At 38.7% G+C, this 1,153,433-nt stretch overlaps 51 protein-coding genes, 5 long non-coding RNA genes and 2 other non-coding genes across 139 annotated transcripts; 26 read left to right on the top strand and 32 right to left on the bottom strand.

Annotated features, from left to right (window-relative positions):
- Positions 1-5,416: 5,416 nt before the first annotated feature.
- Positions 5,417-11,576, bottom strand: LOC105387078. The gene is made up of 2 exons (XM_011557750.3): positions 11,416-11,576; positions 5,417-6,602 (listed from the first exon to the last, which is right to left on the bottom strand). The coding sequence occupies exons 1-2, from the start codon at positions 11,477-11,479 to the stop codon at positions 5,809-5,811; spliced, it is 858 nt and encodes a 285-aa protein (XP_011556052.3). The 5' UTR covers positions 11,480-11,576; the 3' UTR covers positions 5,417-5,808.
- Positions 11,577-43,138: 31,562 nt separating this feature from the next.
- Positions 43,139-44,082, top strand: LOC125490172. Its single transcript, XR_007267524.1, has 2 exons — positions 43,139-43,276; positions 43,796-44,082. It is a non-coding gene; the product is annotated as an uncharacterized LOC125490172 (long non-coding RNA).
- LOC125490173 lies at positions 43,214-44,572 on the bottom strand. Its single transcript, XR_007267525.1, has 2 exons — positions 44,433-44,572; positions 43,214-43,274 (listed from the first exon to the last, which is right to left on the bottom strand). It is a non-coding gene; the product is annotated as an uncharacterized LOC125490173 (long non-coding RNA).
- Positions 44,573-126,396: 81,824 nt separating this feature from the next.
- Positions 126,397-189,705, bottom strand: LOC105387072 (lachesin). Its single transcript, XM_048628614.1, has 11 exons — positions 189,281-189,705; positions 178,527-178,837; positions 160,004-160,173; positions 147,158-147,365; positions 144,404-144,574; positions 136,622-136,750; positions 132,999-133,137; positions 130,554-130,705; positions 128,675-128,782; positions 127,707-127,760; positions 126,397-127,275 (listed from the first exon to the last, which is right to left on the bottom strand). Exons 2-11 carry the CDS (start codon positions 178,633-178,635, stop codon positions 127,049-127,051), a joined length of 1,467 nt encoding a protein of 488 aa, XP_048484571.1. The 5' UTR covers positions 178,636-178,837; positions 189,281-189,705; the 3' UTR covers positions 126,397-127,048.
- Positions 189,706-201,187: 11,482 nt separating this feature from the next.
- LOC119690854 lies at positions 201,188-202,808 on the bottom strand. The gene is made up of 2 exons (XM_038106963.2): positions 201,686-202,808; positions 201,188-201,323 (listed from the first exon to the last, which is right to left on the bottom strand). Exons 1-2 carry the CDS (start codon positions 202,682-202,684, stop codon positions 201,315-201,317), a joined length of 1,008 nt encoding a protein of 335 aa, XP_037962891.1. The 5' UTR covers positions 202,685-202,808; the 3' UTR covers positions 201,188-201,314.
- A 46,752-nt stretch (positions 202,809-249,560) lies between these two features.
- On the bottom strand, positions 249,561-251,745 carry LOC105387071 (sucrose-6-phosphate hydrolase). Its single transcript, XM_048628721.1, has one exon. It carries the CDS (start codon positions 251,285-251,287, stop codon positions 249,749-249,751), a length of 1,539 nt encoding a protein of 512 aa, XP_048484678.1. The 5' UTR covers positions 251,288-251,745; the 3' UTR covers positions 249,561-249,748.
- Positions 251,746-251,910: 165 nt separating this feature from the next.
- Positions 251,911-253,648, bottom strand: LOC125488447 (sucrose-6-phosphate hydrolase-like). The gene is made up of 2 exons (XM_011557745.3): positions 252,260-253,648; positions 251,911-252,154 (listed from the first exon to the last, which is right to left on the bottom strand). Exons 1-2 carry the CDS (start codon positions 253,529-253,531, stop codon positions 251,960-251,962), a joined length of 1,467 nt encoding a protein of 488 aa, XP_011556047.3. The 5' UTR covers positions 253,532-253,648; the 3' UTR covers positions 251,911-251,959.
- A 19,702-nt stretch (positions 253,649-273,350) lies between these two features.
- LOC105387070 (geranylgeranyl transferase type-1 subunit beta) lies at positions 273,351-294,770 on the bottom strand. Of its 2 annotated transcripts, none has more exons than XM_038115752.2 (6): positions 294,696-294,770; positions 294,394-294,526; positions 293,836-293,963; positions 291,770-291,937; positions 290,742-290,905; positions 273,351-275,736 (listed from the first exon to the last, which is right to left on the bottom strand). In XM_038115752.2, the coding sequence occupies exons 2-6, from the start codon at positions 294,501-294,503 to the stop codon at positions 275,266-275,268; spliced, it is 1,041 nt and encodes a 346-aa protein (XP_037971680.2). In that variant the 5' UTR covers positions 294,504-294,526; positions 294,696-294,770; the 3' UTR covers positions 273,351-275,265. The 2 variants fall into 2 exon arrangements, with proteins under 2 accessions (XP_037971680.2, XP_048484679.1); XM_048628722.1 differs by having other exon boundaries at positions 294,667-294,765.
- Positions 294,771-295,408: 638 nt separating this feature from the next.
- On the top strand, positions 295,409-298,404 carry LOC105387069 (40S ribosomal protein S6). Its single transcript, XM_011557741.3, has 6 exons — positions 295,409-295,539; positions 295,868-296,072; positions 296,422-296,567; positions 296,841-297,011; positions 297,487-297,633; positions 298,294-298,404. The coding sequence occupies exons 1-6, from the start codon at positions 295,534-295,536 to the stop codon at positions 298,375-298,377; spliced, it is 759 nt and encodes a 252-aa protein (XP_011556043.1). The 5' UTR covers positions 295,409-295,533; the 3' UTR covers positions 298,378-298,404.
- Positions 298,405-299,627: 1,223 nt separating this feature from the next.
- Positions 299,628-304,860, bottom strand: LOC105387067. Of its 8 annotated transcripts, none has more exons than XM_048628704.1 (8): positions 304,735-304,860; positions 303,744-304,606; positions 303,204-303,643; positions 302,292-303,104; positions 300,807-302,200; positions 300,519-300,722; positions 300,190-300,261; positions 299,628-299,861 (listed from the first exon to the last, which is right to left on the bottom strand). In XM_048628704.1, the coding sequence occupies exons 2-8, from the start codon at positions 304,502-304,504 to the stop codon at positions 299,709-299,711; spliced, it is 3,837 nt and encodes a 1,278-aa protein (XP_048484661.1). In that variant the 5' UTR covers positions 304,505-304,606; positions 304,735-304,860; the 3' UTR covers positions 299,628-299,708. The 8 variants fall into 8 exon arrangements, with proteins under 8 accessions (XP_048484661.1, XP_048484664.1, XP_048484663.1 ...); XM_048628707.1 differs by having other exon boundaries at positions 302,295-303,104; XM_048628706.1 differs by having other exon boundaries at positions 303,744-304,553.
- A 360-nt stretch (positions 304,861-305,220) lies between these two features.
- On the top strand, positions 305,221-317,407 carry LOC105387083 (ubiquitin-like modifier-activating enzyme ATG7). Its single transcript, XM_038116081.2, has 11 exons — positions 305,221-305,497; positions 305,735-305,930; positions 308,303-308,755; positions 308,963-309,069; positions 309,422-309,566; positions 310,080-310,235; positions 312,767-312,955; positions 313,368-313,541; positions 313,941-314,056; positions 314,508-314,796; positions 316,954-317,407. Exons 1-11 carry the CDS (start codon positions 305,298-305,300, stop codon positions 316,993-316,995), a joined length of 2,067 nt encoding a protein of 688 aa, XP_037972009.2. The 5' UTR covers positions 305,221-305,297; the 3' UTR covers positions 316,996-317,407.
- Positions 317,398-319,570, bottom strand: LOC119693233 (39S ribosomal protein L2, mitochondrial). The gene is made up of 6 exons (XM_038116085.2): positions 319,276-319,570; positions 319,083-319,195; positions 318,698-318,833; positions 318,390-318,470; positions 318,011-318,142; positions 317,398-317,651 (listed from the first exon to the last, which is right to left on the bottom strand). Exons 1-6 carry the CDS (start codon positions 319,493-319,495, stop codon positions 317,446-317,448), a joined length of 888 nt encoding a protein of 295 aa, XP_037972013.2. The 5' UTR covers positions 319,496-319,570; the 3' UTR covers positions 317,398-317,445.
- Positions 319,571-319,706: 136 nt separating this feature from the next.
- On the top strand, positions 319,707-324,595 carry LOC119693231 (protein pygopus). 2 transcript variants are annotated; one of them, XM_038116082.2, is made up of 3 exons: positions 319,707-319,993; positions 320,271-321,760; positions 322,004-324,595. In XM_038116082.2, the coding sequence occupies exons 2-3, from the start codon at positions 320,421-320,423 to the stop codon at positions 322,122-322,124; spliced, it is 1,461 nt and encodes a 486-aa protein (XP_037972010.2). In that variant the 5' UTR covers positions 319,707-319,993; positions 320,271-320,420; the 3' UTR covers positions 322,125-324,595. The 2 variants fall into 2 exon arrangements, with proteins under 2 accessions (XP_037972010.2, XP_037972011.2); XM_038116083.2 differs by having other exon boundaries at positions 319,708-319,864.
- Positions 324,596-324,792: 197 nt separating this feature from the next.
- Positions 324,793-327,162, bottom strand: LOC119693232. Its single transcript, XM_038116084.2, has 2 exons — positions 326,147-327,162; positions 324,793-326,032 (listed from the first exon to the last, which is right to left on the bottom strand). The coding sequence occupies exons 1-2, from the start codon at positions 326,669-326,671 to the stop codon at positions 325,415-325,417; spliced, it is 1,143 nt and encodes a 380-aa protein (XP_037972012.2). The 5' UTR covers positions 326,672-327,162; the 3' UTR covers positions 324,793-325,414.
- Positions 327,163-328,919: 1,757 nt separating this feature from the next.
- Positions 328,920-333,094, top strand: LOC125488448 (ejaculatory bulb-specific protein 3-like). Its single transcript, XM_038115923.2, has 3 exons — positions 328,920-329,203; positions 329,431-329,611; positions 332,924-333,094. The coding sequence occupies exons 1-3, from the start codon at positions 329,198-329,200 to the stop codon at positions 333,058-333,060; spliced, it is 324 nt and encodes a 107-aa protein (XP_037971851.2). The 5' UTR covers positions 328,920-329,197; the 3' UTR covers positions 333,061-333,094.
- A 1,017-nt stretch (positions 333,095-334,111) lies between these two features.
- Positions 334,112-359,851, top strand: LOC119693184 (ejaculatory bulb-specific protein 3). The gene is made up of 3 exons (XM_048628726.1): positions 334,112-334,299; positions 358,780-358,969; positions 359,651-359,851. The coding sequence occupies exons 1-3, from the start codon at positions 334,294-334,296 to the stop codon at positions 359,788-359,790; spliced, it is 336 nt and encodes a 111-aa protein (XP_048484683.1). The 5' UTR covers positions 334,112-334,293; the 3' UTR covers positions 359,791-359,851.
- Positions 334,939-349,345, bottom strand: LOC125490214. The gene is made up of 2 exons (XM_048628703.1): positions 344,344-349,345; positions 334,939-336,365 (listed from the first exon to the last, which is right to left on the bottom strand). The coding sequence occupies exons 1-2, from the start codon at positions 348,936-348,938 to the stop codon at positions 335,720-335,722; spliced, it is 5,241 nt and encodes a 1,746-aa protein (XP_048484660.1). The 5' UTR covers positions 348,939-349,345; the 3' UTR covers positions 334,939-335,719.
- Positions 336,416-337,731, bottom strand: LOC125490215. The gene is made up of 2 exons (XR_007267540.1): positions 337,479-337,731; positions 336,416-337,014 (listed from the first exon to the last, which is right to left on the bottom strand). It is a non-coding gene; the product is annotated as an uncharacterized LOC125490215 (long non-coding RNA).
- Positions 359,852-361,365: 1,514 nt separating the features above from the next.
- Positions 361,366-383,571, top strand: LOC119693185 (titin). The gene is made up of 5 exons (XM_038115924.2): positions 361,366-361,811; positions 362,853-362,929; positions 375,761-375,946; positions 376,249-376,298; positions 376,653-383,571. Exons 1-5 carry the CDS (start codon positions 361,639-361,641, stop codon positions 382,503-382,505), a joined length of 6,339 nt encoding a protein of 2,112 aa, XP_037971852.2. The 5' UTR covers positions 361,366-361,638; the 3' UTR covers positions 382,506-383,571.
- A 118-nt stretch (positions 383,572-383,689) lies between these two features.
- Positions 383,690-411,580, bottom strand: LOC105391604 (synaptic vesicle glycoprotein 2B). Of its 3 annotated transcripts, none has more exons than XM_038115994.2 (11): positions 411,431-411,580; positions 392,180-392,304; positions 391,023-391,079; positions 390,186-390,281; positions 388,082-388,215; positions 387,411-387,601; positions 386,897-387,045; positions 386,377-386,782; positions 385,954-386,216; positions 385,405-385,564; positions 383,690-384,345 (listed from the first exon to the last, which is right to left on the bottom strand). In XM_038115994.2, the coding sequence occupies exons 2-11, from the start codon at positions 392,214-392,216 to the stop codon at positions 384,162-384,164; spliced, it is 1,677 nt and encodes a 558-aa protein (XP_037971922.2). In that variant the 5' UTR covers positions 392,217-392,304; positions 411,431-411,580; the 3' UTR covers positions 383,690-384,161. The 3 variants fall into 3 exon arrangements, with proteins under 3 accessions (XP_037971922.2, XP_048484675.1, XP_037971923.2); XM_048628718.1 differs by lacking the exon at positions 411,431-411,580 and adding an exon at positions 408,021-408,180; XM_038115995.2 differs by lacking the exon at positions 411,431-411,580 and adding an exon at positions 398,433-398,455.
- On the top strand, positions 400,955-405,059 carry LOC125490194. The gene is made up of 2 exons (XM_048628659.1): positions 400,955-404,524; positions 404,805-405,059. The coding sequence occupies exons 1-2, from the start codon at positions 400,955-400,957 to the stop codon at positions 405,057-405,059; spliced, it is 3,825 nt and encodes a 1,274-aa protein (XP_048484616.1).
- A 2,517-nt stretch (positions 411,581-414,097) lies between the features above and the next one.
- LOC105391614 (histone-lysine N-methyltransferase ash1) lies at positions 414,098-466,463 on the bottom strand. The gene is made up of 23 exons (XM_048628658.1): positions 466,333-466,463; positions 465,861-465,942; positions 465,532-465,602; positions 463,948-464,490; positions 436,207-436,383; positions 434,817-434,931; positions 427,662-433,362; positions 427,127-427,320; positions 426,606-426,744; positions 425,860-426,025; positions 425,254-425,410; positions 424,348-424,448; positions 423,856-424,200; positions 423,301-423,592; positions 422,737-423,078; positions 422,237-422,391; positions 421,085-421,339; positions 420,466-420,471; positions 419,596-419,765; positions 418,764-418,866; positions 418,199-418,366; positions 417,640-417,786; positions 414,098-417,230 (listed from the first exon to the last, which is right to left on the bottom strand). Exons 3-23 carry the CDS (start codon positions 465,598-465,600, stop codon positions 417,093-417,095), a joined length of 9,483 nt encoding a protein of 3,160 aa, XP_048484615.1. The 5' UTR covers positions 465,601-465,602; positions 465,861-465,942; positions 466,333-466,463; the 3' UTR covers positions 414,098-417,092.
- A 428-nt stretch (positions 466,464-466,891) lies between these two features.
- On the top strand, positions 466,892-467,973 carry LOC105391605 (tRNA-uridine aminocarboxypropyltransferase 2). Its single transcript, XM_011563107.3, has 2 exons — positions 466,892-467,165; positions 467,284-467,973. Exons 1-2 carry the CDS (start codon positions 467,080-467,082, stop codon positions 467,948-467,950), a joined length of 753 nt encoding a protein of 250 aa, XP_011561409.3. The 5' UTR covers positions 466,892-467,079; the 3' UTR covers positions 467,951-467,973.
- A 1,067-nt stretch (positions 467,974-469,040) lies between these two features.
- LOC105391607 (40S ribosomal protein S15) lies at positions 469,041-470,513 on the top strand (the record flags this gene model as incomplete). Its single annotated transcript, NM_001305539.1, is given in 4 exon segments — positions 469,041-469,123; positions 469,394-469,616; positions 470,324-470,413; positions 470,415-470,513. Coding segments are annotated over 4 exon segments (456 nt in total), but the record flags the coding sequence as incomplete, so codon positions are not given.
- A 5,615-nt stretch (positions 470,514-476,128) lies between these two features.
- On the top strand, positions 476,129-514,175 carry LOC105387563 (bumetanide-sensitive sodium-(potassium)-chloride cotransporter). Of its 2 annotated transcripts, XM_038115963.2 has the most exons (20): positions 476,129-476,420; positions 491,998-492,130; positions 492,484-492,757; positions 497,474-497,542; positions 497,863-498,043; positions 498,380-498,639; positions 501,570-501,678; positions 502,153-502,292; positions 504,513-504,734; positions 505,505-505,736; positions 505,959-506,080; positions 506,469-506,604; positions 507,635-507,846; positions 508,255-508,496; positions 508,794-509,017; positions 510,391-510,560; positions 511,071-511,228; positions 511,760-511,902; positions 512,317-512,450; positions 512,795-514,175. In XM_038115963.2, the coding sequence occupies exons 2-20, from the start codon at positions 492,102-492,104 to the stop codon at positions 512,906-512,908; spliced, it is 3,171 nt and encodes a 1,056-aa protein (XP_037971891.2). In that variant the 5' UTR covers positions 476,129-476,420; positions 491,998-492,101; the 3' UTR covers positions 512,909-514,175. The 2 variants fall into 2 exon arrangements, with proteins under 2 accessions (XP_037971891.2, XP_048484669.1); XM_048628712.1 differs by lacking the exons at positions 476,129-476,420; positions 491,998-492,130; positions 492,484-492,757 and adding an exon at positions 497,287-497,354.
- Positions 514,176-518,839: 4,664 nt separating this feature from the next.
- On the top strand, positions 518,840-518,911 carry Trnad-guc. The gene has a single exon. It is a non-coding gene; the product is annotated as a tRNA-Asp (tRNA).
- A 299-nt stretch (positions 518,912-519,210) lies between these two features.
- LOC105387564 (tyrosine-protein phosphatase non-receptor type 9) lies at positions 519,211-589,271 on the bottom strand. Of its 4 annotated transcripts, none has more exons than XM_048628715.1 (15): positions 589,165-589,271; positions 580,709-580,930; positions 578,882-578,971; positions 576,873-577,013; positions 534,301-534,509; positions 532,201-532,313; positions 530,715-530,811; positions 527,954-528,039; positions 525,739-525,925; positions 524,506-524,669; positions 523,904-524,127; positions 523,256-523,392; positions 522,403-522,479; positions 521,454-521,611; positions 519,211-520,986 (listed from the first exon to the last, which is right to left on the bottom strand). In XM_048628715.1, the coding sequence occupies exons 1-15, from the start codon at positions 589,195-589,197 to the stop codon at positions 520,909-520,911; spliced, it is 2,016 nt and encodes a 671-aa protein (XP_048484672.1). In that variant the 5' UTR covers positions 589,198-589,271; the 3' UTR covers positions 519,211-520,908. The 4 variants fall into 4 exon arrangements, with proteins under 4 accessions (XP_048484672.1, XP_048484671.1, XP_048484673.1 ...); XM_048628714.1 differs by lacking the exon at positions 589,165-589,271 and adding an exon at positions 582,474-582,684; XM_048628716.1 differs by lacking the exons at positions 519,211-520,986; positions 521,454-521,611; positions 589,165-589,271 and adding exons at positions 521,716-521,786; positions 582,474-582,708.
- Positions 589,272-589,602: 331 nt separating this feature from the next.
- LOC119693214 (probable 39S ribosomal protein L23, mitochondrial) lies at positions 589,603-590,580 on the top strand. Its single transcript, XM_038116022.2, has 3 exons — positions 589,603-589,768; positions 589,876-590,155; positions 590,353-590,580. Exons 1-3 carry the CDS (start codon positions 589,755-589,757, stop codon positions 590,512-590,514), a joined length of 456 nt encoding a protein of 151 aa, XP_037971950.1. The 5' UTR covers positions 589,603-589,754; the 3' UTR covers positions 590,515-590,580.
- An 87-nt stretch (positions 590,581-590,667) lies between these two features.
- LOC119693215 (uncharacterized protein CG13380) lies at positions 590,668-592,405 on the bottom strand. Its single transcript, XM_038116024.2, has 2 exons — positions 592,019-592,405; positions 590,668-591,534 (listed from the first exon to the last, which is right to left on the bottom strand). The coding sequence occupies exons 1-2, from the start codon at positions 592,223-592,225 to the stop codon at positions 591,463-591,465; spliced, it is 279 nt and encodes a 92-aa protein (XP_037971952.1). The 5' UTR covers positions 592,226-592,405; the 3' UTR covers positions 590,668-591,462.
- Positions 592,406-592,533: 128 nt separating this feature from the next.
- On the top strand, positions 592,534-594,691 carry LOC119693124. Its single transcript, XR_007267539.1, has 2 exons — positions 592,534-593,701; positions 594,299-594,691. It is a non-coding gene; the product is annotated as an uncharacterized LOC119693124 (transcript).
- A 284-nt stretch (positions 594,692-594,975) lies between these two features.
- LOC119693140 (mitochondrial import inner membrane translocase subunit Tim29) lies at positions 594,976-595,801 on the top strand. Its single transcript, XM_038115682.2, has one exon. It carries the CDS (start codon positions 595,158-595,160, stop codon positions 595,722-595,724), a length of 567 nt encoding a protein of 188 aa, XP_037971610.2. The 5' UTR covers positions 594,976-595,157; the 3' UTR covers positions 595,725-595,801.
- On the bottom strand, positions 595,788-609,230 carry LOC119693139. The gene is made up of 13 exons (XM_048628713.1): positions 608,957-609,230; positions 608,722-608,834; positions 608,495-608,640; positions 607,963-608,138; positions 607,049-607,119; positions 606,549-606,711; positions 605,522-605,712; positions 604,834-604,920; positions 604,153-604,663; positions 603,612-603,817; positions 602,718-602,858; positions 601,761-601,920; positions 595,788-598,689 (listed from the first exon to the last, which is right to left on the bottom strand). Exons 1-13 carry the CDS (start codon positions 609,024-609,026, stop codon positions 598,589-598,591), a joined length of 2,136 nt encoding a protein of 711 aa, XP_048484670.1. The 5' UTR covers positions 609,027-609,230; the 3' UTR covers positions 595,788-598,588.
- Positions 609,231-609,467: 237 nt separating this feature from the next.
- LOC119693157 (2-oxoglutarate and iron-dependent oxygenase domain-containing protein 3) lies at positions 609,468-610,829 on the top strand. Its single transcript, XM_038115767.2, has 4 exons — positions 609,468-609,693; positions 609,810-610,239; positions 610,319-610,471; positions 610,552-610,829. Exons 1-4 carry the CDS (start codon positions 609,608-609,610, stop codon positions 610,825-610,827), a joined length of 945 nt encoding a protein of 314 aa, XP_037971695.2. The 5' UTR covers positions 609,468-609,607; the 3' UTR covers positions 610,828-610,829.
- Positions 610,830-611,127: 298 nt separating this feature from the next.
- On the top strand, positions 611,128-614,944 carry LOC119693156. The gene is made up of 3 exons (XM_038115766.2): positions 611,128-611,363; positions 611,448-611,591; positions 612,385-614,944. The coding sequence occupies exons 2-3, from the start codon at positions 611,458-611,460 to the stop codon at positions 614,123-614,125; spliced, it is 1,875 nt and encodes a 624-aa protein (XP_037971694.2). The 5' UTR covers positions 611,128-611,363; positions 611,448-611,457; the 3' UTR covers positions 614,126-614,944.
- A 99-nt stretch (positions 614,945-615,043) lies between these two features.
- Positions 615,044-620,561, bottom strand: LOC119693223 (ubiquitin-like protein 7). 2 transcript variants are annotated; one of them, XM_038116053.2, is made up of 8 exons: positions 620,289-620,556; positions 619,940-620,154; positions 619,464-619,698; positions 619,095-619,219; positions 618,048-618,165; positions 616,944-617,072; positions 616,103-616,222; positions 615,044-615,202 (listed from the first exon to the last, which is right to left on the bottom strand). In XM_038116053.2, the coding sequence occupies exons 1-8, from the start codon at positions 620,437-620,439 to the stop codon at positions 615,147-615,149; spliced, it is 1,149 nt and encodes a 382-aa protein (XP_037971981.2). In that variant the 5' UTR covers positions 620,440-620,556; the 3' UTR covers positions 615,044-615,146. The 2 variants fall into 2 exon arrangements, with proteins under 2 accessions (XP_037971981.2, XP_037971982.2); XM_038116054.2 differs by lacking the exon at positions 616,944-617,072 and having other exon boundaries at positions 620,289-620,561.
- Positions 620,562-620,874: 313 nt separating this feature from the next.
- LOC119693238 (probable phosphomevalonate kinase) lies at positions 620,875-624,424 on the top strand. Of its 2 annotated transcripts, XM_048628725.1 has the most exons (4): positions 620,875-621,096; positions 621,339-621,535; positions 621,930-622,215; positions 623,655-624,424. In XM_048628725.1, the coding sequence occupies exons 1-3, from the start codon at positions 621,017-621,019 to the stop codon at positions 622,211-622,213; spliced, it is 561 nt and encodes a 186-aa protein (XP_048484682.1). In that variant the 5' UTR covers positions 620,875-621,016; the 3' UTR covers positions 622,214-622,215; positions 623,655-624,424. The 2 variants fall into 2 exon arrangements, with proteins under 2 accessions (XP_048484682.1, XP_037972019.2); XM_038116091.2 differs by lacking the exon at positions 623,655-624,424 and having other exon boundaries at positions 621,930-622,336.
- A 714-nt stretch (positions 624,425-625,138) lies between these two features.
- Positions 625,139-704,550, top strand: LOC105393902 (sodium channel protein para). Of its 50 annotated transcripts, none has more exons than XM_048628692.1 (37): positions 625,139-625,449; positions 677,354-677,480; positions 677,970-678,076; positions 679,816-679,922; positions 680,275-680,454; positions 680,694-680,726; positions 682,362-682,517; positions 682,967-683,172; positions 683,856-683,984; positions 684,319-684,410; positions 684,662-684,874; positions 685,111-685,168; positions 685,257-685,401; positions 685,595-685,759; positions 685,839-686,138; positions 688,140-688,208; positions 688,795-689,038; positions 689,120-689,331; positions 689,421-689,529; positions 689,605-689,670; positions 691,089-691,366; positions 691,443-691,616; positions 692,893-693,055; positions 694,011-694,198; positions 694,309-694,513; positions 695,683-695,844; positions 695,905-696,038; positions 696,123-696,264; positions 696,355-696,611; positions 696,698-696,871; positions 698,305-698,427; positions 699,305-699,427; positions 700,036-700,230; positions 700,588-700,833; positions 701,021-701,291; positions 701,382-701,686; positions 701,868-704,550. In XM_048628692.1, the coding sequence occupies exons 5-37, from the start codon at positions 680,308-680,310 to the stop codon at positions 702,612-702,614; spliced, it is 6,231 nt and encodes a 2,076-aa protein (XP_048484649.1). In that variant the 5' UTR covers positions 625,139-625,449; positions 677,354-677,480; positions 677,970-678,076; positions 679,816-679,922; positions 680,275-680,307; the 3' UTR covers positions 702,615-704,550. The 50 variants fall into 50 exon arrangements, with proteins under 50 accessions (XP_048484649.1, XP_048484648.1, XP_037971767.2 ...); XM_048628691.1 differs by lacking the exon at positions 625,139-625,449 and adding an exon at positions 625,612-625,722; XM_038115839.2 differs by lacking the exons at positions 625,139-625,449; positions 692,893-693,055 and adding exons at positions 639,199-639,533; positions 692,072-692,234 and having other exon boundaries at positions 691,113-691,366; positions 695,722-695,844.
- Positions 704,551-704,643: 93 nt separating this feature from the next.
- Positions 704,644-732,773, bottom strand: LOC119693166 (E3 ubiquitin-protein ligase ariadne-1). 2 transcript variants are annotated; one of them, XM_048628719.1, is made up of 13 exons: positions 732,432-732,773; positions 728,188-728,340; positions 727,856-727,924; positions 727,444-727,530; positions 717,456-717,584; positions 716,860-717,030; positions 716,453-716,536; positions 715,969-716,081; positions 710,009-710,198; positions 709,399-709,625; positions 708,926-709,003; positions 706,108-706,159; positions 704,644-704,830 (listed from the first exon to the last, which is right to left on the bottom strand). In XM_048628719.1, the coding sequence occupies exons 1-12, from the start codon at positions 732,636-732,638 to the stop codon at positions 706,117-706,119; spliced, it is 1,551 nt and encodes a 516-aa protein (XP_048484676.1). In that variant the 5' UTR covers positions 732,639-732,773; the 3' UTR covers positions 704,644-704,830; positions 706,108-706,116. The 2 variants fall into 2 exon arrangements, with proteins under 2 accessions (XP_048484676.1, XP_048484677.1); XM_048628720.1 differs by lacking the exons at positions 704,644-704,830; positions 706,108-706,159 and having other exon boundaries at positions 706,612-709,003.
- LOC119691431 lies at positions 719,918-721,009 on the bottom strand. Of its 2 annotated transcripts, XR_007267542.1 has the most exons (3): positions 720,556-721,004; positions 720,284-720,472; positions 719,918-720,095 (listed from the first exon to the last, which is right to left on the bottom strand). It is a non-coding gene; the product is annotated as an uncharacterized LOC119691431 (long non-coding RNA). The 2 variants fall into 2 exon arrangements; XR_007267541.1 differs by having other exon boundaries at positions 720,284-721,009.
- On the top strand, positions 722,099-723,248 carry LOC125490216. Its single transcript, XR_007267543.1, has 2 exons — positions 722,099-722,631; positions 722,877-723,248. It is a non-coding gene; the product is annotated as an uncharacterized LOC125490216 (long non-coding RNA).
- A 3,622-nt stretch (positions 732,774-736,395) lies between the features above and the next one.
- LOC119693235 (COMM domain-containing protein 10) lies at positions 736,396-737,312 on the bottom strand. The gene is made up of 2 exons (XM_038116087.2): positions 737,114-737,312; positions 736,396-737,005 (listed from the first exon to the last, which is right to left on the bottom strand). The coding sequence occupies exons 1-2, from the start codon at positions 737,143-737,145 to the stop codon at positions 736,453-736,455; spliced, it is 585 nt and encodes a 194-aa protein (XP_037972015.2). The 5' UTR covers positions 737,146-737,312; the 3' UTR covers positions 736,396-736,452.
- Positions 737,313-738,396: 1,084 nt separating this feature from the next.
- LOC119693204 (isoleucine--tRNA ligase, cytoplasmic) lies at positions 738,397-743,132 on the top strand. The gene is made up of 4 exons (XM_038115991.2): positions 738,397-738,599; positions 738,755-738,860; positions 739,245-739,446; positions 739,657-743,132. The coding sequence occupies exons 1-4, from the start codon at positions 738,472-738,474 to the stop codon at positions 742,860-742,862; spliced, it is 3,642 nt and encodes a 1,213-aa protein (XP_037971919.2). The 5' UTR covers positions 738,397-738,471; the 3' UTR covers positions 742,863-743,132.
- A 137-nt stretch (positions 743,133-743,269) lies between these two features.
- On the bottom strand, positions 743,270-816,595 carry LOC105388052 (dmX-like protein 1). The gene is made up of 66 exons (XM_048628727.1): positions 816,308-816,595; positions 815,540-815,740; positions 813,044-813,197; positions 812,137-812,213; positions 810,743-810,872; positions 809,513-809,630; positions 808,838-809,026; positions 808,181-808,308; positions 806,281-806,441; positions 805,896-805,977; positions 805,453-805,530; positions 804,833-805,019; positions 804,058-804,239; positions 803,426-803,554; positions 802,749-802,927; positions 802,316-802,430; positions 801,790-801,985; positions 800,831-800,978; positions 798,517-798,721; positions 797,840-798,022; positions 796,869-797,023; positions 795,954-796,099; positions 795,195-795,301; positions 794,392-794,604; positions 793,915-794,054; positions 793,291-793,575; positions 792,131-792,391; positions 791,073-791,219; positions 790,109-790,260; positions 788,996-789,059; positions 787,458-787,535; positions 786,963-787,085; positions 786,452-786,590; positions 785,546-785,725; positions 781,432-781,653; positions 780,880-781,058; positions 780,309-780,446; positions 779,621-779,736; positions 779,026-779,254; positions 778,465-778,702; positions 777,844-777,979; positions 777,363-777,556; positions 776,722-776,955; positions 775,838-776,070; positions 770,963-771,135; positions 770,275-770,375; positions 765,906-766,056; positions 765,466-765,559; positions 764,536-764,727; positions 762,907-763,031; positions 762,298-762,446; positions 755,235-755,394; positions 754,814-754,916; positions 754,224-754,403; positions 753,358-753,539; positions 752,654-752,762; positions 750,213-750,296; positions 749,581-749,641; positions 749,081-749,175; positions 748,415-748,549; positions 748,139-748,208; positions 747,984-748,058; positions 746,890-747,107; positions 746,504-746,609; positions 745,983-746,091; positions 743,270-745,648 (listed from the first exon to the last, which is right to left on the bottom strand). Exons 1-65 carry the CDS (start codon positions 816,392-816,394, stop codon positions 745,994-745,996), a joined length of 9,699 nt encoding a protein of 3,232 aa, XP_048484684.1. The 5' UTR covers positions 816,395-816,595; the 3' UTR covers positions 743,270-745,648; positions 745,983-745,993.
- Positions 755,455-762,291, bottom strand: LOC125490213. Its single transcript, XM_048628702.1, has one exon. It carries the CDS (start codon positions 761,468-761,470, stop codon positions 755,867-755,869), a length of 5,604 nt encoding a protein of 1,867 aa, XP_048484659.1. The 5' UTR covers positions 761,471-762,291; the 3' UTR covers positions 755,455-755,866.
- Positions 816,596-817,659: 1,064 nt separating the features above from the next.
- Positions 817,660-870,529, top strand: LOC105388053 (endophilin-A). 7 transcript variants are annotated; one of them, XM_038115679.2, is made up of 13 exons: positions 817,660-817,854; positions 846,941-847,018; positions 854,879-854,947; positions 856,529-856,745; positions 857,876-858,009; positions 858,355-858,421; positions 858,545-858,601; positions 859,158-859,258; positions 859,709-859,812; positions 860,189-860,280; positions 863,563-863,649; positions 865,876-866,003; positions 867,301-870,529. In XM_038115679.2, the coding sequence occupies exons 2-13, from the start codon at positions 846,974-846,976 to the stop codon at positions 867,424-867,426; spliced, it is 1,227 nt and encodes a 408-aa protein (XP_037971607.1). In that variant the 5' UTR covers positions 817,660-817,854; positions 846,941-846,973; the 3' UTR covers positions 867,427-870,529. The 7 variants fall into 7 exon arrangements, with proteins under 7 accessions (XP_037971607.1, XP_037971603.2, XP_037971608.1 ...); XM_038115675.2 differs by lacking the exon at positions 863,563-863,649 and having other exon boundaries at positions 859,173-859,258; positions 860,189-860,604; XM_038115680.2 differs by lacking the exon at positions 863,563-863,649.
- A 1,602-nt stretch (positions 870,530-872,131) lies between these two features.
- Positions 872,132-875,439, bottom strand: LOC105388041 (polyubiquitin-A). The gene is made up of 2 exons (XM_038115683.2): positions 875,280-875,439; positions 872,132-875,063 (listed from the first exon to the last, which is right to left on the bottom strand). Exon 2 carries the CDS (start codon positions 875,053-875,055, stop codon positions 872,314-872,316), a length of 2,742 nt encoding a protein of 913 aa, XP_037971611.2. The 5' UTR covers positions 875,056-875,063; positions 875,280-875,439; the 3' UTR covers positions 872,132-872,313.
- A 1,082-nt stretch (positions 875,440-876,521) lies between these two features.
- On the top strand, positions 876,522-908,252 carry LOC105388054 (ras GTPase-activating protein 1). 6 transcript variants are annotated; one of them, XM_048628445.1, is made up of 23 exons: positions 876,522-876,590; positions 876,790-877,030; positions 877,469-877,582; positions 878,531-878,603; positions 878,937-879,090; positions 880,046-880,170; positions 881,367-881,522; positions 882,185-882,325; positions 882,604-882,649; positions 882,831-883,124; positions 883,429-883,599; positions 885,724-885,826; positions 886,015-886,087; positions 886,318-886,390; positions 887,490-887,608; positions 888,308-888,438; positions 889,636-889,805; positions 891,100-891,228; positions 894,440-894,569; positions 901,094-901,248; positions 902,085-902,220; positions 902,859-903,032; positions 903,677-908,252. In XM_048628445.1, exons 2-22 carry the CDS (start codon positions 876,874-876,876, stop codon positions 903,008-903,010), a joined length of 2,802 nt encoding a protein of 933 aa, XP_048484402.1. In that variant the 5' UTR covers positions 876,522-876,590; positions 876,790-876,873; the 3' UTR covers positions 903,011-903,032; positions 903,677-908,252. The 6 variants fall into 6 exon arrangements, with proteins under 6 accessions (XP_048484402.1, XP_048484401.1, XP_048484399.1 ...); XM_048628444.1 differs by lacking the exon at positions 894,440-894,569 and adding an exon at positions 894,856-894,985 and having other exon boundaries at positions 876,548-876,682; XM_048628442.1 differs by having other exon boundaries at positions 876,548-876,682.
- A 146-nt stretch (positions 908,253-908,398) lies between these two features.
- LOC105382891 (protein kish-A) lies at positions 908,399-909,237 on the bottom strand. Its single transcript, XM_011552865.3, has 3 exons — positions 909,081-909,237; positions 908,876-908,985; positions 908,399-908,537 (listed from the first exon to the last, which is right to left on the bottom strand). Exons 1-3 carry the CDS (start codon positions 909,081-909,083, stop codon positions 908,432-908,434), a joined length of 219 nt encoding a protein of 72 aa, XP_011551167.1. The 5' UTR covers positions 909,084-909,237; the 3' UTR covers positions 908,399-908,431.
- Positions 909,238-909,590: 353 nt separating this feature from the next.
- On the top strand, positions 909,591-925,662 carry LOC105382890 (ubiquitin-conjugating enzyme E2 Q2). The gene is made up of 8 exons (XM_011552864.3): positions 909,591-909,864; positions 911,289-911,405; positions 912,120-912,220; positions 912,591-912,726; positions 913,124-913,295; positions 914,317-914,508; positions 924,184-924,411; positions 925,140-925,662. Exons 1-8 carry the CDS (start codon positions 909,703-909,705, stop codon positions 925,169-925,171), a joined length of 1,140 nt encoding a protein of 379 aa, XP_011551166.1. The 5' UTR covers positions 909,591-909,702; the 3' UTR covers positions 925,172-925,662.
- LOC105382889 (glutathione S-transferase 1) lies at positions 925,658-938,598 on the bottom strand. The gene is made up of 5 exons (XM_048628452.1): positions 938,441-938,598; positions 938,107-938,165; positions 937,743-937,887; positions 937,336-937,529; positions 925,658-925,916 (listed from the first exon to the last, which is right to left on the bottom strand). Exons 1-5 carry the CDS (start codon positions 938,579-938,581, stop codon positions 925,769-925,771), a joined length of 687 nt encoding a protein of 228 aa, XP_048484409.1. The 5' UTR covers positions 938,582-938,598; the 3' UTR covers positions 925,658-925,768.
- Positions 929,598-931,926, bottom strand: LOC125490149. Its single transcript, XM_048628451.1, has 2 exons — positions 929,929-931,926; positions 929,598-929,844 (listed from the first exon to the last, which is right to left on the bottom strand). Exon 1 carries the CDS (start codon positions 931,455-931,457, stop codon positions 930,162-930,164), a length of 1,296 nt encoding a protein of 431 aa, XP_048484408.1. The 5' UTR covers positions 931,458-931,926; the 3' UTR covers positions 929,598-929,844; positions 929,929-930,161.
- Positions 938,599-941,661: 3,063 nt separating the features above from the next.
- On the bottom strand, positions 941,662-942,954 carry LOC105382888 (ribose-phosphate pyrophosphokinase 2-like). Its single transcript, XM_011552862.3, has one exon. It carries the CDS (start codon positions 942,772-942,774, stop codon positions 941,740-941,742), a length of 1,035 nt encoding a protein of 344 aa, XP_011551164.3. The 5' UTR covers positions 942,775-942,954; the 3' UTR covers positions 941,662-941,739.
- Positions 942,955-943,476: 522 nt separating this feature from the next.
- LOC105382886 (glucoamylase 1-like) lies at positions 943,477-953,895 on the bottom strand. Its single transcript, XM_038115584.2, has 7 exons — positions 953,657-953,895; positions 951,103-951,890; positions 950,714-950,862; positions 948,515-948,719; positions 946,782-947,129; positions 945,844-946,608; positions 943,477-943,919 (listed from the first exon to the last, which is right to left on the bottom strand). The coding sequence occupies exons 1-7, from the start codon at positions 953,721-953,723 to the stop codon at positions 943,548-943,550; spliced, it is 2,694 nt and encodes an 897-aa protein (XP_037971512.2). The 5' UTR covers positions 953,724-953,895; the 3' UTR covers positions 943,477-943,547.
- A 3,169-nt stretch (positions 953,896-957,064) lies between these two features.
- Positions 957,065-1,034,861, top strand: LOC105395343 (adipokinetic hormone/corazonin-related peptide receptor variant I). Its single transcript, XM_038115707.2, has 8 exons — positions 957,065-957,623; positions 977,468-977,589; positions 1,006,080-1,006,185; positions 1,010,599-1,010,803; positions 1,024,631-1,024,784; positions 1,032,331-1,032,527; positions 1,034,206-1,034,267; positions 1,034,585-1,034,861. The coding sequence occupies exons 1-8, from the start codon at positions 957,288-957,290 to the stop codon at positions 1,034,813-1,034,815; spliced, it is 1,413 nt and encodes a 470-aa protein (XP_037971635.2). The 5' UTR covers positions 957,065-957,287; the 3' UTR covers positions 1,034,816-1,034,861.
- Positions 975,252-977,207, bottom strand: LOC125490153. The gene is made up of 2 exons (XM_048628498.1): positions 977,021-977,207; positions 975,252-975,502 (listed from the first exon to the last, which is right to left on the bottom strand). Exons 1-2 carry the CDS (start codon positions 977,123-977,125, stop codon positions 975,326-975,328), a joined length of 282 nt encoding a protein of 93 aa, XP_048484455.1. The 5' UTR covers positions 977,126-977,207; the 3' UTR covers positions 975,252-975,325.
- A 5,745-nt stretch (positions 1,034,862-1,040,606) lies between the features above and the next one.
- Positions 1,040,607-1,086,164, bottom strand: LOC105394773 (actin-binding Rho-activating protein). 2 transcript variants are annotated; one of them, XM_038115595.2, is made up of 6 exons: positions 1,085,964-1,086,164; positions 1,065,800-1,065,919; positions 1,064,627-1,064,763; positions 1,062,582-1,062,759; positions 1,050,531-1,050,623; positions 1,040,607-1,042,736 (listed from the first exon to the last, which is right to left on the bottom strand). In XM_038115595.2, the coding sequence occupies exons 1-6, from the start codon at positions 1,086,018-1,086,020 to the stop codon at positions 1,042,614-1,042,616; spliced, it is 708 nt and encodes a 235-aa protein (XP_037971523.2). In that variant the 5' UTR covers positions 1,086,021-1,086,164; the 3' UTR covers positions 1,040,607-1,042,613. The 2 variants fall into 2 exon arrangements, with proteins under 2 accessions (XP_037971523.2, XP_037971524.1); XM_038115596.2 differs by lacking the exon at positions 1,065,800-1,065,919 and having other exon boundaries at positions 1,085,964-1,086,163.
- On the top strand, positions 1,069,930-1,075,499 carry LOC105395334 (neuromedin-U receptor 1-like). 2 transcript variants are annotated; one of them, XM_038115593.2, is made up of 5 exons: positions 1,072,715-1,072,741; positions 1,073,065-1,074,493; positions 1,074,605-1,074,705; positions 1,074,912-1,075,019; positions 1,075,287-1,075,499. In XM_038115593.2, exons 2-5 carry the CDS (start codon positions 1,073,704-1,073,706, stop codon positions 1,075,407-1,075,409), a joined length of 1,122 nt encoding a protein of 373 aa, XP_037971521.2. In that variant the 5' UTR covers positions 1,072,715-1,072,741; positions 1,073,065-1,073,703; the 3' UTR covers positions 1,075,410-1,075,499. The 2 variants fall into 2 exon arrangements, with proteins under 2 accessions (XP_048484405.1, XP_037971521.2); XM_048628448.1 differs by lacking the exons at positions 1,072,715-1,072,741; positions 1,074,605-1,074,705; positions 1,074,912-1,075,019; positions 1,075,287-1,075,499 and adding exons at positions 1,069,930-1,071,069; positions 1,071,325-1,071,425; positions 1,071,565-1,071,672 and having other exon boundaries at positions 1,073,065-1,073,913.
- A 981-nt stretch (positions 1,086,165-1,087,145) lies between the features above and the next one.
- LOC105391455 (protein unc-13 homolog A) lies at positions 1,087,146-1,152,573 on the bottom strand. Its single transcript, XM_038115665.2, has 28 exons — positions 1,146,471-1,152,573; positions 1,144,091-1,144,134; positions 1,142,745-1,142,835; positions 1,133,903-1,133,911; positions 1,132,731-1,132,805; positions 1,131,252-1,131,471; positions 1,128,050-1,128,170; positions 1,127,551-1,127,657; positions 1,125,434-1,125,575; positions 1,124,439-1,124,565; positions 1,123,219-1,123,359; positions 1,103,338-1,103,516; positions 1,101,107-1,101,257; positions 1,099,950-1,100,108; positions 1,099,296-1,099,421; positions 1,098,780-1,098,947; positions 1,098,175-1,098,288; positions 1,096,674-1,096,841; positions 1,095,471-1,095,692; positions 1,094,993-1,095,159; positions 1,094,482-1,094,623; positions 1,093,964-1,094,095; positions 1,093,401-1,093,544; positions 1,092,791-1,093,010; positions 1,092,236-1,092,334; positions 1,091,556-1,091,718; positions 1,090,998-1,091,124; positions 1,087,146-1,090,656 (listed from the first exon to the last, which is right to left on the bottom strand). Exons 1-28 carry the CDS (start codon positions 1,150,995-1,150,997, stop codon positions 1,090,483-1,090,485), a joined length of 8,259 nt encoding a protein of 2,752 aa, XP_037971593.2. The 5' UTR covers positions 1,150,998-1,152,573; the 3' UTR covers positions 1,087,146-1,090,482.
- Between the last annotated feature and the right edge of the window lie 860 nt (positions 1,152,574-1,153,433).

The raw sequence follows: 1,153,433 nt of genomic DNA, 5'->3' as shown, positions 1-1,153,433 counted from the left end.
CCAACTATTACGCCCGTCGAGGTCAAATTCGTGTAGTTTACCCAACGGCATTTTCACTAAATTCACCAATTCGTCGCCACTGTAAAAGGACTTGACTGCATAGAAACACAGGTTAAGCGAGACTGGTTTATTCACACATACCGCACAATATATTCTCAAATAGTAATGACGAGTTACCCTACATATTAATACATCACAAGTTGAAGTTTTGAGTCCACTGAATTTCTTTACATTCTAATTAAATAAGATAAACTATTAATAATAAGAGAATTGCAATAATTTATATGCTTTACACAAAGAGGTGTTTCCAATCATTTGTATAAAGGCGGAATGTGGGTCACACGGCTTTCATTAACATTTTGAAGCATCTTAGGTAATTTTTTCTCTGGAGCGGTATTCGGCTCATATCGTTTCGATGGGTCTAGAGTGCGAGTTTTTTCCCCGTTCGAGAAGCGGCGAGTAAACATGAATTTGTATGGCGCGGGAGAGACGCCACCTAGTGGTAAGTAGCTGTACTAGCTCCACGCCATACAATCTTGCGTTAGGTTTCAATCTTCGATCGGTATTGAAAGTCTCACACTAAGCTCATGTTATGTTCTATACCTCGTGATTTGAGTAGACGTAGAAAGCTTTAGAGGTGGTACTTAGTAAGTGTAACAGTATTTCGATAACTCTCTGAGACCACAAACCTTTACCCTCGGCGAAGGGTTCGTCATTAACTTCAGCTCAGACATGTAAGTTGTAAATGCTACCTGAGAGCCTCCGAACAGAATGTAGAAGGGGAAGTGATGTACTAGGAGTTGTAGCAGGCGCTATGTTGTACCGATCTCTAAATAACACTTAATACGAAGGCGAACCTAGACTTACAATAATATTGTGCAATAAGTTTTTAATCCAAATGACGTTTACACAATCTTCAATATTAACCCTAGACGATGAATTATATTGCACAATTGTCAATATTTCGCAATAAAATTGATCGTTTAGGGGCCGCCTAAGTAACGTTTCCTGCAAGCTTTGCTATGTTTTAATCCAGGGTGTCAACTTACATGGTTTTACTATAAATTTCAGTTTTTACGGGAAAACCGTGAAAGAGTTACAAACATCCACCCATTCGTATCTCTTTCTCCTTTATAATTTGTGAAGATTAGATGTAGATCAACGCTTTGTTTATGAATGAATAAATTCCACCATACCTAGCCAGGAGTTACCTTGTATCACGGAATAAGCTGCGCCTACAGGGTCACTGGAGCGAGGCCAAAAGTACAGCCGAAGATAGGCGGAAGTGGCGGACGTTAGTGGAGACCCTCTGCACCTCTGGGGTGCCATAAGAACACAACAAAAACAGGGTCATCTAAGTTTTTAAGGGAGGAGTATTTCAATCTTATCAGTATCTATAGCACATCCCCCAAACGTGAGTGTTCCCGGGCCTCGCCTCCCGTTTGACGTTAATGACGGCAGCGAACGAGCGAACTTGTGCGTAACATCAATTTGTTTGCATAAACAAGGGGCAATTAGCCGCAGCTGAGTCGCAGGCCGTCTCGAGCACCTGCCGGCATCACCCTGTATGTGTGTGTGAGTACGGAATGCGCGGGACACTTTATACAGGGTGTTACAAAAAGGGTAAGTATAGTAAGCCGAAACCTACATGTGCTTTTGCAACACCCTGTATACTCACGAGCAATGAAAAAGTTCCAGTGACAAAAGCACCTAATTATTTGTAAACGGAAAGAGCTAAATTATCTACGCTGTCTGCAATATTGAAGTACATTTAACAGAGTATCAAAAAATTACCAACTAAAAACGTAAATATTTTGATGAAATTTGAAATTATTTTTTGAAAAATTGGGGTCATTTTGTGTCCACATTTTGTAAATGGAACTTTTTATTGCATGTGAGTGTAGTTAAGGCTTAACGCTATTTTAACGTCTGATAAAAATAGGAGGTTATAAGAATGATAATGAAAAAATAGTAGTGAAACTTGAGTTCGAGTTTGTGGAAATCTATGTACTCGTAGCTCCAAAATGGACGGCGTTTATTTTATGTTTCACAGGATTAAGTATTCGTAAGATATTCTGTATTCTTACCCACTTTTTTAACAAAATCATTAAAGTAAGTATGGTTTAAATTTTATAAATTATCGGTCCTGCATTGTACCTACCCACAGCATAAATAAAGTTATTTAATTAATATTGCCTCATTTTCATATTTTTTGTTATTTTATTAAAGTATTATGTTGTTCATACTGAGGCAAGTAATATTGTTAATTAATAAAATTCCAACTGAGCGAGAATGTAAGTTTTTTCTAGGATAATTTTCTCTATTACAGAGTGAAAGCTGTGAAATACCATTTACAAGGCAAAAAGGAATCCGTTGAAACGCCAATTTGCTGTTAACAACAACATCACCTATTTTTTTAGAAAACTAAGCTAAATAATATAAAAAGATTATGTTGAAACCAATAAATCTGCTAGACTTAGGTACATGTAGACACAGTAGAGTTCTTAAAAAATATACTTACATACTCGTACACATTATGCTCACGATTGTAATTCCCGAAGCGGTAGTCAGAGGTGACTCGCAAGCTCTAAAAAACTTACCTAATAATATAATACGCCATTCCATTTGTAGTGAATCCATGTTACAAATCACGCCAAACAGTATTCCAGCGTTTCACACGCTAAACTGACTCGGCCTTAAAAACCCTCGCGACGGCAAGACATGCACATTTTATCTGCATTTTGCGTACCTGCTACGTACTCTTTCCTATAGGAATTTGGCTCCCTTACCCTCATTGGCAGACTTTCCTCGTAATCCTTATGTCCAATAAATAGAGAACACTTTGCTTTAACTCTGCTGCCACGAATGAAAAGCAAAGTGAACGGTACCCGTAGGTGTTTTGTTGAGTGACGACGACTGACTTTGCATCGGTATAAAATCTTTGACCTGATTTTTGATCTGGAAAATGTGCTTTGTAAGGAAATTTCTAAGGGAGGAAGTGCCGTTTTGTGGCATCAGGCTCATTCAATAAGCTGTTTACCTACTGGTTTTGAAAACCGTGTTTGGTGAAAGCAAATCATTAATCTTAATAATTAGCTCCCATACCCAGTATACGGAAGGAGCCACCTGGAGTGACGTATCACCTGTTCCTTATATCTACGCGAGCAATGAAAAGGTTCCAGAAATATATGGAATGGCAATGGCAGATGGAACATTTTATTGCTCGCGTGGGATTATACGTCCAGGACACCGCTCTGCCCTTTAAAGTGAACTAAGGTCAAACGGATAAAAACATGGTAAAAACATTACTTTATTAATTGAAGTGAAACAAACTCTCACACACTAAGCCCACCAATCACGACGGCACAACAAAAGTAATTCAACAATCCAACATCAAATAAAGAAAGAAAGAAAGTAAGTAATCACAGCGAGATTACAGCAGGCTGTGTCGCTAAGCTAGTGGGACATCTGGCTAAGTTTCAGCAACATTAGTTGGCCAGTCGGAAATCTGTTGTATTAGTAAAGCAATTTGTCTGACTTCGCTTGCCGCCGCGCTAACTTTTCTAATCTAAACTGTTGGCCCCGCTTTCCGTCTTGGTGAAAACTCGGCCTTCCAACTCATATGTGTATTGGAAGCTTTTTATTGGTCGACGCCCCGCGACGCGATAACTAAAACCGCTGACAGCTTATTCAGACTTTACTGAAATGTTTTAGAGTTTAGATCTGATTTGGTCTGTTGCTATTTGTGTTTAGGTACGATTAGGAATAATCAATCACAGATAGTAAATAGTGTTAAATAGATAACGATGTTTGTAGTAAGACTGAACACGAGTATTCCGTCTAGGTACCTATCATCTATCTACTATAATGTGCATATAATAACTTACCTAATGTATTGAATTTTCAAATATGAGTTTTCCAGCACCCATTTTTTTTGGTTCATTTAATTATTATGTAGACAGGTACATTATATCATCCGTCCGTAGAAAAAAAATCACCTAAACAGTTTCACCACTTAAAAAACCTTTGTTGCAAAAACATCGCATAGTTTTCCCTCCCCATTATATCCCGGAAACAGAAACCCGATCAGCGAAACTGTCCCAAAACTGTAGCCCAAAGTTGCAATCCTATCGAAGGAATTAACTAAGAGTAGGGTACTCATTACACTGTGGACTAGTCGAGGATCACGTGAACACTCGCTCCAACGATATTTTAATCATAGAATAATGATATATGAACTAGATGGAGTGTCCGATTAAAATATGCTTCTTGAGATAAGTGACACCCCACTTCTACTACTAAGCTCTTATTTTGAATTAGTTCGGTTAGAAGATTTGTGACTTTATTGATTGGTCGGTGAACTTAAAACGGTTTGACAGTAAACAAAACTCGGACAGTTTTTTGCTTTATTTTGTATGTGACACGACGCCATCTTGTTCGTACATTGTTAATCTAAGACTAGCCCCATCTGCTCGCCGGGCGTCACGTAGATAGACTGTGAACTACTTCTTCTGAGCTCCAAATTGTTGCGTAAATTGGAACGCGAAAAAACGTTGTTGCGTTAATTCGTGATTCTGGATTAGCGTTTGTTGCTGGCGTTAATTAGTGTCATGTAGGTAGAAGGTTGTCTGACGTTGACTTTCTGACTTTTACTGCAACCATATTAATTCGAATGAGTAACAAAAGGAACAAAGAGAAGTAACCAAGTAACCACAAAGCAAAGTGGAAGTAACCACGTATCAAATCAAAAGTTAACCATGTTTCTTCGTCACGCTTTTATTTCATAACGTAGTTATAATATTTTTACAATCTGGTGTCATATCACCAGACATTATTCCAACTCCTGCCATACTACAGACACGACAAAAGCGACATGTCCTCTCACACAACATTGGTGAAACTCCGTTCATACCACACTCAAGACACACGCCACATGTCTCGCTGCCGCCGCCGCTGCCGTGTCTCAACTAGTCCCAACCCAAGTGCGGTCGAGAAGGCTTCGGCATCAGTGACCGCAACATGCAAACGACACTAGCGGAGATACGCGGTCATCGAGAATTACCTACTTTATGTTTATTAGGTAAAAGTAATCAATGTAAAATACTAACAGGGACATGTAAAAAAGAAAATAGTAAGTACCTAACTTAAAAAGGGGGATAATAATTTATTAAGAACAATAGAATCCATTGTATTTTTTTTCTCTTTAAATTAATTAAGTATGTCATGTTTCATCAGCATGTTCTGAAACCAATTCCTAATTTGGATTCATAGCATAAATTGTGTAAGCTGCATCGATATATGTTTTCCAGAGTAAACTTTATTCCAGCTGACATTGCATTTTAGGTATTAGATGGGAGGTAATCCTAATATTTTGTATAAAAAAATATTCATATTTATAATAATCAGGTACATTTATTAAAGATTTGAACTGTCTAGATTGAAACGGTAATATTTGAGCTAAGTATATAACTACGTATAGATAATCTCTTATCTTAATTATTTTTAAATTAACACTTAGACGTAGGTATCAATTTATTTGAAATAAATTAGAAACTAATCCCTATTCTATTCTCTCTATAGAAGCTAATCCCCATATCACTTTCTTTATCATTATTATTTTATCAATGACTGATTACCTACATATTAAAAACGCTTCTTTGGATATGTCTGTTAGTGTTTAGCGGTGCATTAGATCAGAGATTAGAGATAGCATGTATCATAGCTGATATGGATATTTCTGTTTATAATTTACGTGAATAGCTTCTTTATATTTTGTGTAACTAGGATTTTTACACGATAAACTTGTAACTAAGGAATACTACGATTATTGAAAATATTTTTCCTCACTAGTGATTTCCTTTCATAATAATTATTAAAAAAATTAACATCCGACTGACTATTGACGTCCGACTGACTATTAACGTCCCTCTTTCTTAAAATATTGGAAGTCTGCTTGTTTATCTTGTCTACCAGGTCTTGCAAAGCCTCGTATTGTAACCGCGGGTGCATTTTTTCCCCTGTCTGTTCACTTTTCAGGAAATATGGTCCATCGGCTGCTTGGCAATCGAAGGAATCCTTAACAACATAAACTCTACAAGTTTTGCCACCATATAAATCGGTCGGGTCATTAACCGCTTGTCGGTGTATTTCTTTGATTTTCAAGGCGACAACCCGACCGTTCTTCTTGTATTTAGTGACTGTGATGGCCTTACGAGACCTCGAGTTGCGGAGGCGTTCGCGGGCGTTGTCCAGTTTTATATTAAACCTTGAAGGCATATTCTTTGGGTCAATGAACCGCTTCGGCCGTCTCCAAGACTTGACATGTCTTCTTGGCCCTGCGAGCATGTCCTGGCGCAATGTTTCTTCAAATGGTTTCCTTGTGGTGTGTGGCGCCAAATGTGTAGTCTTGTTAATAGCTAGGACAGCTAAGTTAATACACTGGCTACATTGTTGGCAGTTGCTAGGACCGATTTCTTCTGACTCCAGAGGGAAGGTTTTGTGTATAAGAGCACCGCCGTTGGTATTCATGAGCATTGTCTTTTGTTTTTCTCTAGATTCTATGAGTTGGCGAGTGCTGTAAAAGTATCGGTTGCCTGAGTGACCTGAAAAGAAGAATTTATGAAATAGTTTTTTTAACTTAAAAATATGTAATAAAACATTGATCGCCGTAATGTCTAATTCTGTTAATGATGTCTAATAGTTTTGTCTGTCGAATAAATTGAGCGTCGAAGTTGTGCGTTGTCTAGTAATAGGGAATATGCAAGTGGTTCAAATAAAGGTCAAATATTATTTATAATAAACTTTGTTGTTTCATAACTACGACTCCATCATAATTTTTGATTATAATTTATTTTTGAGCAAGTAAATGAAGTTGAAAAGTACAAAAAAACTTCGGTAAATTCTAACTTCCGAGAAACGTCACCCATTTTCTTAGGGCGGATGTGACGTCATAATTCTTTATATATCAATCTCAGAATAATAACTTCTTTGCGTTTGCGTATAGTTAAATAAATGTCAAGTGTAAACAAAGAAATGTTAATGTCACCGAGTATTTGTAATGCTCGTTGTGATCAGATACGATGGATCACATAAAAATTCTTCCAATACGAGTAGATCCTAGCCTCCTATAACCTCTCCACTTCTTGTTTGATATGCTTGTTTGTTTGCAAAGTTTAGGACTTTTTATATTTTTTGTTGGTAGTGTATGGGCTGCCACTAGTTGTTCTATTGTAATGAGGCGTAAACAGCCATTCGCTAGTCAACGAGCCACTCAAATATGCTCCATATTGCAACACAATAAAATTAAATTTGTATTGTAAGTATTATGACACGAACATGACACAAGTTGCTCTTTCTACTTTTAGGTTATAATGGCAGTCGTTAGTATATTTCAAAAGTTGTTATTTTTTTCTAAATTAAGTTATGGAAGAATTCTCGTAATCAGAAGAACTGGACACATTAAATTTATTACGCAGTATGAAAGAGTAAACTGTGGCCAGCTGCGGAAAAGGACAGCAAAGACTATTGAAAAGTCGAGAGCCGTGTGCCCAATTATTAGGGAATATGCATATATTTTTATACTCTTATTCGATAGTTTAGATAAGGGGATTTAGACCTTTGAGATATGCACAATGGTTCCATTCAAGAGAGCCAGGTGCAGGTTCTTACACCCCCACAGATAATAGAATAGAATGACCCACTAACCCTAGTCTCTTTTACTGAGAACCAAAGTTACAGTAAGTACTTACATACAATACAAATATTACTTTATATTCATTACCTACCAGGCTAAGGAACTGTCTAGATCATGTTATCATAAAACTAAATAAAAGGAAAACAAATGCCAAGATCGCTGTCTTAAACACTACTATCACAGATCATAAAACAATATTAACCAGTATTTCGAAAACAAAACAAACGAATAAATGTCCTAAAACTAAAACCTATGTAAACTTTGATAAAGCGCTAGATAGCATAGCCAATAAAAATATATCCGACCTTCTCTTCTGTGAAGACCCGAATGCCCTGGTAGAGCTTCTTGTTTATAAAATTAATGAATCCCTACAGGAACATACTACTATAAAAACAATACCAAAATCTAGTCGCACTATTAAACCATGGATTACTCCTGGCATTCTGCGCTGCATAAGGAACAGGAACAAAATGCAAAAAAGAGCTAAAAACAACCCATTTGATCAAATACTTAATGTAACTTACAAAAGATACCGTAACTACTGTAATAATTTAATAAAAAAATTAAAACGTAAATATGATAAAACACAACTTACAAATTCAATAAAAAATACAAAACTATTATGGAACAATATAAAAAATATTACAAATTTAAAACGAAATAAAACAAGTAATACGGAATTACTTGAGATGACACAGTGCCCTAAGCAATCAGTAAATATGGTAAATGATTTTTTTGTAAATGTTGGCAGAGTTCTGGCAGAAAATATACAATCACATTACCCTGCCCTTGCCACTAACGCACCTCTTTCATTTGATGCGCACCTCACTACTTTTGTGCTCTCTGATACAGATGTCAACGAAGTTGAAAAAATTATTATGAGCCTAAAATCGGATAGTGCCCCAGGTAGTGATAATATCCCTACAAGATTTCTCAAGTTAGCTAAAAATCATATCATTCCGGTTATTTGCCACTTGGTCAATCTTTGCTTCTCTAAGGGCGTCTTCCCATCGGTACTTAAGCAATCCATAATAACACCAGTCTTTAAAAGTGGCAGCAAGAACGACGTGAACAATTTTAGGCCTATCTCTGTTCTGACAGCAATTTCAAAAGTTCTGGAAAAAATTATAAATAGCAGACTCATCGGATTTCTTGACAAGTATGATATACTGTCAAACTCCCAATATGGCTTTCGACAGGGCAGATCTACTCATGATGCAATAAAGGATCTAACGTCATTAATTATAGAACAATTAGACAAGGGGAAAAAGTGCCTTACAGTTTTCTTAGACTTAAAAAAGGCCTTCGATACTGTGTCTATACCTACTCTACTACGAAAATTAGAACGAATTGGTATCAGAAGCACACCTCTAGAGCTAATGAAGGATTATCTTTGTAATCGACGGCAAAAAACAAAAGTAGGAGATTATATTAGTGAAGATCAATATGTGACCTACGGAGTCCCGCAGGGAAGTGTCCTAGGACCTACACTATTCCTAATATATATAAATGACTTATGTAACTATCAAATCAAGCAAGGTCACATATTCTCATATGCTGATGACACAGCTGTGGTGTTTACGGGAGAGTCCTGGGATTATGTACATAAGGTAGCAGAGGCTGGCTTGTCAAAAGTTAATACCTGGCTAAAGCAGAACCTTTTAACATTAAACACCTCAAAAACTAATTACATTTGCTTCGGTATATATAATAGCTCACAACCTAAAATGTCTAACCTTAGAATACACGACTGTAATTGTTTGGGTAATAACTACTGTGACTGTCCATCTATCGAAAAAGTTGCCTTTACTAAATACCTCGGTGTTATAATAGATCAAAGACTATCCTGGCACCAACATCTTGAGTTAACAACCAGTAGAATAAGAAAACTTATTTACACGTTTAAAAACTTAAGACACGTCGCTGAACGAGATCTTCTAAATCAAATCTATTTAGCACTGGGGCAATCCATTTTAACTTACTGTATTTACATTTGGGGAGGCGCTACAAAGGTAAAATTCCTTGAATTAGAACGAGCTCAGAGATCCTTACTAAAAGTCATGTACTTTAAACCCTATAGATTTCCTACGCAAGACCTATACCATAATTCAAAATTACTGACTGTGAGAAAGATATACATACTAAACTTACTGATGCAAAAACATAAATCATTGACATACAATCCCACAAGCAAAAGAAGGAATGACATAGTTGCTTCCTGTAGTGTTAAAACAACATTTGCTATGCATCAATACAAAAAACAATCCGTTTTTATATACAACAAAGTAAACAAAGTACTTAACATCTACCCTATGCTATTATACGAAATGAAGAAGAAAGTCACCGAGTGGTTACTAACGTTAAATTATGAAGAAGTGGAGGAGCTGTTCAAAGTTATTGAATGAATTTTTAACAACTATTACCTTGTAGTAGTTGTAGGTAGGCGTTTGAATATTGATATAATCTATATATACATGTATGTGTTTATATATTAACGTTACTATATATAATATACTTATCTCCATTTATAATTTTTTCTATACATATATATATTTATATTTATATTATTATTTACATACCAAATATGAGTCTCGTAGCTGTAAAGCTGGCTAGTAGCTAAAGTTTTATTTAATTCAGTATAATCTAAAAATGTTAAATTAGGTTTTATAAATGAGTTCCTAGATTGCCTGTAACTTACCTGTAAACATGTAACCTGACCTAACCTTATAATAACCATATTTTAAACAGTTTCTAATTTATGAAAGTTTGTAAATTACTTTTTTTCTTTATTTTATATCTTCTTTATCTTTATAGTCTAAATTTGAATGTAAATAACTACATAGTTTAAAACTATCGTAAACTATTTAAAATGTACTTAGTATATGGAAGAGCGGGGTATCCTGGCACAGGTACTTTATACTTAAAAGGATGCCCCATCAACTATTGTAACTAGTATGTAAGTTTACGAAATAAAATATTTTGAATTTGAATTTTTGAATTCATATTGCCATAATAGCGTAATATTGTGTACAAAGGTCCTCTGGTTTGCGCGCTCCCATTTCAAAAGAGCTACTAGCAGCTATTTACGAGCTCCCATTACAAAACAGCCACTGGTCACACTTTATTACCATTACAAAACAGTTACTGATCACACTTTATACACTTCCTTTTTCGTTTGTTACCATGACAACATTGGTTTGTTGAAAATACAAAAGTACTCTGTGATTACTTGATTAGGTAAAAAATCTATGCCGACTGACGGGACTCATTATTCTGAGCCGTGAAATTAAACGATTATGACGTCACGACAGCCCGCCATCCTGACGGGAATTTCAAAGTGGTCGTGATGGTTGTAATTTTTTAACTTTCTTTAAAATACCTTAAATTACTTATTTTGGCGTTGAATTTTTTTTTACTATAATAAAGTGATGTAAAACTATCCAATAAAAGTATTAAAAAAAATTACGCATATTCCCTATTGACTGCCAAAGCAATGAATTGTTATTCGAGGTTTTATCGAAGTCAGCTATATGTCGAAGTATTTTACTGTCAAAATTCAGTCCGAAATTTCATAAAAATTGTACTTTAGAGAGACAGATTTGGTTGGATTTCAGAAAATGTGCACCACCTTCTTCTTCTTATTTTACCATCATACAATAAATAATTTTCACTTTAATAGATTCGAAAAACATCACAAACCAAAGCACAGTTAGTTCACTGACCTCTCAACGCCAAAGCTGACACCGCCAGCAGGACACCAAACAGGAGAGAACTCATTAGCTTCATTTGTGCGTCCTTGCAGACAATCTCCTTACAAAACTGCACTAACAAGCTCCGCCTCGCTTCCTTTAACAAAACACTCGCGCCTCAAAACTCTGTCATATCTCTCGTAATTAATTGTGCTAATACGGAGACGCGAATGCAGATGGATATCGCGAGTCTGTTATATAATACAGAGATCAGTGTTTACGGCAGCGTGTGTGGTGTTTATAATACGGAGCTAATCCTGAAGCTTGACAATCGATTGTTTAGTTTGTGTAGTGTTGGGTCCGTCGCTGTTGGATATCGATTTTTTCTTAATAGATATTTTAGAAAGAAGCATTTTAAAGTTACGATATTGACGACTGCTGGACTGGCGCGATGGCGTCACATTTGCGTCTCACTGATATTTGTTCTCATGTCTTGGTTCTACCCAAAATGTGGCAATATGCCTGTCCCATATTCTTGCCTACCATTCAAAGAAGTGGTACTATGCAAGATGATTGTGTGTGTGCTTGTTTGTGATTTATAAGATTATGAAGCTTATAAATAAATCATATATCAAACTAATCCTAATGACAAACTAACTTTGTGATATTTTAAGAGATGCCGAAATAAGTATTTTTTACGAAAATATCGATAATATTAGATTATCATATGAGTAGGTGTTTATCGATACGGTTTGTCAAAACGCTAGGAGTGATGGTCATCATTATCTAATTACTATTGTGCCCGTATTATGTTTGCACCAAGCACAATAATAGATACGTTTGTTATGATCTACATACACCTCCATATACGTCATATATTTTTAAAAGAAGTCTCGTTTCCCATATAATATGTTTATTGAAAACTAAGTGAATTATTTCCATAGTTTATGTCATAACTTCAGGGTGATAAACCCCATTTATCAACCTCATTCAGTTCATATGGAACAAATCTGAAGCTTCAAAAGAATCTGAAAGTGCCTTTTACATTAGTAAGTTTCCTCATAATTCAAAAATATTTTATGGCCGTAATGTGTCTCAATAAAAAACAGTGTGAGTAAAATTTATTCTGTAGATTATGACTATGATATTTTCAGTTTAGGAAATTCTCTTATTATCTAAAGGGTGTTGCAAAAGGGGTATACTAAGCCGAAACCTACATGTGCAGCATGTTATATCTAAGCCCGAAACTGAAATCAGAATTTGAAAATTCGCGAAAAAAAATTTTCATTTTCCAGAGAAACTTTGTTGGTCACGTGACTTTTACTATGGAAAAAAAATCAAATTCTGATTTCAGTTTCGGGCTTAGATATAACATGCTGCACATGTAGGTTTCGGCTTAGTATACCAATTTTGCAACACCCTGTATATTTCTACTTTAGAAAACTAGTTTTAAAATCAAAATATATATAACAACAACAAAATAATATATAATAGAAAACATAAAAATATAATCAACAAAAAATGCAGATAAAACCAACAACAGGTTGCTGTCCAGAGCGTCAAAAAGGCACCAGCTCAGCATGTGCTGTAGATCATCACAATCGCAGTCATCACGCTATACTGTGGTAATTACACCTACAAAGTGATCTTGCTGTTATTAGAAAGCATTATTTTGCCCAGAATAATGTTTGTCATTGTAATTAAAAGACATAATATCGAAGGTGACTTAACCGTAGACCGTACAGAGAGCCATTAAATTAAATGAATTTCCCGCAACCACACTAGCGCTCCCAGCGGCTTAAAAACTCATTTCGCTTATCGGCCGCCGGCTCCAGCCAGTTTTTGAAGGAAATATTAACAATATAATGCAATTTTATTGAAACGTAGCGGCCGCCGGAGCTCCATTATTCGCTTATCCCAATTATCCCGTGGCCGTCTTCAGTGGGATACGAAGAAACAGAGAGGAGAGGTGAAATAGCCATTATTTATGTTTTAAAGCTACACTAAACTCCTAAGAATGCAAGAGGAACACTGGTAATAAAATAAAATATGGGACCAAAACAGACCACAAAACCCAAAACAACGTTTTATGAGAATCAGCTTAAATTTAAGAACATACGTCATACAAAATACGCAAGTATGCTTTTATATAGAGTATAAGTAATTGCATTAACTCTATAAATATAAATGAAATGAGATCCGATTAAAAGAAATATTGGATTTCGGTCTCGGCAATTGTAAGGAGTAGATGACTTTCGGCATTGAGGTCGACTTATCTTTAGGACCATCGAGGAATCAACGAGCCAGGTAATTTTATCGATATTGCCCCCCCTCCCCCCCTCCGTCATTTCCAATTATTCTTAACACTCAATGTTCAACTTTGTGGAGACGGAAAGGGTTCTGTAGATACCTACCTAATGTTAAAAACTACGATGTGGACTAATGTTAGATGAAGAAGGATGATGATAGAAAAGATAAGGGTTTAAATAATGTTGCTATTACCTACTTAATAATTATTTAATTTTATATACTAATCTCTAATCTATTTTATTATATCGAATAAAATAGATTAGAGATAGATCGAATATCGAATATTCTGCCATTTTCATAAAATAATTAAAGTATTTACTCGTATTTTTTGGCTTAACCAAACCCGAAATCAGTGGGTATTGAAACTAAGCTAGAGTGTTCTAATTAGTTGTGAGATTTAAAAAATGCAGTCAGAGTGTAAAACATTGGTTCAAGATGTAGTAGATCACGATTAATGGCCGCACCGCTCTCCAATATAAGGGGAACAAATGAGACTATGGCGCGGCGCAAATGGGAAAATCTTTATTTTCACCCGACATCGGTAATTTAAAACGCCGGTGTTGGTATAAATAGGTGTTCTGAGTGAGATTAAACACATTGCAGCCTAACCGAGGGATATAAACCTAGCAAAATGCTATTGGTCCTGGCGTAAAAGAATATACACTCGAATTGAGAACGTCCTCCTTTTCTCCAAGTCGGTTAAAAACAGAAATTATTCATAAAGACTCCTTGAGTCAGCATCCCTTTTTTGGATTCATAATTTCATGGACATTCTGTTTCCAATTATCTGTATTCATGTAGACGTCATTAGGTACAGTTCGTTGAACTATTTACAACGTCCAAGAACGTTGGTACTTGGGTTCCTAATACGTACCTACATGTATTAGGTATATATTATGTACTAAGTATGATATTATATATTATTACAGTATACTCAACTGCACAGCATGCCCAATCAGTGCTCTCATTGAAAGAGAAGTCAATGGTATCGTAATAATATTGAAGGTTTTATTATTTTGCTAGACACAAAGAATACTGAGAAAGGTCTGGAGCAGTTCGTTATGCTCTTATTTTTAACCGACTTCGTAAAAAGGAGGAGGTTCTCAATTCGTCTGCATGCAGATGAGTCATTTAGGTTTGCAATGCAGCTGCGCGAAAACAATAACACGCACGACTTTCCAAGAGTTTACAACAAAGCCGAGTTTCTGACTGTTGAGGACAAGCCTACCGATCAATTGTTTGGTTTTAGGTAAGAGAAACGCATAAATAAAGTTGAAAATATAGCGTAGAATGTATGAAAAAAAATCCCGGGAATTCTAATCGTTTTCCCGATTTCGGGAATGACAAAATTTCCGGGAATTCCCGTATATTAGTAACAACTATACAGGGAGTATACAAAGTTTAAAAAGGGTAAGTACGATAAAAAAGGGTGATTCAGGAGGTCATTCTAAATAAAGTACTCTTAAAAAAGAATACTTATCAAACTTATACTCCTTTCAGCTTACCATAAAGCAATGTACTTAATGTACAATTGCAATACTTAATGTTCATTGTTTATTATATTCCCCCAGTATGGACTAAAACTAATTTATCACTTCTCTCCACTTTCACAGTCTTTATACAGGTATAATTTTATTTTACCTTATTGATGTCTTATGAGATAACAAACGCCGAGGGTGATTCCTGATGAATGGGTGCAATCTGGTACCGCCGCGGATGTCGCCGAGACGAGGGGGTCTTCTTGTGTGACTCTGTAAGGACCATTTTATTTACTAAGTACTTATATTTTCTCACATTATGTCTTATTATTTTCTCATATTCTGACTCCGCTGAACTTTGCTTCATAATAAAGGGGTATGCCTAAGTACTTTTCAAAATTGGTATGCGTTGAGTTATTTAATAAAGTACTAATACCTTCAAGCTATTTTTTATCAATATCTTAGTAGGTATATATGTATAGCTTGTGTAGGTATATTCTACCCAGTATTCCAGACTAGTAAAATATATTATTATGTGGGTATATGCTGTAAAAAGAGTAATCGACAAGCAAAGTTATTATAAACCGGCAAATCAAATTAATTAAATTCAAGTTACAATAATATTAAAATTATGGAATAAAATAAGATAACCTAACCGCCAATATAGCGCCAATCGATTTGGCATCTCTGCAAGGATTCCAAAACTGCCCAGGTCTCGATGGATTCGAAGACATAGTCAACAAAGGCTAGACACAGATACACAGATACTTTAAACTTAAAATACCCATTTTCTTCATAGGGCTTAAAAAAAATCTTGATTCAATCTTGCTTCGTAATCCGGCCCGACTCAAGAACATACCAATATCTCTACAGTCTTGCAGTGTGCATCGATCACACCCCGGAGTATTAACTTGTTATAATGTTGTGCAAAGGAACTTGTTATTAATATTGAAAGCGAAACAAGCGAGGCTTTGTTTACCTGGAGGGTTACTCTACAGGGTGCAAAAAGGGTACACTAAGCCGAAACCAGCATGTGCAGCATGGTATATCTAAGCCTGAAAATGAAATCAGAAATTGAAAATTCGCAAAAAAATACATTTTTCATAGTTCACATGACTTTTTAACCGACTTCGAAAAAAGGAGGAGGTTCTCAATTCTTCTGTATGTATGTTTTTTACTATGGAGAATTTCATTTTTTTTCGCGAATTCTGAAATTCGGATTTCATTTTCGTGCTTAGATATACCCTTTTTGCAACATCCTGTAGGTATAGTGACGAAAAACGAATGAACGAAAGCTGTCGTGCAATCGACACGTCTCGTTTAACACTACGAGATAGAGTCGTGGCTCGTGCAGCAACGTTCCGAAACTTCGTTTTCCGTCATATAGAGTGACCCCCTTGAGCCTAGCATGGCGTGCATGACAGCATGTGAATTTTTTTTTGTTTCGATCCCTCTTAAGACTCAGTGGTAAGTGCGAGCGAGACTCCGATATGTGAAATCACTTTTTGTCAAGAGCAGCAGCATGCTTGTTATTGAAATATTAAATATATCGCTCGCTCCTTCAACGGTTTTGATAAGAAAACTCTCAGTAATAATATATAATAAGCATAGATGATATTTGATGAGAGGTTGTTCCGTACTCGTAAATAAGGCATCTAAAGAGGGAGATCATATTTGGAGTCGATTCATACCCTATCTAAAAATTATTCTCTCGATTATAAAAACTTCTATGGCATCAAAATACACTAATCATTATACTAATCTACTTATCTCTTTCATCTACTTATATGTTGAGAACCAAGATTGCCCAAGCGAAAAACTAGGCCTATAAGAACCTACACTCTTCTGACATTGCATCAAGTTTGACACAGTAATTTTTAAAGGCACCTAAATAAAATTTCTAAAGCTCTGCGAACCAAGTTTTTCCTTAAACTCTTTTTTCCGTAAATTGCAAAGCCTACATCGTTTCAGAGACTAGTGGACTAGTGGTCGCAAGACGATGTGATCCGAATACAGCCGTCGGGTCGTTGGTCGCCTAACTGAATTTTACACCGTAACTTTATTCACGCGTCCACTCTAAACTTGTGTGCGGGTGGACTTAAATCGAATAAACGTCAAATGCGGCCGGCCGGCTGCGTAAAGTCAATTTCTATCGATTTCAAACGCAAAAGGGGCAGTAAGGGCGTACGGTTCGGCTGCATTCCTATAAGAAAGTATGGATAAAAGTAGTAAAGTTTTTTTTAAACTGAATTGACAACCCATGGTGGTTCAGACAATAATGTGAGCTACAGATGAGGTTTTGAAGAAAATCTAGACAGTTTTTAAAAGTAAAACTTTTCACTATGATTAGGTACGAAATCATAGTGAAAAGAAATAAGTATACAATATGTATTTACTTTTATTTTATTTTATTTATTTAAGTAGGCGTTCCTTATTATTAGTAGTTAACAAAACAGACATACTTAACAGAAAATTTTACATAAATTTAAATTTCGTTGTGAAAACCATTAAAGGCGATCACGGCATTATCAAATAATTTTAAATTTATTAGTCACCAATATAGCAAAACAGGTAACCGTAAATATAAAGAAATAAAAAGTATACTCCGTTTCAGTATTATAGTTCAATACCGATTACGCAATTACGCGGCGGGCGCGGGCGGGCGGCGCGGGGCGAGGGGCGCGGCCTGGGCGGAATTCCGCATTGGAAACCATTGGAAACACTAAATTTCACCAGAGCTATTTGTACTTCGGTTGACTAAAACAATTTAACTATACAAGTAACGCAGTGGAAAATTATATTCGGTTTGTAAGTGGAATTTAAGTAGAGCGGACTCCTAGCTATTTGCGGCGTTTGGGGAAACGAAATAGTGGCTGTTTTAGTTAGACGATAAACTTTGTGCAAATGATTATTTTACAAAACTACGCAAGACCAACACAAAGTGCTTACAATACTAGAGGTAGGTATAACCTCAGAGTTACGGTCAGCTTCATTAGTAGCTAGACAGTTTTGTACCTTGTCAGACTAAGAAGTTTGAATGAATGGATTGATAGGTGGATGGTTAGTTTGACAAGGCACAAAAGTGTAAACTTTTGAGCTGTCTGTACCGTTCTGATATCTGATACTCGTATAATTTTATTAATATAGGTACTTATATAATAATGTAAGTAATCACTTGAGAAAACATTGCTAATAAGTACTTATTAGGCTTTTATCTGTTAAGTTGTTAACGTTTCACTTTCAGTAATTTGCCTAACTAAAGCTATTTCTTTACAGCAATTTAATCGGGAAACTTTGTAAATAGGTGAAATTACATTAATATGAAAAGTTGAAACAATAATTAGCATGCAAAATTACGACGATTGTCCGTTTAATGTGGTCATTATGCTCGGGATATGATTGTGTTTAAACCGGATTTTCCACAGGTTTGTTTGTAGTTTTATGCAATTTCGTATTTTGTATATAAACTGTTTTGACAAAATATGAGAAGAATATAGCTTTGCAGCTATCTCACTAAAGAAGTCTGTTACAAAATCGTATAATTAAGTATAGTTGAATTAAGATGAAGAAGATGAATCCGATAACTATTTGTTTTTAATTCAAATACAACATATATATTCATCCGACTACGTTACAACACCCGTAATGATGTATTACACCAACAAGGAAGCCAGCCAAACAACAACAAACAGTCGCAAAACTTTACTCCCAACTGCTGCACCAAATCTGCCACAGTATGGCAATATTGTACACGGGGCTATTCTATCGAACTTTCAAATATCTGAATGGTTACTCTAGTTTGACAAAACAAAGACGAAACAAACGAAAGCTATCATGCATTCGGTTCGTTTAATACAACGAGATAGAGTCGAGGCTAGCTCAGCAATTAATAAACCTACGTCTACTATGAATGCAAACACCTAAAGATAAGGAAGACCAATGACAGAGTCCAATAAATGGTTACAGATATGCTCGAGCGTCTAGAATAATCTTCTCTAAGCAACAGAACTGCAGTGCAAAACTTTGTCTTCCTTTAACTCGTAATTTATTGACTTTAAATAACGCCCAACTGACTATCATGGGGAAAACCCGTTTTGCCTTGAAAAGGCTTGAAGTTACGGTCTATGCACTAACTTCTATTTATATATTGAAGTTAAATAAAACTTGTAATTGAAACGCGCGAGTTTGAAAGGAAAAAGGCTTTTAGAAAGCTGCTAGTTACGGATTCCAAACAAAGTTTTTTTTATTCAATGCGGAAATAACTAAAGAGTTTATAAGTTCAGAAACTGTTATGTAGGTATACATGTAACGTAGGGTTAGCTTGTTATAATGCGTCTGAAAAAAGTAAATTACCGACATTACTTTCAACGATCAATAGCAAAAGTGCTTGACAGTCTGCTTGCCGAGTACCTACGGAAACACTAGGTACAGATGAAAAATGCGACTTTACGCCATTTTAATATTTGTAATGGTGATTCATAGTTTGCTTACAGAGTGTTCAATTACAATGGTCTCAGTATCTGCACCAGCGTCCAAAATATAAATGGATAGAAAAGTTAAGTTATCATAGTCAAAGAATATTCGAACTATCAATAACCATAGCATTCGAAAAGCAGCCGTGATATATGAAGCACCATTTGAAAGAGCCGCTGAGTTATCCTACAAGTTGGATATACTTACTTGTATATTTATAGGTATACAGAGTGCAGCTGGGGCCACGATCCGTCACGTTGCAGGTATGAAAATGAAAACGTCAGACTATACATAGATGACAAATTCTCCCACCTATCTTGGATATTGGACTGTTGGTATTGGAAAGTGGGTTTTCAGATGGTAGGTACCTACGCCAGCGCCAGGGCTTCCACTTATCGGCATCGGATGTATCGGACCAAACGGATTTTCTTAATTATATGGAGAAACGGCGTCGGCCATGCCGATGAAGTGATCGCACTCATGTGAATTTATATACAAAAAAAATACTGAATGCGATGCGTCCGTTGCGTACGATACCAATAGATGGACACTTACTTTTACGTTACATTTCACTTAGTCTTCATTTGAAATTAAGAGGAAATAAGTACCCAGTCTTGTTAGAAGTGTATTTAAAAATATACACAAGGTACAAAAGCGTGTTTACCTAGTTACTAATGAAGCTGACTGTACAGGTACCTAGGTCTATGTATTAGTAGAAAAACAATTTTATGCGTTACCCAAAAACAACAAATCATTTCCGTCAAATATTCTCCGACTCCGCACTGAAATTTTATTCCCGTGAAACAAATCTCAGAGTCATTTCACAAACAATTTAGAGGACGATTACGCTACTTACAGCGCTCACATTTTAATTTAGAATTACGTCCACGTAAACGGCCTGAGGGGTTACTCTAGGTTGAACGAACGAAGGAGAGTCGTCATGCAATCGTAACGTTTACAATACAATATTATTATATAAAATACAATAAGAAACATACAAAAATTACATTAGAAAGTAAGATTAAGCACAATAGGAGGCCTTATAGTGATCTGTTCCAGACCACCCTTGGGTGAATGATATAAATCCTTACTATATTATAAATGCGAAAGTAACTGTGTCTGTCTGTCTGTTACTCTTTCACGCCAAAACTACTTAACGGATTTGAATGAAATTTTTTTTTTTTTTTTTTTTTTTTTAAAATAAATGATTATCACTCCACAGACTTTGTGTCCGTGCCTTTTGAAGAGTGGTAATTTTTATGAGATAGTTTTTAATTCTTTTATCTACTTTCTACTCGGTAAGGAAGTTTAGTTTATATATATTATCTTTTATATATATTTATTTTGTCCTTAGTTTATATATTCTTTCTTTTATATATATATTGTTCTTTTTCTCTTTTTTTTTTCACTGCTGGGGGAAAATCCACATGGACACCTGGGAAGAGGACCCAGGTAGTGTCGGGCGTTAACCGACTAAAAACCCCCAGCCGTGTATCTCATTATACAAGAAATGTCTTTTTTTTTTTTTCTTTTTTTTTTTCCTTTTTTTTTTTATTAATGGTTTTCAGAGTCACACTTACATTAGTAATGGCAACAAACTTAAGAAGGACAGGGCCAATGCCAGCTATCTTCGGAGAACTTAGTAGACACCTGGCAATGGCTCGGCCCCTCAGTCGTTATAGGTCATGTTTTGCCTGATGTTAGTGTGTGACTCTGTTCTTAAAGATAACTTATTTTAATTGTTAGTTTTTATAATAATTATATAATAATCAATTTGGCCTATATTTTGCGCTCTTAACGAAAATTATATTTTATGTTTTATTCCGCCCCGTTATGCCTTCTTAACATTTCCCCAGAAAGTGCAATGACCTCTTCGTCTCGATTCTTAACTGCCATTTTTAGATTGTACTCGAGGATGCGTTTCTTTGGCGCTGTTATTGCCGTTTTAGCGAGGTTGCCGATAGCGTCCTCGGTGTCATCCGCATAGTAGGTGCAGGTGGTGGTGTGCCTCGACAGCGCCACTACTGCGTGAGGTACGCTATCATGCAGCTTTATTTTATCTTTTGTTCTAATGATAATAACGGATTCGTACGTCAATCCCTGTGCTTCGTGTATGGTTAGGACGCGTGAGCCCATTCCTTCACCATACCCTTGGCTGGTCAAGGTCTCTTTTTCTTCCTGTGTATGCACCAGGAACAGAGTGTTGGTTTGGGATTTGGGAATTACTGCGTCTGTTAACCTTTTCAGCTGCAGGGATTGGATGCGCGCTGTGGCTGCGTATATGCCTGAGTATACTTCCTTTAGGGCGTATGCAACATCCATGGGGTTTCTGTATGAGCACAACAGCTCCTGGGTGATGTTTGCTACCAGTGTTGGGCGATTGTACCTAAGCTCGAATAGGTTCTCTCTGTCGATATATGGTAGCTGATTGATGTCTCCGATCAGAGCAATATCACAGGCACGAGACAGGTGGGCGGCCATTACGATTGCCCCGAAATGGTTCATCAGGGCTTCGTCAATTATCAGGCGTTGGCATCCGACATGTTCTCTAAAGCCGTTTACCAGGACTGATGCCATCGTACGCACCCTAGTTCTGACCATGTCACCAATACGATGCGCTAGCCTGTTTCTTATGTCGATGGCCGCCTCAGTTGTTGTTGTGATAATGGTGTCTTTGCTCACATCGAAGTTATTTATCACCCAGGTTGTCTTCCCACATCCAGGTACCCCGTTCACCCAAGTGATAGTGGGCATCGTCCAGTGATTCCAGTTGGCGTTGATGGTTTCCACTTTTGCTAGGATTTTATCCTCTAGCATAATCCTGGTGCACTGGGCGACGACCACTATTTGGTTGTTGTGTGGGACAGTAAATTTTGAGGAGTTGCATTCCCAGGGTACAAATCCGCTTTCCTCGCTGTAAGCCGCCATATACGCTCCAGTCATTTTGCCTCTGAGGACTTGGCAACTACTGTTATCGTATATGCAGGCTTCGGCCTCCTCGAGTAGAATTTTTAGCCGGCCTTCGTTTTCTTGCCTGTAGGTCTGCATGATGGTTTTGCAGGACAAGAGGTTTACCTGCTTTGTGGCGGTTGTTATTGCCACAAATTCTATGAAGGCATTTTCCAAATGCTCTTTAGGGGAGGTTGCTGTTTTTAGCTTCAACCTCCCCTAAAGAGCATTTGGAAAATGCCTGAATGAAATTTGGTATAGGTACATATGGTCTGGACCCTGAAAAAGAGCATAGGCTACTTTTTATCCCGAAATTCCCACGGGAAAACTTTTTAAGGCAAAGCAAAGCTCGCGGGAACAGCTAAATATCATTATAAATGTAAAAGTAGGCACCTAATTATTATTGTTCACGTCGAAAATAGGTGGACCCTGTTCTAAGATTTCCGACGCTCCTCCTCAGAACCAGTTTGCTAGGTAACAAAGGTAAAACAGAACAAAATGTACGAATTGTACGATAATTATCACGATAATTGTACGATAGAAGGTACCTTATAAATAAACCGATTTAAGCTAGAGTGACCACCCTGTAGTAACAGAGAGAATATGATACTTATTCCTGAACGTAAAGAAATACCTCCAGTGTCGACGCTCGGCCGCGTCCTACTAAATTATACTAATGGCTTATTTTACGTGATTTATGTTCAAACACCTTCGGGTAAATATTATAGGGCCGTTTCGCGTCAAATCGTGTTATAAGGACGAGCTCAATTTCGGTGAATTGTGTAGTTTTATGAGACGTGCGAAACCGTTTTACGAGTATAAGGCTATGATTTTGGAGGGCATTTTTGTTTGATGGGTAAAAATGTTGCCATCATGATGTACTTCATGTAATTGTAAAGAGTTATTTTGGTAACGGGATAAAAATCAGCCTGAAAAAAATGTCTGTAACAATAGATACTTATTGCCTGTTGGCGCTCTCTAACTGAAAAGTTGTAATTAACTCACTAAGCCCTCCTGTCACCACTTTTTATAAATTATTTTGAATTTTCCTAATTAGCCATTAATTGGCTTTTAACAAGAAGAGTGTAATTAAAAGCTCGTAGCCTCGTCGCACTGAAGCCACAGTTTCACCATTAAACCTAACTTTATATTCGACCCACTCCCAGCGCAAAAAGTATTATCTAAAATAGCTAAAAAAATATGTTGGTATAATTTATCCCCATCTAATACTAGGCCGAAAAAAAATATACCCCCACATCTTTATTCAGTCATCAGATTTGGTTCCCGGCAGGACATCACCTTTAAAAAAATATACCTTCACACCTGCAGTATCATCACGAATATATTCGACTTTAGTCGATAGTACCAAGATAGTACCCGATAGTCATTCGATAGGCGGGTCACTGGAGTTTGTATGCATTTTATTTTCTAACGTTACCGACAGGGGCGCTGATCAAGATGTCATACAAATAGCTATCGAATTACGCTATCGACTTAAGTCGACAATATTCGTGATATGCACACTGGTCTGTGGGAACCCGAGACTGCGCATCCAACTACTGCGCCATCCGGTCGTCGCTACGACGCAGCATTAGCGGTTATATTATTTACACAGATTAGTTTAACGGTAAACAAGTCGATATCTTCCTGACCAACCGACCAATGGCGGCTGTTACCAACAAAGCCCGTTCCAAATATAACACTGAGGGATAGATCATCATTTGAGTTAATCTACCTAAGGACTTAAGTCATGCTCAGTGACAATGCCACGAATCACAAGTTAAACTCAATTTTACAATAGTTGTGAAATCGACAAGAGAAGTCAAAAGTTAATGAAGTTATGGCGGACACAATCTTTTTTCAACGTGCTAAACCCCTTTCACCTGTAAGCGCCTATAACAACCATTTTCTTTCAGTCATAGCTTTAAATAAATTGCAAAAAGTATTTAGGAAAACATAAAATATAATTTTCAATCGCGTCAGCAAGTAGTGCGTTTCAGAACTCGCCTTTTTGTGTATTTGCATAAAGCGGAGCGTACAGCGTTTTGGCGTCGGTTCAGCTTGTTCTTCATTAGCATAACTGCTCAATTATTTTGTGCAGAATAGCCACTTTACAGAAAAAAAATGGTTAGCCCAAACTACTCCGGAAAACATTGTGAGCAGATTATGCTCAGGTGTGTTTCATGTTTTGAAAAAGGATGATGAGTTTTTATTTTTGCATTTGTTTTGTGTTGTATTTTAACCATCGTCCGCTGAAGCGGCGGCAGTACATGGCTGTAAACGAGTATCTTGCATTAATGATGATGGTGTCTCTCATTAGTGCGGCCACCAATTCTTCTTCAATCGTGTAAAAGCTAACTTCCTCCAGTATTTTGCTACTTTGCCACCACTAAAAGCGGCATTTAGAAAGTGGAAACGACATCGGCAATGCCAATAAAGTGGACGCACTTTTGGGAACATCTATATTATAAAGAATAATACGATGCGTCCGTTGCGTGCGATGCCCAAAGGTGGACGCTTACCTTTAATGAGAAACCTTCCAAATAAGTAAAAACAGACGTAGTAGTATAAAAGGAAATTTCAAAAATGTATTACAATTTTCCGTGCAACTAAACAATGTCATCTGTAAAAAATACCTACCCTTTTCAGCCTTATTGGAAAAGATCAATTACTGTGTTTTCCTCAACGGCCATTTACCGGAAACTACCTTTTATGTCCGTACATTATAGACGATGTGTTGTCTACAGTTGATGGCTTCAGTCATTCTTATTACTTTTTATAGGTAGTTCTTTCATAATAATCATATTGTTTTAACCTTTACATTCAGGAACTTATGTATTTGTTATTAGGCACGCCGAATGAGAAAAAATATATAAATATTATACAGAGGGTAGCAAAAGTGGTACCTTTACTAAGTCCAAAAGGGGTAAATCAGGGGGTCATTCAAAAAATAATTGCTTCTCCATAGAAAAATACCCGTGACTATCAAAGTTTTTATAGAGATTGCACAGACGTTCCATTCGATAGAGCCAATTGCAGGCTGCATCTCTGTATAGAATAGATTCTCCATTGTTTGAGCTGCATTTTACCCTACAAGCTCATCATTTACATAAATATGTATATAATTTTGATTTTGAATAGATTTTAGCAGACATAAATACAATACCTGATCCATGCCTGTTTGATATTCATTAACGATATCATTGCTATCCGATATGGGACTATAAATTCAAATTTAGGTTTCATAAATCAAATGGAATGAATCCATTGAGTAGGTTGGTAATCTTGCTTATTTGACTGCGCAAATAGATATGATATATGAGGTATGAGTGAGTGAAGACCATGAATAGATTATCTTACATCCAGTTTCTCATTTGTTCAAATCGACTTATACTACTTAAGTCCTACTCAATGACCATTCAATCACAATGCTGTGTGTTATACTTAAGTTCTGCTTTGAATGACATTACATAAGTGTCTGTTGTGCAACCGGTTCAATTTTTACGGCCTAGTAAAACTAAAGGAACATACAAAATTAATAATTATCCTTAATTTAATTAAATTGAGTTCGATATAGGATAGAAATTTTAATTTTATTAATAATCATAAAAAACCACGAGGAAAATGTGAAACGTATATAAAAAGGCTGCAGAAAAATAACTAGTCACATCAAATTGTGATCTGACCAATAGAAACTAAAAGAAAATGGAGAAAATATTTGTGTATTGTAAGTATTTTCTATGTCATTTATTTTAATTTTTGTACATCTATACATAATTATATACATAGATAATTGTTTATTACACATACCTACACATAAATTAACAAATATAAATATACAAAATAGACGGCCTTATTGCCGTTGAATAACGCTTATTGTTAAGATAGATACATAAGTACTCGTACATAATTTAGGTTTAGACAAGGCAAACTTCGCCGTCTTTTGTTCCGTTCTTTTTACGTTAAAGCCCTTAAATTCATATTTTCTCTTTTCTTTTCAAGTGCTACTGGCCAACCTTTTCGCTAGCTGCGTGGATTCTCAGAAGAATGCGTTCAAAGCGTGCGTGATGGAGCGCTGCGCTGACGCGGACGTGCAGCCCGTGTGTGCCGAGGGAAGACCCTTCATGAACCTCTGCCAGCTGCAGTGCGACAATGACGGCAGGATCTCGGACGGACGACCGACTCTCTCTGTCACCTGCAACATGTCTTGCCGGGAGTGCCAGAGCTCTTCTTCGTAGGATTCTGGGGCAAAAAGGTTGGCGCATCCTTGTTCTACGCATGAGGTGTATGGATTTTAGATGCTCTTTTAAAAAAATGATGCATGTTTTGTTCTAGTGTATAGCAATGAATAAAATGTTTGAAACTAGATACTTAATACACTTTCTGATCTATTTCATTGCCAATGTTGTGCGAGAATTAAGAAACGTAGTTTGTTAAAACCTATCTAATAGTTTTTTGAAAAGAATATCCCGGCATACCCAGCCATCAAACGAAACAATCCATACAAAAACGAATTTAACAAATAAAAGCTTTCATAACAAATTAACAGGCAGTCTGTAAAGGACATGAAATTCTATTAAATCCGCTCAATGGGCCGACGTAGTTTTTCAATTAATCTGTATTGGCTACGGACAAACATCGTGTAAACATGGGATTGGGGAGTTACTGCTGTATTCTGGATGGAAAACTCTTATTTTATTGCGACTGCGGGATCAAAATCTTATATTCCATTGAATTTTCTGACACCTTATTAAACTTTAACTTAGTAAACAATAAAATAAAAAAAACACGCACTCACGCCTTGTACTAATGTATTCCCTTGCGGGGTAGGCAGAGGTGCATTGCTGCACCCACTTTTCGCCAGAGTGTTATGTTAGTCCCAATGTACTAAGGGGCGGGCCTATCGCCATTTTACGGGCACATCCAAGACCCGAGAACAAATATCTGTGTTTGAACAAATATCTGCCCCAGCCGGGAATCGAACCCGGGACCATCGGCTCAGTAGTCAGGGTCACTAACCACAGCGCCATTCGGTCGTCTGAGAGATAAATGATACACGATTGTTAACTGAGAAATTTTGTGTAACTATCAATTTAAAAACAGCATTTAGACAAAATATAGATTTAACTTATTCTGCTTAGTGCTCGACTCTGATTAACTGAGTAACTCTGTTATGAATGTGACCATTTTTGGTAACTATCAAATATTTTCAAGACACGTCCTTTTTTAATAATAAAGTACTTAGCTACTCGAGCGGTAGCTTACGTCCATCCCTGAAAGTACGTAATGATGAAATGACATATTTTTATTGAGGATGGTATCGTAAACGCATCGCTTGCAATTTCAGAATTAGCTTACTGGCATGAGCATAAATTGGACCGGTATATAACTCAGTCTGCTACCGACCCGTGTTTGTAAAGGAAACAGCTTTTATTTCGCATACAATAACAATTTAGGTCGGGAAGAGGTACGGTATTTACATAATGTATGTGTTTGAGATGCGGTTGAAAAAAACCCGTGTTTTCAACGCGTGAAGTTGAGTGTTTCATTTGAATTGCATGGCGGTGAAATCAGAGTAATGCGAAGGTGGAACTGATGCCGTTTGAATCTGAAATAAGATTAAACATTTGCCCCCTTATTATTAAACGAAGACAAAAAATTGTTCTGGTTTAAACCAGCCGGGTTAGACTACTGATTTGTATGAAATCTCTGGAGTCTAGAGACCACTCTGGTTTAGATCCGGTTATAGTCCAGAGTAAAAATATTTTATAACAAGGTTGTTAATATTTGCTATTATTTTCTCAATACTATTGATAATTTTTACTAAATTATTCATAACGAGAAATGTCAGATTTCTTGCTGCGAATAAACTAGGTTTATTACAGTTGCACAAAGAAGTTTCTCCCAAAGAAAAGCCAAACAAACTTTGCTGGATTTTCTCTCAAAAAATGTCTGAGCTCGTCATTTGTGAGTCAACTGCTGAAATTGCGAGTTCTTCAGTCACCAAGTGAAGTTGCTGCAAATATTTCCCTACAAATCGTTATCTTGGTACCGGAACTCTTTCAACAGATGCAAGAGTTACGGACTATTGAGGGAAAGAGAAGAGGCGTTCCACTGCTGGACTATTGGACGTAGGTTTCTCCCAAGGAGCGTCACGATACCCTGTCTTCAGCCTTCCTCATCCAATTACTACCAACTTCTTGCCCTATGTGGTCGGTCTTTGGAGTTGGGGCTCATTTTACCAATATGAAAACCAGAAAAAACCGTATACCTACGATGTTATTTTTCATCTCGTAAGTAATTAAATAACATATCTTACCAATATTCAGCGCAAAAAAGACATTACATTCTATGCTAAGCATACGTAATCGAGTAACTTCTCTCTTCCCAAAACGTCCCGAATCAAGTCTCAAAGCTGAAGTAAGAGAATATTAAATCAGTAGCAAGCGGGTAAATTAGTGCAGATGTAGCCACGAGGACACCGCGGAGACGCGACGCAAATGATCCACAGGGATTGGAACACTCGCCGCTTCTGTTTTGTTTACTCTACATTTCTTAGTCGTAATGAAGCTGACGACTGGAAGGTTTGTTTAAGAATACTTCACTGTGCTTGACTGTTGAGCTTTAGTTTATTTACTTTACATTGGGTTTTTATAAAAGTGGGTAGTGGCTGGATGTAAAAGGTTGATGATAGAATATTTCGGCTCTCCTTGGTAGAGGTCTAGGGGACCACTGCAGACTGGTGGTGATGATGATGATGATGATCGCGAGGAATTCAGAACTAGATTGATATGGCTTGACTACTTTCTGCGTAACGGCGTCCAGCTAATACTCTAAGTACATACAATACTCTAGCACTGATACAGGTCTTACCTCTTCTTCACATGAACAAGTTCACCAATACCTAAAACCATAACTACGCTCACACATGAATATTTCAAATATTTACTTAAAAAAAATATGAGTAAGTATCTAGAGCTGCTAAGCCCGTGGAAAGCCGTATTAGAAGCGCCCGGCCGCGGGCCGCGTATTTACATAAAGCACTCGCTGCCAGCGAGCAGCCGAATTACCATAAGCGCTTAATTATTTTGTTTATCTGACCACTAAACTGCTCTGAGCACTGGACGTGGCGGTGGAGCGAGCCAGCTCCCGTACTTCTAGCTCTTTTTGTTGGGAGCGATTTAATTTTGTATCAAAAAATAAACAGTAAAATCTTTTTTAGTTGCGAAAATGTTTACAAATTTCAATGATAGGTATTAAGCCGCGTACCAGTAGACAAACTATAAGTCAGTTACCAGGAGCGCGTACAACTGAAAATTGCTTACAGTCCACCACCGCACCCTGTGCAGTTAGCGACTGCCAGATTATTTGAATATCATGTCACAACGCTGACAAACCCTAGTTTAGCTCTAGTGTTGGTGTCCGATACTCTAAGTAGGAGTGCTTAAATTAATGAATGAAATGTAAGACCCGCGAAGTCATCATCATCATCCTCATCAGCCTATAGCAGTCCACTGCTAGACATAGGCCTCTCCCTAAGCACGCCACTGGATGCGATCTATAGTTTTCCGCATCCAATCATTACCAGCTACGTTCCATGAAGTATCTAGCATCATTTAAACAGATGACGGTACGGGGGCAGCCGGCCGCTCGCGGCTGAGTTACTCGCATGCTTTTTATCTGATCTCGGAAGTGCTATCTACGCTTGCTGTATTGCGTTTTGGGCTCATTGCTGGAATGCTAATTGTCTGGGCTAAGCGATGGGAGCTCTAATGGACGGTATCTATGGAGTACCAGTTTATTTTGTATTGTGTATTATGCTCGTGACTGTAAAAGAAGCAGTCAGAGGTCACTCGCGTGCGAGCCCCCCACTTTTCGCAGTACATTTTGTTCTTACGTAATATACAGGGTGTTGCAAAATTAGTATACTAAGCCGAAACCTACATGTGCAGCATGGTATACCTAAGCCCGAAACTGAAATCAGAATTTGGAAATTCGCGAAAAAAAAATCCATACTAAAAAGTCACGTGACCAACAAAGTTTATATGGAAAATTAATTTTTTTTTCGCGAATTTTCAAATTCTCATTTCAGTTTAGGCTTAGATATACCATGCTGCACATGTAGGTTTCGGCTTAGTATACCCTTTTTGCAACACCCTGTATAGGGATGGAGCCGTAGCGTCTTTTTGAAAACTGTAGTATAATTTTATCGCTATTTTAAATTCTCAAATGCAAGAGTTAGTTTCCTCCCACTCAACATTTAACATTTTGGTAGTTTTCACTTTACAAACACAGCATTCCATCACCAAGAAACGTTAAGTTTGTAAAATCTATCCGTTTCCGCAAGCTTTACTTCACCTTAAAAAGTTTTCCAGTGGGAATTCCGCATAAAAAGTAGCCTATGTGTTAATCAAGGGGGTCACCTAACTCCATACCAGATTTCATTAAAATTGGTTCAGCCGTTTTGACGTGAAGACATAACAAACATAAACACACACACATTCACAAACTTTCACATTTATAATATTAGTTGGATAAGTAGAAGTAGAATGTGTCCGGAATTAACTTATTTTACTGCATTACTACAATATTCACAACACCCCGTATTAAACAGTATGTCACCACACTCATGGCAATTTCTGCTCCCCTTCCGTATCTCTGACGCTAAAGAAATTTGATGTGGGTGCGTTAATTAAGTTTACAGAGAGTTAACATACTGACACGATAAATTTACCTAAAATACCTATTTATTCAGCACCGTAACGTGAAAACTATTTCGATTTACACATTTAGAAGTGACTTATTCTAACCCGGAATAGGGTGGGTAGAAAACTTATTCCGGATATCCGGCTTGAGAATGTTTCGCAACGAGATTAATCGATGTAATGTACACATTAGGCATTTTAAACCTTGAGGAGATATTTGCAATGGTTAAATTCGAGAGAGCCAGGTGCAGACACTAAAAAACAGAGAATAGAATATAATGTAGGTACACCTTATAAAATCATACTATGTATCTGTATTTTAAATTACTAATATAAAATGGTTACTTTATTTTTATATGTATCGATATAAAATAAATAATGATCTACGCATCTTTCGCTTTTGAAAATATTTAATAATTAAAGTTAAATAAAGTTTCATACCTACATTTTAGTATTATAATCTTTAAACTTATTCACTTATTAATAATTTTACAGTTTAACTTAAAATATGTAAAGTACGTAATTATCTTTTCATAAAATTAATGTAAATGGAATTCGTTATTTTGGCTTTATGCAATGTAGAGTCAGCAAAAAAAATATATCTTATTATTACAATATACATTACATATTACAACATAAGTCTCATCTATATACTTATAAGCAATGATTTCAAAAGGAAGGATACGCCCGTCAGAACGTTTTGTCAAAAGAAAATGGCACCCGCGCGCTGGCCCTAAATTCATACAAATTATGACAGATTTATGAGGTTTTAGGGCCAACGCGATGGTGTCATTTTCTAGAGCGGTTGGGCCTGTCCTTACGCTAGTAATATATAAGTCAATGCTTATAAGCCTTTTTATCTGTGACATCACCACATGGCAAACAGCGTAACGGCTATAAATGACAGTTGTAAATATCTATAGTGCGACAAACTCATCTGTTCCGATAAGAACGAATTAAATTGGTCCATATATCGTTACTCACTAATAAATTATATATTGATATAGATTAATTTAAACCGCAAGGGTAAATTACCATTACGGAAGAACTTAACATCCTAGAGAATGAAGAAATATTAGAAATTTACGTAAACTCTCACCGGAACAGATAAGTTTGTGGCACTGTATCATTATAGATTTTAAGTCTAAAATGTTATTTTAAGTGTTTTATGTACAATAAAAATATACTACTACTATTACTACTTCTATCACGGCTCGGATGCAAATGGATGTAATGAAAGAAAGAAAGAAAGAAAGAAAATACATTTATGAACTTGACATTAACCAGCCGATTAGTCTTCTTCTTCTCTGACTTAAGACTAATCGGGGGGAGCTTATATAGGTAACTTTCCGTGTAACTCTTTAGTGTAGATACTGTTTGGAATGGCATTGGGTTTTGTTGATAGTACATATCCCATTTATTCATAATTTACTGGAATGAACAACATTGAAATCAATTTGTTTTGTGTGGTCCTTCCCCGAATTCATTAATTACTAGATACGTAGGTACCCTAAATAAAGGTAAAGAGGGACGACAAAGGGTTTTTATCGGGTAAAATTATGTGTGTTGGTGTAGGACCACCAAGTTTTCCTAATAATGATGGGCTTAGTTTCATATAAAACTATATTTATAATTACCCCGAGTCATATGAAATATCGCTTTACAGTTTTGTCACTTTGTGATCAAGATCTAACGACACACAGACCTAGGTATAATGCCGCACCATAAAGTCTATCTACAGGGTGTTGCAAAAAAGGTATACTAAGCCGAAACCTACATGTGCAGCATGGTATATCTAAGCCCGAAACTGAAATCAGAATTTGAAAATTTGCGAAAAAAATATATCATTTTCCATATATCCACTTAAAACCCTTAATTCATTGGAAAGAGACCCGAGCCCCAGCAGTGATGGGCTGTGATGATGATGATGATGATAAGTGTGCCCTCATTAAAAATGAACTGCAAGCGTCAACCGTCTCCGTATCACGTGTATATTTCAACACGTGTAAAGAGTTAGCATCTCGACTATATCCTTACTAATATTATAAATGCGAAAGTAACTGTGTCTGTCTGTCTGTCTGTCTGTCTGTCTGTCTGTTACTCTTTCACGCCAAAACTACTGAACGGATTTGAATGAAATTTGGTATACATATGGTCTAGACCCTGGGAAAGAACATAGGCTACTTTTTATCCCGGAATTCCCACGGGAAAACTTTTTAAGGCGAAGCGAAGCTCGCGGGCAACAGCTAGTTAATTTATATAACCTATAATACGTTCCAAGAATCGTAGGGTTTAGCAACTAATGCCAGCCACGCGAATAATTTATCTTTATGTAAGAAATGTACTCAAGTTAAATTTGTTTCTGCTATCAAAATATCACAAGAGGAAGCAAGGTAATTTTGTTTAGGGATCTGAAAAAAGATGTATGCGGCATGCATGGCATATTTAACATATCTGCGTAAAATTTATACACTAATATCAGGGGGGTCACTCTCAATCGACGATCGAACCAAATCAAATCTGCACCGCAAACTAAGACTGTGTCTCGTCGTATTAAGCGTGCCAAATCTCGTTCGCTTGTTCGTCGATTTACAGAGTAATAAATAAATTTATTTTATTCAGTACAAGAAACACAGTAAAAAAAACTAAAGTTACAAGAATAACAATGAAAATATGTTGTACAAGATAATAGTAAGCTTCTGAAACCTGCACTAGGGAGACCTGTGCGGCAGGTATCAGTGCCCTTACAGTTAGAGTGTTACAGTATAAAGTTAGATCTTTACAGTTCAAAATAAATGTTTATTTAAGTATTGGTAATATTTTATTTCAAGTGCGTGTGTGTTTGTGTGTGTGTGTGTGTGTGTGTGTGTGTGTGCGTTTGTGAGCGCGTGTACGTGTGTGTGTGTATGGTTGAGTCTTTTTGAAAACATTTTATTACACTTTTTATTGCATTTAATTTCGAATGTATACTTTTAATCATTTTTTTATCATTAATAATTCCTCGGTTTGTGTGAGAGTGACCTCACAGTTACCCTAATGTAAGTTACGCAGGCTCTTATATACATATACCCACCTCCCACCTATATAGTAAATGACAGGACCACCATAGCAGTAACCTCTTCAACAAGCTCTAAAAAGGCTTCTAGGCGGCATATTTGTTATTTTGGCTCCACAGATTTCCATATTACGCCTCCCCTCGTAAAGAACAGGAATTTTATCTATTCAAGGATAGTCCGTTACTAAAAACACGTCATGTCAGATTTGAAAAAATGCCGTATCTAGGCCAAAATAAAAATTTACTTCTAGATTCTAGGGGCTACATCCTTGCTAGTTTCTACGAAATAGGATAACGAAAAATCTATTAATAGTTAGCACTTTTCAAATCTCAAAACATTCAATTCATAACAAAACAAAGCTAAAAGGAACGGACTGTACGCATTGCTTCGTCCAGTTTGACGAAATTTCACCCTTCCATTAGCATATGAATAGGGCTTCATACAACGGCCTCATCTTAATTTTTTTGCAGAGCTTACGAAGCTTTGATTAAAATAAATAATAATGTTGAATTAAGTATCTGAAAACCCCAGACAAAAAATAAATAATTTATATAATGAACAGGATTTTTTTCAGATACCCTCATCCACTTGGAAAGGGATGATAATCTTCAAACGGCTGAACCGATTTTCATGAAACACGGGGTAACATTACCTACCACCCTATAGAAATAAAACGAAAATCGGTCAGCACTCACTGGGTGTGGACCTCTAAAATTTTGCACCTAATTATTTATTAATATTTACGCGAGTTTTGCACGTAAAACTTACTAATACATGGCGCGTACCTCCTGACGTCCACTCGGATGTTTAATTAAGTTGTTTCATTTGCATGAGCACTGCGGCCCGTCGCGCCGGGGCCATGGAACTAGCGGATACAAATACGAGATAATACCAGAATATACAGGGTGGCCCAAAGAGTGACGTCCAAAGGAAAAATGTTGATTCCTTAGGTCATGGGGTAGCCAAATCATCCCCATATAGGGCAAAACACCCAGTAACTGACCATGTGCCAGTAACTGACCACCTTCCTCTTCAACTCCAATAAATAAGAAATATAGCCAAGCAGGGCCATCTAGTGAACATCCAGTCTATTTTGTGGTTCATTGAGAGCATTACTGATACAAAAGATTTTGCCAGCCGCCAACAGATGGATAGTGAGCGATCGAAAAAGTTCAGTTGGCGCGCGAACCGAGTAAATTGCAGTTGTGACTAACGTATTTGTTAAGGTAAGTGAATTTTTTGATCGTAAAATTTACCATGAAAAAAATTGAAATCATTGAAAGAAAAAATTATACCATATAGATTTCATTATAAAGATTACGTTTTTGATAAGATTCAGCTTGTTATTTGCCGTTTGATTGTTTTTAATGGGGTGGACAGTTACTGGACGACAAAACAGCGATTTTCCAATAACTGACCACCTATGTCGGTTATTGGGATTTTTGGTTGAAGCTGAATTTAGGCAAAATAAGAACGTAATATTAAAGCTCATATGTGCCATTTTCTTGTGTCAAAATATGAGCATTCTATCTTCACTCCTTCCATTTACTGACATAGGTGGTCAGTTATTGGGTAAATTGGTGGTCAGTTACTGGTATTATTATATATGATATATTTTTACAGCTTTCAGCGAGATGAAGAAGCGCCAAGATAGAAAAAAAGTATAGAAAAGGCAATTCCACTTGTCTGAGACAAACTAGGATCAACAAGACATTCCAAAATAATTCAGGGTGACATGCAAGCACCTTTTAAAATATAGAGAATTCAAACACAAAGTCCAAGTTTGTTCCAGATTCGGTATTAGCTGATGAGGAAGATAAAAACGCTAGTGGAGCATACTATCAGCCTAGGATAAAGTGGATTCTCCAGGATAAAGACAGATGTCACCATTTTTCCTTTAAGATAATCCTTGGAGCAGTCTCTTCAACAATGCAAGACCAGGAGACAAATGGCTTTCACCATCTCACTCTATGAAAAGATAGTCAAATGCCTTCTTCAGAACAGCTGAAGGCGTACCTAACCAATGCCAGCGCTAGTGAACCAGATGAAATTGGTTCCCCGGGCACAAAAGCATTTGGCGAACAAGACCTCAATGACGCCATTAATGACCCAACCCGAATATACGTTACCGACGAAACGCGCCTCCACATTTTTCCAAAGACAGGCAAAGCCACTTCAGGAAAATAGGAAAAAGAAAGCATCACTACAATGCTGGCACCCTCAGCCGGTGCACCAACACGCCCTTCAATGGCATTATGAACGGCCAGCGGATTTCAAACAGAACGGTAAAATTGGCACACAAGAAATGGGGCATTCTTCTATAAGTTGTTACCACGACCAACACCCCAGCCATTTGGAACCGATACCACAACTATCCGGAATCCACTGGCAACGCTGTACTATCATTGGCAGACACATTAGTCCAGCAGCGGAAAATGCAGAAAGTACAGCGATGTTCTGCTTCAGTGACGCCTCTTCAACGAGGCAAAGATTCCCTGTCCCCCTTGCAGAAATGACTACTCCTGTCTTTGGCCAAAAACTTACCTACGAAAGCACGTTTCAACAGCATCCTAAATATTCCAGTTGAATCCTCAACAAAGTCATTGAAATCCCATTCGTCAAGGCTCCATCCCATTCGTCCAAGGATCCATCTTTGTATCCTGAAAAACGAACCCCCAATATCTGGTTCGGTCATAATTACAATGGCTAGCCTCAATGACTCTTTTAGCCGCACTGAAAGTCTCTGGGTGGGGTTTCAGCAATAATGAAAACCATCTATCTCTGGTCCTACATCCTTGAAAGGACCGGCGGGGAAAGGGCCTACTTCCCGGCGGGGAATTTATGTTTTCCCAGGCCGACAATACAATCCGCCACGATTACTCCTCCTCATCAGTTGATACCGAATATGGAAAAGACCGGCTTTAGCGCTTGGATTCGCTACTTTATATTTAAGATAATGCTCGTTTCTGGCACCATGAATGCTTCATGGGCCTGTCCCACTGATCCTGGCTTGTTCCGGACAAACAAAATCGCCCTTTCTGTGACTTATCTGAAGGTACCACATTGGAGCCTCTTAATCTCCCTGAAAGCTGTAAATTTAAAATGCGTGTTCACTATATGTGCATGTGTGTTTATTCCTTTGTTTTTAGTATTTAACAAAAATGCATAAACTTGTGTTTTTAATAAATAAATGGTTGATTATTAGGAAAAGATATCATTTAAATTATGCATTAATCTGATTAATTAATTTAATGCACTTTTCAGTTAACAAACCTTGAGCAAAAGTGATGTGTCACACATTAAAAGAGACCAGAGGATCGGTACTATTACATGAAGTAATCAAATAAATAAATAATAATAAGATTTAATCATAATTCCATTTTTAAACCATTTTAAATTGGTGGTCAGTTACTGGCATCGAGTGTGGTCAGTTACTAGATTTTAGTGGTCAGTTACTGGGAAAATCACTACTTTTTGTTTGCAAAAATATATAAAAAAATGAGTAACTTCTACATATTTGCTATTTACTCAGGAATGTAGCTCTGTTATTCTAGTTTCTAAAACAAAAATCGGATTCAATAAGCGATAAGAATTGAGCCCGCTGCAGATAATTTACTGGAACAACTCCCTTAAGGTGGTCAGTTACTGGGTGTTTTGCCCTACATATGTTCAACAATTTTTGGTAGTTTAGGAGTTATGATTTTTTTTAAATCTTGGGCCAGCCTCTTTGTATATTTGCCGATCCTCCTTTACGGATGTCATGTTTTTACTAAGGCTAATGACCAGAGTATTTATTTATTCTTACCTTATTTACAATCTCCATTGATAGAAGTTGGCGGTGAGTTCTGCATAGTCCTCTCTGTCCTTCGGCAAGCGCTTCAGCAGTCTCAATTCTCATTATATGACATATTTTTTCTATATTGCAATCACTTATGCAACGCCCCGCTCTGTCCCTGGCCCCACCTCATCTGCCCCAATGAGTGCTACAGGCTAGTTAAAATTTTCCGCTTAAATATTTCAACTATTTTTTTACTGACATGTCTCTCATCTCACGTAGTAAAAATAACTGCCTGAATTAAACGTATGCGCTGACTTTTACGATCCCGTAGAGACAGCAAAAAACTGAACAGCGAAGGCAGAGGTGACTGCTTTAATTTCAAAAGTAGACGTTGTACTCTGTACAATGGGACATGCCAGTAAATAACTGCATACAGGGTGGAATTTAAACAATAAACTTCCCGATGACACGTCAGTGAATCCTGCCTTGCGATTCTGTAAAATCAGACATCTCACTGCGATCTTCATTCTCCCTTCACCTTTCACTTTACGTTCGAACAGTTATCACATTATATGTCATCTCATACATTATTTGTCAAAATCTCGAAATTCGATGTGCCTACGGAAATTACAGAATACCAATTTGAAAAATCACTCCGGATTCAGAATCGAGTTTTGACAATTAGCTTTATAGAATCGCAATGCTGACATAGTGCGCAACTCCATGATAGCACCACAATTTGTGTCATAATTTATAAAGTAAAATATCCTTATATCCTTATGAAAAATCATATTATTGTTCAACCAGTACCAATTTTCTAAATAATGGGCATAAGGCACGCATAATATACCTAGTCCTAACCAACATGATAATCACGAAAGTATTTTCTTATTCCGACTTTTTAGAGCGCTATTTGGCAGTAGTCAGATTTTAGTTTTATAGCACTTATTTTTCATGGTTTTTTTTTTCAGATTTATCGCGTACTCACGAAATGAGCTATCCTTGTCCTTGGTGTACAAATAAAGGCTGTCTATCTAGATCTACGCGTAGTACTGTAGGCTCCCTTAAGCGCCATTAGTTTGCACATCACGCCCCCGACACGCTAATAAAAGCAGACTCAAATATCGCCCTGTGCGTAGTGATCTGGAGGGCTACTCTATACTGACGAAAAACAAACGAACGAGACCTGTCGTACGGCACGTTTAATATAGGCCTGGGTCTCCTATTTACGCCGTAGGTCGCGTCCAGCGTTACGCCGTAGGCCGCGTCACGATGCTCACTATAGAAATGTACTGATGCGGTCTCTCTCCCTCACACGCCGACGTTGGCGCGTAAACGTATCGACTCGTAGTGAGTATCGTGACGCGGCCTACGGCGGTGACACTTGACGCGACCTACGGAGTAAATAGGAGACCCGGGCCATAACGAGATAGGAGGCTTGCGCAACAGCGCTTCGAAACTTAGTTTTTCGTCATAAAGAGTGACCCCCGACACGGGGGTACACTGAGGTGTACCTACTTGTACACTTAATTTAGTTGTTTGTCCTAGTGTACTAATGGCGTGATTTATATGTATACAGAAACTAGCATTTCCAGCTGTCGCTACACGGATTCTTCGAAAAGGAACCGGTGTAGCGAAGAAGGCCTTAAAAAGTATTTCCGTGAGAGTTCCGCGATAAAAAAAATGTCATTGTCAATTCATGGTTTCAGCTTCATACCTACATGCCAAATTTAATCAAAATTGGTTCAACCAAGGCTCTACCTACCAATTCAGAGATTACAGAAGCATTGTGTGTATGCTGTTCTAGCAGAATTTAAAACTGCTGTAAATACTTAGGGCCCTAGCAGAAAAATTTTGACCGTTTTTAACAGACCAGTAGGTCCGGTACAGGTTTTATAGATTAACGCAAACTATAAAAGTTTCTGTTTTCTCGCATACAAACTATCATGAAACTTTTGACAGGTAATGTATGCAGATGACAGCAGAAAACCAAAACTTTTTTCGTTTACGTAAATTGCAAAACCCGTACCACGATAAAAAATATTTAAAGTTTTTGTGGTACTTAATAGAATCATTTTCTTTCTTGACATATTTTATCTTATCTGCGTGTATCTGGGCAATATTAGGGCGCCCTGATAATCCCATTAGTTCTGTTGTACCGAGTGACTTGATCTGAACACGTGTACCAATTAATTACCACTAATGTGTACTTGAGCCAGATCCAGTTACCTACAGAAACAAATATTAATCTACTAACTAGCTGTTCCTGCGAGCTTCGCTTCGCCTTAAAAAGTTTTCCCGTGGGAATTCCGGGATCAAAAGTAGCCTATGTTCTTTCCCAGGGTCTAGACCAGCTATACTCAAACTGCGGCCCGCGGGCCGCATGTGGCCCGCCGGGCCTTTATCAGTGGCCCGCGTGCCATGAGAGATAATAGGGAATATACATTTTGTGTAAAATGTATCGGGAGTATATCCATAAAACAAAAAATGATTGTTATTCATCCAAATTTATTATATCATCTTCATAATTTTCTCCTTCAGAAACGATACACAAACGCCAACGAATTATCCAATCATCACAATTTTTTTAACGCTGATTTCAGAGTTGAGTTTAGTAGTCGTGGCGATTTTTCCTTATTGTCTTCTATCGGTTGAAAACAGTGCCTCGAATTTGAGTTTAGGAAAAAAAAGCTAGAGCCGTAAGTTGCAGCCATATCTGGTTAATATGGTGGATGCTCGATGGTATTTCATGAGTGTTAGCTCAAAAATTCATTCACAATGATGATCCTTGTGCCAAAGACGTAGGTAATATCGTAGAGCAAAATCGTTTCTCGATTTTTTTTACAAATCTGGCCTTCTTTGAATTTTCTCTATTAAATTCTACATAACCCGTAAATAATATAATTTTTTACCGTTTGACCGTTTTTTTACCGTTTCTGGCAAGAATTCCGAGTGCACAACACCACGATAGTCAAAGAAAACAGTCAACATGACTTTAACTAACAATCAAATCGATAGAAGACAAAAAGGAAAATTCGCCGCTAGTACTAAACACAACTCTGGAAACAGCGTTTAATTTTTTTAGTGATGATTGGATAATTCGTTGGCGTATATTTATCGTTTCTAAAGGAGCTTACTTTGAAGGTGATAAAATAAATTTGGATGAATAACAATATTTTTTTTTTGTTTTATGGATATAATCCCGATACTTTTTACACAGAGAAGTATATGCACGTGTTTTTTTATATTATTATTCGATAGTTTAGATCGCTCTATAATAGTTGAAAAAAAAATTTGCTTGCGGCCCGCGACACCATGACTTAAACGTGTTTGTGGCCCTTATATAAAAAAGGTTGAGTACCAATGGTCTAGACCATATTATGTATACTGTATACCAAATTTAATTCAAATCTGTTCAGTAGTTTTGGCGTGAAAGAGTAACAGACAGACAGACACAGTTACTTTCACATTTATAATATTAGTAAGGATTATACAGAGCGGTGCAAAAGTGTTATAAGTAGTAAAGCCAAACCATATTCAGCAACTATGTTTCACTTTCGGAAATTTTAGAAAACATTGTACCTAATTCCCTTACTAAAAATCCACATGACCAAAACAAGTATTCCATATTTAATAATAATTTATTTTTTTATAATAAGTTATTTACCTAAAATTTAAAGAATTTTGTTCCTTTTATTTTATTTTTACACAACAGTGTACCACCTAGCGCATAACAAATTACTTTGGTTATATCTGCCTACCGAAGTCCACGACACAGGCTTAGCCTAGTGTGGACTTCACTGAAATTCCATGCGAAATACCTAATGTCATCATTTAGTATGGACGACTTGTACCTACCATCTTTTATGTAATGTTTCTCACTGTATAATATTTGTCTATGCTTACATGGTGTGTAAATAAATATTTTTTTTTGAATATTGTTTTGCAACAATACAATAGTTACATGTTTTCGTAGGATTTGGCTAAGTTTTACTTTGTTGGGGAAATACATGTGATCAGTTTGAGCATAAGTTTTTTTAAATTTATTTTTATCCTTATCATATTGTTTGAAATAGCCATAATCACCAACTAAACACGAATACTCAATAATTTTATTATTAACCCTGTAACCAAGTAATTTTAAAATCAATACACAGTTAAACTAATCACGTAGGTATCTTTGACCTCGACTCAACATACATAGAGCTGTCAGGTCTATGTATCAATGTTTGTTCAGCTTTCAGTTGTTAGCATAACCAACAATAGGCATTGTACTGAAGATAGGGCCCGGAGGTTTATTTTATTACCTTTGAACCAAATACCTCTATGTTTCAATTTCGATATGCATACATGGAAAATCAAAGGTGGTGATACAATAGCCTAACCAACGTTAAAAACCCCTGACATTCCACACTAAAAGTCTTGAAAGAAGATTTTAATAAAATATAACATTAGGTACCTATGACTATGATTTTAATAAAATATAACACAAAAAATCGATTCAGCCGTTTGGGAGATACGCTACCACAGATACGTTAATTTTATAACACCTCTTATAAAAAATGGGTGCTTTTGTGTTTCGAAAATAGCGTGTTACGTACTTGAAAGGTGCCGAGTGACGTGTTCCTGTGCGTCCGCACCGTGACCATCCAAGTGACTGATGCTAATCTTACTATGACTGGCTAATCCTTTGGTGGTGACTACCCTAGACCAGGAGGTCTAGTACAGGTTTGACAGATTGACGAAAACTATAAAAGTTTCAGTTTTCTCGCATACAAAGTGGCGCCTCTAGTGGAAACTATCATGAAACTTTTGACAGATAATGAATACAGGTGACAGAAGAAAACCAAAACTTTTTTCATTTACGTAAATTGCAAAACCCGTACTAAAGGCCCTGGCCTTTGATTATATACAACCCTAGATTCCCCTTAGAAGAAGCCATTGCTGCCATACATAAACTGGGGCAAACTGCCCCCGTTACAAATTTCGCTCTACAGTGTCTATTGTGTCATCGCCGGTGCTACACATATTTGACAGTTGGCATTAATTTCGATTTTGTCCTTTTAAAATGCGTGTATGTGCTTTAAACGTGTGCAGAAATTACAAAGGTCGACTAAAAACGACACACAAGGTCACCTACCATCTGTAAGTAATGTATTAATATAAATAATTTAAGAAAGTAAATATTGATATAATTTTCTTCGGTGTTGCCAGTTTTTTCTTGAAAATAAATATACCAAAAAGTGAGTATAATTTATATTAACCGCTTGAATGTCCTATCGACACCCGGTCGACATGACAAGTGTACCATAAATAGTTTCGTGATTGGATTCTCAAAATTGAAATTAGGCACATACCTACCTTGAATTCATTAATAATGGATGGAATTTGCAAAACCTACGCATGTATTAAAATCATTTTTTTTCTGCGTTTCTATGGTTGTTGGTTTTGCGATTTACGAAAACGAAAAAGTTTCGCTATTCTTTTGTCAACTGTATACCTAGATCATAATGTCTAAATATTCGTGATAGTTTCCGCTGAGGCGAAATGGTGTTCGACAAAACGTAAACTTTTACACAACTAAAGCTATCATAATTTTTATTATAGGTACAAAAGGTAATTTTATGACTTACAGTTTAAATTCTAATATACATGTATTATCAGGATACCGAATGATCCCATTATAAGAAGCAAATGGGTAGAAATAATTAGAAAAAGCCGTGGAGAGGACTACTGGAAACCAGCAAAATCCACAGTGATCTGCTCTGATCATTTCCACCACAAAGATCTACATATATTACACAAAAAATCAGACAGGACTCCGAAGACTGAAAAAGGGAGTGTTACCGAGCAAAGTAAGATTCCCAGGCATTATTCTTATCCTAGACATTCGAGAGGTCGTGTCAAACTGGTCAATGAATTCAAAATAAATAATAATGCAACAATGTATACCCTTTTTGCAACACCTTTTATTACCAGCTACCTACAATATTTAAATTCCACATTCCAGGCATTATTTGTATTACCAGCTAAGTCTGAAGAAAGCGCTAGAAATTTGAAAAACCATCTAGAGTGTTTATTTTGCCATTTCTTCCCCTCAGTGACCGAGCATTTGTGAAATAATATTTTGACAGTCGACAAATAATTGTAATAAATACGCTGTAAAAAGCGAGTGGTGCGGTGGTAACTCGGGTGAGTCGGATAAATCATACTATTAACGTATTTTAACTAATTTAAATTTCCCTAAAAATATCACCACATTATTATGAATTTTCTACCAACTTAGTAGAATTTTACTTACGTTGCCACACTTTTTCATGCACTCAATGACATGACAGAAGGGAATGACAGTACAGTCACGTAAAAAAGTAATAAAATATTGGCCTGTTTACTATGTAGGCGATGTATGAGATGAGTCCGTCTAGGGTTGTAAATGGTCGAAGGCCCTGGCTAATCCTTTGGTGGTGACTACCCTAGACCAGACACGCTAAGAAGATTCAACTGTGTGTTATTTCATCAGTAGCCTGTCATAGTGTCATGCTGAGCATCTTTCATCGATCGGATCGGATCGTTTCATGTCGAGGAGATATTTGCACAAGTACATTGACTTGCCCACAAGAGATTGTCGGTTGAAAATTCGACCCTGTACACATAGCTACATAAACATGTAAATTTTCTGGAATATATTTTTTATGTACTTTTACGCATAAAAGTTTACAGTTGATACTTTTATTTACGTCCCAATTAAACTTATGTACATTAATTTAGTCTAAAAGAAGATTCGGGGAGTAAACAGCTGTAGTCACCTAAATACTAACAAAATCTCCCCTTTTTAATATAAATGTGATGTGTAATATTATGTTTATGCATCGAACACACCTAGATTGAGCAGCACGAGTAGGTGTATAGTGTAATTGTCGAGGCGGCAACAGGAGCGCCTAGTTTACGCCGAACTGTCTGGAGCTCGAATTGCAAGTTGCATCACAATTAATCTAATATCCCTACCTACAGACGCAACACACTGCGTCAGTCTGATGCAACGGTTGTTGATCCAGCTGTTAGGTGCTGCCGAGCACAATAGCACTACAAATATTAACTAGATTGTATTCTAAATACAAATATTTATAAGTTACAAGTATAAGTTTATTTATTTATTAGGATTAAATCAACATAGTTCAAACTGTTATAACTGTACCTAGCTACATACAATACAATAAAATGTATTAAAATAAAATAATTTACGTTACAATACATTATTTAAATAATAATTAGGTAATATCCTTGTGTTTTTACTTTGGCTCGCGAGCTCTATATCTCATAAAGACAATGGAAAACAAAGGTGGCAAAAGTACGGTCTGCTTCATAAGTTGGTATAGCTATACACTTTTGTACTGTACCTTGTCAAAACAACAAACAGTCTGTACTATTTATGTATAGTAAAAATAATAATACGGAACCCTTTATACACGAGTCCGACTCGCACTTGGTCCCATTGTCAAATTCATTTCTTAAATTGTTTATGCAGTTTTTTACTTTAGTTTAGCTCAATTAATATAATTATATCGAACTAATAACCTCTGCATCCATAGTCAACAGATTGTCAATTAAACCAATCAAATAAAACTTTAATTAAAACATTAAAATTTCATGCTCTAGGGAAATTAAACGTAAAATTGCTAGCAATAAAAGGATTCTCACATCTTGTGATAAAAAGAATAATTATTAAAGAGTTTTTCCTTTTAAGATGCTAGGTATTTTACTTGGATGAAAACTACTATTACGGTTGAACCTTTCGATTGGTAGAGTAAAAACGTAACCATGTATATTCTCACTTTTATTTTGTCTGATTGAGCGGGTTCGATTCTCGCGACAAAACATTCTTTGGATGCAATGATGTGTATTTACCATCTTCATTATTTACGGTACTTCCCTTTCATTTGGAATCGCTGAGGTAAACTGGCACCCTGTATATAATCTGGTAGCTTCATGTAAGTACTTCACAGTGGCGACCACTGCACATAATTCCTAGTAATTTGCCGAGGCGTAGGTAAAACAAAGGCTTTAGATCACCATCGATACTTAGCGAGCCGTGCCTGATATTGTCCATTCGAGTAGTTCTCCTCCGGACTGCAACCCTACCACGAGTTTCTACCAGTAAATCCATGAATACAGGCAGTAAATAACATACCGAAAATACCATGAATTAGGAGCACGTCACCTGAAGTCTGAAAGTCACGTGAAGTTACTTTGTGCAACTCGGCATTGCCTACAAGCCCATGAAACGCCTATACACGCCTTTGAAGCGATTCAAGCGATAAAAACGCGCGTATAAAGGAGTGGCGTAGATGCTGAAGGTTACTCTATACTGACGAAAAACGAACTAACGAGAGCTGTCGTGCAATCGGCACGTTTAATACAACGAGATAGAGCCGTGGTTAGCAGAGCTTTCGAAGCTTCGGAAAAACAAAACTGTAGCGCTAACCACTCTATCTGGCGTGACAAATTCTAGTTCGTTCGTTCGTCGATTTAGAGAATAGCCCCCCTGCTCCTTCTCCACTCCTAGCAAAGGAGTTACTTATTCTGTAGACTCATGGTAGGGGTCCGATGTCCGTGACGACGCCGCACATTGCCCCGCGCCACTGGGCCGGCCAGGCACGTAATCTGTCTGTCCTGAAATGCTTGGCAGCACTTTGTGTCTGCTTACACGGTAACAATCAAACACGTATGTACGTATATAACCTGATTACATCTACCTAGTAGAGTGGCGAGACAGTAACCTCGGCCAAGCACTCGTTACTCGTTGCACTTACTTATACGTATATTTTACAGGGTTATTAAAATCTTGGGGTGTCTTTTTATTTAAATTAATTTAAAAACAAAGTTATGAAATGAAACATAATGACAAATATGACCTAGACCTAGGTACTTCCCAGCAAAAATTATTGATTTCGTAATGAAACCATTTATTTTGGCTAAAGTTTATTTGTTTAATAGTATTTTGATTAAAAAATCACAAAAAGATTGTTTCCGTTTTGTGGCAAAAAATAATTACTACAGTATAGGTAGGCAGTGATCACGGCAAGTCCCACGAATTTTCCTTTTTTTACTGCAAAGTTCTGTGACATGAGTTTACTCATACCGTGATGCTTGAACTTATGGACCTATGATATCTGTCAGTCGGTCATACCGTTACAAAGCTACTTAGGTATCTTTGTTAAGCATAAATTCATTAATACAAAAATAATTTGTATGATTTCTTTATTTATTAACACTTTATTGTATAAACAGTTACAAAAAATGGATTTAAAAGTAGTGTATACAAAGTCGGGCTTATTGCCAAGAAGCAATTTCTTCCAACCAACTTCATTTATTCGGCCATTTATTATTACACTTCAGAAAGGTATTCAACGAAGTGATCATTTTAGTTATCTTTACTAAGTATAAAACGCTATACGTAGTCGCATATCTATACTTATCTCGAGTATATCTGTTATTGCGGTGTTAATGCGATCAAGCGTGTGTTTGTAATATAATCTTATATGTTGTAGTACCATCCGTTTGCACGCTTCACATAACTACATACATATTATTAATCGTATTAACTAATTACTTATTGATTAATTGTTCATTTGTACACATACATAAAATAAATTTAACTACTTAACTTATACCTACTAAACTATCTATATATTTTACAAATAAAAAAGATAATAATATAAAATACTTATAATAATATCGTGGCCTGGAAATATTCTACCCTTAATAAACAGGAGTTTATCAAAGGTAGAATATTTCTTTTAGTTCGCTGCCGTCGCCTGGGATGGTTCCGAGGAGGCTGGCAGCGTTCCCTCTCTGTATAGCCAGGCTGATGCGCTGGCTGAGATAGCTGCCAGCCCTCTGGTCCCTTGATACCTCGACCAGGCGCGACGAAAGTTCTTTTACTAGTCGTCGCGCTTCGGGTCCCCAGGGCCCCAGGGTCTCAACCCCAAACGGCACAAATATGTAGCTGTCAGACAGACCGTTGTATTTGCGCCGTTTGAGGTTTTCTGCAGCAGCCGCCGCCGTGCCCGCCGCCGCGGCACTACCCTGGATGTGGGAGGGGGCCACTGTGTCGGTGCATGTGGCGTCCCAGACTAGGGATTTCCCGTACTTCCAGGGCATTACGGTCATACCGTCGGGCCTCTTCCCGTCGTCTCTCGCAAGGCCGGTTGGCTCCAGAATGGCGGGGATTCCAGCGCTCGCAAAGGCCCGACGTATGACGTCGTTAAGGGCCGCGTGGCGGGGTAATCGGCCGGCACTCCGCTGACAGGAGAGGCCGTGGTGGCCTAGCTGGTCGACGGGGTCCCCGCAACGGCAGCGATGTGGCTCGTTGGTCTTACAGCCTAGTCTCAAACAGACAGAAAGGTTAAAAGTGTTGCGGTCCAGCAGTGTGCCCACACTCGCAGATGGAAGGGCCCTCAACCAATGTCCCGACTCCGGTTCGGCAGAAGCCATGAGGCGGGCGCGGTCTGCAGGGCTGGTGGCAGTTTCTAAGAGATTTTCCTGAACCTGCCTGCAGATCGGCTCGTCCCACAGTCTCTGGGATTCCGGTAGTCGAGGGACATCTTGTTGTGGGCCGGCGATATCTGACCAGGCGCTCCTGGCCTCGGCCAAGTAGGTGACCTCTGCATCGCCAAGCGATGGGTAAATTATCTTTCCGTAGAGGCCAGCCGTACTGTGTGCCGAGGACAGGAACGCCGGGAGGGCCACACTGGACGCCGAGCGGATGCCCAGGCCGCCGAACCGTATCGGCAGCGATGCCTGGGCCCAGCTGCGGTTATCCAGTTGGCAATTTAGGATTTCGGTTAATATGTTTCTGATCATCGCATCCAAATTATTAAGTAAATTTTGGTGTCTCCAAATAGGTGAACATCGCAGTACATATGTAAATTTTGGAACGAAAAGACAGTATCTGATGATTACCAGGGCGATTTGCGGATTAATTTGTACCAGCCGATGCGATGATTCCTGGAATTTTGTGATTTCATCGTCAATATATTTGGGAATCGATTCGTCAAGAACTGGGGATCCGAGGAGACGAAGCGAGCTTTTATTTAAGATTTTGATACCGGGTGCCAGAGAGTTAAATTTGCTATGAATGTCTGTTTGTTTGCCTGTCGGTAGGTTGGGGTTGATAAAAAGTTCACATTTAGAGAAATTTAATTCTAGTCCGATGTTTTGGAATTCTTTGATCATGGAGTCAAGGTCTTGAAGAGCGGTGCTTGCTTCATCTCCTATGGATCCATCATCGAGATACCACACGTTAAATTTAGATTTAATTTTGGTTATCACCGGATGAATAGCCAGACTGAATATCGCCGGACCGAGTGGGTCTCCCTGCTGACACCCAGCCGCAGAGTAAAGGAGGTGGTTCCTGTATACTAATTTTGTTTTTTCTCCGTAACATTGCCACATGTAGTGGTATATTTCAGGAACCACCTCCTTGATCTGAGTCAGCAGAGCTTCCCTCTCAACCGAGTTGAAGGCGTTCCTTACATCCACTTTCAGCAGCACCTCGCCCGCGCCGCTTGTGAGGAACGCGCGCGCCGCGTGGACCGCCGCCTCGCACCCTCCTTTACTGCCGAAACCTAACTGGGTGGGCTGGAACTTATCCGACAGTATTGGAGCGATGTGTTACTTGATTAGCGATGTCTGGCTTTACACAGCCCATGTTGAAAGGTTTAAGAGATTAATCTGAAGATAAAGCGTATTAAAGATGTCACGATAAATAGAAAGCAAAATAGTGCTATCAAATAAGTGAAAACAATGTTGATGATTTGTTTATTATAGCTACGTTGGCCTGATATACTCGTAGAATATACAATAATTATTTATTTATTGTTAGTGACCCTGGCTACTGAGCCGAAGGTTCGATTCCCGGCTGGGGCAGATATATTTTTAAAGACAGATATTAAATTGTTCTCGGGTCTTGGATGTGCCCGTAAAATGGCAATAGGCCCGCCCCCTATTACATTAGGACTAACATAACACTCTGGCGAAAAGTGGGTGCAGCAATGCACCTCTGCCTACCCCGCAAGGGAGTACATTAGTACAAGGCGTGAGTGTGTGTTTGTGTGTGTATTTATTTATCAACTATTTTAAACCAAAATCTGATTCTACAGTTTTAGGTCGCAAATGTCGCTCTTGTACAGGTTGTTAAAAACTGCATTTTAAGCCGAAAGCACTTTCGACTTATTAGTTATATCTTTTTAAAGAGGTCATTACAAACCGCTTATTTTTATATATTTTTACTAATTTATTTATTTGAGGACCAAAAATGATACATGTTAAAAAAATACTTTTAACAACAACACACACACACACACTCACGCCTTGTACTAATGTACTCACTTGCGGGGTAGGCAGAGGTGCATTGCTGCTCCCACTTTTCGCCAGAGTGTTATGTTAGTCCCAATGTAATAGGGGGCGGGCCTATTGCCATTTACGGACACATCCAAGACCCGAGAACCCATCTGCCCCAGCCGGGAATCGAACCCGGGACCTTCGGCTCAGTAGTCAGTGTCACTAACCACTTCGCCATTCAGTCGTCTAACTTTTAACACTTTTGGAGATAATAACTATGCAAACAAAAGATTGCGTCTCCATACTTTCCAAACAAGCTGATCGTCACGTGACTTAACCTACGTCATTTAACCCCAAAGTCAAATTAAAAAGTAAAGTGCTTTAGAATAAGCTATCGAGTCACCCCGTCATACTATACCACTTTTGCAACACCCTATATTTGATGGAAATTGAAAAACTAAACACACAATGTCCAAACTGTAGGTTAGTCACGACCTTCGGCTAGTTTGGATGTTTCCAGCCTCATTCACCATAACACTACACAAGGCAAGGCTGTCTTCCGATAAACAGAACATACTTGTAGCTCTTATGTGGCGAAGAAACAGTCTGAATTCGATTGCTACCGCAAAGCAAGAAAGGACAACGTGTTTATGTTGAACAGAAGACGGTATAACTTCAGAGGGGCAGCATGTTAGCAACACATGGTGTATTTGCAAACTTGTACCAAGTTGCTCTTACTGTGTATTGGCTTGTAAACGATAGATAAAAAATAAGTATAGTTAGATACTTCGTGTTATCGTACTTACTATGGTCTCATCTAGAAATCCCATATTAAACCTTCATTATGAAAGCTGGTAGAAGACAAACAGAATGGTAAAATTTAATATAAAGTAAAATTAGTTTTGAAAGCGTGTAACTGAGTATGTTTAAAATAAAAAAAAAACGTTTTAAAAAAACGAGCTTACACGAGCCAATTATTAACTCTGAGTAAGCTTGTTGCAATTCGGTAAACACTTTAATATTTAGGTGATTTGTGATTTGGCTACATCACTTTTTGTTAGTCTTATTTAAATATTATCTTTATGTACGTACATCACTCGCCATTTTCTATTTTTCCACAAGCAGCCTTTGTAAAAGGATTCCTTTTGAATACTAATCTTCACTTGGTTTTTCTAGGAATACTAATAGCGTTGTATTTTTTAGTACCAAGGGTACTGATTAAAAATATATTGTAAGTATGAATTTATAAATTAGTTTATTGGTAGTCTGATAATAAAAATTGCTTCACTATAACAAAAAAATATAGGTACTAACTAAAATAATCATAACTAAGCAACTATTGTTAGCCTGAAAATGGCTGATCTTACTAAACTCCTTTATTGTATTTCCAAGAATTGACAATTATTAACTAGACAAATCTCATGTTAGTTATAATCCATCGTTAATTTTTAAAATCGACATTTAGATAAAAATAAATAGGTACGGCTCTGTTCTCAAACCATTCTGTTATCTTTTCATCGATAAACATAAAGTTATTCAAAGTATTAAGTATAATTCCTGCCAATCACCTTGACGGATAACTAAAAAGGCTCTGAATTAACCAGGAGCGGTTATTTTATGTACAGTCAACTCCATAATTGTCTATACTTACACACTTTGTACCTTGATAAACTCAAAATATAAACTTTACTAAGCACCCGTATTTTTTGGCGGTTTATGAAATATTTTTGGCGGTTTCGATAAGGTACGTTCAGCTTCATTAGTAGCTATACACAGTATACTCGTACCTTGTTAAACTCACAAACTCTCCATGTTGGAATGGATACTACGAGTATGGATAGGCGATATCGGTGAAGACCCTACTGCGCGCACTACGATTTTTTGTAGTCCGACTTTTTGCGACAGGTTTTTAAGTCGCACTGTTAATTAATTATAATTTCTCCGGTTTTTTTATCGCAATGCGCACATTGACATATAAATTAATATGTAATCATTATTTCTGCGACAGAAATATCGCGCTAGCTAACTTTTGTACTAATGAAGCTGACTGTATAAACGTATAGATAAACCTACAATAATGTAGCCGACTGTATCAAGGTACCCCTGGTGGCTGTCACTAAGATGCCTCGACTAGTCCGCAGGCGGGAAATTATCGGAAAATTATATCTGGCCGAATATTCTTCGTCATTTCGACGACAGAAACGATAAATAATTCATCATTGCCATCTTTTGGACAGGCGCTGGGCGGATGTGGATTGCATTTCCAGTTTTCATAATGACAAGGATTTTTTTGAGTTTTTACTGTGATTGTAATCACTTTTGATCTATTGGTAGTTACTACAACGATACGGCTAAAGTTAGTAATATAGTTGTGTTATGAGTAAGGAGGTGTGAAAAATTATGTGTTAATGACTTCGGGAAGTTAAAAAATGTAATATTTATACCTGTTTAAGATTGCTGTGACCACATTACAAACGTGCCGATTGCACGACAGATCTCGATCGTTTTTTTTTATGATATCAGACATTTATTTAGCTATTGGGTAGCTGAGGAATCGTTCAAATATTTTACTAGATTATTCTTTATTGTGTGTGTACACATAAAATAAATTTAACTACTTAACTTATACTAAACTATCTATATATTTTACAAATAAAAAAGATAATAATATAAAATACTTAAAATAACATCCTTTATTTTGCGTCAGTATAGAGTAACCCTCCTGGAAAAACCAATCCGTACTCGGCAGAAGGAACTATTTTTTCACCAGCGTGTAACCTTGGAATTTCCTCATCTCCTCACTTGATTGCTCTGATGTGTGCTTTACTTAGTCTAAGTAAACCATATTTCACATCCGTGGCCCTTCTACGGCTGCGACGTAAAATACAGCCGAGGTAATCCCATCTATCCATGATTTATTCGAAAGAAGGGTCAGTGTGGACAATTTCATAAGCAATATATCATCGTTTGTTTAAATTATACATCCTCGTCACTGATTTACGGGGTCCAATGAGGATTGAATGATACATAATAATGTAATTAATTTGTTGCGGAGATGTGATTATTTATTGTATTTTAATGTTATTAATTTGGTTGTGAAGGAAGGTAAAGTTATGCGTTTGATATGGGACGGCGTGATTTTTGTTTTTTGGCCTATCGCGTGAGTACTAATGAGCAAAAAGTCAGTAACTCGCTGGCCCCAGGTCTCTTTTACCGACCGACAGTGGCAGTGGCACCACAGTGGAACCCCACAAAGTATCGTGTATTTAACATTGACATATATATTACTGCGTAAGGACAGGCCAAACCACTCAAGAAAATGGCACCCGCGCGTTGGCCCTAAAATAGTCATTTTAAGGCCAACGGTCCTCAGTCGACAGTTGTCTGTGACGGAGAGATGAGTCTTTGTTTCTTGTGTAAATATGCCTATTTTTGTTGTGAAAGGCTACAAAAACTATGATACGAAGGTCAAAAAGGAATATGGAATATCGTATCATCCTTAATTAATAAATAAACACATTTTAAAGCGATAATTATTTTACTACCAAAGTCTACAATGGCCGCACGATGTAACCTTGTACGGACGTCCGCATGCAACTCACTCATATTATTATGTACCTACTGTCCGGTGACGGTAAAATATGAACGCACGTACAAGGTTGCGTCGTCAGGATAAGTAGCTCGGCTCTGACATAGTTCCAACAAATTATGACAGATGGCAGTTATTTTGCTTGTATGAAGAAGGTTTCAGTAAAATGTTCTGAAGGGCGTATCCTTCCTTTTGAAATCATTGGTATTTAAGGTTAAATTTCTTATACCAAAATGAGAAGAGATTCTCCAATAATTTAAAGTTTAATTAAACGTCAAGTGCAAGCCACTTTGGACTTTGATCCCGTTACCTTTGCGGCACACAATTATTTTACGGTTTAATGTTGTGGTAAAGAAATAAATCCTTTTCAACTGGTAAGTATTATGTTTTAAGTTCAATGTACTCTTAATTGCAAAATAAAAGCAAATTTGGAATTGTCTTGTTTCGTATAGTACTATTATTAATAAGCAATAATTATTTGAATATGAGGGTTACCAAAGCGCTTTTTTGTAAAGCCGATTTATTATCTCCCGGAGTGTGCGTGTCTATCTATGGGTGGCATCATGGCTCTCAAACTTATTAGGGATTACGATTTAACATTATAACTATAAAAAAAAGTTTTGTTTCAAAAAATCTAAGTGAAAAAAGTTAAAAAGCTTCCAAGAGAACATCGTTAAAAATTCCTCCACCGTTAAGTTACCTTTGAATAAGTGTCATGAAAATGTTTTTCAACTTTTGATTGTATTCGTTACTTTGTTAGCTTACTTTTTTTACTTAAACCGGAATTATGAGAAAAATTTTTCCGTTAAAGGCTCAAAAGATACATACAGGTAAAATGGGTTTAGGAACCCCCTAAATTGTTTTCAGCTTTAACTGCACACTAATAGGCTCCTTTCCCCCGAAAGGGCAGTTAGAGGTGAGTCGTAAGAGAGCTTTTTCGCATTTCAGACTTTAGCTGTAAATACTCACGTGTCGATATTGGTCGCAAGCCGTATCGCCCTTTTGTGGTCTACAATCTAGCTGTACAGGTTTCCTCACGATATTTTTCTTCAAAGCACGTGGTATCATTATATTATAAATAGGAATTTATTGGTAGGTGGGCAGTTCTTCTTTTTAACCTACATAATGGATAAAAAATTATCCCGAATTTGAAAAAAATAACTTTAGCTTTTTGGTGAACTTTAATAATTTTTATGATAGCTACATTTCTATTCTATCGAAAAAAGGTGGTTGGCCGCGAAGTTTAAGTATTTTTTCAAGATTTTCAGAACATAATACGTGGATAAGGCAAAGAAAATTACACCTTCGTCACAGAATCTTTTATTTTATTTTAACGAAATAGTCTTCGTCGATTAAAATGAAACTTTTTGATACGTTAATAAACAAAATACCATTTTAGAAAACATATGAAGGAATGGATTTTTAGTAATAACAAAATATTTATTAAGTAGTTATTACCACTCTGTCACAATTTCAGCTAAAATGAAGCTTGTTTTTGCTATAAATATTTTTTCGCTACTAATTACAGTCAAAAATTAACAGCATAGACGTTAACATCAATGACTAAATTTAATATGATTTTTCCAAAGTTGCACTATTTATAACAGAACATATAAACGACGAAAAATAAGTTGACTACCAGGAGACACCAATCGTTACAGAGTGGTAAACGATGTGACATAGTTGTTATTCTATTAAATATGCGGCAGCGTTTTGGAATAAAACAGTTTTATTTAAAAATAATAATTTAGTAACTTACTTATAAATCATTATGGTTTCAAGTTAGTCAAAAAAATTACTGGAGATATCTTTATTATTAGTATAACTAATGAAATCACACTTGAGAACCTCTGGAGAGTGAAATATCCGTATTTCAGGAACTTAAAGGACAAATTTGTTCCAACTACATAAAATAGTGTTTATCTGCACAAATAATATTTTCGGCAACCTAAAATTTAAGTAACATAATGGAAAATTACGTAATTTGTTAAAGTTTTAACCAGCCATATTTCGAAAATACAGCAGTGGCTCTTAGAACTTGAAAAAAAATACTCTTTCCTTTTTTAATTGCCTTAGAAGCTGGAAGGACTTTAATGTTATCATCAAACATCCGATAAATCATTCTCCACCATATTAAACAGTCTACCACATTCATCGTCTGTTCTTGAGAACAATAGCACGAAATTACCTTTTTCACAAACGAAACTTTGTATTAATGCAGCGCAAGTGTATTGGACGTTCCTTTCGCTTCTTACTTTAACCAAAACGTGTAGTTTCTCTTTAATTTTTCTTTGATGAATTTCCTCAGGTTGGAGTGTTTCGTAAGAATGTGTGACAGAGGGGTAAAATGTGTTGCAAAGTCGATTAGCATTTAAACAGTAACATAAAGTGTAATATTCACATGTTGATTGCAAAGTAATTGTTATTACCAATGAGTAAATAACAAAATAATAATTTAATTGTATTTTATTTTAACAATTACCTACGTGACGAAGCTGTCGCCGAATAAATACACGCACCTCCTGTCACACTTTGCGGGTGGCCGATACGCGGTGTCTGGATCTCAAAGGGGAAATTTTACCAAGGGGAAAATGAGACCTTAAACTCTGATCGATGGCAATAAGGACGAGTGGCTCAAACAAATATTTTAAATGGTAACCTACGTGACAGAATGTAACTACTAAAACATTAGGTAGTAAGAGACAAATTTTCAACATTTTTTTAAAATATTTCTGAAATCATTTAAAAATATATATTTTGTTTTACTAAATAGGTAATATCTTCTGGAGTATAAATAAATTTTTATATTTTATGTCGTCATATATATTTTTTGTAAGATTATCGAATATGCGCAGGATGAAGTGGCGGGAGACAGCCAAGATTCGTATGAAATACACCTCTGTCACGCGGATTTACCACTCTGTAACCTAATTTTAAATACAAAAATATAAATTTATATTTTTGTAAACGTGCACAGCCGTTGTGTTTTTAGTACAATGCACGCTGAAATATAAATAAATAAATAAATATTTGAAAAACTCATGATTTTTTCTTCACAACTGATGGAGACCAAGTTATGTAGGTTAAAAAGAAGAACTGCCCAGGTACGTATGCAATAATTTTAATCTACAGCCTCCCGAATGAGACGACAATATCACAAAGTTAAAAACCCTGTTTTTTGTCGGCGGCGACGGTTCTAAAACTATAATTTCACAATCTTCTTACAACATTAATTTACACATTAAACCGCTGGCTGTGACCCGCTATCATTTAAGGGTTATAGTGCCAGACACAATGAGACCTTTTCATGTTTACCTAATCTTCATAAATCCTTAGGCCCGTGTATAGTGGTACCCCCTTTAATTATGTCGTTTGTATGTAAACGGCATTTCTGGCTCACTTACTGTATTTATGAAATCAAAACATGTATACTCAGGAGCACACAATGTGGGGAAGAGTCATAAAAAATGTAAAGTGATAAAAAACGACACATTTTATATTGCAACTTAATTTTGGTAAGGTAAAAAAGGTGGTCTTATTGCTATCGATCTCGTCGAGACACACAACAATTTTATAGGAAATCAATACTTAGGTTGGTCCATATTTCGACACCAATCTGCCCGGCATTGTTAATAGGACAGATTATACTTTTATACTATTATTATTAAAAACTTACTTACAGCAAAATAAGAACAACAGACAGCGAATCAACAGTTTCCACATTCTTGGGCAAATAAAGGATATACCTACTAGGTATATATTTTTATCTTACATCTGTGTGTATTCAAAAGTTATTTATTTTTATTTTATTTATTTATTTATTTTACTTTATTAGGAAAACTTACAGCTAAATCAGTACAATTAGACAAAAATAAAAGACAACAAAAAGCCAATTAATAGTTTCCACAGATACACAAAAGGATACATAACAAAAGTCTGTAACATTAAACACTAAACACTAAAACACACGTACACTGGCTATACCTACTAGTTAAACTGGTTATAATAGTTTACATTTTAACTTAACACATACAATTGTAAATAAAGACATAAATTATTGACTAATGCCCAAATATCATGGCAAGTGAAATCACCCGCCACCTTCGCCGCTATGCCAACGATGCAACGAAATTTCGCACAAAAACTATCCTAATAGCCTCTATGCTTGTACAGAATAGGTCAACTTCATCAGACTCGCACAGCCGATTGACCACGGTGCTGGCTCGCACGAAAAATGAGTTCTGCTCGTAGTTGGTACTGCATTGGGGTACATTCAGCACCGCCTTTTTCCGCGTCATTACTTCGGGAACTCTAAGATTTACCAGCTGTAATAACTGGGGACAGTCTATGTCACCTCTTACTACTTTCACTAAGAAGATAGCGTCAGCCACAGTTCGTCTGAGTACGAGGGGCAAGAGATGGAAGCGTTCGCACCGGTGTTCGTAGTCAGAATAGGGCACCTTGAACTTAAAGCCTAGGTAGCGAGTAAATTTTTTCTGGATCCTCTCTATTCTGTTGATATAAACATTATATCGAGGATTCCAGATCTGGCTGGCATACTCAAGATGGCTACGCACATAAGCACAGTACAACAATTTCACTGTTTTCATACATTTGAAAGGTTTGGACGACCGCATAACAAAGCCAAGTGCCCTCGATGCTTTGCCCACGATGCTATCTATGTGCTGATCAAAAATGATCTTACTATCAAAGACGACACCTAGGTCGCGAGAGGAAAACATCCTTGCTAGGCACTGATCACGGATTAGGTAATCGGCTATGTGCGATGTCTTTTTCCTACTAAAAGAAACAATGAAGCACTTCGACACATTAAGGTCTAATTTGTTTTTAGCGCAATAAGAGTCCAGCCTAGATAGATCTTCCTGGAGGAGAGTAGCATTCAGTGCATTGTTAACAGTTCTGAAGATCTTCATGTCGTCTGCAAATAAAAGATGGGAGGAATTCACGAAGCAAGAGTCGATATCACCAATAAAAACGATGAAGAGCAGCGGCCCTAAAAGGGAACCCTGGGGCACCCCGGAAGGAATATCCTTCCAGGTTGAGGTAAACCCGTTGAGGACAACAGCCTGTGAACGATTAGTGAGATAACAAGTGAACCAATTTAACAGATTGTGCCGTACGCCTTGACTATGTAGTTTATTAAGTAGTAGGTAATGGTCAATACGGTCAAAGGCCTTGCTGTAATCTGTGTAAATTGCATCCACTTGATCCCCATCAGCCAGGTGCCTGGACAAGAAATCGTTAAAAAGCAGTAGGTTGGTTACTGTGGACCTACGCTTGAGAAAGCCGTGCTGTGCAGGACTAAATGTGTGTTTGAGAGCATTATACAACTGGTTGTACACTATTCGCTCCAGAACTTTAGATATTAAGCACAGCTTTGATGTTGGCCTGTAATGCTCGACACACTCCCTAGGGCCTTTTTTGTGGATTGGGGAGATGAACGCAGATTTCCAGATTGTCGGCACAACTCCCTCATCGACGCAGCGCTTGAAAATAATAGATAGCGGGATGCTAAGTTCCTCGGCACACTTTACCAGAAAGATAGCCGGTATGAAGTCGGGTCCCGCGGACTTACTGAGGTCTAGAGATTTAAGTAGTTTCTCAACAACATTTATATCTATTTCTATTGAGCCAATATCACAGTTCGATTGTTCGGAAACTAGGTTGCTTGGTAGATTTATATTTGAATTACTGTTGTTTAAGAAAGTTGACTGGAAATACTCAGAAAAAAGTTCGCTTATACCCTGACCTGTGTCAGATGAGTTACCAGCGTAGGACATTGCAGCGGGAAAGGTACCCCTTCCCTTACTGCCTTTAACGAAAGACCAAAAGGCTTTAGGGTTACTGACAATGCTATTTTCAATGTTATTTATATAAGTAGCGTAGCACTGGCGTTCGGCCTTACTAACTCGATCTCTCATCAGAATAAATGAAGACCTATCGGATAAATTACCATACAATTTAAATTTTTTAAAGTGTTTGTGTTTTTCTTTTATCATTCTAATAAGAGAAGAGTTATACCAGGGTGGGTACTTTAGTTTAGAAAGGCTATGAGTAGGTAGGTATATGACCAATAGACCGATAGAATGGTTATTTTTATGACACTAGTGCCACTGCTTATGACATCGACGTTATTTTGCTGTTCCCAGTTTTTCCTCAGCTATTGCTCGCTACGTTGCCAAATTTCCTTTTCGAATTTTCGCTGCAGGGCGTCGGTGGCAGCCGGCAAAATGCACGAAATTCAATTTGTGCCTGATAGCTAATTTATCTACCCTTCGCGGGGGAGTTCACTGGGTAAGTACTTAGAAATGCTCCTAATCTTTACGCGGGTTGGGGATTTGGATAGTAAAATATTATGGTTATTTTTTGGTACACCTGAAATGTTCAGGAGAATGTTAAAGTTGAAGGAGAATTTCATAAAATATTCTTCATGACTTTATACCCGATTTAGTACCTATGCATACAACTACTAAATACAATGACGGTCGAATAGCGTAGTGGTTAGTGACCCTGACTTCTATGCCGAAGGTCCCGGGTTCGATTCCCGGCTGGGGCAGATATTTGTTTTAAAGACAAATATTTGCACTCGGGACTTGGGTGTTGATATTTATATTTAATATGTATCTATCTATGTATTTGTGTAGATATATCAGTTGTCCGATACCCATAACTCAGGCTTTGCCTAGCTTGGGGTCGGATGGCCGTGTGTGAGATGTCTCCACATATTATTATTTTATTATTATTATAAGGATGCCGTGAAGACCATGTATGCAGTGCAGGATGTCCCCTTGTATTACAACTGATTCATAGTTCGGTTAGTCCGAAAATGTACAATACAATAAATAAAATTAAGACCATTACCAAAATGTTAACAGATAACGATGGTAAACAGGAAAGGAAAAACTGTATTTTCAGTGTTGAATCTGAATGTAAAATGAGAACGATATTACATTTTAATGGGTGCTCTTTAAATGAACATATGGGCCAATATCGTCCACGTCCGTTTGGAATGGGATATCACGAAATGCTCGTATTTCATTGGACAATCATTTAAATTGTATGAGAAGGCACGGATACGATTGGACACTAAAATCCTTGAACTCGTAAGCGGATTACGTTTGTACTTTGTTGCTCATTTTTCCGTTACCATTATTTTTAATGATGTATTTTATTAAAATTACCTATCCTTAATAATAATTGTGTTATTTAAGGTTTGCTGCAGTGATTTTCCCATGAATTAATAATATTAAATAAATTAGATTACTTACTCATCTTCAAACATTGATCAAACAGAGCCGCGACTGCGCGACGAGAGTAGGACACATAAATTGTGTATGTTTGAAGAAGTTTACGTTTTGGTTGCCATAAAAAATGTACCAACTTGCGAGAGTCACCTATTCTCGACACACGCGGGGCGCGACCTCACGAATCTTTCAATATGCAGAACACGAGTGAATAGCAATCGGGCTCCTATTGTTTGTGAGGCCGACCTCTGAATAGGTCCCCGGTATGAGGAAAAAGTGCGAGGCGCAATTCTCATACTATGCACGAGCGGTTTTGAGAAGAATGCTCGAAATTTAATTCAATATATCGCCGGAAGTAACTGTACTGTAAGCTGTAGATAGTTTACCTTTGCTATAGGCTATTTTTTTGAAAATTTAAATAATTTTTAACATGATTATGGAAAGCTCATGTAAACAAAAAACTGTGTTATGCATATTTTTATTTTTGATCCAAATATCGTACCTTCAAAATTAATGTAGCTTCTATGAAGATGAATAAGTAATTTAAAATCGATACAAAATTTACAAGGCGCGAACATAATAAAAATTCAAGACAAAGAAGCAATTTTCTTGTCACGAAATAGTTTGGAAACTAAATTATAAGTACCAGGGGTACATAAAAGACAAAAGATACTCGCAGACGGAGTTCAGTTTGCATAATGAGATGCTCAAGTGCATCGCTGTACGGCAAACTTTAGATAAGAAGGTAATTCGTATAGCGTTAAGTTTTCATTATCATACTAAGGCATTTTGTTATTAGTTTGAGTTACCGCGGCTAGCGACGGCGCAGAGTGGCGACTGAGTCGACAGTGTGCGAATCGTGAACTTTGTCGACTCTGGTTTGTAAACAAAATGGATTTTATGATCTGAATTGTATTAAATAAGTAATGATCTTTTCCATTGTAATGATCTTACTTTGTAATTTGGTCTTACATTATTATTCTGAGATCTGGGAATGACATCTGTTCTGTGATCGCCCATTGTCTATGGTTTGTCTGTGATTAAAATAGAGGAAGTTACTTCCGGGATCCGCCATCTTGATATGCGCGCTTGTTGTTGTTTTGCGGTCGAGCAAAACAATTATTATTATTTCTGATTAAGTGTGGAATGTTCAGGTGAAAATGTTGTAAAAGTAATAAATAAGTAAGTGGTAACAAGTGAGTTTAATATTGGTGCACCCTCCCTACCGGATTTGTCAACAGTCAGAAGTGGCACGAACGGTCCTGACTAGTGAAAAGGGAAAAGCTCCATAATTACTTCCATGGAAAATACCTATGGGGCATTCCACGGGTAGTGGGAAAATGAGATATTTTTTTATTAATCTAATCAAGATTATTTTATTGTTAATTCAATATTAGATATACATATTTACATGTTCTGTTATTTTTTTTTCTGAAAAAAGCAGGAAAGTATTTTTTTACATACGTTTCATACGTTGTTTTTTTGTTCTGAACATGTGGTACGATTTTTTGGGTCATGTTCATGTCCCACCAGTCACAATTTATTTGGTCTATATTTCTTGCAGAAACAAAGCTTGCTCATAGTTTATAGTTCACGTCTTAATATATTTAATCATTTAATAGCACATTCAAATACATTTTGCTATGTTAAGTATTTGGACTAAAATCTCGTTTGACGGAGCAGAGGTCGGGGCTGAGGTATTTTTGGCTGTCCCACCAGTCACACTCCTTAAACCGTTAATATTGTTATACATTATATAAAATGCATGCATTAATGAAGATAATTATTGTTTAAAGATTTTATAAATATTTCAAAACAACTACTGGTTATAGCTGTAAAACGATTTTTGGTAATCATTGTGAAGTAAACATAGTCAGTGACGATTATTCTTTATACTTTGAATTTCATTCTTCAATCATATTTATTCAAAATAATTACTTTAAAATTAATGTTTAAATATCTAAAGATTTATTATAAATTGTAAAAGCGATAATTTTATTGTTTTTGGAGGTTTTCACTCGTGGTCATCACATCCACCACGTGCCCTATAAATACGACCGCAGGCGTAAGGCCTCTCCCACCTTTTTGACAGCAGCCGACGAGTGAACACCTCATTAAGATAAGTACACCCGATTGTTATTTGTTAATTAAATTACTTATGCTTTGGTTAAAACGATAGCAAAACGTCTTATGTACTCTGTTTTCAAGTTCTTGTAAATTGGTGTATTTTGGTCATGTAATTTGTATGGTAACCACATATTTATAGAAACTTACATAAATAGCTAGATATAATGAATAATTGTGTGTTATTATTGTTTCACTGTTGTTGGTTATGTTTCCTACCCTTAATAAAGTTGCTAATACGTTATTCCCTGTTTCATTTTAAAATCAACATGTTCTTATAGGAATTATTTTTAACATTTTCAGAAGTGGGATCGTGATCCCCACGATGCCGAAGCGATCGCGAAAGACAAACAGAGACACTTTTCAAGTGGAAGAACTGCTTCCTGGCAAACGATGGAGACCGTGGCGTGCAGCTTCACCAGAGCCTGCTCCAACTGCAACAGTGGTCACAGAATCATCAGATCCCGCCCCGCAGCCTGCTCCAGTGCCTGTTGTTCCTGAGCCAAGTACATCGAATAGCCTACCCTCAAGTAAGGTCTACCCATATTCTTTTGAGAATTCAAATATGAAACCGGACATCATACCCATATTTGACCCTGAAAAGTCGGAAATTTTTTCACAACAGTGGCTTAATAAAATTGAACAATTGGCATCCATTCATAACTGGTCCGATAACATCAAAAGCTATTATATGCAGTCTCGTTTGAGTGGCATGGCCAAGCTGTGGCATTCTTCCCTAACTAGTTATGATTTAACTTGGGCACAATGGAAAGAGGAGTTGATTAGAGCGTTCCCTTGCTCAATCGACTACCCTGAGTATTTAAGAGACATGTTAGCCCGGAAGAAATCTTTTAACGAGTCTATGGCCCAATATTTCTACCAAAAGAATGCAATGCTAACTAAGCTGGAAATAACCGCGGAAAAGGCGGTGGCTTGTATAATTGACGGCTTACCAATGCATATGAAGGCCCCGGCTAGAGCAGGGAATTACAAAACTTCCTCGGAGCTTTACTCCAATTTTCTGGCGGTTATGGAAGAAAGCAAGTTCAAGCCCCAATCATTTCGTCCAAGAGTTAGTCCTGTCGTGAGGCCTAGGGATCCGAACGAAGTTCAGGCAAGAGATCCTAAGAAAACTGTAACGTGTTTTCTATGCAATGAGACGGGTCATACAGTAAGGCGTTGCCCTAAAAATTCAAATCGACCTTCTTGTACCCATTGTGGAAAGATTGGCCATAAATCTGAAGATTGCTGGTCTAGGCTGGTCAAACCTGACACTGGTGCAAACAACTCATCAACCAGCATCAATCTGATTTCTGCCGAGGTAAATGACACATACTTTACGGAAGTCAATGTCAATGGAATAAAACTTTTGGGATATCTTGACTCAGGTGCTAAGATAAATGTTGCTCGTCCAGAGATCAGTCACATGTTAGGTATCCCACTTTTACCAAGCACGTCACTCATACGCGGATTCACGGGTAATGTTACGCATGCCAAGGGTTATCATCGTGTACAGATGACTATTAATGATATCCCTATCGAAACCGATTTGGTCATAGCAGATTTTCCTCTTGAGAAGGCTCAAATCATTATAGGTCAACCAATAATCAATGATCCTCGGCTTCAGATCGTTATCCATGGCACAAACCTTTCTATACATAAAGCCAACCAAGAGATAGTGGAACCCGTGTTCAATATCTTAGCAATAGAAGACATACATTTCCCCGAAAAGCGTATCCCTATTCATTGTTCAAGCGATGTGGTAATACCTCCTCACTCTACTGCACCTGTGCGAGTGATTATGCCTAGTGCAGATCTTTCACAGGATATATTTGTAGAAGGCCGCACTCGTCATTGTACGGTGCGCAATTTCCAAATCTCATCGACTTTACTAAACGGTCAGTCAGGTGTATTATGCATTAGCAATGATTCTTCTGATGCATTACTTCTCAATCAAGGTGAATTATTAGCAAGAGGCGATATTGACTTTGAATATCCAGAAAGCTGTCCTTCATTGCAATATGATTTAAATATTTCTATGGAGGATGTTTTTGCAGTAGATGTTCAGAAAATTCAATGTAACTCTGATGACCCCACTATCAAGGAAAAACTAAATGACTTACTGATAGAATATTCGGGCTGTTTTTCTTCGAGTACCTCCGACTTAGGTTGTACGGACAAAATTGAAATGAAAATTAATTTAAACTCAGACAATCCGGTATGTTACCGGCCGTATCGCCTGTCTCTTCCAGAGAAGGCTATTGTCAGAGATAAAATTAACGATCTTTTGGAAAACAACATTATACAAGAGTCAAGTTCCCCTTATTGCAGTCCCATTATATTAGTTAAGAAGAAAAATGGTGATTACAGGCTTTGTGTAGATTATAGAAAACTTAACAGTATTACTGTCAAAGACAAGTACCCATTGCCAATAATCGAAGAGCAGATTGAGAAGTTGTGTGGAAAAAAATATTTCACTAGCTTAGACATGTCACAAGGGTTTTATCAGATTCCGCTGGAGGAACAATCAATCCCAAAAACTGGATTTATCACCCCCGAGGGCCACTACGAGTTTCTGAGGATGCCTTTCGGTCTCGCTAACTCTCCTAGCGTATACCAGCGTCTGATGGATAGGATCCTAGGTGACCTGCGATTTGATAAAGTCCTTCCGTATATGGACGATCTTTTGATTGCATCCACGACGGAAGAAGAGGGATTAAAAACACTCAAAATGGTACTCGACATTATCAAAGAATCAAAATTAACATTGAACTTAGACAAATGTAAATTTTTGCAAACTAACATTGAATATTTAGGCTATGAGATAACAAATGGCGGCATACGACCCGGAATGAAGAAAACCGAGGCAGTCAGTAACTTTAAAGAACCTCAAAATGTGCATGAGTTAAGGATGTTTCTAGGACTTACCAGCTATTTCAGAAAGTTTGTGCGAGGCTATGCCCTTATTGCAAGCGACCTTTACAAACTTTTGAAGAAAAATCAACCGTGGTTATGGAATAGCGAACAACAGAATGCCTTCCGAAAACTCAAAACCATTTTGACCACTAGACCACTGCTTGCATTGTATGACCACTCTGCTGAGACTGAAGTTCATACAGACGCTTCTAGCAAGGGTTTAGCAGGGATACTTTTACAACGGCATGGAAATGAATTGAGACCCGTCGCTTACTTTAGCCGTAAGACCTCTAAGGAAGAGTCCGTATATCACTCCTACGAACTCGAGACGCTAGCAGTGGTAGAATCACTTAAACGATTCAGGATTTATCTAGCGGGCATTGAGTTCAAGGTGGTGACTGACTGTTCTGCAGTCAGGGAAACTTTTGAAAAACGAGACCTTCTACCAAGAATCGCCAGATGGTGGCTCAGCATTCAAGAGTATAATTTTCATGTTGAGCATAAGCCGGGTACAGCTCATAAACATGTAGACGCTCTTAGTCGTGTTCCTCTGGACACGGATAGTAACACAAATATTACAGAGATTTTCGTGTTAGATCTCTTGGACTGGATCGTCTGCACACAAAATCAGGATTCGAAACTAAGGGTTATTCGTGATAAATTAGAAATCGACAAAGATGATAAAGAACTCCGGAATGACTACGTGATAAAAGACAACAGGCTCTACAAGAAGATAGCCAATAATCAGTTACGGCTAGCAGTGCCGAAGTCAGGAAGGTGGTACATAATGCGAAAGTATCACGATGACATTGGACATCCTGGTCTCAAACGGTGTGAGGCCATCATTAAAGAACAATTCTGGTTCCCGAAGATGACCAAATTTATCCGAAAATACGTGAATAGTTGCCTGGATTGCGCATATAAAAGGGGACAATATGGCAAATATGAAGGAAGGCTGCACCCTATCGAGAAGGTGGATGAACCTTTACATACCATCCATATCGATCATGTGGGACCCTTTTGCAAGAGTAGAAAAGGTAACTCATATCTGTTCGTGATAGTAGACTCTTTTACTAAATTTGTTTGGGCGGAGCCATGCAGGACTACTAAATCAGCTGAGGTCATATCGAATTTAGAAAAAATATTTAGTATGTTCGGATATCCCAAGCGAATAGTCTCTGATCGTGGAACCGCATTTACAAGTAAAACCTTTAGGGATTACTGCAACAACAAACAAATTCAGCATATCCAAAATTCGGTAGCTTCACCTAGATCTAATGGCCAAGTTGAGAGGTTCAACAGAACACTCATCGAAGCCATTAACAAGAGCACCGCAGAAGAAAAGGACTGGGATACCTGTATCATCAATGTTACATGGGGGATCAATAATACTATCAATTCCACCACAGGTTTTCCAGCCTAAAGGCTAATGTTCAAAGCCAAGCGCAGTCTTCTTCAAGGCATGGGCGAAAATGAGAAAGACTCAGAGGAGACAGCAGAAGCAGTTCAGAAAGAAGCTAAACGAAACATTGAAAAGACAGCAGAGAGAATGAAGAAAACTTTCGACAGTAAGAGGAAAAACCCAACCATATACAAAGTGAACGACCTAGTTCTGTGGAACAAATCAGAATGTGCGACCAAAGACGCTCGGAAAAAGCTGAAAGAGAAATTTAGCGGGCCCTACAAAATAAAAAAATGTTTGGGTAATGACAGATATGTAATCGCAGCACTAAAGGGTGTCAAGGGATATAAAAAGTTCACAGCCGTAGTTGCCTCAGATGTGTTGAGAAAATTTATGGATGTTACTGAGAAAGAAGACTCGTCTAGTGACTCCAGCATTGATAGTACAGAGGATTTGATAGATTTATTAGAAGGTTAATCAAATTATCAAATAAATGATGACTATTCCCCCACATTTTGTCAGATATGTGTTGTGGATTTAGTCTGTTAGTGGCAAATAAAAATACAAATATAATAAACAATGATTTTATTTTCAGAGGTAAAATACAACTGGTATCTGATCCGTGTGCGCTCTAAGGTATCCCATCTCCGGGCCGTCTGCATGACGACTGGTATACTCACTTGGTGATATATCATCTCTGGGCCACCTTCTTAGTGATTGATTGATCTCTGGGCCACCTGCTTGGTGATGTATCTTTGGGCCACCTATTTGGTGAGTGATTATTGGGCCACCTATTTGGTGATTGATCTCTGGGCCACCAATTTGGTGATTGACCTCTGGGCAACCCAAATTGGTGATTGATTTTTGAACTACCTAGGTATACTGATTGATTTATGGGCCACCTAATTGGTGATTGATCTCTGGACCATTATGTATAACACAGGACTTCATTCACAATAATTATATTAATGTGTAATGTATATATTATTATGAGGTATCATTTGAGTATGCTGTATTAAAATAGTGCATAAGTGTAGATTATAATTGAACTTATAACTATGTGTGAGATAAGATAAAGAAACAATATGAATTAACATTATTATAATATTATATGAAATTTAGCATAACTTCTGTGATTAATTATACATATCATTTGCAGGGACGCAAATAATAGTCAGGATGGACGAGTTGTTATACATTATATAAAATGCATGCATTAATGAAGATAATTATTGTTTAAAGATTTTATAAATATTTCAAAACAACTACTGGTTATAGCTGTAAAACGATTTTTGGTAATCATTGTGAAGTAAACATAGTCAGTGACGATTATTCTTTATACTTTGAATTTCATTCTTCAATCATATTTATTCAAAATAATTACTTTAAAATTAATGTTTAAATATCTAAAGATTTATTATAAATTGTAAAAGCGATAATTTTATTGTTTTTGGAGGTTTTCACTCGTGGTCATCACATCCACCACGTGCCCTATAAATACGACCGCAGGCGTAAGGCCTCTCCCACCTTTTTGACAGCAGCCGACGAGTGAACACCTCATTAAGATAAGTACACCCGATTGTTATTTGTTAATTAAATTACTTATGCTTTGGTTAAAACGATAGCAAAACGTCTTATGTACTCTGTTTTCAAGTTCTTGTAAATTGGTGTATTTTGGTCATGTAATTTGTATGGTAACCACATATTTATAGAAACTTACATAAATAGCTAGATATAATGAATAATTGTGTGTTATTATTGTTTCACTGTTGTTGGTTATGTTTCCTACCCTTAATAAAGTTGCTAATACGTTATTCCCTGTTTCATTTTAAAATCAACATGTTCTTATAGGAATTATTTTTAACAATATATCACCAATAAATGTACATGGGTTATTAATTTGGTAATCATTACATTACTTGGTTCATTATCTACTATACAGTATATATTTAATCATATTATTTGATTAAAATAAAAAGTTACAGGTCTAAACAATAGCAATTCTGGAGTAAACAGTCCCACCAGTCACTATGGAATGCCCCCTATCTGAACGTGAGACTAGAGGTCAGTGCGTTCCAATTTTTATTAATTCGTATATCCACAAGTGACGTGAAAGTTATGATGCCAATACCTACTAAGTGATCGCGAAACACTGGTACTTACTGGTTGTGTTCATAATCAAGGCTTATACATTTAATTTCGAAGCATACAGTCAACTATAAGTGAACTGAACAGATTGTAAGTTACTCGTATTTGGGATTCTGGCACATCCCCATACGCTTCTACTCGCGGGGTCGGTGACCGCTTGGAGTAGGTATGTTCACGGTGCGCAGCGGCGGCCGGCCGGGCCGGGCGGAGGCGCCGGCGGCGGCGCGGCGGTAGCCGTAGAGAGCACCAAGACGTGTGCGTTTAAAAAGTGTTTGTGTGTGTAAAATGTGATGTGGTTCACGGTTCATGAATCCTGAAAATTATTTAAGAAAAAAAATAGTTCATGACGTTACTTTGACATTTCCATTATTTAATCATTTGAGTTCATTTATAAGCTGTTCATCGTTACGTGTTAGGTACACTGCGTGTTGTTTTAGGTTCTTTGTGTGTCGTGATAACGTACCCATCTAGGTATTTATGGTTTAGGTTGCTAAGTATAAGCATGTAGGTATAAGTAAATATTCATTTTAAGTTGCTAATCAACCTCTCGATTAATACCTACTTATACTTACATTTTACACTGTTATCGTGTTTTAATATTCTAAATTGAGAGTTGAAAGAAAGTTGTTATAAAATATTAATTGCCTGAATTGAAGCTAGGTATGGGATCCAATAGGCGAAGCAGATCACGAGTAGGTATAACGACATGAATCAAAGCGACGCGACGTCGTAGTACCTACCTACAAGTAGCGATAGTTTACCCTCGTTTTTATTAAAATCATTGTCAGTCGTAAGTCGTAAGTGTCGTAACGTAAGCTACTTTGAAATCAATGAAATCGTGATCGTTATTCGCTAGTACCTATTTCGTGAATTTTTGAACAATTATTGTTTGTTAAGGCTGAATTAAATTGGGATAGATAAGGAATAACATGTGAAAGCAACAATATCTACATGTGATCTCGGATTTTATTAGTATAGTATGGTTGTGTAATTTTGATCTTTGTTGAATGATTAGTCGATGAGTAAGTATTTTGTAAGTTATTATATATTCTTATGTTAGTAATAGTCTTGGAAATTTAAAGAGAATTAACGAATTAAATAAATGTCGTACTTATCTGAGTTTGATCCTAGTGATGGCTCGCCAAATATTGAAACATGTACACTTGAAGTGAATGAGTGGGTAAAATAAATAATAATAATAAAATCGTGGAACGAAACGCAGATTGGCATGTTGCGTTAGCAAAGTTACACGGGATGATAACATAAAAAAAAAACACGGTAGGTACTTATTAGAACTAAAGAAAGAAAGAAACATTTATTTGACACACTGAACAATAAAATAGAAGAAGAAACATGTGTATGAAGTAAATGCGTAAAAGTGTGTCGTGTGTTACGGAATAAAAGTGTGATATGATACGAAAAGTTTACTGATTGAGGAGAGGAGAAAGAAATCAGCGATTAAAAGGGAATAATTTTGGGGTATTGATTTGTATTTGCTTGCAATTGTGCGCTACTAACGTTCAAGTGAATCAAAATGGTTTTCTGATTTATGAATATTATTGGTGTATTTATTATTCAGTGATTGCAGGTGATTGGTTTTCTCTAAAGTTGCCATGGATAGCGGCTCTTAAGGCCTTGCCCTTAAGTTGATGGATTTATGTCTGATGTTATTATTAAAGTTCTGGCTATGTGTGATTTACAGTTTGCTACAGCTGGGTGTGCAATAGTTGACTGAATCTTTTGTTGTAGAAATAATTGTAATTGTTGTTACAGCCCGAGTGCAGTGGCGTTACCAGCCCCTGTGGCGTTACCAGCCCCAGTGGCGTTACCAGCCCCAGTGGCGTTACCAGCCCCAGTGGCGTTACCAGCCCCTGTGGCGTTACCAGCCCCTGTGGCGTTACCAGCCCCTGTGGCGTGAATAGCCCCTGTGGCGTGATTATATAGCCCTAAGTGGCGTGATTAATATAGCCCCAAGTGGCGTGACTAGCCCTTGTGGCGTGACTAGCCCTTGTGGCGTGACTATATAGCCCTTAGTGGCGTGACTTAGCCCTTAGTGGCGTGACTAAGCCCCAGTGGCGTTATTATAATAGCCCTAAGTGGCGTGACTAGCCCCTGTGGCGTGACAATATAGCCCTAAGTGGCGTGACTAGCCCCTGTGGCGTGATTATTATAGCCCTAAGTGGCGTGACTAGCCCCTGTGGCGTGATTATTATAGCCCTAAGTGGCGTGACTAGCCCAAGTGGCGTGATTATATAGCCCTAAGTGGCGTAAATAGCCCCCTGTGGCGTGACCAGTTTTGAATGTATCACTAGAAAACTGTTGTGTGAATATAAGAATATGAATGTAAAGAAATTGGCTATGCAGATTATTCGTTAAGATGTTTATTACTTATTAAGTATTGTTGATTTGATACTATGAAACTATGAGAAACAAAATGATTTACTAAAATGCAAATATGTTAATTGAATTGACTATTACTTGTTGAGATTTATAAAAGTATTGGTGATTTTGATATTCAGAAAACATTGGGCATACAATAATTTAAATGTACTTAAACCAAATACTACAGATTATTATTTGAATGATTACTTGTTGAGGTATAATAAAGTAGATATCAATTTATTGGTGATTTGTTACTGTTGTAATTGATAAGTAATTCAGTTTTTATATATAATTATAATTGTTGATGGAAACAATTTGTATTATGTTATGTTAAACATAGTCGACAATATTTATGTAAATACATGAGAGCGCGGGAAGCTCTTACTGACGTGCGCGGAATGAGAGGCGCGCGGGAACCCTCACGCGCGGAGGAGACATCTGCGGAGGCGGGCCGTGTCGCGAATGCGGCTGCGGAGCTGCTCAGCGGAGGTGCGTGGAGGAGGCACTTGCGGTGCGCGCCGCGGCATGGTTGCGGTAGCCCGTGGTGGGCGGCGCGGCAACACGGCTGTGCGGAGGCTCGAGCCGGGCGGTGCGCGCGGCGTGACAGAAGCAGCAGCACCTGGCAGTTGCCAAGGGACTAAGTGGCTGAGCTGGTGCTGGCGCGGACAGCGCGTCGCCATCTGGCCATGGTAACAGGCAGCGTGTGCGGAAGAAGTCGCCTCTTCACGAGGGGCACTTGCTGGAAGGTTTGCCCAGGCCGAATACGGTGCTGGTTTTTGTTCAGAGGGGAGGAATGTTATGTTATGAAATGGACGCTTGTAAAACAAGAATTCTTTAATTATCATTAATCTAACAAATATGTTATGGTTATTAGCGTATTAATATTTTAGTAAAATAGTTTGTTTATTTTGTCTGTTCTTAGTTTTGTCAGAATTGCTCAGAATATAAATGGGTGAATGTTATTAAAAGTGAGGGTATAAATGCCTTATTTGTAAGCATCTTACTTAAGTAGTATACACACGAGGACGTGTGTTAGATCAGAATTGGCCGAATGTTAACATGATGATGAGGTAGTTATTATTATTTGTTTATTAACTGTTGAGATTAAAGAAAAATTTGTTAGTAATTTAAAAAACTTTAAAACGTAAGTAAATTATCTTTTAAACATTTGTATTAAATAAAAAATTTGGTTGCCAAGAATTAATTTTGTTATCTTTTGAGATATTAATAAAATTGTTATGTTTGGTAATGTGATATATTGGACTTACTTATACAAATTTCAGTATTATTGTGATGGTAATGTTTGATTGTAATTATTGACTTAGAATGAGATTTTAGTAAGTGTTGAGTACTTGATGTCACAATAGGTCATAAATGGCTAAATGTAAAATTAATGAAATTAACTGTATTTTATATTTTACTTATACACGCGAGGACGCGTGCGAGGTCAGAATTGGCCGAATGTAAACAAAATGGATTTTATGATCTGAATTGTATTAAATAAGTAATGATCTTTTCCATTGTAATGATCTTACTTTGTAATTTGGTCTTACATTATTATTCTGAGATCTGGGAATGACATCTGTTCTGTGATCGCCCATTGTCTATGGTTTGTCTGTGATTAAAATAGAGGAAGTTACTTCCGGGATCCGCCATCTTGATATGCGCGCTTGTTGTTGTTTTGCGGTCGAGCAAAACAATTATTATTATTTCTGATTAAGTGTGGAATGTTCAGGTGAAAATGTTGTAAAAGTAATAAATAAGTAAGTGGTAACAAGTGAGTTTAATATTGGTGCACCCTCCCTACCGGATTTGTCAACAGGTTGATAGATAATTTCATAGGATTTTAAAATCGATTATACCTATCGACTAGAGTCGAAAATATTCGTGATTGGCACAGGTAGAAACGATAGACTACTGAACGTCAACATGAATAATAATTACTTATAGTGTTTGTAACTGAGTTTTAGTTGTTTTCACGACTAACGTTGGTCTTGTCTTGACAGACAGACACACAGATGGACAGACAACAACGATCGTCTGAGTTTTTTTTTTTTTTAATTTTATTCATCAAAAACTTACGACTATTTTTAACAATTTGTTTCGCCAAACTGGTAACAGTTTGTTGGCGGTACGCTCTTATCATTAAATTATATAAACCTATAATATATGCATGCAAGTGTACTACTAACTAGCTACTACAACATAAGCAAGAAACTACATTACATTATTATGTCTGCAGATGTCGTACCGGTAATGCTATAGCACCACGCAATACGCATCCTCAATCATACTGCTTACAAAAAACAAACTAACTTAGCTACTTACAGAAATAATTACTTAATTGTACATTACCTAAGTGATAAAGACAAGACAAAAAGACACGCACTCACGCCTTGTACTAATGTACTCCCTTGCGGGGTAGGCAGAGGTGCATTGCTGCACCCACTTTTCGCCAGAGTGTTATGTTAGTCCCAATGTAATAGGGGGCGGGCCTATTGCCATTTTACGGGCACATCCAAGACCCGAGAACAAATATCTGTGTTTAAACAAATATCTGCCCCAGCCGGGAATCGAACCCGGGACCATCGGCTCAGCAGTCAGGGTCACTAACCACTACGCCATTCGGTCGTCTGAGTGATCTAGCACCAAAATTAATCTCAAATAGAAAAAACGCCACCTGCAATTGAAGTAAGTACATTTAACAGCGAATCAGAATATTTTCAACTAAAAACGTAAATATTGTGTTTATATTTTTACGTTTTCAGTTGGAAACATTTGAACTGTAATATAGTGTTGGCATTTTGTGAGTGGAACTTTTTCATTGCTTGAAAGTGTAGGTATGTAAAAATGTCTAGCACACGAGCAATCAGAAACTGTCGCAAATCTTACTGGTTGATTATTCCACCACGTATAAACCTCTACCGACAAGAAGAAACAAGTGTGAAATAAGAAGCATGATCACAAGATTCGATACTATTTTCGAATCTACACTGAAAAGGAAAAAGAACATTATCGTCAACTATCACTGTCAAAAATGTAAGGCAAATTTGTCAGTTCCAAAAGTGACATTTGTTTTTTCCATATGTTTGTGTAGATTCGAAAATAGTATCGAATCCTGTGATCGCTGCAAAGGTAATGAAAAAGAAATACGGTAATTTAGACTAGACATTAAATATAAAATATTTTTTCTCCACAGCAAATGTTTATTAGTAATAAACCCACACTTTGTCTCAACATTTACCGCTTAAAAGTGTGCTTAAAAGAAATCCTAGCTATCGTTTCCATCAGATTAATGCAAAAATATCTCCTCGGAGGGATAAGATAAAAACTTTGCTTGGTAACCGCAAAAATCTATTCCGGAGAATAACAGATCTTTTTATTCCTAACTCCTAGGGTTCCATAGATTAAAGTGTCAAACCCCATCAAATTATAAAAACCTTCCTTTAATCTTTAATTTAACCTCTTTCGTTGTTATTATTTATCTGGGATTCGGGGGTTTGAATCCAGCCATATAGGTACCAATTAATTATTAAGGACTTTAAGTACAATTATATAGAATATACTTTTATCAACATTAAAGCATTTAGCATTAAGTCCCTTTGTACACTTATTTATATATTTGTGCAATAAAGGATTAAATAATAATAATAATAAAGTTCTTACTTGCTTTGCATAACGAATGAACATTCGAATATTATCGAAAATACGATACCGGAGGGTGTACAAGTATCTAATGTCAAATATTATGTACTTAAGTAGGTATCTCGATATTTCATAAAATAATTCAGAACAAAATAAACTATCACACAAAGTATGGAACCAATGAGCTTTTATGAAAATCTCAATTCAAATATTTTTTGGTCATTGAATCTGGTAAAAACTTTTTTCTTATATTTTTTAGTTAATTATACCGTAAGATAATTTCAAAAGTTATCCTTTATTACAATTTATAAGATGGACATGAAAAAGGGGTTATGGACAAAATGAAAGAAAATGAAACTAAAATGTACCTGTCTATGATTCTTGTAACCTTAAATTTCACATAAATATACGTGTATACGGGTATAGGTACTATTGCATATTTAAATACGAACAACCTTAAACAATTCATACGAATATTGATTGAGGTATTATTCGAAAATAGCTAGAATGTGTCATTGACATAATAGTTAAAATAAAAACTTCATAAGAATGTGCAAGTTTTTACGATTATTCTACACAAAAGTACGCTTACATAGACATACATACTTAATAATAATCTCCTTAAAATATGCCGAATACTACAAGAATGTCATTAAAATCCTTAAGAGACATGTAAGTAAATCTTTAATAACTTAGTTCCCGTCTTACCATCCAAAGAATAGAAAAGGCTATTTCAGACCATTACCTACTAGCAGCTTTTACAAAGTTGGTCCGATTCAATGAAACATACGGTATCCACAAAGAGCGGGCATTCTTTACCTATCCTAGCAGAAACAATCTTCCAACCACCGTCTTACAAAGCAAAAAACCACTTAGCCTCTTGAAAACAACACTTTCCGATGCGAGGGACTCGCCAGACTTGCGCGTATTGGTTCGCGCTGGGAAAAAATATCATGTGTTTTTATGAAAGTAGGCACACACTAATACCCACATCAATTACACTTTGTCATAGTCACACGATACCTACTCGTACTATGTACTATATACAATATTTGTCCCGTTCGGATTCGAACCCGGGCGCTAGAGTCAGCGCTTTGACCAACTGGCCGGTTTTCTATCGTCACGTCAGTCCTCCATAGTACTACTAATACCGATCAGTTGTAGCTTCACAAAGTAAACTTTAAGAAAATAGCGTTTAATAAGTAGGTATCTAGAAAACATAGTGAGTGGCCTGAGAACCGATGTTCCGGGGGGATGAAAATATATTCTTAAATTATCATTGATGCCACTAAGATAATATCCATATTTTATACACGACCATCTGAACGAGTGTATAAACACCATCAACTCAGCAGCTTCGTTACTTTTCTATTAAATTAAAGCTGGGTCTGTTTATAATAGCCTTTTACTTGTACATAGCAGTTCCATTACAATATTCAGGCGTTCTCAAAGAAAAGTAAACGAGACAAAAAGGAACCTGTCTTATCCACACTGCTTTGGCCGCTAGAAATTGCTAGACATAACCCGGCAATGCATTTTCTTCCCCGTAATAGGGATAAAAGCGCTCTCTATCAAATATGAATAGATTGAGTCAGCGCAGGACTGATGCGAGCTCGTCTGTGGAAGGTATTAAATTGATAGTATTACTGAAATTGCTTTACCACGACGAATCTACTCTGCATTCGTATGTGGGGTTTTAAAAAGAGTATAATAAGCAGAAAGGGCATGATAGAGTCATACCCTTTGTCATAGATTCATTTTGAAATCTTTTGTAAGTACATCTACTCTTTGAAATTCGCGAAAAAATAGGAAAAAAAGGTTAGTCACGTGATTTTTTAAATAGGGACTTTTTTAAGAATTGACTTTGTCACAAAAGTTGTTCCAAATGACGCCCAAAATCACCGGCGTTCAGTTTCCTTAAGCAGTTCATGTGTCCACATGTGTTGAGGTACATTATAATGCTCAAATTATGCTATGTATGTTTGCGTATGTGTTTGTAGTAAACAATATGTTTGTTTTACCCACATGGGTAAGCCTGAGTAAACGACTGTGTAACATTAGCCTAATCTGTAATCCTAGACAACAGAGGTTGAATGGTATTTAAATAGACTAATACACAATTGAGGTAATGTAAACTGGTAGTTGAAGTATACCTTAATATACAGTGTTGTAGTTAGCGCACACATAAATGGTCTCAGTTTTGATTCTTCCAGTTTAATTAAGAGTAATTTGTACCTACAATAAAGTCAGATCAATCAGAGCGATCAAATTTCCCAAAGATTCCTAATCTCCACCAAATTATTACTGTTGTAACAAACTTTGTGTACGACAAGAATGAAAAAACGGCCAAATAAAAAATACACCTGTGATATATTTTTTCGGCATTGTCATTTCCCCGGTATAAGGTCAAAAGTTAACGTTCACGGCACGCTCAGGTTTAGACCCGTGTAGCTACAACGAACACGCGGCGTACAGACGAAGCGGGTTAACTTTACATAGAGATTCCATCACTCCTCGCCCCGTCACCTCAGTGTTATACCGTTAAAGTGCTTTTACTGAGCCAAAGTGATCTGACACGCTCTACGGCGAAAATGCATAAAAATATTAGTATCGTTTGGAATTTCAAATCTCAGTTGTTATTGGGTACATTTTGCATTACAGCAATAGCTTCGATGATCATAATAAATAATTTTAAAAATGATTCGTCGTAGTTAATGCAGTCCACTATGGAATTAAGTACTTATATCGGTTAGCTGTGAAACCTAGAGATAAACTTGTTAAATATCTGAGCGGAAATATCCTGATAGGTAGGGTAGACTGTGGGGTTACCGCCACCGAATATTAGCGTCGCAGCTTGTCAAATCTGACGTAACTTATATGGATCTTACAGATGTTTGACAGGCGGATGACGCTGCTTTAGCTTATTTTTAATTGCTAATGTATTGTCAGTTGCTTACTGCCCTTTATGTAAAAACTAAACCAATGGAAAACATACATTAGAGGTTGTTGGAAGCTAAAACGAGTTTAATCCAACCAATATGCTGGGGGTGCACGGTGGACCCAACAGTACTAAAACGTAAGGGTCTCCAATAAAGTTGTAACAATATTGACCATTTACTACCAAAGATATACTTTTTATTCCCGTCATAACTTAAATTTTATGTAGTGCGGATATAATAAAAATGAAAAGATTGCTCAATAAAATAAATGTGTTGTTCAGGATTTCAGATTGATAGTTTTCAGCAGACGGGCTTAAATTGAAAATGAATGGATATTATATTTTGTCTTATTATTATATTGTTGCGTTGATGGCTTGATGCTATTGACCATAGAACAACGCGGACTCAGCTGTACCTTCATTGACAAATATCTGTTTGTATCGTCTTCAACAAATGTTATTTTCAGGTCAATTTTGTGTATGGCTAACATTTCAAATAAAAAAAATAAATGAGAGCAGAGTTGTTGTGAGTGTGAAAATTAGGATAAATCAATATAAAAGCAAAAAAAACTACTTTATTTAATAGACCATGGCTCCAATTCTCATACGCACGCCTTTAGCGTGAGGCGAAATTAATTGCAAAGTAGTTTGAATGACCCTAAACATAAGTACCTACTGGTGGCCAGACACAGACCATGTGAGAGTATGTCACTAACGTGTCGCATAAAACTGAGCAGACTACATCAAACCCGCGAGTCCCATGACACTAAATCAGTGGAATATATGTAAATTGAAATGGAACTAACTTCCTCTAGATTATCATGACAAACGAGAGCTTACATTGGAGTATGGTGATACGTGTATGTCGCAGGCAAAGTGAATAATTTCAGTATCAACGCGTAATGCCTGGGGCGGTGACATCTGCTAATACGGTAATGAAACTGTTCCCGCGACTCGCTTTGTCTTCGTCGTTTTAGTTAGTGCACGATATTTGTTGCAGACAGAGGATGGTGTTAAAGGTCGTTGTAGGTATAATTATTTCGCATAGTTTTGAAAAATATGATTATTATTTAGCTATTCATAACTGTAACCTTACATCTCCTAATGAACTAATAATTAACTGAAATTCGTATTCATAATGTACGAAGAGGTAAGGTGCTAATCGCAACCCTACAAATATATCCGACATTTCAAATCTAGCCGTGATTATTCGTGGCATTCATTTACAAAATAGCTTCCTGTTATCAGACCGTGTAAAGCCGGGTTTTATCGAGAATGGCTGATTATTGCGAATGACTGCGACACCTACATTGGGATTGTGCTATTTGCATAATTTGTGCTAATTTATGATCACACTAATAGGCCCTGATCCAACGAATCACATTGGCCAGTTTTCAGAGGTACTTACTGGTGAACAAATTTGTCAGCGTTTTGTACATATTTTGACATGGTTGTACGTGTTAATTGACGCGTATGAAGTTGGAACCAATGTGCTGTTGCTGTGTTATTGTTAAAACTACAACCATTTATTGCTAAACTTTATTAGTGAGTGTTGCTGAATACACGTATGGTTGTTGTAATGCAACTTGAAATGATACAAACTATATTTTGTTCTCTCTTATATTGCCTTATCACAATATAAACAGGCGAGCTTTTGCCCATTCTAAACAATGACTCATTTTTTAAATAGGAATTAAATGTCAGTTCCAAATAAAATGTAAACAAAATAATATTTATGTACATACTTACCTACGAAACGCATTTTTTTTTTGGATCTGATTATAATTATCGTTGTTAAAATGAGTGAGATAGAGTGTTGTTCGCAATCTGACTGCGATACGAGTAAATAATAGAGCTACATGTTCACCGACGAACACACAGGTGAACTTATAACACCCCTTTTTTCGGTCATCTCATTTGAAAAAATCTAATTCAGAGACCGCAGCGGCCACGCAGGGGCATTCACTAAAATGGCGTGCCGTAGAAAGATATAACAAGATACATTTCCGGGATTGACAATTTCCCTGAGGAGAAATCCTGCTAAGCGACTATTTTGCAGGCTTCCCGGGATTATTTTGCATACTAGATGTTTTGCAGACACTACCGCAGTGCTCCTACGATGAAACTTGCTAGTCTTTGTTGTTTAAGGGCTGATTTTTCAATGGTCAGATAAGTGTTATCTGACGAATAAAATTGATGCTGTCACTGTCTAATACAAACATTCAGATTCGACAGCAACAATTTTATTCCTCAGATAACACTTATCTGACTATTGAAAAATCAGCCCTAAATGTACCCAATGTCTCTAATAGGTATGATACAATTTTACACTATAGGTGTATGGACAACATAATCTTATTATATCGTCGCTACGGCTTCGTTTCTGCATGAAAAACCGACCATTGGCGGATAGGTTGCCGGATTGTTCTATGTAGGATTTTATATTACGCACTTTTTCCTCTCAACTTAATGCTTATTGGCGTGTGTATGTACAGTTAAATTTATTTTAAGTACTACAAAATTGTTGATATTTTTTATTTTTTTATTTTGTGAATGCAGTGTTTACCTGTAGGTAATTGATTGTGCGTTTCGTTTGTATTTAGTTATAGAATTGTAAAAGTTTTGATGTAACAAAATGTTGGTGAACTATAATAAATAAATACAGCGTAGGTAATTAAGCATTTTATAGATTAACACCTTTAAGTAACATTAAATAAATAAAGAAGACATCGCTTTTAGCGATATTGAGTAATTATTTTCCTTTGTATAGAAATTTTATTTTGTGTTCTGTGAAATCAATAAAGCAGTACTCTATTCTATTCTAAACACACTCTACAAATACAACGTAATAGACCCGCGGTCGCCGCGGTGTTTTTGATACGCGACCGGCAAATATCACTCGGTTAACCTTTCTGAATCAATAATGAATCCAATTTCACCCTTTCCAGGGTTTGTATGCCCTCATTTGGACAAGGTAAAAACATCACGTAACATATATGAAAGGCCCGAGAGTCAAACAGATTTGTGCAGTGAAATAACAGGGGTGTGTTTGTTTTTGCACAGTCCCGATTTTGTAAAGGCTTGTCACAGATGCGGTGGCTTTTGTACGTTGAAATTGCATTCAGAGATATCATATTATGAGTTGTGTTGAGTGCCAGGAGCGCGCTAGTTTCTCTCCAAAAGGAACATCCTGTTTGTATTAGCTAAGTATAAAGCTAGAATAAATTCATAGGTTGGTACATAATAATATACATCAAGCAAGTTTGTGTGAGAAAAGATTTTGTTGTACCTACAACAATATTTTCTAAAAAAAATACAAAGTTTTTCATAGTATGGATTTGACACACACATAGCAACAAAATATAAAAAGTTGAAAGAAAGAAAAAATAGACTTTATTTGATTTTTTAAATGTTAATAATATTCCTAATTTTGGATGAACAACACACAATTTCTTTCCTGTTTTTATAGAATCTATCTTTGGCTTAAAACATAAGAGTTAATTCCAGGAACACAAGAAATAAGTTTCTCTACGAACAACATTTTTACGGCATATTTTAAGTTAACGGACCGTTAAAAGCGCATTCTTACATAGATAGATGGCGCTACCATTTCCGCTTCATGTTTCCAGCTTGTTGTGCGGAAGGAAGTAATCTTCATATTATTATTTTTAACAAATACCGAAATTATTATAGCTTCCGACTGATGCAGTCAATCAATCTTGTAATCATAACACCCCATCAGGTTCCCACTGCTGGAGCAGTGGGGCACGGATCTCCTTCCAGTGAAGGTTTCTATGCCTAGTCCACCACGTTGGCCTAGTGCGGGTTGGTGGACTCCAATACAAGCAAGCTTGAGCTGAGAGAGGTGACCGGTAAGTGGGCAACCCGAATGTCAGATGTTTTCAAGCTGCCCGAAGGTCTCTGACTCGGCTTCACGACTGCAGACGAAACAGCAAACGGGACTCATGGCTTAACGTGCCGTCCGAGGCACGGAGGCGGCCAGAAAACAACCACTTGAAATAGAGCCATGTGTTGCTTAACTTTATTCATCAGTTACGATCACTAAATGCCAATTTCTCCATAGTCGGTTATCTAACCGATCAGGGATTGTTCATCAATTATACGTCATCTCCATATAAAATTCTTGACAGATGTGTCAAAAGTCAAACACTAATACCTCGTTATGCTTTAACCGACTATGGAGAAATTGGCATTAAAGCTAGCTCGACTACGGACGCTTACCGTAGGGAACTAACGGCACTGCTGATAGGTATATGATGTGGATTTATCATAAATATTAATGTTTTAACTGTAGATCTTCAATCATTCTGTAATAAAGTTACCGGGAGTGCAACAACTGGTGCGAACTCGACGGCTTGTTGTTTTCAAACCAGCACACTTCACACCTGAGCGAGTGCTAAATAACTACGGCAAAATATTTTCATTTTTCACCACCTCTCGTAAAAGTTTATGAACTATTTATTTTGTGTGAAAGGTTCGGCATTTGAATAGAATTTAGTGGGATATTTTAGTACAACAAAAAAATATACAAGGTTTTGTAATACCTACTAAACCGAAAGAGGGGTTATTCAGGTGGTCATTCTGAACAACTTTTGCTCTAAGACTTTTGAGAATTAACGTTTTTTTTTCACGAATTTAACCTCTTGGAACAAAGGATGTTTGGAAGTTTTGAGTCACCCCCTTTCAGCCTTTTATAACACTTTTGCAACATCCTGTAATTACCTATAAATGAGAACCTAAAATTAGGTAGGTATATCGTAGCTGCTAGGCGTTTCTGTAAATTTATAAACCATCGTAATTATCGTTAAATAACGAAAACTTCCAAGTCAAAACAACATGAAAAGTCAAATGTACCTTTTTAAAAATTAATTTAAATACGAACTGTAAAATTACATAATCTTTTTGAAGTAAGCAGTAACAATTTACCAGCATAGATTTTTAGTATCTAACTTTGCACCGTGATCTTTTTTCTTGCCATTAGGTTTTTTGGCACAAAGACATGGATGTAAATTGACCAGAAGAAAGCAGTCTCATAACAGTAAAATAAAACTTCTACCACTAATATACGGTCACGATTCATAGATTTTTATGTTTTAACTGAAGAAAGAATCGTTTGTGTAAGTTCGACCCTTTACCGAGCTTACCACACAAACCTAAATACTTAGAATTTGTTTGAATAGGTTTGAATAATGAATTACATGTTTAGAATCCAAGAGCCTTATTTGCTTACTTAAATTTCAAAAGAAAAATTGGTTTCGATCATGATAAATGCACATTTTCAATTTAGAATAGAATAGAATGAATCTTTATTCAAGGAAAACCACTTATGATAAATACATACATCTCACAAAACCAAATGTTGAAATTAGTGATCCTCTCATATTCATAATATTAGATATTAAAAAATGATTCTGTCATATTCAAAATGTTAGCTATAGAACAATAAAATAACGCCCCACGATCTTACCTTTTAATTCGTAACCATCCTTTCATAGCGTACACACTTTATGATTATGACCCTTTTTCTCGGATTTTATTAACATGAACTCTGTTCAAAGGCGTTTTATGTATTCAAGCGGCATACTTAATTATTTTTCGGCCACCAACTCATGTTGCCGCGTTTTAATTTGAAACACGCTTAAGCTACTTGTGCAGTTGGAGCGAGTTTGTTCATTAGTAGTCGCGGGTAAGTCACCAACTTCTGCTAAGTTGATTACGTCGAGTCGAGAATTAGCGCCTCAAGACTCAGCGGCACAGTGTCCTGATTCTCGTGAAAAAAAGTTCAGCTGTATTGAAGTGACTAGTCGGCGGTCCGGTTGTTACATGAAATAATTTTGAATGTGATCGGAAAGTGAAAAAAGGACAGGGATCGGGATCGGGAAATCGTAAACTTGAAATACAGGATGTTGCAAAAAGGGTATACTAAGCCGAAATCTACATGTGTAGCATGGTACTACTCTGTGTAAAAAGTATCGAGACTGGATCAATAAAACACAAAATGTTTGTTATTCATCCAAATTTATTTTATTACCTTCAAAGTATGCTCTTTTAGAATCGATACATTATTATATGCCAACAAATTATCCAATCATGACCATTTTTTTTATTCCAGTTTCCAGAGTTGTTTTTAGTACTTAGTTGAATAACAAACATTTTGTGTTTTATTGATCCAGACCCGATACTTTTTACACAAAAATCTAAGCCCGAAACTGAAATCAGAATTTCAAAATTCGCGAATATAAATAGCGTTTGAAAGCAGATATCGCGGGACTTTCGGGCAACTCATGTCTCCGAAGGCAGCGGGCCATTTCACTCGACGACGTCGCCGTCGCGTCACCTACACATGTGGATGGATGGACGGACTCAGGAAAGTCAAGACTCGCTCGACTTTTCCCGTGGGTACCCGGCTTTATTCTGCTTGTCACTGAGACACGGTCGACGCTTAGTTTCGAGAATCGAGGCATTCTGTTAAATTACTTAGCTGGTAAGTATCGTTTCTGCCAAATTTTCAGATCAGCTTTAATGAAAAAGTTATATTGTCTCATTCTTGAAGCAGCACGGCTAGTATGGCCATAATAAGACAACATGTGAAGTGACTGATTAAATTTAGTCACTTTTTGATATCAGTCTTAAATGTTAGCATAGGGTGTACATGGGACTCATTTTATTTGTGTGATTCGGCATTAGTCCCAGTGACACTGTAACTTTTCTGCTCTGTGCAAATAAGTTTTTCAAATGTTATTTTTTTCCGAAAACCTCTCATTTGTGGTTGTTGTTTGTATTGTCTATGGTTTTTTGACAATTAAAATGTCACCAAACGTCAAACTTGAAGAAAATTTTGACTGTTTGGTGCTTTCGAGAGTTTCGAGTGTATTATTTTGGTAATATTACTTTGCTTTGCGCTACCCCATGGATTCATATTGGCTCATTAAACTACTTTATTGAGTTTCTTGGACATCGTCTCATCAAATGATATACGACCAAGCTTGCTCCCGACCAAGCACGCTCAGATTCCTTGGGAGCTCCTGCTATCGGCAGCCGTCGATGCATCGGATCCCTGAGACGAAGAACAAAAACAGCATGCCACCTGACTGATGACCCACCCACTGTCTACCCGGACCCAGGAGCTAGAAGGCCTTGAGAAAAAAGCCCGGGCAGGATCCTGACGGGCGCAGAATATCATCTTCGATGCTTGTCCCACGGCCTGACTGAATAATATTTATATAATCAATGGAAGGAAAAAAACAGTAGGTAAGTGCCAGTACCCGTGACATGTTATTATAATTGGGCATATGCACACAAAACAACTCAAAAAACTTTTTTCACATGGCACTACTTGGTCGGCTAGGCCTAAACCCTTCCTTCATTGGAAGGAAACCCCTACCCCAGCAGTGGGGACGTGATGGGTTATGATGATGATGAAGAGGACAATAGGAGTCATAATCTTAGTTCATAAGTATAACTAAAATCTAATGAAACATTTTTGTTTGTTACAGAACATAGAAATTGGCTTGTAGGCAAGACGGAAGATGGTCAAAACCGGTCAGAAATTGATGCCCTAGACACGGTTGGAGAGCTCTTGTTGGCAGGAACCACCTGAATGGTGAATGGTGGTGCTGAATGATGGTCAGATGACATTAGCAACCTTGTGGTGAAACAATGAACTGGAGCGGCACCGAACTGAAAAAGTTGAAAAACTTTTCATACATACTATGAGACCCATTTGATGACTGATATAAGCAAAGTTCAGACTGATTATTGTGATAGTTGATAACTAAGAATACCTAATATGCTTTTATGGTGTGTGAAATAGTATACTTTTTATAATTAATTAATTAAAAGTTTAATAAATGTTTTACTTACCTAAAGAAAATATTATATTTTTATAACCATTTAAAATAGTTGTAAGTACATGCTAGCATACCCACTTATTTTTTTATAGTTAGTTTGTAGTTGATAAATAATAAATCCTGACTAGGGTTTGTCACTGTAGTGAAAGGATTAGTCGCTGACTGCCCGGTGTGCCGGATGTATTCAATGTACAGTTTATATGATTTACACTTCATGAACTCCACATTTAGCATTCAAACTATTCAATTAGCCACTTCATCTCAGTTAGTGTGTTGTTCACGTGTTGTTGATAAATCATAAAGCCTGACTAGGGTTTGTCGCTGTGGTGGAGGATTAGAATGAGTCGCTGACTGCCCGGTGTGCCAGATGTATTCAATGTACAGTTTATATTATTTACATTTCGTGAACTCTATATTTAGCATTCAAACTATTCAATTAGCCACTTCATTACCTACATAATTTGACGTGAATAGGCAAACTTAAAGTATAAGTATGGGAGACAACTGAAAATCTGTGGTTTGTTCCTAAGGGCAAACATATGCGCTGAGTTGCTTCCCTTTTGGTCTGCTTCAACACACACATTTGGCCTCTTAATTTAACTGTACAAATGTTTAAGTGGAACAAATTAATGTCTATCTATCTAACTTATTAGCACATGTCAGCGACAGGATTTGAATCCACATCTCTTCCGTGAGGGGCGGGCGCTTACCCGTCTGAGCTAACACCGCTACATATAAGTAATATGATATATAATTTTAGTCAAATAAAAAGAGGATGTGTGTTTTGACAAATGTTGTTTTTAAAGCATTTTACGGGTTATTAGAGTCCCGGATCATCCTCCCTATAAGTATTATAGTAATTTTCCTTTCCTGCATCTCTTCTTGTAGAGCAAGGATGAAATTAACAAAAACTAAACAAATAATAATTTGTGTCACATGTTATCACCACCTTCGAATTTGAGTGATAAAATGCTACCTAAACAAATGTCAAACTGAGACAAGTGTGGACAAATTGGTACACCCATGTTAAGAAATAAGACAAATCTTCCAATCTCGCTGTCAAAATTGTAACTCACATCTTGTAGTGATTATTTCGTGTTGGCCATGTTAGCGTTTGTGAGGACAACTGGTATCACACAATTTGTTGCAACTAGCTGTCATTTATATCTTGTCGCAGCCATACTGTGCTACGCGTGCTGGAGTGATGTGATGTCTTTTCTTGCCGTGTGCGTCTTGTATGTTGTGCTACGTGGAAATTCTCAAAATGGCGGAGATATCGTTGAATACATAAAAAACTACACTACAATACAAACTTACAGACAAATTGAGCAACTCCTCTCCAAAAATTTACTCTAAACAGTCTAAACCATGCATCGCTCTTAAGAAAACTAGAGAAGCTGATACAACTTTCTATTTAAAATAATCATAGTTACATAATTTATATACGTACCTGTTTTTATTGGAAACTTATCTTACAGCAAGCTTACCTGACGCCTCCGACATTGTGAAACATGTTAATATTTATTACTTCATAATGTCTTCAAGTATTACGTATAAAACGGGTGCGTACTGCAGATGAGGCTGCGAGGGTATTATCTTATTTAAGGCGCAGACTCGGAAATAAGCGCATTTCCTGAAAGCGAGGTTTCAGCCACCTGCGAGGTAATATCATAAAATATGCCCCGGTTAACTAACAGAGTTTTAATGACATTATGGTAAGTGAAGGTACTCGTAGGTGCTAGTAATAGTAACTGACTACTAGTACAATAAGTTAGAATGTAGTTTAGTAATTGTTGGTATTCCACACGAATCCTGTCATGTACAGTCATGTGCAGAGAAACCTGACCCCCTCTCATAGTAACAATGCTTCTGAGAGGGGTCAGATTTATCTGCCTTATACTGTACTGTACCAATGAATTTTTTAGACCTAAGTCACTCGGGAGGTTTTCGATATTTCAATAGCAACCAACGTATAAGCAAGATTTCTGTAAATTGGTAAAATATTATACTGCAATAGTAAGTTGTGTGTTGCAGCTGACTCAAATAAATATTTGCTGGGATTCGAAACCGTAATACAATGTAGCGAAATCAGGTGAAAATATAAATAAATATTGTATCGTCACGGTTGAGCCAACATGCAAATTATTACCAAAAAAAACTAAGTAACTTTTTAATTACTTAATTAACTTTTATCTTATAGTTCAGTTTTCATAATTTTGTTTACAATTAGGTTAGGCTTCATTAGTTAAATGTTAATTTATATTATAACCTTGAATAAATGATCACTGAATGATATATTTTTTAGGCATATTTTTCACTTATTCTGTACCTAGATGAATTTAAAATTAAAATGATTTTAAAAGCTCTTTATTAGTACCAATTCATTTTAAATAATTTATGTCAAACTGGTTTGGGAATTGGCATCACTTCAATTTAGTTGTCTTTACATAAGAGTATAATTTTGAACTTCCGAGTACATAAGTACCAATTTAGAAAATGTTCGGGTGACCGATTTATTTACCCATAGTCAAAAATAGTAAACTCATCTGAAGGCCTTCCACGGGGCGTAAGACATGCACGTTAAGACGTGACAAAAGTTTTGCGTTGCGCTCACTCACATCGCACGGCTTCAAGGGCGAGTGTGACGGATTTTTTGTCACTTCTTGACGTGAGCGTCTTGCGCCCGTGCTAAGCCTTCTAGTCATAATAAATTCATGAAAAATTTAGGCCCGGGTCTCCTATTTACGCCGTAGGTCGCGTCCAGCGTCACGCCGTAGGCCGCGTCACGATGCTCACTATAGAAATGTACTGATGCGGTCTCCCTCACACGCCGACGTTGGCGTGTAGACGCCGTAGGTAGGCCGTAGGTCGTTGATCGAAACGTTTACGTCAAAGTCGGACGCCGCATATAGCATAAAATAGGAGACCCAGGCCTTAAAGTAACTCCACTAGAAGGTACCTTCTACTTTTCTATTTTTGTAGCGCATTACCAACCTACTAATACTTTACTTCCTGGTGCAGAGTGAACGCAATTTATTCCAGTGAATACCAGTTTTTTCTTGAAGCTATCAATTATCTCGTCTTACAAGAGACTAGGTTCTCAGGTTTACCATTTCTTCAACGTCAGCGTGTCTTCATTTACTGGATGCAAAGAGTCACAGGACCGTGAAAAATGCTGAACACTTTATGAAGAGGCCTTCGACCAGAGGTTGGAGACCATAGAAGCTTCATAAAATGAGGAAAATTAAAACATAATATAAGTAGTATAAACATTACCGCCAATCGAAGGTTAGTTAGAAGAAATTTGTTGTTCGCAGTAAACCTGCCTTTGTTTGCGAATAATTTAAATCTGTTTGTAAACCTGAGTGGTAATAAATAAAAAAAAAACATCAGTACTAGAAGAGCTACCTTGCTCAGTAATTAAAATACACTCTTAGCTTAACTCGTAAAGTAATCTAACTAGCGAAGTAATCGGATCTACTGATCACTACACGCACAATACGGTCCACTCGTATTGAAACTGAATAAGTAAAATACCTACTTACTATTATTCCAATAAAATAAAAAAACAGTGAAATTCTAACGGGAAAATCCACCCGTAACTTGATACATCATACAGCATTGAATATGTTGCAACAAAACAATTTAGTTTTAAAAATGTCGTTATCTGTAGAACAGTTCTTTTAGCGAGACACCACCAGTCTGGAAAGCCGAGAAGTGCAAACAAAGCGATCTTATCGAGCCAACACAAGCAACCCGATCAGGCAATCCCAAACCATTCAACCTGACCCCTGCGTTCTTTACCCTGCCTACGTGGACTTGCGTGTCCCACGGGTCAGGTATTCTGGGCTCATGCCACAGCAGCATTAGTAGTAGTGTACGTCTAAAATAAAGGAGTAACAATCAATAAAACGTATACATTGTTATTGGCTTCTCTAGTTCCCCAGGGATTGTTTCTGCCTCGACAATATACTGCCTAAGAGTAGCTTTCATTGGTAATAAAGGTGCGGTCGAGTGTAGAGACTAGGTATTTGTTAAAAATAGCTTGGTTTTATTAAATACAAGCACATTTGCTGGTAAAGTAAATAAATCAATGTACCTTTAATGAATGTGTCTGTGTTTGTGGGCTTTATCAAATGAGGTAGTGGACGATTACAGGCTGATGATGATGATAGTAGCGTTTTAAATTATTTTACGTGATCTAATGAAAGAGTATAGTGTGAAATATAGTGTCTTATGTATAGGCTGCAGATATGAAGGCCTGTTAATAGATCACTCATTGGCCTCTATGTAAGACAAAAATCCCCATTTTCTTTCTTTTTACCCGACTGCCGAAGGAGGAGGTAATGTTTTTCGATTGTATGTTTGTATGTATGTATGTCTGTTTCTTTGTTCCCTCCTGTAGCCTAAACGGTTTGATAGATTTTGATATATGAGGAATCGTTAGAAGCGCATTAATTGCGCAATGGTTATAGGCTATGTGATGTTACATTAAAATGTATATAGCGCCCTCTAGAGGACATAAAGTGATGATCGAAAAAATAATATTTTTCCAAATATGGCGTGATGGGTATTAAATGAAAGGGCTTGATTAGCACATTACAAAAATATGCATATTGTAGGTATTTAATTTACAACACCAAAATTATTGAATAAAACAATGTTCAAATACTAAAACCGGACTACTGACTGTAACGTAGCGTTACGAAACGCCTTAATCTTAGCACCTTATTATACCTATTCTAACTTATAATAAATAAAACCTAAAACCTAATTTTAATAAACCTAATAAATAAACATACTTTAATTAAGTGATCTAGTTCTATTACGATAAGTGATAATAAAAGTGTAGGTTCTAAAGTACGTTGTAACCGACAAACCGTTTCCAATTATAAGTAGCGAATAGTTTCGTCCACTCGTGACGTCACCCTTTGTTCACCTTAGATCTAGCGATAAGCGACCGGCCGACTACGGGAGGGGCGCATTGATTTGCACGGCGATCAGTCTCTGCTCACCGCTCTGGCAACTAGCCGCTCATAATAAATCTGATACGTACCTTGTCTGCGAGTACCTAACTCGTCAAATCTAGACGTTAATAATTATTACTGTTCTCAATAAGTGTTTATACGTTGTTCCCATCTGGGTAAGTTGTGCAAACCTTCTTATGTTAGTAATTAGCTGTGTATCATTGTGTTTAATGCTGTGCATTTTTAAATATAAAACCGTTGACCTTTTGTCATTGAAAATAACCGTTGGTTAAATTAGTGCCTTGCCTTTTGCTTATTACAGTGCTTGTTTTCTATATCTTGTATGAATGCATACCTAAGTATGCACTGGATCTAGTGATTTAATGAACTATGAGAATAGTCTTAATCTCGTAGTTGCATATATTGTAGTTACATTGTAAATTATCTTACCTAGCTTAATCATTCATCAATCATCATGTACTTTACATTACTGTTCATAACGCCACCTTTATTCCTTTTGCCTTTGGAAAAGCTAAGCAGTATTTCTAGACTTCCCGTACGAACCTAAGGCTAACTTGCCATCCGTATCGCTGCTGGAATCTAATCGCTTCCTTGCTCTGCGATTCCAGGAACAACTGCCGGACCGATTAAATCGGCCAGTTCCGGACCACGGAAGACTCACCCCGGGCGACTGTCCCGGGCTTCCCCTCCCGCTACCTGAGTAGCTGACCTCGTCGGATCCCTCGACCCCGACGTGGACCTGGACCTGGAGCTGCACCTGGACCTGGACCTGGACCTGCACTTCGACAGGAAGCCAAGGAGAGTGCGGTATTTCTGGACCGAACCAGTGCGCGTGTGACACCCTTGACCTTGGCCTAACCGACGACCTATCTACCTACTTATTTAAAATAAATCTTCTTTTTAAACTAAATTATGTTCGTCCTTTTTATTTCCTCACCTGTAGGATTTATTTAGGCGACAATGGCGCCCATAGACGTGGTTTTAAGGTCAAGAGGGTCATACCGTACTGCGTAGGTATACTCTTAGTTATTCATGGTGTTGGATTTCATTGGTGTGCTGTTATTTTATTTTGTTGTTTCCCAACTAGTGTACCCCTACGAAAACCCTAGTTTCATTTCCTTGGTTTAATCGTTTTTACGCGTTTTTTTTTAAAGTACCACAAAATTTACTTTTATTGTGGTATGTTTGTTCCGGCACACTAGTTGAGATATATGTTGTTTCGCCTGTCTTTGCCTGTCCATTATATTTTTTGTGATTTTTCCTTTTTTATTTTTTTTTTCCTTATTGCACTGTTACTACACTCGTCGTGGTGTACTATTATTGTTTTTTTTTTTCTCTTTAAAAAAAATTACAATAATAGCTGGTTTTTGTACATATACTTTTAAGTTTTTTTTTCTTCTTTATTATATTGTGTATTTTATAGGTACATATTTTGTAGAGCGGTTTGTACCGTAATTTTTTTTCCTGCTGTTTTCTGTTTTTTTTTTGGTGTTCTGTTTGTTTTCTTTTTGTGTTTTGATGGTGTTCTCATATATACTTTTTTGGTTCTCTTTTTTATATTGTGTATTATAAATATTTGTTCATTGGTTTTGCACAACATACCTACTAGTTACTGCTTATAATTTTTTTTTCTTGCGCTAGAACTAAAAGGTCCCTACTGGATAATATGGCTTATCCTATAAAATTTTTACTCTTACAAAAGTCGGAATTAATGTATGAGGTTGCTATACGTGGTGAAGATCCATCCGATAAAGTAGAGGGTTTACGCAAACAAGTTACCAAATTAACTCAATTATATCCACCTGATGATATTCTTGATTCGGTTTATAGTTTTGAGGATGACGTTAAGGGTTTACAAGAAACTCTTGCTAAAATAAAAACGAATATCGAGTCCTTGAACATAAATTATGTTGAATCGCTACTCAATAGAACTAGATCACTATTAAATCACGTGTTTTATAGATTACAGCGAATAGAGAAACCGAACTCATCTGAACAAAAGAATATAATAAGTAGTGTTCTTAAAACCTACGAGAAATGTTTTTCTGCCTTCTCACTTTTATCACAGAAAACTGTTAGTGAGCCAAACACTATGCAAGACACTGCCGCGTCAAATGAGGATATAGCTAGTAAACTTGATCAATCTGATCTTAAAATCTCCGTGACCTGTGATCGTGGAGTTTCTAATGACCTCAAACAATTGAAATATGATGGAAAAACCTGTGTCCGTTCTTTCATTCAAAGACTCGAAGAGTTCCGTGAGTCAAAAAACATCTCGGAGTCAAAAATGCTAGCCTCTGCGGTTGATATTTTAACTGGCGATGCATTACACTGGTATCGTAGTGTCAAAAGTAAAATACATGACTGGAACACTCTAGTTTCACGTCTCAAAGCTGATTTTGATATACTAGACTATGATTATCGTATGTCTTCTGAAATACGGGATCGAACCCAAGGGGATGGTGAATCTATCACTATCTATTTATCAATAATGGAAGGCATGTTTTCGCGTCTTAGCAATCCCTTGAGCGATGAAGATAAATTAGAAATAATTTTACACAACATTCGTCCATGTTACTCGACAATAATTGCTGCGAGCCCTTCTTTAAAGTCTGTGGATGACTTAAGGGTTATTTGTCGGAATTATGAACATATTAAGGTTCGCTCCGATAATTATAGGGAACCACCTTCTGTGAGCTCTAAAACGTTAGCGCCTGAGTTTGCCTATCAGTCTCAACATAAAAAATACAATAATACACAGAGCAAACAATATTTTAACAAATCTAAGCCTTTCCAATCTTTTAAACCTGAATCTAGTCCGGTTTTCGAGGTTCAAGCCGCTGAAACTGCTGCGGTGTCTAAGCCTGAGAAGTATTGCCAGCGTTGTCGCGTCAACACTCACTCAATGAAGGAATGTACGGCTGAACGTACAATCTTCTGCTTCAAATGTGGTATGAAGGACGTACGTCTACCTGAATGCCCTAAATGCAACGGGTCAAAAAACTAAATAATGAAAATTGTGGAAAACCAGCAGCTACTTATTTTGATATCTCGGAATGGAATAAATGGCTGTTGACCATTAAGAGTTTCTTTACAACTCATTCTATTTCCCCAATTTTCAATTCAAAACCGAGTGAAGACCCACGTCCCTATGTCAAAATACGAATCAACAATACTGATGATCTTGATATGTACGGTTTGCTTGATTCTGGCTCATCTGTTACAATCCTTGGTAGGGATTCTCACAAGCGTCTTCTTCAATATGATTTGACTATGTGTACTGATGACATAATCACAGTTACTGCTGCAGGTGGTCAGAAGATAACCTCACTAGGTTTTATGCTTCTGCCGGTTTCATTTGAGGAAAAGTTTTCTCTCATAAAAGCTCACATTGTTCCCGAGATCGATACTACTCTTATACTAGGTATAGATTTCTGGACTCAATTTGACTTGTGCCCGAAGTACCTCTCAAACTCTGAGAACTTGTTTCAGACTGATCCTGGCTTGTCAGAAATCTCTTCTGAAGTTCACCTTCATGCGTACGATAACCTCAATAGTGCCCAAAAACAGATAGCTGACGATGTTTTGGAGCAATTTAAAGATATATCCTTTGGTGAGAAAGGCTTAGGTAGAACTCAGTTGATCACTCACAAAATCAACACCGGTGATGCGGAGCCTATCAGACAGCGATACTATCGTATGTCTCCGGAGAAGCAACGCATCATTACGGAACAAGTTGATGAGATGCTTGCATTGGACGTGGTCGAACCTTGTGAAAGTCCTTGGTCTTCACCCGTCTTGGTTGTTGGCAAGAAGGATGGTAAACCTCGCTTTTGCCTCGATAGTCGGAAACTTAATGCTGTCACCAAGAAGGACGCTTATAATCTTCCTTATGTAAGTGAGATCTTGGACAACCTGAAAGATGCTAGATACCTCTCTAGCATTGATTTATCTAAATCGTTTTGGCAAATTTTGATAAATGAGCCAGATCGCGAAAAGACAGCATTTTACGTGCCTGGGCGTGGTAGCCTCATGTTCAAAGTAACAGCCTTTGGACTTACTAACGCTCCAGCTACACAGCAAAGACTTGTGGATATGTTGTTTGGTCCCGAGTTTGAACTAAAAGTCTTCGCTTATTTAGATGATTTTATCATCATAAGTAAAACCTTTGAAGAGCACGTATCTTTGCTTCAACGCGTGCTCGATAAACTGCGCTCAGCTAACCTTACTGTGAACCTTGATAAGTGTCAGTTTTTTCGTAGCAAACTTCGTTATCTTGGCTACATTGTCGATGCTCAGGGCCTTCGTACTGATCCAGAGAAAGTTGAGGCTATACTGAATTATCCTACTCCAACAACTAGGAAAGAGGTAAAACGCTTCCTCGGTACCGCGTCTTGGTACAGGCGTTTTATCCCGCATTTCAGTACGGTTGCTGGTCCACTTAACAGCCTGACATCGACGAAAAAGAACTCGCCTCCTTTTCAGTGGACTCCTGAAGCTGATAAAGCTTTCTTGGAGCTCAAATCCCGGCTGGTCCAAGCACCTGTCTTGGCCTGCCCTAACTTTGACTATCCTTTTGAGGTTCACACTGATGCCAGTAACTTTGGGATCGGCGCGATGCTGGCTCAGACCATTGATGGTGTCGAACACCCAGTTGCCTACATGAGTCGTAGTCTCAACAAAGCAGAAAGAAACTACAGCACAACAGAACGAGAGGCCCTTGCTGTGCTTACCGCTTTAGAACATTGGCGTTGCTACTTGGAAAATGGTAGTACCTTCAGTATTTTCACAGATCACGCGGCACTTAAGTGGTTTCTTTCTCTTTCGAATCCTACTGGGCGTCTCGCTAGGTGGGGTGTCCGTCTTTCCTCGTTTAACTTCGAGATCAAACACCGTCGTGGCAAAGACAACGTGGTCCCTGACGCTCTTTCAAGAGCCTTTCCTACAGATGCCATTACCAGCAGTAGTAATGATGTAGTTTCTTCTCCCCCTACTACAAAAGACCCCTGGTATCTTAAAATCTATAAAGGCTGTCAAGAATCTCCCATCAGTTTCCCTAACTATAGAGTGGAAAATAATACCTTGTACAGACATATGAAAAACAAAATTGTTTTAACCTCGGAATTTGACTGGAAGCAGGTTGTTCCTTTAGAACAGCGAGAGAATGTCCTTAACGAATGTCATTCAGAACCTATAGCTGGACATTTCGGCGTGTTTAAGACATATAAACGCTTAGCACTTCGTTTTTATTGGCCTGGCATGTATGCTGATGTGGTTGGTTTTATCTCTCGGTGTGACACCTGTCTTGCATACAAACTGCCTACTCATGGCACCTTAGGTAAAATGGGCAGGCCTAAGGATGTTTCTAGACCTTTTCAGGTACTCTCTATCGATCTGGTTGGACCCCTACCTAATACTCGGAAACAGAACAACTACATCTTTGTTGTGACTTGCTGTTTTTCCAAGTATTGTTTTATATTCCCACTCCGTAGAGCTACTGCGGATTTAGTGACCAAGCATTTGGAAAATGATGTTTTCCTAGTACATGGTATACCTCAAACTGTTGTCCTGGATAATGGCTGTCAGTTCATTAGCCATGAGCTTGACAGGCTGTTCAAAAAATATAAAGTGCCTAATGTACATTTTACCCCTAAATATACCCCACAAGTAAACACTGTGGAGAGATATAACAAAACTATTGTTACTGCTGTGTCTACTTTTGTAAACAATGATCACAGAACATGGGATTTGAATTTACCTCAAATTCAGTTTGCCATCAATAATTCGGTGAACGAAACTACCGGGTACTCTCCTGCATTCTTGGTGCATGGCCGTGAATTGGTAACCTGCGGGTCACATTATTTGGAGAATGATGACTCAAAGGACATGGTTTTTCTTCCAAGAGATGCTTACGCTGAGAACTTAGGTCACTTGGCTGGTATTTTTGGTGAAGTTCAAGCTGCTCTATGGCAAGCCCATGCTAAGAATAGTCAGCGATACAACTTACGTCGTAAAGATGCTGAATTTAACGTAGGGGATATCGTGTGGAAGCGCTGTTACTTCCAAAGTGACAAAGACGCTTATTTTGCTAAGAAGTTGGCCCCCAAGTATCAAAAATGTCGCGTAAAACATAAGCGCTCACCATTAGTTTATATCCTCGAGGATATGAATGGTCGGGATTTAGGTGTTTGGCATATTAAAGACCTAAAAATTGTAAATACTCGGCTAAGAGAATAATATTTTTAGATTAGCAGTTAGATTTTTTTCTTGTGTCATACTTGTTGTATTTATTGAAAGTATGACATAAATTGTATAGATTTTGCATATAAAAAAAAAAACTTAAGAATATTATTAGTAATCATTGTAAATAGTTGTAAATAGATCATTATTTTTATTTTAGTTTAGCTGTCTATTTATCGTATTTTACTGAGGTAAAATACTCTTGTAGGTGAGGGGGTAATGTAACGTAGCGTTACGAAACGCCTTAATCTTAGCACCTTATTATACCTATTCTAACTTATAATAAATAAAACCTAAAACCTAATTTTAATAAACCTAATAAATAAACATACTTTAATTAAGTGATCTAGTTCTATTACGATAAGTGATAATAAAAGTGTAGGTTCTAAAGTACGTTGTAACCGACAAACCGTTTCCAATTATAAGTAGCGAATAGTTTCGTCCACTCGTGACGTCACCCTTTGTTCACCTTAGATCTAGCGATAAGCGACCGGCCGACTACGGGAGGGGCGCATTGATTTGCACGGCGATCAGTCTCTGCTCACCGCTCTGGCAACTAGCCGCTCATAATAAATCTGATACGTACCTTGTCTGCGAGTACCTAACTCGTCAAATCTAGACGTTAATAATTATTACTGTTCTCAATAAGTGTTTATACGTTGTTCCCATCTGGGTAAGTTGTGCAAACCTTCTTATGTTAGTAATTAGCTGTGTATCATTGTGTTTAATGCTGTGCATTTTTAAATATAAAACCGTTGACCTTTTGTCATTGAAAATAACCGTTGGTTAAATTAGTGCCTTGCCTTTTGCTTATTACAGTGCTTGTTTTCTATATCTTGTATGAATGCATACCTAAGTATGCACTGGATCTAGTGATTTAATGAACTATGAGAATAGTCTTAATCTCGTAGTTGCATATATTGTAGTTACATTGTAAATTATCTTACCTAGCTTAATCATTCATCAATCATCATGTACTTTACATTACTGTTCATAACGCCACCTTTATTCCTTTTGCCTTTGGAAAAGCTAAGCAGTATTTCTAGACTTCCCGTACGAACCTAAGGCTAACTTGCCATCCGTATCGCTGCTGGAATCTAATCGCTTCCTTGCTCTGCGATTCCAGGAACAACTGCCGGACCGATTAAATCGGCCAGTTCCGGACCACGGAAGACTCACCCCGGGCGACTGTCCCGGGCTTCCCCTCCCGCTACCTGAGTAGCTGACCTCGTCGGATCCCTCGACCCCGACGTGGACCTGGACCTGGAGCTGCACCTGGACCTGGACCTGGACCTGCACTTCGACAGGAAGCCAAGGAGAGTGCGGTATTTCTGGACCGAACCAGTGCGCGTGTGACACCCTTGACCTTGGCCTAACCGACGACCTATCTACCTACTTATTTAAAATAAATCTTCTTTTTAAACTAAATTATGTTCGTCCTTTTTATTTCCTCACCTGTAGGATTTATTTAGGCGACATGACATAAAATTTCATAAAATAGAAACAACTAAAAAGTTACAAATATAAAAATATAATTATAAACAAACAAAAAACCCGACTGCACGCTAAAAAGATGAAAACAAGCCCCTATGTTAATGGAAAGTATCGCAGGCGGGGACCAACTTGACCGCCACACAAGGTACCAATCTACCTATCTGAGTAACATTCAGCTAAATGGTGAACCCTCTGCTGCCTGCGATACGTTCCATTAACACTGGGGCTTGTTTTCACCTTTTTAGCGTGCAGTCGGGTTTTTTGTTTGTTTATAATTATATTTTTTTATCAAATATATATATTTTTTAATCTCTATCTTTCATCTAGTAGTGTAGCGCATTTTGTACTGATTTTATTTTAAGTTTTTTTTTTCTATTTTTTCTATTTTGCTAATACAGCTTCATCTGTAATGACTGACTAATAACTGAGGGCCTCCTTACTGCTTCATACATTACCACGATTCCTCCTTGTACTTACGGTGGTGTTAATAATAGTTTTAAAAAGATTGCAATTATTTGTGAGGAGTATGTCCATTGCTCGCTCTTCTGGTATGGGTTTGCCGCGCTGGTGCGAGAGGCCTAGGCCGTGCAGCGTTGCATGCGCCACTTCAGTTGCAAGCGAGCATGTTGGCGTTATAAGGACTTTCTGGAAATAAACATTAAGAATTTAACAAGTCTTTTTTCAATTTGCGGCCTTAGTTGGCCTTACACTTGGATAAATGTTCCATTCTAGATAGCCAATTGCACTAGCATCCGCCATCCGCCTACAAAATAGAATAGAATAGGGAGAGAGAATGATTCTCCTCCAGGCCTAGTACAGGGCGCAAGAGGCACACATCAACACTGACAAAAGTTTTGCGTGCGTGCGAGCGAGAGCGCACTCACATGGCGCGGTTTCGAGAGCGAGTGTGATGGAAACCTTTTGTCACGTCATGACGGGCGTCATGCGCCCCGTGCTATGCCATTTTAAATCGCTTATACATAACTCACGCGCATGATAGCTCCAGCAATAGAAGCGTCGTAGAAGGATAAGCAGCAATCCGCCATAGCCGCTGAGTATGAGTAAAAGAGATAGGTATAGTTCCCTCGTGCTGGCAATTCTAATGGAGTCTTTTCAATAAAACGAAGGCACGTATTTGCCTCTAAATAGGCATGCCCGCTTCTCACGACTGTTACCAAGCGTTTTGTGTCTGGGAAAATATGATTACATAAAATATTAATAAGTACCTAAATGAGTTTTAGTACCTAATTAGAAATTCTAGGAAAATATCTTTTAGACCGAACATTAATGCTGTCAACATCATACTTGTAATAATATGTAGGTAATAAAAGAAGGAATAGCGAGAATTCATATCATTTACTTACAGTAAATCATTATTTTCTTACATGAAGCAATCATATGAGACACTAGCAGCTGTAAGCGAGCTTAAAAAGTTTTCCTTTGGGAATGCTCGCAAAAAAGTAGCTTACGTCTTAGTACATGATATCAGCTTACTACAAACAAAAACATATGATCTAAAATTTAATAATTCTTACTTTGCGTAAAAAAATCAAAGGCGTATGGAATTTCTCCGCCTCTCCAGTTGCTTGGCCAATCAGCAGGCAAAGATCCATACGAAAAATATACTTTACTGTCTGGAAAAAGATTTTATTTAATGCTGTGCTTCTATTTATAATAAAAAGGGAATTAAATTCAATATCACAAATTCATGTTTAAATAAAATAAATGAAAATAAAACTATAGTACGTTCTCTATAACGTTTTCAATAGCATGTTAGCCACTTACATCAGCCACTTACATCACGACAAATAAAAACAGGGCAATCGTTTTATTTTTGATAAATTCCATAACTTTGTTCCACTCTAGTAGTCTCAGGCAATGGGTCATATAGTTAGGTATCTTGTAGAGCTGCCTGAATTGGGTAATCGATTTTAATATTTAAAGGAATAACATCAGACTGTTACAGTATTCATTACATAATTATATATAATTAACATATACCTACTTATGTAAGACTTTCGAGAAATCCTATGTCTCTTAATTTTATTGAAGGAGCTACCTAAGTAGAATTTTACTACCTTGTTTTCTACAAACCAATCAGTCATTAAAACCGCACATAGCCCATAAAAAGTTTTTCCTCCTCATGTTGGTTACAAAGACGGAAAACATCGTGAGGTGACATAGTTACCTTAGTTAAGTACCTACTAGATGAACACAATTTTTTTTTAATTGCATTGTATTGTAGATACCTCTGATCATTACAATGCATATATTATAAAATTTGGAAAAACGGGTAGCTATAAAATCAGCTCCATAATTTACCCATCTTTCAAGTCACTATAGTAATGACTTAATAATAATAATAAATATGTGGGCACATCTCACACACGGCCATCCGACCCCAAGCTAAGCAGAACCTGTGTTATGGGTGTCGGACACCTGATATATCTACACAAATATATAGATAGATACATACTAAATTTAAATATCAACACCCAAGACCCGAGTACAAATATCTGTCTTTAAACAAATATTTGCCCCAGCCGGGAATCGAACCCGGAACCTTCGGCATAGCAATCAGGGTCACTAACCACTTAACTCTCGGCCGTCATGACTTATTAATAAAAGAAACGTAAAATCAAAAGAAATATTCTGTGCTGTGTTAGTTATTATCCAGAGTTAAAATTATGATCCTCTAAGATAAATCGTTAAACTTCAAGGACATAAACATAAGTTAACGATTCGTGTACCTAGAAAGGCTTTATGTTTCACATTAAAACAACGAAATGGGTGTACAATACAGATCTTTCAGTTACGGTCTAGTTTAACAAGTTGGGGCGAAGTTTCTTTTTAAATTCGATTAAAGGGTGCCCACAAAGCTTTTACGCCTTGAGAAAGAAAAGTATGGGATTTTGTAGTTCGTGCCAACTTGTCTCGCGACAGTAGGGTAAGGGCGCGACCACTTGCAACAAAAAAAAAAGGTAGTAGGTACATCAAATAATAGTACTTTAAAGGAAACATATTGTATTTTAAGTGCAGAACCCATAGGACAAGAGGGAATAATAATATATTGGTTCATCAACGGCAGATTAAAAAATAAGGGATGGATCTATCAAACAAAATATATGTGTGTCAATCGATTGTGGATGAACCGTTTTAGACCATAGACAAGTAAAACCAAATTGTTACTATAAATAAAATTGTAAGACCATTATTACTTATGATATTTACGTTTTTAGTTGGTAATAATAATATTATTATGCCCTGTTTTAAATGTATTTCGATATTGCAGACGGCTCATTAAGCTAGTATTTTCCATTTAGGAGTAATTTTGTGAGTATCTCACTGGAACTTTTTCATTGATCGTGAGTTTAAGTTGTGAGCCTTTACTGTGAACAAGCCTTATGTTCACTTTAATGGACATCTTTAGTGCCCGCCTTTTAATATAGTGAACGGGCGGGGCGGAGGCGGGGGCGGGGGCGATGTCGCGCCGTTCGTTTGACGATTATACGAGTACCTATTCTATTTTTTACTTGTCTTAGGATGCTTACATAGAGAAACGGGTTCCCTGTATCTACCTGTACCGGTAACCTGATTATGCGAAAGCGCTCATGACATTTAAAAATCCGGAAATGCTCCGTGAGTGAGCGCTTTCGCATAATTGATTACCGGTAAATTGAAAGGTTACCGGTACAGGTAGATACAGGGAACCCGATTCTCTATGTAAGCACCCTTAGTTGGTAGGTGGGCCATTCTGTACCTAATATTTTTTTATAGTGATAGATAGTTGTATTTATACACTCACGAGCAATGAAAAAGTGTGGTAATAGCACCAAATTACTTGTAAACGGAAAACGCTAGCTTAATGGCTCTGTCTGCAACAATATTGAAGTAAATTGTAATATTATAACAGCATTGCGCATCAGACTATAACTAACTAAAAAGTCAAAATTTTGATCAACTTCCAAATGAAATGTTTAAAAAAATCTGATTATTTGGTAAGTGGCTTCCATTGCTTGTGAGTGTAGTTTAGTTTTAGTACAGTAGTATTGCACAGTTTGTTAGAAAAGCGCTTATTTAGGTGCCTGGTTACCTACTGCGAATGCAGCCTTATGTTGAGCAGTTGACGTTGAAATTAAATCTGAATGTGTTTTTTTTACATGTAATCATTATATCAATAGGTAATTATGTGCTACATTAATACTACATACTATAACCTGTGTATGTGTTGTGTTAAGTAAATAAATACTTATCTATCTATCTATCTATTATTTCTCTGATATAAATGATTTTCATATATACCTGTTAAGTAGGAACACTTTATTTTTTCAACAGAAATACTAAATATTTCCAAGGAAACGTGTTTCGATAAATTGTTTCGATATCACATAAACATGATTTCTTTCAAAGCAATAAATAATATCGTTTTACGAAAATGTGAACTCAATAACATCTTGTTTTACATTTCTTTATCTGATATTGCTTTTGCAATATTTATAGAGTGAAATGTACCTATTGTGTTGAGTTTCAACTTCCTCATTCCAAATATTAATATACAATCATTGCTAAAATTATCCTCTTTATATTGAAAACTTTTTTCAAGTTTGGATAGATAGATCAGATGTGTACCCCAAGTACCTTATACCTACTTATTCAAAAACGGGGATACGGATTGCGACCTATTATGTCAGACTACTAGTCACCTCTGACTACCCGTGAAGTACTCTACTTCGGGGATTACATTCATGAAACTCAGAGCATATTAATATGTATGTATGAATGTAATAGATCGGAATAACCGGAAGAGGTGCGAATAGTAATTTATTTATCGGTTCTTTGGCAGCTGACTGCAGGTTCCGCACACAAACACAAACGTCTATGTTGTTAGGTTTAGAGCGATGTTTCTGCGTCGGTGGAGCTGTTTAAATTTCAGTCTGATTTGGAAGCTGCCGCCTCGCGACCACGGACATGAGTACAGTCAGCTGCACGAATACGTATGTAGGTATATAATTTTGTATGTACCTACTCAAAATCAAATTTCATAAAAATAAGGGTAATTTTGATTAAATGTTCCATTTCCAACGTAAAGGGATGAAAATCTGCTCTTTGAATTTATACAAAAGTGGGCTTGCAAACAACATTTAAACGTATTTAAATGTATTTCTGTCTTGCTCTGACACTATGCTGACAAAGCAAGCGAGCTATAGATTTAATTTCGACTAAATATTTAGTGCATGTGACCTTAACATGGGATTACTACTTATTTATTTATTTAATTCTTTATTGCACAAACATCAGAAATAAATGTACAAAAGGAGGGCTTAATGCTAAGAGCATTTTCTACCAGCCAACCTACAAGAGGTATAGGTACTTATCACAAACGACGAGTCCCAAATATAGCACTGGAGCGTCAGTAAATTCATTCTTATTATCTAGTGATTCCGCTTCAGTTGAACCATGATTTCTCTTATTAATACATCACCTATATACTACTCATGTAGAAATAGACGTTCTCTGCAGTAGGTAAATTGATTTAGATTGCAATTTCAGTAGTGATCGATCGCGGTGAAAACTATCTATCTATATATGTAGAGTTTTATACTTAAGCTCTCATTTCCAATTTAACGTCTACCAAATATGTACGTGAGGCATGTTAGTATCTGGTAAAACCTCTTACACTATAGAGCTTCCACTATGTTATTGTATTTTTGACGTTTCCTTATGTCTGGTAAGTAAAGTTGGTTTTCTTTTGCAGTCGTCAAATATGTATGTGATTTCGAATATCTACAAACCAATAATATAATGGACAGAGTATAACATGCCTCAAGTTGCACAAGGAACATAAAGCTAGTGTCAACCTCGAATGTATTGCCGCCTTGCTTTGACAGTATACGGACAGAAAGAGACAGATATAGATAATGATTAATGCCGAAATAAAGTCATAAAACAATCTGTTTTGATATCACAATTTGCGAACCACCTGTACCTACCAAGAGAGGGATTTATTTTATGCGAAAGTCAAAATGAACGTTGTTGCCGGTACCCATTTATCTTATTCACTTTACGGAGTGCGTGACTTGTCAGAGTTTACGTTTTAATTTGGGCAGCGGTTGGATACGAGAGCGCTAGCAGTCAGCCCCTTTACTCTTGATTAACCGACTTACAAAAAAAAAAGTTTTTTTGGGAGTTTTTTTAGGGTTCCGTACCTCGAAAAGGAAAAAAAGAACCCTTATAGGATCACTTTGTTGTCCGTCTGTCTGTCTGTCTGTCACCACCCTTTTTCTTAGAAAAGGGTAAAAATATCAAGCGGATATACAAATATATGGCGCCAACAAAGTAGTAAAATTTAATATTGAAAAAATAATAATTTTGGGGTACGCGTAAAGTAGGAATGTTTTTTTCCCTTGTTTTGATGGTGTGGGGTATAGTTGAATAGGTATTTTAAAAGTATTATAAGTCTGCTTAAACAGTTTTTTGATTCAGTGATTGCTTAAAAGAAATATTAGGCTTCAAATTATTATCTCTATCCTCCACGGGACAGGCATTGCCTAGTGTGGGGGTCAGTACATTCACCATCTCTTGTATATTTTTAAAGGAAATAAACATTTTTACTTTACTTTACTTACTTTAAAGTGCTAATTTTTAGCACTTGTTAGACTCAAGTGTCCCCCCTGCTGGCTAAATGGTTGGTCCAAAAAATATGAAAAAATTCACGGATGTAGGAAATATGACGAAATTAAAAGGAAAACTATCTCAGCTAAAAAGACTTGTACGGAACCGTCAGTGCGCGAATCTAACTCGCACTTAGCCGGTTTTTTTTTTTAATACTTAGAAGAGTATAAAATTTAAAAAAAAATAGTTACGCATCCACCGGTTTCATGCTTTGGCAAGGTCTCAGGGTTTTAATTTGGTTAACGAATCTAGGTGGTCAGTGGTCACCCCTATGACATGTCGATACTAACCGAGCATTGCATACGAGTTCTAGGAAACCCGCCGTACACCCTGGGGCGAGGCTACTGCGAGGTCTAATAGAACAGAACAGAACAGGAGCCAATATCCAATTCCAAACATATGGAAGTAATTAGAACTAAAGAACTGTCAAGTAAGTACTGTAAGTTTATTCCTAAATAATATTATTATACGTGCCTTCTTGCTTGAAACTTTAAACAAAGAACAATCAATTACGCCAACCGTTACTTTTTTCTCCGCGAATCCTTGCCGGCCAGTGCAATCTTTTTAGTATCAAAGTATGCTTTGGGGCAATACAGCGGCAATTTGGTTAGGTTAATTTTGCATTAAGCTAAAGCGGTGTGCTTTAGTACCGCGCCGGTTGCACAAGTTGTATTTATTGCCGGAACGGTCTAATGCTCTTTGGATTACCCGAAAGCATTGGCCAAGGCAAGGAGTTGCTGCTGTAATTAGTATACGCTTGTTTACAAAGTTGCTCGAAGAGGTCTTGAGCGGGGATCCAAGAGGTTACCGTTCTAAGATGCGGTTAACCAGGCAGTTCATATTGGGGTGTTATAGGTTTGATTTGTTTGTGTATAGTGTCTGTAGCATCGTAGCGTTACGACAACTATTAATTACACATCACAATCATAAATAAACCTGTAGCAAACATGTTTATATTTGTAAAAAACATTGCTATGTAAAGGAAGTATTGTGCATTGTAATAATCATTACTTAATTAATTATTAAGCATTTCCTTGGACCTGCAAGCCGCCGTGAAAAAACCGCCGTGAAACCGTGGCGGAAAGAAAATACTTCTACCTACATCTTTTTAATCTAAAGTAGGTACAAGAAGAAGGTTAAAGACTAGTGGTCTAGAATTGGGATCCTGGCCTTAAAAAGCATTTCCGTGAGAAATCCGAATTAAAAGTCATTCCTCAATACTCGAATCGGTATATATATTTTTTTTCGAATAAACCTTTCTTAAAAAGCGATTCACAGCACAATGAATACTTCTATTTTAAATATCTATTCTATACCTGAACGAAAAATAAACAACTAAGTTAGTAAAGTAAGAGAAGGTAATTTAAGATGCATGCATATAAAACCCTGTTCCCCTAATGAGCCATTGTAGATGACTGCGCGATGTCGGGAGAAAGCTCGCGTAACGATCTTTTCCTTGCCTCACCTTCTTACGATGTGCCACAGACACACGCGATCTAGGAAGCGGTGAAAGCAAAAAAAATAAGCATAAAAGAGGCATGTCAGTCATTAAAAAAATAGGTTCTAATAAATTTCGTAGCAACCCCGTAGGTATCACCTATCCTAACTAATATTAAACTAAACTAAATAACTAATATTATAAATGCGAAAGTAACTGTGTCTGTCTGTCTGTTACTCTTTACGCTAAAACTACTGAACGGATTGAATGAAATTTGGTATACATACGGTCTAGACCCTGGGAAAGAACATAGGCTACTTTTTATCCCGGAATTCCCACGGGAAAACTTTTTAAGGCGAAGCGAAGCGCGCGGAAACAGCTATTTATTTATAATATTATAAATGCGAAAGTAACTGTGTATGTCTGTCTGTCTGTTACTCTTTCACGCCATAACTACTGAACGGATTTGAATGAAATTTGGTATACATATAGTCTAGACTCTGAGAAAGAACATAGGCTACTTTTATCCCGGAGTTCCCGCGGGAAAACTTTTTAAAGCGAAGCGAAGCTCGCTGGGTCAGCTCGTTTATTATAAACTAGCTGTTCCCGCGCGCTTCGCTGACAGACAGACAGACATACAGACAGACAGACAGACACAGTTACTTTCGCATTTATAATATTAGTTAGGATTAGGATTAGTTAGTATTAGGATTAGTTAGGATTAGTGCATGACTATTTACGAATATATGTATTTGTATAATTAAAAACATAAATATGTAACCACTCACACCATGGCCATGGATGTTCATTTATGGGTTCGTAGTAACAGGAGAGTAAAAACCAGTCACAAAGGTTGGACAGTGTAGGCCTTGTGTAGGCTTTTGCGGCATGTTACATTGTTTTGTTTGTGTCGGAGCCAAAGAGAATATAATCACCTTGGCTGGCCAAGTCTGAACCTACACCATGTTCAGAAACATTCAGATTTTCAGCTGGAAAAATTGACTTCTTTTCTGTTTTTCTATAGAACTTATCCCTTCACTACAAGACTTTTTTTATCAATCTGTTTAAATGTTTGATGTTTTGAGAATTGTACTTTTGGTAACGATCATTATAATTACAATTTAACCAATATCTCTGGTACCGTAAAGTAAGATGGCTAGTTGGCACTACTGTGTGCTAAATAACTTAGTGGTAGTTAGTAGTATTCTAACTAAATTCATTGAATATTTTGTAATATACTCAACATTTCTTAAAAAACTTACTAAAGACATCTTACTGACAAAATCAAATGTATTAAAGGACAACTCGGTCCGCGTAGAAAGCACTCATTTCCAGTTGTTTCATTAAGTCTGCACCACTATTCTGATCTATTTTAAACAATATTAAGGCGGTAAAATAATTCATACAGTTAAAAAAAGTACTAACATTCGTTTTCTTTCAAAAAATTATATTGCTATGACAACTCAAGCACACTTTCTATTAAAATAAATGAGCCGCGCTTTGGAGGACTAAATTAAGTGTACCTAATCAAATAATAACTTTTCAGAACCAACTTTTAAAAATTACTGAAAAACAGGTACAAATAGTTGACTACTGAAATTTTATTTATTTATTTATTTAGCTCTAACTAGAAGGAAATATAGAAAGATTCTCCTGATTATCATCTTTTTTAAAGGATAGTCTGATTTTCCCTTCTGCTATAGAAATTCTCGGCATTCCAGAATACCGAACGTATAATTTCTTTACAAACGCTTCGATAAGAACAGTCTAAACATTTGTATGTAGATAGTCGACTTCGTTCTAAATACTTGTAAGGGCTGGAAATATATTAGTGATACTGACAACGTAACTATGTTCTATCACCTACATAATAATATTATACACATTTCTAGTCATGCACTTCTGATTATTATATACATATCAAAATTCTTACTGAACCTTGATAGGAAGGAGCGGACTCTTGCAATTCAGTTTTTACTAATTCAGGATTCCGTGCTCACTTTAAACCAAAGAAAAAGAAGAAGTACTTCTCTAACGAGAAGCTTAAAACATTTTAAGGGCCACTTGCAGAAACATACTAAATCTAGATTTAGTGTCAAATCTCGATTAAAGAAACGTTAGTCCATATAAAATTTTACACTAAATCTAGATTTCATATGTTGGTGCAAGTGGCCCTAAGAATATTTTGTCTAGTCTAGTCACTTTAAATACTTACTTGGGGTCGATCAATGATAAAAGTCAACCCAGTATAGTTTTGTTCATTAATGAACACGCTCAACCTTTCCGGCTCCCGCTATTTTTTCGTAGAAAATACTTTGAGGATAGGGAACTAATGTTTCGGTTTCTGTACTATGTTTCGTCTCGCAAATAGTTTGGGATATTCTTGGAAAAGTCACGCTCTACACTTATACACATACACTCACGAGCAATAAAAAAGTTCCCTTGACATTCATTGAAATTCAATGGTGTTCAATTTCAGTAGTTACGAGTACTTAGCTGTACCGGAAATAAGTTACGTGTAGATAGATAGAATATACTTTATTTGTACACAAGAACAGATTTTATAAAGCTTACTGGAATATAGGTGTGTGTGTGTTATGTGTTTATTTATGCATTACAGATCATGTTGTAAAGTTAGTACCATACAAGATCATTTCTGCTTCACCGCTATTGCAAAACGCCCTTTAGTTTTCTAAATTTCATTTATTTATGCAATTAAAGATTTCCCACTTTAATTAATTATCGGCTATAGATCTATTATGTTTATTCGTCTTGAAGTAGCACAATTACCTTGCTATACGATGCGTAAGAAACTTTACTAAGTAGGTACTATTTAAGTTTCCATAATATAATAACAGTGATCGGAGGCGATAGGGATTTAAATTAGACAATTTGCCCCCAGATGGGACCCGTTGCCCTTAGTTTTAGCGATGTCGGATATTGCGGTCAGCTCTTACATCGGTCCCTATGTAACTATATGTATACTATTCCATTATTATCAACCGCGTTGTAAATTGAAATACGACTTTGCGACGATGCTTTTTAAACAGCATAAACAACGACTTTCAAGGCATGAGTGTTTTGCCTTAACTATTCTCCCTCGTGTGAATGCGGTTTATGGTCCTAGTTATACTTTATATTATAATAGTATATTACTCAGCCAACAATAATTTTGATTCCATGAAAATAATATCTTATCTTTTCACAGTTTTCACGCAACGGACACAAAGGGTTTTTTTTCTTTTCAAGTAAAAGGCAGAAAGATTTACAAGAAATCTGCCTTTAATAATGATAGCTTAATTAAAATTGCCAGAAATTCAGGACCAATTATGTTTCATAAGTATTCGGTATTCAAATTGCTGAAATATAAAAAATAGTAATAATTAAACGTAGTTTTTGCTCGTTGGAAAAAAGGTATAAGTACCAACTTACTTTAGTAATAAGTACTTGCTTGCCTACTGCAAGGTAATTAATAAATAAAATTGCGAAATAATATTGATAACGATTGTGTAACAGTAATTATACAGCGATTTATTTCTGTGGGACATTCCTATTTCTTCTTCTTCTTTAATCCCGTTACTCCTCCGAGGAGTCTGGGGCTGACACCAGGCGCTTCCATGCTTCTCTGTCGTGTGCCAGCAAGTTGAGCTCCGGCCACGACTTCCCTTTCTCTTGGGCCTCGCTGTATATGGACCGCTTCCAAGTATGTGCTGGTCGACCGGGTCGCCTTGAACCGCCCTGGGGTTTCCATTGTAGGGCCACTTTTGGGATATGGTCATCAGGTCTTCGCAGTGTGTGGCCCAGCCATCGCCATTTCCGCTCTTGGATGTCTATGTCTATAGGCTTTTGGTTTGTAACCTTCCATAGCTCGACATTGGTGATGGTGTTCGGCCAGTGTCTACGTATGATGGTTCGTAGACAGTTGTTGACGAAGACCTGGAGTTTGTGTGATATGCCCTTAGTGACCTTCCACGTCTCGCATCCGTATAGGAGGACAGTCTTCACATTTGTGTTGAAGATGCGGATTTTCGTGGTACGAGATATTCACATTCAGAATACAGACATTCCTATTTCATTGTGTGTAATCGAAATCGCGAAAAACTATTTTTAAATTTTTAATGAATGAATATGAATGAACGATATACGTCGTAAAATATTGTTTTTGGGAGCCATTATTAGCTACATTTATTCGTTTTATCAAGAATTGAATGTCCGGGAGAAATATATGAGTATATTATCATGAGATGATAAAAAATAAACATGAGTAAACTAGTGGGTGTGTGTTGTTGTCGTCCTAAGGTACCCCAGTGGTACAGAGGGCCTTCACGAGAGTGCGCCACGCCGTCCTGTCCTCAGCAACCGCTCTGGCCTCCGTCCAGCTTAGGCCTTGCGCTCCTTGCGCCGTCCACTGTGCGCCGCCATGTGTGCACAGGGCGACCGCGTCTCCGATGGCCTCCTAGCGGTTTCCACTAGAGAGCGATGCTTGCCATGTTATCGGCTCCCCTTCTTATAGTGTGACCGATCCATTTCCATTTTCGCAATGCGATTTCTTGCTCTATGGGCGACTGTTTGCACACTTTCCACAGGTCAGCGTTGCGGGTTGTGTTCGGCCAGAAGATGCGGAGGATCGACCTCAGGGATTTGTTGACGAACACTTGTATTTGGTTCATCAATCCCTTAGTCACTCTCCACGTTTCACAACCGAACAGCAGGACCGACTTCACCACGGAGTTGAAGAGGGAGATTTTCACGCGACGCTTGAGTACGTTGGAGTCCCACACCGATCTTAATTGTGCAAAGCCAGCCTTCGCCTTATTTATTCTAGCTGCGACATCTTCGTGTGCCCCACCCTGGCTTGTGATCGTGCTGCCAAGGTACACAAAGCGAGGAACAGACTGCAGGTTATCCAGTACAAGTGGATCGGTCTCGGTCGAGTTTACGCGCATGTCCGCAGTTTTTTGTCGGTTGATTCGCAAGCCCATCTGGCCAGCAGCAGTTTGTAATTTCTCTACCTTTCCTTCCAACTGGGCTAGTGTTGGCGATATCAACACTATGTCATCCGCGTAATCGAGGTCCTCCAGAACACTTGCTTCCCAACTAAACTAGTGGGTACCTAATACATATTAAAAAATAAAAGGTATGGCCACAGCTCTATTTCGTGGGTTATTTAATAAACATTCATTAAATATTCTGCCGCGTTAGATTCCACAACACATTTAGAAATTCGAATTATAGGTAGATACCTATTGATCCACTCAAAATTTTAGCCTAACCCTGTAAATAGATACAATAAAATTTAAATTCAAATTCAAATGGTTTAATCGACGTAAAATTTTACAATTATTTGTCGATAGTCATCTACCACCATTTCACAAAGGCCCCGTCATTGAGAAGGAAAGAAATGGCGAAAGAAACTCCTCGAGCATCTTTTCAACTTTTTCCTTATAATCTATTACAATTTTTACTTATATCTAGTACCTACAATTTTACTTAAGTACCTATATCCATTTCATTTTTTCAATAGCCTTAGCTGAGGTGGACAAGACCACGCGTTTTTGTCGTTTAAATAATCATTTATACTATAGTAAGCTTTACTACATAATGTAGCTTTAACATAATTCTTAAATTTTTGCTCAGTAAGGTTTATTGCTTCATTTGATAATTTATTATAAAAACGTATACAGTTCCCCATGAATGATGTGTTTGTTTTCGAAAGTCTGAGTGTGGGCAACTTATTTTTGTTTCTGGTCTCAATACCGTGAGTGGCTCCTACTTTACTAAATGAATTTAAGTTTTTACGAACATACATAATATTTTCATAGATATATTGGCATGGAACAGTTAGTATACCTATTTCCTTAAACGTATCTCTTAATAAAATTCTAGACCCTAATACATATATGGCTCGAATTGCTCGTTTTTGCAGAACAAAGATTTGATTAATGTCAGCCGCTCGTCCCCACAATAGAATTCCGTAAGACATAACACTATGAAAATAACTAAAATACACAAGCCTGGCTGTATCTACATCTGTTAACTGTCTAATGGTTCTAACCGCATAAGCTGCAGAACTCAATCTACCGGCTATCCTCTCAATATGGGGTCCCCATTGCAACTTTGAGTCAATTGTAATACCCAGGAATACCGTTTCATTTACTAACTCTAGCTTATCGTTATTCAATGTCAAATATGTCTCTACTTTTCTTACATTAGGCAAAGTGAATTTAATACATTTTGTTTTCTTGGAGTTAAGAGCTAAATTATTTACAGTGAACCAATTAGCAACTATGGAAATAAATGCAAGAATAAAATCAGCACTCAAATAACAAACAAAACAAGACGTCGCGAAATAACTCAACACCAAAAGGAACTTTTCGCTTTAATCTATTAATGAGCGAGTCGATATAAGGATCAGCAGATAATCAGGACAGTGTACAGGACTGTGGAGAAGAGCTATTAAGAGCCATCCACGGCCATCCACGGCCATTCACATAAGTGCACTCTGAGTCCGGACGTCTTGCTTGTGCCCTTAACGACTCTTGACTCAGGCGCTTGGATTTTTACGCACTAGTGACTCTCTGTATGGACTTCTCGAGTGTAGGTACTCTACGGGTAGCCAATGTGTGGGTTGCGACGAAAGCCGGTGGCCAAGTTGGGAGTTGGTTTTAAGTTTTAACGATTATAATTTGGGTTTCAAACATAGACATACATAAATATAGGTAAATATTACATCAATGAATGATACATACAGGAAAACTTTAAATATGGGAAAGGGGTAGTCCTAAATAAACTATAAATACAATTCTAAAAGGGATAGGGATAGTTATAAAGTCGCCAAAAATAAAAAAAATAAATATTTCACAATAATATAAGTACAACAAATATTAAAAATAGAAACTAGTAGATTTTAAATCAATTTATTCAATAAATGCACGTATAGGTCTTATGCAGGTTGTTGCAATACCTTTTGCAGCCATACGTGTATTTACTAAGCAGTTACTTAGTTTATTAATAATAAGGCTAAGATATTTTTTTATCTCTGCACAATACAAACTAAAGATTAGAACAAACATTTTACTTCACTGCTGAATCAAGTTACGAAAGTTTCATCTTTTGTCGCACCAAGATTATCTCCGCTCAACTCATTCAGTGGAAACAAGACACAGATGCAAATAATAAAGCCACTGTTATACCTTACAAACTTTGCCAATTTACTCAAACCAAAATAGCTTTTACTTCGTCGCCATACGGGTCCGTAGGGTTGGCATGTTTCCATAGACATGGCCCCACGACACTGCTGGCTTGGTGCCCACTCCTTGCTTGAGTCGCAACCTGCAACGAGTTTCTAATCATCTTAATATTGTGGTGTCAGCATGAATGAAACGTAAAACGTTTGCAGCCAACTTTCTTGCAACGTTGGAGGTGACGCTTTTATTCTCATCGCTTCTTTATTCAGCTATTTGTTACTGTTGCATTGTGCGCTGTGTCGTGAAATGTGTTAACGGAGTGAAACTTCTTAGCTTCTCTTTGTGTCGTCCTGTAAAAGATTGCAGGATACAATCATGACAGTATACAAAACAAAATAAGGGTCAAAATGTCTAGGAAGAACAGTTTAACGACCTAGAAAAGCTGATGGTTATAAACAAATAATAGTAACTAAAACACATTGTCGAAAATTCTGTTTCATTTGTGTTACCAAGTAGGCAGTTGAGAAAAAATTGCATAGGTACCTATATTATAAGGTTTGATATGATAGAATGACAAAACATGTCATATCGTTGCACAAAGAACGGAGGCCGGTTTTTTTTACATAATAACAAAAAAACTCTTAACTTCGTAAAGCAACAACATACCAGGCGATCATAAACTCGCAACTGTAATTTGTACAGTTGACAAAAAAACTGGGCAATAGAACGCGAGTCTTTGCCGCTTGTCTTGGAAGTCGTTTATCACGTGCATCTGTCGTGGAGCAACTTCGTCTTAGCTTCTAAATGATATAACCATTTTCTCTGCCGCCTCCGCTGTTTTGGGACATTTCTGAAGAGGAAATTGTTTCACTGTGCGGTGTTTTTAATTGTAAATCAACTTTCTTCCTTTTATAAGCCTTTTTTGTGTATTTACCTGATCTATTTCTTCGAAAGTTAATATGAAGTTGTTTTCTCTAATACCGGGAAACAAATAACCACTTGTTTTACGAGTTTATTTTTAGACAAATAGGTGCAACGTATCCACCTCTCTGTCCGTGAATCGTACCCATCAGTAGTAGTCAGTGGAATAACCATTCATTTGATTGCTGTTTCGACCAACTTTTTATTAAAAATATTAAAATAGCAATTGGGAACGTTTACAGCGAAATAACTACATAATTAGTTACTATTCACAAGTAGAGACTAAATTCGAAAATCACAACACAAACCTCAGCAGTGTAAATGTATGCAGGGAACAATTTAGCATAAACACAACGGACGCTTAGTGACTCGGTCCTAACAACCTCCCCCACTGAGGCACGGAGCTTAGATTAACAATATACGAACAAGATGCTGTGTTACTTACCAAATCAGAGATAAAAACTGTCCGCATTTAGCTTATTACTGTCAAACTGTTTTAAATTCAAAACAATGAGAACCATTTGCCAATGAATAAAGTCACAAATCTTCTAACCGAACTAATTCAAAATAAGAATGCAGTGGCAAAAGTGGGGTGTTATTTGTCGAGACGTTTCTATTGCACTGACACTCCATCTTGTTTCTATATTTTTAATCTAAGCACCGAAGCCACAGCAAAATCTTAAAAACAAGCTCCTGCTCCTTCATGCATAAGTAAGCCAGTTCACTCCGTCCAAGAGTAACTATGACTAGAGATTTACCTCTCGCTTTATTAGAAGAAGGTATCTCAGCGAAGTAAAGATTAAGGCGCAGTCATACTGCCTCTTGATTAGGCAACAACAGAATATAGGTAAAACTTTTCTTTTATCCAATGATATGTGCTTTATACCCACTTCTTTGCTTTTATAAGTTTTTTATTGGTATTTTTACGTGTCTCTGTAGGGACATAGCTCAGGATAACTTTCAGAGAATATGCTATTATATTCCGATAATAACGTTTTTTAAATAATTTCATACTTTTTAAAGCGCCATATTGTAGCAGTCGCGTTTCCGTGTTAGAACATACGTATGCAAACAACTTACTCTCGCAAGCGAGTCACCCGCTTTTCACTGTAATTTTTCTACTCATATGATAAGTCGCGAGCCGTATGGTCATTTTTGAATGGCTACAGTGAACTTAGGTTACACATATAGAATCTAGAAGTGCAGGTTTCCTCACGTTGTTTTCCTTCTCCGTTTCGTACCATTTGAACCTTTATTTTATTTAAGTTCAGTGTGCCTCTACCTTAAGAAGGATAAATCTTAACCTAAATTAAAGTGGGGTAGATAGACGGTTCTACTGTAACAAAGTGTTTGTTCTTGTGAAACCTTCGTGTGTATTTTTATAACGGAGCTGTACCTACTTAAATGTAATTGTAAAAAAGCTAATTCCGTTTTTTGTCTTGAACATTTTCATGATAAAGGTCCCAATTAATACATACTTTATATTTTAAGATGCAATCATAACAGTAGGTAGTATAATATTGTTTGATATTAAAGTTCAAGTCGTACAAAATGAAAATGTTCCATACTTATTCATGTAGATATTAAGGTATAAAGTCATCAATACTAGCTCTATCGCTCTGTCTTAATATCGTACCATGAATTCATGAAAAAAACATAATAGATTTGTATAGAAATCATTATGTCTATAAATTTGTCCTCTTCTATTACCATCTTATCTTTAAACAAAGTACTGAATGTCAACATCGCAGTTAGAAAACATTATACTGAAAGATCAAACGAGAGAACAAAGTTAATATACTTGTATGTACTTATATACCTGGGAGTAAATATTGCGGAATTATTTCCCTTCTTTGTTCTTAGCTTCAGTAAAATTCGTTTATTAGAGTTTCATTTTATATTAAAATAGCTTCAAGCAATATAACCTAAATTATATTTTACTGTTTATTTTGATATAGGTACCTCCCTACATTTATTTGGATCGCTAAACATCAGGCCATAGGTCTTCTGACCTACGTGTATTTAGACTAGGTTTTAATCATTTATATTTTTCAGCCTGACATTGCAATGTGGAATCTAGAAAAACATGTATTCAGTTAGATTTTGTAAATCGATAATAGTTTAGGTACTTTTCCTTTCAGCAAAATCTTTCCGTCAACAGTTTCATGATAGAAACCACTAGAGGAAGCAATTTGTATAACTTACAAAAATAGTTTATAACTATGAAAATTTATGAAGATAAGTAAGTGTGATTATGTATTGAATGTTAAAACGTTCGCGTTTTAGAAAAACATTACCCTCCTCCTTCGGCAGTCGGGTAAAAACAGTCTTACTTACCTGCAAATTCCTAGATATATAATATATAAGTATATAATATATAATTGAATACCAGGAAACGAAAAGCCAAAGAAATTCCATTGCAGTATGTGTAGAATTGCAGCTTCGTTTTCAATCTAGGGAAAATGATTCCATGTTCCATATTCATGTAATATGCATAATCGTATCATACGAGCGCTTACGTATTCTAAGGTAAGATTACCTATGGAGAGAGGGAGCTTCTACCTCGAAATGACGCTTCGAAATACAACTTGCTCGGGATTGAATAGATGCATATTTTTTATATTTATTTTGTGATGTACTGAGAGGTTCTATTTATTGTGTAATGAGTATAAGCTTAACTTACGTTAACATCAAACCATGTTAAATTATTTAATTATTAATTAGAGAAATTTTATTTTCAAATTATTTAAAGATTTTGAGTTTCCTAAAGTACCTACTAAGTTACTAGGTTATTGTCATAATCTCCACGCTTGGCAGGCGGAAAACTTCAAATACTTATCCAAGATCTTCAAAATATCGGTCAATTAGAAAGTCAATGGCAGGTGGAACTTTTTCATTGCTCGCGAGGGTAAAAAAAGCATTGAAATGTTTCCACAAATCACTGCGTGGCCTCAAACAAATGGACGGCGGCGCGCACGTCACGCGTAAATACAAATCTAAATTCACAAAATATCTGTGACGGGTCCCAGGAGGGCTACTCTACACTAACAAAAAACAAACGAACGAGAGATATCTTGTAATTGGCACGTTTAATACAACGAGTTGTGGCTTCGTTTTTATATAGAGTGACCCCAAGACTCGCTCATTTAGATAATTATTATGCTTTTGCTCTGTAGGTATTTGCCGTTTTAGTTGATACAAACGAGATTAGATTCTAGTCATCGACATAAGTCTAAATTATTCAAAGCTAATTTCAACAAATCAAAAACAACTTCATTTTTATAACTATTGAGCCCGGGTTTTTTTTACGCAAATATTATACCTATTTTTTTCAAGCAAGAACGATGTTTCCTAATAATGCAAATAATTATCCACTTCGTCTCTTGACGTCTGTAGAGGTATTTATAGATTGACAGATTTTGACCCGGACGCCTACGCAGCGCGTGTCAGGCTGATGCGTGCGAATAAATAAATTAGCGGGGAAAGTGGCCATCGCTAGGTGGACCCCAAACAAATAGAACAATTATAGACCCCTCCACCCTACTTGCGGGCAGTGTTTATTTATTATTGACAGAAAAAGGTTGCGACCGTTTTTGTGCCTCAGAAACGGGTTAAAATTCAAACCTAATGGAGGATCTATTCTGGAGCTAATGACGTTTCTGTTGAAATATTTAACTTTACCTGACTGCATCGAAGATCCCTGCGTAAGATTATTCTAACTAAACCACGACGTTCTTAAAAGGCTTACAAAAAGATGGCTGATTAAAATCTTATTTGCAATATTTATACCCATATTATTTCTTTACTTACTTTTTTATTTATTTCAATAAGGAACACCAGCAGTTAAAACAACACAGCTTGATCAAGTTTTAACAACGATTATTACGAATACTTTCTAAGCCGTACCGTATCACTGAATGTAGCAAAACAATCGTTTCCGATGTTCAGAATAGACAGTGGCAGTCTGTCCAACCGGGTCGGCTGTCGCCCAATTACCAAAGTCATATATTTTGTATGGGGACTAAAAACTGGAGCTCTGATCAAACCAGGCTTTGCGTTTGACGCTCGCTTGCCGCATAGGCATCTATTTTTGTGTTTTTATGCTTTATTTAGGGTCCATTTCCGAGGGTATGTTTCCTGTTTTTTTAGAGAGCGTATGCTTTATATTATGTGTTATTTAGTTTTAGTATATAATACTGTTTGAATTAGTCAGTAGCATCTATTTTATTAGTACTCTTTTTCTATTAGCCTGTACAAACCACGGAATTAGTCTCTTTAGCTCAAATTTCTCCATAGTTGGTTAGATCGTAACCAGGGAAAGGTTGATCAATTATACGTCATCACCATATTACATTTTTGACAGATGTGTCAAAAGTCAAGCAATAATACCTGGTTATGATCTAACCCACTATGGCAAAATTGACACTTAGTGCCAATTTCTCCATAGTCGGTTATCTAACCGACAGGGATTGATTTATAAATTAAACGTCCATACAAAATTCATGACAGATGTGTTAAAAGTCAACCACTACTCCCTGGTTATACTCTAACCCACTATGGCGAAATTGGCACTTAGACTACCGAATGACGTAGTGGTTAGTGATCCTGCTATATAATGCTATGGTGAAGGTCATGGGTTCGACCCCGACTGGGGAAGAAATTTTTTTAAAGACAGATTTTGGTACTCAGGTACAAATATAATATGTATCTATCTATGTATTTGTGTAGATATACCAGCTGTCCAATAAGCACCCATATTACCGGGTCTGCCTTAGTCTAGTTATGTTAACCTTGAAATCTACCTTCGCTTCACTACCTACTGTGGCCGCTACACGGCTTCCCTATCTACGTCGATATACTCGTTTAATATACACACACACAATATAATTTATGTCGAATCACCATATAGTGACGTTTATCTACGTCGATAACAAACCTGTGCAGCAACAGCTGATATAATTCCACCGAGCCTCTGTGTCACTGCCGTACAGTTGATAAAATCGCAACTTTGTACTTGTCCCGCTAGACGCCTCCCGCGACGGTTTATAAATGGCCTCCGATCGTGATTCGCTCCCAAATGCAAATGACTTCATTTACACGTACCGTGAGAGTGTACGCGTCACAACACTATTTGTCTGGTTAATACCATGTTGGTAATGTTCCTGGAGCGATTAGATAGCGATAGTGGAGTTGGTAGAAGATAATGTTCGTTGGCTGTATGTATGAATTCGTGTTACATCGGCGCTTTTGCGTTGAGTCGTGAGTAGAGTTTAGTTTTGCGAGCGGCAATGCATTATATTTATGGGATCATAGTTTTTATACCTTGATACAAGACTGGACTGGCTGACTCTTATATCATCTAAGCAAGTTAGTTACGGTACTTACGAACCTTTTTTTTTAATTTACTCTCCAGTCTCTCTTCAACTCAAATAAATTTGTATTTTCCGCTGGCTTAATAATGTTCTTCATCATTTAAAATTAAATTTAAAAAAAATTCTAAGTCTAATTTAGTCTGCAACACAGCGATATCATGTTTTTTAGTGATGAGTAAGTCAATGGTGATGACTGACCTCTGGTATTCTGTCACTAAATTTGTGCCTATATCTGTGACTGTATCCATGTTTTTATGGTACCTTTTTACTAGTTTTTACTAAACATTTTAATTAAACATGCAAAAAAAATGAAATGAATATAAACAGTCCAGGAAACCGCAAAAATGAGTTTATTACTGCCAATATAAAGGCACTTTTACAAGAAAACCTCAATATTTTCGGTCTCAATGTAAAACAAGCGGGCCCTCCCATTGTTCGGAAAATTTCTATTCAACGACCTTTTCTTTCATAAATTTTAAACGCGCTCCTTCAGTTTCCGAAATTGTGCTTTTATATGGTCAGATAAATAGGAAGAGGCGCAATTTTATGCTGTGGTAAATAAATTAACATTTTAATTGCGTTTGTCCTTAGATTTGCATCACAAAGCATGAGACTAAGAAGAGAGGAGGTTACTGGGGCTAAAGCTCGAACAGACTAAATAAAGGGGACTTTCTTGATCATTATAAAATTTATAATGTAACAGACTAAATAGGGGAACCCGGGGTAAGACGGGGTCGCTAAGGGAAAATAAAAAAAACAACAGGTATTTATAACCACAACGTTATCAATTATTTATGGCTCATTAGGAACTTAATGACGAACACTTTGGCACAGCTTTTGCCAAAAAAGTAATCATTACAATTGACTTATTTTAAGAAATGTAAAAAATGGGAAATAAACCATCTTGCCCCGTGTACGGGGTAAGATGGGGTAAGAATACTATGTGGGGCACAAAACATACAAAAAACACTTTTTCTGTGTTTTTATCGTAAACACCAGCACCTGCAGTGTGAGCCCAACGCCTGCACCTTTGACATCCGACCCAATTTTTCTTAGATTTAAAGTAGGACTGTTGGTATCCTCACAGCAGAGGTAGTCACAGTTATCTTCGTTGTTATTCTTTTCGTAGGCAGTATCTGCTTTGTGTTTTTAGCCAACTTCCCTGTAGTCCTTTTAGAGCCCTTATCCAATGTCAAATATCGGGTTGGAGAGAAAAAAAAATTCACCAAGCTTGATCCATACACCATCTTGCCCCTCCAAAATTACCCCGTCTTGCCCCACGTTATATTTTTAATAAAAATAATTCATTAAAAAAAAACTTTCAATGTTAAAGTGATTTTGCACACATCTAAACAAAGCGTACCAAACCTTAAAAAAAACATGCAATTACCAAAAATGCCACTGTTTTACTTACTGAGTTGTGATGTTGTTTTTACCGGTCAAAAATAACATGGACACTACGGAAAAACAAACAATTGAGCTATCACAAAAAACGCACGCTATCACACCTGCAGTCACTGGCGCACTAAAGTTCAATCATTTAAGCCTTTCTATTGGCTAATTACTCAGATTCCTAAGATGTATAGTTTTGCATATATGTGGGTGGCCCCGTCTTACCTCGCGACCCCGTCTTACCCCGGGTTCCCCTAAAGGGGATATTCTTGATCATAGCTAGAGGTGGAAACTTGTGCAACATAAGCTACCCTGTTATTGTTATCTACTAAATAAATTAGTTAAGTTTTCCTAATATAGTAAAATAAAATAAAAATAAAATAAAATTATAAAGTTTATAATATACCTGTTTTGTCAACTATGTGTCAAGTACAGTGGAATATTATCAGCAAACTTTCTGAAGGGTATTTTAGGTAACATACCTATCCATCAACTTAGCAATTTACAATTTACATTATAGGACCAAAAAATAAAATAATTAAATGACAAATTACCTACATACCTAATTTAGTTTGTAGGTATATACTTAATTATAATTCTAATAATAATGCTGAATTACTTAGTGCAGTTGTGCATTTTTGAAAAATGCTTCCACCCAAAGGATGTCTTGAAAAAAATCGCTTTTATGTATCTATGTGTTAGTATATGTATATGTCGCAGGCATCTGGTTTAATCTCCTGTTTGATTGAACCACTAGCAAGTTCATTGAATGGCGCTACTCAATTGTATGACTAGGCTGAACGTTGATTGTACAAGCGTCTCAAAACATGCAACTAGTTAGCAGACTTAAAATCAGTCAGGTGGTGAACAAAACAAATATGGCGTCTAACAGCTAACAGCTGACACAAAAAGCACCTATATTGTTAGTTTTTTGAAAATAAATTAGCTTTTAAGTCCGTTATTTGTGTTAAAATAGTTTGACAACATGGATTTACCTATTATTACGCCGCGGGCGGATAGTTTCAAAGAAAAAAATGTGGCGTAACTGGATAATTATGAACAAGAATATGAAGGTACGTTTATTGTCATTGTTTATTTAATTTGTGAGATAAAAGCTTATAACATAGTATTTTTGTTGACTCTTGTCTGGTCATGTTCACCCTAACCTAACCTATTCTTTTGGAATTTTTAAGTTGCATGATGTGCTCTTTAAGCTTACCTGAAATACAAAGTACATAGCGTACCTTAGTTCAGGTTTGATTATACTATTTTAAGTTCTTTAAAACATATTTAGAATAGTTATACCTTATATGATTTTGTGGAATTTTAATAAAATTATCTTATCTATCTATCTTATCTTATCTAACCAGACATTACAAAGTTGCTATACTATATCCCATTCAACGACTTCACTGAATGACGTTCAGTCAAGACGTCGAACGTTACAATCAACGACTTGACGAGTTGTCCTTTACTCATATAACTGAATAGCGCCATCCAATGAACGGGCTAGTGGTTCAATCAAACAGGAGATTAAACCAGATGCCTGCGACATATAAGCTTCGTAACTCCTGTTCTTGTGTGTGTAGTGTAGATAAAGGTGTAAATAAAGAATATTCTATATATCTATTTACCATTCAAAACGGATGTTTCATGGTGCATGTACGAGTATTTACCTCTAACTTACATATCCCATTATGTATCTATGTCTTTGTCTAATGTTTGTCTCTGAACCTGCACAAGAAGTTATGAGGCGGCGGCGGTGTCGGGAATCAGCTCCCGACACCGCCGAAAAATGCTCGCTGCTGCATACAAAACATTTTACTTTGAACTACATTGTCCGAATCATAACCAGGTGCAACTGAGAAAAGCTCTGACACCGAACTATGGACTATAAGATACTTCGGCAGACTTTTTATACGATTTTAGGTACCTACCTCATAACTTCTTGTGCAGGTTCAGAGACAAACATTAGACAAAGACATAGACTAACATTTGACACCGTGGCGAAAGGTTTAGCTCCAATTTCTACTTAGTCGGTTAGATCGTAACCAGGATAATGTTGATCAATCATAAGTCATCTCCATATTAAATTCTTGACAGACGTGTCAAAAGTCAACCACTAATACCTGGTTATGCTCTAACCGACTATGGAGAAATTGGCAGTTAGCCAATCAGACTAGCTCCCAGCTGCTAACTGAAGAGGGTGTACCAGGAACGTGCATTTGGTACGTTACGCGGGGTTGTGCCTTTTGTGCACTTTCTCAGCTGCCACTACACGGGTTCTTTATCGACGTAGATAAACGTCACTAAGTATATCACTATCCACCATAAGTACGACGCTGTAATTGGTGGAACGCGCATCAAACGACTTTATCGACGTGGATAACGTACCCGTGTAGCGGCCGCTGGGACAGACATTTATGTAATTTTGCACTCATATGAAAATAGGAGAAAATAAATAAAACAATGAATTATAAATTATTCTCATTATATTTTATGTACAGTTGTTTTGGCGTATTTTACATATTATATTAATATGTACCTAAAGTATACGCGGTATTAAAACCCTTACGTAATATGTTTTTTTCAATATTTACATAACATTCTTCCTAAAACTAAATAACGCTTATATTGTAACATAAATGCATGTCTTTGCGGTATTGAATGCAATCTTACCATAATGCTATCAAAGCAAAATAGTTCTTAACGAAAACATACTCAAGGTTTAATATTGCGGAAGAGAAGTATAAGCTTTAACATGAAAGAGGATTACGGTAGCTCGGGCAGGGATCATTCTATACATATTCGATTTTCAAATATTACTACAAGATTGTCTTCGAAAAGTGGTACTTTCAGCTCTAGGGAGCTGTAACCATTTCATAGCACGAAGTGGTCACGATTACGGGTAACAACCGAATTCCCAATTGAAAGCAAGAATTCGATCGTATCGCTGGATATTGGTTACATTCGGCACTCAGATATCGATTCCATTTTATCAAACCGTTATAGGTTTATCTGATCTTTTCGTTGAGATTTTTATGTTATTTATCCCAGTGCAACGCTATTTATGGACGTAATGAGTTATTTTCGGAAAATTAATGCTGTAAGTAGGTATCTTTGCGTAAAATTTAGTTTTATACAATCCAATAGACTTTTCATACGCATTACATACCCCACGCGACTGCGACTTAGCAAAGTTATAATTAATTATGCTACGAAGTGGCGTAGCGCTGCGGCGTAGCATCGTAGCATTTTCATGCTACGACGCGGCGTAGCATCGTAGCATTTTAGTGTAACGACGCGGGGTATTAGGTACTATAAATATTTTCTTTTCAAAAACGGAGCAGCCGTACCTTAAATTAAATATAAATGAAAAAGCGTTACAAATTCTAAAAACAACTACTATAAGTATTTAGTTAGCAGTTATTTTTTTTGTCACTTATACCGATTAGTGTTTATTTGAGTACAGTACAAAATTAACTTTATGTACATAACCTTTATATTAGTTGATATGCTTAAATAGTTGCTTTGAGTAAGCGTTTTTAATCAAAGTGCTAAATCGGTGCTTTAAACCCCAGTTGAATCCGAGTCCCAGTTGAGTTGCAAATGATGCAATTATACTATCTTCAGATTCAGCTAAATTGCTTCAGGCCAGTTTCAGTTTCCAAATGTAAAATGGGCTTTGACGTCTTATCGTATTTTTTTTCATAAATAAGTGAATTGTTGGTTAAAAAATTTGTTGGATAATTAGCCAAGTGGACAATATTACAACGGTTGTACTTAGTTTAAATAAAATAACCTATAGCCGAAACAATTGAAATACCACAATGTTATTGTGCGTAACTCACCATTTTAAAATACATTATTAGGACATTTTATATGTATTTACTTATTATAACATTATTTCTCTAATTCGTTAAAGTAGTTTATTTATTTACATATTTTATTTTTTAGTTTACATAACTTTTTACAAACGACTTGATTGTAGTATGTAGGTAGGTACATAATTTAAACTATACCTCGTTTCAGCTAAGTGATTCTTGTGACATTATGTAGACATTTTGAGTATTACCGTTTTAGAGATATTGGATAATGAATTTCTATAGATTTTGTCTATTGAATTATTGTAAAGGTATGAGCTGTATACAATAAAATGTAATTGAAACAGACTTTGGAAAATTGAGAATTGTTACAGGAGTCGACTGATAAGAGGTATAGTGTTGTAATAAAATTCTTAGAATTTAGTTTAAAACTTTGGCGTCACTTTATACTTAGATTAAAATTTAATTTATTCTTAGTGCATGTCTTATCTTAAAACAACTTTCAGTTTCAGTTTATTGTTAGATACTTACAAATACGTAAAGAACAAAAAAATACCTATAAAATGTTGTTTTTGATATGTTCTTAAATAATATTTAAATCATTATAAAGAAAATAATCAACACACTGACTTAGTAAATAAACAGTATTTGAATACCTTACACTCGTCAAACGATTAAACCCAGATTATAAACCAAACCAACCTTTAACCAAAAACTATACGACATAAAATTGACTTCACTTTGTACAAAGTAAAACACAAAACTTATCATCTTACACAGAGTTCTAAATTACCCCTATTTGTCGTGGGCGAGTCCATTAACCACTGTAAGTTATGTGCAATTAGTGACAGAATGTTGTTGAGATGTGGCAACACTGTGACAATTATGAGCGATGCGAGCGGCGAAGGCTGGCTGGCGTGCGAGCCTGTTGATTCAGCAGTCGGCAGCCAGTGGTTGTCCAGGACGGATTGCTCGATGACATTCTGCATTGTGTCTATGGAAAAAAGAAAAAAAAATGAACACGTTTAGTTAAAACTTATTGAATGCTGTTGCACAAGTGTAGTGAGACTAGGCCTTAGACTCTGCAAAACAAATCTGTCATTTTATTGCAAGTAAAAATCATCGGTGAACAACAAACGGTTACCGAAAATATAAAAAAATACACAAAAAAGATAATGCGAATACCGGAAAAGGCGGATTGACAGCGCTAATGCGAGTACGAGGGAGCGCGGCGCGAAAATAATAGAGAAAAAAACAAAAGACAGTGTGTTACCGACAGCTTAGCGTTGAAACCTGTTTAGAGTGACTATTGTTTCATCAAGTCCTAGCAATTCATTGTGTTTATTTTACCATCGGTATTTCGATGTAATTTTTTATGAAGTAGGCATGTAGTAGATTTTTTATATGTATAAGTAATAAACTTACCAAATGTAGTAATATCTGGAGTGAAGTACTTTTGTTCCGCTGGTACGACGAAAGCTGATGACAAAATAAAATAATAATTAAAAAAATTAAAAAACCGACTTCAAAAAACCACTAAAATGTAAGAAATAATTTAAGGTTTACACAAATTCTACTCGTATGAGACAGTACAAATATACCTAAGCAGGAACTGTTCTTTTTTGATGTTGGTGCGGTGACAAAGTAATCTGAAGAAATATGGCACCAACTTCAAAAAAGATTATATTATTTTATTTAATAGTTTTTAGTTTATTTGTAATAATTTTCAATCAAAAGTAAGGTGCAAATGATACCAAAATGTCCTACTAATCAATACGAATCATTCAAGCCTAAACACGAAGTAGTTGCTATATATATACCGTTGAGGAGTTCCCCTGACTGCCTTCCGTTTCCATCATCAGATCAGCTCAAGGTCACCATCATATTTTTTTGTTATAAGAACTATATTTACGTTCTTAATTTCATTAGAATCGGTTAATATGTGCCCAAAATTGAAATTCATACCCTGTTTTTACCCCTTTACCCACCCTTGGGGGTGAGATAAAATTCTGAAAAAAAATGGGACCACCTGGAAGCTCGACTCAATACAACAAAAAAATAATTTTCAAAATCGGTTCATAAACGGCGGAGTAATCGGTGAACATACATAAAAAAATATATATAAAAAAAAAAGATCCCGACGAATTGAGAACCTCCTCCTTTTTTTGAAGTCGGTTAACAAATGATTAAGATCCGTTGTTTTTACTATAAAGGGTTTGAAAAAAAAAGTACTATACAGGGTTTGAAAAAGGGTGTTTTAATATAGTAATAATGACCCCCCGTGTCACCCCGAACGCTGACGATACCTTTTTTACACTTTTTTATACTTTGTTATACATTAAATGTTAATGTACATTTTCTTCTGTTGTACCAAAACAATAAGTTTAACTTACGCGGCGGCGGCGAGTACTCGACGGTGGTCGGCGCCGGCGTCGTCGTGGTCGTCGTCGTCGTCGTCGTGGTCGTCGTTGTTGTCGTTGTTGTCGTCGTTACTTTGATCTCTGTGAGAACAACATAATTGTTGTTTAATTTGTTTGCCCAGTGATAGACGTTGGAGTCGCGGAAGACCAGTTCTGTCTTAACCAGTGACATCAGTTAAAATAAAGTAATCTAAGAAATAATATAATCCTGTGGGTTTACCGCGAAGTCAAAACGAAGTAACATTTACGAAGTAATCAGCAGTGTCAAATTCAATATAATCCGCAAATCGTTGTCATAACAAGCCATATAACAACGCGGACTCGGGTGTACCTAAGAAGGACGCGATTATATACGCGTCAACCATTTTTTTTATAACTAGTCTCATTGAGCCCCATTCAGTGTATTTCTACGGCCTGAAAAACGCTGTGTAAGTTCTTATACTGTAACGCATACGGAAAAGCTTTCATCATCAATATATATATGTAATACTTTATTTTATATATGTATATATGTAATATTAACATTCACCAGCCGTAGGTATACTTACCGAAGGCTTAAGTCGAAAAATCTTTATCCGATTATAATAGGTACTTACTTCAAAAACAGCCTCAGATTTTTAACAAAGGCATCTTGGAATAATAAGTTTCCTTTTGAGGAAAGAACCCACGAGGCAAGCGTCAAAAGCATCAAACTTGTTTTTAGAACAAAAAAATATTTCAGCATCTGGCCTCGTTATTGGAAAGCTTTTCCATTACAAAAGCCAAACAGAATCTTTAAGTTGAACGGCCCTTGTTCTTGGGTTTTGTTTTTTTTTTGAGAACTAAAATTGGTCACGTTGGTAGCGGATATTTGCTTTTGTAAGGATTATTTTCGTAGTTTAATACAAATGATTTTGTAAAATAGTTATACATACTTGACATGGTTAAATAGAAAGAGACAGATATAAAAAAAAAGTTTAGTGTGTAGAAAACTGCAAAAGCAGAGTTATATTCTTTCATTTATAATATGAATAAATTTTATAACATAAAAAGCCAACTCGACGTTATAATATCATTATTATTATTATTTTATCGAAGTCCATCTGTATTTATAAAGGTCGAAAATGTCGGAAAACTGGCCACTTCCATTTAGGCACAAGAGTTGTTTATTTTACTTCAATCGACATTCAGGATTGTAAAGAGTCGGGGAAAGGTGATTGGCCTCTCGTGCTATTGAACGAGGAAGGATCGTGACTACTCAAACGAAAGGAAAAGGGTGTATTTTAGAAGGGCTTTAGTAAGGTAAGTATTTGAAAAATACGACAGTTCTCTGGTAAACACTGGTGTTTTTATTTTGTCGCTACAAAAGGTAACCGCCAGTGGGTGAATTACTCGTAGTTGGACTGAATACATTGGCTAAAGCACCCATCCATATGATGGTTTACAGTGGTAAATCCGGGATAAAAATATAATGTTACACACCTACTGATAGTAATCCCTTCATAGTTAATGTGTTATTCGAATCGGATCAGTAGTTCCAGAGCATACTCACGTCCGGCGTCTCGAAGTCGCTCACGACCAGCTGCGAGCACACCTGGTACAGTAGTAAGGGGCAGAGAAACCTGACCCCCCTCAGAAGCATTTTTGCTATGAGACCCCTCTCATAGTAACAATGCAGTTCCCGGTCAGGCTTCTATGCATCTGACCGTACGCTGAGGTGCGCTCCTCTAGCAACTCGTGCTTTAAGAAGTTCCACTCACAAAAAGCAGACACCAAACGACCCCAATGGTTAAAATATAAAATATTTAAAAAAAAAATCATAGCATATGAGTGTATTCACAAATACAACATACTGATATACAAAATATCTCACCATACAGCCGGATGGTGCCCTCGGCCTTGCCCAGCGAGTTGGCGGACACGCACGTGTAGGAGCCCGCGTCGAGGGTCTCGAAGTCGCTCACGACCAGCTGTGAGCGCACCTGGTACGCTGAGGTACGTTCTTCGAGGAGCTCGTGCTTGTCGCTGTGGGAAAGGTTATGTATCAAATACCTGTAACCGCGACATGGGTTCGTTATCACCGTAGATAAAAGTTAATACATCGCGATTCGCCATAAATGGTGATGTGCTTGTGGAACGCGCATTAAACGATTTTATCGACGCTGGTAATGGACCCGTGTATCAGCCGCTAGTATTTTAGTTGAGGGCTTATTCTAGCGACAATAAGCCCTCAACTAAAATACCTAAAATAAATACGTGATAAATACAGAACATAAATAGAAACTCATTTGGTTTAATTGCACATCAAACTACCTCTTAAATGAAGTTGGTATATTAAATTGTACTATTACTATCCCTTATTTCTAAAGAATTCATTGGTACATAGCAGGATTCGAACCCAGGCACAACCACGACTCTGATGTAATGAATAATATCTCGATTTTATCCATATTTTAGCTTGTATACCTGAATATACCTCAGCAAATATGGCATCAGCATAAAGTAATGCAAGAAGCTCAGCATTGTTTAATATAAGTAGTAATTCAAAAGAAACTAGGTAAGTATTCTATATAAAATATTACACAAATTTCTTACAGTTGAAGTCAACAATTTAAACCATTTTAACGCAACGTAAGTGGCGAATACCTCTCAGGAATTTTAGTGCCCTTACGTGTCAGTGAAAGGGTTAATTCGATACTTTACAAATTCTAATGTCCTTTTTGCACGAGTTGGCTTGAGTTTGGGGAATTCAAATTTAATTACAGCAAAAGAGAAAACTAGGTCTGACATTAAAATTGCCATGCGATCTTGGCTCTTATTTAAGTTACGGTAGGATCTGCCTCGTATAAAATTTAGAATATTACTTAAGTATTCGAAATTTCACTTAGTCTGGAATAGTGGAAATATTAAGAAACAAATTATAAGGTATCAATCAGTTAAACGTTGTCACATAAAAAGCCAAATTATTGTCCTGACTCGAATGAATCAATAAACACAACATACCATGTTTTTGAATAATTCGGAATCTAAATGCACTACAAAATAAAATCAATAATATTAATGGGCGTAGCATAACACGAAATTGCATCGTAAATAAAATATGGCGGGCAATTAAGTTTGCATTTTGCAACAACTAATACAATCGCGAATACAATGAGGCATAAATGTTTTAGTGACATGTTAAACAAACAATTTGGATATTGGTTCAGTAATTTAAATTATTTTATCATTTATGTGTGTCTATTGGAAATATTTCCTGCGTTTTATTTGTTGATTCATACACTGTATGATTTATTTATACGGATAGGTACTTATTTACATTAAACAAAGTTAGTACTGGTTTAGAACTGGTTTAAGACTACTTCTACCAATACCGTACCACCACCGACACATTAGCAGTAACAAACAAATCGTCGTATTTGACGTACATCGCGATACACTGACGTTTATCTACGTTGACAAAGATTTTGTGCATCAGACTCTGATACCTAATTTTGTTAATTATTGAAAACTCATCCAAATACCTAGGTACTGTGTAATACTTTGACAGTGTCAGTTTGCCTTTCGGACCATCAAGTTGATTCACTCCATAGAGACCAATATCTCTAACTTTGCTACGGATAAAATGAAGGAATTATATTTTTATTTAACTGGCAGTTAAACGATACTTCATCAATTAAGAAGAATAAATATGTCGGTGGCCCTATTTGTAGGAGGAAAATATAATGTACTGATTGTAATAGATTTATATATATAGTGTTTGTAACGCACACGTCCCACATAGGGTCGGTAAGAAATAGTATTTAAATCAAAAGAAAGAAAATGGACCCGAATGTCTGTCCTACAAAAAGTTGGTGGTGTGCTGGCACCCTAAAATGTACTACGGCAATTTTAAAAATTACAATGAATTGTCCTCATAAACAGTATTTTTTGTATGGACACTTGTTTCTGTTGCAAAGTTAGCGTTCTTCGCCTCTTATAGCTTTTTCCAGAATATGCGGTTCACAGAATTTATACTCACATGTTAATTATTGTGATTTTCAGATTTCCAGGGAATATTCATGGACATAATGTTGATCCCTATAAAGTTGAATTCACAAAATGACGATAATATTACAATATAGCCATACTACACAAAAAATAATAAGTAGTACTTAAGTGAAATTATCATAAATATCCGAAATTAAACATTCATTCGTTTATTTACCCTACTAGGCTACTTTATTTACGCTATTTTGCTACAGCCATGTAAAAAACAATTTCCTAAAACGTAACGAAATCCTCAATACAAAACAAGATACTCTAAAAAAACTCTTACCCGGCTAGTATCATCTCCTCGCCCCCCTTCAGCCAGTAGTTGATGGAGGGGGGGTGCGCCTGCACCAGGCACTCGAGCTGGACGGCGGAGCTGGTGGGCACCCCCATCACCTTCGTGGAGACCACCACTGATGGAGGGACTGGGAAGGAAAGGGGGTTATTAATCGATAAAGTCCGTCAATAGGAAAAGCACTTACTTACACGTATTCCAAACGAAATTCGGAAAAAAATACTCCCTTAAATATAAATATAAAAATAAATTAAAAGAGTTTTTCCTACAATCATTAGAAAATAATTAGCACCCTGTATATGTAGTCAATCTGATAAATTTTACAATGTCGGTAGTTTCTTTAGTGTGATCGCCCGTCCTGTAAGTGTAATTAAAAACCACTCTTACTACTATTCTATCAAGAGCTATGAAGAAATGAATAGTGTTATCTGCCGGCCAGCACGGTTTCGCTCGCTGTTTTTTTTGTGATCGTATGTTAAGGTGCTACAATACTTTTGCTTATATGGCTTGTACCTACTTATATTGTATGACTACGTTAATCATTACCAAAAAATAACTTGTATGGTAGAATAAAATCGCATCACACACAAACCTGTATATTGTTAATTATATGTACCAAAATGTGTTTGTTAATAAATAAATAAATAAAATAAAATAAACTTACATTTCAAGTAGAGTTTTAGAATTCATAAAAAAAATACTTGAGAATTGCCCCGATATTTCATTGACAAGTTTCATACCGAATCAGGCCTGAATCTGAACTCAGCTGCTCTCTTTGCATTGCTCTATCAGGCCCCACGGCACGGGTCTTTTATTGACGACAATAATGAAATCGTTTAACGCGCCTTCAATGAAGGCGCCATCGCGATATAGTGACGTTTATCTACGCCAATAACCCATGCAGCGGATACAGAAAGAGTGAGCGAGAGAAGTGAGCTACACGCTGTAAACAAAGCTTTTTGCCTCCTTTTTTGACAAGCAAACAAAACAATGGCCACAGCAGCGAATGCAATTTGCGGGGAATCCCCATGTGCCACCACACACACCAGTAATTGGAAACTTTTACAATGCTATTGCGATATTTTGACGTTAAAATATCTATCAAATGTCCAGATTCGTTTTTGGCGTGAGCCGTGCCGGAATTTTAGAAAGGGAAGTGTAGAATAGCCTTAATGGGGTCATCGTGTTTGTGTGAAGTAATAAACATGATGACCCAATTAAAACTCTAGGAAGTTAATAAAAAATCTTTCAGTTTTGGCCGTTTCCACCCTAATTGTTGTCACACTTTTCTTCTTTCATTTCATATCGGTCATACGCAAATTTGTCAGGAAGACATTACTTTTAGTGTCAAGGCCGCCGTACGGTATTATTTTTCCTATACACACTTCCATTTCATGAGCTGTTTTGGGTGTTCATTAATAATTACAAATTCACTTCATTGTATGAATTAGGTAAATCGTATTTGTAAAACAAATATCGTATTTCATAAACTATTATGCAAAATGCAACGTGTGTTCGCAATATCGTAAAGTTATATATTTTAGTATTTTATGTATTTGAGTGTCTGTCTATAATCCAATATTATAGTATACCTGATTGAAATTATTCTAGGGCGGAAAGTGAGAAGCAAAGCTACTAAAATGTTCAGTTTGTTATAAATAAAATATGTTTATTTCAGATAATAGAATCCATATAATAACTATTAAGGCACAAATATTTATAAAAGCGAAGTTTTTGTGTATTTACCAATGAGTTCATTGAATTTAAGTACGGTGGGAAATGGTCCAAGCTTAGGAACGCAGTTTAGACCTTGGGGATATGCACAACGGTTCCACTCGAGAGAGTCAGGTGCAGGTACCTACACCCCACAGAGAATAGAATAGAATAGTGTATTTACTTATGTGTCTTCTTACTCTTTCACGGGAAAAGGCGATTATCCCGAAACACACAAGATCACAGTAAAGTGAAGCTCGCGGGGAAAGCTAGTAATAAATAAAAACATTATATTATGCGAAACACGGAATCTTGAGCTCTATATCTACCTAGTTTAAGGTTATATCTCCAACGTGTTTTAGATTTATTTTCACTCCTCACGTATTTCTGAACTTAAATCCAATTAGTCTCAGTGAAATTTATCAGAAACGGCGCCGACGAAACTTTAGATCATTTTTCAATAGTGTTCATCTGGGGAAACTCAAAACTTTGAGACTTCACTTTCTTGGTAACATGAAAGGTTCCAGTTGATTTTTAATTTAGAATTTTAGATCAAGTTAATTTGAAGTTAGATAAAGAATAATAATTATCATTCCACTTCCAAAACAACAATCTGAAAGTACGATATTGTGAAACATTTACTAAGTATACGTAATCTATATTTATAACGCATCTAAATCTGTAGGAATAAGGATACGAAATAAGAATGATAAGCATTGCTCAGGCAAAATTACATAAATATTGCCTTCACCATATTCTGCAACAAAATCATTACTAATCCTATCACCACGATAGAAAACTCTAGACGACAACATGCTTAGACGATCAGTGAAGGCATGGAAGCGAAAATCCGGCACTCCTCAATTTTGCTCGATGTGAAGGAAAAATAGGCACCAATGAAAAAATGCTGAACAAAAGCAACACCGAAAGTGTAAACCGCCAAAGGGCATTGGAACTTGTAAAGGTTTTTTATTACATTTTTATATGTGTTTGCGGATTTTGTGTATTGTTGTTTGTGTGTTTTGTCGGCTATAATTTTGCCAAGATTATTTTTATCGCTTTCCCAGGCTTCCAGATATGTGTGTTATTGTGTAAGAAAGATTAGGCAATAAAATAAAAATGAAGGCAATAAGTGGTACTTAAAACGTTTTAAAAATACCTATTAAAGAAAAATCTTGGGAAAAGCCAGTCCCTGGAAAGTCCCTGGAAAGTGGAAAGCGCGGCGGCATGGCATCTATATCCATAGGGACAGGATGTGATTGGTGGGACGTGCATTAAACTAGTTTTCTCTTCGTTAAGACCATGCCATGCTACAGAGTCAGACTACGTCATGGAATCGATATGAGAAGTCACTTGTCAGACAGTCAGTATGTCATTATAATGTCGCTATCTACAGTAAAACTATAAAGTAAAGTCCTGAAAACGGAAGTGGAACCTAACTAATTGTTACAGACCGTATTTAATCGATGTATTTTATTTATTAAAGAACAAATCCATTATAAAGCCATTGCCAAACGGTATATTATTTTTTAAATGTATGTAAATGTAAGTAAATAACTGATAATGATAAAAAGTCTTTGCAAAATTGCACTCTTTAATGTCAAGACTTTATAGTTGGACTGTACGTCATTAAAATGGCTGCTACGACGACTTATGATCATTTTCGGGTCTTTCTGTGTTGGGGTCCACCAACCCGAACTAGGCCAGCGTGATCATCATCATCATCATTACGACCTATCACCTCCCTACTGCCGGGGCACGGGTCTCCTTCCAAGCTGGCCTAGTGCTGGTTGGTGTACGTCAACAGCAACAGCAAGCTTGTGCTGAGTTGTCGGGTAAATGGGCAACCCGACAGTCAGCTGTTTTCAATATTGTTATTATAATAATATTACAGTACTTACAGTTGACGCTAAGCATGATCCGCTTGCTGACGCTCGGCGGGACGTCGTTGGACGCGATGCACAGGTACGCTCCCATCTGCCGCCGCTCCACGCGCGTCAGGTTCAGCGTAGGACCCATGTACATGTCCACTGTGGAAGGAGATATATAGGTTAGAGAAAAGTTTATTATATTCTATTCTATTCGCAAGAGGGGCTAAGCTCCTGTTCGTGGCTCTCAGTCCTAGCCTAGGTTAGAGATAAGTCATTAAATTATACTACTTAAACGATACATTGAAAATGTACATCAGCGTTACTCCTTCACGAGGTTAAACGAATTAATCATTTTTTTTATTTCATGAAATTCGGCCTATAGTAAGCTCATACTCTGGCTAAATGGGGTTTCCTGGAATTTTCAGTTTTCCACGGTAAAAGCTAAGTACTTAGTTTATATATTTAACATATATTATGTCCTATTCTGAGGGGGAGTGATTCTCCTGTACGTGAATCTCTCGAGTGGAACCTTTGCACATGTCCAACTAATTTCAGGTCAGCCTAGCTCCCGTGCAAATTGGAACAGCAAGCCTGGATGTTGCAAAAGCTGAGATATCCGCTCTATAGGTCCAAGAATAGATAATCAGATACCCTTATACCATCATTGAATATCCGTAGCCATAGAGATACATTTCCAGAAAATCAAATATTTATCCGGTCCCGGTCCAGTTATGATGTCGTGTCCTTGAGATCTTCAATTTTGACATTCACTCCAACATTTTACCTCAAAATATCGTTATCATCGTGTTAATTATCTTACTTTCTACGAACTAAATAAAATAATTTCCATTTCGGAGAAAATTTAATGCCTCGGCCAAATAAGAAGGAGGAAAATCATAATACAGACTTCCGCAGTCGCGGACACAATGAGAGGAACTCCGAAATAATTCGACGCTTTACGAAAATAATTTAATAGTACTGCATCTTAATGTATCTAAGTTTTTTTTTTTATTTATTTAAATCCAACAGCGTTACAAGTTGTTATTTATAAATATATTTATAGCTAGTTATAATAATGCCACTAATAGGATTTACATTTTAAACAGTAGTATACATTTAGGTCAGATACAGCTGTTTCTTTTAACACAAGATAAAAAATACAAACAAAAAAAATAAGTGCAGACTCCAGCACCAGCATCAGCATACCATCAGCTTAGCACCCCGTCACAATTACATCACAACTTACGTCATAAACAGGAGCTGATTACTATAAATTAATAGGTGAATAGTTCACATTGTAACAAGGTAACACGCCACACCATAAGTTATTGCCAAAGACCGCACATAACTATTCAAACTGAAAATTTAAGTTAAATTAAGATTAAGATGAGCAAAGTAATCGAAAAGATTTATTATGCATGTAGGTAATTGTAAATAACTGTATGTTAAATTAATAAGCGACCCAATATCATGATATATATTAAACATAGGTAACTTAGATTTAATGTAAGAGTTATATATATTATATAATATAGAAAAATATATTATTATGTATGTTGTATAAGTACCATAAGTTATTTTAAACGTATACGCCATGTGTGTTTTTTTATAATATGGGCCAATTATGCTTGAAGTAAACGGATTTTAATTATTATAATAATGATGATGTCCATATTATGCACTTATTTTTCTTCCTTATTCCCCATGGAGTCTAGGGCTGACACGCCTGACACGAGCCGCTTTCATCCTCTTCTGTCAGTGGCGGTAAAACGATCATAGCCCGAAAAACACAAAGATATCCCACTATTTTCCTTTGCTACAATGTTGTATGACTAACACCTTTGCACTCGGTTACTCGCTGCCATTGGCGATAAAGTAAAAAAAAAGCTTAGCTTATTTTGCTGGTGGCAGCATGCGGCATGCAGCACTGCTTGCAATATATTTTATTATGAGACGAAGAGCCGACGTTGAGTTGACAAAGGGAACGTGATAGCTTCGCCGTACAAAAATACCGGTGGTTCCAACTACGTTCACTTTGACAACTTGTCCGGACGAACTTCCAAAGCAGCTGGAAGCTCAACTCTTATTAAGTACAAAATAGAGGTTTTTAACGCTTTTGAAACTACCCTACTAAGAGACAAGTTAAAGTGAATGCTTCGTACTTCACCGTAAATCGAAACTGTCATGACCATTTATTAAAACCTTCCGCTCCCCTAATTTTGTTGGAGCGATTGTATTTTAAAGAACATTTTTATAAATGCAAGGTGCAACGTTATGACGCTTTTTTCGTCGTTAAAATAAATATTATTTGAGATTTTAAAGTCTCCGGAAACTGTTTGTGAGTAAACAGCTGTTTCGAGAAATTGAAAATAACATTTTACGTCTGTTTAAAATGTTAGTGGTTTGATCGCGCGCCGGCGGAACCACAGACGGTGTTATCAAGATTATTTCTCGGGTTGTAAATTTTAATTACGTGACGCGAATGGTGATTTGAAAGCAATGTTCTTTAAAATGATTTATTTTTTAATTTCAGTTTGCATATTTTATGGACTTATTTATTTATTTATTATATATATTATTTATTATATATTAATCAAACATATTTTACAATAAAGACTTAAATACTAACAGTGTGACAAAAACCACTTTAGGTTTGACCGCACACTGGCACTCGCTCGACATTTCTCATTAATAAAACTATCTTAGGGTACTTACAGATAAGGCTTACATTCTAAATACACAGTGACATTATTGGTGTAGACACACTAGGTGGTTATTTTTATTGATTAGTTATTTATGAAATGGATTGTGAGAAGAAAAGAAAAGTGTAAGTTTATTTTTAATGTTGTTTTTTGTGATTTCACTTTTTATATTTAAGGGTAGGTGGTTTATTAATGTAGGTATTTGGTATTGTAGCATTTGTTTTCCATATAAGTTATTGTAATGGGGGACTTCTAGTTTGTTATTTAATGCACTTCGGGTCTGTTTTTGGCGATGGATTTTTTTCTGATAGGTAGTGTTAAAGAAATTTTCAATTAATAGGCTATATTGGACATGATAGTGTACTGGTATGACTTTACAGTGATAAAATAGTTCGTGGTAGTTATTTTTATACTTATTTTTAATTTTAGGTGGTACAATAGATTTAAGTATTCTAAGTTGCAGTGCATATATAGGATCCAAATGTGATTTACACGTCCGACCATACGAACTAAGCCCATAATGAATAGTGGTTTCACCCAAGGCTTTGTATAGTTGGAGCAATGTTAGATATGGGATTTTTTGTTTTACTATTTTGATTTTAGCCAAAATTGCCCTGAGTTTATCGCAAATGTGGTTAATGTGGTCCGTCCATTTGAGTCTATCATCAAATATCAGCCCTAAGTATCTTTGTTTGCTAACTACTTCGACGGCTGGGCAACAACAATTTTGGCTGTCCTTCGCGTGGAGACAGTTGTGATTGTGTACGATTAGTTTGGGATTGGCAGTTATTCTGTTTTGGCTTGAACTTATATACATACACGTTGTTTTTTTGGCATTGAGGACAAGACCCGCATCATGCGACCATTTGGTCAGTAATGTAAAATCACTTTGGAGATGTTTTAAAGCGGTGTTTATATCATTGCTTGCTGCAGTTAGGCATGTGTCATCGGCAAATTGATAAATCTCACAGTGTTTTATCAGACTGACCACATCATTCACATACGTTATATAGTGCAAGGGGCCCAAAACTGATCCCTGTGCTGTGCCTTCAGATACCTTGGTCTTTTTACTAAGGGAGTCACCAACTTTAACTGAAAAGGACCTTTCGTTGAGGTAGTCTTTGCACCATTCTCCTAGCGGTCCTCGAATGCCACAATCGTTTAGTTTTTCAATCAAGGTGTTGTGTTTTAAGGTATCGAATGCCTTACTTTAATCAATAAAAGCTACTAAGATATGCTCTTTATTATTCAAATGTCCGTAAATGTTATCTGTGAATTTTGTAAGTAGTTGAGTTGTATTTTTGCCTGCCTGAAATCCGTATTGTTTGTCTGTTATTATGTTATGTTTTGTGTAAAAAGAATGAATTTGTTTAGATAATGCTTTTTCAACAATTTTGTTAATGGTATTGAGAATGGTAATTTGTCGGTAATTGTCATAGTTTTTGTGGCACCCTTTTTTATGAATTGGTTTGACTAGTTATAATAATAATTGGTTAGACTTGATGATAATAGTAGTATGTACGGAATACTTACGGAAAAAACGAATAGGTAATTAAGATCAGTTTCATAAGTAGCTGTTCACTTTGATACTAAACTTTGTCAAAATAAGAATCAGTCAAATTTTGAAATATTAATAAGTAGGTATATGAAGCTACTTATGACGCTGACTGTGCAAAATATACAATATGCATTTTTTAAGTGTATACCTAATATATTTAATTTATTATCATCTCTGATGGATTAAGGACGATTCCTTTACGAAAATATCAAGAAATATTAGTGCGTAATCTTTTAAAAAAGGTAATTAATATGAACCGTTTAACATTGTCCGCAAATTCCCCGCCTCACCCCACTTCATAACACTTCAAATTTTAACCACCCGCCACGATAAAGCCCTTAAAAAGCCGAAACACTTAAGGGTTAGCATCATCAAAACGGTTGTATACGCCTTAAAAGAGCATAAAAGCGGAAACAATGTAGAGAGTTCTCATAAAACATAACGTCCTTTAACGTGACGTAAATGGTTTGTGCCGAGCAAGCCGCTTTAAAGAGAACATTATTCAGAAGACGTTTAAAAGGCTTACTTAGACCGTGGCTTAACTACGTAATAGCGGAGTTTTGGCTCCAAAGTTGATGAAAAATTGTGTGCCGTAGATTGCCTTATTAAAGTTCATGTAATACATTGGTAGCGTTTGCGACGACGGTTGCTGGTTGGTACGTTGTGGGACAAGACAAGACAACACATCACTGCTACTGCCCTTATAATAGGCAAAGTGTAACATTTTGATACCGATTGTAAACCCTAACTCATTACAAATAATGTGTTGTAAGGTTTTATAAATTTACTAGCTGTTCCCGCGAGCTTCGCTTCGCCTTAAAAAGTTTTCCCGTGGGAATTCCGGGATAAAAATAGCCTATGTTCTTTCTCAGAGTCTATATATATATACCAAATTTCATTCAAATCCGTTCAGTAGTTTTGGCGTGAAAGAGTAACAGATAGACAGACAGACAGACACAGTTACTTTCGCATTTATAATATTAGTTAGGATGTTTGGTAGACAAAAAACAATTCCCAGGATATTGATATGAATAAATATTAAAATTATAACATTATGTATAATGTACATAATACCTCTCCCTTAAAATTCACAAGAAAAGCTATATAATTTATCAAAGTAGCACATCTTAAGATTTAGCTTAACGTATTATAATATCCTTTGTAGTTTTAAATGAAACTCTTGGGATGATTAACTTTATACAGTGTCCCACCCTTTATACAATGTTTCCCAGTATTTTCAATAGGATACCTAAGATAACCAAGAGAAAGGCATTGTTATATAGTGTCAACCCACAATATCTTTGTAACCATCAATTCGTTCAACTTCAACTACCTACAACATTATTAATTTTTATGCTGAAACGTAAACTTACGCTTACATTAAGTAAACAAAAACAAGTCCCCGAACCATCTTAAATCCAACGAGAAAAATTTGCACAAACACTTGTGTTTCATCTAATTACGCACGGGAAATGTACAAACCTAGCGGCACCTAGCGGCACGGAGTTCAAACTAAATAATTATTTGGGAAATGTCGTGTAGTCTGGGCACGATCGACGTACGCACCCTGAATCCATACAACGGGGTTCTTTTTCTGACAACCACAGTGTAAACAACACAGCAACGACTTTTTGCAGTAACGGCAGGCATTTCTTACCTGAAGGGATATTCTTACTACATAAGTAATACTGTACTTAGGCTGATTTTCAGATAGGAACTTTATGTTAATGTCGACTTCGAATGTATTTGACAGTAGGTATACGGACAGAAAGAGACAGACATAGATTTAAATTTAAATGTCGAAATTAGATTAAAGTTCCTTTCAGTAACTCAACGATAGAGTCATAGTAAAATTATCGGTCAGTCATACACTGACAACATTTATGACTGGCTAAGACCCAGTTCAGATGACAAGCGCTCAACGCGCGTTTTGATAACGCGCGTTTACAACTACCTACATACATTTTATTCGGGCTGTACACATGCTAACGCACGTTGCGCGGAATAAAATGTATGTATTAGTAAACGCACGTTATCAAAACGCGCGTTGAGCGCTTGTCATCTGAACGTGGTCTTTTATCCTTTCACCAATGTCATAATGAAAGCTAGTGGGACAGTTAGCCGTGAGAAAAAATTGACGCGCGTGTCGTAACTCTAGAACTAACCCGTCGTTAGAGTTACTATCAGTAAAAACCAGTATCTCCACTGTAACTATAACATACTGTATTGAAGCTTTGGATATACCTAACCGAGATTTTCCGCTTTTCCGCTACATTTGGCTGTTAGGAAAAAAAACGTAGGTATAGGTACCAAAGTAGGATGTTCTACATTTTACCAGTTTTTTACGCAACTAATTCAAATTCTATAGTTTTGGACAATAAGAACTGTGATATGAGAAGAAAAAGTGTAAAATGAAAGAAGTTACTTGATGAAAGTGCTGTGGATTTGCTATAGGTAAACATTTAAATAAAGAAGACATTCATTTATACATAAATAAGTGAAGATATTGAATTTTTCGATCTCCCACATCAAAACACCTACTGAAAAATTTTCTACGAAAACACGAAAATAGTTTCATCATCATCATCATCATCATCATCAGCCTTCTATCGCCCACTGTTGTGTATAGGTGGGTAGATTATCTCCTTATTTTTACGCCAATTCTTCCGGTCCTGTGGCGCTCTGGTCCACTGCTTCCCTGCAACCTTGCAGATGTCATCGGACCATCTAGTAGGTGGTCTGCCAACCGCTCTTCGTCCGTCTCTAGGCCACCATTCTGTGACCGCCTTTGTCCACATTCCGTCCTCCCGACGAGCCAAGTGTCCCGCCCACTCCCATTTCAGTTCGAAAATAGTTTATTTCCCACGATATGTTTCTTGTGATCATTATATCACTTACATCCTGTACGTTCCTATAAAACCGTCACCTTTATGCAGCTCCCCGCCATATCTTTGTTCTGTATTACGTGTTCGTAGAATAATATTCTATTATTGATTGCTTGATTAATTATTAAAATATGAAAGTGTTGTATCAAAAGTGGCTAAATTGACCTACAGGTCGCCGCTCATACCCTCGTCTGCGTCTGGCAGTAGCAAAAGATAAATATTCTGCATCTTCGTGAGACGTGGCACTGCTGAAGAAGAAAGTAAACTATCTTCATCAAATCTTCACCTTTATGCAGCTCCCCGTCCTCGTTCCTCAGCTGTATGTTGGCCCCTCGCGAGCCCAGTGGTCTGAATCTGGCCACTATTGATGGAACACTTTCTACTCCACAGAGAGAGCTTCACAGGTTTGTTATCGAAGATACTTTCAACTCTACAGGCAGCGCTTCATGGGTTTTTTATCGACGTTGATAAGCGTCACTTTATCGCAATTAATATGGCGCTGTGATTGGTAGAACGGGCATCAAACGAGTTCATCGACGTCGATAACGAACCCCTGTAGCGGCAGCAGGTCATCGCTCATACCCTCTGAGCCTTGCCTGGTCGCCGCTGTTACCCTAGACTAGCATTGCCAAAAGAAAAACAAACTGTCTCTTCATCAAACCCTCACCTTTATGCAGCTCCCCGTCCTCGTTCCTCAGCTGTATGTTGGCGCCGTCCTCGCGCCGCCACAGGATGCGCGGGCGCGGGCGCCCCTCCGCGCGGCACGCCAGCCCCGCGTCCTGCCCCTCGCGCACCACCAGGTCGCCGCTGGTGCCCTCGTCTATGATGTTTGGGGGCACTGGGGAAGACAAAAAAATATTAGGCTAATATTATAAAGGCGAAGGTTTGGTGACTTGTGTGTATGTTTGTTACTTCTTCACATCAAAACGGCTAAACCAATTTGTGATGAAACTCTATATAGTTTGCCGACACCCTGGATAAGCTACTTTTTATCCCGGAATTCTTACGGGAAAACTTTTTAAGGCAAAGCGAAGTTACATGTGTTGTACACCTAATTACGTACTTATAAGAAATTTGTCTATGTGTACAAAATTTCTTACATTGATGTACCTATTTGTTGAAACTATAAAATATCTTTTGTTCATTTCATTCTATTCGTGATTCTTGTTTATTTCAACGTCCGAACTCTCGATGTCGACAAACAAAACAAAACAAAACTGAAATTCCGCATTCAGGCTGGCCGATTGCAAACAAACTTAATTTCAAAGATATTTATGAGAATGTAGCTCTAATCCATAGTCCCATAGATGATATTATTATTTTCACAGAAATAAGCTTGCATGATTCCCAAAAGTTAGCGTGCATAGATTTATTAATTTAAAGATAAGACAGAGTAAGTACCTCATATAGTACCTAAACAATATAATTGACTTGAATTAAATCTGTACTTACGTTTTTTTTTTCATACGGGTCCTCTATAGTTACTTTCTCAGGGACTACTTTTAAATAATGTAAGAAATGAGATTTGTTTACTGCCAACAAAAACCGTCCAACTAGTGCCTACCTAATGATTAGAGGAACTACGGTACACTCGAGAACAAAAGCGAAAACAATACTCCGGTGTCCTCTAAATAAAGCAGATTTTATTTCTTTCGCTGTATGAAATTGTGTTTGCGAATAAAAGAGCCGACAGAAATATTTAATTTGAGAACGCTCGACGAGTTTAGCGTACAACGAGAGGCGAAAAAAAATACAAATATATTTTTCAAAGGAAACAGAAAGGACAGGAGGTCGGATAATTTATGCACTACAAGGTAGTTTGCAGGAATCCAAAGGAATAAATTTAAGAAAAAAAGGCGGTAAGTAAATAAAGTTATCTGTGTCATTCTTCACGGTTTATCGGTATATTTGCATAATTCCCAGCCAGTGGAAGGGTTCGGTTCGCCGATCGTTAAATATGCAAAAAATATGGAAATCGAACTGTTTGCCTATCTGTAACTCGAACAGGGGACTGATTAATTAGCTTTTACCAGCTCTTGTTCTGCTCTAGGAAAGAATAATTACATTTATACCAGGATTTTTCTGTCTGCTTTTTAATTAAGGGCTGATTTCAATAATTATAATATTATTACTTATATTGTTACCAAAGACGAGACGACACAGTAACAACATCTCTAGTTATTTTTTTGTTAACTATTGGAAAATATGCTCTTTAATGAAAATATTCTATTCGGATTAGTTACTTCCCATTATATTATAACATCACTACGATCTTTACAACCAGAAACTTTCTTTCAGTATCAACTGTACCCAGCAATTCCTAATAAAGTCTGAAATCTCGGCGTCCACCTTAACAAGTAGGTAAACCCACATTGCTTCACCCAACAGAGCCTCGGCTACGTCTTTGGCTCTTTGCCCGGGGCCTTACTGTGCTTAACACGACTGAGAGTAAGCACTTATAAAGGTGCCAATTGGCCGCCAACGACATGAGGTCTGCTGCAAAGACGTGTCGCACTGGTTTCTATGTATAACTTTGGGATAGGTTTTGCGTCTAGCTAGATGGTACTCTACGACACATCCTAGTAATAGTGACGTTGCGACAGGTCGTCAGCTACTACCTCAGTTCAATCGCAGCCAATTTGTACCTTAAACGACCATGTGACGTCACTTGTGGCCTGCCGCTGGCGGCCTAAAACCAGACTGATAAATGTTTCAGTTTTACCGGCCATACGGATGCTACGAAACGACGCTACAACAATTCCATTCAATAAAGAATTTTTGGTTCGCGTCGTTTTGTTTTTCATATTTTCAGGCTTGCTATTGAATATTCTGTTCGTCTGTACTTAGCAGCAGCTTCAATTAATTTAATTACTGCGCCTATAATTTACTGCGGAGATGCTCAGACTTTTCAGGCTGCTCGTAAAATTGAATTTAAATGCTCCATATTTAAATTGTGATGATGAAGCCTTCAAGACCTTTACCAAGTTACAACGACTAAGTTTTAGCGAGGGACGTAAAAAGTATCCTTTTAACTGTTCTTAATGTACTGAACATTTTTAATGGAAATAACAGATATTTTGTATTATACACCACATTCAGTAAAACTTTAATACGGACTTATTAGATACAATCCCTACATCTGGAAGTTTGAGCGGTCTCATTTAATCCAGCACTTCAACATGTTGAAGACACCATTTCATGACACTGTAGTGTTCCATGAAATGGCCGAGCAAAATACCACTGTGGGTTAAAGGAAACCGTCCATTTACACTGGAAAGATCTAGAGGTAAATTTACCGTCTTCGTGTCTGAATAAAATAATATAATAATCATGCCATCATTTAAGAGAAAATGACTTAATTTATCCATAAGCTCTAATTCCAACAGGATTTATAATCAATCCGACTAAAAAGGCAACTCACCCAAAACATCAACACATCCGATTTGCTTCTTCATCGTGCTGGTGTTGATCTGGCACATGTAGCACCCTCGGTCTTCCACCTTCAGCGGTCGGATGTGGAGCTGCCAGGACCCTGGCGCGTCGTTGGTGACGGCATACCGAGAGCTGTGGGTGACCAGGCGGGTGTGGAGCGTCAGGATGGTCTGGTCATCCGCGCGGATCCACGCCACCTGGTGGGGGAAGATGGGGTTAGAGGGATGGTAATTTAGCGAGTATGATTCTTATTTCTAGATTGGCTCTTAGGGAAGACCTGCAAGCATAGCACAAAAGTTTTGCGTATCACATCACGCGCTGGTCGCGTTGGTGGGCTTTAGGTAGAATGGTTCTTATTGCTTCAGCAAAAAAGAATAGGTATTTTTAGTGAAACTATCGGCTTAAACATGATACTGAGTTAGAATGGTGGAAAATTGCGGAGTATTGCTTTACTAAAAAAGAATATTATGACTTTTTGACATCTTTCACAGCACCGAGTCTCAGTCTGAGTTGGTAAATTGCTGGAAATAAAATTTATATTATGAGCAATCATCAATATTTTATGGATAATAATATTTTAACTTCCGACTATAAAATTCAATTTTACCTTACAAAAATACTAGACTACTTCAAGTTATAAAAGTAGCTAAGTAATATCGCTTAAGTTAAGTTACTTTAGTCGGATGTTCAGTGTTTTAGACAATTAATTTGCAGTGCCATACCTATTTTAGGTTTAGGCGCTCTTTGGATCGCGCTAAAACAAGCAGTTTAAAATCACCATAAATCTATTAAACATGTCCTGATATAAGAAAAAAAATAACAGTAAAAAAGCCTGCTAACAATTTACGAATTAAATTATTATTGTCTATATCTTGTAAGTAGTACCTATGTTCAATAATACATGATGTACCGAACGAAAACTACTGCCAAGTCGAACTACGATTTTACTGGTACCTAAAAGTTTTATTACGATACTGAAAGTATTTTCATAGTTTCAATAAAACAAATAGCATCGTTTGGCTTTTCTTAACGAAATGTTCGCGACTGTACCTTATAGTTACTAGCAAAGTTGGTTGTGTTGACTCAAAATAAATCCACTCACTCTAATACGGTTAAAACGAGGGGTGTTATAGTTTGACATGACATAAGTATCTGTGTAAAGTGTCATACAAAGGTCCCACCCGAGAGAGCCACGTACAGGAGCTTCGCCCCCTCTCTGAATAGAATAGAATAGAATAGAAGTGTCATAGTATGTGTCTGTGGCCACGTAGCAAAGGGACGCGAGAAATTAAGTTGTGCAGGTTTTTCCTTTGCGATTTTTTTTAAACCGTAAAATAGTTATAAAAGCACGGAGTTATTACGATGCTACCACCGAATTTTTCAATTTTGATTTTTGGTTATTGGTATTGTAAATTAAAATTTAGGATAGCTACCATTGTGCACACAAATCCCAAATCTAGTCAATATACCAAGATCAAAGTTACGGTGTCTGGACTGAAACTCGCTAAGCGAACTAATTTAGAAATCTTACCGTTCTTATTGTATATCTCATAAGAGTTCAATTGTAACTGCAAGTGTTTCATTTAGAGTGCCTTCCAGCGAACAATGGACGTGTAAGATATTCCATTGTTACAGCACATTTCTTGATGAAACGAAATGCTGAGAGATAGTAAAATAAAGATCATGTAATGAGTGGATCATGATCCTTATGAATCGAGACCTCTCATGGATAACGGAAAAATCGACGTAAAATTTTTCCGGTTGTCGGTCACGGATCACGGTCTTTAAAATTCTTGCGAGTCTGTACGGGATTTTATCTGCAAATAATTTAGATAAGAATATACGGAGCTGGTTGAGCTTTTGAAAAATGCAGTGCATTTTTCTGAGGAATTTTAATTCAGTTGGATGGCTTCATACTCAAAATGCTTAGTATGATTTCGTTATTTGGCGTCGTCGTTGGTCGTTATCGTGAGAGAGTAAGAAAATTTTACTATACAGGATGTTATTATACATAACTTTTGAAATAATAAAGTAATATTTTTATACTACCAAAATAATTCTGAAGTAAGTTCACTACATAAACAGCTCTAGCGTTGCCGCCGCCACGCCATAAGAAGAAGACATTTATGATCGATTTATTTTAAATAGTAAGTAATTCCAGTTAAAATGGCGGAAGTCTCCAATTGAATGCCGTGACCCAGCATAATCCGATTACAAGACCACAAGATCAGTTATCGTCAAGATTATCCTGAAATAATTTCTCGGATTGGATAGCCGTCTGCTTCCGGAATACTGAATGAATTTATTTGTATTTTTTATACAAAATGCTCGGGGCTTCTGTTTCCTGATATTTTCAATACAGCCGATAAAGTAAATTCAACAGTGAAATGTTTGTGAAAACATGAGTAGTACAAGTTCAATTAAACAAGTTATTTTACAGATGAACACATCTTTTATGTGTATATTTTGGATAAAGGGATATCGACGCAATTAATTATGTGTGCATACATTTTCGCTTGCGTCCTCTCGTGGGATTTATTCCGTTGTCTTAACTTAACATTTCTACTTCTAACTTGCATTATAAGGATAAGTCTGTTTCAATTCTCAATAGCATGTAGTATAAAAATGAGGACAAATATTTGTAAACTGCGCTGAAGCAAAAATTTCTCAAAATACTTTCCCGACAAAGGCGGCGGCGAACAATGTTAAGTAAAAAGTTCCGTTCAATAAGTATAAAGGCGAAAATAATGAACAGAGTGTACTTGAATATGTATAAGCCGGGCTCGGGCCAATCTTTCAGCGCGTTTAACTCGGAATAACTTATGAATTTTTCCCCGAGTCATGATAAGCAGGAGGCGAAATCACCATATCGTAATGAGATAACGCTGAGTTGAAATGCAAATGAATTTCTCGCTTCGCTGAGTGCAAGGGACGCGGGTGAAGGGGGGGGGGGGGGTTACATTCGGGAATCGGCAACAAATTGGAGCAGACGTAAGAATTTACAAATTTGCAAGCTCATTTGGGAAATACCCGTTCCCTGATTTGTGGATATTAGATTTGTCTCTGTATGCAAACGCCTTTCTTGTTGTAGAAAACTTGAATATCTATGTTTCTTTCCAGGTACTACAAAAAAAACTAATAATTATTATAACGTTGACTAGACTTGTAAGATTATTTCATAATGTGTATTATAATTAATACCTTTTCAAGGTATATCAACGTATTATGTAACAAAATACAGAGACTCCAAATTTGCGAGAATTTAATTAATCCGTCTGTTAAATCTTACAGCGATGAGTTAATTATAATGCTTATCGAAATTCAAGATGGCGAATCCCTCGATACTTCCGTCCTAAATGTAATTTGCCAAATGGGTGTCTCATCAAGCTCGGTACAATTTGAAATTGACACCTAATTTATCAAAGGAAAACAGACATTACTGAAAAAGAAACAAGGTTTCCTTTACGGAATATTACTTTCTTGTCCCATTTCATTTTAAACCCATTGTTTGTCGTGCTAGAAAATGGGATCGTATTGGTTCTATTTGTATTGTACCTACCTACTTATGTACTTGTGTACAAATGTTGGTTTTCTTTGAAGCTAAGATAGAATTCGAATGGGAAGACATAACAAAGGTTCTTGGCTTGCATTTTAAGTGGTGTAGTGGTGATGTATGAAACGTGTACCATAATTACTCGGCTCCCTGTGTTGTGTGGAAGCGAAGCTTGAATAATTAGCAACTATGGACGCCTCGCTCGCAAGATAACTAATTGAAACTGTAAGATCGTGATAATTAATTGTAGTACCTTCTATGTATCAAATAACGGAACCATTTACAGTAGGTAACGAAAGAAATCCTGATGGTAATATTTTACCTTGTTATATTTCCTAACGCTAAGCTGCCTCTTCTTTTTATGTTATTTTTTCCAAGAAATCCGGAAAAGAACATATTTTTGTGAGATGAGGAGTAAATTCCTAGCAAATGTCCTCAAATCGAAGCCTTTTGAGATTACTTACGATTTAGACAAGTAGGTATAGCAAAACCATACACAATCGTGCTCTTTTTCATCCTCCTTTGATGGATCATCTTGCTTTTATTTTTCTTAAGGCATTTCTTTTTTTTCGGTGACAATATTTACTTGGAGGTTGAACAATGAGTTGAGATTCGTCTGAGACGGGCGTCGTCAATATTGATAATGGTTTTGTGTGTCGCCTGTAAAACCCGCCGGGAGTAATAAAAGAGGCCTTTACATTTTCTCTGTAATAGAGAGACTGTCGGTTGTGTTTTTTTATTATAATTATCAGTCACACTGGCAGCTTTGTGTACGGTGTTCTGATTTCAAATAGAAATGAGATGTTTTATTTACATTTCCGTTTGTTTATTAACTGCACAGTGAAAACGTTAGTTATGAAAGCACTATCGTGGATTGATTGCACACATTACTTTATAAGTCCATAATATGTTTTGTTTTTCCATATATTTACTATTTGTAATTCCACCACTGCTAGTGGAAACTACAAGTAAAGGAAAACATCGTGATGTTCCTACCCATGGCCAAAAGTTACGAAAAGATACATAAGGGGATATACACAAAGGTCCCAATCGCAGGATAGTTCCAGGAACTAGCATCCCCATAAAAAATATAGATCTACCTTTACCAACAGGACCTTTATCTACAGTCTGATGAAGCGAAAACTCCAATTTCAACTTGAATTTAGCCACGTAAGGACATTACAGGAAAGACGGCGACTCACGCGGCAAGGACAGGTAGCCCAGTGTTTAAATGTCATTAGCCAGTGATCGATGGTCACCCTGAGGCATACCCTGAAGAGAGAAAGAGACAGATAGCTCATTTGTCATGACAGGGGACACTAAATGGATTCTCTATAAAACGGGGGTTATTTACGTCCTCAAGCGATCCGCAAAAAGACTGGTTTCAACAGATAGATGTTTGGCGAATACCCGCGGATTGAAAGATCATTAATTTCGTATGTTTTCTTGTTTGCTCGGGATGGATGTTGCGGGCGGGGTGGAGTCCCATCTGAATTGCAGATCGGTAAGTACTTAGACGGGATTTTGTTTATATTTTGAAGATATCGGATGACTCGCTTTCGAGTCACCGTCAAAACAACTTCGAGGATTACTGTTGTGAGTTTGTGCATATATTGTGTGTTTATGTACAGAAAACAATACAGGGAACACCGGTAGTGGTTCTTATTGTATTTGTTGAAGTAAAAGATACTGTTCTTGATTTAAGCATATTTGTTATCCAGGCACTGATGACCGGGTCTACATCATGATTTTTAAGGTTATTACTTATGCTATTGAACATAGTTTTATCAAAAGCTCCTTCAATATCGATAAAAACTGCAAGGCAGGATTGTTGTAACAATATTGAATTTTCAATTTTGCTTACCACTGCGTGTAAGGCCGACTCTGTTGACTTACCCGGTTGGTATGCATGTTGGTTAGGATGGACAGGTTTCACGGAAAGTGCACCGTCACGTATATATCTGTCACACAGTCGTTCTAAAGTTTTAAGAAGAAATGATGACAGACTAATGGGTCTATAGGCTTTCGGAGAGGTGTAGTCATCTTTACCCGCTTTAGGCAAAAATACTACTTTCACCTCCCTCCATCCCTTAGGTATATACCCGAGGGCTATACAGGCTCTGAAGATACCTACTAGTCGTGCTGAGATAATATCTACCTCCCACTGTAGGAGAGCCGGCACTATACCGTCTGCTCCCGGCGATTTGAAGGGAAGGAAAGAGGTGATAGCCCATCTTACTTTTTCTTCATTTATTACGGCGGCCGCAATAGATTCAGCGTAACTAGAAGAATTAATTATTGGTGACAGCTGTTCTTGATCACACGACTCTTCTGCTAGCATTTCACAGCCAGGGAAGTGCGTGAGCAGCAGGAGGCTGTTCCTTTCGGTTTCGTTTTTTGTGTAGGTACCATCTGGTTTTTTTAATGAATCTAGCTGATTTTGAGAGTCATTTTACATGCATTTTTTTACCCTCGCAGCTTTAGTTTCACTTTGAATTGACCCGCAAAAATTCCTCCAGGATTCCCTAGTTTTTGCTCTAGTCTCTTTTTTGAATTTATTTCTTGCTAATTGAAACGCTTTCCAATCTTCCTCTTTTTTCATCCATCTTTCCTCTTTTTGTAGCAAAGGGATGTCCGCAGGGTGGAGTGTTATCTCCATTGCTGTGGGTTTTAGTTGTGAATGATCTACTTTGCGATCTAAATAATAAAGGTTTTACAACAATAGCCTACGCCGATGACGTTACGATTCTCATTGGCGGTCTGTTTGTAAATACCTTATGTGAAAGGATGCAACTTGCACTGAACATCATAGAGGAATGGTGTCACAAACATGAATTGTCAGTGAACCCAACCAAAACGGAAATGGTTCTATTTACCAAGAAGACTAAGATAGGTAATTTAAAGCTACCTAAACTTTTTAATACAACCTTAAAGTTAACAAATGAGGTAAAGTATCTCGGCATATGGCTAGACCACCGCCTAAGCTGGTCTAAACATGTGGAGAAAACCCTAAGTAAAGCAACAATATCCCTATACCAAACTAGGAAACTTGTTGGATCCAAATGGGGACTCAAGCCAAAGCTGTGTAAATGGTTGTACACAGCGGTGGTCAGACCTATAATAACATATGGAGCAGTGGTTTGGTGGCAAAGATCGAACCTCATCACTGTGAAAAACAAACTACGACAGTTTCAAAGGCTTGCATGCGTTTCAATCACTGGATGTATGAAGTCAACCCCAACAGCCGCCCTAGAAATAATTCTAGGACTTCCACCACTCGATATTATCATCAAGCAGGAAGCTAAAGCGGCGGCGATAAGGCTAAGTAACATGGGACTATGGTCAACGAATACTACTGCACAGGGACACAGTCGCATACTTGACATTGCCAAGTTGTCGGCTCCCGGGTCCACTGAATGCAGCGACACTACTATAAAGACGTTTATCTTCAACAGAAGCTACACTATCCAGCGAGATCAGTGTGGCACATCAGACGAAAACAATTACGACATCAATATCTACATTGACGGAGCCAAGAACAAGAAGGGCAGCGGTGGAGGTGTCTTCTGCCCGGAACTTAATTTACAATACTCTGTCAGCTTCGGGAACAAAGCTACTGTTTTTCAGGCAGAAGCTGCCAGCCTACTTGACGGAGCTACACAAATAAAAGACACAAATAATAGCAATATCTGCTTCTACACAGACAGTATGGCTATTTTAGGTGCCTTAGGCAGAACTGTAACAAAATCTAAATTAATTTTAGAATGTCACAGAACACTGGAAAACCTAAGCATTTCAAATAATGTAACAGTACAGTGGATTAAAAGTCATAACGACAACATAGGAAATTGCGAGGCTGACCGACTAGCAAGAATGGGATCAAATACCCTACCAATAGGGCCAGAACCATTTATTAGTTTGTCATCAAAGGCAATAAGGCAAGTTCTCACCGATAAAACACTATCTGAACACAATCAGGAGTGGAAAAATCGTGTAGATTGCAGACAAACTAAAGCGTTTATTGTATCACACAACCATAAACTTACACGCTACTTACTCAACCTGTCCCGTAGTAATATATCATTAATGGTAGGATTAATAACAGGACATTGTTGCGTGAATAAACACTTATATACCATAGGTAACTCAACTAGTCCCTTATGTAGGACATGTAAGGAAGTAGATGAGACGGTTGAACATATTCTGTTAGCTTGTCCACCTACTACAGAAACAAGATTATCTATTCTTGGACCAACAGAGCGCCTACCTCAGCTATTACAACACCCAGGCCTGCTACTCCAGTTTACTCGGGAGCTAGGCTGGCTGAGCTGAAATCAAGGGGATATGTACAAAGGTTCCACTCGAGAGAGCCACGTACAGGAACTTCACCCCCTATGAGAATAGAATAGAATAGAATAGAACCGGTAGTGGTTGAATAACGTCTGATTATCACGTCAATGTTGCAATAAACACGGAGCTAAGATCGTACTATCTTGTATCGGTCGTAAATCCGCACTTTAACTGCCATTTTATAGTCTTGCCGATGGTTTTCGGTTAGTAATTACAAATATCCTTATGATATAGGGTGGATTTATTGCTATTATGTACTTATTTATATTTGGGTTGTAAAACCCCGTTGAAAACCACATTAAACTAGTACCCATTATTACAACGGCGTACTTATGTGAACATACAAGCAAAGCAGACAAGAGTTTAAAGAAAAAAAATAACGAAATAAAATATAAATACATATTCATAATATATTAGCTAGCAAGCCGAAGTAATAAAAGCCCTTACAGCATGCAAATAAAAGGCAGCACTTTATATCATTCGCCGGCGCCCACCCCGCCTATCAGGTTTGCCAACGTGACTTATGGCTGTGATCAATCTCGGACGAATCCACCGTTTCATAACCATGAATAGAATACACATACATCATCATATTCAATGACTCTATCCACCGCAACGGTACCATTAATAGATACGGTAGCGAAGACGATAAATCGATTAATATTTGACGATGAGCTCTGAGTTGCATGCATCTATTTCGTATAGCCTAGGAGTATAGAAAGGAACTTGCTTGTGTATCATGACATCCAACTTATTATAGCTTACTAGCAGATGTCAGTAGGTATAAGTATACTGGAAAAGATTTATAAGTTTGGGAGTCGAGCTCGTCGCAATTTAACACTGATTATGTTTATGTATTTTTTCTATCTACTCATATGAGTTATGTCTCGAGTAGCAATATATAATTATTTTCAACCTGTTTCTAAGGTAAAACATATTCAGTCTACATTACATGAAAAGCAATAAGCTACATGCATATTTATGAGAGATGAGAGCGATTATAAGTGCCTATTTGATTTTGTGAGACTGGTAGGTACAGTCAGCGTCATAAATAGCTAGACACATAATATGAACCTTGTCAACTCACAAAACGCCTATTTATTCACTCCAATATAGACGGTTTGATAAAATACAAAAGTGTACAGCTATTTATAATAAAGCTGTCCGTTACTTGTGATAGTTCATCGCTCCCAAAGCTATATTGAATTCTTAATATACCTACGGCAATTTCACGAAATACATATCGTATTATATACTTAGTTGTATGTGTTTGTTAGGTAGGTATATAACATTGAGATTGTGATCAACAATATAGCGTAAATGACAATGGGCAGATTGGGACCACCCTCCAATAGCATTAAGACTAACATCGTTGGATAGGTCTTGTCAATAGGAATAACTTTTGCTATGACAGCTTTGTTGTCACAGTTGTCCGTTCAGAGATATTTGACTTATAAGTTCCGATACTCGTCAGTTCATCTTACTGCTATTGGAGGCTGGACCACCCTCCAATAGCAGTAAGACTAATGTCGTTGGATAGGTCTTGTCAATAGGAATAACTTTTGCTTTGACAGCTTTGTTGTCACAGTTGTCCGTTCAGAGATATTTGACTTATAAGTTCCGATAGGGAGTTAATTAAATATTTTCTTGGGAAATAATACACGGTGATTATTTCATTATTTATTATTATAATTACACTATCTTCACTATCAGACGACGTAACAGAAGTTACGGGCAGAATACACCTCCACCGCGGCCCTTTTTGTTTTTTATCGTCGGTTATTGTCATCCAATATGCCCAGATCTCGTCTCACCGTGTATTATTTCCCAAGAAAATATTTAATTAACCCCCTATCGGAACTTATATGTCATAATATATGTCATACATTTAAAACTAAAATTAAGCACCAAGACAACTACCACCAACTATTCCACCACTGCAAAATAATACCTATACATAACCAAGTTAAATATAGCCTTTTGATCGATAACTTCTTTAATCATAAATATCAAAACGTAATACATAATCCAAAAAATACCCGAAGCGGTCTAAATAATAAACTACAAGTCCCCCAGTATCGTAATTTATATGGAAAACAGCTACTGCAATACCAAATACCTACCTTAATAAACCAACTCCCGCTAAATATAAGACAACAAATAACAACCAGTAATATTAAAAACAAACTTACACTTTTCTTCTTACAATCATAAATATGTAAAATAATCACCTAGTGTGTCTACACAAACAACTACTCTTGCATGTTATTCATCATAGAACATCACGGACTCGATGTTATTTATAATGTGTTAGAATGTAAGCCTTATCTTTAAGTATTTTAAGACCAATGTACAATGTAATATAATGAGTGAAGCCGTGCGAATGTCGGTGTGCGGTCAAACCTAAACTGGTTTTTGTCACACTGTAACTGTCTTTTTATATAAAATGTAACTTTGTGTAATTTATAATAAATAAAAATAAAATAATAATATCTCTGAACGGACAACTGTGACAACAAAGCTGTCAAAGCAAAAGTTATTCCTATTGACAAGACCTATCCAACGACGTTAGTCTTACTGCTATTGGAGGGTGGTCCATCCTCCAATAGCAGTAAGATGAACTGACGAGTATCGGAACTTATAAGTCAAATATTTCTAAACGGACAACTGTAACAACAAAGCTGTCAAAGCAAAAGTTATTCCTATTGACAAGACCTATCCAACGACGTTAGTCTTACTGCTATTGGAGGGTGGTCCATCCTCCAATAGCAGTAAGATGAACTGACGAGTATCGGAACTTATAAGTCATATATCTCTGAACGGGCAACTGTTACAACAAAGCTGTCAAAGCAAAAGTTATTCCTATTGACAAGACCTATCCAACGACGCTAGTCTTACTGCTATTGGAGGGTGGTCCATCCTCCAATAGCAGTAAGATGAACTGACGAGTATCGGAACTTATAAGTCATATATCTCTGAACGGACAACTGTGACAACAAAGCTGTCAAAGCAAAAGTTATTCCTATTGACAATACCTATCCAACGACGTTAGTCTTACTGCTATTGGAGGGTGATCCATCCTCTAATAGCAGTAAGATGAACTGACGAGTATCGGAACTTATAAGTCATATATCTCTGAACGGACAACTGTGACAACAAAGCTGTCAAAGCAAAAGTTATTCCTATTGACAAGACTTATCCAACGACGTTAGTCTTACTGCTATTGGAGGGTGATCCATCCTCCAATACCAGTAAGATGAACTGACGAGTATCGGAACTTATAAGTCATATATCTCTGAACGGACAACTGTGACAACAAAGCTGTCAAAGCAAAAGTTATTCCTATTGACAAGACCTATCCAACGATGTTAGTCTTATTGCTATTGGAGGGTGGTCCCAGCTCCCATATATTTTTGCCCATCCTCTTTTAAAGGACTTCCTCACATGCCGATATGAAAGCAAACTATAAACAAAACACAAAGTTGCTACTTACAGCAGACGAGTTAAGCTATACCAAAACAGCTTTCGCCTTATTCATAAGAAGCCTGAAAAGTTAGTCTTAGTCTTCTTAAGTACACAACAATCGCATTATGTACCGCGTGAAAGTTTTCGAACAATATTTTATTTGCAGACTTGTTAAAGTTTCAAGTGGTTTTTGGGACAAATAGGGTAGGGGGTTTTAGAAGTAACAGTACGATAGTACTCGTGCTTAACTGAAATTTTACAACTACTAAAATTGTAGCCACGTATGTAAGACCATCAGTATAATAATATGGGTATGATGCTAATACCCCGCTACGTTTTGTATATTAGGTAGGTACATGAAAAGCAATTATCGTAATAGCATAATTCTTCAATCTCTTTAATTTCTGATACCTACTCCATCACCCAAGACCTAAAGCTGATAAGACAGCTTTTTGTATGCCTTGTCCGAGGCTCCAAGATCTCAAATTTAATTATTTCATCAATAGTATGTAGTGTGTAGACGGTCAGCTTCATAAGTAGCTTCACACTTTTATAAAACACGTCAATGGCAGGTGGAACTTTTTAATTGTTCGTGAGTGTATAATTACATTGTTTTGTTAGTAATATTCTGATGCACTGTTAAATGTACATCAATATTGCCTATGGCCTCATTAAGCTACCATTTTCCGTTTAGGATTCATTTGGTGCTTTTTTTACTGGATCTTTTTCATTGCTTGCGAATGTATTAAATTAACAACCTCACCTTAAAATCGCCACTTTCAATCACCTTGTGTTCACTAGAAGTACGTTTTTTGTTTTGCTAATATTCTGATGCGCTATTAAATGCACCAATATTGCAGATAGCATCATTAAGCTAGTATTAGTTGTGCTATTGTCACTGGATCTCTTCCATTACCCTACGAGTGTATTACCCGCTCACCTTATAGTCGTGCAGGTCGCTGACGGAGCAGGTGAGCACGGCCTCGCGGCCCAGCGGCGCGGTGACGTTGTCGATGGGCGCGGTGAAGTCGGGCTCCGGCTCCCGCAGCGACGCCGTGGGGCCCACTCGGCTCAGCGGCGCCGTGGTCTGGTGCCGGAGACACTCGACCAATGGGTGTCTCTAATGGATACGCAGCTCTAGCGAGCAGTGAAACAGTTCCACTTACTAAATGCCGACACTAAATTATACATTTTTTTTCTTACTTGGTGCTATTCAGATTCGCTCTTAAATGCTCTTCAATATTGCAGGCGGCGTCATTAAGCTAGCCATTTCCGTTTAGGAGTCATTTTGTGCTACTGTCACCATTTCATTGCCTGTGAGTGTATTAACGGCGCTTACCTAATAGTAAGTTAGTGACTTAAATATAGCAGATGGCGTCATCAAGCTAGCTTTTTCCGTTTAGCAGCAATTTGGTGCTTTTTTCACTGGACTATTACATTACCCTATGACTGCATTAACCAGCTCACCTTATAGTCGTGCAGGTCGCTGACGGAGCAGGTGAGCACGGCCTCGCGGCCCAGCGGCGCGGTGACGTTGTCGATGGGCGCGGTGAAGTCGGGCTCCGGCTCGCGCAGAGACGCCGTGGGGCCCACGCGGCTCAGCGGCGCCGTGGTCTGGTGCCGGATGGGCTTGGGTGCTGGAACAATGGGAGAGATTAGGTTAAAATAATATAAATATGTAGACATCAAATCTTACTGTAAGGAAACCCCAAAAAAATACGCACTACGGAAGTAAGCTAGGGAGTTACACGAAATATATTATGTCAATACTCTCAAAGAAAAGAGCTAAAGCTGGAGAACAGAGCTATACTTAGCTAGGTAAAGTAAAGGTGAACCCACCACACTAGCCACAGAATCGGTGTAACATGAGGCACACTCACAATAGCGGTTAAAAGCACCGCAAAAAGTTAGTAAAGACGCGTCCTTACATTACCCACTGCGTTCCACTTATTTTTTGTTCGTCTCTAGATATTGGAGTACCTTCCAGACATTTCTAAACTGTCACAAAGCCGCTACGCGAACTGTCGAGTAAGGGCGCCTTCAAATTAGTCGCTTAAGTGTCGCGCGACTGCAGCGCTGCTGCAGCGCTGCAGCCGCGCTGCTGTCAAAATCCATATAAATTTTGTAATTTAAAAGATGCGCGACTGCAGCGCGGCAGCAGCGCTGCAGTCGCGCGTTAATAATTTATATGGAATTTAGACAGCAGCGCGGCTGCAGCGCTGCAGCAGCGCTGCAGTCGCGCGACACTTAGCGACTAATTTGAAGGCGCCCTAACTGCGCAAAACACAGCGACAAGACAAAAGAACAGTCATATAAACTAATGCTTTCATTCCGTACGCTTGCTTACAAAACTTTTCACCGGGGCGAAGCTGGAGGAATACATAGTATACATAGTATATTATTATGTATTATCACACAATAACGAGTTTCGAGTTGTTTGTTGAGTTGATAGTGGCCTTCTATGTTGCAAACTTTTGGGCGTAAGGGGCGACAGGACGGCTTTTTAGTTATTCTTGAGCAAATGCGTTTTGGGTATCTTTCGGCCTTGTTATGGTAAATAAATGCTATCATATATTTATGGTAGTGAAATTTTTATTCAACACTGTTTGACAACTAAACACAATTTTACCTATACTTATCTTGATCCGCTTCGCCATAAAAGGTTTTCCCAATGGGATATTATTAGTAAAATATAAACCTTCCTTATAAGTGCAAAAAGACCGCATGAAAAAATGTTATGTAGTTTTAAAAATACAGCATAATTACATGGTGATACTAACTGGTGATTTTAATACTTCTTAGTAACAAGGCAATCTCCAAAGTATTTGAAAACAAAACTCCTTATTTTCTTTGAAAGAACGACTTAAAAAAATAGATCTAAATCTTATAACAAATCGCGTAGGGCCGCCAATGGCAACTGAGGGTTCCATATCGACAATCGTAAGGGGCCAAACTTTTAAACGACCGTTTAAACTTGGAGATCGATAAACCTCACACTTAGGAAACTCTTATCTCTGGGTCATCCGCAGAGAGAGATATATATAGGAAACGGATACATAAAATAGTAATATAGGAGACGTTTCGGCCTTCAGTCAAGTGAGAACGGAAAAGCCGACCTTTCACGTTTATTCAAATTAGACCCGACGATATATGCCCCATTCGGATTGCCCCACAGGGCATGGGGTGTTCCTATTTGTACCTTCAGCGTACTGATAAGGAAAATGTATATAGGCACCCTTCATGGCGACACCGTTTCAGCTTCATTCTTTATTATACTCAGGGCGCCTGTAAGCACTTAAGGGTGGCTTATTGAAACGTCGCTTTTATTTTCCAAGTTATAAGAACTACGAGGAAACCGAGTTTGTCGTATTCAAATTCGTTTCGGTATACAACGGAGACGGCGATCGCGGGACGATCTTGATTTACAACCGAGAGTCTGCGACAGACAGTAACCAGAGACAACTTGTGAAATATTGGGGACAAATCTGCCCAAAATATCGAAATACCATCGTTTTAATTGTGGAATAGAACGAAGAAATGCTACTGTAAAACGCGCGTTCGTATACAGACACCAATGCTATTTAACGTGAGTTTTATAAACTTTTAAGAATTTTAGTTTAGAACACTGTGTTACAACATAGTTTATATTATATGCCTAGGTATGTAAGAAGATGATAGAACCACCCCATAGGTATACGTTTTAGGGCCTGCAATTTTCACGACACGGTACATATTTCTGCGACAAAAATATCGCGCTACAAAAAATCTACGTCTTAACAGTTGCCCTCCGGCGGTCCCTTCGCCGGCGGCGGATGATTCGTTTTACCAAACAGCACGGCGGGATCACATTATGCGCCCGAAATACTTAGGGTCATCTCACAGCCAAATCCACTAGCCCGCTCCGTAGGCAATGCTTCTTATGTATGGCTCTAACCGAGGATTCTTACATACAACCTAACTTCAGTCGTATATTTATATTCACAAAGGTGCAAACCGTTGGCAGCCCTTGTCTGTTTCCAAGCGGATACGCATCCAGTGAAATTTTGCCCCTATTTCATAGCTGTGAATGCGGTTCCCACCGCTCGATTAAGCCGCAGATACATATAAAAAGGAAAGATTTCGCTCGTATTTCACTGAATAAAGGTCAACGAGACGGATGCGAGGGTTTTATAAAATTATTGGGGGCTAATACTTTTTATTAAATGTTCTGTTCATCTACCGTCTACCACACAAGGGAAGCAATAATCTCGTGACCTACTTATTTATCTGGGAAATATGCTGTCCTTTATAAATATAGTGGTTGCAAGTACATAAATTACATACATTGTACGCTAAAAACGGCTAAAACCCACATTGTATGCAGTCCATCATACCAACTAAAACACAAAGTAATTTAATTACAAAGATGTTAGTTGAAACAATGCAATTTATTTGAACCGCTGGCTGAATAACAACAAACATTCACTAGCAAGTGGATAGAAATAGTCGCATATGTTGAGCCTTTGAACGCGCAGTCTCAAAGAAATCTGAAAACTGCATTTGTTGCTGTAAGCATATCCGGGAAATAGGAAATAAAGCTTTGAAATGTAATGGGAATTTACGTAGTACAAAGAAGACTAAAGAACCCCGAAGACAAGGGATTGGAAAATCTAAGTGGATTAATACTTGAAATAGGTGCTTACTTTTGTCCAACCAGCAAACATCTCAGCAAAGTTTCAGGATGTTCTTGTTTGCATAAAACCTTGACAATGGAGTTAAGAGTGAACTTCTCCGAGTCTTACTTCGAATACCGATCAAAGTTTATCAATTTGATGACTCTCGAATAGCAATTTGTGATCGTCCCCATTCAAACTTTCCCCTCTTCTGATCATTCAAACACTTGCAAGACAATCGTTCTGATAGATTCTTCGTAGTTTATTTGATTAGGACGAGTTTTGTTTATCCAGAAATCCGATGTGTATGTATTACGCAAGCCGTCGCCATCTCACACTAATGCTTAGTGAAAGATAAATTCTATAGCGTCTCTGGGAGATTATTTTATACGTTTCTGTCGTCGCGTTGCGTAAAGTCATACCTTCTAAATCCCCCATTCACAATGACATTACAAATGTAATGGAAGGAAGGAATTTAACTCTCGGCTACTGTTCTTTCTTTTTATAAATTGTTGACCCTTTTTTATCGCCGCCCCGAAACTATTTCGGTAAAGGGCCCGAATGTGGGGCTGATGTTGGAGCGACCTAACCTCACCTCTGATTGGTCGACGTTTCTCACAATTTTTACGACGCCGTTACGTCTCTCTATGGGCTGCTACGTTAAATTGTTGCCCGAGAAAGGCCGAGACCAATTCATTAAGAAAGACACAGGCTTGCCTTATTTCGGGGATAAAACTGATTAAACCCGAGTTATCATTTGGTAGTTTAAAGATTGATACAAAAGTATAAGTATGCACGAAAACCTTAAATACGACAGAATATATTTATGGTGACAGAAATGATTACGAAATACGCTATCATTAATTAAAAATAAAGTTCCCTTCAGTATTCTTCTTAACCTATATACGGCACTTGCAGAATCTACTATCTTCTACGGCATAACTAGTTATGGCAGAACCTTCAAAACTTACTTAGAAAAAATTTATAACATACAACTGCGGCTCCTAAAGACCATTGTGCCAAAAAAAGTTAAATTCCAAAATCGAGAAAATATTCAAGAACTTTTCAAATATTGCAAAATTATGCCTGTCTATAACAAGTTAGAATATGCTCTGCTGGTAGAACAACACAACCGGACTGACTGGCAGCCGGTACAACATAAAATACAAACTAGACAAATTACTAATAAAAAATTACGTACTTTTCAAGCCAACAACTTCTACGGACGAAGAACAATAAGCTATATAATTCCTCGATTAGGTACTTAATAACCTACCAAATTCCTTAAAAGACAACATGAATAAAAATAATATAAAATATAAACTAAAAGAACATTATTTACACTTAGCAAACTAAAAAATAAATAAATAATTATAATAATAATAATAAAATAAAAAAAAAACAACACATATGGTATACATATCTATAAGAACATATATACATTTAATAACTCATTACTTATACATATTTATATTGTTTATATTATCACTGCTCATATCATACTACTGATCCTAGAACACCATGTACACCGGTAATTATCTGAGCGAGACGGAAGATCGCACCTCCCTGGTCACTGATAACGAAACTGGTTCGTCGCTTCTGCATGCGAGTCGTGCGAGCGGCCAAATACCTGAGCCGTGGATTGTAATTGTAATATGTGTGTTGGGTGCTTAGGCGAATTACCGTATAAGTAATAATATAGGATACAATAATCTACCTAACTGTACTTGTACTACGTAAATTAATGTATAAACTTAAGATATACTTAAATTAATTTCAATTACAGATTCAAGTGTCAAGACAAACCTATCTGGTTTAATGGCACTTTTATATAGCTAATCAATAAATGTATTTTATTATAAATAAATAAATAAATAAATAAAAAATAATTTTTCATAGCCAGTTATTTGTAAATACCAAAAAAATATACCTACTTATTCATGTTCACATAACGCAACAAGCGTGTCTTCTTTAACACACACATATTTAATACTATTACATAATACTGCCAATTCCGGCCCCACTACAATACAACCAGATTGCCGGACAATCATGATCCTATTTGGCAAATTCGTCTAGTCCCCGTTAAGTTGATGAGAGGAGTAAATAATTCGCAGTACGGCGGCCATTATTCTCGATGAGTCAGTCATCTATCAGGGCTGAAGCTTTCAGCGGGTCGTAATGAACCCGCGCGCCTGAAACCATCCGCCCGCGACTTATAGCGACAGAAATGGAGAGCTGAAGTTTGCGCTAGTTGTTTAGGTTTAAAAAATATTTGTAAACTACCGTCACGCGCTGTGATAAAGTTCCACGTTTACAGAAATTTTGGAATTAGATTATTTACGTTTTTAGTTGATAATATTCTTATGCGCTGTTAAATATAGGTACCTAAATATTGCAGCAGGCATCATTAAGCTAGCCTTTTCCATTTAGGAGTAAGTAATTTGGTATTTAGGAGTAAGTCATTGGAACTTCTTCATTGATCGTGAGTTTAATATCCATAAATTAGAAATGGTCTGAATATTAAAATAAACTTGGACTAATGTGTGTTATTTGATTTTTACCGCGGCACTTCTCACCTATAAATATAAATTTTGCTTATATTTGAACGTATTTCTGTCTATTGTATTAATACATTTTAATCATTACCTAACGTAATATCATAGCCTACTACCTAAATAGAAACATTATTAATAAAACATTCAGCCTATGGCCAGCAAATTGTATTATATTATAAACCACCCGAGGGACTTACATTTGTCTCTACCTGTAAATATTAAACACGCTTGGTGAAATATTTCCAATAATTAAACCGTGGGTTTGAGCAGCGATTTAAATTAAATAAATAAATTATGAGAGTAAAAAGCGCATTAATTGCTGTACAAAGCGAGTGGGTAATTTAATTATCATATTATATATCGGCGAACGCACACCGAATATTCTCTAGGGAGAGGAAACGCTGGGCTTGCCGACGTGAATTCAAAATGAATAAGTCGTATTTATATTTATGGTAAGTCGATAAAATTTTCCATAGGTTATACCAGCTTCCCAAGGGATGCCAATAGGTTTGACCTCATGGGACGTAGAGTCAGCAAAAGAGATATGTTGTATGACTTGTATGGCACCCTAAGGGATCATATCTCTTTCATCGTCTTTGCTGACTGTACATAACACTAATGACTGTAGACGTCGTGACATAATACTGCGCCGATGATTATTTATAATCACGAAACGAACAGTATAAATTTTCATCGGTAAATGATGAAATCTGATTTATTTAGCTACAATCAATCAAAAAGCAATTTACTTCACAATGATTTTACAGGACATTCATAACAATCGCTGTATTAATTATGCACCAAAAACATATTTATGTTGTATGTATTTATGGAAATGAATTGTCAATCAACAAAATGGATTACAGTCCCTGAGTTGTGATCCTACGATTATGATCATGAAAAAGGTAGGTATGTCATAATTTTTGTTTGTAGATCTCTAGATGAAGCCGAGTCAATAATTTCTGCCAAAATTCTATTATTTGTTACAGATTTCAATTCAAGTTTGGAATACCATTTTTAAAGTTGGAGGTTAAAAATGTTACCCTTAACGACTTCCTAACTATACTATTTAGTTATACCCTACAAAAGGTTGTTGTGGTAGAAACGTAACTATAACTCAACTAAGTCGAGTGGCTTAAACAACAATTAACGTACATTTGGTGTTTATACAGGATTTCAGAAAGGGTCTGCACAATTGTACAATAGAAATTAACCTTTTCCCTCTACGAGTACTTTAATATTTAGTTGTGTTGTGTATGAAAATTTTACCACCATGATCTAAACGTCCAGAGTGACGTATAAACATTTAAATAGAACTCGATAACATTAACTGTCAATTAAGTATTTACTCTTCATCTAAAGATAGAGAAACATTTATTTCACACACTGAAAACAACGACAAAAATACAGTAAAGCACTGCAGAGGTATATAGCTGCTCCCCATTTTTGGCAATGTCATAGTAAGTGCCAATGCATAACAGTGTAAGCCTAAGGAATAAAAATAAAGTTAATGTACGAATGGCCGGGCCTGTAATCTTTTTACATTTCTCAATTCCAGATAGAACTGCTGGGTTCGAATCTAACTTTCAGCTACACATATTATATAGAGCCAAATATTGTATAGCTCTCTCATACTGTACATTTCTAAGGGTCTTATATTTTAAGTAGGTACTATGAAGTTTTCAGTAGAGGGTTTATCTTACATTGTATGTCCCGGCAGGCAACGATGGTTGTATTGTATGTATTAGGTTAAACTTAAAACGGATTTACAGTAAAGAAAATGCGGGCAGTTTTCAGCTTCAGCGTTGTTTTTGTATGTAACACATAATCTTGTAAGTAGTATACCTTGCACCTCTACTCCCATTAATTATGTTAAAATTAACCCTTCCATCCAAAGGTTTCTGGCAGAGATTGCTTTAAGCAATAAGACCGCCTTTTTTGTAGTATTTTACATATAAGTTGTTAAATTGTAATGTATTCTTTAATACTGCAAAATAAAGAGTATTCTATTCTATTCTTGTTCGAATATCGTCAATCTAAACCAGCAGGTAACAAAAATTCACGGAAGCATTTAGTTAATAGTTATACGAGTATGTGGCGGGTACTTTATCTCGTAGGATCCATTTGGCCGCTCCGATGTAACGGACATTCGTGCTTATTTCCCGTTCCGGAGGGTCACTCCACCTTTACGAAAATCAAACGAACGTGAGCTGTGATGCTACCGGTACGTAGGAACGCGATAGCAAAATAATAATGCTAATATGTGGGGACCTCTCACACACGGCGGCCACCGGCCATCCAACCCGGAACTACTCTGGGCCTGTAATTTGGGTATCGGACAGCTGATATATCTACTCTGATACATACATAGATACATGTTAGCAACCAAGTACAAAGTATCTGGCCTGGCCTGGAATCAGAAACGGGACCATCGGCGTAGCACTCAATCACTAACCATTCGGCCGTCTAGACTTTTAGACCAACAGAAGCGCTCCAAAACTTTTTGCGTAAGCTAGAGTGACCAGGGCGGCCCGGGTCGCGCTTATCCGGAATTACCGGAATCCCAATAATTCCGGACCCTTTAATCCCTCTCGAGATTGCAGTGATAACTTGATTTGACGGGATTTTAAACTGATCCGTGGATTGCTCATGTGGAACGGAATGTCCACTGAATGTCTGGAAGTAATCCTAATCCTAACTAATATTATAAATGTGTGTGTGTAAACGAAAGTAACTCTGTCTGTTACGCTTTCACGCCAAAACTACAGAACGGTTTTGAATGAAATTTAGTATACAGATGGTCTAGAGTGTCTAGCTAGACCCTAGGTCTAGAGTGTCTAGACCCTGGGAAAGAACAAAGGCTACTTTTTATCCCGGAATTCCCAAGAGAAAACTTTTTAAGGCGAAGCGAAGCTCGCGGGAACAGCTAGTTAGGTATTTTTACAACCGAATATACGGATTATTACTATTTGTGCTAATGCGGGTTACGCACGGTTGCATCAATTTTTGGCAGTGTTATATCGTCCTAACAACACAGAGTCAAGACACAACGCTGACAACAAAACATCTGCCCATCATACATCAAATCAAATAAACAATGTTTGGATAAGGCAATATAAAGCAAAAGCATCGATAAAATTTAATCCTATTCAACTATCAAATGGAAAGCTTGCTTTAAAATTGGTAGTAGTATTGTGTCATCGATGTCACTAGAGATTAAAAGCTTGGGTGATATCCAGTAACTAGCCACTCGGGAAAAATATACAAAATAAAAAAACAAAAACTGAATTTATCCAATTTGAATTTAGAACTCAATCAAACAAACATCACATATCTGACAACAGGGACTAATCCAGGTGGATTAGAGAGGGACAGACTGATAGCCCGCACTGCTCTAATTGATGGAACTCATTTGATGGAACTAACATTTATCCATTTGGGTAACGAAGCGTTAGCGTAAACTCTCGTATGTTTCGCTGCTCCAGAATGGAGAAAATGATGTGTGAAATAAATACTATAAAATTAAGATAACTTTGACAAAATTAAATAGAATATATATATTTTTTTAATAGAATAATATTAAAGTCTTCAACCAATGCGTTCGCATTTTTATACAAAGTTGATAGAAATATTAGATATTTGAACGTGCGTTTTCGAAGCTGCTAATATTCAAATATACATAATAGGTATGGTATTACTCTCAAGAGTTTAAACTCAAGAGTAAGTCAATTTTGTACTTACATTGATGTCGATTCTGAAGGCAGAAATTCTAATTTTAGAGCTGTCAAAACCTAAATTTCATTAATTAAAATTCTACTCTAGGAGTGGTAGCGTAAATTACATTTTTAGGTTGCAAAATTTATAGTTTGTCAGCATTAAAATTAGAATTTCTGCCTTCAGAATAGCTGCCATTAATCTACTTAAATATTATTGTAGTTTATAAACTCGACGTAAGCCGAAATCTTGAATAATTTTGCAAGTACCCAAATTCTTAGTAATTGCTACAATAGCCTCTTGTGGACTATGGAGGATGAATTTATGAGTCAAGCTGGAATAGTTTCATAGTTTGTATTGTTTGGCTAAGAAATATTTTTGTCTTCATTATTATTACAGTAAAGACAGTGAAGTAAGATCTCTAAGCTATACACTATTGTTTTAAATTCATTATCAAAATCTCCCATTTATTCTCATAAGCATTGCATAAATTACAATCAACCTAATTAGGTATTATTTTCCTAACTGGAACTGTAACTAGAGGGTTACTCTAGGCTGACGAAAAACGAATTAACGAGAGCTGTCGTGCAATCGGCACGTTTAATACAACGAGATAGAGTCGTGGCTTGCGCAGCAGCGCTCCGAAACTTTGTTATTCTTCTTATACCCCATTTACATTCAGCCCCTGCCGCTGCCCCTCGCGCTGCCGGCAATAATTCCCTAAATATTGCTGCAGCAGGATCGAGAGGAGTGTGTGTTTACATACTGCCCTACCACTCACTTCACTTTCAAGTGTCGGCAATGGCAGACGTCGAAATAATTACATCGGCCGCGGTCTCATTTTATATAGGGAGAAAAAATGTATAGGCAGAAAAATGAAACGACCACTAAGGAGCGATACAACATTATCTGATGCATTAAAATCGGTTCAGTCGTTGCAATTACCTAAACGATCACGATCCGTAGTAGAAACAAAAGACACATGCGTTACGCGAATGTACCCATAGTACGTAAGAAATTAGCTCTCGATAAAAAATGTTAAAACCCCGAAATTTATTAGACAATCAACTTAAGTTCAAGTGAACCTCCTCCAGGCGCTCGGCGAGTACTGAGCGTTGGAGCTGAATGTAAACACGCACTGCCGCTCGCGCTGCCGGTCCTTTGACTTCCGCACAAAAAACCGCCATTTAGGGGAGCGCCGGGCAGCGCGAGTGGCAATGGCAGCGGCATGAGAAGTATCGCGTTTACACACTGCCCTGCCCACTTCCCTGCCGCCTTCCCTGCCCACTTCCCTGCTCACTTCGGCTGAATGTAAACGAGGTATTATACAGGTGGTTTCAAAAAGGGTATACTAAGCCGAAACCTACGAGTACATATCAAAGACCGAAAATGAAATCCCTTGATACCCTTTCTGCAACACCCTTTAGAGTGACCCCCATGGTCGGGTGTTACTTTATTATATTAGTGTACATCATTAGAATTTAGCGTGCGTAGGTTGTGTTTTCGTAAATTATCATTATTTCATAATAATATGGTTCGCGCAGTATTAGCAATACCAACCATTTGCCAACACGGTAGTTAGTTCGCTGTTTCTGTTGCAATTTCCGCTAAAATATGGATTAAATAAACATGTGGGTAATTAGGTTTTCAGTTTAACTCGTTTAGTGATTAAATATTAGTTTTTACTGTAGGTACACGTAAATATTTTCACTTTACGTTGCTCAATTAATTATGTTTTGTTTATAATTTTGAATGTACTGTAGATGATGATAATAATAGTGTGGGTAATTAGGTTTGTCACATAACACCAGTATTATAAAGTGTAAGAATGTGTATCTCTTTCAGGCATATACAATTATAGCAGATAAGTATGTATTGAAACTTAACCGTCACATTGTAAAAGCAGAACCGCATAGACTACCTACTTTTTGTCCCGGATATCTCACCGGTTTTTTATGAAATTAAGCTTGTGGGACGTAATGATTATTACTTACAGTATTATTTTTAAATATATAAGTATTTTCTGAAATAGAACAATCAAATATAAACAATGCACTGCTGATGAGACTAAATCCATAACCATAAATAATATTTTGTCTCCACCGTACTAGGGTGCCATGAAAAAGAAGCAAGTGCGTTATTTTATTCCTCGAGGGACGCCTGCATTATATTTTGCACACATGTTATATCTAGCTGCTAGGGGATGAATGACGCTTGCATAATTTATATGAAAAAGATTTAAAAGTTGTTCGCACTCTCAGTTTTTGTTTTTATCTCAACATACAGTTTCTTTTAGCTCGTGTAGCTTTGGAAATCATTTGTGATAAAACATATAAGTAGTACCTATGTTTTTTTTATTAAACAACAAAAAATGTGTCTTCGCTTTGCATTATAGGAGTATTGTAGGTATGTACTTAAATGATTTGTATTGACAGAAACAGATGTGTATGTTGTGAGCCTCACAAACAGCCACTTCCTGCAACTAACCCACCCTTTCACAACCTCAATATCACCCCAAGTGCACAAACACAATCTAACTAAATATTATTCTCTGCGCCTAATTACCAGGGACACAGGACTCTATCAGAGGTGTTTCCTCGGGGGTGACGTAAACCATGACACGTGCGCGAGCAACAACAGAGGGGGACAGATGTAGCGGGGGGAGCGGGACACATGCATTAACCCCGGAGACAATACGCACGGACACCCTCGGTAATAGTCACGATACTACGTCTGGATTGAAGGGTTTCCAATCCGACAACTCACCACAACTGCCTCACAATCATTTATAAACTCACTCTCTTCCATCCAAAGTTTGCCTGGTAGAGATTGCTATAAGCAATAAAGTACTGTTTTTGTTATGTATTTTTTGTTCTTGGTGCAAATAAAGTGTTATCTACTATTATGATATTTTTAGTAAAAAATACTTTTTTAAATTTAAATTAATCAGGTCCATATAATTTTTCATATAAAAGTAGACAAGTACGTTTATAAAATACGTTAACATATACATTATTATCACAAAATAATAACATTATTTGGCTACGCTTCACCGAAAGAAATGTGTTTGAGTAAATAAAAAATATTATTCCAATCGCCGCGCCTCATTGGGAAAGGTGCCCAAGTGGCTGGCGTAGCAATAAAGGTTAATATTGAAACAAAATTGACTTCGATACGAACCTAAACGAAAGCAGACAGATTCAAAACTTTATATCCAATGAGAAAGTTCCGCTATCTAAACACGGCTGATCGGACGGGAAGCGCCCGACACGAGTGGGTAGGGTGGAATCGTGTTAGGGTGATTTATAGCACCTTAAACGGATTGCCTTTGGACTGCAGATTCGCTGTATCGGTGCCCTAATAGTGGTCGAATGCAGGGGACAGGCCCGAGACTCGGGACCCTGTAAAAGAGGGCACAAATTGAGTTGTATCAAACTTTTTGCATGTCATCGCCATAAGTTGCTTATTTATTGAAATCTATTGTTGCTTTTTCTATTGTCTCTATGAGGGGCTGCGAATGTGATGTAATAATGTGTGAAGTCTACACAATGATAAATTATAGTTTAATTTAAATTAATTTATTTTAATGTAAAATATAGTGAGGGTTAAAGTTTCGCTGGTAATCCCTTTTAATGCAAATGTAGGAACTCGTTAATGGCACTTATAGTTTCTTTCCACTTTAACTAAACGTAACAAACGCTATAAAACAGAACTAAAAGCTAAAACTGCGCGGCTTTAAACAAATTAAAACCACCCTTTAACTGAGCTAAAACCTATTAAAACACGAAAATGCCCCAACAGTTTAACAAAAGCTTGCCACAGATTTGCACTAAGCTTTTAATTACAAAAAAACAGAGAGAAATTGTTACTGTTTTATTCTTCGTGAAAAAATTTCATCAAAATATAACGGTCTCTGCCATCAGCTGTTTATTGCAGTCAATAAGGGACGGGTTTACGGGAAAACGAGAGAAATAATGGGGTACGGAAAAAATGACTGTTGAAAACCAATTTTCTTATAGATTGACCAACCCTTTGTGTGGCTGATGATAAAGTGATGTCGGGATCGCCCCAGCCGACAATGCCCCGGTTCAGAAACACAAAGGGCTGGTGTTGATGTGACAGATACAAGTGCACTATCTTAATAGAAGAGGGCTGGAGAGAAATATTTATTTTACGTATGCCAGTGATTTCAACGGGGTGTACTCACCCCAGTTTTTTATGCTGCTATATTTTTTTTGCAAAAGTGTTATTTATATTAAACGAGCCACACATAAAAACACTTTGAATCGGGCAATGGTTGCTTTAATATGTTATTTGATACAATGTTCAAATAAATTACATTTGGCTTTTGCCGATAACAGTTTGTTTTATAGGTAAAATGTGTGTCGCTCCAAAATTCAGGCCATCAAAGCCAATCGTTTGTCAATAAACTCACTCCCAGCGCTGCTCACATTCGATTCGCTAAAACAGAAGTGGCTTGCATGTTTTAAGAGGCAGTTTCTGAAATGATTGAGTCATATCGAGCAAATCGTTTTGGTAATAAATATCGTGTGTTTCGAGGGTTGCGCTCGTGCGGGGCAACCCTGGGGGAGACGTGAAATGTGCAAACAATTAGAAGGAGCTCTTTTCGCCCTCATCTTTCGGCTGACAATGGCACTCCACGGCGCGTCGTCGGCACTCGCCCGCTATTTAAAACCCCTACCCCTCGTGAGCTCTCGACATCTGCTCGCTTCGCACGCTAATAGCATTCCTATCATACATAAAATTAGTTGCACAAAAGAATCAAAGAAAAGAAACACTCCTAAATCTGCAAAGGGGAAACACATCGACGTGCACCTAAATCGAAGGCGAGATCCTCCGATACCGCGCTCTTTTGTGAACGCTGAAGTACGATCTAAAGTCCCATTTTTCTCTTAAATACATAAGCACTGGCAATCGGAAAACTCGGCGCGGGATCCACTCTCTGCGTGAACCTATTCGATCTCATGCATTTAAATTCAGAATTAGTGGAACGTTTCGCCCGCAGACAGAATTTCGCCGAAAAGGTAAACGGGCGGTCACGGCGAATTTTGCGGCCACCGTGCTTTATTAAAATACGCTGTACTGATTTGTATTTTTTGGGTTGTTTTATTTGTGCCCACTCGGTGACAAACAACTGTTCTTCCGGTTGTGCCTACAAAAGGCAGCGCTGGGACATAAATAATCTATCTTTACAGAGTCAGTTTGCTGGCGGAAAAACGTCTTGGTAGACATAAAAGGATGGTGTCGGGGCGGTTCGTTACGTTTTGTGGCTCCCCGGGGCGCGCTGGCTGAATGTTTCAGGCGCCGGCGTCGCTCTGCTATTCTGATTTGTAAAGCTAGTTGTCTATTCCCACCGCTTGGGGGCGCTGTCGCCTATAAACAGGGAAGTTTATTGTTTCAATTCGGTCTTTAGTTCAAGGTTAATAGTCCTCTTGGTGTGTAGTTTTTCAGCGCAATGTGGGGTCTGAAGATGGGCGGTGTTTATGTTTAGGAGGTGCGCGGAGTTATAGCTGTTAGCTTCAGTTACAACGTAAACAGCCATTACTAGGGCCCCCGCTTGCGTGTGACAACATTAGGAAAGTTAGAATGTTTGCAACTAAGTAATTATATTTTAACGACCGGCGTTCTTGTGATGTGGGTGTGGAAGGAGAACCTATTAAATATGCTCATATAATTTTTAAAAATTAAACCTCTCAAATTAATTACGTTTAAAAATGCATTTATATAGAATAGATACTTCTCAGAGGGATTGCTTAAATCGGGTAATTCCTATTAGGTACTGTGGTGTGGAACCATTCGCCTAGATGGCAACTTAGTCTTCTCAAAAAGATGATCGTTTTGAACTGTATATTTATAAAATTTTGCATTGATGTACCTAAAAACAATACCGAAGAATTTAACTTAATCATTATGTCGTGGCTGTCCCGGGAATCGAATCCGCAAAATTTTAAGAAGAACTTTAAATACGGAGAACCGTTTTTCGTTCCATGACTTAAGACACCCTGTATATTTGGTTGACTACTACAAATTCCATACTCGTTGACCGTTACTCGAGATATCTGTAATCCAGTGGACCCAGACGCTGAATACCTACACACTATAAGTTCCTTTATCATCAGAAAAAGGCAAGTCAGTAAATGAAGTGTTTTCAATTCCATTTCTGCTGAACAGCCGGGTCCTACAGTTGGGGTCGACGACCTCTAGCGTACTGAAATACAAGACACTTACGTCGTTACATGAAAATTGGACCAATTCAGAAAACCTGCGGCCGAAATTCACTGTAAAACTAAAGCAGAGAGAGAGTATAGTGTAGAGCTTCATAAATGAAAGGGCAGGAATTACGATTGTTTACTGCAATATTTAAATAAAGACAGTGAACCAGCAGCGAGTTGCTCCTGTGTTTTGTAGTCATACATACATATTATAATCGATGGTTAATTGTGAAAGGTTCATTTCAGCACAGTTATCCAGGAAAAGCTTTTGTCAAACCACAAATAATGTAAAGCTAGAATACAATTGAAAATTAATTAAAATTAGTTAAAAAAAATATTTTTATAAAACTTAGATTTATTATAATTCTATACATTTCAGTACTATAAAACATAGATTACGAAGTAGGAGATAATTATGTTTAAATTTACATGCATTCGTAAGCTTAGCTTCTATACTACTTGTACGGAAACTTGGATAGGCCTAGGACATTCCAGCTTGTGCAATATAGAGAGGGTCTCATGGTACCATCGAGTCAGCGGACCGAATGACTTGTACAGAGGGACTACTTAATTTTAACACTTTGGACCTGGCAAAGATCTTTATTCCTGACCCGTAAGAGGTACATTTTAACTGAAATATTCGTAAGGTAAGGTAAATTTTACTTGGGCACTTGATACGAATAGCGTAAGGTGACAATACAAGGGTGGATAGTTTGAAAGCTGCGGTGGTAGCTGTAATTTAATTAGTTGTGAACTTTGTAGACCGTCGATTGAGCTTAAATGTAAGAAATTTTGCAAATTAACTTTTGTGAAATATGTACTTGTAATTATTAAAGATATAGGTATTTTTATATTAGTACAGTCCGTTAGATCTCGAAAATCAAATTGAGTTTCTAGTTGCCATCTTTTCGACGAGATTTTTCATCGACTAACATTACAGGGTGAGTCGATCATCCGGAAGTAGGTCACAGAGCTTTTCATTCTGAACAACTTTTGTTATGATGACCTTAGGATTTCCCCGAAAAAAAATGTCTACTCCCCATACACAGTGTCACGTAAACAACCGATTTTTGTATGGGGAAGCATATTTTTTTTTCGTTATATCCCAAGGTCATCAATAAAGAGCTCTTTAACATACTTCCGGATATGCAGCTACGAAAGACTCACCCTGTATAAGTAAGTACCTATAGGTGTGTATGTATCGTGATTTTCCAATTTGTAACTAATTACGACTCACACAAGATACTTTACAGGAGATAATACCGGATCCGTTACTAAGTAGGTGCTAATTACGTTGTTTAATCATTCAACAACTTCGATAACGCCATGTAAGTAAAGAAAATTCTTAGATCATTAACTCTTGGGTTACATTTGATACTGACAAACAACATTTTTACGTTTTAATAATAAAGTATCGATAGTTTTTTGAAACCATAATGATTTCGTTGTCAAAATGAAAATTACAGCAAAATATATACTTAATCATGAAAATTAAGAAGAAACTATTTAGAGAGAGTATTTTATGTAAGAGGTTGATCATGATATATTTGAATATACTTAGATATTATTATACATATAATGATGTCGATTCTGAAGGCAGAAATTCTAATTTTAACGCTGTCAAACTAAAAAATTTGCTAGCGTAAAATGACATCTACGGAAACAATCATAGAGTCGAATTTTAAACAAAGAAATTAAGGTTTTGACAGCTCTAAATTTAGAATTTCTGCCTTCAGAATCGACATCATTATGCGTATAATTGTATAATATGGGGTAGACGAGTTCTCGAGTGCAGACCACGAACAGGCAAACGCAGCGTGGGACGCCCTCCTGCCCGCTGGACTGACGACCTTAGGCGGGTGGCGGGTAGTGGTTGGATGAGGAAGGCCGAGGACCGAGTGTTGTGGCGCTCCTTGGGAGAGACCTATGTCCAGCAGTGGATGATTATTGGCTGATGATGATGTATAATATGTACATAACAAACCATCAATGTTTAAATTTGAGAGTTTGACAAGGTTCAAAAGTGTACAGCTACTTATGCAGCTGACTGTACAAATATACTGTACATGTAATACCTACTTACTGCTTAAGTTCTTACTTATATTATTGATTTTAACAGTAAGGCTCGGTAAATGTTCATTCTCCGCAACCACTATCTCCTGTGCGATAGAATTTAATCTTCATTTGTAAATTACACTAGATAATTAATTTTCCCTAATATTAGCTTCCGGTGCTTCCTAGCTATCAATTATTACCGAGAGCTAACAATCTGTATGAATAACTTGGTTTATCAATTAATAATTTAGTGGATACAATCAAATCTCGGGGTAGATTCAAAATAAGCTAATTGGATGATTGCCTCGTTTAAAATTAATATTGAATTCAATCATTTTAATGATTAACATGTTTTGTTTGGTGGAGATTCATACAAATTGACATACAGGATTAAAAACTGGTGGTATGGATAATCTGGAAACACATACTATTTCAAATATACCAATGGCAATTAAAATCTTATCGTCCTTAGACCGTAATAACATTGATACATTTAAATAAGCCAGTGGCAAACACTGTGTCTTCAAAACTCCATCAAATTAGAGTATTGGATAGAGTTCCATTGCCTGTATGTAAGAGATAGCTCTTCTATTGCCTATATATGTAAGAGAATGCCGCCCATTGTTCTATATTCTTATAACATGAGTAAACTTTGTCTGTTTTGTTAATAATATTTTGATGATTTTCTATTCCATTATATTTTTTTTAAAGCGATATCCCGACACATTTTATTAAACAACTTACACTTACAGAGTTATTTATTACGTCAAGGGCTTACCTTTAACATTATCCACGGCGCTACAGTCAAACCTCCAGAGAAGCAAGGCGGCGTACAAAGTCAGTAGCATCTTGTTGCCGAAAAAGTCACGTTTACGGCCCTCTCTCATCTTTACGGCGGCTCTCGCCCTTTATAGCCCTAGCCGAAAACGGCAACATCACAAACTGACACACTTTGTCACTGCAATGCAACATGCGAGGAAAAGAGACAGACAGACAGAAAGTCTTTCGTTTTACTCCCGTCCAATCACTTTAAAAATAACTACATCCTAGATAACGAAAGTTTACATTTCCCCCGGCTTGTCAGCGTACCTGAAACAAGGGAAATCGTGATAATTAGTTGTCGTCATAAAATCATACTTTTACGTTTCTGAAATGGTAATAAAAAATTTAAGGGTAGGCCTTTGCTGTTGTAGAATGAGCCTTATCATCGTGTTCGGGTCTCGTTGCGATTCGCGTTTGTTTTAGAGAGTTTGCGATAGTGCTGTAAGGTTGTGTTTTGCATGGACTGTAATTTTAAATTTTTGTGGAGTGCGGCGACATTGCGGGACCTCGCCGCGACACTCCGGCATCCCTGCCATAGCGGCGTTATTCAACCGAAATGCTATTATTATTCAGGAAACATTCTCAACTATTCATAAAATTATTAAATATACTTGCCACTTGTAAAAAAATCTGAAAATAATGTAAACGTTATACTTTTTAAGTTTATATTGAATAAATACATATCTGTTTTTAGTTTAATATTATTGAATTATCAAAATCGCCTCATAATATTGAACATGAAACCAAAATATTTCATGTGATTTCTATAAATCCCAACGTGAACGTTTCTTTTTAAACTAAATGTGGTAATGTGGTCAATACAGCACCCTGTTGAGATAAAAACTTGATCTGAACGTATGAAGAAAATTAAGTTACTTTCTAAAAGTTTTGTTTCACGCCAACCCCAACTCAATAACACTCCTCCTACATTCGCCAAAACAAGAAAAAAACCTTTCGACTAAACTAACACCACCTATTTTCATAACCTTACATAACCGCAGACATCATTCAGTATCAACTTTCAGACGCGTCAGAACGAATCCACAAAAAAAAGACTCCGATGAACGGAAAAAAATACAACAAAACTAATAGTTCCCTCGGGATCTATCCTGGAAGCTGGGGTGGTATTCTTAGAGAGATAATTAACTCTTTACGGGCTCAAGCTGAGCGGGACATCTGTTTACAGTGGCGCTAGGCGAAGACTGACTATTTATTACCAACAACTGTGATGCAGTATTCCTGTAATGAAGTCGTAAAAGTTAAGTCAGGAATTGGACGTGGGAAATGTATTCCTAGAAACGGATATCATTTTGGGACTTGAGTGGTTTGGTTTTTGTGCTGTTTCGTTGCTATTAGTTTGACGTAGCTATGGTGTTTTTCTGTCGGTCTGCCATAGGGTCACTTTAAGCAAACACTAAACGTATTTAAAATCTTTTTTTTAGAAACTTTGTACCCACAGAGGTTTGACAGTGGTGACTAAATACGTTTAGCGTTTGGTGAAATTCCACCTTAGTAGGTATGTGGTTTTAATTTAGATGAATTGGTTTTGTTTTTTTTTATGAACATCAGAGTATTTATTTCAGTCATCCAGTTGGTTTATTGTCCACATTTTGCTAATAATATCTTTGTCCAGAAAATTTGGTCTGGCGGTATTTTTAGAAAACAATTTATTTACTCAAGGACGTAGACAACAAAGCAGGATTTAAACCGTTTCAAAGGTTTCCAGTAAAACGTAAACCTTATTAAAGGACCCTCTTTGGTGGTCAGTCGTCCGCTATGAAAATGTATCTCTCCTTGCAAAATATATTATATAAAACCACATATTTATATTTATGTATAATTGTATTTTTGTAAATTCAGGAATCTTAGGTCAAATATTAATAACCAAGATCTAGTTATATGTTGATTATTGTCGATAGATTATGAGTAGTAGGACTTGCACAAAATTATATTGCATTTCTTCAATCAATATGGCATGGTGAAATAACGTTTTAGGTTAATTAATATTTTCCAGTGCTAAACGTATTTTAAATTGTATAATAGTCTGCTAGTAATATTTAAGTCAACGATTTAAATCTAATATTTTTTAACACATTAGAAAGACTTGCAACTTTTAAATCTATGTCTTGTTCTGACACTATACTGCCGTTTAAATGTTTAGTGCAAGAACTAACATTCGCTGAAAGTGTCCATCTCTCATGTTACTCCAATAAAAGTCAATAAGTATGTCTTTTCTGAAATAACAATAAATGAGTTTAAAAAGGCTATGTCACTGAGAAAAAACAACTCTGTTGTACTTATTAAAGTCGTTTGTAGTCAGCTTTGTGGAATAATAAATAATGGAACATAAGGTAGGTACTTGCATCAACCTCAAAATGGATATAACTCAATTCATGAACTCATCAATTCGAAATTGATAACCAAATATATTTATCGTCCTCCTAAATTTAATAACTAATCAGTAAGTATAAGCATGTGCACATGTACAAGTATTTATGAACTTACTACTACTCTGCTATATTGTACATATATACTATAATATGTTTTTTACATATTATACCAAAATATCAGATCATACCGGATCGATAGGTACTTAGTTGAAATAATAAATATTTAATTAGTATCAAAATCTAAAATATATCCCTACATGTGAAATTTCTTTAGCTGAAAATTAATTATATAGTATTATAGGTACTCATATGACATAGAAAAACATAATTCAATATTATACAAATAGCCTGACCCAGGACGCACGCGACCCAAAGGTTCCCATCACGCTGGCATTACCACGCTGCACTGCGAGAGAGATCCTCTGCATCAACTACCTACGCCCCAGAGCGATTGTCATGGCCTCGATCAAAACTACACTATAAAAAGAAATAACCCTGTCATATACCCAAGCTTTTTATGTATTCAATTACGCCAAAATAGGATTTAGGGCGTCTTGCACAACAAAGTTAAATAAAATTAAATCTATGACCTCTTCAATTAAATAGTTTGTCTCTTGCTCTGACAGTATAATGTCAGAGCAAGAGACAAACTATTTAATTTTATTTAACTTTGTTGTGCAAGACGCCCTTAGAGAAAAGAAAATAAATACTTTGGGGTCAAATGTACTTACTTACTTGTCAATAAATTTTGCCGTGACCATCATAAAAATGCTTATTAGTTTCATGTCGGCAATAAGCAATAAACCAATAACAGTGTTATTTACTCATAACTTATTGTTGTTATGTAGACACACACTTATGTAGGTACACTTATTACGTATACTCGTATATACATATATACTTACCTATATCATAATTATCATAACATATTCATAATATGTAGGTACATACTACAATATATTAAAAAGGAGCTATTTTTGTACAAAAAATACATTTCGGAATGAAAAATGTAGTAGTCTTGAATTAACGTTATTTTTACCATTATGATTATTTTTATCGGAACACTTATTTAAAAGATATTCTTAGTAATGATTGCTTCTCTATTTATAGATTCATGTCGAGATATAAATATTTTGTATTAAATAGATTTTACAGACAGTCAATGTACTTAAATTATTTTTTATCCACAGTGACAAACTCTTGTTACTGGCACGTTAATTAATAAGGAGAACAGCATTGTAACAGCACCATTAAAAACGTGATAAACTTGATAAATTTAGGCTTTTTTCAGTACCCATAAAGAATAGTAATACAATTAATCCGTGATACCTACAAGTCACGATCACAGTGTAACAGCAATAAATGGATTAGAGTGGCTCTCGAAGCAAAAGTAGGAAAATTAGTAAAAGTAATTAGTTACTAATGCGAGGGCATTCTGCTAATAAATATTGCAGATAGGACGCGTGCGTTTATAGAGGATTGTAGGATGGGGAGGGACGTAAGAGACACAGTATATTATGCATGATGCGAACTTTGATGGATCGCATCCAGGTAAAAGTGCGCGTTGATTCATTCTGTACCAACTGCCTTTTTAAAAGAGCAAAAGTGACAAAATTAGTTATTGTCTACTTATCTGACTATTGAAAAAGTAACACTCAGCTTAGGTAGAGTTTTAAAAAATATGATTAGGCTAGTAGATTAGAAATTGTGCCCTCATTTCTCGATACCTTCATCAACTGGCCAATCCGCTCAAATGATCACGTTAGCAGTAAAATTGTAGACAAAATGGTGCCTAATAGCAACTTAACAGGAAACAAACTTGTTTGTACAAAATTAAAGTCTATAGAACTGTTTGTCAACTCAAGCTGGTAATTTTGTAAACATAATTTTAGAGAGGCGGGAAAATTGCGTGCTAACGGACACTCGTTACGGTGTTTCCGCTGTTTCCACTGTTTCCGCGGAAACCCACGGTAACAAATGACAATGGACTGAAAATCAAGAAATGTATTCGTGGGCATGACGTCTATAAATAGTCGCTTTTAAAGGTTATTTGTGTCATGTTATTTTGGCTGGAGTAAACTCAATAAACACGTATTATGCTGTTGTTTTTTGTTAATCAATTATCCATGTTTTTTCATGTACCTATAAAAAAGGTGTCAAATCCAAAAACAACTAAGAATAGGTATAATTATGTTTCTTGAGAAAAGTATTTACGTTTAAACCATACTATTATACAAAAGTATGGTTATTTTTTTATGGCACATGTCATTTACACCTAGTACGTATACATGTACAAAATCGTCAAAAATTCGCAATCGCACCGAGTCAGGATTCAATTTAGAGGAAAAACGTAGCTAGCCATGAATAAAAATGGAGTGCAGATTATATTTTGCGTGGACGAGTCTAATCCGCGTATTCAAAGCCAGCTCTCTGTATTTCACACTCGGCGTTCTAGTTTCCACATTTCGGCTCCTTTCAGTTACAAACTGGCCGAACTGGGTTTTGCCTATTTCTGTACAAAGCCTTAGTTGTCTGCATGCCTGGTTTTGTTCGTCAACTCTTCTTTTTTTTTAAAACATATTTTGTATTATTATGATAAAGTCATACGAGAAATTGGCTTACATATACTTTCCATAATGATCGAATATACGTGCTTACCTGTAGTTACTTGATCAAGTGAAAGGCAAGGCGATGCCTTGCATTTAGTGCCAATTTCATAATTCTCGGTTATCTAACCGACAGGGATTGACTTATAAATTAAACGTCATCTCCATATAAAATTCATGACAGATGTGTCAAAAGTTAACCATTACTCCCTGCCCTGGTTATGCTCTAACAGAGAATGGTGAAATTGGCACTTAATGTTTTTATTTATTAATCGGTTAATGTATTCAAAGTAAACGTCATCATCTTTGGATTCTATTTTTACTTTCAGCTGCGTCTGTTACAAGCGACCATCAACATGAGAAAAACCATGGAAAAGCTAACGCTAAACCAGGTTTATATCCTAGGCCGTTCACCTCCACAATCCACAGCCGTCTTTCAATCTTATCTAATTTAATTAATCCACGGCAAAGCAATTTCTTTCTCCAATAAACTTTAGCTAAACAAAAATGGGCCGAAGAAACTAATTAAAGTCAATGGTTGCACCTCCACGCGCTACATACACGGGGAAGCTTCGCTCTAATTGCTATGAGTACAAAGGCGATAATTGCTAACCGCGGGTGGTGGTCTGCTCAGCTTCAATGGGGGACTCCAATCGGAAGGGACGTGATAGATTAGAAAACTGGAGGCGGCGGCGGCCATTGGAGTTGGTATCTGCTGGATCCACGGGGCGAAGTTAATCTCCATCAGAGCTACTTTGTGTAAAGGAAATACTGTGAATAGTATCTAGGTGCTAGTGCCAACAGTCAAATGTAGTTGAAAAAAACTGATGCTTATTCTGATGCTTACAGATACAGACGGGTCGGGAAAATACATATTAGCTTTTGATAATAATGTTATAATATGTGTAATAAATTATGTAACAATACGTAGGTACATATATTTGGGACATGGACACCCGACCCTAAACTATATTGTTAACAAGCAACTATTAGTACTAAGTATTTAAACTATGTTGTAAATAAGCAACAACTGTTTACAAAACAAACACATTTGTTCTAGTCACAGATAATTATGCGCCCCTGGGAGTATTTTACAAAAGTTTCGGTAAGTATCTTTAAGAATTTGTAAAGACAAACAATATTGAAACACATTCTGTGAAACGTGTTACGGGATAATAAATTACTCTCATATTTTCGCAACTTGTTAGAACTCATAAGCAAGTGGAGGCTTTCACGCAGTAAAGACTCAATCCAAAAGTTGGTTAATTACTTACACTCGCAAGCAATGAAAAAGTTTCACTTATAAAACTCCTACTCTATGTAATTAGCTTAATTTTATTATACAATGAAATTTAAAGAACACAATATTTTTGTTTCTTTTTGGCAATATTCGAATGCGCTGATACGCTGTTAAATGCGCTTCAATATTGCAGACGGCTTCATTACGCTAGCATTTTCTGTTTATCAGTAATTTAATGCTTTTCTCACTGTAATATTTTCTCTGGTACGTACGGTGGCCTGCGCCTAAAAGTATACAGGCGGAGTTTTTAAAATAGCAATCCCTGATGATGAAGGGACCAGCTACATCTGTTATAAATCCGGGGACGTGTTGTGTGTGATGTGTGTAGCAGTGGTGTTTATGTGGATGTGCTTGAGCAGCATATGAGCTTGAGATCGCTATTTTAAAAACTCCGCCTGTATACTTTTAGGCGCAGGCCACCGTACATACTAAAAAAATACGAGGTAGGTACTCGATGTAGTATTTATCGATTACGATAAATTTAACCAGGACCAACCCAAATGTTTGTAAAATCGTACTTTAATGTAATTTTCAACGTCAATACCTCAGAACTAGGTGTATTTGGTTGAGTCCTTTCTGCATACCAACATCCAAGTGTAACTCGAGAAAGGTACAACATCACCCATGATTCTTACCAGTGCTAGCTGCGAAGTTAATTGAAAAACTTCCCGACAGCCGCTAAACAGTTGACAACTAGGGGAGGCTCGAGGTGCCTCAATAGTTTAACAACTTTTGTAACTAGAAATAACATGTGTTAGGCACTTATTAATTAATATATGAGGTAGTGTTAATTTGGAAACTTGTTTACTTTAATTACAGGATGTTTCGCAATATGAATAAAAGTTGTGGTTTGTGTGATAACATCATGGTACTTATCACTTTTTATAGCATAATTTCATAGAGTGGCTGGGTAAAATGCCGGCTTTGGATGAAATATCCTGGAGATAAACTTTTGTTAAATCTTTCATACCTATTTCTTGTTTTAATTGTACTTATGTTTATTGAAATCTTTGAAATGAAACCTGGACATCTAGATTTTAGATGTGTACCCTAAGTGCATTGTACTCAAAAACGGCGATACGGCTCGCGACCTATCACGTTTTTCAAAATAAGAGTATTCTATTATATTATTCTATTCTGAAACCCATTCTTACTAAACCATTTACCAGTGTACCAGTTTGCGACACGCTATTAAGATTGACAAAAAATGCACACGCGAGAGCGCCGAAACTATAAACCATTTCGTCAAGGGAATAGACCAAGTTGTCTTGTTATAGTGAAAATGTTGACATTTCCAGCGCTGCTGCGGTTCTAGCGCTTCAAGTCAACTGCAGGTTGGAAACATAGAAAAATAAGCGCTTTTAGTCTTTTACACCTGTGTTGAGCTTGCTTTAACAAACTACTTCTATTACTTTACTAACGTTAGTATAAAATTTAAATACACTGACGGGCAAAGAAACAGTTCCATTTACAAAATGATGACACCAAACGGCCCCTATTTTTAAACATTTAAACAAGAGCAAATTGTTACGTTTTTTAGTTGGTAATATTCTGATGCGCCGTAAAATGCACATAAACTTTGCAGAAGATGTCATTATATAAGTAATTTAGTGATTTTCTCAATGGAACTTTTTCATTGCCCGTGAGTGTAGTATTAATAACAGGATATTTTAAATCTATATTATCTTAGTGTGGCATCATCAGCTTTCAAATGGGTTATGCGAAATTCGCTATAAATATGAATGAGAGAGCTGTTAGGTTATCTTTTTCACAATAATCATGAATTACGTTGACCAATAAATAGTTTGAGTGAGTCTACTGTTAACATTACCACTCTATCCACCATATCCATGTATCGGCTTGGAAGACATCATCATCATTATCATCCTATACCTACCATTTGAAAATTACAGCATACGTATTGGTACACAAGGTATATTGATGTTGATTCTGAAGGCAGAAATTCTAATTTTAACGCTGTCAAACTAAAAAAATTGCTAGCATAAAATGACATTTACGGAAACAATCATAGAGTCGAATTTTATACAAAGAAATTAAGGTTTTGACATCGCTAAATTTAAAATTTCTGCCTTCAGAATCGATATCATTATCGACTCAATAACTATTATAATATTACACACCATAAACTCTAAACGCCATGAAATACTGTTATCCATACGCGGCCGCGGTAGGGTAAAATAGGAATTAATAGATGCCGTAGTTTTGCTAGAAACTTAGATAAATTTTCATGATATGGCAAAGGCAATGATTACAGATCCATAGGAATCCGTCCCAATTCCCAATAAAATGATTTTCACAAAATCTGAAATTCATGGAAACTTGCAAGTCTTTCTCTCTCTCTGTAAGTAAGTAAACTTCATTTTTTCTAGTTACGTTAAAAATGATTATTATATAAGTTCAGATAATTTAATTTAATGGGTTTTATTAAAATGTCTTGACTATAATATTTAATAGAAAAACACTTACAAATTATTACACCATCAATTAACAATATTAACAGAAATAAAAAAAAAACATTTTCAATCCACAACAAGCTTCGTTATTCTGTGTAGAACATCGTCATCTTCAGCGTAACAAGCTTCGTCAAAGTAAAAAATAAAATTACCTAAATTAATCTAATAATCCACCACGAGTCATACCTGGCCCAAAAGTACCCATAATGCTGGTAGCGTTACCTCTTTGAATAGCAAGAGAGAGCCTTTGAGCCAAGTACGACCCGGAGCGACGATCATGTCCTCGCGAGGCAATACGGCGGCCTAGATCCCTTATGAGGGCTTTAGCTTCACTATCACTACCCCAAACTCCGCTCGTCTCCACTGCTACAGGGACAAACAAGTAACGGTTTTTTAAATCCGTATACTTTTGGTGCTTTAATCTAGCAGCATTCTCAGCCGCCGAGCCCGCTACTCTCACCGTTCCTGCTAAATGTGAAGCTGCAAACATGCTAACACATGTGGCATCCCACAAGAAGCTTCTGCCACGCTCCCAGGGGACCAGCATCAGTCCATCCGGACGCTTCCCATCAGTGCGACTCAAACCTGGTGGTTCCAGGACGCACGAGATATTCGCCATGACCATTGCCCTCTTAATCAAGTCATTTAGCGCATGATGTCTTGGAAATCTACCAGCGCACTTGGGACAACTTAGACCATGATGACCCCTTGAGTCTACCAGTGCACCGCAAATACAATGATGCTGCTCACATATGTCGCAGCCGAGCCTTAATGCTACTGCTATTCTCAAAGACTCATCGTCCAAGATAGTGCCCATTTGAGGAGACGGCAATGCGTGAAGCCACGAGCCCGATTAAGGTTTTGATGAAGCCCTCACTCTCGCCAAATCTACACCTAAACTACTCTCCATAATTTTGTCCAAAACAGATTTGCACACAACATCATCCCAGGCTTTCTGGACATCAAGGTGATCAGGCAATTTTTTACCAGGACATTGAGCTTCCCAGCCCTCTAAAGCCTCAGCCACAAACATTTAATTTAATTATAATTCTCATGAAATACTTTTTTCATACGAGACTGTTTTAAAGAGTCGAACACCCATCCCGGACAATATAAATTATTCATCAAATCAATAATTATCCTAAAATGTATAACAGTAGAGTAGACCTACAGTAGACAAATAAAATCTGGATTTAAAATGAAATTCAGACTAATGAAGACCTCCGAGGATAAATATTGAAAATAATTTCGCCACGTTAGAGGTAATTAGTTTTAAATAGTTTTATTTTTAATCAATTAAGTCAATCAGTAATAAAAAAAAATGAATTTAATGTATCCTGTGCCTGATCTAGGTCATAGGCTATCAGGTATGCAAAATTTCATTCAAAGCCAGTCAGCCGTTCAGTGTTATATCCGCTATGGACAATACCTTTCATAAATGCTCTATTAAATTTCAAAATAATATTTATGGTGTGTAATATCTGTAAACGCTCCGTTGAAAATTAACACATTTTGTTCCCTTTAACACGACATAAATATTTAACTTTTGAAGTCATTCAGATTTTATTTCTTCCGGTTACACATAAACTTCAATGGCAAAGAAAGATTTATGAATGAAATATATCAACCGTCTAAATATTTCTGTAAAAACAAAGGTACCTAATTGGGTGGATGAAATCGTAAATCAATATTATAGGTAACATCATTAACCTTCTTTCTGTTTGCTTTCCTATTTCTGTCGGGAAACTCGCCACTTTAGTTTTCTTTGGGAATTTACATCATTCCCACTCTTAAATCCCAAGTAAACTATGATCATGAAGAATATTGAAATGTGATTTATTTTATCAATATGTGATAAAAAAATATATTATTATATAGATACTTAATATTACTTCAATTTTCAAACATTGCTGAAAGTCTGAATGAAAAAGTTTACTTACAAGTTTGAAACAAAATCTCAACACCAAACTATTCCTAGTGGCTGCGGAAACGCTTACAAAACCAGCATTTAACTGCACCACAAACACACAACAATCGCGATATTTTTGTCACTGAAATTTCAGTCAAAAGACCCGACGTTGATTTCCGAACACGTAACAAACACCCAGCGGCGGGAGCGCGCGCGAGACGTCCCAATTTCGGAACGAAACGTTCTCATCTAAAAAACAAGACTGCGACCGAGCCGAGCACCAAACTTGCTTTCAGACTCCCGCAGGACACTGCAAAACTCACTCTGTACACCTGACAATAGAGGCCACAATCGTAGCCGGACTAATCCTGTGAGATAAGGGGTTCGGGCGCACAGATGCTGCGCGCATGCGTTGTCGGGCGTGAACTCACACATGTCCGATCAGAAACAGTCAGGGTTGCCGATGTGTTTGTTGGAGAGACAATGTTACATTGTTTGACGAGGGCCGGACACTATTGTGTGAACCCTAGCACGATAACCACTGGCCCACGATAGACGTGATTAATATGCTTAGAGAATACTCCACCTTTTATTGTGAAGATAAGACGGCTATGCTCGGATTTATATGCAAAGTGCATGCGGTTGCTATTGTTGCGCTTTGATTTACAACTTTGTTGTGTAGACGGTAAAGGTCATACTGCTGTTTGTGCTAAATTGGATCTCTCCTGTATACCAAGTATATAAAAGTTTAGTCAGACAACTAGATGTAATGGTTTTTCTACATATTTATATATTATGTTACCAAAGTTTTTAGAATAGTTTGCAACCCTGCGTATCGAAAAATTACGCGGCAGTAGACTGTCAGAAATAATAAAACTCCGGTTATTGCCCAAAAGTTCAAATATTGACCACTAAATCATCGTTTTGTGAGGCTATTATAGTGCTACTGCGTCAATGTTTTTACAAGTTTTGTGAAAATGGTGGGTTACCTTTGTACTGTCTTTTATTTCTTTTTACTACAATACAATAGATTTTAATAAAATGTTTTTTAGTTGGATAGTTGAAACAAAAACATTTTAATTAGTTATTCATTTTAAGTCGTTGAGGAAAGCTCTAGCGCCAATTAAAAAGAAACATTCCTTCTTTTTAATAACGGTTTCCATAAAGTGAACAAAATATTCGCCAAACTAATTTCCATTCTTAGAACCTAAATCTTAACGCAGACTACCTAAAATGTTGAAGTTAATTTTAACAAGGACAAAAATAGCTATTTTCTGACGGAAATGAAATAACTTCTAGATTCTAGGTAGATAACTAAGTACTATAGTTTTTTTAACTGGAATTAGCTAGCTAGACGAACATTTGGACGAAAGTCTTAAAGACGAAATACTTACCTAATTTTTACGAAGTAATTATTGTCAAATTTCAATTATTGTCAAAATAAGGTTGCAATAGGTAAGTACACAGTCAATGGGTATGCACCCCAACCCCAACTCATCATTCTGAACAACTGGAAATTTTGATCAGGTTACCGTAACAAACAAAAAATTTGTAGCACCGCTCATGTGAATTATCGGCCACAAAGACAAGTTACGAGTTCGATTCCCGACGGAGCCAAAAAACTTTCAACGATTTGTTCCGACTTAGCTCCTCTGCTAGTTTACGTTACGCCGTATTTGTTCCTCTGTGGAAGATAACTTGCACATACTTTATTAATAACTTGTGATGTTTTTGTTCACTCTCTGATTTATTCAGCATTTATTATTTCATAGTTCTACTTATATCTAAAACTATTTAAATCATAACTACATATTTTATAAATGAAGATTATTCAAAGCCTATGTAGATATGAATATACGGTTAATTTTTTTAAACTTAGCCACTATTTAACAGATTTATAGCGCTGTCAAACGCCTAATAAATCTGTCAAATTTTGTCTTAAATACTTGTTAAATAATGTTTAAACTTTGTTGTTGAAATACTGTATATCTCCACACTTTCGCGAGACATTTTTAATAAATAGTGTTTCTTTCCTACCTACTGCCGTTTTTCACCCAAAATAAAGCTTATGGTGTTTATGTGTGGGAGCCCTAAAATTGACAATCAACCGTTATGTTGTTCGTTTGATTACTTCGCCCCTCTCTCGCCTAAGCCGTGTGTTCTAAACACACGCAAACACCTTCTCAGCACTCAATACAAGATTGAATCTCGAATGTAAACTAGTATCCACAACGTAATAACGATGTCCTGTTAGGTGTAATCGATTGCTTTATACAGGATGTTAAAATGAATGCGTTTGAGCATCAAATGGTAGAAAAGAGCTAATGATACTGAACTTACTGAAATAGATAATCGCGTTTAGGCGATAAGTCCACCCTTGCATACCTACTTAGTTAAGACAATGTTCTCGTGTATGTATACAGTAAAAGTATTAAAATAAATAGGTAAGGTACCTTGTTGCCAATAAGACACAGTATTCATCTATAATTTCATAGTTTCTAGAACGTAAAGATGTTTGTAAGTCAATTCAAACAAATTCCGTATTTTTATTGACACAAAAAATTATTTAGGTATCCTACCGATTTAAAAACTCTTTGTAAGCTCTATGAATGCGGCGAATATCACGGTGTCCTTTGTCAAAAGTGTACTGAGTGCACCTCTGCCTTTTCCGCCCAGAATTAACAGGCGTGAGAAGTAACGATTTCCAAGAATCGCTGCAACCAGAAGCTGGCAAGTTTAACAAAAAAAATACGTTATTGTTTTTTTTAAATAGTTCTAAAGAGCTACTCTGTGCAAAATAATTGGTAAAAAGTATGGCATATCGGTAGCATTCACAATATGCTAGTTTTGCGCCTAGTTTTGTTACTGAGAACGCAGCCTTATGAATCTTATTCATACCCTGTCTTGACCTAGAGTTATTTCATAGGTAAATGTCATGCATCTTTCATTGTTCCGGCGACTGCTTTGCTCATAGATATTCCATAATCATGTATACATTTTAACGATGAATTGATTACGCGAAATGGACTAACGAACAACGGAGCGTAAACTGTATGCAAATATAAATACAATGCCTAAATGATTTATTGAGTTGACATCATTAGTGAGTGAAATAATTATTTATTTACACACTCTAGCGAACTTGTTAGTAGTAAATAGGGTAAATCCTATATAATAATATACTGTGTTTAAAATTGAGTGCAGTTTGGGGCCCACTGTACATTTATATCCATAAACTCCAACTTATCCAAAGATAAGTAAATACCTCCAAAATTTGGTAATAAATATCCCTCAAAATACAAGTTCGGAAACCGAAATCACAGTTCGAAAACGTATTCGAAAACTTCATAAAAATTCTATCAAACGCTCCAGCGATGCTTATCGGTTTCCTAAAAGTTGAAGTTTCTGAACTGATTCGGGTTCTATCAAGACCACGCCACATGGCACGCATTGTCAGCCTTCAGTTAGACCGTGAGGAAGAGGTTCCGTAGTTCCGTTCCTAAGTGATCCTTAATTTTTACTTACTTATTATTATTATAATTTTAGCACACTATGAAAACCTAAGCGTCATATACTATTCTATCCTACAGGCTGTTGGCTTACTACACTACTTTTTCCTTACCCTGTGTAGTTTTTGGTGAAATATTATTATTTAAAACAGAATATACCTAAATATTTTAGGCTTTAGGAAAACAAAATATCAACGTAGGTTGGGAGTGTTGCTGAAAGTTTTAAAAACGCATTTTTGACTTATATCCATATCGGAGTTACATGGCCATTGGCCAGTGGCCACAAACAGACACACATTCACACAGACCAAACGTATAACCTCCCGTATTTTCGTTAAAGGGCTTGATAGAACATTTCGTAAATACCAGGACGTCATGAAAGCAGCAGGGTGTGTCGGGAGCGCCTCGCCGCACCTTGTCAAGGTGGATTCAGCCTGATTATTCGTTTACAAAACTCCGAGCTCACCAAACTTGTTTAATTAAAGTTTTCGCACTCTTTTTCCCTTTGCCTCGGATTATTCTATAGTTGGAGATGAGAAATGACGTGGAGTAGTATTTTTTACGTTTTCAACCCCTAACGGGAAAGGCGGGTTCTTGTAAGTTTAACGTGTCTGCGTATGTCTGGGCAGTATAGCTCCCAAACGGCTGACCCTATTTTCGTTTTGATTCTTTAGGGTGATAGGCAATGTTACATAGATTGATCTTAGCTATATTTAATCAAAATCGGATCATTCGATCAAAAGTTGTGCGCCTTTTAGAGTTGAATGACTGGGGTTTTAATCGCTTGTTTACGTTTTTAATTTACCTAATGATTTCAAAGTTGTTTTTGGCAGTGGTATATTTTAACCATACAACGCCGCGCCGCCAAATAGCAAAACACAACTATAAATAGACCAAGTAAAGTCTGAAAGCGTGCGGTTATTCCGCGGTTCAATAACTGTCAATGATGTTGATAAACGAAGCGGGCGCGTCATCGCGGCGGTCGGCTAGCCGCAGTCGTGGTAATGAGCGCACATTTACAACCGAAGCACCGGCTAGTCGCATAATGTCGGTCATAATTGTCTAAATCAGTTGCGTTATTTTAATCAAAGTGTTATTGTAGCATGTGAAGCAGATCTGTGTTTTTGTAATGAAAGCTTCATAACGATTACGGAAAGAAAAACGTATTCAAACTTTTATTTGGTATTTCGTTTGTTGAGTTCATATGGCTATCTAGCTCCAAAAATAGATTCAGATAATATCGACAACAATGTACGACAAAGTAAAGATGAATCAAACGATCCCAAGGTCGATAGGTATTTGTCTATTATTTACTGAGGGCTTTGTACATTATTATTATTATTATTGAGTTCCTATATGGACATCCTTCAGCTCAAAAATCAGATTCTAGATACAATGTACTCGTCAAGAAGATTCAAACGAGCATAAGGGATTCTTTTGATGAATTACTAAGTTCTCATGGACATCGTCCAGCTCCATCTTTTTAAATGAGAAAAAAAACCAGTAAGTATGATTCTACGCATTTCCTTGTCCGACAAGTTTGTATTTGCTTTCGATCCGAGTTCGAACTTCCAATATGGCGGAATGTATTTTTGTATTTTTTATTTTTTTTATTTAGTTTTTATTGAAAATCCAACAGCGTTACATTGTAAAAATTAATGCTAAGTACAAACAAAACAGTAAGGCTAATAATAGGATTCACAGTAAGATTACTATAGTAAATTCTATATCGAGATCGGGACAGATCACAAAAAAGGCTTAAAAAACTTAGGTATATATAAGTAACATAACTATAATCTTATCAATTAGATAACTTAAATGTAACTAAATAGGTTTAACTAAATAGGTCCAACTAACTGCATAATGATGTGAGTATAGTACTTACGTAATTAAAGTTAAAATTAAAATCTTGTTTGTAAGGCAATAAAACCATCATTCATCAAGTAAAATTGATTAGCTTCTCAGAGTAGTGTTTGGGAAGAAGGATAGGGTAAGAAATAGGAATTAAGACTAATTATACTAATAAATATAAGTTGTATATATAAATTACTGTTATAAAAATATTAAATGGATAATACATAATTACAATACATACATAAGTACTTACGATAAGTAAAAATTTACTATCAAATACATACATATAAATATATAGATATAATTAATACATTAAATTAATTAATTAAATTAGAATTGGTAATGATAGGGGTAGGATAGATATTATCTGTTTGTGAGTATATCTATAATTTGTTTTTTAAAACACATTTTAGAACAGTTAAAAATATCAATATTTCCGAATCTCTTGTTGAAAGTCTGTGTTATTCGGTTGAGTACAGAATTAGCAGCATAATTAGTGGAGCAAGATGGAACGTGAAACAAAGGCGTATGACGGGTGCGACGGCCTGGTACTCGGTATCCCACGCTACCTACCAGCTCAGGACAGTCCAGTAATCCTCGCACGATGTCATACAGCAAGCACATATCAAGCACTGTTCTGCGTTCTTCTAGCGTTAACAGTCCATGCAATCTGCACCCATCTATGTACGCGTCCACGGGTTTTCTAGCACGATAGTTTAGGTGGTTGATAAATATTTTTTGTATACGCTCCAGTTGTGTTTTGTATATAACATATTGGGGTGACCAAATATGACAGGCGTATTCTAATATGCTGCGAACATATGCATAATAAACTATCTTTATTGTGTGCGGATCATTAAAAAGTTGACAGGTACGTAAAACAAAACCTAAATTTTTGTATGCTTTGTTAGTGACTGTGTCTATATGTTTATCAAAAAGTAGTTTTTCGTCTAGTAAAACACCTAAATCTCGAATAACTCTTACCCGGTTGACATTTATACCGTTCAAATGGTAATTGTAATAGATAGGGGATCTCTTGATAAAACTCGTGTAAAACTTATACATTCACATTTGTTCGCATTTACAGTAATATTGTTATTTTCGTAAAATTTACATAATCTGTTGAGATCAGCTTGAATTGCGGCACAGTTTTGTTCATTGGTTACCCTGTGGTTGTATGCACATGTTGTATGTGTACATCTGTGTATCGTGTGTACCCTTAAGTTTATTGTACACAACTGCCTCCGGTGGTCGCTAGTCGATTGGTAGAATTATCGTTTCAACGCCTGGTGGTCCCTTGTTCTTAGTACGAAGAGATCCATTAAGACTCCGCTACTGAATTTCGAAGTACGAAACTAAACTTAGATGTAGGGGTGCTGCAATTTTTAGTAAATTTAGAAAAATATATTAAATTAATGACACGGCGAGGCCAATAATGCGGTAGTGCTAGAAGTGCCTTATGACTGATTTGAAAATATCCTCCAAATTCATGATAAGCATTATTTTATAAAACGTACCGTAATCATAGCAGTAAAATACCCAATCTAATAAAAATATTCCCAAAATACGTAGGTTGCTCCTAGGTACAAAAGTTGCTCAATTAGAAGTAATTGAGCAACTTTTGTTAAAATGCCATTAAATAAACCTAAATTTCCAAATGGTACAACACATGATTTACATAAATTAATTTTTGAAATATTGCGCCGTAATGGTTGTGAAATTGCAAACTAACTATTAGTTATAACAAAGCCTATGTACACAAAATTCGTGTTACCATAATTAAGTTTTACTTAATACACTCACGGGCAATGAAAAAGTTACAGTAAGAAAAACACCAAATTACTCTAAATCGAAAAAAAGTAACTTAATGACTAATAATGACGCCTTCCGCACCAGAATATTACCAACTAAAAACGTAAACATTTTGTTAAAATTTCCTATTAAATGTTTAAAAAGTTAAGATCATTTAGTGACGGAATTTCGTAAGTGGAACTGTTTCTTTGCACGTGAGTGTAGTACTGACTTTTTTAAAAGCTTAAAAAGTGACCATTTCAGTCAGCCATAAAAGAACACGCACAGAGTTTGAATAAATCCTTTTGCAGCCCAGAACTTCATCGTCGAAATTGGCGGGCAATTTTCAAAATTAGAATAATTTAGTTTTAATTAACCGCCACATTGCCGCGTAGCTAGAGGACGTCCGGCGCTCTCGTCTAGACATTTATTCGAATTAGTGTCAGGCTAGGCCTAGGCCGCCTGGATATCATCGCAATTTCTATTTGCAACTAGTCGGAAACTCAGAGAGGCTCCCACTCTATATTGCAGTGTGATACTGCTATTTCGTAATCCCGTTTGAGCAAGTTTGCATCCGTCTCGGTAATGGTCGGAGCGCTAACACAATAAAGCCATTCTGAAAATTGAACTAATAGACGTGTTTAGTTGAAATAAAATAAAGCCTGCATGTTTTACTGTCAGAAGATTTTATATGTGTAATAAAACACGCGTGTGTGCTGTGGATCGTTTATTAAGCGACTAATGGCTTGACCAATGTTTCTCACATACCCTACGTATAGTACATATATTACACCTCCACCCTTAATCTAGAACAAGGAGATCTAAAGATAATAGCTTATATCCTAACTTTTATTACCATTCCTTACATAACATCCGCAAGACAATCATAACGAGATAACTGTAACTACTTATACCGACGACTCTGATACATGTACTTATACATTTCTTTCAAGTAGGTACCTTCGCGGTATCGAATACAAACTTCTAGGTTACGTAGGTACAAATGGTTTTTAAGGTGAGTAGGTACCTACCTATCAGTTTCACTGATGTATTCAAAGTCAAAGTCAAAGTCAAAATTTTTTATTCATCGTACAAATATAAAATTTTCTGATGAACGTCAATTTTTACAAATTACTCTCCGTTCGGATAAGGGGGGGCTCTTTCTGTCTAAGGAGAAGAACGGAGGCAAGAAACTCCTGAGCCATCTTTTCAAAAAAAAGACTTAAAACTAGTTGGTATACAATACATATAAGCTTAATAATAATTATTATAATAATATGAGCAGAGCTAACTACTTATCACAGCCATGCATTAACGTCCTCTAAGTAATCATCAATTTTATAATAAGCTTTTTTACTGAGTTTCTCTTTAATGTAACACTTAAACTTATTCTCTGGCATTTGAGCAACTTCTGTTGGAAGCTTATTATAAAATCTAATACAGTACCCTAAAAACGATTTATTAACTTTCGCCAGACGCATCGCTGGAAAAGCCAGCTTATGCTTGTTCCTAGTATTAATGTCATGATTACTGCCAATTGTATCAAAAGTGGAAATATTCTTTCGTACATACATTAAATTGGCAAAAATGAACTGACATGGAACTGTAAGGATGTTAATTTCTTTAAATAGTTCTCTCAATGAATCCCTGGAACCAAGTTTGTATATAGAGCGGATGGCTCTTTTCTGTAATACAAATATAGTTTCAATATCAGCGGCTCTACCCCAAAGCAAAATGCCATACGACAATAAGCTGTGGAAATAACTAAAGTAAACTAATCTGGCGGTTTCAACGTCGGTCAGTTGTCTAATTTTCCGTACAGCAAAAGCTGCGGAGCTCAACCTTCCAGCCAATTTGGCAATGTGAGGTCCCCACTGCAACTTTGAATCTATAGTCATACCAAGAAAGACAGTATCATTAACTAGGTCCAATTTATTCCCATCTAGAATAATGTTAGTATATTAAGTAAAGGCTAAACTATCAACAAGCAACATGTTACATGATATAGATGTTATATTGATGATTATGATATATAGAAAAGGTAAAGGTCCCTTGTAACTTAAGTAAGTACCTAAGTGCTAAGAATTTATTAAAAGAACTTATTTTAACAGGAATACTGACTTATCCAATAATACAATTTAATTAACATGAAACAGTTCATCTATTCCCCATCTAGTAGGTGGCCTACGGTCTCGTACTGGGCGGGGGTGCTGCACCGGCTGCGGCGGCGGTGCGGGCGGGGTGGCGCCCCGCTCCCCGTTCGTCCCCCCCGACGACGTCATCGCTCCCGCCACCGAGCCTCGGCCCTGATCAGCTGATGGTTCACTCGGATATAAGAAAGGATTAATTGCCCTGCCTGGTGACATTTCCTCGTATGCGGTTTCCGGTTCAATATTAAATTGCTTTTTTATTTGGTCAATGTGCCTATGTAATTGGTTTCCATCTGCTAATTCTACGACATAATCGGTATCCCCTGGCTTTTCGATAATCTTTCCTTTGACCCACTTATCGCCCGCGCGGTAGTTGCGGCACCAGACCCGGTCGCCGACGGCCAGCGCGCGCTCGCGGCCGCCCGCCGCCCCCACCTGGCGGCGCTGCGCGGCCCGCACATGATCCTCTCGCTCCGGCTTGAGTTTATCGAGGCGCGTGCGCAACGACCTACCCTGCAATATTTGTGCTGGCGACTCCCCTGTTGTGCAATGTTCTGTATTGCGATACATTAATAAAAATCGATTTAAAGTGGTTTCTATATCTAGTCCTTGAATAATTGCCTTTTTAATTACCCTTTTACACGTACGCACTGCATTTTCCGCCGCTCCGTTAGAGGCCGGATGGTATGGAGCTGAGAATGTCGATTCTATTCCGTTATCTGTTAAAAATTTTATAAATTCTGTGCTGGAGAAGGGCGGTCCGTTATCGCTTACCAATTGTTTAGGCAAACCAAATCTACTAAATATCTCCCTGAGTTTACTGATAACATTTTTAGCGGAAGTCGAACCCATCTTCACTATCTCGATCCATTTCGAGCAAGCGTCTACTAAAACCAAATACATACTACCGGCCAAAGGACCCAAAAAATCAACATGTACCCTGGTCCATGGGCGATCTGGCCACGGCCACGCGCGCGGCGCGTGCGCGGGCGGCGCGTCGGACACGGCGGCGCACACGCCACAGCTGCGACACAGCGCCTCCACGGCTTCGTCCACGCCCGGCCACCACACGTAACTTCGCGCTATTGACTTGGTCTTCACTACCCCCATGTGTGTGTCGTGTAACTCCCGCAGTACTCTGGCTCTGCACTCCTCTGGGATCACCACCCTATGGCCCCACATGACACATCCTAATTCAGTGTACAGCTCTTTTCTCCTATTCCAATATGGTCTTAACTCGCGGAGCTCCACTTCATCCGGCCAGCCATCTCGAATATAGCTCAATACGCGGCTCAATAATGGGTCTTTTTGAGTTGTCCGTTTTAAATTATTATTATCTAAAAGAAGAGCTTCCGCGGCAAAATGTAAGTAAGTTTGTTCCGGCATGTCATTGTTTTCATTTTTATCGCTGTCCGCCTTATGCTCCGCAATTAACCTAGACAAACAATCGGCCGTATTTTGATCCGTACTGACGTATTGAATATCAAAATCGTAAGCCGACAATGTTATAGCCCACCGTTGTAATCTACTGGCTGTCATATTAGGTATACCTGTGCCCGGCCCGAAAATACTGATAAGCGGTTTATGGTCCGTTTTTAAGAGAAATTTTCGACCATAAAGATATTGATGGAATTTATTTACCGCAAACACGATGGCTAAAGCCTCCTTATGGATTTGGCTATAATTACGTTCCGCGTCGGTGAGTGCCCGCGATGCGTAGGCGACGGGGCGCTCCCGTCCCGCCTTGTCTACCTGATTCAGAATCGCGCCTATCCCGTAGGCACTTGCATCGCAACTGAGGGTCACTGGCCGAGATAAGTCGTAATGACATAACACCTGCGCGTTACATAACAACTGCTTTACTGCGTCAAATGCCGCCATTTGTTCGGAGCCCCAGACCCAAACTCGGTCCTTTTTTAATAGCTCGTATAAGGGCGCGAGTGTGTGGCTTAATTTATCTATAAATTTCCCATAAAAGTTAACCATGCCTAAAAATGACCTAAGTTGTGAAGTGTCCTTTGGTGGTATCATTTTAAGAATGGGTTTAACCTTCTCGGGGTCTACTCTTATTCCGTCACTATCAATCACGTAACCTAAAAATTTTATTTGTTTGGTGAAGAATGTGCATTTTTCTCGTTTAATTTTTAATCCGTAGTTTCGTAAACGTTCTAAAACTTTACTTAACGTGGCATAATGATCTTCTAGTGTTGAGTTTGCACACATAATATCATCTAAGAAAATTATCACGTTTGGTATATCACTAAATAAATTACTCATAATTCTTTGGAATATTCCGGGGCTTGAAGATAACCCGTACACTAACCTATTGTACTTAAAAAGTCCACGATGGGTATTGATTACTGTAAATTGGCTAGTTTCATCCAACAAGACCTGATTGTACGCCTGGGAAAGATCAATTTTACTATATATGTTAGTGCCATTTAAATTTGTAAAAAGATCCTCTATCTTTGGAACGGGGTATTTATCGATAGCTAGGACGCGATTAAGTGTCACCTTATAATCCGCACATAACCGGAGTGAACCATCCGCTTTGTTGGCAATGACGAGGGGCGTGGCCCAGTCCGAGGTCTCGACGGGCTCGATGACGCCGTCGCGGAGCATGCGGTCCAGCTCGGCGTCCACCCGCGCCCGCAGCGCGTAGGGCAGCGGCCGCGCCCTGCAGAACACCGGCGCGGCGCCCTCGCGCACGTGTAGGCGCGCGCGCCCGCCGGTGAAGCACCCCAGCTCGCCGTTCCATACCTCACCATATCTGGAATATAATTCATTCACATATTGATTTTTGTCCTGAATGCTTACATTGTTAACCTGAATTTTTGGTATTGTTATGTTCAATTCTGACAGCCATTGACGGCCCAGTAGGGCAGTTGTACCTCCTTCTATCACATACAGGTCTAGCTTTTTAGTTAGACCGTTGTAGCTAACATCCACCTCTAAATAACCAACTGGTTTTATTTTAGAACCATCATAAAAAGATAAAGTCAACTCACACTGTTTAAGCACTACATGTTTAAAATGATTAAGATAGCTTTGCTTGCTGATACACGATAATGCTGAACCAGTGTCTACCTCCATTTTAAAAAATATATTTTCAACTTTAACTGTTAAGCTCACCGGTCTGTATTCTCTTAAGGACATCTGGTGTATAGGCTCCTCCTGGTTGTTACCGTCCTCCCCCGGCCCCATGTCTGCTTCCTCTTCCCGTAGCAGATGGGAGGTAGTGGCCCGCGCTCCGCCCTGCTGGCCCCCGCGCTGCCGCCACGTGGCTCCGCCGCGGCCGCCGCGCCGCCCGCCGCCGCCCTGTCCGCGGCGCGGGCCCCCGCTCCAGGCCTGCTGCTGCAGCGGCATGTCCGCCCTGCTGTGGTTGGCTTGCCCCGCCTGATCCGTGGCTGGACACATGCGCCGCAAGTGTCCCACTTTCCGGCACCGGCTGCACTCGAATAGCCGATATCGACAGTCCGCCCACCGATGTCGCGTGTCCCCGCAGGCGCTGCACTCCGCCGCCCGCGCATGATGCAGCGAGCTGGCCCCTGGCTCCCGGCTCCGCGCCTCGCGCGCCTCCGCCGCCGCCGCTGTTGCCACGCGCCCGGCCGAGCACGCCTCGACCGCGTGCGCGTCCCGCTCCGCCGCCTCTATTGTTGTCGCTATTTGCACCGCTTTTGCGAAATCAATTTTGGTCTCCGCGAACAATCTCTGGCGGGTACCGTCGCTCCTCAATCCGCAAACGAACTGATCCCGCATGCAATCGTCCAGGTGGCTACCGAACTCGCAAAATCTCGCCGCTTTTTTAAGTTCCGCGACAAACACTGCCACCGTTTGATCGTCCCGCTGCCGACACTGGCGAAACCGAAATCTTTCTGCTAGCTCTGACGGTTTCGGCTGTAAATGATCCCCCACTAGTTTGACCAGCTGTGAATACGTTTTGTCTTTAGGCTTATCCGGACTGCAAAGATTCACCATGAGTTCATAAGTAGCCTCCCCGACGCACGATATCAACGTAGGCACTTTGAATGTTTCTTTTATGTCATTCACGAGGAATAACATGTCCAGCCTTTCACAATAACACTCCCAGTTTCCGTTATTTATGTCGAATTCACTAATTTTACCGGCCATCTTTAATTTACCAGCCTCGTTCGCCACTGTAATAAAACACGCGTGTGTGCTGTGGATCGTTTATTAAGCGACTAATGGCTTGACCAATGTTTCTCACATACCCTACGTATAGTACATATATTACAATATGCTTTCAAATATCTAAAGCTGGAGCCGTTATTGTAGCATTAAAATTACTGTTAATTAATGAAATTACCTATTATTTTAAAAATTACATACAATCAAAAACAATTCTTTCCCTGAGGGGGCAGCAGTTACGTAATTTGATGACCAGGTTTATTTCACTATTAGTGACATCATATTTTTACTTCAGAACCTATTTATTATTTATATTATTTTCGTAATCAAACAACATTGTTAGATGATTCACAGTGGAACAGGCAACTGGATAAAGGAATTTCTCGGAACTCATAATGCAAATGGGCTTTATAAATAGAGGCGACGATATCTATTACGAGAGGTACCATCAATGTATGGTTATGGAAGTGATATAACAATTCAATTGCGAAAACGACATATCTCAACTATTAGCACGGCTATAACCCTAAAGCCATAACAATAAAGAACACATTCCTGTACCTTCGCCGACTATTAACGTGGATATATGGCTGTTTCTTCCTCCAAATTCTATTTTATACTCGTCATAACTTATATTTGGTCCCTTGCAGCTTGCAGACCACCTGAGCTAGGTTTAAGTCCACTAAGGAATGGCATTGTCGTTGAAGTGTCGTCAACGTCAATGAAATTTGGTATACACATGGTTTAGACCCTGAGAAAGAAGATAGGCTACTTTTTATCCCGGAATTCCCACGGGAAAACCTTTTAGTTATCTTGAAGTAAATTCAGATTCAGTAAGTAAACCTTACTGAACATTCTATACCATCCTCAATACGTGGCACTGATAAATCACTCTTATTCCTATAACTCGGTGAAGCAAATTTGCATCCATATGTTTGTCCGCGCGATTAAACCCGGCTATTATCCACCGTCTCCGCCTCAGACGGGCCACGTCTGCGCTTTCCTTTTGGTAGTCTTTGCTCGCGTATTCATAGTCAAGACCTCCATTTTCTGATATATAATAGACTTCAACACACTCTATTCATCCTAACTAATATTATAAATGCGAAAGTAACTGTGTCTGTCTGTCTGTCTGTCTGTCTGTTACTCTTTCACGCCAAAACTACAGCGTTCAGTAGTTTTCGCGTGATTTGAATGAAATTTGGTATACATACGGTATAGACTCTGGGAAGGAACATAGGCTACTTTTTATCCCGGAATTCCCACGGGAAAACTTTTTAAGGCGAAGCGAAGCGCGCGGGAACAGCTATATAATAGTATAAATGCTGTTACTCGTTCACGCCAAAACTACTGAACGGATTTGAATGAAATTTTGTATAAATATGGTCTAGACCCTGAGAAAGAACATAGGCTACTTTTTATCCCGGAATTCCTACGGGAAAACTTTTTAAGGCGAAGCGAAGCTCACGGGAACAGCTAGTATACAATATAATACAATAATCTTTATTTGCACACCATAAAAAAACTTAAATCTAACTTAAATAACAGTGATGCGAAAATGGCGGTCTTATTGCTAAAAGCGATCTCTTCCAGACAACCGTTGTAAGACATGTACCATACACACATATACATATACTATTTTGCTATTATTATTAACAATTTAGATTGGGCGAATGGCTTAAAACGTTTGAACGAAAATATTGTCATACCAGTAAACTATCAGTAAATAAAATAAAACTTTTCCGCATTACCTATTCCGTCAAGAAATGTAGCTGTTGCATATAGAGCCTTTATACCATTTTCCAGAACCAATGATATGGGTGACACTTTAAAATTTTCCATTTAACGCATGAATACTATTGCAAAATCTGTAATTTTATTGACAACGACCACAGATAATATATATTTCTTGAGTACACACTTTGGTAAAATGGAACGTACTAGAGACGGGACACATCAAAGTCGACGTTCTGAAATCGATAAAATATTAGAATTTTTTACATTGTATTATAGTAAGTAGGTATATAGTATTTCTTACTTACTTTCTCATCAACAGCTTTAAAACAAACTATGATGTTTTTAATCAGAGTGCATATCTCTCTCATGCTGCCTCTCAGAATAATAACAATTTTAATATATTTTATTAATAATCTACCTTCATGTAGTTCATCGATATCCTTCGTATAATTTGAGTAAAGTTTAATTTATGGTTTTATTATCCTATTGTTGTTGGAAAATTTCGGTCTGTTTTTTGTCATTTTGTTTGTTATTTTTGTCAAAATGCCGAGAAAGGCTGTTTTAAACTCGGAATGTCGTCAGTTTGTAATTCAATTGAGTTTGGTTGATAGAACAAAAAGAATTATATTACAGGACTGTGACTATTTGGCTCGGATAGATTGTTTGCAAGATGAACTGATCATCAATGTCGGTGTTTAATCTGACACATAAAAATTGACCCGTACAAATATCGATAGGTACAAGTCGATAGAATTTTACTCTCGGACATCTCTAAAACTGCCAAACTCAAAACGTCCCCCATATCATTGGTTCTGGAAAATGGTATAGGCCCTTAATACCAAATACCTAATACGAATTTTGACAGATGTCAACTGACAGTTGCCTGTTGACAGGAGCAATGTTGTTCTTACAGTTACAGTGCGACAAATTTATCTGTTCCGGTGAGAGCGAACTAAATTGATCCATATCTCATTACTTACTAATGAATTGTATATTGTTAAAGATTAGATGGGTTTATTGAAACCACAATAGCGAATTACCACTACTGGCAAACTTAAAATCTTATAGAATGAAGAAATATTACACATTTACGTGAGCTGTCACCGGAACAGATAAGTTTGTGGCACTGTAAGTGGCGGGAAATTATAAAAGTCACGGACTTATTGACCCGCCCTCGTACCATACAAAACATTTTTTACTTACCTGGTTGCTTTGGAAACGAATTTAGGTACTCTACCAGAATCTATGTAAGTATACCCTTAACTGTTGTCAGTTATTACGCAGATAAGACAAAGTTCCGACTACGAATAGTGTATTCAGAATAGAGAAGTCGATAAGTAGAATCAGCAGCGAGCAGCGCCGGCAGGCAAATTCTTTATTACACCCATTACTCTAAAACACTTTGTAAGTATTATCCAAAGATATTAAGTATCATTGGATGGAGGAGTGCAGAGGAAATGGTAATGATACTAGGGGTCGTGTTTGTAGAAATGAAAATGAAATATTAGTTAAAGCTACAGATAATTTTAAAATAAATAAAAAAATGTGGTCTTTAATAAAACCAGTAATCTTTATGATATTTTTATTACTATGAATTAATAAAATAATTATGAATGAGGGCGGAGCAAAGCGTCATATTTTTATATAGTACTTGCTGTACTTTTACATGCTTGAAGCGCGAGGCAAAATTATTACCGAAAGCATTATGCTGAGTAATATATGTAGCTCGTTATATCCTACATTACATAAATAAAATTATGATTTATTTTCCCGTTCATAAAATCAGCCAAACACAGCTGTAAAAAGTCTTTTACGAGACTCGGGCACGAATATATAGGCTGAGAAAGCGTGAAAAGTCTAATTAGCAGAACGGATAATAAACCATTTATATGTAGGCTGTTTCTCATTATCTTAATAGTTGACGACAAGTTTGCTGAATGATAGCAATAAAACTCAGGTTCACTGTAAGTCTAAATCGCAAAACATGTAGAGAGTACAGATCTACAATAAGATGGCAATCGACGTACACATGAGCTGTTTTAGTCGTAAGTAAAACAAAACTGTTACAGTCCTCAAAATCAAGGTAAAAATCGTATTAGAAGAACTAAAATAATTATATATAGTTCATAACACATAATAATGTGGTTTTTAAATACGAAACACATCCTGGATAATATCCAGTTCCATATTGTAAAAGATATCTAGCGATAAATAAGTGTTATAAGACCAAGAGAAAAGAATCGTACCTACGTGGCCCACGACGGTGCCAAAATGTTGTGAGTCGATGCAGCAATAAACAGTTTTACTGCAAAAAATAACCTAAGTACATACTTGTGTTCCTGAAAAAAACCTACAATAGAACAACTTTTTTGTTTGGAAATAATTATACATAACATAGAAAACTGCTTAGCATCTCCAAATCTACTATGTATATTTATACACGTGACTTTTTAGAACGCAGACATGTTTTGTTTTTTTTTTAAATCAAATCTCTTTCGTCAAAACCATGGCTATACTGAGCGAAACATTGAGCTAATCACTCCTCAGAGGCCATACATCAAACACAAATTCATTATCAATATGTAAACTTGTAGCTGAAATCTAACTCTTAAGACAAACGTATTAAGAACTCCGAAGAGTGACGCTTAGCGGGCACAGAACTGTACAAGCGATTATCGATCTTACGTGCCAAGAAACTGCATAGAAGCAGTATGTTAATTCATTTCCGAAGTTCACCGCGACCGAATCGCCTGGGGCCAAGGGCGCTTCCAAGTTGGTCTTAACAAATATGACATTGCTGCATTACAATATTTACCATTCCTATTTTGATGTAAAAGCATTTGTCACCATGCGTGATCAAAGAAGTTATATTTCGCTAACTGCCCAGTGCCCAGGGTGTGGATAGAAATGGTACAGTTTATATACGTCAGGCTAGGAACACAGATAAAAAAAAATGTTAAGTACCTCGGAGGCTCCTTTTGTGCCGATAACATTTGAATAGATTCAATTTATCAGAACCAATGCGACATAGACAGACATTAAACTAATAACATCACTCACTTGCTTTTCAAGTTATATGCAAGTTGCTAATTAGTAATTTAGTAGTGAGCTAACGAGACTTAATCCACAATCTGTATTAGTATAAGTATTTTAACATCTTACATTGGACATAAGACAGGTCAGTCTGTAATTATAAACACAGTTTGTGTACTTTACATAGGTACCTAATACGTACATACTCTACATACCTAATACGAGTTGACTCGGAGCTCAAAAAGGATTGAGATTGGTTATTAATTTCCGGTCTTACCGCGCGCGTCGAAGTATGCAACATATTCGATAATAACGCATGCAGAAAGTTGTAAAAGAAACTTTAACTCGTATCCATAAAGCTGCAACTTTCTTGCATGTTTTACTTCTATAACAGAGTTCTCTTGAAAGTTGGGCGTGTGTGAGCTACTGTAACTTTTCACTTGCATGTATACACGAAGGGTCTAAGAAGTGTTCACTACTATACCTACGGAATATTTTTATCTCAGAATTTTTGAAGTAAAATGTTTGTGTATCCTCTCTCTCATAAAAACACAGTAATACTCGTATACAGGGTGTTGCAAAAATGGTATACTAAGCCGAAACCTACATGTGCAGCATGGTATATCTAAGCCCGAAACTGAAATCAGAATTTCAAAATTCGCGTATATAAGTTCTTAAGAAATTCCTGGCAACTTCAGGGTATATTATTGAAACATTTGATGTATTCGTACTGGTAAAATTGAGTCATGGCATGTACTTCAGTCCAATGACCGCTGACCACAAGAATCAGCCAGTAGCGGATGAGGAAGGAGACGTATTGTGCTTCTTAAAAAGAGACTTATACCCAGCATTGGATGACAACGGGCCGATAATGATGATAACCAATATACCTCTGTTTTTACCAAGTTGGTATAATAAGTTCATCATGATCAGCCTTCTTTCGCCTGCTGTTAGGTATAGGCCTCCTATTTGTACGCCAATTCTTCCGGTCCTGTGCCGCTCTGGTCCACTGCCTCCCCGCAACTCTAAAGATATCATCGGACCATCTAGCATTTGGTCTGCCAACAGCTGCTCGTCCGTTAATAATTATAAATTAGGACAAGATATTTTGTTTAAAAAGTCGTCAAGCAAAAAGTTTTCCATACCATAAAGTAGCCAGTCACCCGACCACGCATCTATCTCTATTAGTCAGCGACGCAGTCTCATTGGCTCTACGCTTTATTGCACGTGGTTTTCATTTTTCAGCGTTGATTGCACGAGATACACTGGTGGGTCGTAAGGGAAGGCTGCCCGGGCGCGGGGCGCTAATTAGCAATGTAACGCTAATCGCTGGGTGCCCCCGCGCACGTTCCTGTCACCGACTTAATTGTAAATTATTTGCGAAGCTACCTGCGCTTCTCAAAGTTTTTTTTCGTTTAAATAATAATGTATGTTGATTGTTGATGTTGTAAAAGAACTGAAAATTTACAAGGTAATTATAGAATATTAAATATGTATACCTAGCATTTAAAAATATTTTCATTGTAGGTACTTAAGTGTAAATAAATATGCTTCAATTTATTTTATTGAAAAGTAACTACTGGAAAATTGGGTAAAAAACTCAAAATCTATAAATTCTTCCAGGTTATTAAATTCAATAATGTTTTTAATGACGGAAAAGCCAGCAAAGGTATGCATAGGCTTTGACCAACACAAGCTTTATGTAAATTAATGAAATTCCTACCTATCTAAGCCTATTTTGTACATGTATTCCCATAAACAGCATTTTATGTATGTAAAATACATAAATATTTTATAACACAACAAAAGGTGTCCAAACAAAAATAATAATCAGGCAAAGCAGTAAACAACTTTGATCATAAATATGTAAGTAAATTATTCCCGACAGCATACGACGCGCCGTGAGATGAAACATGGAGGTCGACTATTTTTCTCCTGACGACGAAGACGACGTAGGAATTTCGTAAAATAATCACCTTTGCCTGTTACCTGCTGCTGTCTGCTAAATTTAAGTAACAAACTCATATGCCAATGCTTCTAAAAGACACTGAGTACATGATAGTGACCGACACTTGAATGTCACCTACAGTATTTAAAATCTTTGGACAAGATGAAAAACTGTGGTAGGGGCTTTCATACTAGACTACACCTCTGCCGTAAATCTGTGAGTAACCAGATAGCATGTAACATTTAAATTAAGCGTCCACCTATCAATATCATACATATCGAAACAAACGGATTGTCCTAAATGTATGGAGAAACAGCGTCGACAACGCCGATGAAGTGGACTCACTTGTGTGAATTTCTAAAGATAATATGTATACTGCATGCGATGCGTCTGTTGCGTACGATGCTGGATGAGTTTAGCCTTTGGAGTACAGATGGCCGTTTTCAACATAATCACAATATCGTGACAACAGCGCACCGCATGGCGCAGTGATTAAACGAGCAGACTCGGCACCTCGAGCCGAGGGGGTTACACTATACGACGAAAAACTAAGTTTCAAAGCGCTGCTGCGCGAGCCACGACTCTACATCGTTGTATTAAACGTGCCGATGGCACGACAGCTCTCGTTCGTATATTTTTCGTCAATATAGGGTAAACCTCCTGGCGCCCCCAACCGGGACACAAGTTCCTGGACCACTGGCCCGGAAACCAGCGTGATGAATGAACTTTCCGCTCTTGCAGGCTATTATTTCACCAGACAAATATTTGAGTGAAACACGCGAGCTTAGAAGCGAAAGTTGAACCGGAAGTTTGGGAAGCGCTTGTGTTGCAAGGAGCTTTTGTTTTTCCATCATTGTAATTAAACGTTGACAAAGGGCGAGAAATTAAACAGTTAAGAATAATTACACAAGAGTTTTTAAAGGACCCCCTTTGTGTTGGAACTTTTTCGAACGTAAACGGAGGAGTTTTATGAGCCCGACGAAGAAACTAATTTCGTTTACAGTTAAAGTATAGGTATTAACCGAAGACAAAGGTGCAGTACTTCCGTAAGAGAAAATTTGGTAAACAATACACGTTAGCACCAAGCGTAGCGTGGGACGCCTCCGACCTGTAGTAGGGCATCTTATATAGGTAGCTGGTAGTTGCCGGATGAGGAAGGCCGAGGACAGAGTATCAGCATGTATTTTTATGACATAGCCCTGAAAATACATGGAAAACAATAACTCACGGTTGCAATTTGCGTAGAGCGAACTCAAAACCAGCCAACTATATTTAACTAAACTGTTTGCCTACTGGGAACGTAGCCTTAGATTATGAAAATCATCGTTTCAGCGTTATTCAGATACAAACCTACACAGGCACGACAAAGACAGTTCGACAATCCTAGCCGCACACAATGAGCTCTCAGAGTGGTCTCGTTTGGTCACTCTGCAGGGAGCTATGTAGATTCTAGGTTTTGCTCAGTCCATTTGGCGGCTAGCTTATGGATCCTGTTCTGCTAAATACATTTAAGAAACGGTGCTGAGTGAAATGTGTCTTGTTATTTTAATAGATTAGGTGGTAGAGCCGTTAATGGTCAGATAGAATAGAATCGTTGACTTACTTTACTACTATTATGTATTTAAAGTAAAAAGCACTCCTGATCTCTTCAAGTGCCTTGGGAGATTTATATTGTAAATCCAAATTCTTTTTGACATGCTATGAATATAGCATATTTAAGTACTAGAATGAGAGTCTCATACCATAGACTTTTTATTATACCTCTGATACTAAGTCCACGATAACCGTCGGCTTTTGTGTAACGAGTTGAATGTGTTGAATGGGTACCGGCATCTTCTGAGGCGATTCATAATTAAATTACTGAATGTTCGTTAAATATACACAGTTTAAGCGTTTTGAAGATTATCATCATGCTTTCCAACAATAGTTGTCGTATCCCTCTTTATTACAAAACATAGATTATTGATAGTTCTGGTTTAAACCCTGCTTAGACTACTAATTTGTAAGATAACTCTGAAGTACTCGTATAACCAGTTCTAAACCAGTAAGTACAATCTTTAATCTAAGTTTTATAATATGGGGCATTATGTTTAACGCGATGAAATAAACTAAACATCCGTTAAGCGTTTTATACTTGCGAGCAATTTTCTTCTAATGACATATGGAACGGCAACGGCAGGTGGAACTTTTTCATTGCTTGTGAGTGTGTATGATGGCGATACAGAGGATTTTTTATCTTTTGGGTACAAATGATAACGGTAGAACTTCAGACCACTCAGTTTGGTATTCTATTTTTGCTTTTATAGCTACACAGAAAATGGCACAACCTCCTTATGTCCCAGTAATAAGAACTGTATTCCTATGACAGAGCGTAACCACAGAAACAGTCGTCAAGGAAAAAGAGCTATAAGGCTATTTATCCCGATCCTTGAAATTGGCCACCGCAAAAACCTGTTAGCGAACAGAACGAAATTTAGGAAACATTCATACCTTTATTAAATTAATAATAATATTTAGCTTTTTATGGCAATGCAAAGTTTTGTAAAAAAGTATGTTTTAGAAAAACAAGCACCAAACAATAAAAAAAATCGTAGTAGGTATTATAAATAAGTAACAAATAATTTATCTGTAACTGTAGTGTGTGCATATAAAATAAAAAACACAAAAAATAACAATAAATTTTGAGTCAAATTCTATGTCATAAGATTATACATAAATGCCTACCTAAGCATATTATACTCATTAGTCTCTAACCAGAGTTTTCAACACTCAGCGTGCACATTACGAAATAAGACAGCACTTTCACATAATGTTTAAGTTTGAAAGAAGTGATGTCTTAAACATATACTAATAGGGTACAGTTGAGGCCTCCCGTAACATAAAATAACCAGTGACTGCCAAGCCGGTAGCTTAAATATAAGGTCACAAGAACTAAATTTGTGCAGCAAGTGTTATGTTTTTTGCTGACTGTAGTCTGGTACCGTAAAACTTTTCTCCCACACAAAAACTTTAGTTTTAAAGAAAGTTCTCGCGGTTTCGTTAATGGAAATTTAAGGCTGGACTGAGCTTTTTACGGTGGGTATAAATAATTTGTAGCATCGCGCTAACTAAAGACAGATACGACATGCTAAGGGTTCCACTCTTAAGAACTTTTGCGAAGCATAAATTCCGCACAAAAAATATTATAAACCATACCTATTACATTCACGAGTAATAAAACGTTCCAGTGACAAAAACACCAAATTACTTATAAACGGAAAACGCCAGTTTAATGATGCCGTCTGCAATTATGAAATACATAATTGCAATAATTAAAATATTGGGACCATCTGGTGTCAACATTTTATGAGTGGAACTTTTTCATTGCTCGTGAGTTTATAAACCGATTTCCGGAGATTATTCACTGCATCCGGAACCGACGCGATATTATAAAGTTAAGTGCACACTGGCGCTTATCCAACACTGACGATGACTGGGAATTCCCTAACAACATTACGGCTCGCCCCGGCTTTCACTAACTTCCTAGTAACAGCAACAGTGGGTGCCACTCCACCAGAGATGCGCTATGTAGCTATATAAATAAAATAAATAAATAAAAATTCTTTATTTCAGGCAATAAACCCATTGTTACATAATAAATAATATTTTTAATTTAAATTTAAAAACTAAAATTCAGTCATTATCTTACGATAGTAAGAACGTAAAGTTAAATTATTTCCGATTAGGGCACAGGTGCACAGAGATCCAATGCCTGTAGATTGGACTACATATATCTGCAGCCACTAGTTGCAAGATCGCATTGCCAGAGCTGCGCAGACGTTCCCAGAACGATGCGATACGAGATCGAAGAACCGCGAAGAAATCAGGGACCCCTGCCTCCGCGAACATGCTTGATGCACTACAGTACCGAGGGTGCTTCATGAGGATTCTATATGCATTACGCTATATATGTTACGCTACAAAAATACACTAGCTGGCAATGAAAAAGTTCCACCTGCCATTGCCGTTTCATATACCATTGCAACATTTTCATTGCTTGTGATCGTATGTGATCGCTTCCAATACAAATCCATGTAGCTGCAGGGTGTAGGAGGAAGACGGGGGCTGAACGAATTGCTCCTGATACCCAGTGGTACAAGTTGAACCACGGTATAAATTGAGACAATGTACCTACACAGATGTATTATAAACATTTTAGTAAATCGAAATTATTGCGCCGCCCACAGCTTCACCACTCTCACGACGGCCCATAGCGCGCATCCATAGAACACATACATAGCAAACCTTCTTCCATATAAAATACATATCTTTGTTGAATCCGTATACAACAGTTAGCTATATGAACCAATATTATAGCTCATGTCCGGTGGAATGTCACCCTTACTAGCCTATGTCACCGCGGCAACTTCCAACTGTGTGATATCGCCTTTATTATTATCAGCTTTAAACTTGGGGCTAGCAGTATGGAAATTCGATACACTGTGCGCAATACTGCTACGGACTTAAGTTTAACAATTAATTGAGAGAGAAAATACTACACACCTATAAATCTATAATATTATACTATACGGTATTGTGCGCCAAAGCATAGTCAGTTCAGTAAAATTCTGGAAATTCCTAGAAAAATATTTTGGCTACAAAACTTAGTACTGACTTTCGGAAAGTTGTTTTTTGAATAACGAAGCAATTTATGTATTTAATTACAAACAAGATATCAGTAAGAACTTAAATTTAAAACTAAGTATAACTGGCAAATCAATTTCGCCCTCTAGACGTTTAATTACTGTTATTACTTTATTTTGTGTAGCTGATGAAACATAATCTATTGAAAACTTGTTTTAAAATATTTAGATAAATATTTTATAAATATTTAGACAGTAATAATATGTCTGAAAACTTTTTTTAATGAGTATGTAAATGTTCACAATGTCTAGAAAAAACTTAATGAATATCAAATCCTAGCGTTAAAAGTTTTAATAGATATAAAGAGTGTTTCCAAAAGGGAAAGTATATAGTAAGCCGAAAGGGGATGACTTAGGGAGTCAGTCTAAACAACTTTTTCTGTACGACTTTAGAAAATTTGCCTTATTTTGTTTTCTTTATTTAACCTATGTTAGTCACGTGAATTTTAACTATGGGAAGTGTATGTCGTATAACGTAGGAAGCCTAACCCTGTGGTTTATTAACATTATTATTTACGTAAACAAACACCTACAGAATCAGGTCACCGCCACAGCTGATCCCGTTGTAAAACAAAAGCTGTTAGTAATTAAATAAGGCGAATCTCTAGTATAATTATGTAATTAGCAGTTTTATACATATGAACGCCAACTGTCATGCCGACTCGTGCCGTTAGGTGCAGGCGCGCCGGCCGTTACCCTATGTGGGTTACGGACTTGACCGGTTGGACTTTTAAACTGAACCTTTTTAACCTCCGACGCAAAAAGAGGGGCGTTAAAAGTTTCCCGTGGCTGTGTGATAGGTATAGCTCCCAAACGGTTGAATGGATTTTCTTTTAGTATGTCAGAGCAAGACAACAAGGTTAGAAGTAATTTGATGCTATTGTCACTGGATTTCATACAGCTACCGATACACTCGTCACTCGTCTCGCGACTTAAACCCGTTCAGCATTGCCCTAAATATCAGCACAACTCATCAATTATATGACAGCACATCTCTGCCTACCCTGTAAGGAATTACAGGCGGGTTTATTATTTAATTTTAATTACCAAATATTACAAGAATTTAGGATTTATTCCGAGAAAAAACATTAGCCATTATTTCGTATATCAATTTCAAGGTTCGCTGATTTACAAGGGCCCACACAAAAGGTCCCGGGGGCTGTCGGAACAGCATGTAACATGTTGTTTGTTACAAACAATTACTCCGTAACATAGAAAGTTTTCCGTTATAAAATGATACGACACATAGCAGGCTCTCGGCACAAAGTTTTAAACGGTGCGGTGCTACCTAATTGTATTTAAATTCGAGTTTAGTGACACATAAAATAAGAATTGTATTTAGAATTTTTGTTAATTAGATACTAAGTGCCACTTTTTTTTTGGTTTAAAACATATTTTTTAAGTTTATTAAAAGTATCTTTGTACATATTGCGCGGCATGCTTACGTTAGAAATATTCGACAATTTTTTTTGAGAGATATAGTTTGTTGCCCTGTTACAAATTCACTTTCATACCTAGGTAAGGGTGCCACACAACTGACAATCGGTGACCGGCTTTTTGTAGGAGGAAACACATTACACAGCAATCCTTCAATATGACTCCCGCTCTGTATGATTATCCGCGTCACACTTAGCAGCTCCCATCACCTGTCACATTAATTACCAGTCTCGATGGCTATCTGAGCTGTGATTTACTCGCCATTTGATTGCATGCTCCCACTGACAGCAAGACGGATGGCCTCTAATTTCAACTGTTATGGGATAACTAAATGCAATAATTGTTGATGCTTTGTGGCGCAACATGTGTTATGTTATCTGCCACACACCAGCCAATGTGGTGGCCGGATTATGACAAAAATCCTCCTGTATATTATTTTATCATCATCTCAACCTTCAACGTCATTACTGCTTGGGCACGGGTCTCCTCCAAAGAAGAAAAGGTTTTTAGTCCTTAGTCCACCAAGCTGGCCTAGTGCGGTTTGGTGGACCCCAACACACGCAAACTTGTGCTGAGAGAGTTGTCGGGTAAGACGGCATGGGCAACCCGACTGTCAGATGTTTACAAGCTGCCCGAAGGCCCTGACTAGGCTTCACGACTGCCGGAATATTTAAACCATCAAATAAAAATACACTTTATCGTAAACTTTAAATATTTTTTGAATTTCAAGCTAAGTTAGTAAGATGAATTAATAAAAAATAAAACGGTTTAAAACACAGTCTGCCACGTGAATATTTTCCTCATATTAAAATGTAATTTATTTCTTACTCCAACTGCTCTTCGACAGATTGGAAGAATATTTTCTTTCTGCCTTACAATAGCTGAGCATTATGGAACACCCAGTTCCGCTTTCTTCTATGATTGAAAATATCAATAATAAATAACAGAAAATTGATACCATTGTAGAGATAAAGTTATTTAACAATAAAAGTTAATGGTATATTTGTATGTAATTAGTCTGTATGAACATGCATAATATATCGTCAGACAAGAGTTTTTGTAATAATAAATGTAAATAAATTCACTTTAATTTTAAAAAACCAACATATACATTAATGTGAAAAAAATTGAGAAGTATTTTCATATACATATATCCTGCTCCTTATATGTGTATGGTTCAAAATGGATAATAACTACCCAACACATCAATCGAAAACGTCAAACAAAGCGCATACAAAACGTTAATACAACGACACACTGGTTACCAAAAACAATGGTAGCACTCGAATTTATTGTCCAAATAGGCTTAGCCCGTATTAACGGGTTACACCTTACCGGGGTAATATAGGCTTAATGCTGTTAGCAATAGGGATTGGGAACGGGTAGATTTAGGTGTTGTCCACTAGAGGCGATATTGGGGTACATTACGGGAGTCCGGGATGAATGGGCCGTCCGGGGAACAAAGACGGATGGTCGGCATTTGTTCCGGTTTGCTCCCATTAGGGTTTCTGATTTCTCGACCTGTTTTCGTTCTCGAGCTTCGAGAATTCTCGAGCCCAAATTCTCGAGTCTTCTCGAGTCTCGAGCCTTTCTAAGAAGACCTTTAGAAAAAAGCCAATTTTAATAAAAAAATACAAAATATCCTTTTTTTACTTGGTCTACTTAATCACAAAAAAGTACTCTACTAATACTCATAATTAGCTGTCTAGCTAGCTATTTATTACTAGTACAAGGTGGGCCAAAAGTAATCACCCTATTGGATGTTGGTCTCATTTGTGCAAATAGCCGCCAATTTCAAATCAGTTTTGATATTGGTGGAATAGACAAATGCAGAATACAAGTTCAGAAGCCGTGGAGTGATATACTCCCCAGGAACGCGGAATAATTGTGTTTATTAAGTTTTCGGGTCGCCATTTTTTCGTTTTATCTGTAATTTTTCCCTGCAATATCGCCCGATTTTACAGTTTTTCTGAGAAGTCCCGTATTTATGTGATTAAGCTCGTGTCTCTGGAAGCCCTTAAGGACAACATTCGACACGAGTGCGAGAATCTCTCGCCCGAAGTTTTCGCTGAAGTGATGAGAAATGCCATAAAACGAGCCCGTATGGCAATCAATTGTGACGGCACCCATTTGGCCGATATCATCTTCTCGTTTTTACCAATAAAATTTTAAAGGTACAAATAAACATAATCAAAAAACAGAAGCGAAATTTTACATTTAGAAAAAAAATGAGAGCCAAACAACATCGGATGACTTCTTTTGGTCAACCTGAACTAAGAAACAGTACGTAACTATTACTACGTTATCTTAATCATTCATTGCTATTATCAGTACAACACTAGCTAAAATGGAGATGAATCATAATACACGCGCATGGTATGCGTGTGTGTTGTTAAGCGGCGCAGGAAAATTCGAATTGAATATTCTTAATTTTTATCTCAAGGCTCGAGAAATTCTCGAGTCTTCAGATTTTTTTCTCGTCTCGAACCAAGCCGAATTTCTCGAATCTTCTCGAGCTCGAGAATTCTCGAGCAGAAACCCTAGCTCCCATTAACCTCGGCCTGAAGATATAGTTGGTCCCTTCGCGTCTATGCGAGCCTGGTATTCTCTGTGCGTAATCGCTGATTGTTTTCTGTAATCACGTTGGTATTCATTTTCTTTCAAGTGCTGTAATTGTTTGTGATACTACTCGTAAAAATATATAGCAGTTATTATTATGAGATTGAGCAGATTGCAATGGTTCACTTATATATGCCTCTTTTCTATATAGAGCCACCGTAATCGTCCTCACTTAAAATAAGGGTGTAAGTAGATAATAACGAATAAATTATGCTGTCCTATTTATACACAGTGATAGACTCCCACTGGTTTAATTTGCGACTCTACCAAATACTGACCGAACCAAACGTGTGTGTTCTCTGCGTTCCTCATTAAATGCTCTCTGAGATTTTAGTAGAAGTGTCCATCAAACGTCACGAAGCCTTGAGCCGCCGCGGCCCGGAGTGGCCCGGACGCGGGTGGACGCGGGCGGACACGTCCCGCCCCGCACTTTCACGGGCCACAAACGTTTATGACAGAATCACAAATGCATTTCTCGTGTCCGGGAAAATAAACCACAAAACCCAGGCGAAATTTCACCGCAAAAAACTGCCCCTAATTCCCTTGACTGGCAGCCAATAAAGGATTACCTGCTCCCTCGGAAGGGAGATGATAACTTCGCTTTTTATAAACTTGCAAAAGTTGCGCGAAAAAGTCGTCGAAATATAAATCGTGAAACTTCATTACTTACCGCCGCAAGTGGCTGGCTTGCGCGATACAGGCGCGCTATTCCACAACCGAAAGCATTTAGGAAGGTATCTTATTGTATTTGCAGTTTGTTCATAGCCGATAGTTGTCGTTTGAACAATCCGCACCTGTATGTTTGCGTATCTGATATTAGCTATTTCTGTGCGTTCGTTTTACATTATTTCGTGTCGTAGAATAGCGCACCCTGAATGAACTGCTAGCCGCATCGGGGCGGATGCTTACGATTTAAAAGGTTTCGCACATAAAATATTAATGTAACAGACACTTTTTAAGCTTCTGTGAGGAAAGTGGTGCAGAATAGGGACGCCCATTAAACAGAATGCCTACACCCATTACGTAGAAGCTACATACTACAAGGTACCTACAGCAAGTTTTGTTTTTGCTTGTATACAGAGTGGAATTTTATCCTTTCCTGGTTATTCTACGTCCTCAGCTTATTTCAAAATGGGACAAACACTACAATCATTACAAATAAAATTCCAACGTATATTTAAAACGTAATTTATTTTAATTCAATTCAATTATTCAGATACACCGAAACAAAATATTTGTATATTAACAGTACAAAAAAAACACATTTTATGTATAAAAAAGATAAACATAAACAAATGGACACGTAAAGGAATTTCATTACGAATTTTATTGCATTCTCAATTAGGTACAGTCCAATCATGAATAGCATTCTTGGAATCACTGCTCCGGTTGACTAGCTCTATACAGGGTGTTGCAAAAAGGGTATACTAAGCCGAAACCAGCATGTGCAGCATATTATATCTAAGCCCGAATCTGAAATCAGAATTTAAAAATTCGCGAAGAAAAATATTCATTTTCCATAGAAACTTAGTTGGTCACGTGACTTTTTACTATGGAGAATGAATATTTTTTTTCGCGAATTCTGAAGTTCTGATTTCAGTTTCAGGCTTAGATATACCATTCTGCACATGCTGGTTTCGGCTTAGTATACCCTTTTTGCAACACCTTGTATATACGTTAAGCTTTCATTTAATTGAAATAGTTCATATTCTTAGAATCGTGTCATAGTAATGTGCCTCTGGCTCTGTAATGTTGAACAGTTACTAAATTTTATTAGAGCTGTTTCAGACTAGCTATTTTTGCCGTATAAGTTCGTTTTTTGAAGTATATATACGAGCGTTGACGCGCTTTTAAACACGTGTGTAAGCGCGATTGATAGTGGGGTGCTCGTAAACAGTCTTTCCCAGGTACCTTTTAATACGTTTGGTGCATGCTGCAGCGATTGACGCTAATCTGACTGGAGTTTCTAATCCTTTCATCTAGCTTAGATGACAAACCGAAGTCGTCTAATGTTTGCCGCTGAAACGATAGTTTATTCATTATAATTTTCTAGTTCAAACGCACAAAAAAAATCAATAAGGGAAGATTGCAGTATGCTGACTAAATTGTTTTAAATGGATTGGTATTACTCCTATCTGACAAAAAAACGAACACCAAAGCAATACGTCCAATATTGTCGATGCACGGTACTTGCAACAAAAAAAAAATACTAATCCTTTAGCTGCAACTCAGCGTGATTGCAGTCGCAATCAGCGTCGCTCAAACTGCGTCTTTGAATTAAATTACTCCATCACAGTTTGGAGGTCTCGGGGCCGCAACTTAGTACCATTTGACACGGCCGCCCCTCTTAGGGGATTACCCTGGCTCGGACAGACCTTCGCACTGTGTCAACTGAGATAGCTAAGTCGGTTCCGCGTTTGGCCGAGGATTATTTACGGCACGATGCATCAAGTCCATAGAACGAGAATTGCATAAAACTTTAGACAGAAATAGGGCTGTTGGTAATCGACGGCTGAATGGTGTAGTGGTTAGTGACCCTGACTGCTATGCCGAAGGTCCCGGGTTCGATTACGGCTGGTGCAGATATTTGTACTCGGATCTTGGTTGTTGATATTTATATTTAGTATTTATCTATCTATGTATTTGTGTAGATATATCAGCAACTATAGTTCTGCCTAGCTTGAGAGCAGATGGCCGTGTGTGAGATGTCCCCACATATTTATTTATTTATTCATTTATTTGATGTCTCTATTCCTGTGTGTTATAGATTTGGTATGCTATATTTTTTTCGAGTAATTTTTTTAAGTCTACATTAGTTGGCGGTAGCAAGTAAAGCAAGAGTGGTCGTATCAGCATACAACAACATAGGCATATCGTTCAAAAGGAAATCAAAGGGTATGAATACCTATACACCTGTGATATATTCACCATATCGATACAAAAGCATGCGATACATTTCGTGCATCCATAGAATCAGATGCTATACAAGGCAATATATCGGGCATAGGTTATGTCGTAGTAAATCCTAAGACATAGCTTTATGTCCCCGTGTGAGACAGACCTATCGCCTAACAGCCGAAGTGATCACCCAATACCACTAATTGTGTTACAGATCACCATCCTCCAAGAACAAGACACTAGTCTAGGGAAATCTGTAGGATGCTTGATACCCGATATGTAGAGAGGATCTATAGTTGACGTAATTACCGTAGTAGCACACGGTTATCATAATCATATTATGTATAATAAAATAATAATTATAAGAATAGCCTATTATGAGTATCAGACAGACAGTGAAGCATTTTTTTATGAAATTATTTTAGGTAAAAGAAAATTTGGTTGATGATCGAAATCGAAAAGAAAAGACAAAAAAAGTCAATTCCTTACAGCACGAATAACAAATAGGGAGCCATTTCAGCTTGATGATTGTTAATAGCAAATGACTGGCTCCAACAATACATTTTCAGGCTTTACCTCGCCGAAAATCAATGGGTTCCGTCAGCGCCTTCGCCACGGGTAAAATTGCATGTGACTGATTAAATTTCGCACGTACGGATAGCAACATCGGTTTTTCGATGCAGGAAATGTGCTCGATATTACGTAGTAGCGACGCGTGTGTGCGTGTGTGTGCGTGTGTGTGTGTGTGTGTGTGTGTGTGTGTGTGTGACGCGTGGGGCGCGCCGGCAAACAATGTTACTAGTACCCAATTAGTGCGTCGGGTAAATTGTAAATCCGAGCAAACGCGACATCCGCATGTATCATATCCGCGGTCTTATTACGTACAGTCCAACTATAAAGTCGTGAAAACGGAAGTGGATCTCAACTAATTTATTAAGATCGTATTTAATCAATCTGTTATGTTTATTAAAGGACAAATCCATTAATAATCCATAGTCAATCGGTTGGTATTTTATTTTTAAAATGTAAAATTAAGTAAATAACTGATGATCATAAAAAACCTTTGATGTCAGGACTTTATAGTTTAAAGTACGTATAAATAATCATTCCCTTCTCACGCAAGTATTTTTTTTAAGTTATCGATATCTAGAACTTGACACATGTTAAGACTTTGGCAGGCCATAAAAATAGGTTCGTATTTTAGCTATACATTAACACGTCCCACGCTGCGCTTGCTAGTTCATGGTCCAATCAAGAACTCATTTACCCCACCGGTCATCGAATCTTCGGCATATACATGCATATAATAAATAAATAAATAAATAAATAGTCATTTATTTCGGGTGTATAAAGCCCATATCAGAACATTACATCAATATGACCGGCGACAAGCACTTCAACTTGCTGATTTTAAAAGCAATTTCACTGACACAAAGGCGCCTCGCCAACGTTTCCATGGATTGGTATACGTGGTCAGGCTGCTACTGTATCATATCCAATCGCGATGCATTTTCATGAATACGAGCCAACACTATATTGTGACGTCACTGCGTTGGTTTTTACGGTCTACTTTTATTTCATTTACGGATTTGCGGCCTGACATTGTTGTTGTTTATTGACTTTTAATAGATTTTATAGTATTGTTGTGTGCTAGTGCCGCTGCGGGCTACGAAAAAAAACATTAAGGTGCTAAAATAAAAATTAAATTAAACTTAACTTTTCCGGAGTATTAGCGATGCGGTAGAATATTTAAATAAACTAGAAAAGGAAAATACCTACCAGAAAAATACTATGAAATAATGACATCATTTTAATGGTTCTATGGTATTTTTAAATAAAAATCGCAGGACATCGTAAGATTATGGCTATTACTCGTATCTCGATTTTTTCATTACTATCTTATCACTATCGGCTCTAAAGATATTTCATAGAACTTAAAAAAACTTCAAAGTAAAGCTAGACTTAATTGTTTAATGTTCAACAAATATTACACACGGCATAACTGGCAAAAAAAACATATCGGTTATTGCTACGGTCTACGGCTACGAGGCTACGAGATGCTACGAGTATTCTTTCGTAGCGGCTACGAATGGGCGTAGCAAGATACAATGCTGCATGCTACACTATGTAGGATGCCCTGCAAGTAAGCGATAACTTGCCTGTTCGTGGAACGCCCCTGAATGCATTATCTGTTCGAAATACTATTGAATATTCTACGTTATTGCTACTTCTCAGTTTCAAGCTGTACTTTACTGTAACGCAGGTACAGTCTGCGTACAACCTTGTTCAAATTGCAAAATGATAGAACGACATAGACAGTAACTTTCTTTTAATCATGAGCAGTAATACATAAATAATAAATAAATAAATCAATCAAAAATCAAAATAAATCAGCAGTGAATTATAACTAAAACAAAGTATAATATTTTAGTCCCCTCAAAGATCTGTAAATGTGTTAAATTCAGTAAACGTGACTATCATCAGTTTATTCGTCAAATAAATCAAAAGTATATCTGTAAATGTATACTGTCTCCATTATAGTTCGATATTAAGTAGGGAGCATACATACATATAAACAAAGTATTAAAATGTACATTAAGGTCAACTAATAAACGCTTAAAACGGTCATATATATGAAGGTGTAGCAATACAAGTTTTAGTCACGTTTTGCAATGTCAGCTTTATAGTAAATTCCAGTAGCGAACACTGCGCAGACGCTAGTCGTCTCGCGCCCGTCACTTAGATAACACACTTAAGAAATGTAACTTGGTTATCATGTATAGAAAGTCAGTAAATAGTTTGGCCTCAAGAAGTACTGCAGGGCGATCACGAACAATATAGAATCGAATGCGAGTGCGACTAGTGTCAACTTGACAGCACTTTCGAACACTTTTTACCTATAAAATTGACAGTTGTCGCACTCGCATTCGATACTCTCTGCATACGTTAGCTCTGTTTTTCGTGATCGCTCTGCTGCATTCGTCATTTACCACAACCCCATGATCACCTCTTCATTCCCTACAACGGAAACGACCTCAGCTACCACATTCTAGGTACTGGGTATAGCGAGGTAGGTTTTCAAAATTAGATTTAGTATGAAGAGGGCGTGGCAGTTTAAGGAAAAAAACTTTCAAACAGTTTTTTTTTTCAATTGGCATCAGTTGGCCTTGGGTATACCTTCAACAAGTTTAGCCGGTAACCCACTCCTTGCTTCTGTGTTTCTCTCACAGGTTGCCTCAACAACTGCAGCTAGAGTACTGTTCCCGCTCCGCCGAGCTTGGAGCAAACATGAATAATGTAATAAGTTAGCCGTGCGCTGTTTGACAACGATACTTCCGTGTCATGTGTTGTTGGCGCGGACTTTGTAACAACACACCGTATTAAGTATGGTATGTGTGGTCCATGGCTTATGGTGATGATATATTAAGGTGTATTTAGAACAGAGCTTATTTTTCTTTTGTCGGCATAGATAAATAATTAATGAATCGGGTAATGAGTAAAATAGCACCACTGCTTTCTGAGCACCACTGAGTTACGAATCAACTGTACTTTATATACAATTATACATTGATTCGCGCGGCGCGGCTACGCAGAAAGATGTAGATAAATTTAATGGTGAAAGAGAAAAACGTGCCTACACTTACCAAAATCCGTTTCGATCAGTGGTGTGATTTAGGTATAAAACATATAGAATTTCATAATATTTGATTAGCCATAACAATACCTTGTAATTGTAGGTAGGTACTAGTATGTAAAAAATTCCATAAAATAAAAGTACATTTTTAATATTATTTCTTTACTTACGCGCGCTGTAACTGAATAGGTATACCTTAGTATACTGAAATGTATAATATGCCGAAACATAGTGCGTGTTTACGCTAAAACCTCCAACTTAACTTCTCAATGAGTTATAGGAACAATACAAATAGAGAAGTTACTTATAAAAATAAAATAAATAAAAATAAAAAAGCCTTTATTTCTACTACTTATTACTTTAAAGGTGCACATGCATAGAATATTATAATGTACTTAAAATTAATTAAGTAAAATATTTTCACAATTCACATGAGTTTTTAAAATAATGTTCATACTAATTAATTCACGTAAAAAAATTGCATGCATAATTCATAATATAAATAAAATTCTAAATAAAAACATTACTGGATTGATTTCATTAAACATTAATTAGTGGATTGATTTCATTCAAAATAATTACATTTTTAATTTATTATAATAATAATTCTACAACATTTGTAATTAAATGAAATCAATTTTAAATATTAACGTTCATAATAGTAATAAAATTCTAAATAAAAACATAACTAAATAATTGATTGATTTCATATAAATAAATTAATTTTTAATTTATTATAATAATAATTATGTTCAATTTTATTTAAAAACATTCTTGTGTAGTAGTCGCCTCCACGGCGTAGGCCTCCCCCAATGATCTCCACAAGCTTCTGTCTCTAGCTTTAGTCATCCAGTTCGGTCCACATGTTTGTAGGAAGTTACTTACATCATTACAAATTATATTGGATACAGAAAAATTCACGTGTGATAATGCAAGTGTAGGGTCTCAATAAGACTAAATAATACTTAGTTTCTCATCATATCAAATTGATCTAATTGATCATAGTTCCCAAGAGTATATACCCAAGAACACAGCTCTCCGTTCTCTCATAAACTAGTAAAACCCAATAGCCCATATTTAGTTCTCGTATTTTTACCACATATTATTATATATATTAGGTAGTACCTTATTAAATTTAAATTTAATTGATAAAATTGATTGTTATATTTCATTTCTCGTATTATTTGTTCCCATTCGCATCTAGGCTAGCCTGAGTTTGATAAATGAGGCGTCGAAAGTTTTAAGCAAGCGAGAGAAATATTGCCATTCCGAATAATACCTTACGCTAACATTTATTAGTCATAAACGTCGCGTAGACGTAAATAATAAAATTAATTTATGACTATTATCAGCCCGCAATTATCCACTATGGGACATACGCCTCTCACAAGGAGAGCAACAAAACTCTGTCCTCGGCCTTCCTCATCCAGCCACTACCGGCGACTTGTCTAAGGTCGTCGGTTGATCCAGCGGGCTCGAGCGAGTCCCATCATCTATGCCCATTTCGAAGTCATTATATTTTAAATGTATACATTAATTAGTTGTCGATGATGACGTTACCCTTATATCGATGATTATTAGCAACAAAAAATACCTAGAAACGTTAATTAAAGTTATTTGACCTTACAGATACCAACCAAAGTGGGGTTATCGTAGCAGTTGGTGGATTCCGTGGGCATTGGCAATAAGCCGCCAGTGCCATCAACCTGTCAAACCGCAACTAACTGTCCAGTTTGCTGGAACACACTCGGGCCAGCGATAGGGGCAGTGCTCTCACTCCAAACATGTAAGGATATTAAACGAAAAGGTTTTTTTTATTAACCTGTTTTTGTTTGTACTGTTCATCACATTTTGCGTCAACGATGTAGAGGTTAGTATTTTATCATTAATTAGTGCAGTAAATAATGGCATAATGCAATAGCCGCTAGAATATAATGTAAATAACCAAATCTGTAACATTAAAACATAAATATCTCTATCCTCTCGGGCCGAGCAATGAATACGGGACCATTAAAACATGAATATGGTTTACGTTAAAATAGTACTAGACCTAGATTATATTAGCAGTGAAGTATAGAGCAGTCCTAAAAACAAATACACATATTTATAAATACTCGAGCACTGCACAGCTTTCACATAACTGGCAAGAGATATCATAAGTCCGCTCAACTGTCAGAAAAAAGCTTATTGCAGTTCTAGAATTTACGATTGCACCGCGCTCGGTTGTGTGTGATACCGGAGTTATGGCTTAATTGTTTTTTTTGTCGAATCCGAAAGTAAGCTAGACGCATACAGTGAATGCAGTATTATTTTCTGTACATACAGTTTGACATACATATAATATCTGTTGAGTACAAAATTTAGACCAAAAAGTCGTTTACCAGAAAACTTGTTTGTACAACTTTCAGCGTAATAATGATTTTAAGCTTTAAAGAGATTTGTATAAGGTACTTGAAGATAAAAACACTTCATTAAAATTAGATCGACAGCCTGTTAAGGGGCATTTCCACTACCTTTGAAAATACCACCTATAAAATATATCTTATTATTTTTGCGACATGACAACACTTAATTCAATTTGTACGGCGTTTTTAAATTAATTAAAAAACCTTCTTTGATACTTAAAATTCAACGGAAAAGTGTAGCAAAAGGAAGCATCGTCGATAACAATACATAGTCTAAAATATAAATCCAAATAGTTAAATTCACATTTTATACGAAAATAAAGTAAACCTACCTACCTAGTAGAATGGAGCCTTATATCACGCGCTGGTTTAATCTCTGCCAAATTGAGATTGTCCCTTTCTGAGGACGATTGCCAATAGAGCCTGATTGCACCAGCTTTTCAAGATGGCTACCGTAAAGCCGGGCAAATTGTCGAGATATACGATCCGTCAAACGATGTGACAATGTGTGGCTTTAGATGTTAACCCATTGTAAACCAGGGTTTGAATCCGTGGGGTGTGATGCCAATGTTACGATATATCTGGTGTGTTGTTTGTTACCTATGCATTGATAGAATAGCTGTAACGGGGTTACAAAAGGAAATCAATTTGTGAAATATAATTCTTAAAACTACTATAAAATAATATTTAAATTTTACTCCATGTCAAATATTCAGACATTTAAAAATGGGAACAGTAAACAGCTGACAGTACAAAAGTAGAAAGTTCCAGAATGTAGGTAAGTTCAATATATGCTGAAGTAGAAGTTTGCGTCGGTAATAAATTGTGAACTTCTATAATACGTTCCCAATTCTGTTTACTTTGGAGTTTATCGATGACAGCCGCTATTTGGGGGACGGAGGGTTCGTTCAACTAGTGACCTACTCAAATAATCAAATATATGCTACTTACACCCAGTTTCATTATCATAGGTTCATGGCGAGATTTCCTATTGTATTCCTGAACAATGAAAAAGTTCCAGTAACATATAGCACCTTAGTCCTAAACGGACCAACACAGTCTGTCATATACAAGTGCATTTAATGTGGCAAAATAATATTACCAACTCAGAAATATTAATTTATCAGGATGGGACTTTGAATGTAATAGATATGTCGCAGCCATCTGGTTTAATCTCCTTTTTACGCGCTACTCAATTGTATGACAAGGCCGAACGTTGATTGTAGAAGCGTCACAAAACGTCCAACTAGTTAGCTGACTTAAAATCAGTCAGGTGGTGAACAAAACAAATATGGCGTCTAACAGCTAACAGCTGACACAAAAAGCACCTATATTGTTAGTTTTTTGCAAATAAATTAGCTTTAAAGTGCGTTATTTGAATTTGTGTTAAAATAGTGTGACAACATGGATTTACCTATTATTACGCCGCGCCGCGGGCGGATAGTTTCAGAGAAAAAATTGTGGCGAAACTGGATAATTATGAACAACAATATGAAGATACGTTTATTGTTATTGTTTAGTTAATTTGTGAGATAAGAGCTTTGTAACATAGTATTTTTGTTGACTCTTGTCTGGTCATGTTCACCCTAACCAGACATTACAAAGTTGCTATACTATATCCCATTCAACGACTTCGCTGAATGACGTTCAGTCAATACATAATATCTTTAGTAACTTTTTAACTGTTTTTAGACTAAATCTAGAGAGCCTGTATGTAAATTTTAAGGACTCATTCTGACTGCGTATAATGGATTCAAACCAGCTCTGTACATAAATAATATATAATGTTCATAACTGAAGTAAATTGAAGGATCATAAACTTGTTGTTCCCGCGCAGCCATGTAGACTCACCTGCTTTTAATCTAGCTACAAAACTAATTCCAAATTTAAACCACCCTGTAGTTACTAACAGCTAGATCACTGCATGCAAACTTCACTTGTAGCACAGTGGATGAAGAGCACAGTGAAGTTCACGAATATGTTTACTTCATCTTTCAACTTTTTCCTCATTTTCGAAATGATAAGAGTGTCATTGTTATCTACAGACATTAAATAAGGATAGCAATCTGATACATCGTACACATCAAAAAATTATTTTAAATTTAATCGTATTATTAACTCCTTGCCCATAACTAACCTAGTTTTTCGGTTGTGTAGGTAAATAGCGTACCCAATGAGGGACATAAATGACCAGAACGCGTAGCAAGGGGCCCAGGACGCACACTTCAAGACGTGACAAAACTCTACCATCGCACTCGCTCTCGAAGCGATGTAAGTGAAAGCGACGGTTTTTTTGTTGTCATGTCTTGGCGTGCCCATCTTGCGCCCTGTGCTAGGCCTTCAGAATTCAATAAGATGTCATTGCAAATTCGTCACTATCCGATTTGCACTGTGCCGTACCCCGTGAGCCCTGCTTACCTAGACCTGCGCATGTTTTACAGCTGCATGATAAAGTTGTTACGTGAAGTTACTTTAGGCTAACGCCACCTTAACTCAAGTTTAGAATATAATAAATATTCTATTAGTTACGGTGAGATTCGTTTGTTTTATTACAATAAATTTTCTTTAGAAAATAGATTATATAGATTAAATAGATTATATACCACAAAGATTAACTGGAAGAGAATGCTGTTAGCATTAAGTTCGCCTATGTACATATATTTATTATTGTGCAATAAAGAATTTTAATAATATTATTACCGTGGCAAGTGCTTTAACATAAATAAGATTTTGTAAGTTAAACCTATCAGTGTCAGCTCTCGTTCGTTAGTTTTTTGTAGACCTAGAGAACCTTTCAGGCCTGCTACAGAATAAAAAAATTTATAAAAGTTTGTTCTACCCGCTTATATCGTAATTCACACACATACATATAAATAGGATTATTGCCTAATCCTAGACTAATAGGATTAAATAATTAATCACATTCAACAATATTAGCTTGAACAGTGAACACATCATCATTAGAGGGATTCATTACACTATTGGTTATTGTCACGTAAATATGTACAGGGTGTGGCAAAACATGATTTACGAACGTATTAGTAGTATAACTTTATTGTACACAAAACACTTAAAATAACATTTAAGACTTAAAATATATAATACAATAAGGGCGGCCTTATCGCTAAAAGCGATTTCTTCCAGGCATTACAACATAGTACGAGCAATTAAAAAGTTCAAAATGTCGACACCAATTACACCATTTTTGTTAAACTTTTAATTCAGAATATTTGATTAGAAGTCATAAATGCTTCTATGTCACAGAAACTTTTTCTTAGCTTTTGAGCTTATAGCGGTTTCTGAACTTCTGAAACCAGTTTTGAACCCTGAATGACAGATATTTTTTTTGTAGAGCCTTTGATGCGTCTCAAAAATGAAAATAACTCTCGCCACGGATAACAAAACAATGTGGAAAAGATATTGCAACAATGCCCATGCAATCCAGTAAATTATTACGACGTATTATAAAAATACACGGTTTATTTTTACAACAAAAATGATTCGTACAAGATTGAAATCGACAAGGGAGCGTCACAATATAAAACATACGATAGTATCACGATACAAAATGTCGTCGCAGCATTATTGTAGGTTTATTTTATTTCCCCGAGCCCGGAGCGAGGAATTCTAGTTTCCGAACAGATATTGAGTTACCGGCCGTGTTTTGTCAAATAAAAGTGGCGTTTTTTGCCCGAGTGTGCTCCAGTGTAGGTAGCGGCGTATCACCTTACCCCAGGTATGTGTTCGATGTTACAGATATTATTTTCAACATAAATTGATATGAAAAGGGTCGTAGAGTCAGCGCCACCGCAGTTTTTCGACGAGAACTACGATAAAGGGTGTTCAAAAAAGGAGTAAGCCGAATGGAACTTTAAAAAAATCACGGAAAAAATATTATTATTTACTCCTCCGTAGAAACTTTGTTAGTCACGTGACGTTTTTACAGATCAAGAAAAGTTGATCAGAATCCTGAGCTGAGTCACTCCGTTTCAGCTTACTAAACCACTCTTGCAACATGTGGACAAGAGGAGTACTGGAGGTCACACCCGTAGATACACACACTGCTTATAGAAACACTCTGTACATTTATCAAATTGCTACAGCTTACATGATAAGTGGTTTAGAAGTAGGTGTTACAAGTACCAATTCAACTTGAAGTCAATTTTTACAAGACGTAAAACAACTCTTGTAAATCCTTCTTTCAGGATAAACCTTTGTAGTATAGGTGCACAACACAACCACATTCCTTCTACAGTGAAATATATCTCACTGTTGCAAACACACACACACAACACACAGAGTAGATTAATGCGACCTGTGAAGCGCGGCGACACAGCAAATAACTCTTTGTAATTTCTTATTTTGTTCGCTGACATGCCATCTCACTTCGCAACATTTGTATGTGCATAATAAAAGGCAACTATTCTTTTCACGACAAAAAAAACTCGGAAAACTAATGTTATCCGCCATTGTTACGTCTGCAAAGTCATCACGCCTCTATTCTTTGGCGAATGATTCGCGGGTGCTTTATTTAATTAACTAATGCTTTGTCACTGCGGACTTTGATCCTTATCTGTGGGGAATAAGTGCGATAATGGTCAGTAAAGCCCCGGCATTGTTGTGGTCCGTGACATGTACTAATGACACGCAGATGGACGCTGGCTAGATCGTGATCGTTATTGATGGCCATTCCTTCGCGAGCGCGACGGCCGATAACCAACATCTCGACAGATTGATAGGCTTGGATCGCAACTTAAACAAAAACTACATTAATGGGAGTGAGCTTTAGAACGCGCCCTAAACTAACAACACAGTGACACTGAGCAGTGAGAGTTGGGGACGAGTGATGGGTGACGTCACAGCAGGGTGACGTCACAACTGGGATGTTAGTTCAAGGGGGGTACTCTATACTGACGGAAAACGAACGAACAAGAGTTGTCGTGCAATCGGCACGTTTAAAACAACGAGATAGAGTCGTGGATCTTGCTTGCATGACCGAAACTTAATTTCTGGTCTTAGAGAGTGCCCCCCCACAGTGTTAAATCAATGGTCACGTTGCCCGCGGCTTGTCGCAAGACTTTTCAGTATTTAGTTCAGAGCGCTTTCTCCTCCAGGGAGGAGGTATCCAAAATAATCTCATAAATAAAGTAACACGTAAATGAGTCCCACAACTAAATTAATTACTTACTGATAGATAGATAGATAGATAGATAATTCTTTATTGCACACAAACACAGAAATTACAATAGAATATGCACAACATAGACGGTACAAATGGTAACTGATATATAATTTAAGTTAAGAAAGTACTAAGTAATTATACAGATTGATAAATAAAAATCCCTAATCCAACTAAAACTTCAATGGACTTTCGTGTAAAGAAGACGGGGTCATTCTTGCGGTGGACTCGTTCCCAAGAGATTTCGGGACAAGTATACTCACTCAAGCCGAGCATCTTTATGGAGGAATCAACACAAAACATGATAGATATACGTACAGTCTAACCCAAGACATATCTGACCCACATGATACAATGTTTGTATTAAGGAGGGGGTTAAAAATCAGACTGTACCAACCTTATGCTTCCTCTTTCTCTCTCAAACTCTTCATAAACGGTTCGCTCGTAAAAATCCTTTCGGAAAGTTAGAGTGGAATTTAATATTTCTCAGGCGCGCTGGGCGGCGGCGGCGGCGGCGGCGGCGGCGGCGGCGGTGGAGGCGTAAATTCACAAATGCAAATATAATAAAATACAGTGTCAAGCCAACCTCTTGTTGGCACCCGGCCGAATCGCATACGCTGTGTGTGCAGCACTGATGTGAGTTAAAAAATAGGTAGACTTATTTCATTTAGGTAGAATGTAATGTAGCCGAAGTAAGCAAGCCATTTTAAAAGAGTAATTTCTTTATGTACTATTCGACCTGGGTAGGTACATTTAAATTTATCTAAATAAAATATAATCGGAAATATAATTATATTTACGTCCTCTTTATATGAAAAGATAAATAAAATGGAATTATGTAGTGCTTTTATTATATATTAGGTATTATTGTATTAGGTATCTTTCATCAAAACAACTAATAGCTATTGATGATCATAATGACAAATATAATGATAATGAATGACGAAGCTAACGTTTCAACAGTACAACGCCGGTGCCAGCGCCACATATTTTTGTGTTTCGCCCGAGCTTTTTAATGAAATAAAACGTTGTGTACGTTTTCTTTAACTTTTCAATTTTCTCAAAGAGGACTTGAATTTTAAGGGTCTAATTTTACGCTTTTGCGGCGGCGCGTTTGAAAGCTTCTTCGTGGTTTTAAATTGAATAGACATCTGTGATGTGCTCACGAGCAGACGTAACGAAGGTTAATTGAATTTGCTGCATATTTCATACATAATTTTAAAAGCTACAAATTCTAGAAACTCTTATTCGTGTTCTGAGTTAAGTATTACAATTTTATTGTGAAAATGTCTACAAACAAGCACAACATAGGTGACGGGTGGATGTTTTTGTTATAATTGTAATTAGCTTAGAACGGGTACATTCATTCATAAATCGGTTTTCATCTATATTAAGAGGAGGGCACAAAAAAAACCTTCCATTTTGGTGCCTGCGACATTAATTTGTTCCTAATCTAACTATCATTATGTTCCAATTGTATAAACATAGATTAAAGGGGCTCTACATTTGTATATTGTAAGCTATTAGATGAACCTATACCTAATATTTTTCCAGTACCTATTATCATAATGGATATTTAAACACACATACCCAAGAACAAATATCTCTCTTTAAACAAATATCTGCCCGGCTGGCCTTTTAACCAATGTTCCATAATGCCACACGCTCGCATGGGTTGATATTTGCAAATATTTATGTATAAACATTATGAAGTAGCAATAAAATGTACTGTAAGTATATCTGTTGTTGCCACTGAGTGGCAATTAAACAACGTAGTTTATCATTAAGTATGGCTGAGTCGTGTGTATTTTGTGAAATGTTATATTATGATAATAACATTACTTATTCACTCTTTGCTACTTGATTTATACTAATGACATTTACACTATAGCTAATTTGATTTATTAGGTAAATTGAGTTATAATTAATTAGCACCGCATGATTTTAATATGATATAGTTGTTGATGTTGAGTGTTAAAAATATTATACCTAGCTTAAAAGAACTGACTCAGGGGGACATTCTGAATATTCATTTTATGTAGGAGTAGAATTTCGTAGTAGTAGTAATTTCGAAAAGTTAGAGATTAAAACGGTTCAGGATGACCCGCTCTGTCACCTTCTTTCGGTTTTTTTTTCAATAGGTAGTGATAAAAAAAACACGCACTCACGCCTTATACTAATGTACTCCCTTGCGGGGTAGGCAGAGGTGCATTGCTGCATCCACTTTTCGCCAGAGTGTTACGTTAGTCCCAATGTAATAGGGGGCGGGCCTATTGCCATTGTACGGGCACATCCAAGACCCGAGAACAAATATCTGTGTTTAAACAAATATCTGCCCCAGCCGGGAATCGAACCCGGGACCATCGGCTCAGTAGTCAGGGTCACTAACCACTAGGCTATTCGGTCGTCATAGATAGTGATATAATCATTTAATCAAACTTACAATATTCTTTACCTTAGAAGAAAAAACTGACTGAATCTTAAGGTGGCCGCCATCCGTATCCTGACCTTACATAGAGAAGAAGAGTTAAAATTATCATTCGTTCACCCTTTATTATAACTAAGAAACTACATAGTTTCAAAAATAAATCTCATTCACATTGCACTACAATGGAATACAGACTTTATCATGAGTGGCCTCTTGGATTTTACATTTTACTCATGACTTACGTAGAGTCAGCAATGAAGCTCGTAAAGACAAAGTGAAAATGCATATTATTTGTGAATGCGGTAGAATGTTATTTATATTTGTCTAAGCAACTATCATTCACTATCATATATTTTGAGTTTTAGATTCTACCTTATTTGTTTCTTGGTCACATTTTCGTAGTCTTTTTCTAATAAGTGTTCCATGTTGATTATTCAGGGTGTCCCGTAAATAGTAGACCAACGCAAAGAGGGGGACTTTTGAAAACTCGCGAAAAAAACATTCGCTACACAAGAGTAAAAATACAGTGGGGCTGGACATCATTTGGCAAACTTCGTCAAGTCTCCTCGTCACCCATACCACAAAGTCTCAAGACGAAAGTCTTTGATCAGTGTGTCCTACCGGTTATGACCTATGGGGCTGAAACGTGGACACTTACAGTGGGACTGGTTCTCAAACTGAAGGTCACTCAGCGAGCTATGGAAAGAGCTATGCTTGGAGTCTCTCTGAAAGATCGCATCCGGAACGAAGTAATCCGACAGAGAATTAAAGTCACCGATAGATCGGCACCGAGTTAGTAAGCTGAAGTGGCAGTGGGCTGGTCACATCTGTCGAAGAACCGATGACCGATGGGGTAAACGTGTTCTGGAGAGGAGGTCGCGACTAGGCAATCGTAGTGTGGGACGCCCTCCTGCTAGATGGGGTGACGACTTGCGAAAGGTCAGCAATTACAGACCAATTTCAGTGCTACCCGCTATCTCAAAAATTTTGGAAAAACTAATAAATACACGGCTTATGAAATACCTAGACAAATTCAAGATTTTATCAGACTCCCAATTCGGTTTCAGAAATGGAAAATCGACAGAAGATGCTGTGGCCGCGCTAAGTTCTGTAGTTGTTGACCAACTTGACCGTGGTAAAAAGTGCCTCGCTGTCTTTTTAGACCTAAAAAAGGCTTTTGATACCGTATCCGTACCCATTCTTATTCAAAAACTAGAAAAAATCGGCATTAGAGGAACACCTTTGGATTTATTTAAAGACTATCTTACGGACCGGAAACAAAGCGTCAAAATTGGGCAGTTCATCAGCAATGTAACAAGTGTTAGTTACGGTGTTCCGCAGGGGAGTGTCTTAGGACCGACTTTATTTTTAATTTACATAAATAATTTGTGTGAATTGAACTTGGCTAACGGAAACATTTTTGCATATGCTGATGATACTGCACTGGTTTTTTCGGGAGACTCATGGGAACATGCTAAAAGAGTAAGTGAATCTGGATTAGCTATCGTTTCTAAGTGGCTTAAAAACAACCTCCTTACACTTAATGCAGAGAAAACTAAGTACGTATGTTTTTCGATATATAATAACTCACAGCCAGACAATACTTTCAACCTAAAAATACACGACTGTATTAACTTCTGCAACTGCCCCACTCTAGACAAAGTGCACTCTATTAGATATCTGGGAGTTATTATAGATCAACGCTTGACGTGGCACTTACAAATAGATCTTGTAACAGGCAGGATTCGAAAGTTGATATGGATTTTTAAAATTCTAAGACATGTAGCGTCACCCGCACTTTTGACTAAAATATATATTGCACTAGCCCAACCTATCCTAATGTATTGTATACCAGTATGGGGTGGTTCGTCTAAAACCAAATTCATAGAAGTGGAAAGAGCACAACGATCTCTATTAAAGGTGATGTTTTTCAAGCATTACAGATACCCTACTACTCTGCTATATTCTAATAGCCATGTCCTAACTGTGAGAAAGCTATACATTTTGAATATAATTTTAAGGTTTCATAAACATTTTGCTTTTGATCAATCCCTTCTCAATAGAAGGAGAAAGGATCTTGCTATCCCTTCCATTTTTAAAAAAACGGCATTTGCAAGTAATCAATACGACAAACAAGCAGCTCACGTATACAAACAGGTAAACAAAGCTCTTAGCATATACCCTATGATTATTCGCGATTGTAAAAGGACTGTTACAGAATGGCTAGATAAACTTGATTACGGTGACGTAGAGAAACTCCTAAAATATTCATCGTAGATTATATATTTATGTAATTATTTATTTACAGCATAAATAAATTATTAAATGGTATGTAGCAGCAAACATACACACACACATACACACACACACACACACACACACACACATACACATACACATACACACACACACCCACACACACACATATATACACTCACCCACACACACATATACACACACACACACACATACACACATATATTTACACACATACACTAACCACATTACTTTAAATATAACCAATTTGTATACCTACTTAATTTAAAAATAATGTTTGTACTTACTTAACGTCCTAATTAGAAAACAGCCACTATATGCTATGAAAAGAGCGGGACCACCTGTCACAAGTATTTTTATGCTTACTAGGTGGTTCCAACCTTGTATGTAACTAGTTATAAGTTTGTTAAAGAAATAAAGAATATTTGAATTTGAATTTGAATTTGAAAGGTGGCTTAATATTATTGGATGCGGAAAGCTAAAGATCACATCCAGTGGCGTTCTTTGGGAGAGGCCTACGTCCAGCAGTGGACGGGCTGATGATGATGAACAGTAAAAATGTCACGTGACCATCAAAATTACCAACGTAGCTATGCCGCCCGGCATGGTCAGAGGACTCTGCCCTTTCAATGGCCGAATTTACACGTGCTTTTAAAATTGCACAATGTTCTTTACTTCTTTTGCTGACTCTACGCTCGCTGTCACTATTCCCTCGATGTCGCCGAGTGTGGATTTCACGGACGGAGGACTTGTTGAAATGGCGGACATCACAACACACGACACATCTCCACACACGACACAAGGACATCATAGAGAAAAAATAAACAATTCTGAAAAGAGTGGCATCTCGAGGAGTTTTTTGTCATACTCTATACGTCATACTGAACAGCGCCACGCCATCTCTTTATATTTCACAGCCTCATTGTACATACATACAGGGTGCCCTGTTGGGACACCCTGTATATATATATAGATATTGTTATCACAAGTTAATAGCCGGATCTCCACCAAACGATCCAATGCGATCCGATCGCCCGATCCAAGAAGTTTAGTATGTAAGAATTCTTGGATCGCGCGATCGGATCGCGTTGGATCGTCTGGTGGGGATCCGGCTATTAACTTCAATCTATAAAGATATAAGACATATTTGCCTTAACGTAGTTACACCACACAACAGTTATTACATTTACTAGCTAAATGTAAGTTCAATCTATTTATGTACCTACCTACATGCAACAATAAATAAAAAACAAATTATTATAATAATTCTTTATTACCTCGCATATAACAATAAAGATAAAAAAGATAAAATACTCTTTATTGCACACAAAAAGAAACAGTATTACAAACATGAACAGAAAATAAATAGCACAATCGGCGGCCTTATTACTAAAAGTAATCTCTTCCAGACAACCAAATTGAAAGGACATAGAAATAATGTAAAAGGGTAGCGTGTGAAAATAAGAGATATTTATAAACTACATTAATATAAAGTATAACGATATGTAAATACCTACATATAATAATATATAAAACCTACATAGTTAATAATAAATATATACCTATATATTCTATAATAATACATAAATATTATTAAAAATAAATAAATAATTGCTGGTGCATTCTAATCAGGATAAGATAAATTTAGGTAGTGCTGTCGGAGCTTGTTTTTGAAGGATGGTAGAGAGGGTGCGAGTCTGATTTCAATGGGCAGATCGTTCCATAATTTAACAGCCTGAAATGTGAATGAGCCCTCATAAAACACAGTTGTGCAAGATGGAACATGAAGGCGAAGGTTATGAGATGAACGTAGTGAGCGGCTATGTGTAGAGCATCTCAACTCAAAACGCTCCTTAAGGTATGTTGGGGAACAAGGATTGAACAGTACCGAATAAAGTAGTGAAAGTATGTGAGTATTCCGTCGAAGGCGAATTGGGAGCCACTTGAGTTTTTGTCGGAATACAGATACATGATCATATTTTCTTAAGCCAAATATGAATCGTATGCAGTAATTTTGAAGACGCTCAAGCTTATTAAGTTGCTCCTCAGTGAGATCAAGATAGCTGGCATCGGCGTAGTCAAGAACGGGAAGAAGGAGTGATTGAGCTAAAGCAATTTTGGTGGAGGTAGGAAGGAAATTGCGTAGTCTTCGAAGTGATCCCCCTGATGCAAACATCCTCCGGCTAACCGCCTCCAGCTGAGGACTCCATGTCATAAACTTGTCAAAAATTACGCCAAGATTTCTGACTGTATCACTATAAGGTACATGAACCCCGTCAAAATAAATTGGCGGCACCATCCGAAGAAAATTGTTATTCATTAACCTAGAACTTCCGATGAGGATAACTTGGGTTTTCTTCGGATTGACCATAAGGCCATGGTGTTTACTCCAGTCTACGATTTTAGTCAGGTCAGTGTTCATAAAATTAACTGCTTGAGCTATATCAGAAGGAGAAGCATGTGTATAAATCTGTAGATCGTCTGCATAAAGATGGTAGGAAGAAATAAGTTTGTTAGAAATGGAGTTAATAAAAATAGCAAAGAGCAGAGGTGATAGCACACCGCCTTGTGGGACACCGGCTGCAATATCACACCATTGGGAGTATGAGTCCTCAATGCGTATACGCTGCCGTCGCCCCTGCAGATAACTGCGAAACCAGTCAATTACCATTGGAGATATGTTAAGTGATCGAAGTATTCCCAGCAAGATTTCGAAGTTAACAGTATTGAAAGCATTACTAAAGTCTAACAAGGAGAGGATTGTGATTTGACCATTGTCCATGCCCTGGCGAATGTCATCAGAGATCTTTACGAGCGCTGTGACAGTGCTATGGCCAGGGCGAAAACCGGATTGGTAAGGATTCATAAGGTTATTGCGGGTAAGGAAATTGGATAGTTGGAAATGTACAAGGCGTTCTAGGACTTTTGAAAGGAAAGGAAGAATAGATATAGGGCGATAATCGGAAAATGAGGTTGGGTTGGATTTCTTAGGTAAAGGGACAACTTGAGCTTCTTTCCAGGCAGAGGGAAATATGCCAGAGGAGATGGAGGAATTGAGGATATGTGTGATAATGGGAAGGATAATATCTAGGATAGGGATTATCATGTTACGACTTAAACTGTCGCTTCCAATTGCATTGGAAGTAATGGAAATAATGACCTTCTTAACATCACAATTGGAAAATTGACTTAATTGGAAAGAAGGAAAGTCAGGGGTTGGTAAGGCCGATAGGCGACCGAGTGTGCTAGATTTCACGGCATCATTCATGGCCGAGGACGAAGAGAAATGTGAATTCAAGGATTCAATGTCTAAATCTTTACGGATAGGACTGTTGCGAGATTTACCAACTCCCAGTGACCTAAGGAACTTCCAAACTTTGGCTGGATCGCCATTTTCTACAGATTGATGGATATGGCGGCGTTGTGCATCCCTACACAACTTATTGCAGCGATTACGAATAGCAATATACTTCTCCTTGTTAGCTTCAGAGGCACGGAGTTTATATTTGGTCTTGGCTGAATTCTTTTCAAGGATGACCTTCTTAATATCATCAGTGAGCCAGGGAGCCGGAAGATGCTTTAACCGAATCGCTTTTACTGGTGCATGCACATCGTATAGATCGGTAAGGAGGGAGTTAAATTTAAAAACCTGTTCATCAACGCTGGCTGCGTTGAGAACAGGAGTCCAATCGGTACGATGAGCATCACGACGCAAACTGTCCAGATCCATACCACCAAAACTACGCAGCATGAGAGTTCTTGACTTCGCTTTAGGTGGGCGGACTTTATACGAAAGGTATATTAAGTCATGATAAGAGAAACCAGTGGATCCGCACTGGCCGTGCTTAGCAACATGATCAGTAGAGGATACGAGAATAATATCAAGAAGAGAGGGTTCGCAGTTAGGAAAATGATGAGTGGCACTAAGTGGGAGAATATTCATGTTGCTAGACTTGACTATAGATTGAAAGGTAGAAGACCGAGAATCATTTTTAAGGAGACAAGTGTTAAAATCACCCATAATAATGGTATGACTGTAATTTGGAATATTGTTGACCAGTAGCGTTTCAAAAGAGCTGAAGAAATTTACACGCAAAGAAGAGCTGTAATACACGCCAAGTAATATTTTGGCGTGTGACAACGTTACTTCAATAAGTAAATGTTCGCCCGCATTGCCTGGGGGTGGCTGAGGGGACAAGCTAAGTATGGAGTAGGGAATGTGCGAGCGGAGATAGATAGCTACGCCACCGCCACCACTGCCAGTGCGATCATTGCGTATGAGACTAAAACCAGGCAACGCGTACGAAGCAGACGGGAGACATGGCTTGAGCCATGACTCGGAAACTAAAATGGCGTGTAGGTTTTTGTTTTCAAAAGATGTCAGCATATCAGGAAAATGAGACGGAATACTCTGTGCGTTTATATGAATAACGTTGAAATTATCCTTCACATCCGTGAATACGGAGTCAAGGACATCAGGTAGATCAGGAAGGCTATGAAAACTACTTCCGGCACTGTTCAATTCATCTGACTCGGAACCATCGAAATATTCAGATGCTAGTGACTCTTCATCACTACTCACATCAAGAGCTACTTGCATTATACCTACCTACCAGCAAAAATAAATGTTTCAGTTCAGTTTTGTTCATGTCACTTGTAAAATAATATGCGAGTGGGTGTGTGTATTCCTTTTTTATTCCTTTCACCATGAAAACCACTTCATGTTTTGCTAGTTTAATGTTTCCCAAGAGAAGCAAATCTTGTCACTTGTGGTGATAAAGTCATTTCGTCCAATAGTGCATCATTTATCCTCGCGAGGCAAATCTTTGACGACATTAATTTATCAGTTTGGTACACATAGTATTTTAATCTTCAGCGGATATGAAGATGTCGATCGCTCTTTGCCAGTGCCGTGGAACCACATGGAACCTGGATCCATATGGAAACTGTCAGGTCACAAGAATTTCCTAAAAACACTTTTTGCGGATAAAGATGCTTTTTCTTAACACACCATGTTTATTTGTAGGTATATAAAATTTATAAATAACGATAAGTATACCGAGAGTATAGGCTTTTATTACAAAAATGTTATTTGCGAGACATTGTAAGACAACTGAACTGACACTGACACGCAATTTCTTCATAATAGCCATAGATCATGACAATGTTGACATTCAAATACTACTTATCTATGTGTCTTGTTATTGTTCTATGGTCTTGTTCATAACGCCATCTTACATCTTTTTTGGTAATAAGAGTAATATAAAGAGATGGCGCTACCTTCTACTAAAAGTTCAGCCATTAAGGCAGTGACCCGCCCCTGAAGGACATCTCCACCGCGGCCAACGGCTAAATTCATAAATTCAAAACATATTCTATTTTCTTGCTCCTTCGCTTGTGGATATTGCGGCCAGTTGCATGAGAATGTCGAGTGACTTCATTCTTCTGATATTATATTTTGTAATACACAAGAGGCCTTAGTAGGGAGATGTAGGCACTTATATATCCCACACTACACTTCTCCAACTGTGCCTTACAGTCATCATCCACCACAACAGTTATCGGTCTTCCAGCAGATCTATTAGGTATGTAACTGCCACGCTAAACCGCATTTCCGAATGAACGCAAGCCTAAGCAATTCGTCTAATAGTGAGTAATGAGCGTAAAATCCAGATATTTCCCGGAAGCGTCAGATTATGCAGATAGCTAATTAGCTCTCGCATGCGAGGTGATTCCCAATTACTGGCTAAAATCCTGCCGTCAGGGGTACTCTTGAAGCGTAACGCGTATCCTTCATATACCTGGAGGGTTTCTCTATACTGAGGAAAAATTTACGAACCAGCATTTGACACGTTTAGTGCCAAATTCTCCATAGTGGGTTAGAGCATAACCAGGGATTATTGCTTGACTTTTGGCACATCTGTCACGAATTTAATATGGAGATGACGTATAATTGATCTACCTTTCGCTGGTTACGAAATTGAAATTGGGGCTTAATACATGTAGATAGAACCGTGACTCGCGTAGCAGCGGTCCGAAACTTCGTTTGTCGTCATATTACGAGGTACAAAATCATAATTATTGATTATAATGCTCATAATCAAACCTGGATCAGAATACGACCATATTCGTGTCGGTATTTTTAAGTGGAACTTTTTCATTGCTTGTCTTATAGTTCCGTGTATAATGGGATATATATTATACTAGCTGTTCCCGCGCGCTTCGCTTCGCATTAAAAAGTTTTCCCGTGGGAATTCCGGGATAAAAAGTAGCCTATGTTCTTTCCCAGGGTCTAGACCTTACGTATACCAAATTTCATTCAAATCCGTTGAGTTGTTTTGGCGTGAAAGAGTAACAGACAGACAGACAGACACAGTTACTTTCGCATTTATAATATTAGTTAGGATGTGTGGGACAGTGCTGTTCATCGTAGTATACTTACTTTTAAACGCAAGTTTCCGTACCTTACAACATAGACTAATACACTAATATTAGTCTATGCTTACAATTATAATCGAAAATGTGAAATTAGTTTCACGATAACCCCTTCACACAGCAGCTAACAAGCGGATCGGCCATGTTTTAATTTACCAGCCGGATAATTTACCTCCATGCTCCTCGCGGGATATGTGTTAATATTAGCCTGTTCTGCGACACGAATAGAGATTACCTCCTGGCGTGATGGCCGCCAGAAGTGTTTCACACACCTCATGCCAATGTTAGTGCTATATACAAAATAAATCCACTTAGGTATATATATATATAGGTGGGTATATAAATAGCGATAAGGCCGCCTATAGTTCATTGATCCTAGTTTATAAGTTTTCTTTGTATGTTTAAATTGTTGTGACCAATAAATATACATTGTATTGTAAATAAGATTAAGGTGTGCTGCGCTGGTAGGTAGAGAGTAATATTTTTTTTGGACAATGATTAAGATTAAATAATAAACAGCGGGACAGGTGCAAAAATATAACAGTTGAGGTTACAATTATTGACTCTAAGCGTAGCTTGTAGGTAGGTATTTACCCTTGATATATATTTTTTAAATGAAGCAAACCGTTAGAATGCGTCTATGTGTATTATGCCTGAAATACAGGAAAAACTCAACAGTATAATGAACCCTAACTGTACCTTAGCCTGTTTGATAGGCGTGCTAAAGTTTGCTGAAGTACAACAAATACTTACGCTGAGCTTTTGACGATTTCAGCATAAACTGAAATACCTATTTGATGAGCAAACAGCGGTGCAGTAAAGTTGAACTGATCCTGCCAAGTTTAATGTTTTAGTTCATAGCCGGCAGAGTCCGACTTTTAATTAATTGTCTTTATTCTGCAATTCTCTTTCACACTGTTTCCTCCGCTTTTGTAATGTCTTAATTTTAATAAGTGGATTCGACTTTGTAATAAGTACAAATACATTTTCGTGTAATAACTACTTAAGTACTTCCGGGAACGTCCGAGTATTTGATAAATGAACATTATAAAATGTTATTTCGTCATAATAATAATTATGGTCCCCCATATTCCCATGTATTTTTTTTTACGTTTGTATCCAAATGAGAAATTATTGATTGTTAATATAATAAAATTACACTGAACAGGGTGTATAAAAAATATAAGTCGACTTTTTTAAGTTACTGCTTCTACATATTATATGAAAATCTTGCTAGTCTAAACCCCGCTTTAGGTGCGACTACTACAGCTTTTACCACAAAATTATAGCTAACATTAATACATACTAAGCTAACAAGGTTTCAACTGATAAATGGATCACTCCGCCGAAACTCAAAGTATGACATCGTCGAGATGCGACAACAAATGTCGTAATCGCCTAAATACATGACGGCGATAAGTCACCGTCGCCAAGATGGATCCGTGCATAATATCGCTTTCAAACACGCATTTATTAGGCGAGTGACTAAGGGGTCACTCTATAAAACGAAAAACTAAGTTTAGGAGAGCTGCTGCGCGAGCCACGACTTTATCTCGTTGTATTAAACGTGCCGATTGCACGACAGCTTTCGTTCGTTCGTTTTTCGTCGGTATAGAGTAACCCTCCGAGGGCTGGCGACATTTGTCTGAAGGAGCGGCTGTATACGTGCGTCAACGATGAAAGCTAACTGGGATTACGCCATAATCTCTTAAGTAGTCAAATCCATTAGGAAGTATCCGCTTAATACCTTTCACCTAGTGGAGCGGGGACGCGCCTTATAAAAATGCATTGGAGGCGTAATGGAAAGTAATGAAAATATGTAATTACAGTTACAGTAGGTAATTAGCAACTAATAATACAATCAACAAGATAATCATTAATCATTATACAGTATGTTGTAGAAGTGGTATACTAAGCCGAAAGAAGGTGATTCAGGGAGTCATTTTGGACAAATTTTGGGTAAGGCGGTTTCAGGCGTTAGCGATGCTATTAGGTTCACCATCCGCCGACACCTAGATGAAAAAAAAAATGATTGTAGTAATATTAAACAAATGAAAATAACCAAAAGAAAATCTGTTGAAATAAGCTGCTATTCGTAACCATTATCGTTACTACAAAACACATAGTCACGATCTCTCTGCGAGAATGACTCAGACTATTGTGTAATTCTGAGTGTCTCTTGACCCCTGTCTCCTTCAAGTGTCCAGGGGGTGAGCAGACCTATCTATATAACTTGACAATTGTCACAGAAACCCACTTTCATAAGCCAGACTATAAAAGTTACAACCAGTTGTAACTCCCAAGTACCTACGTGCTAGGCAGCTGATGAAATTGGACCCATTCGCTTTGGTTTAGCAACCGAGTGTGGAATGTACATGGAAATAGACTGAGTGACTTCATAGAGCAAAATAAATGTGGTCAATCCATATACTTACCTATTACTTATTGCTCGTATGTATCCTTGCTGAACCAAGGTGGGTCTATGTATACAAATAAAAAAATTATGTACCTATCCTAATACTTGTGATATGACGTTATGTTGTGTGTACCAACGTGTATTCTGTTTTCGAAAATGTAGTTGTAAAATGCCGCATTTTTTTTTTCAAATCGACAGTTGTAGATTTTATTCGAATAAAGAAACAAACTTAATATACTTAATACTGTATGTATTAGGTACATGCGACATGCAGTTTAATGAGCCCTTTCTTAATAATTATAGGGATATAAGTTCGTTTAAATTGCGCTCTGAGCGGAAAATATGGCGCTGGTATCAAACACATTACTCACAGCAACAAACTATATTTTTCCGCCTGCAAAATTGTTGCAACGCTAGAAATAGGGGCCTAATAAATTTGGAACGTATCTCTTGAGGGTGTTTTGTTTAAAGTACAGCGATTTCATTTTAATATTTTAGTTTACGAACATCGTCTACACGTGCTGGTTAAAGCTTGTTCTCATGTTTAATCTTCACTTCTAGAGTGGTTACTATTGTTTGTTACTTTAAAGATTTTTATTAGTTGACGCGGTTATTTTGATGGATAGAAAGGGAAGAATTCAATGGTAGATGGCAGGATTCGAACCCACGCGACGGCCACATAAATGAGAGCTGATAGACGTTATCCGTTACACCACCATGTCTTTTCTATAGCTGGTGATAAAGTGTGACTGTGTTAAAGACCAATTTAATTAAAAAAAACTGTTAAACGGAAACAGTCAAACTACAAATAAACGGTGCCACCGATGTTGCCTCCTGAAAAAAAAAGTATTCCATAAAAACTTTGTTAGTCAATGTGTAATTTTTACCATGGAAGGCATTGACTTATATAGGACAGTCTCAACCGCTCAAGAATATGGCACCCTTGCTGCGCTGGCCCTAAAATCTCATATATCTGTCATAATCTCATATATGTGTCATTTTATTTAGGCAACATGTTCTGACCCGCATCCTTCCATTTGAAGTCATTGATGGAGGCATTTTTTATCACGAGTTATTTATGATGACCTCCTGTGGTTTCGGCTTATTTTTGCAATATCCCCTGTATAGTAGAGAAATAACTACTCTAGATAGCTTATCTTACCTATCTTTTTGAGTGTTTATGAATAATGTTAAGATAATACTATCTTTCAAGATCATGAAATCATAATGTACAAGTGGTCATGTTCACTGTCACGGAAAGTACTTACTGGAAATCTGATTCATAATAAGAACGTCATCATCATCATCAGCCAATAATCATCCACTGCTGGACATAGTCCTCTCCCAAGGAGCGCCACAACACTCGGTCCTCGGCCTTCCTTATCCAACCACTACCCGCCACCCGCCTAAGGTCGTCAGTCCAGCGGGCAGGAGGGCGTCCCACGCTGCGTTTGCCTGTTCGTGGTCTCCACTCGAGGACTCGTCTACCCCAACGGTTATCGGTTCTTCGGCAGATATGACCAGCCCACTGCCACTTCAGCTTGCATATTTTGACGCTATTAGCTATGTCGGTAACCTTAGTCCTCTGACGGATAACCTCATTTCTGATACGATAAATCAGAGAAATAAGAACGTACCTACCTAAATTACATTTCATTACAAAAAGAATGATGCCGAACATAGAGGATACTATGACCTACACAATACCCCTTATAATATTTATTATAACTTCTAAATGATAAGTTTCGTTTCAGAAATGCGTACATTTTGGTGTATTAAGTTATTTTTGTTTAATTTTACTTACATAACAGTACGATAAATAAATATGTAATAGATGCCATCCATTTTAAACTAAACTAAAAATTCAAACTTACCTCTCCTACAACTTGCTTTGTAGGCAATTCTCTGTTAATTTTATTTTAAGTAATCTTTTTGTCTAACCTATGTATTGTGTTAAATAAATAAAGAATTTACCTATCTATTTGTCTAATTCCATTATTATTTTAAATATCTAATTTGTATCCTATTATAATTTAAGCGCTACACTATGGAAACTCATAAACAATTTTGGTCTGTTTAATTAGTCTAATTAAGGATTATTTAATAAGTACTCACACAAATATTCATCTATGTTATAACAAATTTCGCATCAATATTCGTATTCAAGGAATAATACTAAAATCTAATATAAAGCGCGGCTACGGCTTCCATACAAATGTTTCATACTAAAATGATTCGTCTCGTACGCAAAAATGAGATAGAGCAGCTGTGGTTAGCTTCTCTAACAAATCTGCAGTGCTAACCATAACCTACATCGTTGTATACGGTAGACAGTATACCGTGCTTGTGTGACATCTCGTAAGTTCGATTGTCGATTTAGAAAGTGACCCTCCTGGCCCTGATCCTGAAATCGCGAGGGCGTAGTATCAACTTATTACATGTAAGTATTTATAGAGAAATGTAGGTTTTTATGAAACTATCAATAAGTACTTAAGCAGTGCATTTGTGGTGGTGCAATAGATAACGTATCTTCCTCTTATGTCGAAGGTTGTAGTTTGAATAATGGCATCAATTTGTAACTAAATTCCAAATTCCAAGAGATATGAGGTATTTATTGGTACCTAGCAACGGTACTTGCGCCATGTAAGGTAGGAGATTAAGATAATGATGAAAAAACTCGTTATATAGATGTTAGATAGATGATAATGATGAAAAAACTCGTTATAGGCGTTTAGCTAAAGTTATTTCCAGAGATGAATCGCATCCAGGAAATTTCCAACTGTCAACAAAATTATTTACGGGCCGGAGAAACTTTCCGTAAAATTCCCAGACTTTGATCAATTGTTTCTTTGTTCCCGCCCACAAACACATTTCAGTTGAAAATAAAAACAAACTTTCGAACGACGACATTAAAGTTTTCAATTGCATATTCTAAACTTGCGACATTTGTCTACTGAATATAGGTGTATTGAATACTTTTCCGCTCAACGCCGGAACGATATTACGAAATATTTATTTACTTTCATATAAAATCGTCAATAAAAATACGTAAATAGGATTCCGTCGGTCATAAAAATGACATAATCGGGGCATAAAATGAAAGGGTGCCAATAAAAGAGCCTTTAACTAAAGTTATTATTTACTGTTGCAATATCAAGGACGTTCGTGACCCCTTTAAGCTGATTTTATTTCAACATTTGCACATTCTTTAGTAGACTTTACGAAAAGAAAAAAAACGTTGACCGGACGCTAGAAATAAATTGAATTATGTTTATTATTTAAACTAGTCGATAGCAGCATGCGTTTCCGAAATAAAGATCTTGAAAATGGACATTTTGACGAACAACAAGTAATATCATTACTTTAAGGATTCAGTTTTTATCTTTTTATTAATTACCTAGATATTTACTCCGTTAGGTCCGATGTAAAGCAGGTTACTTATATATCTACGAATATCCCCTAATCTGTTCCATTATTGCGTATTTCGATCATGATTACCATGAAAACTACAGAGTTCTTGCCAAAAGGCAATTCCATGCTCCCAGCGATCGTATGTTAAACAAGAAACGATTCCCGATTTGCGTCCAAATTGCACTTTCTGTTCACTCATAGCAAATAAATCGGTTTAACTGCCTACTTTGTTTTAATAAATGTAATGATAAAATTACCTAACCTTACCTAGGTATATTTTTTCAGATAATTATGAGGAATATAAAATCAAACACATGTATATCATTATTAAAATGTGTATTCTCAATTTAATTAAAAACCAATTTAATACTCGTAAGTAATTGTCAAATTCAGAATTTATAATAATTTTCAGAATTAAATTTGTACACCTATATCTATGTTTTTCAGAATTTAAAGTTACTTAGTCAAACAATAACATATTCATGTTACATATTCTTTAACATTAACTTAATACAGCGCGTAACCAAACAAAACTAAACACAAAACATTGAAAATCTTTAAATTGGAGCCCATGGCTGAGTTGTAGGACGGTACGCTCCGTTTGAGAGCGTAGGCGGTGGTGTTGACCGCCTGGGTGCCGAGGTTGCTGAGCTTCCACCCGCCGAGAGGGTACACCCTGGAGCTGAAGACCACCTCGCCGTCTCCACAAAACAGCTCCAGAGAGCTGGTGTCCAGGAACAGCCGCCACGCCTTGTTGGACCCCGGCGCCCACTCCACCTGGCGTATATCGTCTCCCTCCCTCTCCACCACCACTTTACCAACCGACGGGTCCCATTTCAACCAAGCCTTCCCTCCCCCGCTGCGACCCTCCAGAAGCAAGTTAATACTCTGAGTCAAATCAGCTTCAATCAGAACCTCTGATGCCGGCTCTAGCTCCAACACTTGATCGGCTTTCAAATTGCTCTGAAGCGATACCCTGTTTCTGAGACTGCTTTGAGCTGTGAGTGGTTTCATGAGGATATGGTTGTTACTGTCAAGTACCAGCTCTCTGGCGATGGTCATAGCTCCCGCCCAGCCATCTTTGGCTTCGGGGAACGCGGTCTCCCACATTCCGAACCATCCTATTAACACTCGCTTACCATCAGGGGATGCAATGGTTTGGGCAGCATAAAAGTCGTGTCCATAATCAAGTTCTTGAAAAGCTGTTTCTTGAGTGAACTTAAATGTTTCGTAGTCAAATTGTCCTACAATGTATCCAGTTTGGTACAAATTCTTGAACCTATCGCCCTGCGCTACCATGCCTTGGGGTGACATGAGTAGAATATGTTTGCCACCTAGCTCGAAGAAATCTGGACACTCCCACATGTAACCAAGGTCGCTAGTTGCCTGAGCGAGAATAGTCAGAAACTCCCAGTCGATCATATTCTTGGACCTGTACAGCAAAACTGTTCCAATTTCATCATCAGTCTTGCTTCCAATGATTACATACCAGTAGTCCCCGTGTTTCCACGCCTTAGGATCACGAAAATCTGGAGAATTGTTCGGGGATGCAGGAATAACTGGATTACCGGCAAACTTTTCGAAGTTAACACCATCGTCACTGAAGGCGAGGTACTGGCTCTGGTTGACTGGCATCCCCTCCTTCACAACATGGGCGGTGTACATCAAGACCATGGAGCCGTTGACTTCTACGGCACTTCCTGAGAAGCATTGTTCCTCGCCGGGCACTAGAGCGGTGGGACGATACTCCCAAGTCACGAGGTCTTTGCTGACGACGTGTCCCCAGTGCATGGGTCCCCACTTAGCTTCGTAAGGGTAGTACTGATAGAAGAGGTGGTACTGCTCCTTGTAGTAGCTGAAGCCATTGGGGTCATTGATCCAGCCCACGGGCGCGGCGACGTGGTACTGCAGTCTGTACCGCTGGTTCACTTTCTTGCTCTCAGCCATGATGTACTGCTCCAGGGTCGCATTCTGGCGCGCGAGGGATTCGCTGCCGTAGACTGTCACTAGCAGCAGCAGGAGCGAAGTAGCCACGAGTAGCTTCATGTTGCCTCGTCAATGGTAATTTCACAACTAGTGCTTAGACAATCAATACAAGCTATAATTAATGGTTAAGCTCCGTGTGAGCTGTACTCGTAAACAACCTATAAGTATTTATTATCTCAAGTGCTTTGTTTAGTATCCACTTAACAGTTATATTGATACACTACTGTAAAATTAAAATAGATTTTTAATCTAATATTACACGAATAACAGATAATATTTTTCAAATGAAAATCTTTTCATTTCATTTCATAACATTAATAATATAGTTCGCATTTCCAATAAAGTAACATAATTTAATAGTTTTTCAAAAGCATTCGAGGATGTCAATGATTAACTTCAACAGGAAGTTTTATTTATTATAGCAAACGTAGCGCTTTTAGGTAAGAGCTAAGTAATAGTCAGATTTACATATTAGCTGAGGAATAAAATTGTCTCGGTCACTGTCTAATTCAAACATGCAAACGCGACAGCGTCAGAATTACGAGTATTCCGCCAATAACTTTTATCAGGCTATTAAAAAATCCGCCCTAAATTGAATTAAAAGTTAAGTGCCGTGAGCGCAGTCTTATCATTGAAATATAAAGAGTTCCGCAAGGCTAAATGACAAATAAAACAAATCGAAATGTATTACGTAGTTGTGTATCAAACTATCTCAAAATATGTATCACATATTTACACTGGGACACCACGGTTCAATGCATATGCGGTGGTTTGCAGTGCTTCAGAGCCCAAGTTAGTCAGGTTCCACCCGCCGAGCGGGTACACCCGGGAGCTGAACACCGCCTCGCCGTCTCCACAGAACAGCTCCAGGGAGCTGGTGTCCAGAAATAGCCGCCACGCCTTGTTAGATACCGGTGCCCACTCTACCTAAAAAAATAAAAAAATCACTGTAGAATTTAAAAAAAAGTACTTTTTGATTTACGAAATCCAAGGACTTTATCTACTTAATAGTTAATATTATAATAGCCTTACCTGGCGTACGTCGTCGCCTTCCCTCTCCACCACCACTTTACCAACCGCCGGGTCCCATTTCAACCAAGCCTTCCCTCCTCCGCTGCGGCCTTCCAACAATAAATGTATCTCTTTACTCAAATCGATATCAATCAGCACCTCAGATGCTGATTCCAGCTCCAACACTTGATTTTCTTTCAAATCACCGTCAAAAGTTTTCTCTCCTCTAAGGCTGTTTTGCTGTGTGAGAGGTTTCATAAGAATGCGGTTGTTACTGTCGAGCTCCAGCTCTCTAGCGATGGTCATAGCTCCTGCCCAGCCGTCTTTAGCCTCGGGGAACGCGGTCTCCCACATACCGAACCACCCTATTAATATTCTCTTGCCGTCATTGGATTCAGTAGTTTGGGCAGCATAAAAGTCATGTCCATAATCTAACTCTTGGAATTCAGTTTCTGGAGTAAAATTAAATGTTTCATAATCGAACTGACCCACTATGTATCCTGTCTGATACAAATTCTTGAATCGATCGCCTTGCGGTTCTATCCCTTGAGGTGACATGAGAAGTATATGTTTTCCACCTAACTCGAAGAAATCTGGACACTCCCACATGTAACCAAGGTCGCTAGTAGCCTCAGCGAGAATAGTCAGAAACTCCCAGTCGATCATGTTCTTGGACCTGTACAGCAAAACTGTTCCAATCTCATCGTCTGTTTTGCTTCCAATAATCACATACCAGTAGTCCCCGTGTTTCCACGCTTTAGGGTCCCGGAAATCTGGTGAATGGTTTGGAGATGCAGGAATAACTGGATTGCCGACAAACTTTTCGAAGTTAACACCATCATCACTGAAGGCGAGGTACTGACTCTGATTAGTGGGTGACCCTTCTTTCTCGATGTGGGCGGTGTACATCAAAATCATTTTATCACCATCTACCACAGCACTTCCTGAAAAGCAGTATTCTTCATCAGGCAGCAGTGCGGTCGGGCGATGTTCCCACGTGACGAGGTCTTTGCTGACCACATGTCCCCAGTGCATGGGTCCCCACACGCTGTCGTATGGATAGTACTGGTAAAAGAGATGGTATTCCCCCTTGTAGTAGCTGAAGCCATTGGGGTCATTGATCCAGCCTACTGGTGCTGCGACATGGTACTGTAGTCTGTACTGCTGGTTGATCTTCTGGCTCGCTTCTTTGATGTATTCCTCCAGTTCCAACTTCGCATCCTGGCGCTGCAAGTCGCTGCCGTAGACCGTAGCGAACAAAAGAAATAAAGATGTCACCCACATAAAACCCATTGTTCTTTTACGAAGTTAAAAGTCAGACGAAAGATTTCGGGTATTATAAAACACTTTTTATACCGAAACGAAATATCATGTTTAGATAAGATCTATACCCCGATAGCTCTCAAGTGTTTGGTTTGATATCTGGCTTGCATCTGATCTGTATGGGGAAACACATCTGTGGTGTGATAATACGAACATGGGAGGTTTTTGCAAATGACAGGAAGATCATACTTACACAAATTGCTTCTCGTAGCTTGTGATAATAATAATGGGAAGTAAATTACTACGTCAAGTATAACCCAAGAGCAAAATGATGAGTTATTAAATGGTCAAGCATCAAGATTGTCACAATGTTTGTGTTAACTATCTGCGTCTAATGATAGTGTAATACATAACAATTAGGTACCTACTTACCTACATGGTTATATTTTATTTAAGTATGGACGGATTAGTTATAGTTCAATGTTTTTTTTTTGTATTTTTATAACTATCTCTTGTTATAATATAAATTAACATTTAACTAATGAAGCCTAACCTAATTGTAAATAAAATTATGAAAACTGAACTAAAAGATAAAATTTTACAAATTCAAAGTATTCGCCTCAAACTTAGTCTAACTACTCAAAGATGCCGCCTCGTATCGTTCCTGGCTCGAAAGTGCCCAACAAGCCAGCCGCTATCTCTTTGTAATGATTAAGATTTTGCTATGGTGAATTTAAGGCTATAAACTTTAAATACTACTCAAAGATACAACAAACAATAATAATTATTAATAAATTCGAACAAAACAAAACCTACGCTGCATGATTTCAATAGCTAACGAGAAATAATAATAACCACTCATAACCATCCATTTGCTGACCAAAAAAGGTATGATCCATAAAAACAACGTAACCAAAAGAATTACGGACAATTAAAGTGATCAAATAAAATTCAATGGCATGAGACATTTGTTGAAAATTGCAAAATCGTTATCCGGAAGGTCCCAATTTGCATTTTATTAGCATGGGTCCGGATAAAAATGTGTTTACTTTACTAAGGGGGGACGCATTCAGGCTTACAGGTGACCTGAATATTATGGCTTAGCTTTTCTGCTGACATAGGATAAAATAAGACACACATAAAACAAATAAATGATAATTCCTTTTATATTATTCTAATGTATTTTCTAAATACTCGTAAACTGAGACCCTTATTTTAGTTTCTGTTTCACTTTCATAAGTCTACTTCTTTTTAGGTCCATAAAGGGCAACTTACAAGCTTGTCGGACTCCATTAAAAATTTACTTTAACAACAGCACGCTTGTAGAGTCGACTGTCCATTTAAGTCAGCGCTATGGTGCCGCTACACCGTTTTAACTCTTAATTAGGCACAATGAATATGGATGTTGGATGTTGTATGGATGGACGAAAACCAATGAAAAGTAGTAGCGATGCCCTAAGGGTTAATCCTTAAATTCCACACTTTCAGTCGACATTTATAAAAGGCCCCTCCCTGAATACGTCCCTGCCCTCCGCTGGTCCTCCATAAAGAGATCGGGAGGCAATACGGGTGTAATGGCGATGCAATGCTCGTATCGAGGACGCATTCCTAATGGCTGTTTTGTGTTTTGTTCTCCCATTGTCATGGATCGGTGGAAAAGATCATTTTGGATTTAATAGGGTTTATTTGTTCGGCCGTTTTAGGTTTAGCCTAATCGTGTTTGGTGCTATCCGGCGTCCGCATTAATTGTCTATGGTGTTTTATGTGTAAAGGCTTCTGCGGTGGCAGCTAAGTGGTGAGTGGTAAAGCATGTGGCCTTTTAAACGACCTTTTGCGTTTTCTAGAGCCTTAAACAACGTACGCAACATATTTTTGGAACATAAAGGTTTTTCTGTATAGGAAATTCTAAAACAGTTAAGGAATCGCATGGCTACCGACCGCCTTTCCTTCAGTTCCCAAAATACGTTTACATTTTCGTAGAGCGATGTTGACGTGAATTAGAGTTGTCAAATAAATGAAACGTGCGAAACAAAATAATTCCAGCCGCTGAAAACTGGAATACATCATTATCCCCGCACGTGTCTACAACAAATTACGTCGAGGCGTGCGTTTTCCGCCATTTTCTATTTCATAAATCTCCATTTGAGACGCGGAGGTGGTGAATGGGCTCGTTAGTGCTAAATAACCGAACTATGGTCGTTATCTCTCATTCAGGCGACCATGGGCCCGGCCCAAGGGGGTCACTCCCTAAGACGAAAAACTAAGTTAACAGAGCGCGCTACGCGAGCCACAACTATATCTCGTTGTATTAAAAGTGCCGATTGCACGACAGCTCTCGTTTGTTTGTTTTTCGTCGGTATAGAGTAACCCTCCAGGCCCGGGGTTAGTTTTAAACATTTTCCCAAGCGCTGATCATTCACTCATGTGCTGCTAGTACAGTCAGCTTCATATGTACCTTTATTGCAGTTCTTTAACTTGTCAAACTTACATACCTGAATTACAGTATTATGTAAATAAAATTGTCGAACAAACGAAAACGTATTCAAATTATCTATTTGTTTCATACTTATAACGACTCATTTTTTTCAGTAAGTAAGTATTGCCTAAAAATATGAAGTTAAGTAAATTGAAAAACGTTCAGGAAGGTGTTATTAGATATTATTATGGGTATAATGGTACTCCGAAGCAGCGTGCTACAAAAAGAAAATGATTAACTCCATAATATGAAAACTTCCAAAGAAAGTCTCGAATATTTTTCGTATAAAGGGAATGCGCTTAAAAGCCGTAATGTTCATCTAAAATTACTTTTATTATTTACGGGCTGAAAGCTTTCCGCTGTAAATGTTCTTTATTACCTATAGCTGTTTTACGATTGATGTTTAGGACATTTTAAAGGATTATGACTATCGTAAACAGATACGTCCCTGTATGAGACACTTAACTTGTTTGTTTATTTCCGTTTCAAAAAACAAAAACAAAAACTCACACCTTGTACTAATGTACTCCCTTGCGGGGTAGGCAGAGGTGCATTGCTGCACCCACTTTTCGCCAGAGTGTTATGTTAGTCCCAATGTAATAGGGGCCTATTGTCATTTTTACGGGCACATCCAATACTCGAGAACAAATATCTGTGTTTAAACAAATATCTGCCCCAACCGGGAATCGAACCCGGGACCTTCGGCTCAGTAGTCAGGGTCACTAACCACTACGCCATTCGATCGCCGTTTCAAACAATATGAAAATAACTCTGATATGACCTATTTTTTTTTATTTATGTTCACCTTAAACCAATCATTCTCAATCTAACCACAGCAATTTTTAAGTTGAAATTAGAAAGAAAGAAAGAAAGAAAGATAAAACTTTATTTGACAATGACAGCAATCAAACTTAATTATATACACCATAATACAGAGCTTACGTATAAATTTGCTGTCCGCCAAAAAGGCGTCCACTCAGCTATTGCAGCGCCCTTGGACACTGTGTTTCAGTGGAGGCCTCTTTAGTAGTGACGCACAATAACATTAAGTAAACAAAAAAAAAACGAAAGACTTACAAACACAAGTGAAACAAAGTGATAAGTGCGCGAGCGACGACATTAATTATTAAATTAACCGCTCAAAACATTTCATTTCATCACATTGATTTTACTTGCATTTATATAGTATTAGTCAAAACATTGGTAAGTACATCATTTACCTAGAATCATCGCAATTTCTTGTCAATCGCAAAGACACGCGAGTTTTGGCTTTACCGAAAAATTATAATAAGCCCGCCCCCTTAGAATAATTACTTAATTATTCTAAATAGCGTTGGAAGTCCTAAGCACCGGAAGATCTTTTGTGTTAAAGTAAAGTTGTTGGTTAACTTTGTCAATTCCATCTTATTGCAATGAATTACATCTACAGTGGATACCAAATACAAATACCTACACATACGTTAGCAAGCAAGTCCCTCAGTACGAGTAGCATGGCACACAGCAAACGTCTTCTATCTATCCTGCTCGCTCACATCGCGTGGTCTTGAATACGTGTGAGACACAAACTTTTATCACAGTACAGTGTATCGTGCGCGCTATACTAGGGGCTCTTCTATACTAATGGGAGATTTTCAACCATAGACAACAACCATAGGCAAAAACCGATTATAGATGGCGCTAGTAAAACTTGATACTCAACAGCACTGCATTTTTTTTTTGCCGGCATGGATTCCAGTCCTTTCAGCCAATACAAAAACCTAATGGATGTGAATTCAACCATATGCGAAAACTACCTGTTATATTATGCATAATATTAATTGTTAACTAGTTTAAGACAGCTTTGTACCATTTATGACATCTTCCATTCCCTCAGAAAAATGCAGCTCATAAAAAACGACAGGGCGGATACCATCTATCGGACGATTTTGGAACTTTTAAACTGTCAAAGAAAATCTCCCATTCTCATGAAACGCGCGGTCGACTTTGATGTCGTAATTAGCTTCGACTAATTCTGTAATTTCGTTCAACTCTCCGGTGGCTTTCAGTGAGCGGACCAATTAGAAGGCTTTAATATTTAATGACGATCATCTTGTATCACTAATGTGCGTTCTGTTTAAGTGTACAGTTGTACACGCATTGTTTGGGGACGTAAAATAAAATAAAATTTGTATGTATACTTACGCGGTTTTTTGAATAGATACCTATGGCTTGTTGAAACTCAAACTATATAACCACAACAAATAATACACATGGATTTAATTTGATACTTTTTCTAACTGAATTAGTCCTTAGTAATGACATAACAGGAATCTTTCAACTTTCTGAAACAATTTACTAATTAGGTAATTTCCACCCAAGTACCTTTGAAGGCTGTTTTCTGCAAATAATACCCCATTAAGCAATAGTTTATTTTTATTTTTATGTTATTTTGTAACCTTGCGGAGTTTTTAAAATTAATAGGGGACCATGAGAATATCTATTTAAATTTTTAATTTCAAGTTGGAAATTCAGAGCAGTCTAGCTCGATGATATAATTTGAACTTGCGATATAAAAATAACTAACTTACATTACAGCTAGGAAGCTGAAACTTTTATGGTTAAAAGAACAACTTAAGAGGATGACACAAAAATAAAAAAAATATGTAAAAAAGTTATCCAAAAAAATAATAAAACATAATTGATCCACTGAGGTCGATTTGCGTAGAAAATTAGTAAAAAAAATCATAACTCCTAAACTACTAAAAATTGCTGAACATACATGGGGGTGATTTGGCTACCCCTTGACTTAAGGAATCAAACATTTTCCTTTGGACGTCACTCTTTGGGCCACCCTGTATAATCTCTACAAATGAAATGGTTTGCACGACTATCACCTACAGTTTAATTTATTAGTAAAATTACAAAGTCCTCTAAGATAAACCACAGATAGCCAAATTATTTATTTAAAAAACCGGCCAAGTGCGAGTCGGGCTCGCGCACAAAGGGTTCCGTAGCAGCAAATATAATAAACATTACAGTTAAATCAACCTATCTCAAAAACTATAAGAGATACTTTGATCAAACCAAAAATCGTTGAAAGAGTTAATTAGCATGCATCACCTCTATTTTTTTTAGAATTTTATACCCCGTAGTTATAAAAATAGAGGGGGGGGGACATACTTTTTACGACTTTGAGAGCTGATATCTCAAAAACCGTTCACTTTAAGAAAAATGTTTTTTAAAAAACTTTATATCATTTTAAAAGACCTTTCCATTGATACCCCACACGGGTATGTACATCGAAAAAAAAAATTTCATCCCTCAGTTACATGTATGGGGGGCCCCACCCCCAATTCTTTTTTTTACTATTTAGTGTCATATTTTTGTAGCGGTTCATACAACACATATTCCCATCAAATTTCATCACTGTAGTACTTATAGTTTCCGAGTAAATCGGCTGTGACAGACGGACAGACGGACAGACGGACAGACGGACATGACGAAACTATAAGGGTTCCGTTTTTGCCATTTTGGCTACGGAACCCTAAAAAAGAATATATTTCTTAAATATGTCCTAAGCATACCAACCACAACCGTCCGATATTAACCCTTAAAAGTAACCCGTGTGCCTATTTGCCAGCCACCGCGCCCGGCCAATTATACCCAACGAATGAAAATTCCACTCGTGTCGTATTAACCCTATTTGCTTTGCAGCTGATCTGGTGTTAGCTGCCCCGAGGCACTCTTTTATTAGGAGATCTGGTTACAGTTGAGCTAAATATGTACAATGTTATTTTATTTTAACAAGCCTCGTGTAATGTACCTACATATGTGGGGGATACTGTGGGATAAGGCACTATCAATAATTAAGTAGGAATTTCGTCTACAATCAAACAGTTTCTTAGTCTTTTATTCATGATTTTTCAATCTTTATAGTCTAAAATCATTTGTTTACGACACTTTTGCAATACCAAGCTCCTAAACTTCAGTAAAATAGTGTAGTTGGAATCCCAGGAGTCTTTAAAGAATAATCAATTTGAATTTATGCTCAGTAATGAATTGAAAATTGTTTTTACAATATCATCGAAAATATTCCATAATTAGGTAAATATTGATGTTGATTCTGAGTGCAGAAATTCTAATTTTAACGCTGTCAAACTAAAAAATTTGCTACCATAAAATTACATTTACGGAAACTATCATAGAGTCGAATTTTAAATAAAGAAATTAAGGTTTTGACATCGCTAAATTTAAAATTTCTGCCTTCAGAATCGATATCATTATCATGAGTTCATAACTATGGGATTCCTAATTTTCTCCTAACGAACTGTATCTTTTCATGTAAACTCAAATAAATTGACATACCGTACCCACCGTACCTTTACAACTAAGTACTCGTAATATAATTAAATCAAAACTACGTACAATTGAGTTTATCATACGACTGTCTCTGAGAGTTTCGCTAATCCTTGATCCACTCGGGACTTCGCAAGTGCAGTAGCTCACTGGAATTTGTATATTTTAGTGCGAGAACTACTAAGTACGGGGTATAAACCCCGTTATCACGGTTCGCAGCTACCATGGACCTAAGGTAGATTTAACTCGTTTTAATTTATAGGCTAGCCGTCATTTGTTTGAATTCTCGGCTGAGAGAAACAGGTGTGCGTGTTTTTTTGTTTGTAGTTTTTTTTAATTTAGGAATATCGTTACTTAATACTTGTCAAGTGTAAGGCCAAATATAGCCGCCAATTTTAAAAAAAACATAACTTCCGTTTGAAAGCGTTTTTTCCAAAACTGCCACTTCTGCTCCTGCCCTCTTCATGCTCATTCCAAAATTCTAAAAACGGCCATTTCTGGCGGAAACGGCAGTGTTTAAATAAATATCTCTTTTGTTAACTATACAAATGAGTCTACAACAGCGACGCGCAAAACAGTCATGTTTTAACCATCACAGAATACAAAGTGTCAGCGCTTGCTCCCGCAGAGTAATTGATATGCTTCTCTGTGTGTCGCGTTATGAAATCACAGGGTTCCGCAAGCAGGGTTCCGCAGCGCAACGCTTCACACATTGAGTATGAATGGCGACTCCATTTCACATTATTCGATGGACAGTACGGAGCACATTCAGTGGGAAACTGTAAATAAGCTTTTCATCACTCATGCTCTGAAAGTACTTAGGTGAAAATTGCCTGTAAAAAGGCATGAAAATACTTAGCTCTTTTCTTGCCCGGGTAAAATTGTTTTCTGGCTTCTAAAATGCGATGAATGATGATTAATTTCAAGTAAAAGCCTTCTTTATTTTATAATATCGACATGATCTTTATCATTTCGGGGATAAACCCTGATGTATGTAGACAAACGTATAGGTATCTCTATACACATACAATTAAGTAGATAGTTTTTGGGGGGGATGTAGTTAGCCCTCTCGTGTGAGCCTCACGCTTCGGCCTCTCAGTGCTCCGGCCCCTCCCGTGAGTAGCGGAACACCATTCATGGTTCCGTGAAACCGATAACTACACTCCAAGAGAACAGGGTTCAATATGGTTCAACCCGGTGGTGGCGACGCGGTTCGCAACCCGTCACGCCGTGTCTCTCGGAGGAGCGAAAAGTGGGCTGTGGAGACCCGCATAGCCACGATGAATATTTGTGGGGGTCTGGATGGAAAGATAGATGAAGTATGCGAGGTGTTTAACACAAGAGGAATGGATTTGCTATGTGTGAATGAGTCCAAGCGGAAAGGTAGGGGAATTACCACGCACGGAACCTTGACAGCCTATTGGTCAGGGGTTCCTGAATCTGAGCATGGCTGTCAAGGGGTTGGGATTGTCCTATCTGAACGCTGGAATAATTGTGTGAAAGAATACGAGTGCGTGAGCCCAAGACTTATCTGGATCCGGTTAAAAGTAGGTTTGACGAGATTGTTTGTTCTGGGGGTTTATGCCCCGGACACGTCAAAGTCTGCACAGGAGATAGATGAGTTTTGGAAAAGTATGAATGTAGTGTTGGATGAATGCGATGAGAATGAAAGGGTTATTATGCTCGGTGATTTTAATAGTTGGGTAGGTGTGCAGCGTGATGGGTATGAAAGTGTATTGGGTAAGTTTGGTGACGTAAGAGTGAATGAGAATGGCAGGTATCTCCTGGATGTTTGCTTAGAAAGAAACCTTATAGTTTCTAATTCTATGTTCAGGCACAAGGAGATACATATGAATACATGGCAACGACAGAATGAAAGGAGCATAATAGACTTTGTAATTGTGGATGAAAGGTTACGCGTAAACGTTGCTGATACTCGAGTCTATCGGGGTGTTAATGTTGGAACGGACCATTTTCTGGTTGAAAGCCGGATTCGTGGTCTGTTTAATTATTGGCGACACCGACCTCGAGTATCAACAACAAATTTAGAGCGTATCAAAGTAGAAAAATTGCAAGATGATGTAGTAAGTGAGGAGTATAGAAGAAGTTTGAAAGATAATTTAGAGAGCACTATTGTCTTAGATGAAAATGATTTAGAAGAAAATTGGAAGCGCTTGAAAGATAGTTTAGTAAATACGGCGGTGAAAGTATGTGGAGTGAATAAAATAAAGAAGAGTGGTAAGAGGGAGCTTACATGGTGGGATGATGAATGCAAAAACGTAGTGAATGAAAAGAAAATGGCATGGTTGGATTATTTGTCTAAAAAAGCCAACAACAGAATGCAAGGAAATCAGGGAATGGACGATGAAATGAAAGAGATTCGAGAAAAGTATGTTCTGCTAAAGAAAAAAGTAAAAGAAGTGATTGAAAGAAAGAAGAAGGCATTAAAAGATGAATATGACAGGAAATTCTCTGACAACTTTCGAGCGAACATTAAATTGTTCTGGAAGTTGGTAAGAAAGGCTCGAGGGAAGTCAGAGAATACAAATCTGGATGTGATAAGGGATGAAAATGGAGATGTTTTGAAAGATGAAAATAAAGTTCTTAAAAGATGGAAGGAATATTTTGAAAGTTTGTTTGAATGCACAGATTGTAGGACTAGTAGTGATGTAGAGGTAGAAAATGAAAGAATAGTAGATGAGGAAAACAAGATAAGTATGAAAGAAATTATGGAAGCATTAAAAAGAATGAAAGTTGGTAAATCGGCCGGGTATGATAGGGTATCTTTAGAGATGCTAAGAGCGGGAGGTGGAGTGGCTGCAAGTGAGCTTTACCAACTCTTCAATGAGTGCTGGCGTTGCGGTACGGTGCCACGCGACTGGTGCAGAGCGGTCATAGTTCCTTTGTATAAAGGAAAAGGCTCGCTCCAGACCTGCAACAGTTACCGCGGCATCAGCCTCTTAAGTATAGTTGGTAAATTGTATGCAAAAATATTGATTGAAAGGGTAGTGAAAGAGACGGAAGAAAAGATCTGGGATGTGCAAGGTGGTTTTCGAAAGGGGATGGGATGTACGGATCAAGTCTTTTCTCTACGAAGCGTCACAGAAAAGGTCCTTGCAAAGCAGCAAAAGGTTTTTTGTGCCTTCGTAGATTTGGAAAAGGCTTATGATAGAGTGAGGAGGAATGATTTATGGGAGACACTGTCCGTTTATGGAGTGGACAGTCACCTGACGCGGGCACTGGGGTCCCTTTATAGGGAGTCTAGCGCTTGTGTCAGGATAAACGGAGCCTACACGGACTGGTTTGATATCCACAGGGGTGTTAGACAGGGATGTGTGGCTTCGCCTCGCTGTTTAATCTGTTTATGGATAGTTGTCTCAAGGATATGAAAGATGATGAAAGAGGTTTACGAATAGGAGAGTTACTTCTTAAGTGCTTGCTGTATGCTGACGATCAAGTCATACTTGCATCGTCGGTAGAACAGCTGCAACAACAAGTAACTCTCATGCATGAAAGTTTTAAAAGGAAAGGAATGAAAGTGAATGTTAGTAAGACGAAAGTGATGGTGTTTGAAAGAGATGAAGAGGTAACTGAATGTGAGATCACGATCGAGAACGAAAGAGTGGAGCAAGTGAATGAGTTTGTATATTTGGGTAGTCTGTTTTCGAGGGATGGGAAATGTGAGGGGGATATTGAAAGAAGAGTGAAAGCGGGAAATAAAGTGAATGGGGCCTTGCACTCTTTCATGAGGAGTCAAAGCGTGTCTCAAAAGGCTCGTTTGGCTGTTCATGGGGGAGTGTTGGTCCCTACGCTAATGTATGGAAGTGAAAGCTGGGTCTGGCAGAAGAAGAATGAAAGTAGGGTAAATGCTGTTGAGATGCGCTCTCTAAGAAGTATGTGTGGACTAAAACTGAATGATAGGATAAGGAATAGTATTATAAGAGAGCGAGTTGGAGTAAAAGAAGACGTAGTGACCAAAATTGAAAAAGGAATGTTGAGATGGTTTGGTCACATTGAAAGGATGGATGAAAGAAGACTGACGAAAGAAATTTACTGTGCAGAGATGAATGGTTGTGTCGGTAGAGGACGTCCTAGGCGAAAGTATGTCGACCAAATAGGCGACATACTCAAGAAGAGCCAAATTAGGAGTTTCCGAAACCGACGTGCGTGTATGAAGAGACTATTGAATGTTGAGGAAGCGAAAGAAGTATGTCTGGATCGTGGCACGTGGAGATCCATAGTCTCTGCCTACCCCTGTGGGAGACAGGCGTGAGTATATGTATGTATGTGTATGTATGTATGTTAAGTAGATAATTTCACAAAACGTTGCTCTAGCCGTCCACCAAACGTCTAATTCCAAGGCCGATCGAGTTAACCAACTGAGCCACAATCTCATTAGCCAAACCGCATTAAAAACAGCACAGCAAAGTAATCCATAAAATTACCTGCTATTCGATTTAGCGCTAACGCGACAGGAATTGCCAATAAAAGTCCGTCGCTCTTCATAACGCCTCTGTAGAAACTAAAGATGTCAAGGACAGACATCGTGTCCAAAATTAAGAAATGATTTAAGTAATGTATAAATATTAGGTTAGTACCTAAGTTTATGCTTCTTTGGAATTTTCTCCTTTGCTTCTTTGGGTCTGGTATAAAAAAAGCTAAGGATCTTTTTCATTGTTATATTATAACTTGTTATATTATAATTCTGGTTGGATTTTCAAAAAAAAAAAGAGTTTGTTAAGCACACTATCACTTTTCTAGTGATGTCACTGATCCTACATTACATTAACAACCGTCCGTGCTGTTCATATGCGTCAACATCCTTCTATAGGGTATATATGTATATACCATCAGTAAATTTGAGATTTCCCCGCATGTTTTCCTCGTATTGCTTCCTCCATTTTCGTCACATCTCTAACAGTAAGGCGCGAATTGCTTAATTCCATTTTATTGCCAAATGCGCTGCGACCGACATCGGCCGCCTGCACACACATCCTGCTGGTGTTTTATAGTCTATGCACTTCAGGAACGCGCTCCTCTTAATTACTTACATAATACGTCGCGAGCCAAACATACGAACGACCTCCTTTGCCATGGACCTTCGAGTTCTTTTCTCTCCTAGTTCCAGGTCTTTTGAAAGAGAGTATTTTTTTAAGTATTTAGGGCTCCTTGCACCAACATATTAAATCTAGATTTAGTGTCAAATGTCGATTTAAGAAACGTCATTCCATAGAAAATTTGACACTAAATCGAGATTTAACACAAAATCTAGATTTAATATGTTGGTGCAAGTGGCCCTTAGAAATGTTATACTTAGTGTTGAATTGTATAGAGTGTTAAAAACTTAATAAACAAACTTAGAATGGCCGACGATCGGCATTTTACCACAATTCATCATTCATTCACCTCCAAGACCCGAGAACAAAGATCAGCCTAATTCGGGAAGTGGACCCGGTACCTACAGTCTAGTCATTATTCTGAGCTACAGAGGAACCTACAACGTAACCCACTAAACACCTGGATCCTAATCCACACACTGGAGTGTTGTTTTCCGGAAGCACTTGGATGAGTTCCGTAGAATAACGCTGGATTAAATGCAATATCAATGAAAGACAAAAGCTTTATGATGTTTAAAATACAACTTAAAGTGGCTTTTAAGGTTAGCGCAGCGAAATTCCATTCCATTTTGCTGGCAAATAACTGTTTTTTTTATAATCTCTTTGTAGCGCAAAGGACTCGGCGATAAAAACTGAAATTTAATTCAATTTTCTTTTTCACTAAGCGAAACATTCCGACGCGTTGAAAGTCGAATGACTTGAATACTTTTAATGTTACTGCTCTACTAATGATTTCTTTTTAGTTTCAATTCTTTCGTCTGTTATAATGTTTTATTATGAAAAGACTCGTTAGACTGTAATGGTGCTATTCAGGTCGAAAGATACTTGAAGAAAACTTTTGCTCAACTTTTATTTGAGGATTTCAGGTGCCCATTTTATGTCGCATGAACTCGCTAAAAGCTGCGAACGGAAATCCGTAAGTTTGCATTACTTTAAGAGAACTTCGGATCAAATATTAATTGGAACAAAAATAAAAACAATACTGCATTGTATACCATGTACCCATTTTTAAAATATTAAATATATCTGCTGTGACCTTAAATAACTACGAGATTGTTAGATACTTTCCCACAGTTTGGTATAAGAACTTATACTACCATCGCCGTTGAACTTGACTTGGGACAAGACACCATCGGTATTGACAGCTCGTGGTCGTAATACTCGTGGCAGCGCTGCATAAAGCTCAGCTCAGACAGAATCGCACATAATTGTATAAATCGTTTTTCGGTACTAGTGGCGCCATCTGTTAGTCGAGACTTGCAGCTGAGCTGAAGTGGACTGAACAATATAGCTACTTACTGTACGAGTACTGTAGGTACTTGCAGTTGCAGCTTGCAGCTGAATTGAGGTAATAATATGCAGCTGCATTTTCATGAGTGGATTCAGTTCGAGTGTGCTCACGTTTGTTTCACTTGTTTTGTTACTGTTTCCTAGAGTAACTGTTACACTGTAACGCATTAAGTTTGGTAGTATAGTCATGCAATCTCATGTTGGTAGATAATATCATACCTAATACATGATGTAATTGACTCAGGTTGGATACTATTGTGTATTAGGTAGGGTCAACAATAATGACAATGACCCACCGTCAAAAAATACAGTTGAATGTAATAGAATGTTATCGTTAGATACCTACTAGCAAGCTCTATTTATTGATTAACAACATAACAGTCGTATCACCAACATTAAAAAAATAAAAAGTTCAAATAAAATGTGTAAAACATAATTTTAATAAGCCATCTGTGAAGTTGAATGCAACATTGCTGCAACGATGGGCCAGCATCGTTCGGCGTTGGAAGCGGCAGTGCGCGCGCCAGATATGGCCTCCGAGGCTCTAATGCTGCAGTAAGTCCGCCTAAACCGGCGGTATCTGTGCAGCCAGCGTTATCTAGCGAAAGGCCCGACGTTTGCAATTCTAGCCAATTTTGGTAAGTACTTCGCGTATTGAAGTGCGGAATTGTAGAGTAAAAGTGTTAAGACTGTGGGATTATTTTGTAGATTTGGTATGGTTATTTACAGCAATTTTCTGTCCTACTTGGGTTTTAGGGTAATAGGGTCGTATCACCCATTGCTAGTATATCTGGCGCATGCTGGTCAGGCAGTCAGTAATCTGACTATCCAATATTTTAACACGGTGACAATGTCATGTTCAGCTCTTGTAGTTGTCACCGAAAAGAATAAAAAACAGGAGTTTATCCTGATAACCGGATAAAACCTTGACAAAAATCCCGCAAAAACCCAAAACTAACATTTTTTTCCAAATGTATATATAACTCCAGACACTAAGGAATTTCTAGATAATAGTGAGAACGTCTAAAGAATACCAGCTCAATCTAGGCTCCCTTGTGGGGGTGCTAAACTAGTTACCGCCAGGCGGCCAACGAACCGATTTTGGGGTTCCACAATCCAACTTACAAGTTAGGATTCTTTAACCTACACTACGTAATATTATACTTACGAGCAATGAAAAGGTTCCACCTACAAAATGTCGACACCAAATAACCCCAATTTTAATTTATAATTTTATCGAAATATTTTCGTTTTCAGTTGGTTATATTGATGCATTGTTAAATGTAGGTACTTAAATATTGTAGACAGCGTAATGAAGCTAGCCATTTCCGTTTAGGAGTAGGTAAAGTGGTGTTATTGTCACTGTATCTTCTTCATTTCTCGTATCTCGTGTGTGTATATAATTATTTATATTTATTTACAGCAGGTATACTTAACAAACATTTTATCGAAACCAATTATGAAGAACCCTCCAACCTCCAAGCTGACACTAGGTACTCGTACTTTCATACAGATTTTTCTTACAAGTTCGCTCTTGAATTTGAAAGGTTAAGTTAGATCCTCTGACTTTTATACCGTCTTAGCATGTGGTATGTGCGCCAGTCTACCGCAGGAATTGGATTTCACGTAGGAATGTGTTTAAAACAAGTATAAACTTAACTTACTCGAAGTTAGCCTACTTAGGTACAAGATTTTCCAGACACATTTCTTTCGGGATTTATAATACTAAAGTCCCCTAAAGCATGTAAATTTGTTTTTCAATGATGATTTAATGATGATGATGATTTAAATGACTTAATATAATGGTTTACCTCAGTTACAGCTGCGGAGCTTAAAATACGGTACTGACCCGAAACATCATTATGATTATACTCGCCTAAATTCATATATTCATCACTAATAATAAATTTAATAATTAAGTCAAATTATACAAGTGTTGCAAAAGTGGTAAAGACTTTGGTCACCTGTCTTTTAATCATTTGTATTTTTTTCTCCAATTTCCATAAAATGTAAAGTTCCAAAATGACGTTTACAATGAATCCCAGAGTCACCGCTTCGACTCAGTATACCACTTTTGCAACACTTACCTTACGATTGACTCTAATTAACAAAATTATAAACTGCCATCACAGCCCTAATATACGTAACCGACTAAACAGTCGGCACAATAGCAGCCGCTTTCATTACAAGAAAATAACACGGAAAATGGATGATTCGGGCGCGACAGATCTGTCGGCGTACACCACTACAACACGCACAAATAAGCAATTTACAATTGGAATCCCCGCTGAGCTCACCTATTCATCATTTAGATTTATAGCCCTTTATCTAGGCGATCTGTTTTCTTGTTTAATTAATGGAAGTAAGAAACTTTCGGCCGTTGGGAATTTAGAATCCGTAATGAAACTATTACGATAGGTTACGGGGTTATTATACGTCTGCGTCCTCGAAAGGGTTTCGAAATGGAATGGATTATAATGACAATCTCACAGCCCTTCTAATTTGTTGTTGCCCGGGTTAGAACATTATCTACCTCTAGATTTTATGGCTGACATCCATTAAGTAATTAAATACAATAATTTGTATAAGTACTTTTGAAATGTTTGTATGGCACATAAATATGTTATACATGTATACAACATACAAATATAATATTGTATCTCGCATTTGCTACCTTAATTCTATTATATTCTGATTTGATTTGAATCACCTGAATTAATAATCTCGACATTCTATAAAAAATATATATTTCCTCTAACTCTATAAGTATCTACATTACAATACATATTTATAAAGACACAAAAGAAACATTAAATGTGCTTCATTAATCCCAAAGCACAGTTTAAAGATTAACTTTTCGAATAAAAAGGGTAGCTACATTAGGTAGATGGTAATAAAAAAGTGGTGGCTACAGTCGTAATAGTAAATTTAAATTTTCAAGAAAATATCGCGGTGGAGCCCCGCTACAATTAAAAGTATGACTGCCTAAACAGTTTATAAAACTCAGTAATCCATAGTAAAAAGTCATGTAGGTAACCAACAAAGTTTCTACGGAAAACTCGTAGAACAAAAGTTGTTCAGAATGACCCCCTGAGTCACCACTTTTCGGCTTAGTATACCATTTCTGCAACACCCTGTATAAATAGATAAAATTTAGAGCGGTCTCTTTAATAAAATCATTTTATAGTGGTAGTTTGCTGACAATACATGCCGAAGAACTGATAGCCAGTGACGTAGACACAGACAAGTTCCCGAGTGGAAACCACGAACTGGCAAACGTAGCGTTGGACGCCCTCGAACCCTCTCGACAGACGATTGCAGGCTGATGATTACGATAATAACATAAACTTATAATTTATTTTCTTTCAACACATCATAAATAAAAAACAGCATAAATATAGTTCTGTTATACTAGTTAATGTAAAATACAACAGTAAGGTAACATAACATAAAAGCTTGGTCGAATAATTGTGGTGTGTATTGTGCCAACCACATGGCTTTGACTCAGCATGTGTTGTCTTATAAAGACATAAGAAGGCAGTAAGTGTAGAAATTACAGTTGCGTTTGTGTGCCGAATTTGTGCTTTTCAGCTTTGGCGGGCAGACTACGCAGCTACGCCGCTACGTCGTAGCGCGCTACGATAATGCTACGAGGCTACGAGCCACGGCTACGGTGACCCAACCAAATCTACTGAAACGTGACCACTGATGGCTGGACTGGTCTACCCACGGTCTACCGATTTAAAATATTTCATCGTGGTATAGTAAGAGCTAAGGGTATATCTTGTATTCGTCATCATCAGAGACATAACTTTACCAACATATAGCCCTTAAAAACTGCATTCTTATGTGGTAGTGAGAGTAAGTGAGTCTAGCCAAATATTCTGAACATCCGATGACTAGGATAAACAACTGGACACAAGACCAACTCAAGTGCTCATGAGTGAGATTCAAACGCGAGGCCCCGAGTTCCGGAAAGCTCGCTACTGCCTGGGCTACGGTGCCGGTGTTGACAAAGTACATTTTTATCAATGAAATCCTATTATTTTGATAAGAGCTATTAAATTTCCTGGCAGGTAAAATAATTGGCAAGTGACACCGAAATCAAGGGTTGAAGGACACCCAGCGAGGTCTTTACCAGCTAATTGCGTTACGGCAACTTATTAAAAAGTAATTAACAGTCAAATTTTGAAAGTGAAATTAATAATTGTTTCGACGAAGCCCTTTAAAGGGCGTTTTGGGGCTGGGACAAAGGGCGACAATGGGAATGTTGTCTTACCGATACATATAGGTTACAATACTTACGAGTAAGTACCGCCTTTTTTGTACTATTTTATATAAGTTGTGAAATTGTAATGTTTTCTTTAATGGTGCAAAATAAAGAGTATTCTATTCTATTCTATTTATATACCTAGATACCTTTTAGGTACATACTACATGGCGTAGGTCGCCCACGATTAACTCTCAAAAGAGGTCAGTAGGTACCTACTGGGATCGCGAGTCCCAAATAATGTTGGCACTTGTCGATATAGTAGAAGTTCCGCAGCCAGAACCCTAGATCTCCACTAGAGCTAAGCCCATCATCAAAGAATATGGTAGTTACCTGCTCTCAGAATAATAACTCCTTGGGAACAATAATTATTTCAACAGAACCAGAAAATAAGGAAGCCGTCAAGTGTCATACACAGTCTGCCAGAAATATCTTATGTTAATTTATATAGTCATCATATTTTGTAATATTCATACAAAGGCCGCAAGAATTTTATTAGTACTTCTGTAAATCAAATTCATAGTATAGTTGGATACCTTTACATAAATTGCCTGCTCCAAAAATCATGAAACCGGATGCAGCGAAGAAGGACGAACCTAAGGAAATAGAGGTTGGTAGAGAGTAGTAAATAAATAAATATGTGGGGACATTTCACACACGGCCATCCGACCCCAAGCTAGGCAGAACCTGTGTTATGGGTGTCGGACAGCTGATATATCTACACAAATATATAGATAGATACATACTAAATACAAATATCAACACCCTAGACCCGAGTACAAATATCTGTCTTTCAACAAATATCTGCCCCAGCCGGGCATCGAACCCGGGACCTTCGGCATAGCAGTCAGGGTCACTAACCACTACACCATTGGACCGTCCAGTAAGGTAAGTAGACTGAAAAACTGATAAATAATATGAGGCCTATGAGTAGCCTAAGGTTTTCGGAGTGGGGGGCCTCTACCTAGGAACCTGCACCTAAACACCCTATATATGTCATATGTAAAAATATGATTGTTTTAATTATAATTTAAATTACTTTAATACGTGTTAATGACACAAAGTAACTAACTGCAGAAACACAAAGTTGATTTTTTATAAAGATAAAACCAATATACTATCGTTTTATTTGATTCTATGTGGTAGATTTCTATTTCACTAAGTTCAATCAAGTAATATATTTATAACACATTTAATCTAGTATTATAACTATATCACTAAACTTGGTCCGTTTTATAACTATATTCCTAGTGAGATAGTAATGAATCGCTTTCGTATAGCTATGTTCCGGTATATAATCATATCCCTAGGGATATAACTATATTACGGTTATAACTATCTTACTGCGACATATACTTCATGCGACTATCGACAATCCCAATAAAGTAATACATTTTAAATGTTTTCAGCCAATCACCTTCAAAAGTAGGAAGAAGCGAATCAACCAAAGATGTCCCATATGCTTAGGAAAAATATTATGCGAACAAGTTGCTGCAACTGTTTGTGGTCACATATTCTGTCACGGATGCATACAAAAAGCTATGAGGTTAAAAAAAATATGCCCAGTGTGTAACAAGAACCTGCGACGCAGTATGATGTACCATCGATTGTACATGGATGACTGCTAATAAATAATTACCTTATTATTAGGTGACGGTTTAGAAAATCAGTAGTTTTTGCACATATAAAAATATGTATAGTTGTATACCTAATAAAACTGTTCAATTTGATTTAAGCCTACGTCAGGGTCCTCAGGGCCGATACATAGGCGCTTCGCCCACAGCAAGAGTCGAGGTGGTGGCGTCGCATCGGCTTTACGCGCGACCCACATCTTCCTGCCTTATTTACAATGTCAAGTCGTCGAACTGGGCTAGCTTATAGAAAATATGGAGGAGCCTCGACTCTCGTTTAATGAGCAGAGCGCCCTATACATATACTTATATGATATAATATTTAATCTATAGACAGTCTTGAGTTTGGGTCACAATGATGTTATTACGATGTATGTACTTGTTGTAATTTTGTTAAAAATTATCAAAAAGTTTACGTTAGTGTTGTAATCATATCTCTATTAGTTATTTTTTAATTGTTATCTCTATTTATTAAAATTAAATCTACCAATTGACTGTTTTCTTTTAAATTAATTTAGTTTTTTGAACTAGGCAACCTCTTCTGGATAGGACATTGTATAGTTACTTAATGTTATTAAGAGGTAAGTAAAGTAATACAATTCTGCCCTTGTTTTTTAACAGACTACATAATCGTAAAATGGGTAGGTACAGAAATGCTATTTACCTAGATACACAGATTAGTACCTCTAACCTACGAGTAAATGAGAAGATGAGAAATAAAAACATAATATTGGCTTATGTCCTTTTATTCAATAGACATAATAATTAACACGTTAAAATTGAATCAACAATCGGTATAACATGTAATAGCAAATCGTTACGAATAAATGCAAAAAAACAACCACATTATGATTCCCTGATTTAAAATATTTGTACAAAACTTGATTGTATAAAAAACACCATAGATACACATATTTACGGTGGCATTATAAAATATTGGAATAGGATTTTGGAAAACTGTAGACTGGGCCGACAATGATATCGATTCTAAAGGCGCAAATTAAAATAATTCAAAACCTTAAATTCTTTGTTTAACATTCGACTCATACTCGTTTCATAAATATATTTTTTCGCTGGCGATATGCATAGTTTGGCAACTCTAAAATTAAAATTTGTGCCTTCAGAATCGACATCAATAAGAGGTTTATATTTTATTCTATTTATGGTGTGTGTAATAAAAGGAATTTGGACTAAGTAGGCACCTATGTAAAAAGTTATACCAAAGATACCTAAATCCCTTATCGCTAAACAATTATTTGTGCTCATTTCTTACAAATGCCATACTTATGACGAGTAAAACAGACTCAAGTAAATGTTTCATTAAATTTGAACCTTATCACAATCAAGAGTGGTCCTGTGGGTCATGGTCCAAACTACAGGATGATTTGTTTGTAATGTAACGTGACTACATAGATGGTAGTCACGTTACATTACAAACAAAATCATTGATACCAAAGGATATTTTTCCCCCTTTTACAGTAAATTTAAAATGACAAGGTTCAAATACTAAGTACCTAACTAATCTATGGCACAATCAGCACTTATATTTTATTACTTTAAAAAACATAAACATATGTGCAAAAATATGTGTACCGTATGTGCTATGCACAGAAATTGCATCTTCAACATCATTGTGACGGATTTAAAAACATAAATTACCATACATAAAGCAACCCTAATGGTAAATAATACGAAAAGCGTAGCTGTTACGCTTTTTATCCGCCCATAAAGCCATGTATGTGGCCACAAGGTTCTACAAAACGCATAATTACGATAAAAATCATAATGCCGATATTTGTACACAGGTGATAGGGTTTTACAGCACAAAATTTCATACATCATGGGTCAGCTACATACGGCAATTCGTGTATATCCAGCTCAAAAAATGTAAATATTATTGCTTGCATGATTTGGTCCTTAAATGCCAATTAGGTACTACAAGTATGGTCAACGCAAAAGTATATAAATACTAAACGTAAAATTCGAATGAAATTGAAATTTTGAAATGATCACTAACTTTTGCAGTAAGACTGTGCATCAGATCCTATGTATTTTGAAAAATGTCGTTGTTTATTTCAGGTATTCCCGAAAAAAATGTTTAGCACCTATTTCAAGTAATGTGACATAATAACTTCATAAGCTTTCCATAGCTTACTAACTGAGTAAAATTTAATATTTCTAACTACGAGTGCGAGTTACTCAATAAAGAGCTTCTTAATCATAATATTTTTTTATAAAATGATTTAAAATTATGATAATACAGGGTGTTGCAAAAGTGATTTTGAACCGAAAGGGGGTCACATTTTTGCAACAATCTGTAGATATAGATTCTCAAATTTAATACTTTTCGAAACTAAAAAAAAACTTTACAATAAATACGCCTCCATTGAAATGCCGAATATAAGCACAATAATTACAAAATCTTGGTAAGTAATCTTATTTCTGTACCATAAAGTCGTGTGCGTATATTTATACTTGCCTTATAACAATGTAATCAATAGACATTCAACATCATAGCATAAGCACCCTGATTCTTTGATATTAGATGAAACTAAAAGAACTCATAAACAGATGTCTCATAAATACATACATACTATTAAACAAAAATGCACCTAAAGAAGCCTATCTACAGAATACATTTAACACTACCACGTCGCTTGTATCTTCTTCAAATGCTCAAACGCTCGTTTAGTTATATTCAACCGCGGTTCTATTTCTATCAATCCATTCTCACCTATAAGACTGAGCCCGCAGAGTCCTAAATACGTGTGCATTGGGTCCGTACAAGTCTCCGGCCATTTGGAAAACCCTCCTACAACCGTATCTTGGGTCTCAAATATATACTTCCTATTGCTGGCATAGTTGGTCATTTCTAGCATGTCTAGTATTTTCAGCGACGCCCCTACCCAGAAGCTATAGCACGTATCAACTGGCTTGTTAGGTCTGCCTTGGAAGCCGTCGGATTGTCTTAGAATCAGCCACCTCTTGAGGCCTTCTATCTGTGCTTCGGACAGTTTGTGCAGTTGGTCGGTGAGGCTGAGGGTTGCCAGCGCACAGAAGGTGGTCCCTCCGTGAGACTCCAACTCAGGACATTGCGCGATGCCGTAGTCGTAACCCTGCGAATGGAATTTGCTAACGTTAATTAAGAGATTCGTCGTTCTTGTAGCTGCTATTATTATGCATGGTTATTTCGCTGTGAACACATTTGAATGAGCCTTACAGTTCAGTAGATCATACTCTTTATGTCCTATCTATGTCTATTTATTTTCTATCATGTACCACAACAGCACTCTTCACAGAGTCAATTTGAGCCGTTGCTACGGCAATATAGCTCCAAACATATAATATACATAGTTGACAATTTCATGTATTTATTGCCTTAAATCACATGTTACAAAATATAGATAGACATTATATAATTTTATAAAAAAAGTTTCAATGCAATTTTACCCAATGGGTGTAGCAAAATTTATATAGTTAGTAAAATGTCATGCAAAATAAATTAAATTATTAAAATTTTGTTAGTTATTACATTTTATTAATAGTATAAGAACTTAATGAATTAGTTTTTAACATTTTAAAATTTAATTTCAATTCATGTCAAGCAGCAGGCTTGAAATCATAAAATTCATTGAGGCTATATGGACACATAACAATGAGGAACTCTTTTAATTTAGTAAAGAACTTAGTACCCGTCAGAGACTTAATTTCATCTGGAAGACTGTTGAATACTTTGATAGCTGCCATCTTCGTTGTGTGTGAGTATGTGACTGTCCTACTAGCAGGAACCTCCAGATCATACTTAAATTTCTCATTTAGACGGTTACTGGCACCCAGAGTCCTAAGGGGAAATTTATTTGGATAGCGTTTGACCAATTTGCAGAGTTCAATGACGTATAAGGCTGTAATAGTCAGTATTTTAAGTTTTTTAAAGGAATCTCGACATGATTCCCGGTTTGATTTTAAACCATCAAGAATGCGTATGCATCTTTTTTGAAGAATTAATATTTTGTCTATATCGACGCTACCACCCCATACGGCCAGTCCGTAGAGTATTCTTGATTGAAAGAACGCGTAGTAAGCAATGAGTGTGGCTCTTTTGGTAGCAAGATTTGATAAGGATCTGAGCGCGTAACAGAAGCTACTTAATTTATTCTGTAGAACTTCAATATGCTTTTTCCAATTTACATTTTCGTCTGTATGAATTCCCAAGAATTTAGCATGTTTAACGCAATCAATTTTTACACCATCTGCATTTACTTCGTCGTTAAATATTTTTGAATTATAATTTCTGAAGTAGAGTAGCTTTGTTTTATTAACATTTGTATTAAGGTTAAGGTGTTTGAACCAGTTTATTATAATTTGGATAGTTTCGGAAATTTCTAGGCCAAAATTACGTTCGTCATTTTTATTTATTTTAAAAAACACTGATACGTCATCTGCGAACATAACTACCTTTTCCTGGACAACTCTGGGTAGATTATTAACATACAGCAGAAACAGAATGGGTCCTAATATGCTACCCTGTGGGACGCCGTTTTCAATTAATGAAGTGTTTGACTGTATGTTAACCAAAGTTTTAGACTCGTCAAGAATGGGTAAAATTACACTTTGCTGTCTGTTCTTTAAGTACGACCTGAACCATTCATTTACGACTCCCCTTATTCCATATCGATCTAGTATTTCCAGTAAAACTTCATGGTTAACATTATCGAATGCCTTCGAAAGATCTAACAGTACAGTTGCAACATTATCTTTGCCATCCAAGGCTTCAGTTACAAAATCGGTCATTTCGAAGATAGCATCGACTGTAGATGCGCCCTTTTGAAAACCAAATTGTTCTCTCGCGAGAATTTTATTTGCTCCTATAAAACGTCTTAGTCTATTTGACATACATTTTTCAAATATCTTTGAAAGGGTCACTAGTAGCGAGATTGGGCGATAGTTATTTACGTCCAGTTTGTCTTCTTTCTTGTGAATAGGCTTAACATGAGCTTTTTTAAGCCTTGTTGGGAAAACACCCTGACTAAAAGATAAATTTATCAAATAATGCAAAGGTAGAGCAATAGTGTCAAACACGTACTTTATAACACTCGTCGGTATATCATCATATCCGCTGGATTTTTTATTTTTTAATGAATTTACTGTTTTGGACAGCTCATGCATCGATACTGGATGCAGAAACATATTATTGATGCCAGCTGGTGGTAAAAAGTTATTTTCAGCACAATTTCCATTTGCAGTAGGTTTTTCTGTGTTATGTGATCCAATGCTTGAAAAGAAGTCATTAAAGATATCAGGAGCGTCATAGTTAGTGGTAGCTTTCTTTTTACCATCGGATAGCCCAATGTAATTATTAGTTTCAACAATTTTTTTACCTTTCGTGTTTTCATTAATTAATTTCCACATTGATTTAATCTTATCGTCTGCGTTCACAATTTTCTTCTCATTATAATCCCTCTTAGCAAAAGCGATTACTTTGTTCAGGACACGGCAGAATGTGTTGTATTTCTTTTTAAGATCATCGTTTTTTGTCGTTTTTACCCGTATGAATAGTTCGCGCTTACTTTCACAGGACTTTTTTATACCAGGAGTAATCCAGCCGCGATCACATTTGGCGTGCCCAGCTTTAATTTTAATTTTTGGGCACAGGTCATCAAATGCTCGGGTAAGTATATCGTGAAAGATATTAAAACCTTTGTCGCAATCTGTGGATTTAAAAACTTCTTCCCACGATTGGGTTTTGGGTCGGTATATGCATAATATATGAGTACCGTTTATGTTTATTCCACACACTTCAAATAAATACGGGATTGACATAGCTGCGATTTTGTCGCAACTCTTGTATTGAATGTCATTTCGTATAAAAATGCAGACGCCACCCTTACTTTTCCTTTTAATACGACAATAGTGCGCTGCTAATTTGAAGCCCGATATATTGATGCGGGAAAGGTCTTCTTCCCTTCTGTGGTGTTCCGTGACACATAAAACTTCAACAGCTTTGCCTTCTTTGCCGTCTAACCAAATCTCAAGTTGTGGTATTTTAATGTGGTTTAAGCTTTGAATGTTGATGTGAGCTATTTTACTTGGGATATGGTCAATTACATTGGTTTTGGGCCTACTGTGGTATTTTGGAGAAAAACCTGCTTTTCATTTACGTTTTCTTGTGCTGGATTATGGTTGTTCTGGGTGATAACAGTGTTTCTTTCAGAGAGCTTGTTCCGTTTAGTGTTCTTGTTTTGTTGTTTTTGAAATAAATAAGGGATCGTACCTTTTTTATACAGATTGTTTGATGTTTTTGGGAGGCAAGTGTTTAGTTTAAGTCTGTTTAAGAATTGTCGTTCGTAGTCGATACTATCTATTTCTATGTTTAATTTAAAACACAGTGATCTGTGATTTGACGCATCAACCTCAATGAACTTTACGTTTTTAAAATGTTTACACAATAATTTAGTGTAATGGTTTTGCATGCCTGAATTTAGAGTAACATTATTTGGCACTTTTACTACAAAAACTCTGAGATTTTGCAATTTATATAGAGCGTTACACAATTCAAATACATATTTATAAGGTTCCTTATCATTGGATCCTAAGGTTAGAATAACAATATCATCTTTATTTGAATGTTCTATTATATTGTCACAACTACTCAAGATATCTACTGAAGTGGCTTCGGGTTTGCAGAACCCAGATATGGCATAATTGTTGTTCCAGTTAAGTTTCCTGCTGTCGATTAATTTCTGTGCCAGCCCTAAGCCCGTATGATCTCCCAGTATATGAATTTTTTTCAATGTGTTAGCCGCAGAGTCATCCTCAATGTTTGACCCTGTTTTTCCCTTTTCTCTATTTTGTTTTTGTGTCGGATCGCTTAGCGGCCCAGGTGACTCAATGGTATCTTCTTCATTAGTAATCTTATCCGTTCCCCTATGAGTGATGACGTCTCCGTTGTTGGTAGGTTTATCCTCGTTAGTTTCACATCTATTAAAAAAAAATTGTTCTTGTTCTTGTGTCGGACCGCCCACTGGCCCGGGTGGCTCAACGGCCCTTCTTTCATCATCTAATTTGTCCGTTCCCTGAATGATGACGTTGTGTTTGCCGGTTGTTTTTTCCTCGTCGAGTTCACGTCCTTTAGGAGCAACATTTCCATGGCCTTGTTGTTCCAATTCATGGTGATTGCATACATTTGCCAGTATATTTCTTTTTGAACGGATACTTCTGTTACTACTCAGAGGTGTTAAGAATTTATTTTTTGGGGTAGAGCTGTGACTCGATGGTTGAGTTGTTAATTTTATGAGAACATCAATCTTCTTGTCCATTTCCGTGATTTGCTGTCTCAATTGTAAATTTTCATTATTTAGATTGCCGATTTCTTCGTGAGCACTTTCTAGTTCTCTTTGAACTGCTATAAGTTGGTCTCTTAATTCATTCAATAATGAGGTATCAAGGCAACTTGTAGTCGGCAGACTTTTTATTGTAGCATCCAGGAGGGTGGAGCTCGCATCCATATTTAATTCCGAGAAATCATCCATAGAACTTGACTTCTGAGGCTTTCGGAATGTTATGTTTTCCATTGTTATTCAAATGTAAACAAGATTTGCTGCTGTAAGAGTGCCTATTTATTTTTACATGTGAGAATCTCAGAATATGGAGTCGCGCACTTTATGCCCGTGTGTGAATCGACTTTTCTTGACTGGCAACACTAAGAAATTTTTCTCATCTGTGATTCCGATTTGTTTGACAGGTGACGTTATTGTGACAGGTTACGTCACGTCACACACAGCTAGCGATGCGCGATTATCACTTATATCAATAATCGAATACACCACTACCGCTACTCTCCATAATCGAATATCAAAGTAGCGATATACTTATTGCAATAATCGAATAAGCACCACTACTTCGATTATCGATTCTAACTTGACCGCTACTTGTATTCGTAAATGCAAAAGTAGCGGTGGATGACCGATTCGATTATTTGCAACAATGTAATGATGAGTAAGACGTATGAAAGGGGCGCGGGCGCGGCGAGTTGAACACAGACGCGCCGGCGACGGTCAGCTATGGCGCCATCTACCAGGGCGCCGCTAAGACGGGGTGTCTAACGGACACTACTAGGGGTGGGAATATCGAATAACAACTAGTTTGGTTTTTAAACCATTATAAATCTGTGAAAGTACCTAGGTACCTAAGGGATGTTTTTAGCAGTGTTATATTATATATTAATTACCTAGTTTTTTTCTTTATAAATATAATATACCTATGTAAGTACCTACTTATAATATAATAAAATAAAATTAATAGGTAGTTTCAATTGATTTAGTTTTTTTAGGGCGGATTCGACCAACGTCGAGTAACTTTTTACTCACGAGTAAAGTACCAGTTACTCGCGAGTAAGCAGATTTTGCATTCTACCAAACCTGAAACCAAGATAAGTAGCTTATCCCAAGAATAAAATGTTATACCGCCAAAATTGACCGTGTAACGAGCTTATCCGAGAGTAATTTTGTAATGGCGGTAGCACATCAGCTGATTAGAAAACCGTCATAATGACATATAAACACATCTGTCAAAACATAAACAAAAGTACGTTAAAAGGCAAAGTCTCAGAATAACAACAGCGAATAAAATATTAAAACATAAACAATTTCATACTTTTATAATCCATTCAAACTAAGTTGGCATGTCATTTCTATTGCATGCTTTGAAACGCAGCTATTTTTATTTTAGTTGCATTACAGTTTCGTTCCTCGTTCATTCAATTTAATCATGGTATAACTTGGTAGAATGCAAATGTACTTATCCTAGATATTTACTCGCGTATAAATTTTATTCCGGTATAGTTATTCTCGTGTAACGTGATGTTTGGACGAATCCACCCTATCGGACTATTTACAAAATGTCAAAATAAGCAGGGTTTATACCGGTAAGTACTTAGTTAGTTCATTCATCTATTCCTAAAAACAACTTTCCTACCATAATTTGGGACAGTATACTGAATCAATGATGTTACATGTAAATAATTTTAAAAAATTTAAAACCGACTTCAAAAAACCACTAAAACGTAAGAAATAATTTAAGGTTTAGACCAATCCTAGGTCACAGTATAAATATACCTAAGCAGGTACTGTTCTTTTTTGATATTGGTGCGGTGACAAAGTAGTTAATCTGAAGAAATATGGCACCAACTTCAAAAAAGAACAGTACCTACTTAGGTATATTTATACTGTGACCTAGGATTGGTCTAAACCTTAAATTATTTCTTACGTTTTAAGTGGTTTTTTGAAGTAGGATTTTTTTTTTTAATTATTATGGAGGAGCGAAGGTGTTGCCACTCCTCCATTGAAAAGGGAGGATCCTCCGACCAAGCTGGGCGGTTTAGCTTGGTGGGCAACTGCCCGACGGTTACATGTCGGGATTCTGTATATATACTGAGTAGCTGTAATTCTTAGATACCGCGATGTAGGATTTGGTATTTTGCTTTCACTCTTCCATGCCATCTGTTGGTCGTTCTTGATATCTCTTTGCTGGATCTATATCTTGACTTCTATGCTTGCGCGTATTCATTATAGATGTCGCCACATCACTCCCCCCCGAGACCGTAGGTCGATATTCTTCAGTGCATCTTGCTTAGTCTTGTTCACCAGGCCAGATTGCCGCTAGTCCGCCGTTCAGGACTATGTGCGGTCTTTATTCGCCGTAACCCCACTTCGTCTTCAACCGGGAGAGTTGACGCTCGATCGTACCGGCTTGAAGAGTAGTGCACGGTTAGGCGCGTGGCGATGTCCCCAATCCAGCTCCAACCGGGAGAGTTGACGCTCGATCGTACCGGCTTGAAGTGGACTGCAAGGATCGCTCTGCTACGACTGTTCCGGTGCGTTGCCCCAATGCTTCTTCGACCAGGAGAGGTGGACCCTGGACTGACGCTGCTACGGCTGGCCGAAGTGCACTGCAAGGTCGCTGCAGTCTGTCTGCTCGAGGGTGTGACCAGGCTCGCGCATTTCCGCTGCAAGCTGGTGGTCACGGTGCCCATGGAATCTGCAAGCTGGTTGACTCGGGTGGCTGCTGAAGGATGCTGTGGGGGTGATGGTACTGCTGGACTTCATCTTGGAGCTGCTGGAAGGTCTGCTGATCGTCTGTGAGGTCATCGACATGGTGGAAGATGTTCTGCTGCTGTTGTTCTGCATGGTCATCATCAGGTCGTGTTCAGGTTGTAGGGGTCACCAATATGGAGGAGCGAAGGTGTTGCCACTCCTCCATTGAAAAGGGAGGATCCTCCGACCAAGCTGGGCGGTTTAGCTTGGTGGGCAACTGCCCGACGGTTACATGTCGGGATTCTGTATATATACTGAGTAGCTGTAATTCTTAGATACCGCGATGTAGGATTTGGTATTTTGCTTTCACTCTTCCATGCCATCTGTTGGTCGTTCTTGATATCTCTTTGCTGGATCTATATCTTGACTTCTATGCTTGCGCGTATTCATTATAGATGTCGCCACATTATTATTTTATTTTATTATTTTTAGTTTATTTGCTTCTTCTTCAAGAAGAAGAAGTTTATTTGCAATAATTATCAATCAAAAGTAAGATGCAAATGATACCAATATGTCCTACTCGTTAATACTTATCATTCAAGCCCAAACACGAGGTAGTTGCTATATACCGTTGAGGAGTTCCCTTGACTGCCTTCCGTTTCCATCATCAGATCAGCTCAAGGTCACCATCATATCTTTTTGTTATAATAACAATATTTACGTTATAAATTTCATAAGAATCGGTTGATAAGTGGCCAAAATGGAAATGTATACCCCTGTTTTTACCCTTTTACCCACCCTTGGGGGTGGAATAAAATTCTGAAACAAAATGGGACCAACCCTGAGCTCAACCCAATACATCAAAAAAAGATTTTATTGGCTGAGTAATCGATGAACATACATAAAAAAAAACATGAATGACGAATTGAGAACCTCCTCCTCTTTTGTCGGTTAAAAAGAGGGTCTTAATAATCTGGAATTTATAGTTATGTGTGTGTCGAAGCAATAAATCAATGCATAATGTTTAAGTATAGTTAAATTATGGTTAAATAGTCCCTGCAATATTTTTAGATTTACTAATGTAAAGATTTATGAATAAAGTTACCTACAGGGTGGAACTTTATCAGTAAACTTCCCGAAGGCAGGTGACTCTACCCGACAAACTAAGCAACTTTTAATGTTCCATACATTTTGGTTTAGTAGGTATTTAACTTTACTATGGAACAGCTGGATTTTTTTTGCCAGAGTTGGTCCCATAATGAAAGTTGCTTGGTATTTCGGTTAGTCACCTGCCTGCGGGAAGTTCACTGATAAAGTTCCACACTGTGTTTAATTTATTTATTTATTTATTTATTAATAAAGCATGGAAAACCAACAGCATGGAATTACAGAACTAGGAATAGTAAAAATTAATAGTAACAAACATGCCAGTTAAAGGTTTTCACATATAGAAACCTTATACTTTACTTAAAATTTACGATTAGCATCACAGTGAGCTAACAAATTTATTAATAATGTGGTCCTTAATTGAGTTATAACTACTATAAAATAGATCAACACCGGTATTGCTACATAGACGGTTGTATGTTTCGGCAGCTCTAATCACAAAAGTGTTATGTCTATAATTGCTATTTGAGCGAGGGATGGAAAGGAGGGGCCGAGAGCGGGTCCTCCTGGTTGGGATCCGCAAGCCGAGTTTGTTAAGTAAGTCTGGGCAGTCGACTTGGCCACGAAAGGTTTTCACCAGAAAAATTACATCATTTATGTCTCTACGTAATTTGAGAGGTAGAAGATGCAATTTGACACATCGTTTGTTGTAGTCCATACTTGGGAGTTTGAATTTGAAACCTAAGTATCTTACAAATTTTTTTTGGATACGTTCAAGCCTCCCAATGTATAAATCGTACTGCGGATTCCAAATTTGTGACGCATATTCAAGGTGGCTTCGGACGTAGGCACAATACAGTATTTTAATAGTTTTCATATTTCTAAAGGGCTTAGAAGATCGCATTATGAAGCCAAGGGATCGTGAAGCTTTATTGAGAATGCTATCTATGTGGAGATCAAATATTAATTTTTGGTCATGAATTACACCCAAATCCTTAGTAGCAGTAAGTTTAGATATTATCTTATCCTGTAGTGTGTAAGAACTTGGGAACACATTAACTCTCCGTGTATATGTTAATAGGAAACATTTTTCAACATTAATATCGAGCTTATTCATAACACAGTAAGCGTCAAACCTACGTAGATCCTCTTGGAGAAGCCTCTCGTCGTCCGCGTTATTCACAACTCCAAAAACCTTCATATCATCAGCAAATAGTAGGTGATTGGAATGGTGAAAACACGTACCAATATCGTTGATGAAAATAATGAACAGGAGTGGCCCTAAAAGGGATCCCTGCGGTACTCCAGATGGGATGCTCATCCAAGAAGATGTGAATCCATTGAGTACAACGGCCTGAGACCTCGCAGTGACGTATGACTTGAAAAACGATAACAAGCAGCCCCGAACACCTATGTCCTGTAGCTTGCATATAAGCAGTGAGTGGTCAATGCGGTCGAAGGCCTTGCTATAGTCCGTATATATAACATCAACCTGGTTACGAGTATCCATCTTCTCCGTAAGGTAGTCGTTGAACAGACAAAGGTTGGACACTGTGGAGCGGCCTTTCAGGAAGCCGTGCTGGGATGGGCTAAATGAGTATTTAAGGCTAGGGTATAGCTGATCGTGGATGAGACGCTCAAGGACTTTAGCTAAGAGACAGAGTTTGGAGATAGGCCTGTAATTTTCAACCTTATTTTTAGTGTTCTTTTTGTGAATAGGAGAGATAAATGCACGTTTCCAAATAAGTGGCATTACACCCTCTGTTAAAATTTTGCGAAAGAGTAATGTGACAGGCAAAGATAATTCAGAAGCACAAGATACAAGTAAGATAGCGGGCAATTCATCAGGACCTGCAGATTTGTATAGGTCCAGAGAGCGTAGAAGTTGTTCAACTGCATGGGAAGAAATTTCGATGCATGAGATGTCACCGATAATAGGCTTGTCTGCGTTGTCCGCGATTGGGCAATCGTTAATACTAGTGTTACAACTCAGGAAAGTTGAGTGGAAGAACGAGGCAAAAAGTTCGCTAATACCATGGCCAGAGTCACTAAACTTATCACCATATGTCATAGTAGAAGGGTATGTGCAATTGGATCTTATGCTTTTGACATATGACCAAAATGCCTTTGGGTTATTGTTAACTGACTCCTCTATTTTTGATATGTATCTGGAATAACATATTCTCTCAGTTTCGATAGCTCTGGCGCGAACTGTTTTAAATGACTGAAGGTCAGATATGTTACCGTAAACTTTATATTTCCTATGGTACTTTAGTTTTTCTTTTAAAATTTTGATTAGTGCAGGACTATACCACGGTGGGTACCTATCGAGTGAAGGATTACGGGTTGGTACATATTGGTCGCGAAATGAATAAATTTTCTGATAGAATATCTCAAGAGCAGTCTCAGCGTCCACCTTCAGAAACTCACTCTCCCAGTTTACACTACCAATGCATTGTCTTATCTGCGGGAAGTCGGCACGAGAGTAGGCGAAAACTTTACGAGCTTTAGTAGGTAGAAACGGACCAACTTCAATGGGGTAATTAACTAGGAGCGCTCGGTGGTACGGATCCTCGGGTACCAGTGGGTCAGAGCACTCCAGAACCACTGTGTGATCCTGAGCAAATATTAAATCTAGGATACGCCCAAAGTTGTTAGTTATGCTGTTATACTGACGAAGGTTATTGAAGTTCATTGAATCAATGAGAGTAAGTGCATTATCCCCGCACAAATCAGTTGCACGTAGCCCATCACTATCAGGAACCCACGTGATTGAGCTCATATTAAAATCACCCAATAGGAGAAACTTGTCTCGGGTAAATGTGTTCATTAACAACGTTAGTTCATCGGTGAAATTAGATAATTGAGTGGAAAAGCTGTTACCATGATTCTGATTGCAAAGATATAAAATACAAATATGGAGTTTGCAATGAGGAAAAGATACGGTTACCCAGAGATCCTCGGCAGAGGACCGCCAGGACAAGTTGGAGCTAGCGTGGAGTTCGCGTTTGACAGCTATCAACACTCCGCCACCGAGTGACTGGCCTGTGGCTGCGTAGTCACGGTCCCTGCGCCACACTAAATACCTACTGTCGAATAATTCAGCATCATTAATACTGTCTAAAAGCCATGTTTCTGATATTGTAATTACATCGTAATTATTAAGCAGTACATTACGTAAGAATATATTAGTCTTCGTCCGAAGCCCCCTAGCATTTTGGTGATATATATTAAGATATTTAGTCATTTAAGTGTAAGAGTACGTAGACTAATTAACAGCGTAACGTATGTTATTAACTTATTGCTATGAAACCCATCCAAGCTTAAATACACGTCCCATTCATACAGTGATAGCAATTTAGAAGCAACATAAATCATAGAAAAATAAAAATAATAACGATGATAACTAGTTAGCGACAGAAATGAATATGCTAGGTCACATAACTTAGTATGTAAGTTAAGTTTATATACGATTTTTACAAAATCCAGTAATAACAGTCCGCCAATAACGTTCAATACATTACTCAGCAATAGCGACAACAGAAAAATCCAACAGAAACAATGGTATGCGAACATATTAACGGCAAATATAAAACAACAAGATGTTCCATTTTTATCTAGTTTTGTGCGTTGAATAATTAAAAGCATAACATACCTAGTATAAAACTTATCTATGTTTAAATACAAGTACCATTCGTAATAACAATTCATTAGAAGCAATAAAATGCAACATAAAAAACAGTGAGACAATAAAATATAATTAGCATAGTGCTTAAGTGAACCTGGATTGATCCACATATTAGCGTAGCTAGGACTTAGACAAGTAAATTCATCAATAAACCATCCCATCGTCAACTGGAGCGACATCAGAAGTTGGCGGGTAATATTATAATATTCTAAATAATACAAATACATTTTAAACTCAAGTTTGAGCTTTATTACAAGAGCGTAGCGGGTCAATTTAGCGAGAAGCGTATGCAGTAAACAGGTAACAGTCAGTAGCAAGTAAAATAATAACTTGAATAGGCGAATAGATAAGGTCACAGTGGTTTTCAAGTGAGAATAATGAGGGGCCAAGGAATAGCATTTCGTTATGGATTTGCAGAAACATTTATGAGTGAATTTTATGTAGATCCTGTTCATTGCGGATTTTGATGACATTGGATGTAGAATTTTTTCGTACCAGAATTTTAGAGTGCTTGACCCAAACATGTTCGAATCCAAACTCTTTCGCTGCAACTTTAGCCTTGGACAATAATTGCTTGTTTTGGACAGTAAGATGATCATTAACAAAAATTTTATTAGATCCTTGTAAATTAATATCAGCCGCAGTAAGGTGGTTGGCAGCACGAGCCGCGGCCACGAAGTCCTCCTTGACGTACCGGTTGCTGAAGGCCACGATGATCGGCTTCGACCGCTCCGCGTCGCGGGAGGGCACTCGGGCCACGTAGTTGATGCTGGATTTAACAACCGTGTAGCCAATTTTGATGCCAATGGCAGATATTATTTCAAATAGGTTTTCCCCATGTTTTTGAGGAACCCCCTTTATTTCGGCATTGTTACTCCGTAACCATTGTTCTTTGTCATCTACATTTCGCTGAAGTCTAGATAATTGCTCCTTCAAACCATCGATACTTTCTTGTCTTTTCTCTACGTTAGTTAGACGATCATCAATTTTTTTGAACTGGGTTGACGTATCCGACGATGCCTTCTTCAGCTCCTTCACATCTGCTTTAATTCCGCGAATGTCATCAACCAGGGATACAAGGGGAGACAGCTTAGCGTTGAGTTTATGAAACTCTTCCATGACGTTCTCCAGACTCAGCCCCTTGGCAGAAGCGCGAGCAGTAGACGCCGCGGGTGCTGCAGATGGTCCGGCCGCGTCGTTCTTGCACGTGATGCAGACCCATGTAGCCTTGTTGCGTTCGCTCAGTTTGGAGTAGCTTTTCTCAGTCACTCCGCTGCATTGGTAGTGGTAGTCCATCATGCACTTACTGCACAGGGCACCAAACGTAACATCTTCACTGCATTTACCGCACGAAACCATAGTTGCAGAAGGGTTGGGAACCACTGCTTCGACACTCGAGTATATTGTAGAACAAGAAACGCGTGAGCTCACCGTGAGTGCGATGCGCAGACTGAAAGTAGATTCCAATATATACCAATGTTATTGGTTTTCTTTAAAAAAAACAATGGTTTTTTTAAACCACACACCCCATCTCTATCACCTGAGTAAAAAAATATGAATTAGCGTCCCGCGCAAATTTGAAAAATAACTCATTATTCGAAGTAGCGATACAAAAGTAGTGGTAAATGATTAGTAAATGCAAAAGTAGCGATGAATAAATAGTAAATGAAAAAGTAGCGACGAATAAGTAGCGATACAAAAGTAGTGGTAAATGATTAGTAATACTCTAAAATGATAATCGAATAATCGAATGATTGTAATAATCGAATAATTAATGTAGTATCATTTATAATCGCGCATCGCTACACACAGCTGATAGCCACCAATAGTTTTGATTTGAATGTTTTTGAAACACCTTCGTTTTTTTCGACCTCAAGAAAAGATTTTGAAAATTGTGGCTGTGTGCATGTATTTTGAATCCAAACTGCCAAAATTTGCTCACCTTGCTATGCTTTTTACTGAATTTCAGCTCGATTTGTGGAGAAACACTTTCACTTAAGGTACATCACAGGGTTCTACCTTTTTTGGCATAAGATTTATTTGCCTAATCTCGTATTGCATAGTAACGTTTCGTCAAAGTCTCGTTACGCCGAAAATCGTATGGCATAAATCTCGTTTAGTAAAAAGTTATTTCGCATAATATTGTTTAGCTTAATAATGGTATGGCCAAATCTTGAATAGCCTAATAATGCTATGGCATAGGTTTATACAAAGTAATAATATTCGTTTGGCTTTAACTTTGACGGAGCGTCTCCCTACATAGCGCAAACTGGTGCCTTGTATTGTTTCCGCTGTTTGGAAAACGCTCCGCTCCGCTTCGCTGCGCTCCGCTTTGGTTTTGATGAACATGTGCACCTAACACGCTCCTCCTCGCTTTGCTCGTCGTCGCACCTATTTTTAGGTTTCGATCCCATGGGGTTTGTAATAATTATATTGGTCGTTAACTTTCGATTTTTTGATCATACAATATCGTGATTTTCGGGATGTAGCAGAAAAATACCACAATTTGTACATTTACTACATACTTAATATATTATTTATTAAGATAACATTAGGAGAAGCAAGATTATACATAGGTATAGACGAACATAAATTTGAGCAAACGAAACTTAGGTGTTCAAAGATTGTGCCTAAAGAGTTTTAGACGAAACGAGCCTTATGCCACATAAGTCTTGGCAAAGTGATGGTTCGGCCAAAAAAGTTTAGACCATACGAGTTATGCGAAATGAGTTTTGGTCAATAAAGATTATGCGAGATGAGCGGAACCCACATCACAGGTTAGTTCTTGTTTTTATTCACACATAAGGTAAATTCTTCAGCGATTTATTGTGTTTTCTAATTTTAATTGGAGAGCTATGTAAACAAACAACTGTACCGAATGTTGGCTTACGCGGGTATATACAATAATCCATGGCTCGCTCCTAGTTGAATCCGGGCCAATCTTGCAGCATATAGCTGACACACACTGCAATATAGACACAACGACACTCACAACTCACGATAGAAAGAGCTAGTATAATTTAACTTTCTATAACATAAATGAGTGAGAGTGTGTGTGTGTGTTGTTTTTATAAATAAAAATAAAATAAATAAAACTATTTAATTTGTAATGGCACTTATGGCACTTACAATAGAGTTGACAATGTAGTTGGTGGCTCGCTCCACGTCGAAGCCGGTCCAGTCCTGCAGCATGTAACTCACGCACGCCGCGCAGTACACGAATCGCATGTCCGCCTCGCAGCCCGACAGAGTGGCTGCGAAGTTACACTCGCAATAACTACTCAAACACACTCACAATAGAGTTGACAATGTAGTCGGTGGCTCGCTCCACGTCGAAGCCGGTCCAGTCCTGCAGCATGTAGCTCACGCACGCCGCGCAGTACACGAAGCGCATGTCCGCCTCGCAGCCCGACAGCGTGGCCGCGAAGTTGCCGTCCGGAGTCTGGAGCGCGTGGATACCTGACGGGGACAGTGGGGAAGGGTTCACAAAGAAGCCGGTGAAAAATAAATGTACCTACTTAGTATCGAAGTAGAAAAAAAGGAGGAAGGAATCTCGCGAACTAAAAGATGAGGCACAACAATGGCAAAGAGTGGGTGGACTGACTTACTTTGAGTGTGAATGTGTGATGTGTGTGTGTCGGGCTCGTAGTAACAATGAAATTGACTTACTTAGGGTGCCTAAGTTTTTAGTTAGCGTGCTTCCTTCCGCCGTTATTTATGATAAATATTAAGATATCTGCTATCAAGCGTCTCAAACTTGAATGACATTTTTGCATACGTTTTCGAGTTTGTATACCGTTCGAGTAGTGAAAATGAAAATTAAACGCTAATAAACATCCTCTTCTCCGAGCGACGTTGCTAATATGACTACAAAAGCCAATTATATTTTAATTGTGTCGCGAATCCCAACAACATTCCAATCAATTGTAGGAGCTGATGTCAGAATTGAAATTACTGTACCAGATAATTACGTTTAAATACATTACATATAAGGGCGAATTTCGAATAACATTACGAGAATATGTTGTATGTTTATTGACTTAGTTATGGATACTATATTGTGTAGTCATTATAGCAGATTCTGATGCAACAAAACACTTTTTTTTAAGTGAGGTGAAAGTAATTTTTCAATGCCTATACCTCGTCGTTTAAGCTAAGATGATTCCTGTGGCGATATGGAAAACTTACGAGATTTGCGCTTATAGAGACATAGGCATAACATAGACTAGACTTATTGTGTGAGGTGTGTCCAATGAAATGTAATTGATTGACAAAGATTTCGCAGGTCTAGCGTTTATTACCGACACACTTAGAAGAACCTACCTTCAATAATAGCCTTCCTATTGACCCTGGAGAAGTCATCTCCAAGTACAAGAAGGATACACAGCCCGGTGTAGGTCATGGCGAGGTGCCCGCACCTGTAGTGACTGTTCGCTGGATCCATCTCTATATTGATGGATGACGAGCCCAGGAACCCACACATTGACATGTCTGAAAAAAAGTGGACAGGGTTTTACTTTGGGTGCATGGAAGGCTTCCTGAAGTTATGTATCATTTGTTGAATTTGAATGTTACTTTATACCTTGTTTCACGGGGAAAGACATGTGATACAAACAAAAACTACCCTTTTTTTAATGTAATAAGGGTCCTATAAGATGTCTTTCGTCGTGAAATAAGCTGGAAGTCTGATTTGCACTAAATAATTAAATAAAATTAAACCTATTGCTGTCCTGCTCACTCAGCATACTATCAAAGCAAGACAGCAGTAGATTTAATTTTGTTTAAATATTTGGTGAAAGTTTCACCCTAAGTTTTTTTTATGTAAGAACAATAAAGTTTTGTGTTAGTTAGGATTATGAATGGCGCTCTAGCTTGCTAAACCTGTGGAGCTAGCAGTAGTAAGTATCTAGATAATAATGTGCAAAGACTTGAATCCTTACTTGAGTCCAAGAGTTCTAAAATTACAACTCATTTCAGCTGCATTAAATAGTTACTGCCTTGAAAGTCCTGTCAACTATGTACATGAATACATGTATGTCGATTGCAGAGTGGAATATTCTATGTATTTGGCATGAAATTTGAAACATCGTTCTACTCATTTGCATAGCGATTGTAGTGTATAAATAATGCCACAGGACTCTATGCAATTAGTTCTAGTCAGTCCTGCCATTTAGGTACTTATACCAGACAGGAAAATTTTATAGAACACCCAAATTAGGTAATTATCCAAAAAAAATTATGTATGTATAGTTAATACTCTGGACCTTGGCATTAATAAAATCAGTAGTTATTGTATAAACCAACAATACCTGTGTTTGTTCAGGTACCATAAACAAATACCACTGTTGTATAAATAAGAAGATAAGAAAGCAATATATTTCAAGTCACCTAAAGTATGAATAGATAAGACAGTACATTGGAGGCTGAATAAATTAAATAGTAAACATATATTATATCTTTAATTACAGTATCAACATTGGCAGCCTTTTACAGTAGTGTTGCCACGAATAGTGAATTGGCCGAATACCGAATACCGAATATTCGGCGACGCTGCCGGCCGAAGCGCCGAATATTCGGCGGCCGAATATTCGGCGCTACAACCTGTTTTTTTTGTTCCTGGAACTGCTTTGAAGAAGTCGCTACAGATTATATGAGAAATGCTAATTATTAGGAGGCAGAATGCTGGGGCAAACGAGTTGAATTTTTATTGGCCATCCGATCTAGGCGAACTATTATCAAAATAGTTCGCCTAGATCGGATAGCCGATCCTTACAAGTGGTGGTCAGCAAACCAAAACCAATTACCGAACCTTTTGAAATTTGCAAAAACTTATCTTTCTTCACCTGGAAGTAGCGTTTATAGTGAGAGGTTATTTTCTGAGGATGGTTACAATGAAAATTAAGCGCAATCGTGGGCTACCAAAAAATGCTGAAATGCTCGTTTTTATCCGGCACAACTTACTACTGATTCATTTTAAGTACTAAAATGTTGTGATTTGGAAATAAATACACAATTTTGATTAAAATAACAAGTCATTTTTTACATGATTTACTATTCGGTATTCGGCCCGAATAGTACGCACTATTCGGCCGAATACCAAATACTGAAAAAACTGGCCGAATAGGCCGAATACCGAATAGTTGCCGAATATTCGTGGCATCTCTATTTTACAGTTTACTCCTAGTTGAAGGCCTTCCCCATAGCAAGCCATTGAGACTCATACAAACAGTCAATCATTCACCAAAAACATTTGCTGTTAGAGTAGGTAATTATATGAAAAACTACTTGGATCACTCTGTTCATATTTTGTACACATAAACATCCACATACCAAGTGGGTTGTTTTTTATGTTAGAACTTGATATTAAATTGTATAATTTATAATATTACCTTCATCTTTTGGTTGCACTTGAAGCCTGTATATCCATTCTATAATCCTTGACCTCAGGTCTAATGATAAATTTGATGTTGCACCGAGCACATCCAGGCCAGATATTGAGAAATATGCTATAGTCACTCTGAAATTGAATTAATTACACATGAAAATAGCCACAGGCCAAATATTTGTAAAGGTGTATTAGCAATAAAACTTAGTTTTATGTGATTACTGCTATGAAAGTTACTGGTGATCATTGATGTATTCTTTAATTATTAACTATAAATAACTAGAAGAAAATTATTATGATATCTTTAGAAGAGTGCAGTCTTTACACCATCATCTCATATTGCGATAAAATTCAGACAAGTACATAAGTACAGGTTTTGGTTTGATTAAAATAAAATATTTTTGTGTTTGAATAATAAAATTTTACAGCCCCTCAGATAAACTTAATAAACTTTGAGTTGCTCTATGAGATTATGGTTGTGAGCTTTCTTCATAGGAACCTTATCTTGAAACCCATGAGCTAAGCTTGGAACTTAAAACACTTCATGACTTTCATGACTCACCTGGTGGTATCATGTGTAGACAAGGATGAAGGCAGAATATTCAGGAACCTCATGAAATATTTCACATGTTGCCTGTGGGCAAGCTCCTTGTTTTCCTCGTTTGTTATCATACTGAAGATTTTTTGAAGAGAACCTAAAAATCCAAAACCAAATGTGAATGCCATTACAATTAATTAGGATTAAAAGTAATTCAATATAACTTTTTACTAAAAGCTTTATGAAACAAAGTAGAATTTGACATAAATATAATTTGATTTGAGTTTAATGACTTACTTTAAAAACTAAATACAAGTAAAACCAACCAGTCTTACAAAAGCACTGAAATTCTGAAATGAAAAACACAAAATTGACACTACATCGACATCGAAATTGACACATTGTCTGACAGCTGACTTTATAGACGTCAAATAAATTACAGATCACAGAGCAAATTATGGCCTTGTTCCAAGGTGAACTAGGTACTTCAGAATAATCGCGGCTGTCGTGAATATTTTAGGAAACCCCCAAGCATTTATGTTCCTTACCTTCAAACAAGGAACCTCCAAGAAACACTTCTGTACAAGTCACAACATTAAACCAAACCAACTTTCATAGTTAATACATCTTTGCTTTTGTTTATTGTTCATTTATTTATAATTGTGCTCTTAAACTTACCTTCGACCTCTTCTTCTTTCCCCGTCTTACTGCCAGTTTCAATAACTCTGTAATGTGTCAAAATAAAGTCCTTGGTAAAAATAGTATGAAAGTTACACGGAAGCAAGGACTTCTACTTAACTACGTGTTAAAGTACTTATTACTTCCATGGAAAGTAACTGATACAGACAGTGAGGTCGTTTTTAAAAATATTTTTTTTACCAGGTGCATAGTAAGCAAAAAGATTTTTCATTGTTATTGGTATATCGTGCAGAGATGGCGGCGTGATTCAATAACATGATTTAAAAATATTATCTTACAGAAAAGTTATAAATAAAAGAACAAAAACTCGAGCTATTATTATTCTGATCTTTCTACGCAATGATTTTTACAATCACAGATTAGCAACTAATCAAAAATATCAATGTGGTACATCCCTAGTTCGTCGGTTTATTTTTATCTGTGGTTCTTTTTCATGGCTGACGTTCGAAGGAACAAATCGCAGTCATGAAGGTGCTTTTAATTTATAAATTTTCATGTAATTTCTGTACAAATTCTAATAATATTATCGTACATTTACAAAATATATTCTCGCCTATTACTTTTTAACGTTTTGTGATGACCAAGTGCAATGATTCCTGTGAAAATCATAGATGAAATTTGGCCGAATTGTGAACAGTGTTATTTTCATGCTGTGTATTTTCGAATTAGTGAACTCAATAAACCAAAGAATAGCTCGTGTTGCTATCAAAATGAATCCATTTCACTTTAGAAGTCGTTTTAGATCAAATTCATTTGTTTATGTGTTGCGTTTTACTCATAACCTCACTTTGTTTTGTAGCTGAACGTTTCGTACCCGGCAACGGGATGTCAGAAGTTGTTCGAAGTGGTGGACGAGCACAAGCTCCGTATCTTCTACGAGAAGCGCATGGGCGCGGAGGTCGACGCCGATCTGCTAGGAGATGAGTGGAAGGGCTACGTCCTCCGTGTCGCCGGTGGAAACGACAAACAGGGTTTCCCCATGAAACAGGGTGTCCTGACCAACAGTACGTACCTCATTTGTTACCTATATTCACCTTAACATGTAAATGTGTTCATAATTATCATGTATCCAAACATAATTATAACCTAGACAAGTTTTATAAGCTTAGCTCCAGCATGGTACTTACCTAATTTTGTCCATTACATCTATAATCCCAGTTCTTACTGTTTTCCAAATCCTCAAATTTGGGTAATTATATGCGACTGGGTATACTAATGTGGTAATGCGTTGGACTCTACTTATGTAGTAGTTTCCTTTCTTTATACCACTACAAGTTCTAACCTATTAAACAATTTGTATTATCTAAATGTGTTCACCATGCCCTTAAATTAAAATTTTAAGTTATCTTCTAGGCCGTGTCCGTCTGCTCATGTCAAAGGGCCACTCTTGCTACAGACCACGTCGCGATGGTGAGAGGAAGCGCAAGTCAGTCCGTGGTTGCATTGTTGATGCTAACCTGTCTGTGTTGGCTCTGGTCATCGTCCGCAAGGGCGCCCAGGTAACAATAAGTTTTTTCATACTCTTTCTGCACATCCCTGTTCTTACTGTTTCCCAAATCCACAAATTTGGGTAATTATATGCGTCAGGGTATAGTAATGTGGTAATGCGTTGGACTCTGTTATTATGATGGTTTCCTTTCTTTATACCACTACATGCATTCTTATCATCATGTTAATTCAATACAATTGTCTTAACCATTTATTCATCATATCATCATTCATCTAGAAGAAAAAGATCAACATTATGAACAAACAGTCCTCTGTTTTTCCAGGAAATCCCCGGATTGACCGACGGCAATGTTCCCCGTCGTCTAGGACCCAAGAGGGCATCCAAGATCCGTAAATTGTTCAACCTGACCAAGGAAGATGATGTCCGCCGTTACGTTGTCAAGCGCCTGCTCCCTGCCAAGGAAGGCAAGGAGAATGCTAAGCCCAGATATAAGGTAATTATTTTACTGCTGTATGTACTATTTTACAAGGAGGACACACCTTTTGAATCAATCTAGTATATTCCATAAAATTTTGTGTAGAAAACAAACATATCTATTATCCCTGATTTTAATATTGTTTTTTAGACATTCAAGTCTTTAAAGCAGCAGCATCAGGGTAGAGCAAATAGCACCGAGCAGAAGATTCAGGCTTTTGTCTGTCTACTTTTACAGTGTGCAAGACATTTATTTTATATTACATATTGAATCTGCAAATACCTACCAGAGTCCTTATCTGATAGGTCAGCAGATAACAAGCCTGACGAATGGTCCAAATGAAGTGACATTCTCAACACTAATGGGTAAATGTTGTCTACTAGAAGCAATCAACAAAGCCCACCCATCTCCCAGTGTGGTTAATAATGAAGGTCAATAAACTTGTATTTAATTACCAATACCATACCACCTAAACAATTGTTTATTTCTCCAGGCCCCCAGAATCCAGAGGTTAGTGACCCCTGTTGTCCTGCAGCGCAGACGCCACCGTCTGGCACTGAAGAAGAAGCGCCTCAACAAGCGCAAGACAGCCGAGGCTGATTACGCTAAGCTGCTCGCTCAGAGGAAGAAGGAATCCAAGGTATGGAAATAACTTTATTGCAAAAAAACATGTGGGAATATGAATAATACTCCATATGCCACAAATTAGCTGTGTGGTAATAGTTCTAGAAACCATGAACAGCAACCTTTGAAAGGTTGTGGGTGGATGGAGAAGCCTGAGGGATAGTATTTTGGTGTCTTTTGTCAGAGACCTATGTCCAGCAGTGAACCATTACAGGCTCATTATCACTATTTGAGAATATGTAAGAAGATAATAGCTACAGCAGGTATCATATAGCCATGAGTTCAATTTGTGGTAATCATATCTGGCTGTTAGATTAAAGGCTGTGTCTTACCCCTCGACCATCAGTCAATATGGATCGAGGTATTAAATCAGCAACATTTTGAGAAAACAAATAACATATTAAACTAATTCATCAGTGTAGCTGCAGTACGTTATTTTATGGATATGCAAGATAAAGAAACAATATGAAATGGCAACTTGAAGCTGGAAGGAATATTGGCTAACCTACAAATACGCATAATATGTCGTATATTATACGACAGGGTGTATGAGTCCGTCCACCATTTTCACATTATTTCTATATCTACGTCACTTTGCACTTTTAAAAAACTGTGCAAATCTCAGGGCGTAATGTGTGATGAAAGTTTTCTAAACGATTGTTCCGTTTGCTCCCAGGTCCGCCGCCAAGAAGAGCTGAGGCGCCGGCGTTCGGCTTCCATGCGCGATTCCAAGAGCTCCGACAAGAGTGCGCAGAAGTGAAGTTCTCAATAAAAACTGTAAAAAATATCCTTTTGCTTTTCTTTGATAGCTAACCTATTACAGGGAGTATAGAACTATAGACCAATATAGTTATAGATCTCGTACAAAGTAAAAAAAATACAGGGTACTTTATGTGCGTCCTACTGAGGCTGCACGGGTTCGTTTTATCGACGTCGGTAGTTTAATGCGTGTTCAACCAATCGCAGTACAGTATTTATGGCGATTCGCGATATAGTGACTTATCTACGTCGATAACGAACCCATGCAGTGGCAGCTATTTAGACCGAAGTATCCGGGAAGGGATTTAAAAGGTTCTAACGTAGATAATTATAATGTTGAAAAGGGGGGTAGTAGTGAGTTAGGGCGAGGCGTCATTGTTTAACATGACCCTGAGAAAAATACATGCAAAACATCGGAGCGCGGTGACGCACCAAAGCAATGGGCGACCGAATGGCGTAGTGGTTAGTGACCCTGATTACTGAGCCGAAGGTCCCGGGTTCGATTCCCGGCTGGGGCAGATATTTGTTTAAAGACAGATATTTATACTTGGGCCTTGGGTGTTGATATTTATATCTATCTATCTATGTATTTGTGTAGATATATCAGCTGTCCGACACCCATAACACAGGTTCTGCCTAGCTTGGGGTCGGATGGCCGTGTGTGAGATGTCCCCACATATTTATATTTAATGGGGCCTCGCTCTAAAACACGGTACAAGTCATTAGGTAGGTGTACCTACTTATCAAGCTGAATTGAGGGTTCCAAGCCATAACCACTGCTGCTAATTAAGCTATAATAAGAACAACTTCCGTTGTTTCTTAGATATGATTTTATTTTATACGCGCGTGGATAAAGAAACAAGAAGATAATGGCAGACTGTCCCTCGTGTCATGCACTGCGCCGATTTCGTTTCGCCGTGTACCATCAGTACAATTTTCATGTCAATAGATGGCGTTGTCAGATGTAAAAAAGAACTGTCAAATTTCATCGCACACAGACCACACAAGTTTATGAGCTCCGAATACGGACTCTACGGGGCAATACCAAAAACCTATTTCATTGACGAATTTATTTGCACCAGTCACCAGTAGTCTAAAGTCTGGCACCATGGTATAATATGAATTATGGATGAAATCCGTCGCTGTTGTTGGATGGACGATAAATTAATTCCATATGTTCAATTTTAAAATGATTTTAACCTACCTCCGCTTCATTTGGCATGACCATAAAAGATTCAATAAAAGAAATCGTTTTTAAAACCATTGTATGCTATTTATTCAAGGTTAGGGACATGAGGGACATCAAAAATTTCAAAGAAAATGGTTTACATATTATACATTTTTGCGAGGTGATTTCAATAGCCCTAGACCGACGTACCGCGCCATCACTCGAAGATAAGAAGGATTTAGCTTCTTCCGTTTCGATAATAGTGATTTAAGTAGCTTTTCTGAATCTTCATTGAAAGGCCGTTTGTAATCTGATGCCTAAAATCAAAACATATTTTTTGAAGACTGACGACCAAAAATAGTCTATAATAGGTAGGCTGGCCTACCAGACTATTTTTGGTCGTAATGATTCAACTAAAAAAGTTATTATCATTTACCGAGATACTCCGAATGCTACCATAATATAAATTTTGGCCACACACTTCGATCATATTATAATTATGATCGAAGGCCACACATTAAAAATACGTAGGTACTTGATCCATCGATACAGGAGGAGGCAAATAGGTGAACTAGTGAATCTTCTCAAGATAAATATGCAAGAAAATAAAGGTAAGAACATTCATAATTAAAACTTAATGCTTACAGTAGTTTTTGCTATCCAAACCAGTTCATCCAACAGGAAATTCTGCTTATGTAGCACGACTGGGTTATCTTGCTGTTTGTAAGGATAAAATAATTAAAACAAAAAAAAAAGATTCTTTAGCGTAGTTATTGAGTCACTCAACTTGTTTCTTTGGTTTCATAAGTACAGTATAAGTAAGTAGATAATAGAATGGGGCAAAGAAACTTGACCCCTCTCTCGTAAAATTCTCAATATTGGCACTGATTCTTTGCCCCAGACAAAGTACTTTATTATGTTTGCGTACGTTGTACTGAATATATTTATTCTTTATTGTACGAATTCTCTCTTACCTGAATGACAATGGGGCAAATTTGTTCTTTCTCAATTACTTCTATTTCTATATCAAGTTCACTTGAACGCGTGATTCTATTGACTGCTATAGCTTGCAGAACGACCGGTCTCAATTTAACCAAGCTCGGCGTATCTTTCTTGTTTGACAACAGGAATACCAGCAATGCTTGCCTTGGACTTATCTCAGAAACCCATGATTTCATCTGAAATTGATATATTATTTATAAAAAAATATAAACAACCTACATTCACTTCTGCTTATCTATAAAATGTATAAAATATCTTACTTCAGATAAACATTCCAATATCTTCTTTTCTACAACTCCATCCATTACGTCTACCAGAGTTTGCTTTAGTCCAAGGATTTCAAAAAAGTCTTTGATCGTTATTTTATTTAAAGGTAAAGATACACTTTTCTTCTCTTGGATATCACTCATAGAGTTGCATTTTCTGTAAAGCCTCAGAAATCTTTTGTTTCTTATTGTACTATTCTTCAGCGAAGCTTTACTTGAGTTATTTTTTACGTTCATCTCTGAATTTGTTAACGATTCTTCTATTAACTTTGTGGTTTTTGCAGTTTTATGATAATCCAGAGATTTCATATTATTGCCAAAGCTTTTTACGTTTACTTTACTAAAATCTACTTCATCTAGATTAATTGTTATAATTTTCTGATAGTCTTGATGGTTTTTCATTTCGAACCTGATTGATATTTGTGTGTTCTCTAAGTATTCTCCATACCAAATATTTAATTGTGATATGTTGGTCGGCCAATTAAAGCAATAGTTTATTTGACTGTTGAAGTAATGCATCATTTTAAACATGATAGAGTTAACATCAAATCCCGAAGAACTAATGAGAGTCCGATTTCGAGCAATGTGAGAATGTATAGCACTTATTGGGACTGTATCAATATTATCTGCGCTATGTTGATTTAAAGTGTTCTTATTATTAGAATAAGCTAACATTACCCTGATATAGGAATTGTCTTGAGTTGACCATGGCCTCATGACTTTAGAAAGCAATTTCGAAACTTCTTGGAAACTGTCAGGATGCAGAGCTTTACCAGATGTCTTCTTGTCCTTAATCTTCCCGATAGCTGTTGTGCGCCCGAAGTGTCCTTTTTTAAATATTTTCCTTGCTAATGGCACCAAAGGAATAGTTTCGTTTACAGTAAGCTTCGGTTGAAGGGATTGGGATGATGGTAAATTCACCGATGGTGGTATTTCTGTTACAGTTACTTCAGATGATGTGTGATTTCGATCCCATAAAGCCTTTGGTTTACACATAGACTTTGTATTCAATAAGATTTTACGCATATACATAGGCATCAGTGTGCATACGGATGCCGGTAACATGTGATTAAATAAAGCGGTGTTAGATTTAAAAACTTTGAGACTACTATCGGGATCAGTGATTGAAATGCAATTTGATGAACCGGTGACTTGGGCACATTCATTGAATGAGTGCAATGCTATATCAAATCGAACCACTATGTTAGCTATGCTATTTATTAGTTCTAATTCTTTAGTGTTTTTAGTATTAACTTCCATACTATTCAAGATTTCATCATATGCCAGTATAGTTGCAAAAATGTTACTTGGGCTAATAGTAGCAACTGGTAATAAAGCTTTTCGTGGTTTCATCAATTCACTTTTAATCTCATCTCGATTAATTTGGACTGGAAAAAAATAAGTAGGTTTTACCTATAATAATAAAATTATGTAAAGATATGTACATATTATTATAAGGTTCTTGCAATCAGAACTTACCACTTTCAATGGGTTCTTTGGAAATATCTTTATTGTAATATACACCACTACAAACTTTTTTGATCACATTTTCGATAAAATCACTTGCTAAATTTCCTTTTGCATACTTGAGTTCTTTCATACAATAAGGCTGATCACCTTGTGCAGACATTTGCTTAGCCTGATTTTTAGTGCATTTGTTAGGTTTAATACCAGTATTTTCACCAATCAGATTCTTATTAAACAAGTCCACTGCAGTTTCTTTTAAATTTGTATTTTTGTTTGGTTGAGTTATTTTATTTGTAACATTTTTATTTTGTGTCAAGTTATCCCCTTTTATAACTTTAGTGTGATCAGCCCTAAGAATTAGCCTTTTTTTAGCCGCATCTACATTGCTTCTAGGAATTGATTGGCTTTGCAATTTAGTGGATTTCGAATTCAGTCTATGTTCTCTGAAATATGTTTTACATTTCGAAGTTAGGTGGTTTTTATTGAACCAATCCTTCATAAAGGGCCAGATTTGCTTTTCTAACCCGTCGAACTGGGGCGGACTTTGGTTTGATACCTCTATTGTAGAACTTAATTCATCGCACTCTGTTACTACAACAGGGAACCGTATACGAGCAAGCTGCCTTCTCAATTCATTAATTCCAGATCTCTTTGGTGTAGGACATTTTGATTTATATCTTAGTCTGGGAATTGGTGGCGAATCCCTTTCTTCCAAACTAGAGTCTAGTGAGCTTTCCTTTACTATCCTTTCATTATTGAATACTACTTTGATTATGCCGTTACGATTATGTGCGTCACTTTTAATGTTGTCTTCACTATTACTCTCTAAAATTTTAAAGTAGTTAAGTATAATTTGTTAATTATTTTAAAAATTAAGTACATATAAATTATTTAACTAGTTCTTGATATTTCTAGCTTATTTACCTCTGTTATGCGGCATAGATGATTTAACATATTTTTTATGCCCATATTCGTAAAATCTTCTTGCTTTACTAGATCCCGATGAGGCATCACCTCTTTCAAATTGTTTTGAATTATTTTGGGAGAATTTGCCATTTATCATATTATATGGTTTGTCACGTTTATTATGCCTGTTTTGATAATTTTGGACCATCAATGTTTTAGGTGATTGAAATTTATTGCATGCTTTTGGGTTATTTGCTTCAGTACTTTTGTGAGAGTGTTTAACTTGGTTTTGCAATCTAGTGTTAACTTTCTTGCATAATTTGTGAAATTGGTCCTCTTCATTCATTATTGTTATTTTACCGTTTCTAGACAGTGTTGATAGTGATGATTCCGGTGTCAGGGTTTTAGATTTTTCAGAAAGCTCAATTTTTTCTGTTGTACAGCATTTTTCTATTAATCTGTAAAAGTGTGGACGTAATTATAACTTAATATAAAAACTACAAATTAGAAATGGAATATATTTTAATCAAATTTGATAGTTTAAGTGGCTATATTTACCGTTTGTTGCAAATTTTATGTTTGTACAAAGGATTATTAACAGTCTTTGTCCGTTTTGTGTGTATCTCACTATCGATGGAAACAATAGATGACTGCCTAAATTGCATGTGGTTAACGCTTTTAAGTACTGACCAAATCTCATTTAGATCCCCCTTTCCAGTCTTGGTTTTCGTTAGATATGATTTTTGTCCTTTCTTTGCTTTAACGTGTTTTGTTTTATCTTCAATAATGCTGGTATTCACGAATTTGATTTTTCCAGTTACTTTGCAATTATACATTTCTTTAGACTGCAATGAATGGTTAGATTTAAAATGGTCTTGTTCAGTTTTAGACACATAGTAGTCCGTCATATCACTTACCGTGCATCCATTAGGTAATGGTGCTGAATTGGTGGGAAGGGTCAATACTGACTTTTTTTGTTTCTCATTCCTTGTATTTTTTAATTTTGGTTCACCCGAATCCGCTTTGTAAAGACCGCTTGGATATAAGAAATTTGGTTTAACGGAGTTCTTCATATTGTACGTCTTTTCAATCTTTTGGAATGTCAGATGATGCTTTGCAGATGATGTATGTTGTAGTTTAGTCCTTCTGCTCTTGTTGGTCTTACTTGCTATAGTTGATATGCTACCAACATCTCCAACTAATGTTTTTATTTCACTACTCTGGGCAATTTTATGAGCATCACGTAGTGGTGGTTTATGAATGTCGTCAGGTGTTTTGATGCTATTATGAATAGATTTTCTTCTGGTATTCATAACCATTTATTAAATACAGATATGTGGTGTGAAAGGCAGGTTTCTCTAACAGTTACTAGATTTTAACAGGATAAAACGAATGCTGCATTAATACATTGTAAGTATCGACTGAAAAATATGAAAAAGGTAAGCACTATTTCGTAAAAAAAATTATACTTACGGACTACGTTAGGTGGTAGTACTAGGGTACGTACGTACACTTGATGGCAATAAAATATTTGAATTTGAATACGTACATTGAAATTTTGTGAAATAGTCATCTATAAATAATCCATAGAACTTAGAATCACAATTTATTTTACAAAAGTACCTTTAAAAATAGGTAAGTAATTAAAAAACACTTCATATTTTTCAATAGGTACTTTGAGGTACTTACCGATTTTTCAAATGAAACGTCAGTTAAAGTCACCATAGAGAACATGATATTAGTCTATTATGACAGGATAGACAAAGGATAGATGGTTGGCACAGTGAAATAGCTATGGTATGCGCAAGAGTGCAAGGAACACAAGTATTTAGATATTTCTCTAACGAGAAGGTTCTATGATATTGATTAACCAAGATCAAACCTAACACGGTCACCATCAGGAGAGAGATAATATTATCATCATTCTGAGAACACCGTACACCGGCACCGTTGACATTCGGAGAATCACAGAACAAAAATTTCACAAATGTCATATTGTGATTATGTTTTCATTTGTGAATGTGAAATGGTGAATTTCCATTCGATGTCCACTGCACTGTTTATTTGATTGTTTCGGTTTCTTGTTATAAAGGTAGTATCATACGGTAAAATATGACGAACACAGGCAAAGAAGAAATTATACAATATGTGCCATTCATGTCGTTCGTGCACCCCTCCTTTTGGCACACTCTCACTGAAATGAAGTTGGATGTTGATAAACTCAATGAGAGCACTAAACAAATCTTCGGAAGATTCAGCTACCGTGATGATATTAATGCTGTCTTTGAAGTGGATGGGACGTCATTTAACAGGTAAATTTCTCTGAGTAATTCCCACTGTCCATATATGCCCTACAACTTGAACTGTAGTCATTTTTCAGTGTAAAGAAATTCCCATTTTCTCTTTGCTCTAGAACTTAGAAGGTAAAGAGAGTACTTTTTGAGTCAAAAATGTATAGATTCTTAATCTATACATTTTTGTAAAACTGTGTTTGCCTCATGATTGCTCCCAATTTTACTACAATATCCTTCCTATTTTTACTTTTTCAGTTCTCCGGAGATAGAACAACTGTATGAGAATGTTACCGGAACAATAGTGAACAAAAACACAGTGGAAGAGTTTAAGAGCATAGACAAGGCTTCACTGCTCAACTCCGTGGGAGAGATGATCTGGGCCAATGTCAAGAACAAAACCTGGATCGACAAACCAAATATACTGCTCAACTTCTTCATCCTGTCTTTTGCTGTAAGTTTGATGACTAAGTTTGGGACTTAGGTATTTATTTAACATTCTTATCTTCACATGTTTCACAGGAATGTTTGGAGTTTTACATGGTAATTACACCATTTTCCAGGGGCAAAGACATGAGTGACACTTTAAAATTTTCCATTTAACGCATGAATACTATTGCAAAATCTGTCATTTTATTGACAATGACCACAGATAATATATATTTCTAGAGTACACACTTTGGTAAAATGGAACGTACTAGAGATGCGACACACCAAAGTCGACATTCTGAAAACGATTAAAATTTATACAATATTAGAATTTTTACAACATTGTATTATACAGGTTGTCTGAAAAGTCACTGGCGAGTGGCGAACACTGGGCGAAGGTGGCCGATAGAACAAAAAGAATGATACTTCAGGACTGTGATCGTTTCGCGCGGATAGATTGTTTGCAAGATGAACTGATCATCATTGTCGGTGTTGACTCTGATACATCAGATTCTGAGAGCAATAGCAGTAGTAGCATATACTGAAAGCGGCAATTATAATGTGTTTTCCGAAAATACGAATAAATTCATATTTATATTAATCTATGGAGTATATACAAATCGATAGGATTTCACTCTCGGACATCTCTAGAACTGTCAAACTCAAAACGTCCCACATATAATAGGCTCTGAAAAATGGTATAAAGTAACATGTAACATTTTCTTATTACCTAATTTAATATTTTAATTTTGAAACACTAATTTCCTGCAATAATATGCAATATAGTAATAGAATAGATAGAACATGTTTCATCATCGCCCGTAACTGTAGGAGGTGTCACCATCGAAGTTGTTGATCAGTATCCCTACCTAGGACAAGTGATCCGATTAGGTAAATCCAACTTGGATAAAGAAGTAGCTCGTAGAATCCAACTCGGATGGGCAGCGTTCGGGAAATTACGACACATCTTCACTGAAAACATACCTCAGTGTCTGAAAACAAAAGTTTTCAATCAGTGCGTGTTGCCAGTGATGACTTACGGAGCCGAGACGTGGTGCTTCACCAAAGGGCTTATCCACAAGCTCAGAGTTGCTCAGCGTGCTATGGAAAGGGCTATGTTAGGCGTGTCCCTGCGAGATAGGATTCGTAATGAAGAAATCCGCAGGAGAACTAAAGTTACCGACATAGCCAAAAGGATTAGCACGCTGAAGTGGCAATGGGCTGGCCACGTAGCCCGCAGAGCCGACGACCGCTGGAGTAGAAAGGTTCTGGAGTGGAGACCCCGTGTCGGCAAACGGCGTGTCGGTCGCCCCCCAACCCGTTGGTCTGATGATCTGCGGAAGGTAGCGGGAAGCCGCTGGATGCAGATGGCGGGTGACCGTTTGGGGTGGCGATCGTTAGGAGAGGCCTATGTCCAACAGTGGACTACGGAAGGCTGAGAGAGAGAGAATAGAATAGAATAGAATACTACTTTATTGACTAAAAATAACACAAATAACAATTTATACAGTGGAGTTAAAGCAATAGGCGGCCTTATCGCTAAAAGCGATCTCTTCCAGGCAACCTTTGGGTGGAGGAATGACTTAAAGAATAAGGTGGGAAGGTGTACAAATATAGTAGTAAACATTCACAATTTTTATAATAAATACTTAAATACATACATACAACATATACAAAAAGGCAGAGGAAATAGTTATCTACATTAATATTATATATACTTAGGTACTATTGCAAGATTGAGGAAAGATAATGTTCTTTTACCTGATTTTTGAATGCTATAATTGTCTTGGCAAAACGGATATTTAGTGGTAATGCATTCCACAGTCTTATAGCAGTAACAGTAAATGAGTTGCTGTAAAACTCAGTAGTATGCGATGGGAAATTCAATAGACGCATTTGTGAGGATCTCATTGGTCTGTCGTCTGGATGGTTTTTAAAAATAAAACGCTCTTTGAGGTACGCAGGAGTTGAGGGATTGAACAGCACAGAGTAGAGTAAGGAGAGAATATGAGCATTCCGGCGAAGGCGAATTGGGAGCCACTTGAGTTTATTGCGATATTCGGATATGTGGTCATATTTGCGTAGACCAAATATGAACCATATGCAGAAATTTTGAAGGCGCTCAAGTTTATTCAGTTGCTCCTCGGTGATATCTGAATAGCAGGCGTCAGCATAGTCGAGAATGGGAAGTAGAAGAGTTTGTGCAAGCGAGATTTTAGTAGCGGTAGGTAGAAAGTTACGCAGTCTTCTCAGACTGGCAGAGGATGCAAAAATCTTTCGACTGACTTCACTAATCTGTGGCACCCAGGTTAGGTTGGTGTCGATGAGAATACCCAGATTCTTCACTTTATCGGCGTAGTAATGATAATAATAAATTCACATAGTATATGTTTTCAGGACTTGAAGAAATTCCACTATTACTATTGGTTTGCATTCCCAGCCCCGAGTCAACCCACCGTCTACCTAAAGGAAAGATCCAAAATTGATGCCCACTTTGATAAGAAGCAAGTTGAACAACTCATACAGCAACACAAAAGCCTGGAGCTTGCACAAAAATCATTTTTCATTGTTGTATGTAGTCAAGAAGGTTTAATTATCAAAACGATAGGGGAAGTACTTGACAAGAATGAAATAGTTCAAAGTGAAATCAAAGAAAATTTGTCTGAAATGTACTTTGGCTTCCTTGATCCAAGTAATGGGGAAAATCCAGGATGGACCTTGCGGTTATATATTGCAGCTTTGTTAGAACACTGTCCTAGCTCAAGGAATACTGCTCTTAACATGCTAGGCTTAAGGTTCAATATTGGAGGAGTGGAGAATAGTTATGTGTTCACTTTGAGAGTTCCAGAGGTAAGATGAGTCTTTAATAATTTATAAATATATTTATATGCCATAATCAAATCCAAATCCCTTCATAAAAGGGCAAGGAAATTATTCCATTCATTATCTTTAACGAAATAATTTGTAACTTTATTCACTATTTGATTTGGTATTTTAAACTTAGCTAGAAATCTACAAACTATTTGTCTAATTAATTATATTTATGGTGGTTTACAGGATGTCAAAAGCACAGAGAGTGCCGGCTGGGTGGGGTGGGAAAGGAATGACAGAGGAAACTTTGGACCTAAACTAGCCAACATGTCTGCATCTATGGATCCTATAAAGTAAGATTTATAATAAAGTCAATTAATTACTTATGCGGAATGTCCACTGAATTGAACCACTATACTCTTAAAACAACGCAGTTTATGTTTCCTGCTATAAAAATTTACACCTTATCAGCATTTTAAAGAACCACAAGGCTTCTTGTCCTCACCACGGGTAGGTAGTTTTGCCGCCTGTTTATATCAGCAATGCTCTCGTAATGATCCATACAACACTGACCAACATGCATATTTTTAAATATTAACCAAAGATTGAGTGAAGAAGAGGCCTTACTCAAAAATAGATATTTCTTTCAATATCATTATATCATATATTTTTTTTAGTCAGCAATTTCACGCATCCTCTTTGCAGACTAGCCGACACGTCATCGGACCTCAACATCAAGCTGATGAAGTGGCGGCTCGTGCCGGATCTGAATGTGAATGTGATGAAGGAGACCAAGTGTCTGCTGCTGGGAGCCGGCACGTTGGGGTGCCATGTCGCTAGGGACCTGTTGGTGAGATACTTTGCCTATATTAATTTTATGAACATCACCAAAGGTTAACTGGTAGAGAATGTATCATTAAGTTCGCCTTTGTACCATTTTACTTTGTGCAATAAAGAATTTAATAATAATAATGAAGGCGAAAAGATTTGACTGTAATTGTTGTATTAAATAGGCTCCTAAACTACTGATTGTCTATCCATCTGTTTCAATATCCGTATGAACAGCTGGTGGATATAATTTATTCTTTCCTTCGGTATTGTTAAGAAAAATGTGTCTATTCAGCACAGATACTGCACACATTATATGTATAAGAAGGTATGTATGTAGTACCCTTATGAATATAGCATTTCAAAAAGTAGAATGAGATTACATTACTCCATTTCTTTATCCGCGGGGGTATTCCTCTTATCATGTCGGTGACAATCACTAAAGCTCGTATAGGATTTGTTACTGTGTTGAAAACATTCGCCAGTCGCTTACTACTGCGAGTAATACTTATACTTACCCCAATTTCCCCCTCAGGCATGGGGTTTCCGTCACATAACGTTCGTGGACTCGGGCGCGGTGTCGCACTCCAACCCGACCCGCCAAGTGTTATTCACATTCCGCGACGCCGCATTAGGGAAGGGCAAGGCCTTCGCCGCCGCCGCCAGCCTCAAGGAGATACTGCCTACTGTAGTAAGTACAAACCGCAAACATTCATGCACTAACTCAAAAAAAATTGATCCAAAACTCCAAAAGTGTGATTTTTGAGTTACGCCCTTATATTACGGGTGCGATCTGAGCAGGGCAAACTAGAATATAGGGCGCGGGACACCCTTTTTAGGGTTCCGTAGCCAAAATGGCAAAAACGGAACCCTTATAGTTTCGTCATGTCCGTCTGTCCGTCTGTCCGTCTGTCACAGCCGATTTACTCGGAAACTATAAGTACTACAGTGATGAAATTTGATGGGAATATGTGTTGTATGAACCGCTACAAAAATATGACACTAAATAGTAAAAAAAAGAATTGGGGGTGGGGCCCCCCATACATGTAACTGAGGGATGAAATTTTTTTTTTCGATGTACATACCCGTGTGGGGTATCAATGGAAAGGTCTTTTAAAATGATATAAAGTTTTCTAAAAAACATTTTTCTTAAAGTGAACGGTTTTTGAGATATCAGCTCTCAAAGTCGTAAAAAGTATGTCCCCCCCCCTCTATTTTTATAACTACGGGGTATAAAATTCTAAAAAAAATAGAGGTGATGCATGCTAATTAACTCTTTCAACGATTTTTGGTTTGATCAAAGTATCTCTTATAGTTTTTGAGATAGGTTGATTTAACTGTAATTTTGCTGCTACGGAACCCTTTGTGCGCGAGCCCGACTCGCACTTGGCCGGTTTTTCTAATATGCTTCGCATAGAGTAGGTATGTAGGTATCGTGGGACACCCTCTTTCTTATGTGCTTCGCATAGACTATGTAGCGTGGGACACCCCTCGTGGACTCGGGCGCGGTGTCGCACTCCAACCCGACCCGCCAAGTGTTATTCACATTCCGCGACGCCGCATCAGGGAAGGGCCGCCGCCGCCGCCGCCAGCCTCAAGGAGATACTGCTACTACTGTTGTAAGTTCCATTGTCCCTAGTGTGGATCCAAACACGAGTTCTCCGGATGGAGTACGGGAAGTGAGCGTGCCATCAACAGCTCCGGCACCTGTCAGGACATCAGGGAGGGGTCTCACCACCCTGAGGCGACTCTTCTTGTGAGTACTGTGGCTATACGCTGCAGCAGCTAGATCCACTGCTCCATGGATCCCTGATGTGAGACTGTTTTCTGACTGAAGGTATAGTGCCTGTCGAGTAATGGCCTTAAAGGCGAGGTATCTTCAGGTCACTATAAATATATGAAGTATGTAACTTTTCCGTAAGGGGACTGTTGTAAGTACCGACTGTAAATGTACATAATAGTTAGGTAGCGTGGGGTAACTTCATTGAATATTTCGCTCATAGCAGAGATGTTGGCTCATAGCAGAGATGTGGTTTACTTAGCCATAAAGTGGCACAACTCAAAATTTCAGTAAATGGGCCATTATTTTATTTTAAGGACCATTATCGGTCCCCTACAAAGAAACATTTTTTAAAAATTAAATAATGAAATTCAGGAATATAGCTACCGTCTGTAGCAATTACATAAGACACCGGTCACAGAAAATATAATGAATTTATGTAGAATACTTTATTTATTTACAAATTACGGTAACTCTGTTGTTGTTTTTGGTAACGCAATTGTTTTTCATACAAAAATTGTCTGTCCCTCGGAGCGAGTCATATGAAACAAGCACAACGTGTGTAAAAAATTATAATGGAAACAATTTTTTTGAATATTATAACGAATATGTCATTATTTAAACTTTACTTCACGGTAATAAGCATGATTTTATATGAACATATTATGGCACAATTAATATTCCTGGCCGAGTCCCCAAGCCTAAGCAAAAATACACCTACACTAGGTTACCCTAGGAAATTCAATGATAAATAAACTTTTTTTCACTTTCTTACACCTAAGATCATTTGAATGGATGTGTATTTGTATCGGAGTGCAGGAAGGAGAGCGGGACGGATAAAATGACCAAGTCTTTCGGATGAGAGTCCTGGAGAGAAGCGCGTGTATTTAAAACTTTGAGCAAAAAATTATGATTATTTTGTTCTTTTTTCCAAAAGTATTGCATTAAAACTTATTGATTGGTAACGCAGTGGGAAACTTTATTATAGAATGAATAACAAAACTGAGAATATTTTGTAATTTAAACTGTTAGATTAATGTTTTTTTTCTTACTTTTTATCTGGTATATGTTTACGAACCAAAATATATGTTCCTAACAATAAAACATAATTTTGTATGAAAGTAACGCAGTAGTATTTTTTTCTCATCGTTCCTCGATTAAACGTCAATAACTTTAAGAAATAGCAAGAAAACATCGCTGCAAATGTATTTAATGAATAATATAAATGTTAATTAACATAAATAAATATTGAAAGGTTAATTAATAAGAAGTTTATTTTTGAAAAAAATATCTGTAAAAGTATGCCGAATTGTACCCAAAATAAAATAATGGCCCAAATATGGTTTGATGCTTGAAGTTTTTATGATAAACGGCAATATAAAAGCATTATTATGTAACCTATCACAAATGTTTTTTTCTAAACTTAACCTTTCTGCTTTCAGCATAGCGAGGGTATTCGCCTGCACATCCCGATGCCGGGTCACCCGGTCGGCGCCTCTATGAGAGAAGAGACTGTTGCCAACATAGAGAAACTAACACAAGCTATAGAGAGCCATGACGTCATATTTCTCCTACTGGATACGAGGGAAGCTAGGTGGCTGCCTACACTGATTGCGGCGCATTTTGGAAAGGTATGCTAATGTAATAACACAGTTTATTAACGTATTACATGATTTTACCATTAATATCAGTTAATAAACGTCTGCTAGACTAATTCCGTAGGTCAGCTCATCCATTACCGACCCTACGCTTGTTTAACATAGTATTTCACTTGAATAAATGTGTTGCTTTAATTTTGCAACATGGCGCTCTTTCAAGACGGACGCCATTTTTTAACTCGTGAATAGTACGTTATACTAGAATTCACGTATGTTGACCAATGCGCATGCATATTCTAAGACTCTTTTAGGTCCCCTTATACCCATAAACAAAGTAGCTATACACCGTTTTTACCTTATCAATCTCAGAAACCGCCTTTTATTCCTCCAAAAATTTACAGGTTACTTATGAACCTGACTGCATTATATCAAATTCCTTCCACAGATAGCGATAAACGCGGCGCTCGGCTTCGACTCCTACCTGGTGATGCGGCACGGCGTGCACCCCGCGCCGGGCGAGCGAGGGGCGGGGGCGGGGTCGGGGGAGGGGGCGAGCGGGGCGGTGCCGGGGGGGCAGCTGGGGTGCTACTTCTGTAATGACGTCACTGCGCCGGGGAATGTGAGTAGCTTTGTCATCAGCCCGTAGTCATTCACTTCTAAACATAGATATGATTTAAGGAGCGGCAAAGTAGTCTATCCTTGGCCTTCCTCATCAAGCTGCCACCGACCATCTGTCTTAGGTTGTCGGTCCAGCAGGCCAAGGGGCGACACACTCTACGCTTGCTTTGTTAGAAAAAAACAAAATAATTTATTTATTAAAAACATGCAATAAAATGAAATTCATTGTAAAAATTGAACAATCTCAGCATTTGCTGTAAGTTGTGGCAAACGTTGCAGCGCTAATTATCAGATTGTTACATGATTTATGTGTGAGTATATATATGAGTTCACACGTTTCTAATGGCTCAAGTATACCATAAAGGTATTAAAATAAATGAATACGTAATTATGGTTCCAGTCGCTGAAAGACCGCACCCTGGACCAGCAGTGCACGGTGACGCGGCCCGGCGTGGCGGCCGTCGCCGGCGCGCTGGCAGTGGAAGTACTGGTGGGGCTGCTGCAGCATCCGCTCAGGTAACACATAGTCTATGTACTCTATCTCTATGTGACATAGAGAACAGTGCAACTATAGAACTCAGTAATAACGTCTTCGCGCTTCCCTCGGCCTCGTCGTAGATTTTTTAGGGCTTTTGCAACACACACTTAGGTAATGAACTAAACATCAAGAATTTAAGGGTTTCATTATTATATAGGAGCAAAGTAGAATTTTAATCACCAACTGCAAAAAAGCGAAGTTTTACGAGTTTATAACACATTTAACGCACGTAGGTAATGAACCAATATGAAAATGGCGGACAGATTTCATGCTACCTTAAACTATCCCTTTCAAATCTTCTTCCTACTGCAAATTATGCCGTCGTTTTTGATTGATTCTTTATCTACGAGCATTAATGTGAAAGCATCCTTTTCATCGTTTTTCTCAACTCCAACCGAAAATATTAACCTCACAAATGCATCATTCCAGGGTAGAAGCGCCAGCCATATGCAACCTACAACCAGACGACGAAATCCCGGCATCCATGCAAGGCGTGCTCGGCCCGATACCTCACTCAATACGCGGCTTCCTTCACACGTATCAGAACGTACTACCAACATGCACGAAGTTCAAGCAATGCATCGCGTGTAGCGACGCCGTCATAGACAAGTATAGAGCGGAGGGCACAGAGTTTGTGCTGAAGGTGTGTGATAGCGGGAAGTATTTGGAGGAGGTGACCGGACTGTCTGAACTGCATTTGGCGGCGGAGATGCAAGATGTGAGTTTTTTGTATGATAATTTTGATACATTGGTTAGATAATAAAATTATGCATGTATCTATGTAGTAGTGATGTAACGAATATTCGCATTCGCATTCGCATTCGCGAATATTCGCATATTTTTGGATATTCGCATTCGCATTCGCATTCGCAAAAATTTGTGCGAATGTTTTGCGAATGTCAGTATTGATTAGAAATAAACTATTTACTAGTATTAATTAGAAATAAACTATTTGAAAATAATGGTACGTTAACAAAATCAAAATCCATTCGTTTATAACCTTAATCACATTTTCAGTCTTTACTTTATCATTTGGTATTATATATTTATAATGATAAATCTGTCGGATCAGTTTGAATCCGCTCGGCAAATCTCGGAAAAAAATTGAGACTGATTTCCGATACGCACTGAAATTGTGTTCAGTGTCACTGTCAGCCTTATTATATTGTGTGAGAACCATTACACACTCAGAAACCGTACCGTAAAATGTGTCGTAACAGTTACGGGCCTAAATAAAGTGTCATCATCATCATCATCACGACCCATCACGTCCCCACTGCTGGGGCACGGGTCTCATTGCAATTGGGGTTTAGGCCTAGTCCCCCACGCTGTCCTAGTGCGGGTTGGTGGATCCCAACACAAGCAAGCTTGTGCTGAGAGAGTTGTCGGGTAAGTGGGCAACCCGACTGTCAGATGTTTTCAAGCTGCCCGAAGGCCTCTGACAAGGCTTAATGACTGCTGCTGAAGCAGCAACCGGGACTTGACGTGCCGTCCGAAGCAGAGGCAGCGTCCAGAAAAAAAATACTTCGGGCAGCTTGGTAAATTGGGTAATTCGGTCATCATCATCATCATAATCATCATCAGCCAATAATCATCCACTGCTGGACATAGGCCTCTCCCAAGGAGCACCACAACACTCGGTCCACGGCCTTCCTCATCCAACCACTACCCGCCACCCGCCTAAGGTCGTCAGTTCAGCGGGCAGGAGGGCGTCCCACGCTGCGTTTGCCTGTTCGTGGTCTCCACTCAAGAACTCGTCTACCCCAACGGTTATCGGTTCTTCGGCAGATATGACCAGCCCACTGCCACTTCAGCTTGCATATTTTGACAGCTATGTCGGTAACCTTAGTCCTCTGACGGATAACCTCATTTCTGATACGATCCATCAGAGAAACCCCAAGCATAGCGCTCTCCATAGCACGCTGAGCGACTTTAAATCGGTGGACCAGTCCTACCGTCAGTGTCCACGTCTCTGCACCATACGTCATCACTGGCAGGACGCACTGGTTGAAGACTTTTGTCTTCAGGCTCTGAGGAATGGCCGAGGAGAATATGTGACGAAGTTTCCCGAATGCAGCCCAACCCAGTTGGATGCGCCTTGCAGCCTCCTTGTCGAAGTTGCTTCTGCCTAGCCGAATAGTCTGCCCGAGGTAGACATATTCTTGCACAACTTCGATTGTTGCCTCACCAACGGCGACCGGCTCCGGTTTGATGTGAGCATTGTACATGACTTTCGTCTTGTCCAAGTTCATACCCTACACGTCGGGAAGCAGCATTTAGGCCACTTAGCATCCAGCTGAGTTCCTGCAGAGATTCTGCCATAATAACGATGTCGTCCGCGAAGCGGAGGTGTGAATTCGGTCACCCATCCAATTACTAACCGTGCCAGGTGTTGCTTAACCTCAGTAATTGGTTACGATCACTGGATCTGGAGCTAGCTCGACTACGGACGCTTCAAAAAGTGTAACTACTAAAATAAAACTGCGTAAAATATTGGCTAGTCTGATTTGGACAACAAAAAACCATACAAATGGTTTTAAATTTGAACACCAACTGAATATTCGCATTCGCATTCGCATTCGCGAATATCGATATCAGATATTCGCATTCGCATTCGCATTCGCGAATGTTCAAAAACACACATTCGTTACATCACTACTATGTAGTATTTCATCATCGTACCGTGTTCGTCTAGCACAACACTGTCCTCGACCTTCCACATCTAGCCTCAACCGGCTACCTGTCTAAACGATTGCCTTTATGATCATTGTCTATACCTCAGGTCTATACCTACCGTAGTACCGTAGGATGCAGATTTTTGTCGTGTTAACATCAACTATAACTATGATACCTTATAATGAATATTTTGTTTCAGGTTTTAATGTTCTCCGATGAGGAGGATGAAGATGAAGACTAGTGAATTTTATCATCCTATAATATATTGTATTGTACCTGTTTATATTGAATCAAATCTCTAATAATCTATATGTATTGTAGGCAAAGCTTATGTAAGTTGTGATATTAGTAACGTCGTGACTGTATAATAATGTCAATGTATTTCACATTTTATTCTAAGATTATGGACTTGTTATGTAATGAAATTTTAAGTAAAGGCCAGGATATCATGTCATAGTTTCTAATTAAATTATTAAGTATATCTTGTATGAGTTAGTTTCTCTTTTTTATATGTTCTTATTTTTGTACATAAAAGCTAATACCAATATGCATTCCTTCTAGAAAAAGTGCTTTTAATACTATTCATATTATTAAACCGAATTTTACTGAATAACCACTGTACACACAATAAAAAAAACCACCGTTAAAATCAACTACAATACTTTTATTTACTATTCAAACAGACTTAAACCTACGGATGCATAGTCATGCTAACAGTTGGGAGAGGGAATTTAGTTGGCGAGGCGATTTCCTTCACTGGCTTTGGTGGATGGATCTTGCGTCCGTGTCTGCCGTCCTTGCGCTTCCAGAGACCAGAGCGGGGTCGGTTGCCGAGCCACCTGTTCCGCTGGGCTGAGCCTATGGGGGTAGACCCGTGGTCCACGTTTGATAGTCGCCCTGGAGAGAGAGACACGTTTTAGTTGTAATAAAGCTCTATCTAGATCTAGGTATTACGTAGTTGCTCCTGGTGCAAGTTTAAAATTTCGTGAGCTTACTTTTATTGATAAAATTTTCATGTCATAGAATCTTTATGGGCACGCACGGCAAATAGTACAAAACATACCTGTCCCTAAAGTACCTATTCGTGATTGCCTCGCTAGATCACAAACTATAACAATGTAAGTGTGCCGTGGGTACGCGAATTTCTAAAATTCCCACCCTTTCCATTGAGCCACGATTTACAGGACACCCTACATATTCTAAATGTTCATGAACTCCAACTTCATGAATTATAACTACTTTATGTAGGTACTCACCAACAACAGCCATGCAGTGCTGGCTGAAGCTGAACTGGCGCTTGGACGGCATCTGCACGACGACGCGGTCGTCCTGCCGCCGCAGGATCGTGCCGAACGTGCCCGCCGCGTGCACGTACAGGCCGCCTTTACCTGCGACACCATAGTAATGTAGGGCGTATTTTAATATGTTATAAGAACTATGCATAAACCGTGGATTGCAAGAAGCTTCATACATTTTACTTATACACTCACAAGATGGCTATTTAGATTTGACTAACTAGCAAATGTTATAATAGATTGGAATGAGATAGTATAATAGTAACATAGACTGTAGTCCAATTCCAATATTCCAAAAAGCTTATATGCTTATGTATACTATTATTCAGCATTGACTTACCTGGGTCTTTTTCAATGCAGTGAACCTGTGTGCCGGTGGGCAGCGCTCCCAGCACGTAGGCATCACCCTCGTTAGCTCTCACTGAAAGACAATAAATGAAAAATAATGTTCATTTAATTAGGTTTATTACAGTTTCCCCATAGTGTTTCATTTACTTCTGACTAGTTCTAAATAAAATACAAAACTAAACAAAATATAATAACAGAATGAGCCGGAAGGTTAGTCTATACCACAAAAGACAAAAAAATTGTTTTAGAGTAAGTTGTGTAACTATACTTAAATGGATTAAAAATATCAAAGATTTTTACCAGGTATTCTAGGGAGATTTCTTGATGTTTTCAGTATATCACCCGGCTTCATGTTCTCTGTGGCTAGAATATATTTTAGCTTGTCGCCTACTGCCACCAGGGCTATGTGGGATGTTCTGCAACCATCTTCTATGATCTGAATAACATTAAAATATAAATGAGTGTTATAATTTAACAAATAGATGCTTCTGAGTTCTAGTCTTGTCTCAGGATTGATTCCTTGGTGGAACTGGATCTCAGGATTGTTAACATTATTTACTTGTGATTTGCCGCTCTAGGCCCGGTCCTAACGGTTCTTACGGTAAATCTACCGCTATGGCTGATACAATAAGATTAGCAGTGGTATTCAGATTTTTTTAGGACATTGTTTACATTTAAATGTTACCTGTATAACTTTCTCATCCTGTGGTGGGCCTTCAGTAGGCCCATCTCTTAACCAATCTATCCAATGGTATTTGTGTTTGATCCCTCCTCCTATTCCCTTTGCTATCATTCTACCTGAAAATTCAACATTAAGGTTATATAAAATTATAACATATTGACTGTATCAATCACAACTTAAATGCAACATAATTAACCTGTTTCGGGGTCCCGCCCCGCAAGATTGGTCACATCCAGGGGTTTAACTGTATATGATTCAGGAAAGTGGACTATTCTTCTATAAGCTTTTCCGAACCCTGGTTTGGGTTTCACAATGTTAGGTTTGCCCGCATAGCTGACTGACGTTGCATGAATGGCACGCCTACTAATTAATGTCGGCGTGATAGAGAAATTAGCGAATAATCTATTTAAAGACATTATTTATAAAATTATCGGACAAACATAACCTAAAATAATAATTTCGATTTTGGCATTGTTTTTTTTTCAAATTTAGTGTTGTACAACCATCAAAAGTTACGATTCGATTATCGACTTTGTTTTTTTAAAGTGCGATCAAGTCAAGACAGTGCCCAAGCGAGAGTGTAAAAGTAGCATTACGTGACAGCACTTTAGCGTCAAAAGCGCCACCTGACGGCGAAACTATGTCCAAAAATACGCCGTGAATGTGGCGTGTGTTGTTTGGATTTTAGCTATTCGTAAATAAAAATGCTTTCTCTCGACTGCTAATTATAGTTATAAGTGAAAAATAAGTGGACAAATCCTTCTACTTAACACGGGGCCTCACATGTAAGGCAAATTTTGGTCATAAGAAGTGATCTAATTTTGGTATTTTGTCATATGTTGCACGCCTGCCTTGGGGTCTCGGAAAAGGACAAAAAAAATAATCAAAAATTCTGATGCTACAGTGATAATGCAGTAAGTTTTATTATATTATTTGGATCCCTTTGCATGAGATAAACCGCTAATGCAATTTTGGTGATTTTTATAGCCTCTTTTCATGCATTGTCACTGGTAGGTTACTAGCAATATTTGTCTGATGATGATTTGAGCATTTATCACCATATTTTCCTCAAAAGCAGAAACATATTGCGACACGACCACTGTATTATACTGACACGTAATGTTATGAACAAAATATCTAATATATGGTGTATTTTAATGTGTGGTAATTAATGTATGAATTTTGTTACAGAAATAGACAGCAGCAGTCTCCTGGCCCGTCGCCGCGGTGCCTGCACCCCAGGCGGCGCCTCGCGGGGGCAGTGTGGCTCAACTGAACTATGCCAGTGCACACAATGCTTAGATGCAAAGACTATAAGAGTTGAAACTACATTACAACACAATGAGTCACAATCTGGCGGGAATGCCACCATACAGGCTCCCGGGGCCCGGCCTCGGGCCACCAGACTTCAAGCCACCCATGGACAACCCCACCCCTCCCGCACCAGCACCAAGCAACCCCAAGAAGAGGCGGAAAACTTCAAATGCAAACAATGCCATTACTCCGCAGCCGCCACCAACAGCTCAAGACCTCCTACCTCCCCCACTCACAGGCTATGGGGATACTATTGTAGCCTCAAACCCTTTTGATGATTCTCCATCAACAGTTTCACACAATGGGCCTATGATGAGTCAGAATGGGCCTATGATGGGCCAAAACGGCCCAATGGGCATGATGGGACCAATGCACGGTATGGGAGGCCCTCCAATGAGGCACATGAGTCCCTTACCCCACAGTATGAGCCCTATGAATCAACAGATGCCTTCAAGAGGTGGGATAAGTCCTATGGGGAACATGAGTCCGATGGGCCATATGGGTGGAATGTCCCCAATGGGAGGGCCTAACATGGGAATGAGCAACCACAACATGGGCCCGGGCATGGGACCCTCAAGATCTATGGGCAGCCCCATGAGTCCAATGAACTCAATGCCAATGGGCTCACCGATGTCCTCCGGGCCAATGGGAAGTCCAATGAACATGGGATCAATGGCTGGAAGCCACATGAGTAACAGTCCTATGGGCCCCCCAATGCATAGTCCTCTTGGTGCTCAATCAATGAACGGGCCAATGAATGGTCCTATGGGAGGAGGCGGCCCGGGTATGAATGTTCCTCGAATGAATGGTCCTATGGGGCCTAGTTGTTCAAATGGCTCAATGGGGCCCAATAGTTCTATGATGTCATCTAATCCAATGCAAAATAGTGGAATGGGGCCTGGTCACTGCAGCCCTATGAGGCATGGAAGCCCTATGGGATCTGGAATGGGAGGTGGCCCTATGGGTGGTAATGGTCCTATGTCATCAATGGGTCCTGGGCCACCGTACAGTGGTGGCCACATGGGACATGGAGGTCCCATGGGGATGGGTGGAGGTGGTTCAATGGGCATGGGACCAGGGCCTGGTAACATGGGCAACTGTGGACCTATGGGAGGCATGAGTGGCATGAACATGGGAGGACCCGGAGGACAGAATGTGGGCCCTATGGGTCAAGGAATGGGCATGTTTGGCCCCAAGCCTATGCCAGTGAGTGCTGGTAAGGTTTACCCTCCTGACCAGCCCATGGTATTCAACCCTCAGAACCCAAATGCACCGCCAATATACCCATGTGGAGTATGCCACAAGGAGGTACATGACAATGATCAAGCCATCCTGTGTGAATCCGGCTGCAACTTCTGGTTTCATAGGTGAGTTGAGATCATTATTTATTTTATTTGTGTATTCTATAAAGCATTGATAGGTCTTTGGCCAACAGGGGCATACATAGGTGCCTAGATAAAATTAAAAAATCTGTAGGCAGACTAAAAGATTATTCTAATGCAATATCATAAAAGACCCACTGAATGGGCTGTTGTAATATAGATTATCGTAGACATTATTCCATTGACTTACATACTTAAAACTAAAGGGTTTTTTCTCCACATTTCCAGGGGCTGCACGGGTCTGACGGAGCCGGCGTTCCAGCTGCTGACGGCGGAGGTGTACGCCGAGTGGGTCTGTGACAAGTGCCTACACTCTAAAAACATACCTCTGGTGAAATTCAAGCCATAGCGACTCGCTACACCCCCCTCCCCACACCCAATACCTCCCCTCTGATCCCATCCTACATCACAACTATTTATTACATCGCTGCTATTGTATGCACGCGAGTTGTTGGCAGTTATGCAAGCCAGACATGGACACTAATGCAGTGACACTACTCATAGTTCGGACTTGTGTGATAGTTGTACGTGTGATGCACAAACAATGAACTTGGGCATAAGACTATAAATGTATGAAATCTATATTGTTAAGGATCTCATTTGCGTAGTTGCTATTTCTATTTTGTGACTGCTTTGTCAGTGATGGAGTGTGGAACCATAGATGAAAGAAATTATGACTTGAGATTCTAGGGTTACTACTAAGGTTACATCTACTACCCATTTTAGACGATTTAATTGTAACTGCACAAAAGGTGCTAACTTTATTATTGTCTATGAAATGTTTAGCTTGAGTCTGTTTATTATTTGTATTGCTTTGTGTCCACTAAGCACAAAATGCTTTGTTAGATATTTAATGGTTCAGCAGCTAAATGTACGAGTACAATCAACTTGTGATGACTTGTCTGCTGCTTAAATGTTAGTTACGAAATTTCATATCTAAGAAAAGCAATTCAATGTATCAGAAGTGTAGTTAGTGAAATATCTTGCAAATGTAACTGAAGCAATATGAGGTTGGGTGCCCAAGTCCTTTACTCTTGTGTGTTGCTATAGTCCTGTGCATAGTGTAAATATATAATGTAAAATTAGTTTTAAACGTTTTCCGCCTTATTAATAATGGTGCCCTACATGTGAGCGTTCAAACTATTTTGTTGGGATACCATTCTCGACAAGGCCTATGGCGTTGTTAATTGTGCTCGTAGGGTCAATCGTACTTACTTAATATAAGTTTCTTTCAGTGCCCTCTACAGCTTGTAACATTGCGCTAGTAACTTACATTGTAAATAAGATGAGACGAATCCATACGCTTTGTTAAATTTAAGGGTGTTGCATGTGTTTGTCAATTTCTTAAAAACTTTTTGAGATTTTTTATTGAATGACTAGAATCATTATTATTAAGACGTATGTAAATTAAATTATCTAGGTGTTAGCAATTGAGATTAATCAATGACATTCTCTTCGCTTGTGAATTGTAATACCGAGCCCCGAAGTCACCGGGCGAGGTAGGACTTATGAAAAGATACAATGTCTTCCAGGCGCTTAGTGCCTTGGATGTAAAGTGAACCATATTGTTATCTTTGAGTTGTAGACATCATAATGATCAATCCAATCAAATCAATGGTAACCCCTGAAACCATGTGATTTTTTATTTATTTATTTGGAATGGAATGAAAGAAAATCGTTGCATTACCATAGTGAATTCAGTGTTCTGTGACTCTGCCACACAAGTATAAATATTAACGTCTCTGTCCGTCTCCACGAGCGATATAATATCTCATAACGTGTCTGCACAGTGACATTAGAGTGGGGATATGGTGCATATAAAAAATTGTCCCATGCCCACGATTATTTCGCTCGTTGAGACCGGCCCTTGTAAGACACTTTTTGAAACACAAAAGTTTATTATGTAATGCATCAGTTTTTTTTTATTTAGATAAAATTTTAAATTCATTGTGTGCATATTGATCATTTTTATGTTGACAAGTACCTACTACCTACTTATATTTTATTGGAGATTTTTATGGTTTCTGAATAATTAATTTAATATTTTCATTAACAGACACAAGAAAAAAGAGATCTGATTAAATGTAAAACTTCATATCTTATGTTTGAAATGAAATTTAAGGTTGTCCTCCTAACATGGCCTTCATGATTATGTTTGTACTTAGTATTTCATGTTTTTGTAGGCAAGTAGAATGTCTATTTTATTTTCATAAAATTAGTTTTTAGTCTAGAAAAAATTGTATGATCCGAGTCATATTTGAGTCGTCTAGTCGGAATAGCGACTAACAAATTTTTACTCTTATGCATTGTAGTTGTAAGACTGTACATGTTATTTTTATAATTTCTACCTGAACCTTATTTCTATTTTTTGTAAGGTTTTGTTTTAGGTAACAGTTTTATTGATTTAACGTCGCCCAGAAGGACGAAACAATAACCACAATAGGGAAAGACATGATTTGTTTGTACATATAATTTTAAATTTTACTATTGCAGCAGCATAAACATATAATATTGTACAGATACTTGTAAGATTAATAAGTATGTTTCGCCAGATAAATGATTTGTTAGCATTAGTACTACTCTTGAACATCACAATTTGCCGCGGACACACAACTGACTGGATTTGTAAATTATAATTAATTTGTAAATGTTAATTGCTGTGTACACCCGCACTGCATATTGCAATGCCGCGGTCGTGTGCATAAGTCTTAATATTTTATAAAGTTCTACAGAATAACATCAGTGGTCTTTACTTGTGCATAGTTTATTTTGTATTATGTGAATATTAATAATAAATAACAAGCAATAATAAAATTGTTATTGAGAACTTTTACTTTATCTCCCGAACAAGCTGATTCTCATAAAAGTTATATCGAATCATAAAAAACTCGCACGAAGGACTGAAATTTACACAAATTTATAAGAGATCTAAAAATATAAAAAAATAGGTTTCTCTATATTTTTTTATTTATATTATGGGCATTCGTGTCCTACTCCTACTAAGAAATAAAATGTAATCGTTTTGAGTATCATATTTATTGACTACAGTTAGTCGGTATGGCATACATAATTCTCTATGTCTATATACGGAAGTTTTACACACATTTCAGACTTAAAACTTTATACTTTTTTTTGCTATTATTAAAATAGCTGTATCACCACAATAAAATCATAAAACATATTTTAGTATAATATACAATACCTATGTAACAATAAATTGAATAAATGCTATGAACAATAAATGATAAAGACTTACATGAAATAATACAATAGCAGGCATGAGATGATTAAACATTAATTATGGCATACTATAAAGTAAAGTAACAATACAAATCTGTCTCAACAGTTATAAATCATTCAGTCAGCTCAGCATAGATATATTATATTAAGCAATTGTAAGATTTTGTACTGCTGTTACAACTCCAAATAAAAAAATAGGACAGGACAAGTTACAAAAACAAAGTATTTCCTTAAACACAGAGCTCCTTACTTATTCTAGAAAGTACCACAATCTCAATTAAACAAACCAAACCTTTACAATAGTAGGTATAATAACAGTGCTAGATTTTTCAGATCCTTGATAGTTAACATTGCCTTAATATCTTTGTCATGTAACCAGAGATTAGAAGGATTTAAATTTTATCCATAGTCTGTCCCAAAAGAAGTTAATCCCTTATTTTGGATAGCAAATGTTACAGCTGCATCCATGAAATCAAAATGATTGGCGAAAATATCATCATTTGTACTTGTATTCTCATTCATGTCTTCATTGTCGCTGGAACCATCAGGATCGGGGAAAAGAGAGAATGGGGCAAAGGGATTAGGCTGGAACAAGTTGCTGTTTGACCCAGACGTGTCATTGCCAGGACAGGAGCACGAGTCAGTTAGAACATGGCTGTTGACTTTATCACTTTGATCCTCTTTCATGGTCTCATTCATACTTTCATCATCATACAGTACAGGACTACTCGGAGGTGAGGGGAACACATTGTTTTTTGAAGATTTTGATTTATATTGGTGGTTCTTATTGTCCTCTTTAGTGCTAGTTGAAGCATTGGATGTGTTCTGTAGCCCGTGTGCTGATATTGCCATCAGGATACCTTCATTCTCTATGCTGTTATCTCCAGGAAGGTTGTTTATGAATTCAGCAACATCCAAGGCTAAGAAACGATTGCTGTCATTTTCAGTTGGCATCGGAGTCACCATCCATGAGTCTAGGACTCTGTTGATTGTGTTATCCACAAAGCCTTTGGCCATCTGAAAGTATACAAAAAATAAACTTTAGTTTATAATTAACTTATGGTAACTAAGTGAGAAGTTGGTATTAGTCATTACATTATGTACTATCAGTGTGACATCATAAGTATTTACCTGTCTGGCCTGCCATCTAGCTATGCATTGGTCTTCACTGAAACTCGGCGATTGGTGAACCATGGACATAGGAATTGACACATTATCTCTACTGCTATAATCTGAAGAATTATGAGAGGCTCCACCAGTTTCATAAGTAGACACATAACGGGGATATGAGAGCTTCCCCGGGGAGATGTTAGGACATGGTTTCAGAAGAGACTTATCAGAATCAGTAATGACAGAGTCCAAAGTGTTGAAATCTTGTTTGAGCAAGTAGTCTCCCAAAATTTCTAGATTTTGTTCAGTATTGCCCACAAGGTCATTGGAGTCATTCTCACTGTCTGAGGAAGTGCCTGCGTTGTCAGGATCGCGATTGGCCGTCGAGGGTTTGTCTGTTTCACTGGTGTCATTCCTCAGGTGGTATTTCCCCTTGACTTGCCACGCAAAGCGCGCTTTCTTGAGTGGGCGATCAGAGCCTGCTGCTACGTCGCCATTTTCTTGTCGTTTACAAGACGACTCGGCCTCGGAACTCGGCTTGCTCATCGTAGAAACATCAATATAGGTGATATTGATATAAATATCGACAACTTCTTCACAAGTAAACAAACATTGACATCGCTAATTACGACCATATGATTGATTGACAGCAGTTAATTAACTCCGTGAAAATAAACATTTGCTGGTTAACTGGGCTTTAAACTCTATGATGTAGATGGTGTTGAGAGTTTCAGTATTACTTATTATTGAAAACACTGTTCCAAGTCGATTAATCCGCGGAAATCTGATCAAGTCCGAACTGAACAAAAGCTTCGTACATTTACACAGACGTCCCAAAGGACGCAACCTATTGATTGCAACATGCTACCAAATACTTCTTTGACTTCAATTTCATGCTATTATCTTGTTAGCTAGCTTAACTGAACGGGAAAAAAATATAAAAAATTGACACCAAAATAATGGAAAGTTAAAAGTAAACAGAATTAATTAAACTTCCCTCAACTCAACAAGACTCCGCAATTAAGTAGTGAAGTACTACAAGATTTTTCGGTATTTACCGATGAAGATTGGACCACAAATTCTAATATGTTGTGTGGTAATATACCTACTATAATAAAACAAAAACTAAAGTAACATATGAATATTTATATTTATTTCTAATTTATGGAGTTAATACATTTTATTATTTTTCTTGGGCGCAGCAAAGCTTTACCGTTGATTTATTTTAGCTCCCATCACTAGTCACAATAACTTCGGCTACTCGCTGATAGATGTCGCACCGTTCTATGAAAAAAATACAGACAAATTGAGAACTTCCTCTTTTTTCGGCCGCTTAAAAAGTAGGCACTCAAGACGGGTTTACTTACACTGGAAATAAAACTTCACATCTACAAAATTCAAGGATTTACATACACAGGAGTTACTTTTTTCATTCGTTGCACTTAGCTCTACGAATTTATCCCTGACACGAAGAGCCAGAGATAGGTAGGTAGGTACTTAGTTAGGTTTTTCAATCTTAGGGACGCCTGAGTTATTTATGCATCTCATTCTTGTTTTGTAAATAAATTTATAACAGGGCCTATATTTTATAAAGTACTAGCTAATCCTGCGAGCTACGCTTCGCCTTAAAAAGTTTTCCCGTGGGAATACCGCGATAGAAAGTTGCATACTTATGTGTTAATCCAGTGTGTTAGCTAACTCCATACCAAATTTCATTAAAATCGGTTCAGCCGTTATGACGTATAGAAGAAACACACATACACACACACTGGACACATACTCACAAACTTTCGCCTTTATAATGGGTTAAATGTAGGATATGTGTCAGATATTAAATTAGTTACTACGTACAGTCCAACTATAAAGTCGTGAAAACGGAAGTGGATCCTAACTAATTGTTTAAGATCGTTTTTAATCGATCTGTTATATTTATTAAAGGACAAATCCGTTAAAAATCCATACTCAATCGGTATTTTATTTTTAAATTGTATGTAAAAGTAAGTAAATAACTGATGATCATAAAAAGTCTTAGCAAAATCGCACTCTCAGGACTTTATAGTTTGACTGTAAGTGATATCTAAGTACCTACATGGTTAATTAAGTAGGGCCCCTACTTACTTGTGTCTATTGGATAAAATTTTAAATGATGGTACCTAGGTTTGGTTTATAGTTGTATCACAAACCCACCACGTCCCCACTGCTGAGGCACGGTTCTTCTTCCAATGAAGGAAGGGTTATAGAGGCCTTTCACCACGCTGGCCTGGTGCGGGTTGGTGGACCCCAACATAAGCAAGCTTGTAATAAGAGAGTTGTCGGGTAAGTTGGCTACCCGACTGTCAGATGTTTTCAAGCTGCCGATGCTGGAACGCCTCTGACTAGGATTAAGGACTGCTGCCTAAAGAGCAACCGGTGGGACCCACAGCTTAACGTGCCGGCCGAAGCACGGAAGCCAACCACATGCAATCGGTCACCCATCAAATTGGTAACCGTGCCATGTTGCTTAGCTTCAATAATCAGTTACGATCACTGAAGCTAGCTCAACTACGGCTTCGGTAGGTATGATGTTATTTGCCACAGTGCCACAGTATGTATGGGTTATTTGACCATCTACAAATGATATACCGTTGCTACACTCTACTTAAAGATATCACACAATGGTCGGTTCAACATCTGTACCAATGAGTTACTTATTACCATATTAAACGACAATAGCCGATTCTTAAAAAGGACTAGCTATATATCTACTTACGTTTAACTCATTAACATAAGCTTATTACTCACTCAACTAATGACAATTTCTTCGTACACTGTGTGACACGGTCGTCAATATCGAATAATGTCCTATTCATTTCATAGGTCGTAGCCCTAACGACTTCTTGTTAACTTAGCCCTATTGACGCGTAATCGAACAACAAAAGAGGGACACAGGATAAGGCCAACGTCGGTCATTTGGTCACCAAACGCAGTCCGAATTGACCGCATCCTGGGGCTTAGGAATTTTAACTCGACAGAAAAATATATTTGCCGCCAATAGTGAAAAAGTTTTGTGTAAAAGTGGTTTACAGCCAGATCATGAAGGTTGGTATTTTGGTTGGGAGCAGTGGCCTGTTTTGTTAATATCATACATCTACTTATGGTTAATGTTTAATTTGTGTCGCAGCGCAGCGTTGAAAATGCCCTTTTTTACAGTGATGGAGATGACTCCATCCGCGTAACATTTAATTTAAAAGCTATTAGAGCATTATTGATGCTATTTTAACTACCTCTTTACCCATAATCAAAACATGGATTTCTATTGGTTTCAGAACGTAGTGGTCCTCTGTCTGTTTTGTTCTGCGTGGCTGGGTTTGGTCTCGGCGTACCCAGTGACTCAGATGACAGACGCCCAGTTGGACAAGACGCTGTCCGACAAGGCTACGATGCAGAGACATCTCAAATGCGCAATGGGAGAAGGTCCCTGCGATCCTGTCGGCAGAAGATTACGAAGTAAGTTAAAACTGATTAAATTTTAACACACCGCTAAGAAACCCTCATGAAATGCATTTATAACTTCTTACATGAGCAACAATTTGTTCAATGAAGCTGTTTTGTGTTTTTGAATATACTTACAACGTGCCTGTAATATGGCTATCGGATAGCTGATATATCTACACAGATACATAGATAGATACATTATTATAAACATAATTAGGTACCCGAGTACAAATATCTGCCTTTAAACTGTTTAAACACATATCTGCGCCGGCCGGGGATCGAACCCGGGACTACGGCATAGCAGTCAGTATCACTACCACTACACCATTCGGTTGTCATGACATGAGTTATGAGGAGCCTTTGGTGATCCTAGAACAAAGGAGATTATGTTTAGGTATATAGGTAGGTACCTTTACATAATACTACCTACGCTCTAGCTAGAATGTTGAATGGATGCATATTTTTTTCCAAATTACAACTTAATACTTTTTGGTAGTATGATTTTGTAGCTGACATGACATGACCATGTAGCTGACATGAGATTTTTACGCTAATTAATACGCTAATTAATTACCTACGAGTTAATTACCTAAGTACCTAATTTTATCAATGACATCATTAATACTAGAGTGGGTAATGATTAGTAGGTAAGGTAAATAAATAAAGCAAATGTAAATAGGATTTACCAACTTATTTGCATTTTGTTAAGTAGTACCTAGATATTATAATTAGGTACTTAATTATATTTGTAAGTAGGTATACCTTGCTACTTACCTTGGTTACTGAACACTTAAGGAAGTTATTAAATTAGGGTAGCAATAAAACGAGTGACTGTAAATTACAGTTCTAAGTGTCAAAATTAATTAATTTGGGTTATAGAATTACTAAGTGAGCGACTGACTGCGAGTGACGAGAAATCAACAGAACAGCAACTTACAAACATTAATTTGAGTTACTTAAAATACAAAATGAGCAGCTTCATAATATTTGAGCGACCTAATATTTGTTTGAGTGTCAACGTTACGTCCTGCATTTTTTTCAATATTTGGCAAATGTATTTTTTATACTGAGCGGCATTTTATCTTAAATGAAGTGTTTCCAATACAAAAACCACTTTCAAAAATACACTAATGAGCAGAGTATAATGAGCTCACATTTAAAAAATAAAAATAATATGAAATAACTATTTGAAAAAACACTATTCTATTAGTTGGGAAATTTTATTATTGAAATATAAGGGTAATTAAATAAAATAATGTACTCCATAAAAATAATGTAATATGCATGCATTTATTTCAATAAAATGAACAAAAATTTAAATAAGACGCTTCAGTCAACTAAAAAAAAAACTTGTTATTAATACTAAGAAACATTGATAGGTATGAGGAGCCTACTACTCATCGTCACTGGTAAATAAGTGCGGGCTTGGACTTATTGGGCCGGCCTCGTTTTCTTTTTTGTCCAATGGGTATCATTTTGCTTCCAGTGGTGGTGTTGTTAGTTTGAGCCGAATTGATAGCCCCAAAACGTGTTTGCATACATATCTATTGAAAATTTCGGGACAGTCGCACGATCCTTTTTGCCAGTGCATTTAAAAATCTGTAGTTTTCATTAAAAAGCGTATCAAAATAAAAAAACATAAGCCCTCAAATAGAATATCAGTATCCAATAATCATTAATAAAGCAGCATACAAAACTTTGCTCAAAGTGAACTTTTTAGTAGTTCGCTAAGTATAACCTCACTTAGAAAAATCGAATATATCTTAATATTGAAGTTGCCCTCTCTGTATTTCCAGTCGCTCACTTAGTAATTAAGTCGCTCGGATAAAATTTTAATATCTGAAATGGATTTATCACAGTCCACTTTTTGTAAGCTCGTTCTGGATTTTATTATAAATCAATATTCGTCGTCAGTTTAGTTAATTTTTCGCTTACTCAAATTCATACCGCTCAAGTTATTAAAACAGTATGTCATCATCAGTCGCAAAGTTTTTTTTTGTTCGCTCGTTTTATAATTCCCCATTAAATTATGCACATGAATTTATTATGCAAGTAAGTAGCAAGTTTAGACAAAAAATAGAGTAAGTACTTACTTACCTACTTAATTTATTTATGAAGTAAGTACACAAACGTTACACTTTCGAGTTTAACGTGTGGCTTACCCTTTGAGGATTAACGTTGTCGCCAGCCAATTTATGTCATTCATTTTAGTATCTAATGAAGGTCTAGCACGGGGCCCGGGCGGAAGACGCTACGGCTAAAAGTGACAAAAGTTTAGCGTCGGCGGCGTCGCGCTCGTGAGTGAGTGAGTCCGAAGAAAGCCTTTGTCACATCTTGACGTCAGCGTCTTTCCCTCCGTTAGGGTCAATTCAGAAGTACCACAATGAAGATAAAGACAACACAACCACATCGACATTTTGTCGCTGCCACAACGCAACTGCAAAAAGCCGCTGCCACACTACTCACACGTAACCACAGCTTGACCACATTATGTCGCTTCGACGTGGTGTGGTTGTGGTACGTGTGAATTGATGCTTATAGGCCTTCAATTTTAATTACCTTCTAAAGTGGTATGGTATAGAAATATTAATACGAGGGAGGTACTTACCTATAAAACAGGTGTTAGGAAGTAGATCAGAGATAAAGGGCCCTAGGGGGCCCTATACTCAACTGTGATGATGCGGCTACCAAAACGAGGCTTGGAGGTTCTACAAACGTCAAAAGTATGAGTTATTTAGTCTCGCTACTGAACGCTAGGGGAGCGAATTTTTTCATACAAGGAATCGAATCGAACTGCGAATGCACATATGTCAAATTTGTCGGATTTAATCACTACGTTTAAATGATGAGGTGTAAAGTTAATCGTTATACGCAATCCAAAGAATTGAGTAATAATGATTTTATACTTTTTGATTCGCACATCTTTTCATTTCATACTTGATTTGGTTTCATGAAAATTGATTTAAGTACACTTGGGTTCTCTCCTCATCTATTACCTCACCCAAACAACTTATAAATAGATATAACTTAATATTCTTACCTATTCTATTATATTATCTGTGGGGGTGTAAGTACTTGCACCTGGCGCTCTCGAGTGGAACCTTTGTGCATTTAACCAAGGTCTAAACTGCCTTCCTAAGCTTGGACCATTTCCCACCACGTTGGTCCACAGCGGGTTGGTGGTTTCACATACCTAGATGTGCTAAATCTAGATATGCAGGTTTCCTCACGATGTTTTCCATCACCGTCTAGCGTGAGAAGCGGGCGCTTACCCGACTGAGATACCACCGCACTCAAACCTCATTTGCATTATTTTCCTTCCAGCACTAGCGCCGCTGGTGCTCCGAGGCTCGTGTCCGCAGTGCTCGCCGCAGGAGGCGCGGCAGATCAGGCGCACCCTGGCGCATGTGCAGAGGAATTACCCGTGGGAGTGGGCCAAGATCATCCGCCAGTACGGCTGAGGCGGTGGTCTAACCGTTTGTGGCGCTTCTGTCCTGCCCTACTGCTAATAACTTAAGGGACAATTTCTTGATAGGTGGTTAACTTAGCATTGGTAAAAAAACCAACCATTTGTTAAAAACCAACAAAAAATATATATGTAGGTAGATACTTAGTTGAACTACGGATCAAAAAACCGGCCACAGGTTACTAAGTATTACATGGCTTGCTCCTTTAGAACATCTCGATTTGGTAACTAGACAATGGTGTTGATTGCTATCGTTTGCATCACATAAATTATTGTAAATGGCAGGACAGAAAGTATAAAAATTAAGTTTACAGGGCGCAGTTTACCTCATTAGAAAGTACTTTGTTACGTATTTTATAATAAGTGATGGTAATAGCAGTACATTATTGGTTATTTTGACAATGCAGTAGAGTTCGATAGTTCAATCCATGTGACTTGGCCAACTTCCCTGTGTACTTTTATTTATTTTATTGTATTGTTTTATTGGTAGTTACTAATTGGATCGTTTCTTTCAGCCAACTATAGATAGAGACTTAGATACATGAATAAATGCAACTTTTAGGCGACTGAAACATTCTCAAATTTCGTCATAACAGCTGATTTTAAGAAAAAATCGTCATTTTTGGTCATGTTACGTGAATTGCATTATACGTAATTCACTATTTGAAATAAGCACTAACTTGGTACCGAAATTGGATGTAAAACAATTCTATAAGTACTAGTTAATACCAGTATCTTGTAAAATACCATTTTATTTATTACATTCATTTGAATATTAAAAAGGTTTTTTCTGTTAACTTACCTGAAAATTTGTTGGTAAAAAGTGCCAAGCAAGATAGTATATATAGTGACTAAAAAGACTTACTGAACGACTTGCTCATTAATAAAATTTGGCTATGTTTATTTATAACTCTACTTACTCTAACGATAGCGCAATCAATCTCGTAGAAAATTCACAAAAAGTCGAGTATAGGCCAGTCAAGTAACAACAAATCGGAGAGAGGGGGGTCAGATCCGAGTTAAGTAACAGATTACGGCACCGCCACAGTCGCTGTACACACGGCATTCTGCAACCAAACCCAGACTCCAACGCTTCACTGCAGAAAAAAAAAACTCCGTGAAGTATTGTACCAAAAAGTTTGAGGTCCCAGTTTCGCAGTGACAGTCGTCGTAAGCGGAAATCAAAAGTGATTCTGGTGTGAGCATTCAGTGCGTCAGAGCAATAAGGATGCAAGTGAGTTTTCATATTTTTTTCCTGATGATTTAAGTAAGTATACTGACTTATGCTTAAGTTGTTTTGGCTTGAAAATAAACACACACAGTAGTCTTGTGGGTCCTGAATATCATGCCTGGCCTGGGGAGGTCTTAATTCGTGAATTTAAGTTGAAAGAGTGAATGGGTGATGATGATTACAGTCGTCATAAAATATTATGCTATGGACTGTTACTAAACCTAGATTTTAAGTAATAAACTAGATTTTAAGTGGTAATATACCTACGTAATCATCTTATTTAATACCTAATCATCTTGGCTACGTTAGGTTTTGGTTCTGGTACAACTGCCTAGGTATTAGATCCTCCTTAATATTTTTGGGAGTTTTTGTATTTATTTAGGTGTTTCGTATCTAAAACAATTACGCCTAGTCAAAATTACTAGTTTTCGCAAGCATTAAGTTTTTTTAGTATTCAAAACATTAAAAACGTCCACCTACATAAATCTAGGTTAGCCGGACGGACATTATGAATGACGAAACTTTTCATTTGAATTTTAATCACGTTAAAGTATTATTTAATACTTTGGTTACAGCAAAGTACCTTATTAAGGCCGTAAGGTTGAATTTTGCGTGGAGGATCTTTTGATTGAAAGACGTGCGAACCTTGTAATGATTTTATTTAGACTAAAAATTGCTTTTACCCTATTCGATATTTTAGTGGACTGTAATAGTAATGTATAGCTAGGTACCTATATGAGGTTTTGCGTTTGGACATTCCGCCCACCAAAGGACGCAGTTCTTTAAACAATTTAAATACAAAAATCGCTAAGTAAACACAAAATATGCAACGAAATATGAAATATTTAAGTACAATATAAGATACCTAACTCAAGGAATAATAACACAATGTGTTTTATGACTTAATTATTAAGCAAGTATGGTGTATGTATTTTAAAACAACAGATGTACTTATACATAGGCTCTCAATTTAAAGAACTAGTGACTGACATTCTTATGTAAATACATGGCTAAGTTTAAATATGAATTTCTTATTTAACCGCCCACCATACTATATACTAACACAAAAATAACAATTGATATCTATCTTTAACAACAACAACTCAGGTTTATGAACTTATGTATGAGTCTTATTATGACACAGGTAAGTATGTAACTAAGATTAATCTTATTTTGTAGGTATACACATTAGTTAATGTAGCATATAAGCAACAGGTAAGTATTACTCATCTAAGGTAAGTATGAAGGTAAGTACCTACATTAATTATTTTAGTTTATAAGTTCAAAGGTAAGTATTATAATCTAGTTTATAAGTAGCTATAGGAACGTAGATTACATAATACTTAGGTAGGTAAAGATAGTTTAAGTAGTTATTTTTATAACTTTTATCATTTAAATTTACTCGGATAACTAATTATAGTAATTAGGTGCAAAGTTTATTTACAGGTAAGACACATATTTTACTCACAGGTCGTTTAAAAATGCCGTTTTTACACTTGACGGATACAACGCGTGTAATATTATCAGGACCGACATGTTTTTGTACAATTTTGCCTAAAATCCACTTGCTAGGTGGAATATTGTCTTCCTTTAATATAACTACATCATCGATTTCTGGCTCAGCATTCTTTGTGTTCCACTTATATCTTTGATTTAACGTTACCAAATATTCTTTATACCACCTGTTCCAGAAATCGGTGACCATTTTTTGAACTAATCTCCATCTTTCTAGGTGATTTGAATTACATAGTGTATAGTTTTCATCGCTCAAGTTTAATAAAGGTTCACCTATCAGAAAGTGGCCCGGTGTCAAGGGGAGGGGGTCATTCGGGTTGTCACTCAGCACAGTTATTGGCCGCGAATTTAAGCAAGCCTCCACTTGGGTTAAAACGGTAGCTAGTTCCTCGTACGTAAGTGTAGTGTCTGAGATTACCTTTTTTAGATGCGTCTTGGTACTGCGCACTCCACTTTCCCAAATTCCGCCAAAGTTCGGGGCCCGGGGGGGGATGAAATGCCATGTGGTGCGTTCTAAACTTAGTAACTCTGCTAACTCACCTGGAAATGTAGATTTTGTTAGCTTGGTACTATAGAAGATGCTGAAAATAAGACACTCAGGAAGTTTGAAGTAAAATACTTTTATAAGGAACACAAACTATTCAAAAAGGAATCTAATAACAAACAGAAGTCTTTTAAAAGTTATTCTTGTTTTTTCTGCCATCTTGAATTGAATGAATCCGCATGAATCCAGTGACCGGCCAGTCAATGCGAATCACAGACAATATAGAAACTAAATGAACTAAAGAACAACTCCTAGCTACATCTAGTAATCCGGCCGGACCTATGATGAAATAAGTAGCTTGATATTAGTAAAGAATAGCATTGGTAAATTTAAACGCTAACAGTCGGCCGTCCTGTTATTGGGAATGTCCCCATTCCCTGTCGGCCATTCGAACGCTAACTAACAAGTTCTAAATTTATGTTAACAAACTGAATGAATTAGCAAAATTAATAAAGTTATTATATCTATGCGGTGATATTAAATGCACTTAGCAATCATAATTAAAACAAAACTCAAAGAGACTATAAGTAATTAGTAAACCATATTCCGGCTGTTCGTATTGATGTACTTAATGCTGGTCTGACGCTGGTCTGCTACGCTGCAACGTTGCTAGGTGAATTTTTGGTCGGCTACACTGTATGTTCATTGTTCCTCAGAATCTGAAATAGGTACACAAATTATATATTAATTAGTTGTTTTTTTTTTTTTTTTGTTTATTGTTCTACTGCTGGACAGTGGCCTCCTTATTAGTGTTCTACTGCTGGACAATGGCCTCCTTATTGTTGTTCTACTGCTGGACAATGGCCTCGTAGCAGAATAAATCAAATTAATTCGTACGAGTAGGTAAATTAAATAGTGATTATTTGAATATTGATATGATTTTGTTTCTGATATAATTTTTAAAATTTAAACATAATCTTTATTTATTTTGAGTAACATTAAAGTGAAAGAAAGTATTATTATACTTAATAAGAGTATTATAAGAAATATAGGCTTAGTTTACATATAAAATGTCACTAGTATTGTGGGTACCGCTTGTGCTTCGGCATACCAGTCACAACCCAGTGTGAGTACCGCTTGCACATCGGCATACCAGCCACATATACTCGGACAACATACTTACTCTTTATCAGATAAATAGTATAGTGGGTACCGCTTGTGCTTCGGCATACCATTCACAACCCAGTGTGAGCACCGCTTGCACTTCGGCATACCAGCCACTATATACTAATTATCATTAGGTGAGCACCGCTTGTGCTTCGGCATACCATTCACAACCCTGTGTGAGCACCGCTTGCACTTCGGCATACCATTCACCTTTTATTATAACAATATTAAAGTGTGTGTATTATCATTCAGTGAGTACCGTTTGTGCTTCGGCATACCAATCACATCCTTGTGTGAGCACCGCTTGCACTTCAGCATACCATTCAACTTCATTTATCGGAACAATACTGTTCGGTCATCCATTCTCATAATATATTTATAATGCAGGTATCTTAGTATCAAAATATATTCCAATTCTTCTATTTTATATATAATATTCTTGTATTTTTATATTTAAATCATCATTTATTATAATAACAACAGTGTGTTAAACATTTTGATTTATTAGGACAATACTGTTCAGACAGCCATTCTCATAATATATGTATATAGAATGTAAGTTTCTTTCCATGTTCTCATAATGTATTCAAATTATTATATTTTAATTCTAATATTCTTGTGTCTTCATATTAAATCAACATTTTCTTTGTAATTTTATTAAAGTGTGTTAACCATCTTGATTTAATAGAGCTTTAGACAGCCATTCTCTTAATATTCCAATATTTCCAATACATTCTTGTATTATGTGTATAAAATGTAAGTATTTTCTTTCCATATTCTCATAATGTAGGTATTCCAATCCTTTCATTTTATGTCTTATATTCTTGTGTCTCCATATTAAATCGGCCTTTTCTTTGTAATTATATTAAAGTGTTTTAACGATCTTGATTTAATAGATCAATGCTGACCCTCAGCCATTCTCATTATGTAGATTTTTATATGCATATTCTCATTTTATGATTATTCCAATTATATCTTCATATTTAAATCATCGTTTTCTTTATCATCATCATATTCATCATACAATATGTGAATATTCCTATCCTAAAACAAGAACAGGAATTAGAAAAGTGAGAAATAAATTGCATATTAGTCGCAAGTAATAAGTTACATCCACAGCTTAATAATGAACCTAGTTAAGTAAGGTATAATATTATATTATGTACTTTTATCATAAATAGTTCTTATTACCTTTATCTATTTACAGGAAAATTAACGAATAATTTATTATAAGAATTTTGAAATAATGATAGCCAATTACAAGTTTTTAATTGCTTGAGACACGGATAAAAGTTAAGTGTTACAGTTGCCACGAATTAATTATGAATTATTCATATATAAATTAGTTGATTTAATGGCATTCCTATTATATTGTAACATGATTATATTATAATTAGTTAAAGTTTCGTGGAATTTTATATTAATTATTTTAAATTGACCGTATCTTAAGTATTAAGTTTTCTATCAAATGAATATAATATAATTAGAGTTAGTATGCATATGAGTTGCAAAATCAAGAGTATAAATATTTGAGAGTATCATTACATAACATGACAATATTTGTGCATATTACATGGTGCATGGTAATAATTAGCATGCCGTGATAAGAATTTACAATCAAGCATTCAGCAAGTAGGTAAACACATATAAGTAGGTAAAAGCACCTCCTGTGGGTTGACTGGTAGAAAATGCTTGTAGCATTAAGTCCACCCTTTGTACACTTATTTTTATATTTGTGCAATAAAGGATTAAATAAAATAAAAATATGTAGAGGTAAATACAAGTAGGTGCTTATAGCTACCTTTAATTAACAGCCTTTTCAGTGTCGGCATAATTAAAACTAGAAAATACTTAGATACCAATGGTACCTCAAGATACAGACCAAGCTTAGTTTGGTGACCGCTATCGCTACTGTATACTTAATTTTTTTTTAATATGTGCAAAATATTGATTAAATATCCTATCTCATTATAAATTTCATCGATGTCAGCATATTCAAAGAAAGTACAGTGCATTAATTTAACCTACTATTTTTATTTGTAGATAAGTACAATAAAGACTCTTAAAAACATTTCTTTATAAGTACTTCGTTTTTTTTTTTTTTTATTGTTTCCGTCATTGCCTTCAGATTGATCTAGAGTATTTCATTCACCTTGTTATGAATAGTGGAGGACTGTTAGGTTAATTGTATTTGAAAGTAAGTTTCATCAAATCATTTCTACGTTTTTATGTAAAGGGTGTTTATTTTTTAATTTTGTTTTATTGAATTTTTATCTTTATATATGATAGGCCCAATGGAATGAAATTTGTATGTAGGTACTATGTCAACCTCGCCATATTATGAGGACGTGGGCTTATTACGAGTTTTGAATATAGAATATTTGATTATATATAGGATAATGTCACTTTGTTTGACTTCTCCTTTTGTAAATAAAGCCAGCAAAGTAAGATCATGTATAATTAATTCTGAACCTCTACGTCAGCAAGCCAGCGGCGTCACAAATAAAATATATATTTGAAATGTAGGAAATAAAATAGATTTGAAATATTTTGTTTTAATTACTGCTCTATGCCCAAATAGTATGAGATGGGTTCTTGGCAGTTCCTACAGGGATATTTAAAGTAACTGATGTGATGACTGACTGTGCAAAAGCTTTACAGTCTATTTATAAAGTCCAGAACTGAAATTGATCCGAACTAATTGTAAAATACCGTATTAAATTGATCTATTACCTTCATCTAAGCACCAATCCGTTAAACGATATAGTCAATTGCTATTTTATTTCCTAATATAATTAACTGTAACTGTAAGTATTCAACAGGCAATGACATAAAGTCTCCACAAATTCGCACTCTTTACTTCCATGACTATAGTTAGACTGTATATGTGGTCAGTAGTCGTGTTCCTTATTTAAATAAATTAATAAATAAATAAACAAATAGTACCTATGGTATAGTTTTTAATTATATCTGTGTTATTGACGTTATGTGATTCACACCAAGGTGATTATGAACTCGAGAGACTTATATAGCTTCCACTATGTTTTTATTTTTTTTATGACGTTTCCTTATGTCTGGTAAGTAAAGTTGGTTTTGCTTTTAGTCGTCAAAAATGTATGGGATTTCAACTGTCCAAAAACCAATAATATAATGGACAGAGCATAATTGATATTTTCACACTGTAGTTTGAGTTTTAAAGTTCACAAAATGTAAGCATTTTTAGATTGAAATCAATGTGAGGCTGAGCATTGTTATGTATGGAAACTGGTCAATAGTTAGTTTTATTTATATTTAGTATTAACAAGTCATGGAAAACCAATAAAGAAGAGAGAGAATATTCCAGGTTCCGCAATTTGTTTGTTGTTAGACATTTGTAAGATAGTATCATGATAATGCATGGGATATAATCCCGTTTAAGTTTATCTAATAAAGATGAAGGCTGTTGCTAAGTCTAGGAATAAAAATATTGTTTTCTAAAATTGCTTATAATCATAATATAAATTATTATCATTGCAACTATGTTGGTGTTACATTAGTTTTAATTCTAAGTAAATACATATAATTTCCATTATCATAGTCTCCTATACGATATAACGACTTTTCCTTAAAACTCAACAAAGCAGTAGGTACTTAAAAATACAAAATATAACACTTCATAAACATTAAAGTTGTAATATACCTATGGTAATTTATATTTATTTAGCAGATCATGAATAAAGTATTCAAAACTTAGGGACCTAGTGGTATTTACTAACAGAATAATAACATGTATTTATACTTAATGTTTTTAAACTACGGAAATAATGTTATCAGATTTAAAAGTTGTCTGAGACGTCCAGCCTTCTTAAAGGTGTTGGAAAAGACCCATATTGAAACTAATACGGATAATAATATGTCATAAAATGGGTGATTGCATGTACATTCACTCTCACTCAGCACAAAAGGTAAACAATCTTTGTGTGTCCTTTTTAATAAAAATACAATTAAACAAATTAACTACAGCCAAAATACTTACTTTTCCATCTTTATACATATATGAAGTTGCGGTTTTTGTAAAACAAATGTTTGTTTGTCAAAGTCTCCCAGACTCTTAACAGATTAATAAGGTAGTTCACAATATATTAATAACGTAAGTTTTCCGTCGTAAAAACAGCATTGATGAAGAAATAACATATTGTGTATGAGACCAAAATTTGTTTTAATGAAATTCCCAATTAGGTACTGTGGAGGTCCACAGTTTAAGTTATGATTTGTTTCAAAAGGAATTATATGAGTTACTAGTAGGAAAATGCTCATTATTATACATAAATATTTGACTGATGATACACTATGACATTATAAAATTAATAATGTTATTCAACATTGATATTTATTAATTGAGGCATTATTGTACTTGTATTAACACAATTCGTTAAGTCATTATTTATTGTACCTAATGTTTAAATTATGGAAATAGCATGTGTGCATGATTTGTACTCTCAGATCTCAATATTCTGCTGAACACCTGTTATTCATACATTACCTATGTTCACAAATAAAGAATTGAATAAATGGTTTAATTACGAAATCAATCATTCTATGCATTTCATGTGTATTTATGTTTCATTTCATAAATTTGTTTTGAAATTAATTCAAATAAAAAGACACTCCAAGGCCGCTCAAGATCCGCGCCAAGCAAGAAAAAATACATTATACGTCTTGGATTTTGCAGATATTACTAATAGTATTAATTAATACTTCTGATTTGACCTGCCTGTTGCGATGTGAATATCTATGAATTACACAGAATAGACTGTGCTATTTGATCCTTTTGGACATTGTTTATATCCTGACTTGTTTAAAATACAGGTAGGTACTTACTATCCACAATAATATTCGGAAGCAAGAAAGTTAGTAATGTAATGCTAAACCTTTACAATAATAAATGAATGTAACGTTAAAATGCAATACAGCTGTTACAGGTCATGATTAAATAGGTACTAAATGGTAATTTAATGTTCTCGACTAATCTCTGTATTTGACTTTCATATAGATAACTTATATTATTAGGACATCTTTATCTTTCCTGTTAAAAGTTTTTCCTAAAGAAAGAAGTTCAACAAAATTTTACAGTTTGTGAGCCAGGTTGAACCGCCTGGGTGGTATGATAACTAATAGGTATATTGGAGTATTGTTTATCTATTGTCTCAATGGTGAGGCATTCAATGTATAGTTTTAATTCATATGTTGTATTTTTTTTTATAATTGATTCGAAAATAAGAAAACAAAATGACAGAAAATAATGTAAGCATGCGGGTATAATGAACTGATATATCTGAAAAGATTTTAAATAGATGATGCATGCACCTTCACTAAAGCATACACACACACAAAACATTTTCGTCAACAGATAGCATACAGAAGAAAAATCAAACACTCTTACGTACGTGTACAACTCCAGCTGATGGAATAGAGAGAAAACTTCGCCACAGATTATGGATTTTGCATTTGTATCACTTTCTGAGTCTTTTCTTAGCCATGAAAACTCATTTTCCCAAAGTTGTGTGTACTTCTGTGTCCTTTTTTTTCTTCGTCAAAACTTTTCGATTTTTAGATGGGGTACTTGCGTTATTATTATCAGTACAGGATGCTTGATCGGCGTTATCAATGTTCATCAATCACGTTATAACGAAGGGATAAAAGTATTCCAAACAAACAAAACCAAAGTCACAAACAAAACAAAAACAAACCTCAAAAACTTCTCAAAATAACTTGTCACATGTGACATTTGACGTTTGACATTAGTGGCTGCGTTCAAGATCGTCCAAAGTAAATAGTCGACTTTTTTGGTTTTGATTATGTGTTTTTGCGTAATATTATATGACTAGTAAAAATGTGTAAAAAAAGGCTATTTTAGCGTACTCTATTAGTGTTATAGATTATAGATCACGCTTAAATGATATAGAGTACAATACTCTAAAGTAGGGTTGGCATTCCATGGTGGATATTACATCGCGGTATTAAGATTTTTTTTCTGTAGGATATTACATCGTCAGTTCATGCTAAAAATTCAGTTATTACTTGATCAATTAAATCAAAGACAAATAAACTTTATGATTATTAATTATTGACTTGCTACAGTTGCTACTGCTAATTCACAATAATGGGAGGAATTGCGAATTCTCCATTTTGCATTTAGGCCTAATACGCACGCGATATTTCAAATAAAGTAAAGTAAAGTACTTTGCATTCACTGTTGCTGTTTGCAAGACAACAGTTTTAATACAAATCTACCTTATAAAGCTGTGTTTTGCACTTTTCGATAATGAAATTAATCACAATGATAAAATTTTCGCCAAATATAGCGTGATGATCGCGTTTTTACCTTTTATAACCTTATTTGGACTTTACGTGATATTAATTTCTTAAGATAGTGGTTAATAATACGTAAATTTCTTTTCAGTAATCATAGAAACTGCATATTGTTATATCCATAACAATTTTCATAACTAAGCACAGAAATAAATTCACTTACCGGTGGGCGTAGACTTACTCATCTCAATTCTGAAATGTTAGCTTGGTACTATAGAAGATGCTGAAAATAAGACACTCAGGAAGTTTGAAGTAAAATACTTTTATAAGGAACACAAACTATTCAAAAAGGAATCTAATAACAAACAGAAGTCTTTTAAAAGTTATTCTTGTTTTTTCTGCCATCTTGAATTGAATGAATCCGCATGAATCCAGTGACCGGCCAGTCAATGCGAATCACAGACAATATAGAAACTAAATGAACTAAAGAACAACTCCTAGCTACATCTAGTAATCCGGCCGGACCTATGATGAAATAAGTAGCTTGATATTAGTAAAGAATAGCATTGGTAAATTTAAACGCTAACAATTTGGCGCTGTTGAACATCTCTCTCAACTGCTTGTCTGCGCCGATAAAGTTGGTGCCATTGTCGCTATAGAGGTCATAACAATGGCCTCTTCTTCCAGTGAATCGCCTAAATGCTGCGATAAAGCCCTTTGAAGTCAGGTCCGTGACAGCTTCAAGGTGGATGGCGCGGGTCACCATACACACAAACAAACAGATGTATCCCTTGTAGGATTTCGAACCTCTACCGGGTGAAAACCTAATGTTGATGGGTCCTGCGTAATCGACACCTGCTGACTTGAAGGGTCTGTTGGGTTTCAGTCTCACTTCTGGTAACTGTCCCATAATTTGAGTTGTATTCTTGACAGAATATCGGATGCACGTTACACACTCTCGATAACTCTTCTTTGATAGGTCCCTCGCTCGCATAATCCAGAATTTAGACCTCAAATAATTCAGCATTAGTTGGGGTCCTCCGTGCATTGTCTTCTGGTGGGCATCTACAATAATTAGTCTGCTAAGATGACTCGTAGCAGGTAATATTATAGGATGCTGTGTGTCATAGTCCGTATGCGATTGTTGGATACGACCGCCGACTCTTAATATGCCACTTTCATCAAGAAGGGGGCAAAGATTACGGAGTTTACTCTTTTTGGGGACACTTCCTTCAGACTTTAACTGCTTTATCTCGTCTTTGAATTCTATCTCTTGTGCTTGTTTTATACAACTTTCCAACGTTTGTTTTATTTCTTCTGCTGTTATAAATTGTGTATGTTTCTCGCGTTTCTCTTTAGCTTCATTTAAGTTCAGCCATCTTCTGCAATAAGAAATAACTCTCAACATTCTCTGTAAGTTAGAAAATTTTGTCCAAATTAGCTCATCTTCTGTGTTTATCAAAGCGGTTAAAGTCTTCACTTTCTCTTCTTCATGAGTATCTTCAATGTCTGGTGTGCTGACATTGATGTCGTTTTCAGATAGCCAAGCGGGACCGCTCCACCATAATGACTGACTCGATAATTGTGAAGCTGGTAATCCTCTTGAGGCATAGTCTGCTGGGTTCATGTCTGTAGCAACATGACCCCACTGCTCGTAGTCTAATATGTTGAGTATAGTGGACACTCGGTTGCTCACGAATGTGCTCCATCTACTTGCTCCACCTTTCAACCATGCCAAGACGATGGTTGAGTCTGTCCACGCGTGCAGATTTTCCTTGTTGATGTTCAATACCTGAGATACTTCTGAGATTAGTGTAGCTGCCATTGCTGCGCCGCATAACTCTAGTCGAGGAATAGAAATTTGCTTTTCCACAGGCGCAACTTTGGTTTTGGCAGTAATGAGGCTCACATAAACGTTTTCGTTTTCAACGACTCGGATATAAACTGCTGCTCCATAAGCTGCCTGGGAAGCGTCTGCGAACACATGTAACTCCGTCTTCGACGTAGTGGAGTTGTGTGACCACCTTGGTATCGTGATGTGTTTAATGTTGCTCAAATCTTGTCTGTAAGTTAACCACTCTTCAAGTAGCTCACCTTCCACAGAATCATCCCAGTCTAGGCCTGTCTTCCATAACTTCTGTATGATCATTTTCGCCACAACGACGACAGGCGCAATCCATCCTTCAGGGTCGTACAGTTGGGCTACCTCAGAAAGAATATGACGTTTGGTAATCGGGTGTCTCGGCTCTAACATATTCAATGTGTATTCAAAACTATCTGTATCCCGATTCCAACACACTCCTAGTATTTTCACCAAACTGTTGACCTTGAGGGGAACTTCTTGATCAGCTCGCTTGTTTTCACTTATGTATCTCATCACGTTCTCATTGTTGCTACTCCATTTTTGAAGGTCGAACCCACCTGCTCTCATTAAGTTATTCATCTCATTGTAGATTGTTAGTGCTTCTTCTTCAGTGTCGCATCCTGTCAAAAGGTCATCGATGTAGAAATCCGTCTTCGTTATCTCTGCAGCGAGTGGATATTTATGTTTCTCATCGTCTGCTAGCCTTTGTAGAGATTTCACAGCAAGATAAGGTGCACAAGCAGTCCCGAATGTTAGCCTCAAAAGTCTGTAGTGTTCAATCGGCTTATCTGGTGCATCTCTCCACAATATTCTCTGGAAGTGAGTATCTTCATCAGCTACGCGTACCATTCGATACATTTTGACAATGTCTGCAGATATACAGATTCTGTGTGTTCTCCACCGCATCAAGATGTGTCGTAAGTCTTGTTGTAATTTAGGACCTACTAGGAGATCATCATTGAGCGACTTGTTATTAACACCTTTACACGATGCGTCGAAAACAACTCGAACTTTTGTTGTGTCTTTATCATCCCTCAGTACAGCATGATGAGGAAGATACACTGCTTTAGGATTGTCGATATCAGCTGCTTGCACTGGAACCATATGCTCTAATTTTATATATTCATCCATTACCTTATGATATTCCTCGCGAAGCTTATTGTTTTTAGTCAGCTTTCTCTCTAAGTACTCGAATCTCTTGGCAGCTACTTCTCTCAATCGACCATTTTGACACTCTGGGTTCTCGCTTTTAAATGGAAGCTTTACTACATACCTTCCTTCCTCGTCTCTAACTGTTGTAGCATTGTAGAACTCTTCACAATTTTCTTCTTCTCTTGACAATCTCTTTTCTATTTTATTAGGCTCGTTTTCTAACTCCCAAAATAGCTTCAGCATCTCATCTTCTTTAACATGAGCATGCAAGCTTGTGATATTTCTCTGCGCGGTGATGGATTCTCGAGACATCCTTCCAGATAACACCCAACCTAGAATAGTATTCTGTGCCATTAAGTTACCTTTTGGATGTTTGATGACGCCGTCCAGTAGAACGTCGCTGTAGACCTCCGCTCCAAGTAGAATGTCGATTCTCCCTGGTGTGGCATACCCTGGGTCAGCTAACTCTAAATTCTCGAAGTTTAACCCGTCAGGTGTGCTAAGTTTAGTAGTAGGTAAAAGTGTTGTAAGTGAACGTAGTACGTACGCTTCTACTCGAACTGATGCTTTGGGATTGTGGCGTGATTTCACGCAAAGTGAGACCATGTGTTTAATTCTCGTTTGCCCGTCTCCCAAGCTTGACACCCAACCACTTACTGATTCTCGTTTAAGATTAAGTAATTGAACGGTCGCCTCTGTGACAAATGATGCCTGTGACCCTTGGTCTAATAAAGCTCTAATCATATATTTGCAACCATTTTTACTCTCAACTATCACATTAGCAGTAGCTAAAAGTACACAGTTAGGTTTCATTTGCTCACTAGAAAAATTGGTTACAATGTGTGTATCATTAGACAAAGGCTTACCTCTCGACGACGACTCGCTCGAAATACCTGTAGATGTACTCGTAGTTTGACTCTCGGTGGGCTTCTCCGTGTTCTGCTCTCGCTCGAAGTGCAGGAGTGAGTGGTGGCGCCGCCCGCAGCGCCTGCAGCACGCCGCCTGCCGGCACCTCAGCACCGAGTGGGACGGCGCGAGGCAGTTGAAGCATAGCTTGTTGGTCTGCACGAAGTTCTGTCTCTCGTTAGTAGGCATCTCTCCGAATTTCTTGCAATTGTAGATGTAGTGCTCTCCGCTGCACATTGCACACTTGATGTCGTGTGTTTTCACGTCTCTGTTCATGTTTGTATGGAAGGTCTTAGGTTTCACAATAGGTTTAGGTTGACTTGTCCTCTGCGTAGTGATCTTATTATTGTCTATCATCTCTAATGATCTGAATCTAGCTTCTAGAAAGTCTCGCAGTTCCGACCAGGTAGGCAATTCAATGCTGCTTCCGCTTAGATGCTGTTCCCACTGTCTCATAGACTCAGTATCCAACTTTGATACGACCAAGTAGACAATCAACAAGTCCCAGGTATCAGTTTGCACTTCCATATTTTTCAAAGCATTCAAACAGGTAGAAAAGGTGTCTACTAATTGTTTAATTAAACTCGCCGACTCCGTGTTGATTGATCTATGTGTAAATAATAACTTCAATAATGCATTGCAATTAAATCTCTTGTTGTTGTATCGCTTCACTAATAGGTTCCACGCCTCGGTATAGTTTGCATTAGTTGTAGTAAAATTGCGTAACATTGCTTCTGGTTCTCCAACTAAGTTACCCTTTAAGTAATGTAACTTTTGTACAGGTGATAAGCGCTTATGGTTGTGTATGAGTGAAGAAAATAAGTCGTAGAACGTCTGCCATTCTTCATACTTGCCACTGAACTTAGGTATTTCGATCATAGGCAACTTAACTTCGTCATCTAATGATTTCTGTACATTACCCATTGGTGTAGAAGTGTGAGGAGGTGGTGAAGAAGGAGTAGGTGGCTCCAAGAACGGCTGAAGATGCTCCTTTAAGGTGGCCTTGTATTGTGTGTATAACTCTTCAAAGGTTTCATAGGTATTTTCTTCGAAATATGAATCTTCTCTGTCTTCTTGTTTAGTAATTTTCACAATAATACTCTTATGACCGTCTTTAAAGTCTTTCCAAAGCTGTTCTAATGTTTCTAACCTCGTTTCTATGTAACTTCTCTTAATCCTCTCCTTAGGCGTCTTTTTGTAATTAGTTTCAGCTCTTTTTAAGGTCTCCAGAAGCTCGTGCTGACATATAAGTAGATCCTCCATTGTTAACTTGCTTTAAATATAACTTATATAACCGCAAAACACTTTGTAGGTATTGTAGGTAAACACCGTATTGTAATAGCGTCGCAGGACACGCAGGTTATAATGTGTGTAGTGATTTAATAGCCGTTAAACCACGATGACTCGCTCAGTTTATTCATTAAAACACTGCAATCCGTTTAGGTACACTAAATTCTCACTCAGTTATAGGTGTTTATGCGTATATAGTTCACTGTAACTGTTTTAATAAAGTTAACAACATGTGTTTCACAAAGTTAATTTGAATGTCCAATAATTTATAACACTTATTTTTGCAATAAAATGTTCGTCTATTCAATCGTTATCTCACGGCTTTTGTTCTCGGCTCACTCGCGACCGGTCGGTGGCTCACACGCATGCGGTTCGGTTAGGACCATAATATTAAGGCCGTAAGGTTGAATTTTGCGTGGAGGATCTTTTGATTGAAAGACGTGCGAACCTTGTAATGATTTTATTTAGACTAAAAATTGCTTTTACCCTATTCGATATTTTAGTGGACTGTAATAGTAATGTATAGCTAGGTACCTATATGAGGTTTTGCGTTTGGACATACCTACTACTTACATACATAAGGATAAGTGTTCGGGACAAGAATAGAATATAATTTATGTCTTGTTCATAATAAATAAATAGTCACAGGAAGTGAGGAAGCCAGCGCCATCTAGTAGGAAATAGTTTAACTAAGTAGAACGATAGCCTACTAACAGACAACGCAGTTACTCTACTTGGCAACAGATGGCGTTGAAAGTCTAGATGATTCTAGTACATTCCGGAACTCTCCATAGCATTCCACAGTTTTCGAAAGATTTCTATATTCGATAGAGAACAGTATAAAAGGCGACGCTTGCGCCTCACAGTCATTCAGTAAAATAGTAAACAGAGAACAAAACAGTTCTAACAGTTGGAATTCAGTTGAAAAGCAAACAGCGAAGAAAGAACAAGAAGAAGAACAAGCAAAGCAACAGCTCTAGCTCTCTCACTTCCTGACTGGTGAACAGAATAGAAGTCTTTCATTCCTGATCCCTGCCCGCCGTACTTCCCTCAACCAGAACAGGTGCATCCCGCACATTTGGTCCTTCGAGCCGGATACTTCGTTGCAGGAAGTCGGATCAAGAATGCCGATCATCACGAGAGCCGCCGCCGTCGCCGCTGCCGCCGCCGAAGCCGCTGTCGCCGCCGAAGCCGCTGCCGCTGCCGACGCCGCTGTCGCTGGCACCGCCGACGCCGCTGTCGCTATCGAGGCCGCCGACGATGCCGCTGGGCCTGCCGCTGCCGGTGCCGCCGCCGCTTCTGTCTCCGCCACGCCCACAGAAACCTCTTCCGCTGCCGTGAAGAAGGCCGGAGCAGAAGCTCTCACCACCGCTGCTGCCGTGTCACAGAAACCCCAGCCCGTCGCCGCGTCGTCACAGAAGTGCAAGTCGAAGAGTAGCAAGTCTGCGCGTGCGCTGCGAATAGCTCGAGCCAAGGAAGAGATGCTGAAAATACAACTCGAGCTCGCCGCCGCACGCATCGCCGTCTTGGAAGCAGAAGAAAGTAGTGAAGACGAAGATGAAGAGCAGTCGGAACACGCGACTGAAAGTTGGAACAAAGTGGAAGAGTGGCTGAAACAAACGGGAGTGCCACCACAGCTACAAGCTCCGCCGCCCGCGCCCTGCGCCCCCGCCGGTGTCGCCCCCGTTGCTGCCGCCCCTGTCGTCTTCGCCGCCGCCGCCGCCCCCGTCGCCGCGGCCGCCCCCGTCGTCGCAGCCGCCACTGCCGCCGCGCCCGCACACGCCGTCCCCGTCGCCGCGACCGCCCCCGATGCAGCCGCCACCACCGCCGCGCCTGCACACGCCGCCCCCGTCGCCGCGGCCGCCCCCGATGCAGCCGCCACCGCCGCCGCGCCTGCACACGCCGCCCCCGTCGCCGCGGCCGCCCCCGATGCAGCCGCCACCGCCGCCGCGCCTGCACACGCCGCCCCCGTCGCCGCGGCCGCCTCCGCCGCCGCGCCTGCACACGCCGCCGCCGCGGCCTACCCGACTGACGCCGTGCTGCCGCTTCACTCATCGTACCCACAAGCGGGTACCTACTACGAAGCCCTACAGTCAAGAAGCCAACCGCAACAGTACGTCCCAGCCGCAGCGAGTCAGCAACAGAAAATCAACCTCTCCGAGCTGGCATCTGCAATAGCGCTAGCCGCGCAGGCCGGTCAGAGGGCTGTACCACGCTACCACACAGAGCTGCCTATATTTGCCGGCTCACATCACGAGTGGCTGTCGTTCCGTGCGAGCTTCTATGAAACAGCCGATAGCTTCACCGAGACAGACAACGTGGCAAGACTACGACGAAGCCTGAGAGGAAAAGCCAAGGAAGCAGTCGAGAATCTGCTAATATTGAATGCACGCGCCACAGACATCATGCGCGCCCTGGAGTCTCGCTTTGGCCGCCCCGACTCCATCGCCATGTCCGAACTCGACCGCCTGCGTGCGCTGCCGCGCCTCACGGACAACCCGCGCGATGTCTGCGTGTTCGCCAGCCGCGTGCTCAACGTCGTCGCCAGTCTGCGCGCTCTCGACCGCATACACTACCTCTACAGCCCGGAAGCCACGAAGATCACGATAGAGAAGCTGACGCCTGCCATACGCTACCGATGGTTCGACTACGCCGCCACTCAGACTACAGAAGAGCCGGACCTACTGAAGCTCTCCAGATTTCTACAGAGAGAAGCCGACCTCTGCGGGCCCTACGCACAGCCAGAGACAGAACCCACAGAGCACAGTCACAACAGAATACAGAGAGCCTATACCACAGCGGCCACAGTGTCTAAAATAGTAAAATGCCGCCACTGCGCCACAAAGGGACACAACATCACTGAGTGTCCAGAGTTCCGAGCAACAGACGTGAACTCGCGATGGGAAATAGCTAAATCACAGAGGCTATGTTTCCGATGCCTTCGCTACAAGAACAAAACCCACAGTTGCAAGCGAATCCGCTGCGGAGAAGATGGCTGCAATTACTTCCATCATAGATTGCTGCACTTCAGAAGATCAACGGTCACAACAACAGAAACCGCACCGAAAACAAAGAATAGCGTAACAGTATCGTCGGTGTGGTCGCCGCACAAAACACACGCGTACCTGAAGATAATACCTGTCAAGATCGTCGGACCGGCGGGAGAGGTACACACGCACGCTCTGTTCGACGATGGCTCTACCGTCACGCTCATAGACGCGGCCATAGCAAGACAGGCGGGCCTCACGGGCCCCATCGAGCCGCTGAACATAGCCGCCATCGCCGACACCAAGATGAACGCGTGCCATTCTCGTCGCAACAAAGTGACTCTACAGGGAGAACGCGCACAGTATACGATACAGGCGCGGACCATCGACAATATTCGACTCTCCGCACAGACGGTGAGAAATGAAGATCTTCGGAGTTGTGCTCATCTGCGTGACATCGCACAGCACCTGCAATACGAAGCAGCAAGGCCAAAGATCATCATCGGTCAGGATAATTGCCATCTACTCATCGCGAGCGAGGTGCGCCAAGGACAACTGGATGAACTCGTCGCCTCACACACGTCTCTAGGCTGGGTTCTTCACGGAGCGCACACGAGGACGGTGGACAAGAAACACCATAGATTCAACTGCCAGACTACGCGTGAACCACTCATGAAGCCCACACGCCCTCACAGCAACTTAAAAGGACGCGCCACCAGTACTCTCGCCAAGCGTACAAAACAGACAGAAGCGTCACGTTCATGTCGCCGTTACGCCGCCCATAGCGACGCCTCAATCGAAGATCATAGTACAGTCCACGACAGGCGATGGGCATCGAATATGAACGTGAGCAGCACAGCTACGCGAGATGCACACAAACTCAAAGGGCGCCCCCACAGTGTGGTCCAGACTACAGCCACAGATCAATGCCACAGACGAAGAGAACCGCCGCGCCACCGCAGCCGCCGCCGCCGTCGCCGAGAACAACTAATGATAGAGCCTACAGGGAGCGACGAGCGAGCTGGCCATCCTGCCCTCCGAGCATGCGGAGCCAGACGTCCCTCACCGAGATCTGCAATGACGACCACGGCGTCAATGCACGGCGGGAGTAATGTTCGGGACAAGAATAGAATATAATTTATGTCTTGTTCATAATAAATAAATAGTCACAGGAAGTGAGGAAGCCAGCGCCATCTAGTAGGAAATAGTTTAACTAAGTAGAACGATAGCCTACTAACAGACAACGCAGTTACTCTACTTGGCAACAGATGGCGTTGAAAGTCTAGATGATTCTAGTACATTCCGGAACTCTCCATAGCATTCCACAGTTTTCGAAAGATTTCTATATTCGATAGAGAACAGTATAAAAGGCGACGCTTGCGCCTCACAGTCATTCAGTAAAATAGTAAACAGAGAACAAAACAGTTCTAACAGTTGGAATTCAGTTGAAAAGCAAACAGCGAAGAAAGAACAAGAAGAAGAACAAGCAAGCAACAGCTCTAGCTCTCTCACTTCCTGACTGGTGAACAGAATAGAAGTCTTTCATTCCTGATCCCTGCCCGCCGTACTTCCCTCAACCAGAATAGGTGCACCTCGCACAATAAGTACTTACTCATTAGACAATTAGCTTTTTCAAAAAGCGACATAGGTACAAATCAAATATTGCAGCTTGGGTATTTTTTATTTATTTTGCACTTTCATAATACCTATGTATGATTATGTACTTACGGTCAGTTTCATAAAATAATGATACACTTTTGTACCTTGTCCAACTAACAAACTGTCAATGTGTGTTAAAGCGGTTTGTAGTAAGTACAGTTTTAGTAGTATAACACGGTACAAAAGTGTATAGGTAATTGTATAGGTACTTAAGTAAATTTTTAAAAATATTTCGGTAAAAAAACAACGAAGTTGCAACTACATAGGAATAAGCCTCAGGATTTCCTTTAACTAAAGTACTTATATAAATCCTTAAAAATATTCGTAAGTACATATAATTTACAGGGTCGAATAAGTTAATAAGATGTTAATAAATGCTGCACTTTTTATTGAATGTATGGCAGGAACCTACTACATGTGGGAAGTTCAGTAAATAAATACTCGGTCACTTGCTACGTACTAAGTACCTATACATAATAATTATGTACTTACCTACCTACTTTGATTATTAATAGCACTTAGCCACTAATCAGATCTCCAACTAAAAAACCGGATAAACCGGCTATCTTAAATTGATATGAATATTCATAAATATTTTTAATAAGTTGTTGTTAAGTTTGTATATTTACTTATTTGATCAATTTGTTTATATTTCACCTCGCGTATGGGGCATAAAAATCGCATCTGAAAAGTAGTGGTCAAAGTTAAGAAGTTGTTAATTTATCATAAATTGTCATGCTAACTATTTCTTCATTCGTTAGTTTTTCATGCCATGGCCACAAAACACATTGGACATGCACTAAGTTGTATTGCATGTGCGGTGGGTGACTTGGCTATATGGTGACTAAAACTGTTAGTAAGTCAATTAAAACACTTAATACTTGAATAAAAATATATATTTGTAGCTTTAACATTAGGTGGTACGTACGGTGGCCTGCGCCTAAAAGTATACAGGCGGAGCATTGAAGTAGAAAAAAAGACAGAAAAGATTCTTTTTTTCTACTTCCATGAGGCGGAGTTTTTAAAATAGCGATCTCAAGCTCACATGCTGCTCAAGCACATCCACATAAACACCACTGCTACACATATCACAAACAACACGTCCCCGGATTTATAACATATGTAGCTGGTCCGTTCATCATCAGGGATCGCTATTTTAAAAACTCCGCCTGTATACTTTTAGGCGCAGGCCACCGTACGTAGGCAGTCTATGTTAAGAAGCTTGCACATTTTAACATTTTGTAACTTTTTGACGTTTGAGTTGTTTGTTTGTTTACGCGCCATTGACATCGTCTTCATAAACAGTTGTTTACATACGAGAATTTAATACTTTTGAATAAGGAATAGGCACTCATAAATTAATACCTACTTAAGGACTGTTTCGTTAGTATTCTAATTTTAATACGATGCAAACTAGATGAGTGATAGAGGTAATTGATAACAATCACACACAAATCAAATCACGTCAAATGACGGTAATTAACACGCGATTATCCTAGTATTTATTTATAAGAATGTAGGATTATGTATGACGAGACAATTTATAATGAGTCAGAGGTGTCACTGGCTTCTCGACAGCCATTGTTTGTCACTTGTCCCAGATAGTTATAATTATAAGTAGGTAGTATACTTATGTAATAATAAACTGGTAGTGTTAAAAGGCCCTTTGCAAAAATACAAAATCATATATTTTTATTCTATCATTAAAAATAATACGTGAATTGTAAATATTTATGTTATTTTTGGAACATAAACTACCTATAAGCTCTGGATAATACCTAGTTACATAAAATATTCTGCAAGCGGGCCACTCTTGGACATGGTGAGGATTTTCCCGCTGCGGACCTTTCAAAGTTAGCGCTCGCTTCTGACACAAGGTCGTTCGGTTGATCAAACTTTTCACAACTCGTTCTGCATTGACTCGCATTTTGCCTGCCAATAAACTAGTCATACAAGTGTGTCGAATCAGGCAGTGATGTGTATGTTTTTTGTAACGCCTCTAAAGCATCAAAAATCAGAAGCTGTGCCTTAAAAACTCAATCAATGGTTAAGAAAAGGGAGGACGCACATTTAACATTGCTGACTGGTGGACCATTCTGACTTGTCTCGGGCCTTCATTGTTTGTTTGATTCATTGGCTTCATCGCATATAAAATTTGTTAAATTATTTATTGCTACTTGAAGATCATTCTGGCTATTTTAAATAAGTATTTGAAAAAGTTTGTGGTGAAGAGATACTTACCTACCAAAATTGGTGTGGTTATTGTGCAAAATATAATAATTATTGTAATAGGTATTTATAATTATTTCTCACTATTCGTAATTGCCGGGCAATCAGTGGGGTTTGAATTAAACACTGATCGAAGGGTAAAAATTCGCTGTTTAACATTGTAAGTATACAACCCGTACTGTCTTAACCTACAGATACCTACCTAACGTTAGCTTTTTGTACGCAACAGTACACTATGACTCCATTTGTCAGGACGTGCTTCGAAAATAAATGAGCTGATGACTCTTCAACCTGAGACCTTGCATCAACACATCGACCCTTGTAAGTTGCAAGTCAGTGGCTAGAATATTATTATACAAGGTACACATAGTTAATATGGTATAAGTTACAATAGATAGACCTAAAAATAGCTTAGTTACTTATTTAAATAGGTGTAAATTGTCAATTTTCTCTCATGTTACTTACTTACTTATCTACGTAGAATCGTATAGGGAGTTATCGTTGTATTTTTTAAATATTGGAGAATTTTCAAATATATTATGTAGGCAAGGCATATTATTTAGTGTTGTTTTGAGTAGTTATATACCTAGTTACTTAAGTAAACTTAGCCTCTTTCTAATAACACAGTTTCAAATCCCTAGAGGGCTCTACATCGGATGTAGCTAGCTAACTAATCCCATTCGTGCTTTATATATTAAAATAATCTTTAGGAGCTCGGGTTTAAAGTTCCAAATTGAATATCTTCAATCGGTAAACCCGAGAAAGTGAAAGTAGGAGGCAGATACGAGTTGTATTTCAAAGTTATGATGAATGCGATTTAACTGCAGCAGTTTCCGTAACTGTTACAAAAATGAGTGCAGCTACCGAGCTATGCAATAGGTAATTCCCAAGATAAGTAATGTACCTACTTACCTACATAGTTATTAAAGTATGTGTAATTATATGGTTTTAAGTCTGGTAAAATAACATAAAAGTTAACACAAATTTCAGTTAATATAGTTAAGTATGTACTTATGCGCACTCTCAGTATAAAAGGGGCTTATATCAAAATTTCACGATACTGAGTTACAGTCATAGAAAGACCAAAAAAGGTATGCTCTATCCGATGACCACGAAAACAGAGGCATTTTTATGATAGAATGAGAAATCCGATACTTCCTTCTTTATTATACGGGGACCTACCGCACCCCCCGCTTCCTGTAAGAGTGACGTAACTAGTGATGTGCCAACGGTGATACGGACAGGTCTTCGCAGGTTTAGTTTTATACAGGCTTAAAACCGATTGTGCCTCTTTATTTCTGTATTTCTATTGTATTGTAATTCACCCTTTAGAATAAAATAGGCTCATATCGTTAAATATCCTTCAATCATTAAATTATTTTAGTGTTAAATAGATCTTTTGAGACTTATAGCAATTTTTTTTTAAATCTTAATTAAAAAGGCCTAAGTATAAAATAGTCTTTTTAAAAGTATTGAGTTCAGAACAATAAAGGCTTAAGTAATATTTTATGTTTTTAAAAAAAAACATAAAATAATATATATAGTACAAGAGCTTTACGTCTATTATATTAACAAAAAAAATACATCCCAGGCTTCATGAATAAAATATAATATAGTCCCATTTTCACCCATTTTAGTAAAATCAATACTGTCAAAGTTGAAAATGAAAATTTCCGGATCGTTTTTTGCGATTTGCCAACAATTTAGTTTTTTGAATTACGCCTCTATTATACTGAGGGTGCGTTGTGTATAGGAAAGAAGCAAGTTCTTCTGAAAAGTATTAGATAAGTAAGCTTAATACTTTGGTACTTAACTACCTAATTTATGTCTTTCGCAATAAGACCTCAAAATTAACATCGTGGAGATTAGATCTATTACCTACCTCGGAGTAAATCAAGAATCTGGATAATTTATAGCGACGGATATCCGTTTCGGTGGATCAAGGCTTAATCGATTGGGAGTTGCGAAATGTAACTAAACGGCATGGAAACAATTAAGGTAAAATAGATAGAGTACCTACTTAATAATATGTAGATATTGACTATTACGCAAGTTTAGTATGCATATGTATACCAAATTGTGGCCATATGGCCACAATAGCCACAGGTTTGGTAGTAGTCTTATAGCAATGGCTATTTCTTAATTTGAATCTTCTATGAATGAATGAATGAATGAAGCTACCCTGTATCACAAAATACGCCGCGCTTAAAGGGGGCCGCTCTTTTAAAGGGAGGAGGAACACATGCTCAAGGATAGGTCAGGAAAGTGAATATCATCGACCGAGTATGCACCCTAATGGCTATTTCTTCGAAATTTGATGATGATGACTAACGTTTATGAAAGCCACAGTTTTTGTCATACCACTATACCTAAATACGGAAAAGATTACATGACCGTAGTGCCGCTGCAACGCCGGCGGGATTGCATCCGCAGTTACGTCACAGTCGCCTATTGAATTCGTGACCGTAGCAAGAGAATGAGTTACGAGTCGCGACTCACTCGCGCGATCTCGCTCGCGTGATCAATCAATGACACGCGACACCATGCTAGCACATGCCAGCCCGAGTGAGTTCCCCGCTTTATCTTAGTGAGATCTTGCGTTTATTGCAATTTTGCGCTGCGATAAATCTCTGCGTTTCGTATACGAAGACCGTTCATTATTAATTATATGAATTATAAATGGAACGGTCAATTTTGTAATTGGAGTAATTGGACATACGACGTCTGTTCCTAGCGGGGGTTATAATGGCGGGTAGCTTCTAATAGAACGAACGGAGATAATTATCATGATTTTTATGGCAAGGTTTTTCTTAGGAAGTGATATAGACGCATTCTTTTTAATGTTTATGTGTCTGATTGAGAATGGAATTTAACTTCAAGTCCATTCCCTTCGACCCATCCGATCAGCTTTACTCACCTTCCTGTCTACTCTATTTCAGTTCTCAATAACCCACCTGTTGGTGTTGAGCGCGCTGGTGGCGGTCTGCTGGGCGCAGGCCAAGGAGACCAAGCCGCGCGTGTCGGAGTCAGCCCTAGAAGAGGCACTGAACGACAAGCGCTACATCCAGAGACAGCTCAAGTGCGCGCTCGGAGAGGCGCCCTGTGACCCCACGGGGAAACGGCTGAAGAGTAAGTTGAGCGAAAAATGAAAAAGTTCCAGTGACACATATGGATAGTGGAACTTTTTCATTCCTCGCGAGTATATTTTGTACGGATGATACGATAGATGATAGCGGCTTTCGTTGAGATATTTAGGTAGCGTCTTGATTATAGATGAATTGGACTTGGACAGTGTTGTATTTATTGTCAATTTTATAGATTTCGTTTCATGAGTTTTTTTATTGAACGACTACGTATTGATAACTTCCATCGGATAATCCACTCTATAACTATGTAAAAGTTGGTTAAAATGTGGGTAATGTCTAGAACCATAAAAATAACCATAAGAATCGTAATTATCCTACAAACTACTTACCACATCATTAGGTATAAAATGAATGACGATTTGACGAATGACTTATACAAAAGCGTGCGAAGGTGATTCACAAATACAAAAACAAAATGCATTCACTAACGTCTTTCTTTCTATTGTGTGAATTTGTCGTTTTACCTATAGGCATAGAAAATTGCAATGATTTTTGTTTGAGTCTATTAGCGTAGTTTGAAAAGTAATAGCAACTTTGAATTAGTAGTACCAGTTTTAATTAATAACTGAGCCCATCGGTCTTGGGCATTATTAATAATTCCCAGCTAATCACTTTGCCCGTAACATATACCTTAGAATTTTTGTTTAATTTTTTTTTTCCACAGCCTTGGCCCCGCTGGTCCTCAGAGGCGCCTGTCCCCAGTGCACCCCTCAGGAGACCAAACAGATCCAAAGAACCCTGTCCTACGTCCAACGGAACTTCCCCCAGGAGTGGGCCAAGATAGTGCGACAGTACGCGGGTTAAAGCTCGCTTCAACTCAATGACACTTTTATTTTTATTTAAATAAAAAAGAAATTAAAATTAAGTACATCCTGTAAAGCTTTATGAACCCTGAATATGTACATATATTGAATGAGTGGCCTCTACTTAAATTGACATCTAGGTATATGAAAAGTTGTGAATACCTATTAGTTACTCAATAAGAATAATCACTTCACGTTCACGATGAAAATTCATGCTAAAGGGTCTGTCATTTATATCTTGTAGTTTTGCATCGCGTTTTATTCATGCGGAATTAACCCTAATGGTATCGAAACTTACTTAATAATCTTAATATTAACACAGTGGAGAAAACAAAGGATGTTAAAATATTGTGTTCAATTATAAGTGCCGTGCTACTAGTGTGTTTTCGGAACATTTACCTATTTGCTATCCAAAACAAATAATTTTCAAGACAATTTTGGCTGTAAAACGAAGTACCAAATCGCAAAGACTAGTTAGGTACTCCTTAGGTATATATTTTTTACTGTGTTTTTACATTAAAATGTACTTAACAAAGTAAAAACGACTGTTGTTTAATTTAATAATTAGTACCTAGGTACTTACTCCTTTACCTATGCCCTTCGTATATCGTAGTCTATCGGATTGGTAAGTAGCTACCTACACTAGTCTTTGGCACCGAGTTCATTTCCTAGCTAGCCGATGTTTGAATGAAGGAATAGACAACCACTTAAAAATATGCAAACCATCCTACGGTTTGCATATTTTTAAGTGGTTGTCGCGGCAAACCGGCACAGCACAGCCACCTGCGTTAAAAACGTGTGGTTGAAGAGGTGTCGCACCTTGTCACTTGCACTTGAGCACTCTGTCAACTGACTGGTGGACTGGTGGTGTATCGCTTGTCAGCTGGTGCGAAGTTCATAAAATTTTACCAGTAGAACGCAAATAACTTAGCTGCGAAGTTACATCTAATGTTCAATGAGGTAACTCCTTCTCTTCCGTGTTGCATAATAGTCGCGAGTAGTATTTGTGCATAGAATAGCTCCCTACTCCACGAACTTCGCTATAAGTTTGGAAGTTTTATCTACTGGACGCTAGATGTCGCTGCTGTCGCGATGTTACAATTTTTCTATTTCTTATCAATATGTTTGATAAATAATTAAATTATACAGTTTATTTGTCAAGAAAATTATTAAAATATGATCGCGAGTATAATTTAATTATGAGCATTTTTTAAGATAAGCTTAAAGATTACGGAATTTACGATTAATCGTAAATTTTATTGAAAGAAATAGACATCACTAATGCATAGACAATGAGTGAAAATTGTCTATGGTTTTTATTTTTTATTTCTTACAGGCAACATTTTTTTTAACTTCTAGATGTTGGTATATGCTGACGCTGTTCTTTGTGATTGGGCATCCGGTTAGTCAAAACGTAATCTTTAATTATTTAGTACGCAAATTAGAAAAGTAGATGAAATTAATTGATTTTTTAAAGATAAAAATAAATATTAAAACAATTTTAATTCAAAAATTATGAGAAATATCATGATAAAAACTATTTATTATATAAAAGATATTGCTTTGACCATAAACCAATTTGTCAAATCAGTGCTACCAACTACAGAAACCATGGGAATAATTTCGTAGTAGTCGGCAAATACTATTTACTACCAATATTTTGCTACTGTTTTGACAATTAAATACAGGATCTATTACTTTGAAATCGGAGAATATAAACTGGTGCTGTAAGAATGTAAAAACTTTTATAAAATCAGGGACTCCGGATTGATGCCCAGGTGTAGACCTCCTCACCCTATGACTGACTTTGCTATATAATAATATGGTCGTGCATTTCACCTGAACAGTGATGTGTGAACAAACTGAAATTCAGTATTTGGACAGTGAAGTGGTGTGGGTGAAATTAGGATCATGCTGGTGGCCGGGAGAAGTGGTGGGCGCTGAAAAGCTCCCCCCTGACGTATTGCCATCTTTTCGGAAACCACCCATTGCTGTGGTAAAATTCTTTCAGGAAGATACATTGTAAGTATACCAAACATAACCTGAAAAACAATACAACTTTCTTGGAATGCATAGAATGTAGTGTATGTTACACACCCTGTCTTTGTTCACATAGAGCTACTGATCCTGTGATTTTTTTATTTACATAACTATAGCTGTATGAAAAAAATCATCATGATATCAATATGGTGCCATTTGCATATTTACAGTAGTTCATACAAAATGGTAGCATTTTGTGTAAAATTACAGACCCTAAGCTACTGATATTCAAGTTTTATAGTATTTTTGATGGTGACAATGGTGGATGTTATTAAATAGACCTAGGTAGGGGCTTCAATTTACTTGTTCTAAAATTTATAAACTATACAGATTTATTCATGGTGGTCATCTACATAGCGTGTTTGGTAACAAATATTAAAGCTGAAATAGGGTTTGTCACTGCTGAGCGGATTAGCCAGTCTTTTCTGATATTCCAGGGTTACTTCAATACTCGGAGAGGCACTTTAGCCGCCCGGGGCCCTAGTTGATATATTTTATTAATATTTTGTTGTTTGCCTTCACTTTTGATTATTGGTTTTGTATCACTTCATATAAGACACTGCACCATTATGTCATTTTGTAATTGTGATTATAAACTTTACAATAAATATGTATATCACAAGGATGTGGTCTATTCTATTCTATTCTATTCTCTGTGGGGGTGTAAGTACCTGCACCAGGCTCTCTCGAGTGGAACCTTTGTGCATATCCCCAAGGTCTAAACTGCCTTCCTAAGCTTGGACCATTTCCCACCACGCTGGTCCACTGCGGGTTGGTGAGTTCACATATGTAGATGTGTTAGATCTAGATATGCAGGTTTCCTCACAATGTTTTCTTTCACCATAAGAGCGATGGTATACATTGTACTTAAGTTAAAAGAACTCATTGGTACATGTCAGCGCCGGGTGTTTCTTGCATACTGCTCACTACTCAATTAGTATCTAGCTTAGCAAAGGTGGGTATGCAGCTTTTATTTTCTGCACAAATTTAATGTTTATTTATTGTAATATTTGTTTGTTACAGTGAATATGTGAAGAATATCAATGCCATATACAAATACAACTGCAGCCGTAAAGATGAATTTATCAAGAAAGGACTTGGTAAGGAAACATTACAATGTTTAACTTTTGATTCTGTGTTTTGGAATAACAATCTATGTGTGATGTAAAATTATAGCTGTTACTTATACCTGTCCAAGCTAGCCAGTGATAGAGTGTGATACAAAATGCTCTGTCTTTATGCATTTAAAATACATAATGATGGCCGAGCTGAGTGGGTAACATTCCTCATTACTTAATAATACATCATCAGGTTATGATTATCATATAGTCCCCTCCTATGGAGCACAACACTTTGTTCTAATCCAACTACAAGTTGTTGGTGCAACTGTCACAAGAGCATCCAACACTATTTTTGCCTGTTTATGATGATCCTTCAAAAAACTGGTGTACTGAAAGAGTTATTGGTTCTTTGGTAGATATTATTATTGATGATCAAACGAACTTCTAGAAGTGAAGTTCGATCAATATTATATGAATCGCTTCATTCGAAGATATAAGTAAGATTAACAATGTAGTCCTTTTAACCTACAGGCAAATCATTCGCACTATTTAAAGATTTCAACTCATTTGAAACTTTTTTTTTTTTTTTTTTTTTTTTATTTCACTACCCTCACTTTACCTCGTTTACCTTACCGATTCCGAGCTGCGCTCGCGTCATTTCTTTAAAGATTCTCCATAATAAGTAATTAAAGCTTTTCTATGTATTCTTTCTATAAGCTATGGGTTATAAGGGTGGGAGGGAACCTTATATCTTCGAATGAAGCGATTCATATAATATCGATCGAACTTCACTTCTAGAAGTTCGTTTGATCATCAATTATATTTCATCGCTTCATTCTTCAGATATAAGTAAGATTAACAATGTAGATGTTCAGAGAGTAAATTGTTATCTATGATTGGTATTATTTAGTAAATAAATGAAACTAAATATTTTTTAAGCAATAGAAAAGGTTTAATTGTATCTTCAATCAGTCTTCGCAAAATTTTATATAATAAATATGATAACATAGTTTCTTGTAATCAAATTTTACATATCTATAATCATTATAACATAACTGCTTGATTAAGTACATTATACCAACTTAACATTTAAACTTACTAGTTAAGTATTGTTCTCAATATTTGATACCGAACACACAGATCTCGCAAATGCGCTATTGTCCGTGATGGGACGATTATAAAACCTGGCAAAGGTCTGAGACGAACTGGTCCAGCCAGCCGTCTTCCTAATGGTGTCGATGCAGACGCCGTGCGCGGCCGCCGCGGACGTGGCCGCGTGGCGCGTGCTGTGCGCACTGAACACAGACACGTCCACGCCGCTCTCCGCCAGCGTCTGCTTGATCCATCGACTTAGGGTTTGAGATGAAGCCGGCTTGTGCGGCTTTTTAAATGAAATAATCAAGTTGTCTATATTTACAGGTCTAAGTTGTGATGTTACGTCCATGTAATCATTTATAGTAGAAGCCGGGCAAATATTAGGGTTTTCTATGAAATACGGAAGAAACAAAATTGGTTGTTCTCGTCCTGCAGCTGAGGTTTTAATAATATCAGTGATAGATATCTTTAATCCAGTGTTGGTTTTTGAAATATTACACATTTTTATTAACGATAAGGTTTGAACTCTTTGTGCAGTACAAAGTGCTAACAATGTCACCATTTTCCTAGTTAATTTTTCAAGGTTGATTTCTGTATTAGGGAACAACCCAGATAAATAATTAAGAACTATATCAGGATTCCATGTGCTTGAATATTTAGGGCGCGAGGGTTTCTGTTTATAAATACCCTTCAGGAGTCTCTTTATGGTTTCATCCGAGCCAATGTTACTTCCCAGGAGCAATGATAAAGCTGACCTGTGGCTGTTAATAGAGCCATAGGAAGACCCTAGATTGAATTGCTCACTTAAAAAGGTCAAGATCATGAGGATTGATGGATTAAATATATCTATTTGTCTATGTACACAAAACTCCCACCATAATTTAAATGACACTGAATATTGTTTCAACGTATTGCTTGATATGGACGAAAGCATTAGATCAAGAGCCACAGGTGGGGTATTTCGTTTTAAGAAGGCAATCCTGAGAGCTTCGCGGCCCCCAGGGTAAGGCTCTGGTGCAGCGGGTGGACTGATCTGGAATAGGATTGCAAAAGATCGACGTGAGGTTGGAAAAAAATGATTTCTGAAGCAAGCATCTTTTTTAGAAGCGGAAACCAAGGTTGACCGGGCCAGTAAGGGAAAACAAATATACCAGTGGCTCTGTCCGTAACTATTTTTCTTAAGCATCTCAGAATTACTGAAAAAGGAGGGCATGCGTAGAAAAAAGAAGTACCCCAGCATATCGTAAAAGCGTCTACGGCGCTTGCATCGGGATCCGGTTTCCATGAAACAAACCTGCTACACTTGGCATTAGTTCGAGATGCGAACAGATCTACTTCTGGCTGGCCAAAAGTGTCAACTATGTGTTCGAAAGCCCACTGTGATAGTTGCCACTCTGTGTCACAGTTTAATCTTCGTGATTCTTGGTCTGCTTCTTTATTTTCTTTGGTGTTAATGTAAGAAGCAAAAAGCCAAATCCTTCGCATCTCGCACCATTGCCATATATCTTTGGCTAGCTTATTTAAATGAGGGAACTGAATTCCACCCATACGATTAACATAGCTGATGGCAGTTGTATTATCTATACGTAAAAGTAAAGAACAGTGTGACATACTTTTAGCAAAACATTTTAGTGACAGAAACACAGCTAATAATTCTAAATAATTGATGTGGGAAACGAGTTCGTCCTGCTTCCAACTCCCATGAACCCTGCTGCCATTACAATAGCCCCCCCAGCCTGTCCTAGATGCATCAGAGAAAATTTCAAGTTTGAAGTTTTCATCGGGCCTCATAGAGTTCTCTGAATTCATAATATTTTGTTCCCACCAACGTAAGTCGGGCAAAATAGTATCGGGTAGCCTAACTTTAGTTTCGTAACTATAATAAAACAACGTTTTTCGTAATGGCGGAGCAACGACTGACATTTATTTAAAAAGTAAAAACAGTAGTAGGTACATATTTTCTACGCTAGATGGCAGCACAGGCAGCATACAGAACATATTTTAGATATTAACATTACAACACCCCCACTATATCTAATAATATGTCCAAACATAAATTACACAATTTGCACACCTAATCTATTTAAAAATTTATAATGTTTAACAGAACATAAACCCTTAGTGAATAGATCGGCAGGCATTTCAGCCGTTGGCAAATATTTCACATTTACAATTTTATTAGTTACACATTCTCTACTAAAATGGTATCTGATATCTATGTGTTTGGTTCTTTTGTGGAAAACTGGATTAACAGTTAACTTTTGCGCACTTTGATTATCATTGAAAATATCAATAGTATACATTTTTTGTGTTATTTCATATAACAAATTTCTCAAATAAATGGACAACATTTCATTTTCTTTACCCTATATTTTTATTAGTTATTCGGAAAGTTTATAGAAAATTAGTGGACCCGTATTTTTTTATTTTGTATATGAGGAATTATAAAAATTTATAACAACGGCCATTTTGGCATGTCCCTCAACTTCTTTATTTATTTGCAGGGATTTCTTTCCTTATATTGGTAAAAAATGACTTTTAATTGAAAATATAACTTATTGACTATATTTAAAACTAAAATGTAATTAAATCCTGCTTAAACTGAATTTTACAAAAATATTTTAAGAAGTCGTGACCCACGATTTTGCCCTGTCCCCAGCATAAAATGAAACTTTAAGCTCAATTTATTCAAAAATTTTCTAAGTAGCCGAACTTTTGGAGTGGTTTTAATGGAAGATCTACTAAATAATTATCGTTTGACATCATTAAAAGTGCGAATAATAGCAGTTTTATATTTTTAAATCGAAAACAATTGCGGCCCTAATTTTGATACTTCCGAAAATGTCGGTTTTGTTACCGCTTTTTTTCCTATAGACAATTTACCAAATGCTTATTTTTCGTTTTTAAAATATGGCAATACTAACATATTAGAGATTGCCGGCTTAAAAAATGAAAAAGGCCTCCGTGGGTAGCTCAGTGAGACTGTCTCTATTACCGGTCGAACTGTGACCAAATTTGTCGTCAGGTTTGTTACTAACTTAATCATTTATTTATTAACACATTTCTTTCGATAAATTAATATATAAACGCATGGTTAATGCTAAACAAATTGTGGTATTTGGTTTATCACTGCTAGTAACTGAACGGCTAATATATTTTTTCAAAGGTTAGGTGGGCGTGTTTTGTTACTTCGGTTTTGTTACTGAGGGTACGGTAACATATAGTTGGAACGAAAAAGTAACGAAATCGACAGGTTTACATGGCGACTTTAATAACGGAAGTCGGATTGCTATGACTGTTTATTTATTGATATTTTTTGTTATAAATGTGTTTTTTCGAGCGATATAACCCAGTTTAGAGTTAAACCTATTATGTCTTCATAATAGGTTTAACGTGAATTTCATGTAAAATTGGGCTCATGTTTTAGATTCATCATGTTCAAATTTTGTGCTGGTGCCATGTAAACCAAGCCCAACTATTTTGTTACGGTCAGTTTTGTAGCTGTCCCTGCATTTTGTTCGAAAATTTTGTACTATTTTGTTTAAAACTCTTTACTTTTTTAATTTATTTGTTTGAAGTGAATTTCATGTAAAATTGGGCTCATGTTTTAGATTCATCATGTTCAAATTTTGTGCTGGTGCCATGTAAACCAAGCCCAACTATTTTGTTACGGTCAGTTTTGTAGCTGTCCCTGCATTTTGTTCGAAAATTTTGTACTATTTTGTTTAAAACTCTTTACTTTTTTAATTTATTTGGTTCTAATTATTTAATATTAGTTATTCCCCAACCTATGTAAAAGTTTTTAATGTGTTGTTGTTTAAATTACGCCTCAGGCATTAACAATAATTCTTGATTTGTTGACTGTGGTAACAAAACTGAGACATTATTGAATTTTTTACTGATTTCTAAAGAATATACGACTTTTTTCCCTTGATAATGTCATTTAAGAAGACTGTGGCTTTCCTTTAAATACATTAAATTGAAAGAATACCTAAAGTTTAATTAATTATTTAGGCCCCAAGAATGGTAACAAAACAGAAATTAATTCATACTAACCGTCACATTTTTTCATTTTATTAAATAATTACTAATAATACGGTAATTACACAATAGATTTTAATAACTATAGATTATAGCGGTGTTATTTCATTTACTCAAAATATATTACAACACCTAAAAATAAAAACATAACATTTTCATCCGTTGTTATAAATTTTTATAATTCCTCATATACATAAATTTTTGCATGTTATTTTTAACTTTAAAGTTAATTCTTTTAAAACCGGAAGTGACGTCAAATATTAGGCTCAATTTTTATTTTTGTCTATTGCCTGAGTCTCGAAAAAAAACATAAATGACACTGACAAGTGACATTTAAACTTTGTTTACATGCCAACCAACAAATGGGTCATTTTCAAATGACCTTGATATTTCTGATGATGGAAAGTAGGTACTTACCATGTAAAAAAATAAGCAGAAGCATTTTTTCAGCTGTGTAGGCGGTGGCATGCTCTGGGACATATTATATAGAGGTCATGTCTTAATAATAAATAAAAAAAATAGTCAGAAAGTGTTAGAACAGAATTAATGAAAATGACCCAAATAAACAACAACGTCACGATAAAACGTCAACGTCAATCAAAAATGAAAGTGACAGTTACTTTGTTTTTAAATCTATAGGCTTTGATCATCAAAATGCATCGCACCTGATGCATGACGTCATCAGCACTTTTTTACTATTTCATGATTTTATCGAAAATGATACATCCAAAAAATACAAAAATATTTTTTTTGTGGCCTTTAGAGCTAAATCTCGGCTTCACTACTAGATAGCGCAACAGTTTTCTGTTTCTTTGTTTCCCATGATATTACACAACCTGATAATGTAAAACAGATTCCAGTGTATGATCTCCTATCAATTACATTACCTCCCCAATCAGCATCTACAAAACCTTCTAACATTGAATTTCCTTCAGCTGAATACTTCAAACCATAACTTCTAGTACACTTCAAATATCTTAATAATCGCTTTACATAGGAACAATGCTCTTTGGAATAGCAGTTATTAAATTGACTTAAAAAAGCTACTGTAAACACAATATCAGGTCTAGTCAATACAGCCAAATACATTAAACTTCCTATGATTTGCTGATATGGAAACTTATCTACACAGTGTTCATTATTAGATACATTTAATTTCACCTCCATTGGAGTCTGTATAGGTTTGCATTCACTCATATTAAATTTATACAACAGCTGATCAATATAATCTTTCTGACTTAATGTCACGGTTTGCTCTGATTTATTGAAATTTACATTTACACCAAGGCACTTCTTTATTTCTCCCAAGTCTTTAATTTTGAACTGACTAGCTAACATTTGCTTCAAATTATTTGTCTCAGCAACATCATTTGAAAAAATAAAGAAATCATCTACAAACAATGTAACAATGGTTTTCAATTTACCTTGCATTTTTGTGTACATACATGGTTCTATTTTCGATCGAGTATAATTCATACTTAATAGACACTCATCTACTTTCTTATTCCATGCTCTTGAGGACTGTTTTAGCCCATAAATGGCCTTTTTTAATTTTAGTACCTGACCATTATTAGTTTTTTCAGAAAAACCTTTTGGTATCTGCATATAAATAGTTTCCTCAAGAGTACCGTTCAAGAAAGCAGTTGTTACATCAAGATGCGTAGTATTTAAATCTAGTTTTACTGACAGTGCAAAAAGTAACCTCAAAGTTGTATGTCTCACTACGGGAGAAAATGTCTCTGTAAAGTCCACACCTTCAATTTGCGAAAAACCTTTAGCCACTAATCGCGCACGAAAACGAACTTTATTATCACTGTCATACTTTTTACGAAGCACCCACTTGCACTGTACAACTCTAACATCTTTCGGAGCGTCACTCAACTCCCACGCATCATTGTCTTTAAAACACTGTAACTCTTCTTGCATTGCGGACTGCCACTGCTCCCTCTCTGGTCCATTCAAGGCATCATGCAGCGACAAGCCTGCTGCATCATCATATTTCTCACCATCTACACACAGGTTTGAAAACCCAAATCTCTCTGGTGCCTTCCTTGTCCGTGTAGGCCGTCCTTGTGGGATATTTTCTTGAACCTCTTCCAGTGTGCTGTCTGCATCCTCTGTGCTGTCTGCATCCTCGTAGTCGCTTTGAACGTTTGACATACTGTTTTCAGGCGAACTCTGGATAGATGTTGATTCTTCTGGTTGTTCGGGATCATCTGATTCCTTTCTATCCCCCACTGAATCAACATTCTGAACTTGCACTTCAATGAGACGTTCAGGATTTGATTCTTTCTCTATGATGATCACGTCTCTACTCGTCGTTACAGTCCTTGTTTTTGGATTATATACTCTGTATCCCTTTATATTATCTGGATATCCAATGAGAATACATTTGGTCGACTTCTTGTCCCATTTCTTCCTCTTTTCTTTTGCAACATGGACCATTACAGTGCTGCCGAAGATTCTTAAATGACTTATATCTGGTTTTGTGCCAGTCCACAGCTCATATGGAGTTCTATTGTTTAATGCTGCTGCCACAATTCGATTCTGCAAGTATACTGCCGTATTTGTGGCTTCACTCCAGAACTCTTTACCTAGACCTGCATCAAATAGTAGACATCTCGCCTTTTCTACTATTGTGCGGTTGAATCGTTCACACAATCCATTTTGTTGTGGTGTGTATGGATTGGTCTTCTGATGTTTCACACCATAACTATTCAGGTAATCTTCAAATTCTTTACTACAATATTCCAGCCCATTATCACTTCTTAATACTTTGATTGTTCTCTTTGTTTCATTTTCCACTTGAGCTTTAAAAATCTTGAAATACTTCAAAGCCTCATTCTTGTGTTTCAGAAAATAAACAAATGTCATCCGACTGTGATCGTCAACCAACAACAAGAAATATCTGGATCCACCTATTGATTGATTCTCCATAGGTCCACAGATATCTGTATGGACAATATCTAGTAGATTACTGCTTCTCTGACCTGTGCTCTTGAAGGGTAACCGGCACTGTTTTCCTTCACAACAAGTCGAACAAGAAGATTTACTAATGTCAACTTTTTCATCAAGTGACATACCTTGCACGGCGTTCTTCATCTGATTCAAATAATCTTTATTTACGTGTCCTAATCTGCGATGCCATGTTACTCCTGACACAACTGATGCTGCTAAACCAACTTGTTTTTGCAGATTAACCTTGTACACACCGTTGACCAACGCTGCTGTTGCTACCAATTCATTATTTTTATTGTATATTGAGCAACCACTTTTGTTAAAAGAGATTCTGTTGCCATTCATTATCAATTGGCTTACTGATAGCAAGTTTGTCGTCAGACTTGGTACACATAGTACGTTGCGTACATCAATGTCGTAATCATGTTTTTCTGTTGTAGTCGTAATTTTCACATCGCCAGAACACAAAACTGACACCGTCTCACTGTTAGCAACAACAATTTCTCTGTTTTGTTCATACTGTGCATTCATAACCCAACTTTCATTAGCTGTGAGGTGTACACTTGCGCCCGAGTCGATATACCATTCATTTTTGTTAAAATTTCCACTCAAAAACACTGCGCTAAAAGCATTTGACTGCATTCTCTCCTTATTTTTCTGATTTGACGAGTTATTTTCGTTTTTACACTGATTTTTGTAGTGACCGACTTGTTTACAGCGATAGCATTTTATCTGTTTGACATTTGATGCATTTGACATTGACGTGCCATCGACATTGCTTCTTCTGGCCATAGACAAACTAGTGTTGTTTTTCTTTTTTGATTGAGTAGCGAAAGCACCGCTAACTTCACTCTCGTCATGACTTGACAAGTCCATATCCAACAATTTGGTTTTGATGGAATCTGCCGTTATAGGAATGCCGGAATGCTCGATTGCCATGATCATAGGGGAAAAACGATCAGGCAATCCTGCTAATAGCAATGATCCTGTCCATAAATCGTCGATTTCAAAACCTGTTCCGCTGAGTTTTTGTGCTGTATCAATAATCTGCGTCACATACGACGTCATCGAACTGCAATTCTCTCGGCGAATCGAAATCAAATTCCTTAATAGACTTATCCTTCGCGAAAATCCACTGTCATCGAATAATTGTTTCAGCTTGTCCCATAATTCTTTGGATGATTTAACAGTTTTCACATGGACGTATAATGACGGGTCGATTGTCATAATCAATTTCGCCCTGGTTTTTTCGTCATCTGCGGCCTTAATCTCTTGATTTTTCTCTGGCTTCACACAATGTTTCATGCCTTCAAGAATTAAGAAATTCTCCGCTGCGAAACACCATTCACTGTAGTTATCGCGCCCCGTAAGCTTCGGCACATTCACAAGATAGTTCGCGCTCATTGTTGCGATTCACTTTTCTCGTACACTGCGATAATACGGCGAAATAATAACAGTCTATCACTATAATATAGTCCTTTAACTTCCAAATTATGCAGAATAAACAACTGATTATCGCGAAATTATGAGCGTAAGGCCCATAACCTATAATAAAACAACGTTTTTCGTAATGGCGGAGCAACGACTGACATTTATTTAAAAAGTAAAAACAGTAGTAGGTACATATTTTCTACACTAGATGGCAGCATACAGAACATATTTTAGATATTAACATTACAACTATTACTTTTTTTGAGTGCTAAATACTTTTGACGTTCGATTTCTTTTGTATAAAGCCAGCCATATTTAATTGCTGGACAAGCGGATGTAAGGGTGCCTATCAACTGAGAAACCTCTCTTATAGTACAAATTGGCAGTTTCAAGTGTTTTTTAACTAAGTCCAATATTCTTAATTTCTTATCTATAGGAAGATAGATTGACATACTAGATGTATTAAACATAAAGCCTAGGAATTTACACTCTTTCTGGGGAACTAAAACACTCTTATCATAATTTATCACAAATCCTAAACATTTGAGTAAATTTATAGTCTCGGTAACATTAAGATTACATTCTTCATATGAGTCACCTACACACAGCAAATCGTCCAAAAATATGACAGATTTAAAGCCACGATGTCTTAAGTGATTTACTACTTCCCTCATAATTTTAGTGAAAACTCGAGGTGCTACTGAAAGACCATAGGGCAGAGCGTTAAACTGGTAAGTTTTTTGACCAAACTGGAAACGCAAATATTTTTTGTGCTTTTCCGACATCGGGACCAAAAGATACGATTCTTTAAGGTCAATTGTAGCTAAATACCCGTCCTTCGGAATAAGTTTAGCGGCTGTCCTGTGGTCTTCCATTTTAAAATGAGTAGTGGCAATAAATTTATTTAGCCGTTTCAAGTTTAGGATAAATCGTTTGCCACCATTCGACTTAGGTGCTAGGAATATACTTGAAACAAATTGGTCATCAGAATGTTTACATACAGTAATAGCTCCTAAGTCAAGCAATTTTTTAATAGCCAGAGACATTTCTGGGTCATCTTTAAGTGACAACGGGGTACGTCCTTGTTTGACTGTACAGCAGAATGGGATATGGTATCCTTCACGGATCCATTGGAGTACAACTGGATTACTTGTGACTTTTAGCCAACAGTCATAAAAGTGTTGTATTCGTCCTGCATGAACACCTACCTCTACTGTTGGTGCGTGGGAGCACGCTGTCGGTTGCTCTGGTACGATGGCTTCGACTGGGGCTGCAATGCAGCTGGGCGGCCCGCCGGACGGCCCGCTGGCGCCGTCCTCCTCGGTGCCCCCCTCCCGCCCCGGGCTGATGGGTATCGAGAGGGGTAGTTCCAGTTTCCCTGGGGTCGACCCCGATAGTTGCTTGTACTAGGCTGCGATGACGTAGAAGAAGTCGCCTTGGGGGCCGCTGCCGTCACCTTCTTTATCTGCAGACCTTGTTTTTCGATAGCCTTTGAGGCTTTAATCTTTTCAGGCAGTTTGCTTCCAAACAACATCTCATCACGGTCGACTCCTTGGATGACACTTAGAAATGATCTGTCTAATCCCGGAGTAACAAATTTTTTTCTGGCTTCCGTTTCGATAAAATGTAAGTCACATAGAAGGCGAGAACTATCGCTCAGATATTTAATGGCCTGGACTTTATCGTGATCTGGTTCCAACAATAAAGATAAACCTTTATTTAACGCCGTGATTCCCAATCCCAACTGTTGTTGGACGGCTTCTACTCTCTTGTCTTTCGACCTAGTGGCTTCGCTGGCAAAGGCTGATATTTCAGGATTCAGTTTTGGTGCATGTAGAAGAGAGCAATTGTTGGGTATAAGAAATTGTTTCATTAATTTCTGTTTTGCCTCTTTGTCTAATCCTTTTCTAAGTATGGGAAGCCATAAACGAGCCAAATTATCGTGAATTTTCTCACCATACTGTGGAGTGTCTTCGGAAGCTTCTCCTAAGGCGAGAAGTATATCCGGGTCCAATTCGGGTGTCGCTATTGGCCCTTGCTCAGGATCAGCGTGGTCCGATGTGACGTCTTCGACTATTTCTCCAACCGGTAAATCGGCGGGCGCAGCCGCATCTTCGATAGTTTGTGGCTCGTTGTCTAAAAAATAACATAATTTTCGATTTTTACTCTTGTATAATATGCTATATTATATCAGGTAGAACGAAAAAACCATTTTATAATCGTTGTTAATGTAATTTTAAGTTCATGTTCTTGTGTGACGACGTGATGACCCTTGGCCAACATCGAAGCCCACTTTGGTAGACGTGCCCGTATGGCAAATATATGGTACCATCGTGTTAAGCCGTGCTTAACATCTTGGTCAAAAAACTACCAACGTAGTGATCAGCTATCACCATCATGGCAAGATACAGCACAGAAAAAAAATCTCATGGCGGTGACCCGTGGCCACCGTCCAAGGGTTTATTTCTGTTTATTTTTATACTTAAACGATTAAACATTGGCACTGTTCACTATAAATGAGGAAAATATGAGTACTTACCAGATTTTTCTTCAGAGTCTGATGAATCGATGATCCGAATACGCTTGCGATATTGTTTTTCTTCTAACTTTCTTATTTTAGCTTTGTAACGCTCAATTTTATCATCTGCACTTCTTTTAGACATGTTTTAATAAGAAAGGAGTGCTACTTTAATAATGTTTTTAGGTTATACGTGCGCGTGTTGCCTCGCAAGAAAAAAGAATGACGCGAGCGCAGCTCGGAATCGGTAAGGTAAACGAGGTAAAGTGAGGGTAGTGAAATAAAAAAAAAAAAAAAAAAAAGTTTCAAATGAGTTGAAATCTTTAAATAGTGCGAATGATTTGCCTGTAGGTTAAAAGGACTACATTGTTAATCTTACTTATATCTGAAGAATGAAGCGATGAAATATAATATACAACAAATTACCTAAAGACATCAAAAATGTAAAATCGCCATTTATATTTAAAAAATTGCTAAAGGGTTATATTTATAAAAATGTCACTGTTATAAAATAGTAATATAGCTGCTAAGTACTTATTATTTGTTTAGCTACATAACCTACACAATATAATACAAAAATATTTAACTATAACTACAACTATTGTATAACTTTCAACAACTTGCATGCGCAAAAAATGTAAATATTATTATTTAAGGACTAACATAGATACTTAAGTTAATTAATTAACATCTCATTTTAAGTGAACAAATGTATATTATGTTCTTATGAGAATAAATGTTTAAACCTAAACCTAGATATTCAAACAATAAAAGATATGCGTTATTATTGAAAGACATGATTAATAAATATTGTTATTGCCCTGCAGATATGTTCAGATCTAAGAAAGGCAACATGGAGAAGTTTCCGGAGGACGTGGTGCGAGCGGAGGCCGCCACCGGAGGAGACGAGGACATCCTCTCCCGGGATGAGTTCCAAGAGACTAAGAAGGAGAGCTATGCCGGCCTCTTTGGTGACACTCCAAAGAAAACTCCTACTGCAGTGGGAAAGAGAGGTATGCACTGTAGATCAGTTTATGGCTTCTTTGTTCTTCTAATAATTAGGTATAGTAATGATACTTGTATTGATGACACAAGAGACATAAAAGGCACAAACGGTGGGTTGTCCATATGGAGGCCTTTGTCCAGCAGTATGACACACCACAGGCAACATAAAAATAATTAGGTATGTATTAAAACGAATTAATTTAGACTGTATTGGTATTCGCCGAAAATAGTGTACCTGTATTGTATACTACGTGTAGACTTATCAAGAACCTATTTCTTTGTCATAAAACATTTTTTAATTTATTTTCAGGGAGAGGTGCCAAACTAAATACACCACAAGTATTTACACCGACACGAAAGGTAATTTAACTTTAAAATATCGAATATTTAAATATAAAATATTTCATATTCATATGAATATTCATCAACTATAAACTGATTATATTTGCATAAAGTTGATACAGTTTGACACAATTGAGAAACATCAATAACACCCCCGAAAATGGATTTATTCTTTCAATTTTTAAACCGTAAAGTAACACTAGTCCAGACCAGTACCAGACCGAAGGTTAGTCAAGATTCCAAGTAGATATTTGCAGATTTTTTATCATATTTTACGTACTCAGTATCACAATTTCCTCAATAAACGTAATTATGTCCATTCAATATTTTAACATTGAGTATTTATAAAGCAATTTTATTTCCACATTGCAGGTGAGCAAAGGCAACAGCGACTACAAGGTGCACATCCTGCTGCAGGGCTCCAAGACGCCGGCGCCGGAGCCCGCGCCCTCCACCTCCGCCCCCGCGCCCCCCGCGACCCCCGACACCCCCGCCGCCCCCGCCGCAGACGCCACCCCTAAACCCATAAGTACCCCTCTCAATACCACCCCCCTAGCGTCCAGCGCGGCCGGCATCTACGCCTGCCCCGCCTGCAACTTCAGCACGTCGCGGCTAAACGTCATGATCCTACACAACAAGTCGCACAGCCACACGTTCTCGTCCTACACGCCGACGCCGGTGCGCAAGAAACCCGCAGCGAAACCGACGCCTAAGAGCACCCCCACCACGTCCAAGACGCCGAAAGTGCGGCGACCGAAGAAAGAGAAGACGGACAAAGAGCCGAAGAAGCCTAAAGGTCAGAAGCGATCGGCCGATGACGAGTCTGGGGGTGAGAACAAGAAGACGAAGACAGATGAGGAAATAAAGAGCAGTCTGCTGGCTGACTGGGACGAGGAGTCTGCGGACGAGGCGGACGGCGCGTCGCCGGCGCAGGCGGCCGAGTCGCCCGCCGCGGGCGTCGCCGCCGAGTCGCCGCCCGCCGCCGTGCCCGCCGACCTGCCCCGCGCACACGTGCCCGGCGAGTCCTCCTCCTGCGACGAGAAGAAACCAGACGCCGTCGAGCCCGACGCACCAGAGTCAGACTCTAAGTATGACTTCTGCGAGGACGAGCCCGATTGGCCGGAAGAAGCCGACGCGGGCAGAAAAATACCCCGCGTCAAGAACCCCAAACGCAAAGAAGACACAAAGAGCCTCAGCATCGATGAAGATGATATGGCTAAAGAGGTGGCGGAGCTACTGAGCAAGACAACAGTGCCCGAGCTGCCGTCGGCCCCCGAACCCCTTAAAGTCGAGGAAAATTTTCCTGAGCCCTCCGTCGTGAAGTCGCCCGACAAACAAGTCGACGTGTCGGATGAACCGACTAAATCGGCGGAGAAGTCCCCTGAAAAACCTCCCACTATTTTTAAAACGAAAACGTTTTTTCGTAGTCGACACTCTCGAAGCCAAGATGCAATTGGAAAGTATGTAGCCGAGCAACTGAACGCTGCGGCTGTAGAGAGAATGAACACAGACAGTGACATCAATGGTTCAGAAGTGGCCTCATCACCTGAAGCACGTGACTCGCCACCGGTGGAGTCCGTAAAAGTGGCGCGACTAGCACCTAAAATACAATTGAAGAAAATGAAGGCAGAATATGCACAACTCGCGGAGAAGGATAAAATCAACGCTGATTATATCTCCTCTGTGTTGTCCTCTATAGAAGCAGAAGATAAAAATAATGCACCTGTAGTAGCTAGTGCCAATGTAATCAGTGTACCTTCAGCTTCAGTAAGTTATCCCCCTGTACAAGAAATAAAGAACGATGAAGTGGATAACCAGGCCATTACAGAATCACCCATGATAGAATGTGAAGAAGAAACAGTAAGACATGACGCGGTAGAAAATACTAAACCAGAACTATCTGAGGTTGTGAGAAGTAATGATCCAGATATTGATAGAAATAATGATCCAGAAGTCGATAGAAATAATGTTCCTGAAGATGAAAGTAGTGATGTTCCAGAAGTTGAGAAAAGTGATGTTCCAGTAGTTGAGAGAAGTGAAGTTCCTGAAGTGGAAAACAGCGAGATTTCCGAACATGAAAAGGAAATCATTTCAGAAGTTACAAACAACGAATATTCGGAACCTATAACTTGCGAGGGCCATGACCAAGACAACAGTCAAGACAAACAACAATATGAAGAGATAGAGGAAGAACAGCAATATAGTATTGAAGAAGATGAAACATATGAAACACCTACGGTAGAAAATAACACAAACCCTGAAGTAAATAAAGATGTTACTTCAAATGAACAGTCATTAGATAATTATGAATTAAAAGAAAATGAGCAGTCTGTTGTTGAGGAAACTATAAGTGTTGAAGAGGCAATAGAAAGAATAGAGAATGAAGCAGCTAAGGCTCAGCCTGAATTGAAAACTCCTAACTTATACATGAATGAGAGCACGGCATCGGCAGTGGACGCCTTATTAAGTGTTTCAAGGGAAGCCGATCAAATGACCAAGAATATTAGTGACGATCCGCCTGAAGACTTATTTGAGGACGATAAAGTTGACAATTTAATAGTTGACAGTAATAACATAGGCGACAGTACCTACATGGGGGACAGTAATGGCATAGAACACAATTTAAATAACGGTAATGTTGAAGAAGAGGTCCAAGAGGCCACTGAATCACAAGTTGAGGAAGAAACAGTAATAACAGAAGATTCAAATGTTCCTGTAGAAACGTATTCCAATGGAGGCAATCAAATAAATATCAATGAATTTAGTGAGCAAATGGAAATTGATGATTCCAACATAGCAACTGAAGTAATAACTGAATCCGTAGTAGAAAGTGTTCCCTCGGAATCTGATCTACAAGTAGCTGAAGCTCTCATGAACCTCCCTTCTACTGCTATCAACAGTAAAGTCGTGAGTGATGTGGAAAACAATGCGCAACCTATTTCATTTGAGAGTCAAGAGCCAGAACATGAAGTGACCTGCGGCGATTCACTGCTCAAAGTGAATACCAAATATGATACACCTATGGAAACTGATCAGATGCTAGTACCACAGCCAGAAACAGATATTAGTGAAGAAATTCAAACCTCAGTAGAAGAGGTTGTTGAGGATGTTCAGCCCAGATATGAAACAGATCAAGAAAAGTGCGAGAATTTATTCGCAGCTCAATCGCTAGTGCAGATGTCGGAAGCTTTCGATCGTAAAATGAAAAATGCATCTGAAACCAAAGTTACCATCGGCGGCAAAATAATTACTACCAAAAGTGATAAGCCATGCGTTTCTATTGACACGCAAAACACAATCGAAGAAAAGGTAGCCATGTTGTCCGAAGCTAATAAGAGTGACGCGAATACAAATAAGACTACAAAATTTGAAACGACATCGTCTAAACTACTGAAAATGCTCGAAGAACCTTGCGGACCCAAAGTTATATCTAACAAATTAATCACAACCAAACAAATAGTCTCTGTTCAAAATAAAGAGAAAATATTAAATCTGGATGTCGCTCTCTCGCCGCTAAAGAGTAAACCTCAGCAGTCACCGAAACAGAAAATAATAATTAGACGAACAGCCCCAGCCAAGACCATAATTAACAACTTCAGTGAAGCAAACCGAGCAGAGAAAATAGTTCTATCTCGATCGAATAAACCTACAGTAGACGGAAAGACTGTTCAAACTTATACGATCCAAGCCACCGCCGACACGCCCGCCGGCGCCGACGGAAACACCATCATCATACAACAACAGAAACTTAGGAAAGTGAATACTCCTCCGAAACTGCAGAAAATAAAACCGCAAACTTCTTTGGTTGCTATCACGAGTGAGTCTAAACCTGTAGCACAGGCGACGAGTACTGAGGACGCTCTGTTCGATATCAACTCCATGCCTATAGTGCTGTCAGATGATATCCTGACTCCAGAGAACATCGAGAAGATGCCCATGGTCATGTCGGACGGCAACATCGTCGCCCAACCAGCACCCGCCCGCGTGCAGACGCCAGTTAAAACTAAGGTTACAGTCGCGGAACCAGAGAAGAAAATTATAACTATGCCCGCCAAGAAACCGGAAATTAAAACTATTGTTATGAATCCGACCAGCTCCTTGTCCAATGAGAGCAAACAAGGGACTACACCTAACATTTTATCCAAATCGTCCAAAATGCGAGGACCCAAGCCCATGCTGGTGATAGACAAGGCTACGGGGAAGCAGAAAATTATCATGACAAAAGCCGAGCCGACGAAGGCTATAAAGGAAATGTCGCAGGCCCCCAAGGTGCAGTCGGTGGGGCAGGCGGCGGGCAAGACGGAGAAGTTTATCCTGCTGCCGTCGAGCGGCGCGGCGCGGCAGGGACGCACGCAGAAGATAGTGATCGACCCGCACTCGGGCAAGGCACATGTCCTAGTGGCCAAGTCCAGCGAGCCGCCCGCCGACACCAAGCCCGTGTCGGCCAAGCTGCTGCCCGCCGCGCCCGACGCCGCGCCCGGCGGCACCGTCATGATCATCACCAACGCGCAGGGCACGCAGTCCCGGATAGTGCTCACGCCCGAGCACGAGAAGCTGCTGTTCCCCAACAAGCAACAGAATACCACTAACAAGCAGCCAGCGAACATGACGCAACTCAAAGCGATCACGCAGCGCGTGACGCAGACCACTACCGCCGTGCAGAAGACCCAGATAGTGACCAACGTGCAGAAAACTGTGGCGGCGCCGAAACCACAGACCATAGTGAGTGCGGTCACCCACGCGCCCGCCAAGACCACGCGGATAGTGGCCAAGCAGAAGCCCACCAACGCCATCATCACGTCCAAGGGGCAGCTGATCGTGGGCGGGCGGCAGCTCACGCCCGCGCCGCTGGCCGCCGCCAAGCGCCTCGTGGCCGAGCACAAGAAGCCGGTGCAGAAGGCGGGCGCCGAGCCGCTCATCTTCCTGCAGCAGAAGAACGGCACCGTCATGCAGCTCACGGCCGCGCAGTTCGAGCACCTGCAGCGCACCGGCCAGATCGTGCAGAAGTCCCCCGCCCCCGCCCCCGCCCCCGCGGCCCCCGCCCCCGCCGCCCCCGCGCCGCGCGACAACAAGCTGCTCGTGCAGAAGTCCGTCACCATCACGTCCAACGAGCAGGTGCTGCCGCTCATGCAGAAGCAGAAGATGCGCGCGCTGCGGCCCGCCGGCTCGCCCGCGCCCGCCAAGAAGATGAAGAAGGAGGTGCTCATCGCGCCCGCCAAGGAGATCGTGCTGACGCCCGCGCCCGCCATCCCGCCGCTCGCGCCCATCTCCAGCCAGCCGCCGGCCCAGCTGGTGGTGACCCCCGCGCCCGCCGCCTACAGCGAGCTGCAGAACATCGAGGAGCTGCTGCCCTCCACCGCCATCTCGCGCGCGCCGCCCGCCCCCGCGCCCGCGCCCGCCCCCGAGCCCGCCCCCGCCGAGCCCGCCGCGCTGGCCGACGGGCAGCTGCTGGCCGTGCCCGGGGAGCACTTCGGCGCGCTGCCCGGCTCCTTCTACCTGTGCGTGGAGGAGAACGGCCAGTTCACGCCCATCGACAACCGGCCGCTGGTGCTGGAGAACAACCAGCTGGTGCCCATGCCCGAGCCGGCGCCCGAGCGGCGCGACATCCTCGAGGCCGCGCTGGCCAACAGCGACGTGTTCCACGAGCCGCCGCGCGACGACGCGCCCGCCTTCCGCGAGCTCAACGCGGCCGTGTCCGGGCACTGCCGCGTGTCCGAGACCAGCACCACGCTGCACCAGCCCATCATGACGCCGGCCGAGCTGCCGAGCCACGCCGAGGAGCTGGCGGCGCCCGCCAGCCTGGAGGCGGGGCTGGCCGTCATCGGCGTCACGCCGCCCGCCGTGCCCACCACGCTGGAGCTGCCCATCACGGTGACCGACCCGCGCATCGCGCCGCGCGCCGCCCCCGCGCTGGGCGGGCCCTACGCGCCGCCGCCCGACCTGTACGCGGAGGAGGAGGCGGCCGCGCCCATCTCCATGCCGCTGCTGACGGACGAGGACGAGGGCGCGCGCTCCATGCCCTCCATGCCCATCCTCACGGACGACCTCATGGAGCGCACCACGGCGTCGTCGGCCGACTCGCCCGCCTCGCTCGACGCCCGCGACGACGACGACTGGTCGCGGCGCCTGCGCACGCCCGGCTCCGACGCCTCCGCCGACTCCGCCGAGATCCCGCTTCAGCCGCACATACAGATCTCCGGCGCCGAGATCACTCACACGAGCTAAACCCCCAACTCTACAGATAACTTATTGTGAACGTCTATGTCATTTTTTCCGTGCATGTTACAAGGAAACGTTAATTGATTGTAAAGTAAAATCCTGATTTCTTCGATGAATAATGTAGCTTTGATGGACTTTTGATTTATATGTTGATTGTACGGTTTATTTTGTTATCGCCGGCGGCAGGTAGCTGCGGCTTCCGTTGTCGAGGCGACACGTTGTGACGCGGGAGGGAGGGAGATAGGTAGAAGAGTGAATTTAATTTATAAGCAAAGGTCAAAGTGACGTGTTAAGTGTTGAGAAGTTTTGTTTGTTACGTAAGCAAGGCTTATATGTAAGAGTTAAATAGTTGGTGCCGTTGTATCGAAGTACTGAATAGTGTCCGCAGTATTGGGGAGGAGATCTGAATGTAAATACGAGTGTAGGTCGCAGTCAGGAGCGATGGCCACGCCGTGGCGGATGTATAGTTTCAAGTAACGCGGGACGTCAATACACATGTCAAAATGATGCATAAAATATTAGGAACAAGAATTTCCGACTGTAAATTTTTGATTGGAATTATGATATTGTTGGAAAATATCTGTAATATATTATGTTTAGGAATATAATATTTTTTATAATGTTTAGTGAAGTGAGGTTTGTATGTAAGTCATCTAGGTATGGTATACAATAAGCCTGTGTTTTCGCAGGCCCCTGCGAGTGAGACTCGGAGGGCGAACGGCCGGGGTCAATAGTGCAAGATTCTGTAACATCACGTTTCACACATCATGATATTCTTACTTTCCTACAAACTTCCTTAATTCTTAATTGCTGTCTATTATTTAAATATTATGACTACGGCAGAAGCTTGTGATTTCATTGAGAAATAGCGAATGTACTTGTGACTCCGGCCGTATAGAACGCCCTGTGCTTATATCATACTGTAGTGTTAATTAAGTACAATTTTGTTGGAATTAACATTCAAATATTATATAACAAGCACACCCTGATTTGTTTGATGATCTATCTCAGGATTTAGGTCGACTATAGGTGTAAACTTCTGTGTAGTTTTAATAAAAATAAATTTTAAATACGATATTCAGCTTTTATTTATATTTCCTTAGAACTTCCTTGTTCGAATTTCAAATATTTTTAAACAAATATTTGCATACATAATTAGTTAATTGGGTAATTATAATAAAAGGCACATGTTGGAATGCTAATTTCTTTTAATATCACTGGACTAACTACAAATATTTACCTACATTAAAAACTACGGTAACAACATCTATAAATTCGTAATATAAAAATAATTGCAATACACAGCGAAACTATTATAGTCGAATGACACTTTCACTTAAAACTATAATACTTTCCTTGAGGGCGCCACTGTCGCCGAGTCCGAGTGGACAACGGCGCAGCGGCCGCATGTCTAGTTACTAGTTTATTGCTCGTCCTTTTTTTAACTTTCATTTATTTATAAATTAACAAAACTTGAAATAAATATGAAGCAATCGTGAAAATTCTATACATCAATGGAATGATTCGATGAGTTTCTCTTACATTATAACAAAATGCTAGCTAAGAATTAAAATACAACGCGACTCCTTTTAGAAGAAAAGAGTTTGCATGCCAGACTGTGTTGCCAGTCTTATGGGCATAGACAAGCTGTCGTCTATGTATCTATGACAGAGCCTGCCTTGTGGTGTTGGGCAGGAAGAGGCACATGAGACCGCCGCTGGCGAGCAGGACGGCTACTATGAAGGTGGGAGCGGGACAGTAGCTGTCCAGCAGCGCCGCTATCACCACGTTGCCGATGATCCCTCCGAGACGAGCCGCCACCATAGACACGGCCACTCCGGTGGCACTGGAACGAAATACGAGGCATGTTATATACATAGTTATAGTAATTGAAAAGGGGAGGGAAACCAGTGCCCATTCGCCACTGTGACCTATAAGTTGTCACTCTCGATGCCAACTCAAATGTCACTCTCCAGGTCCAGGTCTTTTATAAACCTGATGATCTTACCGGAAGGGAGAGCCTTGACATCTATGGGGGCTAATTTGTAGCCGCCCAAGATTCTGTTTCTCTTGTAAATGAATTAATCTCGAGGCATGTTAACATAAGGCGTCTGTAATGGAAGCAGCTGTTGGCGGTTCCATACTCATCAATCTCACAATATTGGACAAGGATTCATTCAAAGGTTATATGTAGACCAAATAAGTAGTGATTCTTGGGAGATGTGAAAGTGTAAGTGGGTACCTAGGGGCTTGTTGGCTGGTGTGCTGGTGATGATGAAACGCATATTTAACTTGTGGTTACGCAACCTCACTGCATAATGTCATACAGAGCTAACTGGCGGTAGTCAGTAATTGATCGATATTACCTACTCTGAGGCAGATAGGCAATGAATTTGATATAACGCAGGATCGTGTTTATTTTTCTTTGAGTTTACCGAATGATGCTCATCAAGATAATCAAATATTTGCCAGGAAAACATATTGTATTCGCTTGCTATCATATGACAGGCCCACGAGACGTCGACGATAAGACAAATGTGGTGGCAGATAGTAAATTATTATTAGTTTACTGTTAACTACAATGCCATCGCGGCCATAACCTATATCTGTTACAGACTATCAATGAGATGGAGTATCATTTGTAGGTAATGCAGGTATTTTCAGTTTTCAACATTCACTGCAAAAATTAACTGACGACACCGTAGCTCAGGCGGTAGTAAGTAAACCTGCTGCCTCAGCTCGAATCCCGCCCAGTGGCAAACATCAATGAAATATGTATCAAATTATATATAATGTAACTGGGTATGTATTTTTCTAAATCTATCAGCTGTCTGACACCCATATCCACAGGCCCTGCCCTAATTTCGGGTCAGACAGCCACGTCCCCGCATATTACTACACTCACCGTAGATTGGTCGGGAAGACCTCCGTGATGAGGCAGTCTAGCGACGCGTTACCGCACGAGATGACGGAGCTGAAGATGGCGCTCACGATGAGGTTGTTGGTCTTGTTGTACACGAAGTACATGGCCGCTGAACAGAGACCCGCCGAGAACGTCGCGAACACTGGGGGGGGAGAGGTTGGTTAGATTCGTGAGTTAGTGGTGTAGTGTTTTGGTGGGACTGACTACTCTGAATTTGTGTTTGGTGATACTTTTACATCTTTCTTATTGCTGAGATGTCTGATGACAGCTGGCCTTTTGGTGCTTATTGGTATTGGTATTCCATCGCATCGGGTTTCTATCGTAGGGTTTTTATGGGGCAATCTCGACGTTTGTGATATAATATACAGTCATGCACTCACCATGTGACACATTTTCATACAATAAATGATCTGATCTGATCTAATAATAACTAGAAGATAAATGAGGAGCCATTAGTCATACATTTCTGTAGGTATGCTTTTTTGCCCCTTCAAACATTAGAAACCACCTAGAAAAGATCACATAACTTACCCAAGAAGAACTTTCTGCCAAGCCTGTCCATTCCAATCACAGTCAAGATATTGGACGGGATGGCCGCGGCGACGGTGATAAGCGAGTCCATGAAGACGCCAGAGTTGATATGCGCGTCACATACAGCGTCTTCCGAATGGGTGCCGTAGTGAGTGACGTAGGCCGTCACTTGGCAGATGTCGGCCTCAGCGTTGTCGTGCGTCCTCGACCACTCGTCGAATCGGTTGAACATCTCCGGGAACCACATCATCAAGCCGTAGTAACTGGGGAATGGACAAGGTCTTTAACATTTGAGATATCTGGATCGCTACCATAGCAAGATAACATGCCAAGCGTTTTGAGATCCTATAATGCATTTATTCAGTCCAGATTGAAGTCTTACAATAACATAATCACAACCTATACTGATGTGTCTGTGCTCACCCAATATGGAACGTAAAGTTGATGGTGATAGAGATCATAGTGAACTTGAGTATGGGAGGGATGAACAACTGCTTGCTGTGCTCAATCATATCGCTCAACATTCGTCGTGTCTTGGACTTGGCTTCGTGCGCTTCGATCTGCTTCTGAGTCATCGGTTTTGAGTGAATATTCTCTTCCACCAGAAGTTGCTTGACCGGGTACTGATCTTTAGGCTTCCCCGTGTTCATCATGTAGATGCCTCTGAATACCTCAAGCGCGTCTTCGTGACGGCCCTTAGAGATGAGGAACTTGGGCGATTCGGGCAGCAGGAATAGTAGAGCGGCCACGATGAAGGAGGGAAGTGACATAACCAACAAGAATATACGCCATGAGTTGTATACGAATCCGCCGGTTTCGCCTCCGATGTCTGGAAGAGAGAAAGATAATTTTTTATGAATATGCAGTTAAGGTCTGGAAGAGATGGACCAAAGCCTTTGAAACGTATAGGAAGCTAAATTCCTGTAGAAAAGTTGAAACTTACTGGCAGGGATGATGACCCAAGCCAAGCCGGCCACGAACAGGTTGCCGAGCGTCCAGAAGGCGGCCATGAAACTCAACATGGCGCCTCGCTTGCTCTTCGGCTGGAACTCCGCGAAGTAAGACCAGATCACAGGACCGGATCCACCTAACCTGGAATTTGGAAGCCAATGTTTGAACTTAACCAAGATACCAGTAAGACATACATCCCATAGTTCAATATGGCAGTATACCTTTTGAAGTAGGGAAGGTACATACAGCAAGGGTACTTGGTGACTCTTGCTTGGTGGTAACCAACGAAACTGATTTCAAGACTGATATATTTATTCCTCAAGCATCTCAGCTGATCTCAGCAATATAATTGAAGGTTACTGCTTGGTGATTTGCTTGATGGTGGCCAACGAGTTAACTATGACCAACGAAATACGGAACTGAATTTCAAGACAGTCGTATTTATTCCTCAAGCGTATCAACTCTCAACACAACCGTTACCAAAATTACATAACAATCACACTTACGCGGCCCCATTAATGAACCGGAACAGCATGAAGAGCTCGTAGTTCTGGCTGAAGGAGGAGGCGACGATGGCCACGGCGTTGATGAAGGAGATGGCGATGAGCACGCGCTTGCGGCCCAGCGTGTCCGCCACGGAGCCCCACGCGTACGCGCCCACCATCATGCCGATGAAGATGATCGAGTTCAGCCATCCCTGGGTGGAGACACATTTGGTTAGAAGTTATAACGGATAACTATCCCTGGACAGTTGGTTAAAGCCTCTACAATAAGCTGAAGAAGGCAGCTTTGTTAGCAAATGGCGTCGGTTTCTAAGGCTGCTTAAAATGTTCCTGCTCTAATTTATGATATTAACTGAATACCATTGGAATGTAATTGTGCTGGTTGTCACTGACCAAACGAGCTGCGGTCGGTATATGTCCGTGAGAATAATCTCCTGCACGATCAATGGACACAAACTAAGGCTACACTGTTTTTCCAGATTGGTGAATTCCATCAAGGAAAACCCAACCAGAAACCCTTTTAACTACTGGGCCGGTAACATCAAATAGTTGGAAGCCTCTGTTCAACACTGAAAGATTTTTGAATGCCCAGGAAGTATATGCAATTGTATGTTATTAGTAGTAATAAGTATCTCTAGAAGGCTCTTTTGAACACGTTACAGCAAATAGCAAACCTTGGTCTGAGTGGTGAGGTCTAGGTCGCACTGCGCGGACGGCAGGATGAAGGACATGGAGATGACGTCCATCTCCTCGGAGGTGCTGACCAGTCCGCAGACCGCCAGCAGCAGGTAGTGGAAGCGGCCATATCCTGCAAGATTACGGACGGCGTTAGTTATCGTCACATGTGTGATGATACGTCTCTGATTGCAGGATGGGGACAGAGTAGAGACGGGGTTAGTTATGGGCAGCTGTAAGGACGCTTTTGATTGCAGGATGGGACGGTACATTTGAGACGTTGAATTTCTTCAGGTTAAAAGGCAGGTAAAAGTAGTCATCACATAATAACTAATATCGAGATGAAAAACTCAGAAAGTTGGTAGTTAAATGTTAATAAAATAAGCTGCTGAATCTCGCATAATTATTATTTTTTAGCACACAACTTTACTTGTTACTCCGACTTTTATAAGGTGAGTAGTATAAAATACCAATATTCCGTACGTTGCCATATTACTAAGTATGTACCTTATTTATTTCCGTTACGAATTCTCCATAAAAACAAGTATTTTTAAATTCCCTATCAGTGTTATTTAATTCAGGTTTAATTTAATACGACTGGATCTACCGTTTCACGATATTTTTAAAGCAACGAAATTTCGATGCATGCAACATGACCATTTTGAATCGATACATTTCTCAATTTTGCTAAATACTTAGTTAGGTACCCATATTCAGGGTTCCGTACCTTGAAGAAATGTTAAAAACCTATCTAGAAAATGCATGAACTTATCGGGTGAAAATCTAAAAAAAGATACAGTCATCTATTTTACAAAAAACGCCTATTTTCAGAACAATTAAATTTGGCAATGTAACCTACCTAGTTCTTATGGCTATCCGTTCGGTAGGTACGGTAATTTAGATAACAAGATAAGCTGGGGCAATGAAAACTGACCACTCTCAGTGTCATAATGAAAAGAGAGGGGTAAGGATTATTTGCCCATCACTGACATGGCTTCACCTTAACATACGGTAGACCCGATTACAGTTTTACGCACGCACGTAATGACTCTGATAACGGTTTAAATACTTAGTACTTAATTAATTTGCTTTCAGTAGGTAAGTATCTAATTAACCTAAAATTCTCTTCAATTTCAAGAACATAGCACCAGCTTACGCGATTTTAATACCCATGCATATCTCTGTACCCAAGCAAAAAATACATATTTACAAACTACTGTAGTGCTTACTGTACCTGCAGAAAATGTTTACAATTTGAATTTAGATTATGGACATGGTAACAACATGAGGAGCTATTTAAGCACTCTTGCAAAAATAATAAAAAAACCGGCAGCAGCAGCAGCAGACGTATTCTAGTCCAAGAATTCCGACTCCTATGAAAGCTCATTACTAAACTTGCTCATTGCTACCATAGAAATGTTTCTTAATGTAGAGTGGTCAATAGGTCTCCTGGTTTCAAGATTTCAGACTATCGGAATTCCATTGAAACCCAGCTCGCAGCGATACCGGTAGTAAACAAACTGTGCACATTCTTTTGTTTGTGTTGTTGACAACTCGTGTCACGCCGACTCACACGCGCCCGTGTCTCGTCACGTCGCTATCAAGTTTCGTGGAATCAGTGGCGTTGTTTGTGTCTTACTTTACTATCAACTGTTGTGTGTTGTGCTCATTCACTTTTAAATTGAACCGTAGGAATAGATGTTGAATGAATGCGAGGGGTAAACGTGGTGGTTTTACGTGATGAGATAAGACAAGTATAGCGAAGATATAGCGCATCTAAGCCCATGTTATGCCGGCTTAATAGCTAACTGTAATTGTTTGAGCTAATAAAAATGTTCAGTAAACGATGTTTCACGAGAACAGTAGTAGGTAGAGGTAGTATGCAATTGGAGGCCTCCATTCATAAGTTGAATACGGCATTAAGGTAGCAGAAATTAACGCTGTTGGGGCAGGCGAGATTCCAAATGGAACTGACAAACATTTTAACAGTTAAAAATGTAAGTATATTTGATGCGAGTCACTTTTGTCTACCCCTTTACATTACAGCTACCCCTTTACAGTCGCGGTCGTGAGCTTATGTAAAATACGAATCTAGGCACTCACCGGTTAATTCGATAGCTTTCTCGAAGTCAGCTTTTTCTGCGTATCCACCCTTTTCTGGGTCGACTTTGACTGGAGACTTCAGTGACGGTACAATACCTGAAAATAATCACATCAAAACATGATAATGATGTTAATAATATAATATACTTAACATGAATTTGAAAGAACTGACCAGTCAGATAAGCGTCAGTTTAAATGTAGTTAGGTCAGCATTTTTTGTCGCTGAAATGCAACGTATTATTATACCTATTCATTATTTGGGTAAATACATGCAATTCCGCATTTAAGGCGCGATTTCAAGTAATTACAGAACGATTTTTAAAATTGTAAAGCTAAAGATAAAATCTTTGCGCGTCCAATGCCATTTTGTTTACCACGTGTATGTTTGCTATCTATTTTAGTAATGCAAACAGACTTCATAGCAGTTGAAGTAGAGTAAGCTAGGTGACAACTAGACGGTTGGTGTTGAGAGGACTTTTAGAAACATTGCATCTCAACCTTTAGATACCTACCTATGTTGGAAAATTATAAATTTATAAGCGATAAGACCGCAATTTTTGTTCATAGTTTATAGTATTTAAGTTATGTAAGTTTCTTTTATGTGTGTGTGTACAAATAAAGAATATTCTATCTATCTATTTAATATTCTAACAATTATACATAGTCTAAGAAATCCTACGCAATTATAGCTAAAAGTACGGTTGTTAGCAGCTAGTTCTCACTCACTTGTTCTTCGTTAAAGTCAAAGTATAGTCCACGTGGATATAGAACTATTATAACATGATAGCATTCTTATTACATTACTACTTACAATAGACGTAAAATATTTGAACTCACCTAGTTCTGCAGCTTTGGAACCTAGCCCATTTAGGTGTTCCACTTTTACATCACAGTCTGAAAGTAAGCAGAAGATGATGGTTATTGATACATTTCTGTATGTTTAAATAATTCTACATACATCCTACAGTAAATAATTTTTATTTATTTATTGACTAATATTGTACAATATTATAGAAGACTAACACGTCATAATAAGACTAATACTAATACGTAATAATGTCTTACATTGGAAACATAGGGTGGAATTATATTAAATTATTATTATTAATGGACACTGGACTAGACTCGCACAGGACCGGAAGAGGTGGCGTGATAGGGAAGAGGCTTATACCCAGCAGTGGGCAGATACGGGCTGATAATGATGATGATGATGATTATTATTAAAAATGACGGCAAGTGTAGTACGTACAAAAATAAGGATTTTTCCATAATTGTATAAATAATTAGGTTTGCTACGTTACGTTAATACATAACAATGCGCAAGGATCGAAGGGTACCTAGGTAGGTATACCAGGTGGAATATTTCAGAGTACGCTTGTAGGTAGGTACCCTATACGTTTTTGCCTATGCAAGTTAAGTTTCCTTGGTAGGATAAGAGTAAAATGTAATTGAGTTGAGTTACACGGTGTTATAAAGCAAAACTGTAAAGCTACGTTATTGCGTAGCTCAGTAGCTTATATCAATTTACTCATTAGATTAGCAACAATAATAACGTGTTTACAATTACTTGGTAATTTTACGTCTTTACAGTACTTATTTATACAAAAGGATTGTTCACAATCTAACACGTTCTGGCCATAATATTTGCTGTGTAGCTTTATCAGTTGTGCTAAAATTATGATGAGTGTGGGATTTACACTCGTGAGCAAAAAAGTTACACCCACAAAATGACGACCGAAATATGAAACGAAGGCTTTTGTAGAGCTTAGCTGGAAGAAATTGCTTTTTGGCAATAAACCCGTCCTTTTTTACCCACATTCTTTTTCATTTGTGATGTATGTACCTATACTGTGTTTTGTGTACAATAAAGTGTTCATATGCTACAATCATTCCTGCCTGCCTAGGCCTCCCACAAGACCTAGCTATGGAAACTGTCAGAGGTTAGATTCATTTTAAAAATTCTTTCACCAGCTAAGTCAAACCTAGGTACTTACTGTGAGGTTTCTTGGGTCCGGGGTCAGTTTCTACCATCCTATGCGGGCGGGGGCGGGGGACTCCTGCGGCGGACTGGCGAGGGGACGAAACTACCGGCTTTCAGCTCCAACGGGGTGAGTGCCGTCTGCGGACAAACATTTATGCCCTAGGGTTAATTGGTGCTTGGAAGTTGGGTAGATAGTGTAGATACAGGGACACTTATTGGAGCACAAAAATATTTATAAGTTTTAGGGTATAGGTATTATATGAGTAGGTAGAGCTCCAGCTCTGTTCAGGATAATTATTTTTATTTTAGGTTGTTTATGATTGTTACTTGTGTTTCGAATAACGATCTGATAGCATTTATCATCAATAGTTGACTCAGTTGACTGATTTACTACTTTCATCATTCGGTTAACCGTTAACCGCAATAGGTCATTTTACGTTAGAGATAATTAGTCACTTCAATAATAGATTCATACACTTTCAGATTGTTAATTGGTAACTACCTACTTAGATAATTGATGGCACTCAACCCTGAGCCTAGAAGGTTAGATTAGATAGACATATCTAATAATATTGTGCATTTAGAAGGTAGAATGGGGATGGTCATGGTCATCCATTGGATGTGCCCAAAATATTTATATAAATGTGTACCGGCCGAGAATCGTATATACTTACCCAAGACTTTTCGCTATACCACTGTATCGTACGGGTGGACGTCTATCCCTAATGATTTATTACCTACATTTTACGTGTCGGCTTAAGCATTTGCCGATCGTGTTTTATTAATGGCATTAACATTGAGACTGAGTAAGGCCAACGTCGACAGCCGTTCTGGCTCCTTATACTGGAGTAACTTGTGCATTTTATAACTTCACTTCCTGTCGTCGTAGGTCAAGAGTGTTGGTCACGTGACTTTCTACTATGGAATATTTTGTTGACTTCCAAAAGTCATAGAATAAAAGTTGACACTCTGCTTAGTACCTATACTTTACCACTTTGGCAACAACCTGTATTATCTCTTGAATATTATTTTTAATGACACTTTATCCTAATCCTGAGTCATGCCTTATATTTCAATAGTTTTCACAATGATAAACTAGTTACACCATCATCGTCATCGGAAATTTGTTCTCGCGAATATGCATTTAACACCTCCGTATGAGCGCTCAAATTTACCTACCAAGTTAATTAGAAGTAACATTATTAGATGTACCTATTTTATGTAAGTAAATGGGTAAATTTAACGAGTTGGTTCTATTTACTTTATGAAATAGTCGGACCTATAAACGCAATCCATTTTTATATCTTAGAATGCTGAAATCGCAAAAATTGCAGTGTTACAGTATTATGGAACAGCTATGATTTTTTTTCGGGACTTCAGAGATGACTCGTAAAGAAAATTGCTCAATATGACGACAGGTAGGTACATTCACTTGCGAAGACGTAAGCACGTCAATGATAAAAGTCCACCCTGTATAAATAATAATGACACAAGTATATTTCCGTGCCATTGACATGAGCTCTCGTGACGGTTTAATGGCGCCGTCTGCTTGAGGACACCGCACGATCGGAACTAATGCACTTTTAATTCAATAACTCATTAATTTCATGTTACATAAGCATTTAAATGGATATGTCTTTATAATTGGGTTTAGCAATATATTGGTAAAAAGTGGGTGCGGCAAAGCAGCATCCCAGTCAGGGGCGAATTCATAATGTGTCTGTCAATGAAGTCTGACAACTTGTGTCTGAAAGTTCTGAAACACTCAAACCGAACTACTTTCGTCGAATTTCGCAAATTATCCAAGAAGATTTGTAACACCTCCTACTCCTACCTGCATGACGTTGACTAATGGGACGCTCTGTATAGCTACTGATCTAACAAGCTCATTGCGGACACTATCGAAATATAACTCGAACTATTTCTTAATCTACATAGTTAGCGAAATAGTAGGATAATTCTACTACAGTAGTATCGGAGTAACTCCTCGGTACGAGAGTGGAGTGATGGGCGCACAATGGACGGGAAGTGACCGTCACGGCGACCAATGAGGTCACTCTATATGACGAAAAACTAAGTTTTGGAGCTCTGCTGTACAAGCCAGGACTCTACCTCGTTGTATTAAACATGGCGATATTGTACGACACGTCATCGTTCGTTCGTTTTAAGTCAGGATAGAGTAACCCTCCAGAGGCTCGCGATGTCGGTTTGACCCAGTGCTGCCTCTACCAGCATCGTTTGTGGGTTTCAGTTGGTGATAATTATAGATTTAGGAATCTCAGCCAAGATGCCAACACATGAAGATACTATGTTACTATCAAACTATGAAACTGTGTGTTCTTTCATCTTTCATCATATTTTTTGCATATTTGTACTTATAAGTACTAGTTTTCCTGTACCGGATGCTACAGGTGTAGGTTGGCTGGAGGAAAATTCTCTTGGCACCAAGCCCACCTTTTGTATATTAATTTTTAATATTTGTGCAATAAATCATTAAAAGAAAAAAAAGAAACGAAACCTTGTCTAGAGTTCAGCCCACAGCGTTTAGCACTTATGCCTAAGTTTTGACGATAAGGCCCGTTAGTTTTTACCCATTTTGTTTTGTAAAGAGCATTGCACATCTTCATGAAAAGCTAAACCACATGATATTGTCTACGACTGCTTGTAACGCGATCGTAACTATTAGGTAAGTACCTACTACTTAAAATAATATTTAGGTATCTAAATAAGTATAGTAAGAATAGCTGATTATAGTGAAATAGATTTTAATGCTATTTTCATGAATCATTAAAAAACATTATCAAGGCAGACCACAAATTGATACAGCACAGGTAGAGATAGTTATTGTACCTGGGTATATCTAAGTAGTGGTTTTTATCAAGCTCCGGTAACTGTGAATGTTACGATGTGACACTGTTGCGTAGGTAATCAATTAATGACACATAAACTAAACTAACAAACCCAATAGTTACGTAACTAACTTAACCGGGAGTTTTATACCTTATTTACTTCATCTAAGTTACGGTTACACACTGTTTTTTTTTTACATTTCTTAATATTTTATGTATTTTGGGGAGCTGAAACCGAATTTAATATTGGCTTACATAACGCACTGCAGATATAAAGTCTCGGAAAAGGATTTTATTATATATCATATTTTCAAAATTTCTATCACCAAACATTCAGACGGGTCCGCATCAGAATTATTCCCTAGATAGCTGTTAGCTGACTATTTAAAAAAGAGCCCTTACACGGATTTTTACTTACACACATATTTTGAACTATTCACCAACCCTAACTTAACCATTACCGCGAACTTTTTTATCTCTACTTAGATTTAATCATGTGTCTCTTCTCATCGCCATTTGTGTAACTCATGTCTCGTTTACATTGTAGAGTATATTATAATTATTCCGTTTACATAAATAACCTGGTGCAGATATTTTTATCTGATGTTAATTCTTGCTACATTGACAGAGAAGTCTCGGAATATCACGGACATCTCTGGTATGTCCTACTTCCTACCATTAAAATATAGGTAGGTAGGTACTTTAATGAAGTCCTGGTCAGTCGGTACCTATATAACCATATTATTATGTTCCCGAAATGTATGTACCTATCATGTACTGTCTGCACTCGGCTTTATGTCGGGTACACTGACATACTAACCAAAAGATCACTGATAAAATTCAATTATGTTTAGAAGCCAATTCAATGGTGTTAGATGAAAGAGGGTGACTTAATTAGGTAAATGGTCATTCAGAAATGAGTGAAATTCCTGAACAAAAAACTGTTGAAACTAATAATAGTTTTAGGGAGATTCCAGTAGCGCTAATACAAATACTTTTCAAAATGAGGCAGATGTGTAAAACGTGTAAACTTCTTTTGAATTGTTTGTACAATAGGTAGGTATCATCAGGTATAGCCGAGATGAACTGGATATAGGTAGGTACATACATACTTTGAAGAAGTATGTTTAATCAGTAGGAAGACTTCCGTCCCTCACAAAGTGTATGAATCACCGGACTCCCGTAATCGCCGTTAAGATTAAACTGGCAAGTACCCAGTACAATGTTGAACATAGCAAACAAAGGTATTATTTAACTCAGTAGCCATCACGTAACACAACTATACAACTGTAAACGTCACTCATTAGCAGTAGGTAGGAAATATTATGTTAGTTGATTCGTAAATTGCAACAGATTATGTAAAATACACAATAGTGCCCAGTGTGTAGGGTTCCGTAGGTAATCCTTACGCGGCACGGATTAACGGAGCTGCAGATAAGTGTATGTCTTATGGGTCGATTACATCTAACGAGTACAGTGGTGAGACAGTATCCTCGGCCGATCCTCGACCAATAGTACACTGACTCGCCACTGTACTCGTTAGGTGTAAGTAATCGACCCATAACAGAGCTACCATATTTACAAGCAAAAATAGTGAATATGTAACAATATTTTAGCAGCATGGCATAGCTTATTATCTCCCAAATCTGACGCAGCTTAAATTAATCTGATAGATGTTTGGCAGATAAAAGCAAAAAACTTTAGGTCACAAAAAATTAAAGAGAGAAATTATTTGTTATTGGATTTGAAACATACAGGGACCAGACCTAGAGACTAGGGAGAAAAACTGACCAATGCTAAATCTATTTTTTTATATACCTACATATTTTATTGTACCTATAAACGAAATTCAGTCAGACAGTACTAATTCTGCTCTATTCGTCTCTTTACCCTTGAGGAAAGTGAAAACTAGCAATTAAAACTGTGCAGGTATTTCGTGAATTCGTGATAGACTTGTGCGAAGAAACAAATTTGAGCCCCGTCTGATTATCAATCCAGCATTTATATTTTAATGATACTTACATATTTTAGGTATTTCATCCATATTTTTTTTACATAACTACCAACCACGTTTCTATGGAAAATATTTTTTTATTTTCATGAATTTTAAAACTCTTAGAACAAAAGTTGTTCTGAATGACCCCCTGAGTCACCCCCTTTCGGCTTAGTATACCCTTTTTGCAACACCATGTGTATGTATGACTACCTAAGTTAGTATGTAGGTACATGGTCATGTAGTTCTGAGATTCTCACATCCCGCTGCCAAATCATTTAAGAAACATTGAACTTGCAAGGCAAACAGCATTTTTGTTATTGCTAGTTAATTATCCTTATCCTTATATCCTCACAACAAAAGGCAGATTTCGTTATTCTCAAATCTCTCACTATGTTTTGCCGAAATCTTATAGGTACTTACTTACAAGTATGGATAAATAAATTTAATTATCTAGGGTTTCTATAAATGCCTTTTTATAAAATTTGGTATAAGGCTCTTATACAGCCTCCTGTATGTTTTAGTAATAGTAAAGTAGGTATTTAGTATAACAATAATATTATAATGTATATATAGGTAGGTAGGTACATACAGTATGTGCTTATTAAGTACCTATGTAGGTACATTATCATTAAGCACTAACCACGTTTTTATGCTATTTTTTGTTACATTTAAATCAGAAGAATATGTGTGCAAAAACTAAATAAAACCCTTACCTATTATGTTATGGATATGAATTTACTTTGTCTGGTTTTAATGAATTCAGCACTAAGCAAACATTGCGGATTTTGATATAAAACACGCAACTTGGCGGTGGAATCTGTGGGAGCGTCCGTTATTTATTGCCGAGATTTTACACGTTACCTAGTTACCAGCTAGCTTATAGACATTTTATCAAACATATTACTTAATTAGAACATGTTCAATGGTCAAATGGTCATGTGTCTATATCATTAATATTATTTTTATTTCTAAGGGTGGGTTGCACCATTTAACTTTAACTATTACAAACGTCAAATCCCTTGACGAGAGAGATCAATCTTAAGGGATTTGACGTTTGTAATTGTTAAAGTTAAATGGTGCAACCCACCCTTAGAATCACACAATAAGTATTCCTATATGTGGGTATTTATATGCCTCTACTCTATAAATTAAAACAATCCATATGTAAATGCAGTACAATACAGGAGACTTTCAGGCAACGTGCTAAATTATTGTTTGACTTTAAACCATTGAAGTAAATATAATTATTATGTTTAGATAGATATTCTTTATTTCTACATAGTTTACTAGGAAAATATATTTCGCGAAAAACCATGCCGTATTTTTGGGTCATAAATAATTTAGCCACGAAGATTTCAGATAGAATATAGATAGGTACATAATTCTTATTTTATTTTTGAAAAGAAGTTTTTTAAACTTACCAATAATTACTAATGCTGAATTCGGCAGCAAACAAAACTCAGGCAGACGCACAACTTATATCAACACTGAGTTCTGATTCTATTCATCATTTCTGTTATCTTTTATCTTACTAAATAATACTTCTAAACTGTATCATTAAGAAAATAACTTTAAAATTCAATCAACCACTTCACTTGAGAGAAGCATCACATCCGAACATTACGCACTTAAATAATTTTTGCTATATTATTTCTTAAAAACCACAAAACATTTTTTACAACTTTTCAAGTTGATTTACTTAAACTTAAACTTAAACACGTTTTTTTTTTCAATTTGCAGTAATTTTTTTTTTATTATTTCGATAGTTTCGCAAACGTATCGAGCAGTATTCGCGGACGTGCGTGCGAGTCGCCGGGTGTACTCGAGTGGGTGCGGACTGTGTCGCTTCAACACTTTACACTTAGCAAGCCGCCGCCCCACCTGGCGAGGTAGGCAGCGAACACGAATCAATCAAATCATCAATAAACATGACAAATGGCCTTCCCACAAAAAAGTTTGTGGCTAGTGGCTCATGGTTCAACAGGTCCAACACGGTGTTTTATGCATTCATAATTTAAAGCCGTTTCAGGAGTGACTACACATGACTAGGATGCGTCTAAACTCTAAGGTATATACGAGTAAGTGTATACCATAGACACATCCTATATACTTATATGAGTCACGATTGAAAGTAAGTATTAAAACTTTTAAACCCCATCTGAGGGACAATGTCAACGAGCCCATTGGCACTAGCCTAACTCTAGCATATTCGTATTCCTGAATTAAGTTGCTAGGTTCTATTCTATTCTATTCTATTCTATTCTCTGTGGGGGTGTAAGTACCTGCACCTGGCTCTCTCGAATGGAACCTTTGTGCATATCCCCAAGGTCTAAACTGCCTTCCTAAGCTTGGACCATTTCCCCACCACGCTGGTCCACTGCGGGTTGGTGGGTTCACATATCTAGATGTGCTAGATCTAGATATGCAGGTTTCCTCACGATGTTTTCCTTCACCGTAAGAGCGATGGTATACATTGTACTTAAGTTAAAAGAACTCATTGGTACATGTCAGCGCCGGGATCGAACCCGCATCTCTGGCGTGAGAAGCGGGCGCTTACCCGACTGAGCTACCACCGCTCCGTTGGTCTCTAGGTTTTTTTCAGGTACAATATAGGTGCAAATATAAAAAAACAGAATAAGTACACTTGTCCAAAATTAATAATGCACATGCAGATCTTCACATCCGAATCATTAAATGGTAAGAGCCTTAAAAATAACACTTGCATTTTGCACCTAGTTCGAAAGAAATAGGACTCAATATCATGTGTCACATAATCGAAAAAAACCGATCTGTCAAAGATTTCTATGCGCATTATCAATTTTGGAGCACTGTACTTATAGTAATAAAAGTAAATACTGTTTACATTTTACAGTGAACTATTATAGGTACGTAAAGTGTATTTTTTTTATTTTGCTTAATAAGCATACCTACCAATACTGTATTGATATGATATTTTATTGTTTCAGTGTTTCAAATTTAATGCAAGCAACAATATTTATATCGTATTTCGATTCCTGTATTTTGTGTTGTAAGTTATATATTTATTTAGCTGGTAAAGTACCTAATTAATAAAATAAGTTTGTTTATCTTTACTCTGACTTTTCCGCGACTGTGCACGAATATATTTGGTTTTCACAATCTGCAGTAATTTTCATTGGCCGTGACGAAACATTTTCATTTAATTAAAAATAAATAAGTGCCTATTTCAGATATATTTATTTAAGGTCAGAATTTGAATAAAAAGTCAAGAAACTTTAAACAGCTAAAATAAATAAATCTCATAAACCGAAATTTAAAATAAACTACTGTAGTGTTTATATCAATACTATATATTATATCAATAATATACGTGAAATATAATTAGGTATACAAGGCTGTGGTCTATGTTTTCAAAAAAGTCGAAAGCATCAATATAAGTACCATTGCATTCTAATAATCCCCAGTCAAAAGTTTGTGTTTTTTAAACAAGTTATGGAAATAACTATACGAAAAATTATAATAAAAAATCACAACAAAAATCATGTGACGAGATGAGCCAGTTCTTCAGGTACGGAGGTTGTTCACGACGAAAACCTTAGGATAAGATAGTATACAATAGTTTTAAATAGCATAGTTTGTAGGTTGTTATACTTACATGTCATTGGTTGTAAATATTAGAGTTAAGTATCTCACCTTATCAGCTATCGGTTGCGTGACCAATTCTGAGTACTTAAGTAGGGTTATTTTGGTACGCAAATTGTCATTCAGGAAACAGAAGAGGAACAATAAAGAACAACTGGAAAACCTGAAGGAGACTTTCAAATACAGTCCACCCCCAACATTGGTCCTACGAGACGGATCAGAAGACATCGAACCTTCGAGAAGCCGGATAAGAAGAAAGAAATTGGCAGACCTACTGAACATTGGTCTATCGAAGAGTCGAAAACGGGAATAAAGAACGACCATGCCGGTTACTAGAAGCCACAGTAGCCGGAAGGAAGAGTCCAGTACCGCCGAATCAAGCACGGTCTGCACGAGCAACACCACGACGACTATGGGAAGCGGTGTGACTGAGACATCCGCCACGACCACGTCGGCGGCGAACGCAAGCGCTACCGGATCAGAGCGCCCTGCGACGCCGCCACCTCGAGACACGAGCGTGGTCACTGTGGTGCGTCAAGTCACATCGCAGCCAGCTACCTTACGGCCCCGGTCACATCACTCCAAAGCCTCCCGCAAGAGATTCCTCGCGGAATTGGAGGCTAGGGAGCTGTTGGCCGAGGCGCAAAAGAAGGAAGCACAAGCCGCCGCCGAACTAGCGAAGGTGAGGCTCATGCGGATACAAGCGGAGGACTCGTCCGACGAGGAAGATGAAGACATCGCCGACAAGAGCGAGCGCATCGAGCAGTGGGTGCAGGAGCAATCCTCTAAGCCCCCGCCCCCTGCTCTCGCTCTCACAGCGGGCCAAGCAAGAGGCTCGTCCCCCGTGAGGGGCCAAACACAGGTCCCTCCCACCCCGTGGATACCTACGGAACCGCCACAGGTCGTCGAGGCGCCGCAGTATGAAGAACGCGCGCCTCCCGAGCGCCAACAAGAAAAGTCGTCGAGTGAAGACGTTTCGCAGCTCGCCGCACTATTGAAAAGTGTGCTGAGCGGCGGCGGCTACAGAGAGCTGCCACGGTACATCCAAGAACTACCTACGTTCAACGGAAACAGCAGCGAGTGGCTACCGTTTCGTGCGGCCTACCAAGAAACTGAGAAGTACTTCACGAAGATAGAAAATGTCGCCCGCCTGAGAAAAAGCCTGCGTGGGGCCGCCCTCGAAGCCATCAGCTGTCTACTAATCAGCGATCCGAACCCTATCGTCATAATACAGGGCTTGGAACGACGGTTCGGGCGGCCAGAAGCACTCATACTCAACGAGCTCGACAAAGTGAAGAAACTACCGAAGTTAGCTGAGAGCCCACGTGACCTGTGCATCTTCGCAAGCAAGCTGGCCAACATCGTGGCTACGATCGAAGCACTGAAGAAACCGCACTTCCTCTACAACCCGGAGATCGAGCGCACTGTAACCGAGAAGCTCACACCGATTCTTCGTGACAAATGGTACGAGTACAACTTCACGCATCATGGTGAAGAAGCGAACCTGAAGAAGCTCTCTACCTACCTGAACCACGAAGCGGACAAGTGCGGCCCATACGCCGCGCTCGAGCAGATCGACAACAGCGCACCTACACCCGTGAGTGCGAGGGAGAAAGCTGCGAAGAAGACGACGGAACGTACCTACGCCGCAGAGAACACGCACAAGCAAGAAGAGGACGGCTGCCCTATGTGCAAACAGGCTCACAAGTTACCTGAATGCACTAGGTTCACCGAGAAGACGACTGACGAGCGTTGGGAAATAGCGAAACAGAACAAGCTGTGCTTCCGCTGCCTACGTAGCACACATCGCCGCTTCTTGTGCAAAGCAAAGCCTTGCGGTGTCTCCGGCTGCAAACTGAGCCACCACAAGCTCCTGCATCACGAAGCTGTCAAGAAAGAAGACAAACACGAAGAGGTCACCGCGTCCACGACGGAGAAGCCGACCGTCGCAGCGAACAACAGCGAGAGTCGCCGCGCTTACTTGAAAATAGCGCCCGTGGTACTTACTGGCCCTCACTCCAGTATAGATACCTACGCACTGGTCGACGAGGGAAGCACCATCACGATCATCGACGCGGACGTGGCCAACTCTCTCGGCCTCGACGGACCCACTGATGCGATGTGGGTGCAAGGAGTCAGCGGTAAAGAAGTTCGACACTCGAAGAGTAAAAAAGTCGACTTCACCATACGGGGCAAGCACACACAAGAAGAGTTCAAGCTTGAAGACGCACGCACAGTCGAGAAGCTCGACTTCATCACTCAGACGGTGAAGAAAGAAGAAGTCGACGACTGCAGCCACCTGAGCGACATTCAAGAAGAACTTGCCTACGAAGGGGCATCGCCGAAACTACTCATCGGCCAGGACAACTGGGACTTAATTGTCTCGAGGGAAGTCCGAGAAGGCCACCGTGACCAGCCTGTGGCATCTCGCACACAGCTCGGCTGGGTACAGCACGGCTGCCGCACCACACAGAGCAAACCGATCAACTTCTGCGGGCACATCACGAGCGCGGAAGAGTCAATGGAGAAAATGATGAAACACTGCTTCGAACTGGAGTCCCTGAGCATCGAAGCGAGAAAACCGACGACAGATCCAGAAGAACAAGCCACGAGAAAACTGGAAGAGGAAAGTCGCCGACTGCCCGATGGTCGCTTCGAAACTCGGTTGTTATGGAAACGAGAAAATGAGAAAATACCTAACAACCGTCAAGACGCACTGAAACGACTCTGCAGCCTCGAACGCAAGCTCGACCGTGACCCAGAACTCAAGAAGAAATATGAAGAGTGCATGGAGAATATGCTGAAGTCCGGATACGCCGAGCCCGCCACCACGCTCCCGACACAAGACAGAACGTGGTACCTGACGCACTTTGCCGTCTGCAACCCCAAGAAGAAGAAGATAAGACTGCTGCACAACGCCGAAGCGAAGTCACATGGACGCAGCCTGAACGACATGCTGCTGACCGACCCCGACCTGCTTCAGTTGCTTCCTGGGATGGTCATGCGGTTCAGGCAGCATCCCTACGCGGTCAGCGCGGATATCAAGGGGATGTTCATGCAGATACGCATCAAGGAGTGCGACAGAGACGCGCTGCGCTTCCCCTGGCGCGGCGACCGGCGAGAGGGTACACCAGACGAGTACCGCATGACGTCTGTCATCTTCGGCGCATCATCGTCACCGTGCACGGTACTCTTCATCAAGGAAAGAAACGCCAGAGACTTCGCCAACACGCACCCCGAGGCCGTCCGAGCAATCGAGAAGAACCACTACATGGACGACTACCTGCAAAGCTTCACGTCGGTGGAAGAGGCCCAGCACGTCACGAAGACAGTCGACGAGATACATCGACGAGCGGGCTTCGAACTATGCGGATGGGCATCGAACGAGCGACGAGTACTATGCGGTCTCATCACCGACGCCGAGACAACTATGATCGACATCGGCGGGAGCGAAATAGAGAAGACACTCGGCCTGATGTGGCACGTACATGAAGACGATGTCGGCTTTCATCTTAACACTCATAAGACGCCGGCTAAGGTGCTACGAGGGGACCGTCCGCCGTCGAAACCGCCGCCAGCGGCGGCCAACTGGAGAATGCAACGAGCAGACGGCAGCGTGAAGGTCACACTAGCCATGGTGAATAACAGAGTCGCACCAATCAAGCCTACGTCAATACCGCGGCTGGAACTACAAGCTGCGGTACTCGAAACTCGCATCTCGAACACAACTCGATCGGAGCACGATTATGAAGACATCACGAGAAGAGTGTTCTGGAGCGACTCACGGACGATGGCAGCGTGGATACGAGCTGAGCCACGCACATTCAAGACCTTTGTGGCTCACAGGTTCGCTGAAATCGAAGAATCAACGAAGAAAAGCGAGTGGGGATGGGTACCTACAGCCGAAAATGTCGCCGATGACGCAACTCGAGCCACGCCGCACGACTTCGACCGGCCCGAGTTCCTGCGGCATTTTGAAGAACACGGCCCACGGAGAACAAGGAACCAGTACCCAAGACCGGCGAGGAAAAGGAGAGCTGCGCCGTCGTGTCGCTCGGACACACGTGGAAGAATGCACGACAGCAGGAGAGCACGACAGCACTGGAGGCAAGCTCAACAGGGGGCAGAAGTGAATGCAGGCGTACCTACCGCTACTCCAACACCGGCGGGAGCCACACAGCACCGGCAGCCAACCGAAGATCGGCGACCTGGTCATCGTGTGCGACTCCAACAACCCGCGCAACACCTGGCCCCGAGGACGAATCACAGCTGTCTACCCAGGGAAGGACAACATCGTGCGAGTCGTAGACATCACTACGAGCAACGGGCACGTGCTGCGTCGACCAACGAAGAGGATCGTCGTGCTGCCAGTAGAATCGCAAGATAGCGACGGCGGGAGAATGTTCACGACGAAAACCTTAGGATAAGATAGTATACAATAGTTTTAAATAGCATAGTTTGTAGGTTGTTATACTTACATGTCATTGGTTGTAAATATTAGAGTTAAGTATCTCACCTTATCAGCTATCGGTTGCGTGACCAATTCTGAGTACTTAAGTAGGGTTATTTTGGTACGCAAATTGTCATTCAGGAAACAGAAGAGGAACAATAAAGAACAACTGGAAAACCTGAAGGAGACTTTCAAATACAGTCCACCCCCAACAGAGGTTAATATGAAAAATAAACATATGAACTGATTCAGAAACCTGTTCAATAAAATGAAGGTCCGTTTATTTATTGGAAATATTTAAATAATAATATAAACATGATTTAAGTTTACATTAAAGTTAATAAATCTAGGATAGTGCAATTTTATACAGGCCGTTGCAAAAGAAGGAAACTTACAGAACGTTGCAAAAATCGTATAGGTAGCCGAAAGGGGGTGAAACGGTTCTTCATTCTGAACCACTTTTGGGAATTCGTGAAAAAAAACCCTAAACTAAAAAGTCACATGACCAACAAAGTTTCAATGGAAAAGTAAAATAATATTCGCTAATTTTAAAAGTTGTTTATAAGTAAACTCCTAGGGCCAACTGGGTAATGCACACTGCACAGATTGCATAGTCTGTCGGCTGTCTGGTCTAGGTCTTATCTAGTCAGAGGTGAGAGGAATGGTAATTTATTGATTGCACATATTTGATGTGTATTAAGTTTTTTTATGAAAGTCCGAAAGTATGTATTTTCCTAGAAAGCTAGGTATTGGCTAAACACTTTCACTCGATGTGACGTCACACGCGTCGCGTGCGCAGGACGAAATCATGCTCATCCTACATTTTAGCATTTGTTTTTTCTCGCGGCCAATGTCCGAAATATCTGACGAAATTAATAAATATATTACCTTATGATTAAATAGTTGTAAAACGTGGTCTGTTTCCGGAGTTATTTCGTTATTATTTATTTACCTATTTACATGTTGGTAAACGTGATCTTTTGCCTTGAACTACTTTGCAGGCATTATGTAGTCTTATTATAATAAGTAGGTAAGGACTTCATTTACTTAATATTGTAGATGATAAATTAATAAGTTGCTTTGCTGGTATTTTTAGACCATAGCACTTTTGCAACACCCTGTACCTACATATGTTGTAGAATTACGGGAGCATACTGAAAATTAAGGGTTGGTTCCGATAGGAGGCTTTTTATCTATCTGTCTATTTATCTTATTATATTTATTTTTTTAAATACTACCTACTATGTATGTATTGGTAAGGTACCTACAAAATGAACAATTTTTTCAATTGAATGTCTAGTCGGTATATTCGAGCAGATACCTCCCTACTACCGAGCGACTCTACCTATCTTCTCTTCTATCTTTCTAACTACGTACCTAACTAGCTAACTACCTACCTAAGTATACTACACTCACGGGCAATGAAAAAGTTCCACTCACAAAATGCCGATACCGAACGACCCCGATTTATTAAAACTTTTAATTTAAAATTTGTACAAAATAATATCGTCTTTAGTTGGTTATATCCTGATGCTCTTTTAAATGTACTTCAATGTTGCAGAAGCAGCATTTAAGCTAGCCTTTTCCGTTTAGGAGTAATTTAGTGCTTTTCTCAGTGGAACCTTTTCATTGCAAGTGAGTGTATATTTGGAATCAAATGAAATAACCAAATCTTTACATCACATCATGCTAAATAAATGTTTTAGGTAAGATAAAATCTAAAACCTCAGTTTAAAATGGAGGAAATCTGTGTTTTGTATATTAAGTTTACATCCGCTTTTATTTCCGGTGACAAAAATATTTATGTTCCTATTAGTAACATTATTGTCAAATATTAAACTAAGTAAAATGTTAATTATGATTTTAAAATGTAGAATAATTAAATAATTATAATTTTAAATGTAACTATAGGTACATTTATATATTTTTATGAATAATTAATAAAATGACTTTATGTGTATGTTGTTGCTCCAAAATAAATCATTTAAAATCTACACATATAGATATAGTCAAATACAATAACTGGTTTACATGTTCGGTAGCTGGTAAATATTGAGAATATGTAACTATAAGTTATTATTATATCTATTGTTTGTGGTAAATCTCCGACAAGATGATAAAATGTTATCTGATATGATAACAATAATTAAGACATGATGGCAAATTGATCGTCTTCGTGGTTTACTTGTATTTGAGGGACATCAAACTAAAGGCATATTCAGATATTGCTTCTACTGAAATGTAAGATTTTTTTAATGAGATTACATTGAGTACCTCTACCTACAAGTGTCCTAAATTGCAGGCGTTGGCTTTATTAATATAACAGTATCGTGATAATGTTGGTAGTTAGACGGCAGTAAGGCGGCGCAAGTTTTTAAAGACGAATTCGCTTTGTTTGTGCAGAAAACATGAATATATTTGTCACAATATGACCCCAAGTCACCGTGATCTGCGAGTTAGCATGTTACTCATGCTTGCGAAAACATGCGAAATCGTAATATGTTCAAATTATGCTGGTGTACGGCACAGGACAACATTTATATTTATCTAGTTAACTATGTGGTTGGTTGGCTTTTCGAAAGCAAAATATCACGTGAACAAAAGTTTTCATACAAATACTTATTGAAAAGAAAATTATCGGTATAACTGAATCATTCTTGTATTTTAGAACCAAACACTGCTTTAATTTCTTACAGGTACTTACTTAATAATCGAATGGAGAGCATATTGGTTTTTCCTTTTACCTAGTTACAGGGACCCGAGAAGAATAGCCGTTTTAACATAAATAATATGTAACGGCCGACGGCCGAGATGATCGAAACCGGGAACGGGAACAGGATGTACCTGCCTGCCCACCATCCACCACCACTGCACCATGCGGTCAGGTCCCGAATTCTACATCACAAGTCACTTTAAAAAAATGCAGCTTTCCACTTACCAGTCGTTGGCTTTATGCCTTTTCTCTGTCGAGTCGGTGTGATGATGTATTCCGCCACAGAATGGCTATGAACGAAGCTGTGATAAAGCTGATGTGTGATGAAACACTGGAGTGCTCTGAGAACACTCTAAGAGAGTGTGGACTGAGCTTGCGAATAAAACAGTATTTTATAAGCGAAGCTATCTCGCGGTAAATATGTGACGGGAGTCAGTCAATACTGAGGTAAATACGCGGTGTTTGATGAGGGCTCAAGGAGTTAGAGCCTGTCAGAGCTACCGGTGCTCATTGTAACGTTTCCCGGAGATTTCGGATATAACCCGTTTAATTTAGTTGTCTGCCTATAACAAACTTTAGTACCTACTCAAAGCTTCACGATCGGGTCAGACCAGTAAGGATTTTGCCCTTGGTACATTTAATACCTACGACGTATACGTTGTTACCAAACAAAAAAAAACTTGATGACGGAAAAGAATATAAATGGCAGAATTAGGAAAATATCCAAATTATAGCTTCCGTTTTATCAAGAATTTAGCACAAAGGAAGGTCTTAAAACTACAAGTGGATGAAAATCTATTTCCGGTCAAGATAACTGAATTTTATTCCGGCTACACTCGTATCTATAGAACATTTTATTAGTTTTTGCTAATTATCTTCAACTGTTTGTTTTCTTTAACTTACCTACTTAATTAAGAAGTTCCAACCAGCAGTTATAATTTGATCTATTGTATACGTAGGTACCATAAATTATGTGTTTAATACCTAGACTTAGATAGATAACATTGTTCTCAGAAGCTGTCGGTAGTAGGTACTAGGTAGGTTAGGTACGTACTTACTTAGGATTTTTTTCATTAGCCTTTTTGTAAGTATAGTTGGTATCTTCTATTCTAACGCATGGCTTTATTTCTAAGATGCAGGTAATTTAAGTGGCTATAAGTACTCAGGTTCACTCATAATGTCGGAAATAAATATTACTATTAATCATTTCATCATTATATGACTGGCCACAGAAATATAAGAAACTAGCTGTTCCCGCGCGCTTCGCTTCGCCTTAAAAAGTTTTCCCGTGGGAATTCCGGGATAAAAAGTAGCCTATGTTCTTTCCCAGGGTCTAGACTGTATGTATACCAAATTTCATTCAAATCCGTTCAGTAGTTTTGGCGTGAAAGAGTAACAGACAGACAGACAGACAGATAGACAGACAGACAGACAGACACAGTTACTTTCACATTTATAATATTAGTAAGGATAAGGATCAACGAACTAACAATATCTAGCCTAGGCATTTCCAGGCACCTACATTATTTATTGCACAGAGACGTAAATGCCCTCAGCCCACGACCCTCTACGCATTGTGTTGATTCACATCCTTCCCAAGTTTCCACTCCAATTGGCAGAGCAGCCATTAAACATCCGAATGACGTTGATACCTGATTTTTATTCGAATTTAACTTGTGAATAGAGATAGACATTGCATCATTGCAGATCTCCATTGTTGCGGCCGGGACGGATTGTGATTTGTTTTTTAACTAGTAAAGTACCGGCTAGTGCCTACACCGAGACGGAGTCGGGAGTGGAAAAACACTCGGCGGTGGTGACCAGAAAAAGACAGATTATGTAGATTCTAGGTAAATTGTGCGACTCATATTTGACACAGCTATTATACAGGCTCTTGCAACATTGGTAGAGCAAAAGTTGTCCGTAATGACCTCTTGAATCGGCTCCTTTCGTCTTGGGATTGGGGCCTCTAGATAGATGTAATTTTGTGTCAGTCACTTGAATGACCGTCAGAGCCACCGATCACCTCGCTACACAACAAACGTCTACCAGGACCATACGAGCTGGTGATAAATGGCTCTAACTACACCGCGGCGGACTCGGTCAGTCACTAGGACTGCTAGACTGTGTGACTGTTGTGAGTCATTCAGAAGACTTTTCAGGCTCTTTTGAGTCAGTGCGAATCCAAACAAATAGATGATGCCCGCGGGTAAGTTACATTTGATAGTGAACATTGAACAACATTTGGAAATGCGCTGACACAGCAACTCAATTGTTACGACATCGACAGAACGAAATTCAGAAACAAACATCTCTATCATCTATCACACACATCGTGAAGGCACAGACAATCCGAGCGCTTCCTTCACCGCCGAGGACAATGCTTGCTTACGGGACCCATCTACATAAATAGGTTGCAGCCGACGCTCGGAGTAAGCACAATTGTAACAGGCAATTTATCAATAACGACAGCCCAGGAGTTCCGGCTGGATTCGGCGGCAAGGATGGACAAATTGTATCAGCTTATTCAGCTCACGCGATATCGTGGTGTTGTAAACAGAGCTAGGAATTGAGGGTAATTGTGAGGGTAAGAAGGATGGACAGTAATGCCGATGTGTTTATTAGATGTATCATCGGGTATTAGAGACACGCACATACTTAGAAGACTCCTGGTAGCTTTCCGCTGACTTGTGGTAAGTAACTAATGCTATATGTACCTACTTATTTCGTAAACAGCTGTTTTTAGTTTAGGGACCCACGCGACTACCGCGAGCATCACATGTCGAAAAAGGTTTACCGATCAAAATTAGTTAAGTAAACTGAAGAAAGTTTCAATCATTCATAAGATGTGTTGAGCTTTTCAGTTCAGGTATACATATGACCATATTCAGCTTTTATAGGACTTTCGAGCAGGTCGCGCGAAATTTTATATTTACTTATAGGTAAGTACTTAAGTAATTACAATTACTGTAAACCACGAGCCTTTCCAGACGTGTGCCAAAATTTATTGCCATATGGTCACTATTTGGCGAAATATAAGTGGATAGTTATGGTTATGGAGTATAGTTATGGCGTTGAGCAGTTGGCCAATGCGAAAAAATCAGTTGCTCTGTCGAGTAATTTCGTGGTAATATGTAATAACGTCACACAACCAAAAAAAGCCTTTAAAACAGCCTGCCAATTTTCCCACGACGATGGTCAGTCAGAACGCGGGAACAATTGGGTGAATAGGTGAGACTTTATTTTTATAAGTACTTACGAGAATACCTTATAAGTAACTAATAAGTTATGGGAAAATCATATTGGACGCATCGTAGTCATAATTATACCAATAGTATAAATATTGTCTGTATTGAGTTTGTAATTTTCCAAGTAAGTACTTATTACGTACATTAATATATTAACTTAAAACGTTCATAAATGAATTCTAAATATCAAAGTAAGTATAAGATAGGTATTTGCATGAAAAATATTCATAATTATCACTCCAATTTGGCTATCTAGTCTTAACATACCTAACTCAACATTAAGATACAATAATATTTTGCTAAACACATGACGTAGAGAATTCAAACACACTCAAATCAAAGCAAATTAAAAACACGTTAAGTACTTAATACTGCGGGCTCACTTACGTGTTCATAATTATCAGTCAGGGATTAGAGGGAGGCTGTATTGTGGCGTGCAGGCTGTAGGTGCTGAGACGTGGCTCTGAATTTTCATGCCTTGACGGGAAGGGCGTCCCACTGGTCACTTGCAAACACTGTGACGGTCACTGGCGCTCTATATGTTTACTCCGGTCGGTCGAAGGTGTGTCGGCGGTGTCTGGGCAAAACAACGTCGCTCAGTGCTATCCATTGGGGAACTGAGGCTCGATCCATGCGGGCTGGCCAGTGGCCTAGGTAGTTACATAGGTACCTAGTACTAGTACATAGGTATTCATAGGACTGGCGACGTGTGGCCTAGCACATTTAAGTACTTTTTAGCACGTAGGTAGTCCTAAATCTATTCTTCTATAACTTATGTATCTACGTACCTACCTACCTATCTAAAATAAGTTTTATACAATTAGACCATACGTAGCACACATAAGGTGAGCTGAGTCCTACCAGCGAGCGGTTTTCGGCTGTAGATAAAATTAAGGCGCCGCCCCGTATGTTCTAGAATGGAAACCATGTTGAGTATCCAATCATAGACTGCGTGCTACTACCGGTGCCACTGCTGAAGTCGAGCTTATACAGGACAGGTGACTGGATGATGACTTGATGACGCCATGGACAGAATGTTGTTACTTTCCTTCAGAGACATAGGTAATAGGTACGTTAGTTAAGTCCAGCGTTCAGCAGATGATTTATTTTAAAGATATGGTAACATCGGTAGTTTTAAACTCGCTTTTCAACATCATCATCAGCCAGCAATCGTCCCCTGCCGATTTATTAAGCCTCGCTCAACGAGTTAGTCATAAATCTAGACAGTCCTACTTGAGATCTGGGGACTGAAAGTGTAGATGCCAACCTACATTATAATAGGCATGCTAATATCCTAGTGTGGGAAAATTGCGCCATTTATGGGATAAGTAGTTGTTTCGAGCCCGGTAGAGCCGTCGTAAAGGTCGCACTTTCAGCTTCCGTCGGCCCGCAGGTTGAAATATCGAAAGTGAACTGATGATGACGTGATGAGTGAGGAGTGTCCGGGCGGACGCGGAGGCCCCTTTGATTGGCGAGGACCGAGGCCCGGCCAGCGGGCTCTAATGCTTCCTATTGTTATTTTAAGGTCGATCATAGTTAGTTACGTTCATGCGTTATTTAAGGATGATGGCTACTGGTTTTTTGACGAGGTTTGTGTCTAGTCTAGTAAGGAACTAAGTCCCGTCCCATGTTAATATTTACTTTCTGACGGCACGCTATAACTACCTACTTAATAGAAATTGGCTGTGGCACGAGCTGAGATTTCAACCCGGGACCTTCAGTGGAAAAGAACTTATAGGTAAGTAGGTACCTTCTATACCTAGGCACATGCTACTTACTTTTATAGGTACGTACCTACAGTCGATTACATCTATGCAGTCTTAGTTCACAACTTAGTCATGACAATTAAGTAAAACGAGTCCCGAGGAAATATCTGATTTCATGAATCTTCATTGCATTGTATTTGTTATTAGCGCAACGGAAGCGGCCGGCCAATGGCAGACGAGTTGGACAACACTGGCACAGTGACGGCCCTCCGTAGAGAAGGCACTTGAGATAAGTACACAAAAGTCAAAAGAGGTGGTTTGGATACTCTGATCATTATTTGTTCAACAGGACCAACATTGTAGGTAAATTGATCCAATCGCAATGAAAGGAAGAGGTACATAACATTCTCATCTCAGTAGGGAGTTACTTAAGATTAAGATACTTAACTGAAGGGATGTGATGTGGTGCTCTTTAGGTGAAGCCTCTATCTAGTAGGAGTAAGCGTATGTTTCTGATGATGGATTAAGTATTTGGACTTCAGGATTGAAGTCCAAATACCAATTTACTTATTCTTTTGTCTCTATTTTAAGATGATGTATTGTATATCGCCATCGCCACTGCAAACCATTTGGACTTAACTTATTTAATAAATCGCAGTAAAAACACGTGGACGCAAGCCAGTAGTAGCCGGTTCGACGAAATATTTCAAGGCATCGTATGATCGAGCTTCTAATTAAGTTGTAATATGCAACCCAGCGCGAATGGTAGCGTTTTTGTTTGTTTACCACCGGATGACGATGACGCACCGGTACCTTAAGTATTAAGTACAACAAGTACCTAATACACGCGGCGTGGTCCCACTAGGACCATACGTGGGAACCTAAATCCTACCCGTAAATGCTCATACCAAATCAAGCTTAATGGCTAAAGGAAATGTCAAAGGGAAATAGCTTGTAAGTCGTCATAATACGGCCACCGCTCGGGTCGTTTGAATCCCTTGGACTTGATACAGTGATTGACGTCTAGCGTAGGGCATGATGTTATTACGCTTGTTTACTAGAGAGAAAAGGCTGGCTCAGCTGTTGTAGGCCACACAGACTTGGTTCATTGAGACATACTTGTTATTGTGTGATATATGGCTAGCTTATGTATAAGGTCGTTGATTTGTTTGTTTTTATTGCATATGAATAGGTATTATTTTGCACTAGGTATTCAAATTGATTTGACATACTTTAATCCACTGTTGACAATATCGGTATTCCGGTTTAAATTATTGACTCATCGAAATGAAAAGGTATATTTATACACTTACCTAACCTAATTCGGGAAATAAATTAAAGAAATATCTCCAGATTTAATAATTTATTAATAAAACATGAGTTACAACAAATGGCAGCATCTTACATAAAAGTAAAATTGCATCAAGTTCTCTTTAGCAAAAAAATCATCAAAATAATATAATTATGATTTGCCAATTTTACCAAACGGTTAAAAAAATAGCCTGTTACTTTTTGATCCCAAAATTTTGATAATAAATGAATAACTGATGTGAACTTTTTAACTACTTATAACACACAAACATGAATGAAACTTTAATTTAACTATTATAATCTTGGTTATTGTTAACTATGTATTTCGAATCTATTACCTAGTAAGTACGCAGTGCTCCGATATATTAAATGATTAGGTACTGTGTCGGGTACATATCACATTGTTATAAAATTATTCCTGCGGCCGAAATTGCATAAAAACCCGACTTGGTTCGAACACTAACAATAATATTGGCTCGTCGGTGTTTTTTTTAATTTTATGTACTTATGGCTATTATACAATTCATCGCTTTTCGACGTAACCTACAAGATTAAATTAAACTATTTCGGCACGGATCTTTATGTTTTAACATTGTGATATGTAGCAGAATATTATATCTGTAATTGCTTATCTAAAATGAACTTCAACTAATGTATGTTATTGTATAATGTAAATGTATGTAAACTCCAGTTTGTTTAATTTCTAGGTGCATCCAAGGCCATGTCATAATTTATGTGCTACGAATATTTATTATGGTGATATGGCTACTAAGACGAATTTCGACTGCTGAAGCGATCTCATAGACATCATAGCGTGCAGCAAACTGTAAAGATGTAGGTATGCAGACTGCACACTAGAACTAGTCTAGGGCCTAGACTACCTAGACTCTATGTGGTTTGCTCATAACTGACTGGGATAGGCTGCTGCCATGGTCGAAGTTCGACCAAGAAGCCATTATTAGTAAGTATTCTATTATTTTTAACATCTTTAACAGCTACCATATGTCCTTTTTATATGTATAGAAGCACGAAAGTTTGTACTACATTTTGGGATCGAAATTAGAATGTACTTAATTAGAAAGAGAGTGCCTTATAGTGTATCATGTTGAGAAGCACATTTTGTATGTGTATAAAGAAAATACTGTAGTTGTGCATAAATACATATACTTGGGTGCAAGTAGCTTGTAATAAACATTATCTGCAATAAGGCCGAGTCATGTTATTTTAGAATCAGTGGTGGGTGTGAACTTCGCCCCCAAGTGTCCTTAGAAAGAAAATTAGTGATTTAAAGATATCAGTGTATAATCAAAATACGTAGAAAATACGTAAAAACCTAACATTTACAAATAAATTAGAAACAAAAACAACTTTGTTCTCTGAATCACAATATAAAGGCCAGCAACCTGCGCAGTGACAAGATTAATAAAAGCAGAGAAACTTACAACGAACACTTCATTAGAAAAGCAATATATTATTATCTCGATTTAAACAACCAACACCTCTCGATACAGCTAGTCTATGTACAAGCTTAACAACTAAATACATAAAAATAATACTCGAAAAGTACTCAGAGAGAAAAAAAATAGCCTTAGGCAATGTTGACAGGCGCTCATACAGAAATAGAAAAGAAAGCTCATACAGAAATAGAAAAAAAAGCTCATTCAAAAATCTCCACGTAATTAAAGCCAGACTGCCTCAATAGCTGAATTAACCAGTAATCATAACTTTACCTGGGGCTAGCATTTATAACCTAAATCAAACATGATAATACCTACTTCAACAACCCTCAAAATCAACTCATCTGTATCTAAACCCTATTAAAACTCTGCAACTTTCAACATCAGTTCGCACCACTGGTCGTTCATTTAGCTATGTATATTACTATCCTACCGTTTTAATCTAATAACAATATAAGCTTATGTAAAAATATAATTATGACTTAAAATAAGTTACTTAACTACTACAAACATTATGTACTTAATTGTTTATAAGAAATATAAATAACTACAACTAAAAAAACACGAGCAGAAGAAATGTAGAAAAACACAATTCATGTTATTGAGATTGAGTCGACTAAGAAATATGATTTTAATGACTTCGATTGGTCAAACCAAAAATAGATTTACAATAAATTAACAACAAATTCAATGATGCATGATCAATGTCCAAATGATTTCCGTACAAGAATACATTATGCTTTACAATATATTAACGATAGCGTTGTATAGATCTAACTTTACATGATACAGTATAGAGATTCTTAGCTTAGTGCATCTTAATTTATGTGTCGAATCTGTTACTGTCCATTCCGATATTTACAGACATGTACATGGAAGTCATCATTAATATTTATTAATACCACAATGGAATGCCATCAATCTCCCCTACTATTTGTAGAATACATAAAGCAATCTACAGCTTTGTTTAACTATTGTAACACTAATAAATAAGACACGATTTTTCGGTAGTCATACGGTTAAGTTCTAAGGCATGTGTAAGTATTAATTCTATGCTCGCTATTGTAGGTACATTCATTCCACATTACTGCTTACAGATCAATGCCACGTCTTGTTATTTACTCGAGAACATGTCCAACTATATCTACCTCCCTGTACAAATAATCATAACACACGCACTCCTCATCGGAAAACAAGACCGAATCACATCATCTATTGACATTACTCGGCAAACTTTCACAATCGTTTTTAGTTCCAACTAAGTTCACCCTTGACTTGAACCAGCAGTCAATGGCTACAATCATCGCTATCAAACACAACAGTATTTGTTCCACACCTGATAGTTGCAAAGGAACAACCTTCCAACCCTTAATATGAATATTCACAATCCTGCGTCCTCTTCTACATCCTCCATCCTTGTCTACCCCGTGAGGGTGGTCTAGGTGCAACAGAGACAGCGTTTGGCTTGCCCTCGCGGTCAGGATATGCGCCCTCTTCTACCATATTCTCCATCCCTGTCTACCACATCACGGTGGTCTAAGTGCAACAGAGACAGCGTTTGGCCGGCCCTCGCGGTCAGGACAGGCGGCGGCGGCGGCGCGAGTCCAGCAGGTAGGACGCGTCCACCTTGCCGCGCCCGCCGCCCTGGGCTAGGAGGCGCCGCGCGATGCCGTTCACGCGTTCTTTTTGACGTTCTCGTGCGCCCTGAGGATAGATTTAGATATTATTATTAAATTCTTTATAGCACATAGGCGAACTTAGTGCTAATAGCATTCTCTTCCAGTTTACCTTTTAGATAGTGGGGTTAATGTACCTACCACTTTTTACCGTACAGAGATTTAAGATGGGAGAGGCGATTCCTGGATCAAATACGACTTGCTCTCCTAGTTCCAAGCTATGTCTAAATATGTACGTACTACGTAAGTCAAAGTTGGTGTAACTGTTTAGATGTGAAAACGATAAAAAATAAACAAAGACACATTTTGAAATAGAGTAGGAATATAAACGACAATATTGTAAATAATCTAAACATAGTACAGGTGTTTCAGGGTTCTACTCTAACTATAGGAAACGGAGCACATCGTCCATTTTTTTGGGGTGATAATATTCTGTGAGCTCATACCTTAGCGTCGTCAGGCGGCGGCGGCAGGGCGGGCAGCTTCTTCTTGACCTCCTTGCTCTGGGCGGCCTTGCTCTTGCCGTCCTTGTCGCTGGCCGCGTTGTTCTTAGCCGCGCGCCCCTTCAGGTACTCCGGCAACACTTCGTGAGGCTGAAGGAAAGGAAGATAGATTAGATTACGTGGTGGGGAGGTTAGAAATTAAATAATATAAATATGGGAAAAAGATAGATACTATAATCACATTTTTATAAAGTGCCAAATCCAAACCGTCTGGAGATCAAAATCCAAGATGGCGGAAGTCGTATAAATTTATAATTACTAGAATCAGTATAATAGGTGACGTACTATGTAGTTCCACTGCCACTATCTGCGTGTCAGTCTTCTCCTTACCTTATCATAAAGAAACACTACAGCTGGACTAGGTATTTCCAGCGAGGCGAAAAGGTTAGCTAACAGCGGATGATCAGGACGTATAATATACATAAATTACAGGTGATACGACACCCCATAACGCTCCTTTTATGCACCTCATCTTGGCATCTTGTTAGTCCATCATACTCACAGCATAAGTCCTGGTGATCTTGAGCCGCTGCGGGAAGTGGTCGAAGGCGTAGGCCTTGGTGCAGATGGGGTACTTGGGCCGCGACACGCGCGTGAACAGCCGCGCCGTGCGGTCCACGCGCAGCTCGCAGATGTACACGTGCTGTTCCGACGCGCCGACGGGACGACCCTGGGGAAGGGGAGGCAATTTTGAAAAATCGAAAAAAACTATAATATATAAACTTTGATAGTCACGTGACTTTTTACGATAGGCAGGACAAAAGTTGTACAAAATAACTAATAAGTCAACCCCATTTTGGCTTATAGCGGGGGCACACGATGCGTTGCGGGGTCGCACCGCAGAGATTTGGCCTTGTGATTTTGCAAAATCACCATTTTATTGTCAAATTCACAACTCGAAATCTTTGCGGTGCGGCGTCGCAACGCAACGTGTGATTTGCACGTACTCTGCCACTTTTGCAACTTCTTTGGAATAGACAGAGCTACTATAACAGTTTACCATTTCCTTATTGGCTTAGTCAACCGTTTCACAATACTAAATGTAATTTACCAAATACATTATTTACCTTGCAATAGGTGTTGAGGTCCATGACCCAGCACTGAGACATGACCAGCTCGATGGGCACCGCCTCGTACAGCGGCACGCGCATCACCTCGTTCGGGAAGAATCTAGAACAAACGACGAATGTATTAGTATGTGATATATGGGCCGGTGACAACGAGATGGAGCAGTAAATAGCGGAATCGGAATTTGGATAGTATGCTATAGCTCGGCAACTTCGTGCGCGACCCTCCTTGCGGGGTTAAAGACGTGGCGGGGACGAGGTACCCAAGATGACAGCGTGTACTGCACGAAATTGGTCAAGTATCTAGGTATTGGACAACTCGACCAATCTACATAGTAAGGTTGTAGAAGCTTGTGTTGTTGTAAGTTCCAACTGATTCAAAGGTCGCCAAAGCTATGTCGACTGCTCCGTCTATACTGATCAGTGTATACTAGACCCTGTGGTGTAGACAACAAGACTCACTTGCGCGTGGGCTCGTGGAAGGTCTCGTGCGCCCAGTGTATACTAGACCCTGTGGTGTAGACAACAAGACTCACTTGCGCGTGGGCTCGTGGAAGGTCTCGTGCGCCCAGTGTATACTAGACCCTGTGGTGTAGACAACAAGACTCACTTGCGCGTGGGCTCGTGGAAGGTCTCGTGCGCCCAGTGTATACTAGACCCTGTGGTGTAGACAACAAGACTCACTTGCGCGTGGGCTCGTGGAAGGTCTCGTGCGCCCAGTGTATACTAGACCCTGTGGTGTAGACAACAAGACTCACTTGCGCGTGGGCTCGTGGAAGGTCTCGTGCGCCCAGTGTATACTAGACCCTGTGGTGTAGACAACAAGACTCACTTGCGCGTGGGCTCGTGGAAGGTCTCGTGCGGGCGCAGGTAGTGGTGTCCGTACACGAAGCGCTCGCGAGTGTCCTTGTGGCGCCACAGTCGCTCCACGCGGAATATGTCCAGTTCGGACACGGGGATTTCTCCAATAGTTTGGTATGTGTGTTTGCGGACCTCCATCTCCTGCGGAATAAAGGTTGGTTAATCTTATGCGAACGTCAAAACTTCTGTTATATCAGGTGTTGCATAAATGGTCAAAAGCTGAAAAAGGGTGACGCAGGGGGTCATTCTGAATCACTTTTGTTGTAAGACTTTCGAAAATTGGTGAGGGTCTCTAGGTCTCTTCCAAGTGAAATGAGAAGTGCCACAACACAAAACTCTTTCCTCGTCTTTACTTATCCAACTATTATTAGCTACCTATCTAAGATCGTGGAAAATATTTAATGATTGGTTAAATATGTATGAAACGTAGCTAAACATTAACTGCCCCCGTATTTTGTAACTTTTTGAGAGTTAGCAACCGGTGATAATTGGTATCAACTTAGAGACTTATTAACCGAAAACACCAAAAATCTTAGTGAAAGAAATATGCAAGAAGCCTGCCAATATATCCTTACATTCAACATAAACGTTTGTGAAATCAGATAAGTCAGTAAAAAGTTGTTAATTAATAATGCTCTAAGTTGTCAGCCATTTTATACCAACCAACCCCACTCGAAGTTACATAATACGGGGGCTGAAGAAACCATCTATAAATAAAATAAGGAAAGATGTATGTAACTTTCAGTTATACATACAATGAGTAAGACAATAATTATAGTTCAATGCTATTGGGCGGGTATTTCCGTTTCACAAATCAAAATACTGAGGACAAAATAAAAACCTTTTCCTTATTATCTTGGTATTTCATGTTTAACGTCTATATTTGCAAATTGATGTGCAAACAATTAAGATTGTAACAGATATGCCTCAAATTATTGTTCAAACAAACATGTTTGCTCTTAAATCTACGTATTTAACACAAGATAATGAATAGTGAATGAGAGTCAATGATATACAATAACATTAAAGGTTTCTTAATTTTATATTAGTGAAACATTAGTTTACTATAGTAAGCACATCAATTTGCAAATATAGACGTTAAACATGAAATACCAAGATAATAAGGAAAAGGTTTTTATTTTGTCCTCACTATTTTGATTACTATAGTAAACTAATGTGTGTTAAGTCTGTTAAGACATGGACTAAATAACTGCAAGTACAGTTTAAGGACACTAATGCATTATTTAATTACAAATGTAAAACTGTTTTTCCTTTATCCCGTCTAAAGGGCTTTCAAACCTTCCTCGACGTTTCCTTGGAAATCTATAACGACATATCAATAATGCTTTGGCACTTTTTATCTCGCACGTATAAGCTATAACCCCTTTTGAGCGAAGTACCTAAAATGCACCAAAACGCCTACAGTCAATAAATTGATAGTCTGAAAAAAAACAACATACCTTAGCCCCACCCTCCTCCTTCTCCTTCCCTTTGCCCATATTCTTCACCTTCTTCCTATCAACCCTTTTCGTTTTCGGCGACTCGGCGTCCTCCGCGCCGCGCCGGCTCACGTCCGGGTGCTTGTCGTCTATCGGGATGTCTCGCAGGACGTAGACCGTATCGCCCTGCCGCACTTGCAGGTCGCCGCGCATGAGGGATAGGTAGAACTGGTGGCCCTCTTCCGTGTAGTCGTCTAGCGGGATCTCACGGTCCACCTGGTGAGAGGGAAAGCCGTTTTAAAATACTGAAGAATTGATAAGTTGAAGAATCTTTAGAGTATGACAAATACAGTATGAAAAATCTCTGGTTAGATAAGAGAATACTGGTGAGAACAAGGTGAATGGCTTCCTATGAGCCACAGAAAGGCTCTAGTAACCTCTGCAGAGTGGCCTGGCGTTATCTGTGACCGGCGGTCATTCGTATAAATCTAGTTTTACTACCTGTAACATTAGATTTGTACGAATATCCCCGTAACGATGTAGAATAGGGATAACAGTTCCTTGGCAAGCAATGCAGTAACGTAACGACATTTGACTGTAGCCTCTCAGGCTCACATTACACAGCATTACAGCACACACTCACCTCAGTAGGCCTGCACTGGTGGCAGAAGTGCGGCTGTCGTGTGTCCGCCACCTGCATGCACCGCGCGTGTTGCCACACGCCACACGCCGCCGCCGCACTGCACCATGAGGCCTCCTCCACGTGCACATTACTCTTAGCGATAGGGTCGTCTAAAGTAGGTAATACTCTATTCTTTTCTACATTTACTTGGCTTATGTAGACTGCAACGACATTTGAGTCTAGCCTCTCTGACGGACATCTTAGAACAACAGAATACCTGTACCTATCTGATTTGTGGTATGTTTAAGTGGAACAAATAAATGATTTATCCATCGAAGTAGAAAAAAAGGCGGAAGGAAGCTCGCTAACTAAAAACCGAAGCACCCTAAGTAAGTCGATTTCATTGTTACGCCGGCATTAACCAATTACATCGCACCTACGCACCCACACACTCTCATGTCACCGCCATTGTTGTGCCTCATTTTTTAGTTAGCGAGATTCCTTCCGCCTTTTTTTCTACTTCGATAAATTTATCTATCTATTAAAATTACCTCGGTGGGCCGGCACTGGTGGCAGAAGTGCGGCTGTCGTGTGTCCGCCACTTGCATGCACCGCGCGTGCTGCCACACGCCACACGCCGCGCCGCCGCACTGCACCATGAGGCCTTCTTCCACGTGCAGGCCGCATATGCACATTATTATGTCCTCTGTGGAGGAGAATGGAGTGTCAGAAGAGGTAAAGACCGGTTGAAGTGTAGAGAGAAAATCGAGCTATTTTTATTTGTCTCTTTTGCACGCGCGTAGTAAGGTTAATGCGCAAGCGAGAGAATAGGAATCTATGTAGATTGAAGTGCTAACCTTTCCACCAACTTTTATAGTGCTGAAGTTCAATCTCAAGTGATATTTAAATTGGCGTGATTTGTTGTTAAACGGGCTAACAGAAATGATGACGTATGATTAATAAATACTAACCAAAAATTCAATCCGCATAAAATATAATTTACACTCGCATCATTCACTCTCTACTTCTTAGTACATTAAAAACAACATACCAGGCTTATTCTTCTGCAAGAAGCCGGCCGGCAGCGGTTCATCGGGACCAGATATCTTCACCAACTGCTCGGCAAAGTCCGATTTCGCCGTATTGTATATCTTCTTCAGCTGCACCGCTATAGACCCTAATGTCGACATTCGGCCGTGCTCTCTCGTTATCGATGTGAATACTGCATTCATTTCGCTGTCGAACTGTGCGACGGACTCGTAATGGCCGCTGGTTAAGTTTGCATCTATGGTGTTGAGGTCTAGGGGTGCCACCGGGGTGGTTCCCGTTTCTTGAGCTTTGATCGCCGGCTTGCGTTTCAGTAGCGGTGCGCAGATTGGAGTCTCTTTGTCATCTGCAACGATAACATACATTAGTTATATAAAACTTATAAACAGTTGCTAGGAATCCAGACTATCGTCATTTCATTGCATAATACAATGGTACAAAGCCAGTCCAGCTATGAAAAAGCTTCAATACAACATTTACAGCCACATGGCCGTAGGATATTCTGTCCTACAGTTGCAAACCAACTAATTATTATCATTATTTTAAAAGTAATTTAATAAAAACTCACCATTAGCCCCAACAACAGTCTCATAAAGCGCCCTAAACACCTTATTCAGCCTCTCCTTTTTGCTCAAACTGGGATCGTCATCCACCTGCCTTCTGCTCCCCTCTTCTTTAGGCGCACGGAGAGCTTTCAACCTTGTGAGGAAGACGGAAGGGTTCATACTGCTTGGTAAAGCTAGCGGGTCGACGTTGGTGACTGCGGGCGCGGCGGGGGGCGCGGGGGGCGCGGGGGCCGGCTCGGGAGGGGGGAGGGACGGCGTCATCGCGATGGATAGACGGTCCTTTATACGACGCACCTGTGGGGGAAATTATTGTTAGTGAATGCAAGTACTTTCCATTAATAGCGTCTTATTTAAATTCCATACATTCATGTTATGTGGCCTGGCCTTGCTAGGATAATGATGCCGTCATATAGCGGCCTAAACCTTTCTAAGTACAGCTATTTAGGATAGCTCCCTTTTTTGTTTGCGTTGGCAACATTCTGGCACTGCTGTATTATACGGCACCTTTATGTTACCAAACACAAGCTTTAGTTTACAAAATACATCAAATAGATTACCTTCTCCAGATTCCTGAACAAGAAGCAGTGTCGATCTTTGACCAGATTCCTCTCTTTTGCCGTCAACGGCTTCATTTGTGGTTCCTGCCACAGCTTGTTCAGATGTTGCTGATACTGCAGTATGGTCATATTGTTACTGTCACAGACGGATATCGTCTGTTGTTCTAACTTCTTGTTGCATTTGACAGCTTTGCGCGGTCTCCCGACCCGAGGCTGGCTCGAGCCCTGTGATTGGCTGGGCGCGTTGCCGCCGCTCCGTGATTGGGCCTTTATCGGCAGCTTGGTGATTCGTTGTGATTTGCCGCCAATCACGCCTCGGCAGTCTTCGGAGTCGCATTTGCACGGCTGAAATATGAACTGTTATTTAGTATCTATAGGTGAAGGATGTCTATCAGCCCTTATGTACCCTTTCTATGTATACCACAGATACTTTTATTATGATTTGAGTAAGTTTAACAACCCTCGTATAACGTGTAAAATTGTATATCATACCTGTCCGACAGCAGGGTTGAACAGGGAGAAGTTGTAGTCATACGTCAACTCCTCGCCCGGTTCAATGTCCCGGAGAGCGAATAACGCCATCCTGAATGTACCTGCAAACAAACACATAATATGTTACACTAGTGACCACATAAAAGTGGAACAAAAAAGCGGCCGTCTTGTGAAGTGCCACAATAGACCAATAGCAAAGCGTCACGCGCTTTGACATATGCCGCCTCCCCCCGCACCTCCAAAGGGAACTAAAAGTGTCTACTGTGCATCCATTGGTCAAGTTACGTGGTCTTATTGTACTTACATTGCAAAATTCAAACAAACACACATGTTACTAATATTGCGAAGCAGATTGCACAACTAAACAATCAAACTTGCAACAGCCGTGACGGAGAACAACGGGGTATAATGAAGCGCGAATATTGGACGGTGCGGCGCGAATCATGAATGTATTTATACGCTTTGTTTTGCAAGCTATTTCGTATTTTTTGTGGAAATAACACGCAAAAGATATTATTCTAAATGTGCTATGAATAATATTAATGAGTATTTAATAAATCATCGCTCAAAACTCGTGCAGGCACTGAATCATGATACCATCACACGTTTATTGATGGCAACACCATGATAACCTTATCATGATGCAAATAGGTCATTATTGGTATAAGTTGGCTGTCACTAATACTTTCTCGTTTCATAATAACAATATAACCCGCCGCGATACATGCCGCGCAATGTCTCACCTCTACCTAAGCCTTAGGCTTCAACACAAAACCCCTCCCACTCAATGGTGTACCATAGAAGAGCGTGGCATCCTTAGTATTGCGGGGCTCCCTGATCTCTATTTCCTCAAATCGCTCTTGCCTTATCTTCCTACCTATTACAAAGCCCTATAGTCCCACTGACCGTTAGAAGTCCACTTCTGCATCTCGCAGTTGGGCTCGCACGAGTGGTTGACGAAGCGTCCGTCGCCGCCCATGCGGTGCCCGTCGATAACCAGCCCGCCGTCCAGGTGCAGGCAGTAGTGGTGCGTGTCGCGCGCGTAGCGGGTCGCCATGCGCTCCTGTGGATGGAAAATTGTTGTGTTATAAATGTGAATGAGGCTTGCAATACTTTAGTACAACTGTCCTTATTTGATCAAAAATATCTTTCAAAAGTTGTTCTGAAAAAATAGTTTCTAATAGTTCTGTTTTAGTATAGATATAAAGAATATTCTATCTATCTACATACGAGGGCAGGGTGATAAAGATGGGGTTTGATAAACGGGACGCTGACTTTGTGTCATCATCATCATCAGTCTGTCATCGTCCACCCTGGACATAGATCTCTCCCAAGAAGCGTCACAACTCTATGTCCTCGGACTTCATCCAGCCACTACCGGCCACCTGTCTAAGGTCGTCGGTCCAGCGGCACGGAATGCGTCCCACGCTAAACTTTCCTGTTCGTGCTCTCCACTCGAGAGCTCGATTACCCCACCGGTCATATATGGCTTCAACAGCCGTCTTTCCGTACCTTGAACTCCTTGTCAGACACCACCTCGCCCACATACTCCAGTATGAAGTCGCCGGAGGTGATGGCGGTCTTGGTGCGCACGCCCCAGCCCTTGTGCTGCGTCATGAAGCGCTCCAGCCCGCGCCACCACTCGTGCCGCTGGATGCGCTGGTTCTTGCAGCGGTCACTGTTGGGGGGATAGTGGGGGTTAATTTGGGTAATTACAGAGCCCCTATCACAGGCTAGCGTCGCAATACTCTAGCGTTGTACGATAATGCACAAACATAATATGGAAAAAGAACAGCGCCAACGTAGTCACTTCTGGAACTAAAAAAATACCTTACATTTTGACAGTGACAGTTGACGATACGCAACGTTAATGGAGGTTCAAAAATCTTGTAATCGCTGCACTGTACACATTATGAACAATATTTCAAGTAGTGTCTAACTATTTTTTTTGACATGTGTTTCTATTACTGAAACAGTGTTTCAGCCAAACAATCCAGTAGAATCGGTCCTACAAGTTGGGGAATTTCAAGACTACCATGCCCAAGAGTATGTGGTTAGCTAGCTTTAGTTAATCTATGTTATATTAATAAACATAGTCACACATGCCCCTTTTAGCTTAAATAGCATAGCAATAAGATACCTCTTAATTATACCTAATCCAACGTACACGTCGAGCTCACTGGCCTCCGTGAATACGATCGGGTTTTTGTTGCACTTTGAACCATAACCACACAGCAATAACAGCTACATTCACGTACCCGCACGGACACAGCTGGGGAGAGCACTCCGAGAACACGAGCCGGTTGATGCAGTCCTCGTTGCACCCAGTGGACGCCGAGCAATGGCACGCCACGCTCTCGCACTCGTCCGCCGATGGCTTCACGTCGTAGTATACGTCTGGAATAATACGAAGGTTTGTTTTTGTTATTATTTTGTACTTATAGCATGTAGGGGATCATACGTATGAGGAGCTTCTTATATGAGGTGTTATTTCAGAAGCTAGCTAAATAACACATCGACGAAACGAAAGAGTAACTCCGAGTGCAGGGGTGATTTTTTAAATCCATTAATCGTCTACTGAAGCACATAAGACTCTCCTGATGATAGTCGTAACACTCTGTCCGCGGCTTTCTTCATCTAATTATGTTCTATTTAGGTTAGTTCAGCAAACCGTTTTTGTATCACAAATAAATCTTGAAATCCTCTTTGAAAAACCAAAATCTATTAAAGTTTATTTAATTATAAAAAAAACCAGACACCAAATCAATGATCCACATACTTGTCCGTATCTTCTTATAGTTCCACGAGGGCACCGGCTGGTTGTAGTGCTGCTGCCACCAGATGTCGTAGGGCAGCGTGAAGTGTCTCTGCCGGCGTCGCACCCAGCGCTCGCAGTACGGCGGCGGCGCCAGCAGGCCCGGCGGGAACTCTGTCTGGGTGACCAGGTTCTTGCCTTTACCCTCGGGTTTCGGACTGGAATTGGGAGATTGGGTGGTTGTCAATGATTCTTTAGTAAAGTGGAAACGGTTTGATAAGTAGCTGTACAATTTTGTATCTTGTTAAAGTTTAATTAAACTAACAAAGAATGACGAGAATTTGTGGTAAAAAATTGGGTGTTTTATTTGTGAGGTAATCGATCCATACAAAATTAATCAACATTAATCGTTCATTTGTTATAGTTTTATGGGGGTTTTAGCTTCGTTTTTATAGATTCGTTAATTATAGCTGCATAATTTGTAATGAAACGTTTGATAACTATTACGTGTATTTTATGTAGCATATAACTATTAAAAGTGTATATAATTGATACTCACTCTTCCTTGTAATAGTCTGAGAAGAGTCCAGCCACCAGGAACTTCTTCCTCAGCCGCGGATTTCTCTTGGACACGACGGGCGCACGGTCCACGCTGCTGGCAGGACTTTCATCCCTAGACACTGCCACACGCTTCTTGCAAATAACACTCTTGGACAACACGTCTATACTCTTCTCGAAGTCTATTTCCTTCTCATTCAACGGCAAGGGGTCGTTCTCGATTTGGTGCAAGTTGTCCAGCGGCTCGCGCGATATTGAACGGACCTTCCGACCAATCAGCGTTTCGAGTGAACTGTCCCGTGAGCTGTGTAACATTTTCTTGTTCACCTGACAGGATCTCGACTTCCTTCTTGCGATTATTCCGGCTGGCTTGCTTGAAGGCTTCTCGCAGGTCTTCACTTCCGATGTCTGCTTCTTGTTTTGTTTGCTCTTCGGTTCATCGGTAGTGACGTCACCGCTTCGAGTCAGCCTCCTTTCGCTCGGACATAGCACCGCCATACTGGATTTAGGCCGAAGACCGACTTTAGGGGTTTTCTCCACTATCTTCTTCTTGGAGAAGATGATGTCCTCAACTTCTTGGGAAGGCGATAGGGCTCTAGACTTCCGCTTCAGTCTGTCTGCGGTGTCAATGCGACTGCTTGGTCTATCGGACTTCAGATTCAGTAGACTCAATGGTATACTGTCTTCAGGGTCGTTACCCATAGAGCTAGCCAGGGATGGTATGCTGTCGGTTTCACTAAGGACTTCCCATTTGTTTACGTGGTTTTTATTGATTTCCTTTTCTTCCTGCTTTTGTTTCAGCTGCAAGGCCGGTGCTCGGAGAATGGAGGTACCTGAATTCTTCTTATCATTTGCAATGCTCTCTGAAGCTTTTGAAGGGGACTCTACTACTTCTTTACCTTGTAGTTTTTCTAAGGCCACTACCGTTAGGCGGCCTTGCTTGGGACATTCGTCCTTATTCAAGACCACTTTGAGTTCAGTTTTCTTATTTGTTGTTCGCTCCAAGAATGTGTTTGTAGCTTCGCCATCCTTCGGAACTCTTTCGAATGCTGAAGAATTATGGTCGGTGTCTTCAGAGGCGAAGTGACTGTCGGAGTGCTGGCTGACGTTCGCGCTCGGTTCAACCTTCTTCTTCTTCCGTTTCACACTGGGGAATCCAGTTCTGTTGAATGCCTTACGCCGTCTGGTTTTCTTTTTAGATGGCGGCTCTATCGGCTTTGTGTCAGTCTCCTTAGTCGCAGATTTTTCAGCAGCAACTGCAGTCTTCTTGTTTAACTCCGAAATAGGTAGTCTTTCGGCTTGGACCTTAGGCACGAGTATTTTTGGTGGTAGTACCAGTTTGCTTTCCCTGATGAGATTGCCAGATGTTCTTTTCTTCTTCTTTTCGTTGGCATCATCGCTTTCACTGTTCAGATTCCTCTTAGCTTGCCGCAAATTGTGTCCGCCGGTAGTTTCGAGAATCTTATCGGAGATAACCGCCGCAATAGACTCTCCTCTTTTAGGTCTATTTAGAATGGAGTCAGGGGTTTCAGATATTAAGGATAAAGGTAGATCAGCCTCGGGATCTGAAGGGCTTGAGGGTTTTGAGTTCTTGCTATCGGAACATCGTGCCTTAGACTTCGATCTGCTGTCATGCATGATATTGCTAACGCAAATGGACGACTTAGGTATTTGATCCTCCAGATCTATTGAAGGTTCGAATATGCCGGTCGGTTTATCTACATTGATGACGAGTTTTTGCTCCACGTACGGTTCAGAAGCTTTGGACTTCTTAGTTTCCAATAGCTTGCCTTTAGACACGGGAGATTTAATGACAGTAGCCCTAGTACTTGCTTGTGACAATTCCTTTACTTTGCCTTTATCGTCAGATGTTTTGTTCGGAGATTCAGTATGTGTCTTCTCCTTTTCTAATATTCTAGATTCAATAGACTTTCGGATGTTATTGTTCAGAAGAGTGTCCAGCACCTTTGTCGCCGCACTAGGGTTTATTTTTGAGACTAGATTACTAGTGAGGCCTTCTAACCTGTTCTTCTTTCTCGTCATGATCTCAGACTTCTGCGCTGGTGGAATGGAGCTCTTGTATAACGTCCTAGCAGACATGCTCTTCAGGGGATCCACTATGTTAGTAGGTGATGTTTCACTGGACCGTTCAGACTTTTCCGACTCGGACTTGGAGTCATCCATGGAGTTCTGATTGACGTCCTTATTGGCGGCCGGACTCGGTACTTTGTCATCTGATAACTTCTTAGCTAATGACTGCACCACTTGGTCTAGGCTTGAAGCAGTTATAGCTTTGTCGGCTTCAAGTCGGTGACGTTTCTTGGGTGTCACTATGGGTGCATTGCGAGGAGGAGGTGCTTTAGCTTCGTGTCTTGGAGACATGGTTCTTAGCGAATCGGTTTTGGTTCCTTCTGCCTTCATCTCTGTCTCTTTACTTTTAGGCAAGGACTTCTCCAAATCATGAACCATCTTGTGCACCGCTTTAAGTTTTTCAGAAGTTTCATAGATTTTCTTGGATAGCTCCGACTGTTCTGAGCACGGCCTTTTGATTGCAAGTTCATCATCTGTGCAGTTTGATGAATTGGGCGAATGTGTTTTAGGTGTTGTTGAAGTTTCATCAATTTTCACTGATAAGTTTTCAGTCGGTTTGTTTTGAGTTGTGGATTGACTAGAAGTTTTGGCGGTTTCATTGCCTTTCTTGTTTCTCTCTTGAGGGGACATTTTGGATTTAGGCGATTCCTCTGTAGCGCCCAAGCAATCAGTTTCCGTGCACAAGAACTTCTCAGGGCTAGTAACCTTAGCGTTTTCATCAAACTCGGCTGTTACCAGGCTGAGACTCAGGGTGTTGCTGGTGGACGAGTTGATGTGGTAATGCCTCTTTTTCAACGGCAGTTTATGTTCGTTAGTATCTTTGCCGCCTTTGCTTTGAGATTCTGTAAGTTGCTTCTTGTGCCTTCTCTTAGAGGTAGGCGTGGCTATCTCTTGGTTGTCTGTAGTTTTGCGTTTCTTTGAGCCTCTTTTGGGAACTTTAGCAGGCGGTGGTTCAGGAGCAGATTTCTCGCTCTCTCTCTTAGTTTGGCTCGGAGACGCGCTCGCGGATAGTTTTGGGGCGACGTGGCAAAGCTTAATGAAGTTTAAGACCAAACTATCCATGTCCTGACTGAACTTTTGGTCAATGGTTTCGAGGGGTTTAGTTTCTCGACATCTGGATACGGACCTAGATCGATGTCGCCTCCTGCTTCTGTGTCGATGATGTTTGCTCTCTTGTTTTATGGTGATTCTCGACGGCCTCTCTGCGGGTTGCAGGTTAATTTTAGGCGGAGCGAGCACCACTGTTCTTCTGTGCTTTCTCACATGAAAAGAAGGCTTCATGTTTGGCTTCTTGAAATTTAAGAACACATTTCGTTGCAGCGATTTGTCAGGGACGTAACTATTCTTCGCCTTTTCAAAAATGCTTGGAAGAGGTTTCGTCGCATCTTTCTTTTGGCTACACGAGCTTTTACCGAGATGTTTGCGGTTCTTTGGTGAAAGATTTCTGTTCAAGGTTTTCAGGGCATCACTTTCTTTCTTAGTGCTCTTGGGGGCTGAAAATATAGGTGACGCTCCGAATTTGTGGTTGAAAGAGGGTTTCAGTGTTGGCAATGTTTTGCCAGAATGATGTGCCTTAGTCGGAGACTTGAGCAGAGTGTTATTATTATTATGACTGACTTTGAATATATTGTACGTAGTGAGAGGTTTCTGTAGACCACTAAATACTGGACCGGGGGCAAACGGGTCTGATGAATTCGTTCTCAGCAGCTTTTTGTTTAACTTTGTGAATCCGAAGCTGTATTTATTTACCATCGGGTATTTAGTGCATACACTCACGTACTTAGGACTAGCACTGGGTTTCCGAAGATAGCTATCGCACTCCGATTCACTTGAACTGTGACCTAGCGTGAGGCTGCTAAACGTCTTGTTGGCTAGCAACAGTATTTCTTGGTCTGACACGAAATGCCTCTGGTTCTTGTAATACGATCTGTCTCTTACGGAGCGTGTTTTCTTGAGCTTCCTCGTTCGTCGCCGCATGCTACGCACGCTGTAGTCAGTCTTGTACCCCGACTTGTCTGTCTTATACCCAGATTTATGATCGCTTTTATACCCGCCCGCCCGACAGTAGTCACTTTTATACCCCGACCTGCATCCATAGTCGCTCTTGTACCCAGATTCTATGAGTCTACTGCAGCTTTTGTACGGCTTGAATTCGTAGTCACTTTTGTAGCCTGAGAGGATATCTTTGTATTTGGGGTTGAGGTCGATTTGTTTCCATGTGGGGTCTAGAGGGTCCTCGGCGGCCGCCTCGTTCTCACTCTGGTGGTCTCTCCACGCGTTGTTGAACGACTTACTGCTCTTATTCTTAGGTAAATTGGCAAGCTTACTATTCAGTTCTTTCCTCTTTGCATACACATTCGCGAGCACAGATCTGTTCGACGGCAACGAGTCATCATCACTCTCATTAGATTCGTACCGGTTCTTATCTTTCAAAGTTTTAGGTGTACTCTTAGTAGGTTTCGCTTTAGCTTGGGGCTTTCTACCCACTTTTTTCCTAGGGGGATATAAAACTCTGTCTGTGGCATATAACATTCTATCTAAGGCGGCAATGTCTAGCTTCTGATCATTCTTCTTCGGTTTCTCATATTTGCTTTGTTCCTGTTTGAGAGGAACGGGAGATGGGGCTTCTGTTTTAATTTGTTTGACTTCATTTTCTATCCTTTTTCTCGTGAAGTCGCAATCACTGGAGTCAGATCTGTTTGTCCTGCCTCTACTCCTACCTCTAGATTTAGACCTCATTGCTCTTCTTTCTCTGGTGTTGTTCTCTTTTTGTATAGTCTTTCTAGCTAGTCTATTGTGAGCGTTGTCCATATCGTGCCTTCTCATGGGCGAATGTGTTGGCGAATTATGATTCGAAAGGATTCCTGAATCTGGAGATACATTAGGCGGGTCATTATTATTGTGAAATTCATTTATAACATTCCCCGCTGGTTTGTCTTCTCTACGAGATTCCTTAACCGGCTCTTTAACCTTCCGCGGCCGTCCTCTCTTCCTTCTAGACTCGACTATAACATTCTTAACATCCTCTTGAGATTCCACCGAATTCGTACTGATAGTGTCTAGCTTATGACTTTCAATTTGACTTAAAGGCGTCATGTCAGCGCTGACAGTCAGCGGAGAGCTCTTCAACAGGTCGCTCTCACTGCCCAGCTCCGATCCGCCTTGCGTTATATCCAGCGTCATAAAATCATTATTATCGACACAGTCGTCCAAGCTCGGCGGGTTCGGTATCGTGATACCAACCGACGTTATCTCCTCTAAATCCTTATTGATTTGTGTTAACTCCTCCGTCTGTTGCGGACTAAGATGCTGAGTATTATTGAGGAAGGTTGTCGGCAAGGGCGGTATCTCAGGCAGATGATTAATTTGCCCAAGAACACAGTCACTTATAGTCGGGACTGCATCAATAGGCGTCATTGGCGCTGTGCTGCTGAGCAGCTGGGTTTGCGCCACGAACTGCTGCAGCAGGCTGGAGGCGTAGTGCGAGCCGGCGTGGGGCGCCCCCGGGTTGGAGCACTCATTCTCCGAGCTGGACGAGTCGGCGGTGGCGCGCTGGATCGCCGCCGTCACTAGCTGGGGCGTGAGCTCCATTTCGCTGCTCGAGCCGTCGCCTGGGAAGGAAAGGTATTGTTAATGGGGAATTATAAAACGAGCGAACAAAAAAAAACTTTGCGACTGATGATGACATACTGTTTTAATAACTTGAGCGGTATGAATTAGAGTAAGCGAAAAATTAACTAAACTGACGACGAATATCGATTTATAATAAAATCCAGAACGAGCTTACAAAAAGTGGATTGTGATAAATCCATTTCAGATATTAAAATTTTATCCGAGCGACTTAATTACTAAGTGAGCGACTGGAAATACAGAGACGGCAACTTCAATATTAAGATAGATTCGATTTTTCTAAGTGAGGTTATACTTAGCGAACTACTAAAAAGTTCACTTTGAACAAAGTTTTGTATGCTGCTTTATTTATGATTATTGGTATACGCTTTTTAATGAAAACTACAGATTTTTAAATGCGCGCGAATTCGAATGGGGGCGGGGCGACGAATCGTTGCAGTCAGGTGAGTTGGGCTTGGCCCACTAAGTCCAAGCCCGCACTTATTTACCAGTGACGATGAGTAGTAGGGCTCCTCATACCTATCAATGTTTCTTAGTATTAATAAGAAGTTTTTTTATAGTTGACTGAAGCGTCTTATTTAATTTTTTGTTCATTTGATTAAAATAAATGCATGCATATTAGTTTATTTTTACGGAGTACCTACATTATTTTATTTAATAACCCTTATATTTCAATAATAAAATTTCTCAACTAATAGAATAGTGTTTCTTCAAATAGTTATTTCATATTATTTTTATTTTTTAAATGTGAGCTCATTATACTCTGCTCATAAGTGTATCTTTGTATTCGAAACACTTCATTTAAGATAAAATGCCGCTCAGTATAAAAAATACATTTGCCAAATATTGAAAAAAATGCAGGACGTAACGTTGACACTCAAACAAATATTAGGTCGCTCAAATATTATGAAGCTGCTCATTTTGTATTTTAAGTAACTCAAATTAACGTTTGTAAGTTGCTGTTCTGTTGATTTCTCGTCACTCGCAGTCAGTCGCTCACTTAGTAATTCTATAACCCAAATTAATTAATTTTGACACTTAGAACTGTAATTTACAGTCACTCGTTTTATTGCTACCCATTGTTAATGTTTGTTTTTATAATAATATGGTGTTTGGTTATTGGGTAATAAACCAAACACCGCCTTGAAGGGCGAATTTTTCAAGGCATTAACATCATTGTCAGATTTTATTTATCGATTATACAACTGTATGGATTTCGATAATTATTGTAATACAGACACATCATTCATTTTCTCACAAAATACACATCACGAATACTTTATATGTATTTGTATGTAAGCCACCGTAACACCACCGAACATAAGCAATAAAAAAAAAACAATAAGCAGAATTGCTCGCCTCTGTTAATTGCTAATGTTGGTGATGGTAACACTGTTAACCCCACAGTATTATAAAGCCACACAGAAGCACTGACCATTATCCGCCATGGACTTGTCATCCGCGGTATCGGCGGCGGCGAAGGGCGGGAAGGCGGGCGCGGGCGCCGCCTGCTCCGGCAGTAGCTCAGCAAGGTCCGCATCGTCGATCACCTACGGAGAGCAACGAGGGTTTATTAAAAGGCTTGATTCGTAAACGTAAAAGGGTAATTTTAACGGCTTTAGCCCCATTTTCACCACATAGATAAGTCAGATCATCACAAGGGATAAGTTGTTGACTTCTGACACATCTGTCACGAATTTAATATGGAGATGACGTATAATTGATGACATGATACAATGTAACAGGAGTGTTAATGATCTAACAGACTATGGTGAAACTAGGCATTAACTTAATAATATAACGTCTCCTTTTCACTAGCAGGAGTTCCATAGGAGAATGCGTGACGACGTTTTGCAAGCTCGCATTGCGCCGATTCTAAGTTCTGTATACGGAACAGAGTCTAGTCCAGACATCCTAGCTCATGTGTATTTATAATTTAACCATAGAGTGAAGGGCAAATAGTAACACTTTATCGTTTTTAATCGTGCTAGACTAAGGTTTGTCATTAGTGAAAGGATTGGCCAGTCACTCCTTTAGCGTACTTTTGTTTAAGATGCTTTTTAGACCTGAAATAACACGTACAAACAACGGTATTCTTCGATACAAATTATCTCAGCATTATCATGTTTATGAGTCATACCGGTAGCTAATCAAAAATTCCGAATACCTACTTAGTTAGACACGGCATAAAATTATCACATACGCGGATATTTCGCACATGCTTCTCACATATTGCGGAGCTTATGCTATTAATACGTGCGATAATGGCATATGCTATTGAGATGGTATTCTCGTAATGACTGAACTCGGCCGTAGATTGCCGGCGAGTCAATGGGATGGCTTAATAGCACCTTTGAGGAGTTGCCTGCCGTAATGAGCCGTCAGTTTACACTGATGATGTACTGTTAAGTGTGCCGTTCGAACGTATAAAGTTGACACTAACATCTCGACTCCATCTTGTAACATCTACATACGTTGCCTCAGGTACATTAATCTAGTTTCTAGTACCTAAATAATTTGCAAAAAAAACTAATTCAAGTAAGTAGACTCTACTTTTTTTTTCGAGTTTAAATCAACCTTTTCTACGTTGAAATTAATTTGTATTAATTAGGCATTTTGCAATCAATTAGAATCATCTCATTTACGCTGTAATCATTTAAAACATTATCAGCTCTCTATCGCCCAACGTTTGACATAAGTATGTCTGTGTAAAAGTTATACATCTTACTATTATACAAAATCCTGCTTTTACATTTCCAGTCTGTTACATGATTCCAAAAAAATCAAAAGAAAAAGTATGTAGTAACTTAGATAACTTAACGTACCTGTAATTGACACGCAGCTACCAGCGCGGCACTCGAGTCGTCGGCCGAGGCGTGCGCGTTCGCGTCCGCCGAGTCCGAATCAGAGGACGATGAGGATGATGACGAGGACGAGGATGACGACGTGGACGAGGAGGAGCTGCTGCCGCACGGCCCGCTCTCCACCGCCGGCGACGGGAACTGGGGACAAATGTAGGGAAAAGTTAGTCGTCGGAACGTGCTGGAACCATCTGCCGCCGCCGCATGTTTCAGTTAGGGCGAGGCTCCATTAGTGCGTTGGGTAGTCGCAGCGTAGTCTTCCATATAACGATGCAATGCAGCGCATCGCTCTAATGGGACCTCACCTTTACTTAGTTAAGTGATTTTTTTCAAAGTGCACTAAACCAATTTATTTATTTATTTATTTGATACTTTATTGCACAAATATGAAATCATTTAACTTAATAATCTCTGTAAAACGTAGGTAAACAAAGAGTAAAATAAATGTATAGCTATAAATTTGATCAGTCCTAGAAATTGCACTGTCCAATGGGAACGGATATAAGGATCAACAGCCACGGACTACAGCTTCCGTCTTCTAATTGCGATACAGTATTACAAATTCAAATTACAATAATTTAATAACCATCGTAATCTCAGGCAGCGGAGGCAATTGCTATCGTTAATTCTTCCAGTGGATAACGGTGCATTGCAATCGCATTCGCGCTAGAATCATTAAGAGCTGCGAGTGCTGCCATTTAGAGTTGTAGATTGATTTGTCGCAACGGAGCGGAGCGCTGTCGCAAGCGGCGCCGCTGACCGCAATACACTCCTTCACTAATACTATGCGTTCCCTAGCACTGATTTCGATTGCACATAAAATGTAATAGCTACTTAGCCGTGTGGTCGCACGATTATAAGTATATAATGCTACCTACTAGTTCTCAAAGTATCAGTTAAAATGCTAATTCAGGAACAAACTCCATCTTAATCCTAACTAGCGCAGTGAACAAACGGTAATGTACAATTACCGCAAATCGGTGTTACGACAGCGATTAAGCAGCGTACATAAACCATACAGGCATTTATTTTGTCCGCCAGCCTTTTCAATGATCGTACAACTCACGACTCGAAAGTACAAAGGCTTACAAAACCATCGCATTATTTGACTTATTGGCACACGATTTGGTGTAATTCGGCTCAGCAGGCCTAGCTAGTTATTATAAAATGCCAGTGTGAACTGCACTTATCTCCGTAGCGTATCAACAAGTCAAGGAAATACTGGTTACTAGCTATTAAAATAAACATGCTTTCTCAATGTTTCTGCAAGTATTTTAACAAAGTTCCTGTTCGCACGCTAATTGCATAGCGAACTTAACCCAATCAACGAGCTCACGTACACCTATCCCATAATCCTCATAATCCTTTACATTAAAACAGCACCTCATTAAACACAAGACAGGAATAAATAGCTTGCACATTAGCGACAGTAACAGCTAACAACGCATTGTTTGGAGTATGATTTTGAATAATAGCGGGTGACGGGCGTGTGTTTTCTCCAACAAGGTGATTTTCCGAGGGTGCTAATCAATAAGGCGGCAGGGCGCGCGCCCCCGCCGTGCAACAGAAGGGGTTGCAGTAAGTGTCGCGTGGCCGCCGGCCTTATCGGCTCGCATATCAACCAGGAAACCGCCGGACACCCGCCACACACCGCCATGCCGCGACAACATATTACATTATTAATAGCCCGCCTCATGCGGCGCAATCAAAACACAGATTTATTATTCCGTTTGACACAAATAGATCTGCTCGCGGATTCGACAGATATCTAATGCGGGGCCGAGCTAAATCATACAATGGCAACGCGGACAAATATGAAAGCTCGATGCATTTGAATCGACAATGGGCTAACGGTATTGAAGACGGCGCCGACACGAATATCACATTAACGACCTCGTGATCTGTCGAGATTTATATCTGACGGCGTGTTTTCTAAACAAACATAGTCTGTACAATGTATGGAGCTGGACTATCGTAAGTATTTAATTTTCAGCGAAGCAAATCCGAAGCAACCGTAACAGCATGCCTGGAGGCTGCGGCTCGAGTGATAAACAACTTTTTATAAACACGACGAAGCCCGCTCAGCGCCCAGTCTAGTCATTAGACCATTTTAAGACATAATATTTCACGCGTAAAGAACGCAGCCGGCAAATCAAATACTTTTCAACAATTGCTTAATTAGGTACAATTATAACTTTTAACAATACCTACTTGTTAAATGGTTTTTTAATGTTAAATTCTGGCTTGTTTGTACGGCGATTCTCCCGTGGCCTATTAGTTATAATTATGTAATGGGTGTCGACGGAGCTCGTGATGTGTTCAGCAATCATGTTCAACGCTTGCCGCTGTCATTACCGAAACAATCCATGTGAAATCTTTTATCTATTTTCGCCGAGACGGGTGTCGGTAAACAGTTGATTTGCGGGGTCATCGACCACAGTCAAATGTCGAGAACAATACCTGCTAAGTAGAGCGGAGTGTCGAAGTATGAACAGTGATCTTGGGGCGGGGCGGCTGATGGCCACTCACGCAAACACCATCTGAACTCGTTTCGACATTTCAAACGGCATTATTATATTAACCTTTTGTCTAGCTCGGAGGCGTACGATTGTTTGTTTCGCTCCGGGTTTATTGCACTTTCACTCCCAATGAGATGCAATTATTAGATCAAAATTCTATTGTTACGGTATAAGTTGAGGAGCCCACTAAGTATAGAAACTATATTCATGCACTATCTACACCTACAGTCACTGAATAGTTGAAAGTTTATTGTATTGTATTCAGAGGCCGCCCCATAAACTTAAGAAAACGAAGACGTGCTTCCGCAAATCAAGACCCTTCAAAAACCAGTATACTGTTCAGTACAACACGCAATCTACTTTTTAGTTTTTCCTGCTTTCATATACTTATCTTTTTTTGCACCTTTTCACCTTTTTACTTGTACCTCCTGTAGGTTGGCTGGTAGAAAATGCTTTTAGCATTAAGTCCACCTTTTGTACACTTATATCTCATATTTGTGCAATAAAGTATTAAATAAATAAATAAATAAATAAAGAGAATGGGCCGCAGATATCATAACAAACATGTTGCAGGCAGGTTACTCTATTACTGACGAAAAAGGAACGAACGAGAACTTTTAATACAACGAGATAGTGTTTTTCATCATATAGAGTGACCCCCAGCAGCCGAGCCGTGCCCGTGAACTTGGCCGAGGCAGAGACACCCGGCGGCGCGCGGCGGCGGCACTCTCGCGGAAGAACAGAAGGTCACGGCTACACTACTATACTATACTGCACAGCTATACTATAGCAAGACTATAGGTATACTATACTGCTTTATGAATTTATGATCCAGCATCGCTGCTTAACTGGAAAGTGATGGAGTGACACACAATACTTGGAAGCGACTGATTTGCAACAGCTTCCACCAATAAATTTAAACTAAAAGACGAGACGCAGAAATGAAGCTTATTTATTACAACGCTAAACGACCTACAGCGGTCGATCCGATTACAAAACAAAGACAATATTGACTTATCATTTGGCCGATCGAGGGCTATCTCGGCTGCGGTTAGGCGAGTCGACACTCGCGTAATATTCGCAGTTTGTCAGATAGTTTCATAACGTCGGCATTCCTCGGCGGGACGACGGCCACAGTCCCGCACGTGATGCAAACAGAACTATTAACCTGCCAATCGGACCACAATTTATCCCTTACCAACAGTTGCAAAAAGATCCTTATCCCTTGAGCGAAACTCTAGCGAAGCCTTTATGCATGTAAGGGCTCGGTGGGTACGGCGAGGCCAAACGCTCACGTAATTGGTAACGATTATTAAGTGGATTTATATTCGATTAAGTTGACAGGCTCGGGCTCGACTTAAATTCAATATATGTCGCGGCTGAATTTTAAATTCGATATGTTTACGTGCCCGATTCGAATTGCTTGACATATAAGTAGGAAGATAAACTGCATACCGGAAAAGATCGGGAGATTTCTTGGAGGTTGCATTAAATTGGCATTAATTCGTCATTCGTTGTGGGGCTTATAAATAGCCGACGTGGGTGATTCTCAAATGACGCGATTTAGGTATGTCCAAGCCATAAAATACATGAAATTGATAGTTTTATACCAGGATGTATTTTTTTTTGAATAATGTATCTTGTGACCGTTTTTATACATTAGTAATAAAATGCATAAATTTATAAAGAAAGCGACAATGATTTTTTTAAACTCAATATCATAAGTTCTTTGGCGCGTCCTTCACTTGATTTTATTTTCAGGTCAAGAAAAACTCACTTTTAAACGTAAAATAAGCTTATGATTTATATGTTATGATTATAACAGATACTTATGGTAACTGTAAATTAGGTTTCTATTCACTCTTAGGTTTAGTTTTCAAAAATATAACGCATTCAATTTTGTCCGAGAAAAAAAACTAACTTCTTTGGCGTAACGATACCGTCTTCCTACTATGCGTTTAAACGATCACCGGATATAATCACCATGCGTCCCTCACCGTTCAGTCCCCCACTATCTTTGATCAGGAGCAGAAGAGCGTAAGTTTACGGAGTATGACGAAAATTTTTTTTTTTTACGCCATAACGTGTTTTGGTCAGGTGAGTGCCTAATTTCTTCGATTGTTACTTTCATGCTATTATTTGTTTTGGTTGCATACATATTTTTGTCCACGTATATCTATTCAAACAGTATGCACGTGTCAATAAGAGGTTCCAATTGTACATCAGCTTTCTGTTAAAAAAAAATTTAAGTGATGATTTCTAATTTCGTTGGCAATAATTTCTTTGGATTTCTTTGGCATACTGCGCCAACGAAATTAGTTTTGATACAAATAAATTAGTATTGAGTATGAAACACCATTAATTACGCTAACTTTATGCATTCAATGTATATTATGGTTAATTCTCTCATCATCATCATCAGCCAATAATCATCCACTGGACATAGGCCTCTCCCAAGGAGTGCCACAACTCGGTTCTCGGCCTTCCTCATCCATCCACTACCGGCTACCCGCCTAAGGTCGGCTGTTCGTGGTCTCCACTCGAGAACTCGTCTACCCCAACGGTTATCGGTTCTTCGGCAGATATGACCAGCCCACTGCCATTTCTGGTTGCATATTTTGACAGCTATGTTGGTAACCTTAGTCCTCTGACGGATAACCTCATTTCTGATACGATCCATCAGAGAAACCCCAAGCACAACTAGAGATTTATGCTTGGGGTTTTTATGGAGAGCCATAGCACGCTGAGCTACTTTAAATCGGTGGACCAGTCCTACCGTCAGTGTCCACGTCTCAGCACCATACGTCATCACTAGCAGGACGCACTGTTTTAAGACTTTTGTCTTCAGGCTCTGAGGAATGGACGAGGAGAATATGTGACGAAGTTTCCCGAATGCAGCCCAACCCAGTCGGATGCGCCTTGCAGCCTCCTTGTCCAAGTTGCTTCTGCCTAGCCCTTTCGAACCTGAATGATACGAATGTGCGCTCGATTTCTTAGAAATTCTACTTTAGCGTTAAACTTATTTCACCGCGTGGAACCGAAACGCATCGTTTGTGCGTATCGTTGTAACTGCCTAAAAAAATAGTGGTTGATATTTGAAGTCAGTTGGCCTGTGACAGGCGAAGAAATTGGCGGCGTTCCTTGAACCTGACAGCGAGCGTGTTTAGAAATTAATGTAATTTTGCTGTTTTAGCTAATTTTCTTCACATATTTCATGCTACATTGTAATATTACAGTCTTATCTTTGTTGTTAGCATAGTAAAGTTTGCACAACACAATGATTCTGTGATAATTTTTGTCCGACAAAACTGAAACGCACAAATGTGCGGTTCAGGTTCAAAATGTACAAATGCACAAAATTGCATGAGGTAGTTTTTGTCATAATAATTGTACTTTTCGTTCCATGAACCAGTTCCATGGGGTCCCAAACATTTGGAAGGCGCTTATGGGCCAAATTATTATGTAGGGACCCCTTTGACAAAATTAATCTATATGAAATGTGACACCAACCGACGATATTCCCTGCTTAGACTATAGAAGTAAACCCAAAGAAACTCCCCAGTTGGTGCAGGACTATTCTAAGATATGGAGAAAATAAATAAAGGGTTATGGAATGGGTGCCAAATGGACTGGGTAACTGGGACTATGGAAGGACTATGGCTCCTGTCTGATCTATATATTTCGCACATGGATAAAAAGGCAGGGGGTGACTTGCACACACAGCCAATGAACCCCCACCCCCCCAAAACAGGTGCTAGCACATTACAGTGACGTAGCAGCAAGGGGGCAACATGACATGAGGTACTAAGGATGGAGAGGGATTCCACAGCTCTCAGAATAATCCGAGTTATGGGTCAAGACCTCTATAATACCTTACTGGGTAACACATCCTTCTTTGAGCATTTCTGCTCTAGCGAAACACCACTCAAGCCAGCCAAGCAAGGGGTGGGAGATCCTGTTCCTCTTCAGTGTTCTGGACAACCAATAAATGTAAGCCAGAGATGAGGAACAGGGGTTCTCCCTGGAATCTGGTAGGTGGAGTCCCTAATGCCCAACAGCTGGCCAGAAGCTGCTCTGCTCCTTTATGATTATCATTATTATTATTATTTTCGATATATGCTGAAACTTAAGATTTAAGCTAATAATGATTTATTTTTAGTATATAATATGCACTTCGCTTTCATATTTCACGTCTTAAATATGTTACATATTTATGTTTTGGAAGTCAATAGTATATCATTATTAGAATTAAAAAAATAGTCAAAAAGCTAAGTTTTTTTAAGGTTTTTATAATATTGTTGCTTTTATTGAGTTAAGAAAGGATTAAATACATATTTTCTGTTTTTTTATTTCAGTCAGTTAAATAGGTATCCTAAGTAAAATATGGTAATGCACAAATGTGTGTTAGTGGTATTGAAACCCAGATAGCACGAACGTGCTATGGCTTTTCCAGGAAAACGGAAAATGCATGATTTTTTTTACTATTTTTCCCTAGCCCTTCTAGGCATAAAAGGCGATATTATGCATTTTTTTAAACATTATGATGGAAAAAAAATCTCAGGTTCGAAAGGGCTAGCCGAATAGTCTGCCCGAGGTAGACATATTCATGAACAACTTCGATTGTTGCCTCACCAACGACGACCGGCTCCGGTTTCATCAGAGCATTGTACATGACTTTCGTCTTGTCCAAGTTCATACCGAGGCCTACACGTCGGGAAGCAGCATTTAGGCCACTTAGCATCCAGCTAACTTCCTGCAGAGATTCTGCCATAATAACGATGTCGTCCGCGAAGCGGAGGTGACATGTACTCGCCATTTATACATATGCCATGTCCTTTCAAGTCCAACGTCTTAAAGATATCTTCCAATGCATTGGTGAACAGTTTCGGAGATATCACATCCCCCTGTCTCACTCCACGTTGCAGTTGGATAGTGGTCTTGTGGTCAGTCTAAGTAGCGGCATTGTACAGATACCTCAACACCTCGATATAGCGCCAGTCGATTTGGCATCTCTGCAAGGAGTCCAAAACTGCTTAGGTCTCGATGTAGTCGAAGGCTTTTTCATAGTCCACAAAGGCTAGATACAGAGGCTGATTATACTCTTCGGTCTTCTGTATAATCTACCTTGCTGTGTGGATGTGGTCTATTGTACTAAAGCCTTTTTGAAACCCAGCCTGCTCCGGGTGCTGAAACTCGTCTAACTTTTGGGCAAGACCATTCGTGATAACCCTTGAGAACAGCTTGTATACATGGCTTAAAAGCGAGATCGGTCTATAGTTCTTCAGAAGGGTTTGGTCACCCTTCTGAAGAACTGTAGTTCTCTCTAGAAGCTGGTGTTGCCAGCTCCAATTTGGTGCAGTGTGGGACGAAGGGTCGACTTCACCAGACGTCTCCTCTCCCGCTTGACGTTGATATTCAGAGTGTCTCGGAGAAGTCGGTGATCACTCCCAGTTTTAAACCTATTGTTCACTGGGACATCTTTGAATATGTGCCGCTTGTCAGTCATAATGAAGTCTTTTTCGTTTTTCGTCCTGTCCATGTCCACTTCCTCTGGGGCCGATTCTCAAAGAAAGAATTCGTCAGAAAGAAAGCCCCTCCGTTTCAAGGAAGTCTACAAGCATTTGCCCTCTCTGGTTTCTGCTACCAAAGCCATGATGTCCTACCCTCGATTAGTCGCATTCTTGTACTCCCACTTTGGCGTTGAAGTCTCCCATCACAACGGTGTATTGGGTCCTAGCAGTACACGTGATAGCCCTATAGATATCCTCGTACACTGCTTCGAATTCTGTGTCAGAGTGTGCCGAGGTTGGTGCATATACCTGTACGACCTTCAGACCTTCAAGGAATACCTCTCGGTTAGTTTAAGTACTAGGTAAGCTACCCGATTTGACACACTGCTGATCTCCACTACGTTGTTGACAAGGGTCTTGTTGACGAGGAATCCTACGCCACCTTGGGACAGTTGGTCGCCCTCCTGATGGTAGAAAATGTGGCCGGACTCCAGGGTCATCGTGTCCTCGTCCTCTTTACACTTTTTTATACCGGTGACGGTGCTGCCCATCAGCCTATGGGATTTAGTGTAGCTATTTTTGGATGGTTATACCGCCATCATCCGGTCGCCAGAGCCTCGTCTGTTATTTAGCAGAGTGCACCACGGGCAGGTGAGGTTGGCAATTGATTCATTCGGATGTTTAGAACCCTTGCACCCTTACGTGATCAGGTAATTATGTTAAAAACAAATAAAGATATGCGTGATTTTTAGTTTTGTTGTGTATTATTTGCAATCTACGTATAAAACTAATTTCTTTATAATAATTTCTAATTTCTATGTTCTTAAAACTAACTTCTTTAGGACCTTTTATAATTTCTTTGGTGTGTTTTCTAATTTCATTGGTGCCAATCTAATTTCATTGGCCCAAAATTGTTAAAAATCGCTGTAACTTTGAATCGGCTCGATAGATTTCAGGGCCAATAAGAGATAACTAAAGAGGTCTAAAGCCTCTACAATATGTGGGGTATAATATTCAAACAAAATTAAAAAAAAAATGCGCCAAAGAAATTATGCTTTTTGAGCGGTTTTTGGAGAATCACCCCGGTGCGCGAGTTGAGACTTTAAAACAAAACGTAAGGTTCGGAGAAGGGATTAGTGTTGAACGTATCGGCGTCTAAATCGCACCCAGTTACTAATATGGACACGTAAGGACAGAACTCGATATCGCGGCGGTATCGCGCCATCAGCGCGCTAATAGGCGTTTCGCGCGCATTGTGTTCTCCATTTTTATTTATCTGTCTAGTGTCGGTTTTTTGCAGCCACACTAGCTACTAGCACCTCAGCTCTATCTGTAGGGTTGCATCTAACAAACAACAAACACTACAGTAGAAATACTTAATTGAAGAACATCACATTAAAGATTCACCTAAATCCATCATTCGAGAATTATAATGGCACTTGATTTAACTATTCAACCTTGCTCGTTTTTTTATTTAAATAAAACATATAAACATTTCAATAGTGATCCACTTAGACTAGCCAAAGTGACTTAGACATCCTTGAACAAAACAAAAACAAGAGATGTTCACGGAACGAGTCCGAAAAAAATGCTAATCCGTCGGCCGGTTTGTAAAAAAGGGCAATTAATCGACACCTGAATAATAGGCGAAGTATTTAAACAGATGTATGGAGGCTCGGAGGTAGTAATTATAGCAGCCCTGCGACGGTGTCTATCCGGTGGCTGCTGGCGGTTGATTGCACTCATCAAGGATTTCTCCCCTCAAGGACGCCCGCACCGCCGCCGCCGCTGCACGACGCTAGCCGATTGCCGCCTCTTATTATTTCTCCTTAGCCACATCTCGTTTTTGTCCACAACTCATTTATATTCATGATACATATCGGCGGTTATCGCTATAAATTAAATATTTCCATTCGTATCTGATGGGAATCTTTTAAGGAGTGAGTCAGTCGGACAAGTTGTACTGGTCATCGGTAATGTTATTCAATATAGCCGCTGCATAATGAAACAATTATACTAACGATAACAACGCTCTCGCGTATCCCGCAGCATTCCAAATATGCAGACTATTCGATCGCTACCGGCACTTCACAGCGAAACGAGAACTGTACATGAATGTCTGAACAATAATGAAACACAACAAGTCTCGCAAAACACCTGCAATACTCGCGAGCCCATTGGCATTATTATGCCAATATTATTCAGACAAAAACATATTTGCGCTCATTAATAATACAGAATATACTGTCAAAATCTATTCTTGACTATTTGAATAAATAATGTGTTCTAGATGCTAGTGTGATATTCGCACAGCTATTGAATATGAACCAAGTGTGCGCGAGCGCCGGCTCAATGCTCGAGCGACTATTTAAAGTAGTTTTTGTGAAGAACATAAATCAACAAAAAACTATTGACTAACGCTCGTCTACAGAAGGTCAATCACCCCGCAATATTTTCGGATACGCGAACTTCGAACCTCATTGTCTAATGGTACATTTTTTTAAGTACGTCTATGATTGCTTTACATTTGAAAATGTGTTGTCCAAATTGTTAAAGTTTCATCGTCATGTTTTAAAGTTTTTACGCGACCACATGGCAACAATAAAATGTTTTAAATTATGATCATCAAGTGATGAACAATGCTGGCATGTTTGACAAGGCATCCGTCAAGGGTATATGCAAATAAATATCACGTCAACAAAGTGCACCGAGGCGGACCCAAAAAAAAAGCATACACGCTTTTTGCAAGGACACAAAGGACTAACTACCAGGCGTGTCCCGGCGAGCGCGTTTCCATTGTCTGCTGTTGATCCCCTCAAGACTCCGCTCATAATACCACTGATTCATCAACAACTTCATCGTTTTACCGATTAAGAATACGTTTCATGAAATTAAACTAAGCTTTGCTGACAACTGTATTACCTACTTACCTTCTTATTTGTACATATGATTGAACCCACACTTCACTATGATAATTTGAGGTATCTTGTCATACGAGGACACCTATGTTTCACAGCTGATTAAACAGTGTCAAAACAAGACTTGTTATACAAGTTGAAAAGAATGTAAAGTGATACAGGCCTAGCCACATCTCCTGTAAGTACAAATTATAGCATATAAAAGTTTTCGATTGACGTCGTATTTGTTTGTGTTGCAGACGTGTGAAATGGAAAGAGTGCCGAGCACGCCGCACACCGCTGAGCAAATACGTGTAATTTGCCTCCGTCTTATACCGCATACAGGCCACTCCCGCACATTTCAATTTAAATGTTTTAACCAAAACCTGTGAGCTAAAGTGAATAAAGTACACAATTTACACAGTACATAAATACACTCTTAAACTAATGCCTTTATTATACAGGAGAGGGTAAACACTTAAACAGCCTGTGTCATCTTCGAGAGTCACCATATTAAAAGGCTGCATAAATTATTTGGTCTGTACATAACTAATACTTTACATTGTTTGACCTTTACTAGATGTTAGAATGACCAACAGTTTATAGCTTTCAACGGATTGCGAAGCCAATGATTTACAATCTCCATCTGACATTAAAAACCAACCTCGCGATATTTAAATTCGCCGAGACGCGAGTTCCTGTTTTACTGCGATCTGTTTCTCTACAAACGTTAAAATCGTAAAAGTTGCTGCTCCGTTTAAACAAACAATGGCAGACATTAATGATGATGCCATGGAAATGAATAACCTAGTTGTGGAATAGAAACCAGTCGATTAATTACTGGATATTATTACCAACGTCAAAACTGACAAATTGTAGTAATAATATGGCGATTAACAAGTGAAGGAGTGTGAGACGATCGGTTGTCGTCACATGTGGCTACACTTGCGTTCAGCCTAAACTTTTGAAGGACGTTCTCTTGAATCGCCAAATCCAGATGGGGCACGACGATGACATCATTATTAGCCGCTAAGGAGTTTAAGTGATTTGCTTAATTGAATCATGATACCGCTTTAACCTAAATTAAAAAGATAAAGTCGGAACAAAATCCAAAAATAACAACACACATGAGTCAATATTTGTTTGGAAAATTAACAAACAAAAGAGAGATGTGAAGAATACACTAAAGGTGAGACGTTAATTATGAAAGCCGACGATAAATCTTTCAATGATGTTCCGCCGTGTATAGATAATGTTGGAAATCATAAGCAAACTGCTAACACGCCACGCGAGGTGTCAAGTGAGGGTAACACGATGGACGGCGACCGCAAGATTGATGCCGGTGGACGCAGCCACGCGCACGCGCACGCTATATCGCAAATACTCACATCCACAACACAAATCGTAAAAATCAAATAAAAAAAATACCATAAAATAAATCTTAAAGATTCCACAGTTGTAAGACTTGTAAGTCAATCATGTCTTATTGAATTAACGACTAATGTAGCATCAGCATTTTGTGACAGAGATTGACATCTCAAGTGGAAGATACCATAACAAACATAATGCCTTTTAAGTTCAGTCCCAGAGCGAGGCGTAAAATATCAAATCATGGCTTCATTAATGCTGCAGAATTGATATGCCTTTATAAAGATATCAATGTCAGAGACGGCAATCAAACGAATGCAAGAGGTGGAACAACAAAGTGGCTCATCATTGACCGAGTGACCGCTGCGAGCTGCAATGTGAAATTAATTGTGAAGTGTGCCTTAGCATTAGCAAACGCACAAGTCTTAATAACAACTTGTACATTGTAGATGTATGTATCAGATGAATCAGCAATTCGCTAATTTACAACAAGATTGTATTTGTACTAAAATAACATATTATTTCATACCTATTTGTATTTAACGACCGTTCTCGGAATACCGAAAATATAAAACATGTTCAAGGTGTGCTAAAATCTGGAGGAATGCTGATATGATCTTAGTTTCCTGCAACTGCCGTTCTGATGTGACGACGAAAACAAATCATGACCCCAATCTCACACATTTCATCCATATTTAATTAAATGGAAAAAGAACAAGACATTGTTGCAACAGGATGACTGAATCAAGTAGTCCAGACAGATGGAGGTTATTTAAATCACGGTGATACATTTCGTATGCGTTTATTCTGACATTGAAGAAATCACGTAGCAGACGATCCACAACAATGAACAGGTGACCCTACGCCAGCGTCATACAGGAAAGGAAGGTTACGCAAATAGATAGAGACGTGCAATTTGCAGAAATGGGGCAACAATGGTCGTGAAATGATGATCATTGCGAGGTAATTACATCAACAAGCGATGTTCCCATGTCGCCGGGAAACGGGGTCAACTGTGTGTAAACAGACGGGTGCGAGACGCGCCCTGCGTGACTCCGGCGCGGCACGACGCACCTTGCACCCATCCACCCCTGATGGCACCCACACCGGGATTCATTATGATAAAGACTCGCGTTAACGGAAGCTCAAAAAATATACAAGAAAGCATACCTATATGTTGCTGGATTACAGAGATGATTTAATCTGATTTAATCATCCGCGAATAGGTAGTCGTAAAATAAAGGGGAACGAAATAATAAGCATTACTTAACTGCTGCTGGTGAGCATTAAACTTAAGTACAGCACAGTTACATTGTTAAGCAAGATATCGTGCAATCATACCTTAAATACCACTATCGGGCTACTACGAGCCGTGGAAAACCTGCGGCGGGTAATAGAAGCAATAGCGATATTTACGAGGAGCCATAACGAGACGCAATAAAGTCGGACGACGTCTGCTCCTCCCCGGCTGTAATATTGCCCCGGGAGCCCAATATCACTCCGGTGTAGCGCTCAATCACTTAGTACATAGGTACTTAGTAGCCATCACGCGAATCCCGGCTCCAAAGGGTTGAGCGGCTCACTTCCGTGTTACAACAACGCCGGCGAACGTTCATTAATTCCGCAGCAGCATCGGGCCGTAATCGAAGTTTTACGGCTCATTTTAACACCACGTTTAATCGCATTCAATTACCATTAAACATTGGCATGGCTTATTAATTGATTGTGCTAATGACAGTTGATCAGTGGTTGTGATTTGGCTGGTGGTGGCCGGTGGGCGCGGGGTTGGATGCGTTCCAGTCCAGTGGGCCCACCGTCGCCGTCCATCCTCGCACAAAGGAGAGCGGGCGCCTGACCGTGACTCAGTATTAGAGGTGCCATTACCATACTCGCGATCACTATCTACCGATCCCAACCTTACTTAATTAAGCCTTATACTTTTAGGGTGCGAACTGAAGGGAAACTACGCTACTAACAATACCCCAACAATTTAATATTCATGCCTACTGAATGCAGGCGTGTTTGCTATGCGTTCGTGTCCAACTGCAGGTAAGAAGGTTGTTTATTATTATCCAAGTAATAAAAGTGGACGATAGCTGAGTTAATTCCCGTTCACATATAATGCCACTTTCATTATAAATTCCATTATTATTAAATATCGCCGAGTTAGAGGAGACTGTATTAATAAAATTACTTAATTTAATTTAAGATTTTTGACGGGATATCATTAAAATATAAATTGGTTATTTATTACAAGGCTTCAAAGGCTATAAACTTTATGTTTATGCAAATGTCTATCAATATAGTAATTTGTGCTAGACAAGTTGTGCAAATCTTCCATCTGTAAGGGGAAAATGTGTGCCGTAACTAGCTGTGAAAATAGCTAGTAGCATAATTTGCAAAAAGCTGTGCAGTTGAGGGAACCACGACGGCGGTTAGCAGTCGTATCACGAACTGGAGTACCATATCTGCTGCGATACTGCCATTAATATCGGCTTAACATTTACGTTGGAATTCTGTAGAAAATCCCGGGTTCCCGCGAGGTTGAGATCGTGACTGCGCGCCGCGGCGGTGCAATTTGCTTACCCATACAGCGCGCCGCCCGCCGCTCTAATCATGTGTAAAATATGGCCGGGGCTCGTCACCGCGACAACGAATCAGGACCTCGTCAAAAGTCACGGGGAAGTGCAGATTAATTGACTGCGATAGCGGCGGCACGATCGCGGGCGACGACACGGCGGCGACAGAATGCCGCACACTCGCGGGCCCTCACGACTTCCCCACGATCCGGGACAGGTGCCGAACTCGACACACGTGGAGTATGCTCGTCGATATTCCGCGGCGCATCGATAAATCTCGTCAAATACAAAACGGATGCAAATAATAGCCGGAGAATTCCCATAACAGCACAGCGCTGTGAATCGGCGGGATCAAGTTGAGCGCGTGACCCTGCGAGAGTAACGAGACGGGTGTTAGTATGAATGCTGTGCGGAGACCATTAGAACAATAGTAGCGCAGGCGGCGGAGGCGCGCGGTCGTAAACTGCAGCTAGGAACATGTTCCAGCGCCAGGCCTGCCGCAACACCGACACCGCTCCTCACAAATTACACGCTCCCTCCGAGCCACAAACACCTTTATCGACCTTTTTCATTTCAATAAACAATGGGGCTTCTACTTCTTAGCTTCCCACTACCGTTTAATTTCAATAACTTGGAAAGTTCGTTAAAGTTCCGAGACCTTCTATTGCTGAAATGGCTGAAAAAGGCTATAGAAAAGTTTCAGTCTTGCCTTGCGAGCGTTTGTAGTGTTTCGAGTTTCTATGAAATTAAGTTAGCCATAGAGGATTGTTGGGGACTGTTGCTGGGTTCCCACGCACGTGAGTAGGCGCTGGTCAGACGGTCCCGGGTTCGACGCTGGCCGGCGTGGCGGTTCCGCCCGCTGCTCGCGGTAATTGCACCGCGCGAGACCAAGGCCGCCTCGCCATGTGAGCCGCCGACACACTCCACTCTCCATTATTGAGTGATGTTCCTCATTCCTTTCTTAATGCTTCAGAAGAGATATGTGCGGCCGGTGCTGCATGAGAATCAAACCCGCGACCTAAAGCAGGTTATCAGCGAGTGCTGAAGAATCTAGAGACAGGTCATATTTTCATAATCTGGTATAAAGTTGGCGTCAAGCCATAATGAACAAAACGAAAATTTAACAATCCCTTATACACGTCCAATTCATCAAAAATCAATCTAATGTAATATTGCAAAAACGTTACTTTTTATCCCACAGGAGGTCTTTTAAAAAGCTGCTCATATATACCTAATTTAATCCGAGACAATCGTATCAATCATGTAACAAAGTTATCATTCATCAATAGCCATTATCTAGTCTGGTAGCCGAGTATAACGCATGCACTTGAGCACATAAACGTAATGAAACAATGAGGTGAGCTCATCTCGATACTGCATCGGTCGCGGACAAGGTGATACGACGCTAACAAGTCAGATGAACGCGCCAGATAACGCGCACTCACCACACACATTCACCTATAGTAGTATGCATATACCAGCTATGCTAATACTACATCAACAGGCCAGCTCCACTCCATCGTTTATTGAGTGTTGTTATTAATCAACGGATGTTACCGTTTCTAGACCGTCGTAGAAGATGCGTAGCAGGAAAACTGTGTGGGTTGACCCCTGGAGTGCTGTCAATGTGAGATAATTTTGCTCGTGAACATGCATACAGTCTTCTAATATAGCTATGTTTTGGATAATTATGGATCAACATGGGTTCAGTTCAACTGATATGCCAAACTTATAGGAGCATCAGAATACCATTAGAATGGCAGACACAATCGGCAACATCATGCACCAACACGACAAACCAACCTCTATCTGGTGCAATTACCATGAAACTTTTAGAAGACGGTCATGTTAATCTCTCCAGTCAGCGATAGTGTAAGTTAACCGGCTAATGATGCATGAAAGGGTAAGTACGTCTCGGAGGGGTCACTCTGTATGACGAAAAATTAAGTTTCCAAGAGCCCACGACTGTAACTCGTTGTATTAAACTTGCTCTAGTTTGTTCGTAAGTAGAGCAACCCTCCAGGAGTGATCGCCAGCGGGCCTGTGCGTGGGCGCGAGATGTCTATCTGTCCGTACGCTGCGCTGACTAGATGTCGCCGATCGCAATCACCGCTATACACTCCGAGTTGCAAACTGCGGACCAACCTTTTTGGTTCGCTGTGCGTAATTGGTGATGCTGTAGCGATTATTGTTTATTGCTGGCCAATTGCAGGTTTAGTCGTGTGGGCTGGCCAAGATAAGTACTAATGTTTTCGCATATGTAGTCGATATCAATTAAATTATTCAAAAAAGTTTTGTGTAAATATTGTTTTATTTTAAAATTTATATACAACTACGTGTGCGAACTTGAAATTGGCTTGTAGTTATTGAGTAGATTTCCATATTGTGTTATAGCTGTAAATTCTCTAAACAATGTACATAAATATCACTAATCTCACAATATACAATAATCTTCAAAGTCCTCACAAATGTTTGGTGTTCATCTTTCGGTAAACACAAGCTAGCCTTGTAAATAGTTAATAAACGTCATAAAAATCCGCCACGAAGCCGTGGATGTGAAGCGTGTGAACATAATACGTCTTGTTAGCTGCGTCAAGGCCGCCATAGAGATGTGAAGAATAACAAAAGAGTTAATGAAGTGGAACTCATTGTCATTACGCACTGCGTTGTAGATTATGAGTTTAAATAAATTGACAACATGTAGAACATACTTAATAGTTGCCTACTGAGGATTGTTGTTTTGGAAAGCATCAAGTAGGTCTATGTAGTTTACAGATAATCCCATGGTGAAATTCTATGACAGGATTAATTTCGATATTGCAGCTATAAAACTGGTTTCCATTGGATGAATTGTTTTTTAACTCCACTTGCTGTTGCAGCTAACACAAAAAGATCAAGTTCTACACATAACATAATAAGTACACCCTTAACTTTCAAAAAAAAACTGATCCAAACAATATCAGAAGGCCAATCTCCCCTAAATCATCAGGCTCACAATAGCGCAAGAATGCAAATGTACAAAACGAAGAAAGTATTTGAAAGTAAAATTCCCTTAGGTGATTGTAAAAAGCGTCGGATCGTGTAAAATAAGACCTCCTCGTAGAAGTAAACAGTGGTCAATTACGGATGGTAGCGCGGGATGGAAACAATCGAGCGATGCGATCCGAGATACCGGCCCGTAATAACTCCACAACAGATAACGCGCGGCCACTCGGCGCGCCAACGCACACTAAACTCAACTACTATTGATATGGCATTTTGCATTCACAAAGAAACACAAGAAAATGAGATATAAGTAATGACTGAACCGCAACAGAGTTGTAACGAGCCATAAGTTGAGGCGCTGAGGCCTAATTTAGCGAAAGATCGGCTCGCGCATCGCGACTACTATTTATTATTGAGCAATTGTTCGTACATCTCTGCCGGTTGCGCCGAGCGGGCAGCGGGACCAGTTTACGCCGACAAGCATGTAAACGATTTATTCCCAGGTCTCGTTTTGCATCACCCGATCGGGAGCTAGGGCTGGCCTGAAGCCGCCGCCGTCTCAGCAGCCGCTGCGATCGACAATAAAACTTTACAACCGATCATTCACCAACTACAGTCCATTTATTGGCGGAGTTATAAGAATATGATTCAGATTCCAATAGGGTTATTCTCGGCGATTATAGGTTTTATAGGTTCACGCGCTCGGGTATGGAGGGTAATAATGGCAGTAGCTAGCGAACCGGAATATGTGGATGCTGCGAGCAAAGAAGCCAATGTAAATATTGTTGGATGGCGTTAATTGCGACAGCCCTGCGCCGGTGCGCAGTTGTCGCAGGGCTTTATTAAACGACGCTAAGATGGCCGTTGGACCGGCTTCATCCCGCGTGCCCGCTCATTGCGCCGGCGCACCTCTCGCGCTATGTATCCCACTGCGCACGCACATACGCACTCACACACACTCGCACATTCCGATTACTCACCAGCAATCAAAATCATTCGAACCTGTTTATGGTAAATAATGTTTAACCATATTAATTGCTGCAAGTGCTTCCAAATGCGGCAAGGAATTAAAATTAATAATCAATGAAACGGGAACTCGTTTTACGACCCTTTCTGTGTGAGAAATTGAGAATGCAAAAGCTGAGCATGTGTACACTGAATAAGTAAATTATGCAATGAACGATGAAGCGCTCGCATCGGCGGCGTTCCTTCCATGCAGAAATAAAAAGCAGGTTCGCAGCCGTGATTGCATTGAAGACGAACATTAAATTAGCGAGGGGCATATTCAGCTGAATCCGACTTGAGATATTAAAACATACAATATTTAACTGCAGTGGTCTGTCTGTACTAAAGCGTAACGCGTAATATGAGACATGCAACAATTATTATAAAACGAATTGAGGGAGCGCGGTTGAATACATTAACGAATTAGCCCCTCTGGATTCCTTTCACGCTTCACGTCACGTCAGCGCGGATAGGTGAGTGAGTCCGGGACTAGGCCAGCTCGTGCTGAGCGGGGCCGCAGCGCCGCGGGCTCGGCGGTCGTGTCCAAGTGCACATTGCACATTCCTGTTGCTTTTTGCGGATGTCGCCGAAACGAAATGTTGCGCCGCGAGGTGTCCAACCGGTTTGAATTAACATCGCCGCGCCATCGCCGTCATAAAGCGTCTGCAAATTCACCACTCGTCAAATACTGCACGCACGCTGCAACGTTCGCGAGATTACATAACAGCCGTGTACCGTATTCGTTCGTAGGCATATAAATATACGACTATTCGGTAACTACTCAGTCTGTACACGACATTTTCCGTCAATTTAATATTGCATGTTTATGTTTGACAACGTTTTACATTATGTAAAACTTACGACTAAAGGTACCATTCCATGCAATTTATAGCTTGCATTAAAACATGTGCCAATCAGAGTTTAAATAAGTACCCATTCAGTGCTAGAACTTAGGCAATATTAGCAATGGGCGAGTTTGATGAGCATAGTTTTATGATCAATCGATGCAAAGTGACTATTAAACATATTATGTATCGTCGTGTTATGATTAAATAGACATTAGTAGATAACAAGTAACAACAAATTATGTATCCCGCATTAAAATTGCATAACAAGACAGGTAGCTAGCCGCCGCCGCCGGTTCCAACACAGAGGCATCATCGGTGCGTTGCGCAATCGGTCATCATTAGTTTGATTGCATTGTGTGATACAGCGGCCATTATTAACATGCAGAAAATATACTATTCATCTAACAGACGGCTACATGAGGAAAACAATAATAATAAAGATTAACTGCGCATCTGCAAACACTTTGCAACATTGACACAAGGTTGTGAAAAAAATTAGTGCTACTTGTATCGTTTTTCCCGACTCCGCGTTGTTCTATAGTTTTTCATACATAATGTCATACAGCAGCACCTTTGATGTGGCTTTAAAGTTAGAAAAAAAACGTTATTGAAACACGTTTGTAAGCTATTAAAGGCGCGTGGGACAACCTGCCCAGGGACATCAATCAGGAGCGTCTATCACGACTGGACTCTCGGCAGATTAATAAATAATGACGCAACCTACCGCACTACCCATCACACAAACTCCCAGTTAAATCACTAAATATACGATGGACGGACAACAAAAAAGGTAGCCTTCAAATGTATTTATAAATAAAAATTATTAACGACTAAAACAGAACATCTTCTTGGCAGCATTAAATTAATATTCGTAACCTCGGACCGATCAATGACTCCAAATTGAGACGCTAAATTAATAATTTACTAGCAAAACAAACTGGTCTACAGCCATAAAATTATCCATTTTATCTTTTTTTATCATCAACGTGTATCGCGCTTTATCCGGCTACGTATCACGTCGTGATCTTACAATGTGAGCTGGTATGTAATGGCCATTTAATACGAGTGTGTTAACAATATGTTTAGTTATCTATGTAAATATCGACTGTCACTTTTACGACGAGAGAAAGTTGTGCGTAACTTGCGAATCCATTTCTAAACGCTACCTGTATTTTTCTTCGACACGGTTGTTATTCATGATCTCAGTCGACATTCCATAAATGTGTTGGGTACATCGAAGACTATTGTGTCGGTGGTAGGTCCTACGTGAGATCGATAAGCATGAAACCACATGAAGCGCTGTCGAAGACGATTTGATTTGACACACATACACGCGACCTATGCGATGTGTTTAATGGTTTATTAATAAGCGATGGGTTCACGCATCATCGGGCTAAGAGGCCTTCGATTGCGATTTCACGGACAAACAAACCATCGCGATTCGGCTGTTACGTGGCGGAGTTATTGCCGTCCGAGCAAATAGGTTCAACGAACACCGGCTACCGACCATTACACGCGCTTTGTACCACTAGTTTTTTTTGTGTTAGATTGATTTCCACGATAGTCTAATGAACTATTATTAGCTCTATCTCCGGCGTGTCCGATGGATTTGATTCGAGTAATGGACGGAATGTTTTCGGTGCATGTCCAGCTATTGAGGCGAAATGTAAGGTGGACGTGGAGACAAGCTTGAGACTATCGTGACCTTTAGATGTGGCTGCATCTTGGAATGAAACACACGAATTAAAGGTTGCGGCTGCGGCTGTCTGGTGCAGGTGACACTGCGCCGATCATTCATTAGATAAGTCCTAATAATTGACGTCATTATCTGCATTTAGCGGACCATCATGATGATAAACAATGCCGTTTGCGTCTATTGCTGACAATTCATTAATGTCGGGGGATTTAATATTGAATTGGTGCTTTGATATAAAGTAACACATAACAGGCAAAAACATTGTCATCATCTCTGTGCCATAGTGATGTCCTAAGGAGAAACGAAAGCTAAATCTAATTAGACCTAAAGCCCCAAGGCTGTAGTAGTTCCGTACCTGACAGTCATGCTGGTCATGGTAGGAGCTGACGAGCTGGCTCACGTACTCCCAGACCTCGCCGGGCGCGGTCCACGGCGCCGGCGCGCTGGCTGCGTGCCGCATCATGCCAACATGCCACCAGCAGCCGCCCAACTAGCCAACACTGGCCCAACTATCCGCACCACTAGCCAACACTGGCCCAACTATCCGCACCACTAGCCAACACTGGCCCAACTATCCGCACCACTAGCCAACACTGGCCAACTATCCAACACTGCTGGTCCACAACACTAGGCCACAACTACAAGTGCACAACCGACGCGGTCTGCCCGCGAACGTCCAATGGCATTGACGGGCTATTTATATTGTTTTATCCTCAATCACACGCAACTGGGTCGCGAATCTCGCGATCCACATCTCGCACTCGGTACGCGAAATTTATCTCCGCTAATAACACACATTCATTTATTAGTGGGACGCCGTGGGGACGTCACCACTGATGACACCCGGGATTTAGACATCTTGTGACAAATTGCTTTCGCTGAAGTGTTGAAACTGTTTGGGAGGATGTTAATTTGAATGTTTGTAAATATTTAATTCGCTTTGATATAGGAGCTTTTGATCTCTCTAACAGCGTGCGGATTTAAATTGATTCATCGGGAGTTAATTGATTTGCTCAGCGTTGTACCACTTGGAGCGCAATGCGGCATGCATTTTCCCCTAGCTACAACACTATTTAATAATAAAATAACATTGGCACGGTCCAGTGAGCAGAATGCAGTGAAATGATTAATTGGCAGCGATGCGCGCAATCACGGAACGAATCTGCCGGAGCCGGTGATAGCGCGACCTTGGGCCGCCGCTGATAACACAAATTCGGCAACACGCCCCCCGCGCCCCTCGCCCCGCCCGCGACACCCCGCACCGCTTATCTTCCACAAGTGTTTGTTTTGCATGAAATTAGTGACACGATTGTAATGCGGTGACATGATCACGAATTAATTAAGTAGGGGAGCGGGGGGCTAGTTGTAACAATTTTTGGTTCCTTGGCTATAAAAACTTACTTGTTCAGTATTCAGGAAATCTAGCAATATTATTCCAATTAACAACTATTCATGTATAAATTTCAAAGAAAATTTTAATCAAAACTGTCAAGACTTTTTGTAAAAACGTTTTTGAAAAAAAAGTGGCGTGTGTTACAACTTACCCCGTGATTGGGGCTAGTTGTAACGAGCTGGGGGCAAATTGTAACATTAGGAATTGTAAAACAGTTTTTCATTTTATAAAGATTTATTTGACATAAAAAACCTTCAGACACTTAACAGGTTTAAAATGTTCAAGTAATCAAGCAATCCAAAGTAAATGCCAGAGCAAGTAAGCAAGTACTCAGATATTTTAGCTTCTTCTTCCTCATGAAAACCAATCTGGGTTTTACATAGCCGAATGATAAAGATATGTTACTCTTTTTCTTTTTCAAATATCCATATAACGTAACATATCTATATACATGACATAAATTAAAAGTTTTTGCGGCTTTTCGTACACTGATTCTATTTTCTAAGACTTCAGCCGAGGCCAATTCGTAAACATTGACTTTGGCTAGCACATGTAGATTTTCTTTTGTAGTGTCTCATTCTGAAATAGAATTAACGAAGTTAAACAAAAAGTATTCAAAATACTAAAAGAAAAAATTTAAGTACGTCCGCAAAATTTCATAACTAATAAATACATAAGAGGTTACATGTTACAACTAGCCCCGTAAAACTGTTACAACATACCCCATAGGATAGTTATTTAAAATAACATTTCTTAAAAATAAACCGCTTAATTATTATAAAATTAAAATTAATTATAATGAAACTAAACAAATTCTGAATGTATTTTTATTAAACAAAAACTGCTAAACAATATGAATTTTATGCTAGTCAATTTCATATAAACAAAAAAAAGTCCGTTACCTTGCTTTTTCGGAGCGCATGCACAACACGGCTTCCTGTGCCATCCGGCGGGATGCTGACCGCACTTAGATGATACATTGCGTATTAAGTAGTACATTGGATTGAAAATCAAATCAATATTCTTCTATTATGTAGCTAAAAAACGCTTGTTACTACTTGCCCCTGTTACAACTAGCCCCCCGCTCCCCTACGCTCTCGGCTTTTAAGTGCTATTAAGATGAAATAAATTTATGATTGCAGCCAACAAGTTTGCGCTTTTCAGTGTAAACAAAACAAATGAATGGGATGATTAAAACGACATTTAAAAAAACATTTAGGACAAAAATGACAAGAAATAAATAAAGATGTCTAAATGCCCAGGCACCATCGGATACAAACTTTGAGAACTTGACAACACCGGCAGTGCTCGCCGGCCGCGTCTCCTATCAAGCACAGGTTACACTTGGCCATAAAAGCCAGCACACAGCACTGGTAATCACAATCACAACAACACTGCACTAATTATTGTTATGGCGGGAAGCCGGCCGGCGCGGTTCACCCGAGTCTCACAGACGTGCGCGCGGCGCTCGCGCTAGCTCAGTATAGTGGCGAGCGCGCGGCCCCCACTCCGCGGCTATCAAACCAGTTTACGTGAAAAATGTTTAATTCCTCAGCGGGTGACGACCGCGCTTTCCTCGCGCCCCCGGGAAAGCGCAAGCCGCCGGATGTGCGGCGCACGCGAGCCCACCCCTCACTTGCATGCATTGTTTTTACACCCCGGCTGCGGCTGTACCTAGGCCTAGTATGGGGGGTTTGTGCTGGCGCTAGACGTAGTTACTGTTTTTTTTTAATTACGTCTGAGATTGCCTTTAAGGAAGTTAAAAATTTCTGTGCGAACGGCATTGCGCGCGTATCTTTTGAACGTCTGAAATATAACAGATCACTCCCCATTACCTCTCAAACAAAACAAAAATCGCTTTAAGTGGCCAAACACACCCCCTCCGATTAACAAGTCAAAATTATAACACTGCGCTATCTATATTCTATATCCTTCGGTATTTTCAATCTAAATAAAGATCTAGATCTGCTACATAGGATAAGCTAGCTAGCAATCTCATAACACCAATGATCCAATCATATTCAAACATTGCTCGACAGCACGTAAACATCCAAAGTGCAAGTAGTTCCGCTTGTTCACATCGATTAGTTTAAAGTGATATGTAAATGCGGTGATGAAGCAGGTAAACACGGCTAATGAATACGAGCCGTGTTCTACGTTCCCGCCCTCGACTAGGGCTACTCTAGTTCGCAAAAAACTAAGGAACGAGACCTCTCATACTATCGGTATGTTTATTACAAATAAATAGCGCCGTGGTCAGCACAGAAGTTCTTCGAAACTTCGCCTTTCGTAAGCTAGTGTGCCCCCAGCGCTACATGTTGATGCAATATAAACAACTCGATGCAAAAATAGCAAAACTAGGGCACGGTGGTGTGCTAGCTACGTCTCACCTAAGCTTTACTGAATTATGCTCTATCTTTAACACCCTGCGTTGAGGCTTTATGTACGATTTTATAGCGGGGGACACATTATGTGCATTGTTTTATATTCGTGAAACGTTAGAGTTGTACTTGAAGCACGATCTTATTTATGTACTTCAATTGGCTTATCGAGTACACAATCACCTATTAGATTCAATTCCTAATTAACTTAATTATCCATAATCCGTTATGCAAGGTAGAGGCGATATTTGATAAAACAAATATGCTATCAACATGACCGATAAGCGATAACACATGTTAGCTGTTATAATTATGTATTACACCACGTTTATTTAGTATCGTCATCATGATTAGCATACACAGAACTAAGCACCACAACACTTTCCTCAGCCATACAGCTAGGTATCCTAAACCTACCTAACATTAGCAATGTTGTTGGAAAATCAGGTCTAGTATGTCACATTTGCATATGATGTTTGGATATAGTCATCATCAGCCCGTAATCGTCCACTTCTGGACGCCACAGCAGTCTGATCTCGGCCTTCCTTTCATACAACCAGTACCGGCCACATATCTAAGGAATATTTTCAGATTAGTACTTAATTAGCAAACCCACTAACCATTTCACAAACTGGGTTTCTGTTTTACATATATTAGCACAGTACTCAATAGCTTTCTCTTATCGTCTGAACGGTATAGAGACGCGTCTAGCACATGAATCAATCAGGCTGATAGCTGAAATAACTCTGAAGAATTGCGACATGCACGAACACTTTCCTATTCGAAATGGCATGCGACAAGTTGTTGACAACATACTAGCCATTACTTTTCACTCATCTGGTAAATAGATATGTATATTTGTGTATTAAGTGTTTTTAAATAGCACAAATATTTCACAAAGTATTTCGTTGCAAGACTTTTTTCGGGAACCGCTTAGGTAAAACTACTAAATATAATTATGATGTTATACAGGGCACTACGTGCAATACAATATGTAGCATATTTAATTTTGTGACAGTCTTTAATCAATACTTATAATAAATATATTATTATTCACTGTTTACCACAAATATGTGGCACTGTTGGATGTGCAAAAACATATCAAAAGCAAATGTTGCATTATAAACGATAGTGATGATAAATGTATAAATAATTCAAGGCAACTAGTGAGCCGCATAAGCTCACATGATACATCTGCTCATTTTGATACAATTAATAAAGTAGGGAGTTATTGCCCAACTACATATCCCTTTCATGCTTAAAAGGGTGTGCGGTAAACACGAATTATAAGTTACCTTTTTTTACAAAAGAAACTGGATTAGATTAAGACGACAAAGACACTTTAGTGCCGTGTGTGTACGCTCCCCTCCAAAACCAGTTGCTACTATTAGCAGTGGCGACAAGTTAAATAAATATAGCTACTCAAATAATAAAGATATTCACTGTAGGCCACTAATATGAGCCACTTATTTTTTTGCGGGTGAATCACCGGCAAATAAGAATGAATAGGTATGGTTATGTAGACGAATTTATTAGTCTGTTATTAACTTAATTAATTTGTAATGAATTCTGAATTAATGTTTGAATCTTTAACTTCCGTATTGTATGTTTTTCAACATTATAGTGGCAAGGACCCTCACTACAGTAACTGTAAACCATGCATCTTCAACCATCTAAGATGCTTCATGTTTTCATTTTATAATCTAAACTTAGCGCTATGGGAGCTGAAATACGTAATGAGGGTTAAAAAGCTTTATACTACGATAAGAATGTTCAGCCTGATTTTTTCGGACATAACTTATTGTATTCCTTATTAGGGAAAAGGAAAGGGATCTCAATGAAATAAGAAATTTTCATACTAATCTTTTCATTAAACAATTATTGTAAAATTAAGTATACGATTATTGTAAAATTAAACATAATTATGATGATTGGACAGTAGAATGAATAGGTATAATTATAATTTTTATTTTCGATCTAAATTGGTTGGCACCCAGTTTCATAGAAGCGTAGCCAATTGGCCTATATAGGCATACTGTATACTAGGTGTAGATTAGGTACTATGGAGGGTTGCAAAACTAATATACTTATTTATGTGTTCTTTGCTAATACCTACTATGTAAAAAACTAAGAATTATCTAAGAAGGCGCTAGACTATTATTCCTTTGGAGTACACCGCGACTTTCCGTGTGTAAGGTTATTCTAAGCAAGTATTTATATTTTCTAATTATTTTTAGGTTGTTTCGAGGACTAACTAGCGCCGCCAGATGAAAAAATAAATAATGTAGGCCTTTGGGACAAGCACAAGGTTCCTCTAGAACTCCAGTTGCAGGTGCTTAACCCCAATTGAGAATAGAATAGACGACATATCACCATTTTACTACCGGTAAATCAGCCAGTAGCCTACCTTCGAAGCCTGCCCTCATGTTACTCACACTGATACGCCAAGTTGAGGACAGGATATTGTTTCAAAATCAGGAATAATTTTTCCGATAGTATAATAAAACATGCAAAAATAACTAACCTTAGTTCTGGGCCTCCCTCTGCCTCTCTTCACTGTAGTCTCTGGTGGCGGCTCATCTTTTGTTTTTTTCACAGTCGTCTTTGTTGCACTTTGCTTGTCTTTAGAGTTCACTTTCGGTGCGCTGTCCTTGTCACCGCACCGCCGCTCCTCCTCACTGTCACTCTTCTTGGATTTAGCATTTTTCTGCACAGACTTAGACATCAAGCCTTTAGAGACAGTCTTCAGTGGCACGTCATCGTCACTCGAGGAGTCCGATGAACATTTACTGCAAGACTCCGAACTAGAGCTTGAGTCCGTCAGCTGTGCCTTCTTTTTCCCTCCAGGTTTCTCCTTGGCCGGTTTTTCGGGATTCTCAGAATCATTTTTCTTTTTTACAGCTTTAGGAGACTTTTGGTTGGTTGGTGCTTTTCTCGGTATGGCTGCGATTTTGAGTTTCAGTCCGGTATCACATGATGTGACGGAGAAGTGGGGCTTGTGCGCTGCGCTCGGCTTGTTCCCGGAGCACTCCCAGTCACTGCCTGAAGAGTCACTGCTGCTACTGTTCTGTAAATAAAGAAAACATACTTCGAATTAAAAGGGTATCAATGTATGTATGTATTATGTTAGGATGTAGCAGTTCATAAAATGTTTTGCTCGCAAATTTGTATGAAGTTAGTAAACAAAATATTCAAAGGGCTAACAGTTTATAGGTCAATTGACTGTGGATGGACCATTTGAGACTTGAATGTATAATTATGTAGATAATATAAGCAATTAAAATAAACTGATAATAAGAAAATGTAATTTTTGAGCTTCATTAGCATTAAAAAAATATCTTTGTTACCTAGTTTGCCAATCTTAACTTAAATTTGATTTAACTGCATCAGTGGCAATACAATCTGCTGTGAGTTGGTAACTTCACAAGCAACATAGTGATAACAGACAATATTGCTTATAGTTTGGAGCTATCCACTGCATCATGTCTAGTCAACCATAGATAGATAGATAAAACCTTTATTTCTTTTTACAGTTATTTAGCTTAATTTCTATATACTGTTCAAACAATCAAATAAAATTATAATCCCCTATTATGTAGTACGCCCTGTTGTAATGAAAATGGCACTCAACTTGGCATATTGCAGTATCAGTGCCTGATTTTCAGATATGGCCTACTGAAAATGTATGGGAAGCCTGTATTATAGCAATGCTATGCTGTTGGCATTCCAAGTGTTAAGGTAGAACATCCACTGATCATAGAACAACACTGACTTGGGAGTTACTCTGACAGCATGGTATAATAACAGTACAGACAGGAAGTGTTTTATTTGATAGCTGGAGTTGTTCACAAACCATAGACATGGACTTTGAATTTAGTATCCAAAGTATCCAAGTAACAGAAATTACTTATATGGTTATGAAAGGACTTCCCAGTCAGGCACAGTTCAGTCCCAAACAACTTGATAGTTCCTGACGTTAAGATCTTTTTCAACCACTACAGGACATAATATGCATTTTCAAGAAGTTCCACTGCACTATCTCAGTCTTCCTCATGTTACTATTGATAATGTGTACAAGGTTCAAAAACTTATTGATGTTAATACCAACCTCGGATTCCTCCGTATTAGAATCACTTGCTTCACTTGATTCTTGAGTTTTTGGCAACTCAGTGCCCATTTCTGCAATTATAAACATTCATTAAAATAATCATATTGTTTCATACTAAAAAGGCAAATATTTAGAAAGTAAGTAACTGTATTTTGTTATGATGTCTATTGCTATCAAAACAAAGCAAATCTACAGCCACCTGAGGGTCTTGCAATGATCATTTTAGTATGAATGTTTGGAATGTATCACAACATCATCACATTTGATAGAATACAGTTAAATGACGTCGATATTTCTCGATTGATTCACTAATAAGCATACCCACTTACTAGTAAAGATTGGTCAAGATGTTCCAAAGTTCAGAAGTCTGCTCTTCTTCATTTCAAGTTAGAGACTCAGATGTATTCCATGCTGTAAATAGAAGGAAGTATTGGTGAACAACAACATTAGTTTTGGTTGCAGATCAGCGAAACGTTTGCATTTCCAATCACAGTGGCTTGATAGAATGACAGATATCGCAGCCCAAGACGGCACCCGTCTAACCAGTTTTATGTTCACGCTGAGGCATTCCTATTCTTCCACCAGGCATTTGTAAATATGTAACCATGAAAACAATTGATTGCATGATCGGATAAACCACAAAATATCGCGTATTTAACGGTCTTTTGAGTACATTGGCGCGAAATAATTGCGTACGTTTACATGAAAAACTAAGGAAATCTACCGTGAAATATCAACATTTGTTGTTTCAAATACGTATCATATTACACCGAACGATAACTTAGGTTTTCAAGTACTAACCACGTAAAGAAAATCTTTATAGATGATGCAAATTAATTTTCACATTTTTTAACATAACACTTGGCCACCATGTTTACAAATCATTTTGAAAAAAAAACATAAAGCGGACAACGCTTTACATTATAGTGCTTACTCTTTCTCGCACATGTTTAGAGCATAAGTTAGAGAGAGATCGACGATTTATGTCCGTAATTTAGTAAATTGCGCAAAATGGCGTCCATGCTTGGAGGCTCCTTGGAGGATTCGTGAGAGACCATTATTATTCTGAGGTTCGTACATTTGCCTTCGTTAAAGTTTGTGTTTTAACAAAATCCTCAAAGTATAAATCATGGAAGTTCTATGTATTACATACAAGAAAAATGCGAAGTCAGTACTTAATACTCCATTCCATCATGAAACCGATAAAAAAGAAAAAACTAAGATAAAACTAGGAATAATAACGGTTTTACGCTTCGCTAAAAAAGGTACCTATTAGATATTTATGGTCTGTGACACCAGACTGACAGAAATGTCACAGAGATTAACTGAGATGACAGCATCACAGCACAGAAGGAGAAGACCATCTTCACCAAAAAAACGAAACTTTTATTTTATGACTATTTAACTATATTCTTTAAGTAAATTAAAATTAATAAGCTATACCAGTGCAATATATTTTTAGTGTGTGTAACACACAATTCTGATTAATTTGAACAGCATATAGGTAGCCATATAAGTAATAATAACCAAATATTTAACATTCATAACATGATGGAAGAAGCTGAAGTATGGGAAGATTTGGCTAATATACCTGCAGAACCACCTATTATGAGGGATCTTTGCATTAAATGCGAGTAAGTTAAAGCCCGATCGTAACAATCCCTAATAGTATGGTAAAGGTAGTTTTAACTTAGGACTTAATACAGTTTGTACCAACCTTACTTCTATACTTATATTTTTTTCGTGTTTTAGGAGGCCAATGGTAGTTTGTTGGTGCCCAGCTTTACCTCCAATAAAACTACAACCATGCAGCAACATCATACTACTGCAGCATCCCGCAGAAGAGAAAAGATGTCTCCGCACTGCCCCTATGCTTAAACTTGGCCTGGCTGAGAATAAGTGCCTTATATTTAAAGGAAAGAAATTCCCACAGCCTAAACATAGTAACTTAGAAGACATGTTAAATCAACCAAATACCATCCTTTTATACCCAAGCAAAAGTGCTATAGATATACGAGAGCTCAAGAATGATTGCAGCTCTTACAACTTGGTTTTGATTGATGGAACTTGGCCTCAGGCAAAGGCTATTTATGCATCCAGTCCTATTTTACATACTATAAAACAAGTGAAACTTTTAACCAGCAATGTAAGTAACTACATAATAAGGACACAGCCCACAGAAGGATGTCTCAGTACCCTGGAGACAGCTGCAGAAGCATTGTCACAGCTGGAACAAGACCCAGTCTATAGTGAACAACTGGTCCAGCCACTGCATATGCTGTGCAAATACCAGCTGGAAAATGGTGCTGTCACTCACCAATCAAAGGAATTTCTGTTAAAGACAAAAACATATCCTAAATTAATAGGAAAAAGGTTATCTAAACTATTAAGATCTACAAATGAATGTGGGAATAGCTAATAAAGGATATTAAGTACATAATATTTGGTAATAGTTTTTCATTGTTATCTCTTTCACGCCAAAACTACTGAATGGATTTGAATGAAATTTGGTATACAGACGGTCTAGCTAGACCCTGGGAAAGAACATAGGCTACTTTTTATCCCGGAATTACCATGGGTAAACTTTTTAATGCGAAGCGAAGCGCGCGGGAACAGTTAGTAAGTTATAAGCCATGAAAATAAAGAAACAATATGAAGGTGGTGACACTGGTGACCAGACTGGTGCTGTGGTTATTCAATCCGCCTTTTTATATTTATCATACAAATTTACTGACTGAACAGATCTTCACCGCAAGTCTTGAATGATTCGTTGATAAAGCTTCATTTTCCGAATTTTCACTTTAAAAATACTTAGAATAATAACTTTGTAAATTGTAATCTCAGACCAAAATGCATTTTGAAACGCAGTTTTCATTCCGATTTGTCAAATCGATATGAAAAAGTTAAGTAGGGACCTTATACACTATGGCATTGGATGCTGATGCTGATAATAATAAATTATACTCTATATGATGCTGATTGATAAAAAAACTAAATCATAGATCGCCCGTGGCGCTGTGCTCCTAAAACTAAATACAGAGATACAGATGGTATGATTTACACGTTAGTTCCCAATGTTGCCGTAAGATTTCTGTAGCGGGGCCCGGACTCTACAGCCACGTAATTTTTATTTTAATAAATTATTAAAAATTTAAATATATTTTTACTCATAAAAAAGACTACTAAAATGTCTGCATCTTTAGTTCCCCCCCTCTTGAAAAATAATATCGAACTTGTGATACGTTAAATAAAACTAAGCTCAATTTGGAATACACTTCACCAACTGTCAGCTGTCATTGGACTGTCAAATTTCTTTTCGTTTGTTCTGTGAAATCGGAAACATGGCTGAGGTTTGTTGGCTTAGAAATTAATAAATTGTATCGATATCTACGCCATTAATCGTGAATGTTTTTACTGTTTCGTGAAGCAGATATTAAATATGAAGTGCCTATGTATGGAACACAGCAGTGATTTTCCGTCAGTGACCAACCATTGTTTACAAATTTCAGGTCGAGGAAATCAAGAAGAAACGTACCTTCAGGAAGTTCACCTTCCGTGGGGTTGATCTCGATCAACTCCTGGATATGCCCAAGTAAGTTCCTATTAAATGTTTCTGTGAATTTTCCAAAGACTTGACAAATTACAACCTGCCTGCAACTGTCAGGTTAACTGCCCGGTTTTCTTTTGGAAGCCCATTGAATCAAACAAAATTGTGCTTATAAGTATTCCAAACAAATCCAAAACCCTGTTATCCATATCAAAACTACTCAAACATTGACAATTTCCAGTAAAATTTAATGTTAAAAACCCCAAACCAAAACATAACCTCAACTCCATGTTATTTTATGATATTTTCTTTCAGTGAGCAGCTCATGGAGCTGATGCACGCGCGCGCGCGCAGGCGGTTCGCTCGCGGCCTGAAGCGCAAGCCCATGGCGCTGGTGAAGAAGCTGCGCCGCGCCAAGAAAGAGGCGCCCCCGAATGAGAAGCCCGAGATCGTCAAGACCCACTTGAGGAACATGATCATTGTCCCCGAGATGGTCGGCTCCATTGTTGGCATTTACAACGGCAAGACCTTCAACCAGGTGCGTTATTTGGTGGATAATATGCATGAGTAACAGTTGGTTCAAATAACAAATCTAAGTATAAATACAAGTTGATTATCACAGCCAACTTCAGGAACTATCAAGTTGTTGGACGGAACTGTAGCTTTTGAGCATGCAATTTTATAGATGGAATAGTGCCATGAATATTGATTATAAATTTACCTGCACTGTGGTTTTTAATTAACAACATGCAGCCAACCTACCAACACTGTAGTGTATTACTGTGAATTTGTGAACTCTAAAATAACTGTTGGTGCATAAGTGGCTGCTAACAATAAGTTAATTTCTCTAGTAGAATACTGACAATTCATACCAATTAATCATACAACTGGATTGAAGTGACCATAACCAGCCTCAGGTTTTCATATTTTAATTATATCAGCTTCTCTTATAATTCATTGTGTGTTTCTTTGTCACATTAACAGTTAAGTTGTGCTGATATTGAATGATAGTATTTTAATGATTTATTCAATTTACTTGATAGTAATTTAACAGAACTGATAGATTTTTTGTATTGTTGTATGCATTTTGTTACATAGTATCTTCATGTAATATATTACTCCAAGTAGCTCTCACTAGCTTTACAATAAATTATAATAAATAAGTCTACTACTACTTTACCTTACTTATTTCCTGAACTGTTTACCATACACCATCCAAGTCTCAAATACATTTCTTGTCCACAGGTTGAAATCAAACCAGAGATGATCGGCCACTACTTGGGAGAGTTCTCAGTCACGTACAAGCCTGTCAAGCACGGTAGGCCCGGTATCGGAGCCACCCACAGCTCCCGGTTCATCCCGCTCAAGTAGACGGGCATCCAACTTCTTAGGTTAAGTGGAAAAATGTACACGGGAATACAATAAAGTAGCCTGTGTAAATTAATATGTTTTATTTATGTATTGTTTGATAGGTTCCTAATAGATGTTGACATTTGGTTATAGCTAGGCTTAGATTCTAAAGAGTTTGATTAGGTGTCTACAATGCATACAAGGGATGCTGGCTACGTCATCAGACTAATAGAGTTGGCAAAATTATAAGTGAACTAGTTAAAGCTGAGGAGTCTATAATAGGGGTAGATTATTCTATGAATCAGTCTGAAGGAGGGAATTTTCAGTCACTCAACATTTTACCTATACATCGCACTATTCAGAATGGCGGGTGTACTTATCCGATTAGCTTAAAAACATATTGCAGATATTTGGTATCTTTTCGTACTTCATGAAAGTTTTGTTCCTTCAACCTTATATAGATATTCACTAAATTAGGTACACCCGCCATCCTGATTATATGTCGAGTAACTAAATCCTCCACCAATACAATATAGGTAGGTAGGTGTGTAGGAAGAACGTGGCTTAAGGGCTTTCCGTGCAGGGCAGACGCAGATGACTGTCAGGTAAGAGTACCTTCTTTACTTCACTGCTGGCTTGCTTAGACAGATCAAGTTGCAATAAATTTAATTTTAAGTAAGTACCTACCTAACTTTTTGTTCATGTAATATTACCTACATGTAGGTATTTTTAAATTAGCCGAGCCCGTACCTTAGTAAATGGACGAGGAACTCGACGATTGTCTATGATTCCTGCAGTTCCTGCTGCACCTCAGAAGCGCCACCAACATAAAGTAGTCAAGATGCATCTTAGATTAGCCCAAGAAGTCTCTTGATATCTGTCATCAGCCACGTTTAGTGTCGGCGTTCAAAGTCCGAGGTCGTAGCCCAGAGGAGTTGGAAGAGGTCCTTGTTAATGCCTTATTTTAATTTTATGTGCCTATTGTTTCCCACTGATGTCTACTAAGGTCGCTCCCTGGGTCTTCCACCTATCCCTGGTCTGCCCCTGGGACGGCGGCCGTATCGGGTATGCAATCAACAGTTTGGCGAGCCTAGGTGTTAGAAATGCAACTATAAACTAACGAACCATTAAAAAAAGCTGTAACCTATACCGTTGAACTGAACGAGTCATTCCGTTCAAACAATATCGGTTAATTAATGGAGGCATCATTGTCATCTGTTGTGTGTCTCGTCTGAAGAAATGACCGCGGTGGAAGCTGCCTCAATCCGGTCCCATCTGGTATCACCCACCTTCAAGCCAATGACAACGAGGCGAGTTCTTGCAAATATAACCAGGGTGTCCACTATCTGGAAAGTCAGGGAAAGTCAGGGAAAAGTCAGGGAAGCTCTAGGTGGTCAGGGAAAGTCAGTGAAATTGATGGGTCACCTGGAAAGTCAGGGAAAAATTAGCTTTTTCTAGCATAATTTTTAGTACTTTCCCTTACGAGTAATACTTATTTTTTACGTGAAATACATGAGTCATGAAATAAAATCTCGTTTAGTTTTGGAATATTTTTGAGTGATGCTAACTATTATATAATAATTATACGATTAAGTTTTTAAAATCTACGTGAATTAATAAAATATGACAGATGAAAAAAATTTTCAGGAATTCCAAAAGATTAGATAGATCCAAGACTCAGCTGGTAAAATTATGGCTAGTATATACAGATTGATGCAAAAGAGGGTGACTCATCTCACCAATCAAAACAAATTTAGTTTAAAGACTTTAAGAAGTTTGTGATAAAAAATAACGTTTTGTTGGTGCAGACGCGCTGCAGCCGCGCTCATTAACTGACTTTGAAAAAAGTAGGAGGTTCTCAATTAGCTAATTATTATATGCGTCAGCGAGACCGCATACGCTGCCTCCGCGCGGCATCTATTAATCAATAATATATTTTTTTACTAATTTAGCAGAGCAAAACAAACTTATTTTGTACTGCATGTTTAATCAAATTTCATTAAAACATACTTACACAACTAACAACTTTGTCAGGCAGGAGAGAGCCATACAAAAAAAATTGTTCTGTTTCAGTTTCAATTTCTACTTCGATGGTAATCAGTCTAATTTTGGTCAGACTATTAAACTAGGCAGTATAGCAACTTGCTGCAAGGCGGATGCATATTTTTTGCGGAAATTTTCAATATTCGCACAAAAAAGTTGTTTAGAATGACCTAAGGCCTAAGGCTTAAGAGGAAACCTCGAGAAATAGGTATTTATTAAAACATTTGCTATCGTTTGTGTACTCATGCCCCAGGGCTCGGGTGCTAAGTATAGAGATAAATGCAGCTCGTGACTGACATAGGTACTTTCCTTGATAAAATTTCGGGAGAAATCGTTATTCACCAAGTAAATATTAACAAATCTTTTTGATTTTGATGTCAATCGCTTCAGAATAATATATTCTAGAGTTGAAGGTTTCGCTTTAAAAAAAACATTGTTTTTGTTTAACGGCGCAGTTTTGATCACAAAAATTGCGTTGCCTGAGGTGCCTATAAGTTTAATCTATAGCAAATTTAGAGAAAAAAAAACTATAAACCTAGTAATTTATTCACACACACACTCACGCCTTGTACTAATGTACTCCCTTGCGGGGTAGGCAGAGGTGCATTGCTGCACCCACTTTTCGCCAGATTGTTATGTTAGTCCCAATGTAATAGGGGGCGGGCTTATTGCCATTTTACGGGCACATCCAAGACCCGAGAACAAATATCTGTGTTTAAACAAACATCTGCCCCAGCCGGGAATCGAACCCGGGACCTTCGGCTCAGTAGTCAGGGTCACTAACCACTACGCCATTCGGTCGTCTTAGTAATTTATTGTGTCTTAAATATCCTAAAAAAATCATGGACATTCGATAATATTTAAAAGTTGAAGAACGTTAGTGTGTGTTAAGTGCTATACTTCCCTCTTAATATACCATTTTTGCCGACCCTGTATACCTACATATTTTGCGCAATCGAGTTTTAATAAGTGTCAAACCAATGAACGCAAAACTTTAAAATCAAGATTTTGTCTTCAAATTACTTAAATTAGGTTTATTTATATTTTGATCTTTGGTCAGGGAAATTTTCTGAAACGGTCAGGGAAAGTCAGGGAAAAGTCAGGGAATTTTTTGGAGCATTCTGAGTGGACACCCTGATAACCCTTTTTCGGTCGTTTTGTCATCGATCGCCCTATATGGGAGGCTCTAATTTGTTAGCAGGAGCTCTGCTGCAACTTGGGTTATTTAAGTATTGTCGGATCAATATTAGGTTGGTACATAATTAGGTAAGTCAATAATAGACTAACCAGCAAAAATAAGTATCTAAGTACTTACCTGGTACTTAATCCTTACTGTGCCCACCTAGGTACATATTTTTTTCATATATTTTTTATTTTATCCCACAATAAAAAAAAACAAAATACAACTAACATAAAATTTCAGCCGTTTGGGCTACTACGATGTTTAAAACAAGCTTTAATCATAGAACACCTCTCATTCGCTGTCGGGGGCCACATTACTTTAGATAAATAAAATGTCATGATAAGTATTAGGTAGGTACCTATATGTATACTTACTTGTAAGAAGGGAAGATCTGGTCTAACCATATCACTCAGCACTCACCCGATTCTCAAAAAAGATGTGTGTTTATGTAGGTACCTACAGGTTAAATAAATAAATGAATATTTATGTGGGGACATCTCACACATGGCCCCTACATAGGAAGAACATGTGTTATGGCTGTCGGACAGCTGATATAATCTACACAAATACATAGATAGATAGATAGACCAAGACCCGAGTAGGTACAAATATCTGTCTTTAAACAAATATCTGCCCCAGCCGGGAATCGAACCCGGGACCTTCGGCATAGCAGTCAGGGTCACTAACCACTACACCATTCAGCCGCCAGGGTAAGTTTGCTGTAGGGTGAATTTGTGCAATTTTATCAGTGAGCAAGCGAAGTCGATTTTCATATTTCTTCACAAAGAGTGCAGAACTATAAGTGTTTGTAGCCGTGTTGCACACACAACCCCCCCCCAATTACACACTGGTCAATTGACAGCCTCTGACTGCCCGGGCTGATATAAGACACCAAAGTCCTTGTAAGGCCCGAGTCTCCTATTTACTCCGTAGGTCGCGTCAAGTGTCACCGCCGTAGGCCGCGTCACGATTCTCATTACATCTACGCGCCAACGTCGGCGTGTGAGGGAGACCGCATCAGTACATTTCTATAGTGAGCATCGTGACGCGGCCTACGGCGTGACGTTGGACGCGAACTACGGCGTAAATAGGAGACCAAGGCCTAAGACACAGATCCAGCAGCGTCGCGTCTCTCCCCTGACAAACATCTGTCAGATCCATACAGCGAACCACGCTGCTTATGCATTGTTCGGTGGTGGTAACCCCACAGCTCCTCCGTAGGTAAGTATTTTTAGCCAATAGTAATAGTTACCCAGGTTTCATTAGTTGAAAAAATCTGGGTAATAACTTCAAGCTTTCTGATTTCAGGTACTTATAGTTAGCCTTATGTATATCAGAAACACTACTTCGTGAAACTTTTATCAATTTTATTATCAGTTTCAACAGATGATCCGGAATACCTAACATCATTAGTCATCACCGGCAGGACGCACTGCCTGAAGACATTTAGATACACTTTCAGGTTTTTCAGGAATGTCCGAAATAACGTGTGTATGTCTTGTTCTTAACGTTTCGGCGACTAACTCTAGATCTAGACTATTTTTTTGTCACCGTGATGAAAGGATTCAGAGAAAGGCAGTCAGAATAGCGTCATTCGCTTCAGAGAAAATGTACAGGCGCTGGACGTATATCAAGAAAAGGTAATAAGTAATAATAATAATAATAATGTCCTCCTAGCCGAATTTCGACCACGGCGGCCAATCTCAATTGAGATCAGCCATCTACGCAGGAGTAGATTATAGTGCCCAAGTGTGTGCGCAGTACACAGGAGCACTCTCTGTTCCATCACTCTCATAGCCCAATGGGACGGATTGACCGACACGACTGGAGAGAGCTAGGCGCAGGACCGACTGCTTTACATGCCCATCCGACAGCATGGATCGTTTCACTGTTTCGGACATCAGGTGATAAGCCTTCTATGTCCTAACCAAACTCAGAACCACAATTTAGAAACACAAATTGATGGCCCCACCCGGGAATCGAACCCGGGACCTCTGGGTCATGAAGCGAAGCTTCTACCACTAGACCACAGAGGCAGGTAATAAGTAATTACTAACTACTAATACTTAACTAAGTTTTTAGAAAAATATGGTAGGCATATATTATGTATATTGTACTTTCTACTATACCTACATAGCTATAGTATAACCTACCCTGTTAGGTACCCCTAGCTTTCCCACTTATGGTGCCGGGCCGGTGACGCTGTCGGCTAATGGGTAAATAACTAATTAGTACCTACCTACCATTCTGAAACCTGACATTTTCAGGCATCTACGAATGGTCATCCCGAAAAATCCACATATCGTCGTTGGCCGTCTATTCGCCTGCTGAAACTGCGGAGATCCCGTCGTATCTAGAACGACTAATTGCTGTCATGAGCGATGTGGATCTAAGGGCGCATCGTGGTTTCATAAATAAGGCTACGAGGGAAGGCATCGCCGCCATTCCGCTCCGCAGCCCGCGCCGCGCACGCTCGCCTGTCGCGGAAAACGCGAAAACACGCGAAAGTGGCGTAAGGATTTTGTAAAAAAATAGGTAGCTACTTATACGCGTAGTTCTGTGTTGAATGTGAAGCGTCAGTGATTTTAATTAATTGTAAAAATACCTACTTGCATTACTTATCCTAATTGTTTTTATTTATGTACTTTTTGTGAGTAAAAAAGTGGTGAGTGAACAAAAAGTGACGATTGTGCTTTCGGTTGTGTCCAAGTACCTAACTAATTAAATTGAGAGTTTTTTGTGCGACAAAAACAGGCAAATTTAAAGGTTAGTAGTTTGATTTTTATATGTTTGGATGAAATAGTACGGAGGCTTTACTTAGTAGGTAAGTAGGTATTAAAAAGCATGAAATTTATTAAATTAACCAGAAATTGATTTAATAAGCTTTAAAAGTAATTAATAACGTAAACTAAAATAGCACCTATAAAATATAATACTTACTACTATAAAACTACCTATCTTAATAAGTATTAAATATTTTTTGAAAGTATTTAAGATAAAGATAATAAGTAAAAAGATTTTTTTAAATTAAAATGACGAGCTTATCGAGCCCCTCCAAACGCCAAAGGCACTTCCCGTAATAAAATTACTGTAGGACATGAGCCGCCTCCAAGACCGGAGGGTATTGCTTCCACAGCCTCCACACACAACACCTAATGTTTACATATAAGTAGGTACTTAAATTTAAACAATAAATGTCTGACCGTCACAGAATAATCGCGTATTTTAAAGTTATTTTAATCAAGTAATCTGAAATATCTGTCTTGCCCGGTCAACGAACCATTTCGGTTCACCATGTAACTTTCTATCATTTCAAATAAGACAGATGGAGAGTGACTAAAATTAATAAGTAAGTACTTACCTACTTACTGTTAAGGCAAGGAAGGTCTTCAGTAAACGTCCTACTGAAAAAAAAACATGTAGGTACCTCTACAAGTAGGTAATAGGTACTCATAAAATATACTTAAGTACCTAAATTACTTACTGAAATTACCTAAAACAAAACACTGATAGACACTGACAAGGTTAATAAAGTATTATAGATAGGTACTTACTAAATAAAACTAGAATTATTCAGAGTGTAGTACATACTTACGTTGGTAGTTGATACATGATACTTTGATTCACCAAAGATGACCAAAATGGAGACTTAAAATTTTGTATGTTAAAATAATTAACTAAGTACTTAAAAATGAACATAAATATAATAAATTAAAACTTATTATGATTACTTAGTAGTTACTATTATTATATACTTATTAGGTCATGAAAAATGACACAGGAAACTTGGTCATCTCACGTGAAGCGTCAGAAGCGTGCACTACCTATGTATGATTTTATCGCGTGAATTGTCTTGATAAGTATTTACTACTATTTACTATAGATAATCCTTGTTATCATCACTAGGTAATCAAATCTGGGCTTGTACAGAATGATCTTAAGTAGTATCCTAATTAGAAATCAGGTAACTGGTACAAAAAGATTTTTTAGGTCATCAATCATTAAGTTATTATTAGGTAGGACATAATATAACGATTGCAGTTGAATTGAATACCGAGCTACCTAAACCAATATACTTAACTATTAAATTTTTTTTTGGTTCCGGATTAAAAACCTATTAGTTTTTCAAATCATATAGGTATGAAGCGAACTTATATGATATGTAAACTGGTTATATTTTATTACCTAGGTACCAAATATATAGGTTCTGGGTACCTATCAGATTAAATGGCATGCCACACACCACAAAAACTTAAGTGGTAAGTAACTAATGTTTTAGGCGAAAACGGGATACTATTCTTAGTCTAAAGTGAAAACCTAAGCGGGATTTTATGGTAATTTTCATTGATAAACCTGAAATATTCATAGGTATAGGTAGTATAGGTACACATCGTACATACTTATCTCTAATTAGTCGAATTGCTGTAGGTACAGCGCCTACTAAAGCTACCTAGCCGTTGACATATTTTGGAACTATTGTACGCCGAACCGCCGCCCTAACGGCCTGCCCGCCGCCCGCCCAGCCGGCACCCCGCCCGCCCAACTGACCTTGTTGTTGGATGTAACAGGTGACTGGCCCCTCACTTGTTGCTTGCTTACTGTGGAACTCACATTCTTACTGCCAATGATGTCACATTTGGAGTGTCGACTAGCATATATATACCTACTTACTTACATTCCTGAAATTAAAGACAGCTTTTATATTAAAGCTTTTAATTAAGTATATTAATGTTAACTATCTCAAACAAAAACATCAATTGAACAATATCGAATTGACATTTATGTTGCATAAAACTGATAACATTGAACGGGCTGGCTGAAAATCTTCAGTCACATTTCAGGTTCATTTGGTAGTTCTGTTTCGTATAAATAATGCTTGTTCTACGAATAATATTCGTAGTGTGCGTTAGTATAATGTTTGCCATGCCAAACTACATAATCCCCCCCAATTCGGTCAACACATCACAACGTTTACACAAGGGTAAATTGTTTCGTCGAAGTAAATTCAGAGTTCCATTAAACCCTACTAACATATACACGATTTTTCAAAGAAGTGTTCTTTGTGTAATGTGATAGTGAGAGTAAAATCATTTAATCAAAGTGCGTTGTAGGAATTGGCTTCACGCCAGTTCAAGAGAACCCCCAACCACAACATTTATCAAAAGATATTGCTGGTGAGAACAGAGTTACTGTTGTATATCAATGTAAAGTCATATTTTTACAATCAATAACGTTTACATGAGTTTTATTGCGGTTAATAAAAATGCCAGATGCTCTAGGTATTATTAGTAAGTAGGAAGAGGTAGGTAGTTTAAAAGTCAGGACTGTTGACTTTGACGAGAGAAGTCTGGTGATCTGAGTCTCATTAGACTAAGACCTGGTTTCTCATGATTCTGTTAGTTACAGTCTCAATAACGGATTAGCTGACGACGCGTTTAAGGATTATTACCCTTGTTAACTGGATGAGTCCCACGACGAAAATCTAACAGACCATTCATAAATCCAGCATTATGTGTATCATTCACTCATTTCCCTCACACTTCACTCAATATTCTGTCATATTCATTGAAATTTGTTGTCTATGTCTCTGTGATTTCAAACAACCTCAAACAACCAAACTTTTTGGTTTTGAGGTTGCCATGGTTACTATTTCTACCGAGGTTGTTTTTTGACATCCGTCATTGAAAATAATATTATTACGCCATGCCCTTTGAAAAACAATACAACGAACAAGATGGAGTGTCAGTGCAAAAGAAACTTCTCGGGAAATATCATATCAATTTCTAAGTAAGGTCTTATTTTAAAATTTTTGTTTTGAAGATTTTTCACTTAATTCAATATTTCTCATTAAGTCATTAGGTTTAACTTCTTGAATCTACCTCTGTGGTCTAGTGGTAGAAGCTCAGCTTCATCACCCAGGGATCCCGGGTTCGATTTCCAGGTAGGGCCATCAATTTGTGTTTCTATATTGCGGTTCCAAGTTAGGTTAGAACATTAAATTTAAACTTTTATCTCGGTTTGACATTATATAAAACCCAGACAGTATCTCGCTTCATTTTTTATGTCACACAACATCTAGTTCGTACATTGCTTATCAAAGGCTCTGTTCATTTTTCCATCTTGAATCTTGACAGAATGAGTGACAAGTAAACAACCCGTTGCCTGGTTACCGGTCTTAACCAAGTCTTAGCGGAACCCCACAGCAGCAATCAAGTTTATCACCCGATCAAGGGAGTTAAACCCCGTGATTTAGCATGGTGGGACACTCACTAACCTTAACGGTCCAAAATGTAACCAAACCGAGGTATTTTTAACCTAACCGAATGGTGTGAAATTAGGCCTAGATCTGACAACGCACCGAAGCATACCACTGGCTTATGTTATGTAGGTACTTAACTAGGAGACAAATGGAAAATAAAGTACCCTTGGGCTCCCAACACACGGATTGGTATTGGTATCATTCACTGGAATCTACATATAAATCTAAGTTGGTGGATTGCTGGAACCTACTGGTACCCTTACCATACATTGGTCATTGCAATTGCTCAAACATCGATTTGCAGAATATTTTTTTGAGATTTTGACCCACTTACCCCAGCTGTAATTTTCGAGCATGAAAATGACCTACACAAAACACAAGCTTTCAATGTTATGGTAAATCTTTAGACAACATCTTCGCGATTGTTTTTCTTTCACAGTGGCCTTTCCATGCAGGAAATAGGACACATTAAGGCTGTATGCCCAAGCTATTTGAGGCTAGCCGCGAATGATGTGATGATGACAAATTCCATTCTCACTACAAAGCCCATTTGTACCTGGTTATAGTTGATCTAATAGTTCAAACAATAGCTACTGATGGTGCAAGGTCACCCGTATATGATGTGTGAACACTACTTGGTGACACTTTGAAGCCTCGTGGACAGAATGTGCTAGGGTGATGTTCTAAATGGAATCGAAGGAGCACTGTTTGCTTCCAGAGATAGACACCAACTGCAGGCCATTTCATAATGGCCATTATCATAAACAACCTCCAGAACTATACAGGGTTAAAAACATAGAAAAGCATTTTTTATTTTATTTTACTTAAATAAAGGAATATTTTCTTTTTCAAAATAAGATAATCCCTTCTTCCCTTTCAGTATCGTGTATACAGGGTGGAAAAAAATAACTTTGTGGAACTTCTCCGTTATCTGGAGAGTAACGGTTACAAATTACAATCGTACGACATGGCTATGGCTGTGTGGGATAATATGATTTAGGTGTTACATCGGGCTCCTAGCGTACTGCGGCGTAGCTATACCGGCCAGCGCGGCGCGGCGGGTTGAAAAGAAACGAATGCAAATAAAAAAATCAGGAAAATTACGTGTGAACCCAGCCTAAGGACGGATGATATACTTACCTATTATCCTACATAATCACAATAGCTATTCAGATTTTAGCCTGATATTTTTTTTTCAGACATACCTTTATAGTGGTCCTTTGAAGGTTATCTCTGAGTCAGATAATGTTAAGTATACTTACATCTATATTAGGCAGTTTGTACCTATATTATTATTGTTTTCCTTTTAACTATCCTTGCATTACTTGACCTCCATTTTCGCGTCAAAAAGTTTAGTTTTGTACGAATTGTATGTAACCTTACTTGAAGTGAGCAGCAGGAAACAGTTAGATAAGTTTTTCCGTAGTATCGTCAAGTTTCTTTGTTATTTTATGGATCTCGTAATAAATTAGGTCATCATCACATCAGGATTCTAATGTACTTACTTACCAAAAAGTTGATCAAATTCATAAATTCAGTAGAGGGTGATCAATGCAGTAAACAGTATTTGAGATTTTCACCTGTATTTTCGCTATTGTCATTGTACTTACCTAGTAAATTTGTACCAACTATGTTTTCCACCATAATATATCTAGGTATATGTAATTAATAACTTATAAGTAAAATTAGGTAGTAAAGTAACTACTTCTACTTTAATATTATAATACGTATCAGACAGTTGTAAGTGTGAGTCATGGAAAGGTGGCACTGTCTTCCATCTGGCTAGTTTAGAGCGGATCAAACCAGTGAAAACTGTGAAGCCTAGCCACTCATTACGACCCGATTTCATCATTGAAGAATAAGGCTTATCCGAGAATAAGTCGGCTTTTTTGGTTGCTTACGCCGAGTAAATAGACGAATAATTCTCTGATAAGCCTTAAACTTCAATGGTGAAATCGGCCCCAAGTCTTACTAGAGTAAATCTATCTAATAATAATCATGCAAAAAGTTCTACCTAGTTACTAGCCAACACAGAAACTATAAAATATTAGGAGAACTCATCCCAAGGTCCAAACTAACAGTACGTAGATACTGGCGGTAAGTATCCATCTTTAAACTGCGGTAGTTAACTCCGTATTAGTTTTATCTGATGGTGAAATACAAGTAATCTGCCAGCTATTATTAAATGCTTCACACGACAGTGGCTTCACACTGAATGGTTTTCGTACAATAGATCGACATGTGGAGTTACTATATTTTAAATAATAATATACTTAGTACAACTATAGTACCTAAGTGGACCTGTCAGTAGTTATGCCAGTAGTTTTATACATAGGAATTGTATGAAAATTACGTGCTGGATTATATTATATACCTAGAGAGATACCTCAGATACCTACCAATGTACAGGCAGATTTTTCCTTATGCTTTAATTTTAGGTGGAAGTACATATTATTATAATACCTACATAGTTTGCTTATACACTCACGGGCAATGAAAAGGTTCCTATAAAAACGGCAATATTTTGTTCAAAAATTTTAAATTAAATATTTGAAAAAATTGGGGTCGTTTTGGTATCTTCCTTTTGTGAGTGGAATTTTTCATTGCCCGTGAGTGTACCTAAGTCACACGATGACATGTCATTATCTATTAAGGGCCTGTACAGGGTGACGTGCACCGCTAAATTTGGGTTTTCAATGCTCTTCACACAGCACACGCAGTGACACGCACACATGTAAGTTTGCACAGTGGGTCGATAAACTTTTACTCGCCAACTTTATTGACAATTATGTTCAAGTATATTTTGGGTGATTTTAGGGTAAGTATAATTTTTAATTAAAGAAGAAAATAAAGGAGAGCAAACGCAAACTGCAACTCGATGCTTTTGAACAAGAACTACAAAATAAAGGCTTTACAAAACAAACTAAAAAACTTTTTGAAAACTGTAAATTATGGATTAAAACCTTGAAGTCAGTAAAAGGAACAAAAACAACAAATAGAGAAGAGATTGTCAACAATGCTACCGAATTTTATACAGACTTGTACTCTGATGAGAAGCGAATAAATGTGGAAATACCCAACAATTCTACAGTAGAAATACCAGATATAATAAGCAGCGAAATTAAACAAGCCATATCACAACTAAAGAAAGATAAAGCCCCTGGGAATGATAGTATTACGAACGACATGATCATCGCGATGGCTACGACTCTGACTCCGCACTTACAACTCTACAATAAAATTCTTCATGAAGAGCAAATGCCCAAAGAATGGTTCGAGTCAGTGATAACGTTAATCTATAAAAAAGGTGACCCTAATGTTGTTGATAACTACAGAGGCCTATAAACCTTCTGCCGAGTTTATATAAACTATTCTCCATCATTATCCTAAACAGATTAACCAGAGAGCTAGACGAACAGCAACCTAAAGAACAAGCAGGCTTCAGAAAAGGTTTCTCTACAGTAGACCACATATTCTCTTTAACACAGATTATAGAAAAATACCAAGAATACAATAAATCTCTATATATTGTATTTGTTGATTATACGAAGGCCTTTGATTCCATCTCGCATGACTATCTATGGGAATGTCTATCAAAACAAGGCATACATCCAAAATACATAGTATTACTCAAGATGCTCTACAGCAAATCAACGGCCAAAATAAAGCTAGACAAGGATGGAAAATCGTTCAAGATACAGAAAGGAGTAAAACAAGGAGATCCGATCTCACCGAAACTGTTTACTGCTCTATTAGAAACCATATTTAGAGAAATGGAATGGGAAGGCTATGGAATCAACATAAATGGAGAATACCTGACACACTTAAGATTTGCTGATGATATTGTACTTATATCCGAAAATCATGTACAGATACAAAATATGCTTCAACAACTCGATATAGAGAGCAGGAGAGTCGGTTTGTCAATGAATAGATCAAAAACGAAAGCCATGACAAACGACAAGACTGAACCAATAAAAATCAACAGCGGTCCCATTGAGTATGTAAACGAATATATCTATCTTGGCCAAACCATATCATTTAAAGACTCACTCAACAAGGAATTAGACAGAAGGATTGCGACAGCCTGGAAGAAATACTGGTCATATAAAGGTATCCTTAAAAGCAAAATGCCGATCCACCTCAAAAAGAAAGTTATGGATAGTGTCATCCTACCAACACTACTATACGGATGCCAATGCTGGCCTATAAACAAAAACATAGTGGAAAAACTAACCAAATTTCAAAGGGCAACAGAAAGATCACTTCTGGGCGTCAGACTGAGCGACAAAATTAAAAGTAGCAAGATAAGGAAAAAAACAAAATTAATTGATGCTGTCCAGATGATGTGCCAATTAAAGTGGAGCTGGGCTGGACACGTCGCCAGGGCTACAGATGGGCGCTGGAGCGAGCGAGTACTGCACTGGTACCCTAGAGACGGAGCAAGAAGACGCGGCAGACCACTAACTAGATGGAGTGATGACATTGTGAAAACAGCTGGACCTACCTGGACGAGACAAGCGCAAGACCGAGACATGTGGAAGCATATGGGGGAGGCCTTCACCCACTTAATAAATAAATAAAAAAAAAAAAAAAAAAAAAAAAAAAAGCCTTTTATTTCGTGCATGCCGACAAACAATCTATCACACATAAAGTAGTAGTTATAATTAATTATGAATTTAAATACACTTACAATAAATTTTCTATACTTACTTACAAATCAATTAAAATTAATTTTCTATAAAATTTACTTGAATACATTCACATTACATATATTAAATTTAATGGTATTGAATTGAATTTCTTTTTATGCGTAATTTATTTTAAAAAAACATTTCTTAATACTATTCATGCAGCTTGCAGGAACCCCTTTATTGGGTGAAGGCCTTCTCCAATTGTAGCCATCTCTCTCTATCACGAGCCAATTGAGTCCACTGTGTACCAGCAACCTCTACAATGTCGTCTTCCCAGCGGGCATACGGTCTGCCTCGTCTGCGCTTGCCTGATGGCCCCGGCCAGGTGGTAGCTGTCAGTGTCCATCTTCCATCTTCTAGTCTTGCGACGTGGCCGGCCCATTTCCATTTTAAGGATCGAGCATATTGAAGAGCATCAATGAAGTTTGTTTTCTTTCTTATCTCACTGTGTCTTATTTTCTTTAGCTTACTTGTTCTCGTGATACTGGATCTCTTCACCCACTTATGGGTACCCAAATTAGAAAATTTATAAAAAAGTAAATATTTTCAATAAATAACTATTATACAATTAAATATTCAAAATAGAAATATAATGTGCATGAAATTAAATTATAATTACAAGTTTATAATATTAGTTAATATAGTAAAACGCATGTTAATTTAATATATTATTTACAAACTATGTTATTTAAGAATAGGGTGGATTTCAACAAGTCCTAAAAAATCTTCATTTCCGTGGACTTTTTTATCTTTAGGTTTTTCATATTTTAAAAGCGCTTTTATTGAAGTTTTTGTTATGGTTAGTGTTCTTACTTAATGGCTAGCAGATAAGTTAAAAACTTAACGAGATACAGATGATCAAAAATTTCGTGCCACGGCGATGACACATGCGTTCACGGCAATGAAATAAGCGTCCACGGCAATGAAAAAAACATCCACGGCAATGAAACTAACGTCCACGGCAATGAAAAAACTGTGCTATGGATATGAAATAATCAATCCAATGCAATAAAAAAAATCTGTGATGGAAACGCAAACTTAGACAGATTATGTATGGTAGAAATATTTGGATAGATATTAGAACGAAAGAAAGAACGAGTATGTATAAAATAATAAATAATGTAGTATGGAATTCTTTAACTAGTATTATGGGGTTCGTATTGCGACTTATAAAAACGAAATGTTTAATTTAACATTAATATCGTTCACAACATATAATTAACCTTACCTATAATAACATCTATATTTTCATAAAGTATAATATATTATACATGTTGCCAGTGATGACCTACGGTGCCAAGACGTGGTCTTTAGGCCTCTTAAATAGGCTCGGAGTCACCCAGCGATCTATGCTCGGTGTATCTCTACGGGATCGAATCAGAAATGAAGAGATCCGTAGAAGAACGAAAGTAACCGACATGGCCTATCGAGTCAGTTAGCTGAAATGGCAGTGGGCCGAACACATTGCTTGAAGGACTGATGGTCGGTGGAGCAGAAGAGTCCTCGAGTGGAGACCACGTACCGGCAAGCGCAGCGTTGGGCGCCCCCCGCGAGATGGACGGACGATATAGTCAAGTCCGCGGGGAAGCACTGGATGCGGGCCGCCTCCAATCGGACAAGGTGGAAATCATTGGGGGAGGCCTATGTTCAGCAGTGGACGTCCTATGGCTGAGATGATGATGATGATGATGATGATGATAATATTATACAGTATACGAACTGTTAACTTTATGTAAAGTTCATAAAATATATTATGATATGACATGATCTGTGCTGAATTACAAATCACCAAACAAACCACCAAAAGCACCAAAACCTAAAGATAGGTGCAGTTAGGTGCACATGTTCGTCAACAGCGAAGTGGGGCACAGCATGTGCACTTAACCGCTCCTCCTCGCTTTCCTCGTCATCGCACCTATCTTAAGGTTTTGGTGCAAGGGGTCTTGATGGTGTTGTGTAATTTTACACAGATTACGTGATATGATAGAATATTTTATGAGTTATATGCTAAATTAAAGTATATTTTAATTGATATAATAATATGAAATGTATTTTATTATCATCAGCCTATAATCATCCACTGCTGGACATAGGTCTCTCCCAAGGAGCGCCACAACACTTGGTCCTCGGCCTTCCTAATCCAGCTACTACCGGCTACCTGCCTAAGCTTGCACATTTTGACAGCTATGTCGGTAACCTTAGTCCTGTGATGGATAACCTCTTTTCTGATACGATCTATTAGAGAAACCCCAAGCGTAGCTCTCTCCATAGCACGCTGAGTGACTTTAAATCGGTGGACCAGTCCCACTGTCAGTGACTACGTCTCTGCACCATACGTCATCACTGGCAGGGTGCACTGGTTGAAGACCTTTGTCTTCAGGCTCTGAGGAATGGCCGAGGAGCATATATGTGACGATGATTCCCGAATGCAGCCCAACCCAGTTAGATGCGCTTTTCAGCCTCCTTCTCGAAATTGCTTCTGCCTAGCCGAATAGTCTGCTTGAGGTGGACATATAGTTGTCTCACCAACGATCACCGGCTCCCGTTTGATGTGAACATTCTACATGACTTTAGTCTTGCCCAAGTTCAGACCGAGGCCTACACGTTGGCAAGCAGCATTTAGGCCACTTAGCACCCAGCTGAGTTCCTGCGGAGATGTATATTCTATGCTATTCTATTATCTGCTGGGGGTGTAAGTACCTGCACCTGGCTGTCTCGAATAGAACCTTTGTGCATATATCCAAGGTCTAAACTGCCTTTTTAATCTTGGACCATTTCCGACCACGCTGGTCCACTGCGGGTCGGTGGGTTCACATATCTAGATGTGCTAAATTTAGATATGCAGATTTCCTCACGATGTTTTCCTTCCCGTTTATACATCGCGATACGCGCCCGTTTTATCGAACTGCAAAAAGAGGTAATTTGACAAGTCCTGTAGGTAATTTCAGTGATCGGTATTACCTGTACTTATTACGAAATATGGTAAATATATTTTTATTTGCCTAATCATACATACCATGGCGATGAAAACATATGTCACGGAAATGAATAATCTGGCCACGGAAATGAATAACCTGGCCACGGAAATTAATAACCAGGCCACGGCAATGAATACACATTATTTTACGAGACATGGCGATGAAATTTTTTTCATTGCCGTGACTTTTTTTTCATTGCCATAGCAAATTTTGGCCACGGAAACCACGGAAATGAAAGCATGGCGATGAAAATCAAGCCATTAAATATAAATAACAAAAAAAGTATTAACTATTCGAAGAAACAAACACTTTATAAGATAAATATTTTCAAAATGCTTTCTTTTGAATGCTTACTCAAGAAGACAAACTTAATTTTATAGAAGTTATATCTATCCACGGCGATGAAAGAAAAAATGTCCAGTGACCAAAAACAAATATAACTTTCACTATAGCGCGAAAACGTGGGCACCTGTGTACCTCTTTCCACGTCGAGTAGTTAGGCAACACTTGTAAAAAACGATTAGCGCACCGAGGGGGGGACCCAAGTTCATAGATAAAACAATATCCTTGATCATGTTTAGGTCACGGCGATGAAATGTAGTTCTGGGACACATGAATTTTCACTTACCGTTCGTTATATTCTTTATTTATTTGAATAAATGTATTTCGTAACAATACTTTAACTATTAATGTATCAAATGAAACAAAGTTTAAATCTAAACACTCAATATTTTTTCATCAATGAAGAATAATACAAAACGAGATGACCTGGGGACAAACACGGCAATGAAAGATTTGGAGGTTTAATATTTTTTTGTAAAGTATCCATTAATCCTATTGATAAAATATTTAGTGCTTCATATAGATTACTATTCCACATAACCGGAAAAAAATATTAGAAAATTAGAACTTTGTTTTTTAGTACCGATTTCATTGATGCCACGCAAATTTTGGCCGCGGGAAATTCAGCCAATAACTTGATAAGATTTGGAAATAAATGGCTATATTATTATAATTTTTAATTACACTGGTAAGCACCAGGAAAGAGTAGAAATTAATAGGGGTGTCACTTTTCTCTATACTCGGAACCCGATTAGATTTCTAAACAAATGTGGTATTTACTAGTAGAAAGGTAACTACAGGTATTAAAGTATAGATAATAAGTTATACTAAACCGAAAGGGGATGACTCAAGGGGTCATTCTGAACAACTTTGGTTCTACGAGTTTTGCAAATTCGAGAAAAAAATAATCGTTTTCCATGGTAAAAAGTCACGTGTCCACAAAGTTTCTATGAAAAAGGTTTTTTTTTTGTTAATTTTTAAAACTCGTAGAACAAAAGTTCAGAATGAAACCCTGTCTCACTTGTTTTTACCCGACTGCCGAAGGAGGAGAGTAATGTTTTTTGATTGTAAGTATATTTTTGGTAGAAAAATATATTTTATTATTTTTAAGGTTTCGTACCTCAAAAGGAAAAAAGGAACATTTATAAGATCTCTTTGTTGTCCGTCTGTCTGACTGACTGTCTGTCACCGCCCTTTTTCTCAGAAACGGGTAAAGATATCAAGCTGATATTTTGCATAGATATGGGAAGTACCCAAAAAAAAAAATGGGGTACTCCCTCTCCCATACAAGTAAATTGGCGCTGATATTTTTTCCGGTTATTTTGATGGTGTAGGTAGGGTATCGTTGAATAGGTTTCTTAATATAAAAAAAGGTTAAAATATAATTATTTTGCTTTTACCCTTAAATTTGGGGACCACACCATAGACAAATCCTAATTAAAAAAAATGATTTCAATAGATGGCGTGATTTTATGTTGGATAACTCAGAATAAGAAGTGATGATATCTCAGAATAATAATGGTTAATGGTGCTATTCCACTGAGCACCGAAACCAGTGGGACGCTAGTGAAAAGTGGTCATGGAAATGCACCAGGGTAGACCCTGCTCCTAGAACAATGCATGAGTTTGTGATTTGTGTACGTGCGTGAAAAGCGAGGATGGAAACTTTGAATATTTTCTTGATTTTTTTATTATTGATGCAATAACATTGAATTTAGTAAACCCAGTAAACCTAACTAATCCAGAGAAAACCTAAAATATCTTTCTCTCTCTCTGAAAAACATACTAAATAGCCCAAACTCGATGCTTTTAGCTATTAACATCTTTGAAATAAAATTCAATCCCCACCGTGTTACTGCCCTCATCAGATCCTCACGAGACCATACCTCAACCAGCACCATGAAACTGTGTTTTTGAATCCTTACCTAATGTTCCTACGTATTGTCATCACTTAGATCCATTCGCTATATTCCTGCTCCTCATCCCAGGGCCGTGGGGACCGGAGGCACGTCAGCTTTTTAAAGACATCAGCAACAGACTAATAGAAGTCTCAAGGGACCCTAGGGCTGGCACTTACCTATCACAAAGGCTAAGCATCGCTATACAGCGGGGTATCGCGGCCGGCGTCTTGGGTACCTCTTTTTAGTTTAATTTTAATTTTATATTAGTTAGTTTTAGTTAGGCATTAATAATTATAATTTAATCAAGAAGTACCATGTAACTAATAAAAAACATTATCATTTAATGTATTTAGTATATTATAAGAATTGTACTTCCTCAATTTCAAATCAAATTATGTTGTTGTCATAAAAGTTGAAAAAGTGCAATGACAACCAATGTGCAGTGATTTTGTGTCTGTACACAATTAGATCGCGAGCTGTCAGTGCTGCCTAAACCGACGTGACCCTTCTTTGGAGGCCACAGGCCGACTGAGTCAAACGTCGCTTGTGTTTATGATTTTATAACACAGAAAGCCGCCATAGATATTTGTATGAAGATTTGAGGGAAAAAAATTGCTCAAGTTTGGGATTAATTTACACAAAATAGGTGTGTGTTCATTAAAAAACAAGGTATTTAGCGCCTAGTCCAAGCATTTATCTTTATAATTTGATAAGAATTATATGAAAATTCTTGATAATTACGACACAGTTGTTACAATACGGGAGTGTAATTTACTGGTTTTTCAGATTTAATTTACAGTTATCCATAAGCATTTACTTAATTTCGAATGATTCAGCACCTAGCTAAACTCTTCGGCTACCTGTGTGATTTTTTTCAAGACTGTAGAGCATCATTTACTACATAATTCTCTGACAATGCCAACCCTCGATTCCCTATTGCCGACCCTTAACATCTTTCATAAACTTAAAACTTACTTAAAGTCACCTTGTAAGCTATCATTTTGATTGTGATTAAACCACGTGAATGGTGGTAGGGAGAAATATTCAGGAACCGTAAATGTCACCCCTCTCTCTGAAAAAAACCTTGCCACGTTAACTTTGAGGCCGTTGTATCGATATATTATGTAAGTATTGTAACAGGAAATCTCTGCCCACTTTAAGTATGTTCCCCATCAATTAGTAATTTCAGTAGTAACTACTGGTAATAGTACCTACCTTATGTTGGTTATTGGGCCAGTAAATAATTACTTACCTCCGTGTATGTTTTTACGATAAATACGGTAACACTATAACAACAGTCTGTACATTGTACAAGAATAAATTGTGTTGTGATTTTATCTTTTCCGGCATTAAGTATAACAACGGCACGAGCCCCAGCACGAGTATCGATCGACTGGACCAATTTGTGCTTATTTTCAGAGAAATTACAGTATGTGACTTGTCCACCTATTACATGCTTATTATAACACGTATAAATTCAAAAGAGCTCGTTTCAGGAGGGCTACTCTATACTGACGAAAAACTAACTTACGAAATTTCGCTGGTTGTTATTTATAAAGTTTCGATGTACGTTAGTTCGAAAGTATGGAATTCCTCTGTTTGTGAGGCATAAAGTATATGATTGCGATGTACGTTTCGATGTCGCACATTTAATACAACGAGATAGACTCGTGAGTCGTGGCATGCGCAGCAGCGAGCGCTCCGAAAATTATCGTTTTTCGTCATATAGAGTGACCCCTCTGTGCAGTGTCTCCGCACGTTCATTGAGACCACCTTAAACTGGTTCTGTTTAGTTTTACCGGTTTTTTATAATTCATTAAAACTATACTCACCTCTATTGGCTGCTAGTGATAATGATAACATTTGCGCGTGGTACTCGTACGCTTGGGTATGATGAAAAGATAATAGTAAGACAGTAGACCTAATGGTTAGACCTAATGGTATAAGTCCTTAGGTATTAAGTTAGATAGAAATCCGGTCCGTCTGTCTAGGGCCTAAGTAAAGCGGGATGGAACAGCCTCTATAAAATATTTAATTAACTTTTGTAGCGCTAACGTTAACACCCTATATATTCTTAAGGAACATTAGCCGTTCTCAGTTAAACCTAAAGGGAAATCCCCGGCTTACCTCAACTTTAATTCACAACAAATAACAGAAACTTCGTTACAGGAACCAGCTACAAAACTATGTGGTTTTTGGCGCCTCAGCATCAGCACCCCTGCTCTGCGTCAGGTCGAAGAGTCGCCAGCAGCTGTCGGTAGTCACCTCCGACCATGGACGACACTAATGTAAACATTAACCGGTAAGGGAGGTTTTAGAATAAGTAGTTTCTTGTTGAAAAGGCTTCTTGCAACAGGTTCACATTTAATTATATATCAGCATGATATCAATTGAATACAATTTCAAATTGTGAATATTGTGAGCCAAGTGCTGAAAGTTGGCAATTACAGTTCGTAGCGTTTGGCTACGAGATCAAACGAAAGTGTACGATACGAGACCTTTATTTAACCATCCGCTGTAGGCACAAAGATACTTTCCTTATCATTGTACACAACAATGTACAATGGTACCCGACTCCAAAGAATACCAATTAGCATTTTTGAAAATGTTGCCCGTTTACCCAGAACTAGTTTGTAAAATTCTAATTTTTCCCAGGTTCACCGTGTCCACGGTGGAATCGGAGACCAAGAAGAATGGCATCCACATGGGCGCCAGCATCATATCCCGCCCTCTCCGCTCCTCTGCCGAGACAGCCGCCAACGGCCAATCAGAGACCTGGCTCCATGACGCAGGCTGGAAGCGCAAGCGCTCATTGGCCCAGCTCACGAGGGAAGCCCTGCCTCGGATGGAGAACTACAGGAACTCCAAGAGAGCCCTGAAAAGGCCGAGTCTGGGAGAACTGCATGGTGATCATTTGATTCGGGAAGAGGTTGGTACTTATATTGTTTGTGTTGTAAAAGTGGTAAATGAGTGTACGGCCCAAAGTATTTTACGGCGGCCGGAGGAATGTTACTATTTATAAAGTTTTCATAAAAAGTTTATAAATAGGAACATTCAGGTGTAAGTAAAGGTACTACCAACTGCAACAAAAAAGTTCATAAGTACTGCGTTGTATAGGACAGCGGCAGCGGCACCGTTTACCTACTAACTATTTAGTAATCCAAGGGCGTACCCAGGATTTCAGCTAGGGGGGGGCAGGTCTTGAGATGATGGTCGGTCGGGTATATTGAAACAAAAATCATGAAAATTGTCTTTTATTAAGGTCAACTAGGCCAATTGCGTCTACGGGCCAAATTAATCTTTTCGATCCTATTTGAAAACGGCTTTATCAATGTTGAAAAATGCCATCTAGTTACGGTGGCTTAAACTAAATACTTTACATGAACTGCAGACAGATGGTGTTGTAGTCAACATAAAATTGCACATTTTTTTGAAAGTTTGGTACTGTGACAGGTGATTGAAAATGTGAATCTAAAGTTTTCTTTATCAATTGATTTTATTCAGTAGGTATTCTAAACAATAGTCATTGGGCTACTTATATAGACGCAAATTTTCAATGAAATAGCTTTATTTGATGAATTCATGATGTTAATTTTTTATGTTTGATAAAAGTCTTGGGGTAAATGCGTTAGGCGTAATGGGGCTATTGCGATTGTTGCAACGCATTGCCTCAAAACAGAAATCGTCAACCTTTTAATACATACATAATTATGCTCACGACTGTAGTCACCCGCTTTTCACTGTAAATTTGTATCGCCGTTTTTTATTAAGTACAATGCACTAAAGTTGTCGGGTAAGTGTAAGTGTACAACCCGACTGTCAGATTTTTTCAAGCTGCCCGAAGGCCTCTGACTAGGCTTAACAACTGCTGCCGAAGCAGCAACCGGGACCCACGGCTTAACGTGCCATTCAATGCACGGAAGCGTCCAGAAAAGAACCATTTGAAATCGGTCATCCATCCAAGGCTGACCGTGCCATGTGTTAACCTCAGTGATCAGTTACGGTCACTGAAACCAGCTCGATAAGGATTTATACTATTTATGAACACTAAACTTATTGAAGAGTATGGGTTTTGCCATGCACATAATTATTTTAATTGATATCTAAGTTTAATACCCGTATGAGATCCAATCTTACTATTTTTCTAAAGAATATAAATGAGAGGATGTATGGATGGATGATGTTACTTTATTTTATTCACAACTGTCACTCACCACTATTAAATCTACATTCTTACTCACTTTACACTTTACAGGAGTACTTAGGTAGTTCTTTTTTCATGAAAATGTTATTTGGATTTATCATGGAGTAAATGCGTCCATGAAAATTAGACGCATTTTCCTGATTTCTACTAAATCATCTGTGAATTCGTCAACTATAGTTTCTTTTGGCCAAATTAACTGCCATACTATTGCACAAAAAATTAACTGGATAAAACTCTCTTATTTTTTTCACGGAAAGCTTACCTATTGAATAGTTACATACTAAAAGCACATTTGCCTCAAACCTGGAAAATGCGTTAAAAACACGATTTTTTTAAGACACTTAATAAGAAACTTTTATTAGATTCCAGCAAAGAAATCATTGCTTTAAATTTGTTAAGAAATAGTTGTTCAATAGTCGTTAGTTTCTTAAAGTAAATATCTCACTTTTACATTAAATTTTTCATACCTTTGCTCCCATTATTCCGAAAACTTTTAGTGATCTAAAAATACAACGTCACCCCAGTTGACCTTAATTAGTTTGATTAAAATACAAAACAAAATAGATAGGTAGGCAAGAGTAGATAACACGTTTTTAATTCCAACTTGGCAGGAAAATTTACGTTTATTTTATCTTCTAGGGGGGGGGCAGCTGCCCCCCCCTGCCCCTACCTGGGTACGCCCTTGTAGTAATCTATGCTACTGTTTGCAATCAGGATAAAAAATGTGAAATAGAAAATCATTGTCAAGGGAGCATTATTGTATAAGAGTAGTAGGTACTTACCTATCCGATTATAATATCGTTAAGCGATTGTTTGACAAATAAACTACTGGTAGGCAGGTGTATAGCCACAAAGGTTTGATGATCCAAGGTTTTATAATTCAGACAAAAGTAATCTTCAGTTCCTTCCTGGTTCTTACTAAACTGATGTTTATTTTATACTTACAGTAGGTTTGTGGTTTATACTAATGATAAATGGTTGATGGTTATGTAGATCCTACTCATATTAAAACTAGTAGGTACCTACATATTCTTCAGGCATTTTTGAAGGATAGATAGGTAATAATTGTTAAAAAACTTATTAAGCTTACTTAATAAGTTTAAGTAAAACCTAATATTTTTCAAATAGGTAGATAGGTAATTAATCAATTCTAGTTAAGACTTTGGACGTTGTTGGTTGTAAAGAGTTAAATCAGTACAGTTAGTACCAATAACATAGACTTTACCAGTACCTATCTAGGTATATTAAAGTTCTGATGGCATTCCACTGTACCTATCTAGATAATCAGGAAATCTCATATTTAAATCTTTGCAAATATGAGATAACAGTTGAGGCAAATGACAATCTGATAAAAATACGTAAGTAGGTATAATTTCTTAGTTCAAGTTCGTCTAAAGGCGTTCGTCTGAGAACTGTAACAAGTAAGATAAGACCTAGCTCATAACAAATCTGTAGGCTGAAGTGGCATGATGTTTCCCGGCCAGTAGAACAGATGACCGTTGGAGTAGCAGAGTGGAGACGAGAGAAGGCTGAGGATAGTTTTATTACAAAGCCTTTGGTAGGCGCATATCTCCAGCATGGGGCCATTATTGGCTATTGATGGCAGAGACAATAATTTTGTCCGTATAGGTAACATAACTTTAAATGATCATATTGAAAAGCTCTGTACGTAACTGTATAGTAAAATATCTAAGTCCGGAACAGCTGGTCTGCTATGTTTTGGGGCCCTTCCGCCCATACCTCTACAGAATACAGTAAGTAAGTAATTTAATTTCGACGCCGGCCCTAACGGGAAAACCCTTAGAAAACAGAACTGTGATTAGTAATCGAGTGGGCTTAGCAATCGATACGCGAAGTGCTCGAGATATCCTTGGCCGGTGGGGAACCGGTGCGATCCGGAGACGACCGGACACGACCGCCGGGCGACCGGTCCGGGCACGTGATGGAGGGAACCCAAGGAGGTCAATTCTAAAGCTGCAGGGTTGATGGACTCCGTATACCGAGACCAAATGCGTCAAGCACGTGGCGAAACGAGATTTTGCAATGACCTTTCCGATTGTAGGACACCGGTGAAGTCCCCGAGAACGAGTTTTTTTATTATTATTATAACAAGAAAGCTGGTTTTGTAATATCCTGAAGTGAGATCACAAAACATAAACATTGCAGCACCCACTTTTTGCGTGGTTTGCGGGCGAGGGCACAAATGCAAACTTCGAAAGAAAAGTTATAGCATCTTGTCTGTAGGTGGTTTCTTTATAATTCCATAAGTTAGATAGGTTGATAGGCAACATACCGTGTCGTACCTAACGTAAATCCATAAACAATGTGGCTACACGCGACACCAGTTGATGTCCATTAGCTGATGAGTTGATGACGACCGTCGACTCACCGGCGTGTCACCTGTCAGTCATCACTCGACGTGTGTTCACCACGTGTTGACGCAACTCATCATCATTACTAACTGCAATAAATACCTGTAGGTATTACATAGCTATAGCTGTCATAAGGGTAATCTTGATAGGACACATAGGAGTTGATATTGTACCCGAACTAAACGGTACCTAGGTAGGGTGCAGGCAGACTTAGGTACGGAGGAAAGTGGCTTTATTTTGACCAAAAGCCGATAATCGATTTTGAATATGATTATTATTGGCCTCTTCGTGAAGATGTACTTAACTATGTCTAGTTCTTCTGACTCCACTGACTCTGAATGCGTGTGTCTGACACATCATAAAATATTTAATAATGCATAAGTTTTAATAACGGCACATGATTATACTTATATTACCACTTCAAATTGTCCTTGTGAACCGCTTTAAGCCAGGCAGAGCCGCTAATAACTGTCTCTGCAAAACCAGCACCCACTTCGTTAAAATTATTAGCAATTTTGCCAAGTTAGCAACAAGAAATGCACAATCTGTGAGGGGCCAATGACCTATAATAATCTTGTATGAGGAGCAGCGAGCAGGTGATTATGCTAAGAACAGGTAGAAGACGGTGGAGATACCTTCCGATATCTACAGGAAAAGAATTAATTAGAATTAGAATAATAAATAGATAGTAATCCTACCCACCTACCGACATCATGTGAACTTTACAGTAGTCCATCTACTTATAAAGTCATGATGATATTGAACAGATTTAGTACTTTATCGATCAGTAATAGGTCGAAAAGTCAAACAATTACTGACTTAAGTTAGGAATTAGGACCTATTTCCGTTTTCATGACTTACGAGTATATACTAGATGGACTGTAAGTACTTATGTTCCTATAGATAAACGTATGAACAGGAAACAAATAGATTTATAAACAGTTGAAGATGTACGTAATGTAAATGTTAGTTCAGAAGTAGCGCGAGAATGTAAACAGCACTTTTGTAATTTGTTACACTTCGGCTTCAAGGTTTTTCTATCAATAAATGGTTTGTTATTTATCAACAGGAGGAGCACAACCAAAGAGATACAAAGTCACCGACTCCCGCGCAAGGAATCAAATTAGGATGGATCCAAGTGAGTTTCGGACTAATAGTTAATAATCTAATGATAGGAATCTCTATTGACTAACCATACCGATAGTTATTATGCACCCAATGCAAGGTCGCCTTGTATGGATAGGGCTTGCTCTGCTGAAAACCTTGTGCTTATATGTACAAGCACAAGGTCTTCCAAATACCCCTACTAAGTTTGGACAGTTTCCCAGTGACCCATACGGGTTTCCACATTAACAAGGTTTTCTAAACGGACGCAACAGCAAGGCTTCATTATAACCTCTTGTCATCAATCATCATACAAACAATGACACCAAGTAACCTCTAGGACTTTTCCACCAGGGCGTGCTGATCCCGTGCCTGCTGAACATCTGGGGCGTGATGCTGTTCCTGCGCATCTCGTGGGTGGTGGCGCAGGCGGGCGTGGGGCTGGCGCTCGTCATCATCCTGATCTCTGCCGTGGTCTGCGTCATCACCACGCTGTCTATGAGCGCTATTTGCACTAATGGGGAGGTGAAAGGAGGTGGGTCTTTCGATTTGAAGTGAACATCTCTTGGTGTGGCTGTATGTACCTATGTGGCGCAGAATTTGCAATGGTGGCACTGCATCACTGCATTTCACTGGTTTCCAATGCATTTTTATGTTTCAGTATGTAAGTTTGACAAATGCCGTCATAAAGATTCGGTGATGTTCTTAGCTATCTTTCATCAAATCTGTTTTACCGTGTAGCTATTCGATTAGTAGATATGCCACGGTCACTTATGCTCTTCAACAGCAAATTCAAGATATCTATTACTTATCTCAATTACTCATCCCTACCAAAATGCCTACACCAACTAAAGCCACCCCCAACTTGCAGGTGGAATCTACTATATCATCTCGCGCTCTCTGGGCCCGGAGTTCGGCGCTTCCGTCGGCATAATCTTCGCGTTCGCCAACGCAGTAGCCGCCAGTATGAACACCATAGGGTTCTGTGACTCTCTCAACGACCTGCTGAAGAACCACGGAGTCAGCATCGTGGACGGAGGCGTCAATGACGTGAGGATCGTGGGCACAATCGCTCTGGTCGTCATGTGTATCATCTGCGCGGTCGGCATGGATTGGGAGAGCAAAGCGCAGGTCCGTCAACGGCTTTTTCTGGTGCTTTTTTCATAATTTCTTGCACTTTTTATGTCAACTAAAATAAATTGTGTAAGTAAAAGAAGGAAGCACTACTTACCTAAATTGATTTGGATTACTACATAAAATATGATTTTTGCTTTAGGTGATTCTGTACATTATTATGTGTAAGTATATACCTAACTAACTAGTTAAATATTTTTTTGACGGCCGAATGGCGTAGTGGTTTATGACCCTGACTACTGAGCCGAAGGTCCCGGGTTCAGATATTTGTTTAAACACAGATATTTGTTCTCGGGTCTTGGATGTGCCCGTAAAATGGCAATAGGCTCGCCCCCTATTACATTGGGACTAAACATAACACTGGCGAAAAGTGGGTGCAGCAATGCACTTCTGCCTACCCCGCAAGGGAGTACATTAGTACAAGGCGTGAGTGTGTGTGTGTGTGTGTGTTTTTTAAATATATTTTTTGGTGGACTAAACTGACTAGGCTGATTTTTTAACAACCTTTGCGGTCTCTGTCTCTAGAGTCTAGGTCTAGGGTGTAATTAACAAATGACAAACGAAACTCACATCTCATCACCTGACCAAATGAGTTAATAATGACCGCTTTTAAAAGGTTATGTTTAATCAACAAATTGCTTTGAAATAGTGTATAATTCTACATAACATGTTAATATCGAATGTATATTTTATAGACCTACCTAACTGAAAAGTAGGTACCTCTTGTAAAGTAGTACCTCTTGTGACTGACTACCCTTTCGGGAATTGCAGTCGTGAGTTTAGTTTTTTAAGTGTTCTACAACGTAGTTCCAATATAATACAGTTACTGGTTACAGTTAACAAAAGAGACAAGTATCCATTCCACCTATAAACTTAAAACTGTTTGATCCTGAGTCTGAGTCTACAGGTGAAATAGAAATGATTTGAAGAATATTTAAGTACTTATACCAAGTTACGATTACTCTATCCAATCTCCGAGTGCTCTTCGAATCATTATCACTCAACCTAGCAGCTAGTATTGAATCTGTGTCAGTTAGTAATAAATGAAAGACAGTAGGTATGTACCTATCTGGGCTCGGTAAGTAGGTATCTCGTTTTCTTACTATCCATTGACGGCCGGTTACAGTGGATCACTGATGAAATATCAAACTGTATAGATAGAAAATAGTGTTCTTGTTTGTAAATGAACTTGTAATGGCGTGGCTGGGTGTGGATGTCCAATTTATCGACCTTACGCACACTTGTAAATAACCTCTCCAATTATGGACAACGATACAATTTGAATCTTCCGTGTATGACAAGAAAGTGTATGTCTAAATGAACGAGACTGGGGGTTGTTATTGAATGTTTTGTTATTCTAGAATATGTACAATTTATGGCACAGTTATGTAGCACGTAGCCCATATATGTATAAATGGTGTAGTAAAAATTGTATACACAGCCGAAAAGTCGTCAATCCGAACAACTTTAGTTCTACTTACGACTTTTGAAAATTCACCAAAAATCGTAGCGAAAAATTTTTGTTCAGATTGACCTCCTGAAGCACTCTTCTTTCAGCTTAGTATCCTTAGCACTTTTGCAACACCCTGTATTAGTTATGAAGGAGTAGAAGCTATAAAGACAGTTAATCAATTAACCTAACTTTTCTTATTAATTAATTTACATCCTTACTAATATTATAAATGCGAAAGTAACTGTGTCTGTCTGTCTGTCTGTCTGTTACGCTTTCACGCCAAAACTAATGAACGGATTTGAATGAAATTTGGTATACCTACATATGGTCTGGACCCTGGGAAAGAACATAGGCTACTTTTTATCCCGGAATTCCCACGGGAAAACTTCTTAAGGCTTCTTCTTTCTAACTTCTTAAGGAAGCGAAGCGCGCGGGAACAGCTAGTACTTAATAAAAATGCACGAAGAATCTGCATGTACTTAGCTAAAGTAGCAAATACAGTCTTAAATAATAATATGGCACAGTAAATCTTGAACACGAGTATCATCAGGGTTTTATAAAACATACAAATACAGCGATATAAAATTCGCTGAAAGCAATTCATTTCATTTCATTTCAGCCAGCATTAATAGCATATAAATAACTGAAGATTGATGAGGCAAGGTCGCATAGCAGGGGCTTTACTTCAGGGTAAAAGCTTTGATGGAAAATACAGACATTACTTGGAACCTTATCATATTAATTAAGTAATTGTGCAATTAGGTGAGTTGCTTTTTATGAAATGAGCCTTTTGAGAAGAGGAAAATGTATAGAAATGTGAAGGAAATAGTATGAATAGCTCTTTGTTGAAGACTTGATGAGGTAAGTGGATAGTTAGGACCTTGTATATATATTTTAGTTGTATGGTTTAAACTACATTAAGTAAGTACAGTAGTTATGACTGATGTTTATTTTCCTTCTATTATTTACCTACCTGCTTTTCTTCAAACTATCTAGATACGAATGCCAAAATCATAACTTTATTAGAAAAACAATAAAAAACTTTTTAATTTCTGACACCGAACGACGTAGTATGCCTGACTTCTTCTTCATTGATTTAACGCATTGAGTACGAGTCCGCAATGTTCTATGATTTAACGATACCAATCAAAGAAAACCTTATTTACCCGTTGCAAAGTCATTATAGTTGGACTCTACGGTCCATACCACACAAACTTTGCTGTCAAACGTCCGATAAGCCGATAAGCCTAAGTTTCAATGGTTTCATCATACTCGGTTAGATCATAACCAGGGATAGTTGCTGACTTTTGACACATTTGTCAAGAATTTAATATGAAGATGACGTATAATTGATGAACTAGGTAATCCCTGGTTATGATCTAACCGAGTATGATGAAACTGGATAAATCTATCAAATTTCGTTTTAAACAGTTTTTATCGTAATACAGTACTTAATGGTTTTCATCCTGTGCAGAACTTCCTGATCGCGATCATCGTGGGCGCGATGGTGACGTTTGCCGTGGGCACGCTGCTGGGCCCGCGGGACGCCGCCGAGGTCGCCGAGGGGTTCGTGGGGTTCAGCTGTGAGTACAACTACACATCTCTGAATAGACCACCATATTGTATAGGACTAGGGAAACGTAGCGTAGCACGTCCGCCGGCTAGGTGGGGTGACTTGCGAAAGGTGGCTGGTTTTGATTGGATGCGGAAAGATCGCATTCAGTGGCTTGGTTTGGGTGAGGCCTACGTCCAACAGAGGACTGCTATATAAAGGCTGATGATGATGATGATTGTGATCATCGTGGGTGCGATGGTGACGTTTGCCGTGGGCACGCTGCTGGGCCCGCGGGACGCCGCTGAGGTCGCTGAGGGGTTCGTCGGCTTCAGCTGTGAGTACATCAACAATCATCTCAAAATACAGGGTATTGCAAAAAGGCTATACTGAACACACACCCTGAGCTTACCACCACGAATTTACTTAAAACACTGTTAACAAGACAACACGCCACAACGGCTCATTCTACCAGACAGTCTCCAACAATCTTCTATCTCCACAGCGTCGGTGTTCACGGGGAACCTCAAGCCCGACTTCAGGTTCAGCGAGGGGCTGCAGCAGGACTTCTTCAGCGTGTTCGCCATCTTCTTCCCCTCCGTCACCGGCATCCAGGCCGGCGCCAACATCTCCGGGGACCTCAAGGTAGGGGTACTGGCCAGACAACTATAGGACTAACTTCGAAAAAAACTTACATAACCTATTAACCAACGTTAAAATCCCCCAATAATCAACGTTAAAAGTCGCAGTGGTGAACAGCTAAGCCGATTTTGATAAAGTATGGCTAAGAATACTCGGGGAAACATTAAAAACAAATCGACAATCGGTTCAGTCGTTTGGGAGCTACGCTACCACAGACAAGTTAAAATTATTACAACCTTTTTTGTTGGGGGTTTAAAAGCATTTTAGCGTCGCTGCACGAGTATATCTATCTAAGTAGACCTAGCTATCAATAGTACCTAGCTTCAGCAGTAGCTGTGCCTGAAAATATCTGGTGAAAATCATTTGGCCTACTGACTTCATGAGTGTTTGTTTTTACTTCCGTTTACTCATTCATTCCCGCGCGATGACCATGCACTTCCGGTGTAAGCTCACGTGCAATCTAAAATAGATTCAGTCAGATATATATGCTTCAAATATGTATTAGTATTAAAATTTGAAATCCTAGTAAGTATCATCGGGAAACGACCATTAGAATACAGAAATTTATTCTAGTTAATCTTCGTTAACACCTTTGTAATGAAAAGAAGTCTAGATTAGGTAGGTATTAATTAGAACATGATTATAACAAGTGAATAAAAGCTACGGCCCCATGATAGCTTCCACCCCCTGATTACGAAATTACAAATGACGTCATCGCAGCGGCGGCGGTGGCGGCGGCGCGCCCACACTCCACAAACATGCCACGGCTCTGAGGAAAAACTACAGACAATTTAGTTATATTTTATTTTCCACTCATATTGTTACTTGTTCCTTGTTGTACTTAGCTACTTTGGTGTATTATCATGGCCTTCCGATTAGAACTAGGTAGGTACTTTATTAATTTACATTCATTTTCATCAGCCATCTTACTGAATTTTCAGAAAAAGGTTTTGTACTTTATTTAATTTCTAATCGAAAGGACCGACAGTAAAGATAACAAACATAAATTTCTGGGAAACCTGCTGTCTATTCATATTCTAATACGTAGGTATTATTTCCATGTTAGATAACTGCTTGCCAAAAACAACTTCAATATGAATGATATGTTACCGTAATAAACATGGAAACATTGTAGCTGCAGCTAACAGATGCACATATAAATAGTGCCAAACCTGGCAGATAGTTAAGATTGTTAAAAATGATCTTACGCTATTATTACAAAACAACGAAGTAAATAGGACTGTAGGTACTCGTACCTACCTACCGTAAAGTAGAACTCTATCTCCACATGGTCTGAAATCGATTCCCCACAAGACTGTACATGGATATCTAGGTATATAGTAGATTCACCCTGTCCTCGTGACTTCATTCATCAGAACCACAGTACGTCAATTGGTACCTACTGGGTGTTTAGGTAAGTACTTACTAACTACTTATATGGTGAGTATTATTCGTATTACGAAAAGAAACCACAGTGATTCACTTTTTGCTACTTGGTGCCTCTTTCGCGAATTCTATCCAGCACAAGTCAGATCCATCTGCAATAACCAGACGCCATTACTTATTAATGTTTCAGCTGAAGTACTGATGCAAATCAAATGAAATGTAATCACCTCTATTGTAGTGTCAAACGTTTTGAACCGTAAATTTTCAGGGTTTTATTAAAGTGCGTAATCGATTAATTGAAACCAATTGAAGTCGGCGGCGGTGACTCACGCCTATTCCCAGAACGCGTGATGTGGAACCGAAACCTCGTAAACAGTCCAGACCATTCTCAGAAGAAAGATTAATGACATCGATTGGTACACGTGCATCATAGGTGCCTAGGTTTACATACAGCGTCCGACTCGGTGAAACCTGCTGAAATGAGCGAGACAGTTTCCGACGTGTACTGAAATATGATTAATGATAGCCAGTTTACCATCTTGATGTTGACAAAACACTCGCTCGTTAGATTTGATGGTTTGGAGACGGTTTGGTTTTGGTGTTATTTGCAAGTATATACTTATTTGCAAATAATACCTTTTGGTATTATGATAAATTGGTATTATCATTATGACAAACCGTCCTTGTCTCCGTGATTTGAGAGTCAGCAAATATGCGGATAGAATACTACACTCAGTTATTATAAATAACACCAAAAACTTTCCCTTCTTCGTCAGCAGCAAATGGCTGAACAGCATATCCCGATTCCAACAAACTCATCTGTCACATTCCCCTCAGGATCCAGCGTCAGCCATCCCTAAAGGAACCCTCCTAGCCCTGCTGATCTCCATGGTGAGCTACGCCGTGATGGTGCTGTTCGCCGGAGCTGGAGCCCTGCGGGACGCCAGTGGGAACCTCACCGACCTGGTGATGGCCAACGGGACCGTGGTGGACTACAGCGGGGTGTCCGCCTGCGCAGTCACTGGGACGTGCCAGTTTGGACTGCATAATAGTTATTCGGTAAGACCATTGTACAGTTTATAGATTACTAGCTGTTCCCGCGAGCTTCAGTGCGCCTTAAAAAGGTTTTCCCGTGGGAATTCCGGGATAAAAAGTAGCCTATGCTCTTTCTCAGGGTCTAGACCAGATGTATACCAAATTTCATACAAATCCGTTTAGTAGTTTTGGCGTGAAAGAGTAACAGACAGACACAGTTACTTTTGCATTTATCGTACTAGCTGTTCCCGCGAGCTTCGCTTCGCCTTAAAAAGTTTTCCCATGGGAATTCCGGGATAAAAAGTAGCCTATGTTCTTTCCCAGGGTCTAGAGACCATATGTATACGAAATTTCATTCAAATCCGTTCAGTAGTTTTGGCGTGAAAGAGTAACAGACAGACAGACAGACAGACAGACAGACAGACAGACAGACAGACAGACAGACAGACACAGTTACTTTCGCATTTATAATATTAGTTAGGATTAGGATTAGGATAGTTAGGATTAGTTAGGATTAGGATTAGTTAGGATTAGTTAGGATGAATTTTTGAATGGGGACCACAAACAGGCGAATGTAGCGTGGGATGCTGATTTCGTACTCCAGCCTGCTGGATTGACTGACTAGACAACAAGGCGTAGAGAGAGGTCAGATGGAGGCAGTATGGTGACGCTCTTTGGGAGATAAGCATTCGATAATTGGATGATTAATTTGAAAGATTATACCTGAACTTTATAACAAATCCGCCGGTAAAAGCGGGATTTTGTCTAAACGCTTGCAACAACGACTTCCCCAGGTGATGCAGCTGATGTCGGCGTGGGGTCCCTTCATCTACGGCGGCTGCTGGGCGGCCACGCTCTCCACCGCCCTCACCAACCTGCTGTCGGTGCCGCGACTGATCCAGGCCCTCGGCATCGACCGCATCTACCCCGGCCTCATCTACTTCTCCAAGGGCTATGGGAAGCACGGCGAGCCGTACCGAGGATATGTGCTCACTTTCTTCGTGTCTCTTATCTTTCTTCTTATTGGTGCGTTTATTATGTTTTCTATTGTGCATGTTGTGTTAACTACACATTTTAAAGATATAGATAGCCAAATTAACGAAACTTGCCCGACTTACGTATCTTTTGTACCTTAAACCAATGTGATCTTTGCTCTAACTGGTCAATCCTTTTATACTAGTTCGCTCCAGTTTTTATTTACGGACACTCAAAGAAGAAGGTTTTAATCGTTGATGTTTATATTTACAGCTGACCTAAACACGATTGCTCCTCTCATATCGAACTTCTACCTGGCGTCGTACGCGCTCATCAACTTCTGCACATTCCATGCGGCCCTGGTCCGGCCTCTGGGCTGGAGGCCGACCTTCCGAGTAAGATAATTGATGAATATTTACTTAAATTATTTACTTAAATTATGAATATTTACTTAAATTATGAATATTCACTTATATTATTAACAACTTCAAGACTTTATTGCAAGTATTGCGACCCATTGAGATAGGGAGAGTAGTAAAATTACCAGTAGCCATGCCCTAGTCAGGGTTACGTCCCTGTTGAAATTAGACCTTTACGACCTGTGTCTGAAGGTCGCGAGTTCATCACTCCTGCTTTAATTTTATTAAGCCTAAATAACCTCGACCGCATGAGTGTTGGAAACGCTCTCTGCCCCTTTAAAGGATCACTTTCCCTTCTTCTTCATATCAACTTATAGATAGATCCTCTATTGTTTTCCCCACTGACGCTCCTATCTCCCCCCAGTACTACAACGTGTGGGTGTCGATGGTGGGGTTCCTGCTGTGCGTGGCCATCATGCTGCTCATCAGCTGGATGATGTCTCTCGTCACCTTCGCCATCTTCTTCACGCTCTACCTCATCGTGCATTATAGGAAGCCTGGTGAGTGTTTGCTTTGTGCATTATCTACGTACACCATAATATTATATTTTCTTCCTCACATTTTTTTAAAAATACGAGTAAGTACTTACTGATTATATCTACCAAATGTAACGTTGTAAAACAATATCAGTACTCGTCTGTAAAAAATAGAGTGGGTACCTATTAGTTTTCTTGCGTTAGGCATAATATGTAGCGTCAGATTTAATTTGAAGAGCGACATTGACTTTACCACTAGTTTCAGTGCTAAAGAAGACGAGCCAAGCGTATACGTTCCACATAGGTAGGTACAGCAAATGTGGGTGCAATATATAATAATATGTATCAGATACACGTTGTTCGCGAAAATCGCGAAGCTGAAACACTCGGAAGGTACCTACACTACACCACAACAAACATTATGTATCTACAGCCGAAAATAGAAATCTAACTGAAGCTAAATCCTGTGTTGAAATCCACGGCCGCATATTTTCCCCGGTCACTCGTCATTCTACAAAATGATGTTTACGCATCGACTTCCCAGAGTTATAATAACACATCCGAATATTATTTATATCGAGATGAATTTGATTTCTAAGATTTCGTGATTCATTTCACCAGAATATACGGGGTTAATGTTAAAATTTCCATGAGCTTTGATGTCTGAAAAGTAATCAAGCGTGTAGAATAGCAAGTCTAGCCTTGATAATAGCACGTACTCCAACACACACGAGGTAGAAAACTGCCTAACGACAATTAAAGGGTTTTATTTCTAGATATTTTCGCCAATCTAAAGCTAAGTAGGTACAATGCTATAGGTATAAAACTAGGGGGCATAGAGGGGATATAGGGCATATACACAATAAAGGTCTGAAAAGGCTTGAAAATTTTTCACATCAATTATTACAGATGACCGTACACTCAATCTCACGCCTATGTAGACCCAACATTGGTTGTAAAATGCAAATTATATTTTCTTTAAGACACGCATCTGCCAGCCGACTTTACATTATCCGAATTATCTACCAAGTACTCATTACCGTTTCATTCCCAGACGTGAACTGGGGCAGCAGCACGCAAGCGCAGATGTACAAGACGGCGCTCTCCAGCGCGCACAACCTCGCTCGCACCGGGGAGCACGTCAAGAACTACTGGCCCCAACTCCTGGTGCTGGCGGGGAGGCCTCAGGCGCGCCCGGCGCTGGTGGATCTAGGGCATCTGATCACCAAGGCCGGCTCGCTTATGATTGTGGGGGATATTTCTGAGGTTTGTAAAGGACGAAGTCTTTGTGTAACTACCTCTATCTACCAACAGCTCATTGACGAGCAAGCTGTTGAAATTGTCCGTAAATAACCGCAAACAATATGAACATTGGAGGGCGAACTCATGTTCTCTCTGTAAGTAGCTAGTAGGCTGATAGGTATCCTCATTTAGCCTCCGAGCTAGGCTCTAGAGCACAAGGTGCGTGAACCCACCCACCCGCAGTTGACCAGCGTGATGGAAAATGGTCCATTCAAACTGCATTCAGCTGATTCTGATTAGACTTTCTGTCCCCTTATGCACAAAGGTTCCTGCCATGTGCGGGTAATAGATAATAGAATACCCCCGCAGATAATAGAATTGCCTCCGAGCTTGGCCATTATTTAAATACTAATGCAACCCACCTCCCCCCAGACAAAACAAACCTACCGCGAGAAATCAATCCGCATGCGCGCCGGCGACGAATACCTGCGCGAGCGCAAGATCCGCGCCTTCTGCTCCGGCGTCAACGGCTTCCAGTTCGAGCAGGGGGCCCGGGCGCTGGTGCAGGCCGCCGGCGTGGGACGCCTCGCGCCGAATGTGCTGCTCATGGGGTATAAGAACGACTGGAGGGACGCCGAGCCGACGGATCTGGTGGCGTACTTCAATGTGTTGCAGTGAGTGAAATTATAGAGCTACTTTTTATGCAATGCATTTGCACGTATCACGATGATCAAGTATTATTAAAAATATTTGTAGAATTTAATGCACTGCACCTCGTTGAGTATCGGTGACAAGCACTACAAGTAGTCTATAATAGGGTAGCGTGTGTCAACGTCGTGAAACGATGAGCCAGTCAGATTAACTGTTAGACTTCCCAAGGGTACCTACGCTGGATGGAGAGCACAGCTTATGTACGACACTCTGGAAGCACAAAACTACACCGTCTGAAACTATCCCCTCTTCCCCTACAGCACAGCATTCGAGAACCGCCTAGCCGTGGCGATCCTGCGCGTGCCGGGCGGGCTGGACTACAGCGCCATCATCGCGGAGGACGCCCCGGCGACCGGCGGCCTCACGGCGACCTCCAGCGGCAGCGGCGACCTGCGCGTGCGCCGCGGCCCGCACATCATGCACGCTGACTCGGATCTGGATATACGCTCGTCGGATAGCCAGCCGAGCAGCCGGCATAATCTTAGTAAGTGTCAAATCAAAAAAAAAATCAAAATCAAAATTCTTTATTGTTGTTACTTACAATAGATAATGTTATTACATTGTGGGTCTCTTCTTGTAAGTTTAAAAAACCTGTAGTAGAAGAGCCCCTCCTTCTTGAATGTGCCAATGCCACTTAATACAAGTTTTAAGTATACAAAACAATTTTGATATAGGTAGGTACTTATAAAAATATTCAAAACATATTAGGTACTTATTTTATTTTATGAGTTTCTTAAGGTAAAGGTGTGTCAGTATTCGATGTAGATAGTTAACTATATGTGTAGGTATCTAAATTATTTTGTGCTCTGTATCGTATACATGAAAAACTTAGTGTAATCTATAATATACAATATTAAATATATTTTAAGATATCCTAATATAATAAATATTAAAGTAATATATATTTTAATGTATGTATTTATTTATATATCGATATAATGCAAGCATGCCAGTTTAAGTATTAGCATATTAACTACTGTATGTATATATATATTATAATTTTTTAAATTTCAGTTATTGAAATACCTGTAGTAAATATAATTATGTATGTCTATGTAAGGTATATTATATCCAATAATATTATTACTAGTATATACCTAATGTTTATAATTTTGTGAAAATCAGGAGCTAGAACATTTCTTTAGTGTTAGGTTTTCAAAAGTTCTTCAGTATCTTCATAACTCAATGATTTAAGCCATGAAGTAGTGGTTTTTTACATTCTTTGTAAGTCATTCCGTATAGGTTTAACACTCTGTTTATTTTATTATAAATTGATACTGAACTATTACAAAATTGGTTAGAAGCAAATACTATGTTAGAAGTTTTAAATTTTATTACTGCATATCGGTTACGTTTCTCAAGTGTTTTTGTGTTAATAGGCAAGTTTTTATGGACCCTTAAGATACATTGAAGAATGTTTGAAGCTGGTGAACGTGAAAAGGGTGTCTTTTTTGAGAACGGTAGTTAAATCTTTCGCATTGAATAGAGGACAGAGGAGTAGTCAAGTGGTTCCATTGACTATAAACTTACAGCATAACATAACGTATAGGACGCGGCCACACAACCAACACAATCAAAACCCCTGTCCTACTGTCATAATCTATGGCTAGGTATTATAAATTGTCCAATCAATAACATGCGTATGAGTGGCGTATGAATTCTGGCGACGTTGGCTAAAGTTGGCTTTACCTTTGACGATGAAGTCCTGTAATACCTACTGCCCTCTGTCCTTCCTTATTAGCCTAACCGTGTTTTTAAAATGGCTATAAACCTAGAGTATGGATAGTAAATTTTCTAACTACTACTGGCTACTACGGCTGGCTAGCTAGACTGATTAACCTCTACCTCCACCCCCAGACATCCTGACACTCACCACCTCGCGCTCCTTCACGGTGTCGGACAAGGAGAAGCCGCGCAAGGAGCGGCGCGGGGAGGCGCTGCACCGGCAGGTCGTGTACCGCAGTTCGACTGGCCAAGAGTTGTCTAAGGAACAGCTGTCGCTGATGACGCTGTTCCAGAGGAAACAGGTGAGGATCAGAAGGGATTCTTCTTCTTCGTATAGCGTAACTATCTGTGACAAACACCATGTAGTTATAGTTAGACTAGGGGTTGGTGAGGATCAGCCTCCTTTTTCTTAGGGTCAAATATTATAGTTGGACTAGGGTTTGTTTGGTGAAGTGAGGTGAGGATTGGCTGGTCAGATTAATTGGTAGACGCTGACTCCCCTATGTGTGCCGGTAGTATAGACGTAAGGAACAGGGAGATGCGGCACTCGAAGAGGCTCCTTTGGTGCATCAGTCCACGTAACGCGGTAACCCGTAACACGATATGTTTTCAACACCCAACCGCTCTCCTCAAATTTTGCCAGAAATCCAACTGGACTATCGGGCCGATTACACAAGGTATTACAAAAGTGGGTAAACAGAATGAACCACTTTTGCATTATGAAGAAGCGGAGGAAAGAGCAGAAGAGGATTACCATGAATACCGTCCGATTTAACACAGCTTCCTCTAATACTATTCCTCAATCCCCGCAGGAGTCGGGCACGCTGGACGTGTGGTGGCTGTACGACGACGGCGGGCTCACCATCCTGCTGCCCTACATCATCTCGCAGCGCGCCGCGTGGGGGCACGTCAAGCTCAGGATCTTCGCGCTGGCCAACAGGAGGCACGAGATGGAGCTTGAGGAGAGGAAGTAAGGGGCTTTCAATGATCACGGCTTTTGAGGAACTGCGTATGGTAGATAGTTTGGACACCCTCCGCGAAGGAGTTTAGCGCTAGCAAGTATATGTACCTCCATAATGCCTCCAGAGCGCGAGTCCGTGACGTAGCTAAAATATATTTGCACTGCTGGATAAATACCTCATGCTGCGTGTTATAAACTTTAATTTTTGAGTTCTCGAGTGGAGAACACGAACAGGCAAACGCAGCGTGGGACGGCCTCCTGCGCGCTGCCCGCCTTAGGGTAGCCGGTAGTGGCTGGATGAGGAAGGCCGAGGACCAATCTAGGAACGCCACAACACTGTCAACAGTCTCTAGACCTATGTTTAGCAATGGATGTTTATTGGCTGATGGAAAATCATCAGCCAATAATCTGCTAAATCCACGGCCTTCCTTTCCTCATCCAATCCCTTACTGCAACCTTTCTTAGTGTCATAATCATCATCAACCCGTTATCCGTAACTATAACACTGAGTAATTCCATTCCATGCTACTCCTCTTGCAGCATGGCGAACCTCCTGTCGAAGTTCCGCATCGACTACTCGTCGCTGACGATGGTGCAGGACATCACGGAGGCGCCGCAAGCCGAGACCAAGAAGATGTTCGAGGACATCATAAAGAAGTTCACAGATGAGAATGTTAGGGAAGGTAAGATTTGTAAAGATTTGTAAGTAAGATACTTACAAAAAAAAAAAAGCAAATTATCTCAAAATCAAACTCTCTTGAGTTTCCTAACTGTACCCACCTCTCATAAATAAATACCATTCCAGTACTGACTACTGGTATTCTACATTCATGATAAGACAAGAAAGCTGATCATCACCATCAACATTACAGACACGCCATAGCCTCCTCATCCAACTACCACCGCATACTGGCTAGTTGTCTATTGGCTTTAGTCTAAGTAGATGGCTAAAGAGGACCCCTATTTTAGTGCTGGTGCTGCGTTAAGATATTAGATATCCATAGCGGATGCCCGTGCCGTTGCAGATTTCATTGTTTTTAGGGCAACCATTAACATGTCAAACATAAACACAATAACCTCTACCCTCTCACCCCCAGAGTGGCGCATCAGCGAGACGGAGCTACTGACCCTGGCGGAGAAGACGAACCGGCAGTTGCGCCTGCGGGAGCTGCTGCTGGCCAACTCCGCGGACGCCCGTCTTGTTGTTATGTCGCTGCCGATGCCTAGGAAGGTGAGGATACCATTGTATAAATATCATTGTAGAAATAGATTCGGCTAGGCTTACTGAAGGGCTAACATGGGGCACAAGACGCATCAAGACATGACAATTTTTTTGCTTTTTATCACTGACTTCTTCGAAATCATCCGTTGTGACCCGGTGAGCGTACAAATAGGAAGTCTCCGACGTATTTAGGTAGGTAGTTATACTATTTCCTTGTACAGTAACAGTATACGTACGTCCGACGCACCCTGACGCTAATCAGATCCCTTCACCACAGTGACAAACCCTAGTCTTTACCTCCAGTGTTTGTCACGGACACTCTAATAACACTAATATCGTCATTTGTTCCCCAGGGCTCGGTGTCAGCTCCGCTGTACATGGCGTGGCTGGAGATGCTGAGCCGCGAGCTGCCGCCCACGCTGTTCGTGCGCGGGAACCAGACCTCCGTGCTCACCTTCTACTCGTAGACCCTGGGTGGCAGGGGCATACTGGGAGCTACCGTACCACCATCGACGCTCATCTTCTACTAGTAGACTCAGGGAAGATAGATCAAGGTTATCAAGGCCTTCTAATCGTAGACCCAGGGTAGGGCATCAGGGGATTAGCGCGGCTACCGTACCACTATCGACAGATTAGGAGTTGACTATACTTCAGCTACGAGTATGTTTTATGTCGCGCTACCGATCTATCACACATATTTCGGATCGGTAGAAGTTGCGGTGATAACAACCTGGTCCGACAACGCTAACTTTGCTAACGACTCAAATCACACCAGTGTCAGAAATTAAAGAAAAGGTTGCCCTAATAACCTTTTTTTAGTGTTGGCACTTGTTTCTGATGCAAAGTTAGTTTGGTCGAACTCTAGGTATGTACGGTGGTAGGCTGTAGGAAATTTTGTAAGTGATCGATCTGAAAGCAGGTCAGTAGACCAGAGAAATAAAAAGTAGGAAATTTCCACTTTATAAAGTTGTTCTTGTATAGATTTCCCATTGTTTCTTTATGTAAGATGCTGGATAAGTATGTAAGTTATTTACTTAACTTCTTACGGATGTTTTATCCTACTGATAATATTACAACCATTATGTAGTTAATATTAGGTATAATTAGACGCCTTGAAACAAATCACACTAAGTTACCAAAGAGATAGGCGGTCCTTATTAAGATATTTTAATTTTATTATTATTGAACCAAGTATTATTTAATTTTATATAAGTACTTATGATTTTTTACTTGTAGGTAATGCTTAATTAAATGTTAGGGATATAATTATAATTTGCGAATTAAAGAAAGAAGGTAATAGGTTATTGTTATAAACATTTGAGATAAAATGACATAATAATTGTGTACGCATAATAATTTACCTAATAGCTAAGGTGGCACTGACAACAGTGGCAGTGGCCGTATGGGCATATTTAAGATTAAAGAAGGCTCAGAGGAATCACTCACTCGGATAGCTTTACGAAAAAAATATTTTGGGGACCCTGTATCTACCCTGCAGCTCTAAAACTCCTGAAAAAGCTGCAGAATTTAAACGAAACTTAAAGTTTTTTTTCAGTTTTTTTAAAATAAAATACCTACTGCATTGCCCATTTATGTAAAAGAAAAACACCTATTTATTAAGGGTCTGCAATAGGGAATCGAGGGTTGGCATTGTCATAGAATTATATAGTAAATGATGCTCTACAGCCTTGAAAAAAATCACACAGGTAGCCGAAGAGTCTAGCTAGGTGCTGAATCATTCGAATTTAAGTAAATGCTTATGGATAACTGTAAATTAATTTCGAAAAACCAGTAAATCACACTCCCGTATTGTAACAACTGTGTCGTAATTATAAAGAATTTTCATATGATTCTTATGAAATTATAAAGATAAATGCTTGGACTAGGCGCTAAATACCTTGTTTTTAAATAAACACACACCTATTTTGTGTAAATTAATAACAAACTTGGGCAATTTTTTTCCCTCAAATCTTCATACAAATATCTATGGCGGCTTTCTGTGTTATAAAATCATAAACACAAGCGACGTTTGACTCAGTCGGCCGCTGGCCTCCAAAGAAGGGTCACGTCGGTTTAGGCAGCACTGACAGCTCGCGATCTTTTCGTGTACAGATACAAAATCACTGCACATTGGTTGTCATTGCACTTTTTCAACTTTTATGACACCAACATAATTTGATTTGAAATTGAGGAAGCATAATTCTTACACTATATTCAATACATTTAATTAAATTAGATAGTGGGCAATGTTCTCGCGTGACATTACAGTCTCGTAAAGGTCCGATGAGGAGCAGGAATATAGCGAATTGATCTAAGTGATGACAATACGTAGGAACATTAGGTTAGGATTCATCAAAAACACAGTCTCATGGTACTGGTTGAGGAATGGTCTCGTGAGGATCTGATGAGGGCAGTAACAAGGTGGTGACTGAATTTTATTTCAAAGATGTTAATAGCTAAAAGCATCGAGTTTGGGCTATTAAGTATGTTTTTCAGAGAGACAGAAAGATATTTATTTATATATTTTAGGTTTCCTCTGGATTAGTTAGGTTTACTGGGTTTACTAAATTCATTCGTAACGTAAAATTGATAATGACGGAATTTCTTCTATAGACAGTAGTTACTAAAAAAACCAACGATAGATGGCGTAATTTGCAGAAGTACCTATCTAGTCACCCTGTCACGGGGTGACTTCGGTTGGTAACTCAGAAAAAATACTATATGTTATTGCATCAATAATAAAAAAATCAAGAAAATATTCAAAGTTTCCAACCTCGCACACAAATCACAAAATCATGCCCTGTTCTAGGAGCAGGGTCTACCCTAGTGCATTTTCATGACCACTTTTCGGTTCTACCTTTTTTGACCCAAGATTTATTTGCCAAAGTCTCGTTTCGCCGAAAATCGTATGGCATAAATCTCGATTAGTAAAAAGTTATTTCGCATTATCTTGTTTAGCCTAATAATGGTATGGCCAAATCTTGAATAGCCTAATAATAGGTTTATACAAAGTAATAATATTTGTTTGGCTTTAACTTTGACGGAGCGTCTGTCTATAGCGCAAACTGGTGCCTTGTATTGTTTCCGCTGTTTGGAAAACGCTCCGCTCCGCTTCGCTGCGCTCCGCTTTGGTTTTGATGAACATGTGCACCTAACACGCTACTCCTCGCTTTGCTCGTCGTCGCACCTATCTTTAGGTTTCGATCTCATGGGGTTTGTAATAATTATTGTATGTGTATTATAAATGTATGTTGTATTGCTCGTTAACTTTCGATTTTTTAATCATTCAATATCGTGATTTTCGGGATGTATGAGAAAAAATACCACAATTTGTACATTTACTACATACTTAATATATTATTTATTAAGATAACATTAGGAGAAACAAGATTATACATAGGTATAGACGAACATACATTTGAGCAAACGAAACTTAGGTGTTTAAAGATTGTGCCTAAAGAGTTTTAGACGAAACGAGCCTTATGCCACATAATTCTTGGCAAAGTGATGGTTCGGCCAAAAAAGTTTAGACTAACTGATAACTCGTAATGCGAAATGAGTTTTGGTCAATAAAGATTATGCGAGATGAGGGGAACCGCCACTTTTCACTTGTGTCCCACCGGTTTCGGTGCTCAGCGGAATAGCACCATTAACCATTATTATTCTGAGATATCATCACTTCTTATTCTGAGTTACCCAACATAAAAACACGCCATCTATTGAAATCATTTTTTAATTAGGATTTGTCTATGGTGTGGTCCCCAAATTTAAGGGTAAAAGCGAAATAATTATATTTTAACCTTTTTTTATACCTATTATATTAAAAGACCAATTCAACGATACCCTACCTACACCATCAAAATAACCGGAAAAAATATCAGCCCCAATTTACTTGTATGGGAGAGGGAGTACCCCAATATTTTTTTGGGGTACTCCCCATATCTATGCGAAATATCAGCTTGATATCTTTACCCGTTTCTGAGAAAAAGGGCGGTGACAGACAGACAGTCAGTCAGACAGACGGACAACAAAGAGATCTTATAACGGTTGCTTTTTTTCCTTTTGAGGTACGAAACCCTAAAAATAAGAAAAAATATTATTCTGCTACCAAAAAATATACTTACAAACATACAATCGAAAAATATTACCCTCCTCCTTCGGCAGTCGGGTAAAAACAAGTGAGACAGGGGGTCATTCTGGACTTTTGTTCTACGAGTTTTAAAAATTAACAAAAAAAAAACCTTTTTCATAGAAACTTTGATGACACGTGACTTTTAACCATGGAAAACGAATATTTTTTTTCGTGAATTTGCAAAACTCGTAGAACAAAAGTTGTTCAGAATGACCCCTTGAGTTGAGTCATCCCCTTTCGGCTTAGTATACCCTTAGTATCTACACTTTAATACCTGTAGTTACCTTTCTACAAGTAAGTAAATACTACATTTGTTTAGAAAGCTAATCGGGTTCCGAGTATGGAGAAAAGTGGCACCCCTATTAATTTCTACTCTTTCCTGGTGCTTACCAGTGTAATTAAAAATTATACTTACCCTCAAATCACTACTTGAAAATAATTGTCAATAATGTTGGCGAGTAAAAGTATGACCCACTGTGCAAACTTACATGTGTGCGTGTCACTGCGTGTGCTGTGTGAAGAGCATTGAAAACCCAAATTTGGCGGGGCACGTCACCCTGTACGGGCCCTTAAATGAATTCATAATGGCATTTTTATGATAGTTAATTAAGTATAATTAAGTACGTAGAGATTTAAATATTTTATTGATTGTACTTAGGTATTTTAGACCAATAAATTCGTTATTTTACTATTAGTGTGGATTTTCTTTATTTTTAATGAAAATATCATGAAATATCGTATTAAGTATTTTTTTAGTTTATATTATCACTGCACAGACTTTATGTCCGTGCCTGTAAGTAATATATATTACGGTCAAGTCCGAACCTACACTAAACAGAGAATCTCGTTTATCTCGAAAACCGTAACAGATATATCGAAAAACTAATGAAAATTAGGGGGTACCAAATTTTCATTAGTTTTTCGATATCTGTTACGGTTTTCGAGATAAACGAGGAAATAAGGACAAATTACTTGATTCAAAAAGAGACTAAACAGTTCACGATTTTTCAAACATTTTCTCTGTTTAGTGTAGATTCGGACTTGACCGTTTGTACATGGGTCCCACGTGTAGAGAATCCCTTGTTGCGGGGGTGTATCCTCATAGAGGGTACCAAATTTTCATTAGTTTTTCGATATCTCTTACGGTTTCCGAGATAAACGAGGAAATAAGGACAGGCAATCTCTACACGTTGGGCCCATGTAAAAACAGTCAAGTCAGAATCCACACTACAAAGAGGATAAGTATTAAAAGTATGTATATGTTAAATGAAATGAAAGCACTTGTAACTAATAAATTCCTTGTTTAATTATCCCAAAAACTGCGACCGAATGGCGTAGTGGTTAGTGACCCTGACTACTGAGCCGAAGGTCCCGGGTTCGATTCCCGGCTGGGGCAGATATTTGTTTAAACACAGATGTTTGTTCTCGGGTCTTGGGTGTTGATATTTATATTTAGTATCTATCTATCTATGTATTTGTGTAGATATATCAGCTGTCCGACACCCATAACACAGGTTCTGCCTAGCTTGGGGTCGGATGGCCGTGTGTGAGATGTCCCCACATATTTATTATTATTATTATTATCAGTACTTAAATTGTAATATATAGTTACTTACGTTACATTTGTTCAACTAAATTTTCCGACTTACAATAAGCAGACAAAATGTTTCTTTATCTGATCGCGTTATACCGATTTATGTAAAAGAAGAAGCACGGTACTTAAATGATTACATAACTAATGGCATTTTCATTATTACTAAATTATCTGTAAGACTAGGTAGTACTAGTACTAGACGTAGAAACGCAGGTTGTTTGGTATCCTGGTGAAAATGATTGAATCCCAGTACAGAATACCCGATTTCAGGAAGACAATCTTTAAACAAATTCTAAAATAAAATTGTACTATCATCAGTCTTGACCGAGTAGGTAAGTAACCCGGATGAAATTGGCATCCCACCCAGCAGTAGGTACATAAGTATCTACTTGGTTGGTACTCCGAAGTAGGTACCTACCTAGATTTAGCCCCTGTTCCACAATGTCTGGTTAGTCGCTACCTGTCCGATAAAATACATGCTGTCACTGTCTAAAAAATAATAACAGAGAGTGACAGTATGTATTTTATCCGTCAGGTAGCCACTAACCAGACATTGTGGAACAGACCCTAATATGTTGGTGCAAATACTTACCTACCAAAATGACCCTGAAGACTGCCACATGCTTCCTCAGAATCATAAATTGTATGTAAATTTTACAAGTGTAACCACAGTCTTCGGTAGTATAGTGGTCAGTATCCCCGCCTGTCACGCGGGAGACCGGGGTTCGATTCCCCGCCGGAGAGATCTTTTTGTGTTTACATACCTACATTACATTTTATTCATGAATTTCATTATCTATTATGATGACAGTCATTATTATTTATGCTATCATATTCGTAATTATTTATTTTTACCTATTGAGGACAGTAAAAATAACAAAACTCTTAATAGTTTTTGGAAAGGTGGATAAAACCATAATATTATTAAATTATGATGATACTCACATGGAAACGAACTACCTATGATCTACGGGGTGGATTAAAGAAAAATCCAAGACAAAGGAGATAGTATGTAGCACTTAAATAAAAAAACATTCACCAAATATATTACAACTTTTATTTTTCACACATATTTTCAGAGATTTAATTTAGTTTTTAAAATAGAAAATAAAAATAAACTATTTACATATAGGTATAACAGTAATGCTTCAGAATAACAATAATTTTAGCTTAAATTACGATGTGTTGTGTTTCTATGATTTGACTTTTGCATGTACGCCAAGAAATACATAGTATGCTGGACAGAATAAAGTGTGAGGATTGGTATGATTATTTGATAGCAGGATGCATGCAAATGCTTTTACGAAAGGCCATAGATACATCCTACAAATCAACACATATGAATTCAAATATAACAATATGTATTTTGAATGGGTAAATATACAATCTGTGGAGGGTGTACGATCGATGGCCGAAAATGCGAAAGTAATATCGTAAAGCGATATGTATAGGACGGTGGTCAGTGATTGATGACTTTGCGATCATGATTTCAACTAGATATGTATTTCGATACAGAGTACAATAAAAATCTTCATTACATGGCTTGATTACATAGAAGGAAATCCTTTATACTGTTTTATTTATGATTCGACTTGGGGCAGACCATCCTAACGACTAGTTAGTACTATTAATGTGTGCATTTAAATTTGTCTATGTTAGCGTATACGTTAGTCTAGTTATGTTTAAGATGGATGACTCGTGATACACATGGTCGAAACTACCAGCACCTCTTTTTTCTCTAGAACAATACCGAGACGGCTCTATGGAACACAAATTACAGAAAGTATTAGAAAAACACGTTGCAGAAACGCGTATTGTAAGAAATTTTAATATAAATATATCTAAATATATAAATGACAGACATAAACTTTACACAGCCATACTCCTTTAATTAAATAAATAATAGGTACAAATAATAAATTCTTAATGTTAACGGAAATAAGAGGGGTGTCCCACAGTAACAGAAGGCGTAATTTACGGGGATAAGTCCATGGAATTTAGTTCAAAAATAAATTATTACCTATTTCTTAGACCTTTTTGAACTAAGAAATCGTCACCGAATATGCGAGGTTATGGAAACAGAAATAAATGAACACCCCCCCAATATTACATTGGCTAAATACTCATACCTCAAACCATTACAGCATAATAGACACAGTAAAAATTATAATTTTTGGTCAAAGAATTTTTAAGTTTCAATCGTAAAAACAATACTTAAATATGAGATTTCATTCCAAGTACCAATTTGTATTCAGTTCTTATGCTTGCTACAGGAACATTCTCATCATAACGTGTAATGTAGGTACATTGTTTATTGTAAAGTATTCACTAATGTCCTATATCCTATTTGTGTTGATACAGGCTTGTTTTGTAAAGTCTTTCACTGTCGCCGTGTTGAAACTGCACTTGCGTTAGTATCACTTCCCTTCCATTTTAAGAAATACTTAATTTTGGCTCACATAGCAATTTTTTACCCTCAAAACAACAATAAAATACGTTATTAAAAATATCTAAACCGAATCAATAGTTCAGCTTTTGATGCATTCATTACAAGTACCATAGCGACAGATTTCCCAACTAAAACATCCAATTTACTCTGAAATTCGCTAAGGTTAACCTCGTCGCCAAAACTTTGCATTTCTGTAACGGAAGGCGTGCGACGCGGCGTGTGGCGGGCGGGGATATGGCAACACTGTGGTCAGTAGACGCAGCGCGGGGCGCGGGGGGCGGGCGCGGGGGGCTCACTCCGACTCCGCGTCCGCCTCGTCGTCGTCGTCGAAGCCGGTCCAGTCGGCTGATTCAAGGTAGCCCTGCATCACCTGAAATGTGCGGGTTGAGGGATTAGATGCATGAAGTGTGGCCGGTTAGTTTTTATCAAGCTACACCACACACCTTGGACGGGGGTTGATAAATTACAAAAAAAAATATAGGTTTGAATATAGAGAAAGTGGCTGTAGGAAGTAAGTTTTGTAACCTACAAAACGTGCTGTATCGAAGGGGTGCGTCACAGCGAGATATCGTCAGTCCGGCCACCATTCCGTGCGCTTTATGATTTTTTGAATTAAGCAAGTGATAAAAATTATCGATAAAAATATATTATTAGTATGGTACCTAACCAACGCAACGGGCGACGGCGATAAGGCAGATCTAGAACTTCATGGCTGGATTCCTTTTGCGGACACTGGAGTGAGATGACAAGGAAAGGTGGAAAACCTAGGGAAGTGGGAGTCTCACAGCTTGGCAAAGGGAAAAATGTTAAATTAATAATAAAACGTTGCATACTCACAGCGTACTCAATGACCGCGAGATGGCAGAACACGTACTGGTCGGGCATCTGTATGGAGTGCGCCCTCTGCGCCCGCACGCGCTCCACTGTGCCGCGCACGTCGGCGACGCCCTCCGCCTCTAGGCGCGACAGGCAGATGTCCAGCGTCAGGAATGTGCCTGGAATTTGTACGTTCGAGGGTTTAATTAAAAGAAACTGTCTTAACCTCCAGAGACCCAGAGACCTCATACGATGACATAATGTGGAGACCCACGAAAGGGCAATAGTAAATATAGTTTTAGGTCTGGGTCTTAGGAGGTAAAAAGGGGCATATGTCCAGCGTCAGGAATGTGCCTGGAATTGTACGTTGGACGGTTAAATTATAAGTAAAAACTGTCTTAACCTCTAGAGACCCAGATACCTCATACGATGACATAATGAGGAGACCCACGAAAGGGAAATAGTAAATATAGCTTTAGTTCTGGGTTTTAGGAGGTAAAAAGGGGCATATGTCCAGGGTTAGGAATGTGCCTGGAAATGTAGATGAGACGGTTAAATAAAAACATCTGTCTTAACATTTATGACGAAAGAGTATAACTTAGGGGATCATTACAAATAACTTTATCCCGTTGGCAGGTGAATGTACTCGTCATACTGTAAACTTTCATTATGGGACCATCAGGAAAAACAAAACGGCTGTTTCATAGTAAAGTTAAATATTATTGACGATTTCAGAATTGGTTCCATAATTAAAGGTATACAGTATGGATGACGAGTATAATCACCTGCCAACGCGATAGTTTCTAATAAACAAGCACCCTATATACAAATATGGACTCTTTATCTCAGCCGCCAAGCCTAGCCAAGCAAAGCTCGTAGGAAAATGCCTACTATGTGATATTAACATTGTTAACGTTTAAAGTCATACATATAAAACCGACAACTAATTTCAGTAATTTGAAAAACATACCTGTTCGTCCAATGCCAGCTGAACAATGTACTATGATGGGAGGTCCTCTGCTGTGGCCGACCCATTTATCACCGAGCCTGTAATAAGAGAAAACATAATTGTTATTGAAAAATCCACAGTTGCGTGCTGAGCCAAATCTTACCAGGGACCGGATGAATAGAAGTGGAGAGAAAGTGAGATGATCGAATAAACTATGTTTTTCTCGCATCCTTAAAGGCGCCTCTAGCGGCTACTATCATGAAACTTTCCACCGAAAATGCAAAGTACCTATGTAATAAGTTTGTTTTTTAATGCCTAGTTGCAGAATGGAACTCAAAGCTAATGTCGGCATTAAATCTATGTCTGTCTATTTCTATCCGTATATTGATGTCGATTCTGAAGGCAGAAATTCTAATTTTAAGGCTGTCAAACTAAAAAAATTGCTAGCATAAAATGATTACGGAAACAATCATAGAGTCGAATTTTAAACAAAGAAATTAAGGTTTTGACAGCTCTAAATTTAGAATTTCTGCCTGCAGAATCGACATCATTGTCATATGCAAGCATATGCAAGGCAACAATCAATTTAATGTCCACATTGCAAGGCAACAATCAATTTAATGTCGACATTATTTTAAACTTCTTTTCTGCAACTCAGTTCCCGTACAGCAGCTACACAACTAAATCCACTCACTGCGCAGTAGCGTCGGCCTGCGCGCGGCGCACCATGGTCTATGTCTCTGGTCACTCGTTGTCTATGGAAGGGTACAACTAGGTCACTCACTGCGCGGTGGCGTCGGCCTGCGCGCGGCGCACCATGGTCTATGTCTCTGGTCACTCGTTGTCTATGGAAGGGTACAACTAGGTCACTCACTGCGCGGTGGCGTCGGCTTGCGCGCGGCGCACCATGGCGAGGAACTCGAGCACGGGCGCCGCGCGGCCGCCGCCCGGCACGCCGTAGTCCGGCCAGCACGTGTACTGCCCGTGCCAGATGGGGCGCGACTCGTTCGTCTGGGGAAGGGGATATACTTGGTTAGTTATTATTTTTAGGGTTGCATGAGGATAAAGATAAAGATAAAATACTCTTTATTGCACACAAAAAGAAGCAGTTTCACAAACATAGCAAAAGAAATAGTACAATCAGCGGCCTTATTACTAAAAGTAATTTCTTCCAGACAACCGCATAGATAGGAAATAGACAATATGAGAAAGGGTAACATGTGAAAACAAGAGATAATTACAAACTGCATATTAAAACTTATCCGCCTGTCTTACAGAAGATATAATCCAGCTGTCGTACAGGCTCTGGTTAGCTTGGGGTCGGATGGCCGTGTGTGACATATCCGCACATATTATTACAATATCATTACTATACCTGTAGGTTGGTGAGCGTCAGCAGCGACACAGTGGCATGATCGCTGTATAGGTATATCAGCTAGATGAACATATATTTTACAGTCGTAGCCCGTACAGTCCGGCACCTCTTGGGGTCAGACACCCCTACATATTATAAAATAATTACCTGTAGGTTGGTGAGCGTGAGCAGCGACACGGTGGCGTGTTCCCGCTGCACCACAGACCGCGCGGTCACAGCGAGGTGCCCGTGCACGGCGCGCCCCGCCGCCGGCCAGTATTGCCCGCACTTCACTCGCCCTCGCTCCACCGCGCGAGTTGTCATCACGATCACTAGGGAGTGTTGTTCCCAGACCATGCGCCAGAAGTCTGCGTAGGTTTTGGGGAGAGGGCCTGTGGGTAAGAGGGATAGGTTATGAATTAGTTTAGGGTCTAGTGAAACGGGACGGCGCGGCGACGTGACGAACCACAGAATATATGGCAGTTTGTTTTTAGTAAGTGGGTAGGAATTATTGAAATGTTTAGTATCCCTTTAGAGATGCGGGGTCAAATATGTTACAGCCGCGCGACCATTGGTGCGGGTTATGCCACCCAGCTGTTAAGCCTATACATATTTCCTGTCTATTCGTCAGAATCCTCTTTTATGTTTCATTCATAAATGCAACATGCCAATGCCCCAATTTTTGCCACGATTAAATAATCATGATAACTAATTTTGTTTGCAAATATATATGATTTATATGTAGTTACATAACATGCAAACGCACTCACCCTGTGTACAAATAAACGCGTTCTTCTGTTTATACCCGTCCACGTAATTCGCATTGATATAGTCTGAACTAGGATCATTGGGGTCCGCCTGGGATAGAACCACGCGCGAGTGGTCGTAGCAGAGGACGTCCGTGTAGCGGTTCTTGGCTAGGTTCGCTGGCAGTCTGAAATTAGATAAAATCGGGGTTAGTAATGTGAGGCTAGGTTCGCTGTCTAGAATGTGAGAAATAGGGGGGTTAGAAACTGGATCAGTTTATTTTAAATGTAATTTTAGTTACATGGAAAGTGCACTGTATCATTGCTATGTTATTTATCTATCACACCGTCAAGATTTATTGTCCGCAATATTGATTTCAGCAATCTACATACTTATATCGCTTGTAAGGGCTGAACATACTAGAATAACTTCGAAAGGATTCAAACTGACTTAGCGAGCACCATATTCTATGTTGCACATTTTACACCGCTATTTCAATTTCTAATGTTACACATTTCACGTCAATTCTACCAGTCTAAAAAAGATGGCCATAGCTCTCTTAGTGCCATTTCCTATCTTTCACATTTCACACACCAAATCACTGGGCATAGACGCCAGCATTTCTTATCCTGTACGTTTTACACTCAACTACTACTACAACTACTCAACAGTCACTTGGAGTGACAGAAGGGCCGTAATGCGGGATAACACGCACTTTATTTTACTTGCAGCGCTGCCAATACACACTGACATAACAGGAATCATGTACGCTATGTATTTTAAGCGCAGCACACACGATTAACTGTTCACATTGTGGAAAGTTTCCATTTCTTATCCTGCACATTTCACACTCACTTGGCATAGTGGAAGGTGCTGGTGCGGACATCCCCATCTTTTCGTACACAGCATGCAACTTAAACGTCGCTAATATGAGTAGTCAATTTACTCACCAAAACCTACTCCAACGCTAGTGTATGCCACTCACACGCTAACAAGAAGAAGACGCCACTTCTGCTTATCTTGCACATTTCACACAGCTACTCTAAACTATACCCTATTCTCCAATTCTAATATAACACATTTCACATTCACTTGGCATGACGGAAGGTCCCGGCAGGGGGGCGCGCGCGCAGCTCCTCATACTCTTACTCAGAGCAATCGTGTGAACCGAAGCTATTTATAGATTTATCTTCCCTGAGCACGCTACAGTTTATATATCTTATCCTGCACATTTCACACAGCTATTAGCTACTCACTTGGCATGATGAAACGTGCCGGCTGGCGGGCGCGCCCGTATCTCCTCATATTCAGCCACGAGGCCGCGGCGACGCAGCGCGCGGGCGCGGGCCAGCAGCGCCGCCGGGGCCAGCGCCGCGCCGCCGCCCGAGCACTCGTCGTCGGATAGAGCTGGGGACTGTTCCGCGTCCGACCACGTGCGGCCCGCTGCGGAGTAAAAAGTTCGTGAGTTGGTCGCTAGATGGCGCTTATACGATATCCTAATAGTGATTATTATAAAATTATTATAAAAATTGGCACCATTGGCTGACACCTTGGATAACATATGGATTTTTATTGAATTAACATTTAGGCAACTTTTGTGATTCCTACGAAAAACCTTCTAAAGCCAAGGAAAGCTCGCGGGATAAGCTACTACATATTAATATAAGAGCAGCGCCGCCGCCCGAGCACTCGTCGTCCGAGAGGGCGGGGGATTGTTCCGCGTCTGACCACGTGCGGCCCGCTGGCGGGAGGAAAGATGTAAGTTAGAGGTGTACGCTTCAGCCGCTAGATGGCGCTAATACGATATTCTAATAATTACGGATCCTTTAAGACGACGTAAAGAAACAATGGGGCCTCACCTTTACGTTTAAAGGGGAAAAGGCCTGGACACATTTTTATAAAAAATTACATGATGTAGTAAGCTGACACCCTGTATTAACACCTTGGCTCTTTTACAATTCAGTTTATTTTTACACCAGATAAAACTAAAATCAACATGCACAGATTAAGTAACAACGTAATTTTCAATAACATTTCGCCACCCATATCTATATTGTTTGATCGCTTTAATCTAGCTTATACGGTAACCGTTTTGTATGTTAATAAATATCACAAAATGGATTAGGAAATAAGTACGCAATTTCTTATTTGTACATCCTTATTCATATTGAACGATTAACGATAACACGACATTAATTTCGTAATAGTGTTATCAACTAATCATACGTTAATATCGTTGATTATGATGTCATAACTGTGTCAGTTGTTTGACCGAGTTTTATAGGATACTTAACTCTGTCTCGCTCGATAATAAGGTCACTTCATATCAAGTAAAGGTTACATTAACCCACATTACATACAAGTGGTCTATTGATCGTAATTTAAGTAGAACGTTTGGTATATTTCCTCTGTTGACACTTGAATTTCATACCTTTTAAGGTAAATAGCACGTAGAAAATTATTGACACGGTAATTTGAAATTTCGCTAGTCTCATTAAACAGGTAAACATTTTTCTATATAAAACTTATCACTTAAATACGAAGAAATTTTAAAATAAACTATTTAGTTCACGACCGGTTTTCCAATAGACTCACATATTTTATGCTACTACTACAATAACAAGAATTGCGATAAGAACGGTAAGTACTTTTTAGAAAGAAAACCCAATGCCTCCCGTATATTTTTTATACTACAAAGATTAGAGTAATAAAATGGATGCTACAACACAGAAACCGTACAAAACGTATTCAGTACACAATTTTGTAAAAGCGTAACCAATTTTCCCATTTCCTGACTAACTGGCATCAACGTACGATGTACACCGGAGTGGGCGGCATAATTACAGATTAAAACTCGAGACATGGCATAATTATTTAGCTAACATTAACATACGAGTAACATTGAACAAACGCTTTCCGAATAGATACCATACCCTTGCTTCGAGTTACTTTTAAACGATAATTTTAGACGTTGTGTGTTACGTTGCCTAGTCTTTAAATCGATTGAAACTATGTAAATAGATTGTGTACACACCAGCGAATATTTTAGATTGTGTTGGTATTTGCATTTTTACATTTTTAGTTTTTTACTGTAGGGTAAACAAACACAATGTCAAAATGATTGACAGTCATTCGGTTAACAGACTACCTGTAACAAATTCATTCCTAGTAAAAAGGTTTATAAAAATAAATATGAATATGTGGGGACATCTCACACACGGCCATCCGACCCCAAGCTAGGTAGAACCTGTGTTATGGGTGTCGGACAGCTGATATATCTACACAAATACATAGATAGATACATATTGAATATATAAACGACAACCAGACACAAGGCAAACACAAATGCTCATCACACAAATGTTTGCCCTGGGCGGGATTCGAACCCGCGGCCCTCAGCTTCAGAAGCAGCTTCACTACCGCCTTAGCTACGGTGCCGTTTATAAAGTTAAAATAAGATTTTATACTCACTGCTTATATCTAAGTCATCCTCGTCTCCAGAGTTAATATGCCTGCTTTTCATACTATTTGTGTCTCCATTGTAGCTATGTGTATGCCTGGAATAGGAAATTTAATAATTATAGTAACATCATAGTGAAAGGGATGGATAATAATGAAAAGAAATGATTTGAACGTAGTTGAATACTTGCGCCATAGGGGTCCTACAAGCTAAGGCTTTCCTCAGAAACTCAGAATATTGACTATCTCGATTATTATTATTCTGAGAAATAGGCTAGGCTTTAGCGACATCTATGGGACTGAAATTGAACTATTGTATAAAAGTTATTGGATAAAATTTTATTTATTTATTTAACTCTTTATTGTTCAAATATTACAAATAAAAGTACAAAGGGTGGACTTAATGCTAAAAGCATTTTCTGCCAGTCAACCCGCAGGAGGTACGGAAAAAAATGGTAATAAGGTGTACAAAAAAAGAATTAAAAAAAGGAAAAGAATAGTAAACCTAAGTCACTAAATTTAACCCCTGTTCTGTAAATCTCCCCAACCGGGGATCGAACCCGGGACCCTCGGCATAGCAGTCAAGTTCACTAACCACTATGCAATCCGGCCGCCATTGGTATTCGCTTCCAGATAAATGGGTTAAACTTCAAAACAATGTAAGATTCATGTATTTTTCCTAAATAAACAACGCTATCTTAATACGAACTAGATGGAGTGTCAGTGCAAAAGAAACGTCTCAACAAAATTAAATAAACACCCATTGACAAAAGAATAAAGAGGACTTGGCATAAAAATCGGTACTTAAAAATACAGGGTGTTGCAAAAAGGGTATATCAAGCCGAAACCAGCATGTTCAGCATGTTATATCTAAGCCCGGGAAAGAAGTCAGAATCTCAAAATACGTTACCGTTTTTGAGTAATTAACGTCCAAAATTTTACTCGAAAACTGGGTACCAACAACCCTATCGTGACACAGTGACCTACATATCAACGAGTGTCAACGACCTTATAAAATCACGTACCTATGGAAACCGATCCGTTCATTTTTAAATATTTTATTCTTTAAGCCCGCGCTACACTCGCGCCGCGAAAGCGTAAAATGCGAGTTCACGCCGGTATTTATTTTTACTTGTCTCTAATATTACGTAAATAATAGACAGTGAAAGAAAAGACTTAGTAAAACTATTTCTGTTTATTTAATTGGGTTATGAATTCCGACGAAATAAAAATGCCGGAAACGGGAACGGGTCTTCGACTTACTGGTTACTGGCAACATCGTAGTTTATTATTTTTTCTATTGGCAACAAGGCAACAATATGGCAACGGGTGGAAAAATTGCTTTCTGCTTTTTTATGTTTACTAAATAATATTACTAGTAACTAATTTGGAAGTTCATAGGAATAATTATAATCGAGATTCAGTGCGGATTTAAACTTTAGCATAATTAAACCGAAACACTTGGAACTTACACAAGTCAGACCGATTTAACCTTTTTCTCGTGGTTCAAGTGTTTCGTTGTTTTTCGTGTTAAGTATTACTTCAAAACAGTTAGTATTGTGAAAGTGGAATGTGATTAATGTGATTATTTGAGGCTGCGGTGGTTCATCAGATGTCTGTGAAGAGTTGAAGATGCAGTGTTGTGTTTGTTGTGGAAAAGGATTGTTGTGAAAATGGATTGAACTTTGGAATTAACTAGGTATGTTTTTCTTTGATTGTATCCCAATAATGTTCTTGTTGCAATGTTTCAAAACTAGGGAGGTATAACGTATAAATTCCAAACATACTCTTGTGTTTCTAATCAGTAATATTTCTAATTTGCGGCCTCCGATTTATCATATGTTTTTGAGGTTATGTTTTTGTTTACAATAAACACGTCAGCTTTTGACGTAATGATATTAGAACGTAGGGTTGCCAAAAACGATACAGACTAAAATATGGATTAAATTTTGTATGGGACGATAAAAATGTCGTGCGCCCGATTCCAACATCGAAAACGTTATCTGCGGCATAAGTTGTGTGGACCCTTTTCGGCTTAATATACCAATTTTGCAACACCCTGTATATCGTCGTCTCTTTTTAACTTATTGGTGTTATCGTACGTAAAAAAGGACAACAGTAGTTTTGTCTTTGCCTAAAATTACAACATTGCGATCGGTCGCCATGTTGATTGACCAAGATTGACATCCAAACACAAGGTACTTCAGCTGTCAAACAATTTGTTTCAATGACCAAAAAAAAAAAGAGGACATGCCCTATCCACGAAAAAAACGCGCTTTGGTTTCAATTAAAATGGCGGCTTGCTTCTTGAAAAATGTAAACAAACAAATTGTTTGACAGCTGAAGTACCTTGTGTTTGGATGTCAATCAACATGGCGACCAGTCGCAATGTTGTATTGTAATTTTCGTGGATAGGGCAGGTCCTCTTTTTTTTCTTTGGTCATTGGTTTGTTTACATTTTTCAAGAAAAAAGCCGCCATTTTAATTGACACCAAAGTTTAGGTAAGCGCATTTTTTTCGTTGATATGGCATGTCCTCTCTTTATTCTTTTGTCAATGTAAACACCCCACTTCTGCCAGTCTACCACTGACCTCTTATTTTGAATGAAGTCAGTTAGAAGATTTGTGACTTTATTCATTGGTACAATGGTTGTCATTACTTTGAACTTAAACCGGTAAACAGAAATGACAGTAAACAAAATGTTCACAGTTTTTTTACTTCATTTTCGTACGTGACACACCATCTGGTTCGTATATTGTTAGTCTAAGCTGACCTGAGCGGGCTGGGCTCGCACGTGTAGGGCGACTCGCTGATGTGCATGGCGGTGCCGTTGTCGCCGCTCATGTCACTGCTGCCGTTGTGGATTATACCTGGGGGGGAACGAGATAAGGTTACTTTTGCATTGTCTGATACTTAAATGTATTCTTAGACTGTCATACTTAATTTAAAAAAAAAACAATATTTACAATTATTTATTATGACTATGAATCAAACTGGCCGTGAGTATTTAAACCTTTTTTCATTAGTTTGAAAAGAAGGTGTGGATCTGTAGATAGTTACATGAGCTTTCAGTAAAGTTTGAATAGTTTTACTCATACAGAGATCATTCGGCGTAGTGCAATAATCCTATCATACGCTACTGGCATGTCGGGCACGTTTGTTTGGGAGTCGTGTACAGCTATGGACGCACCACACTCGTCCGAATGAAATTAAACTTTTTAACCTCCCGGTCCAGTTATAAAACTTATAAAGGTATAGTGTAGTTCGAGCCGAGACTGCCATGCCCAATATTCAACTTGTAGCGAGCTCACATCGACATTGAGATAATAGTAAATTTACTTGTGGAATGCAATTTAATTTCATCCCATATTACTTTTGAACTCAGCCTCATTTCATAGGCATTTTCGTGATTATTTGAAATTCTGTTAAGTAATCACAAGTTGCCTTATAAAACGCCAAACGTATTCACACAAGTGAGATAGCACAAAACATCCCTCAACACCTCAACTGTTTTATAAATATTTCCGTATATTTATAGACGCATCCATCCGCACCCGAGTTTTCCTTTCAATTTCGTACTCAAAATAGATATTGAACGGCAAAGGGTGCTCTAAAGGTCATTCATAAAGTGTACGAGTTGCACGAGCGTCTATTTCCAGCCAACATTCACGTGGATCCAGAATATAACCAACTGAATAGTTCATGAGATTCCAATTAACACTTCGCAACTCTGGTTATTAAAATGAATCGTATATTTACTTTACACGCGACATTTTCAGAGAGTGATTAAAAGGTTTTAATTGGGTTTTTCGGGATTTACGAAAATAACCTATTTGTATTTGCTATGTTACGAAATAATAAATAATATTTAATTACTGTGATCGGTCGCAAGTCGCATACATAAATGTCGTTGCACTTCTCAACACTGTTATATTTGTCTCATCATTTTGGTAACATCCAAGTAATATCCCTGCTCCTGGAGTTACCAGAACCAGAACCAATCACACACTAAGGACAGCAGCATATACTTTCCCTGGATTGGGCGTAGAGTACTTTTGCTAATTAGGAGGCCTAGCACGGGGCGCAATACGGGCACGCCAAGACGGGACTAAAGTTTTCCGTCGCGCTCAGTTACATCGCGCGGCTTCGAGAGCGAGTGCAATGGAAACTACGGGCAATCCAAGGAAAGTATCCGCTGTCCCTGGTGTGTGTTTCAGGTGTCTGGATCTGCTTTGCCTATGGATCTGTGGTGTGCTCACCATTTTGCGGCTTGGCCGGCGGGATGTGGTTGGTGATCACATAGTCGTCGGCGGCGCCCTCTAGCTTGCCGCTCTGCAGCGCAGCCGTGTAGCACAGCCGGCAGTGCTCCAACCTGGGGAAGACACAATATACCATGAGTCAACCTGGGGAAGACACAATATAACATGAGTTATCTAGAAGATGTAGCTAGTGATAAAGCAGAGCCGGCAGTGCTCTAACCTGGGGAAGATATACAGTAATATACCATGAGTTGTCTGGAAGATGATGCTAGTGATTAAGACCCATATTATGACTTGGGTTTTCGGGGAGTTTTTGGTGGTCCAGTAGTGACACTGACATTTCTCCAAAAGGGAACTCTCCAAAAGGAAACAAACACACTTTAACCTAAAGAGACTGAATTAACCGAGATCATGGACTATTCGATAGAAATCATTAAAAAGATAAATTTCAATACACGTGCATATAACCAAAACAATACAACTGTTGGCAAATACAATAAAGCATTTCTCGCATTTCACGTTCAAAAACCAACCGCTGAAGCCCGCCTACACCCTATCAGCGGCCGCCAATCACAATCAACTCATACTTCAACTGCAAATAGGAAATCGATTACAAAGTTTCGTTACGAAGCTACGAAGCCATACGCTGTGCAAACAAATTTAAACTCTAACAACAGAGAGTAACGAACTTGCACGGAAAGTTTCTAGCCTCTTTTTCCATCGCCACATACCTAAGACGTATGTCTGGAGCGGCTCGCGGAAACTTCTTGACTTTATCTGATCAAGTTTCCGAACGCATTCGCCACGAGAGTGCCCTCTACTATCGACACTAGTTCATTGCAATGCAACTTATATTGGCAATAAATTGAAAAAGTATTAGGTGAAGAAAATTATCAATATCACATTAATATGATTAACGTGTAAACTATGCCGACATTTAAATTGGAATAATTTCATTAAATTCGACGCTACGGCGCTAAAAGTTTCCGTTACTTCCTCTTGGAGCAATGCCAGCGGACACGATAAGGTCGTCGCGGCAAAGTCAACCCATTAACCCTTAATCTGTTACACTAAAGATGTACTCAATGAAGTGAATAAAGTCACGTAAGCCGGAAGTACCAGGTAATATACCATGACCGACCACGCTGCGCTGAGGTAGCGAGTTCTCGAGTGGATACCACGGAGAAGTAGCGTAACAATAGGCCCTACACTACAGCCATCTGCAATGATGACCTTAGTCAGATAGTAGTTGGACATGGTTGAGGACCGAGTGTTGTAGCGCTACTCGGAAGATGCCCATTTCCAGCAGAGGAGCGCAGCGAGTGCATGGATATTTTATTTAATGTGGCGCTGTAAGTACATGCACCTGGCTCTCTCGAATACGCTTATAACTTTGTGCGTATCCCCAAAGGTATAAACATGGGCCATTTCCCACCTGGCTGGTCCACTGCACTCAGCTGCGGTGCGCTCACCGTGTTATAGATGGTGCTACAGACACTCACCAGGCGGCGTGGTCACCGTGTTACAGATGGTTCTACAGACACTCACCAGGCGGCGTGGTCACCGTGTTACAGATGGTTCTACAGACACTCACCAGGCGGCGTGGTCACCGTGTTATAGATGGTTGTACAGACACTCACCAGGCGGCGTGGTCACCGTGTTACAGATGGTTCTACAGACACTCACCAGGCGGCGTGGTCACCGTGTTATAGATGGTTGTACAGACACTCACCAGGCGGCGTGGTCACCGTGTTACAGATGGTTCTACAGACACTCACCAGGCGGCGTGGTCACCGTGTTACAGATGGTTCTACAGACACTCACCAGGCGGCGTGGTCACCGTGTTATAGATGGTTGTACAGACACTCACCAGGCGGCGTGGTCACCGTGTTACAGATGGTTCTACAGACACTCACCAGGCGGCGTGGTCACCGTGTTATAGATGGTTGTACAGACACTCACCAGGCGGCGTGGTCACCGTGTTACAGATGGTTCTACAGACACTCACCAGGCGGCGTGGTCACCGTGTTACAGATGGTTCTACAGACACTCACCAGGCGGCGTGGTCACCGTGTTACAGATGGTTCTACAGACACTCACCAGGCGGCGTGGTCGGGCTGCAGCAGCCCGCCCAGCTGCGCGGGCAGCGCGGCCCGCGGCACGTGTGCGCTGAGCTGCGGCGCGCTGACCGTGTGCACGCGCTCGCGAAGCTTCTCGCGCACGAACAGACGCAGGATGCGGAACGGCGCCTTGAACCAGAGCGGCGCGGTCACTATGAGCACTTTCTTCAGCTTGGCCGGGTAGCCTCCCTGCAACAAGCGTAGGTTTTGGTTAAAAGAATGTTTTTTTTAGAATGCATTTACAGAAATACTGCTCACTACTATCCAGGCTAGTTGTAAGAAAGGGTAGATACTGGCTATCTATGGGGTCCGGTACGACGACTATTCAAAGTACAAGGTGCAAGGTAGTGAATTCACAGAAAAAAATATTCTACATTAATCGTTTAACCAACACAACTATCCAGCACCTAAGGCTGCCTAAGGTCATGAATCGTGATCCTTAAACAGCATTTGACCGTCGAAAGCGTCGTAAGCAAAGGTCACAGCAAAAGCGCAACACTTGAAAGGTTTCAGACGTCCCGCCGATAAAGCCATCCAGCCCTAAGTGGAGTTGTAACTCGCAACCCGACCACGCTACGACGGAAACAACACATTACACAACTACAAAACCATATAGCAAATACGGGGTGTATACTGTATAGCCAGTGACGTAATGCGTAACTAACCAGTGTTTACTGCCCAACAAGCGAGTCGCGATGCGCCCTCATTCAAACACTTTTCCACACTGTTGCACTTACGACAGATAATAAACAATTTATGTGTAATTGACCCGTTCCACTAAGAAACGTATACGCCGCCGCACGAACCAAACTCCATTCATGCGAGAATCGAGTCGATTCCGAAAATAAATCGAAGACTAGGTTTTTTAACTAATTCTGAAGCTAAATCCCCGTAGTGGAATAGCAGAGTTGGATAATAAATCCGCCTTACGGCCCGGATGGGAATGCCTTATAAATATTCAGGGGTCGGATGACCCGTCGCTGCTCAACGGTGAAATAAGCTCTTTCTGAGACCACGACAAGGGAAGCTTCCACCCGCAGTCACTGTCTTAAGCTTCAGTACAAAAGCTCAATTCCGGAGGTATGGAGATAATCCCCTGTGTGGAGCGATCGCCTCGATGGCTATCTCGAAACGTAATATAAATTTAAAACGGCAATTTCAAATAAACATTGAGGTTTGTATATTCATGAACATTGACAGAAACTGACTGTGTGTAATCTTATATTCAAAAATTTTAGATTTTAAATCAATGTTATGTTTTATAGACATTAAACAATTATTTATGTAGAGATTCATCTCAATCCTTCAGATTATCTCCGTACCCAAACGTTATTTCATCTCCAGATACCTCGATCGATACCTACACCGCCACCGTCCTCAGCTCTATCAGCGATCGCAATTAGAACATAATGCACACAATTAACCCGCAAATTCAATACGTGGTCTACAACACAACGTGGGATTTCCATGCTTGAGTGTGTATTGTTAGTCAAGACTAATCCAGCGAATTATTCCTAATCAATACGGATCGATAACTCCGAATCTTCTTAATACCCATTTATCATCTTCACTGTTTAATGTGTTCATGTAACAGTCGAGAAATTAAACTGTGAAAACCTTGACCTTGCGTTTTACGTCAGTCTCTTGCCATATTCCTTTATTGTTCTGTCAAGACACAAGAATCTTGTCGTAAAAGTCGCTAGAAGGTCGTGTCTATCGATGTGCCTACGTACTACAACTAAATATCTTTTTATAAGCTAGGGGTGAGTTGGCCCGGGGCAGATGCGTCGCTAGCGGGGCCAGGTGGGCAGCGGGCGGTTACTACGTCATTCGCATGCGGGCTGAATGCGCCATAATTTCCGCCACGTCTACTCACGGCACATAAAACTAACAAACCAGCCAATTTTTCCACGAATGTATGTCTCATAAATATAACTAGACAGTACATTTATATTAGCATTGTGAGAAGTTGCTGTCCAATAAATAATAATGATGAATTTCAACCGTATTTTGTTACGTGATTTTGTAAGGCTGTTTCTAGACCTAGTTATTACAGATTTTGTCAAGTACCTACAGATTAACTTGTGACATTTTATTACTAAGTCGCAATTGGTGCTAAACCAATTAACAGCCCATATTATTAGATCCGCCCACACTTATTTTCTATTTCAAAGGAATTCGATATTTATTTCCTACAGAGTTTAAGCAGTAGGAACGGACCGCGTGGGCTATATTGTTCTATAAACTTGAGAAAACAGTCAGCTACGAGCTATAGAAACCCACACAATATGTGAACATAATCGTAATATATGGTCCTTATGACTCAACATCACCTCTTACGTCCCATCCAAATAAGCGGACATGAGACTGCCTTACAAAACATATCGTCCTGTCGTTTTATCACATTTTTATTAGGTGCTATTGCATTATACCTTCTAACACAAGAAATTGTTGTTGCTACTTTAGTCACTTTAGTCTACCTAATGATTCATAATATCTAATTAAACCTTTACAACGGGTCGTGAATCCTGAATTAAAAACTGAAAAGGTTAGAGGTCGTGATGCTACCGCCATCAATTATCCTAAAAGGCAAAACAAAGCCCTGGCTTCTTCACAAGACGATAAATTAATCCGTATTGTGTCCCCGTGCGGTGATAAATATAATTAGCTAATTATTTCACAAGAACATTGGAACTCTTTATTTATGATGTAAGTTTAGTTGAAAAAGAAAGTTTGCAAACGTTTGAGAATCGTGTTGAAAAGTTTGGCTTGGCTTATGTTCGTGGGAGATCTGGATAACATCCCGAAGGTGAATTTAGGGTGAACCGGCCGTAGTCGGAAGGAAGAACTAGGGGTGTGAGGTCATTGCCCTCCGAGGGCCTCCCTCCCATTCATACAGATATTATACGCGATCGCGCGTTTTCTCTCCAAAACCTTGTAGACTTCTGTAATAAGCTCTAAATAATTCAAGATTTGTACGACGAAGTACGGGGGGAAGACACAGCTGTGCACTTCTGATCCCCGAAGGTGAAGTTACAAAGGTGAATGTATATTTATATATGAGTACATAATATATAAATAAATTATCTCGTTCCTTTACGGCTAACGCGCATTACAGGGAAATGAAAATATTCGCTAGATTCAATAAGTGTTCTTGACAAATCTGAATTGCTTTACGATAGGGGAGAGACGGAACGAGCATTCGTACACTCAACCAGCCATTCATCGAATCAGAAGGGTTACTCTATACGACGAAAAATGAACGAGCTTAATTTTCGTGCAACCGGCACATTTAATTTAACAAGATAGAGTTGAGATCACGCAGCAGCGCTCTGAAACTAAGATTTTCGTCATATAAAGTGACCCCCCCAGATCGAAAGTTGATTTAACTAACGAACGTATCTACAGAATATATCTTCGGAATTTAAAATGTCCGTGCAAAATGTAAATTAATAGAATGCATTAAACTTGATAAAGGTGTGACAGGGGTTGGTTGGAATTGGTTCAATGAGGACAGAGTTTATTCAATACATCAAGTTACTTTAGGGAAAACATGAATAATAAAGGAACGATCGACCAGATAAAAAAAATAAAAGGACCGAGAATTTTTTGCAAAGCATAACATGATGGTTATGTTCACCGTTTACAGAACGTCTATTATTGTATAATTGAAAAGCAGAAATACACTTTTACCGATGGCATGGCAATAGGTATTAGGTTTGATTTACATTTACAGGATTGGGGAGGACATTTAATTTAGAATTTGTATATGGTTATATTCTAAGGCGCTTAATGTTGCAGACAGCGTCATTATGGTAGTCTTTATTCGTTTAGCAGGGTGCTATTATGTCACTGGAACTTTTCCATTGCTCGCGAAAGTATGTTTTACAACTAAAATAATTGACCTTTTTTCGACAGCACGGATCACCGTCGCAGTTTAACGCCTCATCTGTGACACCATGAAATTCCCAATTCTCGATCGGCCAGTGTTGATAATGCGTCAGTGAAGACATCGACCCTCGTGGCAGGTGCGTTGAACGCGGCGGCGTCACGCCGGCTCGTCTAGACGATATTGTTGACGCGAGAAGGGAGGCTCAGGCTCCGGCACATCTGCCGCTCAGACAATGCACGGAGCTGTGAGAAAGGTTTGGCTTTCTACCAGAGATGGGTATATGGATGCTTATTACATTACCGTCATATGCTCACGACTGTAATCCCCAAGGGGAAGTCAGTAGAGACTCGCAACCCGCAAGCGAACCACCCGCTTTTTGCTGTATGTATATTTGTACTGGAGAGATAGGTTGCGAGCCGTATTGCCATATAGATTTGTACTCAAATTTTTGTATGAAAAGAACAATTACCGTACATTTTTATCACCACCTGACCAACAAGTAACACTAGCATAAAAAAGCTCCAACATAAAATAGTTGCCTGACATGAAATTATAGCTTAATCTAACTACAAAGTAGCTGTTTTTTGTATTGTTTCTGTTTTTTTGGTGCAAATAAAGAGGATTGTATTGTATTGTAAGTTAGCAACACTGCCACCACGTTACCGAGGTCAAAAATTCAACCTCCAATTTCCCAGTTGATGAAGAAGCGTGAAGAATTTCCATGCCAACTGAAGCCGTGGGCTCGCCTCGGCTTAGCGGCTGACGGGAAACGAGAGTCGGGATCAGGGAAAGCGCAGCCGTGAATAGTTCGAGCCACAAACACAATGCATGCGGAATAAAACTTCTATTTCGGTGTGATTGTTACAGGTGAAGGGTTAATAGAGTTGGTTACTTTTTGCATAAATTTTTTTCCTGGCTTATCAAATTTATAGTATTATCGATATAGGCATCCATGTTGTTGGATTACGAAATACGATGCAACTATTAAATTTTCGAGTTAGGTATATGCCGTAGGAAAATACAATTAAATTAATTGAGTAACGAAAAGTACAAACTTTATACAAAACAAAGGTATTTGCTAGTTTTCCAAGTGCAAAGTTGCTCACGGACAAAGCTAATATACTTGATACCAACCCAACCAGAGAATAGCGGGTCAGAAGACCAAATAGTTCTGGGAATTAGAGAATTCATAACAACATAGAGTACAGTACAGAGGAACTCGGTATGTTGTAGTTGCGGAAATTGTATTTTGCGCTTCCGATGTAAGCGGAAACACCCGACTGGAGGGTTAACTCTATACTGTGACGAGAACGAACGAACGAGAGCTGTGCAATCGGCACTTTTAATACAACGAAGTAGAGTGAACCCCCTGATGCGAAGCACTCTGTAAACGTACCAAACATTCGAATGCACCGTTTGTGGAGTTCCAAGATTCACTTCAGCTGAATATTCAAGATTATGTTGTGGCTGTATCAATGCTTAGACATTCAATGAATATTCATACATTAGTTTTGTTGGATTGTTATTAAAATGTACAGAACCCCTAGCTGTTGAACCTGAGCACAAGTGCGAGCCCTTCAGTTTACTTTCTGAGAACACCGAGTGGCTCTTTCTTTCTACGAGGGCTTACACAATTACTGGAACAGTATAATTATGTATGGCTGGAATATAAAGGTTCTATGTCGTCGAGCACCTACACACGTGATGAGAACCCTTACCAGCGGAGCTGCTATCGGTAGCAAATATTGGTAACCTCTAGTTAGTAGAGGTGTATATCAGATGAAAAAGGTGTTAATTCTTTATGCCTGGTCTGCACTATCAGGAAAAACTTTTTTTATGTATAGCCAAGGGTTGTTATGCTTTAAATCCTTTTCCCCATTCCAGTAAAGATCGCCAACTGGAATGGCTTACAGAATAACGTGAACGGCTCACGACTGGCGGAGACAACTTGTACAATGGCTTGTCGCTGGAGCCGGGAGTGGAGCTGAAGGGTTACTCTATACTGGCTGAAAAATTAACGAACTAGAGTTGTCGTGCAATCGGCACGTTTAATACCAGAATACTTTTGTCACGTATTAAATGCGCCCCGTGCTAGCCCTTCAGATAGAGTAGTGTAGAGTCTGTAGAGTGATCCCCCTGAGTCAACTATTGGCAAGTGGGTCACGGGTGGCGCGACCTCGTGTCGTCTCCGTGTCGACGTGACGCTGCCAGCGACACTCCAGCGCTGAGGATCTTCCCACTGTGTGTCGGTATACGAAACTATGATGTCAAATATCTATTGTGCAATGTAAACATGCCCTACATGCTGTAAAGAGGCTCTGAATGAGAACACAGGCCATTGCACTTGGATTCGTGGTAAAGGAACAGATTAGCGGCGTTCGATTCATTCGAATCCAATATAAAATTAAAAACGGATATTGCGGCGGCGGCGGGCCCGGCGACCAAACGATTTCCCGAAATCAATTTCCATTGTCTGGCTGAGCGCAGTAGCTACCGGCGGCACCCTTAGAGAATATTCAATACGGGACTTCTCGCAATCCAACTACATAGATACAATGTCGGATAAAACATGTCCCTAAATTTTACTGAAAGAAAATCAGCGTTTAACAACCAACGCTTCCCAGTAAACCGGTTAATTCATTATATTCAATGGTCAGCTTCAAAACCTTTTGTAAACTGGATAATGCAAATTCCCCTGCCCACTTTAACCGCGCAACCCTTCATTAGGTGCACATTAAGCGAGGGTCTTTTTAAATATAGAAAACAGGTACATACTACGTATTGAATGTCATGGACGCACAATGAGGACAAGTGTAGCGATACCGATACGTGAATACGTGATGTTATCAGAACGAGTGCCGAGTTGAGAGGGAAGCCATTATTTCCGCTCCGCAAAGGGTTGTACTTTATCTGCCTCCTTTCATTCAGTTGGTTCGCGCTCACAGCTGTGCGCTCGCGGAAACGACGAGTTTTCCGCACCGTATTCTTTCACTTCACTTTCTCAAATACCCTTGAAGGTGTCTTTACCGTTTATGCAACACGAAAAGCATCTATGTCTCAGACGCTCATGAAAAATTCACGCTGTACTTGGCACAGCATTCCTGTAAGCTGTCGTGTGTTTTCTTTTCGAAAATTCAATAAAGTAAAGGTCAGAGGTGAAACGTTTTGTTAACTGCCAGCCCGAGCCGTTGCGGGGTGAGCTCGTCCATCAGACGGCTGTCGAGGCGGAAACACCAACTCAGCCATTTATAACGTAGTTGCAGTTTTGACGCACTGCAAACTGTATGCAGTACGGCAGTCCGTAATTTTGACTAGACTCAGCCGTCCGAAAACTAGGCTATGGACATGCAAATGCTTTGAAACTATCGCGGATAGAATACTTTGTAGCGGCGCAAGTATATGGTGCCACTCTGGCCGCATAGTATTCACTTGGTTACATAGCGCCGTCCGCTTTGAGCCTTCACCCGCTCAAAGGAAAGCTATCCTGGGCCATTTGAGCGAGGGAAAACGCGCGTATTCACACGGGAAATGAGAAACTTCACTGCTGAAGCGAAATGAGCCGAGCGGGCCGAGGCGCCGCTCATCACCTAATTAATAAAATATGAGGCCACCAGCCAGCTCAATGTAAAGGATATCACGGGGTTTAATTAACCACGCGGCTATTAGGACGAGGTATTGATTTATGGTGTGAAAGCTTGCGCCGGCCGGTGACACCGCAGGTTAACGTTGATGAAAAAGCTCCGAGCTTCTCTCTAAGAGCTGGCTCAGAGCCAGATCTAAATAACACTGATCCGTTCTTGAAGGGAAAAGTGGGACTGGTCGCGGCGACAAAACACACTTTTTATAATGGCCCGACTCTCCATAAGAGTAGGCGGCGAAATATAGAGCAAATTGCGAAACGGTTTAAACTTTAAAGAGGTTAAATAATTAGCTGTCGGAAACAGAATAGTTCCTCTCACATCAAAAACGGAGCAAAGAGAATGGCTATTCAATTACAGTACAAGGGGATTCGTTGAGCAAATATTAAATAATCCTCCATTTTCGGCTTTGTACGGAGAAATTTATGTTTGCAAACGTAGTCGCAATCAGATTTTATTACATATTGAAGTTTGAAGGGTAGGGTAACCTGATAGCAATGGGACCTGCATGAATATGTCTAAATATAATATTGTTACACGAGTTTCCTCTTAGAAAATCATGGATATTCACAAATGAATGTTTTAATGAAATTCTAGGAAGCCTAAATGTAGGATGTTGGAGACCTGAGCGCTGATACCAAGAACATTCAATTCGTAAAACAGTATCATCTCGCAACTCATTATGTCTCAAATAATAAGAAGGAGACGTTACGACTTGCGACCCAGTTAAGAGACTTGAGCCAGCGCGACTCGGCTGCCAAAAATGTATGCTGACCACGCACTTACACGCTCCACAGAGTCCAGCGAAGAGAGCCAACTAACAACAGACGAACACAGATCATACCGATGTGTACACAGAGCACTAACACTAGCTCAGCTCCCACGTGCCCAATCAAACTTTGACCTTCTCCATAAATGTCAGCTTGGCTCCTTTCCACAGAAAACAGTCGAAAGCTCGAAGTTATTGGATTAACATGGTCTCGGTTCCATTTCACCCATTTCACCTTTCAAACAGAAATGGGTCACGGGTATTTTTAAGATATGAAATATGATGAAAAGAAGTTTTTTGAATGAAAGGTTTTCTATAGGCTGAGGCAAGCTCTTGCCTGTGGTTCCACCTGTCCGGAGCGGGCGCCATGTTGTAAATGATGTAACCGGCCTCGTTACATGCAGGGGAAGCACGCAAATACGCATCCACCTGTACACATTTACTTGGTCATAAAAGTAAATAACGCGAACGCGGGGAAACTAAGCGATTGCGTAAAGGATTACTTACACATTTTTTAATTTAAGAACTTTTTATTTACGGAACTCGTTTTAAAAAAGGGAACTTTTTACTGTTTCCGTGTCCTACTTGGCGACAATGGAGCTTTTTAATTACTGCAATGGCTTTTATTAATATATGGCCGGTGCTACGGCAGGCATTGCGACTAGCAATTTTATGGTGCCTGCAATCTTCAGCGGGCTGCAACCATTAAAAGCGAATCACAGCCGTTATTAAATGGCGGTCGACAAATGACAACACACAATGCAGCCAATGCCTATATCATGCCCCTGTTGCTCTAGATTAGTCTTTGTGTCGTGGTGGATAGGAGCGAGTGGAGCCGACAGAGAGCTATTAGATATTCCGTGGCGTATAGGTGGATGTGCGTCGGGTCGCATGTCCCCGTTGCATAAATTAATCCTTATCATATCGTGGCGGAGTGCGACACATGTGCGGCCATCACGCTCATGTGACGGGCTGCTACAGTCCCTCAAGTTTTGACTCATAAAATGTCACTAAAAAGATAGCTCCAAAACGCTGAATAGCTGGTAAAATTTCGCACCCGCGCCGAGATAATAGACGCATTTTTCCTGAAATAAAAATGACATATTATGTATCTAGCCTATCTGAAACCTAGTTAAACATTGTGGGAGATATGGCGTTTCGACTTTCTCCGTGTTCGGCATCATAAGGGTCACAGTGACAGTTAAATAAAGTCCATTTTTCTCTCCACCTTTAATTTGCAAGGTGCGGGTGCCTATATAAATAGAGTGAGTCGCCCGCGCGCCTCAGTTGTAATATCACCATGCAGAAATGACTAGGTTTCAGATAGGCTAGATACATAATATGTCATTTTTATTTCAGGAAAAATGCGTCTATTATGTAGTCTGAGCCTATCTGAAACCTAGTTAAACATTGTGAGATGTGTTTATTATCGCATGGTGGAGAGAAAACCAACTGTGACCCATAGCTTATAGCTGATGAGTATATCAGTAGAGAAATATTTGAATCTATAAATTTATAATGCATAGATTTCTAGGTAATAGATATACTAAAAAGAAAGGTATAAGTATACATAAGACTTAAGTACTTCCTTATTATTCCTGACTTGTCAGAAAGTTATGGAAGGTATGTACCTATACATATAGGTAGGTATTTATACATATGGATACATACAGTGCCTCTTCGAAAGCAATACTTATAAGTAATTATTGATCAAAATCTTGTTATTGTCAAGGCAATATTTTTAACATACACTAGCCGAATGGATGGAACCAGTGAAATACTTTGCAACAATATTTAAAAGCTGTAAAGTGTAGAATATCGATCCAGGCCGCTGGGGCTCAGGTCAGCACATGCTGACTAGGGTATGTAATTCTGGACTGACCTCAGAAATGCAGCAGCCGACCCTGGAGCCTCGAGGACCAGCTCAGTCAGCCCCGTACGACGACACGGCCTGCAACACCTGGCGTGGCATCTAGTCCTTGGAACGAGGAGTGGTGCTTGAAGGGAAGATAATTTTACTAAATATCTCAGCCTCATCAGCTACTGGAAAAGATTAGATGAAGGCTGTGACACTGGCGGATAACTAAGTATTCAGTTTTTCAAAACATGATGCAGGTCACTATATTCATATTCTAGATTGACAAGTAACACACAGTCTAATTTTGTATTCTAACTAACTCGGCGGTTAACGAGTTCCTGTGCAGTCCTACTAGGAAGGAAAGTTATTTTATAAGCCTTTGCACCGATTTTGTGGGCTACTATCATTCTGTATCATCATGTGTGAATATTATGAGCTCTGGCAGCATTCCTTGGTAGATGACATCAATTAATAAAGATTGATTAACACAACAATAACAATTATAATAGTTGATAAATGAAACCCGGCTAACATGTCTTAACTGGGTAAGTAAATGATCAGTCATGCCACCAGGATAAGTAAAATGTTCAGTACTTCATATGAAAAACATTAACAAGGTCACCTTTAGGTAGGTTCGTCAACACTAAGGGCACGTCTCGGCCAAAACCTTAAGGCTTCGCCTTGTTGCAACTTGAAAGGTACTTAGGTAGGTACCTACTTACATTGTTGTAGGTTCGATTTTGAAACCATTAAGTCGACCTAGATAAAACAAAATAAAATAGCTCGATTAAATAAAGATGGTACGTAAAGATGTTAGTTGTACCTGATCAGACCTGATGCAACGACAGCCAACATAGACTCTCTAATCTGTGGAAGCAACAATCATGGTGGCGGGAACATGGACAGTTGGACGAGCCACCTCGAGCCTGACTTATCAATCAGAACTGACAGTTCGCCAACAGCAGATAGCTTGCGGCTATCTATAGGTAAACTTAGGTAGTTAGCTATACCCAAGAAAAAGTCCTTGGACATCGATATGACAGTGGAACGGCGAATAACTGTGACACTCTTTAAAACAAAAAGGCTTGTTGTTGTTGTCCAGCTAAGGAAGGTTACCTACTTCAGCGACCGTATTGCATTCTGAAAGAACTGCGAAGAGTTAAAATTATGACTAATAATTATTACTTATTTAGAAAGTTTTCCGCAAACTCTAATAAATCAAGCAGCTACCACGTCACCGCTGCCCGGTTCTAACTCTGTACTAGCTTAGTAGATATATATACCAGTTCTAGCCTTCAGCTAGAGGCCAGAGAGCTCCTAAATGAGATGCGAGTACGAGCATGACACAAGTAATTTTTTACTTGGTAAGTAACTAGTTACGTAACTAACTGAAAGATCCATAAAACAGATTACTCAAAATGGAATTGTGAAAACGGCACGTCTGCATCTTAACCAGTCAGTCTAAGTAGTTTCAGCAGATACAGTGTTTAAAAATAGTTATGAAACGTTTGCGCCAGAATCGAATTAAAAATACATTTTCATTAGAGAAGCCGTTTAGGCATGAATAGGTACTTTCACCCTTTGAATTGTGCTCCAAATGATGACCTTCGAAATTCATAGAAATTTAATGACGACTGCCATTGTTTATTATCTAGCCCAGTAAATTGAGTTGGGCTACGGCTACACGTGATGTGATACACAGTACACAGTAGGTATATGCATGTTCCCAGAATAGTGGAAGTTATAATTTTACCAAAAGGTAGTCGTCTCGTGCAAGAGCACCGTTACTCGATTTATTCGATACACAACTAGTAGACAGCTGCTGCGTAGGAGGTTCACGCATTTTTCAACAAAGAGCTCGGACACACACTCACAATCCACTGGGACATAAGGAAGACAGCTTATATGGTGTCACTCAGAAACCGCGATGACACTCTGATCATGATCACCCGACAGTAGGATCATAATAAATTCGGTAACTTGTGAAGCGGTATGGTATAGCAACAGCGACTTTCACGAAATCAGGAATTAGCTCAGTGCTTTCAGGTTGAACACTCGCCCGAGGGATACATGCACTTTGCAAACAGCCGAGAAAAGAAAAGACTCAAAGCTGGAATCTGCCGATGTGTCATGACACTTAAGATAGTGTCTGGGGAGTCACTTTATATGACGAAAAACGAACTTTCAGTGCACTGCGACGCGAGCCGCTCTATCTGTTTGTATGTATTAAACGTGCCGATTGCACGACAGCTCTCGTTCGTTCGTTTCTCATCAGTATAGAGTAACGCTCCTGTACTTACCGTGCGTCATCATTCCCATGAGCAGTGCAATGATCTTTAGGCAGTTTAGAACAAAAGCTGCATTAGACAGTTTCTTCAGCAGAGACATCGAAATAAAAAATTGATTGCACAACTATCCCCAGGAGCAGTCTACAGGTCACTTTGGGCAGTTCAGAAGAAAGCTGCTTTAATAGAATACCCTACCTTAGCGGAGGCATCAAATTGAAGTGCTATAACACTTTTAGAAGCGGTGCACGTTAACCGATTTGTCGTCATCCATGCCGATGCGGCTACGGCGACTGCAGGTGGTTACTCAGGCTTCGTTGGTGTGCCCTTGTATGGCTAACATGACCAACCTTGGCAGTAAACGTTCTCTCTGCATATGCCAAAATCACTGATGAATAGCGCACGTTACTCGATACCTTCTTAATAAGTCACTCATAATGATGGCTGATGATGATGATGACCGTGCTAGCAATAGTGCAGGCGGTTCCACTGAGCATAAAATATCTTCCCAGACAGGGGGCGTTTGGATCTGGCAACCAGAACAGGAGTGCCAGGTGTGCGCAGCGATGCAGGTGGGACAACACAGCCGCCAGGGCAGGAGTACATGGCTGGGTCTATGCAGCGATGCAGGTAGCACAAACCGGTGGCCAGGGCCAGGACCGGGTGTACGCTGCGATGCAGGTGGCACAAAACGGTGGCCAGGGCCAGGACCGGGTGTACAGCCGCCAGGGCAGGAGTGCATGGCTGGGTCTATTCAGCGATGCAGGTACCACAAACCGGTGGCCAGGGCCAGGACCGGGTGTACGCTGCGATGCAGGTGGCACGAGACGGCGGCCAGCGCAGGAGCACAGGGCCGGGTGTATGCTGCGATGCAGGTGGCACGAACCGGTGGCGAGGGCAGGAGCGCAGGGCCGGGTGTACGCTGCGATGCAGGTGCCACGAGACGGCGGCCAGCGCAGGAGCACAGGGCCGGGTGCAGGTTACACGAAACTTCAATTTCACCGAATCGGCCTGCCTACCCTCAGCGGGTAGGTACCGGCGGATCACATTACTCGCCGCACATGCCACAATGTCCCAACATACTGAAACTCGGAGCCACGTGCTTCCTGTAAAAAATCCTATGACGGTCCTGGAAAGCTCCTCTTTGTAAAGCCTTACATAAGCTATAATCAAGTGCATTATTGTAATAGCAAAGTTTTTATCAACTGTTTTCTAAAAATATTAGAAATTGAGGGTAGAAAAATATATTTTTATTATTTTTTCCTGTATAAAATTAACATATGCTTTACTTAAAGCGGTCATTAATGTAAGTATCTAGCTCAAGCGCCACTAGTAGGACCGGAATATGTGATCAATCATCACCACGACTATTGAATCGGACCCTACTGCGTGGGATAAAAACCCCAAGCGCCGGAGCATTATGACCAGTGGCTGAGCTTTTAAAAGCAGTAAATAATAGCATTTTACTCACGGCTTATCAACTCAAACCTTCGTTGCGAAATCCTCAGCAATGGCTGCGTGCGCAGCAGCCGGCAGGCCCCGCGCCGCCTGGTCCGCATCACGCTACAGCTCCCGGTAGCGAGGACTCCGCAAATTCAATATTATATTTTTCCCCGTCGGAGCGAAGCCGACGAGAACCGTGGCTACATAGAGCCATTTTGCCGAAGTGTTCACTTCAAAAATCAAAAACCAACTGAGGCGCGCGGGCGACTCACTCTATTTATATAGGCACCCGCACCTTGCAAATTAAAGGTGGAGAGAAAAATGGACTTTATTTAACTGTCACTGTGACCCTTATGATGCCGAACACGGAGAAAGTCGAAACGCCATATCTCCCACAATGTTTAACTAGGTTTCAGATAGGCTCAGACTACATAATAAGAGTTTTTCCTTTACAATGGCTGGCCTCTGCAGGGCAGAGTCTGGCCCAATTTCCACTGCAACTGTTATGTTTTCTGCCCACGCGGAAACAATGAGGCTTGATTTTTCTCACCGCCGAACGTGTCAGTGCATAATCTGCAATAAAACATCCATATTCGGGAGCAACGAGCAATTTAAAACTGAACGTGCGATTGAGGGAATAACCATAACGAGCTTCGTCGAAATCGTGGTATCTTTATGGATACGATGCCAGGCGTTGCCCAACCCGCGCCAGATAATGACGGCAATAAAACGTTAACCAATAAACGATCATCAGGAGATTTAGAAGGAAGAAAATACTTATTACATGTGGTAGGTACAATTGAAATAGAAACATAGGTACTTCGAACAGCCTTACAATAAAGAGAAACGTGTCAGCTTTTCATAACAGACTCTTGAAAGACTGAATGGATCCAAAAATGTTCCCATTGTCACGGTGATAGATTTATTCAGCTGAGCCGGGGGAAAGATGTAGGAAAAATGATTGAAGGAGGGTTGTCTAAATCCTTTGTCAGACGTTTATTTATCCTGCGGCCCGCGGCCGAGGTGTCCTTGCCTGAGGAAAACCTTCGGATAAACATTATTGGGTTTATCGAGCCCGCTGTACAGGGGGTTTCAAACTGCGCTCTACAAACTTATATGTTTAAGATATGATTGTCACGCTTTTTTTTACAACTTCTACGTAATGTCTAATTAAGCATTTACATTTAACGATATAATTATTGACTGATACAGTACTCCTTATTTGGTCCTCTAAGATATTGCTTTGAAACGCCGAAGCAAGGGTCCGTGCATTTTTTTATACAATTTCCATTGTGTCTGATTTCGCTGAAAGAAAACCGTTAAAACCTTTGTCTAAGATTATGAAATTTGTGTTAACTAAAGTAAATTTATTCGATAACATAAAAAGTATACAATAAATCAGTTTCAGCCTTGAGCGACACGAAACACGCTGTATCCGAAGATATTTATTGAGTTTAGGGATGTGCTGAAATTGAGTAAACACCGTAACTGAGCTAGACTAACTAGCCCGGCGGGGTACCTACACAACACAATCAATATCTAGACGGCAGTACATAGCTTGAGGTGTAGGGTTACAAAAGCGTGTAAATGCGACACAGGGCATTAAATCAATCGATAGATAGGTAGGAAGATAAACCTTAGGAACAAAGTATAATAAAATATTGTGCAACATAGATAGGTGTGCCTCGATTGTGAGTAGTTCTTATTCCAGGGTACCCAGCTAGGGCATTCAGCGTATATGAAGTTAATCTGACTGGCCAATCCTTTCTGGACCACCACGGTAACAAATTATTATCTGGCTCTAGTGTGTGTCACCGAAAACCTACTAAAGAAGAAGTGAGTGGTAATCAACCTAATATTCAAACAACTAAATCCGCGCATTCGAAATGGATAATCGTTGTCGCAGATACTGCGTGGCTTGTGTGACAAGATAAGATACCAAATACATTGCGTATATTATCGAAAGTGCTTGTTATGAATGGAGATAACGGATAGGGATAACGGACGGGGATTATGTACTGCGTACTTCTAACGCTTAGATTAACAATATACGAACAGGATGATGTGTCATATCACATACAAAAACCAAGCAAAAAACAGTCCGCATTCTGTTTACTGTCAAACATTGTATCAATGCATAAAGTCACATCTTCTAACCGAACTAATTAAAAACTAGAGCTCATGCAGTCGAGACGTTTCTTTTGCACTGACACAACATCTTGTTCTTACATTGTTAATCTAAGTTCTAAATAATAACATACATAGAACGGATATCCTTCAACAGTAAGTAGTAAACAACATAGCGTTCATATAAAATATGTACCAGTTGTACCTATGTGTATCTAGCGATACGTATATATATGAGTCACACAACTCTGTCCCGGGATTAAACAAACACAAACACAACTCGCAGTTTTTACACAACGTCGGATCCGATGAAACGAGCGGCAGTACATACTCGTGATCCCGGGGCAAATAGCTCGATACATTCAGGCTGAGCGGGTACCGCATGGATTCACAATCTGTAGTGTCACTGAAACTTCATGAGTTAGCGATACGCCCAAACATGTAAATGAATACATCTACCTGCCAATTACTATGATCACATTAAAAGCAATTTAATCACAGATGATATTATAGCATAGTAACTAACCTAGCCCAGGTATTATCGAAGTGGTAGATTTGGCAGCTCGGAGCTACCTTGAGTAGCAAATAAAAGTTTGGTAGAGGGCTGCAGTAATATTAAAGCAATTGAATATATCGAATCGTCGTCAAAATGTGAAATAACAGAAAAGTTTCAGCTGGCCATTGCTTCGAATTATTCCATTAATTGTTATTCACGAGTGTAAGCTCAACAGCTGTGCCGTCCATAGCGGCGTAGCCACAATGCCTGATGTACCATTCCTGTTCAAAATTAGCCCTTACGCAGCAGGGATTAACAACGCAATAATAACTGCATATGTAGTGTATCATCCAGTGTGTCCTGTACTGCACAGTATAAATCAACTCTCACTTCAGTAACCGTACCTGGGCAGGGAATACCGATGAGTAGTATTGTGTGCAAGCGGCATCGAATTCGATTACTGATTTTCATTACTGTTTGCATTATTGAGTTCATGATTGCACTCGGTGCGAGTGCAATGTAATTAGTGGCTATTGGATTGCAAAAATAAAGTAGTGCTTGTGGCTCGAATCGACCGATAACCGTTGCAAGCCTATAGCTCGTACGCCTCAACGACGTCCTTAGAAAGCCAGCCCTTACTTCCCTTATTGGAACCTATGTGCAACAGTGAACGCGGTTGATATTGATTAAAAGAAAGAGTGTCCACTATGAGGCATCAATAATCCTTCGTGAAAGACTCGTTCAGTATTTTTATTCAACAACACCTTCAAAAACAGGTACTTAACATAATCGCACTCTCTAGTCTACCGCCTCCCGACTAGTTATTTAGAAGAATGCGGCATCCAGAGCAGAACCACTACATTCAGGCTAAGGACAAAGAACAAGTGAGCAGTTTCACCCACAATGGTAGCTTTTGTTTGACTGTTACACATCTCCAGTCATAGACCACACGGTAAAGTTGTACTTAGTTACACAGAGTGTGGTGGAAGCTAGGTGGAAGTTACCGCTATTAATAGTGAGCATATTTACAAACACCACAACCACAACATACTTCATGAAGCTCGTAGCTCGAGCGCATATGTGCGGATTGACCGTAAGTACCTACATATTATGTGCGGAACGGTGCTGGTAAATCGATGTGATATTCATGAAATAGTAGTCTGCACACGAGTGTATGATGATATTTTGGTAGTTTGGCAAAAGTAATTTACTATCGTAAATGGCGCTATCTACTCTGAGTGCCGTAATGTTTATGCCGTGTATTTAAAATAATACCAGGGATAATAATATCAGCTTATTAGTTTTTTGACGACACATCGATGAAGATCCTCTCGAAAATAAAGTCACCTTTAGAGACGAAACTTACAACCCTCCTCATTCACACAACATTCAGGGCATACATACACACGGCATAGCCTACTCTATAGGCTGATTAGTGTTGTAGCACAAACGTCCCGTGTCCGGCGCTACAACGCGGGAGACACGTCCGGAATCCGATAATCCCACGGGCCGGCCGCTCCGGACAAACTCTACATTCTGAAGCGTCATTACGGCGGCCGCGAGCGTGACGCACTCGCGAACTAGCCGTGCCAAATGACGACTAAACTGAATTACCCATCACATTTAGTACATAACAGTGTAGTGGATTCTTCGGCGACAACATCAAAGAGCCTTGAATCGCAAGCAAAGTTGATCGACAGCTGACGATATCACCATTTGAAAGTATAATGCTGTCAGCCCTACGACTAGGCACAATCTAAACACGACAATGTAAGCCGGACAAGAACATTGCCTTGCAACGAACAAGCACTTTATCGACAAAACAAGATACGAAAATACAACATGACACAATTTACATATGCACAGAGAGGAAATGGAGGGGAAAATACGCGAATTCGCGTGAAAACATGCTGGCGGTGTTCTCGACTAATGATTATAAAGTCAATAAAGAGTGTTCATAGAGTTGGCGAAGACCCAGGCGTCCCGTGATGTAGGTCAGGGCTCGCGCGGATTGCGGGACCAACTTTACTCGAGTGTTATGCACAAACCGACAAACTAGTGCAGCGATACGGCCAGATCCACCATAAGACAACAAAGCTTCGTTCAAACAATAACTTGGCAATTCCGATGCAGATATGGAACACTTAGAGCAAAAGCGATAGTCTCGGCACGATGCTCGAAATATAATATTGCGAATTGCATAACTTCACCGGCGCCACTCCATTCCGAGTGGAATTCCGCCAAAATGAAGAGACATTTTAAAGGCGTACGAATGCGACGCGTATTAGGTAGGCTCCGAACGCTCATGCGAGGAATTTGTCCCAATTGTTACAGCGTTAGAACAATTCCGAATATTCCCAGGCAAATTGAATATTTCATTTACGAGGCGTGATTCGATATTTACCTATATTTTTACCAACCATGTGACTAGTATCATATGGAGGGAAGGGCGCGACGCACAGCCTTGCAATGGTTGTGATAAATGCATCGGATCCATTATTGTAGTTCTGGTAAAAAAAAACGTAAAGGGAGCGACGGCGCGCGCGCAGCTGCCGATGCGCCCGACATCTGCCAGGTGCGATACAATTTTTTTACCGGAGCTTACGCTACATTACAACCGCACTTCTTATAGGAAACATCGCTAGTTAGGAAACGCTTTAAGTTAACTGGAAGCCGTGAACGTGGGAGGCGCGACCATAATAACAAACTGACCTTCCTTCCTTAGAAACAAACAAGTTAATGTCAAAAGTTGAGCTGCGCGAAAATGGGCAATTTCTGCGTTCTAGACGTAAACAAGTAGTTATTTATACGAATTTTTGAGTGACACACATAGACGGCACCAAGGCAATAGAGATATGCTAATACAACATGGTTCCATCAATGCTCAGTGAGGAAGACAAGGCCTCGCCCGCGGCGGATACGTCACGGCTCACGGCGCATCACAACTGCATCGGATATCTACACCGCAAGGCCCGCTCGGGTGACTGCTGTACCGCCCTTGGCAGTGTCTTGATTATTCACCTTCAAACAGCATTAGGGCAGTCGGTCTCTTACTAATAATCACAATAAAAATGCTATTGTGGTTCAGTTTTTCGCATTGCATCTGCAATCACGGTCCAATGTTTTTTTTTTATTTATGCTCGTGCCACGCTCAAATGTCACTGCTATTTTGTAATACACTGCAGCCGCGCACGGACTACCGAAAATGTGATTTGTGTGCTGGAAAACGGTTATTGTTTCGGGATGAAAAGTGTTCCCGGCGCAAAAACCCGTGCAGACATAAAAGAAAACTGTTTACAATTTCATGTAGATGTCTACTCATGTACCAGTAACCTCTCGGAATATGGCAGTATATGAAGCTAGGTTTAGTTACTAAGTGATAGTCTAGTCTACATAATATCATACCGGCTAGATAATCACTTGGCCCGCGAGGCGTGCTTAGTACTCGTTAGCAACATCGCAGTGTCTTCCTATCAGATACGCATTATAACGTCATTAGTTCATACTATAATATCATAATGAGGGGCAGTTTGCTGGGGTCAATCTTTTTTCATAACACAGGTATAAAAATACATACCTAACAGAGAAATTAACAAGATAAACTTTCTGTCACTTCCACAATCTCTCAATCTACAGTTAAAAGCCATAAATTACGAACCTACGATGGATGACGGGCGCTTAAGTGCCGCAAATAATGGATGACTGGAGGTGTTAATCGCACAAAGTGCTAAATTCGAGCCTGTGCATTATTGAAGGCGTATTGAGTATCAGTTGGGAAGTCGGGCGGCACAGCTTGCATAAGCACCGATGAATTCCGATCTCATTATAGCGACCGAGCGATGACAAGCGCCATCGCCACAGTGACTGAAACTCCACCGATATGTGGGGCAAACGCTTGGCTTTTGTTTAATGTGTGCAGCCAATCAAACGATCCGCAATCTATGCCGGCGGCGACATTATCCGGGCGACAGAGAACAGTCACCCCCGAGTCACTAAAAAGTTATTATTTCCTGCAATCTTGTTTCCTTTGCGACATTTGCGCCTTAACGGGTGATATTATACCCCTCAGCGCAAAAAGCGCTCCCTACAACGGCATTACACCCGTACCTATATAATGTCTCCAATTCTGGATAGGGGGGACCATAATTGGCTACAGGCGAAACTCCGAGGTGATATACGGTGGTACATACGAACATGGATAGAGAAGGCACGTGCTGTGCTGTCTAGCGGCGCGGGCGCGTGCCCCGGGCATTAACTACCATCACATATGGGGCGGAAGGAGGGCCCCCGATGACGTCACTTCCTTCGCCGACCTCTTCATGACGGATATTAATCACCGCGCCTCACCTGACTGAGCATCTCGGTTAATTGAAAATATAAATGATGATGAGGCAACTTCAGCGTAAGTAACTAAGGCGATTTGACCCGAGTTTTGCAAGTTAATGAACAGGTTGGCAAAGTCGGGCCGCCCGCCCGTTCGGTAGCGAGCAAATTTAAGCTGCAATTTTTTTACAAATTTATCGATCTCAGCCCCGCGTCGAATAGACGATTTGAAGTCATGGCGGAAAATTAAACATGATCAATTGCGGAGGTACATTATCGATTAAATGGAAAATATTGCGTAAACTAGGAGTAAAATGAGGGATTTGAGGAGAAAATTATAATTTATATTTCATCAAATCATCGTAGTTTAATCATGAGCTAACTCTTAGTAACAAGACCGAGGTATAATTTATAAATGGTGCTTATCTCATTCACAAGACGCGAGTTAGCGGCAACTTCACAAGTGCTTGTGACTTCTAAACGTCCTAATTAAGAGCTTTGTATAACATTAACTTGTTGGGACTCTGGCCAAAGTTTCAGATTCTATTGACGGGGCTTCTAGAGGCCTATTTTGGGGGTTGGCAACATTAAATTATAAATTAATAAACCCACAACAGTACCACAGTCATTATTAGCCAATAAACTTGCACTGGACCATCTCTTGGTCTACTTTAACATGTCGGACTCCAGCATCCACCGAACACTCCATTGAAATAACCCTAATCCTATCCACTAACCTACTGCACTTAGTTCCGATACCTACCCATTCACTTGAACCATAATACAATCCATTATTTTGTTGTTTCACAAACTTCAAATGTACACACAGAAGAAAAGAAAGCTTAAGGGGATCCCTAAAGCTAAAATGCTAAAGTCGGCTTGATATACTTGATTAGATTGGAAAAACGGTGGCTTCTATCACATTGATAAAAATATATTTTGTAGCAGAGGGTATACTGAACATGTTAGTTGCTTATAAATTGGTGCAGGATTATAATAAGTATGTTAAAAAAAATTGCAAACACACCATGTCTTTTGCCATTTTTTGACTTATTATGAAAAAACCCTCGAAATCAGAGGGCCCATTTTCATGGAATCTTATATGTATGTGTAGGTAATTAAATTCTTAACAAAGTTACCTTAAAGAGTTGGATTTAATGGACCAGAAGTCAACTTTTTTTGCAAAAAACTAATAAATTCCGGTTTAAAAATGATGACACCGTGACAGATTTCAGATTTCTTCAGTCGTCGCCCTGGTGGCGGCCTGTTAGGAGCGATACCCACGCCATTTTATTTTTTATCAAATATTTCACAAAAACTGATTAAATCAACAAATTATGACTACAAGTATTATAATACATATGCATTTGCTATGGAAAGTTAATTTTCTAATCATTTTAGATGCAGAAAAGCCGAAAATTCTTAGAAAACATTTCGCCTTTTCGATTTGTTTACATTTTTTACTATAGAGTTACAGATGCATAGATAAAGGTAAACATTGCACATAATGACACTTATTAGATTCTCCGAATAAGAACTATACGGTCAATGCCAAAGCGCGAGCCTGTTTATATTCTGAGGGGTAATTTATTTTATTTTAACGGTTGTGTATGGTAGGTAAGCTACACAATATACAGGGTGTTCTTCTTCTTTCGTGTCAGTGAAATGCGATTTTTTATATTTGTCCAGACCAAAAAGAAGCAACTTTGAGGGTGTTGAAAAGTAAGTTCATAATTTGTTTTATTTGAAACCAAAAACCGTAGTTAATTAAAAATATATATATTTTAAGATGTGGTAGTCTGTAGTCTGTACACTACAGGTTGTTAAAAATAAGTAAGTATTTTTAAAAATTGAAGATCTAAAATTTACATAATTTTTTAAATCTATTTAACAAGCTTTGCAAAAAAGCGGTTAAGTGCGACTGTATCTCGCCATGAAAAAAATGAAATGTTTACTGTAGCTATGAATTTTATGCGTTACAAGTGGAATAAAATACCGCATAATATTATGTACAACTATGTAAGAGCCTAGTTTTAAAAAAAAAACTCATAAGAAAATATTAAATACACAGGTTTTTTAACCCCTGAAGGAAATAGAGGGGTGTTATAAGTTTAAAGTAAGGGCTGAATTTTTTTTTTAAATTAGAGTGATAGGTAATGTATATTTTTAATGATTTTTTTAAATAGATAAATGTTATACCATTTTTAAATTGCCATAAAATTACCTATAGTTATAGTTATAGAAAAGGGCAGGGCTACCAGTGCCCATTCGCCACTGCAACCTAAAAGATCTATAAATTATGAATTATGACTCCCCATGCCGAGTCTCACTCTACAGGCCCAGGTCTTTTATAAACCTGATATTACCTATACAGGATGTTGCAAAAAGGGTATACTGTGCCGAAAGGGTTTGACTCAGGGGTTATTCTGAACAACTTTTGTTCTCCAAGTTTTGGAAATTCTCGAAAAATAAATTCGGTCTCTATAGTAAAAAGTCACGTGATCGAATAAGTTTCTATGTAAAAGGTTTTGCTACGTGAATTTTCAAAATTGTAGAAGAAAAGTGGATCAGAATGGCACCTAAATCCACTTTTGGCTAAGCTTTATACCCTTTTTTCAATACCTTGTATAAAATATCGTCAGCGTCACCTTAGATCGTAATCATCGTAACTCCTCGTGACCAAATTTTAGAGGAGACAAAAATACTGTTTTATTTGTAGTTCTAGTTGGCATACTACCCACCTAAAGTTTTTTTTAACTAGCCTAAAAATGATTTGTTTAGACAGTCTATCTTCCTGTTCAACCGCAGCCTGAGTGCCAGTGACTCAATGACTGAAAGGAGGCCATTAGTGCTCCTAAATAAATAAAGCAGGCCTGTAGATTATCTTTCAGTGTACCGACACATCTGATTGCTGTAAGAGCCTGATAAGCTCTTCGAACGAGTCATACCTCTGTGGTGGTACGGTTTCGACCTTTCGGACAGTCAGTTTGGCATCCGAAATGCGGATTCGAATAGTGGGTACAATACTTTGCGTTCGTTCACTGTCGGAGCAGGATAAGGAGCAGGATAAGAAGGAGCAGAACCACGGGCGAGTTGTTGCGCTGGCTGTTTGCTTAAAAATAGTAACCGCGTTCAACTCTATCCCCTAGAGGGCGAACCTTTAGGGCGGCTCTTGTATACCATCACTTGTCTTCTCTATCTCGTCATCTGCAGAAAATTGACAGAGGTCATACGTGTCTAACAGGGGAGAGGGTTTGTTTTCACTGAAGAAGTTCAGTTGCGGAGTTCCACAGCGGTAGGTCTTGGACCCCTCTGCTGTGGAACTTGGCATACAACGCGGTCCTGCAAATCAAGCTCGCAAACGGCGTTAGCACAGTGCATTTTTCTAATGTCACACAGGTCGTGAGGTAGGCTGAGAGACTCCTTCGGGGATGACATCCCAATGATTCATTACGAAGAAATTGCTGCAGCTGTGCTCGCCATGCAGTGCATGGGCTACTTCCGAATCTGGGGGGCTGTTGCAAAGGAGTCCGTTGCCTCTATACGGTACGGGTTCCGTGCGATCTATGATCCTTCCGGGAGCACCTGTCTCGTCAAGTCGAAGAGAATGGCTCGTATTCGATGCAACCTGCAGTACTGGTGGGATTGGTTGGAGGACAGGACAGCAGGAAGCTGCAGCAGCCGTCATGCTGTGATTCGACGCATAGATGCAAAAAAAAGTTGAAAGTAACTTCATGTTAATAAAATATTAGATCTTAATTTAACAACATAACATTGCAAAAAAAAATTAACATTGTTGAGTATGTTATTGTAATTTACTAAAGTAGTAATAAAAACAAAGGCTTATTGCATAGTTTTCGTTCACGTTCGCCTACATCGCACGTTGTATATGAGAATAAAGGGTATAATTACTAAGTTTTCTTGTTTAAAAATCACGGTTTGGGGTTTAGAGGAAAACAAATGGTAAAATGCGGAATACAGTTTTTTTTTTCGAATAAAGAGGAAAACATGTGAATTCAAAAAACGTTTCTATTGACACCAAAGAGTACTTTTCGCCGAGAAAAGTGGAGTTACAATGTTTGCGATCTAAAGTGATGATAGAACTAGAACTTATTTTTTCAGTTCACCTGCTGTTGAGTGAAATCGTAATTAGGTAAATGACTCCTTGACATGAAAATAACTTTTTTTTTATAATCGTTATAACAAAACCGTTTTTTTTAATACAGCAATATTTGTAGGTGTACTTACAGTGAGCAAAAGAGCGCAGCAAGGTGTAAATTTTTTGGTTTTTAAGAAACAAAAATATTATTTCTATCATATCCCAAATACACATAAGTACTTAAAAAAAAATACACACTCTCGCCTTGTACTAATGTACTCCCTTGCGGGGGTACTTACATGTTATTATTTTTCTGGTGACCTCCCCATATCCCTTTGCCAGCTACGTAACCTTTTGTGACACCCTGTATATGCAGAGTTCTGCAAACTACTGTTCTGCTTTTGAAACACCAAAAAAAAACAGGTCGTCTAACTAAAAGGTCACGTGACCAAAAAAAAATTATATGAAGAAGCGTTTTTTTCATGAATATAAAAAATTACGTAGGATAAAAGTTTTTCAGAGTGACGCCTGAGTAACGCCCTTTCGGCTAACTATACTTTTTTTATTACACGGGGGCAGAGTTTAATACAACACCCTGAAATATTAAACTCTGATAATATTTTCGCGATTTTTTACATTCTGATTTCATTTCCTGGCTTAGAAATAACATCAATAACATGCTGCACACGTAGGTTTCGGCATAGTATTAAACCCTTTTTGCAACAACCTGTATAAATATCGGCACGGGTACGACTTTATATATAATTAATTATTAAATATTAAAAATACTTTCAAATAAAAATAAATATTTTCGTATCTCAAAACAATATTACTTACTTAGTATATTTTTAACAAAGTGGCATGTCTTCACTTTTATGTTTTCGAGTACTATGTTAAAATTTCATGTCATTGTCCGTAGAACGCCCCGCATACCTCAACCCCCCCTCACTAGATTTGACAGATTCTGATTTTCTTCCAGCTTTAGTGACAGCCTTAAGGCTGAAAATTAAAGTGAAGACATGCCACTTTGTTAAAAATATACTAAGTAAGTAATATTGTTTTGTAAGTGATACGAAAATATTTATTTTTAATAATTAATTATATAAACCTGTGCCGATATTTATACAGGTTGTTGCAAAAAGGGTATACTAACTAAGCCGAAACCTACGTGTGCAGCATGTTATTGATGTTTATGTCTAAGCCTGGAAATGAAATCAGAATGTAAAAATTCGCGTTTTTTTTTTTCGCGAATTAAGTATAGCCTCACATGGGGGCAGATTTTAATATTACAGGGACTACAGGGTGTTGTATTAAACTCTGCCACCATGTGAGGTATAAGCATAGTAAATAAAAAAAGTATAGTTAGCCGAAAGGGCGTTACTCAGGGGGTCACTCTGAATAACTTTTATCCTACGTATTTTTTTATATTCGTGAAAAAAAAAAACGGTTCTCCATATATTTTTTTTGGTCACGTGACCTTTTAGTTAGACGACCTGTTTTATTTTGGTGTTTTAAAAGCAGAACAGTAGTTTGCAGAACTCTGCATATACAGGGTGTCCCAAAAGGTTACGTAGCTGGCAAAGGTGGTGATATGGGGTGGTCTGGGTGAGGTATAATATGTACTTAAGTATGTGTATTTTGGATACGATAGAAATAATATTTTTGTTTCTTAAAACCAAAAAAAATTAACACCTTGTTGCGCTCTTTTGCTCACTGTAAGTACCTACAAATATTGCTGTATTAAAAAAATTGCGGTTTTGTAATAACGATTTAAAAAAAAGTTATTTTCAAGTCAAGGAGTCAGTACCTAATTACGATTTCAGCCAACACCAAGTGAACTGAAAAAAAATAGGTAGTTCTAATTATTCTATAATCACTTTAGATCGCAAACATTGTAACTCCACTTTTCTCGGCGAAAAGTCAATAAGTGTCAGTTGGTGTCAATTAGGGCATGCAATACCGGAATAATTTTCAATACCGGTATTGAGTTTCGGTATTCTTCTTCTTCTTCTTCTTATCGTGTCGACGACAAACCAACAAAGTCGCTAAATAATACATGCCCAGAACTGGGCCACTGATACTGCACCGCTGGTAGCGATCATGAGCTCTTCCCGCGTACAGGTGTAGGGACACGCGGGGCATGATGTAAGGTGCACCATAGTTTGTGGCGCTTCACACAAGCAGTTCAGATTTTGTGCATCCGTAAATCCCCACCTAGCCATATTGTCCTTACTACGACCGACCTGTGTTCGAAGTCGGTTTAAAGACTTCCAGGTCTCCCAAGGCAAGTTATGTCCAGGTGGGAGGTTTTCGGACAGCTACACAAATGGGGTTGGAAGGGACACTTTTTGACGCCAGAGAGCACACCTCGCTTGCGCTTGGCCAGTGGTCAGTGGATCAACACATTTCATAAAGCTGCGTCGACTTGGCAGCCTTTGCGGCGCAGGGATGAAGCCATGCATGGGATGTCGTGTGTCGTCCATTTTGGCCCTTTCTGCGGAACTTGCCACAGTCCTGCGGACGTCCGGGGGCGCTATGCCAGCCAGTGGATAAAGCAGCTGTACCGGAGTCGGTTTTAAACAACCAGTTATAATTCGGCACGTTTCATTAAGTGCAGTATCCACCAGTTTGGCGTGGGCAGATCGACCCCATACTGGACACGCATATTCTCCTACGGAGAACGCAAGCGCCAGTCCAGACGTCCGTAGCACCTGTGGTGAGGCTCCCCACTTTGTGGTTGTAAGGCGCTGTAGAATGTTGTTGCGGGAGTGTACCTTCTTTTTGACATTTTCACAGTTCTTGCGATAGGTGAGTGACCTGTCCAGGGTAATACCCAGGTATTTAGGGTGACTATTATGAGCAATCGGCACCCCCTGCCACGTGATATCAAGTTTATGTCCCGCTTGATTGTTGCGAAGATGGAAAGCGCAAGATTCTGTTTTTGATGGGTTAGGCTTGAGGGAGTTTTCCTTGTAGTAGACACTTAAATTATTAAGAGCTACGGTGAGGTCAGCCTCAACTTCCTCAAAGCTCGTGTGTTGCGAAGTTAGTGCAAGGTCATCTGCGTAGAGAAAGCGGGACGTATTTGGGCTCGATGGTTGGTCATTTGTGTAGATGTTAAAGAGGAGCGGGGCTAGAACGCTACCCTGTGGCAGGCCGTTCTTTTGGGCTCTCCAACGACTTCGTTCTGTGAGAAGGTTGACTTGGAAGTGACGGTTGTGAAGAAGTTCGCGGAGTACCATAACGAAGCGATGATCCCCAGTCATAGTTTCCACCTTCCACAACAGTCGCCTTAAGTTTACTGTGTCATAGGCAGCGGACAGGTCCACAAACACAGCGCCAGTCACCTTCCCCAGCTCGAAACCATCTTCGATGTGTTGAGTGAGTTTCAGTGTTTCGGTATTACTACTTCGGGATTCCGGTACTAATACCAGTATTAGACTTTCTTGTTGTTATAAATGGCAAATATTGTGTTTAAAGGACTATAGGCCAAAATTAAACCAGAAAAGGCAATCAAATTCTGTAATTATAGATATAGATTTCTACGACAATTGAGTATTAGAGTTAAAATTATAGATTTGAAAAAAAAAATTTGGTGTCGGTTTACGCATGGGCAACAGTAGATTTGCAACGGCCAAAAACTACATTAAACTATTGGAAACAAGTGCGCTTTCATAGTATATAAGAACACAAGGCTAACTATACCTTAATCGCCTTATTTATAGCCTAAAAAGTCCGATTCCGGTATTTCTTCAATACCGGTATTAACTTTCAATACTGGTATTGAAAAATACTTAATTTTTTTCCGAGTTCCCGGTATTGCGTTATTGTATGCCCTAGTGTCAATAGAAACGTTTTTTGAATTTACATGTTTTGTTTTACTCTTTATTCGAAAAAAAAACTGTATTCCGCATTTTACAATTTGTTTTCCTCTAAACCAGAAACGGGATTTTTAAACAAGAAAATTTAGTAATTCCCTTTATTCTCATATACAACGTGCGATGTAGGCGAGCGTGAACGAAAACTATGCAATAAGCCTTTGTTTTTATTACTACTGTACTAAAGTACAATAACATACTCAACAATGTAAATAATTTTTTTTTGCAATATTGTAAAATTAAGATCTAATTATTAACATGAATTTCAACTTTTTTTTGCATCTATGCGTCGAATGACGGCATGACGGCTGCTGCAGCTTCGTGCTGTCCAGACCTCCAACCAATCCCACCAGTACTGCAGGTTGCGTTGAATACGAGCCATTCTCTTCGACTTGACAAAACAGGTGCTCCTGGAAGGGCCATAAATCGCACGGCACCCGTACCGTATAGAGGCAACGGACTCCTTTGCAACAGCCTCCCAGATTCGGAAGTAGCCCATGCACTGCATGGCGAGCACAGCTCCAGCAATTTTTTCGTAATGAATCCTTGGGATTTCAGTCCTCTAGGAACGCGGTTACTATTTTTAAGCTAACAGCCAGCGCAACAACTCCCCCGTGGTTCTCATCCTGCTCCGACAGTGAACGAACGCAAAGTATTGTACCCACTATCGATCACGCATTTCGGATGCCAAACTGACTGTCCGAAAGGTTGAGACCGTACCACCACAGAGGTATGACTCGTTCGAAGAGCTTGTCAGGCTCTTACAGCAGTTAGATGTGTCGGTCAACAGAAAGATAATCTACAGGCCTGCTTTATTTATTTAGGAGCACTAATGTGGCCTCCTTTCAGTCATTGAGAAACTCACTGGCTCAGGCTGCTGTTGAACAGGAAGATAGACTGTCTAAACAAATCCTTTTTAGGCTAGTTAAAAAAAACTTTAGGTAGGTAGTATGTCAACTAGAACTACAAATAAAACAGTATATTTGTCTCCTCTTAAAGTTGGTCACGAGGAGTTACGATGATTACGATCTGAGGTGACGCTGACGATATACAAGGTGTTGCAAAATGGGTATAAGCTAAGCCAAAAGTGGATTTAGGGGTCATTCTGATCCACTTTTCTTCAACAATTTTGAAAATTCACAAAATAAAACCTTTTACAAAGAAACTTATTCGATCACGTGACTTTTTACTATAGAGACCGAATTTATTTTTCGAGAATTTCCAAAACTAGTAGAACAAAAGTTGTTCAGAATAACCCCCTGAGTCACCCCCTTTTGGCATAGTATAATCTTTTTGCAACATCCTGTATAGGTAATATCAGGTTTACCTGGGCCTGTAGAGTGAGATTTGACCTGGCAAGGGGAGTCACAATAGATCTTTTAGGTTGCAGTGGCGAATGGGCACTGGTTGCCCTGCCCTTTTCTATAACTATAACTATATGTAATTTTATGGCAATTCAATAATGGTATAACATTTACATATTTGAAAAAATAATTAAAAATATAGGTACATTATCTATAACCTATAAAAAAAAACTGGTTCAGCCCTTCCTTTAAACTTATATCACCCCTCTATTTCCTTCAGGGGTTAAAAAGCTGTGTATTTAATATTTTTATGAGTTTTTTTTTAATATTAGACGACCGAATGGCGTAGTGGTTAGTGACCCTGACTACTGAGCCGAAGTTCCCGGATTCGATTCCCGGCTGGAGCAGATATTTGTTTAAACACAGGTATTTGTTCTCGGGACTTGGATGTGCCCGTGTAATGGCAATAGGCCCGCCCCCTATTACATTGGGACTTAAACAACACTGGCGAAAAGCAATGCACCTCTGCCTACCCCGCAAGGGAGTACATTAGTACAAGGCGTGAGTGTGTATGTAGATAACGTCGCACTTAACCGCTTTTTTTGCAAAGCTTGTTAAATACCTTCATAGATTTAAAAAAAATATGTACATTTTAGTTCTTAAATGTTTAAAAGTACTTACTTATTTTTGAACACCCTTTAGTGTACAGACTACCACATCTTAAAATATATATTATTAAAAATTACGGTTTTTGGTTTCAAATAAAACAAATTGTGAACTTAATTTTCAACACCCTGTATATTGTGTAGCTTACCTAGCATACACAACCGTTAAAATAAAATAAAGTTAAATTATTACCCCTCAGAATATAAACAGGCTCGCGCTTTGGCATACTGTATTGACCGTATAGTTCTTATTCGGAGAATCTAATAAGTGTCATTATGTGTAATGTTTACCTTTATCTATGCATCTGTAACTCTATAGTAAAAAATGTAAACAAATCGTAAAGGCAAAATGTTTTCTAATAATTTTCGGCTTTTCTCCATCTAAAATGTTTAGAAAATTTACTTTTCATAGCAAATGCATATGTATTATAATATTTGTAGTCATAATTTGTTGATTTAATCAGTTTTTGTGAAATATTTGATTAAAAATAAAATGGCGTGGGTATCGCTCCTAACAGGCCGCCACCAGGGCGACGACTGAAGAAATCTGAAATCTGTCACGGCGTCATCATTTTTAAACCGGAATTTATTAGTTTTTTGCAAAAAAAGTTGACTTCTGGTCCATTAAATCCAACTCTTTAAGGTAACTTTGTTAAGAATTTAATTACCTACACATACATATAAGATTCCATGAAAATGGGCCCTCTGATTTCGAGGGTTTTTTCATAATAAGTCGAAAAATGGCAAAAGACATGGTCTGTTTGCAATTTTTTTTAACATACTTATTATAATCCTGCACCAATTTCTAAGCAAATAACATGTTGAGTATACCCTCTGCTACAATATATATTTTTCTCAAAGTGATAGAAGCTACCGTTTTTCCAATCTAATCAAGTATATCAAGCCGACTTTAGCATTTTAGGTTTCGTAATCCCCTTAAGGGTCAATTCCATCTCGGGTGGAATGGCCCATTTCATCAAGTTTTGTGAAGTAATTGGATTTCGCGGTTATAAAAAATATTTCTCATAAAAATCGTCGCCATGTTCATTGTCACTCTCGAAGGAATTCCCACTAGTAATTTGAGAGCTTGTTGGGGCAAAATTAATTAGGGAAATCATCATTACGTGTGTTTCCCTCAATTACGACAGGTACATCGTTCAGGTGGTTACGCCATTATCCATCACGCCATTCCAGTCCCATTCTATTCGTCGCATTTCCCGCACTTTGTAAACACACGCAAAACCCTGACTATTTGTCTAAATACCCACCTATGCTGGAATTTACAAACAGATGGATGGTGTCTGAATATAATTTTCTAAAGTTGTTACTGCTGGCTAGAAGAGATGCCGTTTTTTATGGTTCCGTAGCCAAAATGGCAAAAACGGAACCCTTATAGTTTCGTCATGTCCGTCTGTCCGTCTGTCCGTCTGTCCGTCTGTCACAGCCGATTTACTCGGAAACTATAAGTACTACAGTGATGAAATTTGATGGGAATATGTGTTGTATGAACCGCTACAAAAATATGACACTAAATAGTAAAAAAAAGAATTGGGGGTGGGGCCCCCCATACATGTAAGTGAGGGATGAAATTTTTTTTTTCGATGTACATACCCGTGTGGGGTATCAATGGAAAGGTCTTTTAAAATGATATAAAGTTTTCTAAAAAACATTTTTCTTTAAGTGAACGGTTTTTGAGATATCAGCTCTCAAAGTCGTAAAAAGTATGTCCCCCCCCCTCTATTTTTATAACTACGGGGTATAAAATTCTAAAAAAAATAGAGGTGATGCATGCTAATTAACTCTTTCAACGATTTTTGGTTTGATCAAAGTATCTCTTATAGTTTTTGAGATAGGTTGATTTAACTGTAATATTATATTTGCTGCTACGGAACCCTTTGTGCGCGAGCCCGACTCGCACTTGGCCGGTTTTTTATTCTTAGTGTGACGATGATAGACACTAGAGCTGGACTAGGGTTTGTCACCATGGTGACTAGTCACTGGCTAGTCAGATTAGTTGTCAGTTATTGACTGTCCTGAGTTCTCCAAACGTAAATAAGGTACAGTTAAAGTACATAAACTGAATTCAATCAGGATTTTGTAATTGAGCCTCTCAAAACCTTGGAATTTTTCGATGGTATAAAAAGCTCACGTCGTTCGCAAATGTTATCAGCTAAAACGAAACACATGGCGTGCTCCGCGCTCAATACCGGAAGCACAATAAAACGTTCCACATCGAATGGTAAACAGGTAAAGGCCACAGAATACATGTATATGATAACATCTACATTATGTGTCTGTGAAGTCTGTGTAGATTCGTTCAAGCCTTTCAAAGATACCGTCGCAAATCTCATTGATGTCGAGTTGTTAACACAAATGGCCTTCTCAAGGTCATCATCACAGAATAATTAAACGTTACACGATATCAGTTACATCATAAAACCACGTAGCTTCAATCATATATTTTGATGTTTGCAGAGCCCTTGGCAAAGACGAAGTGTAAATATAAAAACAACGTGCGAAGATTGTAGTGGGGATATACGCAATAGAGGTTGTTTACTTGATACAGCGAGTGAGTCACCGACCACGTGACTTCAAGGTGAAGATCGAACAGAGATCGACATCCGCGCCAAACCGACACTTAATATTTTACGGCGAAAAATTCCGACGGCAAAAAAATTTTGTCGCTACTTTAATAAGAGGAGACATTTTAATAAGACGCTACCCGCTACCTTCTTATGAAATTGTTGTTCAAAAAAGAAAACTACACAAAAATGTAAGCATTTCGCCTACTACGGAGGAAATTCTGTCTGTGAAAATGAAAATAGCGCGCAATAAACGTAATAGCTACCCACGGCTTTCAATGTCAACAATTTTAATGAACAATGACGTAGCATGTTTACACAGAATGGGGTAATCCGACGTTTTCTTGGAAACAATATCGAGCGCTCAAAATTTAGACGTAAAAAAAAGAAAAATACAAAATTCATTACGCTACTGCCAATACCAGTGACACGCTCGAAAACCGATCGTCGATCAGCACTCAGCAAATATGGCTCGTAACCCGAGCTATTTTATGTCTCTTAGGCATCCATATAGCGTCAATTTATGCAAACACCACTAGCAGCTATATTGTCTCCGAGGTGCGTGCTATTGTTATGTGGCTGAGACGAAGCGAGGTCTGTCAGGACTGGTCGAGTGGCCGCCCTGACCTTGCCCTTCGCCGCGCCCACGCCCGACCCGCGGCCTCACTAAACTCGTCCGGACCTCGATCGAATACTCACCCAATCAGCGGGCCGCTCGCAAAAGTGCAAGTAAATTAAATTTGCATCTCAAAGCGTGGCATCAAGCACGCTGAAGAGCACTAGAGGGCGGCTACATTACAGCCTTTGGGGGACTGTCAACTGTTTATAGCCGAACTTTGGTGCGAAACGATGCTTGCGAGATATCTTGAATCTCAGGTGATTAATTCAAGAATTTTCGATTAGAAACGCTCTTATAGCGATAAAACAATTTTGGTAACAATGATCGAATTATCAACGATTCTATAGCTCATTGTGAACTTGGCCTATAAACCTATAACATCCAAAACGTTGGATAATGAAATTAGCGCCGACATAAACAGCGATAAGGAAGTAATACAGTAAACAAGCATGGGTAGAGCAAGAAACTATACATATTTAGTTATAAGGACTATTTAAGTATTAATCGACGTCTTTACACTATTACAGTCCTATTCTATAAAAATACTATTTTGTACAAATAATATAAAGAGAGTTCATAAAATTCAAGCAAAGTTTTGAAATGTAAAATTGTACGGGCAGTACCATCATTGTGTCCAGGACATGGCATGTTATAACAATAATGTTCTGCTGTACTATCCGACAGAGAACATAGCTATCCATATAGAACTTAGGTAATTAATAATTTCGCTGTACGCTGTGCACGCAAGCTCATCACATCAAAATTTCCCAAACTTCGTATTAAAATAGTAATTAAATGGCGGACGGGTTTTACATCCTCCACAAGGACATTAATAAACTACGTTCCTAATTAGTTTACACACAATAGCTTTAACTGCAAATCTGCTATTGTGTTTAGGCAAGCGTGTAGCAATGAATAATAATTTACCAAAGGTGTCTATATAAAATGTTTATATACCTAGCTGTGTATATTCCTATTCTTAGAGTGTTATTCCGTGTAAGGACAGATTTACTCGCACAATACGATTTGTATTCTGAAAAAGGTGGTAAAATATTGCGATAAAATTCGCTCGGTGTATTTCTTCGAAGACATTTTTCCTTCTTCCGATTGATTTTCCTAGTCTGATCGTCACTGGCTTGCTAATACAACTACGGAAAACATTTTTAAATAAATATTTTTACTAAGCTGCTAAAGCTGCTATTGTAAAACGTAAGGTACCTAATTCAGGGAGATTTAGACCAACTATTGATTGTTCTATGAATTTTCTACATTCGTAGTTATGGCGGTACAAAATGAGCCCTTTATTTAAAAATAAATTATTTTTAGCAACATTTTTTTAACGTCATCTTGTAATTGGAAAATATATAACTGTTTTTGAGTTAAGTATATTTATTTCGGAAGAGTCAACGGTATAATCGTCTGTATTTGTAATGTTATTGCTATTTTAATTGTAAGTAATTCTTATTTTTATGGGACTACGCAGTAATAATTTATAGAAATATCGGAATTCTTTGTAAAAATGAACATAATATTGGGCGAGTAAGAACCTATATTTTCTTAATGGAAGCCTATAAAAGCTTTCGTAACTGGCATACGCGATTACGGTGTATTCTTTAGAACCTATTAGCTTGTATTGAGAATGTGCTCTTCGGCTTTAAGATTCGTTTAATGTGCTTTTAGCTTTATATAAAGTACAAATACTAGGCTTCATAATACACAGGATGATTGGGCATTAGATGTATTCCTTTGAATGAGTTATGTACCTACATATAAGAAGCCATTTACAGTCGATTCCAAGTTAAACTTTGGCTAAAGGCTTATGCAAAGTTACTAAAACTTTTAAGATGTAAAATATGTTAGTATTTTTTTCATTTTTCAGTTGACTTTGGACTTTTTGGACAGTCCAAGTTTTTCTGAAAGTTAGCCAATATTGTAAAGGTTTATTAAATATTTAGGAACAAATTATTAATATTATAACCACCAGACAGATTTACTAGAGTTGTGAGAAATATCTGTTCTGGGAAAAAATATCCTAACCTATTTCAGTTTACTTGGTACGATGGGTACCTATGTATTGATTTCTGAATACTTTGAAGTGTTGCTATAACAATATCTGTTAAGTTAGTTTAAGTTTACTGTAACCTTTTTTGTGAAATAAATAAGTACATTATTGATCGGCGTTCGTGCGCGCATTTACTTTAACTAGGTACTTATATCAGTATACACATATGAAATAAACATAATTATTTCAGAATTTAAAAAAAAAAAAAAAGGACAAAAGGTACAATAGGAAAAAGTATAAGTTTATGCTTAGATAAGCTTAGACATCTCACAATATTATATAGAGTGTCGATAATACAAGCCCTTCAATGCAGACCAACCAAAACCTACGAGTATTCCTCTCCATAACACTCTGGCGAAAAGTGGGTGCAGCAATGCACCTCTGCCTACCCCGCAAGGGAGTACATTAGTACAAGGCGTGAGTGCGTGTTTTTTTTTATTATTTTTTATTCCTCTGTTTAAAATTTAGTTCTGCGTAAAATTTACAATAGTTTTATGTTCTAGAGTAGCTATTAAAAAAAACTGTCTTTGAGAAAACATCAGAACGCTCTCGATCCAGGCAAAACTTATTTACCACAAACACAATACAGACTCGCTACACCACACTTATAGAACCCCGGGGGTAAAATACAAATTGTATGACGGGTATGACAGGCACATTAGGCCAGCTCCAGTGTCACCGGCGGGTGACAACGGGAGATTGATTTATGGCCTCATCAGGGTGTCACCCTGAATTATTCGCTCATCAGCCCATTATATGCCTTTTAGATTAATTATTTAAAGTCACAGTTTGATCGTTCCGAAATGTATTTAGCTACTCATCTTTAACAAACCATTACATTATATTTCGCACGTTGATGCGGTTATTCTGGTCTGTTACCCTAGAAAATTCACGCTGGGGTGGATTCTGGGAAACTATCCGAGAATTTACCTTAGGTAGGTACCTACCCCAATAATGCTTTTACCTAGGGTAGGATAAATTCTCGAATACATGTTCCCCAGAATAAGAAGAAAGAAATAAGAAATCGAAACCATGGGGGGTTTTTTTTGGGTGAGTTTTGTGTATCTAGTAATGTGTAGGTATGACAATACTTATCATTATGATTCGTGTTAAGATGATCAGGTACTTAGTAAAATGTCGTTTACATAAAAAAAAACGTTTATATTTAGATTATTCAAACGTAAATTTAGTTACCGTGAAATATAATATAAATGAAAATCCAATTAAATTACGAAACAAACTGAAATTGAATTGTTTTGTGTCTGAAATTATCGTCAGAGATATAAGGTCTTCTTCTTATTAATTCTACTAGCAATTAAATTTATTATCAATCAAGCAACTGAAGCAACCATTTAGATTATGGTTACAAAATTATAAGTATTAGTTATTATTCGAGAACGTTTTCAGCTGCCACGGTTATAAGATTATCCCATAAAGATAGTCCCTAAAATATTACAGCAAATATTTAGTCTATCTTTGATACGTTTCTCTTTTATTCCGACGTCTCTTTATTCTTTTAAATCTTATAACGAGGGATTTCATGTTGCCATGTTAGGTAGGAATAGCTTGGAATATACTCGTAAAATAAAATACGAATACCTATTTGAAACAGTGAGCTTTAGATTTCGAAGAACGAGTTTAATCACTCGCTGTAATTGAGAGGTATCGCAATATTACCTTGGGAAGTTCTATCAACATTCATTAATTAGAGACTCGTGTAGCACTACCTTTCCTAATAAGAACCTACACCTTCTCGGCCCGGCCTAGGTAATTACCAATTAAACAATAGCCACGAGTAAATGACCTACATATTTAAGCTAAGAATGTGAATGTTTTTTTAACGTTGAGTAAGGAAAACAGCCCACTAATAAATTATAAACAGTTAAGGAAATTCCCGCGCTAATTGACCAATACTAAAACGTAAACAAGGATTGCGTGACGGCGCTCGCCGCTGTATCGCTGAGAGCGATCGCCAAGATGCTGATACGGAGTTTCAGTGACCTAATTTTAGCTTTTATTCGACGCAGCGCTTGCGATGGGCAGATGACTGCAGATGCACCGCTGCATGTCCTCACCTGGAGTATCCCGGTGTCGCCAGCCCCTATTGATCCAGCGAGCACTGCCACTGACACTGCGGACCTGGGCCCAGCATGCACTACCCACACGTAATAGACACTAGCACTGCACTGGCCTGTAGCATCCAATAATAGCACTGATAGGTAATTTCCACCTGTTAGCTACGCGCGCGTCAATGCTGCGGAGCGACGCAGTTCCATCAATGATTGTTTGTTGAAAGCGTTTCGCGTCGTGAAGGGCACTTCAGCGTCGGGGATGGTTAAATGATGATTGTTTGGATGAGATGGTACGTAAATAATGTGCGTCGTTGCGTGAGACGTGTGTTCGCGGCGAGGCGTCGCGCGGGACTGCCGCGGGTGCGCGCGCTACGCCGCGCCGCTACGGGCCGGCGCTACGAGCGCTACGACACGGCTACATACATTTTCAGTTTTCACCACCCGACAACCGACGCGGGGAAAACTGCTGAGCCGTGAACTTTATGCGACCTGACACGTCTACTGGAGCGGCAGATGCTGTCAGATTTAACTCATTACTTTAGGCAGCGTTCCCACTACGCCGGACCGGCAGATCTGCCGCGCCGGTAATTCTGCCGGAAGAGCTAGTGGCTGTACAATTTATATGAAGCTATTCACATTATCCCGGGTCCGGCATTTTCGCCGAGCCCGGCATTTCTACCGAACGTTTTGTCACTACGAATTGCCGGTAGAACGACCGGGCCCGGAGTAATGTGAACGAGTTTGTGCCGGTATCTGTCCCCCGCTCGCCCCGCTCGTGCTCCCCTCGCCCCTGGATGTAAAATAAAAAGCATGGAAAATCTTTCCCGTAAAATAGGGTGTACCCAATGTTTTCTTTAATTTTGCCTTCTATTAAGATACCACCACAACACAACAATTTCGTCGTCCATTGTGCGCTCAGGTCCAAATTCAACTGAGGACTGTCTGAATTTCTTCCGGGATCCGATGTAATGTGAACACTCTGTCCGGTGTCCGGTTTTCGGCAGATCTGCCGGTCCGGCGTAGTGGGAACGCTGCCTTACTGTTCATTGAACAAACAAAATTATGTTTCATACATTACAAATTATAATCAACGTTGGATTCGAACATTTCAGGACCGTCCTAAAATAGCAGACAAAAAATAGCCGAGCAATTAAGTCAACTAAGCATTCGATTAATTGCTTTCGCTCACTACGAAATGGGACGTTTGGACGAGCTTTTCGAAGTTGTCAAGAAAATCTTTCAGCAGAGGAAAATTTATAGTAGGGTAGGTAGACGAAGAGTTGGAAAATGCAAAGTTGGGCGCAATCCGACAGCGGCCGAGCGGTACAGAAACTGCAAACTTTGCGCGCACAAACTGCTAATGACTTGAGCTGTGCTTATGTTTTACATGTAATCAGCGGAATTACGATTGCTGTTTTACGACGTTACATTTAGAATTGATTGTCTTGTTTCACTTGATTGTGTTCAAGTAAAGGTTGGTTGTTAATTAAACAAAAGTAATGACTAATGAATCCGATTAAAAGACTGAAATAAACGAATCTTTTAAAGACCTTTCTAAAATCTCTATCCAATTTCATTGGTGAGAATAAAACGATAGATGAACCGAAGAGCGATTTTGCTTTACCATGACCATTCCAGAGTGGTAATATTGAATAAAATATGCAATTTCAAATCCATTAAGCATTCCGATTTAACATAATATTCAAAGGAAGAAAAATTATCAGGGGAAATGATATATTTTTCAGGTGCCGTTTCGCGTGAATCGAGACTGAACTATTCGAAAAGTTGCATTGTTTGCCACAAACTATCATTCTTCACTCGGAAGCTAGTAGTGCGCTGTTGAGAAATAATGATGTTCCTGTGCCGACTGCGAGTATTGGTTTGTAAACTTTCCACGGATCTTCCGAACAGTTAGTTTCATAAACTAACTGTTCACTTTTCCATCTATGTAGAGTTACTTTATTTCGAATGAGAGTTGTACACAAAGCAAATGCATGACCCTCTCTCGACTAACGAAAACATATTTTAAACACTAACTGTGTTACTTTTAAAACAATAAAACCTTGCTTAGTGGGTGGTTAAATTAAAATTTTACACATTTATAAGGCGTCTTACGGCCAACTAAAACGTTTATTAGCATGTATTTAAGTTTGGATGGTACCTAATCTGATTTATAACATTTATACTTTAGTGAGATAGATTTTTTTCCCTATGATTGCAAACTGGTGCGGAAATTTAAATGCATTTCTATTAGATTTCCCAGTAAAGGTTGCTCGTTGAGAGTGCAAAGAGCGTGCGGGGGAGATTGCACCGCTAACTGCATTACGCGCTTTTCAGTAAATCAAATCGACCTAATTTCTTTGGCCGTAAGGAATTTTATTTAAACGCTCGTTCAGCGCCATAGTTAAATAGCTAAGTAGTATATCTGAACTGCAGTATTTCAATAATGCCACTTTCATTAAGTTCTTTTCCTCAGTAACAAAATTTCAGATTGTGATTATTAAATATTTTAGTAGGATTATGTAAAAAAAATGGTTTTGAAGGGTGTATCTATCTATACAAAAAGGCTAGAGTGTAATGGTATAGTAAGCTGAAAGTGCAAGGAGATTCTAATCTCATTGATGTACAGTCTGGGGCAACGGGATAAAATTACTTTTTATATCATTAATTACCTAGGTACTTTACGTTTACAAGGAAAATTACTCGAATCAACGTAAATTTAATGAAAAAACTTACTTTTATATTCCATTAAATAGTATTTTAAGTAAAAACCAATGAAGATTAATTGACTCATTGCCAACTAAGGCAATCAATTTTAATTCGACTGTATTTTTTGCTTGCTTAAAAAGCTAAAGTAAACACTCCATCGATTTAGCTAGTGATTGATTACGCTACTTCTAATTATATTTAAATAATTTATGTACTTACGCTAGTGCCTACTTATGATATTTTACACAAACTTTTCTGTTTTTTTTTAAATATAATGTGAAGGCTCATATTACGGGTAGTCTCCATAGGCGAGAGAATCGCAAAGAGTCTGTGCTTATATCGTCCTGTAGTGGGACGAGCGATATAGGCGTAATACAGGGTGTTTGGAATATCTAACGTATCGTGTCAACTCGAACCGGAATCGTAACGTATCCATAACAATTCACATGACAGCCCGGCACATGACAGCCCGGACTCGCTGCGAGAGCGCGACGATACGTTACGATTCTGTTGCGAGTCGCGACGATACGCTGACGGAATCAATCACCCGACGATAGAAGACCCGACGATAGAAGACCGGACTCGTCGTATATCTCTTAGCAACCTATCATAACAACTCCGTGTTTTCCGTCGAGACTAAAAAAAATGTAAAGCGATCCCTTAAAGTAGCAGTTGTATTACAACATCATTGTATGTGCATGATCCTGAAGGGTTACTCTACCTTAACAAAACACGAACGAACGAGAACTGACAAGCGGTAAGTTTAACGCAACGAGATAGAGTCGCGGTTAGCGTAGCAGTGCTTCTAGTCTTCGTATTTCTTCGCTACCGTGAGGGCCGAATCGTGATCGTGAGCATATCATATTATATGCATTCAATATAAGTAATATTTCGTGCAGTTGCTACACTACTTACAGTGGTAATCATTTGTCCGTAAGCAATTTGTGTTTCTCAGGAAGTTTGCGAACCATACTATTTAGTGTACACGTGCATCTGACCCACTTTTGATTTTCAAGAATCACGGAGGTAATATTCGGTCTATTAACAATTTATAGGAAGGAGAAATTGAAGGTTTTGTTGCCATGTACTAAAAGTTAGTTTGATGACATTTTGATTATAAGGTTTATATATTTTGTGTAACAGTTGTAGCTGAATTGACTTTCCTCACTTACAACCCTGTTCAAAAGGTGTAGAAGAATCGTTATGTCGTATTCCCTTGAAAACAAACTGATGAGCAATAAAATGCATTGATTTGCAGCTGTCATTTAGATTCATGCTATATTTTACAGAGTATAGGTCTATTATTTCCGTTTGGGTATGCGTAGCGTCTATATTACTGGGCTTCCAACTTCAGACATGTACTCTAGAACGACACTGACCTAGACAATGGTGAGTGTCTTCTGCTTACCGTTAGCACTATAGCATAGTGAGGTAGGTAACATCGATGTTAATACTACCTGCTTGGATACCGTTCATGGTAGGGCTCTGAATTGCTCCATATACCGTTTAGACCTTTGACTCGTGGGCACGTTAGCGTAAGACGGATCACCGCCTTATAACCACAATGACCGTACGCAACACCCTGTAGGTGAGACAACAGAGGACCAAGTGTTTTTCTTAACCGATCGAGCAGTGAAAATAAAATCAAATGTGTATGGTTCGGAGTAGGTAGGTGACTTGTGACCACACTGTGCGCAACACCCTGTAGCTGAGCCAACAGCCCGCACTGACCTTGAGCATGGTGAGTATCTTCTGCGACAGCTCGTAGTCGAAGTTGGTGTACTTGGAGTCGGTCATGTCGTACACGAACACCAGCCCCGCGCGCTGCGTGTCCGCCGACTGCAGCGCCGCGTCCAGCTGGTACACTACACCCTGTAGAATAGAATAGAATAGAATAAGAATATAATTAATTTATTCACGAGAAACAAAGTATACATAAGTTATTAAATATAGTAAAGTGACAGTCATGTTTCACCGAGTAATCGGTATGTGAAATATAGGACAATAAAATATACGATAATCTTACAGTCAATGCATAGGTTGATAGGAGGGTTTAGTAAATAAGACTACACCCTGTAGGTGAGAGGGGGAGATTAGTAAGCAAATCTTGTCGAACAACTACACAAGACACTCTAGGGTAGGAATGGTTAAATTCGGATCGCTTCTTATTCTTCGGTCAACCATGCGTTCGCGAGCTCGCATTCTATACTGGTTGACAGAAAAAAAAGAGGCGATCCCTTTACATTACGCTTATATGTGCGGTGATTTTAAGGCTGCCCGACCACCAGTGAGGAGCGAGGGAGCGGGGCGGATAAATTGACCAATGAGATTGCATAAAAACTCCGCTCATGCAGTTTGCGCTCCGCTCATTGGATGATTTTTTCCTCACACACCGCTCCGCTACCCCGCTCCGCAATGGTTGTCGGCAGTATTTTATTTAGTCATAAGTTGTATGTTATAAGTTAGGAGGCCATCGAAGATCGAGCCTGCCGTCAAGCTTCGTGGGTAGCCGGAAGCGGGCTTAGGCCAAGGACAGAGTTTTATGAATCTTTCTTTACTTATGAAGGAAATATTTGGAAAATGGAAACATTACCTACTTATATTTTTAAAGCATATTCTGAATTAGATAAAGTTTAAAAGTTTGGTATGGATGGATATGAAATAGAGTCGATAACGCTTATTTTCTTACTACGCGATAACATAAAAATTCAAAAAATACGCACGTGTGAAAATTAAAGAATATTATTAATAAAAATACTGAAAACTCTTTTGCCGGTAATAGTTTTTCTTAGAATGAACAACAGACGCAGATTCTTTGAATCGAACTGATGCCCTGCACTTTATTATACAGGTTATACATATATTTTTCTTAGAAGAATATTTTCCACAGTCTGTGTTTTCTTATTGTAAGAAAGTAGGGGGAGGACCTTTATGTTTGACTTTCATCTATCATGGTCGGTCACTGAATCATATCCATCATAATAACATTGCTTCCAACTATTATAGCTTTTCTTAGCTACATAATAAGAGGTCTTAAGTTTGTGACCCGATTGGACTGGTACTTTTGTACTTAGCCTATTAGTTTCGAAGACTTTCTACAGATTATAAATGTGTCGCAGACTTGCCAGGTCAACAAGAGGTCAGGTCAAGTAACTAAGCTCTTTAGTTATAGTTCTGAGAAAACACAAAATTTTAAGCTTTTAGCTTATGAGAGTTTTTAGAAAGAAATATACGAAGTCAAAAACTCTATTTTCGTGTATTACGTTAAAGCTTCGCTAGTTAAACTAGTTTCTTGTAACCTAACAGTTAGTTGGAAGAATATGGAGTTAAAAATATTCAAACTCACACTAACAAAAAATTATAAAAAAAATTGGCGCAGTAAATTTAAAGTATGGCCAATGGAAAATAACACTTATCCTACTTAGAACAGCGTAGTCGGGGGACGTTTGTCCACCAATATAGATCTCTTATGAATAGAAATTACGGGGCACTTTTTAACCGACCTCGAAAACAGGAGGACGTTCTTAAATCGTCTGTACTTATGTATTTTTGTTTTTCGTGTGCGTTATTCGATACAATTTATAAGAAATCTATTATATCGACGGACAAACATTCCCGGGGACAGTATGTGATCTTGCTCGTCCGAGCAAGACTACCTATGTAACGTTAGACTTCGTCTGCGCAAGGCTTTAAGAAGTTAATTTTATTTATTTTTGTTTAAATATAAAGTAGGTACGAACCTGTAACGTGATCTGGTGCGTGGTCTGTGCGGGGAAGTGCTTGTTGGCCGTGAACACCGCGATGGCCGCGCCCGTCGCGTCGCGGGCCGGCTGCAATGAGACAAACATACATCGTTATTTTATACGTATATATATAAAGGTGGTGGTGATCTCCGTATCATATCGCTGATTAACATTAGAGCTAGTCTTTGTCATCATAATAAAAGAATTAGTAGATATATGTAAAGTACATTTTCAATTTAGTAACTACTTTTTTTTTGTTGCACCTTTCTACTAGTTTTTCTGTACCTCCTGTAGGTTGGCTGGTAGAAAATGCTTTTAGCATTAAGTCCACCTTTTGTACACTTATATTTCATATTTGTGCAATAAAGTATCAAATAAATAAATAAATAAGTTACTCGAGGCAGGTTTCGTCAGATGGTGGTTGGTGTAAGGCAGGACTGGAGGATTGTAGACGATTATCGATGGTCATATAATATGTACTACCTATGTACATACTTGTATACCAAGTACTTGAAGTACTTTCACCTGATTGTACAATTTCAACGTTATTTATAACATCATTTATATGTACCTATGTAGGTACTTAAGAACATAATCATATTATGCAGTACATAATCATCATCATCATCATCAGCCAATAATCATCCACTGCTGGACATAGGCCTCTCCCAAGGAGCGCCACAACACTCGGTCCTCGGCCTTCCTCATCCAACCACTACCCGCCACCCGCCTAAGGTCGTCAGTCCAGCGGGCAGGTGGGCGTCCCACGCTGCGTTTGCCTGTTCGTGGTCTCCACTCGAGAACTCGTCTACCCCAACGGTTATCGGTTCTTCGGCAGATATGACCAGCCCACTGCCACTTCAGCTTGCATATTTTGACAGCTATGTCGGTAACCTTAGTCCTCTGACGGATAACCTCATTTCTGATACGATCCACCAGAGAAACCCCAAGCATAGCTCTCTCCATAGCACGCTGAGCGACTTTAAATCGGTGGACCAGTCCTACCGTCAGTGTCCACGTCTCTGCACCATACGTCATCACTGGCAGGACGCACTGGTTGAAGACTTTTATCTTCAGGCTCTGAGGAATGGCCGAGTACATAATAGGCAGTCATAATTTTGAGTGTAACACATGTAAACAACATTATGTAACGATCAATATTCGGCGTTCAACCTGTAAAACCACAGATTATAGCTGAAAATGCAATGCTCTATTTCATTTGCCTTTCACCCGTCCGGTCCGATAGTGAAGTCAATTGTTTTCACATTCAATTGTTTAAGTGTCGAATCGCATGTATTATTGTTCATTGGGATTGTTCAACAAATCGGCACTGTGACACTGCCTGAATGGTTTTATTTTATTCAGATTCTGTTTTGGGTTGGTGCGCCAGCATTCATAATCACGATTACATCACACGTGTTGTATCATTTATTTCCAAGCATAGCGTCTGTTTTCTTCGCTTATTCTCTAGACGAAGTTGCTGGCTAAAAATTAGCACGCCACTTTTCAACCTTCTAATTATGTTTACATAATGAACTATACGGTATTGGAACCACTTGAGAAGTGTGGAGAATATATGGATTGCTGGGGGAGTCAGTGAAGAATCCTTCACTGCTGGATATACCGTTTTCCAAGGATCGCCACTCGACTTTGTATCCTTGCCTCAACCTCCTTTCCAACCATAACCGACTTAATCAAGTGCATCTCTTATTTTATAGGTCCAGCGCACCCTAAGAGCAGTAAGCTGACAGGCCGTTATTACCGACCCTGACACAGCCAGGTCTTCGATACTACTACTATCCTACTATACTAATATAAACTTACCAATATAGTAAATTTCCCCGTCTCCAGTTCGCTCTTAAGCGGGTCCTCGAAGGGCTCGAACTTGGTGAGTCCTTCCCGCCGCCGCGTGGCCTCATGCTGCCGCCACAGCGCATGCGCGCGCGCAACATCGAACTTGCGCGCGAGCAGAAACTTGACAGCTGTCGCGCGGGACACGCACGCCGCGCCCGACTCGCTTAGTGCGTCTAGGAATGCCTTTGTCGCCTGGAAAAGAGGGGGGTGAAGGGTTAGTTGGTGGGATAAAAGGGAAATAAATTAGGGTATGATTCATCATCATCACGATCCATCACGTCTCCACTGCTGGGGACAGGGCTCAGACAAGGCAGGGATTGTAATCCTCAAAAAATCATCCAAAGGGTAGGCACAGGTAAGGGTAGACACAATACTCAGGTGGCGAACGACAAACGCATAATAGAACGCCGCTTCTTTGTCAATGCTCGGACATCTCTGATATACCAAATTTTAAAGGCATTTTAAATGTCACATACATTGACATTTTTTCAAGTAAACATGGGCGCTATTTATTTCCACGTTCCACGGCAAGACTGACAGTTAGCATAATCGCGCACGGCGGGAAATATCTTCTCATTGGTCGATATCTCGAGGAAAGTAACCAATGAAGCCTGGCAATTTCATTTTCTTTATAATTTCTCCGCCAGACATTTTCCGCGAAGTGCCCACCTGCCATGGCTTTCTTAAGGCTATTCTTGTTTGCTCAACTGTGGCTCAACTTAATTGTTTCTAGGAATAGAATGGGAGGAAAAGTTCGGGATTGTTGCCACGGAAAGAAGATTATGTATAAAGAACAAATGCATTTAGGCATTAGATGCTTCCATAGGATCTTTATGTTGGTACAACTACATAGGATAATATTTCATAGCATTATATTTAAAAAAATACAGTTTCAACTAAGCTGAACATAAGAATGAATCTCACTCGTTTTATAACAATTGAATACGATAATTATTCGAAATTCAAATTAGAAAGGCAGATTGCGAATCGAGTATCATTATTAACACATTGATGGACACTAGATTAACGGTGAAACTCATAAAAACGCACAACATTTTTGTATGGGAGTTGTGTGATGATCTGCTGGTGCACATGCCGGCACACTGCCTAGGCGCAGTAAAGAAATCACGACGTCGATGACCGTTGTGTGCGTGTGAGTTCACACTTTTTTCTGTATGAAAAATTATTGCTGTGTGAAAAAAAGGTACTCTGGGTGCACATATAACTTTGAAATCCTTCCAAATAAAGCACAACAAGATGGTCTTCATACAAGCTCTAGGTAAAACAGGACTGCATTGACAGTTGTTGAAATAATTAGAAAAAGAGCGGGGACTGCATTCGACGTTGTGATTTTTTTCTAAAAGTGTGGAGGACGTCAAATGCAGTCAGTGTCCGTCAGTGGGTTAAATTCCAACTTGACTATTATTGGCTGATGATGATGAATTCCCAAATACCTAGTTTCTATTGTATTAACAAGTAATTATTTATATCGTGTGTAACTAAAATGAAAGTTACGAAGGTTTAACCAGCATTGGATATACCCACTACCTATGACCACATGCAGAAATATAAACAGTTAAACAATGCAAATGAATAAATCCCCTTATTTCGGTCGTGGGTTCAAACGTTATTCAATCAAATAATGCACTAAAAAACAGAATGCCTGATATAAAAAATTATGACCGTTCGCGTATTTACAAAGGACATCATGTACTAGTCTAATGATGAAACGTACCCGCAGAAATTTAAGGATCCGCCTCAACAGCTCCGTTTCCATCTTTCTGAAGAACTCCTTATCTCTCACTCCCTCCATTTCAACCACTTATAGACCACTTTTGAACAATTAATCAATATCACTTTGTCACACTTTCTTATAAAACATAGCAGAGCTCCAACCGCGGAGGCCTGGTCCACCGGACTGAGTTCGAAATTACGTTACGTTCAAATTATCGACGACGCCGCGCTAACACGATTAGAAAACGCTATTGTCTTATTGTTTACCCCGAAAGACGTTTACGTGAAGTGAAGCAAGCGCGAACACAGAGGACTATGCGACGCCGTCTGTGCAGGCCACATACATAATGTATGCTCATGCAAATACGGGCCCGGCTAATTCTTCCGGGATGTATATCCTGTGGGGAACTAACGCCCCGTGCTCAGCGTGCGCTGGCTCGCATTATGCTGCTCTTAATGAAACGTTACGTCAGCGGCCGCGACACAGAATACCAATAGCAGACGTGATGAACCACATACTACAGCTCACAAATTACGATGTATGGCCTTGCCACCTCGCGAATTCAGCCATGTTATTCCTAGCAATGAAATACCGTGAGTCGGTAAGTGATAATTAGCGCACATAAGTGTCGGATTGGGCCATTACTTTTTGTTGCCCTTTGTATGTATGGTGTTTTTGAACAATAATAGAGCTCCACAAAATAACTTCCTGGCAAAATAAATCGCTGCAATAGCAATAAGTATGCTAGTACATACTAATATTTCACCGAATTCGTGTTCCGCAATAAGTTAGATACTTCAAAATCATAAATGAATTGTACAATGCCGATAACGAATCCAATTACACTAATTACGATGCACTAGATTTAATTTCATTAGAATACTTCGCAAAAGGAATACGGATCAAGTACCCACAAGTTTGACTACAATACGTGATAGTAACGATTCGATAGAAAAGTAGAATCGATCGCTTCTAAGCAATCGCGAACACGATCACCCGAAGACGAGCACTCAACGCAACTGGCAATGCCTTCATGCGGTTGTAAAAGCAAACACACAAGAATCGGAGGTGCAATTAAATACGTAATAAATAAAAAGTAAATGTACCTACACTATACCTATAAAAGAAAAATAGCCATGTATTGTTAATATATTTACATAATTTTTTAAAAATATGTAATAGCTTGTAAGTCAACGAACTGATATACGTATACACTAAAAACTAGACATTCAATAACTAGGTATGCCATTCATTACATAAATTCCGTCTTCATTGTTATACGGATCGCGATGGCCTTATGTGGAAAATTATCGCATAGTTTGCATTGTATTCACTTTACATCACTGGCAGCTATATACATTTTCAATAATCTAATTTCTATCAATCATAAGGAATAGCTATTTACCAAGATTATGAATTGAATACATCAAATATTTCCCGAAATAGCTACAATAATGGGATTACTAGGACAAAACGTAATTAGTTCACGTACAAAAAAAGAAGGTCGTATCTATAAAACGTTACAAACCAGGCAATTTCTCCAAATGAAATGAAACAACATTTTAAGTAGTTGTAATCCTAATTAATAGAACGAATACCATAAAACAATCGGAGAATACGACTTATTTAAAATAAAAGCCTTAGAAACAGACTTATTTAAAATAAAAGCCTTCATGTTTGGGATCAAAGAGTTCGAATCAAAACAGAAGCCGTGTAGGTACATTGTACAGGTGAAAATTTAAAGCCCATTGTTCTGTTTACTGTCGCTTTTCAGAACAAAAGAGACAAGTGGTAAAAACACTTGGAATAATTGATCATCCGCGTTTTGTAAAAACGATGCATTGGTTGTTGGAATCGGGGCGTTTAGTTTACGCTTTAGTGTCTAGTCATTTTAGTTAAGTATATATAGTTGTTTCGTTATTATAGTTATCAATATCAGCCTCAGTATATTTTACATAGGTACATATATTATTATGTGTGAGTTCTCAACACTTATTATTATAAGCATCCCTTCCCCTGAAATTCCTTGAATTCCCACCCGAGTACGTTTGTCTATTAATTTATATCGAAATGATGTGTATTTCATTTAAAAAAAAAAATAAAGTTTGATCTTTTCCCATGTTAGAAAAGAGATTATTTATAACGAAATAAATCAGTACCTTTTAACCACCTGAAGACTGTAACGCAATATTAAGCAGGTAATGTAGATTTTGTAGATAAAAGAATATAGGTTTGTTCATTAGGTAGAACAATATAAGACGAGTACCGGAATTAATTATACTATACCTACACAACATATCTGTTAAAATACTTTATACGATAATGAAGCAAAAGCTAACAACAGTGGAATTATAATAGGAAACAAACAAAACCATGATGAGGAAACTAATAATTGAAATATTAACAAGAACAACGCGTCATGAATGAAAGCTAAGATGGAATTTATGTTTTTGCTTCAACAATCACTAGCTATGCATGTTAGTAGTATGTAGATGTGTTCCGATAACATCTCAGATGCTGATGTAAAACTATTTAAGTATTTAAGTACTTTTACATAAACAAAACATGCTATAAGTATTAAATTTTCCCCACTAGAGAATGTCTAATTTAATTATACATTAAGAAATACACCAAGCATTAACAATTTGTATAACTAAACGCTAGACAAATCTCGTAGGAAGGAAAATGCCATGGGGTTCGGATTTAGCAGCACTTGAGTATATGACCTACGCCTAGTTTCCTATTCCTGAAATTGGTTCGAAGCCAATCATAATAATATAATCTTCTTTATGAAACCAAATTTTAACATAATTATTACAAACTTTTTATATTTCTACAATTATATAAAAATATTTAATTCGAACTTATATAATTATGTATGGACATTCACAATTACTCCATCACAATGTGTGACGAATAATATATGTAGGAAGGAACTCATTGCGTATTACAACGCATTACAACCGCCTACATGGTAACATGGACAACTTATGTCCATGTTACCATGTATTACAACATCAAATTATATACTTGTCTAGTATTTTCTACTTGTATACCATCAGAGACAGAGAAAGTAAATTTTAACTTATATGTTTTAGCCCTATGTTCTCTCGCAACTTTGACCAGTGAAATAAATTGCATTTTGGAAATCGAACTCCCATTATTATAAACACCAGTAGCGCTTACATGCGTGGGTTCTTTGATTAGTCGAAGCGTGGGTGATATCAAAATCTAAAGAACCTATCGTATCCGACCTAAAAACACACAACATTACATAGTTCCAAACATCCACGAGGTAATCCAGCTTTCATATAAACGTGACACGGTAGGTTCGAGCGACCTCGCGTACTGGGAACTACCACGAGGCTGCGAGACCCCGCCCGTTCCCAGAAAACACCGTTCCAAGAATTAATTTAGTACTGAAAGCCTTTTGGAAATTACTCTGTGTAAAAGTATTATATCTATAACTCCGTGATCGTGATTACATACATTCAAGTTCACGAATTAAGCCGTTTCCAACTGCTTTGTACTTTGAGAGTTAAGTCTTTAGCCAAATTTACTCCTCGATGAAGTTTTAGGAGTGAAGACATCTCCGTAGGAACAATAGCAGCAATAGTACGATAGTAAATTGTGTTTACAAAGTGTGTGAAATTGCTGTGACCGCACACTTCCTATTGTGTCAATTACGTTCGCATAGTCACATTATTGTAGAAACAGGAGCAGTAAGAGTAAACGCTTCTTGCGTTGCAGCTGGCGTGAACTATCTTTACAGATTGTCCTCTATTCTCGCTCTTATTATGGAAGCAAAAAGTGCGAGTAGATATACTCATTTGGTGTCACCGGTACGGTTTACGGGTCCACATAATGGGACATATACGCCCGGCTTAACACATTGTCACATGCTACATGTAAACGAAACTTCACCCAATCCTCGCCAAAATGCGACACTTGAAACCCTTTTATCGCGTGACGATTTCACTTTAACCGTAACCGGCAGGGCGTGACCGTTTTCCTAGAAGCCTAGAATAGCTGGGTAGATGATTCATCTTTATTCCGAGCTCATGGTGTGGTTGATCATATTTTATATTTTACCGAATGGAATGCGAAGGAAGTGCTCTGGCAACGGAAGCCGCGACCGGAAGTAGTTGCACCCGGCCGAAGATGCATTTCCGCTTTCGTTTAAATTGAATTTGACGAACGATGCTTAGTTTCGAACTGCGTTCACGTAGCAGTATTGAGAAATTTCGTCCGCAATTCTCTCCGGATTGATGGAGTTCGTCCGTGACTACAAAATTGGTCGGAAAGCGCGGAGGGCTCTGTCAGCCGCGGGTCAGGCCGCTCTCCGTCAATCACACTTTATTATAAACCCGTGATTGAATCAGAGTACCCCCGTTTCCTCTTTCATTTGACCGGCTAATGAATAGGTCATGCCACGACAAATTAACTTTCGACTGGTACCCCGCTACGTGGGTAAAGGTATCACTTTGTAATGGCTTCGCGTGGGCGGGATCAAGTATTATAAATATTAAACAGCTTATAGGTCGTAGGTAACAATATAATTATAGCGTCCGTAAAAAAAAACGGATACGTCTCAAATCTCAATCGTACAAAAATGTAATATACCTACTACATTGCGATGAAGGAAGCGATAAATTATTAATCATGTATTATCATTATCGACTACCCAATCTACAAGCAAATTAAGCTCGCACACACCTCCGATTGCGTGCGCGACGCATATTTGGATCGTCATGCGTACTTTTTGGAGCCAATCGTTCCCAATTTGACAACGAGTGTCATCATAGTGTCTTATTTGTAATCAACGATATTTTAATACCAACTAGATGGAATGTCCGTGCAAAAGAAACGTGTCGACAAAAACACCCCACATCTACCACTGAGCTCTTATTTTGAATTAGTTCGATTAAAAGATTTGGGACTTTATTCCTTGGCACAATGGTTGTCATTAGGTTTACCTTAAAACGGTTAGAAAGTAAACAAAATGCGTACAGTTATTTGCTTTGTCTTTGCATGTGATAAACCATCTTGTTCGTATATTTTTAATCTAAGTTTTTAACGTACCGGCGCTAATTCTCGTGTGATTCTCGGCGGGCGAGTGCCGAGAAGGCGGGACAGGCGGATGTCGCGGCCGGTCACTGCCCGATCGCGATAGCTAGTCTATTTCGGAAGTGCCAACTGTATGTGGAATAACGCCTTATCGACTTTTCATTAGTGTAGGGCCTGTTCTAAGATTAGATTATTGCAGTACTTTTTAACCGCCTTCGAAAACAGATTTTTAAGGTTCTTAATTTATATGTATGTTTTTTTTAAGTAGCTGGGTAGTTCTTGTGTAGCAACTTGGCCTTATTTTTCTACTTGAGAAAAAGTTTGAGCAAGTGGGTGTGTTTGTAGGGCTGATTTTTCAATGGTCAGATAAATGTTAACTGATGAATGAAATTATTTCTGTCACTGTCTAATACAAACATTCAGAGGCGACAGCATCAGAATTATCCTTCAAATAACTTTTAACTGACTATGGAAAAATCTGCCATAAGACTTCAATAGATCAAAGATATGTATATTTGTGAAACAATAATATATGTTTATCGTTATGGGGTACACAAAAATAGCCTGCCCTAGTGACATATTAACTATTACTTTGTGTATATCTGGTGCACCCTGGGCATTCAGATACTGATGATGCTATTGTGACTGTCTTATCCTTTCCCCATGGCAATAAACCGTAGAACACCTAGGCACCTAGTCTCTGTCATAGGCACTCTAAACATATGCCATGGAAAAGTTTGAGTTGGATAGAATACAGCATAATTTAATAGCTCGGGTTCTTGAATAGTATGTAATTAACATCATAAAGGGATTATTGGACACAGACAAAACAATGAATCTATGTTACATTTAGGTAATGAACAAAGAAAATATTCTGAATTTCAGTAAATTATACTTTACCATTTAAAAATGGGTTTTTATTTTTTATCAAATGTTATAGGTATGTAACCTTGTAATTTATTCCTAACCTACATTCGTAAATACAAAAAAAACATTTATTTATTTTGTGTTGTTTGTATGACTTGATTATGGTGTAATTTTACAGTCGCAACCACAGCTACTACTCACACTCATCACACACAACTATATTATGTACTTACAATAAATCAGTCCATCAACTTTAAAAAAAATAGTAAGTGATCATTTTGTATTCTTTAATTAAAGTCTTAAATAGTGTTTTGTATTGAACTTTGTAAAATTTTATAAAAATATCGATAAACTGGCTGGTTTATTTGTGGGATATTTTAAAAACTAGTCACCAATGTTCTAGGTTTATTCATCAAGTACCTACCTTCGGACCGGACACACAAAGTAACTAAAGAACTGAAAAGCTTTATTCTGAATAACGGTTTAATACTTATTTTCAGTTGAATGAGATGTGTCATGAATATCTTTCACAAATTATGCGCGTAAAAATACAATAACTATAAACAAAATCAAAACAAACATTCTTGATGACATGGTGAACTCCACGACGCAAGTTCGTAAACAGGATTTTCATAAAGAATGCGCCTTATTATCCATAAAACATGCACTCATAACAAAAATTGGTACCTGCACTTTAATCTATAATTCTAATTACAGCTAAAATGGCCTAGTTCTAGTAATAAATAAAATTACTCACGAGCTCTTGATCGGGTGACAGTGCCACCGCCATCTTTTATGACATGACAATAAGCTGTGTTTCAAAATCAAGGTAACCCGGTAATTTACTGAACCGGTAACCGAATGGTCAGACATAGTAATCAAAATTAAGACCTATGAGTTGCAAATAAGAACGTGGCTTACTTAGGTTAAACCCAAAGTAAATTTGGAACGCACTTTTTTATATACCTACCTCAGAATAATAACAGCCGCGCAGCAGTTGAGTGCTCTTCACCCTGAAATGTTCTTTTACATATATGTAGCGCAACTAAAAACATAGATTTAGAACTGCAGCTAAATCTATGTTTCACCGCTGCAGCGTTTTATCATCTTGTACTTTTGAGTGGATGATAGCGAGACCTCTACTCCTCTTATTCTGTGAATCCAACTGTCAGTGTCAGTATGTTTCATTTGATAGCTTTCATTCATACTGTCAAAGTTGTCAAACATTCGTAATCGTGATCACATTGTAATATTTCTTTAATTTGATAATTTCTAACTATTAGGTAAACAATACGCTAATTAGGAATTGAATGTTACATTAGAAGTTCATATTGCAACGGTCATATCATGTCCACACGTTGGTAAGTTGGTCAAATAACCTCCCAAACATGCATAAATAAGACCTAAAACACTTTAATTCTTAATTATTTGTCTCGCTGTTATTATTATTAACCTACTGTGATTTTAGGTACCCTATTTACCAACGGGGCAACCCCCAGCTAAGAGTGTTTTTACCAAACTTTTGGATGAAATTGATACGTCCTGAGCAGAAGCAACCACCAAATATAGTACAGTTCCATTGCTCAATGGAAATGACTAAAATGGATATCAAAAACTATCTAGAAAAGATATACAATGTTCCTGCTGTGCATGTAAGAACAAGGATTGCACTTGGAAAGTTCCGCAAGGAGCCTGGTAAAGGCTATGTTATTAAAGATGATGACCGCAAATATGCCTATGTGACTTTGGTAAGTTACTTATTTTTATTTTCTTAACTTCAGCTACCATATATCCTGCAAACAGCTCATTCACAAACATTAATACTTGGAGTCACAAAAGATCTTTTGGGATGCAGTGGTGAATGGTTGCTGTTTACTTTCCTTTCCTTTTCTATAACTAAATACTTCTCTTTATATATATCAAATACATGGTTTCAATCTTTCAGCCCAAAACCATGAAATTTGAGTTCCCCGAGGGCTTATGTGGTGATAAGAATGATGATGAAAACGAGGACTTGAAATCTTTGGATGAAGCCAAGAAGAGCTTTCAAACCTTTATTGATCGCAACAAGAATAGATCAGATGTGCCCAGTTGGTTTTCAATTTAGTTACTTTTAGAATAAAGTAGAGAGTGTAAAATATTTTAGGTGTAAATAAATAGATGTTCCATTAAATCATGTCTTTACTTTATGGGTACCTCTGGGTATCTGGTAGAATATGATGGTAATTTTAGTGATGGTTTTTAATAATTAAACAACTACTATATTAAATAATTTGAATTTACTTTTTCTCTTACATTACACAACTTGTCATGACACAGACATGATAAAAAATATACTCTCAATTACTGATATAAAAGTTTGAATTTATTAAACCACTATAGGTTTTCATCAGAAAACTTGAGTGTTTATTTTTTAGCTTTTATAGCAGTAATGAGACTTTTACAACACCTCTCAAAATCAAACTTAAATAGGTACTATCATAACATCTTTATGTGTTAGTCAACAATTCACTTTCTGTAACAAATATCTTATTATTATAAAGGACAACAGTATACTTTTAGTCAACTAGCTCAGTCTTGCAATGAAAGGCATCACCAGTAATGTGAAATTAAAGTCCCAACTTGACACAACCATTATATTGATGGGTCAGAGTTAAAATAACAAAGAAATATCTATAATCAACTAAAATAGAAGATAACCATTAAGTAATTTGTTATAATAACTAATGTGAAGCTTTGAAACAGGAATTTAGTAACAAACAGTGACTTGTAGTCACTGCATATAAAAAGAAGAAAAGCATATAAAACCTAACACAAATTTTCCTCATCACACTTGTCTTATAAATGCAACATTTGCTGAGGTGCTTATTTTCTTCTTAATCTTATTATAATTAACATGAAGCTATCCAATAGAAACAAAATAAAAATGACTTCTAGTCTTGATAAAATATAAAGGCAAAACACAAATCAACAATAAACTTCCCTACCACCTAGTAATCTCTATAAATCTAATAATTGGCACAAAGATATCAATCATAACAAAAGTGACATTGAGTTAGTGATGTTCATCCAGGAACACAGCGGAGTGGCACCGCGGGCACTCCGAGATGTCCAGCAGAAATGTAACCTGCAATTACAGAAACTATTGTGAATATCCATCGTTATTAACCAGTTAAAACTCTGGATTCAGATACAATTTCTTGTAAATTTATTTATATTGTTGCTTGGAATTATTGGTGTGTTGCTTGGAATAATACCTAGTTGATAAAAACACCCTCTTAAACCAGTCCAATAAAATAAAATAGCAAAAGAAAGCTAACTTACTACCTACCTGGGTATCTAAATATAAGCCTCTTGAATCCAACCTTTAGAGCGTCGTTAGTCAGCACATACATTTAAAGGTCACACCTATCACAGTTTAGATTGTAATGTAAGACGACACCTTCGGGACTTTGAACTCTCGCTTTATTTTGGAAGCTTTTATTACTACCAACTTATCGTATACACAATACAGTGGTGACTCTGGTGACAAAACAACATAAGAACAACTGAATCTATCAACTAAAAGGGCAAGTCACCGTCAGGGTGGTCAAAAATGCTGTGCAACTTACGCGTGGGTGCACCGAGCATGGGATGCGAATGCGGCCGTTGCAATAGTATCCGCAAGCGCGGCAGAACACGATGGTCTTGTCTCGGCGGCAGGAGCACTTCTTCTCGTATTCACTGTTGATCTCAGGAACCCCTCGCCCCACGCGCGTGGAAGCCTTGATGTAGACTTTGCCGGCTGCTGCAGCCACTACCGGAGTGATGGATTCCATCTCGAACAGACAATGATGCTGGTGGCTAAAGTAATGCGAGTATGATTTCCTCTCGAAAGTCTTTGAAACTCAGTAGGCTGGCACTTTAGATTTACAAAATACCGGGGGTAAGAAGAAAAGAAAAAAAATTGAACAAGGCGCGCGAATTTATGATGACGTTTTTATTTTTAATTCGTTACATTGAATGAATGAAATGCGGTGAAATGAGTGAATGAAACAATAATATATCAGAGGTTTCCAAAATGTATTCGTAGGTTTCAAATGTTCTCGAATAATCAGTTGGAATGAAACCAATAAATGTAATTTTGTGTTTGTTCCTATGCATGCGATATGGTAAATCTCGAATCTTAGGTATATTCTATAACAATACGATTCATATTAGAATATCATTAATCAAGTATTTCCAATCACTATCGATACCGGCTGCCTCTATGTATAAGGTCGAAAGTCCTGAGAATGACGAGTTATGTGATCTCCTTTTGGGCGATCCGAGTGCACTTTATAAAGAGAAAGACTCACAGTAGGTATTCTTGTGTTACTAAATCTAAAACCGAATTAGGTACATTACTGTTAACTATACCAAAATATGTGACGTGCTGTAATTTTAAAATAAAACGGCTTTAAGTAATAAGAAAGAGCCATATAGATTGAATGTAAGTATAGGACTATAGGTATCTTTGCATAATTATAATAATTCACGTTAAGTGTTTAACACTACAGTCTTGTAATTACAAGACAATTGATGATAATTAACTATTGTGGATGAGTTTAAATAGCTGTCTAGGGTTTCAGTGTCCATCTACTACTACTATATCTAGATAAATAAGTACCTAAAATATTTAGCTAACAAGTAGGCTAGTTAAATACTACCATTCGTTAAATAAGAGAGACCTACACCTACAGTGGATACTCATTCATTAGTCGGTTAAAAACATAATTAAGAATGGTAACAATGTCGAAGGAAAATTAGAGGTAGAACATAGTTACTTACTTAGGTATATTAAATTGAAAACGTGTACAACCTATACGAACTGAATTACCTATTTGAAGCGATATAACTACATGTAATTTGTAGGAAGCTAGGTGTCCAGAGAACCAGCCCAAGTATTACGCACGAAGATTACATCGAGATAAAGCTCAGTCTCGCGTTCTCCACTGACACGTATAGTGACACATAATTAATTTTATCATCGCCATAATTGTAGTTAATCACATATATCTCTGTACCATCAGGGCGGATGTTGTTGTATTGTTTGTCAAAGGTTTCCGTCTGAATGCTGGCACGCATGCGATGGCGAGGATATAAGGAGCGTCAGGATAGCTTTAGGTCAAGTACACTAGTGACTAGAGAAGATGAAGCTAGTGCTTTGTTTACTGGTGCTTGTTGCAGCGGCGGCTGGGAGCCGCGGAAATGTTGAGGCTGCGTCTTTGAATCATGAGATTGAATCCCAGGAAGATTACATGCCATTGAGTAGGGTGAGTTTTTTTTTTATTGTGGTTAACTTCTTATTTATTTATTTCTATATATACACTTTATTGCACACAAAAAACATTTTTTACACAGAACCATTTTAAAAACATAGCTAATAATTTGCGCACAAAGGCGGACTTATTGCTAAAAAGCAATTTCTACCAGCCAACCTTTGATTGGTGGTTATCGAATGTATATAATGTAAGCTCTTAAAATGTACAATAATAAATTTAGGTATGTAAACAATAACAAAAATAACAACTTTAATTTAAACTAACAAATGTGAAATGGGATATCTACCTATAATTTAAATAATGCCTAAACCTTCTTCTTACAAAGAGAGGTAATAAGAACAATATTTTGTCCTTTAATTTCTATGGTTTTTATATTATAAGACTAAACTAATAATTAAGGGAATCTATGTACATCAAGGCTTTTTTCCTGACTTTGCTACCAACTCTTAATTAAAACCCTAAACTAGAGCACCAGCCATATCTAATTACTTTACTGGTAGTTAAAATAAATTCCATAAATTATTTATAATGCCGTCTCTTAGCGAAGGTTTAATCTTAAATATATATATTAATTATTTTTTATGGCAGGTGGCCAGAGAGGAACCACCACCGCCACCGCCGGAAATGACTCCTCCCCCAGAGGAAATGCCACCTCCTCCCCCGCAAGACAAGAAGATGCCGTCTCTTGTCTCTCGCCATAAGAGATCTCCAAAAGGAGGCGGTACTATGCCTACGAGAAAAGGATGAATTCTTCTATACATCTATGCCTTTCTCCCAGTTGAATTTATACTTACTTACGGCAACTTAACTTCCCATACGGTTATTTGATCATATAATTTATGTTAACTATGGTATTTATGTGTAATATTGATGTAGATATTGAAATATAACTACCTACCATAGCAAATTGATAATTATTATTTTTTGTTTTAGGGTAAAAACTGAGATAGGTTTGAGATAATAAAATATCGTCAAAAGTTATTTTTTTTACATTGTTCAACGCGTCGTTCTCGGTGGCGGGGTTTTTTGCGCAAACTACCTACCTAGTTATTTAGTTTAGATAAAATGCTCTCCATAGATATGGACCATGTATACACCATTGTTGATGGTCGAAGCATAATACCCAATAATATTGTACCTATGGCCAAATCTTCATGGCCTCGTTAGAGAAGTACTTATGTTACTCGACCATGGCTATTTACTGGAACCACCCATCCCTATTTCCTACAAAAAATATATTTGTGCATGGCTGAGGTGCATGGTATCACTTCCGGAAATAGTGAACTTGATAGTCTGATGATAGTCTGTGATTGTTTGACAATTTGACAGCAGTTGTCAATGTCAAAAGAACACAAAATTAAAATAACCTCAAAAAATCGTTTTACTGTGATAAAAGAAAATAATATTATAGTTTGTCCAATTTTAACTACAAAGAGGGATTATAACTATGCTCAGAAGCCTCAAGAATGGATCAGTGGTTGTTACTAAGTTACAAAATCGAGTAAAGTTTCCTGAACGTTTCAAAGGGACTATAGTAGAAAAATGGGCTGATTACTGGAAAAACTTATTTATTGACTATCGCCAAATGCTACAGGATCTAAGAACAGATATACAGGATGACCCGAAGAAAGCTTTCCTTTGGACTACCGGCCTCACCACCGCCTTCCTGTTGGCTCGCAACAATCCCACAGAAAGGGACTTTAAAGATTCCCTTAAAATGATTGCAAACGAAGTAATACTAGTTAGCGACGATTGCCGCAACCCAGCTTCTATAGAACATGTCAGGTACCTGGACACATGCTACAATGAAGGTCTCATACATTATAGAAGTTTAGGTATAGCATCTGTAATGTATGTAAGTGATTACAATAATTCTTGTTCTATTTACAAATCCCAATGCTCACATCTCCAACCCACATACTTTGGATATTTGTCAAGGATTGTAGATGTTGGATTCATGGGACGATGGTGGAATATATTCAAGAAAACAGCTAACTATGATGTTAATGTTTAGACTATTTTTAGGACTTGTTAATAGATTAAAATAAAGCTATGCTACTGAAATAAAGAATTCATGATTGTTGAAGAGTATGTTTATATTTCATTTCTTACTAATAATGTTTTAAAATAATTAGTCATATAAAAACTAATAACATTTACAAACAAATCCGCTTTGTATTTCTGTAGGTATCCTCTAAAAATCAATCTAAAAACGCAAATTACAACTTCTAAAATTTGGTTAATCGTGATATTGAATGTATACATAAATCACTTTACACCTCAAAAGAAAAATAACAAAAACTATGAAAAATCTTATTTATTTCAATAATTCAAACTTTAAAACAATCTATAGTGTAATTCAGAACTGAAATCATTTTCTATAAAGAAAAAAAAATGTTTTGCCACAACTTTAATATTTATAAAACAAGTTATTATGCATGAACTAAAAGTATGTACCTACCTTTTAACAGAGCAAAATTAAATTAAATTAAATATGTTTCTACAAAAATAAATAGAATTACTGATTGTATATTAGAAAAAGGTGTGATAAAACTAAATTATACTTCTGTAAAAGAAAATAAAAATTACTGCACACTGATTACAATTCATGAAACCTACATAAAAAGATAGTACTATACAAGATTACAGCTTTATAATGAGCTAATCAAACGAAAAAAATATTCAAAATCATTAATATTAAGTTAAAAAGCATCAATCCATTCATGGATTACAAGGCGCAGACGCTTTGCTCTTGGCTGTTATCTTGATCTGTTATTAGATGTTCGACTTTGAATGTAAAAATAATTTATATTCGAATCTATTTTTGGTAAAGGCCAGGTCACATTCTAACTTTGTTCTTCAATGCTGGGGTGGTAGCAAAAATGCCTTATGGTATTCCAAGTTCTGCATCTATGCTCGAATTTTTATAGCTAAATTGTCACACCTTTGAATTTTAGTCATCCATGTTGACCTGACCATGGTCAGCATTCCAGACCTTAGCTTTGTACTGTTTTACAAAATGTGGCAGTTTGGGCATAAAAAAATCTACAATTATAGTTTTAAGTTTGGATCCACATTCAATTCGCATTCAATTTCACCTTACAAAGAACTATGTAAGTACCTACTATTAAAATATTTATTGGTACAGAAGTTTCTATTATTGCATTTTCTTATCATGAAGGTGTTGCAGTAACTTTAAAATAAAGTAACTTTAGTCGTCTTTTAAAACTTTTCAAATGTTACATTATCATAAAATTGTGACAACCATCTCTAAGATAAAAAAGATAATGCCACTTTACACAAGTGCTTGCAATGCATAAACATATGGGGTTATCATGAAAACCAGCAATACACCACCATGATTAGGTATTGCTTAACAAAGTGTAAAATGGACTGTAACACCATGGCTTAAGGCACAATATGAGGCAGTAATATGGCCAGCGGCATTGAATAATTCCAATGTCGGCTGACACGACAGGAAGCGCTGTGTTGATCATTGTAAACAAAAAACTGATCTAAAAAGTTATTTCTATTATCCTACAATAAATCTGTTAACAATTTTCAGTTCCGGCCATTGAAATTTTGTCTTCATGTTCGGACTCTATCCTTGGCTGAATGAAACAACTCAGCAGTATATACAATAAAACAATAAATAAATCAACCAATAATAACTAATGTTAGAAAGTAAAATGAGATGATAGGTAACATAACGTCGAAGGCAAAATTTCACAAATGGCAATATGTGGGTAAGTAAGACTTAAGTTTTTCAGTTTATATCACAAATCATTCCGACTGCCGTTATTGCTGTACTTAATATTGACATTACCCGCAGGCAGCGGCCACCGATATGACGAGAACGATTAATCACACGTTAGCTAGAACACAACACCGATATACAATTAATGTGCGATTAGAAAAAATATGGAATGAACGACAATACAATCTTGCCAAAATTGTTACGGCTTGCTTCGCCTTAATTATCCTCCCACGACGCATGCAAACAACAATAACAACAGAAAGAACGAAAAAAAAACTCACTAGATACACAAATTAACGTGATTGTTATAAGTAAGAACATAAAACGCTAAAAACAAATTAATCACAACAAAAAAAATGAAATAAAAACTAAGTCCCGTAGCATGCATTGCAAGTATTTGATTTTGCACTAGACTTATGAATATACGTGTAGTCCGTGAGACTAGAGCTTAATAAGGGGGATCTGGGCTAGTAGCACGGGGCGCATTTATGACGTGACATAAGCTTTGCATCGCGCTCACTCACATCGCGCAGCCTCAAGAGCGAGTGCGACAGAGAACTTGTCACGTCTTAAATGCGCCCCGTACTAGCCCTTCTGAGGATGAATATAGGAGCTACTTCCTTGTCTAGTTAAGTACCTGTGCTGAGCATCCGACCAGCGAATCGTAAGCGAGCGATGGAGGAAATTCATCACTATAGTGCGTCCACGAGTTAATTCCTCGTGCTGCTTGGATATTGATAAGATACTGGGTTCATGTTTTGAAAGGAGTAGCGTATGTACCTATGAGTTTACACGCAATATGACAGTGTAAGTATATTGGCCAGACGGTTATCCAGCAAATTTTGGGAACTGTTAATATTGCCAGATTCAATTCGTGCCAAAAAAAAGTATTTTTACAGCGTCTGATCGTGGCGGGCACAGTACATTAAACCACGTGCTAATTAGGTTTGTTTATTGAGTCAGTTCCTCTCATAGATCCACTAGCATCCTTTATGCCTGCTGACAACCCACGCGTCGTATCTCCGGACGCACTATAGTCACCTTAGATGGAGTGATTACATGCAATATTTTTTCGGTTATAGTGTAAAGGAAGCAGCGAGCTCGGGCGTAGAGTGAGTACATTATAACAGCACGATGTGCTGCGCGCGCACTCCCCACTCTATCTGGTATAATACTTCGTCGTCATACTCCTCTAGTTCGTCCTCCAGAAATAAGTCATCATCTGAAAGAAGAAATAATACATTTTAGAATAGACAGCGAGTATGTGATATTTCTCTCATTACGTAGTCGGTGATAACTGTCGTCAGAGGTTATGTAGGTAGGTATTAACATATTCACTGACTGACGGTTGGACTAGTTCATCTGTTTAAATTCGCACAGCGAGTCGAGTGAAGACCATGAACACACAAATGTAGTGTGGGACGTCCTCCAACCCACTGGAGCGACGTGGTTGGTAGTAGCTGGATGACGGCCGTGGATAGTGTTGTGGCGCTTCTTGGGAGAGCCAGTTCACAACAGTTATAGACGGATAAAGTGGATATGTATACGTAATTTATTAAAAATGCTGTGCGATTTAAATAGAAGAACAATTTAATAAGTACTTATTTAACATTTTAAATCACAACACCTTTCTAAGAGATTATTATCACAAGTAAGAACTTAAGTGGGTACTTAATAAAATCGTAGATTGCTTGATCAAGTTCTACATAGATTAAAGTTTTGACACATCAATGAAAGGAGTTAACTAATATGTATGCGTACTATGCGTTCATACGGATAAATTTTTAACTATCATTAATAAGAAGCCATTCATATGAAGCCAAGCATCATTGAACTTAACAGATTTCATCAAAAAGTCCTATTATCAACGTTATATTTATTCAAGTTGTTTTTAGATTATATATTTTACTAATAATGATCGATTGAAAGTTATATTTACCTATCTAACAAGGTACAAGTGGGACATTAGAGATATAGGGTGAGGTCACACGAGCGTAATTTTGTAAGTTATTCCATATTTTGTGAGTTGTGCGCGACAGAAAAGTGTGCGCAGGGATGAGGGGAGCGAGTGACTTCCCGCCCCCCACGTCCGCGCGCAATTTTCTGCCGCGGACAACTCTCAAAATTACGCTTGTGTGGCCTCACCCATAAATATATTATTTTTAAAATCATTTTTAAGCTATACAATAAGATAAGTACCTAAAATGTAACTTGACTGAAAATATTTAACTTGAACCCTTACACATATTATTAATCTAGAAATAATAAAGTAAATCTATTTAAAAATCATTAGTAGGTGTAATTAATACTTTTCCTGATTCTGAGAGAGTAATTTAAAAAGATTCCAGATTAAAGTTTTTTATAAAGAAATTCGCCGCCTTTTAATGCCAAATACATTCATAATTGAATCATTTTGTTCCTATTCCTACCTTCTCAACGTATATTATTTCAATTTGGCCTACCTACTAATATGTTTTTTATAAATACGTATTTTTTAAGTTATAAATGTGGCATATATGTACAGTGGGCTGCAATGAAATCAGACCCCCTCTCAGCAATGTCACTCTAAGAGGAGTCAAGTTTCTGTGCAGGCCACTGTACCTTCTATCCCACATTTAGTATTAACTTAATCATTAGTTTATTATCATTGATGATATTTCGCTCAGAGTACACAATGTTTATCACATAAAATAATACGCAAGCATCTTAATTTCACAATTTAAATATCACTTTAGAATACGTATTTTATGATACTCTTCTAATCTACGACTTTTAGGAAAATTTTAAAAAATACAGCCTATCCATAAAGCATATAATACTGATAACAAGTTAATATCTTACATCAGGCCGAATATAACAGAAATGAATAGCCTACTAAAGTTATAAAAGTACTAACCTCAGATGCATTTACATTGTAATCATAGAAAACCGAAAAATAAACTACGAACAGACCCTATAGTATCTAAGTAACACAATAACAATCACAAAACACAGTCCATTCTTCGTCCATTTAGACTGACTGGCGTCCTTCTTCCATAGACGAATAGGAATCGTCCGACAAAGCACTGTCAGTCGTAACATCGCCCTCTGAATATAGGTCTTCTTCCGTAAGTTCGCTCACATTGCCTGAAAAATAAATCACATTTCGCTGTACAGGGAAATACAGTTAGAGAAAGAATTAGAGAGAGTTATTTGGTAACGTTACTCTTGTATTCCCGACGTAGAATATGTGATTTACTTTTCTGGTTAGTTAGAAGCCAATGTGTTTTGCGATAGCTTTGTGATGATGATAAATGTGGTTATAATTTGGAATAAATTACTACAGTCAAGCAATAGGCATAAGGATTAGGGCGAATTCCTACCGGGTGTTTGAAAGCGAATAAAGTAAAGATGTCATGAAAGCCACCCATCTGTATTAATACACTAATTATTAATACAATAAACACAGGACTTACCATTGAAAAAGCAGGACCCGGCAACTTTGGTTCAGTGTTAAATAATGACAGTTATGTCCCGCGTCACGTAATAAAAAAAAATACCGTTAGAAACCTTCCTTTCAGAAGAACTATAATTTTACGAGGTATAACCGTCATTTTCTTATAAAAATTAGAATACTTACCACTTTCTGGGAAGGCAACTAGAGAAACTTTGGCAGTACCATAGCTTTTACCAACCATATAAATATTTCAAAACACAATCTATGTAAATCAATCAAATTTGCTACATTACACACGAAAATATCTTACAATCGTTAAATTTTACGGTCGCTCAGCTATACATTGATATAAAACACACATCGATCGCAATTTATTGATCTTTTGTAGTTTCGACCTACAAGGTTAAAGCTGTAGTGCTGCCACCTACAGTTTCATTCCACCAACCAACCGTACCGTCGCTACGAAAACGCCACCTATATTATTTTGTAAACACAATAAGCGTATCACGAGAAACTTTACATATTCTACCACATGAATTACCATTCTATGTAATTCATATTATTACTGGGTTTCCCTGAACATCGTAGTACAGGTTCAATACTAAAACAAATACTAAAATAATTAAAGTTTCACGATAGCTTCCGCTAGAGGCGCCACTTTGAACGCGAGAAGACGTCAACTTTTCTGCTTTGCAAACTATAAAAGCCTGCTCTAGACGAACTTCTTCTTTAAATGCCCTCTCCTAGCGAAGGTTAGCAATCATTTTCCTCATGATGCACTATTCGCACTACCACAGAAGGTTATCGAATATGTAAAATTTCCCGTGCGCGCTTCCCACAACCCTCCAAATACTCACCCGAGTTGAGGAAGTCATCGAAGTGGTCATGTTCATACACGTCGTCCAGCGAGCCGTCGGAGCTGTCCTCGAAGATGCGGTCCACGAAGTCAGGGCGCAGGTGCGGGTTGCAGCGGTCGTCCGACACGTTCACTGATAAAAGTTTGTGCGAGGGGAAATCCTGGGGGGATAGAGGAGAAAAGATTAATGATGCGAATACATACAAGGGAATGGAGAGGACAAAACGTTAATGCCGTGATATACACTGACACTTTTTCAGCGTGTCGGTGACAGGCTTCATCACCGTGGTGGAAAGATTGGCTAGTCAGATATTCGTCAGTTGCTGACTGCCTAGGGTGCGCCGGGTGTTTTAATGTTAGGTCCCATCTTCATGGCTAGTACCAACAGCAGACGGAAGGTTCTGCGTCATACATAACTAGTCGCTACATGCTAGCGGGCAACCTGGTATTTAATATGTGGAATGAATATATCCCTTCCTATATTATCTTAATAAACCCGTCGGCACGCCAGCATTGCGTCTCTTCAAACTCTCTCAAACTTTAAATGCCCTCCTCCTCCTTAGAACCCTCAACGGTACTGGTACCATCAACATTCGATAATTATTGTGGCTCTTAAAATACTATAACTGGTATATATAATACTATAACTGCTAAAGAGATAAAATCACCATTTGTACATAAGTGTTAGATTAAGTTTTTTGTAATTTAGTTTATGGTTTTTGTGTACAAATCCTAATCCTAACTAATATTATAAATGCGAAAGTAACTGTGTCTGTCTGTTACTCTTTCACGCCAAAACTACTGAACGGATTTGGCTGAAATTTGGTATACATACGGTCTAGACCCTGGGAAAGAACATAGGCTACTTTTTATCCCGGAATTCCCGCGGGAAAACTTTTTAAGGCGAAGCGAAGCGCGCGGGAACTGCTAGTAAAGAATATTTTATCTTAAAACTGACCTGGCTAATCATAAAGTCGGTAGTAGCAGCCAGGGTAGCAGCAAGGCGCAGTACGAGCGGGCGCGGGGTTATCGCGAGCGCGCGCGCCGCCGCCGCCGCCACCTCCTCGGAGACTGAGTCGCAGCCGCACAGGTCTAGCTCCTGGAAGGGAGAAGGGTAGGGTTTTAGTTATTGTGAAAATGTGTGATTGATAACAAAAGTATAACGACCGAATTAATGTATACAATGACCGTATAAAATGACTTCCGAATGGCGTAGTGGTTAGTGACCCTGACTACTGAGCCGATGGTCCCGGGTTCGATTCCCGGCTGGGGCAGATATTTGTTTAAACACAGATATTTGTTCTCAGGTCTTGGATGTGCCCGTAAAATGACAATAGGCCCGCCCCCTATTACATTGGGACTAACATAACACTCTGGCGAAAAGTGGGTGCAGCAATGCACCTCTGCCTACCCCGCAAGGGAGTACATTAGTACAAGGCGTGAGTGTGTGTTTTTAAAACCGTGTAACAAATGATTGATAGCAAAAGTCAAATTAATAACCATTTTAGGGAATGATAGGGATTATTGATGATAGGTAATTCCTCTCCTTATCGTGTACAAGAAGAGGTATTTTTTATTGGGTTGTATTGTAATAGAGGTTACGATCAAAATTCTAAACGAAGGAATGTAAAATACGAATTAATTTCTCGATGAATTAGTACATATTTAAGTTAGTTCCGATTATACATTATAGTCGGAAGGAATATTATATACTTTCTTATAAAAGTGTCAAATAATGACGAACCCTGTTCGCCGTACGTATATAGCTCTTCAAGTCTTCAAAATTTCTTTGTATCTTTGTAATAAAGCGGGTAAAAATTATCATATATCAGACATCTGTAGATGTAGATACCTCCAAGTAGTGGCAGTTCTCCAGGCACCTGGCGAAGGGCGCGGCGGTGAGCGCGCTGTTCCCGCGCGCGGTGAGCGACGCGAGCGTGGGGCACCCCGCCGCCGCGCCCGCGCCCGCGTCCGTCGCGCCCGCCAGGTATGACATGTCTAGAGTTCGGAGCAGTGTGCAGGATTTGCAGATGGCTGCTAGGCCTTCGTCGCCGACGCCTGGGAAGGGTTAAGTGTGTAGGAATTAGCTGATTCGTCAGACAAAGGTTAAGTAAATTTTACTCGATAGTATTACGCATGGGGCGAATGGCTGTTTATATACTGCTGATCGTAATGTGTAAGCACGTCATCCGAGTGCTCTCGGACAAAGACAAATAATCAACATAATCTCAATCACAACAAAAACTACAAGCTGAAGTGGCAGTGAGACGACCATATTTTATGAATAACTATTTTGGTAGAAGGGTTCTCGAGTAGCAACCAGGCATAAACAGTTAACAGATACCTAGTACATATGTAAAATATAGACCCATGTAGATATAAAAATAACCAACCTGCATGTGGAAAGTTCTTGCGTGAGTTACAGCTGGAAACATTCAGCGTCTCCAACTTCGGACACGACTGAGCCACTTGCTTCAGCACAGCATTGGAAATGTAGATATTCCTGCTCAAATTCAATGTCTTCAACTCGGTTAATTTCGAAAACGCTTCACATAGCGACTCAGTTCCTTGAGGCACTATTGCACTGCTGTCTTCCACCGACGAGTATTCACTCAACGATAGCTCTTCTAGCTTTGGTAGTTTATTCAGTATTAGCGGGACGATTTTCCACAAGCTGGTCGCTCCAACGTCTAGTTTTAAGGTGGTAAGTACTGGGAGGGTCTCGATGGCTGCACAGAGGACGGTTCCTTGCAGACTGAAGCAGTTGTAGAAGGCGAGGGAGTGTAGTTTGGTCGGGTTGGCTCCGGTGAGGAAGAGCCCCGTGACGTGGGTGTTGTTGGCCACTGTGAGGCTTTCGATGCATGATTCTTGCTTCACCAAGTTCACAAGGCTTGAGTCTGTTAGCTGTAAAAGCATGATATAATTTAAAAAACTTTCATTATAAAATTTCAGAGATTTCAAATAAATAAATATTAATTATAAATACAACATTTGGATCCATTTGCACGGGCCAAAGACACAAAATATGATTTTAGAATCCAAAGGCTTCTCAATAACGTACTTATGCAACTAACCTTATTGCAGGATATGAACGATAGGTTTTTCAACTGTTTGCATCCGTAAGTAAGAGGGTTCCAATTCCTTGTGTACATTCCAACTACCTGTAAACAAACCCATTAGCTTAACAACATATCTTTTCAGTACTGAATGAAACCCTAATTCGGATATTTTTAGGGAATATAGTATAAAATGTATGGATTAGATTAGACTATGTGTCTACGACCAGACTAGCACAGAAAGTGTCTGCAACCAGCCGGCAGCCTAAACAAATACATCTGCAAGCAGCCGGCCAGCCTAAAGAAACCATAGACACATAGAAGATACTCTGTGACGTTTACCGCCAACCGGCGACAGTGACTTTTCTTTTTCACCTCTTTTTTAACCTTAAAACTTTTAACACGTTTCTTTTATACAACTTTTGCAAGATATTAATTATCAAGATATACATGTAGAAACCTGCCAATAAACCAATATTCTGTTAAGTAAAGCTGAGTTACATCATTTAATCCAAGAACAACCTCAAGATTAAACACTATGTTAATAAGTCTCTTTGCATTCGTCTTGAGCTTGTCCACTGGCATTAGTTCGCTTCGTTACACAGATCACTCATTCATTTATGATAAAATAATTTGTGCGTTTTCCAATGAGTTGGGCTGCATTTGCAAACCCTCATCAAATATCCGTTTGCCAATGGAAACTCACCTTTAGCTCCTCCAGATTGGGACAGAACTTCCCCACCGTGTGCGCAGTTCGGTCATTCAGCGCCGACCAATGATGATCAATATGCAGGCGGGTCAGTGCGGCTCCAAGGCGCTGGAGCACTCGCCGCAGCACCGCCGTGGTGAGGGTCACCGTGCCGTGCTGCCACCACGAGGTCTTGAACACGCGGATGCCTACGGATTGGAAACAATAGAATGTAAACAAGTTGTGAAGGGAATAAGTAAGAATGTAAGGTCTGGCAAGTAAGAGTAGAAATGAGTGAAGGCACCACTTTTTTAATGCATGGCCATTGGCCACCCAAGAAACTTTCCCAAAGGCGTGAGTAAAGATGCCTACTTAAAAAAAATAGTTGCCAGGCTGTATTTCAGAGTTTGGAACCACTTTTATAGTCAACTAATTGATATTAAATTTGTGTACGTCTTGTTAGCTTCCATTTAAAATACTAGAGTTAGGCTAAGGTTTAATTAACACTGAAGTGAAAGGATTGGCCGAATGTACATAAGAAACTGGCGTCCTGCCAGTGATGACGTATGGTGCAGAGACGTGGACACTGACGGTAGGACTGGTCTACCGATTTAAAGTCGCTCAGCGTGCTATGGAGAGAGCTATGCTTGGGGTTTCTCTAATGGATCGTATCAGAAATGAGGTTATCCGTCAGAGGACTAAGGTTACCGACATAGCTGTCAAAATATGCAAGCTGAAGTGGCAGTGGGCTGGTCATATCTGCCGAAGAACCGATAACCGTTGGGGTTGACGAGTTCTCGAGTGGAGACCACGAACAGGCAAACGCAGCGTGGGACGCTGGACGTGGACGCCTCCTGCCCGCTGGACTGACGACCTTAGGCGGGTGGCGGGTAGTGGTTGGATGAGGAAGGCCGAGGACCGAGTGTTGTGGCGCTCCTTGGGAGAGGCCTATGTCCAGCAGTGGATGATTATTGGCTGATGATGATGACATAAGAAACAAGTCACGTCACTAAAAGAGTCAAAGCTATTAGTTCCAAAAACATACCCTGCAAATACTCATGCACCATACTCTGCCAGTCCTTGCTGACCCGCTCGGAGCGGATGAGGTCGCGCACGGGAACGTAAGACAGCACGTGCGCCAGGCAATCCCGGTTGAGTATCTCGAGGATGCTGTAGCCCGGGTGCTCGGCTGCACTGTCTTCTGACATCTGGAAAGAACAAGATGGTGTGTCACATACAAAAGCAAAGCAAAAAACTATGCGCATTTTGTTTACTTCCACTATTGTACCAATGAATAAAGTCACAAATCTTCTAACCAAGCTAATTCAAAATAAGAGCTGAGTGGTAGAAATGGATATTGGTATTTGTCAAGATGTTTCTTTTGCATTGACACTCCATATTATTAGTTCGTATTAAAATATCGTTGATCTACACTAACATCATCAAGAGGAAAGATTTGTATTTTCGTGTGTGTGTATGTTAACATAATATTATGCAACAATTTGACTATGATTGCATTTCTTAAGTAATAAATGTGTAACTTACAGCCTCCATATTGGTTCCTTCTTGAGAGGTGGTCGCCTCACCCTCCTCCATGGATGCCTCTGCTACGGCACCTGCAACAATCACACAAGACTCATTTTAATTTAAGTTTAAAGTGCTAATAATAAAATAAGTAATATTAAATTTTAATATACCGTTGGTATAATATGCATGTCTAGAATAGTCTAGGTGTGTAGGTTCCCTATAATACTTATATCTGTAAGATTTCAAACAGCCTCCGGATACTAGCAGCGGATTTCTTACTTAACCAGCAGCCTTCTAATAATACTAAAGAAATCGATCTTCTTAGCATAACGGTGACAACACTACAACTGGTCTAGGCTTACTTGCCTGAAATGATTATCCAGTCAGTATAGCATCAATCACTGACAGCCTGGAATCAATAAACATCTATTCTATTCTCTGTGGGGGTGTAAGTACCTGCACCTGGCTCTCTCGAATGGAACCTTTGTGCATATCCCCAAGGTCTAAACTGCCTTCCTAAGCTTGGACCATTTCCACACCACGCTGGTCCACTGCTGGTTGGTGGGTTCACATATCTAGATGTGCTAGATCTAGATATGCAGGTTTCCTCATGATGTTTTCCTTCACCGTAAGAGCGATGGTATACATTGTACTTAAGTTAAAAGAACTCATTGGTACATGTCAGCGCCGGGATTGAACCCGCATCTCTGGCGTGAGAAGCGGGCACTTACCCGACTGAGCTACCACCGCTCCAGCCTGGAATCAATAAACATCTATTCTATTCTCTGTAGGGATGTAAGTATCTGAACCTGGCTCTCTCAAATGAAACCTTTGTATACCTCAGGTCTAAACTGCCTTCCTAAGCTTGGACCCTTCCCCAACACGCCGATCCACTGCGGGTTGGTGGCTTCACATATCTAGACATCACATACCTTCCTGTCCCTCGACATTTTCAGTGGCCCCTTCAGCTTCACTCTCATTGTGTCCTCGTGGCTTCCAGTGCACTCGGCCGTTGGCATCCTCGGCGGGCTGGTGCCAGCTGTCAGCCGGGGAGATCCTCAGGGTTCGGCCTCGGAGAGCCTTCTCATGGTTTGGGGCTAGGAGTGCTCTGAAATAGAAAAGTTTTTTGTATTAGGATAGCCCAAACAGCTGGACATGATAGTATAGGTATAGGTCACAAAAGACATGTTCAACTATAATTATGTTGTGAGTATTGCAAGACACAGAAACACTGTCAGCACCTTTATCCAAAACTCTCTTAAATCATGTTTTAAACTATTGTGCTATACAACATAAGTTCAATAAAATTTATTTTTTAAAAAAAATATGCAATATACAGGTATTTTGTAAACAAAGGAACCTGTGGTACTATTAAGAAAACATTGTAAAAAAGTGGTTAGTGGCTGCAGCAACAGTAATATAGTCAATGTTAGTCTGAATACAAAAGAAAATAATCTAACATACTTATGGGCATCGGCGGGATTGCTAAATGTAACAAAGGCATAAGTCGGAGCCAGAGTCTTGTTGGGCCCCTTCTCCCCCATTCTCAGCCAGCAGCTCTTGATGAACCCATACTGAGCAAACACCCCAAACAACTCTGTTCTTGTAGTCTGTAAGTAAGCAAACAATGTAGGTACTACAGCCATTCATTCAAGTACTTATAAAATATAGAGGGTAATCAATTCACTTACTTTCGGAGGTAGATTTGATACGTATAACTTCCTGATAGGTATCCCATCTTCCGTGTGGGTGGGTACACTCCTCAATCCATATCGGGCGACTTCCAAATCAGAACTTATTGCATCTGAAATTTATAAAAATTGTCGTGAGGTACGAGATGGTGGTATTGTGTAGTGGTGACAAAAGTCGTCGATACAACATATTCGGCCAACCGTAGGATGGTCAACCATTGGTGAATCTACTTACAAAATTCGCGATGAACAGCTCGAAATAGTTCAGGGTTGAAATTTCTCTCGTCTTCTTCGTCAAAAAACATGGCGTAGGAGAAGAGTGTATTTCCTTTGTATAATGGTAGGCACCGTTAGCTCGAATGGTCGTTACTATATTTCATAATTGAGATATCAGAAACCACGAATAATTTAGTGCAAATACTCAAATATAAAAATATTAGTGAAAAATTAGTCAACATACAACACAACAACGGTCTTGCTTACACTTTTTTTTAAGAAAAAAAAACAGAGTTGCCATGCGTGTTAATGTCAGGTATTTATTTTGGATATATTTTATTGCCATATGCCATGCCATCTACTTTTTTTTCATTTTTCGTTTATTCATCGTTTGGCCATCGGATTAATCGATTCATACTGATTAATACCTATTTCATACAAATTTTTGGTCTGTGTAAAGAGTGAATGAAGTTTAAGTTTATTGATCACCTCTTCCCCTCTTCCTCTACCCCTCCCCTTACCCTCTACCACTCCTTTCTTTTCTTGATAACTTGCTTGACATTGACAGCTGATTTGTTGTTATGTGGAGTAAATTTTATATTGAATTTACAGTTATTTACGGTACCTAATTTTTACTAAAAACTTACTTTACACAATAAGTAATAGTAGCATGTCTGAAATAAGAAAACGCAATAAGAGCTCTTCAGCAAAAGACATTTCAGACAAAAGTGATATAGAAATAAAGCCCTGTCTTAGGTAAATACCTGTTTAATAACTTATTTAGGTACTTAATTAATTCTGTTAAAAACATAGTACATAACTAGGTGACAAAATATTAATAAGTAAAAATAAATACTTATTTTTCTTTTCAGGGAGCATAATCACAAGTTTCCTCTTAAGATTATATCACGGATTGTAGTAGCTATATGTTTATTCACTATTATTTATTTCAATTCTAAAGATGAAGGAATCAAAGAATTTGCAAAACAATCTGAACGTATAGGTGGGAAAGGACATTCCGTCAAATGTTCGGAAGCATTCAGAAGGGAGTTGACCCAATATGAAGGTTGTTTGCCTAAATCCTGTGGTCGGTATGTGACGGACAAAGTTGTAACTCCGAGAGAAGTGGAGGAGCTGCTTGCTATAGCAAAGAAGGGTCTAGAACTGGGAGGCTCGGCGGGAGGAGCCTCCATACTGGACCTGCACAGTGGAGCGCTGTCATCTGGGAAACAATTTATTAACATCTATAAAATACCAGATGCAAAAGGCTTGTTCACCGAGTCCGATTTCACTGTTTATAGGGTATGTCTATAATAAATTTTCTAAAATAAATCTAAAGAATAATATTTTTAAGAATATCTAATTTGAGTTTTTTTTGCAGGTGGTGAAAGAAAAGATAAAGTATGCAGTATCACATCACTTCAATGTTGACCCAAACAAAATATATTTGACACATCCTACTTTCTTCAGTAAGATTACAAATAAAGAAGCAGTCACTCAACATGATGAATATTGGCACCCACACGTAGATAAAGTAAGTTCTAATACTTATAAGTTATTTTGAATTGGAATCTCTGAGCCGTAAGTAAGTTAATAATGTTTTATTTGTTTCAGGAAACATACAAGTCATTCCATTATACCACCTTACTCTATTTAAGCGATTTTAATATTGATTTTGAAGGCGGAAGATTTATTTTTATTGAAGAGAAATTTAATAGAACAGTTGAACCAAGAAAAGCTAGGGTTAGCATGTTTACAAGTGGATCGGAAAATCTCCATAATGTTGAAAAAGTTACATCAGGAGTTCGATATGCTATGACTATTTCATTTACTTGTGATAAGCAATTTGCTATTGAGGATCCTAGTATCAATAAATTATTACAATCTTGATATGTTTTACATTTTATTGAAAGTTTTGTTAAGTTTGCAGATGCAGAAGTCCATTTGTTCAAGGGCGCATATTGTATGGTGTGGCAAATCCTTCTGATTGATTTTCATTGTCATGTTTTAATAGTTAGTCCTGTGCAATTTTAATAATCTAAATCTACCCTCCTAAATAGTAGATTACGATACCCAAAAATATATTTTTTTATTCCAAAATATATCAGATGTTACTGGTAACATTTATCTTTTTTTTGTCAATGTCAAATGAATTCATTCGTTCAATCGAAATCGATAAAATTTTCGCGCACTTGCGGTTCTTCGTTCGGTCAGCTGACGTTTGTTTTGCTTGTTTGTGGTGTTTGGCTGTGTTTCGGAAAACAAAACAAGATCGCTTTTGTGTCTGACATTGCAAAATCTTTCAAAAACAAAAAAAATACAAAATGTCCCTGAAAACAATATTTCGAAACTAAATTACAGTGTACCCGGACCTAGTTAAACATTGTTTAGGTTTCAAATATTTTTGTTGCGTATATTGCACTGAGGTAAGTTAATTAAATCTTTGCGTGGTATTTTTCGCACCTCCTTGCAAAATATTTTTATATGACGAAGGACCTTTTTTTTTATAGATCTGAAATAATGGACGGCCCTCACTTGGAGCACAGTGACTCTGATTCAGGGGACAGCTGGACCATGTTGGACCACAGTCCGCAATACGCAGAAGATGCCCCAGAAGTGCCCGACACCCCCGACAGCCCCTCTAGACGCCCAGTGTATGTAGAATAGCATTTTAAATACTTTTAGTTCTACTTGATGGTTTAAATGTATTATGTTTGATTACATTCAGTGGCATGCAATTTTTAAGCTACATAGATTGGCCATATGCTCATGAAACAACTCAAAAAGACATTCCATTTTCTAGCTGAAATGATGAAAAAAGTATATTATGTAAATTTACTACAAGATTAGTAAACTTCTATTGCATATTTCAACTTTAGTATGGGTTTGCTGTACCTATCTTTCTCCTTTCATATTAGAACATCATTGGTTACATTTTAATGTATTATTTAGTTATTTCCTGGTCAATTACTGAATCAAAACAGTACTTATTTAATGCATGTATTTAATTCTATTTGATCGGGAAAAGTTCTACTTTCATATATTTGCATTAATTAAAACCAGTTTGATATGGCCAGTTCATTGTCCCCATGGCCTACATCTATACAAATAATCTGAAAGTGTATGCTAAAATTGGATAAATAAACTTCATATGTACAAACAAGTAAAGCTTACTTTATTGGAAGTGTGCCAATGTTTTGTACAATAAATGAAGTCTTTGTCTTTATGTTAAAACCTGCTATGGAATACATTTTGCTTCCAAATAGTAAAATAAAAAGTAATGACTGAACTTGACCCAGTTATAGTTTGTTATCTAGTAGGTTGTCATCTTGTCTTGTCACGCTTATCTAATACTTAATACATTACAGGGACATTACAAATTTACACATGAAATGATGCAATTGTGCAAAAACTAAGTTTATTGAAAATTGTTATTGTTTGTTTCAGAGAAGAGACAGATAATGTTGATGAAGACACTGACGGCATCTCCATCATAACTGACAGTGAACCCGAATCACACACTCCTATTGAACACCTTTACTATGAAGACCATCCACATGAACATCCAGAGCATCCTACAGAGACAGACATTCCTGATTATATTCTGCAACGTGGCCATTTATGTGATAATGCTAAAGAATGTATCCGTGAATCTGTGGAAGACTTCCTTGGTGACCCAAATGGCAAGATGAAGATCTATGTGCACAGGAAAAACAAAAGAATCAGCACTGTCCTGAACATAATAGTCTTGGGCAGCATCATCACAGCAGCCGGAGTGGCCATTGGACACATATGGGGCATCAAAGATGATTGCTCTACACAAAGTGCACAGTCCATCAATAAGATACTCAGCAACCTTTACAAGCTACAAGAAGAAAATGCATATCTGAGAAGCAAACTGAAAGAACTTACAATGATGAACAACATGCACATGAAGAAACCAGAGTCTCAGAAACTGTCACCTAAGCATCTTAGGTGCAAGAAAGTTTTTGAAGAATCTCTGAGCAATAAAAATGTTGAACAACATACCAAGTGTGTTGATGGTGACAACAGCAGTACAGACAAAGCACTTGAAGACCACTTGGTTGAACCCGACTTCGAGAAAGAGTTCATAAGGGACATTACGAAACTACGAAATGTGTACAAGCAAAACAAAAGTTTACTAGATGATGAAGTGAATAGGAGGTTAAAATTTGAACAGACAGCCATCAAGAGACTGAAAAACAGAATACGAACAGTCAAGTTAACTAAAGAAAACAAGACTACAAAGGATGGAAAGCCCCTAAAAGCAAAGTTTATTGGTCCCATGACTTTTGCTAACTTCCAGAAACAGTCAACTGAAGAAGAGCTCCAGCAAGCCATGGAAGACCAGAAGAAAGTCTCCTATGCAGATTCCCTCAAGTCTATCAAGTATGACCCAGAAGTAGAGAGGGTCAAGAGAGACATTGGTCAAATATCTGGAATCCACAAGCTAGATAAATACAGAAAGAAGAAGGCCAATAAAGTGGAAGATAATTTGTCTGAGCAATCATTTAGCGATGATGACCTAGGGAAAGACGACAGGTATGTAGGGCACAAGTTCAAACTCGACAGGAAGAAAAGTGACCGCCAGAAGTCCATGAAGAAACAGAAGAGGAAGAATAAATATGAGCAGTGGGAAATGAAGGGAGGCTACATGAAGGACTATGACGATTTCTCTGTCAGCTCCTCCCAAGACCCCAATGCCTTTGTCCTCAAAAACCCAGACAAAAATGAACCTAGCCGAGATTTTGAAAGAGTAAACTACATAGAGCAGTTTGCCGAATCAGAAAACCAGGCAAAATCAGTAGACTCTGAAGTTGCCGCAAAAAAGCGCAAGATAGAGAACAATCCAAATAATGAAAAAACAGACGATGTCAAACCAGAGAAAGGCGAAAAGGGGCATGGAAAAGAAGGTAAACACGGAAAAGAAGTTAAGACGTCGAAGAATGACAAAGCTAATGAGAAGAGTCTGGATTGGTTTGAGAAGCGCGCGTCTATCAGGTCTCAAGCTCGAAAGAAATTGGAGCAGGAGTTGTTTGGCAACAACACACCCAACGCCGCCGCTTGGTACTTCAAACGAATGCAGAAACGTGAACAGTGCAGGGTGAAAACTGACGGCACCGCTAAGAAAACACACACGCGAATGAATTTTAAAACGAAGCAGTAAGCAGACGGGGAGGTATTTTGTGTAATTAATGTGATTAAGAAAGTATTAGCTGGTTCTGTAGGAATTAGGACAGTATTGAAACTGTAGATACGTTCTTGCACCTTGCACCTATGTTCGGTGCTTTCAAAGTTCAATCTTTATAATAATATTTGCTAATAAGATGCTATTTTCATGTTAGAATCAACGTTCGTGTTATTGGAAATATTTATCGATGTTTACCGAAAGGTATTTAGGAACCTTTGGCATTCCATTGCATTTTAAAGGTAAGTGCGTCGCCCTGTAAGCACTCTTGATTACTTTAGCTTCTCTATGTATTCGGTAAATTCACAAAACTTTTATATTCATCATACAGAAGTATGGCACTATTTTTCTATTGACATTTTGCTTTTGTGATGTTAAATATATTTTTATACCACCGGATTTCTAAAATATACAGGCAGCTGTTTTGGCAATAAATACTTACTTGAAATTAACGTGTACCTAATGAACCAAAGGTAAATTATAGGAAATAATCCCAGTCTTGGGATTTTTATTTCACTATTGTAGAAGCTTTAAAATTAATCGGCTAACGATATTTAAAATATCTTGTTCAGCTCATTGTGTAAATTTAATAAATACATTTTATCTTTGCTATTAATGTTAGGATTAGCGAATAGACAAATTGAAATATTTGTCATTTATTTCCATGCTACTTAAAAACGTTTAAGATTATATTTCACTCGCCTTTTATGGATTCTCGCAACCCAGTGATATTTTATTTAGTTTAATGTTATTTTTATCCGAAAATTTTAAGTATTAATAAACATACGATTATCATTATATTGGAGTATCATTTAATTTAAAACCCAATGTATGTAAGGAAATAATATAAAAAACCCGTAGGTACTTATGGCATAACGTGCAAAACAAACAAATCAATATTACCAATACGGATTTATTAATCTTAGTAGGCTTTTAGATACAATCATAGGATACGGATACCTACATAGATTTATCAATATATAAATTATAATAATAGTATTTAATCATCACCGATAGCACCACTAAACACTAGGTTGATAGCTGCATTTACGTCACCTGTAAACAATAAAACAGTGTTAAAAAATGTATGCAAATGTACTAAAATATATTGTCCGTTATATGGAATGTCTTCGAATGACCCTGAGTTAATTTAAATATGACCTTAGAAAATAATCATAAATTACATTAATTAGTATACTGGCTGCACAATCATAGCTGTTTTGATAATTAATGTTACTGAAATAGGCAAGAACAGTGACCAAACTGGTAATGACTCAAAATTACTTTATTGATCTACTTCCATGATCATAAAGTAAAAATTAGCATAGAATGCGGAACGTTAAAATTTTATATGACTTCCTATAAAATTGCTACGAAGTACGATTTGACTTTGCGACACGATAATTTCGCAATGGCATGGCTAGCAATCAAAAGAGTGCTCGGCCGAGGATACTGTCTTGGCCACTCTACTCGGTAGGTGTAATTTATTTATTTATTTTACTTTATTAGGAAAACTTACAGCTAAATCAGTACAATTAGACAACAAAAAGCCAATTAATAGTTTTCACAGATATACAAAAGGATACATAACAAAAGTCTGTAAGAACATTAAACACTAAAACACACGTACACTGGCTATACTAGTTATAATAGTTTACCTTTTAACTTAACACATAAAATTATAAATAAAGACATAAATTATTGACTAATAGTAATAATCAGGGTTATAAGGATCTACCAGTCTCACTATCCGTAACCATTCCAACTGCAACTCATCATGACCCATCACGTCCCCACTGCTATAGCACTGGTCTCCTTCCAATGAAGGAAGGGTTTAGGCCATGGGGACGTGATGGGTGGCGAGAAAGCATCCTCGGCCGAGCACTAATTTCATTGGCCGAGGATAGGTACTGTCGCGCCAATCTACTCGGTAGGTGTAATGAGGGTGTAACTCACCGGAGCATATCAGCAGTGCGCGCACATTGAGAGCGTCGTCCAACAGACCCATCTCGTGCATGTGTTGCAGCTGCTCGAAGTAGCCCTCGGCCGTGGCGGACGGACTCTGCGATGATGACGCTGGGAAGGAAAACATTGTTAATAATTTCATTGTTGTCCTATTGCACCTATTAAAACATTATCATCAGCCTGTAATCATCTACTGCTGGACACACAGGATAACAGTCCGTAGATAAACGCCACTATTTGGTGATTCACAATAAACACGGCTATATCACTGGTGGATCGTGCATAAACACGTTTATCTAAGTCGATATAGATGTCGTGCCTAGATGAAATGGACAGCTATTGTTCTATTCCTGCCAACTCTTTCAATTTCAACGTATTAAATCTGCAGATACGATCAAACGTCAGAAATGAATAGAGAAACCAGTTTGCCGATAGCATTGCACTATCTATGGATTCACTTTCGTTTCGTTATATCAAAACGTATTGGCATACCTGCCCCTACAGTATAAGACGGTTTTATTACTTCTATCTAATCTACCAGACCACCGCGAAGTATCATACCTGCAATAACTACCTCTTCAGTATAACTACCAGGTAACTATCTCATTACAGTGTGCTCATCACGAACATTGACTTTAGTCGATAGTAATTCGATAGCCCCTCCTCCCTATTTTATTCTATTAACTGGAATTTGTATGCGTTTTTTTCGTTTCTAACGTCCTACAGGGCCGCTGATCAAGATGTCATACAAACGTCTATCGAATTACGCTATCGACTTGAGTCGACACTGTATAGCGATATCTACCACCTTGAAGCACCATCATCATCATACCTGCAGTGCTCTGCTCCATGGGCGTGCCGGCGGCGGGGCGCGCGCTGCGGGTGATGGCCTCGGAGATGGCCTCGCTGAACATCTCCGGCGTGATGGTCTGACGAGCTGACGACGGTGACGGGGAGGCGGCTAGATGGTGATGTGATAGGTTAGGTATTAATGACATTAGATATTTACAGGTAACAATGAAATATGGATAAGTAGGTAGATATTGTTTTGAGTTATTTTTCTTATGAACAGGGAAAGAATGATTATAATCAGCATTGATTGCTCCAGTAGGTAAGGAGTTAAAATAGGGTCAACTAGTAGAAAACTAAGACAGCTATCTAATGGTTATTAGGTACCTATATAAATGTTATTTTACTTTCTGTGTACACTTCAATGTTATCTACTAACTATGATTTCGTAAGGTGATATTGTACCTAAAGTTTTTTCAAAGTGGTAAGTAACCAATCCTTGGTTGGCGACTGGTATAATTAATGTGTGCATCAATATTTAATTACATAACAATAACAAACTTGATTTAATAACAGCAAGAGTAATTAAGTTATCTAACTGGCACGTGTTTAAATGATTTATCTTACTTTTATCATACGCTGATGAGTGTTTAATAGTTGTTATACAGTCTGATGATAAGTAATTATAGTTTATTGACATTCACTATTAACTGTAATGTGGTCAGCCGATTGTTACTATGTAATTATTAATAAATTACACTTTAGGAAAAGAAAGAAAAAACTAAACTAACATAATTATGTACACTTAACTATTATACACTTGCGAGCAATGAAAAAGTTCTACCCCACAAAAGGCCGACATCATTTAGTTACGTTTTAAGTTGCTTATTCTTCAATACTGCAGACGGCGAAATTGAGCTGGCCTTTCAGTTTAGGCGTAATTTGGTGCTATGTCCTTTTCATTGCTCGTTCAGCTTATTTATGAAGCATTCAAAACACACTGAAACACGACATACTCAATATTTTATTACCAGCATATACATTTCTGTACAGCTCATGCTGAGTCAAAAACATTTTGCTGGCACAATACACACCACAATTATATAAAAAAAAGTGCATAACATCAGTATATACAGTGTATACTCACTAGAGGAGGCGGCGGCGGCGGTGGACCGGCCCTCCCCCGCGGCCTGCAGCAGGCGCAGCAGACTGTCCTGCGCCGCGCCGCGCCCGCCGCTGGTTGAGGATACCGCTTCTGTTGCCGCCTGGGTGTACAGACAGACAGGTGTACATTTATTTATTTATATAGATTATTATATACATTTTTATTGCACACATAAAACAAATCTTGCACAAAAGTTTTTGGAAACATAGGTACAAAGGCGGACTTATTGCCAAAAAGCAATGTCTACTAGCCATAGTTTACATATAGATAGGTACATATTTATTTATTTTTCACTTCTTTTACCTGTATTAAGTATATGTTACGGATTACGGGTAATGTTAGGTGTGAACTGCTGCTCCCAGTTATCATACCTCTCATTAGCCGTAACAGCGACGTTAGGAAGCAGTAGGTATTACAGAATTACAGTTACAGACGTACATTTGCAAATTATGTGTAGGTATTGTAAAGACAGTTTGCTCTAGATAGTGGGTAATTCTTATCACATCAATCACACCAGCACACACCTACTCTGAAGCAGACGCTCATTCATAATATTTACTTCACACTTATCTATACAATTACTATGATTACGCTGGATGAGATGACAGCAAAATGCATTATTTATTTACATATTCAATATTTTACAAATGCATCGTACCCATACCAACTTATTTATAAAGAGGTAGCCTGTACATTATGACGGTAAACATCATCACATTCATCACCAACCATAAATTACTGCTTGACATAAACCTCCTCCATGTATAATTGTATATTATGATTACATAAAGTGGAGACCACGAACAGACATACGCAGGGTGGGGCGCTGCTGGACCGACGACCTTAGTCTAGTCGAGTATTGTGGCACTCCTTGGGAGAGGCCTACATTCATCAGTGGATGATTATTGTGTATCATGCTTACGACTTTAATGGTTTAAACTTACTGTTATGTCTGTTGTGTTAACTACTGGTGTTCCTTATATAAATAAATAAATTATTGGTTGATTATGATGATGTATCTCCTGTTACCTGCAGTGCAGCAGCTAGTTGCTCCTGCGTGATGGTGCTCCTCTCCCCGTCCTCCGCGTCCTCGTCGTCAGCGTCCTCATCCTCCGATAGCGCCTCTAGTGAGTATGCAAAGCCTGATGTAGGCGCTGGAATTGTTTTATAAAGAGTTGTGAAAAATAGTTCCATGTATAATGCATCTAAAAAATACTCAGTAATTCTTAAAGTTGTTAGATTTGAGAAAACCATATTGTAATACCTATAGAAGAAATCCATTCCATACACAATTAGAATCTGTAAGAACTATCTAGCCTTCTTGATATTGTTAATGTGGCAAAAGCAAATTTGTATATATAGACAAATCTTTAAACATAAATCCAGAGGCTAACATACCAGGTTCACTAGTAGAGGCAGCATTACTGGACCTCGACCGGACCAGTCTGGTCAAATGCCTCAAGGCAGCCGGCAGGTCAGGTCTAGCTTCCGCCCCTCGCCTCATAGTATGTACGCTGGCCCCCAGTGCAGCTAACAACTCCACCTCGTGGAGAATGGACAGAGTGGTGCAGTCTTCACCGAGTGATGGCACTGCCTCTATTATCTCTGACATTGTTGAGTCATCATTCAGCATCTGTGGTGGATTGATTTAATAATATTAAATGTAAGTAGAGTCCAACAATGCCAACTTAGTTACAGCTAAAAGACATTAACTGGTGACCTTTAATCAAAGATGAAGAACATCTGTGTCGAAGTTAACTAAGAATAATAATTATTTCCGTCTAAACTTTTTCTAGTGTTGGCTCTTGTTTCTGATAGTAGTCTATCTTATAAAACCCACCAATATAATCCAAACATCATCATACTCCACCTACCTGCATGGCTCTAGTCCAGCCGGGTGCATTAGGTGTGCACCCAAAGGTCCTCATAGCAGTCACAATCTGCTGCAGCTCAGCATCAGTATATGTCTTGGGTTCCGTCGGCACCGGCTGTGTCTTCTTCTTCACAACATGGACCATCTCCCCGCTCTTCACTCCACTGTCTTGCAGTGTTGCTGCGTCCTTCAGTATCTTGCCATGGTGGATTAGCTCTGAAATTGAGTAATATTGGCATAAACGAACATGATATTTTAGCTACATTGTATAGGGCAAGGGTGAGCGTGACAATGTTAACTTTTATGTACATATAGATATACATTTATTGATTTCAATTACAGTTACATACCTAATGACGAAGATGGTAGGCTGCTCTTCTTTTCAGCTTCAGCCCTCAGAGATTCTACTGTACTGTCTAAAGTGAGGTTGTCGATCTTATGGCGTTCGATTGGGCCAGGCTTCACTTTGATGCCCAAAAATATGCAAGTCTGTCCATCCATGTTTATTCAAATGTATGGCCACAAATAATAAATCGCGAAGTCCCAAACAATATTACAAAACACAAACACTCAATTTAACGAAAATATCGAAATATGCTTGTCATCAGATCAGTCACTCAAAATCAGCTGGATTGGCTCACAGACACATAAATTTTGTTATCACTGGCTAGACCGATTATTCTGAGCCTGGCTGCAATCGGTCAAGTATTATTTTCTGCTAATATGGCTGCATGTTGAAGAAAAAAACACTCTATTTGCCACTGAGTATAAAATAAATTCCAACCTAAATCCCAACACAATGAGCGCGCTGCCGCGGCCGTTATAATAGTAAATATAATGCGGGTCAGTCACTGGACTAAACACTTCGCCAGTTTCAATCGGGCATGCACGACAGTTGACAGCACGTTGCGTTGACATATTCTATATTGTCTGTGACTGTTTGTTGTGTTGTTGGCTTCTTGGTGTTTGCCGTGTTGTGTTGTGATATTTTGGGCTTAAACTTTTCCAAATTATAGCTTTCCTACCTATTTGTATTGATGTCCTAATAACAAACACAAATAACTTCATCATAACAGAAATGCCTCCGAGAATTATACTACTTTTTAGTGGTAAAAGAAAAAGTGGGAAAGATTATTTAACCGATAATTTAAAGAAGCTGTAAGTGTTTTAGATGAATTCTATTATTATTTACTGATCCCCGCATCAACTGGAAAATCCATAGCGACCCAAACTGTATGTTATTCATTATTACTTTGGCAATTAACAATATTTTGAAATTCATAACTAATAAATAGTAAAAACCTAGTCTTGATTCATATTTTTGGAAATCATTCTACAGGATTCCTCAACTTTGGCATATTGTAAGTTATAATTTATTTGTTTATTGCAATTTTTTTCAGATTGAGCGATAGATGTGAAGTAATAAAAATATCTCAACCAATAAAGAGCCACTGGGCCAAGGAGAAGAACTTGAATCTCAACGAGCTGCTGAGCGACGGAGAGTACAAGGAGCTGTACCGTATTGAGATGATCAAGTGGAGCGACGAGATGAGAGACCAAGATTATGGGTGCTTTTGTAGAGTTGCCTGTCAAAATGGTAATGTATTCTTATTCATAGATAATTTATGATAACTGTGGAGCATTACAAACACTAGTTCTATTTTTTACATTAAAATATTCAAAAAGATGGATTGACTAAGAACAGATTGGAAAAACTTTTTTGCCAACACAATACAATTCAGTAGCCCTTATAGCATACCCAAAATAGTTAAAGTAATTTTAAAACATAATGTTAATAAAGTTGTGGTTAGGTATTAAAAGTATATTCATTCAGACAAACATAACACTGTATGCTGACCCAAAATATCCCCTAACTTACATGCAACATTCCATACAATCTTTAGAGACCCTCATAACATCTCTTTCCAATATCCATATCAACATATATTACAATTAAAGCCTGTTATACTTATTTACATCTTTACCCACAGCTGCAGACAAACCCATATGGATAGTAAGTGATATAAGAAGAAAAACAGACATCTTATGGTTCAAGGAAAACTATGGAGACCTTATAAGAAGCATCAGGATATCTGCAGACCTAGAGACAAGAAAGAAAAGAGGTTTTCAATTCACATCAGGAGTGGATGATGTTACTTCTGAATGTGACTTGGATGACTATACTGACTGGGATCTGGTTATTAATAATGGTAAAGGAAGACAGCAGTTAGAAGAGCAGTTAGGGAGTATATTAGGACTATTGTCTCATTTATGATAGTATAATACAGTGTTTTTCAACCTGTGGGTCGCGACCCCCTGGGGGGTCGCGAAGCTTCTGTAGGGGGGTCGCCAAAGGGCAAAAAAACTGGGAACTTTAGTAAAAAAAGAATAAAGACCATTAGTATTAATTTATTAATAAAGACTCTTACTTTAAAAATACTTTTACTTAAATTTTTCTTAAATGCAAAGGCTGATCTTGTTTTTTATTAATTAAATTATCTCATCATGGGTCTGTTTTAGTACAATAGACCACATCTACACAGTAAGGCAGATTACACAGAAGACCAAAGAGTATAATCACCTTTGTATCTAGCCTTTGTGGACTATGAAAACGCCTTCAACTCCATCGAGACATGGGCAATTTTGGAAGCGTTGCAGAGATTTCAAATCGACTGGCGCTAAGCGCTATATAGAGGAATTGACGAGTCTGTACGATGCCGCTGGACAATGGAAATGGCAAATGTATAAATGTCGAGTACATGTCACACCTCTCTGCTTCGCGGACGACATCGTTATTATGGCAGAATCTCTGCAGGAACTCAGCTGGATGATGGGAGTGGCCTAAATGCAGCTTCCCAATGGTATAAATTTGGACAAGACGAAAGTCTTGTACAATGCTCACATCGAACTGGAGCCGGTGATCGTTGGTGAGGCAACAATCGAAGTTGTGCAAGAATATGTCTACCTCGGGCAGACTATTCGGCTAGGCAGAAGCAACTTCGACAAGGAGGCTGCAAGGCGCATCCAACTGGGTTAATTGGCCTGCATTCGGAAAACTTCGTCACCACATATTCTCCTTGGCCATCCCTCAGAGCCTGAAGACCAAATATTTCAACCAGTGCGTCCTGGCAGTGACGACGTATGGTGCAGAGACGTGGGCATTGACGGTATGATTAGACCACCGATTTAAAGTCTCGCTCAGCGTGCTATGGAGAGAGCTATGCTTGGGGTTTCTCTGATAAATCGTATCAGAAATGAGGTTTTCCGTCAGTCAGAGGATTAAGATTACTTCCTTCCTGCCTGGTTCAAAGACGACGACCACAAGTATTTATTTTTTTGTAAAGCCAGGTATTGGGTCTTTTTATTTTCAATTCATCCTTGAAAACTTTTATTCAAGATACCTATTTAAATGCTCAAAAAAGTCAAAAAGAAATTTGATAAAGAAATTCCGGGTCGCAATAGCATTAGTCGTACGTTCCTATGTACATGGCCACACTTATCCGAGTATAATAATGTGATATGTATGTTAAATCCGATAAGTATGTACTACTTCGAATCCTAATTATGGAGACCATAAATACGTCGTATGGAATAAATATTGGGAATACTGTAACATACACATACATACATGATAAAAAACCGAAAGGGTCAAGGGGGTCGCGAAATATTTTTTTATACCAGGGGGGTCGCGTCATGAAAAAGGTTGAAAAACACTGGTATAATAGATTAATATAATAAATAAAAAAGTATGTTTTTGGAAATTTATTGAAATCCTAACCATTACAGATTCAAGAATCTGAGTATTAATATAAATATTATGCATTTATTTTAAAAGTACATAATTATGACTATGTATATTTTGAATTGAGTGAAATAGTGTCTTGAATGAGTGAGTGTTTTATACAAGTATAAATAGACTTAGTATAATGTTGACGCTCCTTATTTACCAAATGAGTTAGCCCCTTCTCCCATTACGCGACTCTCAAGCGACGAACCCATGATCGCCTATAAAAACGGGCCTTCGACGCGTCGTTGACTCGTGAAATGCGACCAAGGGTTGAGTCGCGTAGTGGGAGAAGGGGCTTTAGGGCTCCTACACATAAACACGATACGACGTCGCGTCGTAAAAACGTGTCGTTTACACTTGCATCTGTTTAATGGGAGAGTGCGAGAGAGTGGCATGACGCCACGTCATAATTATCGTGTTTATGTGTGGGAACCCAACCTTATGTTGTATCACAGTAATAGAAAACATTGTGACAAAAAGGGGATTTGTATTTTTATTTATTCCATGTATTGTATATCTCTGATTGTATCGTTTTAAACGCAATTTAGATGTAAGTACTTAGATAAAATTATTTATTTTCTACCGAATGGTATTTTAGTTTATTACATGTAAGAACTAACTAGATGTATGGTTGGTTTATTATATTATGGTTTTGTATATTTATTTGAATTTATGAATTATATGAAGTATAAATCGTAATCCACTCTGTTTTTCACTTAATATCTCCCTCAACATTCGATATTATCATTAAGCTGGGTACTGACCAACGTTACGAGGTGTAATGTAACATGTTACACAGCGAGCATTCATGCAGTCAGTAGGTACGTAGTAATACGAGGAAATTAGTGCTAGTGAGCAACGATGCGCTTTTAGAACACAGCGTTGCTTAACAAGCTCGATGGGAATGTTACATTACAGTCCGTAACGTTGGTCAGTACTCTTTATAAGTACTTGCATTAATAGCATAGCTACTCGTGGCGTGACCGATTTAAAACGAGCGCTGCCTTTTTACCATAGTCTGGTTGGCGCATTCTTAGTCCCAAACTTAAACGGCGGCGGAATATACCTACGTGATAGCTGTATAGCTTTTCTGAGTACACTTAGGTAAACACCTACACATACACACGTTACTTATACATATGTACCTACTACTTATGTATGGTAAGTACCTATACTGTAACTGTTACTGTAAGCCCGGTGACACCCACATCTCAAATTATGACAACTGCTAACTACATACAGTATACATAATTGTTGTGTAAGTTATATTTCGATTCAGAGCCCCGCGCAACACTGCGACTAACTTCACGGGAGATGTCCTCAATCCCCATCGTCAATGAGCTTAATTTCATTGAAGGTTTCCGCTGAAGGAATTCGGTCCGAACCTACCACAGTATCAGCCGAACTGTCGCCGCGCGCGCCCGCTAGGTGGCGACTGTGGGCTGTAGCTCACTATTAACCACTCAAAGTTCCTTGAAGTTATCGAACTCCCGCCTGAGACGACAGACTGCCTTTATGTGGCTCTACTTCGGTACCGACCAACCTAAATATACTTAATATAAGTAGTTAGGAGTGACGTGAGCCGGTGAAGATACTTAGACGTAGGGTTCCCACGTCAACCAGAAAACGAAACATAGGACAATCGCAGAAGGAACATCGTGTGTGATCGGCTGCTGGATATATCTGAAGCGTTAAAGCGGGGTGTCCCTGGAGTAAACAAGTCGGTGAGTAATTTGGGTCAAGACAGGTTGTCAACATTGGGGCTCCGCAGTGGGCCCGGCCGGCCGGGCGGGCGCCGCGGGCCGAGTGCGGGCGCGGAGTGCGCGCGTCGCGCTCGATACGGCGGCGGCGGCGGCGGGCGCGGTTGCATAACGCGACGGCACTCCGCGCGAGCCCGCCCGAGCGCACGCCGCGCCCCTCGCGCGCCGCGCTCTTTACGTAACGCGCGACCCCGCGCGCCACGCGCCCCGCGCCTCCCGCCCGCTGCGAGCGACAAGGTTTGAAGTGCATCCTCTGTGCTTTGTGCTAGGCGGCGGCTCCGCAGCGCCTGAATAATTGACGCTCGGCGCGGGCGACGTCGCGTGACCGCCGCCGCGACGCCGCACGCCGACCCACCGCCAAGGACCCACACTTACTATTGTTTTCGTATCGATTTCACACTCGCTCCCACCTCGTTTGTCATAGTGCAGTAGTCCCGGCCGCTGCCCGGCGCTGGCCTGCCCGCAACAAAGAGGTTAGAGGCTCCACGGCAACAACAACGGAGGTTAGGTCAGCCCCGGGCCGTACGTTACGTAAAAGGGCCTATTTCATGCCCCATTCACAGGATAACATAACCTCTTCCGTTACATTAGTTAAATACACTCCCATATGCTTCTCGAATGCTATAAATGTTAGATTCTAGAACTAGACTGTATATTTTTTCAATATGTTTCATTTCTGTGTAGTTAGAGCGAGCTTACCTTACTTTACACCTTTAAAACGATAAACATGTTACGCTACATACCCCTACATAATATTAGGTAACATGTAGCATTAGGTAAGCACATAAACATGTCTGGTGTTCACCTTTAGGGAGAACTTAATAAAATTGTAACGCATCATTCAAGGGCGAACGTCGGCTACGACAGTGCTACGCGCAAAGCTCGTAGCGCTACGGGCTACGAGCTACGGCTACGGGTTTCGTAGCAAATAAAAGGGTTCTTATTCAATTTTGCTTTTTAAGTTGACATAAAACTAATTATATTCATATAGGTATTATTAAATCACATAATATTATCCAAATACATTATAATGAACGCAACTAAATCTAATAAGAACATAATATTTACCAACTATTCTTTAAAATCACAACTCAACACAGTCTTTGTTTTAACGAGTTATAAAACTTTAACGTATACTTTGTCCGCGTACACAGGTTTCAGACGCCCTTTCTTTCCTTTTAACTGCAGCCTCTACGACATTGTAATAAGACCCACAATCCACAATCAGCATAGACGGTTTACCTACTATGTTCTATCTAGTCTTAGTCTTATTTATCCTTGAAATTTCTAAGAGAAACCTTCATTAACTTAACTACAACTTTTGCCCCGGGGGTTGATAAGTTATTATTTAAGTTTCTAGCTATTGTGCATTGTACTTAGTTTAAGTGCGACTTGTACAGTCAACAAATTAGATAAGTATTCAACCATAGATTAAACAGCCTAGATTCTAACTGTATTAAAAGAAAAAGTACTGTTTTGGCCCGTCACAGGCGTAAGATGAACGAGTTGAAGATATGTTTAATATACCAATGTTCTAATCATTTTTTTAAATTAAACTTCTTAGTTACTATAATAATACTTCATGCAATAGTAGGTGGGTGTTAAAAGAAATAGTTTCGTATTTCTTATAACTTTACTTAAAATTGTCTTTGTGTAAATAAAACGACTAAGGGTCTGTTTCACAATGTCTGGTTAGTGGCTACCTGACGGGTAAAATACATGCTGTCACTCTCTGTTATTATTTTTTAGACAGTGACAGCATGTATTTTATCCGACAGGTAGCGACTAACCAGACATTGTGAAACAGGGGCTTAGAATAGAATCAATATGAATCATGACTGATTGCATAACGACCAGTGATATAATGGCTTCCACGGAAACGCAAACAGCTTATTGGGTTGGGCAAATTGAATATTTCAGTAGACTCAAAAGAATGGAACTCTTCAAGGCCAAAAAATTCTCAATACATACCATAAGTATAATAGTACGTATACCTTCTAAGATCATACATAAAATAACCAAACCAACGTTGAAAACTCCCGATTTCTAAACCGAAAGTCGTATAAATTTTGAAAAGCTAAGCTGATTTTGATAAAATATAGCTAAGAACATTCGGGGTAACATTACCTACGACTTTAAAAAAACAAAATGAAAATTCGTTCAGCCGTTTGGGAGCTATGCTACCTTAGATAGACAAACATGCACAGATACATAGACACGTTAAACTTATAACTCCCCTCTATTTCCGTCGGGGGTTAATAATACAAGAACACAATCGGAATGTCTAGATATCGTTTTCATTTGTTGCATTACGGTTTAGTTTCACATTGCAAGTGAGTATTATGTACCTACCTATTTATAGGTACTTTTGAAGTTTCGGGAAAGGTGAAAACATGCTGAGATGATGTACCTAATTCTGACTGCTCTATAAATACAACTATTTTAAAGATAGGTAGGTAGGTGCCATACTTAAATAAAATGTATATGTACAGACAAATACTAAAAGCATACTGCGTACGTTATTAGAAAAAATTGCCCAGTAGACATAGTTTTTCGGAATAAATTAGGTAGGTAGGTACAACTAATTTGATAAATTGATGTAAAAACGCGGTCGCGTGGTGATGTGTGAACAAAACCAGTTATTATTGGTATCTAGGTCAAAACCGCCATTAGTAGTGGCATTAGTTAAATCCACTAGTTAGTACAATTGCGTTGGTAGAAAGTAGGTACCTAGTTCAATGTGTGTTGGTTTCTATATGTGTATCGCAGTAGGTTGTAAACAACGACCTACGCAATTTTATAAATGTTTTTGTATTAAACGAGTAGATCCAACTTACTATATATCACGACGTTGCTACTTTTATTATATTATCTGTGGGGATGTTGGTACCACCTGGCTTTCTCGCATGGAACCTTTGTTAATATTTTCTTAAGGTCTTTGGGTTGATTACTAAATCTATATCCTCACGATATTTTCCGATAACGTTCGATCGAATCTCACGAATGAAAGTCGATACCTTATCCGTAAGGCCACCACGGCTCTCAGAAATATATGAAATTTACCACTACTTCTACAGAATGGATTTTTATCAGTAGGTTATCGTTGTCAGGCTTACAAATGTGGCCCATAATTTCAATTATAAAACGGTAGATCACCATAACAGAGTAAAATAACACACGCTTTATAATAGCTCACTGAGCATTGAGCCTCTTGAATGAAGGTCGAAACGAATCAAATTAATTAATCAGCCCGCGAGCAGAGGTGCTGAAGACGGAGCGTCCGAAGGAATTTCAATTCACTTTTATATCTTCCACAATTAACGCCCATTCAACCGGTATTTGTGTACTAATCGACTTGAGATGGAAGACGGTTTTACTATCCGTCATTCTGTTTTATAATCTAAGTATATTCATTTAGATAGTTAGGAGGTTGGAAGAAATAAATCGCAAGACACTTTTCAAATGGAGGTCTTGCATTACCTATGTATCTATTTATGTATTTGTGTAGATATATCAGCTGCCCGATACCCATATTGCAGGCTCTGCATAGCTTGGGGTCGGATGGCCGTGTGTGATATGTCCCCACATACATCTATAAACTAGGCACTGAATATACTGAAATAAATTTAATATACTTACCTACGTATTGAAACGTTTCCTATTCACGTAAAGTAGAAAGAACTTAAATACAAAAGAAAAAAAGTACACAAGTACCTACCTGAGCAGTTTACGTTGTTTAGACAACAACAAAGAGTTAATTCCATTAGTTTTACGAGTTTTGTCTACATGTGTACATACAACTACACTGGAGTCGCTTAATTCATTTTCATGTTAGTAAAATGCTATGTTTTCATGTAAGTTGTGCTCACGGAGGGTTGAATATATTCCGTTGCATCTAGAATGTGCAGTATCTAGTTATAGCTAGATCTAGACTATGTAGTATCTAGATATAGATCTGGCTAATCTATTCCGGTGCACTGAACTGTGTGGTGAGCCTTCGCGTCGGCGGCTTCGATTATGTTCAAAGATATTCAGATGATAATAATCAGGGGCTACATTGTATTACAGATTGGTTATAGAACCTTAAAAAGATCCTTAAGTCCTTTGTAAACCCTACTGATGAGAACAATTGCCTTAAAAACTGATGTTTTGGCAAACGTATATTTTTTCAATGAAATGAAATGAAAAACTATGTTACGATAAACTTACGATGTACGTATTGGGAAGCCAATTAAGTATTCGGGAAATTATGTTTTGGGAAAACGGGTAGCCCGAAAGATTATACGTCGTTAATCGATTGTTGTTAAACCGTTAGAGTCCCATCTCCGATACGATTAAATAATTAGAGCATTACGAAATGGAATGAAATGCATTCAATTCACCACAATTTATATAATTTTCCTAGAAAACCCAGGGGCGGAATATTACGTACGCTATACATTATATTATAGGGTACTACCGCTTATGATTGCTTGATTAGTGATCGATATTGCGGTACGGGTAGATAATTGAAGCTTATTGCAGTAGATGACAATACCAAGGCTTGGTTTATAGTTGTAGGGTACTACACCTGTAACAAATATCGAGTACTTACCTAACATATTAAATATACATTAAAAAAAATGTTGTTTTTCTGGGAAGTAAATCGAAGGCTTTCTTATGTAAACTTTTTTCCAACGATGTTCCTTTTTTCATTCATTTAAGTTGGGTCGCAAGCATGTTGCAAAATAATTTTACGCTATTTGGGATGTCTCGCCTTCTCACAGAAAATCATAACATGATTACAAACTAAATATTTATGACAACGGAGAGCTTAAATTAAAAAAAGTGGAACTCCTAAAGTTGAACTGACGCTATTTTAGCCTAAAGGTAACCACTTACATAGATACATACAAAGTGGATCCAGGGCTCGACCTGACGCCCCCAACACATAAGCATACATTTCAAATATATTTATAGGCACACATGCACAAATATACTCTATGCTTTATATATTCGTAACCACAAGACAGAGAGGGAACGGAAGCAAAGCTTTATATTAATTATGTTGGATCGCAATTACATATCTTGCAAGACCAACGTTATAGTAAACTAGTATAAGTATGATGTAATTATAAAATAATGAAAAGAATCTGAAGATAATTAGTATCAGCTAATCTTTTTTCTTAATGTTGGCTGGAAGAAACTGCTTTTTGACAATAAACCGGATGTGTAAACATCATCTGTTTAACTAGTGTTTAAAACAATGACGAAGGAAAAAGAGGACATGGCATATCCATGAAAAAAACGCGCTTACCTAAATTTGGTGCCAACCAAAATGGCCACTTGCCGTAGTGCTGCGCAACATTAACAACTATATCTACATCTACCCATGATAAAGGTATTATGCAAGTTTTCCCAGTACACACAGGCACAATTTCACATAAAAAACACAAAATTTTCTTGAAAAATGTAAACAAACAAATATTTTTGACAGCTGAAGTACCTTGTGTTTGGATGTCAATCAACATGGCGACCGGTCGCAATGTTGTAATTTTAGGCAAAGACAAAACTACTGTTGTCCTTTTTTACTTACGATAACACCAATAAGTTAAAAAGAGACGACGATGTTATTTTAAGTACCGATTTTTATGCCAGGTCCTCTCTTTTTTCCTTCGTCATTGGTTTAAAACCAAATTTGACAGATTTTGTAGGCGTTTGACATCGCTACACATATGTTAGGTAGTTACTTTTTGTGGTAAGGCACATTTTACTCTGTTATGTTTACATATTACAAAGTAGCTGTGGTATAAAGCGTTTATACATATGAATATGGTAAAAAGGTACCTGTATATTTATGATGCTAGTGTTGTCATCGTAAGAAAACCACTTATTAGCACAAAGTTCCACGCTGTGGTTAGATCAGTTATACATATGTATGTCTGATATTATATGAAAAGGCCGTGCTCCCTGCTTTATATCAAGCTTTACTTCTGTACCCTGTCTGTTCACTGTCGTAACGTGGCGGGCGACGGGCGTGCATCCATTTACATATGTAACTTTCAGCTTTCACTGAAATTGCTTTCAGGCTCCTTCACTGAGGACACTTCACGAGCTTTCTGTACTTTTACATATTTATGTAGTTACTTAATTAATGCTCGCGGGTTCGACGGGAGTTGCGTAGTAGTTGAAAAGCTGTCATGGCCTTTAAATTAAAGGGTAATAACGGTTACGATTCGAATTCCGGCCGAAGCAATCAGATACATATTTAATGAAGTATTATTGTATTAAGATTAATTCAAGATTATGTTTGTGTTTAATAATTATAAAAATTAAATAAAGGGGTTTTATAGTCCTTTTTTATGAGAAGCACGTGTTGTCTTTTGTTTCAAAACATTAATTAAAACAGGGCAAGGGACGTTTTGAACTAGCTGGGCTGAAATATGACTAGAAGGCAAAGCGCTTACACGTGCGGTGTAAATTTATGCATCATGATAGTAACTCTTATTATAAGTACATTTATTAAAAACAAGTCATATTTATTTTAAGTAACACTTTATGAAGATGTTTCGTAGCATTATAAAATATACGACTATGGTATTAAAATATGTTATGTCTTATCGCATAGCTTCTTAAGTTTTACTCCATATTGGATCGTATCCCCGCAGTAAAAGTTTGTTTCATGTAAATGCGTTTTATTGTTTTTCGTAGCAAGTGCTACGAGAGCTCGTAGCAGTAAGTCGTAGCCGCGTAGCCGCCGCCTCGGCTGCGTAATGCCGAAATGCGTAATGTTCCGCAGTGCCTCTCGGGCCCGATTCACGTCGCACATATCGATCTCTAAGTTTTATTGTATGGATGGATTAGATCACTAATGTTTTAATACATATTTTGATCTGCAACTTCACAAAATCATTATTATTCAAGGAACTAAATGGATGAGAATGACCTCCTTAATACATATTAGCCACACGCGTTAAGTAACCCCTAAAACACAGCTTGATACACAGCAGTATGGATTTATACAAACTGACATTATTGGCCGCTTGCCATCTCCAGTTACCTCATTGTTTCGCTGACCCGCCGCGAGCGTGGCGTCCGCAGACGCAGTAAGTTCGACACGGTTGTGGATATCGTGCGTCTGCGAATCAGGGTAGCCGTCGTCCTTGAGTTATCCCTCCCCCCTAGAGGCCGGGCCGCGTGTTTTGAAACTATACAAGGCCAGAACGCAGAGGTTGGGACTGCTCGCGTATATTTTCAAATTAAAATGGTGCCATGATTTACTTTAAAGTATACAAGGCCATTACGCACTAATCGCGTATATTTTCAAGTAAGTTGGGCCAAAATTATGGCTTGAAAATATACTGCAGCAGTTACCACTGCGTACTAATCGTGTATATTTTCAAGCGCCAAGCGGCAATGCGAGCACTTGAAACTATACGTGATTAGTTACCAGGTAGCCCTTTTGAATTGTTGCTCTCTCTTTCTTACATGCGAAATAGTAATAAGTCTATTGCTTTCTAAACATTGCATCATCATTCCGCACTTGGCATTAATTTCGTAACGTGTTTTTTGTTTACACCGTAAGTTAAAAAGTAAATTGATATTAAACTGTAGAACTGTTGTTAATAGTAAAAATTATCTCATAAGAGGGTGTAGAACAATTCATAAAAGACAATTACGGTGAATTCAAACTTGATGAAAAATATGTCTATTTAAAAAAAGATTTAAAGATTTTTTTATTTCACCAAAAACATACGTAGGTTCAAAGTATATTGAGCACTGTTTTCCGAACTAGATATAAATCTGTATTTCAGAAGACAGTTCTCTTCCAGATTAGGGCCTTACTGGTAAATAAACAAAAATAGAAAACAAAATCAAATAATAATTTAAATTAATTTCTTGGATATTGATGACTGCCATGATACCACCTCAGATCACTCACCAGTTATACTTACCATGAGCACAACTATAATCAGTAGACCCAGAAATCCCTATCTTTATAATAATCGCACTGATTGGGATTATTTCCAACAATACCTAAATAAAAATCTGGATCTTAAAATTCCACTGAAGACTGATGATGATATTGAAAATGCCACTATATTATTAACAAAGTGCATACAAAATGCTGCCAGAGCCAGTACACCAAATGACCCCAAACCCATGAAAACAATTAATAATCTGCCCATACATGTGAAACAAAAAGTATTGGAGAAACGTCGATTGCGAAGAGTGTGGCACTGTAGTCGGCATCCTGACGATAAAAGAGCTTTCAATAAAGCAGCAGCTGAGCTTAAGAAAGTTCTTATAGATGCAGAAAATGAAACTTTGAACCTGTACCTACAAAACCTAACACCTACTGATCCAGCAAAAAAAGAGTATTCTCTGTGGAAAGCTGTCAAATCGCGCGATAAACCACAGCAAGCACAACATCCACTCAAAACACAAGATGGAACATGGGCGAAAACAGACGAAGAAAAGGCAGAAGCTTATGGACAGTTTTTAAGAGATGTATTTACACCTAATGACCTAGGAACAGACAGTGTAGATAACGAAGTACATGAATACCTATTAAGCGACCTACAACTTAGTCTTCCACTTCGATGTTGCACACCTGCAGAGACTCGACGTGTGATACATGACCTGGAAATGAAAAAAGCACCAGGATTCGACCTGATAACTGCTGAAATATTGCGAAACCTGCCAAAGAAAGCCATTATGTATATGACAGCATTAATTAACGCAGTACTTAGAACAGGCTACTACCCCAACATCTGGAAAGTCTCCCAAATAGTTATGGTTCTAAAACCAGGGAAACCACCGCATTTGACTTCATCATACAGACCGATTAGCCTACTCCCAGTATTATCGAAATTACTGGAGAAAGTCATATCTACACGACTCAATGAGTGTATCAGTGAAAATTCTAGCATACCAGAACATCAATTTGGCTTCCGTAGAAACCATGCTACTATTGAGCAAGTTCATAGAGTATGTGAACACATAAGAAATGCTCTTGAAAACAAGAAGTACTGCTCCGGGGTGTTTCTTGATGTACAGCAGGCATTCGACAAAGTTTGGCATAGTGGGCTTCTATATAAGATGAAGAGAATATTACCTCACAATTTATATTCAATTCTAAAATCGTATCTTGAAGATCGCATCTTTTATGTGAAGCTGAATGATGCTTACTCATGCTTCTATGATATCAAAGCTGGAGTACCGCAGGGCTCAATACTAGGACCATCACTCTACCTATTATATACAGCTGATGTCCCAGAATCAGAAAGTGTCATGACAGCCACCTTCGCAGATGATACCGCGGTTTTAACCTCCAACGAGGACCGGGTAGAGGCTTCGAAAACACTACAGACACATCTAGACAAAGTCCACACTTGGATGAATGAATGGCGAATCAAAGCTAGTGCATTGAAATCAAGTCATATTACCTTCACTCTGCGAAAACAAGACTGCCCTGCAGTAAATCTCGGTGGAGAACTACTGCCACATTGTAATGTAGTGAAATACCTTGGCTTCCACTTAGACCGTAAACAGACCTGGAAGACTCACATCCAACAGAAACGAGACCAACTAAACTATAAATACAAATCTCTGGAGTGGCTCCTGGGCAGGAAATCTCGACTATCTGTGGAAAACAAGACCTTAATCTATAAATGTGTTTTGAAACCAGTATGGACATACGGCATTGAACTGTGGGGAACAGCCAAAACATCTAACACAGAAATACTACAAAGGTTCCAAAATAGTGTGCTCAAAGCTATAGTAAACGCCCCATGGTTCTCAAGAATGGAAGATATCCACGAATACTTAGGTCTTAACACAGTTAAGGAGGAAATCAATATGAAAACGAAAAGATACAAGGACAGGATTACCCACCATCAAAACAAGCTTGCCCAAATGCTTAGCGATCCACCTAAGACCAGACGCCTGAAGAGGCTGCACACATGGGATAACCTATAAAAAGGGGAAGCAAATAACAAAGGGTGCCTGACAGTGGGAGGGCTACCTTACCAAGCCAAACTCTCTCAACACAACTGCTCATAGTACACGTACTGATCGCATGTTTGCAAAATCATAAAAAAAAAAAAAAAAAAAAAAAAAAATTTTATAACCAGTGCGTGGGTGTCTGTGCGTGCGCGCGTGTGTGTGTATGTGCGCGTGTGTGTGTGTGTGTGTGTGTGTGTCCTACCTACCTCCATACCTACTACACTCACGAGCAATGAATAAGTCCAAGTAGCAAAAAGTCAACACCAAATGACCCTATTTTTTTTAAACCATTAAATTTAAAATTTGATCAAAATTTACTATTTTAGTTGGTTATAATAATATTTTGATGCGCTGTTAAATGCACTTTAATATTGCCGACGGCGTCATTAAGCTAGTCTTATCCGTTCAGGAGTGTAGTAGGTATATCTCTTAATTCATTTAAATAATAAGATATTAGTACGTATGCTTACTTGCAAGTATGATTGCTATAAATATCAATTTATCAATCAAATTAGAGCTTGTTCATCTTCATTTATTATAATTTTATAGGTATGACAGGCAGAACAAGTCAATTGTAGTCATTTACATTTACCGAAATAGTTAAGTAAATTAGAATCAGCATGTAGGTATAAATTATATGCGACAAGTACGCCAATCAAGCAATATGCGTAATAGCAATGTATATTTTCAAGTACGATTCAGTAAATCCCAACTTGAAAGTATACGCGATTAGTACGCACAAATCGTGTATATTTTCAAGTAAAATATTTATTTTTTTCACTTGAAACTATACAGTGCTAGTACACTATGGGTGCGTTCTGGCCTTGTATAGTTTCAAAACACGCGGCCGGGCCCCGCCTCACCCCCGCGGTCGCCCTTCGACTTTCCCTGTGTTTTCCGCCAACATTCATGCGACTAATTGTGTGTTTTCTTTATTATCGCTCTTGCCTCGAACAGCTTATTTGTAGTGACTTCATTATACCTAGAAGGAGTATTTGCATAATATGTTTTAGTTAATAAGTTTTATAGGTTACTGCGGGCAGCGCTGGTATGTACTTATTTTTTCCTCAACTATTAATATTATCTGTATCAAATTAATTATACAAATACATATAGTTCAGATTTCTACCAACATACCTTTACGGTCGCTAAGAAGTAGGTAGGTACAGTACAGGCCAAGATAACATTCCAAGACTAAAATTATGTTGATAAAATAGAAAATTTTACTGATCAAATTAGTTTAAAGCTTTCGACTAAATTTCACGGAATAACAAAAAAAAAAAAACTAAACACTTTAGCCTCACATTAGTTGATGTGGTAGGTAGTGGAGGTGCCACCGCGTTGCGTGTCTCACTGGCCTTCGTACTGCTACTAGGTATTTAATATTAACGTAACTAAATCCTTTATGGCCGGCCACCGTTTGAATGTCCTACTTGTTCACTTTATGTGCAACATGGCAGCTCTAGCCGGCGTGGCAACGTCGCAATATTAGGAATAAAGCATAATAATAACATAGATATTGGACTAACTAACAAAATATTAGTGACCACACACAAATATACAGGGTGTTGCAAAAAGGGTATACTAAGCCGAAACCTACATGTGCAGCATGGTATATCTAAGCCTGAAACTGAAATCAGAATTTGAAAATTCGCGAAAAAAATTTTTAATTTTCCATAGAAACTTTGTTGGTCACGTGACTTTTTACTATGGAAAATAAAAAAAAAAATCGCGAATTTCCAACTTCTGATTTCAGTTTCGGGCTTAGATATACCATGCTGCACATGTAGGTTTCGGCTTAGTATACCAATTTTGCAACACCCTGTATATTTTAAAGAAAAGAAAGAATTGGAAATTGTTTATATTTTCAGTTTAAAAAAAAACAATGAAGTTCCGAATATAACATTCTTCAGAAAGCCTACCCAGAAACAGAAAAATAGTAGTTTCTGACCTACAATACTCGTGTACATATTTATAAAAGTAGTAATTTTATATACTGAGAAAAATAACAATTTCTTCAGTTTCCTTGGCCAGAACCCAGATTCCCATGTGATATAACGGAATTTCATTACGAGACTCCCGAAACAGGGCAATGCAATAACTGTCTTATTCAAGAACATCCGGACTCAATTGAATATTTTCTTGAAACCCACACCAACGATACATATTAAATGAGGCTGACTCGGCATATTTAAAGACTCTTTAAAGTAAAATTAAATTAAATTGCTTACATCTTTCCAAGAAAATGTAATAATTGTAAATAAATATTAAAAGCGCAAAATATAATAAATTATCCAAGTACTTACAAAAATTCAACAATAAACGTCTTATTATCAATTGTGTAATTGTTTAAAACCAAGTCTAGCTCAAGATTGTGTTTGTCACCGACGCGATAAGAAAGAAGAAGTTCTCCAAAGTATTAGGTAGTATAGATCTATTTTAGGTTATTAAAAATAACCATTTTGTATAGATGAATCAGAATAATATCCATATATCCCGTGGTAAAGCTATGTAGCAGCGCGACCCCGAACCCAACGCTGCCAAAAGCAAAACTCCATTGTATTATGTTAACGACATCATAAAAGGCATTTCATCATTCAAATGCCAAGAAAAATATACAGATACGTATTCTTTACTACAATTAATCAATTAATCTCGACACAGTTTATTTGTTTTGTTCCAGTTCTCGGAAACTTTGCTAATAAACATTTACGCTAACGAATATCTAGTAAGTAACTAAGAAATTGTAGTGTTAGGTACAAAGCTTATATTTCTACTATGTAGGTATACTATTCGGTCGTATTTGAATTATTATTTATGATTTTTAACCAACTTCAAAAAAAGGAGGAGGTTCTCAATTCGACGGGATCTTTTTTTATGTGTGTTCACCGATTACTCCGCCGTTTATGGACCGATTTTGAAAATTCTTTTTTTGATGTATTGGGTTGAGTTCCCAGGTGGACCCATTTTTTTATTTTCGTATTCGTTTATCTAAGATCATAATAAAATTTTGTAAATACACTTCCAGTTTCCAGTTAATGAAGCAAATTGGTATAAATTTTATATTAATTATGAACAATGAATTTAATTCCAATTAATAATTTTCAATGAGAATGCTTCAGAAGATCCATCTCAATTAAGATATCGGCGCGGCTATTCACTCGTTTAATGACTTCACTTTCAACTCAAACCATTTCTGGTTAAAATCTTCATAATATATACTACGAACTACCTCTAGCTACAATCATTGGTCTTCTAGGCTTTAGACTATACTCAGAATAATCTGATCTTCAATAAAACCTAGTATTTATTAACAAAATACAGGATGTTGCAAAAATGGTATACCAAGCCGAAAGAGAGTGAATCTTAACAATTTTAGTACTCATAAGTTGCTCATAATAACCGAGTGTATTTATGTATATGTATATTATGCAACACCAGTAAAAGTGAGCTACTTACTCCTTCTGAGTTTAATTTAACGTGATAGGTATTATATCAAAGTATTTCTGACATACTTAGGTGGTAACTGCGTAAAATCCTCCAATACATATTGGTACAGCCCAAGATCAGTATTTGAATTTGATTTGAATCCACGGTTTTTCAAATGATTCGATACGTCAACGAAGACGTAACGCTCACAGATATATTATATGACTGGATGCCACAAATGGTTATGGTAACGCTGAAAAAAATGTATGCCCACCATAATCATTTACTATTCTATTCTTGTCTATTCTGTTCTATTCTATGCCCACCATAATTCCTCACTAATTTCCCTACAAACCTATGACAAAGAAGTACAGTAGGTTTAGTTCCTGCGTCGTATCCGTGCCGACCAGTGCAGTGATCCGCAGAGGCAAGCCCGCACATGCGCAGTGCGCGCGCCGCGCCACAGACTACACAACACACGGGCAAGCAGGACGTCTAGACAAACTCTGTGAACTTGTGACCACAGGGGAAAGAAACACTACGTGTGAATAAAAAACGTTTGTGAAATGGTGCACGATTCGGATTTGGATAATTGTGGGTTCAAGTGGACTTTTAAAGCGCTGCAGAATTGTGTATGTATTTTGAATGTTTTGTGAGCTTCTGTGTCTTTTTTAAGGTTAAACCATAGATTAGTCTATGGTTAAACTGTAGTTAGGGTTTGGCCGTGGTGTGGTCCTTAATTTGAAGGAGTTTCTGAAATAAGTTTTTAATGTCTGTAATAAGTTTTTAGCTCTATCTACCATTTGATAATCAAACGCAGTCATTTTAACACCCTGTATTATATGAAACCTGTTCTTTGTAAAAAAACATTTATGCCCGCACGCCTTTATTTTTGAGGTAGCGTGAAGGGCATTCTTATTCAATATTGGATTAGCTTGCTCATAAAACTCATAATTCATTACAGCTATCCTTCATTTGCATTTCACTATTACCGCATTTGTACACACCTAGAACACAAGTTTGTCGGGACACTAGAGGTGTCACTATCGTTAAGTTAGTGCTCAGCTTTAACAAAAGACGATTGTTCATGATCTCTTCATATTTGTCGTCACTTGAATGAAAACAACTATTTCAGACAAGTATCTAAACTTGATGTCTCGAAAGTGCCTAGTAACGAATCTTTCAATATGTATACTACTGGTACTACAGGACTTCAAGGTTCTATCCTCTACCATATACAATATTTAAAAGAGTAAAATCTTGATGGCACAATAGTTAACATAATTATTTATTCAGCGCGAGACCATTATAAGTTTATTTTATTACTAAAGAAATTCGTAATTCCACCGAACTCAAAAGGGATCCAAGGGCTTTACGTCATGATATAGATACTGTTATGTGTTTGTATCATCATAAAACCCAAAATAAACAGACTCGAAGGAGATAGGATGTCATCGTTTGCACAGCCAAGCCGCGGCCGGGCGGCTCCGAAAACTAATTACTTCTTACCGATCTACATCTTCGTAAACCTTCATGTTTATTCCGCCATTTTTATTGTTGGGTTTACATTAACTGAAGGATGTGAAATAAATTGGTTTATTTTGGGTAGTTGACGATTTACTCGCTACATGGCAAGTAAGTTCTTACAAGAATTCCTGACATATTTCGCATGCCAAGCTACATTAAAAATATTTTATTTATATTTATTTATTAGCCTATTTTTATGTAGATAACTAACGACACATGTCGTATTCGAATATAATTATATCGTAATCGTTATAAATACGAAGAAGTTTAAAGATTACGTAACGAACTTTTCCGATCTACTCATCTCTACGAAAAATACCTAATAGAAACACCATTAAGTACATAGAAGTTTGCTTTGAGTACTTACTTAGGTTAAAATTGAGATTAAAACATGAAAGAAGGTTCAGTGTACTCTCATTTGTTACGAAAGCTACTTAGTTATTTCCAAAGTGGCAAGTAGCTAGCATTCCCTCAGCGGAGGTAGCTGCTCGGGGGCATTGAACTTTGTTAGGGAAAATTGAAAATACTAACAGAATTTCGAGTAACATTTTGTCAAAGTTCGCATTAGGTTATAAGGAGTATCTTGATTCAGAATGAGATTATGTAGATATTATTAATATCAAACCATATTACCGCGTATCCAGTCATAATATAGGACTCGTGATTTAGTTGATTGTAACTGTAAATTCTTGTTAATTCAAGACATGAGTATGGGAGTAATATTTGCTATCGAAACTTTGGTGTTCAAAGGATCTTACGTAATTCTCTAGATAAGTACTCCAAAAACTGCACAACACCTAACTATTATCGGCCTTTCTCATTCAACCATTAATTAGTACATTTTTAACGAATTCTAATTTTAGTGTTGTTAAAACCGTAAATTCTTTTTAAAAATTCGACTGTATCTTTATATGATTGCTACCGTAAATCCCACTTCTCTACTAGCAAAATTTATAGTTTGAAATTTTGCCGCTTCAGATTAATATCTCATATAGCTACATCTACTACTACCTATCCATGTTATCTTACATCTCTTTTACGTTCTCCTTTGTGTGTAGCCTCCGTCTCTTTTCAACGCTCATCTCATCATAGTATTTATACTCGGAAGGTCCCTACATTTTAATTTACAAAATATAGAACATACTTAATGGGAAAAATTGTATTAACCTTCGTCAAGCCGTTTTTAGGTCAACAGTTTCCTGGCTACAGTAAAATGTGATTAATTTAACAAATAACAAAATGCTTACACCGTCTGCTTTCTCTCCACTGCTTTTTTGTTATTCTAATGAAAAATAATTATGTACGGATAGAAAAGGAAAGGGAAGAGATACTATTTTCTAAATCTTATTGCAGCCCTTATCCTTCCAGCTTAGCCGAGGGTGCTCGTAATCACAAGTTAAATCAGACACCAAGTGGACCTTAATCTTAAGGGCCCGTACAGGGTGACGTGCCGCGCCAATTTTGGGTTTTCAATGGTCTTCACACAGCACACGCAGTGACACGCACACATGTAAGTTTGCACAGTGGGTCGATAAACTTTTACTCGCCAACTTTATTGACAATTATGTTCAAGTACATTACTATACTAAGCCAAAAGGGGATGACTCAAGGGGTCATTCTGAACAACTTTTGTTCTACGCGATTTGCAAATTCGCGAAAAAAAATATTCGTTTTCCATGGTAAAAAGTCCCATGTCCAACAAAGTTTCTATGAAAAAGGTTTTTTTTTGTTAATTTCCAAAACTCGTAGAGCAAAAGTTCAGAATGACCCCCTGTCTTACTCCTTTTTACCCGACTGCCGAAGGAGGAGGGTAATGTTTTTTGATTGTATGTATGTATGTTTGTCTGTTTCTTTGTTCCCTCCTACAGGAGTATCTACAGCCTAAACGGCTTGATAGATTTTGATGTATGAGTGTATGAGGTATTGTTAGAAGCGTATTGATGGCGCGATGGCTATAGGCTATGTGACGTTCCATTAAAATGTACATAGCGCCCTCTAGAGGACATAACGTGATGATCGAAAAAATAATAATTCAACTTTGCCGTGTAAGGTATCAAATGAAAGGGCTTGATTTTCACATTACAAAAATATGCATATTGAAGGTATTTAAATAACAACACCAAAATTATTGAAATAAAAAATGATCATGAACTACTGACGTAAAATTTCATAAAATAAAAACAACTAAAAAGTTACAAATAAAAAAATACAATTATAAACAAACGAAAAACCCGACTGTACGCTAAAAACATGAAAATAAGTCCCAATGTTAATGGAAAGTATCGCAGGCGGGGACCAACTTGACCGCCACTCAAGGCCGTTTTCTAAGTAACATTCAGCTAAATGGTCCCATTAACATTGGGACTTGTTTTCTTCTTTTTAGCGTGCAGTCGGGTTTTTTGTTTGTTTATAATTTGTTTAGTACTATATACCGCTTTTTCAATACCTGTAAGTACATTTTTTGGTAGCAGCATAATATTTTTACTTAATTTTAGGGTTTCGAACGTCAAAAGAAAAAAAGCAACCGTTATAGGATCTCTTTGTTGTCCGTCTGTCTGACTGACTGTCTGTCACCGCCCTTTTTCTCAGAAAAGGGTAAAGATATCAAGCTGATATTTCGCATAGATGGGGAGTACCCCAAAAAAATATTATGGTACTCCCTGTCCCACACAAGTAAATTGGGGCTTATATTTTTTCCAGTTATTTTGATGTGTATCCTTTTTTTTCTTTGTTGTTTTGTATTTAAGTATGTGTTTCTTTTCTTTAAATCTGTATTTTTTTTGTTGTTGCTGTCTATGTGTCGAAAAAATGTATCTTTATCTTCAAATCACGCCATCTATCGTTTGTTTTTTTTGTGGCTACTGTCTATAGAAGAAATTCCGTCATTGACAATTTTACGTTACGAATTTATTTTTATTTATTTTATTTTTATTTTTACATTTTCGTGAAGAACCAACAGCATTTTGTTAATAAATAATTATTACTTATGAACACATAACAACTTGATGCCATTAACAGAATGAACTTAGTAAACCCAGTAAACCTAACACATCCAGAGGAAAAATAAAATCTCTTTCTCTCTCTCTGAAAAACATACTTAATGCCTTGCCTCGATGCTCTTAGCTATTAACATCTTTGAAATAAAATTGAGCCACCACCGTGTTACTGCCCTCATCAGATCCTCACGAGACCATACCTCAACCAGCACCAAGAGACTGTATTTTTGATCCCTAACCTAATGTTCGTGCGTATTGTCATCACTTAGATCCATTCGCTATATTCCTGCTCCTCATCAGACCTTTTCGAGACTGTAATGTCACGAGAATATTGCACACTATCTAATTTAATTTAATGTATTGAATATACTGGAAGAATTATGCTTCCTCAATTTCAAATCAAATTATGTTGGTGTCATAAATGTTGAAAAAGTGCAATGACAACCAATGTGCAGTGATTTTGTATCTGTACACGATAAGATCGCGAGCTGTCAGTGCTGCCTAAACCGACGTGACCCTTCTTTGGAGGCCAGCGGCCAACTGAGTCAAACGTCACTTGTGTTTATGATTTTATAACACAGAAAGCCGCCATAGATATTTGTATGAAGATTTGAGGGAAAAAAATTGCTCAAGTTTGGGATTAATTTACACAAAATAAGTGTGTGTTTATTAAAAAACAAGGTATTTAGCGCCTAGTCCAAGCCTTTAACTTTATAATATGATAAAAATCATATGAAAATTCTTAATAATTACGACACAGTTGTTACAATACGGGAGTGTGATTTTCTGGTTTTTCGTCATATTCTGAATTTTATTTACAGTTATCCATAATCATTTACTTGAATTCGAATCATTCAGCACCTAGCTAGACTCTTCGGCTACCTGTGTGATTTTTTTCAAGGCTGTAGAGCATCATTTACTACATAATTCTATGACAATGCCAACCCTCGATTCCCTATTGCTGACCCTTAATACACAGAATATAATAGAATACTCTTTATTGTGCAACATTAAAGAAAACATTACAATATGATATAGAATAGTACAAAAAGGCGGTCTTATTGCTTAAAGCAATATCTACCAGACAACCTTTGGATGGAAGAGACAATTTTAACATAATTAGTGGTAACTTAGTTGCGATGAGAGATCAAATGTGCACAAAACAATGAAAAAATCGGGCGTGCTACAGCATAATGGAGCTTGCTTGCTTGATTACTTGGTTAAACATATAATTGATGTTTATAAAGTTCATATAGTCCGACATCTCTAACTTTGCAACGGTCATAAGATGGGAGATTGGTTGCCCTAATTAACTTTTATTGGTATTGGCACTTATCTCTGTTGCAAAGTTAGCTTTGCCGGACTCTACGTAGCTGCTAGACGGGCGGCTTAGACTTCCTACTCCCCATTTTAGGCCTCCAAAGTTTGCCTGGATCGATGCTCTTACATAACAATCACTTTCTTTCGTCTCACGCAGAACGTCGCCCATCCCAAGGACTCCAAATATGTTTTTCTCTTTACAAGTTTACCCTTCTCCTATTCCACATTCACTGAAATTACCTACACGTGCAGTGTTTTTTTTACTAGAGCACTTTTGTGGAAAATAAGCTTTGCTATTCGTGACGTGATTATAATCACATTCACAGAATTTAGAGCAATATTCAGTAGCGGTAGCTCAGTAAATATAGAAAAATATAAATTTAATAAGGTAATGCTTCTATTGTTAAAAGTACTTAATTTTCGTTCGACCGTTTCAATATTGGGTATGAGAGTTATGGTACTGAGACTGCTCTATTACATGTACCTATAGTAATGGAACACTTGGGCGCTGTCTTGATGGAGATTATTCTTCACTTAAATAATTTCACATCAATAACTTTAATATAAAATGTAGCATGCGAATTATATAAGTATTTTCCACCAAAAAAATGATATAAGTCATGACTAAACACATTTCAGAGCAAACAGTTCAAATTTAAGAGCCACTTTTCTTGACTGTGCCTTGAAGGCCATCGCTGGTTTTCTGTCAACCCTAATGGCAAAACTGAAGGTACCTACTCACAACAAGTGCAGCAAATCAAATGTAATGCAGTGCAGGGTTGTCGCTCGCGTGTCGGTTTTTTATACGAAAAGTGGGTCAGTGAGGTGCATGCGGCCTACTGCGACCGCAACAATAGGCGTCTTGCTCGCAGTCGAATTTCTTTGTAGGCCGAGACTGAAGTGCAATGAATAGCCGTAGTGACACGTGTTACCTTAATGAAGATGCTGCGAGTGTTTCTTCGAGATATTTTTAGCACCAGATTTAACAATAACCTACTCCATATCTGTAGAGCTATGTCAAACTTAAAATATGCACATTTGACGGGTGCGGGCTGGTCCATAATTTCACCACTTCAATTTTAAACAGGATTTAGATACACATGATAAATTGATAACATAACTTTAATGATTATCTATTTTGAAGTAATCGTGTTACTAGTAAAATATTATCAGTCTACTCTACAAGGAATGAGGTTATATAGTCCTGAAGTGAATGTCTCGTGTTGTCTAAATAAAAAAATAAGTTACTCACAAACAATTCTCGCTAAAACTTGCCACAATGTAAAAAAAAGTAATCCTTTTTGTACGCAACCGCCAGCGAAGCGGTTATTTATTTTCCATTTCAATTTAGATTAAACCTATTTCCAACAGGCAGCTGTAAAATATTATCTCGCCGAAACAGCACTACTGAACACATAGTGAAGTAAAAGTACAGTAATGAAAGTTTATAAAGGGAGCACAGTAACAGCCGGTCGGTGGTGGCTAAAAGGAGAAAGGGCCGGGCGATATCGATCGCCGGGTCAATCGGATGCTAAGTCGAGTTTCACCAGTAGGCCGCGGAATGTCCGGTAGGTAGAGAAAGGTAACGAATAGGTATAGAATAGAATATAGTATTTAATGGGTGTTTTAACATAAGTACAAGAGGTCAATATAAGTTTCCCTGGTGAGTCGTGATTGTGACTGATGATTAGATTCAATAAGTGTCGCAGGCACATACAAAACCCAAACAGTACCTTCGGATTATAAGGTTAGTAATCATCAGTATATTTGTAAAGAGCAAAGAGTGTACAATACTAGAAATAGAAATACTTTCAGAGAGAAAATTTCAAGCCAAAAGTGGAATGAATTGGGTATAAATGGTTTTCTACATAAGCTTACTGAAATTTTCCATTCTAGTTTTAAAAAGCGCCAAAAGAAAATTTACATGAATCAAGAGAAACAAATAAGGTGGGTCACAAAAGGTATAAGGGTCTCTAGCAAAATGAAGCGCTTCTTGAGCTCTGCAAATAAACATAATGTTGACATATCTATTTTACAGTACAAGCATAGATACATTTCCCAATATCGTAAGGTAATCAGAGGGCTAAAAAGATATACTGTTAATAAAGAACTTGTAAAGACAGAGTTTTCATCAAAATCTATATGGAACGTGATAAATAAACATCGTAACATTAAGAAATACAAACCAAAAGATAAACTAACACTTAAAATCGAAAATAAAATGACTGATAACCCAAAATGTGTTGTTGACATATTCTCTAAACTTTTTGATCATAGTGAAAATGTGACCACCGATAATTGCAATACAGCACAAACTATATTAACAGACAGCACAGAAAGAATAGATGAAAACATGCATTTAAAAACTGTAACGCCAGATGAGATTATCAAATTAGTTGCTAACATGAAAAATAAGAGATCATGTGGATATGACGAAATACCCATAAACGTTGTTAAAGACAACATTGATGTATTGGCTGAACCATTGGCTATGTTCTTTAATAACTGCATGGAAAAAACCATATTTCCAGAACAGCTAAAAATAGCCAAAATATTGCCGGTTTTTAAAAATAAAGGCTCAAAATCAGACCCCAACAAGTATAGGCCTATTTCACTGCTACCAACATTATCCAAAATACATGAAAAACTTCTTAAAAGCAGACTAATAGTTCATTTAAGCTTAAACAAAGTGTTAAACCATAGGCAGTTTGGCTACCAGAAAGGTGTTGGTGCAAGTGATGCTATAGACTCCCTAGTTGATGACATTGTGAAAAAATTAAATGATCGAAGGAAAGTTGTTGGCCTTTTCCTTGACCTGAGTGCAGCGTTCGATTCAGTGGATCACTCAATATTGCTTAACAAACTCGAACACTATGGAGTAAGAGGTCAAGCACTTGAGATATTTAAGAGCTATCTAGAGAACAGATATCAATTTATTGAGTTAAAATTTGAAGAAAACGGAAAGGAAAAGATCTGCAAATCAGACATTGTCAAAGTTACAAGAGGCGTTCCGCAAGGTTCTATTTTGGGACCAATTTTCTTTATCACATTTACCAACGATCTAATTAGCTATATGTCAAAACATGTACCAAATACAGAATTAGTGGTATTCGCAGACGATACAAATGCTGTCATATATGCTGATGATATTGAAACACTTAACCAAAATGTTTTGGCAGCACTAGATGCTTTTAATAGGTGGTTTCGATGCAATAATCTCCAGCTAAATCCAAACAAGACCAGTGCAATGCTATTTAGAAACACGTCGCGAAATGATGACAATATGAATATTGAGTTTAACGCAGACAAAATAGGTTTAGTAGACGCTGTCAAATTCTTGGGCGTACACATTGATTGTTACTTGAACTGGAAGCATGAACTGACATCAATTGAGGGGTCAATCAGCTCTGCTTGCTACGCTCTCAGAAGCCTAAGAGACGAATTAAACCTAGACAACCTCAAAATGGTGTATTACGCCTTAGTGGAATCAAGGTTACGTTACAGTATTATGTTCTGGGGACAGAGTCATGAGTACAATATTAAAAAAGCCTTTACATGCCAAAAACGGGCCATCCGAACTATGGCTCGCATCGCACCCTGGGACTCGTGCAAGGAACACTTTATTAGGTTAGGTATATTAACTGTGCCTTGCTTGTATGTTTTCGTACTGCTCACTAACCTTGCAAAAAAATTGCCCAGATATGAGTCGCCTGATGATAAAAAAGCACGGAACAAAACAAGAAGACGAGACATTCGCATTGATACCTTGAATGCCAGGCTTAAAATTGCGAGACATAGCGCTCGGTATCAGGCAGTCCTCTTATATAATAAACTACCGACTGACTTAAAACAAATTGACGAAATAACAAAATTTAAAAATTCCTTGCGTATCTTCTTGTTGAAAAGGTGCTTCTACTCTGTTGACGATTTTATTAATTTTAGAAATGTGCATGACATTTTATTTTAATATAAATATAAAATTTTGTTGTAATTTGTAATTGGGTATATTTAATTAAGTATTATTATTGTGAATTTATTATTGTTCTAATTTGTTATTTTTTATGCATGTTATATTATATTTTTGTCTATAGTAAATTCAAATACAATGTAATTTTGTGAATGAATAAATGAAAATGAAAAATGAAATGAAAATGTCAATATTTCGAGTTACCTTCATTGCATTCATGAATAATCTTGTAATGGCGGGCATTCCCCCTTCGCCGTGCGCGATGCCTCATATGCGAGGTTCTCACTTTTATTCTAAATTCTTTGAAACTTTAGCTATCCGGTGGTATAAATTAATTTTAGATGCATAGGATAGGTTCAAAGCTACAGCGTCAAACGTTTTATTAAGTTTTGAAAGTTCATCCCCGCACCAAAATAACAGACGTTCACGTATTCACGTTAAAAGGATAATGAAGCTCGTTAAAGTATGTAAATAACTTAGATACAGATTACCCATTTTGAGTACTATACCTACCTATTGAAATGTTAGGCGATTTAATAACATGGTGGACGAACAAACATTCAACGAATCCGCCCTCGTACGATAAATACGAACTTAATTATACTTTATACTTATAACAGGTAAAACATAAACAAAATGTCAAAAAATTACAAAAATATAGGTATAACTTTAAACAATTGACGTTAGGAACTCGACGTTTATAAATAGCTAAGTCCTTTTCGAACAATACTTAGTCTGAAACAAAGCCTTTATACATACATATTATACTTATGTATGAATATAAATATGTAATAACATTCCCGGTTTCTACTTGAATATGAAATAGCAATACAATGCTTGAATGTATTTCAATAATGAACACGTAGTTCTAGGAAAGCGCGGTCGATTCTCTGTCATTAAACTCTAGTTATTTTTGTAGCGGTCGGTCGATATTTGTGTTGTTAGTCCTCAAGTTTGAACGACATTTTAGCCTTCAGTTTAGTCCATAATTGTTATTCACTCGACTTAGCATAGTTTAATAAAAAGCATTTACGAAATAAATGTATCATGTACTGACTTATAAAAATCATAGCTGAAACTAAAATGCCTTACAAAACAAAACATAGTAGGTATTTTCAAGAAAACTACTTTCATTTAATAACCTTTATCATGCATACGTGAAGGAATAAATCTGATATTATTAAACTATTAATAGATTTGACCTTTCAGGTATCCCATTACTTTTGACTGACACTGGTTCTTTCACTTAACCCTTTGACAGCACAGGCATCTGCTTATAAATTATTAAGTTATAGAGGGGAGCGAGTACATTAAATTGTGATTGATTGATCATATCACCACCCCATAGAGTGTTAATTAAAGCAAAAAAAATATTATAAATTCTTTATTGACACCATACTTAAACTAAAAAAATCTAAGCTGAGAAACTTAAAACATTAAACTTAAACATCTTAAACATAAAACTTAAAAAATAATACTAATAAGAACTTAAAATTTTTAACTTGTCATTAACTTAAAAATGAAATAGTATTCAAAACATCAAAAACTTAAGAATTAAAATAAAGAAGAATCTTTATATGAAGATGAGTATAAAGTCAGAAAATGGCGATACGGCTCGCGACCTATCACGTGAGTACACAGAACAGCGGGTGGCTTGCTTGCGAGCTTCGCCTCTGACTACCCCTTCGTTGATTACAGTCATGAGCATAATATACTATGTATGTATATGTATTGTACTCGGGTGCCCTCCTCTCAGCTATAAATGACTCACCCAGGTTTAAGAGTAATCGTGATAAATCCTCACAATTTGTCATCATTATTATGATACTTTTGTCTTTTACGGGCGAAATGATCAAGTGTTATAGCCGTCATATTAATTTTCTACTAAGTGATGATTAATTAAAATATTCTTACAAAAAAGTAGTTATATTATGTACTTGATTTTAACAGTAAAGGAGTAAACTTGAAACTACATAGAAAATCCAATGACTTTAATGAAAACTAGTCGATACACAACAACGTTTTTATCTATTCTAATTAGTCTAAGCTTTTCGATGACCGTGTTATCGATAACGATAACTATCTATTAATATCTTTAAGTGCAAAATTAATTAATAAATAACCGTGTATCATACTTGTACAACATTTAACTCAGGCTTTTATACCTAAAATTACAAAGAACAATCTACGTACTATTAATTAAAACCCAATCGTGCGACTACCTAATTTATTTTACGTGCATCCTAAATTATCCGTTCCGTAACTGGATCCGCCGGCCTACCGCACTATAAACCGAGTTTAACTAGTCGTCAGGTGGTGGAAGCGGCCCCGGATCGATCGGCCGACCGATCCGTGGGTAATGACTGGGAACATTTTGCTATCCAACATTGTTATGTCATGTTCTTGTTCCTCAATCAATACAGGTATTCCTGATATTTTCAACATCGGCTTTGTCTAACTTTCTATACCTACGTAGGTATATTTTTAACTTTAACTATAGAGGACTAAGGTCAACAGGGGCAATTGCCTCATATTTTACGAACATCGCCACAGTGGAGACGGTATGACTCTTTTAAAACTGAAACTGAATCCTATTAAACGACTATTTCTGAACAAGGTAATAGAATGGTCTGATTATGTTTTTTCCAGTCCCGCAAATCTCTCGGGTATGCCGTGAACGCAATTCGCAAGATAAGCGAGCATTTGCGAAATTATATTCCATAGTAACTTAACAAAAAACAGAGAATTTTACACATTATTTTAAAACTAAATCCATGCCTTCGATTTTGAGGTACATAAAATATTCTGTATATAAATTTTCTTCTACAATTTTGGTTTAAAAAAAAAAAAAAAAAAAATTCCTATAAAGTCAATTGAAAACACTGAACATCAATTATTTGACGTGTTCAATGGAAGGAATGAACTAGCACTTAATTGCCATCTCTTTCCAAAGTGGTACATAAGAGCGGGAGAGCTGTGAAGGTGCCAGGTCTTGCCGGCATGACCTAGTTCGGGAGATCAGGGCATAGCGAGGCACATCTAGGCCATTGCTTTAGTATAGTTATTATAATATATACCTACTATACTTCATACTTAATATTCAGTTAGTATGACCATTTTTGGCCATGTAATGTTCTAAAAGGTTGTTAAGTAGGTACATACAGGGTGTCCCAAAAGTCAACGTCATCCCTTAAAGGGCTGATAGGTCAGCTCAAGAGAGGCCAGAATATCACAATATGACCTTAGTAAAAACTCGATAATTTTCGAGATATTGACACTTTTATAAATTTGCTGAAAATCGACACCTTGGATCAGTTTTTTGCGTGCCGCCGGTACAAAAATCCATATTGTTAGAATTTGTTTGGTGTTGCATCACCCTGTATAGCCCTGCTATTGATCGCAGTCAAAAAAAATATCTAGTAATGCTGTACGTTTAAAAAAAACACGGTTTTCAAAGTCATAAAAGGTAATCGTATTTTTTTATAAACAACTTTGACTCTACATACTGTAAAAAAAATATACCACGCAAACCTGGCACCTTATTTGAAAAGATTGCTCATTTAATGCAGTTTCCAAAATGGTATGAAACGTTGCTATTGTTTCAATTAACAAAAAAGTTATTGCTATTTTAGTACAAAATGACCTCGATGTAAAATTGTTTGAAGGAAATTTATCTGACTGAATTTATTAAGGGTAAGTCATGTTGGAATGAGTAAAAGTAAAATAGGTGGTGGGGTCAGCCGTGGCCACATAGATGACGCAAAAATAGCTAAGAAAAAATTTACCAAACTCTTATAAAACATATTTTGCGTTTTTTACACCTTATTTAAAAAAAACAAACATTTATTGACTTTTTTTTTATTTCTCAAAATTATAACACCACATTATTATATTAAGTACATTAATGGTCATAATCATAATTTTGAGAGTTTGGTTTTGTTTAACAATAACTTTAAAATAAATAACAAGTAATTAGAGGTAATATTAATGACAAACTGATCTGTCCCTTTTTTGGATACTGTGGGTGTACAATGTACATGTGTAAGCGTTTTACTTGTACAATATCACACTACTCAGGAATGTACGTTACCATGCGCTACATTTATGGGGAATGTGAAGTTGCTATAGTCCACTTTTTTCGAGAAAGATACTCAAAATGCGTTTTTTTTATTAACTGTGACAACGTTGTCTCTTTTCCCACTCCCGGCCACACCGCCTTTTTTACTTTTACTCATTCCAACATGACTTACCCTTAATAAATTCAGTCAGATAAATTTCCTTCAAACAATTTTACATCGAGGTCGTTTTGTACTAAAATAGCAATAACTTTTTTGTTAATTGAAACAATAGCAACGTTTCATACCATTTTGGAAAATGCATTAAATGAGCAATCTTTTCAAATAAGGTGCCAGGTTTGCATGGTATATTTTTTTTACAGTATGTAGAATCAAAGTTATTTATAAAAAAATACGATTATCTTTCATGACTTTGAAAACCGTGTTTTTTTTAAACATACAGCATTACTCGATATTTTTTTTGACTGCGATAAATAGCAGGACTATACAGGGTGATGCAACACCAAACAAATTCTAACAATATGGATTTTTGTACCGGCGGCACGCAAAAAACTGATCCAAGGTGTCGATTTTCAGCAAATTTATAAAAGTGTCAATATCTCGAAAATTATCGAGTTTTTACTAAGGTCATATTGTGATATTCTGGCCTCTCATGAGCTGACCTATCAGCCCTTTAAGGGATGACGTTGACTTTTGGGACACCCTGTATAAAAACGGCCGTTTCACACATTATCATTTGATTTTAGGTATTCTATTCTATTCACTGTGGGGGTGTTAGTACCTGCACCTGGCTCTCTCGAGTGGAGCCTTTGTGCATATCCCCGAGGTCTAAACTGCCTTCCTAAGCTTGGACCATTACCACTTCCCACCACGCTGGTCCACTGCAGGTTGGTGGGTTCACATATCTAGACGTGCTAGATAAATTTTGGGTGCTAATAAAATGTGTTTAAATTTTGTGTTGAAAATATATTGCTATAGAAAAAATGCATTTTTAAATAACTTATGATATTTTTTTTCAACCGGCGGCACTAGTTTGCTTTTGTAAATTTGCCTAAAGTCTTACTATAAGTCGCTTCATAATTAGACTGAAATAAAACTAGCATAAAACCAACTTTACTTTACCACAGATAGGCATTTATACTTTTTAACACCGTTCTATAACAGTAGAGATATAAAAAGCGAAGTTCATACAAAATACAAAGTACCAATTCGAAATGAGCTTTTTCTTGGTTTTCTTGTTCATTGGAATGTACTTAACTGGGATCCAAATTATGATAATATCCGTGGCTCGGCCCACTCGGCCGCCATTGTTCGCTACAACTACACGGTATTTTCTTCGCATTTGTTTCCGTTCCTTTTATTACGACTTCTTCAGTGTTTCACAGATAAAAATCCATTCGTAAAAACGTAAAAAGCTACGTAAGTTTACCGTAATAAGAACTTAGGTATATCACTTTAAGCTGACTCTCCACATATGAAGCAATCCGAATTTAACTAATTGGTAAATTATTTATTATAAATGAAAATAAGCGTATCATTTGAATAGCACTATACATACTTTGCATTAAATTAAAATTACGACATCCGCAAAATTCACATGGAGATTAAATAAAATACTACTAATCGATTCACTATAATACTGACATAAATTATGATAAAAATGTTTCTTCCAACCAAAGGTTATCTGGTAGAGACTGCTTTAAGCTATAAAGGCGCCTTTTTGTGCTGTTTTATTAAATAACAATAACTCACAAAAGACTGTACAAATCGTAATGTATTGTCGCAACCTTCCAAAAAGCAACAGTACATTTATCTATATCAACAAAAAGGCGTAACAACACTGAGGTTAAAGCTTAAGGGGCGGCACACACTGTCGTGTGTGACTGGTCGCGAATCCGCTTAGTGAGCTAAGCGCATTACTGGAGGGTCACTCTACACTGACGAAAAACGAACGAACGAGAGCTGTCACGCAATCGGCATGTTTAATATACTCGCGTTCAAAGTAACAGTTCAACTTACAAAACGCAGACACCAAATGGCCCCAATTTAAAATTTATGATGCGCCTTTAAATGTACTCCAATATTGCAGAAGGCGTCATTAAGTTAGTTTTATCAGTTTAGCAGTAATTTGGTGATTTTCTGAATGGACCTTTTTCATTGCCCGTGAGTTTACAAGTTTACAACAGTTTTTCGTTACATAGATTGACCCCCCTGAGCTACATGAGCGGCGTACAGTGCGCCACTTGACTGAGTGAGCGAGTCTCTTATTCACTGTACTCACGGTACGAGACTTAAGTGGGCCTCTTCGATTGGTTACTAGGTTTTACGAGGATTACATATTTTATAGCGCGAAAGTAAGAGAAAGTAGATGAAACAGTATGTAATACTTTTTTGGTAATTGGATGAGTTGCTGGGCTCTCGATCTTGTAATAAAGCGACAAGTGGTTTTAAAAATTATCTTCTTAAGTCAATGGTATACGTATGGTACGTTTCATAACATCACTTTTATTTATATTCTCCTCATTAAGTCATTTAACTACCATCTGAAACATCTGTTTATATAACTATAATTTTACACCTCAATGTTAACGACTGATAAGATGGGCAAAATAATCACTAAAATGATTCAATCCATGGTTTAACGAATATATTGATTAAAGCAATAAAAAAAAAGCAATATAAATCAAAACATAAATTGAAAGCGGCACAATAAGATAGTTACATAAATACACTCACGGGCAATGAAAAATTTCCACTCACAAAATGCCGACTCCAAACGACCCCATTTTTTTCAAACATTTCATTCCAAATTTAAACGTAATATTACCGTGTTTACTTGGTTACATCCTGATGGTCTGATAAATGTACTTCAATGTTGTAGAAGGCGTCATTAAGGGCCCGTACAGGGTGACGTGCCGCGCCAATTTTGCGTTTTCAATGCTCATCACACAGCACACGCAGTGACACGCACACATGTAAGTTTGCACAGTGGGTCGATAAACTTTTACTCGCCAACTTTATTGACAATTATGTTCAAGTACATTTTGGGTGATAAGTATAATTCTTACTTACACTGGTAGGCACCAGGAAAGAGTAGAAATTAATAGGGGTGCCACTTTACTCTATACTCGGAACCCGATTAGCTTTCTCAAACAAATGTGGTATTTACTTGTAGAAAGGTAACTAAAAGTATTAAAGTGTAGATAATAAGTTTCGGGGATCCTCCAGCCAACTGAACCCCGACGACAAAGCAAAGTAAATACATAGTGTCGCAAAAGGGCTATACTAAGCCAAAAGGGGATGAGTCAAGGGGTCATTCTGAACAACTTTTGTTCTACGAGATTTGCAAATTCGCGAAAAAAAATATTCGTTTTCCATGGTAAAAAGTCACATGTCCAACAAAGTTTCTATGAAAAAGGTTTTTTTTTGTTAATTTCGAAAACTCGTAGAGCAAAAGTTCAGAATGACACCCTGTCTTACTCCTTTTTACCCGACTGCCGAAGGAGGAGGGTAATGTTTTTTGATTGTATGTATGTATATATGTATGTTTGTCTGTTTCTTTGTTCCCTCCTGTAGCCTAAACGGCTTGATAGATTTTGATGTATGAGGTATTGTTAGAAGCGTATTGATGGCGCGATGGCTATAGGCTATGTGACGTTCCATTAAAATGTACATAGCGCCCTCTTGAGGACATAACGTGATGATCGAAAAAATAATAATTCAACTTTGCCGTGTAAGGTATCAAATGAAAGGACTTGATTTTCACATTACAAAAATATGCATATTGAAGGTATTTAAATAACAACACCAAAATTATTCAAATAAAAAATGATCATGAACTACCTACCGACGTAAAATTTCATAAAATAAAAACAACTAAAAAGTTACAAATAAAAAAATACAATTATAAAAAACCGACTTCAAAAAACCACTAAAATGTAAGAAATAATTTAAGGTTTACACAAATTATATGTGACAGTACAAATATACCTAAGCAGGAACTGTTCTTTTTTGATGTTGGTGCGGTGACAAAGTAATCTGAAGAAATATGGCACCAACTTCAAAAAAGAACAGTTCCTGCTTAGGTATATTTGTACTGTCACATATAATTTGTGTAAACCTTAAATTATTTCTTACATTTGAGTGGTTTTTTGAAGTCGGTTTTTTAATTTTTTTAATTATTATTTTATTTTATAGTTTTTAGTTTATTTGCAATAATTTTTAATCAAAAGTAAGATGCAAATGATTCCAAAAAGTCCTACTAATCAATACGAATCATTCAAGCCTAAACACGAGGTAGTTGCTATATACCGTTGAGGAGTTCCCTTGACTGCCTTCCGTTTCCATCATCAGATCAGCTCAAGGTCACCAACATATTTTTTTGTTATAAGAACTATATTTACGTTCTTAATTTCATTAGAATCGCTTAATATGTGCCCAAAATGGAAATTCATACCCTGTTTTTACCCCTTTACCCACCCTTGGGGGTGAACTAAAATTCTGAAAAAAAATTGGGACCACCTGGGAGCTCAATGCAATACAACAAAAAAAGAATTTTCAAAATCGGTTCATAAACGGCGGAGTAATCGGTGAACATACATAAAAAAAATATAAAAAAAAAGATCCCGACGAATTGAGAACCTCCTCCTTTTTTTGAAGTCGGTTAAAAAACTAAAAACCTGACTGTACGCTAAAAACATGAAAACGAGTCCCAATGTTAATGGAAAGTATCGCAGGCGGGGACCAACTTGACCGCCACTCAAGGCCGTTTTTTAAGTAACATTCAGCTAAATGGTGAACCCTCTGCTGGTATAATTTGTTTATATACCGCTTTTTCAATACCTGTAAGTACATTTTTTGGCAGCATAATATTTTTACTTAATTTTAGGGTTTCGAACGTTAAAAGAAAAAACCGGCCAAGTGCGAGTCAGGCTCGCGCACAAAGGGTTCCGTAGCAGCAAATATAATTTACAGTTAAATCAACCTATCTCAAAAACTATAAGAGATACTTTGATCAAACCAAAAATCGTTGAAAGAGTTAATTAGCATGCATCACCTCTATTTTTTTTAGAATTTTATACCCCGTAGTTATAAAAATAGAGGGGGGGGGACATACTTTTTACGACTTTGAGAGCTGATATCTCAAAAACCGTTCACTTTAAGAAAAATGTTTTTTAGAAAACTTTATATCATTTTAAAAGACCTTTCCATTGATACCCCACACGGGTATGTACATCGAAAAAAAAAATTTCATCCCTCAGTTACATGTATGGGGGGCCCCACCCCCAATTCTTTTTTTTACTATTTAGTGTCATATTTTTGTAGCGGTTCATACAACACATATTCCCATCAAATTTCATCACTGTAGTACTTATAGTTTCCGAGTAAATCGGCTGTGACAGACGGACAGACGGACAGACGGACAGACGGACATGACGAAACTATAAGGGTTCCGTTTTTGCCATTTTGGCTACGGAACCCTAAAAAAGCAACCGTTATAGGATCTCTTTGTTGTCCGTCTGTCTGACTGACTGTCTGTCACCGCCCTTTTTCTCAGAAACGGGTAAAGATATCAAGCTTATATTTCGCATAGATGGGGAGTACCCCATAAAAAATATTATGGCACTCCCTGTCCCACACAAGTAAATTGGGGCTTATATTTTTTCCAGTTATTTTGATGTGTATCCTTTTTTTTCTTTGTTGTTTTATATAAGTATGTGTTTCTTTTCTTTAAATCTGTATTTTTTTGTTATTGCTGTCTATGTGCCGAAAAAATGTATCTTTATCTTCAAATCACGCCATCTATCGTTTGTTTTTTTTTGTGGCTACTGTCTATAGAAGAAATTCCGTCATTGACGATTTTACGTTACGAATTTATTTTTATTTTTACATTTTCGTGGAAAATCAACAGCATTTTGTTAATAAATAATTATTACTTATGAACACATAACAACTTGATGCCATTAACAGAATGAACTTAGTAAACCCAGTAAACCTAACACATCCAGAGGAAAAACAAAATCTCTTTCTCTCTCTCTGAAAAACATACTTAATAGCCCAAACTCGATGCTTTTAGCTATTAACATCTTTGAAATAAAATTGAGCCACCACCGTGTTACTGCCCTCATCAGATCCTCACGAGACCATACCTCAACCAGCACCAAGAGACTGTATTTTTGATCCCTAACCTAATGTTCGTGCGTATTGTCATCACTTAGATCCATTCGCTATATTCCTGCTCCTCATCAGACCTTTACGAGACTGTAATATCACGAGAATATTGCACACTATCTAATTTAATTTAATGTATTGAATATACTGGAAGAATTATGCTTCCTCAATTTCAAATCAAATTATGTTGGTGTCATAAAAGTTGAAAAAGTGCAATGACAACCAATGTGCAGTGATTTTGTATCTGTACACGATAAGATCGCGAGCTGTCAGTGCTGCCTAAACCGACGTGACCCTTCTTTGGAGGCCAGCGGCCAACTGAGTCAAACGTCACTTGTGTTTATGATTTTATAACACAGAAAGCCGCCATAGATATTTGTATGAAGATTTGAGGGAAAAAAATTGCTCAAGTTTGGGATTAATTTACACAAAATAAATGTGTGTTTATTAAAAAACAAGGTATTTAGCGCCTAGTCCAAGCCTTTAACTTTATAATATGATAAAAATCATATGAAAATTCTTAATAATTACGACACAGTTGTTACAATACGGGAGTGTGATTGACTGGTTTTTCTTGATATTCTGAAATTAATTTACAGTTATCCATAATCATTTACTTAAATTCGAATGATTCAGCACCTAGCTAGACTCTTCAACAACCTGTGTGATTTTTTTCAAGGCTGTAGAGCATCATTTACTACATAATTCTATGACAATGCCAACCCTCGATTCCCTATTGCAGACCCTTAAGCTAGCCTTTACCGTTTAGGAGTAATTTGGTGCTTTTCTCAGTGGAACCTTTTCATTCCCCGTGAGTGTAGAAAGTTGCCAAAAAATCAGCTCTTTTACTGCTACGAAGAATCGATGGCTACGACACTGCGTAGCCAGTGGGCGTAGCTCGTAGCAATTTCGTAGCAGTTGCTTCGTAGGCGTACAGAGTGATTCCACACACATACAGACAATACGTCTGTGTAGAGTCAATGCAGTGTTTAGGCTGCGATATTGTAATTTGGAACGTATTGCCGCTGTAATACAGCTGGTATTGCCCTGTAGGCCGAGTGCGGTAGACCAACATTGAGATCATACCTGCGTGTGGTCGCGAATCTATACAAATTATACAATATAATACATAAATGTGTATTTATAGACGAGACAACTGTATAGTGGTCAGATATTCTAAGATGTAGCCAATTGTAGACGGTTGAGATTTGTGGCAAATCTGATTAATGGCTGTTTTCCGCGCCTTTTTTAGGTTATACAAGTTGCGTGTTTGAGGGTGTTTTTAGGGTTAATGTGATACTATTTTTGTTATTTTTTGCTTAATCTTGAATGATGAGGTGTATTAGACAAAATAACGGCCTGCCTCTAATTCAGTATGTTAAGTAAAAAAAATTGATGCTAATTCCAAAACCGTTTCGAGATATTATCTTCTTAATAAGTGTCTCATTCTTAAAAATATAAAATATTCAAGGATTCCGATTATTTTATCAAAAATGAAAATATAATTTGTCCTTCAAGACGCTGCGCAAGGTTAAAGTTTCAACCAAAGAGAATGAAAATGTTCAATTGTTAAATGTCACTTCTGTCAATCTAAAGTGTAAATATTCACAGAGTTACGATCTTGATGACGTCAGCGGCTGCATGGTAGCGAATGACGTCATAAAATCGTCGAAGAACCGATCTTTAATTATTTTTTATTAAATTATCGAGAGCAGTAAAATAAAAAATATTCAAATTAGTGTCTCAAATTCCAACATACTTCAATTTAAAATTATAAAAACAATCACCATAAAATTACTTAACATACCGAATTATCATATTCTACTTGGTAAAATATGCCTAAAAACTACGAAGGAATACTATGCTAAGGTTACAAGTGGTAGATTGTCAGAGAAGACTCACAAATATATTTTTCAATTACGACCAAGAAGTTAAATAAAGCCACAAAAATTCAACAAACAAAATGAAACCGACAGAGCTCAAGACGCAAATCGAGTAAATAAACAAAATTAAGAAAAAAACTAGGGTCAGCCATTTTGGGGATGAAGAAGAAAATGTCCGTTATATTGCGACGGGTAATGTTTGTCTCTTGAATAATTTCGTATTTGGAAGCGGCGGGGTGAGGCAGCGACGGCGGGGACGGGGGGGTACTATTCAAAAAGTATACACTGCCCCTGTATTCTGTAACTCCGTCTGGCATCGGTTGTTATAAAATGTTAATGTCTTAATAAATAACTTTTCTTAACTGACTAATCTATCCGACTAATGGAATAATCTTCCCGAGAACATTAGGAAAGCTCCTTCCCGCAATGTCTTCAAGCGACTAACCCGTGCTCATTATCTCAGCAAGTTAGATAAGTAGCATTTTCTTGTACCTCTTTGAATATTATAATTTTGTATGTATTATTGTATATATATATATATATTTATTGAATTTATAGTATTATTAGTAATTTATAGTATGTATATTTTATGTATATCTATTAAGTTAATTATCAAGTGACTTTATTTTGTTTTTGCTTTTTCAATTTAGTAACTACTTTTTTTTGTTGCACCTTTCTACTAGTTTTTCTGTACCTCCTGTAGGTTGGCTGGTAGAAAATGCTTTTAGCACTAAGTCCACCTTTTGTACACTTATATTTCATATTTGTGCAATAAAGTATCAAATAAATAAATAAATAAATAATCTAATTTTAAAAACGTTGTGAATTTCGATGTCACTCTTTAGATTTTATTATGTGAATTCAAAATATTTTTTTTTTTTAATGTACGGTTAGATGCAAAGAAACCTGACCCCCCTCTCATACTAACAATGCTTCTGAGGGGGGTCAGGTTTATCTGCCCCTTACTGAACCTAAGGATATTATTTATTATTAGGTTTTTATGTTTCATTCAGTTTATTTTCATTAAGATTTGATGTGTTTTCGGTTAATATGCCGCTAAGTTTATTCCAATTATCACGGGTTTCTAACGACCAAAAGTTACAAAATACAGGGGCTGAAATGAGTATTGATACCGGCTGGTATCGCATTTTTGCATTCGTACTATTGTGTACTGCTTTATAGATTGAGTGTATTATTGTTGTAGAGTACTTTTGGCTGGACTCAAAAACTGAATTTTGACAAATATAGATAGATAGATAGAATATTCTTTATTTGTACACAAGAATAGATTATACAAAGCTTAAATATAAACACATAGGTACAAAAAAGGCGGTCTTATCACTAAAATACATTTTTTCAAGACAACCTTTAGGTGGAAGAATATTTATGTTCAGATAGGGTCAAGTGTACTAAAGAATTTATTAATTAACTATAAATACCTACAAACTAAACAATATACTTAATACGTGAAATTATACTTATATACCCATAACAATCATATATATCATATATTACTATTATAATTACTGATAATGGTCGTGCATAATTTAAGTACTTACGTACTTAAATATTATTTTTTATTTTTATTTTTTGTATACAATCAGATCTGTCATACTTAAGTAATTAGTGTAAGTTTTAGTTTCTGCATGTATAAATTCCTGTCACTTAACTGACTTAACTCTATAAACCGTAGGTATTCGTATGTAACATCCCGTAATCTGATTCTCACGTCACAGGCTTGCCTAGTGTGAGAATCGCAGTGTTTTCAAATGTTAAATGTGTATTAGTTAAATAAATAAATTTGATTTGATTTGATTTTGAATAAACTACAAATACAAATATATTATACGATTACATTTTATTTAGACAATATGAAACTGCGATAATGATTCATGTCAACAGTAAGCTCTAATTTATTTTATTTTAACATTTTCATGGAGAACCAACAGCATTTTCTAAACACAATACAACACAACTTAATAATTACTTGATGCCATTAATAGGTCCCCACATATAATACTAATACCAATAACCTACCAAACAGGTAAATTTTCCGTAGCTAGCTAACCGAAAAGCTGAAATTTAAAAAAGTTATTAAAGTAATTCGTTTGCGTTAATTGTGTTGGTTATTCCCAGAATGCGGATGATGTAGGTTTTTGTTTGAATATAATTGTTGGAATACTCGGTTACTAATGGGACCACCCCTGTTGGTAGGAAACGAAAGAAACGAAACTGAAATGAAGTTTTAATTAAAACAAAATGGTAGGGAATTGTTTCTATAATCTTTGGTAAGTTTTCATACTTACTGCCCGTTTCACCTCGTTGTCTGGATGAATGTTATCTGTGAGATAACTATAAATCGTTTAAGTTTATGCTAATATAAGATAGTCCTTTTTTATTGTATCTAATATGATAAACAAATATGTCACAACTATAGATTGGCAAGTTGCTTGGCGACCCTCCTTGCGGGGTGAAAGACGCGGAGGGGACGAGGTACCCAAGACGACAGCGGGTAGCGGGAGGGTAGCGGGGAAGGCCAACGCGTGCACTGCATGTCATTGTTACGGCAGTCTCGGCCGCGCAGCCGAGGCGGCCACATGTCTTATATAGTCTGTCATAATTTGAGTGCGACCCACATGAGATCATTGATCCTGAGACCATTAGTCTTAGGATGAGTGTTGAGGCCTTTTTAATATTATCATTATATTATTATAAGGTATCTATAATTCGTCAACAAAATAACGTTAAAAACAACAAATCGTATAATGTCTCAATATAGGGGCTTCTTGTAGAACAGCGTACCGGATCAGTCATGCTACGCGGCTAAAGGTTGGTACTGCGCAGTCAGATACGAAAAAGTAAACAACAAAGACGAAGAGTCCATATGACAGTGCGTCAGTTGTCAGTTCTTGTAACTAGGAAAGCAACCAAAATTTATGTGATTTAATGAAAGTAATTAATGAGCAAAACACAGAGAAAAATTACAAAATTGATGAAATTTTGAAAGAAAATGGTCATATCGTGCTTCGCCTACCCCCATACCACCTGGAATTAAATCCTATTGAACTTGTGTGGCGGTACGTGAAAGGCGAGCTCGCAAGAACGTCGATTGACTCTAACTTAGATAAAGAGATAAAAGACTTAGAGTTGCTTTTCTCTAATTATTCGCCTGAAAAGTGGAGAAATTGTGACGACCATGTCATAAAAAATTAAGACGAATATTATAAATCTGATAGAGTATTTGACGATGTATTGGACAGGTATGTTATTGTTTATTTATAATTTAATGTAAATTAAACATAAAATATTATAGGTGTACACTGAACTAATATGACTGGCGTCACTGGCGTACTCTAGTACTTCAAAGTAGGTATAATGTTTTTTGGTTTTTGTCTTAGATTTATAATTGAAGTTAATGAAAACGATGATGAAGATGAGGATGACGACGACGATGAACAAGTTCAAACAGAGAGTGAAAGTGACATGGAAATTGATTTATAAAATAAAACACTTTTACATAAATACCTAAATTCAAATTGGTAGATATTCTGAAGGTAAACATCCAAATTTTAATGCTGTCAAACTATAAATTTTAAGCTAAATATGACATTTACGGGAACACTCATAGAATAAAATTTTACTTACGTCAGAAATAGTTACAAGCTATCGCGAGATTAATCCGGGCACACTTTTCTACGTGTGTAGCATGTCGTGCTACCTCGCCCCCGCCACTTCTTTCACCCCGCAAGGAGGGTCGCCAAGTAACTTGCCACATTATAAGAACTAACATGACAAACCAAAAAAAAAAGTTTTCGGTAACACAACACGTGACCTGGTAACAGTCAGTAACACTCATTCGTTTATTGCAAAAGAACCGTTGTGTTACGTCAAAATAGCATAAATCACGTCATAAAACGAGGTATTGGTAAGTTCCACCGCCCTTTACTGTCATTAATTATTCTGTGGTAGTGTGACGTCACCGCGAGGCCTGCGCCGACTGTCGTGTCATGTCGACTGACTGACGGAAATTAGCTGAAACTGGCTGAAACGAACGCTGAAACTGTAATACGTAATCTGTGTAAACATTCATTCCGATCCAGCCGAAATTCGATTCAGTATTTTGTGCTTGCGATACGGATACCATTCATTGATGCTATCCTTTAATTCAATAGCAACAGTATGATCTAACTAATGTGTCTCTTTGTGGATGTTATATACCTAGTGTACTTACAGATGCACCCCTTAACTGATTCGTTAACCCTTAATTGGTCCTTAACTGTGTTGCCAAAAACTGAGAAAAAAACCAAATTTTTTTACCCCTACGAAGAATCTATGGCTACGACACTGCGTAGCCAGTGGGCGTAGCTCGTAGCAATTTCGTAGCAGTTAATGTCTAATGAAGAAGTCATGCCCTATTAAGAGTTAAGATTTTGTTATATGATTAATCCCTTCCAAACAAAATTATGTAGGTCTTTGTAAAAAAAAACGATAACGACCTGTAGGTAGTACGAAAGTAGATAAGTTCAATAAAAGTTTTCAAGAAGTTAAAACGGTATTTCGTCGTTTATTAAGTGCTCACGGATGTTATAGGGCTACTTAATAATATAGTGAAATTAAACAAATTCTAGTACAACATACTACAGCTTAACTATGAATTAAAAAAAAACTTAACAATTATGAGTTTTTTTTTTGCTACGCTTAACCCGCAGTTAATAATGCGTATGATAGCCCGTGACGCCATTTTTAAACGAGGAAGTAATTTATTTTCCGCTAAAGTATCACCAGAGAATTACATTTGACAGAGATAAAGTATAGAGAGAAAATAATGAAGCGAGATAACTTAGGTCCTGAACACTTCGTGGGCAAGCCTGTTGAATACTGAAGAACCTGCCTAGTTATTTGTTACATTATATGTCTAATATTGTACACAAGTTAGATATCCTGTGATGTGATGTGATAATTGACCCAAATTTTCAATGTGATGCTGATGACTACTGATGACTCATCACATAGAACTTTTGTGATGAGAGTTTGCGTCAGCATATTGTAACTTTTGAAGTCTCGTAATGTTTATCATTTATACCTATAAAATTCTGCCTTGATAAAAAATACCTGGATTACAAACTGCACAGAGGTGATGTAACGCGGATGCGGGTGTACCCTCTACCAACCTCCCATCACTCAATTAAATCTGTGCAGCGAGCACAGGATTCGATACTATTTTCGAATCTACACGAAGGGTCACTTTTACCAAACGCTATACGTATTTAAATCAAATTTTAAATACATTTTGTACTAACTGAATACAGACGTATGACAGGCTACTAATTACGATTAGCGTTTGGTGAAATTCCACCTAACATATGGAAAAAAACAAATGTCACTTTTGGAACTAACTTTGCCTTACATTTTGACAATGACAGTTGACGATACGCAACGTTAACGGAGGTTCGTTAAGTAAGTTGTGCTCGCGACTCTGAAGTAAAGCACCGGCCACACTCGCAGCAGTCAACAGACAGGGTCGGCCTACACACGCTAAATTTCACGGTCCCATGATTTTTCCGTCGGCTGACTCCCATTCTGCGGGGGGCCCTCGTTATTTAAACTAAGAAGATTATGCACAGAGCTTGAGAACTTACCTCGTTTGTGGACTTGCCTTTATTGCTTCAAAGACGGGACGCTATGCGTAAAATCGGTTCAGAAGATTTATTGTTATTGCTCATCGTAATTATCATTAAAGACTCTTTTTATTATTTATATCTTTTCAGAGTTTAGTAGGTACATTCACGACCTTAAAAAAATATTGTGTTGTCCCAAATTAGAGCCAAACTACCATTGTCAAGCTTTTATGAAATAGTCGATCAAATCAAAATCAGATTCAAAGGCTTTCTTATAGGTACACATAATTGTGACCCCGCAGAAATATACTTCAGAATTCCAAAACGCCATTTTTCGGTAAAAAAAAAAACAATAGCCCAATCCGCCCAAACCTTCCCACCGTCAAAGGTAGAGCCTAGAAGGCTAATATAGACGGAACACAATACACCTGATACGTGATATCTTTAGATAAAACGTCAGACCCGTGGGCCGAGGCCGCGTCCTGTGACCTTGCCGTGTCCTTGACACAATTCTTCAGATACTAGAGGTAGACAGATAGGAGAGACCCCAGATAAGAGACACTACAATGATATTATAATAAGCTCTTGTTAAAAAAAACCCGCAGTGCAACAATAAAATCTACTGCAAAATTGTTTTTCAAAAATTATAAGTCTCAACATAATTATTATAAATAATTATGTTGAGACATACATACTTAGACCATATTATATAAAACTGGAAACTCAATTGAAGATTCTAAATTACTTATGTAAGAAGATTCTTGTTAAGGTCGTTGACATCGGGGCTCCTTTGCCTCCTCCCTCCTTTATATTAGGTTATATTGTAATTGGAGAACCTACGAGTAAGTTCCTCTTAACCTACGCATACGATTTATGTCTTGCGTGTGTAGACAGAACGCTGCGGGGTCACTCTTCATTACGAAAAACGATTCAAAGCGCAGCTGCTGCGTTAACCACAACTCTATCTCATCTCGTTGTATGAAACGATCCGATTGCATGACAGCTGTCGTACGTTTGTTAACCAATCAAACTAGAGTAACCCTTGGGGTGACTTGAGTCACGTCTATGGTAACGAAAGCCAAAGTTAACATGTGCTGAGCTAGACACTAACCTTTTATATCTCTCGAATGAATTGCCAGTCTACAAAGTATCCTATTCTGTTTAACTTAGAGCTTACAATCGCGGTACTTTACGCATCTTCTTGTGTAACTTAACTACCCCATCCTAATACAATAAAAAGCTAGCTGGCTAAGTTAATTATGTGTAATGTTTGTTTGTTAGATCGATTACATTGCCAGGTTATTTCAGTAGATATTTTAAAAATCTTGACAATGTTTCCTACAAGGGTAAAATTTTCAAACATAAAACCGCGGGAGTCGGCTATCAAATAATAATCAAATAATAAATATGTATACTTTGTACTCTGATGATGTTTTATTCAAAAAGTTACGTGCAAGCGAGAGATGGCAATAAAATAGTTACTTTTATAGTTAGTTATAGTTATGAGTTCAGCGACCCGTGGCCCTAGACGTTCTGTAGTTTCAGAGAGGTTTCAGAATAGAAAATGCGATTGACTCCGCCCGAACAATACCGACCACGACAATACTTGGTATCGTCGTTTGTTTAGTGGCTTGAGATATGAAGCGAATAATAGAGAGACACGCTCACAATGCCAAAGATAAATAGATTTGCTAGTCTATTCAAGTGCCGATAATACAAGCAAACCGCCGTGTGCTATTGTTAGCACCTGGGGAAATATGGATTATGCAAACTGACAACCAATTGGTTAAATGTTTCATAAATGCCCACCCATCCAATTTACTAAGCGATAACACCGACATTTGTACCTACATACCGTAGGTTATAAGTTTAAATACTGCAACTATCTATCTCCTTACCTACCTATGTACGTACCTAGTTTATTTGTCCGTGGGAAAATTCATTTCTTCATCGAACAATATCAGCTTCGCATCGCAATTAATCACAAGTCGAGCGAGGGAACCAGCTATCGGTGGAAGGGCCGTTATTAGTCGGCGGAACCTGCCGTATCGATCTATGAGCCGCAGGGTTGTTCACCTCCCCCCTCCACCTGGCCTGGTGGGCTGGTGGGCCGGTGGTGGGCCGGTGGTGGGCTGGTGGGCACGATCAGCCCATCTTTCCTCTCTGACTAATCCGATTGTCCGACGGGACTATCCGCTGCGATCCGGCAATTCTGACGCTTTCTTTGTCTTTATGACATTAAACTGGGTTATTGCGGTAAATTCAATTTTTGTGTTTCAGCCACTTTCAGCCGTGAATCACGGTAAGGCTGTCTAATGTTGTGAAAGTGATTTACGCTGTGAATCCGCTCGGTGAGTCAGTTCATGCTGAAATCTTGTTACTCATCTGAATGGCCTTTTAGTGGCAAGTCATTCTTTCGTCTTTCTTTTTTGCTAGTAGGTATCAACGCAGATAGACTCTGATCTGTTTTGGTCCTATCGTGGGTCAGAATAAAGCGGCTATTATTTACTTGATAGGTGTTCTGTAGTAGAAACCTGAGTCCCTAGCCATATAGTGTAGAACTGCCTGCAGTGCAGACAGATCTACATCAATACGGCAAGAAAGAAAAGAAATCTAGATCAAAGATAGATGCGCCGAGAGCATTTCATTCAGGCGGCGTCACAGACACCCAGGCGCCAATGCAACCTCCTTCCAGCATACTCTGTGACGCCGTCACACCCTAATGAAAATACTCTGTGTGCACAAAGACGATGTTATAATCCACCGGGACTGGCAGCCACAATGCAGCTTTTCTGTTTTGACCCAATAACCGAGATATCGGATTCCCGCCCTTTTCTTGTTATGAATCGGATTACTCAAGCATCATTGGGTGCTTTTATTGCTGAGATTCGTTGATTTGGTTATGGGTATCGTAGTTATGTACATTGTAATTGTTATTTACAGAGGAAGGTACCTAATTCAATAAGAATTGAATTACTTATCTACCTCCGTTAATACTTTACGATGTACCTACATAACAACAATTTAGTTATGGACTTGACTTGAATATACATAAAATTACAAGTATAATCCCAAGTAGGATACTTGTCTCTATAAAAATCTTCCCTTTCCGTTATTACTTCATGTTAAATAGGGCAATCCACTGGACCGTAATATTCACGGTTCACGATCATAAATTTGCATTCATCCGCCTCTCCGAAGCCTCCATAATAATTATGATAACTCTACAAAGTGGCTCTAGCCTTGACACGCACTCCGGCAGCCCTGGGGCCTAATCATAAGTTAGTGCCAACCCTGGCCACCAATAGGGATTGTCTCTATGAAGGACTGAAATGTCCGAAATGCAATAGACCAATAACGGTTGGGGTTATAAGATTGGCTTGTGTGTTTTGTGCGAAGCTCCAAAACCAATGCAGTGATCAAAACTGATCATTTGTTTTTCTAGACATTCTAGAGATTGGATTATCCATATTTCAAGATCAAAACAATAGCAACCTCTAAGTTTTTCCGCACGTGTAACCCACCTGCGACCCGGCAAATAGTTTACGTTTTTCCACACGTGTAACCACAGGAATGTCCTTCGAATGAAAACCAAAGAATCCTCCACTTGTGTTAATATTTCCTGTCCTACTTTAATAAATGATTTAAATAAAAGATGGCGGCCGCATTCAGCTCGCAGCCAGCCTGTCGCGGCGCGGCGCCACGCCGTCGCTATCCGACACACACCGTTCACCCAACAGAGTCCCTCCACGGCTACTTGGCAACAACCCCGCTCGCCTCTATGCCAACAGCATACAGAATCAATTCGCGTTACAACTGTCCACTTCAGGGGACTTTCAGCCTGAATGCACGGTATACTCACACGCGCGTAATTCATTTCCAAGTAGGTATGACGTGTGACGCTGGTTCAGTGGATTGCTTTAGTGTTCATTAATGCATCGAGTCACGGGCTGCTGATTAGTTTAATAGTGGGCCAAATGAACCACAAGAACGTTCCGCGTGTAGAGTATTACCATGAGATTTCATTTCAGTTTCTGTTGGGGTGGTCAAATTCGAGATGACTGACTGTAACTCCTAGAGACCTTCGTCCAGCATTGGAGCGTCCGGCTGGTGATGATGTTTAGGTACAGGCAAGTTACAGTACTTACATTTTGAAAGTCGGAAACTCTTTTTTATTTTCCTACTTCCAAATCATTATTTTTTCAATTACCTACCAGTGACGCATGACGGTAAACAACCTAATTTATACCTAAGGCACGTATTATGTACGTATTTATTTACAACAAAGTTTGTATTTTTTCACGTGTAACCTTGGCAAGGAGTTCATAAGGGACAGTTCTGCTATTCATGCCACTGCCATCCCCCTATGACTCTGCCACTCTGATCACTTTCGTCATCCAAAGAAAAAAATCTTTTGGTTGGTGAATTATTATTTATGTAGAGTTTAAAAAAACGTCGGTTAATCAATTGGCATACATACTAAATCATATTTCAAATACCTGTCCACAGTAGGTATTATTATAGTGTTTTAACGAAAAACAAGGATTAACAAGGTTAATATTGACACTTATAAAATTGTAAGTATATAGCAGACTCGAGATCCGCCTTGGTAGATATTACAACTATGAACTCGGTCTAAACTGGATTCAAACTTGGGGAAGTTTTGATGAAACGCGGCTCGCTCGGAGCGCGATTTACGAACATATTTCCAGACTAGCTTTCCCCCCCGGCCCACGCTTTGTCATAAAAGCTTTGTTTCCTAAATACAGAACTTGTTTGATTGTTAAAAGTTTATGTTTCAGTGGGAGTCAAATCATTGAAAAAAATATTTTATTATTAAAATTGTAGGTAAATTTTCAGGTTTTCACAACAAAACAAATCTTGAAAGTCATCTTTAAATTTCAAACTAAAAGGAAGGGATAAGTTTTTCTACAACTGAGCCACGTAGCTCCACGATCAACTGGATAGAGAGTTAAATAAAAATAAAAAATCGGCGCAGCCGTTCCAAAGTTAGCCGCATACTTTCATTACACAATCTTTCACACATCCATTAAGCTATCGATGTAAACATTCACAACACCGAATAGTCAGCAGTCAGCTCAAACGCAGGATACGCCACTTGCCCCTAACACTGCGAGTGTGGAGTTGCACAAAGGCTTTAGTCGCATAGCGCCGGCTGCAGGAAACGCCACTGCAGTCGCCGCGACCCACATGCCGCCCGCGCCAGACCCGTCGCGCGATGCGTCTAGCAACTTGATCGACGATTTGTGGCTCATTTGCTTGGCGACTGTCTTTTGTTTTAAGCGAAATGTTTGAACGGAGTTTAGTGTTTGGTTGTGGTTATGAAGATTCGCTTACAAAATAATACCCATTATAATAAACAGGCCGGTTATAGTCATGGTTATGATTATGACCAAGCAATATATTGAATATTTTTTGCGAATTCTGAAATATGTTGAGATTTTACAAACGTTTTGTTTGGAAAATCACTATGATTTTTAATTTTAGTGTACTTTGATTGATACAATAAATAAATATAATATTTGTGCGGATTAAAATATTTTAAAACAGCAACAGCATTAACTAAAGGACCATAAAAGGACGTTCGAATTTTACGAGTAACGCGTCGATACCATTTTATTAGAAAGAAAATGATAAGTTTTTATGAAAGACGCGAGTCTACCCAAGGTAATGAAGTAAAGATAAAATGTCGACATCGTACTTCGACGATGCTCGTTACATGGCTCGCTCTCTTCATGTTAGGTACCATAATATATTATATACAAGGTATTGCAAAATTAACATCTATCTATTTGATACCATGATACTATTTATGGCGTAGCGTAGGCGCTATCGCACAATTCGCTTAATGTGGCCTTACGATAAATTTCGAGAATTTAATAGAATAGCTATTTTCATTGGATGAGTCTTGTATCTTTCATAATTATCATCAGCATCGTCCACTGCTGGACAAAGGCCACCCCCGGGGAAACGCCACAACAATCCTTGGTTATCCTCATCCAGCCAATACCAGCAAAAGCCATCTACATTTGACGGCCAAGCGCTCCGGAAGTCGTCCCACGTAATGTACTCTGTGGTCGCACGCTACGCTTGAATTTCAGAAGTTTCAAAATGATTTTTTTTTTTATTTTTATTTATTTATTAGCACAACAGAAGAAATCTTAAATATATTACACATTTTGACACGAAACCTAAAAGGTTTATTTGTGTCCGTCTGGCGTTTAACATAATGTAGGTAGGTTATAACAATTTATAGTTAGAAAGAGACGGGAACCAACCCATGCGCTTTGAAGCGTCCTTAGTGAGAGCGAGAAAGATGTATGTCGCTTCACTACTGTTGAACGCCCCGCGCGCATGTAGTTGCTACCAGCCTTACAAAAAAATATTGTTGGGTTATTCTACTGCTAACGTTGATAAAGTACCTAATGTAAAGAAGTTTTTTAATTTTTTCTTTAAATTTTTTGTTTCAAATTGTGTTCGTGTGTCGTATGGCAGTTCATTTAATTTCTTTGGAATGAGGTAAGAAGCTGTTCTTTTCCCATTGCTATTATTAAAGTTAGGTATGTGGTATTTATCTTGGGTTGTTTTCCGTGTAGTTATTTTATGAGATGTTTTCTTAAGAGATAATTTATCTTGGATGTTATTGTATTCCTTTAAAATGTAATAATCAAACTGGGTAGACAGGGGCATGGTTTTACAATAATTAAAAAGTTTAAGGGGGTTATTTCTACATTCTTGCTTAATGGATAGCGGAACTATTGTTTTAAATAAGTATTCTATGTTGTAGTTTTTGTATTCCATTTATTAGATAGGGAGATGCTCTTCCGTATGTACTCAGTCCGTAGGTTACGATTGATTCAACCATGGCCTTGTATAGTGTGAGTAAAATGTAAATGAAATATTGTATATTCGACGTAAAATTTTACAATTGTATGTCGATAGTTATAATATTACTCTGCCACCATTTCACAAAGGCCCTGTCATTGGAGGTAAGAAATGGCAAAAGAAAGAAAGATAACTCCTTACTCTCGAGAACTGATGTAACTATGCCTACCTGCAGGCTACGAATACTTGCGGTTTCTTTAGATTGAATCATCCTAAATTCTGTTAAGATTATGAACAGAGACACTGTAGATTCTCAGGAATTGTAACATTTGGGATGTTACGTAGGCTTCATAGTTAAATCAATATTTATTGTACCAGTCTCAAGGCCGCGTAACCCTACCTTTTGCTAAATCGTGTCTTCTTTAGGGATAATATTTCTAGTCTGACAAGATACAAGTTTATCTTCAATAAGGATGATATTACAGTAAAGCTTTGAAAAGAAAATTATGGGACATGAATTGGAATAACAGCACAAAAATAAGAAATAAAACTTTACGTAGGTATTTTTTCTCTCTAGGGCAAAAAAAACGGATCCCTCTCTGGTTAGGCCATTATGTGGACAGGGTCACAATTATTCGCAACTACTACCGTTGCATATTAATCAGTGCATGGAGGGCCAAGGGCCTTTTGGTACACATATTGGTTAACATTGGACACCACGCTCGCATCAATAGAGGGACAAATGAGGCAAGGGCACTAGCTGTTAGAGACACAATAATAAATAACTTATGTTAGAAAGGTAGAACAACAACAGGCAAGTGTCACGGAAAATTATACATTAGATAATGAATGCAGTTTTTGCAAAACAAAATTTTATTTTGTAAATATTTTTTTCTTGAATTGTAGATTTTTGTGTCATGCGAAATAACCCAAAACGATAAAACACAGTTAACTATCTCTAAATCGTAAATGTCATATGTATCTCATGTTATAAATAATATAAATACCTACCACCCAATAACATTTAATTACCTTTACTAGTAAATAAAGGTATCTTAGATTCTCTGAATAATTTTCTCAGCATTCGCATTTTCAGCGATACTAATTTAAGTATCTTCGAGCCAGATGCCTCCGTGAAAACTCGTTTTTCGTCTGAATTTGACGCCGGCGGGAAATAAATTAAATTTCAGGCTTTATTGATTCCATTCAGAATACATTTACCGACAATGTTGTTCGAATACCATATTGTCTACAAGCTTTTACGCTATAAATAAATGAATGCTATTCTTATTTTCAACGTTTCCGATATATTGGAAATTTTAATATTGATTGTTGGTGTAAAGACTTTTAGTTTATTTCAAAGTTACAGTATAACAAACTTGCTAACTTAACAAAACATCATAAGCATAAGAACTATGCTGACTAGGTACTCACTCACTATGTTACTAACTATAAAGTTAGGCCCTGTATTTGAACGCAACTCACAGATAAAAACAAACGATATTTTGTTTGAACTTTATAACCCTGTGGTGAAAGAAAATCTATTCTAGAAAGGTGGTCCTTTCTTGGAAACCTCAGAATTTTTCATGCCGATAAATATTGCTACCTCATTATAATAGAATTACTTAACTACTTGAATTTAATGTTGTGATTTTTATTCTCTTTGTCATTTTTTTTATGTTATGTTTTTTTGAGTCAGTCAGTCAAGTCAGTCCGTGACTTCACCCAAGGGTTCTAGTTGAAAAGCAGCGCTATGGTGTGGTTTAGCATACCTGCCATAGCATCAAGCTGAACTAGAACCCATTTCAGCACCGAGAAGCAACATACATGCTTTTAATAACTTATTTTTTTTGTTTACTTTTTAACCTTTTCTTCTAAATGTATGTGTTGTTTCTGTGTGTGTAAGAAATAAATAAATTTTCTTTCTTTCTTTCTTTCTTTCTTTCTTTCTTTCTTTCTGATTTTTAACCTATTGCTATCACTGTCTGTTTGTTACTGTCAAAGGATGAAATGGATAGATCCAAAGCAATCCAAAGCCAACATAATTTTAACGTCCGTTTATGCAAATGTCTTATTGCTTTTTAAACGAGCAGCTCAGTTACAGAGCTGTAACAATTACAAGAAAATTACAAACGTATTTTTCTTTTTACAAAGAAATGTTCCAAGAACTCTTTTGAATAATGTAATGTTTTGAATAATGTAAAGCCAATTTATGACCGCCATTGCGTCAATTAAATTAGTACTTACAGTAAAGGCTCGTGGACACTGTGACAGGCCGCAGCTTGCAAAAGTCCCTTTATGCGGCCGGCTGCGCCCTGAAATAATGTGCGAATTTTCATATAAAATGCTAAGACTTAGATAGGTTAGCACTTGTAGCAGAGTCTACACAACAGTCACTATCAGTGACTACTGAAACTACCAGCAACCACAGTGGTTCATTCTGCCAGGCTCTCGGGGCCGGCAGGGGTGCTCCCCGCGAGTGCCCCACACTCCGTGGGACGCCCCCTGTATATGAACATCCGATATTGATATCGGAGAACCGATTGACGGCTTAATGCTTTTCGAAATCGCTGCCCGTAGCGCCGAAGCTTTATAGAGTAACCTATGATATACTTTACTGTTTATAATATCTATCCGAAAGCACTGAAAGCCGAAAAGTTGTACACATTTTGCTTTTGTTAATTTGTCTTTAAATCATAATTATTAAACAAAGTTAAGAACCATCCAGGCATCTTAGCAAATGTTGCAAAATTGAAAATAATAAAGAGTAAGAGTAATAAAGCTTTCTTTCTACTTACGATATACGGACTTACAATAAAGTTATACAAGACTTAACAAGACTGATCCTTACATAAATCATAACCATATCAAAAACGATACTTGAATTCAAACAATAATTTCCAAACAAGAGATGGCAATCATTTTCCCACGAAGTCGATATAATACGTGCGTCTCATTCCAAGGGCTTATAACGGAGATACCTACAGCGTATACCGAGTTAAAAAGCTTCAACAAAAGAAATATTACCGGCGGCGTGTACGTTTGTACCTACCTCATCTTATTGGCTGCGGCCACGCGGAAAAGTACCTAAACATAGGTAGAGAGTCTTGTATTGTACATGGTTTACACATCCATATAATATTAACTTTCATAGATTATCTAATACGCTTTCAGGAAAATTTTAAAATATTATCTTCCGATTTCGGTGTGGAATGCGACGTATAACATAAAGTCTTCAATCTATTACGGTCGTCGTCTATAATGTAGATTCGATTAACATAAAACATAGTAAGTGTGGGTAATGAATACTAGCGTTAGTTTATATATAGCCTTACACCTAATTATAGATTTACACATAAGATAAGATACAACATTAAAACCTGGTCATGTACTTATATTTTCTCCGTAACGTGTAAGTATTTTGCATACCACATGTCATAGACAAGCGGACTGTATTAGCTACATAGCTCTATTCGTAGTAAATGTTGGAAAGTTAGTTTCAATATAAATTCTTGGCATACCGCTGTTGCCCTGAACTCTTGTAATTTCGTCCTTACACCGCGGTGTGACCTCTACAACGAGCCAATCGATATCTACCCTCCTATGTACAGCTACCGACGTTTATTTATTCCGTCTAAATTAAATTCTGACCAGAATAGTCACATCAATATCCAGGTATATTTTTATAACAATTATAATTGGCTTCACATTTTTTAGATGTTTCTAGCAGACGCTATATTTCCTATTCGTTACAAGATCTTATTGAATCTAAATGCTTCGAGACATGAACGATACTCGATATTCGAAACTTCTTATTAAGTTAGGTTTTGAATAACTTTTACCAACTTTGGTCGAGGCTACGCTGCGTTACTTTCCATATTTCAGCGTCATAACATAAAATGATATGGAAAACTGCACCGCACCGCAGCAATGTAGCCTAGCCCTTAGAATAAACCTTCGTGTACTATTCTGGTATTTATAATATTCAACATTCCCCACATTCATACTTTTCTTCCCGTTATTTCAACACAACACCCTGTATCCACAGACGCAGTAGTGTAGTGCAGTCAGATGTGGCATAGTGCGGCGCACGGGAGCGAGGAGCGCGCGTCCCCGGGACGTTGGACGTGCCGCCGCGTCCGGTAAACACACCCGCCGACAACACACTATATAAGGTGAGCTCTATGAGTACGCACATAAAGTGCAGAAGGGTCACTATAGGTTTACTAAACTACATTTGGGTGAAATTCAGAATAGATGTACCGTGACGAAACGAAAGGTGAAATTGAAAAGAAACTGACCAGACTTTTCTTAAACATTTCTCAGTTCCGTTACAATTTCATTGTGATGCATCTATTCTGCATTACACCCATTTAAGAGCCCCATCTGGTTTCAATAACCATGACTCTATCTCGCTGCATTATGACGTGACTGCCCTCCGAATCAAGCAAGAATGGTCTCCCAGGACTTGAAACGATGATAGGTAAAACGGGAATCAGGAGACACAGATCTATGAAGTTATATTGTGTGATTACACTACAACTTCATAGACATGTCGCAAAAGCGTCACTACCTATTGTTAGCCGAAAAGGGGGGAACCCACTCTCACACTACTGTTGCTATTGATAAATATTTTCAGTCAATATTGTGTTATCTGTTCACAGGTCGGACATGAAAAATCTTGCCCATTGTCTGGCTGTTCCTATCAGCGATCACGTGGTCACTTTCATCTCTCTTGTAGCCGCGGCCGCCCTGCCCTCGCGGACGACAGGTCAGTACTGTTTATCATATAAGTACATTTTGCCACAGAGATATCTGACCCCCTACGGGTTTGTTTTCTTCTTATCGCGAGTGATAACGTATATAAGAGTTAGAGATAAGGGTTTGTCACCCTGAAGCGAATGGCCACTCAGGTTAGCATCAGTCGCTGCTGATGGCCAAAGGTGAGAAAATAAAAAAACACAAACATTTTACAAAAATTTTAGGCCATTGATAAGTTTTATGGCTAGCGGCTGGCGGTGGTTAATTGGTCCGCGCAATTCTAGGCTAATAACACGAGGTATCTTTCCGTGGCTAGACAGAAGTAGAGCGACCTCATATCTTCAGCCGTTATCAGACTGATTTCAGTTCAACCCAGGTACTATGATTCTACCTAGTATATAGTATACAGGGTGGAATTTTGTGGGCCAGGCCAATGTACCTGCGAACTACCGAACTAGCTTATTTGTTATTCATTCTAAAGGCTTGCATCTGTTTTACTCTCAGAATTTATTAGTTGTTAGATACCGAATACGTTTCAATAATGCTTTGCCATGCTGAAAAATAAGAAAAAGGACTCTATTATTTAATTTAAGTACTTATTGATTTGTGTCCATTCAGAGGAACGCAGCTTTAAAGCTAGCGATTCCTATTTTCCTTACAAGTAATGTTAAAGGTCAAACTGTTGAAGACATTCACATAATGATCGTAGGTCGTGCTACTATGACTGTACCTATTATAAGGCAAGATATTTCATAATGATTTCCTTTCTGAACCTCACATTGAATATCTGTTACATAGGTACTGGGGAACCTCACATATACGAGTGTACCTGTATCTGTATACAGAATAGTCTATTGTGGAAACCTCCGACAGTTGGATATAAATAGTTAGCCTTTTCACATTTGCATTGGTTTCACGAATAAAAATAGAATTTAGTAAGTTATTTCTGGTTTCCGATTTTTCGTAGGTAATTAAGTTACTACTTAGGTAGTAATTTTATAATGTAAATAATTTTACTTTCCTAATTATCAGTAATCAGTTTCTTGAAATCTTATCCGCTCTACCACACTGTACATGTTTATTATAAAACAAGAACCTCAACAAATTAAATAGTTTTTCCTCTTTTCTTTTCTTCTTTAATTAGCTTTATTAAACATGTTAACATTACATTCATTGTATTTATCTAATTAGCTTAACCAGCATCCTTACAATTCGCCTTTTGTTAGAATTTTTATCAAAATACCAGCAAAAACCTATTAAATTTCTTTGCAAGTTTTCTCATTGAGAATTAAATTCCTAGAGGAAAGTTGTGGGGCGATGCCTACAGATAAAAGTACCTATATATCGCATACTCCCTACCTATGTTGGGTGATTCGCAAAGTATGTAATGTATGATTTGAAGTCCACTTAATAACTCAGCGGTTAACACTAGCTGCCTTTCTGGGATCAATACCCGGAAATTGAAATTCTTATTGTATCCCATAAAGATTGGCACATATACGCCACTTTTGCGCAGATAGCCTCTATGTGATCGGTAGTCTGTGCCGATAGTAAAAAAGCAATAGATAATAACGTATCACGAAAAAAGTAGGAGCAGCAATGGCGGTCGAGACAGTCTTGCTACCTTTGTCCACTGATGATTATGAGGACAATGACGTTGTTCATAATGATGAAAATGTCGTCGATGATGATGATTACAATATGGATGATGATAATATAGTTGATGATGATGACGATGTGTGTCTCCAGTACGGCGCTCCGGCGGTAGGTGGCAGGCGGGTGTCCGCTCGGCGCGACGCGGCGACGGCGGCCGCGCGCCCGCTCCCAGCCTCCGCCCGCCCATTCACTGTTAGCAGGTAACCTACACCTTACCACCACGCTGAATACGCCTACCGAGTAGAATGGAGGGACAGTATCCTCGGCCGATCCTCGACCAATGAACGGCTAGCAATTGAGGATACTGTCTCGGCATTGTATTAAGGATATTGTCTTCAAATTCGATAGTGTGATCGAACCCTTACGATTTGAAATTAGCTCAGTATAAACATTATTTCTGGGTTTAGTTTTGATAGTTCCGGGTTAGAAGTAGAAGTAATCTGGGGTTCTAAATTTAGGCGCGCTGCGCTCAAGGCACTGACATCTTGTTTGTAAGATGGAGTTAAGGTGTAAATACAAAGGTGTAATTAATCGGCGCTATATTTGTTACAGTAGGCAGTTTACTCGGAGGGAGTTCGATAGACAATGTCCGAGGACTTGGACTCGATCAGCGAGGAAGAACCAAGCTTGTTCCGACCCTTCACCAGAGAGTCTCTGGCCGCTATCGAAGCCCGCATAGCTGATGAACTCGCTAGACAAAAGGAAAACGAAAAGAAACGAGCGGAAGGCGAGGTACGTGATGGAATAGTAGTGGTTAATGATACGAATGCGAGTGAGGGTGTTAGTGACACGAGTGGTGTGGTGTGTGCTTTAGGCAAGTGCACGGAAAGTCTTTTATCTTCGATTTAAGAAACAAAAACAAATAATTCAACAGAAACATTACATAGAAACAGGACACTATAACAGTGATGTTTGACAATGGCCGTTTTAATGCATGGCGACTAACTTGGAATGTTTTTAAACTATTCCAGACCGATTTGGGGCGGACGAAAAAGAAAAAAGAAGTAAGATTTCTAGCTTGCCCCTTTTACCTTTTTACAGCTCGTTCCTAATAGATAAACAATATAGAGCAAGCTATCGCTTAACAAACAAAATTATATAATGTGAGGATGACACTGGTGCTATTAGACTATTTCAACGATTGGCCATGTTTCTAAATAGAACTGCGATAGCTTGCATTGAATTCAAACTCGCATAGTTAAGAAATGCAATCAAAATATTTTTACGCATCGCTTTTATGGCAAAGTATTTCCAAATAATTTGGTTGAAAAGTTTAGCTGTTGCCTACATTTTTCAACAAATCTTGGCAACAGCTAGTCTTCAATTTGTTATTCAACATGGCTTCTCATATTTGTTTGCATCAGGATTCAGGAAAATGCATACAAATAAGAGTATGTTAGGAGTACTAGTGTAGACCTCATAGATGTAGTAAATAAAGTAATCAAAATACCTGTGAAGTTACGTGAAATTATAAAATCCCATGTAAACGAAATTTGAATATGTCGTACATAATATTATGTAGTGTCCAAAGACAACCTTAAATGTTTGTCTAGTGTAGAAATATTGACCCTATAGAACATAATGTCCGTATTTCGTAGGTATATAAATAGCAAATGTACTTTCAAAATTATTACAGGAACATGAATACTTTCAGTATATAACAGCAGCAAATACTCACCAGCACTTAGGAACATTTCACAATTCAGGCGTTGCACAGGATGGCCCATGCTCGCTCAGTTGCATTCAGCCATACATCGCAATCATTGAAACGCTCAGCATCACCATCTAGACAAAAGTGCATATTTGATGAAATTAGAATACTTAGATACTTTACAAAAATAATATCATTGCATAACATTTTGATTTCTGAATACTTACATATTTAAATTTGTAACAGTTTCTTTAATTTTAGTATTTTTTCCATAAAGGAATGTCTAGGCTTGTGCTAGCAAATTTTATACTATCTATGCGCTTCCAATATTGCAAACAGCATCATTACATGGCAGCACACTATAATAATAAGCTAGCTTATATTGCCTTACGGAAAGATTGACTATTACAGAGAAATTGTTTATACAAGAATGTAAACTTGATTTCTCTTAAGTTAAGTAAGTAAAACTTTAACTATAAACCACATCTTAAAACCAAGACCAAAGTCTAGGCACGTAAGAACCACGCAGCAAAACTCCACCGAGAAAAACCACGAGGCAAGCAAAGCCAACTACCGAGCAAACGACAGCTCATACTCCAAGTATTATTTTTGATAGTTAACGAAAACCACTTATTTTCGTATTCATACAAGAAATGCATCATTCATCGGTATGAGATGATAACATGTAATAAAACGAACAACTTGATAGCTGAAGTTGGCTGCGATTACACTTTCGTGTTTTGTCAAACTAACCGACTATCAATCTCTAAAAAAAGAGGCAGTTTGTTACTTTGACAAGGTACTAAAGTGCATTCGCTGCAAACTTAAGAACTACCATCTTGTTCAAACCTAATTGACAGTGTATAACACAAGCGCATTTCGTGAACTATCAACTAACTAAACAAAAAACAAGTAACAGCTCACTAAAACACCGTCACGTTCACCACAACAACACCTTTCCCTTCTCTCACATATCCTCTTCATCCAGGTTCGATATGAGGACGAGGACGAGGACGAGGGCCCGCAGCCGGACGCGACGCTGGAGCAGGGGCTGCCGGTGCCCGTGCGCATGCAGGGCTCCTTCCCGCCCGAGCTCGCCTCCACTCCGCTCGAGGACATCGACCCCTATTATCACAACCAGAAAGTGAGTTCACATATTTCATAATTACTTTACATAGTATTAATTAAGATCGTTGGTAATATTAAAAATTGGAACTAATTAAGCAGTGAAATATTTTCAAACATTTTGATTTAGGTATTGCTTACTTTCAAATGACAATTTTAATAAATGAGCTGATGATATTGTTAAAATGCTTCTTAGCATTGCAATGCTTTATAGAGAGGGTTGCACATGGGTATATTAATCAAACATAACAACGGACAACTCATAACTTCAACAGTGTTTCTTATAAATCTTTTGGTACTTCTTGGATGATGTCTTCTAAGACCCGATTCTGGATTTCAATTTCATTATTTTATAGAGATCATGCGAACCTTAGGGCACTAGAGTTTTCCTCATCCCTGCTGTCAACTCCTACGTTTGCAAGTTGTCACCAGACAGATAATTTAATTATTCAAATTTCCTTGTTTCAGACCTTCGTAGTCGTAAGCAGGGGTAGAGATATCTTCAGATTTTCGGCAACCGACGCACTCTGGATGTTGGACCCATTTAATCCAATCAGAAGAGTGGCGATTTACATCTTAGTGCATCCGTTATTTTCATTTTTTATTATTACAACAATTTTAGTAAACTGCATTCTTATGATAATGCCTTCAACACCTACTGTCGAAAGTACTGAGTAAGTATTGTTTGAGTGTTTTTGTACTTAATTTACTTACTTATAGTACTTCTTATGTTATCCATCATATTATCGTAATATTTTTTATACCTATATTGATTGAACATTACCTAACTAACAAATATATCAAAAAAACTATGACATTCTATAGAAATCTAGAAAAGTCGTAGAATGCACGCTAGTTTCAAGATTTTAGCAAACATTTTGAGAAATAAAATATCAGTATTTAATAGTAAATAGGTAGCGAGTATAGCTGAAAATTGCGATTGAGTCCTTTAGTCAGACAAATGTTTCATCATTCCTGTGCTTTAAAGTAATAAAAATATCTTATAAATTTACAAAAACCTAATGGATACATTTCTGTTGTTATGAATAAAAAAATGATATCAGCAATATACACTTTAACATGCTGCGAATATAAGTGTTTTAAAAATATACCTACTCTACAATCTACATAGATAGTTTTATCCTTGTAAATAATTGAAATATAGCTTGTATATTTGAGAAACTAGATAAACATAGAAATTTGTCTTGTAAAACAAAACTTACGATACGTTTTATGCATTTTTGGTCAAGTCTTGCTTGACACTGTTACCCGTATTCCGTATTGTATGATTTTTATTTGATCAAATATTATTTTATGTAGTGGAGTTGCGATCATCAAAGGACGTGGCTTTTTACAGAGTTATCTTTACCGGCATCTACACGTTTGAATCGGCGGTGAAAGTAATGGCCAGAGGTTTCATACTACAGCCATTCACATACCTTAGAGATGCATGGAATTGGCTTGACTTCGTAGTTATAGCATTAGCGTGAGTAGTAGAAATATTTTTTGATAATTAGAGTTATTTACTACATGAAATGGTAGTTTTTATTGATAAAATATTTACATTTAATAGTTTCCTTGATAGAATGAAAATACAAGTACTATTAGACGACAAAAAAATGAATGTACGAATACTATACAAGTAAAAAAAATACATTTGATTATGATTAAATTAGTAAAAACATTTGGCGCAATACAATTTGTTTTACAATGATTAAAGTGTAAACTTAGCAAATATAGTAAATTAATTAGTAATTTTAGATAGCTCTTAGAAACCGTATAATAATCTAGATGTTGTGTGTGTTGGTGTTACATTGCAGTTATGTGACGATGGGAATAGATCTTGGGAACTTGGCCGCTCTAAGAACCTTCAGAGTGCTCCGAGCGTTGAAAACCGTAGCCATCATACCCGGTAAACAGTCTTTCAAGTAGTCAGTAAACTAGTTGCAACTTATAGTCATACATAGCTTGTGAAATTAAGAATTTATGGATGTTATATCAGTAGAATTTGCAGAACCTATTATAAAATAGAAAATATATATCTTGAACACTCAAAAGTATTAAATATATTATTCATTTATCTACATAATACTGGATATAATTATTCATAATATGTAAGACTACATTTAGCTTGGTAAAGTATTGCAACAAATATTCCCACAGGTTTGAAGACCATCGTCGGAGCCGTGATTGAGTCAGTGAAGAATCTGAGGGACGTGATAATCCTGACGATGTTCTCGCTGTCTGTGTTCGCTCTGATGGGCCTGCAGATCTACATGGGCGTGCTGACGCAGAAGTGCGTCAAGTCCTTCCCCGAGGACGGCTCGTGGGGGAACCTCACCGACGAGAACTGGGAGAGGTTCTGTCAGAATGAAAGTAAGATGTCTTTACTGTTAATGTGTTTATATTCATGGTTACCTGTAATAGATCGCTCTTAGTGATAAGGCCGCCTATTGTTCTTTGTTCCTAGTTTATAAGTATTTTTTGGATGGTTTGCTATTTGTGGTGACACTGGTGACCAATAAAGTCATATTCTATGTCGAATCCGAATTTTAGAAAATCGGTACTAGAGGTTACTGTTGGATATCGCTCACGCTTTTTATTGTTTTCAGCGAACTGGTATTTTGAAAATGGTGCATATCCGCTATGCGGGAACTCATCAGGTGCTGGGTAAGCGAAGCATTAATTATTTCATACTTCAATTATTTTAGATTTCCGACTTTTACATAAGTATTCTAAATAACAATCATTTTTGCAGACAATGTGAGCCGGGCTACGTGTGTTTGCAAGGGTACGGGCCGAATCCCAACTACGGCTACACGAGTTTCGATACATTCGGTTGGGCGTTTCTGTCAGCTTTCCGCCTCATGACGCAGGATTATTGGGAAAATCTATACCAATTGGTTAGTTCATTTTCATGGAGTGCTTTTAAATGTATCTCGGTTGATGCTTGATTTTAACTGTCCATATTAGTTGCGTAATTTGTGTCTTCTCCATTGGATGATATTTTACTTCCTTTTGAAATCATTGGTCTTTTTAGTATGGATGAACGGCTTGACATTACCGATGATTTACTTGGTGATTGTGATGTTCCAGGTGCTAAGGTCGGCGGGCTCGTGGCACGTGTTGTTCTTCGTGGTGATCATCTTCCTCGGCTCGTTCTATCTCGTCAACTTGATCTTGGCCATCGTCGCTATGTCGTACGACGAGTTGCAGAAGAAAGCCGAAGAGGAGGAACAAGCCGAAGAAGAAGCTCTTAGGGTATGGAAACTGCCAATTTGTAATAAAACTTTTTTTTGACAAAGAAGAATGGGTAACTTATACACCATGCGTTTACCAGGAAGCGGAACAGAAGGCAGCGGCGCGCGCGGACAAGCAAGAAGCTCGCGAGGCGCACGCGCGCGAGGTGGCCGCCGCGGCCGAGGCAGCCGCCTATGCCGAGGCACACCCGGCCAAGAGCCCCAGCTTCTCCTGTCAGAGCTACGAGCTGTTCGTGAACCAGGAGCGAGGCAACCAGGACGACAATACGCGCGAGCGCATGTCGCTGCGCAGTGACCCCTTCCAAGACTCGGTGAGCACTCAGCCCGCGCACAAGCCCGACCCGCACAGCGAGGCGCGCCGCCAGCGGAAGGTCAGCATGGTGAGTATGCGCCGGCACCTACACGCCGCTGCCACACATTCTTGCTAATCCAGAAAGTTCCAAATTTCATTTATGATAAATTTTTAGAGGATTTTAAAGAAATGGATGATTTCAAAGAATGTTTGGCAGATGAGCACTTCGCTTCTGGACTTGAGCTTAAATCATTGCAATTTTTTTGATATTTTCCAAAATCTATTTTTTTCTATTGATCATAATTTATCATTGTTATCATCAAACCGGCACAAAAGGCAAATCACATACAGGGTGTCTCACGATGATGCCATATCACGATGATGGAAGTACTGTAAACACCTTTAGATAGAACATTTTACAGAAATAAAATGTCAGTAAAATATTCTATCGACAGTATTTAAGGCACTTTACATGACCTTTATTGGAAGTTACAGACGAAAAGAGAACTATGAGATTTATAAGATTGTTTTCAGATAAGTTTCATTTCATAAGCTCAAGTTTGGAAGAATGAATAAATTCATGAATAAAATGTGTTTAAAATTTCTGTAGGCTTTAAATAAAATTTACGATCGACTGTGTTGTATTGCCTGAAAACTTCTAACTAACTGTTCTGTCGCAATCGCAAATATACAGATATAGAAATTGATCAATTGGAAATCGTTATCATACCGTCTCGTCTAAATGTATTTACTGAATACAAATCAAAATTTTGAGGATTCATTAGGAACATCCGAATCATCTGAATATTTGCTCTTCTCTTCGAAAATTATTATGATTTTCAGTTATCGTTTTATTGAGCATCAACTAAATGTCGCATCATCCACCGTTTAGTGTCATTAGGACAGTATGCTAGTTTGTGTTAGCAGTTTCATCAACATTGAATTCATATTTACAGTATGTATGACTATTAGTATTTTCAAAAAGTTAACTCTTCTTCTTGCGCATGTCTTTCCTTATCCATGTAATATTTTTCAATGGTTTAAAATTAGTATTATTATCAAAATTGAGTTGATTGAGAGAAATTTTCTTATAAATAACATTTGGAGCATGTCAATATTACTGTAAATGGTACTGTATATTTCTGCTAGAAACCATCATAAAATCTAGCACAATTAGTCTTTTATTTCATTAGATGACTTGGAAATCTGAATCTCCAATAGAATTTCATTATACACACAGAATTTTATAAGAGAGCTATCATTTATATTTTAAGAAATATTACTTTTAGTAAAAAAATGCTTATAAAAAAGGAAAAGCTATAATAATAAAAGAAGGAATACTATTGGAGAATAATTTATCTATTGTCATGGTAGATTGTTTCTTTTGTCACGTGAGTGTTGACTCCTGGAAGGCTGAGACTATCATCGACTATCATGAGGTAGGTTGGCTCTCAATACTTTAACATCACAACTGTTTTAACTACAGTTTCAACAACATTTTTAGATCCTTGATATATTTCTCAGTTTAAGACGCGGAGGCTTCAAGTCTGGACGATCAAAAGAACAGTCCTCATGACTATAGATATAATTATGTAGATATATAAAAAGAAAATAGAAGTGATAGGATTTAGAAGAATGCAAATATGCATGTAATCTTACCCCACATACTTACTTCATGTGTTAATAAACAAAAGTTACCTGGCTAACTATTTCTTCACAATTCACTTAAGTTTTGCTTCTGTTTCACCGCATAAGTCATAGTTTTCATAATTGATGTAAGAATGTTGTTCTCAGTGCAAAAAATCAGAAACCATTTATAAAGCTTTCTAAACAAGATAATAATCCGAATATGTTTAATCATATATGCTATTTAATTTGGATTGGATATAAACACATTCTTACTTGTATTGCCTGCAGGCAGCTTAGGTAATACATTTTTGCCTCGCAATTTTATTTTTGTATGATTCTGTTTAATATCTAAATGTCAGAGCAACGCCTTCTATCCTTTTATCGTTGGTGTCTAGATTTTCCTAAATAACGTTAATAATAATGATGGGTAATTTTTTCAAATTTTGTTTATGCATTGAAGGTCCCCCACCCTGAACGAATAAATAAATACGGGCAGTTGTCATACGGGCCACTGCGCGAGGGCTCGCAGGTTTGTCCTCTTCTTCCTCATTGGTGTTTGTGATCCCTGTCCCCTCTTCTATTTCCTTAGGAATTTCAGACAGTTCTTTTTGCCTAGCTCTTGCTCTTTTAGTAACTTCTTTTAGTATACAACCATTTGCTTTACCATAATGAGTACCATCTACAACATTTTCTGAACATATTACTTATTCCATTTCAATGCACTCTTACTTTTCTACATCTTTTTATCACATTTTATACTATTCTTCTAATTTTGCTCTTGTATTTTTTATTTAACTTTTGTTTATCGGCACATGAAATTAAAAATATCTAGAATATATCCATTCATAATAATATTATGCTATGAATCTTGGCGATGTTGGCATTTCAGAATTAAAAACTGTATCATGAAATAATAAGGAATATTAAAGCCTCTGCGACATATTAAGGAACCCTTTAGTTAACTTTGAACAGATAACGAATAAGCGAATTGTGAACTTCTTAACAAATACGTTAAAAACCGATGCAGAAATTGTTACAAATTATTTTTGGCGATTGCTACACTGTATTACTTTCATATGAGCATATAACAGTGTTCTGGGATTTGTATTCAACAGGCTTCGTTATCGCTTCCTGGATCACCGTTCAACCTTCGTCGAGGCTCGAGAGGATCCCATCAGATGGCACTCAGACCAAATGGAAGGCCACGGTATCCACCGGGCGCGGATCGGAAACCCTTAGTTCTATCAACCTATTTGGACGCACAAGAGCATTTGCCTTACGCTGATGACTCAAATGCCGTTACACCGATGTCGGAAGAAAACGGAGCTATTATAATACCGGTCTACTATGCCAATTTAGGTGAGTCAAATGATCTTAAATCTTCATTAAACTTATTTGAGTTTATCGTATTTTATGTTTTACCATTTACGATGTTTGTAGGATCGAGGCATTCGTCGTATACGTCTCACCAATCGCGGCTGTCGTACACGTCACACGGAGACCTGCTGGGAGGACTGGGCAAGGCACAGACCAAGGAGGCCAAGCTCCGGAATAGATCAGCATCGAGAAACCACAGTGTGACGTCACAACCGCACGCCTACCCACTGCCGCGGCAAGACTCCTCCCTCGCATCGAGACCACTTAGGGAATATGTAAGTATACCTACTTCTTGGTAAAAAAAAATATGTACTAATGTACTAATCATGTTTAAGAGAATAACAAAATATGTAATTCATTTCAGGAAATGAGCACAGCAGAATGTACAGACGACGCTGGCAAAGTACTGAAACCTTCTAATGACAACCCCTTCATAGAATCATCTGAACAACCAAACGTAGTAGATATGAGAGGTAAACAAACCAGAGTAAAACATTCAAGTATAATAAACCAACACTGCAGCCTACTAACAAATGTTATGTTTACAGATGTAATGGTACTGAATGAAATTATCGAACAGGCTGGAAGACAAAGCAGAACAAGCGATCAGAATGGTATGAAAACATTAACAATTCTAATTCGTCACTCCCATATTTATTTCTGAATCGATACATCGTAATCGATATAGGATAAAATATACCATTCATTTCTAGAATATGTACTATCTTAATGTTTACTTTTCTTTAACGTATTTGTGTTAATCAGCTGCTTATTTATATTTATGAAAATATTTTTTAAATCTGTACTATCTAAGTGTTTTTAAATATTATGTCTTTACACCACATTGTTACACTATAACCGAGCGGTTTATAACTGCTACTAACACCAACACAACTACACTGACACAGTATTTGCTCATTATGCAGTCAAAAGGCATAATTGGCAAAAGAAAAAGAAAAAAACTTGTGGATGTCATTTATTGTAATGTGTAACGAGTTTTTAGTAGAATGCACTTGCACGAAGGATGGATCTGAAATCCGTCATGGTTTGAACATGTGTTGAACACGAGTGTCACAGTTTGATCACACGGAGAATGGTGGTTGTGAGTTTTTGATGTCCGATCATACTACCCTTTACTGCACAATGCACTGTAACACAGACCACAGTACCGACAATTTTTTCAGCTCAACATTTTTTTTTTATGATTTTTGCCTACTTGCATGTTTTATTTTTTTCTTCTTGTATATCCTTACACTTGAATTTATTGCATTTAGTTGGTAGTTTATTTATCTGATTAGTTAAAAAATATATTTACATATGTATTAATTAACGAGTCATACACGCTACGGCTTATATTTATGTGGGTAGGCTTTGTAATGATATCTATGATTGTTGATTTGGCCTATGAGGCCAGAAGCTTTACATTGTAACTTGCTTTAAACAATTATATCATTTCTTTGTTTTACAAATAAGCAAAACAGTATTCATATTTTTTGTACATGGTATAAGCAATTAAGTTGCTTCATATAATAACTGAGAAAAGAATTCATTCGCAAGTTCATAACGCTACAAGCTGACTATTACATTAAAAGAGGTTATGTTTTGAGAGTTATTTGTATTGTAGTTATTATAATGTCTTGGGTTTAATTTGCACGACATTGTCACGCACAGTTTGAGACCGAGTAGCGCTCCCTGGGGGACCCCACCACGTGTGCCTTCCATAACACATCTTCTGTCGGAGTTCTACCTACTACTATTTTCTCAGAGTGTTCTTAGATAAATGACAACCAACGCTGACAAAAAATATGGATATTGGTACTAGCAAACCATTTTAACGCAAGTTATCGGTGTCGAAAGCTATACTATTTTTGAGAAAAGTATTTTTATGTAAAATCTGATTAATTAGAACATTTAATTTAGTACCAAAGCTGACTTCTAAATTGTATAAAAGCTAATGAGCGAATACTAACAAAGGTTTCTCTGTCTCTCTCTTACACACACACACGCACTCTGCTGGTAAACGGGACAACAGTGTCAGTGTACTACTTCCCAACAGCCGAGGACGATGAGGACGGGCCTACCATGAAGGAGAAGCTCCTAGAATGCCTGATGAAGGGAATCGACATATTCTGTGTGTGGGACTGTTGCTGGTTGTGGTTGGAGTTTCAGAAGTATGTGGCGCTACTGGTGTTCGATCCGTTTGTGGAACTGTTCATCACACTGTGCATTGTAGTCAACACTTTGTTCATGGCCTTGGATCATCACGATATGGACAGGGACATGGAAAAAGCCTTGAAGAGTGGAAACTACGTAAGTTTTCGTTGTAAAGATGAGTTATGTATAGTTACTAAATGAATTTTTATTGACTGTGTTTTCATTGTTGCAGTTCTTTACGGCGACTTTTGCGATAGAAGCGACATTAAAATTAATAGCAATGAGTCCAAAGTATTACTTTCAAGAAGGATGGAACATATTTGACTTTATAATCGTGGCCTTATCATTATTGGAGTTGGGATTAGAAGGTGTTCAGGGTTTGTCTGTTTTACGTTCGTTTCGTTTGGTAAGTTTCATTTTTTATACCAGTATACAAATATGTTAGTTTAAGTTTAATGAAGTAAATTTGTGTTAAGAAACGAATCGAACCTAAGACCCCAAAACTTACTATCTTGCTTGAACAAATTCTTAATTATATTTAAATCCCAATTAGCATCTTAATCTTAACAATCTTCTTGTTTCTTTTTTCACCTATTAAATTAAATGATCGAAAAGGATATGTGATAATATTCTACTGTAATAATTTGTTCATTATTTACATGTGAAACTATAAGTAAATCGATTTTTATTCTGATTAAATCATAAGTGCCTAATATTACCTATGTACTGTTAACTAAAATGAATAAAAATCAATTAACTTTACAAAAACATTACATTATCAAGAACTCACCAAAAATACACCATTCAAACATAACAAGTAGTCCCAAGAAATATGTTTAAACATGATATAAATATTTTCAGCTCCGTGTATTTAAACTGGCCAAGTCGTGGCCGGCGCTAAACCTTATTATATCCATAATGGGTAGGACGGTGGGCGCATTAGGGAACTTGACCTTTGTACTTTGCATCATTATATTCATATTCGCCGTGATGGGCATGCAGTTATTTGGGAAGAACTACACAGGTTCTCTTTGACAGAAAATTTAGCATCTCTAAAGAACTAAGCTTCTTAATCGATTATTCAGCTTTACACTCTTGAATATCTAATTCACTGGGCTTTATTGATCAAATACAATTCTCATACGGAACATGAATGAGTTCTAGCTGTGGCTCTATAACAACACGCGGTGACGCCGCACACGTTATACAGCTATACCACGCAGCTTGAAATCATATGACGCTTCGCAGTACTTATAGAATGACTTGCAGCTTGGCTTTCGAAGGGTTATATTTTTTATATCAGCAGATCGTCCGCTGATGGGATCTATGTGAACAAATTAGGCAATGAAAAAAACAGAAAATACGATGTCTCGTTTTATACTGACAACATCCATTCTCAGATCAAGGCCCAAAAATTCAATGATAAAAACATATATCCCACTCATACAGAAATAAGGATGCACATTCAATTACTCAAGCACACATTTGCTAACCTTAGTTGATAATTTGAAATGCGTCAATCACTCAGCCCTCACTGGTATGTAGAATGCTAACCTAGATGGTAGTCACTGGTCCACGGCAGCAGCTGAGGCCTGAGTGATTGTGGCAAGGAGTACGCCGCAGTAGCAGGTGAAGCGCCGGTGAGCTTGTGTGACGCCTTATTTCACAATTTGTACTTGCAGCTTCGAGTATTCAAATTGGCAAAGTCATGGCCGACACTTAATTTACTCATCTCTATAATGGGTAGGACGATGGGTGCCTTGGGCAACCTGATCTTCGTATTGTGCATCATTATTTTCATATTTGCCGTGATGGGTATGCAACTATTCGGGAAAAATTACGTGGGTAAGTGAAATTGGTGGGAGTGTTGCATGTTCATTGGTGTTAATTGTGTCTTGGACGCGGCGGCGGTGCCTGCGCTCTCTCTCCTCTACTCTCTTGTCTTTCTGGTGAATGTGTTTCAACTTCAGTGTGAACATGTGTAAGTTCCGGAGTCAGAAATGACCTCATGAGTTGAAATGCATTCCCCCTTTCAGTAATATACTATTAGAAGCTATTAAACCCACTCTTTAATCTAAACCTTTCAATGTAGCCTGTTTTATTCCTGTAAATTATGCCCTTGGGTACGCCGCCTCGGAATTGAAATAGTGGATCATTGTGTTGATGTGCGTCACACTGTTATGCTCTATCGATGTTTAAGTAGGTGATTGGCGAGTCAAGTGTCCATGTGAATCCCAAGTGAGACTGAGGCCCTTAATTCCATTGCATATATCCGACCTCAGCAAAAATAAAACCTAACAAAAAGGCGCCTCACTTGTGAAACTTTCTGCCTATTACCAGCTTTTTTTCTTGGCTCCCGAATTTAATTCAACTTTGTACATACTTTTACTTTCTCATCTAAAAGGCTACGTCAATTTAAATTGCCTAGTAAAATAGTTTTCTAATCAATCAAATAAACCGAGTACTTTTATTGTTACCCTGCATGCTTCGTGACTTAAACTGATCAACTAATTAGAACCAGCGTAATGTATTCTAGTTCTAACTTAACATTAATATGCATGTTAGCCAACTGCATGTTTGTTTAGTGTGTGAAAGTGGTAGATGCTTAAAGTATCTTAAGTTAAAAATAACACCTTTTGTCCTGTACCAATTACCAAAACTAAATTAACTTTTTCCCAAATAAAGTAACTTTCACTATCAGAGTCCAAAATTTCCAACCTTCAATTTTTTGAATATTTAGTGCACTTGTTCCATCTGTACCCGTGTCAGCTGTAACAACGTCGGTACTGTGTGTGTGTAGATCACGTGGACCGCTTCCCGGACGGGGACCTGCCTCGGTGGAACTTCACGGACTTCATGCACAGCTTCATGATCGTGTTCCGCGTGCTGTGCGGGGAGTGGATCGAGAGCATGTGGGACTGCATGCTCGTGGGGGACGTCTCCTGTATCCCCTTCTTCTTGGCCACCGTCGTCATTGGCAACTTTGTGGTAAGCTGTTGTTTCTTTGCTATGATCTTAGTTGTTACCTTCTTTAGATTTTGTATTTAAAAGTGTTTGCCCTGGTTTGAGTATTAAACGATTTGGATGCAACATTTCAGGTACTTAACCTTTTCTTGGCCCTGTTACTGTCAAATTTTGGCTCGTCGAGCTTATCGACACCGACTGCCGATCAGGAGACCAACAAAATAGCGGAAGCCTTCAACAGGATATCAAGGTTCAATGAGTGGGTCAAGAAGAGTATCGCAGACTTTCTGAAGATATTGAAGAACAAATTGACCAATCAGATAGCGATACACGCCCCCGGTAAGCTAAGTGTGCCGATGTGTTGTGGCATGTAGTGTAACTTGATGTTTGAATAGATGTTCAAAACTTTGTGAAACAATTAAGAGAGCACATTAATGGAACCACATCTATCGCTATGATCTTAATGTTTCACAAAGTCTTCATCAAAACATAATATTGTATGTAAAAGAAACCGAATAAAATATAAATGAAATTGTCAAATGGCATGATCCAAAAAGTTAAGAGCATGAAAATATTGAAATAATTGGTGTACCCTAAATGTTGTTTGTATTTGTGTCTCCTTGCTATCCAAGTGTAGAAAATCGCAAGACTGTTACTGTTGTTGTATTAGCTAGATTGACGTGTTGTTCATACACCTCTACTCCTATCATTCAAATCTCATTGTATGTTTCTGTTTCCCTTCTGTTTTGTTGAATGCACCTTTCTCCCTGTTGTTGTTACTTTGTTGTATTATTTGTTTGTTTTCTGTTAGATGTGTGTTTATTGGAAGTGCACGATTGCTTTACAGTTTTAAGTGTGTATTATAACAATAAGGAACATTCAGCAGTGATGTTTTACATGTAACATAACATACATTTAAAAAAATACATTAGTTCATTAAAAGAGGCAACGCTTTTAAATTTTACGAAACAAACTAATATTTAATATTTTATGAAAAAATACAACCGGATGCTGTCGCGCAGTATGTATAGGGTATTAGTCGTTTAATTCTCATCAGCTACATACATATTTTTCCAAATATAGGCAAAATATTTAATAATAATAATAAAAAAAAATGTTATAAGACTACTTTGTGAAAGTAACATAAAATGGGTCCAGTAATGTATTGCCTACAATGCGAGAGCCTTTAAATATATAAAAGTTTCGTGCTCTATATAGTAGGGATTCAAACTCTTATAGCTACGTTAAAAAACCATACACTAAAGTTATACCATGCATAAATTTAAAAGTTTGCCTTTACAGAAGCCACTTACACTGCTGAAATTGATGTTATACCCATGTACAATGTTATTCATAAGCTTGCATCCATGTTGATTTGCTACACACCATTAGGAGTATTTGAAACCTAATGAAACAATATACTAAATCGGTTTGGTCTGGTTTTTCTATGCTTGGATGCGGTGGACAACGACGGTTGCGTTCGGTTCGGTGACTCGCGACACATGTAGGCTTAAAGGCGGCTCTCTGTGGCCGGTGCGTGTCCTCAGACCGAGTGGACAACGAGCTCGAACTCGGCACGGATCTAGAAGACACAGTCCTATACAAAGACAAGAAACTAAAAGACCAAGTCGAAGTAGCCATAGGCGACGGAATGGAATTCACGATACCAGGTAAGCATAACATGAACGCAAAAGAATATGAGAAAGATGACAAACTATGTCGATAATAAGTTAATGGCATCATTTCAGGTGACAATAAATATAAAAAAGGGAAGATACTGATGAATAATATAAATGCCATAACGGACAATCATAGGGATAATCGGTTAGAATGTGAGCTCAATCATCATGGATATCCATTACAGGTATGTATTATTTATAAAGTCATTGTAAAAGTATATTACACTTACGAGAATTTTTTCATTTTAATATTTGTTCCCTATTTTCAGGATGATGATACAATTAGTCAAAAGTCTTACGGTAGTCATAAGATTAGATCGTTCAAAGATGAAAGCCATAAAGGTTCAGCTGACACGATAGACGGTGAAGAAAAGAAGGACGCTAGTAAAGAAGAATTAGGTTTAGAAGAAGGTTAGTAACTGTCGCATAATTGAAAGGCTTCTGTCTATTTTATAATAATACATACAAAAAATCTAAATCATACAACTTGAAATGTTTCAGAAATAGAAGAAGAAGAGGATAAATTAGAAGGATTGAAAGATATAATAGTGGCAGCTGATGAGGACGTGGTGGACGACTCACCAGCGGAATGTTGTCCGGACAAGTGCTACAAGCAATTCCCATTCCTTGCCGGAGACGACGAGTCGCCCTTCTGGCAAGGCTGGGGCATGCTCCGACTGAAGACATTCAGACTTATAGAGAACACATACTTCGAGACTGCTGTCATCACCATGATTTTGCTCAGCAGTTTAGCTTTAGTAAGTTAAAGATTTTTTTACACGAGCAATCACATTATATTTAGTCATGATTATTGATGTTACCAAACGTTTTTTTTCTTTCCCAGGCTTTGGAAGATGTACATCTACCACACAGGCCGATTCTACAAGACATTCTGTACTACATGGATCGGATATTTACAGTGATATTCTTCCTCGAGATGTTGATCAAGTGGCTTGCGCTCGGGTTCCAGAAGTACTTCACAAACGCCTGGTGCTGGCTTGACTTTATCATCGTCATGGTATGAGCGTCTTTCTTTATTTCCCTTTCCTTCCCCAGGCTAATTAAAACCTAATTAAAATAACTAACATTCCACTATAAGGGATACTGAGATCTGTTACAGGTTAACTGGATTAGGGGGCCGAAGGGTTCCAACTTTCAACTCCAAGTTAGTTATACCGTTCTAGTCAGTACCTTTCATATTGATTGACGTGTTTGTATTTGGGTGGCGGTGTCGTATTAGTTGTCGCTCGTAAACCACGGCGCGGTGATGGCCGGCGCGGACGACATCCCGGCGTTTCGCTCCATGCGCACTCTGCGCGCGCTGCGCCCGCTGCGCGCCGTCTCCAGATGGGAGGGCATGCGCGTGAGTAGCGACCGCGCCACGCCTACAGCTATCGGTCGTCACACTGTTCATTGACAATCTCTGATCACAATAAAATTCTCCTCAACATCGATGTTCAAGTGGCAATGATCTGGTTTCCAGATACCACAGCGGTGGGCTAAGGTCATCCGCAATACGAATGATATTTTGTCTGTCAATGAGCGGTGCGACCCTCTATAGTGTAGCTTTGCATTGTTCGATGTCTACGACCTGCTGACGGAGATTGTCGATGTCGTGACTGTTGTCTGTCTGTCCGTGGATATTGTCGCTTCTGTGTACTCTATCTAACGACTCCCGAATCCGCTCTTCAGCCTCACTAAAGACAAACCTTTAGTTAAACGACCTGATCCTACCCGGCACACGTTTCTGATGTGCATGATGTGACACAACTTTTCTATATCAGTGCCGTTTTCATACGATGTATACAACACAGTATTGCCGAATGCAATCACGATGAAAATGGTACATATTCTAATTTGAATGCTCTAGATGTTAACAAAACTGAATGTAACTATATACATAATAAATATCTGCATAAACGTGTGTTTATTCACATACTCATTAGTGTGGATAACTGTATTTCTATCTGTGCTATTAGCTTTTATATCATGGGATATCAAAGAAGAATAAAAATGTCTAACTATAACTTCATAAACATCGACAGAATTAAAGTTGACTTTACAAACCATCTTGAACTCACCATTGACAGTGTATTTGTAAATTCTACTTTAGTTTATTTCAAAGCTTCTTTGATATCCTGAACTATAATACGCAATATAATCTTTATGTATGATTGCCTGAGTTGCATCAGTATGTTTTCACCATGAAACGGATCCCTCCTATAGGTATATTTCGTTTAGGGCATCAAACGGTCGCTCAGTCTTCTGCAAGTGGTTTACCACTGGCATCTCTCACCATCGAAATCCATGAGTTGTTAGGGAAAATGTCTGTTAATAATTTAAGATGATTACAAGTTGTAACTTTTCAGGTCACACCAAATGTGTTTTAATTTGTCTGTACTGTTTTACATAGCTTAGCGCGTATCTAAGATGAACTGTTGATTCCATCAGGTCTCGCTTATAAACTTCGTAGCGGCGCTTTGTGGCGCCGGAGGCATTCAGGCGTTCAAAACCATGCGAACACTGCGAGCGCTGCGCCCGCTCAGGGCCATGAGTCGCATGCAGGGCATGAGGGTACGTACCGCCCGCCCGCGCCCGCCCGCCCTCACCCGGGGATGTTATGGTTTATCTACAGTATTGACCCATCAACTGTTAGCCCTAAGAATTTTTCGATCAAAGAACGTTTCGACTACAAAGTACGTACACATTTGGACGAAACATTCTGTGGGCTGTTAGTTCATGGGTTAAACAATGATGAACTGTTCCAGACCCGTCCCACACATCACACACACCCTCCTCTCTGCGACAACTGCATCCCTCTGACCCACACAACGCCTCACCGAACTCACATTTGCAAACTGCACACCGTCCTTTACATTGTACCTTTTCCAGTTCTGTAATAGTTGTTTAAAGTTCATTGGTAGTGGATATCGACATTAGCGATCATTTTGAGTCCTCAGTGGCACCCTTGAATGGCTTATCAACATGACTCGCCACATCTGTTGTAGTTCGGTCCAGTCAGGCTCATCGGCAGATACATTCATTGTCATGTTTTGGTCTACCCTTATCTTGACTTCTTCCTTTTTAGCTAGTTTAGATTTTTTCATTATTTTTACGGAATGTTACAAACTGCACCTTAGTTCCTCGTTATTTATTGGTATCGCATGTTCAAAGTCTGTTGTGGTGACGGTAAGTGCGTTGTAAGTAGTTTAAATGTTTAATTTTGTATGTTCGCATTCGCATTTATATTGTTCGCTTGCACGTTTATCGTTGTACTGTAGTTTTACATTTACACTTCCTATAACATTAGTAGTTTGATCAACATGCCCACCAGCCTACTTTTATAGTTTATCAAATCAAAGTTAGTCACAAAGTCACTTACCAGTTTACGTAGATCTCTGGCTGCCGCTGGTTCTCCTCTGTGGTGATCTAATCCGTGGGTCTCGCGCAGGTGGTCGTGAACGCACTGGTGCAGGCCATCCCCTCCATCTTCAACGTGCTGCTCGTGTGTCTCATCTTCTGGCTCATCTTCGCCATCATGGGAGTGCAGCTGTTCGCTGGAAAGTACTTTAAGGTTAGCCTTTGCTACTAATTTGTTAATTGTCGTCAACTCGTCAGATCAGAACTGTCCAAAATTATTAGGTAAAACTAAAATAAACTCCCATTATTTTTTCCCTTATCTATCTTCACTGTTGTACATTCACTGGGAACCTAAGTGTTTCTATAGCTTGTAAAAACAAAAAAAGTAAGAATGGGCAAATTTACCTTTCGATTTGCTAGATTTTATCATGATTGATAAACAAGGTCCAACTATGGCGTTCAAAATTCCGAAGCAGCGATCCATATCTATAAAATCAAAAAGAAATTATACACAATCATATTAATATTTTCTGATTGAATATTGTACAACGTGAGGGTACTAGGAAAAAAATCAATCACTATGAAATTACGATAAAGACGGGTTTCTTTTCCATTCCATTTGCTACAAAAAAGGGCCATATAAATAAACAAATTTTACCGTAAAACCCTTGTGACACCTACCGAGGAAAGTGGCGATACAGTATCCTCGGCCGAACCTCAAAAATAGACCAAGTGCCCGGCCGAGGATACTCTTCTCAGTAGGTGTAATCAGGGTATAACCAAAAAATATAATCGACTCACCCATTCAAATTTCAATTCCAGTGCGTGGACCTGAACCACACGACGCTCAGCCACGAGATCATCCCGGACCGGAACGCTTGCATCCTCGAGAACTACACGTGGGAGAACTCGCCCATGAACTTCGACCATGTGGGCAAGGCGTACCTGTGCCTCTTCCAGGTGGCCACCTTCAAGGGCTGGATCCAGATCATGAACGACGCTATTGACTCTAGAGAGGTGATTGGCGTTTGTTTTATTGAATGGTAGTTTTAGGGTCTGATGGATATGTTTTTAATGATTAATTTGATTTCGATAAAACAGTCTCTAAAAGTTGGAAAAACTAATTTTATTAACCAGACGGTGCAGTCGATTTTGAAAGACTGCTAAAAGGCCACAAAATAATACTAAAACTTAATAACGCTGACGGGGGTGGCAGTAAAGTAAACGTGTCTGAAGTTGGTTACAAGACACAAGAAAATGCGATTTACGCGCAAACCAATCGGCGTGCGCTACTTGTAGCTAGTTTCAGATAAACACACTTGCGCGCACGAACTCTAGGTACCTATACTAATCCCATATTTCTCCCTAACCCAGGTTGGCCGACAGCCGATAAGAGAAACGAACATCTACATGTACTTGTATTTCGTATTCTTCATCATATTCGGCTCATTCTTTACCCTCAACCTGTTTATCGGAGTCATCATCGACAACTTCAACGAGCAGAAGAAGAAGGCTGGAGGCAGTCTCGAGATGTTCATGACTGAGGACCAGAAGAAATACTACAATGCCATGAAGAAGATGGGATCAAAGAAACCGCTGAAGGCGATCCCGAGACCGAAGGTACGTTGACTGAAGGTTGACTGAATTGAAGGCACGCATCGAAAATTTAGGGCTGTCAAAAAGCTGACATGGCAAAGCAAATAAATCAGATTGAGCTGCTACATAATTAAGATCAGTAGCTTCTGAATATTACTAATTGTAGTGATGTGACTTTTTAACTAACACCTTATTTTTTCTTTCCTTCCAGTGGCGTCCACAAGCGATAGTATTCGAGATAGTGACCGACAAGAAGTTCGACATGATCATCATGTTGTTTATCGGCCTTAACATGTTGACGATGACACTCGACCACTACCAGCAAGCAGAGTCGTTTAGCGTAGTCTTGGACTACTTGAACATGATCTTCATTGTGATTTTCAGCTCCGAGTGCATGTCCAAGATATTCGCTCTGCGCTACCACTACTTTGTCGACCCGTGGAACTGGTTCGACTTTGTTGTCGTCATGTTTTCTATTCTCAGTAAGTGCTGCACCAACATCAGTATTATCATAATTGAGGTCAATTCTTTGTGCTTTACTGTTCTAAATTTGTATATCTGTTCTTTCTCAGGTTTGGTGTTGAGCGATATAATAGAGAAGTATTTCGTGTCACCGACGCTGCTTCGTGTGGTGCGAGTGGCGAAGGTGGGCCGAGTGTTGCGACTGGTGAAGGGCGCGAAGGGAATCAGGACTCTCCTGTTCGCGCTGGCCATGTCTCTACCGGCTCTCTTCAACATCTGTCTGCTGCTGTTCCTGGTGATGTTCATCTTCGCCATATTTGGGATGTCCTTCTTCATGCATGTGAAGAACAAAGGAGGATTGGACGACGTGTACAACTTCAAGACTTTTGTGCAGAGCATGATATTGCTCTTTCAGGTAATTATGTTTTGCATTTTATATTTTTTGCATTATCAAACTTGGCTATATCGTTCCAATCTCTCAGGGTTTCCTTCATGAACCAAACTGAACTGCTATGGTACACTATCGTTTTAACTTTCCATGGTAAACTTTAACATCTGTAACTTTCTGTAACTCAATCATTTCATATCCATTGCAGATGTCGACGTCGGCCGGGTGGGACGGCGTGCTGGACGGCATAATTAACGAGGAGGAGTGCGACCTGCCGGACAACGAGCGCGGCTACCCCGGCAACTGCGGCTCGGCCACCATCGGCATCACCTACCTGCTGTCCTACCTCGTCATCTCCTTCCTCATCGTCATCAACATGTACATCGCCGTCATCCTCGAGAACTACTCGCAGGCCACCGAGGACGTGCAAGAAGGATTGACGGATGACGATTACGATATGTATTATGAGATCTGGCAGCGCTTCGACTCGGACGGCACGCAGTACATCCGCTACGACCAGCTGTCCGACTTCCTGGACGTGCTGGAGCCGCCGCTGCAGATCCACAAGCCCAACAAGTACAAGATCATCAGCATGGACATCCCCATCTGCCGCGGCGACATGATGTTCTGCGTGGACATCCTGGACGCGCTCACCAAGGACTTCTTCGCGCGCAAGGGCAACCCCATCGAGGAGACGGGCGACCTGGAGGTGGGCCGGCCCGACGAGGTGGGCTACGAGCCCGTGTCGTCCACGCTGTGGCGGCAGCGCGAGGAGTACTGCGCGCGCCTCATACAGCACGCGTGGCGGCGGCACCGGCGCGGCGAGGGCAGCGCGCCGCCCAGCGCCGCCGCCAGCCCGCGCGTCACCGTGGCGCTGCTGGGCGGCGGCGTGGTGCTGCAGGGCGGCCCGGCGCCGCGCCCGCCCGACCCCGCGCCGCCGCCCGCCCCCGTCTGACCCGCGCTGGCGCTCGCGCTGCTGCCGGCGCTGGTCGACGACACGCCGCTCCCTGCACCGCTGCCCGAGCTACTCAGCCCACCCAAGCGCACTTAATTATTTTCTACGCTAGATACTTGTCGTGTACATAGTGTGTCGGGCAGCCGCGGGCGCCTCACGGGACTTATTGTGCATATTTAAAGACGTCGTTTTATATTCGCGTGGCCGAAGCTTGGAGACTGTTGTTTTGCGACCGATGTTCGCGCGAGTGTATATTATTGTACTGATTCGTATATTGTCGCGTTATACCTGTCCCCGAATGAAAGCCTGTTAATTTAAGAGACAATCGAGCATGCTTCGTTTTTTGTTCATCACTAATAATGTAATGTAAGATATCGGATAAAGTTGAAGAAATTCTAAAAGCTTATTTTTGTATTTGATAAATATCACTGTCTGTCTGTAAATTCTACAATAAGCAGATTCGAATAAGGTGATGAGATTTAATAACGAGTACTGATTGTGAGATATCATTTTCCTTCCCCAAAATGGTGTTCTACAATGAGAAGTGTCGCGGCGTGTGCGCGCGCCCCGCGCGGGGGCGGCCCCGGATAGCGCCCCCACGCCCCCAGTCAGCGCCCCCAGTCTCCGCCCCCCGGGGCGCGCGCCGGGTCTGTCATCATCGACACGTCCTGCGCTCGCATCGGACGTTAGCATAAATTTATCTAATTAACGCTTAAGAAAAGCAATGGCTACGCCGATTCATATCAATTTTGTCCATAATAGTTTTAATAGTTCCAGTTTATAAGCTTCTTACTGTACCGAAACGACGTTGTGTTGTATTAACGAGGACCCGCTCCTCGCTGTTTCCTCAAGTTTAAGAAAGTTTAGACAAATTTTTGCAACGTTATCTATGTAAGCTTAACAAATCAGCTGTGAAATCGGTACCAGAATACACTTCCGTCCTAATTCAGTACGCGTAATAGGAATCGAGCCATTTTATGTAACGCGCACTCCCTAGTTGATGTAACACTTCCCCGTTTACATTAGCTGTCTCTGTCTAACATCGGACGTGCCGCTCGCACGCTGGTACCCCCCTCCCCGCCTCCACCGCTCCTCAGTTCCGACCTCACGTTTTGGCTACATGAGAGATTAGCAATAAGATAATTGATATTACCTAAGCGATCGAACGTCCCTTACCGAGTAAGGTAGATAATATTAAAGTTTTTTAATTTGAATGAGCAGCTCCGTAGTGACGGAAGTACCGCGCAGACAGAGTCACCTGGCGAGTCACCTAGCGAGTCACCTGGCGAGTCGAGCCCGGGCGAGACTCGGGAACGTTAAGGATGTATTCACATCGTACTATGAACTTTAGTTAGACTTTTATAGCACAATAAATCATTAAATTTTTGTAATTTATCTTCGGATGTGGTCAATTTTCTACTCTTGTGTAAATATTGTGAGCTTATCGCCGGGTAGATCCCACCGCACGTTCGCCACACATTTACCTACCTATTGTAACTATATTGATATCAGCGAATATCGCCGCGATACGTAATAAGCTTGAAGCAATAACGTTATATGTGCTCGAAGGACCTGCGTCTCCCTCTAGCGGCGCGCGAGCGAGCGAGAGCGCGCTCTTCCCCCGCGCCCCGCATGGTGCCCGCGCCCCGCGTGTCGCCCGCGCCCCGCGCGCCCGCGCGCCGCCGCCATCTTGTGTTGGTCAAACCAAACATTTTACAATTAGGCATATTTGCACAAAAGAAGTTGTGTTTAATTAAGTTTAGACAATAAGTTATGATATCATTGTATTGTTTCGTTTAACTACCTATACCTACGACAAAAAAGTGAGTTCAGTTTGCTGAATGATAGAGGTTTAATTGAGTATTTATTATATATATTGTTGAAGTTTGTACAAAATAAATTAAGTAACGATAAAATATAGAACTTGACTGCTTTACCCTGTGGTTTTACTATCCCGGTCCGTTAGATTCAATAGAAATGTTTAGTTCTTCCTGTATAATCCAAAAGCTACCACAAAAAAACATCACTGTCTATTTTTATTATGGTTTTTATTAATTTATTATACAAAAATCTTTCTGTACATTTTTATAAATTACATGTTACATGATGATTATTGATACCGTCTTAACTAAATCATCTAAAATAATAATTAGTCTTTATTCACTTGATGGGTTTTGGTTATCTTCTAATGGTCCGAGTGGCGGGTGATCTATTCCCTGGACAGAAATGGTCTTATCATTCACTGACTAAGACTGGAGCAAAATCAGCCTACTCTATGTATCTCTACTCTAAAAATATATTGTGATTATCCATGACATCAAAGAAACTAATGAAGATGTATCTTTACTTGCAGTACCTATTCCGTGACATCTTAACATTTTTGAATACTGGAATAGTCATTTGGTTTTAGCCGGAAATATAAACGACAAAACCAGACAAAACATAAAAGTCTTGCCCGTTTTCACCAAGACTTCCTAAACAGTCACCGTACTAAAAGTTTCTTAAGCTAAGAGACTTCTTAAATCCACTCCCTACGTAAATTCATTTTCACCAAGCTAAGAGCTCCCTAGCAATCCGTCACCTAAATACTAGTGATGTTTTTTACCGATTCATTTCATTCATTCATTTTGATGTCAACATTGGCTGTTTGTCAATTGTCTATGCTTTTAAAAGTATAATATTTGTTGACATCGCCTTATTTATTACGTTTTGTTTGTAAATAAGAAACCGAAAATTGTATTTTATCCTTCCTAAAGAGAAGAAGTATAATTTAATAAAGTGCAGGAAGCAATGGCGGAAAATAAAAAACGCGGACAATTATTTTCTTGAAACTTGACTATTTTGAAGAAATCCACCTTCGCTTTGCTCCTGTTCCGCTAGGAGACGGAACTTGAAGAAGAAGTGACAGAGCGCAATATCATTAGCAACTGATTCATTGGTGGAACAGAGTGTTGATGAGTGTAATAAATTAATATGTTTTAATTTAGATCAAATAAATATTTTCACCCAATTCACAATAGTATTATTAATCCTGGAACTCAATATTTAAGTACCTAGTAAGCAGGAAAAGGTTACTTTCTTTAGTTAATATGAACCTTCGAAAAAAGTTCAAGTATCCAAGTTGTTACTCCATATATTTTTTTGGTAAAATGCTGTCTCTCGACATCTCTCACGTGTAATTACGTGGTCGAATACACGATCTGTGATTAATTCTATAGCCTCAATAGCATCAATACATCTAATTTTGAGTAGCTAGAAGTATATTTGCAAATAAAAAAACTGTCACTTGACTTTAAGAGGCCGAAATTCCACCTCCTAAATTTAAGAAGTGCCTAACGGATTTAAGTGACAGTTCGTCAGTGGTGAAAACCATTCTACGCTTAGGAGATCCTTAAAATGAGTTAAAAGTTTCCTAAAATTTAGGATGTCTTGGTGAAAACGGGCATAATTATAACACCAAAATAAAAACCAAAACATAGTGAAGTATTCTCACCAGTAAATACTAGGCCTTGCTAGGTCTTGTAGGAGTTGGCGCCAAGGCATCCCTGTGACAAGAAAATATTTATACCAGTTGTACTAACCCAGTCTACAAAATGACCTATCGTCAACTGAACTATCATATCCTTTATATTACAATGAGAGGGAGAGTGAATTAACTAGAGAAAGAATAAGAAAGAGAAAGATTAAGAGTGGCGGTTTTATAAGTGAGAGTAGGAAGGAATATGCATAGACCTGCAAATAGAGTGGGCTAGCGTGAGTTCGTCCGCCATTTTGAATCGTTCCTTTATTCACGGGCGTTATAATGTGGTTTATGGTGGATTGGTGTGTATAGTCAACTTAATTTACAAGTTTACACGATTGAACCGCCAACAAAAGGCCAAATACACAGAAAACTTCCACGTTTGATGACCACTTTGCGGTACGGTTCAGAACCCTAAATATTTAAATGACGCCAGGATGTTGTTAATTGGAGTTTTTGAAATAAGAAAATATGTCATCGATGTTACTATTTTTATTTCCGTCTTATTCTTAAAACAACTGTGTTCTTAACATACTTCACACACGCTAGATGCTCATCAAAAATGTACGTTAAACATTTAAATATTTATACAGCATCCTTATGTACAATCGGTTGTTCCGAGCCTTAGGTCCTATGGTTTAAGGTTTATTTTGCCTTAGGGTGCTTACATAGAGAGGGGTTCCCTGTACCTACCTGTACCGGTAACCTGATTATGCGAAAGCGCTCACTCACGGAGCATTTCCCGGATTTTTTAATGTCATGAGCGCTTTCGCATAATCAGGTTACCGGTACAGGTAGGTACAGGGAATCCGATTCTCTATGTAAGCACCCTTACCGGAGACCTCCTAACTAGTTCACTATGTGAACGCGGGAACAGCAAGCTTTTCTTACAAATTACGATGAAATATTAGTGGCAGTGCTAACCTCGCGCGACCTACCCGGCTCAGGATATGTGGCGCCTCAAACAAACACTTATACTATAAGCACTTCTAGTACGAGCTAGTATGCAACTTGCCTACTAGATGTCGCCACTACCTTTTACATTTTAGTTTTAAGTGAAGTTTAATGTGGTTGTAGTAATTTATACACAAATTAAATTTAGGTTTTTCAGGATAAAAACAATACGAAATTAATTGTTTTTGGAAAAATGATAGTTTTAGAATATCTTGGTCAGTTTAAAAAAATCTTGTAGCACCATCTAGTAGACACGTTGCGTATTATATCGTGGCATTAGACGTTCGGCTATAATTTTGTTCCGAATAATTTAGTGGATTTATTTTCAGTCGTCTAAGTGTTTCTATTTCACAATCGCTACGATTCATGGCCATTCTATAAGTGAACATTCCGATTTTGAGTCAAACTAATTATTGCATAAACCATTCAATGGTTTCACATTTTCAAAATGAAAATATTTTCAGAACACCGAGTGTAACTAAGCCTTAGGCGATAAACATCAGAAGTCAATCACAGAAAAACCCAATATCTTAACTAATGTTAATCCGAATTATTCAACTCCCCAGTACTTGTATTAAAGCATTACAACAAAAACAAAAATACATACACTTTTTTGGTTAAATTAATAGTTTTACTTGGCAATTATTTCATAATACACGATCGATTTTATTTTGTGATTGGGACTAGACGTCAGGATTACAATAAGACAGTCCATTGAAATTATTTATATGAAAACTGGCAGCGACCGTATACTATCGTTCCTGCAAAAAGTTGTAATTTTCATACATTTTTTTTGAGGATACGTGGCGTCATGACAGCCTCGCGATTTACTTAAATATTCATGAAGACCAAAACAATAAACAATTAAACAAAATAGAATTATCTACTCTAAGCGATTTACAGGACGCTTACATTAATTAAACATTATAAGTATCGAAATTATTCTAAAATATTACAATAAAAAAATTATATGAACTCACATCTATGTTTTATTACTATAAAGTTCTTATTACGGGAGATCGATGAATCTTTGAAAACGTGAAACTTATTTATATAAGAAATATTACATCAGAGATATGTGCAGGGCACCGCCCATATCTGGGAAAATAGCCGCTATTACCATGAAATAAGAACTAAACAATACCAATCAAATATGTCGTTAAAATTATTGAGTAATCTAGTGAACTATAACTAAAAGACAAGTTGTAAGATTCAAACTAAGCTATACATACAGCAAACATGTTTAGAATGAGTCGCATTTACATGACGTTACAATGCTAAAAAACTCTATTTACTTCCAACGATAAACTAAAATAATATAAGTTCCATGTGTTTGTCTAGTGATATATTATTCCTTTTAAAAATATAAAAATAAATCTATTTATAGTTATCGAGAGACTTTTGGAGAAAACGTTTGCATACGCGGCGTGTAAATGACATCTCACACGACGACATGACACTTTATACACAATGTAATGTGACGTCAACAAACGATTTTGTTCAATAAAAAACTTGTATTTGGATTAAAAAGTTGGCAAAACATTATCGACTCACAACTGAACTGTGAGTTAATAGCAGTCCTTTAAAGAGGTATACCTTGTCGTTAGAGAATAACGCAACAAACCTGACAGGCTAAGGCGCCGAGGTGGCAGACGCTAAAGTTTGTATGAGTGTGAAAGTGCTTAACTCACCGCTCGCCAGAGGTCGGGCCGGGCGTCCAATCAGGGGCCGCTCAGCTGATGACGGCGCCTGATTGGCGCTTGCTCGACCAATGGCCGCGAGTGCAGGAGCGGGAGGGGGTGTGTGAGGGGCGCGGGTGGGAGGGAGAGGGCATTACTCTGTGTAGTCCCAGCAGTCCTTCTCGTAGCCCTCGTGCACGTGTTCCAGAAGCACCTTGCGCCGGCTGTCGCAGTATCTGGAAGGTGAGGGAAATGCTGTTAAAGATACATAGCGGTGTGTAAAGATATTATCTTGCAAATTTTGATTAGTAGAGTAGCTTTGAAGGTATGATGCACATAAATATGTACCTATACACCATCGGATAAATTCATCGTTTTCCGTTCCAAAACAGTATCCGGTGCGTAGTGAACAGGACGATTATGTTTGATTCCTAATCGTCGCTTTAGAGTACTAACTTTATAGTAGACCACCGGCCAATTTCCCGATAATATCATATCGTCAAAATCATAACCCGTGCTAGTGTCTTCGGTATGTCCGATAGCCCCTCTTATACAGAACCAGGTGTTATAGTGCAAATTGGCGGCGGAATGGCCGCTCTACATTATAAATAAATCACCGCTCTCAACTCACCTATACTTATCCTGCACCTTCTGCTTGATATCAGCCAAGTTCTCACTAGTGATATCCCTCTCTAGATACTCGCTGAGCGTCTCCGTGGCCGACTCGAGGTCGCGCTGGTTGTCCTCGAAGATCACCGACTGGTTGTTCTTGCGTAAGTAGTAGGCGAATACGTAGGTGTACATGAGGGTCTGGCGGCACTGGCAGAGGATGTCCACGGCTTTTTTGAGGAATTGCACCTGTGGAGAGGGGGTGGGGAGTTAGGTGTTGCTGGGTATGACTTAGTAAGAATAATAAACTGTGCATTATAGCGGTATATGTCTAATGCAGACTGATGAAATAAGAACAATAAAGTCTTTCTAGCCGAATTTGGAACACTGGCGGCCTATTTCATCAAGATCAGTCATATATACAGAAGTGGATTGTATTGTCCAAATGAGCAGCAGTACAAAGGGGCACTCGGGCGTTAGGTGATCAGCATTATTTGTCTTACTAACACTGAGAAACACCTTTTTATGGTCCTACCCGGAGCAGAGGTCCCACGTTCAATTGCAGTGATAACGAGCTTCTACCGCTAGACCACAGCTACAGTAAATCCCTGTAGTCTAGTATTTAAACGCACCTCGATCCAGCTCATGTTGTGGTGCTGCATCTCCTCCATCTTCTCCTTGACGCTGGCGTACAGCTTGGACTCGAAGCGCAGCGACTGCATGTGGTTCATGTAGCGGTTGCAGTAGAACAGGTACCGCTGCAGCGCCGCGCGGGAACGTTCCTGGGCGTCGCGCGCCGCCTTGGCCTCGTCCTCGTCGTATCTGGAATAGAGAGATATCTGGGTTAGTTAAAAGGTCTATAATCTAAGGGCCCCGACACACGGGCTACACGCCATTGCCACGCCGCCACAGGCATATTTAATTCATTGTTATTGTCATTATGTGTTCCGTAGCGACATCTGAAATCCAAGTTATGAGATAGCATCTCCCTTATTGTCATAGCAGCTTGCAGTTTCAAATTTTCGCGCCAAAATCCACGCTTTCCATTGGTCAAGCCTCAGCGCGGGCGGCGTCGTTTTCTAGCTGTCAGATTTGTGACTTTTCCACCATTATTGCGTCAAACTTTAAGTCGTACGCATTGCAGTTTTTTCAAAATCTTGTTTTATCTGAAATATTAGCAAATTTCCAACAAGATTTTGTTCGCGTCTCGCGTGTTGTGTGAAAATACCAATATTAAGATGGATGCAGTGTCAGATGGGTGCAATTCCACCGGGGAAGTGTTTTCCGCATATCAAAATGGCGGGCCCGACGCGTGCCTTTCCGAAGAAAATGAGTGTTTGGTGTACATGCTGCGGTCCCCCGTAGCAGGCGCGCCAGAGGAACACAACACGCAAGTGCAGGAGGCGGGCGGCCCGGCGCCGCGCCCGGCCGGCGCGGCCGCCGCCCCCGCCACGCCCACGCCGCTACTGCCGCCGCCCTCCCGCTCTCGTAAGAGACGTCGAGAGACGTCGAGTTCCAGAAGCCATGGTTCTCGGAGTGGCAGCAGCAGGAGCAGGGCCAGCAGCTCATCAGAGTGCGCGCGCCGCAGCCGCAAAGATCGCCACGGCACGCGCCGCGCGTCCCGCCGTCGCGCGCGCTCGCGCTCGCGCCCGCGCCACCGCCGCCGCCGGGGCACGACTCGCTCCCGTGCCCGATCATCGAGTTCTTCTGGGCTCGATACAAGGTTTGAAGTTCTGTCGCAGCAGCTGGTAAGTCAATTATCTGACTTAGTGACTGCAAATAAGGAAAACCAACTAAAGCCACAAGACTTTTTACTTCCACCACATTCAAGTGACGAGGTGTGTAATTTATCGATTTCCATAAAAGAACCGTTAGTACCGGCGGCACCGTCTTATAGAGTGGCTAAACTTGTGGAGCATCAACACTTTAACAAAAGTGACTGGAAGTCTGTGCGATATGTTGACACCCAGAAGAAATACTTAGCGTGTCCCGCGTTCGTAGACTTAAAAGTTAATGAAGAATTGGCCAGCCTGGCTGACGAGTCGAGTTCCTTTATTCACTGGCCACGTATGGAGCGTAGTGTTGCAGCATTATCAAATGCATTTTTAACTCAAAATGAAATAGTTAATTCTTCACTGCAAAATGTTATTGACTGGGCGTCAAAGGTCAATGAACCGATAACAGCTTCTACCTTGTATTCAAAAATAAAAGAAATTTTTGATAAGGATTCTAAGTATAAACTAGTTTCTCAGGATATATTACAGATTATTTGCGGAAAGCGGAACGAATGTATTGCAGCACGTAGGGGGTCATTTTTGAAACTTATTGGCGATAAATATATCAGACAGGGCGTAGACAATATTCCACCATCATCTGAATATTTATTTAATCCAGTAATGCTGGCAGAGTTCATCAATAAAATAGGCGGTATTGACAAGTTAAAGCGTGCTACCGTGAAATATAACACTGAACCACAACCTTCGACATCAAAATCAGGGTTATCGGTCTTTACACCGCCGACAAGACAACCCGCGCGCAGTGCTAGGCCGTTACAGTCGGTACATCCCGTTGCCCCAGCACACTCAGCTCAACAGTCTAATAAGCTAAGGCCCTTTCGTGGTTTTCAAGCAGGGGGAGGAAGCGACAAAAAGTTCAATAACAAAAACAAGTCCCATTACAATAAATTCAAAAAATCTTATAAAAAATGACTCATTGCCATTTGTAGGTGGCTGTCTTCAATACTACCTTCACGTTTGGGAATCACTCATGGCGCCACCTGTAGTACTGAAACTAATAAAATCAGCTCGAATCCCATTTTTTATGAAACCACCACTGATTTTACCGTCAGCAGAAAACATAATAAGATTCCATACTCCGGTGTCACAAAGAATGTCTGCTCAGATAAACCAAATGAAAATATTAGGAATTCTGGAAGTAGCCCCCCCCACGCCAAGCTTTATTTCACCAATGTTTGTGATAAAGAAGACCAATGGCGAAGACCGGCCAATTTTCAATCTGAAAGGGTTAAACAGATTTGTACATCCAAGACACTTCCACTTGTTCAACTACCTACGGATGCATACTTTTCTTCAACAGGAAGATTGGCTAGTGAAGCTAGATATTCACCAAGCATACAGCCACGTCTGTATATCGCCGTCTCATCGCCGTTTTCTGAGACTAAGTTATCAGGGTGTTTTAATGCAAATGACGTGTCTTCCCTTCGGCCTGTCGTCGGCGCCGCAAATGTTCGCAACAATCACCAATTGGATAGCAGAAACCCTCAGGAATCGAGGAATTCGCATAATTGTGTATCTCGACGACTATTGCCTTGTCAGTCAGTCCAAAGAGATCCTCTTAGAACACACAAGAGCAACCATAGATCTTCTACAAAGCTTAGGATGGATCATCAACTTTCAAAAGTCCATAACAACTCCATCAAAAAGCCTGGAATTCTTGGGTGTGGTTTGGGACACACACGCAAACCGCAAGTCTCTCCCACCTTCAAAGACAGACAGTATTCAGCAGTCAATTACTCGTCTGCTGACATGTGGCAGTTGGAACCTAAAGCAGGCTCAAAGCCTCTTAGGGAAACTCAACTTTGCAGCCTTCATCACCCACCGGGGAAGGCTGCATTGCCGTTTTATGCAAAGACACTGTCAAAAACTCAAACTATGCCCCCAGACAGAGTTATTGATTCCAGAAGAGGTGTCGACAGAGCTAAAGTGGTGGCTACAGAATCTGCACATCCCGTCCTTGATCCACGAACCACAACGAGTGATGAATTATCTGACCACAGATGCCTCAGACCAGGCATGGGGAGCCCAAATAAACGATTCCAAAGTCATCGGCCAGTGGGAGAGTTATCAGATGTCATGGCATTGCAATTTGAAGGAAATGTTCGCTGTTATAGCTGCCATAAGAACGAATCACAAGGCACTCAGACATACAACAGTATTACTGCAGAGCGACAACAGGACAGTTATGGCCTACATCAAAAAAGAAGGAGGGACCAGGTCATTGACCCTACATTGTCTAGCCAAGACACTACTGGACCTCATCGACGAGCTCGATATTATGCTGATTCCACAGTACCTTCCAGGCCGTTACAACGCAAACGCAGATTGCTTGTCACGCGGTCGACCAACTCCAGAGTGGCATTTACTCAGCCCAGCAGTAGAAAGAATCTTCAGCCTTTGGGGCATACCTCAAATCGATCTGTTCGCGTCCGCAAAAGCTCACGTAGTTCCTTGTTACGTATCGCTCGACGTCAGAGATTCGAACGCCTGGTTTCTAAACGCGTTCAGCAGATATTGGAACTTCGACCTGGCATGGGTGTTTCCACCACCCAGTCTCATACCCAGAGTCTTACAGCATCTAAACCACGCAGTGGGACGGTATATTGTGATAGCCCCCAGGTGGCAGAAGCCATTTTGGATTCCAGATCTAGAATCGAGGGCATTAACCAAACCTCTGCCAATCTTGAATCTGCCACTCAACCTCCTAGACATGACGACGAGCAGAGCACCTCCTCAGATAAAGCAGCTGGACCTTCAAGCGTGGCTAATCTCGGGTGGGACACATTACTTAAAGAATGGACTGATGAAGAGAAACAACTTCTGCTAGGTGCTTGGCGGAAATCAACTTGGAAAACCTACACACCTATTTGGAATAAATGGTCGGCTTGGTGCACTAAGCTAGGTATAAACAAGTTTATTCCTTCGTCAGTAATGGTCGCAAAATATTTAGCTTCTTTATTTCTTAATGATGGTTTAGCTTATAGATCTGTTCTTGTTCATAAATCAGTAATTTCTAGCATGTGTGAATTCAGATCTCAGGAAAAAATATCACAGAATCCGGTGGTAAGACACGTTTTAAAGGCTATTTCAGTAGCAAAACCTGTGCCCATGAAAGCACCTATCTGGGATGCACGGGTGCTCATAGAATATCTACAACATTCTTCTCCACCGGTAGATAACTTGTTTGAAGTAACTAAGAGAACAGCCATCTTACTCTTATTATACTCGGGGCGCAGGGTACATGATTTAACTTTGCTGCGTTGTGACAATGATCATTTAATTGACGATGGTAAGAGTATAGTCCTTATTCCTGTGTTTGGTTCAAAAACAGATACAAACTCATATCAACAGTCAGGCTGGAAGCTGTTATCGGGGGCAGATCATAATATTGATGTAATTTTCTGGTTAAGACGTTTATTAGAATTGTCTAGTATTAAAAGAGAGGGGAAACAGCTCACTGAATTATTTTTAACTTGTAGAGGAGAAGTTAAACCAGCTTCGGCTACTATTATTGGTGGATGGGTTAGACATTGCCTTAAGGATTCCGGTATAAGTGCTTCACCAGGAAGTACACGGTCAGCTGTTTCTTCCTTAAACTGGATAGAACAATATCCTGTAAATGACATTATTTCTAGAGCCAATTGGCAATCTGAGATAACTTTTCGTAAGTTTTATCAAAGAGAATTGCTACCAGTTGTTCAACCTAATGAGGATAAACGTTCCTTGTCATTATATTTTGAATCTGTGTAATTGTTAGTATTCTTGTTACACTGTGATTGAAATAAGAATATCTTGTTGTGTGATTATAATTATATATTAGGTATTTTTTATTTTTTAGAAAATTGATTTCTGTTAACAGAATTATTATGTGATATTACATGCCTAAATAGGTACATAATTATTCTAAGTTTGTTGTGATTAGGTCTATTAGGTTCATGGCCAATTTATTTTTAATAAATTAGTACTATTATAATATGGTTTCCTCTATTTCATTGGTATTTCCATAGTTAGTACCTATATTTCTCATCAAGGATTTATATCTGATGATCAAAGTAAGTTACCTATTTTCACATTATTGCGTCATTTCTAGCCGCCAGGTGATAACAGACATTTCTCATAACTTGGATTTCAGATGTCGCTACGGAACACATAATATTGGAGTTTTACCTACCATTAAAACTCTTATTATGTTTCCAGCGACATCTGAAATCCAGCAAGCGCTACCTGGCGCTGCTATTATTATTCGGGTATATAATGGTGGAAAAGTCACAAATCTGACAGCTAGAAAACGACGCCGCCCGCGCTGAGGCTTGACCAATGGAAAGCGTGGATTTTGGCGCGAAAATTTGAAACTGCAAGCTGCTATGACAATAAGGGAGATGCTATCTCATAACTTGGATTTCAGATGTCGCTGGAAACATAATAAGAGTTTTAATGGTAGGTAAAACTCCAATATTATATTGTTTAATTTTGAGCATATGAAGGGCATACGTAAATTTTATTTTCCCATGCCATCTCGAAGATGTTGCCTTACTTTCACTAATCAAAATTACCCTTCCGCCTATAGCATTAGTAAACCTATTACAGTTGTATTAGCTGTACCCGTGGGGCTACCAGGGCCTGCGACACACCCAGCAGAAGCAAAATACACTCCAATATTACACATCAGAGCTCTTTATCGCCAACAAATAACAACACGCTTGCTCACTGTAGTCCATGGCTCGAGACAAACCCCCAATGCCCAATGTAATCAGGGTCAATGAGAAATGAACCTTCCGTCTATATCATTAGCATACCTGTTACAGTTGTACCAGCTGGAACCATGCGGCTCCCAGGGCCCGAGGCACACCCAGCAGAAGTCCGCCTTGCAGTTCTGGTTCTTGCACACCATGTGGTTGCAGCCGCCGTCCTGGGGGGGAGTGGGAAATGTACTTTATTTGCACCGCTAAAGGATTCAGAACGAAAAGTTAATAAAATACAATACTGTATACTTGTATAGTATATGAAGAATCTTTGTACTCTTTTATGCACCAAAACTATCACTTAGAAATGTTATCATTAAAAATTTCTGTAAATAAATGAAAAATACAAAATGGCGGGCGGGCTTATAATACATATTTTTTTATTGTCGAGTAAGCCGAAAGGGAGTAACTCATTCAAATCTAAACAACTTTAGTTCTACGACTACGAGTTTTGAAAATTTAACAGAATGACCACCTGAACAACCCCTTTCCGCCCCTGTCCCTTTTTTTAGATCATCATGTAAAGTAATGACTATACCTTCTCAATAGTGACGTTGCACTTGGGACACTCCTTGGTGTTGGCGGCGATCCAGTTCGACGTCTCGGAGTCGTCGTCGCATTTCTGAAAATGAAATTAATGGAAATAATTAATTTCTAACAATTAAAATGGCGAGTTTTGGTTGGTTCTGCAGGATTTTTTTGTGTCACAGTTTTTTTATATTATGTAGGTACAAATATTCATTCATTTCAGCTATAGAACTACGTATAACTCATTATGAGCACAAATTCAAAAGCTTAATTATTCGCACGGGCTTTGCATTACGTTTTGTTCAGGATCACCGGGGCAAAAAGTAAGTACCACCGTAGTATTGATTATCTACGTTGCAATATAAAATTTGAAGTTTTCAGTTAGTTGCATAGTTATCCAGGTTCGACTATACACACCTTGATCCACTTCCTTAGCAGCGCGCACCGCACGGGGTCGTGCCAGTTCTCGGCGCACGAGAAGCAGAACGTGTGTCCGCAGCGGCACGTGACGGGCGCGGCCTCCACGTACGCCACTTTCACCGCGTTGTTGCAGTCGGGGGAAGGGCACCAGCGGAGCAGGCGGTTGCACTGGGGGAGGGACAAGTGGGGGTTACTTTTTATGGTAATTGGTGGCTTGGTTTTGCTTTAGAGCGGTGTCAGATTAGCGTATGGATATTAGTGTTGAATAAAAGCCTGTGTAAATGAAACATAAGAGGAAATGAAGCCCTGGGTACACCCTAGTCAAGTAGCCGGTTGTAGTTGGATGAGGAAGAGCAATAACCCACTTTCACCTACTGTGTTTAAAACGACACACTGACAGAGAAAATAAAAAAAGCATTATTACAAAGCACGTAATTTCAATACTAAGAAAAAAAGGTTTTTTTGAAATAAGTGTGATAAATTGAAATAAATTGAGTGTAATGGACAAAACATGTGTCCACTAGAGGAGCATGCGACTAGTGTCGCCCAGTACTCACATGTCAGTACCGGGTGTCGCACTGACAAAGACTCACCTCCACGAAGCTATTAGTGATGATGTGTTGGTACTTGATCTTGACTCGGGCGTCGCGCAGCAGTCGCATCACGGTCGCGTCGTCGACTAGAATGTCGCACGCGTGCGCCGCGCACGCTATTGTCTGACCCTGGGGAAGTGGTTAGAATAAGAGGGTTTTAATATCATGAGGCGGAAGATAGGTTAGGAAAGGGTTTTAATATCGTGAGGATTTCTTGACGTATAGGAGGGTTAGTAGCTTTAAGAAGAGAGAATGAATGAGAGTTGTCATGATCAGTAGCCCTACTCTTGGCACGCAATGTATTGGTTTCATCTTGCCTTCTCGCCATTTGGCACTCCCGAGATCGACGGTGGTGCCATCTTGTCTTAACTATTGAGCGGTTTTCAACGGAACTCGTCAAAATCTAGTCCAAATTGTGAATTGGCACTCTTGACAACCTTTTTGACAGATGTTATTGTGTTCACTCTTGTGTTTAGGCAAGTCGTCTACGCAAGAACAAATAAACAACTTTTGAGTGGAGATTTGTGAATAAAGTAGTTAAATTATAGCTCGTTTGGGGCTACAGTGTACATTAAATTTAAGTACAATGTGTACCATCGCTCTTACGATGAAGGAAAACATCGTGAGGCAACCAGCGTGTCTAGATTTCGCACATCTAGATAATATGTGAAACCCATATGTAATGGCTCGTTTGGCACAACAATTTACATAGGATTTAAGTGAAATGTACCTATATTATCCCTCTTACGATAAAGAAAAACTTCGTGAGACAAGATATCTAGGCAAGAACAAATACATTAACTAACAATTTGTGAGTGGAGATTTGTGAATAAAGTAGCTGAATTATGTCTCGTTTGGCGCTACAATGTACATGAAGTTTAAGTAACAATGTGTACCATCGCTCTTACGATCTTCTTCTTCTATCGTGTAAAATGCACTAAGCTAACTTCCTCCAGTGTTTTGCTACTCTTATTGCGAGATCATTGGCCTTCATCAGGTCTCCTTGACTGCATTTTGGGGCATTAGGACACTCTATAAGGTGTGACGTTGTCTGGAGGCTTCCGCAACTGCATAGAGTGCTGGCATTGGCTGGGAGCATATTCCATCGCCTTAAATTGTCCTTCGTCCGGGCAACCCCAGCCCGGAGGCGGTTTAGAGTTTTCCATACAGACCACTCTTCACCCCCTCCAGCAGGCAGCTCCTCGGCTGGCTGGACAAACTGACGCAAGTGGGAAGTATCGGCTCTCCAGCGGCTCAACCTGAACTCCTGCGCTGTCTCGTTAGTCAGCGGTTCGGTTGTGACGAAGCTTCTGCGTGATTTAAGGCGCTGCTGCACTGGAACATGACCATACAGAGGATGGCGCAAGTCATTCAGTTGTTTCCAGCGCTCTTTGGCCGCAGCGGCCTGTCTGCGAACCGCTGGCGGTGCTATTCCAGCGAGCAGGTATAGCTTATCAGTCGGAGTTGGTTTTAAGATGCTCTTACGATGAAGGAAAACATCATGAGGCAACCTGCATGTCTAGATTTCGCACATCTAGATAATATGTGAAACCATCATCCCGCAGTGGACCAGTATGGTAGGAATAGCTCGTTTGGCACTACAATTTACATGGTTTCTAAGTTAAATGTATACCATCTCTCTTACGATGAAGGAAAACATTGTGGCAACCTAGAGTTTTCATAATATCTAGATTATAATGTGAACCTACCAACCCGCAGTGGACCAGCATGGTGGGAAATGGTCCATGCATAGTAAGGCAGTTTAGACGTTAGGGATATGTACAATTGTTCCATTAGAGAAATCCAGGTGCAGGTACTTACACCCCCGCAGAGAATATAATAGAGCAGCCCGTTAAGCCACAACACCCGGATTGGTGGGAGGATCCACCATATACTATGGAGATGAACCACCTCTACCAGCACCTCTACATGCCTAAATACTATAGTATCTTGTAAATATTTCAGTACATAATGAAAAAGATTTAAAAATAAAAACATACGTAAGTTTCAGAATTCTTTATCTTTATAATAATACAGACATACTTTTGTAGAATAATAATTTCACCACCACTGTTGAAATACTTACAAACTTATAATATATAAGGGACATATTAACATAGGAACACTTTTTTTTTATATTATTCAACATTTCTTAAAACAAAAATGTTCATATAGGTATTTAAATCAACATAGGTATTACCTAATATAAAATAATATTTTAGTCACAGGAAATATAAATTTCTACTTAAATCATCACATCATCCACTACTGCACAACAGCATCTGGACCCATAAGTAGTGACGATGGTTATGGGTCTAGATGCCCTTAACTTTGTATTTCTTGATAACTGTTGCGCAATTTCTATGAGGATATTGACTCCATCACAGGCAGCTGCTGCAAGGTCCCCTTTAGGCTTTAGGGCATTAGCCCATGCTGTCAGCAGTTCGGCCTCTCCCTGCTTGTCCTCTATGGCCATCACTCTGTCTACTTCTACATCAACTTGGTAGCGGCGGCTGGATCTATGCTGTGAGGTGCTGTGAGGATGAGCTGAGCGGCTTGATAGTTTAGGATGGGCTTAGGATGCTGCACCTCGACTTTAAGTATGTTATGATCCTGCCATTTACCACGGCGGTCCTCAGTCTGAAAAAAATAATTACACATTAAACATTAACTAACATTTAAAATAAAATGTTTTTCTTTCCAATACTTAATATTTAAAAAAAGTAATGAAGTATGATTAGTGGGTCATCTTGGGGGATTTTAGCTTACGGGGATTTTAATTTGGTAGTCATAACAAAATGAAAAGTAAACTTAAGATTTTAACTTACTTTACGTTATTACGTCCATCTTTTCAAGACCCTTCGACCGCATTTAAGGTCGAGGCCATTGATGTTATTTTCTCATAATTTTAACTTCCCTAGGTCAGTCTTAAGAAGATCCCTGGCCATTCCTGGGTAACTTTCTAGATATTCTACAAGTAATTTCATCTGGCGGTACGACGGCCGAGTTGCGGAACTCTGTGGGGAAAAACTAGGTTCATTATAATGATCATAGTGGATATACAGATGATTCTAACACGTTTGGTAACTGAACAACTTACCATAATATTGGTTTTTAAACTTTTTACGTTGTTACTTATTATGAAAATCCACCGACCGGCCATGACAACAAGAATTTTAATGACAATTTGTTTTTTTTTTCGTTTTCATTCATTCTTTCACAGAGTAACTGTCAAAATTGACTCACAATCCAACACAAGTTAGAACCAAGTCGAATTAGAACACGATCGTGAGCCAATTCATGTCGGGAGTGCCAAATCTAACTTGAAATTGCCATAAACTTGTGTTCGATCTTAACACAATATGAATTTACGTCTTGCGTGCCAAGAGTAGGCCTACAGTGGCGGCTGCACCTCAAGTGCGCCCGTGCAACGCACTACCATTTAAAAACCTAAGAATGTACCTTCCTTCTTCCTATACCATACTAGGTACGTGTAAAAAAAAACTTCACAAAAAATACCAATATAACAACCGTAATACCTACCCTAAACAGAAATTACAGTTCCCCAAAATTGATAATGCACATAGAAATCTTCGTCATTGTTCGGCAACGGTCGTATTCCCGAGCGTTAGAAAACTATTATGTATTTAGAGTGGTTAAGTGCATTTTCTTCATGAAATTTTAGTAGAATTATGTAATTGGTGCTAAAAGAGATAATTGATTTATCAGTAACGAAATTTGATTCGATAATTCATAATATTCCATAATATTAAAATTTACTTCGAAAATGTTACAGTAGGTACTTTTCAAGTGTCTTACTGTAGCTGATGTAAAGATGGATGAAAGAAGGTTTGAATAACACAAGGTTTATATTATAAGGAGAAATGGATTTCAAACACAGGTTTATATAAAAAAATTGAAATCTCAGTTCAAAAGTATTTACAGCACTGATTATTTCAAATTAATAAAAATGTTTACATTAAAATCTCAGTTCAAAAGTATTTACAGCGCTGATCATTCACAATAATATTACAATTACAAACTTGGTCTTTTGGGTGTGGCTTTATTGGCAAAGTGAAGTCTATCAATGTGACGCATATTTTATTCTTAAATGTGCCTCATAATATGGCATCGTCAAAAATAATTTAAGTTGAAATTAAATTCACATTTGAAAAAACAACAAGAACGATGTGTAATAGCAGCTCTTTATAATTCCACAAAAGTAATATTGATCTTGACCTTGAGACCCTTGACTGATCGGTGACAGCCACCGACCGCCCAAATTGTTTTCGATTATGTGTCACATGATATTGACTACTATTTCTTTCGAACAAGGATCAAAATGCAAGTGCTTTGTTTAAGGCACTGATTCGGGTGTTTCCGGGAATACGACAGTTTGCGAAGATTTGCATGCGCATTATTAATATGGGAGAACTGTACATAAATCTGATTATCGTTACGAGTTAATTTAAATCGAGCTGTACGGCTAGTATGGCCATAATAAGACAACATGTGAAGTGACTGATTAAATTGAGTCACTTTTTGATATCAGTCTTAAATGTTAGCATAGGGTGTACATGGGACTCGTTTTATTTGCGTGATTCGGCATTAGTCCCAGTGACACTGTAACTTTTTTGCTCTGTGCAAATAAGTTTTTCAAATGTATTTTTTTTCCGAAAACCTCTCATTTGTGGTTGTTGTTTGTATTGTCTATGGTTTTTTGACAATTAAAATGTCACCAAACGTCAAACTTGAAGAAAATTTTGACTGTTTGGTGCTTTCGAGAGTTTCGAGTGTATTATTTTGGTAATATTACTTTGCTTTGCGCTACCCCATGGATTCATATTGGCTCATTAAACTACTTTATTAAGTTTCTTGGACATCGTCTCATCAAATGATATACGACCAAGCTTGCTCCCGACCAAGCACGCTCAGATTCCTTGGGAGCTCCTGCTATCGGCAGCCGTCGATGCATCGGATCCCTGAGACGAAGAACAAAAACAGCATGCCACCTGACTGATGACCCACCCACTGTCTACCCGGACCCAGGAGCTAGAAGGCCTTGAGAAAAAAGCCCGGGCAGGATCCTGACGGGCACAGAATATCATCTTCGATGCTTGTCCCACGGCCTGACTGAATAATATTTATATAATCAATGGAAGGAAGAAAACAGTAGGTAAGTGCCAGTACCCGTGACATGTTATTATAATTGGGCATATGCACACAAAACAACTCAAAAAACTTTTTTCACATGGCACTACTTGGTCGGCTAGGCCTAAACCCTTCCTTCATTGGAAGGAAACCCCTACCCCAGCAGTGGGGACGTGATGGGTTATGATGATGATGAAGAGGACAATAGGAGTCATAATCTTAGTTCATAAGTTTAACTAAAATCTAATGAAACATTTTTGTTTGTTACAGAACATTGAAATTGGTTTGTAGGCAAGACGGAAGATGGTCAAAACCGGTCAGAAATTGATGCCCTAGACACGGTTAGAGAGCTCTTGTTGGCAGAAACCACCTGAATGGTGAATGGTGGTGCTGAATGATGGTCAGATGACATTAGCAACCTTGTGGTGATACAATGAACCCGAGCGGCACCGAACTGAAAAAGTTGAAGAACTTGGCATACATACTATGAGACCCATTTGATGACTGATATAAGCAAAGTTCAGACTGATTATTGTGATAGTTGATAACTAAGAATACCTAATATGCTTTTATGGTGTGTGAAATAGTATACTTTTTATAATTTATTAATTAAAAGTTTAATAAATGTTTTACTTACCTAAAGAAAATATTATATTTTTATAACCATTTAAAATAGTTGTAAGTACATGCTAGCATACCCACTTATTTTTTTATAGTTAGTGTGTAGTTGATAAATAATAAAGCCTGACTAGGGTTTGTCACTGTAGTGAAAGGATTAGTCGCTGACTACCCGGTGTGCTGGATGTATTCAATGTACAGTTTATATGATTTACACTTCATGAACTCCACATTTAGCATTCAAACTATTCAATTAGCCACTTCATCTCAGTTAGTGTGTTGTTCACGTGTTGTTGATAAATCATAAAGCCTGACTAGGGTTTGTCGCTGTGGTGAAGGATTAGAATGAGTCGCTGACTGCCCGGTGTGCCAGATGTATTCAATGTACAGTTTATATTATTTACATTTCGTGAACTCTATATTTAGCATTCAAACTATTTAATTAGCCACTTCATTACCTACATACTTTGACGTGAATAGGCAAACTTAAAGTATAAGTATGGGAGACAACTGAAAATCTGTGGTTTGTTCCTAAGGGCAAATATATGCGCTGAGTTGCTTCCCTTTTGGTCTGCTTCAACACACACTTTTCGCCTCTTAATTTAAGTGTACAAATGTTTAAGTGGAACAAATTAATGTCTATCTATCTAACTTATTAGCACATGTCAGCGACAGGATTTGAATCCACATCTCTTCCGTGAGGGGCGGGCGCTTACCCGTCTGAGCTAACACCGCTACATATAAGTAATATGATATATAATTTTAGTCAAATAAAAAGAGGATGTGTGTTTTGACAAATGTTGTTTTTAAAGCATTTTCAACGGGTTATTAGAGTCCCGGATCATCCTCCCTATAGGTATTATAGTAATTTTCCTTTCCTGCATCTCTTCTTGTAGAGCAAGGATGAAATTAACAAAAACTAAACAAATAATTATTTGTGTCACATGTTATCACCACCTTCGAATTTGAGTGATAAAATGCTACCTAAACAAATGTCAAACTGAGACATGTGTGGACAAACTGGTACACCCATGTTAGGAAATAAGACAAATCTTCCAATCTCGCTGTCAAAATTGTAACTCACATCTTGTAGTGATTATTTCGTGTTGGCCATGTTAGCGTTTGTGAGGACAACTGGTATCACACAATTTGTTGCGACTAGCTGTCATTTATATCTTGTCCCAGCCATACTGTGCTACGCGTGCTGGCCTATTTTGATTTCTACTGCGAAAGAATTAGATCTTATTTTTGCTTGAACAAAAACGGCCTCGTGTGCTCGGATTGTCGCACGGCGCGAGCTCCTACACATAGTATGAAACAGGATGGAAATCGCCCGGCGCGTGAGACGGAAGATGCTCAGTACAAACTGTATGCAGTTCTAGGATAAATCCGTGCGCCGCACGCGGCCGGAAATTGCCGAAATAATACGAATGACGCCACGGGAGGCGCGGGCGGTGGCCTTGACCAGTGGCGTGACCTACGAACGATGCACTTGTCATTTCATTGTCAGTTTCACCTTTCGCGCGCGAATACGTAATTAATTTGCTAATTACTTATTAACCACAGGGGTATAATCGTGACAGTTCTGACATTGCGAAAAAGAGACGCTTAGCTACATTAAGCGTAAGAAAGAAACGTTAAGCTGTAAATGTTTTTTGTCCTTTTTGCTGTGGCGCCTGTTTACGTCAGTTCTCTGTGCCAAACAATGAAACAAATGAAAAATCTGTGCCAAACAAAGGCTGACAGTTACAACAAAATTTTCTAAATGCTATTTATTTTTGATTTGCTAGTGATTTGTGGGTGTTTATTAAGTTTATTAGACTATTATCATCACTTAACGAGTGTGTGACATGGTTGGGTGGATTTTGTTCGGTTGTATAGAGCATAATGAACGAAAACACGATGGAATGATGGATGAGATATATTTTCACATGTAAGTAGATACTATCAAGTTTAACAAGCTTACATTCATCATAGTACTATCTATTGGCTCGATTTTAATATAAAACGATACTAATTTTAATACTGTAAGGTCTTTTAGTATCAGTTTTAAGTAAAAATTACGAGGTACCATATCATAACAAATCACATGGTGTTGCAAGTTATTGAAAATTTATTTTACCCACAAATATTATAGTAGGTATGCAAAGAAAATACTAGAAATTGTAACGGACTCGGGTTGGGTTTACAAATGGGGCGCACGAATTCGGTTTTTGTGAAGATTGTATTTTGTAGAAGTCATTCTCCTCTTTCAAATGAGGTGCCTCTCATTGTGAGGAAACGTTCGTTTCTTTTTTTTTCTTCCATGTGTGATTTCTTCTGTATAATATAAAGTTTATTGTATTGATACGAAATACGTGTTTCCTTTAAAAAAAACCCCATCACATATTTGGCCCACGATTATAATGCTCATGCTCATCCATTTATCTCTTTCATAGGTTTCCGACAGAAAAAAAAATATCAAGAAAATGGATAGACATTACCGGTCGCACAAATTGGGAACCAAGGAAACATACAAAAATTGTGTTCGGCACATTTTGAAGAGGATTGTTTCGATTGGACGAAGACAATGAATTATACAATCCACTCAGTTTGTGTATATTAAATAATTATATTGAAATCAAATAAGTATGAGTAAAGTTTTTTTTCTTATATCGTCGGTTGACAGGAAAAACTCACTAAGGCTGATTTTTCAATATTCAGATAAATGTTATCTGGGTAATACAAACATTGAGAAACATTGAGACGCAACAGCATCAAAATTATTTCCCAGCAAAACTTTTGTCTGGCTATTGAAAAATTAGCCTTTAGTGACTTTTTCCTATCAACCGACGATATACTCAAGTTTTGTTTTTGTTATTATGATAAGTTAAATTTCCCCATATTTAGGTTTTATTTTTTTGTCGGCAACATCTATGGTTTGAGTGAGAAAGAGAATAGTGCACACGGCGATTGCGAATCTATTTGTAGTTGATCTGAGTTATTAACTAAGAAAGTAGTAAAGATTTCGTGTGTGTGTGTATGTGTGTGTGTGAGTGAAAATGAGTGCAAAATACAATATTGACTTCATAAAAAGCAATAGGACATTGCAAAATAGACTGTTCATTAAATCTGCTGGGCCGCCTCGGCCTTTAGTGCAAAACAAAAAATGAAACTTATTAGTACCTACCTGAATTTTCAAAAGTGAAATGTTCAATAAAAAGAAATGGTTATGTGGATGTGAGAGACTAAATGCTTTATTTTGCTTTCCGTGTGTTGTTTTCGTTTCGGCGGAGAAGCTATTTCACTTCAATAAATAAGGTAAAATATACTTATAATTTTTTTACTTCTAAGGGTGAATTCGTCCAAACATCACGTTACACGAGAATAACTATACCGGAATTAAAATTATACGCGAGTAAATATCTAGGATAAGTACATTTGCATTCTACCAAGTTATACCATGATTAAATTGAATGAACGAGGAACGAAACTGTAATGCAATAGAAATGACATGCCAACTTAGTTTGAATGGATTATAAAAGTATGAAATTGTTTATGGTTTAATATTTTATTCGCTGTTGTTATTCTGAGACTTTGCCTTTTAACGTACTTTTGTTTATGTTTTGACAGATGTGTTTATATGTCATTATGACGGTTTTCTACTCAGCTGATGTGCTGCCGCCATTACAAAATTACTCTCGGATAAGCTCGTTACACGGTCAATTTTGGCGGTATAACATTTTATTCTTGGGATAAGCTAGTTATCTTGGTTTCAGGTTTGGTAGAATGCAAAATCTGCTTACTCGCGAGTAACTGGTACTTTACTCGTGAGTAAAAAGTTACTCGACGTTGGCCGAATCCGCCCTAATTGTAATAGTTAATCTATTTTTCTCCAAAAAATTACTAAACCCATAAAGTGCACCACCGGGTATCTGAGGCACCAGCCGCCACTGGTCATGATATTGGTATGAATAATAACGTCGTAATAGAGTCGTGGTTAACAATAGCACTTCGAAACTTAGTATTTCGTAAGCCAGAGTGACTCTTGTGGAATCGATCTCCATTATCTGGCGTCCCGCGTTGCCTTTACTATATTTTTTTCGAACTCTATGGGACTTTAGATAACTAAAGGCAACACCATGTCATGGCTATTTGAAAATTCTAACATGCTGACCACTGTGCTAAGCACATTCGTTTAATTTTACAATACATAATGAATTTAAACTTTTATACTTACTAAGCCCTCCTCCATAATTTTGGTAGTTAAATATTCGCACCAACACTGTGTGCAGAACCTGTGCCCGCATTCTAGCCCTGTCATTATCTGAAAACAAATACACAATCAATTAAGAGAGAATACAACTAATAACATGTAAATTTGCGTCCAGTAGCCGTATCACGAACAATTTTAACACTTTTCAATAGGTTTAAGTACCTATCCTATTGCCTATCAATAACCTGTCGACAAGTAGTGTCAAAATTATACGTAACAGGCTACAGGCTCCGCGGCACGGGTCCTATATCGACGTCGATAAACCCGTCTCATTTTTGTTCCACCAACCACAGCGCCGTTATCGTGACAAAGGTGACTTTCATTTATGTCGATAACGAACCCGTGCTACAGGGACAGATTAATGTAATATACTCACAGATGTGGGCAGAACTGAGAAGCAAATCTCGCACTCTTCCGCGCCCGACGTCGATATCCGCCGCGGGAGCTGGAATAGACAACATCACCATTTATTAGTATAATATTTAAAAAATATATATTATACTGTATATCATGTGTCTTGAAGACACCAGGATTGGCGAACTACAGTGAAAGTGGGCAGGACACTTGGCAACACTTAAAATGATGACCTAGATGAGCATAGGCGTATTTGGAAGAAGGCTTAGAGCAACAAAAGCTTATTTATAAGAAGATCAAAAGTGTGCCTCTAGCGGATACCCATCTTAAGACCCAAAAGTGGGCAAACTTTACCTTTTGCCTCTGTATGACTGGTTTCCTGAATGGGTTGATGACGCGCGCCTCGCAGAACAGCTGGTCCTGGTCCCCGTCGTAGAACCGCTCCATCAGCTTCTCCTTGTCCCACTTGAAGTGGTTCAGCAGGATGCGCGTTGTGGTGGCCGGGATCTGAAACATCATAGATGTATTTATTAAATATTATATACAGTTTACACAACATACAAAGATAACATATTCATTGAGTATTAAAAGTTAGATAGATAATACTTTATTTCACACAGAAACACATAAATTACAAAAGAAAATGCACAAATTAGATGGTGCAATTGGTAGACTGAAGGTATAGTGCCTGTAGTTTATGACCGAGTTGTCCACAGCTACAGGTCACTATAATTATATCAAGTAGTTTAGAAAATGGGTTAGATGGTACAATCGGTGGCCTTATTACTTAATTCCTTCCAGACTACCTATGTAGTAGGAAGTTTATATACAAGAAAAGGGGAAAGTCATCAATAAGAAGAAATGTAGACCAAGGAGATGACTTGGATGCCTATCGCTGGGACTGGAATGAGGAAGACCTGGTCAGGGATAGGTGGAAGAACCAGGGAGAGACAGCAGTGGGGCACAATAGGTTAAAATAAAAATGCAGAGGCATCAATGGGCAGACAGCGACTGACACCAATCTGGCTGGTAAATCCTTTAGCCTTGGTTTCATGACATGCTTAGAAGAAGTTTCTTTGTCAAGTATATTCCTTGCTATATTAATGAAAATAGCACTGTAATATCAATCCTGGAAATCATATTTTTAGGGATTATGATGGATTTTCAGTAAAGACCTAGAACCAGGTAGATAAACAGCATCTGCTATATTTATGTTCAAACTTGGTCACTATCTTCTTTGTGCAATAACTAGGTACCTAAACATTTCCTAAAGGCCAAAATATATTCAGAATGATTTGTTTATGGTTGGGAAGACAACCTTCTGAATTCAATTGCCGCATGACTTGACCTCGGGGTTAATAACATTCACTTATTGTAATATGTATTATCAAGCAAATACATAATACATTAAAACTAAGATCTAATACATAATACATTAAAAACTAAGATCTACTGATGGATAACTAATGATATGTGCTTCAAGAATAGAAGTACCAATAAAGTTCCCATACATTTAAACTTTTACATTCTGTTTTTGTATTTATCATTGAGAACTATTATTGTTCTTTAGTTGCTACAATAAGAGATAACAGCTCAGACCATCACAGTTGCTGATAAACTTGTTTTGCTTTCCAGCAAAAAAACAACAACTTTTATTTTGATAACTGAATCAAACTATTATAAATTTAAAGAGGACATTTTATATAGTTTCATTCATAATTTTTCTACTCTAAAAGCAAAGTGATAATGGCATTGAGGTAGTGATAATCAGGGGCGTATTTACCCTAGGGCTAAAAGGGCTACAGCCCGGGGCGGCAGGCGGCGAAGGGCGGCCCAGGGGCGGCCGGCAGGCCGCCCTTGGGCTTTAGGTTGTAGGATTTAAAAAGTACAGAACAATATTTTAGGACCTAAGCCTAGAACGGCCCTGAGCCATCTTCAATCAAGGAAATCTAAAGAAAAAAAAATGCCTCCCTCAGTCGCCCTGCACAAGTTTATTTCTAAACGTTTTAAAATGTACTCCTATCCAGAAAAATATGTTATTATTTTTCGGAAGATATCATGATCTATGCAAATCTATCACTACAATGTTCTTATACATATGTAGTACGGTAGGTACTCTACACTTCTTCTTCTTTCGTGTCAGTGAACATGCGATTTTTTTAATTTATCCAGACCAAAAGAAGCAACTTTGATAGCATTCTGATTGGCCTGGAGTAAGTCCCGAGTGCAGGTGGATGGCCACAGGGGACAGGGGAGTCGCATAGGTGGTACCAACGGTATAGCCCCACTTGCAGAGATTGTCCTTGCAGCCTACCTCTGCTCGCAACCGATTTAGAGTCTTCCGAATGTGCCAGGGGAAACTGTTACCGGAAGCAAGTTTTTCCTCAAGAGGTAGGAAAGGAACCTGGGGCTGCTTTTCCTCCCAGAGCCGCCTTGCGATTTGTGGTTTTCATCCGTTTAGGACACCTCACTATTTTTAAAAACGCTTGTCGGCTCTTAAGGCGGGAAGGTGCGGCAGTATGTGAGTGAAGTGGATGTCTTGTTTGGTTTACTCAACAGAACATGCCACTTTTCGCCGTATGCTAGGGGGTGCTATCCCAGCCAGGGAGTAGAGTTTGTAGAGCGGTGTCGGTTTGAGGCATCCCGTTACCATACAAACAAATCTATTTCTCTAGCATGCGTGGACCTTGCCCATATGGGGCAGGCAAATTCGGAAGCTGATAAGCAGAGTGCTAGGCTACTTGTTTGTAGAGAGGAGTCCCAGCTGGTAGACGTAAGCCTTCGCAGAAGGTTGTTTCGGGAGCTGACTTTCTTCTTGATGTTTTGGCAGTGGGTTTTGTACCTGAGGTATTTTGGTTACGAGCATTGCAGGATTTTTAAAGTATAAAAACCGGCCTTTGTGCTTTTTTGAACCGATGGAATAGTCTATGTTTTTCCGCTTCGGTATTTTTTTTAGGAAATTTAAATGTTTAAAAATGCCTCTCTCAGTCGCCCTGCACAAGTTTATTTCTAAACGTTCTAAAAAGTACTCGACTATCCAGAAAAATCTTTTTTGTTCGGAAGATATAAGGTGGACCCAAAAAAGTAATCCGATGTTGTTTGGCACTCATTTTTTTTTCTAAATGAAGAGCATCGATTCAGTTTTTTGATCATGTTTATTTGAACCTTTACAATTTTATTGGTAAAGTCTAGAAGATGATATCGGCATATAAATGGGCACCGTCACAATTGATAACCAGGCTCAAGGCTCCTTTTATGGCATTTCTCATCACTTCACCGAGAACTTCGGGCGAGAGACTCTCGCAACTCGTGTCGAATGTTGTCCTCAAGGGCTTCCAGAGACTCAGGCTTATTCACATAAACACGGGTCTTCAAAAAACCCCACAAAAACCGTCTGAAACGGTAAAATCGGGAATTTTTTCAGGGAAAAATTACAGATATAACGAAAAAAAAGGCGACGCCTAAAACTGAATATACTGTTCCGCGATCTTGGGGAGTATACCACTCTATGGCTTCTGAACTTGTAGTCTGCATAATTATCTAATTTACCACTATCAAAATAAATTTGAAATTGACGGCCATTTGTACAAATGAGAGCAACTTCCAATATGGTGATTACTTTTTGGCCCACCATGTATCATTATCTATGCAAATCTATCACCACAGTATAAGAAATACATATGTAGGTACCTAAGTATATGTAGGTCGGTAGGTACTCTACACTGACTGCTCTTTTTCTTTTCTTTCATTCCTTGATGGGGCGGAAAACTACAGGAGCCCAGGGCGCGCAATCTTTAAATACGCCCCTGGTGATAATCCATTATTATGTATAAATAAATTCATTAACATCTATTTTATAATGCCAAATCAGGGAAAACTGAGGCACAATACAAGTTAAATTTTAGTACCTTATTGCTGCACTTAGATGAGACTATTCCCAATAATTTAATTATTTAATAAAAACACAGTTTATGTTATAAGGATTTTCATACATTTATAGGTTTTTAACCTATATAAGTAAACCCTTACAAAAACTAGGATTAGATTATTAGTAAAAAGTATATACAAATAATCAATAAAACAGAACCTATTTTAGCAAACAAAGGAAAAAAAAAGTTTTTACATTATTTCAAATCTGCTAAAAATGATGTACTTGTAATAATACAACTTGAATCTGATGGGTTAGCATTTACTTGTAATTGTGTATGGTATTAAAACAGCTCACTAAGCATTTAGCTAAAATATTTGGAATTTAAGGTCATGGACTAAAACCTTGATAACAACACAGAGGCAGTAAATAGGTCAAGATGTGTGTGTGTGAGTCACCTATAAGGTGACGATGGATCAGCATTTGCATTTTTTATTGCGAATATTGCTTTCGTAATACGTAATATGGATGATAATTACTATGTGTGTAAACAATACAGCATAAACACTACATAACACTGTTTTCCTATCAGATTTTTGACGCTACCACCTAACACATCGACCTTTAGCGTTAATAAACACGAAATAAGCGGAGCTAAACACAAAGAAAAAGTGTAGAACGTAAGTGTAACCTCATTCAGGTGTCCATTGTTTACCACTAACACACTGACCTCGACCACTGTGTTCACTTCCTTGATGCAGTCCACCATGTGCTGCACGATCTCCTCCGTGGACAGCACCTCGTAGGGGTACTCCTCCAGCTCCGTCTGTCGCTCCCTGGTGTTGTGAGTCTCAACGTCCATGGCAAAATCGACATCGTCCCCACTCGACTCGTTCCCCGAGTCCACATCGTCTTTGGTGTCATCTTCTGAGTCCATGGTCGAGACTAGGTCGGTATATGAATAATTGATAATAAAGGTACAGCCGGATAACTTCTAATGATGAAATAATTACACCTAAGATTTAGGAAAGGTCAACAATGAAGAAAATAGTTCACCCACGGGCTGCCAAAATCTCTGACGTATGTAATGACGGTTAGTTTATGGTTCAGTGACGTCACATTTATGTATTTGTCTATGCTTTATAAGGGCTTCCACAAACAAATGCATTCAAAATAAGTGCATTCAAGTGATTAAAGTTTAGTTTCATTATTGCGAATCATGAAAAATCACAATGACCACGAAAAATATTATATATTTTACGAAATATATTACAGGAGATTTTAACATAGATGCATTAATTATGTCGCAAAATACAGTAAAATTAAATCAAATTATGTCATCATGTAACTTAAAACAGCTTATAACCGAACCGACTCGAGTGACAGCCACTTCTTCTACGTGTATTGATTTAGTATTTGCAAACCAAAAGTACGAGATACAAACACAAGTAAAAGAATTTGGAATATCAGACCATAGAGGTGTAACAATTAAATTAAAACTTCATAATACATTCAATAAAAACCAAAAACTATATACAAACCAACGAATATTTAATGAAAAAAATATACAAAAATTCAAAGCTGACTTAGAGAACATAAATTGGGACAGCATTATAGTTGACACAAAATCTACAAACAAAAATTACGATGATTTCCTTGAACAGCTACAAAATTTATTGAATAAAAATATTCCAGTTACTTTAATAAATATTAATTTAAAACCTAAGAAGACTTGGCTCACGAAAGGACTTAGGGAATCCTGTAAAAATAAAAGACTATTAAGGAGTCATATCAACAGCTGTAATAATACAATTTTAAAAGACTTTTATAAAAAATACAATAAAACATTAAAAAGATGCATCATATCCTCAAAAAAAATGTATCATGCAAAAGAATTCGACGAATCAAAAAATAAAACAAAAACTATGTGGAAAATAATTAAACGAGTCACTTCATCAAAATCTCAAACCGGATTTACTGTCAATAATATGAAACTTAAAGTAAACGCTAAAGTAACTGAATCTCCAGAATTAGTGTCCAACTGTTTTAACAAATATTTTATGTCTGTGGGAGAGGCCCCGAGCCCGGCGGCGGCGGCGACGGCGGCGGGCTCGCCTGCACCCCCGCGCGCCCCCGCACCCCCGCGCGCTGCTTCATCTTCACTCCACTCCATGTTCCTACACCCAGTTACCGAAACTGAGATTCTCAAAATAATAAACAGCCTAGGTGATAAAAACACATCTGGTGATGATGAAATTCCGTCCAAACTTCTTAAAAGCTGCGCTGATATTCTGAAATACCCCCTTACACGGTTAATTAACCAATCATTTAAAGAAGGAATTTTCCCTGAAAAATTAAAAATTGCTAAGATCATACCAATACCTAAAAACAAAAGGAGAAAAGATACAGACCCGGATAAATTCAGGCCCATTGCACTTCTCTCAGTCATATCAAAAATTTATGAAAAAGCCATGACTAATAAACTTAATACCTTCCTGGAAAAAAATAATTTGCTACATAAAAATCAACACGGGTTTAGAAAACGTCATTCAACTACACTAGCTGTTTATAAATACATGCAAGAAATATATAACTACTTGAATGAAAAGAAATATGCCATAGGACTTTTGCTAGATCTATCTAAAGCATATGATAAGGTGTCACACAAAATACTACTAAGTAAATTATACGATTCAGGAGTGCGCGGAATAGCCCACGACTGGTTCCGTTCCTATCTCAAAAACCGACAACAATACGTTCAGATACAACATACCGACCTCCACGCCCAACAAATAGCTACAATAAAATCTACTACCGGCATAACCAACTGTTCAATTCCACAAGGAAGTGTCCTAGGATGCATTCTCTTTCTTGTTTACATAAATGACCTACCTAACCATATTAAAACCCATAATATACTTTTTGCTGACGATATATCAATACTACTCCAAAGTTCCACAGAAGATGACTGCAACAAACAATTAAAAGAAATTTTTCACCAAACTAAAAATTGGCTAGACTGTCACAACCTGGAAATTAACATCCTAAAAACAAAAATGATCCAATTTAGGCCATACCAAAAAGCTCCTATAGATCTGCAACTAACTAATATAGAGAAAGTCAACACATTTAAGTTACTAGGCATACATTTAGATACTCATTTAAACTGGAAATGTCACGTACAAATAATTAAAAGCAAATTGTCCCAATTCATCTATTCTTTAGGTGTACTAAAAGTCAACACCAACATAAACACTGCTCTCACAGCATACTATGCATATGCAAATGCATGGTTAAGTTATGGAGTCATTCTATGGGGTGATAGTGTAGACGTACATGACCTATTTGTTCTACAAAAAAGATGTATCAGGATCATAGCAAATCTCCAAAACACAACTAGCTGTAAACCATTTTTCATCAAACATAAAATACTTTCACTACCCTCATTATATATCTTCGAAATAGCCAAGTTTGTAAAGAACAATATGCAGTTATTTAAACAGGTAAACGAAGTCCATAAAATTAACACTAGGAACAAAAATCAACTGTCAGTGCCACAATCAAATATGCAAATTTTTAACAATAGCCCATATTTTAAATGCATAAAAATCTATAATAAACTTCCAACCTTCATTAAATCTGAATTAAAATATAGTAAATTCATTTCCAAATTAAAAACTTTACTAACAAAGAAATGCTATTACTCAGTAAATGAATACCTACTTCAAAACTGAAATAACTAACTATAAATACCTATATCTTTATTAATTATGAACAAAATATTTCAATAATTCTGTCATTAGTACCTACAATAATAATAATAATTAAGTTCCTACTTTTATGTTAAAGATTATAATATTATAAATGTTAAAATTTAATGTAGATTTTATATCTTTATTATGTAAGCAAATACCTTAAAATTTGTTACTTTGTATTACTTAGAATATTATTACCTAGATATAAGAATTAAACTTGCTATGCCCTACAGGGTACTATGTTAAGGACCATGTGTACATAATCTTAAGACCAATGTAAAACTTACATAGTTGCAATAAATATATTACTATTACTATTAAAATAAACTTATGGAAAGGAAAGAAGAAAGAACCATTACAAAAGTTATAAAGATTTTCAAACTCCTTATTCTGAGTACTGGACTCACGAGTTTCGAGTTTGCGGGTATTTTTGCGAACCACAGTTCACGTTTGCGGCTCGGCTTCTCGGTAGATAGTTATCTAGTATCTACACATAAGACTTTTAAAAGTCTATGCAAAATCGCACTCTGTCTCTTTGATTTCAAAACTTTATATTTGGACTAAAACCTTCGTCGTCCTCATGCATACCGACAGTGAATGGCTTTATCCCTGGCTTCACTTTTACTCTGTATGGGCGCCTCTTTTACCCTGAAGGTTGGGGATAGGGAATGAATATGAGTAATCCATTGTGGATACTTAGCATAATCTAGTTACCATACTTACCTACCATGAAAATACTTACACATTACAAGATGTAGGTAAGATGTGTTGGGTTTGTTTGTAGGTAGGTAGGTATGTGTGACAAAGTTTGCCTAATCTTATTGGAATGTAGTCAGAAAGCATCAGTTACTCAGCCAGTTTCTAGGGCATTCCACATTCATTGCATGGGGGCACAGATTTGTGTATTTCAGGTCAAATATGAATGTAAAAATCTCCCAATATACTTAAATATAAAATAATGTTTTATTATGATAAAGTTTATGTTAAGTAAAAGGTTTACATAAGATTATCTAATTCATGTTGAATTGATTCAAACTGAAGGAACATGGAATAGAGCTCTGAATGTGTTAGCTCCATTTCAATTTCTTTGTTTTGGTCAGAAAATTTCAGGTACGCCTTCGGTACCTTACTCTTTTTGCTTATATCTGAACTTAACTCAGCATTGATTTTGGATGAAAATTGTAAACTGTCATCTTGCTTATCAATATTTTCTGAACCGAGTTCATCTAATGTGCTTCTTGTTTCATTCGACCAAACTTTAATGAAAGTGTCTGATTTGTCATCACTTAGCCCAATTTCTTTCAAATCACTTTTCAAATTAGCCGGCATGAAAATATACTTCAACATCCTTTTGAAAAGGTAAACTATAGTTTTAATTGCAAGGATTAATTTCTCCTCAGATATGTCAAATATTTTTTCAAGTTTGTTTCTCTCTTCTTCAGTAAATATTTCTGTATCTTGTTGCTTTATTTTAGCAACTATTCTCATGAGAAACTTTTCAAATTTGGATTCTTGGAGCTGATTGATTGCAGAGATCCCTTGCACCAAACTGAAAATTAAACATTCAAAGTAATACTATACGTAACTTCCTAATATACTTAGTACACACACAAGTAAAACTTGTGCTAAATTCTAATAAGTAAAACTTTTTCATTACCTTGGTGATGATTTCATCCAGTGGCAACTCATAGCTGAATTTACTGATGAACTTATTCGTTGTATCTTGTAATGTACCTAGTTGATCGAATATAAAGAACTCATATAAAGTAAAGTTTGGTAGCCCTTTTAGAGGTTTTTACATGAAATTCATGAAATAATTAAATTATTATTATTTTATTTACATAAGTGTTCAAGTAGTGATAGTGATGTGAAAATAAAATACAATATATAGGTAGTAAATCGATTAATATTTTGGTGAAAAAAAATAAGTACTTCATCGAATACTTCTCTTGTAGGTAAGTAAAATATTAAAACTTGTCTTATTGTTAGTAAATAGGCCAAAGATACCAAAACAGCTATGTAACTTTATTAAAAAAGGTCAGTTTTCTAGAAAGCCACTAGTAGAAAACTTCAGGGAGGTAGGTAACTATTTTAGTGAACTCTGTATAATTTTAATTCACTATTGATCTAACGTTGTGTCCTAAGATTCTCTGCTGGATGGACTCACTTACCGTGCTCTTATCACTAACTATCAATACTAACTAATATCACAGCGACTGCTTCGCGGATTCGTTATAAACTCGTTTAATGTGCGTTCAACTAACGCTGAGTTGCAGAAAGGAACATTAGCCTTTAATGTCGTCATTAAATCTATGCCCGTCTCTTTCTATACGTATACTGTCTAAGCAAGGCAGCTATACATTTTAGGTCGACATTAGCTTAAAGTCCCTTTCTGCAACTCAGCGTAATCACGCCACCGTATTTATGGCGAATCGCGATATACTGACGTTTGTCTACGTCGATAATGAACCCGCGTAGCCGCAGCAGATCCAAATAATGTGCGTAAACATGAAGTATATCGATTAATAATATATAGTAAAAACGATTGAAATAATCGAACGGAAGGTCTTTTGGTCCCATCCCTATTATCTCTATTTAGTCTATGACACTGACATTTTGTAAATAGAACACAGAGTTGGTAACACAGAACAACATGTTGGTAAGGGCGCCCGCACAAACCCGATTTTCAATAATTGGGGGGCCGATCAATCCATAAATCTCCGTTCAAAGAAGTCTTAATACGAAGAAAACCTTTAAAAGGAACTCTGAAGCCATAACAAAATAAATATTTTAATAAAATCCCATACAATATCCCGGAAAATCCGGGATTTGCACTTTACTTTAAAAAAAATATTTCTTAGGTTGGCTAGACTGTTTAACTGCAGCTGTCAGACCAAAGACAGATAAATTTTTGACACTTCGTCTCTTTTCTTGACAAGTTGACTGACAGTTCTTCCTATATTGTGTGATGGCGTGGACGAAATTTTAAATCTCTTGGACAGAAACTATTTCATCATGTCGTTTAAAGTGGATAGAGTGCCAGAAAACATTGACTTCCCTAAGGAAGAAGAAAATATACTAAAGTTCTGGCAAGATATCGATGCCTTTCAGTCGTCGCTGAAGCAATCGAAAGGTAAACCTCGGTAAGTTCATTTCACAGGTTATATATCTGGGATTCCTTGAATTACATAGTGTATTATTGACTTTATGAAGGCTCATAAGAGTAAATAATAAAATTGGTTACCTGCTACAATCAGAAATCAGTTACTTTTAATTAAACATCCTGTATCATCTACAGGTATTCGTTTTACGATGGTCCACCATTCGCCACCGGGCTGCCGCATTACGGTCATATTCTCGCCGGCACCATCAAAGACGTCGTCACGCGCTACGCTCATCAGCAGGTAACTTCCTCTTACTACTTTATCAATAAATATTGAGGTAAACCTTACTTCATATTTATCTGTTCATAGGTTATCTATTCTGTAACTAATGTTCCATATGGCGATTTATAAACAATAGTTAAGTTACTGATTAAGTCACTTTTCATGAATAATACTGAATATACATCAATTACCTTACTTAATTTACTTCTGCACCCCTTCTTTTGATTTGATTGTTGTGCAAGCAGTAGTTGTCCACAGTCAGTAATATTTGGTATTGTTATTGGGAAATAGCCTGGAAATAGATGTAGTCTTACACTAGCTGACTAAGGATATTTTGTCTGATTTTGCAGCATACAATGAATTAATATGTGAATAAAAACATCTCTTTTCTCATGTTTTTAGGGCTACCATGTGGAGCGTCGCTTTGGATGGGACACCCACGGCCTACCGGTGGAGTTTGAAATAGACAAGCTGTTAGGAATCAAGGGCCCCGATGATGTCGCCAAAATGGGCATTGACAAGTACAATGCAGAGTGTCGCAAAATTGTCATGAGATACTCTAATGACTGGGAAAGGATTATTACAAGAATGGGCAGATGGATAGGTAAGGAAATCAATTTAAAGTAAATTACTCAAGATAAGCCATAATACTTATCTTTAGTAATTTACTTTAAATCCATCCATAAATATGTTTATATGGTTTTTATCCTATGAAATACACAAAATAGCACAAAATTAACTACACCATCTAATCACTGCCCTTAAATCTATTTATTTAAAATCAAAAAACTAAAAAAACTCATATAACTTTCAGACTTCAAGAATGACTACAAGACGCTGTACCCGTGGTTCATGGAGTCCATCTGGTGGGTGTTCAAGGAGATCTACAACAAGGGTCTAGTGTACCAGGGGGTCAAGGTCATGCCATACTCCACCGCCTGCTCCACACCTCTCTCCAACTTCGAGTCCGGACAGAATTACAAAGACGTTGTCGACCCGGCCGTAGTTGTCTCATTCCCCACCAAAGAAGGATATTCTCTTCTCGCCTGGACCACTACCCCGTGGACACTGCCGAGTAACTTGGCACTTTGTGTCAACCCTAACCTAGTTTACCTGAAGATTAAAGAGAAATCCACAGGCACTTGCTATGTCCTACAAGAGTCAAGGTTGCCAGTCATATTCAAGAATGTTGAGGACTTTGAAATCTTAGAGAAATTCCCTGGGTCGAAGCTGAAAGGAGTGAAATATGAGCCTCTGTTTGACTACTTTGTTGGAAAGTGTCCAAACGCCTACCAAGTACTGAATGATGGGTATGTCACTGACGACTCTGGTACGGGTATTGTCCACCAAGCCCCATACTTTGGTGAAGATGATTACCGAGTCTGTGTGGCCGCTGGAGTGGTGACCAGGGATCAGGATATCATCTGCCCTGTGGATGCCAGTGGCAGGTTTATGGAGCCTGTTAAAGACTTCCTCGGACAACACGTCAAAGATGCTGACAAGAACATCATTGCACTCCTAAAGTCAAGAAACAGACTGATCCAGAGTGGGCAGATTAAACATAGCTACCCATTCTGCTGGCGATCAGAAACACCCCTGATATACAAAGCGGTGCCGTCATGGTTCATCCGAGTGGAACAAATGAGCCAGGATCTACTGAAGTCCAGTGGGGAAACTTACTGGGTCCCTGACTTCGTCAAAGACAAGAGGTTTGGCAACTGGCTGAAGGAGGCGCGCGACTGGGCCGTCAGTAGGAACCGGTACTGGGGCACTCCCATCCCGCTGTGGATGTCCAGCGACAAACAAGAAGTGGTGTGTATCGGCAGCATTGCAGAACTAGAGGCATTGACTGGCACCAAAGTGACCGATTTGCACAGAGAAAGCATTGACCACCTCGAGATTCCCTCCTCAAGGCCTGGACAACCTCCACTAAAGAGGGTGTCTGAAGTGTTTGACTGCTGGTTCGAGTCAGGATCCATGCCCTACGCACAGTGCCACTACCCCTTCGAAAACAAGAAGGAGTTTGAAGAGAAATTCCCAGCTGATTTCATTGCTGAGGGCATTGATCAGACTAGAGGCTGGTTCTACACGCTCATTGTGATATCAACAGCTTTGTTCAACAAACCGCCCTTCAAGAACTTGATAGCAAACGGCTTGGTGCTGGCGTCGGATGGGCAGAAAATGTCCAAGAGGAAGAAGAACTACCCAGATCCTCTAGAAGTGGTTCACAAGTACGGGGCTGATGCCTTGAGGCTGTACTTAGTTAACTCGCCGGTCGTCAGAGCCGAGAACCTGAGGTTCAAGGAGGAAGGAGTGAGGGACATCATTAAGGATGTATTCCTCCCGTGGTACAACGCGTTCAGGTTCCTGATGCAAAACGTGGAGAGAACCGTGCAAGAGGATAAGGTGGACTACAGATTCAACGAAAAAGCAGTTCGGGAGAATGTGATGGACAGGTGGATAACATCCTTCACGCAATCTCTGATTCAATTTGTGAAGAAGGAGATGGCCGCATACCGGCTCTACACTGTCGTACCTAGACTCACTAAATTCATTGACCACCTCACCAACTGGTATGTCAGAATGAACCGGAAGAGGTTGAAGGGTGAGAATGGTGTGAAAGACTGCCAGGTTGCATTAGACACGCTGTTCGGAGTTCTCTTCGACATGGCGCGGGTTATGGCACCATTCACACCGTTCTTAACTGAGCTGATGTACAAGACCCTGCGGCAGTTACTACCGGGGAAGTCTCTAGAAAGTGTGCACTTCAACATGACTCCGGAGCCGAAGTTGGAACTGGTGGACACGGGGATAGAGCGAGCCGTGCAGCGCATGCAGGCCGTCATCGAGCTGGGCCGCGTGCTGCGCGACCGCAAGACCATCCCCATCAAGTACCCCCTACCCGAGATGATCATCATCCACCGAGACCAGACGTATTTAGACGACGTATCGTCATTAGAAAAGTATGTTTTGGAAGAAATGAACGTAAGGAAACTACAGCTGACGAGTGATAAGGAGAAGTACGGGATTACTTTGAGAGCTGAGCCGGATCATAAGATTTTAGGCGCGCGACTGAAGGGAGACTTCAAGGCTGTGACGCAAGGACTGAAGGACCTGAACAACGCGCAGTGCGAGAAGCTGATAGCTGATGGATTTGTCGAACTGGTGGGTCAAAAGATTGACGTGTCAGAAGTAAGGATCATCTTCCAAGCGCAGGGTACAGACCAGTACGAAGCGCACAGCGACAACGATGTCTTAGTTCTACTGAACGTGTCTCCAGACCAGGACATGCTGGACGAGGGCTTCGCCAGGGAGATCATCAACAGGGTGCAGAAGCTCCGCAAGAAGGCCCACCTGGTGCCCACAGATGAGGTGAACGTGTACTACTCCGTGGCCAAGACCAGCGACATCGGCCGCATCATCCAGTCTCACCGCGAGTTTATAGAGTCCACCGTCAAAGCGCCCATGATCCCTGGCGATCAGCTGACGCCTTCCAAAGCCGTTGTCATCGAGGAGACGCAGGAATTGAAGGGATCGCAGCTGAAAATAGTGATCACTTGGAGGAAGGAAGTCGAGTTGCCGTCAAACGCGTGGGCCAACATAGTCCTGCAAGGACTAACGCCCAGGTATGGCGTGACTACTACAAAAGCTAGTATCCTCTTGAAAGACAACACCGGTAAGTTTATAACGTTAGATAGGCTTCACAAAGAAATTGAAAACCTGTTCGGTATTTACGGAATGAAATACTCTGTCTGGTGCAATGGCGCTGAAGTGAAAAGCGTAAGCGATCTCAATGCGAAGACCATTGTAGTGGCTCAGACGAAACCTAAAGATCCTGAGTCCGCCTCGACTCCATTCTGCAAATTTGTGAACATCGCTAATGGCGCTAAGTCCGCCACACTCTTCTTAGAGAATCCGATTGGGAAGAAATCGTTAACAGTTGACCAAGCCGTTAAATTACTAGCTGATTGCTTAGGTATGAACGAGAAAGACATTGATAAGAAACTGTTGAAAAAGTAAAGACTGGTACAAACAACACCTTAGATTCTGTTCGCTATTCTTACAAAGAATGAAATGTTTGTTGTATTGTTGCATTTGTTGTGGTGTGGCCAAGCCGACTTTAACTTTTTAATCTTGTTTTATATTTCTTTGTAGGTGCTAAGTAATTAATAATTTATTGTACAGTAGTAACTCTTTTTATAATCCCCGAACATGCCCTCCCTACTACAGTATTTTTGAATTTACTGTGTGTGTGCAACATAACTTATTACAATAAATGTTGAAAACTGCCATGATGACTATATTTTTATATTGCGCGCTCCTATCCTATTGATATTTTTTACGGTAGAGATTACTAGAATTGGAACGAGACAGCATGAGTCTATCAGTAATTTTCAGACTTATTGTAAAAGAAAACAAACAAAAAATAAACGTTTTCGCATGAACCTTTAATTCAAAAGTTTCCTTTATAAATACAACAAAATAAGCATTAATAAGAACTTTGTCCAATTAAATAATAATAATAACATAGTGCGGTGTGTGACTGTAAAGTAGGGAATAAAATGTAATTCATGATATTTTAAATAATAAACTTATGATTTCAGTATTTAAAATCAATCCTACGCCACACATGACACATTGTGCTCATCATATCTAGGATATGATCCCGCTGTAAACAATTAACTACTTAAAAGTACGCATCACAGCTATCACCATACAAACAAGTAAAACGCGATTGAGTTAAAAAGCAAATATGTATAAACGAATCTAACAAGACAAAAAAGGTCCTTTGATTTGATGGCTTTCAAATAAACATTTATTTCATGGCATTTACATTTACACAAACGATGGTAAAAGTATATAAAATATTCCATTATCCGTCTGGTAACTCATTTCTATGTTACATACAATCGAAATTATACAATTCATGTTTTACTCAAGTAACTTTGGTGATATTTTTACAACATTAACCTAAAGAAACATAACAAATAGTCAACCAATACAATACAGAATCTATAACGTCTTTTAACACTTCCATCTGTCTTATTGAAGCACCTGCTCGCTACAACTTTACTAATTACATCGACAAGTTAGCAGTGGCATTCATTCATGCTATATAATTGCGTGATTATATTATTGTTAGTACATTTTAGTGAAAGTGCTCTTATTGAAGCATGATGAAGTTGATGGTGACTTGTTGCACAAACTACTAAAAAGAGATTTTTTTCGCAAAAGCAAACAGAACAAAGGAGAAAATGGAATTAATAAGAACATTGTCTAAACAACAAACTTATTCAAACAATCGGGACAGAGTATGGAATAAAATGCCAAATTCCCCGAGATTTATTTCCTACATAGGTATATCACAATCTCACAAAATATTTGTTTAAACAATTGACTACTTTACATCGTATTATTGTGAACGAAAAATCTCAATCGCCACACCGCTTTTAATACTGTTTGCAAATGATATCCATTTAATAAATAATTTATTGCCTTCATTTTGTGTTATAAAATTATATAGCTCGAGATATGAATGAAAAGGGTGAATCGAAAAGTTCCAGAGAAGAATGTACTTAAGCCTAAACAGATAAAACGTTTTGGAATAAGATAGGTACACATAGTAAGTAGATAAGTTAAATGTTAGTTAGGTACATATTTAGCGCTACTAGAATATTTGCAGCGCTTCATATATTTTTAGTAAACATGTTACAAGTAAGCCAACAAAGATTTACACGACTGGAAACGTTTCGTATTAGATAAACTATCAATTATTATGCTTTAACAAGTTAGACATATTTATATATGTATGCTTATATGCAGTCATTACTAGCTAGGGTTTATTAAGGGCCATTTATTATATCTAAGTGAAGGCTCAAACGTCGGTGATTGGGTTTATTTTATTTATTTATTCTTCATTGCACAATATACAAAAGTAATTATGTACAATTAGGTGGACTTAATGCTAAAAGCATTTTCTACCAGTCAACCTACAGGAGGTACAGGGAGTAAATTGTATGGGAGTGCAAAAAAAAAAAAGAACTTATTTAAGACAATTTCAGCGAAGAAAACTAAATATGTACTACTTAAATATAATATCCTACAACAATTTATACTTATACAATATACTAATAGATAATATATAAACCTATACCTATAAAATAAAATATATACAATACATAAATACCTAATATAAATATATATATATACTATAATATTATTATTATATAAACATAATGGGTTCATAAGTATTAGTAGGTATTATTGCACTTGATTGCCTAAAATACATTTGATACATCAATAATATTCTCCCTCCGTAGCTTCCACCATTAGGCCAACGCTACGGTCAGTACATCTAACAGCGAGTGCAAATAAATAACTTTCTCATTAATCTAAGACAATAATATTATGATAAAAATAGCAAATATTTCACACTAGAAATAACTAAAGATTCTTTTAACAATTTAAATACATTTTTAATATAAGATACAACATCGTCTACTAAAGTGACTAGTCTAACGGCTTTATAAAGCCGGGAACTTGTTTTTGAAAACTATTCCGATCAAACCATAGACAACATCTTTTTCATAATTTCCTTTCCACCCGGCCAGTATTTTGTAGCTTTACCCGCGCAGCACACGGAAGGACGAGGTGCGTGGGTAAAGCTGCGGTCACAGAGTAGTTTTCACAAGCAGGTTCGCGGCTGCAGGTATAATATAACGTGATACTGGTACGTAACGTGTGAACAACAATGACGACATCTGCGAGGAGTATAGTGGGGGCTCGTCTAACCGCCTCAGGCTCATCTGTAAAATTAGACAAATAATCATAATGATGCAGTTATTACTTAGCCATCGTATACATTTTTAACTACATCATGTCCGCCGAGAGCCCACAACAGAGCTTAGCGCTCTTTAGATTAAGTCTACCCAGCATTCATGTATCATCATTGACGTATGATGAAGACGTCTACCTATACAATTCCTTAGCGTGAAACAATAGAACTAAACAAGAATTTTTACTTTTGACGCTCCTTTCGTGCACACTTTCGTTCAGTCTACAGCCATAATAATATCTTGCCTACAATCTACAATGTCTCGCAAAACCCTGTATACAAGCCAACACGAAGACGCTACGTACCTACAAGGTGTTCAATACTGGTGGTGCGGCGGCGGCGCGTCGCGCTCGGGCAGCATGCGGACCTTCATTGTGCCGTCGGCGCCGCACGAGAATAGGCGACCCGCGTTGTCTGAAATATACACCGTGATTGTGTTATGTCTTTGTAATATTTTGCGTGTTCAAAACTGAGTTTTTGAAGGAATAATCGGGCCGATTTCTGTTTCTTCTGATTTACAACATACTATTTTGGACCGACTTTTTACACAGTTTACAAAACATACACAGACAAAATATGAAGATATTAAAAGTAAGAAGTAAGTACACATATGATGTGTGCGTTGCGCTACAAAAAGTCAATCTTATACGGGCACCCTTATCTGTGTAAAGTTTGCTATGTGCTTAGCTCTGGTCTGCTTAGGTTCACAGAGATCAAAGAACACAACCATCATCCAATGCCAGATAACAAATATACACATATGTGTGAAGTGTGTAGCTATGAATCTTCATCTCAGCATATTCACAACAACACATATCACACTCACCGATGTGCAGTTGCGTGACGCCCTGTCCGATGTGCTTGAAGAACGACGAGCGCGCGTGCTCGCCCGCGAACGTGTGGAGCAGCTGGTGCGAGCCCATCGAGAACACCTGCGAACGTATTTCGTAAGTATTCAGTACATTATTACGCTAGAATATACCTAATAAGTACAGTAGAAAACACTGGCCCTCTTGGAGGTGAAAATATCAAAACAGCATGAATTCTCTCTTATCATTTTGTTCAGTTTATCCATCGACGCCACTTCAGCAAACTATAAATAAACAAATGTTAGCGCCATTTATCGCCGCTTTATCGAACTACTAACATTAATACCTTAACAACATTTAGCGCCATCTACCGCCACCTCCCCGAACTACATCCTCAACTAACCTTGATATCCCCATCCGCCGCGCCCACAGCATACCGGTCCTCATTAGGCGACAGCGCCACGCACTTGATGGCCGTGTGGTGCGCGTGCAGCTTGTGTCTCGCGGTGCGTGTTCGCACGTCCCACACGCACACGTCGCCGCGGCGCCCGTACGAGATTAGGGAGGCTGTGGACGCGGCCCAGGCCACGCAGGAGGCGCCGCCTTCGTGGCAGGTCCAGGCTGGGGGGGAATAAGCAATATACTTAGATAAAATGTGATGCAATGGAAGATATTGCTGTTCGTTTTAGTGTCGCTAAAACTTGAGGACAGCTGGACGGATTTGTAAGATTTTGCATTTGAACTATTTGTTGAAGTCCAGAAAACTGGACACCTTTGTGAAGGCCCTATGTACTACCATAGAACAGCAACAGATTGTAGGTGGCAATGATTTCAAAAGGAAGGATACGCCCTTCAGAACATTTTACTCAAACATAATAACTGCCATCTGTCATAATTTGTTGGAACTATTTCAGAGCCCAGCTACTTATCCTGACGACGCAACCTTGTACGTGCGTTCATATTTTGATGAATCTAATGAAAAATCACGCTAAAATGTTCTCGGAGGAAATCCAACAAAATATGACGTCTGTACAAGGTTACATCGTGCGGCCATTGTAGACTTTGGTAGTAAAATAATTATCGTTTTAAAATGTGTTTATTTATTAATTAAGGATGATACGATATTCCATATTCCTTTTTGACCTTCGTATCATAGTTTTTGTAGCCTCTCACAACAAAAATAGGCATATTTATCACAAGAAACAAAGACTATCTCTCCGTCACAGACAACTGTCGATTGAGGACCGTTGGCCCTAAAATGTATATTTTAGGGCTAACGCGCGGGTGCCATTTTCTTGAGTGGTTTGGCCTGTCCTTACGCAGTAATATATATGTCAATGGTAGGTGGGCTTTGTCATATATCAATATGCCTTCCTTGTCTCCTTGGTTACGTATTAGTGAAACACATACTAAGTTGGGGCCCCTCTCAATCGGCTCTACATCTTGTCAGGATACATTTATTTGATAAATAAATAAAAAAAACATAAATTTACTCACAACAAACTAAAGCTTTCTTGATTGGCATCAGCGTGTCCCATATTGCAACGTTTTTACTCTCAGAACTGTGGCCAGCTGAAATGAAATAATTGACATTAGCACTTATTATCACTGTAGGAAGGCTTTGAACTCGTTATTTTTATGAAAGTCCTCACCAGTAGCAATTAAACTGCACGATCCGAGGAAGACGAAATCGCTGATTCCTTTACTATGGCATTGGTGAGTCTGGAATGGAATAAAAATAATATTATTAAATATTAGTCGTATCTTGCTATCCCTATCCCTATAGGCCTCGAGCACTCATTGTAGGAGAGCGCTACTCTCTTTTTCCGCCATCTATCACCACTTCACCGTACTACTTCCTACTCCACCAACATTAAACACATTTTAGCGCCATCTACCGGCACCAGCTGGTACCACTTCCTACTTACGAAGTATGGCCTCGGTTTCACAGTAGTCTGTGGGGGCTGCGGGCCCGGCGGCTGCAGCTGCCACAGCGCCAGGTTGCCGTCCGCGTCGGCCACGCAGAACTTGTTGCCGTAGTCCGAGAACCGGACCCGGGTCACCTGGGGGGAACGAATGTTTTGTATGAGTTGATATTTGACAAAGGATGCTTGTGTTGTAGGTACTACTCGTGCGAATTAACTGTGCACCTTGCCAACAAAAACCAGGGGTCACGCCGGTACACCAAAGCTAGTTAACATGAACTCTGCTTTTGGTTGGCACGAGCAGTAAATAATGCATTTAAAATATTGCCCCCTTATTGATAATGATAGAAATGTTACAAAACGTGTTAGCTGTTGAACTGTTTTGTCCCTGTCTGTGAAAGAATATTTTAAATAAAACAGTTAAATATTACAGAACCATTAAGCCAAAACGTTCTGTTCGTTTTACGGACCTGCATAAAATAAGGTAATTTTCTTGTTGACGATGACTGAGGCTTAACCTTACCTTGCCGTAAGCGCCGGGTGCTCGCGGCGACCACACACAGGATGGGTGTCCCCACTCCCACAGCTGGACTGAACCGTCTGCGCCTCCTGACAGGTCTGAGGGTACTAATAAAGCTACCTCTACATCCTGTCCTCATGCATACGTACCTTGCCGTAAGCGCCGGGTGCTCGTGGGGACCACACACAGGACGGGTGGCCCCACTCCCACAGCTGGACTGAACCGTCGGCGCCGCCCGTCAGGTCTGAAGAGGGAATTATATAATGACAGTAGGCATTACATAGTTATAGACGATAAGGTAAATAAAGTTAAGTACCTCATGCAGATGCTTTTCTTATAGATATCAAATACCACGTCTAACTGTCGTTACATTTTTTTTTATAGAGTATTTTTTTAAACATAGCAGGCAGATAATCCTGTCTCTCTAGCTGCATTGTTACTCTGAGAGTCAGGTTTCCGTTAACCAAGACGAAAAAGCTACTGATGTGGGGGGAACCAAGGGGAAAGGGGTAGCAAGAGCGCTAATAGTCCAAGGGTCATTTAGTTGCGGTTTACATAGGTTTAATTCAATATTTACATAACAAAAGCATCAAGATAGACTTTATTAGGAATACAATAAAGGATAAGTACTTATTATAATAAAACTTACACAATGGTAGAGTAGGATGCGCCGCCATCCGTTTAATATTGTCGATTTTGTGTTTCAGCACCTACACATACAACTGAATTAAAATCTGCCATAAAATAGATACACAATTTTAGTGAGGTGCTCATAGAAATCGAAGTGTGGTGGTAAGGGTTTATCTACCAAAATAATGTCAGTCACAAAAACGTTAATGGGAGTTAAAACATGGAAACTTATAACTAAATGACTTATACAGTTCATGCAAACATTCGTGCAAGCCCCGACATTCACATACATAATAGCGTCAACAACAGCACCAAAATAAATAAAATCATCAATGAAACGTCCGAGAGAAACAAAACCTACAAATGAGAAACCAAAAATAAGATAAACATCTAAAAATACAAACAATGAATTCGTGATTAAATCAAAGGTAAATAAACAACGAAAAGACATCCATCGAACGATGAAACACCTATTAAAAAACTTAAAACGGACATCTAGCGATGAAAAACATAAATAAACCGTCACGTGTGAGCGAGACGCCTCGCAGAAAAAAAAGGACATACGAAATACGAATTTAAACATCGAGCAAACAGAAACAGAGGGCTGTGATTGGTGGGTTGGAAACAAAAGAGGGCCGGGGGCGGACTGACCGGTTTCATGAGAAGCTTGGAGCGGTGCAGCACCAGCCGACAGTACTTGGCGTCCGTGCAGCCCGGGAACTGTAGACCCTTCACCTGACGGACAACACACAACGTCCAGTCACCAAACTCATTGCACCCAACTTGAAATAAAACCTCTTTGGTCGCTGGCTGTTCAGAGACTCCATTTCAAGTTTTAAAAGCTGAAATCTTTGGGACAATCACAGAGTATTCTACCAGTCTTGTGGAGGTATAAACCCAGTAGGGTTCTTTGGTAAAGAGAAGGTTCTCGAAAGAGAAGCGAGTAAGAGAGAGGGAGAGAGAAAGAGACGAGAATAGTAAATTTGCGGGCGAAGCGCAAAGGCACACACGCACTCGACGTCACAACGTTAACACAATACCCACACCGCGGTATTAGATGGCCCCTGTTGGCTTGGAGGCGAATAAATACATGCTTTATACCTCATAGTTGTTGACTATACTTTCATCTCAACTGTACTTTTGTTATTTGTGGATAGTGCTATGTCAGATCCGTTATAAAAGGCCTGATTGTAGTTTTCCATCACCTTGAAGAACAATTATTAACCTGAAGGATTTTGGCTAAGTAAAAAAGGTATTAGGTACTTATTATAGTTGTTTGTGTTAGCTACTAAAGGAAATATTAAATACCTATAGTATTCGCTAGTAAAGATGGATTGGAATGACTTTAATACCAATTACACAATTTAGCACCGAGTTATTAAGAACTATTTGAACCTTCTACTAACCGTTTTAATGAAGTAAGAGCTTGAAACATTTTTACAATATTATTATAATTAGTTACAAAGCTTTATAGTATTGATTAGCTACAGTATTTATCTATGTTTCCATATATTTATTCGCTCCCAAGCCCCCATGTTAGTGCATTAGTTATCATTCATGACGTACTGTTACTATATGCTCGTGGCCTGAAGGTTTAAATTGGCTTGGCTGCCTCTCCTGCTGTGAATTTTAGTTCATAAGTTTATTTGATTGCATGCTATGGTTATGCATTTCTTATGTTGGTACGACTGGATAAAGTTTGGCTTGTTATTTTGGTCGTATCGTGCTGAAAGAGTGGGTTTGTACAACTGAAATATATTAGGTATGAATGCTGTGATTGTATATGTGTTTCTGGCTTGTCGTTGATTAGTAAGTAATATCTGAAATACATGACAATACAATACTTTTACATCATACATAGGTAAGTTATATTAAGTACGGTAATGTTCACAAGTTTAGTAGCATTTATTATAAATAATTATAAAGTTATTTATTATCTGTTACGACGCATTCAAATTTTATCTATTATTAAAATTGGCTACTAAACTTATCAACGATGACTGTACATTCATTATTTGCTTTTAAATTATACAATGCGCTGAAAAATAATGTGAATTAGGTTATTCTTAAGTATGTATAGATGACATGAATACACATAAACATGATATATTAATAGATTGTATAATTTTCCTGGTGTGTATATAAATATTCTAAAACGCATTATTATGGCAAAATAATCCATTTTTACTTCATGATTCAATGTTATATTGTAAAATAGATGAATCAGAATATAATGCTAGCAAATGTGTCATGGATTCATGATCTCATAAAAAATCTTGAAAATGATATGCCACAATCATGTTCACAGATTCATTCATTCGTAATGATGATTACTATCAATGATGTTGAATTTATTAAATTGCACGCATTCCCATCTATACCGTAATTAATAACTATTACATATTCTTATAAAATCACTCGTTTACTCCTAGAGTGGTTATTCTCCATCACTTAGATAATAAAAAAAAGTGCTGAGTCGTATGATAAATCATTTAGGTATATGTAAATCAAATTATATTTTTTTTATATAGGTACTCAGCATTTTTTTCTAATTCTAAGAAACCAACAAATAAAACTCACACACCCATCACTTTATGGTTGCTAAGTATTGTATTAATTTCCCATTCCCACTATCTTATTTACTGAGCTTTGTAGGCTTCTACTGGACATAGGTTCTCCCTATATTTACCTACGTTTAATCATTATTAAAATAATACTATTTAAGATTGACTATGAAATTACGTATGTGTTTACTATGTGACGTAAAAAGTCGGCATGAAAGGTACTGTAAAATAACCCTTTCATCACAGCCAGATAGCGTCGTGGTTAGCGTAGAAACTAAATTTTTCGTAATCTATTCTCTGTAAAATATACCAGCACGAGTTCAATGATAGCTGTCAAATCGATACATTTCATTTGTCATTTACTTGTTCGTTTTCAAGAGAAAACAAACTATAATTACCAGGCATAATAAGCATCCGTCAATCAAACGTCATAGAACTCAAGCTATATTTTAAAAAGTATAAAGTGACCCTCACAGCTCTACTCGTAAACATATCCATTAGCACTTCTAACCCAGTGACAATACTCACGACGCTAGTGCCGCGGCCGGTCTGGCTCGCGAGGCCGACGGGCGCGGCGGGCGGCTGCGCGCTCAGCGGCGAACTGTTGCCGGTGCCCGGCACGGAACCGTTGTTCGGCCTGTCGACAGATGTGGGCCGGTGAGATGGGGGTTTGGTAGGGAGTTGAGGATAACGAAAAATAGGTGTATTTGTAAATTTGACATAAGACTTACGGTGAAAAAGCATTGGTTATTGTCTTATCGGTACAATTGGACTAGGATATGGCAGAATTATTAATCCGCAATTTAGCAAGGAATCTTTAAAAAATCCCGGCTGATTTGGCCTTATGGGTTTCACCACATTCATAGCACGCGAGCTATAGCAAGGCGATCCCTTTAAGTTACGCTTATATATTATCCGCGGTCTCCGGTTATCGGCAGATCTACCTCGCACTACCATGTACTAGAGACAGCTCACTCACTTGTCCTGGTGCTGTATGAGCAGGAAGCCACTATCGGTCAGAGCGGGCAGGGTATACCCATTTTACAACACCCTGTATAGATTCACTGAGACTAGGAAATGGGGAAATCATCCGTTGTTTACTCGGCGGCTGCTCTGACCATATGTCTCTTGATCCCTTCCCTTCGACAGCTATTGTTTGTAGACCTACCTCGCACTACCATGTAGGAATGTACGCCTGCTGTATGTAAGACTACTTGAGACAGCCCACTCACTTGTCCTGATGCTGTATGAGCAGGAAGCCGCTGTCGGGCAGCGCGGCGGGGTCAGCACTGAGCGCCAGCAGGTCCACCTCGCACTCGTCCTCCGCCCATGAGGCGCCGCCGCGGAGCAGGAGCGACACGTCCATTTCTTGCACTTCGCGCGCCGTGGCCACGGCTAGGAGGCCGCCGCCCACCTAAGGAGATTATGGAATTTTTAACGAATGGTAGATCAAAAATGTTTGCCGTCAAACTGCTATGAAGTAAGTAATAAATTTAATGTTATTATTAAAATAAATGCTTTGTAAAAAGAAATATGTGAAGATACACGGGATGTTAGTATTTTTGAAGCTTCATATATGTAGATAAATCGATTTGAATGGTCTTTTTGTGAACGATCAATTTGATTGTTCGATAGACCGGTGTTTCCGATTTCAAAACCATTTCCATTCATTCATAAAACGCATTCATTCTCTCCTAAAGGTCCCTAATTAATTCACTCATCCACCACTTACCGGATTCAAACAGAACGCCGCTATCGAGTCATGCTCCTTATGTATAATCATCTGCGGACTACAATTATCCTCATCCCCGCGGCGGGTAGGCAGGCACCCGCCGCGAGCTCCGTCCGGGGCGGCATTCATTCACTCAAATTGCCATCTCAAATACTTTAATCCTTTTATACACTATATACATACCGGATTCAAACAGAACGCCGCTATCGAGTCATGCTCCTTATGTATAATCATCTGCGGACTACAATTATCCTCATCCCCGCGGCGGGTAGGCAGGCACCCGCCGCGAGCTCCGTCCGGGGCGGCATTCATTCACTCAAATTGCCATCTCAAATACTTTAATCCTTTTATACACTATATACATACCGGATTCAAACAGAACGCAGCTATCGAGTCATGCTCCTTATGTATAATCCGCTGCGGACTACAATAGTCCTCGTCCCCGCGGCGGGTAGGCAGACAGCCACCCCTTGCTCCGTCAGGGGCGGCCGCGTTGCATTGGGATGGGGAGCGGCGGCGGGAGAATACCGCCCGGATGAACACGTCCTGGGGAGGAAGGTTGTTAGTGGATGTTGTAGATGAGTATAGGGTGGAATATTATGGGCTACAGCCTGGCAAAAAACGCCACAATATCAAGAAAGGCGAACATAAAGAAAAGCCAATTTGGAAGTGTCACAAAGACTCTTCATCATTGTCTGATATTTGCCCATAGATTCCATAGTTTAACACGATAAGGCAATGTAAAATATGCGTTTGAACTGGGAGTGACTTAATTATAGATCAATCATTGAAGTAGAACGAAAAGGGTGCAAAGGAAAGTCAAATGTTTTCATAGTATTTTGCGATCCTTAGGTGAGGGTTATGTCCAGTTCAAAGTTTTGTGGCCATCTGTGGGAGAGGATTATATCCATGTATGGTCTTTTTTATGATTAGCTAATGATGATTGTATATCATACCTGCACTTGCTCCTGCCTGACCAGATAGCCCCACAGCCGGCGCGCGGGCGCCGCGCTGAACTGGACCGAACTGAACGGAGTGTTGTGTTTCTCCAGCAGACATCTGTGGAGAGATATAGCGGTATGAATTAAGGTGTGTGTGACGATTTACTTATGTGTCTGCTGTTGCAGTTTACGGAGTGAAATAATCACTGAATGTTATGTATTCTGCTTACAAACGACTATTGACAATATTGTGAACCAATTTTTGATAATTTACGAGGATCACGGTTTACCTTGCGTAACCAAAATGTTAGGGTCTCTGCACCGAGCCCCACCACCGAAACAATCGAAAAACGAACTAACAAGGATTGTCAGTGTCGATTTATTAGAAAGTGACCCGTTAAAACGGTTATCGTTTCCGCTTCTAAGGTTTACTGACCTGTATTTATTAATGGGCGGGCCGCTGGCCTGCTCGGGGAAGCAGCCGGGGATGTAGTCGGGCGGCGGCGGCGTGGCCTGCAGCGTCTCGTTCAGCTGTTGATGCCACTGTTCCACTCGCCGGAGCGCGCCGTGCACCATCGGGGAGGTTGTTGCTAGCTCTGTGGGGGGAGATATGGTGGTGTAGGGGTTGTAACTTGCAGGATGGAGTAAAACAACTATTTAAGGTTGACGAAGGCGTGCGTCCAGTGGCCGCTATGTAAGTGAGCACATGTGTGATTAGAAATTTGGCCTTATATAGACTCGGTGCCATCCCCCCGCACCGCGCGGGACCCTTGTGACGTACCGGTTACCGGTCGCACGCCTTATGAAAAAACGTATGTTTATTAAAATAATGCACGGTTAAATATACATACAAAATGCATACAGTAGGTATCAGTAAGTAGGTAAGACATCCATATTTATATGAAACAGTACCTAACGATTCTACTTAGGTTTAATTAACTAGGTATTTAAGTAATTTATTTGACTACAACTAAACAATGCGTGTGTGTGTGTGTGGGGTGACTGGTTGGTAGGTATATATTGTAACGCGTCGCTAACATTCCCCACCCTAGTGCTGAGGCAGCACTCCTAACCTACAGGTATAGTTGCGACGCGGGTCGCGGGGCGCCTCACCAGCCCGGTGCGGGTGCGCACGTCCACCACCCTCACTCGCTCGTCCTTGCCCGGCAGCACCACCTCCACGACGCCTCGCAGCCACATGTTCCTCGGGGCGTTCCCGTCCACTATCACCACCAGATCACCAACTTTTATAGGTGGTACTTCATCCGTCCATTTTCTTCTAGGTATCAGTTCCGGCAGAAATTCTTTTACCCAGCGAGACCAGTACATATCTGCCAGCCGTTGGGAAATCCTCCATTGTTTTCGCAGGTACAGGTCTGATTCACAGAATTCTCCGAGGACAGGTAGGTTCGACGATGACCCCAGCAGAAAATGATTAGGTGTGAGCGCTTCGCTCGATCCAGGCTCAACACTGACATGCGTCAGCGGACGACTGTTGACAATTTGTTCCACTTCGGCCATCAGAGTGAGTAGGACTTCTTCTCTAGGGGCGCGTTCCCTCAGGATTATCTTTAGTGACGCCTTGACTGAACGAATAAGTCTCTCCCACGCCCCACCCCAGTGTGGGCTTGTAGGTGGAATAAATGTCCAAGTGGTTCCGTAGTTGATAGCAGCTGACTTTAAAACTTGTTGATCCAAGTCCTGTATTGATCTCCTCAGTTCAGTGTCTGCGCCGCGTAGATTAGTTCCGTTGTCTGAGAACAGCTGCTGTGCCCACCCACGACGACAGGCTTGTCTGCGTAGCGCCATTATTAAGGAGTCTGTGGTCAGTGTAGCCACCAGTTCTATGTGTATGGCTCGCACAGTCAGACACGTGAAGAGGACGCCGTATCTTTTTTCCCTCCTTCTTCCCACAGTGACTTCCATTGGGCCGAACAGGTCAAGCCCACAGAAGGTGAAGGGGCGTTGATGGTGGGCCATGCGTGCTTCCGGTAAGTCGCCCATTCTAGGTGGTCTAGGTTCAGCCTTTCTTATTCTGCAGACCATACATTCCATGGCTACTCGCTTCACAGTTGGTCGAATTTTCAGCACCCAGTATTTTTGTTTCAGCTCGTTGACGACAGTTTCATGATTCCCATGAGCAGCACGGATGTGTAAGTGCTTGACTATAAGGCGAGCGATGTGATGGCGGCCATCGAGGATGACGGGGTGCTTCATGTCTGCGGGCACGTCGCGCGCAGCTTCGATGCGACCTCCAACACGCAGGATTCCGAAGTCGTCCAGGTAAGGTGACAAGGTAAGTAATTTACTTGATTTACTTAATGTGTTTATCTTTTTCAGGTCCTTCAGGTCATCGGGGAAGCTCTGCATCTGCGCATATTTAATTAATAACCTTTCAGCTCTTATCATCATATCTCCGTTAATGACACCGGTGAGTTTCTTAATTTTTATATCAATAAATGATATCATAACACTCGTAGATCTGAGTAGCCGCAACCATGATGAAAATTTCAGCGGGTCAGGAACGAATCTTGTGTCCAACGGGTTCGTTTGTACAACCGTTACGCATTCCAGGTCCAACTCGTTCACTTGAGGAGTAAGTATACCCCGCGGCCATGATGACTCATCGTCGAGAAGGAACGCCGGGCCATGAAACCACTCGTTCTCGAACACCGAAAACTCGCAAGTTTCCCGCGTAGCAACATCGGCGACATTCACACTCGTAGGTACATATCTCCATTCGCTGGTGTGCGTGAGTTCGTCAATCTCTCCTAACCGATGTGCAATAAATGACTTATAATTTCTTTCATAATTTTTTATCCAGTGTAGAACAGTACTAGAATCGCTCCAAAATATCCTTTTGATAGGCTTCATTGTGTGTTCCCTTTCAATGTTATCAGCGAGCCGAGCTCCTAGAAGTGCTGCCTGTAGCTCCAATCGCGGCACCGACATGTGTTTCACAGGAGCAACCCTGCATTTACTCGATACGAATGCTGTTCGAATAACATTAGTTTCCCAGCGCCAGTAAGCCACAGCACACATAGCTTGAGTCGACGCATCGCAAAATATATGTAGCTGTAAGTTTGTATAGCCAGCTGGAGGCGGCGCGTCACTGTTGCTAGGCGAGACCGGCCCGATGTTATTCAGTACATTCAGTACATCTTCTTTCTCGCTCGCACCCATTGGAATTTGATAATAACGGGGCACGCTTAATGAGCCCACGCGCTGTAATAAAGTTATCCATTCAGACCATTTTTCATGAATGCTATCAGTGATGACGTCATCCCATTGTAATCCATTTTTCCAGGTACATTGTAACATAATCTTTCCTTTTATCGTAAATGGTGAAAGAAACCCCAGTATATCGAAGATGGACATTATAACCCGCAGCATTTCCCTTTTCGTGGGTTTCTTAGAACCGTCCCTTATATTTTCAGGAATTTTCTTCAGCGAGACGTCGAAGCTAAGGCAGTCATTCTTCGGATACCAGATAAGGCCAAGAGTTCGTTCACCTTGATTATGTTGGTCCATATTCAAATTAACAGCTGTATTGCCCAGAGATTCTTGAGGCAACCCATCCAAAACAGCTGAGCAGTTGCTTGTCCAATTTCTTATCTCGAAACCACCCTGACTGTGAATGTAAACAATATCCTTCACAAGCTGTATAGCGATATTTTCGTCGTCTATACTATCTATATAGTCATCTGCGTAGTGTTGTTTACATATAGCGTGGACGGCGGCCGGCATCGTAGACTCGTACCTTAGTGCATTTTTATTCTTCACATACTGTGCGATGAATGGTGAACAGCTGGCGCCAAATATTAGTGACGTCATCACGTAGGTTTTCACAGGTTCTTCCGGTTGGTCGCGCCATAGAAATCTCAATGCATCTTGATCCTCAGGATTAATTTTAATCCTAAGAAACATGTCCTTTATGTCTCCTGTCACGGCTATTCTTTTTTCCCTGAAGCGTAACATAATTCCATACAGCGACATAAGTAGGTCAGGACCCGTTAGTAGATAGTCATTGAGACAAAATCCATCAGTTTTAGCGGCGGCGTCGTATACTAATCTCAGTTTTTTCTTATTCGGGTTATCGACCCCGAAGTGAGGTAGGTACCAAATTCTAGGCGAAGTACGTGTACACGTCAGCTCCTCGGCGAAGTCATTGTCCAGTAGGTGTTGCACCCGTTCCCTGTACCTGAGGGAAAAACCTTCGTTGGCCTTCATCTTCTTCTCCACGTTCTCCAGACGTTTCATAGCGTTAGGTTTCGAGTTAGGCAGGTTAACATCAGCTGTTTTCCACGGTAAGCCGACGTACCACCTTCCATTCAGCAACACAGAATTCTGGTCCAGATGGTTCACTGCTTGAACGTCCAGCGAGTTTTGCCGCGGTTTCTGCGAGACACCCATGGACTCGATGGTGAAGGAGCGACGCACCTCGTCGTGCATGTCACGCAGGATGCGCTGGCACTCCGACTCTTCCTCCGGTTCCCGGCAGCAGACGAGCAGTGAGGAGTGGCAGGCGGCCCCGGCGGGTGAGTGTGGCACGCAGCCGTGGAGGCACCACCCCAGCGGGGTGAGTGTAGCATACGGTTCATTAACCTTACCCTTAATGACCTGCATAGGTTGCAAAAGATGATAATTATCCTGTCCTATCAGTAATTCCGGTTTAAGTATCCCTTTAATTAATTGATCTTTTATTTTAGCTAAGTGTAAATATTTGGAGGTTTCAACAGACAATGTATTTTGTACAGGTAAATTTAATTTATTTACACTACGCGCCTTGATGGTAAACAAGTCCCCATTATTATTACATAAATCCAACTGAACTATCTGACTATCGCATACCATTTCTGTGTCGTTCCACGCACCACACACGCGCATTGTTTGTTTGTGTCCCTGTAAGCCCAACTTATTAGCTAGCCCTGCGCTTATCATTGTAACGGTAGAACCGTCATCTAACAAAGCAATAACATTGTTAATAATACCATTTGGACCATTAATACTTACAGACACAACCTTTAGCAATACTTTAGACATTACGTTAACATTTGTAACAGTTTCTACAATAGGCTCAGACACTAAGGGCTCAGAGGGTGAAAGTTGTGAAATGTTTACACTATTTTGAGATGAGTTATTCATGTTATAATGTAGCAACTTATGGTGCGACTGTCCGCAGTTATCTATATCACAAACAGGTGCGGAGCATTGTTCCTTACTGTGCCGCGAAATTAAACATTTATAACATAGACCACTACGTTTAATGTAACTCCACCTATCTTTGCGCAAAGCCTTTTTAAACCTTTTACATTCTGGCAAGTCATGTTTAGATTTACGACAATAACGACATTTATCATTAAAGTTAACACTTTGCAATAATACAGACTGAGAATAATTATTATCATTATATTTACGAAACTTAGGTACGGTCAAAGTAACAGCTGTTTTAGTTATTTTTAATGCTTCCTCACTCAAAAAATCAGACAATATTTGTAATCTAGATTTCGTACCTTCGTTTATTCGTGAATATCCGTAGTCACTCCACTTAGAAATTAATACAGGTGGTAACTTTGATAGGATAACAGATGCAATGCTCATACCCTGCAAATATTCGTCACGGCCTAATGCTAGCACAGCTGCAACATAGTTCTGAACTTTAACTGAGAAGCTAATAATGTCTTTTTGATAATCGTCACTTACTGCGTGTAGCCGATTTAGATCCTGTATGATCCTGGGCAGGATGACGTCAGGGTTTCCATACTGCAGCTGCAGGGCGCCCATCACCGTCTCGGGCGCGGCGGCCGTCACCAGCAGCGCCGTGACGGAGTCCCGAGCAGGACCACGGAGACACTTCCTCAGCCTCCACATGTTTTCCTTGGGGGTGAAGTGACAGACCTCTGTAGATTCTTCATAGGCCTGCACGAAGTTCAGCCATTCCAGTGGATCGCCGGCGAAGGTAGGTAGATCTCTCGGCGTGGACAGACGGCTCAGCATCTGGGAGTGCGGAGTACTCGTAGCTGCGGCGACGGCGATGTCCTTCATGGCCTGGACCAGCTGCTGCATGTCCGAGGGCGGCTGCGCTGGCGGCGGCGGCGGCGGCGGCGACTGCGCGATATCGCGCACGGTTGAGGGTAGGGCGGCCGCGTCGTGGCGTGGTTCACCGGGCGGCGACGGTATGGTTGATGGCCGCGGCGGATCGTTAGCGTCGTGATGGCTATGTTCTAACCACTGTTCCACCTTTTGTGACACGTTCACTGATGAGTATGACGCGGCACTATTTTTAGAACAGTCTTCTAGTGCGGCGATGTCCGCTTCCAGTTTCTTTTCGATCAGCTTTTTATTGATATTGGCGATCGCTTCTGCTGCTTCCAGCTCCAGCTGTTTCTTCCTCGCCTCAATGGACCGCTTGCTTGATGCCATGGACATCTTCTTGGAGGTGGAAGATTTGTGGCAGCCAATTTCCATCTTCATGCAGCTACCCACTTTTCGTACGGGCGGCTCGCATTCCTTCAGCTCGTTCTTGGTAGTTATTTTCTCAGACGTCGCCACGTTGACGTCGAGACCAGATGGTCCATCCCGGGTGGATTGTTCTAGAAGCGCCATCTTCTCCCGTTCGTGCGCGCTGCGAGTTTGTACCATCTTGCGCAGCGGCGGTGGCGTGGTGAACATTCCAGGTCGTTCTCCAGCAGTGGTTCTCCAGTAATCCGGCTTGAAGACCAGCTTGTAGGGGTTGTAACTTGCAGGATGGAGTAAAACAACTATTTAAGGTTGACGAAGGCGTGCGTCCAGTGGCCGCTATGTAAGTGAGCACATGTGTGATTAGAAATTTGGCCTTATATAGACTCGGTGCCATCCCCCCGCACCGCGCGGGACCCTTGTGACGTACCGGTTACCGGTCGCACGCCTTATGAAAAACGTATGTTTATTAAAATAATGCACGGTTAAATATACATACAAAATGCATACAGTAGGTATCAGTAAGTAGGTAAGACATCCATATTTATATGAAACAGTACCTAACGATTCTACTTAGGTTTAATTAACTAGGTATTTAAGTAATTTATTTGACTACAACTAAACAATGCGTGTGTGTGTGTGTGGGGTGACTGGTTGGTAGGTATATATTGTAACGCGTCGCTAACATTATTTACAAGTCTTGATATAAATATTATTACAATTTTGTATATAATTATTTAAATTGGGCAAACCTATGGAAGGTATGAATTTACGGTAGTTAAGTTAGTTATGAAGTAGTAGAACAGATCGTGGGAACAGTACGCGGTGGCATCCGTTTAAGCCCGTGGTCATCTCTCGTCACCCGTCCGATCCGTCGGGAGTCGGTAAGTTCAAAGGCGCGCCGCGTCGTCGGTTCATTTCACCTGGGACACACCTGGAATGGCTCGCCGGGAGACGTAATCAGCACGGGCATCCAAGCCGCGATCCGGCCTGGCCTCTAGTAACGCAGGCCGTGGGAAGCCGGCTTTACCCACACTGACCTGGCATCTCGATCCCGCACAGCTGCAGGAAGTGTTGCAGCTTGTGCTGAGCGAGGCGCAGCACGCACACTCTCATCACGACCCACGAGTACGAGTCGGGGTCCGAGTGTTCCGTGTTGACCAGCTTGCGGCGCCGGGCTGACTCATTTCTGGAAGGGATAAGGCATTTTTATATCACACTGTATATTCGGAAAACGGCAGAAGGTATTTTGATAAGATTTGGTTAGCAAGAAATTGACGTTCTAGATGAACACGTATGCTAGTTTTTGTACCAGCATTCCCATTCTTTCAATTTCAAAGTTTGCACCTCAATATTTTACTACGTACGAGTTGACTGTGGTTTTGGTAACGCTGAGTCTACATGAAGACTGAGAATAGGTGGTTAGTCTAGCTCATGAAATAGTTTTAAAGCGTTCCTACGCTAATTTTATAACTCATATCCCGTTGTATTAAATATATCGATAGCATGATGTCTCTCGTTCGTTCATATTCTGTAAAACTATAGGAATACTCCCAGATAAGAGCGACTTTGCACAACTCCGTTTGCCATTAAAAAAATGCTTATTCATCCTCACAGATTATACAAACAACACCTAAACTTCTACATACTTGCTGTTGACATTAGTGTCGAAGATGTCGTCATCATCAGGGTCACTCTCTTCATCCTCCGGCTCCTCGCCACCAGATTCAGCTGAGTCATAGTCATAGTTGTCTGGGTCTTGCTCTGATGTCGGCTGTTGGGGTAAAGGTACATTTTGGTAAGTTTACGTGAAGTGGAGCTAATAATATAGTAGGTCATATTTGACATGTATAAGCTGCTGATGGTTTGAACTCTGAGGTGGACCCAAAAATGTATGCATATGTCAAATATGGCATATTACTAATTTCACTGGGCTTTGAAGATGAAACTATATTGATGCGAGCTGACTTTGTGATGAATGTTTCGAAAGAAAAAACTGCAGTCTAGTAATAAATATGCTTTTTAACAGTAAAGTTTCTTGTTTATTACGCAATTTCTACTGGCAGGCCCTAATTATGCCATTCAAAAAAAATCTACAAGCTAGAATTATAGTGGAGGCGTGACTCAATGTTAGTTAGTTCATTAGTTAGTAAGAATGTATTTTTTATGAAATTCCCAATGTATATTATCTTGTTTTATTGTTAAAGTATTTTTTTGTAACATTTGTTTAGTATAAGTAGTACAAATTGCAAGCATTAGACAAGCAATTTTGACGAGATGAAAAATGAAGACTATTGATTAGGGCAAGCACGTATGTTCCAACTATATACGAAGAAGCTATTGTTCTATCTAAACTCATATTTCATCTATTTAATGTGCTTTTGAGGTTGCATCTATTATTATTTATTATACCTTCTTCTTTGGTATCTCCTGCAGTTTTGTATGGGTAGAACACACAATAAACATTTTAGTATATATTTTTTTGTGCACTGTCTTACAGCTAATATTTGGTATTTTAACCCAACAAATACTTAAAGAATAAATATTTTAATATATCATAACTAGAAACTTAAAAGCGAATATCTGGAATCAACGAGTAAACATAACCTCACTTACATTGCCTTGGGGTGCACGTTACGCCAAGAACAATACTTACATACTGACTGTGGGACCTACCTAGCTTCTTCATGTTTCACCATACAACAAACTTGGTCAGAATGTCCTCTTGACCCCCTTTCAGTTTACGATACCTCTTTTCCAACATCCTGTACATAACCCCACTGACCTTAGTGAGCAGGAAGGTGAGTATATTGCAGTGGGGGGGGAAGAACTGCTCGCGGTAGGTGGGCTTGCCCTCCTCGATGTGTTTGTGCGGCGCCGCCGGGCCCAGCCCCAGGAGCTTCATGTTGAGTAGCGCCCGCTTCTCTCGGAGCGAGGACCAGACTGGTATTTCATATGGATATTTGGTATTTTAAATGCTTTTAGAATGAATATAATAATATATCGAAACCGAACAGCGAATACCTGTAATGTATGTATGTATGTAATTCTGAATAAACCAGTAAACATAACCTCACTTACATTACCTTGGGGTGCACGTTACGCCAAGAACAAGACTTACTTACTGACTGTCGGGCCCACCTAGCTTCATGTTTCACTATACAGGGTGTTACAAAACTGTATTCCGACAAGGAATTACAATCAGAATGACCTCCTGACCCGCTTTCCTCTTACTCACCCACCCACTTTCACAACACCCTGTACATAACCCCACTGACCTTAGTGAGCAGGAAGGTGAGTATATTGCAGTGGGGGGGCACGAACTGCTCCCGGTAGGTGGGCTTGCCCTCCTCGATGTGTTTGTGCGGCGCCGCCGGGCCCAGCCCCAGGAGCTTCATGTTGAGTAGCGCCCGCTTCTCTCGGAGTGAAGACCAGACTGAGGTGCCTTCTGCGCGCTCCACTAGCTTTGGCTGTTGGGAGAAAAGAAACGTAAAGATATTGTTTTGTTGGAGGCATCGACTTATATGTCATAGGGTTGATCATATTGATTTTGTGATGTAGCTGTGAGTACCTGTGGGTCTGCATACCTAGCACGCCAAGCTGGAGATACTGCGCGCCGCCATAGAGCACATCGATATACTTTGAAGGCGTAATAGTTGAGGTAAATAGGGATCTTAAAAAAGGTTGTAACAATAGATTTATTGAAGTTTAAGAACAATAATTCTCCGTCCTCTTGGGTTGAAGGAAAACATCGGTCAGAAGAAACGTGTACCTAAAGCTACAGACAATTTAATGATTTTATTCATTCCAAAACGGCGTCTCTCTGGCAATTCTGACCTTTCGGGAATAACATTCGATATCTTACATAAGTACATAGATAACTCCATAGTTTAAATTGATACAAAACACACACACACACACACACGCACTCACGCCTTGTACTAATGTACTCCCTTGCGGGGTAGGCAGAGGTGCATTGCTGCACCCACTTTTCGCCAGAGTGTTATGTTAGTCCCAATGTAATAGGGGGCGGGCCTATTGCCATTTTACGGGCACATCCAAGACCCGAGAACAAATATCTGTGTTTAAACAAATATCTGCCCCAGCCGGGAATCGAACCCGGGACCATCGGCTCAGTAGTCAGGGTCACTAACCACTACGCCATTCGGTCGTTGATACAAAACAAATACATAAAATAAGATAGTTACTTGTGGTGCGGACTGTGCCATGGTGAGCAGCCGGCGCACGCCGCCGCCGAACAGCTGCGCGTGGGTCTTCGTGTCCATCGTGTGAGCCGCTAGTCTGTTCACAACATAATATTTAGGTAAATTTTCAAATAATAAGGCATAGCTATTTTACAGGGCTATTAGTGCCGTTCATTTTCTAAGCTTACATGGCTAAGTTGACCCCAAGGATGAGTAGGTTAAGTTTATTATGGGGATGAACGGGATTCGATTACCGTGATAACTGTGAAGAACTTACCCTGTAATTGATTGGGATGAGCTAATTAATTTATCATCATTACCTTAGTTTCTGGAACACAATTAGTAAACTACTCTAGGAGCTAGTTGCTCAACCATAAACTATAATAAATTGACTTGTTGATAAATAAAGTTACTACTTATTATTATTATTTATTAAATTTTACCTGTACAATAAATGCGCGTCTCTAGCCGCCAACGCCCAGCCAAGTAGAGCCAGGTACACCGCGACGAAAGCCTCCACTAACAACACGGGGAGACGAGGAGAGTCTTCTTCTTCTGCCGCTCGTAGCGCTAGGCCACGGAGCGCGGAGACGCCTGAGGGGTTAAACGAGGTTAGTGTTTATTGATACGCTCGAGAGTTTAATTAATACTTTAATCGCACCTTTTACAAAAGTTATTATTTTATACTAGTTAAGTTTATTTCTCTTCATCTTTTATTGTAACTAAGTATGTATTTTGTATACAATAAAGTGTTAAAATAAAATAAAATTAACAAATAATTATGTACAATCAGTGCCTAAACGAAACATAATGATCTACCAATCGACCGTCAGGAGGTTCAGGGATAAGAAAGTAAAGGTGTGAGGTGTGCAGTTAATAAAGGTTGGGGTTTCGTTACACACTTCATTGGTAATGGCTATGGCTGTATGAGGAAAGCCGAGGACAGAGTATTGAGGCGCTCATTGGGAGCTTCGACGAGACATCGTCATCAGTCGTCTACTGCTGGATATAGATCCAGCAGTAGAGGATTGATGACGATGTCTTCTAAGAACAATTAAAATAAATAAATAAATAAGCCATTTATTTCCAAATGCTTACAATGTAGTTTACACTTGATTTAAACGAAATAGAACATAAATTTCAAATAATCAATTCACTAATGGTAATAGTAATATCACAATGAGATTAAATAATTATTATCTAATTAAATGATCTATTAATAATAACTAATTAAATAACATGCATTCTTACATAAATAATTTTAAAATTGTATTGTGCATGCATAATATAATATCAAATAAAATAAGTGTATAATTAAACTAATGATTATTTTTCATTTGGGCACCCAAAATTGGGTAAAGGCCTCCTCCATGTCAAGCCATTCTTTTCGGTTTTGTGCAAGTCTTGTCCATGTGTGGCCGGCTACAGAGACGATGTCGTCATGCCAGCGTCTCCTTGGGCGACCAGGCATCCTGTGTCCGTCTCTTGGGTACCAGTGTAAGACTCGTTCGCTCCATCTCCCATCAGTTACCCTTGCGATGTGACCGGCCCATTTCCATTTAAGTTTACAGAGCATACCTACTGCATCCGTCACTTTTGTAATCTCTCTAATGTCTGAGTTTTTAACCCTGTCTCTTAGTTTCAGCCCCAGCATGGATCTTTCAGTTGCTCGTTGGAAGGTGGTAATTTTGCGTATGACAGTTTTAGTTAAGGCCCAGCATTGACAGCCATACAATAAAGTTGGTAGTATGGTGTTGTCCATGATCTTCTTTTTCAGGTGGATAGGTAGGTCACTTTTAAATACGTCTTTATTAGCCCAGTATTTTTTCCAGGATGTAGCGATTCTTTTGTCAATATCTTTTTCCAAGGCTTCTTCAAAAGATATAATTTGTCCTAAATATATATACTCATTGACGTATTTAATATTTCCACTGTGTATATGGATCGGTTTTTCTGTACTATTCGTCATCGCTCTTGTTTTTGAGGAGTTCATAAGTAGTCCCACCTTACGACTTTCTGTGTCGAGTGTTCTAAGCATCGTTTGTATAGCATCGTGGCTATCTGCTAGGAGAACGATGTCGTCAGCGAATCTTAAATGAGTCAGCATTTCTCCGTTGATGTTTATACCGCATTTATCGGATTCAAAGTGAATTTTCCTAAATACTGACTCTAAGAGGGCTGTAAACAACTTAGGTGAGATGGGGTCCCCTTGTTTCACTCCACGTTTAATAGGGAAAGTGTCGCCTATTTTCTCAAGCCGTATTTGAGCACTTGTCTTGCTGTAGATGGCTTTGAGAATGCTTATATATTTTGTTGGTATGCCTTGTTCTTTCAGACTCTCCCATAGTTGTGAGTGTGAGACTGAGTCGAATGCCTTTGTGTAGTCTACAAATGCCAGATAGAGATCTTTGTTATATTCCTTGTATTTTTCAATCACTTGAGTCAACGTAAATATGTGGTCTGTAGTGGAAAACCCTTTCCTAAAACCGGCTTGTTCTCTAGGTTGTTGTTCATCTAGTTGTTGGGTTAGTCTATTGAGGATAATTTTGGAGAATAGCTTGTATATGGTAGGCAACAAGCATATAGGTCTGTAGTTGTCGATTAAGTTAGGGTCACCCTTTTTGTAGAGCAATGTTATTATTGCATTATTCCAATCTTCTGGTATCTGCTCTTGTATTAAAATATTGTTAAACAATTTAGTAAGGTGTGGGGAAAGCGGCTCTATCATGGCTATAATAGTGTCGTTCGTTATTCCATCTGCACCTGAACATTTGTCCTTCTTTAGTTGCATTATTGCAAACTCAGTTTCTCTATTCAATATTATTGCAACTGATTCATTTACCCGTGTGTTTGTCTTTGGCTCTGTGTAAGCATTATCATGACAGGAATACAGTTGCTTGTAGAAGTTGGTGGCCACCGTTAGGATCTCTTGTCTTTTTGTGGTTTCTTTTCGAATTTCATTGCTGTGGAGTGATTTAATCCAGTCTTTAGAGTGTTCAAATTTTATTTTAGAGCGTTTTGTAGAGCTTCTTATGTTTATTTCTTTTTCTAAACTTTCTAATTTAATTCTCTGTCTACTTTCTTTTATTTTCTTCGGTATTTTAGTATACAGCTTTTTCAGTTTCTTTCTTTGTTCTATAGTTCTATTTGGAATTTGTTTAAGTTTGTTTCTTTCGTCAATCAAATATTCTATATCTTTTGTGATGTATTCTGTCTTGTGTGAATTTTCTTTTGTGATAGGAAGATGTTTGACGCATTTTTTAATTTCTTCTATGGTTTTTGTGTAGGTTGAATTGATTTTTGAATCATTATGCAATATCTCTATTTGCTCTTTTATCATATTTTTGAGGGATTCTTCTTCAATTGGTGAGAAATTTTTATTTTTATGTCTATAACTACTTCTCTTTTTCTTCATATGCTTGTCTAAATTGTAACTTAATCTCAGTAGTCTGTGATCATTGGGAAATTTTGTGGATATGACTTCCATATTTTCGGCTTTTTCCTTAGTTTTAACCAAAATAAAGTCAATTTCATTTTTAGTTGAACCATCTGAGGATAACCATGTCCACTTTTGTTTTTGATTCTTTTTGAAAAACGTGTTGGTAACATGTAGTTGATGTTCAAAGCAAAAGTTCATGAGAAAGCTGCCTCGTTCGTTCCTTTCGCCGTATCCATATGGTCCACATATGGCAGCCTCTTCTTTGGTTGGCCATCCAATTTTTGCATTAAAGTCTCCCATCACAATTGTTTCGCTACCAGTGCCCTGTAAAGCTTGCTCTACGTTCAGATAGAAGTTTTCTATTTCCTTGTCTGATGCCTTTTCAGTTGGTGCGTAAACTTGAATAAGATTAAACATCTTTGTGTCGATTTCAAGATCTAATCTTGCAACTCTATCTGAAAACGGCTTAAATTCTATAATATTATTTTGCAGGTGAGATTTCACCATAAATCCAATTCCATTTCTTCCACGTTTTACTCCTTTATACATAAGAATATAATTTTCTTTTTGTTGTATGCAATGGTCTTTTATTTTTACTTCTGATATTCCTAGAACATCCCACTTAATATTTTGAAGGGCGTTTTCCAGTTCTATTAATCGAGTAGGAGCTTTCAGTGATCTCAGATTGTACGAACATATGTATAATTTGTTTTCTGGTGGTTCACTAGGAACACTTTTTTCACAGCTTATCTCTGATGCATTTATGGAGGGTTTTGGTCTACTTCTCCCGCGGGGACCAGCCGTATTGGGAGGTTTTAATATTTGTTTCGTATTATTTATTTTTGTGCAATTATTTATAGTATTCTGTTTTAATGTTTTTTTGGTTTCTGAGAGGCAGCTGTGGGACGCCGCTTGAGTTTGGTGACTGGATCTTGTTAAGACTCGGTGTGTTACCGTTATCGTAATCTTTCCTTTTTGCCGTCATAAATGACGAAATTTTGTTCATTTTGGGGGCTTGTTTCTTGCTTTCGGAGGTTTTTGGTTGTTCGGGGGATTCTGATAGAGTCCGTTTTTTTTGTTGGCGTGAGTTTGTAGAAATTTTATGGTTTTGCTTCTCATTGTGAAGAATAACAACTCTATCGTACTTTATGAAAGCTTTTTTACCATCTTTTATGTGTTTAGAAACTTCTTCCTTTAGTTGCTTTCTTTTCTCTACCACTTTTGGTGGGAAATCTTCCATAATATAATATCGTGTGTTTTCCAGAATCTTTTTATTTTTGAGTACTTCGATCTTTCTTCCCAATGTTGAAAATGTAACGACAATAGGCCTTAACTTGTAAGAACAATTAGAAAATAAAATTATAGTGACAAACCTGGCCACTTATTGGGCGGCGTGGTGACGACGAGATCCTCAGTAGAAGGTCGTCGAGTCCTGATGATGTGATGCGTCGCTCCCGGAGTCTCGGCTATGCTACTGTTGACAAAATAGATGACGTCATTTAACAAAGAATTGAGGGTATTTTATTGTTATTCTACATTGCTGCTTCTTCTTAGAGTGTTGGTACAAAATATAGCTGGACTAAGGTTTATCACCGTTGTAAAAGCAATATAATAATAATAATATGTGGGGACATCACACACACGGCCATCCGACCCCAAGCTAGGTAGAACCTGTGTTATGGGTGTCGGACAGCTGATATATCTACACAAATACATAGATAGATAGATACTAAATATAAATATCAACACCCAAGACCCGAGAACAAATATCTGTGTTTAAACAAATATCTGCCCCAGCCGGGAATCGAACCCGGGACCTTCGGCTCAGTAGTCAGGGTCACTAACCACTACGCCATTCGGTCGTCACACTAACCACTACGCCATTCGGTCGTCGATAGAAAGTCAGTAGTAGTATATCACCATATAGCTACGAAACGACAGGGAAATATTTAATAAATTAATTATTCTCGTCATTTAAGACGAGAAGTATGCTGTCGTTTTACATGGCTAGCTGTACCCTGGGTGTGTATGACACACACAGACACACACTACAATACTGACTGGTCGTGGGGCTGCGAGTGGCGCAGCGTGAACGTGTCGGAGTCGCACAGGCTCTGGTAGATGCAGGCGGATAGCGCCACCGCCAGCTCGCGCAGCGTGTGCAGGAGGCGGGTGGTGGTAGTGCCGCCGACGCCCATCTCGGCGATGGTGGCTAGCATGTCGTGCGCTACTGACTGGAAACAAAAATGTAACGATGTTAGAGGTATTGTAGAAGAGGGTGGGGATGAGGCGGTAAAACATTCTTAACATAACGTACGACGTCTGTATATTCTCGTTAGAGAATAAGGTATCTTCCTTGGTCTGTTTGGAACTGCACGGGAGTTCGCTTAGCGTAGATTTTAGTCTTTGTTATTTGTATATTTTACACATTTGTAAAATATGAAGGGGATTTTTTTGTTGTACTTATACAGTTATATAATAATAATTTATAATAATAATTTATTTATTTCCAAAAATATACATATCTTAAAACTTACCTTATTAGCTAATATTTTATGAACAACATGTGTACAACAATGGCAAGTAAGTAGCATCTGCTGCTAAACTAGGTGTTAACCTGTGTTTCAGCTCACAGCGCCCCAACCCGTTACATTAAGTTACTTATATTTTAGTTTGCTAATTATTACAAGGAAAAGGTAGGTAATTAAGAGGTAAATATTTTTTACAGTTCATGCAAAGTAATTTTGAGTAGTCTATGAAACTATGAAAGAGAATTAATTAAAAAGTGGTGATTTTAAGTTGAGTATCTAACTAATCCTAACTAATATTATAAATGCGAAAGTAACTGTGTCTGTCTGTCTGTCTGTCTGTCTGTCTGTTACTCTTTCACGCCAAAACTACTGAACGGATTTGAATGAAATTTGGTATACATACTGTCTAGACCCTGGGAAAGAACATAGGCTAATTTTTATCCCGGAATTCCCACGGGAAAACTTTTTAAGGCGAAGCGAAGCGCGCGGGAACAGCTAGTTACTTATAAATACGTAGGTATACTATAACTATTATATATAATATTAGTAATAATGATAAAGTATAATATATATTTGTATGTGTATAATGTATAGGTACATATATACATATATAGAAATAAATATTATATATATATACATATATATAAATAATAAATAAGATAAGTACTCTCTTGACAGTACCAAAGCGATTCATAATAGCTACTGCATTACAGCGAGGAGGTCCTCGGTGTCAACGTAATTAAGGGTCAGTAACCATTTTGTAACTTCTCTTTTGCAAAGCCCTCCATTCAGACAGTATATGAATTTAGTTTTATTGATTCTATTGTAGATAAATGGTCCAAGAAAGCAGAAGAATTTACGTATAAAAACTGTGTTGAAGCGTCTACTCTTGCAGATTGTATGCTTTCTGCGCCTTTTTAGGATGGAAGGATTAAATATCAGCTCACTGTGTTGTCTCTTTATGATGCTTAGCAAGAAGAGTTGTCGGACGGTGAGTACTTCACAGTATTCATATAGTAAAGTAGTAGGGTAGCGGAAAGGCCGGAAGGTGCAGACCTTCAGGATAGCACGTTGGGCAACTTCAACGCTTTTCAAGTTAGTCTTGTGAGCTCCACCCCAAGACGAAATGCAGTAATTAAGTAAAGACTGGCATAGTGCAAAGTATATTTGTTTTAATTTGGATGAGTCAAGAATATGTCTTAATGATTTAAATATGAATATTAATTTTCTTATTCTAGTGGTTAGGAGATCAATGTGAGGTTTGAAGCTTAGATTGTTATCAATTAAGACTCCTAGATATTTTATGCATTTGACACGTTCTAGAGATGGACAGTTACAGTTTCTTGTGCCGGGAGGACATGTATGAGAAAAAATTGTGAAGTCATCTGATGGTTGGCCAGAGCTACGAATGGAGAAAGTCATGTACTTGGTTTTTTCAACATTTAACGACAGTAAGTTACGTCTGAGCCAGCTCCCAACAGCGTTAAAACCCCTCTGTGCTTCAGTGAAAGCCTCCTCCCAGGAGTCAGCAGAGAAGAGCAGGGCAGTATCATCAGCATAAGATATTAGTTTTATATTCATAGATAATAGGTTATTTATGTAAATCAGGAATAGCGTTGGTCCCAGAATACTGCCCTGTGGGACTCCATAAAGTATGGGAAGTAATGCACTAGTATGCTCTCCTATAGAGACACATTGATGCCTTTCAGATAGGTAGTCTTTAAAAAGTTCCAGCTGGGCACCTCTTATGCCAATCTTCTCTAATTTGTTCATAAGGAGTGGGACGGAGACCGTGTCAAAGGCCTTAGCAAGGTCTATAAATATAGAAATGCATTTTTTACTGTTATCTAATTTAGTAGCAACAAATTCCGTAAGGGACAAAACAGCATCATCAGTGGATTTATTTTGTCGGAAGCCGAACTGATTTTTTGATAGTACATTGTTTTTCTCAAGGTAGTTGACTAATCTTTTATTAATTATTTTTTCTAGTATTTTTGATAGGGACGGTAATATTGAAATTGGTCTGTAATTGTTGACACGATCTCTGTCCCCGCCCTTATGAATAGGAAGTACTTTGGATACTTTGAGATCTCTTGGGAAAATTCCTAACTGTAAGCATTGATTAAAAATGAAAGTGATCGGAGGTACAAGAAAATCTTTGAAGTCTTTTAGAATTTTATTGGATATTTGGTCAACTCCCATAGCACAGGTAGTCCTTAATCCCATTATTATTTGCTCTACTTCCCTTTCATCTGTGTCCCCTAGAAAAAAAGAGTTATTATTGGAACTTTTGTCATTTATAGTTTCGTTTTCTCCATCATTTGTTTGGGGGATCCGTTCCGCAAGAGATTCACCTACTTTAACGTAGTATTCATTTACCTTATTAACAGCAACCTGAGGAGTAAATTCAGCTGAAAGTAGCTCCTTGGGATAGTTTTTAGTTTTTGAGGTGTTAGTAATATCCTTTATAGCCTTCCAAAGTCTTTTAGAATCGTTTCCTGCATTTGAAATATTGTCTCTGTCATATTGTCTTTTTAATTTTTTAAGTAGTCCATTGCAAAAGTTCCTGTATCGCTTATACGTTATTTTCAATGTTTCATGCCGGCTCCATACGTTGGCCCCAACGCAGGTCCCAACGCTACTCGTCCAACGTATGGATCTAGAAAATTGCATTGGCCCCAACGTTGGGGCGAGCGTTGGTAGTTGGCCGGCTCGTGTCGGTTTTATCAAAGGAATCTGCGCCAACGCTGGCGATCACTCCCACACGTTGGCGCTTTGCTCAGTGCTGTTGCAACACGCAACGAGTGCGGACGTCGAGCAAGAAGGGATTTCTCATACACAAAATCGTCACCTTTATGGAAAAATTAAAAAGTTACAGATTTTATTGAACTTAACAACAAGCACATTCAATAATATGGGACGCAACTCGAAAGGAACATAGAAATCTAAATGTATTAGCTGATGCATGGCGCAGCATTCAACAGAATATGGGCATGATCTTCAATTGAAGATTTTAAAAAACCGGCCAAGTGCGAGTCGGGCTCGCGCACAAAGGGTTCCGTAGCAGCAAAATTACAGTTAAATCAACCTATCTCAAAAACTATAAGAGATACTTTGATCAAACCAAAAATCGTTGAAAGAGTTAATTAGCATGCATCACCTCTATTTTTTTTAGAATTTTATACCCCGTAGTTATAAAAATAGAGGGGGGGGGGACATACTTTTTACGACTTTGAGAGCTGATATCTCAAAAACCGTTCACTTTAAGAAAAATGTTTTTTAGAAAACTTTATATCATTTTAAAAGACCTTTCCATTGATACCCCACACGGGTATGTACATCGAAAAAAAAAATTTCATCCCTCAGTTACATGTATGGGGGGCCCCACCCCCAATTCTTTTTTTTACTATTTAGTGTCATATTTTTGTAGCGGTTCATACAACACATATTCCCATCAAATTTCATCACTGTAGTACTTATAGTTTCCGAGTAAATCGGCTGTGACAGACGGACAGACGGACAGACGGACAGACGGACATGACGAAACTATAAGGGTTCCGTTTTTGCCATTTTGGCTACGGAACCCTAAAAAAGCGGAAATCATTAATGAGCTCATATTTATCGCCTCAGAGCAGTTAACATTTCTGTATCGGACATCTTCACGTTGGCCCTGTCGGGACAGAACTAGTTTATGAGCCAACGTATAGTACGCCTCACCCAATTTACAGTCCAACGTTGGTACGAGCGTTGGGACCAACGTCTGGAGCCGGCCTCATCATTAGGGTTTTGATTAGTTTTTTTGTGTAATTTATCTCTGTGGCGCATACAACGTAATAATCCTTGTGTGATCCACGGTTTCATAATTTTTTTACGTCTAGGTATAATTTTAGTTTCTGTATTTTTATTAATGGCTGTGGTAATAGCTTTTATTAAATAAGTTATTGACTGATTTGGATCAGTTTGTTGATAGATCGGTTTAGTGTCAATATTCAAAATATCTTTTTCTAAGCTCTCATTATTTACTTTAGTTTGATAAAAGGTCTCGGTGTTACTTATTTTATGATTTAGGCAAAAAAGTACGCATTTGTGGTCAGTCAAGGTAGATTGTGGTACAATAGTAGTAGAGGGCTTTTTAGTTTTAACCAGAAAATGGTCTAGACAGGTGCCACTGAGGTCACGCGTAATAAAAGTATGTGCTGGAAGTAGTCCATGAAACGATGTGAGGGTAAGATAATTCTCTGAGGAGGTATCGATCTTCCCGGGATTGATCGGAATATTGATATTTATTTATTTATTTATTATTTATAAGAGTAGGTATGTTGTAAATAGGTAAGTAGTTGTTATAAGGGTTCGAATACAACCATCAACGTAAGCATCATCCGTATCATGAACTACAAAACGTCACCTGCAAATGCCTGCACGGATCGGCAACAACAGTATTATTCGTCGCCACGGCGGCTGCCAAGAGCGGCAACGTGGTCGGGAACGGCAGCGGAGACAACAACTGCTGGTGTTGTTTGTCTTGTCCCAACTCTTGTAGTAGAAGTATTAGCTCCATACGGACGGACGCGAGGCCGCCGCCGCCCGCGCCTTGTAGGGAGCAGTAGGAGAGGAGAGTGCGGAGGAGGGTCTCGTTCGCTGGAAAGAAATATGAATTTGTTGTATAGCAAGTATACGCAAATAGACAAAAGTGCATTCGGAACGCATTTGACTTCAAACTAGATAGTTATTAAAAGTTCAGCTTTACAATTTCTTTTTGAATATAACTTTACGAAATAGCTATTCCGAGCAGCTTAAAGCGCATCAATGCCGTCACTATTATTGCCTGGCTGCTATGGTCCATCGCAAACAACAGTCATATAAATCACTTATATCGACGATGTCTCGATCGCGTAAATTGCACAATAACTAAACATCGGGCGCAATAGAATTTTATGGGCCGGACAAAATTATCGTCTGAATTATAATAAATATATCGGATAAATTATTATCTGCTCTTTAATACACACACACACACACTCACGCCTTGTACTAATGTACTCCCATGCGGGGTAGGCAGAGGTGCATTGCTGCACCCACTTTTCGCCAGAGTGTTATGTTGGTCCCAATGTAATAGGGGGCGGGCCTATTGCCATTTTACGGGCACATCCAAGACCCGAGAACAAATATCTGTGTTTAAACAAATATCTGCCCCAGCCGGGAATCGAACCCGGAACCATCGGTTCAGTAGTCAGGGTCACTAACCACTACGCCATTCGGTCGTCTGATAATGAAAAGAAAACCACCAACCTTTCAGCCACTTTTTCCTGCGCACCGCCCTCTGCACCTTCGCCTCAAAGTCCGCCTTCTCTCTCAACAACAGCTGATGTAGCGTCGGTTTATCCGGCAGTGGATTCGGCTCAGTGTCGGCACATATTAGTTCCCCGCCGGCGGGCGTGCCGGGTGAGGCGTAGCCGCAGAGACGCCGTAGGGCTTCCACCTCGCGCTCAAGCCAGATGTAGAGTTGGTAGCGGAGGTGCCCGCCTGGGTGGGGGAAAGAGGGGAAATATATATTAACGGTCTTACCATAAAAACTAGAACAAAAATAATGTAAAATCGATGATAGATAATAAATTAAAAATACTTCAAATCTATAACAACATAAAATACAGTCACAAGATTTAAAATAAAATTCATTTTAAGAATAAATTCCTTATCTGTAGCAACAAAGATTCTAAATAAAACTGCATCTGCATCGTCAGCTAACAGTCGTCCACCACTTACTATAAATAGGCTTCTACTAAGGAGCGCCACAATACACTTTCCTATCCAATTCTCTCTGATTTGTACCGTCTATGTTGTACATTTCCTGGAGTAATTTCTGTTTGTGTGTGCAATAAAGAATTTACTTTGAATACTGTTAAAATATTCAAAATCCCTCACAAACATACCGTCAACTTCGAACCCAGTAGCCAGCGTGCTAAGCTCCTCCATCAGTATCTTCAGACACGCCACAAACTTTAGTTGTTGCGCCATGATGTCCACAGATGGCGCTTCTTCTTCCTTGCTTTCCTTCGGCTTGTGCTCTTCTTCTTTGGTATCCATCTTCATTTCTAGAGGCGGCGTGGAAGCGCCTGAGTCGGACCTAGGGATTGAGAGGATCGGATTAGTATTTGAGTTTTATGGAGGTTATTGTTTTCACAACGGGTTTGATTCATTCAGGGTGATTGATAAGATCTACGTAACGTATACGACCTAACTACGACCACAAGCTCCAAATTCCTTAACCATCGACTGCTAAAAACCTTGGAGCTGGTTGGACACGAAGAATGAGACTCCTAGGTTATTGATAGTGCTATGATATAGGCCATAACGCAAGACTAGACTCAAGCTCAGAAAGAATGACTAAATCAACATATTTTTATATCATACCCTTTGTCTCCCCCATCATCGTCCCAGCTCAGCACAAGCTCATCTTCCTTAGGCTTGCTGACGGGCGCGCTCCAGTCGAGGTCCAAGCTCGGGGCGCCCCAGTCTACGCTTGTGGCCTTCGCCGGTTCTTCCACTTCTGTTGGGTACATTTAATTAAGGTATATTGGTGTGGCAAAGTCAAATGTTGCTACATAACAAAATATTTTACCGGTAGAATGGAACTGAAAAGTTTGTTAACAAATTACAGAATGAATAAATAAATATGTAAATGCAGATGAAAAATAGTTATATAATATGGGCTCAGTCTCATTAAATCGATGTTATTGTGTTTAATATATGTTGCTGTAGAAACTAACCTTAAAACCACAGACACAAATAGGCTTTCTATTCAACGACTTGCACAAACATATTATCTAGATTTAGTGTTAAATCTGGATTTAAGCCATGCATTTATATAGATTTACGTATCTTAAATCGAGAATTGAGACTAAATCTAGATTTAATATGTTTGTGCAAGTGGCCCTCAGGACCCACAAAGCATTCCACACACAAATCTCAAAACAAAACCAACAAAAACGAAAACAGAACTGTCACAATAACGTACAAACAGTAAAAGCGTACTTTTGCTCTCCGCATTCAGCTGACCGCTGATGATGACGTCATCGTCCGCTCCATCAGTCACTACTTCCTTCCTCGGCTTCTCTTCTCGAATCTTCGACGGCAGTTTACTGAGCACCTCTAGGGCTAAGGCGGGACAGCCCGCCTTGAAATGGCCGTGGGCGGTTTGGAAGTAAAGCCGGCGCTCCAGCCGAGTGATGCCTTCTTCGTTGTCTTGTTGCAGTAGTGCTACAGTGCCTCCCTGTTGGGTAAGCATTGGTTGATGTTTTGTGTGATAATGTGAGTAGATTATGAATGAAAGGCTCTCTGTTAGTGCGATCATGTGATCATGTTGGGGTCACTAATTTTTTAAAATGATAATGAATACTTAATCAAAACCTTCATCATCATAAATCAAGCCATAAAAACAGTATAAATTTTAATATATTTATTTATACCTACTTTTATTAGAAAATTTACAAAAAATATCAGGGGGACTTAATGCTAAAAGCATTTTCTACCAGTCAACCTAATGCATAAAATATCTACTGCTACATCTATCATAAATCTTCTCTGTCTCTTTACCTGTGTAGGCATCATAGCCCGCTTAAGCTGCGGATGCGTGCGCAGATACACATAGAAGTTATGCACGGACGGCACGGGCTCCCCTTCCGCCCCCTTGCCCTTCCCCGCGCCCTCTAGCAGAGTCTGTAGCGAACAGCTGTATCGCTTCAGCTCCCATAGAGCCATAGAACGGGCGAACGGGTCAGGGTGGGCGGCTTCGATGTTGACGCTGCCGTCTTCGGTTTCGCCGCTGGAATAGGTGGATTTTTGGGTTAGGAAGTGGTAAATAAGGTGTTAAAGTGGTACTTAAATAAGTTATGGTTTTTTGGTTGTGGAAGGTGCTACAACCTAACCGAAAGTTAAAGTTTCGTAACAGAAAACCAAATGTAGCGTGGTATACTCTCTATTTTATAAGCCTGATGAGAGTTTTGTTAGATAACCATGATAATGATGATGAACCGTAAACAAGGAAAAAATAGGACCATCTGGACCATTCTAACCAGAACCAATATATTTTGGTGGCATTGTTTAGAAACGAACTGTAGCAGTTGTTTAACTGCTCTTATTGATATAAATGATGGTGACTATCCACACTATACAATAGCAGCTATCTCACCCAAGTATCTCATCCATGAGTAGTTTCCTCAGGCTGCCAGGCAGTGGGTTGTCAGCTTCGTACAGTCTGGACACGATCATGGCTAGTTGCATGTCGCCCAGCCGAGTTAGCAACACCTGAGAATTTAAATAAGGAGGATTACGCACACGCACACGCACACGCACTCACGCCTTGTACTAATGTACTCCCTTGCGGGGTAGGCAGAGGTGCATTGCTGCACCCACTTTTCGCCAGAGTGTTATGTTAGTCCCAATGTAATAGGGGGCGGGCCTATTGCCATTTTTACGGGCACATCCAAGACCCGAGAACAAATATATGTGTTTAAACAAATATCTGCCCCAGCCGGGAATCGAACCCGGGACCATCGGCTCAGTAGTCAGGTCACTAACCACTACGCCATTCGGTCGTCAAGAAGGATTAGTTATGCTTTAATTAGATGAATTTCCATTTTTTGGTTAATTTTTTTTAACCTCGTATTGTGTGTGGCAAAAAGGGTATAAGGGTAAGCAGAAAGGAAGAAGATCCGGTCAGAAGTGATTCAGTAAAGTTCTGAAGCATATCCGTTTTATACTGAAACGGTAGAGATATGCCTTGACTACCTTCATAAATACATGGAACCTTTAGAGTGTCGAAGTTGAAAGCGGAGCCGCCTTTACAAACAACAATGATGCCCTTAAAATCTTCTCACCTCTAGCGCATCCTTCAGAGCTCCTCCAAGCAGGAAGAAAGCGGCCGCGTGTTCGAATCTCTGCTTGCCCAGCAGAGCAAAGGCGTTTTTCAACGCCGCCTTGCGCCACCGCTCTTCGGCGAAGTTGTTGGCGAAGAACTGGAAAAAAGGAATATATTAAAATCTTGCTTCGATTGGCACCGCACATTAGTAATACAATATGGCTACAGGATATCATCAATAGCAGCTCGTGAAGCCAAAACAGTGAATATTTCATTTATTGATGCATCCAGCAGTGCAGCTTAGATACATAAAAACTATTCACAGGAAAATTTGTCGATTCACTTATAGTGGAAGTAGAGAGACACATTGGAACGGTAGTAGGTCACTAACACAGCGACTGGACTACAAGACTCAAGCGTGTGAGTTATGTCGCTATATTCTTTGTACAATAAAAAATTAATAAAATATAGCAGGAGTACTATGTCGTTTGATTGACAGATGGTTTTTCTTGAACAAATGACTTAAAATGTATAGACTTGACAGCTGTCATAAGGTTCATGCTATATTTTACAAAGTAAATATTACTCACGGCAGTCATCTTCTCGTCGTGGTGCGAGCGGAACAGCCCCCACAGCAGCGCCTTCTTCCTCATGGCGAGGTAGTACAACGCGGCGTCCATGGGGTCCGAGTGTCGTTTGTACGCGGCTCGGGCTAGCCGTTCCACGGTCGTGCGGAGTAGGTCGCGCCCGCGCAGCCACCAGCCCACTCCTGGGGGGAGGAAAGAGGGTTTTGTAAGTGGGGATAGATTTTGGATTGTAGGTAAACTTCTTGGACATGGTGGGGGGAAAATTTAGCGCAGGTGAGGTTTTGTAACGACCTACTGCCAAATAGCTCACTGCAAAGATCAATTTTTCTCTCTTTCTGTGTCGCTGTTTCCATCGCCACCGTTCACCACAAAGATGCCAAAATTTGTATGAGCTCGTGAACGCGCTAAGGGAGCAATCGGAGTGTCCACAATAGACGAATAGCTACCGAGCTGCATAGCGTACAACAATGGCGTAACCTAAAATGACCTCTCCCTAGTTGTCAACTTACTAGAATTGCAACTGTAGAGAGTTAAGCAAGATCCTATTGCACTCACCGAGCTCCCTCAAAGTGGACCAAACGGGCTGTCCTTTAGCAAAGCCAGGTATCAGCTGCAACAGCTGTTCGTGGCTCTCCGAGTGGAAGGCCCACACCACGTTGCAGGTGCCGACGCCCGCACGTTGTAGCGCCGCCCGCTGACCAATGGGAAGGCAGCGGAGGAGGTAGCCATAGTGCTTCATGGCTAGAAGGAAGCGGAGGCCGCAGTCGTCTAGGGAATCTGCGGAGAAGAGGGTAATTGTAGGGATTGGTTTGAGGGGTATTGAAATTAAGTAGAGATGTAGAGATAACTTTCCGTACATAATTACAGTTATTATAATCTAGGGTTTGACTATTATGTGTGCATGTTTTAGATAGTCAGGTATTTTATTCCAGGAAGCGATATTCCATTCGGAATATATTGCTGTAAGTCTATCTGTATCTGTTTTCTTTTAATTTGGGGTGACAGTGTGGATTCGGCAGCACCCGGGACGACAAAGCAGCCCTATTTAGGGAGGCACTGCTTTCCTCGCTCAGCCGAGGAGGGGGCTAGAAAAGGTGCCCTAAGAAAATGCTCGCCTCACTTGGAAGGTGGTAGTAACCGCGGCTGCCATTGCATCTTTAATAACGTGGTCGAAATAACAAGAAAAATCAATGCATGAAACCACCTATCATGATTTTCGGCGCATGGAACGTGAGGACGCTTCTAGATCGAGACGGCAACGCCTGCCCTGAACGCAAAACCGCCGTAGTAGCTCGTGAACTTCATCGTTATAACGTAGATGTAGCTGCTCTCAGCGAGACACATCTTGCCGATGAAGGTGAGCTGGTGGAAGGTGGTGGCGGTTACACTTTCTTTTGGAAAGGTACCGCTGCCTCCGAACCACGACGTTCAGGTGTAGGATTTGCTGTCAAGAACTGTATAGCAAAGCGACTAGAGGAGTACCCAGTACATATCTTGGATCGCGTTACCACTTTACGCCTCAAACTGGACAGAAACAACTACCTTAATGTCATCAGTGTCTATGCTCCAACGCTGGATAAGTCTGATGACGTCAAGGACAAATTCTATGAAGAGCTATCTCAATGCTTAGACAGCATAAACGCCAGAGAGCAGGTTCTATTGCTAGGCGACTTCAATGCCAGAGTTGGTCGGGACTATGAGGCTTGGCCTGGAGTTCTGGGTAGACACGGAGTTGGCAACATGAACAGCAATGGTCAGTTGCTACTCAGTCTTTGTGCTCAACACAAGCTGGCAATATCGAACACTATGTTCAGACTTGCTGCTAAGTACAAGACAACGTGGATGCACCCGAGATCCAAACACTGGCATTTGATTGATTATGCTATGGTAAGGCAAAGAGACATCAGCCAGGTTGAAGTTACCCGCGTGATGCGTGGGGCACACTGCTGGTCTGATCACAGATTAATTGTCACCAAGCTGCGACTCCGACTTCATCGTCCGCGTAGATCTACTGTAAAAAAGCCTGCGTCATTGAACGTGGTAAGGCTAAAAGATCGCGAAGTACGAGAGCGTTTTGCTGATACCTTATCGGAAAGGCTGTCGCCAGATATCAAGGCGGGTGACGTTGGTGCGGCCTGGGGAACATTGTCTACCCATCTTAAAGAAGCCGCCTCAGCTGCTTTAGGTATGACAAGCCGTCGTAATGAAGATTGGTTTGACGAGAATGACGGGGTTCTCAGGGCAGCATTTGACAAACACCGAGAACTTTTGCGACAGCATAGTAGGAGAGGTAGAACGGCTACGGAGATCAAAAACAGTGACCTTGAGCTACGAAAACTGTCTCGACAGTTAAAAGACAAGTGGTGGCGTGACAAAGCTTGTCATATGCAATGGCTCGCTGACACAAATCAGCTCGGGGAGTTTTATTGCGAGGTACGTAAATTGATTGGTACATCTTGTCGTGCAAAAGTTCCTTTAAGGTCATTAGACGGCGCGCATCTACTAACAGGCAAAGAAGATGTACTAAAACGTTGGGCTGAGCACTTTGACACCTTGCTTAACGTAGATCGATCAGCTGATCTACGAAATATCGGTTTACTACCTCAACTTCCGTTAGCTACCGAGCTGGACGAGCCCCTATCACGCGATGAGATTGTCACAGCCATCAGACAGCAGCAAAACAAGCGGGCCGTTGGTGCTGACCTTATACCAGGAGAGCTGCTGAAGTACGGCGGTGAGGAGCTACACGACTTGATCTCGGAACTGTTTGTTCGAATGTGGGAGGAGGAGCGGGTCCCGGATGACTTCAAAGTGTCTCGCATAATTGCTCTCTACAAGAACAAGGGTGATCGTTCCGACTGTAACTCCTACCGTGGTATTTCACTTCTGTCAGCCCCCGGAAAGGCCTTTGCCAGAGTTCTCCTAAACCGCTTGAAACAACTATCTGAAAAGATCTTGCCCGAAACCCAGTTTGGCTTCCGACCTGACCGAGGTACCTGCGAAGCTATCTTTTCCGTCCGGCAACTGCAGGAAAAAAGTAGAGAGCAAGGGCGTCAGCTGTATCTCTGCTTTGTCGACTTGGAGAAAGCGTTTGATAGTGTACCTCGTGAAGCCCTGTGGATAGTGCTTGAGAAACTGGGATGTACGGAGAAGTTTGTAAGACTTCTAAGACTCTTGCATGACGATATGCAGTGCTGTGTCGCAGTAGATGGTGAGCAATCAGATTTCTTCCCCGTTACCTGTGGGGTGAAACAAGGGTGTGTCCTTGCACCAACATTGTTCGCCTTATACTTTGCAGTAGTAGTCAAAGAAGTCTTACAAACGGTCTCCGAGGGAGTCCGGATCCGCTTTCGCACAGGCAACCTTTTCAACTTAGGCAGACTTAAAGCACGTACTAAAGTGTCGCACGCATTGATCACAGAGATCATGTATGCAGACGACTTGTGCTTTTTAGCAGAATCCCCAGATGGGTTACAACAGCTAATGTCCTCATTCCACCAAGCTTGCTGCAAGTTCGGCCTAAAGATTAGTGTCAAAAAGACTGAGGTCATGACCTTAGACACACACGGTCACGAGACACTATCGATAAAGCTTGGGGAAGATGAGCTGAAGCAGGTGCACAAGTTTCGTTATCTGGGGAGCACTTTAACATCCAAGTGTGACCTTGACGCCGAAATTAATAACAGAATAAGTGCTGCAGCCGCGGCATTTGGCAAACTGCGTTCCAAGGTCTTCTGCTCACATGATCTTAAGCTGGCTACCAAAATATCCATGTATATGGCGATTGTGCTGCCAAACCTCCTATACTCCTCCGAGACGTGGTGTTTGTATCGCAACCACATACGCACTTTAGATCGTTTCCACCTCAAATGCCTACGATCCATCATAAAGATCCGATGGTCTGACCGAGTGCGTAACACCGAAGTTCTGCGACGGGCCAATGTTGGTGGCATTGAGGCCTATTTAATGCGTCGACAACTTCGGTGGTGCGGTCACGTATCGCGTATGGCGGAGGAGAGAGTGGCGAAGCGCATCTTTTATTCTGAACTAGAGGAGGGTAAGCGGAAACCTGGCGGACAACTCCTCCGATATAAAGATGTTCAGAAGCGGCACATGAAAAGATGCAACATTGAGCCCTCTCGTTGGGAAGATTTGGCGGCACAACGGCCTGAATGGCGCAGGGTGGTGGCAAGGCGAGTACGCGAATTCGAGCTGCAGCGTAAAGCTGAATTAGACGCGAAACGCGACCAGCTAAAAGCTCGTCCACCTGCCGCCATCAACTATAATTATGTCGGCGGCGTACTCACATGCCCACACTGTGCAAGGGGGTTCGCCGCAAAGATAGGCTATACAAGCCATCTTAGGGCGCACGCGCGCCAACAGAACTAGGGGTCGAAGTGGTCGCCATGGCCGAAATCGGTCGGACCAATCATCACGCGTGAGTTGAGAGTATGGCGAAGTGCACGCAATTTACCCGCCTTTTTGAATTCGCGCGATGCTTGTGAATGCGATGTATTAATGTCCCTCGACAATGCGCGTATGAAATCGCCCCTTCTGGACAAGGTCTAGGTTACCTGGTGAGACCTCGTTGTTCTGGCAGGCGGCGGGGTCGCCAGCAGGTGCATCTGGTCCAGGGAGGTGCGTGTGTGTGAGATGTCCCCACAGTTACCTGGTGAGACCTCGTTGTTCTGGCAGGCGGCGGGGTCGGCGCGCGCGCTGTGTGAGATGCGCTCGGCCACGTCCGCGTCGCACGTGGAGACGGTGTCCGCGAGCGCCAGCAGGTGCATCTGGTCCAGGGAGGACAGGCCTGGTAGGTGGGTGTGGGTGAGTAGGCGGGAGAGGATGCGGCCTGGGGAGAGAGAATCGCATTAGTAAGTTTCAATGAAATTATAAATGACAGTTTTTAAAATTTACGAGCCACTGTTTTAGTCGCTTAGTTTTCAGTCGTGATTTAAGATTCTGTTTAGAAGTGGATTATGCTACAAGACCCTCTGGAAGTTCGTTTTGCAAGGTCAGCCATAGCCTTGTTCGTTCACTATAGTAATTGCAGGTTTTATATACCCTATAAGTAGTAGGTTCCGCCTTACCTACCTTGTTTCGGGGCGTGACATGTCCCACGCAGCGCCATAACGAATACCTTAATATTACCGTGGACATACTTATGAATATACAAAGTATCTGAATGTTTATAAAGGGAGCATCTAAATACAGCGCGATAAGTCGCCCGCAACGATATTTTCTAAGCTATAATTTTTTAGTCAAGACTATCACACACGCAGTCGCATTCTAAAGCCGCTCTTTCTTTTCTTTCACTGGTCTACCTACACTAGAGCAAAGTAGACCACTCACCCTGCCTAGGCCCGAAGTGGCTCAGCGGCTGCCTCTCCGGCATGGAGGGGCGTCGGTCCACGCCCTCTTCTTCAGCCGCGTCGCGTCGCAGTGCGTCTAAAACCTCGTCATTCAGTGAAAGGATAAATTTTTGCTCAAAATTATCACACACGCAGCCGCATTCTAAAGTTGCTCTTTCTTTTGTTTCCCTTGTCTAAGATACATTACAAGAGAGTAGACAACTCACCCTGCCTAGGCCCGAAGTGGCTCAGCGGTTGCCTCTCGGGCATGGAGGGGCGTCGGTCCACGCCGTCTTCTTCAGCCAATAGCAGAGCGTCTAGATCCTCGTCCGTGTCCATCGTGCCTTCGAACAGTTCGTTGTAGTCCTGGGAATTTTAAAGTATTTTTTATCTTACACCGGTGAAAGTTCACAGGTCTCTATCATCTTACTGTAGAGAAACATCGCTTTATGAAAAAAAATTGGATCGTTATCGCTGCTCCGCTGTTCCCTACTCTATGTTGTTGACGTTGTTGTATTATAACGTAGAGATAGCATGATAGCTCTTAACAAGCAAATTTTGCCTTCCGGCGACATAAAATGTATGTGATTGTGTTAGCTATTATAAAAGTCACATAATCTTATGCTTAATTTCTGTATAAATATTACTTAAATTGTTATCTAATCAATTCGACTGCTTCTCGAAATTAAAAAAGTCATTTCTTCTTCTTAGGGAGTCCAGGTATACGTAAAATCATACCTTAGCCTCCTGCGCCGTGGAAGGATGGTGCGCAGACTCCTTGTCAGCCACGAGTAGCGTCCACAGCGGCAGCGGCGGCACCGAGATGATCTCGTCGTAGTCCAGCTGCACGTCCTCGGTTATCTGGACCGATTGCAAAAAAAATGATGAACACTTTTGGACCAAATTTGTAAAACTGTATATTAATTTGATCAAATTTATCAACTTTTTTGAGTAAGATTGTTTATTTCAGCGTGTTTTTTTGTGACGTAGGCTGTGTTTAGATTGCCAGTGTGATACAAACTGCACAACTCACTAGCGCTACGGTATAACCTTGAGATGCTATCTAAATACACTTTCAAACCTAACTTGGGTCTAGCTTCAAACTGCGTGTGACAATCTTTATAAATACAGACTTATTTGTACGAAACTGCAGTCACATAAACTTAACAACTCGAGGTAAACAAATATAACTCTTACTCCCGCACAAATAAGTCCACATGGGTGCGTACGTACCTGAGCAACGCCATCTAGCGGCGAGCCAGCGCCGGCCGCGAAGCTCACAGACAGCGTTCGAGAGCGCGACCAGCCGCGCTGAAACAACGTGCCATGCCGTATGCAGTCGTGCTACACTTACACTGACACACTCCTCAGTACTTACATAGAGGGCGCTGTGACGTCATGAAACTCATGTAGGCTTTAGGAAGCTGTGGGCCGTTGAATGCTACCAAATGATTGGCTTCGTTTTGTATTACTTTTGGTGCTTTTGGTAAAAAGTGTGTCTTGAACTGCGTTGCAGGATGACACTTTTAATTAAGGTAAATCTTAATAAGCTTAAATCTCGTGCTGCCTTGCATTGACAGAATACGGATAGAAAGTGAAATATATCGATTTAAGGTCACACTTATTAAAAAGTATACTAGGTGCCAATTATTTTGATAAGATTCAATAAGCGAAAATTTAAGACATATTTATGTACCTATATATTTTTTAGCAATGACGTCACAGTTACCACACTTTACTCTAGCGACTAATTTTAACTCTATATCTGTACAACATAAAAGTTAACACATATTACCATCAGGCGTAAACTAGAACCAAAGTTTTCACAAAAACGAGCTATGAAATATTCGTTCATTCGTATCTGAAAGTAGATGGACGCTACAAATTAGTTGTAGTGCAGTCATAGCTACAAAAATCAAAGATAGACATTGTATTTACAGTAATATTTCGGTATTTACAAAGGTACTAACATTACAAACAGGTATAGTTTGTGAGTTTGTATGAAGTAATAACTAAATGAAAAAATGATTGTACCATTAGATAGCCAAGGTATTTGTGAATGTCTTTAGGCTGCTTTTTATCCCAACATAACATATACTGTTCATCAAAAAACATAAAACAAATACGAAAAATATGAATGAAGTTCAGATATATTTACAGAGTATTGTTTGGTTTTGAGAAGTGTCTCGGTGTGTGTTCTAAGCACATTCAGCAAACGTGAAATTTTGCAGAAATATTTTAAGCTACAGTAAACTTAATATAAATAGTGATTACATTATAAATATAGATAGTAGTATAGTAGTGTATTTGTGCCATACAATTTTAAGCATTCATCACTGAAGTATATTTTGTGTAGACCATAGTGTATATTAAAGCCAGCTTATTTCTGTTTAGCTGCGTACACACCGGGCCAACGAACGCCCAACGAACGCCAACGGTTATCCCAACGATGGATATTAACATACATAATACAGGGCAGATTGCAGAAACGAAGGCCAACGAAAAACGTTCGTTGGCGTTCGTTGGCCCGGTGTGTACGCGGCTTTTGTCAATGTGACATTTATCTGTATACGCACATCTAATTACGTATTTAGTGTGCAAGTGTGGCAGAGAGAGGCACAAGGCTGTCTTGTATTTTATACATGAAACTTTTAATATTTGTCTGTAGTCTTGCAAAAGTTTCTCTGTGGCGGTAAGAAAGTGTGTTTTCAGTGCATGATCAAGTACACGATTCTCTAAGCTATGCTTTTTTTAATTATATATGAACATACCTGTCTGGATAAGCTGTCTTCATCACCTGTCGACCCGCGGCCAGTGTAGGTACCTCCGATGCACCTATGAAACATTCACTTTCAAAACTTTGTTTATTATTTCCACTATTAATTAGACCTCCACCACACAGTATCTATAATATTGAAAGCGTTTTTGCGATAATGAAATCTTTTGCATGCGATTCAATGAAACAATGAGACTGATTGCAAAACAGCTTACAATAATAGTGTGGTGTAGACCTAATTCAATATAGCATTTCCTAAAACGCACACGATGACAATTAAAAGCCAATTGAAAGACCCTAAGGATCCAACTGCCACGCGTCTGCTAAATATTTACAGAAAAACATCAGATTACAAATTAGTTTTTACCGTAACTTCCTTTGTACACTGAAATAGCTGCAAAATAGTAGCGAAAAACATTATTGGAGCATCCATTTTTGTTTAAATTGATGAGAGTGTCTAGTTGTGTTATTTGTTGAGTAACATTCTCATGTTTTTATCGTGTTTACATTCAATAAATGAAATTAGCGATAAAAGTTTTTATTACAAGAAGCATTGAGTTGATTTTTCACTTCCGAGTGTATTCCTACAAGTGCGTGGCTGACAGACGGTTGAAGAGTACATTATGAATGTAATGTACGTTCTGTTAGTTTAAAAATGTATGGGTATGTCCAAATATCTCGGTCTAAGGGCCACTTGCACCAACATATTTAAATATAGATTTATTGTTAAATCTCGATTTAGTGTAAAATTTTATATGGACTGACGTTTCTTAAATCGAGATTTGACACTAAATCTAGATTTAATACGTTTCTGCAAGTGGTCCTAAGTGTGCTATGACTATATATGACTCATGATTATGAAAACATTGGAATTATATCAATCAAAAACATTACTGTCCTCCTTCGGCAGTCGGGTAAATATCGAAGGCAGATATCAAATCAAAATATGGAAGTAAGGTAAATTTACCCGACATACTGAACTTTTTTAATTATGAGCCAACTCTGAAATATTCTAAAATATCGCTGTGATGTGCTACATATGAATCAATGCACTGACATATCTGACGAGTATATCTGGACATACCCTCCAATCATCTCCCCTTCTCACCTGACTAGATGCGCGAGGATAGCCTTCACCCATCGTATCTTGCCGCTGTTGAGCAATTCCATCAGCTGCTTCGGATGGTACTGGGGCAGTACGGGACACGCCATCTGAGACGCTTCGAACAGACCGTAGTCTGGCATGTAGTCTAGTAGAGGCTGTAAAAGAAAAATATATATTGGCTTACACATCATAGATATTTTATGAATATCGTTATGGTGCGTCCAAAAGCGGAGCATTTGGGATTCTGCCACATGTGAAAGTTCTCGTGTTATGATTGGGCAAAAACCATGCCTGCCGAGGTCAATGACTCTGTGACCAACCATAGCAAAGAAACAGATACGTGATAAAAAGCCGCCTTTAGTTTGAACGCAACATTTAATTGCAAACTGCAATTGGAAGCTGGTGAAATTTATATTAGTAATTGTTTTAACTTCAAGGCATTGGTTTTGATAAGTAAAGGGAAGGTAGTCGTCCAATAATGTATGTGGCTGTTGTTATTTTACCCTATTCATATTTTTGTGTTAAAACAATGGACATCCTTGAAAATCTTTTTGTGTTAGATACAATAAAAATATCTTGTATTATTTACAACTATGCCCACAAACAATCAAAACATATAAGAATTTCCCCGTCGTACCCTTACCTTGATTTTCTGAAACCGTAAATATAGTGTTACTATGATTGAATATTTTACACGGCAAAGGTGGAATGATTAAATTAAGGTGTACCTATTAAGATATTTAATAGGGAGAGAAATTGAGTCCTATAGCTGTGCGTTCTTTTACATAATAATATTCGACTAAACGTCTTGCATCATTCTTCAACGTCTAAAAGATAAAAAAAAAACCTGCTGGTATCCTGGGTCACTTTACTGTCTTATACTATCTATTAGTGTTCTTATGAAAGAATGTTATCCATATTTACTGATCTAATAATATTCAAACAATTAAATTGATAAGTATATTACCTGTGGTTGGTCCGGCTGTGCCTTCCTGCGTCTTGCGTCTCGCTCTAACAGCTGTAGATTGATCGAAGAGACGCGTTGAAGATGTGGAGCAGAGACTCGCAAGTCCGCGTCGCGGAGCGCACGCGATTCTGTGCCTTCTTCCACTTCCTGTAAAGGAATAATTTTTTTATAGGAACTTGATACTTTTCAAAACCTCAACGGTTCAAGCCTCAACGGTTGCACTAAGAATATAATTTAAACGCATAATCATATGTTAGTCAAAGACCAAATAAATAACATTTACCTATAAGACGTGCTCATTTTTGGTCACATAAATTTAGTACATAGAGAATAAATACTAAAATCACTCATTTTTGCATTGATTATTTATTACATAGTTGATGAGTGTTTGATATATGTTTGTTATTTTGATTTCACTATGTCAACATAATTATATTGTATACATAACTAGCTGACCCGGCGAACTTCATACCGCCTCTTACCCTATCCTACCCTACACTACCCTACACTACATTACCCTACACTACCCTATACTACCCTACACTACCCTACACTACCCTACACTACCCTGCACTACCCTACACTACCTTACACTACCCTACCCTACCTTACACTACCCTACACTACCCACACTAACCTGCACTACCCTATTTTACCCTACACTAACCTAAACTACCCTACATTACGCTACACTACCCTATACTACCCTACACTACCCTATTTTACCCTACACTACCCTACCTACACTACCCTACACTAACCTGCACTACCCAACGCTATACCCTACACTACCCTACACTACCCTACCCTACACTACACTACACTACCCTACCCTACCCTACCCTACACTACCCTACCCTACCCTACCCTACCCTACACTACACTACACTACCTTACCCTACCTTTCTTACCTTTTAAACCTTCCCTGGACTTCCACGAATATTTCAAGACCAAAATTAGCCAAATCGGTTCAGCCGTTCTCGAGTTTTAGCGAGACTAACGAACAGCAATTCATTTTTATATATATAAGATTATAAAAACGAAAAAAAAACACAAACCTGTTGTTTCCCGCTAGCCTGCGCCGGCTGCAAATTGGGCTTCCACTGCGAATACACATGCATCTCCGAGTCCATCCCCACCACTAGTATCCCGTCTCGCACCCACGAGATCTGCATAGGTAACGGAGGTAGACCGTCAGCTGTCTTGAGAGAGATCCGACGGACTTGCATCCAGCGGATCTCTTCGACGAAGAGCGGCGCGGCGAGGGATGAGGCTTTGCGCAGGATGGGACGGTTGTTGTTGATTGATTCTTTCATTGCCTGTTGAGAGGAAAGAGGTTTGTCTTCTGACGAATAGTACAACTGGACTAGTGTTTTTTACATTGTTATATCAGTATATAAGGTTCAGTTGATTACTACTCGGGGAAAGGTCACTTTTGAGAGATGAATATACACTATGTATATGTCGCAGGCATCTGGTTGAATCTCCCTTTTGATTGAACCACTAGACCGTTCATTGGATGGCGCTATTCAGTTGTATGACTACGCCGAACGTTGATTGTACAAGCGTCACAAAACGTCCAACTAGTTAGCTGACTTAAAATCAGTCAGGTGGTGAATAAAACAAATATGGCGTCTAACAGCTAACAGCTGACACCAAAAGCACCTATATTGTTAGTTTTTTGCAAATAAATTAGCTTTGAAGTGTTAAAATAGTGTGACAACATGGATTTTTCCTCTTATTACGACGCGGGCGGATAGTTTTAAAAGAAAAAAATGTGGCGAAACTGGATAATTATGAACAATAATATGAAGGTACGTTTATTGTTATTGTTTCGTTAATTGGTGAGATAAGAGCTTTGTAACATAGTCTTTTTGTTGACTCTTGTCTGGTCATGTTCACCCTAACAAGACATTACAAAGTTGCTATACTAAATCCCATTCAGCGACTTCGCTGAATGACGTTCAGTGAAGACGTCGAACGTTACAATCAACGACTTGATTGTAACGTTCGACGAGTTGTCCTTTAGTCATACAACTGAATAGCGCCATCCAATGAACGGGCTAGTGGTTCAATCAAAAAGGAGATTAAACCAGATGCCTGCGAAATATACATACCTAATTGTATTCTTGCAAATTAGAATAATTTTCGTATAAATTAGATAAGTACTTTATGCTCATAAAGCATATGATTATGAAATACAAAAACACACACAAACCTTCAAATTAGCCTGCGCCAGATCGCTCGACACCGGCGTGAACAACAGCACCCGTGACCCGACCGCCACCGTCAGTATATGACTGCCATCCTCCTTCGACACCCAATCCAATTGCACCAGGTGCTTCTGCGTCAGTGGGCAAGTGTTGCCATTCTCCATGATGCTCTTGCGAAGGGATTGGAGCGTGGAGAAAGAAGGTACGGCTAGGAGGCCGGCAGATTTGGGAGCTTCTGTTTGCCCGTTTAGGTTGTTGCGGCTTTCCTCGTGTGATAGGGTTTGGAGGACCTGTGAAAGATTTTTGTAGGTTAATTTTTGTTATGTTTGTCAGATAGATCATATAATAAATAAGATCTGACGCCTCCGGTAAAATAAAATGAAAATCAAATTCACTGCAATTTACTAGAGTAGTACTATTTTACGAGACCAGCAAGTCATATTATTACAGTTTATTACTGAAAGCTTGAAAGTTAAACTATATAAAAACAGCGCAGTAATCGTGAGATTATAGCATATGCTGAGTGCGGAGTCATTTCACGATAAAAAAATGAAACAAAATAAATCTATGTACCTAGCTATTTTTTAAATTAATATTAAAGAAAGAAATCCCCACTCTATTGCACACACCTGCGTCAGCCGCTGTCTCTTCTGCAGGAAGGCGGTGTCGTGCAGGTACGACAGGTCTATCTGCGTGTCGGCGCACACGCCCACGCGCGGCAGGCTCACGTTGCGCAGCGGGATCGTGTCCTCTAGCAGCCATTCCGCACCTGGGTAGTATAGCATAGTTGTAAATGGAACTCTTTTGTCGACGTCTTTTGTTATGCTATGGGGTGTACTATAAAAACATATTTTATTTATAAATGGAACTCTCGTAAACACACACGCACAGGTTCACAAAGCGTGCATCCCCGACCCCCGAGCCCACGTTGGGCGCCAGTCCCAGCCCCGCATGCTACACGCTCTTTGTGATCTAATCTAAGGTAATGCTATTGTATGTCTGTCTATTGATTTAGCTTGTAGGTGGTGAAGCGAGCGCCTTATCCTTACATGCTTCGCTTATAGTATGTAGGTCACATTTATCACTAAAATACCGAACCAACTCACCTCCAGTACTCTCACACTCGTACACACAAACGCACAGGTTCACGAACCGCGCGTCCCCTATTCCCGAGCCCACGTTAGGCGTCACTCCCGAGTTAGGCGTCAATCCAGGCCCCGCGTTGGGCGCCACTCCCCGTGGTCTAGTGAAGGAGCGACCGCACTTGTATGCGCAGGCTATGCGGCCGCTGTACGCCGCGCTTATGTGGAGCGGCTGGCCTGTAAGCAGGAAACGAAGATATCATCACAATAACAACATAATATGTATATGGGGAAAAATTCAGAACCGTGATGTCGATTCTGTGTTTTGCATTTAGTAGGTAGATATTTGTTCTCAGACCCGCCAGCCAAGCGTGGAGATTATAGCAAGAACCCTCCAGTCTTGGAGGAGGCTAATGGCCAGCAGAATCTGCAGTTGAATATTTGTAACCCCAGTGTGTAGTTTATCGCTCGGATGTTATAATTATGTGTATATAGACTAGATGGACAATAGAGTAAAGAGAAAATGAAGTTGGTTTCAACATTCAGACATGACTAACTTTTTTCTCAAGACATAAATTTAAGGTTAGGTTTAAATCATAGGCTAAGTTCAGTTTGATAATTGTACCTACTCAAATTAGTTAAGGGATCTAATGGCATTTTTCTTTCACCCAGTCGAAGGTTGGCTGGAAGAAATTGCTTTTTGGCAATAAGCCCGCCTTTGTATACGTTTGTGTTTTTTGATTTGTAACTGTTCTCTTTTATGTTTTTATTTGTATGTGTACAATAAAGTGTATAAATAAATAAATGAAATTAGTAAGTTTATTTACCTGGAATGTCGATAGCAGACTCTTGGTCCTTGTTCATCATCTCCCACTCTTTCCATCCGTATTCATATTCTCCATCTTCCTTCTTTGTCACACTGCACTTCCAAAATCTGTAAGAAAAATACAACTATTAGATAACTGTATTTCTTGTCTTGCATTTTAATGATTACAATGCACTTATACAGAGTGTTGCAAAAAGGGTAAAGCCGAAGCCTACGTGTACTGAATGTTATGTCTAAGCCCGGAAATGAACCGTTTACCCTTTTTGCAACACCCTGTATGTATATGGCGGGGTAGATGGACGCGGAGCTCAGGTGATGACATCCACTGCATCATGTATACCTGAGGGTGCTGTCGCTGCAGGCGGTGGCCAGGATGTAGGGCGCGAGGCAGGCGGGGTAGATGGACGCGGAGCTCAGGTGATGACATCCACTGCATCATGTATACCTGAGGGTGCTGTCGCTGCAGGCGGTGGCCAGGATGTAGGGCGCGAGGCAGGCGGGGTAGATGGACGCGGAGCTCAGGTGATGACATCCACTGCATCATGTATACCTGAGGGTGCTGTCGCTGCAGGCGGTGGCCAGGATGTAGGGCGCGAGGCAGGCGGGGTAGATGGACGCGGAGCTCAGGTGATGACATCCACTGCATCATGTATACCTGAGGGTGCTGTCGCTGCAGGCGGTGGCCAGGATGTAGGGCGCGAGGCAGGCGGGGTAGATGGACGCGGAGCTCAGGTGATGACATCCACTGCATCATGTATACCTGAGGGTGCTGTCGCTGCAGGCGGTGGCCAGGATGTAGGGCGCGAGGCAGGCGGGGTAGATGGACGCGGAGCTCAGGTGGCCGGCCGCGGGGGTAGCATGGATCACGTCCACTCCGTCGGGCAGGTTCAGTGGGCATTCGCACACCTGTGAAAGGAGAGAGGTTTTAAATTGGAGAAAAAACCACAACTTCCACTGGGAATCTTGATGTTTTTTTTTATTTCGCCCTTTAATGTCTATAGTTGCTAGCGCTACAATTCGCTCTACGCATCTAAAACACTCAGTGGCCATTCAAAAACCGACCTTCTTCGTAGAGATAGATAGGCTTACGGAAAATGGAGCGGCTTTAGTCACCCGTATAATAGTATTCAACCACCCACCTTCTTCGTAGAGATAGACAGGTGCGTATCGGCGGTCCCAGCATGGTGTCCCGGCGGCGGCGCGTCCATGGACACGGAGTTCTTGCGAGACTCGCCCTCGTCCTCTTGTATGAGCGCGCTGTCTGGCACGTACATCATGCTGCTACCTTAGTACCTGTACTAGCTGTTACCTACAGGCTATCTATCTATCTAAAAAATACCTATATAAAAAATCTATGGAAATCCGTTCAGTCTTTCTGTTAAAGAGTCTTCGCTACGCCTAAAATTTCCACTTTCAATTTTCTACTTTCCCGGGTTTCTCGTAGAATATCCGGGATAAAATGGAGTCTATGTATTAATCCACGGAGTCAGATACCTGTATACTAAATTTCATCAAAATCCGTTCAGTACTTTTTGCATGAAAGAGTAACAAACACAAGTAGCTATTAGAGTGATAGCGTAACACATATTTGGTAGCGCGTAGCGCTAGACCGCGTCGCGTCTCTATAGACGGATACCGTCGTTCAACGCAGTAACGCTGTCATTCATATACTAACCTTCTTCGTAGAGATAGACAGGTGCGTATCGGCGGTCCCAGCATGGTGTCCCGGCGGCGGCGCGTCCATGGACACGGAGTTCTTGCGCGACTCGCCCTCGTCCTCTTGTATGAGCGCGCTGTCTGGCACGTACATCATGCTGCTTGTGAGGTCGTCTGTGGATGGGGAATGTAGGGTTAGTTGTTGGATTTTAATCCTTATTGTAGAAACAGGTGGTTGGGTCGTCTGTGGAAGGAGGGATCAAGCTGCGTTCGCAGTTACTAGACGCGCTTAACGCCACAAAATGCGTAGATTGAGAGCAAAACTATCAAAATGATATTGGGAATACAATACAGCTTCTAAAAATTAAATTAAATTAAAATTAAATCTCTAGGGTAGCTACTGCTGGTTATGAAGTCTCTGAAAGGGGATTGTAGCATAAGTTATTTCAAATTCATCTTTTAGTTACTAAAACTCTTAGGTCGTCTATGGAAGAGGGTCAAGATCAGTTGTTGGAAATTCACCCTTACGTATGTCACCTATATGTGATGGTTCTAGGGGTGACTCATAGATTTTTAAATGTTAACAATATTTGATTGGTGTTCTGCTGATGACAACAACTGACCAGTATGCGGATGTTCGTGCTCGTGCACAGTGAGCCGCCACATGTGCACCGTGGAGCCGTGGTCGGTCCGCTCCAACGGCACTATGTAGAAGGACTCTATTCTATTATATACTCAGAGGGGCGAAGTTGTTGAACGCGGCTCTCATGAGTGGAACCTTACAAGGTATAACAAGCCTACTGGGTGTTGCAATAGCTGAGACAGGCGCTCTGTTGGTCCTAGAAGCTTGTCCATCTACTTGAGAGAGGCCTATATCTATATAGTATACTGTATAGTACATTATACTGAAAAGTGTGCGGACTGCGTGACTCATTGATTTTTAAATGTAATATTTTATTGATTAGTGTCTAGTTATTGATGACAACTAACCAGTGTGCGGATGTTCATGCTCGTGCACAGTGAGCCGCCACATGTGCACCGTGGAGCCGTGGTCCGTGCGCTCCAGCGCCACTATGTAGAAGGGCTCTCGGAGCGCGCGCGCGGCCGGCAGCCCGCTCGCGATGGTGGCCGCGTCTTCGGACGTGTCGGGTTCTGGGTCTGTTGTTCGTTCGCCTGTGGGTGAGGAAAATGTGTTGTTATTACGTGTGGGCATTAATTAGTAAGTGAAATAGAGGTTACAATTTATTGTGGAATCCCACGGGATAGCTTTTAACGAATAGATAGTGACTATGTTTGATTCCCAGCCGGAACAATGGCTCTGTTTACCTCAACTCTTTCTATGTGCGTGTTCTTTTGTTTCTTAATAGAATAAAGATTTCTGCGCATGTTACATTTAAGTCCGAATTATAAGTGAGGATTCGTAGCGCGTCCTTGCCACCATTGGCCAATAGCAACGCGCGATTTAGACACATTTCAACCGCACCCCCAAAAAATATCTTCTATTCATTTACATACCATCTCCTAGTATACTCACAGGTAATAAGTTTTTCCTGGAACACATCAGCTCCTAAATTTCGTTCCTAAATTTATATTATTTATCAAAGAACGTCGAGTTCCACGTCATGGACATTGTGTCGTGTCGCCACCAGAGCCCCCAGCACACTGACCAGTAACGAGCTGCTCCTGGAACACGTGCAGCAGCTGCGTGTTGTGCCAGTCGTGCGTGGCGTCGGCGATGGCGTGCAGCTGTATGACGGCGCCGGGCCGCGCGGTCGACTGCTGCGACACGATCTTGATGCGCTCGTGCAGTGGGACGCCGTCGCCGCCGCCCGGGAGGGTTGAGTCCGACGACATCGACATTGTGTCGTGTTGCTGTTGGGATGAAGGGTGGAATTAGGTTCGGTGTGCTTAAAAATTACTATTGGCAACAATGCTTGTGTAAAACGAATTGCACGAATTTTAGGTACTTAGATTTATTAATGCTTTTACATGAGTATTTTTATGTCAAATAGGTCGTTCATACAAAAACATTTCTGAAGATTTTGGCAAAATTTTAGGTGTAATAACTATAGGGTACTATATCGATCATTTTAAGGTGTAATTGTAAACAAACTACATAGAAAGCTGCACATCATTTTCTGTCCTAACTGTACACATAAATTTTATGCCTATTTAGTTTTTGTACACAAGTAAAACACATATAAACACCCACTACAAATAAGGAACTCATTACAGACACTAAAACTAAAAGCCGATTTTTAGGGTTCCGTAGCCGTCGTCGTCGTCATGTCCGTCTGTCCGTCTGTCCGTCTGTCACAGCCGATTTACTCGGAAACTATAAGTACTACAGTGATGAAATTTGATGGGAATATGTGTTGTATGAACCGCTACAAAAATATGACACTAAATAGTAAAAAAAAGAATTGGGGGTGGGGCCCCCCATACATGTAACTGAGGGATGAAATTTTTTTTTTCGATGTACATACCCGTGTGGGGTATCAATGGAAAGGTCTTTTAAAATGATATAAAGTTTTCTAAAAAACATTTTTCTTAAAGTGAACGGTTTTTGAGATATCAGCTCTCAAAGTCGTAAAAAGTATGTCCCCCCCCCTCTATTTTTATAACTACGGGGTATAAAATTCTAAAAAAAATAGAGGTGATGCATGCTAATTAACTCTTTCAACGATTTTTGGTTTGATCAAAGTATCTCTTATAGTTTTTGAGATAGGTTGATTTAACTGTAATGTTTATTATATTTGCTGCTACGGAACCCTTTGTGCGCGAGCCCGACTCGCACTTGGCCGGTTTTTTAATCCTGTATTTGAATTTATTTAGTATGTAGGCTTGACACGTGACTTGCTTGTTTGACTACGGATCAAAAAACCGGCTCTAAGGGTTCCACCTCATTCACAAGCAGGGACACACTACAACGACACACTACCATTACATTGTTATGGCGTCGCTGCGACGTGGCTATCTCAGGCAATAGCGTGCGAGCGTCGATGACCGCTTGAAACACTCGCTGTCTTTTTCCTTCATTACTCATTGTAATAGTTATATCTAGTCTCACGTGACACACTATACAGAGAGTAGCAAAAAGGGTGTGCTATAGGGAGTCCTTCTAAACAACTTTTGGTCTATTTCTAAAACTCGTTGAACAAAAGTTGTTTCGAATGACTCCCTCATTCAGTCACACACATTCACAGTTTCGGCTTAGTACACCACTTTTGCAACATCCCGTAACATTTACACAAAGAACAAGGGACACACTACAACGACACACTACCATTACATTGTTATGGCGTCGCTCCGACGTAGCTATCTCAGCCAATAGCGTGCGAGCGTCGATGACCGCTTGGAACACTCGCAGGCTCTCCCCTTCATTACTCATTCTACTAGTGATTTAGGTATACTTTCACACGTGTTGCAAAACGGGGTACACTAAGCCGAAAGTAAGTGACACAGGGAATCCTTCCACAACTTTTGTTATATATGTGTTTTTCCATGTTGTGTATTCTTGAAGGCGAATAAACTATTTCATTCTTTCTTTCTTTCTTTCTATTTCCAAAACTCCCAGAAGAAACTACTCTACACAAAGAACAAGGGACACACTACAACGACACACTACCATTACATTGTTATGGCGTCGCTCCGACGTGGCTATCTCGGCCAATAGCGTGCGAGCGTCGATGACCGCTTGGAACACTCGCAGGCTCTCCCCGTCATTCCTCATTCTACTAGTGCTCTCTCTTTTACACTCACATGACACACTGTACAGGGTGATTCAAAAAGGGTACACTAAGCCGAAAGGAGGTGATACAGGAAATAATTCTACACCTTTTGTTCTATTTCTAAAACTCATAGAACAGTTGTTTAGTATATCTCCCTGAGTCACGCTTTCGACTTAGCACACCACTTTTGCAACATACATGGTAGAACATCTACACTAAAAACAAGGGACACACTACAACGACACACTACCATTACATTGTTATGGCGTCGCTCCGACGTGGCTATCTCAGCCAATAGCGTGCGAGCGTCGATGACGGCCTGGAACACTCGCAGGCTCTCCCCGTCGCTGGCCACGAAGCACGCTGATGGCGAGTTGGATAAGTTGCCGAGGGTTGTGCTGGGGGAAATAAATTGTTAATAAATCGTATAATGGTAATGATGCCGGTTTATTGTCAGAATGGAACTGCTGCATAATCGCTGGGCCAATCTGTCATAGGTACGGTGGCCGGCGCCTTAAAATATACAGGCGGAGTTTTTAAAATAGCGATCCCTGATTATGAAGGGACCAGCTACATCTGTTATAAATCCGGGGACGTGTTGTGTGTGATGTGTATAGATGTGGTGTTTATGTGGATGTGCTTGAGCAGCATGTGAGCTTGATATCGCTATTTTAAAAACTCCGCCTGTATACTTTTAGGCGCAGGCCACCGTACTTGTTTTAAAACTTTGAGTAGCCGTTGAAAATAAACTATCACATCAACATGTTATACGGCGGCTGTTATAGCTTCCGCAGATAAAGAAGCAATATAAAAATGGTGGATGGACTCATACCTATGGGTATCTCTGTTACAGAAGCCATTATCATTTTGTTGCCTGGGATAATAAAGTACAAAAGCACTAGGACATCAAACTCACCTAGGAAGTAGCGTAGGCAGCCAAGCAACATTACTGAACGCAGACAGATGCGGCGAGTTAACCCTCGCCAGTTCAGAAACTCCTCCAGATTTTCCCAGCGGTCCACACACTTTACGCACATTATACTAAAGTACCAGGGTACTAGACTCACCTAGGAAGTAGCGTAGGCAGCCAAGCGACGTTACTAAACGCAGACAGATGCGGCGAGTTGACTCTTGCCAGTTTAGAAACTCCACCAGACTTACCGAATGGGCCCCATACATTATACTAAAGTACCAGGGTACTAGACTCACCTAGGAAGTAGCGTAGGCAGCCAAGCAACGTTACTGAACGCAGACAGATGCGGCGAGTTGACTCTTGCCAGTTCAGAAACGCCACCAGATTTCCCCAGCGGGCCCACACACTCGACGCGCCACATGATGAGTTCTGAACACAGCCCGCCCGCCGCCGCCGTGTCTACTGCCGTTTTGTTGTGCTCTCTATCGCTATCTGTAATGGAAATAATGTGTTAATAACTAATATAACATAAAATATGAAGAGACTCAGTTAATTTGGTATGTTAGGTTTTAGTTAAGTACCCCCTTCTTCTAAGATGTTGACGTCGTCAAACAAACAAAGCCGCTAAATAATGCGTTCTAGAATTTGGTAACCTACACCGTATCATCGCTAGCGGCTTTCAAAACACAGCATATAAATTGAATTACTAATTAATAACGAATTAAATTGAATTACGAATTATCGGCAGATACAAGATTTAGTCCAGCAGTCGTGTAGATCCTGTAACAGCTACATAATGGAAGATATTTCTTATTTATTTACCTGAAATATTGTGATGACTGGTAGTGAGTAGCAGGGGTAATACTGGATGGCATGTGATGTCGTTTACTCTAAACCTATGGCCGGATGCTCTGGACGCGTGGCCTATTGATAGCACCTGCAATAGAAACGTTTAATTTTTACACTTTTATGATAACAAGGTAAGCTAGACTTCTAAAAACGTAATTATGTCAATGATGCGATGGACGAAGCGCTTAATTTATTTTCTGGATTTCATTTATATAATGAATGTATTTAAGCATACAGACTATGGACGCCATTTGAGTGTTTTCATTTTACGCACTCTCTTGACGCATTCTATACATGCCTAATCAGCCCCACTCTCTATCTCGGCTTGTTGCTTTCAACGTACAGCAACCAACCGAGGCATACCATGTTGCATGGTCATGAAACATTCATCTGGTGTTCAATTTACCTGTGAGAACTTGCTCTTGTCATCAAACGTGAGCTGCCACAGGTTGAGGGTTCCGTTGGTGTGGTTGGTCACCATGGAGATGACGGGAGCCGAGTCCAGTACATCGCCCTCTTGAGCTTCCGCTTCTTCTGCAGCCAGGCTCTGCTTGCGCTGCGGGGTGGGCTGCTCTTCTGTTGGACCTGAGGGGTAGTAATAATAATATTTTATAGTGTTTGGTATACCTATAGGCTAAAATGTTGTCTGGAAGATATCGTTTTGAGCGATAAGCCGCTATTTATAAAAATATATTTTATTTACGCTCAAATTCATGGACCGTATTGTAAACTTACGTCAATGTTAAGACGTTGAACACACGATTTTTTACTTTTTGCGTGAGTCAAAAAGTTGAAATTCGTATATCACTCAATCAATTTTAAACCTATTTTAAAGTATGTGTGTTTTTTGTGCACACAGTTCTTATGGAGCTATCGCCTGCTATACTGCTTATATTCGTTGTCGGCAAAAGTTGTTCAGAATGAGTACGTAAATCAACCCCTTGCACCTTACTAGATTGCTTACGCAACACCCTGTAGTTTACAAGATTATAGGGCAGGTGTTTATGTGTACTGTTTTCGCACGCTCGCTAGCGGAGTCGCCACTGTTTACGGCTGGGTAGGCGGACCTGTAGCAAGTGATACCTGTATGTGTACCGTTCTCAGTAGGCTCCGTCTGTTGGTCGTCACTGTGGGGCTGCGGCCACTCGGCCTCTCTCTCCTCCTGCACGCTCGCTAGCGGAGTCGCCACTGTCTCCGGCTGGGTAGGCGGACCTGTAACAATTTGAGAGTATTTATTAATAAGTATCTTCTAACAACAGAGTTACTCAAACTTAAGGAAAAGTAATTTTTCCAGAGCGGCCGCGATATAGCGTGGACAGTGACAGTGGTAACGGAGTACGTTTACTTTTACTGTAACGTCTGAGCAATGTACAATAACTCACCAGAAATGGGCTTGGTCCTACGTCGCACGTACAAAGGCTGCGACGCTGCGTGGTACAACGCTGCTGGGGTGCACATAGTAGTAGCGTCTCCCAGCGGGAAGACTTACAGGACGCCCTGTGCGTCGGTAACTACAACTCTCATCACGACCCATCACGTCCCCACTGCTGGGGCACGGGTCTCCTTCCAATGAAGGAAGGGTTTGAAGCCTGGTCCACCACCGCTAGCCCAGTAGTGGGGTATGTGGACCCCAACACAAGCAAGCTTGTGCTGAGAGAGTTGTCGGGCAACCCGACTTCAACTCTAACTGTAAGTAATAAGATGCAATATCTCACCAGACACGGGCTTGGTCCGTCGCCTCACATACAAAGGCTGCGAGGCGGCGTGGTACAAGGCTGCTGGGGTGCACATAGTGGTGGCGTCGCCTAGCGGGAAGGCGCACGGGATGCGCGCAGAGAATGACACTTGCGCCTGCCGAATCGCGCCCGCTTGCAGCTCGTCGAGCCATTCGCATACCCTGTTGGGGAGTGGTGTGTTGTTATTGGGGAAGAAAAGGTTAAAAAAAGCGTACAGTATAATTTGTAAATAGTTCAAAGTTTACGATAGTGTTATCTACATAAATGCCGTAATTTTCATCGTTTTTGTTAACTACGAGGACGAAGCACATTCAACTTGGTATATAAATCTTATACAGGGTGTTGCAAAAATGTATACTAAGCCGAAACCAGCATGTGCAGCATGTTATATCTAAGCCCGAAACTGAAATCGGAATTTCATAATTCGTGAAAAAAAAGGTTTAATTTTCCATAAAAAATTAGTTGGTCACATGACTTTTTACTATGGAGAATGTTTTTTTTCTCGAATTATGGACATGGTGGTTTTGGCTTAGTTAAAAAATGAAAAATAATGGGTTAATATTTTAGCATAGAAGGGTTGAATGGAAGCCTAAATTCGTCCAGTCATTATTTACAATTTTATAAATAGAATCAGATGATCCAAAAATGTATAGACATTCTACCAAAGCACAATACGGAGATCACAGTATCTGTCTGTCTTGAGTGATTAACAACCTTTACCATTCTGATAAGCGTAGTAAGAAAAATACGTTACCATATAAGAAAGCTGCCATCTAGAGGGTGTATAGAGAACAACAAGTCCGGGCTCTGATGCCAGTCCCTCAGTAAGCCCTCGATCTTAGCGTCCAGGGAATCAGGCAGATGCGTGCACGTGACGTCAGTGGCTATCGAGTTGATTGACGTGGTGTTCGATAGACTCGGGTGGCTTTGGTTGCCGCTGCCTGGGGAATTGATGGAAAGTTAAATTGGTGTTAGAAGGAGGATTGAGTAGTATGCTGTGGAAGATTGCGTGAGTCTGTATGAGTGTGTTTGTAATACTCGCAATAAGTAGGTATATAAAAGTTGTTGGAGTCGGTTGAATTTCATGTTTTTGTGTAAGGAGATAGAATATTTATGCATTTGTTTCCAAACCGAATAGGTTATTGTATGGCTTTACTTTCTGCAATCTTATTTAAGATACATACAAACAGAATCTCATTTAGTTAATAAAGTAGGAAAATACGTACGTACCACTTAGATCCTTGTTTTCGTACTAAATTACATATTTTTAAGCAACATCAGTTAGACTATAATGTATGTAAATATGCAGCGTATGCGTATGCTGTATGTAAATGTTGTACATAATATTATGTATGGCTACGTGTAATGTAATACCTGGTTGGTGTTCATCGCTATTACTGTTGTCTTTGTCTTCAGATTGCATCTTCACCATGTGATGGCTCGGCCTCCGTTCTAATACGCAGCATGGAATAAGCAGGTAAGCGATTGCTACTTATGTTATGATTGCTTTGTTGGTTATATTTGTTTTAAGCATCTGTTTACTTGTACTTTTCTAGTCTACTTATGAAAAGTAACGCATTGTTAATCTTTTACTTTACTTTACGAAACGAAATAAAACATCATTTATTTATTTTATATAACAAAAACTTATTACTCGCTATAGGTTTTTATGAACTTCGAAAATACTTAAATACATATTTTAATCATGAATATAATATTATGACCAGTACAAAGCATAGAACTTGTACAAAATTACAGAATACTTTATAACAACTCATGTATAAATTTTATTGCTCAACTGAAATGTATGCACTCACTCTGTTCGTGTTCCGCACCCTCGTGCGCCGCGTTGTTCTCCGACCCCGAGCCGGCCTCCTCGTTCTCTTCTTTATCTAGAATCTGAGAACAAATTTTATTCTCTCAAAATCTCATTGAGCTCTACTAGGGAGTAGATAAAATAGTGCGCTTACTTTTGACAAATTTTATGGCAGACCGATGCGATTGCTTACTAAGCGCGTGTAGATAATTACTTTCTATGTCTTAAATAGCATAGACACAGAACAATAAACCCTGGCTTCGGATCGCGTATTCAATAAGAGCTTTCGTCACTTGACTCAAGAAGCAGTCATTATAAATCAATAGTGGGTTTCCCTGTTGTGTTTCCAGTGCAATACGAACCTTATAGCTACAACATTAGCGTACCTTTTTGGTCAAGTCGTGCAGTATAGCCTCGGCCTGGCTGGTGAAGTGCATTTCCTTGTTGTGTAGCCAGTGCAGTATGAACCGGCCGCCGCCAGAGAGAGACGGCACTAGCGGTATATCCGTCTCTGCGTTTATCGACGCCGCTAAGTGGAAGTGGAGACCTGGGGAAGAGATAATACATATTAGAAATATTAGAATAGAAGGCTTCAAAGCTTGAAGGTCTTCTACCAGTTTTTCTTGTTTGTGATGAGATCATAGCTTTTATTACATATTTCTGCATAGTCCATGTCATTTGTATTCGGGGCCGTTATAGAGGTAGATAAATGTAGCTACCAAATCACGTCGGGGTCACCAGGTTGCCAGGAAAGAAGTGCGTTATTGACGTTGATAAACTCGCAGCGCGATGCACCAATCCCAGCGCCAAATTAATGGTTAATCGCGATAAATACACATTTAATTACGCAGATAACGGACCCGTGCAGCGTCGCCTAAAGCTACATATACAGTACCGCCAGTGTGCGAGGTGCCGTGGCAGGGGTTGTGGAAGTCGTGCGCGCTGTACGTGGACGGCAGCGTCGGCAGCGGCGCGCCCGGCTGCCGCGACGACGCCGCCGTGCGCCGGATGTGGACACTGTCCTGTGTCCCCGCCCGTTATACACGCAGATAAATGGAGGTAGCGAATCACGTCGGGGTCACCAGTTTGCTTTACTCTTTTGAATCTGGTAATACTTTAGTGGTAGTTTGCTAATTTTATAAACCAAAGATGCACAAACATGACATCTTGGGTACATCAATGATCACACTTATCATATACACGAAATAATGTAGTGGCTAAACGATACTATATCGCTATTCGCGATAAATACGGCGCTGTAATTAATAGAACGCCATTTACACGAGTTTATTGGCGTCGATAACGGACCCGTTTCACAGGGCTTGTGGCTAGATATCGGGATTCGCTATAAATACGGCGCTGTGAGTGGTAGAATGCGCAGTAAACGACTTTATCAGTCTAAAGCTACATATACAGTACCGCCAGTGTGCGAGGTCCCGTGGCAGATCAAAGATCACACTTATATTAGACACCAAAGAATGCGGTGGCTTCAATAAAGGTTACTATAGCACGATTCGCAAGTTTATCAGCGTCAATAACAGACCCGTGCCGCGTTGTCTAAAGCTACATATACAGTACCGCCAGTGTGCGAGGTGCCGTGGCAGGGGTTGTGGAAGTCGTGCGCGCTGTACGTGGACGGCAGCGTCGGCAGCGGCGCGCCCGGCTGCCGCGACGACGCCGCCGTGCGCCGGATGTGGACACTGTCCTGTGTCCCCGCCCGTTATACACGCAGATAAATGGAGGTAGCGAATCACGTCGGGGTCACCAGTTTGCTTTACTCTCTTGAGTTTGGTAGTACTTTAGCGGTTGTGGTGCTTATTTTACATACCAAAGAAAGATGCACATGATAAGTATCTTATAAACGAAGAATACTAAACGATACTATATTCCGATTCGCAATAAATACAGCGCTGTGCGGTGAACGCGCATTAAACGAGTTAATCAGCGTCGATAACGGACCCGTTTTCTCATCAATGATCACACTTGTCATGAATGTAGTAACTAAACGATACTATATCGCGATTCGCTATAAATACGGCGCTGTGATTGGTAGAATGCGCAGTAAACGACTTTATCAGCGTCTAAAGCTACATAGACAGTACCGCCAGTGTGCGAGGTGCCGTGGCAGGGGTTGTGGAAGTCATCTTGGGATCATCAATAATCACACTTACCTTAGACACCAAAGAATGCGGTGGCTTTAATAACAGTTACTATAGCTCGATTCGCTAGTTTATCAGCGTCTATAACGGACCCATGCCGCGTTGTCTAAAGCTACATATACAGTACCGCCAGTGTGCGAGGTGCCGTGGCAGGGGTTGTGGAAGTCGTGCGCGCTGTACGTGGACGGCAGCGTCGGCAGCGGCGCGCCCGGCTGCCGCGATGACGCCGCCGTGCGCCGGATGTGGAAACATGTTCTGGGGAAAGGAATTATGGTTTGAGTTAAATATACAAACATAGAAACAGTTTTACAAACATTAAAAATGAAAATAAATAGCAAAATCGGCGGCCCTATTACTAAAAGTAATCTCTTCCAGACAACCAAATTGATAGGACATAGAAATGAAAATGGATATTAAAAGGTTTAATGGGAGTTTGACGCGGTATTTCAGAGACGATTAAGGAATTTTACAGAGCTTAACATCGGTTTTAGTGATAAAGCTCTTATTGGTTACCTACTTACCAGTTGTGGAAACTTGAAAATGTGGAGAGCCATCCATATAATGCAACCACAATTTTAAGAATGGAACAAAAGGGAATTTCGGGATATAGGACTTCATTCATGTACTTCACTTGTGCCACTGCATGAAGCGGTATTTGTGGTGATGCGTGTAACGTCACTACATAAAGTTACAGGGGGATCGAAATGATGCCCAAGTGTGTCAAGGTGTGGTGGTTAGTGACCCTGACTGCTATGCCGAAGGTCCCTATTATCATTATAATTACTTCATGTGCTTCAGGCGCTGCATGAAGCGGTGCTTGTGGCGGTGCGTGGCGCGCTGGCGGCGCGGCGGCGACCGCGCGTGTGACGTCACGCAGCCGAAGCCCCACTCGTCCTCGGGCAGCAGCGTCTCGCACCACACGCGGCAGATGTTGTCCACGCAGGATGTTACGAGTACGTTGCCGACGCTGCCTCTGTGGGTGAAATGACGGATTAGTAAAAATAATTTAGATAACTTATTGTTCATTCAGGGAAAAAAAAGACAAAAGAGTGGAGTGACAGAGAGCTTGGTCCAGAGGGAAAAGGGGAACCAGCTCAGTATGTGCTGTAGGCAATAAGGCCACAGCACGTAGTAGGGAGATATTGGTTAGTTTAGTATCGTGTGGCACTTAAGGTTTACGTTTCTTGCATCATGAGGATTTTATGTCCTTCATTTAGCTTATTCTAATGCGTCTAATTTGACAAGCAGGATCAGTATAATGATGCACTCGATAATAAAGGCTACCTTTTTCATTGGTTTGCGCCACTCAATGCGATCATTTTTAAATTATATTAAACCCACCCCTAAAAGTAGTTTTCAGCCACCATTACCCTTAGTAACTGCAAAAACCAACCATCCTGCTCCCACCATCCCACTATAGACACCAATGTTAACAACACCGGAGTCACAGTAAACTCACTTGGGCATGTACTTGCTGGTCTTCCTCCACGACAGGTGCGTGACGGCGCGCGGGTGGCTCACGTAGATGAACGTGTACGTGAGTTCCGGCGCGTGTTCCATCTGCGCTTGCGTGAGTACTGTAAGGAGATCATTGGTTAGTATAGTTGATGTTCAATCGTATCATTCCTAATCAAGAAGGGCTAGCACGGGGCGCAATTAAGACGTGACAAAAGTTTTGCATCGCTCTCACTCACATCGCGCAGCCTCAAGAGGGAGCGCGACGGAGAACTTTTGTAACGTCTTATTTGCGCTCCGTGCTAGCCCTTCAGGGTTACATTAATTTATAACGTTTTGAAGGTGCTCTGAGCGTGCTATGGAAAGAGCTATGTGCTCGGTTGCTGTGGAGGATCACATCAAAAATGAAGAAGAAGTTCATCAGAAAACTAAGGTTGTTTGGATGAGGAAGGCCGAAGACTGAATGTTTTCGCACACTTTTGGAGGCCCATTCAGCAGAGGAAGAGCCATTAGGTATTGACACCGCGCTGTTTTAGGATGTTTTGCAATCGTTTAGTATTTCAGAGGCGTATAAATTCTAACGTATTATTGTAATATGCTATTCTATGCCTATAATATAGCAGAACTAAACTTATATTTTGTACCTCATATCTAAACATCTTGATAACAGTAAGTATTTAAAAACCGGAAGTGTAAAAGTGTGATGTTTGTTCTCAGCAGCTCTTTACACAAATAAAGAAATACGAAGTGTTCTCGTGACTCATATCTGTACACCATAAATGAGATTATCGTTAAACAAACACCCTCTATAGTGTTGTAAAAAGCATGAATAATTTAGATATCCTCGTATGTGCTTTGTTTACATCTGCCTTATTCTTGCCTCGTGTTATAGAACATAAAAATAATTCCCCAGTCATTTACTATATCCATTATATCACTAGATTAACGAAGTTTCTACTATCCTCAAGCATCCTTGTATTTTGTTGTTTGTATTTTAAGATACGTTGCAATTTTTTATATGATAGATCATTAGGATAATATGGCCATCAGGGTTCTTGGATGCACATAATGTAAATTGCTTTTGTAGAGTTCTACAAACGATGGTGCATTAAACATCTCTGCGCATCAAACTACGCGTGCCCTTAAATCTGCACGCGGGGGGAGCTCATGACCGCTACCGGCACAAAAAAATAACATAGTAAGAAGGTAGGTAGATAGACATGATGTAGCTCACCCTTGTTCTGGTACCAGATCTTGACGAGGCGGTCGTGGGCGCCGCACGTGGCGAACAGCACCCCGTCCGGGGAGAACGCCAGCAGGTGCGTCGGCGTCGCCGTGTGGCACTGCCACACGCACAGCCAGCTCTGTTGGAGATCATAATCGACATTGTAGCAAATCTATTGCAGCTCAATAAAGAACACGATGGAATTATGGTATATGCTGAAGAGTTCACAGGACTCTATCATCTATCTATCTTCCTCATGGAAGATCAACCTATCATATGCCACACGCACAGCCAGCTCTGTTGGAGATCATAATCGACATTGTAGCAAATCCATTGCAGCTCAATAAAGAACATGATGGAATTATGGTATATGCTGAAGAGTTCACAGGACTCTATCATTACATGGAAGATCAACCTATCATAACATTCATCAATTATACAGACGACTGTCGCATCTTAAGTTATAAGTTTTGACATTTATAATTTTATAAGTTGTGATGCTATGGAATCAACTAAATCTGTGGGATATGGTAATCCCTTTTAGGAGAAAGTAACCGAATGTAAAAGCCACTCAATATGTAAATAAATCCAAATTCTACAATATTATATCCAAAGATTAATTTGAATCTTACGTTGTCTGGTAAAAATCTTGTACTTAATTTATCACTAGCCAGAGTGAGTGACTCTTAGCTTTGGTAGATAAGATGTTCAGTCTACAACTCTACATACATAACTAGACTTAGCGAGAATGGCCAATCGATGCTAAGGCCACAGAACTGCATTGAAAATACCCACTATGTTCCTAGGAACAAGTCGCTATTATTTAAATCACCCATAACACAACTACAACCATAGGTACATATCTCTTTAGCATTCTCGATCACGTAATAGCCGCGACATTACATGGCTTTTCATAATTTCAAATTAACCGTGAAGTCATTCGCTCGTATAAATTACTGTTCATGACAATAACCACATACAAGATATTCTGTCTAGTTGGTTTTCGAACCTAGCAAACTGCTATGCTACTAACTAACTTATGCAAGATATCATTTTCTCGTACTTTATGATTCAATATTTCGATATCACTCTTTTGTGTAGGTGATAATTTAGACCTGCAAACATTGCACCCAATGTCATCTTTTTCATGTTCTTAGAAACAAAAAGAAATCTTAAACAATTTCTTTTAGCTCAGTGCATTGAACGCAATACTGCGTACGCACTATAGTTAGCTGCGAAAAATTCATGTCAACAATACTATCTGAAGACATGTTCCATAATTGTAGCCTCTAATTCGTTATCTTATCTCAATTGATGACATTTTATCGCGAGGAGAATCTGCAAGTGAGTTTAGTTCTTTGTGTTTTGTATTTAAAGTTACATTTGCGGTGGTGGGATCTTACCGTCTCATCTTCCTCCTGTTGTTTCGGTTTGTCGTCCTTATCGCTCCCGCCTATTTGGAATGTGACGCCCGAACTCGCTGAAATGTAAACGTTTAGCTTAGTTATGGAAATGTGCGAAATGTAGGTACTTAAATAAACGAAGGATGAGAGAAGATATCTATAGTCTTTGCCTAAAGGCTGACTTAGCATCAATGCCTCCTATATCATATTACATTTTCTAATATTGACACATGAATTAATTATCATTTTGACGGTTTCTTTAGACCTCCAAGAAAACCGTGTTTTTTTTCGTAAGGATGTTTATTGAATTAATGAACTACATTATGCCCTCTAGATTGCAAGGGGAATTTTAAGACATTATCTTATCAACTCTCGTATTGTTTGTATCACGACCATTTACTAGAACACTCATGGTTGTTTATTTGTATCTGGCATATTTTACTTCAACTTTTATTTTTGTTGTTTTACATACAACGAATATCATATGATGAAAAAGAAATAGGTAATAGAACTCACATACGATAGAACATGGTTTATCTTCACTACTAACACAATCTGATGAAAGCTAAAGTGTATCTATTTCCGATTATCTCAGCCATCTCTTAGATTAAACTATGCGCACGGTGGCAAAGATGGTAGAACAATTAAATAGCCATTTCAACATCCAAATACACTCACGTCACGACTCACCAGCAATGACATAGTTCCACTTACATAATTTTTTTAAAACATTTAATTTATAATTTGATCAAAATATTAACTGTTTCAGTTGGTAATATTCTGATGTGCAGTTAAAATGTACTTCAACATTGTAGACGGCGTCGCTATTGTCACAGGAACGTTTACATTGCTCGTGACGTGATTATAATAGTGACCCTTATTTAAATAGCATTAGATTACAACTCACGTTGGCTGTCCTCGTGGTACAGAGACGCTTGATGCCACAGCTGCAGCACTTTCCCGCCAGTCAGCAGCCGTGTGCCCTCGAGGTTCCAGGAGAGGGCTGTGATTGGTCCATCGGCTGTCAACTTGCCCGTTTGCACCCAACGGTATTCTAGGCCCTGCAAAGAGTTAGTTTGTTAGGATTATAGTTGAAAGGACTGCTGGGTGGCAACCAAAGGTGTTGTAGGTCTGCCGCATGGTAGGAAAATTATAATCGCCCTCATTATAAAACGTAGAATATAAGTTTTAGTGCAGATATCTCCTACATCTCGGTAGTCTAAAGCCGTACAACCAGAATTATGTTTACGTTCAACAATAAGACGGAATAAGAGAATTATATGGTTCCGATAGACGCAAGTAACTAATCTTAAAATTATGTCATATATAATTTTGTTTAACTTTCATTTTGTTCCATGCTGTTCACAAGTTAAACAAAACATAAACCTAAATACTGAATATTTAGTTACAATTTAAGAACCTCACGTAGCGTGCCTAAAACTGCATAAGAAGGTAATTAGAGTGCAATTCATACTTCATGTGGTTTCACTGTAAAAATGCAAAATCGTGTAGGTTTTCATTCCGCCCTACTTTCTCACCCCTTCGTGAAAATTGGCAGTGAGCCGGCGCATTAGGTAACTAGGCTACCCACTTGATGACAAAGCTTAAACCTTTCACAGAAACAACAGTAGGCAGTGTGTATTCACATACATGGTATAGCAAGCCAAAATGGAGCCACTGAGGAGTTCATTCTGAACAACTTTTGTTCTATTACAATTGCGAATTTTGTAAAAAAAAATCGCTTCTTAATAAAAACTATATCGGTCTCTCTTTAATAATGGAGACAACTGTTTGCATTTGTTCAGAATACCGAGCTAGCCGCATAAAGAATCTCGATTTATTCAACTTCATTTGGATATAATAGACCATTTTGGCATAGTTTAAAACAGAAATAAAATGGAATCGTCAATGAAGTCTCAATTGTTTTTTTTTTGTCAATAATAACCAAACTATCAGTCAATAATAACACAATCGATTTGTTTCTTATCTAGCATTGTTTACATAACCAACATTGTATCCTATTTTAAAGAAGTCTATTTCTATTCAGAAACTAGGCTATCAAATCCATCCCAGTAACATTAATTAACCAAATGGTCATTGTAGCCCCCATTTAGGTCACCGAATTTGGTACATTGAGATAGATAGGTGAAAGATATCTATAGATATATCGACTGTATCTCACACTAAGCCATCCTTGTGCATGTCTACTAGTTACTTTTTTACCAGTATTCAAAGTATTATAAATGACAAAAACTGGACTCAATTTATGTCTGTTAATTCTTGGTTTATAAACTTTTAGATGGTAATACAGGTAGATAATATCAATCATTGCCTCAATTGCATTAGATTTATTATTATCATTATCTTATCTGCAAACTATCATTAACAATAATATCAGTAAAATCAGTTTAACTAATTGTAATGGTTAAACCTAAGCTGTCAAGGATTTTTCTTGGTGTTTTCACTATCTGCAAAGAAGTGTAGATCTGAGTAGTAGTAGGTATATTTTTAATTAAACTCAATATCGCCAGGATAACATGTCTTGGCAGCAAACAGATAGACCAACAGACAGCAAAATGATCCTATAAGGTTTTATTTTTGGGTTGCTGTTTCCTTTTGAGTATTGATTAGGAACTTCGAGTTTTAATAAGTAGTTTTTGATTGACAGGCCACTCACACACTTCTGAAATCTGATGAAAACATTATCAAATTATCTACCTCTTCTAGATAGTATAGATGTGTAGTAGGAGAGCTTGTAGTACAAACAAGACATGTTTTATTTCTTGTTTAATTTATTTAGATATCCATTATTTCCTAAATTTCATGTTCTTAATAATATTCTAGTTGTTGTAGGAGCCAAAATATTGTTATAAATACAATGTAATATTTTACATATATGGTACAGTACTATACTGATTGCTTTAATAAGATAATCAAGTGTAAGTACTTAGATGTTTAGTTGGATGACAATAAAGCATAAATAAAACTAGTTAAAACCAGCAGTCTGGATTAATTGATACAAATAACAATGATATAATGCACCCATGTTCAATGTCATTTTTTTGTCATTCTCATGATAAAATAAGCATAATATTGTAATCATATTTTGGAATAACTTTTAATCCTCTGATTGTAAAGAGTGCATTGGAATTGTTATTATTATTGTGCTGAATTTAAATGTGGATGATGTACTTGCAGGGGCCAATTAATATCTTTAATTCTATTAGTTCTATGAAAAATATAAATGACATAAGATTTATATTTTTTATAGTGTACAGAATAAATTATTTATTAACAATGCTGTTTTACTTAATAGTTATGTTAATGGTCAGACACACATCCAAAGCCTTCATACCAATACATGGACACTGACAAACAGATCAATAGCTAAAAAAATACTTACATGTGTGGTAGCAGCAGAATGTATCAAAGGAGTTGGTTCAAAAATGCACACTTCAGCTCCATAAGCTGCGGCAATCTTCCCCGTGTCAGTGCTGCAGTCCAGGGAGCCGATGCGGATGTAGCCGTGGATAGCACCGGGGATGATCTGCACTCGCTCAAAGTTGGATGCTAATATCACAATGTTGCATCCCGCTGCATACGCCTGAAAGATGATGGTAAGCATGTGATGAATTGATGACATGATGAAGATACATGATCAGAATGTTTGCTTATAAAGTCAGGTTTAAATATGTATTAATGTATTCAAATGATTAATACACAAAATTAAATAATCATTGAAAGTTGTAACCACTCTAATTAAAAACAACTTAAAAAATATTAGATTAGTGGCTTTGAATTAACTTATTAATATTATTATACTGCTTGTACTCTGATGTGTTGATGTCTTCTAAGTATTACTTGTTATTGTAATACAAATAACCCATAACAAATGCAAATTAGTCTTCAAGGAAATTGGCCTCTAAGGTAGGCCACTATAACTAATGTGTCTGTTCCAATTGAATTCATTGATAGAATAGTTATAGCTAGCTAACCCCTCGTAAGGTGTTACTGAATATTTATCCTAGTCCTGCTATTCCTACTAGACTATTTAAATTACATTTCCTGTCAGCAAGTGCAATGGTACTATTCAATTGCCCCTCTGTCCTTCAAGATCACGGTCACAATGGGAGCTCATAATTTGTGCAGCACTCGTGACCCAACTACTTACAGTGAATGGAATTCCTTCCACAGATCCAACAGCAAAACATTGATCCCCTGAATTACAGGCACCACTTAGCACTTGGTGACAGTTCATGATGAACTAGTTTATCTAATAGTCTTCGCTATAATCCTCCCAGGAAGCAAAAACACACTCTCCTTCGTTTAGGAAGGAAACGCATAGTTTATCAAAAAATAAGCCAATTCTCTAAACATATCAGGAAAATTACTGAATCTATTCAGAGATCACGATTATTTCTCATCGAACGTGAGTGAATAGCGATAGCGAATGACGTCGAATAGAAAGAGACAGTTGATAATGCGTAACATTCAGAACATGGTTAAAAAATTATGTCATACTTTGGTACGGCTAAACTATGTTAAAAGAGTTATATTAGAATATTTCGTTTACTTTGGTATGTTATTGTAAATAATTTCAATCGAAACTAAGTTTCATTTAACACAAAAACAATTTAATTAATGAAGAAAATATGTAGTATTTTTATATGGTCTGATCAAATACTAGTATTTGAACGTTAGCAAAGTATTAAAATAGTGTTGCCATGAAAAAAATTAAAATATATACCTACAATAAATAATTAAATTTGTAAACTAATAAATTCATCTTTTAAATAGGTGAAGCAGGCACATATTTTTTGAGAATATTATTATGATTGTAATTTCAAATCATTTAACTACAGTTTTTGATGACAAATATCATGTATGATCTCTACCTTTTTAGTTATTAATTTTACTTGTCACCCTATAATGACGTTTCGTCCTAATTTGACTATAGAACGTAACATACGAAGGTAACTTTCTAAAAATCTTTTTTCTGTCATTTTGAGATAAATAGTTATTTCGAAAACCTGACATGACTGATAGAAAAAAATAAAGAGCTTCAAAAGTTTGTAATTTAAAATATTTCTTCGTTTCAATAAGATTTTGATAATTTTCACGCACAAAAAACGATTGCCGTCTAAACCTTTGGGTTCCCAACAAATATAGCAAACACAACATTCACAAAAATATTATACCCAGTATGATTTTATTTGTTCATGTTTATATAATCTCTATTTATTTAGAGACTTTTGTCCCTGACTGAGTTACTTACACACTCAGAAACTATTTTAATTTTTCATAGTCCCCGCCTATAAAATGATAGTATTTTCTCTATGGATGGTAAAATAACATAATCGTGTATTTAACGTAGTCAACATTGTAGTAGTCCGCATTGTAGTTTACAAAAATAGTTTAAAGTTTTTACCCGATAGAGTAAGTAGGTACTTGGCAGGTACTACATTACTAACAACTGTCATCTCTGACATTCTGACACTGGATTATTATCAACAATGTTACATGCTATCGTTATTCGTAATCATTCGTTGAGTTGACGGGTGCTGTATTTTGTGTATTGATCAATAATTTAATCAATTTAGGTAATAAATTAATCAAATTGGACCTTATTACGTGCTCCGAATAATTGCACTGTGTCGTTACGTTAAGTTAAAGTGAATTTTTGCTTCTGCATCAACGAGTTGGATTGAAAAAATCAAGGTAAGATACAACCTAGTTTTAGTCAGCATTTCTCTGTGAATAATTTACGGCATTTCTTACTTTCTACTTCATCAGCTGGCCGTGTTTTGAAGCAGGTTTCATGCTTTACTTCGTATTTATTTAATGTCATACATAGGCTAAAAGTTTACTATACAGTGCCTCACATAACAGACTTATGTGAGGCACTGTATGAGCAGTCATAGATTTGCTGATTTTACAACATTATTTGATTGATTATTAGGTTATCGCTTCTCCAGTGCCAAATGCGGCTCAGGTATTTTGTAGCTTAGACTCAGTAATTTGAGAAGACTCAAAGGGCAGATTAGAACAAGCGCAAACTGGATTAAACACAGTGAAAAGTATATTATGTTTGTACATACATAAAGATGGTATGCCACAGGACTTGGTCTAAGAATATATTTTCAATATGAGTTTATTTTGTAATATCTGTACTCAGTTTGTTAATAATAGTCAGTATTATGTCATTAAAAGTAATCTTAACTTTAAGGTCAGATCATATACAGTTAAAATTAATTCTATCACAGCTTTTGCAACATCCAGGCTTGCTGCACCAATTTACGTGGGAGCTGGTCTGGCTGAGCTGATATTAGGGAGATATAATTATGTACAAAAGTTCCACTCGATAAAGCTTCATATAAGAGCTTCACCCCTCCTCAGAATAGAATAGAATAGGATAGAATGAATACCTTTATTAATTAGCCAGACAGAATGCCTGTCTGGTCCATGAGTATGACATGATAACTTTGCATCTGGTGTGCTTCCTGTCCATTATCTGTGGTATTTTATCACATAAATAAAATGTAAATCCTGATAAGTATGTAGTATGGATGGATCGATGTTTGTTACTCTTTCACAGGAAATATATAAACAGATATTTTTTTGAAATATTGATGTCTGTTCTTCATCCATTAGTAATGGTTTTATTTCACTCTCGAAGGCCTAATTGAGTCTAATAACCTCAGCGCTATGAGTATTCCTTGAGTATGATGTAATTCCCATCTGTTATAGGTTGATTGAGTACATTTGTTTAACTGAGATGGCGCCACAGTCACTGCATCAGTTTGCACTACTAAGTACTGAGATCAATGATAGCGATGGTGATAATTTTTTTTGTGATTTTATAAAGTATACTTGCATGCCTAGTGGAAGATGGACCATTTTAGTTCAGCATGTCAACTTAATACATAATTTGTATATGTAGGTACTTAAATAGTGGGTGTTGTATGTGAAAAATGAAATGTGACTTTGTAAACAACCGCATGAAGCCTTAAATGCGGTATTTTTGAGTAGCTAGTCAATTGCGTAACTGAGGGGTTTTATAATGAATCTATCTAAGCAATTTCTTTGTTACTACAAGTCACCTTTTATCAAATTTACAATCCGCATGGCGCGGCGGCGGCGGCGGCTCGGACGATTACAGTCATCTATTGTTTACACAAAATGATAATTCGTACAAAAACATAAGTCCGCCGAAATACGATAACATTAATTACAAACAACATACCAAAGTCATAACGCGAATTACGCTACATTTTTTACTACCTTTTACTTATTCCTTGGCCTTATTCCAAGGTGCTTGATTCCCTTTCAATTTCATATTTATAGCGCTTCATAAATACGATCTGTAAGGCTAAATTGCCGTGCTAAAAGGCATGAAATTTAATTAACATGCACGGGAGATAAATCTATTTTGAATCGCAGACTGCACGCAAAATCAATACCGCTACTACGAAAATAGTTCACTCCCGAAGTCCCACTGGTGAACTTGCAGACTGCAACTGCCTCTACACGCCACTTTAACTCCTAAAACACGGCTAGAGAATTGAGAATCGCGTGTGCAGTGTTGGTCTATGCAGGGAGGATTCCATCTGGTAGTAGTCTATTTACGGACAGACCCCCCGCTTGGGTAATAAGCCCTTTATGACAACGGCACGCCTACACACTTGCATTCTACGTTCATTAGTTTAGTTTTAAAACAAACAAGCTTCAAGCGTAAAAGTATTATTTTCTGTTATCGTTCAAAAATAGCGTGGGCGCTTCTGTTCTGATAATGTAAAGATAGTGGTCTAATTTTATACGATGTCGCCTATATAAAGGATCCCTTTGTGCCGTTTGAAGTTGGATTATAATTTTATACCAAGAATCCGTACAGATTAAAGCGAGGCGGAAGACGTTAATTACAGTTTTGTGTACTTAATTAGCTCAGACGATAGTAAATATATATGTCGCAGTCATCTGGTTTAATCTCCTGTTTGCTTGAACCACTAGCCCGTTCATTGGATGGCTCTATTCAGTTGTATGACTAGGCCGAACGTTGATTGTACAAGCGTCACAAAACGTCCAACTAGTTAGCTGACTTAAAATCAGTCAGGTGGTGAACAAAACAAACATGGCGTCTAACAGCTAACAGCTGACACAAAAAGCACCTATATTGTTAGTTTTTTGCAAATAAATTAGCTTTAAAGTGCGTTATTTGTGTTAAAATAGTGTGACAACATGGATTACCTATTATTACGCCGCGGGCGGATAGTTTCAAAGAAAAAATGAGGCGAAACTGGATAATTATGAACAACAATATGAAGGTACGTTTATTGTTATTGTTTAGGTAATTTGTGAGATAAGAGCTTTGTAACATAGTCTTTTTGTTGACTCTTGTCTGGTCATGTTCACCCTAAACAGACATTACAAAGTTGCTATGCTATATCCCATTCAACGACTTCGCTAAATGACGTTCAGTCAAGACGTCGAACGTTACAATCAACGACTTGACGAGTTGTCCTTTAGTCCCCTCTGAACACTTGGTCCGACTGCTTAGTCCGACTGATCGGACCAAGTGAACTTATTTTTCCTATTGGTTCGAATCATCGGATGAATAGGAAAAGTGAGTCCACTTTGTCCGACCGATCGGATCAAGTGAACTATTGATCCGAATCATCGGACGAGTAGGAAACGTGAGTCTCAAGTGATAGGTCGCGAGCCATATCGCCGTAAGTGTATATCGTTAAGGATATATCCCCAACCCTCTTTAATTAAATTTGATGGCAAAAAAGGTATAGCTACCAATTCTTTTGCTACTTTATTGCTTTGTAATTTTGTACTCCTTAGAATAAACTTATCAGTAAAGGTTATAAAACCTGCTTAGAAAATGCATTTTAGACACTTGTTGTTCTCCTTTTTGTTGTGCTTAGAATGTTTTTAGTTTATGTTTTTTAACCTATAGTTCTTAAGTTAGCTAAAGTTCCGAATAAAGTTTTGTTTGATTTCTAAAAGTTGTCTCACTATTCTATTCTATTCTATTCTATTCTATTTTATTCTATTCTATTCTATTCTAAAAGTTTTAGTTCTTTCTGTCCGACTCCGACTACTTGGTCCGATCAGGCGGACCATAAGTTCTAATTTCAAAGTAGTAATGATAGTCCGATTCATTAATCGAACCAATAGGAAAAAAAAGTTCACTTGGTCCGATCAGTCGGACTAAGCAGTCGGACCAAGTGTTCAGAGGGCTTTAGTCATACAACTGAATAGCGCCATCCAATGAACGGGCTAGTGGTTCAATAAAGGATCCCTTTTCAAACAGGAGATTCAACCAGATGCCTGCGACATATACATTGAAGTACATTAGTATATAATAACGTTTCATTGTCCCTCTCTTAATCAACGTCCGATAAAGTTGGCTGTTATAAGTTCACGTGTGTATGCCACTAATATTATAAATGCGAAAGTTTGTGAGTATGTTTTTTTTTTTTTTTTTTTTTTTTTTTTTTTTTATTTATTTATAATAAAAACTTAGGCTAATACAATTTTTTTTCTGCCAAACTGCGTAACAGTTTGTTGGCAGACGCTCTTAGTTCTAATCTAAAAACTAAGTACTGACACTTATTATATTAAATTTAATTTATAAATAATTAAACTAATGGTACAGTTGATATATAATATGAAGGAATTTTATGGTATAATTTAGATGTTAAGTTTCAGAATTTAAAAAAATATTTTTTAATTTAAGTTTTAATGTAGTTTTACAAAATTTGTCGGTAGATCGCAATAGGGGGATATTATTACATATTTTAGGGGTTAAGTATCTTCTTGTCCTTTGTCCGTAGTAATTATTTGCCTTTGGCTGTATAAATTTTCTATTATTGGCTGATCTTGTAACATAGCGGTGATTTACCAGGGTCTTATGGTCATCGGAGTAATATGTTTCAATAGCAATCAGATACTTAACCTTACAATGAACTGGGAGTATTCGGCATGAGGCGAACAGTTTGTCATAGTCTCCATCACAACTATCTTTTGTTTTCTTATCAGCTAAATATTTTATTAATCTTATTTGTAGTTGTTTAATTTTATCTAAATATGTTTTAAACGTGAGGCCATAGCAACTCAAACCATAACTAAACATTGTATCTGCAAGGGCGTGATACACGATATACAGGGTGCGTCTATTTAATATTTTGCTAAGATGATAGAACTTGCCTAGAACTGATCGTAGTCTATTACATATTTCGTTAATGTGTGGTTTCCAATTAAAGTTACTATCTATCAATAGGCCTAGGTATTTGAACTGGTTAACAGTTTCTAACTTTTTACATTGACAGTTCTGATAGTCAGCGTGCAAACATTCGTACGTGTGGCCAATGATGTTAACTGATTTACTCGCTTTTGCTTTTTTATTATATGGCGAATATATGTGCATACATTTTGTTTTATTTATATTTAATATTATGCCATTATCGTGGGCCCATTTGGTAATCATATCAAAGTCTGTTTGCATATTGTTTTGTATTGTATCCAAATCCCTTCCGGAGAGCAACAAACACATATCGTCAGCGTACATAAAAACATTACATTTTTTAACTACGTTAGGTACGCTATTTACATGCATTATGTAGCCGACGGGACCGTACACTGAGCCAGTGGGCACGCCCAGATCGACGCGCACCTCGGACCCCACCGCCCCGCCCACCGCTGTCCGAAGTGTTCTGTCTGTGAGGTAATTACGGAACCACTGGTTTGTGGGACCACTGATTCCGCACTCCTCCATTGCTTGTAACAATTGGCAGTGGTCAAGGGTGTCAAACGCCTTTTTAAAATCTATAAAAACAGCGAGCACCTGCTGACCACTGTTCAGACTTGTGTTGACACTGTCGGTGAACTGGGCCAGTGCGGTGGCCGTGCTGCGCCCGCGCCTGAAGCCGTGCTGCGAGTCCGATATTATGCCATGCTGCTCAAGAAATGAGCTTACCTGACCTACGACAACCTTCTCCATGATCTTATTGACCACTGATAATATAGCTATTGGTCTATAATTGGTATAATCCATGTGACTCCCTTGCTTATAGATGGGTCTTATCAGTGCCCTCTTGAGTTCATTAGGATAAATGCTATTAGATATACATAAATTGATAAACTTAGCTAAGATTTTACTTATATCGAATTTCACATATTTTAAATCCTGTACCCTTATTTTATCAGAGCCAGGAGCTTTTTCACACTGTAAATTATCTATTATTCTAGCTACCTGTCTGGCACAAACTTTTTTATAGCGGAACGACACATCACTGCTTTTTACATAACAATCTCTGTCTAAAAATTTTTTATTACAGTTGTGCTTAATATTATTTATCTCTTGGGTAAACGTATTAGAAAACTTATCGCTTATATTATGTAAACTATCAGATTTTCCTAGGTATTTCATTATAACATTGTCTAAATTAGTTTTATTTCGCCCGAGCCACTTATTTATATTCGCCCATATTTTTCTAAAGTCCCCTTCGCACTTCACTATCTCATTTTGCCTAAACTTGTTTCTTGCGGCATTAATTAATTTATTTACTTTATTTCTAAACTTTGTATATGTTAACCTATTATTCATATTATTAGGAGCAGATTTCCAAGTTCTAAATAACTCGTCTCTTTGTTCCATTAACTGGTTTAAATGTTTACTTACCCAGGGTTGCGTTGTTCTTTTGTTAGTTTGGGTAACTATAATCTTACACTCTTCGTAAATACCGCTGAACACAAGGCATAGCTTATCATACAAAAGCAGTGGGCACTCAATGGATAAAAGTTCCGACCAGTTCACTGAACCTAATTTTTCCCTAACTAAAGCATTATTTAAGGAGTTTCGCTTGGCGTTCTCACAAGGTCTGTTTTCACCCGGCACTGTGTCGAGCCTAATCCCCACCAGATGGTGGTCCGACAACTTGCAGGTAAGCATGTGTGCGTCGGGAGGCCGCGCGCCGCTAGCGCGCACCCACACATGGTCGATGCACGACGTCACAAGCTGCACATTGAAGGCCCGCTCCACACATCGTGGTTTTGTAGCTGGTTACCGTTTTGTTTTCTTTATCGCCCAACATGTCTATGTTTGTGTCGCCAATCATAACGATGTCGTCTTTAGTAGGTATCGTGTTCAGTAATGTTTGGGTTTCTTTCAGGAATCGCAATTTATTTGTTTTAGGGGGTCTGTATGTCGCTAATAGGTGTATTATATTATTTTTAGTTTGAAGTTTCCCATATAGTGTCTCTGAAGCAGAAGTATCCTTTATTTCAGCCGTAAAGTTCAGTGATTCCTTTACATATATCAAGACTCCGCCTCCTTTACTTTTTTCTCTTGTGTTTGAGTATATATTGTATCCAGTTATAGAATATAGGGGTAATTCATCCTTTTTAATGTTTACTTCTGATAGTATAATAATATCAATATTTTCTGCACATAATTTTAATAAGACAAGTAATTCATTGAAGTTTTTTCTGAGTGATCTTATGTTTAAGTGTATTATATCAATTTTGTTTTCTTTATCGTTTATCATTAGACTCCAATTTTTGGAGTTACTGTATCTGGTATATTTTATTTCATTAATGATCTGTTCAAAGTCGGTGAATGTTGTCGATATAGGAAATCACGTAGTGTGTTCACGCCTATTTTATTCAACCGATTGTGGTTTTTTAGCAGCCTCAATGAGGGGCTTTATATCATCCTCGCATCTAATATTATATATTTTCTTTTCATTCTCATTCTTCCGAACTAATATTCTAGAATTCTGGATCCATATATATTTATATTCTGGCTTAAGCTGGTTTTTAGTGGACCAGAATAGTTGGCGTAAGTACTTAGACATATCTTCATTTATGAAGATGAACTGCTGGCTACTATTTCCATACACGCATCCATTTGTTAGTCGTGCCTTCCGTTGTCTTATCCACTGATCCCGCGCAGCGCGCGTACGGAGCGTGATAATTACCGGTTGCGGCCGCGGTTTTTCGCCCAACTTTTCTACGCCTACCCTCTTTACGTCTTCTATATCTTCAGATTTTAAATTCAATTTCTCAGCAATAGTACATATTACCGTTTTAATGTTTTCATTTTCTTTCTTTTCTAGTCCGATAATCTCCACATTCCTTTCCTTTTCTTTTTGTTCCATCACAATTACTCTTTCCTCTAAAGCTTTATTGTATTTTTCCAAATAAACACTTCTTTGCTCCAATGCATTTATCTTCTTTTCTGCGCTCTGCTTGAACTCGACCATTTGCTGGTACTGCTCTGAGTAAAAGTCAACAATACCTGTAAGTTCCTCTAACTTCTTTTCCATTTTAAAAATTATCTCAAGCTTTTTGTTAACTTCTCCCAGTAATGCTTCCACAGTAGTCTTATTCGGATCAACGGTTATCTTCGGTGTCAGCAGCTTTGGTGAGCCATCACCTTTCTGACAGTCTTCGCATATCTCCGTTTGCAAGAATGTCTTCGCATTACGCACACATTTTTTGTGGTAAACGCCCTCACAGGAGCCTTTACATTTTATAATGTCATCCTTGGTAGTAGAGACAAATAGTCTACACTTTTTGCACTGCACCATGATTGACACAATTAGTAGTACCGGTACTGTCCACGATAGATCGTAATTGTATGCACACGTCCGCACGCTAAGAGCACCCGAGCGCAAATGTGTGTATGTTTGTTACTTCTTCACGTCAAAATGTTTTTGGCATGGAGTTAGCGCACCCTGGATAACACATCATCATCAGCCTATAGCAGTACACTGCTGGACGTAGGGCTCTCCCAAAGCACGCCACTGGATGCGATCTTTAGCTTCCCGCATCCAATCATAACCAGCCACCTTTCGCAAGTCGTCACCCCATCTAGCCGGAGGGCGTCCCACATTACGTTTGACTAGTCGCGGCCTCCCACATAGGCTACTTTTTATCCCGGAATTCACACGGGAAAACTTTTTAAGGTGAATCAAGCTGGCGGGAACAGGTAGTTACTTAATATTTCCAAAACGGATGGACGAAGCGACTTTATAGATAACACACATAGAATAACAAGTACAATGATAGATAGTGTCCAATGTCCATATCAAAAAGGTAGGTTTTATGTATGTAAATTTGAATAATCAAGCACGATATAGTTTAGTTTTGGACACACCTGGCGCGCTATGCTAAGACAGACACACAGGTGCAACTTACAACACCTCTATCCTCGTTGAAGTGCCCTTGTGGAGACGGTGTAAATTCGTCGTTTATTCTCTCAATGCGGCGGGTACGAGAGGTCAACTGGAAGAGAGGTCGGCCATTTTGGCTATTTTATCACGCAACGTGACTTCTCAAAGTAGTAGATAAAACAGATAGCTTACTATTCGTAGTCCAGTGAAAGCTTTTTTATCCCCCGAGGGGAAAGACCGGTGTTTGTGTATGTTTTTTGGAGGACTCAATTCAGAGAGCTATGTTTCATAAAGACCCACATTTATTATACAAAGGTACTTTTTAATTAGGTTCTTTAGTTACTCGTATAGAATCTTACATTGTATGAAGTACCCTTGTAGTACCTAAGGGGTACCCAATCTAGTGAAGTAAACTCAAATACATACAATATAATCCTCCGTAAACGAACTCCCACGTACGCTTTACCGTGCGTGGGAGTGTCTCTACAATGTTTGGTAAACGTTTGACGATCATAAAAATGCTTTATTACACTCCTCAAAGATAACTTTTTGAATGCCACGATTTTAGTAGGTGTATTTTTTTTCTCTTGTGAAGGCAATTTTCATTCATGTCTTCAGCGGTAAAAACCTGTATTACATAATGTAGCATTAAATGTTTTTTTTTCTCCTTCGATGGAAATTCGGATGTCACTTCCTAACGCAGCCTAAACTAAAAACGATACATGATATTGACGATTTGATGCGTCGAGAAAAAAAAGGTAAAATGCAATCATACCTTCTCACTTGAAAAACGAGTTTAATTTCTACTTCAACAAAATCAAATCTTTTTCGTTCTCAGTGACAATGGTTTTTCCTCTGATCATTTCAGTGAAATATATATTATTATGTCTCCAAATGATTATATCATTCATTATACAGATTATACTGTTTTAGGTCTTGTAATCCAATGCCATCCAGTCTATTTCTAAAATCCCGTTTTATCTATCCAGCTAGACAGATAATCTTTACAGCTCTGTACACAGAAATGAGAGCATTATATGGCGCCATTCCTGAAGCCATTACTCTAGCTTAACAAAAAACTAACGAACGAGAACTCTTATTCAATCGGTGCGTTAAATACAACGAGATAAAGACGTGTATAGCGCAGCGTTCCAAAACTTCCTTCTTCTTAACCTAGAGTGACCCCGCTGATTCTTCCGTCCTCGTTTCTGTGTCGTCCTTGAGACAGTACAGTTCGTTGCCTGGTGCTGAGACTACTGAGGCTGTCGGCAGACTGGCCGGCGCCTCCTGACGCAATGCTGAAGTCAAGGAAGCCACGGGAACTATATACTACTATACCCACGCACACATGTGTAGGACTAGGTCAAATGGATGGGATATTCTGGTTTTGGAGTCTCCTAACTAATATCCTTCGTTATATTACTTAGATACACACGTCACACACTTTTCTGATGAAGTTCGTAAAAGTATATGGGCCTTATCACAAAAACTTAGACAGTATTTAACAGATGTTTAGCGCTGTCAAACGCCTACAACATCTGTCAAATTTCGTTTTAAACACTAGTTAAAGAGTGTTTAAAGTTTTTTGTGGTAGCACAGTAAAAAGCTGAAATTTCATTATTGTACCATACTTAACACCGATGAAATTTAACTATGAATAATTCGATTAAAGCTCGGCTCGTTAACAGAAAATCAGACTTTGAAAACCTTGCCGATATTTACCGTTATCTGTCGAAAACCGATACTCAAATAATCCATCTGAAAGGTTGTAAAGGGCCCAATAACGAACCCTGTCGGAGCTTGGACAGAGCCGTAAAGCGATTATTACAAATTTATTCCGACTGGCCAGGAGGGTTACTCTATATTAACGTAAAACGAGCGAGAGCTGTCGAGCAATGCCGAAAAGTCACGTGACCAACAAAATTTCTATGGAAAATGTTTTTTTTTCGCGAATTTTGAAATTCTGATTTCAGTTTCCGGCTTAGATACCTATACCATGCTGCACATGTAGGTTTCGGCTTAGTATTCCCTTTTTGCAACACCCTGTATATATAGAGTGACCCCACAGGACGGCGGTGCGGAGTCAGCTCTCTAGAATATGAAATGTTCTCGTCGGCATCGTTTGATGCATCATTTCCGTTGGAAATTGTTCCTCTGAATTTTTGATGCGAGTATTTACAGATCTATTAGGGGCGGTCATTATCGAGGCAAGTGAAAGATGGCTGAATACACAATGGTAGTGCCCGTAGTGTCTTTATTGGGGGTTCCCGTCGCGACCCACTTCCAGTAGAGCTGGGGGGTTACTTTAGCTTACGAAAAACTAAGTTTCAAAGCGCAACTGCGCCAACTGCCACCTAATCTCCTTGTGTGAAACGTACCGTTCGTTACACAGTTTTTGTAAACTAGGAGTAACCCCCTGCTGGTTCGTTGAAAGTCGGATCGCGCCCCTGACACATTTTGCACACATTTGGCTCGCTCTGAAGCCATTCGTCCTATTAAAGCCAGTACACAGCACCAGTTGCTTACGTCTGAACTTATCGCGTATCGCCGCAGCCACACATAAATCGTTTCCTTAAATCTCCTTGTGGTTACAAACGGGTGTCGTAAAATTTGTCGTACCGCTGTTTTACAACCGCGTGGAAAGCAGACGAGGTGTGACGTAATCGTGGTTTCCGTGATTACTTTTGCTGTAGGTAGTACGAGTACAATATACCCCAAGGAAAATGCCCTGATGTAGGTTATTTTATAATTATTGTAATTATGTAACGTGAAAATGAAGAGGTTTCCGCAAAGCGTAAGTCTCTGTATCCTAATAATTTTCTTTTTGATCTAGGTATGTGGTCTAAGTGTAAAAGCTGCTTTTAGTCATTTTTGTAAAACTCACGGGGGTTGAAACCAACTCCGTCGTAAGAAGCAGACGCGATACCGTTAGTAGATCATCATCATAATTACCATAGATATATTTATACTTCGAAAGTACGATCATAAACAATCACTAGAATACCTTACGTAAATTTACTGGACCTACAAATATCAGAAAATTTATCGTCAATTTCTGGTTTGGGGCGATGTTGACTTTGCGGCTTTAGGAGCAACAGTGTAGGCTTTGGTCCGCGGAACGTCCTCTAAAGGACTCGTCCTTCACCGTCCCGTGAGCTGATGTAGACCAGAGAGGGGGGGTTTGTAGAGGGGGGTAGATGCGCGCGCATCTTCTTCGATCCACTAACCTTCCAGCCGTTTGAATGAATCGGTCGAACTTCGAACGGTGATTTGGCGAGTTGTCTAATTGCGCTCTCCGGTACACCTTTGATGTAGTTGTTGATATTATTACGGTCAAGATTCAATGGTTGGTTGATGAAAGGTAGTTTTCAGGAATCCGCGCTGATAGATGAGGTAGAGATGAGCCTTCCTCCTACGGAACCCTGAACACAATGCTAGAATAAGTCAATGGACAAACACACTTACATAAATATACAATTACATTGGTAGTAGAGATCCTATATAATATCCATGATCTATCAGAATGAGGTCACTCAAAAGCTTGCACCAATAACAGTTGGGGATAAAATCTGCGTTTATCCGATGGTGTCAAGGTCGCAAGGAATTGGGTCACGCCGGAGTGTTCAATGCCAGCTCTCCTTCAATCGCAGCCTTGTGAGCAGTCTGCGGCTTTTAGCGCACTCGAGCCCACCTACTCGCTAGTACCATGCAGACACCACTGGCAGACTATTAAAATGGTAATAAAAATGAGTATAAGGTACCCTAATGACACATTTACATGCTGACCGAGGTTCAGCCTACCTAGGCCAACCTCTTCACCATACACGACTGTAATCCCCGAAGGGATAGTTAGAGTTGATTCGCAAGCGAGCCACCCGCTTTTCGCTGCACATTCGTACTCACGTGATAGGTCGCGAGCCGTATCGCCGTTTTTTAATGAGTACAATCCACTTAGGGTACACATCTAGAATATAGATGTGCAGGTTTCCTCCGATGTTTTATATTTTAAAGTAGTGGAGTCTGGGGGCAGGTCAGATTGGCCTGGGTTGACCGACTCTCAGCCATTGTAATTTGGGTATCAGATACAGACATGAGTCAAAGTAGAAACATTTTTTTTAATCATTTAGGTCGCAGAAGACAGCTGATATTGCTGTACTTTGCCGCGACAGTACTTACGTCGGCGTTTCCGCTCCGCTGTCGGTATTTTTGCGTTACCTAAGTGATGATGATGCAACGCTGCGTCGGATCAAAAAGGATGTTTACACCTAACAAGGTTTTATATAAGACCTAGTTCAAGGATTCTATCACATAGTTGCGTAGTTTTAAAATATGTTTTTGAAAAGGCCTTCGTATACCTGGGCAGAACAAATAATTATGAAATTCATAACAAAAAATTAAGTTGAAATACTATAGGGTAGGACCGGACTTACATAAATTTTCAAAATAGATGACTAAAATAATTACGCTGATATTGACAACAATGGAATCCGCTACCGCTGCCTTGAAGGTTAATTTAACGCGTTTACAAAAGTATGTAATTATGACGGTTATGTATTTAACAAGAAAATAATTGCGGCCTTGCTTGATTATTTGATTACTGATAGGACGCCATACCGTATCAGAAATGAGGTTATCCGTCAGAGGACTAAGGTTACCGACATAGCTGTCAAAATATGTAAGCTGAAATGGCAGTGGGCTGGTCATATCTGCCGAAGAACCGATAACCGTTGGGGTAGACGAGTTCTCAAGTGGAGACCACGAACAGGCAAACGCAGCGTGGGACGCCCTCCTGCCCTCTGGACTGACGACCTTAGGCGGGTAGCCGGTAGTGGTTGGATGAGGAAAGCCGAGGACAGAGTGTTGTGGCGCTCCTTCGGAGAGGCCTATGTGCAGCAGTGGATAATTATTGGCTGATGATGAGGACGCCATACGATAAGGTATAAAATATGTTGGTCTGGTAGCCATAGTCATTCGCATTTCGGGTCAATTATGTTTTGTGAGCCGCCTATATCTCCGCCTTATCCCCTAAGTTACAGGCTCTGCCTAGTTTTGGGGTACTACCCCATATATTTCTACTGTGGAATCTCTGCCATTGTATACCTAGGTATATACATACTGTTTGTTCTGATTGTACATTAATTATAACTGTGTTCTTTTTGGCAAATAAACTTATTATTATTATTAAAAATCTATCAAACGGACGCCGTGTATAATTATATTATTATTATATTGCAATGACTTCACATAGTCACGTAATTATTAAATTCCTAAATATAATGCAGCTTATAAATAACATCTCCAATTTAGATGACCTGCACATCTAGAGCACAGCGCAACATAGCTTCTCTCATTAAGACTTAAAAAATAAACAAGGTAGGTTTAAAAAGTGTGAATAAATCAATAAGTCTAGACTTGACTATCTGTTGGGCACACTGTTGTTTGTGGCGTATCAAATTTGCGGTTAGACCGTCTAGTGCTTGGTTAGTAATTGTAATGACATTGATTGTAAGATAATTAAGTAATCAAGAAAATGCAAGAGCACTCTTGAATCACCTTCTCCGTTTTATATTTATTCCATCGTGAATGCTATGTACATAATCATCATCATCTGGAGGGTTACTATATACTGAAGAAAAACGAACGAACGAGAGCTCATAATGATGGTATATACGAAATAAACAATCATTTATATTATTTCGTCTGCGTATTTGTTTCAACGCCCACAATATTTTTGATCTATTTATAGTAAATCAAATATCGTATCTCTGAAAATGTGGATTCATTTCCCTCCTACGCTTCATAAGTTTGTGCTTAATGAACCAAAATAAGTAGTTTTATTTGTTCATGAATGAGCTTATTTAATTAAGGGCTCATTTTTTTTATAGTCAGACAGATAAAAGTTATTTGAGGAACAATTCTGATGCTGTCGCATGTGAAGTTTGGTATTAGACAGTGACAGCCACAATTTTATTCCTCAGATAGCATTTATCTGACCATTGAAAAATCAGCCCTAAATCTACACCTTTCACTTGAAGACGCCGCAAGCACGCTCGTGTCAACAGCCAGACAACAAAGAATTGAAAGCGTTTTATCTAAATCTTTATCGATATAACGATGCTGCCCTAAGAAAATTAGGGTGTACACAGACCCTGTATTTAAAAAATAAACAAGATACTTAAGTAAAGACAACTCTTATTATTACAAATTATTATATAAATTAGTGATGGACCTCAAATCGTTATGAACGTTAAAAAAAAAAATAATCATGCCATATTAAGGTTTTAAAAAAAAACTTGTGTGTAAGTAGGTGTAAGCAAAGTCGGTGCTGTGTGGTACATCATCATCATCATCACCATCAGCCAATAATCATCCACTGCTGGACATAGTCCTCTCCCAAGGAGCGCCACAACACTCGGTCCTCGGCCTTCCTCATCTAACCACTACCGGCTGCCCGCCTAAGGTCGTCATTGAAGCGGGCAGGAGGGCGTCCCACGCTGCGTTTGCCTGTTCGTGGTCTCCACTCGAGAACTCGTCTCTCATAACTGTGTGGTACAGTATACGAATATACATATACCCACCTGTTTTTACCCACGACACGCCAATTATTATATACATATAATGGCCAAATGGTAGAGAATGGTTTTACCACCATGTTCACCTTTTTAGACAAACATATTTCAGTGCATTTAACATTTCAATACAGACAAAGATGAAATAGTCTGTATTGCAACACAAACAGAAAATAAATAGCACAATCGACGCCTTATTACTAAAAGTAATCTCATCTAGACATAAAAATCTCTCCAGTTTACACATAGAGGTACTTTACAGATACAAATCATTTGTACAAATACAAATCTATATTATTACTTCAAAGTTTTCCTAGTCCCATGGCCGTAGCCTTAGGCTGTTATCAGGAACTCCCTATAGTTTATGAAATCAGTGTCCTAACCATGAGTTTGAGTCATGCTTCCCGTGTGATTGGTCCAATTTTATTTCGTAGATACAAAGTTAAATTTATCATGATTCTACGATTACCTTCCCCGTAAGTACGTGTTATTAGTTGTAGCTACTTCAATTATTGTAATGACTTGATTGGTACATGCAAGTATTTAGACCCTCGTAGTTTTTTAATAAACGTTACCTTATTTACCCCTCAACCTGTGATATAGGTTTTAAATAAACTGTACTACCACAAAAAACTTTAAACACTGTTTAACAAGTGTTTAAAACTAATTTTGACAGATCTGTAGGCGTTTGACAGCGCTAAACATCTGTTAAATACTGTCTAAGTTTTGGGGTAAGTAAGTAATGGTGTGGTTTTCTTCTTCATTCATTATATCTGTCAAAAGATAATGGTAGAGAAAATATAAAAGTATTCATAGGTAGGCACTTATACGGTTTGCCACCGCTGCCTGTAGTACCTAGTTCATGCATTTATCTAAAGGTAGTCATCTCATGGTTAACGTAAAGTTGTGTAAGACGTCCCGATACGCCCCCGGCTCCAAAATATCTGCTATTGAAACTCAGTCTTGTTAAACAAACTTTCGTCTTATTAGCATTTTATTTATGGAAAATTCTCCGTGACGCCATTCCGACTCAACAGTTGTTGGTTTTTTATATTAAACTTAGTTTTATGTTTGTGCTAAAAGTTATGAGAATTTATTTTGATTATGTTGCTACAACTTTCCTACTTTATTTATTTTGGATAAGCCAACAGCTTTGATTTTAGTAGAGGTCTGTGAGCGTGTGGAGGATGACCGGAGGGAGAAGTGGCAGGGTTCGATCCCCGGCCGGGGCATGTAATTTTTCGAAGATAGATATTTGCTCTGCGGAGTGCTACTATTTATACCGTTTGTGTAGTGGTCGCGAAATTGTATGGCTCGGACGCCACCTAGCGTTACACGCGGTGCAGAAGCGCATTTTTTATTTAACCTACCCACTGCTGGGCAAAGGTCGCCATGGGTTTCCCCCTATCCCTTAATGGCCTCCTCGTTCCTGCCAAAGCCATGCAGGTCATCCCGCCATCTTCTTCTGGGTCTGTCCCTATTAACCGCTACCTAACATCGCTATTAAACGGATATACAGGGTGTTGCAAAAATGGTATACTAAGCCGTAATCAGCATGTTAAGCCCGAAAATAAAAATCACAATTTCAAAATTCGTGAAAAAAAAAAAATTTCCATAGAAACTTAGAAACTGGTCACTTGACTTTTTTACTATGGAGAATGTTTTTTTTTCGCGAATTTTGAAATTCTGATTTCAGATTCGGGCTTAGAAATAACATGTAGCACATGCTGGTTTCGGCTTAGTATACCCTTTTTGCAACACCCTGTATAAACTGCAAACTATACTGAAACAGTTCAGCAGGCGAGCTATAAACAAACCAGTCCACTCGTAATGAAGGCTTGATGTAGTGATATGTCGGCTTCATTCAAGCAGTAAATGCTCGTAGAGGGCGCACTGATAAATTGACCTTATTTGCATCGTGTCCATTCGATGGACCTTGTTTGCACTATATGTATAACTCGGCTGGTTACAAAATGAACCTTTTGTTCCTACATATTGACTTCGTGGTTGGTATATTTTTTGAATTGCAAATATGTTAGGCCCCCGTGTATCGCGAACTTCTTTGACAACGATTTTCGGATTCAAATTGCATTGAATTTCTCCATAATAACTACTTAAATTTTACTTCGGTTTGGCTTCGTAATAAGGCCTCACCCTACAAAAATATCCTTAACATTGTTTTAATCTGGCAGGTATAATATTTTCAGGCTTAAGGAATATTGATTGGGGTTTAAGATTTTTATCTATTTCATATATTAAGGTGGAATTACACCAAACGCTAAACATATTTAGTAGCCTGTCAAACGGTTGTCAGTTGGTACAAAATGGATTTAAAATTTGACTTAAATACAATTTTAAATACGTTTAAGCGTTTAGTAAAAGTGACCCTAAGTTTAGTTTTTAAGTAACCGGCAAAAGAAGTGCAATATTTAATCTAATTACAAGCTTAGCTCTTCAGCTGTACTATAGATTCCTTCGCCAAAGAAATCGGATTAAACCGTATGCTAGAACACCTTTAGAGGTATAGGTACCTAGATATATATCTCTAAAGAAATGATAAATGATTCTTACTTCACCACCTTTCTGATAGAAATATACTTTACAATTGTTATCATTAATACATCCTATCCTAACTAATATTATAAATGCTAAAGTAACTGTGTCTGTCTGTTACTCTTTCACGCCAAAAGTACTGAACGGATTTGAATGAAATTTGGTATACATATGGTCTAGCTAGACAGTGAGAAAGAACATAGGCTACTTTTTATCCCGGAATTCCCACGGGAAAACTTTTTAAGGCGAAGCGAACCGCGCGGGAACAGCTAGTATAGTATAAAACATGCTCTATACTTTATTTATGGAACCCACTAGAGTTTGCGGCCCTCCATACATTTATAATAGCTCTCCTTGAGTTTCGGTATATTGTGTAAAAGGATTACTTACAGAAATAGCATCAACAGACAGACGGAGTAACCACTACAGTACGGATAAAATGCTTGACACTTTTAGTTATCGCTACGGGATTATACCCCTTGTTACCAGGGTTCAAAGCTGTTTGTTCTATGCTGCAGCTGAAGAGCTATCTTGGACTTTTCTTGTTATCTTGGAAGTTAGTGTAGCCTCGGGCTGGGCGCGGTGTCTGAGCGGGTTGCGCTTTGAGTATTAATCCCGCTTTAATGCACGGGGTTTTGCAATCTGGCAATTATGGTTTGCTTCTCTTAATTAGGTATCACAATCTTTGTGAATGTATCCCGTTTTATTCGTTGACCGCGTGAATGAAGGGGTGTAGTAGACACCTTTGTGTAAGTTATTTACGTCTATCAATTACTAGTACATATTACAAGATGCATGGTACAGAATACTAAATTGAACAGTTTTCAACGTCCCTGCAGCTTACACAAGTTCGTTATAGAAAGTACCTGTGTGGTCAGCTATGCACAAAGGCTATCGGCGGACAAAAGGCCTTCCTCAATGACGAGGCTTTGTGTCGCGAGGACGCCCGTGCAGGTACCAGGCAGCCCCCGGAGGGAAATTAAAACTTTCACCGCGAACTAACCCATTTAGAACAAAGTACCAACCGGAAACCATCCACATTGAATCTGCATATATCTCTTTTTATTACCCCTGAGTACGTAGCAGTGCCGTAGCCTAATTCGCGCCTCCAGTGGACTCATTTGCTAACCACACGCTCGTAAAATGCGACTTTCATCCCGCCGCTGTGTGACATAATCTGGGTCAATTCCCACTGTGAACCATTTAGAGAGCTGTGTCAAGGCAAGCCAATACATTGGGAGAAATCAATTCAGTGGGAGGTTATTCAAGTGTCGATTTCTTAAAATCGGCGAATAAATCGTTTTGAAGTTTGTTGTGTGTGTGTGTGTGTGTGAGTAGGTGGATTGGTATCGGGCGGTAGTGGGCGGGGTGCGCGCGCCGCTCCGCCGTAGCCTCGTAGCCAGTCGCCGCCGCGCTACGCCGTAGCGTGCTACGCCAAGCTACGAAGCCACTCCAATTTCATCATTCATCCCTTTCGTTCAAAAGTGTATTCAATACTACTGTGCTTATAGGACTTTGGATATTACGTTTAAGGTAACTATAGTCCTTATTTCTGTAGCAACTAAGATAAAGCTTCGTTGGTATTGTTTAGTCTGTTCTATTGTGCACTTCACGGTATTAAGTATCCGTATACTCGTCACAAATAAACGCAATGTAATTTAATTGTAATCCGCTGAGTTGGAACCGGTATTGTGAAGGATCATCCCCTCAGTTAATTAAATATGTCGCGTTCTTCACTTCGGTAAATTAGAAAGAATTCAAGACTTCTATTGTTTCCTGAAACTTCTATGAAGTCAATATTCTAAAAAGGTCCTTTTAGCGAGTGCCGATGCAAACCTATGTATTTCTCGATTTCAGTGTTGATCTCACAATGAAGGTATCCCTACTTAGATCGGTACGTTCACATTTTACTGGGAACGTTACTGATAAAGTTCCTGTAACCTAGCTGTAACAGACATAACCTCAGTGAATATACAGAATGTTCCTAGTTTTGCATATCCATAAGTTATGGTGGTAAAGAGTATGGAATGTAATGTGCACAAAATGTAATCCGCAACTGGCTTTGTCACTTTAGGACTGGACTTGAGCAAGTTAGGCAGGATGTCATTGATGTGATGTGTGTGTGTGTGTGTGTGTGTGTGTGTGTGTGTGTGTGTGTGTGTGTGTGTGTGTGTGTGTGTGTGTGTGTGTGTGTGTGTGAATGTGTGGTGGAGTGCGGTATGGAGGTAATGATGGTGTAGAAGGGGGTTGACTATCCATTATTGTGGTTCAAAACTATACAGATTATACTTTGCAGTTTTATTGTGTACGTGCAGAGTTCATGGAAAACGGAAAATTCAAATAATATATTTTAATCTTAACCAAATTATTGTTATATTTTATGTATTACCTTTATTTTTCATCAGTCTTACCTACTAACGAAGACAATTCTGAAAGCGAAAGCCGTAAGCTCACATGCTCATCCTCAGATATAAGCCTAAACCCATTTTATTATAAGATACAGAGGTATTACGTAAGGCTTAGAGGTATCTAGATTAATTTCTAAGCCTACTTCTGCTAAAGTAATATTTCAGAAACTATTTGAGGCCGAAGAATTGCCTTTATGCCCATTCGCCATGGCCCGAAAAGGTAAAATATTCTCCAGCATACATTCCTTTGTCAGTGATTTCTTTGAAGACGTTAAGGTTGCTATTATCTGATACGTGAGGGATAAGTATGTACTTTTTATAGAATAATTGAACGAATCTTGCTCGTTGATGGACTAGATTTGTTTATTCTATTCCATCAGCTCTGCATCACTTTTTTTTGGGTTTTTAACATAAGAGTACCTTAGTCTTATTTCATTCTCTAACATGATTTTTAAGAGCTTTAAGGGTGAGTTGCACCAAACATGTAATCGAAATTAAATCTATTGCTCGCTTGCTTTGACAGCATAGTGTCAGAGCCAGACAGCAATAGATTTAAAAACGTGTAAATGTCTGGTGCAAGCCGCCCTTAATCTTGTATACTACGAGCAAGGTTCACAATATTCAGGCAGTCTTCAATGAGCAAAGGTAGCGTCTCCTCGCGTTATATTCTCCACGTGTCGTCAATTTGTGCGCGACGGAGCCTCCAGCGCCCGGACTATAAATATCACCGGCGATGTTCGCCATAAATATGTATTTTAATGCTAAAAGCCTTTCAGTCGTCGTCAGTACCTAGCTGTATTTCTGCATATTTATAAATGTAGTAACGACTTTGACTCCGTTAATAAACTAGACAACCGCACATCGTTTTACTCTTGTATTTATGTATACTTATGTGATAGCAAGCGATTATAAAATAAAATTTAGGTTTTCTTATCTTCTCTCTCTCTCTCACTCTCACCTGCCCCGCTCCTGTGGACAGGCAGCCTTAAGACCTGCTATAATCTCCACTCTGCCGGTGAGTTGGAGATCCATACCTTATATTACATAACATAGTACTCGTAAATAGGTACAATTTCCATTAAAGACCTAAACTAGGCTACCAAAGGTTGAAGGACGTCGCTAAGAATACACGGGCGTCTCTCGCCACTGGAACAACACTTGTAGCTGTAGCCCCCTCTTGTACCCTCTCACGGGAGGACGGAAATGGCGAGGCAATCCGGTCCGGAATATTCCGTGTAAAAAGATCGTCACGGCATGTGATCTGAATACTGAGGGTTTACGCGCGCGCTTGTAGGATCCATGGCTACGGGGTGAAATGTAGGACTTGCAGACGTGGCCTGAATGTGGTCACTTTTAATTGAACACTTGCACTTCATATTATATTATTTATATCATGCTGCTGCTTTTTGTTTAAACAAAAAGAATATGACATAACGTTATCAATAGTTGGAGGAAAAGTGATGAAAATATTATTACACTTAGTTAAAACTACGATATCATTAGCTCTATCCGTTGTTATTCTGTTAACAAAAAACAATTGTCGTCATAATGCTGATGAATTTCAGAAACTATGCGTTTGGATGCTAACCATAACCCTTACCCATATCTGATACGAATGTACTGTAATTGTATACAACATTGCAAGATATCCGTGACCAGGTTAATCAAGAGATATTCTCTCAACAGTTCTTGTTTAAATGCAGACACGATGGTGACCCTACACACACGTGATTGTATTGTATTCCGATGAACTTGCTTCCGACATCGAAATGAGGACAAATTTCCCCATATATTACGCTAGAGATACTTTGAAAAAGAGAGGTATACAAGTTTGATTTCTGTATGTACGTACAGCCCAACATATAAGAAAACAGATATGGTAACAAAGAGAGGTATACAAGTTTAACTTTTGTATGTATTTATAGCCCGACATATAAGGAAACGAATATGGAAACAGCAGAATACGACAAAGAGTCTTTGTAAAATTGGCAAAATCTATTTAATGACGCATATTCACCTCGGCCGTTCCTCAAAGCCTGCAGACAAAGGTCTTCTTCAATCGGTGTGTCCTGCCCTGCCGGTGTTGATGTATATGGATATAAACGTTGACACTGACGGTTGGACTGGTCCACCGTTGTCCGCTGATCGGTTTTAAAAATAACCGAATTGAATTGAATGAATTGAAATTACTTCAACTAAGTTACGTTAACATTATAGTTTCATTGAATAAAAAAGTTATATCTCCTGTTAGCATCAATTGATTCAGTAAGAGTTGAATATACATTTTTTATTTACCTGTAGCAATTTACAATGTAGAGGCAAACGCGACGTGCGACGCCCTCCTGTCCGCTGGACTGACGACCTTAAGCGGGTAGCCGGTAGTGGTTGGATGAGGAAGGCCGAAAACCGAGTGTTGCTTTTGTGGCGCTCCTTGGGAGAGGCCTATGTCCAGCAGTGGATGATTATTGGCTGATGATGATGTAGAAATTTACTATTTTGACGGCGTAGACATTAAAATCAGAACTTTAAAAAGAATTTCAACCAGGTAAAGGTACTTTCTAATTAACTTTACCCGATCAGATTCCGATTATTTTTGATCTCATTGATTTACCTTGTGTAATTAATAGGTAAAAGTCTTGTTTAAAACAGCCTATTTCTGGCCATTACGAGAAGGTTTCAAGAAATATCAAACAGTTTAACGGATTAATGGAGGACCTTCCAAGAATTAATCGCTAAAAGGTCTTTAGATTTCAAGAAGCCAATAGTTACTTTCACTGTCATGTCGACATTACATTATTTTATTCATAAAAATCATAATTTCTTATGCTTGTAGCTTTTATAGGATTTTTCTAATTCTTTGAAAAAAAATGTCAAACCCGACATAACTTTTTGACAGGCGAGAGACGCTGCGTATGGATTGTTTAATTGCGAATGTGTTGGTGGTTGTACCTGTACGTTTGCATTTTGAGCGTTTTAATTGGAAACATTGAGTTCTCAGAATAGGGTACCGGCATGTGAGCAATATACGAACTGTGCATGTGACGGCTGCGACGTGTCGCACAGATATTACGGTATGTCCGTCAGCTGTGCGCGCAGCTGACAGAGTTCGTGTTGTCTCTTTCTATCACGTGCTAACTCTTGCGGATAGCGCTGATATTATGCACAAACGGGAACATGCCTTTGTACTTGTTAAACCAAAGTCTAACACTCTATCTCTATATCTACCAATACATTTCAACGTAATGAAATTATTAAAAACTGCCTTCGAATACCATAGAGCACAGAACGGCAAAAATATACGGCTACAAGTTGCTACGCCGCGCCGTAGCAATTCGCGTAGTACGCTACGCCTCGTAGCGCGTAGCACTTTGCTACGCGGTGCTTTCGTAGCACCGCGCAGATCATTTTCAATTTAGAGGTATAGTATTATTAATAATAACAGGAGAAACATAATTCCGAATGTATTGATTGTAAATGAAGCTCCCAGGACAGTAATTTCGATGTCACTTCCACACAAGAACGTTATAATTTACCTTTAATTAGCTGACGAAAATTTCATAATTGAGGTTGTCAGTATGCTATGGAGCTATGGAGTAATATTCCGTATCAAAACAGACACACGCTTTCACTACCAATTATAAATGTGATTGTGCGGTTGAAATTATCATTCGTAATTTAATTAAACTCTATTAACAATAATTAATTCATTCTGTTCTCGTATATTCATGTTACTAAAATAGTCCAGTTGTAATAAGAGTAGTAAAGTAAAGAGCTACAAGCGCCAAATCGAAAATGCTCATTTATAACAATTATTTTGAGGCTCCGACTGAAATAGAAACCCGCTAAGCGGCTTAGGCGATTATACATTAATTTAGCATAAACTTCAATGTACACTGTTATTAGTAATCTTACGGAATTCTGACAGTTATCAATTTTAGACAAATCAGAGATCACAAACCTTTTTGGGCTGGGCACTTTTTCAATACGAGTCTGGACATCTGAGACTATAATATATTTTTTTTAGTCCCTGTATCCATTTTATTAAGTGCGGCGCTCCAAATTAAAAGGGGATTTACCTACATACTTAATATATTATTTATTAAGATAACATTAGGAGAAACAAGATTATACATAGGTATAGACGAACATAAATTTGAGCAAACGAAACTTAGGTGTTTATTAAAGATTGTGCCTAAAGAGTTTTAGACGAAACGAGCCTTATGTCACATAAGTCTTGGCAAAGTGATGGTTCGACCAAAAAAGTTTAGACCATACGAGTTATGCGAAATGAGTTTTGGTCAATAAAGATTATGCCAGATGAGCGGAACCCGCCTCCAGCATCTCCATACTGCCTTCCTAAGCTTGGACCATTTCCCACCACGCTGGTCCACTGCGGTGTTGGTGGGTTCACATATGATCACAGATGTTTTCCTTCTCCGTAAGAGCGATGGTATACATTGTACTTAAATTCAAAGAACTCATTGTTACCTACATGTCAGCGCCGAGATTCGAACCCGCATCTCTTGCTTGAGAAGCGGGCGCTTACCCGACTGAGCCAGTTGGACTCGCGCAGTGAGTGTTCCGTACAAGTATACTTAATTACCTGAGGTAGTTTTCCTTTTAATTTCATCATAATTATGTACATCTATACGAAATATCAGCTTGATATCTTTACCCGTTTCCGAGAAAAAAGGTGGTGACAACAAAGTGTGATCTTATAAGGGTTCCTTTTTTTCCTTTTGAGGTACGGAACCCTCAAAAAGAATAGTGACAATCGGATCAATCGTTTCGGAGATATGCGTGGACAAACATACATACCAACAAGCATATAAACGTACATAGGTACATAAACATTTATAAAATTTTGAATATTTGTTTATTAGCCCTAATACTCGTATATTGTCATATGTCAATATGGTGCAGTTCCAATAATCTTACATACATACCGAACATATTATATGTACTTACCGAATAGACAATCTTTTTTTGAAATTGATTAAAAAGGTTTATTATCCCTGAATTTAGTAGGAAGTGATGCCATGCTAAAGAATAAAATAAAGCAATTAAAATTAATTCGATACATGGGTCGTGAGTCGTGATCCTACTTCATATTATAAATGCGAAAGTTTGTAAGTGTATATGTGTATGTATGTATGTATGTATGTACATGTACACACATGTGTATGTTTGTTATTTCTTCACGTCAAAACGGCTGAACCGATTTTAATGAAATTTGGAATGAAGTTAGCTGACACCCTGGATTAACACATATATGTTACTTTTTATCGCGGAATTCCCACGGGAAAACTTATTAAGGCGAAGCGAAGCTCGCGGGAACAGCTATTATATTGAAATATTTGTTATTTTTGTATTAGTTTACTTGAGCAAGTAAATATTTAGATTTATCTTTTTGTATAAAAATATTAAGAAAAAATTATTGCCCAGAAATGGATTGCAATTTTTCATTTTTTCGGTAAAGAACTTTTTTAGTAGCATCACTTATAAAATGTCAGAATTCTTTCCAATTAAAAATCAGAGATTAGATATTTAGCATTGAAACGCTATGGAAGCTGTGACTTAAATCAGCGTGGTACTTATTTATGGTCCGATATAAAATAGCAACGTTTTAACGAGAAAAAGCCAACCAATTGAATCCTGTTATATAGTTATATTAATAGTATGAATGCAGACATAATACAAACGTAATAGTCGCATAAAATTCTACACGTCCCCACTGCTGGGGCACGGGTCTGCTTCCAATGAAGGAAGGGTTTTAGGACTTGTCTACTACGCTGGCCTAGTGCGGGGTGGTGGACAACGGACAACACAACTTATAGTTAAAAATACCTATAAACCTTAGTTGCTTTACACTTCTCAACACAATGGGTGGTTTTACAAAAGTGAAGGCAGATCAAAAACATACGGACTCGGGAGTCCTTTGATCCTTTAGTCCTCCATTGATGCGTCGGTACGTACTAGCAGTGACTCGTACTCACTTGTTCTTATTGTTTTGTCCCTTTCTTTGTCCTTCAGGCCAGAAATGTTTGCTTTGACACGCGATTTATAAAACGAAGCAGAAGCTTTTTGTAAATAGACTACAGTTAGACGACTTATTTAATGCTATAATTGAGGTTGGTTCAAGCTACCACCGCTTACAACTTGTCAGAGTTAATAAGTACCATTATGTATGTTACGTAAATAGTAATAACCATCCATTAATGGAACTAGAAAGAAAAGAAAGAAAGAAAATACATTTATTTGCCAAAAAAAACATGCAATACAATTTAAAATATACAATTGAATGAAAAAATTGCAAAATGGAACAATCTCAGCATCTGCTGTAAGTTGTGGCCAACGTTATACTAACGATAAAACTAAACATACATTACATGCGGGTAGTGGACACAATAGAAAAATACATTTTTTGAAAATCATAACATTAACATAAATAAAACTAGGCCTCTTTTAGTGCGACAAAACACTCTGTCGGCAAAATTCAACTTTTTTTATTCAATTAATAAAAAGACAGTCTTTAAATCAATACACCTGTGCTGTGGTACACAATGTGAACAATATTCCTTAAATTTACCCCCCCCCACGAATCTAAGCTACCACCAATGAAATATGCGTATTAAATTACTATTTATTAACACTGCTTGCTGACCAAGACATTTTAACAAAGCCTATCTATACCATATATTAAATTGTGTAATTTGTAATTGTCTACACCTACAATAAAGTTTTCAAATAAAAAAATAATAATAATACCCTCGCATTCCTCCATCAATGGGCACGAAGTGACGCTGAATGAAGGGACCTGATCCATAAAGCCACCTGTCTCAGTAGGTAGGAGGCACGTTGGCCCAGTGCTTGCGTAACATTGGGTCGTATCGATCGGGCCGCATGGCTCGGTGCCAATGCCTCGCTGGCCCACTGAATGCGGCAAACGAGTGCGAGCCCGATATTGTTTCCTTCACGCGAGAGAACTTTTATTTTTTAATATAGATGGCCAGCACCGCCTTGGGAGTCCAAAGGAGGTCTAATGCGCCGGTCGTTGCAATGGACAACATTTCAAAAAACTAAAGCTGCTATAAATCGAAAACCATTTCGAGATTTAGCTCTCAAGGCCACAAAAAAAATGTTTTTTTATTTTTTGGATGTATCATTTTCGAGAAAATCATAAAATAGTAAAAAAGTGCTGATGACGTCATGCATAAGGTGCGATGCATTTTGATGATCAAAGCCTATAGATTTATAAACAAAATAACTTGTCACTTTCATTTTTGATTGACGTTGACGTTTTATCGAGTCGTTGTTGTTTATTTGGGTCATTTTCATAAATTCTGTTCTGACACTTTCTGACTATTTTTTTAATTTATCATATAAAATGGTTAGTACTTATTAAGAGATGACCTCTATTTAATATGTCCCAGAGCATGCCACCGCCTACTCAGCTGAAAAAATGCTTCTGCTTATTATTTGCATGATAAGTACCTACTTTGTATCATCAGAAATATCCATGTCATTTGAAAATGACCCATTTGTTGGTTGGCATGTAAACAAAGTTTAAATGTCACTTGTCAGTGTCATTTATGTTTTTTTTCGAGACTAAGGCAATAGACAAAAATAAAAATTGAGCCTAATATGTGATGTCTCTTCCGGTTATAAAATAATTAACTTTAAAGTTAAAAATAACGTGCAAAAATTAATGAATATACAAAATAAAAAAATACGGGTCCTCTAATTTTTTATAATCTTTCCGAATAGCTAATAAAAATATAGGGTAAAAAAAATGAAATGTTGTCCATTAATGTTCGACCTCTTTGCTGCTTGGTGTGCTGCTGGCTGTTTGTAAATGTATTCTTAGAACTTATCTTCGGGTTTAATTAAGAAAAAAATAGACTCGGTCGTCTTTGCACCGGGTGGATATAGATAAGTCGAGCACTGGTTGGAAACTACCTTAAAATCTTCTTCAGATATACAGGACACCCGCATTATTTTATGTTTACTACCTACTTATTTTTAATGATGTTCTAGTCTAGAATGATAAAGGGTTAGCATCTATAATTAGGTTCCCCTTACAAAATGTCAAAGCTCTTACCTTTCCACCTCCAGCATCAGTTTGAAACGGTGGGTGTTTCGCTTAAAATATTAAATCTGCTGTACTATCCGGCTATACATAGACCGTTTTGTTCCCACATCTACCCACACACATAAATATACATTTAAGTTAATTCCAAGAACCCAATGAAAGTTTAATAACTTTGCTGTGAATCGTGTAATTTAGTGATTTCAGATACGATTCCGTACTGGCCTCGCTTATTTCGTGTTGTAACTTGTTGATTTAATGTTGTTTAGACATTATTTTCGACCGAGTGAATGTATCTACAAGAAACCGACATCGCAAACTTTGCAACAGAAACAAGTGCCAAAACCAAAAAAAGATATATGGGGCCTAAAATTATTTGTATTTGCATTACTGACACTGAAGTAGTGCGCCTGAAGTGTCGTATCGTTATCAACTAGTGCTACCAGCAGCTTAAGATATTTTACCCCTTGAAGTTAGCGTAATCGGAGTCTATGGAGGTATTCGCTTTAGCGATAAAATTTACATACATATTAGGTTATGGTTCTATTTATGATACTCCTGCAGTATGAATGCAAATTGTGAAAAGAACAAGGTACGGTTAGCTGCATAAGTTGTTATACACTTTTGTACCTTGTCAAACTGACGAACCGTCAATATTTCAATGGATGGTTAGGCGGTTTCAGATTGACAAGGTACAAAAGTGTATAGCTACTTATGCAGATGACTGTACAGGGTGGTATTTCATCAGTGACATTCCCGTTGTCCCGCATTAGTGGACTTAATGCAGCACAACCAATAACTTTTTCTATTTCACTAATAAAATTCACATACATACATTATGTTCACGACTGTAATCCCCGAAGGGGTAGTCAGAGCTGACACGCAGCCGCTTTTTGCTGTACATTTGTACTCACGTGATAGGTCGCGAGCCGTATCGCCGATAAATTCCATATTATCCTACTTACCTTACCGAGTGTAACATAACCTTTTCTTATTCTTTTTCAGATAGTCAAACATTTCCTGTAAGATTAGGACAACATGGCGTTTGCCGGCCTCAAGAAGCAGATTAACAAAGCAAATCAGGTTAGTCACTCGATTGTATTATAAGCATAGAATAACAAGTACAGTAGTAGTACTCGTTATTCTATGATTATCCTAACATTATAAATGCGAAAGTAACTGTGTCTGTCTGTCTGTCTGTCTGTCTGTTACTCTTTCACGCCAAAACTACTGAACGGATTTGAATGAAATTTGGTACACATATGGTGTAGACCCTGGGAAAGAACATAGGCTACTTTTTATCCCGGAATTCCCACGGGAAAACTTTTTAAGGCGAAGCGAAGCGCGCGGGAACAGCTAGTAAGTAATATTTATAATTACACTCACGAGCAATGAAAAAGTTCCAGTGACATGAATGGAACGGCAATGGCAAGGGGAACTTCTTATTTGCTCGTGAGTGTATAATCCACGAAAGAATAAGGAGTATATAGGTATTTTAACCAAATATTTTTTCCTCTTAGTCTATCGCACATCGCACTATCCGTCACATTCTCCTTAACGCCCAAGGTTAACTGGAAGAAAATGCTATTATCATTAAGGTCGCCTCTGTATAAATTTAGTCATTTACCAGTTGCTGAAGTTATATAATTTTCAATATAATTATTAACTAATTATGTTTAATTTATTGAAGCGTGAAGCAGGCCTGGGTGAGTATTGCAGTAACTTTTAAATAGAGTAATTTTACTACATATTATGTATAAAAATTACATAGTTAATTGTTTTTTTTTGAGATTATAAACATTACATTATACATAGAATGTATAGAAGTATGTCAGGATCGTGGAGGCCCATGGTCTCTGCTTAGCCCTCTAGGAGTATTTTGATGAAGCTACCGTAGTGGTAATAGGAAGTGTCTGCGTATACAACGTACATAAATAACTACTGTACATGCATATATTTATGTTTACCGAGGCGCGCTGCGGGCGTAGGCTCAATATTGTCTGTGGGATTATCACTAAGTGGATCGCACTTCTCACACTGTCATTGTTGCTGTAATAGAACACTGTAGGGGCCACTATAAGCCATCAAATCAAGAGCCACAAAAGACTCAATTCAAACTTCCGTGTATATTGTTGTTGGATCTTATGGATTTTCGGTGAAAAGTTACTTAATTTATGTTAATTTGTGGAGCCTGACGTGATTAGATTGATTAACAGTTTAGAGAACACAAAATATCTTAGACAATGAGTGAAATTGCCGTGATTATTATAGTCGATATTATGGGCGTCGGACTGTTTATATATCGGCACAGATACATAGATGTATACATAAATATTAAATAAACACAATACGCTTATATGTATATTCAGGAAATTCCCGTTATACAAAAAGTAAATTTCACACACTCGCGTCCCTTTCAGGAAGTTGTGAAAACAAGGTAAACCCATTTATTTGCTTTGTACAAACTTTTAACGAAGCCAGCTTGTGCATATAAATTTGTTCACGTGTACTGTGTTTTTTTAAGTGGAATTGTTCCTAAACTATAGCATAAATATAAATTAATTTGAAAAACTGTATGCTGACGTAGGTTCATAGCCAATAATAGCTATTCTATTCTTATCTCTATGGGAGTGTTATTACTTGCATTCGACTCACTCGAATGGAATATTTGTGCATATCCCCTTAAACTGTCTTTCTTAGCTTGGACAACTTTCCTATAATACGCTGGTCCACTAGTGGGTTCAAAGATATAGAGGTGCTAAATCTAGATGCGCATGTTTCCTCACGATGTTTTCCTTCACCGTAAGAGTAGAATTTATTTGACCTACAAGTAAACAAGATGCCCAAAGGACCCACCGCTCTCTAGAACTACTAAACATATTCATGGGCCATAACTCATACACACTACGTGTGTCACAAAGGCGCTTGTTAAACAAAGGCCATCTTGGTCCTGCTCCTATGGTTATTGGTTATACGAAGCAGTGATTGATGACCCTAATCGGATGTCGGTATTATTTTCATGTCGTGTCCATTCTTCGTCATATGTAGGTCAAAGATTACGGTGAGTTGAGGTCGGTAAACGATGTGTTGGTGATGTATGGTGTAGTGGTTGGTGATCTGTCTGCTATGCCGAAGGTCTCGGGTTCGATCCCAGGCCGGGGCAGATATTTGCTTAAAGATAAAGATAAAAAATCTTTATTCGGTACACCACACAGCACACACCAAAAATCCTCAAGAATATACACAAAAACAGACAGATATTTATTTTGTACTCAGGGGCGTTAGTATGTATCTATGTAGGTATGTATGTGTGTAGGTATATCAGGTGTCCGATACCCATTATAATGGATCTGCCTAGCTTGGGATTGCATGTCCTTTTGTACATATTAATATCTAAAAAACTTAACTGGGCTAGTTCCCCAAAGCTAGAATAGGTATAATATATAACGCTCCAATTTGAAACGACTGATACCATAGGGTGATACAATTCAGAACAAAACAAGCCTTCAATCCAAAGATCGGTGTAGATCAAGTTTAGAACTTAAACAATTTGCGACATTAAAACTTAGCTCCTTGTGGGGATCCAATCTCCCAGCTGATGGCTCTAAACGGATATTAAATTACCTCCGGCACATGTGTCAAAGTCAGCTGACGTCGCCTGATGTGTCTCTAGAGTATAGGATATTGTGGAGGAAACTCTCTGGAGTTTCGTGACCCCAGTCTGGTAGTGTGGTCACCGTAATAGGTACTAACGAGACCATTGGAGATTCAGGATTATTAAGGACCTATTTATTAATCATCATTACTTTTTAAGATTTTGGTGCAAATAGCCCTAAGTCAAAGTGTAAGTTTTCTCTACTAATGATAGAGTGCGCGCTAAATAAGTATGTGCGCGGACAAATTTCTAAATTCGGATCTAATTTCATATTATTATTTATTTTAGAATTATTATTCGACAGTAGTTCTCCTCAATTACATAGTAAAATTTTTCCTCATCTCCTATCCTAACTAATATTATAAATGCGAAAGTAACTGTGTCTCTCTGTTACTCTTTCACGCCAAAACCATTGAACGGATTTGAATGAAATTTGGTACACATATGGTCTAGACCCTAAGAAAGAACATAGGCTATTTTTTATCCCGGAATTCCCACGGGGAACTTTTTAGGCGAAGCAAAGCTCGCGGGAACAGCTAGTGTATGATATGATATTTAACATAAGCAATTTCCCACATTAGTCTGTGGTCACATTAGACTTATCTGGCGTGCACTCTAGTACTACAACGTAACTATTGTTACTTGAAGCAAGCTCGTGTAAGTAATTTACCATTCAAGATTTCCTTCATAAAGACTCTCATCAGAAAAGCTTCTTACGATAAGAACTTGAGTAGGAGACTATCGACTTTTACTTTTCCATTGTGTTTCGTACCCAATTACCTTCAAGATAAGGTGGAGTTTCAAGTGAACTCTGGATGATCGTAGATAGGTAGGTAGGTACTGATAGAAGGAACTGTCATACATCAGACTGTAGATATTGAAGCTGAAGCTAACTTTGTATTACTTTAAAACTTTTCTCATAAATTCATTCCTAGTTTGTAAAACGTAGCATGAGTCCCATGACAGCTATCAAATTGATACATTTTATTTATTTTAAATTTTTTCAAAAGACTTTATTTTACTATATTCTAATTTTTTATTCGGAAGAATTCTGACAGTTATCAATTTTTGACATGTCATAGATCACAAACCTTTTTTGGCTGGGCACTTTTTTCAACACGAGTCTGCATCTTTGAGTCTATAAATGAACATATGAGCGCATTCGAGAACATCATATCACTTCCACACGTCCATATCTTGAAAACTAACTAACCGATTTTTATGAAACGTACACTGCTCTATGTAAGCCGATAAAAAAAGAATAGTGGCAATCGGATCAATCATTTCGGATATATGCGTGGAAAAACATACATAAGTACCTACCAAAAAACATATATTCGTACATACTCGTACATACCTTAGGTATATACAATTTTGTACCAATAGATATTTGTTTATTAGCCCTAATAGATTTTCATAATGTGAATATGGTGCAGATTCAATAATCTTTCATACATATGTACCGAATTGATAATCTTTTTTTGAAATTGATTAAAAAGGTTTATTATCCCTGATCTTAGTAGGAAGTGATGCCAGCTAAATAATAAAAAAAAGTAATTAAAATTAATTAGGGGTAGACGAGTTCTCGAGTGGAGACTACGAACATGGGAGAGGTCATGTCCAGCAGTGGATGATTAGGGATTATTAGCTGATGTTGATGGCAATGATGAATTAAAATTAATTCGATACATTGGCCGTGATAAAGAAATATTTGTTATTTTTTTATTAGTTAACTTGAGTAAGTAAATATTTATATTTATCTTTTTCTATTAAAACATAAAGAAATATCTGGCATATGGGAGCGGTGGTAGCTCAGTCGGGTAAGCGCCCGCTTCTCACGCCAGAGATGCGGGTTCGAATCCCGGCGCTGACATGTACCAATGAGTTCTTTTCTGAATTTAAGTACAATGTATACCATCGCTCTTACGGTGAAGGAAAACATCGTGAGGAAACCTGCATATCTAGATTTAGCACATCTAGATATGTGAACCCACCAACCCGCAGTGGACCAGCGTGGTGGGCAATGGTCCAAGCTTAGGAAGGCAGTTTAGACCTTGGGGATATGCACAAAGGTTCCATTCGAGAGAGCCAGGTGCAGGTACTGACACCCCCACAGAGAATAGAATAGAATAGAAATAGAATCTGGCATTATTTTTATTGCCCTGAAATGGACCTAAATTTTACCTTTTTCGGTGATAAGCTTTTTAGATAGCATCACTTATAAAAATGTCAGAATTCTTTCCAATAAAAAATTAGACCTTAGCCGTTTCTTTGGATGTGTCGTTGACCATGTCGCTAGCCGCCAATTGGCACCTTTATAGCCGCAGTAATGTAATGAGACGCAGTCCGCGGCGCGTCACCTCGTTAAACAACGTCTGAGTAATGGCCGTCATTATTGGACGCGCGCTGAAACGCTTGAAATTGCAATTTCATTCGGTCACACATCACATCACACAATGTTTGATTAGGTGCGCGGCGTGCGGCTGCGAGAAAGTGAAGATTATTCACATCTTCGGCGGAATTTTACTATACAAGGTGTTGGAAAAGTGGTAAGTATACTAAGCCGAAAGGGGGTGACTCAGGGTCAGGAGACTTTTATGAATATAAAAAAAAAACGCGAATTCTTTAAACTTTTAAGGATTATCCCTTATCGGCTTAGTATACGTCACATTTGTGCAATAACGTATTAAATAAATAAATACACTTTTTGGAACAACCTGTTTATCAACTCTCGTAGTAAAAGTTATTGAAGGATTCAGGTGGCAGTCCATTAGGACAACGCACCTGTTTCTCAATACCAAGTTTTAACGCGAACAATACTCTTTTCGAAACACCTCCTATACTGGGATGCTGGAAATGTGACACGTAACCTTAACCAGAAGCCGTGACCCTTATCACGTGTGAACTACCCCTGTACTCACCTTGACCTGTTTATTTATAACACTCTATTAACTGAATTATTAGTTTATTACTCAGGCAAGTCTACTAAAACAAGCAATAATTAAATTTATAAACCTAGTTAACACTACGCCCAGATTTGTAATGGATCAATTTGCAGTTAAGGCCTATTCAGACATTCACGGTATTTAAGTACGCCTCTAGTTTCCATACATAAGGCAGAAATTTCGCATTTCCAACGGTATCGTATTTATTGTATGTGTCTGTATTATCATTAATAATTATAAAGTAATTCATAATTGCTTATAACTATTCACCTATTCAGACGATTCAAAGTGGGTTTTTATTTTATAACCTGCGATAAGAGCATTGTTATTTTGACCTGTTAATGCGTGAATAACGATTACAATCAAGCTATCTTTCATAAAAATTCAGCAGATTTAATAAGAACAACAAATTGAAGCTCCTCAAACAATAAACATAATTTAAGCAAAAACCTACAATAGCCACTTTAATGAAGTCCGGTTCTGATACAACCTCGTTTGATTCAGTCCCGTCCCCCGCGTCCTGAGGGGTGCGGGGCGCGGGCGCCGGCGCGGGGGGCGCCCCTGACCCACAGACTCACGCATCGACCTACATTGAGCGAATCTATAAACCCATGGGGTTAATTTTGAGGTTAGATCTCTTGTGTACCGGAGCTTAAGGGTTGCCGGTTTGTGTGGGTTGCATAAAATAAATATTTGCGTTCACACACGCCTTACCACTAAATACATTCCTTGACGCAAAAGTAAACCGAGGCCATTGCTGCATCCACTTTTAAGTATTTTTATGTATGTTTTTAGTTTTTTACCAATCTGCTCTAAGTACTACCACTCATAAATTTTTGCCATTTTTCTTTCTCATTGCGTCTTCCAGTCATCTATAAAAGAAAAAAAAAGAAAGAAAGAAAGCAAAAAAACGTTTATTTCAAACACACACAGAAACAACACATACATTTACAGGAAAGTGTTAAAAAGTAATAAAACTAAATAAAAAACGAGTGCAAACTTAAAAATAAATATTTATACGCTGTTTTCCTTTCGTGGTCCTTTCTGAAGTTAAACTGTATCTGAAGGATGTTGGGAATAGTAGAACTCGCTTCGTTTTGTGGTAATGACCTTTTCAAAAGCTTTTTAACGAGCTTTACAGGTACGAAGATACATGAAATTCTAATTAAAACTTCTCTATGTTTTTCCTTGATCCTTTGAAAATATGTTTGGGTACCTCAGTTTAAAAAGGGTTCAGTTGATATAAAACTCGGCCATTAACGTCCTTTATTTCGCCTTGGGCTAATCTACAAACGTTTAAATCTAACCTAAAGCCCGGACGTAACATACTCTTCTCGGCATATCAATAAATGTAGACTAACTTCTAACAGAAACCCAATCTTAAACATACACAATTAATAAGGGACACTTGCAAAATAAATCCACTGCAAAATGAATCCCCAAAAAACATCGCGAAGACACGAATTTTCACTTAATTTAATCTCCGCCATTAAATCTCCCACCGGTAAATTCGGGGATGGCGGCAACAATTAAAATCGATTGTTGGCGAATTTTCCAACACCGCTTTGTGACATGAAGGTTGCAAGTCGGCCAAGGTCAGACCTCGACCTGGGGGGTCACTCTATATGATAAAAAACTAAGGGCCTTACCACAAAAACTTAGACAGTATTTAACAGATGTTTAGTGCTGTCAAACGCCTACAACATCTGTCAAATTTCGTTTTAAACACTAGTTGTGTTTAAAGTTTTTTTGTGGTAGCACAGTAAGTTTTTTAGCGCTGCTTCGACTCTATCTCGCTGTAACAGGCCGATTGCACGACAGCTCTCGATGGATCTTTTTTCGTTAGTATAGAATAACCCCCCTGGGCGCGGAACGCTCCGATTATATCGCAACTTTTGTCATAAACGGGAGAGCTTCTCGATCCACGTTTTATATCCGCAGCCTCTATTGTGTGTTACAGATATTACACAAGTTTTTGCGGCTGCTATTGTGTATCGCTTCATGTTGTTCTGTGGTTTATTTGTTTCTTAATTTTTAGTTGATCAAATTTTCCAAAGTTCATTGATTTAGCAAAGTAATTTTATTTATTTATTTAAACACTCTATTGTACACAGAAACATAATATAAACACAACAATTGAAAAACACAGTAAAAGCATACAATGGCGGGCTTATTGCCAAAAAGCAATTTCTACCAGCCAACCTTTGTTGGTGGATAAAAGAGTTACTTACAAGCTATGTAGTTACAGGTAGATTAATAATACTAATTTAATTTAATACAGTCTACATTTTTTGTTGCTCAATCTTAAAAGTCCAGTAATAATGGGTTGTTTCTTTGTTACAGTATGTCACAGAAAAAATGGGAGGTGCCGAGGGCACCAAGCTGGATCTGGACTTCGTGGAAATGGAAAGAGTAAGTACCTACCTACGCTCTGCAATAGCAATCAACAATCCTCCCTTGTTGTTTAGTCTTAAGATAAATACTGTATAGTTTGTCTGTAACAATGAGGATGACATGGCCGCCTTAGCGTACCAAGTTCTATATAAAACAAAATAAAGTTTTTGATAAAACCCTCCCTTATGCACAGTTCGGTCAGATTTGACCGATACATAAGCAATGATGATCGACCCGGCGCTGACATGTACCAATGAGTTCTTTTAACTTAAGTACAATGTATATTGTATACCATCGCTCTTACGGTGAAGGAAAACATCGTGAGGAAACCTGCATATCTAGATCTAGCACATCTAGATATGTGAACCCACCAACCCGCAGTGGACCAGCGTGGTGGGAAATGGTCCAAGCTTAGGAAGGCAGTTTAGACCTTGGGGACATGCACAAAGGTTCCACTCGAGAGAGCCAGGTGCAGGTACTTACACCCCCATAGAGAATAGAATAGAATAGAAGCAATGATGATATGTCAATTCTGAAAATGAAAATTCTAATTTTCGTCCCGCTAAAACGTGGTGCGGTAGCTGGAGTAGAAGACACAAACATAATATATTGCGTGGGACGTCCTTCGGTTAGCCGGCAAACTTTTACATATTGGTTGGACGACGAATGCTTGCTCTGTCCAACAGTGGATGATTATTGGCTGCTAGTAGCGACGTGTCGCATTTCAAGTTAAAATTTCATTTTCCAACAGAATTCATACACTCTTTACTTCTATACACCAAAAAACGTTTGGTCAAGCTATTTTAATATACATACATAAGTTGATGTATAAATGATATAACAAAAATACTGAGCATTTAACTTGGACTCCCTGAGGATCAGTGTGCTCGTTGTTTAATCATAATATTACAAGTATTGTTTTAACATTTTCATAACAGCATCGCAACATAACATCCCACGGTCCTCGTTAATTTGAAACATTAATTTGCATATGATTACACCAGTATTCGCGGTATCGATCGCACCCCATTCCGGCTCGCCGTAAACAATTTTAATACTGAACGTGAATGAGAAATATGTATGTGTGAAGGGAGAAGCGTGAATGGTTGCTAACTGCCTGGTACCCGCCCACGCCTTCACTCGGTGGAGCTATTCACGTTGTATAATCGTTACTACAGCGATCCCATTATGACTTACAAGAATAGGAATAGAGCACACGTATATTGTTAATTATGGCTGTACAATTTTTGAACAAACGTTATAACGCTAACTACTGTGCTAAACTGTGTGTATAACATGCTTTAAAATAGTACCGTTTTAAAGCATGTTATACAAAGCCACCAAAACCCAGAGTTTACCCGGTATAGCTATCGGTATATATATCCATGTGGATTATAGACACAGATATACTAGTATATAGTGCTTTGGCAGAGGCTTATTTTATTGTGTGGGCTGATGATGATAGTGTAGTGAAACCGATTAACCCAAAGTTGTCCTAACATAGTGTTGACTTCCATTGCCAGAAATTGTTCATTTTGCGGCTGACGCATGACTCTGTAACCAAACCTTATTCACCCACCTCTAACCTTTATCTTCCAGAAAACAGACGTAACCTGCGAGCTAGTGGAAGAACTTCAAACGAAGACCAAGGAGTTCCTGCAACCGAACCCGACGGCTCGCGCCAAGATGGCCGCCGTGAAGGGGATCAGCAAGCTGAGCGGGCAGGCCAAGAGCAACACGTACCCGCAGCCGGAGGGCGTGCTGGGGGACTGCATGCTGCACTACGGACGCAAGCTGGGCGAGGACTCCATATTCTGTGAGTGCTTTTGTTTTTGAGCTGCTGCCTGATTGGCTTATCTTCAGGGGTAAACGGTAGACGATGATTATTCCTCTTACTCCACGAGGAGCATAGCGCCTCCACAGTTCTTCTCCAGACGTTCCTGTCCGGCTCTTTCTTTAGCTTCATCCCAGGAGATTCGCTGGGGGTCTCTTCCAAGTTATTGCAGGTCGTCCTTTGCGCCTTCTGCATTGTATCTAGAGGACGATAAAATAGGCTAACTAAAACACCTTTGCAACATTTCGGTAGATGTAGATATTCTGTCAGTATTCACTCATTGTAATTACTTGTATTAATACAATACTTACATGTGTTGGTTTTTCTACACATGAATATTAATCTAACATTACGGCACAGGCACAGTATAAATAAAACATTAGTAGGTCTATTCAGAAATTTAGCTCTGCGAAATAGTTTGTATCTACATAATTAGACCCTTCGGAAATAAGTTTTTCGGCACGTGCAAAACTAATTGAATGGGACTGAAAGCACTCAGAATTCACTAAACTTAAACGTTACCTGGAATAGATTATTTATTTAAGTATTCAGTTTGTGAAAACTCCATAAATTATAAATAGGTCAGTCCGTCTGCAAAAAAAATATTATAAGTGTGTGCCTTACTACCGTTGCGAATATTTTCTGTTGCCAAGTCAATTATCACAATCTTTCCGATTGCACAGCAAATATCCGCGTTTGCTTTTCCTTTCCTTATCTTTTACTACTCTCATATTTAAGATATGCTTTGTCTGTCTACTAGCAACGAACTTATACTATCCTCTCTGGGACTGCGTTTTCTTAACAGTAAGGCGTCATTGCTGCGGTGAGTTGCCGCGCTGCGTTGTTTTCCATATTATTTTGACAGACATGACCCTGAAAAACGGTCTGGATAATGGCATGCTGTGACTCTCTGCAACTATATTCTAGATGATTATTATTATTATTTATTGAATTATAGGTAATAATTAAGACATAAAAACAAGATAGTGACAGCATGTCTTTCATCCCGCAGGTAGCCATTACCCGGACATTTTGAAAAAGAAACCGGCCCTTTGTCTGTAGACATTGTGACAAAACCCTCTTTTACCAACCTCTAAATCTCTCCCCCCCAGCGCAATGCCTGATCGAGATGGGCGAGGCTCTGAAGCAGATGGCGGACGTAAAGTACTCTCTGGACGACAACATCAAGCAGAGCTTCCTGGAGCCGCTGCACCACCTGCAGACCAAGGACCTGAAGGAGGTCATGGTGAGTGCTGCGTGGACGCTAGTCGAGACATTTTCAGACCTGTAAGGTAGTTCGACATAAACGAAAGCAACACGACAGACACTGACTTTCGGATCTCATCCGACGCCATCTTTCCCTTTCATCTTCCATTTTTACGTTTTGAATGAGGAATCGCTTTTGAGACATTTTTGATTTAGATCATTTACTTATGTGAAATGTCTCCGTGGCTTGTGTGGCTATTCTAGATATCTTGCTGATTTGGGAGGTAAAGTTTAGCTACTATTTCATAGCGCTCTAATGTCACGTTTTTGTTGTTAAAAATTCACTGATATATGATTTAACCATATTGTATGTGATACGTTCCAGCACCACCGGAAGAAACTGCAGGGGCGGCGCCTCGACTTCGACTGCAAGCGGCGGCGGCAGGCCAAAGGTAATTATCACCTGCCACTCTGTACACTCACATAAAATACTCAAATTGTTCACTTGCAAACCGCTCTTTTTATTTACGTTCTAAAGTCTAATTTCTGTTTCTTCTTCTGTTTTGAAAAAAAAGCGCCTGGTAGTAGGAGCCCTTATATGAGCCCAAGTCACAGCAACACGCCAAGGCAGGGTATGTTAAAGAATTAAAAAGCTAACAAAAAGATGTTCATATCAGACCATTATTACCCTCCTAAATTAAATCTGGGCTTGTCAGTGCATCGTAGAGTGCTAACTTTAGACTCATAAAAGTCGTACCACAAAACGGATAAAATACTTCGCGCTATTTTAAAATCTCTTCTTTGCTGTCCAGTGCCACAAAAAGGCACCATCTCAGCATAAGCTATAGACAATAAAGCCACAGCGTTTGTTTTCACCTTACCTTATAAGGTGACCTTAGTCTTTACGATTGTGTACTTTGAATAACACACAAGCGCTAGAAGCTTTATCCTTTCGGTGGTAAGGCGCATTTAAACACACATCCTATAACTTCGCTCGTTTTATTCCATGTTCCCCGTCCACTCCGCGCCGGTCCCCTCATCCAACCATTTTTCGTATCACCGTTTCTTTCACCGTTTGGTTCGTATGGTTTTTTGTTTTCTCCTTTTGGTGATGGGTAATGTTACTGATATATACATGTATGTTTTTGTTGGCTGTGTGTGTGTGTGGGTGCGGGGGCGGGACTAAAGGTGCTCACATTGCAGACGACGAGATCCGCCAGGCCGAGGAGAAGTTTGCCGAGTCGCTGCAGTTGGCGCAGATCGGCATGTTCAATTTGCTTGACAACGATGTGAGTGGAATTGGATTTTAAATCTTATATGTGTTAAAGTAAATATGCCTGATAAACAGTAAACTTAGCTCTGCTGTGCTCTCCGGTTTCGGCCAGCTCAGCTATTCCAAAGTGATAGTACTTATATTGCTTTGCGGATAAATTGCCACTTAACATTCATCGCCTTTGGAATTTCTAAGTTACTTTATTGCCAAATAATATGGCTTTTCAGTTATCACCATAGGCCATATTACGCGATACATACAACTATTATTAATCTTTTAGAAATGTGCGGCCTTCTTATACATACAACAGACATGACATCCTGTTTTCAACTTATAGGGTCACCTATAATAATTTTACCATTATCACAGTTGAAACAATCTCCGCAATAGAATTTGAACCTAATAGTACAGTCATTAGTTAATGCCAGTCACTCGTTCTAACAATAGTTCCTCATGTCGCCACCAGGTGGAGCAGGTGGCGCAGATGAGCTTCTTCGCGGAGGGGCTGCTGGAGTACCACCAGCAGTGCACCGAGATCCTGCAGACGCTCGTCGCTACTCTCATGGAGAAGTAAGTGCTTCTGGACCTTGAATTAATTAAATAGACTTGAAGATGTCATTGGCATGTTTTGAGCACTGCTGGATAAAGGGTGAAGATTTAGACAGTAGGTAACTGTGGCACAGCTGTGTTAGTTGTATTATGAACTAAGCATCCACGCTCGCTTTATAAATGTGCATTGTGACGGGCGCAGAGCAATAGACTCTCGTAGCATTTATACGAAAATGCGGCCTACTTAATGTGCGATAGTCCATCATTGAAGCTACTGTTCTGCAGCGGCCTGACATAATGTGCTTAATCCTTAACTGCACTACAGTAGTAACCTTTAAGGTGCATTTACCTTTATTTAACTAATTTTCATATTAACCCGTCACCTCCCCACCAACAGGAAGGAGGAGGCCGTGAACCGTCCCAAGCTGGAGTTCGTGCCGAAGACGCTGGCGGACCTCGCCATCGAGAGCATGCACGACCTCAACAACGGTAGGCGCTTCGGCTCCAGCACCAGCCTGCCCCGCCCCCGCGCCCCGCTCCCCGCCTCCTCCTCCGTCGGCGACCTGTCCTCCCACGACCCACTCAGAGCCTGGGACGCGTGGAATTCACCAATCAAAAACAACCAATCACAGCGCTCGGAGTTTGACCGTAGCCAATCGCAGCGCGGGGATGTTTTTAAAGTGCCGCATTCACAGATTATAGGGCGCATTGGGAGTGATGGTTCACAGCCGTTGAATCAGTCGCGGCTGCCGGCGTTCAGGCAGCAGCCGCGGCCGGCGCCGCGCGCTATAAATGGCAAGGATCCGTGGTCAGGTCAGGGTTTTGGAGTTTATTTGCTGGTTTGATTTCGTTTTGGTTCGGTTGTGGACAGCGGTAGGGTGGTGGGTTATGCTTTTTGGGTGGGGTTGGGGGAAGCTATACTTGACTATGCTTTTTTAAAGTCCCTTTCCTCAAAAGTTAAAAACAGATCCTTTATATGATGACTTTATTGTCCATCTGTCTGTAAACACCCTTTTATCTCGGAAATGCAGTGACAGTTTAACAAAATATCCCTCATAATTATTCATGATAACTTTTTTTAAAGGGCTTAAGTATCTACAGGTACCAGTTTATTCCGCCTATTATATATAATATCCACTATTTTGTACATTTATATACTTACATTTTTGTCATATCATGAATTAAATAATAATATAGGTACCTAAGTAATTTCGCTGTCCACGACTGACTAAATGTTATATATCTTTATGTTTCGTTTTCAACAATCATTCAAATCACAGCGATCCATTGGTAGCACGCTTACACACTCGGGTGATGGCACAAGGCAATGGGAACTATCAATAAACGTACACTACTTCTATCTCAAACATTTATATAATAACATATGCACACTTATTTTCTCTACAATCTATTCATCTATTTATCTATAACAAGTATTACAGTATGCTATGTAAATATGTATTGAATACCTTAATATATCTTAATACGAGGGCGATACCGAAATGATCGGGAATAGAAAAAAGTACAAAGATATCATAATATTATTTACTTTTATTGTTTTTCAAAGTAGTCTCCGTGACATTCAATGCACTTTTTCATTCGATTAAACCAATCATTGAAACAGTAATTCCAGTCTGAAGTGGATACTGTCAAAACAGCTGATTTGTAAGCTTCGACCGCCTCTTCTGGGCCGCTAAACCGTTGACCACGTAGCATATCTTTAATTCTTGGGAATGTAAAATAATCATTGGGGCTCAGTTCAGGGATATACGGAGGATGGTCCATCAACTCCACGTTTTCCATATTTAAAAACGTTCTTGTTTTGCGAGCGGTATGAGAGCTTGCATTATCGTGGTGAAGGATTATACGACGATTCGGGTTAGTTTTACGAAGTTCTCTTACGACTTCCGGCAAACAAACTGTTGTGTACCAATCAGCAGTAACCGTCCTTTGTTCTTGTAATGGAATCGTAGCCACATGGCCAGTTTTCGATACAAACGAAGCGACCATTTTTTTCGACACGCTGCGTGAGCGAATAACTTTTGTTGGCTTGACCTCACCTTCGAAGACCCAAACTGCCGATTGATGTTTTCTTTCGGGCTCATATGAATAAATCCACGATTTATCACCAGAGACGATATTGTAGACAGCATTTGAACTGCCTCCATTGAACCGTTGCAGAGCAGATCGACACCAATTAACACGAGCCGACTTTTGTTCCTCGGTCAAACGGTGGGGCACCCAGCGCGAAACTAACTTCTTGACACCCAGTTCTTCATGTAAAATGGTTTGAATGGCTGTCATACCAATGCTGAGAGAAGCCCGAATCTGCTCGTATGTCACATGTCTATCTTCTTTTATTAACTGGCGTACAGCATCGATGTTATCTTGTGTTACCGCTGTTTTTGGCCGACCAGTAGAAGGGACTGTGGTAAGAGAGGAACGTCCACGGCGAAACTCAGAATACCATCGATATATAGTCGTTTTACTTGGTGCTTCAAGTTTATAAATAGAAACAAGCTCGGCGAGACATTGTTCTTGAGATAAACCTCGACGAAAGTTGTGAAAAATTATTGCACGGAAATGTTCCCGCGTAAGCTCCATTTTTTACACCGACTTGTCAAATTCAAACGGTCAATACTCTTTTATTTTTTACTTTTTTTAAAATTCGAAAATGGAATTATGTTTGAAAAAACACTACATTTGATACACCAAAAAGGTTTCACTCTAATTTATTCCTAAGTATTCTATTCCCGATCTTTTCGGTGTAGCCCTCGTACCAAAAGGCTATGGTATATCTAGGTATAACCACCAAATTTATAAACCTGTTATGTATTTTATTAAAATTGGGGACAGTTTGTAGTAGACACACACGTAGACGTACACATTATTAAATAAAGACGCACACAACTATTTAAGCGTTGTAAATAGGTGCTAGGTTGTAGGAAATGAAAATAATACACACACTAATAAACAATTAACATTAGCAGTACCATTAATCATATTTTTTCTTTCCGTTTCAATTTATTTTAGCTTATTTAAAATGTGTATCTAACACGGATTATTAACCAAAATAAATGTAACGTGTACAGTCATTTCAATGTGCAAATTTTGTTTGATTCTCAGGTTGCCGAAAATCCTTTTCCCAATCCCAACCCTATTCCTAATGTACCTAATAGAGTTTAAGTTAATTTATGCAGTTGTGTTTAAACTGGCTAGGTTAATTAATGTATGTTTGTCTCTTTCTTTATTGGAAGTATAGAACGATATGAATCGCTTTTGATAGGTCAGTGTTAAATGTTGTTAGCGATGTCCTAACAATCTTACTATCTGAAATGTGTCTATCCCGTTTCAATTCTTACTTCCTCTTTCTGATTAAGCAGTGTTTTTATGTGTATCCTTTCTTCTGATTGTGGGATCATGTTCGATGTCAACCATTGATTTGTTTTTATTATATTACAGACAGTACAGGACACATGGTCATTTATTCATGTACATTTTAGTAGATAGGGTTTAGCGTTGGAAATATATTCATTATATCTATAGAAAAGGAAGTTTATACATAACTTTAAAACTTAACATTAAAGGCAAAGGTAAAACGTATTATACCATCTAGCCGTAAAATTTAAACACAAGATGTACAAAATCCGTCCATAACAAGCGAATTTTAAACGCCACATTTCACACTGGTAGCCATTTTTTCTCCTGAAGGTTAGTGAAAACTGTTGTTTAAGTGCATAATCTCACGGGTGATATCTGTTTGACGCGAAGGTGGGTCGCACCCGGGCTCGCCGGAGCACAAGCCGCCGTCTAACCTCGAGCTGTTCCCGGGAGGGAACCAACAGCGCTCCAACAACGGTACGACAATAGAAACTGAGGAATATATAGTTGCCTCTTTCTCACACGTGTATAGCACGGGATAGTTGCCTCTCGCTCATACAGTGCACTAAGTTTGCAAAGTGGAACTTTAAAGCGGCGTTTTATGTCTCAACATTCGATATTTAAATGAAAATAAAAAGGGGAATTATAAAACGAGCGAACAAAAAAAAAACTTTGCGACTGATGATGACATACTGTTTTAATAACTTGAGCGGTATGAATTTGAGTAAGCGAAAAATTAACTAAACTGACGACGAATATTGATTTATAATAAAATCCAGAACGAGCTTACAAAAAGTGGACTGTGATAAATCCATTTCAGATATTAAAATTTTATCCGAGCGACTTAATTACTAAGTGAGCGACTGAAAATACAGAGAGGGCAACTTCAATATTAGGATATATTCGATTTTTCTAAGTGAGGTTATACTTAGCGAACTACTAAAAAGTTCACTTTGAGCAAAGTTTTGTATGCTGCTTTATTAATGATTATTGGTTACTGATATTCTATTTGAGGCCTTATGTTTTTTATTTTGATACGCTTTTTAATGAAAACTACAGATTTTTAAATGCACTGGCAAAAAGGATCGTGCAACTGTCCCGAATTTTTCAATAGATATGTATGCAAACACGTTTTGGGGCTAGCAATTCGGCTCAAACTAACAACACCACCACTGGTAGCAAAAATGATACCCATTGGACAAAAAAGAAAACGAGGCCGCCCAATAAGTCCAAGCCCGCACTTATTTACCAGTAACGATGAGTAGTAGGGCTCCTCATACCTATCAATGTTTCTTAGCATTAATAAGAAGTTTTTTTTTAGTTGACTAAAGCGTCTTATTTTAATTTTTGTTCATTTTATTGAAATAAATGCATGCATATTACTTTATTTTTATGGAGTACATTGTTTTATTTAATTACCCTTATATTTCAATAATAAAATTTCTCAACTAATAGAATAGTGTTTCTTCAAATAGTTATTTCATATTATTTTTATTTTTTAAACGTGAGCTCATTATACTCTGCTCATTAGTGTATTTTTCAAAGTGGTTTTTGTATTCGAAACACTTCATTTAAGATAAAATGCCGCTCAGTATAAAAAATACATTTGCCAAATATTGAAAAAAATGCAGGACGTAACGTTGACACTCAAACAAATATTAGGTCGCTCAAATATTATGAAGCTGCTCATTTTGTATTTTAAGTAACTCAAATTAATGTTTGTAAGTTGCTGTTCTGTTGATTTCTCGTCACTCGCAGTCAGTCGCTCACTTAGTAATTCTATAACCCAAATTAATTAATTTTGACACTTAGAACTGTAATTTACAGTCACTCGTTTTATTGCTACCCAAATAAAAACATGGGAGAAGTAGTATATCTTCACAGTCTACAATGAACAAAAATATATTTTTTCCCAGCATGAGTGCAAAGTGTGTAACGATAAATTTATAGTTCACAACTGAAACTTTAGTATTCACTTTTAACCGTTTATGAAATATTTAAGTTTACCACTGGATTTTTATTGAAATAAATTTACTTATTTATCTACACAATAACACAATAGTTAGATATAGTGACCTGCTTGATTACTCTTAGACCTTTTTTCGTGTGGAGTGTTTTTATAAGCTTGAATGATATATTACAATGTATTTATATTTTATGAATGCCATCTTTATTATATTTTTATCATATTTCGTGGCATGACATCATACGCTACAACATTATACGTTAGCTTCTAGCATAAACATAGGTCCATTATCATAAACATAGTCCATTCCGTTATTGTTTGATATGGCTTGTGTTTCTATGTTGCATTTTCTATACTGAAAATAGCTTATCTCGCAGGTACAATAATACATGCTATGATTGAGGCGTTTGTTTTCATCATCTTGCATGTAATGTTTACGATCTATAACTTTCCATTTCATGTTTCTTTGTTTGGCTTTGATGTAGTTGAAATTTTGGTGAGCGAGGGACAAAATTATTATGCTATAATTTATTCATTTTTAAAATTTCCTTTTCTAACCAAAATTGCAATTTAAGCTACTCCTTGAATGAAGTTGGGTTATTGTTTACAACGAAATCTGTCAACAAACACACAAACAATATTTATATAAAAAAATACCTCAACAATACCCACCTACATTCAGGAACAACATGCCTCCTCCCAATTCTGTCTCACTAACTTACAACCTCACCGTGTAGCTTCGCCGTTGCCGTCGCCGATGAAATCGCCGGCCAGGACGCCACTCGCGCCCGCCGCCGCCAAGACGCCATGCTGCACGGCGCTCTACGACTTTGATGCTGAAAACCAGGGAGAACTCGGCTTCAAGGTGAGGCAGTTGGGGGCGTTTTTTTGGGAGTGTAAAATGTGTTGTGATGAAAATGGTCGATGTAATAGGAGTGGAAATGATTATAAAAAAAAAATGGAAATGATTATTGGTTGTGAAAATTACCTCATAATGTAGGTAATGTTATTCGAAAAGGGTAATATGTTATGCCAAGTTTATGTTACGGAAGTAAATTACCTACCTACAAGTTAAATCAAATTATACAGTAGCCAAATCCATACGGGTGGTGATTAACATTGATACACTTTTGGGATGTACTTACTACTTACTTACTCCGCTGGCTCAGCGACCCGAAGTGGATCTTGGCCTCAGACACAAGAAGTCGCCACTGGTCTCTATCCTGCGCAGTCGCTCTCCAGTCGCCTGCCTGTAGTTGGCGCAGGTCCTTACCGACTTCATCGCTCCAGCGATATCTGGGACGGCCAACTGGTCTACGACCGCTTGGTACTCCAAGGTAGGCCCTCTTGGCAGCCCGATCCTCCCCCATCCTTTGCAGATGACCAAGCCAACGGAGTCGCTGGGATTTAATTTGACCAAGGATGTTTGGCTCGGAAATCAGGTCTTCGATTTCCTGGTTCTTCCGTACTCTCCAGCTACCATCTTCCCTCCTCGTTGGTCCGAGCATTTTCCTCATCACCTTTCTTTCCGCAACCAGAAGTTTATTCTCTTCCTTGAGAGTGAGTGTCCAAGCCTCAGAGCCATACATCAAGATCGGCCGGATTACGGTTTTATAAATTCGGATCTTGGTTTTCCTGCTGAGAAGCTTTGACACTAGCACTTTATGAAGAGCAGCGCTGCATCGGAGGGCGTTTTGTACTCGGATGTCGATCTCCTGCTCCCTTGTGTTTGTGTCAGTGATCGTACAACCTAAGTATTTAAATTTGGCCACTCCCTTATAGGCTGTCTCTCCCACTTGCAGGTTTTTTCGTACCTCATGGTTGCCTCGGTATCGTGTCATGTGGAGGTATTCGGTCTTTTCTGTGCTGATTCTGAGCCCGACCCTGTGAGCTTCCTCTTCTAGTATTTTGGCAGCTTCTTGGACCTCGCGTTCACTCTCCCCCAACAGAGCTAAGTCGTCGGCGTACCCGATCACCTTGTGCTGTCCATTCAGTTTGGGATGTAATCTTTTAAAATAACCAAATCACTGTAGTTTTTTTTTCATCCGTAAACTGTAGCCTACACTATGTGATATAGTATTTATTTATATCTATCGACTGTAACGTAATTCCTGTAGTATTACAACTCACCTTTAACACACATTCCCTTTCCACCTCCCCAGGAGAACGACGTGATCACCCTGGTGAGCAAAGTGGACGAGAACTGGTTCGAGGGCTCCGTGCACGGCAAGACGGGCTTCTTCCCCATCAGCTACGTGCAGGTCACCGTGCCGCTGCCCAACATGTAAACCCGCCCTTACACTACGCAAGCTTAGGTCACAGTCGCGTGCCGGCACCGGTAATATTTGGGTTATGAGGTGACAACGTTTGGTTCCTTGAGTGTGTGACGTGATTGGTCGTGAAATCTGGTGGAAGAATGACACTGCGTTGAGATAGATCAGTCTTGAAATAATTGGGCCAATCACAAGGCGCCTAACCGTTACAGCTCGTTAATTAAACGTTGTCTACTCATGTTTCTGCACAATTATGGGTTATTTGGTTATATTTTGAAGTTATATCTCGGTGTTGTTGAATACGACCGTCGCAAATAATTTACTTTCGGAGGGTCATCAGATACAAGTAAGAATCCTTATAAATAGCGATAAGTTAATCGGGTATGTATGCCTAATACTTCCGAATGCTAGTTTCAATGTGTTTCCGATACCCATATTTGTGCTGACACTTTCATTGCTGTTTCCGTGCCGGCGCGACATCACTCAGACTGAAGGTAGCCCCTGACTCATCCTCTTGCTCGATAGTCTTCAGTCACCCCAACCATCTCACCGTCATATTACAACATAGAGCAAGATATATAAGCGGGAGCTACCTCGGCTAGAGTGCTTTCATTCAGACAGGGCGAACAGTTCGAAACATAAATATACATACAAAATGTAATGTATACCTTTCAGCAACGAAGTTAAGGAAGCTCTAAATAAGGAGGTATATTCTGAACGGGAGAGGCTTATATCATAGACTCGTAGTATACGTATGTTCGCTCGGTTTGAACACAAACATCGATCGTCCCACCACCTACGTATTCATTCGTTATTTACGTACCTACATTTCGGCATAGCTTTTCGGGCTTTGATAATAGGTACATTACCGCTATTATCAAAAGCAAGGCCCCTAAAATTATGTTGAATTTTAACCCAATTTATACGTCATATCCCCAACAGTATTACGTATGCTAATACATAAATATTTTGAATTCAATGTCTAAATATTGTCGAAAGCTCAATATAATAATCATGAAATATTAATCTAATTTACCTACTTTATTTATGAAATGATGTGTGTAATGTTAGATTCAATTGACTAGTTTTATCTACTCGTCGTAGAAACATTCTGTCGTCTCGTCTTCCATTTATTTTCTCTGTAAAAGTAATTATTTTGCATTTATCGGGGGAAGAGACGTATTAAGGATTACTTTCTTGTATTAGAAATTATTTTAATTTTTAACATTCGGGTCTTGTATGTTTTGTATAGTTAGTTGATGGAAGAGCGTTACGTATGTTAGAGCGAGTATGTCCAGAAAGTATATCTGAGATATCTGATAGTCATTACCTAAATAATGTTGCCATTTTATGAAATAATTTTATACCTACCTGTGAAGTTTATTTCTGACTAAGCGAGTCGATAATGTAATTTTAATTTATTTGTCTGCCCAAATCATTTACTTAGCAAAATATGAGGAATTGTTTAAACGAAACATGTATGAAATGGTGTAGAGATTCCGAAGATATGGCAGAGAACGCAAAGCGGTTGCCCACCAAGGCAGCATCAATTCTGAGAAGTGATATTTTAATGTAATATATTTATAAATTAAACAATGCTACTTTTGATCTTCAAACTATTTTTGTAGATAAAATCTCTATTACATAGTGTATTATTTTCGCTATAGATGGTTGGATTATTGTATTTTAAATGGTAGAACTACTTATTGGATTACATACCAGATACCAGATAAAAGTTATGTGCATTCATTATAATTGTTGTCACTCTCACTCCTTTAGAAATTCCATTAGTTAATTATAAGTTGATTATTTAATTAATTATGCTCCCTTTTATTATAAACTGCACACAGGACATAATATAATATTACTAGGATTACGATGTAACACTAGTTAAAATTAATGAGATTAGATTTTATAGTTATCTTTGCGGGTAAAATATTTATCTAAATGGAGTAATGTATACATTGTAACGTATATTATACACAATTGAGGGGTGAAGGCGTAAGTTGTTGAAATCTTGCCAGGATTTTGTGGCATTTTGATGTTTGATGTATTGGCAACTATAATAACAATGTCATTGTGATAATGTTAGATATCAGTCATGCTCTTTATCATGTTTGAGTTAACGAGTTATGCTTAATTTGTAAGGTCATTTTTATACCCATATCCTGCATAATATTTAGTTAGTGCGTCGTCATTCACTCTATAGCTGCTACCAAAAAGGAGGTGGCGGGTCGCCCCATCAGGATATAGAAGATAAAAGTACTTATAATGCACATACACTAAGATATTCAAGTGCATCGTGTTTTAAAATGTCCGTTAATGTTTTTAATTGAATCATGTTTTAAATTAGTCAACTCTAAATGGACCCCATTATCACTTTCTGGCATACAAAAGACAATACCTAGATCTAATGTTAGCTGTATGTAAGTTCATAAATAAATGTTCTATCTTCAAGTGTCTCTTAATGTAAGTATTTTGAGTAAATAATACATTTATCATGGAGTAAATGATGTCATTTTAATGTTTAAATGTTAAATACCGCGTCAGGAACATAAGCTCTATGTCCTTGGCAATAGGTGTTAAACTGTTCACCACATTTTCTCAACATACATACTTTAATAGTTCGGAAGGTGAACTCTGGTTCAATGTCTGTCCCTCGGGAAGGATTGAGACTGTTGTTGTATTTAAAGTATTCTATTCTATTGACTAAAGAATCTATAATCTTGTGACGAAGCTACTTACATTGGTTCAGTGTTGCTTTATGTACGATGGTGCTTGTTGATGCGTGCACTTGTATGATATCCCAGTAGAAGTTTGCCACTAAGGTGCAGGCAGCAAGCAGCATTTGAGCTCGCATGTTCGCGCGCCAACTGACCATAGACTCAAATTAAAAAGAAATGTAAAATGTCTATGGTCCAAAAACTCGTTGGGGAGCGAACACGTCTGTTACGTGTACCTAACTATTGTTCTTGTTCATGGTACTGTAATCTTAATTACTGTAATTTTACTATAGATAAAATTGACCGTTTACGGATACAAATATTATTGATTTGTATAAAAAATATCCCGAAACTTATTGCTCGTTTTTGCCTCCTTAATAAAATGTTAACAATTATCTTTTGTTTTATTCCTATACCCTATTAGAAAACAAATCTATGAAAATATGCTTTTTTTAACAGACCAAAAGTAGTAAGTATGGCATATAGGTAGCACGACCCACAAGCGCGCTCAATCGCGTGGCCTCGAGAGCGATCGCTTTGTTACGTTTTGCGGCCCGTACTAGGTAAGCAGAATAATAATATCTGGGGACCTCTCACACACGGCCTTCCTACCGCAAGAGCTTGTGATATGGGTATTGGACAGCTGAGATATCTATTATCTAAACTATTCTAAACTGATTGATATAGGTACCGACTTATAGTAGTTACAAATGTCTGCTTTAGCCGGGTATCGAACCCGGGACCTTCGTAGGGCCACTAAATCATTCCATCGCCCACTAAAGATAAAAAGCCCCTTAGCACCCCCTTTCAGTTTATAAGTACTTACTAGCCACATCATTAAGCCATACAATGGCGTTGGTAGATCACTGATAAATAAATGTAAGGACATCTCACACACAGCCATTCGACCCCTAAAGCCTCGAATTCACTAGGGCACAAGTTCTGAGACTGTTACAGAACATCTACGGTGCGTGTTCTCAGAACATTTTGGTAACATGTCGTGATACAGAAGTCGCGCACGCGTCCACACTCTGCAACAGCGGTCGCTAGACCTAGTAAAAAAAATAAACTCTATGCGCTAGACTGATGTCGCAGGAAGTTCTGTCTCGCGAGCCAAAACACGGAACCTGTTCTGCGACACGTAGATGTCGCTGTATAGTCGCGTGCGACGTCGCAGCGCAGAACAGAGCGCGACGTCGCGGGGACACGTAGACGACATGTGCCTAGACAGGTTCTGCGACAATTTGTCGCCTAGTGAATACGAGGCGTAAGTCTGCCACACTTCATATGGGTGTCGGTCAGCTGATATAGGTATCTACAGAAATACCTACTAGATTCATATTAATTAAATAGACAAACGACAACCAGACACAAGGCAAACACTAATGTTCATCACGCCAACCGTCAACCAACGCCAGCTAGGGTTCGAACGATACTTTCGATACCGAGTAAGTATCGATACTTTCGTTCGCGATACCCGATACTGAGTACTCGATACTTTTGGGCCGATACTTTTTCGGTATCGATACCCTCGTCTTGATACGCAAATCGCTGGTATCGAGTACTTTGTCGTCACATTATAATATGATAGGCCTTCATAAAAGATCTTAAAACAAAATCAATCCGTTAAAACCTCAGAGTCTTGCATTTTTTTTGTGTTTATTTGCTATTGTCACCAAAACTTTTTTTTTAAATGCAATGGAAAAGAAGATTTTTATGCTGGTGAAGGTACAAAAATTAACTATTTCGCAAGTACTCGATACTGAGTAGTATCGATACTTTTGGACCGATACTTTTTCGGTATCGATACCCTCGTCCCGATACCACATGAGTACTCGGTATCGATACCGGACGCCGATACTTCGAACCCTAACGCCAGCTATCTCGGTTTTCTATATTATTACGCCCTAATTTACCTATACCTACTTGTGTAGAAAATCAATGATTATAACCTACCTAAAAGTAAAAGTTCATAACAAAATAATAAAACAAGAAAGTAAACGAAATCAAGCTTTTATTATCAGTTAATGGAATGGTTACATTAAGAATTGAGATTTACAGACTTGAAATAAGATTTTAAGTTACATAATCAAACCAAAAGAGAATTGAATATTATGTCAGACGTTTGAAATATTTAGTTGCAAAATTAAAATTGTGGTAATGTGATTCAAACGTTGTATTAATTGCCACCACGGAGACGTAATACCAAGTGAAGGGTGGACTCCTTTTGGATGTTGTAGTCGGACAAGGTGCGACCATCCTCCAGCTGTTTACCGGCGAAGATGAGACGCTGCTGGTCTGGGGGAATACCCTCCTTGTCCTGGATCTTGGCCTTTACATTCTCGATGGTGTCCGAAGCTTCAACTTCCAGAGTGATGGTCTTTCCCGTCAGAGTCTTCACGAAAATCTGCATTCCTCCTCGGAGTCGTAAAACAAGATGAAGGGTAGACTCCTTCTGGATGTTGTAGTCAGATAAGGTGCGGCCGTCTTCTAGCTGCTTACCAGCGAAGATCAGACGCTGCTGGTCCGGAGGAATGCCTTCCTTGTCTTGGATCTTAGCCTTTACATTCTCGATGGTGTCTGAAGCTTCGACTTCTAGGGTGATGGTCTTGCCAGTCAGGGTTTTCACGAAAATCTGCATACCACCACGCAGACGCAATACCAAGTGAAGAGTCGACTCTTTCTGGATATTATAGTCTGACAATGTACGGCCGTCTTCTAGTTGTTTACCGGCGAAGATAAGTCGCTGCTGGTCGGGAGGGATGCCTTCCTTGTCTTGGATCTTGGCCTTCACATTCTCGATGGTGTCTGAAGCTTCAACTTCCAGAGTGATTGTCTTGCCAGTTAGGGTTTTCACGAAAATCTGCATACCACCTCGCAGACGAAGTACCAAGTGAAGAGTGGACTCTTTCTGAATGTTGTAGTCAGACAGGGTGCGGCCATCTTCCAACTGCTTACCAGCGAAGATCAGACGCTGCTGGTCTGGAGGGATGCCCTCCTTGTCCTGGATCTTAGCTTTAACATTCTCGATAGTATCGGCTGGCTCGACCTCAAGAGTGATAGTTTTACCAGTAAGAGTCTTGACGAAAATCTGCATACCTCCGCGCAGACGCAAAACAAGATGGAGGGTAGATTCTTTCTGGATGTTGTAGTCGGACAAGGTGCGGCCGTCTTCAAGCTGCTTGCCTGCAAAGATCAACCTCTGCTGGTCTGGGGGAATTCCCTCTTTGTCTTGGATCTTGGCTTTGACATTCTCGATGGTGTCTGAAGCTTCAACTTCCAGAGTGATGGTCTTGCCAGTCAGGGTTTTCACGAAAATCTGCATACCACCACGCAGACGCAATACCAAGTGAAGGGTTGACTCTTTCTGGATATTATAGTCTGACAATGTACGGCCGTCTTCTAGTTGTTTACCGGCGAAGATAAGTCGCTGCTGGTCGGGAGGGATGCCCTCCTTGTCTTGGATCTTGGCCTTCACATTCTCGATGGTGTCTGAAGCTTCAACTTCCAGGGTGATGGTCTTTCCTGTCAGAGTTTTGACGAAAATCTGCATACCTCCGCGCAGACGCAGTACCAAGTGAAGAGTGGACTCCTTCTGAATGTTGTAGTCGGATAGGGTGCGGCCATCTTCTAGTTGCTTACCAGCGAAGATCAGACGCTGCTGGTCTGGGGGGATACCCTCCTTGTCCTGGATCTTGGCCTTAACATTCTCGATGGTGTCTGAAGCTTCGACTTCCAGGGTGATGGTCTTGCCAGTCAGGGTTTTCACGAAAATCTGCATACCTCCACGCAGACGCAAAACAAGATGGAGGGTAGACTCCTTCTGAATGTTGTAGTCGGACAAGGTGCGACCATCCTCCAGCTGTTTACCAGCGAAGATGAGACGCTGTTGGTCGGGAGGGATGCCCTCCTTGTCTTGGATCTTGGCTTTGACATTCTCAATGGTGTCTGAAGCTTCAACTTCCAGAGTGATGGTCTTTCCCGTCAGAGTCTTGACAAAGATCTGCATACCACCACGCAGACGCAATACCAAGTGAAGGGTGGATTCTTTCTGGATGTTGTAGTCAGATAAGGTGCGACCATCCTCTAGCTGTTTGCCGGCGAAGATCAACCTCTGCTGGTCTGGGGGAATTCCCTCTTTGTCTTGGATCTTGGCCTTCACATTCTCAATTGTGTCTGAGGCTTCCACTTCCAGGGTAATTGTCTTGCCAGTCAGGGTTTTCACGAAAATCTGCATACCACCTCGCAGACGCAGCACCAAGTGAAGGGTGGACTCTTTCTGGATGTTGTAGTCAGACAGGGTGCGGCCATCCTCTAACTGTTTGCCTGCAAAGATCAACCTCTGCTGGTCTGGGGGAATTCCCTCTTTGTCTTGGATCTTGGCCTTCACATTCTCAATTGTGTCTGAGGCTTCCACTTCCAGGGTAATTGTCTTGCCAGTCAGGGTTTTCACGAAAATCTGCATACCACCTCGCAGACGCAGCACCAAGTGCAGGGTGGACTCTTTCTGGATGTTGTAGTCAGACAGGGTGCGGCCATCTTCCAACTGCTTACCAGCGAAGATCAGACGCTGCTGGTCTGGGGGGATACCCTCCTTGTCCTGGATCTTAGCTTTAACATTCTCGATAGTATCGGCTGGCTCGACCTCAAGAGTGATAGTTTTACCAGTGAGAGTCTTGACGAAAATCTGCATACCTCCGCGCAGACGCAAAACAAGATGGAGGGTAGATTCTTTCTGGATGTTGTAGTCGGACAAGGTGCGGCCGTCTTCAAGCTGCTTGCCAGCGAAGATGAGACGCTGCTGGTCGGGCGGGATGCCCTCTTTGTCCTGGATCTTCGCCTTAACGTTCTCGATGGTGTCTGCAGGCTCGACCTCCAAAGTGATGGTTTTCCCAGTCAGGGTCTTCACGAATATCTGCATGTTGACAACTGCAACAATGATAAATACACTTGTTAATTTAATTTGATTGTGAAATACTGCGATGTTGTGTAGAAAGACAAAGGAAAACAAAGAAAGTTCGCGAAACAAAATGGCGTCGCGTTGGTTGGTATGACACACTTTTGACAAAGACGACGCAATCACTTTGATTGGTAAAGAATTACTTTTTGAAAGTGAAATCAAAGTAAAATGCGTTAAATACTTACCGATTACAGAAATTGCTTGATAAAAATTAGATCTTAATTAAAAAGTACAGAATACACAAAACACGTCTGTTTTTCGCAAATTTACAACGTTGAATGAAATAAAATCGAAAGAAATTTGGTGACTGGTGAAAGGTGAATGAGCGGACCATAGAGATAAGCAGAATGAAATGACATTGAATGAACGGTAAGACCTCGAAAGAAGGAAGGATTTTTTATTGGCCTTTTTCTTATTTATATTTATTTATTTATTAGCATAAAGAACCTAAGCTATTAAATTTTAATAGCTTTTATATGCAGAGGTACTCCTTCCATTCTGTATAATATAGATTTTTGATTTGGGTGGAGAAGTGGGTGCGAACCTTGCGAGGCGTAACGGCGTAAGTATGTAAATAAAGATGGGGTTGGTTGTTTATCTTCTATTTCTATCATTGACATTCGATGATCGTTCATTTTTCCGCAGACTCACTCGCATTTACAGAATATCTAATCTGCGTTACCACGAAATAGCCAAAAAAAGTTTTGCTGTCAAAGCAGCGTTGCCAGAATGTTACAAAAGTAACATTTTACGTTACTTTTGACCCTCTTGTGTTACCTCCATGTTACACGACTCAATATGTTATATTTGTGTTACTTTTTAGATTTTCTAGGAAATAAAAAAAAAAATGAAACGATTCCAAGAATTATATTTTTTTTGTTTGTTACGTTGGCTTGTACTTGATTTTGTGAATTGACTAACGGTGTGAAAATCTTTCTACTTCGTCGTGCCGCATATTCACTCACTCGAGTGAGTCGAGTGTATTTCGCAATCTTCCATCCCGGTTTCTCGGCGTGCGAACAAGTGAGTCGAGTGATGTTCACTCTAAGTTCTCTCTGACTAGCAGCGAATCGATAAGTCGATACTTTTTTCAAAGTAACTACCTAATACTATGTGTCGTTGTTTTTTTTTCTAATTTGCGTTGTGATTTGTTAAGTAAATGTTGCATTCATTATTTTAATCCAATAAATGAGTACGTTTTTATGGAATCAGACATTTAATAACGAGTCGTGTTTGCAACTGAAATAAGTTTTGACTGACAATGACTGTATGTTTTTTGATTTTTTAAATTTTATCGAATAGGACAGGAAAATAATTTTACTTTTTGTATAATAAACTGCCATAACAAGTATTTTGTCGGTTTCCATATTTAAAAAGGTAATGTTACTTTTCTCGGGAAAATGTTACTTTTTGATCTGATTCATGTTATATTTGACTATCTGCCACTGGCAACACTGTGTCAAAGTTGTTTCGACGGGCGTATTGAGCGATAGATCGTAATTTTATTTTAAATTTTTATCTTGAATATTTCCAATAAACCATTACTTATTGTGATAAAAAGAATCTAAGCGCCTGTCTCGTCTTAAAGGTGTGCTAAACAATTCAGTTATACTTTCGTAACACGTAACAGAAACAAAAGAGCCACTCTTTTGTAAACACTTCTGTTTTATTTTCATTTAAAATTTCGGCTTTTAGGCTTGATCCGCGAAGAATGCATGAGTCATTGGTGCGTTTCGCGTACGATAAGCATTAGTCGGTGTTGTGTGTTGCGGCTCGAAGATGGCAGACTTGATTCGGGTGATGGGGGCGCCGATCGGACCCCCTGTGAAGGATAAGTTGGGTTCGCCCTCCACGGAGTCAGAGGATGGGGGCGGGGACCTGGCCGAGCTGGCCGCGGACCTCGAGCTGGATGAAGCAGACGGACCCAGCACTAATGGTAAATTCCACAATACTCATAACAAGAGTAAATTTAATCTGCACTAAGTTGAACTAACTTATATTTTTGTGTCAATGAAACTTACTGTGAACAAAATAAACAGCACATAATTGTTCATTGCTGGACATAGGTGTATCTAAAATAAATAAACATACACTTGCCTAATTGAGTAGTATAACAAATGTTTGATTGTCTTATCAGCAAGTTAATAGCCCATCTATCTGTGTTTGTTTATGTTTGTAAATTTATGCCCTTCATATCATTAAAATAAATTATGATCATAACATAACAAGTCTATAGACCAGCTGGTTAATTTTGTGTACTTGAAATATTAGAAAAAAATATATACTTAAACCAAAAGTTTCCAATGAGTTCCACTGAAAGCTTCTCTGTAATTAACTACTAAGAATAATTCCACTGTGTTAACTCCAACCTCAGGAGACCGTCAAGCCATGCTGGCTCCTCCAGAGACAGAGTGGTACCATGGCCGCCTTGACCGCTACACTTCAGAGGAGCGGCTGTGGGCTGCCAGCAAGCTGGGCAGCTATTTAGGTAATTGTATCCATAAAATGTCTGTACTTCTTCAAATTTTTTTTGTTTCATTGCTAAAGATTTTCATTGAAATATATTAAACTAGGTATAGTGATTCGGTTAATTTGTTACAATAAAAACATGAACTTAATGTTATTATTAATATAGATATGTCATATTTGTGTGTGCATGTGTTATTGTGTGTAAAGCTATGTAAACCATTGGTATAGCTAGTCCATGTTTAATTATCAAGATCAAGATTTTTATTTCTTATTAGATAAATTTACAAAAACAGATTCTAGAAATAAATAGGAAGTAATAAACACTGTATGTAATAGGCACTCAACACAAAGTTTTCACTTTTATGTTTAAACAATACATAATAACAAGGTGGAACTAAGAACAATGCAGAGTTTTTCCCACATTGTGTTTAGCATCCCAACATACCATTTACATCTTGTCACTTTCATTAAGTGATGCTGGGAATGTAATTAGATGGTATGAGGCTACATTCACATCAAGGAACATAAATACTTCTCTAACGAGAAGATTCCCATAATTTAATTAAGATTTGTAATGATGGATAGGGCAGTAAGAATATGGAACTTTCAGGAAAACTAACTTGGAGACTATTTCTTATTCTGAATAATTATAAAAATGTAGTTCATAGGTATGCCTTTCCTACAGTAAACATTTTTTTGTTGACCCAGTTTCGAATTAGGTATAGATAGTATATTAGACAATCAGATTTTTCATAGTAGGAACTGCTTGATTACATTAAAATGATTTTATTATTAGGTCTTCTTCGTCTTAGCCATTTCCAACCTACAAGGTGTAGGCCTCCTTCAGTCTATGCCACTCATTACGATCTTGGGCTTTCTCTATCCACTTGCTACCAGATGTTACTAGACATAATAATATTTATAATAATTATAATTAGGTATTTTATATAATTATTGTTTATTACAGTGAGAGAGAGTGACAGGAAGCCTGGCTCCTATGTGCTGAGCTACTTGGGCCGCACTGGCATAAACCACTTCAGGTTAGTGTTACAGATAAAATAGAATTGACAAATAAATCTTTCAAACACATTTTAACAAACAAAACTGAAGTGCCCAGCAACTGTTTAATTTATTAAGTTGTTCAGATCACAATGTGACTCTTTTTCTGCTGACAATGCTACTTTTGAAATATCCCATGATCATGCACCTTACACCCTTTCCCGTGTCCTAACGCAGTGGTACAATGTCAGTTGACCAACTTTGCTAGTTTGTCCAGAAGAATAAGTAGAATAACCTATTATTTAGTTAAAACAGTGTTAAAAAACTCCAGTAATTTTTATCACCATTCTCATCTTTTTTCCTCCTACTACCAGAATAACAGCGGTGTGCGGAGACTACTACATCGGCGGGCGGCAGTTCGACTCGCTGCCGGAGCTGGTGTCGTTCTACAGCCACTGCTCGGACCTGCTGAAGCGGGAGCGCCTGCTCGAGCCCGTCGCGCCGCCCGAGCCCGTCAACGACAAGAAGGTACATTATCATCAGCCCGTATTCACACTAGCTACCAGGATAACAGCGGTGTGCGGAGACTACTACATAGCCCGTCGCGCCGCCCGAGCCCGTCAACGATAAGAAGGTACATCGTCATCATCATCAGCCCGTAATCACACTAACTACCAGGATAAAAGTGGTGTGCGGAGACTATTACATCTACAGCGGCAGTTCGAATTGCTGCCGCTGCAAATGAATCAGTGTAGAAAGGTTGGACTTTTCTACCCATTTTAAGTCGCTCAGCTGGTATCCGGTATCCTGAAGGACTACATTAGATATTAGGTAATTCGAAAGAGAACTAAAGAAAACGCCCGTCGCGCCGCCCGAGTCCGTCAACGACAAGAAGGTACATCATCATCATCAGCCCGTATTCACACTAACTACCAGGATGACAGCGGCGTGCGGAGACTACTAGATAGCTGGTGTCGTTCTACAGCCACTGCTCGGACCTGCTGAAGCGGGAGCGCCTGCTCGAGCCCGTCGCGCCGCCCGGGCCCGTCAACGATAAGAAGGTACATCATCATCATCATCAGCCTGTATTCACAAACGTGGAAGCTGATTGTTGGTAAGTAACCGATTTAAAGCCTTTAGCGGGCAGTGAAAGGAGCTGGGATTTCGGTGAAGGTTCCACATTAGAAATAAGGTAACTAATTTGAAAAGAATTTAAGAAATCGCAGCCGACGATCTTACCAAAAACTGGTGTCTTCTCATCGTATTAGGTACCGGGAATTCGTCGCCGTAAACGCGAAATGTTGCGTTTGGATTGATGATACAAATACGTACCACGGTATCTGTAGACCCTAGCCAAAAAAATGCTAGTAAAAGCATGGCCCTAAAATACATATTTATTCACTCTTAGCGCTTTAAATAAGACCTCTATCTACCTCACTGTATACCCATTCAGCATTTCTGAAAACATTTCTCCTGTCAACAGCGAGTGGTGGCCATCCTACCGTACACCAAGATGCCGGACACGGACGAGCTCACGTTCCAGAAGGGGGACATCTTCTTCGTGCACAACGACATGGGCGACGGCTGGCTGTGGGTCACCGCGCACCGGTGAGTCTATGTCTATGGCCTCTTGTAGGGGTAGGAAGATTAGATTTAATGCTGTCTTTGTGTATATTTTAAATCAGGTCAGTGGTGACTTTAACCGAGGTTAGGCAAATACGGAGAGTGTGTGGAGGCACTCCGTCTTACTGTGTTACTCTGGTGGAGGCAATAGTTTCATGTTATTAAGAGTGCACAGATGCCACTGTCTATCGAAACTGTCATCATCAGCTAACACCTTAACACAGGTTTTCCTCAGACTTCCTCACCTAACCACTAGTACCTCACTATACCACCAACTGCTCTACCTGCCCTGGTCGTGTCATTATACCTCAATTATTACCTACGTGTACATTTCGGAAAAAATACTCATAAGAATTTTGAGCTAAATCGTCCAAGGTCTAACAAATACGATAGTATGCATATAATAATTGCGTCTTCCTGCTATTGTTCATAAAGCTTGGTTCCTAAATGCATTAGGTAACGGACCGTGTACTATATCTACATAATAGATAGTAAATTATGTCTTTCATGGTCAAATCATTAACAAAATGCAAAACTTACATCTATTTTTGTACTTACTAATCTTAATTCGTAATTTTATGTACATACCGTTGACATTGACATTACACTTGTAGCATTGAGTACGCTAATTGTATCATATTCATGTTAATTGGGGTTAATTTACCTTGAACATTTCCTATTAACACATTTGATGGGCAAGTCAGTTACAAATTGTAATTTTATTGCATTTAAAGTTTGTTGACTGCAAAAAATTACTAAATTAATGATGAATCAGAATCTATTGTCACTGTTCGTATATTAGGTATTGTAAACATCAAAGATTGTAAATGTTAATCTAGTTAGGTATTCTAGGAATTGATATCGTAACAGAACCTAAATTTTATCATCATAATCGACAACTAATGCACACACAACTGTGACCTGCCTTCCTCATTCAACCTCTACCTGCTACATGTCTAAGGTCAGCGGACCGGAGGGCGTCCCATGCTACATTTGCCAGTTCTTTCCACTCGAGAACTCATCTACCCCAAAATATATCAATGCGACTTGAATATTTTTAAAGCCTTTACTGTATTATTTATAGTTTTCACAAAGATTAGATGTACTATCAGATGGAATGCTAAAAGAATTCTCTACCAGTCAACCTGCTTACCATTAAATTCCTGCTATAATTCCACCAGCACCGGCGAACAAGGCATGATATTCCGCGAGCTAGTGGAAGACCTGGACGCGGCCATCGACCCCAACACCGTGTTCCCGTGGTTCCACCCCAACTGCAGCAAGAGCGAGGCGGTTGACATGCTGGTGAAGGCAGGGCCGGGGAGCTTCCTCGTCAGGTGAGTCTCCACATGCCTCATGTACTTACTGAAACTAAACTATATGTGTATTTGGTCCTTCGAGCCGGATAACAGTTGGGAAAACGGTCGAAGTAGTCCGCACAATATGTGTCACACAACTACATACCTTGCCCGGGGCGCATCATCATCACCCCAACACCGTGTTCCCGTGGTTCCACCCCAACTGCAACAAGAGCGAGGCCGTCGACATGTTGGTGAAGGCTGGCCCCGGAGCTTTCTCGTCAGGTGAGCTTTGCTTCATGCATAGGAAACTTTTGGGCACGTGACTTTTTTACTACAAGAAGTTGAAAATAATTTTCGCTAATTCCGAAAAGTCTCTGAACAAACCTTTTCGGCTTACTATACTTAGCACTTTTGTAACAACCTGTAGAATATTACGAAAAAGCCATAAAATAAATAAGTTTCAGCTAAAAATGTAAAGTGGCAAAAATGTAACAATCAATATAGTTGAAGAAAAGGGCAGTGTAGATAAAGTCCGTAAATACTTAACGCTCTCAAGAGGGTGTCAAATCCTCTTTCACGTTACTCGCTTCTCTGTCGGCAGTTAGCAATTTGAGCTAAGCCCACGAATTTCCTTTCTCTTGGCCCTGGCCTAGTTATAGAATAACACCTAAAATTTAAACTATTCCTTACCCCCACAGGCCGTCAGACAACTCCCCCGGCGACTACTCGCTGTTCTTCCACATCAACAACCAGATCCAGCGCTTCCGCATCGAGAAGAAGGGCGTCCGGTACCTGATGGGCGGCCGCACGTTCGAGTGTCTTGACGCGGTTATTAATAGGTCACTATTGTAATTTATCTTTAATGAGCTAGTCTGGCCTTAAAAAGACGCCGGGATAATCATCATCCAATGGTGGAGTTTACTATTACTATTACATACCTTTTTTCATAGAAATATGTTGAAAAACACTCACAGTCTTTCACATTTTAAAATATTAATAATTTATTGATAAGATCACTTGGTCCCGACAGAGGTTCAAGCTCAGCATAGTGCTATTGTTTGTGACCTTTAGTATGAAAGGCAAATCCGATAAAATAAGCGTGTATTTTTTTCTTTAGATACAGGAAGGAGCAGATTGTGGAGGGGCACACGTTGGGGCAACCGGTGAGTTCAGATTGCTTTATTACAGTACATTATACGTGTTCCAAATGACCAAATTAACATTTTTTATACTCAAAGCACTGATCATAAGGCAATTTCTATAAGAAATGTACGTACTGCGTACTATAGTTATAAATAATTCCAAATAGGTATTCATTTAACGAGTATATTCATATCATTCCAGTTACACGCAGAAGGCCATCAAATCGAGCCGCAACAGAACGCAACCGGCGCCGCCGCAGAAAAGATCTACGCCACTCTCCGCGAATGCCGAGACCAAATAGGCCTGAAGAAGATGAAGGGGATAAAACACCAGGGATATCTCAATAAGAAGTCAGATAAGACGACCAAGAAGTGGAAAGCGTTATACTTTGTGTTGTTGCAAGAAGGGACGGATACGCATTTGTACTTCTACGATTCGCCGAAAAGGACCAAGCCGAAGGGGTTGATTGATCTGTCGTGCGCTTATTTGTATCAGGTTAGTTCATTTTGGCATGTTTTTTTGTTTGTTTTGCTTCTTATAATTTCTTTAGTTTGTCTCTAAACAGTCTCTGGCAAGTGATACTGCTGGGAATATACGTTTTTATATTTGGTCCATACATTTTGTTATAAAAACATCTCGTATAAAAAACATACAGTAATTAGGTCTAACATTTGTGCCGAATATGATCGCTTTCATGAATATACACATTCTCATCTACCATCATCACAAAATTTAGTCACGTATATTTTACAACCGAATTAGCAAACTGTATGATCACAATAAATATTCTCCCTTACAGGTCCACGAATCTCTATGGGACCGCGAATTCTGCTTCCAACTAGTCGAGAGAGCTCTACCCTGCCTCTCCACTCACACTCACTTAGCGGCCAATAGTGCGGCGGATGAGAAGGCGTGGCTTGAAGCGTTGCGGCCTTTGTGTGTGTCTCAGTTCACACGGCAACATGGGAAGGTGAGTCTTGTTTGAGGAGTTGTAAAGTTGAGTGTGCTCAAAAGTGCTGTCTGTTCACGCACACAGACATTCAAAAAATTCAAAATTCAAAATTTATTTATTTAAAAAACACATGCAACACATATTACACATAATTATGTTAGTTTACATTTACCTTATACTGCGTTATTAACATAATTTACTTAACTTAAGTAAAGTAGGTACGTGTAATGGTTAGAATATGTTGGATACAATTTTTATTCCACCTAAACTAGGTCTAGCCTGTACTATAGGAGGAAATATGTTTTTAGTCCAGTCAGGTTACATGAAGTGTTGACAATAAATATATTATGTGAGCTAGTATCACTTGATTATATTAGATGATAAGTTTTGAAATTTATAAAAGCCTCATGAATATCATAACGACATAATGGTAAAAAATAATTTAAAGAAAAAGAACAAAGATTTATAATATACATAGCGGCTCATAGGGTAGCATATTAAATCATCATCCAACTATCGTCCCTGCTGGACACATTATAGAAACTATCGATCTTGTGGCAACACATAAAATATAGCTTCGTGAGTTTCTCACTGGTTACACTCCTTTGCGTTTGTCGGATTTTCATGTGAACTATTTGCTCATCTGTATTATACGAGGGCTACACCGAAAAGATCGGGAATAGAATACTTAGGAATAAATTAGAGTGAAACCTTTTTGGTGTATCAAATGTAGTGTTTTTTCAAACATAATTCCATTTTCGAATTTTAAAAAAAGTAAAAAATAAAAGAGTATTGACCATTTGAATTTGACAAGTCGGTGTAAAAAATGGAGCTTACGCGGGAACATTTCCGTGCAATAATTTTTCACAACTTTCGTCGAGGTTTATCTCAAGAACAATGTCTCGCCGAGCTTGTTTCTATTTATAAACTTGAAGCACCAAGTAAAACGACTATATATCGTTGGTATTCTGAGTTTCGCCGTGGACGTTCCTCTCTTACCACAGTCCCTTCTACTGGTCGGCCAAAAACAGCGGTAACACAAGATAACATCGATGCTGTACGCCAGTTAATAAAAGAAGATAGACATGTGACATACGAGCAGATTCGGGCTTCTCTCAGCATTGGTATGACAGCCATTCAAACCATTTTACATGAAGAACTGGGTGTCAAGAAGTTAGTTTCGCGCTGGGTGCCCCACCGTTTGACCGAGGAACAAAAGTCGGCTCGTGTTAATTGGTGTCGATCTGCTCTGCAACGGTTCAATGGAGGCAGTTCAAATGCTGTCTACAATATCGTCTCTGGTGATGAATCGTGGATTTATTCATATGAGCCCGAAAGAAAACATCAATCGGCAGTTTGGGTCTTCGAAGGTGAGGTCAAGCCAACAAAAGTTATTCGCTCACGCAGCGTGTCGAAAAAAATGGTCGCTTCGTTTGTATCGAAAACTGGCCATGTGGCTACGATTCCATTATAAGAACAAAGGACGGTTACTGCTGATTGGTACACAACAGTTTGTTTGCCGGAAGTCGTAAGAGAACTTCGTTAAACTAACCCGAATCGTCGTATAATCCTTCACCACGATAATGCAAGCTCTCATACCGCTCGCAAAACAAGAACGTTTTTAAATATGGAAAACGTGGAGTTGATGGACCATCGTCCGTATAGCCCTGATCTGAGCCCCAATGATTATTTTACATTCCCAAGAATTAAAGATATGCTACGTGGTCAACGGTTTAGCGGCCCAGAAGAGGCGGTCGAAGCTTACAAATCAGCTGTTTTGACAGTATCCACTTCAGACTGGAATTACTGTTTCAATGATTGGTTTAATCGAATGAAAAAGTGCATTGAATGTCACGGAGACTACTTTGAAAAACAATAAAAGTAAATAATATTATGATATCTTTGTACTTTTTTCTATTCCCGATCATTTCGGTATCGCCCTCGTAATATATAAAAATGCTATGGTTAATTTATTCGGCATTAAAATCCAGATTGAACAGACCGCAGCAGTCGCTGACTATGCTGTCGAACCAACGCCATAATACCTCAATACTCAATATACCTATATCCATGTTGACGCTTATTACACTTATCCCAAACCACATTCAGAATCTATTTTAACACATTTAACATTCGTTCCAGACGGCGCGCGTGCGCTGGCTGCGAGTGCTGCGCGTGCGCTGTATGACCGCGCACCGGCTGCCGGCGCGACTGGCGCCGAGACCTGCGCTGAGACTCGCACTGGGTATGTGTTTAGTTGTAGTGTGTTTGAACTTTATACTATTGGATTAGGTTTTTCCATCTGTTGTTTGGGTGAAAAAGTATAGTATGGTAATAGTAGATACCTTTCAATCGTTATTTTAGCGGTACGGTAGCGGAATATAATTAAATATTAGGTATAATTAGTTATTTGAATATTTTTTTTCTGTACAGGGGCCGCACCCGTGGCCCGGACTCGCGCGAAGCCCGCGCCCGACCCGCACTGGGACGAACTGTTCGTGTTCGAGTGAGTATTCTACTTTTACCCTTTCTCTTTCTAAATAGCTATCAGCGGTAAAGACAGTGGCAAACTATTGGGCACGTTGACATGATTCTGGCATAAAAAAGAGACGAGAAATAAAACCGGCTGAGTACCGAACCGTTTTTACTTGCATTTTCCTTGGAGATTCCCCATTGATTTATTTTAAATATTATTCCTGTCCTACTTTAATACTGATTTATTTTATGTTTTTCCAGTGACGTGCCTCCAGATGTGACATCGTTCACCATAACTGTACAAAACGCGGGGAAAAGGGGAAAGGAATCTGAGGTAAGATTGACTGTTACATACAGATTAAAAGCTTCCCCATTATTCCAATCATCAATGACTACTAGGCTCACTATATTATTACGAATTAAACAACAAAATATCCCCTTCAGGGGTGACATAGCCACTTTATTTTTGATTACATAATCATCATCAGCCTATAGCAGTCCACTGCTGGACATAGGCCTCTCGAAAGGTTCTACCTTTTTTGGCATAAGATTTTTTTGCCTAATCTCGTATTGCATAGTAACGTTTGGTCAAAGTCTCGTTACGCCGAAAATCGTATGGCATAAATCTCGTTTAGTAAAAAGTTATTTCGCATAACATTGTTTAGCCTAATAATGGTATGGCCAAATCTTGAATAGCCTAATAATGCTATGGCATAGGTTTAAACAAAGTAATAATATTCGTTTGGCTTTAACTTTGACGGAGCGTCTCCCTACATAGCGCAAACTGGTGCCTTGTATTGTTTCCGCTGTTTGGAAAACGCTCCGCTCCGCTTCGCTGCGCTCCGCTTTGGTTTTGATGAACATGTGCACCTAACACGCTCCTCCTTGCTTTGCTCGTCGTCGCACCTATTTTTAGGTTTCGATCTCATGGGGTTTGTAATAATTATATTGGTCGTTAACTTTCGATTTTTTGATCATACAATATCGTGATTTTCGGGATGTAGGAGAAAAATACCACAATTTGTACATTTACTACATACTTAATATATTATTTATTAAGATAACATTAGGAGAAACAAGATTATACATATGTTATAGACGAACATAAATTTGAGCAAACGAAACTTAGGTGTTTAAAGATTGTGCCTAAAGGGTTTTAGACGAAACGAGCCTTATGCCACATAAATCTTGGCAAAGTGATGGTTCGGCCAAAAAAGTTTAGACCATACGAGTTATGCGAAATGAGTTTTGCTCAATAAAGATTATGCCAGATGAGCGGAACCCCTCTCGAAAGGACGCCACTGGATGCGATCTTTAGCTTTTCTGGTCACTTTAATGTACACATTAAAAAAACTTAAAAAAAACTCGTATGATCCTATCCTTATGTGAGTCTATAATAAATGATGTATTTAAATCATTGTTTTCTATTCCAGGTAGCAGAACTGACGATAGAGCTGTCGACGCTAGCCAACGGGGAGGAAGTGGAGGAGTGGTACCCTCTGGCCGGCATGACGCCCATCGGCGAGTGGGGGTCGCTCCGACTGAGGATCCGGTTAGTTTAGACGTTAGGTTATGTTGTGACAAGTCTATTTACGCCTGAAGTTTAGTCGAATTTAAATGTTGGTTGTAGACCAATTTAATAGATCAACTATATCACATTCCACGGGGAAAGACATCTAATACAAACAAAAACTACCCTTATTCTAATGTAATAAGGAGTGGTACCCGCTAGCTGGCATGACGCCCATCGGCGAGTGGGGGTCGCTCCGACTGAGGATCCGGTGAGTTTAACAGACGTTAGGTTAAAATTGTGTTTCAAAACATGAACCATGAACATGGTCAGTTCTATATAATGATAATAATAATTAGTTTAACATTACGGAGGTTAAATATGGCTATTTGAGCTACTTGCGCTTTAAGTTTAGTTGAAGTTAAATGAATGTTTTTGGTGGAAGAATTTAAGGGATCACCTATCAACACTTAGTCACGAGACTGTTCAGATATCAATGGTAAAAATTGGTGATAAGATCTAATTTTTGTAAATAGTAAATAGTTTTCCTACGGCAAAATATAAATTTGGTGACCTCGAAATGATACATTTTGCTAGTAATTAAGCACGTTTTGTACTTAATGTATATAAATTCTGTTATGTGTTTCAATAAAGACACATTCTGGCGCCAAACTATTAACGTGTGCCTCCTTACACTTCGATCCCTGAACTTCTTTTTTAACCTCCAATTTTTCCCCCCAGCTTCATGCACGAGCTAGTGATGCCGCGCGAGGAGTACAGCCCGCTGCGGCAGCTGCTGCTGGAGCCGGGGCTGCCGGCCGTGCGCGCGCTGGCCGAGCTGTGCCGCGCCGACCGCCAGCCCGCCGCCACCGGTCAGTGTAGCCGTGTGGCCAGTGTAGCCATGTAGCCAGTGTAGGCAGCTGCTGCTGGAGCCGGGGCTGCCGGCCGTGCGCGCGCTGGCCGAGCTGTGCCGCGCCGACCGCCAGCCCGCCGCCACCGGTCAGTGTAGCCGTGTGGCCAGTGTAGCCATGTAGCCAGTGTAGGCAGCTGCTGCTGGAGCCGGGGCTGCCGGCCGTGCGCGCGCTGGCCGAGCTGTGCCGCGCCGACCGCCAGCCCGCCGCCACCGGTCAGTGTAGCCGTGTGGCCAGTGTAGCCATGTAGCCAGTGTAGGCAGCTGCTGCTGGAGCCGGGGCTGCCGGCCGTGCGCGCGCTGGCCGAGCTGTGCCGCGCCGACCGCCAGCCCGCCGCCACCGGTCAGTGTAGCCGTGTGGCCAGTGTAGCCATGTAGCCAGTGTAGGCAGCTGCTGCTGGAGCCGGGGCTGCCGGCCGTGCGCGCGCTGGCCGAGCTGTGCCGCGCCGACCGCCAGCCCGCCGCCACCGGTCAGTGTAGCCGTGTGGCCAGTGTAGCCATGTAGCCAGTGTAGGCAGCTGCTGCTGGAGCCGGGGCTGCCGGCCGTGCGCGCGCTGGCCGAGCTGTGCCGCGCCGACCGCCAGCCCGCCGCCACCGGTCAGTGTAGCCGTGTGGCCAGTGTAGCCATGTAGCCAGTGTAGGCAGCTGCTGCTGGAGCCGGGGCTGCCGGCCGTGCGCGCGCTGGCCGAGCTGTGCCGCGCCGACCGCCAGCCCGCCGCCACCGGTCAGTGTAGCCGTGTGGCCTGTGTAGCCATGTAGCCAGTGTAGGCAGCTGCTGCTGGAGCCGGGGCTGCCGGCCGTGCGCGCGCTGGCCGAGCTGTGCCGCGCCGACCGCCAGCCCGCCGCCACCGGTCAGTGTAGTGTAGGTTAACTAAGGGTCCACCAACCCGCACTAGGCTAGCGTGGTGGACTAGGCCTAAAACCCTTCCTTCATTGGAAGGAGACCCGTGCCCCAGCAGTGGGGACGTGATAGGTCGTGATGATGAAGAGTACAGAATACAGATACAGGCGATTAGCCTTTATATTTCAATTTCTACACTACAAAGCATTAGAATATGCTATCTATAGTGCTCAGTCCTCATCTTTGAATTGAATACTACTGTGCAACACGTATCTCTTCCTTATACCCCAATCTAACCCCATCATTCTCCCCCCACAGCGCTTCTCCACGCGTTCACAGAGTGTGGTCGTGGCGCGGAACTCTCTCGTGAATTACTACAAGCGGAGGTGAACCGAGAGACGGACCCCAGAGCCATGTTCCGAGCCGCGTCATTGGCCACTGCGGTGCTGGACCAGTTCATGCACGCGCACTGCAAGCCCTTCCTACAGGTAAGGTTCATATTTATATAACTGATAGAAACACACAGTAAACGGGAATCGGATGGTGGCCCGCAACTTAGAAGAGTTTGAAGTCTGCTTCCGTTGTAACCAGTGGCGGCTGCACCTCAAGTGCGCCCGTGCAACGCACTACCATTTAAAAACCTTCTAAATATGTACCTTCCTTCTTTCTATACCATACTAGGTACGTCATACGTGTAAAAAAAAACTTCACAAAAAATACCAATATAACAACCGTAATACCTACCCTATACAGAAATTACATAAATCTGATTATCGTTACGAGTTAAATTAAATCGAGCTGGCCTATTTTGATTTCTACTGCGAAAGAATTAGATCTTATTTTTGCTTGAACAAAAGCGGCCCCGTGCGCTCGGATTGTCGCACGGAGCGAGCTCCTACATGTAGTATGAAACAGGATGGAAATCGCCCGGCGCGTGAGACGGAAGATGCTCAGTACAAACTGTATGCAGTTCTAGGATAAAATCGTGCGCCGCACGCGACCGGAAATTGCCGAAATAATACGAATGACGACACGGGAATGACGGCGCGGGCGGTGGCCTTGACCGGTGGCGTGACCTACTTGTCATTTCAATTTACATTGTCAGTTTCACCTTTCGCGCGCGAATACGTAATTAATTTGCTAATTACCTATTAACTAAGAAAGTAGGAAAGATTTCGCGTTTGTGTGTGTGAGTGAAAATGAGTGCAAAATACAATATTATTGCCTTCATAAAAAGCAATAGGACATTGCAAAATAGACTGGACATTAAATCTGCTGGGCCGCCTCGGCCTTTAGTGCAAAACAAAAAATGAAACTTATAAGTACCTACCTGAATTTTCAAAAGTGAAATGTTCAATAAAAAGAAATGGTTATGTGGATGTGAGAGACTAAATGCTTTATTTTGCTTTCCGTGTGTTGTTTTCGTTTCGGCGAAGAAGCTATTTCGCGTCAATAAATAAGGTAAAATATACTTATAATTTTTTTACTTCTAATTGAAATAGTTAATCTATTTTTCTCCAAAAAATTACTAAACCCATAAAGTGCACCACCGGGTATCTGAGGCACCAGCCGCCACTGGTTGTAACACCATTATTTTGATAACACAGTAGGTGTGAAGTAGGTAGGTAAGATAAGTAGTATTACACCGTTTTCACTACAATCTATTACATACGACCGCGATTTTCGCACTATACATTTTCCTGACAGTACACAGAAATAGAAGAAGCGCTGGGTAACCTCAACATATTTTGGTCCCTATATTATTAACTTTGCTTTCCTCAGGCGGCGATAGCGGAAACGGTGCAGAAGCTAATAGACGCGAAGCAGTCGGCGGAGCTCAACCCGACCAAGATGGACTCGCCCGAAGACGCCTGCAATAATGCAGAGTTTCTATTGATGATATTGGATCAGGTGGGTTATGTGTTCTTGCTGTTGTTTGGTGATTATTGAAGCGGTGAATCCTGAATTTTCTGTTAACATGTACGGTTCTTTTGCGTGTTATCCGGTATATTAGAATATCATCAATCCCTAACACTGACGGCCGACTAATGTCTCAGGGTGTCCACTTTCTGGAAAGTCAGGGATAGTCAGGGAAAAGTCAGGGAAGCTCAAGGTGGTCATGGAAAGTCAGGGAAATTGATAGGCCACCTGGAAAGTCAGGGAAAAATGACTAGTAAAGCATATATTTTTGCAAAATTGTAGTTCTTTCCTTTACTGATTATTATTTTTCTTCTTCTATTTTAAACGTAAAAGACGTAAATCATAAAATAAAATCTCGTAAGCCAGATTCCAGACTCAGTTCATAGTTTGTTAAATAGTAAAATTATGTTCCCTTAATTAATTTTTTTTCAAAAAAGTTTGACTCAGCTTGCCATTCTGAACAACTTTTGTTTTAAGAGTTCGTGATGAAAAATAAGTCCCTACATAACGTGTTGGTGCAGACGCGCTGTATCGGCGCTCATTTCACTCATCAATTCTCATAATTTGCCACGGCAGCAGGAGCGCATGCTTCCTCCACGCGGCACCTAATGATTTTTTTAAAGCGTCGCGCCCATACGAAAATATTTGATTTTGGTTTTTACAAAGCTTAACACGCTTTACTCGAGTTATTTCGGGTTTGAAAGTAACTAAAGTAACCTAACATTACTTTACAAGGTGCTAGTACAAGTTTTATACACAAATTAAAAAGTTTATTTTATCTACCTGATTCCAAACTCTCATTTGAAAAAAATAATATGAGGAGGCGTATTTCTTCAAAGCACCCTGTACTAATCCTACCATCAATAAGTGTGCTTAAATAAAATTAACTAGGTCTAACTAAATTCTTTTGCAATAATAATCAGTGTATCCAGCTTGAGTTTCCATACTTTAAATGTCGTTTTTCAAAATTAAAATGACATTTTGAAAATAGAAAAAATATTTTATTTTATTTTTGGTAATTTATTTTATGGAAAACTTACAGCTAAAATTTAACAGTTTTACACTAAAAATAAACAGTTGAAAGCCAATTAATAGTTTTCACTAATTGGTAACAGAGTACAAAAATGATTCCTATGTATGCAAACATACTAACCTACCTGGAAACACGAAACTAAACTAAGCTAAATAAAATATCAGTTAAGTAAATAATGTTACTACTAATCATAAATAGTTGATGAGTAGCCTTGTATGAGAAATAGGTATATATTTATATATACCTATTCTCAATTTTGCAAATACAAAAAAGAATTACACGTTATGGCAAAATAAAAGTAGGTATTATAACTTTGTTGTACAAAAAAATTAAGTAGGTACTTATTTATCATTGCTTTCTATACATAATGTTGCAATAGTGGTAGATGTACAATGTACATAGAATAGAGTGACTCAGGTGATCACTCTAAACAACTTTTGTTTTACGTGTTTTTGAAACTCGCGTTTTTTTCTTATATAACTTCACCGCGTGTTTTGAAACTATACAAGGCCAGAACGCAGAGGTTGGGACTGCTCGCGTATATTTTCAAATTAAAATGGTGCCATGATTTACTTGAAAGTATACAAGGCCATTACGCACTAATCGCGTATATTTTCAAGTAAGTTGGGCCAAAATTATGGCTTGAAAATATACTGCAGCAGTTACCACTGCGTACTAATCGTGTATATTTTCAAGTGCCAAGCGGCAATGCGAGCACTTGAAACTATACGTGATTAGTTACCAGGTAGCCCTTTTGAATTGTTGCTCTCTCTTTCTTTCATGCGAAATAGTAATAAGTCTATTGCTTTCTAAACATTGCATCATCATTCCGCACTAGGCATTAATTTCGTAACGTGTTTTTTGTTTACACCGTAAGTTAAAAAGTACCTAAATTGATATTAAACTGTAGAACTGTTGTTAATAGTAAAAAATATCTCATGAGAGGGTGTAGAACAATTAATAAAAGACAATTACGGTGAATTCAAAACTTGATGAAAAATATGTCTATAATAGGTCTATAGTGTAATACCTACTACACTCACGAGCAATGAATAAGTCCAAGTAGCAAAAAGTCAACACCAAATGACCCTAATTTTTTTAAACCATTAAATTTAAAATTTGATCAAAATTTACTATTTTAGTTGGTTATAATAATATTTTGATGCGCTGTTAAATGCACTTTAATATTGCCGACGGCGTCATTAAGCTAGTCTTATCCGTTCAGGAGTGTTGTAGGTATTACTCTTAATTCATTTAAATAATAAGATATTAGTAGGTATGCTTACTTGCAAGTATGATTGCTATAAATATCAATTTATCAATCAAATTAGAGCTTGTTCATCTTCATTTATTATCATTTTATAGGTATGACAGGCAGAACAAGTGTAGTCATTTACATTTACCGAAATAGTTATGTAAATTAGAATCAGCATGTAGGTATAAATTATATGCCACAAGTACGCCAATCAAGCAATATGCGTAATAGCAATGTATATTTTCAAGTACGATTCAGTAAATCCCAACTTGAAAGCATACGCGATTAGTACGCACAAATCGTGTATATTTTCAAGTAAAATATTAATTTTTTTCACTTGAAACTATACAGTGCTAGTACACTATGGGTGCGTTCTGGCCTTGTATAGTTTCAAAACACGCAACTTCACCTGTCTAGCAAAGTTTGTGTGGAAAATCTTTTTTTTTTTAGGATTTCATGTTGTTCAAAATGATCTGCCCGAATCACTCTCGTCTCTTTCGGCTTAATATTTTACTTCACTAAAAACTTTCAAATCAAACTTTTGTTTATTTTGATCTCTGGTCAGGGAAAATTTCTGAAATGGTCAGGGAAAGTCAGGGAAAAGTCAGGGAATTTTTTGGAGGATTCTGAGTGGACACCCTGTGTCTGTATACAGTCTATCACATAAATAATAGAGGCATCTGGAAAAAAACAGAATGTATAGAAACATGACTGTAATCCCCAGGATAGCCAGCGGTGACTAGCAAGCGACTTTTGTCCGTATGTTTTTACTCTGGAAATATTTCGCATGCCATATTGCCGTTTTGGAATATCTACAATGCAGACACCTAGAATTTTTATGTCCAGTTTTCCTCGCAATTCTATCTTTCCGCGATGGAAACCTTTTAAACAGATGAACTTTTCATTCCCCCCAGATAACCCTCTCAATCTTCACGTCCCCGGAGGCGTGTCCGCGGCCCGTGCGCTACCTGTGCGGCTGTCTGCAGCGCGCCGCCGTCGCCAAGTGGCCCAACGAGCGCTTCGTCCGCACCCGTGTAGTGTCAGGTATTGTACTATACAGGGTGTTGCAAAATTGGTATACAAGCCGAAACCTTCATGTGCAGCATGTTATATCTAAGCCCGAAACTGAAACCAGAATTTGGAAATTCGCGAAAAAAAAATTTTTCCTTAGTAAAAGTCACGTGACCAACAAACTTTCTATGGAAAATGAAATTTTTTTTTCGCGAATTTTCAAATTCTGATTTCAGTTTCGGGCTTAGATATAACATGCTGCACATGTAGGTTTCGGCTTAGTATACCCTTTTTGCAACACCCTGTAGAGTCACCACAGATAACGCTGTCAATCTTCACGTCCCCGGAGGCGTGTCCGCGGCCCGTGCGCTACCGGTGCGCCTGTCTGCAGCGCGCCGCCGTCGCCAAGTGGCCCAACGAGCGCTTCGCCCGCACCCGTGTAGTGTCAGGTATTGTACTATAGAGTCACCACAGATAGCGTCGCCAAGTGGCCCAACGAGCGCTTCGTCCGCACCCGTGTAGTGTCAGGTACTATACTGTAGTGTTTGCACACTTTGATAAACATACGTCAGAACCAGAATCGTATCAGGTATTGTACTATACCTAGAGTTACTACAGATAACCCTGTGGTGACACATCAGGCACCCTTCGCACAGCACTGCTGCCAGAGAGGGGTAGGCCGTGGGACGCAACTCCGCATGCCTAGAACCCTGGTTTATTGGACTGTGCGTCATATTTATTTATTTATTTATTTATTCTTCATTGCACAATATACAAAAGTAATTATGTACAATTAGGTGGACTTAATGCTAAAAGCATTTTCTACCAGTCAACCTACAGGAGGTACAGGGAGTAAATTGTATGGGAGTGCAAAAAAAAAAGAACTTATTAAAGACAATTTCAGCGAAGAAAACTAAATATGTACTACTTAAATATAATATCCTACAAAAATTTATACTTATACAATATACTAATAGATAATATATAAACCTATACCTATAAAATATATACAATACATAAATACCTAATATAAATATACATACTATAATATTATTATTATATAAACACACAACAACTGAGGTGCATGAAAAAATTAACTGTCTTCTATCCTATCCTGCTGAGATAATGAGCCCGAACCAGTGATTTAAATACTGCTCGACTGGGAGCCTTCCTGATAGACTCGGGGAGATCATTCCACAGTCGGACAGCTGTAACGGAGAAGGAATTAAGCATAAAACCTGAATGATGTAGTGGTAAGGACAACAAAAGATTATGGGAGGAGCGGAGGTGTTTGCTATGAGTATCTGATAGGAAGTTGAACATAGATTTAAGGTAAGAAGGGGAATTAGGTTCAAAGAGGACTGAAAAAAGAAGGCAGAGAATGCGTACATTCCTCCTATCTCGAATAGGAAGCCACTTTAACTTGGCACGATAACTGGACACGTGATCATATTTTCGGAGACCGAAAATGAATCGTATACAGGTATTCTGCAAGCGTTCCAGTTTGTTAAGCAAAGCCTCAGTCACATCCAAATAGCACACATCAGCATAGTCAAGAATGGGCAAGAGAAGAGAGGTTGCCAGAGAAAGTTTTGTCTTGAAAGGCAGAAAGTTTTTGAGGCGTATAAGGGAATGCATAGAGGCATAGATCCGACGCGACACATTGTCAATCTGTGGCACCCAACTCAGATGATCGTCGATGATCAATCCAAGATCTTTGACCGTGGATGAAAATGGAATACTGCATCCGTCGAACACCAATGGCACCGAAGTAAGATCATGGTTAGACATTAATTGAGAGCTGCCGACGATGATTGCTTGACATTTCGTAGGGTTTACCAAAATACCAAAGCTTTTTGACCACTCAAGAATACGTGTTAGGTCTTCATTAAGTTGGTTGATGATCAAATCTAAGTCATCAGGATGGCCCTGACTGTAAAGCTGCAGATCATCAGCGTACAGATGGTAGGAACAGAGAAGATTAGAGGAGACTAAATGAATAAACATAGAGAAAAGTAAAGGAGACAGGATACCGCCCTGAGGAACGCCAGCAGACAAATCGGACCAGTCAGATAATACCGAGCAGCTTCGGATCGCCTGCTGACGACCCCGAAGATAGGAAGAAAACCAGCTGACAGCAGGGAGGGAGATCTTGGATTTTTCCAAAACGGCTAATAGTAGGTCATGGTCCACAGCGTTAAACGCATTGCTAAAATCAATGAGGACAAGCACGGTAATCATTTTGTTCTCCATACCACACCTAATGTCCTCAGTGACTTTCAGCAAGGCAGTCGTAGTGCTGTGCCCAGCCCGAAAACCAGACTGGTATGGATTTAGAAGACCACCATTTGACAGAAACGCGGTAAGCTGGCGGTGAACAATCGACTCGAGGACCTTGGACAGGAAGGGTAATATTGAGATGGGGCGGTAATGGTTGAGAGATGAGGGATTTGATATTTTAGGAAGAGGAATAACATAGGCCTTACGCCAGAGATCAGGGAAATGTCCAGAGGTAAGGGAATGGTTGATGATATGGGTGATGGCAGGGAGAAGGATGTCGAGAAGATTGATCACCATAATGCGTCCTATATTATCATGGCCTACCGCCTTCGATTTGAGGGACAGAATAATTTTCCTAATCTCCTCCGCTGATGCTGGTGCGAAATTAAAGGAGTCTATATCTGGCGTGGGTATATTATCAATTTGATTTAGAGTGAATTGTTTTGTGAAAGAGTCAAGAGTAGAGGAGGATGTGAAGTGTTTGTTGAGAGAGTTAAGATCAAAAGGAATTTTATCATCTTGTTTAGGTGGCTTACCCACGCCAAGAGACCTTAGGAATTTCCAAATGCCTGCAGGAGAAGATAGTTCAAGTTGCTCTGTGATATATTGGCGTTTGGCGTTCCTACACATCTGATTACACCGATTTCTGGCTGCCTTACAGGCAGACCAGTTTTCCTCAGTACGTGATTTTTTGTACCTACGAAATGCCCTGTCCCTCCTGACCATGAACTTCCGGATAGTGTCAGTAATCCAAGGCGTTGGTCGATGCTTCAGTTTCACAGGACGTACAGGAGCATGAGTGTCAAACAGCTTTATGACATTGCTGCATAGAAAAGCAACTTTGTCATCGACATCTGGCAAGTCCTGCATGTCACTCCACTGTATTTTTGTGGCATCGGATCTAAGCCTCTCAGCATCTAGCTTAGAAAAGTTACGTTGAAGGAGTACCACTGGCTTTGGTTTTGGAATGCGTAATCGATAGGAGCAGAAAATGAGGTCATGATTAGAGAAACCAGGAGCGAGGTGTTGTCCGTGGCGAGCTACGAGAGAATCATCAGAAGTAACAATGAGGTCGATTAAGGTGTCAGTCGTAGAAGAGTGATGAGTGGCGGAAAGTGGTAAAATTTTGAGATTGACTGAATCGACGATGGATTGCAATTTTCGGGAGCGAGAGTTAGGGACAAGCAAGTCGGTATTAAAATCACCCATGACTATGTGATGTGTGTAGTTGGAGGTTATATTTTCAAGGACGGACTCTATAGACGGAAAATAGTTATTACTTGGAGCACAATAGGACACCCCAAGTAAAACCTTGACCCCCAGATTCAGTTCGAGAAATAAATATTCGGCGGGAGCATTACTGGACGAGGGAGACTGGGCTACAATTGAGAATGGAATATTGCTTTTTAAGTAAATGGCTACTCCTCCACCCGATCTACCCACGCGATCATTGCGGACTAGGACATATCCAGGGAGACAGTACGCATGTGAAGAAAGAGTGGGTTGTAGCCAACTTTCAGAAACCAAAACAGCATGGGCTATGCCCGATGAGAAAGTGTTAAGCAGTTCGTTATAATGTTTTGGAATGCTTTGAGCATTAATATGGCAAACGTTAAAATTTTTAGAAAGAGAGGAGAACTCGTTAATTAAAGTGTCACTTAGGCACAGGCCATCATCATCAGCGCTTAGATAAGAAGAAGAATCAGCCGAAGCAAATGAGTCATCGTCAGATCCAACAGACATAAAAGTTTGTGTGTGTAATATGTAACTACAATTAAAAATACTATATACTTAAATAAATAATATATTCTAATAGATAAAGCTAATAAAATATGTACTAAACGAATTATTGACTTGCGCGAGTAGAAAAAACTACCTGCACCGTCCTGCTGGTCAAAAAGTAAAAAAAAAGACTTTAAAAAAAATTAATAATAGTTGACGCTCAGAATATTAACATTTGAATAAATGGACTATTTAATTTAGAGCGTGAATTTCTGAACGCAACCCAATACTTAACACTGACAGAAAACTAAAAACACAGATAAATAATTGGCAGAATATGTTGAAGTTGTCAACCTCTTGACAACTAAATCTACAAAAAAAAAAAAAAAAAACTGAAACTTTGGTTGACAAAAGCGACAAAAGCAAAGACAAAATAAAGAACACATTGCTGTGTGGAAAAATAAATTAACCTACCTTCTACCTTACGTTACGAGCAAGTACTAAAAAATGCAATGCGTTTAGAAAAGAGTAATTGAAATTGAAGCACAATGAGAATCAACGCTTATGAACACCGGCTTTACTTCTGGTTACTGGAGCAGGTTGCGCGACTGGGGGCTGAGACGCCGTGGTTGGAGTCACAACTCTGCTGGGACCAGGCTTCGAGGCGGGCTTGGTGCCGGGCGTCTTGCGAGCCGCGGGGGCCGCTGCCACCGCCGGGTGCTTGCTGCACAGCTCGTCCAACTCCAGCTCGGACACTACCTTCACCCTGGTGTCTGCGAGCTGAATGAAGATGGCACCATTTCTCGTCCAGCAGGCCCTGATACCGAAGTGCTTGCGGGCCCGCATGAAGATGCGTTGCCGTGTCCTGGTCAGGAATTCTCGGATGATAATGGGACTAGATTTGAGTTCCCTCTTGTTATCCCATATTAGTGACCTGACAGATGGAGTTGAGAACCTCACCAGAATAGGCCTGGGCTTCTCAGGGTCCTGTATGCCTCCAATCCGAACACACTGGATAATGCTGGAGCGATCAAAATGTGACTGACCCAGCTTGGTGACAACAGTGTGTGTGATCAGCGCCGTGGGGTCCTCCTCCTTCTCCTCCGCAATGCCAGTGAACAGAAGGGCATTATGACGGCTCTGGGTGTCTATTTCATCCACCTGCCTGACTAGGCCAGCAATCTGCTCGTGCATCAGACGTAGGATGGGCATGACTGAGTCCTTGAATAAGCTGAAATCCCTGGAGAGATCATCAAGCTCTGGCTTCCTGCTTGAGTTGGAGGACTTCAGCTTTCTCTCAAAATCATCCATGCGATCAGCAATCATCTTCTCCATATTCTTCTGTTGCTCCAATAGCTCTTGTGTAGAGACCATAGTGCAGTTATCAGTGTCAATAGTGTAGATGATAGGTATTGACCAGCAGGTAGGTGCAGTTGCAAGAGTTACTGCATATAATTGCTAGATAACAATTATCCACCGAATTTATGTATATAAATATCTGAATTTTATTAGAAAATACTTTTATTATTGTAAATAACTATTTAAATTTATTAAAATCTCTACAGTACAATGTTGTTTATTTATTTGCAACTACCCGAGCCATAGTCATAGTAGAAGGTAATGTTGTCAGTGAACTAACGTTATCAAAATAGATAGCTCTTAAATACATACAGCTCACGACTGTAATCCCTGAAGATCAGAGATTACTCGCAAGCGAGCCAGCCGGTTTAACCCTGTACATTTTTTACGTATATATTTTTTATCGTTTATACGTGATAGGTCGCGTGCCGTATTGATAGATAGATAAGTTATTTATTTACTTAACACAACACATACACAGGTTATACTTATACAGCATGTTCGCGACTGCAGCGCCGCGACCACCGTGCCGCCTGGTGGCGGTCGGCGGAAACTAAAAACAATAGTACTACGGAAAGAATCCGCTGAAAGAGGCTTGTAGAATTTTCACGTTCTTGATCTGAACTCGTCACGATACGCATTTGTATATTTGTATAATATTCAATTTTCTATGTAAATAAACGTTATATCAGTAAAACCTATGGATTATTAATCGCTTGAACACAGCAAGATTACTATAACATTAAGGGCGTCTTACACAACAAATTTAAATAAAATTAAATAGTTTGTCTCTTGCTCTGACAGTATAATGTCAGAGCAAGAGGTCATATATTTAATTTTATTTAACTTTGTTGTGCAAGACGCCCTTAGTTTAAGATTACATAAACACACAACATTAATATGAGACAGACAGATTGATATTGCCGATCTTCTTCTTCGGGTGCCGTCTCCTAGCGAAGGTTGGCAATCATCCTGAAGTGTTAGCACGTGGCTCAAATAAGAGGTGACAAAAGTTTTGCGTCGCGCCCGCTCTTGAAGCTGCGCGATGTGAGTGAGCGCGATGCAACACTTCTGGTGATTTCCGTCTTGGAGGCCGCCGCACGGAACACTTCTCCAGTGCTCATTATTGCGGATAGACAGCTCTTAATCTAGCCAGGAGCACCGATCTAATCTAACTCCTACTTCTTTCCCCACAGGGTTCATATTCCTCCGCCTCATCTGCCCCGCCCTAGTAGAACCCCGGGCCTGGGCGCTCTGCTCGGGGGCGCCGCCGCCGCACGCGCAGCGCTCGCTGCTGATGGTCGCCAAATGTCTGCAGAACTTGGCCAACCTCATCGAGTTTGGGGCTAAGGTGAGATGAGAGTGTTTGCAATTCTATAGCCACTACCACACCACAGATAGGATAACGAGACGCCACCAGCCCGACAGCTTTTCAGTAGTCGGGATCTTCTCTTGCAATACGTGTGCCGCTCCAAAATAGGGCTTTACAGCCACCAAAGAAAGTGTCTCAGACAATGGATAAATTGTCTGTTATAGACGTAAAGGCCAGAGATGATGGATGATGATGACTACACAACACATATTCCTCCCCCTCAAGCTATAAGGAAAGCTATAGATCGCAACCAGTGGCGTTGGCAGAGGCCTACGTCCAGCAGTGGACTGCTATAGGCTGATGATGATGGCGACACATTCCCGGGGCTCATCTGGCGGGCGCCGGCGGACCCCGGCCTGGGCGCTCTGCTCGGGGGCGCCGCCGCCGCACGCGCCGCGATCCTGCTGATGCGAGCCAAGTGGCCAGGAACTTGGCCAACCGAGTCGAGTTCGGGACTAAGGTGAGTAAACGAGGGCACTAGGAAACTGTTTGTATGTGTATGTCGGTCTATCTATGGCAAGATGAGATAGAATCCGATTTATTTATTTGTCATTAAAAATTTAGGACATAACGTTTCATTTCTTGCGATTGCGGTTGTATAGCAGGATCTACACCAGATGTTCCATTGCGAATAGATCGCGACTAAGAACTTTGTATTTATATATTTTTTCAGATCGCGTGGCCCGGCTATTGGTAACTCCACTCTTAATAGATTCGACAGTACCTTTCCGATTTACATCGTGACCGTAGACATAATCTAACCATGTGTGTAAATAAATAATTAAATAAAATAACCTCCATCTTTCTTCTAACAGGAGCCCTACATGGAGGTAGTGAACCCCTTCATATTGAAGAACAAGGAGCGCATGGTGGTGTTCCTGGACCAGCTGAGCGCGGCGCCCGAGCCCGGCGCGTCCCCGCCCAACGCCAACAACAACAGCTTCGATATAGGTACAGTGTGATATGTGGGGACATCTCACACACAGCCATCCGACCCCAAGCTAGACAGAGCCTGTAATATGATGGGTATGGGACACCCGATAGGCTGATATATCTACACAGATACATATTTTAATATACCTACAAATTAACACCTACCACACCAGAGTACATATATCTGCCTCGGCCGAGGCTAGAACTCGGGATCTTCGGCATAGCAGTCAGGGTAACTAATCACTACACCATTCGGTCGTCAAACCAAAGACTCAGAAAAACAAACGCAATCTTCCAAACTGTTTAAAAAATCTCTCTATTGCAAGTCCTGTCCAGCTAACCTGTTCAACAAATTTAAAAACTAATAAATAAATAAATATGTGGGGACATCTCACACACGGCCATCCGACCCTAAGCTAGACAGAACCTGTGTTATGGGTGTCGGACAGCTGATATATCTACACAAATACATAGATAGATACATAGTAAATATAAATATCAACACCCAAGACCCGAGTACAAATATCTGTCTTTAAACAAATATCTGCCCCAGCCGGGAATCGAACCCGGGACCTTCGGCATAGCAGTCAGGGCCACTAACCACTACGCCATTCAGCCGTTAACTAAACTAACAAAACCCACCCTCATCCCCACAGCGAAAGAGCTAGCAACCCTCCACCACATATGCGTGGCGCATCTAGCCGAGCTACAGACCATGGCCAAGACGCAGCCGGCCATCAGGAAGCTGGTCACCGTCACGGAGATGCTGACCAAGCACAAGCACAAGTATCTGGAGATGATCAGATAGGACGCGCCCGGGATGTTTACAGGTGAGGGATTGTTTATTTATTTATTGATAGGATAGAAGCTAGAGATGACAGTAATGAAAGTGTGAAATAGACAGTGATTTATAAGTTACCACATAAAACCTACGTCCTACGTATTATATACCTATTTGTGTTTATTTTTCACTGCATAACCAGTACGAAAATGAGATCACGTTCCAAGTTTATAAGCCTTTGTCAGTGTTTAGATAGGTTTGAAGGCTCACATTTTTCAGAATGTAGCATTCAGGTTATTTCTGTAAAGGCCTAACTTAAACTATCATGACCTATTGATTGAATATGTATGATGTATGCAGAAAACTTTGCGTGAGGTACAGCTGTGTTTGGCGTACCTACTGGTAATTTGGTGTAACCGACGCAAACTTAAGCATTATTGACATTGTGAGAAAATGTATAGATATTGCCAATTTGTCTATGATATTCAAGGCAAGTGCGTTTGGCAATACTTATAAAAAGTAGTCGGGTTTCCCACTTGCTTGAGTGGGGGTCCACCAACCCGCACTAGGCCAGCGTGGTGGACTAGGCCTTATCACTTCCTTCATTGAAAGGAGATCTGAACCCCAGCAGTGGGGACGTGATGGGTTGTCATGACGATAGAAAGTTAATATTAATCTGTTAATATTTTCCAGGGTAAATGAGGAAGAGTCTCCAGTAAGTTAGAGGGTATTTATAACTGGCCAGTCTGCACAGGCTGCGAAGAACGTTCATAGTCTACATACATTTAGTCATTGGTAGCTTTAGCCCCCGGGAACTTATCTAAAATATTGGGTAACAGACGCAGAAATACACAAACCTTTTCGGAAAATAAGTGCCTCTAAAATTAAGATTGTATATTTAAACAGGGAGTTTGAAACGTGCACTATTCTAAGATGTGCCCATACTATGTATATTCGTATACAACTTATACTTATAATATAATTGTCAAAAGAACTATTACCCATTCACACTCAGACCCATTGAAATGGTAAATAGTCCTAATGAACCAAACTATGAAAAAGTTTTATGATTGTGTGTGCGTGTGAGGTATATTACACAATACTGTTACTCTAAAGCCATAGCATTATTTGATAGCGCTGTCAAAATGCTGGCATTACGAATCCTACCTTTACATCTGGTGCGTAAAAACTCCCATTCCTTATGATATATTCGGCTTGAATATTTTGTCTTTTTTAGCAAATTGAGAAAATTATAAATTATCTGTGTGCTTTTACCAATATTTTAAATAAGTTTTACGTCTTAGCTTATACGGAATCTATGTATGTGTCGTAACGAATTTATTTTGAGCTTTCTCGTGCCAAAATCATAATCACACTAAACATTTTAATACGATTTGGTACTCTAAGTTAGATCATGTTTATTTCTAATAATTATTATAATAATTAATGCTTTATTTACCTGTATAATCTCAGTTATATTAATTATAATTTAAGGATAACATTAAAAAGCTCTCTAGTATGTAAGCTCTATTTATTCGTTAGTTATGATTATATTAAACGAACTGAAAATTATTATAAGCTTTTAGCAAGTAGCCAGTTTGGTTTCTCATTGAGTTTAAATAATGCGTTGCAGTTCCACTCACGTGAGTTGAACCCCATGTAAGGTGGAATTTGTTATGCCCTATAAAAGTGGTGTAGGGAGTATGCGTCAAGATAGATCGACGCCATTGGTGCTTGCCATGCCGCTCTGTCGCTATTCGTCTATTGCGGCAAAGACGCTCATTCCTTCATTAATGCTCATGCACATAGGGTTGCCCTTATGGTCAACTTACGCGAATGGAACTGTACTGGTTAACTCACAGTAATAATTATAGTTAATGGGATTTCCAGTAAAAGCTTGGAATCAATATTGATGCTTCCACTGCCAAGTACATAATACACATTTTAATACATATACGTGGAATTGATTTTTATGTCATAAATGCGGTTGCATTGCACTTATTAAAATGCAAATAAGTTATGATAAAATAGGGTTGGTATCGATTACTTTAAGTAGTGTATGTGTAGATGACCAATTTCCATAAAGACAGTCGTAAGCAATAAAACATTGTATAATGTTATACGAACTCAAAATTCTTCATAACAAGTAGAGATGCAGTAAAGATACAGCCATCTGTATCAATTTGAATGGCGAAATCGAATGGGTTTCCAGACCTTTTTTTGCAAGCCTGGACTCTGATAGACTATGTAGTCTAGAAATTTACTTCTCTAAATAAATATAATTAATGTTATAAAACACTCTCAGTTTGTTACGGTCGCACGCTTACTCTTTGATAAATTTTGATTGTGATAAAATTTACAGAACTTGTATCCGTTTATTATAAATCGTAGACTGAATATAGTTCTGATTTAGGACCTGTTTCAGTGCAGATATTTGATAGATAATTATCAATAATCTAAAGCCGGTTCTAAACCAGAACTATGTTTAGTCTAAGGTTTGTAATAGGGAGGGTAATGTTCTTTTTAGAAAGTAATAGTGCACGTTTGTGGTAAAAGCACGTTTTGTAGGCACGAAATTGAACGGTTCTGTGCACTGCACTTAACTTATTCTCTGTGATAAATATTATTGTTCCGGGGAAAAAACGACATGCTTCAGCATGGGAAGTGCGAGTTTTACTACGTTCGATTAGTTGCGAGTAAACGCAAATTTATATGGCGCGGGAGAGTCGCCACCTAGCGGTATACGCGCTGCACTAGCTTCGCGCCATACCAATTTGAGTCGATTTTCTCTTTTTTTTCTGCTCAATCGGTTAAGAAAAACCTACACTTAGCCCTCTGGTTAATGTATTTGATTCCATTCTTTAGTTACACAATCGCATTTCATATTCTGATTGTGTGTTAATATATTATATTCCTATCATGTTTAACTTACTGCTTTCTGTATCGCATTTATTTTATACTCTTTGAATTTATATTTTACCTGTTGTTTGTAATTGCGTTTAGACATATTTAAATACATAATACCTACTAAAAAAGTGCTAATCGGTAGGTACGACTCTTGGGAAATATAACGAACTATAAGATATAAATCCAAGTAGTACCTACGGTGCATAATAAATCTTAATATTGTGGTGCATTGAATTACTTATTGAATACCACTTCCATTCCTTGCTCAATTTCACTTTTTTTCAAAATCCTAATGTATACTTTCTAGTGCCATATTATTTGTACTTATACTATTTTATGCGTCTTATAAAATTGTTTTGAATGTTTTACTTATTTAAATAAAACTTGTATTAGGAAAGGCCTAAATATCATTTAATAAAATTGTTGTAACAGCTCCATCGATATACCGATCGGTGGTAGGTACTTTGATACCTACAAAGCTATAATTCGTACGGGCTTTATTTGCCTAAAAGCTTGTTATCGGCTCTAGCTGACGTACATATGTTCCAGACTTTGAAAAACATTGTTTTCATTCCATTATACCTACCTTTATATCAAAAGAAACAGTAATATATATATTTTTTAAACCTAATGTATAAAGGATCCCCATGATGTGACGTACTATCTAACTAGATGATTAGAATGAACAAGCACAATTTTGTGGCTTAGTTATTCTAATCGAATAATTCGTTCATTTTTATTAGCAATAGATGGTAGTTGTAAATGTGATGTCATTGTATTGAAATTGAAGGCATGTATGTTATGTAGAGCTGGCTAGAAAAATAAAATTAAACACGTCTAAAGATGTAATTGTGGCTTCCCAGTATGATAATACGAAACTGTGGTACCAACAACCACCATGGTACAGTTCGGTCCAAAGAACTTGATAGTTCTGAAGTTGGCAGCTATTAGACTTTTGTCCTTTGTCTAAATAACAAACTGTCAATCTTTGAAAGAATGAATAGGTGCTTTGACCTTCAAGTTGTTTGAACCGGACTACATAACATATAACTGTAAAAAAATAAGACAAAGGTTTAGTTGTATACCTACCTACCAAGTTAATTTTATTTTCCTAGCTAATTCTAGCTTATGATAGGACCGTCTAGACTGATTTGTGCTCCAATTATTAATTAGAAGAATTACTTAGAGTATGTGTTAGGTTCTCACAAAATTGTTACTAAGAAAGACTGCTAAGACGCAATTTTCGGAAAATTTTAATATGTTGTCGACATTATTTTGGGAAAATCGTAGGTACGATAGAGCACAAAATGTAAATAAATACACCTACGTACCTTCGATTGATGTGCATACATAAAAAGCAATCGGGTTTTTCGAAAAATAAATTATGTCATACGCAACACAGTAAAGTTAAATTATCTTTAACCGAAGTTTAGTTGAGCCTTCGGTCAGCTTCGGCAAGAAAAAATATAAAGAACTAGTTATTTATTGGTAAAAAAAAATACCGATGAATAGTAGCCGAGACTACTATCGATACGCTTTTACACTCTTACCTACCTACCCAGGTACATTTTTTTGAAATCATGATCACCAGCTTAGCTTAGCTGTTTTTTTAGTAACATTTAGCTCATATAGCAAGTCGTGCCTAAACTTAACAAAATGCAATAGTATGATTTATGCCTGTAACTTCATGTTGTATGTAAGTACTATACGTAAAGCAGCACATAAATAAAACTGTCACCCTGTAAAGATTATCGCATTACTTACCAAATTTTTATATTCAGACAATTGATTGTCACCTATGTTACTTATAATTAAATAAACAAGCACAGTAAGACTTACCAGAAGCACTTGTTAATATTTCATAAACTACCTAAATTAAAGTTTAGTAAAATATAGTTTACCATAAAAGGTTTGTATTATATTAATTTGCTGTTGTAAAATCACCCTATCACACAGGGTGTTATATTTTGGTTTCCGATATAAAGTATATAAATTGATACAAATCCATTAGTTACAGTCATAATAAAATTTACATGTTTAATTTACTATTTTTGCAAGTATTTTACTTAAATATTATGGCATTTGTCTAAATTTATCCATGAGTAAATTCGCAAGAAATGGCATGTTACATGTAACTCGTAAAAATCACATAAGTTTTGATACAAAACATTCAAGCCATAAATTACCTTGTGAAGTTGCAATAAAGTACATCATGAGTTCATGACATAAACTAGGTTTGTACCGTTTTGTAACCATTTTATATTTTACCCCTAGTAGTAGATATGTACTGTTTTCTATCAAATTTTTATCTGTACTAGAAACCCAGTCTTGTATTAAAATAAAATTATTATGGATATACACATTTTGACTTGTTTCATTTTGATATTATTTAAGACTATTTTTTATTTATTTTTATCTGTTGTGAATTTAATTAATCAACATCAACTTAGTCACTACTCTCTGAGCCAGTATGAATTAAGCCTAATGGTAAGTAAATAACTAGTCTTATTGAAAATATAAAATATTTATTTACTATTTATTTTATGTTAGGAATAAAATTGTAAATGCCATAACTACACAACAAAATGCAACATAGGGGGACTTCCTTTCTCCGATTCTTGCACATTTCCAGAATGTTCCCAAAAACCTGAAATTAATGTGAAAAATTAGATAGGTTAATTCAGAGAATGTGAGTGCATCTTAGACAAGTATGAGTATGCATACTTGAAATAAATGATGTAACTAGGTATCTACAGGAAAATAGTGGTCATAAACCACACAGCTGATTATTCAATGGGCAATAGGGCAATCAATCTGACTGAGTCTATTGAGGGCCTACTTTTGCTGAATGGAATATGCAATATGGAGAGCTTTTCATGCAATTGGTTTAATTTAGTGAACAGGCCTCCGAAACTTTGTAATTTTTCAAACAGATGTACTGAGTCTCATAAAAGAAGATTTTAGTACAGAATAATATAACCTTACCCAGTTTTATTTCTGTCCATTAGGCCAGGGAAGAACGACCTCAAATATGCACACGTACATATTAGCAGTAAAATTACGGACAAAAGACTTTGGAAATTAAATAATGCACTCTGGAACAAAAACAATATTTGTTATGAAAATCTGTTGTAATATAGGTAGGTAAAAGGTATGTAGGGCAAAATTTATCAATAAGGTAGAAACGTACCATTTCTTACTGTGGATTTCTATTATCAAATCATAACAATGGTATAACTAAATTTTATTAGAAAACTTAGAAAATTATTTGAAGAATCCAATCTAAACCAAAATATGTAGAACTTCCACAAAGCCGCAAAAAGTCAAATTGACAATGTCAAAGTATGACTCTACTCTGTGGTTTGACGTAACAGTCTGTACAATCTCAGAATATAATGTTATTTTATGAACGCATCCAGTAGACACAGACGCAAATGCGGACTTTCGGAATTTCATTTCTTATCTCCATGAGCGCAATCGTCCTCTGCTGGAAATATTAGTCAGTTCTATCTGGTTCTATCTATTTCCTAAAACATTTACTTTTTCTGACCTATCATAATCATAACTTAACTGAAAAATTATTCAGTTACCTGCAAAGTATTGTACTTCTTATGTGTCATTATTCCAAGGCATGAGTTTGTAAAAATTTGAACGCAGCCTCTACAATGCTGCCCTCTACAGAAAACATGTGGAAAAAAATTGTCCGCCATTACGTTCCGCCATTTTGCTTGATCGCGAGTGAACGTAAAATTATTCCTATGCATTTATCGCGGATTATTATTTAGTTTTTAAATTTGTGTTTCAGCACTCTAATGGCTTGTTTGAACACGCTAAAGTTAGAAATCAAAACATTAGAACAAGTGTTTCCTAAGAACCATGAAAGGTTTCAGATAATGTCAGCTAGTGTCGACGAACTGACCTGCAGATTCGTTGGCAGAAATGGAAAGAAATATGAAATTCACGCCAATATTACCGTAAGTAGATATCCCTATTTTGTTCACCATGAAACAGACCACCGTTTTCTATTTTGATAACTGGTTTATTGATTATCTTTATATTGAACAAAGGCTCCTTGTTTATATGGGTTGGGCTGTCAACAAAAGGTTTCGGGATGTTAAATGCCCAATCGATTTCAAATTCCTGTTGTACTTTAGGTTTAGTAATTTACATAGAGTTTATTGTTTTGTTTACGTATCAGATGCACTGGAATTGATCGTGGGTAGTGCGCAGGGTTGCCCTGTAGATCGTGTGTAAGCCCCGAGGTACTCAAGTTGTTATGGTCTATGTCGGCCGTTCTATTGATTATTTGCGTTATCCGACTCCACGGTCGTAAACGCGAGTGTTTAATCATGATCTCTTCATGTATTCTAGCACTTGGCTGGCTAAGTAACGGTGCATGGGTGCAGTTTTCGGTACAATGGCACCCTGAGTCAGTGCCTACCTGCGTTTTGTCACGGTCTCTTTTTATTGGCCCATACAGTGTTTTTTTGTTTGTAGCATTCACTATTACTGGTTTGAGTTTTTGTTGATATTTTCGTTTTGAGCTATTTGTTGCTCTACCTGAGATTCATGTGGTGTTTTGCTTCAAATGCTCTGCAAGGTGCAATTAAATTCTTCATTTTCTATGGTGTTCAATAATGTAAACAGTTTAGTAAAATATGTACATCTATCTAATTAATGTATTGTTGACTGAAGAGAATGTAAACTATCATTCTAATGTTTTGATTACATTACAGTCATATTTGTTTATGTAAACAATTGAATTCTAATCATATCTAAATAAAATTTAAGTAAATTTCCTTATTGCCATGTAGTTAGTGATAATTATGTAGGTATAAGATTAGCTTTAAGTATTGAAACAGTAATGGGTTTTCAGTTTCAAGTTTAAATGGTAATATTAAATTAACACTCATACCTTACTATGCCTAGCCTAAACATTTTACTTTTATCAATTCAGTAAACTCATGCCTAATGCTATGTTTTGGAAATTAATCCAGTCACCACTCCCAAAAAAATTTACAATATTCTGAGTAAATCCTTATCCAACCACTAGTGACCTATCCAAAGTTGTAGGCCAGTAGACTCAAAGGTCTCCTATGATTTGTTTCTGTTAATTGTTTCTAACTTAAACCACAACAACTCAAGAAAGGAAATTCATTTATTTCAAACACACACGGAAACAACACAAACATAAGTATAGAAAATAAATAAAAAATGTGTGAGTATTGCTTTCCAGTGCTGAAGCGGGTTTTAGTTTGCTGATTTTCAGTTAGCAACTGTTGGTTCTTCAGTAGATATGACTGGCCAACAGCCACTTGAGTTTTAGAAGCTATCCTGGCAAAATGTTGCACCACATTGAATACTTGAATTATACATTGTTCCTTTACTATTCTTTTAGGAGACATACCCAACCACACCACCTGTGTGGTTTGCAGACAGTGAAGACCCTATTGTGACAAATGCAGTTCAAATCCTGAGCTATACACAAGGCAGAGACAATCATGTTATAAACCAGGTAAGATATAGTTTTAAAAAGATAAAGTGGTTCTACATGAGGTAGGTTTTCCCTTGACTGTGGTTCCTTGAGGATGGCAATACAATTTGTATGAGATATAATTTCTGTGTAGTTCTATTTTATACAACATTTAAGTTATACCTTATTTTGTTTGTGTTCATTAGAATCATCAGTGATTATTTTAATTCTAGCCTAAAGTATAATGACTAAATGCAATTTACCATGAAATATTGTTGAGTGTATCTGATAAGTTCATTGACCTTGATCACTGATTAAGTTCAACCCAGGCTCTTTATCTCGAAGGTAAATAGTAGTGCATTCACCTGTACTAGGACATTGTACTCATTTCTTGGACAACACACACAATATATTGTTTTGTTATGTTGTAATTATAATTGAACAAATGCTATATGACAATTTTTTACTTATCAACATTTTAAACAATCATAAAACATGGGTAAAACTTGGGTCCAGCAATGTATACTGTTGTATACCCCATTGGACATTGATATCACATAGTAATATTTTGGTTGCATCAGACTAGTTACACATGTTCAATTATAATACCTATGATGTTTTAACATCATCACCTCCAGCCTATAGCAGTCCACTGCTGGACGTTGGCCTCTCCCAAAGCACTCCACTGGATGCAATCTTTCCACCATAGCTTTTTAGTAATAACTAGGTTTAATTAGTATGTTTGTAACATTCTAGGTTGGTATATTATTGAGAGAGCTCTGCAAGTTACACGGAGTACCAGAGCCTCCCGATTTAGACTCCCTCGCCCTGCCTCTCTACCCGGTACCCCATCAGAGGTGAGTGAATATGTTATTTACATCATCATCAGCATCAGCCCATGATAGGCACTGCTTGAGTAAATTCTGCTTTAAGTTTGTTTTTTCCTATGTTTATCAAAGAAACAGTAAAATATAATAAACAGGAAAGCACACAATAACTCTATCTTGGCCAGGATATAACTAACCTTACTTCCACTAAATAGCTCAGAGCTCTCCTAGATTTTTTACCTTTTCACATGTATTTTTTTAATATGACCATAATTTAAGCAATTCATTTGATTATTTATGAAAGGCTTTTTACACAGGTACAAATCCAAGGTTTTTTTCTTAATGTAGCATTGCTCAAATGCGTAGCTCACGTAATAACTGCTCTCCTGCACAATTCCAGGGTACCAAGTGTGACATCAAATGGGGCGGAGTCCGGCACAGAAGAGGACGAGGAAATGGCTGCAGAGGAGGATGACTCGGAGGGAGAGGATGACTTGCCACTGGAGATGGTGGACGATGCCGGACGCAGTAACAAGGTTTGTTGAAGCCTGAAGAGTAATAGATACATGTGAAGAATATCCCAGTTTCACTGTACTGTTTGTGTACCAAGTTCAGCAGAACTAAAGTATGTTATGCTGTGATTAGCATATTGATTGGAGTGCGAGTTTGTACACCATTGAGTAGTGGCGAATTCGTATGGCTCGGGTCAGTCGCCACCTAGCAGTACACGCGCTATTATTAATACTCCCACTAGGCTTACACTAGGCTTAGTTCATGCTTAGTTAGATTTACACAAGTAGGAATCTGATAATATGTTGATCATAATTTAAAGCTAGGCCCTTCAGAGACCCAACCCTACCCTATCATCATTTTTATAAGAAAAATCTAATAATCTATCTCACTGACTAACACTTCCATGCTCCAATCTACCAGGACGACATGGAAACAGAGCACCTAGCGACACTGGAGCGGCTGAGACAGAACCAGCGGCAGGACTACCTGGCGGGCAGCGTGTCGGGCAGCCTGCAGGCCACCGACCGCCTCATGAAGGAGCTCCGAGACATATACCGGTCCTGCTCGCACAAGAACAATATGTATTCTATTGGTGAGTACTTTTGCCTGCCTAGAGCCTGCCAGAAATTGTGTAAATTAAATGCACTTCCAAAGTGGACTTAAAAAGTGTCCTCTGTGGTTGGTCAGGATGCATGACTTCTAGCTTTCTGTCATAGTAACAAAATGGATACTTTTTAAATTGATATGAGCAAAAGTGATGAGAGAATAAAATTTACTTCTTAAAATTAGATCAATTAATTTATTTTAATTAGAGATTCATTTTTCTTTTTGAATAATTTGCAAGATTTTAATATTATAGCATGGATAAAAGATAAACACCCAGGAAATTAATTTCTACAAGAAGTCTTTGAAGTTGCAGCCAATGCCAGAATCAATACAAAGTATTTAGTACTACATGACCTTCATTAAATATGTAGAGTAGTTTGAACTTGAAACTTTATTTACTGAATGCAATATGCTACAGCCATTATAGATCGTTGCCACTTGCCGTATTTTACTGACCATTATTGATGTTATCTTCAGATATATTGTTGAGTGTCTGGATGCTATTTATGAAGACACTATCTCGTTTTCTGTCCATATAACCAAGTAATAAGTTATATCAATGAGTTATGGCTGTGCGTTTTACCGTAAGGAATACAATATACATGCCAAGCTTTGAACTTCACCAAACCCTTAACGGAGAAAGAAAATATTATATGGGATTTTGAATAAGAATTCATCCTCCCATTATCTTAGTCTGTTTATCATGTGTCTAGTTTTTCACCATATTTATGCATCCTTCAGACTTTTAAGGCTCATAATACATATCTTTATAGGATCATAATGGACCACTGTGTACTAGGCCCTCAACATTTTTGTTGGTTTTACAATACTTTGCATCGCAATATCCTTCCACCCAAAGGTTGCCTGGAAGAAATTGCTTTAAGCAATAAGGCTGCCATTTGCACATATGTGTTAGATTAAGTTTTTTTGTAAATTTGTCCATGTTTTTGTGTACAAATAAAGAATATCTATTCTATTCTATACTTATTTGACTTTTTGTCCCGCAGAGCTGGTGAACGACTCCCTGTACGAGTGGAACATCCGGCTGCGCTCCGTGGACCCGGACAGCGCGCTGCACAGCGACCTGCTGCTGCTCAAGGAGAAGGAGGGCAAGGACTCCATCCTGCTCAACATCATGTTCAAGGAGACCTATCCGTTCGAGCCGCCCTTTGTGAGGGTTGTTTACCCGATTATTTCAGGTGCGATATACTGTATACATCTTCTTTCTTTCTGCTGCCCTCTTCCCAGTTCAGCTGGGGTCGAGCCTCCTCGTACTCCGGCGCCAGGATATTCTATCCCAGGTTGTCGATGTGGTCAGGTTGTGGGCTTTCATCTCCTAGATATTGGACAATAATGCTTAGGTATGAATATACCTACATAATAATACTGTTTTTTTGCTATCATTTATCACCAATTTACAGAAGGCCTAGGACGGGGCGCAAGACGCTCAAGACGTAACAAAAGTTTTCTGTCGGACTCGCTCTCGAAGCCCCCGAAGTACCCCCCTACGCAAAACTTTTGTCACGTTTTGTGCCCCGTGCTAGACTTTCAGGGTGTGTTAAATAATGATTTTTGAAGTGAAAGGATGAAAAGTGTTACCTGGGTTCAATATCAGGATTTAGGAGCTGCATTAATGCTACGTGGGGACGTATCAAAAATATAAGGCGTAATAAAAACAGTAGCTTCGCAATGACGTCATAAAATATGCTTATAAACAACATAACATCACCAAAAATACAATAATATTTATACAAATTTCTGTCTTTATAATGGACGCAGATTAAGTATTTTTATTTGTCCAACATTCATATAACACTTGTGTCAATACTAAATAGCATTCGATAAATTAATAAGTTGGTGATAACCACAGGAAAATTTTCAGAATTTTCCACAAACTTCTTCATAATGTCGCCAAATATCATCGTGAATCGCATAGTTTCCCACTGAGAAGCCTAATCCTTAAAACTTCCCCAAATAAAGAAACAATATTATAAAGTAATCATGACTCATACTACCCGGCCGGAATTTACGTCAATCCGACTGCGACTGGTATTTTGAGTTTTCAACATTATAGACCCAGATTTTCTGTACAATGAACTAACAGCTAATAAAAAGCCTGGTTAAATGAAACAAGGCTTTTTATTAATTGCAATGGCAATATTGCAGATTAATATTTATTTAATACTTAGGTATACAACCTTTAAGATGTAGATCCGAGTGTTCGGGTCAACCGAACACTTACCTCAGCAATTCGTATTTCTTGCGAGTCGCGCACACGCGGCCGACTCAGTGCATCGCGGAACGTATTGCCGGGCGGCAACGGGTGCATTCATCATTATCATAGTTTTAACGTAATTAAGTATCATTGTGGAACTTGAATAATCTTGAATATATCATTTATCAGTGACTTTATCATTTATAAAATTATCATTAGTTATGTACGGACTTACAACCCGCACATAAAATGGTCCTTCGAGCGTGTGGACCTCGCGATCCGATCTCATCGTATGAGGTCTAAAATCAGTGTATCAATCAAACAGTTTATCAGTGAACAATAACGTTATCATTATCAGTGAACTATCAATATCAGTGATTAAGTGATCAAAATCAACCTGTGAAAGGATTACCTATCATACCTAATCTTTGGACTAAGGATTGGGTAAGCAGCAGCTGCAGCAGCAGAAGCAGATCATCTCAAAGTAAGATCGTTCCATTACTTATCAATCATAGCAATCAATTTATGATTATCAAACAATCATGGAGAGCATAGTCATCAGGCAAAATGAGCTTATCAAAAGCTTCGTTCAGTTCGAGAGCAATTTCAAAAAAGATAGTTCATATCGTAAAACGGCAGGCTACTTCGTGAAGAAGTTAGAGACCTTAGATGAACTCTGGGCAGAGTTCCAGCATAATCATTTGGAAATATGTGAGTATCAAGACATACAGAATCATCAGTATATCGTGGAAAACGTATACATTAAAACAGAAGAGCATTATCATTCTATCAAAAACTTAATCATGACGTATCAGCAACAGCAACTCTTGGCTCAGTCGCAGAGTCAGCAGGCGAAGCAGCCCGGTCCACAGCAGCAATCAACCTCGTCGAACAAAGGTGAGGAAAATCAGGGCAAATCAGTATCAGAACAACGTATCAGCTCTCGAGGAGCATACAGCAGGTGTGACGAGATGCTACGAAAGCAGTCGGCAAACTTCACAGCATTTGAGCGAACAATGGCAAGTATCAACTTGGATTCTCTTTCTGATAAATGGGAATACGAAGACGCTCTTAAGTCTCTGCAATCAAGATGGGCAACTGTAGATAGTTTACATTGGGAGATTTATGGCGAGCAAAATGGTCAGAATCCAGAATACGAAGCAGCATTTAATCAATACGAAGAATCGTTTATCAAAATGAAGAGAGAGATCAATAAAAAATTATGGTCGGTATCATACAGAGATAAGTCTACCCCGCAGATGGAGATTCCTGAGTTCAGCGGTCAATTTAATCAGTGGGTATCATTCAAAGATTTATTCAACGAAGCTATACATATCAACCCATCACTGTCCAGTGCACAAAAAATGCAGTTTTTAAAGGCTAAGGTAAAGGGAGAAGCAGAAAGGCTCATCCAGCATCTCACTATCAGCTCCGACAATTATCAAGTATGCTGGGAAATTCTGAACAACCGCTATAACAATAAAAAACTCATTTTCACCTCTCACGCTAACACGCTGTTAGGATTTCAAAACATGCAGCAGCAATCATTAGGCCAGATAAAAAAAGTTACATGATTTAACATTAGAATGTCTTCACGGGATAAAGAATTTGGAGGTCGACATCAGCACGTGGGACCCCATCCTAGTGCACATACTGTCCCAAAAATTGGATAACGCCACATATGGAGACTACATAGAGTCGTTAGATAACTCTCGTGAATTGCCAAAATTAAACGATTTTCTAAAATTTTTGGAAAGTAAGTTCACCATTCTGGAATCAAGTCGAAGAAAACATGACGTAATTCAACAAAAACCTACTTTCCCACCGGTCAACCAAGGAAATGTTCACAAGAAATCAAATTACAACAATAATTCCCAAGGAAATTATCATAACAACACGTCGAAACCCTTCATGAAATCAATGACTGTGCAAGCTATCAAATGTCCGCTTTGTTCTCATGACCACGGTATATTTAGTTGCAGCAGTTTTCTAGAAATGTCGCCTGATATGAAGCTAAAAACAATAAATAGACTGCAATATTGCATAAATTGCTTGTATACTCATAATGGGAATCCGTGTTATTCCCAAAGAAGGTGTCGCAATTGTTCTGGTCAGCACAACACTTTATTGCACTCGGCTTGTGCAAAGACCCCGATAAGCCCGGCGGCGGCTAGTGGATCGCATTACAATCAACACAGGACTGTGCACTCCGGTAATAATCATCGCTATAAACATGCAAATATCAACTCTAATGTATCACTGGGAGAAACTAAGGAGATATTGTTAGCTACAACTTTGGTAAAAGTTACCTCAATTGACGGAACGCAGATCATAATGAGGGCTCTTATCGACCAGGGATCCCAAGTTTCCCTTATTACGGAAAAAGCGGCGCAAACATTAGGTATCAAACGGCAGAAGTGCCAGGGACTCATCGTAGGAGTAGGAGCGAAAGAGAACAATAGCAAAGGGTTAATTTCAGTATCATGCTCATCAATCTACGAGGACTTTACATTTGACACGGATGTAATTATCATGAACAACCTTGTAAAGCATTTACCTAATCAAACATTTCAGAAGCCAGCATGGCCTTATCTAGAAAATATCAAGTTGGCGGATCCCGAGTTTAATGTAAGTCGGGAGATCGACATATTATTTGGAGCAGATATTTACTCCATGATCATGTTAGGAGGAATAATCAGGGGTGAAGATCAGATTCAGCCAATTGTGCAACAGACTCGCCTCGGCTGGATTATTTGCGGCAGCATAGGAAAATCATTTCAATGCAACGTAGTTTTCAATCACGTGGAAGATATACAAAAATTTTGGGCTTTAGAAGAAGTTACAGAGCCACCAAGCATGACGTCAGAGGATCAAAAATGTGTTGATTTTTACATGTCAACTACGAAGAGGAGAAGCGATGGGAAATATGAAGTTAAACTTCCGATGGTAGATAATTTTGAAGAGAAATTAGGATCATCCAAACAAACGGCGACAGCACAGTTTTTAAACTTAGAGAAAAGGTTTAAGAGAGAGCAGCAGCTATCAAAATTATATAAAGAATTTATCAAAGAATATCAGACACTTGGACACATGGAACCGTGCACGAGCAACGCAGCCCCCGAATATTATCTCCCTCATCACGCTGTGCTGAGGTCGGAATCATTAACTTGTAAGTTAAGGGTCGTGTACAACGCTGGGAACAAAACATCAACGTGCCATAGCTTAAACGATTTAATGTACCGAGGACCTAATCTTCAGCAGGATTTGCAATCCTTGATACTAAGATGGCGCCAACATAAGTATGTATTCACTGCAGACATCGAGAAGATGTTTAGAGGTATCATCATTCAAGAAGAAGACAGAAGTTTACAGAAGATCATATGGAGAGATGATCCACAGCAGCCTCTCCAATCATATCAGCTCACACGGGTGACATATGGGGTCAAGGCCAGCCCTTATCTTGCCATGATGACCCTAAGACAATTAGCAACCGATGAAAGGGAACAGTTCCCAGAAGCAGCATCAATTCTGGAGACAAACTTCTACACAGACGATTTAGTCCATGGAACGCAAACAGTTGAGCACGGAAAGCAGCTTGTCAGCGATTTAAATCAACTACTGAAAAAAGGCGGATTTACCTTGAGGAAGTGGTCATCCAACAACCCGGAGTTGTTATCAGAATTAAATAACATAGATCAAGAGCAAACCATTCATCATTTCAAAACTGACGACAGGTCAAAAATTCTGGGTCTGGGCTGGAATTCAAAGGACGACACTTTTAATTTCACCTGTAACATGAACAAAGAAACCCCGCCTAAACTAACAAAACGACTATTATTGTCGGAAATCGCAAAACTTTTCGACCCCCTCGGCTGGCTAGCACCAGTTGTTGTAAGACTAAAACTATTTTTTCAAGAAGTTTACAATTTGAACCTAAATTGGGATGAAACTGTGCCACAACATGTAAAAACCGAATGGATCAAGTTACGAAGTGATGTCGAAAACATAACATTTTTCAAATTAGCAAGATGGACGGGGAGCAATGGCAAAGATGACGTAGAGCTACATGGGTTCTGCGACGCCTCAGAGAAGGCATATGCATGCGTAGTTTACGCACGAATCATCCAAAACGATCAAGTGAAGATAACGCTAATAGCAGCGAAAACAAAATTGGTACCTAAGAAAAAAGAAGTCTCACTACCGAAGTTGGAGTTAAGTGGAGCACTTCTACTATCGAAATTAATCAGAAAGATTTCCGAATGTCTGAACATTCCGATGAGCTCAGCATTTGGGTGGAGTGACTCAATGGTAGTGCTCGGATGGCTACAGGGCAGCCCGGAGCGGTGGAAGCCGTTTGTGAAAAACCGAGTAACAGCAATCACACAAGTTGTCGATAGCAGCAATTGGCGATATGTAAAATCAGCAGAAAACCCGGCGGACAGCGCCAGCAGAGGAATCTCGGCCGCGCAGCTAAAGGAAAATACCTTATGGTTCAATGGACCACAATGGCTACAATCAGGCCAAATAGACCAATCACCGAAAAATTACATGACCAATCACGAGATCAAGATAAAACAGTCAAACGTCGTTCAAGTTAACATGGAGGAAAGTATCATCGAAAAATTAATACAAAGGTACAGCTGTATTAATAAAGTAATCAGAGTGATAGCATGGCTACTCAGAGCATTGAACACACAAAGGAATTCGCTGCCGAGCTATCTCACATTACACGAGTTGCGGAAGGCTAACATACTCGTTATCAAACATGTGCAGCGGTCAGAATTCGAAGAGGATATAAATCATTTAATCAAGCACAATAAACTGCATCAGAAAAGCAAACTGCTAAATTTGAACCCTGTACTTGACGAAAACGGACTGTTACGTGTCGGAGGCAGATTAGAGAAATCAAACTTGGATGAAGAAATGAAGCACCCCTTAATCATACCACACAGTAGTCGGGTCACGGATCTATTGATCGACCAAGCTCATCATCTGACGTTCCATGGTGGAGCGCGACTTACCCTCTCAGCAATCAGAACAAAATACTGGATCATTGGCGGAAACCGTGCAGTAAAGAAACGCGTTCGAAACTGCATCACATGCAGAAAACAAAACAAGGAGATACGCCCTCAAATCATGGGTGACCTTCCAGAAGCGAGAGTCACCCCCTCACCGCCCTTTTATCACATGGGTGTTGACTACACTGGCTTCATAGATATCAAAGCAAATAAAGGTCGTGGTGTGAAAACTACGAAAGGTTATATAGCAATATTTGTCTGCATGATGACGAAGGCCGTTCACCTGGAGCTGGTGTCGGACCTTAGCAGCTCAGCATTCCTAGCATGCCTCAAGAGAATGGCGGCTCGAAAGAAGGCCCCAAGACATTTATACAGTGATCAAGGAAAGAATTTTATTGGCGCCAGTCGAAAAATCAATGAAGAATACGTTGAGTTACAGAAAATATTCAACGACAGCTTTTACAAGGAAATCAGCGAGTTAAACATAGAGTGGCACTTCAACGCTCCCTCGTGGCCCACGGCAGGAGGCTTGTGGGAACGAGCAGTGAGGAGCCTAAAATATCACATGAAAAGGGTAATCGGAGATCAAAAGCTGACTTTCGAGGAGCTCAGCACCATCTTAGCACAGCTCGAAGCATGTTTGAATGCCAGGCCTCTGTGTGCTTTGTCAGAAGATGTTGAGGACTTGGACGCCTTAACTCCAGCACACTTTCTCTACGGAGACGCAGGATTGACAGTTATTGAGACAGAGCAGGATGCCAGAACACGGTGGCATTTGATCAGAAAACTACATAATGACATATGGCAGCGTTGGAAAACGGAATATCTGACACAACTCTCAGCAAGAGGAAAATGGTTGAGACCACATGTGAACATAGAGATCGGCAGCCTTGTTCTTATTCAGGACGATATCATACCAGCTGGCAAATGGCCGCTAGGCAGAGTCATAGATGTGCATCCAGGCGCAGATGGCTATGTCAGAGTTGTAACTCTAAAAACAAAAAACGGCATCTTAAAAAGACCACTTACGAGGTTATCAATTTTACCACTTCAATCAAATCAAAATAACATAAATCATCCAAATGATTCAGCAGAAAACACGGAGCAACCAAGTCAAGATAAAAGACAATTAAGAAAAGGATCACCAACAACATTCGTATCAGTAGCGTTAGCGCTACTGTTCTTCATGTCAATGATATCAGGTTACAACTGTGCCTACAATGTAACTACACTACCGCAAAATCAATCAATCTACTTTGACCCAATAACTCAGATGCAATTAGTACGGGATGACTGGACCCTAATTGTTTATTACGACTTATCATCATACTGGGAAGGAATCACAGCATTCGAAAACATTACAAGATACCTAAATCAAACATGTGCTAAAACAGAGCAAGACAATCACTGTAATATGATAATATCACAACTCATTCATGACTATAAAGAGCTACAATACTATAACCAGATTATGCTTAGTCGGAACTATAGCGCACGCGCCACGCGCCGCAGCCGGCGCGGGTACATTAATGCAGTGGGTTATGTTACAAACAGCCTGTTCGGGATACTCGACGACCATTTCGCGGAACAGTACAAGCGAGACATCGAAGAGATAAGAAACAATGAGAGTCATTTGATACGCTTGTGGAAGAATCAGACATCAGTAATTGAGACAGGCTACAACCTATTAAAGAAAACTAAAGAGATCATGGATAGTCAGCATAAAATCATTTATAAGCATCTGGAAAGCCTAGATAAAATTGCAAATAATGTACAGCTAAAAGTAACATCTTGGGTAATTTTCCAAGAGTTTTCCTTAGCCTCTCTAACAGCTAGCAACCTATTACAAAACTTAAAAAGAATTCAATCAGATCTGCTTAACACTATAACTGACATTTATCATGGCCAAGTCAATATCCACCTACTAAATCCAGATCAGCTGCTCAAGGAGCTTAGCATAATTTCAAGTCAGTTGCCCAAAGACTTAACATTGCCTATAAATACTGTACAAGCAGATATACCAAAAATATACAAGTTAATGAAATGTAAAGCAAAAATGTTACAACAATATTTAATTATAGAAATAAAAATTCCCATATTAAGCAGAGACAGCTTTGAACTATTGGTACCACTGCCTCATCAAACAAAGGAAACTATGTATCAGATCACGCCTATATCAGAATACATTGCCATTAATTTTAGAAAATATACGTACTTGCCGATAAATAATGAAGAACTAAAAGAATGCCAATATCATGATCAGCGTTATTTTTGCAATTTGGATAATCCAATCTATCACCTGAGCTCCACCGAAAAATTCTGTAACTTACAGTCTGAAGCAGGGAAATGCAAGATCAGCAAATCAGTTTGTAAGAACCAGTGGATTAAGTTGTATGAGTCATCATCATATTTCTACTTTTGTTGCGATACGTATCATGTAAGAATAATATGTGAAGATGCAGTCACGCCACACCAGTTGAAAGGATCCGGTATCATCAGTCTGGGACAAAGATGCGAGTTAAAAGGTGACGATTTTACTCTATTTGCCCAACAATCACACTCTAGCATGCTAAACTCAGAAGCAAATGTGTATACACCGAAAGTGTTGGAGATAAATCATATCGTTAATATTGCTCTACCGATAGAAGACTCGCCCGTCGATCGTTCGAACGAAACAGACTTAGACTGGAAAGGCAAGTTGCTCCAGTTAGATAAACAAATAGATGATATGAAGCAAGGAGCTGAGGCAGCAGACGTGAGGTTGTCCTCACATGACGTCCACCAGTACGCCGTGAGCTACCTGGCGGTGGCGGCAGCGGCGGCGGCGGGCGCGGTGCTGGCGTGGAGGCGCTGCCGACGCCGCTCTCCCCGCGCCCCGCGCGCCCCGCTCTCCGATAGTGATAGTGCTAGTGTTAGTGCGCGAAAGTGTTATCAGGCCGAGCAGCCTAGTGTTAGTCCGTTATCAAAAAACCTTAATGATAGTGTTAAAGATAGTGTTCGCGTTATAAATAAATCTGAACGTCAGATTCGGCAAGTTAGAGACAGTAGCGAAAACATTAGCGATAGTTTAAACCGTAGTAAGCAAGTAAACATAGCCACTTCACCAATATTAACTAAAGTTCATTTTCATGTCTCTGACTCAAAATAGATTTTTGAATTTTATAAATTGAGTGTTATTTTAATCAATGTTATTTTTTGAGATCTTTAATTTGATTTTACTTGGTGGCTTCTTTTATCATTTTATTATTTTGTACATTTTAATAATTTCTTTATTTTTATGTACTTTCCCCGCCCGGGAGTATGTTCGGGTCAACCGAACACTTACCTCAGCAATTCGTATTTCTTGCGAGTCGCGCACACGCGGCCGACTCAGTGCATCGCGGAACGTATTGCCGGGCGGCAACGGGTGCATTCATCATTATCATAGTTTTAACGTAATTAAGTATCATTGTGGAACTTGAATAATCTTGAATATATCATTTATCAGTGACTTTATCATTTATAAAATTATCATTAGTTATGTACGGACTTACAACCCGCACACCGAGATTTATACCACCATTGCGGCTCTGCTTATTTTTTAATATTTTTATATATTGATTTATTTCACATCATTAAACCTTTTCCCTCTCCCATTCCAGGCGGCTACGTGTTAGTAGGCGGCGCGATATGCATGGAGCTCCTCACCAAACAGGGCTGGTCGTCCGCCTACACAGTCGAGGCCGTCATCATGCAGATCGCCGCGACCCTGGTGAAGGGGAAGGCGCGCATCCAGTTCGGAGCCACTAAGGTGGTGTCGCAGTCGCAGTACAGCCTGGCTCGCGCGCAGCAGAGCTTCAAGTGCCTCGTGCAGATACATGAGAAGAACGGTGGGTTTGTTGAGGGTTCCGCCTGTCATCGAGCCTGATTGGATAGATGGCAGGATTGTGCTGGGAGTCAATATCAAACTAAGCGATTTAATACTCAAACACACGAGTTATACTCTAGAATTTTTACTCACTTCAGTACAGTAAAAAAAAAACTGAACTTGATTAGTACAGTAACATAGTGGGTTGAAAATTATGGAGTGAATTTTACATAGTGGATGTCTCAATAAATGTACAACAAATGTATTACAGTCGAAATTTCGATTATGTAAACCTAAAAAAGTGGCTAAACAGGCGGCACTATCCTGCATGAAGCGTGAAATCAGGCTCGATGGTAGGTGGAGCTCTTTAGTAACGGTCAACTGCCTTGGTTGATGAAAATATTTTATATTTAAATGATGTTTTTGTCCACAACAGATACCACTTTTTTCCCATGGAGATATCGAGATTAAAAGGCTATATAGTATCCACTGATGGAATCTCGTCAGTTACGTAAAAATAATGTATTGTTTAATAATATATAGCCTTTTAATCTCCATATCTCGACCAAATAATCAGTCAATCATCGAACTAAACAGTTCTGTAGACACGGATATAGGTTGTGATGGCTGATACCTTACTCATTATAACCCCACAAATGTAATTAATAAGAATAGATGCTTTGTATGTATCATCTATGCTTATTGGTGTCCTATGATATCAATAAATACTGAACATGTTTTACGTTTCAGGTTGGTTCACACCCCCGAAAGAAGATGGTTAATGAACGCCCGCCACTGCCATAACATTTAAGACTAATTACGTGAAGCAGATTAAATTTACGGTATAGCCCAAAATTTCAAATACAAAAAAAAAACAACTTCCCTACAAATTCCGACAAGTGACTTATGCTAAATTGGTGTAAAATAAAAATAGTCTTAAACCAACGTGAGGATTCCATAAATCAAAGTAATAGAAACTGAGGCAGTAGGTTAGTTCGTTAAGCATGACTGAGGGCAGTGCGGAGTCTCGAGTTAGTATGTGTCTTTAATCATACGTTAAGTGCTATTCATGTTTGAACGAAGATAGTGTGCGGTCACGAGAGACTTTATATAAGACTTATAGGAAATGTTTAAATGTGTAACGTTTTTTGTAATCATTCATTTCTCATTAAAGTTATCCATATGGTAGCCCTAGACGTTATACTGGAGTGTAAAGTTGGAAAATTCTTTGCATTTCTTTTTAGTTATTGAAATAAAAAAACCTGTGATTCTTTGTTTGTGTTTTTGTCCGCAACCTCTGTATTTACAATCAAAATAATAATTAAATATAGCACCATAACATAACTATGTACATATTTTAAAATAAATGCGCAAATCAATCATAATTTAGCTTTTTTATCGTTTTGTTTATTATTTTTCATTGAAGATTTTAGTAGTGATATCAGCATTTCATTTCCTTCTGCATTGCATTTTCTGTAAAATGGTTTTCTAGACATATTTACTAACCATTCTCGAGTGTTGGGATGTCTGTGAAATAAACAAAACAGAAAAAGTTAATGCAGGAGAAAGTAGGTATACCTCTATCTATCTATCTATCTATCATGGCGAGCTGATTTTCCGCATTTAGCCTCCAAGGTGGGCCATTATGCGTGAAATACCTATGGGGTGACTAGCTATTAAGCCACCCAAGCTCACGCCAGAAAGCCAGTAGACGACCTAGGTTGCTCATGGCTTCCCGGAGGGACCCCGGAGATCCGAGGATTTTTGATCGTAGTGTCTCCACGCCTTTGCAATGTAACAAGACATGGGAAGCTGTTTCATCTTCCTCCATGCAACTTCTGCAAAGAGGAGTGGTGGAGATTTTCATGCGATATAGGTGTTTATTTAACCGGCAGTGGCCTGTTATGGTACTTATCACGACACGTAAGTTTGCTCTGTCCAAGCATAATAATTTGCGTGTTAGTTTATAGTTATAGTTTATAGTTATAGAAAAGGGGAGGGCAACCAGTGCCCATTCGCCACTGCGACCTAAAAGATCTATTGTGACTCCCCTTGCCGAGTCAAATCTCACTCTCCAGGCCCAGGTCTTTTATAAAACTGATGATTTTACCGGGAGGGAGAGACCTGACATCTATGGGGGCTAATTTGTAGCCGCCCAAGATTCTGTTTCTCTTGTGAATGATGGCCTCACATTCACAGAGAATATGCATGGGCGTTTCGTCCTCTTCATTGCAGAATCTACAAATTGGAGTGTCGGACAGACCCATTTTATGTAGGTGACTGTTCAACCTACAGTGACCTGATAAGGTTCTTGTCAAAACCCTTATCTGGTTGCGTGTGAGCTCCAAAACTCGACGCGTAAATTTCTGTGAATAGCCCACGATTAGGGCTCTTGCATGATGTTGCCCTGGTACATTATTCCAAGCTTCTAAGCTTTGGTTATGTGCCCAGTCCTTGATCTCGCGACGACTGGTGCATTTTGGTAGCCCGATGATGGGCTCGGGGCCCAACGGTAGGCTTTCTGCTCCTAGACGTGCGAGCTCATCTGCTTCCTCATTGCCATTGATGCCACAATGCCCGGGCACCCACCGCAGGATCACTCTGTTGTTAGCGCCAATTTTGTTCAGGATGAGGATGCACTCCATTATAAGTTTGGAGTTAACTTCTGCAGAAGTCAAAGCTTTAAGAGCAGCTTGGCTGTCTGACAGAATAAATATATTCCTCCGAGTGAAGGCTCTGTCCAGGTTTTCGTATGCACATCCAATGATGGCATATATCTCGGCTTGGAATACGGAGGCAAACCTTCCCAGGCTCGCATATTTGCGTGCTCTTGGCCTTTCTCCGTAAATGCCTGAACCTGCCAGGCCTTCTTTTTTGGATCCATCGGTGTACCACACAATGTCTCCCGACCGGAAAGTTTGAAGGGCCTTATCATCATTCCACTTCTCCCTTTCTGGTATCTCAACTGAAAAGAGCCTTGAAAAACAGTACTCCGTTTCCATAGCGTCGGAAGGCATCGCCATGGCATGGGTACTGAGAAGCTCTCGGTGGAGCGAGCTGAACACAGCCGAGTGCCATCGGTTCCTGCCTCCTTCAGCAGCCCGTAGCATAGCTGATCGAGCCTCTTTCTGCACATGTATGTGTAAAGGGCTAAGATTCAGCATGGCTTCCATCGCTGCTGTCGGAGTGGACCTTATAGCTCCAGTGGCCATCAGACACGCTAACCTTTGAAGACTACTTAATAGATCTTGACAGGTTTTTTGTTGGGTTTTCCTGTGCCATACTACGCAGCCGTATGTTACCATAGGTCTCACTACGGCTTCGTATAGCCAAAGAGTTAACTTCGGCTTTAGGCCCCATTTTTTCCCAACTAGTCTACAGCAAGATCCCATAGCGCATTTAGCTTTCTGGGCTATGTACTGCAGATGTTGATTCCAAGTCAGCTTCTGATCTAGGATTACACCAAGATATTTGGCTTCTTTGGAGAAGTTTACCGTTTCCCCAAAGAAATCAGGTGGTCTCAGGCCATCTAGGATCCTTCTTCGGGTGAACGGTACAATTATGGTTTTGCTGACATTTACACAGAGTTCATACTCCCTGCACCAGCGCTCTACCATCCTTAGGGCTCTTTGCATCAGATCTGAAATCGTGCTGGCGCTCTTGCCTACGATGGTTATAACGAGATCATCAGCGTAGCCCTGAGTGTCGAAGCGAGCTTCATTGAGCTCGCAGAGCAGGGTGTCGACAACAATGGACCACTCCAGGGGCGATAGTACGCCGCCTTGGGGACATCCTCTTGTTATTTTAACCTCAATACTCTTGTCCAGGAGTGTTGTTTTAACAGTCCTGTTGGTTAACATCGATTCTACCCACGTTAGTGTTGTGTTATCGATGTTTTTGTCCCTCATACATTTGAGAATGACATTCGTCGAGGTGTTATCAAAAGCGCCCTCTACATCTAGAAAAGCACAGAGGGCAATTTCTTTGTCCTCTAGTGCTTTCTCAATCCTATCAGTAAGTTCAATAAGGGCAGTTACCGTAGATTTGCCCTTCTGATAGGCGTGCTGCTTCACATGCAGTGGGTTTTGTGTGAGGTAGCCCGTTCTAATGTGAAGATTGATCACCTTTTCCATAGCTTTGAGCATGAAGGAGGTGAGACTTATGGGTCTATAGGACTTAGGTAGGGACTTGTCTCTATTTCCCGTTTTGGGGATAAAGGTCACCCTCACCCTAGTCCATAAGTGTGGCATGTATCCCCAGGCATAAGAAGCTCTGAAGATTTTTACCACAATTGGAAGGATAATATCACATGCTTCTTGTAGTAGTGCTGGAAATATATTATCCTCTCCCCCGGTTTTAAAGGGCATGAAGCTTTTGATTGCCCATCTAACGCGGTTAGGAGTGAAGACCTGTGAGGCTTTTCTCCAGTCCTCATTACTTGGCCTGATTTTCGTAGGCTGCTGCCCTGTATGTGCATCAATGTGCCCATCCAGCGATCCAGGAAAGTGGGTCTGTGCAAGCAGCCTAAGAGTCTCCTCTGGGGATTCAGTAAAGGTCCCATCTGGTCTTTTAAGCAGTCCCAGATTTGCGGAAGGCGATTTAGATAAAATCTTTTTGATTTTCGCTACATGAGGGGCGCTTTTTACCTCCTCACAGAAGCGCCTCCAAGATTGCCTTTTCGCCTTCCGGAGCTCGCGATTAAATTCAGTGAGGGCTTTCCTATACAAATCCCATTCCTTTGTGATTTTAGCCCTGTTGAATTCTTTCCGAGCTGTTTTTCTTAGATGCTCCAGGTTAGAGTTCCACCAGGGGACCTTAGTGTTAGAGCATCTAGTTTTTAGAGGGCAACTGTTCTCGTAGGCATCTAACATGCACCTTCCGAGCTCCTCTACTGTAGATTCGAGTTGCTGTATGGATTTGACGGAGCCTTTTATAATCCCTAGGTTTTCCGAAACTTGGTGTCGATAAACGTCCCAGTCTGTAGCCTTAGGATTTCTGAAGGTCTCCACTTGGCTCTTCCCTATGAGAGCAATGTCGAATCGTATGTGTCTGTGATCAGACATGGATGCCTCTTTCGAGACATGCCAGTTGCAAGCACGTCTTTCAAGTAGACCTGTGCAGATTGTTACATCTAGAACCTCCTGACGCGCGCGTGTGACGAAAGTTGGTGTGTTGCCATCATTGAGTGTTAATAGGTTGTTTGTCAGGAGGAAGTCGAACAAGATCTCACCTCTCTTGTTGGTATCCGTACTGCCCCAGGCTGTGTGATGGGAATTGCAATCGGCCCCTATCACAAGCTGGGCATTTTGGTCCTCACAGTACTCCACCAGTGGAGCGAGGGCCGTCGACGGATCTGTGTGCTCCCCGGGCAGGTAGGCCGAGCTAACAATGAGCTTCATGCCCTCACAGCCGGGTAGCATTACATGTGCCGCTACTAGGTCATCAGTGCAGAATCCTGGAATCGGCAGAAATTTCATATTCTTTTTAAAGACTATGCAAGCTCTGGGTCTATTGCCACAAGTATTGTATAAAACGTTACCTGCAGCGGTCAGTCCCAGTACCGTGTTTCCATGGATCCACGGTTCTTGTAACAAAGCCATGTCCAGTCCATCCTCTTGGAGGACCTTGCACGCGACGGCACTGGATGCCTTCGCGTGTTGGAGGTTGGCTTGTAAGATTTTCAACATGGTGGTAGGAAGGGAGGGGATAGGATTTAGGATTTGGAGATTAAGGAGGGTAGGTTGAAGGGATTAGGTTTAGGGACTTGGTGGGTTAAGGTGGGTTGTTGAGGGGATTACGGGAGGCCTTCTTGCTGGAGTGCTCCTTTGCCAGAGAGGGCAGCTGCGTGGGCCGCCTCACTCCAGCTGCAGCTCCAGCAGCTCTCCCACGTGGCGCCGGTGCCTTGCGGGCCCCCGGGCGCGCGGGCTTGCCGCCCCGTGGTGCAGCACCCCCGGCCGGCGGCGCGCGTGACGGCCCCGGCCGGTGAGTACTTATACCACTCGGCCCCGCAACTGGCTCTACCGCCGGAGCCGCGCTCGACCCCCCTCGGCTCTCTGCTTCCACCGGCCCATCAGGCCTAGCTTGGCAGTAAGCCGCCGGGAGAGTGGTTTGCGCGGTGGGTTGCTCCACGGCGGCTGCGCCCTTCGGGACTCTGACCCTGAAGACAGCCCCAGCCGTTCCACAGTTGGGGCGGAACTTCACAGCCTTGAGTACTTCGTAGGAGGCTTTGGAGACAGAGAAGGTCAAGTGTTGACCATTCTTCTCGAGCCTCCTACCAAGCACTCGCCATGTGCTGCAGTCGAGGCCTTCGTTCTGCTTTCGCAGCAGATCTAGGAGGACCTTCGGTTCCGCAAGGGACTTGAAGAAGGCCGTCGCTATCACGGGCCTGGGTAGGGCTTGCCCTTCAACTGTCTTCAGGGCTGCCCCCGCCCAGGGCCGAAGTCTGCCGCTACAACCGCAGAGCCAATCCCGACTGGCCTGGTTGAGACACGTGACTATAATGAGACCGTCAGCGTAGGACACTCCCCCGAAGACGGGTGCTGTCCCTGGCGCAAAATCAGTCACGTAGAGCTCTCTCTCGATGGCAGCGTTAAAGAACGCTACGTCCTCAATACTGAGGGCCCTTCGCTCATCGCGTACTCCCACCTTGAGAGAGCTGGCGGCGGCACTATAGGTGGGGCGGTCCTCCGGGGTCCCATCACACCTAGGTTGCTTCCGCGGTGGATTTGGCGGCGTTTGCTCCTCCGACCTAGTCCTTTTACTGGCCTGGGTGGGAGTAGCTTCAACCTCCAACTCACTCTCCGTCTGCGCAAGCGGCCTTAGGCAGAGGGCTTTAGCCTCTTCGATGCTTTTGCCCTTTGCCAGCCACATGCGGAGCCTTCTCCTGGCGGCACCTGAGCGAGCCGGTCTTCGGGTAGACACCTGCTCTCTCTGGTTGTCACCAGCCCCTTCAGGGGCGATTTGGTCAGCGGGATTTTCCGCTACCCCAGTGACCAAAGGAGGGACGTTTGGGTCGTCCCCGTCAGTAGCTAACTTAGCTACGTCCAAAATCAAATCTTCCATTGACATGAAGATCCCACGAGTAGCTAGGGAAATAAAGGTCCACCCATACAGAGCCCCGCATGCACAGGTAAGGCGGGAGACGACTGCACCCGGGTTCCGCCTGGTGCCCGGTGCCCTCCGTTTGCGACTAAGCTCCCCCTTAGCCACGCATCCTTCGGCACGGTAGGATCACACCTTGGATTGGGGATTTTTGGAGTCGAGGTTTACTCCTCCAGGATAGCAAGGGATGAAGGAATGTGATAGAGTAGGATGGGGAGGGGGCGGAAGGTTAATGCCACTTATACCGGTCAGATATAAGTGACATCTTCCCTTGTCCGGGGTGCGCTGTGCCAGAGTTGTGACCAACAGTGACACAGCGAACAACTGGCTATCCGCAACCTGCCAACCCGCCCGGTCGCATGGGAAGAGTGCGACAGTCCCGTAGAAGAAGCGATGCAGCATTCCTTTAAGGAGCTGCCGCAGGGCCCAACCACAGGGCTCCTGCGTGTTAGTTTAGTATTAATTAGTGGTACAAAAGCTTTTGTTTGTTTGCACTCGGCACTGTTACTCCAGAGATTGGTGTGGCATTCTGTCGTTCGGGAACGTAACCAAGAACGAATTTGGTTGAAAGGGATCGGTACTATTGGCTCTGGGCCTATTGGTGCAGTGTCAGATCCCTTTCGTGCAAGTTCATCAGCAGCGTCGTTCCCCAGCGACCCGCTGTGCCCTTTTATCCACTGGAGGGTTATGTTATTGTTTTGTGAGGCAAGCGATTCTAGAGCTGAGTGACACTCTAGTACTAGCCCCGAAGTTATAGTTTTGCTAGACAAAGCTAGCAGAACTGCAGCACTATCAGATAGGATACGAATACGTTGATTCGTAACCTTTCTAGATTTGACTGCGTTAGCGGCCCGTGTAATAGCAACACATTCAGCCTGAAAGATTGTGTTGTATTTGCCTAGTGCCAGTGAAAAATGAATGTTTAGGTCATCCGAGTGGACACCAGCACCCGTACCTGACGTTTTTTTGGATCCATCAGTGTATATTCTCAGTTCATATATACTGGACTGATCTCTTGGTTCTTCATGCAATTGAATGTTGTAGTGCCTATTAAATATATGGATAAGCGGAATTCGATCACCAATGGCTGCCATCATTGGTTGATGTTTTATGGCTTCCAACATAATGGATGTGTGTGACGCTGTTGAGTTATTTGCCCAGAGGCCAGCTGCTCTTAGTCTAAAAGCGGCGGCAGCTGCTTCCTGTTTCACCACGAGATGTAATGGTGGAAGGTCGAGAAGTACCTCGAGTGCGGCCGTGGGTGTTGATTTCATGCATCCTGTGATGGCTACACATGCAAGCCTTTGTAGCTTTTGCAGCTTGTTTTTTACTGAGCTAAGTTCTGTTCTGGGCCACCAGATTACAGAACCGTAAGTTATGGTAGGTCGTATGACAGCTTTGTACAGCCACAATGTTAATTTTGGTTTAAGGCCCCAGGTTTTTCCTAAAATTCGCTTACACTGCCAGAAAGCGATCGTAGCCTGTTTTATTTTGTTATCGAGATGTTTATTCCAGTTCAACTTGTTATCTAGCGTTATGCCAAGATATTTCACTTCAGTTGAAAGTGTTAGTTGAGTACCAAATAATGTAGGCAAGCTCATGTTATTGAGTTTTCTCTTGTTAGTGAATAGGACTAATTCTGTTTTACTGGGATTGACTTTTAGTCGATACTCCCTGCACCATTGCTCGACAATCTTCATTGCGGCCTGCATAACGCTACAATGAAGGTTCTCGAATTTCCCACTAATGAGGATGGTGAGGTCATCTGCGTAGCCGACTGTATAGAAGCCGCTGCTGTTGAGTCGTCTAAGGAGGTCGTCAACTACCAGATTCCACAGTAGAGGTGAAAGGACCCCGCCTTGAGGGCAGCCTTTAGCTACAATGCATCTGGTTGTCCCGTTTAGGTTGAGTTGTACTGCTCTTAACTTTAACATATTATTTATCCAACCCCGTAGAGTAGGATTAACATTATATTTGGTTAAGGCAATGTTGATACTATCGAAGTTTGTTTTATCAAAGGCCCCTTCTATGTCTATAAAGGCACCTAGTGTTGATTCTTTGTTTGTTAGCGCACACTCAATTTTGTTCACTACGCTATGGAGTGCTGTTTCGGTCGATTTGCCAGCGGTATAGGCATGTTGGTTGTTATGTAATGGTTTTTGTTTGAGATTATTATCTCGTATGTGTCTGTCACAAAGTCTTTCTAGGGTCTTTAGTAGAAACGACGTTAAACTAATAGGTCTGTAGGACTTTGGATCCGTGTAGTCACTTTTTCCTGATTTAGGAATAAAGGTTGCTTTCACCTCTCTCCACTGTTTAGGAATGTAGTTATGAGCTAAGCAAGCCTTAAAAATATTCGCTAAGCTTTGCACGATAACCTGTTGTCCCCACACTAGGAGCGCGGGGAATATACCATCCAAACCAGCTGATTTAAAAGGTAGAAAGCTGTTTATGGCCCATTCAATTTTTTCAACGGTTACTAATTCTTGGGCGGTTATCCAATCAGATATTGACGGGTTCGAGTGCTCGCTATTATCCCAGGTCAGATCATCAACGAGGCGGCAGTCTGGGAAATGCGTTTCAAGGAGTACTTGGCACGTTTCTTTGTCGTTGTTAGTATAGGTTTTATCGGCTTTTTTTAGGCAGCCAAGGTTTTTATTTTGACCGCAGTCTAAGATTTTTCGGACTCTAGCTGCTTCGTTGTTGGATTCAATGTTTTCGCAGAATCGACGCCATGAGTCTCCTTGGCGGATTCTTATTCGTTTTTTGTAATGTTTTTGAGCTTCTTTATATAGCTCCCAGTCAGCATAGTGTCTAGTGTTTTTGGCCCTATTAAACAGCTTCCTAATCTTACGTCTCAGTCTCTCAAGCTCCGGTCCCCACCAGTGGGAGGTTCTGGGCCGAGTAGGCGGAGACGTAAGTGGACATGCTTGTTCATAAGATGTTGTTATACATGTTGTTAGTGACAAAACATTGGTTTCTATAGCCGCGGTGGATTGCGACATGTCTTTAAAGTTAATAGTTTGAAAGTTTTGTGTTAGTGCTTGAACGTATTTAGTTCGGTCAGTCTTCCGCGGGTTACGCCGCGGTTTGACTTGCGGTGGTTTCGCTTGAAGTTTAAAACATATTCTTCTATGATCGGCACAGGATGGTTCGTTTGATACATGCCAGTCCGAAATTAGGTCAGTGACGCCAGTAGTAGCAAAAGTGACGTCAACAATTGTTTGGTAACGCGATGAGACGAACGTCGGTTCAGAGCCTATATTAAGAATGTTAAGGTTTGTTGAAAATAAGTAAGTTACCAGGTTTTCACCCCTTCTGTTGGGAGTTTCACTGCCCCAGAGCGGATGGTGCGCGTTGGTATCCGCAGCGATGATCAGCTCTAGGGAGTTGGACTCGCAGTGATGCACCAGGTCCGCCAACTCACCGGGTGGAGGATCTCCATCGCCAGGCATGTAAGCGGACGCCAGTACAATTGAACTACAGTTACCCACCAAGTTCTGAACTAATACAGCTGTTAAATCTTTCGTGCAGAACTGGGTGAGTTGTACCGCGTCCACAGAACGGGGCATGTAAATACACGTGCGTGGGTTAAGAATAGAGGTGTTTAAAAACAACTTACCCCCAATGTTGCTGAGACCGCAGATACGGCTTCCCCTGATCCACGGCTCCTGGATCAGGGCGATGGTCCCGGTGTTGACCTCCAGCTGCCTGCGTAGGGTAGCCGCCGCAATCTGCTTGTGCTGGAGGTTGGTTTGAATGACGGAGAGGTTACTGAGGCGAGCGGAGAACATCACTGTCCACCGACTCCGCATCAGCATCCGACTCTTCGTCATGACCGCCACCGTCGATCCAGGACGATAGAGCCGCGGGGGTCGCAGCAGGCATCGTCTCGGTGGAGGTGCTCGGCAGGGTCGTTGGTGCCTCGACTGGTGCAGCACTCACAGACGTGGGGCTGGAGGTGCACAGCGGTGCTGTTGGTAGCGGGTCCTCACTTTCTTCGGGAGGCTGGCTGCCCAGAACGCCGTTGTTGAAGAACCGGATGTAGATGTTGCCCACTGCAAACGTCATCTGCCGTCCGAGCTCCATGATTCTTGGCACCTCCGATCTGGGGATGCCGAGGTTGAGGAAGGAGTCCTTGCCATTGTGGATCTGGCGGTCGTACAGGGTCCAGTCCCCCACGTTGTACATCCTGTTTTGCCTGATCAGGGTTCTTTGGATGCTCAGCGGCTCGACAGTGCAGGTGTCAGGAACCAGCAGTCCAGCTCTCACCTTGGGCACTAGCTCCGACTGCCCGATGACCGCGAGCTTGGTGTTAGGCACAGGCGATGGCATCACCTCGACCGTTTTCTTCAGCCACGCGAGGGTCTCGTCGTCTTCACACCACATCTTCAAGGCCCCGTGGCTGAGGTGTGGTTTTCCCTTGAAGAGAGGGCAGAAGGGTGTTTCAGTCAGCGGGACGTCCAGCTGCTGAATTATAACCTTCTGCACGGCCACCTTCAGGTCGTTGGCCTGGTCCTCGGTGAGGCTGCGCGCCGGCACGGTGACGAGGGCGACATGCAGGTGTGTCCGCGCGACATTGGCGTAGGTTGGGGCCTGACCTGCTGCAGGAGCAACTTTTGCGCGCTTGGCGCCACCCCTCGGAGAGATTGTCTCGTCAGGGCGGACCCGCTTAGCCGAGGTTAGTTCGGCATCAGCAGGCCTGCGCTCACCAGTGGACTGAAGCCCACCGGCCGGCGCCGCGACGGTGGCAGCATAGCTGCTCCTTTTACCCCTGCTACCCCTGGGAGTGGGGCGTCGAGGTCCAGCGGTGTTGGTGGTGGTCGCCGGGACGGTGGTGGTCGCCGGCACAGTGGGTGCCGCGCGCGTAATCGCAGCGCTACTCCCCTTGTCCTTGGGGGCCTCGACTGTGGAGGCGGCCGGCACTGAGGCGGCACTGGGTAACGCGTGCGCTGAGGCTACACTGACACCCGAACCGGCCACTGCACCAGCCGTCCCCACAGTCGATTCCCTCTTGCGACGGTTTCTGTTAGCGCGCTTATTGGCGCGATGTTTTTTGTTGCCGACTTTCCTAGGCGCAACGGTCTGCCATGTCCCCTCGAACTGAAGCTGCTGCTGCTGCGGCATGGCTTCGGCGAGCTCCGACAAGTCTATGGTAGGCGCATCCTTGGCGCCTGGTTTTACGTCCTCCATCCACGCACACGCACAAGCACACAAATAAACACAGCTCGCAATGTTATTCGCAATTGCACGTCGCGGAGAGTTAGGTGATCTGCCGTTACATCATTGAAGTTGTTATTATTTGTTTACAAAACAAAACTCTGCGTTCCAAAATCAACTAACGTACTAAGTATGCGTTATTATTCTGAAGTCGTGACAAGCACACAGAATACACTTTCAACGCAACTCGGGTCCTGACCACCCCAATAGTTAAAATTGGAACGCAGCGTCAATATTGTAATTATTGCGGGTATGTCTAAAACTTTCGGCGAGTTGCTCGAAAATTTTCGACGATGATTTATGAGAAATCCGTGGTTATGCACTGAAATAACAATTGCACTATGCACTTGTATGGTCACAAACACAATGCACTATCACTCAGCGCGTTTATGCTATTTTTGGTGTAAAAACTGAATATTGTTCCGGAGCGTAACGGCGCACCGATGACGGTTTTTTTTTTTTTTTTTTGAAAAATACCTCTAAAAGCAATACAAGAGTTGGAATCTATAGCTAGTACAAGAGATTTGCTATGTAGCTTCAATGTATAATTTCTCAAGAAACCATTATTATGGTTTCATAGCATGAAGCTGTTTACAAGTCTCGAAGTACTGAAAAAAGCTATCACCTCTTTTCATCGATTGGATGCAATCCATCTAAGCCACAAACGGTTGCCACAGCAGATATATCAGCTATAGTCATCTCTGGACCAGCTAAGTACTTGGATTGAGACAGGTAAGCCTCCAAAGTCCTGTATGCATCCTCAATGTTGGTCACCATGGATCCTGAAGGTTGGTTCAGTTTGCCTAAAAATGTTGGTGCCTGAAAAGAGTAGGATTAATATTAGTCCAGAATAGTATGTGTGTCAATTTTATTGCCCCTTGTTGCACAATACATGGTTTTGAATTCAGCACTGTGACTTTTAAGCACTAATAAAACAGAGATAGGAGATAGGTCTGGTTTGAGAGTTAGGTACCTACTACTAACATCTTAGATGTTACAGCAGTAATATTTTACTATGTTTTGTGTACTCACCATGATGGCTCTTAATCTTGGGAATAATATACTGCAATCAAAGAACAGTCTTTGGTGTATTGTGGACCGAACTCTCAGGTCTTCTGGATAAAGATTTCTATGGTTCTGTCCATATTTCTCCATTAAGTATAAAATTATGGCATGGCTGCAAATATAAAATTGTAGCTTTAAAAATATGAGTAAGTGGTAATCAGAATATCAAGATCTTTAAGTAGGTGTTACATGGATTTAAATTTATTGCATTAGGTTCTTTTATCACAAACTTAATAAAGGCTTTGTACAGTCAGATGCAGAGAAACCTGACCCCCCTCTCACACTAACAATGCTTCTGAGGAGGGTCAGGTTTATCTGCCCCTTACTGTACCTGTCTGCTAGGCAGAATTCTCCATCTTCTAAAGTGGGCACTGTCCTCATTGGATTTTTCTGCAAAAAAATAGTAGGATGATATCATGAACTAGGTACTCTACTACTAAAATCTATAAGTAGCTAACTTTTTCAATGATTTTACGTAATTCATTGGTTAGTCCATGGTCCTACCTAAGACCTATGTGAGGTCACAATCATCATAAAGCTAACATCTCTCTTTGAAAAAACTGTTTCCCATAGCTATTAATCTCAACCAGTAGCTACATATGTCACCATTCCAGTGGGCAGGTGGGTGTCTCAGTGTACAAGTAAAGTATTTCATCAAGACATACCTGGGTCATCTCCGGTGAATCTTGCTCTCGTAAGACTGGATTGATGTATTGTTTATCAAATTCTAATTGCAGTATTTCTGCCAACATCAATACCGCCCTGGCTGGTGGGCTGGCATCACTCACGTACAGTATTAGTGGCATTTTCCTGAAGAGTAAGCTGTTGATGTTGAGTACAGAAGTATAATATTAAGTGAGACAAATAATATTGTTAAAGATTATTAAAGAAAGCCGACGAAACTTCGCTATTGTTCTATAGGAGGTATCTATAGGGGATTTTTCCAAGAAGGTACGTAGGTACCTACCTATATGTAATAAAACTTTGTTATCAAGCAATGAGTTGTTATCATCATAGTTGATAATGTGGAAAATTTGAATAAAATATAAACTTACCTCCTCCTGTCCAAGGAATTATGTGTAAAATTCTATTACTAGGATAGAATATAAACTTAAAAATAGCCTGAAAGATTTAGATTACCCTTTCTTTACAGACTGAAGAAACTTGGCATAGGTACCTAAATAACATTAACATTTAATTTCAAAACAAACAAAACATGGAATGTCAAGGGACAGTTCGACAGAATGACGCAAAGACACTGCAGTGGATTGAACCTCGGAATAATAACAACATTACACAGATTATAATTTTTGCAATGTGGCAGTCTGGCGCCAAATTTAAGTTAAAAACTTACTTTTAAACGAGTTTTACGTTTAACGTTATTAAAGTTGTAGGTTAGGGTAGAAGGAAGAACCATCCTAATTAAGTAATATTATAAATGCGAAAGTAACTGTGTCTGTCTGTTACTCTTTCACGCCAAAACTTTTTATCCCGGAATTCCCACGGGAAAACCTTTTAAGGCGAAGCGAAGCGCGCGGGAACAGCTAGTAACAAATAAATGACCGCAGCCGAGAAGTTTATAGTATTTTACATAAACTATGAGACAAGTAAATGTATTCAAATGTTTGTTAGATACAGTAGTGGATGATTTAAATCAATAGGTAGGTACTTATCTAACGAAATAGGAGGTATACCTGGATCTTTTATTCGACGGAATTCTGACAGTTATCTACTTTTGACATGTCAGAGATCACAAACCTTTTTTGGCTGAGCCCTTTTTTCAATACGAGTCTGGAGGGCCACTACCAAAATCAAACGAACGAACGAACAAGAGCTCGGCTCTATCTCGTTGTATTAAGCGTGCCGATTGCGTGACAATTCTTGTTCGTTCGTTCGTCGATTTAGAGAGTGACCCCCCTGAACATCTAAGTCTAAACTACTCTATACATTGACTTATATATTACTAGCGTAAGGACAGGCCCAACCGCTCTAGAAAATGACACCCTCGCGTTGGCCCTAAAACCTCATAAATCTGTCATAATTTGTATGAAATTAGGGCCAGCGCGCGGGTGCCATTTTCTTTTGACAAAACGTTCTGACGGGCGTATCCTTCCTTTTGAAATCATTGACTCTATACATTTTATTTGTTAGTGAATGTACCTATCCATTTTATTAAGTGCGGCGCCCCAAATTAAAAGGGGATATACCTACGGTGAGTAATAATTACGTCCCTTTACATCACAAAAATAATATACTTAATTAAAGTATAAATAAAGAAAAAATATAATTGTTTATTAAAATATCTAATCGATTATTAAATAATAATAAGAGCAGTGGTAGCTCAGTCGGGTAAGCGCCCGCTTCTCACGCAAGAGATGCGGGTTCGAATCCCGGCGCTGACATGTACCAATGAGTACTTTTAACTTAAGTACAATGTATACCATCGCTCTTACGGTGAAGGAAAACATCGTGAGGAAACCTGCATATCTAGATTTAGCACATCTAGATATGTGAACCCACCAACCCGCAGTGGACCAGCGTGGTGGGAAATGGTCCAAGCTTATATAGGAAGGCAGTTTAGACCTTGGGGATATGCACAAAGGTTTCACTCGAGAGAGCCAGGTGCAGGTACTTACATCCCCAAAGAGAATAGAATAGAATATCTAATCATTATTAATACTAACCGATTATGATGATACTTTAGACTGCTCAATGTAAGCCATTAAAAAAATTAATAGTGGCAATTGGTTCAATCGTTTCGGAGATATGCGAGGACAAACATTATAAACATACATCATACATCTATAAAATTTTGCAAGTATATTTGTTTGTTGTGCAGTCCCAATAATCTTACATAAGTACATACAAGTATGTACCGAATAAAGAATCTTTTTTTGAAATCGATTGAGGGTGGATTCGACCAAACATCACATTACACGAGAATAACTATACCGGAATAAAATTTATACGCGAGTAAATATCTGGGATAAGTACATTTGCATTCTACCAAGTTATACCATGATTAATTGAATGAACGAGGAACGAAACTGTACTGCAACTAAAATAAAAATACCTGCGTTTTCAAAGCATGCAATAGAAATGACATGCCAACTTAGTTTGAATGGATTATAATAGTATGAAATTGTTTATGTTTTAATAAGGTTTTAATATTTGAATCGCTGTTGTTATTCTGAGAATTTGCCTTTTAACGTGCTTTTGTTTATTTTTTGACAGATGTGTTTATATGTCATTATGACGGTTTTCTAATCAGCTGATGTGCCGCCGCCATTACAAAATTACTCTCGGATAAGATCGTTACACGGTCAATTTTGGTGGTATAACTTTTTATTCTTGGGATAAGCTACTTATCTTGCTATCAGGTTTGATAGAATGCAAAATCTGCTTACTCCCGAGTAACTGGTAGTTTACTCGTGAGTAAAAAGTTACTCGACGTTGGTCGAATCCGCCCTAAAAAGGTTTACTATCCCTGAATTTAGTAGGAAGTGATGCCAGCTAAAGAATAAAATAAAGTAATTAATATGAATTCCATACATTATCTGTCATTTTATTTTTTTATTGCCCAGAAAGGGATCCAAATTTTTCCTTTTTTCGGTTAAGAGCTTTTTAAGTAGCATCACTTTTGAAATGTCAGAATTCCGTCGAATAAAAGATCCAGGTATAGGTAGGTATTCTCCTACTGTATAAAATTATACTAGCATTTATATTGAACTATGGGAATGGGAAGGTTAGTAACAAATCTGCTTTGTTAATTAAATAAAAATTAAGATTGGACTCTTAATATTTTTAATGAAATTCTATGGTACGTAGGAAGATCGATAACCATTCACCATCTCAGCAGCTTAGAAACCTACTATAAATTTGCTTACTTACATGTAATCGTATAAAACTAGTTAATTCAAATATATTATTTTAACAACAATCATACCTAAAGTTCTTACGAGCTCTAATAAGGTACGTTAGTGAATAAATAAGAAACAGATTCGTTGTAGTGGGTGCGCCGGATCGCCTCCGCCAGCATCACGGAAATATCGATCGTCTGCAGTTTCGGACACACCTTCATGTTCTTCTCCTGAGGAATGGTGTTAGTCACTACTAACGCCTCCAAGTAGGAGTTGTTAATCTTCTCTATCGCGTTGCCAGCTAACACACCGTGCGTCAGAATAGCGTAAACTTTCTTCGCTCCAGACTCTCTTAACTTCTCAGCTCCCTTCACAATGGTGTCGCAGGTATCCGCCAAGTCATCGACCATGATCGCCGTTCTGTTGTTCACATCACCGACCAACACTGTCGAGTTGACCTCCCCAACTTTCTGGCTCTCCTTGTGGATGATCGCGAAGTCGATATCTAAGCGGTCGGCGATAGAGGTCATCCGCTTGACCCCGCCGGCGTCAGGCGAGACCATGACGCTGTCCCTCCATTCAGGGATGTTTTCCTTGATCCACTTAGTGATAGCGGGTTCCGCGTACAGGTTGTCAACAGGGATGTTGAAGAAGCCCTGGATTTGTGTGGAGTGGAGGTCGATGGTGATGACCCTGTCGGCGCCGGCGACGGAGACTAGATTCGCCAGAAGTTTGGCGGTGATGGGGGCGCGGCTCTTCTCTTTCTTGTCCTGCCTGGAGTAGGGGAAGCAGGGGATGACGGCGGTGACGCGCGACGCGGACGCGATCTTGCACGCGTTGATCATGATGAAGAGCTCCATGAGGTTGTCGTTGATCTCTCCGCAGCCGCTCTGCACGATGTAGACGTCATCTCCGCGGACGGACTCCCCGATCTCGACGCTTGTCTCGTGGTTGCTGAATTTCTTGGTAGTCGCCTTGCCCAGGGGAAGCCCGAGTCGAGCCACAATCGTCTTCGCGATGTGAGGGTGCGAGCTCCCGCTGAACACTTTGATGTCCGGCATCCTTGGAGTTGGCAGGTTGAAGTGTGTCCTTTCCTTTTCACCGAGTTGATTCACCGCGTTATCTACTGGTTCACTCATTAAATACTGGTTGTGTTAGTAGTGGCACTGGGGACGACTGGTGGTGTATTGGCGATGTTCGCGGTTTGGGCTGGTGTTATCTGCGCCGCGGAGGGTCAGGTCGAGATGATAGAGTTGTGTTTGTGAGTGATTACTGTCCCCTACAGTGGAAATAAACATCTTATCTTCGTTTTGTTATTTATGCTTTATGTTGCGTCATTATTACATTACAGTATTGTTGTTTACGTTATCTGCTGGGAGACTCGAGTTTAATTAAGTAACCCGTTATAGCTTCACATATTATGCTGTCGCCTACTGTATAAAACAAAAGATTTCAATCAAAATAATTCACCATTAGAACGGACGTCTTTATTTGAAGTTGTTTATAAATCATTTAGGTAATTAATATAATTAATTGTAAGTACTTGAAATTATTTATGTAAGTATCACAACTTGAGCACATCACTGTGAAAGTTCGGGGTGACGATATAATCTCATAAAAATTAACCTACCTGCATATTTTTGCTTAATCTTGTAATTATCAAAATATATATTGTTTATATAGGTACCTAATTAACTATGTTATTCGAAATTATCGTTAAACCAACTCAGGAAATAGATATAAAGTGGTTGCACTAATGAACGTCAAAATATCCAATTAAAAAGTACCGAAATGCCTACATTAATTCGAGGCCTCATATGAAATATTATGTAAACACAATAAATGCTTAATACAATTTTATTCCATATAAAGGCAGGTAGGTACTATGTACAATACGATAGGGTATCAAAGTTTAATCGACCAGTGTAACTGTGAAACTATTATCGCCTCCCACCGGAGTTTGAAGTTGGCAAAGGTTGACGTCTCTATAAACGACCCTATTTTTCGGTCCATAAAGCGTTATTTTCGGGATATAATCAACAGTTACCGCAGCACTTCCGCACAGGGATTCGAACCCGTATCCTGTGTGCGTGAAAGTGACGTTTTCTTCATCAGCTGTCGCGTGGATTGTCAAATGAGAGGTTACGAAGAGATCTCCTGTAGCTGAGCAGTTAAGTTGTTCGGTTTTGGTAGAATTAGAAATTGTACTATTCAAGCATTCTAAGGCAATCAAGAGTTCGTAGCTTGACCTCTTCCGGGTATCCTCGGATGTCAGTTGGGTGTCCTGGAAATGGGAAATAGTGATTATTCAAGCGTCACTTCTGAGAGTTATTTAATCGGTCACTGAACTCGTGTCGGAGCGGTGGCGCTCCTCGGGAGAGGTTTAGATTAGGGGGATCCCTACAGCTTACGAGAAACGAAGTTTCGTAGCATTCTTTGCTGCGCTTACCACGACTCTATCTCACGTAATTCTACATCTTTCTTAACGCAATTTCGTGACAACTTGTTCGTTAGCTTTTTGTTATGTTAGAGTACCTTCTAGATACCTACCTATAGTAGCAGTGGGGGTATGAACCTATCGTCATTTAGCCTTATGCGGGAATAATTAAGTAGGGAATTCATAGCTCACAAAAGTTCCGTAAGTTATTCTCAAAGCGACAGAGAATTTACATTATGAATTGGTAAAAAAACACCAAAAGGCCACGAGATAAAAACAGAAACTTTGCGAAACTTTTCTCGGAACAGAATCATAAGATATTCAAATTTATACAGGATGGATATAATTTGTGTGTTGGTGAATGATTCATTCACGGGGTGAACTTTGAAACTAACGAGATAGTAGTTAACAAATTTATTCTATTATATTTGACCAAAAAAATAATAGAATTTTTGAGTAAATTTATAGATAATATTAGCTATGTATTTACACTAATCATAGTTTTATGTTGTCCAAGAAAAAAAAATATAGTTAATACCGGTGGAAGTTAGAACCTGTATTGTAATTCTCATGACCGATACGGGAGTCTCACTCTTTCTCTAAGGCGATGAACAAACGAACAAACATTTTTCATACTAACGTCTTATATGTGTCGCAGGCATTTTGTAAGATCTCGCCGTTTACATACGGCGTCGTCAGTTTAAAAACGCTCGCTGTTTTGTAATATGCCGAAGGCAAAATGTATATTGCCGTGTCATTTTATAATATGCCACAACATTTCATTGACAATCCATACGCCGTTTACATAATGCCGCGGCAAATTGAAGAATTTAGTTCAGGTTCTTACAACGCGCGGCGCTGTTGATCACAACAACAAAAATGGCGTCAAGTAGTGGTTCTGTGACTCAATAATTACTCAAAACAGTGCAAATATTACGAGTGTAGAAGCATTTTCACCAAATAATTGTGACTTTAAAGTCATTTAGTCAGTGCAGGAGCATTAAAAAAGCCGTAGACAAACGACAAAGTTTTTGAGGTTATCCCGCACCTAAAAACTACTACGTTATCCATAGATCCCGGTGTACGGAAGACACATTCAGGATATTAATTTACAGTTTCATAAATTGTTTAGTAAAGGGTTTAGCGTTTTCCTAAGTTTAGTGCATTCGGGCACCAGTGTATGTTTTTATCTGGAAATGCCTAGTTTTATTGTTCTGTATAAATACTACGTTTTATATTTAAATGTATATTTTTTAAAATATTTTAACTTATGTAGTACCTGCTTAGGTACCTTCTTTAGAAAACAAAAGGAAAGTCTTACTTGAAATCCTGAAATAAAGTCAGATTTTTCCATTTGTTCAAAGTTCAAACTGTGTTTTATCATGGTCACTCTAAAACTGCAATTAACGTCGAAATCAGAACGATTGAACGAGTTATCAATATGCCTTCGGCAAATTACAAAACAGCGAGCGTTTGTTAACTGACGACGCCGTATGTAAACGGCGAGATCTTACGAATTGCCTGCGACATATATGTACAACGAGATAGAGCCGTGGTTTGCGCAGCGTTCCGATGTTTCAGAAAAACAAAACTGTAAGAGCAAAACCCTAAGAACAGCTAAAAGAAGTAGGTACATACCTAGATCTTGAAATATAAAAACAAGCTCTGAACTAGGTAAGTAGGTACATATAGGTACTTACACCAGTATGGTACTGGTATAGTTTAGCAAGCCTGAATAAATAATATAAATAGGTACCTATATTTTACTTACTTTTTGCATAAATATGATCGAGCCACCCCTTACAAAGACCAGGAAGTCCTCATCAGTGGTGGTCATGGTGATGGTCTCTACTTCAGCGGTAGTCACCCTCAGGCCTCCCCACATCTCATACCACGTCCCTGGAGGCATCCACACCAGCACACTGGCCTGCTTGGGCAGCAGATTCGGCACTATCAGCAAACTGTCCCCAACGCTATACTGCGAGCTCAGACTTTCTAATTCCGCCTCTTTGGGGAACTGGTAGAACATCGGCCTGAGCAGCGGACCTCCTTGCAACACCGTGTAGAAATACGGAAGCAAACTCTGTCGTCTGTTCAATGCTTCCAGAACATACTTCCTGTAGCTTCCAGTGAACGCTAAGGGGTCCCGAGCCGATCTGTGCGAATGGATCTTGATGAGAGGCAGGTAGGTAGCAGCCTGGTACCACTTGACACACAGCATGGTCTGCAGTTCAGGGTTATAGTTATCGGTATCTCCACAAATAGGTGTGTTCGTGTATCTTAGACCAGATATACCGTTTAAGGCAACAGCTTTTAGCTCTCGGTGGAGGCTTGCCCAGGAAGTAGGTACGTTTTGGCGGTTGACAGTGGCATTGCCGTTCATCCATTGGCTGCTGGTGAAGACAGGGGTGGTGCCGAGTTCTTGGACGGTGGAGAGGAAGTGGTTACTGTAGATGTTGTGAGAGTACATATGGAAGGCGCCGCCTGGCCGGATCGCGTTCCATTGCGGCGTATGGTTGAATGCTTTTTCAAAATACTGCGGATTGAAAAATGGCTGAGTTAGTGTATGATGTTTTATAAATTATTAAATTACTTTGAACTTCTGAGGTAATACGTAATTCGAGGAGCCTCTCGTACACCTCAAACAAGTCTTATAACAAGTACAATTTTAATACAAGTTCAAAATTAAATCCCAGAACCAACACCCACCTTAGTGAAATACGGTAGAATCTCATAAGTTTCACCCATCATTTCTTTGTCATAATAGTCATCTTGAGGCCAGCTGTTTTCCAATATTACCCCATCATAAGTTCCTATAGTGGACCAAAAGGTCTTAAGAAGTTCTGTAGAGTTTTCAGCTTCATAATCGGGGTAAACCACATGAAGGTCGCCGAATTTACCAATGTAGGGATTCGTGGAATTATCCTGGAGTAAACTATTGGCATAAATGTCCACTTCATCATTGGTTTCGCACTCAATGTCTGTGTCGGTTGAATAGCCTTCTGTCATCGTGCTGTTTTCATTTTCAGTGGAATTTTCGCAAACATGGTACCGGATCTGTAGGTGAGATATTATGGACTTTCATTACGTGTTCTAGCTATTTTTTATGAAAACAATGAGTATAATTTAGGTATCAAATAGTAAAAAAGGTAAGTGCGTACATCCTTTGTTTCACTACAGTTCAGTATCAGGTATCAGAATGATTTGTGAAAGTCAGACCAGTGGGCCGGAGGGCGTCCCACGCCACGCGGCGCCTGCATCGTCTACACTCGAAAACTCTATTACCCCATCAGTCATTGGCACGCAGTAGCCTTCTATGTCTATTTATTTAAGTATTCATATTCATTCCGTGACTTTTAACTTTTTTATATGCATATCTACCTACTCGTATTCTTGATATTGGCGAGCAATGAAAAAGTTTCACTTACAAAATGTCGACTCTAAATGGCCTCCATTTTTTATTATATATTATTATATTTTTTATTATACCTAACTTTAATTAAGATTTTAACACAGTAGTTACATTTTTGGTTATATAATATATTTTGATCTATCAATATTGCAGACCTTTTCCGTTTGAGTGGTGATTATCTCTCTGGAACATTTTCATTGCTCGTGAGAGTCGTGAGTCTAGCTACTGAATGTAAATAATGAGATGAACAATTTTCTATTCTAACGAGAGTAAACACAAAAACACAAGCAGATAACAAACAACAAATAATTCATGTCCGTAATTTAATAGTGAATAATTTAGCTACATGTTTGTTAGGTGAGTGCGAATGTAATTTGGTCACGTCCAACGGCCAAAGTTGTGTTTTCTGTAAAGGTCACATTTGGACGTAAGTACATTTATTTATGCGCTCAAATTGTATTTGTTAGCTATAGGCCTATGCCTTTTAAAATAAGTAATTTGTAGTCAGTGTGAATGTACTTTATTGCTATTCAATACTAGGGAGGGAGGGGATTGGGGGCGAATCTCAAGGGGATTAGTTATAAGTAAGAAGTAATGTGCCAGTTAATTAACAGTAACTTAAACTTAGTTTAACTTTAGATCGTTATTGTGAGTAGGATAAGTGCGTAGGTAAAAATAATAAATTAAAATATGCATTTTTGGTATAAAAGCATTCATATTAATTTTAATCCTCGAATTAAGTAACTACTTAATTCGATAATATAATGTGTGGTGGGACGAAATGGCTATGGCTATTCACTACCAAATTTCTGACGATGTTACTGCTAAGTATATTAAATTAACTTAGCTGATTTTTAAGCTCACCGAATGAGTATTTAATCGCTTTGACTCGCTATAAAAAGAACGTAAGTACCTACAGGTACCTATGAGTTTGTTAGTGCGAAAGGCGAAATAGGGGCTTTAAAGCTTAAAGCGATCTCCCACAGATCAATAATTTACTTTTGTTGAGCTACTTATTATATTTACTTACAAAAGGCGACACATGAGGCAAGTATCTTTTGTTTTGGTTCTTCAAGGTAGTGATGCCCGTCTGTACCGCGGTGTTGGACCCATCCTTGTTGAGAACAATGGGAGTGGTCCCACAGTGGCTGTCGTACGGGACCTTGGCCGTTTGGGCGGAAGATACAAACGTTTTCAAGCTCTCCAACGCGTCTTCCATCGTTTGCGTCGGGTCACTAGAAATGGAGAGTAAAAGATTACTTAATTACAACATAAGGTACGTAAGTATATCTATCTAAATAAACACAGGGGTGGGGCAGAGAACCCTCCAAATATATTTTTTTATCTATCTTTATCTTTTATCTTATCTTTATCCTAATCACTCTGCAGGAGTATTGTCATTCTGAAAGGAATCAGGTACACATATTGGAGGATAACCAGTCTAAGGATACCCATCAATTTATCTATAAGTACTTACTTATATAAGTGTTTGATTGTCTAGACATAGTTGGTAGACTTGGTAGGTACTTATAAAGTTTTCTATTACACAACATAATGAATTGATTTCACTCTTTCCTGCTCCTGTTGGATGTTTATTTACTTATAGAAATCGTTTATTTATAGATCATGTGTTCACTAAATAATCTAAACATTATTATTATTATGAACGACCCATGTTACTCTACCTTACGAAAAAATAAGTTTCGGAGATCCACCGCTTTAACCACAACCCTATCTCGTTGTATTAAAGGTGCCGATTGCATGAATTCGTAACGTAGCGAACCCTCCATAATGTTTTGCACGTGGTAGACAAACTTCTCTTCTGGATATTATAGGCGGCGCCTACGTTTAGCATTTCATAATAAGAAGGGAAATATGATCGACATAAATATTATTTATTCGGTTCGTAGTCAACCCACGCTGTCATATTATTATATGATATTTAAACATACTCACATACTCACGCAGAAATAAAATAAAGTCCAATTATTTCGATCTGTTACCTTAGAAAACCCAGCCTAGATAATTAACACAATATTTATCTAGATTTTTGTGATGCTCATATGACAAGTCAGGTGCCTATTAATTAATACACTCACGGGCAATGAAAAAGTTCCATTCAAAAAATGCAGACACCAAACAACTCTCATTTCTTCAAACATTTAATTTAAAATTTGAACAAAATATTACCGTTTTCAGTTGGTAATATCCTGGTGCTCTGTTAAAAAATATACTTCAATGTTTCCGAAGGCGTCAGGCTAGACTTTTCCGTTTAGGAGTATTTTTTTGCTTTTCTCAGTGGAACCTTTTCATTGCACGTGAGTGTATATTAATTTTACTTTACTACGAAATGTAAGTATGTTTAGTTTTATCGGATGTGAGATGGGGCAATCTGAAAACCAGCGCTCTAACGTTGATCACAACCTACAGCAAATATGTAGTTGTTTAGTGTTTTATTTTATTTTTTTCAATGAATTTATTTATATTGCATGTTTTTGGCAAATACAATAACTTTGTTTCTTTATTTCTACTAGCTTTCGCCGCGAGCTTTGCCTTAAAAAGTTTTAGTCTATTTGTGTTAATCCAGGGTGTCAGCTAACTCCATACCAAATTTCATTAAAATCGGTTCAGCCGTTTTGACGTGAAGAATTAACAAACATACACACACACATACTCACAAACTTTCGCCTTTATAATATTAGTACGATTATATAATTAGCAAATCAGTAAGTACCTATGTACTGTACTTTATGATTGAGTGTTATGTTGAGTACTTGAACGAGATCAACTTCGAGCCAATAAGAACTACTTAATTAAGTGTTTTTCCCAAGCTAAGGTTAATTCCATTCATCTGTAGATGAAAATAAAGTAGGTACCTACGGAAAATTACTTATTAATCTAATCCAACGATTTCATAGGCAATAAACCTTAATTGATCTCTACATAACTATACAATGTTCGCGCATATACACTTAAATCTGGTTGTAGGTCTAGGTTCTGGGTTAGTAATATATATGGAGTAGTTTTGTAAGTTTCAGATCGATGTTAATTAATCATTCACGGGAAAATGCAGGACCAATTTTAAGAAATTATACGTATAGTAAACGCATTTCCTGGATACGCTAGAAAAGTTTTCACAAGAAAACTTTTTGGAGGCTCTCTTCCCACGGGACAACATGTTGTGGCGAAGCTCGCGCGAAAAGCTTGTTAAAAATAAACCAAACATTACCTGGAACAGACATGCGCCCCGAGCATCCAATACGGCTGGCTCTGCGGCCGACCAATCACAGCCAAGACATCCTGCAGCACGAGACGCGGCTCTGGGCCCACAAACAGGTGGAACTTCAGACCTGAACGAGTCACGCTCCTCACCACTACCTGAAGATAAAGAAACATTTATTTGTGTGTATACACACATTACACACAGACAGCAATAACAAAAACAAAAAATAATACAAAACAAACAATAACGCAACAGAAGGGCTAGCACGGGGCGCAATTATGACGTGACAAAAGTTTAGCATCGCGTTCACTCACAAGTCTTAAGAGCGAGCGCGACGGAGATCTTTTGTCACGTCTTAAATGCGCCCCGTGCTAGACCTTCTGATTGTCACAGACCTGATTGTCCTCCCTCACTTGCACCTCAGTAGCCGTCTCCATATCAAACAGTAGCCCGTGGTAAGAACCGTTCAGTTTAGCGTAGATCAGAGGAATTGAGCAGCCATCTTCTTTGTTGTTGTACAGGACTTTCACAGTACCCTTCTCCAGCGGTATCTCCCCCAGACCGAACATGACTTCATCTGTCAGTTTGAAGGAAACCTCCCAAATATTGTCTGAAGCTATTAGAGGACCGTAGTGTGTGTTGAAGATGATCCCTTGAGGCGCTTGCACGACTATGTTCAACTCTGGGGAAGAAACCTTGTAAGAGTATAACGTCTCGTTGAGTCTGTTTCCCGTGGTGTTTCTATCCTTTGCGTTGTAGAACGCCATGGTCATGTGTGAGGGAGACACCTCATCGATCGACAGTCGGACGTCGGTGTAACTCGGCTGGTTGGCGAAGGGTTCCGTCGGTATCCTCGGCTGAAGGTTCAGGTTTTCGGACCAGTCGTAGTTAAGGATGTAGGAGAATCTGGACGGAAGGCGGTGGAAGCAGACATGGTTGGCGAGGTCGTAACAGCACTGAGGGTGGCATTGGTCGGGAGTGACGTCACCTTTGCCGCAGGGCAGTCGTGAGGTGCGGGGGATGAGGCATGAGCCGACAGAGTAGCTGTCAGAAGGCCGGCTTTCTCGCGTTGACGATAGCACGTAATGGTACAGCAATATTGGCGATAACACTGAAGTTAAAGCCAAGGCGAATATAACTTTTGCAGGCCTGTTCAGGAGTATTCTGTGCCGCAGCCCCACCTCTGAAACAGTGAAACAACTGACGTATAACAGTAAGTAGGTACTTTGTTAACTTTTAAGTTGGTTTTCTGTACTTAGAGTTAGCGGCGGCTCAGAGATAAGAAAATTAAGAAACTTTATCAAAGGCCTTTTTTGTTCGGTTGGAAAAGTTAAATGATATCGTTGCAGTCCAGTTATGATTTTAAGTTTATGCCCTGAAACTGTTAACCGTTTTATAAATATTTACTGAAAAAAATAACTAAATTAAATGATGCAATTTTATTGCAAATAAACCTTGTAACAATGAACGACATAAAATTGCAGAAAGATCAAATAAAATATATATTATTATGTAAACATCATAAAGTATGTTAATTAAATTTAATGGACCTGTCACACTCACAGGGCTCTTAATTCCTCCTTTTAACGCTAACAAGGTAAAAATAATTAATTTATATCTGATGTATAAACTCGCAGTCATAATGTATGTGCAATGCGCTTTAACATGTTTATTATTATATTTATTATACCTAATTATAAAGAAAAGAAAGATAAAAAAAAACCATAAACATTTATTCCTGTTTTGACTGTTTTGACGCTCTCTGTCAAAGAACAAGTTCAATAGCTAAAACGTTTGAAAAATAACTTTTTTTATGAATATGGGGATTTATGACTATTATTAATTTCAAATTTGATCATTGGTAAGTAACATTCTGATTCGCTGTTAAATATAATTAAATATTGCAGACGGCGTCATTAAGCTAGTCTTGTCCGTTTAGGATTAATTTAGTGCTATTGTCACTGGAACTTTTTCATTGCTCATTAGTGTATGATACAATACTATTGTATTATTAAAACCTTTCACCTCATTGTCACAAGGGAAATTATCGTAGCCGGAATTAAATAAATAAATAAATAAATAAATAAATACCAAATAAATACCTATCATAGATAGATCTAGAGCCCGGCATCGCAACTTTGAACCGGGTAAAACATGGAAGTTTTTTTTTCTTTAGCAAGAGTCCTATAACGTTTGATTGACAGATACTTATGACTAGTAAACAAAGTTAATGTTCCCCATGGAAGTAATAAGTACTTCGTACAAGAGTACCTACTTATTACCTACTTTCATGATTTTCCCTTAGGAATCAACAAAGGACAGATAAAATGTATGGATTTGACAGCCTGTGACAGCTGTCAAATCCTATATTAGGCTCATGCTATATTTTACAAAGTAAACAAATGAACGAAGAAGAGTAAGACGTACCACGATACAGTGTCAGAAATAACATGGTAGGTATAATTTTATTGTTGCCCCACTAATGCTTTTTTGGTGCGGCACTTGTTTCGGTTGCCAAAGTTAGCGTTGTCTCACTATACAAATGTTGTATTTTGTCACTCTGGCTCACGTAGCGGGGGCGTGTTCGCAAGCATATTGTTTTCGACGTTAATATTGTTGACATTGACAGTTGAAGCCAGACGTGATATTATTATTTATTGTGGTAAATATTTTCTTAAATAAAAATCTTCTAGCGTGTCGGTGACAAATACTGGAGCAGGTACCGTACCACCACCGATATTAGCAATTAAAAATCCTAAGGGCGCGTTTCCATCAGAGATGAACAGAACTATGCTACGTTGTTATATATGGATGCGTCATATTATTTATTATTATACAATAAACGTAAAAAAATACATAAGATACAATATATACCTACAGTATATTCATTGATCCACATGACAGCATAGTACTTTTAAGGGTCTTAAAAAAAGGAGATTGAGTACATACTTTTGTCCTCGTCAAGACTAATGTCTTCCAATCGGTTCTTTTCACTGCCATCGGCGTACCGCAGCATGATTTATTTAGGATTTAATCAAAGGATTTAATTATTTTATTATCTATTTGATTTAAACATAATATTTTATATTTCACAACTCACATAGACAATAACATTAATTAAAAATCACTGCACAGTAAAATTGATAACACTTCCGTTATTGACGACTTAAATCAAAGCAACTATATTAACGACTATCTTTGATCTTGATAACCAATACATTTGATTAGATTATTAGTGCTAATGATAATAGGGTAGAGTGAAGGAAGTACCTATGTTTGTTAAAGATTATAATTATGACGAGCTAACTTGGAATTTAATTAATTACAACTAATAGAACCCACAGCTATATTTAGATAGATAGATATTCTTTTTTTTGTACGCAAAAACATGGACAAAAATTACAAAAAAAACTTAATCTAACACATATGTACAAATGGCGGCCTTATCGCTTAAAGCGATTTCTTCCAGGCAACCTTTGTGTATTGGTATTTATATTATATACTAAATCATACTATATGTTTAAGACTTGTCTTAAAAATTGAATGTAGGTATTTTTAATTGAACATTTTTTAAAACTATGTTTTAAAATGCACACTTGGAAGCCACCTCACCATATAATAATATATTAGCAATGCACGAAACAAGTGTCACCAGAGCCGCGAGCACAGGATTCGATACTATTTTCGAACACAAACATATGGAAAAAACAAATTCCACTTTTGGAACTAACAAATTTGCCTTACATTTTGACAGTAACATTTGACGATACGCAACGTAAACGGAGGTTACGAATCCTGTGCTCGCGGCTCTGTACCCTGGCCTGGTAATTCAAGAGGGTTACTCTATACGGACGAAAAATTAACGAACGATAGATAGAGCCGTGACTCGCGAGGCTGCGCTCCGAAACTTTCTTCCGTTTTTCGTCATATAAAGCGACCCCCCAGCGACTGACGCTATTTTGACAGGCTACAGTGACAAACCCTAAACGCACTCCGACGTCTCATGTTAATTTATAAATACAGCGTAGTAATAAATGCAATGCTTAATTATTCATATTGTTTACTAACATAGGCTAAGGACACATTGTTACTAACACATTGTATGGATTTAATAATCTGAAATAAATTGATTTGTTATTAATAAGCTAATAAGTTACGTTTTCTATCAAGGCGTAGCTATTCTATTCTGTTCGGGGGTGTAGGTATCTGCACCTGGATCTCTCAAATGGAACCATTAAGGTATACATAGGCGTAAGTTAAGTACCTACCATTAAAAAAATGATTCTAAATTTAGTCCCGAAGAAATATAAAAAGTTCACGTTTTTAAATTAGTTTATGCCGTGCGCAAATATTCAATTTTATTTGCTTGAAAACTGAAAGAATGTTTATTTTAGATTGAAAGGTCAAACTATCAATAGTTTTACTATAACTTGAATGAATTGAAAGAACTCAATTATTTTGTGCTAATAAACGTAGGAGATTTAATAAAAGAAGCTATTTGGAACGTACAATTTATTATATGTACCTATTAATATTCTTATTAAACTTAACTATAAAAGGAATTTCATTACCAGTAGTGCGACGCGAAGTTATAAAAATCTTGATATGATGGTAATGCATATTATAAATATTATAATATATGTCATAAGTTTATTTATTTACATGATATTTTTCAGTATGTTGGATGTAACGAATATTGACATAAATGATGTATTATGAAATGATTATGAAGGTATTTTATAATTTGATTTCCTCTAATGGTTTTAAAACTTCAGTATACAGGGAGTTGCAAAAAGGGTACTTATACTAAGCCGAAACCTACATGTGCAGCATGGTATATCTAAGCCCGAAACTGAAATCACCAGGATTGTTAAGTTAAAAGGGTACAGTGTAAAATAGGAAATTAAGTACATACTTTTGTCCTCGTCAAGACTAATGTCTTCCAATCGGTTCTTCTCACTGCCATCAGCGTACCGTAGCATGATTTATTTAGGATTTTTGAAATTCGGATTTCAGTTTCGGGCTTAGATATACCATGCTGCACATGTAGGTTTAGGCTTAGTATACCCTTTTTGCAACACCCTGTATACTAAAGACGGCCAAAACGGTAAACGGTGTGATATAAAGATAAGAAATAAGGCCGCCTTTTTGTACTGTTCTTATTTTTAAGTTTTATTTTGTACTAGCTGTTCCCGCGCGCTTCGCTTCGCCTTAAAAAGTTTTCCCGTGGGAATTCCGGGATAAAAAGTAGCCTATGTTCTTTCCCAGGGTCTAAACCGTATGTATACCAAGTTTCATTCAAATCCGTTCAGTAGTTTTGGCGTGAAAGAGTAACAGACAGACAGACAGACAGACAGACACAGTTACTTTTGAATTTATAATATAAGTTAGGATTAGGATTGTTTCTGTTTTTTTGGTGCAAATAAAGAGGATTGTATTGTATAGTAAAAATAATGGTACCAATTTCACCAAGTCAAAATTTATAATAATAATATTTGTCTACGTATTGTACTTATTTACAATAGGTAGATAAGTACTTATTTACTTATACTCATATAAGATGTTTTGAATGAAATAGGAATGATTTCTAAGAGGTTCCTCGTACCAGTATGCTCCATATACTCGTATTATGATAACAAAGACTTTTCTTCGAATGAAAACCAAATTAGATTACTTCGGAATAATAATCTCTTCGAGCTTACTGAGCTTTATTGAGAGCTTTTCAAAAAGGGTATTGTCATTCAAAAACATTTTTAAGATACTCTGTAATCCACCTGTAATCAGAGGAAGCTCATTCAAACATTGTGTGCAAATGAAAAGAGAAACTGAATGGATAAATCGCAAGACAAAAGGTTTTCAGAGTTAAATTAATTCAAAGTCATTGAATTGCCTATAAAACCTCGTTTAAATTTTAATCAGTATAACATGTCATCGGAATGCATAAAACGAAAAAGGAGTGATAAAGCTTTGAATATATAAAAATGCAACTACGAATAGTATTATAAATACCGTCCTAACTCCGAAACAATCCGATTCTGCATCCTTTTATCTGAATAAAAAATAATGATTGAATATCTACCTACCTACTAATTTTAAAAGAAAGAATTTGATCAATTGTATGTGCAAACGCGAATTTGGAAATGTTCCTGAAATTTTCATATTGTTTCGGGCTGAAGCGGCAGTGCGTGCTACGCCGTAGCGCCGGACGCCCGTTCGTAGCTGCTACGAATATTCGTAGCCAGTATGCGACTCGAGACAAAAAGTTTTCAATTCACGTGTTAAAAAAGTTCGCGGCTTTTTCAGTGTTTTTCAGGCCCATAAAATGCAAAACGCATAAGTGGTTGTATTTGTGTTACAAAAAAGTGTTTCCTAAAAATAGTTATTATGTGACAGAAATAGTGTATTTGTAAATAAACTTTTAGAACTGCTCTAAAGTTATTGTGTGGGAGTGTTCAAAAAAACAATTCGCCTACTTCAAGATACGCAATAGTAAACATGGACAACTACTAAGAATCCAATATTGCGAAAAATAAAATGTAAACCCTTGACCTTGAACCAATCAAGCCACCATTCTGAAAATATGCTGTCAACACCAACGCAAACTATACTGTCGACCGAAAAGAGCATAGACGTGAGATTTTGGGACTACTTCAACATGGAAGTGCCACAACCAATGAACGCGTCCGAGATAGCGGATGGGCCAATGAACGTCTCGGCCAGCGTTCTCATGGCCAATCCGCAGCCGGGGTTCATTGTGGGCGTGTACAGTGTGTTGCTCGTGATTGGTGCGTTGGGGAACGTGGCTGTGTTCACGTCGCTGGTGCGCTCGCGCCGACGCAAGTCCAGAGTTAACTTGCTGATGACGCATCTGGCCTCGGCCGACCTCATCGTCACAGCCTTTTGTATTCCACTTGAGGTTTGTTTATAAATAAATATTTTAATTAAGCTATTTATCACACATAATTAAATGCAATTTATTAGGGGTATACGACATACATGCCCGTATCCCAGAGGGGTAGGCAGAGATTACGGATTTCCACTGGGCACGATTCTGACACACCTCTTTCGCTTCTTCCACATTCATACATCTCGTCGCGCATACATGCTCGTCGGTTACGGGTACTCTTAAATTGGCCCTTTTTCAGTATGTCGCCAATCTGGTCGACATACGTCCGTCTAGGGCGACCCCTTCCGACTCTTCCACTCACTTCTGATCTATATATTTCCTTTGTCACTCTTTCATCATTCATTCTTTCCACATGTCCAAACCACCGAAGCGTTCCTTTCTCTACTCTTGTCACTACATCTTCTTTCAGACCACACTTTTCTCCTATAAAACTATATATACGAATCTCCGTAGGTATAATACAATATAAGGCGTTTGACATCGCGTCGTAAACTAGCCAGGAGCGAACGAACATAGTTTCAGCGTGGTTTCAGCATATTCGGTAGTTCGCGTTGCAAACCGGAGTATGTAAACAGTTAAAACGATATTCATCCGTCTAGCTCGCTCGCTTCACTAGCTGGCGGTGTGGCCTCAGCTTTAAAGTACTCAACCTAGAAACTAAATCACAAAGTAAACGCGCTTGATCTAGCATAAATATTCTAGCTTTATTGCATTTAGTAAAAGTTATACAAGGTACAACAAAGGTTTATTTCTGTCCTTTTAGGATTATAATGCATCTTTAATCTTTATGCTACAAAGTCAATATTTATACACAGTGTTTATATTTATGTTACCTCTAATTTGCATACCTAAAATGCTTCGACAATTTACATAAATTGTTGAAAGGGACGGACGTGCCGGTAGCAAAAAAGCTTTGAATTTTTTTAACACATTTTTCGCCAAGAATGTTAGTATTTTATCAAAGGCTGACGCGTCGGCGGCGTGACTCTACTGCAATGAACATGTACATGATTCATGTACCTTTTCCGAAACAGCTTATGTTATATACATGTACCTACATATCTATAGAATCCAGAAAGCAACAAGTTGTACGCCACTTTTCTATTTTTAAAGTTTCAGTGCACTGTTTTGTTTGTATTGGAAACTGACTACTGAGAAAGCTTAATCACCGATTAAATATTTTTTAATCACCCATGATTACGAAAATCGAGAAAGAAATGAAAGGCTGTCTAAGCCTTCAGAATACCTAATGTTTTTTTTATCTTCGGTAAGTTGTAAAAATGATAAAAAAGTAATGTAAGTATGCGCATGATTATAATGCCCAAAATGGTAGTTATCATCTGAACCATAGGACGTCCACCGCTGAACGTAGGCCTCCCATAATGTTTTCCAAATTGTCCGATCGGAGGCGGCCTGCATCCATCGCTTCCCCGCGGACTTGACTAGATCGTCCGTCCATCTCGCGGGGGGCGCCCAACGCTGCGCTTGCCGGCACGTGGTCTCCACTCGAGGACTCTTCTGCTCCACCGACCATCAGTCCTTCGAGCAATTTGTTCGGCCCACTGCCACTACAGCTTACTGACTCGCTCCGGTGTTCTCCCTACTTCCCGTAAGGGAAGTGGTAAATGGTTTACGGGCGGAGCCCGGTGACCATGATGTCTATTCGCCACTCGCGGACGCGGGTGGGTCGTTGGGGTTATTTGCCTCACCGTTTTGGTGGGGCCAGGTGTCGTTATTGTTACTGACTCGCTTAGCTATGTCGGTTACTTTGGTTCGACTACGGGTATCTACATTTCTAATTCGATCACGTAGAGACATGCCGAGCATAGCCCTTTCCATAGCTCGCTCAGTGACTGAGGGAATTCGCTAGCGAATTATATTATTTTGAATCCATTTGTTGTCCAAAACAGCAGAGTAGCTAAGGTTCCATCAGACGTGTCGCAACGTCACTACTGGTTTCCACGTATTTCTATGGACGTGTAGTTGAGCGTCATGTCGCTAGCCGCCAAATCACCCCCATACAGTATTTAGAATTCGCCTATACTGCAACCTCATGTCGTCAGAAGCCAATTGGCACCTTTACACTCAGGGTGACTCGTGGCAGACTATTAGTCAAGCTGAGTTTGCGGGAAACAATTGACGACGCAACGAAACTTTGTGTTAGTGACAAGTTTTGTGGCAGCTGAGTGCTGGTTCCCGTGCTTACAGTGATAAATGTATGTTGCTTATGTATTTTCTTGTACCATGTCTTTTTCCGTAACAATTCTATTGTTTTCCCTGCTAGGAAAGAAAATGTTTCTTCCTTCCTTCAAGCTACCTTATTTGTTAAAATTATACCTTTTGTAACCGGTACACCGGCATCCACGACACAGGCCGAGCCTAGTGTGGAAGCCACCAAAACTCGTAAATTTACTAACTCACACACGTCCAATAGTTTCAATTTAATTTCATAATTTAATTTCATAATAATTTCATTATCTAAAATTTGTTTATCTTTATGCAAAGCATACGTACAGACACCCCCACAGAGAATAGAGGGGTGTCCCGCGCTACATACCTAGGTATTATTAAGCTAAGCCTAGAGTAGGTAAACGGTGCGCCACGCTTAGAAATATGTGAACTATACTAACTATACTATACAATACTTATGTGTATTTCACGCGAAGTAATTTTTAACACATTGCATTGGCAGCGCTATAATAAACGACAGCAAATTGCATTCTCAAATACGGGGTCAGAAAGTGTCGAGTTATTATTATACCATCCGGTTTCAAATTAAATGAACTGCAAAGCTATTACTTCAGTAAAAGCGCAAACATGCTCGCCACGGCGGTGGCGGCGGCGAGCCGGATGTTTCATGGAAATGGAACTTAATATGGGTTAAGGCCTGCACAAGTGCACAGACGAGGTACTACACTCATGAACAATAAAATTAAAAAAAAATTAAAACACATAATACAGAATTTGAAAAAAATATTTACGTTTTTAGTTGGTAATATTCTCATGCGTTGCTAAATGTACTTCAATATTGCATACGGCGTCATTAAGCTAGCCTTTTCCGTTTAGGAGTAATTTGGTGCTATATTGTTACTGGTGAACAACTCCAAATCAAACCACTATTTGCTGACAGAAGTAACGTTTAATTACATCAACCACAAAGTCATTAAAACCGAAGAAATCTTAACACCGCGATGTATAATACAGGATAGTGACATCTGTAAGCGGGCATATGAACTACAATAAGACAAGATATGACGATTCTACATACCGCCCACCAAGAACATATAGTTCTTAACTACCGCCCACCATGAGGTCAAGGGGTTGTCACAAGATGCATTAATAAAACAAAGGTTGATAAAAATTGCATGGGTATGCACCTTGCGCGATTTTAAAAAACTATTTAGTAGAAAATACATGCTTTGGTTGAGACAGATTGGCACTCGGTTTTATGAAGAATTTGCAAAAGACATAAATACATACAACATAATAATATATTAAATGATGAACGATAACAGTTGATGACAGATAAATAAGATAAAATTTTAACATAGTTAATTTGCAATACAATTTATTATCATGAAATACGATACTACGACCCATTTTTTTTCGAAAATTGCGTAATCAATCTACCTAATAACTACCGACCTGGGGATGATGATGATTATTAAAAATCCAAGTTCGTCTCCAACTGGACTGGACTTCAGAGCTGTGACTGAATGGATCGGTAGGACATGCAGATGAGTGATTGATGGATGGGTCGTGAGCGTGGGACTGTGTGCTGAATGATTTCCTCGAACGTTTTGATATTCGACTTCTTTTGAATGATGACCAATGGCTTGAGTGACATGACCAAGCTGAATGTGTGTTGTCCTTGTCGATTCTCAATTTGTGGCCGTCTTCAGTATTTTGCTTAACCTTGTCACCTGATGTTATTTTTGTATGCATGCTGTTGATATGATTGGAACAGTGGACTGTATGTGATGGTGAAGCAATTTGATGTGACCGGTGGACTGTATTCGATGGTAATGAACCAGGGTTATCCGATGCTGCTTTTGCATTGGCACCTGTTGCCTTGACTTCTACGGCCAGTGATGATTTGGATCCACCCACATGCGACCCCGAAGCTGGCGTCGGATGAAGCAATGAGTGGTGATAATGATAACAGATGCGGCATGTGTTGATGGAGCGGCAGCTATTGGCAGAGTGATTACGGCCTATGCAATTATAGCATAGCCTGTTGGTTATAACAAACTTGTGTCGTGCTTCATATTGTAGCTTACAGAATTCCTTGCAGTGGATGATTTTGTGGCCACGTTTGTTGCAGTAGGCACACCCTATGGTTCCTGCATGGCCACTGGTGGCAGTTGCGTGCATTGCATGTAAATGTGTTGGTTTTGGTTCGGTGTCTAGGAATTCAAGGGATCTGTATCGAGCTTCTAGATACTGCATTAATTCGTTCAAGGTTGACAGTTCGTTCGAGGTACTTATTTTAACTTCCCAACTTTTTCGGGATTCAGAGTCCAACCTTGAGCAAACCACGTGAATGATGAACACATCCCAAGACTCGGTTTGTACACCTAGATTCCTCAAACCGTTCAACGTGTCATTCACTAAATCTAGTACATTTTTGATTGCACCAGCTGTTTCATTTACAATGGTAGGTTGATCCATAAATCGTTGCATTAGACAATTGACCAAGTACTTCTTATTATTGTGTACCTATTATTTAACGTCACCCAGGCCTCGTCGTAAGTTGCAGCTGTGATTGGTACATGCCGTAAGAGCTGCTCAGCTTCCCCAGAGAGGTGCGCCTTTAAATAATGCATTTTTTGTACTTTGTCTAATGCATCGTTGTTGTGGACCAATGATAAGAATAAGTCTCTAAATGATATCCATTCTACGTATGTGCCAGAAAACACCGGAATTATAAGTTTAGGCAAGTGAACATGAGATCCCCCCTTGGTATTTGCTTGTTTGTTTATCTCATCAGAAGCAGCCGATGCACTAGACACGACGCGGGATAGAGCTTCCTTTAGGTCTGACTTGTACATAAAGTACGATTCTTCTACCTCCGAGTACATGTCGCTTGAGAAATATTCGTGGTTATCTAGTATTTCATCGGATGCTTCAGACAGTATCTTTGTATGAGTATCAGTAACAATTTTGAATTGAGCCTCTAATGCCTCTAGTCTGGTTTGTAAGTATGATTCTTTAGTTAACCGGTCATTTGGTGCCTTTTTATAGTTTTCATACGCTCTTGCAATATGAGAAATTAATCCAAGTTGACCAATGATTTCAAAAGGAAGGATACGCCCGTCAGAACGTTTTGTCAAAAGAAAATGGCACCCGCGCGCTGGCCCTAAATTCATACAAATTATGACAGATTTATGAGGTTTTAGGGCCAACGCGAGGGTGTCATTTTCTAGAGCGGTTGGGCCTGTCCTTACGCTAGTAATATACATATAAGTCAATGAAGTTGACCTTTTACACAAAAAGACATTTTGATAGACGTAGACAATGTTTGGAATTTTGATATGTCAAAGAAATTTTGAAAATTTTACAAGTTTTAAATTTGTTTTTTCACAGATCCAAAATCGGGCATAGGTTCCCCGTCTGACTAATATTTGTAAAATTATTCTAAGACTAAATAATTATTCTAACTACCCACTGTCTACCAAAGAGAAGAGAGCGTTTCAACTATATTATAATTCTATTTTCTTACTGTCCATACTGTCACTTCAATTAATTATGACACTGTCACTTCAATTAATTATTCTACGGTTCACTGATCACTGATGACACTGACACTTTTGAGGAACTCTCTGAGCTGATAATGTCAAAATGTACTCACGTTGGGTTCACTTTGTGGTTACCGGGTATCTGTGATTCCTGTGATACACTTTCTCTTGCTCGTCCTTTTGCCGCTGCGTGGACCGACGTGGTGACGCTGCTCGCGGCGCCACTGCTACCGTCAGTCGCTGGGCACTCAGGAACTCTGCCGATGCTGGAGCTGTCCGCGCTGCACTGACTGCTCTCGCTGGCTGACGCTCTGGCCAACCACCCAAAGCACCTTCAGGGAATCCTTGTTCCCCGATACTTGCGTCGGACCAAAAATTTGACTATCTGATTCCGCAATCCGGCTCGAAGGACCATGAACAACTCCAAATCAAACCACTATTTGCTGACAGAAGTAACGTTTAATTACATCAACCACAAAGTCATTAAAACCGAAGAAATCTTAACACCGCGATGTATAATACAGGATAGTGACATCTGTAAGCGGGCATATGAACTACAATAAGACAAGATATGACGATTCTACAACTGGAATTGTTTTCATTGCTCGTGATTGTATTGTTGTAAGTACCTATGAGTGAAGGGTTGGGAAATGGGAAGGGTTTTTAAATACAGCAAATTCTTATATAATCGAATCGAAAACGCCATAGTGTTTCTGCTAAGCTGAGTACATGTGGTGATCAAGTTTATCTCAGGGTCGTATCGTATCGTACGGGATTAGGTACCGCGTTGCCGGCTAGTGATATTTGTCGAAAGACCCAAAGCAATTACAATAAATTTCATCTGCTTATGTCTGATTTTACCGTTCGACGAGGTTGCAAAGGCAAGGATAATTATAATATGATATACCGGGTGTTTTAAAAGTGAACAGTGAGAGTGTGTATACATAGTAGGACAATAGGATATTGATACACATTCAAAAAATAGAGCTGCGGTATATGGCCTTGTTATGAACGTCTCGGTAAACTCTTAACAATCACAGCGCCGTATTTATGGCGAATTGCGATATAGTGACGTTTGTCTACGTCGATACCAATCCGTGTAGCGGCAACAGAAGTCGGTAATTCTATGATATAGGGAACTTTATTTTTTTAGCCTGAATACTTTATTTGAATATATGAAATATATGAATATACTCAAGTTTTTTTACATTCAATTTGTCATAATTTCTACGGGACTATTCGAATCAATGCTCATTTTTTAAGTGGAACCAATAAAATGTTCTGTCTATCTATCTATTTGTGGATATTTCTAGTTACATGGGACAGGCAGGATACTGCGATTTCGATACTAAGTACAGTGAGCAAAAGATATATGTACGGTCAAGTGCAGAGAAACCTGACCCCCTCTCATAGTAACTATGTTTCTGAGAGGGGTCAGGTCTTTCTGCCCTTTACTGTACCTATATGCCACCCCAGCGCAAACACTTTAAAATTTTATTATGATGTACTGAACTGACGAGTGGGTACGGTACATAAAAATACATAGGTTTCTATAGAGAAATTGTTTGTATACGTTGATAAAATTACAACCATGAGTCTTAGGATCAAACTGATGGCGCTATAATATCATACTTTACATATATTTCTTTTGCAGACTGTACATTAAAACCCAATTTCAGGGAATTTCCGATACCGAGTCATGTCGGAACAAAATATCATTCTACTCAAATTATTAACGTTGACTGCGCTTCCGAACAATACAAACAGTTTCATTTAATCTCGATACCAAGAATATCTTTTGGTGGTAAGTATCTAAATAAGGACAATCCTATTTACCGTATGTGTTTGGACAAGTAAGTAAATGTGGTTAGTTCTAATCCAGACTCAGTCGTGTAGTTGTTTGTGTTTGTGATGGACTCTCGCCTTTAAATAAACAGTTTTAACTATCTGTCTTCGCTTTATAATAAGGGGGCTTGTATACTTACTCGTCCTATCGGGGATTCGGGCGTTGATGGGACCTACTGACTGTGCGAGGTAAAAAATTACCAATGAAATTGCATAAAAAACTTCCCTCGTGCAATTTAATTGGACGATTATTGCCTCGCACACCGCTTCGATGCGCTCTGGTGGACAGTCACCCTAAGGCTTCGCCTGTCACCTCAACTTAGAGGTTATTTTCAGCGATCCGCATCCGGAAAAGCCGGAAAGTGACAGCCCTAAACTGTGTACTAAAATTTATTGCTAATCGTTATTCAACTGTCAAACATTTACGTTGAACTGTAGGCGTGTTATCGTAAACAATTCGTGACTTTATGACCCCGTCAGTCAATCGTCAGGGAAATTTTGATGGAGCTATTATATGTAGCTTCCCAACTAAGCGTTTACGTTGTGTCGTATAAAGCAATTATCGTAAAAGTGTATTCCCTTTACGACAGAACATTCTAAGCTAATGGCAGAGATGTCGTACTTACCTGTGTGTGCTTAGCTAACAGAGTCAGGTTGAGCAAACAAAGAGGCCAGAACTGGTACACAGGCTGCTCTGAAAGCAGCGGTATTGGTTTCACGGGTTTCCTAGAACGATGTTGAGAGATTCGCTATTTTTCTCTTAAAAGGTGGGTAAGTATCTGGTAGTAAATGCTTCATGTTGAAGTGAGTACGGTCGGTTTATTATTTCAGCATTGATTTACGTTTAAATTTTGACTTAAGAAAGCGAACTTACATAATACTTAAACACATTCGTGATTAATTAAATGTTAATTTAATTTTCAAACTTTAGTATAGTGTGTATCATTATGTACCCGTATAGGTACCTATTTAATTTATAATTATATATAAATCTGGTTTAAATCGTGATTTCATAGTAGTTCATAGTAGATCCCATAAACCCATAGTAATTTTATTATTTTGTATATTGTATGTTGGTAAGCCGAATCATGTATATACTAGATACTAAGTCTATGAGCCGAATACTAGTGGTAAACTATTACCGTTCAATAGTAAAAGTTTGTAAGTATATAATGAATAATCAAAACCTGAGAGTCGTCTTCATTTGCGTAGGCATCAGCGTGGGACGAATTTAATGATTTCAGTTGCCGAATTCGTTGCTAAGGCTTTAACTTTTTTATTACGATTTTAATGATATTTCCAGACATGTGAACACGGCTTCAGCCCTAGTAGCATTTTATTATAGGGTTTTTTTTATTGAAAAAAATATTGTTCTGTTTGGGCGAAAAAATATTGCATGGGTTAGGTAGAATTGGCAGGGCCGGTATCCATGACTGGTTAACGCAAGGCATAAAATATAATTTTGGTCATGTTTAATTGTTTAACTTTACCTACGAGAAAATAGGAAAGTATTGGAAAATAGGATTTGTGTATAGCTTTGGATATTTTGATACCGCTCGCTAGAAGGGCAGGGATAGACCGTGTCGTATTCGGATAGATTTAACTCATAACTTCATTGTTATTCAAAGGTTTGAACAAAAAAAAACAATGAATAAATTCAAAGTAGTACATCTCATATTATGTAGATAGAAGGAACCTGACCACGAATCTGAAAAATATAGAAGAGCCAATAACTTACAAAATGCCGAACGAAAAAGGACATTAAAAAAAAAGATTTATATTGATAATATTCTGATGCACTGTCCTGTTACAGTGCATCAGACTTCAATATTTCAGATGAGACAGCGTCATTAAGGAGTTTCCATTGAGGAGTAACTTGGTGCTTTTGTTATTGGAACTTTTTCTTTGCTCGCGAATGCATTTCCAACATAAAGTTATGTAAAAAATCTTCCACTGGTCATAGTTAATATTTTGAATTTTCTCTAGATTATTAGATTGAAGTTTCAGCTTACTGTAGTCTAACCTTACCCGGGCCTATCTAATCAGGTCCTTTGATAGTTGTGTCTTTTGATTTCACAGTTCGCAGAAAAAGGTATGAGTAGGTACTTACAATTTTCCATTTGATTTATTTTTATGATTCTGAAGAACATCTGGGAATTACATAAGTCGGTATAGACATAAGATGTAGGTACTTTGTATTGATGATATGATTGTATGCACCGTGGGCGGATGTAGACTAGACGAAATTGATCCTTTTCTTCTTAGCGTCTGTACCACCCTTTATAGGCTGTATATTTTTTGTACAATTTTAGTACAAATAGGCAATATTTTATAATACAGTACTTATGCCATGCCATATTATGTGAGCTCAGTTCCTTTATTAGATTGAACGTAAGCTCCAATGGTAAGCTCTTTAATAGATGATACATTGAAAGTACACGGGTGAAACATGGATAGCATAGAAAAGCACCTTATGAAGAAGTTTTTCTGTCGAAATAATATCTGTCAAAGTCCAATGTTTTTTACAAACTACTCTCCGATGAATGAAATGAAAATGTCGTGTGCTACCATACCATAGAACAACGCGGACTCGGGTATTCATACTCCATGTGTGCTACTAATGTAGAAGCTCATTAGTGTCAAACACCATGCAAACTCGAATGTAAAGGAAAGGCGCAGTCCCCGCACTAGTATCACAACTACTAAGATATAATTCCATACAAAACTGACCTGTTAGTAAGCTTTTATTTTTAACCCTCGACAAAAAAGGTGCATAAAGTGTCTGTGGTAGCATAGCTCCCAAACAGCTAAACCGATTTTCGATTTGTATTTTTTGAGTGATAGCATAGAATAACGAGTATCTTTTATTGTAGTACCTAACTAACACTTGTTTATTCACTTACTTGTTTGTTTATTTTTTGTTGTATGCTTTGTAATTGGCTAATTCAAACGATTGCACTCCTACTCTACGGCGTTCCGTTCGCAAAGGATCCAGCTGAAAACCAGCGATATAGTCCCCGGGATTATAGCACATGCTGAGTCTGGAGTCCTTTTCGACACTGAGCAGCAACTAGCACCTAGTGTACCCTACCTATTAATTTATTAATATTTATTTTTCTAGTAATTAAGTATTTTTGTTGCCTGTTTTACTGTCCATGTTGTTGTTTTTGTGTCGAATAAAGTTTTTCTATTCTATTCTATTCTATTCTACTAGTACTGTACTTGTTATTCTATGGTGATAGGTAATGTTATCCCGGGTATATCGGGTTCTTCACATTGGTTAGGTAAGGTTAATGACTCATGAATACAGGCTAGAAAGTGACGTTTTCGATCCAGGTGTGTTGAAAAGTCTTAGGAGTTCAAAAGCTCTCCAACTTCTAGATAATAAGTTACACAAGTTTCGTCTTATCGTGGAAACGTAGGAAAGTAGCTCTAGGTATATCGTAATATTTATTGGGAACTTGAGAAACTTACAAGTACAAATCTTAAGGAAGCTTTGGAAATCCAAATTTCTGTTGAGAAAGGTTAAGTTTGGTTGCCTAGGTACCGACTTAGGTTAGGTTACATTTATCTATTTATAAGTTGTTATGTGTGTTTTTTTTTTGGCATAAACCGCCGAAACTCATGTCACGTTTATTAATCGCTACAGAACTTATAACGATTATGGAACAAATAGTCAAAGTAACGTATATTATTAAATAACAACTTCATAAATAGTTGACTAGATTAATTCTCTACTTACATACGAGTACATTACACCACACGCTTCCGTAATAAAAAGGACTGTTACAAATTAGCTATTCATACTTTATGAAACTGCTGAAATACATGAAACATCATACTAAATTTCATCTGGGGTACAGGGATCTGATTTTCATGAACTGAGTCCTAATTTCAGTTCATAATACTTGAAAATTACTAAATTAATATTACTAGGTAGTTACACTCTATGTAAATAAATAATACCACTTTGCACATACACTCCCGGGCAATGAAATAGTTCCACTCACAAAATTGTGATTCCAAACGACCCCAATTTTTTCATAGATTTTATTTAAAATTGGAACAAAATATTACCGTTAATAGTTGGTAATGACCTGAGGCTCTGTTAAATGTACTTCAATATTGCAGAACACGTTATTAAGCTAGCCTTTTCCGTTTAGAAGTAATTTGGTGCTTTTCTGAGTGGAACGTTTTTATTGCCCGTGAGTGTATTATTAGTAATTTCCGAAATTGTAATTGAAAATTTCCATTGCAAATTTAGTACAATGGATACAATCAAATGTAATAAAATGTGCACTTTGTAAATTTTACAAAACCGCACTACACAAACCACAATTAAGTAAAATGACGGTTTCTGAATACTAATGATAAAAGTGAACGTACCATAACTTGACTGTACCTACCTAAAAATGTATTCAGCATAAGGCATTACACCCAAGCAGAGTGCCACGACTGAAGTCTTACGAAAAAATCCAAATAGGCTAGCCTAGCTAGATTTAGTTCTATGAGTGCAGCCAATGAGTGAAAAGTTACACGAGTATTTATTTGAATAAAACGCTAATAAATCGTTATCCTAACTAATATTATAAATGCGAAAGTAACTGTGTCTGTCTGTTACTCTTTCACGCCAAAACTACTGAACGGATACCAAATTTCATTCAAATCCGTTCAGTAGTTTTGGCGTGAAAGAGTAACAGACAGACAGACACAGTTACTTTGGCATTTATAATATTAAGTTAGGATAAGTTAGGATTAGGATTATGATGGAATTCATGCATCATAATCATAACCAAAATCTCAGATAAAAACCATGACGTGAATTTTGGCGGTTTTGGACAGTTCCAGGTGGTTTCAGGATTTTGTAATGCAGACTGAATTTTCAGTAGCGGAGCAGGTACCTGCTAATTCAAGGTCGGACGCCACTCGAGTTTCATAAATAGAGGTGAATTTTGCTTGCGCTGGCTCGGCACGTATGGTTGTTCACGTGCATATTCAAATGGAGTCGAGTGGATCGAAAATGAACCGTAGGGGAGTAGCTAGGTACAACAATACGTCGGCATAAATCTGCCATACATAATTCGTAGTTTATAATCTTTATTGTTTTTTCCGATTCTGCGAAATATTTGAGTACTTATTATTTATTATTATTATTTAATCCTTTATTGCACAAATATAAAAATAAGTGTACAAAGGGTGGACTTAATGCTACAAGCATTTTCTACCAGTCAACCCACAGGAGGTGCAAGAAAATTTTATTATAAGGTGTGCAAAAAGAAAACAACACTATTACTACAAAATTAAAACAAGTCACTTAATAATAATTACCAAATATAATATAAAATACGTAACTATATATAAGTTATGAATATATAAATAAACATAATATAAATAATATATATACATATATATACACACACATATATATATAAACTATAATATATATTATTATATAAATATTAATATTATATAACAAGAATTAATTTAGAGGTTCAGGAAAGAGCTATCAACTAACTACCCATCTTACTAAGGTAGTGAGTTCGAGTAAGACGCTTAAAAACGTTGCGAGACGGAGCTTTCCTAATGGAATCAGGGAGATCGTTCCATAGACGCACAGCCGTGACCGCGAAAGAGTCAGACATAAAACCAGAGTGGAAGGAGGGTAGGGCTAAAATTGAATTATGAGAAGAACGTAAGTCTCTGGTATGAGTGTCAGATAGAAATTGGAACATAGACTTTAGATAAGGTGGGGTATTGGGCTCGTGGAGGATAGAGAAGAGAAGACAAAGGATACGCAGGTTCCTACGGTCACGGATAGGGAGCCATTTCAATTGAGCGCGGTACTGTGAAACGTGATCATATTTACGCAGCCCAAAAACGAAACGAATGCACGTGTTCAATAAGCGTTCAAGCTTATTGAGCAAAGCTTCAGTTAGGTCCAGATAGCACACATCCGCATAGTCTAAAATGGGAAGAAGAAGAGAATTAACAAGGGCAAGTTTAGTGTGCTGGGGAGGAAATTTTTTAAGCGAAGCAAGGAGTGGAGTGATGCGTAAATTTTACGGGATACTTTATCAAGTTGCTGATCCCAACTTAGGTTTTGATCAATGATCAGGCCAAGATCATTCACAGTTGCAGAAAAAGGTACAACACGACCATCAAATTTGACTGGTGGCACCGCAGCATAGTCGAGACCCGATAACAGCCTTGAACCACCCACAATGATGGCTTGACACTTACTAGGGTTAACGGAGATGCCAAAGCTACGAGACCATCTTAATATCTCCTCGAGATCACTATTGACCCTAGCAATGCCAGCATCTAAATCGTCTAATTTGACCTGGTTGTAGATCTGCAGGTCATCGGCATACAAGTGGTAGGAACATAGAAGATTTGAGGTGACTAAGTTAATAAAGGTTGAAAAAAGTAGAGGAGAGAGGATGCCGCCTTGAGGAACACCAGCAGACAAGTCAGCCCAGTCTGATATATCAGAAGGACCGCAACGTATTGCCTGTTGGCGACCACGAAGATATGAAGAAAACCAGCTAACAGCGGGATCGGAGATCTTGTGACATCGAAGAACGGCAAGCAACAGGTCGTGGTCTACGGCATTGAACGCATTGCTAAAGTCCACAAGGACCAGTACTGTTACCCGCCGATCCTCCATGGCACATCTGATGTCTTCAGTCACCTTAAGCATCATATCTGTCTGTCAAAATCACAACACTTATCTAAGTTTTTTTAAAATATAGTTTTATTCACTTCCATAAAGCTGCGTACAGAACGGCCCAACGAACGGCCAACGAAACGAACGCCCAACGATGGATATTTACTGGCTGGTTTGGCTGGTCTGTACGCAGCTTTAGAAGCATCGAAAACCGTGAGGTTTATATGGTTTCAAAAACCATACCGTAAAACGGTCTACGTAGGTGCGTGTATTCAGATTATGACTTCATTAATAAGTAGGAGATTTCTAAAAAGCTCTGTATCTAAAAATCACATTCGCAGTCTAGGATTAGGAACTGCGTTGTTTGTGTTGTGATTTTGACAGACAGATATATTTTTTTTACCGACAAAATGGAGGAGGGTATCTCAATACGTCTGTTTATATGTAGGTTTTAGTTCCGTTTCCGTTCCGTTTAAGGTCATATCGAACGAACATGTTTCATCATCGCCCGTATCTGTCACCAATCACCATCGAAATTGTCGATCAGTATCCCTACCTAGGACAAGTGATCCGATTAGGTAAATCCAATCCAACTTCGATAAAGAGGTAGCTCGTAGAATCCAACTCGGATGGGCAGCGTTCGGGAAATTACGACACATCTTCACTGAAAACATACCTCAGTGTCTGAAAACAAGAGTTTTCAATCAGTGCGTGTTGCCAGAGATGAGTTACGGAGCCGAGACGTGATGCTTCACCAAAGGGCTTATCCACAAGCTCAGAGTTGCTCAGCGTGCTATGGAAATCATTATTCATTACGAACGAATCCTATCTCGCAGGGACACGCCTAACATAGCCCATGTTAGGCGTGTCCCTGCGAGATAGGATTCATAATGAAGAAATCCGCAGGAGAACTAAAGTTACCGACATAGCACAGGGTTAGCACGCTGAAGTGGCAATGGGCTGGCCACGTAGCCCGCAGAACCGACGACCGCTGGAGTAGAAAGGTTCTGAAGTGGAGACCCCGTGTCGGCAAACGGCGTGTCGGTCGCCCCCCAACCCGTTGGACTGATGATCTGCGGAAGGTAGCGGGAAGCCGCTGGATGCAGAAGGCGGGTGACCGTTTGGGTTGGCGATCGTTAGGAGAGGCCTATGTCAAACAGTGGACTATAGAAGGCTGAGAGAGACAGTTCCTTTTCCTACGTTCTTGTAAGTAGTTGTACAAAATAACATACTTACATTGATAAAGTAAGTAGGTAGTCCTCTCACGTAGAAAGTCGGTTAAATTCGCCTCCCAGCTCGTAAACAGGTAAGTGGTACTCGTAGTAGGTACGTAGGTACCTACTTACTAGGACATACAGGGTGTCTCAGTAAGTCAACGTAATCTCGGTAGGAGGTGATACAAATAGTCATTCGAAGCATTTTTGTTATTCCGACAATATTTTTATGGGTACTCCTAACAAATTGTGTAAGATGCTTATCATAACTATATTAACTATATAATATTATAAATGCGAAAGTAACTGTGTCTGTCTGTCTATCTGTTACTCTTTCACGCCAAAACTACTGAACGGATTTGAATGAAATTTGGTATAGGTACATATGCTCTAGACCCTGAGAAAGAACATAGGCTACTATTTATCCCGGAATTCCCACGGGATTTTTTAAGGCGATGCGAAGCTCGCGGGAACGGCTAGTTAATAATAATCCTTATTTTCACAAATAGCGGTAGTAAATAACATAAATAGAGAAATGGCGGTTAAAAGCGTTTTACTTTTTGGTATGCGAAGTACCTACCTTGTTTTTTGTCGAATTTCGTAGAAAGCCCAACAACAAAAGTTACATAGAATGAAGATTTGTATCACTTCCTACCAGGATCACATAGACTTATGTGACATCCTGTATAAATAAATTGTGTAATTTTATGTGGAAAATTGCGTCTCCATTCTGCACTCGTGTCGTACAAAGTTGCAATATTAAATTGTTAATTTTCACTTACCTAGATCTAGGTAGGAAGTCTAGGCAGTAAATTGTCGTGTCTCGGTCTCTATGTTTACGGGTCGTGGGTGCAGTGAATAATAAGGATACTTCTGTGGATATTTGCTGACTTTTGTCTTCAAAGATTGTTTTTCTTTCTTATAATTTTTTAAATAATTTTGTTAAATTTAATATACTTTAAACTTGGCCAACAAAACTTAAAGTGCCAAAATGGGTCAAATGGTGGGTGTGCTCCAAATAACCGCAGTGTAGGTAAATTCTTAATTTAATCTGTCTGTCTGTGAGGTCCAGTCTATGGGACCCATTTTGTCACTTTAAGTTGGTATAATTTATATTGAAGAGTGGAGCGCGCCAGATAAGTTTGTGCGTGACAGCTGTGGGAAATTGCTTACCAATCATACATAAATAGGATATGAGGTAAAAACTAACTACACTCACGGGCAATGAAATAGTTCCACTCACAAAAAGTCGACACCAAACGACCCCAATTTTTTCCAACATTTAATTAAAAATTTTAACAAAATATGATTGTTTTTAGTTGGCAATATCCTGATGCTTCGTTAAATGTACTTCAATGTTGCAGAAGTCATAAAGCTAGCTTTTTCCGTTTAGGAGTAATTTGGTGTTTTTCAAAGTGGAACTTTTTCATTGCCCATGAGTGTATTTAAATAAAGAGAACTACGGCTTTATAATAATTCAAAAGTAATAATAGAGATATAATTATACTCTGTCCATTATATTATTGGTTTTTAGACAGTTCAAATCCCATACATTTTTTACAACTGCAATCGAAAACCAACTTTACTTACCAGACATAAGGAAACATCAAAAATACAATAACATAGTGGAGCTCTATAATAATATGAAAGTAAAACCGAAATTAAAATTTTGACAGCCCGCAGACTTATCTGGCTAACTCAAGGATGCTTCTTTCAAGCATTTCCTCAGATCACTTTAACTTCAAGTTGACTTTACTAGATAAATGGTATAGCAGTATGAGGAAGGCTGAGGACAGAATGTTTTAAGACCTTGTAGGACAGACCGGTGTCCAGTAATAGATATGGATAGATTAAAATAAGACTAATAAGCACTACTGCCATAATATTAAATAGCAAATTATATTTTTTATTTACTTACTTGTTCTTTAGGGAAATTTTTTTTTGTTCTTTTGGGAAAAAATAAAAACCTAAAAATTCTATCATGCTTGTTATACAAGGTTGATTTTTTCATCCCATCCTCAAAGGACGTTAGACTTCAACATACTGTTCAACTCAATATCTCTATGGGATCTCACAATAAAGGATAATGATTTGACCGTTTGCACGCAGAACACTAACAATTTGATATCTATGATTCAACTCAGTAGTAGGATGTGTAAATGAATACTAAATCTAACATAGTAATAAAGTTAAATGTATTTACAAATAAAAAAATAAGCAAACTTACATAATTAATTCAAAATTAATTTATAAATCCATTTTCACTATCTGTTCTGCAGTTTTGGCCACATCTTGGGGAGTTGTCTTCTTTTTTTCGGGTTTATTTTGTTTTTTAACTGCAGGTTTTTTAGATACTGGTGTTGGTTTTGGAGTTTTGTTGATTTCTATAAATTCAGCATCTATATCTTTAACCTTTTGTTTTATCTGCAATGGAGAAAAGAGAAAGCTATATTTTGAGCAAAATCTAAAACTTAGATATACTTACTAATTATAGCCAAACCAGGAATATAAAAACCCTCGCCATATTGCGGAAAAGCAATAGAACTTTTTTCTTGCACTGGTATCACAAAGTGTCATAAACTCAAAATGTCATTTGTCTATTGCTGTCAAACTGTGTTGCTGTCAATGCGTAGTGTTTATTATAGCTTTTGTGAGTTTTTTGTGTTTCTAAATGCCGAAAACTATCCATAGCCGTGAAAGGAAACTAATTTACCACATACACGAGTATTTGTCGGAGTAAAAGTCCGTGGGATTGGACTTTATTTCTCTTGATAACATAACTGACGCTATTGTCAAAATGATTTGTAGGTATATAGTATAGTATGAGCAAATGAATTGGCAAATTTTAAAGCTATTACTGTAGTTTTTATTAACTACATTACAATAATTGAAACAGAAATTGAAAATTGATTCTCACTTTCTAATTTTCACTGATTATATCTACACATATTTTATCCAGTCAATGGGTTTAACTTTCTTATTACATAGTTCTGCATGCAAACCTGTAAGAGGCGAAGATGTACTTTATTTCGAATTCCTGTGAGGATGGAAAATATTAGGCCACTTATTCTTGTTTTTTGAATGCTTAAAAACATTTCAGCAAATATGCCTTTAGGTCAATTTATCTATTTTCAAATTGCCGATAATGAGTACCTACTGTTCACGCGTGTAAAAGCGCCATAAGTGCAAACTGTTAATCTGTGAAACTAGTGTAATCTGTGTCCATAAAAAACTATATTGTTTCTTTCTCTATGCTAAATACTATTGTTCGATTGTTTGCAACTAAAATGTAAAACTATACTAAAATGTGTAAATTTAATTAAACTACGCTATTCTACAAGAAGAACCCAAGACTTCTCATTTACTTATGTTTTATAATAAACACCTACAAGGTAAATAATCTTTTTTTATATTTTAATTTGTGGTGTTCAATAAAGATATATTCTATTCTATTCTATTCTAAATACCTACACAACTGTAATCTAAATGTGGGTTTGCGCGATGTTTTCCTTCACCTAGTTAGACTGTTAGTACACGTCATGTTACTTAAGTTCCAAAGAACCCATAGAATATATCCTCTCACTGAGCTACTGACACTCTTTTCAAAAAAATCTTAAAAAATTACTATTTTAAATTTGAGCATGGCCAATTCACATTGGTATGACTATACTTAGTGTTGCAGTCCTCAACGCGAATGTGGCGCTCTTAATACAGGGTTTTTATATTCCTGGTTTGGCTATAAGTACCTAATAAAAAAATATGTTATTGTAGGATTTTAGGTTAGATTTTTTTAATATCAGTTTCTGTTGTTATTGTACACACTATGATCTGTAGTAACTATATTATAAAAATAAACAGTATTTACACCAGGCATTATACTTAATTTATTATTGTAATAAGTACTTATTTGTAATATATCAAAAACATAGCATTGGTACGTACGTCTTTGAGGCCCAAATTTACTGCTTTGGCCTTAGATTTCTTCAAACTCTTGGCCCCAGCTACTTTGAAAACGTTTGCCTTCACTCCTTTCTTGTTTTTCCCCATTTTCGGAATATTTTAAGAATTTTATGGAGTATTTTCGTTCACGTGCGTTTCTCCAGCAAACAAAACAAACAGGTTGTGACAGTGACAGGTGATTGGACAATGACATTGACATACCGACTGACAGTCGGACACTGACTTTGACGTTTGGCTGGTCACTGAGCCACAGTTACCACCTCAGAATAATAACGTCCTACATTAAATAAAAGTGGCGCTCCTTGAGATAGGGCCGGCCGTGTCCAGCAGTGGACGATTATAGGCTTTTGATGATCATGATCATAAACAAAAGAGAAGAGGTGGGTGAGTACCTATTTCTTCTTTTAAAGGTTTTGAAAATTGTTTCAGATCGGCTGGCGAACCACCAACCAGTGGTTGGCGGGAAACTTCGCGTGCAAGTTCTTCCAGGTCATTAGGGCCTTCGGACTGTACCTCTCATCCAACGTACTCGTCTGCATCTCACTGGACAGGTAAGTAAATCCAACTGTCTCCTACTTGTCGTCATACTTGTCGTGTCAGCGTGGTGAAAGGATTGGCCACTGGCTAGCTAGATTAGCGGCAGTCGCTGACTCGATATTTCAGTAAGTATCGAGTCAGCGACTGCCGCTAATCTAGCTGTTTTTGATAGGTATCCCTGTTTCTTAGAGCCCATCCAACTCTGAAATTTGTCGTAAAATTGGGGCTGTGCATATAAAACGACATTAATAATATTTTCATTACCTGTCTATCTACCTGCCGACCTTTAAAATTAATAAAGTTAGATATTTCACAAAAAAACGAATCAAACCAATACAAACACAATTTACGTGGTATGGTACGGTTCCTGGAACCAATCTTTGGTTTGAATCATATTTATGGCAGTTTCACTGAAACTACGTTGATTTATTGGATTGTAGTGTGTTTGTCAAAGCCTCGCGTTACTCACGTGCGAAGGCGATGGAGTGGAGTGTCATTGATCATCCCCATCAATATTAATTGGGATATTGTTGGCAGCATAGCTCCAGTATGGAAACCTGCTTCCAAAGTCTGGGGACGCGGGGTTAAATCCCGTCCAGGGTAAACATGGTACTTATACAATGTAAGTATACCAAGTTTGGAAGGCCGCCGGCCGTGCGTGAGAATCAGATGTCACCACATATTATAAAAGCACGTAGTTAATATTATTATTATTATATATTCTCTAAAACGCCTAAGTATACCTATAAAAGTAAACCGTGGTCGTTGCTAGCACATACACTAAGTACCTACAGTTTTGGAGCTTCAACTAACACTAAAAGTTTCAGTAAAACTATCCGTAAACGGGTTATAAAACGAGAAAACTGTCTTCTCAGAGTGAAGTTCGAATTCTAGCGTCACCCGCCACCCGCCCCATAGTAGTTCAGTAGCTATTCAATATCAATTTTGTGCTGTGCAGGTGCAGGTAACTTCAACCCGCTAAGCGTAGAGATAAGTTCAGAGTTGCTTGAAATAGTTTCAGTAGGTACTTCCGGTGGGGTTACTACCACCGACACATTAGTCGAACGAAATATAAGTATTCTGATTCGCTGTCAAAATAACTGTAGGTACTTCAATATTGCGTCATTCAGCTAAGATAGTTTATTGCCGTTTAGGAGTAATTTGGTGATTAGTTTGAATATTATTTGTTCGTTTTTATAGTATTTTTATACATAGTTAAACTGCTATTATTTACTACCTATTTATATTTATTAATATTCTTCTAACGTGTGCACGTGTTGTCGCGAATTCATTAAACTATTTATATGAGTAAACGCGAATATCTGAACTGTTAATAATTAATAACCGTGATTAGTACAAACATACTAATCACGGTGACGAACTGAATATGGGATATATCATAAACAAATTAGTTACTTAATATCACGCACACGTGATGACCGATCAGTCTAATAACCTGATCGTCTGAATGTCAAGGATAATCCTGATGTTCTTAGGGGTTTCACCCCAGTGGCCTCCAACCTCCCCTATAGCCACCCCGTGCCTCGCTAGGGTTGTTCCCTGGGACTGATCACATGGGATTGTTTCCCTAGCTTCTTACACTGATCACATGGGATTGATTCCCTAGCTTCTTACACTGATCACATGGGATTGTTTCCCCTGGCGCACTGAATATCTAATCTATCTATTATCACACGGTACGGGTACGGTATGTACTCGTACCTCCTTTAAACCTTACATTATTAGCTCCTTAGTTTCCTTACTCATTATAAACACAATTGGTACATCAAGAAATCAAGTGTAGGTATAACTTATCAATCATAAACGAGATATAAAAGGTAAGTAGAAAGGTCACTTAGCTGCGCACTTGCAGTAACTGGCTGTTGTCTGAACCGGGCCATCACGCCCGCCTCGGCTCCCCGAGCCTGGGCGCCTCGGCTCCGCTCCGCGGGGTCCTCTCGCACCCACGACACTGATAACTCCCTCACTCTCCGTCTGCTCACCGCGGCTGCTCACCAAAAGTGAAAAGCGCTCCCGCGCTGCTCGTTTACGTGGATAAATTAGTCTACCCTCAACTCGCCGATATTAATATTAAGGCTCGTCTACACTCAGAATAATTATCTTGATTATTCTGTGAGTCGAAATCGGTACAACTCCCGATAATTCGGGACACTCCCGCCGAGAGAAAAGTTTCTATGAGTGAGAAGCTTTTACCTATTCTAATATAGGTCATAAGTATACGTATAGATCAGCCACCGACAAATTAGACCCTTCTCAAATTTTTCGTGTTTTGATTTTACGTCTATATTAATGCCTGTTTCATTAATAAGCAATAAAGCATACATCGGTAGCAATCTCTAGTTTTGGCTCCTTTGCTACAAGTTCCTCAATTGCACTTCTCCTTTCGTACCATAACAACATTCCAGTAATTCAAGCAATTTTCTATTGCAAGTTCTATTTGATACTTCTACTATGTGGCTTCTATTACAAATAATAGTTCATCCTATTTTTCTATTATCTTTTATTCTTACTACACCTCTTCTTTTCTTACTACACCTCTTCTTGCATTTACATTTATTACTGATATCTGTCACATAATACACACGACTGTACTGCAATTTTCTGCTTTTAGCTATTTGTCCTGTTGACTTCAGCATGTAGACACTTGAACACTCTAAATCTTAATACTCAATCAACGATAATCTTAAATCAAATAAGAATTAGCAAACAAACTATTGTGACAGTTTACTCGGGAGCTGTGGCTGGCCTAGCCGAAACCAAGGGGAAATGCACAAAGGTTCTACTCGAGAGAGCCACGCACAGAAACATCGCCCCCTCTCTGCACAGAATAGAATAGAATACATCTATTTCAACACACAATAATGTATTCGGTGTCGACACGTCCCCCATATAGCTAAATTAACGCTTCAGACTAAACAATATAATCATGTCATATTCTTATCATTTATCTTTATTAATATTGTATTTATTGTTTGCTATTCTAAGGGTATAAATATTAGTAGGTATCCCAAATGAATGTTCAATGTACAACAACTATATTAATCTCTTCATCTATAACCATACTGTAACTCAATTTTATTATTCTATATGTATTTATGTATTGGTATAAGTGGAGTGTTAGCTACTACAAGCTATTATCTTGAACTACGTTCGAAGACCCTCCCCGGCACAGAAAAACTTTTAATTTGAACATCTCTAAGCCTTAGCTTTTATTATAACAAGCATTAGAGTAAATTTCTGTGTATTTTAATATTTTACATTCTGTACCATCATTATTTTTATGCTTTCATATTGCCTTTGACAGTTAAAATGTTGAACCAACATATACATGGTTCAAGGGCAAATATAGGAAGTTAACAGTAGTTTAAAGTTAAAAATTGTGATTTGGTATTCGACTTATTACGTCGTTGCCCTATGGCAAGTTTGTTATCTATACGACTATTCGTATAAAACAGTGCTAGTTATTGGTAATGATAATAAATGCTAGCAAAACAACAAATCCATTTTGTTACTGAAATACCTAGTGAAAGCAGGTATACCTATGTCTGTCTACTGCCATAAAACATTAGCTTAGTAGTCATCAGACTCTTATTGTATGCCTGAACTTAAGGAGTGCTATCCTGTCTTTTCATCCCTTCATATTAGGATACCATTAAAGAATCTGTCTCTTTATCATTAACAGATTATGATATAAGTTTGGAAACATTCATTGCAACAAGTATTTGTAATATTTGGACCAAGTTGCTGGGAATATTATGTGATAGTAAACCCACATAAAAGTCAAGAGAAGTCCTGATCCTGATCTTGAATAAGATACTTTAGTATACCTAAACTGAGGCTAACTCTCTCTTGGTCTGACACTGGACTTGGTTATTATACAGAGTTTGATGACACGGTTAGTGATACACCGATACTGATGCTGATACTGGTACTGGTACTGATACTGATATGCAATTCTATATTATGTCTATAGTTCTGTTCAACGTTCTATGAAAGTTCAGATGTATGGGTAGGTTCATTACTTATAAATTAGCTCAACCTTTCCAATTACAACGGGCACTGACTTTGCCACTGGCTCTGACTGTGACTCTGACTGTGACTCTGACTGTGACTATGACTGTGACTCTGACTGTGACTCTGACTGTGACTCTGACTGTGACTCTGACTGTGACTCTGACTGTGACTCTGACTGTGACTCTGACTGTGACTCTGACTCTGAATCTCACTCTGACTCTGACTCTGACTCAATGACTCTGACTCTGACTCAATGAACAAGTATAGTAGTACCCATTCACTATAAAATGCACACAGGTCATCATTTGCATATCTGTTTATCTGCATTAGGGCATGCAGCACCGCAATACCGGGATCCCGTAATGCTGGGATCTCGGACAAACTTTACGCTTTGAAGTAACACCGGAATAGGACTCTTTTAGGCTATAAATAAAGCGATTAAGATATAGTTAGCCTTGTGTTCCTATATACCATGAAAGCCCTCTTGTTTCCAACCGTTTTATGCAGTTTTCGAACGTTGGAAATCTACTGTTGTCCATGCGTAAACGAAAATCAATGTTAAAAAATATATATTATAAAATATAAACTCTAATACTCAATTGTTGTAAGAAAAACTAAATTATTGCTTTTCTTGTTTAATTTGGTCCTATACGACCTTTAAACACAATATATGCCATTTATTACAATGAAGTCTAATACCGGCACTAATACCGGAATCCCGGTATTGAGTTGTAAACCGGAACTCAATACCGGCATTGAAAATTTATCCGGTATTGTATATGCCCCAATCTGCTTACCTTGCACTAAGGTGTTCTTATCTTATCTTATAATTACATAATATTTCAGTTACATCCCCATTGGGCCTCAAATATTCATTTCATGTATTGACACTAAAACACAACAAACAGCAACAAATGACTATGTACCTCATGTACCTACATGTTGCACTTATTCTATCTATCCTTCTTCAAGCCTAATACATAGTACGTAAGCACCAGTTTGCATATCCGTTCTCTAGTTAGGTAGGTACTCAATATTTAACATGGACATTGTTAATATTTAATTTTAATTGAGACTTAGGTACCCTTTTGCTTCAACACTCAACACTCACACTACTTAAACTTCTGACTTATACAACGTTCTTCTGATATAACATCTGTATGTTAAGGAAACATAAAGAGGATTACCGTCTATCTGTCTATTGAATTCTTCTTACATTGATGACGTACGTACGTACCCATGTATATCTACATATAATTCTGTTCTTACGTAGGTACTTTACTTTATGGGTACCAATACCACATGCTAGTTAAGGTCATGTGCATTATATGTATACAATTATACATTGTATACCACACATAATTGGATTCTAAAAATGATACAAAATCTAACCCCCTTATTCATAGAAAAGTTACAAGACGTTTTAACTAATAAACTGTTTTGTCCCTCTCTGTCAAAGAACAAATTGTTCTTTGTCGGAGAGGGACAAAACTGTTTATTAGTTAAAACGCTCTGTAACTTCTCTATGAATAAGGGGGTAAGAATATTGCAGATCTCAATGAAAGGGATGTGTTTATATACTACTTAGTTATCCATACTATTTACCTATGGCAAACTTGTTTTTATAACTATTTTGGATTCAAATTAACGTGAATCTGAATTTTATCTTTGATGACTGATTTAAGTCTGTGGTGGTCTATGTCTTATATCTAACGTTCCTCTATATCAGTACTGTTATAAGTTTATAACCATGGATTTAAGACCACGTTTCGTAAAGTAAAACTCTAAATTAATAATCGATCTACTGTACCATCATGATATTTATCACTAAGATTTTAGTTACTTTGTAGGTATTCCACATTGTCAATGAGTAGTCTAGATTAACTTCTTAACTAGATCTGAATTCTTATTTCTTAATAGCATTGCTTTTGCTGCAACTGGGCTATTTTACGTGCTATTACTAGAATGTTATAACATTAATCATAGCAGAACTTTCATAAAAATGGCCAATTTTACGACAGATTTGAATATTAGCTAAATAACTCATTTTAAAAATATTTTGAATACCACATACCACAATGCAACGTTCTGAATGACTGACTTAACTTGATCTCTCTGTATAGGCAACTTACTGTTACTGATAGGTCATAACATGCAACCATGCAAGTGTTGTCGCGCTACTTTATTACTTGTTTTATAATTCTAATGTGATATAATTCTAACAGCTGTAACGACACTAATCAACTTCATCTCACATACTGTTTCAACTTTGATGAAACTGAAACTACTTATTTTCGTCTCGAACTCATTGACTAAAACTTCTGAGATCACTCGTGATCCTTTAAATTATATGATTACTATAAACATTCTATAAGGTATATATCTTGTTTACGTTGGCACGTGATTGTGTGCCCCAACTTGGTACTTATATGCAAAGAAAAAGAATAGTCTTAGTTAACCCAGTATTCATATATCTAATTTCATCTGAGTATATCAATTTTACAGTTTGTTTTCCTTTACCTTCAGAAACTTTAGGTTGAAGGTACAGTACTTAAGCAACTATACAGACTTATGTTACGTTTGGTCTGCTTGAGAAGAAAATCGCAAGAATTTATCTGAAATTTTACATTGCTAAGATATATGTAAGTATAAGTAAGTATACTCAGTAAGAGTACGAGTTTCAATACAATGACAATTCAAACACTCTTAACAGTATTGGGCACAATGCGAATCATATTCATTTTCGAGAGGAGATTCATTCTCCGATATTGGCCACCCTGCTTGGGTATTAATAACCAAAAACGTTCTTTGATTTATAAGCTAAGTACTTTAAATTCTGATCCTTTTCTGAGTCGCTCCTTGGTTAAGGCCATTCACTTGTAACTAAAGTTTAACGCTTACTGAAATCTAAACATTTTAAAGTTCACATTGAACTAAAGTAAGACATACATTTAACTTCTAAATAACTTGAAGCTTTATTATATTATAAAGCAGAATTAATTAAAATAACTTCAGAGAACAATATATACATGGGTATAATCTTCATTAACTGACAACTTCACTATTCATATTCGGTACAATTTTTTGAATTTAATTACTTGACTCCATGTCAAGAGATTAATCTTGACCGTCTAAGAAGTTCAGTGGAAATCCCGTATGTGCACGTGCAACGCGGACTGCGCCGTGGCGGCCGAACTCAGATACTTAGTACAAGTTCTACCAACTTTCACGATATCTAATTCTAATATCCTCGAATTATCAATCCGAAGAGAACTACAAAATGTTTGGTAATAGGCAAACTGTTCCTTTCGAACATCTGGTATAGGTATATTCTTTAGCTCATAGCTTTTCAACTGGTTATTCTAAATTTCAAGGAGTAGCTACCCACAAGCAAGAGCATCACCTGAGTTTTGTACTACTTATCATCAAATCAAAAAATATTTTCTGGGAAATCCTTCATTAAACTGAACCATATTCAATAGGCAATAAAAAACAAATTTCTTTGCAAATTATTTAGACTGCAACAATGTAACATAACAAAGAAACGGGCGGTGGCGCCAGCGCGGGCGCCCGTTGTCTACTCGCCTCGTACTGTGACTTGAACCTTTACAAGTTTCATTTCATTATAAAATTGTAGAATTTGTGCTTCATTTATCAAGGATAGCATTAACTATGTAACATCTTTGCAGTCCAATAACTTGTGAGCAACCACTTGATTATCCCGATGGCGTCTAATTCAATCACTAAATATCTGAATCTGCACCATAATAAGTGCCAGGAATAAATTACTCACACACGCTATGATATATTACTCAAAAATTCACTAAATAGGTATATCTATAATACTCAGGGAAAAATATATGCTGAGTGAACAGATTGTAGACTACAATACTCATTATCTAAAAGTCACATTTCGGTGAACGGACTGTACTATCACATTATTTCAGTATGATAACTAATAAATTCAAATCTGACTTCGCTCATTTGCAAAGTTAGATTTGATCAATTCCTAACTGCAAACTGGCATACTGCAAATTCCAATCATAATCCTCTCAGATATCGTATGCCATCCACTACTGGAAGTATCTTGTCAATATAATGTCACGCTACTCTAAAGGCGACTCTAATGCATGTATCATTTAAAATATCATAGGTTTACTTCAATTTATACTTGTAATTTCATCAAATACTCAATAAGCGATGCTCAAATAAGTCAAATACTACTGACTTACTTACTAATACACCTACACCAAACTAATTTACTTGTAGGTATCTTAATCTTTATGTGTATATTTTCATTAAAACCTTTCACGAGTCTCAAGAATAGTCCCCAATTTCTCTCAAACAACTAAAGTATTCACTGGTGAACGTTTATCATGATATTTCAAAATAACTTTTCTTGTATTTTGCAAAACCCTTTTGCAGGGAAAAATAAATTACACGTAAGTCAAACAAAGCTGTAACACTGCACTCAGATCCCAGCATCTCCACCATGTCGCGAATTCATTAAACTATTTATATGAGTAAACGCGAATATCTGAACTGTTAATAATTAATAACCGTGATTAGTACAAACATACTAATCACGGTGACGAACTGAATATGGGATATATCATAAACAAATTAGTTACTTAATATCACGCACACGTGATGACCGATCAGTCTAATAACCTGATCGTCTGAATGTCAAGGATAATCCTGATGTTCTTAGGGGTTTCACCCCAGTGGCCTCCAACCTCCCCTATAGCCACCCCGTGCCTCGCTAGGGTTGTTCCCTGGGACTGATCACATGGGATTGTTTCCCTAGCTTCTTACACTGATCACATGGGATTGATTCCCTAGCTTCTTACACTGATCACATGGGATTGTTTCCCCTGGCGCACTGAATATCTAATCTATCTATTATCACACGGTACGGGTACGGTATGTACTCGTACCTCCTTTAAACCTTACATTATTAGCTCCTTAGTTTCCTTACTCATTATAAACACAATTGGTACATCAAGAAATCAAGTGTAGGTATAACTTATCAATCATAAACGAGATATAAAAGGTAAGTAGAAAGGTCACTTAGCTGCGCACTTGCAGTAACTGGCTGTTGTCTGAACCGGGCCATCACGCCCGCCTCGGCTCCCCGAGCCTGGGCGCCTCGGCTCCGCTCCGCGGGGTCCTCTCGCACCCACGACACTGATAACTCCCTCACTCTCCGTCTGCTCACCGCGGCTGCTCACCAAAAGTGAAAAGCGCTCCCGCGCTGCTCGTTTACGTGGATAAATTAGTCTACCCTCAACTCGCCGATATTAATATTAAGGCTCGTCTACACTCAGAATAATTATCTTGATTATTCTGTGAGTCGAAATCGGTACAACTCCCGATAATTCGGGACACGTGTTTTGGTACTTATAAGTAGGTAGGTACCTACGTACACAAATATAAAAGCTTAAGCTTTTCAAGTTGGTCACGGTAAAATTTATTTATACGGATCAATACTATAATAATTGAATTCTATTGTTGGGGTTTCGGATCTCGCTTACAAAAGAGCTCAGCTCAGAGCCTTCGGTAAAAAAATTATGTCAATTTCTTTCTAACTAAATAAGTCTTAACCTAAATATTCGTAAAATATTTCGCATCGCCACTTTACTTGGCAGCAGACAAATTAATATCTAATAATAAATCTAAGTCTAGATTATAGAGTCTAGATTTCACTTCTGGGTAATTCAGTAACGGAATAGGCAATCCCTTCTACTTAGGTTAGTTATTATAGACTATTAGAGGTTTTAATTTGAACTTCTATCGCGTTAAGTACCTGTAACGAGTACCTACTTACTTAGTCTTAGGAGTCTTATAGTAGGTACGGGTACGTTACGTACATACATAATTATGTCACACTATATGTACAGGCTGGAATTTGATGAGTGTAGTAATTGTAGTGTTCCCCGTGGAGACGCGGCATGCCGCAGGTGAACAATACCTACTGAAATCGTGAAAAACCCGTAGTTTAATTTTATTTCTTAATATCGTGAATAATCGTAAATTGCGGCTAAGTTACTGGTGAAACGTCATAATACACTCATGGGAAAAAAAAAGAGCCAGTGACAATATCACCAAATTACTCCTAAACGGAAAGGGCTAGCGTAATGATGCACTCTGCAACATTGAGGTACATTTAACAGCACATCAGGATATAACCAAATAAAAACGTTGATTTAGTTCAAATTTAAAATTAATCTTTAAAAAATATGCAGCTAATATTAACTTTATACGGATAATAAACACTCTTCACACTGATTATGTTTTATTTCTTCGAAACACATACAATTTTTGTAAGTATCACCTTGTCGTGCCGACACAGTACCACGAATGGCCGCCAATTCAAAATTAGTGTTGCTACACCTAACTTTTACAATTGCCGATATTAAAATGATTCAGATAACATTAAATAAATAATAATTTATGAAATACTAATAAAGTAATAAAACAGCATAAAATATCCTCCTGAAATTAAGATAAATAACAAATTATTATTGATATTGCTAACAGACGGCCGTCCTGTATTCGGAATGACCCTATTCCGGTTCGGCCATTCGAATGTGCAACTGTATGACCCCATACAAACTAAATTTAAATCATAATCATCATTATAATGCAAGTTATTGTTTAAATCAAATAATTACATAACAATGTGCATAAATTAAATACCTATCCCTTACAAATTTGAATATTTACATTTGATTTGATAATTTGATCTACTCATAGGCACTAATCAACTACTTATACAAAATTAATATCATTGTGATTTTTTTAGTAGGTAAATAATATCAGTGACAATACAGGCTAGATTTCCACCGACACTTGTACATATATCACGTTCTTCTGGAGTGTACTGCCACTGTCTGCTGCTGGTTGTGGGATTCCTGTAAGCAAAGAGTATTTTTTTATTTATTATTTAAGTATGACTATTAGGTGTTTGATAGGAGTAGATGCATATTTAATATAATTTTAGTTCTTATTTTTTTTTATATAAGTTTTTTTTTTATTATATATATTTTTACGATTCATCAATTTACCAAGTATGTATAAAGTGGATATTACATAGTAATCATTCTGTGATCACCGCAACATAATTATCGGTATGTCTCACAAGTTGTAAGGTCCTCAGTGATCACCGCAGCTAACGGCATATTTCACTTTTATTCAGGTACAAAATAATTTGATCACTGCATGTAAGCAGCATATCTCTTTTAAACATTAGATAATGAACAATATATTGCAGGAATGCAATATATCGGCATATCTTACAAGTTATATACAGTGATCACCGCAGCTGAACGGCATTTTTCACTTTTATTATTATTTAGATACAGTTTAATTTGATCACCGCATATAAGCAGCATATTTCTTTCATAAAGATTTGATGAATGAGCACCGCAGGTAAATGCAGCATATTTCATTATCAATAAAGTACTAAAATATTGAATAACAAGAAGCCACACACCTTTTTATTCCTTTCATAGGCCATCAAACAGTAGTAGGTACTCCATCAGCGGATCCATTGTGTTTGCTCGCCTGGGTCATCTAGTTATAGGAAGGTGGTGGGGACATAATTATAATAATACATAAAATACGATTTACAATAAAGGCGCATGTAAAGGATGCAAGGAATATAATGTTTAGGAGGTTAGTTGGTATATCACATCTATTATTATTAAATTTTAGCTCGAGCTGTCCGAGCTGCTGGGATCATTTTCGAGTACATTGTCATCAGGGGTGTTAAAAGTAATCCACTTTTTTAAAGCGTCTGCAGAGTAAATACTTTTATATTTCCGTTTAGTGTGACCTTCGATGCTAGAGATCTCGTAGCGGTCATTTTTGAGAACAGCACTTATTTTAAAAGGTCCTCTAAACTTCGGAAGTAACTTTTTACTTTTGCCGGTTGCTGGAAGGTGGTGATTGGGGATCATAACCAGATCACCTAATTGAAATATCTTTGTCGGAGCCCTGTGGTTGTCGTAATATGTTTTCATAGCCATCTGATTATTAGTTATACTATCTACAGCCTTGTCACGGATTTCATCCCTTGCTGTTTCTAGACCTTGTGTAGATATGTCGACGTTGCATGTCGAATCGGTAATATCTTGAATAGCATTCAAAATAGGGCCTTCGCTCGGATTGGTGGTTCTCCTTCCAAAGACAACATCTGATGGCGACATACCTGTGCTCTTGTTAAGAGTATTATTAAGGCTCCACTGTACTTTTTGAACGTGACTGTCCCATTCACGCTCGTCCATGCCATGGTTTGATGCCGCTAGAGATTCCAATATGGTCCTGTTATATCTCTCGATTTGACCATTTGCGCGTGGCGTGGCCACTGCATTCAATACATGTTTTGTTCCGATTGTCTGTATATATTTCTTAAACGTTATAGAAGTGAAACTAGTTCCTCTGTCTGAGATTATTACTTTTGGACTTCCTATGACACTAAAGAGATCCTCAAGGATTTTGATGGTGGTTTTGCTTTTGACATTTTTCACTGGTTTTATAAATATGAATTTGCTGAAACCGTCTATGATGCCAAGTATGTATGTATTACCATTTTTACTTCGGACAAAGGGTCCCAAATGGTCCATATGGAGAGTGTGGAATGGAACATCTCCTTTTGGGATAGGGTGTAGGTAACCACTGGATTTACTGGTTGAGGTTTTGTTGAAAGCACAGTTGAGACAGGCCGCCACATACTTGCGCACAAATCTATTCATCCTAGGAAACCAGTAATCCTGCTTCATTTTATCCAATGTCTTATCTATTGAGAAATGGCCTGCTTCATCGTGACAAATTTGGCATACCCGCCATCTGGCGCCATCAGGAACTACCCATTTTAGATTTTCACCTATCCTTCTATAAATTTTGCTGTCTTTAATAACATAATTATCTATGATATCTTGTATATCTTTTCTGCCACTATCTAGAATAGATTTAATAAATTTCAGTCTCATATCTGTCATTTGAACGGTCTGTAACCATTCCGTTGTGGATATGCTCATGACTTCAAATTCCCGTGTGTCTATTTGATCTTCATTACTAGTATTAGGGACGGGATTTCTGCTTAAGGCATCGACGTGACGCATGTTGTCTCCAGGCCTGTATTCCACGCTAAAATCGTATTCTTGTAAATGGAGCCACCATCTCGCAATACGAGGCACTAAATCTCTTTTAGTAAGGGTTGTCCTCAGGGCGTTGCAGTCAGTGTAGACTTTAAAAGGTATCCCTATTAGGTAGGTCCGGAACTTCCGTAATGATAAAACTACAGCAAGAGTCTCTAACTCATAAGAGTGTAGATACTCTTCTTCTTTGGCAGTTTGCTTGCTGTAATATGCAACTGCTTTTAATGGTGATTTTTCATCCGGTCGTTGTAACAGTATCCCGCCTACTCCTAGCTTGGAAGCGTCACAGTGAACCTCCGTCAAGTACTTGGGGTTATATTATAGTGCCAAGACAGGTCTTTCAACCAACTTCTCTTTCAATGTTTGGAAAGCTGAGTCTTGTTCCTGGTCCCATCGCCACGTCACATCAGATCTAGTTAAGACCGTGAGAGGCTTGGCTATAGTAGCAAAGCCAGGAATGAACCTACGAAAGAAACTGGCTAGGCCAACAAACTGTCTAACCTGGTGAACATTAGTAGGCTTCAGAAACGATGCAACAGCTTCTATTTTCTTACTTCCAGGGCGGAGTCCATCTGCAGATACCTCATACCCCAGATAATCTAAGTTTTTTTTAAAGAAGTAGCATTTAGTTATGTTGAGGGTTAAACCTGCACTAAGTAGTGATGATAAAATCTTCCGTAGCTTTAGCATGCCTTCATCAACAGATGATGCCGGTGATAACAAGTCGTCCATGTAAGGAATGGCTAGGTCGTATCGGTCTTTTCCGAGTGCCTTATTTATCATGTGCTGAAATATGGCCGGTGCATTAACCAGACCGAACGGCATCCGTGCATATTCGTAGTGTCCGTCCGGCGTTACGAACGCAGTGAGGTGTCTGGAATCCTCTGCCATCGGTATCTGGTAGTATCCAGATTTAAGATCCAGGCTGGTAAAATAAACTTTACCGCTCAGTCGGTCCAGTTGGTCGTCTATTACCGGCATAGGGTAAGAGTCCTTTACCGTTTTCTTATTTAAAGCTCGGTAGTCCACACACAAACGATATTCATTGTTTTTCTTTTTGACCAATACTATTGGACTGGCGTACGACGAATCCGATTCTTGAATTATTTTGTTTTCCAGGAGCTCATTAACCATATCGCGAACGACCTCTCTTTCACTATAAGAAAGTCGGTAAGGTTTATAAGCTACTGGGGAGTTATCCTGTAGCTGAATGTGCATTTCGCTAATATTGGTCGTTCCTAACTCGCTCATGTCAAAAGAGAAACAATCTCTGAATTCGTTCAATAAATCTAAAAGTGCTTGTTTCTGCTCTTGCGTAACATCATCACCTATATTAAGCATTTCCAAAGATATGGGCGTTTTTGTAACTTTAGCCGTCGAAGGATCTGATAATGTCATTCTTCTGACTTCAAATTCGTTTGGAAGTTCCATTGGAGCCGATGTTTGAGTGGGCAAACGACAGCCCCTTGCTAATAGCCTATTCTTTTTAAGCACGATTTCTTTACTCGAAAAGCTTATTATTGGTATACATCCTAGTCCATCTTTAAAGAAATAAACTCCGGGTAATATCACTAACTCTTCATTTGGTTTGAAAGAAGTATTACCATGGGTACATATCCAGCCAGTGTAACCATCTTCACAAGTCACTGCTACTGAAAGAATGTCCTTAACGACAACGTTGTTTGAATTGTAGATTGGTGTTCTATTATTTTTAGGATTACTAGAATATAGTGTTAGACTGGAACTAGTTTTATACACAACAACTTCAGACATTTCAGTGACATTCTGTCCAATAAGCAGATCCGTGCTCAAATATTGGTCCGGGACCACATAGGCTTCTATGCGGGCCTCGATAAAATCAAGATTTATGTAAACCGATACTCTTCCAAGAGGTCGCATTGTTCCGTCAGCAAAACCTTTAATAAGTGGTAAATTGTCGTCTTGTATTTGTAAGTTTAGTTCTTTAACTATGCTATGTTTTATTAAAGTACATTGACTTCCAAAATCTACAAATCCAGTTTTTGATTTTCCGTTAACTTTTATTTCTTTATTGTAAATATATTCACTATCACGCTTAGCAGTAATAAGTAGAACTTTTGTAGACTGACTAGAAACTTCGTCTGTACTAACCGTCTTATTGATGTCCGTATTAGGTTCACGCTTGCAGTGATCGGCAACATGCCCGATGCGATTACACTTAGTGCACTTCTGTGGCTCTTTGCGGCACCTAGGAGCAGTGTGACCTGGTTCCGAACAATTGTAACAAATTCGAGTGGCGTTATTAAAGTTATTATTCTTCGACATGTCATTATTTCTTGTAACAGCGGGTATTTTGGATGGTGCCGGCGTCCTTTTGACCTCCTTCTGGTACTTCATCGTAATATTACGCAAGTATCTTAGCAGCTTGTTAGGACTTTTGAAGTTTGCTCCCTGAGCATTAAGCTTGATGTTTGTGTCAAAGATTCCGTGTATTATGCAGTCAACCGCGTCTTTTCCCTTGATATTGCAGCGACTGACTAACTTTGCCTTGTCGTAGAAGTATTCTTCTAACGTTTCCTCTCTACGACTGCGTCGCGCCAGCATCTCTGATAGTTTGTCTGCGTAGTTACAGTTATCTGGAAAGGTTTGTAGCAGTTTGCGTTGCCATTCTTTCCATTTTAAATTGATTGAAGGCAAGCTTTCGTACCATGTACGGGCTAAACCGGCAAGCTTCGGTAACGCATGGAAAACTGTTTGTTTATCACTCCATTTATAGATTTCCGCGGTCTCGTTAACTTTTCTGAGCCAAGCTTTTGTGGACTGCATCTTCTGGCTTGGATCAAAAGTACTTATAACATCATGAGCGCCTACGTAAGTATTGCGACCATGTTTACCTAGAGCATCTATAAGTTTATCCATTACTGTATGGTCTTTATCTCGGTTCGAGCCAGAACGTGGACTTCTCTTACGATTTCGCTTAGTTTTTGTGTGTTTGGTACTAGAGCGAGAACTATGAGTGCCATCGCTTGAAGTTGAACTGCTGGCAGTCGACGAAGAAGTCGAGTCTCTCTCGGAGCAACGCGTAGAGCAGCTAGTCGAAGTAGATGTCCTCCGTGTCCGCACTCGCGTCCTTCGAGATCGCCTTCTGTGTCCGGAACGGGAGCGGCTTCTGCCTACACGTCTAGTCCCGCGATGGTGTTCAGTCCGCGAACGATGACGTCGGTATTTTCGTGTCCCTTTACGATCTCGTGATATGTTAGATCTAGATCTTGATCGTCTCCCCGGACCTATAGACTGACTATGATGACGCTTCTGACGCCTCTTCCTAAGAGGTGAGGTTGAGCTTGAGCCCGCTCTCTTCCTCTTCGTGGTTTGATCTACTATCTCAGGGGTACTTGCATCACGATCATCAGACATTTTGTTTTACTAAATGAGTATATTAAACAGGTACGCGAAATAATATAAGTTTAGTTGGATAAGGTTAAGGAAGAGAAGGAGTAGAAAATATAAATTAATTAAAGTAACAGTGATTAAATAATCATACGTTTATTAAAATTATCACAGCCGACCAATAAATAATAGTAGTAAAATCAAATAACACTTTTGTTCGTGAAGGTACTCGTCCGCTTGGACCAACATAATAAATAAAGATAATATGATCCGCATCCAAACTATTGTATAGCTAATTAAATAATGTTAAGTCCGTGTGATGGAATGAACGGTCCTAAAACCGTTCGAAGAATACGTATATAGGTAAGTATTTAGGTAGGTGTGTAAATACTACCACTTGGTCTCGAGCTCACTACCCTTGTGTTCGGAAACAGCTCCATATTCGTTTCACCAACTCATCAAAACAACACAGCCATATAACCTACCTTATCATTCTGTACCTAGTACTTGTCCGTTTAATTTTAATTTGCCTTAAAATTGGCATTGACATCGTAATGTCTTTTATCAAGTTATTGTAGGTACGTACAAATGGTTCAAAATCAAATCACTTATTATTATTTACTTACTTCATGAGAACGCAAGTGCGGTAGGTAATTATTACTACAATAGTTCACTTTGTGTTCAAGCATTCAATATGAAGTCAACAAATCGGGCTTGATATCATCCTCGGCGAATAAGTTGTGGAATGTACCAACCAACATTGGTAGCTATTTACCTACAAGCGATGTACCCGTCTATGTAAAGTGGGTAGTTGTACTGTACTTACTACGGTAAATTGGAGGATTTTGTTGTAGTAAATATACTGCTACTTGTAATTTAGTACCATAGATCACACGTCCAGGGATTCGCCGGGTTCATAAAGCATTGATTGTAAGAATATGATCATAATAATATAGGTAAATAACGGTAGAAAATTTTCAATAACATGTTTAAAATCACTCACCGGTGGGCAGATTCTATCCGAAACTTCTGAAATATTAACTTTATACGAATAATAAACACTCTTCACACTGATTATGTTTTATTTCTTCGAAACACATACAATTTTTGTAAGTATCACCTTGTCGTGCCGACACAGTACCACGAATGGCCGCCAATTCAAAATTAGTGTTGCTACACCTAACTTTTACAATTGCCGATATTAAAATGATTCAGATAACATTAAATAAATAATAATTTATGAAATACTAATAAAGTAATAAAACAGCATAAAATATCCTCCTGAAATTAAGATAAATAACAAATTATTATTGATATTGCTAACACTATTTAGGGTCCGTATTTTAAAAGTGGAACTTATTCATTGCTCGTGAGTGTATTATGGATGAAAACATATAAGTATTGAAACACCGTGCTTCAGTTTTATAAGAAAAAACACAATACTTAATTTATTTTATTGTTCTTAGAATCCATAAAGCAAATCAAACCAACAACAGCTTAATGTAACAATAACAAAATGTGTAGGGACTTATAATTTATTACTTATTTTTCCTTCAGATTCTCTGAAATTGTCTAAATACACACTTATGCCGATACAGGTTCACTCGCGAGCAATGAAAAAGTGCCACTTACAAAATGCCGACACCATATGAACCCAATTATTGTAAACATTTGATTTAAATTTGAACACCAGTATTCACGTTTTAGTTGGTAATATTCTGATACTCTATTAAATGTACTTCAATATTGCAGACAGCCTCAATAAGCTAGCCTTTTCCGTTTAGGAGTATAATTAGGTGCTTTTGTCACTAGAACTTTTTCATTGTTGCGAGTGTATAAAATACTCGGGATCCATCAATAATTTATTTCATGTAAGTAGGTATGAGGTATGGTATAGGAGAATTTGCAATCGTAAGCTGATACAGCTAGGTTGTTTCCGTACAAAATACAAAAATAAATAAATAATAGAAAGTGGAAAAAATACATGTATACAGAAACTTATCAGATTATACCATGAATGGTTTCAGCGCATGGTTGTTGTATTGAATAAATAAAGAAAACAGTAAGTACCAGTAGTAATATTGTGGTAACTCTTCTAAAGTCCCTATACAAATAACACATGGGATGGCTGTATCACCGATCGGACAACTATTTTGGGGAAACTTCCGTAATAAATATAAATGTACACCTACACCAAATTATCAAAATAAATAAAAAATACTTAGGTAATACCTACTCACATTTCTATTATTATTAAATTCTTTATTGTACAAAGTAAATTGGTACAAAGGCGAACTAAATGTAAGCAGCATTTTCTATCAGTTAACCTTTGGTGATGTTGAAAAAGTGATTGGTAGTGTTTAAGTTCTATTGGACGGTAAACCAGACTGCCCAGTGCCCATTCTTCTTTACATTGGCTCAGGCTGAGCTAGAACCCGTTTCAGCACCGGAAAGCAACATGCAATTTTTTTATTAAGTACTTTTTAATTTTTTACTGTTTTTGTGTTCTTTCTGTTGGTTTATGAAATCCATATATTTTCTTTTCTTCTTCTTATACAGAGTGGAATTTTATTAGTGACGTAATAATGCTTAAATAACAGTGTAGGCGGCATTAAACAACATTGGCTGAAGCCGTGAAAATGAAAGGGATCCCTATGTATTTATTTCTACAATAGGCATCTCTGAGGGGCGAATTTATGTATTAATTAGCTATTCCTTGTAAAGTTCCTTTCGCCATAAAAGGTTTAGCCCAGGAATTTCCAGAATAAAATGTTTAAAAAAATATTTTACATTAGGCTAGCTGTTGTAGAAACGCCCCTGTTTTGAAATACTACGATAAGCTGGATTGTAATTTTGATACGTCACACCCACATCTCTGCCCACGTTAAGCCTTACTATTTTACCTACTACTTAATTTGTATCGTGACAATACTTTCCGAGTGTTATAAATAGGTCAGTACGTACCTACGCATAGAAATACATTGAAACTAAAAATATCTGAAAAACCCCGGGGATCAAAAAATATAGGATGTGTCGATGAACAAAGCGAGGAGGTCACATGTTGTCGCTTACACAGCAGAGTAGAGCGTTTTCCACAAAGTTTGCCCTTATAGTATACCACTTTTGCAAAACTCTGTATTGATGTGATAATAAAAATGCTAAGCCCAAAGAAGAGCTGTGACCCAGGGAGTCCTTCTGAACAGCTTTTGTTCTACAACTTTTGGATGTTCATGAAAACAAACGTTTCTCCCATAGTAAAATTTCACGTGACCAATAAAGGTCATCTAAATAAGCAATTTTTATTTCACAGTAGACAAAAACTAACTATTATGTAGTCTGAGCCTATCTGAAACCTAGTTAAACATTGTGAGATATGGCGTTTCGACTTTCTCCGTGTTCGGCACCATAAGGGTCACAGTGACAGTTAAATAAAGTCCATTTTTCTCTCCACCTTTAATTTGCAAGGTGCGGGTGCCTATATAAATAGAGTGAGTCGCCCGCGCGCCTCAGTTGGTTTTTGATTTTTGAAGTGAACACTTCGGCAAAATGGCTCAATGTAGCCACGGTTCTCGTCGGCTTCGCTCCGACGGGGAAAAATATAATATTGAATTTGCGGAGTCCTCGCTACCGGGAGCTGTAGCGTGATGCGGACCAGGCGGCGCGGGGCCTGCCGGCTGCTGCGCACGCAGCCATTGCTGAGGATTTCGCAACGAAGGTTTGAGTTGATAAGCCGTGAGTAAAATGCTATTATTTACTGCTTTTAAAAGCTCAGCCACTGGTCATAATGCTCCGGCGCTTGGGGTTTTTATCCCACGCAGTAGGGTCCGATTCAATAGTCGTGGTGATGATTGATCGGTCCTACTAGTGGCGCTTGAGCTAGATACTTACATTAATGAACGCTTTAAGTAAAGCATATGTCAATTTTATACAGGAAAAAATTATAAAAATATATTTTTCTACCCTCAATTTCTAATATTTTTAGAAAACAGTTGATAAAAACTTTGCTATTAAGTACAATAATGCACTTGATTATAGCTTATGTAAGGCTTTACAAACAGGAGCTTTCCAGGACCGTCATAGGATTTTTTACAGGAAGCACGTGGCTCCGAGTTTCAGTATGTTGGGACATTGTGGCATGTGCGGCGAGTAATGTGATCCGCCGGTACCTACCCGCTGAGGGTAGGCAGGCCGATTCGGTGAAATTGAAGTTTCGTGTAACCTGCACCCGGCCCTGTGCTCCTGCGCTGGCCGCCGTCTCGTGCCACCTGCATCGCAGCATACACCCGGCCCTGTGCTCCTGCGCTGGCCGCCGTCTCGTGCCACCTGCATCGCAGCGTACACCCGGTCCTGGCCCTGGCCACCGGTTTGTGGTACCTGCATCGCTGAATAGACCCAGCCATGCACTCCTGCCCTGGCGGCTGTACACCCGGTCCTGGCCCTGGCCACCGTTTTGTGCCACCTGCATCGCAGCGTACACCCGGTCCTGGCCCTGGCCACCGGTTTGTGCTACCTGCATCGCTGTATAGACCCAGCCATGTACTCCTGCCCTGGCGGCTGTGTTGTCCCACCTGCATCGCTGCGCACACCTGGCTCTCCTGTTCTGGTTGCCAGATCCAAACGCCCCCTGTCTGGGAAGAGATTTTATGCTCAGCGGAACCGCCTGCACTATTGCTAGCACGGTCATCATCATCATCAGCCATCATTATGAGTGACTTATTTAGAAGGTATCGAGTAACGTGCGCTATTCATCAGTGATTTTGGCATATGCAGACGAACGTTTACTGCCAAGGTTGGTCATGTTAGCCATACAAGGGCACACCAACGAAGCCTGAGTAACCACCTGCAGTCGCCGTAGCCGCATCGGCATGGATGACGACAAATCGGGTAACGCGCACCGCTTCTAAAAGTGTTATAGCACTTCAATTTGATGCCTCCGCTGAGGTAGGGTATTCTATTAAAGCAGCTTTCTTCTGAACTGCCCAAGTGACCTGTAGACTGCTCCTGGGGATAGTTGTGCAATCAATTTTTTATTTCGATGTCTCTGCTGAAGAAACTGTCTAATGCAGCTTTTGTTCTAAACTGCCTAAAGATCATTGGACTGCTCATGGGAATGGTGACGCACGGTAAGTACAGGAGCGTTACTCTATACTGATGAGAAACGAACGAACGAGAGCTGTCGTGCCATCGGCACGTTTAATACATACAAACAGATAGAGCGGCTCGCGCCGCAGTGGACTCAAAGTTCGTTTTTCGTCATATAAAGTGACCCCCCAGACACTATCTTAACTGTCATGACACATCGGCAGATTCCAGCTTTGAGTCTTTTCTTTTCTCGGCTGTGAGCAAAGTGAATCCCACCGGCGAGTGTTCAACCTGAAAGCACTGAGCTAATTCCTGATTTCGTGAAAGTCGCTGTTGCTATACCATACCGCTTCACAAGTTACCGAATTTATTATGATCCTACTGTCGGGTGATCATGATCAGAGTGTCATCGCGGTTTCTGAGTGACACCATATAAGCTGTCTTCCTTATGTCCCAGTGGATTGTGAGTGTGTGTCCGAGCTCTTTGTTGAAAAATGCGTGAACCTCCTACGAAGCAGCTGTCTACTAGTTGTGTATCGAATAAATCGAGTAACGGTGCTCTTGCACGAGACGACTACCTTTTGGTAAAATTATAACTTCCACTATTCTGGGAACATGCATATACCTACTGTGTACTGTGTAACACATCACGTGTAGCCGTAGCCCAACTCAATTTACTGGGCTAGATAATAAACAATGGCAGTCGTCATTAAATTTCTATGAATTTCGAAGGTCATCATTTGGAGCACAATTCAAAGGGTGAAAGTACCTATTCATGCCTAAACGGCTTCTCTAATGAAAATGTATTTTTAATTCGATTCTGGCGCAAACGTTTCATAACTATTTTTCAACACTGTATCTGCTGAAACTACTTAGACTGACTGGTTAAGATGCAGACGTGCCGTTTTCACAATTCCATTTTGAGTAATCTGTTTTATGGATTTTCAGTTAGTTACGTAACTAGTTACTTACCAAGTAAAAAATTACTTGTGTCATGCTCGTACTCGCATCTCATTTAGGAACTCTCTGGCCTCTAGCTGAAGGTTAGAACTGGTATATATATCTACTAAGCTAGTACAGAGTTATAACCTGGCAGCGGTGACGTGGTAGCTGCTTGATTTATTAGAGTTTGCGGAAAACTTTCTAAATAAGTAATAATTATTAGTCATAATATTAACTCTTCGCAGTTCTTTCAGAATGCAATACCAGGTCGCTGAAGTAGGTAACCTTCCTTAGCTGGACAACAACAACAAGCCTTTTTGTTTTAAAGAGTGTCACAGTTATTCGCCGTTCCACTGTCATATCGATGTCCAAGGACTTTTTCTTGGGTATAGCTAACTACCTAAATTTACCTATAGATAGCCGCAAGCTATCTGCTGTTGGCGAACTGTCAGTTCTGATTGATAAGTCAGGCTCGAGGTGGCTCGTCCAACTGTCCATGTTCCCGCCACCATGATTGTTGCTTCCACAGATTAGAGAGTCTATGTTGGCTGTCGTTGCATCAGGTCTGATCAGGTACAACTAACATCTTTACGTACCATCTTTATTTAATCGAGCTATTTTATTTTGTTTTATCTAGGTTGACTTAATGGTTTCAAAATCGAACCTACAACAATATAAGTAGGTACCTACCTACGTACCTTTGAAGTTGCAACAAGGCGAAGCCTTAAGGTTTTGGCCGAGACCTGCCCTTAGTGTTGACGAACATACCTAAAGGTGACCTTGTTAATGTTTTTCATATGAAGTACTGAACATTTTACTTATCCTGGTGGCATGACTGATCATTTACTTACCCAGTTAAGACATGTTAGCCGGGTTTCATTTATCAACTATTATAATTGTTATTGTTGTGTTAATCAATCTTTATTAATTGATGTCATCTACCAAGGAATGCTGCCAGAGCTCATAATATTCACACATGATGATACAGAATGATAGTAGCCCACAAAATCGGTGCAAAGGCTTATAAAATAACTTTCCTTCCTAGTAGGACTGCACAGGAACTCGTTAACCACCGAGTTAGTTAGAATACAAAATTAGACTGTGTGTTACTTGTCAATCTAGAATATGAATATAGTTACCTGCATCGTGTTTTGAAAAACTGAATACTTAGTTATCCGCCAGTGTCACAGCCTTCATCTAATCTTTTCCAGTAGCTGATGAGGCTGAGATATTTAGTAAAATTATCTTCCCTTCAAGCACCTCTCCTCGTTCCAAGGACTAGATGCCACGCCAGGTGTTGCAGGCCGTGTCGTCGTACGGGGCTGACTGAGCAGGTCCTCGAGGCTCCAGGGTCGGCTGCTGCATTTCTGAGGTCAGTCCAGAATTACATACCCTAGTCAGCATGTGCTGACCTGAGCCCCAGCGGCCTGGATCGATATTCTACACTTTACAGCTTTTAAATATTGTTGCAAAGTATTTCACTGGTTCCATCCATTCGGCTAGTGTATGTTAAAAATATTGCCTTGACAATAACAAGATTTTGATCAATAATTACTTATAAGTATTGCTTTCGAAGAGGCACTGTGTGTATCCATATGTATAAATACCTACCTATATGTATAGGTACATACCTTCCATAACTTTCTGACAAGTCAGGAATAATAAGGAAGTACTTAAGTCTTATGTATACTTATACCTTTCTTTTTAGTATATCTATTACCTAGAAATCTATGCATTATAAATTTATAGATTCTAATATTTCTCTACTGATATACTCATCAGTAGCTTATGGGTCACAGTTGGTTTTCTCTCCACCATGCGATAATAAACACATCTCACAATGTTTAACTAGGTTTCAGATAGGCTAAGACTACATAATAGACGCATTTTTCCTGAAATAAAAATGACATATTATGTATCTAGCCTATCTGAAACCTAGTCATTTCTGCATGGTGATATTACAACTGAGGCGCGCGGGCGACTCACTCTATTTATATAGGCACCCGCACCTTTCAAATTAAAGGTGGAGAGAAAAATGGACTTTATTTAACTGTCACTGTGACCCTTATGGTGCCGAACACGGAGAAAGTCGAAACGCCATATCTCACAATGTTTAACTAGGTTTCAGATAGGATAGATACATAATATGTCATTTTTATTTCAGGAAAAATGCGTCTATTGTTACATAGGTAGTTAGTTTTTGTCAAGCTAGAATAACCTTCTGTATAATTACACCCTAGAACTTGTGTCATACAAGTATTGCGTAGACAGACGTCTCTAGACTCATATACTTACATTATTAGTTTGAGTTTGAGTCGGAAATAACTGCTGGTTTTCAATAACATATTTTTTAAGCGTTAATTTTTTTTAGTTATTTTTATTTTCTCTTTGGCAATTTTGTTGAGAAAGCATGAGAAAGTTAAAGCATAGCGAAATCAATGTCCTGGATGTCCCAACACCTGCACCCGGGAAGACCTCCTCAAGGCCAACCAGAGGGGTATCGACGTGGCGGTCCACTAGGCCGCGGAAGTGTGGCAGTTGCCATCAACACGACAAGAAGAAGAAGAAGTCAAATCGAAAATTGCAATAAAAAAAATAACTGAACAGCGGATGATATTCCACACAGGTTGTAGTTAAGAATAGTCGAGATCAAGTTTCGTTGTTAATTCTCTTGTAAACAGTTATTTTCTGTCGCAGACAAATGGACCTTGTTTATTTTCAAAGAGATTCATATCAACTTTCAAAACATTTTATTGTTATCTTCGAACAAAACTTGAATTGAATCATCACAACTTATGTTTTTTCACCCCTGACGCAAGAAGAGGGTTAAAGTACCTAATTAAGTATATTAGACTAGCGTGTATGTAACTATGCAATCAAAAACATAAATGTGAAATGAGAGCCAAGTTCAATATTATTATAAATACCTTGGTTGTTGACTACAACGACAAAAGAAGTGAGATCTAAGGGCGCCTTCAAATTAGTCGCTAATTGTCGCGCGGAAGCAGCGCGGCTGCAGCGCTGCAGCCGCGCTGCTGTCTAAATTCCATATAAATTATTAACGCGCGACTGCAGCGCTGCTGCGGCGCTGCAGTCGCGCATCTTTTAAATTACAAAATTTATATGGATTTTGACAGCAGCGCGGCTGCAGCGCTGCAGCCGCGCTGCTTCCGCGCGACAATTAGTGACTAATTTGAAGGCGCCCTAAATGGGTGCCAAGTTCAATGGTCAGTCCTTAAATTTATTTATAAGTAACAGTATAACATTATCATATCTTCTTATAACATAAAATAATGTATGCCTAAGGTCTGATTTGCCTAGTTTTTATACACCTACCAACGAATTATTAGGTATGTTCGAATTAATAAGAACCGACAACTTCTTGTTGGTTTAACTTGTGATAGCTATAGGTAACTCATATATGAAAACTAGCCAAGATTTCATTGCATATTATGATAGTATGTAGTACCATAGATAGACTAATGTACCATAATAGTTTTGATCTATACGTGAGTGAGTGAGTCAGTCAATGTTAAAAATGAAGTTTTTTGGACATTAATATCTAAATAACCGTTTGAGATACGCTCATGAAATTAAGAACACATATGTATCTCGTAAGTCTCAATATATGTGCCAAATTTCATACGTTTAAATTAAATATATTTTTATTTATGAGGGGGTCAAAAGTGGCTCGAAATGGTTCGTGTAATATTACACACGGTGCGGCTCGCCAGTTCTGTTTCTCGAACTTGGCTTGACACGCTACCGCGTGTCTAGATCTGTGATAGCATCCTAAGCCCCCAAACACCTGAACCGATATTCGGTTAGTTTTATTCGGATCATAGCTCAAAGATAATGCTACTTAGAAAACGAGAACGTTCTAAGCCATAATTTAATCAAAATCGACTTAGAGGTTTTTAATGTTGGTAAGGTTATTGAGAACAAAATGAATAAAATCCTCACAACGTGTTGTTTTTACAGAAGCTGTTATGACCAACTTTGGTTTCGATGGGCTTAATGGCTTAGAATGTTCGATGTTAGCAAACTATGTATATGCTATGTAAATATTAGTAACTACAAACTTTAAAGACATTTAACTAAGAACTGAAAGCTTTTAAAGCTAGGTGCTCTAGCTTTACAAATATTATTATCGAATTACTACAGTTTATTAGGTATACAGTCAACAGTTTGATCCTTACTTGTGTTTTAGTTTTACTCATGGGAGAAAGATTTGTGAACTAAATAATATTTTTTAGAAACTTACGAACCGTCTCTATAGGTAAAGCTTTTTTCATGTCATGTTACCGCCTATCAGTGGATCATAAAACATACAGACGAGTTGAGAACCTCCTCCTTTTTTCGAAGTCAGTTAAAAATTTAAGTCTTTGAGCTGGTGTGGCACACAATATAATATCTTTTATTGACCGTAAATACATGAGATGTCTTTCAACGATTCGCTGCAGTTGTTGCACATATCTCTTTCGCTGATTGTACTTCAAACTAAACAGTACAGTCATCAAACGATAAACCACATTGGGATCGATCATCCGAAGCTTCAACAAAGCCACAGACAGACCAACATATTTACTCCCTCAATATTTTACCCAATTCAATAATATTATTAATTGGATGATAAGTTGATGACCCTGACACAGTACTCGTACCTAAGGTATTATTTATTTATTTCATAGATGCATTTCTTCTGGCTAATACTTTCGCCCCGGTGAAAAACCATAGAAAAGTTCGCGTTTTTCATGGGTTCCCCTCATCTCGCCTAATCTTTATTGCACAAAACTCGTTTCGCATAACTCGTAAGGTCTAAACTTTTTTGGTCGAATCATCACTTTGCAAAATCTTAAGTGGCAGAAGACTCGTTATGTCTAAAACTCTTTTGGCACAATCTTGAAACATATAAGTCTCGTTTGCTCAAATTGTTCGTATAGGTATAATCTTGTTTCTCCTTATATTATCTTAATAAATAATATATTAAGTATGTTGTAACTGTACAAATTGTGGTATTTTTCTCCTACATCCCGAAAATCACGATATTGAATTATAAAAATATTGAAAGTTAATGACCACTATAATTATTACAAACACCATTAAACCCCATGTGATCGAAACCTAAAGATAGGTGCGACGACGAGCAAAGCGAGGAGGAGCGTGTTAGGTGCAAATTTTCGCCAAAAGCAAAGCGGAGCGCAGTGAAGGGGAGCGGAGCGTTTCCTACATACAAGGAAACAATACAATTAAGGCACCAGTTGCGCTAAGTCGCCCCATCAAAGTTAAAGCCCGAATATTATTACCTACTTTATATTTAACCTATGTCATAGCATTATTAGACTATTCAAGATTTGGCCATACCATTATTAGGCTAAACAATATTATGCGAAATAACTTTTTAATAAACGAGATTTATGCCATACGATTTTCGGCGAAACGAGACTTTGACCAAACGTTACTATGCAATACGAGATTAGGCAAATAAATCTTATGCCAAAAAAGGTAGAACCCGTTTTTCACCGACACGATAAAAAGAAGAATTTTATACCGAAGCAATTTTTTTCTATTACAATGTTTGAATCATAGCGTTTTTTTCTCAGTGGTTTGCTTCTTCATAGAACATTAACTGTGTCGGTCACACGTTTTTATGGTGAATATTTTTTTCGTTAGGTAATATTCAAAAGTCACAGAGTACCTAATAGTTGCTCCCCCGAGTCACTTTCGGCTTACTGGGCTTACTATACAAATTTCCACTTTTTCATTATAACCAATGACACCCCCGTTTTTAGGCAAACCGCGATAAGTAACGTTTATCCACGTCGGTCACGAAAACCGTGAAGTGGCAGCTGTTTAACTGTAAATTTATTTTTAACACACAAACGCGTAACTGTCTGTCTATCTGTCTGTCGCAGGTTCTTCGCGGTGCTGTACCCGCTGCGGCTGGCCATTGCGAGGAAGCGCAGCAAGACCATGCTGGCCTGCTCCTGGATCGTGGCCCTCCTCTGCAGCGCGCCGCAGGTTGGTAACCCTAGTGACACTAGGCTAGTGTTAGGGTGCTTACATAGAGAATCGGGTTCCCTGTATCTACCTGTACCGGTAAGCTGATTATGCAAAATCGCTCACTCATAGAGCATTTCCCGGATTTTTTAATTTCATGATCGCTTTCGCGTAATCAGGTTACCGGTACAGGTAGATACAAGGAACCCGATTCTCTATGTAAGCAGAGATGCAAAGAGATTCTGTTTACACAAAGCCATTGCTAGCTTGCTATCCTAACTGGAAAAACACCGGACCGGACATAATGTTCAAAATTTGCTAGTTTTGCGCTCCCTCTACGCAATTTGGGTACCCGCGCGTCCGGTAACGAGTGACCCGTTTGCCGACTGGGAATGCAGCCTAAAAACTCAGTTAGGTATAGAAAAAGCTAAACAAAAACTAGACATTCAATAAAACCGTTACAAGTTTTAATATGTCGTCATGAAGTTCCAGTTGAAGCCACCAATCCACATACAATTTTGTCCAATATCGTTGGGCTATTTTGGGCTCTTATTTACCAAGGGCATATTGGTACAGAGTACAGACTACAGAGCCAGTTTCTTTTATGAGATTTTGTAAAAGGCTCTCAGTTTTAAAATATGATTTTCGATACATAAAAATCGTCCTCCTTTCTCTAGGGTGGTGATTTTGATTTATAAAACTGTACATAATAATATATTATTGCACTCAATTGTAATAATAATATATAAGGTAGTTACCGTGGTAAAATCAAATCGGATAATTTTCCTATTCATTCTATTAACGGATCGACTATCAATAGCTAGTTAACTTGAATAGAAAAAAATATTGCGTTTTACTTTGGATTTTTTTTACATTTGACTTACTTCATGTACGGTGTAATTTTTATGAACAGGTTGGTATTTAGAAAAATATCCCTGACCTACTGGTATATACCCCCTTCTGGTATAACTATAACGATAAAACTCAGAATATTATCATAATAATAATTTGCATATCAGTATCAAGACAATAAAATATTTATTTCATCCTTTCCCTATCGTAATGGTGTGCCCATCCAAAACTAAAAGTACGCTATAAATTTAAGCCCTAGGGGAGAAAACAGTCGTTTGGACAAGCCGGTGCTCTAATAGTCCTACTTATTTATTCTTGTAAGGTCACATTTCAAATACAACGTGTGTACATTTAGTTTCTAAACTTAATTTGCACGCTGTAGGGCAGGGCGTATAAAATAACAAAATAAGTACCTATTAAAGACTATTTTAGGCCGCGCGTTTACCTTTCAAATGCAAACGGAAACAGAATAAGTATATATATATGTATATGTATATGCATATATGTATGTATATATATATATACAGGGTGTCCCAAAAGTCAACGTCATCCCTTAAAGGGCTGATAGGTCAGCTCATGAGAGGCCAGAATATCACAATATGACCTTAGTAAAAACTCGATAATTTTCGAGATATTGACACTTTAATAAATTTGCTGAAAATCGACACCTTGGATCAGTTTTTTGCGTGCCGCCGGTACAAAAATCCATATTGTTAGAATTTGTTTGGTGTTGCATCACCCTGTATAGCCCTGCTATTGATCGCAGTCAAAAAAAATATCGAGTAATGCTGTATGTTTAAAAAAAACACGGTTTTCAAAGTCATAAAAGGTTATTGTATTTTTTTATAAACAACTTTGACTCTACATACTGTAAAAAAAATATACCACGCAAACCTGGCACCTTATTTAAAAAGATTACTCATTTAATGCAGTTTCCAAAATGGTATGAAACATTGCTATTGTTTCAATTAACAAAAAAGTTATTGCTATTTTAGTACAAAACAACCTCGATGTAAAATTGTTTGAAGGAAATTTATCTGACTGAATTTATTAAGGGTAAGTCATGTTGGAATGAGTAAAAGTAAAATAGGCCCCTGTATAGCCCTGCTTTTGACTGCGATCAATAGCAGGGCTATACAGGGTGATGCAACACCAAACAAATTCTAACAATATGGATTTTTGTACCGGCGGCACGCAAAAAACTGATCCAAGGTGTCGATTTTCAGCAAATTTATAAAAGTGTCAATATCTCGAAAATTATCGAGATTTTACTAAGGTCATATTGTGATATTCTGGCCTCTCATGAGCTGAACTATCAGCCCTTTAAGGGATGACGTTGACTTTTGGGACACCCTGTATATGTAATTCATTAATAGTATAATGCCTTCATTATTATGAAGTTTATAAAGTATATAATACAATTATAATTTGCATTGTATTTAGATAAGTTTAGTTTTAAAACCATTGATTTTGGTGAGACAAATAAATAAAATAAAATAAATAATAACACCTATTTTTTTCAAAGAAATTGCCCTTCTTACAAATGATTAATTTGTCGATATCCAAGCATCTCCGATTTCACCGCAAATCCTCCAATTAAGGAGAAATACCAGGCTTTTTCTTTGAACCCACCAATGAAATCAGAGCTAAGGTTTATTTATTTATCATGCTACGAATTGGCATTATTATAGTGTAGAGTAACTGTATTTTTTGTTTTAAAAAATAATATTGTATTTATTTGCAAAAGTTTTTTTAGTAGGTAGGTAATAAATATGTTTTTTTTTAATTTATTTAATTATTTTAAGATAATATTAATTAATAATTACAGACTTATAACTATAACTAAATAAAATTATTTTAAAATAAATATATTCAAACTGTGGATTATGATCAATACAGCTCTCCTTCGTTCGTGATAATGGCTACCTGTGGGACAAAAGACATGCTGTCACTGTCTAAAACATAATTACAGAGAATATCAGGGGCCTAGGTACCCAGACTTAAGGCGATACCGAAATAGTAATAGTCATATATTTATTGCAACTACTCGTATGTAAGTTTTATATTGGTCTTAACATTATGTACACATGGTCCTAAACATAGTGCCCTGTAGGGCATAGCAAGATTAATTCTTATATCTAGGTAATAATATTGTAAGTAATAGGTACAAAGTATTTTTTTAGGTATTTGCTTACATAAGTACTTTACTTTATTTATTTATTTTATTTATTTATTAAATTTTAACATTTATAATATTATAATCTTTTACATAAATACAGTAAATATTGCACACATAGCTCAGTACATGAAACGAGAGTAGTTTTGAAACTACTTACATAGTTTGTTTGGACTGTAAATATGAAGTTGAAAAGTTTTGAAGTGAAAACTGATTGGAGTCCTGGTTCAAATCGCTGGACCATAAGTGTAAATATGTTTACGAATATTGTATAGATTAAACCTAAGTAGTTAAAAACCAACAGGAAACTATACAGGATGAGTCTTTCGTAGGTGCATATCCGGAAGTATGTTAAAGAACTCTTCATTCTGAACAACTTTTGTTATTATGAATTTAAGATATTCTAGAAAAAAATTCATAGACACCATACATAGACCCCATACACGTCACGTAAACTACCAATTTTTGTATGGGGAAGCATCTTTTTTTTTTTCATATCCCAAGGTAATTATAACACAAGTTGTTCAGAATGAAGACCTACGAAAGAATCACCCCCTGTATTATGTAAAAGATTTGAAACTGCCATATTTTATTCAAGTCAAGCGAAGCGCGCTCTTATTCAAGATATTGAATAGGCTCCCGATTTCAGATTGTTAGTCGTTAAATTAAGTTATGTTTTAGTGCCTAATATAAATTTTCTGAATGCTAATTAATTGAGGTAATCCAGACGCGTCGTAATTCTAGTCTTTTCAATTTGGAATCAACTCGGGAATTTGATCGTTCACCTGTAACATCCAATAAATTACGGTCATATTTTATTACCCTATTACCCGTAGGTATTTGTGGAGTGTGAAGCAGAAGCCATGAATAATAATCATTTATTCATATTCGGCGTGTAATGTGCTATGTTATCACGAGTGTCAGGAGAGTCTACTTTTCTTTGTATTTAACCACCTCGTACCTACAATTACGGTTCCTCAACAAGTCGATTCACTTTCCGCCCTAAGCTCACACTCACAACACACAATTCCTCGCCTGCAATTAAAATCTTTCCACCCTAGGCTCACAACTTATTTCCTTACCCACAGAGCCCCGCCCTAATCTCACTTCCATCTTCACCCACAGAGCCTAGTGTTCCGCGTGATGAGTCACCCGCAGCTGCCCGATTTCCAGCAGTGCGTGGCGTTTGACGCGTTCTCCAAAAACCTCCAAAATTCGGCGTGTAATGTGCTATGATATCACGAGTGTTGCGAAAGTCTATCTATCTTTGTATTCAACCGCCTCTTACACACAATTATGGTTACTCGACAGCAACGACTGACTTTTTTTAACATATTACCTACCATTCATCGCCTGCAATGATAATTTTTCCGCCCTAGGCTCACAACTTATTCCCTTATTCACAGAGCCTAGTGTTCCGCGTGATGAGTCACCCGCAGCTGCCGGAGTTCCAGCAGTGCGTGGCGTTCGACGCGTTCTCCAACCGCCACCAGGAGACCGCGTACAACGTGCTCTGCCTCGTCGCCATGTACTTCCTGCCGCTGTTGATCATCACCGTCTGCTACGGCTGCATCTTCTATGAGATCTCCAAGAATTCTACGGTTGTTTCTGGTGAGTTCGTAGCTTAAATTATACACATACATATTATTCTCACGACTGTAATCTCCGAAAATGCATGATTACTGTCGCAGGTTTTTGTACAAGCCCTTAGTAAGTCAGAATAGCAACGCGGACTGACCAGAGTACGCCGGATGTTTGCATTTATCATGTAAAGTTAGCTTAACTAATATAATATTAATTCAGGTCTACATTTCTGCGTATCTGATCCCAATGTGGACTCGGCTTAATACAAGGTGCGTATCACGTATTCTGCTCTCGGAAACTGTTACAGTATTATAACAGTGTTGATGTCTCTAGACGTGACTGTCTGCATCGTTTTCAGCAGTCAAATTTCTTCGTAAGGTTTTGTATTTACATGAGACAAACATAGTATAGAGCAACAAGAGCCTTCATTCGTGATGTTTAGTGTAAACGAAAATTCTTATTCAGCGTTTACACCAAACAAAAAAGATGTTGAGCTAGAAAAAGAGAAAAACACAACAACCATTAGAAGAGAGCGGTGGTAGCTCAGTCGGGTAAGCGCCCGCTTCTCACGCCAGAGATGCGGGTTCGAATCCCGGCGCTGACATGTACCAATGAGTTCTTTGAATTTAAGTACAATGTATATTATCGCTCTTACGGTGAAGGATAACATCGTGAGGAAATCCTGCATATCTAGATTTAGCACATCTAGATATTATGTGAACCCACCAACCCGCATGGGACCAGCGTGGTGGGAAATGGCCCAAGCTTAGGAAGGCAGTTTAGACCTTGGGGATATGCACAAAGGTTCCATTGGAGAGAGCCAGGTGCAGGTACTGACACCCCCACAGAGAATAGAATAGAATAGAGTAGATATTAATAGAGTAGAGACCGAAATATAAATTTATATACTTACTTATTAATAATTATATTAATGTATTCTTTATGATTAATATGACTTCTCGGAATACCTCGGCGAGTTTTAAATAAAAGGGATTTTATTGGGTTCATACCTGGTATTAATAATACATAGATTTATACTTATAATATGTATAAAGGAGCATACTTAATAGTTCTCATTTTCATATGGCTTTGCATGTAGGTAACTAGTTCATTTAATAAAATAAACATGATTTCACTTTACGCACAAACTGTTCACATTTACATTTTAACAAGTTAATAAAGCAAGTACATTTCGCGGAAGCTTCTATACATGGTGTTGCAAAAAGGGTATACTAACCTGAAAATAAAAAAAAAACATTTTCCATAGAAAAATTGTTGGTCACGTGCCTTTTTACCATGGAGAATGTTTTTTTTATCGCGTATTTTGAACTTCTGATTTCAGTTTCGGGCTTAGATATACCATACTGCACATGTAGGTTTCGGCTTAGTATTCTTTTTATGCAACACCCTGTATAGTTACAACTATTCATTCTGTAAAAAAAATACAGGCATTGGAGGGAACTACAGAGGCAACTAGTTAGCCAGCCTAATAGAGACATTCCTTTATTAAGACGTATAAAATGGAACAAGACAAGTTGTTAGGAACAATAATACAGCTTGTTGTCTTATCTTAGGTACAAACTGTATAAATGTACATTCGTTTCAATAATAAATTCATTTATTTCAGATGTCCAATATACTTAAGTAAAGTTTAACTGACAGTACACAAATAGCATTATGATGTACATCCCGAGAATAGTTTGAAACAAGACACCGCAAACTCATATAAACTCTAGTGGATAACCATATAATACCACATGTTTTACTAATTTACTATGGATGATATATCTGGAAATAAATGTTTAATAATAATATAAATGGAGTGCAATATTATAATACATATTATTATGTCGCAGGCATCTGGTTGAATCTCCTTCTTGGTTGAATCACTAGCGCGTTCATTGGATGGCGCTACTCAATTGTATGGCTAAAGGACAACACGTCAAGTCGTTGAATGTAACGTTCGACGTCTTGACTGAAGTCATTGAATGGGATATAGTATAGCAACTTTGTAATGTCTGGTTAGAATGAACATGACCAGACAAGAGTCAACAAAAGCTTATTATAAAATTGATGATAACTTAAAGGACGTTAATGCATGGCTGTGATAAGTAGTTAGCTCTGCTTATATTATTATAATAATTATTATTGAGCTTATAAGTATTGTATACCAACTAGTTTTAAGTCTTTTTTTGAAAAGATGGCTCAGGAGTTTCTTGCATCCGTCTTCTCCTTAGACAAAAAGAGCCCCCCTTATCCGAACGGAGAGTAGTTTGTAAAAATTGACGTTCATCAGTAAATTTTATATTTGTACGATGAATAAAAATATGTGACTTTGACTTTTAAATTACTATGTTACAATGCTCTCATCTCACAAATTATCTAAACAATAACAATAAACGTACCTTGATATTGTTGGTCATAATTATCCAGTTTCGCCACAATGCTTTCTTTGAAACTACCGCCGGCGGCGTAATAAAAGGAAGATCTATGTTGTCACACGACAGCTAACGTAGAAGTTTCTGCAGACGTGTTGCTACCGCTACTGTCATCGATATGGGAGCAAGAACAAGTACCAGACAGCTGGAAAGAAGGTGTTATAGTAAAACTACCAAAGAAAGGTGATCTGTCGAACTGTTCGAATTGGCGGGGCATAAATTTGTTACCGGTCTGCTCGAAGATCTTGTGCAAAATCTTGCTGAATAGGATGGCGAGTGCAGTGGACGCACACTTGAGAGAAGAGAAGGGTGGTTTCAGACCTGGTAGATCGTGCACAGACCAACTAAATCTAATCCGAATGATCCTCGAACAATGCAACGAAATGCAATGTGAAGTCTTTACATTGTTTATCGACTTCGAGAAGGCATTCGACCGAGTGAAGTGGTCCAGCATATGGCGCACACTCAAAAAGAGACGAATACCGGAGAAGATCATCGGACTCATCAAGTGTCTGTATGAAGGGTCCTCCTGTAGAGTGATGCACAAAGGCCGTCTCACTGATCCCATCCCAGTGACTGCAGGTGTGAAACAAGGATGTCTACTGTCTCCACTTCTGTTCCTTATGGTCCTGGACGACGTTATGTGTAGAGTGACCTGCAAATGCCGAAGGGGTTTACCATGGTCTCACGACAAAGACTTAGAAGACATCGACTTTGCCGATGACCTGTGCTTAGTCTCTACAAAACGTTCTGACCTTCAGTCCAAGACAAACGACCTAGCCACGGAAGCTGCGAAAGAGGGCCTTCGCATCAATATAGGCAAAACCAAGGAGATGCGTCTTAACTCCCTTGATAACCAGCCGCTCCAAATTAATGGCGAAGATGTCGAACGGGTTGAGAAATTCACCTATCTCGGGGGAGTAGGGAACAGAGATGGACATCGAAACCCGTCTAAACAAAGCTAGAGGTGCTTTTGCCCAGTTAAAGCCGGTGTGGAGCTCTAACGTCATGACCCGGCGTACAAAAGTGAGGATTTTCGAGTCTAACGTAAAGTCAGTCTTGCTATACGGTTGCGAAACATGGTTCGTTCGGAAAGACTTATCCAGCAAGCTACAGGTATTTATCAACAAATGCCTAAGGCGAATTTTGCGGATTTACTGGCCACGAACCATTTCGAACGCGGAACTGTGGAGGTTGACGAAGCAGAAACCCATCGAACAGGAAATCCTCACTAGAAAATGGAGGTGGCTGGGTCATACCCTCAGAAGACCCGAAGAATTCCCGTCGAAGCAAGTGCTCAGCTGGCAGCCAACCGGAAAACGTAAACGGGGCCGCCCAAAAACAACCTGGCGACGTTCTGTGGAGAATGAGGCAAAAGTTGTGGGAATGAAGTGGGAGGATCTCGCAGCTGCTGCCCAAGATCGAGACAGATGGAGAAATCTACTCAAGGCCCTTTGTCCCTGCTGAGGGACGTCAGGATGGATGTATGTATGTATGTATGTTGTCACACTATTTTAACATAAATAACGCACTTTAAAGCTAATTTATTTGCAAAAAATAACAATACAGGTGCTTTTTGTGTCAGCTGTTAGACGCCATATTTGTTTTTTTCACCACCTTTTTGATTTTAAGTCCGCTAACTAGTTGGACGTTTTGTGACGCTTGTAGGGGAGCGGGGGGCTAGTTGTAACAGGGGTAAGTAGTAACAAGCATTTTTTACCTACATAATAGAAGAATATTAATTTAATTTTCAATCCAATGTACTACTTAATACGCCATGTATCATTTAAGCGTGGTAAGCATCCCGCCGGACGGCGCAGGAAGCGGTGCTGTGCAGGCGCTCCGAAAAAGCCAGGTTTCGGACTATTTTGTTTATACGAAGTTGACTAGCATAAAATTCATATTGTTTAGCAGTTTTTGTTTAACAAAAATACATTTAGAATTTGTTTAGTTTCATTATAATTAATTTTAATTTTACAACAAATAAGCGGTTTATTTTTTAAAAATATTATTTTAAAACTACTTATTATTTTTTTTAGACGACCGAATGGCGTAGTGGTTAGTGACCCTGACTACTGAGCCGATGGTCCCGGGTTCGATTCCCGGCTGGGGCAGATATTTGTTTAAACACAGATATTTGTTCTCAGGTCTTGGATGTGCCCGTAAAATGGCAATAGGCCCGCACCCTATTACATTGGGACTAACATACACTCTGGCGAAAAGTGAGTGCAGCAATGCACCTCTGCCTACCCCGCAAGGGAGTACATAAGTACAAGGCGTGAGTGCGTGTTTTTTTTTTTTTTTATTATTTTAAAAACCTGTCCTATGGGGTATGTTGTAACAATTTTACGGGGCTAGTTGTAACATTTTATAACTTACCCCCTTATGTATTTCTTAGTTATTGAAATGTCGCGTCCGTACTTAAATTTATTCTTTTAGTATTTTGAATACTTCTTCGTTTAACTTCCTTAATTTTTATTTTAGAATGATACACTACTAAAGAAAACCTACACGTGCTACCCAAAGTTAAGATGTTTACGAATTGGCCTCTGCTGAAGTCATAGAAAATAAAATCAGTGTACGAAAAGCCGCTAAAACTTTTAATTTATGTCATGCATTTTCATATAGATATGTGAAAAAGAAGAAAAGTAACAATTCTTTATCAGTTGGCTATATCAAACCCAGATTGGTTTTTCAAGAGGAAGAAGAAGCTAAAATATCTTAGTACTTGCTTACTTGCTTTAACATTTACTTTGGATTGCTTGATTACTTGAACATTTAAAACCTGTTAAGTGTGTGAAGTATGTTTATGTCAAATAAATCTTAAAAAAAATTAAAACTGGTATTCTATTCCTAATGTTACAATTTGCCCCCAGCTTGTTACAACTAGCCCCAATCACGGGGCAAGTTGTAACACCCGCCACTTTTTTTTAAAAGCGTTTTTACAAAAAGCCTTGATAGTTTTGATTATAATTTTCTTTGAAATTGATAGATGGATAGTTGTTAATTGGAATAGTATTGCTAGATTTCCTGAATACTAAACAAGTAAGATTTCATAGCCAAGAAACCAAAAAATGTTACAACTAGCCCCCCGCTCCCCTACAATCAACGTTCCGCCTAGTCATACAATTGAGTAGCGCCATCCAATGAACGCGCTAGTGATTCAACCAAAAAGGAGATTAAACCAGATGCCTGCGACACATATATGTATTATGACGAGCTGTTCCCGCGAGCTTCGCTTCGCCTTAATAAGTTTACCCGTGGGTATTCCGCTATAGCCTATGTGTCAATCCAGGGTGTCAGCTAACTCCATACCAAATTACATTAAAATCGGTTCAACCGTTTTGACATGAAGAAGTAACAAACATACACACTTACATACTTTCGACTTTATAATACCTATTACCAAGATAAGATAATTAACCACACAGTCCCATTACGGATAATGCCTCGTCCTCTCAATCGAGAGGCTGCGGGTTCAAATCCATGTATCAATAGAGTATTTTCAATAGGAATTAGGTACAAAATTAAGTAAAATTATTCCATGTGGTTCTATGGTGAAGGAATGAGGCTTACTATCTTCCTCCCTTTTCATCTGAGCTTTAATATAGAATTCCCACAGAGAAATATTACAAGTCTAAGCGAAGCTCCATCGTAATCGTTTAAGAGCTTCGTAAAAGCTTGTTACTCTTGTAATGTAAGACAATTTCAGAAATGTTATCACAATAAACGATGTAGTGTGCTGTCCGGGGGGTCACTTTCTAAATCGGCGAACGAACGAACGAGAATGGTCACGCAATCTTTACGTCTAGTACGGGTTTTGCAATTTTTGAAAACTATAAAAGTTTTCTTCTGTCATCTGCATACATTATCTGTCAAAAGTTGCATGATAGTTTCCGCTAGAGGCGCCACTTTGTATGCGAGAAAACGTAAACTTTTATAGTTTCCGACAATCTAACAAACCTCGGCAAGCTTTAAGGGCAGCGCCCCGAAGCTTCGGAAAAACAAAACTGCAGAGCTAACCGCGACTCCATCTCTTTGTACTAAGCGTGCCGATGTTCTGCCTTTTTGTATATCTTGTATGTATGTATTTAAGTATTTATTATAAAAATTGTGAATGTTTACTACTATATTTGTACACCTTCCCACCTTATTCTTTAAGTCATTCCTCCACCCAAAGGTTGCCTGGAAGAGATCGCTTTTAGCGATAAGGCCGCCTATTGCTTTAACTCCACTGTATAAATTGTTATTTGTGTTATTTTTAGTCAATAAAGTAGTATTCTATTCTATTCTATTCTATTCTATTCTATTCTATTCTATTCTATTCTATTCTATTCTATGTTCGTTCGTCGATTGAGGGAGTGACCCCCTATAGTATAGACGCGTTTAAAGCTGTTCATATTATGTAGGATGTTTCTCATATCAAAATATAGATATTTAATCGTTTATTGAGCTGTATACAACTATACACGAGGCTTTAGTTCGGTCTCACAAATAGATTATATACCTATGAGCTTTACAATCCAATTGGTTTGAATATACCTGGATGGTTTGCCTGAAGGTGTAGGCAGACAATTTAGGTCGTCGTTTAGTCTGGCGGTTTATTCCAAATAATACACGACTATTTTAACTTTTATTATTTATTTTCAATACAGATTGACCTTTTCAACAGATTTGCGGTGAATTAATAGTAATAGGCACATCGATTAAATACTGGCTTAATCAATTAATCCATTTCCGTTTTCATTGCATTATTTACTGTACCCAAGTATAGTGTGGGAGCCTTAGCAACACTCTAAGCTATTGTGCTTGTTCACGTTAACTCGCGGTCACGTAATATCAAACTTAAGACGTGATATCAAAGTATTCACGTACGAAACGCACGCGCGGTCTTAGTCACGTCGTAATTATGACGTTTGATATTTCGTGACCCGCTACCGCGCCCGCCAGTCAACGTAAACAACCTATCTCCGCCAGTTATTGTTTTAAAGCTGGTTAAAGCATATTAAACTTAATCCTCTTAAAACCGAATTTTTCGCTGTGAATAAAATGTTTTTCACTTTAAATTGTGCCAATGTTAAGTGAATTGTGTGACCCCATTTCGCCTCCAAAATTTGCCTGCACTCTGCTGATAATCTCTTTTTAACAGATTTGTGCTTAAATAAAGATAATAAATACATGTATAAAATACCGGCTTAAACAATTTGTTAGCATTCATTTTCGTTTTCAGGACTATATACTGGATGGACTGTACCAAGCTATGCCTACGGTTGTGTGGAGCAAAGTCACGACCGCTTGGCAACCAATTTGCTTGCAAAGTAGCCTTGCCCTGCCTCTCTCTCGGGGGTCGTTTGTAGGCTATTTGATCCTTATTAGGTTAGAACTATGTTAGGACAATACATGTGCAGTTCTCGAGTAAACACGTTTACTGCAGACTATTCAGGAAAGCTAAGCTACTGTGAAGCGAATTTGTGGAGTGCTTTTGTAGTACTTCACAATTAATAATGATTATACACTTATATTAATATGGCGATATCCCACATCCATTTTTATGGAATATTTTGTAGGTAGCTCACGTGACTTTTTACTTTGAAATGTTAAAATGTTTTTCACGAATTTCCAAAAATCGTATATTACTAAAGATTCTTAGTATGCCCTCATGAGTCACCCCCTTTTGGTTTACCACCTGCCTCTACCATTTCTGCAAAACTCTATACATGGTGTCTGAACTTGAGGCTGATTTTCAGGTAGGTTCAGCTAAAATTTCACTTGTATGTAAAATAGTACTTGTGTAAATGCAGATGTACATAAAGGGTAAAATTGAAATGGAAACTAAATCGATATATTAGTCAGTGTTCCTTAATAAAAAAACTCTATAAAATTGATTTTGTCAATCATTATCTAGCATATTATTTACTGCAGACAAATAAAAAGAAGATTTCGCAAAATTGGAATTTAAACTTTATTATTCTCTACACTTATTCATAAAAGTCGACTTAAGACGGGCTGTAAGTAAGTAATAATTGTGAGAGTTGCTCAGAATAAGGCACCCGGTAAACCGGTCAACGCGGCTCAAGGCCATCCTCAGGGATTTCCGGATCCGAAACCATCCGGGTTTGCCGTTTGCGCCATTGAATTATTCTGCTGAGAAAATGGACATGTGTGTAAACATATTCTAGATATGCTATGACATAGAAATGTTTAGATTCTAGACGTGTTTGTATCTTAAATGCATCCAGTCTGCAATACTGTCATTTGTGGGGGTGTCAGTACCTGCACCTGGCTCTCTCGAGTGGAACCTTTGTGCATATCTCCAAGGTCTAAACTGCCTGTCTAACGCTGAGTTGCAGAAAGGAACATTAGGGTAATGTCGACATTAAATCTATGTTTGTCTCTTTCTGTCTGTATCCTGTCAAAGCAAGGCAGTGATACATTTAAGGTCGACATTAGCTTAAAGTCCCTTTCTGCAACTCAGCGTAAGCTTGGACAGTTTCCCACCGCTCTGGCCCACTGTGGGTTGGTGGGTCGCATTAAATGCATGTTCTAAAAGCATGCTAATGAATGGGTCTCCTCTCCAGTACGTATCACTCTGTTTCTTGTATACCTATGTCCGGCGAACCATGGACAGACAAGTAACTGACTAATCTGACTTATCTTTTCACCACGAATACCATTACAAAGAACTAGATGGAGTGCGAAAAAAACGTCTCGACAAATAACACCCCACTTCTACCACTGAGCTCTTATTTTCAATTGGCTAGAAGATTTGTGACTTCATTCATTGGTCTGTCAGTAAAAAAAATCCATACAGTTTTGTGCTTTGTTTTTGTATGTGATATACCATCTTGTTCGTATATAGTACTAGCTGTTCCCGCGCGCTTCGCTTCGCCTTAAAAAGTTTTCCCGTGGGATTTCCGGGATAAAAAGTAGCCTATGTTCTTTCTCAGGGTCTAGACCGTATGTATACCAAATTTCATTGAAATCCGTTCAGTAGTTTTGGCGTGAAAGAGTAACAGACAGACAGACAGACAGACAGACACAGTTACTTTCGTATTTATAATATTAGTTAGGATTAGGATTAGGATAGTTAATAATCTAATACCACGATAACAATCCTAGTCCAGCTTAAGTGCTTATCACCGTCATACTAAGAAGGATATAAGCAAGAATTTTAAATAACCCTGTTTCATGCCTCTATTACCTATTCGTTTATAAAGTCAGTCCACAATACTTCGACTGGCACGTGGAATGTGATTTCAGTCCCGGATTACCGATGCCGTCTATTAAGGCTCCTTCTACTAGCGAAACTAGCTTCTATTCTTTTCTGAGAGGGATGAAGTTAGGTCTTTAATTGGCTACCTCGAGTGAAATCTTTTGTGCATAAAACTGGCTTTATAGTGTTTTTTTAAACAAGAGACAATTTTAAGGACTACATGGCCAATAAAAAAAATACTTTTCTGTTTTCTGTGGCTTGCGAACTTTGGAATCATCCAAAGTTCGCAAGCCACAGAAACCATTCATTAAGGTTTTATTGAAAGCTTCCATCTACCAAAATACCTATAAATTATATAAAAACAATTTTCAAAAATATGGAGGGACTCTTATGGCTCACTAGCCCCATTATAAATAAGCGCTTTATAAACTGTAGTGTTTCACTGAACATGTACGTACGGCCAGCAAAACAGATAATATACAGGGTGAGTCTTTCGTAGGTTCCCAAAGTCATTATAACAAAAGTTGTTCAGAATGAAGAGCTCTGTAACATACTTCCGGAGATGCACCTACGAAAGACTCAGGCTGCGTTTCCATTGACGCGGAGCTGTGCGGAGATGAGCGGAGAATAGCGGTGAAAAGTGGTGAGTGGTGAAGCAGAGCGGAGCGGGGCGGTGCGGTGCGGAGGTATGTAGGTATGTATTTCATGCTTTATTTTACATCACATTAACAATAATGACCCAAGTATTAATTACTAATATAAAATATACCGAGCTACCCTCCGTAACGCACCGCCCTGTCCTCCGCTCCACTCCGCCCCGCTGTCCTCCGCTCCGCATCACCTCGCTTATTTTATATGAATATCCGTTCAGCTCTGCCCTGCTCCGCTCGTGCTGTTTCCATTGAAGCAGAGCGGAGATTTCGAGCATAGTGATTGGACAATTCATGCACCGCTAAGCACCGCTCCGCCCAGCTCCGCGTCAATGGAAACGCAGCCTCACTCTGTATAAACGCACTACTAGCGAACTTAGTGTTGTGTGCATTGTACTAATTCCAAAACGGTTATACTATTCTTTGTGGGGGTGACAGATCGCGACTTATAACGTGAAAAGCTTACGAGTTACCTCTGTTTAACTTCGGCAATTACATTCGTGATCATATTTTATGTAGGTACCTATGTAAGTTAAGTATGTATGTATTATGTATGTCTATCTCTCATCTACAGCGTGTTGCAAAAAGGGTATACTAAGCCGAAACGAATATTATTTTTGCAAATTTCCAAAACTCGTAGAACAAAAGTTGTTCTGAATTACCTCCTTGAGTCACCCCCTTTCGGTTTAGTATACCCTTTTTGCAACACTCTGTATAAGTCTTAGAATCAATCTGTTAGGTCTGGGGGTGGACCTTGGTCTTTTTTGTTAACTGTACCTGCACGTGCGGGATTACCATTAACTGGAATCAGCTCCGATGGAGTAGGTAATTACTGCATCGAATCTGCAGCTGAAAATCAGCGCTGAAAACCAACGCTAACAAATACGGCGTGGAATTTCACCAGCCAACTTCACGGAGGCGGGTCAATGTAACCGACAGGGAATTGTAAGGATATAACAGTAAGCCGTGTTACGTAAAGATGTGGGGTTATCGGAAAGTCAAAACGAAGTAACATTTGCGAAGTAATTAGTGTCAAATTCAATACATTTTGAATAAGAATATCGTTAAAAACTAGGATACTGATAGTGAAATATTAGGTACATTATAGCCAAAGACGTTCACCCGAGCTAAACACTGTGCTCTTCATTACGAATACAAGTAAAGTTAAACAATAAAAAATATTTTTCCGTAAGTCTATTTGTGATAGTGAGGACAAAGGAATCATATTATTGTCCCTAAACGTTGCACTCTTTTAAAAAAAAATACAGTATTTTAGGCTGTACGTTGATTCTCATTCAGAAATTCAAGAAATGGATTTTAGAAATATAAGAAAGAAAGGTAAGGAATTAAACAAGACCTTCCAAGTCCACATTCCTCAGTCCAGCCCTTTGGGAACGTGCGAACTAATGGAACTTTCGCAATTTGCTTATCTGTAATTATTGTGCTTCGAGCTCCAACCGTATTGGAAAATTCTGTGAGGAAATATACTTAGGTATCGGTAAGCTACATAAAAATAAGGATATTTTGTAAAAAAATATTGGCTCTGGAAACTTTCCGATTATTAACTTATGTAAATTGCCTGCATAGTTTAGTTCCTCAGTTAATATATAATATCATTTCTAGATCGTAAATTTTATATACTTTGTATTAGGTACTAGCTGTACCCGCGAGCTTCGCTTCGCCTTAAAAAGTTTTCCTGTGGGAATATAGCCTATAGATGTTCTTTCTCAGGGTCTAGACCATATATATGTCTACCTAATTTCATTTAAATCCGTTCAGTAGTTTTGGCGTGAAAGAGTAACAGACAGACAGACACAGTTACTTTCGCATTTATAATATTAGTTAGGATCTGTGCGTGTCATCACCTGCTTAAATCATTATTATCATCATCATTCTCGCTATTGGTCCAGTGGGCTGGAGGTCGTCCCACGCTACACAAGGAGAACAGTTGTTCAACAAACTACCCAACAATATCAGAACGGAGCATAAACTGAAATTGTTTAAGAAAGGCCTTAAAGCATTCGTATTGGAACACGTCACCCTATAAAAATTACCTATTTAAAATTGTGCTAAAGTAATTATGAAACCTAACATTTACTTTTATATACCTAAGTAATTTTAAGACTAGTTTTTAAATAGTGGTGAGGGTATATTGTACGTACATATTATAGCTATATAACATGTTTTTCTCATTTTAAGTGAATATGTATTTTGTATTCTTATGGGAAATAAATGTCTAAAACCTAAAAAAAAACCTACACAAGTACACATGCCTATTTGTGGTGGTCACTCGGTACTTCGGCATACATGGCCGCCCACTTCACATCTTAGATTTTACGTCAAGTTAAGCAGAACTTGAGGCTCTGTAATTGGCTGAAGTCTGAAGTGTCGTTGAGTAGGACTTTAGTTCGAATGCCTTGATAGATTTACTCTTGGAATTGGAGCTATGTCGGTTGTTTGAGTTCTCTTACGAATTACCTAGCGTGTTTCTGATGACCACTTTAAAACTGAGGGCCTATCACAGGATTATAGATAGTATAGAATCCTGTGATCGCTGCACTGGTAAATAAAACCGGTAAATGTCCACTATCGTTTTAATGATGATAATTACTTACTTACTTATTCCCAATCTCCGCTGGGGAGCAAAGGGCCGAAGTGAAGCGCCGCCATTCTTTACGATCTTGGGCCAGCTCAGAGACATCCGCCCAAGTCATCCCCGCCTGGTCCATTTCCTTTTTCACAGAGCGCTGCCATGTCTCTCGCGGTCTGCCGAGTCTGCGTTTACCGCCCTCCGGATGCTATGTCAGCGTTTCCTTTGGGACGTCTTCAGTACGCCTTAGAACGTGTCCTATCCATCTCCATTTGCGTTCTTTTACGGTTTCTGCTACAGGTTTTTGATGTGTTCTGCGCCAAAGTTCTTCGTTGGAGACAAAGTCAAACCAACGGATCCCTAGGATATTGCGTAAGCATCTGTTTACGAAAACCTGCAGCTTGTTCGTGGTTTGAACCGTTTTCTTCCAAGTTTCGCAACCGTAGAGGAGAACGGTCTTCACGCACGCGTTGAACAGGCGGATCTTGGTTTGGAGACGGAATGCGGAAGACCCCCACACTGGGCTTAACATGGCAAAAGCTCCACGGGCTTTGTTGATGCGGTTACCGATATCCTCGTCAGTTCTACCATTTGGTGTGATTTTGCTTTCGATAATGATGATAATTTCAAAGTGTTTATTATATTTAGGTAATACTCTAATGCGCAAAAATAAATATATCATCAGCATCATCAGGTCCTGGGAACCCTAATCAGGGACAAAGAGCGCTCGAAAAGTGGATTTCCACTCTGACCGGTCCTTTGCCACGCGGCTGCCTCCTGCACGACAGTGCGACACCATGTGTACGAGAGGTGGACAATAATATGGTGGATAATAATATGATTATGTTTGCTGCTAATGATGATGATGTTTGCTGACGACAAAACAATTTTCTCTCATCATTACTTATATTCTTTTGATCACGACTCACGACAAACTTTACTAATACCAACATTTCCTTCCAGACAAATGCGGTGACTCGGAGCGCAGTCGCATCAAGCTGCGGCGGTCGGACGAGCGGCCTCTAGCCCGGGCGCGGCGCCGCACGCTGCGCATGACCGTTACCATCGTGAGCGTGTTCGCGTGCTGCTGGCTGCCCTACGCCACCATGACGCTGTGGTAATAAATGCATCACGCCTTTGCTAAAGCCAAGGTTGTATAAGAGCCACGTCGCGTGCCGCAAAGCGTGGGAATGATATCGGTTACATACATTTAATATGAACTTGGTTAGATTTAGCTCAACCTGCGTGTCGCCGACTTGTGCCTTAAATGTATGTAACCGATTGCAATCCTACGCGTTTAAACACGCGGCGTGTTCTTATATAACAACAGCAATAATGTATTCGATCTAAGGTTTGAAAACATGCACAGAGATACTTCTCCTCCTAAGTGACTGAGTCTTTGTAAATAAAGAGTAGGTAAAAGGTAAAAGGCGACTCGGACCGTAGCCGCATCAAGCTGCGGCGCTCGGACGAGCGGCCTCTAGCCCGGGCGCGGCGCCGCACGCTGCGCATGACCGTTACCATCGTGAGCGTGTTCGCGTGCTGCTGGCTGCCCTACGCCACCATGACGCTGTGGTAAGGACCACGCCTCAGATAAGGCTATCAATTAATTATAAAATTATAGGCGACCGAATGGCGTAGTGGTTAGTGACCCTGACTACTGAGCCGATGGTCCCGGGTTCGATTCCCGGCTGGGGCAGATATTTGTTTAAACACAGATATTTGTTCTCAGGTCTTGGATGTGCCCGTAAATGGCAATAGGCCCGCCCCCTATTACATTGGGACTAACATAACACTCTGGCGAAAAGTGGGTGCAGCAATGCACCTCTGCCTACCCCGCAAGGGAGTACATTAGTACAAGGCGTGAGTGCGTGTGTTAATTATAAAATAACTAGATAAAGCTCCAATTTTACAATAGTCGGTCGTAACCAGGATCGTAACCAGGGATTGGTTAATCAATTATACGACATCTCCATATAAAATTCTTGACAGAGTCAACCAATAGTCCCTGCTATGCTCTAACCCACTATGGCGAAATTGGCATTTAAGCTGTTTGAAAAGAAGAGATTAGCTTAGGTATGCTTGATTAGTCGGGTGTCAGAAAAGATGCTCAATGATACACTAAATGACTGGGTCTTTGAGAATAAAGAGTAGGTAAAAGGTAAAAGGCGACTCGGAGCGCAGTCGCATCAAGCTGCGGCGCTCGGACGAGCGGCCTCTAGCCCGGGCGCGGCGCCGCACGCTGCGCATGACCGTTACCATCGTGAGCGTGTTCGCGTGCTGCTGGCTGCCCTACGCCACCATGACGCTGTGGTAAGGGCCTCGTCAGCTAAGGCAACAATAGCAATTAATTATAAAATAATGTATTAGATTTAAGCTGTTTGAAAATATGCTCAAAGATACCTCTTCTCCTAAGAAGTGACTGGGTCTTCATAAAGAGTAGGTAGGTAAAGGGTAATATTGCGGAGAGTCAGACCGTGGCCGCATCAGGCATGACCGTCACCATCGTGAGCGTGTTCGCGTGCTGCTGGCTGCCCTACGCCACCATGACGCTGTGGTAAGGCTGGTTTTACCGCCAGTTTGATTAATAAAGCCGAGCGCCCACTGCGAGCTAAGCTAAGTTAATTCGCATAGTTGAGTCAGTTTTTCATGCACTATGCATGAAAAACTATCAAAACTATGCGAACTAAGTAACTTAGTTTAGCTTGCAGTAAACGCTCGGAATAACTCTATATCGATTGTTGTCACTTATTATCATACGGTTTTGACACATAAAAAGTTGCATACTGTAAAAATCGTGTGAAAGTAACTGTTACCTATCGATAGATAGAGTTATTGAAACTGGCAGATAGTGTCATGCGGATCTTCTTGTGTAGAGAGGTCTCTAGCACGAGCTGTGGGGAGGACACTGCGCATGACTGTCACCATCGTGAGCGTGTTCGCGTGCTGCTGGCTGCCCTACGCCACCATGACGCTGTGGTAAGGCTGGTTCTAGTGTCATGCGGATCTTCTTAGGTAGAGAGGCCTCTAGCCCGAGTGCCGCGGAGGACTCTGGTAACAAACATAACACGCCTCAGCTAAGGCAACAATATCTATTAATTCTAAAAAAAATATTCCATTTAGGCTGAGTGAAAAGAAACTCTAAGCTACTTTTTTCCTAAATGACTGAGTCGTTGTGAATAAAGAGTAGGTAAAAGGTAAAAAGCAACTAAAACCGCAGCCATCAACTGCGCCGCTCGGTCGATGTTGTTAGTGTCATGCTGATCGTACGGGTTGTTCCGTCTATGTCGTTTTAGTTTCGTCCTAATCTACCTACCTTGTTCGGTATTTTCATGACTCGCCTTTATTGTACTTTACTGACGTGTGTACACACTATACAAAAACGCATAATTTTGCTATCCTTATACAAGTATAAGAAAGATAGCTCTGCGATGCTATTGTATTTTTACGGACAATGCTGACTAACTAACAAATAGTACATAAGCAATCAGTGGCTTTCGCCCACAGTCTCTACTGGTTTCATAGAAATATACAGGGTGTTGCAAAGCGTTTTTTCCTATCCATTTGTAATTACGTGACTTTTTACTCTGGAAATGGATTTTTTTTTTTTTTGCGAATTTTCAATATTCGTAGAACGAAAGTTGTTAACGTTGTTAACATTCCCTTTCGGCTAAGTATACCTACCACTTTTGCACATACAGGTATGTGCGCCACGTCATCTGCTTCCGCATGGCACAAAAAGCGTGGAATTCTGTCGAAAACAAAAGGGATAATAAAACTCACCATTCTCAAAATTTGCTCTATAATTGTACTAGCTATTCTAGGTACGTATGCATAGATAAACATTGGCGTTACTATACAAACGATGTTAATCCATAACTTTTAATTGTGTAACCCCCGATATAAGAACGCTGTAACGTGTCTATGTGTCTATCTGTGGCTCCCTAACGACTGAAACGACTTTTGTTCTTTTTTTTACAAGTAGGCTCTTAGTTCAATTTACTTAAGTTTGTTTTTATCCACTAAACTTATTGCAAATTGCATTCCACCTCAGTTGCCAAAATGTTTGTGCCAAAAACTTTCCATTATCTTTGAGCTTTCACGTCCTGTCACGCTGAAAGTATGAAATATTCATCACTAACAGGGAAGTCCAAAAAAGTTTCCAATTTCCGCCTGGTCTTTTGTCTAGCGGGGTACGTACCAATTGTGTTTTAAAGCTTTATTTTAGCAGTTGCGCCTACTCGTAGCACTTTAAAACAAGGCAAACAATTCTTTGATTTTTATTTTTAGTTCAATAATCATTCGACGTGGACACTTACAGTGGGACTGCTTCACAAACTGAAGCAGAGCGAGCTTCCACAGCGAGCTATGGAAAGAGCTATGCTTGGAGTCTCCGACAGAGAACTAAAGTCACCGACATAGCTCACCGAGTAAGGAAGCTTAAGTGGCAGTGGGCTGGTCACATCTGTCGAAGAACCGATAACCGATGGGGTAAACGTGTTCTGGAGTGGAGGCCGCGACTAGGCAAACGTAGTGTGGGACGCCCTCCGGCTAGATGGGGTGACGACTTGCGAAAGGTGGCTGGTAATGATTGGATGCGGAAAGTTAAGATCGCATCCAGTGGCGTGCTTTGGGAGAGGCCTACGTCCAGCAGTGGACTGCTATAGGCTGATGATGAATCATTCGACGATTTGGCCTTACGTAGCCTCCAGGGCAACAATATTTTTAATATGATCTAGATGGAGTGTCAGTGCACAATAAACGTCTCGACAAACCGACTTCTACCCCTGAGTTCTTATTTTGAATTACATAGTTCTGTTACAAGATTTGTGATTTTATTCATTGATACTTATAAAAAAGTGATATCTTTATAGATTTTTGTTAAGTAAGTAAGTTAATAACGTTAATTTTATTTTAATATTTATACCTACTCTTGTAATTGATGTAACTCAATGTAAATTGTCCACCAAATGGAAGGAACTGGTTCCTGACACACTTCTCTTCTTCTTCTTAGCCGTTTTCAACCTCAAAGGTGTAGGCCTCCTTCAGTCTATGCCACTGATCTCGATCTTGGGCTATCTCTATCCATTTGCTACCGGATGTTTTCCTTATATCGTCGGTCCATCGCATTTGTGGTCGACCACGAGGGCGTGTCTCACCATACGGTCTCCATTCCAGCAGCGTTTTGCACCACGAGCCATGTTTTCTGGCGACGTGACCAGCCCATTGCCACTTCAGGTTCGCTACACGTTTGATGACGTCAGTGACTTTGCTTTGTTCTCTGAGCCATTCATTTCTCGTTCGGTCCCTCAGTGTCACTCCTACCATCTTGCGTTCAATTGCTCTTTGTGCCACTCTGAGCTTGGAGAGAATCTCTTTTGTAAAAACCCAGGTTTCGGCCCCGTATGTAAGCACAGGTAGGATACACTGGTCATGTATACGAGCTTTCTGCTCAGCCGTGATGTTCATTTTTAGAGCGAATTCAATTTTGGAGTAGGCTGCCCACGCTAGTCTTATGCGCCGATCAATTTCATTGGTCTGGTTTTTCTTTCCCATGACGACTTCTTGACCAAGATAAACGTACTTCTCTACCCTTTCTATGACGGTTTGGTTTATTCTGATGTCCATGGTGTTGTTGGGACAGTTCGTCATGACTTTGGTTTTATCCAAGTTCATCTCAAGCCCAAACCGCCCTGAAGCATCGCTAAGTTCTTGTATCATGGTCTCAAGGTTATGTGGGTTGTCCGAGAACAAGACAATGTCATCAGCGAATCTTAGGTTATTCAGCCTGTTTCCTGCTATGTTAAGACCCCGATTTTCCCACTTTAACAACTTAAAGATATCCTCAAGCACCAGTGTAAACAACTTCGGAGAGATCGTGTCACCTTGCCTTACTCCTCTCTCTATCCTTACTGGATTCGTTTCTGGTGGCAGGTTTACCTATAAGCGTGCGTTGTGGTAGATATTTTCTATGAGTTGCGTATAGCGGTGGTCAATTCTGGCATTTTGTAGAGACTGAATGACTGCCCAAGACTCCACACTATCAAAGGCTTTCTTATAATCTATGAATGCCATCCATAAGGGTATCTGACACACGGGTTACCCTAGTTTAGGAACCAGGGCTACAATAAATTGTACTCTTTGTGTTGCAATAAAGAAATGTTTATGTTTATGTATGTGATACAGTGGTTGTCATTAGGTGGAACTTGAAACCATATGACAGTGAGCAAAATGCGGACAGGTTTTTGGTTCTGTTTTTGTATGTGACGCACCATCTTATTCGCTTATTGTTAATACAGGGTGTTGCAAAAAGGGTATACTAAGCCGAAACCTACATGTGCAACATGGTATATCTAAGCCCGAAAATGAAATCAGAATTTCAAAACCCATACCCTTAACTTAACTTTACCCTTTTTGCAACACCCTGTATAAGCTCCCGGTTAAATTTACTCAGAATAAACTAAGTAACAACAGAGCCAAGTATGAGCGCACAGTTCAATTTCAAACGCGTATTCGCACAAAAGCTCTGGCGATAAGCTGGTGATATTGAAACCTTGCTGTGAGCTTAATATAGGTACTGAGTTTGTTCTAGACTGACTGAGATTCATTGAGTGAGACTGTTGTTACTTTATAGTTCCATATCAATATTTTTTATAGTTGTAGGTATACATAATGAATAATCAAATCTTGGGAGTAGGTACATGAAGTAGGTACTTAATCAGTTTAATAGGTATGTATAAAACCATACTTAATTGTAACTTATATCACCAAGCAAGTTGATTCTATTCTAAGTAAACTTAAGTACCTACATCTATTTCATGGACTCCCAAAATATTTTACAAGCATTGTTGTGAGCTTTGTGTAATGTAACACCTATTGGGTCAACCAAAGCAACAAGGCTAAAATAGAAGCAAATATTTTTGTAAGAAAATAGTTTTTCGTCCATTGTATTTTTACTTTTTATGTTATCAATATTTCAGGTATCATTGCAACCTAACACGCAAAAATATAATAAGAGGACAACGCTTTAATAAATAAAAGTTGTTATTATGTTCTTGCGAACCATTGTGTGGTTAACCGGTAAAAAATAATACGAATTCATTCAACAGAACGAACTGTCAGTATGTGCTGTGACCTTTATAGCCTTTTTTAACATTCTGTATAATTATTAATTGAATTTATTTTAATGAATCATACGGTAAAATTAAGTTAAAACATACAGGATTAATTTGCATATTGTTAATCCTTACATAAGTGCTTGTTTACGTTGAACTCGCGGGCGCAGCGGGGTCACTCTATATGTATGACGAAAAACCAGGTTTCGGACTGAGCAACGAGTCTTTCTTGTTATACTAAACGTGCTGATTACACGACTTTTTTAAAACATTTCATTTCGAATTCGATCAAAATATTTCACTTCTGTACTAGCACAATAAATGAATATATTTTGTTCAATTTAAAAGAGAAATATTTCCTGGTTAAAATTGGCTGAATTATTGGCTACTCACACCTGTAAAGAGCTTTTTAAATTATTAGGTACCTAAAGTCTGTTTTTTAATCTCAGATACTAAATTGGTATATTTTGAGCGGTTCATAAACAGTAGATGCCAACAGAATGATACATCACTTGACAAACGACTGTTGATGAACCGTTCGGAATCTATCAATTTAGTATCTGAGATTAATAAATAGACTGTTAAAATTGTGACAGTATTTTTTTGTATTTCAAAAATGTGTTTTCTATTTCTACCGATTTTAATCTTGCTTCATCTGAGCAAAAAACAGATAACTTAAAGGATTTAAGATGAATTATCTAACAGAAACCCACACTCGACAAAATAAACAAAACAACGATTCACAAATTACACCGACGCGCCGGATACTTTCGGGATGAAATCTCATAAATATATATTAACAATTTGTTTCCACTATGTGTCCTGTTAACTTTTTGTAGGTACAGTGCACCACGGAAATAAATGACATGATTATTATTATAAATAAATATGTGGGGACATCTCACACACGGTCATCCGACCCCAAGCTAGGCAGAGCCTGTGTTATGGGTATCGGACAGCTGATATATCTATACAAATACATAGATACATATTAAATATAAATATCAACACCCCAGACCCGAGTGCAAATATCTGTCTTTAAACAAATATCTGCCCCAGCCGGGAATGAACCCGGGACCTTCGGCATAGCAGTCAGGGCCACTAACCACTACGCCATTCGACCGTATTATCATTATACATTCTACGTGTGCAATATTCGTGTCCTCCTCTGCAGTAGGGCCACCGATTGTCATTGTATTAGTCTACCGTCATTTCAAAAAGACTCGGTCACTAAAGGTAAGCGGCTACCTATCGGTATCGCTCGTATCGGACCCAACGGATTTTCATAAATGTATGGAGAAACGGCATCGGCAATGCCGATGAAGTGGACGCGCGCACCTGTGTCATTTTCTATATAAAGAATACTGAATGCTATGTGTCCGTTGCGTGCAATACTGAAAGGTGTAGTCTTACCTTAAGCAAGTCAGTAAAGATAGACTACCGTTACACCACCATTACAGTTTAGGCACCAATGCGAGTGTAGTAGCTATATTTAACTTACTATGGGTATATATTGGCTGATGACGATGGACACTTTTATCCTTGCAGGTACATGCTAGACCGCAGTTCAGCAGAGCACGTCTCCTCCAGGCTCCAGGATCTGTTCTTCATGATGGCAGTGTCCAACTCCTGCATGGACCCGCTGGTGTACGGGTCGTATGCGCTGAGTCTGGACATGAAGAACGTACTCGCGAGCACGTTCAGGAAGATTCTGTGCTTGACAACCGCGTCGCCTGATATTCAAGGTCAGTTTTTTTAATATATTTTTTAGGAAGATTTAAATATCTGCCAGTTTTAATACCTACTCTATCTATCGATAACTTACTGACCGTTACTATCATACGACATTCATATATAAAAAGTGCATTCTGTCAAAATCGTATGAAAGTAACTGTCAGCGATAGAGTTATTGAAACTGGCAGTAACGAAAGATATACTGATTCAAAAACTAAAGATTACTTAATCTGGTTCCTGAATACGTAGGTAAGCTGAAAGCGTAGGGCAAAGTGATGCAGTAAGCTGTAAGTAGGTGACCAGGCTTTTCATTTTAAACTGTTGTGTACGAGTACATTGAATTTTAGAACTTCGTGAAAAAAAAAACAACTTTAATAGTGCGAAATAACGTGTTTTTCCTATGCAACAATAAAACTCTTTCAAAAGTTGGTCGGAATGACCTCCTGACCTCTTGAGTCACCTCTCTTTTAGCTTTACCTTACCCTTAGTTTAACAAACTGTATACCAGTTGTTATAAGTTATGTTAAACGTATGTTTGTGAAGCTGTATAGAGTTGATTGTAGTGCTTCGCGGCGTGAGGTTTACGTCACTGATTACGAATTAGTTATTTCCACAAAGGTGTTATGAACTTTAAATGTTACGTTATCGACCTAGAACAGTCAACAAAACCACATACGTACGTAATTTTCACTCACGAGCAATGAGAAAGTTCCAGTGACAACAGCACCATAACTCCTAAATGGAAAGGACTTAATGACGCCGTCTGCAATATTGAAGTACATTTAGAAACAGCCCATCAGAATATTACTAACTAAAAACGTGAATATTTTTTTCAAATTAAAATTGGTTAAAAAAAATGGATCAGTAGGTGTCGGCGTTTTGTAACTTGAACTTTTTCATTGCTCCCGAGTGTAGATGGAAATGGATAGAAGTAAAAAAAATAAGTTCAATGTTTTGTAGTCCTTGTAAGAATATAAAGCATTATGAATATTTTAAACTAGAACCAATAACTTTTAATAAATGAATCTTGTTATAAAAGTAAAGTTTCAATAATCCTTAAATCCATTTCAGTGTGGATTGAAATATCGAATTCGGATCCAGAATAGATTGGACTTATTCCAGTAGAACTCTACTTTACTGTAGTAGCAATTCATCTTAGAGGTACCTATAATCGATTAACTATAGAACAGGTACCTATAATCGATTGCTAACAAGGTTTTGCAGAAATTGTATGTATTATGTAAGTCGAATAAGTTTCTAGAAGGAAAATAAAATTAAACGTACTGATTGCAATAGTGCAACGGTGTGCGTCCTATAAAAAATCTTACTCTTCTTTATTCATTTAGGGCCTTAGATTAACAATATGCAAACAAGATGGAGTTACAGTGCAAAAGAAACGTCTTGATAAACACTCACTTCTACCACAGAGCTCGTATTTTGAATTAGTTCAGTCAAAAGATTTGTGACTTTATTCGTCGGTACAATGGTTGTCATTAGGTTGAACTTAAAACGGTTTGACAGTAAACAAAACGCGGACAGTTGTTTTGCTTGTTTTTGTATGGGAAACACCATCTTGTTTATATATTGTAAATCTAAGTTTAAGACTATCAGTTACAGGAAAACATACTTACCTATTTCAAAGTTAGCATTGTCTGACAGTATTAAGTAATAGTTTTCTTCTATTCACAGCCGTGTCGACCCCGGGAACGCTGAAGAGTAAAGCCACTGCAGTTCTGCAGCCAGAATGTATTGTGAGTAAAGTATTGAGAACAAAAACATGAGTGGGACGACATTTTAATCAAGCGAGTAGAGAGAGGAAAAGTTGGAAGTTAATTTCATTCTATCACGAATTAGAAAAAGGAGTACTTCAACAAGAGGCTATAGCATAATATTATTATGTACCTACCTATATACCTACCTACTATATATTTATTCTATATTGTCCGATACACGAAAGGAGCCATACGTACCTACAGTGTATGACTTTTATGCGTCCGGCGCACCCTGGGCAACTTACATAAGTATAACAAAAATATATGGATTTATATAAACCCACTTTCATTTACAGGGTGTCACGAAGCGTGCACAGCGGTTCACGGTCCGATTCGAGGAGACTTCGTTTGTCGCCCCGAGCGCCGGGTCCGACCCGTCGCCGTGGGGCGAAAACAAAGATGGCGGCTGCACGTTGAAGCCTTCGCGAAGTTGCGAAGTGTTCACGCTACACTCCACGCCGCGCCGACTACGGGCTTCTCTTGACAGCTCCGAGACAGAACCCATCAGATTTGCAAGACCAAGCTGACTTGAGTCTGGGAATACGCTGCCAAATCAAAAAGACAATAAGTAAATGTGTGTGATGTATGCGCTACCAAATTAAAAAGACGCTATAAAGTGTATCTATGTGAAAATTGGGTGGCCAAGTGTTAGGTGTTTGTAGGTTATAGGACAGTGAATACTGTGAACTAAATACTGTGTAGCTTTTTAAATACCTAGTTCTAAGTGGTAAAAGAAACTTGTAAGCGGTTTTGGAACAATAATTGTGATATCTATCGTTTTAACGTTATGATGATGGATTACGGTTTAATAAATATAATAATATGGAAATTATGTTGTTTTAGTTCTATCGTTCAGATATGTAATACCATATAGGTACAATACATTCCACCCCCCGATTAATATACTCCTCCTTTTTGCAACCTGTATAGTTCCATAGGGGCTCTCGATCCATTCTGCTGGACCACTGGACTGGCAGTTTGAGAAAAACCTATCAGCCATGTTGACGTTTAATGCCTCAGATTATAAAGGGAAAATCTTGGTGAGTAAATAAACCTCACTCGCATTTTTCATTAAAAATTTACTCTACCATCCAAAGGTTGTCTGGTAGAGATTGCTTTAAGCAGTAATGTCGCCTTTTTGTAAAAAAAACTTTCATGGTGCAAAATAAAGAGTATTCTCTTCTAAACCTATGTATAAAATTGCAGTAGAAATTTCGGAAATAGCGTTTGCGAAATTTCGTGTAGTTAAAATATCATATTTAGCTCCGAGACTCACGAATACCGCCTACATAGGTATCCGATATTCTGGTATAGTTACGGCACGCAAAATTCTAGCAAGCTCGCAGACCGGAGACACAGACAAATGACGTGACGTCAGCAGATGTCGCCACCAGCGTAACAAGATGTTTAGCAAATTTGATAAGGCTTTGAGAGGCTGCGTTCGAAGTAAGCAAACTGTTCACCCGTTACTAGGTCAAGAAACTTTATTTATTTCAATAACCATACTAAACTTAGGTGTACATGACTGCAGCAATCCTTTTAAGTATTAGTAGTAGTAAGGTAATTTGCTAAACGCAAATGCATCCAGTCAATCTGTGCAATTTGAAAAAGCAAACTGTGAATACCTACTCGGAAGGCTAAAGATAAGCGTCCACCTTTAACCCTGTAACGGACGCATCGCATTCAGTGTTCTTTGCATCGAAATTCACATAAGTACGGCTACTTCATCGGCATTGCCGAAGCGTCCATACATTTATATGAAAATCCGTTTGGTCCGATACATACGATTCCCATAGATGGACTCTTACCTTAAAACGATACACTGCGCCGCTGTGAGTGCGAAACTGTTTCCTTACTGGTGAATTGGGGACGCAGCCAGGTCCTCTTGCTAGGCACCTTTCACTGGTTCTCAAGATTTACAAGATTACGTGATTAATTTTAAGCGTTGATAAATTGTTGTCTCCTAAATACTGCTCGTTCGGTTAAAGAAACTTAATTTATCTATACATATTTGAAAATGGTTTTTGTTGGTTGTCTGGAAGAAATATCAGTAAGACTTCAGAGCTTCAAAGACCTACAGAGTAGGTACCTAACTGTTGTTATTTATTGGCTAATAATTAAAAAAAAGTAAATATTGTATTTTATGCAAGCAATTTAAGTTTTAACAATCAGAAAACGTAAATAATAAAAAGTCAATACCCGTGGAACAACTTGTAGGTATTAGTGCAATTTAGTCAAAACTAGGTCAAAACAAATGAAAGTTTGAAGTATTGGACCAATCAAAACATTTATAGTAGAGCGGCTTAGCTTATGGCATTGGAATTGTGCGCTTGGTGATGAAAGCGTGATTCTTTTACCATTTGTAGGTTACATTATAGTCATTATTTAAAGATAGAGGCAAGGTGTATTTGACCCCTAACAGAATATACAGGGTGTTAAAGATACTTGGTAGCAACCGTATATAGGCCTACCATGACTGCCATAGCTACGGGATAACTTTAGAGACTGTCTATATTTTTTAGTAAGTATTACTTTTCGAAATTTAAATTGAAAAATGTATCAGGCCGAATTGTGGCCTAATTAAATGTGAAAGTGGTCTTTTTTTGTTTAAGATCGTTGTTAATATAAAAATGCATTGCACAGAAAAAACAAACATAAGTATAATAAAATTACTAGAAAGAGTAGAAAAGTAATCAAATCACAGTAAAGTCATGAATGACAGGAGTCAGGAATAAGCCGAGGAACTTCATTTTCTAATAAGAAAACTTTTCGAGACCTCGATTTGAACAGTTCTTTGATCTTGAAATGGTTTTTCTATTTCACGTCAGCTTTGGAGTAGTAATACCTAGATAGAGTTTCTTTTTAGATTTCATTCATATTTTTTTAAAAACCTGTCGGTAATTATGCAGAGGTGCGATCACAGGATTCGATACTATTTTCGAAACTACACTAAGGGTCACTTTTACCAAACGCTAAAAGAATATAAAATTGTATTTAAATAAAATTTTAAACACATTTTATACTAACTGACAGACGTATGACAGGCTACCTAAAAACTGTACTTTGCGACCATGTCAAGTAGAGTCCGTGCCACCACTCTGGGGTTCAATGCTATTTTAATCCCGAAATGGTGGTCAAAACAAGTTTGCGATAGGGGGCCTAATCGCTGCGCTGTACTTACTCTTTGGCTTAGCTAAATGTCGGATAAGCATCTAACACCCGTTTTTATAAACAAGTAACTGATTACTTGAGTAAAAGTAAATACTCAAGTAACAATTTTCATTATCCAGTTTAGTAATTGCTTGAAGTTAGACCTGTCAATTCCGATATAGAATAAACCTTTCTACTGAAGAATTCTAGCTTCAAGTAATTACTTAATTAAGAAATTTCTTTATAAATACGGGTGTAAGTATAGATTACCTACTTCACATTTTTCAGGAAGACTTCAGTGATGGCGCAGACTCTATATTGACATTAATAGCGTGCTTCCCGTGAACCTACGGCGCTTCACTCACTGCACGAGGGTCGAGGCGGCGTCGCGGCGGCGGCGACAAAGAGGCGCGCCTTCGTTCTTTATATTTTCTACTAGCATTTCCCGCGAGCTTCGCTTAGTCTTGAAAGATTTTCCCGTGGGAATTTTGGGACAAAATAAGCCTGTACGTTCTGTATGTGCTCTCTTATCTGATGATTCTAGGCTTTTAAGTTTTATAAACAAACCTACTTACAAACACTTATGGAATATTTATCGGTATTTCACACAAATAATTTTCTTTCTAACTCCCGTTCCCGTGGAAATTTTGCAATATTCTGTTGTAAATAAGCTTTAAGTATACTAAGGTGCCTGCATGGCAAATTTCAAGCGTCTAGCTTAAGCGGTTTAGATTTTTCATAAAAAAGCATTTTTCCGTTAATTTCCGTTCCTTTTTTAGTGCACCTTTCAAACCACCCTTCCAAATTTCAAAACCCTACTATCAAAACTATAGAAGTTTCATACAAGCTTTGACCCTTTTTACCCACTTAGGGGTTCTGTTTCGCAAATCCCGTCTTAGCGAGCACCTAAGTCCTAAAGGAACCCACATACAAAATTTCATAGCACTTGTAGTTTCTGAGATTTCGTGATGAGTCAGTGTATATGTGACCTTTCGCTTTTATAAATATAGATATGCGAGCTGGACAACGCTTACTGATGAAGTCGAGGCGAAGTCGCGGCGCGGGCGAGGTGTAAGTGAGACCTAATTTCTTGCGACGACACCGCGACTCTTTTTCATTTATTTATCAGACATTTTCTTACATTTCACGAAATGGCTAGGCTTTTTTCTCGTCAAAGTTGAGTGAGGAGGTGACAAGCAATTAAGTATTAACTGACACGTTACAGAAACATGCAGCCTCAGAGGAAATTTCAGGTTTCTACAGGGTGTTGAAAAAAATATCTCTTTTACTTTCTTTGTGTTAATATATCGCATGATGATACTTGAGCTTCTTGTAAATATATTGTTAGTTTCCTTGATAAACAATAAACGAACAAAATAGAGTGAGAGACAGGTTCGCGCAAAGGAAACGTCTCAATAAATATCACCTCACTCTTCAAGTGAGCTTTTATTTACGTACGTATACGTAGCGTATTAACTTAGCTTTGTTTCGTTTACTGTTTTCCCAAGATAGTTCTTTCTAAGAATCCCGGGGTTAAACAGTCAAGTGGCCAGTTAAGTTGAGAAATTTCCCCGAATGGATCGAGTGTCTTACGTATTTTATGCCTCTAACAAAATCGGGCAAACCGACACAAACATGTTACTACACTACGTTTCTTGTTTAACTTTAATCGATAACCATACCTAACTATGATTTCCTTACACTCAACAGCAAATATTTTGAGTGAGAATTTTCCAAATTTCCACCATGTAAGTATTTGGTCGACTAAGTAGGCATGGGATTTTTCATTTTTTTTTTGCGTCATCGTTGACGACACGAATAAATTTGACTTTGTGTCTCACGCAAAGAGTCAGACTTCGTGGGTTTTTTACTGATTTCTGTAGCTCTGAAATTATCAAATTATTAATCCTTTGTAACTTCAATGATTTCGGTTTTAGATTGCTTCTAACTGTAGGTACCTACCTGTCGAAGTTTCTGCAACAAAGTTACATCCCAGTCATGTCATCAATTTAGGTCGCTATTTCCGAAGGTTTCAGCCCCAGGCCGTTTCGGAGATTCCATCTCTTGTTTCTATGAAATTCAGGAGTGGTTTCATAACATGCACTGGAGGGTTACTCTATACTTACAAAAAACTAACGAACGTGAGCTGTCTCACAATCGGAACGTATAATACAACGAGGTAGAGCCGTGGCTCGGGCAGCAGCGCTCTATAACTTCGTTTTTCGTCATATAGAGTGAACCCCCTGTACAAGGTGTTGTAAAAGTGGTTTAAATAAATAAATAAATAATATGTGGGGACATCTCACACACGGCCATCCGACCCCAAGCTAGGCAGAACCTGTGTTATGGGTGTCGGACAGCTGATATATCTACACAAATACATAGATAGATAGATACTAAATATAAATATCAACACCCAAGACCCGAGTACAAATATCTGTCTTTAAACAAATATTTGCCCCAGCCGGGAATCGAACCCGGGACCTTCGGCATAGCAGTCAGGGCCACTAACCACTACGCCATTCGACCGTCAAGTTCCGAGGTTTAGTAAGCCGAAAGGAGGTGACTCAGAGGGTCATTCTGAACAACTTTAGTTTAACGACTAGCTGACCACCCACACAGTGGAACACCCACGACATCGATGCAAATCTTCAATATCTACACACGAGATAGATTGTGAACCGTTCAGTTTTATTATTATGTCTGTGACTCTATTCACAGTAGGGGCTTTTACCAAACGCTAAACGTATTTAAAATTTTATTTTAATCAATTTTTAAATACAGTGCCCTAATAACTGACAGACGTTTGACAGGCGACTAAATACGTTTAGCGTTAGGCCTAGGGTTGGTCGCCGTTGTGACAGGATTAGGCACTGAGATTAGGCTCAGTTACTGACTGCATAATTTTGCTGGATAGGACGTACATAAAATACTGTTGATACGTCTTTCGAAGAGGCTTCTTACGATAATCTATCGGCATCGTACGTAACGGACGTATCGGCTTTAGTATTCTTTGTGTAGAAATTGACACAGTTGCCACTTCAACGGCATTGCCGACGCCGTCTCTCCATACATTTATGACAATCCGTTTGGTGCGATACGTACGATACCGATAGGTCGATGCTTAGAGGCATAGAACATCGGGTCTTATAGGGGATAAAAAAATACTTGTCATTCTTAAATATATTCAAACTGATACACTTATACAAAATAAATAATAATTCTATAATAATATTTTACAGCATCATCTTACGAGTACATAACAACAATAATATATATATCCCGAAAGTAATTTCAATATAGTCATTCGTTTGGTCTCACATACAATAATATTAGATAAGTGGTAACTATGGTGTCATAATATTATCCAGCATACAATAAGAACTAAAATATAATAGATCTTATGTATTTGTCATTGTGATTGCATTAAACCTATTAAAGGATAATTTTCGATTAAAATCCGTCTGATAAAAATCTGAAACTCAATTTCATAGATCATGAATAATTCATAATAAATAATGGGAATTCTCTGAATGTTTTAATGAATCAACTCGCTGTCTTAGTAAAAAGTAAGTATACTGAAGTTAGGTTCTATAAACAAGTCTAGTCTAAATAGATATTCCCTGTGGGTCTAAATGCCTAAGTGTTAACTCAGGAGAGTCAGGAAAAACAATTTAGGTTCTCTATAAAAAAAAAATGGTTACGTGACATTTTACTATAGTGTCACAAATGTCACAATTATGGTGCGAGCTTCGATTTGCCTTAAAAAGTTTAGCTTATGTTACTCAAAGTGAACGTAGCTTTCTAATGGTAAGAATTTTCGAAATCGACACAGTAGTTTTTGAGTTAATTCATTACAAACATTCACATAAAAGTACAAATATTTCCTCTTTATAATATTCGTGTTTCTACACTATAACTAAGTAGAAACACTAATTAACATAATTATACCCTAGGACATCCGGAGATTCTGTATGTCAGTGGTTCCCAATTAGCGTCCCGTGAAACACAGGGGTTCCGTGAAAGGTCCTTAAAGGTTCCGCAACTTCCGCATGATTTAAAATGACTAAAATCAAAGAATTGTTGCGAAAATTGTTAAAAAAATTGCGAAAAAATGGGTTCTGTAGGGAATTAGGGGTATTTGGGAACCGCTGTTGTATTTAAGTATAATTATTAAACTATTAAACCTTATGAGTACAAGTACATTTATGTTAATAATAAAATAAAAACAGTAAGTAAAATATATGACTAGAATTTAAAACCTAAAAGCTAGCAAAGAATCACTAATTGCCTGCTCTTTGATGGTTCTAATCCATTAAAAATATTGTTTTGGATCTAATCCACCGAGATTGACTACAAAATAGTGGATATATAGAGTAAAATTTTACAACAGTTTTCCCCAATGCAACGTTGAAAAAGGTACACTACTGTACCTAAGGCTTTTGATTCTTTGACTGCCGACGCGTCGCCAGTATACACTAGCCATTCCCCAAGGTAAACAATTTTATGGCTTGTTTTTGTTTATAACACAAAATACTTAATAAATACATATAAAATACATTGTGTAATCTTATAGAACTCCGTGGGTGAGACTCAATAGACTTTAATAGTGTCTGATTTCACGGAATTGTACTAAGTACTGTTAAGTTCTTCATAGGTACCTATATATTTTGAACTGAGTTTTTGAATAAATTCACATAAATAGACATAACTAGTAAAGTTGTTTGTCTATTGTGTCTGAGGGCCTTGTGGGAGGTTTTCAGACCTTTTGAGCAGTGAATAGTAAAATGTACATATTTGTGAGTATTTGTGAACCGATAACGCTGGGTAACAGTGGCGACTTTAACACCATAATCTGTTTCCACGTCTTACAAAATATGTCATTGTGTATACAGTGCCACAAACTTATCTGTTCCGGTTACAGCTCACGTAAATGTCTAATATTTCTTAATTCTATAAGATTTTAAGTTTGCCAGTCGTGGTGATTCGCTCTTGTGGTTTTAATAAACCCATCTAATCTATCTATATAATTATATAAATCATTAGTAAATAATGAGATATGGATCAATTTAGTTCACTCTCACCGGAACAGATATGTTTGCCGCACTATAGAACGGCGTGGAAAACAAATCTTAGCATCAGAATAATAATGTTCACTGATTGGTCTGGGGGGCGCTATTCTGTGAAGTTCGGCATGGGGGACACCGACCTCCGCGCCGCATTCGCTTTATTGTCGCAGTACACGCGGATGTCAGCGATGGGCATCATCAGGAATATGGGCACGTCGTCGTCTTGTTTCTGAAAGTAACGGATAGGTACATATATTATTAAGTATAACTTAAGTCGTTAAGCCTGGTCAGAGGCCTTCGGGCAGCTTGAAACAATCTGACAGTCCGGTTGGGCATTTACCCGGCAACTCTATCAGAACTAGCTTGCTTGAGGTGGGGTTAACAAAACAAAACACTAGGCCAGCGTGGTGGGCTAGGCCCGTCCTTCATTGGAAGGAGACCCGTACCCCAGCAGTGGGGACGTGATGGGTCGACAGTGAGTCTCCATCGCAACTACACTCAAAGTTCCACTGACAATAGCCCCAAATTACTCCTAAACGGAAAAGGCTGCGTAACTGCCAGTTTCTATAACTCTATCTATCCATAACTGGTAGTTACTCTCATACGATTTTGTCAGATTGTTAGTTTTGATTATGTCAAAATCGTATGAAAGTAACTACCAGTAATGGATAGATAGAGTTATAGAAACTGGCAGTTAATTATGCTATCTATCTAGATAACTAAATAAAAAATTGGGGCCATTTTTGGTGTCGGCATTTTGCAAGTGTAAGAGTATTTGTCACATTGAGGGTGGTCGAAAGGAGTGACGAAGACAAAACAAGCAATATGCAAGTGTCACATAATAAGGTTATGTAAGAGCGATGCCCGCAAGCTGGTTCCATAGAGTCCGCACCACCACTGAACTCCGTTAGCTGCGGCGCTGTACTCAAAGTAGTAATATTTACTCTTTGGCTGCAGTCATAAAACTAAGGGCCTGTTTCACAATGTCTGTGTTGATGATCCTTTTTTGATTTATAAAAAGAAAGTACGGTGACAAGTAACATGACATTTTGACATATAAAATAACAAACTTTGAGATCAATAATAAAAGCTATTGAAGGAAGATCATTTCTATTTATTGTGAGATATTTGACCAATTCTCTTCATTTGTGGTCCAATCGAGTCCGGCATGGACCGACCACTACGCCGTAGTGCTAGATTAAACAAAAATGAAGTAAGTGCTGACCAAGAAAGTAGGCCTGACGACCAACAGCCGAGGGTGCCGTGCTCCGATCGATCATCGAGCGCGCGCTCCAGCGCCGCGACCATGCGCCGGCTGGCGGAGGCTCGGGCGGCTCGAGAGCTTGCCGAGCTGGAGGAGAGACGGCTGGAAACTGAACAACGGCACCTGGAAGAGCAACGACAGTTGGAGCAACGGCGCCTGGAAGAGCAACGACAGTTGGAGCAACGGCGCCTGGAGGCTGAGCGCGCAAGGATAGAGGCTGGACTAGAGGAGGAAAAGGCCCAAATAGAGGTCGAGGAGGTGGAGAAGGCCTCAAGTCGTGCCTCGCTTTCACGAGTGGAGAAGGCCTCAAGTCGTGCCCCGCTTTCACGAGTGGTACATTGGCTTAATCAAAATCACTCGCCCAAGCCTGAAGCGAATCGAAGTGACAAATTGCTAGGCCGCCTGTCAGCCAGAGACCTGCCTACGTTCTCTGGCGATGCACTCGAATGGCTGCGTTTCAAACACGCCTTCGAGTCGACGACTAGAATAGGCCAGTACTCGGAAGACGAAAACGTAGCCCGCCTACAGAGATGCCTGCGTGGAGAGGCGTGGGAGACGGTAGCGGCCCGCATCATCACCGTGTCCTCGGCCCAAGAGATCATGAAGACCCTCGAAATGCGCTTTGGAAGACCAGATCTTATAGTGCAGAAGATTATTGGAGAAATAAAGAAAATACCGAAGCTAAGTGGCTCTAGGACGGAGTTAGTGACGCTCGCGACTAAAGTTTCAAATTGTTTAGCTGCAATCACAGCGACCAACTGTTCAGATTATTTATACAGCCCGGATTTGATAATGGAAATTGTAAATAAATTAACTGAGAACTTAGTTTATAGGTGGATAGATTATAGCGTTACCCAAGATGCCGCCCGCCGTCCGAAATTAGCCGCATTATCCGATTATTTGATGCGTGAGGCCGAACTAGTGTGTAGGGCTGGGGTAATGGAGCCGCAACTAAAGACTAAGACTTTCTCCTCAGGTTTTGGCCGTCATCCTGTGCTCGCGATGGTCGATGATTATTCCGATCCCGGTGCGACCAATGCGACTAATATGGCTTCGATCAATGCAGTTTCCTTTCAGAAGCGCGGTGGGCAGACCGACACAACACGACCATACTGTCCCTTCTGCGAGAAAGATGGTCACGACTTGAACAGCTGTTCTCCATTTAGTGCTAGGTCTGTGGACGAGAGATGGGACTGGATTTGTAATAAGAAGCTGTGTTTCAAATGTTTCAGCCCCAAACATCGACGTGAGCGCTGCAGGTCCAGACGTCAATGTGCCACGTGTAGTCGTGGGCACCACACATTGCTTCATCGCGAAGACTGGCTAAATTGGACCAAAAGTAAGCAGTCTAATGGCGATAATGATAAAACGACTGAGACTACGGCCAACTTATGGACTAAACCCGAACAAGAGGGGCGGAGGTATGTAGGAGTCTTACCTGTCAATGTGGAGGGTCCTGCTGGTAGCGTCCGCACGTGTGTCATGATAGACGGGGGGTCTACCATAAGCTTGATAGACTCCCGCCTAGCTGAAAAAATTGGTGCAGAGGGTCCTCGCGTGAACCTTAATTTGCAGGGCGCTGTCGGCGAAACTAAAAGAGAGAACGATAGCCTTGCAGTTGCCGTGACGTTACACACTTCTACGGGTTCCTTTTATTTGCCGAAAATACGTACTGTAGACTCACTCCGCTTGCCCACACAAAAGGTCGATAGAAAATTAATAGAAAGTTGTCTACATTTACAGGATGTGCCGCTAGAGGAGTATGATGGCTATCCGGAGATTCTAATTGGCCAGGATTATTTACAGCTGATATTGATAAGAGAGAACCGAGAAGGACGAGCGAACGAGCCTGTTGCTTCGCGGACTAACCTAGGCTGGGTACTTCACGGATTCGTATCATCTAGTTGTAAGGTAAACAAAGAATTCACAAACCATCTCCATCACTCTGAAGCTGACGTCGAATTACATGAATTGGTTAATGATTATTTTCGTGTCGATAGCCTTGGTGTAAAACATGAGGAGAATGATAAGTTTTCACCAGGTGAACAGCGAGCTATGAGTATTCTCGACGCGAAGACCAGGAAGATCGGTGACAGATGGGAGACCGGGCTGCTGTGGAGATCGGATGACGTCGCTCACATTATGCAGAAGAAGTCCATGAAACTTTGGCCGGCCCGAGACTTTGGTACTTGCCACATTTCGGAGTACGCAATCCGTCTAAACCGGGAAAGCTTCGCCTAGTGCATGATGCGAGAGCAGAAACAAAAGGCATTTCTCTGAATACGGAGTTGCTAGCAGGCCCTGACCTTCTTAATTCATTAGTTGGTGTTTTGTTCCGTTTTCGAGAGAGGGCGGTAGCAGTTACGGGAGATATCAAAGAAATGTTTATGCGTGTCAAAATAAACGAAGAGGATCAGAAATCGCAACTATTTTTGTGGCGTGGGATGAATAGAGATCAACCTCCCCGTACGTACAAAATGACTTCGATGATTTTTGGCGCGAAATCATCCCCGTGTACTGCTACGTACATTATTAGAAAGAATGCTGACCAATATGCTGAATCTCATCCGCGCGCCGTGATAGCTATTAAAAGAAGACACTATGTAGATGACTATTGTGATAGCGTGGACACAGTTGAAGAGATGAAGCAACTAGTAGCCGACGTCACTGCGATTCACCATGCTGGTGGATTCGAGATAAGAGGCTTCGTATCGAATAAACCTGAATGTCTTCCTGAGCCAACAGAGACGCCGTCGGTTAGCTTATTGGAAACGGAGAGCTCTCAGCGCACCTTGGGAATGATATGGAAGCCACAGAAAGATGCTCTTGGGTTCGACCTGAGTTTCAAGAAGTTGGAAGCAGACATTGTCGACGGATCACAAAAACCCACTAAACGTCAAATGCTTAAAGTCATAATGTCTGTTTTCGATCCTTTAGGTTTACTTGGTCCACTGTTAATTCGAGGCAAAATTTTGTTGCAGCAACTTTGGCGAAGCGGCGTGAAATGGGACGAGTTAATAGGTGATACCTTTACACGAACCTGGAGTGAATTCCTGATAGATTTAAAGTCGTGTGAAGAGTTTATGGTACCTCGTTGTTATGGTTTCAGTGCTTTCGATCAGTTTCAACTGCACGTTTTTGTGGATGCCTCAGAACAAGCATTTTCGGCAGTAGCTTACTTGCGTAGACACAACGGTGAGGTAGCCTTTGCAGCTGGAAAATGTAGAGTCGCGCCATTGAAATTGATTACCATACCTCGTCTAGAGCTTCAAGCGGCTCTCATGGGTGCTCGACTAGGCGCCACTGTTCAAAGGGAGCATGACCTGAATATTGTGGATCGTTTTTTTTGGACAGATTCCAGAGTAGTGTGGCACTGGTTACAGAACAACCCGCAAGACAAGAAATCGTTCGTCTCGAATCGAATATCCGAAATCAGAGAGCTGTCAAATTCAGATGAATGGAAGTGGTTACCAGGCGAGTTAAATGTTGCCGATGAAGCGACAAGGGCAAAGCGACATGACGCCACAAAACTCAAATGGACGACAGGCCCTGATTTCTTGAAACTTACTGAAGATAGATGGCCAAAGATTACGCCGCCTACTATCTTAGATGACATTGAATATACAATGGCGACACGTACCCGACCAGCAATGCCACTACCTGACATTAATCGTTTCTCAAGATGGTTACGTTTGATACGAGCATCAGCTAACGTCATTTTATTTGTTGAGAGGCTCCGAAATAAATCACGAGTGTCTTTGGAGAGTCGGCATATGGATCGTGCTGAGCAATTGTGGATCATACAGAGCCAGCATGAAAGCTTTGGCGAAGATATAGCCAGAATCGAAACGAACAAGCCGATCGAGAAATGCAGCAAGCTTAAGAACTTATGCTCGTATATAGACGACAGTGGAGTTTTGCGACTGAAAGGAAGAGCAAGGGTGGTTCAAGACGTAGACACGGGTATACTTGATCCTGAACTGCTGGACGGAAAGCACCAGTACACGCGATTAATGATACGTCATTACCATGAAAAGGCCTTCCATGGGAATACCGAAACCGTCGTGAACGATCTGAGACAGAAGTACTGGGTGATAAATCTGCGATCAACTGTCAAGGCTGTTCAACACAGCTGTTTGTTTTGTCGTCAACGAAAATCTCAGCCTTTACACCCCCCTACAGGAGACTTACCATTAGCGAGATTAGCTCATCATCACAGAGTATTCGCACACTGTGGGCTGGATTACTTTGGTCCCATGACTGTTACGATCGGGAGACGGCACGAGAAACGATACGGTGCACTGTTCACGTGCATGACGACCAGAGCGGTGCACATCGAGTTGGCCGGCAGCTTGACTACTGACTCCGCCATCATGGCGCTGAGACGCATGATGAACCGGAGGGGAAACCCAAAGGTTATTTATTCCGATAACGGAACCAACTTCGGAAGCGCGAACACTGAACTTAAAAGGGTACTGAAGGAGGTAGATCAATCGGAAGTATCGAAATTTTTGACCAATGAAAGGATCGAGTGGCGATTTAATCCACCGCTGGCTCCGCACATGGGCGGCTGCTGGGAGAGATTAGTGCGGAGCGTTAAAACATCGCTGAAAACGGTCCTCAACGAGCAAGCACCAAAGGAGGAAACGCTGATGACATTGCTGACAGAGGTTGAGCACACGCTGAACTCACGTCCCTTGACGCACGTCTCTGTGTCGGAGAGTGATCCAGAATCTCTTACACCTAATCATTTTCTTATGGGTGGACCATCTAATGTACCCTGGCTGGGTAACTGTGATCAGGTTTCCCGAAAGTGCTGGAGAGACGCGCAACGGTTAGCCGACACGTTTTGGAAGCGATGGCTGCGTGAGTACTTGCCCACATTGGTTCCTCGACCGTCTCGAGTACAGGATTGTTTGTTAGTCGAGGGGTCTTTGGTTTTGGTGGCGGATCCTTCTCTACCTAGGAATGTTTGGCTTAGAGGAGTGGTTGTTAAAGTTTTCCCTGGGCCCGACGGTTTATGTAGAGTAGCGGACATTCGGACGTCGGGCGGCATATTGCGGCGACCACTAACTAAATTAATAGTGTTAGGTAGCTCTGAATGAATTTATTTTGTACCTTTAATTTTATTTTGTATCTTTTTAAATTTATGTATTTTTTTTGGCCGGGAGAATGTTGATGATCCTTTTTTGATTTATAAAAAGAAAGTACGGTGACAAGTAACATGACATTTTGACATATAAAATAACAAACTTTGAGATCAATAATAAAAGCTATTGAAGGAAGATCATTTCTATTTATTGTGAGATATTTGACCAATTCTCTTCAGTCTGGATAATCAAAAATATGTAAAATAATCACCTAGTGTGTCTACACAAACAACTACTCTTGCATGTTATTCATCAAAGAACAACACGGACTCGATGTTATTTATAATGTGTTAGAATGTAAGCCTTATCTTTAAGTATTTTAAGACCAATGTACAATGTAATATAATGAGTGAAGCCGTGCGAATGTCGGTGTGCGGTCAAACCTAAACTGGTTTTTGTTGGGTTTTTGTCACACTGTAACTGTCTTTTTATATAAAATGTAACTTTGTGTAATTTATAATAAATAAATAAATAAATAATAATGGCTACCTGTGGGATAAAAGACATGCTGTCACTCTCAGTAATTATGTTTTAGACGGTGACACCACGTATTTTATCCCACAGATAAGGCCTCTACACACCAAAGCCGCTGACCCGGCGGCATAGCCCGGCGGCCTAGTGCCGGCGGGTTAACATAGTACAAAATGAGGCATGATTGTACAAAATGAGGCCGGCGGGTTGAGCCGGCGGCCTGAGCCGCCGGGTCAGCGGCTTTGGTGTGTAGAGGCCCATAGCCATTATCTAGACATTGTGAAACATGCCCTAAATATCATGATAAACTAGGTACCTATATAGTTCCCGATTTTGCCGTAAGACTTCGGTCGTGGCTCGCTCTAGTACGAAATTGAAGTTCTAACTTGCGACATTGTGCGATTTGCAGTTTACACAGATTCAATCATGTCTCTAGACGCGTACCGAATTATTTAATATCAGACCTTGAATGCTTAAAACATATATTATGTCGTTTGATACATAGAATTCTGTATTCAGACTCAGAATAATTCATAGAATATAAAGTGGGCTAAAGTTCAATAATTTACTCATTAATTATCTCAATTTGGTTGTGAAATTACCTCCATTGAGGCTTTCTCGGTATTACCATACATTAGATAATTGTCACATGGTTACAACGTTTGCAATGTACCTACTGTAGAATTGTACAGAGTCCGGTAAGGATTACTTTGCAATGGGTAACAGATGGGAGATAATTTTGCCAATAATACCACGCCATTGTCAGACCAGAAATCGCAAATAAATAGTTGTTGCGTTAATAAAATTTTGTCGGTGTTGGCAAACACTTTCATTGATCAGCGATAGTTAATCTCGATTAATAACTTAAGTTGGTGACAAACACAGAAGCTAGGCTATGATTTCTTAAGATGAAGGTTACTCAATTTCCTTTCAACCCCGCTGTGACTTAATAGATATAACTCCTATTAAGAAGGTATCGGTATTAAATATCCATCAGCCGATATATCTTTTAACCGATTCCTATTAAGATCAAATTATTTACACTGCGGGATATATTTTGTTGACTGTAGGATTGTAACAACTTATCCAATTTATCTCTCCCGGTAAAAAGGTTTATTGGGTTTATTATTATTGTTACCTGGAATAGGACTTCTCCTTCGAAGTATGTGAGCTGGTGCTTCCTCGTTCTGATGAGGATGCCCACGAGCTTGTCAGAGATCACGGTGTAGATCTGAAAAATATATACATTTTGAAATTAATTTCTAATTACCCTACAGAGGCCTATACCCAATAGTGGGCGATAGAAGGCTGATGATGATGACTAGTTAGGTGAGCCATGGTGGCGTAGTAGGGAAAAGCTCCTTTTGCTAACAACCTACTTTTTATTGGCATATAATATTGAAATTGAAACTGCCCAACTCTCAATCGAGAGGCTGAATCAAATCCAATTATATTGTATTCAGTTAAGGTGATGTGTAAGTCCAACTAGGGCCCCATCAATGGAAAACTTTCGTGTGAAAGCGTTTTGTTCAAAAACTGCCACGTTTCACGCCCTCTTGATGCTAATTCATGATTTTAAGAACCTACTTCCCAATCTATTTCAAGTAATTTTGTCACAGCTTGTGCCATGCTACGGCAATTTAGCCCACGGTTTCGTAAATAAAATATTCCCATTTCGCCCCGACTGACACAGTTGACCACTCAGACGTACACTAGGAGTTCTGAGATCGACATTTCCGGATCTCCCTTTCTTGGAGATAAAGTTGGCTCCAACAGTTATGGTAGGAAATTGGATCGGATCGGATCGATGGTTGATAGACCCGTTCTATTTTATGCATTCGTACTTGACTTGTGTAAGGACTTAGAATAAAATGTTATTTTAAGACCGTAGAAATGTATATTGAATGGTTTAAAATATGTGTGTATCTCATACATAAAACTCTAAACATTATAAAGGCCTGGGGGACGGAAACTTAAAAAAATAATAATATTAGGGCATGTTTCACAATTTCTGGATAATGGCTACGTGTGGAAGACATGCTTAATACTTAATAATTTATTGCATCCACTGTCACTGTCTTGTCTAAAACATAATTATATAGAGTGAATCTTTCATTCCACAGGTAGCCACTATCCAGACATTGTGAAACAGGCCCTTAGGTTAAATAGATTAGGTTGAAGGACGTATATCAGAGAAAAAATATTCTTTGTTGGTACATATTGCTTGGTCATAGAAACTTATTTCAACATCAATTGCAATTTACAGGCAAATTACATGAAATGTAAGTAGTCTGTATGTTACAAAAAGAGCATTCATGTATGTGATATTGAAAATTCCTGCTGATACAAGCATTCCAAACGCACAGAATATAAAATATTTAATAGTGACTCAACTACTGCACAATGTACCCTTATTGTCTTACTGGAATTCTCCACACTAACATAATTTGAAATGAAATTTGTATTAAATGCGAGTTAATAGTGCTACATAGGGTAGGTACATAACATAAAAATATATTAGATAAGATTTTTATTTCTATAAAAAGTGTTAAAAGTTTACTTCCCGTTAGCCGAAAGGGGAATAATGAGGGTTCATTCTAAACAACTTTTCTTAGACATCATCCAAATAATACCATATGAAAATCTCGAACAATCACCCCATTATCTTACTTTATAAGAAATAAATATTTTCATTTCATTAAGTATTCAATTCACAATATATTATTCTAAATAGACATTCCAATACTGTTAAAAAGAAAAAAGAATGAATTATTCTATTCTTTCTCGTAAATTTTCTGTATAATAATTATGATTCGTTGGCTTCCGACCAAATACGATGACCATTTCGATCCAGACAAAACAAAATTATCTGAAACTTAATTAAACCGTCCAGTCTGAAACATGTTTACTGGGGGTTATTGCGTTTCCGTTTGGTTTCCGAGCTCTGCACTAATCGGTTCTATCTTGTTGTATAAGCGTGCCGATTTCGTGACCATTCTCGTTCGTTCGATCGTCGATTTATAGAGTGACCCCCAGTAATCGAACAGCGTAAAGACTCGCACTCCCTACGCTGAATATATCTCATTGGTATCGATTCCGAAGGGGACATTTCAAAAAACGCTTACTTCCTCTCTTAATTTATTTGGCATTCTAAGGCACCGTTTATTTAAAAAATTAGAGACGTCGCTTTAAATTTGAATCTGACAGCGTTAAAACTATTCAACTTAGGTTAGATGGTCGAATTGGTATTCAAAAGGTCGCATTTTTAGCTATGTCAGTTACAATTAGAAATTTTAGCTCATTTTAAAATTAGGAAGTGCGCCCTTGAGAATTGGTACTATTGTCCATGCAACCTCCTTGCCTTGCACCTTCTTTGTCTATGTTTTGTTTACCGGCAAATTACGCGCGACCAATCACGCATTAGAGAGCAAATTCTATATTTAAATCTTGGCATGCCCCGTCGCGTCGGCGTGGAATGCGTGACGTCACAAGCGCGGAAGCATCACTCATGTTGGCACCGACATTGAAGTGCGTCTAACTCCGTCTTCGGTTGCAGTTTCGGCGAATGCGACTTTTATTAAAGTCAGTGTTCTAGAACGTTTGAGATTTTCATTGAACAGGTTTATCGTTAATCTTTGAGTCGTTCTGTGAATGATCCAGTTGGCACGTGATGAACAGCTTAGTCCCCTGCTCTGGGGCCTAATCTGGTTGTTATATCCACACTGAAATTCATTTCTCTTTCTCCGCGCTCCGCGTTTGTTGCTCTTCACGGGAAAACGGCTGTTTTATTTTTGATGAGATTTAGTATGTAGAAAGTTGAAACCCTAGACTAACAAACATGTGTACTGTATGGGCCACTTTTAGGAGTAATAATAATATCCTATCCAATTTATAACTGAAATATCGAACGTCTGAATTGATAGGTGGATAGGTAGCTATTGATAGACAGCTATTGATAGATAGATGCTATTAAATTTAAAACTTCTATGCTATTAAAACTTCTGAGGAATAAAATTGTTGTCGTCAAATATAATATGCGGGATCAGAAAAAAATATACCTAGATCACTTTTTCTCTACTTATAAAAAACCTTTTTATTTTCTTTTCTTGTAGCCATATAAGTGAAAAGTATACCACTGCTGGACAAAGGCACATTTCACACGCCTCCGTTATCGACGTCCTGACGCCAACTATCTAATATATTATAATAATAGAAAGGCCAGCCTCCTTACTCTTGTAAGGCAATGTATTGCGCCTGTCTTGCGTTGTCAATATATAAAAAATCATAACTTCTCTTCAAAAGCGTTTTTACAAAGACTAAAAATACTTATATAATCAGCTAGGTAATGCCTATTTTCAGAACCAAGAAACAAGAATATAATGCATACAATTTAGAAGTTAAACGGTAAAAAAAGTCTTTTTCGGCCAAAATCTAAAATAAATTCTTCATTATGAGTTCTAAAAAAGGTTATATCTTGCTGAACATTTATGTATTTTTAGTTTTTGTAAAATCGATTTTGAAGAGAAGTTATGATTTTTTTAAATGTTGACAACGCAAGACAGACGCAATACATTGCCTTTCCAGAGTAGGGGGGCAGCACCCATCGTCGCACTGATGCTTCCATAATCTTGATAGAACTGAACAAAGAGCTAGTTCCAATAGCAAATGACATTCTGCTATTGCCATTGAGATGCAAATGGGTGCACGATTCAAATTGCTTTACAGATTACTGTGGGACGAAGGAAAACGGAGGGTTTATTTAAGTATATGAGCTTTTAAAACCTTATTAAAACGGAACGGTTTTAAACCATTTATAACGTTTAAAAACTTTAGACAAAAATACATCGGAACATTGAACATAATTTATGATTTACAACTTTGAAAGAGTCCATGAGTTTACTAGAATTGAATTGAATTAAGATAATTAAATTCTGAATCTACAAACGATTATGTTATGCATGAGCTGACAAAAGTAACAAGAGATAAGGTCAACAGGGGCTATATCGTCTACGGGGCGAAGGCGTCGAATCCATTTATCGTGCGAATCGCGTACTTTAGAACAACTGGATTCATGATGGTATGTGAGGCAGAAACTGCAATGGCGAATGAATATTTAACTCGTAACTTTGTAGCGTAAATAAATCGGAACACGGAAACATCAATTGCTTTCGAATTCCATTGCATTCAAGGATCCATTTCCATTACAGATAATAGAATACTATACCAACATTGAATGAACACATATAATTTACAAAATGTTTGACTGTATGTCAAAATGTTAGGCCTGGGTCTCCTATTTTATGCTATATGCGGCGTCCGACTTTGACGTAAACGTTTCGATCAACGTCCTACGGCCTACCTACGGCGTCTACGCGCCAACGTCGGCGTGTGAGGGAGACCGCATCAGTACATTTCTATAGTGAGCATCGTGACGCGGCCTAATCAGATTGACGCTTTGTATAGTGCCACAAACTTATCTGTTCCGGTGAGAGCGAACTAAATTGGTCCATACCTCATTACTTACTGAATTAATTTCATATTGACATAGATTATATGGACCAATTTAGTTCGCTCTCACCGGAACAGATAAGTTTGTGGCACTATAAATCTCTGTAGTAAACTGACAGCTCAGCTCAAAATTCAAAGTTAAGATTTTTTTCGCCCCACCAAGCAAAATAATTACTTCTTTGTACGGTTTCGTACTAACGTAGTTATAATTATGAATTTATGATTAATGAGGCAAAATAATTTGACGACATTGGGCAGACAGCCAGTTCTGGCAATTTGTTTATAATAAACAAACATTTATGTAGCAAAAGGAAATGACGGCAATGACTCACACATTCCTGTGATTCCAACGAGTTTCATTCAAGGATTTAAAATAAAATATTACTGTGATCATAATCAGTATGGCGAGTGCGAGTTTTTACACCGTTTGAGGAGCGGCGAGTAAATGCGATTTTTATGGTGCGGGAGAGTCGCCACCTAGCCCGGCACTAGCTTCGCGTTATATAATTTTGCGTAAGGGTTCACTGCTCGATCGGTTAAGAAAACCCTACACTAAGCCCTCTGTATGTGAAGTGAAGTGCCAGCTTATATCCCGTTCACGTAATGGCGAGTAACCGCATTATTTAAGAAAATAATGTGGTCACTATTACCCTACACTATTCACTACCCCATTATTAGTTAAGAAAAACCTACACTTGTCCCTCTGTTTGTTTCGACAATGTTACAGGGTCAAGCTGTAGAAAATTTAATTTAAATACTGTACTAACAGTCTGGCAGAATATAAAACATTTAAAAGTGCAGAATTTAAAATGAAATTAAAATGATTTTGGTTTTATAAGCGTGCAAATAAAATAAAAGCTTGACGATATTCCAACGAGATGGGCAAGGAAGATTCATTATGTCGCTTATTTATCTAAAACGTCATAATATCTGATGAATTATTATGAGCTACGCAGTTTTTGCTGGAAATATTTTTGTTCATTGCTCTAGTACGAATGTTCGCCGAAGTATGAGTTTTATGTGTTTTGAAATAAGGACTACGACACAACTTTAGCTGTACCCTGAATCTCATAGTTGAAATTTACTTTCCTACGCGAACGTCAACCTTAAACGATCATACTTTTTTGGCTGCCTAAGTTATTCCTCCTCATCATATTAATAATTTCATTGGTGTAAGTATATATTATTATTATAACTCTAATTAACATTTTAATGATAATGATATCTATTTTATTTATTTCAAGTGAAATATTCATGTTATCTCTACCATCCAAAGGTTGTTTGGTAGATTTATTTAAGTAATAAGCTCGCCTTTTTGTACATAAAAAAGAAATATAATAATATTACTTTTTTATTTATTTTATTTTTACCATTTGGTGCAAATAAAGAGTATTGTATAATATTTCCACCAGTGAGATAGTTTTGATGTATTTCAAAGCTCGTGAAAAACCTAGAAATCCCGTAGAAATTTAATACTAACATAGTTACTTTGAGTTTACACTGAAAAGTTTTTACACGTGTAAACTAATTGTCATTAGATATCACTACAAAACGAACCTCGACCAGTTTGGTACATACATATAAAATTCTGAAACTACTATTTTATTACATCAAGGACTTTTTCATAAGCTGTAAAAGCATCAAAGGGAAATGAATATTATACTGAGAACACAATGATATCAGATTGTGTAAATGTGTACTGTGACAGTCAGACATTAAAGTACCTTACCTACACAGACGCTCACCTTATTTTGCAAATAAATTCATTTTGTCCAGTTCTCAACACTTAAAATTTAACAAAGACTAAAAAGGGGATATTGTATTAAATGCGTTGAACATCGACTACTGAATACATTGCAATTCCTGAGATTATAATCACGGAATTTTGCGATTTGTTTGGGACTGTATTTTAATTAGGAAAATATTCACTCAGTTCATAATAAATGCGTGTAAAATCAAGTGATGACGGTCTTATTTTTGTAACTTTCAATTATTGTGAACTTGTTTATTCCATGTAGGTATGTATTGTGTATGTGTTTGTCGTAAGTAAGAACTTTACAAAAAGGTGGGCCATATTTGATTCAATTAAGTACTGATGTATTACCTACCTATAAGTACAATCGTTAATTAATAATATGAGAAATGAAATGAAAACGTAATAATTTACTATTCAAAGCTGTACTGTCACATCGAATTTCCAGCTATAAATCAACAAATTTTGGGTGATGCAGATTCAGTGCTAATACATTTTACTGCAAAGTGGTAACGTTTCTGTGTGGGCGTGATATGTGTACCAAAGCCAGCTTAGCGTTGCATGCAGCACTTAGATCCAATGTTAGCATAATGAGAAAATTTAATGCGACACATTTGACATCATATATTTCCATAAATAGCAATAGACCAATAGCGGCTGGGCGGCATAACGCGCACCAATAACAGCGCCCGCTCGTGACGCATTCTTCCCTTGCCTCACCCCGCACCTCTAAGGAACCTAGACGGTCACTCAATACTGACGAAAAATGAACGAACGAGAACTATCGTGCAATCGCGAGATATTGTAGAGTCGTGGCTCACGCAACAGCGCTCCGGAACTTCGTTCTTCGTCTTATAGAGTGACTCCCCAGTGTAATAGTTAAACAGGGTGATTCTATCTATCTATCATGGCGAGCTGATTTTCCGCATTTAGCCTCCAAGGTGGGCCATTATGCGTGAAATACCTATGGGGTGACTAGCTATTAAGCCACCCAAGCTCACGCCAGAAAGCCAGTAGACGACCTAGGTTGCTCATGGCTTCCCGGAGGGACCCCGGAGATCCGAGGATTTTTGATCGTAGTGTCTCCACGCCGTTGCAATGTAACAAGACATGGGAAGCTGTTTCATCTTCCTCCATGCAACTTCTGCAAAGAGGAGTGGTGGAGATTTTCATGCGATATAGGTGTTTATTTAACCGGCAGTGGCCTGTTATGGTACTTATCACGACACGTAAGTTTGCTCTGTCCAAGCATAATAATTTGCGTGTTAGTTTAGTATTAATTAGTGGTACAAAAGCTTTTGTTTGTTTGCACTCGGCACTGTTACTCCAGATATTGGTGTGGCATTCTGTCGTTCGGGAACGTAACCAAGAGCGAATTTGGTTGAAAGGGATCGGTACTATCGGCTCTGGGCCTATTGGTGCAGTGTCAGATCCCTTTCGTGCAAGTTCATCAGCAGCGTCGTTCCCCAGCGACCCGCTGTGCCCTTTTATCCACTGGGGGGTTATGTTATTGTTTTGTGAGGCAAGCGATTCTAGAGCTGAGTGACACTCTAGTACTAGCCCCGAAGTTATAGTTTTGCTAGACAAAGCTAGCAGAACTGCAGCACTATCAGATAGGATACGAATACGTTGATTCGTAACCTTTCTAGATTTGACTGCGTTAGCGGCCCGTGTAATAGCAACACATTCAGCCTGAAAGATTGTGTTGTATTTGCCTAGTGCCAGTGAAAAATGAATGTTTAGGTCATCCGAGTGGACACCAGCACCCGTACCTGACGTTTTTTTGGATCCATCAGTGTATATTCTCAGTTCATATATACTGGACTGATCTCTTGGTTCTTCATGCAATTGAATGTTGTAGTGCCTATTAAATATAGGGTAGCAATAAAACGAGTGACTGTAAATTACAGTTCTAAGTGTCAAAATTAATTAATTTGGGTTATAGAATTACTAAGTGAGCGACTGACTGCGAGTGACGAGAAATCAACAGAACAGCAACTTACAAACATTAATTTGAGTTACTTAAAATACAAAATGAGCAGCTTCATAATATTTGAGCGACCTAATATTTGTTTGAGTGTCAACGTTACGTCCTGCATTTTTTTCAATATTTGGCAAATGTATTTTTTATACTGAGCGGCATTTTATCTTAAATGAAGTGTTTCGAATACAAAAACCACTTTGAAAAATACACTAATGAGCAGAGTATAAAAAACATACACTCACGCCTTGTACTAATGTACTCCCTTGCGGGGTAGGCAGAGGTGCATTGCTGCACCCACTTTTCGCCAGAGCGTTATGTTAGTCCCAATGTAATAGGGGGCGGGCCTATTGCCATTTTACGGGCACATCCAAGACCCGAGAACAAATATCTGTATTTAAACAAATATCTGCCCCAGCCGGGCAATCGAACCCGGGACCATCGGCTCAGTAGTCAGGGTAAGATAAAAAAGATAGAAAATATTTATTCGGTGACCAGCACCACACACCAAAAATACACAAGGAAACAACAAATAAAACAAAAGACCTTATATGACTAAACTTATAGTATAGTTTAAATCTGTAGCATTTTCGTTGCAAAGAAAAAGAAGCGTATCAAAATAAAAAAAACATAAGCCCTCAAATAGAATATCAGTAACCAATAGTTATCTGGTCTCCCTACTATGCAGTACATTGTGCTCGGCTGGAACGCATACAGAAGAAGTTCCTACGGATGTTGGCCTCACGCTATGGGATCAGGCGCTCACTGTCAGACTACAATGAACGACTACAGTATTTCAAACTGGACCGGCTTGACAGTAGGCGTGACCAGGCATCTCTGTTAATGCTTTATAAGATAACAAATAACATCTCACACACCTCTCTACTTGAACATATTGAAATAAATACAAATTACAGACTCAGAAATCCTAAACTTTTTAGAATACCTTCCACAACAATAAATGCTGCTTTTTACAATCCTTTGCACAGGGCATGCCGCTTGTACAATGATCTCGTTAGTGAAAATAAGTTTATTGATATCTTGGGACAGCCACTTTCCACCTTCAAAAGGGCACTTGCCAAACTGTCAAAATAACTAATTATTTACAGGTTGCTATATTAATTTTTATTTATTTTTTATTAAATTATCGTACCTGCATGTTATACTGTATTGATAACTAGCTCTTAACTAATATTTTCAAAATTTAATAATTAAACTGAAGTGTGCACTCTAGTCGGTTATAGGAAGGAAATGTAACCTCGTATTGTATATGTTTGGAACTGTGTATCTTATAACTGTTTGTGTACCAATATAATAAATAAATAATAAATAAATAATCATTAATAAAGTAGTATACAAAACTTTGCTCAAAGTGAACTTTTTAGTAGTTCGCTAAGTATAACCTCACTTAGAAAAATCGAATCTATCTTAATACTGAAGTTGCCCTCTCTGTATTTCCAGTCGCTCACTTAGTAATTAAGTCGCTCGGATAAAATTTTAATATTTGAAATGGATTTATCATAATCCACTTTTTGTAAGCTCGTTTTGGATTTTATTATAAATCAATATTCGTCGTCAGTTTAGTTAATTTTTCGCTTACTAAAATTCATACCGCTCAAGTTATTAAAACAGTATGTCATCATCAGTCGCAAAGTTTTTTTTTGTTCGCTCGTTTTATAATTCCCCTTAAATATATGGATAAGCGGAATTCGATCACCAATGGCTGCCATCATTGGTTGATGTTTTATGGCTTCCAACATAATGGATGTGTGTGACGCTGTTGAGTTATTTGCCCAGAGGCCAGCTGCTCTTAGTCTAAAAGCGGCAGCAGCTGCTTCCTGTTTCACCACGAGATGTAATGGTGGAAGGTCGAGAAGTACCTCGAGTGCGGCCGTGGGTGTTGATTTCATGCATCCTGTGATGGCTACACATGCAAGCCTTTGTAGCTTTTGCAGCTTGTTTTTTACTGAGCTAAGTTCTGTTCTGGGCCACCAGACTACAGAACCGTAAGTTATGGTAGGTCGTATGACAGCTTTGTACAGCCATAATGTTAATTTTGGTTAGGTTAGGTTAGGTTAGGTTAGGTTAGGTTAGCTAGAGCTAAGTTCTGTTCTGGGCCACCAGACTACAGAACCGTAAGTTATGGTAGGTCGTATGACAGCTTTGTACAGCCATAATGTTAATTTTGGTTTAAGGCCCCAGGTTTTTCCTAACATTCGCTTACACTGCCAGAAAGCGATCGTAGCCTGTTTTATTTTGTTATCGAGATGTTTATTCCAGTTCAACTTGTTATCTAGCGTTATACCAAGATATTTCACTTCAGTTGAAAGTGTTAGTTGAGTACCAAATAATGTAGGCAAGCTCATGTTATTGAGTTTTCTCTTGTTAGTGAATAGGACTAATTCTGTTTTACTGGGATTGACTTTTAGTCGATACTCCCGGCACCATTGCTCGACAATCTTCATTGCGGCCTGCATAACGCTACAATGAAGGTTCTCGAATTTCCCACTAATGAGGATGGTGAGGTCATCCGCATAGCCGACTGTATAGAAGCCGCTGCTGTTGAGTCGTCTAAGGAGGTCGTCAACTACCAGATTCCACAGTAGAGGTGAAAGGACCCCGCCTTGCGGGCAGCCTTTAGCTACAATGCATCTGGTTGTCCCGTTTAGGTTGAGTTGTACTGCTCTTAACTTTAACATATTACTTATCCAACCCCGTAGAGTAGGAATAACATTATATTTGGTTAAGGCAATGTTGATACTATCGAAGTTTGTTTTATCAAAGGCCCCTTCTATGTCTATAAAGGCACCTAGTGTTGATTCTTTGTTTGTTAGCGCACACTCAATTTTGTTCACTACGCTATGGAGTGCTGTTTCGGTCGATTTGCCAGCGGTATAGGCATGTTGGCTGTTATGTAATGGTTTTTGTTTGAGATTATTATCTCGTATGTGTCTGTCACAAAGTCTTTCTAGGGTCTTTAGTAGAAACGACGTTAAACTAATAGGTCTGTAAGACTTTGGATCTGTGTAGTCACTTTTTCCTGATTTAGGAATAAAGGTTGCTTTCACCTCTCTCCACTGTTTAGGAATGTAGTTATGTGCTAAGCAAGCCTTAAAAATATTCGCTAAGCTTTGCACGATAACCTGTTGTCCCCACACTAGGAGCGCGGGGAATATACCATCCAAACCAGCTGATTTAAAAGGTAGAAAGCTGTTTATTGCCCATTCAATTTTTTCAACGGTTACTAATTCTTGGGCGGTTATCCAATCAGATATTGACGGGTTCGAGTGCTCGCTATTATCCCAGGTCAGATCATCAACGAGGCGGCAGTCTGGGAAATGCGTTTCAAGGAGTACTTGGCACGTTTCTTTATCGTTGTTAGTAAACAGGGTGATTATGGAGACGCGCAAAATATATTCACCACGTGATCTCCCAATCATACTGACCAACTTTCATTATCGGGACAACCCTGAAATCGCGAAAAAAAACCAGTTGTTCCATATTAAATGTCTATACCTAACCTAGTTGACCAAAAAGTAATGCTTTGGTCGAGTAGTTAGCTATGTAATACTTACAGTGAACAGTTCGCCGAAGTAGATAACTTTATTAGCGCTCACCAGCTCGGGGGGCAGCAAGCCCTTAGGGGGCGTCTTGCCGTAGTCCTGAATTTCCATTTAATAACTAAATAGACCAATAGCGGTCGGGCGGCATAACGCGCACCAATAGCAGCGCTCGCTCAAGACGCATTGCACCCGCACCTCACCCCGCATCCCTACGGGGACCTAGTACCTAGAGGGTTACTCAATACTGACGAAAAACGAACGAGAGCTACTTTCGTGCATCGACACGTTTACTGTAGAGTTTATTGTAGAGCGCTCCGAAACTTCATTCCTCGTCATATAGAAAGACCGGTTAGTGTCGTCCACGTGGCTTTTTAAAATACTTACAGTAAATAGTTCGCCAAAGGAGATGACTTTGGTGGCGCTGTCTAATTCGGGGGGGAACATGCCCTTGGGCGGCGTCTTGCCGTAGTCGTGGATGATCTGGCACAGCTCCTTCATCTCGTTGCAGACTCGAGCCTGCGCCTGCGCACCGCGGAACTCGGTCATTGACCCCGGGATCGGTCTGTGGAGGGAATATAATGCATAATTATACATACATAATGAGAGCGGTGGTAGCTCAGGCGGGTAAACAAAATAAACAAGCACCCGCTTCTTACGCCAGAGATGCGGGTTCGAATCCCGGCGCTGACATGTACAAATGAGTTATTTGGAATTTAAGTACAATGTATACTATCGCTCTAACGGTGAAGGAAAACATCAAGCTTATCGCTGTACATTGAAACTCACGTGATAGACAGGCATAAGTATTCATACAGTTCATATTAAACCCCACGTTTGTTTGTAACAATAGCATGGGTTGGGTAGGTGTCATCAATCTTATTAATTAGGAAGGGTGATGGCAGTCGGCATTATCAGCCAAATTATGTGCTTTTTTATTTTAACTGTAAGAGACACACAGTTCGTTACACCAACCTTCACCATACATTGGTTTTATATAAATTTTGTAATTTTTGCATGGTTTGACAGAAAACGCGCCTCCATGGCCGCACATTTCTTGTTTATGTATCAAAATGAAGCGATCCATCATATTTCCTAACGTTGGCTAAGATGCTTTCTAATATTTTAAATTGAAATAGGTAAGTAACTTAACATTTGAGGGCCTAATTTTAAAGTTATAATTTTAACGCCCTCTGTACCATCAAGGAAATTCATGATTACGTAAGTACCCGATTAAAATTGTGCTTTAAAAAACTATTTAACACGTTAGAAAAGGCACAGGTTCAATTCCTCGATAGTACATAAAATTCAACCCTCGTATTCGAATACGGACGAACAATAATTATTTCTAAAATGATGGCCAATTTTCAAACCCTTTGTTCGTACCTTTACTAGCACAGGCTATAATTATATTTTCCTAAAATTATACAATAAATAATATTGGTAAAGAATAGGGATATGGTAGTGTTTTATAACTGGACCTCCTATTATTTTTTAAATAAATTTGATGACAAATCAAGAACCTCTATTACGGGTTTTGAATTAACGCAAAAAAAGTATTATCTGTAAAAAGTTTCATGATAGTTTCCGCTAGAGGCACCACTTTGTATGCGAGAAAACAATAGTTTTAGACAGTTTATCACACCTGTACTAAACGTAAAGAAGTTGTAAGAAACAATTACGGACCATAATATAATACTTTTGTAGTACCTACCTATGGTTGAAAAGAACAATAAATAACATTATTATTATTACATTGGAACTGAAAGGTTGTTTATTCGATCAAAGACGCGTGAAGCGTAAGGTATTCAGCCTGAATTTCATCAAATTTGCAACCTGCTTTTTTCCAGACAGTTATATTGAATTATCTTCCTAGAGCCGATGAAGCATTTGAAGTCACCAACTAATACAATATGTCTGTATTTCAATGTCATTGCTTCAGAATAGCTCTCATTGTAATATGCCAAAAATATCTCGTTTAGTAACGCATGCATGCTAATTCTGATCACAACTCTTTCTTTCATACTTTAGTTCAGTGCTTATGGCGAAATTCTCAACAGATTTAAATTCCATTTTTATTTTGTATTGTAAATAGCTGTTTCCGCGAGCTTTTGGGACTACAGGATGAGTCTTTCACACTTGCACTGCACTTCCAAAAGTAGGCCATTGAGCTCTTCATTCTGAACAACTTTTATTTCATCACAACATTGGAATATCACAAAAAAAGTTCCCCATTCAAGAAAACACTAAAGTAGTTAGTGTTTTTTTTTCTTTAATATTTATCCCAAGGTCATAATATCAAAAGTTCCTCACAATGAACAGCTCTGTGATCTACTTTCAGATGTGCATCTACGAAAGACAAAACCTAGGCTTTAATACTAATGCTACTTAATACAGATGTATTTCCACGGGATTTAACGTTACACACTTACTTGCCATATTCCTCTTTGGAGAATGTGGGTTTGTGGTTTTTGTCGAAGGATCCGCTGAATGCTGTGACCTTCTGAAGGTCAGTGTGGGACTGTGCCTTCGTGTCAAACGAAGAGATCAGATCTGTTAGGGACGAACTCTGAAACAATGGAAAACGTAATTAGGTTTAGGTAATTAGGTCATGTGAAGAAAACTAATCAATAGTCTTTGTAATGGATGTATTCGGATGTATGCTCTTTTGCGTTCAGGGTTAAAAACATAAAAGTAATAACTTTTTGCTAAAAATAAAGATTATGTAATTTACTTTATATTAGAATAAATTTCATTTTACCTACGTTCGGAGTACAATGGTAAAATAATAAGTTAAAATAAATCTCGGAAACGAAGATGTTTAAAAGAAAACTCTTCTATTGAATTAAATAGATAATTGCAAATTAAGTTGTTAGTTCAATAAAAAAAAACATTCTTCACATGAAAATAAATGAAAGTAACATGCCGAAAGTTTTAAGACTAAAGTTGCGTTATACTTAGTATAAAGTATGAAAAATATTAAGTAAAAAATGACACCTATGGTTAAATAAAAGAAAATCATCATAAAATAAAAAATTCAAGATAAAATTTCATACGAACACAAAGTAAAAATTAATGTCGTTGGTGAAAAATCCGTGCTTTTTGAAATGAAAAGTTCAGGCATTCCGTTCCTTTCAAGTCGGTCGTGCGTATTGATTGTGGCTTCTTCAGTGTCTTGAAATCCATTGATTATGTTATCTGCTTCAAATACTTGCTACGGTAACAGCATGTCATGAATCGCTGTCCAGTTGTCATTGGTATATTTGAGACCAAAGTATACTTAGGTTTTTTTAGGACTGATATTTAAAAATAAAAATATAGACTTATATAAATATTAAAAAAATTGAAGAAAATGTTTAAAATGCATCTAGGTAGAAAAAAACATTTATTATTATTTTTTAAATAGGCAAACATTTATTATAATGCATTTAATGTTACTAGTCTATGGCCCGATCACAAACATCATGAAATTGTTAGCGACGCTTGCAGACCATAGTTAGTACTGTTATCTTCAAATATCAGCCTCAGAAGGTCGACCGTAAGTTGCAATGGTGGTAAGACAGCCTCCAGTCTTTTTGTCACTCAAAACCCATTCGTACTCAAACCTTTCTTCTTCTAAGACAACCTCTGGTCCAGGGTTTTTTCTTTGCTATCACGGGGTCGGTTTGTGGACATTCCGCTATTGTGACGAGAGATCCGGGGCTAAAGCCACCCAACCCCATTACCTGAGGATCATATTTTTTTATTTGCTGTGTGAGAAAACAAGTCAAATTTGTAGAGTTAAATGTGAAATTGTTTATTTTGAAGTCAAGCCGTTTTGGTTTTGGCGATAACAGATGTTTAGAAATGAAAATTGGACTACTACTGCCTGATTTCGATAAGGCTACTCTCCTAAATTGGATTCCAATACAAAATGACTTTCTTAATGGTTTATGTTATGATATTTGTATCACAATGTTTTGTTAATTTTGTTAAAGGTGGCTTTAATATTTATAAAGTAGTAAGTACCTATACTGTATAAGTAAGTATCAATAAATTATAGTAACCGTACAAAAGGAAACCAAATTTAATTTTAGACGGCATTTTGCATTTAATTTCAAAAACATACTTTAGCATGATTTTAAAGAAAAGGTAAGTTTTAAAAAACTATAACTTTCGTTACTATTTCCTAAATCTACATCAAAATGAACGAATGCTCAATCATCCACAGTTTTAATATAACATCACAAATTCTACTATGTTAAAGTTTCATATAACCTAGTTAGGTACTTAAATCGAGATTTTATTTTAGCTCAAGTGTAACGGACATAAACAGACGCGGAAAAGGAAAAAAAATCGGTGGTTTTATTGTCAATAACATGTGGCAGGAATTCTAAGTAACGCTGAACAAATTTACTGTCTTATAAGTTGTTAACAACAAATTAGCACGTTTAAGTGGCAAGGTCATGTGGTTTGTGTTATTTCACTTCGATAATATCTACGACTAACAGTCATTGTAAAAGAATGCTTTGAACTAGTCATCTGCAAGTACCTACATACCATAGCCCACTCTTACTTCAAGACTTAATTTAAAGTTCTTCCATAAGGAATATAGTGGCTCTATTATGATATGTAGGCCCAGTTGGAAAATTCCTTTTATTTCCTCCAATTCATAGAACTGATTGCGTGAAAAACTTAAAAGATGGTGTTGTAGCACTTTTATAAAAACCTTCAGTTTTCACAAGCATTCAATGAAACGGCACTGTAAAATTTATCAAAAATACTAAATTGTGTTTGTTTGTGCTTGGCATCGTACCTTCTAAGTAACATCTCAGGAGCACATAAACACTTATCACGTGAGTACAATTAAATAAACTTAGAAAAACTGTGGCAATAATCATCATTATCATCAGCCGCAATCGTCCAGTGCTGGACATGTGCTGCCTCTCTCAAGAAGACCCACAACAGTCTGTGCTACCGTCCCACCTGCGTGAAGTTAGCAGCCTAAAGTTAGCAGCCTTTGAATAGCCGACCAAATTAAGATGGTCACTTCAGTTATTGCATACTTTATCAATTAAAACACATAAAAAGCCCCAAAACATTGGAATAACAATGCTAGGTATTCATATAAACACTATAATATGTTCTAAAATTAATAAATACTAAAAAATACGACGTTTACTTACCGATGCCCTTGTTGGTTAATGGATATTTTGTATGGGGGCACCAAGATGCCATAGACCTGCCAGCATCTCACCTGGTTTATTATGTGTGTTGACTCATTATAAAACACTGACAGAAGTTTCATCAACATTGAAACGGTATAGCAGGTGTCCAGGAGCCACTTTCTGACAGATTTTGGGTAAAAATTGACAATATTTCACGAATATTCAAGTTTGCAGGTGGAACCTGAAGGAATTCAGCTGCAAATGATAGTTCATATGCGTATTGTATGGCGGAAAGAGTAAGGCTGAAAAGATGGCCTTTTGTGATACTGATAAGAGTATTGTCCTTTTCTATAAGTACAGTTTTTTTGTCGTAAGTACAAAAAAACTGATGATAACTAATGTCAGAAAGTGGCTCTTGGACACCTGCTGTACCGTTTCAATGTTGATGAAACTTCTGTCAGGGTTTTATAATGAGTCAACACACATAATAAACCAGGTGAGATCCTGGCAGGTCTATGTCATCTTGGTGCCCCCATACAAAATGGTAATCTTGGGCTGCTAACTTTTATTTTCTGATCTTCCCCTTGAATATTCACCAAAAGTCAATTAATCTGAAATTGCTGAAAACCGTTTCTAGGTATTAATAATACCTTTCATATGAACTATCATTTGCAGCTGAATTCCTTCAGGTTCCACCTGCAAACTTGAATATTCGTGAAATATTGTCAATTTTTACCCAAAATCTGTCAGAAAGTGGCTCCTGGACACCTGCTATACCGTTTCAATGTTGATGAAACTTCTGTCAGTGTTTTATAATGAGTCAACACACATAATAAACCAGGTGAGATGCTGGCAGGTCTATGGCATCTTGGTGCCCCCATACAAAATGGTAATCTTGGGCTGCTAACTTTTATTTTCTAATCTTCCCCTTGAATATTCACCAAAAGTCATTTAATCTGATATTGCTGAAAATCGTTTGTAGGTATAAATAATACCTGTCATATGAACTATCATTTGCAGCTGAATTCTTTCAGGTTCCACCTGCAAACTTGAATATTCGTGAAATATTGACAATTTTTACCCAAAATCTGTCAGAAAGTGGCTCCTGGACACCTGCTATACCGTGACAATGTTGATGAAACTTCTGTCAGTGTTTTATAATGAGTCAACACACATAATAAACCAGGTGAGATGCTGGCAGGTCTATGTCATCTTGGTGCCCCCATACAAAATGGTAATCTTGGGCTGCTAACTTTTATTTTCTGATCTTCCCCTTGAATATTCACCAAAAGTCATTTAATCTGAAATTGCTGAAAATCGTTTCTAGGTATTAATAATACCTTTCATATGAACTATCACTTGCAACTTATTTTCTTCAGGTTCCACCTGCAAACTTGATTATTCGTGAAATATTGTGAATTTTTACGCAAAATCTGTCAGAAACTGGCTCCTGGACACCTGCTATACCGTTTCAATGTTGATGAAACTTCTGTCAGTGTTTTCTAATGAATCAACACACATAATTATCCAGGTGAGATGCTGGCAGGTCTATGGCATCTTGGTGCCCCCATACAAAATGTTAATCTTGGGCTGCTAACTTTTATTTTCTGCTCTTCCCCTTGAATATTCACCAAAAGTTATTTAATCTGAAATTGCTGAAAACTGTTTGTAGGTATAAATAATACCTGTCACATGAACTATAATTTGCAGCCGAATTCCTTCAGGTTCCACCTGCAAACTTGATTATTCGTGAAATATTGTGATTTTTTACCCAAAATCTGTCAGAAAGTGGCTCCTGGACACCTGCTATACCGTTTCAATGTTGATGAAACTTCTGTAAGTGTTTTATAATGAGTCGACACACATAATAAACCAGGTGAGATGCTGGCAGGTCTATGGCATCTTGGTGCCCCCATACAAAATGTTAATCTTGGGCTGCTAACTTTTATTTTCTGATCTTCCTCTTGAATATTCACCAAAAGTCATATAATCTGAAATTGCTTAAATCAGATTCTAGGTATAATTAATACCTTTCATATGAACTATCATTTGCAGCTTATTTTCTTCAGGTTCCACCTGCAAATTTGAATATTCGTGATATTTTGTCAATTTTTCACCCAAAATCTGTCAGAAAGTGGCTTCTGGACACCTGCTATACCGTTTCAATGTTGATGAAACTTCTGTCAGTGTTTTATAATGAGTCAACACACATAATAAACCAGGTGAGATGCTGGCAGGTCTATGGCATCTTGGTGCCCCCATACAAAATATCCATTATCCAACAAGGGCGTCGGTAAGTAAACGTCGTATTTTTTAGTATTTATTTATTTTAGAACATATTATAGTGTTTATATGAATACCTATTATTGTTATTCCAATGTTTTTGGGGCTTTTTACGTGTTTTAATTGATAAAGTATGCAATGACTGAAGTGAACATCTTAATTTGGTCGGCTATTCAAAGGCTGCTAACTTTAGGCTGCTAACTTCACGCAGGTTACCGTCCCTCGTTTGCAAACAAAGTATAATTGATAACGGAAGGTAACAACGAATAATACTAATAGTTATTAAAACCTCGATTCACGTAAAAACACTGAACCAAATGTGAGCGATTGTCAATTTTGAACCTATTTTTTTGGTAAAAAAATAATCGATATTTAATCAACCATGGGCATCGCAAAAAGTAGTTTATATTTAAGTTTTTTTCCTTACTTCCTAACGCTAAATATGACCTAAAACATAACCTCGACAATGCCAGTGGCTACAATATCACTTTCATTTCGCGACGTGAATCCAGTTATGTTATTTCAAAATACTCTACCTATGTTCATACACCGAGTTTATTAGAAATTGGCTTCAACAAGGGATAGGAACATTCATTTACTTAGTAATGTCAACAGCTCTATATCAACGATGTACCTATCTGTGTACATACGAATACACCGTTTCGTTAGAAGGTTGTGGTTCGCTGTTCGATACTGTACTGTGCGTAATAAAAAAACCAAAATGAATTACACCGAAGACTTCGAGACCAATCTATGGAAGAAACTCATCACTAGATTGGTGAAGGACGACTCCAGTGAGATAAAAACCTTCATAGCAATCCTAGTCATGGCCATTTTCATCCTGGGCCTGTTGGCGAACGTGGTGACGTGTGCGGTAATTCTCTACGACAGGACTATGCATACAGCCACAAACTACTATTTGTTCAACTTAGCTGTATCGGATGTGGTGTTTGGTTTGACTCTGCTCATAGAGTCATTTATGTGTCTCATGCCGGAATACTACCAAAGAGACAACGTGGAATGTCTCTTGCATATGTTCATAATGATGTTCACGGCTGACAACATAGCGCTGACGGTGACAACGCTGACTTTGGAGAGATACGTGGCGGTGACAAATCCTATGTTCTTCAAATCGACGCCCGTTTGGAGGAGAGTGATGAAGACAATAATGCTGATTTGGATACTGAGCTTCCTGACGGCAGTGGCGGAGATGTCGTCGTATGGGATAGTGAATACGGAAGATTTCACATTTTGCATTCTGTTGCCGACGCGTGTGGCGAGGGTGATCAACTTCATCATAGCGGTCCTCCTGTTTATAGTGCCACTGGTGACGATGACGTATGTCTACGTGGTGATTGTAATCAAGGTCAAAGATTCCGCGAGGAAAAATGAGAATATGATCTCGAATCAACGTGATAACAGTTTGAAAATCAACAAGCTTGCTGGTGAGTTTGTATAATATATATTCTAATAGGAAAAAATCTAACAAACGCCAAAAACCCCCGACATTCAACACACAATATAGCTCAGAAAACTAAGGTAAGGTAAGTTAAAACTAAGTCGTTCAACGCTACTACAGACAGATAGACACCCTAAACTTTCCACCCTTAACACCCTTCTTTTTGTTAGAAGTAAAAAATACTAAAATAATGTATGAACAATGTAATGTTTTTTAATATGTATGTTAATTTCTATTTCAGTGGCTCTAACTTGTTCATTTTTGGTATGTTGGGGACCATTTTTTGTCACAAGAGTTATTATGTTCACATACGAAATACCTGAAATGTTTGATATGATAGAGGTCAGTATTTACATAATATAATAATAAGTAAATTGGTACGTGAAATACGCTTTCAACTCCCTATATGAAATGCATCCATAGTTCTATTCTACATCCATATTTATGTTTGCTTTAAAGATAATTTTACAATTCATTTCAGTACTGGCGAATACTATATCATGGTTCTTTTTTAACTACAAGTTTTACCATTATCGTCAACCCAATACTGTTCAGTTTGATGTCAACCAAATTTCGAAAAGCATTTAAGGTACGTACCTTTATAAACAACAGTGTAGAATATTATTATTACTATTATTAATATATACTTAATTATCATAAATAATTATCATCAACCATAATTCAGTACTAAAAAGATATAATTTTCGGACTTAATCATCATAAACTAACCAAAGATCGAGCTTGCCATATTCAGGCCCAGAGATAAAGAATAGTTTTATTTATGGTCAAAGTTACGGATGGCAGAAAAGTACCTTGCGAAATTGAGTCATAATAATTATAAGAAAAATGCCTATCAAATCAATAGTAATTTTAGGAGGTACATGGTACTTTATCCTATTCCACAGGGAAAGACATCTGACACAAACAAAAACTACCCTTATTTACAGACATTGACGTACGGAAGAATTGGCGTACAAATAAGGAGGCCTATACCCAACAGTGGGCGATAGAAGGCTGATGATGATGATGATGATGATTCACAGACATATGTCTGTCTATCTTGTACATAGACAGATGTCTTTCCCCGTGGAATGGGATATATGAATGTATATTTTTATAATCTCCTACCCTTAAAAAGCCGTCTTCAAGAGAGAGGGAATTCTGCATACGTCTTGCAACGCATTTCTATACACTCCTATAGAAGGTGTCTCCACACGGCGACATTATCGTTGTGATCAATGATTTCAAAAGGAAGGATGTGCCCGTCAGAATATTTTGCATTAAGAACATGTTGATATATGAGATTTTGAGGCCAGCGCGAGGGTGCCATTTTCTTGAGCGGTTGCGGTCCTATCTTTAGTACCAAATTCTCCATTGTCGGTTAGAACATAACCATGTTGTAGATCATAACCATAAGTGGTTGATTTTTGACACATCTGTCAAGAATTTTATATGGAGATGACGTAACCAATCCCGGTCGGTTAGATAACCGACAAAGGAGAAATTGGGGCATAAGCTAGTAACATAATAGCGTTTCGCACTTAACCACTCGTCGAATGACAGCCAATTGACTTATATTATCGTCATAAAATCGCTGCGAGCTCGTTGTTCACTTGCGGCAGAACGCCCCGCTCTCGCAGCGAGTCCGGACTGTCATTGTGAGTTGTTAGTTAGTGTAGTATAAGGGTGCTTACATAGATAATCGGGTTCCCTTTATCTACCTGTACCGGTAACCGAAAGCGCTCACTCACGGAGCATTTCCCGGATTTTTAAATGTCATGAGCGCTTTTGCATAATAGAGTTACCGGTACAGGTAGTTACAGGGAACCCGGCTTTCTATGTAAGCACCCTAACTTGCGATCCCGTTGCGATTCTGTTGCGAGGGGCAACAAAACGCGTGCGGAATCATCGCTCGTCTGTGGAAGCTACCCGGCCATATAAGTTTAGTGCGGAGTAAGTTAATTTCAATATTTCATTTCAGAAATTTTGGTTACTGAAAATAAGAAGAAAAACCATCTCCATGGCTACAACAAATTTACGAGAAAATTCGTCAAGAACTTTGGAGAAAATCACCACGCATAGTTCTTTTTGAACTGAAAATTATTATTATTACTAAGACATACTCGTACTTAAATAGAAACTGGAAAAATTTAAGCCATTGGATCCATTGATGAAACCTATAGACTTTTTACATGACAGCTTTTGAATTGTATAATATGAACCACAACTATCTAAACAGATACTACTTGTTTTTATAAATATAAGATACGATTCCACCAATGGTAGTCTCAAGGCCTCACTCAACTGGTCTATTTTTAAGTAATGGTGGTCTATTCTTTAAGGTGCCGAGATATCTGTTTCCAAACAGAAGATCCGTTGAACACCAGTAGTTTGGTTTAACGTTCGGTGAGATCACGTGTGTACAGTGTTCAATGTTTAAGTATAGCTGGAAAAAACTATAAATATTATAAAAATATAATGGTCTCGAAAACATACCGATGATAACCATTAAAATAGTTTCTATCACATTTGAATGAACTTAATTGATATTGTTGTGACTCCATTAGACTAATTTTTCAGGAATTAATCCATTTAGTAAGTGGACCCACTTAATGGCTCTATGAAAAAGTTTCAGTGGACAGTTAACTTCGTACGACTAACATCGTACGGAAAGAAAAATATGACAGTGAATACAAATGACTCGGAAGATGAAGACATGGAATTATGGAAGAAATTCTTGGATATTGCCACGGATCATAATAGTGAAAGGGACTCAAAAATACTGGGCACAGTGGTTCTCGTGGTGTTTACTGTTGGATTAGTGGCGAACGTTCTTACGTGTATTGTGATATACTGTGATAAGACCATGCATACAGCAACCAACTATTATCTTTTCAACTTAGCTGTATCAGATATAATATTTGCGTCGACTTTTTTAATGAAAGTGAACTCATTGGCGATAGTCCATGCATCGGAATCTCTGTGTCTATTACATGCTTTTACTTTAGTTTTCATGTATTGTAATATTACGTATACTATCACCGTTTTAGCCGTAGAGAGATATGTAGCTATCACAAATCCAACGGCTTTGAATTCGAGTCCGATTTGGAAGAGAGTGCTGAAGATAATATTGTTAATTTGGTTGGTATCTACAGTTATGAGTCTGCCACTTTTATCTACAATTAACATAGTGAAAACGGAAAATTTTTCAGTATGTAGTGCTTTACCGACCACGTTGACCAAGATCATAACATTAGTGATGGTGATACCTATGTTTGTGATGCCAATGATGACGATGGTGTATGTATACGTTAAGATTGTTCAAGAAGTGACGAAGATTGAGAATTTTAACGCCGATAATTACGCTTTCAACCATCACAATAACAAGTCTAAAGTCAACAAATTAGCAGGTATACATAATATTTTTTGTATAAATAAACTTATTTTTATTGAGAAGTTATTAATACGATTAATTATGTTCGTTTGTAATAATTATATTAATATTTAATTTTATGTTTCAGTGGCTTTAACTCTCTCTTTCTTAATATGTTGGGGTCCATTTTTCTGTACGAGAATTTTACTATTTTCACTGAGTGTAAAGCAAATTATTAGATTGAGTCAAGTGAGTTCTTCTTTTAGTCCTGTTTAAAATAATTATTTTAATAAGCATCCTTATTTCAGAAAGCTAAAGCATGTTTTAGAAAGTGTTTCACATATTTATTCCATGGCCATTAACGTAATGATGCTAAAAATATAATTGTATCGATTATCTGATAAGTAAGATTTGATTATCTGGTTGTACCTACTTAACCCATATTTTATTTTCAGTGGTGGCGATGGATGGACAATGTGACCTTTATAGCGAGTTCTTCCAGTATCCTGATTAATCCTGTTTTGTTCAGTCTGATTTCTAGCAAATTCAGGAAAGCATTGAAGGTAATACTCATACTATTTTATTCAACACTTCATATCAATCATATTCTTGTGACTAATAACCTAATCTAACCAACATTGAAAACCCCGAAATTCAACACTAAAAGTAGCATAACTTTTTACGGGCCAAGCCTATTTTTCACACACACAGACACGTTAAATTTAGAATCCCCTTCTATTTCGTCGGGGGTTCAACATTATTTTACGTATTGACGACCAATACATTTTCACTTCGACTGAAATTAAGAACAAACTTTTTGCTTCTTACAGACATTTTGGTTCACGAAGATAATGGGTCGAACCGACGAAGAAAATGGACCAACAAGCACCGGGACCGGCCTCATAGAGAGAAGAGAAACGTATGTGAAACGTGTCACTGAAACCTCGTTTTAAGCAAGGCTCTTCTAGGTATCCAGAATCATAGAAGTATTAATCTGTCCCCTGCACTAACAGTAAAAATTTGCTGGTGCTTATTTAGTGAAAGGTGTTGACTACTATCTATGTTTTGAACTATTGAAAGATTACTATTTTATAAGTGTACCAAATTTACATCGATTCACAGACGCTATATTCGAGTACAAAAAAATATGTAAACCTCAAACCGGTGCTCATCAAAAGCAAAATCTTTCACACGATGAATACCATATGGTGAGGTCATGACTGTTTGTTTACGAATGTGTTAAAATTAGAGGAGAGACGTATTAATCATGATCAATGACTGGTAAATACTAGATGTTCACAGACCATAGTAGTGACAAAAGCATGTGCAGCAGTGACTGCGTCAATCATTCAATCGACAACCGAACGAACGAGAATTGTCATGCCATCGGCGCACTTAATACAACAAGATAGAATCGTAGTAAGCGCTGCAGTTTTGTTTTTCTGAAGCCGGCTCTATCCGGCTATTGTCACGAAACCGCCACGCTCATATCTGCGTACAGACCGGCCAAACGAACGCCAAAGAACGGGTTTCGTTGACCTTCGTTGCTGCAATCTATCCTGTATTATGTATGATAAATATTCATCATTGGGCGTTCGTTAGGCGTTCGTTGGGCCGGTCTGTACGCAGCTATGAGCGTGGCGGTTTCGTGACAATACTCGTTCGTTCGTTTGCCGTTTTTGAGAGTGACCGCCTAGTGACTCTTACCGGTCTAGATTGTTTATCAAAGACTTGTTTATCAAATATCTAAGGGTTATATTCTACAATAATCAGCATCACAGCAACGGACTGTTCTTTCTTAATCTTTTTTCAAACTTTATACCTAAAACAGCCTAACCCTAAACTGACTGTAAAAATATCTTGCGAACTATCAAACCTAACTGTCAGTCATGCATTTTATACCTCAATAGTGATAGTTTAACCCATGTTTAGGACACATATGAAAGTTACCTATACTTACTAAATGTAATCCACCGATTACCTCCTTACCTATTGCTAAGCTGAAGTGTACCTATTATGTATAATGTACAGTCACGAGCAATGAACAAGTTTCAGTGACATAATTAATAATGCATAGCATGTTGTGGAACTCTTTCATTGCTCTCGATTTCAAATCAAAGAATATGATCTCACGCCGACATAGCACAAATTATACTAAGTACATAGATTAACAATATTTTCACTAATGTTAACTTACTGAGGTCTATCCTGAAGCAAAAAAGCTATTTCGTCTATTGTTACGTTTGCGTTCTTGCAAATGTTTATTGCTGTATTGTTGCCATAATGGTTAATCTCGGTGAATGCGAATTATTAGTCAATTACAAAATTCAATGTTCTAACTCTAGTGTAAAAGTTAAGTCAAAAATAAATGATTTAAAATGGGGTAAATAAGTATTTTATTCTAACAAAAAACCTCAATGTAACATCTATTCATTACAATCATTAAAATAAATGAATTCTTAGAAAATAAGGCCAGGAAAAATATTGGAATTACAACTTCCTAATAATTTGTTAATTGACAAAGTTTGAATTAAAGTTTTTACCAGCTTGCAAATTCTTTGTTCTTCGAATTATATTTCAGTGTCTAATGAAAAGTTATACAGTGTGATTCGTAAATCGTGAACAAGACTTGGTGTAATGCTGGTTTGCAACCTCAGATTAACGATATTTACATAAAAAAACAGTCCGTATTTTGTTTACTGTTAAATCGTGATTATTGCAAATTGATTATTGTGTCAATGAATAAAGTCACAAATCTTGAAAATTATTAATAAGAGCTCAGAGGAAAAAGTGAGGTGTTATTTGTAGATACGTTTATTTTGCACTAACACTCCATCTATCTCGTATTAAAACATCGTTGTTTTTTGTCTGATTAGATAATATTTGGAGATTACATAATAATAATATTGTAGGTAGATGGCCGATGGTGCCGTTCAGGTATCAGCCGGTGTATAACATAATCCGACGATTAAATATGTAATACTAGCTGTTCCCGCGCGCTTCGCTTCGCCTTAAAAAGTTTTCCCGTGGGAATTCCGGGATAAAAAGTAGCATATGTTCTATCCCAGGGTCTAGACCGTATGTATACCAAATTTCATTCAAATCCGTTCAGTAGTTTTGGCGTGAAAGAGTAACAGACAGACAGACAGACAGACAGACACAGTTACTTTCGCATTTATAATATTAGTTAGGATTAGTTAGGATTAGTTAGGATTAGGATTAGGATAATAACTTAATGATAAAAAGTTTTCCTGGCATTTAATATATATTGAAAATAATTCAAAATTTTTGAAAATTATTCATTCCGAGGAAAACGGAGCAAGTTTACTGTTTTTTTTCCTATAAAGTCGGTATAGTAGTTAGCTTAAACTGAATAAAATCTTTAAAAAAAACATTAGGCTGCCTTTCCATCAGAGATGTGCTATGTAACGATGCTGCGATAATATGATAGAAGACCGTTCCCACCAGTGCTATGTTATGTAAACAAATGAACATGATTGGTGACGTAGCATAGGCATGGCCTGGTGGAAAAGCACCCTAATAATATTATTATTTACCAGCAGTTGGCAGTCGATCAAATAATTTGAAAGTTATATTTAAAGCAAGTTATTAATTACTGCCGCCGAGTTTACCGCCATATCCGTCATATTTTGATGTCTAAAAATAAAATGATACCTACCTACTTCCAAAAAAAATAATTATGGCTTATTTTATTTATACATTTTAGATTGTAAAACATACCTCGATCGTATTGATAATAAGATTTTTGCAGCATCCTGTACGCATAGGTTAAAATTTTACCTATTAATAGAAAGTTATTTAATCTATGATGTAGTGGAGAAAACCTCTGAAGAGCTTTTAATAGTGAACCGTTTTAGAACCCTTTACGGAAATTTCTGGTTAAGATAAGTACCTACAGTTCACGTAGTTTTAGTCTTTGGAATTTTGCTGTTAGAGAGTACTGAGAAATGATGATAAAGTTTATTAAATAAAATTGAATTGAAAGTGCATGTGGCTTTGAAGTTCAAAACACCTAGCACGGAACGCAAGACTTGCAAAACAAGACGACACGGAAATGTTGCGACGCCCTCGCTCACATTGCGGGCCTCGTGAGCGCGACATTTTTGTCACGCCTTGTTTTGCTTGTCTTGCGTTCCGTGTTAGGTCTGGAGTAACGGATAACTACTTGTTTGCAGCAGATGTTTCATTTTTAATTTATTATTATAATATAATACATTTCTCAGCTTTGTATTGCAGTTAGTTTAAGATTGATTAATGTTTTAGCTTTTTCAAGAAAAATTATCGCTACGGTATGATTTATGCCTAGATTTATATGGTAATTGGTTTATGATTGATATGAGTTTGCTCATCGAATTATAAAATATTGCATGACTAATACCTACGACAATAAACGCTAAAAGTATAAAAAGCTAAGGATTTTCCCATTCAGCTGCAAATGAAAAAGTATCAGTGACAAATAAAATTACTCCGAAACGGAAAAGACTTAAGAGGAGAGTATATCTTCGTGATTCTAGCTAAATAGGTATTTAGGAAAAGATTTGTTATCGCTTGCCCTCTCATGCCCCGGGCACGGGTGCGATAGAGATGCACTGCAACACGCGACTGACAAAAGGTACTTTTCTTAATGAAATTCTGGTTTCGGAAGAAAACGTTTTACACTAACTAAATATCAACCAATCTTTGAGATTTTGGTGTCAATCGCTTCAGCATAATGTATTCTAGGTTTATACGTTTCGCTTTTTAAAAAAAAAATATTGTTATTTATCAACCAACGGCTTCATTCAACACACAAAAATTACGTTATTTGAGGTGCCTATAAGTTTGAATCTATAAATAAAATCGAAAAAAGAAAAAGCTATAAACCTAGTTATTCCTTGTGTTATTAACATACTAAAAAATCATGGAGATTGGACAATATTTAGAGGTAGTAAAACGTTTTTTCTTTTTGTATGGACGAGCAAGTGCTATACTCTCCTCTTAATGACGCCGTCTGAAATATCGTAGTAAGTACATCAGAATATTACCAACTAATTTCATATTTTTTTCACGATCCATAACGTCCGTCCCCACTGCTGGGGCACGGGTCTCCAATGGTAGAAGGGTTTAGGCCTTCGACCCCCTTACGGCCTAGTGCGGGTTGGTGGACCCCAACACAAGCAAGTTTATCCTGAGAGAGTTGTCGGGTAAGTGGGCACCCGACTGTCAGATGTTTTCAAGCTGCCCGAAGGCCTCTGACCTATACAGCGAAGGGAGTCAGAGGTGACTCGCAAGCGGGAACTTAATATTAAAGTATTTTTTCAACAATCCTAAACTAAAGTCATAATGATAAAAATTACTTACAAGAATAGGGGTGATATGCACCAAGAAGTTAATCAAAATTAAATTAATGCTCTCGTACTCTGAAATTCTACTGTCAAATCCAGACAGTAATATATTTAATTGCGTTTAAATGTTTTGTGCTAGTCACCTTTTAAACAAACTTAATTATGTACTCTCATACGCTAGATAAAGTTTTTATCTTTATATTCTCGTTACGAATCATCTCCGTACCAATGTATACTTACCTAGCTACTCATGTTAATATTTTCGTTATTCTAAAACTTTTTCAATTAAAAATTAAACATTTATTTACTTAGTGTTAGTTTAGTAAATATAAAGTTCTTTGTTTTGACTATCGATCTTTACTGAACTCAATTATACAAACCAATTGTATTAGAGAGTTAGGAGTAGTTGTTGTAGTTAGCAATAGAAACTATTTTCAAATGAAAAAGCTTCGAAACCTGAAACTGCATGCAGAGTGCATAGTGCCAGTTTTTACATTGTTCCAGTAGTGTCGAGTAAACGTGAATTTGTGTGGCGCGGGAGAGTCGCCACCTAGCGGTACACACGCTGCACTAGCTCCGCGCCATACAAGTTTGCGTTTATCACGATGCTTTAAATAACTAAGGGTCTCTTAACGTTTGGGCATTGAAAAGTAAAGGTGAATTTCCCAATAAATATTTAGTTCAATCGAAAATAATAAACGTGTTTATCTACCTAATACACAAAAAACATGATTGTAATAAGTGTTTAACTTACTGCTGACGTAAACAGGAGTAAGTAAGTATACAAGATATTTTCTATAAATTTATAAGATAATGTCATTACATTACGTTTGTTTATATTATAATAGACTTGCCATAAATTTCGTTAACGACTTTAAGCGGAAATGAGTTGGCAGTGAGGACAGATGAATTGTACCTATTAAAAGCAAAAAGCTGCTTCGTTTACGTTGTTGCCAAGAGCGATTGTAAACGCACGGTACACACATCAGAAGGTAATTAATGTATAATCTATCTACATTTGATTAGCTTTCTGAATCGAGTGTACGTAGTACACGTGACCTGTTCCTGAAAACCTAATTAGTTGATTGGTCTTTTAAAAAATCTACACGGTCTTTAAAAAAGGCGTCGTGTGCTACGCCCTTAAAGAATGCTAAGAGTACGTAAGTTTTAAATTTTGAGTGACTTGGACAAGAATTCAAAGAATGCTATACAAATTTTAAATTTGGAATGACTTGTACAAGAATAAACTTACTCATAGTTTTTTGTCAATACAGCCAGTAACTTGACCACTGCGAACGCGGCCAACATTTGTGGAGGAAGCTATCGATTAGCGGTCGCGCTGGTAAAACACAAATAGGTACAGATATAGCCGTCAGATTGTAGGTAATAACGTTCATTTGTGGTAACTTGTTTATTGGTACCTAACCTACTACTCCTGTAGATTAAGAAATAAAAATGGTGGCCATTACCTAAGTGGAAAGTTATGATCACAAAAAAGGGCGGTGGTAGCTCAGACGGGAAAGCGCCCGGTTCTCACGCCATAAATGCGGGTTCGAATCCCGGCGCTGACATGTACCATGCCACCTGCATATCTAGTAAATCTAGATTTCCGAAACTTTAATATACTATGTGAAAAAGACCTATTTGAAACTGGTCAACTTTTCTTTCCCAATGCTTGCAAAATATTCCAACTTCATTGTTTTTATTTGAAAACTTCCTATGGCATGAATCTAAAGCCGGAAAAACTGAATGTTTTATATAAATATTTCTTAATAAGTACTTATAACTATTTCTAGTCATTTTTACAGTTGGTTTTATGTACCTACATCGGTACTGAATTCTTAAGAAGCACCAGAGTGCAGAGTGACTGAATATTAAATATTCATGCAATTTACAATTTTGAATTGGCTCTGAATAACTTTGACTAACAAGTTATTATAACTTGTGAGAAAGATAAACAACCACAACAACAACTAATGCTTGTATTGTTAACTAAACATAGAAATAGGGATGCATACACCGTTCGGTCTTGATGAAACAACCTGTAGGTGCATTTCTACTAGGTATAGAAAGTATTTACTCATAGCTACTCGTACTTTTTACATTATTTCATTGTATTTATATGAATAAATCTTTTACTAATTGCAAAGATAGCGTTGTAATTTTCAGGTTTCTAAGTTGTGTACTTTTATCTGTGGTATGAGTATGAAAGATGTTACAAAAGTGGCATACTAAGCTAAAAAGTGACCCTAGGGGGTCATTCTGAATCAATATTGATCTACAAATTTAGAACAGTCGCTAAAAATATTTCATAATCCATAAAATCTTTATTAGTCGCGTAAAAAGTCGTAGAACAAAAGTAGTTCAAAATGAACCCCTGAGTCACCCCCTTTCGGCTTAGTATACGAATTTTGGAAGCACCTATACCTACATGATTGTCTTATGCAATATAAATTGGATCACCCGAGATATATATTTAGGTATTATGTCCTTGTGGCCTGTCCTTTATGTTAGCTCTCCCGCTCTGTGTATCCAGATGAATGCCCATGCATGTTGCCTTGTCACTGAGACACAAAGCTCATGGTAAATGCATGAATATCAGATTATAATAGGCATGTGAACCAATTTATTGCCAACATCCAAAGACACGAAGGAAGAGTCTTAGAGGCTGGTGGTGGTACAAATATCCTTTAGATTTTTTAAGCCTTATAGTGATAGTTGAAAATCTGAGACGTTATTCCCAAAAAATTCAATCATAAATTTTATTGAGGCTTACAAAGACTCGTTTCTTACAATTTATTGCTAAACTTAAGGTAAGTCTTAGATTAAGTTTCCAGAAATAGTTGACCTGAAATTTATTGCCGGTAAAGCCTTTATGAAGTAACGTCTAAACAATTTGCTAAAGTTTTGATCGTCAAAATGGACTAAAATCCGGTATAAAGCGGCTAACCAAACCACCGTCTTTATGAAAACCGTTAATCCTTTTCTTGCGTCTGCCAACGAAATAGCATTGTTACTAACAAGACTTATTATTTCATTGGCTGCGCTTACAAGAGACAAGCGGTTTGAATTAAAATGATTATACAATACACAGGGAGTTGCAAAAAGAGTATAACAAGCCAAAATGGGGTTCTTACAGCTTGCCATACATTATATGATTCAGGGGTTTGTTCTGAAGAACTTTTGGAAATTATCAATTTTCTTTTGCTTCTCCATAGAAGCTTTGTTGACCATGTGACTTTTTACTATGGGGAGCTTTATTTTGTTCAGGTTTAACATTTGAGTCACCCTCTTTCAGTGTAATATGCTACTTTTGCATCGCCCTGAATAGCTACTCTCTCTTGACTTCTGGAGTGGAGACCACGAACAGGCAAACTCAGCGTGGGGTACCCTCCTGCCCGCTAGGCCGACGACATTAGGCGGGTAGCCGGTAGTGGCTGGACGAGGCGGCCGGGTCCTAGTCCAGCAATGGATGATTATTGGCTGATGATTATAATGATTTTATTTATTTATTTATTTAAACACTTTATTGTATGTATACACAAATTACACAGTTTAAAGTAAAAGTTAACAAGTACAAGAAAGAACAATACAAGTATATATATACAAAGGCGGACTTATCGCCTAAACGCGATTTCTTCCAGTCAACCTTTATGGTGTGGAAATAAAAGTAAGCCTATAACTCTTAAAATTAAATAAAACTACTGTATACACAGAGACAATCAAGTGTAACCTAATCCAAATTTAAATAAACATATCTAACTATAAACTATAACCTAACATATTAAGTTCTAAGCTAAAAATAAATAAATATAAATAACTATCATGTTTTATATTAATATAAATAGTAGTATACATATATAAATATACTATTACATATATAAATAAATAAAATAGAATAAAACAATTACCATCCCAAGGTCTTGTAATAATGTAATTTAAGACTATTTTTAAATACATTAAGTGATGACGATAGCCGTACTTCCACTGGTAGCGAGTTCCACAGATTCACAGCTTTGACAGCAAAGGAGCCACTATAGGCCGCACTGGTATGTTGCGGTACACTCAGCATTTTATTTTCCTGTGATCGCAAAGCACGCAATGATGTATCCTTACTAATATTATAAATGCGAAAGTAACTGTGTCTGTCTGTCTGTCTGTCTGTCTGTCTGTCTGTCTGTTACTCTTTCACGCCAAAACGACTGAACGGATTTGAATGAAATTTGGTATACATACGGTCTAGACCCTGGGAAAGAACATAGGCTACTTTTTATCCCGGAATTCCCACGGGAAAACTTTTTAAGGCGAAGCGAAGCGCGCGGGAACAGCTAGTAGCTAATAAAGCTGACGGCTCCGCTCTTTCGTCATGACTCTGGCCTACACCCGCTCCCGTGCCAACACATACATTATGACAATTCACACTTAATTCCGCGTAGTACCAAATCAATGTTACATCTCGCTCATAATTCAATGCATGCTGTGGATTAATTACAAAAGTGCTGGCTGCTCAGATAATTTATAGGATTTTTAATGCACTTTTTAATGAGTACGTATCTTTTGGCCGGCTGTCTTCATATATTACTGGTAAGTAGGTGGCTAGGCTGAACGGGTATGTTGATACAGTAAATGTTTATTAATTATAGTCTTAGATTAACAATATGCTAACATGGAGTTTCAGTGCAAAAGAAACGTCTCGACAACTACACTTCTACCACTAAGTTCTTATTTGGTATTTAGTTAGATTTTGAAATGTATGACCTTGTTCAGAGGTACGATGGTTGTCATTAGGTTGAACTTAAAACAGTTTGACAGTAAACAAAATGTGGCCAGTTTGATGTGAAACAATGTGAAATGTGAAACATCATTTTGTTAGTAAATTGTTCATCTAAGATTATAGACATAAAATTAAATACTCATGTAGGTCCGACATTGCGGGATGAGTCCCAGCAACATAGTTTTTCTTGCATCGTAAAAAAAAACTGTAGTGCAAGTTTGCTCAAAAACTAAAATGCTCACCGTACACGACAGAATCTTGTAAGTATGTCTCTTCAGAAGGTTGTATTAAAAATACCGAATGTAAAGCCCAGTATTATTGCTTTACCAAATTAAAAATAAAACCCAATCGTGTTTATAAAAACGTTGCTATCTACGATCGCAATACTACATAGGTAATGTAAATGGATTAATAGATCAATTTTGTATTGCTTTTATCAAGCACTTGTCGGATCAATGGTAAATGATAAACCATGAGCGCTAGCAATGTCAATGGCCAACTATTTCCAACACATTTGTAAACAAATAAAATTTCTTCAGTAAATTGATATCTAAAAACGTTATAACGTATGAAAAATAGACGGCGACTATATTATGTTCTCGCGAGCTTCGCTTCGCCTTAAAAAGTTTTCCTGTGGGAATTACGGGATAAAAAGTAGCCTATGTTCTTTTTCAGGGTCTAGACCATAATGTATACCAATTTAATTCAAATCCGTTTAGTAGTTTTGGCGTGAAAGAGTAACAGAAAGACACAGTTACTTTCGCATTTATAATATTAGTTAGGATTAGGATACTATGTGCCAAGCACGAAGCTTGTACGGATATTATTGAACTTACTAGCTTCTTTGAGCAATAATTAAAAAAATACTTCAAGTCACAATATTGTAAATAAATAGCAATTCCTTTATGAGTGAAGAGTAGTAACGAGTTTTGAGAATATTGTATGAATCGTTGAGACGTATTTAATAAAATTGTAAAGTATCATAAAAGTGTAAATAAACTCGTGTGCAATGAAAAAGTTCCAGTGACTGAAAGTTACCTAGTGAGTGGAACTTTTTCAATGCTCGCAATTGCAAATCCCGCCAATTCATACCTAATAAGTATCAGACCTAAATTGTTTTTATAAGTATTTCCTCAATACGTATGAATGAAAACTGTGCGCTAACTATGCGGACGTTCATTCACGCAGTAAGAAAACTTTATCGATAAAAGTGCATTATAATCGCACGTCACCACTTCTCGATTAGAATAGAAAGAAAAAAGTCAGACTACCAGCACACGTCAACAAAGATCTCAATAAAGTCTCCTTACTGCGCAACTTGTTACTTAGCTGCTAATCTAGGCTGTGCAAGGCAAGCAGGTCATGTCTCCAAGGTGAGGAAGCCTTACCCGCGACCGCCGCTGAATCGGATCATCGCCGGGGATCGTGAGAAAATTTCCACTCATTTTCACAAACTCGACCTTCCGCACTCAAACGTACTGCCCTTCACACTGAACCGGGATACGGAAATAGCACTTGTTTACAGCTGGCGGCGTGCTGAGATGCGTACGCGACGGCGGACTGACACAGAATGCCATGCTTTGTGAATGAGTGACGTCTGCACCTCTCCCCACCCCTTACCTGTGACGTCACAAGACTCTTTTGTTTTTTTTTGGCTGAATCTCCCAGCTTCTCCCCCGGTGATTAAGCCGCATACCTACGCGACGGACGCGAGAATTCGACGGCCAAAATAGCGTGTTATGTTATGTAGATGTTCAGTTTCAATGATTGTGAACTTGCAACAGAAATAGCCCGGATTGAATCAGCTGAGAGATTCCTGGGTAATATTGTGCGGTGAGTCATGCGCGGGCGCAGGCTGGCTGCTCCTCGGCTGTAAACAACAGGAAGGGCATTCAATAAAAACAAACGTCAAATGAAACAAAAAACAAGATATATTTGAAATACGGATATTTATTTATTTTTTCATAAAAATTCTAAATTCAGTAATGTGTTTAAACATGTAACATTTACATATATGCATTTATACAAAGATATATGCAATGTGACCGATTTAATACTAAAATTGGGAGCGAACCTGATTTACAATTTATGCCGATGACATTTTACACTTAAAAATAATATTTACCACAAGTATTGTCACATGGTAAAGGTAATGTGGATGTGATGTCATAGTAAAATACTTTATGAGAATTTATGAATGTGTGCGCTTTTCTTTATATCTAGCTTGCAATGGTTTTGGCCCTAGAGTTCATTTGTTTTTGATTCCAATCGATTCAATGTTTTAAATTTGATTTATGTTTTTGAGTGTTTACGTTGTAGAGTAGTAATAAGAGCTGGATCGATCCATCTTTGACGTAAGCAAAACTCAATAAGACGTCAATTTAGTAGGCAACAGGACAAAAGTACAAGGTACAACTCTATAATATATTGACGAAAAACGAACAAACGAGAACTGCCTTACTATCAACACGTTTAATAATAATAATAATCTGTTTTTTTTTCATATAATTTTTTTTTAGTATTCTTTTTCTTTTTGTTTCTGTTTTGTATTGTTCAGTGTGTCAAATAAATGTTTCTTTCTTTCTTTCTTTCTAATACAGTACAACGAGATGGAGTCGTGGCTCGCGCTACGGCGCTCCGACTTTGTTTTTCGTCATATAGAGTGGCCTCCTGTACCCATAAAAAGCTTTCTTATAGTCTTATACACTTTTCTTATAATCTAACTCACATACGACCACTTATGATGGATTTGCATTTAAGTAACTAAATTTGCGATCGATGGTTCCTTGTGAGTTTGACAAGGTAAAAAAGTGTATAAGCACATAAGCACTAAAGAAGCTGACTGTTTCGGCAGATAATGCCAAGGGGCTTTATCTCTCATGTCAATCGATTATGCACTCTATTGAGCCAGGGCCAGAAATGTACTAAAGTCAATACTTAGTTCCACAAAGTCACACAAAAATATTACTGCTGTTCAGTTTTAGTTTTAGTTTTATCATTTACCTTGCAGTTACGGTTGATATTGCTCTGTCTCGGAACGATCCAAAATGGATTTCAACGTCGTATTTACAATTGATAATGAATACGTTTTTTTTTAATAAATGATGAAGTGTTTAGGAAGACAGAACCATCCGTTGAATCAACAATTTGAAGTGGTACTGAAAGCATGACACGACTCGTGATTTTAATGTATTAGGTTAACAGTCCACTGAGACGTAGCGAAGCGAAGCGAACTTTTTTACTCGCTTCGCTTCAGTCAGCGACGACGTCGGATGATCAAATTTTGTTTTAAGTAAAATTCAATTTTATTATTCACTGTAAGGATTAAACTAGAACTGCAATTATTCAATTTAAATAACAATTTTGACATTGATAGTTCTATTACGCTAATTACACAGAATCAGTCGACTCGGAAATACAAATTATGAATAAAAAATTATTTATAATTAGACGAGTAAATATATATAGAGATTTGGACTAGACAAACCACATTCTCTATCTACAGATATGTAATCCATGATAAAAGCTAATATTTAGAAAAGTTTGATTCCAGTGTTACTCGTACTGTGATGTGCTTGCATGTACACACTTTCAAAGCCACTAAGACTTCAAGTTTCCGTTTACATTTCCTGTTTCAACATTTTACATAATAATAAGATAGTTTACACGTCATGATGAGGTGGCCTTCACGATCTATATCTAGACCAGACTAATACTAGTATTGTTAAAGACACTTTAACAGTAGGTATTCCGATTTTATAGAAGAACGACAGTAGTAAAACTCCAGTAAAAAAGTTAGGTATTAATAATTTATAGGTAGATACTACACAAATATTATCAACACCACAAAACAAGCAACAACACCCAAACTATGAACACGCTATTATTTTAATACTATCACTATTTGAACGCCGTATACGAATATGAGGGTAGGTATTTATCATTAACAACTATAATAACAACATTTTTTGAGTTAGATAGCCGAAAATTCTAATTTAAGTCTTTAAGAAATATTTTTGTTTTCGAGATAAGATATATAACATGCAGACAGGTAAGAAGATATAGGATCAGTGTTGGATGTGTGGTGAGCAATGCAGGAATACTGAAATTGATTATGTTTTGAGTAAAAGGGAAAATTTTAGAAGTCTTAGTGGGACTGAAAACACATACGATGCTACTTTGTGTGACACTTACCAAATACTGTGTAGTTGCATTTGGACTGTGATTTTGTTATTTATTCACTTATAAATATTTTAAAACCCGATAAATCAACATTTCGTTATTGTTTTTGTCATATAGCCTTAATAAATTATTTATTTTTGAGCACTGAGTTAATTTCTAAATCCCGTATTTCACAACGAAACCAATAGAATATAGTATTGCCAAGTTTTCTTGCTAGAGGTCCCACTTACAATTACAAAAGGGTGTAGCAGCCTGTCGTTTTGACAAAGTGAACACTGAATATCATCGGTAGGTAAATTAAATAATGTGTCAAGGACTAAGTACAATATTAAGTTTAGTATAAATTCAAAAAGCAGTCTTTATCAAAATTACAGTTACTTTAGCTGTGCCTCTAGATGAAAATGTCCGAAATACTATATTCTATGTTAAAACAATAAAATATCAGTTTAGAAATGAGGTGTTATAGGCGTGGTCTGTGAATTAAACCGAGCCTCAAGAAAAAACAACATTTCAACACTTTTTCGATAATATTTGATTAAGTAAAGATGACAGTCCAAAAAGGCATAGTTATAAAATAATTGACCAATCAAATAACTCCGATCATTTGATTGGTCAATCTTACGTCGCTGTGTCTCAGTGGACGGCCACCCTTATAGCATTTATTGTATCACCTTAAAAGGTTTACATATAAATATCAGTGAAGTATGTATTCATTTTATAACAATATCACAATTTTTAATAATATACATAATGTTATAGGAGATTTTTTAAGTTACACACGAAACAGGCCAAAGCGCATATAATATTTAAGTAAGATTAAAGATGTGATATACATAGTAATGATTTATTATTTTATTATTCGTAGGTATTTACAGGTTATTAGAACATACCAATTCATGTATATGGACCGCATATTATAATTAAGATTCTGTCAACTGGAATATTTCACTGTGAAACTTAGAATGAAATTTTACAAGACCCATAATTATCTATTCACATTAATTCCTTTTTATTAAAACATTCATTTCCATTAACAATCATGCTTTACAGTAATATTCATACCATAATAGTTTCGACCACATTCTATACACGACAAAATTTAACATTTACCATGATATACGTTTAAATATAAAAAAAGAATTCTCAACATTTTACTACCAAAAAACGAGCTCGACAAAAGCAAAGACTTCCAACAATCGTTTGAAATAATTTACATAAGGCCATATCATACAACTGTACACGAGTAACGTTAGATGAGTTTACAAGATAAATTATTACGTCGCATTTAACATTAGGGGTAAGGATAATGCGTTCATACGAGTTTGGTCCATATAAATATTATTACATAAATCGTGAATTACGAACGTACGGATAGGCCAGGAGTGGGCGCCCAGCGTGGGACTGAAACAGAAGATCAAGGAAGGAACGAGAGGCAGCGAGAAGTACAATCGAGGAAACATACGCTGGGCGCCTTCCGGCAGCGACCACGCCCGCCTACGGTCAGTCTTTTCTGCTAAACTTTATACGAATTTGTGCAAAATATCTACTAGTCGCGTAACTTAACAGTAATTTTATTTACATAACGAACAAACACCCGCCTGCGACTGACCGGGCGGCGCGGGTGGCTTGTGCAAGTCTCGAGACGGTTCCAACACCCTCCGTCTCGCTCTAGACTGGGTTCAGCGGGAGCTGATGAAAGAGACACGTGTATGTTTAGTGTTGTTCTCACGAGGGTCCCTGGCCGACGGCGGGGGCTTCGGACCTCATTTCTGACTTGAGTTTGACGAACTCTCTCGCGACCTCGTCGCTGTGTCGCTGAGACAGTATTCTGAGGATGGTCCAGCCGGTCTCGTCCATCTTGACCCGAGTGCCGAGCGGCAGCCAGCACGCGCACGAACCCTGCACAGCAATCTAGGTCAGAGATGAATCGTGAGGTCAATGAATGAGTTATGAGGTGCTATGAACGGCTGAATATGCATGAACTTAGATAGTATTATGTAGCAATCGAGGGTACACTAATTCTCAATTTGTTCTCAATTAATCTTCAATTATTACAAAACTATGAAAAATGCTTCACTTGGATATTATTTGGATGATGATGATTGTTGGATATGGGGCGTTTCGAATTTACAATTATTATCAAGACATCAATATAAAACAAAAATAAAGTTTTACTATTCATGATTATAAACAACATTAAAATACATTAGCATCTTGTATAAAATACTATACACAACTACCTGTTCGGCGATATCAGACAGGCGCATGACAGACACGCCAACGAGGCGGTCTTCGCGCGCAAAGCAGTAGTCGCGGACGCACACGTGCAGCTCGAACAGCTCCAGCTGCTCCGTCGCGCTCACCATGCTAAGGAAGGAACATTAGGTTATATACAGGGTGTTCCAAAAATAATTGTAAAATTTTACGTTGCATAACTAAATGATGAATCTGAAAATCTAAATCTTTTGCCGTTATCTACAATAGGTAGGTACATGGTTTGTATTGCATTACAGAGTTCTCGTTCTCTCTAAATTAATGCTGATCCATCTCACGGCCAGCTTCTTAAGTAGCTAATTAGCTACTATTAATACACGTTTGTACCTTCTCAAACTATCAAATCGTAAAAGTTTCAATCAATGAAAAGGCGGTTAATGAGTTGTTTAACAAGGTACAAAAGTCTAGAGCTACTTTTGAAGTAACAACCCGAGGCCGAGTGCACATTGCATATAGATTTTCGTAGAGAACGCAAGTATCACTTACTGGCAATAAAGTATTTGACTTGATCACAGATTACTCACAAATGGAAAGTCTCATTGAACTTGGGGCTCCAGTTATTGCTTTTAGACTTGGTGGCGAACTTCCTCTTCTTATCCGCCAGGTGCGGCCCGATGAGGTTCACCTCGATGAACGGGCGGAACATGCCGCTGGCTATCACCCACTTGAGGTCGTTCGCTGCTACCACTGCGGGGGAGACATGGGAGAAGTTTTGGTTAAATTGGAGGGATCTTATAAAATAAATCTGTGGGGGCAAATAATACGTGAAGAAATCTCACACACGGCCATCCGACCCCAAACTAGGCAGAGCCTGTAATATGAGTACCTGTTATATCTGCACAATTACATAGATAGGTACATATTATTGATAAATATGAACCCCAAGAGTCCCAAGACCCTGAACTGAGGGATGCAAGACAGTTGATGTTGTAATGGAGCCATGACGTATGAAAACCTCTGAAACGCAATTTTATTTATATCCCAGGCATTGTGCTATGTTAGTTGCCGGCGTTGTTGCCAAATTCAGTCAAAAAGGTATAATAAAATTGAATTTTTGCTAAATTGCCTTAAGGGTTCGATTCGAGCATTCATTGACTATAATTTGAATGTAACATTACTCAATGTTAGATTTGTGAAGAACGATTAAAGCAGATAGAAGTAATCAGGAGAAGAAGAATGTTAATATAATGAAACTAAAACATACCTTTGACAGTGATCTTGTGTTCCCCGGTGCCAGGATGAGTGAACAGGTCCACCTGCAGGGACACCTCGCCGACGCTGCCCTCCTCGGCCACTGCCGCGTCTGTAAGGCAATCGAGGTATTTAAGCGAATGTTTAGGTAATAATGTGTAGTTAGAATATCTTAGTCATCAGCACGCTCGCCCACTGTTGGCTATAGGCTATCTATTGTTTGTGTACGCAATTTTTTTTGCCCTGCGCCGGTTTTGTCCAGACTACTACATAACTTAGAGTGTAATGCTCCAAACTGAATTCAGAAAGGATGTAATGAAGGCTTGTCACATTTAGACAATGAATAAAAACTATTGTTTCGTAAAAAATATCAAAAAAAGCCACATTAGGAGTTTCCGAAACGACGAACGCGTTTGACGAGACTTATGAATGTAGAGGAAGCGAAAGAAGTACATAATTATGTCAGGAATGTGGCTCGTGGAGGTCAATAGTCTTTGCCTACCCATCTTGGATACAGGTGAATATTGTGTAAAAAAAAACTGTACAAAACAAATGAATTATACCGTACCTTGATTCTGCTGACTCGTAACAAACGTCCTAATCAACGTATCAGTGGTCTGCGTGTACAAGCTGAGCGCGTATCTCAGCGACTGCAGCTCGGGGCTCTTCTCTAGGAACGTCTTCTTGAGTCCGTTGCCGCCGGCGTGGAAGTACAGCTTGATGGTGTCCAGTGCCGCGTCTAATACCGCGCATTGTTTTGGTGTTAGACTCTTTTCCGCTGATAGGTGCTGGTGAAGAAATAGTGAATTTTATTGCAAGTTGAGCGGTAATCGTGTTGGTGAAAGGATTGGCCAGTATGGCTAGATGTTAGTCGCTGACTGAGCAAGGTGCTCGGATTTGTATAAAGAGCTTTCAAATTGAACAGAAGCGATAACTGAGGAGTTAAGGATCTATTGCGTGATGATACCTAAGAGATAGTTTATGAATTCAAAATTAGTTGGAAGAAACAGTCAAAGTGAGCCCAAGTACACCAAATGTAAAAACTTTTGCTTTTGATAAGGCAGATTTAAAATATGAAATCACCACCATATAGCTCTTTCAAAATCAAATGAAGTCTTCGCCTACCATATATAATCTAGCGTAATTGGTACAATATAATGTATCATCTACTTTCTTACCTCTTTCGAGATGTCCATGACTCCAGACAGCGCGTGCTTGACGTCCTGCTTGCCGACCGTGTTCTTGAACAGTGACGTCATGTCTTCGATCTTGGCGTTCGCTGCCAGATTCTTAGCGTTGTTGGTCAAGTTCTTCAACATCATCTGAAAGAGGAGGATTTGATGAAAACCCCATATTATGTCTAAATTTTACTTAAATCATGAATGGTTGGAAAAACGTTCAATTCGTTGGGATGTGCAAAGTTTCAGCTAACTACTATGTCTTTGCGAATACAAAATACCTAGCATGATATTGCTGTGAGAATATCAAATTGATTGATTAAAAATACTAGACACCGAAACTTTTCATTAATAACTACCTGTACCATGACTATAATTAACTGTACCAGCACACTTTTTTACTACAAATTGACATGAAAAAATATACGGTGACACCAGTGTACCTATCGCGATATGACTTCACGATAGGGCCCCGGAGAATCTAAGTGGTTCTACACCGACAGTAAACGTCTAACCTGAATTATCGTGTACAAATATTTAAAAGAAACAGTTAGTCCACATACAGTCTTATCAGTCATCGGTGGCAACACGACGGTCTTCTCCAGGATCTTCATGACGATCTTCCACAGCTCCTTCAGCAGTCGTTTCAGGACTGTCTTCTCACAGGATTCTGCGTACATTGTCAGTGAACCATCCTGTAAGAAAAGGCGAGTCAAGTTAGAATTGTAGGAGGGATTAGAATCTACTTTAAAAAATTGCTTTCTATCATAAAGTCATAATCTGTTAAAAGAAAGCTTTCTACAAAATTGAACAGTTATAAGGCAACTGTAAAATTAATGATGATTAAATTAAATACATTGCATACAACACTTTAAACAACGGTGGAATATTTGTAATGATCTTCGTCTAATCGTATTGGTGACATACACACAAACTAAACTAAGCTTTATCAACATACTGAGAGGGTTGGCCAATCATATCAGGCATCACTTTACGCTCGCTGTTATCCTGGTCTTTACAGTATAAACGTCACATGGGGAAGCTCCTTTCTCGCGCCCTATAACTGACTCCCTAAACTTACCAGGATATCCATCAGCGGCCGCAGCACCTCATCAGCCTCATGATGCGCCGGCGGCTGCGGCTGCCCGGGCGCGCCGCCGCCGCCCACCTTCTGTAGCAGCTCGCCTAACTCCTTCACACTCGCTGTTATCCTGGTCTCCAAGCTGGGGGAATGAGGGTAGGTTAGTGGAGCTGTAAGATTTGGAGTAGATACACGAATTAAGGTCACAGCTCATATAAATGTAAGTCAACCAAGAGTTAGCGAGCTCGCCACAGAAGAAAAGAAAGACGATCTGTTTACGTTACGTTTATTATATGAGCTGGGACCTAAAGAAAGCCATCATAATCAGTGAATAATATTTCGATAGTCAGAATATAATTATCTCGATGTGAAAATTTCAGGCTACGTAAATGTTCAGCTGAAGTATTGATCCGATTACGTTAGCAATCCCTACAGCGAACCTTGGATAGTCTGTATCGAAGGTTAATTATATGATTCTGTCTTATGTCCGAAAAAAACGTCGTCAATTTACCTGATGGCAAACATAGAAGCCAGTTCATCCAGAGTACTGTTGAGGCTTTGCTGCAGATCGTGTAAGATATCAGCCGCGTCTCGCTCCAGCTTCGTGCCTCCCATCGCTTCGAACATCTTCTCCAGTTGGACTCGCAGTTGCTGGATGTTGTTCATCAGGATACAGGCCTGGAGATAACATAAAAGGTTTTAGAAAGTAACAGCTATGCATCTTCATCAGCCGGTAATCATGCTAGATAAAGACAAAAATCACCCGCTTTTGCTTTCGTCTAGGGAGGAATTTATATTGAATATCCCTATAGATTGTAGCAAGTATAGGTAGGTATTTATGAACAGTTGCAAGTTGGAACATTTAAGAAAGGAGTAACCGTTGCAGTATTTACAGCACACCTTTGTAGGGTCCTGCATAATAATCATCAGAAAGGACGATTACAACATAATGGTGAAGAAAGACAATAAACTAGTAAAAACCAACATACCACTCGCTCCTCCTTCAAATGCTCCGGAAACTCCTTCTTCACGATATCAGCGTAAGCCACCAGCACTTTCACGATGGTCTTCGCAAACCGCTTCATGTACCGCTTCCAGATCTCGGGGTCCGGACACTCCAGCTTGGAGACCACGTCGAAGCACTGGGTGAGTTGCGTAAACACGTCCACCACGGAGTTACTGAAGAGAGCGTGCTCACTGGACTTTTGGAACTGGAAAGAAATTAGGAAATTAAAAATATTAATACCAACATATTGACTTCCTTTCATGTGGATCGTACAAGACATGTAATGGTATTTCACTAGATACATGTATGACGTATTGGTAACGTTACTAGTTTATACAAGGCAGAGTCGTGGTTACCTGAAACTTAATTTCGTAACCTAGAGTAACCCCTATAAGACAGCGCATTAATAATTTGGTGATGGTAAAGCTGGTGGTCGGAAAACGGTGTACTTATCACTTTAAGAATAAAATAATGTAGGAAAAGTATTTCCATCAGTAAATGATGGCAATAGCTAATATAAATTCAATATTACTGTGCCAATGCTAGCGATAAAACAATCATTGAACAGCATGTGGTAATTCCGTGCTCTCATTTCTTTAGAGGAATGTAATGCAGAATCTTCAGTTGTATAAACTGTCACGGTCGTTGCCAACTACTGCCAAGGTTCCTGATAAACGAACATTTGGTTTAACGAGTTTTACGTTATTCCGCCAAATAGTTCGCATTCCTCATACCAGTCAGTCATCTCATTGTAGACACATTTAGACTGCAACGTCGTTAAATGATGTTGTTTGAAGAAGTTCAGACTTGGTGTCCGTCGTAAACGTAATTACCTGTCTGTTTCCTGTTTTGTGATTGTTTTATTTATGTTGTTTACCTGTGTTTATCTATTTTTAACCCATTACTCTACACTCATAACTCTTCAGATTAACTGTCTATACTGTCGGTTAGATTTTTTAAAATTCTTACTGATGGAAAATTAAGATTAAATTGTAGGGATTGGTTTTTCCCTCATTAGCTGGATCAACACACACATATGTATAATAGCCCAAAAAAAGGTCTACTCACCCCTATCATATTATTTACCAGGCTTTAAATACCTGGACCTGGCTCACTCAACTGGTACCTATATGCAAATTCCCCTCAAGATCAAAACTGCCTTCTTAACCTAGCACCATCTACTCACCCCATCCCGCTTATCTCTATTAAACGCTCCATTCAAATACTCCAATGAAACATCATCGTTCTCGTTCAGCCACTGCATGACGAAGGGCTCGAACCAGGCGGGGTACTCCGGCACCGCGCCGCAGTACGGGGGCACGTCTTTCACGTAGTTCGTGTGGAGCCATTTCACCTGGAAGATGAGGAGATTTTGGGTGATTAGGGTTTTGAGTCAGGTGGAGTTTGACTTCAGAATTATCTATCATCAGTTTAACAACAAACAGACATCACATATACGGCTACGTGACCCGAAACTAAGCAGAGTAATATGGATGTCGTGCAGCTGATACATATTATCTACACAAAAACATAGGCAAATACATTCTATACAGATAAACAATAACCAGCAAGACACAAGGCAAACAAAAGTGCTCATTACACAAATGTTTGCCCTGGGCGGGATTAGGACCCGCAGCCCCGAAGCAGGTTCACTCCCGATTAGGTTACGGTGCTATCAAAAGTAGTTTCAAATCATTTTGAACTTACTTTGACGTGTATTTACATGTAGGGTAACGTAACGTACCTAGGGACATTTTCGACTACCCCAACTTTGAATGAAGCTATCGCAGCGAACAACTAAGATATTAATGTGAAATTTTCTTTATTCGGTAGGATATGTATAATCTATTATCACTATTAGTATTTGTGCTTAAGCTTTAGTGTGGCCAGATTTTATTAAATTAAGATAAAAGTAAAAATGCTTGTTTTGACCCAAGGTACGTTACACGTTTGTACCTTGGGACACTGTTTCCTATAGCTTTGTACTATGGAAAATGCAAACATCTAAATAACGCCTTATATCTCTGTTCTTATTTATTTACTGCATCTCTCTTCTGTCTAGTTTCACTCTGGCACTAATAAGAACAGAGATATAAGGCGTTATTTAGATGTTTGCATTTTCCATAGTACAAAGCCATAGGAAACAGTGTCCCAAGGTACAAATTTAATCGTGTCCCAAGGTACAAAAAAGCAATATTTAACCAAAATTTAAATATCTTTATTTTTAATTAATAGGAATCTTTCAGATAATTGCCATGTCATAAAATTAAATAACTGAAAAGTTATACGTGACATCCATGTCTTTATTTTGAGCATGCCTCAATGAGATAAAGCAACACAAAAAACTATACAAAAAGCTACTTTTGACTCCAAAAAACTTTATACTGTCTTCACCACACACTAGATGCTGGTATGATCACGAGACTCACTAGTTTTGCCAAGCGAGTAAAATACTATGCCTAGGGTAGAATTTTAATGTGTTTATTTAGCCGGTTTTTTAAATACAATCAATGTCCCGAGGTACAAGCGTCCCAAGGTACGTTACGTTACCCTACTTTGACGTGTAAGTTCATGTACTTACTTTGAAGTGTAAGTTCATGTATACTTACTTTGACATGTAAGTTCGAGTACTCACTTTGAAGTGTAAGTTCATGTACTTACTTTGAAGTGTAAGTTCGTGTACTTACTTTGAAGTGCAAGTTCATGTAGGCGGAGGACTTGCAGAGGCGGTGCTGCTCGTGCTCCTCCAGCGCGTACTTCATGTCCACCGCGAACAGCGACCACATCGTCGCCGCCGATAACTGCGAATTAAGAACATTCATATTAATAATTACCTATACAATTATGGCATAATAAGGTTAAATAAGGAATGATGGCTGGTTTATGTAACGTAAGGTCGTGGCTTTGTCCACCGCACGCCGTCAACGTCACGCCACGACAGCGAGATGACGAGGCCGAAGTACATTGTGTACCGCCGCTGCAATCAATGTTAAATTTTATGTCTGACCGACCAATCGACCAAGCGTAGAAATTATGGTATACACCCTTAAGACTTGGGGTACACGTTCTATAGTGCACTTTCGGCGTTATCAAAAAAGACAAATAAATATTTAAACAAAGCGCTAAAATTAACAAACCAAAATCAGCATCAGTAATGAAGATTAAACGCAGATTTTGGGTCTACCTTATTTTTGGACTATATCTGTAAGTACTTCATAAGAAGTTGTAGAATTATAGTAGTTTCAAGCACGCATTGAAGAAGCTGATGATATAAACCAGCAACAATAACAACCTGTCCAATATTAAGCTCCTGCGGGAACTGGTTAAGAACAGGCGCGTAGCTGTTCCTGTCCTCTTCTATCACGGAGACGATGAGCGCGATCAGCTTGTGCCAGAAGTCCACCGAGTCCAGCTGCGGGCCGTGGTCTGAGGGGTCGCGCTTCGCCTCGTTGGGGTCCACCTGGGGATAAGGGGATGGTGTAGAGGGTGTGGGTAATTTTGAATTGGTTAATTTTGTAAACAGAGAGTATCGTCGGTGTTTTTTTTTAAGCTCCCTCTTCACAAAAAAGGGACAACACACTTTTTGTTACATAAACATAATAAATGTTCAATAGTAAAGGGCTCGTGAAGGGATTGATATGTGATCATTATCACAAGGCAAACGTTGTAAAACTAGAAATTAAAGAGGCTCAGTGAAGAATGCTATTTTATGTTTTACATGCTGCTATCTGAGATACTAAAACTGAGAATTTATCTGCACAAGAATCAAGTCAATAAGTGAGGTTACTTCTAGAAATCTAAATCTCACCTGGAACTCCCGGTTATAAAGCTCGTAACAATTTTCAAAAAGGAACTGATATGTAGATCTAAGGCAGGCTTTCACGCAGTCTTTGACCACCGTGCTGGCGCGCGGCGGGCTGCTCAACTCTTGCACCTGTAATATACAGAAAAATATATTTTAAGACATGATAAGAAGTGGTAAAAATTAAATCGTGAACGCTTACGAGGCCGCGCGATAGCGCCACTCAAACCCTAAAGTGCTAGGTCCATATTTGCAGCATACTGTGTGTCAAATTGTGGTGCGTATCATAATTACTAGTTTGAAACAATATGGGCCATGCAGTGGCTGAATAATATATTATGTTGAAGAAGATTATTATAATCCTACATTTAATCACTGAATTCCTACTCACAGGAATCAAAAAAATACACCTTCTTACAGTTACTGTAAGAACCCAAGAATAATAGCAATCAACAATCTTTCAGTAGCATGGCTTATCTGTCAAAATTTACACGCATAATTTGTATGGATGTATCCATAGAAGTAATAGACCAACGTTAGTAGTTATCAACTATGGATAGCTCTGAGTTTGACCAACAAGCGATGATGCTTTAAGTATTATTGTTAACTCCTAATATTGCGTCGCTGGTGCTAAGGCATCTCTAATCTACCGTCACATACCTTCATCCTAAAGAACGTGATGCTAGTCAGCAGGTCCACAGTACTCTTGAGGTCCATGAGCTTCTCCGCGGACGAGGCGGGGAAGTTGTTGCGGTACATGGAGAGGTCGATCCGGAGCGAGTTGTGCAACTGGTCGAGCAACTTCACGAACTTCTCTTTCTGTTTGGAGAAAAGGAGGTATTGGTTTAGTGTTGAGTGTGAAAATCGGGCCTATGATCTGGGCATTAGTCAGTGGTATGAGTAGCTTGAATCATAGTTGTGCAAATACACACGCACGGTATGTTTATTTAGTTATAGGTCTATACAAACTACACAAAGGATAACTCAAGAGAATCATTACATTTTTATTCATGTAACGCTTTCCGTTGGTAGTAGAAGGCAGGTAAATTTTTCATAAGTAAGTATCTTATATTTGATATTGCAGTATCGGTAGGTATATTACCGAAAAGGCATATATAGAGAGATAACATCAACTTACTTTTAAAAGGAATTCAGTCAGCGTAATGATCCTCTTAATTAATACTAGTACTAAGGTAGTATGCGAAGGCTCCAAAATCTTATTAGGTAGGTACACACGGATTAATGTAGGTTTATACGTATGTTACACGGTTGAGTGGTCGCATGTCAATGCGTGTACCGTGTCTATGTCCAGTTGTTACATAATCCAACTTAGCTAATCCTCTAAGCTATGCCTGTAACATGTATCTAACATTGATAATTATTGTAGAGCCAAGACAGTTGAGTTTCTAGTTATAGGTACGTGTATGGAATATGTGTACCAAAGTGCGTAGCAAGGCTGCTTTACGGAATGTTTTACATACGGAGCCGAAAAATATACTTATTATGCATACATCAATTGAAAATTACTAACACTCACAGTCACACAGACACGGTATGCTTTAGTCACAGACAGATGCACAGACACACAGATACACAGACATATTAACCTTATAACACACCTCTTTCTCTTCAGTTGTTATAAAGTAAAACTCACCCCAAAGTTCGACGCAGCGAATCGGTCAAAAGCGAGCACTGCGGGCTAGGCCGTGGTTCAGCCATTTGGGAGCTACGCTACCTCAGACAGATATACAGACACACAGACACGTTAACCTTATAACACACCTCTTTTTCTTCACTTTTTATAAAGTAAATCTCACCCCAAAGTTCGACGCAGCGAATCGGTCCGAAGCCGAGACGGCGGAGGAGGCGGTCGTGTGCGCGTAGTATGCGTTGATGTTGGCCAGGAGCGTCGACATGACGGCCGGGACGCCCGCACAGAGGTACTTGGTTGAGAGGCAGTGGAAGTGGCTGTGGATAATGAGGAAGGATGTTTATGAAAAAGTTCCACTCACAAAATGCCGACACCAAACGACCCCAATTTTTTCCAACATTTAATTTAAAATTTGGACCAAATATTATCGTTTTTAGTTGGTAATATCCTGATGCTCTGTTAAATGTACTTTAATGTTGCTGAAGGCGTCATTAAGCCTGCCGTTTCCGTTTAGGAGTAATTTGGTAATTTTCTCAGTGGAACCTTTTCATTGCCCGTGAGTGTAGTACGAGTCAGGCCCTGTAGCACAGGGCGCTGTTAAGACGTGTCAAGAGTTCTCCGTCGCGCTCGCTCTTGAGGCTGCGCGATGTGAGTGAGCGCGATGCAAAACTCTTGTCACGTCTTAAATACGACCCGTACTATCCTTCTGAGCGCTATTATAACTATGACGCTAAGATGTGTTGTACTACTATCTTCAAGACTATTATGGTAACATACCGTCAAAGAGAGCGTCAATAAATCCAATAGTAGGTAGGTACCTAATAATATTTTATAATTCTTTTAGTGTTTCCATTTTGTCAGTGGAACTTTTTCATTGAGTGTATCACAACATGAGACTTTGACAAAAGACGTGTACTTTTTCCGTCAAAATATCTCGTGCAAGCGAGTTCTTGAGGGAATATTGCGAACCCTTAAACGTGGTTTTGGCTAGTGACCTTAGAAGGTAGTTATGGATAGAAAAAAATACGCGTTATTATAACTGTATGTAGATTATAAAGGAATTAAAAATGTGAACAAATGCAGAGGGAAATGGCAGATCGCAGTAATAAACCATTTCCGATAGTCATTGAGGTATAAAACTATGTAAAGTTGATGGCACAAATGTGCTCGAGCTTTTTAATCGATTTGGTGCTCGTTAGTGAATACCTCTTGTTCAGGCAGAAATAAAGCTCGCTTACTTTAGCTTTTATAAGGTAATCCTGTTAAAGGGTATCCATTATACAGTTCTAGAAATTTCACAAAAAATATTACATTTGCCAATCGATATATTTTTCAATTCTTTAACCGGTTGTATTCCGTGAAATCAAACACAATAGACAATCTTGTGTTTCGTTTGATATACGGGACGCAAAAGGTTTAAACTTTTTTCTTTTTGATAATTCTTTGAGATTTGTAATTTATGTGGTTCGTCATCTCATACCAAAAAACAAATAGGAGTTGGGTGTACTCTCAATGTCTCATACTATCCAGATATACAGACTTTGTGCAGAATCTTAAAGGATGTTCCTACACAAAAAAAAACTGAAAGAATCCATCTTTCTATTATATCTGAAAAAGATAAAATTCAATATGCAACAGCGAGCTGAGACGCCAAGTCCGTCTAACTTTTAAGTACTTTTAACAAGAAACTGGGACATCGCGGATACGATATCGACCTCCAGTCTGCGCCTTGCCTAAAACTATTTTCAATGAGATGCCTATTTACGACCCTCTGTCTCACGGGTCATTCTACCTGAAGATAAACTGTGTTTTCTAAGTGTTGTTGGTAAGCGTTCACCTGACGGCATCGTACGAATTGGACTAAAGGGATTTTCATAGTAGACTACTACGCATTGGTGTGAATTTAAATATAAGACTGAATACCATGCGTCCGTTGCGTGCGATGCCGAAAGAATGCTTATCTTTAATCGTAATCGTACAGTAATCATCGTGACATTTACGAAGTACTTATTAGTGTCAAATTCAATACATTTTAATTCGGAAAATCGATGTCAAGACAAGTTGGATCACACATAGACACACAGCTTACCTCTTGTTTATTCGTTTTTTATCATGCTAGAGTAACCATAGAGCCTTTCAGCTCTGTTATCGACCATGCCTGACTTGCTGCCCCCTTTAGATCCACTCGAGTAGGCATTTTGTTACAAAGCCTTCACGTACACGTGTTTGATTCGGTGTAAGTGAAAGGAAATAAATATACAGGCATATTTTTAGGCAGTGGAGGTTATTGATAGAGATGGTGAACAGTTTGAACATTTAAAAAACTAAAACCATTTTATATTTCCGAAACCTAAGAATAAACTAGCTAACCTAATATAATTCAATTAAACCACTCACGTCATAGCTTGATAAATAGCTTCGATGCCGTATCTCATGGCGAACTCGTCCACTATTTCTTCAGGATTCTCGTTGAAGTAAACCTTCCAAGCGTCGTCGCCTCGCGCGGCTGGCAACGTGACGGCACCTCCGTTCTCTTCGCACAGATAGTGGAACAGGTTCTCGTGGAGACAGGTGTACTGTAATGAGGAAAAAATGGGGGTCATTTCGGTTGCATTAGCATTGAGAGAAGGGTCAATGTGCAGTTATAAGTACTTCTTGGTTATGTGTCTTACCAAAAAATATACAGTGTATAACCTTACCCAACCAACGTAAAGATCCCCCGACATTCAACACTAAAACGTGTCTGTGTATGTTTATCAGTCTGTAGCAGCGTAGCTGGCTTCCATACCGCTCAACCAATTTTCGATTTGTCTTTTTTTGGGTTCAACAGCAGGTTTTGATAAAATGTGACTAAAAACACTCGGGATAACATTACCTATAATGTTATCCCGAGTGTTTTTAGTCACATTTTATCAAAATCTGCTTATCCATTCAAGAGTTATGCTACTTTCAGTGTTGAATCCCCAGGGGTTTTTACGTTAGTTAGGTTATTTCATAACAATATACAATACACGCCGTCCGTATCTCGAACGAACGCCATTAAATTATTGAAAAGGTCAGTGTTTAAAGAATTCATGATGATGAGCGAACAGCCTTCCCCGACTTCCCCGACAGCCCTCAGTTGTGAGGGATTAACATTTATAATTCCTAAACGAAAGTTACAGGTGAATTATTTTCGCTAGCTAAACGTTTCCAAAGCGATATCAAGTTCCTAATAGATGAATGTGTGGATATGACGTATTTGTCAATGTATGCTTACGAATTATACGTCTTTACTACGAAATTTATATAATTATAATATGTGGGTACATCTTACACACGGCCATCCAACTCCAAACTAAACAGGGCCTGTAACCAAACCCCCAAACTACACAGATAGATAATTTTCTTTATTTCTATTTATTTATGTTTAAGGTTGCCTGTAAGAGATCGCTCTTAGCGATAAGGCCGCCTATTGTTCATTGTCTCTAGTTTATAAGTATTGTCTGTATGTTTTTATGGTGACCAATAAAGTTATATTGCATTATATTGTATTGTATTGTATAGACAGATACATAACTATTATACATACCCAATACCCGAGTACAAATATCTGTCCTTAAATAAAATGTCTGCCCTGGCCGGGGATCGAACCAGGACCTTTGGCATAGCAGCCAGGGTCGCTAACTACTATACCCTTAGCTCGTCAATGTAAAAAACGCAGAGTTGGAAGGAATACGGCACTAGTTCGTATAAACTGTGTGTTAGGGACGAAATTGTATACTATTCATGTAAAAAGTACTTTGTGGATCATGTTTATCCATAAATTATAACCTTGTAATATTCTCATTCTGTCGGTTTTCCGTTACAAAGAAGTAGGGAAAAGGATAATTTAAATCTTGTACCATCTCTGAAATATTATATGGTGTTGCAATGGTCACGGGGTCAATCCAACTTATGTGATGCGATTTTTTGAAAATCAAAAGTCACGTGACTCATGTTTAAGTCACACTCCCAAATTCATAGACCGTATTTTAAGTTTAGAGTAGGTTTACAAATGACTTTGAAACACACCAGTTTCGACTCTTTGTCTCAGTTAAAAAGTCGAATTTGGTATATCAGAACGTCATTAGTACCTATACTTTTTTTTAAGTGACAAAAAGTCCTATGAATTTGGGGGAAAGTGTCTATGGAAAATCTTTTTTTTCCGTGAATTTCCAAAAGTCAAAGAACAAATATTTCATGTTTTTAATTGCGTAAATAACTACTACGTAATATAAATGACATTTAGTCACATGCCTTTATAGTGCCACAAACTTATCTGTAGTGGTACTCTCGACGCGCAATCGATTGTGTCACGCTTGCCTTCGAGTCATTTGGCACTCTGGAACACGATGGTGGCGCCACCTTGCCTACCGTATTTGGTGGTTTTCGGATGAACTAGTCTAAATTCGGTTACGAACGGAAGTTGGTACTCTTGACCGCCATTTTGACAGTTGTCAATATTGAACATACTGGATATACGCAATCGCTAAGGCAAGAAGAAAAAAGTAACTTTATTACTTGTATTTGTACTTGTGAGTGGCGATTTTGTGTGGTTTTGTGTGGTACTGGTATTTGAGACTAAAGATGCTGTGTTATGGCTTATTTAGCACTACGAATAGCGATTTTGCGCAATGCGCAGCGAAGAGATATCCGGAGGCGCAAATATCTGCGGCGAATGGTGAGATATTTGGACGAAGCAGTGGAAATGGGACAGGCGGAGTTCGTCGATAATTACTGCCTCACAAAAGAACTTTTTGGTGAACTATGTGGAGACATAGAGCCCTTCATGAAGGAAGGGTTTAGGCCTAGTCCACCACGCTGGCCTAGTGCGGGTTGGTGGACCCCAACACAAGCAAGCTTGTGCTGAAAGAGTTTATTTATTTATATGAAATTTATATTTAATTATTATGAAGACCAACAAATGATACACTTGTTACATACATCAAGGCTACATAAATAAAATACAGTACAGGCCTCTGACTAGGATTAAGGACTGCTGCCGAAGCAGCAACCGGGCCCCTCGGCTTAACGTGCCGTCCGAAGCACGGAAGCGTCCAGAAAAGAACCACTTGAAATTGGTCACCCATCCAATGGCTGACCGTGCCAGTTGTTGCTTAACCTCAGTGATCAGTTACGATCACTGAAGCCCGCTCGACTACAGACGCTTCGATAGTGTCAACTTGACACTATTCACGACAGTTTTTGTTATTTTTTCCTTTTCATTCATTCTTTCACAAAGTCGTAAAAAAAGTTTCAAACAATCGTAACCTAATCGACAACATTTCATTTTCTTTACCCTATATTTTTATTAGTTATTCGGAAAGATTATAGAAAATTAGGGGACCCGTATTTTTTTATTTTGTATATACATAAATTTTTGCATGTTATTTTTAACTTTAAAGTTAATAATTTTAAAACCGGAAGTGACTTCACATATTAGGCTCAATTTTTATTTTTGTCTATTGCCTGAGTCTCGCAAAAAAACATAAATGACACTGACAAGTGAAATTTAAACTTTGTTTACATGCCAACCAACAAATGGGTCATTTTCAAATGACCTTGATATTTCTGATGATGGAAAGTAGGTACCTACTTATCATGTAAAAAAATAAGCAGAAGCATTTTTTCAGCTGTGTAGGCGGTGGCATGCTCTGGGAAATATTATATAGAGGTCATCTCTTAATAATAAATAAAAAAAATAGTCAGAAAGTGTCAGAACAGAATTAATGAAAATGACCCAAATAAACAACAACGTCACGATAAAACGTCAACGTCAATCAAAAATGAAAGTGACAGTTACTTTGTTTTTAAATCTATAGGCTTTGATCATCAAAATGCATCGCACCTGATGCATGACGTCATCAGCACTTTTTTACTATTTTATGATTTTCTCGAAAATGATACATCCAAAAAATACAAAAACATTTTTTTTGTGGCCTTTAGAGCTAAATCTCGAAATGGTTTTCGATTTATAGCAGCTTTAGTTTTTTGAAATGTTGTCCATTTTAAGTGAAACCGAATTGTAACCAAATAGACGTCAAGAGTACCAAATCTAAATTGAAATTGGTTCTGACTCGAGCACAATATTAACGCAATATGAATAACCGTCTTGCGTATCAAGAGTAGCAGTACTGTTCCGGTGAGAGCGAACTAAATTGATCCATATCTCATTACTTAATAATTAATTGTATATTGATAAAGTAATCTATGGTTGATGTTGATGAATTGATGGGTTTATTAAAACCTCAAGGGCAAATTAACACTACGGGAAAAACTAAAATCTTATAGAATGAAGAAATATTAGACATTTACTTGAACTGTCACCGGAACAGATAAGTTTGTGGCACTATAATATGACTTCGTTATTTTTAAGCTTCTTTCTAGCTTGTTATAAAAATAACGAATATTTTTCAACATCAAAGAATTTTGCGGAACAAAAGATTATCCTAATTTCATTATAATTTTGGTACGCACACATTATGATCTTTGTCGCAAGCGGTGACATAGGATGACAAGGATGAACATTTGGATTCTGGGAATCTGCTAATTATATATTTGCCCACTATAATATATATATTTTATTTCCATCCTTTCCTATGTGGGTTGTCAATAAAAATAATATTAAATTGAGATAATATCTTTAATACAGCAATAGAAATAACAAAATACAATACGTTTTTTAATTATTGGTCCAATTGAAAATGACCGGTATGGTAGGTACCTAGTGATGTTCACTTTCTGTAAAACAGCACCACAGGCCGTGTGTGATGTACCCCCATATTATTATTAATACAGGTACTGAAGGGTAGAACATATTTCAACATTTACGAAACTTAAAGACAAGTACACTCACGGGCAATGAAAAAGTTCCATTGATAAAATCACCAAATTACTCCTTAACGGAATAAAGTAACTTAATGACGCCTTCTGCAATATTTAAGTACATTTAACGTACTAATTCCGTTAAGGAGTAATTTGGTGATTTTATCAATGGATTTTTTTCATTGATAAAATCACCAAATTACTCAGTAACGATGTATCAGAATATTTTATTACCAACTAAAAACATAAATATTTTCTTCAAATTTCCTTTTAAATAATAAAATAAATTAGGGACATTCGGTATCAGAATTTTGTATGTGGAACTGTTTCTTTGCCCGTGAGTGTATTAGATATATTACATTAAATTAAAATAAAAGAAATAAACTCCTTTTAGCACCATGGCGCCATTATCGATTCACATTGGTTCCACAATTCGGGATCCGCTCCGATCTATCATTATACAGCCTTCATTATTTCAGTCCATGACACAGTTCTGGGATCTTTATAGATTGTATTATAAGCTATAATTAAAAGTTAGGGTTCCGTAACCAAATAGCTTTGATCCCGAGAATCATTAGCATAAGTATTTTGTTTAAGTTTTGAATTGAAATGATGTTTTGGTACGAATCTTAAATTCAGGAATTATAAAGTTTTCTGAACTTACATATTAAGTAAAGCTTTGTTGTAATGTTTTTACTAACATTTATTTTTATGTAACATAATGTTAATAACTTCGGTATGGAGTTTTCTAGGCTACACGATTATTATTATTATAGGATTTTTATCCATAAAGTGTGGTGTAAAGAGTAGACCAACGAAAAACTGGGTATACTCAATCTCCCGTATCTCCAGTTTCCCATCGGTTCACTATTTACTGGACACTCTGTATAGTCTGTATGTTATATTTACGAGTTTATAGTGTTTGCTTTCACCAACACGAGATTTAATTAGGAGCAAACAAAAATAATACTCGCTCCATTTACCCACGGAACAATCGAGACGTCCAAACAATGGGACATTAATTAAAACTACTTTAATTGAAAACGGATTTTGCTCAGCAATTTAATTGATTTCCACCGCAATATGCTTGTTGTGTCGGACAGGGCAGTTGGTCACAGTCCGCCAGCGGACAGTCGGACATGTCCGCTCCGGACTCCGGACATTATGTTACGTAACACCAATTAATTTATTGTGCCAATGAAGTGCTGAGTTCGCACCAGGGAGGACACTCTGGATTACAATACAATACAATACAATACAATATAACTTGATTGGTCACCACAAAATCAAAACATACAGACAAAACTTATAAACTAGAAAGAATGAACAAAAGGCGTCTTTATCGCTAAGAGTGATCTCTTACAGGCAACCTTAAACATAAAGAAATAGAAATAAAGAAAATACAATCAACGAAATTTCAGTGCGCGGCTGTGCTAAAACTCTGTGTCGTTGTACGTAGCGCTTGTATAACTGCTATCGTTCATATATTTTTTTTAACATAGAGTGACCCTCCTGTAGTCTGCTTACCATTATGGATTATTCCAATTATATGCAATGAATATTCCTAAAATCATTATTCTTTCACGCGAGATTTCTTTCACTATCTGCGTCGCCAACTATGTTTGTAATAAGAGTTGGAGATGATAGCCTTAGCTCCAATTTCTCCATAGTCGGTTAGATAGTAACCAGGGAAAGGTTAATCAATTATACGTCATCTCCATATTAAATTCTTTACAGATGTGTCAATAGTCAAGCAATAATCCCAGGTTATGCTCTAACCTACTATGATGAAATTGTCGCTGGTATATATGTAGGGGATATCGAAACGAGTTGCGTTACAAAAAACTCGTTTTAAAATCACAAACTTACAGCTCCTCTTGACGAGGAAAGCTAAATAATGTTTAGTCAAGGACATAAAATAAATTAGTAGACTCATCAAGCAAAATAGTAGTGACGAGACTTTTTTAATCATGGCCGGTTTATTCTAAGTATACATAATACATCACATTTATAGAGAGGTAAATGCAGGCATTTAACAATTTCACATGCTTTTACCGGACTAAAAAATAAATCCGACCAAGCTTAAATACCGTCTGGTTAAAATGCTGAAAGATTTATATGACCAAAATGGTCAACATAAAATTTGGTTAAAACGAAAATCGAGTTGAAGCATAGGATGATTATGATTTTACTTTCTAAATAGGACCCATTTAATCGGAATTCATTAAGTAAATTATATTCATATCTCAATGCCTCTGCCGGGGATCGAATCAGAGACTAAAAAGTGATAAGATAAATCCTATAAGGATTCTGTTTTTAATTTCTGAGGTACAGATCCCTAAAAACGCTCTGCTCACTACTACTGAACCGTAATTACTAATGTAACATCTACCCACTTTGAAGGCACGTCTACGCGACGTTCAGTATGTGGAAAATTTTGGGGAAAAATCAAACAGCGATGAATTATTTATCACGTGGAATTTATTTATAAAGCCTTTCATTCTTGAAAGTAGGCCACGTTTCGTATTTAAATTACTCCTTTCTGACGATATCCGCTTGGGGCGGGTCCATTGAAAGCAATTTATCTTCCCTTGATTTAATTTTGTGCCCTTGTATTAAATGAGACCCGAAATTAACGGTCACCAAGCAAATGATTTAGAGACCTAGTTGATGTGTAGGTAAATAGGACCCCTTATTTATAAGGTAAGAGCGAGTTAATGAATGCTAAGGAAGCAAAGAGTAGACCGGTGTAAAAACCGTGGAAGAAATATTTAAACTGGCCAAGAATAGAGAGCGCTGCAAAGAGCTGACTGCCAACCTCCAATGATGGAGAGGCACTATTTAAGACAAAGAAAGGAAACAAACTGTTTGCCGACAACCAAGTCAGTGGCGTAGGTACCGGCTTAGTATATCGAGTTTTCACAGTTTGCTAATTTTGCGCTCACTACGCAATCAGTGTTACCTAGTAATGATCGAACACTTTGCCTAAGATTCGATTTTAGTTTAGCTTATTCATGTATCTAATATTAGAAACATTGTGGCGATAAATTAGCTCACAATTTAATTTAGCACATGTTCAGGTCGAAACTAGAAAAGGTGTTTAAGTTGTGTACGTTTTCAATAATCAATATCAAATATGCGGTAAATTGCCAAACTAATTGAGGACAATGATTGGTTGAATAATTAACACATGTCAGTCTCGCTCGACCAATCAACGTTGATCAATAATTAAATGTGACAGACATCATAATTATTATCTATCTAAAATACTGGTCGGAATATTATCGATGACCAACCGAACATTATTATTTTTTTTAAACCCACAGTCAAGACAAGGTCAACAAAGATCAATGTTTCAAAAACATTTAATTGCTCCGATTTCATATGCCAATCCTAACTAATATTATAAATGCGAAAGTAACTGTGTCTGTCTGTCTGTCTGCCTGTCGGTCTGTTACTGTTTCACGCCAAAACTAATGAATGGATTTGAATGAAATTTGTTATACATTATGGATCGGTATGATATGGGAACAGCTAGTATTAATATAAGGGGCTACGGCTGTAGCTGGCTACGCCGCGTAGCAAAGTGCTACGACGACGTGTAGCAATGTGCTACGCCACGTCGTAGCAAATTCCAATGTCCTAGTAGTTTTTTGTGTGTGTGAGATGTCCCCACATATTATTATATAATTATTATTATTATTGTAAAATCTATTCTTTTATCTCAGATATGTACTAAATTGACAGATGAAAATGTCAAGTTATGAAATCTTAGTACAAGATTTTATTCAACTTTTTTCACTTTTTCAATTTAGTATCCGAGATAAAAGAATAGACATTAGTTAGTAGTATTTCGTTTCTAAAATGATTATGATCATCATCAATCAATATTCGTAAACTGCTATAGTTAAACTTCATTTAAACATTTTAAGTAGATGACTCACATCCCTGAAAACCCCTCCGGGGGTCAAACTAGCGATGTATAAAGATCAAATATAAACATAAATTTAGCACCTCAGACGTGTGAGAAGTGTAGAAGTGTGAATCTGTGAACGAAGCTGAAGCCGCAATAAATAGAAATAATAGACAATCCTAATCTTATACTCTGTCCATTACATTATTGGTTTTTAGACAGTTCAAATCCCATACATTTTTGACGACTGCAAAGGAAAACCAACTTTACTTACCAGACATAAGGAAACGTCTAAAATACAATAACATAGTGAAAGCTCTATAACTAATATTATAAACTAGCTGTTCCCGCGCGCTTCGCTTCGCCTTAAAAAGTTTTCCCGTGGGAATTCCGGGATAAAAAGTAGCCTATGTTCTTTCCCAGGGTCTAGACCGTATGTATACCAAATTTCATTCAAATCCGTTCGGTAGTTTTGGCGTGAAAGAGTAACAGACAGACAGACAGACAGACAGACACAGTTACTTTCGCATTTATAATATTAGTTAGGATGTGTCAGTCTGTCTGTCTGTTACTCTTTCACACCAAAACTACTGAACGGATTTTTAATGAAATTTGGTTCAGACATGGTCTAGACCTTGAGAAAATACATAGACTACTTTTTATCCCGTAATTCCCACGGGAAAACTTTTTAGGCGAAGCAAAGCGCACGGGACTATTTAATACAAACTTAAGCAAATCACCCCAACACGAAAGAACGGTTCAATTAGCAGCCGATATTATCTTCGACTCTGACATTTCCGTTTCCGCATTTCAAAGTTCACGAAATGTTTTGTAACTTTTTATATTTCACGGTTTTATAAGTTTGTATAGTCATGTATTCGTTATTGGCTTGTGTGAACCTAGTGCAAGTTTATACTTGTATTGTTGCAAAGTTGTATGTTTTTCAAATAAATATATAAAACATAGTCATAGTCAGAGTGACCTATGTCTTATTTCAACATCAGAACCAATAATTTCGATTTACATAATTCCTTGATGGAAGTAGGAGTGATGTTAATAAATATTTTATTCAAGCAAAACCTTTTAAAACTCTCCTGGGACATAGTAAATAAAATCCCTAAATTAACTCTTATATACTGTTCTTACGAGTAGCTATGTATTTCAAACCTTTTTTACCTCTCGTTAGTAACTCCCAAACTGGAATCTTTTTGAATCGTTTTCTATAGCGTTGTAACACAGACTGTGGGACGACCTCTTCAAGCGTCCTCGAGGGGTTAAGATATGTCAAGCATTTATTTTGTTACTCTAATTTGGGACTCTCTACAGTGTTACATAAAGATTGTTTTTGTAATTTTATATAATTTCATATATTGAGTATATAAATTCTGTTGTTTTTAAATCGCAATTAAGCTAAGTCACATGAAATGATTAATTTATTATTATTATTCTTCAAAATAATAATAATGTTGGGAGATCTCACACACGGCCATCCAACCCCAAGCTAGGCAGAGACTAAATATCGATGTCCAATAGCAGATATGAGTACAAATATAAATACACAAGACCCGAGTATATAAATATTATGTCTTCAAAAGTTAATCATTTTTATTTATTTAAGTATGTAAGTATATTTTTTTCTCTCAAATTTAATTTTAGCACGATGGTGTCATAAGATATGGATGAATTCAGAGAATAAAATATGCTTATCCAGTTTAATAGCAAAATGCTTCATAACAAGTTAAATGTTCATTTTAGTGCTTACAAATCTTCTAAGTCAAGATTGCTCTACCCAAGCTTATAGTGTTCCTTATTACGAGCGTAATAACATTGAAACTGTTATAAAGTATGCATTAGGTAGTATAATAACTTCCGCTTTTATTAGATGGAGTGTGTAATATTTATACTGGTTTAATAAACATAGCTTTAAGTTTTATATTTCCTACATGAGCGAGAAATTAAATTTAAGTATTTTCCAGTGGTGTTTTAAGATATTTGCTTTTGGCTTATCATATGTGTAATAATAACATAAGACATTGTATATGTATAGTAAATATCCCTCATTAGGTATTTTCTTTTATGCTATACCTTCTATTACCCACACACATTTCATAAATGTAACTATATAATTTACAAATATATTTCAATTTAACATCTTAATGTCAGTTTTAATTAAACCAGTAAAACGAACGGTTCCAACCACTCATAAAGTTTTTGCGAGGCGTCATTTTGTTAATTACTTGCAAATTAATTTTAATATCGACCGGAGCCTCGCTTCTACCTGGCAGCAGATATTTAAGCGGCGAGAGAAAGTTTGTAGGTTGTATTTGAAATAAAAAATATAATAATAAAATATAGTTGGGTGATTCTTTCGTAGGTGCATATCCGGAAGTATGTTACACAGCTCTTTATTCTGAACAACTTTTGTTATAATGACCTTGGGATACAACGTAAAAAAAAGATGCTTCCCCATACAAAAAATGGTTGTTTACGTGACACTGTGTATGGGGTACATATTTTTTTTCGGGAATATCCCAAGGTCATCATAACAAAAGTTGTTCAAAATGAAAAGCTGTGTAACACACTGTATTATAAAATATACACTCAGGGGCTATGCAATAGTTCCAGTAAGAAAAGCACCAAAATACCTACTCCAAAGCGGATAAGCTAGTTAGTGACGTCCTCTGCAATATTGAAGTACATTAAAAACGCACCAGTAAATAATATCAATAATATATTATTTTTTTGTTTTAATTTCCTATCAAAACTTTTTATTTTGGTGTAAATATTTTGTATTAATCAGGCCATAGAAGTAATCAGACAAAGCTAGAGCTGGTCTAGGGTTTGACCTGAAGCCAGTATGATATTTATTTAAAATTAAAAAGTGAACTATAAAATCCCACAGGCAAACATTAACCATACAAACAGCGCTCAAACAAAAAAATATAAAATGATACAAACATGAAACAAATATAACTTAATTAACGAAAACAAATGGAAAGCCGTTTTCATTATTCGTAGGATTAAAAACAAAAATATGCGTTATTTTTTACTTTACATGTTACAAAAACCGTATTGGGTGGCGGGTGGATATAAAATGCAGTCAGTGCAAATTGAATTCCGTATGCCACGGCCGTACTATTCGTCCGGGAAAAAACTGATCGGACCCGGTCCAATCCGGATCGAACCGGATAGGGCTGGACAATGATTAATGCATGCTCTGCGGCCGGGATGAATAGTGGATGGCTCGTTTTTTTTTCAATCTAAGCTCAGTGAAATATTTTGACAGCTATACAGATTTTGCGGACATGTGATTGTGACGTGGGCATTTATTAAGCAGTCTGTGCAGAACAGAGGTTTAGTGCCAATTTCTCCATAGTCGGTTAGAGCATAACCAGAGAGTAGTGGTTGGCTTTTGACACATCTGTCATGAATTTTATATGGAGATGAGATTTAATTTATAAATCAATCCCTGTCGGTTAGATAACCCACTATGGAGAAATTGGCACTTAGCATATTTTTTTACATAAAATTATTTAATGATGATGATAATATGGTTATAAAATAAAATCCTAGGCAACTCTATAAAGTTATATAACTGATTTCACCAATACCAATGGTAACTAGGTAGTACAAAAGAACCCTTACGGAAGCGAATTGAAGCATTTATCTTCCTAATTAAGAAGAAAGGGCTTCTCAAAGGTAGCAATATTTATGTCGATGGTGTAGGACTCCGGGCTAATAGTTCCGGGCCTTGTCCGAAGAAAATTGGAAAGGTGAATGAAAATGTAGGCCAGGTTACCAAATTTATTAAGTATGGTTTAGTACTGGGTGATAATAATAAGGTAAATAAACCTCTGATTTGGACATGAATGATAACTACTGAACGTAAAATGAAGCTGTTATACTTTTGATAACAAATCTCATTTAGGGTATTTTTCACTATCGCTCCAATATCATCTTGATTAAATTTCCCGTGTAGTAAAAAGTTTACAATCCGGTCAAACGTCAAATCCTTCTCGGAGGGTCTTTACTGTGAGAATTTATAGCAGTTGCTATAAAACGCCCGATAAGATATAAAATACTTAAGCCAAACTGTGCGGGCAGGATTTAGGGGTTTTTTTACAGTACAAAGGTCAATAAATATCGTGAAATTGTGCGGAAAAGCCACGAATGGCCGAAACATTCAAGTAAACGAGACATAGTAAGCTGCTTGAGTTTTTTTTAAAGATCTGTTACAATTTTGTCAGATTAATGAATTTACTACAGCCATATTTGAGTATAGATGAGTGTTGTCGCCATCAAATATGGCTAGAAATACTCAGGATCAAAACATCAATCAATCACATTTAAACAAGTTAATGCTTCAATCCGTGCGTGGTTCTCGAATTCTTTACCCACTTTGTGCTACAAGCATTGAGTTATAATTTACCTATGTATACTGTGGCTACGAGAAATAAACTTTAATAACTTAATAAACAAATTCCTTGCTATATTCACACAAGGAACAGTAGGTAATAGGCACTCACGGATAGTTAGAAGTGAAAGAGGTCGCGGGTTGTGTTTCATTCACGCAAGCAACTTTTTAATTGTATTACAACGCTAGGCAGTTACACCCCGGTCAATTTGTTGCCACAGCAAAGTCTACCCTATTCCTATCGCCAAACGTTGCAACCTGCTCCAGTTCATTGTATTACAAGTGCTGCTGAACGAAATTAGGCTTTGAGAAGACAGAAATAGAAACGTTTTCGTGGTTGCGTCCGAATTCCTTTGTCCACTGGAACTGGTACATGCTTACTAATTTAATAGTATTTTTTAATGAAGTTTCAGTGAGTTTCTGTTGCTATTTGGGATTTCTACTTTGTATATATGTGTTCAAAACTACGCTATATACTTATACATTTTCAAACCCGAATTGTCTAAAATTGTACACACAACAAAAGTTGTTCAAAATGACCCCCAGAATCAAACCCATTCAGATTACTAGTGCTTTTTTTTTGCAACACTCTGTATAACACTAACAAGCACTTCAAATCATTCTATATAGAGATAAGTATACCTGAGTTAGAATTAGGTACCTATATAATAAGCATTTATAGAATATCTACATAAACTACCAGCTTTCAGAAAACATGGGCACAAGTAAATAAACTAAATTAAAACTGAATATTTTATGAGCACTCCAACGGATAATGGTAGAATTCTGAGTACGACGATCGAAGTCCGTCCAAATGAATAATAAAATACATTGTAATGATAATATAAATACAGGTAAAAAAATCAGACCACTTGACTGTGTTATTTGAAGTCTGAATTTGTATTTTTACAACAGGCAAGTAACTGTTCTTTGTGTAAGTATACAGTATATAAAGGTAAATTAATAATTAATTTGGATAAAACCTTATTTAGGAATTGATTGACTAGCTTCGCATCGAATTTGAAGTTTTTCATGTGGGATTTCCGGATTAAAAATAGTCTATGTGTTGTTTATACACGAAATTAATACGCTTTTTATAGAGTCAGGCTCACGCCTGTATATTTACGTAGTGATACAACGAACTAAGTGAACTTAATAACGGGAGCCATTTGTAAAATGTTCTTCTAGGTATTTCAAGGAATGCGCAAGTCATGACATGAGCTTGTAATACTTGGATACCGTTGGAATATTGAGATTCTATGTACAGCCAGCAGCGCTCCTCTGACAGGTCATAAATAAAAAGTTGTCAGTAAAAGTATGGATCACACGAAACGAAGTTATTCAGGGGATCTTTCTGAAAAACTTTGGTTGGCAACATCAAATTGCACTTTTTAAGCGTGTTAACATCGCTAACTAGCGGGCCCAATTGAGAATAAGGTTTAAAAATTAGGATTACAAGTATCATGACAAACAGGTTTACCTATAAAACTCTGTTTACCAGTAGGAAATTAGTTTTTTAAGTGGCGCTGATTACTTAGTTCTAGTACAAACAAAAGCTATAGAAGATAAACATACCTATGTAGCACAAACAAAGCAAAAATAATATGAACGTTACGATGTAACTGTCATTTGACGACCAAATCTAGTTTATTACCGCTATTATTGTGATTTAAATGTCATGTAGAAATAGTTTTACTTCGTTCGTCTTTTGTAGTAGAATGTAGGTACGATATTTAAATACGAACTACGAACTAGATGGACCTACATTAGTGTGGCTTCCCATTGGTAGTAAATCTGAAGGCACCAAATTTTAATTTTGGTCAAACCGTAAAATTCTTTGTTTGAGAATCAATTATAAGATTATGCATTTGATGAAACCCATGTACTAAAATAATTTTGCCTTCAGAATGTGCCTCATTGACCTTTACTATTCGTCCTTAAAAGACGCATTAGATATGGGTATTATTGGGTATATGTCAAATAGATATGGGTTTTCTGAGAAGTCGTTAAAGTTTACATTTCTATGATTACGACTATTGTGCGTTGTATTTTTTCCTCGTAACAAGTGGGTTAACAGAAAGTCAAAACCTAGCTAGTTACGTTAACAGAAAATACTCTATCAATGTCAACCTTCTCACAACTCCAATAAAATCAATATCACTAGTTTCCGAACATAAATAGAGTTATTGAGTAACTCCTAACACGTCACAGAACCAAAAACAAACTAGATACGAGTGAATTATAGTCTGTGAGACGCTAGACCTAGAACCAGAACGGGACGACAAACTTTCTGAATATATTTTACCGAACTTGCTTTATACTATTTGACATTTGGCGCTTTAGGACTGTATAATGCTGTGACTTTATATTCTAGAATTGCTCTCAGGGTTGAATAAAGAGGTTTTTTTAAATTTGCACTTATTAAACATTATTCTTTTCCTTATCGTTTCTAAATTTGAAATTAATTAGGCACGTCAAAATCAAGAAAACTGCTTTGATTTTTGTGGATTAAAAACAAAAAATGTCTACCCCGATTTCGACAAAGCTTTTACGAGTTTCATGGCAAATCTTTTTTGATTCCTCTAGGTAAGATAATTATGTTTTTCAAGTCTTGGATGTTAATTGTACCTATATGTAAAGAAAATAATAAGTTACAATTACACGTTCCGTATAATATAAATAGAAAAGCAACAATAAAATATGCATTAAACGCGGTCCATGCGTCCAAGAAGCGAATGAAATTATACTTGTACATTAGCCGAGATACCTCCGGGAGGGATTTCAACTTTTCACATTTATTCCTGAAACTTTCAGAGCTAGCCGCCCGCATCTGCTCAAAGATTTCTAGAACAAATTCTCATACACCATCCATCTGTTTTCTGCACGAAACACAACCCTATCGCCTTGTAACAAGATACTATATCGTAGCTACGTATAAATGTAATATAATATTCAAAGGCTCTTTTAGATAAAGTCTTTTATTCCGATATTACAGGAGAAATAATGAAATATTATTACACAAAAAAGTTTCCCGGTAACTCGCATTTTTTTGGGAATAACGTCGGTTGCGTAGTAATAAGCCTCGTTATTCGGGCAACTAAGCTAAATTCGTTTACATTATTAATTTGAAATACAATAATATTAACTTGAAGGCAGGTAAAATTTGTATGTTATAGAAGTAACCTTTTTCCTACAAGTCATACAATCAACCATATCAGTGGGAAATGAAAAGGTTCCACACACAAAATGCCACCAAACAACCCTAATTTTTTCAAACCTTTAAGTTAAAATAAGAACAAAACTTTACCGTTTTTAAATTAATGTTAAATATACTTCAATGTTGCAGAAAGCGTCATTAAGCTAGCCTTTTCCGTTTAGGAGTAATTTGGTGCTTTTCTCAGTGGAACCTTTTCATTGCCCGTAAGTGTATTAACAACACTTTAATTATTCCACTGTCCCCTTGAGTCATTTAAGGAGACAGTTTAAGTTAAGTTTTGGAAGTAAATAAAGTAAATAACCAAAGCGAAGGAACAGCCCCGAGCGATTTGGGAAGAAATGAGTTTTATAATAATTTATAACCGGAGAAACGTTTTTGATAAAAAATTGCTACGAGCACTCTCTTAACCGAACATTTTACCTAGAAAGAAACAGGCACGTACACATAACAGAATACACTAGTCAAACGTCATTTTGATACTCCGTTGTTTTTGAGGACAAAAATATTAATTATATCAACACCTACAGCTAGCAAAACAAGACTTACTTGATCCATACTTGGAGGTATAAATACAATTCTAAGTATAAACAATTAAACACTATACTTAAGACATAACAAACGTGCTAACACGTGCGAACCACCTTATCAGATCTCTCCCTCGCACTTGTGTTCGCGATCCGATAGCTAGAGGTCTAAAACGATGGTGTGCTTATAAATGTACTCCAATATCTTTACCGTTTATGAGTAATTTCGATGCTATTGTCACTGGAACAGTTTCATTGCTCGCGTGTATAACAAGCGGTGTAAGGTTTTACCTTGTGAATTCAGTATTTCACTCAGCCCTAATAAAGTCGCAACACTAATTGGTAGACAACAGCCTCGTGATTGCAAGGACAGGTTGGCTTTAGGCCAGAAGGCACTGAGCCACGAACGGGGGACCTGTTGATCTTACGCATTACTACAATGTAGACGGCTGTTAACTCAATCAAAATTCTTGAAGCAATAGAGCTACTGTAGCGTCACTTCAAAAATAGAGGCTGTTAAAAACTGCTTCCGTTACACGGGTTCGTTATCGACGTAGATAATCGTCACTATATCACGATCCGCTATAAATACCACGTTGTGATTGGTAGAATGTGCATAAAATGAGTTTATCGACGTCGATAACAAACCCGTGTAGCGGCGTGGCTGCTTTAAAAAATATGCATAATTGGTATGAAAAATGGGCTAAACATAGTAATATAGCTGTCATAATGTTTATAGTCGCATCACTGATATAATAAGCTCAAAACTTTAATCGTTTATTCATATGATGGAGGTATCTACAGTGCGCGTAGCGAATATAGCCAAGGTTCATTTTATAACAAAAAATACGTATTGGTTTGAAAATAATCCCTCTAAATGTTGTGTCTATGTACCTATGTATAGTTGTGTTAGACTCACAACGAATACGACACGAATATTGCCTTTCTGGTTAAAACCATTAATATGGTCAAATTGAGTTAACATTAATGGTGGCGCAAATCAACTCTAGTTAATGTGTGCCACTGTGCGTTTAAAATAACATGACACGGCATAAATTGCCAGCTGCTTATTTTTCAAGCCATTCAAGCCATTATTGTGATTGGTTGAACACTTTGAATCACAAGAGTTGAACTATAAAGGGCTTGTATTGCACTACTTACATAATTATATTTTTTGTAGCACTGCCTTTCTGATACTTGAATTCTGGCAGGATTTGTAAATTATTGTGCAGTAAAAGTATGAATTTATAAATAATCACTGAGCACAGAATGAGATGATTTCCAATGAAATAGGAGCAACGAACCAGGTATTTCAGATAAAAGATAAAGATAAAGATAAAAATTCTTTATTCGGTGCCCAGCACCACACGCCAAAAATACACAAAAACAAAAAAAAAAGGAAGGAAAATAACAAATAGGTAAAACTAAACAAACAAAAAAAAGAAAAACCTTATATAATATAAATCTTTTCAACCTGGTCGGTAGCTGTGAATGTAATATGTTTTTAACAGGTAAAACTAGAAATTCACTGAAATAGGTTTGAGCATAGAGCGTAATTACGCGTATTGATCAAAGGTCGCACCTAACGAACCTACAGAATATATTTACCAATTTCATAAAACAATTAACTCCAATTTATATATTGACGAATAAATTAAATGTACAATTTGGCTACCTTAGCAATTAGGTACTTACCAGGATTCAATGGACTATATGCCAATAAAATTAAATTTATAGGCCTAAAGGGAAGTTTGAATAAAGTCAAGGACGAGTATTCATCAAAAGATTAGCCCGAGGCATGGACATTGCTTTTAATGTTCTGATATTCTTATTTCTAATTCTGTTTTTGAGAATTTAAAGCGAGCTATTTAACGATTTATCTTTAAATTGACATTCAAATTAGTCATAATGATGAAGTTACATTTCAATAATTAATAGGTACTTACCTAATTCAAAAACTGTTATATAGGTTAATGAAGAAGCTATTTGTGGATCGTAGATTATTTTTTGTTTGCGATAAGTATTGTAATTTATTCAAAAACTCAAACTACATTTCAATAATTAATCGGTAGTTCAAAAACTCCCGAAAAGGAACTAGGGTTCAAAAAAGTACCTATTTATAGCAAAAAACCACATACAAAGACTACCTAAAAATAAATAAATACGAGTATCTTCCCACATAATATATAGATTCAGATGCTTGCTGAAAAATGTATAAGTATTAGGTAGACAGACAGACAAGTTGTATGTTATGTGTCTAATAACAGCGAAAAAGACCGAGGAAAAACAATTCTTACTTCTACCTTTAGAGTCTGACAACGCGTTGTTATGCAACGGTTAAAATATGGTAGATTATTTTTTCCCCAAATGGCCTCAATTTATAATAATATATACCTACCAACCATGGCACAGTGTTTTTTTGTTGGTGTTGGCAATTTTTTAAATAGCAAAGTTATCGTGGTCGGTTTCTACAATTCGAGCAGTCAAAAGCCAGAACATTTCTAGCTCAAAACGTGCCCGTGCCTGCAACATGATACCGGTAATTCGCGTGTGAAAATCACTCGTGCCGCGATAGTAGGCGGGCCGCGAAACTGGTCATTATGAGAAATGCAAATTGCTTTGTACCGCTACATGTGCAAATGTTAGGCGATAGCCATTGGGCTAATTTTGGTCTGTTTTCCGCCTTTCCGTTTGACTGTGTTGAGTGTTGTTTCGTTGGCCATTGTTGGTTATTTGCCAGTCTGATTCTTGTTCATTGATGTGATTGATGCATTCAAACGCTGAATTCAGGTTTCGGATTCGCAGATGACGTTTAACGTTTGCTCACGTGACTTTAACGTACTTCCACGATTATTCTTCCATCTAAAGATGCCGTTTATGTCGCCTTAATGCCTTAAGACTAACCAACAACTGTTGCTGCTCCATAGTCGATATATATCGATACTTTCAATGGATTTCCATATCACCTGGGGGCATATTTATGAGGTCAATTATAAACCAAAAAAAACTGCAATACATATAGTATTATGTTGTATAACAGTTTCGTCACTGACCTGCATAATGTTAAGGAGCCACCTTCCCCTCGCCCTTGATCTCGTTGATGTGCGCTTCTCTAGGTTGTACCACTCGTTACTATCGATTCTATCGACTGCTATTGATACTATTACGATTAGGTATTTTTTATCGATTCCATAAATTTTATAAATTCCATTGCTTTTATCAATACTATTGATACTGTCGATACTTTTGATATATGGACTCTTTTGAAACTGTCGATTCTCCATAAACTGGGTGTAGGTTTATGGGGTCGGTCGCTCAATAGAGATTTTATGGCCCTACTACAACCAATAAGCTTGTCACTGACCTGCACATGGTAGGGAGCCACTTTCTCCTCGCCCTTGATCTCCACGTTGATGTGCAGGCGGATGGCGCCCGACACCGCCGACTTGTCCGTGCGCTTCTCCAGGTTGTACCACACGTCCATCTCGCCGGAGAGAGTCCGGACCTGGAGGGAGAGAGAGAGGTTTTAGTTGACGAAGAGATAAACGAGCAGCGGTGGGTAAAGCAGGCCGCCTTGCGGGATGCCAACGGGAATGTGTACTGATGTCGCACAACTTGCAATCAGAGGTCACTGGTGCGGTGCACAAAATGAGCCTGCCTAAATAATGTATCGTCTGAAGGCCTAGCACAGCACGTTTGGACTTTTAGCCAGTAGCCATGCTCTTAAATACACAATTAGTGTTAAACCCGTAACAGCTAAGGTAAAAATTTAAATTGACAATCCCTCGTATTGGTTGCTGCCGACTGCCTGTCGCTAGTCCCTACCATTTTGGTGTGAATTAGCCCTAAGATAGAAACAATTGTATGCTTAAGACCACTGTCGACAGGACAAACGGAATATTAATGAATCCAGCAAACAATGTTCTCGAGAGGATTTAAGTGGCATTAAGTTGCTACATTAACAGAGGAATCTCAAAATAATTAAGATTTAAAGCAACCCTCTGAAATAATGTTAGCATTTCTGTAGCATAACTGAATAATGTAACTGGCATTTCTAGCTTTCCAGATAAGACCCATTGAATTCTGACATGAATATTGAATATTTAAGGTATATTGTTACTGGAAATCCTTGAGACTGGTGAGCCTTATGCTCTGAGGCGGTGAAATATGATCATCCGCCCGATTCCATCAAACATAGAAAGGACTTTACGTTAATGCGATAGATAAAGCTGTTATTTTGCTTCACTTAATGCAAGGAATATTTACTATTCATATACGAAGAATATGTCAATTCGAAATTAAATAAGTAGCTAGATTAACGTGGCGTGAAAACCCCCCGTAAGCTGAAAGGCTGAAATATGGGCACTATATTTTAAGGTCACTGCACATATAGACTAACGTAAAGGGATGGCCTCTTTTTCTTCTGTAAACCAGTAGAACGTGAGGTCGCGAACGCATGCTTCACAGAAGAAAAATGCGATCCCTTTACGTTATGCTTATATGTGCTGATACACATACACTGCATACCATGGAGTTAAGGATGCAATACAATTATATTTTAAACTGTTTCCCTCACGCACTCACCTCAATGATGGTCTGTCCCAAGAAGTCGTCAGATTCTCTCGTGAGCTTCTGCCGTAGTTTGGACTTGAGGTCATTGTCCTCGTCCCACACGCGCACTTTTATACGATCGGAAGAGTTGTGGCACTCGCTGTAACAAGATTCACATGTTAGAAGATAGTGTAAAATTGTCCCCGAAAGGGTAGGCAGTTAGAGCTAGATTTAAGGTTAAACGGCAGATCGACTATTTGAAAAATAATTGTGAATAATAAACCCCGCTAATTGAAAAATAAAACATAACTTCAGATTGAAAGTGTTTTTTTCAGAACTGCTACGTATTACGCTCTTTTCATGTTAATTTCATTGTTAGAACCTACCTCCCAATATCCAGTACCTTAAATGTAAGTTTAAATTTCTCACTAAAACAAAATAAGGTTGAATTATTTAAAAATTATCTCCTCTCATCCTTGTCACAAGTTTTAACTTTGGCTAGGTTATATTTTAATATGTTAAGTTGAATGTGTCACTTATGGAGGCCATTACGCGCACCTGTGAGAGCGGTGGCAATTTGGAATTTAAATTTACAAAATTTTATGTGAAAGGAAAGGTTGTTGTTGTATTGTATTAGCTTTAGAATTAGATTTAGAAGAGTTTGGTTTTTAATTAAAACGTATATAGAATAAAATTGAATCTTAATTATTAATTCAATGCAAAATTTTACAATTAGGTATTTATCGATTGTCAAAATTATAAAGGAGTTTACCATCAATTCACAAAGGCTCAGTCAACGGGGAGAAGAAATGGCGTAAGAAACGTAAAAAACATCTGGTCAATTTTGAAATTTGTGTTAGAATAGCCGTGATGCCACAAACTAGGTTAAAACAGCAAAATGTTAGTGTGTCGCTGAATATTAGCCCCGGACTATCCATTCGGCAATGACATATTATTTTCTTTTATTATTAAATAAAAAATATATTTACATATATCAGAAGATAATAATAAATAAAATTGTAACTCACAAGTAAAACTTCTCGTTCCACACCGGGTTCAACTCTTGCGGCATCGTCCGCGTCCGCTTCTTGATCTTGCTGACCTGCACCGTCACGTACGGGTCCGAGGTGCCGCTCTTATCCTTCGCGATGAGGCCTTGGGCACAGATTACTGCCAGAAACGGAGAATATTAGCATTTGGCAGCTAAGAGTGAAATTGCAAAGTGCATGGGCTGTTTTTAACGGCATGCGGATTTGATCACGCACGCGTTCATACAAGTATTCATTGTAACGCGTGGAATATGTACGCAAGACGCGGGAAAATGGCGTGTAATTCCGCGTGCGTGATGAAATCCGCATGCTGTTAAAAACTGCCATACTCTATGTTTTTAACAAACGAGTACTGAGTAGTCCCGCAAATTTCCGAAGTTGATAGATTGAGATGAGTTATTGTTATTAACAATAGCAAGTAATAAATTAGGTGGACCAATAGCAACGAAGTAAAAAAAGTTTCGGTACTCGTTAGTTAAAAAAATACTATAAAAACAATCAATGCTTTTAAGGTGGCAACACAACTTTCACCATTTTAATAATTAAATTCTCTCATGAATAATTTGCGGTGAAACGGATTTTAGGGATATGTCTCACAGATTGAAACTGGATTGGTTTCAGGCAAAAAATACATAAGTCTGTAATGATAAATCTGTTGACTTTATATTCCTTTAGATAATACAGCAACAATACTTCATATTAAGTTATTATATGGAGATGAAAATAAACTTATATATAGGTACTTTAACTTTTCTAAATTTAATTGCTCTTGATTTGCTTTCGTGTAACAGAGCTTACTAAATAGCATAATAACAAACACAATGCAGTGTAGCTTATAATTAATAGTAACTTAGATCAAAGTCTTACCGTTTCTATACTTACCAACATACATAAATTTCTTCTTAGCCTACAAAATTAGTCGTAATTTCTATAAAAGTGTGTGTGAGCAAAATGGGGGTCAAAAGAAGACTCTAACTTCGAAACTACCAAACCCAAACCATTTGTCTATTCCCAAAAGTCGATCTCTAAACAAGTGAACATAGCGACTACTCAAACCCAACTTCTAGTTTCAACTTCGAAGAAATTTTCAAATAGAAGAATGTCTAAAGAAGAGGGGGTTGGGATTCAAATCTAATGAAAATGGAACTTTCACGAATCTTTTTCTGCCAACGATAATTTAGAGATCTAAGTTGGTTCAGTCTTAGGTGAAATGAAAACCATTAGTTGTAAATGTTTAATCAGCAAGCTATGTAGTTAGTTCCTAATAATCAATTGAGATAATTGACTAATAATTAGGTTAGTTGCGATTAGATGGAGCTCAGCCCTCGGTAATCAAATTGTAGTGCTAGCACGCCGTTAGCTAGGTACTCATGTGTATTGTGACTTCATGCATTCAGAGTCAAGTTGGCAGACGTACAACCAATCTCTGTAGGCATTAGTAAATTAACGTACAATATTTGCGACATAAATGTGTTTCAGTGTAGAGAGAATACAAAATCGTGTGCATGATAGGACTCACAAAATATTCAGTGTTGTTAGTAATAAAACTCACGTGATTAGTGTGTGAATTGATTCGTGGAATTTCCCTTGTGTGATGGTCAATCAAGCTAGTATTCAATGGTGATGATGGGAGGCGGTGCAGTATTGACCGTGGTCGAACTGGGTTAGTATTTGAAGTAGGATATGCAGAGAGTCGCGCGATCACCGCTCGCCTTCTTTAACCGTTTCACCTTAAAGAAGGGGAGTCGGCAACCGGCGACAGAAACAGGCGAAGAGTCTGTCTAATAGAGCCAAAACTGCGAACGTGCGGTTCGTGAGCCGCGAAAGACCGTCGCAAACCTGTAATGGCGATCTTGCACGACCATTTGGAGGTTCCTTCTATAGTGACCTGCTCGGCCTGTTCGAGGCTGTCTATGTGAGTATCGGGATCGACGTTAAAAGTCCGCCTGCCGCCACATGAAAGGAAACACGGTTACTTTAATGTATGTGTGTTGTGTCGGTTTCTCTGGAGAGTCGTTCACCGTCCGCTTCCTGCTTCAACTGGTCCTATAGGGGTTAAAGATTAGTCTCACAACATCCATGCATCGTCACCGAACCTGTGATAGCGATCTTGGCGCTCCACTTCGAGGTGCCGTCCAGCACCGACTGCTTCACCGTGCTCATATGCGCCCCGTGCTGCTCGTTGTCGATGCTGAAGACTTGTCTGTCACATACACACCAGTCTCAATCTCAAACCTTTATAATGGACATTCGTGCGATTTCATTGGTCGATAAAAGGTACTTTGAAGGTGTGAACATATCACGGCATGTCGCGAGCGGCGATATTAAAATTTCTGCGCTATTATTGATCGAAAAGGCCAATCGCCAAAGGGATTGCTCAAATGCCGTACTATGTTTGTATTCACCTAAACATAGTGCATTTTAAAATCTGATTATTGCAATGAAAAGGATCTGTCTTTTAACCGGACAAAACTATTAAGAAGAACATGTTATATTATACCTGTTGCGGTCCTTTAATCAAAAACATTAGCTGCTCGAATTAGTTCAAAGGAATTAAGCATCGAAGACAGAGGGTCAGTTCAAAAGGACACATACCTGATAAGTTCGAAGATCTCCGGCATATCTCTCTCTCTTTGCTTCATGCGTTCCTTCATGGCGGTGATGATGGAGTTGGCCTTGTCCTCGGCCCCGTGCTTGGAGGACTTCTCGGCCGCCCCTGCGAAGCACACTACTCAGGCGGTGCCGAGACTGTTCTGGCACTGGGTGCGCCGGGCCGGTCCCCCGCCCCGCGCCCGCGCCGGCCCCGGCCGCTGCTGGCCACTTCGGGGCAGATGCCGACAACACTACCGTACTTAGTGCATCGGTCGGTTCTGGCCCGGTCGTTGACCTGCAGCTGCGCCAGCCGAGGCCCGCCCGAGCACGGCGCCTTGCTATAGTATCCACAGATCCCATCGCTTGCTCGGTGCGTCACGACCGTCAGAGATATAATCTATTCTACGCTACGGGGATGACGGTCGCTCCGCCGCCGTCAAGTGATAGGATGATTTTAACACCCTTTTTGTACTGTATGTCCAAGTATTATGTTTGTTGGTTAAGTCTCATTTGATTCAATTATTTAATCCGCATCGGATTGCAGTTTAATAATCAACATTTAATAACGTTTCTTAAGCACTAGACAAAAGTTCTGAAAGAACGAGAGTTCAGAAAACAAAGACAGAGAAATTAACACAGAAAGTCGGTAGAGGAACATAATAATATGAGAAATCAACTAAAGGACCACATATAATATTGAAGTGGGCAAACACTGGATGACGTGCAGACATTGGTAGCAGGCACATTTGTACAGAAAGATCCAAGGTCACTCTTTGTGTCCAGTTCTGGAGTTAAAACAACATTTATTGTGGGGAAGGCTGCGTGTACTTTAGTGTAGAATGTAAAGTAAGGTAGAGAAAGAATGTATTGTGAGTAATAAAGTTAATAAGGGCTCTTATAAGTTTCGGCACTGGGCGGGGAAACCCAAGGAGGGTGGTAGCAGATTCCCTAACTACGATAATATGTTGCGTCCACACTTTGGTAACATAAAGTTTAGAAAATATATCCTCTAAAACCAGATCGTAGAAAGAAAGATTTTGGCTCTTGTTATACGGAACAAAAAAAATGAAAAGTTTTTGAAATACGAATAATAGTAAGTTACAAAAAAAATATAATTTAAATTAAATTAAACATACAAAATGAAATTCAATTCAGTCAAAATCAAAACCAAGTATAAATTGTAGGTTCCAAAGTGTGGACTTCATGTCATTCGGCTTGCAGTCGACTGACAAATTCAATCTGCGAAAGAAACAGATTTATTTCCGACTGCAAACCTCCGGTGAACGTGCAAATGGAATCTATAGATAGAATATTTAAATTTAAAACGTAATTTCAGTGTAAGAAAGGGGATTAGAAAGGGGTAAGACAAATTTTTGATAGCCATGCACACCAATAAAGCTAGGGTTTAGAAATTTCCAAGGGTAATCGTCATGCACGTTATTATATGAGGTCTTGGGGAAGTATATAAAAAATACATAAAATAGTAGATAAAATAAAAAGGGAGGTAATACTAAAATAGGAAATGTAAAGGATTGTCGCGATAGTGCTCATGTTGTAATGGTTGATCACCTAGTTATTCTAGCTGCTGAGTTTAATGACTAATTTGTAAATGTTTCTCCGAGTGTTTTAGCGGTAGACAACATCACATGCATTAATCATGCAATTTAAGTTCTTACTACAACAATATTAAAGTACACATTAAATATTACCTTTATTAGTCATCACCTAAACAATTAAGGCTAACAGAATTTCGTAAGTAGGTAATTCAGAAACAGTAAAAAGCTGATAGGTTCAAGATTGCAGATAATTAACGAGTATCACTTCTTACAAAAAAACATTAAGTTTTTTCTAATTTATTAAATGTACCGTGCATACATAGATACAGAAGTAGATCATTATTATTTTATTATTTTTTAATTTATTAATTGGTAGGTACATCGTTATTCACACTTCAATTATCAAAAGGTAGAACTCAGATAAGTGTAGTAGTTTCAAACATAAAGTTAAACAACATATTCAGGATTCAAGAAGTCCATATCATTAAGAAGCTCTTCCTAAACTCGAAGTGGACACATAAAGTTTCAACAAGATAATACTGCTTCGAATTCATACAACTCTGCGCTTCAGACGAATAAGTTATACGTTTATATGTCCACAATAGTACCGTAGTAGGTAGTTAGTATTTTAGAGAGATAATTATACTTTCAAAAAGGATGTCGTCTACATAAAACACTATATTTTTCTCATAATTATGAAATTAGCTTCAGTAAAAACTGATCAGCGGTTTTAATTAATATTTTTTTTCATTAGCTTTGCGGCGCAAATTGACTTAATAAGATTTTCTTATAAGATTATTCTAATAAAATTGGCTATGCTATGGGACTTACATCAACTATCGATTTTCTTTGTAGGCCTAAGTCGAACAAAGTCCTTGTGCATAACGAGTGACCTGTCAAGAGGTCTTGACTCTTCTCATCTTAATGAGAAGTGGCCTGTTCTTGGCAGCCCAGCGTGAACGGGGTCCTGCTATGGCCACCCTTGATTTATGCGTTTTTATCGTGGATATTTTTATTTTTCTTAACAAGATTTTCTTCATTATTACCTAATCTCTTTAAGAGCAAATGATTACACTATACTACGTGTGTTCGATAATGTATTAATTAATCTTTTACTTTAATATTTTGTAAAATGTGATAGTCGTATATTTAAGACATTTAAAAGTACACATTTATTAAATTTTCCAATTGCAAAATTGCGGATTTAAAAGTAATAATGAATAATTATATCATTATAAAATTATGCCTATTGCAATTGAAAAAAATCAAGTACAGTTTTATAACACACAAAATATATAAAATTCAAATTCAGTCCATTATTGCAAATATACATTATTGTTTTTGTTTAATTAAACCAGAAAACAACTGTAACAAATTTGTCTTTTTGCAATAATGCACGACAATAAATTTTAACATTATTAGTTAACCTAAAAATGAAATAGGTAGTCCATTTCAAAACCATTTCCAATCCAACATTAACATCTTCAAATCAGTTGCCGAATATATTCCACGTCACCCTGAAAAAACACCATTTAGGGCTCCCTCATCAACCTCCAACTTGCAGGTGTTCCATGGGATAGAGCGAGACGTCACGTATTTCGCAGCTTTATATGGGCTCTTACTACTCAACGGCACTAAGCAGTACTTACTCTGCAGGCAGTCAGCGTTCAGCAGGTCTTTGCACTTCTCGTGACATTTGACCCCGCACTCCGTACACCTGACCCCCTGCCTGGCGATGCCCCAGAGCAGACCCTCGCACTCGTAGCAGTAAGTCGGAGAAGTTGCCGTCCAGAGTACGAAGTTGTGCGGAGTTGTCGACGAGATCGGGTAGATCAGGGCTTGCAAAGTCTTCTTGTACACGTGCATTTTCTGTGGATTTTGGGAGGTTTCAGTATTTTGTCTTTTGTGATTGTCTTTTGTTTGTGATTTTGAACAAGAGATGATAAGAAGCAACGATGTTATTACGAACAAGATGGACTGTCAGTGTATAAGAAACGTCAAATAACACCCTACTTCTACTACTGGGCTCTTATTTTGAATGTGTCCAGTTAGAAGATTTGTGACTTTACTCATTGGTACAATGGTTGTCATTAGGTTGAACTAAAAAAGATTTGACAGAAAACAAAACGAGGTGATTTTTGGTTTATTTTGTATGTTGTGACACACCATCTTATTCGCATATTTGATCTAAGGTTTTAGTCATTTGTCATTCGTGATTGTCTTTTGTTTATGCTTGTGAACAAGACACGGCAAGAAGTGATTAAAGTTTTTCGATACATCCGCGATGGGTTAAGCAATATGACATGTGTGAAACGTAATACCTTGATCACTTCTTATCTATCGTTCTCGTATTGCTTCCCGTGAGTCTGTTGCTCGTGTTGAAAATCCTTCAGATTTCAGTGGATATTGCAATCAAGATCATGCTCGGGAAGCAGTGATATCATGTTTCGTAGAGTATCAATGGTTTCTAATCCACAACAACGGCCGGATGATCTAGTGATTCTAGGAACTGGCTCTATTGTCAAAGCTCCTAAGTTGGAATCGTAGCGAAGCATTTATTTGCGGACAGATATTTGATATTTAGTCTTGGAGCATAGTCTGTCTTGAAAAATAAAAAGTCAAGTTTCTACAGTAAAATATACATTATCATCGATTACGATTCTACTTGATTGTTTTCCTTAGAAAGCTATTTATTATGTATATATTTATATTGAACATGATCTATAATTTAAATGTTTGTGATTGTAACATACTCTTACATCCAATAATAATTAATTTCATTCATTTCTCCCACTTTAACCACTACAATCAGCATTCTATATGCATGGATAAGCACGTTATGTCATAGTTATGTACGAGATAACGCTTGATTAATTACAAAATTTTGACAGTGACAAGGCGAATAGGCGTATAGTTAATTAATGAGTTCAGTGGATTAAATATAATAATTTAAAATTATACCCTGCAGATTCTACTTTAACTCACCATGTTCTTGCCTAAGCCTTGCTATACATAGTAACATATATGTTGTAAAGCACAAATATTATGTTTAAATATAATTATCAATCGAAATTTCATATTTAACAATTAATTTATAGGTTATATTTAAACAATAGAATGAAACTCACCAGTTCTTCGTCATTCAGAGTAGCTCGGTGCACGGCGGATGTCAGCCCCGCGTTCCTTTTCGTAGCAGCCATGGTCTAAATATTTACAAAACAACGTTAGTTTACAGCATAATATGACACTAGTCAATAGATAGTCAATCGCCATCCTCAGTCTGTTTAAAACTAAGTATATTCCAGTGCCTAGTTGATCTATAAGAAACGAAAGCGTTCCAAAAGCAAAGTATGCATTTCTTTTATTTGCTACAATTTAAATGTCTATCATGTTTGGTGTTCTCTGTTTAGACTACACATGCCTATGATAAGCAATTTTTAAGCTCTTTATCTTTGAGTATTTTTAATATTTTGATTCTGTTTCTGTATTTAAAATATTATATTGTTAAGTGCTTAGCTTAAATGAATAAATTTATTTTATGCAGATAGGTAATTAAAAGTAGTAACCAAAGAAACGGCAAAAGTGTTAATGTTACTAATGTCAATGATAAAATGTTTTGTAATGAACACAACATCAAAAACAATTTAACCGTAAGTGTAATATAAAAATAAAGTTAAAAATATGAGTTATGTAACAAAATTATATCATACACAATTTACAAGGTGTGGTTCTTTATACACAAAAGGTATTTGACAAATTTGTTGATACCCAATTTTAGATAACAAACAAAACCAGCAAGCACGTGCGTTTCCAAAAAAACTATCTGTAGCCTGATTGTGATAAAATTAAATGTCAATATTTGTACTCCTATTCATACGCTGAAATATAAAAACTACCTCTGGATAAAAACTGAAATTCTCTTAAACCTAAACAATATTCCGTGAAACTCAACGATGACAGCTGAAAAGCATAAAAACATGCAATTTGTTAAGATTTGCAATTCTGAGTCCTGAACAGATGCAAGCATTCTAAGTATGGTGAAATTAAGCAAAGAGGCTATAAAAGGTATCGTATTAACGTTGCAAAAGGACTGTTTTGTACGCAATATAGAAACGTAATGTAAAATTAAATACAAGCAGTTTGTTCTTCTAGTTAAATTATGTTTCTTGCACACCAGTTGTTCTCAGTAATATATGTAACTATAGTGCAGTACTCTAGTTAGAAGCAACAAATTTTATAGCCTCTTGACTTCAACCGGTGTAACATGCATTGAAATATAAGTTTATTGGGATAAAAGTACCTTGAGAACCTGCGGGTCCACGGTTTAGGGGTGGAATGCAATGGTATCATTAATTATAGTCAGGTATATAGCATCTTCCAGTGTAGGATTATCTAATTCAGCATCTGCGTCCGTGTACCTAAATTTGTGTCTAACATGGTATAGTTAGTTGCATTTGTAGGGTCTAAAAAGGTCAGAATTGTAAGGCCATCAAGGATTGATTCAGATTTACACAAGGGACACAAATGACAGGTAAACACATATAAATAGACACCAATGGAAACAAGGAAAGTAAAGAGATAGAAGTAGTTTTTGAGAAAGTTATAGTTGTAGTCAGAAATTTCTATAATATTGGGCAACCGATACAATAGAATCGGAGTTATTTAAATGTACTAGAAAAATATTACTTCAATGAAGTTTTTCCTGATGTATTGGTTGCCCGTAACACATAATAAATATTCCAATGAAAAGAAAACATTTATTACGCCTAGCAATACTAAGCCTTAAAAAGCATACGTAGTTATGTACCCCCAAGTATCTCACCCTTAGAACTTTCTGGAACTTTAAATATAAATATAAACAGAGATACTGTAAGCATTGCAACATATTATATTGTTATTGCATCAGCCAGGATGCTGATGGATCATTCCACGAATCTCCAACTTTGTAAAGCATCAACTGTATGGAGTGTAGAGTGATGTATCAGCAGATTGGTCACGTAGGCCACTCTTAGTGTTAAGACTATGTCATTGTATGAGTCAGTATTAAACGGACCTCAAATCGGAACGGTTATGCTCGCCTTTAATTTTAGTTTTTAAAAACCTAATAGCGCGGACCCGCAATTTGACTGGCGCAGCCGGTAGGATAGTCGCTAATATTAGCAGCGCGTGTTTCGCATCTGTCGGTTCGAGCATCAAATTTTGCTTACCTAAAAAGGTGAAATTACGTCGCGATTCGCTATTAAACGGCTATTCCAAGAACCAAACAAATACGTCAAGAAAAGGGTATTCAAAAGTGCATTAGTGTTTTTGCTCGAGTGTTGAGGCAGCGATGCGTTGGTAAGTACACTTCTCACCTCCCAAATCCAGTCCTCTCCATTTTTCACATGTTATTTAGGGATCAAATTCTCTCTGCTTAACGCTAGATATTAAGTAAAGTGTATTAAATTGATTAAATTGATTAAAAGTAAGAAAAAGTTAATTGTAAAGCTAAAAATAGTGCATCAAATTCTGCAACCCCTAGTTAAGTAAAATATAGGATAAGTAATCATTATTCTAGGAAAATTCCCATAATTGTTGAGTTATTTTGGAAGCGTTTGCTTAAAATTAGTAATGTCTAAAATAATTTTAATACCCCGCGAATTTTCTGGAGTAATACCCACCTTCAATGGTGACGGGAAGTTACTAAGGACATTTCTCACGAAATGCGAATATGTTATCAATGCATATAAGGGAGATAACAACCCCGAACAGGAGCTCTACCTGTACCATCTAATTACGAGCAAACTAGTTGACAAAGCCGCTGTTCTTATCAGCGAAAGACAGGATATAGAGTCATGGCAACAGCTAAAAGAAATTTTGACACAAAGCTTCGGTGATAAACGCTCAGAAGAGTGTATAGCCATCGAATTGGAAACGTTAAAAATTAACCCACAAGAAGACTTTTCTAGCTTTTACAGTAGAATACAACACATTAAAAGCGCTTTAATAGCCAAGGTCAACCTTTTGGAAGACCAACAACTAAGAAAAAGTAAAGTAACAATATATGAGAATCTTGCCAAAAATGTTTTCCTCTATAACTTGCCTGAGGATTTAATACGGATTGTACGGTTGAAAGAATGTAATTCGATTGAAAGTGCCCTCAGCATCGTATTGGAAGAGGTAAACTTCAAATTCCAATATCAATCTAGAAACAATATGTTAAAGAATGCAACCCCCACGTCAAAACCCCCTCAGTTAACATCATTTAACAACCAGAATTCTTTCAGACCACCAGCATTCCTTCAGCAAGGCTTCAGACCTCTTGTTCCACAAAATAACCAATTTAAATTTGGCATCCCCCAAAATCAACCCTATGTTAGACCCAACTTCCAGCCTACAGGCTACAGACCGAATTTCCAGCCTACAGGCTACAGGCCCAATTTTCAGCCAACTGGTTACAGGCCCAACTTGCCACAAAATCAATTTAAGTTCGGCATCCCCAACCAAAACTTGCAAAGACCACAGTTTAAATTTGGAATTCCCAACCAGCAGTTTCACCCCTATAAATCTAACAACGCAGTGACGACTGACGTATCCATGAGAACAGCCCCTGTAAAGCAATTCTCAAAACCAACCAATATGAACCAACTCTTTTATAACGAGTTGCCATACGAACCCGAATCAGAGCAAAATCAACCTGAATACTATGACGATAATGTCTATTATCCTGAGTACGCTCACGAAGAACCCGCGTACAATGACGAATACTATAATGAAATCCCACCTACGTCTAATCAGGAAGTAGAGACTGAAACTGAAAATGAAAATTTTCAGGAAGAAGCCTCCCCAACCAACCCGAAGAGATAATACAAATAAATTGCCACCAAGTTAATAAACTACCCCATATAGTCATCCCTGAAATAAATGCTAAGTTCATGATCGACACTGGTAGCACCCGATCTTTCATGAGCCCTGAAATAGCGAACTATTACTTTTCAGACTTCAAATACCAAGAGCCCTTTGAAGTAATTAGTACCCACTCACGCAGTAAACACGGAGAAGTAATTTATATACCTCTCCTGAAAACATTTCAGAGCCCACTGAAACATAAATTTTATCTGTACAGCATAGATAAAAACTATGACGGTTTGATTGGTTCAGATCTGCTGACGGAGCTTGAAGCCACAGTAGATATGAAAAACCAACTACTTATAACACCCAACACACGGATACCAATAATATACAGTCCACCTCGACAGGCTATCCTTGAGCCCCGCTCAGAAACCCGTGTGAAAATTCCCACGAGCTTAGAAAATGGTGAAGCGATAGTTGACTACAGAGATTTCGGAAACGGAATTAGAATGCCTTCAGCAATAGTCACTTGTAAGAATGGCCTCGCTGAAACAATAATACAAAATCTTTCAGAGGAAAGCGTAACGCTTACATTCCATAAGCCTTTTCAGGTCCAACCTTTTCAGGAAACGGAAATAAAATGTCATTTCAACACCGCCACCACCGATTATGATGTAGACGAAATATTAAAAGACAACCTTAATAAAATCCGCCTTGATCACATGAACGAGGAGGAAAGAAAAGCAATTTTCCAACTTTGTTATGAGTACCGCGATATCTTTTACACAGACAAATTACCCTTAACTTTCACCAATCAGGTAAAACATGAAATCAGAACCACTAACGAAGATCCGATCTATGTAAAACCCTATAGATTACCCCCGGTCCTTAATGAGGAAATTAATAGACAAGTGGAAAAACTGCTTAAAGATAACGTCATACAAGAATCCCACTCTCCGTGGAGTGCCCCAGTTCACCTCGTACCAAAAAAATTAGATGCATCCGGCGAACGAAAGTTCCGTATGGTAGTCGATTACCGACGCCTTAACGAAATAACTACAGACGATAAGTTCCCTTTGCCTAACATCACTGATTTACTAGATAAGCTAGGAAAATCTATATATTTCAGCACAATAGATTTGGCATCCGGCTATCACCAGGTAGAAGTGCTAGAAAGAGACAGAAAGAAGACAGCGTTCAGTACTCAGAACGGGCATTACGAGTTCACGCGTATGCCGTTCGGTTTAAAAACCGCGCCCGCTACTTTTCAGCGCGCAATGAACAACGTTCTAAGAGGCCTGCATAACATCCATTGCATGGTATACTTGGACGACGTGATAATCTTTTCAGCTAGCCTTCAGGAGCACATTCACAAGCTCAAAACAGTTTTCCAACGACTTAGAGAATCCAACCTGAAAGTACAGTTAGACAAAACAGAATTTTTGTGCAAGGAAGTTCTTTATCTAGGTCACAAAATAACTCAGAACGGCTTACAGCCGAATGACGATAAAATTCAGGCAGTCCTGAATTATCCCATACCTAAAACTACCACCGAAATAAAAAGTTTCCTTGGCCTCATCGGATATTACCGCCGATTCATCAAAAACTTTGCCCAAATAACGAAACCGCTTACCAATTGTCTCAAGAAACGCAACAAAATTGTAATAGATCAACAATACATAGATGCCTTTCAGAAGTGTAAAGAGCTATTAACAAACGCACCCCTCTTACAGTACCCAGATCCTGAAAAAACTTTTATATTGACCACCGATGCTTCCCAGATAGCCCTTGGTGCAGTGCTTTCACAAGGTGCAGTAGGTAGTGATCTCCCCGTCGCTTATGCAAGCCGCACTCTGACCGAAACCGAATCACGTTATAGCACGATCGAACGTGAACTTCTAGCCATTGTATGGGCCATCAAACACTTCCGCCCCTATCTTTACGGGAAGAAGTTTATCATTTACACCGACCATCGTCCCTTGGCGTGGTTACATTCTCTCAAGGAACCCAGCAGCAAACTTACCCGTTGGAGGTTAAATCTCTTAGACTATGACTTCGACATAGTATATAAAAAGGGCAAACAAAACAGTAACGCTGACGCATTGTCGCGTATAAAAGTAAATGCACTATCTGATAAGGACTCAATGGTAGTAAATTATGACAAAAAGGACTTACCCCGCGATTCACAGGACTCACGTACAATCACCATATCTGATTCTGAAAAAGAAAAAACAATCACCATCTCCGACTCAAGTTCTGAAAGATCTGACTTAGAAAATATTACATATCCGGTTCCATCCCTCTCCAGTAAATCTGATACAATACATTCAACACAGGACCTTCAGTCACACGGTATACCTATTTTACACGAAGCAATCGATACTAAGCCCAATCAAATATTAGTTTTTCAATGGTATAAAAACAGTATGCAAGTTCAAGACAGGTCCCGCGAAAAACAAAAGGTCTTAGAAGTTTTCCTACCCATAGACAACCAAGATCTAATAAAACAATTCCTGAAAGAATACATAAAACCAAAAACCAAATATTTCATCTATTTCGAACAGGAAGAACATCGAAAACAGTTCAGCAATATAATAATCAGCCTTTTTAAGGGTGGTTCAATCCAATTTTTCGAGTGCACTGAGAGAGTAGTTTTCATCGAGGACGAAAATGAACAGAAGGCGGTTATTCTGAAATTTCACCTCGGAAAAACCTGCCACAGAGGTATTCGAGAAACCCTCACACACATTAGGCGACATTTCTTTTGGCATAACATGACTGAAACAATTTCAGCAGTAATTAACTCATGTGACGTGTGCAAAAAGATGAAATATGACCGTAAACCCCTGAAACCATACTTACAGTTAACTCAAACACAAGAAGCCCCATTTCAGGAAATATTCATAGATCTGTTCACTATCGAAGGAAAAATATACCTCACCCTTGTTGATGCTTTCAGCAAGCTAGGCCAAGCAATCGAAATTTCTAGTAAAAGCACCCCTGAAGTCATCCGCGCACTAATAAAATACTTTTCTTATTACGGTGTACCAAAGAAAATAAGCTGCGACCCCGGTACTGAATTTAACAACGAGCTTCTGAAAGAAATGATGTCACTCTATAAAATTCAATTGCACATAGGCACGCCTAGAAACCCTAACTCAATGGGTATAGTCGAACGATTTCATTCCACCTTAATTGAAATTTACAGATTGGCAAAATACGAGCAACAATGTACCGACGCCGCATCCATAATGACTTACTCTATCATGGCGTATAATAACTCAATCCACTCCGTTACTAACTTAACACCATTTGAAGTCGTCTTTGGTCATGTAGAGTCTGAAAACCCATTTAACGTAAACTTCGAGAAACAATACTTACAAAAATTGATGAAAGATCACGCAAAACGAACAAAAGTTCTATATAAATACATATCAGATAAAATGCTTACCTCGAAAGAAAAATCCCGTGAAAAACGTGGTGGTGAGGCCGATATTCAGTTCTCAGAAGGAAAACCAATTTTCACAAAATTAGTCAACACCCGCAGGAGCAAGGATAAACCCCGTTTTGAAAAAGCGATCGTTACAGGAAAACCTGAAAGAAATATCGTCCCTGTTACCGTCAGAGGTAGACAGACTAGAATTCCCATTAAAAACATAAAACGCCCTTCGCAGGTGCTGCTTAGTGGCCATGATGGCTCTCATGAGCCCCAGCCTGGGCCTTCAACTTCAAAAGATTGAAAACAATCCCGGGATCCTCCCCGTAAGACAAGGAACAGCTGTTATTCAACAGGATAACTGGCTTATTTTTAAGGTATTAGATTTAAATGGCCTACTGATGGAATTAGAATATAATAATAGGAAGTATAGTAACTTTAGTAAGTTAGTATCCGTAGATAAGCCTTATTTTAATGAATTTTTAGGAATACGAGAACAAGTAGAGTATTTACAGAAAATTACTATAAATAAGTTTAAACAGATAATCCCTTCACACCGAGTCCGTAGAGGAATATTGAACCCTATTGGTTCTATAATAAAAGTCATAACAGGAAACTTAGATCAGGAAGACGCTCAACATTACGAACAGTTAATAAGTAATTTAAATAATCAACAGATCTCTACAAACAAACGCTTAACCGTTGTTTCTAATATGATAGACGGACTAATTAACTCATCAGAAATATTACATAATAACTCAAAAATTATGGACAATAGACTAAAACGTATTGAAATAATGTTAAAGGAAATCAGCACTAAAGAAAATAATGCAGTTTACTCTACTTATATCTTAAGCTTGTATAACCTATTTGTAAGTAATTTTAGAACGCTTTATATAAAGATTAGCGAGTTAGAGACTGCCTTAGCCTTCACTAAGATAAATATTGTACATCAATCTATACTTAACTCAACTGATTTATTACAGCTGTTAATTAATATATCTAAATCTGAAAACCTTATGTATACACCTACCTTGGAAAATTTAGTAAAAATAGAAGATACAATTAATGTTAAATCATACATGATAGATAGAAAGATAACATTTGTATTGGAAATACCATTGATAGCAAACTCTACCTATAATTATTATAAAATGTACCCCTTACCTATCTTTCATGACCCTGAAAACCTTACCCTTGTAATAATTCCCAAATATCCTTATATCCTGGTGAGAGGTGTTACATATTTACCACTTATACAACCTTGCAAGCAGGTATCTGAAGAAAATTACCTATGCACTCATGAAAATAGAGCACCATACCCTGAAATTACATGCACTGAGGAGCTGATGACATTTAAAGAGCACCCGACTCACTGTAATCAGAATGCAGTGATTATAGAACAGATTAAAGTTCAGAAAATATCTATTAATAAATGGATAGTATATAGCCGCAACACAACTATTATTGAAAAGCGATGTAATAACGAAATAAGCCGTAACTCCATAAAGGGTACGTATATAATACTTATAGACGAACCCTGTGATCTCTACATTAACAATATGCAGCTGCATCATCAACGATCATATACCGAGAATATGTCATCAGAACGCATCCCTTCAATAAAACTGCCGGAACTACAAACCAGAGTAAACTCCAAGGAAAACGAGAATCCAGTAAATCTTCAAGGAATGGACCTCAGCGACCTGCAACACATGTCTTACATGCTGAAACAACTCAATAGTGAAAGTGATAGTGAAATGGGCAATTCAGTGAAAGTGAAAAGCATTAGTCTAGGCACTCTTTTACTGTATTTTATTGTATTTTTAATGATTATTGTGTTTATTCTTAAAAATAGGAAAAAGCTCACTAATATGTTGCAGTGGCGAAATCATCGAGATGTGCATGTGCAACCCCCCGATAATTTCGCTCTTAAGGAGGGAGGAGTTATGTACCCCCAAGTATCTCACCCTTAGAACTTTCTGGAACTTTAAATATAAATATAAACAGAGATACTGTAAGCATTGCAACATATTATATTGTTATTGCATCAGCCAGGATGCTGATGGATCATTCCACGAATCTCCAACTTTGTAAAGCATCAACTGTATGGAGTGTAGAGTGATGTATCAGCAGATTGGTCACGTAGGCCACTCTTAGTGTTAAGACTATGTCATTGTATGAGTCAGTATTAAACGGACCTCAAATCGGAACGGTTATGCTCGCCTTTAATTTTAGTTTTTAAAAACCTAATAGCGCGGACCCGCAATTTGACTCGATACGACACGACATAACCCTGATCCAATCCAATGCACACTTGACAACTTTTTTGACTCCGTATGTTTGTATTTTCTCCTTCGATGTAGCTTTTACTATCTTACATGGTCTTATGTCCCGCCATGCAAGAAACAGATTTACACATTGACTGTAAAGGTCGTAGATAATACTAGCTTACTACAATTGGTTATACAGTTGTTGAAACTGTTGGTGCTGACGACTGTATCTCCTTATTATAAAACGTAGACTGAACATAATTCCGGTTTAAAACCGGTCATAGGCCAGAGCTTTCATATAAATAAATACTCTTTAGCTGGGTTAAAACAGGAACTATCTTTAGTCATCATCATCATCATCATCATTATCAGCCCGTATCTGCCCACTGCTGGGTATAAGCCAGATCTTTAGTAATCAAAATAATTTCGGAATAAGTCTAGTAGCACCAGTTTCAGATTCCAACGTCGGATGTCAAACACCAGGGACAAATCTTCTTTAAAAGTTGCCAAATTATTGCATAATGGCTCAGGACATTTATGGTCAAGGGTAATAGGTCTGTAATGCTAGTACACTTAGGTAGACACAAGGTCGGGACACTTACAAGTTCAGAGACGAGCGGTATGGACTTCCTCCTGGGTCGGATGTCGGGCATGCTGTCAATGTTGCTGTAGAATGGATTGTCCCCAGGATGGCTGTTCGAAACGTATAATAATTAAATTTATTTATATCGGTACTGATGAGCAATAAAAAAGTTCCATCTGCCGCTGTTCCATATGTCACTGGAACATTATAATGGATGGTGAGTATACTAAGTATATGAATATAATAAGACTGATGGATACATGCCTGTAATTCAACTAATATATTATAGAGAAATTGTAGAAGAGAGAGCAAACAGAAGAGCGCCACCAACATTTGTAAATATATACATCTAGTTAAATATAAGTTTTCTATTATTAGTTTATTTAATATTATTGTGTATCTGCTTAAATAAATTTGGTCATATATCATATATTATTATCTATTTTGTGCATATTCAATATAGATACATTTACATATAGGTACCTCAAAATATAGTCAGGGGTTACTCGTAACCATGTCACTAGAAACTATATACTACTATAATAATAAAGAGTAGCTCTGCATGTGGGGCCCTTGAAAGCAGACACGTACAATACGATTGATGACCAGCCAGCCAATCACAGTCCTGCATTCCATATTTTGTACGAAACTTTACTATCTCAAATGAGAAATCAAGTGGCATAGTCTGTAACAGACATTTTCTCAGAATACCGAGATTTTCCTAATGCAAAAGATAAGTCAAGTTGCCCCCGAGTACCCACTTACTCACTTGGGTTCAAAGTTACGAGAGTGGGTATATGGTAGGTACTTCTAATCATAAAAGTTTGTCATAATCTTGTTACAAGCAAGCAAAGACTTGGAAGGAAGGGTCTTGTAAATGTCTGATATTGATAAGTGCGATATTAATTTTGATTTAAAAGTATTAAGGGGACCGAAACTGAAACTTTTAACAATTAGGTATAGGTACTTACTTTAAATTTAAAAGTAGTTTTTGATATTTCTGAGGCCATTAAATAAATTAAATGTATGTTTCTATCTTAATAATATAAAACTACATGCATACAAAGTTTATAAAAAGTCACCTGAAATAAAATACCTAAAATATCATTTATTTTCTCTATTTAAGTAGAGTTAAAAACTGCCATTCTAAAGTAATCCAAATGAAACTTTAATAACAAATAAATTATTAAAGTACTTGATCAAAGCATACGTTCAACGTAATTAACATTCTAGGTAGTTATATGGTTTAATTTCATACAAGTCAAGAATAACGGGCTCCGGCAGACATATGGCTCTCCAGGGGTTGAAAGATAAAAGGCCTAAGAAGAGGGGACGTGTGAGAAAATATATCAAAAGAGTACATACCCATTTCCGCGGCCTCCTTGTTCGTTAAACCCTCCGGAGCCATTCTAAAAACAAAAAAAAAAACGTTAAAAAAAGAAAATAAAAACGAAACAAAAATCTAAAGTTTATTCAAACAAAAAACTTACAATTTAGTACACAATAATGACGCTTCAATAAATTTTTCAAGGTTGAGTTAGACTTAAATTGTGCTCGTAAGTTGAAATGTTATTGAAGAGCATAAGTCTTTATGATACCTTACGAAAAATTCATTGAAACTAAGCAGTTTGAGTAGTTTATTCAGTAATAAATAATAGTTTAGGCTTAAAAAGTTACAATACAATTCAAGTAAGTAATATTTCAATCATATTTGACTGGCTATGGAATATTTAATTCAATTTAGGCAAGAACTTATTTTAATGAGTACTTAACGTAACGTTCATTATAAACGCAATCATGTACTAAGTAACTGAAACTGGTGAATTGTTGATTTAATGCGTTGTTCCAAAAGTTTATGCCGATAATAATAACGTTGTTTAGTATCTATTTTATGATGCTGTAAAAGCCAATTTTCTGATGATAAAGCTGCGATGTACAAAACATAGTATCAGCCATGTTGCTAGCTTCATAATAATTTAAGGACCTACAAAACCTTCAACACCTAGTATATTTTGCTAAATATTTAACATGAAGTGCCAGCTATTTTCTGTAATATCTACGCACTGTCTGTAACGTCGGTCAATTATTTCTTGTTTTGTTGCTTATTAGTAAGGCCCGGTTTTTTATGCGTAGTTAACTTTAACCATTAGTTAATTCACATGTCAACCAACGTATAACTACGGATAAAAAACTGGCTGTTAGTTAATAAAAGCAAAATAATATGATGTATTTTACCTATATTCTGTACAGACAGTACGCTAATATTATAGAGTAATACAATAATCTATATCGTGTAGTGTTTCTACGTTATTTTTAATACGCGTCGTTTTTCATAAATATTGAGTAATGAGATCTCTTGTAACCGCAGTGAAGAGGAAAACCTTACTCAATATTACTGCCATTTGAAATTAAAAGTGCCTTTGTAATAACATAGTCTGGCCTGAAAATGTATGTATATCATGGTTATTTCGTAGTAATGTTTTATAAAAAAAAAACTTGGTCGCGGTATCCAAAATGACCTGAGCTTCCTGCAGAACTGGAAGAAAATGCTTTGAAAGAAAAGTGACTGTACGTTGCTAAGTACGTTAACAGCCGTGCAATTAAAGTATACACAAAATTAAATATAAAATTATGAAAACATTAAATTCACATTTAATTTCAATAGCAGTATTATGAAGCGTTAAGCTTATAAATATATATTTTTTAAATATATTAAATGCATATTTTCTTCTGAGGAACATATTTTTATATCTTTCATGATATGAGACGATTGATATGATAATGAATGATGTTTGTACGTAAGTGTTTACAAATTTTGTAATTATGTTACTATTAATACGAATATTATGTAGATGTAAGATGAGAAAATGCTATGTTTTTTGTTATAAATGTACTAAGCATGGCGAGTTTATTTCTGGCTAAGGGTATTAATTACTGGCTAAGTATATAATTTTCTTACAAATACTGAGTATATAGTATATTTTTTCTAAACATCGCCTTGATTCTTCATTTAAGCGTAGGTTATCATAGTATTGTTTTTTATCTACCACAGTAAGTTAAACGTAGCTAAAAGCTTTATTCAAATTGTTAATTATTATATATTGTAGAAATATTTATTATTTTATTGCATTAGTAACGCTGTTTATTGCCATAATTAAATAGACAGAGTGTTTCAAATTGGTATATAATATGAATATTGTATATGTATAAGATTGTTTATATTCTATGTAAAATGGGATAAACAACAATGTAAGAATCTTGTAAAAGTCAGGTCGTTGGTTGAAATAAGGTTTCTCATTCACAACCCAGTATTGAACTCCTTAGCGACGAAATATTCTGTCACAATTTAGTTTAACAGACTCATCAACAGATAACTATCATTTTGAAGTCATAATAAATTCGAGAGTTACATAAAACTTTCAATAGTCTGAATTGAAAAATGTAGGTATAGACTTACAATTGTAAAACGACCGTTTCTCCAAAACACTTTCAATGGATAGGTGCTGTACGTTTAGTTCTAATCCTACTACATAAAACTAAATTCGGGAGTATTTTAATGTTTTAGCTATTACATAATGACATACATTATTATACTGACGTCATAAAGCAGGGTAAGTACCTATGTAACCATTGCAATGCCACTGATAAATATCAGTTTAAATATTGTAGCTTATGACAAACAATGCTAGTATAAAATTTAACTCTTAACTCTAATTTCATGGAATTTTTGCATCAGGTAACTTACTCCGGCGCTGACTTTGTCTTTTTCGGTCGACGGCGTCGTGGCGGCTGGAGTCTCGGAGGTCTTCTCTTCAGCCTTGCGATCCTTCAGCGCCTTCAGCAGTTTCCACTTGCTTCCAACAGGAGCATCTTGTTTTTGGGCATCCTTTGCAGGTCCCCGATCTTGCAATCGCGCGTCTGGCGGCGGCTCAAAGTCTTCTTCAAACTCGTCCCCACTCTGTACTGGACTGTCAGGACCAGAAGTTTCACCTGAGCCCGAATCAGCGTAAGATTTATCATCGTCTTCTTCGTCTGGTGGTGGTTCGTCGACTGGTTCTGCAGTAGCTGGGAAGGTTGTCACATCTTTCCATGTTTCTTTTACAGGAGTTGCGTCGTATGTTTGCTTGACTGAAGCCGTTTTTAACTTCAATTCACGCAGAACAAAGGACATTCGCTCTTTTAAACTTTCTTCTGGCTCGTTAGTTAACAATTCTTCGATTTCAGGTTCTTCAGCCAACGTTTGTTGCCTTTCAGCTTCTAGCTGGGACTGATGTTCCATTTCTTCTAATTTCCTCAGTTCGTAACAATACCATTCGTCTTCAGAATCAATACTATCTTCAGTACTTTGTCTTCTTGAAGAAACCCGTGATCCACTTCTCCATGAGTGTGTACTTCTGCTATCATCGTCATCGTGTTTATTTGGGATCTCTAAACTTTGTTGGTGTCGAGGCTGAAACTTTGTATGAACACCACGAGTACTTTGTATTGAAGGACTGCGTTCAGGAAAAACTGGTACTTCTCCAGGAACTGTACTACTAATTATTTCTGGTGTGGATTCTTTTGGTACTCTTTTCTCTTTAATAGAAGGCGTTTCTCCATTTGAATCAAAGGAGTCAGTTTCGATTTTAGGAGGTCCAGGTTCGGAGACTTGTTCATCGGATGATACTGAAGTAGATTTTCTTAACCGGTACTTGCCTATAGCACGTGATACAGCAAATTCCATAGGACCACCATTATTGAACTTATTGTTTTCACTTGCACTTTCCTCCGTAACAGTGGATTTCTTTACATCACCTATTGTTGCAAATAATGATGCTGGGGATTGATTATCGGGATCTTTTTGATCATCTTCATAAATATCAATGTTTGATATATCTGTATCAATATCCAGTTTTTCGATTTCGGAAATACTATCTTTGTTCATTTGACTTACACGTGCAAAATGAAAATCAATATCGTCACTCTTATCCCGTGGGATTGTATGATTTGATGGAATCTTACTCGTTTCTTCTTCAATTATGCATTCAGAGTCTTCTTCTTCCTCTGTTGGGAAATCTAAGCCATGCTGTTGCCTTTCTTGAAGTTTTTGTTGTTGTTCAACTATTTCCTGATTATTGATTTTTCTTTGCTTAGTCTTGGTTGCGATTTTACTAAACATACTTGTATCATGAGCGGTATCTGAAAAAACGCTGTCACTATCTTCAGATTGTGCACTCGATCTTCCTCCAGACCATTCTGTTTCAGAAGTTTCTGGATCCGATAAAGACTGGTGACTAGCTTGTTGTTTTCTCCTGGCTTTTTGTAGTAATCCAGACATAGAGGCAACGAGATGGTACTTCTTTTTTCTTCTTTGAGCAGACAGAATTCGTTCCTTGAGAGACTTCTCACTTTGAGGAGGCTCTACATTATCTACTCCAGATGGCAACGAATGGGACCGATGCTTTTTTGGTAAATGTAGGTCAGGTAACCAGTGAGTCATTGACGACATAGCAGTTTTAAGCGAAGATGTTCTTTTTGGTTTTTTCGCCATTTTATCTTGAGGTTTTCCTCTCAGATTACCCCCAAAAGACAGATAGCCTGACTCGGATACTAAAACGCTTCCTGAGCCCATATACTGATCTTTTCTTTCATTAATCTGATTAACAGAAACTTGACTACCTTCATAACTTTGTCCTTCATATAAAACATTACCATTTCGTTGATCATATTGTTGTTGTTTAAAGTACTCTTGTTGCAATTGGTTTTGAAACTGTTTGCGTTCCGCGATGTTGAGAGAATGTGATTTTAGACTTGAAGTTTCCATTGAACTTGTGGGGGATCTACTTACTCCTCCTTGCCATGACAACTGATCTTCTAATGATGCAATTTTTGATGTATCATAACGGTTTGATGTTGGGTAATAAGATAAAGCATCAGTTAGGTTTCCTGGAGGGTAAGCATTCCGTGCAGCTCCCTTATAACCATTTTGGTAAAATTGAGGGTCATTAGGCCCCATTGTATTAGCTCGTGTAAGAGTTCTCTTATTGGGTGGCATAACTACAGTCTGCGCATGATAGCTTGGCTCTGGTGGATAAGAATCTACTGGTGGCCGACCAGTAGGTTCTGTAATTTCATTTCTATCTAATAATTCGGAAAAACTTCTATTATCCTCTGTTAACATACCTCTCGGTGTACTATACACAGTTGTGAATACTGGTTGCCTATTACCAGCAACCGAGTATATTGAAGGTGCTTCATTTCCATAATATAATTCCCCCACACTTTGTTGTGTAATATGTTGTGCGTGTGAAAATGGTATTTCATTATTTACGAACGTTTCGTCAATCTTGCCTCTTACTTTACTTATTTCTCGTGAACTTATTTCTTTTTTAATTGGTTGTTCTGGTTTCCTTGTAAAATAGTCACTGCTCACACTTTTTGTTTGTTCGTGAGCATAAGAGTCAACTAAAGTTTCAAGGTAAGGCTTCGAATCACTTTCACAAGATATCCTTTGTATTTGGTGTTGTTGAGGTGACGGCATACGCATTTTGTGAGAGTCGTGAGTTCCATGAATTACTTTCCCCGTTTTAGGGGAACCTGGACTTTTTTCCAAACTTGACCAACCACTCATTGATGACAGCCCTGAATCAGATTTTGCTGCTACAATATTATTTGAATCTCTTTTTGTATGCTTTGGGGATGACTTGGGTGATTTTGGTGACCTTGGACTTAAACGCATGCCATCAACAGGAAGTGTGCCCGCGGTAAGCATAGCTGGACGACCTGACAGCATTTGATTATTATTTTCTAGGGAAGCAAATAGTTGCGCACCATTTGGTGGTGCAGGTGGCGGCGGACTTGGCGATTTGCGTATTCTTGTTTCTTCGTAACTTACACCTCGTCTTGCATCTATGGGTTCACTGTATATATCGTGTGCTGATATCGGTGACTGTTGCTCAGAACCAGTTTTGTACATATCACTTAGTGCCTGGGTACTACTGTGTGATGAGTAGTATGACTGTCTCGAAGTTTCAGGCATTTGATAGGGGCTGTATTCAAATCGATCTCTTGATAATGCACTGGGAGATTTAGAAGCTTTTGCATCAGCGTTGGCTACCGCCGAACTGTACGCTAGCCGTCCAGTCACCGTAGTGTATGGTTCAGTTGTTGTTCGTTCAGGTACATATTTTCGTCTAGGAGATATAGCCGATGACATGTAATCTGTATGTGTACTTTCAGCTAGGGATAACCTAGAGGGGGACTTATCTGTCATTGCAGATTCTTTTGGCATCGTTAACATGAAATCGTCAAAACTTTGAATCATATCATTTATAGCCCAGTTGTCACTTCCTGAATATACGTTCTTAAGTTGTTCGTTTATAATATTTCCATCTTCTACCAGAGCCTTCGCTTCGATTTCTCTATCGTGTTTAGATGACAGTTTATTTTCAGGGCTTAGTATTCTAGATTTCAAGTCTTTTAACTCTCTCGAATCTTTGTGTAATTGCGTTGTTAGCCTATCTAATTCGTGTAATTTGTCTACTGTCATTTGATCTATTGTACTTAATGTAGATATATGCGCCAAGTCCCTGTCACTTATACCAGGCCCGCCCTGTAGCCCACGATAGTCTTTATAATCTGAAGAACTATACACCTGTCTCGAGCCATTCTCTATCATTTCTGTTTCCTCAGGAGCTTCCCAAATCATATCCAGCTGAGAGCCAGGTCTCGAAGTTTCTTCACACACTAAGTCATCTCGATAAGCTTGATTCAAGCTTTTGTAAAACTCCTCATTCGATTCCATAACTTCATCCTGCGCATCCAGTAGGGCAACACTCCGCCCTATATCCAGGCCTTCTTCTATGCCATCCTCGACCGTCCCGTTGCCGAGTATCTCTCTGATCACTTCGAGTCGCGTCATCGGGTCTCCCCTGGATGCTACGGTCCGACACGTGTAGAAATCGAGTAACGTGGAGATGACACCCTGTTGATCCGCGAGCAAGGCCTCGAGCCGCTCCAGCCGTTCCCACATGCGGACGTACTCCTGGCTGAGCAGGTCGAGCGCGCGCCACGCGAACTTGAGCTCGGTCTCGAGGATGTTGAGTCTGGAGCCGAGCCGTTCCATGTAGTCGCTGATGATGTAGTCCCCGGAGTAGGGGGGCAGGTCGGGGGGCAGGGCCAGCGAGCCGCAGTCGTCCATATCGGCCTCGGCAGCCCCACTCCCGCCGCCCCCGCTTGCCTCCGTCGCGCCGACGGCGCCGGCTCCACCATCGTCGTGAATATCGCGCATCATCTCCGGGAAGGGAAATGGATTGCACCGAACATTGTTCACTATGAGTCATCCCATATCGTTTTACTATTTACACTTTCCACATGAAAAAGTCCACTTTTCAACGAGTTTTTAGCGTTCATCTTATGTCACGCGTTGCAGTTTTATAACATTTTCACTGTTTTTTTAGTTCACTGTTTCACTATTTACACTTTATAAGTATACTTTGTACTCGACGGAATTAACTTGAGAATGAATCATCAAAAATATACCTTTGGTTACACTAATAACTAATAAACTGTAATAGAAAAAACTGTTAGTCACTGTTTACCAATCGCACTAGTTTGAGCATAACATAGTTTTATGTTCACACTAGTGATGGGAAAGGGAAGGGATTACCTCAAAACAAGTGGACTCGGTACTAAAACTTGTAATGGATTAGAACCCGTGCAATCAGCACTAAAAAAAGTAAGTACCTATAACTAACAAGTTTTCAAACAAAAGTCCACAAGTTTACGCGAGGCAGCTCAGCGGTTCGTAGCAGATTCCACGTGAGTGAGACACAGAGGTGGAAGGCGGGACCGGCGGGGAAGGAAACGGGATCAAATGGAAGGAAATAACCGCCGGATCCCACCACCGCTTCGCTCAAATGAGACTTGGCAATAAGGACACTCGCTACCACACTGTGACCGCACTACTGACGAGCAACAAATAACTCTGTGCCGCGTTCATTTCGCACAAATCATGTCTAAGGGTTATGAATTCCTCACTTATGAAATATTAAGCCACAATGACGCTTTGAGATGCCGAGTGGCGTGCCAGAAGCTTCATACGAGCGTTGTTACCGCCTTCTAAGTAAATGAAGAAAGCCTTATAGCGTTATACGTGACAAGCTTGGAGAACCGCTATGTCTTTGATCCGACATTCCGCATAGTTTGAGTAAGTAGGTACGTGGAACGACGTCCTAGAAGGCCGACGACGCAACGCAACTTTGTTTGAACGTGACGCGGCCATTAATCGTTGTCGCCCGCTTTTTAATTTCGTCAAAAGGTCCGTTCGCTTGCAATAACAGTGATGGGCTGTTGTTCAAACATTTTAATCTGCTTTAAGCTTTTGAGTCCTTTTAGTGTGGTGGATAACGATGGAGGGGTTGGGAATGGAAATAGGTTGAATTAGATATAAGTTATATCGGTATTTTTCTGAGCCCAGGCCGCAACACCTAATAAACAATATCGTATTTTTTGCCGAACAGAATATTTTGATTCTGCCTCTCACAAGATTCCCACTTCGTATATCGGTTTTCGATAAACTTTTATTTCGGTAATCTATAGTAAGTTTGCTGAGGGGGGGGAGTAATGCCGTCTTAGATGGGTTTCGTCCTTTAAAAGTGGATATCATTTGTTGTTTTATGTGTTGTTTGGGTGTTTTAGGTATACAGATATAATATTCTAGAGTGAAAATATATTCGAATTTTATGTTACAAAATACAAACGTTAGGTACTGATGTATAAAAAACTTACAAGCTATTGCGAGAGTATTAGCGATTTAGGTTTTGCTTAAATCCTTCCCGTGGGAATGAGTCCATTTCGTGTAGTACAATATGTACCTCTACAATTACAGCGATGCACTAAGACGATGTTTATTAAGATAACCTGTGTAAATTTTTTGGTTAAATAAACATTTTTTCATTTTCATTTTCATGTACCTATTTGAAATTCGATAGCCACGCCGCCGCGCTGGGCACTCTTTTGCACGTAGCGTCTTAGACATTGCACATTCCTGTTCAACACTAGATGACCGAATGGTGTAGTGGTTAGTAACCCTGACTGCTATGCCGAAGGTCCCCGGTTCAATCCCTAGCTTGGGAAAATATTTGTTTAAAGACAATTAATATTTGTATTCGAGCTTTGGGTGTTTCAATGTATTCCATTAAATCTTAGGATTTACCGCAATTCGGGAATTTGCAGTAACATATTATTATACAGTATATATTATAATAATTTGTATCTAACTAATGTATCTGTGCAGATTTACATAAGCTGTCCGATACACATATTACAGTCCCTGCCTAGCTTGGTCGTATGTGAAATTTCCCCACATATTATTATTATACCCTCATATTATGGAATAAGAGGGGCAATCCAGTACAGTCAAAATTAAATTAATTGCTTTTAAAGCTGAAATGACTTATTCGGTAAATTACATCAACGGCAAAAAACCACAAATTAATGTAGCTTTAAAATTGTTATTTATTGAATACAAATAGTCCTGTCACGATCCAAACAACAGTTAACCCTTCTAATCCCCACCAAGCTATTAACACTCAAAAAGGAAACAATTACGCTAATCTAAAACGGAGCACAAAAAGTGAGAAGTAATTTAAATAAGCCACGAGCCACTTAAAAAGACACAAAGTAACATCATTCGCTTTCCGCTCACGCTCTTCATGTCTCTGCCAGC

Source organism: Plutella xylostella, chromosome 21, assembly GCF_932276165.1.
Source record: "Plutella xylostella chromosome 21, ilPluXylo3.1, whole genome shotgun sequence".
In the NCBI taxonomy this organism is placed as follows: Eukaryota; Metazoa; Arthropoda; class Insecta; order Lepidoptera; family Plutellidae; genus Plutella; species Plutella xylostella.
This window is presented reverse-complemented; position numbering and strand designations above follow the sequence as displayed.

Bases quoted from the DNA above. Each gene is read 5' to 3' on its own strand.
- LOC105387083 (XM_038116081.2), top strand. From the start codon at position 305,298: ATGACGAACACAGGCAAAGAAGAAATTATACAATATGTGCCATTCATG. The intron at 305,931-308,302 runs GTAAGTTTGATG...ATATGTTTTCAG, and splicing joins TCTTCATCCTGTCTTTTGCT to GACTTGAAGAAATTCCACTA. The intron at 308,756-308,962 runs GTAAGATGAGTC...GGTGGTTTACAG, and splicing joins TCACTTTGAGAGTTCCAGAG to GATGTCAAAAGCACAGAGAG.
- LOC105387067 (XM_048628704.1), bottom strand. From the start codon at position 304,504: ATGGTTATGAATACCAGAAGAAAATCTATTCATAATAGCATCAAAACA. The intron at 300,723-300,806 runs GTAAGATATTTT...TATCAATTTCAG, and splicing joins TATTGGAATGTTTATCTGAA to ATGAAATCATGGGTTTCTGA. The intron at 300,262-300,518 runs GTAAGAGAGAAT...CCTTACAAACAG, and splicing joins TTTGCCCCATTGTCATTCAG to CAAGATAACCCAGTCGTGCT.
- LOC119693156 (XM_038115766.2), top strand. From the start codon at position 611,458: ATGGACGGCCCTCACTTGGAGCACAGTGACTCTGATTCAGGGGACAGC. The intron at 611,592-612,384 runs GTATGTAGAATA...TGTTTGTTTCAG, and splicing joins AGCCCCTCTAGACGCCCAGT to AGAAGAGACAGATAATGTTG.
- LOC105382891 (XM_011552865.3), bottom strand. The intron at 908,538-908,875 runs GTAAGGTTATAT...CATTAATTTCAG, and splicing joins ATGGACAGAAATAAAACTGG to GTTTTTGGGAACATTCTGGA.
- LOC119693184 (XM_048628726.1), top strand. The intron at 358,970-359,650 runs GTAAGTTGAGCG...TTTTTTCCACAG, and splicing joins CACGGGGAAACGGCTGAAGA to CCTTGGCCCCGCTGGTCCTC.
- LOC105387078 (XM_011557750.3), bottom strand. From the start codon at position 11,479: ATGAAGCTAATGAGTTCTCTCCTGTTTGGTGTCCTGCTGGCGGTGTCA. The intron at 6,603-11,415 runs GTCAGTGAACTA...TCTTCTTTTCAG, and splicing joins GTCAGCTTTGGCGTTGAGAG to GTCACTCAGGCAACCGATAC.
- LOC105394773 (XM_038115595.2), bottom strand. From the start codon at position 1,086,020: ATGAGTGGAAATTTTCTCACGATCCCCGGCGATGATCCGATTCAGCGG. The intron at 1,064,764-1,065,799 runs GTTTGAGTACGA...CCATTGTTTCAG, and splicing joins GTTGTCTTAGAAGAAGAAAG to AGTTCGTCCCTAACAGATCT. The intron at 1,042,737-1,050,530 runs GTAACAATAATA...CGTTACTTTCAG, and splicing joins AAGGAGAAGTCCTATTCCAG to AAACAAGACGACGACGTGCC.
- LOC119693166 (XM_048628719.1), bottom strand. From the start codon at position 732,638: ATGGACTCAGAAGATGACACCAAAGACGATGTGGACTCGGGGAACGAG. The intron at 727,925-728,187 runs GTAAAGTTTGCC...TGTCTATTCCAG, and splicing joins CAGTCATACAGAGGCAAAAG to CTCCCGCGGCGGATATCGAC. The intron at 710,199-715,968 runs GTATGCTAATGA...TCTCTATTCCAG, and splicing joins AGCTGGTACAACTGTAACAG to ATACGACGAGGACGAGGCCA.
- LOC105387069 (XM_011557741.3), top strand. The intron at 297,012-297,486 runs GTAATTATTTTA...TTATTTCTCCAG, and splicing joins ATGCTAAGCCCAGATATAAG to GCCCCCAGAATCCAGAGGTT. The intron at 297,634-298,293 runs GTATGGAAATAA...GTTTGCTCCCAG, and splicing joins AGAGGAAGAAGGAATCCAAG to GTCCGCCGCCAAGAAGAGCT.
- LOC105391604 (XM_038115994.2), bottom strand. From the start codon at position 392,216: ATGGTAGAAACTGACCCCGGACCCAAGAAACCTCACA. The intron at 388,216-390,185 runs GTGAGTGCCTAG...GTAATCTTGCAG, and splicing joins GAAAGCTATCGAATTAACCG to GATATGGCCGCTTCCACTAC. The intron at 384,346-385,404 runs GTGAGTGTAGTA...ATTTCGTTCCAG, and splicing joins GTCTTCCCGACCAATCTACG to TGCCACCGGAGTGGCCGTGT.
- LOC119693235 (XM_038116087.2), bottom strand. From the start codon at position 737,145: ATGAGTTGCCACTGGATGAAATCATCACCAAG. The intron at 737,006-737,113 runs GTAATGAAAAAG...TTTAATTTTCAG, and splicing joins TGGATGAAATCATCACCAAG to TTTGGTGCAAGGGATCTCTG.
- LOC105391605 (XM_011563107.3), top strand. From the start codon at position 467,080: ATGATGGAAGAAGCTGAAGTATGGGAAGATTTGGCTAATATACCTGCA. The intron at 467,166-467,283 runs GTAAGTTAAAGC...TTCGTGTTTTAG, and splicing joins GATCTTTGCATTAAATGCGA to GAGGCCAATGGTAGTTTGTT.
- LOC125490149 (XM_048628451.1), bottom strand. From the start codon at position 931,457: ATGTCAATGGAAGATTTGATTTTGGACGTAGCTAAGTTAGCTACTGAC.
- LOC119693214 (XM_038116022.2), top strand. The intron at 590,156-590,352 runs GTAAGTTACTTA...TCAATCTTTCAG, and splicing joins AATATGCCTATGTGACTTTG to CCCAAAACCATGAAATTTGA.
- LOC119693232 (XM_038116084.2), bottom strand. From the start codon at position 326,671: ATGAGCAAGCCGAGTTCCGAGGCCGAGTCGTCTTGTAAACGACAAGAA. The intron at 326,033-326,146 runs GTAAATACTTAT...GTATACTTTCAG, and splicing joins CTAGATGGCAGGCCAGACAG to ATGGCCAAAGGCTTTGTGGA.
- LOC105387564 (XM_048628714.1), bottom strand. From the start codon at position 582,551: ATGGAGGGAGTGAGAGATAAGGAGTTCTTCAGAAAGATGGAAACGGAG. The intron at 524,128-524,505 runs GTGAGTGCGTTT...TCTTACCCACAG, and splicing joins CGCGTTTATTTGTACACAGG to GCCCTCTCCCCAAAACCTAC. The intron at 523,393-523,903 runs GTAATTATTTTA...CCCCTTCCCCAG, and splicing joins TCACGCTCACCAACCTACAG to ACGAACGAGTCGCGCCCCAT.
- LOC119693238 (XM_048628725.1), top strand. From the start codon at position 621,017: ATGCCTCCGAGAATTATACTACTTTTTAGTGGTAAAAGAAAAAGTGGG. The intron at 621,097-621,338 runs GTAAGTGTTTTA...AATTTTTTTCAG, and splicing joins ACCGATAATTTAAAGAAGCT to ATTGAGCGATAGATGTGAAG. The intron at 621,536-621,929 runs GTAATGTATTCT...CTTTACCCACAG, and splicing joins TAGAGTTGCCTGTCAAAATG to CTGCAGACAAACCCATATGG.
- LOC105395343 (XM_038115707.2), top strand. From the start codon at position 957,288: ATGCTGTCAACACCAACGCAAACTATACTGTCGACCGAAAAGAGCATA. The intron at 957,624-977,467 runs GTTTGTTTATAA...AAATTGTTTCAG, and splicing joins CCTTTTGTATTCCACTTGAG to ATCGGCTGGCGAACCACCAA. The intron at 1,006,186-1,010,598 runs GTTGGTAACCCT...CCTTATTCACAG, and splicing joins TCCTCTGCAGCGCGCCGCAG to AGCCTAGTGTTCCGCGTGAT.
- LOC119693140 (XM_038115682.2), top strand. From the start codon at position 595,158: ATGCTCAGAAGCCTCAAGAATGGATCAGTGGTTGTTACTAAGTTACAA.
- LOC119693233 (XM_038116085.2), bottom strand. From the start codon at position 319,495: ATGTCTTTAAATAGATTATTCGCTAATTTCTCTATCACGCCGACATTA. The intron at 318,834-319,082 runs GTAACATTTAAA...AATGTTATTCAG, and splicing joins AGGATGAGAAAGTTATACAG to ATCATAGAAGATGGTTGCAG. The intron at 318,143-318,389 runs GTAAGTCAATGC...ATGGTGTCGCAG, and splicing joins CTGCATTGAAAAAGACCCAG to GTAAAGGCGGCCTGTACGTG.
- LOC105387070 (XM_038115752.2), bottom strand. From the start codon at position 294,503: ATGATAACAAACGAGGAAAACAAGGAGCTTGCCCACAGGCAACATGTG. The intron at 291,938-293,835 runs GTAATATTATAA...ACTTTTTTTCAG, and splicing joins AGTGCAACCAAAAGATGAAG to ACATGTCAATGTGTGGGTTC. The intron at 275,737-290,741 runs GTGAGTGTGTTT...TTCCATTCGCAG, and splicing joins ACTACATTGTCAACTCTATT to GGTTACGACTACGGCATCGC.
- LOC125488447 (XM_011557745.3), bottom strand. From the start codon at position 253,531: ATGGGTTTTATGTGGGTGACATCTTTATTTCTTTTGTTCGCTACGGTC. The intron at 252,155-252,259 runs GTAAGGCTATTA...TTATTTTTTTAG, and splicing joins AAGGCGACGACGTACGCCAG to GTAGAGTGGGCACCGGTATC.
- LOC105387072 (XM_048628614.1), bottom strand. From the start codon at position 178,635: ATGAGAGAGGGCCGTAAACGTGACTTTTTCGGCAACAAGATGCTACTG. The intron at 144,575-147,157 runs GTGAGTTGCCTT...TGTCTTCCCCAG, and splicing joins CGGATGTGTTGATGTTTTGG to TGCCCCCAAACATCATAGAC. The intron at 133,138-136,621 runs GTAAGTACTGTA...TTTCCTTCCCAG, and splicing joins GATCATGCTTAGCGTCAACT to TCCCTCCATCAGTGGTGGTC.
- LOC105387563 (XM_038115963.2), top strand. From the start codon at position 492,102: ATGGACGACACTAATGTAAACATTAACCG. The intron at 492,131-492,483 runs GTAAGGGAGGTT...AATTTTTCCCAG, and splicing joins ACTAATGTAAACATTAACCG to GTTCACCGTGTCCACGGTGG. The intron at 511,903-512,316 runs GTAAGATTTGTA...TCTCACCCCCAG, and splicing joins AGATGAGAATGTTAGGGAAG to AGTGGCGCATCAGCGAGACG.
- LOC105391614 (XM_048628658.1), bottom strand. From the start codon at position 465,600: ATGGGCACTGAGTTGCCAAAAACTCAAGAATCAAGTGAAGCAAGTGAT. The intron at 464,491-465,531 runs GTTGGTATTAAC...CTTTATTTACAG, and splicing joins CTAATACGGAGGAATCCGAG to AACAGTAGCAGCAGTGACTC. The intron at 423,079-423,300 runs GTGAGTTTTTAT...TTATCGTTGCAG, and splicing joins GACTGTTGTTGGGGCTAATG to ATGACAAAGAGACTCCAATC.
- LOC119693215 (XM_038116024.2), bottom strand. From the start codon at position 592,225: ATGGAATCCATCACTCCGGTAGTGGCTGCAGCAGCCGGCAAAGTCTAC. The intron at 591,535-592,018 runs GTAAGTTGCACA...CTGTAATTGCAG, and splicing joins CATGCTCGGTGCACCCACGC to GTTACATTTCTGCTGGACAT.
- LOC119693231 (XM_038116082.2), top strand. From the start codon at position 320,421: ATGAGTCACAATCTGGCGGGAATGCCACCATACAGGCTCCCGGGGCCC. The intron at 321,761-322,003 runs GTGAGTTGAGAT...CCACATTTCCAG, and splicing joins TGCAACTTCTGGTTTCATAG to GGGCTGCACGGGTCTGACGG.
- LOC105388041 (XM_038115683.2), bottom strand. From the start codon at position 875,055: ATGCAGATATTCGTGAAGACCCTGACTGGGAAAACCATCACTTTGGAG.
- LOC125490194 (XM_048628659.1), top strand. From the start codon at position 400,955: ATGCCGGTTACTAGAAGCCACAGTAGCCGGAAGGAAGAGTCCAGTACC. The intron at 404,525-404,804 runs GTACCTACAGCC...CACCGGCGGGAG, and splicing joins AGAAAAGCGAGTGGGGATGG to CCACACAGCACCGGCAGCCA.
- LOC119693185 (XM_038115924.2), top strand. From the start codon at position 361,639: ATGTGTGAACAAACTGAAATTCAGTATTTGGACAGTGAAGTGGTGTGG. The intron at 361,812-362,852 runs GTAAGTATACCA...TGTTTGTTACAG, and splicing joins TTCTTTCAGGAAGATACATT to TGAATATGTGAAGAATATCA. The intron at 375,947-376,248 runs GTATGCACTGTA...ATTTATTTTCAG, and splicing joins TACTGCAGTGGGAAAGAGAG to GGAGAGGTGCCAAACTAAAT.
- LOC105391455 (XM_038115665.2), bottom strand. From the start codon at position 1,150,997: ATGATGCGCGATATTCACGACGATGGTGGAGCCGGCGCCGTCGGCGCG. The intron at 1,123,360-1,124,438 runs GTGAGTGCGTGA...CTCTCCCTCCAG, and splicing joins TGGGACAGACCATCATTGAG to GTCCGGACTCTCTCCGGCGA. The intron at 1,091,125-1,091,555 runs GTGAGTAATCTG...TTCCTTCCTTAG, and splicing joins TTCAATGAGACTTTCCATTT to CATGGTGAGCGCGACGGAGC.
- LOC105382886 (XM_038115584.2), bottom strand. From the start codon at position 953,723: ATGCTGCGGTACGCCGATGGCAGTGAAAAGAACCGATTGGAAGACATT. The intron at 948,720-950,713 runs GTAATGTTTGGT...CTCCATTTCTAG, and splicing joins GGGGCGCATGTCTGTTCCAG to TGACCCGACGCAAACGATGG. The intron at 943,920-945,843 runs GTAAGTAAAATA...TCCCATTTCCAG, and splicing joins CGATCATATTTATGCAAAAA to GACACCCAACTGACATCCGA.
- LOC105387071 (XM_048628721.1), bottom strand. From the start codon at position 251,287: ATGAAGCTACTCGTGGCTACTTCGCTCCTGCTGCTGCTAGTGACAGTC.
- LOC125488448 (XM_038115923.2), top strand. The intron at 329,612-332,923 runs GTAAGTTAAAAC...TTTTCCTTCCAG, and splicing joins TGTCGGCAGAAGATTACGAA to CACTAGCGCCGCTGGTGCTC.
- LOC105388054 (XM_048628445.1), top strand. From the start codon at position 876,874: ATGGCAGACTTGATTCGGGTGATGGGGGCGCCGATCGGACCCCCTGTG. The intron at 882,650-882,830 runs GTGAGTTCAGAT...ATATCATTCCAG, and splicing joins GGCACACGTTGGGGCAACCG to TTACACGCAGAAGGCCATCA. The intron at 891,229-894,439 runs GTGGGTTATGTG...CATTCCCCCCAG, and splicing joins TATTGATGATATTGGATCAG to ATAACCCTCTCAATCTTCAC.
- LOC119693223 (XM_038116053.2), bottom strand. From the start codon at position 620,439: ATGGATGGACAGACTTGCATATTTTTGGGCATCAAAGTGAAGCCTGGC. The intron at 618,166-619,094 runs GTAACAGGAGAT...CTGTACACCCAG, and splicing joins AACTAGCTGCTGCACTGCAG to GCGGCAACAGAAGCGGTATC. The intron at 616,223-616,943 runs GTATGATGATGA...TTTCCTTCCCAG, and splicing joins CATGGAGCAGAGCACTGCAG to CGTCATCATCGCAGAGTCCG.
- LOC119693204 (XM_038115991.2), top strand. From the start codon at position 738,472: ATGTCGTTTAAAGTGGATAGAGTGCCAGAAAACATTGACTTCCCTAAG. The intron at 738,861-739,244 runs GTAACTTCCTCT...TCATGTTTTTAG, and splicing joins CGCGCTACGCTCATCAGCAG to GGCTACCATGTGGAGCGTCG. The intron at 739,447-739,656 runs GTAAGGAAATCA...TATAACTTTCAG, and splicing joins AAGAATGGGCAGATGGATAG to ACTTCAAGAATGACTACAAG.
- LOC125490213 (XM_048628702.1), bottom strand. From the start codon at position 761,470: ATGTTCACCACGCCACCGCCGCTGCGCAAGATGGTACAAACTCGCAGC.
- LOC105395334 (XM_048628448.1), top strand. From the start codon at position 1,070,253: ATGTACCTATCTGTGTACATACGAATACACCGTTTCGTTAGAAGGTTG. The intron at 1,071,426-1,071,564 runs GTCAGTATTTAC...AATTCATTTCAG, and splicing joins AAATGTTTGATATGATAGAG to TACTGGCGAATACTATATCA. The intron at 1,071,673-1,073,064 runs GTACGTACCTTT...ATTTCATTTCAG, and splicing joins AATTTCGAAAAGCATTTAAG to AAATTTTGGTTACTGAAAAT.
- LOC125490153 (XM_048628498.1), bottom strand. From the start codon at position 977,125: ATGGGGAAAAACAAGAAAGGAGTGAAGGCAAACGTTTTCAAAGTAGCT. The intron at 975,503-977,020 runs GTACGTACCAAT...TCTCCATTGCAG, and splicing joins TAAATTTGGGCCTCAAAGAC to ATAAAACAAAAGGTTAAAGA.
- LOC119693139 (XM_048628713.1), bottom strand. From the start codon at position 609,026: ATGTTTTTTGACGAAGAAGACGAGAGAAATTTCAACCCTGAACTATTT. The intron at 606,712-607,048 runs GTAAGTTACACA...TGTTCTTTCCAG, and splicing joins AAGGAACCAATATGGAGGCT to ATGTCAGAAGACAGTGCAGC. The intron at 603,818-604,152 runs GTTGGTTATTTT...AACCCTTCCCAG, and splicing joins CAAGAACTTTCCACATGCAG to GCGTCGGCGACGAAGGCCTA.
- LOC119693157 (XM_038115767.2), top strand. From the start codon at position 609,608: ATGTCTGAAATAAGAAAACGCAATAAGAGCTCTTCAGCAAAAGACATT. The intron at 609,694-609,809 runs GTAAATACCTGT...TTTTCTTTTCAG, and splicing joins GAAATAAAGCCCTGTCTTAG to GGAGCATAATCACAAGTTTC. The intron at 610,472-610,551 runs GTAAGTTCTAAT...TATTTGTTTCAG, and splicing joins GGCACCCACACGTAGATAAA to GAAACATACAAGTCATTCCA.
- LOC105382890 (XM_011552864.3), top strand. From the start codon at position 909,703: ATGGCTTGTTTGAACACGCTAAAGTTAGAAATCAAAACATTAGAACAA. The intron at 911,406-912,119 runs GTAAGATATAGT...GTAACATTCTAG, and splicing joins ACAATCATGTTATAAACCAG to GTTGGTATATTATTGAGAGA. The intron at 914,509-924,183 runs GTGCGATATACT...CTCCCATTCCAG, and splicing joins TGTTTACCCGATTATTTCAG to GCGGCTACGTGTTAGTAGGC.
- LOC125490214 (XM_048628703.1), bottom strand. From the start codon at position 348,938: ATGGAGGATCTACTTATATGTCAGCACGAGCTTCTGGAGACCTTAAAA. The intron at 336,366-344,343 runs ATTGTTAGCGTT...CAAGCTAACAAA, and splicing joins GAGATGTTCAACAGCGCCAA to ATCTACATTTCCAGGTGAGT.
- LOC105382888 (XM_011552862.3), bottom strand. From the start codon at position 942,774: ATGAGTGAACCAGTAGATAACGCGGTGAATCAACTCGGTGAAAAGGAA.
- LOC105382889 (XM_048628452.1), bottom strand. From the start codon at position 938,581: ATGCCACTAATACTGTACGTGAGTGATGCCAGCCCACCAGCCAGGGCG. The intron at 938,166-938,440 runs GTATGTCTTGAT...ATTTTTTTGCAG, and splicing joins ATTCACCGGAGATGACCCAG to AAAAATCCAATGAGGACAGT. The intron at 925,917-937,335 runs GTGATAGCTTTT...TTTATTTCACAG, and splicing joins CATCCAATCGATGAAAAGAG to ACATCCCAACACTCGAGAAT.
- LOC105393902 (XM_048628692.1), top strand. From the start codon at position 680,308: ATGTCCGAGGACTTGGACTCGATCAGCGAGGAAGAACCAAGCTTGTTC. The intron at 689,530-689,604 runs GTAAACAAACCA...TTATGTTTACAG, and splicing joins AAACGTAGTAGATATGAGAG to ATGTAATGGTACTGAATGAA. The intron at 696,872-698,304 runs GTATGAGCGTCT...TGATTCCATCAG, and splicing joins TTGACTTTATCATCGTCATG to GTCTCGCTTATAAACTTCGT.
- LOC105388052 (XM_048628727.1), bottom strand. From the start codon at position 816,394: ATGAACTGTCACCAAGTGCTAAGTGGTGCCTGTAATTCAGGGGATCAA. The intron at 805,531-805,895 runs GTGAGTGCATAC...GCTGCGTATTAG, and splicing joins GGGTGCGGAACACGAACAGA to AACGGAGGCCGAGCCATCAC. The intron at 791,220-792,130 runs GTTTGTGTTTTT...ATTCCTTTACAG, and splicing joins AGGCTAGCGGGAAACAACAG to GAAGTGGAAGAAGGCACAGA.
- LOC105388053 (XM_038115673.2), top strand. From the start codon at position 846,974: ATGGCGTTTGCCGGCCTCAAGAAGCAGATTAACAAAGCAAATCAG. The intron at 854,948-856,528 runs GTAAGTACCTAC...TTTATCTTCCAG, and splicing joins ACTTCGTGGAAATGGAAAGA to AAAACAGACGTAACCTGCGA. The intron at 858,010-858,354 runs GTGAGTGCTGCG...GATACGTTCCAG, and splicing joins AGGACCTGAAGGAGGTCATG to CACCACCGGAAGAAACTGCA.
- LOC119690854 (XM_038106963.2), bottom strand. From the start codon at position 202,684: ATGGCCGGTAAAATTAGTGAATTCGACATAAATAACGGAAACTGGGAG.